Below are 1,060,446 nucleotides of genomic sequence, written 5' to 3' on the forward strand. Positions count from 1 at the left end.
GACAGCTACGTCTTACACTCGCGATACGTCAGACACTTTGTTTAAGTGTGTTGCTAAATAGAGGTGAACAGGCGCCATTTTTTTCGACATGCAAACAACTGTCAGTCTATCTAGACGTATAAATTAAATACTCTGTCGACATCGATAGGGAATGTACCTCACTGGCTGTTCGCTGTAACATACTGGTTCGCAGGTTTGATCACTTACACTTTTTAAAGCATATTGCCAATCGTTTTATAACATCTACATGTGCAATATATTAATGCCCTCAGAGTACTGCTAGCGTTGCTGCATCAGGCATGATCGCGGAGGCATTAATAGATAGCTGTTTTGCCGCCATTATTAGAAAAACAGATGCACATTCCTGCTCACTTGAGTCCACTCCAGGACCAACACTCTCCTGAGTATCTTTGCTGATTGGTGAGAGTGGCCCTCTTAAAAAGGTCTATGTGGCTTCACATCAATTGAAAATAATAATTCTCATTTACCTACTAACATTAGTAAAACATAAGAAACAAACATGTGGATCTGATCGAAAAAAAATGTTTTATTATTATTACAACTTCTTACGTGCGAACATAAGTGCAGTCACACCTTTCTAGCACAGTCCTTGGGTTGCTTGGTGAGACTGATATTAAATATATGAGGGTATTTTGAGAAAAAAAAATATCAAATTCAGTTTCAATTTATTTATACATAATAATAAATGTCAGTTGATTTCGTAAAATGATAAAAATACAGTCTTGGAAACATTAAAAGAAAATGGTATAATTTACATAAACCGAACGATCGCCGGCGGATACGCGACTACCCGCAATATATACACTTACAACATAAAGGTGGCGACACACAAATAAACATGATTGGAGAGCGGCGCGTGTTATTCATATTTTTAACTAAATTTATACAATTGTGTCCTAGCTACCGGCTCGTGTCGGTTGTCGACATTCGACACCATAATCATATTATTTAACTACAAACATTGTGATTTTCCAAATTAAATATCTTAACATCATATAGATATATTTAAAATATTTATAATATTAAAACTGTTAGGTAATTTACATACAACTAAGCAATTTGCAAGTTTGAAACATGTAGATTTCTTTACGTCTCAATTAAAATGGCGGGCCTTCAATAGTATTAAGAGTTATTGCTCTGACTAGCATGATATTTAACAGTTTGCTGCACGAAAAATGCAGAACCACAACTATTACATATAAGGTAGTATTAATGTATGCCCACACATAAAACAATATCAGAAGTGGCTCAAAAATAAAATAGGAAACATTATCAGGAATATGTGGAGCTGGTAACGATTCGTGCAGCATCAGTAAGTACTACCATCATGGCGCGCCAGAGAGGGCGTGCTGCCGTTCTCGAACGTCGTGATCCTGGTGTGCTCCGGAGGTGCAATCATATAATAATTTAAAAATTTTAACACAAATTAAAATTCCATATTATGTTGTCTGCATACAAGGGGGGTAATAATTACTTATTTCTGTTAATTTTCGCTGTGATTAAGTTGTAAATATACTAAGAACATGCGTTTTTGAAGTGAAACTTCTTTATCGACGTACGAGAGGAATTTTATTACAAATCGTCATGATTATCGGTTACCCGCCATTTTGTTTTTATCAACTTAGTCTATTTTTTTTTTCTCTCTAGCTGCCGTGATATTGTTATATTAAAGAACACCACAGATCCACCCCCGAGCACACCGAGAATCAAATATTTACACTATTATTAAAAATCAACATTCACTTTATACTATGATTATAAACTTTATCGGTTATAATTTAAACTGTTGATTAAATGCAAAGAAACTAAAACAATAATACAATACGATAAATAGATAATCTTAATAATTATGGACAGAATTACTTTCAAACAAAATTACATATCACATTAAATTAGTTTTATTCGTAAATAAAACGTCTGGTATTTTATTGTGTTTAAAACTATTTACTCTAACATTATGGCAGCTTCGTTATACATTAAGTATTAATAACTATGTAGAGGACAATATTTGAGTTAAATCGTTTTAAACACGCGTATAAATCGAAATATTAAACATAATAGTTATATGATATCAACACATATTATTATCTATGAGTAACACTTAATATTTATATTCGGGTCTATTTCAAACACCCGCGTCCGCCTCGATGTAAACTGCGACGCCTTTGTCTGTCTCATTGAGGTGTTTTTGTTTTAATGACAGGGCTCTCTACTGGCAATCGACTATTTTAAATTGTTAATATTTGAGTCGCCAATCCCGGCTATTCTGATCTATCCCGGAGAATTACATAATTTATTTGCATCGCTTTACATATTATATTGTAATTGAAATGATTTGTAAAACGATGAAAATGTAAATCTTGATTTAAAAGAGTGGCAAAGAATATCTTGCTACTTCTTTTCATTAGCTCAACGCTTTCGAAGTAGCAGTAGATTCAATAAAAAAAAAGTTTTTCTTTATAAGTGTCATTTCCGAGACCTACTTGATTTGATTTGATTTATTATTTGACGCTTTCTATGTTTTTTGTGTATTGATGAAAGTGTCATTATATTACACGACAGACATGTTGTTTGACGCAAGAACTTATTGTTCACTTAAGTTCATTCAAACTGAGAAAATAGCCTCTTCGAATTAATAATATGTGTTTATATAAGCATATGCAAACATATGCTCAAGACACAAATAATGTAAATGATGCCCTATGATTGAAAATACCCTGAACGGACACGTGGCCACTAAACACTGGTGGTCACCCCACAATTAGTTACGTATATAAAAACTAATGGCATCGTCTCGCTCGAGAATGTCTCTTAATTTACACGAATCTTAAACAAACTAGCTCTATGTACAGGAGGCCGCTCGGTTACGCACCGATATTTATATCTAACTATACAGAGACAATGTACATACACCGCAACAACACATAGATTGGGGCTCGCATTCGGCCGAATTGATCAAGAACATACAGTAAGTATTGGAACTTTAAGTTATGTGTCAAACGTTAAAATTAAAAAAATATTTGCGGTTCATTGACTCGATCACTAAAAATAGTGCTCGAGCTGCTAATGACAATTTGTAAGTGACAAGACGACAGCCGAATTGAATAATTTAAAAGGTTTACGCTGACGACACCGTCAGAAGTGAAGGTTCTCTGTCACCGCGGACAGGCTCATGGGGAATCAGGTTTGCGAGGGTCCGTCTTCCAACGGCCTGAAGCGAACGAAGCCGTCCTGGGCCACCAGCATGGTTCCGGCCGGTTCGTTCGGACCGATGTCGTCCTGCGGCTGGGAATACTCATAACAGTTTCGGGGAGCGGGCTGAGGGCTTCCTACAGGATAGCTTCTCTCGTTTGGATCTTCTTCGAAACCGTACAGATCTGTCGACTTGGGTCGATCGGGGAACCCGTTACCCTTGCCTCGCTTCTGACTCCCGCTGGAGTTGACTATTGAGGCGGAGGGAGAGTTGCGACGCTGCGAGCTTCGCACCTCGTAACTCCTGTTGGGGTTCAGAGTTTGAATCCCGGAGGCGTGGTAGGACGCGCCCTCGGCGTTGTAGTTGCCGTACTCGTCCGGCAAGTGGGGCTGGTGGTAGTGGTGGCTCACGGACGGCTCGTAGCCCATCGTCATACAGTTCTGAACGTTCTTGTTCTTAGGCCGGTGTTTCTTTCGAGGGTTGCTGTTGGTGCGCGAGGACACGCGGTCGTACGACATGTGCTTAAAGTTGTGCGAGCTGCGGTTGGACGCGCTCGTGTAGTTCTGGTTCTTGATGTCCCGGATGAAGTCGCTGTTGCTGCCGTACTGAATCACGTTGTATTCGTGGTCCAGGGGGTCGTCGCCCTGCAGCGACTGCATCGCGGGGTCACAGTTGGAGTAGTGGTCGTCTGACGCACACTCAATGCCGTTGTACGCCACGCTTGGGTGGTGCTTGATCAAGTGGTTGGTCACACCCTGGCTGGAGGTGGCGTTGCTGGACTCGGTGGAACTGCTGTGGCCCGCGTTCCCTATGGAACTGTGGCCGGAGTAGTTCTCGGTTCCAGAAGCGTTGTCACAGCCGGGGGCTAACGTGTTCAGCTGGAAGCGAGGATGGTCGACCGGGCCGCAGCACTGGTCGGAAACGTTGGGATGATGGCCGGCACCTTCGTAGATGGGTTTCCCCGTGCGGAGGGTGTAGGTGTGCAAGTTGGTGTTAGTGTTGCAGATGGCGGGGTAGTCTGATTCGAACTGCTCGTTGCTGGAGCCGCCCGCGCACGGGAACAACCCCAGCCCGGAAATCTTTTGACCGTCCGCTTTCTCATGTTGCAGCGAGGCAACAATGCCCACTTTGAGACTTATCACCCAAGAAATAAGAGCCACCACACTGATCTCGATTAACCGCAGCGAGAACTGATATCCCCACTGCAGCCAATCGAATTTTGTCATGTTCACGTGATTAATACTGAAGATACCGAATATTTGGAGAGCTGCCATAAGTACGAATAGCAACGCTGTTGCTAAATTTATATGTATCGCTTGGTACAGATTTTGGAAACCGTGAATATACGTGTGGCTCTTCTTCTGCAAGACGGCTTTCAACATTCTGTAGACATAGAGGTAACAGAGCCCTAGTGTCAGGCAAGCTATTATAAATATAATTTGACACGTTACACCTAATACCCTTCTTTCTACTCCTTGCGAGTTTCTATAAACCGTACTATTACTTTCGAAGATATGTAACATTATACACGACAACAAGTGCAACCCACCCCCGATCATGACCGTTCTGGATCGGAACAGGAAGGCGCAACACGTTGTTTTAAAGTTAATACTATTCGTAAGTAAGAATAATATTGTGCTCGTAAAAGCTATGCTTAAGAATATCTCAGGTATGTGCAATAGAATTTCACTTATGAACACCGGCAGTGAATTATTAATATTATAAGGGTCGTAGCACATGTAGAATATCCTCATGAGACAGACGAACACCAAAATCAAATGTAATATTATGAAATAGTACTGCGTGAAGAGATGCGTGAACTTATTATAGCAGATAATCTTAAATATAGAATACACCGCGAGTATCGTAAACATCACCGTGGCCAGGTATATGTGCACGTTCCAAGCGAAAGGCCACGTCACTCCCGGCCTCTGAACCAGTCCTGGACTTTTCGTATCTTGTTTTAATATCTTTTTATCTGAATTCACATTAGCCAAGTTGTGGTACCTCTCCGTGGACATTTCTGGGTCTTTTAGTACGAAACCCACTGTCGTCGCCGGCGTGTACTCTTTCCTACTATCATTTCTATCTGACCTGTTGGTCGCATATTGTAAGTTCCTTTTGGTGTTTGTTTCACCATTCTGATCTATAATGAGCGGCCTATCTAAATTATTCATCTCGGGATCTAGAACAGCCAGCGCGCCTTCGGTAGACGCGTCTCTACTGGAATCACTAAGAGTGACACTAGAATCTTTAGTGACGTATATATCGTTCTTGGATGTTTTCTCCTGACTGTGATGAGGTTTGGCGGTGACAGTTCTGAGGAGCACGTCCGGGATATCTTCCTTCCTGCCGTTGGAGCCGGAGAGTATCCTGGATATCGTGGGGATGTTGAGAGAATTGGGCACGAAGTCCGTAAAGTTAGCCTGATCAGTTCCATGCTTCTCAATCTCCAGTTCATCCGGCTGGAAAGACAAACGCACAATACAAGTTAAATGATGCCGGGTTTGCACATAATAATATAAAAGAGTGACAATGAGTTTCTTGCTACTTCTTCTCATTAGCTCAATCCTCTACGAAGTAGCAGTAGATTCAATAAAAAAAAATTGACATTCATAAATATTATTTCCGTAACCTACATGAATAAAGTGATTTTGATTTGATTTGATTTAAAATATGTTCCTAGGCACATTAGCGAATTTTCTAGGAACTGTGATAATCATAATGTTAACACCAGCAACAAACATACACTTGTTATGCCTACTAAGTCAAAGTCAAATAAGCCATTTACAAGAATCGTCACTATAAATATTTCATTTAAATTACTGAATCTACCATATGTTCGGAAACATACAAGAAACTTTTAAATGAATGAGCATGTAACAATAGCTGTAATACATATACAAAATGTAAATTATTTTGTATGGTACAATAGTTTGTATAATATCGTGATCAAAGAGCGTTTTAAATATCAAATATTTCATACTACTCGGTTCAGTCAATTTAGCATGTCCTTTTTTGGGCGATTTTACCACCATGTTACCAGGAAATGTAAAAACAATAGTATTCGAAATTCAAAGAATTAAAAACGTTTATATACGTTAGAAGTTACTAGAACATAAAGGTTAATGATACCACCTTGGGTATGAAGCGAACGTAGTACTTAATAGCCCTCATTCTATTTAATTAAATTATATTTAAAAACGAACCGCTGAGTTTCATGTCCGTTCTTCTCAAGTCTGAGGAATTGATCAGATATTTAGGAATGGGTCTAATAAAAAGTAATTAAAATTCCAACTTCGATAAAAATATTTGAAATTGAATTACTCAATCATAAAAATAAACTTAAAGAAATATATCGTATAAAAGCAGCAATAAGTGCTAAAGAGGTAAATCTTTAAGAATAAAACAATAGAATTAATTTAAAAGCAACGAGGAAAGCTCCCTAAGTAACGTAACGAGCCAAAACAAGTAAGTTAGATCATTGTGCCAGCTCAAAGTTTTTATTGTACAACGTTTTGGCAACAAAACTAATACAAGTGGAAACAATATCAGCCAATTCAGTATACGAACTGGGAGGAGGAGACAGTGCATTTCTATTTCCGAAACCTAAATTTTTATTGCCTGCAAAATTCCTCCATCTGTTCGGCGGAACGTAAAATTGCATCTGGCCCGTTCCGGCAACATCGGCCTTAAGACGGTGTGTTTTAGGACCGTTTTGAAATAAAGTCGCTTTATCAGGCGGACATCTATCAATTGGGAAGATGTATAGGATCGTTTTTGGACATGTGCTGTGACACTTGAAGCATTCGTTCGCTATCTAGACAGAGATGCGCTGCGGAAATACTAACCTTGTGGCTGGGGGTGTTTAAAGCTTTTTTCTTCTGCGGTTCAAGTCCCACCGGAGGGACAGGTGGCGCGGGCGGTGCGGGGGGAGGGGCCGGCACTTGCGGCGACGAGGTTTCCTGAAAATTGTACAATTGAACGTTTGAGTGCACCTCAAGATGGGCCAATTTGTGAATATGTTTCCGCGGGAACAGCTGCTTATGTAAATTCGTATTGGGCGTGAAGGGTATCGGATTACACGGAGGTTTTATACGATTATAGCCTTTGAACCCTCTTCACATTACACATTTAAATTCCTTCACTAAATACTCCTTCCCTTATTTATTGTGTATCTTCAAATGTCTTTATTGTTCCATAGGGTTTATTTAAAGCCCGCCCCGGGTTTAATGTGCTCCCTGAAGCAACAGGATTACTATTTAAATAATATATACATACAGCTTTTTTGGAAAGTATGACCCTCAGACACAATGCGAGGTTCAGTAGGTCACAGTGTTAATGATGCAATGAGTTTATGAAGTGGTGGTAGACGTAATGTAGTGGTCCTAAAATTATGCCATGGTAAGTTTCATTTGTATGTAAATAAATAAATATTTTTTTACTATAGTTATAGTTATGCTGTCGCTACGAATTATTTATATCGATGTTCACTCCACGAATATCCTAATTATATGAGAAGCTCATGAAGTATTTCGTATCTTTGGCGAGCTCACCTGTCCTGGAGGTCTGATGGGTATCCTCTCGTGTCCGGCGCCGAGGGAAGGCGGAGGAATGGGGCGCCGGTTTACGTAACTGTTGCCATCTGTGTTGGTGCCTGCAACATTTATAATATTATCCTTGTGTCCAATAATTTATTAAAAACACTGGAAATCTAAAAAGGTTGACTAACTTGAAACAGCGGACGTCAACAGGTCTCTTTCATGTTACATTAAATAGTATTTTATGTAGATCTAGTGACCCGCGTCTAGTGAGTTCACTGTTAAATTGTCTCTCCAGTAATTCGCAGAAGGTACTCAAACAAACACGAACACAACAGCCCTTTATGTCGCTACAAATGTAATTGTGTCGACAGTGAGAGAGAGAAACATTCAAACTTTAATTCACAAACTATTCTCCAAAAAGTTATCAAAGCCGCCCCGGCAGTATGGAACGGTCGAACTGCGCGAAATACTTTTGTTATAACTTCCGACGAAACTGATTAAAACCATGGAATTTTTTGGGGAAACAACTTTTAAATCTGTTTGATTAAAAGCCACGATCTGGCGCGTTCAATTCAATTTGATCATTATCAAATTACTTTCGACGACAGTTTTCGATTTATTGGAGTAAAAAAGGGTTTTATTAGGTGCGGCGGAATAATAGCTTTGCCACATTTCTGTTTTTGTTACCAAATGTTCTAATAACTAGATGATCAATATTAATTAGTTGTATTATTTAAGGACAGTGTTTTAATCATCTTCAGGAATGTCGCTATCAAAAGTGTTGTCAAAAATGTCGACGATTCTTTATTTACTTCATTGAAAGCATTCATACTCACGTTGAAATTGAATAAATGATTTATATGAGTAGAACCAGGTATAGGACGGGACCCTGGTAATTATTACTAAGTACCTGCACGAGATCTTTCTCACTACTTATTTACACCAAAAAACAAAGTTCTGAGATAATTAGGACAAAATTAAAGACGTTACTTTGAAGTTAATTTATTGAAGTAGGCGTTACTTTGCGGAAATCCATAATTATCCAAATGTTTTAAGTTTTCTTTAGTGTTAATTTGCCACTATTTGTCTTTAAATAATTCGACACATGTTTCGCCTCTACACGACGCATCCTCAGGACTTGTTGACTCGCGAAGCTCTGGCACGAGACGGAATTGACACTTGGAACATTTGGAAAATTAAAGACTTCTATATGTTTTGGAATATGAGCACATATTGCCCATCAGAACCTGCAACACCAGAGATACTTTAACGCAGTAAAATAAACTACGCACAGTTCGAAACGACGCACGCACACAGACGCAGGTCTCAAAAGGGCCAATAAGCGGACGTCGCAGTGCTGTTAGTCGGGCGAGCGCGTGAGTCATGCATGACACCTGCTTATGTGTGCGTGCGTTTCATCTAACTTTTGCACGTATTTTCCATACTGCTTTAGGTGATGACGACCCCTAGAGCCCAGTGGTTATTGACCCTGCCTACTGAGCTTGGTTCGAATCTCGGTAGGTGCAATCATTTATATGATGAATATGAATGTTTGTTTCCGAATCATGAATGTTTATATGTATTTATGTATGTTTAAGTAAGTATATTGTATTAAATATATCATTGTCTTGCACCAATAGTACAGGCTATGCCTAGTTTGGGGAAAGATAATTGGATAATTGGTTACCTCTGAGCGTGGGGCGGTCCGCGAAGGGGTTGCGGTACTGGGGCGGCAGCGGCGGTGTGATGAGCGTCCGGCCGGGCGGGGCGTACGAGGGCGCAGCGCCCAGACCGGCCAGGAGCGACGCGCCGTGGTGCGCCGGCGGCCTGCAGACAAACAGTTACATGTATCACTTACTAATACATTAAAATTAAAAAATATATACCAGTATGAGGATTCTTTGCACAAGATGCCGGCTAGATTATGGGTACCACAACGGCGCCTATTTCTTCCGTGAAACAGGAATGTGTCAACACTACTGTGTTTCGGTCTGAAGGGCGCCGTAGGTAGTGAAATTACTGGGCAAATGAGACTTAACATCTTATGTCTCAAGCTATAGCTTGTATAAGAGAAATTGAATGGATTTAGTGAAAAGTTCAATGTGTATATGCTGTGCATTGTTGAAATAGTGTTTTTATTTGATTAATATATTGAAAATAAATTGTTTACAATATAAAATGTGTGATAACACGAATATGCCTGACAATGAAATAAATAAAAAGTTTTGATAAGAAAATACATACGATTTTTTTTTCATTTTTTGAAATATACGTAGGACCACATAGGAATGACAAAATATTCGTCATTTTGCTCAATGACATATGTTTGTGTGTGTCCTCTCAGTGAAATAATAATGCTCCGTCTGTATTTCTTTAGTCATTTGTCATCATTTTGTTAATATCGTGTACTGAATAGCTGATACAAAAGTCACATACATAGATACATATCAAATATTTATTTCGTAAGGCAGACAGAGTAGTAGCGGGCACACGATGCAGCCATTTGGCACCGGCCTCCGTGCCATGTCAGGAAACTCCTTCCACCGCGCGCCAGGTACCCCCCAGCTTGTACACACTAGATCTACCCCTCTCGTGGCCGCACTACTTCAATAAACACAGTGGTCACACAACACAACAGACGGAGCTTACGTCATCAATGGACGAAAAATACGAATAAGGGGCGACATAAAAAGGAAAAGCCCGCTGAATTCTTTGTGCCCGTTCTTGTCAGGTCTGAGGCAGTCTATTTTGAATGGGTGGTGGTAGTTGTTGGCGTTCAATAAGCGATTTTGAATCCTATTTTGAATAAAAATATTTGAATTTGCTGCAATATCAAACAGCATAGACAAGATAGAGACAAGCAGACGAGTACACAGTAGGAGCCACGAGTCCGCTACTGTACTGAACCATCTGTTTCGTGATTACACCAACAATTAAGGTACCGCTGTGTGTACGAAGATATTATTTACATCTTTAAATGTAGAACTAACACTAGTGTCAGTGTTCATTATATTTTTTACGAACTCAATGAACGAATACATTTTTCTATGACTGTTTACCTACGTACAGCACAGTTCTGACTCCAAGAATATTTATAAGGAATAACTGGTATTAAAGCTATTTCATATATTATCACTCCTTTTTGCTAGGATCTCGGAAAACGAAAATCCTTTGTTTTGACTATTTCCGACTCGTGGTCAAACTACACCCTGTCATTAATAATATTAGTGATATATATATATTTCCATTCTTAGCATCGCGGCATTATCGATAGTTTAGATAATGAATGATTGTGTTACAATCTGGTGAGACCACGAGTCGGGAATGGTTTTAACTTGTTGATGTGATTGCTAAACTTTTCCACGCTCCGTCTGTTCTCGTGGCAGGTCGGAAACAAACAGTTCAATATAGTCGGAAGCAGATCGCACGTGCTCAGCTCAAACGGCGAGTTTTAAAGGAATCCCAATTCATGTTAAGCCGTAGGGAAGTCTGAACAGCACCGCGCGCGGGCAGGCTGTATGTTCAAAGTTCTCTCACGGTCCGCGGGGCCGATTTTAAACTTTACGAATCTCCCGCTATTGCGATTGAAATACAGCCACGACTATGTTTACAAAGGTGCGAATACTTCTGGATATCATCTGAAGGGCGTCGTAGCTAGTGAAGTTACTGGGCAAATGAGATAACATCAAGGAGACGAGCCCAATTGCAGTGCCGCTCAGAATTTTTGGGTTTCTCAAGAATCCTGAGCGGCACTGAATTGTAATGGGCAGGGCGTATCAATTACTATCAGCTGAACGTCCTGTTCATCGCGTCCCTTATTGTCATAAAAAAAAACACTTTGAAGGGGACGAACGCAATTGTAGTGCCGTTTAGAATTTTTGGGTTTTTAAATAATCCTGAGCGGCACTGTATTGTAATGGGCAGGGCGTATCAATTACCATCAGCTGAACGTCCTGCTCATCTCGTCCCTTATTTTCATTAAAAAAAATCAATATAATACTACTAATAGCTATTCTAATCAAAAATAATTATAAAAATAATATTAAGGAATTCGTTGGTTAATATCACACAAATATCCCAATCTTGGGTTTATTTTATAAAAAGATTACCACGAGAGAAGAAAGACTTTACTTTTATGAGGGGTCGTACCTAAGTACAAAAATAAGATATTGCATATTATAACGCAGCTCGTTCAAACTGATTCTTTCTCTATGTTTTTTCTATTTTATAAATAGGGATCGAATGTATTTATATCATATGTTTTTGCTATGGAAAAGCGGGGCCTCCTTCTACAGGTAACTCATGCTTAAAAGGAGACCCCAACACTAATATTGTATGCTGTTGTATTTAAAATTAAAAAGAATAGGAGGAAAGATATAAATGAAGATATTGGCTGCTCACAACTGAGGGAACCGCTAGGAACACAAGCTCCGTCGGCGGACGCACCCGCAACGAAAACCACATTCACAACAATATCTCCATATGCTGATAACAATAATACGTATGAGTTTACCCGAATGTCAGCGACCCACTACACGGCCACCCCAGCGTGGCCTCTCCCGCGGTAGGCGCGCTACACGCTCCCGGCTCAAGCAATTCTGGCCAGCTGTTTGCATGCCAGAACCAAAAATTGGCAATCCGCCCGATGCTTCGCTATTCGGTTTATTTTACAAACGTTAACCGCATTTTAATGAATCCCTCGCGAAAAATATAATCTGTCGGACACACGGGCACGCGACGGACACGTCGAGGTGGAGCCTAGTTCTGTATCAACGTGATACAACACAACACATTGCCTTGTATACTTTATTTTAGTGAGTAAATATAATATCAAATTGTATTTCTGGATTTTTCTGAAATTCCATATCAAGGACTCGTAATATTAACATAAGAGTACTTGAACAATTTTGTAATTAACACATTAATTAGGTTATATTTCACATCAAGTTTTATGACGAGCGTTGACGGTGATGGTACTACCAAACGAGTAGCGTGCGTTAATAGGTATGAAGTTGGTGCCAAGCCAAATGTAATGGCAGGCACCTACACTCGCCACGCGTGACTTTGAGCTTCGTCTAGAACCAAACAACCCAAGCGGGCAGGCACCGACTTAAGCTCTATCAATAGGTAGCACTTACAAATAATAGTATTTTATTAATATTAACGGTATAAGATTTGCATAAGAGCTGTATTAGATTAAAATTGTATTAAGTTATTTTATACTTTTGAGTTTTTGAAGCCGTCTTTTTAAACGTAGTTTTTTTAAATTATTAACGTTACTATTAAGTTCGCAATGTATGTTTTGTAATCAGTAGCGCCATCTGTGTGTAGACTGTAGAGCTGAAGTATAACAATTATTGTACGGGATTCATTGAGGTCGCATACGGTCTGGACCCTAGAGGTTAGCCGCCTGATGTAGTTGCAATAGTTTCTGACTTCAATGCCTTCCGGACATACTTTGTGCTAGTTGTCTCCATTTCAAGCGTGTCTTCTCGTTATTAAATTTTAATAAAAAAAAAATTAAATGTTTGAAAATTCAAATTTTAATAAATGTTTCAAATATCTCTGTTTAAGTTTTCGTAAGGTACATATTATCTGTAGTTGATTTCTTGTAGGTATTAGTATATAAGTAATGTACTTGTAGCCGATTCTTACTTTCTAATGATATTAATAATTGTATGTAGGTATAGAAGATAAAGTTAAGATTATATTTATCTTGTAAAAAACTAAAATAATTCGTAAACTAAGATAATGCATTGAGGTCAAACCTCTGTGGTTTATACAATGGATCTTATTTGTTCACATTTTGTAAAATATGTATTTAAAAAAAATAGTATTTAATAGATTCTGTGTCCTGATGTTTGTTTCCACTGAACTCCTAAACTAATGAACGGATTTTGATGGAGATTACTTCATGGAGTTCTGTTTAGTCCAACTTTAGAGATAGGATAATTTCTATTTCGATTTGGGACCCATAATCATATTTTTTCCACCTGCATGAAAAGCTCGCTTTTAGTCACAGGTACGAGGGACAAAAGTGGCACTCTCCCGCCAAGACGACTTTTGTCCCTCGTACCAGGGACTAAGTGACATATTCATCCAGGTGGGGAAAAAAATCGCATACGCACCACGTGGGATAAGTAGGACATTGCCTCAATTCAATATTCCGCGGGTGTGAATGACCTACTTTTCTCCTTAAGTGGGTAATACACTATTATCTCTATATACATATAAGAGATTTCCACGTATATAGTCACTCATCACGATATCTCTGGAACCATAAGGCGTAGAGACTTGAAATTTGGTAGAAATATTCCTTTCGCCGAGTAGAGATCAGCTAAGAATCGGATTTAAAGAAATTTCATCCGCAAGAGTTTTTTTTATAATAGAACAACGTCTGTCGCTAGTTTCCAATATTTGTTTTGTATGGACATAATATTTTCTATGAGTGAATTTATTGACGCACGTTTTGACAGTTTTGCTGTGAAACAATTTCACTAAACCAACACACAACGAAATAATTCTTGACGTTTTGAAATATTATTGACAAATTCATTAAAACAGTATTTTATTTATTATGTACAGAACAACGTCTGCCGGGTCAGCTTGTATATATTTATGCGGGAAAGTGTGTACAACATTTTGTTGCAACAATTGTACATATTACATCGCATCAGGTTTAAGATTGTCATTGCAGAGCGCTCGGCGCTGCGTGACCCCAGCGTAGCGTCGCGGGTTCCGCACGTCCGCAGTCCAGTTTTTCACCAAATTAACTACATTTCGCGAGCGCCAGCCGAAGTTTTGAACGAATCCGGAATAATTAAACAGTCGACGTAATCTTGTTTGCTACAGTCCATATTCTAAATGTTGCGGACCTGCGGAGTCTCTTGTCGGTGGATCCTTTAACGACATTCTTTATCGTCGCGCCATGGTTATATATATTTTTCAAAAATAAAGGCATAACAGGCATTTATTTTCTCAAAATTGATTCCTTTAGAATTATTTTTGATGTCATTTCTAATATACTAGATACTACTACTGCTTCGGAAACAAATGGCTCTCTGAGAGAGAAGAAGTGGCGCAAGAAACTCTCCCACAATTTTTTCCGATCTTTTTTATAAAATATACGATATTATACTGCCATTGTTATTGCTATAAAATAATCATAATCTAGTACCAGGCTGTCCGATCACTTAGATATTCAGCTGTGGAGTAATAGATATAGCTTGAACAGTGGCTGGGATTTTATTATAAAAGTGTATACATTTACCTTTAAAGCTATTATGTATCTTAATGAAGCCTACTAGAATTTGTTACAAGTGATCCCCTATTTCTAGTGTTATAATAATGAAAATCACTATTAAGAGCAAAAAGGTGACGATTTTTGTGAACATATATTAGATACTTATTTCTTTAAAATTTTCTTTGAGAGACTGTCTATAACCAAGCTGATATATATCACGAACAGCTCTCTTTTGCAGAGCAAACACTACATCAATATCAGCAACATGAACCCACACTAAAATACCGTACGTCATGATGCTGTGAAAATAACTGAAGTACACTAATCTAACGGTCGTTACATTCGTATACTCCCTAATCTTTTTAACGGCGTATGCTGCAGAGCTGAGTCTATCTGCTAGTTGGGCAATATGTGGACCCCACTGAATCTTTTTATCTAACGTGATACCCAAGAAGTCCTTAACTTATAGAACTTAAATTAGACGACCCACGCTACAGTACTCAAGTATCCCAAATAAAAGAAATAATTTGGCACGTTGAGGACGTGTTTATAAAAATATTTCGCGGCGCAAGTAATGAATTAATGAGAAATTCTTTAGCGGTGTTTTCAGGTTGATAAGATACGGGGACCCTTCAAAGAGGGTGTAAGACCTACAAGGCTGGCAACGTTCCTGCAATTCCTCTGGTGCATTCAAATAATTCAGCATGTCATAGGTTAAATGAGAACTGAAATAGCGACTACTAGAATTGAAGTGGCTCGAAGCACCTTTAGTAAAATGTAAAAAGTACTTTGTAATCGCGGTCTTAAGATTTCCTTGCGCACTCGTTTATTATAACTGCACTGTTTGAAGTTGGACTCAAAAGGTCACGAATGTGGAAGTTCTGCGGTGCGTCCATCAAAAACGCGAACTCATGCAAACCATCAAGATGAGAGAAGTAGCATACTTTGCACACTTGCTAAGGCACGAGAGCTACGAACTCCTACAACTCATCATGATGGGAAAAGTTGACGGAAGATAAGGCGTAGGTCGCAGAAAAAAATCTTCAACCAGAGGGAACAGGAATCGCGAGTGCGGCAGAACGATTGCGCCTCGCGAAGAAGAAAAAGTTAAAATTACAAAGCTGACTGCCAACCTTCGCTGTACATGTGCAGTGTGTCCAACATAATTGCATTGACAGAGAACATCGTAGGTAACTCATTATTTAAATATTTTTATTTAAAATAGGATTTGATATAATTTATAGACAGTCTCGTGCCAGATTTTGGCGACTCAACATGTCCTGAGGATGCCTCGTGTAGAGGCGAAACACGTGTCGAATTGTTTAAAGACAAATATTGGCGGAATTAACACTATTGAAAACTCAAATCATTTGGATGATTTATAGACAGTCAAAAGCTACCACCGGATTCATTAAGAAAGTCATGTTATAGTAACCTTTACCACACAAACTTTTATAAACAATACTTTTGAATTTCTTAATACATTTGTTTTGAACATTTTTGGGATCTTGTTGTAAAAGCATAACACAAAAGACTTACTAACTCGACATATAGTAGGCATTTTAACTTTATGTCCGTTCCCGGTGTTACTCGTAACATTATGGTTATGATAGTTTCTAGGAAATTCACAACGATTGTTTTGATTTCGCATTGTGCGAAATACACGAAAAGCTGCATTTGTGATGGCTTCGTGGAGAACAGAGTGACGTACACAATGTTAATATCATAATGAACCGCACAAGATACTCCGCTAACTTCCCACACCACTACAACCGCGCTTCACACCTTGCGTACCTATACACACACACATACACACAACACGCCTCCAACTACATCCCACGCCCGCGACTATCAGCCGAATATTACATACATTATAATCCCAAGATGTTTATCTCCGAACTCGTCTCGGCGATTTCATTGACTACAAACACGAGTAGACAGATCAAACACATTATAAGTTATAATACACAAATTTATAAAACAATTCTTTAACACAGCATTATCATAACACAGAATTTTATTCTAAATATCGTACTACTGAATTATTTTGAAATATATAATAGCTGGCCCGACAGACGTTGTTCTGTACATAATAAAAATTACTGTTTTTTTATGAATTTGTCAATAATGTTTCATAGCGTCAAGAATCATTTCGTAAAATATGCTCTCTGTTATTATAATGAAATTGTTTCACACAGTCAAACCGTGCGTGAATAAATTCTCTCATAGAAAATATATCCATACAAAACAAATATTGGAAATAAAAATATTCCATCTCTCAAGTTGGACTAATCTGCACTCCATGAAGTAATCTCCATTAAAATCCGTTCATTAGTTTAGAAGTTCACTGGAAACAAAGATCAGGACACTGGATTTATATAAATAAAGATAAGATACATAATTATTGAGATTTAGCCCAGTATTAATGGAGCTAAATGTATGTGCAGTATTCTAACTCAAATGGACAGAGTGAATCTTGGGCCACAGCGAACAGACGTAATGTATTTAATACACAAATATATTATCCACTATACACGACTCTGTCGTATACTTGTGAAGTCTATGTTGTATGAATCTTAACAAAAATATTTACATGTCGCTCGAGCTGGATAAAGGTGCACTTACACTGCACACCAACCTGCAGTTAGTCATCGTACTGCGTCACGCTTGTGTGCGTCCAAGACAGCCGTGTGCCAGAGCTGAGACACCGTTCTACCAGGCTACCAGCATAATAACAGCGCTCGACATAATTTCGAATGTAACATTGTTTCCTTAACGAACAAAACATGTGTTTATAGCTCTAACTACTGTTTCTCAGGCACATTCGTCGTACCGTGAAAGACTGATTCAAAACAACGTGAGACGGAATTGCTTCTGCTTTATTATTTTATTTGGAGCAAATAATTTAGGGAAATTATAACTTGCGTTATAACGTAGGTAAATTAGCCTACCATCCATGTTGCCTAGACCTTACAAACATTTAAAAACAAAACAGTAAATAAGCAGTTAGGTGGATTTCGGCTATCTCCGTTTTTAATAAGGTTATAGCCGTCACCTGTCAATCTATCAATGACTGCACGTTTTATACAATCGAGTGAATCGCGTTTTTCTTAGAGAGTTTCGCTAGTCTGTTAGTTTTTTTTTTACTCCAAATTTGTTAATTGTTAAATTCTTCATCGATATTAACTTCAAAGTAGCCGGCGCGCGAGTAGCGAGACGCAAACAGCCACGAGTGGGAGGCGCCAGTGGGAGGAACCTTTGCACAGAATGCCGGCTAAATTATAGGTACAACAAGGGCGCCTATTTCTGCCCTGAAGCAGTAATGTGTAAGCATTTCTGTGTTTCGGTCTGAAGGGCGCGCCGTAGCTATTGAAATTACTGGGCAAATGAGACTTAACATCTTATATCTCAAGATGACGAGCGCAATTGTAGTGCCGCTCAGAGTTTTTGGGTTTTATCAAAAATCCTGAGCGGCACTGCATTGTAATGGGCAGGGTGTATCAACTACCATTTGAACGTCCTGCTCGTCTTGTCCCGTATTGGCATAAAAAAAAACAATATAATACGAAACTCAATATGTATTCGTCAACGTGACAGTACGATGTGCGCTCCCGCTTCCAGTGACAGCCCCCCATTTAAAGCCACTTGTCACATTGTGCACAGATAACAGCAAGCCGGAGCTGTCACTTAAATCTCGATGGCGGCCCGGAGGCAGCGAGGATTATCAGGTCTCGCGGGCCGCTGCCAGAACGTAGCGCCCCAGATACGAGGTCGCGCATCGCGAGCACATTGCCAGTACATACAACATATTACATTATTATTTCATGTTATTACAAACCAGATCATACGGATTGATAAAAAAATTGGTTGTGTTGAGCCTAATTTGACTATTCAAACTGTTTATACAATATTTTTAAGTTGAACACTATGAGTTTTTTATCAATAACTACTTATAGCGCTATACTTGAGCCGTTGTTTCTTCAATTTTATCGTCTGATCTTTTATATTAATTATTTGGCAACAATCCTCCATCTACACACTTATACCTAGTCTTGCCATAAATAATGAAAAAAAGAAAAAATTTTCAAATAACATTTATTACTTTTACAGTGTGTTAGTTAAATACATAAATATAAAACAATTCAAAATATAAAAAGCCTATTCAAAGTTGTCTTCATCGGCTGCAATACAGTCCTTTAAACGTTGAGGACAGGACAAATGAGGGGTTTTTACAATGTATTGGCGCCAAAATGAGAAAACTCGATGAACAATCATATAAAAATGACAGATTTTTTAATTGTAATTTATGGCCAGACTAGGTACCTATATGACACCTGCATACATTATTTTCTTCGTATAAAGTATAGTAAACGTACCGTAGAATTTCTGGCATAGTTTAATCATCGCCGAGTTAAATTATTTGTCTTGCGTTTAGGTAACCTATTATCTTGTTAATAGCGTACACATGTTAATGGGTCTATTTGTACCTGTAAGTATCTGATAATCAAACAATTAGATGTCAGACATATAATTTAAGTAATTATAGCTCACTAAAATCAAGGTATAAGGGCTTCGAAGCACGGTTGGCATGTTTCGAATTTAATCTGCGAATTGATGTAATAGGGGGAGTGATCACTTACCATAAAATTGGAGCTTTCAAATGAAACAAATGAAGTTTCATCACTACCGAAGACACGTTAGTTTCTCCAGTAAATATAGGTGCGGTATTTGAACGGTAGAAATGTGCGCGACAATATCAAGCAGGATTTATCTCACTGCAGGACTTTACACTCGCGAAAAAAGAAACGCAGCGTTACTGTTTAAACCACAAATGTAACAACTTGAGACGAATAAATTGCATTCGTGAAATTAAGTATACGAGAATGCGTCAATCAGTCGTCGAGAGTCGCAAGTGATGAAAACAAAGCGAGCACCGAGCACTTGTGAAACAATAGTCGCACCGATTAATAGTAGTCCCGCCGGGGGTGAGCCCGCAGTCCGCACTGGTGCCTTGGGGTTGCTTTTGTAGAAATCTGGTTACAGATCCCACTAGCTGGACCCAAGCCATAAGACACCGGCATCTTCGCCGCATGAGAACAACCAACTGAAGCTGTAACACTTACTATCGAATTAGCCGTTCCAGAGTAAGATGCTCGACAAGTTAAATATTTTTGGACCAACACTATTCCAAAATATAGGGCTACTGTTGACAGATATATACTATAGATAATATAAGTAATAAAGTTTTTAAACCTTTTCAAAGTACATAGCACGAAGGGTGTTCTACTGTGCGATGGAACTATTGACTTAACTAGTGAACACAAATTATTAATATTATTTACGGTACTTAATAAAGTCGCAAATCGCCAGGTCGGGACTACAAGAAAGATGACCCAGTAATTGTTCGTTTGGAGTGAGCTGGAGCAATGAAATGCTGGAAGAGGATTCCTTCGCTGCTGTTCATAACATTTTCCGAGAGAATTTCTCTAAGGCTATCAAGAACAAGACACGACCAAAGGTGTAATCAACTGAGAAGGGAATATATTCTCTATCCAAATTAATTCTTTTGTTAAAATCATCAATTTAGCTCATTTATTTAAAATATTTATTAAAAAAACATGTTTATTCAAAACTTGAATGAATTATTCAACAGCAATATTGCTGAATATTGGTCAATCATTCTTAATTATTGAGAAGACGTACGTCACCTTCGAATCAGATTTTCCCATTGAAAATCTTATACAATTCGTGTCGGTAAAATTACTTTGAACATCACACTTAAAATATTTACTGTATAAAGTTTATTACAGCGTAAAAGAGGTTTTTTACAGTTTAGAAGGAAAACGGCGCGCAATTCCTTTTTATGCCATTAGATCATTAGACCGGAAATTTTAAAACGGAAACTTTGCCAACAATGGTAAGCCTCCTGCCAAAAAGCGACGCCCGAAAATCTGTTCAGATGTACTGTCGTGTGGAACAATTGGCTACTTCAAATCGATACACCTACATGCCGAGTTCAGATTTTCTTATCTCAAATTGTCTCATCTGGAGCAAAGTAAATCCAAGTGTATCTAGGCTAACTGAGCTTATATATATTTATCAGCGGTTTCAATCATTTTTGATCGGGAATTTCAGCGTTTATAGATTCGTATTTGTACTTGGCATACATATTGATTAAATCTCGGGATTGTACACACTTTGTTTTACATTTGAAAGGCTCGGATTAATATATCAATTAGGCCGGGACTCAGAGTCGAGCACGATTATGGTGACGTGACAAATGTAAGAAGATATATTGTTTTGTATTGGGGATACTCATATTACAATGTTGTTATAGCAAAAGCAATGTTATATTATATGAGTATTAGTTTATTTACTAAAAGTTAGATACCTGATGCTGGTGTTATATGATTATTTGCTTTACATTACATATATACTGTAGAGGTACCAGCGTTACAAAATATCGTAGTGCATTTTTTCAAAACTTTGTTTGAATTAAATTACACTCGAAAATTCAGCAAGATCACAATCTATTTAAAATTTTAAGTATCATTATTTTGTTGAAAGGTTATTTGGGAAAGTTTTTCATTTAATACTTACTTCTGTTGTAGAAGAAAAAGAAAAAAGACATCTACAAATGTTTCTATCAATAACGAAATCCTTAAAGTGGTGAGATACATTCAAGCGGGGCCAATGTTTCATTTTTGCAGACACATTACCAGACGATAAATTAGAAAATAGGATAGCAAATTATAAATTTTCGAGTGTAGCCTCCCTTCCTGCAATAAATATGATCACAGTGGGGACTGGGGATATAAAGGCAAAGTAAGCGGGCGTCTCAGTGCTGTCGCGGTCTGATTTATTTATGGCTTAGCGCCAGGGAACAGAAGGAAAAAAGAAAGCAATAACGAAGTTTTAAGCCTGCCGCGCCACCGTTGGACTCCGGCCCCGGATGTTGTTTCAGTGATGAAAGTATTGCCTCGAACATCGTCTTCACAAATAAAACGTTTGTAATTTAATGAAACGCCCTGTTAGCATTTATTTTATCGTCGCTCGACTTATATTCTGTACTCTACCAATTTTGATATCACCTGAACTATCGCTCTGTAAACTTTCGTGTTCTTGGTCTTATCACGGAACTCTGATGAATTGCGGTCTTGGTTTCGTTTAATTAACGTTAGTTTCGTAGTTTCTCGAAGTTAATACACTAGCTTCATCTAATTATATTGTGGTTATTTGGAACGTACTTAAATTTTTTCACAGCTTGTAAATCGAGTAAAGTTTATCTTTTACTTTCGGAAAATTAAATTTCAAAGTGGATGGTTCATAGTTCAGATATAAGTTCTATATTTAAGACCTTCAAAAACTCATTCGTTATTTAAGAAAGTGTCAGGACTCGTTACTGTGATGAAGGAGGACATTGTTGGGAGTACGTTTTTCGTAAACTTTTTCAAAACCTCTGCAAGTTTTATCATTTACATTACAGCATTACTGTGTGTAATGGCACGATTTGGAGAAACGAGAAGCAATAATTTTAATATTGCGTCGACTTTTCTAAAGTTTCGTAGGCCAATATTCAAAAGGATTTGACCCATTTGATCTCTTTATGGTTCAAGGCAATATATCCAGGTTTTGTCACCAAAGACAATATATATAATACATATCACTATCCTCCGTAATATTTTTATATCATTGTTCGACACCACTCTGCACACGGTCATGTATTACATAATGTAATATCCATCGAGTGTATTCAACATCTTTTGCACTTGGCTCATACCAATGCCATGCCTAATACAGTACGAATTTGCAGATATATAATTTATATCAGTTGCAAACATTCATTGTCGAATGATACCATTCGTACATACATACTATATTATTATACAGAAATTGAGAGGCGACCTTCGCGAAACTCGTGAGGGAGATGACGACGTTCATGCCTGAATTCACTGAACCAGGAACAACAGAGCTAGGAGATTGAGCTTTATCACTAATTTAATGCAAATTGAAGTTCTTGTTGACTTACACCACAACGAAAATCTTAAAATTCATGGCGTGAGTATATTTTCGTTATTCAAATATTTTTATTAAAAATAGGATAAGAAATAAATACATTTATGTTATAGTACCTACCCTTTACCACACAAACGTTATTAAATAATTCTTTTGAATTTCGTAATATGAACATTTTCTTGGGATCTTGTTGTAAAAGCCCCACAAAAGACGTTCGTTACTATTAATTTTCAGATTATTATTATTGTAATTGATAAATATTTCCTTGAATTTTTTGCAACTTTACAATACAACTACACCAGTAATTGTGCTTCGTAGCTTCAGTAGAATTAATTGATTCAAAATATACACCTACATTTTGGAATCTCTAAAACTATTCTGAAATTTTGCCAATGTTCATGGACCGGTAACCACAGAGATGGCACGAACAGTTTATACTTGTAAACTAGTCAAATTAGCCAATCGGTGAGGTAAAAATGAAAGTCAAAGGTGAGTCAGTGGTTTGCATAATATCAAAGTAATTAAGGATGGGTGTTCCACGAATTGGGAGCACGGCGCCGTGGCTCGTGAGTCGTGCTGCTTCACCAAGTAATACAGATTTACATAATCGCGGCGGGAATCTCATCAAGCGTCCTCGTCTGGGAAACTTCGCACACGACCGCAACTTACGTCGTCGTATACATAGATATTACGGTGCGTAAATTATAATGACTAGAATAGAAAAACTTCATTTTCAACTTTACCAATGGGACGCTCCTTTGCACAGGATGCCCGCTAGATTATGGGTACCACAACGGCGCTTAGTTCTGCCGTGAAGCAGTAATGTGTAAGCATTACTGTGTTTCGGTCTGAAGGGCGCCGTAGCTAGTTAAATTACTGGGCAAATGAGACTTAACATCTTATGTCTCAAGGTGACGAGCGCTATTGTAGCGCCGCTCAATCAATCCTTCATTTCTAGAGATGTGACCAAATAACTTTAGGATTCGTAGTTGCACAGTCGACGATAGCCTTTCTTTTATCTTCAGTTCTTTCAAGATGGAACTGTTGGTTCGAAAAGCCGTCCAATCTTCAGGAGTCGCCTCCAACACCACATCTCTAAGGTATCGATTTGGCGGCGGTCTTTCAGTCTAGGGAACCAGGTTTCAGCCCCGTTGAGAGGAAGATTGGAAACACTGACTTAATATGTTTTATTAAGATTTACATTAATATTATTACTTAATATTATTTACATTAATATATTAATTCTAATATTTAGGATGACAATATTTTGAAAGTGCCACTTCTAAAGATTAACATTACTGACATATAGTACTAAATGTTCGTTAAAGTAATGAAAACGCGTTATGGAGTGAAATTCCGGTCACATGATTCGATTGATACGATCTCGTCCGTGACAATTGTTTATACTTCAAGTCACATGATCCAGTAAAGTCAAAAACATCCCGTAAATTAATCCTGATATAGACACACCCTGTCAAGCGTGTTTGCGCTTTTTTATTATTCTAACATCTTGTTAAAACTTGTAACTTTTATGTTTGTTGCTAAAACATAATGTTTAAAATAAGATCATTAATTCCTTTCTCTCACACGAAATTTTAGTTATATTCCGCTGTCAGTGGCAACACACACAATTCTGAATAAAACATGTAGTAGACATAACAAACTATGTATTCGGTAAAATAAGAAACCGCCCGCTAGAAGGAGCTTGAATATTATGTTACTACTTTAAATATTAAAGAAGGATCAAATCTCACCCCTTTCTTGTTTTAATCTCAAGCCAAGCGCATTAGGCAACGTAACACGCAATAACTTTCACCCCCGACGCGGACGCGGAACCGAAATAAAGGAGTGCATAAATTATTAGTTCGCTAGAAATAGAATAAATAATTAGAGGAGGAGCGAGGCGATTAGAGAGACGTGGAGCTAGCGTGACAGACAGCTGGACGGATACGTAACAGTTTTTTACCGTTGAATAATTTACGTGAGCTTTTATCCCGCAGTATCGGAGGATCTAATGTAGGGCTGACTGTGCGGAGACCTTCATTACAGATTACTCCGAACGCTGCATTTTGCACGGGGTAAATAAAGGCTATATCCCGACTAATTTTATAAATGCGAATGTTAGTTTGTTTGTTACGCTTTTACGCCGGAGCTACTGAACCGATTTTTGGAGCGATAGACTAGAGCTTGGGAAAGGGCATAGCTACATTTTATCCCGGAAAAATCCATGGTTCCCGCGGGATATGTGAAAAATTGCTTATTATTTTTAAAAACCCTTCATCTACGCGGATGTCGAAGTCATCAGCATCTACTTATATATATAGCAATCTAGCATAATTTAATGGAATTAATGAATTTACTGAAATCTCCAACTACTGAGCATAAAATTGTCACATTATTGTTAGCGTTTTGCATGCCAAAGCTTTTCCAAAGTATGAATTCTGCAATTTCTTTTTGGTTTTTATTTTAACAAATCAAATTTGTTTTTCTTTAAAATTAACAAACTGGCCATATAATGTACCTCAATTCTGATTTGTCCTAAACAACTTTTTCGTAATTCAACGAAATATTTGAAGTGACGAATGATGATACAAAAGTGTTTACTTTAAGCTTAATTGAATAAAGTTTAATTGACTTTGACTTCAGTTATGTATGTCTAATTATAATTTCTCGCTATTGTAAGACCGAACAATTAGTACGCGATATAATTAACTTAGACAGTGCACCACGGCGAGAACAATACACGGAACCTTATTTTAGCTATCGTCCGAATATCGTCCAATTAGGACCGCGGCGGCCTCAGCCCGCGACCCGCGCTAACCAGAACGCAGGCGGAGTCACGAATTAACAGCTAATTGTTTGAAAATTCAAATTACAAATGTCTGTAACTCGCAAACCTTCTAACGAAACAAGTTACAGGCAACTTCTCTGACGACGTGGCAGTCTATACTATGTGTGAGTAATGTAGGGAACATCGCGATGTATTCCGCGTACTTAAAGCTATTTCATTCAAATGTGCGTTTACATCCTGCGTTCAATTTTGATACGAACATTGTTTATTGAATATTAGTCGGCATTCAAATTAATCCCGGTTTTCATTTACATTTGCATATACGAATTTCATAACACCATTTTACCCGTGGGAGGCTCGTTTGCACAGGATGCCGGCTAGATTATGGGTACCACAACGGCACCTATTTCTAAGCTGCAATGTATAAGCATTACTGTGTTTCGGTCTGAAGTCGCCGTAGCAAGTGAAATTACTGGTCAAATGAGACTTAACAATTGTAGTGCCGTTTAGAGATTTGGGTTTTTTTCAAGAATCCTGAGCGGCAATTACCATCAGCTGAACGTCGTGCTCGTCTCGTCCCTAAACATTGGTTGATCGATGGCATTGTCATAAAAAATAAAGTTTAAGTCAGTTGGTGCGGGAAGTATACCATAGCAGATCCTCTTCTAAGATGATTGAAACACCAAGTAGGTAACAGTTAACCTCATAAACTCTATAAACTAAACATACTCGGTAGGTATACCTCTAATGTTAAATTATAGGCCGATCCAAAGATGTAGATCAATCTGTTCCTTATAATATAGCCGCCGGTAATGGATCAACATTAGGTCTTCTTATTAACTTAACAATATGATTGAGGTCATCTCAGACAGTGAACGATGGTGTCAATAGTTTCTTTTATATATTTTCTATTCATCATTCTATTCATCATAGTATTTCTAGTTAAATTGAAATTGAAATATTTTTATTCAAAATAGGACTTAAAATTTAACGTATCACCCATTCGGAAAAGTATGCCTCAATCATGAGGGGAACGGGCCCAAGAAATTCAGCGGGCTTCTATTTTTAAAATAAAATATCGTTAAAACATAGCCTGAGAGCGGTCGCTTCCAATCTGTGGTAGATCATTAATAAAGTCATTTATGTTATAGTAACCTTTACCACACAAATGTTTTATAACAATTCTTTTGAATGTCGATACATATTTTGTTTTCACCATTTTCTGTGATCATGTTGTAAAAACACATACATCTATAATATAATATATTCTTTAGAACAGTTTTGATCGTCTAATACTGCCTCAGCTAGAAACAGCCGAAAAATGTGGTTTTTACACCTCTGCCTACCCCTTCGGGGATATACAGGCGTTATATACTATTATTAATGCTTATCATTCGTCAATTACATTTTATATATCGCAATCACCGATTACTAAAGCAGCTTATGACGGAAAGAATAGACTCAAATTCAACAATACATCTTTCATGAATCATATTAATATGATGACCAGTAAGTTAATATTTAATATCAGTCAATAATAATGAATACTTTACATTTACAACTTCAAGCCGGTAACTACTAATAACAATAGAAATTAATTTTCTTTTGTTCACCGAAGTAACATCACAGCAGTTTCTACAGCAGGTAGGTATAAGTAGTACCTGGGTAATGGGAAACCGGCCAGGCCTGCTCCTCGAGCCCGCAGCTCGTTGCAATTAGTGTACGATATGTACAGGCGGCATGCCGTTTGATATCAGATGTACGGTCTACGGCAGCACACGCGGGAGTGATTCCCGGAGGGACGGCGCAACGTTGCATATAATTTGAAACATCGTAGCGGACACGTAGACACATACTTGCATGCATTTGAAACATTCATGAGCACGTGTGATATGATCTGCACTGACTTAACACAATCTTGCCGTAGATACGAATAAATCTTATGAGTTACGAGTGCGATTGTTAAGGCTGGGGACCGAGCCGATGGCCTTGAGGAATCGAGCGGGTTTGGTTACCTCTCTCGCACAAGATCGCAATAGTTGTAATTCAGAATTAGAAGCATTTTTAATTTATTACAAACATAATACAATTTTCTTTACAAAACTAGGTAATGTTTAATAGTATTGGCGTACAATTATTAAATTTTCGTACAATTTTTATCCAGATTGAATGATGAGCATGGCTCCAACTGTCTATAAAAAATAGAAATATAAAGAAAAAATGAATTTTCTTCTCATATTTTGTAGATATATAATTATTTTTTTGTAATAAGTAATAATAATAATAATATTGACACACTTTTTACACAAATTATCTTGCCCCAAGTTAAGCATATTATATAGCCTGTGTTATGGGTTACAAGACAATGATATATTTAATACAATATACTTACTTAAACATACATAAATTTATATAAACATACATAAATACATTTAAACATCCATGACTCGGAAACAAACATCCATATTCATCATATAAATGCTTGCACCTACCGGGATTCGAACCCGGGACCTCTAACTAAGTAGGTCTATCTATATTTATGACGGATCTATATCATCTTATATCTCACAAATGATTAATGACAATTTGTTAATACAGTAATGTCTGTGAATCTCCCCAGAAGCCACTTGACGATAATTGCCATGACCAGGCAGCGTTACCGGCAACAAAACGCCATACTCTCCTCTTTCTCTCCTCATCAACTACACTTTCGGCACTGACAAATTACTATTTCTTTTACGAGCAAAGCTATTATTGTTTTTCGTCTTAGTCATCGACCGACGAGCGTCTGTTTATACAGACGTTAGACAAAACAATCCACCGAAAAAACTAATTAACAAAAAATGATAAACCTTTTTTATTTAACTTCAATAACTAAGTTCTTAAGCAATAATGTAAGTATATCTAAGTAATATTGAGTAGCACCGCCGCCGAGTATCACGCTTTAAGTATTTAATTAATTAATTTGCTTGTTTCGCGCCGACTCAAAATTATTTAGCTATAGGTAACTTAGATTAGTTTAAGATCTAAGTTATTAAGGTTAAAAAAAAATAGTATTTTCGGTGGATTAATTGTTTTGTTAAAAAGATTTTTATGGCTATAGGTAATCTACTAATTACTAAATGCTTAACTTTTGATTACTTTAAAAATAGCTACCAATCTTAGTAACTAAAGTAGTAAAGTAAAGGAAAACAATTTGAAGCTATTGTTTTATCTGACCTCGAGTCAAATCATAAGGTATTACTTACACAAACCTCACGATGACGATCATTCGTTTTAAGGTATTTTCTTTATAATACACGATTAAAATCTGTAAAAACTAAAAATCACCCCTTTTTCCAAATTTATATGAATAAATATTTATATTAGTTCGTCTCACCCTCGACACAAAAATACCAAAGATAAGCCGACCCACGCTTGGCCGCAGCCACCCTCCGGTGCGCGTCCGACACAAAATCACTTTTTCTTCCAATTCCCAGAACTTTGCATAAGTTCAACAATAAATCTGGGCTTATTCATTAATAACCGTCACAGATAGACAGTTCCAGAAGCAAGCGGCGCTGGAACTGACAAGTGGCGAGTCACGGCCGGGCCTCGTTCACGGCCCGCGCTCCGCAAACAAACTTTACTATTTCATATTAATTTCAATCAAAACAGGTTCTGCTATTGTGCCGCGCGCCTCTTGGAACAATCGATGTACAGTCTTACTTTTTTTATTATGAAAATAAGGGACGAGACGAGCCGGACGTTGAGTTGATGGTAATTGATACACACTGACCATTACAAGGCAGTGCCGCTCAGGATTATTGAAAAACCCAAAAATTCTGAGCGGCACTACAACTGCGCTCGTCGCCTTGAGACATAAGATGTTAAGTCTCATTTGCCCAGTAATTTCACTAGTTACGGCTCCCTGCAGATCGTAACATAGTAATGCTTACATATTACTGCTTCACGGCAGAAATAGACGCCGATGTGATACCCATAATCTAGCCGACATCCTGTGCAAAGGAGCCTCTCACTGGTACTTACATTAGCGACACGAACTTATCTCTGTACACTATTAGCAGTTCGGAATCAGTTCCCGGGCCTATATATTTACGAGATGGCAAAATTTGTGGAGGAAAATCAGTGTGCTATACTTACAGCAAAAACATATGACCCCACAGTACTAGAATACTTAGGAAAGCTGATAGGTTAGTCAATAGTTGTTTCGCATAACACTTTATTTCAGAAAAATTGCTTCTGGATGGGCATGAAAATTTTCAATAAGATCCCTGATTCATTTAAGTTGTTACCCCTTTCAAGGTTTAAAGTATCCTTACACAGTTGGCTTCTTCAAAACACATTTTATTCTATGTTTTTTTGGCCACAAAGAGTAAAGGATTTTGACAAGAAGATTATTCTTATCTTGACTTTAATTATTTATTTTATATTATATCAAATTTACATTTGTGTAAATATAAAATAAATTAATTTACATTGCAATAATTTTTTTTGATCAAGACCAAGTTTGCGTGCTATTGGTATCTAATGGCTACATAGAAGATTCTTGAAGCTAGTGTAAGACCAAATTTGAAACATCTTATTTAATTGGATTGTGGTGATGTTGCATGTTGACATATCGGGAAACTCAGTAATACTCGGAAACTTTGAAAACTATTATAGTTTTCAAAAGCATTGAAAGCCTTTTAATTTGCATTCTCTCATGTATCGAAGTTTAATAATTCGTTTTATACGTAAAATAATGAAAAAAAAATCAAACGTTAACAAATGAAAAACCTAAGACAATTTATACGTCTAGATAGAGCCTCTTTCTAGACAACGCATAATAAGAAGCAAGGTTTACTTTAATGTGCATGACAGCTACGACAGTCACTTTTTTATAGTGTGCATGTATTGTTGTAAATAGTGCTAACATCGCTAATTTTTGCGACTCGTTCACAAATTTGAAGTCAACTTAGATGTATAAATTATCACCGTAAAATAAACACTTTAAACTGCACATACAAAATAGGAAAATTATTATCCGTCACTCAAACTTCTCAAAGGATAATCCCACAAAAAAACTATATATTCCGAGCTTGCAGAAAAAAAGCTAATAGAGGTCTTTATACAAATATGCATACAAACGAATTTCTCTGTCGCGTGGCGAGCGGCGACCGTCCACGATAGTGACCGGGCCTCTCCGGTACAATCGATCTTTTTTAATTTTCCACTTCACAGACTCTCAACTATTGCCTCTATCCTCTCTTTGTATCGGTATTGTTTTAAATATTCGCCATAGTTTAATATACGGTCTAAAAATGGCACACTCAAAATATTGACTCGCAAACCAATATTAAAACTTTCTATTCACCTATTGTTCGATCATTAATTTAAGTTATATTCAAATTCAAATATTTTTATTCAAAATAGGATGTGACATCAGTTATTGAAAGTCACTAAAACTACCACCCATTCCAAAATGTATGCCTCAGGCTTGAGAAGAATGGGCACAAAAAACTCTGCGGGCTTTTTTTTCATCAAAAAATATGTTTACAAAGTAATATTGTACAATTAAACTTATTATTTAATAGCCTGAGAGCGGTCGCTCCATTCCCAATCTGTGGTATCATAAAAAGTCAATTATATTATAGTAACCTTTACCACACAGACATTATATACATCGCCCCACAAAAGTCTTACTAACTCAACTTAGCCATGTAATAGGTATTATAAGCTTATGTCTGTTCCTGGTGTTAACATTATGGTTATGACAGTTTCTAGCAAATTCACTTATGTGCCTATGAACATTATCAAGAATATATTGTGAAGCAAGACTCAACGAATTAATTAATCAGCCCGCCATCTAATAACGATACCAACACAAACAGCATCATTACCCCGCTGTAGCTCGCCGGCTCTAACAACAGCTTGATATAATGTAATATATTAAGGCTACCAACGATCCTATTACTCCTCTAAGAGCATCTTAGCGTCATTGACGCGAGCTAGATTCCCGGTGCCTCTCTCTAAGTTCTATCAAATCTATATATCTCTTACATTTATATATATTTATTTGGCTTTAGCTGGCGGCGGCTATTTTTGTTTCATCATATTATAACTATAGTAAAAGTAATACAAAGAATTCGATTGTAATATTTTTATTTTGATGCATTTAGCAAAATAGTCAATTTCTCGTTATATATACATATATATAGAAATTTGGTAGGAATATTCCTATCGCCGAGTAGAGGCCAGCTAAGAACAGATTTTACGAAATTCCACCCGGGAGAGTTTTTTTTATTTTGAACAGAACAACGGCTGTCGGGTCAGCTGCTAATATAATATAGAAATCGTCGAAGCAGGCACAACAACAGCTCTACTAGCTGATCGGCACAGTTGTGAATACTGCTTTTATCAATTAAAATTTGACGGATCAATAAGCAACTAATAAATACGTCTTTGAATGGTTTCAAAGTGTACAGTGGTCTGTATCTGTAAGGAACAACATTACAAAATAAAAATTTACGAATACCCTCAACATTAACAATAAAAGTATTAACTTTTTATATAGAGTGAAATATATAATATATATCTTCCAGAAAAAGTTGTCAACCCTACTGTTAAACTTTTGTTGATAAAACAACGACAAGGCCTTAGAAAACACTAACTTGAAGGTTCCTTTCCACGGTCTAATAGTCTGGAACATTCGATAACTAGAATGATCTTGACATTTCACTTCAAACTATTTTAATATTATATCAACTATTTTAATACTATTTCAACTAAAATGAAGTCAAAAATGAATACAAAGGTATCACAATCAATTAAACGGAGTGGCCGGCGATATAAGACTACTACATAAGTTATTTCTTGCAACAATTGCTTATAGTCATTATTAATTGAAAACTAATTAAAGTAGCGCTCCAATCTTTCTGCAATCTCATAATCGCATCGAATAAAAACTATGAATCCATTCTCGATATGGCTGTAAAAAAGCAAAAATATGAGATACAAATCAGGCTCCATTAAAGGCTCAATCCCGCGTTACATCGACGATATAATCAAATTCGATTATACGTCGAATGTGACTCGATATCTCGTAATCGAATCTGACTGCCGGCAGATTCGATTCGATATCTCGATGATTGTATCGATCGAGGCTGCAGCGAGGATAAATTAGAGTGGTGCCCGCGCGCCACCTGAACGAGCTAGACGTGTATCCCACGCAGAACCTAATAATATCTATCATCAGGTTCGCATTCCAGAACCTACAGACTGGCGCTCTGCTACACGAGTTGACTGAGCTGTTAGGATTGTCTGTGTGCGTGAATTATCGTAACATAATGCGTCTCTTTATTTATTTCAGGAAACAAACAGTCATATTCAGGCATAATTACATAGTATATAGTTCAAGTCGACCTAGCAGGAGGCTAATTTGCAAAGGATGCCGGCTAGATTATGGGTACCAAAACGGCGCCTATTTTTGCCGTGAAGCAGTAATGTGTAAGCATTACTGCTACCGGAGCTAGTGAATTACTGGGCAAATGAGACTTGACATCTTATACCTCAAGGTGACGAGAGCAGTTGTAGTGTCGCTCAGAATTTTTGGGTATTTCATGAGCCCTGAGCGGCACTGCATTGTAATGGGTAGGGCGTACCATCAGCTGAGCGTCCTGCTCGTCTCTACCCTTATTTTCATAAAATAGTTCCATTAATTATATGGAAGAAAAGTAAACATAATATTAGAGATATTAGTAAACCTAAAACATGTTTGGTGAAAAAGTATCGTAAAGTGACAATAATTAAAAATAAACTATAAGCTAAGTAATATAATATTATTTAATTATTTACATGTTCATTTTCCTAATGTTCTTTTAAGACAGTCAAAGTCAGTCTCTTGTCACATATAGATGATCATACGGGAAGTGTAGGTAAAGAAAACCTGTTCGACGTGATTCTTGAAGTCGATTTCTAGATTGAGACTACGCGAATCACAACATCAAACACCACCACCACCCTACCATGAGCACTCTCACCGCGCCAGGTCACCGGAGGTCACTGAGGACGTTAATACCAACAACAATATTTTGTTTTCAAATTAAATTTAACTTAATCACTTTAAATAACAAATTGTTTAGATTTGAAAGAGCGACATCTCAAGTCAATTTCCTAAATGTAAATGTTAATGTCACTCGAACGGTTGGCACAGTTGGATGAGCGCTCGCACGGCCGTTTGCAGTGAATATAGTATTAAGTCCCTTATGTCAAAGTTATATATATACTTCTTAACATTTATAACGTTAGCCTTTTAGAGAAATAAATACACTAGCTATTCTCTCTTGTTATAGAGATAAAAATATCACAAATAAAGATATTTTTTTAGAAGTAGTAGCAAATTTAAAGTTGAAGACAGCCTCATTTCAATAACCTTTAATAAATGGTATTTTACGTTTTACAATATTTTTAAACGCTCGGATTACAGATTACATATCAGTCCCTAACATATATTTTTTTCTTATCTCCCAGCTAACTAATTGCAGAACATAAGGCCCTCAAAGATGATCATTTCACGATACCAGATACGTCTTAAAATGTGAATAGCAGTTTTTTTTAATGAAAATAAGGGGCGAGACGAGAAAGACGTTCAGCTGATAGTAATTAATCCGCCCTACCCATTATAATGCAGTGCCCTTCAGGATTCATGAAAAACCCAAAAATTCTGAGCGGCACTATAACTGCGCTCGTCACCTTGAGACATAAGATGTTAGGTCTCATTTGCCCAGTAATTTCACTAGCTACGGCGCCCTTCAGACCGAAACACAGTAATGTTTACACATTACTACTTCACGGCAGAAATAGGCGAGGTTGTGGTACCCATAATCTAGCCGTATTCCTGTGCAAAGGAGCCTCCCACTGGTGCAGAATGCAGTTTCTATAGAACTATGAAGTGGAGACATAAAAATATAACTTTTTCTTCTCATATTCCATAATATTTTACTCATATACTATTTAACATATAAGTACATATGTACTTATCATCGCATTTTCATCTTAATAATCTAAAATTTAACGATCATAGCGGGTATAAGTACTGGGCGAACTGTAAACGATGAGACTGGGTTATTATGTAGCTCTGGCCCGTTCGATGCGCAAAGTGAATATCATTTTTGTCGAAAGCAATTTGGCTAATTGGCTTAGCTCTCGCTTTGGCAATACCGTGAATAATTCCGAGACGTTATCGTAAATCTCTGTTAGTGGCTGTTAAACTTAAATAATCGTTCACGCCGCGCCGCGTTCAAGTTTGATCCCTTCCGAACGGTTTAATTCGACGGCGCAATAAAAACTCACATTAAAATGTATAAATTGTAACCGTGCGATATGTGTGCGAACTGCTGAGAGAGTCACGCCCACCGTCACGGGAGCCGTGTGCGAGGCGCAGGCGGCGAGTTATGTTCGTGATATAAAAATCACTTTATTTGTGCTTTATTGTTTATGTTGGCGATTTCAATTGTTTTAAACGGTTATTTGTTCAGCGAGTTTCATTTTATTACGGTTTGATTGTTGATGTTTATTTTGTGCGTGTCTATTTATACCCGCTAGCTATACTAACACTCGAATAACACACACCTTATATCTCTTGTTAGTTCTCTCTTCCATATCTTCGCATTAAAATTATTGCAAGATAAAACTGTTTGATTTTCTTTCAAGAGAGCAGATCAATTTATCATATCATTACCCTTGAGTTGATACATTATCTTGTATAACAATTGTCAATCAACATTCTCAAAATCTTTTCCGTTGTATTCAAAGAGAGGCATAAACATTTAACAGAAAATTTTATGATCGATGCCTGAATCCAACCCGCGAACCTCTCGCGTTCTGTGCGAGTGCACTTCGTACTGAGCCCACCGTTCGAGTGAAAAACATAACAAATTGTACAGTACAAATGAACTGGCCGCAGTAATGATGGTGGTAAAAGGACCTAAAGCGAGCTTATTGTTCAGAAGCTCTTAAAGAAGTTGTAAATCATAAATTCCCTATCAAACATTGTCCACAGCTTCAACATGGCAGAATCGCAAGTCATCATTAAATTAATATGCACGGGAAGGCCGCCCTAACTAAGTTTTCATAGCGCATCCAGTAAAGAAACGGAATAAAATATAAAACGTAACAACAGCTCGGAAAAAAAGTATGAACGCTCATTAAGAGGGCCGCGGACGAGGTCCCGTCCGCTCCGACAGGGCGAAGTGCGGAGTGCGGCCACATTCAATGAGGGTCATGCTGCGAAGAGTACCGACCAGCACCGAGAGTATCCTCTAATGAGATGTCATTCTAATTACACCATACAGCGACTAGCTGCAGCCGAAACTTTTAATGAATGTTAGCTTTTAATTAGTTTACTACTAGATCCATGATTAACACAACTATATTTACTGGGGCGTTTCTGTCTGCGTCAAGAGCTTAAAAGGATTAATATTACAAATAGCACCTTCCATTATTGACTCAAATTAAAGTCAAATCGTGGTTTACGGGGGATGTTCATCGCACTTAAGACAGTACCGAAATATCTGGAGGTCTTTTGTTTATGACAATAAGATAATTGATACGCCATGCCCATTTCAATTTCAGTGCTGTTCAGGATTCTTAAGAAAACCCAAAAATTCTAAGCGTCACTACAATTGTGCTCGTCTCCTTGAGACATAAGATGTTAAGTCTCGTTTGCCCAGTAATTTCACTAGCTACGGAACCCTTCAGACCGAAACACAATATGCTTATTCGTTGTGGGACCCATAATCTAGGCGGACTACTGGCAAAGGACCCCTCCCACTGGTAAATCATCAAGGTCATCGAAAGCCTTCAAATCACGCAACATATTATCCCATAAATGAGTGCTTTCATAATGTGATACCGACACATACCATCTATAAGACCGCTATATATAAAATTTATAATGAAAGGTGAAATTCTGATGAAATTATATTGGATAACTTTGCAGGCTGGTCCGAGTCCGCAGAAGTAACCACAGAGATGCGGCTTCCGATGCTGGTTGCATTAGAAGCCGTAGCAAAGCTGCTTCAAAATACGATATGTGTAATGAAAAATAATTAATTTAGAAATCTATGTTTAACATCTTTAAGGCTAATCAAATGCTAACTACTAGCATAGAAAAGGGATTGAATAAGGTTTTTTAAGAATATAAGGGACGAGACGAGCAGGACGTTCAGCTGATGGTAATTGACACGCCGTGTCCATTACAATCCAGAGCCGCTCAGAATTCTTGAAAAAACCCAAAAATTTTGAGCGACCCTACAATTGCGCTGGTCACCATGAGATATAAAATGTTAAGTGAGGCACCATGCTCGCGCACCGGCGGTTTTTATACAGAGCTTATGGCGATTTACTTGCCTATTAAAATACTTGTCAATAAGTAATTAAATAAATAAATACATTAACCCAAAAAAGGCAAATTCACGAAATATTAAGTTTTAAACACTTGAATCTCATAGCAGACTAAGAGCCATCTTCTCAACTCTTACTGTATCCGGCACTGAGATCTAGTGTTACTTTAAGAAATGCATTTATTTATACAGAAAACAAAATATCTACCAGAATGATGAACCTAAAACTAAAAACCTTAAAAATATAGTATCATAACTAAAATATATTATTTAAAGGAGTCCCTTTAGGCAAGGTTCCGAAGATACTGGCAGCGTTCCCCCTTTGAATAGCTAGACTAATTCTTTGTCCGAGGTAGCTGTCAGCTCTTCGGTCGCCTGTGAAATCGACTAACCTTTTTGCTATTTCCAAAATTAAGAAATAATTTGAATAATTGATATAATATTAATACAAGAATTAAGATTTTCAATAGATGATCTATTTATATATTATTATTTATGTTTTCTTCAGGATAACATGTTTTAGTGATTAACATCCATCCCTACTCTCTAGTATTATAGTAAATAGTTACCTGGGCTTGTGGTAGGTGGGGTTGCTGTTAGTCTTGAGGATGTCAGCGTTGGGGACGGACGTCGGCAGCGCGTGCTCCCGCTCCAACTCGCTCTCATAGCTCTCCAGTGGGACGTGCTTGCCGGGCAAGGGATCCGCTGTGGACAATATTACGCTTAATTAACAAAATGTGACAAAAATAACTGTCAACTGTATATCGAGGTAGCCTAAGAAACACCACCCACATTCATATATTTCATGGAGTTACCGTTTATAATTTAAACCTAACTGTCGTACCGCTCGGCCAAATATTTTAATAAAAAAAAGATATTCCAAATGTAGTTATTTATCCGCTCAAGATAGCCTGACAGCACCAGGTTGATATTAAATAAATAATCATTATTGAGAACTGACTCCACTCGCCCTGATAAAGGACTTCCGAATGGCCCGAACCTAGTGGGTGCCCACGCCGATAAAGCCGTGTTAGTAAATAATAAAAAAAATTATCCCAAATTCGTTCTCTGCACCCTCGAGAACCTCGGATAGGATATCCATATTGTTGAAATCATAATTTGCCGCGGCGGCCAAAATAATAGTTTGATAAATAATAGCTGGCAACGGCCGCGGCGCCTCTATCGTCTCGCTTTTTCGTTTCATCGAGATTCAAATCACAGTGATTCTGCAGAAGTTTCACTTCAAAAAGTGGAGTTCGTGATTCAGACGGTAACAATATATACATACAATAAAATCGTTGCAAAATAAACTCATTTTGAATTTATTCACTACATTTTGAATTTATTTAAAAGAATACTTGCTGTGTGTTTTAACATTATGTCGGGACAAGAATTAGGCTACAATATTATCAAAACGCGCTGACTCAGCACTTTGTAACAAATAAACTATCATTTTAAGCTCATAGTTTTTGGGTTATTCAAGAATCGTGAGCGGCACTGCATTTTACTCAGCCGAACTAATCAATTACCATCAGCTGAACGTCCTGGTCGTCTCGTTATTGTCATAAAACAAATATAAACTCCAAGAATTATAGGTCAGTATTTATCAAATAGTCTATGGTATGGAGATCTAAAATTTCATCATAACATTGGATACGCAGCCGAGCTGAGATATCAAACTGGCTCATAAGAAATCAGAACACGAGCCGGCGACTGTTGATCGCAATTATTTACAGTTCTCACGGGTTATCAAATTCGACGGTCGTGTACCGCTGATAAAGAGTATTGTTCTTACTGTCTGTGGCAGGGTTGGCACGGCCAACAAACGCTTCAATTTTTTTTTATGAAAATAAGGGAGGAGACAAGCAGGACGTTCAGCTGGTGGTAATTAACACGCCCTACCCATTACAATGCAGTGCCGCTCAGGATTCTTGAAAATCCTAAAAATTCTAATCGGCAATACGATTGCGCTCGTCACCTTGAGACATAAGATGTTAGGTCTCATTTGCCCAGTAATTTCACTAGCTATGGCACCCTTCACACCGAAACACAGTAATGTTTACACATTACTGCATCACGGTAGAAATAGGCGCCGTTGTGGTTCCAATAATCTAGCCGGCCTCCTGTGCAAAGGAGCCTACAACATACAAAATAATTTTGAATTATTCTTTGGGAATTTAATGACACTGAGCTACCACGCGCGGCTTCCTAACGCTAATTTGGGCAAAGGGAAAAGTCGGCTCTAGGGAGCGCAATCAGTCAGAGCAAAATTTAAACACAATTATATTTATGTATATTGTAAATGTTATTTCTTTACACAACATACAATAAAAAAACAGGTTGTATTATTACTTATTATTAAACTGAATCTAAAATTAGCGTTAGCGACTAAGGGGTCCGTTGTCTACATCCGGGAGGCATACGCCCCGCTATGTAGACATGTGATTTAAATTTTCAATTTCATATAATGCAGGTTAATTAGACTTGCGGTAAAGGAAAATATCCTGAGGAAACACACTTGCGCAGACATTCAAAGGTGACGGTGTGTGAAGTTTTCCTCCTCGTACTGAACCAATCTGGTCGACTAGGGACTCGAAAGGGCATGAAAAAGGGTTTCTAGTCGTAAAAAGATTGTTAATGTAAGCAAGGCTGTTAGAATAACGATTGTGCTTTAGATGTAATAGTTAACATTAAATTATTGCGATGCATAAAAATTATTAAACTGTAATGTGGTAGCCCTGACGCAATGTGTCTGTTACCAGCGTTGGTATTCGTATACAGTGCCCTTTGTCTGCGAGCAGCCACGTTACCACGTGACCCACTTCCCCTATCTAGCTATCCCCCCCAGAGCCGACAACTCAGACCTGGCAACGAGGACATCGAGCCGTACCGCGTGCGTTACCTTTCCATCTGTCGGCGAGTATACGACATGTTGCGGTACAACTCATTCGAGAAGGCCAATCCTGATATTCGGTACTCGGTCTTCGCTCGTGTGGGATTCAGGAAAATCGCACTCTCACGGGAACTGTAAGTCTATTACCAAAATCGAAAGCCGAAGTTTCGGTCCGAAACGAAAGAACGACGAATTTCAAATTAAATCCTATTACCAAAGTAGTTCGGATCCGAATAGTGCGGATGGATTTCGTATCTGAAGCATAGAAATAATTATAAAAAGTGAAGTTGTAGTTCCGATCATAATAATGTTGAACGTTGAAAATGTAAACGTCAAATGAATATAAGGTAAACGAAAGACAAAATGTCTTATCGCGAACTTCGTATCGATCTTCGGGTCCGAAACACTTTCGTAGTAGAAAGATGTACGTTCCGTCAACCGAAATTTCGTATTTCGACTTTTGGTAATAGGGCTCCTGTAATAGTTTCGAGATATAAAGTACTTTTGTCGGACACCTGACAAAGGGTGTCCACAATTGTATGTTCATTAATTGGGCGGTAGTTAAGACATGAAAGCATTACGAACAATAGTTGCCGACTGATTTGCAACTTCGGCTCTTTTTTATGAAATGGTACTTTATACACCGTGCCCATTACAATGCAGTGCCGCTCAAGATTATTGAAAAACCCAAAAATTTAACAAAAATGAGCGGTGTCACCTTGAGCTATAAGATGTCAAGTCTCATTTGCCCAGTAATTTCACTAGCTACGGCGCCCTTCAGACTGAAACACAGTATTGCTTACACATTACTGTTTCATGGCAGAAACCTAAACACATACTAAAGCTATTTTCCGAAGCAAAACATGGGAAGCCAGACATTTCTTATTGCGTCTAGTAATCCAACGTGCCCGCAGCACATTGGATTAGAGTACACGACCTAATCAAGACTTGTTTACGTTACGTATAAACATCATCAAGTACCGAGGTATTTATATTTACCCCCCCCCCACACACACAAACAATACTGTCTGAACATACAGAGATATGATGTATTGAGTTTCTTCATAGCTTTTAGGAACTGGCTCGCTCATATAACGGTCGCAACTTGCAATTCTCATGATTCATGGTTAACTGATGATAGTGTAAATTTGAAGTCTGTCCATCGATTTTATTTAAATTATATTATTATTTAAACCTAATTATCTGGGGGCCCGCCCTCAGAAGCATTTCAGGCCATTTTCGACCCCCTGTAGTTGGGTGGTGGGAAAACATTAAATATTTTCAATAATGATATGATCACTATAAGATGTTGTTAGGTTAGCTAATTATGTAATTACTTAAGACAGAAGGACGCTTAAGTATGGACGAAATAAATTGACTGACTTGGTATTACATGGATCTCATAACCTTTTAACATTAGAAGAACTGAGTTAACACATGGATAAATTACATTACGCACACTATACGATCTCCACGTACATACTTATTGGGTACCTACTGCCTACTCAGGGTTGAGGTGCGCGAATAAAACAGCAGGCAACATTTTCACGCACTTTACCTATTTATTTATTTATTTATACTTTGGGCTTTTATTTATTTATATTATTACTAGTTGACCCGACAGACGTTGTTCTGTATATAATAAATAAAATAATGTTTTTATATGAATTTGTCAATAATATATCATAACATCAAAAATTACTTCGTAAAATATGCACTCTGATAATGTCGTAATGAAATTGTTGCACAGCAGAACTGTCAAACCGTGCGTCAATAAATTCTCTCATAGAAATTATGTATGGATACATCAAAGGAAAAACAAATTTGTTGTTTTTATTTAATTTAGCAGCATTTTCCTATTTATTCAACCTTTTAAACCTTCTCTGGACTTCCACAAATAATTCTAGACCAAAATTAGCCAAATCGGGTCCAGACGTTCTCGAGTTTTAGCGAGACTAACGAACAGGAATTCATTTTTATATATAAGATTTATACTTTGGGTCGACCAATCTTAAAAAGCCAAAGCTACCTTACAATCTGCACAATGACAGAAGACTTGAACAAAGAAGAAGAATAAAGAATAAACTTGGTACATAGGACATTTTGGAGATGAGATTTTTTTTTTTATGCTATCCCGTGTTTGAGAGGGAGTCGCGGTAAGCGATTGATAACCGACCGCTGATCTACCTCGAGGTTTTCGCGCGCCCGTCGGTATTATTTCGTAGTTAAACCGCAAACTAATACACACCCGTGCTTAAGCCGATACAACAGAAAACGGAAAAATAAATAAAAAAAAAAATTATCATATTTTAACTACCGCATAGACTACAGCGGTAACAATGCAAGAAAGCTTTCGTAAACGATTAAATACACAAGAATCTAAGTATACATAAATAGTAAGCCTCATTATTGTACTTAATAAAATTTATACATCATAATTGCCAGCCATTAACGCAATCAAAACACATCCTTATCACAAACATCCTAAACACACAATCGCATAAAAAGTAAGCATTCTGAAAACGGAAATAACATTTCTACCCTCATAAAATTATTTGTACAACAAAACCTCAACATTTCACGAGAATTGTACACTTTAACAGTGCTGATATAAAGGCGATAATAGCGTGCACGCGTGTTCGTCGTCTCATAACGCAGTAGCGCGGTGTAGAGAGTTGAGACAATGCGGAATTTGGGCACGATAACCGCCCCACGCATATGTCGAGAGAAACCGCTATAAATGTTGCTGAAAGAATACGACACTCACTTGAATCATAACATTATATAAAGGCTCTACAAAAAGCTCCATTGAGGCTTTCACATGGCGGTGTTTATATGAGGCGAGAGAGAATATTGCTTTTGGAGCGAGTTGGCATTAAAGTGAACCCAAGCCAATAAGTCCATAATGCTGTTTCACCTGATTCCTGCCGTCGATTTCCATCTTCGTACGACATGCCACAAATTACAATATCTTCCCTACCATCCAGATGGATGGCGTTCCTCCTCAGTGCAGGTTTCGAAAAACTTTCTTAAACGCACAACCAAGCTGTGGAATGAGCTTACTTGTGCGGTGTTTCCAGGATGATGGGACATGGGTACGAAATGGGACGAAAATCGCGTAAATACACCTTTCTGCAAGGCTAGCAACGCTCCTGTGATGCAAGAGAATGTGAGCGGCGGAGATCACTTAACATAAGGTGACCTCGTTTGTCGTCTTCTTCCAAAAAAATGTTCCTTGTTTTAGTAGTCCATCTGCGCCACCATAACACACATTTTCCAACACGTCGCCTCTGAAAATCATCTTTATACAAATATTATATTGTACAAATGGAGCAACATTTACTTCGAACTGTCCACCAATCTTTATGTTTTATTATGTCAGTCTTCACGGGACACACAGACAGAAAGACAGACCTTTATCGTGTCCACACGGATGCAATCAGAGACCCTTTACAGCAGAACACATAAAACCCAAAGTCATTTGTACAACATACTGCATCGTGTACAATTATTTCCCGGCAACTTTTTCACTCCGCCCATAGTACCGCTGTGCGCGGCTCATTTAACATTTACGACAGAGCTAATAACAACAATTATCATTCCATCGCAACGTACTCAAAGTCTAATAAACTTTATTCAATTAGGCTTAAACTTTTGTCGTTTGAATTCTCACTATAATCCCTACTAATATTATAAATGTGAATGTAAGTTTGTTTGCTACACTTTTACGCTACTGAACCGATTTTGATGAAATTTGGTACAGCGATAGACTAGAGAGCTTTGGAAGGGACATAGGCTACATTTTATCCCGGAAAAATACATGGTCCCCGCGGGATATTTGAAAAACTGAAATTCACGTCGTCGAGCTATAACTATACTAATAGTAGGTTTAGTTTGCCATAGCAATCTTCGCGGACGTCAGCTAGTAAGCTTTAAATATTTCATTAAAATTATTGAATCTACCATATGTTCGGAAAAATTAAAGCTCGTGAGAAGAACTTCAACGGCCACTCTTTAAAAGCAAACAGAGTATTTTACAAATGGCTGTAATATAAATAACAAATAAGTTAGTAAGGTGCTGCATTAAATATTATATGAATCGTGTTCAAATACCGGCGCAATACAAACCGGTGCAGTTAGCGCGCGGATAATGAGTCATTCGTATTAATGTGAACCATAAAGTAATGAATCGATAACTTTTTTGCCGTTACACAGTCATTGCACACTTACGGAGGATTTAACGGGAACCTTACCAACGTCTGTCTATCTTGTGACTAAAGGTACAAACTAAACAAATAAAGTTTTATAAATATCTTTGTTTCTTCATATTTATTTGTTTAATATACCATCTGTTTTAGATCTAAATGGTTACTACCCGCCGCGTACTGACGGAATGACTCTGGTGGCTTGGGCACGGGGAAGGGCACTGGTCTGGGACGCGACTTTCGTCGACACTCTGGCTCCTTCTCATGTCCAGGTCAATGAGTCTCAGATAATTGTGCTGTTTGGTGTTGCGATACTTGGCCCGTGCGGCCCAGAGGCGCGGAGAATGTACAAAGTACTATCTTCTCGCCTCAATAGGGCTACTGGCAACCCAAGCGCTGGCAGCTATTTTGGTCAACGGATGAGGCTCATCATATCCAACGTGGAAATGCTGCCAGTATACTTGGTTCGCTTCCCCGTAATGATAATTTTAATTTTATGTAATCATAGTATTGTAAATATAGTTATAAAATGTTTTGTTTGAATAAATATAATATATAAATATTTTTTTGTATTTTAAATATTAACGACACTTGATCACTGTTTCCCAATTGTTTACTCGAATAATCAGGATGCTCAAACTCTAAATAGATTCACATTCCGTAACGAAAGTTCACCTTTTTAACTGGAGCAGCTGTTGGATTTGTTAATTATGCCACCAGTGACTACCACCCTCTGGGTCGAATCAAAAATAAAATAATTTTCTATTTTCAACTTAAATAATGCTGCGCCAAGGCTGCGCCTTACAATGTCAAAATTAGACCATACATTTGAAGAGATTGTGATTCCACAGCATGACCGAATCATTAAGCAAAATATAATAAAGTATAATTAGATTTGAGACCACGTATTAACTCAAAACTAAAATCTTAAATATGAACATTTTGATTGAAAATTGGTTTTAAAAGCACTTTCTGAACGTCATAATTTATTATACCACACGTTCGAAAAGATATTCCTCATTAACACAATTTTCTTCTTTGTTGTCACAAATATATTTTATCGACTTGCGTTGTATTTTTACTTTTTTGTTATAATAATTAAAAATTTATTGATATTCTTTATTAGATTAACTAAATTTGACAACAAATGAACAAATAGCTGGAAAAACCAGTTTACTCATTCGTTATTTATTTAACCTTTTTTGTATCGACCGATGTAGGTATCTCATGACGAATGCTATATAACATACACTTGCTGCTTTCGTAATGCTTTTTAACGATAATGATTTCAATGACTCAGAGGCTGCTATTGTGTTTGTAACACATTAGCGGCTTCTGAATCATTGAAACCGATTGCTCGTTCAATGATCGACATGTCATAGATGACTAACTCAGAAATTACAAAATACCAAACAAAAATATAAATTCTGAAATATTACAAAAAAAAAATTATTGAAACAGTACCTCAAGAAGTTCCGTTTCTACGCTAGCTCCGCTCGTCTCATTGTGTCATAAGATGTTAAGTCCCGTTTGCCCAGTAATTTCACTAGCTACGGCGCCCTTCAGACCGAAACACAGTAATGTTTACACATTACTGCTTCACGGCAGAAATAGGCGCCATTGTGGTACCCATAATCTAGCCGGCATCCTGTGCAAAAGAGCCTTCCACTGGTTATATACCTAAATAATAATGTGAGACTATATGAAAATGCACCATTACCGGAGTGAATTTAAAGAGAAAATTGAGAAGGACGCACTAGCCCCATGACCGGAAAAGCTATTAATACATAAAATATTGATCAATGTGGATACATAGTGAACAATGCTTGAACAAATAGATTGACAACTAGACGAAGACCTATACCTACCGGTCTTTCCCTACATAGGACCTCGTGGAAGGGACAGCATGAAATACCTATTTCATTTAGAACAAGATAGGAAGTAGTTCACAGACATCCAACCTCCAGTAGTGGAAGAAGGAAGCTAAACTACACCGATGTTCACCCAGGTTTAAGTCCGTATTCGCGCCACCATACAATCCGGTTCCGAAGTGCAATTATCTGTTTAAATAATATACTTACATAACATAGCTGTTAAAGCTCACTTAGCTTAGTTAGCATAATTAGATGCACGCTAATCTTCGTGAACTTTGTTAAGCTAAGCGAGATAAGCTGTATAGCTTATGTTTAAAACAAACTGTATTGTAAAAACTATACTTAATTACAATAATAAGAATTTACATAAGTAAATCTAAGAAAATGTATGGGGAGGCCTGTGATAAAAAGATATTCTATCGATAATTAATATCGGTGATGGTGGGAAATAGATTATATTCGATATTTAGTTGAAAGATTATTTTATCTATTTATTCACTTGGTAATCTTGCAGCGATACAGTTGGATTAAAAATAAAAACATATTTAATAATATGGCCAAAAATGGGTTACACGTTTAGAATTGCAATAGAAGGTCAAACTGTTCTTGTGTTGTTTTATGTGTGAGGGTGTGCGTGTTTATTTTACTCTGTGCATTTTTACTATTTTATATTTTAGTTTATATTTCGACATATCAAATAGATCTAAGTTAAAATTATCCTTGTTACAATATGTTAGCTGAGTTACGAGCATAATTCGTCCTTAAATATGGCATTTGAAATAATTTGTATTTCGTGTTCGATACTGGGTGGTATACTCAAATAATATTTATGTAAGTTGTTCGCTGCAATCTACTTTATTCGATGAATGATGTCGTGAAGCAATATAATGTCATATTGTCTTCTTCTCTTTTCTAACAGGTCTAATTTGAAATATTTACACACATCATTGAAGCTTTTGAATCTTTGGAAATACAAATATATAATAAAGTTTTCATGTATTTTCTCAATATTACTTAAGTGTATTTTATAACAAGGAGACCATACGCGTAATAAAATGAACTTGGAACATATGCGAGGTAAATATTCTTTTAATGCAGTCCACATCATTGAATAAGACACAAACCCGATTGATAAATCCTAATTATTATATACACTATATCTGTGATTGCCTCTATATGTTCTATTGATTCGATAGAATCTATTTGCAGTCTAGTCGAACACCCAAGTCACGCACGGTTTGGTTCTCTTAATAGGAGTATCATTTATAAAATAGGTATAGTCTATTACTTCGTTAATTCTGTTTCTTTTATAAAAATTACAATGTTTGTCCGGATCTTGTTGAAATTTGTGGCAGTCATCAATATTATTTATTTTAACATATAATTTTTTGTCGTCAGCGAAAGTTACGTAATTTGCAGCGTCTAAATAGGCATTAGTATCAAAAAAGGTAAATAATAAAAAGCAATGGTCCTAGAATAGATCCCCTGAGGAACTCCTGAACTAAACTAAAGTCAATACGAGCACTGCCAATTGCACTTGCTTATCTCCTGTATATATTATAGGATTAAAACCATCTATAAATGTGTCCGCGTATACCTAGAGTGCGTAGCTTATTAAGTAGAATGACGTGATCCACTCGATCAAACGCTTTTACTGAATCACTGTAGATTACACCTACTTAATACCCCTGATCCATACTTTGGAAAATATAATTTATAAATAATACCAGATTAGTTTTAGTTGATCGGTTCCTTATAAAATCATGTTGTGCATCTGGAATAGATTTTTTAGATTATTGAGCTTACTGTGTGAAATATTATCTTTTCAAAATCCTTACTAAAGCTATGGTAATAGAAATTTGCAGGTCTCTATTTGGGTTTTAGACAATTTTTGCTTCTTTTCATATATTTGGAAAAGCCTTAAATACATTGCAGACGAAAAATATATGGTGTAGACTATAGAGGCTTAGTTAATGTCTTACCATAGCTGTAAATAAAAATTGATGGAATGATATTAAATGAAAAATACTATAAGTATGTAATATAAGGGAATCGGCCAAAATCATATGTTCACAACACTTCCGCCGGTGGTGAGGGCGACCGGCTAAGGAATTTCCACAAAATAAGTGCCATTCCCGAAACAACCATCATCTATATCTCACTCTTAACCCAGTTATTTAGCGAAAGCCTCTTTAGTTAATTCTTGGGTTACCTCACTAATAAACCGTTTTCGGAAACGACTATCAGGATAATTATTATTTCTATCAACTATCAGACTGGGAACACTTCCCGTAAACTCAGCAAATATAAATTAATAACAAGTTTCATCCGAATAGCCGATTGTCACTAATAACTATTCGAGTCACACTGAGTCCGCAATCCGCGTCACCACCGAGACTAATAGCAATTAATAAATGTGCCGACTCATCGCCCAATCAAAAGCCCGCACTCCCCGGAACACTTCAATTGCATCGAAGACTTAAAGGCGGTTCATACCGACCGCCGACAGCCCGCACTGACGTTTAATTCACTAAATCCTTATTAATATAAATATATGTACCGTCATAATACAAAGATCATCCCTTGTAACCCACTCTTGATCTAGACTCTAGAGTCTAGACAATGGTACTTCCGTGCCAGATTATTACTCATGTACTTTTTTAATATACAGATATAAGTACCTTTTTTATCCCCCGTACGAATGCAGAAAATAACAATATTAGATAACAACCATAACCAATATTTAACAAAATTTGTACAATACAGTGCATAATGTAAAACATACATTTTATAAACGTATTACAAAAAAATATTAAAAGTACCTTACAACACGCTGCATGTTACATCAACTCATTCTACCGAAAGTTTATTTCCGTTATGTAAAAACTTTACCTTCGCTTCTTAGAAACTACAATCCGATCGGGGAGTAAGATAAAGTGCTTTGACACAAGTTAGAGTTTTTCGGCCGTTCCCAATATTCAGTCTATCTCTTACTTGGGATAAAAATCGTAACTATCGTTGACTTTTCTGTCCCAATAAGCTTATCGACGGTAACTCAACTTATCCGTGCACGCCGTCTATCAATGGGACGACGTATAGCTTACCAGCAATATAAAGTTTGTATGGAAATTGCAATTCACGCGTCCCAATATAAGGCGATAAGAATGACGTATCGGGTATATTGGGACAGCTTCAGATTATTGACAGCTAATTACTGACAGGAGAAGATAGTAATTTATCTCTATCTGTAGATAGTATATTGGGAACGGCCGTTAATGTATTTGAAGCGCTACGCCACGCGCGCTACGTCGAAGCGATGTTTGTGAGGGCGCCTCAAGGCTCGTGTTTTCGCCCGCTAATTGAAGCGGAATGGCCGAACGGAATTATTAATAATTGAATAATTTGTCCGACAATCGTTCGGTTAATAAGTATTATCGCGGCAATATCTCGTCCATTGTTGACGCGGGTTTCATTTAAAAGCCAACAAAAAGCATTTGGTAATTATTTCGCGGCGCATAGTTCGTTATTTTGCTCTCATTGTGAATTTTATGTGAATATTTTTGGAACGCGAAGCCCAGTTAATTATTCATCTGACACCGGAGTGAACCGCAAAATATGTGCTGATTTATTTACGAGTTCAAAGTTAACAGACGCATTGTTAATGACACACAACGCTCTCTTCTGCTCTCGCATATTTGTGTCTCTATAGTAACACTAGTTACAACATAAGTAAAATATATTCATAGTAATTCATCCACTTCTTACCATAGATTATTTTTTGATCAATAAACTAAACTTTAAATATTAAACAACTAAATCTGATAACGTACTATGGGAGTAGGTACTTGTAGGGGAGTAATCGAGAAATAAAGTCAATCCAAAACAAAATAAAATTTTAAAACAAAATTTTATGAACGATGCGGAACTCGAACCCGCGACCTCTCGCGTTGCGTGCGGGCGCTCTTCCAACTAAGCCAACTGTTCGAGTGACGTATCGTTGATAAAATCTTGTACGCTTTGTTCAACTCTCAGGTTGTGGCTTCATCTAAAGGATCTACTTTACAATTGATAACCTGCTCAACCCCAATATTTGCATATCAGGAAATTGACTGGACTGTTTTAAAATTTTATTTGTGTAATTAATCCCAGAAGTGAGGGTTACCACTTTAAAACATAACAAATTGATCAATCCAATACCAACAATGCACACAATATACGTATTGGCTCTGAAAATATGATACTAAACTTCTGTTGTTAAGAATTCACGAAGATAAATTTAAATAAGGGTTATAAAATAAATATAGAACATAAAAAGTAACGGGCACCCTCGCTCGTGTGAGCCGGACCGGACATAAACAAGCTGTACCTTCGTCTACAAATGCAAATTAGGATAAGCCCCGTCTGCTCAAATATTTGGCAGCTCGGCCGAGCACAGAGCGACTTATCCAGAGACAATGGCGCCGTGAGGTCTATTACCAAAATCGAAAGCCGAAGTTTCGGATCCGAATAGTGCGGACGGATTTCGTTTCGGAACCATAGACATAACCATAAAAATTGAAGTTGTAGTTACGATCATAATAATGTCAAACAAAGAAAAAGTAAATATCATGTGAAGTTGGGAATAATTAAAAGAAAAGGCAAAATGTCTAATCGCGAACTTCGTATCGATCTTCGGATCCGAAACACTTTCGTAATAGGAAAATGTACGATCCGTCAGCCGAAACCTCGTATTTCGATTTTTCTAATAGGGCTCCTGGTTCGACTCCGCACAGAGACCACCCAGTCCCATCCAGTCCAACCAGAGCATACTGGCTGAACTCCCAGAAAAAGCTTGGTTTTAAATTTATTATTAATTGTCAAAAGCCACTTGACGAGTGTATCAACCAAAAAAAGGGGCCGAGTACTATTTATGACGTATTAAAAAAAACTACTTACTAGATCTCGTTCAAACCAATTTTCGATGGAAGTTTGCATTGTAATGTACATCATATATTTTTTTAGTTTTATCATTCTCTTATTTTAAAAGTTACAGAGGGGGCACACATTTTACCACTTTGGAAGTGTCTCTCGCGCAAACTATTCAGTTTAGAGAAAAAATTATTTTAGAAACCATAATATCATTTATGAAGACCTGTCTATAGATACCCCACACATTAGGGTTTGATGTAAAAAAAAATTTGAGTTTCAGTTCTAATTATGGGGAACCCCCAAAATTTATTGTTTTTTTTTTTGTATTTTTGTGTGAAAATCTTAATGCGAATTACACAATACATCTACTTACCAAGTTTCAACAGTACTATAATTCTTATAGTTTCGGAAAACAGTGGCTGTGACATACGGACGGACAGACAGACATGACGAATCCATAAGGGTTCTGTTTTCTGCCATTTGGCTACGGAATCCTAAAAAGACTATACTCTCATTTTATGTGGTGTTGTTAAACAATTATTATTAGTAAAGTATCACTAAACCCGAAACTGGGCTCTGACAATTAAAGTGTCGGTGATGGAAAAAACCGTTATAATCCGGTTTATTGAGAACAATCTTAATAACTTAAATTTCAATTATGGATAAGACTCAAGACAGAATGAACCAATAAAAAGGATGTTCGAATAAATTCAAGTCATTAAAGTTATTCTAAAAATCCCATAATGTTAGTCATAATTAAGGCAACAATAAAGTGTTGAACAGCGTTATCAAGGATTATACGATTAATGACTCATACACGATGAAGTAACCGGCTAACGACCAGCCATCGCGTGGTGCCTGCCGTGCCAACCAACACATAATTAACATTAATTGTTGAACAATCACTATACACTATTTTTCATACATTTACGAAATTAAAATCTCTCCAACCACATTATATAATGTACAAGTTAGCGATTCCTACAAGGGTGCAAATTGTAGGCACAAGACGAAATCAAGGACCATCTTGGATTTCACAAATGATCCCCCAATTTCATTCCCTTCCGTGCCGGCAACCATAAAATGATTCTCTTTTCTTCAAAAGCTTTTCCTTGCAGTCATTCATTTTTAAATTTCCCGGATTTAAATATACCCTGATAAAACGTGCGCGCAAAGTTTTGTGATAATCGGTTGAGCAGTAATGGCATGAGAGCGTACCAAATAATCAAAAACTCACATTCGCATTTATAATATTACTAAAACTTAATCGTTAACCGGACAACGCACTCGATGTCAACATTCACCATTTCGATTACTGTGAAAACTCAACGGGATTTAGCCCGAGAATGGTCGCTCTCAACCTGTTCAAATATATCGTTGTACAAACTGGATAATCATAAATAATAGAGGATGCCCATAAATAATATGGCGTTGCTTATGTTAGAAACATGAAGCACCACGCTCAATGACGTGTTAACACGTATGAAACAGCCATAGATGATTCGCAAAGTTAACAAGACGAGACGCGGAGTTATCGTCGAACAAGATGCAGCTGTGCCTCTGTCTATAACGACTCGCGTGCATTGACCATCAGATCTTGATATAAATTATTTGTGAACTTTCCCCGAGAATCTATTACAGGAACGTGACATTCGCGCGGCTGTCGTACTACGTGAGGCGCACAAAACTCTCTACGATACATTCAGCTCAATTACAGCAATGACACCCCTCTTGCCCTTGTAATAAGACTCTAGTCAGCACATCTCGTCATCCGCTCTTTAGCAGGCAACCTTCAGAGTTCAACATTCGCTTACAAATGCGATAAAAATGCGATTACAATAACTTACAACTTTATTTTTTGCCATCGAGTTGCTTTGTAATACGCCTCGTGAATGTGGCTTAAATTTCGCCAAACTTAAATTATTACGAGAGAGAGAGGAAAAACTTAGTCACTTATTCAAATTTTCGTCGGAATGGTTTACGAACGTATCACAAACTTCTCTTGTAAATAACGTCATTCATAATTCATTCATTTACTTATTCCATACAAATGATCCATCGACCTAAAAATACAGTGGATGTTACACAACAAAGGATTCTCTGTAAATTTCAAGTGTTATTACGAGAGATTCGCAGAAATCGCGTCTCACTTTAAAGGTAATAAATAACTTGGAAGTAACAATGTATTTTGAGTCACCAGCATTTATAATATCAATTTGAATATATATTGTATTATCACAAAAAAGTTAAATGTGTTGAACACTTGTTTTAAAAAAGTTCTATTACAAATCTGAGTGTTTCTGTTGTTTAGCGTTCAACATTCTTTAGACATTCCTTATATTTTTAACACTCTTCGAAGCTTGTCTAATGTGTGTCTAACGGATATGTCACATACTTATAGAAGATTTAGATTATTTGATGACAAATAGATGACAGCTCTCAAAAATTGAGTTTCGTTCCTTTAATTGTTCCTGTACACTTCAGTTTATGTTGTGCTATACGACAATCGTTATTGTTAGGTCACTGACTTTGTTATAGTTACACCACTGTTTAACAAAACACATTCTTAAGCTATGTTTAAATTATTTTTTTTTGCAATAACACCGTTAGTCTTTAAAATTAACCAACACTTGAATTTATTAAATACACAATTTTGTTAAATCGCACCCACCGAGTACGGAGTATTCCTCATCTAGATAAAGAGTTTCAATGCAGGCAATTTCCTTCTTATATATTATAAACTAAGACTGTAAGTGGACTGACTAAGACAGTGGGATCTAAGACAAAAGGAAGAACATCATTTTCTAGCAGAAAACTGTAGTTAAGTCACAATGGTATATTTATATTAATTTCAGGGGTGTGCACGTGGGAGTACAATGTTTTTTGGCAATTTAAAAAAATTGGAAACTATTAGGCTCAAATGTCAATATAACAATAATAATAAGATTTTTATTAAAGGTAAAATACCCAGCATAGGAACTACATATGAAACATCATCCTCATCAGCCGGAAGACGTCCGGCCACGACGATCGGTCCTGCGCTGCCCTCATCCAACGTATTCCGGCGATCTTGACCAGATCGTCGGTCCATCTTGTGGGGGGCCTACCAACACTACGTCTTCCGGTACGTGGTCGCCATTCGAGGACTTGTTCGTCGAACTATGTACCCTGCCCACTGCCACTTCAGTTTCGTAATGAACTGCGCTATGTCGGTAACTTTGGTTCTCCTACGGATCTCCTTATTTCTGATTCGATTGCCTCTGAACGGCATGAATAATAATAATTTCTCAAAAATGAAACATATGAAAAAACATTATTGTAATACTTAATAGTACGAATTGGAATATGTAACGACAAAAAAATAAAGTATAAAACAGAACGGGTAAATGTATGAGTAACAAAAGCCGGTAAACAGTATTAGCGTGTTATAATAATTGAAACTCAAGTTGGGAGTTTGTCATCAATTATTACGATCGAGAGCAAATATCTTATTGGAGTAACCTGAACTTTGAATCGCTCGAACGCACTGGACCGGCGGTTATAATTCTAATGTGATTTTTTTTTCATTAAGGAAAAATTCCTTCAAAAATTATAAAAAAAAAAACAAGAACAGTCTTCGGTATTTTTTATGAAACATAATTTAAGACTTGAATTAGATTTTGCTAAAAACGTTCATAGTTCGTTGTTTAAAATTTGGATAATCACAGTACAAATTATCGAGGAGATATATATTTTGAAGTTTCAACGTTGTCAAATATCTGTATTAGTTAAATCATAATAATTATTAAATAAAATTTTCTAAGTTTATAATAATTATGTAGTAGGTACATAAAATCGTAGGCGTAGGTACGTCATTTACATCAAAATTTATATAAAATACAAGATAAATACTTACTGTAGTTACTTATATGTAACTGAGGCCATAAAAATAGTTTTAGGAATGTTGTCTGTATGACGGTTCGTCTGTTAGTTTGTGCACGCTAATCCCAGAAACGCTCAAGCCGTTTGAATGCGTTTTTCACGATGTGTCGTTCCAAGTAACGGAATACCCGTAATATTTAGCGTTAATGTCATTGCAATCGGTTTACAAACATAAAAGTCAGGTAAATTGAAACAATATCCAGTTAACCCAGACAACATCTTCCAAGAGAGTGAACAAGCAGGCTTGGAAGGCGGCTTCTTCCTTCTGTGAGCATATTATGCTGCAGAAGTTGGAAGCCGAATGGATAAGAGGTCATCAGTTGTCTTTCAGAGGGTAGCAGGGCGGGGCAGAAGAGGGAGAGGGGTCCTTCAGGACCTTACAACCCCAACTCCGTCTGGCCGGGCGAGGGCCACTGGTGGACCCTCCAGTGCAATGCCCTGCAAAGATCCCGGAGAACCTCACAAAAAAGGGGAACTCTATGATTTCGTAGAGGTTTTAGTGGGTATTACCAATATTGGCCAACTTCTGAGTAGAAGATGGTCTAAGTGGTTGGAGTCCCACACTCCCTATGCCATATAGTGCACAGGGGTTGTACGTATATGAGGAGGAGCGGCTCGACCGCGGCGGGCACACGCCCGTTCACTCACCCGCGAAGCTCTCAGATTTAATATTACGAGTAAATAGCGAGTTTTCTCATGGCTCTGTTTGTCCTTCCAAAAATTTTCGCTAACATTAATTTTCCTTACGAATCGACTGTTGGCTTATTGTATTTTTCGCCGATGCTTTTATTAAATTTGCCCTTTTTGCTGTTCGATGTTCGGCACAGGAGGGAGGGCCGCCTAATTATTATTTATACAATTTTACCGCGGCTTATCGTATAGGTACGTGCCATGACGTAAACTACGACTACTGTTACAAGCGTCTGTTCTAAGTAATGTTAATATTACGTTTTTATGATACAAATGAGCGAAGTTCCTCGTTATGCACGAGGCTGGGGGTTGCAGTTCGAGCCGCAGGCGAGGGCGTAAATCAGCTGAGTATCTAGTTTTTAGTTTCTAGTTTTTCAACAAACTCGCGAGAAAAAACAAAACATGTACTACATAAATCGTTCAATCAAAATATGAAAATTATGGCACGCAAGTATTTTTTTTGAACGCGCCAAATGTAACGAGGTGACATATGGCCACAACCTTCTTCAAAAGTATAATTTAAGTGATAAAATGCAAAACATATTTTATAACAACCTATTGTGAACTATAAATAATTTGATAATGATAAATGATTTTTGGTTTTTTTGACATTAACACAAACTGTACTTTTTAAATAAAAAAAGCGCAAAAAAAAGAATGCTGGGAGAATTTCTTGCGCCACGTCTCTCTTATTCTCTCTCAGACCGAGTATCCAGAATATTAGAAATGACATCAAAAAGAATTGTAAAGAAATCAATTTTGAGAAAATTAAATGCCTTTTATGCCTTTTTTTAATGGTTGTCATGATGCGATTGAGAGATTGAATTATTCGTGACATGTAGCAGTTGTGTTTGAGGTCACAGTGGACTCGTCTTCGACCGGTATTGCCCGACGTCGCTCGTGAATACCCCCCTTCCCCTTCCCGTCTCTGCGAGCCCCGCAGCCTCTCACTGTTATCTTTCTGGGCTACTTAACAAGAGCCGGCTATTAGCGCGCCCGTTGCAGTCATATTTTATCCTATTACGTATCGGTACTCCTCCCCCCCCCGCACCCTCTCCTCGCCACAGACAGACTGCCGTGCCCGCTCGTCGACATCGGATTCCTATTTTCCTTATTCCACTCGTTATTTACATTCATTCCTCATTCCCACCGATTCTGGCAATAGTTATATAATAAGGTTATTTGTAGGCCGCGCGCGTGTGTTTGCTCTTGTGTTGTTTAGATACACTCAGCTTTCTGTATTCGGTGTGTGCGTTATATTTTAACTTCTTATAGGTAATGCACTATACGAGATTACGTGGCTTCTTGTCACCGCTGGTTCACTTACTCGCTCATGAGTGTCCTTCCAACAAACACCAGGATGCATGTACTTACGGTATGCCTAGTTTTATGATATTATGATCTACAGACTATACAAATACATAGGCTTTCGTTTCTATCTTTTCTCAACATTTGTTTCAGACGCAATACACTCTTGTGAGTTATGAATCTCATGGTATAACCAATTAGATATTTATCTTTAATCTGAAAAATTCTTGTTAAGGCTGAGGTAGATTTTCGTGCAATTTTTATCTAGATTAAACGATTAGCATGGCTCCAACTGTAAAAGTTATGGGTATTTTGTTGAATTTTTCGCACTGTCTATAAAAATTGTAAGTCTGTAGATACCTATATAATTATTTTAAATGGTTTCAATTATGCGCTATTTTGGCGATTTATAAGATTATGCTAACGAGTAAAATAAACAATACCAGACTTAACCAGTCGGTATAAATTAGAAAAAATAAAATACCAAATAATCTATTTCTGTTACTTATTAATTTCTGGAGAGAATACGAAACGTACTTGATTTTAATAGCAAGTGAATTGGTAAAAATACAGGTAACTTTATGCCGTAATATGAATCGAGAAAATTGTTCAGGAATTCTTAACGAAATCAGAACGCTTCAGTGAAGAAAAGTGTTAAAAAGTTAAGGAACAATGTAACAAGAGCTGAAGTCTTAGAACTACGAGATAGCGGGCGGGGTGAGGGGTGAGGGGTGAGGGGCGAGGTGAGGGTGGACTAGTTTAGTGGCGGGACACTCAGGACTGTCATAACTGATGGAGCTCATGAAGCGACACGGTGATGGAGTACAGAGTGGCTGACAATGGGGAGAGGAGAAACAACAAGATACACATGGCTATATTGTAAATATATAATAATATGTACATATTCGTCTAGAGCATAGTTTCTCAACCTTATTTTGCTCACCGCCCACTTTGAGAATATGTTTTTTTCTAGAGTATTTTCGTGCATTGTTTTGCCTTTTTAGACTATATTTTTTAATCTACCCACGCCCCATCTACGCCATCTAAATGCTCCCTAATTTACTCTGGGTCTTCTACTGCCCCCCCGAAAGTCTCAAACGCCCACAAGGGGGCGTTATCGCCCACGTTGAGAACATATGGTCTACAGATTTGATAGAAATATAAAACTAAAAATGTATATCCACGAATTATGTCTAAGACAAGGCATTAAATTTTTCATTGTTTAAAAACATATAATCGCGAAAACTATTAATTTGAATTTTATTGAGTAAACGGAGCAAAAATACTTATATTGTTGGGCAAGAGGGTCACGGGCTGGGGAGTGGTGACTTGGTGAGGGAACCCCATGGACATCCGCGGAACCAGGTGTCAAGAGATGCGTTGCCGTTCTTGAAGGGGATTAACATGCTTTAACGTCCTTGAGTTGTATCGGTTCTGGAGAACTGCAGCCGGTGATTGATTCCACCAAATGCCTGTGAGAGGCAAAAAGTTCCTCACATGACTTAATTAATATTTATATTTATTAAGTGCACAAAAAAAAATGCTGAGAGAGTTTATTGCGCCGCTTCTTCTCTCTCGGAGCGCCATTTGATTCCGAAGCGGTAGTAGTGTCTAGTATATTAAAAATGACATCAAAAAGAAATCTAAAGGAATTAATTTTAAGAAAATAAATGCCTTTTATTGCACAATGCACGGGCGACAACTCTTGCTGTCTGTTAAGCGTACGAAACATTCGAATAGGGATAAACAAGTTCAGTATTGGTGCTATAAATAAATCTAATTTAGTTCACTTTATTTCAATACATAATGAAGTTCATTTCGAACCTGTCAAACACAAACTAATCCAAATACAAAATCCGTGAGAATTATTAAACAATTACCGACAATGAACACTTCAAATTTGTTTATGAATTCACGAGAGGCAATAAGTTTTGTGTGCGTGTTGAAATGCTTACTCGTGTTTGAATACTCCGAGAACGTTAATACATTATCGAGCGCAGCCGGGCTCAAGAGCCGGGCGGGTCGCGAGCCGAAGGTACTGTTAACTCTCGCAGCGATCGCGCCCAGATGGAAAAGTTCAAAAAGCTTAGATTTATCGAACGTGAATAAGAAGATTGATGAAATTGAACGAATGAACAAGCAGGGCCTGTAATACACGCGGCATTCACTGAGGGATCGCTTGAATGAATTCATATACATTTATCGCACTGAACGAATGGCCTTCAACATATCAAGCGAACTTTCACTTACTTATTCATTATAGCATCTTTACATAGTTATAAAATTGTTTTGAAACCTTACAAATGAATAATCATAGAACGATACGTTGCGATCACTATTCTTATTTTATCGAACACCCCCGTGATATATGCGAAAGAAAATAAAGCCCATAATATCTCAACGCAACGCCAAAACTGCGGATTCGAACCGTCCGAGAGAATTTGATCGTCAATTTGAACCAGGAAGCCAAATGCAAAGACCTGATATGAGAGCAGTAGCACGGTGAACGGTGACTAGAATGGGTGTTAGTTTTTGATTTTCAATAAATCATATCCTATTTTGAATAAAAATATTTGAATTTGAATAGGTTCATATTTGCTGGAGACGCCTCCTAAATGTATCCATCCTCAAAAAGCTTCGTATTAAAGACAGACTATCGTCAATTGTGCAACTAAGAATACTGAAGTTCTTTGGTCACGTCTCTAGAAATGAGAACTCGATGGAGAGACTGGTAGTTCAGGGCCAGGTGGAAGGCAAGAGAGCACGCGGTCGATCGCCAACCCGCTGGATAGACGCCATCACAAAGGCTACTGAGTCCACCATAGTCCAGTGTGCTCGCAACGCCTCTAACCGTCAGAAATGGAAGCACATCGCCAGGAGATCTACCGTCAGAAAGGATATTGACCCACCGAACACCCCACCATGTACCTCGTCAGCGCAACCACGACCACTCTGACAAGAGTGTCCGACTAAGAAGAAGAGGATATTAATTGTTAAATACATACCATTATATAATTGTATTAAGCACGGGATACGACCTATTAAAAACCGTAATAAATGTCTTATGTAATAGAAAACAACTTAGTATTCCTGTAGCATAATGTATGGCAAGACTAGGTATTGTAATGAACACGAGTATACTGTACACCTATCATCAAGTGAGTCCCATGCTCGTGCATGACTGATATTAAAAATGTAACCTGTGTGTAATCTAAGTATAATAATGTACTACAATATGTCACTTTGTACTATAAATCGCAGCGTTTAGGAATGTTGTTTATTTAAATTTTAAAGCAACACCAAATAACCTCTTTAAAATATAAAATACGAAATAACTTTCCGCTTAACGTCGAATCGGTTCACATGCAATATATCAGAGTGCCCCCCACTTGTCCCCCCCTTCCCCCCCTCCCCGCCGACATCTTAACGTGTGTTTAAAATATCGTTTAGGAGTTTGGTTTGGATCCCGATTCCCGAGTCGAGTGTCGAGTGCCACTTATATCTGGATACGTAAATTATGTAAGCGAGCTGTTTCCGGGAGAAGCACGCGGGATGCGGGACACTACTATCATTAACCGACCTAACTCCCACAGGTCTTTGTGGCGCTGCTAAAATGTCTGGTAACATTATAATCACATTATAATAACACGTAAAACTTAAATTTGTATGAGCTGTCTATTCAAAATAGTAACATCACGCGGGAGGGTACCACAGTGTCACGCTTAACATCGGCTCCGTAGAAATTAATTAATAAATACAAAAAAAAAGACTTTCGAAGAATAAAAAGTGTGTGTGTGTACTTTATGTATGCACGCAAGAAGTTAAACTTTTTTGGCCTAACGAAGCAAAAATCATTAAAATGATTTATTCCTCGTGCTTTTCTACGTTTGTAAAAAGATCAATATTGTAAAAATCTTGCGAAGATGGCTTTGACAATTAATTATTAAATAATGAATACGACTGTATGACCTAGAACCCTTGGCCTATCCTAATAATGGACGAAGAAACCAAAAAAAAAAAATAACGAATGTCGCAAACATCAGGAAATTTTAGGAACCAACTTCACCCTGTTACTTTTGTGTTACAGTGATGCGCGCGCATCTTAAATTTTAGCTCTTATCATTTTTTCATAACGCGCCTAAAGAAATTATATATTTAGTGTGAAGTACAAAGTGTAAATACATATGAGTTTTACGAAATTGCGATCTTGTACGAGTTTGTTTTCTGGGGAAATACTATGTCAAATTACATACTAAAAACTTATCCCAACTTACAAACGAGTTAACATTCAGCCAAGTAGATTTAACATCGGAAAAGTTTCCTGTAAAAATGCCTGACGACAAGAGAGGCTTGTCAAACATTTGGTAGGCACAAGGCCGTAAGCGTTTTGAAACTCCGTTGATATATAAAAGTGATTATAAACTTTTAATCGATATTATGATAAATGTTATGTTAATTAAAACATAAAATGGAAATACCCGACGGTTATTGACACAGTAAATGTAAATTGAACATAAAGAAAACCGGTAAAGGGCCGCGGACGGTTACTATAAACACACATAAATCAACACACATTAAATGAAAACATTTTAATTGTACGATATAACTGTGCCGGCAATTAATTGAGTAATAAAAACAGTCAAAGCGGCCGCCGGAAACCGGATACACTAAACATGGCTAAACACCGATGCGATTTGATACAACACGCGACAACACGCACACACACACTCCGCGTGTATGAACACACGAACCGGCTACAACGAGATATTGTGACAGTTGAAAGATAACACCTGGGACCATAGCAGGACTAGTGTGTCCAGAGCCCATATTGTATTTGAACCTCATTAGCAGTGGCGTAGCGTGCCTTGGCGGGGCCCCATATAAAAATTTGCTTCGGAGACCTTATGAATGGTAATGATTTGTCACAAAAGAAAAAAAAATCTCATAAGATTAAAATAAATATTTATTCATCATAATTATCTATCTGTCACTTTTTCCAAAATGTTTATAACCAATTCAAATTAAATATTATACACTCTCCTTGCTTTATTTTCGGCAAGCAGCAAAAGATTTAGCCCTGGGGCCCCGTATACATAATTGGTACAGCAGATAGCGTACAGCCACACTACTTCGCTCGTAACTACCTCATGCTTCGACCACGACCAGAACGGGACACAATTTAAGAAAGATTTGAAGAAGATTCGGGTGAAACCGTGTACCTACTATTGTTTAATGGACTTCCAAATTTTCTATGATTATTTATTGGATAATCCGTACAGTTGCTAATTATATGTTTTATATTTATATGTCGTAAACACAACTCAGTAAAAGATAAAAACAATATTCTTGGAATGGATTATTTTACTGTCGTAGCAATTCATAGATTTCTAACCAATAACGGGATCTGGATTGCATCCGCGTCACATTTCTGTAATTGGGCATAAACAGATCAATGGTTCTTGGGTAAGTTTTGCTAAAAACAGCTCCTAATTCTCTCCCCGCAACATAATACTCCGCATAACATAATTCACACGAGCTACCAGTTAAGCAGACAGTTTGCAGTTTGCCCCGTGTTTAAAATTCTTAGCGCGAAGTCACTTAAGCCAATATGCCTTTATCAAGTTTATGAACCGATTTTACGACGCGAGCTTTGCATTAAGCACCCGCCGCCCGCCTACGGCTCACGAGCCATAAAGTAACACCTCAACCCTACCCGCCTCATATTTACTTACTTACAAACTGATCTTAACTTAATCACTCACCATTTCTAAGACACCGTTGCCTATCATTAGGTATATTTCTAAGAATAATTTAATCGGGTCACTTCAAGCGCAATAGGCACTTAACTTACATTTACAATTTAAGTTTTACATTCGCCACATTTCGAAACGTTGAAGATTTCTCAGTGGAACAATCTCCGATTTTATACGTTAGCGACTAGATGGGTAACAAGTTTCCAAGTTTGAGATTAATTTGAAGAATTTAAATTAAAATTTTAACAACCACTAAGTTGATTTTTTTTCTGGGCTTTATTTTGCTTGTGTAGATATTCTGAGAGTTATGTGAGACAGTGAGATTTACCATCTTATATCCTGGTCCTCTCATCTCTTTTTATCATTAAAAATAAACCAGTAATGATCTTATAATGTATAGGAATGAAAGGAACTCTGCCGGTGCGATAATTTGTGAAATTTACAATATTATAGATTACGAATAGACTAAATAATACTAACCATTAAATGTAAATAAATGAACTCTAAATGAACAGCCATTAAGAAGCGGAGTAGCCGTTTAAAGCACAGCTCGGTTAAATGTAACCCCAAGATTAACTGCCAGTCAAACACGTGTAGTTAACTCTAAAATACCGTAAAGTATTGTTTGGTTTCGTATTATAACAGTTAATTGTGAGCGGGACGCGTTATTTACTACGTCACTGCATAGACCAACTAATTTCATAGACGGAGTAAAAAGAACACATGAAAGAGTTGTATGTTTTTAATACCTATTGAATATTACGCACTTACGAGAGAGAGCTTGCAAATATAAAAAATAACAATTTTTCTCATTCTGCTTCAGTAGATGTCAAATCATCAAACAAACTTATCTGCAACAACACCATACGTGACAGTTTTATTACAAGCTGCTATTTAACTAGCTGGGTTAGTTAGTTCGTTATTATCTGTGGGTCAAATATTGCAACTGGACTTTGAATCTGCTACCCTCGAGGCACTTGTTTGGTCCTTTACATTACTTTTTAGTGCGATTTTATGATAGGCAACCAGATTAGCTCCCATATAAAGGAACTCTTTATCGGTCTGAACGACATAAATATATTCAAAACCCTATGATATAGGTTTTAATAGAAACATTTCGCTGAGAAAAATAAACAAGAAGATACTTAAATTATATAAAAAGAGTACAAGCTCGTAACCAAATTAAAAGAGCAGAAGAGGAATTCAAACTAATTTAATTTCTGTAGCATAACCTGTTTACCATAATAAGCCTGTTATTAAAATGTTCATAATTAGGTACGTATTGACAACTAGTTGGATAGCCGACATTTTTAGCAAGACTGGTGTTGCTCATGAGTATAGCAGTGGTTTGACTTGCCCTGGGTTTGTATAACTAGCGGACCCGAAAGACGTTGATCTGTCCATAATAAATAAAATGCTGTTTTTTATTAATTTGTCAATAATATTTCATAACATCAATAATTATTTCGTTAAATATGCTCCCTGTTATTATAATGATATGGTTTCATAGCAGAACTGTCAAACCGTGCGTCAATAAATTCTCTCATAGAAAAGATGTCCATACAAAACAAATACTGGAAATAAAAATATTAATGTGGCCTTAATCGAAATAAAAACTATCCTATCTCTCAAGTTGGACTTAACTGCACTCCATGAAGTAATCCCCATTAAAATCCGTTCATTAGTTTAGGAGTTCACTGGAAACAAACGTCAGGACACTGGATTTTTATATATTAAGATTAGTATCTCATACTTTTCTTTATAATGATTAGAGTATTTATATTTTAACACGCACATAATTCCTTTCATATCTGTTGCGTCACATACTCCATCTATATATTCTTTTGCCAGAGCGCGAGTGAGACATCTGAGTATACTCAATCGTTAGGCGCATCTTCTCTGATAACTATCTCTACTGAGCGTTTTATGTGTTACAGTTTTAAATGCTTCTAATAATTAACAATATAAATATGTATTTAAAACGTTAATGCCATTAATTTTATACTACAATATTTTCACATTACACAATTATCTTTGTAAAAACTTAATTTTAAATTTACTTGAGTTTGTTGTCTTGCAAATTTTAAATTTTAAATAAATAGTCTATTCATAAAAAATAATACGCTTAAAAAGACCGACTTCAAAAACAGTAAAGTATAAAATAACTTAATAAAGATTTAATTTAATATGCCCCTTATGCAAATCTTTAACCTCTAATATTATTAAAATACTATTATTTATATGTACTCTAGCTATTGATAGGGTTTAAGTCGGTGCCTGCCCGCTTGGATTGTTTGGTTCTAGACAAAGCTATTCCGCTCAAAGTCACGCGTGGCGAGTGTAGGTACCTGCTATTACACTTGGCTCGGCACTGACTTCAAACTCCTAAAAAGCAGTACACAAACTATAATAATATCATCCACGTAAACGAAAATATTCATAATGAAAAACTACTGAGCCAAGCATGTCAAATTTTGAAGGGACCAAAAATTAATAACAGCATTCCGAATCAAACTAAAGAAGAATGATGTAAATCGGATCATTAATCTTAGCGTAATCGGTGTACATACATAAAAATAATACCAATTGAATTGAGAACAGCCCCCTTTTAGAAGACGGATAAAAAGCTAATATAAATATTATATTGTGTCGGCTTTTAAATGTATTGCATTATCATCAGAAAGAGCAATGTTCATCAACTTCCTGAAGCAACCTACCTACTCCAACTGTTCAACAATTCTTTCGTGCATTAGCCCCCTCGTCTTTTAAATGATCCGTCTACTAAACCCCACTTGACATTCGTCGTAAAACATTGAAGCGTTTTCACAAAATATTTATGAAAAAGCTATGTTTGTTTGGACAGGCCCCGTCCGCCTGCCGGTTCCCGGTTCCCGGTAATCTCGGCTGGAACAGTGTTGACCGCTGTTACGTTTTAAGGATCACTTTTATTGCGCTCGTAGTAGGGCCACACACACACACGCTAGTTTCTATAAGGTACTGTTTAAGACTGTATTTATATTTCAGTAAAATGAATTGTTAATCTGCCTTTTTGATCTTAATCGTAGATTTATCCGTGCTAGAAGCCCACGCCGAGTCGGCGACGCTTAATTGTGAAATATATGTTAGTTGTATATACATGTATACTTTTTTAGAAAGTTCTGTTTATGATATTATATTAATATAATCTCTATAAATCATACAGTTTGGAAACACGATTAATTCTCTTTCCGTAGGTAGATAAAATCAAAAGCTTAAATCATTTATACGTATTTTATACAGGAAAAAAATCGCGAGTGTAAGACGAAGCTTATCACGCACACTAAACTAATATACCTGGCCTGTTTTTAGCGGTTGTCTAACAGCAAGAGACTCTATCTAGCCGTATAAATTATCTTCGTTAGAGATAAAGGGTTACCTAAGCGTCAAAAAAAAATTAAAACAAACTGCGCGCCACAGAGTGGTCAGGTTTCTCCCTTCCCGCTTCGTCTTGATATCTCTAGAAGCTCAGTGCCCTTTACGGGTAAAGGTAGGACGGTAGGTGCGTACCTACATAAGGTTTTGTAATTAAATAATAACATTCATATTGCCTATACTAACAACTAAAAGCAGAGGTCTATTACTATGAACCTTTCAAATAGAATGCAATCAGAGAAGACGAATGATTTGGCACGAGTAATAAAAGCCCAAAATAAAGTCTTTTAAAGGGTGGGGAAAAATCTTTCCGCAAATAGTCACGTATCTGGCTGGTTTTGATGACATTAAAGAAGTATATTAATTAATAAAAAAGAAAGAAATAAGGAAATTTGCAGCTAATTTTCATTAATATCACTTATCACAAAAAATCCTCTCTATTCATAATATTACAGATAACATACATATACCAAACGGATGTTTTTTATATTTTATCTGTACCCATGCTCTTAAATCCTCTATTAAATATTCTTAAACAGTAAGCTTATTGCCAACATTAAAACACCCAATGTCCTAATAACTATTACATCATCCAAACGAGTGTGGTAATGAAATTCAGTACAACATTATATCATCCGATTTCATAATAACACTCCTTTGGATGATATTATGGTTACTAGGACTGTCTTTTTTTTTAATGTTAGCAGCAAGCTATCTGTTTCATAATATTTTAAAGAGGATTCATATTATGGGGTGTAGATAGATAGAGTCTTGCATGCAACTGTTGATAATTAGGTATTAAAACACTCACGTGTCACATACGTGTTTTAATACCCCTAATTACACAACAGTTGCAGAAATAACTATAATTCATTAGAAAGCTCGACAAAATATTTTCACCACCCGAGTGGCTACAATACGAATGAAACATATGATTTAAGTTTTCTTTAGTGTTAATTTCGCCAATATTTGTTTTTAAAACAATTCGACACGTGTTTCGCCTCTACACGAGGCATCCTCAGGACGTGTTGTCTGGCCAAATTCAGTCTCGTGCCAGATTTTTTGCCAGAAATGTTTTAAAAACAAATATTGGCGGAATTAACACTAAAGAAAACTTAAATCATTTGTATAATTATGGATTTCCGCAAAGTAACGCCTAATTCAATAAATACGAATGAAGACAAATGTACCTATTCGGATCTAGGACCAGTACCACTACAGCTACAAACAACAAACCGAGCAATATGAAATAGTTTATGAAGCATTTTAATATAAGACACGAGAGCTCCGGAAGTGACGGCCGCGGACCACTTCGTTACGAACTCGGGACTCAGCTCGCATGCAATTATAATTAGTGCAGGTCACATACATCTTTCGTACCTTCACCTGACTCTATGAATGTGACAGAATCATAAACCATGAGTGGCACACACTGCAATTCATGCGATTTATGCGACGAGAAACCATATTTTTTTACTTTGGCCTGCATTAGAATGCAAGGACCAGGACAGAAGAAATGGAGCCTTTTAATGGAAGTACTTGTAATTTTGTTTAAAATACAATAATTAAAAAATGGCTTATTTAATGTACAGTTCATAAACCTAAAAAAAATAATAATGGAGCGATCCATTGGTTTATCACAATTAAGTAAATTGTTAGTGGAGTTGATATCGCGATGGATTTTTATTTTTTATAGATCGAAACATTATCCCACTCTTTAAAAATATTAGACAGAGTGCGGATCTCCATTGCATTTGCAAGTACCGACATAAATATCTGGATTTGGCTCATCAATTAAAAATAACATATTGTTTAAAAAATATTTAATCGGGTACGAGTGCTCTTCCAACTGAGCTAACCGTTCGAGTGACGTTTCGTTTATAAAATTTTGTTTTCAAATTTTATTTGTGTATATAAGTATTTGATCATTAATAAAATAATGTAAAACTAAACATAACTTATAGCAGTGTTAAAATATAAGTGACACCATTGCAGTGGACTGTAAGTACAAACTACAACAAGGATAAATCTGATAAAAGCGAACAGAACGAACCTTTTTGAAAGTGACACTGCTTTCATCATATCATCCGTTTGAAGTCGAAAACAATTAAAAAAGGTAATCCCTTGAGGCGTGGTGGGCCGCGGACAGACAGACAGACACGTTTACAAGCTGTGAGCGAACATAGCGTAACATCGGACACAGGATGATACATATAATATTATATGATTGTATGACGGCAATGATCGGCGCTGGCCCAATTTGGTCGGGAGTCGGGCCCGTTGTCTTTGATGTATGGCCCGGCCCGCGACGTTTATTGTCGCTAAATAATATATAGGCTTTTGCCAAATAAAATAGCCTTTTCGTGGAAAATGAAAATACATTTTCCGTTCTATTTTTATGCTCTCTATCTGCTATTGTATTCGCAAAATGATTTGTGTTTAGTTGCCCTCTCAATTGTGTTGTATTAGATTGAACTCCACTCAGGAACTACCCTTCTACAATATCAACCCTGTTTGTATCATGTTCTAACATTATGATAATGTCCAGCGGAGGGCCGGACCTGTGTTCACAACTTTTTATTTAACTTATCGTGTTCCTTCATTAGTACGTGGTACTAGAAGGTAAATTTTACTTCAGTTTCGATGACATTTTTCGATCAGTATAACTTACATCGAGATCCAGGATTATCTGAACATAAATGAACTTTTATATGAAAATAAGGGACGAGACGAGCAGGACGTTCATCTGATGGTAATTGATACGATATGCCCATCACAATGCAGTGCCGCACAGTATTCTTGAAATAACCAAAAATTCAGAGACATAAGATGTTAAGTCTCATTTGCCCAGTAATTTCACTAGCTACGGCGCCCTTCAGAACGATACACCTTAATCTTTACACATTACTGCTTCATGGCAGAAATAGGCGCCGTTGTGGTACATTTAATCTAGCCGGCATCTTGTGCAATGGAGCCACCCACTGGTAAAACGGATAGTTTTTGTCACCATGGCAACCACAGAGCTCAACGGTGAATAGTACAGATGTTGTAAGTGAACCTCCATTATATTATTTGTATCAAATGAATAGGTTTGCTTAAAACCAAGCTCGTATTTATTATATTTATCAAAATCTTTAAAAGCTTGTATGAAGCGCAAATGAGGAATGGTTAAAAGGTGCATTTAACGAATTCAATATCTGCCCTTTTGCCTTCTTTACAAGCTTTTAGTAAATATTTGAAAAAAATAATAAACATGTCTTTCTTGCTTATGTAATGAGATTTACTTTCACTAACTAGCTAGCGTCCCCATTAAATATAAAGTTTCAAATAAAAGATTAGTAACAGTAAGCGGAGTTTTATGGTGTGTTATAATATGTACTAATTTTTCTGTAGGTACGTAGGTATCACAGTCGATACAATAGTACAATGAATTAATATGAATATGAATGAATTAATAACACCACTGACATGTTCTTAGGCCTGTTACAGCCATAATACGAGACATTCCATATCAATTATTTCACAGACGGGCGCAGTGAGATCTGAGTCATGTCGTCTAGCGATGTCTTAGGTACGTTACAAATCGTACTCGAAGAGGATTTAAATACTACGTAATAAGAGACGGAACTGCCTAAGTAAAAAATTGAAATTTAGTTTAGTATGAAACGTGCAGTCATTTGACATAAGTTTGAAATAGTAGTAATTACAGTATGGCGATTGGCGACGAAGTATTACCCCACTAAGTTTGAAAGCGAACAGTTGCTTAAAACGAAGTGGATTTCGGTTATCTGCGAATCTACAAGATTATAGCCGTCATCTATCAACCTAAAAATGACTGCACGTTTCATACAATAGAGTCAATCGCTATTTTCTTACGGCCCTTCCCATTATACTATCTACAGATAGAGATAAATTACTACCTCCTACTGTCAGTACTTAGCTGTCAATAAACTGAAGCTGCCCCAATATACTCGATAAGTCATTCTTATCGCCTTATATCGGGACGCGTGAATTACAATTTCCATAAAAACTTCTATCGCTGGTAAGCTATACGTCGTCCCATTGACAGACAGCGTGTACGGATGACGGTGAGTTACCGTCGATAAGTTTATTGGGACAGAAAAGTCAACGATAGTTACGATTTTTATCTCAAGTAAGAGATAGACTGAATATTGGGAACGGCCGTTAGAGAGTTTCACTAGGCTGATTGTACTGTCACTGTTGTCTGCTACGGAATTCTGCTGTCATTTAACATCAACGGGAGAAGCTGACCTAATTTCATAATTAAACATCTCTCCCTTTTTTATTTCCACAATTATTTGACTTAGATTAAAGTTGCTTTACGACCGGAGGGCGGTAATAAAACAGGCGCTCTCCTAAAGTACATTTGCTCTTCGGGACCTCCAATACGATTACTATTAAGATAAGTAAGCACATCATAGAAAGCATCATAGCACATTATATTCATATTCAAATTCAAATATTTTTATTCAAAATGGGATGTGACATCACTTATTGAAAGTCAAAAAAACTACCACCCATTCCAAAATGAATGAGAAGAACGGGCACAAAAAACACAGCGGGCTTTTTTTCATCAAAAGATATGATTACAAAGTAATATTGTAACAATTAGACTTATTATTTAATAGCCTGAAGGTGGTCGCTCAATTCCCAATCTGTGGTTTCATTAAGAAAGGTCATTTATGTTATAGTAACCTTTTCCACACAAACGTTTTTCAACAAATCTTTTGAATATCGTAATAGGTACTTTTGTTTTGAACACTTTCTGGGATCTTGTTGCAAAAGCATATACAACGCCCCACAGAAGACTTACTAACTCGACTTAGCCGAGTAGTAGGAATTATAAGTTTATGTCTGTTCCTGGTGTTAACATTATGGTTATAACAGTTTCTAGCTTACACTTATATGCCTTTGAACATACATTACATTATCAAGAATATATCTATTATTGAGAAGCAACAGCCAAGATGTTAATTTCTTTAAATTTTGCCCCCAATGATTCTTTAATATTTATTCATAGCAAGCATCATCCGACCGGCACCTCATACAATATTTAATCCGCGCCGCCACAATCCATTTAAACATAATTAACATAAATATAAACCTCTGAACAAAATCGAGCACGTATAATTTATTAAAATGAATGTATACATCTGTCTTCCCGTCCCTCCATCACAACTCAACCTCCGCACTCGCCCCCACTACAAACTACCAAGCACGAACCTGTTCAATGACTCATATATTAATGATCGGTTCATATAATGCACACACAACCGGTCCTTCTGGGAAATCGCGTTTTAATGCAAATTTTATAATAATTTGCAGGTAGCGTTCCCAAGAGAGTCATGTTGCCTGCCGTGTCTGCGGTGTAATCGACAGGAAAACCTTCAAAATAACAACATCTTGCAGCGGGCCATGTGCGCGCTCTCTTGACTAATTACTACAGCTGGTTCCACAGCTCACCGGAGCTAAATAAATTATTTTAGGTTACTATAACATAAACGATTTTCTTAATGATACCACAGACTGGGAATGGAGCGAACACCCTCAGGCTCTTTACTTATAAATGTTTATTGTACTATATTACATTGTTGAGTTTCTTGCTGCTTCAATCCTCTCTAAAAGATTCTGAAACAGTTAGCTTACTGCTAACATTAAAAAAGCCAGTCCTAGTAACCATTACATCATCCAAACGAGTGTTGTAATGTTGTACTGAAATTCATTACAACAATCGTTTGGATGATGTAATGGTTATTAGGAGATTGTATGTTTTAATGTTGGCAATAAGCTGTTTTAGAATCTTTAATAGAAGATTTAAAGCATGTGTGTAGATAAAATTGTGAACAAAATACGATTCAATTATGGGATGGCCAAGAAGAAGAAATCTACGTAAACGATCGCATAACTTCGTTGTTCCTACATAATCGTTAATGCAATAACAGATAAACATAAGTTGATTAAATGCATACGATATAAAATTTTTAGTTGTTAATATTAAAAATGGATTTATGAAAATATCCCATTAATATGGAAATCGAAAATGTATCGAAAAACTGAGGAATTATCATAAAATAGAGCGGACATCAATATATCGACAACAAAGGGGAGGAGAAACTATTATGCCATTACTTTTAATGAATAATCAAACGAACAGAATGACGTTTACAGTCAAAAATATACACACGGTAGTAAATAAAGTTGAGGAAAAGTCATTTCGCATAATTTAGTACGTATAGACTTGTAACAATATCTCCTTGACTGTACTATTTGATTCTGGATAGTTTTTTCAAAAAGGGTTCAATAAAAAAAAAGAAATAAATTAGTAAAGTGTTGCTTCTATCTATTCTTCATTTGTTTTTCCTTTATCCAAATAAGTGAAAAATTCTATACACTTTAAAATTTTATTACTATAAAGGATAAAATAGATATCGGTCAAATAAATACCCATATAATAATATATATATACTTACACCTAGATGAGAATTTTTGATATATTCTTCGCTATAGCCTAAAAAGTATCTTCATGTTCGTTTTTTGAAGCATATTGAAGCCATACAAAAATTTAATTAGAAATCGTAGTCATTGGTGACGATAAAAACTGATGGGAGCTGTTCGCGACTTTCATTAACTGAGTGGAGCGGGCTCATGAACGGCAACCAGACGATCACACATACCTAGCTGGCCGTTCGACGATATAAGGGGATTTATTTAAACATTCCGACAAACCCTAATCACACACGGTATGCTATGTATGTTTATTTATAAATAATAATAATTAATAGTAATTATAAAAAAATATCGGATTAATAGATTGTTAATAATTAGGATGATTTAGTCAATAAGTCCCAATGGTAAGTATGACAGTTTCAATATTAGCAACTGCAAAAATCATAATTATTGTATATTTCTTTAATTCACTAAGTGAATCATACTTATTACAATAGTACAAATACTGACAGTCAAATCGGCCTGCCAATGAATTAAGACTACTGCTGCAACTGCTCCGCATCCCGCACCCTACGCATCAAGAACGTGGAACGCTTTCTCATAATTGTTAAAAAGCAATCCACCCGCGACTCAATAAAAATCCCCGACGCGCTACACACATCGCGGTAGTAGTATAGTCAACCTACAGGCTGCAGCCTGCAGGTGTAAAATGACGCGCAGTGGGCTCTGAACAAAGGTCACTTCGTATAAAAGTCATTTTACGATTCGACGGACAATGTCCGAATCTGTGGGCGAGCCTGTTAGCTCTAACAGACAATGATCGTCGTTCTCTCTCAATGTTTTCATCGTCTTTAAGGTCGGAGGTCATTATGTGTCCAAGATACTAAAACTTTCTACTCTTTTGAATAGACATCTGTTCAAATTTGGAAGAATTCAGAATTTGGAAAAGACCTGTCCGGAAAAGACGAAAAGGACGACCTACGAAACGATGAAGCGACGACGTCTATGAAGAGATCTTTAAAAATTAAGGAATGGATTGAACTGGAGTAATATACTGAAATATGGGTTCCTTACATTACTGCTTCACGACAGAAATAGCCACCTTTGTGGTACCCCATAATCTAGCCGGCATCCTGTGCAAAGGAGCCTCCCACTGGTCTTGCTCGTGTCATCCACTAATCATAAACAAAATCGAGTGACAAAGTTTATATCATGCTTTCAACAGGTACATAGTACATTAGGACAATCCTTGTTTAAATTCCTCTTTCGTTATCATGATTGGTTCAAATTGAAACTTTTCATCAAAACAATTTCGTTCCCGTGTCAAAGTTATCCAACAGTACTGTCACACGCACAATCTCTGCGGATGATCCGTCGGTATTCATTTTCCTCGTAACGTTAATCTGAGCGAAAATACAAAAAAAAAATGTAATTACAAAATTGAAAAATTAAGTCAACAAGCCGAGCCTAAAGACATGTCTGTGATGGAAACACAATTAAGTCCCTCTCGCAAAACTTATTTATCACTTCGCGAAACTCTCGCAAACATAATTTGTTTAAAAAGCGATCGGGAACTTATGTCGTCGACTCGATATCTCTCCCCAGCCCCGCTTCCAATACGACAGAATCCTGGTTTAATAACATCCAACATTTTATTATACAGTCCTATAGATAGGGGTTCAACACAGCAGCTGGGGTGTGACTAAATGTTTTCTCATATATTTAGTAGGCTGTATTTGATAATTTGTTAATACGTTGTCAGACATGGAATACGGTTGTCAGACATGGGCATTGACAGACCAACTAGCTAATAAATTAATAATTTGTCAGACCGGAATATATCGGAATCGGAAAGGATCGTGTAATATTAAAAGCCATTAAAGATAAGACAAATTTTAAGAATGCATACACAACATTCAAATAATTAAAGAGGGAATGGACAGGTAATATCATAAGACAAAAGACATAGAAAGGGGCAAGACTAATAACTGAATGGCATCTACTAGACAGCAAAAGAAATAGAGGTAGACTTAAATAGCTTATGAGATGGGAAGACGACATCAAGAAAACGATGGACACGAACAGCAAAAGACAGGACAGAATGGAAATCTTTGGAGGAGTCCTTTGTCGAAAGACTTGCTGTCCAAAGACCGTTTGCCGATATTTATTTGAAGGCACATTTAACTTTATTTCATTAGCATTATGTAAGATTAGTACAGCAATTAATGCTTGTTTTGCTTTTTTTTTTTCATGTAATTAGTTATTAAATATATTTTGTAAGCCGGAGTGATAATATAATGAACGAGCCTCACCCCGCCTGTTTTCAACGTAAACACAAAAGAGAAATTTTAGAATAATGCCGAGCTTATATCTACATAAAGAATGAAGATTTAAGAGTTAATTAGCGATGTTTACATTCAGTCTCGGCTCCTGTCTTTAGTGAAAATTACAATTATTTGTGCTGATTGAGGTATCAGCGCTCCCACCTGGATATCCTGGATGAGTGCTCAGGTAAGATAGTTCTTATGAGAGATGGATGACAATAGCTCTTTTTTTATGGAATAGGAGGACAAACGAACGTAAAAAAGCTTAATGTCCGAAGTTGCATTTAAATAAAATATAAAGTCACTGATCTGGTACACTTGAAACCTGGACACTGAAAGCTGCAGACCGCAAACGCATTGACCCCTTTGAGATGTGGTGTAAGAGAAAGATGCTCCGTATCCCCTGGACAGCATTTCGGTCTAATCTCTCCTGAACTCAGGATCTCCTCGCGATTTTCTGCGCAGAGTTTTAGAATACTTCGGTCACATCGCAAGGAAGGACGATGGAAACCTTGTGAGGCTCATTGTGGTCGGCAAAATAGATGTGAAGAGGCCTCGTGGACGCAGTCCAACACGATGGTCCGACCAGATCCGCTCGGCTCTCGACTCTACGGTTCACAATGCCCTTCACACCGCCAGAGACAGGAATAGATGGAGAGTGATCATACAAGACAACTGTATGGAATCATATATCATAATTTGTAGGACGCGTCAGTTATTTTTTGCAATACACGGGCCATACACTTCTTTCACAAGAAATCATCGACCAATGCCGTAAGAAACTTGTGTCTTCTATTGTCTCTTGTAGAAGTCGCGGAATGGGGTTAAATGAAACTTGTTTAGCTTATAAGACTCAGGTCTGCGCATTAACAACAAAATCTCCACTTTAAATCAATCTAAAATTTCCAACGATACAGTCTTGAGGTGTTTTCCTTACTTAGATAATTTATACCTCTGAAAAAAGTCTCTTGCTGTTAGACAACGTTAGTGTGCGCGATAAGCTACGTCTTACTTACACTCGCGATTTGTATGACACCTTTTGTTAGTGTGCGTGAATTGCTCAAAATAGAGGTTAGTTCTAAAGTCAATCTATTTCGACGTTTTCACAGCTGTCATAGTCTACGTATAAAAGATCTAAGGTGGTTAATGGACCTAGCAGCGGCAGTAACATTCTGCTGATCATATGCGATACAAACAATGACCTAACTTGGTATATTATGCAACAAAAGTATCGCCAAGGCATCGTGATATTGCGTCGATTCATCGTCAGGCCGTATAGCCAAACAAGAAAAAATAATCGAAAAGATGAGAAAAAGTAGTGAACGGAGAAATAAAAAGTGTTTAAATATAAGTTGTATTGGATTCGTGCGTCGCGATCACGTGCGAGTAATTCTCTTTGCCACGGTTTGCTGTTCCCGCTCGACCGCCGCCCGCCTCCCCTCGCCCCGACAGATACCCGATACTTGTAGACTCAAGAATACAGTAGACGAAGCCCGTAAATTTATAATACTTAAGGCTGGAGACCGAGTCAATGGCCTTGAGGAATCGAGCGGAGCTAGGTTACCTCTATCGCACAAGATCGCCATAATTTTAATTCAGAATTAGAAGCATTTTTTATTAATTATATATAAACATAATACAATTTTCTTTACAAAACTATATCGTATTGGTTTACAATTTATAAAATTTCGTACAATTTTTATCTAGATTGAAACATCCGTCCGTTGCTCTGTTGGAGTTGTATCGCGTTATAGACGAAATGCAATAATTATCTGAAAGAAATCTCTTTCTTGCTATTGGATAATAAACTCTGATTTAAATGCTTCCCATTAGGTACTGTTAACCACCCGCAGAACGCACGTTTCATGGATGACGTCATCACGCCAGTATTTTAAATTTTATCTAAATACAACGTGATAACTTGATATGTTTAAATATTAAATTCATTTTTAATTATATATGTTAATCATTAAATCAAACTATTTCAAATATTTAATCAATCAATAAATCAGACTTAAAAATATCATCGATCGAAAGAGCGACATCTTAAGTCAATTTCATAAGATTTATCAACGATACGTCATACGAACTGTTGGCTTAGTGGAAGACTGCTCGCACAGAACGCTAGAGGTCGTGGGTTCATATACCGCATCGTTCATAAATTTTGTATTCAAATTTAATTTGTCTAGATTAATTATGTAAGTGATGCGACCCAGGATACAGTTTGTATGTTATTACAACCTACAATGTAATCGATCCATCTACGAGAGTCATAAGTCTGTGCGGTGAAGTAGAGTACACTATCAACTCAGCTTTCTAAATATCAAAAATACCTGATTGGAGAATATCGATCACCGGAACGTCCAAGTCGCGGTGCGCGGTTCACAGCCAATATGGCTCACTTTCTTTTAACAGAGCTTGGACCGGACTTGCGGGTAGAACAAGATATCTTTATCGAAGATACGCTCTATTGTCAATAGGACTGAAAATCAAAATATTGGCGTAAGGGTAAGTATTTTTTTTTTATGGAATAGGAGGACAAACGAGCGTACGGGTCACCTGTTGTTAAGTGATCACCGCCGCCCACAATCTCTTGCAACAACACCAGAGGAATCACAGAAGCGTTGCCGGCCTTTAAGGAAGGTGTACACGCTTTTTTTGAAGGTAACCATGTCGTATCGTCCCGGAAATACCGCACAAGGAAGTTCATTCCACAGCTTTGTAGTACGTGGAAGAAAGCACGATTGGATTTTCAGAATTGTATTCTCGTATTTATTATATGAACCACGTTTCAATTGATCTGCTGTCTGTCCGCTCCCCCCCCCCCTCCCCCCACAACAAACATCACACGACGAACGTACGCACCACATTATACAGACAATGTGTTGCTCGGCTAATTGTCCGCTTGTTTCATTTTATATTCATACATCACATTAATACGATATTGCGTTAATTAAACTTTCAATTTTGACATTTTAGCATAATTATCACATTACCGGCTTCAATACCGAAACCCGCGACCCACGACAGGCGACGCGGACATATGAAGTAAATAAGGGAAGGGGTGTGTGATATTTCTTACAACAATCAACTGCACGATTTTATTTAAGTCTGATCAATATATATCTTATATCTTTAAATGAGCAATTCTTGTATATATATATATAATCTGAATATCGGAAACGGCTCCAACGATATTCATAAAATTTAGTATACACGGGATTTCGGGGGCGATGAATCGATCTAGCTAGGTTTCACTTTAAAAAAACGTAGTTTTATTCGTGCTTTAATGAGAAACAGCTACCATAACATTAGAATACAAAGGTAAATTTCGCCACTATATACAAGACTGTAATAGCTCAGATGTGATGGGACATTGGGTGATCCGGAAAGCAGAAACCCCGCTCCGAATCCAGATGTTCTATTAGTTTTTCTTTAGTTCAAGTTTTGTACATTCTTACAAATACGAGCAAGGCTCGGTCGTCCGGATATTACTAGATTAAGTGGAGAGTGGTGTCATGGATACTATTATTTTAGCATTGCTTCGCTTCAGATTAAGTACTTATTACATATAATACCCGACAGACGTTGTTCTGTACATAATAAATAATATACTGTATTATATGAATATGTCAATAATATTTTTAAACATCTGAAGTAATTCTACTTCATAAAATATGCTCCCTGTTGTTATAATGAAATTGTTTCACAGCAGAACTGTAAAACCGTGCATCTGTAGATTCTTTCACATATTGGAAATGAAAATAATCATGGGTCCCAAATCAAAATAAAACTATCCTATCTATCAAGTTACACTAAACTGCACTCCATGAAGTAATCCCCATTAAAATTCGTCCATTAGTTTAGGAGTTCATTGGACACAAAAATCAGGACACTGGATTTATATATATTAAGATGTATATAATTATTGATCTTGTATTTATTTTTACAAAAAGGTTCAAACGTTCCATCTAAGTAGTACGGGAGACTTCCCACGAGGTCACATCACGCCGAGCAAAAAACAAAATACAGTAACCCCCTTATTCATAATAGTCTAACTAAAAGCATTGCTAATTCTCACTGTCTTCTTCTATTGACCTAAGTCAGAATGAGAAAAAACACTCCTTAGCGGCTGTTTTAAGTTAGCGGACCATTATGAACAAGGGGGTAAACCTTTTGCTTATTCTAAAGATTAACCTCATATTGTTAACGGAGATGAACTATGCAACAGTTTTAGACAAACACACATTTATCACGTGTTAGCTAAAGAATACAAGAACATATTAATATCAAAAACAAGTATCGCGGCACGTTACAATCCAGACATTCTTCAAACATTTTACGGCCAATTTTTATTATCCAAGCATCTCTCTACACAGTCATAGAGTTGTTATTCGCTATTATAATTCTCTTAAGTCCAACATCTCTTATCGCCCGGTGTACATGACTCGTTATTAGCCCCATAACATTTTATAGTGTCATAATGACAAGATACCATCTCCACCCACATCGGGTACATACTCCACGTAATATGACACCGCGTTATTCATAGCATCAATTAAATATTTAACATTAATATCCGTCCTCTTAGAAAACCTTCCAAAGTGCTTTATTTTTAAACATTTTTATTGAATCCTTTTAGTGTGGCTATTTGGCAACGATTCAAATACCACTTAAAAACTTAATTGCATCGCTCTGAGATAAAAAGGAAACTTTTTACATGAAAATTAGAGGAAAGAGTGCCTTATTACGACGGTTTTTACAAGCCCAATAATTGTATAACCTTGTTTTGGAAATTAGGACACAAGTACCCGACCCTTACTTCACTCGGGACGCGCGCTACGATAACAATGGTTACAGTTTATCTGTCAAATTTACTTCTTTGATCTACTGATGAAAATCAATAGGTATGTTAGTGTCATTAGTTTTGTATTGCTAGTTTCAAGTAGATTATAATTTACTTTTAATTTTTTTATGTTTTTTTATGACAATAAGGTACAAGAAGAGCAAGACGTTCAGTTCATGGTAATTGATACGCCCTGCCCATTACAAAGCAGTGCCACTCAGGATTCTTGAAAATTCCAAAAATTCTGAGCGGCACAACAATTGCACTCGTCTCCTTGAGCCATAATATGGTAAGTCTCGTTTGCCTCATAATTTAATTATTAATTTTATTTATCTATACATAAATTTATTGTTGTAGCGACATTAAGATTTGTGTAGAAGCGTCAAATAAAGTAATTAAGTAAAATATCTCATCAGATTAACGTCGATTGTAAAAATATATTGATGTTAAAATTGATTGACGATGGCACCGTATTAGGTCATGGTAATACCACTCACAATAAAATCGGAAATTAATATTCAATTAATATAATATATTATCTCAAAGGTTACGTAGAGAAGTCATTAAAAACATTTGGTCAATATGCTCAAATATAACTCAACTCTTTATTTTTTTCTTAAATACCTTTTTGATTTTAAATACTTATTTTATTTATAAAATCGCATTTAAATTTTTTATGTTAATTTTATATAATAATAATACTAGGTATACCTAATAGGTTAATTTAAATATAATTAACGTTTTTCGTACCTACTGGCTACTTTGGATTATAGTAAAACCTCGTTGCTGCGAGATGTCAGAGTGAAACTTTTTTCACATGTCAACTGAAACATTCTAGATTTAAAAAATATACAACATCGGACTCTTTGACATTCAATCGCCTTTTTTCGGCTTTAAGAGTGAAGTTGAAAACATTTCAAACAAGAGTAATATATAAATACCAAAGAGCCATACACCAACACCATACATCCATAACGCGTCGTTATATCGCCGGGGTCACGGTAAGTGCACCATTAGACCTGGGCTATTCACACACATGCGAGGTATGCGGGCTGTGTCCACCCCTCGAGGATCTCCATCGACGTTCAGATAAATGTTTTAAACGACATTATTTATTGGTTTGAGCCTGCGGCTGTACACTGCTTGAAGGATTCTATTAGCGGGTCCAGTTCTAACAGCACAAGGACTCATATACATATAATATTAAACTTTTTTTTTTTATAATAATAAGGGACGAGCTGGATTTTCAGCCGATGGTGATTGATAAGCCCTGCCCATTACAATGCAGTGCCGCTCAGGATTCTTGAAAAATCCAAAATTTCTGAGCGGCACTAGAATTGCGATACCTTGAGATATTTAGTCTCAGTTGCCCAGTAATTTCAATCACCACCGAACCAACGGCGCCCAACAGACCGAAACGCAATAATGTTTACACATTATTGCTTCACGACAGAAATCGACGCCGTCGTGGTCTAGCCGGCATCCTGTGTAAAGGAGCCTCCCACTGGTAACATATCCGCGATCATTAGTTATTTCTCCATTAGATATTAGAATTAGAATAGAAAGTGCACAAAAGCGACAATATAGCATTTAAGTAGTGGTACAATATGTTGCAAGTTTAGTAAACTGAAACTTAAAATATTGCGTTGTTAAGTAGGTAACGATATGGTAAAGATAGTAACGGCCGTTCCTAATATACTATCTACAGATAGAGATAAATTACTACCTTCTACTGTCAGTAATTAGCTGTCAATAATCTGAAGCTGTCCCAATATACCCGATAACCCTTATCGCCAGTTCACTGTTGCAATTTCCCTACAAACTTCTATCCCTGGTAAGCTACACGTCGTCCCATTCACAGACAGCGGATACGGATAAGGTGAGTTACCGTCGAAAGGTTTATTGGGACAGAAAAGTCAACGATAGTTACGATTTTTTATCTTAAGTAGGCCACAACCGGAGATAGACTGAATATTGGGAATGGCTGTAAGACAGTTAAAGTGAACTGATGACCCAACAGTACTCGTTACTAGTAACTTAGTTACTGTTCTTATCTACACTATAATCAGCTGTAGTAATATTTTTAACAATTTTGTAGAAAAATTAAACACGAATATACTCATTTAAAAATAAATAAACGTCTTTTCTAGTCAGGGCCTTATAAAACTAAATTTTCCAATATATTTTACTTGAGTTTTATGCTAGTTTTCAGACCGTACCTCACTCGCTTGTATGTTAATTCCATTCTTATATACTGAGTAAGCAACAAACATCCTCACATGTTTCGTTTTAATATATTTAACAGGATCCGCTCGCGAACATCGAGAAGCGACGAGCTTTATATTTGCATGAAAACAAAAGCTGTACAAGTAACCTCCCTCCTTAAACGTGGAAATAAAAAGATTTTGTGGGTGTTTGGAATAATGTGGACCTGCGTTCATTGCATTAGAATGTAGTACCTGGACGACCGAGCCTTGCTCGGATTTTTAAGAAGGTGCCTAATTATCTGAATTCGAATCGGTGTCTTCTGCTTTCCGGATCACCCAATGTCCCATCTGAGCTATTATAGTCTTGTATATGATGGCAAAATTTACCTTTGTATTCTAATGTTATTGCAGCAGTTTCTCATTAAAACACGGATAAAACTACATTTTTTAAATTGAAGCTAGCTAGATCGATTTCTCGCCCCCGAAACTACCTGTATACTAAATTTCATTAAAAGCGTTTGAGCCGTTGCCGAGATTCAGATTATATATATTTATAAACAAGAATTGCTCGTTTAAAGGTATAAGATAAGAGGTTTCTTTTGATAGCAGATGTCAGGCAACACATATTTACTAGACAAAAGTTGAACGCTGCAACTGTAGAGTGAACATCATCACTGATCCAACAAAAACATACACACCGAAGTGTACAAGCTCTGCAATGTAACGGACTTGTGTCCGACGCCTGACGTGACCAATACCACCTAAACAAACAGCCTTACAAAAACAAATTGTGTGCGTATAAAGTACACATGTTAGAAGTGAAACCTGCATTGTGCATGAACCTCTAAACTGCATATGAAATCCTGGTATGAAAGACATTACTATCACCGCTACCATATTTATGTTCTCCGTCGAGCGCATGATGTCAGAATATGTTAAGGTATACTCGCGTCATACATATGACAATCTCTTTTTCAACTATGATCGCCTGGTATTAAAACACTGTATAATGCTTTCTAAATCATTTTCTCCCACGAAATCTTATGAATTTATTATGTGTCTGTCTCTATTTACTGTCGCGCTTTTTCGTTTCATCCACTTTCAAATCACAACGATGCTAGAGAAGTTTTCACTTAAATAAAATTGGTATAAAGTTACCTGAAAATAAACCAAATAATATGCGAAACATTTTTACGTTTACGGAGGTTTTAACGTTTACCGTTTGGCTAAGCCTGCTTAACATTCGAAAAACTTTAGAATTATCATTGAAGTGATAGTGTTGTCACAGATATAGTCAACATTTTGCATACTTTTGGTTTAATGTCAGGTATAACGTTATGCCAATTTTATTTGTAAGGCAATAAGTATTTAATAGATAACAACATGGGATTACTTAATGACGGCAGTGACACGCACACAGACACACGGATAAGCCGGTAAAGCTTACCTCCCGCTCCGTCTCAATTACTTACCCAGGTAACGTTACAAGAGGGGACACCCCAACGTACCAACTACCAACCATCGATGTATTATTTCGGGAATGTTCACCAACACAATAATCAGGAATCAAATAAGTCGTTATATTTCATTTATTTACTCAACCCATTTCGACGACCCCCGCACGGGTATTTAAGAAGGAGATTTAAGATACAGAGAATTAAGAAGGTATTTTTGAATAATATGAAAATCGTAATAAAATATCAATTTAAATTGTCACGCTACCTATAATTGCATCGTAAATTATTAACTACTGCCCTCTTAAGTTTTGTTTTTCGATAAGTTTCCATTACTTATTCAGATATATTTTTCAGAAAAATATAAAAATTTCACCTATCTCTATCTTACGTACCTTGACTTAACCAAAAGCGAAGTGAAAAAATGCCAAAAATACAACAGAAAATTAAAAAATTAAGGTGAATCTTACGCGATAATCTATTTTTTAATAAGAATCATTTAGATCGTGTCGAGTACTTAGAAAATAATTTTTAATACAAACTGACCAGAACCAGAACACACCAATAACAATACGCCAAGGCGTCTCTCGTTACGATATTTCGCCTGAAGCCCAAAAGCTGTTTGTTGCCAGTTCGTTTCAACACAATTTCGACTCGTCTGTACTGCTTCATGTTGTCGAGGGTCGGGTTACTTCGTTATAAATTACATTAACAAGAGTTTGCGTTAATAAGAGAACAAAATAAATATTAATAAAAAAAAACATGAGTGCAATGCTATTCACACGAGGTAGAAGTGAAACCTTCAAAACTTTTAGCTTCAAGATGTATAATCATTTTAAGATGTGCATTGTGCATGAACCTCTATACTGCATATTAAGTCCTGGTTCCTAGAATGACGCATTATTTCAGCCGCTATGAAAGACATTACTATCACCGCTACCATATTTATGTTCTCCTGGTGTCAATGTAGTAATACGTCGCCTGGTATCAAAACACTGTGTAAATGCTTTCTATCTCATTCTCTCGCCGGCTGGATCTTATACATTTACTTGTTTGTTTCTCTATCGTCTCGCTTTTACGATTGAACGAGTTTCAAATCACAACGATTCTAAAGAAGTTCCACTTCAATAATAATGCTTTCTTTACTTCATTTAATTAACTTTGTTACGTGTCTATGAAGTCTGAACAGGCTTCGTGTTTGTCAACAATGAAAGCTTAAATACACGAATGTTTAATTATAAGGCAGGCGAAGGTTTAGTGCACGCTCTTTGGATACATAAGGATCATTACCATCGGTATTGAAGTTACACTAGTGAAGTTTATAGGAAGTTTCGAAGGGTTTCACGTGATACATGAAGTATCTTTTATGTTAACGAAGAAGACTGGTCCCGAGACAGTTTTATGATTCAGTGGTGGAGGCACTCCGTCATAAATTAACGCGAGCACTCAGCACGCAGACTGCGAAACATTTTAAAATCGTGAACGCGTTACAGCGTTACCCGACATTAGCCTACTTTCCGAGCTAAACCGCATTATATTATATCGCAACACGTACGCTCAATAAATATTCATTAACCTGTACATGCTCTGTGAGATGACTCCGGCCGCAGGGTCGCGGGTTCGGCACCGCTCAACTCTCGTTTAAAGTAGACACCCAGTGGTTAATCATAAATACAAGCAGCCTAGCGAAACTCTACACGAAAAAGCGATTCATTCGATTGTATGAAACGTGCAGTCATTGATAGACTGGACGGGTGACGGATAGAATCTTGTAAAAAACGGATATACCCGAAATCCACAAAGTTTTAAGCAACTGTTCGCTTTCAAACTTAGCCAGATTATACTTCGTCGCCAATCGCCATACTGTTATTACTACTACTTCAAACTTAAATCAAATCACTGCACGTTTCGTACCAAACTAAATTTCAATTTTTTCTCAGGCAGCCCCGACTCAATAACATAGTATTTACATCCTCTTTGAATACAAGTACAACGTTAAGGGCGACAGATTAAAAATAAATAAAATTGCTTAACCGCGTCCTAATTAAGCCAATCATCATCGGCCGGAAGACGTCTACTGCTGGACAAAAGCCTCCCCCAAAGATCACCACGACCACCGGTCGATCGAATGTATTCCGTCGATCTTGACTAGAAAGACCATAGAAGACGCCAAGAATAAACGTATAGCAGTATCTATGAAAAGTTTTCCAGAATTATCTAATGTACAATAACGCCGAATGGCACTTGAAACAATTTGAGATTTAAGTAATTAATAAACTAAGTAATAATCAGGTTTTCATAAATTTGGTTCGTAGTTATTGAATGGACAATAACTCTTTCGGACACTTAAACACCTTCATATTTTTTGATTTTTTTAGTTTTATTTAAATATTTAATAAATTCATATGCTTTTTAAGTTTGATCACAATAAATATATTATATGCGGCACCTTACAAACTAATTTGTCAAGTATATTACAGCTATTGTAAAATACTCTATTTGAAAAGAGTGGCTGTTGAGTTTCTTGTATGTTCTTCTCACGAACTCAAAATTTTTCGCACTTATGGTATATATATATATAATTATGATTCAAAAGCGCTTAGCTTAAGCCTATTAAAGTTTATTTCAATTTGAAAATCCATTTTATAAAAGAGTAACTAAAGTGAGTGGTATACCATTGAAGATACCTACTTAAGAGGTCTTAGTCTTCCTAAGAAAGAACTGGACATTAGCAGAGCATAATGGGCCAAGATCATATATAATCTATTCTAATATAATTCGGTTATCATCGGGATTATTGGTGGTCGGTACGTTACAATTAACACACAGAACACAGTTTGAAGTCCACTCGTCCCGCACGACTCCTAGCTAGCGAGCTAAGTCGTCTAAATGTCATAGTTGTCAATAAACTTGGTCGTGCCTGTCCAACTCACCTAGTACTACCAGTATGAAACACAGACTTATGTACAAGATCATCAGGACTCGTTCGCAGCTGGACTACTCTTATCACGGCCGCGCTCGCCGACACCGACAATCATCTAAACGACTGTCGATATCCTATATCACACGACACATCACTAGTGGAGCACTCTCGTTCACACTGCGATCCCATCAGGTCATCACCGGCACATTTAAAACTTCAAACATTCAAAACATAACTTTTATCAGCACTATAGTTTTATGTCATCGCTCTGTTATGATCACATGTCTCCAGACTCTTCCCATTATTAGTCAACAAAATGATTGATTTCACGATAATAGAGATTGTTTATAAGTCGTATTGTGTACGATAGTTCGCGGGGAGGGGAGGCGGCAACACGCGTCCTCACAGCGCGACGCTCTGGTGTGACTGCCGCGAAGTTCCTCTGGATTGGTGTAGAATCAAGAATGCGCCGCGGCGGGAAGGGGGGCGAAGGGTCCGCACGACCTGCACAGATGCGACTTGCTTCACCGGCTACGGACGGGTATTAACCGGCGAAAGCTGGGAACTAGTTCTTACCGAGCTTTCGTGCGGAGCGGCAACCTCCGCGAATCTGCCGGGTTGTAAAACCAGATAGGCAGTCTCGGTGCGTGCATTGTTAGCAACGTCGCCCGCTTTCGCTCCCCGTCCTCCGCTCTAGGTAGACACGCATTGTTGAAATGCATTCCCTTTACTGTATTGACATCTCCGTCCCTTTCTACCGGTCGCAGTCGCGGGCGCTCACAAGAACAGGTAAGCGCACCGCGGTAAGAGACAGACCCGCGAGCGCATACTACCAATCCTATCCTACACAAATGATATTATTATATTATAGAAGCGGCCCTACTATAATCAATCTCAGATTCTCATCCAACAAACAGCGCGCACAATCGAGGCCCGATACAAAAATAACAAAATTAAGTTCTAGCGAACGCAATGGATTACCGTAATGAACACGTTTCAATGGTTTTATACGATTTTCGATTTTGTATTGTTTGTATTGTAAACAAGGTAATCGTTTAAATGAGTGCCGCCGAAATGCGATTTTATTTTACTGACCAATTGGCAATTGCTTTAAATCCAAACTCGAATTAATACCATCGAAAATTTGGAACAAAAAAGCAAGCGCGTATTGAAATAATGGCGGACTTAAGAGGATTACACATGATTACAACGAGACCCAAATCCCCTATCAAACAATGTTAATGGATTTTGTGGGATGCTCCGGACTCCGGTCCGAACGGAGGAGATCGTCATCGGTCGCCAGACGCCAACTAACCACTCGACGGTCCGGGCTACGTAGCCAATGTTGGTCCGACAAGCGACTTAACCAAAAAGCAAGGATTAGGTTCTGACTCGGAGTGACCCCCCGTAGCTGTAAAGGCAAAAAACAAACCCGAATTTATCGACTGAGATAGGAGATAGTTAAAAAAAAGGTTGGTAAGGGCGAGCAATAATGTTTTGACTATTAGAAAAGAGAAAAATGATAGCAATTGAAAAAAGAACTAGAACATATTATTAGAAGATTCACCGGGTACATAGTCAATGTGGTATGCCATCATTTTAGTATTTTGTTCTAAAGTTGTATGCGATCATTTTAATATTTTGTTGTAAAGTTGTATGCGATCATTTTAATATTTTTATATTATTTTAATCTTAACTGGTTTTATTTTTTGACTTTATTTTAAAGTTAACTCTAATTGTATTAATTAATTTTTTTGTTTAATTATTTGTTCATGGCACTAGAACCAGCTAGCTGACTGTTACAGTTTGCTGGATCTTATAATATCTCTTTTGCAAGCTGTGACAATCTCTAAGTGGGTCTACGCCTTAACAATAATATGTATCACATTTTGTTTTGCTTAATAACGATTAATTGAAAGCTGTTGATTGTCCTTAAATAAATAAATAGTCCAGCAATAGTTGCGGTATAATGCAGATATCTTTCAGGGCTGTCTGTTACAATAAATTTGGCAGAAGGTTGACCCGCTCCTATAATGACGGTTATATATATTTGTTTCGCTTCGAACACGGTTCGGGACGACCCTGCGAATATTAAACTGGTATTGACATCGATTCCAGCAAACTTGCAATCCTTTCTCGGCTTAAGAGAGAGAATAAATCCCGCGTAAGCGTTTTCTTAAGCGTTTTAACATTCCGAGATGTTTCGTTTTACACAGGGATTTAGAATAAACGGTCGCGCACAAAGCCACGATTATGTTTCTAGAAGGAATAATCTTTTGTGCGAGAATATTCGAGAACACACATCGCATTCAAATGCTCCATTGTGCCGGGATGTATCCTCCCGTTCACGTAGGGCTTTATAAACGCATCAATGAGATTGTGAAAAATGTGAACATACTGTGAGTGTAGATTTATTCTCTATAATAATATACCTACTAGTTTTATTTTTATACGTTGTATTGAACTTTGAGAAAATCTGAAGAATGGTGCAAAATACTGCAATAAGTAGTCATAGAAATGATTAACTTTATTTAACAAATATGATTAGTAATGAAATAAAAAGAAACAACAAATTAAAATCCATCATCAATCAACTCAAACAACAACAAAAGTATCACTGAAAAATAATACTTTATCCGTAATAATATTAATATTAATGTTAATATAATACTTTTGTAAGAGTTGAATTTCACCAATAAAATGAACGAGCCATTATCATCATTTATGAGTGCGGCGAACATTAAATCCCCAAACTGCGCGAGTTTCACAATCGCTTTTTGTGGAGCATTTAATTTAAGTTTAAAATGGCAATAGAAATCGATTAACTGCAAATAAATGGATTGTCCATATCTGACGCAATACAAATTTCATATTCCGTGTGATTTGTTTTTGCTGGCAGCTACGAAATGAATTCTGGGGCTCGGCACTCCGCAGCGAATCAACATTCAGCCAATAAAGGCCGCCATTCAAACAGACGCATGTTTTAATTTGTGGCAACTTTTTTAATATCCTACGGAACGGTATGAGAGCTAGATATGTTCGAAGGAGACAATTAGTTTTGATTTTATAATTTTTGTTAAAATATTTTTTACGAAAGAAGAAAGTTGAGAAACACATTCCAAAACGAATTAACTTCCAAAATCGAAATACGAAGTTTCGGCTGACGGATCGTACATTTTACTATTACGAAAGTGTTTCGGATTCGAAGATCGATACGAAGTTCGTGATCAGACATTTTGCCTTTCGTTCTAATTATTCCCAAATTCACTTGACATTTACTTTTTCGTTGTTTGACATTATTATGATCGTAACTACAACTTCAATTTTTATGGTTATGTCTATGGTTCCGAAACGAAATCCGTCCGCGCTATTCCGAGCCGAAGTTCTTTGGTTTGGACTTAATTTAAAGTTAGTCGTTCTTTCGTTTCGGACCAAAACTTCGGCTTTCGATTTTGGTAATAGATATCCTGCACAACATAACACGATGTACGAATAAGTGGTGGTGATACAAAACGTTAGAGACGCGACATTTTGACTATGACTCAACCGAAAATAAAATAAAATGCTATGAATAATAAGGGAAGAAGTAAACATTTGTGCTTTATTATAAACTTATTCTAAAAATTAAAATACCAGTAAACTGGATGTGTGGCAGTCCTCATTAGTGCGGATTTCAAGGAGCTTCCCTCCACGTACTACAAAGCTGTGGAATGAGCTTCCTTGTGCGGTGTTTCCGGGACGATACGACATGGGTACCTTCAGAAAAGGCGCGTATACCTTCCTTAAAGGCCGGCAACGCTCCTGTGATTCCTCTGCTGTTGCAAGAGAATGTGCGCGGCGGTGATCACTTAACACCAGGTCACCGTACCCTCTTTGTCCTCCTTTTCCATTAAAAAAAAATACCAGTAATATAGAAACTTGCAATCAAAATCACCATGAAATGCCCCGCATAGATATCCGAGCCGTAGAAGAGCTGTTATGTTGAAAAACGTAACAATAGCAGGTAGCGGAGCAACCGAGCGTGGGGCGAATACGACGGTGCGGCGGTACCGGCGCGGCGGCCGGTAATGGTATTTCCCAACCACTAACCAATATCATAATATGCATAAAATTAAAGTCGGCTCCGGCGCTCAAGCTCCCCGTGTCTAATCCACGCTCCACACCAGCGCTGTGTCAATGACATTTGGCGTGCGCCGAAATTTGTGACACGCTTTTATTAATATTTCAATATTAACTGCAATATCGTCACATGATGCCGAGTCGTGACGCTGCGCCGGTTTTGTTGGGAACTTTGTGATTTACAATCTAATATTCAACTTGTCGCACTTTATTTATTATCCACTAACTTATGATTGCGGGTGCGGCCCGGCAGCGAGAGCCAATGACAGGAGCATATCACAATACCGTGGGCTCTAAGTAGAGTCGCTACACATTCAAACATCTGTGACGTATCAACCTAGATAGATCGTCTCTTACGTGTCCTCAAAAATTCAAAAAATTCTTCAAATTTGAAAAACGATTCAATGAATTTTTCAAAATGACTGGAGCGTTTTGCCGGCCTTTAAGGAAGCTATACGCGCTTTTTTTGAAGCTTTCCATGTCGTATAGTCCCGGAAACACCGCACAAGGAAGTTCATTCCACAACTTTGTAGTACGATGAAGAAAGCTCCTTGAAAAACGCACTGTGGAAGACCGCCACACGTCCAGATGGCGGGGATGATAACCTAATTTGTGGCGTGTCGTGCGAAGGTGGCATTCAGCGGCAGGAATCAGGTGAAATAGCTCTTCAGAACAATCCCCGTCATAAATGCGGTACAAACATACAATGAAGCGAAGTCTCTACGTAACACCAAGTGATCCAGCCGTTCACAGAGCACTGGGATTCCCGACAATTTGAGCTGCTCTGCGTTGCACGCGGTCAAATGGATCGAGCTGATACTGGGGTGCGCCAGACTAGAGATGACAGCAATACTCCATGTGTGGCCGGACCTGTGCTCTGTTGAGCGCTAGAATGTGGGCCGACTTGGAGTATTGCCGTGCTTAATTAATGACACCCAGCTTCTTCGAACCCAATTTGGCTTTGTCCTACAGGTGACTGCGGAATTAGCAATCGCTCGACATTCCGAGACCCAGTATACCGATACTAGGCGAGGCTTTAAGGACATTATTGTCGAAGAGCGGTGATACGAGAAATAGAGTTTTTTAATGGTAAACGAGCAAACTTGAGTCCTCTGGGTTAAAACAAATTTTCCGTTTCAAAGCAAACCTAAGATCTAGTTGTTCTACTTTAATATGCAGATAAACATATCATTGATATTAATATGTTATATTATACAATACTAGCTGACCCAGCAAACGTTGTATTGCCGATATTAAAATCGCGATACAATAGTAACTGTTGATCGTAGATGGGTGAAAATTTGAAGTTGTATGTATTTTTTAATGTTGACTCATAATCAAACAAATTTAAAAAAATGTCAAAAATATTAAAAAAAAAATGTCGTGGACCACCCTTAACATTTAGGGGGATGAAAAATAGATGTTGTCCGATTCTCAGACCTACCTAATATGCACTCAAAATTTCATGAGAATCGGTCAAGCCGTTTCGAAGGAGATTAACTACAAACACCGCGACATGAGAATTTTATATATTAGATAATATTTTTACTACTGTTGAAGACCTTTTGATGTAAAGACATTTAATAAAATTCAATGAACAAATTTATAAAATATTCTTGACTGTTTGTCTTCCAGTCGTGGCCTATTATTGTAATTCTGAGATTGACCATTCGCTCAATGTTCTCGGTGCCAAAAGCTTCGACATAGAGAGATTTTCATATCAATTCATTAAATTATAAAAACAAATTTGGTTCACTCTAAAATTATTTGATATATTTCAATATAAATTGTGTGCATGCATTACATTATATACATCATAGATACTTTAGTAAATCATGATCTTTTTAAATCATCACTTAATAAACTAATAATTTTTTAAATCACATTTTCTGTTTCGACATGAAGCTGCATTTTTTGTAGGCCAAAACGATTATTGCTATTTTTGGAGTCGGTGTCAGCCTAGATAGGTTTGTAACTACATACATAGTTACAGGTGTGATGTGCTTGAGTTGCACGCGACGTGAGGAGGCGAGAGGAGAGAGCGGGGCCGCGGCGGGAGACACACGACACCGATTTGACAAATAACAATGATCGTAAATAGAATTACATTAATTTATTAGATTGTATAAAAATACGCAATTATTTTTATACTTTTTAGTGCATATTATATATATCTATTGTTTTAGAATAGTGTTTTTAGAAGTCGGTTGTTTTTTTTGTTGAATTTTTTGTAGTAAATAGACTCCAATAAATGTATTGGGATACCAAAGACACATCTACGTGTAAACACGAATTGTGAGCGAAATTTATTCATGAAAGTATATTATGATAGGACCAACTAAGAAACCAAATGATCAACTAGCTTGATCGCTGATGGTTGAGAGCAATAGGCGTGGTCCAACATCAACAAACAAACAACGAACCAGGAGAAGGTACGTTAATGAAAGATCATCTTATTTTTACTTCATTTATAATTAATTTGTCGAGAACATTGCCCACGCTCCGTGTCTTAATTAAAAACCCTTTTGTGTTGTCATAGTTACCGACGCCGGACGAGACTCGACGCCGATCTCTCGCTCGTCACTTTATTTGGCCGTGGCCGCACGGCGCACACTGGCTGCTAAAAATTCACACCAATTCACAGCTTACTTTACTATACAGAAATAGGGTATTACGGTCGAACAATTATTAAGATGCTGTAGACCAGTGTTTTTCAATCTGGACTTTACCAGTAGGAGGCCTTTGCACCGGATGTCGACTATATTAGGGGACCACAAGGGCGCCTATTTCTGCCCTGAAGCAGTAATGTGTAAGCATTATTTTGTTTCTGTCTGAAGGCTAGCTAGTGAAATTACTGGGCAAATGAGACTTGACAACATATGTCTCAAGGTGACGAACGCAGTTGTAGTGCCGCTCAGAATTTTTGGGTTTGTCAATCATCCTGAGCGGCACTGCATTTTAATAGGCAGGGCGTACCAATTACCAACAGCTGAACGTTCTGCTCGTCTCGTCCATTATTTTAATAATAAAAAAATCTGTGAGTAGCGACCCACACACCCACAGCGCGAGCAGGGGGTTGCGATGCCTTACTTAGTGGGTCGCCGGCAGAAGGGAAAAGGCAAGATAGACTACAGTAAAAACACATTTTTGCGTGATGGTCTTATTTAATTTTCAAAAAATTGTCAAATCGTGTAGAACCATTTCTTAATTGAGGTCTATTTTTATTTCTAGTCTCCACCATTAAAGAGAATGTCAGTTCACACAGGTATGAAGTGGCAAACGGTACTAATAACTTCAAACCTCTTCCTTGCAAGCTCTGGATATTTCCGCTTTCTTTTTATCCAAAACACGTCGACACTTGCATAAAATAAGTATGTTGTAGTCTTTAAAAACTAAATTATGCATCGTTTATCTGACTGGCCAGAATATTTCAAGCTGTACTGGGGTCGCATGCTGCACATCTTCTATATATAAGGTTCAACTGAAAAACTAGAAAGGACGCAAAAAAATTGCATTCAATAATTCTACTTAAATGGAAAGAAATTTGTAAGAAGAATATCTTGAAGGAAGACAAGCAGGTAACTAAATCACTAGTAAAGACTATTTCAGTTTACACTCAAATATTTGAATTCGAAAAATAGAATCCTATAAGTACAATATTTGGAGTGACAATAGTGATAGAACAGAAAACTTAATTTGAGAGGAGCGACTAAACCTCATTACCGTTCAGAAAGTATTAGGAAAACTGAATTGACACCAATATCAGCCTTACATTCAGTTAACCTTCCCCAATCGCAAGGACGAGTGGCACTTTGAAGAATAAACTGTAAAAAAGCTATCAACATGATTCCATACTCAAGTAATATGTACATAACAATTATATTTTGTATGGAAAACGATGAACAATTTTAGCTTGACGAAGCCAAAATAAGTTGAGTGAATTAAAAACCGGAAATGTATATGAATAATTATTCTATCACAGTTATCGTATACGTAAATAAATAGACTATATATTATAGGAAAGAGACACACAGTAAAGAAACTGTGGAATATTATTTCTATACGTCTCAAAGAAGTCTCAACTCAGCATGTTTACTGCTTTGAAACCACTCGATCATTTAAATATTACTGAGAAGAAGCGGCAACAAAATCATTGCCACTCCATTAAATCAACTTTAACAGCTTCATCGTTTTACAAAGTATTTTAAATTACAATTTATGTAAAGTGATCAAACAAAAATATTCAATCAACACAACTTATTTCGTAAGTTAAAAAGTAAACATTGTTATTAATTAAAAACCTACTAAAGTTATTAAGCACCAACAGTCGATGAGAACCACACAAAATGAAGACAGGTGAAGAAAGATGACAGGATGATCCAGCCCACACAACAAGGGCCCGAGTGAAGTTCTTTTTTTCTTATAAGGTAAGGAAAAACTCCCGCCATGACGCTGCCATTAAAATTGAATTTTTTTCAAATATTTCGTGGAGTTAGAAAAAATTACACGAAGAAGCTTATCCATCTTTATATACGATAAGAAGTGACGCTCATCTGGTGTCCCTTGACACGCCCTGGTCACTAGATGCGGTCAAGATATATATAAGATGCACATAAGATGATAAATTTTAAGTAGCCCAGTCAATTTAATAGACACAGCGCCCTTTAAGGCGAAAATCTAAAGGCACAAATACTGCTAGGCTTACTGATGAGACACCGCTGTGTTCCCCGGCTAGCGACTAATTTGCCAGCTAGTCAGTTGTCATTGATCTATTAATTTATTTTACTTGTTTCATTAGAGAAATTCTCACATATACTTTTCTTATTTTATTTCCTACATATATGCTCAGGAGCAAAAGCATTTTGACAGCCGGCTCGTATACATAAATTCGCACCTCAATCACGACCGTTCATCACTCACCCCCACAGTCAAGCCGCGACCCGAATGCAAATTCCACCCAAATTAGCATTTTTCATCAAATCACGAGCATTGTGTGTCGCAGGCCCGCCGGAATAATGATGGCACGAGTGGTGCGGGCGAATGACGAGCCGGCACCTGCGTGGAGGTCACCGCAGGTACACCACTAATATAATGTGTGAGTGTGATTGTTAGCGACTGGTAATCTACTGCCAACAGCGAATTAAGACATTTTAATAACGTAAGAAGTCGTAAGGCAAAAATATACTTGACACCGATTGAATGAAAGGGTTTATATGGAGATCGAGTAAATAGCGTAAAGTTTTTGATGGCTGTTGCGGGGAAGCCCCCCTTGATAGCAGCAGACCCAGTGAGAAATCAAAAAAATTAAGATTTTACTGCCAGGCAGAACCATCGACTCGGATCTGTAATGCCAACAACTGTTGAGAATAAAGGAAAATTTTGAAAGAAAGCGGCGGAAATTAATTAATAGAAAGATGAGACGAGAGTTTAAGAAAATTTGGCTGGGAGGTGTTGATTCATTCGTCATATAGCCTTTACCTTACATCTTTAAATTCCCATCTGTTTCAGCTAATTCAGAATTCTTCGACTTCCTAAAGACGTTTCAGGTTCAGTTCACATGTTAGGTATCAGTCGTACGTTCGTACTATGGATAGATATAGATATTCTATCGAAGATGATGATAAACACAACTTTCATTATTGAAATTAGCATCACATGTGGTTGAAAATGTACAACGCGGTATCATGGTTGTTGGGTGTGTTTTACCAAGGAGCCACAAAGCTTAATTTTAGTGAAAAAGGGGTGAATATGATCCGTGTCTGATCGTGTTAAATCGTAAAACCTCTTAGCAATACCCAACATTTTCCAGCAAGACTGCACTTAGTCTCAAGGCAAGAACTACCAAACTTGGCTGAAAGTCAACGTTCCGGACTTCATAGGAGCTGACTGACCCGTCTAGCCCATAGCTGAACCCTTGGCCTACAAATTATGGTCAGTTTTCGAAGTCATGGTTTGCTCTAAATGACAAGCCGACCTCGATTTGCTTAAGAAATCTCTAGATCAAGAGGTGACTAAATTTCCGATAGCAACAGTGCGAAATTCCATAGATTCGTGGCTAGACGGAATAAAAGCATTGCATTAAAGCAAAAGTTGTAAGCAAAAGGCTTAAATGAGAAGAATTGACAAGATAATCATTGCCCTTCCTTCATATATTTGTATTTGTAACAGAACTTTTGGCAAGACTAGGAATACATTTGAAAGCTGTATTTTCGTACAGAAAATATTTTGAAAAGTTGGTAAATATGAAAACACGTCTCTTTTCCTAACTACATTGTAAGTCTGATTGTTAGTGACGGACACTTTTCTGAGCAGCTCGGGTCTACGCATCGGCTGAATCATGCCCCGCTCTACTTCGATGACTGGGTATGTCGATGCATGTCTTTTTTACAAGTATCGATCGACCCAGTTATCAACTACCATTATTTGAGAACAAGGCCTTACTGACCGAAGCTTGTACACTAAAAGCGACTCATTGTTCACTCAACTTATTGCATGCTCATCATTAATTATCAATTTTGACTGCATTCCACGCTGATGGAAGAGCAGAGAAGTAACGATGCCAAAGATCTAGTACAAAATTAATGTATCACGAGTACTTTATTTCAAACTTACGGTACTTATGTTTATCATAAAGATCAATTGAAAATATTATACAAGATCGTCCCACACGGCATAATATAAATAAGAAAGTCGCATTGTGGCTCGGCCGCGCGGGCGGGATCAACTATTTATCACTCACTTAATGTCGGAATCACAAACCGAATGGAGCATAATTAGCCGAAATGAGAGAGTCGTAAAGTGTACGACTCCGTTGGCAGACATTGACATCGATAAATCCCAAGTGGGTCGGCTAATCTAGGCTCCTCGTAAAAACTCTATCAGAAAACAATAAGAAAACTTCTCGTACCTACAACGGCCCGTTTTTTATTAACCTCCGAAGGTTTATGTCTCCATTGTAATAAAAAGATCCGTTTAATATTTCAATGTCGCGCGCAACTCCACGAATAGTTGTTGATATTATTCGCCTGACAAATGTCACTCGTCAGTAAATGTTTAGACAAAAACATGTAATATTTCTTTTTGTAGCGGACATTTTTATAGAGATACTGACATTTTATTTATTCTGTAGCCAGAAGGTGCACAATATCTCTAAATATATTTAAATCCAGTGATCTGATGTTTGTTTCCCGTGAAACTAATGAACGGAATTTAATGGGGATTACTTCATGGAGTGCAGTTTAGTCCAACTTGAGAGGTAGGGTAGTTTTTATTACAATTTGGGACCCATAATTAATTTTATTTCCAATTTTGGTTTTGTATGGTCATATTTTTTCTGAACGCCCGTTTGTCCTCCTTTCATATAAAAAAAAATCACACAGGTCGGAGTTCGAATTTGAGTGACAATAATTATAAATTATAATCATTAATCCGTCTTTAATTTCTTGAAAGTGATAAAATCTATCATATTTGTTTATATTTAGTATAAGAATATAATGCGAAAAAACCAGAAGACGACATAAAGTCACTGGATGATATATTGAAAAGCAATAAATTAACGCAATAGAATTTCAGTTTATCATTAATGAAGTTTCGACACACTTGACAGAAGCTACCGATGATAATCCCACAAGAATTGTACAAAAAATGTGTAAAGAATTGTGGCGCCGACGTGACATCTGCCGAGTAATTTTCGTGAAGCAAGTGTGTAGTTTTATAATTGAAATAGCACAACAGACAAAACACTTGATGAATTATGTGTATATGAATATTAACATCCTGAACGTTCCACGCCTCGCGCGAGAGTAGTAGGTAGGTCTCAAGAAAGTGCGTTAAGTTCATTTAAACTCCGAGGAGAGGAGAGGAGGAGAGGAAACTCTAGTTAAGCTGGAGTTTGGAGAAAATAGTTTCCTATTTATATGTATCATTAGGTGTATAATATAATAACTACATGTATTTATTAGGTACTAGATTCAATACCAACAATGGGAAGTGAATGACGTTCGATGGACACTCGAAGTGACACAATAATTTCATACATTGAAATGCTCATGAAGTACTAAACACATAAAAAACACCGGTTCTTAAAATTATTATAAAAACATAAAAAAAACTACGCTTAAAAAATCGACTTTATAAAAATTTTATTGAATACACATCTTATGCAAACCTTTACCTTTAATATTAATAAAATACTATTATTTATATGTGCTAATGATTGATAGGTTTTAAGTGGGTGCCGTCACATAAATTAAATTTTTATGGGACCAAAATAGCATCTATTCCGCATCGAACTAAAGAAAAATCACGTAAATTGGATCATAAATCCCAGCGTAATGTACAAACATAAAAAAATACCGATAGAATTGAGAACCTCCTCCTTTTTAAAGTCGGTTAAAAATACAAATAAAAAATATTAACAACAAACAATCGCAAAACGCAACAAATATCGATTCCGAGAATCATAATTAACACCTCGCCATCGTAAACATTATTCAAAGCATATAACCAGCTATTATAGTTGTTAAGAGTTGTTTTACACAAATCCAAGTTCTCGGAGCGCACTCAACTAGTAATGAGCGCTAAGCGAGGGTGCAGATCGCCAGCTATTTAGTCCTAACTGCAATCATGGATACATCACCTGAACACGGACATTAAGTGCACGCTACGCTTCCGAAGAGTGTACTTGTGTCGTATATTGCTGGGAATACTGCATGCAACGCCTACTCACAAAGAATAATATAGCAGATTGATATTGTAATCATTCAATGTCGTCTGAATCAAGGATATGTTTCTTACAAACATTTTCTTGTTTTAAATTCACTACAACTTATTTTGACTTCGTTTTTAAAGGTTTCTCGTTGTAATTATATTCATATATTGATTGGTAGCTTTAGTCCTCAGTTGGAACACCTTATATTCTCCAGACAACAAACATGGGTTTGAGCATTTTCGTGTTTGTCTCGTTAACTCTCTTATAATTTTAGTTTTTTTTTTAGATGTTAAGTGATCACCACATTCTCTTGCAACGATGTCACAGAAAAATTTTGTTTACGGATGAGATTTTTTTTACAATTGAGCAACATTTTAACAAACAAAATTAACGTATTTCAATTCAAAGCTCTAATGCAGCTTCCCAATTATTAGTCGACAGAGTGCAACGTGGGCAATATCCGACTTCAGAGATGGTTTGGTGGGCAATTAGCTTTGAAAGAGTGACTGAGCCATGCTTTCGTGAAAAGGGTTTAAAAATATCGGAACAAGTGTACCAAGATACCATTCTTGAGGAGGTAGTGAAGTCCCTTAACAACACCGTGTTCAATAACCAAGAATGGTCCTTCCAGCAAGACTCGGCGCCGGGTCATTAAGCTCGGTCTACGCAGTCTTGGTTGGAAACGAACGTTTCGGACTTCGTCTGATCCGCTGGATTATGACTAATGGTCAATTTTAGAGAGTACAGCTTCCTCTAAACGCCATGATAATTTGGAGTCCGTAGACAATCCGTATGATTGGCAGTGAAGAATTTTCCAATGGAAAGAGTGCGTGCTCGGCGCGCATTGGTTTTTTAGCACGCTGCATTATAGATCTAACTAGTAGTTGCACTTTAGTTAACAGTAATACGTTTTAAGGTCTAAATATTGAAGCTGCATATCGAATATACGCCGGAATACGTTGGGTGAGGGCAGCGCAGGACCGATCGTGGTCGAAATCATAATCGGGAGAGGCCTTTGTCCAGCAGTGGACGTCTTCCGGCTGATGATGATAATGATAATATCGAATATACAATGTGTGAGACTGCTTACCTTTGGTATTTAGTATCTAGTGTAAGGAAAATTTTTGTAAGTAAATGTTTATAAAAGTTTGGTATTAGAAAAATGGTACCAAATTAAACTAAATCAACTTTAACGCTAGTGTTATATTTATCTAGGTTCTTTGTAAGTTCGGCACTGCCTAATTGCCTATATAATATTAATACTGGCACACTCTTATACAAGTTATCTTCCCCAAACTAGGCATACTATGGGCACAAGACAACGATATATCTAATACAATATACTTACTTAAACATACATAAATACACATAAACATCAATGACTAGGAAACAAACATTCATATTCATCATATAAATGTTTGCACCTACCGGGATTCGATCCGAACCAGACTTCAGAGATGGTTTGGTGGGCAATTAGCTTTGAAAGAGTGACTGAGCCATGCTTTCGTGAAAAGGGTTTAAAAATATCGGAACAAGTGTACCAAGATACCATTCTTGAGGAGGTAGTGAAGTCCCTTAACAACACCGTGTTCAATAACCAAGAATGGTCCTTCCAGCAAGACTCGGCGCCGGGTCATTAAGCTCGGTCTACGCAGTCTTGGTTGGAAACGAACGTTTCGGACTTCGTCTGATCCGCTGGATTATGACTAATGGTCAATTTTAGAGAGTACAGCTTCCTCTAAACGCCATGATAATTTGGAGTCCGTAGACAATCCGTATGATTGGCAGTGAAGAATTTTCCAATGGAAAGAGTGCGTGCTCGGCGCGCATTGGTTTTTTAGCACGCTGCATTATAGATCTAACTAGTAGTTGCACTTTAGTTAACAGTAATACGTTTTAAGGTCTAAATATTGAAGCTGCATATCGAATATACGCCGGAATACGTTGGGTGAGGGCAGCGCAGGACCGATCGTGGTCGAAATCATAATCGGGAGAGGCCTTTGTCCAGCAGTGGACGTCTTCCGGCTGATGATGATAATGATAATATCGAATATACAATGTGTGAGACTGCTTACCTTTGGTATTTAGTATCTAGTGTAAGGAAAATTTTTGTAAGTAAATGTTTATAAAAGTTTGGTATTAGAAAAATGGTACCAAATTAAACTAAATCAACTTTAACGCTAGTGTTATATTTATCTAGGTTCTTTGTAAGTTCGGCACTGCCTAATTGCCTATATAATATTAATACTGGCACACTCTTATACAAGTTATCTTCCCCAAACTAGGCATACTATGGGCACAAGACAACGATATATCTAATACAATATACTTACTTAAACATACATAAATACACATAAACATCAATGACTAGGAAACAAACATTCATATTCATCATATAAATGTTTGCACCTACCGGGATTCGATCCGAACCTCTAGTTTAGTAGGCAGGGTAACTAACCACTAGGCTATAGGGGTATGCACGCCCCTGATAGAACATGAGAGATGCTGTGCTGTCAGATGCTGATGACAATAAATCAAGCGAATACGAGATTCCTGGGAGTGAGGACGCGGAAGGCGTACCAGGCTAATATTAAAATAACGAGTGAATGAACGACTCGTAATCACAGAGCGTCGCGAAACGAAACGTAACGTAACGTAAACACATATAACCGTAATTATTACGCACGACTTGACTTGACTGGATTTGATTACAGCGTTTCTATTAAGATTTTAAGTAAAATTTCACTCGTTTTTAATCCCTACTAATAATATTATTAATGTGAATGTAAGTTTGTTTGTAACGCTTTTACTCCGGAGCTACAGAACCGATATTGATGAAATTCGGTACAGCGATAGACAAGAGCTTGAATTGAACTGGAAAGGACATAAGCTACATTTTATCCCGGAAAAATTCATGACTCCCGCGGGATTTGTGAAGAACTGAAATTCACCTCGATGAGCTATAACTATACAAATAGTAGGTCTAGTTTGGCATAGCAATCTTCCTCGAAATAACATTCATATAATATATTGGGAACTTCAATTCCAAGCTTGCTTAGAATTTTTAAAAACCCTATATATACGCGGACGAAGTCGCGAGCATTAGCTAGTACTGAATATTTTAAGTCATTTTAGTGCGTGTGTTCCGCGTTGCCTCTGATGACGCCATCAATATTAAGACGTATGGCCTGTGGCCTGTGGACAACTTGACACTGAGCACTCAACCCCCCAATACAACCTTTGAATTTTGAATTTGAATTTGATAATATGAGTTATTTTATAAATAAAGGTACCGTGAGTTAGTTGGGACGTATACGGTATTACCAGTGGGAGGCTCCTTTGCACAGGATGCCGGCTAGACTATGGGTACCACACAACGGCACCTATTTCAGCGGTGAAGCAGTAATGTGAAGCATATTTGTGATACGGTCTGAATCGCGCCTAGTGAAATTACTGGGCAAATGAGACTTAATATCTTATGTCTCAAGGTGACGAGCGCAATTGTAGTGCAGCTCACATTTTTTTGGGTTTTTCAAGAATCCTGCGCGGCACTGTATTGTAATGTGCAGGGGGTATCAATTACCACCAACTGAACGTCTTGTTTGACTCGTCCCTTATTTTCATAAACAAATACAACAAACGCATTATGTAATAATGTTTTTTTTTATACGTATCTTTTGAAATGTGTCGAGTTGGAGACAAAATAAATTGAAGCTCATTTTGATTTTGTTCCGCGTTTCCATCATTCTGTTTGTTCTAACCTCTTTGTATATTATTTGTATAAAATGAAACGTTATAAATGTCTGTTGAGTTCTGAAAGACTTTTTTTATGACAATAAGGGACGAGACGACGAACGTAGATCAACGATCAACTTCTAGAATATTTAACATTGTGTCAAAAACTCCATTTATTACTAAATATTTAAAAGTCTGTGGGAGGCTCCTTTGCACAGGGTTCCGGCTAGATTATAGGTACCACATCGGCCGCGGCGCCTTATCTGCCGTGAAGCAGTAATATGTAAGCATTACTGTGTTTCGGTCTGAAGGGCGCCGTAGATAGTGAAATTACTGGGCAAATGAGACTGAACATCTTATGACTTAAGGGGACGAGCGCAATTGTAGTGCCGTTCAGAATTGTTGGGTTTTTCAAGAATACTGCTCGGCACTGCATTGTAATGGGTAGGGCGTATCAATTACCATTAGCTGAACGTCCTGCTCTACTCGTCCCTAATTTTCATGAAATTCTGAATTTGTGAGTGCGGAGAGAAACAGCGGAGCAGTGTGACTTACGGCACGGGGGCCGCTATCTCAGTTTGCACAGCGTGCGGCGTCTGGGGTCACCATTCGCCCCACTCACGATAAAGTGGGGGGCGGGAGGTCGCGCCGCAACACTCGTAACTTGCTGTGAGATGGGTGCCATCGGTAAACAAATGCCGCTTTATGAGGGACCCAGAGAACGGTTCGCATAAAGGATTTTCACGAAATTGCCTTTTTGCCCAATACCCAACATAAACGTTTATATTCTCGTTGTGTCATTCAGCCTACAGCTTGCGCCCTGTGGCAGGCAGCTAAGTAATGTCCAATTAAAATATGATGCCTCTGGTGGCTTGGGCACGGAGAAGGGCGCTGGCGTGGGACGCGACTTACGTCTACACTCTGGCTCCTTCTCATATCCAAGTTACGTCAGTTGGTGCTGGGCTCGACTGCCGAAGACAGCAAGCGTCGCAAATATATCGGTCTCAATAAGTGATATATCTTTGTGCCGTTTGGTGTCGAGATAGTTGGCCCGTGGGGCCCAGAGGCGCGGTGAATGCACAAATGTACCTTCTCGCCTCAGTAGGGCTACTGGCAACCCAAGCGCAACTATTTCGGTCAACAGATCAGCCTAACTATCATCACATATCTATCCAACGTGGAAATGCTGCCAGTATTGTTGGTACGCTTCCCGTTAGTGATAGTTTTAATTTTATGTAATCATAGTATTGTAATTAAAATAAAGAATACTTAACAAAGTGAATTCGTCCGAGACACGACCGCCATAGACCGGTAGCCTTACACAGATACATAATTAAGAAGCATTAATTAATGTGAGCAAGAGATTAATGATAGCCGGGAGGGTTATCCAAGTTTGTTCAGGCATCGCACAGCCTACCGGCTCCCTCAGACCTCGCTCACGTAAAATATATCTCGTGTTAAATGAAATAATTTGTGGCCACCGCTTCCATCCCCGAAATGGGATCCTTTTGTACATTGTGTTAGACGTTGACTGATACGCCAGATATTGGCAACTCACGCGTTATTTACAATTAAACGGATTCGATCCCTTTCGGTCGTGTTCGCGAACACATGGTACAAAATGGCATAGTCTGGTTGAAAATATTACAATAACATCAAAAATTATTTCGTACATGCTCCCTGTTGTTATACTGAAATTGTTTCAAAGCACAGAACAGTCAAACCGTGCGTCAATAAATTCTCTCATCGAAAATATGTCCGTACAAAACAAATATTGGAAATAAAAATAATTATGGGTCCCAAATCGAAATAAAAACTATCCTATCTCTCAAATTGGACTAAACTGCACTCCATGAAGTAATCCCCATAAAAATTCCGTTCTAAGTTTTAAACTAATGTTTAGGAGTCCATCGCGGACAAACAACGTTACACGTAATTTATATATTTTAAGATAAGATTTATTATTGCAAGAATAAGTTCGTAATAATTTTGTTATTACAAAACGTTTACAATGTCGAATCTCGCGGCGCGTGAAAAGAAAAGACAGTATTAGCGCTGTCAAATTAATATTAGTTGATAGCTGGCTGGGAATCTGGGTCGCTGAGCATTATATATTCGGTTTGTTCGTGGGTTTGCTGCTGTCATATTTCAGATTTCTACGTAAATGATTATTATATTTTACTTTATGCTGTTTACTGAAATATCTTAACAAAACTGCCAAATTTTTCCACTGTTTTCATTGAAATGACATTATTTATTATGCTTTGGAATAGGGTATGTCAGGATCTTAAAATAAAAAAGAATCCAGCTTATATTAAATATTCATTTATACTATTAGAATTATATTCACGCAGCACATTTAAAGAGTCTTAGTATAAACATTTATTTGACAGTATTTTCAAGTCCTCAGGCAATTTGTTATAAAATTTTATTCAAATGGCTGTTTTTAAGAAAAAGTGTTGTTTTAGGACAATGTTTCAAAACCAGTCTATGCGGTTGTCTTGTTGCTCTCGCATTCACCTCAACAGCTGATGTGAAAAGATATTTGTGCGTAACCACACGCACAAATTTGCAAGCCACGAAAATGTACATACATGGTAGATTTAGCAGTTTATGTTTTTCAATAGCGTTTTGCAAGAGTGCCATGGCCATACATCTACTATTTCACGTAAGCATTTTTTTGGGCAACAAAAACTTTCTGATCATATGACCCATTACCCCATTTTAGTTGTCCATTATTTTTAATAACAGTTAGTCCACTTATTTGAGCACTTATTAGAGCAGAAACTGCTCACTCCACTCCACACTCATCTCCGAACGGAGATCAAGTACCGGAAGACGCAGTGTTGGTAAGCCTCCCACAAGATGGACCGACGATCTGGTCAAGATCGCCGGAATACGTTGGATGAGGGCAGAGCAAGACCGATCGTCCTGGAGATCTTTGGGGGAGGCATTTGTCCAGCAGTGGATGTCTTCCGGCTAATGATGAATAGGTTTATCTATAAATAAGTCTCGGTTGTGCTCGGTAGGTGTCCACAGCCTTTGTTTTCTCTCATTATTACTTCTGACTAAATAAAAAATATTAGCAGGACCTGCCTCGAACAAAGCTTCTCAGTCAGTCTGGAACAGTCTGCTTCAGTTTACAATATAAATAAATAATAAATATGCAAGTGTCTATCGATTGGTTTCTGAAATACTTATAAACAACAACTTCCCATAATAATAAGTTGTAAATGCTACCGCGACATGTGTGAGAGACCCCCCTACACCCTCCTGTGTATAATTAAATTATACAATGAGACAGCGGAAAAGCCGCTTACTCATCGGTTGACGGCCGCGACACTACTGACAACCTGACACCTGACTGTTCCCATAATTTATTGAGTTTTATATGGAGCTAGGTGTGGCCGCTACCTCGTCCTGAATCTATTGACTTAGTCGGCATGAGATTTTTAGGATTCCATAACCAAGTGGCAAAAAAGGGAACCCTTATAGATTCGTCATTTGTGTCTGTCTGTCCATCCGTATGTCACAGCCACTTTTTTCCGAAACTATAAGAACTTATACGTACTGTTGATACTTGGTAAGTAGACGTATTCTGTGAACCGCATTAACATTTTCGCACAAGATTTAAAAAAAACAATAGATGTTAGATTTACCTATACTTAGAACTAAAACTCATTTTTTTTATCAAACCCATACTTGCGTGTGGGCAAAAATGATATGGAGTTTTCTAATATATATCTTTATAAATTGAATAGTTTGCCGAGAGACACTTCCAAAGTGGTACATAGTCCCCCCCCCCCCCCCAGGAACTCCTAAAATAAGAGAATGATAAAACTAAACCCACTATATGATATATGTACTTTTAAAATTCCATGCAAACTTCCTCCGAAAATTGGTTTGAACGAGATTAAGTTAGGTATCTAGTGGAAACTACAAGAACTTTATATTATGTTACTTGCTGCTACGGAAGCCTTCATGGGCGATTCCGACTCGCACTTGGCCGTTTTTTAATATTCAAATTTCCCAAGTATTTATCTCATATAGCTACAAACAAAAGCTGTCACAACTATATTTTGTTTTGTTGTTGAACCTTGGCTGGTTGTTAAAAGTACAAACGAGAAAAAAGCAAAAAAGATCTTAAAATATTCAAAATTACATGACAAATAAATGAAATTATATATTTGTTTATTATGCTGTCACGCATAACTACACATCTTATAAAGAAATTTCACACACGCCATGGCCTGGGAGGGACATATGTTTGACTACTCGGTTTATCTTTCACTCCGAAATTTTGTAAAATCCCGAGGATGAACGAATTACTCATTTAAAACGAAGTCGCTCGAAGAATATAGTCAATAGATTGTTTAAAGGTTTATTTTAAATACGAGTAGTCCTAATTCGGCGTAGTACTAGTTGCCGCACACCGCGACAACGCGTGCTGTATCTAGTTGGAGCGCAGCGGCGAACAATCCTTAATCTAAGAGACAAACGTCAACGAAATGGCTGGTTCATATCGAAAACATGAATTACTTAATTAAATCATTTGTTGAACGAAATTACGATTTAATTAATTCCGATACGGAGGGCAATCTTATGTAATAAAGTAAGTTTAATTGAGTCCAGGTGAGTTATGTACACGTATCTCGAAATGACAGGCACCTAGAAGTAGGATATGTGTGCTGAGTATGTGTGGCATCGTGAAGTGATATATCGCTCCTATATTTAAAAGACAAAAATATTGTTATACTTAATTTATAATCGTTCATTGCAATTACTAATTGTGACAGTGATCAACCATCAAGTTCACGAAGCATCGCTACACAAAAAATGAATTCAAACTCTAAAGGTTTGTGCATCCAATATACGATAATTTATATTATTTAAACACGATTCATATATTGGATGCAGCCACCTTACAAACTAATTTGTTTTATATATTACAGTCATTGTAAAATACTCTATTGATTGAAAAGAGTGGCCGTTGAGTTGCTTGTATGTTCTTCTCACGAGCTCAACTTTTTACGAACATATTATGGCAAAGTCAGTTATTTAAAAGAAATATTTGTAGTGGCGATTCAAAAGCGCTTAGTGTAAGCCTAATTGAATAGAGTTTATTTGACTTTGACTTTGACTATTGCAGTGCAGACCCCAACATCTGTAAGCCACAATTAAAGTTCAAGTTCAAGAACACACATGGCATTCAGTAAACTTTTATTGATATTTGAATAACTATAACTAAAATCGTCGAAGATTGGACAGAGGTTGTATTGAAAGAATCAGATAATAATAAAGTAACTTAAATGAATCGTAAATCAGTGGACTTACCCTTTGTTACTCCTTTGAATACAGACATGTAAATGAAACCACAAAATAAACTATTAGATATAATGCAGCAGATAGATTAAGAGACTCTATTTATTCTCACAACACCCACATTAACACATTCGTCATCACCATTTCAGCCGGAAGACGTCCGCTGCTGGACAAAGGCCTCACCCAAAGATCGCCATGACGATTGGTCCTGCGCTGCCCTCATCCAACCTACTCCGGCGATCTTAACCAGATAGTCGGTCCATTTCGTGGAGGGGCCTACCAACACTACGTCTTCCGGTACGTGGTCGCCATTCAAGGACCTTACTGCCCCAACGGTCATCTGTCCGTCATGCTATGACCCTGCCCACTGCCACTTCAGTTCCGCAATCATTTGGGACATGTCGATGACGTTTCTGATTCGATCTCGCAGGGAAACTCCGAGCATAGCCTTCTCCATTGTCCGCTGAGTATTAATACATTATCCAAATCTTTAAGCTTCTTTTTTATGACAATAGGGGATGAGACGAGTAGGGCGTTCAGCCGAAGGTAATAGATACGCCCTGCCCATTACAATGTAGTGCCGCTCAGGATTCATGTGAAACCCAATATATGTGAGCGGCACTATTAATTGCGCTCGTCACCTTGAGACATGAGATGTTAATTTACATTTGCCCAGTAATTTCACTGGCTACGCCGCCCTTTCGACCGAAACATAATAATGCTTTCACATTACTGCTTCAAGGCAGAAACAAGCACCGTTGTGGTACCTACACATAATGTAGCCGGCATCCTGTGCAATGGTAGCTCTAATCTCTATCTACTCGTATCGGTACTCTTTATATACTGATTAATAAAGAAATTCGTGCGAAATTATTCCCAAACCATTTTCACTTCTGCCAGCACCCCGGAGTGCAACCTGTTATTTTTTATTGTGGCTTGATTCATACGACTTGACAAGTTGTGGTATCACTGCCAACAACGTAGATCTCTCAAAAGTTAAGCAATTACATAAACGATCGCATTATATAAAGCTACAGATAAAACACGAAGATAATCTAGGTCGGAGGAAGGCACTGGAGCAAAGTATGTAAGCGCCTTTACGTCGAAGGCGCTCAAATATTAAAGTTAATACGTTTAAACGGACAGATTGTCTCGAAATGAGAACGGAGTTAGTAGCCAGTTAGAAAATTCTCTCCCAAATTGTGAATTCCGCTCGAATTTTATAAGTTTGTTGGACTCTGCCCTCTCGCTAACTTTTATAAGTGGCAGTACAAGTGTGATAAAGGGAATGAGCGTCGACGGAGCTCCGCCACAATTACAAACTTTTACGTTTAATATTAATATTAACACGGGCCATTCCGATTTGAACATTCTTGAGACGGAGCATACATAGTTACGGCGTTCATACAGCTTAACACATTGGATCGTTGCAATAATTACCATTGGGAGGCTCCTTTGCACAAGATGCCGGCTAGATTATGGGTACCATAACAGCGCCTATTTCTGCCGCTAAGCATTACTGTGTTTCGGTCTGAAGGGCGCCGTAGCTAGTGGAATTACTGGGCAAATGAGACTTAACATTTTATGTCTCAAGGTGAAGAGCGAATTGTAGTGCCGCTCAGAATTTTTGGGTTTTTCAAGAATCCTGAGCGGCACTGCATTGTAATGGGCAATACGTATCAATTACCATCAACTGAACGTCCTGCCCGTCTCGTCCCTTATTTTCATAAAAAAAAATTGATGGAGAATAATTAGGTACACTAAGAGATTCGGCTGACTTGCTTTTATAAATAGAGTAACTGAATGATTGATATATCAAATGAGTTTTGAGGATTCTTTCTCAGTCCCAGGACTTCTGTATGTTACTATTCAAGAAATATTGAATTTGAAAGTATATCGCAACGTGTTTGTGAGATCAAGGGTTGAATTCTGTTTGTGGAGGCATAAAAGGCATTATTCTCTCAAAATTGATTCATTTAGAATTCTTTTTGGTGTCATTTCTAACGCTACCACCGCTTCGGAAACAAATGGCGCTCTGAGACAGAAGAAGCGGCGCAAGAAGCAATAGTTAGGTAACAATCATAGTTACTAAGATAATAAACATTTAGCACGCGGGCTTTGGTCAACTGGAATACGGGTTAACACTAATTTCATTTACACTTCTTCAATCAGCAGACCAGTTACCACGAGACATGAGACCTTTAGTCCTTAAGACCTTAGTCCAACAAACCGAAACAAAAGTAGTGCTAGCGCCGCTGCGCTGCCCGGTTATATTTTCTGATTTATTTTAATCTATGTAGTACAACTTTCTTTCTAAATGGCATAATGTTATCTTTAAAGTATATATGTTATATAAAGTTATATGTTATCCTTAAGGAAAATGGAAGTGGGCAGGGCACGTGGCCAGATACACTAACGACAGATGGACACACAAAATAATCAAAAGTTCCGGACCTGGACGTTTCAGAAAGAGAAGCAGGTTTAGTGGCAGATGTTGGCAGATGAAATAGTGGCGGTGGCGGAGCAAAATTGGATAGAGACTGCAAAGACCAAAACTGAATGGAATTCTTTGTAGGAGGCTTTTACCCAAAAGGGGTCCATACAAACCAGGGAGAGTAACTAAGAAGTAACATTAATTAATTGTAATTTTTGCATTGAATCAAATAAAGCTTTTTTTTATTATATTAGTAATATTACTAGCTGACCCGGCAAACGTTCTTTTGCCATATAAACTATTTTTAGAGTCAAACCGTTTCTTGGACATTGCAACATTACTTTATTTTTCTAAAATAAAAGAATTTTTACTCATTATTACATAAGCTACCTGCCAATAAAAGTCTCGTCAAAATCGGGCCAGCCATTTCAAAGATTAGCCGGAACAAACAAACAGACAGTCAAAAATTGTAAAAAAAGCGGTTACTTCAATATTACAAAGAGACATTCCAATTTTATTTATATGTATAGAGCACATCAGTTGTCCTTTAACAATTTTAAATTTATTTAAACGGTCGGGTGTCGATTCGCTCCCGCCCCGCCGCTCTGTTGTACACACGCCACACCCTAACAAAATATATTTCACAGGGTGTTTTAAAAAGTTATCCTTAACCGACTTATAAAAATATTATCACTATTTACTCGTATGACATCAAAATAGCGCCGACCGGACAACTTTTTACTTCTTAGCCAAACAACGGATGAAGGGTGACATAAAGTTAAAAAATTCCTGTAGCACATCATGGACGAGTAAAAAGAGAAGGACTCCGCGCCGTGATATTAGCAAGTGAAGCACCGTTATGCTATTATTATTATTAACAAAATAATAATAACCGTTATGCTAGTGTGTGTGCGGTTACGGAGGATACTAGTTACACAAATTTTTTCTCCCTTAAATAATCATATATGGCCACAAATACTTATATAGTATCGTTTTTACACTTATTCACAACGCACGACGGCATTTTTAAAAAATATTATGTTGCGACGCAAACTGATTTGTCACAAACGATGGCGAATCTCATAATGGCGGCCGATCGGCCTGTAGTTAGTGTAAGTGTGTGCGTGGGGCTATGTATTTACACGTTAATCTCCTTGTTTTGGTGCTACACTGTTATGTAAGGTGACACGGAGTCCTTATTTTTTACTAGTCCGTGTAGCACATTTACAGTTTATATTTTTGATGTGTATCACTCCATTGGAATTTTATTGATATATCTGACAATGACACTGACATTATTGAACAAGAGTGAACTGTATCAAGCTGAAGTAGCCATAATCAAAGGGTGATTCAGATATCTTATTAAATACTTCTACAATGAAATGAGATGTCGAGACAAACTATATTGAGTTATTAGTGGCCGGCAGTCAACCATCTGTGTAACAACCCATTTATATGTTAACCAATAATATGTACTCGGTGTCTGTACGCAAATAAATCAGCTCCACAGCGTTCCGAGCTGGTAGTGGGGGGTGGGGGGAGTGCGGGAACCACCGCTCCAGCATTATGTATAATGGCTTTGCGTTTTGGCATTGTTCTGTGATTTGTGGCGAAGTCAGGCCACTCTGTCAACAACCGCTCTCCGAGACTAATACTTGATAGCCGATTGAGATAAACTTGCAACACATCTACATCAACAATGTACACTTCACATAATATTATGTTTAAGCATTAGGTAGATATTCTGCTCAATGTAATCGAACATAGAATGATAACACTTTTATGAAATTTAAGTATTTAAACCTAATAACAGGTTGCATTGCATTGCACCTCTTTATCAAATTCAAATATTTTTATTCATAATTGGATTTCAAAATCCCTTATTGGAAGTCAAAAACTACAACCCATTCAAAATAGTCTGCCTCAGATCTGAGAAGAACGGGTGCAAGAAACTCAAAGAGCTTTTTTTTAAATAAAAATATGGATTACAATAATAATTGTATGTACAATAAATATTACAATGTACAATAAACATTCATAATTAAAGAGCCTGAGGGAGTTCGCTTAGTTTCCAGTCTGTTGTATCGATAAGAAAATTGTTTATGCTTTAGTAACCTTTCCCACACAAACGTTTTTAACAATTCTTTTAAATTTCGTAACACATTTGTTTTGTACATTTTATGGTATCATATTGTAGAAGTATATAACATCGCCCAATAAAAGACTAACTCGACTTAAACGAGTAGTAGACATAAAAGTTTATGTTTGTTCCTCGTGTTAACATTATGATTGTCACAGTTTTCAGCAAATTCCTTAATGTGCTTACGAACATATAGAACATCATCAAGAATATATTGAGAAGAAACAGTCAATATGTTTATTTCTTTAAATTTTTTCCCTTAATGAATCTTAAGGACCTAGGTTATAAATAGCGCAAAAAGCCCTCTTCTGCAGCACAAAGATGGTATTAATAAAAACAGGCAATTATACCTTCCATAAAAATAGAAACAGGCTTCCAGTATCTACAGTCACTTGCGCCAGTCGATCCTATTATCAGTAATTAATATCAAAAATTCCGTGAGGCACACCCGATACCCTGAAATGGGTATACCGTATCAACAAGTTGTATACCTGACCCGGCCGGCGGTCCACCAGTCCCTACCTCACGAGTGTAAGCAAACAATTTTTGGGTTTAAAAGTTTGTTTTCGATTCAAATATCATTCCCGAATTCTCGGAAGTATCGTAAGCGACGCGAGGCGACCGTGCCATGTGTACAGAAGGGCGCACACAGCTTCAATAAACAAAGCTCGTCGAGGTGAAATATAATTGGATCTATTATAATACGCTATCACTATGAGCTGTTTATATACAGACATAGAAATATATACACAGAATTATATATAATCATATATATATATATAAATAGAAATATATATATATATATATATATATATATATAGAAACATATAATACACAGAAAAAGAAATATATACAGATATATTTCTTTTTCTGCTTATATATTTTTCATTTTAATTCTAAAAAAATATACTTCAAATTACTGTGTAGCAAATCTAAACTTCATACAATTTTCCGTTTTTTTTAACATAACATAATACTGTATACTTATAACACTAACACAATGGGATAATTTTTACATAGTAATATTGTACAATTAAATTTATTATTTAATACCCTAAGGGCGGTCGCCCCATTCCCAATTCCAAAGTAATTTATGTTATAGTAACCTTTACCACACAAACGTTTTTAAACAAATCTTTTGAATTTCGCAATACATTTGCTTTGATTTGATTTATGAGTTTTGTTCTTACTTGCGTAACTTTATTAATGGCCTTACTACTAAATAATGCAATACTCAGCTATTTACATTTACATAGACTAAGAAATCATATAAAACATTACGAGAAAAAGATACCTACTATAACTTTGGTACCTGAAAATTTTCACTAGAAAAACATTTCGAGTTACTAAGCCCGTTACAAAAGACGTATTAGTTCAACAAAAAGATTTCAATCTACCCGCACTATTTTTAAGAACTGTATTGCGGCAGATTTGATTAACGAGTTAAATGTACGTAACATCACACATTTACATACTGTACATGCCCTTCAATTTTGAGCTTATCTAGTCATCTTTTTAAGTACAAGGAGTACTTTCGTAAGCCAATCTTAGTAAATAAATAAGTTAAAAAAGCAGTGGTTAAAAAACTAAAAAACACGCATTTTTAGAAAACCGAACTAAAAAATAGAAAATATTTCCTAAATTTTGTTTGTTCTTTTTTATAAAACCGTGTTTTCCTACTTTTTTAAACTATTATTTGCATTCTTGATTGAAAATTTCCTAATATGAGATATTTCGGTTAAAGACAGTGGTTGAAATTTAAAATTAACATCAATCCCTGCCATAAAGACGATAGATAACATGATATAAATTAACATAAATCTTAGTTTGCATATCAAATTAATGTATTGTCATCGGTAAATCTACGAGGTTTGAACGAAATCTGGCCGTTTAAAGTGGGTCAAAATGGCGCCCAAATGAGTCGGTTACAAACAAAAATACAGACAGCTGAAGTTAATAAAAAGCGTGTAAAACACTCTTAAAGTAAAACCTACTGAAAAAGCTCATGCAATTCTAACTAATCACGTAGTGGACTTCCCACCAATATCTGCGACCAAATTACCTGAAACAAAAAAGATAACATATTTAGTACAGCGCTCTATTTGTTCTCCGGCCCACCATTGTACGTTATAATGGGAGGTAAGGACGCAGACTCATTATACCTCGGTCTTATTGTGCTTATTTCCATCTACCCACATTTATACAATGAAACAATCATTCCCCAATTAGAGGAAATTTGGCATGAGGATAATTAAAAAAATATTTCATTTGTACAAATTTAAATTCGAAAACAAAATTTATGAGCAATGCGGAACTCTAGCAGTCCGTGCGAGCGCTCTTTCCACTGAGCCAACCGTTTGAGTGACGTATCGTACAAGACATACAAAGATGTATCAAACATCTCTGTATATAACTTGTTCAAGTCTCAGGCTGTGCCTTCATCTACAGGATCTACTTTACAGTTGATAACCTGCTCAATTCAATATTTGCATATTAGGAAATTGACTTGAGATGTCACCCTTTCAAATCTAAACAATTTGTTATTTTTTAAGGTGATAACTCACACTTCTGGGATGAACGAAAGAGCGCTCGCAAGGAACGCTATAGGTCGCGGGTGCGAGTCACGCATCGTTCATAAATTATGTTTTGAAATTTAATTTGAGTAAATAATCCCAGAAGTGAAGGTTAGTCTTTAAAAAAATAACAAATTCTTTATATTTCATTTGGTACAGTGGCACCTTTTAAATAATAGAAAGAACAACACAACGTGTTGGTACATCTTGTCGTGTAACAAACTACGTCGGATTCGGTAAAAGTGTTAATAAAATTGATTCCCCTTCATCATATGAAAGTATTTTTTCGCTTGACTGTCAATTGGAAGCCAACTTGTATATAAACAAATATATCCACACAAGGTGAAACACAATTTTCGTGCTCTCGTATTCCAATATTCCCGGCGGAGTCGGAGAGAACGTTACTTTCATGTCGACGTCATATCGGAAACATTCTGTCCGTTACAGCTCTACGCACTTGATTTGAAAATTATTCTCTACAACGAAACACGTCGTTTGATGTCAAGAATAAAGCTTAACTCTATCTATGACAATGCTTAGCAAGTTATTTGGTGAAGCAGCATGTTGTTTGGTTCACTTAAATATTATTGTTCGAATAAAATGAAATTATGACGGTACCTGGTACATTGGACCAAAGAGAAATACTATGTAAGAAGGGGCGGGACTGCCTTAGTAAAAATTGAAATTTAGTTTATTATGTAACATGCAGTGATTTGACATAACTTTGAAATAGTAGTAATAACAGTATGGCGATTAGCGATAAAGTATAATCCGGGTAAGTTTGAAAGCGAACAGTTGCTTAAAAGGTATTGCATTTCGGCTATCTCCGTCTTTTACAAGATTATAGCCGACATCTGACAATCTATCAATGACTGCACGTTTCATACAATCGAGTGAATCGCTTTTTTCTAACGGCCGTTCCCAAAATTCAGTCAATCTCTTGAGATAAAAATCGTAACCATCGTTAACTTTTCTGTCCCAATACACTTATCGACGATAACTCACCTTATCTGTAAAGCTTACCAGCGATAGAAATTTGTATGGAATTTGCAATTCACGCGTCCCAATATAAGGCGATAAGAATGACTTGTCGGGTATGCTGGGACTAGATTGTGATTATTTTATAGCGATAGAAATGACTGTACATTATTGTATATTTTTATTGAGAAGAGCACAAAAAAGAATGCTGGGAGAGTTTCTTGCGCCGCTTCTTCTCTCTCAAAGCGCCATTTGTTTCCGAAGCGGTAGTAGTATGACATGTAAGAATTCTAAAGGAATCAATTTTGAGAATATAAATGCCTTTTTATGCCTTTTATTGGGACAGCTTCAGATTATTGACAGCTAATTACTGACAGTAGAAGGTAGTAATTTATCTGTATCTGTAGATAGAATATTGGGAACGGCCGTTACAGTTTCGCTAGGCTGTCCTGCTTAGATTGCGCAGGTTGTCGCGCATGCACGCTGAGTACGTGCGAACAATCGACGCGCGCATTCAAACAGCAAGACAGTTCAGTTATTTCTCACAGGCTAGCGAAACTCACTAAGAATAAAGCTTATTTCGTAGTATTTACATCTTCTTTGCATTTCAGTTTTCTGTCTGCTTTGACTGAACCTATAACCATTTTTTTGCGTGTGTCACGCTTCCGCTTCATATATTTTGAAGGCTCGCTTGTGATATCTACTAACTACCTAGTTCCCGAATTTACTGTGGACACTCTTCCTGATTGCTGTGTTCGTCCGCTTTGCTGCGACAACCACAAGCTACTAATCACGACTGCGAATCTGCGAGTATTCCTCCTTGGGGGTACACTAGATACAGGTTAGTGCGTTTGTTCTTTCATTGATAGTCTTCATAATTATCCGCTTCTTTTTCGAATTACGTTTCCCGCGGTAGACTGTCTATTTACACTGACTGTTTATTTACCAGTGGGAGGCTCCTATGCACAGGAAGCCGGCTAGATTATGGGTACCACAACGGCGCCTATTTCTGCCGTGAAGCAGTAATGTGTAAACATTACTGTGTTTCGGTCTGTAGGGCGCCGTAGCTAGTGAAATTAATGGGCAAAGGAAACTTTACATCTTATGTCTCAAGGTGACGAGCGCAATTTTAGTGCCGCTCAGAATATTTGGTTTTTCCAAGAATCCTGAGCGGCACTGCTTTGTAATGTAGGTAGGGCGTATCAATTACCATCAGCTGAAAGTCCTGCTCGTCTCGTCCCTTATTTTCATAAAAAAAAATTACACGACAGCCTACCAACATTTATGTGTAGGGTTTAAACGCTCAGCATTATTGACAAACAGAGTCTTACTACTAGTAATTAAAACGTTGAATATTAATTAGTCTCGGCCCCGCACACCTAAACAACTCTCGTAGACATTTCTGTAACAATGACATAATTAAAAAGCTTATATATATTATGTAATCAACATTCCTATTGTCGCTGCAAGTTGCAGATAGGAAGCACGCTCGTAAAGCCAGGCAAGCGTGGCATCAAGCTCCAACAACTCATAAATGTTCACTTATTTCTGTGACTAATGTTACTTAAATTACTCCATTATACTCCTACCACCATTGAATTCAACTTGTAATTAGTTCAATAATTATGTCGTCTCACAAATGATAACTTAACGATAACAACACGCCGCTCGGGCACCACTTAGTGGTCCGAGTGGTAATTATGAGCGGGACAGTAGTGGCGATGTGAGCCACAACCTGGGAATACATTCAAATTATTAATTACCCTATTACGTCTACATTAGCTTGTGCAAATAAATAGAAAAGTATAAATTGTTGTGCATTCGTTAATAACGGGGAAAAGTGTGTGTGTACTTATGTATGCACGCGAGAAGTTATATTTCTTTGGCCTAACGAAACAAAAATCATTAAAATGATTTATTCCTCGTGCCTAAGTTTTTAGAAAGAACAATTTTGTAAAAATCTTGCATAGATGGCTTTGACAATCAATTATTAAATAATGAATACGGCTGTACAGGCTTGAACCCTTTGCCTGTCTTAATAATTAAGAAGTATAACTACAATAAAAGAACAGTTTAGCATATTATTATTTGGTCCAGCCAGTAATGTCCTCTACAAATTTTCATCAAAAACAGGTCAGTAAAGCTTCCAAAAAAATACTAGAATAATACGCATCTGTAGTATTAACTTTCATCAAAGTACAAAATTAAATATTAAGTAAATCGATTTTTTATCTGTTTGGAGCATCGCAAAAGAAATGTTAACCGTTGGGCCACGATCAATAATACATAATGGATTTTGACACTTTTTTCAGAATTCCATTTTTTAAAAGATATTAAACTGACACCTTTTTTTAAGTTTCGCTCCAAATCAAATTGCTTTGAATGTAGTTCATCTAAGAAACATTTTACAAAAAATTACTAACATCAGACATATACTTAACAAAACGGGAAAAAAAAGTTTTTATAATAATTTTACTTAACAGATTCTCGGTCGACCAGCAGGTATTCTAACAATCCCTAGAAATTGTTTTCATTAGTATCTACCAAAGTAAAGTATGTAATGAACAATAAAATAAATAATATTCCATACTTATCAAAATGATTTGAGTTTTCTTTAGTGTTAATTCCGCCAATATTTGTCTTTAAACAATTCGACACGTGTTTCGCCTCTACACGAGGCATCCTCAGGACGTGTTACTTCAATAAATATTCCATACATTACCGAGGCAATGGAACCTCCTATTTAAAATAACCAGTAGCCATCACCACTGAAGCCGAATATTTACAGAACGCGTTGAGGAGCTGAGACTTGTGGTGGATGGTTGGTCCTGTTATCGGGAGCTTCATGTGTTTTTTTTTCTTTTAGTTAATTACTTTAAAATTAAAGTTATAATATTCTTTTTATAAATGCTAATAAAAGGCTCGCATAATGCCTTTATTTATTTACGGTATGTTTCGATTGATGCATTTTTTTTTATGATAATAAGGGACGAGACGAGCAGGACGTTCAGCTGATGGTAATTGATACGCCCTGCCCATTACAATGCAGTGCCGCTCAGGATTCTTGAAAAACTCAAAAATTCTGAGCGGCACCACAATTGCGCTCGTCACCTTGAGACTAAGATGTTAAGTCTCATCTGCCCAGTAATTTCACTAGCTACGGCGCCCTTTAGACCGAAACACAGTTTGTAATGCTTACACATTACTGCTTCACGGCAGAAATAGGCGCCGTTGTGGTACCCATAATCTAGCCGGCATCCGGTGCAAAGGAGCCTCCCACTGGTACTCAATAACTCTCATTTTAATTATTAATTTACTTTATTTTTGCATTACTCGTGTGAGGCATTTAGTATTTGACGTTTGAGTATTTTTGTAGCATTACTTTGCATACTTATATTGTAATTGAAATGATTTGTAAATTGCATTTAAACTAAGAACTTGTAATACATAATCTGTTTTGAAAAGGGCAACCTTAGAGTTTCTAGCTCTCTGTAAGGGTTCCTTACAGAATAACGACAGCCTTCCGAATGAGTTGTATGATAAAAAATAACAAATTTGAAGTGTCAATATGATTTACCTATGAAATATAATATATTACGTACCTAGGGAGAAAAGTAGGTCATTCTCACCCGCGACATATTGACAATCGCTGGTGGCAATGTCCTACTTCTCTCACGTGGTGCGTATAAGATTTTTTTCCCACCCACAAAAGTCCTCTTTCCGGGAGAGAATCGGCCACTTTTCTCCCTCGTACCAGGGTCTAAAAGCGAGCTTTTCATGGAGGTGGGGAAAAAAATATTTTTTATTTGATTAGAGAGAGTTATGTCCATCATACTTCATAACAAGTCTCTGTGTTGCCGCGCTGTACAGTTCGAGTCGAGAATGACAGGACATGTGTGTCAATCAAGTGGAGCTGAAGATTACACACCGGCAGGGGATTAATGGAGTTTATCATATAGATAGTCGCAATATTGACACGTCGGGATTACTCCGTCCCGAACGTCTCCCGGGCCGGCACGGCTCATCCCGCGCGCCGTGTTTGCTTTGAATTAGTTCTCGCAATAGGCTGCCTCGCTCTACGATTACAAACCAAATTAACACATTATCCATACAATGTATATTTCACTCATTAACGTTATTACATTATTAATAACTCGCTCATACTCACGGCGCCATCTTGTTTCCGTGATTATATTATGTGTCGCATTAGAGATTACTGTCGCACTAACCAATAATATAGAATAATTGATTACCCATTTAACATAACTTGGCGAGTACTCGTATATACCTCGCATATTACATGTTTGAAACAAGTGATCAACCAACAATATTTTTCAAACTAGTAAAACACGATATCGAGTTTTCGTTATCAGAGAGCAATATATAAACTGAAATCGATAGAATATTTCGATTATCATCACTTGTTCAATTTAATAAATCATGGTATCGTTAGCAGAAAACACTCTGGATTTGATCTGACATTTATTTTCTACCTCGGTAACGTCAGCGTCTTCTGGTTTGCCTCACTCATCTTTTTTGTCTATGTTCATTTTGACACCTACTCCTTGTGAAGCTGTATTGAACCACCCAAGCTTTGCTGAAAGTCAAAGTTCTCTAAAAAAAGTCTGTTAGAGCTGAAGACCGGTCTACTTCTAGCCCTGATCTGAACCCCTAGAACTACAAATTCTGGTAAGTATTAGAAGGCATGACGTGGACCGAACTTCACCACTATCAGAATACCCCACACGGCTTGAGAAACGGTTTTAACTGTACAGGACCTAAATTTAACAACCGTCCAACATCATCCGTACTCATCATAACTGGATCCAACCTAAAACATATTTTTCCGCGATTTGGCCAATTATAGTACATAATGACTTCATAGAGTTTGTCTCCTCCAGTTCTCTGGAGTTGTCCCGGATTGTCATAAATATTAATGTCTTTATTCAGTTATGCTCTGTCGTGCAAGTACATGAGGAACCACAGGAAGGCTGCCGACCTACTGTGTGTACGCAAATTTTGAAGATGTTTTAATTTTTAATTTCATTCGTGTTCACTGGACATATCGATGGGACCCACTGTTTTTATATCCCAGAAGGATTAGGAATACGGAATTCTTTTGTTCTGTCTGCTGGTGTACATCCGACTCCGCTGTATATGACCGTCCATTAGCACTGGCAGCTTCACTAGGGCGTCCCCTGTCTAAATATAATAACACACAAAAAAATTTTTTTTTTTTCCAAGTAGTATGTACCTATATCCTCTTCATTATAAAACCATATAAATTATATCCTTACTTTATATACATTTTTGTACTTAGACATTTTTGACTGTATAAATCACACTGTTCACTGTTACCATTGAATGATGTGTTCATCTTTAATTGTTACATATATCAGAATAATTGTACCTAGCATAAGTTTATATAAATGTGTAATATATGTAATGTTGATGATCCAAATAAATAAATAAATAACACTGCGCACATATGGTCGCACCATTGATACCGAGATTAGTAAATATATGCTTTTTGCTCTTAATAGCGATTTTCATTATTATAACACTAGAAATAAGGGATTGTTTGTAACTAATTCTAGTAGGCTTTATAAGATACATAATAGCTTTAAGGGTACTCGATTGTAATTGATGAACTAGCCCAAGAGCTCTTGAGATAGTTCATCGATTACGTAGCGGAGCTTGGACGACATAGTTGCTTTTACCAGATTTAACAACTCAACTTTTAATAAAGTCGGACTTGCATCCACACCATTTTTTTCCAGCCACAAGACAATTTCTCCCTTTTTATTAGCTTGAGTTGGTGGTTCATTTGAACTTGTACAGAATGATACGGTGCATTGTCCATTATAATTTTCGATGGGTTTTCTGAGCTGACTAGCAGCTTCTCGAACCACTCTTTAAAAACCTCAAAGTTCATTTCCTCATGGTAATCACGCGAAGAGGCAGTCTGGAATAAAACCTTGAGAAGCTGATCCCGCGTGACATATAATAAGTCGGGCTTCTTTTCCTAAAGGAACTTTTGAGGTGGAGGCCGCTGTATCTACTAACCTCATGAGTCGCATTCAACCATGTTTCGTCAATAAACACGACGTTATCCTAATCTGTAATTTTATTTACTTGACGTTAGAATGTTACTCTCTTCAAAATAATATAGATTTTTTAAATCTAAAGCCAATCGATTTCAAAACTTCTGATAGAGACGATTTACCGCCAAAATGTAAGCCTGCGTCTTTTAACGAACTCAATAGCTTTTCCCTTGTAGGATATTCTATTTTGTATTCGGTTGCGTAAATGGTAAAAGAGGCGCATCGGTAACTGATTCACGATCAAAATAATTATACAATTTCACCACTAGTTCGCGAGATTGGCTGTTTAGCGTTTTCCTCGTTTCGACATGGTAAGACTAATGTTGTTCTTGTTTACTAACCGTTAAGCAATCGGAGTCCAATTTATAGCCAGGTATTCAGTAAGATTAGTCCATTAAAAAAGCCGGGTCAGAATAAAAAAACCAGAGAGCACACCAAAAACACACAGTCACTTCGCACAACAACAAAAGACTGCCAGCAACCTAAACTGTACCTAACATCAATTATTTTTCTGTTTAATTATTTTTATACTTAGTTAAAATAATTATAAATATAAATAATTATGTATTATTATAATCACAACGTGTTTATTAATTTATGGTGATTTCTTCACAAGTAACCAATGCGTTTTTACTTATTCTACGTATTCGATTCTACTTATCACCTTTCGATATTTAGAGTAACATCGCTAGTGTTTAAAAAGAAAAAAAGCTATGTTACGTAACATTGTAACGACGTTCAGTTATTAAGATCAGACATTTTTTATTTATGTTTAGAATGGTATATTAGTGAAAGCAAATCGTAAAATTACTCGTATCGGTCATTAAAACAACAAATATGTAATAGTTATTGAAAAAGATTAAGCAATTGCGAAATTCTAAGAAAACAAAAAAATGTATTATTTTATGCCCGCCGTTACAAGGTTATGTTGTTGAATTTTGATGAACTGTCAAATGTTACCTATTAAAATGAGTATACTTTAGTTCTAAAGTCTATTATTTTCGACTTTTTTATTTATCTTAATATATATAACTTAATATATATAAATTACATGACACGTTGTTTGTCCGCGATGGACTCCTAAACTAATGAACGTATTTTAATGGGGATTACTTCATGGAGTGCAGTTTGGTCCAACTTGAGAGATAGGATAGTTTTTATTTCGATTTGGGACCCATAATTATTTATATTTCCAATATTTGTTTTGTATGGACATATTTTCTATGAGAGAATATAGTGACGCACGGTTTGACAGTTCCGCTGTGAAACAATTTCATTATAACAACAGGGAGCATTTTTTACGAAATAATTCTTGGTGTTTTCATATATTACCGGCAAATTCCTATAAAATAGTATTTTTTTATTATTTACAGAACAACGTCTGTCGGATCAGCTAGTATATATATATTTTTATTTCGACCAGCTGTCATAGTCTATCTAGACGTATAAGTGATCTAATCCTACGTACATTGCACGATTCCCAACTATAAACAAATGTACATATTTTATTCACGCTACATTTTCAACCTTAATAATTATTCTGTATGTTCTCTTGCTGTGTGTGAGCGTTGCTGGCCTTTGAGAATAGTGTACGCAATATTTAAAATAAATTTTATGCAATAATATTCCTTTAAAAGGTGGAAATTTGCGGATCAAATTACGCATATATCTCTCTATTCTCGAAAATTTCGACATTTTTAATACATACCTCAATAAGGTTTTATAAGTTTAAACTTTCACATTACTATGCCAATCTTATTCTTCTTAATTCGGCTTACTTTATTCTGGTTCCAAATAAATATATACAAGTGGCTCCTTTGCACAGGATGCCGGCTAGATTATGGGTACCAAAATAGTCCTATTGCTGCTGAGAAGCAGTAATGTGTACGCATTATTTTATACAAGATACTCGTTCTTGTGTGTGGCTGAGTTAATGCCTCGACGGATAACCAAAACAGCCGCAAGATCGCAGCGCGAACTGTTTGTTAGCCCCCGCGACAACACGAAGCGACCTCGATGAAATCTGAACCCTCACTATGGTTTCTATCAAACAACACATAAAAGGCATTAATTTTATTATAAATTGATTCCTTTAGAATTATTTTTGACGTCATTACCGCTTCGGAAACAATTTGCGCTCTGATGGAGAAGAAGCGAAACTCTCCCTGCATATTTGTTTCTACGCTCTTTTTAATGAAACATACAATATTGCACTGTCATTGCTATTGCTATAAAATAATCATTATCTAGTCCCAGGCTGTCCGATCACTTAGATATTCAGTTGTGGAGTAGTGCATTAACAAAAGAGCCATTTTTAATAAATCGTTTAAATTTATTTATAGATAATGCCTGAACAGTGGCTGGGACTTTTTTTATAAAAGTGTATACATGAAAACGAGATCTGGAAAGGTCTTGAAACCTCGGGTTAACTAAAATAACAATAATAATTTAACTTTAACGCAAAAAATCTAATGTAAAAACAAAGTTACAATTACATGCGTTTTAATCCTTTAAAAAGTATTTTTTATTTAAAGTGAGGAATGAAGTTACACGAAGTTATTCGACTGCCTCCCTACCAATGCCAGTATAACGCCATTGGGCTTATTTGGGCACAAATAAAGGGTCATGCAGCGCGAAACAATACTGAACCACCATTCAGGACTGCTAAAATTATGACTCTGCTTCAAACTACATGTGTAGAAGTCACTACAGAAGACTGGAGAAAAGTCGTAGAGAAAACAAAGAAAATAATTTTAAAAGATTATAGACAATATTATTGAAAATGAATTAATAATACCTCTGAGTGCTGACAGCAGTGATGAAGATGACGATACTAATGACAGTGACGATAGTTCATCTGAATAAATGCATTTTTTTGGTAAATTATTTACTTATTTTGCTCCTTATATTTAAAAAATAAAAAATAACAATGTGACAGGGATTCGCCTCATGATAAATTCACATATGTTTCAAGTCCGTATCGGTTCATGTACTTTAATCGATGTTGAGCAGGTCACATCACTATGAAGATAAAACTGACAGACGTCAAATGTTACCTATTAAAATGACTCCACTGTAACATCTATTATATGCAATTCACGCACACTAAACTAATATTCCTGGCCTGTTTTTATCGGTTGTCTAACAGCAAGAGACTCTATCTAGACGTATAAATTATCTAAGTACTTAGGTATAATACAATATGGAGTTGGTAATGACAAATTAACACGTGACGTGTGCTAAATCTAAAAGCCTGTGTCTTTCCTATTCGAATGGTATCTATGATTTTCAGTAGTCGACACGGCCGTGCCTCGTCGCCGCTTTACTATAATAGTGTATCAAAGAACGTTCACATAACGGTTATACTTAAATAGAAATAAATGAGTCACGTAAAGGTATCAATTCACCGAAACCGAAACATTTGGAGTCAATTTAAAGCACATTTCATAGTGCAGTCATTTGCGGTGGACCCTCGCACCTCACACCGAGCCGCTCTGCTGATGGCGTATTATCGATAGATATACTTGTGTACGCAGTACATTGCTCCTTCAGTATAGGAACAAATCATTCCCGTTAGCACTCTTTAATATTGTTTTCGTTTTATAATTATTATAATAAGTCAGCAGTCAGTGGGAGGTTCCTTTGCACAGGATGCCAGCTTGAGTATGGGTACCATAACGCCGCCAATTCCTACCGTGAAGCAGTAATGTGTGAACATTACTGTTTCGGTCAAAAAAGCGCCGTAGCTAGTGAAATTACTGGGCAAATGAGACTAAACATCATATGTCTCAAGGCGACGAGTGCAATTGCAGGCGCCCGCGGTAGCCGCACACAATTTTTGGTTTGTTCAAGAATCCTGAGCGGCACTGCATTGTAATGGGCAGGGCGTACCATAAGCTGAACGTCCCGCTCGTCTTGTCCCTTATTTAAATATGCAAGACTGAATGACTGGTAAACTAATACCCCTCATGTAAGTTTGAAGTAGCTTTTAAGCGCTACTAAATATATTTAAAAATTGCATTCGCGAATGAGATGTTTCTTTACCGATCAAATTTTTCTAATAATAAACAATGCACTATTACATAACACTTCAATGTGTATCAACAATCCATAAAGTAACAAAATTCTCACGCGACTATAATATTATGAAAAATTATTTTGGTGTCTAAACAAAACCAGCAATGATTGTGAAACAACAACAAGTATATCGTAAATTATGATGGAGGCGGGTCGGGGTAGCGGCTCGGGGCAAATCCGCCACAAATGATCCAAAGGCACATTCGGTTAGTGTATTGATTGCAGATTACGTTGTTAGCCGCTCACTACTGTTAGTTCACACTTGTCCGCCCCGACCTTCCGCACTATACACAAGACCTCTGAGGTCATATTTAAACCTAACCTTACCATTTCATGCTTTATTTGATTTCAGTGTCGTAGCGATAGGGAAAAGGTTAATTTCTGTTTTAATGTGGTGATGAAACGGTTAATGGTTTTTAATGTATATATTTGTGAGTAAGGCGGGCAAGGAAAATCTAGTATGATAATTTCATGATACCTTAATTTAACACTTAAATTTGGAAGGGCGTGGTGGCAAGAGACAACAGAGTACATTTCCTTTCCATAGACATACATCATAGAACAAAGAAATATATTTAACAATGGTAGGTCCTTTTTTTACAAAAGTGATCACTGTTGCCCATACTCACAACTCAGAAGAACCACACAACCTACTGGACACAGCCTTGGAAGAAAATTCATTTCTCAGTTTAGGTTTACGTGAAAGTAACGATACGGATATTATTTGAGTTTGTGTCTGGAAAGGAGAAAGAAAGACCAATGTGTTCTTGGGCAGGATCGAAAATCATCATTAAGAATTTTTTATATCGCATACTCGTAGCTAGGAATCTAAACATTTAAATTTAACTAAAAAACAGACAACCGAAAGTAAGCACAGTTTGATATAAATTATCTGGTTCAACAAGTTACAGGTGCTTAACATGGCTACAATGTTGTAATTAATAAAGCCTTTGAGATGAATATTTACATCTCGCACTCGGCAGATTCAATTCAATAACAATAATTAAATGTAGACACTGAACACGGACTCGGGCGGTTGCCGCGATGCCTCACAAACACTCCGCATTCATTTGAATCGCATACCTCCTTTGAATCTGAATATTTCACGAAGCACTTAGGCGATAAGCGTCCGCATACAACAATATGAACAGTAATCACTGAAATGAACACTTTAATATACATTACGTGCGGGACAACGCCCCCACGTTATTCTCAGTGATGCACTACTTGCGGGAGAACTCCGCTCACACCAGCCCCGCCACCATACCGACGGCTATGATTCTATTTAATAAAGACTATCTTACGCGTCCGTATTTCAGGTTCAGTATCAAACACCACTGAACGGTTACTTAGCTAAATTTCAGCCCTACACGAGGCCTGTCTCACTCCCCGTTTAGGTACGGAAATCGTAAGTACGAGCGGCGGCCTCTACAAAGTAAGTCAGCCAGAAGGGACTCACGAGCGAGCGTGAGGCGTGATTTTTTTAATAAAAATAAGGGACGAGACGAGCAGGACGTTCAGCTTATGGTAATTGAAACGTCCTGCCCATTACAATGCAATGCCGCTCAGGATTATTGAAATACCCAAAAATTCCGCGTGGCACTATAATTGCGCTCGTCACCTTGAGACATAAGATGTTACGTCTCATTTGCCAAGTAATTTCACTAGCTACGGCGCCCTTCAGACCGAAATACAGTAATGTTTACACATTACTGCTTCAAGGCAGAAATAGGCGCCGTTGCGGTTCCCATAATTAAGCCGGCATCCTGTATTACGTTTACCATTTAGACATGGATGTCTGATGATGGAACTAAGAAGAAATATGGGCTGGATCGCGGGTGATTCCTTTCTGTGGTCTTATTAATGTTTCATCACTCAAAGTCTCGCCGTAATATACCGCCTATATTATGCACAAACCACACACAAATTTGGTCTGAAACTTGAATAGAATATTGGTAGGAGTAGATTGGATGGTGTTAGCTGCAGGGGAAGTTCAGAGGCGGTATAAATGTATTAAATGTTTTATTATCAGTATTGTGCGAACTGCGGAGCGAGGCTATGGTCTCCGCGCCGCCGGTTGGATATTCACAATTTAAAATGGGAATATGCAATGAGGTTACGGTTAATAGAGATGGATATCGGCTCACTGAATAATTTGTCAGCCGATCTGAATATTACATGAACATTTATACGAATTGAATATTCCACTATTCCAATGGAGTATCAATATCAGATCGGCAAAATTGTTCATCACCGTGAGGTATCTGCTATGGGCAATGTTGTATCACTACATATTTATAAGTCACACGTTTGATTCGTAATAATTATTGGTAACATGGTAACGTGACGAGGCCCGCAGGTATATCGTACTATATTTATCAGTACAGGAGGCTCCATGCAAAATGAGACTTGGAAAGGAATGGCTCAGATGGGACATTGGGTGATCCGGAAAGCAGCAGACCCCGGTTCGAATCCAGATGTTCTATTAGTTTTTTTTGTTCAAGTTTTGTACCTTCTTAAAAATCTGAGCAAGGCTCGATCGTCCAGATACTATTGTTTATACCAGCAATACGCGCAGAGCCGAAAACAATATTTTTCTTGGACGTCCCTTAAATTTTTCGTTATTTTTTTAATTCTGATAAAGTATTACATATTTTTCTTCACAAAACCTTAAAACTATACTACAACAGATACTTAAAAAAATATGTTAAACGTAATAGCGCAGAAGAATTGTATCCTAAGTAATTAAATAAGGTTTGATATGTGCAGCAATTATATTTCGTGATAAACCTACGGCCCCACCTACATATCAACGAGATTATCATGTAGAATGGGCTATCGCAGGGCTCCGGTAGTTAACACAATTATTAGCAAACATCCGGCCGGTCTTTTAGTCCGGATAATTAAATCGAACGACAAACTATTTATTATTATCCAAGGCCCGGACCGGACGCTCGCGTACAATTTTATTCACTCGCCTAAATTATTCATGAAATTTACGGCAGCCGGGTTCTACAATTTGTTACGTGTTTCAAACAGAGTATGACAATTAGGTGAGTTTTTTTTTAAATGAAAATAAGGGACGAGACGAGCAGGACGTTCAGCTGATGGTAATTGATACGCCCTACCCATTACAATGCAGTGCCGCTCAGGATTCTTGAATAACCCAAAAATTCTGAGCGGCACTAGAATTGCGCTCGTCACCTGGAGACATAAGATGTTAAGTCTCATTTGCCCAGTAATTTCACTAGCTACGGCGCCCTTCAGACCGAAATACAGTAATGTTGATTGATGCAACAATATTAATCACACTAACATTTGTAACACTTTTGTTCTATTGCCTAGTAATTAATTGATTTTTCCACAGCTTTTATATAATGAAAAATCTTTTCAATAGGGCGTGACCTAATCAATTCGTAAAACGTTAAAGTTGAAAAGTGGCAAAAAGTGCAAGTCATCGGCGTGCTTTCCTCAACGGAGCGGTTTTAATACAAGATAGCTTTGCCCCACGGTCTCACTCGCTTACAGTAACTATTTGTCATGGAATAACATGAAACAATAAACTATAATCTTAATATATATATTTCTTTTGTGCGTCTGTTGTAACTGAACTCCACCTACCTACCATTGCTCCGGCTGGACCAATTTTGATCATTTTTTTTGTGTTCCAGTGAATTTGAGATTGGTGTATGTCTTCGGGTGGATTCGAGAATGGTTTAGACTTCAGATTCACAATTGAACTACCTCCTAAACGGCTGGACCTATTTTGATGATTTTTTTTGTGTGTTCCAGTGAAAATATTTTTTCCGACACCAAAAATATCGTTAATGTATAAAAAATGTGTACAAAAAACTTAACAAAACAGATACTTAAACCTTCCTCGACAACCAGGCTATCCATTCGTGAAAACATAAAAAAAAACTTCGTTTAAAAAACCGACTTCAAATACTGAAAAGTATCAAATAACTAAAAATTTAATATGATACACCTTTACCTTTAATATTAATAAAATGCAATTATTTATATGTGCTACCTATTGATAGGTTTTAATTCGGAGTCATAAATCTCAGAGTAATCGGTGTACATACATAAAAAAAAAATACCGATCGAATTGATAACCTCCTCCTTTTGGAAGTCGGTTAAAAATCTAAATTATCTCTAAGAAGAAAAAGAGAAAAGTAATCCTTTTTTGGTCTCTTCCTTGTAGATCTGTCCGTCTGCTATGTATTTATAATAGTGACACGTCTGTTTGTCTCACTCACATATATATATTAACTTCTTGATTACAGTATCTTATGGTTCAACACAAGAATTTTTATACCGACACAAAAAATACCGACATCAAATATATACGTTTACCTATTTTTTTTTTTTTACACTTCTAAGTAACCAAATAAGGTATAATCAAATCCAAACATATTCTTAACACTTATAATCTGGAGTTAGTATAACAGTCTCAAATATAAATAAAGAGATTTTTTTTTGTGATAATAAGGGACGAGACGAGCAGGACGTTCATCTGATGGTAATTGATACGCCCTGCCCATTGCAATGCAGTGCCGCTTAGAATTCTCGAAAAACCCATAAATTCCGCACAATTGCGTTCGTCACTTTGAGACAAGATGTTAAGTCTCATTTGTCCAGTAATTTAACTAGCTACGGCGCCCTTCAGACTGAAACACAGTAATGCTTACTCATTACTGCTACACGGCAGAAATAGGCGCCGTTGTGGTACCCATAATCTATCCGGCATCCTGTGCAAAGGAGCCTCCCACTGGTAATATTATGTCCGAGAGTATTTTATGTTTTGTGTTGTGATCGAACGAGCAGCCATTTTAGTTATGCGAATAGCATTCCACGTGTATCATTTATAAAATATCTGGAAGTCGGCATTTATATAACAAAATAAATTAATATTAGTCGAGGTTTTTGTCCGACTATTAAAATTCTCAAAGATCGGTAGGCGTTTCATGGACAATGGATCAATATATTATGTTCCGAACTCTGGTCCCAAAAAATATGAGATTCGATTCGAGATTAGATTATAATAACTACAGAGTTCGCCAACTTAATATTATAATAAAGTTTAACTAATTTGTTCTGTTGTGACTAACTATATTTTGTGAATAGTTTTTTTTTTAATTACAATTCATTTAAAACAATTCAATTATTAAGGCAATAACATCATTTGAGATATTATATTTTTTTACAATTATAAAGTTGCTCAGGATCAATATGATGATGCTGTGAATATTCATGTAGATGAGAAACAATGACGTTTTACCTCTTTTTCTCATAAAGTTCACCTTTTCCGAAGTTGCTAAATGGTAAAATGTGTAACAATGAACTTCATAACTATCACTTATGGACCTAAATTGAATGAGTTTTGAATTGTTTTTCAATATTCTTATTTGTCGGTGATATGATATGACTTCCAAACGTAGAACTCATACACATACGTATATATAACTATTTTATTATTTAAAATATTTCACGCTTGATTTTATTGTTACTCCTGGAATAAAGACACAACTTCGAGACGATACCTGAGTCAATTAGTAGTCAGTCAAAACCACTACTCCGAGCTTTTTTGGGCCATACAAGGGAGAATTTCACCATTTTGAAGACGTTTGCACCTGGCTGTGGTTATTCTACATACATACATATAATCACGGCTCTTTCCCGTAGGGGTAGGCAGAGACCACTTCTTTCCACTTGCTACGATCCTTTCATACTTGTTTCGCTTCGTCCACTTTCATTATTCCTTTCATACATACTCTTCGGTTTAGGGTACTCTTGACATGGCCTTTTTTCAAGACATCCCTGATTTTGATCTCAAAACGTCCGCCTAGGTCTTCCCCTTTCAACACTTTCATTCACACTGGCCTCATACACTTTCCTCGTCAATCGTTCTTCATTCATTCTCTCGACATGTCCAAACCATCTCAGCATACCATTCTCAATTTTTGTCACAACATCTTCTTTCAGACCACAACGTTTCCTTATCTCACTATATCTTATCCTGTCACTCAGTTTAACTCCTATCGTTCTTCTCAACGCTCTCATCTCAACTGCATTTATTCTGCTTCCATGTTTCTTCTGCCATACCCAACTTTCACTTCCGTACATGAGTGTTGGAACCAACACCCCCTCATGCACAGCCAAACGAGTCTTATTAGACACCTTCTGCCTGTTCATAAATGAGTGCATAGCTCCATTCACCATGTTTCCTGCATTCACTCTTCTTTCAAAGTCACTCTCATACTTTCTATATCTAAGTATATTTATTATTGGGTCTACAAGGCAGTACCCGCGGTCACACGTTCACGGTACGTAAATTATAATAGCATTAGTATACGTCACCGACACCACAGCTCTGTATCTCGCATTACCTGCAACGAGTCTGAATCAAAATCATTACAAATGAAACGCTCACGGAACAGCTAGACAAAACACTCCACGTCAAATGTGCACGAATACAAAGTAAAAACACGCTCTATTCCATACTAACAGGGTCGTTATTAGATTGCGAAATGTAAATCCCGTATTCATTCATAAGACGATTTGCTGGAGCGATGTTTTGAAAGCAACAACAGCGAGGTAAGACAATGGCTCTAGTTTTCGCAGAAGCTCGGACGGCGGCGTGACGCGCCGCGAACAAAACACAGTTAATTATTACTTCGGGGCCCGGTTCCGAGCCGACATCTTTATTATTATTTATTGCCCTTACTTGCAGCCATTGTCAATAACACTTGTCTCTCAGCAAAACCCTCCGAGCGTTGATAATTAGACGGACATATTTTGTGATAATTTGTGAGCGCTCAAACATTTTGACAACAAAGCTTAGAATCGGAACCTCACAGGACAAAATGACAAATGACTGAGCTGTCTACAACACCATCAATAAACGTAATGGCCTATTATCTAGATAAATACTTTGTTTACAATATTTTACCACATGTCCTCAATATTTGACTTTGTGATATTAATTTGGCAATATGCATTACGAAAAAACAAGGAATTATTTTCTTAAATATTTTCAAAAACTTTGATCATTTAAGCATCTCGATAGACTATGACAGCTGTGGAAACGTCGAAAAAAATTGAGTTTAGAACTAACCTCTATTTTTAGCAATTGACGCACACTAACACAACATGTCCTACAAATCGTGAGTCTGAGACTGACCTGTTTTTTATCAGTTTTCTAACAGTTTTAATTTGTTTTAATTAATATAATATAACATTAAATTGGGATAATCGCCCATTCTATAATTATATAATATAATTATATATATACACAGTCGTGGTCAACTAATTAGGGACATTCAAGATAGTGAAGAAAAATAACCGGTTATGTACATATAAATATAAAACCCTATTGATTTCTCAGTAACTATTATTTGCATAGTTTGGTCCGACTATTATGCAATAAATGGCTGTAAATAAAAGATTAAATGAATAGAAAAAAGGTTTAATATCCAAGGTTAACCATGTATACAACTTAAGGTATAATTCTGTAGCTGGACATTAAATTAAGGAAAGTAAAGTAAAATGAAAAATAGAGTTAAACAAAAATTGTAATCTCCAGTATTTTAATTTCCTTAACAACTCCATTTTATTACGTGTAAAATAACCCAGTAGCGAAACCTTTGTTAGTTATTATTGCTAGACACCGATGTGGCATAGACATTATCAGTTTCTGACATGTTTCGACAGGAATGTTTGCCCATGCCTCACAAAAAGCTTCATTAAGTTCATCTAAAAATATGGTACGATAAGTGGCAACTTTTTTCTTGATTTCGTGCCAAAGGTGCTCGATTGGGTTGAGGTCCGGGCTATTTGCTGGCCAATCTAGCACTGATACCGGCTGACTGTTATGAAACGACTTGACTGAACGGGTGAATCATGCTGGAACGTCCATATAATAGGGAGATGTTCCTCAGCGTATGGAAGCATAGTTTCCTCTAATATTGCCTTGTATTGATGTTGGTCTAAATTACCCTGAACTTTCCTCACAGGTCCCACTCTACGTCCAGAAAATGAACCCCACATTTTAATGTTTCCACCGCCATGTTTCACCTGCTTTTTTGTGAATCTTGGATTCATTTCCGCTTTTACAGGACGCCGTACGTATTTCCTTCCATTTGAAGAAATCAAATTAACCTTGGCTTCGTCAGAGAGTATTACATGTTGCCATTGGGCGTAGGTCCAATGTAAATATTTACGTGCGAACGTCAAACGTGCATTTCTATGTTCTTTCTTCAACAACGGTACTTTGCGAGCCACTCCTTCGAACAACCCTGCTTCTATCAGATGTCGTCGAACGGTCCTCGCTGTTACAGCGAGGACGAGTGTTTGGGGCGGACGAAATTCCGCCCCAAACACTTCGTGTTTAATTAAAACAGAGCCTAAAAATGGATCTTTCTTAGCTAACCTGGTTATCATTCTATCTTCTTGCGGAGTAGTTTTTCTCGATCTTTTTTATCTGGGCACATTTAAAGCTGTGTTGTTGCGCCTGAAATGTTGCACTGCATTGCACACCATAGTTTTTTAAATATTCTGCTATCCCTCGGTATGACCAACCACGCTCGACAAACTTCATGATGATTTTTCGTAGTGTTGCCTCGCAACTTTTATTTTTGCCCATTTTTCTTCAAAATAGTTCTAAAAACTTAAAATTAATAATCTTGATTGCCGCCAAAACTACCACGAAACAATAGGAGAAGAAATAAAAAAAACATTGAGATTCAGATTTTGAAAATAGAACGCAATATCTCAGTGTCCCTAATTAAATGACCAGCCAGCATTTTTTGAACAAATAGCACTGTGATATCAGCTATACTTTAAAGAGTTTTAATGTTTAGGAAGTTGTTATTGTTTGTATAATCGGGCACATAAATGACTAATTATACTTACATGTAAGGGATGTGAATTCTTATTTAGACTCGTTGGAAAATAAAAAATAAATTCACAATTTGGTTAAACTACAGAGTGTCCCTAATTAGTTGACCACGACTGTATATATTATATATGGGTAAAATAAAAGGTCAACGATTGTTTTTATGAAAATAAGCGACGAGACGAGCAGGACATTCAGCTGATGGTAATTGATACGCCCTGCCTATTACAATGCAGTGCCGCTCAGGAATCTTGGAAAACTCCAAAAATTCTGAGCGGCACTACAACTGCGCTCGTCACCTTGAGACTAGATGTTAAGTGTCATTTTCCCAGTAATTTCACTAGCTACGACGCCCATCAGACCGAAACACAGTAATGCTTACTGTGTACTGCTTCATGGTATAAATAGGCGCCGTTGTGGTGCCCTTAATCTAGCCGGCATCCTGTGCAAAGGAGCCACCCATTGGTAAACACTGGTAAAATAAATAAATCAAATAAACACACAGGTACGCCTGTTACATTAACCAAGAACATGAATTTCAAATTACATTACAATACAATTAATTAAATACATAAGTAAATATTATCAAATATTAATCGAATAGCCAAATCCTCGGAGTCAACAAAACAAAAATATGTAAACAATCATAACCCAATTGAGCGGCAACCAACTCAGGTATGAGTATCAAAGCAATTACCTCGGGCCATAAACATCTAAGCAACCAATTGTACAATTTATAAACGAAATGTTCCCGAAATCCGCTCGACCTGGAGCAATTTGTATCGTGACGAAGGTCTCCTTGCCAGGTGTTGCGTTACTCGCGTGTGGGAGAGCCGCGCTTGTCTGTGAGAAGGATCGCTCGCTTAGGGAAATGAGCTGATTGTAAAATTCACTTTGTTGTATCCGATTGTTGAGAGTTGAGACGCCAACAGCAGAGCCTCCAAAGGCTGGCGTGGCCTGCTCACGTCAGTGCAGATCGCTGTATTCATCTCGTTAATAGCGGTTATCACCGTTAACGCTTCATTCATATACACTGGAATCATGCACAGCACAGTATAATATGTAGCTTTTTATTTATTTTACATTGTCAGTCCTATCTAATATGTGTAAAAAAAAAATTGAAAACAAAATTTATAATCGATGCGGCCCTCGAGCGCTCTTCCAACAGAGCCAACTGTTCTAGTGACGTAAGGTTCATAAATCAAGATTTATGAATGTAAGAATGTGTTGTTCAACTCTCAGCTTTTGGCTTCAAATATTGTGTTGCAAATATTGGGGTTGAGTAGGCTATCAACTGTAAAGTCGATCCTGTAGATGAAGCCACAACCTGAGAGTTGAACAAGACATACAAGATTTATCAACAATACGTCACTCGAACAGTAAGCTTAGTTAGAAGAGCGCTCGCACGGATCGAGAGATGTAACGGGTTCGAGTCACGCATCGTTCAAGAATTTTGTTTTCATTTAAAAAAAATAACAAAATGAACATATTTATTCCATTCCTAAATGATTTTCTTAATGATTGGTGAGAGGCTCAATAGTCTTTCATTAAACAGTGAAATACTCCCTACTTGGTCAGCTTCACAATCCCAACATGAGTCGCAAGACACAGACTTTATTAATATATACAGTCTATATTAATATATACAGACGGAGAGATACGTGTTCAATCTGTAAATGGAAGCGAGGCCTCCATCGAATACTATTTGTTGTTCAACTAACAGTGATCCATTGCAACATACTACAAAAGTACATCCCGTGATGGTCCTTCGAGCCGGATATTGTAAAACAAAACGGACGGAACATACTCAATCCAAAAAATATTGTATTCTAATTCTGAGCAATATTTGTTAAAGTTAACTTCAATTCATTATGCAACCGTTCTTAGGTTCAGCACTTTTGAATCATCAATACATTTTAAACTCAACGCTTATCGACGTTGTGGTATATTCATCAGCTGATGGTAATTGATACATCCTGCCCATTACAATACAGTGCCGGTCAGGATTCTTGAAAAACCTCAAAAACTCTGAGTGGCACTACAATTTGAGTTCGTCAACTTGACATAATATGTTAAATCTCATTTGCCCAGTAATTTCACTACGGCGCCCTTCAGACCGAAACACAAATAATGCTAACACATTATTGATTCGCGGCAGAAAAAGGCGCCGGTGTGGTACCCATAATCAAGCCGGCATCCTGTGCAAAGGAGCCTCCCACTGGTAAATCTGTTTACTTCTGACCTCGTCTAATAGAAATTCGATATTTAAACAATGGCTCACCTAATTGTTTGCTGTTGTCTAGGAAGAAGTATTATTATTCATCGCTTATTGTATGGAACCTTTCCTAATTATATGAATCGTGATATACGAGACTACACTTCGATTTCATTTGAAACAAAACGACCAATTCTCTTCTCCTCCTCTCCAACTGCTGAATTATCAAAACAACAAAATGTAGGTACTATTTAAATATTTAAGGTATGGAAATATGTCCTCTCCAGTCCAGCCATCCTATACGACGATGAAATAAAACATACAAAACATAATAATTATTACGTGAAACATCAACAAGTGAATTTAAAGTATAATGAATTAGTGAGCTAAACCACACAACCGTTACGAAGGAAATGCAGCATTTTTACTCCCGAGCCCCAACATATTTCTTGTTGATACAAAAACTAATTCCCGTGCCCTCGACTTAATCTCTAGCTCAATCTTACATGTACCTGCCAACGTTCACAAAACCCTCCCCTAATACCGGTGCCGTTGAGACTACTTTGCTATAGCGCGGCCAGTCGGCGTCAACAAAATGTGTGTCGGAGTTTATTTGGTCGCGGTGTTGGTTTCACGTCAACGAGTATTGGAAAGCACGCCGGACTCGAATTAACAAAACTGTTGAATTGTATCTAGTATGTAGACACGCTGACCGCACGATATATTAGTCGCCGCGGCTCTCTCTCTCTCTTTCTCTCTCTCTACTAGTGCGTCTGAATCACTTGTTGTATAAGATTTATGTTGTTTTGCTACTTCTCATGTGATATAACACAGCTTTACAGTTGTTTACACTCTATTTTACGTTGTTGTTTAAAACTTTAAAGCGTCTCTAAAGGTGACTTGCTCGACCTCTCCCCTCCGCAAGGTCACTCTCAGTGGGTATTTTAATATAACACAGCATATCAGTAGAAGCTTGTTCCTAGTGAACTCCTAAACTAATGAACGGATTTTAATTGGGATTAATTACTTCATGGAGTGCAGTTTAATCCAACTTGAGAGATAGGATAGTTTCTATCGATTTGGGACACATAATTATTTTTTATTTCAAATATTTGTTTTGTTTGTGATTTTCTATGAGAATTTATTGACGCACGGTTTGACAGTTGTGCAGTGAAACCATTTCATTATAACAACAGGGAGAATATTTTACGAAATAATTCTTGATGTTATGAAATATTATAAACAAATTCATATTAAAAACAGTATATATTTACTATGTACAGAACAACGTCTGTCGGGTCAGCTAGTAGAGGTACATAAATATATTTGATGAACTTATACAAATAATTATAATACTAAACTTGATTTCACTATATTCACGTTCAGGTCCATGTTTCAGTCGTTCTTTTATTACGATGAAATTTTAATAATGAGTCAAAATAAAGTATGGTTCATACTGAAGTATATAATATAATAAACTATGTTAGCCTAAAAAGGAATAAATGGGATTAAGTTAAGCTACGTTGTCCAAATTTAAATTAATATTCCTCTACTGAAGGAATATTAAGAACTTATTAACAAGACAACTCGGCCGCGCTTCTAGCTCCGTATCAAAATCAACACTTCTATATAAAAGGCGCAAGACGCTATTAAAAGTCAAAAGCTTTCAATTATATTAATGTTCGCATGTGTAAGACCCATCTGATTGAATCAAAGTCAACAGTGAGGCAGTCAGTTAGTGATGTTTGCAGCAATGCTACACAGTACAGACAAACACATAAGTAAACAGGTCCGTACGTACAAATCACTCAACTGCTAACCATCACATAAATTAAATTTGAAAACAAAATTTATGAACAAGGGTTATCACTTAGAAAAAATTACCAAATTGTTTAGATTTGAAAGAGCGACATCTCAAGTAAATTTACCTAATATGCAAATATTGGGGTTGAGATCAACTGTAAATTTGATCCTGTAGATGGAGCCACTGCCTGAGAGTTGAACAAGACAAATCAAGATTTATGAAATTTATGAACGTGACGTCACTCGAACGGTTGGCTCAGTGGAGGAGCGCTCGCACGGAACGCGAGAGGGTTCGAGTCCTTTCATCTTTCATATATTTTGTTTTCAATCACTTCAAAAATAGCAAATTAATTAGCATCAACTGCATGCTGCGAAATTGCGAAATTTGAAATTGAATAGTGAAAGCGCAATAATAAGTTTACCACAAAGTAAACAAAGTGCTTGCGAGTTATATAAGATTAGGTAGTTAGGTGATCTAAATTAATAGTAGAGAGCAAGTTTATGCGGCTGTAATCCCTGGCTGTCGGGGCGGGTGAAGCTGCTGCTAACTTGCAGTTTGACCTAAATTAATGAACGCGGTCCTCGCACCTCGCACTAGCTCGCTCCTAATGAAGGTACAACTGCCTCGTGCACGGCCCGTTAATGGATGGGCGCCGTTTATCTGCCGTAGCGCCACACCAGCCTAATGAGAGTGGTGAGCGGCAATGAAGGCTCATATCTGCTATATTGTCGTGCAAATAAGACATTGACGGCTCCGTAACAAACTGATGCAATCACAGCAATTCGGTTCTCTTTATCACCCCACTCCATTTTAATATCGCAAAATATTGTACAATGTATTGGCGCCAAAAGGAGAAAACTCAATGAATAATCGTATAAAAATGACAGCTTCCAAATTCAAATGTAATATTTTGTTTATTTTAAATTATAACAGTATTTATGGCCTGACTAAGTATATACGTACAGTACAAAATTGTTTCTGATAGTGTCTTTCTACCTGCATTTAAATCACAAAAATATTAAATTCGTGAGCAAGTACCATACCAACATAGCAGTTGACAACGCAGCACAGTTCCTCGGAATGTCTAATAGTATTAGCAAAATGTCGTTAACGAGAGGGCCCGTCCTCTGAGCGGTGAGCGGGTCACACTCCCGCGGGCCTCACAAAACTTTAGCAACAGTCAAGTTTCAATTGAGTTTGACGAGAAACCAACCGAATTTCTTTAGCACCCAAGATATAATATTTACCAGCTGAATCTTTAATTAATTTTATGTAACACTTTATTCTATACTAAATATTTTTATACAATAATTCAAAATGTCTTCTAGAATAAGAAAATGTGATGAGGAACACATAAAATTCAATTAACTTCATACCGCAGCTTGAGCTCATGAGAATCACCCAAATAAACAAACCTTTTCTCAAAGTATAGGGGAGTTTTTGGGACGAAACAAAATAGTAGAGAACAGAAAGAATATGAGTGTTCCGGCGAAATAGAATCGGGAAACACTTAAGCCTAGTCCGAAATCAGATACGTGATCATATTTGCGTAACGCAAATACGAACCTAATTGCAGAATTTTGAAGACGCTCAAGTTTGTGTAGTTGCTCGTAAGTAAGATTTAGATAACCATTATTTGCATAGTCTAGATTAGAGAGAAGATGAGATTGAGCAAGCAAATTTTTGGTGGGAATAAATTCGGTAAAAAATTTTGAAGTCTAACCCGCAGCTGCAAAAATATTTTAAGTGACATTCTCAATTTGTTTGTTCCACGATAACATCTAATCAATGTGTATTCCCAAGTTTTTCCAAGACTTACTGAAGGGTACAATAACGTTATTTAGGCAAATTGGAGGTAGATTCGACAAATCATCACAAGAAATATTGGATGAATTGCCAATAACAATTGTCTGTGTATTGTCTGTATTTAAGCGAAGTCCATACAACTCACAACATTTAGTGATATCGTTAAAATCTGCATTAAGTAAACCAATTGTTGATGCAAGATGCAATTCTCAAGTGGTGGGCGTAAATATGAAGATCATCAGCATACAGACGGTAGAGGGAATAAAGTTTTGAAGATATAGAATTAATGAAAATAGGAAAAAGGAAAAAGGAGAGGACACCACAAGCCACCTTGAGGCACGCCAACTGAACATCACAGTAGCACCAAATAGAGTATTTGTCGTCAACTTCAACACACTCTCGACACTACTACTCTTACTACGAAGCCATACAATTACTGATGGAGATATGTTAAGAGAACTCAGCAATCCCAACAGAATATCGAAGTCAATAGAATTAAAGGCATTACTAAAATCTAGTAACGTCAGGACGTCACGATTCTTATTTTCTATTTCAAATCGTTTATCATCTGTGATTTTTATAAGCACTCTTGTAATGCTATGACCCGGTCGAAAGCCAGACTTGACGGAATCTAGGACTGAATGGCCTACAACAAATTTATGTATTTGGTATTATTTGTTGCGTACCATCGAAGTGTTCCATTTTCAAATACCGTAATTTTTTAAAAATCTGTTTTACAAATGGCCAGTCGCATCGTGGAGGAATCGTTAAGGAACGTTCTTGGAGCACTGAGTACATGACTGCGGGCTGATACTGTGCTTCACCAGAACAGACATACACCACCTGAGCAATACTATAAATAAAGATATAACAATTATTATTCGTACTCATACGGGGACAGGAGCGCACATAATATTAAATATTGTACTGCTGAAGATTAATGATATAAAAGGTGGGTGAAGTTCAACAAGTGTCCAGCAAGCGACGGAGCGCGACGGTGTCGTCAGATAAACAAAGCACACAACAGCCGTTACGTGTAGTTAACGAGGCGCTCTCCAAGTTTTTGTATAATTTTTTAGATTGTAATAAAAGCTTGTAGCGGTGTTGGGTGATGGCCGCGCAGCTGTCGCCGGCTTCCGTGTCGGGTTACCGCGGCACTTGCGGGGCTGTCGTCCGCTGCCGCCTGTGCTGTGTGTCCTCCCCCTTATTTTGTTGGATTTTTCAGAACTATTAGACCTATGAGCTCTAAAGGTGGAGACCAGTGGGAGGCTATTTCTGCCGTGAAGCAGTAATTAACATTATTATGTTTCGGTATGGAGGGCACCATAGCTAGTGAAATTATTGTACAAATGAGACTTTTTGGAAATTGGAATTTTAGGATTTTTCAAGTATCCCCAGCGGCACTGCATTGTAATGGGTGGGGCGTATCAATTGCCATCAGCTGAATGTCCTGCACGTCTCATCCCTTATTGTCATAAAAAAAGACTGACTTGTACCGTTTGTATGTAATGTATCATTCGAGGCCAATTCGACGACACAGATTGACTTATGTATCATTCGAGCTCTTGGCTCAAGTGTGCTCCATTTCTGCGCATAATGTAAGACGTAGAGGTTGTGTGTGCTTCATTAACTTTAACTACATTATTGTTATTTGAAAAAGGAGAAAACACGATGATACGACGTGACGTGCACTTACTGCCTTGTAATGTTGTTACCTTACAAGTATTTATCTACCCGTGTGTTAATTTTAACAAAATAAAGCGTTTTCCGATGACAGAATCATCCCGCCAACACAAATAGCCCCCTTTCACGTGCATGACGCAGAGACCAGCCATCGCCTCCCTCAACCACATTTTAGGGAACGACTCGCTCTACGCCGCTGTCACAAGCAAATACATTTTAACGAGCACAAAGTAAATCTGCATAACATTATGCAATGCTCAATAAAATACCTCGGCTTACTATTTGACCATTTTGTTTAAATTTTTATATAATATAATTACATATTAACTGTAGGTCTCAGTGAGTCGTACATCTTTGTGCCCTTTGGTGTCGAGACACTTGGCCCGCACAAAGTACTATCTTCTCGCCTCAAAAGGGCTACTGGCAACCCAAGCGCTCGCAGCTATTTCGGCCAACGGGTCAGCCTAGCCTATCCAACGTGGAAATGCTGCCAGTATTCTACTACGCTTCCCGTAATGATAGTTTTAATTAAACTTTTAAAACAAAACATTTAATAAAATATAATTCACTATTACTTACCTAATATAATATTTAGGTATAATTAAAAGTTCAATTCCTTAAGGGTAATTCACACCCAGGATTTGTAATCATTTAAATAATCCTTTACATTGTAATAAGATATTTCATTAAGTTTTCGTTTAATTTAAACTTGTTGAGACACTCTCCATTATGTTTTTTGGAAGCTTATTATAAAATCTAATGCCGGTAAAAGACCTATCGAGTTTACTTAGCCTAAAAAGGGCGTTTACAGTTTGTTTTTGGTGTTAAAATTGTCTTTCAAATATATATTTATTGTGATTGTAAAATCTTTAAATTGTGATCTAAGCGATATAGTTGCACACGAAGCTTATTATGGTATCCTTTGCGACAGGTTTCATATTTCGGCTTTGTTTTCATGCGACGTGCATTGTCTATATGTATAGAATGTCATGGCATAACAATACGATATAGTGCTGTCAAAATAACTAAAATACACCAATATTGCTGTTTCAATAAAGACATACATATTCATACATAAGACTTGAGATCTAAAAGATAATTAGGTAGCCGTACGTTCTGTATATAGAAATATTTAACATTCTAAAAAAATTTCAACATAATTTCCGGGTTTTTCTTCTGCAGCAACAATGTTTGCTATTTCAAAATGTGGCTAGGATATCATCCCATCATCTGGATTCAAGGAACTTTCTTCCGGGTCCAATCAAGCTGTCGTTCCTGGTGCGGCGTTTCCAGGACAATACGTCAAATAATTTAAATCATGTATCCATTTTATGTTATTGATTTTTTGTTGATTTATATAAAGGTATATGAAGTGTTTATGCTGTTGTATTAGTTTAAATTACGGAAATAAAAGACTTTTTTTCCGATCTCGGTGAAAACTTTTCTTTTAGTCCCTGGTAATAGGGAGAAACGTGGCCGATCTGACGGCAAGACGACATTTGTCCGTCGTACCAGGGTCTAAAAGCGAATTTTCATCCAGGTGGGAAAAAAATCGTAAACGCACCACGTGAGATAAGTAGGACATTGCCACCCGTGATTGTCACCCGCGCTTTCGGCTCGGGTGTGAATATTACGCGGGTGAGAATGACCTACTTGTCTCCCTAGGTGCATAATAGCAAAGTAGCCGAAGGAGTGTTAATAGCACAAAGTTGCAGGGTTAACAATCCGCGGTTCGGCTATACAATCCTAACTCCGTGCTTACTTGGAATTAAAGACACGCGGAGACGTGTCTCTGATAGATCACGACTCGTTAGTTTTTTCCGCGAGTACCGCGTCTTTTGTAATTCACACAACAATGGAGAGCCTACGGATGATTCTGAGAAAGCAAACTTCGTTCATTCTTCAAAGAGGAATCTGTTTCGAACCTCTTTGTACCAACTTTGTGATCGAGCAAAAACTTCCACGAGTTTCACGAACTATGCTCCCACTTTGTATGCTCATTACAATATTGGAATACTTTCCTTTAAAATATCATTCCGCGTTGTGAGACTTGAGGAGTTGTTGAGTTTGTAACGCGAACATCGGATTGAAAACATTATATTGCAGCCACCACGCCACCCCCGTCACATATTTTGAAATCATATAATAGTTGAGCTACGTCCTATTCAATATTACATATTATATGTGTTACAAAATACCCCGCACAAATACAATTAATTATCAAAGCCAAAAATTTTGTCCTAGTAAGCTGTCATGTCAGATTATTAAATAGAAAGGCTTCTTTAAAAGTTTTTCTATTTTTCATTCATACATTTTTGCTACCTCAATTCAAGGATGTCATTATATTCAAGGCTTCAATAAATGTCAAGTTGGAAAAAATGGATATGTGAAGGACAGAGTGTACTTCTCCAATTGCCCAACGGTTGCCAAGATGGAAAAGCGTGTTGGATCGGTTTTCGCATGAATAACACCGACGATGGTGCGAAATGCCACATAAGCCATATACCGACGAGCGAGTGGTGTATTAGGCAGAGCGGAGCACTTTGAGCCGTTTCTGTAAATATGACGTTTATTATAAAAAAGTAAGTGCTTGTTTATCTTGTTTCGTTAGGTTATATCTTTTAAAAATTTTGTCGTTCCGGGAATAAGGTAGAAATGTAGTATGTATTTTGCATAATTTACTCTTTAATTTTACTGAAATAGGGTTTACACATCAGTGAAAATAATAATATTTTTTTTATTTTTTTGGGAATGTTATACAGTATTGTACATATAACTTTAAAAAAGGTCTCGAAAACTACAGAAGATTACACTTATCGGTTCAGATTTCAGAATAACTGGAATGAGATATTCAGACCGAGTATTTTCGATTAGCGTCAAAATGATATATATATATATATATCATAAAATTAATATATGATATAGTATCCTGGCTTCGATCGTTATCAACTATTGTTGCTACAGTTGGAGCTAATAGGAGAGTTATAAATATTTTTAGTCATCGTTCAGGCTGGGTCATGGCCATTGCCTTCACCAACAAACAAGCACAGACAGAACAGAAGGTGCGGCGGTCGTGCTCACACACACACAGCGGCGACGCGCAGGTGATCCATCTCTCTCACACACACACACGACACATACCGGGTCAGCAACACAAGAAACGCACGCACTCAGAAGATTAATCTACACTCGGCTGGAGCACAGCTGCTGCGAGATCGCCACAGCACACTTGTATCAGTTACACTGACAACTGGAGATTTGACGTTGTTTTATTTATAAATGCGCAACATCTTATATAAATTAAAGTAAAAGTAATTCCCATTTAAATTCATTAGCCAACTATAGAATAATAATATTTGTATTACATATGGTGTCAGATGAGGATTAAAATTAATCGAGTTTTAATACAGATATAATTCACATGAAAATGGCATTAATTTAATAAGTATGGTTTTAGGAAATAGTACTTGATTATAAAGACTCGCATTTGATATAAAAAACGGTGTATATATAACTAACATATATAATATATATGTCGGAGAATTAGAATATAAAAGTAATATGGCCTGTATAAATTAATATTAATTAATATTCTACTCTGTGTATTAGGCTGAACTGATGGCGAACGTCATCTTTCAAAGTGTGTTTGAAGTTGTCACTGTGTACGTCACTGTCGATGACGTGATTGAAGTTGAACATTGTGGATACCAACACCGTGACGCTCGATTTTAAATCCAAATAAATCTCCGAGAGATATATATATATATACCACAAAGGGGGACACCAAATAGGGCACGGTTAATAATCCCAAACAAAACTTTTGTTATATATTCATTAACATTTACAATATACGTAATTATAATTGTGTTTTACTACTGGTTGCACGGACTGATTTACCGTAACGATCATTACATAGCCCAGCGTAACATGACAGTCTCATTCAGTGCCCACAAATGGTGCACAGCGCGTATAAATAATATGTTGTTAACTGTTAATATTATAATATTATTAATAATATAATGTGAGTGTGCAAACCGTAATTTTTGAGCTGTGGCGCAGTGTCGACATTGATTACGGAATTTCGAATGAAAAGGGACAATTTGTCTGGACTTCCGAAACTAGACCATAATTCACTTTAATGTGTTTAAATTTAATTAATGTTCTGAACGACTGATAAATCGATACACGTTATTTTGAATTATTGTGTCAATATTTTTATACTGAAGCATTTCTCCGTGGGATTACGCCGCTTAAATAATTCTAATCAAAGCTGTGAAACTAAATAATTAAGTAATTAAATAACACTGATATTTACATACCAACATAACTATTGATAGAGCATATTTTATTTAAATAAACCACACATTTAGGTAGTGTGTATTAGAAATGTGGATTTTTAAGGGTAGATTGAATTAAGCCAGTGCTGTCTATGTACGTACGTAAGTCTGTGCCCTGGCTTCGTGTTTTACACACATCAAATTGGTACACTATCTATCCTAACGACTTAAGGCTGGGGACCGAGCCAACGGCCTTGAGGAATAGAGCGGAGCTAGGTTACCTCTCTCGCACAAGATCGCCATAGATATAATTCAGAATTAGAAGCATTTTTAATTTATTACAAACATGATACAAGTTTCTTTAGAAAACTAACAAAACTGTGTCTTGTTAAATAGTATTGGTGTAGAATTAATAAATTTTCGTACAAATTTTATCTAAATTGAATAATTAGCATGACTTCAACTGTAAAAGCTAGGGGTGTTTTGTTGATTTTTTTCGCGCTCTCTATAAAAAATAGAAAAGTAAAAAAAAAATTAATCCCACATTCCGGATATATACAATTAGTTTTTGTAAAAAATATAAGCTTTATATATGCCGTCAAAGATGGTTGCAATTATGCACTATTTTGGCAATTTCTTGCGACAGATAGGGCCTTAATATAGAGTTATTAATATCGTGAGCTGAATCATTTGTAAGGCAAATGCAAAAGAAAATAGTTTCAAACAAAAACTATGATCCTTCAACAAATTACAAATACAAGTGATCAGACGTGGTCATGGTGTAATCGCATACGGTACTTGGTACACGGCACGGCATCTGAAGTGAAGGCAGTCTTGTCGATACAGACACGTCATGTTACACGCTCGGTACGCCACTCTCACTGCATCACGAGGCGAGCGGAAAAACGACCGAATTTAGCAAACAATTGATCAAATCGCTAATTATACGCTACACCTAGCGAGCACAAAAGGGTCAGGCCGTCTCTGCAATATTGCCATTAATTGACAAACGAATCCAGCCTTTATTGCGACAAAAATAAATATCAAACATCCCATTATAAGTGGCTCTTTGAAATAGAAAACGGCAGTGAATGAGTACCGTGTAAGGGACGTTCAGATGCAACTGTTCAGCCGGCGATACGGCTTATCCGCCGCGTGCCTGACAGTCGATAATCGCCATAAACTGTTTGGATTAGAGTCGACTTTTCCGCAATGATTACGGCTAACAAAAATATGCCTTTAGGATACGCGTCTCTATTGAACAGTGTTTGTTATATCCGCCCTTTTTTCAAAGCACCAGATGTATGAAAGGAGCGTCCATTGTGTACGAGGTACCGGCGAGCGCGACCGAGTGCCCAATTATATTGTTAATTTTGAAATATTAAAGCATTGAAATATTACACGCTGCGAATGAATAATAAGCCATTATGGGACCTGGGTTCCGTACCGGCTCGGGTTTCTTGTGCGAGCTACTAGCTGCCTTTAAACCTGACAAGTAACTCCATTAAGTGGTGTGAGAAAGAGGAACGGGGTTTAATAAGCCAGCGCGACGATAACTCAATGAGAACAATAAGGACAATTATATTTGTCAGCGTTTTTTCTCTTTTAAATACCTTCACTAGGTAGTTATGTATATAGGTAGCTGGTTGTAAGTTAAGTTTATTTCTCAATTCTAAGATAACATTAAGTTGAATCTTATAGTATATTAAAATACTGGACTAATATAGTTAATATCCGGACGACCGAGCCTTGCTCAGATTTATAAGAATGTACAAAACTTGAACAAGAAAAAAAAATCTAATACGACATCTGGATTCGAACCGGTGTTTTCTGCTTTCCGGATCACCCAATGTCCTATATCGTATATATATTAGTCGCTACTCGCCTACGAGTTCTGGCTACGGCCCGTCGTGGAACAACTAGGTGTCGATACTACATAATACGCTTGCGAGAGGTTACTAGATAAGTACAGGTTGATCCGAAACGATAATATGGAAGATACGGAATACTTCATAATCTTCAGTGAAGTATTAAAATCCGACAGTTAGCCTTTAAAATATATATGTATATACCAGTGGACCCAACACACGTTGTCCTGTACACACGTCTTAAATTTAAAAAATCGGTCCAGCCGTTTAAGAGGAGTTCAGTTACAACAGACGCACAAAAGATATATATATATATATTGAGATTATAGGTCATGACGTGTTGTCAGAATTAAAATATCACCTATGCGTAACTAACCGCCTTACAAAGGAATTATAACGCACAATAACTTATTATTAATTACACATAAATAAATAGGTAGATAGGTACCCTCATCCGAACTCAAACCTAAACAAAATATTATTATAATAACAATAACAAACCACTAAAAATATAATTTTAATATATATAAATTACGTGACACGTTGTTTGTCCGCAATGGACTCCTAAACTAATGAACGGATTTTAATGGGGATTACTTCATGGAGTGCAGTTTGGTCCAACTTGAGAGATAGGGTAGTTTTTATTTCGATTTGGGACCCATAATTATTTTTATTTTCATTATTTCTTTTGTATGGGCATATTTTCGATGAGAGAATTTAGTGACGCACGGTTTGACAGTTCCACTGTGAAACAATTTCATTATAACAACAGGGAGCATTTTTTACGAAATAATTCTTGATGTTTTTAAATATTGTTGACAAATTCCTACAAAACAGTTTCAATATCTACAGAACAACGTCTGTCGGGGCAGCTAGTATAATATAAATTTCAGTGCTTTCGTTCGAACCTTCCAATTTACTTAGTGGCCATGGCTGGTGTTACCATGACTTACACGTGCCAAGCAATTATAAACTGTTAAGACACACAACGATGTATTCAGTATCAGATACAGCACAAAAAAAAAAATCCGCAATATTTTCTTACATGAGTGGGGGCAAACGGACAAGAAGCTAACGTGATGGAAAGTGGTGAAGCAGCAGTCCATGGACATCCGCAACACCGGTATGGTCGAAGATTGAAGAAGGACAGAGCTCATCGTGGTATGAAATATGGCTAAATGGAAGATTTCCCTGGTTCTACGGAGCACCTAGGTGAGAATAGTACTTCAAGTGAAGTTTATTTGCGCCTTATATAGTTGCAGGCTTGTAGTAAAGTACCGTCTCGCCTTACTGACTACACCAAGCATTGTAAGAGCCAATTTGGTCTTCTTTTCCAAGTGACCACGGAACTGAACGTCGCTCGATATATATTTTATGGAAAAGGAGGACAAATGAGCGCACGGTTCACCTACATTCTCTTGCAACACCAGAGGAATCACAGGAGCGTTGCCGGTCTTTAAGTATCGTATCGTCCGAGAAACACCGCACGAGGAAGTCATTCAATATATCGACGCCGAGTACGGCAATACAATTTGTGACTGATATTTTGTATCGTTCGAAGCTCAGTAATTCGATAGCTTTCAGATTAAAAGCCCGGAAAGCTCTCCTTTCACGCAATAACTAGGTTTCCAATAGACTTTTTGCTTCGCGAAAATTTTTACAATAAAAGCTTTCTCGTGATAAAGGTGCAAAATATAAACATTTTCACTCGGACCCTTCCTAACTCTGCCTTTATACTATTTACTTTATCCGCACTGGTAGAAACGGAGCGTTGTCGGGATTATTTAGCGATACAATGATGGCCAGCCAGAGCCGGATCACAATATTGCGATTAAATACCAACGCGTACGCTTCCATCACCCACTATAAAGTTAGCTATTTTTCATTCCTTTACCGCGGGCTAGGAATCTTTATACTAAAAACTAGCTGATTCAGCAAACGTTGTATTGCCATATACTTATACCTAGTTATAATAAAAATTCAATAATAAAATTTTTGGGGTATAAAAAATAGATGACGACCGATTCTCAGATGTATTAAACTAGACGTAGTACCTAAAGTTTATCATACTACAATAATTATTGTATTCGATCGCCATCTTGCAACCCTATTGCGGGTGTGTGGATGGAACAAAATAATATAAAAATAGCGATACAAAAACAGCTGTAGATCGGGAAGGGCGAAAATTTAAAATTATGTGTATTTTTCAATGCTGAATCATAAAAACATAAAAATAAAAAAATTGTCAAAAAAATTAAAAATATATATTTAGGTGTGAGTCACCCTTATCATTTAGGGGTATGAAAAATAGATATTGGCCGACTCTCAGACCTACCCGATATACATACATACACACATAATCACGCCTCTTTCCCGTAGGAGTAGACAGAGACCATTTCTTTCCACTTGCTACGATCCTTACATACTTGTTTCGCTTCGTCCACTTTCATAATTCCTTTCATACATGCTCTTCGGTTTAGGGTACTCTTGACCTGGCCTTTTTCCAAGACGTCCCTGATTTGATCTTGAAACGTCCGACTAGGTCTTCCCCTTCTAATACTTTCATTCACACTGGCCTTATACACTTTCTTCGTCAATCGTTTTTCATTCATTCTCTCGACATGTCCAAACCATCTCAGCATGCCTTTCTCAATTTTTGTCACAACATCTTCTTTCAGACCACAACGTTTCCTTATCTCACTATTTCTTATCCTGTCACTAACTCTTATCATATTTCTCAATGCTCTCATCTCAACTGCATTTATTCTGCTTTTATGTTTCTTCTGCCATACCCGACTTCCGTACATGAGTGTTGGAACCAACACCCCCTCATGCACAGTCAAACGAGCCTTATTAGACACCTTCTGCCTGATCATAAAGGAGTGCAAAGCTCTATTCACCATGTTTCCTGCATTTACTCTTCTTTCAATATCACTCTCATACTTTCCATCTCTTGTAAACTTAGAACCCAGATACACAAACTCATTCACCTGTTCAATTTTTTTATCTCTAATCACAATATTGCAGTCTGTCACTACCTCATCTCTTTCAAACACCATCAATTCCGTCTTCTTTACATTCATCTTTATTCCCTTTCTACCAAAAGTTCCATTCATAGGAGTTACCATCTCCTGCAACTCTTCGGCCGAAGATGCAAGTAATACTTGGTCATCAGCATAGAGAAAACATTTGACGAGTAACTCATTCATTCTCAACCCACTGTCATTCTCTTTTAAATCTGTCTATCTGATATGCACACAATATTTCATACAAATCGGTTCAGCCGTTTCGGAGGAGTTTGGTAACAAACACCGGGACACGAGAATTTTATATATTAGAAATTCCTTAAAAGTTTCCATTTAATGAACTCCATAAATGGCTTTCAAATTCGCAATAGTCCTTGATTAAAACGTTATCACGGCAGACACAACCAGGCCACAGAATCCAATACAAGTAATCGAACCGCACATCAGCAGTTAGCGAGCGCACTGCACCGAGTGGCGACACAGATCACGTGATCCAATAGTCTGCCGGAGCGTGAACTCTCGATAAATTGAATTAATTAGTGTTAATTAAGGCAAGTCCCTCGGTTGCATGAATAATTAATGATATAATGTTGATTGAAAGCGAACCTGCTGACGTGGACAAACACACCACGCGAAATACCTGGTGGCGCCGGTCACGGGTCACATTATGTTGGTTAATGTGCAGGAGCCGCGGAGTCGGTAGGATTGTCCAACAACTCACTAGAGTTGTAACCCTGGAGGTAGTGGAAATCATTACCAGTGGGAGGCTCCTTTGCACATGGATGCCGGCTAGATTATGGGTACCACAACGGCGCCAATTTCTGCCGTGAAGCAGTAATGTGTAAACAGTAAGTGTTTCGGTCTGAGATATGAGAAATGAGACTTAACATCTTATGTCTCAAGGCAGGGCGTATGAATTACCATCAGCTTCAGCAGAACGTCCTGCTCATCTCGTCCCGTATTTTCATTAAATAAAAATACTTTCAAATGTTACTCCATAGTCATATACTTGACTTTTTACAAAACCAAAGAAGAAGGCAAAGAACCGAAAGAGTCTGACAGTATCTTTGATAAGTTTATCTTGGATCAGATCAGATCAAATAACCTATGTACACAACTGTTATGGGTAGTAACAGCGTCCACAGCCGCGGGTGTTTCCGTAATTGGTGAACGCGGCGAGTTAATGTGACTGAAACTACGAAGTCGGGGTGCGGAGGGACGAGGTACACTTATTACCAGCAGCCTGTCTTCATTTCGATTTTACTTCTTTCTTTCTGTTTCTGTTTGTGAACCCCAAATACGAATATGCGGTATTTACCAGAAATCTCGTGGAACATTCTAGAGAGTTGATACCTCATGCCCAATTTATCATCTTTTTATTATTTTTCCTAATACAACAGAACAGTGCATATTACTATATTAACTCAACCTAGTATTATCTATTCAGTATTAGAGTTCACAATTATCAATCGACTTACCTTTTCGACAGAGGCTAGATATACACGATACAATATAATTTATCTGAAATCATTACTTATTCTTTACTTAATTATGAATTATAAATATGTTCACTATATCTGTCTATTGTATCGTAATCCAGCAAGTGCGTCCCGCTGTTGTCGTGCACAACTTTTTTTTTTTCAAATTTTATTTGTCTCATTATACCCAGAAGTGAGGGTTGACACTTAAAAAAAATTAACAAATTGTTTATATTTGAAAGAGCGACATCTCAAGTCAATATCCTAATATGCAAACATTGGTGTTGAGCAGATTATCAACTGTAAAGTAGATCCTGTAGATGAAGCCACAATCTGAGAGTTGAAAAAGACATACAAGATTTATCAACGACTAGCTGACCCGACAGACGTTGTTATGTATATAATAAATAAAATAATGTTTTAATATGAATTTGTCAATAATATATCATAACATCAAAAATTACTTCGTAAAATATGCACCCTGGTGTCGTAATGAAATTGTTTCACAGCAGAACTGTCAAACCGTGTGTCAATAAATTCTCTCATAGAAATTATGTATGGACACATCAAAGGAAAAACAAATTTGTTGTTTTTATTTAATTTAGCAGCATTTTCCTATTTAATTTATATAATTCAAGACCAAAATTAGCCAAATCGGTCCAGCCGTTCTCGAGTTTTAGTGAGACTAACGAACAGCAATTCATTTTTATATATATAGATATGTCATTCGAACGTTGCGTTGGCTAAGTTGGATGAGTGCTCGCACGGAACGCGAGAGGTCGCGAGTTCGAGTCCCACATCGTTCATAAATATTGTTTTCAAATTTTATTTGTATCACAAAATTTATTCCATCACTTTAATAAATATCTGAGCCATAGTTGGAGACATCGTCTTGACATAAATAGGCAAACAATGGGCACAAATAATTGAGGTGAGTGGAACAGTGCTATATTTAGTAATTAGCATCCAGGCCGAGTGTCTGGATAGATACCAGCCAGTAAATCAGACGGATCTAATGAACACAATCGATCTGACAACTAATTAGATTCCCAGCGTAACGAGCCGGGATTCTATATTCATTATCTGACAATGTTGCTCCACTTTTCTACGGTAAAAACAAAAATATGTTGCCATTTACTGATGTATAATTTTACTGATAGCTCGCGGAATAATTGAATGAACTCTGACCCGATAGACGCTGTTCTGTTAATAGAAATAAAATGATGTAAGTATTGGGAGTAATGTAGTAAAATGATGAGTTAAAAATGAAACAAAAATGTATTTTTTTATAGTAATAGTAGTAAAACGGTACGGTGCCAAGCCAAATGTAATAGCAGCATAACTCGCCACGCGTGACATTGAGCGGGATAGCTTCGTCTAGCACTAAACAACCCAAGCGGACAAGCACCGACTTAACCCCTATTATGTTATATGTATTTTATTATTATCAAAGGTATAATACTTGCACAGAGGTTTATAAAATTAAATCTCTATTAAGTTATTTGAACGTAATGAGTTTTAGAAGTCGGTTTTTTTAATCATTTGTAGTGATAATTAAATCCGATTCCATATAAACAAGATGCCCCCTGATTGCGCCATCCACGTCTTCCTAAACATTTGTATAGACGACTGCGGTGGTGTTCTTGAGATGGACAGTCGTCTCATACCTGTAAACCTGCCGCAATAAACGTATCATATTCAAAATGATAAAACAATGGTAAAACACCTATTCTACCCCCGCTTCTAGTGAGCAACCCGTACGGCCTAGGTACATCGTCGGTCGTGTCATTCAGCCATTCATTCAGGAATATTTATTTGTAAGCATTAAAATAAGTAAATATTGATTGTAATTAGTAGATGATCATTGTTATATATTTTTGAGATAAATATATTTTTTGAAATAAACCTTGGCCCAACAACTTAATTCACTCGTGGCTGTGTGTGCACGCCGCTCGCTCAACTCTGTGTCGCTCTGTCGACGTCATTGGTCCGCCATCCCACACATAACAGCGTGCATTATATTGAACTCGTGTCACGTCCCACATCTAAATGCACAAAACGCTAGAATATATTCAGAGCTTAGTTTGCCTCTGGAAATACGGTCGTCATAATTTGCAACCTTTTTCATGATATATCATTAAATAATGATTCAAATGTGTTGCTGTGACTTACTTATTTTCAATATACTGTACCTCGCTTCGTAGACGTAGGTTAAAATTTACTTAATTAATAACCTCCTTATTCATAATGGTCCGCTAACTTTAAACAGCCGCTTAGGAGTTTTTTTTCTCATTCTGACTTAGGTCAATAGAAGAAGACGGAGTGAGAATTAGCAATGCTTTAAGTTAACAGACTATTATGAATAAGGGGGTAAGAATATTGTTAATAATAAGTTTCAGTATGGTGATACATTCATATGTATCACCATACTGAAACATCACCTTTCATATATATATTATTTAATCATAAATGTTTATTGTACGATATTACATTGTAATCCATATTTTATATTAAAAAAAAACCCGCTGAGTTTCTTGCGCCCATTCTTCTCAGGTCTGAGGCAGTCTCTTTTGAATGGGTGGTAGATTTTGACGTTCAATAAGTGATTTTAAATTCTATTTTGAATAAAAATATTTGAATTTGAATTGAAATATCTATATATTTTAGGATCTCGTTGATCGGCTGGTGTTACGGTTCGAAGTTACAAATGAAAAATATCAAGTGTATGTCGGACTGGCACACGAAGGGTTCCGTATCATACAAGACAACACTGTATGTACTTTTGGAAAACAAATATTTTTTACAATTATTTCGGATTTCTCCATGTCGGTTTCTATTACAGTTTTTTATTATTATAACGGCAATATTAATATTTACGAGGATACAAATATCAGGTATCGTAGTATAAAAAAACCGCGTTTATGAGACAAGTTCGTCCGTTGATGATTCATATTCTTATGAAGAACATTATAAATAATCGTATCTAAATGATTTTGTCGATATCATACTCCATTAATTATTGGCAATCACGGCAATGCACGGAAAACAATCCCTCCAGACGTTAATAATGGTCTAAGAGCCCGTGGACCCCAGACCTACGTTATTTATAAAAGCTGAAAGTTTGTCAGCGCATGCTCGCAACACAGGTAAGAACGATGGACCATTATGGAGTTTGGGTTACAGTGGTTTTGGCGGGTAAACGGTACACAAAAGATGTGTAAAATACCGATCTAAATACATCAAATAATAAAGTGCGATTGATCGGTATTACCTGCAGAATATTATAAATACCTATTAAACCTCCTACCTATAAAATTAGTTATACCGAAAAATAGCAATTTATTATTTGATGTAATTACATCGGTATTTTACACACCTTTAACTCCATAATGGTCCATCGTTCTTACCTGTGTTGGGAGCATGCGCTGACAAACTATCAGCTTTTATATAATAACGTAGATCTGGGGTCCACGGGCTCTTGCTCTATAAAGTTATTAGTTTAAAGATAAAATTACTCTACTTATTTACAGCAAACTTGTAATTTTTTTAACTTTTACACAAATAATCTTGCCCCAAGCTAGGTTATTCCTGATGTTGCAGAAGAATATTAGTAAGTTACGTTCGTTAGTCCTCCTCTTCTATTAAATGGCACAATGGTACATCAGCAATACATTTAAGTAGTATTGTAGGTAATTACAATGGTTTCCATATGTGTAATTCAGAGATTCATATCATAATATGAATATTTGGTATAAAAAGCACTCCACGTATACTTACTAAATAATAAAAGTTTATGAGCTATGTCGCGAGCGTGGCTCTGTTATTATAAGAGCTTTTATTTCAAGTAAAATATTTGTACGAGTTCTCGTAGCAATTCCTTTCCAGATATTATTATATGATAGGAATCATTGTGAGTTGCAGTATATCGCGACTGCGACAACGACCACTCTGGCCGGTGCGGTCTGTTCTCCTTTATTTCTCATTTTAAATCGAGCACGGATTGCGCAGATCGGATACGGACGCATCAGACACTAAGGTCCATATTGCGGAACGAACCTCGATACGTAATGTTAGGTTGGGGAAAATGTTTCATCTCATTTTATACGCCAACTTAACATTTATTTTTATTTTTAAAGTCTATTTGCATTTAATTACAGTATCTATATTCATATTATAACGAAACGATTGTGTTTTTGTATGTATGTTTGTAATGTTTTCACATAAATCTACTGAACCAATTTCAAAAATTGTTTCACCATTAGAAAGCTACATCTTCACTAGGCTATATTACAATTTAAAAAAAAATAGACATCCCTAATAAAAATGCAATAATATAACCAAAGGTGTTAAAAAAAAAATATCTTAAAAAATCTGTCATCGTGTGCGCTGCGGAAACTATTGATGATAGAACAAAAAAATGATCTACAATGCATACAATAAAAGCGTTAAAAGACACCCAATGAAGCGACGTCTCTACGCAACGCCAAGTGATCCAGCCGTTCACAGAGCACTGAGTCCCCGACACTTTGAGCTACTTTGCGTTGCACGCGGTCAAATGGATCGAGCTGCGCCAGACCAGAGATGACAGCAATACTCCATATGTGGCCGGACTTTGTAGAGCGCTAGCTTCTAGCTTCGGTGTTCTCTTTGGTGTTGTAAAGAGCATGACCAGCAGTGATTGTTTATCACAGGGCAAGCTGTACGTTTGTCTTTCTATTCCATAATAAAATTAAAGGCATATGAATGTAAGGGATAGACCACTGATAATGTGCCCCTATTTTGTCCAGTCTACGTTAAGATCCTATTCGAATACCAGATGCTACAAGTATCGGGGTTCCACAGTATAGACTGTTCAATCTCTACATATACATTTAGCAAACCCATTGTATTGTCTAAGTAAGACGCCCGAAAACCGATATTACATTTAATAACGCACACGCCGCGGCGGGTCCGCCCACATCTGCCATTTAATATTAATACAACGAACAATGGCTTACATAATGCATACAGCACCTTGTACCACATGTCGTAATGAAAAATAAACAACCGACGAATACAAAATCTTAGTTGATTTAGGGTCTAGGCAAACACGTATAATAGTGGCTGCAACCCCTAGATTAGGATAAAAGGGGATAAAGGGGTGCGCCCACGACGCCGCCGCCGCTATCGAACGGAGCGGATTGAGGGTAGTTGCACAATATACTAAAGAGTGCAGGGTCGGGGGTATAACGGGGCGCGGGGCGACCCCCGTGCGGTGGCTAAAACGATTTTTACGCTTCATGCGAATTTGTCGTTGATTTATAAGTTTTGCGTAAGCCTAAATTTATATAACGCCCCTGTTTGATATCGGGAGAGCCAAAACAAATATCCGATATGCATGTCGCCTTTCATCTGTAGCAATATTTTTTACCATTCACGCATTTAGAACTTCAACAACGAGTTAGATCTGACACTTATGCCACATTATGCCAAATATAAATATTAACCCCATATGACAACATTTATTAAGGTTGAGCTTTAGAGAAATATATGAAATATAATATATAATCATAATAATAGACACTTGGCCTGTGGGGTCCAGAGGCGGGGAGAAAGTATAAAGTTCTATCTTCGCGTCTCAAAAAGGCTACTGGAAACCCAAGCGCTGGCAGCTATTATAGTCAACAGATCAGCCTTCTTGGTACGCTTCCACGTAATGATAGTTTTAATTTTATGCGATTATAGTTATAAGATTTTTTGTGTTTGAATAAAATATTAATATATATGTGATATTATAATTATTATTAACCTGCATAGTTATTGGATTATGAACACGTACTCGAATTTTATTTGTATTGACACTCAGAATGCTTTAATTGGCGTGTGTTGATATAAACACAACAAGCGCACAGAATTAATAGGAGACAATCATTCGTCGACAACTTGAAGTGACAACGTCACTGATTTCATACCAACTAAGTGGGGCTGACTCTTGAGTGAATTGAGTTTTAAAAATCAGCATTGTGGTTTAATATATTGCACTCGACCCGACTGTATTATCGTCACATCTTTTTATGACAATAACGGACAGTTTTTTATGATAAAGATGCACTTATTGATTTAAAAGAATGGTCATGAGTTTCTTACTACTTCTTTAGATTAAAACTCAACGCTTTTCGACGTTATGTATAATTCTCTTTTTACATTAAGGGACCAGATAAGAAGGACGTTCAGATGATGGTAACTGATAAGCCCTGCCCATTACAATGCAGTGCCGCTCAAGATTCTAGAAAAACCCAAAAGTTCTGAGCGACACTACAATTGCGCGTTCATCACCATGAGACATAAAATGTCACGCTCATTTGCCCAGTAATTTCACTTGCTACGCCCTTCAGACTGAAACACTAATGCTTACACATTACTGCTTCTGCTACAAAGGCGCCGTTGTGGTACCCATAATCAAGCCGACATCCTGTGCAAAGGAGCCTCCCACTAGTTAACGTTACAACGTTAGGAGAGGCATCTTATAACCTTGATTTTTATAAAACCTCATAATAAAAATGCAAGCAAATCTGTTATTGGACATAACCTTGGAATAACACTTGACACCTGAGAGCGATTTCGCACTACGTCCGATCCGAATCCGATCCGAACCCGTGAAAATACGGTCCGGTGAAGTCGTGTACTATTTCTAACGGTTGACGGAAAGAAATCGGATGACGGAAGGCGGGTCAAGTGCGTACCTAACTACCATAGAAAAAGTTCTACGACTACTTCGGACCGTGTTTCCAAGGATACGGATCGGATTCGGACCGGACATAGTGAGAAAGCGCTCTGACTGTGTCGCCTTTCAGACTAAGCATGTGTATCCTATAAAACAATTGTTGCGTTACTTAAGTAATGTTAACATGGTCCCGAAGGTAAACAGACATTAAGACGATTCAAATCCAGGGGAGCTGCACAAATCTCAAGTCCTATGAAATGTAATATTGCATGAAAATAACTCAAGGGTGATTAAATCGGGAATGACTACGAATGATTTCCCCTCCGCGTATGCTGTGCACTACGCAGCAATATTTTCATTTCGCCGATACTCTTTGAAGGATCAAATAAAACGGGGGCTGTTCGCACGAAGAATTATTACTATTACACAAATAAAGTATAAAAACATTTTTTTTTATGAACGATGCGGGACACGAACCGTGCGAGTGCTCTCTCAGGTAGTGGGTTCATTCAGATTTGAACAAAGCATACAAGATTTTATGACGATACGTCACTCGAACGGTTGGCTCAGTTGGAAGACCACTCGCTCGTTTCGTTCATAAAATTTTGTTTGTGTATTAATCCCAGAAGTGGGGGTTATCAATTTAAAAACATAGCAAATTGTTATTATTAATGTAATACTAGGACAGGCTCTCAAAGAAAAAATTTTACGGCTTTTCAATGTCAGTACATTTATGAAAATTTAATACACGTTCACAAAAATCGTCACCTTCTTGCTCTTAATAGTGATTTCCATTATTATTTAACACTAGAAATAACAGATTGCTTGTAACTAATTCTAGTAGGCTTCATAAGATACATAAAAGCTGTAAGGGTAAATGTATACACTTCTATAATAAAGTCTCAGCCACTGTTCAGGAATTATCTATATATAAATTTAAATTTTTTATTTTAAAAAAAAGGGCTCTGTCATTAATGCTACTACTGCACAGCTGAATATCTTAGTGATCAGACAGCCCGTGACTAGATTATGATTATTTTATAGCAATAGCAATGACAGTACAATATTGTATATTTCATTAAAAAGCGCGCAAAAAAAGAAGAATTCTGGTTCACTTTAGTTCAGTTTCTTGCGCCGCTTCTTCTCTCTCTCTTCCAAAGTGGCGGTAGTCTTAGAAATGACATCAAAAAAAATTCTAAAAGAATCCATTTTGAAAAAATAAGTGCCTTTAATGCCTTTTTATGAATATAACAGTGAGAGAACTCAACAAGAGATTGTCAACATCGTAAAAATACTCTTATATAGTAGGCTGGCGTACCTGGATCCGATTTAACGACTATATTTACGACAATAGATACGACTATTTTGTATTTGTGTATGAATCATAATATTCTGAACATAAATTTATTGCAATACAACGAAAACTACTTCACTTAGTTTGATATTTGTGTAATACACTATGAATAAACTGAGTAATTCTTCCGTACATATTACATATACATATAGGCCAGATAGAAACTTTGTTCACCAGCTCAGTTACCTACGGACATCTTTATTCATACCTAATCGAACCATTTGAATCATTTTATGACAATAAGGGACGAGACGAGCAGGACGTTCAGCTGATGGTAATTGAGACATACAATGTTAAGTGTCATTTGCCCAGTAATTTCACTAGCTACGGCGCCCTTCAGACCAAAACACAATGACGCTTACACATTACTGCTTCACGGCAGAAATAGGCGCCGTTGTGGTACCCATAATCTAGCCGGCATTCTGTGCAAAGGAGCCACCCACTGGTTAAACTTTCTCTTTTCCTGCTTCGTTTCATTTAAATTTTCTCAAATATACATACAACAACAATCTAGAAGGCTTCGATTCATCTCTCGCTATTCGATCTGCAATGAGAACAAAATAATAACCAATGTTTTGAGCATCACAAATATCCTATAATTGACTAGGCGTATCGTGTTCATCGAAAAGTATCGTTCTCCTTTGACACAAATATAAAAACTGATGAAAAGTATAAAAAATACACAACGAGTATGTGCTGTAATGTTTGTGGTTGTGTCAGAGAAGCAATATCTGGTGGATGACTCCCACGCGAGCCCTACATGGAATAAGACGCGCTGGAAATGCCGCGCTCCACATACATATTGTAAAGTAACATGTAGGTACATGATGTAACGTTACATATGTTAATATAAACACACCTACTGTAACAACGACGACAACACTAAATAACGCTGACGTTGTAACTTAAAACAAAAACTTTCATTATAAAGCTAATTTCTGTAATTAGCAGCCTAGCGAAACTCTCTAAGACTTCGTTTCACTCGATTGTATGAAACGTGCACTCATTGATAGATGGCCGAAATCCACTAAACATTCATAAAGAAGATCTCGCGTCATACTGGCAACGCCATATACGTCAAAGATATGAAGAGATATTATTAGTTTGCTAAAAGAACAGAAAGTACTAAATAGGGATTACTATTATAATCCATGGTATGGTATGGTATGGTATAGGGGCTCCTGTTTCCGCAATTAAACCACTAGCATGGGTCCATTTTGCGTGCAGTAATGGCCAGTTACTCCAACCAGCCCAGCTCCTTCCAGAAGTTCAGAACATTCCTGGGGTGTTCGCAGACTTCTTGGAGCGACCTCGTATTAGTTAAGGTTTTTGCCCGTTGGTTGGCCACCCCCGCGCATTCCAGGATTACGTGAGCGACCGTTTCGTCTTCGGTCAGACAGCCTCTGCACTTAGGACTGTCCGTTACGCCGATTGTGAAAAGGTGTTTGTTTAGGGATGTGTGACCCGTTAGGGTGCCCACCATTATACGGATGTCATGTCTGTTGAGGCTGATAAGTCTACGTGTAAGTTTGGGCGATAGTGCAGGTATCGCCTCCTTCGACTGTCTACAGCTTGAGACATTCATCCATCGGGTGTTGTGTAGGTCGTTGGTGAGAGAGCGTATCCATGAGCGCATTTGGCTGAAGGGCAGTGGCAGAAGTGGCACTGGACCAGTCACTATATTTGCCGATGCCCGCCTTGCAAGCTCATCCGCTGCATCATTTCCCAACGAACCGCTATGTCCCTTGATCCATTGCAGAGTTACCCAGTTATAAGAGGCAACTTGCTCCAGGGTTTGGTGACGTTCGTGTATTAATGCTGAGTTGTATGTGGTACCCTTCAGCGCTGGTAGTACCGCCTACTGTCAGAAATAAATCTGATACTGTACCTTCCTTCTTAATATAGCGCTGGCGGCTTCCTTGATGGCTACGCACTCACATTGGAAGATGGAGCTGTGTGTGCCCAAGGGTATGGAAATGTGTATGTTTATTATAATCCATTTTGAAATCAAAATGTTTTCTACTAAATTTGCACAAAAAATAGACGTCGAATGTAATAAGCGATATGCGTAATTATTATAAAACAAAGTCCTCCGCCGCGTCTATCTATCTGTTCGCGATAAACTCGAAAACTAGTGCAGCGATTGTCGTGCTGTTTTCACCAATCGGTACGTGATTCTCGAGGAAGGCTTTAGTATATAAATTGTTTAGTTTTTGTATATATTTTGTATACATTAACGACATTTGTTGGAGAAGTCAGGAAAAAATAAGAAGTCTGGGAGCTTTCAACGAAAACGCTGCCTAAGCTCAGTGAGATATAACAAAATAAGGTATGGTGGAATTGTTTATCTTACAATAGTTCTACAGAGAAGTCCGGGATGGAATATGTTTATCTCTTAAGAATAACGTACTATATCCATTTTATTACTTAAAAAATTAACAATTTCATATGAAGCCTTAATGTAAAAGCTGTTAAGACGAATACGATATTAATCCTTAACAGTTTGTTACTACATATTACTCATTAATTTCCGATAGCTTTAGACTACATTATTCCCGAATACTTAAGTACATAATTTTTTTTTCTATTGACAAAACAGCGTCTGTCTGCTACTATCTGATATAATATCATATCATAATGCCACATAATATACCTAACTGTATAATAAAATATTCCATCCAGTATCTGTAGGGAGGTGGCGCGTAAAGTTTTGATAGCAGATGTTCTCGCGGGGCGAGGGGCGCGGAGCGGGCGTTACCTACTTTTATTTAGTTTTCATTTTCCGGCACACTAGCGCCGCTCAGTCCAATGAACACTATCGCTCCACAGATAATTTAAAGATCGCTCGAATTGATGCATCGAGCGTGTTACTCGACAGTGGAGTAGAACAATCCTGTAAGTTGCTCGTTAATTGTCATCGAATTGCCGATTAGCCGGATCAGCTGGGCAATTAATCTGGAAATGAATTACACGTTTCTTTGATTAATTGAAGCAGTTTTTTCCCGTGTCGAGTAGAACAGCGACTGCAGCAATAAAAGCAAAGAGATCTTCGTACTGTCATAGTATTAATGGATTGGTGACAATCTTTGTTTCTTATTATTATATTATTTAATCAAAACAAATCTTATAACTATATTTACAATACTACGACTACATAAAATTAAAACTATCATTACGTGGAAGCGTACCAAGAATACTGGCAGCATTACCCCGTTGGATAGCAAGGCTGATCCGTTGACCGAAATAGCTGCCAGCACTTGGGTTTCCAGTAGCCTTATTGAGGCGCGAAGATAGTATTTTGAACATTCTCCGCGCCTCTGGACCCCACGGGCCAAGTGTCTCGACACCAAACGGCACAAAGATGTATGACTCACTGAGACCAACATATTTGCGACGCTTGCTGTCTTCGGCAGTCGAAGCAGCAGCCCCAGCACCAACTGACGTAACTTGGACATGAGAAGGAGCCAGAGTGTCGACGCAAGTAGCGTCCCACACCAGCGCCCTTCCCCGTGCCCAAGCCACCAGCGTCATTCCATCAGGACGCTTGCCATCGCGGCGGGTAATACCATTTGGCTCTAAAACAGCTGGTATATTAAGAGCGGCAAATGCCCTGCGGATGACTTCATTAATGCTGGCGTGACGACTGATACGGCCTGCCGATTTTAGGCAGGATAACCCGTGGCGTCCAAGAGCATCTACCTGAACGCCACATCTACATTGATGTGGTTCATTCAGTTTTATACCTAGCCGGAGTGATACGCATATTGACAATGTCATATTGTCAAGTAGCGTTCCAATCGGCGCAGAAGGCAAGGCTTGTAACCAAAATCCCGACTCATTTTCTGTCACGGCTAAAAGACGAGCACGCTCTGTTATGTCAGTAGATGAGATCAAAAGATCATCAAAGGCTGACTTACAAAGAAGTGCGTCCCATGCTTTTTGACACTTTAAATCGTCTGGAAAATTTTGAATGTTTGCAATATTTAGCCAAGCATTGTTAGCTTCCTTCAAATACACAATCTCTGAGTTACCTGGTACATGATTTACAATTCTAGTAACCAAAGGCTGCGCACTATGAACTGAAGATAGAAATGCTGGTAAGGCAACGCCCGAAACTTTGCGAGTACCCAAACCACCAAACCGTATCGGTAAAGAGGCTTGAGACCATGCACGATCTGTAAACGCGCAATTCAAAATGGTTTCTAAAATATTTTTAAGTGAAATATCAATCACATCAAGCAAATTTGGAAATTTCCATAACGGGCTAGACCTTAAGAGGTACGTAAATTTTGGAACAAATAAACAAGACCGAATAATAGTTAAGGCCATATGAGAATTAATTTTCAATAATCTGTCCGAAACATTATTAAATTTTTTAATGTGATCGTTTAAGATCGTTGGAATTGAAACAGGAAATAATGGAGCTCCAAGAAGGTCAAGTGAATTCTTATCCAAAACTTTAATATTGGGGGCCAGAACGTTAAATTTATTGGTAATATCAACCCGGTCTGAAATTTGGAAATTTTCGCCGATAAAAAGCTCGCATTTCGAAAAATTTAACTCAAGGCCGATTGAGCTAAAACTTTCTATTACAACTTTCAAATCATCTAAAACAGAGTCCACTTCACCACCCAAAGTACCATCATCCAAGTACCAAACATTAAATTTTGATTTTAGTTTTGTTATGGCGGAATGAATGGCAAGGCTAAATATTGCTGGACCAAGAGGGTCGCCTTGCTGACAGCCAACAGAAGACCAAATATTATGATTTTTGAATAATAATTTGGATGGTTTACCATAACATTGCCAAATATAATGATAGATTGAAGGAATTGAATTTTTAACTTCTCTCAGCAGAGCTCCCCTATCAACAGAGTTGAAAGCATTTTTCACATCTAATTTTAAAAAGACATCACCAGAGTTCCTCTCCAAAAAAGTTCGCGCAGCGTGGACTGCAGCTTCGCAACCACTTTTGCAGCCGAAACCCAACTGAGTTGGAATGAATTTAGTTGATAGGAAAGGAGAAATATGTTTACAACAAATTTTAGAAACAAGGCGTCGAAATGTGCAGCCCACGGCTATAGGACGAATCCCACCATCTTTTTTTTTAAGAGCACATATATTCGCACCATATAAAATTTCGGTAATTTCGGTATTAACTTTTCCAGAAAGCATGAGATTTACTAAGAGAACAATGTCCTCAAGCAACGCTCTACCCGCATCCCCTGATGAAGGACATACCAGATCTTTCAGATGCTGGGGTGTCAGTCCATCGGGGCCGCCGGCAGAACCAGTCTTAAAGGACATTATTGCTTTTAGTACATCACCATCATTAGCCCGTAGATGATTATCGGAAAAAGATGGTTCCGGAATAACACAATTAGCATCTGGTGATGGGTGTTTACTTTGTAAAGCCAAAAGTGTTTCATTTGAGTCGGGTGCCAGGATATCATTTGAAAAAAGTAAAGATGCAGCACCTTTCACGTCACCGTCATTAACTTTCTGTTCTACTTTTCGAAAAATGTTGAATTTTGAATTTTGGTTACTATTTAAAATATTGCCAAAGATATTTGGGTCAGAACAATTTGATTTTATTTTCTGTGTGAGTGAACTGTGGTCATCTTTTTTTGCATGTAAAGTTGAATATGCGAACATGAACAAATGCTCCCAACTATCTTTTGAATTTTGGTTGACTGTAGATCGAATGACTTTGGAGAGTGCAGTTGCAACAGTAATGCGAGCCCCTTTTGGAATTCGCTTTACTACTGGAACCGAATTCTTTAATTTTCCTAATAATTCCGAAAAATTTGTGTTAACATGATATGCGTTATTTGTCGAGGGCAAGGTGTTATGATGTATATCCGAAACTAACGCGGAACTGTGCTTTTTACCGGTGTGAATTTTTAAGCCTCTTGCACCTCTAAAATAACGTGTAGGAGAGCATAGGTCACATTTCACAAGATCACTGGCTTGGCTACAATATTATTATACATTATTATATTATATACCTTACACTTCATTGCTTCGTACGCTTGCAATGCTCCGGATACTGAGGGGATTAAGCAGCATTGGTGTGCCAATAAATAGACGAAAAAAAGAGTTAATTAACAATGATGTGTGAATTTTTTTCGAAAAACTTAGTAAAACTTTTTTCTGTCTACAAGAAAGTGGCATTTAGTGATGAAGCTCCATCTCCTAGCTCTGTGTATTCCTGGTTAAGTGAATTCAAACGTGAACTTCGCCCTTCAACTGCTGTACAATAATATTGATACCATTGATTGAAACTGATAAATTACATGTCAGCAAATTCGTATTGTATCAGGCATTGATATTAGCCAAGTGCATAAGATTGTCCGTTTAGTCTGGACTATCCATGTGTTTTTTTTTTCGAAAATTAGAATTCTAATTTTCGTAAATTCTAAACCTCTTAGATCGCCTCTTAACTGCGGTTAATACGTTCCTAGAGGCCATTCAAGACGTCTCCTAGGAAGACAGGAACAACTGTTTAATCTAAAAGTGTGTAAGATATGAGGGAATATACCTATTTCGAAAAATAAACGTATCATATGCAGAATGAGAACACCAGAGCGATGACAGGAGCGTTGCCGTATTGTAGCATCATGTAAATTTGGGGAGAAAATAAACTCTTATATTATTTATTATAACGCTCTTTTTCCATCAACTTACGTCTAAATAAGTATCTAGTTTAAGTACATTGTTAATTAACCATGAGGTAGTGAACTTTTTTAATGAAATTTTCTTTAATGAAGTTTTATTATTTCATTAAAGTATATGATAATGACGCGGTCACAGTCGGCCGGGCGGACGTGACGCGTGACGCGGCGTGCCGGGCAGGCAGCAGGCCGCGTGACAAATGGTCCGACACGAATTCTCATCTAATTGCGATTGTTCACAACAATCATAATTAGATCGGTTGACAATCGACATCGCTCACGACGCGGCCATTGTTTGCGCTCTACCGCCGTAACCAGGCGCTCGGTCCGTCCACGATGGACATGAATATAAACTACAACCCATATAGCCGAATGGTTAGTGACCCTGACTATTAAGCTAGAGGTTCCGGGTTCGAATCCCGGTAGGTGCAATCATTTATATTATGATGAACATGGATGTTTGTTTCCGAGTCATAGATGTTTATTTGTATTTATGTATGTTTAAGTAAGTATATTGTATTAAATATATCGTTCTCTTGTAACCCATAGTACAGGCTATGCCTAGTTTGGGGCAATATAATTTGTGTAAAAGTGTGTCAATATTATTATTACAATAGACCCCACTGTCATCATCCTGTCTAAAATTCAAAAATTCAAAATTCAAAAACACGACATGACTGAAATTAAAACATTATCAAGGCGCGGTTAGTGACGACTATTTTCTATTTTCAATCAATTCCTCAAATAATAATGTATCGCATAACAACCCGATTATGACAATTTGTAGAGAATTTAATGAAGTGTGTGCTGATTTTGATATATTACAAATATACATTTGTTTAAAAATACTCTTTTAAATAAAACTAGCTAGTATACGTTAATTAATTTCATGTTAAACTTAAATTTCATTATTATGTAATTTCTGTTGTGTCCACTTATTTTTTTTTTATTGTATTTGGTGAATGACGTGTACAATTTTAATTGGATCTCAGGATCAGATAAAGTATCCTGTACTTGTTATTAGATGATAGTTTTATCCTGCTATCGGATATGTAACTATTGTAAATAATAAAAAATTACGTAACTCAGGAAATAAATTCCCCACAAGATAGTGCGACAACGTATCGGTCAGACCTATGGTATAGCACATGTCTATGGGTGAAACATCTATATCACCAATAATTGGGCACTTCCCCGTTTACCTTAAACACAAATCACACCATTTATCGTAACATTATGAGAAACTAAACAATAAAAGGACCGCTGAAACACAAAAAGTGATAAAAGATATGAACTGCGAGTAGTGCGAGTTACACGTGTCGGCTTCTTGCTAAAAATCAATGGGCATCCCATCGCTGATGTCATTTCCGACGACCAGGTGAACCCTGCGCCGGCACATCAACCTGGTACTAGTCACTCGCACGAACGTTACACATGCTTGACATTAATTACAAGCAATTGTGAGCTCCAACTATGTTATCTCACAGTTACAACATTACGTTCGTAAATCAATTAATATGTAAACGAAGGTACGATGCCCTTAATAATAACAGTACTAACACGAAATATATCTTGTCTGTTGTTAATAGAGTTCCGTCGCCCGCTCATCGAGTTGACATTCAAAGACAAAAGGCTCGATCGCAATTACGAATTTGAAACTCTAATAGACAAACGGATTTCCTTTTCAAATTCTATCCGAGCAAAAAGTTTTACGATATCTTTCACAAGCGACATTTTAAGTGAAACGGGCGCGTAGAGTTCGCTATTGGTAGGATTTTAGTGAATTCGTTCGTTAATATTCTCTTGGAGCATGTTCAGAAGAACCGGAAGGCGGTTTAATACGATTCGTTGATGTGCATTCTTCTACAGCACGCTAGAGGTTACCTTTCTTCCATTCCGGGAAACTCTAATCGCGCGGTATGCCTCGGATCGGCGCGATTTTGGTGCTCGCGCATCGTTCTGTCAATGCGTATTATTTTAAATGTAGCAATAGATTGCTTATATTTAGGATGATTAGAGTGAATGTATCTGAAAGCTATTGAAACAAGATATGAGATCATGGAAAATAAACCATCTTATAAACAAGATAAGGGTCAAAATTTGGTGAGGCATTAGGGTGCCGTACGGCACACTCGGTTTTGGTGTATCTGAAAAATCTCGTGCCCTGGGGCACTGCTGATTCGGGAAGATTAACAACCAAACAGGTTGGATAATCTCAGTGACGTCCGTTTAATACAAAATAAAAAAGATCAGATTAACCAATTTGTTTGATCTTACCGAGCAAGATATACCAACGCCATTATTAATGTACAATTCGGTCTCCCTCTATATAGACGGGGGTTATTGTTGTGATTCAAAAATCTGTGTAACAGAATAAACAAGCATATCATTTACTGGTCTATTGTTGTTTCATCATCGTAATGTGACCGTACGATTAACTCAGTGTTACATCGACGAACGTCATCACATTAGATGAATGTGTTCACAGAGCGCAGCCGGCAGCCTCTCTGTAAACCGCCAGCTTTAATACTCCACTCGGTTTTGTTTTTCATTTGAAATATATACGCCTGTAAAAAGATAACGGCTCTCGCGTGAAACCAGAAAGGATATAATGTTGAGACAGGCGTGTCAAGGTTGAGGTCTCGGGGGGCGCCGCCGCGTATGATAATGTCGGACGCTATCTTCGAGGCGGCCGGGGTGTGTGTGAACCTACATTCACTGTACTGTACACACACACAAACACACAAACATTGCGGATTGTGAATTCTGAATAAATCTGTTACAGTATCGGTTATTTACGTTTGGTATTCTTACGAGATATGAATATATTATACTTCTACCATTGATCAATTGTAGCCGATTAGGAATTCCTACACATTATGTTATATTTATCTGACGTGACACCGTACTGGCCGAAACTGGGTGTGTTTATTTTACACCTATGCTTGTGAGATCTCACAGAACGGACATATAAATAGTATTAGGAGGAAAAAAGATTTCATATTATCATTGACGAGTGAAAGCCATCAAATAAACCTGGATGAAAATTAAAGATATGCATAGGTCCGCTCGGGATAAAGATGTCCTGTGGAGGCCCGCCCCAGCTGGGACACATACATACAGAGACATGAGCCAAGCCGAACATGTAAGTCGAGCATGTAACACCAGAGACAGTAGAAATGTAGCCAGTTAGCTGATATCAAATTGACCTCGTCGAATTATAGACAATGCTCATAATTTTCCTTTGTAGGATCAACGAGCGAACAGTGGGGCTTTCTCTCCATTTGATCAAAGTAGGCACATGTTCGGTGGGAGGCGAAACTGAGGTGGCAACGCGAACTTTATCACATAATACACATTGGATATTCAATATATACCTACTTTATTGAAACAAAACAAATTTTTAACTATATTTACAATATAATTTTGTGATGGCAAGCGTCCTAGCGTCCTGACGGAATGACTGGTGGCTTGAGCATGGGGAAGGACGCTGGTCTGGGACGCGACTTGCGTCTTCACTCTGACTCCTTTCCATGTCCAAGTTACGTCAGTCGGTGCTTCGAATACCAAAGAGCAAGCGTCGCAAATATGTCGGTCTCAGTGAGTGTATACCTTTGTGCCGTTTGGTGTCGCGACACTTGGGCCTTGGGGCCCAGAGGCGCGGAGAATGTACAAAGCACTATCTTCTTGCCTCAATAGGTCAATAGGGCTATTGGCAATCCAAGCGCTGGCAGCCATTTCGGTAAACGGATCAGCCTAGCTATCGAACGTGGAAATTCTGCTAGTATTCTTGGTACGCTTTCCCGTAGTGATAGTTTTAATTCTATGTAATCATAGTATTGTAAATATATACCTACTATGTGCCAAATAACGTGCAATGAACGGTTTTATTATAAACCGCATCAATATACTGAGCACATTATTATCGAAAGAAACAAGTTAACAAAAGTAATTTCAAATGAAAAATACATCAAAACTGACATCAACCGCTTAATAATATTCCAAGGTATAAAATGAGGCCCGACTTTGCGAAACTCAATAAATAACTTTTAAACTTCGACAATCGTATAAAAATTGTCCAACCCCGAGCCGGCACCAGTTTATGTAGACATTTAATAGATGATTGTTTTAATTGAAACAACATCGGCTAAGTTTGTTTCGATCCGGGCTCGGAGCTTATCGACTTTCAATAAATTGTAAATCACTCAGTAGGAAACCCCAGAGTTATATCTCCGGCTTACAGGACCAACTCGATCAGCTTGTCAAACAATCAATTAACTGTGATCAAGACAACAGTTGGTTCTACCGGACGACTTTTATGTAGGCACGGGTTACGTTTACTTTGTAATTGGGTCACCTGGATACAATATGCCGATCAACTAGTGGGAGACTCCTTTGCACAGGCATGATAATGGGTACCACAACGGCACTTATTTCTACCGTGATGCAGTAATGTGTAAACATTACTATGTTTCGGTCTGAATAGCGCCGTAGCTTGTGAAATCACTGGGCAAATGAAACATAACATCTTACATATCAATTTGACGAGCGCAATTGTAGCACCGCTCAGAATTTTTGAATTTTCAAGAATCCTGAGCGGCACTGCATTGTAATGGGCATGACGTATCAATTACCATCACCTGGACGTCCTCCTCGTCTCGTACATTATTTTCATTAAAAAATAAACAAGTTAATTTACCTAAAATATAAAAATACTACAGTTCAAGTCACCCCGAAAAGACTTGCAAAATATATATTAAGGGCCATCAAAAACATTACTTGTAAAAAAGCCAAGTCTCGCACCTCAGTTCTTCTACCGTAAAAAGTCTCTCCCATGTTATGCCAAGGCGTTGAATTTATTTAGTCCCAACCTAAGGGCACTTCTGTATTAAGTTATAACGTAATTAGCTTACCTAACAACATCTTATAGTGACCATATCAATATCCTTCAAGATCCTTTATGTTTAAAAATAAATGGGCCGAAATTACAAAATATTTTGCTTTTCCCTTGATTTTTACACTAAACCTTAATTATTTTCTAATTTTAATTTTGGATTTTCTATGTCTGCTAGAAGTGCCTTAGAGTTTTGAAAAAGTTAAAATTAAGAAACTTGGCCTACTAAAATGGTTCAAATTAAATGAGATTTGAAATATACCGTGTTTATACGTTGCCTGCATGGTCAGGCTTCTTAGTTTTAACCACAACGAAGTTATTGGGGCTCGAATATGGCCTGAACTGCCCCTGGATAATAATTGCGAATAAATGAGATTTTGTAGAGCATCTATTAAGTTCCGCAGACTTGAACTAAGAAGGTTAAGCTTCATGAGGCTAATGTGGGGTGTGGTACTCGTGCATGTTATTCCAAATGTCGTTTAATATTATTTTTTTATACATGGTGCTTCATAAGAGAACAAAACCTGAGAGACGATCAAAAAAGTGGAAACAACTTCACGAATATCATATTAGAGATGTTAAAGTGAAGTCAGTCATCATCGTCATCATCAGCCGGAAGACGTCCACTGCTGGACAAAGGCCTCCCCCAAAGATCTCCACGACGATCGGTCTTGCGCGTCCCTTATCGAACGTATTCTGGCGATCTTTACCATCTTGGATCGTCCGCGTCGGTCCATCTTGTGGGAGACCTACCAACACTGCGTCTTCCGGTACGTGGTCTCCATTCGAAGACTTTTCTGCTTCACCGGCCATCTGTCCGTCGAATTATGTGCCCTGCCCACTGCCATTTCAGTTTCGCAATCATTTGGGCTATGTCGGTGACTTGGGTTCTCCTATGGAAGTCAGTCAGTTAACATTGTATATTTTATTTAAAAAATTGCAAATAAAAAATACGCGAAGAGTTTCTTCAGCCTCTTCTTCTCTTACAGTGCACCATTTGTTTCCGAAGCGATGGTAGCGTTAGAATTGACATCTAAAAAGAATTCTATAGAAATCAATTTTGAGAAAATAAATGCCTTTATGCCTTTATTAAAATACTCGAATATTTGTGATGATTTGAAGAATATGTAATTTGATTAAAAACTACCACTAGAGGTGCGAAGGACAGCGATACTTACATGCGGCTAAATAACATTTTTTAATCCATTTGATTCAATTAGGAGATACTCAGGATGAGCGTAGAGTGCGGTGCGCGGGAGGATGGGCGCGGGGTCACGTTGAAAGTGATCGTTATTATGGAGGAACACAATTTGCAAGTTACACGAGAATTACGACATTTTCATTTAAACTTTCGATGGAAGAGATAGAGAGAGAACTCTTGGAGACGGATTTATACCGGATGTGCGTTCACACGGGGACACCGCCCATCTTTATGTATATAATAATATTGACACACTTTTATCTTGCCCCAATTCAGGCATATATAGCCTGTGTTATGGGTTGCAAGACAACGATATATTTAATACAATATACTTACACAAACATACATAAATATATATAAACATCCATGACTCGGAAAAAAACATCCATATTCATCTTATAAATGCTTGCACCTACCGTGATTCGAACCCAGGACCTCTAGCTTAGTAGGTAGGATCGCTAACCATCGCTATAATCGATGTATATAAATCCAGTGTCCTTATGTTTGTTTGTAGTAAACTCCTATACTAATAAACGGATTTTAATGGGGATTACTTCATAGAGTGCAGTTTAATCCAACTCGAGAGATAAAATAGTTTTTATTTCGATTTGGGACCCGTAATTAATTTTATTTCCAATATTTGTTCTATGGACATATTTTCTATGAGAGAATCTATTGACGCACGGTTTGGCAGTTCTGCTTTCAGCAATTTCATTATAACAACAGGGAGCAAATTTTACGAAAAAAAAAAAAACCATTATTTGATTTACTATGTGTGTACAGAACAACGTCTGTCGGGTCACCTAGTCATACTTTTACTTGTTAACTTGACACTGTATTTAATGAATTTATTAAGATCTAAGTAGGTGTTAATACCGAAAGGATGGTCTTGGATCAATATATTCACATAGACACCAATACACCATCAACAACTGTCAAAAAAAGTCGCTCGACTGGGTATTACTAACAGTTGTCGCGAAAGACATTTGGTGGACTTGTTCAAACAAAAACATAAGCATTTCGTAACAATAAATATTACAAAGAATTCAACACAAATATTATATATTTATATGATGAATATGGATGTTTGTTTCCGAGTCATGGATGTTTATATGTATTTATGTATGTTTAAGTAAGTATATTATTTATATCGTTGTCTTGCAACATATAACACAGGCTATGCCTAATTTGGGGCAAGATAATTTGTGTAAAAGTGTGTCAATATATTATTATACTAGCTGACCCGGCAAACGTTGTTTTGCCATATAAAGTATAATTCACGCGATAGTTTTATAAGTAATAAAATATTGCCTATATTATAGCCTGTACATGATTTTGTTCTATTGTCAATAGTTTCTGCAGCGCACGCAAAAATAGGTTTTCGATTTTACTCCTTGTGTTACAAAATAGCAATTTTATTACGGATCCCTAATTTGAAAAAAAAAAAAACATAGCCTATAGCCTTCCGCGATAAATGGACTACCCAACACTGAAAGAATCATTCAAATCGGACCAGTAGTACCAGAGATTAGCGCGTTCAAACAAACAAACAAACAAACAAACAAACACTGCAGCTTTATAATATTAGTATAGATATTATATTATGAAACACACATAAATGTATCCCCACTTAAATTCAGACTGACAATGTCAGAGCCTTTAATGACTAATAGTTGACATTGTCGGGGAAATGTTAGGTGATTAGTGTTACGTTTGTAACTTTGTAAAAGCAAAATTGTAAGCCATTATTTTTAGCCAAAATTATGTAAGATTTAACAAGAGACGCGTACATTAGAAGCTATTCTCCGTCGCTCGCTATATAAAGTCATCAACAAAGGGTAGCGCCCCGTCTGGTTTGTTATAGTCTGTACGGACACTCGTCAACTTTTAATGTAGTCCCTTTTGGTCGCGGTCAACTTTATACACTTTTTGTAATTGCCAATTTTCTTTTACTACTAATTGAACAAGTTGAGTCAACAGCATTAGTTAACGTTCCGTATCTGCCCGTATGTAAACGCTCACCGTCCAACTAAACTATTTCTTGTTTTATCTGTTTTATGGCTGGGTCGAGCTTTTTGTGGAACAGTGTACCTACCATCAATTTGCTAGCGACTTTTAAAGGAAAATACACATATTTAGTCTTATTTCGTGTAGGGTTCGTTTGTAGTAACGCGTGTATCACATAATGATAGTAGCGATGCATTAACATTAATTAATAAGACAACCAACCTGTATGACCGTACCTACTAAGTAGTATAGTAAGTACTATAACGTAGGTATAACTCCATCTTATTAGCACGACATAGACCATAGCTCTACACCAATTATTGAGGATTGAACGCGTTTAATAACTATTCTGGGATTGAGTAATGACGTCATTTTATTGCATCTTTCACCGCCTCCCTCACCAAGAGTGTTCCAAAGAGCTTATTCACCTCATTGATTCCTGCAACGGATTTCCATCATCCTCGTACTCTATGTCTGGGCGCATTGACTTCAAACATGTTGATTCCCAAAGAAGACTCTAATGGAGTTTTTATGGCAACAGGTCGACTTTCGTCAACCTTCTTCCACGTACTACAAAACTGTGGAATGAGCTTTCTTGTGCGGTGTTTCAGGGACGATACAACATGGGTACCTTTAAAAAAAGCGCGTACACGTTCCTTAAAGGACGGCTCCTGTAATTCCTCGAATGTTACAAGAGAATGTGGGCGGCGGTGATCCCTTAATACCAGGTAACCCTTTTGTCCTCCTTTTCCATAAAAAAAAGGTCGGAGGTCAATGCAATGCAGCCGTAATCAGAAGGTAAGACACTCTCGTTATAATTACAATTTAATAAAAGTGAGGCGAGTGAGGTAGTCATCATAAATAAAATTAGAATTTTCCATCGAACGAAATCAATTTGAAGGCGGTGCGTGATAGAGGCGCTATCAAGCCGAGCACGCCCCACGTATAAATCAGAAGGCTGCGCCGCGTGTCCGAGATGATGCCATCCCGATGATCGATGCTGCAATACTTCCTAATGTACGTCCCGTTACTGCTCAACATTCAACCCGGATCCACCGCGCCACCGCACAACTATCAGCTAATGTTTGAGAAGTCTTACAATAGCTAGGTATGAGTGTTCAACAGAAGTTTTTTTTTATGAAAATAAGGGCAACAAGCAGCACGCTCAGCTGATGGTAATTGATACGCCCTGCCCATTAGCATAGAGTGCCACTAAGGATTCTTGAAGAACACAAAAATTCTGAGCGACACTACGATTGCACTCGTCACCTTGAGACATAACATGTTAAGTCTCATTTGCCCAGTAATTTCACTAGCTACGGCACCCATCAGACCGAAACACAATAAAGTTTACAGGCGCCGTTGTGGTACCTATAATCTAGCTAGAATCCTGAGAAAGCAGCCTCCCCCTGGTAAAGAAGTGTATGCTTAGCCCCCTTAAATGTTAAAATAGTAGCGGTATTCAAAATCAAGTAGCACGTCGAACTAAATCAACTTGCGATCAAAATCTTGATCAGAAACTTTTGCCTATTTTCTAGAATGGAATTTCATGACAGTCGCGGACTTTTTCTGAAATTCTTTAATTCAGACATGTGCACTTTTACTTTCGCAGAACTTTAACTAAGAGGCAGCCCACGGTATATACCTTAACTTTATTTGTCTAGATACTGACCCCTTTTATTAAATATTTTTGCCACAATTTATATCTTCAGAATTATACTTGATTACACTTCGCGTGGTTGTATAAAGCTTAGTCTCTGTACCATTTTCTTTACTCATGTGGCGACACAGTCGGCACAATACTATTTTCAGGTTATTTGTAATCATTTTGCATATTCTTGGTCTATTCACAGGTATAACTTTATACCATATGTATTTGTAAGGCCGAATGTGTCTAATTGTTACACAACCTAATAATAATAATTTAAATGATGACTCAAGAGTATCGCTATCTGTGTTAATGTAAAATTAACATGTTGTATTCAATGTTCAAATATCAATGTGTATTCAATGTTTATATCATCTTTGTATTAAATCGATGGGCTATATTTAATTCATCTCCGTTTTATAATTTTATAATTATTATCAAGCCTCAGCCTACAATCGATTTATATTGCGTCAGTTTCAGTTTAATCATCGTGTAAATTGTATAAATTAACTGTTAACTCGTTAAACTCATATTTCATCTCAATTTTATCAATTTCATCTGGGAAATCATCACAGATTCAGAAGAATGGATTCCTTTTTGGTACAATTTTGGGGCAACAATCAATTCAAATATGAAACTTATATAGAAATCCCAACAATAGAACGATAATTATATTAGTGTATGTATTGCTCGAGACAAAGGTATGTTACGTAATCGAGTATATTAGACAAAGGTTAACTATTAATAGCGTTTAGTTTCCGGCTGAATTAGGTTATTCAACTAATATTATAATATTCAGTTAACTGGCGATATCCGCTTCAGCGAGCACATTTCCTTTTACATTTAAATGTACATCGTGTGTTGAACCTACTTTAATAAATATTATATTATAAGTAACTAGCGTACCCACTGACCTGTATAAATACCTCTGGACAGGCTGTTCCATATATTTGACAGTATTTGTGCCTATTTAAAGCGCCACTCGCGAGCGTCCAGAGAACTAATCGAACTAGGATGCGAAGGAACGTACAATACTCTGAAGTATTTTTGCATTTTGTATTAATTTCGTTCGTTTTCCGTGTTATTTATACTTCAACAATCAACGTAATAAAGTACACATTTTTTTTTGTAAATAGTTTCCCACCATCTATCGATGTTAGCTGAGGTTGTCATCACTAGTTTTAGTACCGCAGACTCTCGCTACATGGCTCACAGCGCCAAAATGGCGAATATCAAACAAGCACAAAAGCACTTTGACAGCCGCCAGTTATAGATATATATATTCGGGATATTCGGGAATAATGTTGTCTAAGGTCATTGGAAATGTGAAATCACAATTTAATTTTCGATTAATATCGTATCTGTGTAAACAGCTTTTACATTACCGCTTCAAAATTTTTAAAGTAGTAATATGGATATAGTATGTTATCCTTAAGAGATAGACACACTCCTTTGCGGATGTTTCTATAGACCTATATTTGATACACATTTCCATAAAATATTTTTTTGTTATATCTCTAAGGGTTTAGACAGCGACTTCATTGAAAGCTCCCAGGCGTCTTATTTATTTCCGACAACTCCAACAAATATAGTTAATGTATACAAAAACGAAACAAATTATATACTAAAACCTTCGTCGAGAATCACGCTATCCATTGGTGACATCAGCATGAAAATTGGTGGAGTAGTTTTTGAGTTTATCGCAAACAGACAGACGCGACGGAGGACTTTGTTTTATAATATGTTCTCCACGAGTCATAAATCAATATAAAATCAATCAAATTTAAATCACAGCAAAGTTTTGTGATAATTCTATACGGGCCAGTAATACTTATACTTTGTAATGTTTATTTTGCGAAAGTGCAATATGCAATGAATAATAAAACCTACTGTCATACCTGTCATTATATTTTACGTAGAGACAATATTTTCCAACTCGCTTTTAAATAAAAGTTATAAAATACTTAATTAGTTGTTCTTTAAAGGAAGGCAACGTTAAAAGTTTATTCAGAACGCAAGAAATAGTTTGTTGTCGATTCTTCTAATATGCAGCCTTCCGAGTAAGTTAAAATTATATTTAACGATTCAAAAAAGTTATAATAAACTTAAATATATGAACAAAATATTTCACTTTACATGCAGATTCAGTCGAAAATATATTCACCAAGACAAATGGCATGTACATGTCGCAGGTATATTGTGAAAGCCGTTATATTACAATTCCACTAGTGATATTATAATATAACGGTATATTGTAAATCGACTTCATTTCTTACAATTTAACGGCCTGGTTTTAGTGACATTGTAATGTCACGGGTACACTATATTGACAATGTAAGGCAATGATATTATGACAATTTAGTAAAGTTACATCAAAAACATTACATATTACATAAACTAACGACCTGTAGTCTTATTAGTTTGTGAGGCCGTCTCTTATTGGTCTGTTTCTTGTATTTGTTGTACTTATAGTGATATAATTTTAAGTTATGCATTAGTGTAATCAACTAATTGCTATGTAAGCGAATTGCCCTTTATTCACTAGTAGGTCCCAATAATAAATTTAGACTGTTGGCCACAACAACAAAGCCAAGCGTAGCGTGCCGCGGCATCGGCCGGTGAGTGCCAGAACCGAATCGGCCCTTGTTCACTACTATTTGAATAATAATTATAGTTTTGCAAATTTCGTATGAAAAAAAAATTACCAAATAAAACGCTCGACGTCTCACACCGCTAACTTCATTTGTATTACACCTAGATATATATTATAATATAACTATCGTGTACATTACAATGTCACTAAAACCAGGCCGTTAAATTGTAAGAAATGAAGTCGATTGAGAATTTACCGTTTAATTATAATATCAAGGCTTTGACAATATACCTACGACATACATATACGGTAGCGATCGTCGTCGGCCCAACAATTAGTGAGTGTTATCCTGCCGACCGCTAATTACTGGATCCAATTTAGCCGCCGGCTTATTTCAACTATCCGATTAGCCGCTGCGATTGACTCCGTTTACATATTTCCGAACAATTGAACCGGACGAGAACGGACGCTCATTTATAAAACAAACACCAATTGCTCATGCTAATCACATAACAGCTTAACTTAAATCAATATTTCCATAACCACCATTTCACTTAGATTCAATACTTTAGCTGCAATAAACAAGATCGTTACAAATATTCTAATGAGTCCTTTCTTGACAAATGGACTTAAATAAACCTTGTTCAATTTAACCCCCAAACATAAATCTGCACTTCGGCCAAAAAAATACCTTAACCAAAATAGTCGTATGACCGCTTTTCGATAAATGTCGATTTAATGCCTGGCCCTGTATTAAATTCCGCGGTCGTCTGGAAGGAAGCACCAAAATTGGCTTCCAAGAAACTGGGTGTTATCAATAGAGCGAACACTTCTTCAAACCAAAAACTGAACCTCCTGACTGAAGTCTAAATTTATCTGTATATTTTGAATAATTTGTAACTCTATTTGAAGTTTATAACAATGATTACTGCTGCTAATAATAATTCAATCCAGCTCATTACACACCATTAACTCAAACAAAGTTGGGGGTAGGTGTCACTCATTGCAGGAACTGTCGGGTGCATGGAGTAGATCAGAGAGAGAAGCTCATAGTTTGAGCGCCCCTGGCGGCTCTCTCAACTGTAACGTACAACTTATAGTAGGTAATTGGTTCGTTGAGTTGCACGTTTGACAGGTTATTGCTGGGAAATACAAACAAACATATTTTATATTACTCGTGATTGCCGGTGAAATTTATCGTTTTCAGAGGGACTGCAGATAAAAAATAACTTTTACGCAAAAATGTAATGTAAAACAAAATTACAATAACACGCGTTTTAATCCTTTAGAAGTGTTTAATTTAAATGTGTAACACTCGAGTTAATCAAAGAAAATACTACGAACACATCACATCAAGCACGGCACAGTACTGCATTAAACAATTACAAATAAACATTTTTAACAGAAAAATACGAAGAAAACCACGAAAAATTATTTTTAGAGGTTTTATGCAACAAATGGAAAAAAGAATATAATTTATTCTAGCATGTATCCGCGCTCTGCGAATGATTATAAAACTTTTACTAACAATAAAGCTGTAAGAAAACTGTACTTTTATTTCAGGAAAAACACGATATGAGAAAAGATGAAGAGGAATTGGAATTGGTCAACAAGGAAGGTAGAGAAACAATTCGACATTAAAAATAGTCTCACGAAATCAGTAATGTACCAGCCAGAAATGATAACTATCATATTAACAAAACACCGTGAAACTTGGATCTAACTGGAGAAGGCTTTGGAGGAGTCTTAATTCATTATATATTATTATTACAATTTATATTCATTGATGAATTAAGAAAAAAATAAGTTTTCTATTCATTGCTTGTAAAACTTTCATTGAGTATTTATTATACCTAAAACAAACAATGTTTATGACATTAAGGGACGAGACGAGCAGGACGCTGAGCTAATGGTAATTGATACGCCCTGCCCATTACAATGCAGTGCCACTCAGGATTCTTGCAAAACCAAAAAATTCTGAGCGGCACTACAATGATTGCGCTGGTCACCTTACGACATAAGATGTTAAGTCTCATTTGACCATTAATTTCACTAGCTACGGCACCCTTCAGACCGAAACACAACAATGCTAACACACAAAGGCGCCGTTGTGGTACCCATAACATAGCCAGCATCCTGTGCAAAGGAGCCTTCCACTGGTGTACAACAAAATACTTTCAATGAATTACTATGAGTCGTATACATCTTATTGAGTCCCTAAACTAATTATTTTGTCTTCAATAAATTTGACAATACCGACAGATTCGTCAAAATAAGATCGACGAGATAGTGGGTATGGAATATTGTCATTCCTTTAATAATGAAGCTAAGTAAAGGCCTGTATTCACTTTCATTAGTGCGAGTGCAAGTGATTAGTTATTGAGGATGATTAGTGCAGGTGTATAGTGCAAGTAGTGTCCAATTCTTGCTTAGTGGCTCTGTTTAGTAAATTCAGTTGTTAGGTGTCGATCAGCAAGTATGGACGAACATAGAGAAGCGCGTTTGCAGTTGCAAGAAGTATTTAAAGAAGTATTAAACGCGGTTTTATCTGAAACCGAAGAACTTTTGGAAGTTGAACATGCAAGACGAAAAATATGAGTTCGGAAATGGATTGATAGAAGACCCATTCATGGCGCAAGCTACCAACTCCTTAAGGAATTGGCTGCTGAAAATACGACGGAATATTACTTTGCCTTCGTGTTTAGTGGCAGGCACGCTGCGAGTGAGGGGGAAGGAAGGGCGCGCGGGCCTTGGCTACTCGCACTTCACTCGCAAAAAATAGAACACGCTTCTAATCATGTTACTACGCATCCAACTAATCACCTGCACTAATCAGTCGCTGTCCATACTTGTTTTCCCCTAATCACTAATCACCTACACTAATCACTAATCAAAGTGAATCCAGACCTTAATACTGATTTACTTTTGATATCAGGTTGAAGTGATGAACCATTACAAACGCGTACATAGTTGGAAGAATCAAGTCTGTGAGTTTTTAACAGCGCAGACATTTAGGATTCCGAAAAGGTTGTTTAAAAAGCGAGGTTCGAATTGTCTGATATAAATTGAGGTCATTGCACATAGTGGCGGAGGCGGGCGGCATAATGCAATAAGAAGTAGCGCGTCCGAACTGGGGACAATTGAATTCAGCTAGGCCGAGAGACAATCCGATCAACCATGTGTTCAGGCTTAATAAAAAACTTTTTTAAATCAGTAAGACAACTGAAGCCACTATTATTATTATGGATGACCAGCAGCACAACAGAACGTTGTCCCCGTCGATCCTGCGCTGCCTCTTGCCGATCCGCTACTCGCAGTTTATGCACAGGTCAGCCACTCGGAATTCCGATATCTTACATGTGTAATGTAGGTATATATCATGTGTCACAAAATTTTGTAAATGTATCAGAATGTAGAGATATTCATTTACTTCTAAGTTTTTTTTGCGATGACAGTTTTATTAAACTATGCCATTAGATAAATATTTAATGTGACGTAGTTCCGTCAGCGGCACAACAGTAAAAACCGTGGAGCAAGATGATCATTCAATCACCATCGGGTGACCTGATTTCCGACCGACTTTAATAAAATAAAGCCGTTCTTTTCATGCATAGGTACCTTTTCTGATATACAGATTCGATGGTAGATTTTAATTTTAATTATAGTGACACAAATGTATGAAATATTGAATATATATTATGTTATTTTCTTGCTATATCTAACTGACATTATCTGATGTTTCAAAGATTCTGCTACCATTATGAGGATAAAGAATCAACGCTTATTCTATTCCTTTAAAAATATTTTATTAAAAATTTCGAAAATATTTAAACAATTGAAAATATTCTAAAAATTGACAGTGGTAGTTTGCCTGATGTTTCTCTTCTGTTATGATTTCTGAATGTTAGTATATTGCTAGTGTATAATATAATATTGTGATCGCTGTCTCTCGGACTAGATGCCAGTGTTGTGTGCACAGCACTAACGAACATCCTCGTGCTGTTTGCAGTACCGTCTGTGTGTAGATCGCGGGGCTGCGGCAGAAATACCGACAAAAACAGAGGCCGCTCACGATTGGTCAACGGGTGCCCGCTGCGGATCAACAAAACACGCAAACAATATTCTGTTCGTCTTAAATTTATCGTTTACACAATTTTTTGTATAATTAAGGTCTGTGCTACACCATAATTGCACATAATTTGTATATTTAAGGCTGGGGACCGAGCCAATGGCCTTGAGGAATCGAGCGAAGACCTCTACCTCTATCGCATACGATTGCCATAGTTATTATAACAAACATAATATCTTTTATTACAAAACTATATCATGTAAAATAGTATTGGTGTACAATTAATATACTTTCGTACAATTTTTATCTAGATTTAATGATTAGCAAAATTACAAAAGTAAGGGGTATTTTGATGATTTTTTTTCGCACTCTCTATAAAAAATTGATATGTAAAGATGAATGTTCTTCTCATATTCTGTAGTATTTTTTTTTTAAATTGTATAGGCTTTACATAAACCGTCAAGAAATGGTTTCAATTATGCGCTATTTTGGCGGTTTCTTGGAAAAGCGGCCTTAAGGCACTGTGGCTTCTTTGAAAGATTTATCCGAGGTTACTGTGTGAATATAACTTTACCGACTATATTTGAAAATACATACACAAAAAATACTTTGCGAATATTACCCAATTAGACTAAGGCGTTTGACCAAGTCTCTCATAATTTCCTTTAGTTCTCTGTATTTTCTAATAGTCCTGTACGAGGAGGGGGTTACCGACACTATCAAATTTGCGCACAAAATGTCGTAAGGTACAAACAATAATCATGTATCTGAATTACTAGTAGCTACATAGATCAAATTTAATAAATCGATATAGAACTAACCTTAGCTTAACTATAATGGTAGTTAAAAATGACAAGTAGATCAAACAATTTAGTTAAGTCCCCCAGTGTAGTATATGATACGCATTATAATAATTAGCAGTAGATTAAAGGCACTAGGACACGCCCGAACAGGATATCTTACTGATTGACAGACGTCTTATCATCACAGACGTAATGTCCAAAAAAAAATTCAGAAATCTGTAGTAAATAAAGAGAAAAATCTGTAGTAAATAAAGAGACTAACTGATAAATTATTAACGGGATTATCGTATCAGTAATTCTAGGTTTGCTTGACAAATAAAACTTCTTGTCATTTTAAGCGAATTCTATAAAATATACCATAAAATTGTATGTTAATATACCATAAAGATGCAATGTATATATTATTTAGTTCAATTCTTATAGTACCATGGTACAATATAGGCTTTACGTGTAAAGCAATAACTATATTTATATAATACTATGATTATTTGTTAAATGTATCACACTGACGGCAAGTGTTTCATAGTTCCCCCTCTCTCCCCCCAATCGCAGCTAGCTACCAACTACTTATTTTTAAACTATGCGGCAAAGTTTTCAACTAATTCCGGAGAATGACTAAACACAACCACAAAGTCCCGATTCACTTCGCATCTGATGACTTTAAGAGATATTTGTGTAATGAGCGCGATGGAGCTGCCCCCTGCTCCGCGCCCCCCCCCCCGTCGTGGGGGCAGTCGGTGTCGAGAGCGGGCGGCACGCAAAGCGAGCGGAGTTGGAATAGTTTGGATATCCTCAGCATTACTTAACGCTCGACGGAAGCGACTCACATCACAGGAATCGAGATTGTTGTCGCCGCGGCCCGACCGCTGATCGACACAGGCAGCGACCGGCCTCTTGTGTGTGTGAGATGCTGCTGGAACTTGTGGGAGGCTCCTTTGCACCGGATGCCGGCTAAATTATGGGCACCACATCGGCGCCTATTTCTACTGTGAAGCAGTAATGTGTAAGCATTATTATGTTTCGGTAAGTTTTTTTAAGAAAGGTGAACGCGAGGCCCGGAACCACCGCACTGTGGAGAACCGGCACACATCCACACACACAGTTAACATCGAAGATCGTCGACAGCATATACCTGATATCCTCTACCAGTGGGAGGCTCTTTTCCACAAGATGCCGGCTAGATTATGCGCGACCACAACGGCGCCTATTTCTGTCGTGAAGCAGTAATGTGTAAACATTATTAAGTTTCGGCACCCTGATGGGTGCCGAAGCTAGTGAAATTTCCGCGTAAATGTGACTTGACAACTTATGTCTCAAGCTGACGAGCGCAGTTGTAGTGTCGCTCAGAATTTTTGGGTTTTTCAATAATCCTGAGGGGCACTGCATTGTTATATCAATTACTATCAGCTGAACGTTCTGCTCGTCAAGTCCCTTATTTTCATGATTTTTTTTCATAAAAAAAAGATAAGTCTACCTAAGTTACGCGGACGCGCTTCAGGCGTATCAGACTGCCGGTTGCTGGCTTTTAAGGTACATAAGGGCGTAGCAGCAAGCTTACGTCGGGTGATGAACACTCGGCGACCGCGACAGATGCAGATCGCTCTACACTAGCACTGCACCCGATCATGCACTTGTTATAACAAAAATTACTTACAAAATATATATATAGTATATTGTTGCTGCGGAAATTAACTTGAAAATAATTCGAATTATGTTTTTATTCTTAAAAAATTGCTTTGAACGAACCGATTGTAATGGGGCTGGTAAAAATTATCTAAGACTGAATTATATTACTAGTGAAAAACATGATAGAACGCATAACGCAATCATTTTCATTAAAAATACATTTTAAAAAAAACATTAGTATATTTTAATCTTTTAAAAAAACTACATGGGCAATAGCACTTATTAAGCAACATTAGGGTCTGTTTAATGAAACATAAATTCAGTAAATTATTCAAGAAGGTAGGTGCAGATATTTCCATCCATGAACAGCACTACAACAGTCGACATAAAAGCGAACGGCGTAATATCAACAGAGCGAGGATTAACATTAAGGAGTGTTATATTGGTGGGGCCCGACTGCGGACGGCTCGGCAGGCTGCACACGCGACGTGTTATCGCCGCTACCACACAAACCAAACCCCAAACGGCGACTGTCATGCTAACGGATCAAGGTCACACACACCGGAAGAAAACATGCATGAACCATTGTAGACATCGCAGTGCTTTTACAAAACGCATTGTTTGTGATCTTCGTCGCCAAGCCTATATCGATCAGTATTTTTTTTTACGAAATATTGATAGTCCGTTATAAATGAGCGTATAATTTAATGAATAAACCGACATCGACGCCGAGATCAAAATGACTGGTTATTATCAAATGGCGGGCTCGTATGCACTAGGCCTTAGGGCGCGGCAAGATACTGTCCAATTTGCGATTAAAACGAGCTATTTCAGTTTCGGTAACACGGAGGCGTTCTTGAGTGTCTCCTCCACCGCCCCCCAACCTCCTCCTCCTCGTCCGAATAGCATTAACAGACGACAACAATCAGCAGGGATACTAATTATTTATATCCATAATTTTAACTATAATTAGTATGGTGTGTGTCATTTTGTCATATAGACCAGGAAGCGTTAATTTTCCTCCCATATCAGATAAATATAAGTTTCTTCGTGCAGGTCAAGCTACGCTAAAATTATATAATTAAAAATGACTAGTATAACATAACCATTGAATATGTCTTAATATATAAATATATATGTATCGTGGCTAGCATTGGTCATGCTAAGCTGCGGTAATCACTTGCGAGTTCATTGCTGTTGTAATCCTTAAAACCTGTTGTAATCTAATTCAAATAGTTCAGAGTTAAGAGCAAATGTTCGACAGATTGTGGTTCACGAACGTAAGTAAGGTAACGATAACTGCCACAATCTTATATCTTTAAACGAGCAATTCTTGTGTTTATATAATCTGAATCTCGGAAACGGCTCAAACGATTTTAACAAAATTTAGTATATAGGGGATTTCGGGGGCGATAAATAGATCTAGCTAGAGTTCAATTAAAAAAAATGTATTTTTATCCGTGTTTTAATGAGCAACCGCTACAATAAGATTAGAATACAATGGTAAATTTCGCCACTATATACAAGACTATAATAGCTCACATTGGGTGATTCGAATCCAGATATCCTATTAGTTTTTTTTTTTTCAAGTTTTGTACATTCTTAAAAATCGTCGTCCGGATATTAGTTTATTATTCACATAAACACTAAGAGAGGCATTACATTTGAGCTTGGTTACTTTTGTATTTAAATACAGTTTCAAATAGACTGCTAAATGTTATTTTTTTATAATAATACTAAAATAACGACGCGACTTGATGATTTTAGCCACCGAAAAATGCTGATATAGCATATTTAGCGTGTTGACGAACCTACTACTAGATGGAGATAGACTGTGGAGATAAATGATGTGCTTTACACAGAACTGAAACTTTCGTGGAGTACACGTCAAGGTCTTAGTCTCAACAAATTCGTAAAAAAGATCGGAGCGAGCGTGAGTCGCCACCTGCGGCAATATAAGGCGAGTGGTGGAAATGGATGATGTGGAATATATTATGATAATGTAGAGAAACGTCGGTACTTCCGGGAAAGATGCGATGGTTATGCGAGTGATCATTTACAAAGTTCAAAACCATTTATATTATTAGCAACCAGCCTACAAACTACGCCATCATATATATTCTCGTTACGAATATTAATTTGACTAATTCAATCATTGATTTACATTTCCGAGCATCGAGCAAGAGATAAAATGTGCACAAATAGACGGCGAGTGTGTTCAATATAAATTATTAGAAATACATATTGCTTTGGCATATCATAAAACATACAATCTTACCGGAATACAGCCATAAGCCCACACCTATGTCATTGAACTTACCTGGAAATAAAACAAAGTAACATTAGCGAGTGTAGCTGCAACTTGAGCTATATAATTATGAGTAGGTAAACATACTCACTGTATTTATAACAGTATATCATTATTATTTTTACAATAAGTATTCGATATCACAATGTCTTATTACTGTGCTTATTATTGTAACATTGTATAGTGAATAATGTTGTTGTTCCACCAAATTGTGTGTAATATAAAAGTAAGGGTCGTTTCATACAGCCGCGGCTCACTGCCGTGACTGATATATCCGAACTGCCGACTTAGAGATGCGTACTGGATCATCATCATCATTTCAGCCGGATGACGTCCACTGCTGGACAAAGGTCTCGACCAAAGATCGCCATGACAATCGGTCCTTCGTTGCCCTCATTTAACGTCCATCTTGTGGGGTGCCTACCAATTACGTCTTCCGGTACGTGGTCCGTCGAGCTATGTGCCATGCCCCATAGATTACTGTGTAACAATAATTTTCAAGCCCGTAAGTTACCTATGTATCTAAATGATGAGAATAGAATAGGTGGAATGTAACAAAATCTAGCAGATTGCGCTTAATAACCTTACTTGCTTGAGGATCTATGTATGTTTGTGTGCTTAAAGCAGCAATTTTACGTGCAATAAAATTTTACGCCAACTTAAGCAATACTAAAGACTAATTTTTATCCACGCTGAATACAATAATTTATTAAAACGACACGAAAAATCACTTTAGAATCAAAATTGGCCTACATGAACAAAATAATATACGAATAATTAACAAAAGTAACCTAAATAAAATCTTCTTCATTTCTTTTGTATGGGCGACAGCGTGCGTCTTCAATATACGAAGTCGCGCGCGTGTGTTTCGACCGTGTGGAGAGTCCACGAGGCGTGCGTTTGTTTGACAAACGAGTCGCTATTAGGGCTGCTATATATTTCGCGGGCGCGGGCCTCCCGAGCGGGAGTTTAATATGTTGTAACGAGCTGCTCTGTATACATGGGAATCTGTTGCCATGCGCATTATGAACGCATATTTTTGATTCCACGATTTCCTAAAAATAACAAACGAGCCAAAAGATTTATTGAGTATCTTTATTTTTGTTTCCTAACTTTAAATGTTTCTCTTCGTCGTAATGTCTCGTTTGTGCTAGGAATGACTGCGTAAGTGATGCCACATGAATACCGCTGCTTCTGCAATACCACTTTAGCTTGGACATAGTCGCGAGAATCGTAGTAGAGAGCGTGTTCAAATAGCAGGTCTCATATACACATGGTCTGGCCATAAATACCTACAATTAAGAAATAATATTTCTTTTGAATTCATTCTTATATGAGTAAATTCAAATTAATCTATGTTCAATTGCTCCAAATTACAATCGGGCCCCCATATTTAAGGATTGGCGAACAGACTTAGTTCTGCAGCATACGCGGTTAAAAAGATTAGACAATTAACTTTAAATTTAGTAATTTCCATACTATTATGTCCTATGGTATATTGCTATGGGGCAACGCTGCCGATATTAATACAATATTTGTGCTGCAGAAGAGGGCTATTCGCGCTATTTATAACCTAAGGAATCATTGAGAGCAAAATTCAAAGAAATTAACATCTTGACTGTTGCTTCTCAATATATTCTTGATAATGTAATGTATGTTCATAAATGAATTTGCTAGAAACTGTCATAACCATAATGTTAACACCAGGAACAGATATAAACTTATAATGCCTACTAGTCGAGTTAGTTAATCTTTTGTAGGGCGATGTATATAGTTTTACAATAAGATCCCAGAAAATTTTCAAAACAAAAGTATTACGTTATTCAAAAGAATTGTTAAAAAACGTTTGTGTGGTAAAGGTTACTTACTATAACATAAATGACTTTCTTAATGATACCACAGATTGGGAATGGAGTGACCGCCCTCAGGCTATTAAATAATAATTTCAATTGTACAATATTACTTTGTAAATATATTTTTCGCTGAGTTTGTTGCGCCCGTTCTTCTCAGGTCTGAGGCATTCATTTTGGAATGGGTGGTAGTTTTTGACTTTCAATAAGTGATGTCACATCCTACTTTGAATAAAAATATTTGAATTTGAATTTGTGAAAGTACCGGGCTACTGATACGCACGGTGCAACTTTCCGATTGCGAGAGATAAAATCTGGCCATCCAAACAGTCTTTGTACCTACAAAAGAAAATTCTGACTATTGTAGGAAGCAACTGAGTTAATTCTGGGAAATAAATTTAACATCTAGGACACGAGTCAGAGCTTATAAGAACCACCATTTAACCTATAATTTTAGTATTCTCAAATAGCAGTAAACCTGCGTCTTCTTGGAGTTCAATTTTACTATGTTTTGTGAGCGCATTCGCCAACTATGTAGAGCACGGTCCCTATTTGATATTCTGTTCTTGTTGAAGTTAAAAAGCAAACCTCTTTTTTTTATGGAATAGGAGGACAAACGAGCGTACGGGTCACCTGTTGTTAAGTGATCACCGCCGCCCATACTCTCTTGCAACACCAGAGGAATCACAGGAGCGTTGCCGGCCTTTAAGGAAGGTGTACGCGCTTTTTTACCTCGCGCTGTCATGCGCATTGCAATGAAAGCCCCAGATTTTCAGCTGTCCCTTATATACTCAGTTGGTATATAGACGAACTAAGTAATGAAATAATAAAAACAAAGAAATATTTGCACCAGGGCTCGGCTCAGAGTTGGACCGAATGAGCTCGGTGAGTTGTGAGCGGTGACCCTCTGAGATCGTATCCAGCCCGTTGAACAAGATTCACTAGGAGGTATCAATAGTAAATACACGAAGGTTATTCCAATAACCGTGATCAAGTCACATACACTAAAGTCAAGGCGTATGGGCTTGTCTGGAGCCTTCTCGAACGTCTCAGAGTAGTTAAAAATCTGATGTAAGAATCATCTACATTTCTAGCGAGATTTATGTAATGTAATTATACCAACAACTACAGTTTTCGTGACACTAGGTACCCTAATAGCCCTCTAATGAGCACAAACAGAATGGGAGCCGTCAAAGCTAGAGCCTTTGAAAGATTTATCAGTCACATCAAAAACACAGCGGAACTTCAACATTCAATAGCGCTTTGCCAAGAAAATGGCGAGTTAACTTAAATGACAATCACATATTAAATACTATCCTTACTTCCCAACAAATAACATTATAAATGTGAATGTAAGTTTTTTTGTTAAGCTTTCACGACTTGACCACTGAAATGATTTTGATGAAATTTAGTACAGAGATAGAATAGAACTTGGAAAACGACATAGCTTTTATCAAGAATAGGAGATTTGGAGGGGTTGAAATAGGGGGTGGAAGTTTGTATGGAAGTTTGTCATTATCAATAATGACAACGTGAAACATTGTATGTAGGCACTTGATAAGAAATAAATAATAAAGGCAAAAAAAACGTAGTTTATAAAAATGTATTAACCACAGCAGTTTGTATGTGACTAAAGTTACTATTCCAAGTGGACAAAGTCGCAGGCAAAAGCTAGTAATTTATAAGAACGTAAGATAGCGTCATGTATTTCGGTCTGAAGGGCGCCGTAGCTAGTGAAATTACTGGGCAAATGAGACATAACTTCTCATGTCTCAAGGTGACGAGCGCAGTTCCAGTGCTGATCTGATTTTTTGGGGTTTTTCAGGAATCCTGAACGGCACAGCATTGTAATGAGCAGGGCGCATCAATTACCATCAGCTGACCGTCCTGCTCGTCTCGTCCCTTATTTACATAAAAAAAATGTTAACTAATAAATTACAATGACGATTAATGTGTGAACTCTGTGTCTATACTGAACATGTGTTTCAGAAGTGAACACTGTAACGACATCAGCCCATGTTGGAGCCATTTAAAAACTCAATAGTTAAAAGGATTCAATCAATGTTAGCACAGAGCTCGTAAATTAGCAAAGAGCTCTTTTAGCGGTAATTACTTAGGCGTTTCGAAAACAGCCGCCTCCTAATGGGACAAAGGGTTAAATAATGGCTGGCCACAAATAAAATACCATTAATTTCACTCGGCGCTGCTCTGCTAATGAAAACGAACAACTAGTGAATTTATGTTTGCCTGGTTGTGACTTGCTGCCCTCTCGGTGAATCACAAAACTGATTGCGAGGATATACCGCAGCGTGGGTACTGCTGATGACCAACTGAACATACGATACCCACTCTTAGTTCAACCATACCCATTACAATGCAGTGCCTCATCCTCCAATGCTCAGGATTCTTGAAAAACCCAAATATTCTGAGCGGCACTACAATTGCGCTCGTCACCTTGAGACATAAGAAGTTAAGTATCATTTGCCCAGGAATTTCACTAGCTATGGCTCCCTTCAGACCGAAACACAGTAAAGTTTACACATTACTGCTTCACGGCACGTATCACAGCGCGGAGTCCTTAATTTTTTACTTGTCCGTGCTTCACGGCAAAAATAGGCGCAGAATACCTTGGACCAGTTCGACCCACTCTATGACGTCACAAATTACTGAAATTTATGTATTTATTCAGCCTTTAGGATAATACCTTTCTCGTGACCAATAATCTGTCGTGAGACACTAACACTCTTGAGTGTTTATGTTGTTTGCGCCGCAATTGTCTATACTCTCTGTTGCAAGCTATACTGTAGACAACAGACGCATTAGTATCTGATTGGCTAATCTAATGCCAATTGACTCTCGCGCAGGTAATAACTAATTGTCACCGGCACAGTCGCACGCATATTCATACATTCATCAGAAGTGACGAGCATATTCGCATCGCATCAAAGTACTCGGTGTAAAGCGTTCATTCACCAAACGCCTATCAGACACACACTTTAGCACCTCAAGAATGTTCCTAGAGGATTAGCGGGGACCCACAGCAGACCATCTTTTCCTCAAAACTTAAGGTATGTCTGTCTATTGGCTCGCCGTACCTAATTTTCATTTTTAATATCATATGTTTTCCTATGCACGTGCACGAGCTTATACATACGTAATGAATGTTTAATGTGTATATCATTGATATTAATTTAGAAAATAGAAACCAATGAAAATAATAATAATTAACGAATTATTAGCAGTCTTTACTCAACTCTGGAACACGGAAACTAGAAATATATTTTAGTATCATCACAAAATTAATGTATTACATATAGATAATTTATATGTCTAGATAGAGTCTCTTCCTGTTAAACAACCGATAAAAACAGGCCAGGAATATTAGTTTTGTGTGCGTGACAAGCCACGTCTTACACTCGCGATTTGTATGACACTGTGTTAGTGTGCGTGCATTGCTCAAAATAGAAGTTAAATCTAAACTTAATTTTTTTCGACGTTTTCACAGCTACCATAGTTCATCTAGACGTATAAATGATCTAAGGTATTTTTTTATGCACATAATCGACGAGACGAGCAGGACGTTCAGCTGATGGTAATTGATACGCCCTGCTTATAACAATGCAGCGCCGTTTAGGATTCTTGAAAAACCGAAAAATTCTGAGCGGCACTACAATTATTGCTCTCGTCACCTTGAGACACTTATGTCTCCTACATACATCTTAATGTTAAGTCTCATTTGCCCAGTAATTTCACTAGCTACGGCGCCCTTCAGACCGAAACACAGTAATGTTTATATATTATTATTATTATTGCTTCACGGCAGAAATAAGCGGTATCACACACATAATACGAAAAACAAAAGTTTATCGCAAGCTTCTTGTAAGCTAAGCTAGAACCAATAAGAAATACCTACGACGTACGGCCCGTTCAGTTGGAATTATCTGAAGAGCGCAGGTTAGATAGAGCCGTGTTCCTCACAAATAATTCATGTGACGATATTCATTCCATATTAAAAATTCAATCGTACGATCCGAGCTATGCAAAAATCAGATCGGGAGCTTATTACCTGACGCGGAGAGTGAGGGGGGGACGGTCTCCGGGGGGGCCGGGGGTCGAGACGCGTCGCACATAATATTAGAGCGAGTTTATTGATGCGGTGACTTGTGTCTAACGCTGATGCGTAATAAAATGGAGGAGGCAATTTATTCACCGATTATCATGTCCACTCGCGAGTAAAGAACATGACAAATGAGTAAGGCTATCCGCCAGGCGGGCGACTGAACGTTCATGTTGTTACAGAGCGACAGGAAAACTAAATAATGGACGTAATGTGGGGCATGGAGACGTTACTGTGAGGAAAACGAGACTTCATTGCAGATTCCTTCCGGCGCAGCACAGAATGGAATGGAGCTTTATTTGTACGGGAAATATGCAATAGACCATTTGCAATTCGATTTTACTACTCATTTTATTTTTGACTATATCTTTTGCATTATATTGTTTTATTTAACATAGTTTTATGTATGTATACATGTTATTTCTAACATAATACTTAGTCTGGCTATAAATACTGTTGCAATTAAAAATAAGCAAAATATTATATTTGAATTTGGAATCTGTCATTTTTATATGATTTTTCATTGAGTTTTAGGCTTGAGCTCATTTAGGCGCTAATACAGTGGGGTGATAAAGAGAACCGAATCGATGTGATTGCATTACACATTGTAGGTAGGTAGGTAAAACTCTCCATACGCTTGGTATTAGTAAAATGTTTGTGTACATACCGGGCTATTAATAGGTGTTCGTGACAGAAAAATATCTGACCCTCCAAGTAGTGTTCATACGAAAAAGGAGGTCAAAGCAGTTAATGAAAGAATTCGAAGAAATCCTGTCCGAGAGCAAAAGATATAATCTCGGGAGATGAAGGACTCTACCGTACTGCAACCAATGGATACCACTTCGAATAAGCTTTTCATATTTAAAATTGTTTTATATTTATGTATTAAACTAACACTGTAAAAGTAATAATAGTTATTTGCAATAGAATTTTTTTTTTGTTTCAGTCGGTATTTATGGCAAGACAAGGTATGAGTATAATAGCATCTTTGGTAAACGACACGACAAATATACAAAGGTAAACAAACCATCAAACCGGCGAAGCATTTCGTGAGGTACTTACTATATAATATCATTGGCATGTTGAGATAAGTAATAATTAATTTGGAAGATCCGGAAATTTCCGGACTGCGTGGTAGCCGATACCCTTTTTAATATCCCTTGAAAGCGCCCTTTGAGGGCCGGCTGGCATTTGACGGAAACTATATTATCATACCGCTTCTGCGAGGGTGTATTATGATAAATAGTTGGTGTCAGGTGAGGTGCTGGTGAGGACTCAGCGGGATCCGAGTGAATCCTCTATCTATCACGGCTGCATCATGTTGCCAACGAGTGTTATCTTAAGTCCGTCCATACTTTATCTTTTATTTTTCAGTTTATCTTTTCGCAAAACATACGTTAGGTAGGTACTTTATTTTTCTAGAACTGTCGTAAGTCGAAGCGACATAGCTCCATAGATATCTTTTACGTTACAATTCGTGTTAATTTTTGGACATATTTTTACGCACTAGTAAAAGTAAAACTTCTTTACGCACACTTGACTTGGTGAATGCATGATTGTATGACGAAAGCGTTACAATGACACATATTAATTTGATCTAATCACTATTTTTTACGTTTTTCATGGACTTACATAGACGAACATACCAACTGACAAAAATTCTAAAAAGTACTTTTTTGGTTTCCGTATTGTTTCTAGAATATACAGTGGGTTTTCATTAAAAAATCAATATACAATTTTAACGTTGTTGCAATTTTATAGTATAAATATTCAAATTTAAACCATGCTTTTATTTTCCAGTGGGAGGCTCCTTTGCACTGGATGCCGACTAGATTATGGGTACCACAACGGCGCCTATTTCTACCGTGAAGCAGTAATATGTAAGCATTATTATGTTTCGGTCTGAAGGGCGCCGTAGCTAGTGAAATTACTGGGGAAATGAGACTTAACATCTTATGCCTAAAGATGACGAGCGCAATTGTAGTGCCGCTCAGAAATTTTGAGTTTTTCAAGAATCCTGAGCGGCACTGTATTGTAATGTGCAGGGCGTATCAATTACCATCAGCTGAACGTCCGGCTCATCTTGTCCCTCATTGTCCTAAAAATAAGCATCATTCACAGAAAATAGTCTTACATATTAAAAGCATAACCTATAAAAATAAACCTAAAGTAAAAGTTTCTTCCCGTACCTATTAAAATAAGTAGATCTTTCTAGAATTAAACAAGCTTCGGAAATGATGAAGGAAGTCTTGTTACTACTTTTAGCTATTATTGCTTCACTTGAATGATTAATTCCTACTCATATTCTTAAGACTCAGATATTCTACTGTGTTAAAATCTATTTAAACTTTATTTCGCCATCTATGTTAATAAATACCTGTCAATCTTTAGTTATGTAAGCGCATTTGATAATACATATTCTTTTTAATCTATATATATAAGAGATTTCCATCTCTCTCATCTCATAAGGCTGACTGTAGAGACTTTAAATTTGGCAGAAATATGCCTGTCGTAGAGTAGAGGTCAGCTAAGATCGGATTTTACGAAATTCCATCCACAAGATTTTTATGAACAGAACAACGACTGTCGGGTCAGCTAGTATTAAATACAATCTATCATATTTTTTGTTAAAATTTTATCTTTGACAATCACAGCAGACTCCACTTCTAGGCTGGCATATACACTGGCTGAAAGCTTTCTACTGAAACGTAATACTATAGATATATGTAGCCCAAATATATAGTCTTTATTACACATAGTAGGACTTAAGAGTGGGAACAAGTCGTTATTGGTGGCCAAATACATTTGGCCAATTGAAATAAATCAACATATTTTTTCGGTTCATTTTATTTATGTGCAACATAGACTTCAACATCACTTGAATGTCGAGGCCATCCAGCTGCTTGACAACACTGTTATAGTAAGATTAAAACGGACAAAACCATTTGAGTTAGTGCAGTGTTAGTGAATTAGTGTAACACAATATAAAAATAGTAATATTATAAAAGACACAAGAACAAAGTAACTTCCCATTAATAGAGATATTAAGAAATGTGTTAATGGACACATTCTTAGTTTAATCCAACTAGCAGTTAAATTTAAAGTAGTAATAATTAATTATTAGTCTAAGTTAAGGCTAGATTGTTATGCAAGTGGGGCTACATTATCTAATATATAAAATTCTCGTGTCCTGATTCTTCTTACGAAACTCCTCCGAAACGGCAGGCCCGATTTGTATGAAAAATTTGTGTGCATATCGGCTAGGTCTAAGAATCGGCCAACATCTATTTTTCATACCCCTAAAGGATAAGGATCACCCAACCCTAAATATTTTAATTTTCCGACAAAATTTTTTATTTCATTATTTTTCAGCATCAAAAATCAACTTCAAATTTTCATCTGTCTACAATCAACACATATTTTTGTATCGCGATTTTTATATTATTCTGTTCCATCCACAGATCCGCAATAGGGTTGTAAGATGGCAATCGAATATAATAATTATTGTTGTTGTACGATAAATTTTATACACGATATATTTGGTAGATCGGAAAATCGGTCATCATCTTTTTTTATAACTTTAATTGGTAATACAACGTTTGCTGGGTCAGCTAGTAATAACTTCATTATTATGTTCCCTAGGGGATAACAAAAATATTTATATTTCAACTAAGCAGCACTTTAAGAAATAAATAGTTATTCAAGTCTTTTGAGCATAGCGGCCGGCAGCGCGGCCCGACTCCTACTGCATTGTTGGTTGTACTGAACCCGCTATTTAATTGATAATCTCTTCCAGAATCCGAAGCAAATAACAATCTGGCCGATGGACCGCAGTTAACCAATTAGTAGTAGCGGATGTGTGGCCGGCCGCTCTCTCTATTAACAGTTTCCTTAATTGCCCAATTAGTGTCTACATCTAGGGCTTGCATTCAATTGCATCATAATGTATCTGCGTAGTGCGTAAACTTTACGTGAGATAAGCTCATAATAATAAGATAACCTCGTCAATACAGAAACTCCACCAATAAAGTAATAATAGAAACAATAGCACGGTTGACTGTCCGGATCTATTAAGGCGAAGAGTAAGCAGAAAACACGCAAACATGGTGTTTATAGACAAGTTTTGTGGGGGAAGTATAGCATTTCGAGCTATGAACACTACTTAATCCTATTACACATATCCTTAAGTCTTATTTGTAGGTTGCTAATGCTTGCTGTTGGTTATAGTTAACACTGCCGAGCCTTTTTAAACTACCACATTTCTTTGAAGGTAAACAAGTTTTTTGGCATGGCGTGACGCATTTTTTTAGTACCTACTTCTCTCAGAAAAGTTATTCTTATAGCTTGTACTTTTTTGTGTAGGTTCATGTTTCATGTAGGTTATTCAGATTAGTAGTGAATAACGAGGATTGTAAGCATAAAAACTATTTTCCATGCAAGAATTTTGAAAATATTGGCTTTGTTACATAGATGGCGGGCCGGCAGCCGTGAACTCATATCACTCAAGGTCGCTGGCATTTAGTGTCACCTTAATGGCCGTTCTCAATAACCTATCTACCCTTTAACTTACGGATACATTGCTGTCACCGTTTAATGACAAGATAACTTAACACCAGGTGACCCATACGCTTGTTTGTCCTCGTATTCCATAAAAAAAAGATCGTATCTATCCCTAGTTATGTCCAATATAGCTATAGTCCAATGCTATCTGTCAATTATTGAAATCTAAGTAAGCGTAAAAGGATAGATTTCTCTACGTCTAGTAAGTTAAACTAAGGATAGATAGGTTATTGAAAACGGCTGTAAATCAGATTGGACTTCGGTCTTCTGGTGTCACCCTTAGAAGGCCTAATTTCCTACATGTCTCCAACACAAAATGCAACTACAGAAAAATTGTAATATTACGCACCAAGGGCAAAAAGTACGTAATTCATACCCGCGAAATATTAACAATGTCCTACTTATCTGACGTGGTGCGTATACGATTTTTTTTCCCGCCTGCATGACAAGCTGGCTTTTAGTCCCTGGTACGAGGGACAAAAGTCGTCTTGTCGGCAGAGAATCGGCCACTTTTCGCCCTCGTACCAGGGACTAAAAGTGAGCTTTTTATCGAGGTGAGAAAAAATACTTTCATGTTACGAGCAAGCAGATGTTATATATATAGATATATAAATGATTACCTATCGAATTATAATAACCTAACGAAATAGATATCGAATTTTTTAAATCGCCAGTATGTCGCTATAAACAAACTTTTAAATGATACGATTTTAAACGTGTAGAATAGCCAAGCTTATAAGCAAGCTCTTTTTTATTATATAACTTATTTAATAACATACGTGTGATAAAAATCAATTATTATTAATATTATTATATGTAATCAGCTAATAAATTTTAAGTATTCCTTTCCTGGCGACTTTTATTTAATTTTTAATATAATTAATATATTAACTATTAGTGAAAATTTAAATTAGGCTTCAGTACTTAATTATATACCTACTTGTTAATAACCTAGCTGTAAGTTTTCCGAAAAGAATAAAAGTTTAATTTTTACGCAAAAACCTAATGTAAAAATACAGTTACAATTACACGCGATTTAATCCTATAAAAAGTATTTTATTTAAATACACTCGCGTTGTAATAAGATTTCATTTAAATTTAATTTTACAAACGACATTCGCAACGTCCAGTACCTTATCAACGCAACCTTTCATTAGAACTTTGTAGCTTGAACTAAGTTAGTTTGAACGAGTTCAAGTAGAGCTGGATTTCAAGCTGAGCTCTACATTAAGCAGCAGCTCAGTATGGTGGTCATTCTCAACGTGGTCACCTGCAGGTGTGCGACAACAGCTGGGTGAGGATGCAGTGCCAGCATGTATTAATTAAGATTGAGACACTGCTGAGATTATAAGCATTAAACTTCAGCGCGGATTATATCATCCGCAGATATTACCAGTCAATATACAAATCCATTTCTTATTTAATAATTTGTCTGAAATTTTTATTCCCGATGGAATGACCCTGGTGGCTTGGGCACGGGGAAGGTGTGGGACGTGATTTGCGTCGACACTCTGGCTCCTTCTCATGTCCAAGTTACGTCAGTTGGTGCTGGGGCTGCTGTTTCGACTGCCGAAGACGGCAAACCTCGCAAATATGTCGGTCTCATTGAGTCATACATTTTTATGCTGTTTGGTGTCGAGATACTTCTCGCCTCAATAAGGCTACCGGCCCAAGCGGGCAGCTATTTTGGTCAACAGATCAGCCTAGCTATCCAACGAGAAAATGTCGCCATATTCTTGGTACGCTTTCCCGTAATGACAGTTTTAATATAATATAATCATAGTATTGTAAAATATAATTATATGTTATCAATAAGTGAAATAATTTGCCTTTTTAACATCAAAAATGGCAGTTATTAAAAAAGAGAGTCGCATGAAATGGCTTGATGCTCGCAGACACCAAAGAGGATGTAAATACTACGTAATAAGAGCGGGAATGCCAAAGTAAAAATTTAAATTTAGTTTAGTATGAAACGTGCAGTGATTTGACATAAGTTTGAAACAGTAGTAATAACAGTATCGCGATTGGCGACAAATTATAATCCGGCTAAGTTTGAAAGCGAACAGTTGCTTAAAGCGTAGTGGATTGCGGCTATCTCCATTTTTTACAAGGCTATGGCCGTCATCTGTCAATGTATCAATGACTGCACGTTTCATACAATCACTTTTTTCCTAGAGAGATTCGCTAGCCTGGCAGACACCTTTTATGATACAGATAGTGCTGACCGACCCAATGTCAGCGACGCACGGCACACAAACAACCAGGGCGTCATCCCTCCGCACCCCGCCACGTAGTTATCACTATCACATAATGCGAGCCTTCACAATGGTGGAGGCTGTTATTAAGCTGCCATACTTCCTCCGAGCTGCACACAATAAGTGCACTTCAACTATTGTTTCGAGTCACGGATTTGTAGCCACTCATTAAGCGGTACTTACTGAATTTTCTACTTACGCCATAAGCATAGATACTGTACTAAAGAGATTATACCACTTTGACATACAATTTTTGTAAATAATCTATCATCAAACTTCAACCGAATCATCTAACCTATAAAAATAATCTATCATACTACAATTATAATATAAACATAAACATAGCATAATACTTTCGCAGAAAATATTTTGTTTACCTTGAACCTAAGTGGATGCTATAATTACTTTTTGTCACAACAAACTTTACTTAGGTACTCTATTTGGTTAGTTTTCACGTTGTGTGTTTTGTTAATATAAATGTCAATAACACCATATTTTGTTTACAAAAAATACATCGATGGTCATCATCAACATCAGGGGGAAGACGCCACTGCTGGACAAAGGCCTCCCCCAAAGATCTCCACGACGATCCGTCCTGCGCTGCCCTCATCCAACGTATTCCGCTATCTTGACCAGATCGTCGGTCCATCTTGTTGATGGCTTACCAACACTACGTCTTCCGATACGTTGTCGCCATTCGAGGACTTTTCTGTCCCACTGGTCATATGTCCGTCGAACTACGTGCTACATCAGTTTCACAATAATGTCGGGGACTTTGGTTCTTCTGAGAATCTCTTCATTTCTGATTCAATCTACCGTGAGCTTTCTCATCAGACCCATAGTTAGCGACCATGTCTGCGTATCGTAAATCATCACTGGCAACAAACACTGATTGAAAACCTTCGTGTTCAGACACTGCGGTATCGATGGTCAGTACGAAACCAATACGGAAACACCCACCAATATATATCCAATTGTAAATTTTTGGTCAAAAATAATCAACATCAAGACTCCTTATAATTTTATAGAATTTGGGTGTTCACCCTAAAGTATTTCAAGATAAAGTTGAACAAAGCAGCATCTCAAACAATAAATAGCGAGAAGCCGCTTCACTGTTCACATAAAATATTCATACATGTCAAGATAGTGCGGTAGGTGTTAGCGGGGCAGCCTCCGTAAATCACGTCGCGCGGCGACAATTACGTACAGCCTTCTTAGCCCGCTGCCGGAGTTGGCAACTCTCCACCACTTTGCACCAAACTTCATCATATTTTTAACTCACGACTCGCGCCTCGCTCCAACTGTCATGTTATAAATGTTCAATTGATACATAATACTATGCAGATATATATCTGCGAGCGACAACTTTTTGGCAAATACCTACTTGATAAGTGTAAAGATATTTTTTATGGCAATAAGGGACCAGACGAGCAGTACGTTCAGCTGATGATAATTGACATGCCCTGCCCATTACAATGCAGAACCACTCAGGATTCTTGAAAAACCCGAAAATTCTGAGCGGCACTACAACTGCGCTCGTCACCTTGAGACATATGATATTAAGTCTCATTTGCCCAGTAATTTCACTAGCTATGGCGCCCTTCTGACCGAAACTTAATAATGTTTACACATTACTGCTTCACGACAGAAATAGGCGCCGTTGTGGTCGCGCATAATCTAGCCGGCATCTTGTGGAAAAGAGCCTCCCACTGGTAGAGGATATCAGGTATATGCTGTCGACGATCTTCGATGTTAACTGTGTGTGTGGATGTGTGCCGGTTCTCCACAGTGCGGTGGTTCCGGGCCTCGCGTTCACCTTTCTTAAAGGCCGGCAACCCTCCTGTGATTCCTCTGCAACACGCAATAGAAAGTGTGCGGCGGTGATCACTTAACACCAGATGACCCGTACGCTCGATTGTCCTCCTTTTCCATAAAAAAAAAACTATGAAGTTGATTCAAGACCAATATTGAAATGTGAAATGGCACCGTATTTGTAGTCGAATGAGTGGTTGGCGGGTGCCGCATTTCCTACTCTCGTTATAACTGTTCGTAAGCATCAACATCGCTATAAACGATTCGGAGATCAAAGCGTGAAGCCCATTCTGCGATGGGACCATATACCAGTGTGTCGTGGTCGTTAACGTGAAGACATCCGGCGTGGAGCGTTCCCGACTATGAAGTGAGGTTTCATTTCGTTCATATTTCTGTCAAAAACTATCAATGCTGTTAACATAATTACTATTTTCATCAATATACAGGTTGTTGATATATTAATAAACACAATATTCAAATAAAATTGGTCAAAATTAGATGTAGGAATCCTTTCTTGAAAGTCATAATCTGTCTGCCAGCCATTCGTACTAGAAACTCCTCAGGACTGAGAAAAGAGCGAAAGAAACTCGGGTCTCAATAAACGCATTTTTTATATTCAAATTGTTTTATGAAGCAATCATCAAAGCATCAATGTGTGGTGTCGGAACTAGCAAGGGGTGGCGCCACTCGTCAGATGTCAGTCAGCTCATCATTTTCCAAATCCCGAGAGCCACGACAGTATCGACGGATGGCGTAATAAAAAGACATTCTATCAAGTAACCGCACGCGAAGATTTCGTCTCAAGTCTCGCAACTTAAGGAACTTAGATCTAGGACAAGAGGTGAGTATCGGATTTTCCATTTATCTCTTCACTTTAGCGATCTTTTTACTTAAAACAGAAAACTTTTTACTGAAAATTCTCTAGCGCAACCCTGCCCAACAAAAACGGTTAAGTTATATGCCGAAAAGGTTGAGTGCCTAGTTTTTTAACAAGCGACTGAAAGACCCAAGAGATGTGCAGTGATTTAAGTCCCAGAACGAACTTCTAGAGTCTGGCCAAGTTTGATGAGGCAATGATAGGAACACAAGTAGTGAGGGCGAGTACCGTTTGGCACACGACGGACAAGCATCCGCCCCCGCGATACATTGCGCCCCCACAGATGACCAATGACGATCTAACCTAAATATTCTAACGATTGCCATGTAACAATTTATGTAGTTTTAAGTATTTTTAGTCAATAATAAGTATTTCGTACACGTGAGCGCCTTTCGTATTTATTTCTAGTCATTAGTTTTGAGTTAGGTTAAGTAAGTTAGCAAATAGCCAGGTTTTCCCAGTTTCCTGGATTTTCACCCACAAACCAGATGTATTAGTTATAAGCATAACAAAGTTTTATCCCTCAACACGTAGAAATAATTTTCTGAGATCTACATATTATATAAGGCTTAATTGTAAATTGCTATAATAAGTAGATGATAAGTATCAAAATGATTTGAGTTATCTTTAGTGTTAATTCCGTCTTCAAACAATTCGACACGTGTTTCGCTTCTTCACGAGGCATCCTCAGGACGTGTTGACTCGACAAAATCGATACACGTGTCGAATTGATTGAAGACAAATATTATAAAAAGAAAACTCAAATCATTTTGATAATTATGGATTTCGGCAAAGTAACGCCTACTTCAATAAAAGATGATAAGTAATTTTATACATACTTCAATAGCAAATATAGGAACCTGAATCTTTTTTGTTGATAAATAAAGAGACCATTTCGGGAAGATAAACATAAACAACCAACGTTTCCATAATACTATCAAAAGCCCATGGTTTTGTTATCTTAAAAGTAAACCATTTTCCAATTACTAATACGGGACCATTGAATCTTTCACAAACAAACAGTCTCAGAATATCTTGCTTTAAGAAACCCTAATTGCTTAAGATATCATTAAGTGATTCCAACTCTATCTTATCAATACCGTATTCCGTATATATCTCTGATAAGTCGAACCGAGTGGAGACAATTAAATACCGAACCAAACAATCAACTCTCTATCGTAAAGTTGAGACGTGCGTCCGACACACGCACACATACACACATGGGGACACTACCTGTCACATACACAACCACAACGAGTGTTATACAATAACATGTTTTGCTGCACTGGCTCAGAGTTGGTTATTGCTCGACAGGGTGTTTATAATAAGGGAAGAGGGTTGTGGTATTGTCAAAACAATTCGAAATATGGCGGCGGTGGGTTTAATCAGCGGCTGATATTAAATCAATTACACAACAAACCCGAGCTAACTATGTCCCCCGACCCTCACGCCGGTACATACACTTCATAATAGCGACACACAGCTACGAGGATATTCGATCAACATAAAATTATAATTTTCGATGTTAAGAAACAATTTTCAATATGAGCGCACTTCACAATGCATTCAGTAAAGTCAAGTAGATCGAAAAAATATCTTATAATATCTATCAAACACAAAATCCTATATTTGATTCCAACATATAATCCCTCCATTTTTGCTTCTCTGGGTTCATCTCTCTCCGATTTGATCGTAGAATGGTACTATGATGTTTCTAATCAACATCCATTCAGGCTTTTTCTTTTCTTGTTCATTTTTCATAAATTATTTCTTTCTTCTGCTACACCCAGTATTTACAGGCTGACGTTATCGCCTCTATGAACAGACATCCTGGCATCGCATAAACCAGTCATGCAGTATACATCTAGTACAATAGTTACGAACCGAGCGTACATGCAAAATCTTTTGCACCTGGCTCAGAGCAATATCTTAGTACGAATTTGCTAACATGTATTGCAAAACGATCTTCAAAAAAATCGTCGCTGAGATGATCACGTCCACGTCCGAATACTGAACCAGGGATGAAGCTTCGTCACTAACAATTCGAAGTTGAAGTCTCTGGCGACTATTTCAAGAGGACGTCACCCACATTTTAAATAACGGAGAGAATATATTTCCAAGTAAAATTCATTGCAGTACCGCCATACAATTCTTAAAACGATACCACAATGTAAAAATAAATAAAAATCACACACACTAAAATGAACATTTCTATCAAATTATTCAATTTTGAAATACCGTCATTTTTTAAATACTTGTATTACAAGTATTATTATATACCTAATACTACCTACCTACATAACACGTGTACAACATGATTTATAAAATGGTCTTCAAATAGAAGTGGCCTTCGAGAGCGCGTAAAAACGAAAACTTAGTGACGACATTTGTGTGGGAGCGAGTGACCCAGCTCCTCCGGGAAAAAATAACTTGTTACATCGGCCGCGATGACAACTTTTAATTAAGACCTCATTGAGCTTTCTTTGTGACTGATCTCCGCGTAACTCTATGACCCTCCGGGGACTCAGTTTATATGACACATTTTCCATACAATATCATAACTTTTAATGATACAAGTTGGGTCTATCAGTAATAACTGAACACCTGGTGATGACCGCCGGCCGTGATCTCCTTCAACATAAGACCGTTCTTCAAGGAACTTGTACAATGTAGTTTAAAAGTACTCATCAAACCAAGAACTAGCCCAAGCCCAAGAGGAAGCTCGATCTAATGTTTGATTAAGTTTTTTATAATTCTTTCAGTTAATTATAAACTTTATATGGAGTATCCACGGACGAGTAAAAAAATAAGGACTCCGTGTCACCTTACATAACAGTGAGTCACCAAAACAAGACGGTAAACGTGTAAATACATAGCCCCACGCATACACTTACACTAATACAAGCCGATCGGCCGCCATTGTGAGATTTGACATCGTCTGTGACAGATCAGGTTGCGTCGCAATAAAATATTTTAAAAATTCCGTCGTGCGATTTGTAAAAGTGTAAAAACAATAATATAATAAAAGTATTTGTGGATATATGATTATTTAAGGGAGAAAAAATTGTGTAACTAGTATACCCCGTAACCGCACACACACTAGCATAACGGTGCTTCACTTGCTAATATCACGGCGCGGAGTCCTTCTTTTTTTACTAGTCCGTGGGAGTATACAGAAAGTAAGAGCAGTATCTTTTTTATAATTCTTATAGTTAATTATTATAAATATTATATGGAGCATCCAAAAGGTAAGAGTGGCATTACAGAGGCAGGCGTTCTTGGGATTTGATGACAGGAATCGGTTAGATGGCTCTTCGGAACACTTCCCTGACGGTGCAGTCAAATCAAATGGCGAAAGCTAGTGCTGCGGTGAATAACTAAAGATGGGAGCAACACTGGGAAATATAAAATGTCTAGCTTTTATGTTTTCAGATTTATTGAAATGCGCAGCACGTCAATTACTCGACTTCAATTCAATTAAGATCATCAAAATCTCTACTTTTAAGAAAAAAAAATGCAAAAGAAGTATTTGACGATAAACTATCGTGGATTGTGGCATTTTGCGTGATAATATAACATTCGTGTCATTAAGCGATAGTATGTGCGACAGTTATAAAAAGGCCAAGTTATACTTTTTAACAAACTGTAAGGTTTCGAAAAGGGCCTGAAAAAGGCTCTACTTAACACTGTTAGATCTGTATGCACTTCCACCCAACCTAACGTGAAATATTTTTGTTAAACATTAAAATAGGCAACATTTGTGAAAAACTAATTATATTATTCTTATTTGGCGTAACAAAACAAATAACCTTAAAAAAAACCAGGTGCTATTTTACATTTGGATTGAGCTTCCTTGTGCTGTGTTTCCAGGACAATACGACATTGGTAAAAAAAAAGCAAGTAAACCTTTCTAAAAGGCAACGTTCCTGTGAGTCGTCTAGTGCTGCAAGACGTGGGCGGCGGTGATCACATAACATCACGTGATCCGTACGCTCTATTGTCCTCGAGTTATAAATAAAGAAATTATTAAATACAACCAATAAAAATATTATGATGCCCTGCAATTTTGTTACACAACGTTTATTTAAATATCATTAAAAAAAATTATACAGTTAGAAAGAAAGGATTTTTTGACAAGTACAGATATTACACTTAACGCGCCAGAATCAAAATATGTTATGTTAATGTTAAGTTGTAGCAGTGTTTGTAATATTGGGTCAGCCTCGTTCTAAGACTCATGTAACAACGTAATTCGCATTGTTCATAACACGTGTACTGTCTCAGCAGTGTTCACGGCGGTGAGCAGTAATCTGAACGGACGGCTTCGGAGCGCTCCGACGGCGCGGCTAATGCGACACGACACCGCCACGAGCCGGCTCCGACGCGCCTCCGAAACGATCACGAGCTCCGACACCCGACCTTGCATCGTGTACGTGCCGGTGCAACATTCTTCTTACCCGACCCGCTTCAAACTATCATAATCATACACATTAACCGACTTCAAAGTGAGAGGTCTTCAATTTGTTTGTATTTTCTATAAATTTGGAATGACGAGTGTGCACTATGTTAGTGTTAATAAAAATCCAGATGGCAAATCCTAAAATTACCGCAGTGACAGTAAAATAAGTTGCCAGTTGTAGAAACTGCCGATAGAAGTGAAAACTTACAACTTTTTGGTATTAAAAATTAAAATTTCATAATATTTAAAAACAATGAAATTATTGATATCAATTTATTTTTAGAAATCATTTTCAATAATATATCAAACAAACAAAAACACTATATCAACAAGGCACAGTATATATACACATTGTACTTTTCACTATATCTTTTCAATTTCACTTACACAGCACTAATGTTGCACAAAACGTCAGCTGAATAGCTACAGATATACTGCTTTAAGCATTTCGGTGACGCGAGTTTACGAGATTTCACTTATCCAAAGTGTCTTACTGTATATATTTATATTTCATTTTTTAGTTATTTATTTCTCGTGTGCGCCAGTCATGAGCATATCGTTGACGCGAACCCATAAGATTTTAATTTTCACTTCAATAACGCAATCATATTTCTTTTATTCGTATTCAACTAGCACACTGTATTATATCCTGTTTGCGGGTTACAAACGCTTCATGTGGGATGTATTCCCTCCACTAGTCATAATGGTCGGTGGGTATCAACGGGTATGATGCCGAATGACTTGGATCGCGCACCACGAACAGGGGTTCTATGTTCTAATTTTGCATTGGGGTATAGACTGTCTCAATCCGTTGGGTTAGCCAAAGTGGTTGCCAGACGTGTATAGTTAAATGCCGTCCTTATTAGATGTTCTTCTGACAACACATCCCGGTAGTTACCAGGTCTCCGATTGACCTTACCTGATCAGGAGTGACTGAGGAGTGCGACCCGCCGCGTTGGGAATTACATGTCACAAGATTGGTATTGGATACTTTCCTTTTTTGCATCCTAACGTTGAGACAGGGTTTGTTTCCCATCTGGATGGACCCACAGAGCCTGTGCCGTTGCAGTGGCCGATATGATACTAGGATTTAGTTAAAATTTATTAGTTGAGTGACGTTTCAATAAAAAAATGTATCAAAAATCACAGGAGGTTTACGTGTGTCTTATAGATAAATGTTTGCAAAGCTATGAACAAAAAAGGTATATCGAAGAGTTGTCCGTAGATGAGATGTCGAATGTCGACATCCTTTCCGCGTCCTGCGCTAAAGCTGTGTGAAACAGCGCTACTAGGGAAGATGTTCTACTAAGTCTTGACACGCTCCAAGTTAACCAACGCTATAACAAAAATGTATGTATATCACTTCAATAAATCTCGTCAACAATTTACTTTATAAGTACTTCAGTGTTATTGGGCAATGATTGAGTACTTAAATGTTTTCATTGTGTGCAATATTAGATTGTAATCATTCTAATGGAATCTAAATCTAGCAATGTACGACTAAGAGTCGGCACTCGGCACTCATGCTACTAAAAATAACATCAAAACAGCACCGGTGGAGGTTCGGGCCGCGACTTGCGACCATCTCCCCCACTTCTAATAACGTCGCTATTGTCGCGTTGTCGGTTCGATACGATTGCGGGATAAGTTTTAATAGATTTTAAACTGTAACAGCAATTGTTGGTGCACACTTTAACAGAACCGCCACGTGTACTCGGCACGCGACTCACGACCAAACAGCAACATTTTTCATTAAGAAGTTGTAGCGGACCACAGCAGAGCCTCGCCCGCCGCATGCTGACAAATATTACGACAGCTGTGAACAATGGTACAACACAACCCACACCCCGCCGCTTACAACTCTCGTGTCCCACAAAAAAGTGCACCAATAATGATATTAAAATACAGAAATACTCCAAACTATACGACCCCGAGATACATCAGCTCAACACAACATGCACAAAGCAAATTTTTGGAATACCAGAAATATATGACGACCCCTATAGTGGTTAGTGACGCTGCCTACTGAGCTAGAGGTCCCGGGTTCGAATCCCGGTAGGTGCAATCATTTATATGACTAAAAAGAATGTTTGTTTCCCAGTCATGGATGTTAAAAAAATGAAAAATAATGTTAGTTTATATAATTTTCATCTATCGTCTATAAGGCAGGAATTGATGCTAATTTTAAATATCAAAATAAATTTTGTGTTTTTTAGTTATTTTTGACAACTACTTATTTATATATAGTAAAGACTCTCGGGCCCGGCGGATTTGTGGCGCGTTTCATCGTGTATCGAACCGCAGACGTACAGAACAGACCACATTAGAACATATCACAATCAATCAACGCTACATCGGACTCGCCCGCAGCCTCCATCACAAAAGAACTAAATTAGTCGTCTCTGGTAACACAAACGCTCACATACGCAGAGCTGTCGTCGTGTGTGTTAGTGTACCGTGTACGTGTCGCAACACATAATTGTGTTGATCTATTGGCACATCGCGATCGGTACAGACTGACAGACATACATTGTAACAGACTGGTGACTGGCACGCAACAATAGATAAACATCTATCTATGAAATAATTTTAACAATAATTATCAATGCGGTAAGTACTTAGTACTATTTATAAGGCGCCTTTTACTTCAACCATTACACTTAACTGAATTACATTCACAAAAATAAAAAATATAAAATTTTAAAACAAAATTTTATGTACGATACGGGATTCGAACTCACGACCTCTCTGTGCGAGTGCTCTTCCAACTGGCCGAACGGTTAGGTCAGTTGGAAGAGCACTCGCCCGAAAGGCGAGAAGTCGTGGGATAGAGTCCCCCATCCTTCATACAATTTTGTTTTCAAATTTTATTTGTGTATTAATCCCAGAAGTGAGGGTTATCACTTTAAAAACATAATGAATTGAATTCACATATTAAACAAAATTTAAAGCTAGATCAGAAGATATTACATGGCAAAATACATTGTTTCAGAACAACTTTCCTACATCATACCATTCCTCTAAAAAGCTAACGAAAACACACAATTGCACACATGTCATAACCTATTCTGCTGCGGACGGACCCATTATTTACATCCAGCTGAGCACAAAGTTTAAGATATTTAGTTGTAACAAGTTGCGAGGCAATTATGTATTGCATTGGAAATATTTTGCAATTTCATTATGAAGCAAGTGTCAGAGGTCTTACTCCAACTAATAATCTACCAAACTGAACGCTATTAGTATAGCAATAGAGACCACATTCACGTGGCGTCACAGTGCTGTCGCGACTGTGATTGTGCCACGAGATTACAATCCTTTAATGGTTAGAGATAAGTGCTAGTTTGTATTGAAGCATGTGATAGAATCAAATGTGCGGGCGCGTCAAGTAACACAAAACGGCATCATTATGCACACTTATGCGTAACTAATTATAGAACAGCATCCATTTGCATTTGGCAAGTGACCCGCGAGCCGCGACCGCTGCCATCTAACTTTATTGCATTAATTGATTAAATGTTCGCGTAAGCTAAAAACAATTATTGATTTATGTTTTGCAACTCAGTAATTACGTTTCTCGCGTAACAATAATGACGCAAACATAATACGAAACACAAATATTTTATACAAGCATTAAAGTTTCGAAATACGCTAGTTCATATAGAGGTTCGGCAGTTGGGGGTTCTAGACTTAACCGAAAATATAATCTAACTAGTTAAAGCTAGGACTCCCTTAATTATTTGAGATTTTGACGAGATTTTACAAATAAACGAAAAATCCTATCATAGGAAAATTTTAATATGTATATATATTTTTAAAATTTTTTCTTTCCGTTGCCAAAACTGAAAACTCGATGACTGACGACACGAATCTACAACGATGCTTACTTTTAAAAAATTGGTAATTTGCTTGAGAGCTCCATCTTCCAGAAAAGCGAAAAGAATACTATTTCATAAAAAATATGCTTATTAATCCGTTACCAATGGCTTCTTATTTGGTTGTTTAATTGTTTTACTATTATCCAACATTTTATGGTTTTAGCTACTTAAGTTATATATATATATATATATATATATATAATATATAAGGTTTGTTAAGGATAAGAAATTATTTTTCAGCTGTTGATGCATTTGTCAGAGCACAAGTTAAATTTTAATATTTATTAAACAACACCGAACAAAACGAAAGAACAAGTGTGAAAATTTATAGAATTAGTTGTTATTTTGAGCAAATCCATAAACATCCAAATGTTCTCTCTTTCTCATTTACATCTCCTGAGGATGCCTCGTGTAGAGGCGAAACACGTGTCGAATTGATTGAAGATAAATATTAGCCGAATTTACATTCAGGTTTGCCTTTTGTTACGTTCGTCTCGACATAACTCTTGCGGAAGTGAACAGTTCATAAGGGTTATGTAACAGGTACGACTCCTAACGTTTACACCGCGAGCGAAATAATATATTTTAGCCGGTTCCAAGCTTTGATTATATCTTCAGGTTTGCGTTATAATGCATTATGTTTCGATATAGAAATTATGATTAATTGTAATGAATTGCATCACCCACTCAGACAGCCACAATAGGATATTCAAAGCCCGCAGATATTGGTCGGAGCGCTGGTTGGCGATACAATCTCTCGCGTGGGGCGGGCGGGTCCCAGCAGTGGGATACAATGAGTGGTTGAGCAACCGCGATCAAGTGGGACCCGCCGCGGCCGCCGTGAGAGATATCGCTGGGCTGGTCCTTCACTATCGAATGTTCGAGACGCCTCATGTTACTCCACTAAAGGGTAGAAGTCCCCAATACCGTAACAACTACCAAGTTGCCAATATTTGTTATATATACATCTGAAGTCTTATATCGGTATATATGATCATTTCAACATTAAGCGATTTATCTTGTTTCCAATATATTATATATGTTTGCTGACCTTTCGTTGCTCTCAAACACTGGTATCAAACGATTGCGCGTTATGTTTCGCAATAATTGTAAAGCGCAAGGTTGTTAACTAATGGATTACTACAGAACATGAGGCGTCTCGAACATTCGATAGTGAAGGACCAGCCCAGCGATATCTCTCACGGCGGCCGCGGCGGGTCCCACTTGATCGCGGTTGCTCAACCACTCATTGTATCCCACTGCTGGGACCCGCCCGCCCCACGCGAGAGATTGTATCGCCAACCAGCGCTCCGACCAATATCTGCGGGCTTTGAATATCCTATTGTGGCTGTCTGAGTGGGTGATGCAATTCATTACAATTAATCATAATTTCTATATCGAAACATAATGCATTATAACGCAAACCTGAAGATATAATCAAAGCTTGGAACCGGCTAAAATATATTATTTCGCTCGCGGTGTAAACGTTAGGAGTCGTACCTGTTACATAACCCTTATGAACTGTTCACTTCCGCAAGAGTTATGTCGAGACGAACGTAACAAAAGGCAAACCTGAATGTAAATTCGGCTAATATTTATCTTCAATCAATTCGACACGTGTTTCGCCTCTACACGAGGCATCCTCAGGAGATGTAAATGAGAAAGAGAGAACATTTGGATGTTTATGGATTTGCTCAAAATAACAACTAATTCTATAAATTTTCACACTTGTTCTTTCGTTTTGTTCGGTGTTGTTTAATAAATATTAAAATTTAACTTGTGCTCTGACAAATGCATCAACAGCTGAAAAATAATTTCTTATCCTTAACAAACCTTATATATTATATATATATATATATATATATATAACTTAAGTAGCTAAAACCATAAAATGTTGGATAATAGTAAAACAATTAAACAACCAAATAAGAAGCCATTGGTAACGGATTAATAAGCATATTTTTTATGAAATAGTATTCTTTTCGCTTTTCTGGAAGATGGAGCTCTCAAGCAAATTACCAATTTTTTTAAAAGTAAGCATCGTTGTAGATTCGTGTCGTCAGTCATCGAGTTTTCAGTTTTGGCAACGGAAAGAAAAAATTTTAAAAATATATATACATATTAAAATTTTCCTATGATAGGATTTTTCGTTTATTTGTAAAATCTCGTCAAAATCTCAAATAATTAAGGGAGTCCTAGCTTTAACTAGTTAGATTATATTTTCGGTTAAGTCTAGAACCCCCAACTGCCGAACCTCTATATGAACTAGCGTATTTCGAAACTTTAATGCTTGTATAAAATATTTGTGTTTCGTATTATGTTTGCGTCATTATTGTTACGCGAGAAACGTAATTACTGAGTTGCAAAACATAAATCAATAATTGTTTTTAGCTTACGCGAACATTTAATCAATTAATGCAATAAAGTTAGATGGCAGCGGTCGCGGCTCGCGGGTCACTTGCCAAATGCAAATGGATGCTGTTCTATAATTAGTTACGCATAAGTGTGCATAATGATGCCGTTTTGTGTTACTTGACGCGCCCGCACATTTGATTCTATCACATGCTTCAATACAAACTAGCACTTATCTCTAACCATTAAAGGATTGTAATCTCGTGGCACAATCACAGTCGCGACAGCACTGTGACGCCACGTGAATGTGGTCTCTATTGCTATACTAATAGCGTTCAGTTTGGTAGATTATTAGTTGGAGTAAGACCTCTGACACTTGCTTCATAATGAAATTGCAAAATATTTCCAATGCAATACATAATTGCCTCGCAACTTGTTACAACTAAATATCTTAAACTTTGTGCTCAGCTGGATGTAAATAATGGGTCCGTCCGCAGCAGAATAGGTTATGACATGTGTGCAATTGTGTGTTTTCGTTAGCTTTTTAGAGGAATGGTATGATGTAGGAAAGTTGTTCTGAAACAATGTATTTTGCCATGTAATATCTTCTGATAAGCCACAATAGGATATTCAAAGCCCGCAGATATTGGTCGGAGCGCTGGTTGGCGATACAATCTCTCGCGTGGGGCGGGCGGGTCCCAGCAGTGGGATACAATGAGTGGTTGAGCAACCGCGATCAAGTGGGACCCGCCGCGGCCGCCGTGAGAGATATCGCTGTGCTGGTCCTTCACTATCGAATGTTCGAGACGCCTCATGTTCTGTAGTAATCCATTAGTTAACAACCTTGCGCTTTACAATTATTGCGAAACATAACGCGCAATCGTTTGATACCAGTGTTTGAGAGCAACGAAAGGTCAGCAAACATATATAATATATTGGAAACAAGATAAATCGCTTAATGTTGAAATGATCATATATACCGATATAAGACTTCAGATGTATATATAACAAATATTGGCAACTTGGTAGTTGTTACGGTATTGGGGACTTCTACCCTTTAGTGGAGTAACTAAAGGGTAAAAAACCCCCATACCAGTCCCCAACTTATGATGTTTCAACGCGTTATTATAATTAACAAAAGAATGTCAAACATATAATACGAATAATTATCAAAATTATTTCACTTTGTAATCACAACTCCGGAAACGATTTAATGATATCGATTCTGCCTTTTCTAAGAATTTGACTATTACCTTGAGAACTTCATCTTCCAAATTACATACCAAATCTATAACGATGAAAATTATGATGTTAGATACAAGAAGTTGAAGTATTCATTCGTGTCTGTCTACCTGATCATAATATAAACATATCAGGGTGGAGTGACTCGATCGCCCAACAATAATTATACAAGTCAGCTTTAAGACTCAATATAATACCATCACAGAGACAAACAAAACGATCTCGTATTCAGTAGCCGTCCAACAGAGAGCTGCTGCAGTAGGTACCCCCCCCCCCCTCTTCACCCCTCTCACGCCTCGCCTCGCTTGAGATGAATTAACCGCGAAACGAGACATTTTCGCTGACTTTACACTAATTTACACTCATCCTGTTCCATTTCTATCCCACTTTATAGCGAGTTTAATTTTATTGAGCGCGAGGAAATTAAACGTGTAACTCATAAATATATTTAACGAGCCGCCACGTCCGCGTGTGCGTGGCTGTATGTTTGTATCTGTGTACTATATATACAATACTATGATGACACAAAATTAAAACTATCATCACGTGGAAGCGTACCAAGAATACTGGCAGCATATTCGCGCTGGATTGCTATATAGCTTATTGAGGTTCGAAGATAGTATTTTGAACATTCACCGCGCCTCTGGGCCCCAAGTGCCAAGTGTGTCAACACCAAACGACAAAAAGATTATGACTTACTGAGACCACTGAACATAATTGCGACGTTTGCTGTCTTCGGCAGTCAAAGCAGCAGCCCCAGCACCAACTGACGAACTTAGACAAGAGCCAGAGAACGCGTCCCAAACCGGCGCCTATCCCGTGCCCAAGCCACCAGGGTCATTCCATGTATGTTAAATATTGCTTTTAACGTCATACAAATAGTTACCTATCAAGCAAAACAACTTTATTCATTTTCCACTTTGAAGAACTTCGCTGTTTGTACATAAATGCGAGTGTTAAGTGATAGCAACTAGCCAGATTTTCCCAGTTTCCTGGATTTTCCCCCACAAACCCTAATGTATTAGTTGTAAGCATAATAAAGTTTTATCCCCCGACACGTAAAAAGGCATAAAAGGCATTTATTTTCTCAAAATTGAATCTTTTAGAATTTATTTTTGATTTCTAATATACTACGACTACCTCTTCGGAAACAAATGGCACTCTGAGAGAGAAGAAACGGCGCAAGAAATCTCCGAGCATTCTTTTTTTTTTACGCTCTTTTTAATGAAATATACAATATTGTACTGTCATTGCTATTGCTACAATATAATCATAATCTACTTAGATAGTGTTATACGAATAAGTTTCTGAGACCTACATATTATATAAGGATTAATTATTGTAAATTTTCACAATAAGTAGATTATAAGTAATTGTGTACATATTTTAATATAGAAATTTGAATTATTTTTCTCACTTAGGCGAATTTAAACATCACATTCAACGCGCAACGTTATTTAAAATTCCTCTCACAATAATTGTGATCAGAGCATCTCTTAAATAATCGAACAATTTGAACGTTAACGATATTCGCAATACATGAATTTATTTAGCAGCCATTGAAAATGAAAAAGCGGCCAAGTGCGAGTCGGACTCGCCCATGAAGGGTTCCGTAGCAGCAAGTAACATGTATAAAAGTTCTTGTAGTTCGTTGTAACGTTTTATGACATATAAAAAAAATGAGTTTAAATTCTAAGTATGGGGATCCCGCAAATTTTTTTTTTTTTCAATTTATGTCTGAAAATGTTAACGCGGTTCACAGAATACATCTACTTACCAAGTATCAACAGTATAGTTCTTATAGTTTTGGAAAAAAAGTGGCCGTGATATACACGGACAGGCAGACAGACATGACGAATCTATAAGGGTTCCGTTTTGTGCCATTTGGATACAGAGCCCTAAAAAGTAACCAACGATTTAAAAACATATCAAATATTTTTTATGTCTGTAAATAACCATTCATTCAAACTGTTTCATAATTGTATTCAAGAATATATGATGAGACTCAAGAATTAATCAGAGAGTGGTAAGTGAAGAGGACCTTGGAAGTAGTCATGACAGCAACGCGGAACAATGGCGTCCGCGGGCTGTGCCGGTTGCAATGGCTCCCGTGGCTGCGGGTTAATACTTAATGAACACACTCCGCCATGCAAGGGTGTCCAACACTAACATCTATTAACAGAGGCGTAGCGTGCCTTGGCGGGGCCCCGTATAAAAATTATGAAGGGTTAAGATTACTCACAAAAAGAAATCATCATCATCATCCGAAAGACGTCCACTGCTGGACAAAGGCCTCCCCAAAAGATTTCCACGACGATCTGTCCTGCGCTGCACTCATCCAACGTATGCCGGCGATATTGACCAGATCGTCCGGTCGGTCCATCTTGTGGGGGGCCTACCAACACTGCGTCTTTCGTTAGATGGTCGCCATTCGAGGACTTTACTGCCCCAACGGCCATCTGTCCGTCGAACTCTGTGCCCTACCCACTGCCACTTCAGTTTCGCAATCATTTGGACTATGTCGGTTACTTTGGTTCTCCTACGGATCTATTCATTTCTGATTCGATCTCGCAGGGAAACTCCGAACGTAACCCTCTCCATTACCTACTCTCCATTGAAAAAAAATGTTTGCTTAAAATTATAAGAAATATTTATATATAATCTATCTGTCACATTTTCAAAATTTTTAAAAACAATCCAAATTAAATATACACTTTCCATGTCTTTTTTTAGGCAGGCAGCAAATGTTTTTATTAATTTTTGTTTACGCACGTCGGGGGCCCCGTAGATACGGCGGTAGCTACGCCCCTGTCTATTGACCCACACTGGTTCCTGTGGAACCTGGTTCACTGTAACGGTAAAAAATAAGTGTAGCGGTAACAATAATCAATATACATATTTAATATAATTAAGAAGGTATTCTTATGTCCTCATAACTTTCTCATGTTGTCTATTTCGTATTGTTTCCAAATGAAATATTTATTTATTAAGTAAGATTTGCGAACGGTTCGTCGAGCCATAGGGTAGTCGAGGCATACCTCAGGACGTGTTGTCTCGCAAAAATCTGCGTGCCAGATTTTGCGGATTTAATTAACACTAAAGAAAACTTAAATCACTTCTATAATTATGGATTTCCGCTAGGTAACGCCTAATTCAATATTTTTTTTTATTGTTATTTTTATTTAATGTTACCTAATCATAATAATTAATGTAACTTTAGTATAAAATTGGTTATGGACGGTTGTTTCTGTCTGAAATAAAATATTTTTTTGTTTATTATGTATTTTTTATATATTGTCGTGCTTTACACTGACGTATATAGTATTTATAAAATTGATATGCGGAAGTCGAACCTGCAATTGCACCTGAATTCTCCGGAGATAACGCTATCGGCTGTCTTCCGCAACTGGTGCACCCCCCGCCAAGCCCATCTTACGAAGCCATATCGTTGATAAATCTTGACAAGATTGTACGCTTAGATCATAAATACGAATAGATAGACTATGACAGCTGTGAAAACGTCGAAAAAAAATGGAGTTTAGAACTAACCTCTATTTTAATCAATGCACGCACACTAAAATATTAAACCTGGCCTGTTTTATATCGGTTGTCTAACAGCAAGAGTCTTTTTAAACGTAAAAATTATCTAAGATTGTTCGACTGACTGACTGCCCAGTCGTGAAAAATTGAATCAACTAGATAGAATCAACAAATAGATTAGAATAATGACTAATTATTTACAATTTTTATTATTAATGTGTCGTATTAAGATGTTAAAAAGACGAGGTCATCATGACGTGACGCCATATAACTGCAGAGCTGTTCGCTGTCAGCACGCGATATTCGACACACGACACTCGAGTCTCGTCGACACGACGCGGTGTCGGTGAGCAACAAGACAACACCATCAAACGAACGCGTCAATCATCAGCACAATCCGAACTCCGGCGACACTGACGCACAGACGCACACACAGCACCTCTCATTACTCGGAGATATTGACGCCAAGTACAAAACAAACACCCCGACTGAGGATATTGAAGGAGTTTGTTTGTTAAAGGCGGTGCCATTCCTTCCATCATCTCTGACAGCGTGTAACCTTCAAAGATTGAAGAAATGCCTTTTGGTTAGTCTTCTACACGTGTCACCAATCGACGGAACACTATAAGAGACTATTGACAATGGCACTAAATCTCAATCAGACATTGCCCCACTTGTACAAGTTATGGGGTCATGAAACACTTGTAACGAAAAATTGATAGTCGGGACTGAGCCGTTAGACGTCGGGGTCCTCCCCAACGATCACGAAATGAATTAGGTACCGCCCGACCCTCGGGCACTCTCTGCCCCGGAGTGCTGAGTGACACACATTGGAACATCGAAGAATAATCGTAAAATCAATTGAACGACCAATAACGTCGGAGCCTCGGCCAGCGCCTCTCAAACTTCAACCGCAATAATATCATTAACGAAGCTATTTTGACGAGAATGTAATTCAAACTTGCGTACATGTTACTTTTTTGGAGAAACAAGCAATTTATTACATTATTAATAACCACCGCTTTTCACTCTTAGGCTGATATCAATAGCGCGTCCTTAGACTTTGCTCAGACTTTACTTACGTAAAACTTAGCTGAGTGTGATAAAACGCCAACTTGACTTTTGCATTGGGCTGTCTTAGCTTCGGATTGGTATTATTTCAACAGTCAAATGACTATAAAAACGAAATCAAAGATGAATATGCTACACTCAGCTAAGTTTTACTTAAGGAAAGTCTGAGCAAAGTCTAATTAGTACGCTTTATAGATCTCAGCCTTAGACCCTCACCAGTCACTACAGCCAGTCGTCAGATTCCTGCTTCCTGTCAAAATCTATAACTGTCCGGTGCATAAATACTAGACCAAGTCTCTATCTCGATATGTCAACATGGTGTTGACAGCTATATATTTCTTGCTACCACCAAGAGTTACGTATAAAGACTACTAAAAACTGAAGTTTAAATAAAACAATTTTAAAGGATTAAAACGCGTGTTATTGTAACTGTGTTCTTAAATTAGATTTTCGCGTAAAACGTTAACCCGACGTTACACGACCTTTCCAGATGGACTGCTGAAGTGTGGACCGCTACAATAATATTAACGTTAAAACCTTAGCGTCACACGTTTGTGTAGGTCTAGTAGTTTATAGTCTATGGTCCTTCATAATCATATAAATCAAGATTGAATCGAAGCATGAGAACAATTTAAATGCAGCGAACAGTTTGAGAAGCGCACACACACACACAGTTGTCTATGAAAGAACAGAGGTATAAACACAGACGCACTCACGCACACGATTTGATAATGATTTCAATTGAACATTGATTCGATGCTCTCTTGAAGCAATAATCTTTTAATAATGAGGAATCCGTGCACACACACATACAGACAGACACACAGGGCGATGATTTGTGTCGAGTTCGTAACATATAATATAATGTACGACTTTATTGACATATCCGAGTAGGAGTCATTAAGAAGATAAATCATATTGATAAACTTATTAATCGAATGTCTGTATTAATAGCAATCACTAAATGTTATTTATGAACACACACACATAGTTATATGCAAATTCAACCTGTCCAACATAATATATATAACATAAATGACTTTCTCAATAACTACAGATTGGGAATGGAGCGACTGCCCTCCGGCTATTAAATTATAAGTTTAATTGTACAATATTACTTTGTAAACATATTGTTTTTGATGAAAAAAAAAAGCCCGCTGAGTTTGTTGCGCCCATTCTTTTTAGGTCTGAGGCATTCATTTTTGAATGGGTGGTAGTTTTTGATTTTCAATAAGTGATGTCGCATCCTATTTTGAATAAAAAATATGTGAATTTGAATATAATAGGACATTCTGGGGCAATGCTTCCAAGTAGATACTGCATTGCTGAAAAGCGCGTTAATGGTGTTACAATACAACAAGCTTACTGGATTTTGTCTATGTGACATATTTAAGAAACAACTCCTGCTCACAACCGTTCGTTATCTTTGACAGATCTGGGTGAAGCGGGATAATTGACTCGACGACAGGATATCACTCAAGTGTGACACGCCGCCGACGGACGAACCCTTGCAGAGAACATTTGACTATTATCCAAGATACATGTTTCAGTTCAGGAGAACCAAAGTCTCCGACACAGCCCAAATGATTGCGAAACTGAAGTGGCAGAGGGCAGGGCACATAGTTCAATGGACAGATGGCCGGTTGGGCAGTTAAATCTCCGAATCGAAGCTCATTGTCGCTCAGCGGGCAATGGAGAGGGCTGTGCTCGGAGTTTCCCTACGAGATCGAATCAGAAATGAGGAGATCCGTAGGGAAACCAAAGTCACCAACAAAGCCTAAATGATTGCGAAACTGAAGTGGCAGGGGGCAAGGCACGTAGCTCCACAGACAGATGGCCGTTGGGGCAGTAAGGTCCTCGAATGGCAACCACGTACCGGGAGACGTAGTGTTGGTAGGCCCCCCACAAGATGGACCGATGATCTGGTCAAGATCGCCAGATTAGGTTGGATGAGGGCAGCGCAGGACCGATCGTTGATCTGAGATCTTTTTGGGAAGCCTTTGTCCAGCAGTCATCCAGAGGACTTCTTCCGACTGATAATGATGACGATGATGTTTTATCTCACTTATTAAATCTTCCAATAACGTTCAGTAATTCACAAAACATGAAGACATAGTATATATACCTACCTACCCGATACTTACTGGACAAGTATAGTGGACCCGACACGCTAGTACGTTGCAGCGCACACTACCAACAGATGAGAGGATAAATGACGTGCGCTTTACAAAGTAATGATTATCTAATGAGGCGGCATTATTTGGGAACAACACTCATTAATATGGAGGACAGCCATGGCGGGCCGTTTGTGTTTGTCTATGGGATACGTGTTGACGTGATTTTTTATTTATAAGAGGTTTTACTTTCATAACACGCGATAACTTTTGAAGTAGGTATAATGAATGACGCACGGGAGTGTGATCTATACTACTAACCAGATCCTTTACGTTACTCATTACTCACCCACCATCCAGTGAGCCCGTGCCCGAGCATTGAGATTTTCAAAAGATGACCTTATACTAGATAGGTACAGTTTTGGGTAGAGACGACAACACTATTATCGTCAGAATAGGTAAGACTCACGCGATAGAAAGAGAGGCAGTTTCTAGGTGAATAAAAATGTGCGATTTGAATTACACCTTATTATGTATGTATGGCCGAAAGAGACCCCTTTACTCACCCACACTTGCAGTGAGCCCGATTTTCGTGCCTCAAAGGCGATTATAACAATGAATGTTCAACAAAAGGCCAGCAATTTCGCCGAACTCTTTAATCCGATTTCACAAAATCATATTTGATTTCATCAAATTGAACCAGCCTCACCATTGGCCACTCACAAAATTGGACAAATCAATTATTCGACAACAAAGTGCACAACACAAAAACTGTATAATATTAATTATCGTCGCGATATGAATAATTCATGGCTGCACACACCTTTGTCGCGCTGACTGCACTGTTATATTCATAATTAACTGTTATTTGAGCCAAAATGGAGCGTCATAATATAGGTAGCTAAAATTGGCTAGCTTATTGCAATTGGTGTATTGGAATTGAAAACCATTATTGGCTTTACTCGTTTGTCGTATGTTGTGAATATTTCTAGCTCAGGTTTGGTTAACTTGTTAACTTGACGCGCGAGTACTTTTGGCGTAGTTCAGGTCACTAAGGTCCGTAATCCAGAAGGTGACTCAACAAGTTGTCCGCTCAGCCTCATTAATGCACAGCTTTGAAGACAGAGACAACAGTACACTTGATCGCGGATTATGTAGTGACACGGGTCGAGTACGGACGGCGGAGGTCTGAGCAAAGATGTGGGCACTTTTCGTCGCGGAGGATAAAGCGGACTTCACATGATATAAACCAAATTGACGAAACCTTTCTGCCAGATGGTATACAGTCGGATTTGGACTTTTCTTGTAAATACCTCTGACTCATATATAAGTTTTCGTACTTTTTACGTTAGATATATATTATAACATAGAAGATTTCAAAATGTAGCTTGGAATTTTGCATACTGTAGTCAGGTAGTGCGAACGTTCGCACTGGTCTCTCCACACAAGTTAGATGTTTACCATAGCTATTAGTTTCAATGACATGCTGCACTTTATTTAAAATAAGTATTCCTTTAAAACCTAATACATGGTAACTTATATTTTAATTACTATCTATCTATCTTATATATATATTAGCTGACCCGACAGACGTTGTTCTGTATATAATAAATAAAATAATGTTTCTAATGAATTTGTCAATAATATATTATGATAGCATCAAGAATGTTTTCGTAAAATATGGCACCCTGTTGTTGTAATGAAATTGTTTCTGCTGTCAAACCGAGAATAGAATTAGAATCATTTCCAATCCCAAAAACTAAAGAGCGTAAAGATCTTGTTGTTGAGACCAATTGTGTCAATTTTACTTTGCCTCCAGCACAACATAATCCAGAAGATTCATCACTGTATTTTAACACCTTACATTATTTATAAATTATTGTCTTTCCCCAATTGTTATCGATTTTTCGGCTCAATAATAAACTTAAGATTTATCAATCTACATAAATAATCTGATAGATAATTAACAACTGTAGTTAATCTACCAACTATAGTTAGCCAAAATTCAGTTTATATTTTACCTCCTGAGAAAGTTAGAAAGATATAAAAATTCTAATTAGTTTGATTTCTGAACGACGCGACGGGGGGACTCATCAAAGAAAAACAAAAAAAAATATTTTTATTTAATTCCGAGCATTTTCGTATTTATTCACCTTTTAAAACCTTTTCTGGACTTCCACAAATTATTCAAGACCAAAATTTGCCAAATTGGCCCAGCCGTACCCGAGTTTGAAACCTAACGAACAGCAATTCATTTTTATATATATAGATTATCAATAAAAACATCCTCTGATATATTTGATCGGGCGCCCGACACGTTTGGGCAATTCAAACGAACACTTTTTTATAATTTGAATAAAACACCATCTAGCGTTGCCAGTACATTAAAATAGGGGTCAAGGATTATATAGTTCTGTCAGTGTCGAACAGTAACCAACTAGACTCACAAGTCATCAGGCTCAAAATATGTCTGAAGCAAAACTCTACCTACGCGTCTATTACGCAGAGCTTTCGTTCAGTTGTGTTTCGACCGCGCTTTGAATACAACGACACGCAATGTTAAAATGTTTAATGAAAAACTGTCCAAATAACAGCATATCCAAGCTTAAAAAGAATGGAGTGTCGTATTTCAGGTAAGTGCCCCTTTAAATTAACAAAATTATGTAACTTACTTGACGTTTTTAATCATTTTGCTAAATGATTTCATTTTAATTGCTAAAACAAAATACATCGCCGCGGAATGTCGATGTCTCCCTCATTTTTATTTTCTTTGAATCGATTATTACCTATAAATATCTAAACGTGCCGAATCTATTCCCGGATCAGTGAAACTTGTCCGAATAAACGAGGTTATATATAAAACAATTATTTTATACACAAATCTTAGCAAGGGCGAATGAATGAAAAAATAACAAATGATAAAACGTGAGGAGGAAGATTTGATTCACGTGTTCACAAAGGGATAAGGAATGTACCGTTTGTTTGTTTGAGAGGTACGACGTATTATTTAGTAACGAGCCGGCCGCCGAGATTAATGCCGATTATTAACGGGCTCGGACTCGCAGAGGCTTCGAGACGAGAATGCCTTCGGTAACGGGATCTTGAACACACGAGAGCTTGTGCAGTACCGAGTTTAATATAATCTAATGACGGAACTGTGCGCTCGAGCGGAATTTAATATATTACTATATATTATGATAAATATATGAAATTGAATAGATTTATTTGTTAATATTGACAATTAAATATTTGTATGCCGATATACTTAACTATCGGGGAATTATGCTTTGCAACTACCATCTAGGACTATGTAACATTTCATGCAAATCACTACACATTATCTGTCTGTCTGTTCGCGATAAACACAAAACCTACCGCACCAATTTTCTTAATTTGTAAAGTTTTTGTATACTTACATATTAACGATATATGTTGGAGGTGTCGGAAAAAAGCCATTAAACATTACCGATGGCTTTAGACTACATTATTCCCGAATAATTGAAACTTATTTTCAATTGACAGGGTCGGCCAGTAAATAATAAAATATGTCAATTCATTTCGTATGTGCTTCTCGTATGTAGTATGTAGTATGTAACAGCACAATGGTCTGCGCACAACGGCCCGCACAGCTCTCATTAATGACAGTCGCCGATAATAAAGCCACAAACCGCAATCCAGCTTTTATATGTAGTACATCTAAATATGGGCACAGAGGTACAGCATCTGTTGAAATATAATGAGGAGGCGACAAAAGGCGCTCACTATAATGCCGGCCGATCCACACTTTCGACATAGCCTATCACATTTTACCAGTGCAAGGCTCCTTTGCACAGCATACCGGCTGGATTATGGGTACAACAACGGCGCCTATTTCTGCCGTGAAGCAGCAACGTGTAAACATTACTGTGTTTCGGACTGAAGGGAAGTAGCTAGTGAAATTACTGGGCAAATGGGATTTAACATCTTATGCCTCTAGGTAACAAGCGCAATTGTAGTGCCGCTCAGAATTTTTGGGCTTTTCAAGAATCCTGAGCGGCACTGCATTGTAAGCTTAACTTAGTAAAAATTGCGGCGGCGCCCTGCCATCCATTAGTGACCATCAGCTGAACGTCCTGCTCGTCTCGTCCCATATTTTCATAAAAAAGTGTGTGTGTTCTTATGAATGCAGGCAAGAAGTTATACTACTTTGGGCTAACGAAGAAAAAATAATTAAAATGATTAATTCTTCGTGCTATTTTAGAAAGTTTTAGAAAGAACAATTTTGCAAAAATCTTGCAAAGATGGCTTTGACAATTAATTACTAAATAATGAATACGGCTGTATGGGCTTGAACCCTTCGCCTGTCCTAAGAATGGACCAAAAAAAATAACGAATGATGCAAACGTCACAAAATTTTTGCAACCAACTTCAACCTGTTACTTTTGTTTTACAGTGATGCGCGCGCGTTTTAAAATTTCACTCTCATAATTTTTTCATAACGCGCCTGAAGAAGTATAACTTCAAAAATAACCTTATTAAACATATTTATAAGGAGTCGAGTCACACTATCGCTCTATTCATAGTTCATCGGGTGACAGCGACACACTGGCGGGCCGCGGGGGGAAGAACCTCGCACTCTGGACAATACGTGCGCCGCGCGCGATCTATGGGGGCGAAATATATTTAATATCGTGTATATTGATTTATTACTGCCCCACGAGAACAGGGCTGTCGACCTAACAAAAAGTTATGTTAGAAAATTTTTTTGAGGTGAAAAACTTCTTAAGCGGCGTTGAGCACTTCTCTTGGGATGGGTATAAAATGTTAAACTCGCGTCAGGACACGTGGCCTGGTCGAAAATTCGTAAGACGGTTAATTTGACTTGTCAAATTTTTCATAGCGATAGCGCAATAAATGAATATTGTATTTAACCACATAAATGCTAGTACTGTTATTCAGATAAAAAAAGCAATTCGTGCGAAATTATTCCCTCAGTATTCCAAAATGTTCAAGTTTTCACTTCTGCCGGCACTCACGGAGTTCAACCCGTTATTTTTATTTTGTTGCTATTTGAAGGATTAGCACATCATAATATTTGAAGCTCCTTCTAAAAACTTTTGAAAACTACGTTTTTCAATATTGTTTTAAAACCAATCATTAATCAAATATTACCCATGTAACTTATATTTAATGAAGCCATTATTAAAATATTGGAAGGCCAATGTGAAAGCTTCTTTCGTTTTATATCGCACCAACTTCACACAATCTCTCTGAGTCACATTTATAATGTATCGCAACTTCGTGCTTCTAGTGTTCGGTAATCAGTGTTTCTATCTGAATATTATAATTACCTTTTTTATTCTACCCCTCTACGACCTTTGAGGCTGGTAAAAGATTATTCTATTCTTACAAACCTCACTGCCACTACATTGGTTCCAGGTGCTTCGGGCCATTTTTTTTTTCAAAACAACCCCAATCAACGAGTGCCCTACGCGGTCTTCCGCGAGCGACTTGCCTTATATACATGATTCGACAATCTATCGTCACTCACTCGCTACACGTGTCCAAAACATTTCGGCATTTAGCCTTTCTGAATCCTTGTCACCACATCTTCTTCTTATTCTTCTTCTTCATCTTCGATTTATATCAATTAGTCTCGCCATACACATACTACGCAGAGATCCCATCTCAACTGCGTTCTCAATTCTCATCACCCAACTCTCACTTTTATAGGTGTGGGAAGCACTCCATAATAAGCCTCCAGTCGTGCCTCTTTTGGCACTGCATGGCCGGCTCCATTTACATTGTTTCTGCAGTCACTCTGCTTTCAATATCTCCTTCACATCTTCCGTCTCTTGTAAATATGCTACCCAAATATGCAAACAATTACGTAACTGTCAAATTAATAATGAATTTAATTTTATTTAATCAGAATAACTGTTTCAGGTTCACTATGGTATAATAATAAATTAGCATTAAATTATTAAAAGTTTTATATGTTTATATACGTATCGTGTGTGTGGTGTAGTGGGATTAGTGTGTACGTGGCAACCCTACGGCGCTTCCCGGCGTCCTCCGACGTTGCGCTACATTACGTTATTATTATAAATATCCCGTAATAAATATTATATTAGTTGTAGAATATTAAGCGTTTATTGTGAGCAAACGGAAGCTGTTGCAAACGCTTCAGTGTAATATTTTAATATATATAAATCCAGTGTCCTGATGTATGTTTCGAGTGAACTCCTAAACTAATGAACGGATTTTAATGGGGATTAATTCATGGAGTGTGGTTTAGTCCAACTTCAGAGATAGGATGGTTTTTATTTCGATTTGGGACCCATAATTATTTTATTTCCAATATTTGTATTGTGCGGACATATTTTCTTTGAGAGAATTTATTGACGCACGGTTTGACAGTTCTGCTGTGAAACAATTTTATTATAACAACAAGGAGCAAATTTTACGAAATATTTCCTTTAAAACAGTATTTTATTTATTGCTAGCTGACCGAGTAAACGTTGTATTGCCGATATTAAAATTGCGATACAAAAGTAACTGTTGATCGGAGATGGGTGAAAATTTGAAGTTGTATGTATCTTTTAATACTGACTCATAATAAAACAAAAAAAAAAATGGGCGTGGACTACACTTAACATTAAGGGGGATGAAAAATAGATGTTGACCGATTCTCAGACCTACCCAATATGCACTCAAAATTTCATGAGAATCGAATTAACTACAAACACCGCGACAGATTTTTTTATATATATTAGATGTACAGAACAATGTCAGCTAGTATATTATATTATATTCATACGTGGGTTATACTGAATGTTGCCGGTCTGGCCATTGAAAAACAATTACGGTATTTGAGAATTATAATATTTAGTTTGTCATTTGTCTCATTTGTTTGTTACATTGTGGCACCGTTTCGAAAATTGTGTGTAACGAAAGCGCAATGAATTTAAAACTAAATATCACTTCAAATATAACTTCACTGCGTATATCTCTTAGTTCTGCGTAATCCTGGTTCAGTAAATTAAGACCTGGATGTGGTCATCGGTGAGACAATTTTCATGAAGCTCGCCCGGCGACTGCTGTTTCAAAGATTAATATTTTTTTTATGATGCTATATTAAATTGGTGGTTAATTTCACAATATATAAAGGCATAAAAGGTATTTTTAATGAAATATACAATATTTTATTGTCAATTGCTATTGCTATAAAATAATCATAATCTAGTCTCAGGCTGTCCGATCAGTTAGATATTCAGCTGTGGAATAGTAGGATTTAACGACAGAGCTATTTTTTAAGAGAGAGAGCTGAGAGAGCTATTCTTAAGGTGTCTACTAGCCGCCCTTTCCTTTTCGTACCAACATTTTCTATGAATCATGCAAAGTACTAACAGTTCGACAGTTATTTTAACGAGCATAGTACTGAAGCAGTACGAAGACCTTCCCTACAGCACTTAACTTACGCAAAGATTAAAGGCATAAAGGCATATAGGCATTTATTTTCTCAAAATTTATTCCTTTAGAATTCTTTTTGATGTCATTTCTAATAACTACTAGATACTACTACCGCTTCGGAAACAAATGGCGCTCTGAGAGAGAAGAAGCGGCGCAAGAAATTCTCCCAGCATTTTTTTTTTTGCGCTCTTTTCAATAAATTTGTATTGTTAATAACGTTGATATTGTTTGTCCTCTAAAAACAAAAACAAACTTTAGTTTTTACATCAAAGTTTAATATATTCCTAGAACCGTATCTTTACAATAAACTAGACGCAATAGCAATTATCTATCCCCTACATTAAATTCATTGTAAGAAGGCACTTCATGAAGCACATCAAAATATGTCCTATGAAGAAACTGAAAAATTACTAATAGTGTTAAAATAAACATTATCTATATTTTATTTGTATTAGTTAATAGTCATTACTTTTAAGACATTGTTTACTCATATACTTAACCTGTAGATTAATTTATACTTTATTAAGTTTCTCTTTTTTGTGAAAATTTAGTTTTAATATAAGCTTTTTACGCCTGAACACAGGTTTAGCTATTTCAGGCACAGTGTTAACTAGCTTTTAAGTAAAACTTGTATTATTATTCTTATTTTGTAATTTAATAAATGTCTTAATAAATAAATTGAATATTGAAATTGAAAAAATTATGAAAATATTATATTTTTTTTAAGATAAATACCTGGCTGGGATTTTATTATAAAAGTGTATACATTTAACACTTAAAGCTATTATGTATGTTATGAAGCCTACTAGAATTAGTTGCAAGCAATCCCTTATTTCTAGTGTTATAATAATGAAAATCACTATTAAAAGCAAAAAGGTGCCGACTTTTGTGAACTTATATTAAATTTTAATAAATGCACTGACAATGAACAGTCATAATATTTATTTCTTTAATTTTTTCATTGAGAGACTGTCTAGATTATACTATAGATAGATACTTATTCATGAGACAAGTTACAATTGAAATGATTGTTAATGTACCGGTGTCATATTTGTACGTTAAACCTGCGCCCGTCGCGGTCGTTCTTGACGTACAGATAAAGCGTTGGAGCTCCTCTGTCTGTTTTATTACAGAAAATGTAAAACAAATATTATTTATATAACATTTAGTTTTATTAAGTTAAGCGACGACACGATGACTAAATAAAATACTGTACAATCTTAATATATATAAATTACGTGACACGTTGTTTGTCCGCGATGGACTCCTAAACTAATGAACGGATTTTAATGGGGATTACTTCATGGAGAGCAGTTTTCTCTAACTTGAGAGATAGGATAGTTTTTATTTTGATGTGGGACCCATAATTATTTTTATTTTCAATATTTGTTTTGTATTGACATTTTTTTTTTTATGGAATAGGAGGACAAACGAGCGTACGGGTCACCTGGTGTTAAGTGATCACCGCCGCCCACACTCTCCTGCAACACCAGAGGAATCACAAAAGCGTTGCCGGCCTTTAAGGAAGGTGTACGCGCTTTTCTTGAAGGTACCCATTTCGTATCGTCCCGGAAACACCGCACAAGGAAGCTCATTCCACAGCTTCGTGGTACGAGCAAGAAAGCTCCTTGAAAACCGCACTGTGGAGGACCGCCACACATCCAGATGGTGGGGATGATATCGTAACTTGTGGCGTGTCGTGCGAAGGTGAAATTTGGCGGCAGGAATCAGGTTGAACAGCTCTTCGGAACACTCCCCGTGATAAATGCGGTAGAAGACACACAATGAGGCGACGTCTCTACGCAACGCCAAGTGATCCAGCCGTTCACAGAGTACTGGGTCCCCGACAATTCGAGCTGCTCTACGTTGCACGCGGTCAAATGGATCGAGCTGATACTGGGGTGCGCCAGACCAGAGATGACAGCAATACTCCATGTAAGGCCGGACCTGCGCTTTGTAGAGCGCTAGAATGTGGGCCGGCTTGAAGTATTGCCGTGCTCTATTTATGACGCCCAGTTTCTTTGAAGTCAGTTTGGCTTTGCCCTCCAGATGGCCACGGAATTGGCAATTGCTAGAGATTTCGAGACCCAGTATTCCGATACTAGGCGAGGCTTTAAGGGAAGTGTTCTCGAAGACCGGTGATACGGCAAATGGGGTTTTTTAGTGGTAAACGCGCAAACTATTTTCTATGACAGAATTTAGCGACGCACGGTTTGACAGCTCTGCTGTGAAACAATTTCATTATTACAACAGGGAGCATTTTATACGAAATATTTCTTGATATTTTGAAATATTATTGGCAAATTCCTATAAACAGTATCTTTTTTATTATCTACAGAACAACGTCTGTCGAGTCAGCTAGTATATATATATAATATAAGAAAAGTCGCGAGGGACGGGCGCGGCCCAACATTCGCATAATTAATCTAAGTTTATGTTAACCCTAAAGACCTCGGAGAGTTTAATCTTTAATTAAACAAGTAAACTCCACTCCACTTGATTTATTTACTTTTTAATTACAAAGAGCGCGGAGGAGCTACACAATGGATTTATATTTGGTGGAACCACTCGGGAACCGGTCTCTGCCGACGGCGACGTGCCGGGACGAGATAACAATACTGTAACTTATACATATATAGGTATATCAAGGAGCAGAAGGCCTACCATAAACTTTTAATTAGAGATTCAATTTCGATGCAGTTCAGTTTATGTACCTAAGCTTTATCGCTAAGATTCGTACCATGAAGTGCCTATAACTGAATGGCGTATGAATCTCTTATGTAAGAATGAAGGAAGGAATTTGTCTGTGGTGTGAGAAAGAGATGACGCTGTACAGTACTTGCATTAGTCTGTCTCTTTTACTGGAACCATATGCATTGCGTTTCGAAACTTATAATGAAATGATTTTAGCGGTTTTTTTACTGCTATTCAAGTTCATTCTGATCATGAATCATCAAACGCTAAAGGGATAAAAAGCATTTATTTTCTTAAAATTGATTCCTTTTTTGATGTTATTTCTACCGCTATAGCACCTCTTCGAAAACAAATGGCGCTATGAGCTATAATGAGTTATTAGCTTGCCGGCCATTTTGCTTACTCCTCATTATATATAATATATATACATACTAGCTGACCCGACAGACGTTGTTAGATAATAAAAAAAATACTGTTTTATAGGCATTTGCCAATAATATTTCAAAACATCAAGAATTATATCGTAAAAAATGCTCCCTGTTGTTATATTGAAATTGTTTTACAGTGGAACTGTCAAACCGTGCGTCACTAAATTCTCTCATAGAAAATATGTCCATACAAAACAAATATTGAAAATAGAAATAATTATGGGTCCCAAATCGAAATAAAAACTATCCTATCTCTCAAGTTAGACTAAACTGCACTCCATGAAGTAATCCCCATTAAAATCCGTTTATTAGTTTAGGAGTCCATCGTGGACAAACAACGTGTCACGTAATTTATATATATATTAAGAAGATATGTAATGAGAATAAAATATATGACATTTCCACTCATTTACACATATCTCTGGAACTATAAGGCGTAGGGACTTGGAATTTGGTAGGAATATCCCTTACGCCGTGTAGCTAAGAACGAAGACTTTTCTTTATTATGAATAGATAATGTCTGTCGGGTCAGCTAATATATATATATATATCGAGAGCGTATAACTAAACCCTACAAGAAGTTGTGAAGTTTATGTAATCTTCGGGTCTGAAATGAGAGAAATGCATATTGCACAACGATACAAATATCAAAGTTATTTACCGAGGACGAGTAAGTACAGCTTGATACCAAATACAACGAACCAACCGCTCATGCAGTATATTATGTTTATTATATAAGGGAAAATAAGGGCTAACTTCTATAGGAAAAGATTGCGTGATTTTTAGCATATTCTATATATTCGGATCTACATGGATGCATGCCGCGTTTAGTGGATAATACTGCAGCACAAATGTAAGTAATTTTAAAATGTTACCCACTTTTCTACCAGTGGGAGGCTCCTTTGCACAGAATGCCGGCTAGAATATGGGTACCACAACGGCGTCCTAATTTCCGCAGTGAAGCTGTAATGTGTAAGCATTATTGTGTTTCGGTCTGAAGGGCGCCTTAGCTAGTGGAATTACTGGGCAAATGAGACTTCACATCTTGTGTCTTAAATAAGGTGACGAGCGCAATTGTAGTGCCGCTCAGAGTTTTTGGGTTTTTCAAGAATCCTCAGCGGCACTGCATTGTAATGGGCAGGGCGTATCAATTACCATTTACCGAACGTCCTACTGGTCTCGTTCCCTACTGTCATTAAAAAAAACCCGTCTGTGAGTCTAACAAGAATTCGTGATGTGCACCAGCCGCGTCAAGAAACGTACGTTCATACTTAAAACTGATTACTGACACAATAGATTTCCGTACAAAGTTGAAGTATGTATATATGTAACAAAATAATCTCAACGAAAATGTTTATTCTGATACAACAAGTACCCGAGAGCTCATAAGCGGTTCATACGTAAATATTTTATGACATGCACAGAGTAACTACACGGCAGAGAAGACATTATAATATCGTCGATTTCAAGATTCAAAATATTAATTTCAATTAGACAGTGACACGCACTTTTGAATGCCACAAATTATAAAAAAAATATATTTAAATCAATCAATTAAATTTAATTAATTTTTCTTAAATCACATTACCTAGTCATTTCCGATAGCGGTCTAAGGAAAAGTCCCGATTATAATTTCGAAGGGTCTCGCTGTTTGACTGAGTTACAGATACAGAAGGTAGTCGTTTAAGAAATGGCACTGTTCATATGTACCTTGGTGTGTCACCTTAACCATCGACAGAATTGACAAGACTTATGTCTGTGGATCATAATTTTTAAGTTTATAATACCATTAGGTTATTAGCATTTATGCATTGAAATGTAAAAAAGATGTACATACAATTTAAACATAAAATATCAAAGAGATAATCAAATCAGTAATGAAAATAAAATTACATCAATCCTATAAATGTCTATACTTAGTTATTTGACCGATGTTCTTAACATATTCTTATTATTTTAGAGCGATACTAAAAGATCCCTAGATAATTCATAAAAACTGTTCAAATTACAGGTAAATTGCTGCCATGGAGTCCATGAATAAATAATATTTTTTAACACCGAAGGATAAATTCACAAAGTATCTCTATGTCCTATTGAAAAAAAAGAGAGTAGATTGAAATAAATTGCAAGTATCTGTGTGTCAGTTAGTCTGCGCATGTGTACCGTTAACTCATTCACACGCGCGTGTAATGTTGACTCTCGTAAATTGTTTACGAGTAATTCCTCGCCTGTATAATATATATCGGGTTCGTGCGCGTCTTTCCACAGATAACCTCTCTAATTACAAGTCAAGATCACGTCAGCTTTCCAAGTGACGCGTGTCCCCTGAGGTTCACTCGATTGTTTGTTTCTTTACTTTGACTTTGAAAACAAAACTTTTACAAAAAATAATAATATATCTACAGAATGAGAAATGAGAAGAAAATTCATTTTTTCATCACATTTCTGTTTTTTATCTATAAGACAGTGCCAAAAAAATTCACCAAAATACCCCTAACTTTTACAGTTGGAGCCCTGCTAATTATTACAATCTAGATAAAAATTGTACGAAAATTTATAAATTGTACACCAACACTATTTAACATGACATAGTTTTGTAAAGAAATCTGTATTATATTTGTAATAAATTAAAAATGCTTCTAATTCTGAATTATAACTATGGCAATCTTGTACGGGAGAGGTAACCTAGCTCCACTCGATTCCTCAAGGCCGTTGGTTCGGTCCCCAGCCTTAATGTGATCGTTGTCTTTTTGTAGAAATTTCACGAAGAATTAGAATAAAAATTTATTTCTGTATAGAGTACTGGAGCCCTAGAATAGTTATCTTAGTTGAATATTGATCAAACGAGCACGTTGCACTCTACTATTTAAAGATACTTCAACTTAAAAAGAGATACAGTACGGAGATAATTCAACATTACCCTCCACAGTGTACACAGATCCAGGGCTACGAGCGGGAAAATGTTCAACCAAACATTTGAATATCAAAGCGTTCGTTTAAATATCAAAGGGGAAAGAAAATAACCGATCCCAATTTCAATAGGAATGATAAGAAGCCCCCGATGTTAGAGACCGGATACAACAATACTAATTCATACGAATGCCAATCTTTTCACCAAACTCTGACAAGCCTTATTCAGCGCGCCAAATATAAACATCTTCGGAGTCGGCCATTATCCGTCATTTCGTTGTTCGTTGTCGCATTCCGAACAGAAACAGATCGTTTGATCTTTTATTGCTCCTTCCAATCAAGCACCAACAACTTAGGTATATTGTATTCGTAATTAACACACATATTCTATTACAATGTGGGACATACAACGTAATATTTAAGACCCCGGACATAACATTTAAATCCAGTTTGTTTTAATATTTCGCATAAATAAATTATGCTCATCGATCACATAATACTTCACTTCAGTTAAATAGTTAACGATAAACAAGATGTTGCCCCTTTACTTAGTCAAATTAAGTTATGTGTTAGTACGTAGTTACATACAAAACATTCTATCGCCGTTATTCCTTCTTCATCCGTACGAATGTCAAATTTAATGAACTTGTAAATGCTTACCCCGCAATTGACACGTTTTTAACTAAACCTAGTGCAATTCGGCATCTGATAACATACTTTCATATGTTCAACTGATAACATACTTTCATATCTTGATATATATAAATTACGTGACACGTTGTTTGTCCGCGATGGACTCCTAAACTAAAAAAAATTTAATGGGGATTACTTCATGGAGTGCAGTTTGGTCCAACTTGAGAGATAGGATAGTTTTTATTCCGATTTGGAACCCATACTTATTTTTATTTTCAATATTTGTTTTGTATGGACATATTTTCTATGAGAGAATTTAGTGACGTTTGACAGTTCCGCTGTGAAACAATTTCATAATAACAACAGGGAGCATATTTTACGAAAAGATTTTTGATGTTTTGAAATATTATTGGCAAATTCCTATACAACAGTATTTTTTTTCTTATCTACAGCACAACGTCTGTTGAGTCAGCTAGTATTTGAGAAATCATAATTTCTCCCCTAAGTATCAATGTATGGTATGAATTAGATTAATGTAAACTTTAATTAATAGTAATATCTACTAGGTAATTATTAACTGTAATTATACTTTATAAATGTAAACTCCTTACTGTATCTTGAACCAACCACGTGGAGATTAATAAAAAAACTAATAAAATAACTAAAAAACTAATGTGCCTAATAGAATATAAAATCTCGTATCTCTTTAGTAATCTTTCTAAACTACCTAATTAGACTTTTAGCTTTTTGTTATACAAATAGATGTATACATAGTCATAAAGAGCTGTTAGTTTTCTTAATAAATAAATAATGTAAAGTACGGTCGAGGAGCACAAATAATTTCGGTCATTGACCTTTCGCTAGAGTACAATTATATTTGTGTTCCACATAAAAAGTTTGTATTTTAATTGGCAAAGGTCAACGTTACCGCAAATAATAGAGAGTAATATTCATACAATTATATTTATAAGGCACTGTCTACAGGGTGCTGTAACATTATTGTGCACAATAAAGCAAGCCAAACCTACTGAGAGAGGAGTATTTATTTGGTAAAGTGATTTAGCGCGAGCACCACAGAGCTGAGTGGCTCCTGTCTCGTTCCCGGCTGAATACCGTACTCCGGGCCCGGAGTGAGCAACAATAGAAGTAAATGGCTCGAAAAATTAGCTCTCCATTGTACACTCTGCCCTCCCCTCCCCCGCCCCGTCCTGCCCCGCGCCCGACACCTCGCCGTCACTCATTAAGCGCTCACACTGTAGCACTCTATGTATCTACGATTCACATTAAGCTGCTCGTAATCTTACAGCTCCATCGGGTAGTATAAGAACGTGCTTGAGTTAAAATTATACAAGCGGGTTAAGACCTCTTGCGAATTTATGTTTCATTTTTATGGAAAAGGAGGACAAACGAGCGTAAGGGTGTCATGTGATCACCGCCACGATAGGAATCACAGAAGCGTTGCCGGCCATTAAGGAAAGTATACGCGCTTTTTTTGAAGGTACCCATGTCGTATTGTCCCGGAAACACCGCACAAGGAAGCTCATTCCACAGCTTTGTAGTACGTGGAAGAAAGCTCCCTGAAAAAAGCACTCTGGCGTACCGCCACAATACCAGACCTAATTGACCATACGTTATTTGAACGTCAGCTTAACAGAAAAATTGACAAAAACATAACAGTAGTTTTAATAGCATAATAGTAGGTTAAGGAAAGAACTGAATTTTAATTAATTTAAAATTTTTAATGGAATTAAAATAAGAGTATCTCGTTTCACTTGCATGAATAATTTGATATTTGCTCATTTCCGGTTGTTTTCCTTTAAGTGTCGACATTAGACGTAGTTTTTCAGTTTTTGAGCAGTTGTTATCGCTAGAACTGAATAGATTCTCTTGAAAGTACAAGTAAATTTAAATAGGAATTCAGATACAAACTCATATATTGTATCGTATTTAAAAAATGAGAGTCAATTTTTGCGACGGTATCTGGCCCTAAAATCTTTAATATATTCTTTTTCGTTTATAATGTAATTTTGCTTAAGTGAAAAATAAAACTGTTTATAAATATTTAATTAAACTTTGCACTTTGCTTTGATATTACTTAAGTTACGTCAATATAATAAGACTAGATAATACTCTTTCTTATTCTTCATACTTAACGTGCCATTGAAAGCCATGCCGGGTATAGCAGAATGGAATAAATGGCGTTATTAATGTGAGTATTGTATTTTCTGACACGAACAATTTAATTATTTAACGAATCTATAAGATGGGCTACAGATACCAAACACCTGAGGTCATACATAATTTTAATATATATAAATTACATGACACGTTGTTTGTCCTCGATGGACTCCTAAACTTATGAACGGATTTAAATGGGGATTACTTCATGGAATGCTGTTAGGTCCAACTTGAGATAGGATACTTTTTATTTCGATTTGGGACCCATAATTATATTTATTTTCAATATTTGTTTTATATGGACATTTTATCTATGATAGAATTTAGTGACGCACGGTTTGACAGTTGTGCTGTGAAACAACTTCATTATAACAACAGGGAGCATTTTTACGAAATAATTCTTGATGTTTTGAAATATTATTGGCAAATTGCTATAAAACAGTATTTTTTTTTATTATCTACAGAAGAACGTCTGTCGGGTCAGCTAGTATATTATTAATAATTTAAGAAGCGCTAATAAAGTTTTTTTATTCGTCAATCGTAACTGAATGTCTGATATTCAGATTCTGAGTGACATAGACAATTGTTACTAAGAATGATTGAATCACAGAAGATACAGTATGAAGAAAAGAATAGAACAGAATTATTATTAATTATCTAATTATATTGACGAATTTGAAATGTTCCGATCTTAGATAATATATACACGTCTAGATAGTCTCTTGCTGTAAGACAACCGCTAAAAAAGCGGTTTATTACTTAAGTGTGCGTGACAAGCTACGTCTTACACTCGCGTATTGTATGATACTTTGTGTTAGTGTGCGTGAATTGCTCAAAATAGAGGTTAGTTCTAAAGTCTTATTTTTTTCGACGTTTTCACAACTGTCACAGTCTATCGAGACGTATAAATGACATAAGGTTCCGATATCATTCGTTATAGCTTTCTGTACTGTTTCTCTTTGTAAACGTTGAGAATGCTAAGTCTCAAACTGTAATTCTCATGAAGAGAATCGATCTGGTCCAGCACCAGTGCTGTCGTGTACCACGTAGCTGCACGTGTCGCCATGTGGTGTCCACCTGATTCCTCAGTCAGAAGTGGACACATCGGATCAGATCTTACAGACACAATGTTATAAACTTGTTTCAGTTTCAGACGAGAGTTACAAGTGAGGGCAAGTATCGAGGACGGAGGGTTAGCGCGCTGTATCTCAGAGGCGAGACGTGACGAAACTCGGGAATGTACAAGTGAAAGGAGGCTCCGTGACCTCCGACCTCACTCTCCGCGCCTCCGTCCGTCCGTCTGATGTAACCTCGCGGATAATGCGGTTATATAAATAGTTGTCGGAACCCACAGCTCTAGCGGTAGAGCGTCCGCGATACGCTATCAAATGCACACCGGCGCAACAGCAAAGCTCTGAGTGACAATGCATAATAGCTTTAAGGGTAAATGTATACACTTTCATAATAAAGTGACAGCCTTTTTAATTATCTATTTATATATATATTTAATTATCTATAAATAAAGTTAAATAGTCTAAATGATATAAATATTAACTGTACGAAACTTAAAGAGAGGGTTATAATGATAGAAACGTACATGTTTTAATAAGAATCATATAATTATATATTATCCCAAGTTGTAAACGTCCAAAAATTGACGCTGATTGAAAGGATTCATGAACAACGACGTGAATTGCTGTGTCTTTGCGAAAAATGCCGTATGTGTGCCCTGAATTGCTTGGAATTGGATCTCAGAGATCGGACTAGTGGATCTGTATTTTCACGGGTACGGATCGGATTCTAAATATCTTTAAATAATTACAACATATGTTATAATAATTTAAATAAAAAGGTGTGTAACCATTAGGCTTGTCTGCCTTTTAGAAATTCGTTAATGGCATCGACCTTTAGGAGCCAATAACACGCCCCGCTTTACGAAATTTTTATTTAACAAATACACACGGTATAGATTAGGCTTTAAAAACATATTATTAAAATAAGTGAATCTTAATAGGTGCATGGATACAAAAAAAGGCCGTACATCTTCCTTAAATGCCGGCAACGCTCCTGTGTTTCCTCTGGCGTTACAAGAGAATGTGGGCGGCGGTGATCACATAACACCACGTGAGCCCTACGCTCGTTTGTCCTATTCCATAAAAAGAAGCTCCCTCTCCTCCTACTTTTTGGGGTCTGTAATACGTTGTTCTGTAAACTACAGTAGGATTTTTCTAGATTCCATGAGGTAAACTATAAGATTTCGTTGCTTTATATTGTTTATATAATATATTGAATATCATTTTTAAGTTTAGTATGAGTAGGCCTACGGAAGGTGCCGCGCATCTTAAACATTATAGATCCCAAGAAACGGGAATGGAAAAAAGGAATCCACACCGAAAAAATGCTGTGCGCAACTCTATTTCACGTTCTTGTGAGACACTAAAATATCTTGAAGAACGTTTGTTAGCTTTGAATGACAGATAGCCTAAGACCCAATTAAATAACACACGTTAATACTTAATAATAATATATAACCAACCTAAATGAAAACTCCTAAAAGAGCCGTACACAAATCATAATTATATCATCCACGTAAACAAAAATATTCATAAAATGAAAAGTACTGGGCCAAATCATGGAACTATTTACATTTCTATGGGATCAAATAGCAAACATTCCGCATCTAATTAGAGATGAATCATGTAAATCGGATCATAAATCTCAGTGTAATCGGTGTACATACCTGAAAAAAATACAGATCGAATTGAGAACCTCCTCCTTTTTGAAATTGGTTAAAAAGTTCGTAATTTTTTTCAATATAAATTATACTGTTTTACAAATTTTGTCTTAAGATCGAATTTAAAAAAAAAAGTAAACGGGCGAGAATTTGGTATTAAGATTAAACGTTAATAGTGTTGCAGAACATAATTAAAATCGATACGGAAATCCCTTTTTCTCCCTAGACTAAGAATGAAATAAAATAATCAGAAAGTAATTTTATAATAAGTTGAGACCCGGGCTCTACTTTAAGTTTTAAATGACAACGGAATGAATGTCTTAACATCTGACTCATAGACGGAGCGCGCCCGCCCGCTAGCAGCGAACAGATTCAAGTACAATTTAAAACTTTCGCAAAATAACACTTAAAAGACAATTTGCTGAGGGAATTGGGGGAAGGAAAATGTTGTTACCCTCGGGAGAGAACACATTATCGAAAAATAAATTGGATGTCTCCACTCCGAGCTCGATGACGCGACATTAGTTCTGCCTTCCGAGAGGTGACACTTGGCCGTCTTTATGTGCTGCACTGGTTACTGTACTCAGCTGCTACAAGTTGTCGCCTGAGTCAAAGATTACACTTCTAATAGTACCCTCAGTGAGTGTTATATTAAACGGAAAGAATTATTTCAATATCTCAAATAAATATTATGAACTAGCTGACCCAAAGACGTTGTTCTGTAAGAATTCATTCGTAAAATATGCTCCTGTTGTTATATTGCAATTGTTTCAAAGCAGAACTGTCAAACTTTGCGTCAATAAATTCACTCATAGAAAATATGTCCATACAAAACAAATATTGGAAATAAAAATAATTATGGCTCCTAAATCGAAATAAAAACTATCCTATCTCTCAAGTTGGACTAAACTGCACTCCATGAAGTAATCCCCATTAAAATCCGTTCATAAGTTTAGGAGTTCAATGGAAACAGACGTCAGGACACTGAATTTATATATATAAGGTCGGCCTTTGGCCTAATAAATTTATTATTCATAAATGTTTAATAGAAAGTGAAAGAATAAGAATATAGAAGTACCACATTAGATTGTTTTATTCAGCAATGATCCCGCGTGTGAGGAAGGACTCACGCGCTACAATAGTTAATCCAAAACTAAAGCTCAGTAAACTATAATACCGAAGCGTTAAGGATCAAGTGATGCTAAGTCGTGTTGAGGGCACAGAATAAGAAGCCGACGGTTGGTTATCGAGGCGTGAATCGAACCCGGAACCGAAGCGGGATTACGAGCCGCTCAGTGCCGAGTGGGGCTCAGATAAGATATCGTGTGGTGGCCGCCAGCTGCCGACCGGTCGCGGCGCCTCGCTGTGTGCTGGTACACGCCGGAACCATATCACTAACAGTATAGATTACTAGTGAAACACTCTGAACAAATCCATAAGCATGTACCAGTGGGGAGGCTACTTTGCACTGGATGCCGGCTAGATTATGGGTTCCACATCGGCGCCTATTTCTGCCGTGAAGCAGTAATATGTAAACATCACTGTGTTTCGGTCTGAAGGGCGTCGTAGCTAGTTAAATTACTGGGCAAATGAGACATCTCATGTCTCAAGGTGACGAGCGCAAATGTAGTGCCCCTCAGAATTTTTGGGTTTTTCAAGAATCCTGAACGGCAGTGCATTGTAATGGATATATCGTATATCGATATATCAATTACCATCAGCTGAACATCGTGCTCGTCTCGTCCCTTATTTCCATTAAAAAAAAAATAAGCAAGAACAATTTAGGAAAAGTGGTTCGGGTGAAACTTTAGTAACTAATTAATAACTAATGTTTATCTGGATTAAGTGAATCAGTTCAGCGGTGAAGGCAAAGCAAATTTAGTAAGTCCAGTCAACAATAGAAACGCAAGATCTGGATATTTTAATAATCGGACTTATATATATATTACGACTGTATCTGACAAAGTTAACTATTTTAGGTCACATCTTACTAATAAACGATAAAATATGTATTTTCCCCTCTCGAAAATAAAATCTAACAAAATATCGGGTTAACTTTAGCGCTGTTTGGAATTGGATATTGAAGCCGGAATATGACGTTTTGTGGAACACTGACAGTTAGATAGAGAATGCAATAAATATTAAAAGTGCATTATTTCCCCGGGCTTTCTAAACAGAGGTCACTGCTGGCCTACAAGTCGATAGGGCTGCCCCAACTAACATATTTTATTAACCAATTTTTTATTTTTTACAATAATTATGCATTGTAACATTATAAAAACAGCAATTCATAATAACTTTTGATAAATAATTACGTTTCACAATCATAATCAGCTATAACTAAAACAAATAAATGTGTCTGCTCGTTATTTTATTGGTATTTATGTGAATAACTTCTTGATTAAACATAAAATTTCAGTGGTATTTAGTCACTTGGCCGCGCGAGACGATCACCATTTTGTTAATCAGTACGGTAGTCTTGTTTCATATCTCGCGAAAATTACCAAATACAAAACGATAACGAAATGTTTAAATTAATTACTGTTAAATATTTAAAATCCGTTCCAAAGTTGCTAACTTCGGAATAACTTCGTTGAACGTAGGTCATTACTCTATTTCTTAGAAACTTCAATCAAGTTAAAGCTAGCATCAAATACTTACTTACAGTCCTCGGAAACTACAAAGAACACAAGTCAAATCATCAAAATTAATCCAAGTATTTGATGCTAACTTCAACTTGGTACCACTACGCATCTATTTATCTTAAAGTCAGCAGCGGGTAATGTAAGAGACAGCCCTAGCGCGTGTCGTCCCGCACCCGCTCAGCGGCGCGGCGCACTATAAATCATTCCGTGTGAGTCCGACCGATAAATTAGATTCACGTACCGCTTCAAAGATTGCCTCCAGATATTGTTCCTCCACATTATAACTATAATACTCCGCGCACCTCATACTAATAACTAAGTCATCCGTGATAACGGAGACAATTGTTGTGTCGCTTCGTGTTTACGTCGTTGGTATTCAACTAGTTATTACTTGCACTTCAACGTCCTCTGCTCACTAACTTCTTGTTAGGGCTAGCACTGACATGTTCCAGCCTTGGACGGGAAAGGGTAACATTGATACGGTCCTCATACAGCAACCTTCTGTGGCGGTATTTTTTTATGGAAAAGGAGGACAAACGAGCATACGGGTCTCCTGGTGTTAATTGATCACCACCGCCCACATTCTCTTGCAACACCAGAGTAATCACAGGTGCGTTGCCGGCCTTTAAGGAACTTGTACGCGCTTTTTTTTAAGGTACCCATGTCGTATTGTCCCGGAAACACCGCACAAGAAAGCTCATTCCACAGCTATGTAGTACTTGGATGAAAACTCCTTGAAGGCCGCACTGTGGAGTACCGCCCCACATCTAGATGGTGAGGATGATATCCTAATTTGTGACGAGTCGTATGAAGGTGGAATTCGGCGGCAGGAATCAGGTTTTCGGGACACTCCCCGTGATAAATGCGACACACAATGAAGAACGCGCAACGCCAAGTAATCCAGCCATTCACAAAGAGACTGCTCAACGGTATTGCAACCGTTGAACTTGGCCAAGGCACCAAATGAAATGATCCAAAGTTTTCTGTTTGATGTATTTTGTTTGCAACGCTGATGTGATTCCTGTGGTGTTTTTTTTCTCTCTGCACCCACCATGTTGGTCATTAAAAGTCTAAAATAACTGTACTAGACTGTATTTATCAATAAAATCTCGCCATTCGGTACACAGCGACCATTGATTTCCAACGGTTAGCTCTGACACTAAAAGGTGCTTATAGAACACACATTAATTTTCCTTTACTGCGGTGATGCATTACCTACTCTTTCTTTTTACCAGTAGGAGGATCCTTTGCAACGATGCCGGCTAGATTGTGGGTGCCACAACGGCGCCTATTTCTGCCGTGAAGCAGTAATGTGTAAGTAAACATTATTGTTTCGGTCTGAAGGGCGCCGTAGCTAGTGAAATTACTGGGCAAATAAGACTTAACATCTTATGTCTCAAGCTGGCGAGCGCAATGTAGTGTCACTCAAAATATTTGAGTTTTTCAAGAATACTGAGCGGCACTGCATTGCAATGGGCAGGGCGTATCAATTACCATAAAAAAAACTCTTCGAGAAGTCATTAATTTAGTGGTACAATAAATAACATCAAGGAGAAGGGTAGGGCGCGCAAGAAACGGCTTCGGACTAAGTTCACTGGGTGGAGATGGGGTTTACTAAGAACAGTAAGTAGGAGCCGAGTGACCCCGGGCAGATATATGAAGTAGGATCCTGTAGGGGTGGCGATAAGTCACTTGACCATACAAGCCTTCATCAGGGATGTCGGTCACGCACCACGAGCGGCCGGCCGGCGCCTGCAGCGTCCATCAGACACGCCGTTATGCAAAACACACGATCTCACACGAATGGCTAATCTGTTCCGCCTGGAACATGTGGGCACCTACATAATGAATCTGATAATAACGACAAGCTCATCAAAGCCGATGGCCGACATAACTTTTCTAATTAAACATGAAACTCGTCAAAGAAAATGAAAGAATTTTCACAAATCATTTTGCCGGCGACGCGGCGCTACGAGTCGCGGTGCGCGGTCGATTAAATTATTCGAATTTAGAATTCTAAACTCAGAATTAGGTTAATTAACTAATTGAATACTCTTCACGTCTTTTATAAAATGTTAGTTGAGACAGGTTGTATATTATGATAAATAAAATCGGCCACGTTCCGTGCGCCATTTCATGAAAACGTTAATGAGATTATCAGCTAAAGTAATTACAGCACACTCAACGAATTTATACCACATATTCTCTTTTGAAGTATTCCATCCCGGCTCCAGAGATATATATTTGCGCTCTCGCACCGAGAGACGAAAACAAAAGACGACGCGAGATGACGTGTTCTGGCTGTCAGTTGGCGGTCGCTTCACATAGTTTTATTGAAATGCAAGTAATTATGATTCCAGTTGGCTCGTAGTGGACATTCTTGATTCGTCATTATTTAGTCAGTAAGAAAATGCCTGCCTATATCAATCAAATATTTGTCATAATAAAACAAAATTTCATGAACGATGCGGGACTCGAACCCACGACCTCTGGCGCCAGAATTTGTGTATTAATCCTAGAAGTGAGAAAAACATAACAAATTGTTTATATTACACTAAAACAAAGCGTTGCTAGGCAACCATTGACAGATGTAATGAACAGACAAGCGAAACTCTCTAAGGTAAAAGCGATTCACTCGATTGTATGAAACGTGCAGTCATTGATAGATTGACAGATGACGGCTATAATCTTATAAAAGGAGATAGCCGAAATCTACTATGATTTAAACAACTGTTCGCTTTCAAACTTAGCCGGATTATACTTCGTCGCCATTCGCCATACTGTAATAACTACTATTTAAAATTTTATGTCAAATGACTGCACGTTTCATAGTAAAATAAATTTCGATTTTTACATAGGCAATCCCGCCTCTTATAATGTAGTATTTACATCCTCTTTGGTAATAATCTATAATACTTAAGCCAAATAACAAAGCGTTTCTAGGCAGATGTAAAGAACATTAATTGATTATATATATAATATTATAAAGCTGCAGTGTTTGTTTGTTTGAAGGCGCTAATCTCTGGTACTACTGGTCCGATTTGAATGATTCTTTCAGTGTTGGGTAGTCCATTTATCGAGGAAGGCTATAGGCTTTTTTTTTCAAAATTAAGGATCCATAATAAAATTGCTATTTTGTTACACAAGGTGTAAAATCGAAAACCTATTTTTGCGTGCGCTGCAAAAACTATTGACAATAGAACAAAATTATGTACAGGCTATAATATAGGCACTATTTTATTACTTACAAAACTATCGCGTGAATTATACTTTATATGGCAAAACAACGTTTGCCGGGTCAGCTAGTTGATTACAAAGCTCATATTAAGCTTGCTTCTGGCCTTGGCTTCACTTATAAATATTGAAATGAATGAAAAAAACACAACTTCTATTGGCGTAGTCAGTATCGAACGTATGCAATTCAGGGACTTGAGAAGGTTATCAACTGTTAAGTAGATCTGGTATGGTATCTACTTATGGAGGATGAAGCCACAACCAGAGGGTTGAATAAGACATATCAAGACCATGTGTCGCTCGAACGGTTTGGTCAAGTGGAAGAGCACTCGGACGAAAACCGAGTGGCGCGGGATCGAGTCCCGCATCGTCCATAGTTTTTGGGTACAAAATTTTGTGGTATTAATTCCAGAAGTAAAAGGATATGACTTTAAAATAGCAAATATATACTGTTGAGTATTTAACATAAGTGGCAGGAATATGCCTACGCGCTCCGTCGTTGCGCACCCGTGACATTTCTACTTTTCAAGTTCCTACTCGTCGTACTAATTATGGCCAGAACAGTGTTCTCACTCGTTGCACAAATGTATATAATAAATCCTTCAAAGATATAGATCCATTCTACGGTTCTAGGTTGACCTTTAAAAACCACACCATAAAAAGTATTGTAGAGAAATCTCATTTGTAGCAAATATCTTTATTTATTTATTAATAGATTAAACTATTAAATGTATGTATTGTACTATTTAATCTGTAAATCTGTGTATCTATCATATTTTTCTCTTATTTATATTCATTTTTCAGACTTATACATATAATCCATTATGCAACCAACGCAGGCACTTTTTTGAATACTTTTTTTTTTAATTTCTCTGATCGTGTGTTATTTATTCATTGTTCATTTTTTTCTTTATTATTGTAAACACTGCTGTTCCTTCCATTAGGTAAACTGTGGTAGACTATAATTGGCTATGTTTTTGTATTTAACTATAAGTGATTATTTTGTATTAAGCTGTTGTCAACCCTAATAAAATAAAATAAAATAAAATAAAATATAAAATCATAAACAATACTAAATGATTATTCGTATGAATATTCTAGAATCTAGACGAATTTGTGTTGATTAACATATATAAAAATTTGAACAGATAAAAATAAATGCTAGACTAAATCAATTAGCATTAATTGTATTGTGAAAATCGACAGCCTTTCAAATCCATTAACAGCAATACGCTCTCTCGATATATCGACGACTCGATACGATCAATTAGCGCACGTCGCGGCCATAACGTGACGTCAATTTGTGACGTCCGGCCTCGGTCTACGCTCTCTGTGCGCTGTAAGTAACGCTCCGTGTACGCTCTGTGCTCGGTTGTTATCATTGAATATTGACTCAGTTGTCGCGTCCACAATCGATGTGTTCAAACACACACACGGACCAACAAACACTCGTTCAGATATTCGTTTATCGCTAAATGTTGATTTAGTGATGCGTTCTATGTTTGCTCTTAAGTGGGCTGGCCCGTTATCGATAGCACCATTTTAAAAGGTTTTTAAAAGGAACAACATACGTATTTATAATATACATGTATGTATTATAAAGAATATAGAATAATAGAGACCCCTACTTAAATGTAGGTAATAGATATAAGCGAGCCTTATAAATATTTATGCTTCGCAAGGCATGGCTTAGTTAACAGTTACCACTGAATGTCAACTTTAAATAAGAGAGATAAAAGAGAAATTAAAGGCAAAACAACACAAGGTAATACGTATGACCAAGCTGTGGAATGAGCTTCCTTGTGCGGTGTTTCTGGGACGATATGACATGGGACGGTACCTTAAAAAAAAGCGCGTTACTATTCTAAAAATTCGGCACCTCTCCTGTGATTCCTCTGGCGTTGCAAGATAATTTGGGCGACAGTGATCAGTTAACATCAGGTGACCCCTTTACTATATCCAAAAAGTTAATAATTATTATACCAGTCCCCCACATAATTGCAATTTGTTGCAACATCCAGTTTTAATTTTGTAGTAATTGTGAACGTTTTCTTTTACGTATTTTGTTTTTAATATTTGATCTATGTAGCATAAATTATTTTTTAAGTTAATTTGAAGGTCGTATTATTGTTTTGTTTAGGTAAAGTGAACAAACATAACGTGTTTTGCTCAATTAAATCTAATCCACATGCTCCATAGAGCAGTTAACAAACAGTCTGAGGGCACACTGACTTTAAGTTTCAATTTCATTGGCAATCCTATAAGACCTATTTAACAGCCTAGCGAAACGACCAAAAAAAAGGAATTCAATTGATTGTATGAAAGGTACGGTGATTGATATCTTGACACATGACACAAAAACGGAGATATCCGAAATCCACTACGTTTTAAGCAACTGCTCGCTTTCAAACTTAGACGGATAATACTTCGTCGCCAATCGCGATACTGTAATTACTACTATTTCAAACTTATGTCAAATGACTGCACGTTTCATACTAAACTAAATTTCAATTTTTACATAGGCAGGCCCGCCACTTATTTATATACATTTTATTACGTAGTATTTACATACTCTTTGCTATTTAATAATTAAGTGTTTTTTGACGTAAAAGCACAAACTGTCAGTAACAATATAGAAATACGCGAATATCAAGACACTATGTACGTTAATACAGGATATTCTCAGGGAAACGACGTAACCGAGAACCAGCGAGCCCCAGCAAATTGGGAAGCTAAAGTTATGGGCAGCAAATAATCCCGGCTTAGCATAGGTATCCTCTCAGGCGGCCTTTTAGTCTTAAAATATTTCAGAATGTATGCTTGAAGCGAATCCCCCTTTAGTGTAAAAGCAACGCTCAAACCTGAGAAACATCCGAAGCGAAAATAAATAAGAAAAGCGATTGAAAGTAGAAGACACAAACGATTCAAATACGAGTACATAAAGCGGGATTCCTCGGGATGCCGTCGTCTCCGGATGTCTCCTTACATTGAATGTGGACTGTATAGGCTGAACGTACTAAACATGTATGAGCCAACGAATTTCAAATGAATACGATTTCTTTCACTGAAAACAAATTACTTTTCCAATTGCAGCAACTGTGTGGATTTATGCGGGGTCGCCGGTCGCGTGCCAAGTTTCGGCAAGTCAGATAAACAAATTGCAAGACGCGAGGTGTAATAAAGCAGTAGGGGGTAGGGTTGCGATGAAAGCTGTAACTAACGTGTTCGAATGGTGGAGCCGCGGTATCGGAGCACAATTAAGATTGTCAGCGGGCGAAACTCCGACTTGAAATGGTTTAAGTTGAGCGCGGGATGGTGAATGTTTCTGATCGGATATAAAGCACAGGCAGCGACGTACGTCTGCCTAATGGCTCACAATGTTGATACTTTGCACTTTGCGAGTTGCACATTGGCTTCTATGACCACATTATTTAATTTAATGATTGCAATTGAATGTAATAATAGTGGAATCCGCTGCAGAGAGATGCAATACAAACTGCCTCATCAACACGTTGTTCTGATTTCAGAAACCTGTTCAGGCTACTGTTTATCACTTATTAATCGTAAGAGATTATAATATAATATTCTATTACTATTATTAAATATCCAAATATCCAATTGTTTACAGAACTTATTTTGCCAAGAATTTCCAGGAGACAATTATTAACTTAAATTGCGATGAAATAATGGAAGCTGCGGACTGGAAGCGAGCGCGTATTACGCTAGTCCGCTCCATCATCACGCTCCACCTGCAGGTGTACGAAGCAACAAAAAAAGACGACAGCTTTTAATAAAGCCCGACATTACGGCGAAGTTTGTCAGCGGCAAGATAAATACTGAGCCAGCTATCCGTCGCTAATGGAGTACTCCCCCCCTCCCCCCGGGGTACCCGCCCGCCCTAGCGAGTCTTTCACACTGTAATAGCTGTTTTGTTTAATGACAAGTTGAAGTTTAGAGAAACGGAAGGAACCCTTTGTCGAGAGGTCACCTCGTCGCGTTGTAAATGGTAGAGAATTTCGTAGAACAATGTCTTTGTACGAACAACAATGACGTGTAGCCGGCGCACCCGACCTCTGTGACGTCACATGACGTGCACTGGGCTCCACAGTTGGACACGACTGAATACGTAGAAACTAGAAGGAATAGACATTCTTGTACCATAGAAAAATAATTTTACGTTCATTGCGAGACAAAGCTTTTCATTGGTCACTTAACAAACTCTATTGGATTTCTTTAAAAAAAGCTTAGTAAATGTTACGTTTAGGAATCAGTATACATTTAAAATTTCACAATACTATTTGTTTTATTTCGTAAAAAATACCCTGTAGATTCTCTGTACTATAAATCTGAACGCTCCATGAATCCGAGCGGAGGGTAAATTTTCGAAATTCGGATTAAAGAGGGTCTGCTGTACTGAAACTGATTGATTCTATTCCAAATTCGAACAAATCCAGTAAAATATAATTTTGAGGGACTGACACCTTGGATTTCACAAATAATTCCAAAATCGTTCGACGCCATTCCGAGAACCATGGATTTTCTTCAGTCCTGTGTTGACTGTTATTCTGTGGTTGTTCATTATAATATGTGGTGCCGACTTAGAATTGGTAATGCGCTCCCTCGGGAAGCTTCCTTACATATTTCGGGTAAAAAATTATCCCATGTTCCCAAAATGTCATTATGATCGGTCGAGTAGTGATAACTTGGTAGAGTAAAAAACTTACATTAATATCCATAACATTAGTAACGATTATAAGTATCAGTTCATGAATCGCTCATGAAACAAGCTTACAAGCAAAATACAGTCCGCAGACCGCTCACCTCGCACTTAATAATCTCGTTACACACAAATCACTTTGGTGCGATAGATCTATTCTAAGGACGAATTACATTCAATTTGTCACCCGATAATAATTCTTAGAATTATTATTAACTTCATTGAGATAATAATAATCAATTGCTTGTACCGAATTGCTTTGTTCTTTACCGTGATCTATTATCATTTCTTAGTTAAATATTGACACACTTCGAGAACAACACGCAACTCATTTTTTTATGGAAGAGGAAAACAAACGAGATTACGGGTCACCTGATGTTAAGTGATCACCAGCGCCCATATTCTCTTGCAATACCACAGAACAGAAGAATCACAGGAGCGTTGTCGCGTTGTTTTTGACGGTACCCATGTCGTGTCGTCCAGGAAACACCGCACAAGGAAACTCAATCCACAGCTTGGTCGTACGTGGAAGAAAGTTTCTTGAAAACCGCATTGTGGAGGACCGCCACACATCCAGATGGTAGGGATGATATCCTTATTTGTGGCGAGTCGTGCGAAGGTGGCATTAGGCGGTAGGAATCAGGTGAAACAGCTCTTCGGAACACTCCCCGCGATAAATGCTGTAGAAGACACACGATGAAGCTCAACGCAACACAAAGTGATCTGGCTGTTTACAGAGCACTAAATCCCCGACAATTCGAATTGATACTGGAGTGCGCCAGATTTGGCAAAAATATCATGTATCAGTGTCAATATTCATGCTTAAAATCGTTCAGCTTGAAAATTTTAAAATCATAAAAAAAGATATAAAATATATTTAAAACACATTTGCTTACTAGACGTGGGTTACTACAAGTAAAGGTGTAAACTTTCTTCACCCAATTTTTCAACCGTACCTACCTACGTACGGGTCACATAATTCTAAGATAACATATGTCCAGGAACAATATTGGAGATATTTACCTTCGCTAAGTGACTCATGAGAAAACGAATCATTAACATAGGTTCGCTATTGGCGGAGAAATTTTAAAACATACTAACTCAAAGAAATTCGGATTGATTGAAATTATTTCGAAATCAATTAAAAATGGATTCCACGGTAATAATAGCGGATGCATGATAACGGTATTAATATCTAAGCATTGTTGATACGGTCGAGGAGTACTTGTAATTTACATCGGGGTCACTCTCAACGCCGCGGAGTTGATTGCCGACTGTAATTTAAGATAAACACACGCTGGCCCTCACCAAACAAACATATTAATCTTTAAAGGACAACAATCCACAAAATACCACTCTGGTATACATTAATAAATTTAAATGGGCTAATAACCGAATTGATATCATTGTAGTTTTAAAGTTAAGAGGGAGCCGGCTTACAGACATAAGCTTCCTTTAATTAAAGTTGAGTCGAAAAGATATAAATAAAAATAATATTGACACACTCTTACACAAATTATCTTGCCCCAAACTAGGCATAGCCTGTACTATGGGTACAAGACAACGATATATTTAATACAATATACATAAATACAAATGAGTATCAATGACTCGGTAACAAACATTCAAATTCATCATATAAATGATTGCACCTACCGGGATTCGAACCCGAAACCTCTAGCTCAGTAGACAGGGTCACAAACCATAGGGATCGTCATCGAATAAATTTTAATGAAATGAAATAAAATATGTATGAATCTAATATCGCCAGGTATCACGTAGTTAAATCTAAGTCAGCTCGTAATAATCTCTAGGCAGTGGATGGCTTCGGATCAATCTGAGAGAGTCGTGACAAGAATAGTGCCCCGTGCGGAGTGCGGACTGCGAGGTGGTTATCGACTGCCCAGGAAATACGATAACGTTAAACATTTTTTTTAGTATATAAGTAATATAAGTACATTTATTGGAGTCTTTGAAAAAGTCAATGCTCTATGGTCTAATAAAGCATTGTTTACTGTACTATCATAGTCGCCATAAAAGCACAGTTTTGGTGCCACAGACAACTAAATCTAGGTTAGGTATGGTAGGTTCATATAAATATTAGGTAATACGTAGTACATACTATATAACACTCATAATATTTTTATGTTTTAATCATTTGACTTAACCTTTTTAATGTCAACTTAAGAAAAAAACTAGTTAAATGTTATAATTTGCACAGATGCTGCTAGTTTGTTTTTGTAATTTTAAATTTTCACGCCTTGGCTGTATGGGTGTACCTTTGCCATTCCTTAAAAGAAAAATGAAACCACTCACCAGAGATAAGTATGTTTCAACAAAACATTTCCCGCCCATTTAAGCGGCAACCCCTAAACTTGTGATATTTATTTGTTTCATTTAAAATTGCCTACTCGTAGAAAAAAAATGTATGCGACACGTTGTATAACTAGTTCAAAAAACGCTCGTGACGTTAAGTTAGTACTTAACTGCAAATTAAATGAGAATATACAGAGCATGTTCAATTTAATCGGGTAATATAATTTTATAACAACAAAGAGGTTTTATGCCGCTGAAAACCATTTAAATTTTTGGAATAAATAAATGTGTCCCTGATTAAGACGAAAAAACATTTATAATTATCAAATTATTTATAATTCACAATTATTTGTTATAAAATATATGCATTTTATCACTTTAATGATAATCACCTTACATTTGGCGCGTGCAAAACTTGTGTGCCATTTCCCATAATTTTCATATTTTGTTTATATTGCATTTTTTTCTGTGTTGTAAATAAATATTTTGTTCCTCGCCAAGTGTCAAATAGGATGTAAATACTATGTAAAAAGACGCGGGACTGCCTGAGTAAAAATTGAAATGTAGTAGAAAAACGTGCAGTCATTTGACATAAGTTTGAAATAGTAGTAATTACAGTATCGCGATTGGCGACGAAGTATAATCCGGTTAAGTTTGAGAGCGAACAGTTGCTTTAAACGTAGTGGATTTCGGCTATCTCCGTTATTTACTAGATTATAGCCGTCATCTGTCAATCTATCATTAATGAGCAACTTCACTCACTTGTATCTTAATATACTATTAAAAGGTAATTCAAAATATTGTAGAGCTGTGCGAACGAGTTTATCAATATTTATTTGATCGTGCTCCAATTCACGCAGTTTCATAACTCCAACTTCGCCAACAAACACATTTACTTATACATTTAAACAGTGTGAACAAGACTGAGCTCATTCAGAAATTGGAGAGTAAGTTTAAATTGAATCAAAGGATCTGTGACAGCATCGCAGTTGCGATGCGACTAAATAAAATGGTAGAAGTGGCTCGATCTGCGACTCTTAGATAACCGGTCAGTCGGTCCATTTCCGTCGATATGTCAGATCTGAGTCGAGTATCAAAGAGCTGCGTCAGTGTTTGACGAATCACGTTCGGAGTGCTCTCGCCTCGCCTCGCCCGCTCCACTTAAACGATTGCGATGTTACTGCAACTCTGATATTCTATATTTGAACAGTTAAGCTGGAAAACAGTCAGGGGAATTATATCTCAGCTCTAGACAATATTTCACATGAATCACCGAACACAATCTTGTATTAAGATGCCATAGACAATTTATGATAATCGACACAGTAATGACGTCGATTGTTTGCGAAGTTGCGAGTACACGGATGATCAGGGTATCTGATGAATGTTATAGGGAACACTTGGGCGATGTCGCTCAACTCTATAATACACAAATCCTAGTAAACGTACAAGAATGCCAAGAAGATGTAGGTAATATCCGCGGGAGATACTCGTCCCAACTACGTTATATAATTAAGTTGTATCATGACAAACCAATGACGGCCAACGTTTATTGATGAATAACACTGGAGTCTTTAATCGCTCTTCAAACTAAAGACCAATAATTTTTCATGGCAAGTGTGTAAAACGGGAAGCTCCGTTACATTTACAGTTTTAGGTACCACGGTGGGTGATCATTAATCAGTAAGACACGGGGTAATTTCATTATTCATTTCAGCCGGAAGACGTCCACTGCTAGACAAAAGCCTCTCCCAAAGATCGCCATTATGATCGGACCTGCGCTGCCCTCATCCAACCTATCCGGCGATCTTGACCAGATCGTCAGTCCATCTTCCTACCAACACTGCGTCTTCCGGTACGTGAGCGCCATTCGAGGACTTTACTACCTCTATAGTCTACGGCCATTAGTCCGTTGAACTATGTGCCCTGCCCATTGCCACTTCAGTCTCGCAACCATCTGAACTATGTCGGTTTGATTCTCCTACGGATCTCTTCATTTCTGAATCGATCTCGCGACAAGACACGGGGTACTAGTATATATATTATGTTTATATGTGTTAGTGGGCACATATCCGTTAGCAGTAACATTATCGTTAGGAGTGGCGAGTGAGCGAACCCACGGGCCACAGTTGTCATAGTAACATAAACACGAAAGGTGTCGAGCGACAGCCGACAGTGCCAGAGCACTTAGCGGGCGCGGGCCAGACACAGGGAGGCTGTATGGAGTCTGGACAGCAACACTCACCGGGCCGACAACTGTTTGTTGCTATAACTACTTGGTATTTATTTCAAAGATCGGATGATCTCAATAACGTAGTGAGTGAGTGATCCTTTACTTATTTTTCGACATCTTTCGAGTAGGCTAATAATCATTTTTCATTTTCATCAAGTTATATTCTTCAAATGATTGGTTGCACTGCCTACGGTACCAGTGATTGAAGGTAGCTGTCGCGGACGCAGGTTCTCACGGCGCATGCGCGGGTCGTGATCGCGGCCGGAAGCGGCGCCGCCCGGGCTGACCGCTGCGTCATTAGCGTTCCTAACCTCTCCCCCCCCCCCCATGTTACATGCACGCTAGTGCTAATGGAGCACCACCGGCCGATGTACAACTAGCTAATCAGCCGCTGCACTACTTACACCTACTCCTTACCGATGCATAGGTACCTATAGAGTATAGATGGACATAACGAGAAACAAAATTCAACGAATAACTTGGAGCAGATGTGGCGAAGTTGATGTCCAGCCAAACTAACAAACAATAACATACAGGATGTCAACTTACAACAATTAAATGATTTATTGTTTATTTTGGAATCATTATGTCGTATTCAAGTTAAGTTTACAATAATATGATATCAAACAGACAGAAAGATCCATTAACAATTAATGTATAAACACACTAGTTGATGACCGCGACTTCGTCCGCGTAGATTAAGTGTTTTTAAGAATAATAAGTAAGTTTGGAATTGAAGATTATCTCATGTCCTATTCCAGTTCCGGTTCCCGTTTTCGCTCCCGTTGCCAAGATATTATATGAATCTTATTTCGAGGAAGATTGCTATGACAAACTAAACCTACTATTGGTATAGTTACAGCATCTCTCTGGTATAGTTATATCATCGAAATGAATTTCAGTTTTTCACAAATCCCGCGGGAATCATCGATTTTTCCGGGACCAATGTTCAGTTCAGTATCTCCGGCGTAAAAGCGTAACAAACAAACTTACATTTACAATTATAATATTAGTAGGGATGTAGGGATTATATGAAATAAAGTTATGACATGGTTTTGAAGTGAATTGATCTTAACCAACGTAATAAGTACAGTTCTAACGGCCGTTCACAATATACTATCTACAGATAGAGATTAATTACTACCGTCTACTGTCAGTAATTAGCAGTCAATAATATGAAGCTGTCCCAATATACCCGATAAGTCATTCTTATCGCCTTATATTGGGACGCGTGAATTGAAATTTCCATACAAACTTCTATCGCTGGTAAGCTATACGTCGTCCCATTGACAGACAGCGTGTACGGATAAGGTGAGTTACCTTCGATAAGTTTATTGGGACAGAAAAGTCAACGATACTTACTATTTTTATCTCAACTTAGAGAGAGATAGAGTGAAGAGTGGGAACCGCCGTAAGATGATTTGTAACAAGTTATACTGGAGGTTTGTATAGTTCTTTTGTATAATAAGAAATTCACGAGAGAATTAAATAAACGTTATTGGACAGTTTATTGTAACTGGTGAGTGTATGAAAGTGTGTTTGACAAGTTGTCGGGACACGTAGTATAACTAATCGCAGGTATATATAAATTAATATTCAAAAGACATGTTTTAGGTTCATTTGAACTTCTGAAATCGCAAAATGCCAATTGTAGCCACGGACTAGTAAAAAATTAAGGACTCCGTGTCACCTTACATGACAGTGTAGCACCAAAACAAGCCGATGAACGTGTAAATACTACAGGCCGATAGGCGGCCATTATGAGAATTGTCATCGTCTGTCTAAATGTCGTCTCAATAAAATATTTTAAAAATAAAAGCTTTGCATATATCGTTAAGAAATGGTTTCAATTCTTGAGATAGCAGCCTTAAGGACGCATTACACTTGAATTAAATTCTCATAGTTATGTCACAGCAGACATATGTCTACTGTGGTTAGGTTGTCATCTTGATCTGGATAGCTCATGAGTTAGGACTCGCATCACGGTCGGCCCTCCGGGGATTTATCAGAAAACGGGTAGGCGTAACAGGTCGTGGCTTAAGGAAGCCGGGTAACTTCAGCTGAAAAAACTATGTGGCGGGTGCACTTCATCTGTTTAGTTACAATTATGAACGATGCGGGACTCGAACCCGCGTTTCGTGCGAGCGCTCTTCCAACTGAGCCAACCGTTCGAGTTACGTATTACATATCGTCGATAAATTTTGTATGTGTTGTTCAACTCTCAGGTTGTGGCTTCATCTACAGGATCTACTTTACAGTTGATCACCTGCTCAACCCCAATATTTGCATATTAGGAAATTTTACTTGAGATGTCGCCCTTAAAAAAACAATTAGAGGTCGCGGGTTCGAGTCCCGCACAGTTCATAATTAGTTATTTTTTATTAGTTAATTTTATTTCCATAATTAATCCCAGATGTGAGGGTTGTCACTTTAAAAACATAACAAATTGTTAAGGTTCTTGCAATAGTGCGAACGAATATTATTTATTTCGCAATAGTTTCGTATTGCAATCCTCCCGGTACGAGCCAGTAAGTGCTAAGCACTCGCTATAAATGTTTTAATAATAGGAAAAATTAAAGCAAAATTCCTCGTAGAAATGCAGCTGTTATGGAACACGAGTTATCATAAGTTTGAGCGCCGCTGACCCACTTCGGTCCCTCACGCTCGACGCCCGCGCGCCAGGATTGATCCCCACGCGAATCGATCGCTCATACAATGCCATTTGTTCTACTTCGTAATACTAGAAGGATTACGATACATTGTTTGTTTAATGAATTCGAGTTGTTGCAACTCACTTCGGTTCTTAATCAACAAATTTACAATAATTAAATCACCTACTACTACTTACCAGTGGGTACATTTGCACAGGATGCCGGCTAGATTATGGGTACCACAACGGTGCCTATTTCTGGCGTGAAGCAGTAGTGTGTAAACATGACTGTTTTTCGGTCTGAAGGGCGCCGTAGCTAGTGAAATTACTGGGCAAATGAGACTTAACATCAAATGTCTCGAGGTGACGGTGACGAGCGCAATGGTAGTGTCGCTGACAATTTTTGAGTTTTTATGAATACTGAGCGGCACTGCATTGTAAGCTAGAACGTATCAAATACCATCAGCTGAACGTCCTGCTTGTCTCGTCTCATATTTTCATTAAAAAACATATTTTTTCTAATACAGAATCAGATTTTTTATTATTTTTAAATTTATTCAAATAGCTTAGACTAAGTGCTTTTCAATCATCATGAATTTTAAACACAAATCAAATTTGAAAAACAAAATTCCATAAACGATGCGGGACTCGAACCCACGACTATGCCGGTGCTCTAACCAACTGAGCAAACCGTTCGAGTACCGCCTCGTTATAAATTTCTGTCTCCGTTGTTCAACTCTCAGGTTGTGGCTTCATTCGGTACTCGAACGGTTCGAGGTCGTGGGTTCGAGTCCCACATCGTTCACGGAATTTTGTTTTTCAAATTTTATTTGTGTATTAATCCTAGAAGTGAGGGTTATCACTTTTAAAAACATAACATATTATCATTATTAATATTTAAATTACTGAATTTACCAAATGTTCTGAAAAAGTAGAGCTCGTGAGAAGTAATTACTTCATACAAGAAACTCAACGGCTCTCTTTTAAATCAATGAGTATTTAACATTCGCTGTAATATATCACAAATTAGTTTATAAGGTGCTGCATCCAATATATGAAACATGTTCAAAGTGAAAAGGCGTTTTAAATATCAAATATTTCATAAAAAGTAAGAAAAAAAAGAGTGTGTTTACTTATGTATGCACGCAAGAAGTTATACTTCTTTGGCCTAACAAAGCAAAATCCTTAAAATTATTTATTCCTCGTGCTATATACGTTTGTAGAAAGAACAATATTGTAAAAATCTCGCAACGATGGCTTTGACAATTTATTATTAAATAACGAATACGGCTGAACGGGCTTGAACCCTTTGCGTATCCTAATAGTGGAGGAAGAAACCAAAAAAAAAAACAACGAATGTCGCAAACATCAGAAAATTTTAGGAACCATCTTCACGCTGTTACTTTTGTGTTACAGTGATGCGCACGCATCTTAAAATTTCACTATCATAATTTTTCCATAACGGCCTCAAGAAGTATATCTTCAGAAATAATATTAGCTAATAGTAATAATTTGGATAATTACAACGTATTTACTAACCCCCTTATTCATAATAGTCTGCTAACTTAAATCATTGCTAATTCTCACTCTGTCTTCTTCTATTGACCAAGTCAGAATGAGAAAAAATACTCCTTAGCGGCTGTTTTAAGTTAGTGTTAGTTAAACCAAATATGGAGAGTTTTCATTATTTTATTGAAATAGATAATAGAAGAATTGTAGAGAAAATCTATCCATATTATGATATCCCATACAGTACCAACAGTTTAGTTATAAGATTGTTATCAAAGCGTGTTTCACAACGGCGAGTGTTGAACCGACAGCGACACTGATACGGTACGGCTTGAACCATAAAAGAGTAGGGCAATAAAGCCGACCGTAAAGTTATATTGGTCGCCCTGTACAAAAAGCATTACTGGTAAATAGTTATACCACTTACCTTGAAATTCATTGAGTCATGTTTTGGTATTAACAACGTCGAGGAGTCAGCCGACGTGACGTCATTATCCACGATATTGGATCCACGAGCACCCGATCATGGGAAAATTACTTTTTCTACTTCGATGACGTGTTCCCTAATATATTTTAAGCCCAATTTGGCCGAATCAATTTAATTCCATCTTGAATTCTACAGCGGCTTGGTTATTTTTATTGTCTCACATTGAAATACATTCCGAAAAAGGTCAAGCCTGATGAAGCCGAGCGTTCTTAATTACCGAGTTGCTCTTCCGACAGTTTACGAATGGAGATTGTGTATGATAACACAAAAACAGTATAACAATGGCACTACTCTCAATTTAATATTTTTTGCGGAATACCGTAGAGGTTTCCAATGATGGGATCGCGTTAATGGCCACTGTTAAGGTGAGCGACGAGCACGCAGGTAATGTTGCAACTCGCGACCGTCACTGGAGTGAATCAATTAATCAAACTCGCGGAAATTTGCCTCCTTCAGGCATAATTAACATCAGCTCGGAGATTTGTAAGGCGACATAAATCCTCCCTTTATCTGGTCACATTAAATGCAAGGTACTGCCCTAAATCGCCGAGACGAGAGCAAAAAATCTCGCTGAGTAATTGGGGGCAATCAGTCCGTCCGGGTTGTGATAAGAGCTCTTGGCTTTTACGATGTTTAGACGATTTCAAACTTATTTCGATTGATTACTTTTGTAGTTTTTCCAATAATATTCATTTGTATAAGGTATCGTTGTAGTTTCGCCGCTTAAGCGAATGACTGTGCAGAAAAAATAACTTCAAACAAAAGATTTTGATTTTCTTGTACCAGATTTAATTAAACTGGTAAGATTTTCTCCTTTGCAAATTATGCCAGATAGATTATGGGTACCACAACGGCACCTACTTCTGCCGTGAAGCAGTAATGTGTAAACATTACTGTGTTACGGTCTGAAGGGCACCGCAGCTAGTGAAATTACTGGGCAAATGAGACTTAACATCTTAAGTCTCAAGGTGACGAGCGCAACTGTAGTGCCGCTCAGAAGTTTTGGGTTTTTCAAGAATCCTGAGCGGCACTGCATTGTAATAGGCAGGGCATATCAATTACCATCAGCTGAACGTCCTGATCGTCGCGCCCCTTATTTTCATAAAAAAAAAACGGTAAGTTCTGTCAGTGCGGTACTCACCTCCGTCGTCGGGGATGTTGAGCAGCTTCTTGGCTCCGGGGCTGGGTCCGCGCACGGCCGACAGCGCTCTCTGCAGCGTCTCACTCATCTGCTTGGCGTCGGCCACCACACCCGCACACACACACACACACGCGCACACTAGTGCGACCCGCGCCCGCGCATTCATCGCGATACCACCGCGCACCAGGCGGCGCTACATCGTAGCGAGGTGCGCCATCTGAAAGTTAATGTGACTCTTATAAAATGAGCAAAAAATGTCTAGATTAAATATCACCAAAAACATCTCATGTTAAGTTGATTCAATTTGTTATGTTTTTAAAGTGATAAACCTCACTTCTAGGATTAATACACAAAGAAAATTTGAAAACAAAATTTTATGAACGATCCGGGGCTCGAACGCAAGACCAAGCCGCAACCTGAGAGTTGAACAAAGCATACAAGATTTTATGACGATACGTCACTCGAACGGTTAGCTCAGTTGGCAGAGCACTCACGCGGAAAGCCAGAGGTCCTGGGTTCGAGTCCCGCATCGTTCATAAAATTTTGTTTTCAAATCTTAAGTTGATTTGAAATCATAAGATACATAAATAGCTTTAAGGGTAAATGTATACACTTTTATTATAAAGTCCCAGCTACTGTTCGGGCATTATCTATAAATAAATTTAAATGTTTTATTAAAAAATGGCTCTGTCGTAAATCCTACTACTCCACAGCTAAATATCTAAGTGATCGGAAAGATAGATCTAGATTATGATTTATTTATTATTATTATTATTTTAATAAAAAGAGCGGAAAAAAAGAATGCTGGGAGAGTTCCTTGCGCCGCTTCTCCTCAGAGCCTACTCTCTCAGAGCGCCATTTGTTTCCGAAGCGATAGTAGTCTAGTATAGTAGAAATGAATTATAAAGGAATCAACTTTGAGAAAATAAATGCCTTTTACATATTATATAGTATGTGTATATTTTAAGAATTTTTTATAATATCCCAAGAACACCATGAACTTTTTGCCGTATATTATTTGCAGGGAAAAATTATTCTCGCAATTACAACGAATATATTTAAGTAATTGTTTTTATAAAACGCCTTATGTGATTGTTTCTTCGCAGCTCGTCGGTTCAGCGAGCAAGGGTGCTCGAGCTCAAATCTGACTAGTGACTGCCCTCTTCACTAAACTACTGTGTTAATCGTTAAGTAACGGCTATTACTTTATTATTTGTGATTTACTTAATGTTAGCTAGTCTAAACGAGAATTAATCTTGTAAAGCTAACAACATCATGTAAGTTGCAAACCCGCGAAGAATTTTTATTGATTTGAATTTGAATTTATTGTAATTCAATAAGTTCATTCCTTAAATATAACATATGGAAAAATACTATTATTGTACAAAGCAGTATTATGGATACCCAGTTTGGGTGTCGCAATTTGGTCTGAGCAGCGAACCGCAGTAGGGAGACCCATATTTGATGATGATGATTTGCGGGCGCAGGCGGTGTCAGAGCTCTATGCCTGAAGTACAGTTCAGACAGAAAACTCATCGGCGTGCTCTGTTTTCCTTGGACGTAAAGAAGTCGAGCGGGCTGGATGGGATTTCTCCCATCGTGCTCAGAACGCGTGCCCCTGAATTGAGGACGGTGCTAACATCTATCTCTAACTCTCATACTCAAAAGGCGTAGTTCCTGACTCATGAAAGTCAGCCCTTCTCCATACGATCCAAAGAAAAGGAGACAGTTCGGGTTCGGCAAACTACAGGCCTATAGCTATTACTTCCCTGCTCTCCAAATCATAGAGAGCATAATTAACCGCCTGCTCTTGGTATACCTAGAGGGTAACCAGTTGATCAACAACCTGGTATTCCTAACACATAGATGGGAGGCGGCTATCGAAAGCAAGGGAGAAGGCCTGGCGGTCAGTTTGGATATAGCGAAGGCCTTTGATCGTGTATGGCACAAGGCGCTTCTCTCAAAACTTCCATCATTTGGGCTTCCCGAGAGTTTATGCAAGTGGACCTCCAGCGTCCTTACTGGGCGCAGCATACAGGTTGCTGTCAACGGTTATTGCTCGAACCCGAAGCCCGTGAACGCTGGAGTGCCCCAAGGTTGTGTGCTATTTCCTATACTGTTTCTTCTGCATATCAATGATATGATCATAGTACTTATGTGTCTCACTTTGTTAATATTTGAAGCGTAAACAAGGAACTGTGATGAACACCTACCATTAAGTTAGCCCTACGATAGTCATTTGATATAATACGCCACGATCCCTTCATCTGGGTACACAATACACATATCGGATCTAGATTCTACTGTATGTATGATACAATTTTAGAATGATATAAAGTTTAGCAATGAATAACATTAGATACCCGGCTCAGGTAGTGTATTACATTATTTATAGACATTAATAATTCATGTCGCGGGTCGCAAACACTATTCCGCTGCCATAAGTACAACCATACAATGATACTGAATATTTTACTACATCATTGTATTGCTTTTTCGCATTTTAAATTAAAGTATTCATCAATTCGTTTATCTAATAATTTGGGTCGTTTATTTGTCAACTGCTATTAGTTAGGAGCAGATGTGACGACACACACTAATCATTTAAGGCCGTTCCCAATATTCAGTCTACCTACGGTTGTAGCCTACTTGAGATAAAAAAATCTATCGTTGACTTTTCTGTCCCAATAAACTTCGAACGACGGTAACTCACCTTATCCGTACACGCTGTCTGTCAATGGGACGACGTATAGCTTACCAGCGATAGAAGTGTGTATGGAAATTGCAATTCACGCGTCCCAATATAAAGCGATAAGAATGACTTATCGGGTATATTGGGACAGCTTCAGATTATTGACAGCTAATTACTGACAGTAGAAGGTAGTAATTTATCTCTATGTGTAGATAGTATATTGGAAACGGCCGTTAAAGTATCCTATCAGGTAAGAGGCCTCTATTTTATCTGACACTAGCAGACACGACAGACGCTGTTCTGTGAATAGAAAAAAATGATGTAGGTGAAACAAAAATTTATTTCTGAAGGATTTTATAATAATATGTAGTAATAAAATGATAAGGATATCGATATCGTATTTGTGTAAAGACATAAGTACTTAGAAGTAACAACGAACAAGAACATTGTGATTCATCAACCGATGAATTCAATTCATGATGAAGAAATGATCTTATCTATACTAATCTATACTAATATTATAAAGCTGCAGTGTTTGTTTGTTTGTTTGTTTGTTTGAACGCGCTAATCTCTGGTACTACTGGTCCGATTTGAATGATTCTTTCAGTGTTGGGTAGTCCATTTATCGAGGAAGGCTATAGGCTATGTTTTTTTTTTCAAAATTAGGGATCCGTTATAAAATTGCTATTTTGTAACACAAGGTGTAAAATCGAAAACCTATTTTTGCGTGCGCTGCAAAAACTATTGACAATAGAACAAAATGATGTACAGGCTATAATATAGGCAATATTTTATTACTTATAAAACTATCGCGTGAATTATACTTTATATGGCAAAACAACGTTTGCCGGGTCAGCAAGATTACTAATCTTAATATATATATTTCTTTTGTGCGTCTGTTGTAATTGAACTCCTCTTAAACGGCTAGACCGATTTTAATAAAACTTTCTGTGTGTCTTCAGGTGGATTCGAGAATGGTTAAGATTCACGATTGAACTACTTCCTAAGCGGCTGGACCGATTTTGATGATTTTTTGTGAGTTTCAGTGAATTTGAGATTGATGTGTGTCTTCAGGTGGATTCGAGAATGGTTTAGATTCACGATTGAACTAGCTCCTAGGCGGCTGGACCGATTTTGATGATTTTTTGTGTGTTCCAGTGAATTTGAGATTGGTGTGTGTCTTCAGGTGGATTCGAGAATGGTTTAGATTCACAATTGTACTACCTCCTAAACGGCTGGACCTATTTTGATGATTTTTTTGTGTGTTCCAGGGAATTTGATATTGGTTTAGATTCTCAATTCCGTCCATAGAATATAATTCGTATGTTAGTGAAGTTCTCCTAACGACTAGACCGATTTTTCAAATTTAAGACGTGTGTACAGGACGTCTGTCGGGTCCACTAGTAAATTATATAATAAGTGATTATAGAAACAAGCCACAGTATGTATACCTACCTAACTTCGAAACGGTTGGACCTAATTAGATGAATTTGTGTTTCCATTTGATAGAATCCAATAGTTTCCGTCACTAGATCATTCTAAGAATGTATCTTAGACATCGTATATCAGAACTTTACAAATCTGCCCGAAAAATTCACTTACGAAAAAAAGTAGATACCTACCTAGATAGTAAAAAATAAATATTCAAATATATAAGTAATATAAAAATATGATGTATTACTGTAAAATAAGAAACATTAAATTAAAATAGGACGCCGCTAAAACAAATCTGAAAATATTTTCCATGAATTCCCACAAGCCCCGAGATCTGCATCTCAAACAGACTTTGGATGTTTTAATGACGCAACTCATTATTTTCGCCAAATGAAGTGGACATTTTGAAAGAGAGTTTTACATCATCTCCACACCGCGATCATATTTACGTATTTCTATAAAGTTTCTCAAGCTGACTTCAAAACTATTAAATCCAAAACTTTTTCGTTCGCGGAAAACGTATGACTGAAATATCTATAAATATATAGAATCGACCAAAAATCTGGGATGGGCAAGTCTTTTAAAGGTAGCTTAAATAATTATTACGAAGACTACACGCCCTAATAAACCATCATTTTTGAATTCGTTATCACCGTCTGCGTTGCCGTCATTAAAAATAATATTCAAATCAAATCAAAATCACTTTATTCATGTAGGTCACGGAAATGACACTTATGAATGTCAAAAAAATATTGGTCTTATTGAATCTACCGCTACTTCGTAAAGGGTTGAGCTAATGAGAAGAAATAGCAAGAAACTCATTGCCACTCTCTTATATCAAGATTTACATTTCAATCGATTTACAAATCATTTCAATTACAATATAATATGTAGGTAGTGATGCAACAAACATACTCAAACGTCCAATAGGGAATGCCTTACACGAGTAAGTCAAAAAAGTAAATGTAAATTTATACCAAAGTTATTGAGTACAGTAGCTACATCATCCACACACACCCTAAATAAATTCAAGTCACCTGATGAAGTTTCTGACGATAGGGAGCCTATATTAGTTCAAATATTTCTTGATTCACAAGCTAAGTCCAAAAAGCAAAGCAAAGTTATAAATCTATGTATCAATAGCCATGGTCACAAGCTAATTATGAGCATGTACGAAGAAGTTAAAAACGTTAGACACGATTACGACTTCACAGGTACGCATTATACACACAAACACCGAATATTCACGCACACATAAATAGTTGTGCTTCGGGCTTCCGTGATAGCAATAGTTCTTCAAATACCAAATCTTCAAACCGCATCCCCTCTTAAAGTGCGCTTTAACTATTAAAAACTAATTGAGGATTCAAGGATCTTATCACCAACGAGAACAGTTTAAATACAGATCAGCAAATGAAAAGAAATTTTTGTTCTTTTAATGAATTTGGTTTGCATATGGCGAGCTTTAACGTTTAAAAGGTAAGGAATGCTCTCTAGAGTTGCTATAAAATAAACTATGTACAAGTGAGGTAAACCGCCTGCATTAACTGATCCCCGGCGCACCAATCGTAACGACCGACTGACGCGGATAGATGCGATTCAAATTGGAGCCGGGAAACGAAAACCGAGTTCCCGTCTTTTATGAGCCGATTGAGACTGATGAGAGGATTTGTGTTTGAGGAGCTTGTGCTGAGGGAGCTAAGGACAATCACACTGAGCTCCGAGATGCTCACATCATGCTGCGACTGTTCCAGTGTACCGTTCATATGATGCTCGGATTAATTAATTTTAATAATAATTATTGAACATTTGATACTAGCTGACCCGACCGACGTTGTTCTGTTCGTAATAGGTATTTAAAAATAAAATACTGTTTTTTTATGAATTTGACAATAGTATTTCATAACTTCAAGATTATTTCGTAAAATATGCTCCGTAAATAAAAATTATTTCAAAGGAGAACTGTCAAACCGTGGGTTAATAAATTCTCTCATAGAAAATATGTACATACAAAACAAATATTGGAAAAAATAAGTGGATCCCAAATCGAAATAAAAACTATACTCTCTCTCAAGTTGGACTAAACTGCACTCCATGAAGTTATCCCCATTAAAATCCATTCCATTAGGTTAGGAGTTCACCGGAAACAAACATCAGGACACTGGACTTATATATATAAAAATGTATAGAGGTTCAGGAACAAAAAAAGTCTCAAGTTGTTACAAAAAGACTATATGATGACTTAATATGGCGATTCACTAAAAATTTATTAAATATTAACTAAAAAACTAATAATTTTTAGCGTTATATCGTTATTTAAAACTGAAAAAAAAAAGAATTATCAAAAGCACAATGAACAGTACGGTTGGCCAGGACTACCTTTATTTGAGTGAGTACAGTTAGTTTTATTAATATAATATTGTCTCTTATAAAGAATCATTAATAGAAAAATTTAAAGATATTAAACATTTTGACTGTTATTCTAGATAATGTTCTTTTTATGTTCATAAGCACAATAAGGAAATTGCTAGAAACTGTGACAATCAGAATGTTAACACGAGAAACAAACATAAACTTGTTATGCCTACTACTCGGTTAATGGCCGTTTTCAATAACGTATCTCTAGTTACGGATACCGTGCTGTCACCGTTTAATGACAAGATCTTATCGATCCATATTATGTCCAATATAGTTAGTCGAATGCTTTATGTCGATAGGTTATTGAAATTTAAGTAAGCGTAAAAGGATTGATTTGTCTACGTCTAGTAAGTTAAACTAAGGATAGATAGGTTATTGAAAACGGCCAAAAGTCGAGTTAGTGAGACTTTTATTGAGCGGTGTACTTAAATGCTTTTATCATATGATCCCAGAAAAATGTACAAAGCAAATATGTTACTAAATTTATGATTTTTTTTTTAAAACGTTTGTGGGAAAGGTTATTATAGCATAAATTATTTTATTAATGATACCACAGACTGGGAATGGAGCGAACACCCTCAGGCTTTTTAATTCTAAATATTTATTGTACTATATTATATTGTAATCCATATTTATATAAAAAAGCACGCTCAGTTTCTTGCGCCCGTTCTTCTCAGGTCTGAGGCAGTCTATTTTGAATGGGTCGTAGTTTTTGACTTTCAGTAAGTGATTTTAAATAATATTTTAATTTGATTAAGAAACGTAAGTATTGCGAATACATATACTCTATCTAATAATAAATTAACTCATTAATTATCTAGGCGGTGACTCGTATAGAGATAATAACTGTTTTATATTCACACGAGTTATGAATGTATCGGAAGATAATATAAACAAATACAGTACCGTGACGAGACAATCCTTTTGATAAGAAACTTCTAGAACTGGAGGTACACTCACATCACAATACTGAGTCACTCACACACAACAGATCGAAACAACACTTGAAATATAAACACCCAACTAAATATAAAGGAACATTAAACCACTATTGCTGACACTAAAACAGTAATTAAAACACGCAAACATCGCGTACACGAACCCGTATCAAACGAAACTAACTTAAAAGTTAAACTCGAAACTATCAATTCGGCACCAATGAGCGTTCCCTGTGCCGTTCTTGCTCGGCAATGTTCAGCGCAACAATATTATCGAGGACGAGTTTCGTTCTAAATTAAACTTTATCATAATATAAATAAACACCTAAATCATCAGACAGACCGCAATAAAACATATTGTAAAGGAGCGCAGGCAAACGCATCTTTGTATTGAATTCTCTACCTGAGTCTTGTCCCTTTTTTCTTTACGCACATTCAGATTGTCTGAGAGTATGGACCCGTCTTATTTTCATGGCGATACGAAACAAACTCGTTTAGCAGAACAAAGAACATTAAAATGTATAAGATATTGCGAACCGAGATGTTTTTGTTGAATCTCTACACTCAGCTTATGGATAAGGCGAAAAGTATTTAAAGGTGTCTTAAGAAATAATGAGCGCATTGAGTACCTAAAGCAAGGCGCACTGATACCGCAGTTCTGCACATAATAAATAAAATACTGTTTTTTATGAATTCGTCATCAATATTTCGTAACATCAAGAAGTATTTCGTAAAATATGCTCCCTTTTGTTATAATGAAATTGTTTCTCAGCAGAACTATAAGCCGTGCGTTAGTAAATTCTATGGGTCCCAAATCGAAATAAAAACTGTCCTATCTCTCAAATTGGACTAATCTGATGTAATCTCATTAAGTAATCTCAATAAAATCCGTTCATTAGTTCAGGAGTTCACTGGAAACAAACATCAGGACAATGGATTTATATATTATATTAAGATAATGTCGCAATTATCGTCTCCGAATTGCGAAAATATAATTGAATACATTTACCCACAAAATTTAACAATAACATCACATGATCAGCTGGGCACAGCTACGCATTCCAAGCGTATACGTATGTGTGTTGTGTAAACTTCATATATCAGCGTGTTAGTATTAAAACAACCAAAATGGTTTCAGAATAAGCGAGTACATTCTTCACATTACGTTATTATTGAAGGTTTCAGTTTCTGCTCTTTCTTAAAAAATGCGTTCTGTATAAGAAATACATTTATAGATAGTCAATACATTAAAATATTTTTGTTGTATTACTATACATATTTTTTTTTTATGGAAAAGCCCGCATTCTCTTGCAACACAGGAAGCATAGGAGCATTGCCGGCCTTAAGGGAAGGTTTAAGCGCTTGTTTTTGTATAGTTTATTTATATTGTAATTTAAATGATTTGTAAAACGATGGAAATGTAAATGTTGATTTAAAAGAGTGGCAATGAGTTATTTGCTATTTTCTCATCAGCTCAACCCTTTACGAAGTACCGGTAAATTCAATAAGAAACAATTTTTTATTGAGATTCATAAGTGTCATTTCCTTGACCTACATGAATAAAGTGATTATAAATTGATGTGATTTGGTTAGATCTAAGTGTAGACGTCTTATAAAATTGCAAAAGCATTCAATATGGCTACAACGACGCGGTCGTCGGCACTCCCATATCGAAATGTCAACAACATTCAAAGTGAAACTAGAATCAAATGCACATCTGACATTTGAGTAGCAACAGCGGGCGTCTCCGTGACCGTGACGCCGGGGTCACATCAGTATAAACTAGTGAATCGAGTACTAATGAATGTTGCGCCTCGTATACCCGACTCCTGATCCAATTTGCATAGAACAGCGATATTCAATTAGTGCGTAAGTAATTGTCGAGAGCGCGGGCGGAGCGCTAATGAGCCCCGGGGGCTCACGTGCCTTATGTTAATGTCCTCCGCGCACAGTAACGTTATCAGGGCCTCGTTACTGCAACTATTGTTCGAGTCCCGGCCGATGTGGACGTCTAAAGTTGCACAGATTACGTTCGACATCGACTCGTAGTCGATTTCAATCAATTCGACGAAATTTAGGTCACAAGATCTAAAGCGAGGATAAATACAGATGCAAATAGCCAGCGAAGATTATGCAGGATTATTCAATCCGACTCCAGAACCGTCCGTTTTGCATAATCAAATAATTAGTTAACCTTGCTAGTCGCTAGCATCTAGCCTGAACCGGAGTAGTACATTACTTATTAAAGACGTATTGTTTCTCAACATTTGTAAATACTGTGATAGATCATCTGATACTTCAGCTCGTGTCGGAGCGCTGAGTCCGGTCCGTTTTCTTATAAATATTCAGCAGGGGACAAACAAGTGAACGCTCCAATTGAAATTCTGATTTGGGACTCGAGCGCCGCGACCCCAAAATCACATTCTGACAAAGTTTCAAGTCCCTAATTTTTGACTGTACCACTTTAATTTCGGGTTAATTCTGAAATGTGAATGAACAAAAACAAACTCATAATTAATGCGTAAAGTTTTAAAATATTTTGCGAGGGCCTACATTTATTACGCGGAATTGTAAAACAAAAGTTCTCGTTAAATTAGGCGAATAATGATGAACGGAACCGCACAGCTTCCTCAGCCCGGCGATCCCGACCGTAACCACGAAACCATATCGACCGTATCACCTCGCATTCTTAGCGCGTATTGCGCGGTCGAAACTACCGTTTTCGATCAAGTCATATTTCACGGTAGGTCTTCCTACTTGAACAGGTTTTCATATTTGCCAGCAATATATCAAATAGTAAAATGTTAGGAATCGTAACCTGCATAAACTGCTCGGAAGAGTTATCAAAGTTAAAGTTATAAATCGCAGTTGGTAATTGCATTGTTCGCCTCGCAACTTTTATTCTAACAGAAGCTTGCCTGTAATAAGCAATTACTTCCGAGTAAAAATAAAATTCAACAGTTTTTCTTTCAAATATTTAATAAGCTTACGTATAATTTTAATCTGTTACTCCTAATCTCTCTTACGTCAATACCTATTTGCTGGTACTAATTAACATATCTTAATATATATAAATTACGTGACACGTTGTTTGTCCGGGATAGACTCCTCAACTAATGAACGGATTTCAATGAGGATGACTTCATGGAATGCAGTTAGGTCCAACTTGAGAGATAGGATAGTTTTTATTTCGATTGGGACTCATAATTTTTTTTTTTTCAATATTTGTTTTGTATGGTCATATGAGATATGAGAGAATTTAGTGACGCACGGTTTGACAGTTCCGCTGTGAAACAATTTCATTATAACAACAGGGAGCATTTTTTACGAAATAATTCTTGATGTTTTGAAATATTATTGGCAAATTAACAAAAAACAGTATTTTTTTTATTATCTACAGAACAACGTCTGTCTGAGCAGCTAGTAACATATATATGTTAAATGCGTTCATTAAATATTTTAACCCTCATTTCAGTTTCCTACAGTGATACGTCATTGTTGATTCATTCTATCTCCAAGGAATGTTAGCCACACAGTTGACGTGGTGGACGTCTGCGGCGACACATTTACACATATTGCAACAGGAATGTCTGAATGCTAATCACTACAATCAGAAATCTACCAGTATAACTAATGAACGGATTTTAATGGGGATTACTTCATGGAGTGCAGTTTGGTCCAACTTGAGAGATACGATAGTTTTGATTTTGATTTGGGACCCAAAATAAGTTTTATTTCCAATATTTTTGTTATGTGGACATATTTTCTATGAGACACTTTATTGACGCACAGTTTGACAGTTCTGCTGTGAAACAATTTCATTATAACAACAGGGCGCATATTTTACGAAACAATTCTTGGTGTTATGAAATATTATTGAAAAAATCATCAAAATCAGTATTTTATTTAGTACGCACAGAACAACATCTGTCGGGTCGGATAGTATAATAATACATTTATAAATTCCATAGCTTCTTACTTCCACATGAACTGTCTGACCGCAATTAGCATAGGGACTCATAGTAGCTAACAGATTACTTGGGGAATAAATACTACAGAATACTAAAGAATTTCTTGTCGTTGGGGAGTGTTAAAAAATAATACCTAAATGGTTGTTTTTGGATAAGTGAAAGAGAGTATACCTACTTTTTTATGACAGTAAGGGACGAGACGAGCAGGACGTTAAGCTGATGGCAATTGATACGCCCTGCCCATAACAATGCAATGCCGCTCAGGATTCTTGAAAAACCCACAAATTCTGACCGGCACTACAATTGTACTCGTCACCTTAAGACATAAGATGTTAAGTCTCATTTACCCAGTAATTTCACTAGCTACGGCGCAATTCAGACCGAAACACAATAATGGAACCCATAATCTAGCCGGCATCCTGTGCAAAGAAGCCTCCCACTGGTGAACTTATAGCTACTACTATACTACTTATAGGGAAGTACAAAGTAGGATGATCACAGCAAGGCGATTGAATGCACTGCCAGTGTAAGTAGAAATAAAAGAATAAGTCAGTGGAATCATACAGGTAACACAGGAGGCGAGGTTGCGCGTGTTAACGAAGCACATATTTCACCGAAATTGATTAAAAATTAGCGAGCACGAGTCGCTCTCAGCAGGCGAGCACCGATAGACCATCGCAACACTTGAAATATTACAAACAAGTAACCGATTAGCAATTAGCATATGGCATGTCGGAGTACGCCAAGTGCGTGTGTGCGTGCCGCACTCTGACATCTGACAGTTGACAACCAGTCACTATCAGCTACATACGTTCAAGTTTTTGTTGTTGATTTTAAAGTCACTGTAATAGGTAAGAGATCATAAGGGTTATATTTCACCGGGACACCACTTTGGCGCAACCAGTCGCCGTATGCTACCAAAGTAGACACCATAAATTTTGTTTATAATCCAATTCACTAGAGACAATAACTTCATACCTTTTAGTTTTGTATTACTTGCAATGAGCGATTCTCTCCTAACACAGATTATCTAAATCTACCAGGAGAGTTTCATGTGTGATTGTAAATGATTGTGTACAAGTAAAGAAATTTTGATTTGATTTGTAGCATACACCAGAATCATGACGCCTCCGAGAGCTGGTCTCACCAACAAATTGGTTGCGGCGGACACCAGGTACTCATCTGAACCTCAACTCTCTATAGAGCTGTATATACATTTTATTGGTAGCGGCTACTAATTGCGCCATTATGGTGTCCCGGTGAAAAAAAAGCCCTTACTATAATAACAGACTTATGGCGATACGAACCGAATGGTCTCATTAACGTCATCCCAGGCCTGTATCTAAGGTTAGCTAGTAAAATTACTGGGCAAATTAGACTTAACATCTTATGTCTCAAGGTGACGAGGGCAATTGTAGTACCGCTCAGATTTTTTTGGGTATTTCAAGATTACTAAGCTAAGTGTGATAAAACCCGTACTTTACTTTTGAATTGGACTGTCTTAGCATAAGTTTAGTCTTATTTCAGTTATCAAATGACTATTAAAACGAAACCAACGATTATGCTAGGCTTACACTCTGCTAAGTTTTACGTAAGTAAAGTCTGAGCGAAGTCTAAGTACGCTCTATAGATTTCAGCCTCAGTCTACGTCCTTTATGACGAAGGTTGATACAGTCCACATATTTTTTATTTTATATATTTATTTAAGTACAATAAACAGTTTACAATTAATCGTTATTAAACTAAACAAAATATGGAACATATTATTTGTTAAATTGTAAACCCAATTAGAGATTACCACATCTTGCGAAAGAGATACTAGTTAGAAGGAGAAAAAATGAGAAAGAAGGTGTATAAGATATTATAAGATCCAACAAGCTGTAACAGTCAACTAGCTGGTTCTAGTGCAATGAACAATAACATACATACAAATTAAATTTGAAAAACAAAATTTTATGAACGATGAGGGACTCGAACCCACGACCTCCGTGGCGGTGCTGTTACTAACTGAGCCAACCGTTCGAGTAACGTATCGCTATAAAATCTTGTTTGCTTTGTTCAACTCTTAGGTTGTGGCTTCATCTACAGGATCTACTTTACAGTTGATAACCTGCTCAACCCCAATATTTGTATATTCGGAAATTGACTTGAGATGTCGCTCTTGTAAATCTAAACAATATGTTATGTTTTTAAAGTGATAACCCTCACTTCTAGGATTAAAAACAACATAATATACAATTAAATAACATACATATTCAATACAAAGCCACTCTTGACCCATTATCAACAACTACACCATCGCACCAGTGGGAGGCTCCATTGCACAGGATGCCGGCTAGATTTTGGGTACCAGTGGGAGGCTACGTTGCACAGGATGCCGGCTAGATTATGGGTACCACAACGGCGCCTATTTCTACCGTGAAGCAGTAATGTGGAAGCATTACTGTGTTTCGGTCTGAAGGGCACCGTAACTAGTGAAATTACTGGGCAATTGAGACTTAACATCTTATGTCTCAAGCTGACGAGCGCAGTTGTAGTGCCGCTCAGAATTTTTGGGGTTTTTCAACAATCCTGAGCGGCACTGCATTGTAATGGGCAGGGCGTATCAATTACCATCAGCTGGACGTCCTGCTCGTCTCGTCCCTTATTTTCTTTAAAAAAAAAAAACATCCAATACCATCAGACAACCTTCAGTAATTACCAACGATATTCTTTGATTAGATTAACAAACATGCCACCTGAAAGCATTCGGTGCTAGCATGGCGAAGAATTTAATAAGCGTCATAAAATTTAATTACTGTTACCAGCTTTCGACCTGTCACTACTTTATAAATGCTTTTGTATTTTGCTCTCACAAACAAAGGCTTTACCGGGCTGTGTTCACTGAAGGTTCACACAGGCTCACGAATATTACGAACTACCTAGATTACTTAATGCAATTGTGTGTGTGTGGAGTACGGAGTGCGGACCGGCTCAAACTATGTGCGTCTACTTATCGGATGAACACGGCATAAACAAAACAAAAACATGGCCAATTTTCATTTTGGATATTTTATCATTTATTAATTTCTAGATAAAAAGTTACTTAAAAAACCCTGTGATATCTTAAATATTAAGATAAAAATCTAGAAGAAGTGTGATTTTTTATTTTTATATTAAAACTAGCTGACCCGGCAAACTTTGTTTTGCCATATAAAGTATAATTCACGCGATAGTTTTATAAGTAATAAAATATTGCGTATATTATAGCCTGTACATCATTTTGTTCTATTGTCAATAGTTTTTGCAGCGCACGCAAACATAGGTTTTCGATTTTACACCTTGTGTTACAAAATAGCAATTTTATTACGGATCCCTAATTTTGAAAAAAAAACATAGCCTATAGCCTTCCTCGATAAATGGACTACCCAACACTGAAAGAATCATTCAAATCGGACCAGTAGTACCAGAGATTAGCGCGTTCAAACAAACAAACAAACAAACACTGCAGCTTTATAATATTATAGTATAGATTTAAAGTAAAATTTTAGTGCTATACGATAGCTTTTTCATTTTTAAACAATATTTCCCAAAATACTCACACAATAATAACGGATATCCAGAGTAAAATCAAAACAGCTGACAGCGAGCAAGGCGCGCCAACTTCCCAGTAAAGCATTCAAACCGGTCATCAAATAAAATAAACTGGACGTTAATTATATTTAACAATTATTTCCTCGTACCGATTCCCATAAAAACGACCAATAAACATATAAAAGGTCGCACACCGCTATAACGCTCCTCACACACACAAACATAGACTGACGGGCGCGGTTCGACCACACAAATCACCGTGAAGGAATCTTCTCGATATTTTTTTTATTAACTTATGCACTGAGAATTAAACTAATATAATAAAATAGTTTAAATGTAACTTAAATTATAGGTAGGCACAACATTACTATCTATATTACGATATATTTTATATACATATTGTGATACCAGCTGACCCGGCAAACGTTGTTTTGCCATATAAAGTATAATTCACGCGATAGTTTTATAAATAATAAAATATTGCCTATATTATACCTATGCATCATTTTGTTCTATTGTCAATAGTTTTTCGATTTTACACCTTGTGTTACAAAATAGCAATTTTATTACGGATTCCTAATTTTGAAAAAAAAAAATATAGCCTATAGCCTTCCTCGATAAATGGACTACTCAACACTGAAAGAATCATTCAAATCGGACCAGTAGTACCAGAGATTAGCGCGTTCAAACAAACAAACACTGCAGCTTTATAATATTAGTATAGATTTTAAAATCTAAAATCTACAAATTTTGGAGAGCAATATAAATTTGTTTTTAAAATTAAGAAAATTTGAAAAGAAGATATCAATATTTTCATCTATATAAAAAATACTACTATATAATAATTGTAGCTGTATATTATATTTTTATAAATTCTCAGCTAAAGCTTCACTCAATTAAGTCCCAATCGACAGTAACGAGTGTTTGACGTTAAACCAATGGCCGACTCGGGGAAAATACGAGCGAGTCGCAAATATTTGGGAAAATCTTTTCGTGTTTTTACTTTTTAGTCGAGATGTCTGTGTAACGCCTGGCTGGTTCAAATTGCTAATTAATATTAGAGTGTGCTATTATTTATAGAGGATAACGTGTACACCTTTTTGTTATTATATTTGAAAGTGATATCCCTCACTACTGGGTTAATTAAATTAAATCGGTAAATTTATGAACGATGCGGGACTCGAACCTGCGACCTGTTGGGTTCCGTCCGAGCGCTCGTCCACTGAGCCAACCGTTCGAGGGACGTATGGAGGACGTAAATCTAGGTATGTCTTGTTCAACTCTCAGGTTCTTGCTAGATTAAAAAAATACAAAATGTTTAGATTTTAGAAGGGCGACATCTCAAGTGAATTTCCTAATATGCAATTATTGGGGTTGAGCAGGTTATCAACTGTAAAGTAGATGATGAAAAGGCATAAAAGGCATTTATTTTCTGATAATTGATTCCTTTAGAATTCTTTTTGATGTCATTTCTATTATACTACATACTACTACCGCTTCGGAAACAAATGGCGCTCTGAGAGAGAAGAAGCGGCGCAAAAAACTCTCCCAGCATTCATTTTTTGCGCTCTTTTTTATAAAAATATACAATATGGATGGAAGCCCCAACTGCTGCCACGGGCACATACCTACTTTGATTTGTTATAAAAGTATATACATTATTTCAAACGTTTAATGTTAGTCTGTAATAAGATACGAGCAATGTATCAATGAAGTATATATATAATGAGTTCGTATATGCTATGGCAGGCACATGTTTGATGGCAGACCACACGCAAGACTCGTCAGAATACATTCGCTAATTTTACGATCGCACTGTGGCGTCATCACAGATCCAGTTCAGCTATTTATTTGTACAACTTAAATTAGATCCACGCAATCGAGTAAACAATTTATTTAACCCGACCGAATGATGTAAACTTATTTACAAGCTACTGTTTACGTAAACAGAGTGGAAATTTAAATACTTAAATAACTAAGAGCCTCGCTGTAAGAAGTGAATTCAGAAAGATGAAAGGGAGAATTAATATTTTTTTCACCCTTCTCAAAGTAACTTTATTATTTAATGAACGCTTCACAGAGATACAAGAATTTCTCATAAGAAATGATCGCCATTTCTACATCAAACGTATTAGCCCAATTGAAAGAAAAATATTTCAGAACATTTATAAAAGAATAAAAGATATGATTCTATCATTCGACACGATACTACGTCTCGTAACACATTGTTCCGCCGCTGCCGGCGCGCGTTCAACCGTTATTGATAATTCTGTGCGTGCCGTCTCCGGGTTTAATTCTATTTTTATTTACTCTGAATTACTACCTAATGACAAGAAAGCCGCTTACTTCATTGGTAATTCCTTAGAAATCTGCATTAAACAATTGAGCATTTTAAAGAATAAGTACTTTTTTTTATATAAAAGAGGGCAAACGGGCAAGAGCCTCACGGAATGGGGAGAGGTGAGGCAACCGCCCATGGACATCCGCAGCAGCAGGTGTGTCAAGAAATACATTGCCGGCCTTTAAGGTAGTATGCTTTTTTCTTGAAGGTCCCTAAGTCGTATGATTCCACAAAGTGTCTGAGCGAGGCAAGAAATTTCTAGCAAACCGCGCGGTTGTGTAATGCCTGACGTCAACATGCTGCAGGTTGTACTTTGCACGTAATGTCCGATGGTGGAATTCGGCCGCTGAAATCAACCCGAACACTCTCCTCTGAGCACTCCCCGTGATAAATGCGGTAGAAAATGCACAGAGAACCCACATCTCTCGCCAATTCTGCCAATAAATAATTATTTATATAGTAAGAAGTAATAGAATTTAAAGTACTTGTATGCTATTTAGGTTTTGAAATTAAATATAATAGAATGCGAGTAATAAATAATCATTTGGTTCCGTAGTTCAAAGATATAATTAATGCTTTTTTTTATAAAATTAAGGGACTAGACGAGCAGGATGTTCAGCTGATGGTAATTGAAGCGACCTGCCCATAACAATGAAGTGCCGCTGAGGATTCTTGAAAAACCCAAAAATTCTGAGCGGCACTACAACTGCGCTCATCACCTTGAGACATAAGATGTCAAGTCTCATTTGCCCAGTAATTCCACTAGCTACGGCGTCCTTCAGACCGTAACACAGCAATGCTTACACATTACTTCTTCACGGCAGAAATAGGCGACGTTATGGTACCCATAATATAGCCCGAATCCTGTGCAAAGGAGCCTCCCTCCTTTTAAATAAGAAACTTGTACGACAAAACAAGTTCTTCATAAATACGTATTATCTTCACGGAACATAACATTTGGCACAGCAATCGTATCATAGTTCAGTCTTCGTGAAAGCTGCGCTGGTCGCGCGGCGCCCCATGTGCGAGGTGAGGTCCAAGTGATGGGAGGCGGCGGGCGGCCGTACCTACACTGTACAGTGATCGATACAGATCCTGGTGTAGCGGCCGGATCGCGTCGCATCTAAGCTCATTAAGTATTACTTGGCTGTCGCAACACATGATAGCACGTCACACAGATTAATTAGCCACCGTGTGTTTTACAACACTTACTAATTGCTATACTAATGCTGTCACCGAGCTTTTGTTTGCTTCTTCGAGCTGATAGCTTCAATTATTATTATATTACTAGCTGTGGTTCAGCTAATAAAAAAAATTTTGTGGTATCAAAAATAAATGACGACCGATTCTCAAACCTACCAAATGCATCGTACATAAAATTTATCGTACTACAATAATCATTATATTCGATTGCAATCTTGCAACTCTATTGCGTATCTGCGGATGGAATAGAATAATATTAAAATCGCCATACAAAAATAGGTGTTGATCGTAGATGGGTGAAAATTTGAATTTGTATGTATTTTTAATGCTGAATCGTAATAACATAAAAAAATATTTAGGGGTTGTTGACCCTTATCATTTAGGGGTATAAAAAAAGATGTTTAACGATTCTCGGACCTACCCGACACACAAATTTAAAAACACATCCGTTTAGCCTTTTCGATGGAGTTTGGTAACAAACACCGTGACACGATAATTTTATATATGTATAAGATAAATGTACAGGACTCAAGAACTTTAAGGGTCAAAACACACATTTTTCAACCTGACGCACTAATTTTGATAAAAATATGCGTTCGAAATTTAAAATGGGCCTCAATCTTTAATAAATGACTCATCATTAAGTTGTATGATATACTTACGAGTATTTATTTCATCAACCAACATGGGGCTCATACATGGCGGTTGGTAAGTGATGGGGCGCCAATCAAATTTAGTGATATATGGACCCTGGAGACTGAGGACAACGTGTCCAATCCATCGAGACTATAATGGTGAAATAACAGATTGACCAGCCAGTATCTATGTAGGCAAATTGTAAAGACTACTTTTGTAGTACTGTCGAGACACATATTAAGTATTAAAAATAGTTAAAACTAAAAAAACACGCTTTGGTTGAAATTTAAAATGAACATCAATCATCAACAAAAACCTTATTTTGCAAATTGAAAAATAGAATAATTTTATCAAATCAATGTATTGTCATCGGTCTTCGATAAATCTACGAAGTTTGAACAAAATCTGGCCGTTTCAAGTGGGTCAAAATCTCGTCCAAATGAACCGGTTACAAACATCTAGATACAGGTGAAGCTAATTAATATGATAAGATATTATTAAATTAATAATCCTTCTACACCCCACGCCCTTTTTTTACAATAAAATATATTTCTTACACTATTTTCAATTTAAATTTACTTATAAAAATTTATAAATTATTTATTTTAAAACAACCTTAAAAATACAATCCTCTAATGGGTCACAACATCGTTTCGGGTGTTACATGTGAACTCAATAAAATATGTTTTATTTGAAGTAGTATTAGTTACACTTGTTGGGTCAAATTTTCTTTTCCAAAAATTGCATTTTTAAAATATTTAAGCATTAAAGAGAAAATTACAAATAAGTAGCTGTTTCGGGTGTTACACGAAATTACCTCTACCTTCTGACCATCTGTCTTAATATGCATAATTCAGCGAATTTTCCCAGTAATCTCCATTTTAATATATAACAAGTCAAACTATATTCATTAGCCCATCTAAACACGGAAGAAAAAGTTAGTTATCAATTTTCCATTAATTTTAATTAATAAAATTACCTGTTTCGGGTGTTACGAGTACGAAATGAATATGCATATAAGGAATTTATGGGCTTTATTAATGAAATATTATGCTCTCTTTTAAAATCATAACAAAAATTAATAAATAATAATAGTAGAATTATTATAAAACACTAATAAAGATTAAGATTTAATAATGAAAACATCAATTTTTCAGAGACATCAATTTCTACTGGGTATTTGTAGTTCATATGATCACCTTTAGTTTAAAAATAGGAGTAGGCAACACGCGTACTATATTCTCGTATCGCAAATCATAGATATCTTCATCACGTCTGAATGTGGTTGCTTTATCTCCAAATACTTTCAAAAACGTGAAAATATCTGGCTGAAATCTGACAAGAACAAATGTGCCAGGTTTAATTTTCTGCAGTGATCCCGGTTCATCCTCTTCTGAATTAGTGTAAACATCACTGTACTTAAGCTGTTTTTTACTGTTTGAACAGCCTGCAGGTGTTTACCTGAGGAACTATGTACAGCTCCCAAGTCAGGATCGAAGTCACTTCTAACTTCTGCTTTTTAAAATGTATGTAAGCACATCAAGATACTACGGGGATATACGGGAAGTGAATGAAAAATACCACCCGTATTACGTTGACGTCTGGCAATTTAGCACCGCGCGTTTTTCAAGAAACTTCTTGCCTCCCACAGCCACTTTGTGGAATCAATTACCGGCTGCTGTTTTCCGGAACCGAAACGACATAGGTACCATCGAGAAAAGAGCATACTCCCACCTAAAGGGCCAGCAACGTATCATATGGGATAATAACAAAAAACTTCAATCATTTTTTTCTTTGCTCTATGCGCTCTAACTTTGTACACCCTAAAACGTTGTTCCAATTAACCTTATGGACATTATTCCATCTTTTTCCTTCTAATAACTCCCCTTTCCCTCTCTTTGCGCAAATGTTCAGCATACTTCTCAGGATCTTTCTTCCTGTTTTCTCTCAGCCTAACTATTCGTTCTTTATTTTTTGATGGCATGATAATATACCGAAAGGAAATACCAACACCAATTTAACACACCATGCATTAATAATTAGATGCTGCGGCGAAGAGCAAGTACGTAAAAGCAGTATAAAATTGTCTTTGAAATGTTACACAAAAACACGGTGAAAAAACGATTAAAACACATGCTTGCACATTCATTGTTAGATATTCGATTAGATTAACGACATAACAATACTTTTGCAAAACGTGTTAAATTAAAGATAATTAGGCAAGAAATTAAACAAAAAATTATCTCTTTTTCGTTTCGGGTGTTACACTGCTACCACAGTTTAGAAAACTCTTCTTAAAATAGTCAATACAATATTTTTATTACTTTTTTTGCGCGAATCAATATAAGCTTAAAGAATCGCTTAAAGTAACGCTCACTTATAACGGAAACCAAGATACAGTTGACAGCTTCATTATTTTTTTTAGTGTTTCCAAATATTGACATATAAATAAAATGTCTGACCCGACCTCTCTAACATTACTTTCAAGTAAGTAAAATATGATTAATATTGTGAATTTTGTAAAAAAAATTCTAGACATGAAGGTAAGGAATGTTTTCTATGAAAAAAGGTTATGACTGACTTCTTACGCCGATTTTTTTTTCTGAGGACTTGGTAACGTTTATTATGGAATGACCCTAATATAACTTACTAGATTAAATAAATATAAAAAAATTGTAAGTATAGATCTCCAACAAGTAATATAATCTGAAAAATTTAATGGCTTAGATATTTAAGTGAAATCCTTTCAGTAAAGAATAGCCACCGCTATTAATCGAAACATTCAAACACTATTAAAGAGTACTGAAAATTATCAGCATTCACAGCTGGTGTTTAGCACTCTCAATCTCTCACTATAGAAACGCGGTTCTAAAGCGTTCCATACATTTTGAGAGCTGAATAGTTAGTTATGGCAACAGGCATACAGTGAGCCTTGTCAGAGATCGCGTTTTAATGATCAGACGATGGAAATTGTGGCCGACTGCAAACAGCTTTGAATTGCGCATCTAATGTAGTAAACGTTAGAAATAAATATGTAAGCTGATACTATACTCAGGTTGTCATAACTATGTAAGGCACTCACGTGAGGGACGTGCATACTATGTAGGCAAATAGGCAGTGCCTACCTCGTTAAGTACCTTAATAACTGTAGCACTAGTTGGGTTGGGCGTCATCAATAGAGCACGGCAATACTTCAAGCCAGCCCACATACTAGCGCTCTACAAAGCGCAGGCCCGGCCACACATGGAGTATTGCTGTCATCTCTGGTCTGACGCACCCCAGTATCAGCTCGATCCATTTGACCGCGTGCAACGTAGAGCAGCTCGAATTGTCGGGGACTCAGTGCTCTGTGAACGGCTTGATCTCTTGGCGTTGCGTAGAGACGTCGCTTCATTGTGTGTCTTCTACCGCATTTATCACGGGGAGTGTTCCGAAGAGCTGTCGAACCTGATTCCTGCCGCCGAATTCCACCTTCGCACGACACGGCACAAGTTAGGATTTCATCCCACCATCTGGATGTGCGGCGGTCCTCCACAGTGCGGTTTTCAAGGAGCTTTCTCCCTCGTACTAGAAAGCTGGATGGAATGAGCTTCCTTGTGCGGTGTTTCAGGTACGATACGACATGGGTACCTTCAAAAAAGCGCGTACACCTTCCTTAAAGGCCGGCAACGCTCTTGTGATTCCTCTGGTGTTGCAAGAGAATGTGGGCGGCGGTGATCACATAACACCAGGTGACCCGTACGCTCGTTTGTCCTCCTATTCCATAAAAAAAAATCCATAAAATTGATTTAGTTGAATTAGGTTTTGTTATTCTAGAACCAAAAGTATATTCAGCAACCCACTCATTAAGTTTTGTACCTACCTTGCTAAAGAACCGATGCACGTCCCTGACTCAGGTGTATCTTACCAGTGGGAGGCTCCTTTGCATAGGATGCCGGCTAGATTATGGGTACCACAACGGCGCCTATTTCTGCCGTGAAGCAGTAATGTGTAAGCATTACTGTGTTTCGGCAAATGAGACTTAACGCAGTTGTAGTGCCGCTCAGAATTTTTGGGCTTTTCAACAATCCTGAGCGGAATTGCATTGTAATGGGCAGGGCGTATCAATTACCATCTGCTGAACGTCTCGTCCCTTATTTTCATTAAAAAAAAACATTAGTTACATAGTACTACGTTGTATGCAGCAAATCTTCAGTCGAGTGAGTGAGAGGCGCACAGAAATATAAAATTATAACACGAAACATAAACAGGGCACTCACTCGTGTGTGTAAGTTTTAATTGAGTTGTGGAGAGTTAACAAGAGCTGGAGAGTCGCAAGTTTGACACAAGTTAAAAGTGAACAGAACAGCACCTCAATACAAAGTGGGCCACTCGGCCTGCTCCGAAGGTCCGGCCCGCACTTCGCGATATATCGCTACTGTCGGTCCACATCCCACTACGCGATCATCCTATTAATATTATAAATGTGAAAGTTTGTATGTCTGGATGTATGTTTGAACTTCTTTAACGCAAACTTTACTGAATGGATTTTGATGAAACTTTGCAATAATATAGCTTACACACCAGAATAACATATAGGCTATAATTTATATAAATATTGTGTGAATTATCTATACATTTAAATAAAATTGGAGTGTCTGTTTGTAATATTGAAATAACCGTTTTTTACTAAATGTATATTATGAATATATATACGGTACATACACCAAAATAACATTTTTTACAATTTTTGTCTGTATGTCTGTCTGTCTGTCTGTTTGTTCCGGCTAATCCGGCGACTTTTATTGGCAGGTAGCTGATGTAATAAGGAGTAACTTAGGCTTCGTTTATTTTAGAAAAATAAAGCAATGTCCAAGAAACGGTCAAACTCTAAAAATAATTTATATGGCAAAACAACGTTTGCCGGGTCAGCTAGTATTGTATATATTATATTCTATTATTATAATTATTCAAGAGCTGCTGAGAATGTACAAAGTACTATCCTCGCGCCACAATAGGGCTACTGGAAACCCATGCGCTGGCAGCTATGTCGGCCAACAGATCAGCCTAGCTATCCAACGCGGAAATGCTGACAGTATTCTTGGTACTCTTCAAAGAAATGATAATTTTAATTTTATGTAGTCATAGTATTGTTAATATATTTAAAAGACTTGTTTTTTTTTTGAATAAATACACATACTTATATTCTCATCTGCTGTAGTCCAACGGCACAAATAAATCAGAAAGTGTTAAAATATCGGCAAAGATATCTTTAATAATAAAAGACACATGGCCGAAGTTAATTTGATTGTATTAAGAATAAGGTTATTTATTTTGGTTTTATACAATGGTAGTATGAGTCAACAATCACCGAGAGTGTAGTTAGAGCTGTCTGACCTAATTCCACCACAGTGATGCTGTGACGTCACTAACTAAAATATTATAATCCTCTTGATCTGGTCAGTGTCGTGGCACTACAGCGCGGTATTTCCAGGTACATCAAACAAGTAAATGACGGTACCTACTAAAAAGGGCGACAAAGCTTTTGTCATTCATTCCTATATCGTTGCAATAGAGAGAGGTACAGTCGCCAAATTTCGTCCTCGTCAAATCTACAGTTTTTTATGGCAGTCGGCAATTGCAAAAGTTTGGCGGTGACACGCAGTTCCTGGCTTAAGATATAGAAATAAGATTAAATAATTTAAAATAAGAAAAAAAAGTTAAAGTCAAGGTTAAGGAAATCCACACCTCCCCGTTTATAATTCCAACTAACATACAGTTGTTGAGCCACCTTCAACGACCAATAGACCAGTCAAATTCATTGTAATTACGGCTTCACCTTATAAATAAGAAATAGTATAAAATAGAAAAAAAAACAAATAAAAAGATGACATCAAAAGCAGGAAAAGAAGGGTTTGAAATGTAAAGAAAAATACACCATTCCTGCCGTTGCTTCCGCAACAAAAAGAAAACAAAAAAGCGACGTAAGAATCAATCTACAGACGAAGAGGCGTCTCATGAAGACCCAAATTTAGTTTCTATTAACGAAGAAGATAGTAAAAATGACGAAGCTTAAAGTCCGATACGCCAAAAAAATATTCTCGAGATACAAAGGGAGAGAAATGGCTAAGATGTACAAAATGAGGTCAATAGATGTATGAGGCAGATGAGGGAGACAGTGTTGAAAATCCAGGATTCAATATTGTTTGTGCAAGCTGTTTTGGACATTAATATAACATTTACCATACCATCGATTAATAAAAGTCTGATTTCATAATATTATAATTATGATACAGACACAATTTAAGTTTACGTACTGATTAGTGATCTAAATCGTCGATCCTGAGACGATATTGGGCGCCTAAAAATTTTTTTTGATATTCTCCATTTTTGTTTAAGCTATATAGAGTTTTAGACTGTTCAAAATATTAATGGAATATTTGAACTTGCCTTTGATGTATTATTTATTACTTCAATTATTGTATTTATTCTTTTTTATTTTTATTTTCAATAAGGCGACGTTATTTGGCGACTGTACCCTATAGACGGCGAGAATATACTATCTGTTGTTCTTGTTATATAGAGATCCGATACCCCGTCACTTTTTGCCGGAGCATTTGCTCGTAATCCGTAAACGTTCAATTAGCAGCATGAGAGTTGAACGTCATAACGTCGACGCGACGGAAATATATAAATCCTGCAGGATTTGTCGCTGAGCTGCAATTACATTGATAGCGGGAGCGCAGACACGAGAGTTAATACCTCCGATCAAACGATATCGGGATCCGCGCGCCGGCCGCCAGCCCCTATACTTATTATGTATATTTTCAAGTAGGAGCTAATTAACTGATCAAATTAACTTACTGGGGATACCAAGTCATATTGTAATGGGATGGGCGTATATACCATCAGCTGAACTTACTGCTCATCTCGTTCCTTATTTTCATAAAAAAAAATATAAAAATATTGAAAGAAAAATATTACTGCCAGTATCATACATATACATAAGTACCTAAATAATTGTTGCTTTATACATATTTAAACTGAATTAAGCATTCAACTATTGAGGAAAATTGGCATTACATATTCACAACGAATAAGGCGTATACATCGCATTGTGTACACGTAATATAGAGAATGACGTGTTAGGCCTTGTCCACATATAACGAACAAAGGCGGACGAAAGCCAGCATGTCTACTAATTCACTCGCCTGCGTTTAACCGAACAATAGTGTTTGTAATATTACGTGTAGCCGGAATTAGTCGTGCAAGTCAAAGCGCTCCGGTCAGCGGGACGAGGCCGCCCGAGCTCGGGGGCTGCGAGCCTCCAGCGGAGACCGGGCCGCATAATGCATCGAAGAAGCCTCGCAAGTGTGTAGTCAGGGAGGAGCCTCCCCGCCAGGTGCAGCACACGAGCACACCGACGGCTAATACGACGAAGCCGTAGTAGCGCCACTTCCGATCTACATCTTCCCTGCTTCACTTATTAAATACTTAAGTATAGAGCTTATTTTAATATGATCACGCAGAAAATGTGAGGGAGAAGTGAACGGTCGAGAGCTGATTAGTGTCGAGGAGAATATAATTGAGGTTAATACCGTAATAGACCTGCCGACGTCAAACTGTGTTAAACCTTCCGTCTCTACAATGTACCTTTTGACAAGTGACGTAAGTAAGGTAGGCACTATAGAACTAACTAGTCGTTGAGCTTTGGAATATGCAATCTGGAGATTGCTTACCGTAGATATTTAGTATCTAGCGTAAGGAAAATTTTTATGAGTGGGTAAATAGAAGTTTGGGTATATAATTATGGAACCAAATAAGTTTTAAACTTTTGACACTATTATATTATAATATTTATATACAAGTCCGTTAATATGAATCACGTGACCAGTTTTGTGTTCAACTTCGACGTGATATGTTGTTTGGAACGTTTTTCTGGAATTCCGTCCATTTATTCAAGTTCATAACGACGTAGGCACTGTTTGATTGCCTAATTGATATGCACGCCCCTGCGTAAGAGACTCCAGTCTTCGTAGAAGACACTCTATCTTCTTGTCATTGTGTCAACCACAGTATATAGTTGGTATATAGTATAACACTGACATTTACTTATAAGCAGGGGCGTGCATTGGTTTTCTAGCAAGGTACTGTGGATCTAACAAGTCGTAGTTGAGCTTTGGAATAAGCAATGATTGCTTATCGTTGGTATTTTGTATCGAGCGTAAGGAATTTTTGACTGGGTGTTCAATAGAAGTTTGATAATAAAATAACGAAACCAAATTAACTTTAACACTATACTACCTTTATATAGGTTCATAATGAGGATGGCACTACCTAATAGCCCATAATGATATGCACGCCCCTGCTTATAAGAGTAACTTCTCACCTAAATGTACAAACCATATTGAATTTCATTCGATATAATACCGGCCGAAGGTAAGCTGCAGTCTCCACTCTGCACGTAATCGGAAGCATTAGTGTTTCAATCACTTAATGCATACTTAATCCTCCCCAAGCTCTCCTCCCACATTATTCAATCCATTCCACACGGCCACAACACACACATTCAGGTTCAAGCTAAACCATTCAAATGCTTTGGCCGTCTCAAGTGACTTCATTGGAAATAGTCTCCATTGGACAAATGTTATGATTATTTATCTTATATATATATATATATACTAGCTGCCCCAACAGACGTTGTTCTGTAGATAATAAAAAACACTGTTTTATAGGAATTTGCCAATAATATTTCAAAACATCAAGAATTATTTCGTAAAAAATGCTCCCTGTTGTTACAATAAAACTGTTTCACAGCGGAACTGTCAAATCGTGCGTCACTAAATTCTCTCATAGAAAATATGTCCATACAAAACAAATATTGAAAATAAAAACAATAATGGGTCCCAAATCGAAATAAAAACTATCCTATCTCTCAAGTTGGACCAAACTGCACTCCCTGAAGTACTCCCCATTAAAATTGGTTCATTGGTTTAGGAGTCCATCGCGGACAAACAATGTGTCATTTAATTTATATATATTAAGATATATATAATGTAATTTTCTTTTGTCCCGGTGCTTGTTTCCAAATTCCTCCGAAACCACTAAATCAATTTGTGTGTACATCGGGTAGGTCTGAGAATCACCCAACATCTATTTTTCACACCTCTAAATGATAAGGGTCACTAAAAAATAGATACAACTTCAAATTTTCACATGTCTACGATCAAGACCTATTTTTGTATCGCGATTTTAATATTATTCTCTTCCATCCACAGATACGCAATAGAGTTGCAAGATGGCAATCGAATATAATGATTATTGTAATACGATAAATTTTATGTACGATATATTTGGTAGGTCTGAGAATCGGTCATCTTTTTTTATACCCTTTAATTATTGACTTTTTTTTCTTACTTTAGATGTCAATACAATTGATGCGCCCTGCCCATAACAATGCAGTGCCGCTCAGGATTCTTGCAAAACCCAAAAATTCAGAGCAGCACTACAATCGCGCTCGTCTCCTTGAGACGTTACGACTAGCTTTGCCCAGTAATGAGCTTTGCCTAGCTAACATATTACTGCTTCACGGTAGAAATAGGCGCCGTTGTGGTACCTACCCATAATCTAGCTGGCATCCTGTACAAAGGAGCCTCCTACTGGTAAGTTATGAAGGTCATTTTTAACATATTTATATAACACTAGCTGACCCAGCAAACGTTGTATTGCCGATATTCTAATCGCGATACAAAAGTAACTGTTGATCGTAGATGGGTGAAAATTTGAAGTTGTATTTATTTTTTAATGCTGACTCATAATCAAACAAATTTAAAAAAAACTGTCAAAAAAAATTCGTGTGGAGCACCCTTAACATTTAGGGGGATGAAAAATAGATGTTGTCCGATTCTCAGACCTACCCAATATGCACTCAAAATTTCATGAGAATCCGTCAAGCCGTTTCGGAGGAGTTCGGTCCCGCACACCGTGACACGAGAGATACAAAGACATTTCAAGTTAAGCGAATACAATACAATATAAATGTTAATCAAGGACTCTTCAAATGATTCATACCGGTGAGTAAGAACGGTTTATACAAATGATTTGAGTTTCCTTTAGTGTTAATTCCGCCAATATTTGTATTGTTTAAAGACGCCACACATGGAGTATTGCTGTCATCTCTGGTCTGTCGCACCCCAGTATCAGCTCGATCCATTTGACCGCGTGCAACGCAGAGCAGCTCGAATTGTCGGTGACCCAGTGCTCTGTGAACGGCTGGATCACTTGGTGTTGCGTAGAGACGTCGCTACATTGTGAGTCTTCTACCGCATTTATCACGGGGAATGTTCCGAAGAGCTGTTTAACCTGATTCCTGCCGCCGAATTCCACCTTCGCACGACACGCCACAAGTTAGGATATCATCCTCACCATCTGGATGTGTGGCGGTCATCCACAGTGCGGTTTTCAAGGAGCTTTCTTCCACGTACTACAAAGCTGTGGAATGAGCTCCCTTGTGCGGTGTTTCAGGGACGATACGACATGGGTACCTTCAAAAAAAGCGCGTACACCTTCCTTAAAGGCCGGCAACGTTCCTGTGATTCCTCTGGTGTTGCAAGAGATTGTGGGCGGCGGTGATCACTTAACAACAGGTGACCCGTACGCTCGTCTGTCCTCCTATTCCATAAAAAAAAAGACGTCTCGTGCCAGATTTTAGCGAGACAACACGTCCTGCGGATGCCTCGTGTAGAGGCGAAACACGTGTCGAATTGTTTAAAGACAAATATTGGCGGAATTAACACTAAAGAAAACTCAAATCATTTGCATAATTATGGATTCCGTATATCAATAAATTTTCTTAAGAACGGTTTGTAAATTGTATGTAGTTATTAAGGTACTTATGACAAAATACATTGTCCCAACCAATCAGAGATAAGCATTCAGTTTCTGTTAGAACAACAGTAAAAGCAGTGAACAAAAGAACACCTTGCCTGTCATATCTTCGACCTGCGAGTCCCTTAAAATAAATGTATGTATATAGGTATGTCCTGGTACATCGCGTATATTCGTCTCACGATCCTGGGCGCCCTGTTATTGGGTGTTAAACGACATTCACGTGGAAATGTGTCGCGTAATGAACCACTTAATATGTGCTCTAACTCGACTAACGAAACTTAACTCGAAGCGTGTGACGGCGATCACATAAATCTCTCTCCTCGCTCACGTTCTATATCGTCTTCCAACCCTATTTTTGTGCTACAATTATACAAGTAAGTATATGAATATTTTTTCTTAGTAATTACGAAGTAGGATAAAGTTTACCAGTGGGAGGCTCCTTTGCACAGGATGCCGGCTAGATTATGGGTAGCACATCGGCGCCTATCTCTGCCGTGAAGAAGTAATATGTAAGCATTACTGTGTTTCGGTCTGAAGGGCGCCGTAGCTAGTGAAATTACTGGGAAAATGAGACTTAACATCTGATGTCTCAAGGTGACGAGCGCAATTCTAGTGCCGCTCAGAATTTTTGGGCTTTTCAACAATCGTATCAATTACCATCAGATGTATGTCCTGCTCGTCTCGTCCCGTATTTTCATTAAAAAGAAAGTTTGGCGTTAAAACCTTGTTTTAAACACTTCTATACAAACATGTGTGGAGCGGATAATGTTCACATGTGTCCTAACTAATAGTATTAATTGTGAATAACAAATAACATTGTACTGTTTCGTGTATTTAGCAATAGGTAAAATAAGCAGCCAAGTGCGAGTCGGACTCGCCCATAATAGGTTCCGTAACAGCAAGTAACATAATAGAAAAGTTCTTGTAGTTCGTTGTTTTATGACGTATTTAAAAAAAAGTACTAAGTAGATCTCCTACAAACCATTTAGTTTTATCATTCTCTTATTTTAGAAGTTCCAGGGGGAGAGACACACATTTTACAAATTTGGAAGTGTCTCTCGCAAAAACTAATCAGTTAAGAAAATGATATTAGAAACCTCAATATCATTTTTGAAAACCTATCCGGGTATCTATATACCCCGTCACGTATGGATTTGATGAAAAAAATTTTTGTGGTTCAGTTCTAAGGAACACCCAAAATTTATTGCTATTTTTTTATTTTTGTGTGAAAACCTTTAATGAAGTTCACTCAAAACATCTATTTACCAAGTTTCAACAGTATAATTCTTATAGTTTCGGAAAAAGTGGCTGTGACATACGGACGGACAGACAGACAGACATGACAAATCTATAAGGATTCCGTTTTTTGCCATTTGGCTACGGAACCCTAAACATATAATCATGGATTCAAACGAGAACTGTATTTCAAAAGCATTTAATATCAAAGCTATTGAGCTTTCAGTTTATAAGATAGTGTTGACAACGAAGTAGTTGTTACAGTGTCGATAGTGCGCAAGACAGGCTTGCAGCGAGCACCCGTCTCTCTTGTCCGCCACGAGATCAAACGTTGGCGGATAATTACTTGCGTTGTGTATAGCTGGCTCCTGCCACTAAAAATACGCTCACATAATAGTACGCCTTTACTGTGTGCAAACTAATTATTGCGTCGTGCGGTATAACAGTAGCTGTCACCAAGCAACCATAACTCAATACCTTCACGTGCCACACAACTGTGGAATGAGCTTCCTTGCGCGCTCTCTCAACACATACCACTTTGGTTCCAAATCAACAAATCGTATGCTCTAATTTGAAAGGCTGAGAACGCATAATAGACTTTAGGCTTGTCTGCCTTTTGGAATTTGCCAGAAGCTAAAAGCAAGATGTAGAAGCCGCACAGAATGTTAATAATAAAATTGGTTGTTATTCGGGTGGCGACCAGTACAACAAGTGCTCTGTATTATAGTTTTCGCACGAAAAATAAGAATTTTAAATACAAGAGAAGCGGCAGGTGGAAGAACTCGATACAACCACAAATTAAGCAAACTGTATGGCATATTCAATGCCGTGAAGAGCATACGAGCGAGAGAAGTTGCGTGGGGGGACATGTTCCCGAATCAAACAATATAGAACAGCAGGAACTCTAGGCCTGAAGATACATTTAGCGCTGAAAAAGAACGACTGTAGGTTCTTGCTATTGTTGGAAGCAAAGACTACATGGACTGAACCGCCACGATAGTAGCACATCCGAAGAGCTTTTTGACTCACCTGAATGAGCTTCGTTTCGCGGTCTTTCTAAGACATTACGACATGGGTACCTTCAAACTGAAAGCGCGAAAGTGACCCGTACGCTCCTTTATACTAGTCCTCCTCCAAAAACGAATTGTAGAATTTTATTCAAATAAGACAATGAACTAGAATAGTTGTGTGTATTATTAGGGCTTTAGTATTAAATCATAACAATTTGTTGTTTTAAAGTGACAACCCTCACCTCTGGGATTAATTACACAAATAAAATTTACACTCTTTTAATAAAAAATATGCTCTACCAACTGAGCCAACCGTTCGAGTGACGTATCGTTGATAAATCTTGTATGCTTTGTTCAACTCACAGGTTGTATTTACATCTACAGTCGATTTCCTAATATGCAAATATTGGGGTTGAGCAGGTTATCAACTTCAAAGTAGATCCTGTAGATGAAGCCACAACCTGAGAGTTTAACAAAGCATACAAGATTTTATGAACGATACGTCACTCGACCGGTTGGCTCAGTTGGTACGAGCGCTCGCACGTAACGCGAGAGGTCGCGGGTTCGAGTCCCGCATCGTTCATAAAATTTTGTTTTCAAATTTTATGAAATCATATTAAGAAAATATAACAAACTTCCAAGTTTAAATACGCAAAGAAAACCAACAGCTTCGTAAAATTGTTTGTAAAGTTTAGCTGAGCTGGTGAGCACGAACTGATTAACTTGCGAACTGAATGAGCAAGCTAGCGAGCTGGGCTTGTGTCAATCATTTAATTGATTCGTTAAATACGGGGTTCTCGCCAAGCGAACCACGTCCGACCAATCTCGACCGCTGCAATCGTGAAGAGCTTTTCTAATCGCGAGCAGCGAATACAAACGTAAATACTTACTTCACTGATACAAATTCTATTGTAATTTGTACAATTTGGTCTGAATACCAGTGGGAGGCTCCTTTGCACCGGATTCGGGCTAGATTATGGGTACCATAACGGCGCTTATTTCTCCCGTGAAACAGTAAGGTGTAACCATTACAGTGTTTCGGTCTGAAGGGCGCCGTAGCTAGTGAAATTACTGGGCAAATGAGACTTAACATCGTATGTCTCAAGGTGATGAGCGCAGTTGTAGTGAGGCTCAGAATTGTTGGGTTTTTCAATAATCTTGAGCGGCACCGCATTGTTATGTGCAGGACGTATCAATTACCATCAGCTGAACGTCCTGCCTCGTCTCGTCCCCTATGTTCATAAAAAATTCGCTTGTATAAGTAATTAAATGAAGCAGTTTTTTTATCAAAATGTTTATATTATTAAATTTAAGATCATATTGTGATGGTACAAATAATAGGATAGTTAAATATATAGTGATACCGTCTAATATTCTCACGTACCTAAATATATGAGCACCAATGTCTAATGTCGACCCAGCCTGCTGTTCTCATCGCCGTGTGCTAGTCGGAGGACGAGCACGCGCTATTCGGATCCATCATACAAACGTTACTGTCCATATATTCCGGCTAATCTTTACAATAATTGGACCTGTTTTGACGGAATTATCACTGGATGGTTATTTGCTTCTAATTTCATTTTAGATAACAAATTACTAAAGAATATATAAAAACCGTGAAATTCTTCCTTAAATTAGTCCAATTCGAAGGTAAGACTGGCATATAAATGAAATGGTAATGGGAACAGTCGCGGGTGGTCGCTTGTTATTTTAAATCAGCTGATAGAGAACATATCTATAGATTCTTAACGGATAAGTATTAACTATAAAGTATGTAGAAACTCTTTCCGAAATACGTTGCATCTTATAGTATGAGTATTATTCCGATCGGTTCAGTAGTTTTGGCTCTAAATTTATTAGTGTAGATTGACTATAATTGTAGAACTCGGGGAAAAAGGCATCGCTAGCAAATAATACAAAAATTAAAAAATATAAAGTTCTTCGGACACGTCTCCCGGCGCGAGAGTGAGTCCATAGTGAGAGGGAAGCCGCCCATGCAATGGACCGACCAAATTACGTTTGCTGTGGTCGATCCATTGAACGACTGTACCAGGCTGACGGCCAGCAGGGAAAAGTGGGAGATGCTCGTGAGGCGAATCACATCTGCTCCAAAAGGTGTCAGTTCTTGATGACCACAACCATTCTGCCAAGAGTGTAACGAAGAAGAAGCAAATAATACAAAATTTTTGGTGCAAAGTAGGTTGACCGTTGGAAGTTGGTTTACCGAAACACATCAAGGACCGATAATAGAATTACCACCCGCTAACATTAGAGCTCGCTCTGGCCTCTCCGATACAGTAATCTTCTTCTCCAAGTAGGTATATATAACTTAACATACCTACTTGTCTTTATTTTCACAAAATAATAATTAAATCGGTGAGCACCATCTCACGCCTGCAGACTTCTGTTTCTACGGACTTCGATTGAATTATTATTCATGGCAGCTAATTTATACATTATAAAACGTTATTTTCGTTTATCTCAACATAACTTTAACATAAATTTAAATATTCCGTCCCATTGATATTATAATATCAGACATTCCATATAAGAACAGAGAGGCGTCGGTATCAAATATCAGATAGTGAATAACGTCCGCGGTAATATTATATTTTAAGGAATATTCTGATGATCATCTGTTCAATGTTTTCTTTGGTCCTTCAATATCAAAGAACGTTACAAAAATTCAATAACAATAAAAGTCTACATGAAATCTTAATATATATAAATCCAGTGCCCTGATGTTTGTTCCCAGTGAACTCCTAAACTAATGAACAGATTTAAATGGGGATTAATTCATGGAGTGTGGTTTAGTTTCACTTCAGAGATAGGATAATTATTTTTATGTCCAATATTTGTTTTGTAAGGACATATTTTCTGTGAGAGAATTTACTGTCGCACGGTTTGACACTTCTGCTGTGAAACAATTCATTTTAACAATTTAATTATAACAACAGGGAGCAAGTTTTATATTTGCACGAGTTTGTAATAATAATATTTGATAGTTAGGTCGACACTGTCTCATTTGACAGAGAGCAATCATAAGGCCGGTCAAGTACGAGCCAAACTCGCACACGATAGGTACAACAACATGTACCTACTTTATAAATACTTTTGTTAAACATTTTTATATTTGCATGGTAATCATTTTGGGATTCACTCGTTTGGTTTTCTTGTATTATTACAGCAGCTATCGTAATTCACGCTCTGCCACAACTCCAGCTCTAACTATCGGGGTTTATGAGATAGAGCGCGCTGATAGACGAAGCGTAATGCTTAGTCCCGTTAGCTACCCGGCAGGTATCCTATATGAAACCTACGTACCTGCCGGGAAATTCTATATGAAAAGTGCGTGTAACGACCTCCTAAACAGCCGGCAATGCTCCTGTAAATCCTCAGGTAAGGCGGGAAAATGTGGACGGCGGCGATCACTTGTTGGTCCAAACAAAACCGTCAAGTGATGTATATATTCAATCGTCTCCAATAAGTCCGACAGGGTCACGCCATATTTACCACTGGCCTCAATTAATGTAGCTTCCGTAAGAGGAGCCAAATCTCTGAATCTCTGATTCCCCACAAGAATTTCAATTTTAAGCGTTCTCTCTCAAGTATATTTTTATTAGCTTACAGCTTTCATATACTGTTTATTTATATAATTAGATAAAGACGACATGTCTGTCTGTCAAAGTAAACAATGAATCCGAAAAGGGTCGCAGTACCTAAATAAAGGAAAAACAACATTAAATAAAAGGATGTTTCTGCACCATGGATGCCTGATCTAGTCATCTAACTTCTACTCATTTAGCGAAACACTTCCGTACTGCAGAATCGGCTTAAGAAAACTATGTCTTGAAAATAAAATAAGGTATATGTTAAGACCATCCTGTATTATACTTGTAACAATATTGTCAGACGAAGGGAATGATAGGTGCTCACTTGTTCGTAAATTGTAACCCCGATCCATAACATCAAAGCTGTTTATCGAGGTATGTTCGTGCTAGTTGGGCCTTCGGTCTCGGAGATTGGCAGTGAATTGATCGAGAGTGGACAGTTGACAAGTGGTCGGTGACATTCGCGTGTCGACTCGCGAGCGTGCCGAGATCGGACGAGCGCCGATAACAGCCGGCTCCGCGACCTCGAGCTGTCCGTGTGAGGGACGCGGGCGGGACAGACGTGCCAGATGATGTCGCCGATACTGGGGCTCACGGATAAGCTGTCTCGTACATTGAGTATCAGTTCGATTATCAAGGCGACAAGCTGGGGTTCATTAACATTCAAACTTATTATTGTTTGAAATAGAGCTGTCACAAAATGAACCAATGCCTACACAGCACGAAAAAGTGAAGCAATCGAGAAGTGCAGGTAACATTTTGATCACTGCCACGAGCCATAGGCGACCAAATACCGGGATCCGCGGGCTTTTGCTTCCTGTATGTCTACTCTAATTCAACGAAAAACGAAGTTTCGTCCCGATCGAACATTGTTTGACATTTTTATTTTCTAAACGAAATTTCAAATTCATTTGCGTTGCGAACGAAAGTTTGAATTTGACAGCTGTTTGTTCGGAATTTTAACCCCAATTTTACGAAACCAAAGGTGTGTTAACACACCTATTGATTTTCGTTTGTGTGGATTTTGTTGCAAATTTGCTTCTCCAGGAATGCTTTTAGTCTTTTTTTTTTTGTTTTTATTATGAAAAATAGAATTACAATTTATTATTATATAACAGGCCAAAAACCACAGAGGTTTGTCCGGCAGGTTAGAAGAAATACTATTATCGATTACAATTGCAATAAATATTAATATTAACTTATAAATACACAATTTAATAATATAGGTACAATACAAACGAAAAAATTAATGTAGGTACAACAACAACAGTACTTATTGTAGCACGGGTGAGTCGCATGGCCTGCCACCGCAATGTATTGAATTTTTGAATGACCGTCTGTTTAGATATATTAATTAGTAAACAATACTCAACTTCAACAGTCGAAGCTGCTGTACGTGAGGAACGTAGAAGGAAACGGCAACGACTGCGAGATAAATTTCGAATGTTAGTTTAATTTCCAACTCAGAAGTTTGTAGGAAATTACAGACTAAAATAAATTATAGCCTGCTGTGTTTTACATAAGTTATGTATAAGGGGTGGTATTCATATTCCCGAGTTAACAGAGGATGAACTCTAAGCTGAAAGAAGCAGGCAGGTTCCATCTCAATGAGCCGCTTCTTCAGCTCAAGCTCTACAGGAAGAACAAAGGGTAAGAGCTGCACAACGTTAAAGATAAAACGTGATCTTACCTATTTCTTTCAAACAGTAGTGGTATTCCTATCTTTAGTGACATTTATTATTTTATAGTAAGTTTCAACATATTTTTCCTTGTGTTTGTTATTAATAAAAGAACAAAATTTATAAAATTTATTTTTATTTCATTTTATTCTACCAGGAAAATAAATGAAGTAATAAGGTATAGTTTCATCATCGTATGTGTATTAAGAAGGCGATAATTTGGTGAAAAAAAAAAAACAAATAAGTATATACACTACTGATATTTACTTGAAACTTTCTTATGGAATGTGAATAGCGATTGCGATGTGTGTTAAAAGGCACTTTAAAAGATGATTCATTAAGACCATACTTGAGAAACAATCTCAGAAAACTTTTTAAAGAATTCAAACTAAAAATCGTTAATGCTTAGTTTGACATGTTTACATTACGTGGGTAATATAGATATATTTGGTCGTCAATCAATAGTACCCATCGTTGGCAACTCTTCAAATTAGTCGGGAAACAATGACATTCATTTCTATCGTTCACGAAAATTTTATATGGTTCCGAACTTCGTCAGTGTGTCCGAAAAATTTTTTTTATTTCATTCTTTTACGAAGTTTCGTCTCGAAGAAAGAGAGTAGACCCTCTGATCTAGCACCGCGTGGCTTCTTTTTATTTCCTAAAATAAAAAAATCAACTGAAAGGGATCCAGTTTTCGTTGCCGGAAGATGCTGTTAGCGTATCGTTCGAGAAAGCCAACAAGGTGTCTGCGGCAGACTGGAATAAGTGCTTCTAAAACTGGTTTAGACGCTTGAGACTTTGTATAGAGTTAGTGATTTATTAAAAAACTTTCAGAATGCCCCACGTATTAACAAATCTTAGCAGAATGAACACTTATAATATTTAGACCATAACACGTATATTTATGCATAAAGTACATAAAGTGTACACTCCTACTGGTACCCTAATAATAGTTCCAATACTTTCTAAACATGGTACAATGCTGCATTGTGTTAATTCTTCTAACATTTACTTCAAAAGTAACTGTACTTGTAACAGCGTTACATGTAGAGTTGTATTCATAACCTCAACGAATACATCTTCAATTATTATCAGACGGTAGATAATGTAAAAGCATGCACGAGGCAAGCATTTCCACAAAAATGACCTCATTCACTTTGCCTCAGCAGCGAACCGACTCCATCGTCGAGCTCAGTTCGTAATAAAGCAAAAATCTCTGAATCCCATCTGAGTAATCACGTTGCATGAGTTTTGCTCTTCGCACGAATTAGGGAACTTGCCAAATTGCACACATCACAGTTTGGACGGCTTTATGCAACTATCGAGCTATCAACCACCAAAGTCGATACTTCACCCTTGAGCCGGCATACATTCTGTCCGAATAATACTATTTTTATTATAAACTGTATTAACAATATCCATTTCATAAAAATATTTTTTGACTAAATTCATCTTAAATTTCTACAATTCCTCTGATGTGTTGCAAGAGTGTGGGCGGCGGTGATCACTTAACATCAGGTGACACGTAAGCTCGATTGTGCTCCTCTTACATAAAATAATAATAGCACGAGACAATGAATGTATTGGTGACCACGCCGCCATATTCTCGTTTTCTCTCCAATCCCATTAACAACAAATTAAGCTTAGCTACAAATTCTTATTACTGCTACAGGTCGGTTCCTAAAAATGGATCAAAAAATGTGCCATAAGTCACCGAGCTTCCAATCTACTGGTTATAATAAGATGGATGGATTATATGTAATACATTTTAAATATTTAGACTAATATTAAGTTACAGGAAGTGAATTGCAATGTAATTCAAAATTACTTAACACATCTACATCTTGACCTACGTCAAGAAAATGACACTTATGAATGTTAAGTTTTCTTTTTTTTAAGGTTGAGCTGTAGCAGAAAACTCATTGATGCTTGAAAATGACAAGTAAGTAATCAGATGAAAATTGAGTCAATCTGCCGTCAGATGTAGCTTTCGTTATAGTGCGACCAAATGTTGGAACAACCTGCCTCCACCATTGCGTGACTACAATATCAAACTTACGATTAAAAATACACACATTACCACACAGCTGCTATATATTTTATAAAACAAATTTAACTAAGTTATAATTGATCTGTTTTTTTTTAAATATTTAGTACCTATGCAATGTTTGTGTGTGTGTCAAATAAAATTATTATTATTATTACTGAAATATACAAAACTTGTAGGTTTTTATGCACATTAGTTTTCAAACAAAATTAAACGAAGATTCTACTTTGAAAGCTGCCTCCCCGACTTTCTCTCTTTCTCTTGTATATGTAACCTAATCTTAACTTCAAAAACGTAAAATTATTAATATTGACATCATTAAAAAGCTTCTACATCTGTGAAACATCTCGATTAGTACCCGTAGCTCGTTTTTATATTTTACACGGTACAGGAATACCGCGCAATTAAAATACATTGTTATAATAAAACTAGTCCATTGCGTTGTCACGCCTCTCGTATAAACCCGTCTCATATACATTGATAAGTTTTTTACGGTAGCCTTCACACAAAATGAGTTATTAGAATTGAACCGCAGAACCATAATTATTCGGATTTGTTATTTCCCACAACGCGCGTTCAAATCTAATCTGAACCCATATTGTTTTGCTTTTAATAGCATTCATATTAAATATAGATATGCGTTCAAATAAATTATAATTTCAGACATCGTGATGAGCACGTCCGACTGTCTGTCGCGGTCGGCGGTTGGTCGTCACCGATCGTTTACAATTATTCTCCGATGAAACATCAATAGCCTAAGATCCCACTGCTCAAATCTGCTATCTATCTGTTTTTTTTTTTAAATGAATAATATAAGACTCATCTTAGCGCTAGTTGCGATTAAAAAAATTGCCACATCTTAATTTCCTTTAATTTTAATGTAGTTGCAGTTTATATCCGAAAATTAATTATACTAAAATTAATTACAGATAATTGCGGCTCACTTTTAATAGGCAACCTCTCGCTAATAATTTCCATACTCCCTCAGTATCCATTTAAAATTGATTTTATCAAAAAACAGATAGAGGCAGAAACCAGCAGTGGGCTCTTGTACTAAAATGACAATCACATTTATTATTCCTCTACTAGATGAAAAGCAAATTAAAATGTGAATTATAAATTAATAAAGTATTACCAGATAATTTTAATCTCAATTTAATGGACTTCTCGTTTTATGTAGATCATATCTACCTCGACAATGACGGATCGGGCGATGTGGCCTCGGGCACATTGATCCCTTGCACCTTTTAGGGATCCCTCGTACTACAACGGATGCGCTCCTGGTATGTAAATATAACAACTATGGTTCTGATGCTAATAAAAATTAATCTGTTAACTCTAATATCTATTAACCTTAATTTACTACCACGGCTATATATCTTATTTTTGTTTTATGAAAATAAGGGACAAGACGAGCAGGACGTTCAGTTGATAGTATTTGATACGCCCTGCCCATTATAGTGCAGTTAGTTGATAGTATTTAATACGCCCTGCCCATTACAGTGCAGTGCCGCTCAAGATTCTTGAAAAACACAAAAATTCTGAGCGGCAATACAGTTGCGCTCGTCACCTTGATACATAAGATGTTTAGTCTCATTTGCCCATTAATTTCACTAGCTACGGCGCCCTTCAGACCGAAACACAATAATGCTTACACGTTACTGCTTCACGGCAGAAATAGGTGCCGTTGTGGTACCCATAACCTAGCCGGCATCCTGTGCAAAGGAGCCTCACACTGGTAAATATCTTAGCTACGATGTAATGCTGTATCTGTTCCCATCAGACGCTCGTATTTGTTTAGCACTATATAACCTTATGGGATAGTGAGACACTGCTTCTACATTAAACATTTATGACGAATAAAGTACCCACAGTAAACACGTCGGTAAGTACAATATAGTCGCCACCCGCGTCTGTCTCTCCACTGTAATATCAATAAGTTTAAATATAAAAGTGCAACGTCTCGTATGCTAATGTGCTCAAAGCTTTATGCAAATGCTTTATTTTACGAGGCGCGGGCTCTGCACCGACCAGCCTCAGACTGCTTCGCTGGCCGTCTACTCTTTATAAAACAGCAAATTAATATTTGTTTATTTTTATACATTGTCCTTCTATATGCTGTTTGCACATCGGACGCACACGAGGCCGTAATCAAGATACTACATCTAAACACTTCTATGACACTTACGGCCTTACAAATAAAATTGGCATAAAGTTATAACTAAGCATGCACCAAGAATATGTAAAATGTTTACAAACAGACATTTTGCTTACGAATGGTTTGTTCAATACGAATGGTTCATTTATTTGCAAGGCAGCTTGTCATTACGAAAACTTCATAATTATCATTGTATTGACAGTGTTTTCAACGATATTGTAAACATTTTCCATTTTCTTTGTTTATCATCAGTTATAACTTTATACCAAGTTTATTTGTATGGTCGTATAAGTATTATTTCTTAATTTGTGCTTCCATGATATCAGAATCAATGTGTATTTTCAATTTTTTTACCGACTAGTTACTGTGAAGGGTACAATGACGTTATTAAGGCAAATTGGAGGAAGACTCGATCAATCACTACGAGATATATAGGATGATTTGCCAAATACATCTCACACCATTTAGTGATATAGTTTAAAAATAGTTATAAACTGATATAGTTTAAACCAATTGTTAATGCGAAATTCTCAACAGGTGAGTGGGCGTAAATCCACAAATTAACAGCATACAAATGGTAGAGGAAAGAAAGTTTTGAAGATATAGAATTAACGAAAATAGCAAAATAAAAAAGAGGAGACAATACGCCACCTTGAGGCACTCCGAATGTGATGTAGAGTACTTGTCGTCAAGTTTAACACACTGTCAACGTGCAGTCAAGTTAGTTACTTGCCGAAGCCATATAATTACTAATGGAGATACGATTAAAGAACTTAGCACTCCCAACAGAGGGTCGAAGTCAATTGAATTAAAGGCATTAAGTACTAAAATCTAGTAACATCAGAACCATATCATTCTTAATTTCTATTGCAAATCGTATATCATCGGTGATTTTAACAAGCACTGCTGTATTGCTTTGACCCGGTCAAAAGCTAGAATGGAAGGAATCTAGAAGTGAATAGTCTACAACTAAACTATGTATTTATTGCTGCTACAATTTTACAAGGATTTTGGATAAAAATAGCAATATGGATACAATAGGTCGATTGGGGTTATCATTGTTCGACCGATACCATCGCTACCAACTGCATATTAGGATGATATTGAAAGTGCTGTTTTCTTGACATCACATTCGGAGAATAATCGATCAAAGGTGAGTGGAGGATAATTTGGAGTGGGAAGTGAAGTAATATAGTTAAGGGTTTGTATTTTTGACACTAACACACTAGGAGAAAAAGCTGTGAAGTGCTGATTTAACAGACATATATTGTGATATTAATCTTTTGAATGAGTGGGTATTGGAAACATTATAACTCAAATACTTTCCCACTCCAATCTTTTTTAGAAATTTCCACGTTAAATTACAGTGTTGCTATTCTCAACAGATTCATGAATATAGCGTCGAAAGTTGCGTCTCTAAACATTGAATTACATCGATTTCGAACAGTTTTATATTTCGCCCATCTGTAATCGGAATCTGTTTTAATATTTTAAAGTCCTTTCCCTGACAGCAAATGCATCCAGGTGAATGCTTAATTATCATGAGACTAACATGTTTATCATACAACTTAATTATAATTGTATTGAATAATTTTAATTCTCGATGAGCTGTTTCGGCTTGATAGTCAAGTGACCAATTTAAATTGAGAGCGTCGTCCTAGAGTTCATCGATAAATCATACTACAGAAATTTCACTGATACATGACCTTACCGCGACATTTAGGAGGACACATATATAGAGACTAAATGATAGGTAAACGAGATCATGAAGTTCACGAGATCAGTTAGGAGCAGTGTGGGTAGATTGCAAAGGTATTATTATTATTATTATTGTGAGTTGGGGATTGCAATGCATTTAAATTCTAGGATCTATTGTGTCCCCTTCTTGCGCTAGCGCGCCTGCTCTCAAACTAAGCTAAGGAGGAGAAACGAGGCTACTAACTAGGATGCGTGTCACTGTGCCGAGATTTAAATTATATCCACGAGACCTATTACTTTTACAAATCGTAGGATCCTCAGAGGGTCCAGGCAGGGCACGTCCTCTGCTTTGAGTGAAGGTGTTTTAAAACACCCCAGCCTGATTCTGGCAATGGCTTCGCATTCCAGGAATGTGTATGGGGTCTTCAGTGGCTTCGCAGCAGAATCTGCACAGGTTTGATTCATTGCAAGGGTAAGTAAGATATTAAGGTTACATGATGATACAGTAGAGTTGATTTTTTTGCTAAGAGTATTTTTTTAGAGACAAGTATTAAAATCGCCCATTATAATAACATGCACATACAAGGGCCAGTGGGTTTTAAAAGAATTCAAATAATTAAAAGAGATAAAAGGGCTATAGAAGACGCCTAAAAATGCATTCGTATTTGATACCACAATCTTAATTAAGATATATTCGGCCGAGTCCTGAGGTGGAGGTTGTGATGATGTCACCGATTCCAAAAATAACAATAATTGTACTTAACTAGAATTAGTTATATTAATTAATTAGATTTTATAAAAGTACACAATTATTTTTTTACTCTTTATTGCATATTGGTATATCTATTGTTTTGAAATAGTTCTTTTTGAATGGATGCCATTGTCAGAAAGTTTATTCCAGCTAAATTGGTGTGTGGTCCCACACGGGAAGCACCAGCTTTCAAATAAAAAGAGAATTATCAAAATCGGTACACCCAATTAAAAGTTCTGAGGTAACAACCATAAAAAAAATGTACAGACAAATTGAGAGCTTCCTCCTTTTTTGAAGTCGGTTAAAAAAGTACACTACCAGCAGGAATTATATCAGGAAACAGAACAGAAAAGGAGGACGAACAAGCGTAGCGTACGAGCGCACGTAACCTGCTGTTAAGTGGTCAACGCCGCCCACGTTCTCTTACAACACCATAGGAATCACAGGAGCGTTGTCGGCCTTTACGGCGCTTTTTTTGAAGGTACCCATGTCGTATAGTCCTAGAAACAGCGCACAAGGAAATTCATTTCACAGCTTTCTTGTACGTGAAAGAAAGCTCCTCGAAAACCGCACTGTGGAAGACCTTCAGATGGTGGGGATGATAGCCTAACTTGCGGCGTGTCGTGCGAAGATGGAATTCAGCGGCAGGAATCGGGTGAAACAGCTCTTCGGAAACTCCCCATGATAAGTGCAGTAGAAGACACACAATGAAGCGACGACTTTACGAAACGCTAAAGGATCCAGCCGTTAACAGAGCACAACGTCCCCGACAATTCGAGCTGCTCTGCGTTGCAGGCGGTCAAATGGATCAAGCTGATACTGGGGTGCGCCAGACCAGAGATGACAGCAATACTATAAGCACAAATATCATCATAATCATAACATATATATGATGATATGTATTGTAATAGCAGTATTGAATTAACATAAATTCTCAGAATATATATTTTATTCACTCCCATACACTTGCACAAGTGTTTAGTAAAATTAGGATTCTTTGAGTGTCCCTGAGCAAGATATTAGCATTGTGTATTGTAATATCAGTGAATGCAGTCTGCATTTAAATTAAAAAGATTTACAATATAAACCATCTTATCCATCAGATAGAACTGCATATTTAGTTTAACTTACAAATTGTATATGTGAATACAAACTATCTCTAAAAATACCTGCTTAAACACACAATGACACGGCAGTAGTGTGCCAGAGATAAAAAGACGTATTGGTATGACTAAAGATGCTATGACCCGCCTAAACAAAATATGGAAAAAGAGGGGGAATCACTATTAATACCCAGATCCGGTTAGTATTTGCCTTGATATTCCCCATTTTTCTGTATTTTGTGGAGTCATGCACAATACGGGCTCGAGACAGGCAATGTATTGATGCCTTGGAGATGTGGTGATGGGGGCATATGTTGAGGATACCTTAGACGGCCAAGAGAACAAATATGTTGATCCTCTCAAAGCTCAAGATAAAAACCCATCTGTCCATGATATGCCACCAAGGAATTCAATCATATTTTGGTAATGAGAGCCTGGAGAAATTGATCATAGTTGGGAACACGCAAGCAAGCCAGAGACCAATCTTCTATCAGATGGACCGGCCAAAAAAAGATTCCAGGTCCCCGAGGTTTAGCTCCATCATCAGGGTGTTTCCATCGGCTTCCGGCCATCACAGAGGAAACAAATAGTTCACTCCAAGTTTTGACCACTTGTCGATGACTACGATCCTCAGTCATGAGGGAAGGAGTACAGAGAGAAACACACACTAAGAATCTTTTTATATTAAAATATTATTGTCATTGTTTTATAACACATTATATCTGAATTACATTATGTAGCATGAATTTAGTGATTTAAACACCAGACAAGAGAGCTTACTCTTTATTATAAAATTATAATAAATAAAATACTTCATACTGCTTAACTTGCTTGCTAAGCTCCTTAAAGATTCAATATGATCTAAGCTAGGTATATATATATTTCTTAATATATATAAATCTAGTGACTTGATGTTTGAACCCAGTGAACTTCTAAGCTAATGAAAGTATTTTATTGGGATTACTACATGGAGTGCAGTTTAGTGCAACTTGAGAGATAGAATAGTTATTTTCACTGGGACTCACATTAAATGTGAGTGTGTGAAATAAATATTATTACAATATTTGTTTTGTATGATCATATTTTCTATGAGAGAATTTAGTAAAGCATGGTTTAACAGTTCTGCTGTGAAATAATTTCATTAAAACAACAGGGAGCACATTTTCACAAAATAATTCTTGATAAATTTAATTAATGATACCACAGAATGGAAATGGAGTGAACACCCTCAGGCCCAGTAATTATATATTTATATTGTATGATATTATATAAATATAGATTTCATATTTTTATAAAAAAAAAGCTCGTTGAGTTTGAGGCGCCCATTCTCCTCACGTCTGAGGCACACTGTTTTGAAATAGTGGTACTTTTGGATGTTCAACAAGTCATTTGTAATTCTATTTTGAATTTGAATTGTAGTTTATTATTACAATTACATAAAACATTTACTATTGCATTTTATTGTTTGGGTTATATATATTGAGAACCCTAGGATAATATGAACGATTGTGACTTTTGATAAGGCTGGACTTGAATACAAGATATATTTTGGAAACCACAAGTGGAAAAATTTACAACATTGTCTGTGTCTAACTCACTAGACGAAAATTACTAGAAAAAATTGTCAAACAGGAGTTTATTTTTATAACTAGCACAATAGAATCTACATCAAATTATTTAGTCACTCTAAAAATTACATATTAAAGTAGGTAAGTAATTAAGAAAAGACAATTTTGTTTTTGTTGACCACAATTTGAGCTTTGATGACATTGTTGGTGACACCATGAGACTAAACATTTGCATTCACAACATAAATATTGCAATGTAATTGATATGTCCATAACTTTTTATTAATACATTATATTTTAATATTATTTGTAGGGAAACATTTGCTTACTCAACTCATAATATACTATCGAGCCATACTTGTTGAATGAGACTTCCTAATAATATGACGTTAAATAAAAATAGTAGTTTCCTATGATAATTTTTCAACAAAAGTAGTGCACGAGATATACATAAAAGTTCACGCTCAGAGTTTCATGTTGTAATAGAATTCCGATTTCAAGGAGCTTTAACAAAAACTTTATGAACATGCGCTGTTCGGTTCAAGGTAAGTAAACAAACAAATTCCATAAAGTTTGAGAAGTTACTTCTAAAAGTTACAGTTTAAGTATAAAATTTCCATACCTTAAAGACGCAGATAGAATATTGACACAAAAGTCGAAAGCAACACTGTATCCACAATGATTTTATCACAACATTCCACTGTAAAAGCTTCAAACTTGCGTGGTAACTTTGATCACATTAAAAAATACACTTTATGAAAGAAAACTAACAAAAAACACCATAAAATCACTTCACCAAATAAAAAATCTACTACTTCGACTTTTATACTAACTTAAATACAAAATAATGTGTATCAAATTAAAAAACCGAGTAAAATTTAATAAACACAACAAACACGGTCAGCACGCGACGGCCATCTTCCGCCGACCGCCAACACATTGGTTTGAGTTGTTCCCGCTAGGGGGAGTCAAAACTAAGAAATAGATTCATTCATGTTTCATTTCCAAAATAGGATAGGTTTATTGTCCAATTCGATTCGAGGCAAACAGAAGTTCACAATTATATGAGAGTTAAAAAGCTCTCTATTGTAATTACCAATATGTTGTTTTTAGTTACTTACATAAAGATACACTGACAGACTCATTAACTGCATCAATGTTCAAAACGCCGGCCGCGGCCGTTGAAATAAACATTTTTACCAAATATGCAAACTTTTTACACAATTTTAATTGAAAGCTATAGTTGGTTTGTACAACAACAATAAATGTAACAAAAATTGGTTTTAGTCCGTTTAATGATTTTTGGGTATATTGGTAGGTCATATAATAATAGTATGGTAATATGCCTCCATATGCCCGTAATGCAGATACTAATCGGTTCCGCATAGATCTGATTAGGGTTAAATCAAATCAAAAATGTTTTATTTCGTAGGTCAATTACATTACACATGAAATAATATGTCATTTTTCCATACAGCTCATTCGGAAGACAGATTTCCTTAGAGAAGAACGAGCAATGAACTCTAAGGTTGCTCTTTTGAAAACAGAATGGTACTACAAGTTCTTAGTTTCAATTAAATTTACAAATCATTTCAATTACAATACATGCAAAGTAACAAAAATACTCAAATGTCAATTTATACTAAATGCCTTACACGACTAAGTGAAAAAAAATTTAAATTAATAAGTAAAAACACGAGAGTTATTGAGCACATAATATATAGATGTAGTACAATACAGAATACAGTAGATGCATCAATCCACAGATACCGTAAATAAAATAAAGAGCGAGCATTCAGTTAGCTATTGTTAAAAATTATGTAATAACTTTATTTGAAAAAAAAAAAAGAATATAAAATAAATTAAAAAACATGAAGCAGTCTTCCCGGTGACATTGAAACGGTTATTGCTTTGCGGAATATTGCACCATTAAAAGGCATTTATTTTCTCAAAATTGATTCCTTGAGAATTCTTTTTGATCTCATTTCTCATAACACTATATACTACTACCGCTTCGGAAAAAATGGCGCTCTGAGAGAGAAGAAGCTGCACAAGAAACTTTCCCAGCATTCTTTTTTGCACTCTTTTTAATAAAATATACAATATTGTTCTGTCCTTGTTATTGCTATAAAATAAATATAAAAATAAATAAATATATAAATAAATGAATAAATAATAATAAATATATAAATCAATTCCCGGCTGTCCGATCACTTTTCTTTATAAAACATTTATTTACAGATAATGCCTGAACAGTGACTGGGGCTTTATTATAAAATTGTATACATTTAATCCTTAAAGGAAATGAATTTTACAAAGCCTACTAGAATTAGTTACAAGCAATCACTTATTTCTAGTGTTATAATAATGAAAATCACTATTAAGCGCAAAATGGTGGCGATTCTTGTGGTCGTTTATTAAATTCTCATAAATTTACTGGCAATGAACAGGCATAACATTTACCTATTTCTTTCTTTTCTTGAGTGACTGTCTATAACCAAGCTGATATATAGCACGAACAGCTCTCTTTTGCAGAGCAAACACTATATCAATGTCAGCAGCATAACCCCACAGCGAGATACCGCACGTTATGATGCTGTGAAATCTTCTTCTTGTGAAATCGCTGTTCTAAAGTGCTGCCAGTTGCCACAGTTGACGTTAGTGGACATAGGATTTCTCGCAAATACAGGTTTTTTCCAAACATGGTATTAAGATCCGGGATTCGGACTGGCCAATTCATAGCACCTCTTCGCAATATTGTCGAACTTGTGCAGCTGCGTGGAGTCGTGCATTATCATGCATTAGAGTAAAATTTACGCCCATTAATCCCATGTAAGGTACCACGTAAGTTTCTAAAACCTCTGTTATAAACCATTGTACCGTCCAACCACATCTTCTACCGTTTTGACGTACCATGTCGATTAACACAAGTTCCGTTTGACTGATTATCGAAATGCCACCCAAAGCCATATACATAATACGAACTGCCTTCACAAGAACTACGCTCCTTAATGCAACATTAAGCATAATATCATTCCCCACGTCGTTTGATGATTAATTAGCAAATCATTGACAAACTTTGTTTCCATTTTATTCATCAATCGCTAGTCAATACAAAGTTATCGAAATGTAATGAGTTTTCTTGAATGTTAATTGCGCTAAGCATATTACGGGAGAAGCTTAAGAAAACTTATAACGTTTGGGTTATTATGGATTTCCGCAAAATAGCTGCAAATTTAATAAATTTGGAAACACTAATAAAAACGTCTGAGCAGACTTTTATGATCTGTGATTTGTCAGAATAAAACATCAGAAAGGATGATCATACATGGATGGTTCCTTAAAATACTCCAAAAATTAATAGTGCCTCTAAAAGAATATTTGGAAATGAAGAAAAACCAAACAAAATACTATGAGACACACTGCGTTAGACAAAGAATAGCCAATTATATAAATAGCACAGAAAGAAAAGAATAGTGATAATAATAGATGTAGGAAGAGAAGACTTAACTAGCAGAGGAAAAACAATGAATACTAAACATGAAATCTAAGACAAGAAACCATGATACAAAGGCAAATGGAATTAATTTTATTTATTGCGCTGAATAAAGAAAGATTATATTATCGTAGGTTTTAAATTTATAGTAATGTCTTCTATACAGCTAATTTAAGCAAGTATGGATGCTTAAGCTATTGGAAGAACTTTACCATAAAAGTAAAAGTTGTCCAGAAAATAGATTCTGTTATATTTTTTTAAATAAATAATAATAATAACGGTAGAAGATTAAATAATTATATACACATTGCATGGCTACTATTTAAGTATATACAAGCATTTCTAGGAATTTTTTTTTTCATGTAAAATGAGGGCGAACGGGTCACCTGGTGTTAAGTGATCACCGCCGCGCAGATTATTTTGCAACACCAGAGGAATACGTTGTCCGCCTTTAAGGAAGGTGAAGGTGGACCTTTTTGAAGGTACCCATGTCGTATCGTCCCGGAAATACTTTGCTGTACGTGGATGAAAGTTCTTTGACAGCTGCACATCCAGATTCAAATTCAAATTCAAATATTTTTATTCAAAATAGGATGTGACATCACTTATTGAAAGTCAAAAACTACCACCCCTTCCAAAATGAATGCCTCAGACCTGAGAAGAATGGGCGCAACAAACTCCGCGGGCTTTTTTTTTCATCGAATAAATATGTTTACAAAGTAATATTGTACGATTAAACTTATTATTTAATAGCCTGAGGGCGGTCACTCCATTCCCAATCTGTGGTATCATTAAGAAAGTCATTTATGTTATAGTAACCTTTACCACACAAACGTTTTTTAACAATTTTTTTGAATAACGTTATACTTTTGTTTTGAACATTTTCTGGGATCTTGTTGTTAAAGCATGTACATCGCCCCACAAAAGACTTACTAACTCGACTTAGCCGAGTAGTAGGCATCTGCATCAAGCTGTTCCTGGTGTTAACATTATGGTTATGACAGTTTCTGGCAAATTCACTTATGTGCCTATGAACACACATTACATTATCAAGAATATATTGAGAAGCAACAGTCAAGATGTTAATTTCTTTAAATTTTGCTCTCAATGATTCTTTAGGACCTAGGTTATAAATAGCGCGAATAGCCCTCTTCTGCAGCACAAATATTGTATTAATATCGGCAGCGTTGCCCCATAGCAATATACCATAGGACATAATACTATGGAAATAACTAAAGTATACTAGTCGCGCCGTATCTATGTCAGTTAATTGTCTAATGATGACCAAGAAGTCAAAGAAACTTTATTCAATTAGGCTTACTAAACTAAGCGCTTTTGGATCAAATTAGTTTGTTATGTGCTGCATCCAATACATGAATCGTGTTTAAATAATAGAAATTATTTCATAAAAAGGAATAAAGGTACCTATAGACAGTTGTAGGAGGTAGCGCAAACTTTTAAAAATATTTTAGTTGTACTAATTCCTTACCTCATAGAGTTCATAAAGACGCGTTTAACTCCTATTTGCTTCTTGCAGCCTATTTACTGAATTTCGATTGATTGTTTCTTCCTTAAAAATATTCAATAAATTATTATGCACTAAATAAAAAAATGTATAGAATATTTGATTTGGGTCAGATTGTTTTACAATATCATTATTAAATTTAAATTCTATTATTAATTAAATTCAAATTAATTCTTGTGTTAATTGCGCAGTGCGAAATGCGGGAGTCGCATAGTTTTTCCGTATTTTTATTTAAAATATTGCGTTCAATTCTCAATAAATTAATTAAAAAGTGTAAATATAAGCTTTACATATTACCTAAAATTACAGTAAATGAGTGTTACTACAGTGGTTTCTAACTTAACTAAAAAAGTTTCAGCATAATCTTGTGGAACATAAATTGCTGACAAACTCGTTGAAACGCGTAAGTTACGCGTCTTGCAGCTTCGTCAGTTGGCTCTGCCCAATCGACAAATCTCGTGCGAATACTTTGGAGTTTTGAGCCTTTGTTACACAATCTGTGTTATAGTATAATATTGACACACTTTAACACAAATAAGCTTGCTAAATATATTAAATACAACATACTTACTTAAACATACATAAATACATATAAACATCCATGACTCGGAAACAAACATCTATATTCAACATATAAATGATTGTACCAATCGGGATTCGAACCCGGGACTTCTAGCTTAGTAGTCAGGGTCACTATTCGGCTATTTGGTCGTCATAATATTATTATGGCGGCGTCTGTTGTTCTGTCTATTACCTGCTTTTATAAATATCCCAGGATACATCGTCAGGGGACAGAAGGGCCATTTGTCGTCTTACAGCCATCAATTCATTCTATCCACCAAAGAGTCTGCTTTGTTACGTACAACAAACCGGCGTCTTTTAGAGGTACGTTTTACTAAGTTTTCTAAATGGGGATGAAAAATCATTTTTTTATCGAAACTCACACCAATATCCTAAATAACTTCCAAATGCTCTAAAGTATATTCTTTTATATGGTATTTGTACGTAAATTTAAATTTTACTTGATATTTTTTTTCCTTATTTATGTTTACACCATTAATTTCACACTATAAGTCTTTCAAAATCATTCTGAAGAACCCTACAGTCACTCAGGGAATCAATAGTCTTTGCGAATTTTAAATCATCAAAGGGAAAGGTTTAACAATTGCTATTTTCCAAGAAACGGGGAATGAATGTGTTATTATTGATGTATTTATAATGTGAGTTATTATTTTCAGTGTTGAAATTAAAAATATGTTAGGTCAGACCTTGTTACATTGCTGATTCTCGTTAATGACAGAAAATGGTTGTTGTTGTTGATGAAATTGACAATGTCCCTCAACTTCATCATTTCCTGTATAGTATAAATAATCAAAGGATATGATTTTGCTTTCTAATACAATTATTTCAACTGGGCATGGGTATCAAACACTTTCAATATTATACGAGCATGAAATTTTTGTACCACTATATTTACATCGTCATTTTTAATAAAATTCCAATCAATTTAATCATGGTCGTTATTAAACTTTTTCGGTCTATATTTTTAAGTGGTCGATATACTCGTATTGTGGAGGTTTTTTGTGCTTTAAGGTGTAATCAGCATATTAAAAAAGCAAGGCTGGAATCAAATCAGGAATATCATATTCCTCAATTCACATCAGTACGTTTAAAATTAAAGCATAATAAATCAATAAACGCCGTAGGTATTCATAGTCGCATAAGGAATACTTGCTACATAGTTTAAATGTACACTCCTGCTTTTAAGTATTGTCGGACCTATACTTAAATGGTTAAGGAATGATTTTGACGCGTAAATATTAAGATAAACGTGTCTATTTATGTAATTATAAATGCAATATTATATATTCATATAATTTAATTTAAATTATTAATCAGTGATTAGTTACAATAAATACATTTCATTTTTAAAAGTTATTGAAAGTGCACTCATTTCCAATAGAAAATATCAATAAAAATACTTTACAGTACTATTGTATGATGAGGCTGTATGGTAGATACGTCTTCAACTAAAGTGAGAAGGCTTCCATCGCTATCTGTGGAGGTCAGAAGAAGGTCTACCTCCTGTTTTAAACAGGCTGCCATGTTCATTTGCTCGAGCTTTATTAGCGTAACTTATCTTTTTTAATGAATTTCCCGAAATATTCCCAAAACACAAAATCACAATAATCACAGTCGAAGACATTGACTGAATGGACTTTGAATATTGTCACAGTAAAAAATAACCAGTCAGTTTCTTCGGTCAGTTTATTTTATGTGCTAAGAAATAAATTTGTCTTATTATTTTTTATCCTGTCAGCTATATGCTTAGTTAAATGTGTCTAAGGAAATAAAAAGTGACATCTCTGTGATAAAACTCTCCTTAGTAGATTAAATTTTTTATTTTATTTTATTTTATTTTATTCGGGAAACAAACAGTACAACTTAATACACTTAAAAAATTAAAACTTAAAATATAAATCACTGACCAATAAAAGTTTCCACAATTAAATAGTACATAGAAAAATGCGAGCAAATTAATTACAATTTAAAAGTACCTATTTGTATTGAAAATAATAAATATTACTTAATTAAATTTATTGAATTGAAAATAATAAAATAATTACAGAAAATTATTGATGGATGTAGTTATAATAATAATATAATGCATTTTTAAGTTAAAAAAGAGATGCAATATTATTTAATACTAATGAGAATAAATTAAAACTACGACATTTTCTTAATTTGTTCTATCAACTTCTGTAACGACCCTGAAAAGTAATCGATTGAACAGTATTCTTTGTTGTATACTAAACAAGAACGATGAACGAAGGCATTTTGTGCATAGTTAGTGCGTGTAGTATGTAAGTTAAATAAAGATTTAATTCACGAAGATTTTCTTGGACATCGGAAATTAAGGCAATTAAGAAGAAGTGGAGAGTCAACAATATTATGAAGTAATTTCAGCAGAAATGTTTGATACTTTACCTTACGACGTTTTTCTACAGAGATTAAGTTAGGAACACATTGATCGATAGCGAAACACCTAAATTTTAAATGCTTTCAGAATTTTGTTTGAATTTTCTCTATTTTTTGAATATGGACTTTGTAATGAGGATTCCGAAAAACTGAGCCGAATTCAAGTATAGAACAAACAAATGCATTAAATTGAAGAATCAGGGTGGTAATATGCTTAAAATCTTTACTAACTCTAAGAACAAAACCAAGCATGCGATAGGCTTTTGCAGTCACACATCTATAGTGATGAATAAAGGTTAACGAGAAGTCAAGGTGAACGCCCAAATTTTTAATATTAAGTTGTAAGAGATTATCATTGACGTATTTAGACAATTCATTCAAATCATCCTGTAGTAAGCTACCATCAGAAAGTTTACTTATTGTTTTATATATCTTCATATCATCAGCATAAAGAAGAATTGAAGAATGTAATACTGCAATAATGTCATTAATGTAGAGATTAAATAAAAGGGGTCCAAGATGAGATCCTCGAGGAACACCAGAAGTAACAGGCACGAACGTAGAGCAGTAAGCTTTAATTGTAACAGCCTCGCTTCGATCCCTCAGGTATGAAGTAAGCCAACGGAGGAGGTCACCATGTAAACCGAGTTCTCCAATTTTACGAATTAAGATTAGATGACAGATTTTATCAAAAGCTTTTTAATAGTCGACATACACAACATCCACCTTGATCCATTGCGGTAGTTACCTGATGAAGAAATTCACATAAGTTGGACTCCACAGATTTATTGCTAAAGAAACCATGCTGTTGAGGAATAATAATGGGTCGTAGAATAGGAAAAACACATCGAATATATTTTTTTCAAAAAGTTAAGCAAAAGTACATAATTTGGATACAGGTCTGTAATGATATAAAATGATGTGGAGTGATAAAGAGAACCGAATCGCTGTGATTGCATTACACAAAGTACGTATGGAGCCATATGCAATTTTTAAAACTCTCCCTACGCTTGGTATTAGTAAAATGTTTGTGTACCGGGCTATAACTTCGATGAGACCTCCTCTGTATATATACGAGATATTAGTTGCCTGGTTACATTTCATTTGTGTATCAAAATAAAATTTGTATTTTTATGAACAAAACTTCAGTTTTCTTGAAATTATCGTTTTTTCCTATTCTTTTGCGAATATCAGAGTTAGCAAATATAAAATTCTTAGCCTAAAACAATTAAGGGAATCCCAGAGTCTCCAAATTGTAACAAACAAACAATTTACAAAGACAAAACCTTGATTACTAGTAATTTCCAGATTGGCTCTCTTTGGTCCCTTGGGAAAAGATTGCACCATAGACCACACGAACTTTTAGTGAAGACGTTCCCTCTCAATGCATGCCCCGCAAAACAGTTCTCTGTTTACGTGAGAAAGACGCTCATTGACATAAAAGCGACCCATGGGATCTGTAACGTGTTTCTGCGTTACCACTATGCCAACTGTAGTCATACGCATAGATGTGGACGCGGTCCTCAAAATCCTCAAGATGCCAGAGAGTAGACTGACCCTACCTTCAAAATTGCCAAGACGGAGACAGCACATATCCTCCCTAACGTACACAAATACCCCAGCATGAGGCAAAAAATTATGCTCAATTTTGTACCGGGGGTACCTTAAATATCTGTCTCTGTTAAGAAAAACAAGGCTGGCTGCGCCGTTTCAAGCTGTTGGTGGACGGCGTACAAATTTGAATGGATTCCTCTGATGTTGCGAAAGACCACATTAAGCGTGGAGCGGGATGTCGTGGTGTGGCTACCTTATTTAACCTTGGACGCGCGGTTCTGTGCCCTCTCCAGAATATGACGGGATTTTCTGACTGTGCTAGAGCCAGTACCCTCCTGGGGTAATATCTCTGGAATGACCGCTGTATACATATTGACACTAGCCATTGCGAAACATAGCAGCACTAGACCGCTACTTTACGCCGGTATTTTGCGCGAGTGTGTTAATAAATACGGACGAGTCTAGCCCGTTTGTGCTGACGTCATAAGACGGCAGCGTGACTCCTACTTCTATAAAGCCCTTACTCGCCTCTTACGACACTGTTGGGGACTCCCCTCCCCTATTATTTTTCGGGGAAGCACAGAGCAATATTAGGTTTGCAGAAGAGGTGTATTTAATTAAATCTTTATTAAGTTATTTTATTTGAAATTGGTTTTTTATAAGTACGTAGTTTTATAAGCTAATTCTATTTTGATATTTATTTCGTTTTAACACTTTAATTTTATAATTTACAGATTTTAATTAGTTAGTTAAGTTATAATTATTGATTAAATTACTTTATCAAGTCCACATGTTGTTCTGTACCATTATTATTAGGTCCAAAGGAATCAAGAATTCAAGATCATTAAATCTAATATTAAAAGTAGGAGATATAGTACGAGGTAGATCTTATGAGGGGGGCTACTGTAAAACGTTTTGTTTGTATTACACAACTTGTGTATTAAATATAACAATTAATACTTAGCGCAACAAAAAAAATTTATACCATTACCCTTTCCGAAAACATCTTTGCGTGCCGCCAGACTCTATTGTGATATTCGGCTCTATATCACCTTAACCAACCCAATTGGCATTGTGCTCTTTAAAGTCTCCGTAGTCGAGTATTGATTTCGAATTGATTCTGCGAGTCATTAAAGTTGTTTTCCTCCTCGTGTATGTCAGCTCAAGGTCGTGTAAGCAGTAAGAGAGTCAGTGGCGCAATGGCGCTATTGTCGTTGCCACTCATCTGAGAGACGCCGCGCCGTTCATTCCTCGCCTCATGCAAGAATTAATATGAATTTGATTTTCCAAATTGATAGTATGTTTTTTTTTTATGGAATAGGAGGACAAACGAGCGTACGGGTCACCTGGTGTTAAGTGATCACCGCCGCCCACATTCTCTTGCAACACCAGAGGAATCACAAGAGCGTTGCCGGCCTTTAAGGAAGGTGTACGCGCTTTTTTTGAAGGTACCCATGTCGTATCGTCCCCGAAACACCGCACAAGGAAGCTCATTCCACAGCTTTGTAGTACGAGGGAGAAAGCTTCTTGAAAACCGCACTGTGGAGGACCGCCACACATCCAGATGGTGGGGATGATATCCTAACTTGTGGCGTGTCGTGCGATGGTGAAATTCGGCGGCAGGAATCAGGTTAAACAGCTCTTCGGAACACTCCCCGTGATAAATGCGGTAGAAGACACACAATGAAGCGACGTCTCTACGCAACGCCAAGTGATCCAGCCGTTCACAGAGCACTGAGTCCCCGACAATTCGAGCTGCTCTACGTTGCACGCGGTCAAATGGATCGAGCAGATACTGGGGTGCACCAGACCAGAGATGACAGCAATACTCCATGTGTGGCCGGACCTGCGCTTTGTAGAGCGCTAGAATGTGGGCCGGCTTGAAGTATTGCCGTGCTCTATTGATGACGCCCAGCTTCTTCGAAGCCAATTTGGCTTTGCCCTCCAGATGGCCACGGAATTGGCAATCGCTCGAGATTTCGAGACCCAGTATTCCGATACTAGGCGCGGCTTTAAGAGAAGTGTTCTCGAAGAGCGGTGATACGACAAATGGGGTTTTTTTAGTGGTAAACGCGCAAACTTGAGTCTTCTGGGGGTTAAATTTGACAAGGTTCAATTTACCCTATTCCGCGACCTTCTCGAGAGAGGACTCGATAGAAGACACAAGTTTCTCCCGGCACTGGTCGACGATTTCCCGAGAGAGACCTGCATGGCCCGTGTATACGGCATCACCAGTGCTGCCGTATACACGGGCTCGGGTATGCCGTATGCTCCAACATGCATAGCAATGCATGTTGGAGGTGTCCAACATATCATTGATATGCAGAAGAAACAGCGTAGGAGATAGCACACAGCCTTGGGGCACTCCAGCATTCACGGGCTTCGGGTTCGAGCAATATCCGTCGACAACGACCTGTATGCTACGCCCAGTGAGGAAGCTGGAGGTCCACTTGCACAAGCTCTCGGGAAGCCCAAATGATGGAAGTTTTGAGAGGAGCGCCTTGTGCCATACACGATCAAAGGCCTTCGCTATATCCAGGCTAACTGCCAGGCCTTCCCCCTTGCTTTCAATAGCCGCCGCCCATCTATGTGTTAGGTATACCAGAAGATCACCTGCCGACCGTCCATGGCGAAACCCGTACTGTCGGTCGTTGATCAACTGGTGACCCTCTAGGTATACTAAAAGCTGGTGGCTAATTATGCTCTCGATGATTTTGGAGAGCAGGGAGGTGATAGCAATAGGCCTGTAGTTCGCCGGATCCGAACTGTCTCCTTTTTTTTGGATCGGATGGACAAGGGCTGACTTCCATGAGTCAGGGACTACGCCTTTGGAATAAGAGTGCCGGAATAAACGCGTTAGCACCGGCGTCAACTCAGGGGCACACGTTCTAAGCACGATTGGAGAAATGCCATCCGGCCCGCTCGACTTCCTGACGTCCAACGAAAACAGAGCTCGCCTAACAGTTTTCTGTCTGAACTGTACTTCAGGCATAGAGCTCTGACACCGCGGGATGGTCGGCGGTGTTTTTCCGTTGTCGTCAAGAGTCGAGTTGGAGGCGAAAAGAGCGCACAGGAGCTCGGCTTTCTCTTTTGCCGTATGGGCCAGGGTGTCATTCCTCATGTGCAACGGCGGCATGGACGGCTGGTTGAAGTTACCAAGAGCAGCTTTCGACAACGACCAGAACTTGCGTGTTCCGGTCGGGTAACTGGAAAGCTGCTCGCCGATTTTGACGACGTGCTTAGACTTCGCACGGGCGATTTGCCGCTTAAAAAATCTGGAGGCACGGTTATATTTCCTCTTAAGAACTTTGCAGTTCGGATCCTTTGTGCCCAGCGCCGCAACTCAAGTTCGATACGCCTGTTTTTTGCAGTCAGATGCTGCTTTAACTGACGCATCGAACCAGGGCTGTGATCTGCCACCGATCGGTACTACAGAGCTTGGTATAAAAATATCCATGCCCTGCAGCATCACATCGCCTACTGCAATGGCGCAGGCACTAGGATCATCCGAAGAGAAACAAACCTTGCCCCAAGGGTAGGATGTAAAAAAGGAACGCATCCTATCCCAATCTGCTGACTTGTAGTGCCAAACGCGGCGGGTCGCTGGTGGTCTGCGACGTTGGCGTCGGATAGGCACTACATTCCTGACCAGGCAATGGCCGGACGTTCCAAGAGGGGCGTCGACAAAGACCTGGTAACCATCGGGATGTGTAGTCAGCAGAAGATCTAATAAGGACGGCATGTGGCTATCCACATCCGGGAGCCGCGTTGGCGACTCAACCAATTGGGACAGACCATACGCCAATGCAAAATTATGCACAGATCGCCCTGCGTAGTCTGTGGTATGTGATCCAAGCCATTCGGCATTGTGCCCGTTGAAATCACCCAAGACCACGATTTCAGCGGAGGGGATCTGTGCAAGCACGACGTCAATTGCAGCTTGAACGCAGCCCATGAGATGATCGGTTTCTGCGTTACCACTATGGGACCTGTAGACACACGCATAGATACGGACGCGGTCGTCTAAATCTACGCGGAGCCAGAGAGTAGACAGGTCCCTACCCTCAAAATTGCCGAGACGGCGACAGCAGATATCCTCCCTAACGTACACACATACCCCGGCATGAGGCAAAAAGTTGTGCTCAATTTTGTACCCGGGGTACGTTAAATATGACGTATCGCTAGGTCGAGATATCTGCGTCTCCGTAAGGAAACACAAGGCCGGCTGCGCCGTCTCAAGGTGGTGGTGGACGGCGATTAAATTGGAGTGAATTCCCCTGATATTGCAAAAGTCCACGTTGAGCGTGGAGCGGGGTGCCGTGGTGTTACTGCCTCGTTTGTCCTTGGTCATGCGCGGTTCTGTGCCCACCCCAGAATACGAAGGGCGGCCCGAGCGAGAGTGCTCGGGGAGGGATTCTCCGGCTCTGGTAGAGCTGGTACCCTCCTGGGGTAATATCTTTTTACGGACCGCTCTCATAATTTGTGTGGGGGGGGGGGGGGGGAAGGGATGGCCTCCGGTCCTCGACACTAACCTATGCGAAACATAGCGGCACTAGGCCGCTATTTCACGCCGGTATTCTGTGCGAGTGTGGTAATTAACCCGGACGAGTCTGGCCCGATTGTGCTGACGTCATAAGACGGCAGCGTGACTCTCCCACTTCTAAAAAGCCCTTAGTCGCCTCTTACGACACCCATGGGCCTGGGACTCCCCTATTCTTTTTACGCCCCGGAGAAAGTACAGGGCAAAGTACATGTACTATGAATAACTGAAAAAAAAGGTTGCCAGCTCTCAGTCAGCCGTAATGTTAGGGTTAACCAGTATATTTTTAATGATTATTTACAGTCACCATTTTTTTCATTTTTATTAAATATTGACGTTTTATATTTACTGTTTACGTTTCAGTGTATGATTTAATTACTCTGATGCAGCAAAAAATAGTAAGAGCACTTCAATTGCCATTCATGACAGTACCTTAAAATGTGAATATGGTAAAAAATAGAAGCAAATTATAGAATGTTTTCGGCTGAAGCATTAGTTATTTTATATAAGAATGTAATAAAGAACATATATCATGTGTTGCCTGTAATTACCTCAGAGAAGTCCTCAAGTTTTTGCAAAGCAACAGAATAAATAGTAAAGTTAATTACAACATACTCGAAATAAAATGTTGTCAATTATATACTTATGACATCATCAGCCGGAACACGTCCACTGCTGGCCAAAGGCGTCCACCACGACCACAGATCTCCACGACGATCGGACATGCGCTCCCCTCATTCAACTTAATGTACGAATACTTACCGAACGAACAAATTCAATAAAAATAAAATTATCAATGAGAATAATATTGACGTTGGCTTTTGGCAGCTCATGATCATTCATTTGTGTGTCACTAATCTAAGTTTGTAAGTAAATAAATTGTTGTCGGCTTTGGCGGCGTTTCGTGTTGCATGGAAGTTGAACGTAGTGTTAAATTCTCTTTGGTGTTGGTATATAATACTCTTTGGGTGTTGACTGTTAAAAGGCATAAAAGGCATTTATTTTCTCAAAATTGATTCCTTTAGAATTCTTTTTAATGTCATTTCTTATACTACTAGATACTACTACCGCTTCGGAAACAAATGGCGCTCTGAGAGAGAAGAAGCGGCGCAAGAAACTCTCCCAGCATTCTTTTTTTTGCGCTCTTTTCAATAAAATATACAATATTGTACTGTCATTTCTATCGCTATAAAATAATCACAATCTAGTCCCAGGCTGTCCGATCATTTAGATATTCAGCAGTGGAGTAATAGGATTTACGACAGAGCCATTTTTTATAAAACATTTAAATTTATTTATAGATTATGCCTGAACAGTGGCTAGGACTTTATTGTAAAAGTGTATACATTTACCCTTAAAGCTATTATGTATCTTATGAAGCCTACTAGAATTAGTTACAAGCAATCCCTTATTTCTAGTGTTATAATAATGAATATCACTATTAAGAGCAAAAAGGTGACGATTTTTGTGAACATATATTAAATTTTCATAAATTTACTGACAATGAACAGTCATAATATTTATTTCTTTAAATTTTTCTTTGAGAGACTGTCTATAACCAAGCTGATATATAGCACGAACAGCTCTCTTTTGCAGTGCAAACACTATATCAATGTCAGCAGCATGACCCCATAGTAATAAATTACTAATTATTTTCACAGCATCATGACCTACGGTAAACCGTAGGTCATGATGCTGTGAAAATAATTAAAGTACACTAATCTAGCGGTCGCAACATTCGTGTACTCTCTAATCTTTCTAACTGCATATGCCGCAGAGCTGAGTCTATCTGCTAGATGGGTAATATGTGGACCCCACTGAAGCTTTTTATCTAACGTGATACCCAAGAAGACCGTAGTGTCCACAAGTTCCAATCTCTGGTCATTTATAAGTACGTTGGTTTGTACCTCCGCTGTGTTTGGTGTAATGAACCGTAAACACTTTGTTTTTTTGCTGTTTAAGTGCAGATTATTCGTCTCAAACCAACGCACTATCTTTGAGAGTGCATTGCTTACCTCGTCATCAATATCCGCACGTCGCTTCACTTTAAAAATAAGTGAAGTATCATCAGCAAACAATACAATCTCATGGCTATCATCTACCACAAATGGTAGATCGTTAATATATATAAAAAACAAGAAAGGACCGAGAATAGAACCCTGTGGAACACCTATTTCCACAGGTTTACCCGAAGACCGTTTGCCACTTACATCGACTATCTGAACTCTTTCGCTTAAATATGATTTTAACAGATTTAGGGCTCTATTTTTCACTCCATAATGCTTTAGTTTTAGGAGTAAAGTTTCATGGTGGACGCAGTCAAATGCTTTTGACAAATCACAAAAAATGCCCAATGCATCCTGTGACTCTTCCCAGGCGTCAAAGATGTGCTCAATGAGTCTAGTACCCGCATTAATTGTTGATAAGCCCCTAGTGAAACCAAACTGATTTTTGTTCATTAATTTACAAAAATGCATTTGTAGCTGTTGAAGCAAAAGTTTTTCAAAAATTTTACTAAAAACAGGCAGCACTGAAATAGGTCTGAAATTAGCAGGGTCAAAAGAACTGCCCGATCTAAACAAAGGTATAACTTTGCTGTATTTCATGAGGTCAGGGAACACACCCTCATCTATGCATTCATTAAATATTTTTGCTAATTCAGGTGCTATAATGTCAAGTATGTATTTTACAATATTAGTCGAATGGCCCCATAGGTTTTTTGTATTTTTTAGCTTAATTAATTTGAAGATTTTTATTATATCGCTACCTGTAACATACTTAAATTTCAAATCAGTGGAAGATACTGGTATGTGTAATTTAAGCATTTCATATGCTGCTTTTGGCGAAGAGTTAAGAAATGAAATGAAATGAAATGAAATGAAATGAAATGAAATGAAATGAAATGAAATGAAATGAAATGAAATGAAATGAAATGAAATGAAATTTATTTGCAGGAAACATTGTACTTAAGGTGTTAACAATATAATGGATAATCCAATATGTTTCGTCAATTGACATGCAAAATATGTTACAAAATTGTCTAAACACTAATCGTACTGTTATATTGAAACATGTCGGATTTCACAATGATATCAATAATATTTATAAAATGAAATTTTAAGATATTATAATATGAGACGTAAATAACTTAATAATTCATTTAGTACCTATGTATAATATTAACAAATTCAATGTCATAAAAGTATATTAATTTACATATATTATTATCAAATAGACTAATTCATTTTGTATTGAAAAATTCATTTAAACTATAGAAGCACTTATTTGTTAACCACTGATGCAGTCTTCTTTTAAAAACTTTGAACGGTAAATCTTTCAATTCATTGGGCAATTTATTATATATTTTCACAGACATGCTGAAACAATTTCTACTAAAAGATGCAGTTCTACAGAAGGGCATTATGAGTTTATTTGGATTCCTTGTATTTAAAACCTTCTGGCTTTTTTTTGTATAGAAATCAAACATATGTTTTTGAACAAATAGGCTTATTTCATAAATGTATAGGCATGGCAGCGATAGAATTTTCAATTTTTTAAATAGCGGTCGACAAGAATCTAGGGGGCCGGCTCCACAAACCGCCCTGATACACTTCTTCTGTCCAATAAATAAATGCCCTATGCTCACCGAGTTGCCCCATATGACCAATCCATATCTTAAAGCTGAAACCACGAATGCATGATATGCCATTAGCGCTGTTTTTTCACCTATTGTTTTTGATACGCGTTTGAGGACAAATACATGTTGGTTAATTTTTTGCTAATTTTGTCAACATGTGACTTGAAGGACAAGTTGCTGTCTAAAGAAATACCAAGAAAATTGACAAGTTGTGCTTCTTTAATATTCTCATTATGATAATTAACATTAATATCTTTTCCTTTCCCATTCTTATTATAATACTGCATATACATTGTTTTTTTTATATTTACAGTCAGGTTATTTTCAGTAAGCCATTCAATTGTGTCCTTTATTGTTTTATTAATTTCTATATCATATGTAAATTCATTGTTACATTTAATTACAATAGAGATGTCATCAGTAGAAGGTCTTTGGTCGTGACAATCGGGATTTCGGAGAAGTATTTATCAAATTCATTTGCAATTTCTATTTCCGAATTTATAACGCGATTATTAATATTTAAACAGATAGAGGTGTTACGGCAATTCGATCTACCAGTTTCATTGTTAATTACACTCCAAGTTGGTTTCGTGTTCTGACTTTTTTGGCGGGAACCTCAATTGGCGCGGTTTACAAAATTTTTTGAATTTTAATTTTATATTAATAATTCAAGTATTTCTCATTGTTTTGCTATTAAAAATAATTAATAATATAGTGAGTGGCTGCTGAGATGGAGGGAAATGAAGGGGGCGGCAAAAACCTGCCCACCTCACTGAAACGTCCTCGGTCCGAGGACAACCATATAAAAATGTTGATGGTGATGGTGGAGGCGGTGAGAAGGACTTTTTACCCTATTATAAACCCAACTATAAAAGACTATACCCCGAAAATACGATAAATACAGAATTTACAGTTTACGTTGAGTCAGTGAGCAATGAAAAACTGGGCAACAAGAGCCCTTCTTACTTAAACCATATTTTCGCCAATGACATCAAAGGCTATACAGCGTGTCAACGCAAGTAAAACAGTGTAATACAGCCAATAATTTTATTAATAACAGTAATTTTTTAACTAAACATGGCATGAGGGCATTTATTCCAGCTGCTCAAATAGAAAAAATTGGAGTCATAAGATTTGTTCCAACCAATATCTCAAACAAAGAACTTTATAGCAGATTAAGCTCCATATACGAAATAATAGCTATAAAAAGATTTACAAAGAAAATTGGTAAAGAGCGTGTCCCACTACAGACTGTCAGCATAACTTTTTTATCTAATTTGTTACCCGATAATGTTCAATATGATCTATTCTCTTATAGGGTATTTGAATATGTTCCACCATTACAGCAATGTTTTAAATGCTTTAAATTCAACCACTCTGCAACCACCTTGCCATATTCAAGTGGCCTTCCTATGGGTGCCATCACATAAAGGTATAACAGGTAACGAAATGGCTGATAAGACTGCATACGAAGGTATTAATTCAGTTGATGTTAAAAATGTTATAGAGATTCCTATGACTGATTGTCTCCAATATATTAGATATGTGGAAGAAAGACCAAGATAATAACGGAAAATGGTATGGCCGCATACAAGTAAACATACCTGTCAGACCCTGGTACAATCAATTGTAGGATGGCAACAGAGATTTTATTACCACGATAAATAGATTGCGTTTTGGACATAATACTGCCTTGCAAGATTGGGTATTGTTGAGAATAAAATTTGCCCACATTGCAATTCAAATGAAGGAACTATGAACCACCTTATTTTCGACTGCCAAACATTTCTGATTGACAGACTTGTGCTGGCTAGTGAAATCAGTGACTCCAAAATTTTATGTGATTCTTCATCCCGCCCGCCTCCACTTGATCAATTATTAAGAGACAAAAATAGTTATAAATATACTAAGAATGCAATTCTAACAATATAAAATAAAGTGAAGCGATAAGTGAACTGTGAAATGAAAAGTATACATATTTAGATATTAAAAAAAAGACTTGTCTTAAAGGTCTTAGTTACCAGGTCATAAACAACCAAAAAAAAAAAGTTTCGTGTTCTGTGCCGGCGCCGCAGCCGGCGTCTATTTGTTTTGTTTATCTGGTAATTTTAAGTATTTTGTAAAGTATAGTGTAATTGCAGCTTTGTACTTTGTGTTACATAAATTACGCTGTATAAATGTTATTATTTTTAAGCTGACAAACTTGGGTAGTTAACGTTAACCTCGGAACTTATTCAATTGTAAGTACCTAATATAATGCTATTTTGTTTATTTCAACGGTCACTTTTTTTTTGGTATTAACTTTTTAAGATGCAAAAATACTATAAACATAATTTTATAGATAATTTAATTTTCATAGCCAAAATAACACCAGATGATAAGTATTGAAGTTATGATAAACAATATGATATTATTATGGTTTATCAGTATGGACATCAGAGGAGTTGTAAAATAGCAAGTTAGGTGTGAATAGACTAAATGCCATGTTCTAATCATCAACATTGACTGTAGGGTGGTTAACCTATGATATCTTCTACATAATTAGACAGAAATTTATATTAAACTACCAGAGTTTTATTGTATGAGTTATGATAATTCATAAATTCATAAACTATGTGACATTTTATGATATATTTAGTTAATATAATATTTTTGTTCTGCAAGACAAACAAAAACAACAAATTAGTTTATAAGGCTGCATCCAATATATGAATCATGTTTAAAGTTTAAAGTGTGTTAAATATTAAATATTTCATAAAAAGTAATAAATAATAAACTGTATAAATATAAATTAGAATTTAGAGTGTGAATTCATTGTTTGTGTTTGGATGCTTCATGAACATGATGGTCATAATTAGTAATTGCATCCAACAAATACAATGATTTATTAACTATAACAGGTCGATCTGGCGACACTACAAGCAGCACCCGTTCACTAGTTGATGTATGGACCAGCCATCATTCCCTTTGCACATATTCGAGGGAAGGAGATGACTGTGCACATTACAGTTATACACTATAACTACAGAATTACAAGGTGAATGCACACTAAACAATTGTATACAGCTATGTGTTGACCAATTATATGGCTTTCTTTAAAGGTTGTGTATGTGTGTGAATGCTTGTGTTTATTTGACTGTGCGTATAGTAAAAACATCGAATGTGTCGACAATGGCTCCCATTCAAATTACGCGTGAAGACCATTCTGATCGCTTTTACCTGTTCCGTGCACTATGGAGGGTATAAATATGAATTAATAATAGAGAGATACACAAAAAATAACAGCAAAAATAAATACATCCTATAGTCTAAATGCCAACGCCCATACAATATGAACCACTAAATCAATGAAATATAAAAAAAGAAACTCGAAACATAAAACAAGTGTTTTCGATGACATTTGTCACCCGCGTGAATCAGAATATTGTAGATGTATCTTTTGACTGAAAGAAGACTTTATTTTAATTTAAAAAACAATTTAAACTGCATTGATAATTTTTTTGAATAAAATTTCCTGATTGAACCTAATCCGTCCTAATTGAAAGCTAATTCGTTCATACATTACATTTTCAAGAGTATATATATATATATATATATATATATATATCTATATCTAGTCTCGAAAAATTTTCTATTGCAAATTACATTTATTACTTTTACAGTGTGTTAGTTTAATACATAAATATAAAACAATTTAAAATATTAAAGTTTATTCGAAGTGGTCTCCATTGGCTGTAAAACAGGCCTTTAAACGTTGACACCAGTTATCAATAGAAGCATGCTCTCTTTCCATGGGAAAATTCTTCACTGCCAATCGTACGGATGGTTTTAGGGACCCCAAATTCTAGGCATTTAGAGCAAGCCATACTCTCTATAACTGTTCATAAATCATAATCCAGCGGACTAAGGTCGTGACTAGACGAGGGCCAGTCTTCAGCTCTGATAATAAATATATAATAAAAAATTTCTCATCCGTAAACAATTTTTTTCTGTGACCTCCCTTTGCGTACTGCTTCAGTAGTTGTTTCGATTTTACTATCCTATTCCTTTTTAAATTATCAGTTAAAGAATGACCAGTCGTCAGACCGTCTCTTATAGGCTGCAAATCCTAAGTCATCTTTTAAAATACGCGACATGGGTCTAGGTGTTATCTTCATCTCCCGAGATAAAAACCTTTGGCAGGATTTCTTCGACTTCTTTCCCTTACTGCTTTGACCACCTTTTTCGTACGAACACAACGTGGACGACCTGCTTTGTGTAATGCAATCACAGCGATTCGGTTCTCTTTATCACCCCACTCCATTTTGATATCGCAAAATATGTACAATATTTATAATGTATTGGCGCCAAAATGAGAAAACTCAATGAACAATCATAAAAAAATGACAGATTACAAACTGAAATGTAATATTTAGTTTATTTTTAATTGTAACTGTATTTATGGTCAGACTAATTGTATTATGTAGTGGAAACAATCAGTAACTAAGTCTTAAATAGCACGAATAGCCCTTTTCTGCAGCACAATGATGGTATTAAAATCGGCTGCATTTCCCCATAATAATACACCATATTACATATTAGATACTATAAAAAGAAATTAAACTAGGCGAGCCGTTTCTATTTGAGTTGTCTTATCTTTTACACCGCGTCTTTTGCAGAGTATTACCGAATGCTTCAATGTGAGGCTTTATGAAGATACTGGCGAAATGATAAACAGGCGACTGCCATATCGTTTGGCCTACTCAGATATCACAATTACTTAAGGGCTAGAAATTTAAAAAAAAAAGGAATCAAACCTTTATTAGGAATACTTTATCCTAAACTGCCCTTACTAACAGTAATGTTACCTCGCCTGACAAGAATTTCTTTAATATTTTTTTCACACATTTATGTTGTCGTAGACCAACAAATTGAGGTCAACAAATTGATCAGGCAGATAGATGGGTTGAGTTGATGTCAGCGCTTGTTCCGGACCACCTAGATCCACAATTGTGTAATGTTGTATTGATTTTCTAAGCAACTAAACGAGACAAAGTATTTTCTAGGGTCACTCATGTGCTGAGCGGTGGGCCTGCTAAAGTCTTAGATGAAGTGTTGGGTACATGCAGACTAGCTTCATCTTTCTATGCATGAGTATTGTATTCTACTTGGGAAACGTGTGCTAGTTCCTATCGCGTAGATTTTTATTATCATTACGTGATAAACTTCTGCGTGCTTTATATAAAAAATACAGCGATCTTTTTCAAATCATAACTACCGCTACCATAAATTTTCAATGGTTAACTAGAACTCGTAACAAAAACTCGACGCAATATGCATTTGTATGCGGATAATCGCATACTATCAAGCAATACCCGCACTCGTTGGGAAAAGCAATATAAAATGTTCTCCGACCTGATTCAGAGCTCTTTCACCGATTCGCTCTTGTCTTGAGTTTTTGTATGATCTAATTAATCACACAAGAGGCCCGACATGAGTAACTAACTAGCGTGTCGTAACTCGTGAGAAAAGAAGCAAAAAGCGTTACCTGCAGATACATCACCGCTGTCACCGTGTCTACCGCTGATTAATTGCCGCAAGCCTTCCGAAATACACGATGTTTTACCTTCTTGGAGAAGCTACTTTTCTAACAATTCTATATTATCCAAATAACATTATTACACATATTTAAATGTCGTGTACTTAAAGTTTTTGTTCGAATGGAAATAAAAGATTAACTTGTTCTCTGAAAATCGGGTTCTTGTTTCTGTCAGTATCGGTGTAATGGTGACTAAATAGTCACCATCCCTATGGATACATTTATGCGACTACAGTAGTTTAGTAGGATGTCCAGACGAAGAGTTGCCCAGCTTCATGAAACGATTGTCAACTGAATTATGGATTTCCAGTCACTAGGGGAACGCCGATACAAGAATTAGTGATTAGGCTGTTGACCACGGCAAAGCGAATGCAAAAAAAATGTTCGTATATTTACATGAAGTAGTCGCGCACTGGATTGAAAACAAACACCAAAACAGGCCCAGCTAGTAAAAACTATTGTACTATTGAAAACCTTCGCCATTGGCTTCGCCGGAAGCAATTTTTTTACAAATTTAGAAAATCTTATTCGTTGCTACAATATTCAGTTACATTTAAGAAGGACATTGACAAATTCACGAAATCATAATAATCTTTTGGAAGGACTAGTGTGTATGGTCAGCGAGCAACGTCTGCAGGGTCGGATTTGCACCCAGAAATTCTGACTATTACCTTTATATTAGACAATATTGTACTATTTTTTAATGGATCTTTTATCATTTGAGCAGACAGATATGTATAATTTAAAACTAAGTATATGTGTTTCTAGATATACTTCTTCTGTGCATTACTTTGTGTGTTTTTTCTTGTTACAGATAATGGATATTAACACAAAAGTAGTTTTAAATTCCCCTGCTGTCGATGACGAAACAGATTTCAGAAAGAAAATAGAAATTGCTGTAGCTGTTAATAATTTTTTAGAGGATAACATTTTGTCAGATCCAAATAATCCGGTTGAAATTCTCCACAAATTGACAGGACAGCCAAGAGCAGTATGTAATGCTATAAATAAAGCGAACGAAACCGCGCTGCCAAAAACGTTTGACGATTGGTTGGACGAGTATAACATGAGATATATGGACGAGTATCAGGCCATTAATCGTGAGAGCTTGATTAGAAATCTGGTTGTGCACCATTATGTTCACCGCCAAACTGTCCCTACTATGAAGTTAATGGTTGATTTTTTGCATACGAATGGTCACAAAGATATCACTCTTGATAAGCTAAGACAACTTTTAAAAGCTAACGGTTTCATATGGCAGCGCCTTCCTCGAACATCGAAGAGTATTCTGGTTGAAGATCCCAAACAAGTGTTTGAGAGACAGAGTTATTTAAGCAGTATTTTAAAGTACAGGGAACAGGGTCGCCATATTGTGTACGTTAATGAAACGGTTATAAGACAAGGCGCCTTAAAAGCGCACGAGACTTCCGGTACTTATCTCTATTGTTATGCAGTGGTTTCTCCCGACCAAGGATTACTTGACATAAAAGTGACAACCGTCAATATACCTTCCTCGAGCCTATTTAATAAGTTTCCGCCCATAACGCCTTGGATAATAGACGAAGTCATCAAGAAAATACCAGAAGGGAGCGTGATCGTTTGGCCGTGTAGATCTTATCATGCTAAAAGTTTTGAACAATTACCAGATCTGTTTAGCACAAAGAATCAAATGAAGGATTGGTTACAATTCAGAAACATACCGTTTGATAATAAAATGCATAGAGCAGAATTGATAAAAATAATTGAAAGTTCGAAGTACACATTCGAAGAGAGTCAACTAGATAAACTGGAAGTAGCCATCGCAGCGTACGGACACGTGGCGTTACGGCTGCCCAGGAAGCTCGGTATGCTGAGCCTATTTGAAATATTTTGGACTAGATTTTTCAAAACTAATGTTATTTGGCACAAAAAATGCAAAACCGTGGCTCTCGTTCGGAAAGCTTTTGAAAAAAGGCCTTTAAGTCATTGGAAAGAATTTAATAATAAATTGATACAAAAAGAAATTACGATATTTAAAGAAGATAGAGCTATGGAGGAAGTGATCGATAAAATATTGACTATGGCAAGGTACGAAGATCTTAAAAGCGATGAGTTCGATAATGAAATTCCTGACAGTTGGCTTTATGATTTCATTGCTGTTTAGATTACTAATATTTACTTATCCAAAAAAAAAAATATATTCTTTTATTTTCCTTTTTAAAATTTAAAAATTATATTATTGATATAATCTATACTACAATATATATATCTGAAGGCTCTATCTGTGCCTACAAGGTCCACGATGTTTGGGTCAATTTCTAAGACGAATCCGTTGCTTTCTCCAAAATTTTCATCAAGATCGGTCATGCGGTTCTTGCGTTATAAAAGGACATCGTACTGACCGACCAATGTAAAAAAGTATCAAGAAGTACCTATAATATTAAATGGGGAACCTTTAAAACTTGTAGATTCTACTTCGTTTCTTGGAACAGTATTAATCAAATCAAATCAAAATATTTTATTGCAAGTCACATTTTACAGTAGGATGGTTGGTACATTAATGGGTAGACAATATGTGACGCCCTGCAAGGGCACAGGAACGTTATACATAAAATAAATAAGTCTTATACGTTTTTTACATTCTTATACTATATTGTAACTAATTCTCACACTTGTAATTAAAAAATTCGGGTAAATCGTAGAAGCATTTTGAAACTAAAAATTTTTTAAGATGTCTTTTAAATAGAGAAGGCTTCTCTTTATTTTTAATTTCGTTTGGGATGCGATTATAAATTTTTATTGCCATGTGGTGAGGGCTCGATGACACTAATGACATACTTGTTTGGGGAATTTTTAATTTGTTTAAATTTCTATTATTTCGCTTGTTATTTGGTAGTGTTCAGTATAAGTCCGAATGTTTTTTAACAAATTTACATGCTTCTAGGATGTAAATTGAAGTAAGAGTTAAAATTTTGTGTTTAATAAAATATGGTCTACATGAATCCATCTGCTGAATATTTTCTAAAATTCTGATACATTTTTTCTGTTGAGTAAATATATCTTTTATTTCACTACAGTTTCCCCATATTAATATTCCATATGATAATCTAGAATGTGCATATGCATAATAAGCAGCAAGGGCAGATTTGAAATCTGTTACGCGTTTTAGTTGGTAAAGAGCATAAGTAAAAGGTGACATTTTGCTTTTTAATTTCTGTAGATATGGCTTCCATGTCAAGTGTGAGTCTAAATCAATTCCCAGTAGTGTAGCTGTGTCAACTGTTTCAAGTTGTGAATTTTTGTAAGAATAAGATATATTTAAGGGGGATTTTTGATAAGGTTTAAAAGGTATAATTTTAGTTTTATTAATATTAAGTTCAAGATTATTATTATTTAGCCAATAAAAGATTTTGTCCATTGTAATATTTAATTTTTCTTCTAGTTGTTTTAAATTAGAGCATGGGATCAAAATAGAAATGTCATCAGCAAAAAGAGTACAATCATCGTCTATTAAGTTAGGAAGATCATTTATGTATATGAGAAACAATATACAACCCAACACACTGCCCTGTGGAATCGATCCTGATAAGTGAGCTTTATTAGATCTTATGTGGTCTATCTTTCCAGTCTCGAAGTTAGTATTTTCTATTTCCACATATTGAAAACGATTATTAAGGTAAGATTTGAACCATTTGTGGGCAATTCCTCGAATTCCTGAGAGAAATAATTTTTCTAGTAAGATATCATAAGAGACTCTATCGTATGCTTTGCTCATTTCAAGCAGTAGGCCAACTGAATATTTTTTATTATTAATTGAATCAAATATTTTTTGTATATATTTGTATATCGCTAAAGTTGTGGAATGGTTTTTCCTGAAACCATGTTGGCTTTCATTTAGGATATTATATTTTTCCAGAAAACTACTTAGGCGTATAGCCATTGCAGTTTCAAATATCTTCGCTGATGTAGGTAGAAGGGCAATAGGTCGGTAATTGTTTACATCAGATGTGTTTCCTTTCTTATATACCGGTTTTATTATGGATATCTTTAGATCGTCCGGAAATAATCCTTCACAGAATGATTGATTAATAAGTTTAGTGTACGGGTAGGTTAAAATATCAGCACATTTTTTTTATTAAAAAAGGGGGGATTTCATCTATTCCGAAAGAGTTTTTATTCTTAAGATTTTTTATTATGTTCAAGATGTCTTTGGGTTCAAACGAATTTAGAAATAACGAATTAATTAATTTATTAGAATTTATAGCTATATTGTCGTTTTTTACTTTAGGGCTTGATGAGATGGATAAATAGAAACTATTAAATGTATTAGCAATAATTTTCGGATCTACTATAATATTATTCTCTGAAGATTTAAGACTTATGTTTTGCTTTATTCTTATAGTACTTTTATTTGTTTCATTTTTTATTATTTTCCACATGGATCGTGTTTTATTATCAGCTGAGCTGAATTTTCGGATATTTATAATTTTCTTAGATTTATTTATACAACTTTTTAAAACTTTGCAATATCTCTTATAAAAAAGCGATTGGGGCTATCTATATTCTGAATTCTAGAGAATCCCTTAGAAATTACTTTAAACAAACGAATTCTTACAATAGCATCCCAATTCATTTATAATATTATTTATATGTATAGTTTATAATAGAAGGAATGAAAAGGTACATTCAAAATAAAGATATACATACCATTAATACAGGAAATAAAATAAAATCACTATTCAAAAAAAGAAACTCGGTAAAAAACAAAATTTGTTTGTCTCAGTGTGCAGTGTGCTTAATAAAATTGAAAATAATATTACATGTCTAACACCTTCTAAATTCAATAAAGTTATAAAGAACCGCCTTATTCAACGATTATAAACGATCAGTGGCTGGTCCCTGCGTCAACTCGTGAACGGTTGCTGCTTGTGGTGCTAGGTCGACCTGTTATAGTTAATAAATCATTCTATTTGCTGGATGAATTACTAATTGTCACAGTGATAACAATCGCCATGTTCACGAAGCATCCTTACACAAACAATGAATTCAAGAACTAAAGCTGATGAATGGTGTATCCCATATACGATAATTTATATTTATACAGTTTATTATTTATTACTTTTATGATATAATTTATATTATTTAAACACGACTCATATATTGTATGCAGCACCTTAAAACTAATTGGTTATGTATATTACAGCCATTGTAAAGTACTCTATTTGATTCAAAAAAGTGGCCGTTGAGTTTCTTGTATGTTCTTCTCACGAGCTCTACTTTTTTTATGACATTAAGGGACGAGACTAGCAGGACGTTCAGCTGAAAGTAATTGATACCCCATTACAATGCAGTGTCGCTCAGGATTTTGGAAAAACCCAAAAATTCTGAGCGCCACTATAATTGCACTCGTCACCTTTTGCGATTGATTTTCCTTATGAGGCAAATAAAAAATGGTGCAATACTTATTTACACGTGGGAGGCACTTTGCACAGGATGCCGGCTAGATTATGGGTACGACAACTGCACCTTATTCTGCCGTGAAGCAGTAATGTGTAAGCGTTATTGTAATTAAATCTGAAGGGCGCCGTAGTTAGTGAAATTAATGGGCGAATGAAACTTAACATCTTATTTATGTTTGTGCCCCAAAAGTGGCCATCTATTCAAAATTCCTTTATTTACATAATTTACATGTTTCGGTCACTTTTTACAAACGTTATAAGCCGTACACAATATATCGGAGTCCGTATAACAGAATGCGTTTCAGGTACTGGTTCATTATTTGCTTACTGTTAAAGTTAGCATGAATTCGTGAGTTCGTCGATGAAGCTACCTGTTTGTTTTTATCGTGCTAGCCCGTGTTTTAGACTAACCTCTAGTCGGATAAAGTTATACAAAGTTACGGTCGGGGCGGGACGCGGATGCAACGAGATTACCATCGCTTCGTTGTTTTTGATCATAATAACTATCATTATAACTAAACTTGAGAATGTTTGCTATGATGTATTTATTTATTAACGTAATCAACAGCGTACACAACAATTATTTTTACAATCTTAACCTAGGTTTTACATAAAGCCACAAAGGATTACATAAATTTTAAATTATAAAAAGAAATCATATATCAACAGAATAGACTTAAAAATGTACTATATATACTAACAAATAAAAGATTACAATAGCGCGCCCTTGTGTTTGTGTATGTGTGTGTGTGTGATTGTGTGTGAGTGTATGTGTGTTGTGTGTGTGTATGTAGTTACACTTGACTTCATAATGCCGATTGCAGTATTCTGGCTATTGTATTGCGAGGGCTTAAGGTTGGGGACCGAGCCAAGGGCCTGGAGACATTGAGCGAAGCTAGGTTACCTATCTCGCACAAAATCGTGATAGTTTAAATTCAGAATTAGAAGCATTTTTATTTTATTACAAACATAATACAATTTTCTTTACAAAAATAACAAAACATGTCATGTTATTTAGAATTGGTTTATTAATTTAGTTATTAATTTTTCATTAAATTTGTTTTTCCTTTGATGTGTCCATACATAATTTCTATGAGAGAATTTATTGACGCACGGTTTGACAGTTCTGATGTGAAACAATTTCATTACGACAGCAGGGTGCATATTTTACGAAGTAATTCTTGATGTTATGATATATTATTGACAAATTCATAAAAAACATTATTTTATTTATTATATACAGAACAACGTCTGTATATTATAAAAATCAGCTTTTATACTACGACGTAAGAAAATTATTATTTCATGAACATTAAGGGTGTCTAGCAAGGGGTTGCCACGATGTTAAGTGTCTGGCAATGAATAACGTGATTTTTAATAATATTCTGAAGGTAATACCGAAAAATTGCACTTTAATCTTTGATGTATTTAGATCGGTATTTTATACACCTTTAGTACCGTTTACCTGCCCAAGCCACTGTAACCCAAACTCCATAATGGACCATCGTTCTTACCCGTGTTGGGAGCATGCTTTTATAAAATGACGTAGGTCTGGGGTCCACGGGCTCTTAGACCATAATGTTTCATTATATCACATGCTATCTTGGACTGTCAAAAAAAGTATGCATTTACTATCCACATGAAGCATTTGGGTATCAATTATGAAAATCTTTTTTCATTTGGTAATGATTTTTCAGCGAATCAGCTGGTAAAAATATATTATCTAAATTGATTTTTTTTAACACGCTAACAATACATATTAGTTAAAACGATAGTTAGCCGTGACAGTGGGGAAATATACCTAAAGACTAGACCTAGAGGCAAATGTTTCTTATGAAAAAATGCGACAAGCCAGAAGTTCATAACTTTGAGACACACGATGCTCTAGTAGCTACATAGTAAGCGGTGTATTTATATGTCGAAAATTAAGTGTCGCTGAGAACCCGTAAAGAATATGTTAACAAGTCTGTATAATTAAAAACGATTATATCTATAAAATTTTTACTTCAGTTAAAATTTTAATAGGTTTCCAACGAAATGTCCAATCAGTCTTCGTTATCAATTTCGAGGTGCTGCGAGCGGGGCGTGTCTTAACATTATGCAAAATTTGCTGCTCAAGTGCAGATAATTGTGAGGACGCAAGATCTAGATACCGTATCGAGAAATTATCAATTAGTTGCGTGTTACCTACACATATTGTGACCGAATAAATGTAAGGTATATTTTTTTCGTACTCAACTATTTTATTAAATGACTAGCCTTGCCCGCGACTTAACCTGCCAGACATCTTACAATTAGTTTGTAAAACTGTAGACAACTTATAATTAGTGCCAGACAACTTACATTGGACAATGGATCAACAAAAAATTTCAATTTTTCTTTTCAAAAGTTTCAAACCCACAAAGTCGTGAGTGAATAACAGCGAGCAACCCATTTTGATAAATGAAGACTTACCTCATTTTAGCGCCAACAATTCTGGAGCTCAAACTGTGTTGGAGGGTATATATAAATACTAGCTGATACCCGCGATTTCGTCCGCGGAGATAAAGTGTTTTAAAAAATAATAAGCAAGTTTGGAATTGAAGATTATCTCATGTCCTATTCCCCGGTTCCCATTTTCGCTCCCGTTCCCAACATATTATATGAATCTTACTTCTAGGTAGATTGCTATGGCAAACTAAACCTACTATTATACACACATCAAAGAGGTCTTAGCAACATGCATGATATTACAAATTTACCATTTATATTAATTAATTTCTAAGTCTTTATTCACTCAAAGTGCATAGGTATATAAACTTTTTTGTTATTGACAACATACTGGCTGGTTGTAAAAAAATCGATTCTGTTTTGTTTTTTAGTTAGCGACAAAATTGAATTGTTAGATGTTCTTTACGTCATGGAGCGACGTCATTTGACGGCAAATGAAATGCAAAGAGCTGTAGGGATGTTGCAAGCGGTAAGTAATCAATATCAGGTATCTGGGCATTTTGGCATTCATAGAAGTGTTATTTGTCGTCTTTGGCAGCGTTACAATAATATAAGGGAACCCGCTGAACATCATTCATGCCGTAAAAGGAGTACAACCACTCGGCAAGACCGGTACATACAACTGCCTGCAAGACGCCAACCGATGTTAAAACCGCTCGAGAGATAAGTTTGAGGCTACAAAATTCAAGTGGTGTTGATGTAAGTCCCCAAACTGTGACAAATCGACTGCATGAGTACGGCCTACGAGCTGGACGCCCAATTAGGTGCCCACCGATACGTCACGGGAATCGCGCTCGTCGAAATGAAATGTAGAGAACGCAGAACATGGACCTAGGAACAATGGGATAAAAAAATTTTTTCCGATGAGTCGCGATTCGGGTTTAGGCCTGATACAAGAAAGGTGCGAGTAAACCGTCGGCCCGAATATACTGAAAACTGATACTCAGGTGCATTCAGGCAACTGCCTGAGCCGCAGTATGGATGAACTCATCCATACTGCGGCTCAACAGTTATGGTATAGGCGGGTATTATGAAGAACAGGCGAACTGAGCTCGTTTTTGTTAATGGAAACATGAACGCTGAAAATTACGTTGAGGATATTCTCAGACCTTATGTCCATCCATTTGCACAAACCTTTGGCTCCGATTTTACGTTAATGCATGACAATGCGCGTTCACATACAGTTCGGCGAACCAGTCAATACTGGTAACAGAGAACGTCCGGATATTGCCCTGGCCTGCACAATCGCCAGACCTCAACCCCATCGAGCACGTATGGGACATGCTCCAGAGACGTGTTTGAAGGATTAGGATGGAGTGACAACAACCCAACAGCTGAAGGATTGGTACAATTCCATTGGGAGCGAATACCGCAAGATGACAAAAACAGTCTCATTCATTCAATGAATAATCGTTGCCGACAAGTTTTGAATGGCAGAGGAGACCATACTTTGTATAAAATTATCCTATTCTTTCACAATAAATTCATTTTGTTTAGAAATTTCACTTTGTTAAAAAAATGTTTAGTTGCTTACGTACCTTAGTTTCTGCAGTGTATTCTAATATTGTTAATTTCTGATATTAAAAGAACTTATAAAGACAACAGCTGTTATTTTTACATCATACGACCCTAAAAATATTATTTTAAAAATAAAATATGTTATAATGTGAAAAACCCATCCTAAAATTTAAATTAGTACACGTTGCTTAGACTTTTTTGATGTGTAGTTAAAGCTCATTGACGTGAATTTCAGTTTTTCACAAATCTCGTGGGAACTATGGATTTTTCTAAGACAAAATGTAGCCTGTCCTTATCCAATCTCTAGTCTATCAATGTACCAAATTTCAGCAAAATCGGTTCAGTAGCTCCGGCGTAAAAGCGTAACAAACAAACTTACATTCAGATTTATAATATATAATAGGGACTCCATTATATTCGCCAGGCAATAAGATGAAAAACAAAATTACAGGACTAAGTGTAAAAAAGACAAAGTAGTAGGGTGAAGGAAGTATGAAAATAAGGCGACGCGTACACTACATGATTAACTAAGCCACAAAATTTCACTATATGGCATAGGCACGACGTTAGCGTACCATTAGGTCTTCATCACTGTGTGATAATAGAAAAACGTTAGCTTGTCCACCACCCTTGAAGAAGGAAGTAAACTTATCAGGAGTCCACTCCCCTCGCCGTGACATCGTAAACTCTACCGCAGCCTGGGTCGCCTTTCCGTACGAGCCTGCCAGCAGTTGCAGCTCGTAGCTGCTGTGGGGAAGCACCTTGACCACACCCAAAGAGCACACTCGGTGAGCAACAGCTTTTCACATGTAGCTAGCTCCACTCAGCACGCCAGTTGGCGGCAAACTGGCTCCTCAATCTTAATAAAAATCTCAAAGTACACGTAGTGACTGGCTAGCAAAAACTATCGGTGACGGCTCACGCAATTCGAGGCCGCAAGCCGCGCCGCACGATGCCACAGTCCACGCCGCGGCCGTAGGATGGCAAATGCAAGCAGTCACTGCCCCTTAGCTGCACGAGCAGATGCCGCCACGCAGCAGCAGTAGCAGACACTGCACAGTAATGCGGCACCGCTTCATAATTTACTCATTGCTGTAAAGCTATTGACCGGGTGCGTCAGAGTGTTTGATCGCCAGATTATCAGCTTATGGTATATCCAACAAATTTTGGGAGGCGTTGGACTGGGATCGTCGGACCACTGCCTGATCCGAAGCACCGTGCCGATCACGCGCCTTACATGGCTGTCGCCGCAAGTGGCACTATAGTTCTGCAGAGTGGGACGAGATGCGGTGTTTTTTTGCATCCTACCTGTGGAGGCAGATCTATTTTTCGCTAGGTGATCCAGATGCCGCTGCTAACACTGTTGCTGATGTGGTACTGCAAGGTATGGAACTCTTCATTCCATCCTCCTCTGTGTCTATCGGTGGCAGGTCCCAACCATGGTTTGACCGCTCCTGCAAAATGGCCTCTCGCCGAAAGCAGGAGTGCTATCAGGCTTGGGTCAATGCGGTGGTATCTAAGGATATGAATCCCAGCGAACTTAAAAAACACTTCAATCATACCTCCAAGTCCTTCAAAAGAGTTATTGCTGACGCGAAGTCGAAGTACATTGGCAGGATTGGCGAGAGACTTGCACGCCTTCCCTCAACTCGTGCGTTCTGGTCGTTCGCCAAGACTGTCCAAGGAAAGTTCTGGCAGCCAGCCATTCCGCCACTGCACAGGGATGATGACTCGCTGGCCAATGACGTGAAAGAGAAAGCTGAGGCTGTCTCCTGGGCTCCCTCTTCGCGTCCAACTCGACTCTGGATGACCAAGGTGCACCACCACCTCATATTTCGCGGTGCGAGTCACACATGCCGGAGGTAAAAATCCGGCATGGCGCCGTGCTAAAGGCCGCCTGTGTTGGCATACTTGGCGTGGATATATCGAGCGACGTTCAGTTCCGTGGTCTCTTGGAAGAGAAGGCCAAACTGGCCTCTAAAATGCTTGGTGTATTCAGTAAGGCGAGACAGTACTTCACTAAAAGCCACCGCCTGCAAATTAATAATGCGCAAATTCGGCCTTACATGGAGTACTGTTCTCACCTATTGGCGGGTACTCCCCAGTACCAGCTTGTTCCATTTGACCGTATACTACAAAGAGCGGTTCGAATCATCGACGATCAAGCCATCTCCGATCGGCTTGATTCTTTGGCATTGCGTAGAGATGTGGGTTCTCTCTGCATCTTCTACCGAATTTATCACGGGGAGTCCTCAGAGGAGCTGTTCGGGTTGATTCCAGCTGCCGAATTCCACAACCGGGCACTACGTGCAAAGTACCACCCGCACCACGTAGACGTCTGGCATCCACGCGTTTTTTTAGAAAGTTCTTGCCTTGCACAGCCACTTTATGGAATCAATTACCGGCTGCGGTTTTCCCGAACAGATACGACTTAGGGACCTTCAAGAAAAAAGCATACTCCCACCTTAAAGGCCGGCAACGCATTTCTTGACACACCTGATGTTGCGGATGTCCATGGGCGGTTGCCTCACCTCTCCCCATCCCGTGAGCCTCTTGCCCAATTGCCCCCTCTTATATATAAAAAAATTTTTGGAATGGTTTAGAATTTAGATAATATTTGCCTAGTCGCTACTTTTTTGCGGTGGTGAATGGCTTCAATTTGTTTCCTCAAATATTTAGTTACATCTGGTGTACCTCCCTCCTAGCAGGGAGGGCTCTCACTTAGGACCCCTTCTTTTAATTTTTTTTAATAACGATACTTATATTTCTTAGTCTTATATAACAATAATTTAATATCAAAATAATTAACCATTAATTCTTAAGTATACCTGTATTTTTCTCCTGTTAATAATTGAATATTTTTTGTTCCTTGCAAAGTAAACTAATATTAACTTTGTGAAAATTGTTGAAGAATGTGGTAGATACTTGTAATTGTATGTTACATTTAGTATATTATAATATGTCTGTATCGTAATATATAATGCATCTATGTAAACAAATGTTTGTATTTCTAAATAAATAAATCATAATATGTAGGTATATTATTATACGTTAGATCGTTTTTTATTGTGTTACGACAAAGTTTTGGGTAGGGTGTGACGCTTGAAATTATTTTGGGATTTATTGGGTCATCTTCTCGCAATGATTTATTGCCATTTAAAAAAACTACCTATATTACTTCGATTAATAAAAAGATTAACTAATAAATTTCGTCGTGACAGCGAACCACCTCTTGTATGCTAACGATAAATTTATGTCGGTAGGAATGTATAAATAATTAATTTAAAAAAAACATATACATTCCATGAGTACCAATAATTGTTACTAATAATAATTAATTGCTTTCTCAGCTCGTGTCTAATTCGTATTCAGAAACTGCGTTTTGTATTATGATCCCATAGGTAAAGCAGTGTCTCCTTTCAAAAATTTATAATGAAGTTCTACCTTGTTGCAGCAGAAGATGGCTGACATTCAGGAAGCAGTCCCCAGCACCAGTACCAGTGTCAAGAACGATCAGAATGAAGAAGTCATCGAATACGGAAAACAGTCCACGAGAATGATGCAATGTATACTACGCAACATCAGTCAACCTAACTTCTTAAATACAAGTAAAGCCAAGAGCAAATGTAAATCTTCCTATCTCACTGGTTTTCTGAGCCAACGCTTAGATTCATCTGCACTCTCTGAAAGCAGCGGGTGGGAGCACCCAATAGATAGGCTCACAATACATTATATGATCATGAACTATTACACAATGGGAAAAGTCGTCCCCACAACGTCGAGCTTGTACTCCGCTCTGGCTTTTAAGTTGCCTCGGTACGTAGACATCGGCGTTTTCAGAAATATTCTCGTACAGATGGGATATATGTGGAAAAAGTGTGGGCCGAAGGTTTGGCTTGTTTTAGAGAAACCTGAAATTACGTTCGGGCGCTACAGATATATGGCGGCCATTAAGAAGAGCCGAAAAGGTGATGTTTGCTTTATTGGCGGAGGAGCATTGCTGCGCAACGGTAGAATAGTTGATATCGATGAGAGTGATCAACTGGGAACGGAGGAGAATCAACACCGCTTCCTTCTCGTCTTGCGGAAGGATACTATTGAGCACTACATACACGTGGAATCATTTAGCGAATGGACTGATTGGCTTCTACATACCGTAATGCCTGAATTGAAAAGTGGAACTACAATTGTTTTCGAAAATTCCCGCTATTTCAAAATCAAACTTTGTGAAACGCCAACCATTAATAGTCTCAAAATAGATATGATAAAATGGCTTGAATACCACAATATTCCATATGCGGATACGATGACGAAGTTGGAACTTTTCACTTTGGTGACTAAAATGACCGATATCAGTGCGAATATGTTCGTTGCGGATACCTTGCTAAAGAGCCGTGGATGTCAGACATTGCACATAGTGAGCTGTATTGATCGAGTGTCCCCCGTAACTATGATAAAACGATTTCTCGAGGACATCAGAGCTCCTGAAGATGGCCTATCTCAAGCTTCTATAGATAGTCTGACGTCCAACATCCAAAACCTATCGTCCGAATTAATTGAAGAATTCCACGATGCCGTCATAAAGGAGGAAGACAAAATAATATCGTACGATAGTCAAGTAGAGGCAATATGGGATGAAATAATGGTATTTATGAAAAAATGCAGGGAAGTGAGTCATAGTTCGATGGAGATCGATAACTTCTTGCCAACCTGCAACCCGTACGAGTGAACAATAAAAACTTATTAAACCTATTTCTTTTACATAGACGTTTCCATTGTATTTTATTTATTTATTTAACACTAATTTTTTTAGTTGCATAATAATATTATTACATTAAATGATAAATTACAAGTGCTGGCTTAATTAACACACAATTCAAAAACATAGACATGCATTATTTCCTATTTATATTATCATTAAAAATTACAAAAATGAGCACATTAATTTATTGTTCAGTGACAAAACAGACTTAAAATTAGCACTGTTTATTTTATTTAATGAAAAAATACTTATAAATAACGAAAGCTTGTCTGAAAAATATCAATATCAACTTATTTTTCTTTTTCTTTCTTAATAGTAGTCGTCATGACACCAATACGTTTCTTATGTGTTCATTTATATTTACAGCATTAATTTACGGAGTATAGTGCCCATGACATGAGTGTGTGCTTATTTCTACGAATGGTATAAAAGACGACGGCCTTATTGCAAATATTTAATGGGGCACGAATATTTAATTGATCAAGATCGAGGAGCTTTGTGACTGAATATTAAAGTAACTTAATTTAGCCTCGTCACCCCTAAGAGTTGTAATTTAATGGTCGTATTTATAACCATTCTCACGCGGTTCGTAAGGACCAATGCGAGTGGGTGCATGTGCGGCAGGGCTTAGGAAGTATAGTGCCAGAGAAAATAATAATAACTAAATATAACCAAACGATCATGATGATTTTGAGTAAATTTTCCTACCTATTTGTCTATTTAAAAACTTATAGGGTTCAAGAAAAAAAGCCTTGATAATATTATAATGATAAATAATTAGAACTCACTGAGAGTGTTATTAAAGTCTCCGTAATTTTGTTAAGGTGTAAAATCCCGCCGAGCACGCTTAGCTTATATAACAATATACTGTGAAGTGAACGAGGCCACCGGTTCTAACTATTCCGCATTGCCAGCGGATTGTATTAAAGTTTATACTTGCAGTGCAATGTATTAACACAATATAACATTCGTCGAATTGTATTATTTTGTTTTTATAAGACTGGACATAAAAGAGCATTCGATAAGAACTAGTAAATTTATACCGCTACCAGTCCAGGGCTTTAGGTCCGGTTTCCACCCAAGTGGAATTTCCACCACAGCGGGCTGCCTGATCGCTCGCCTACACGAAATTCTGCACCGCCGCGTTGCAAAATTTTAAAGACAAATGAAACATCTCCTCTCATCTCCGCTTGATCCATTTCCACTGAAGCTCAGCGGAGAGGAGATGTAATGAAATCTGATTGGTTATCAAAGAAGGCATTATGAGGTAGAAGAGCTGCTGACATTGACCGACTCATACACTGCGATGAAACAACTCGGATTAGCTAATGTCTGAACAATGAACCGTAGCGCGATCGTGTGACGTCACTTGTCTGTGCCCGCGAGCTGTTTGCATCTCATTTTGATCTGGAGACAGTCTCACGAGCATGTGTTTACTCCAACACACACTCGAGACGTCTGACTAACGCACATTGTTGCTGTAAACTTTCTCAAATACGACTTTACGTTTTGTATATTCGGTGGATGGGGCTTACAGTGGAAGGCTCCTTTGCACAGGATGCCGGCTAGATTATGGGTACCACAACGGCGCTTATTCCTGCTGTGAAGCAGTTATCGTTCTGAAGGGCGCCGGAGCTAGTGAAATTGCAAATGAGACTTAATATCTTATGTCCAAAAGTGACGGGTGCTGTGGTAGTGCCGCTCAGATTTTTTTTTTCTTTGGGGCTTTCAAGAATCCTGAGCGGCACTGCATTCTAATGGGCAGAGCGTATAAATTACCATCAGCTGAACGTCCTGCTCGTCTCGTCCCTTATAAAAAAAAGTCCGTCAGCAAAAAATAATAGATAGTTACACACATCAAAAAAGTCGAAGCAACATGTATTAATTTAAATTTTAGAGTAGTTTTTCACATTATACCGTATTTTATTTTTAAAATAATATTTTTAGGGTCCTATGATGTAAAAATAACAGCTGTTGTCTTTATAAGTTCTTTTAATAACAGAAATTAACAATATTAGAATATACTGCAGAAACTAAGGTACATAAGCAACTAAACATTTTTTTTAACAAAATGAAATTTCTAAAGAAAATGAATTTATTGTGAAAGAATAGGATAATTTTATACAAAGTATGGCCTCCTCTGCTATTCAAAACTTGTCGGCAATGATTATTCATTGAATTAATGAGTCTATGTAATCTTGCGGTAATCGCTCCCAATGAAATTTTAGCAAATCCTTCAGCTGTTGGGTTCTTGTCACTCCATCCAAGTCCTTCAAAAGACGTCTCTGGAGCATGTCCCATACGTGCTCGATGGGGTTGAAGTCTGGCGATCCTGCAGGCCAGGGCAATACCCGGACGTTCTCCGTTGCCAAGTATTGACTGGTTCGCCGAACTGTATGTGAACGCGCATTGTCATGCATTAACGGAAAATCGGAGCCAAAGGTTTGTGCGAATGGATGGACATAAGGTCTGATAATATCCTCAACGTAATTTTAGCGTTCATGTTTCTATTTACAAAAAGAGCCCAGTTCGCCTGTTTTTCATAATACCCGCCCATATCATAACCGTTGAGCCGCTGTATGGATGAACTTTCTGAATGCACCTGAGCCTTTCAGTATTTCCGGGCCGACGGTACTCTCACACCCTTTTTGTATCAAGCCTAAACCCGAATCGCGACTCATCGGAAAACATAATGTTATCCCATTGTTCCTGGGTCCATGTTCTGCATTCTCTACACCATTAATTTAGACGAGCGCGATTCCCGTGACGTATCGGTGGGCACCTAATTGGGCGTCGAGCTCGTAGGTCGTACTTCTGTAGCCGAATTCGCACACTTTGGGGACTCACATCAACACCACTTGAATTTTGTAGCCTCAAACTTATCTCTCGAGCGGTTAACATCGGCTGGCGTCTTGCAGTCAGTTGTATGTACCGGTCTTGCCGAGTGGTTGTACTCCTTTTAAGGCCTGAATGCTGTTCAGCGGGTTCCCTTGTACGACGTCGCTCCATGACGCAAAGAATATCTAACAATTCAATTTTGTCGCTAGATTTATTTAAATGGTTGGTAAAATTATAAAATCAAGACTAAACGTGGCAATAAAAACGCACTTAAATTCAAACAAATTAATTCCCTTTCATTTAATTTTATGAAAAAAACAAAATATAATCGAAATTATTTTTAAAAACAGCCAGTCATCAATAACAAAAAAGTTTACATACCTATGCACTTTGAGTGAATAAAGACTTAGAAATTTATTATAAATAAATTAATGATAAATTTGTAATATCATGCATGTTGCTTAGACGTTTTTGATGTGTGTATTTTACACACCCTTAGTACCGTTTACCTGCCAAAGCCACCTGAGGCAAGAGGTTGGAACTATCAAAATTGTATGGCTAGTAAGGAAACATCCTATGACGTAAGTAAAATTATAATTTGATTGAAGGTTGTTGGAAGTATGAACGCATACTTTCAGCTTTTATAAAATAGCGTAGGTCTGGGGCCCACGGGCTGTTGCTCTATTACTGTTACTGTAACATTCTATTTTATTGTCATTTTGTATCAAAGATAATCGCTCGGGTGGCCCAATAATGGAAGGTATCGAACAAATCGTTAAACAAGTTGAAAAACTTATTCTAACAGGTCCCCGTGTCACAGTATGTTTTATTGCCGAAGAAACAAATTTCGACCGGTAGCGTGCATAGCATTTTACATAAACGCTTGAGGATGTCAAAAATTATCGCGTGCTGGGTTCGCAGTAAGCTAACCAATACACAAAAATAAAATAAGAATATATCCCGAGGTTTTTTAGAACTGTAATACCATGTTCCTAAACATGTACGAAACGTGGCTTTACCATTATGATCCAGTAATTTTTACAGTCTACCTGGAAGAGACTATCATCTCCAACCCTTAAGAAATTTAAGGACAGTCGGTCGGCTGGAAATATCCTGGGCTGTCTTTTCTGGGATAATAATGAAGTTAAGAAAATGTTCTGTTCCATCAAGTGATCTTTTGCTATAGCCCGCACTACCTTCTTGAAAAGTGCATATACATCTCAATTAAGTCCTAGTTTATGTTTTTACGCTTTCCAGGTCAAAGATTTGTTTACGACTTATATATGTTTAGCAATTCACACGGCTTTTTTATCGAGGTGGGTTAGGTATATACTCTCTCCTCTCCCCTCGCTGTAATTCACTAAACTGTCCATTTAAAACATTTCCAAACACTTAAAACAGTCCATTTTTTGTTACAGTTGCTTGTGTTGCTCCGAGAGGAAGAAATGGATTTTTAGGCTGAACTAATTTTAGACTCGATACTATTTCGTTAATGTTTTTATCATATTCAACAAACAGCGATGCCCTAGACTTTATTTCGTCGTTGAAGGAAATGGGAATCACACGTGACAATGAATTTTCCTGTTCATTTTTGTACCTGTAACAATGTGTCTGGAAGGGTGTGTACATGGACATAGTCATCTCAGATTAGGTAAGCGCTATGGAAGTGTTAAAACACTGGTTTATGCTCATAATAATATCATGTAGCATGTGTTAGATTATTAAGATTTTACGTTATTATTTAATAATAATAAAGAGGTAAATAACTCTGAATAAATATATATAAAATATGTTTAGACATCTTAAATACTACTATCTTAATAAGCTACTAAGTCTACTAAGGTTTCGTTGGTTCGGTGCTGTCAGGCTCAGACACATTTGGCTCGTGGCTGCTGCACCGAACGGACACATCAGAGTTAAGTACTTATAATTATATTATTCATTATTTTCTGTTATGATATTATCCTAATACCTATTAATAATCTAATAGCGTCACCCCTTGTGAATATTAAATGAGGTTAGTAAGTGCTATTTTAGTATTTTAACTTGTTTGATGTATATTGTACAAAGATTATACTGTATATTTTGTAATATTCAAAAGATGAGCTGGGAGGTTTTTGCTGGTTCTTCTCCCCATGTCAAAGCTCCTTTACGAACCGATGTAGAGTCATGAAGTAATAAAAATATTATATTTCAAAGAATAAGGTGGTTTACTTGAATATAAAGGTAGTTAGATTTTCATAATAGCTTTACTTGTAATTTCTATACATAATACTCTATTTCTCATAGCCATACTAACACGTCGTTGCGTAGCGGAGTAGTAGTTGCGCGAAGGCTCGTTTAGTCTGTTGTTGACGTAGTGATGACGTGAGAGCTGCGGGGCGGGGAAACCAGTCAATTCCTTCTGTGCGCACTCACCTGTTCTAGTACTTAAATTAACTAAGGCTGAGATCTATACAGCGTAAGCAGGCTTTGCTCAGAATTTACTTTCGTAAAACTCAGCTGAGTTCAAGCTTATCGCAATCTTTAAAAGTTTTTATTAATTTTTGCTTACGCCCATCGGGGTCTCCCGTAGGCCGGGGGCCCCTATAATTGATACGGTGAATACAGCGGTGGCTACGCCCCTGAGCAATGTATGAGGTTGCTATTATAGATCTCAGCTTTAGTCCATTAATTTACTGTCATCACATATCAGTTACTGTACTTCGTGACAGAACTTAGTTTGCAATGCAAGTATTATTTTAATTTTAGATTGTAAAGACTTAACACGTCTGCTCACTGTGAGTTTTGGATCGGCGAGGGATATATAATAATAATACATGGGACACACTAAAAGTTTTGCACTTCTAGCTAATCGGAACCACGCCGTTGTCGGTCCCAAGCCCGAATGAGAAAGGAGGAGGGTTGGTGTGGAGGAGACCTACCCGTGCTGTAAAACAGTCAACACCGAGTATCGGGCGGTGGTAACTAACCCGACATCCCTGTGTGGACATTAACGGCGGTAACCAGCGACCGTGAGGATCTAAATACCCTCTAAAAAGACTGACGCGGAAGGATGTGGGAGCCCACCGCGCTTATTTTCCCATGAAAACCACCCTTATGGAATCAGAAACAGAAAAAGTGAGTATGTTTGGCGACCCGACTAACCATCGGCTCCACCCAGTACCCGGGCTGGATGGTGTGAAATTGACGACCGAAGCTTCCCCTAATATCGAGAACACCTCAATTCGAACCCATCGTCGCATTGGCACTTGGAACGTCCGAGGTCTGCTAATGGCGGGCAAACTGGCCATCGTGGAAAAGGAAATGGAATCACTTAACATCTCCATACTGCGCGTTGCTGAAACTCACATGCGTGGTAATGGCTACTACAACACTACGGCGGGGAACACCATGTACTTCTCGGGCTGTGAAGATTCGAGTAGGAACGGGGTCGGAATCATATTACCGCCACACATGAATAAGTATGTCCTTGGTTATAACCCGGTGTCGAATAGAATCCTGACAACGAAGCTGAACACCAAACCGTGTGTGCTGAATATTTTACAAATATACGCGCCGACGGCACAAGCTCAAGATGAGGTAATTGACGACTTTTATGGGAAACTGGAGGAAACGCTGAATTCAATTCGGGTCGGGAAATTAAAATGATCCTTGGTGACTGGAATGCCAAAGTCGGTAGTACACTTGCGGACGACCATATCAGAAGCACAGTTGGAAAATTTTGACTTGTCATTAGAAATGAACGGGGTGAAAAACTGATCGAGTTCTGTACAGCCAGAAGTCTCAGTATTATGAACACGTATTTTCAACATCATCCAAGACGTTTATACACATGGAGATCTCCAGGCGATAGGCACAGTAATCAAATCGACTATATCATTCTAGATACCCGCTGGAGATCCTCAGTTTCGAATGTGAAAACCTATCCCGGCGCAGAGTGCGGCTCTGACCATAACCTACTCGTGACCAATTTCTCGCTCCGCTTAAAGGCGCCTAGACGCCAATCGCCAAAACCCAGAAGCCTGCATCCTTCTGAGCGACCTTTCTTCCGGGTGGCGTTAGAGGCCAATCTAAGGGATGACCCAGCGCATGAACACGCTAACGCTGATACTCAGTGGAAACATTTGAAAGGTCATATCAACGATGAACTGGACCAGATCTCAAAGCGGAAAATGCTGGAGCGGAGGAGAGGATGCTGGATCTCCAATTGTTCATGGGAGCTCATTCAACGCAGGAAACACTTAAAAACCAGGGGGGAACTACAAGATCATGAAGTAATGACAGAATACTCGGGGCTTAGCAGAGCCATCCAAGGCAGTTGTCGCCGCGAGAAGAACAACTTCATTGAGGGCATCTGCAGCGACATTGAGAAACATTCGAACAAGCTACAAACTGCAGACCTTTTCAGGAAGGTTAGAGTCCTTTCCAAGCAGTTCAAAACTAAATTGTGGATTATAGAAGATGCCGACGGCACTGTACTACACAAGCTCGACCACATTGCTGAAAGATGGCGTACCTACTGTCAGTAGTTATACACTTAACGCCCGAAGTTACCCCGGTTTGGAGGGCCCTATCACTCCAGCCCATGATTCTTGGTTCCAAGATATCTAATGCTCTACAGTCTCTCAAGAAAAGGAAGGCACCAGGAAGCGACCAAATAACAGCAGAAGTGGCCTCGTGGACGCAGTCCAACACGATGGTCCGACCAGATCCGCTCCGCCCTCGACTCTACAGTTCACAATGCTTTTCACACCGCCAGAGACAAGAATAGATGGAGAGTGATCATACGAGAGAAAATGATACAGAGGGGTGGTCACGACACTCAGTACTGAGGATGCAGGGAGGAGGAGCTAATCGGAACTATTTGAATTTCAAATGTTATATTTTTTGGAACGTTGCATCCTTCTTAGTAATAAAAAAAACAATTGGCGGGAAATCATTTGTCAATTTTTATCACATAAAAAGTTCTACGTACGCAACGAAAATGAATTAAGTCGAAAGGATTATAGAGCGAGGATTTCTTATGATTCTAAAAGTTCTCTCTCTCTGTAAGACTAGCGGCACAGCCTTGCTTCAAAATGCTTTTGGGAGAGAAGCACCTTGCTTGAACACCGTGAGACGATGGTTTGCTGGATTTGAGAGAGGTCGGGTTTCTTTATATGACGAATTTCGTGAAGGGCGGCCTTTAACTGCCGTCATTGAAAGTAATGTGGCTACTGTTAAGCGGCTCATTGAAGAAAACCCGCGGATTACCTATGAGACAATTCGGGGACTATTGGGATTGGTATGAGCCAAATTCAGAAAATTTTACACGAACAATTGAAAGTTTGGAAACTTTGCTGTCGTTGGATCCCTCATGAACTGACAGCGGAGCAGAAGCGGGCTCGCGTGGAATGGTGTTCACAGATGCTAATGAAGTATGACCACGGATTTTCTAATGCTGTTTATGACATTGTCACAGCAGACGATACGTGGATTTATTGTTTTGAACCCGAAAAAAAAACAGCAATCTTGTGAATAGGTGTTTGAAAATGAGAACAGGCCAACAACAGTGAAGCAGGCGAGAAGCGTTGGTAAAAAAATAATCGAATTTTTTTCTCAGCTATGGGTCCCATCTGCACAATTCCACTTGAAAAGAGTGTAAATGTCGAGACCAAAAAGCCGTGTTCTCCTACATCATGTCATCTTCTCCTACGCTTCTTCACACACGGCCAACAAAACTAGCAGCAAACAATCAGCACATAGAAAACATGCCTTCAGGTCTGTGGTCCTCCTGTTTTAAAAAATGCTTCCATTGCCTAAAAAATATTTAAAATGTAAAATAGAGTATTTTGAAAATCAATAAACATAATATTTTGGTTATAACATGTTGTTTTTGTAAGTTACACAAAACTTTTAGTGTGACCTACGTATCTATGTATCCTGATATTTCTTAGTATCTTGTAAATAATACGAAAAAATAAGCACTACTCAATCTTTTCAAAAATTTGTTAAGCATATTTTAGCCAGCATCCTTTGCACAGGATGCTGGCTAGATTATGGGTACCACAACGGCACCTTTTTGTGCCGTGAAGCAGTAATTTGTAAACATTACTGTGTTTTGGTCTACTGAAATTACTGGGCAAATGAGACTTAACTCTCTCTCTCAGTTTAAGGTGACAAGCGCAATCGTAGTGCCGCTCAGAGTTTTTGGGATTTTCAAGAATCACGTATAGATTACCATCAGCTGAACGTCCTGCTCGTCTCATCCTTTATTGTCATATTTTTTTTTATTTCGATTCAAGTTGAAGGACTTCCCTTTTAAGTCCGCAGAGCCTGTGCTAGGAAAGACCGTTAAACCGGAAGGGGTTTACCTTCCTCAAAGTAAACATAAACAGGCTTGCGATGTCCTTACTGTGTATTTTCAAAGGTATAATGAACCGGCGGACTAGGATGGATATTTAGCAGGAAAAAGCAAGTTTGCAATATATTTATTTTCACTCTTTGTATTTTTAAATGTAACCTTACACACATGATCCGTTTATAACTCTTAACGATAAAATTTCGTGACAATGCAAAATGGGGAAAAAGCAATTTATTTTTCGATAATGTGTAATCTCTCTTGTACCCAACAAATTTTCCAGCAACGTAATAACATTTGCGTTCGATTTTGAATAACTGTATAAAATATTTCCTAACCTTTTAAAGATGATCTATAATTATTATTATTTGTAGATACTAATAATGTTACCAAATCTTACTTCTAATGAGTGTGTACTCATTTGTTTTTTCGTTTTTTTTTATTACAATTTATTAAACACAAGTGCTGACCCGGCAAACGTTGTTTTGAATTTGTTTTGAACCATATAAATTAAGTACCCTGAGCCCGTTCTGTATTTCTAAGTTAAAAAAAATTGGTTCCGAATTTGTACTCACCATAAATCATATACTAAAACCGTCTCCAAAATATGCTGCAGCTTATGGTTTGATTATAACGATCGGTTTAGTAGTTTTCGCAGTCCAACCGAAGGAGAAAAAGGCTCTTCATTAATTAATAAAGATAATATCCACCAAACACATTTATTATGGACAGCGGCATAAAAAGGCATAACAGGCATTTATTTTCTCAAAATTGAATTCTTTAGAATTCTTTTTGATGCCATTTTTAATATACTAGATACAACTACCGCTTCGAAAACAAATGGCACTCTGAGAGAGAAGAAGTGCGGTATATAATATACGCCGTGTATAATCATAATCTAGTTAGTCCCAGGCTGTCGGATCACTCTGATATTCAGCTGTGGAGTAGTAGGATTTACGGACGGAGCCATTTTTGTAATAAAACATTTAAATTTATTTAAAGATAATGCCATTTACCCTTAAAGTTATTATGTATGATATGAAACCAACTAGAATAAGTTACAAGCAATCCCTTATTTCTCTATTAATCTCTTTTTGCTTTATTATTTTGTCATATGTATAATAGAAAAGCACATACAGGTACATATTAATTTTATTTCCAATATTTGTTTTGTATGGACAGAATTTCTATGAGAGAATTTATTGACTCACTATGACTCACAGACTGACAGTTCTGCTGTGAAACAATTTCATTATCATTATCATTAATAATTCTTGATGTTATGAGTGGTTGCGTTCATCAGTGCGCATCCTACCTGCACAGGTAAAATATCGATTTTTTAAATCATTTTAAGAAGTTTTTTTTTATTATTTTTATTGAAATTTCCACAACGTAAATCCAGATATCATAATAAAACTTAAAATTAACTTGTCACATAGTCCATATGACGTCCGGAAGAGTGAGAGAGATAGGATATCTGGCCTACCTGAAATGCTTATTTTCCTGACGTTGCTAGCTCTCGTACTATTAGGTGAAAAGAATATTCCTACCAAATTTCAAGTCTTTAGCTCTAAATATCTTATATATATATATATAGATTTACAGAACAACGTCAGTCGGGTCAGCCAGTTACTTTATATGATTCACTCACCACGTATTCAGTATCAGTCTATTAAGATTATTCAGAGTAATTTTAATTACTAAAGAAAATATTCTTACAAACCTTGTAGGCACTTTCTATCAAGGGCACGTCTATCTTACTTACCATACTGACATGACAGTAATGAATACTACAAATAGCGTTCATAATCTATTGCCATTCGTAATCGGAGTAGGGAACAATAATAATGAACCGCAAGCATCCACAATAATGGCTCACATTATATAAACTTAGCAGAGTTGACGGTTGTTACAACTTTGTTTTATTTCACAATTATCTTTGTCTCGAAGTATTTTGTGGTAATTCAACAACTCTTGTCATTATGCTTCCGGCGGAGTTGCTTCAAATTACATTTATATTTGCAGTTAAAGATAATTAGTTCATGTTTTCGTCATAGTTTTGTTTTGTTTTCAGATTCCATCTTGAAACATTTAAATTGCTTTGATTTTTTTTTATTTGCAATCAAATATGGTATTAGAATAAATTTGCAATCTTAGCAACACGAGAGTAATAAGAACAACTTAACAATAAAACAAATGAGAATTAGAATACCAACGCTGAGGGACATGAACAACATATTTGCGACGCTTGTTGTCTTCGGTAGTCGAAGCAGCAGCCCCAGCACCAAATGACGTAACTTGGACATGGGAAGGAGCCAGAGTGTCGACGCAAGTCGCGTCCCACACCAGCGCCCTTCCCCGTGCCCAAGCCAGCAGCGTCATTCCATCAGGACGTAAAACAGCTGGTATATTAAGAGCGGCAAATGCCCTGCGTATGACTTCAATAATGCTGGCGTGACGACTGATACAGCCTGCCGATTTTAAGCAGGAAAGCCCATGATGCCCAAGAGCCCATCTACCTGAATGCCACATCTACATTGACGTGGTTCATTCAGTTTTATACCTCGCCGGAGTGATACGCATATTGACAATACCATATTGTCTAGTAGCGTTCCAATCGGCGCAGAAGGCATGGCTTGTAACCAAAGTCCGACTAATTTTGTGTCACGGCCAAAAGACGAGCACGCTCTGTTATGTCAGTAGATGAGACCAAAAGATCATCAAAGGCTGACTTACAAAGAAGTGCGTCCCATGCTTTTTGACACTTTATCTGGAACACTAATCGTCTGGAAATAGTCTGAGATAAGGATAGCCCCAATCCAAACACAGATATTGAAGTTGACGTCCCAAGATAGATAGATATTGAAGTCCCAAGTTGTCTGTTGACAGCAGCCGTAGACAACACGGTTCCTTTTGTTATATAGGTCTTAAGAGGATAAATATGGTCAGTTTTAAAAATAAACACAAATTGAATTTTAATAAGACTTTTAAAATATTTTTTTATTAAAAAGACCATTATTTTTTTATCAATGTAACCTTCGAAGATGTTTAATAAATTTCATCCGCCATACAGAGAGGTGGTCTGGAAGTACAGTTTCACCTTTGCCATGTATGATGTCTACCAGAGAATGAGCGGGTTGTGGCTATTTGAATTAACGTAGGTGATGTATGTGGGTGAGCGATGTATCTGACGTGATCGTCTGAATGACTAAGTTAGTTGCTCGAATATCCAATGAGGTCGTTAGGCTAGACAACATCAGTCATGAGCGCCATAACCCTATTTGATATCAGTTTCCGTTTAGTTTACGAACTAAGCGCTGCAGTTTGTGATTTATTCCACGCTCAACTCCACAGTCCATTCGAGAGCACTCACACTATCATGATATATACGATGTCCAATGTTCGCCGGCTTACAAACCAGCCAGATATTTATACAAAGTCATCATTCTTCATTGTTTCCAGTTGTTAGCCAATACAACTTGAAATGAATTACTAATTAATTAACAACCAAAATATTATTGATTTTGCAAAGATTTGTAAGATCAACCTGCTTGACATAATATTGGCAGCGGCCTAGCAGCGATAGTTTTCGTACAACCCCTCCTGTCTTAGGTTCTCTACCTAACTTTTAGTTACGGCGTAGTAAAAAGACAAACTAAAAACTTTTAATTTTCTGCATTCTTGCTGTAAAGATATTTAAATATATATAAATCCTGTGTCCTGATATTTATTTCTAGTGAAGTCCTAAACAAAAGAACGGATTTTAATGGTGATAACTTCATGGAGTGCTGTTTAGTCCAACTTGAGAGATAAGATAGTGTTTATTTCGATTTGGGACCCATCATTATTTTCATTTCCAATAATTTTTTTGTATGGACAATGGACATATTTTCTATGAGAGAATTTATTGAAGGTTTGACAGATCTGCTGTGAAACAATTTCATTATAACAACAGTGAGCATATTTTACGAAATAATTCTTGACGTTATGGAATATTATTGACAAATTCATAAGAAACAGTATTTTAGCTTATGCATTATCATTAGCTTATGCGCCTATGTACACGAACAAAGTTCGTTCGAACAAAGTTGAGAGGCAACAGTTATTATGTTAATTTATTTTAATTTTTCACCTAAGATCCCCTAAGAATCCTCTAATAACCGGTCGAAATCTTTACCTTTTTGTTCCATCTCTGATCCTGCAGTCATACGTGCTACGTGCCCTACTTGTTATTTTTCCGAGTAAACAAAAATATTGCGTGAGCTCCGCGTATTTCAGTTAAATATCTGTTTCACGTAAATTCGTTTAAGAATCACTTTTGTTTAGAATTAAGTTACATCACGTTGATGGAAAATACGTCGCAAAAACAAGATTACATATTATCGAGAAACAAATTGCTTGTTCTGTATTTAATTGTGTCGATAAACTTGTGCCAGATTCAGATGTACTTTGTAATTTAATACGTTGAGATGTGTTCTCATATGTTCAATTCAAAATAGTGTATTGCAAACATTTACTTGTGTAAATAAGCATACTTCACCACCGGACATATAGTCAAAAGGCGAAATTTCAGTAATTATTTCTTTAACAAACATTATAAAAATAAAGCTTATCTTTGTTAGATGCGAGTTGTACTCTATCGCACTATCCTTTATGTACAATTATTGATAGGGGTTGAAATCTACCTATATATATAGATATATTTCGTATCAGGAATAAATTATTACTAACCGACTTCAAAAAGGAGGTTCTCAATTCATCGGTATATTTTTTTTATGTTTGTTACCTCTGAACTTTCGACTAGGTGATCCGATTTTGATAATTCTGCTACTGGTGCTTCCCGTGTGGTGCCATTGATTCCAAAAATAACAATCATTGTTATTAGATTAATTAGATTGTATTAAAATACACAATATAATATATTACAATAAACAATATATAAGGACAAAAACGGTCCATCCCTCCAGAGATCCATTGTATAAGGGCTTCAGTACAGTACGGTTCACACTGGTACCCTGAGGTGCAACGTTAGCGATATAACTAAATTCAATAATCTTCGCACACGAAAATAAAAATATGATATATAATATCACTTATTGAAAGTAAAAACTTGCCAGCCATTCAAAAATTTATGAATGAATTATGAATATGGATACACCTGAGAAGAACTGGCCCAAAAAACTCAGCGGGCTTTTTTTATGAAAATATGGATTACAATGTAATATCGTACACTAAATATTTATAATTAAAGAGCCTCGTCGCTTCATTCCCAGTCTGTGGTTACTTTAAGAAAGTAATTTATGTTATAGTAGCCTTCACCATACAAACATTTTTTAATACCTTAAATACTGAATTCCTATGGCTTTCCAGCTCCATCATCAGACTTTGGTTACCATCATCATATCCAGCACTCAAGTACTGGTTATCTCTCATGTTTTTAGCACTCTAGAGAGTGAGTGTACTGATTGAGAACATTAACATCTATCGCATGCTGGACAGTGCTACTTTCTATCCTTCCTTTTGAAGTAACGTAGACTTTTACCTCATTTCATACTTTACTTTGTAAGCGTCACAAATTAAACTTAGATGTATCCACATTTGACAAACAACACAATATGACTAATAAAATGTCAAATTGCAATTATTATACAATATAGATAAAAATATAAAAATATTTTTCTGACTTCTCGAGTTACATGTATATAATATGATGACGAGTTACATGAATATCTTAATATATATAGATCCAGTGTCCTGACGTTTGTTTCCAGTGAAATCCGAAACTAATTAAAGGATTTTAATGGGGATAACTTCATGGGGTGCAGTTTGGTCCAAATTGAGAGATAGTTTTTATTTCGATTTGAGACCCATTATTTCTATTTCCAATACTTGTTTTGTATGGAAATTATTTTGTGTAGAATTTATTAACGCACACTGTTTTTGACAGATCTGCTGTGAAACCATTGCATAATAGCAACAGGGAGCTTATCGTACGAAATAATTCTTGATGTTATGAAACATTATTGACAAATTGAAAATAATGTATTTTTTTATTATTTACAGAGCAACGTCTGTCGGGTCAGCTAGTAAAAATGATGTGGTGTCGTGGGACACCAGGTAGGAACGAAGTTCCTTCGGCTAATGTAGAATCGACACAAATTACAAAAAAAATCGTGCTCAATTAGGTATTATACACTACTCGCTTGTGTATGCGACTGTCGCGCCTGCGCACGTCTCATTTAACGGTTTTATTCCACGCACTTTTCCACGCACTTTTTTCCACGGATTTTTTCTTACGGTTTTACTATCACATTTTTTCAGTTTGATCCCTATCCCCTCCAAGCCTGCCGTAAGGAGCTGTTCCAATAAAATAGGATATAACCGCTATTTGATAACTGTCTATGCCATTTAGCCTACCTTTGTAGTACAACATAATAATTGATCATTTAAAAAGTTTTATTTCACTAAATATTAATGATTCAAACACAACAGCCAGTGGAAGGCTCCTTTGCACAGGATGCCGGCTAGATTGTGGGTACCACAACGGCGCCTATTTCTGCCTTAAAGCAGTAATGTGTAAGCATTACTGCTTACGGTCTGAAGGGCGCTGTAGCTAGTGAAATTACTGGGCTAATTAAACTTAACATCTCATGTCTCCAGGTAACGAGCGGTATTGTATCGCCGCTCAGAGTTTTGGGTTTTTCAAGAATCCTGAGCGGCACTGCGATGTAATGGACAGGGCGTATCAATTACCATCAGCTGAACGTCCTGCTCGTCTCGTCCCTTATTTTCACAAACAAAAAAACTACATATAGTAATATGGAAGTATCGTAGATTGTTATGTAAAACATGCAACAATGTTGAAACCTCACAATTTGGTACAAATTAAAGTGGAGGTGCACTTCAATAATGAAAAGGCTGTTGCGCTCAGAGAGTGACATCGCAGTGATACACACTCGGGTGACGTGACTTACTTTACAAATTGCTTGTTATTTATTACTGAAAAACATTTGCGAAGCAATCAGTGCTGTGTATAGTGCAGTTTGTAATTATATTAATCTTTTTTAAGCGGCTCTCACAGATTTATTGGGCTAAGGTTACAGTTATTTTTATGTTTATGCTAGCTGATGCCCGCGATTTCGTCCGGGTAGACACAGGGTTCTTAAAAATTATAAGAAAGTTTGTAATTGAAGATTATCTCATGTATTATTCCAGTTCCGGTTCCCGTTTTCGCTCCCGTTGCCAACATACTATAAGAGTCTTACTTCAAGGAAGATTACTATACCAAAACTAAATCTTCTTTTAGAATAGTTATATCTCACCGACGCCAATTTCAGTTTTTCACAAATCCCCGGGGAATTATGGATTTTTTCGACGTAAAATAAAATGTCTAATCTATCGCTGTACTAAATTTCATCAAAATTTGTTCAATAGCTCCGGTGTAAAAGCGAAGAAACCAAACTTACATTTTTTTAATTATTTGAGATTTTTAGAACGGTAAGAGTAAGTCGTTCATGTGATGGTTAGCGTTACGACCTATTTATTACTATGCAATACCACTCAGGATTCTGAATAATTCCAAAATTGTCACATAGTCAAAGTCAAAGTCAAATAAACTTTCTTCAATTAGGCTTAAACTAAGCGCGTTAATCTACCATATGTCCAACAAAAATTGAGCTCGTGAGAAGAACATACAAGAAAGTCAACGGTCACTCTTTTCAATCAATAGAGTAGTATTTTACAATGGCTGCATCACACATAACAAATTATTTTATAAGGTGATGCATCCAATATATGAATTTTGTTCAAAGTTAAAAGCGTTATAAATATCAAATATTTAATAAAAAGTAATAAAGAATAAACTATACATAAATACATTATCGTATATTGGATGCAATTTTAGAGCTTGAAATAATTGTTTGTTTAAGGATGCTTCTTGAACATGATGGTCATGGTTACTGTCATAATTAGTAATTATCATTAATCATCCAACGAAGCCAATGATTTATTAACTATATCAGGTCGAACTGGCACCACAAGCAGCACCCGTTCACGAGTTGACGCATGTACCAATCATTGTTCCATTCACATATATTTGAGGGAAGGAGACGACCCGGCACACGACGCCACCGAAAGCAGTACTCCGGCCTATAGCCGGCCCTCATTCTAGCCCTCTACTAAGCGCAGGTCTGGCAACATAGGCTGATCTTACGCACCCCAGTATCAGCTCGATCCATTTGACCGCGTGCAACGCAGAGCAGCTTGAATTATCGGGAACCCAGTGCTCTGTGAACGGCAAGATCACTTGGTGTTGCGTAGAGACGTAGTTTCATTGTGTCTTCTACCGCAATTATCACGGGGAGTGTTCCGAATAGCTGTTTCATCTGATTCCTGCCGCCGAATTCCATCTTCGCACGACACGTCGATGTTTCCGGGACGATACGACATGGGTACCTTCAAAAAAAGCGGTACATCTTCCTTAAAGGCCGGCAACGCTCCTGTGATTCCTCTTGTGTTGCAAGAGAATCACTTTAGTGATCACCGCCTGGTGTTTACACCAGGTGACTCGTACGCTCATTTGTCCTCCATTTCCATAAAAAAAGGAAGCAATCCTAATAAGTTGTTTAGTCTTTAGCCCAGTAATTACTAAGTATTACTAGGTACGACGCACTTCACACGGCAGTAAAAGAACCTGGTGTGGTACCAATCTGGCTGGATTAAATTTATTATTCTGCAGTTTTAAAGTGTTGTTAAATAATTAAGAGACTATATATTTAAAAGTTAAAAGCTATAAGTATAAAATCTGTAATACAATGATTTGTGATGGAATACTGTTTATATTTTCCCTGACTGCTTTACAAAAATGTGAAATAAGTTCAATAATTATTATAACCGTAGCAATTACAATGCGATATTATAATATTATGTTAGAGCCATGAGTGATGTATCGTAGTAATAATGTATTCACTTTGTGCCGACATAATAGATGAGTGGAATATATTACAATTAGTAAGTAGGATGTGCCCGACTGGGTCATAGTACAGTGCTCCGGACAATTATTGTTGTGGTCGATACTAATAACAGTTGTGATAAGTTCGATTTACAAAATCTTATCTTTTATCAGAGTTTTTCCTGATACTTTTTGATGATACAAAAGATATATAAGAGAACGTACACGATGCCAAAAAGTGATTAAACATGATGCTGTTATGAAAAGTAAATAAAATAAAATAAAAATCCTGAGATGAAATGCGAAGAAAGTTATTCCTCAGCCCGTTATGTTTATTAAGTATGCTTGAGAAAACAGAATAAATTACTAAGTACCTGGTCGTCTTAACAATTAGAAGGTACATAAGTAAAGTCAAATCTGTTTTTTTTTTTTTTTTGTTAGATTAGACGACTTCGTAGTAAATATTGTAAACGATCTATATCGAACTACGCATACCTAGGTGTATACTTTGCAGGTGAAAAGAGGCTCACAGAGGTCATTACACCAAACCGGGGGTGTGACGTCACTTGTCTGTGTCCGCGAGCTGTTTGCATCTCATTTTGATCTGGAGACAGTCTCACCGACCGGGACAACACTATACCTACCGTACATATCACACGGAATGTAGTATTTTCTTTGATGTGTGAAACAATTACTTTTTTAATGAAACGCGTGTAATTGTAGCTGCATTACGTTAGGTTTATGCGTAAAAGTTGCATTTTTATTATTATTTGTTTCAGGCTGGTGACAAACCCAATGGCCTTGAGAAATTGAGAGGAGCCAGGTTACCTCTCCCGTACAAGATCGCCATAGTTTTAATTCGTAATTAGAAGCATTTTATTGTATAACAAACATAATACAATTTTCTTTACAAAACTAACAAAACTATGTCATGTTAAATAGCGTTCATTATCATGGCTTTAACTGTAAAAGTTATCGGTATTTTGGTGAATTTTTCGCACTGTCTATAAAAAATAGAAATGTAATAAAAATTGAATTTTCTTCTCATATACTGTAGATATATAATTATTTTATGTAAAAATATAAGCTTTACATAAACCGTCAAGAAATGGTTTCAACTTTGCGCTATTTTGGCAATTTCTTGGGACAGTCTTCATTACACGCATTTGAATCGTTTAAAAAGTATTTTATTTAAATACAGATGGATTGTCTCACACGCACAAGAATGTTGCTTCCCAGCTGCTGGTTGTCATATATTTGATGAAGCATTTCGTTCGTGAACATACAATAGTCAGTAATTGAGATTGTTATTATTTTAATATTATATTTTATTAAATCATATTAATTACCAACAAAGTCAACAACTCGTCCCGCACCGTGTAACATCCACGACATAAAACACTGTATTAACTCAATTGCTCACAGTGAGCTGCCACTTGCGAGAACTCAGCCTGGATGGACACGTGCCGCCCCAAACCTACATCACAGGGATCCCCTGAGAGAATACAATTATAAACTCACCTCGTACTTCATTACCGAGCTCTGCATGCGTTCTGTTCCGATTTGTGATTTTATTCAAATTCAAATATTTTTATTCAAAATAGGATGTGACATCACTTATTGAAAGTCAAAAAACTACCACCCATTCCAAAATGAATGCCTCAGACCTGAGAAGAATGGGCGCAACAAACTCAGCGGGCTTTTTTTTTTTCATCGAATAAATATGTTTACAAAGTAATATTGTACAATTGAACTTATTATTTAATTGCCTGAGGGCGGTCACTCCATTCCCAATGTGTGGTATCATTAAGAAAGTCATTTATGTTATAGTAACCTTTACCACACAAACATTTTTTAACAATTTTTTTGAATAACGTTATACTTTTGTTTTGAACATTTTCTGGGATCTTGTTGTAAAAGCATATACATCGCCCCACAAAAACTTACTAACTCGACTTAGCCGAGTAGTAGGCATCATAAGTTTATGTCTGTTCCTGGTGTTAACATTATGGTTATGACAGTTTCTGGCAAATTCACTTATGTGCCTATGAACATACATTACATTATCAAGAATATATTGAGAAGCAACAGTCAAGATGTTAATTTCTTTGAATTTTGCTCTCAATGATTCTTTAGGACGTAGGTTAACAAAACATTTGCATTTACATTTTTGACATTTGGTACGGTAAATTTAATGTATTTAGTTTTCTTGCTATTTAACAATAGGTTATTAGCGCTAAACCAGTACACGGGATATTCACAACTAGCTGGTGAATGTTTATTATTATATGCTAATAAAATATCATTGACTACTCTATGGCTACACTCACTCCCGGTATAACGTAGTTTTTTCATACCTACTCTTGGACTCATCGGCACTGACCTGTATCGGGACAGGCTGTTCCATATGTCTGACAGCAAACTGTTTGTGCCTATTTGAAGCGCCACTCGCGAGCGTCCAGAGAACTCATTTTGACGTAGATATAATACAAATGGGTGCAAAGGAACGTATTTCCTTGTTATTTATACTTCAAGTTTCCTACCACCTATCGATTTTTGTTGTCATCACTAGTTTTAGTACCGCAGACTCTCACTACATGGCCAACAGCGCCAAAATGGCGAATATTGACAAAAGCGCTTTGACAGCCGCCAGTCCAGTGGTATATTATAGTGGTCAGTGTGCCTCGGCCATATCTGTAAATAGTCATGTTATACAGTGGTCCTCCAAACCTAATTTGCTTTATAGTATATTAACCAATAAACTTACTGAAAAACTATTTGGTAAATAACAAACAGCGTATTATCACACCAAACAAATATATTCTGGCTTCTAACTCTGTATTGAACAAATAGAAGCCAGTTATTGAATTAATATTGCCGTTATCATGCTATTGGCAGTATCGAATCAACTAATCTAAATTGCTTTGAGAATAATTCTCTCAGTGATCAGTTTAATAAATGAAATTGTTGTTTTACCAGTGGGAGGCTCCTTTGCATAGGATGGCGGCTAGATTATGGGTACCACAACGGCGCCTATTTCTGCCGTGAAGCAGTAAGCATTACTGTTTCGGTCTGAAGGGCGCCGTAGCTAGTGAAATTACTGGGCAAATGAGACTTAACCTTATGTCTCAAGGCGACGAACGCAATTGTAGTGCCGCTCGGAATTTTTGGGTTTTTCAAGAATGCTGGGCGGCACTGCATTTTAATGGGCATTGCGTATCAATTACAAGAGTTCCAAGTGGATATGTTGCTTCTGGCCTTCTGGTGCACCTGTTCTGCAGACTGCGACATATACGAATACGTTTTATGATCATAAACAACCACACTTATATTGCAAAGGGGAATCTTTTGCATTTTTGTATTTTGTTATGAATAAATTCATAATAGCTTTCACCAATAAAAAATTGTGATTCCAACTAAAACATAAAATATATTTATTTGCATGCGCTACAGAAACTATTGAAGTTAGGCTAAAAAAATCTATGAAGTGATTTAAAAAACATTAAATTTTCTTTGACAAAAACGGAAACAGCCTGGAACGGATAACTATTATCAACACTGAACCAAAACGAAAACGTAAATGCCGCCAATATCATAGTGTATATTGTATTCTTGCTCTAAACTCTCAAATTATGGGATAACGAAGGATTGATACTCTTACAGATAGAATTTTTAATAGATACAAGCTTTTAGAATTTAATGATATTAACTTAAAAAGCTCCAGTATTCTGCTGCTGGATATTAGAACATTTATATAAAAAACCACTCGACATTTCATATCCTCATGATATTTTGTTAATTTGTATGCCAATATAGAATTGGGAACGAAATCGTTCCCTGTCATTGCATGGCTGATTGTAGTACGTGGAAGAAAGAAAACCGCACTGTGGAGGACCGCCACACATCCAGATTCCAGATCCATTCATATTCACCTGCTAGGTGTTAGGTGTAAACAACTACTACTAGTCTACAACAACTCTACGTCTTCCTGTGAATGAAATGAAATATAGGCAATATTGCGTGATGGTTTGACGGAGTCCTGCTATCCCATGTAGCCGATATAATATCTCCCCTATGGATTATGCTTCGCCTATATGTTATCCTTCACACAATCTATATAGATATAAACAATATGTTATGTTTTTAAAGTGATAACCCTCACTTCTAGGATTAATACAGAAATAAAATTTTAAAAACAATATTTTATGAACGATGCGGGATTCGAACCCACGAAGCCCGGCGTTCCGTGCCGGTGCTCTAACAAACTGAGCTAACCGTTCGAGTACCGCCTTGTTATAAAATTCTGTTTGATTTGTTCAACTCTCAGGATGTGGCTTCATCTCTGTATATAGATATTATAACGTTTTGTTATTTAACAGTATACTATCTTGTGTATAAAAAAAATTATAATGATATAAAACTTTTTAAGTACAGTCGTTGTGAGCGAAGTGATATATTTGCACCACGCATAAACCTAAACAGGTTTCTGTGGCGCATCTTACTCTTAACTTTTCATTGTACTATCGTTTAACTTATTATCTTATTGTATCGTGAATAAGATAACACGTTTCCATCAATAATACCTCTCAATGAGTTCCCAACGAGTTTTTGCAAGTTATCTTCTCCTCCTTATCTTATCCTCCCTGGAAGGACCATACAAGTCTTACTTAGTTTACCAGTGGGAGGCTCCTTTGCACAGGATGCCGGCTAGATTATGGGTACCACAACGGCGCCTATTTCTGCCGTGATGCAGTAATGTATAAACATTACTGTGTTTCGGTCTGAAGGGTGCCGTAGCTGTAGTAGTGAAATTACTGGGCAAATGAGACTTAACATCTTATGTCTCAATGTGACGAGCGTAATTGTAGTACCGCTCAGAATTTTGGGCTGTTCAAGAATCATGAGCGGCACTGCATCGTAATGGGCAGGGCGTATCAATTACCATCATCTGAACGTCCTGCTCGTCTAGTCCCGTATTTTTATAAAAAAAGTGACTGAGCGATATCTTTCATAGGCTGTCAGCGCCGCAGTGAACGTGACAGACACGTTACTCAACTATGAAACGAAAGTGCTGTTCTGTGTTGGGAAACAAAAAAACAAAACTCAGTCGTTTGTCACCATCAAAGCGAAACGAAACTAAACCCGATTATAGTTTTTGTGCCGCTCGTGCAGAATCCTCGACGATATAATGTACTGTTTTGTTTGTTAGTATTTTATATAAGTTACCTAGAAACAAATAATCTCTAGAAAATATTGAGTCAGCTTATTTGAGCATAATATTAAATTTAATTTGATAAGAGAAATTGGACCGTATTATCCCGTAGCACGAATTACTAGGTTAAAAATATTATAGTGAAACTTTTATTCGTTATTTTCTTGAAAACGTTGCATTACCTTGTAATAAAAGTGGCACCATTATAATCGTGGACTAAAGCTCTATCAACTACAATATTTTGTACCTCATAATTCGTGCAACGGTATACTAAGTTTAAGCCGAGAAATTTAACTAAAATAAGTTAACAGAACCATTATAACGGGGTTTACCTGTGAAGTAATTTTCTTTGATATTCGATGGTTTAAATATCAATAAATTAATGAATGAATGACGATTTTATTCACTACAGGAATACATCTTTCATTTTCAACAACAATGTTTTATAATAAAGTGTTAAATAAGTAATAATAAAGAAAATGGGAAAACCTCACGTCTGGAACACAATGTAACAATCCCAGGACTACTTCATCAAACTTTCCACATTAAAATGAGTCATGGCTCACAAATTTATTAAAGTAAACAAAACTCAAGATTTGCCTCTTGCAGGTTGCAGTCGCTGTAACCAACAATGACTATTATTTTCTTGACAGTGGCGATTTTATTATACTTTAATATATCTAGTTCCATAACATTTTAAATTAGATTTACTACAACATAACATTCATTCCTATAGAGTTTAGTTATCTTAGAAACATCTTATAACATTTTGCTATGGTAGATAGAACATGGAGAGTTCTGAGTTGATCATTATGTCAGCTGTGAAACCTGCAACGAGTACAGTGTGTGTCTTCTACCGCATTTATCACGAAGAGTGTTCCGAACAGCTGTTTTACCTGATTCCTGCTGCCGAATCCGCCTTCGCATGACACGCGACAAATTGGGATATCATCCCCACCATCTTGATGTATGGCAGTCCTACACAGTGTGGTTTTCAAGGAGCTTTCTTCCACGTACTACAAAGCTGTGGAATGAGCTTCCTTGTTCGGTGTTTCCCGGACGATACGACATGGGTACCTTCAAAAAAAGTGTGTACACCTTCCTCGCTCATTCCTCTGGTGATGCATGAGAATTTAGGCGGCGGATATCACCTAACACCAGGTAACCCGTACGCTTTTTTGTCCTCCTATTCCATAAAAAAAAAATTACAGTATAAATGTAATTTTAAACCGATTCAAAACAGCAGAAGGTCATACAATTTTGCGTCTGTGACATAAACAGCTACGTTCGTTGGATCATATTGATAACATTATTTTATGATTTCAGGAAATGCTTCGTTAACAAACTTGTTAATTTTTCGCACATCCAGCTGCTATTGTATCATCCATTTTCACTGCCTTTGTATGAAGTGCACTTGAATTTGCTTCCCCCACTTGGAATCGTCAATATAATAGTCATTATTGTATTATGACAGTGTATTCATTGTAATTTTATTCGTTTTCTAGCCGCTCAAGATCGACAATGCCTCTTTTGTGCTGATTGTAAAACAACATTCGATAAATTAATGAAGTGTTAACCCTTCATAAAATGATTTTACAAGCAGAGGCGTGCATTGGTCATCTAGGAATGTAGCCATTGTGGATCTAACTAGTTGTAGGTGAGCTTTGGAATATGAAAAGATTGCTTATTGTAGGTATTTAGTATATATAATACTAGGTGACCCGACAGACGTTGTTCTGTTCATAATAAAAAAAACTTGGAATTTCGTAAAATCCGTTCTTAGCTGACCTCTACTCGGTGAAAAGATCTTCCTACCAAAATTCAAGTCTTTAGCTCTAATGGTTCCAGAGATATCGTGATGAGTGACTATATACGTGGAAATCTCTTTTATATGTATAGATTGAAAAAAAAATATGAGTGGGTGTTAAAAAGAAGTTTGGTTGTAAAAGAACGAAACTAAATTAAACTCAATTTGCTATTTTTATTTACGTTCATAACAAGGTAGGCACTGCCTAATTGCCTATATGAATGCACGCCCCCGTCTACAAGCATCATATGTACCACCCAGAATATGACATATTTAACTCTAATTTGTTTATGACATTGCACATATGTTGTAATATCTTACATACCTTTATTTATATTTGGGAAACAAACAGTATTTAAAAACACTTACAAAAATACTTAAAATATTGTAAACACACCAATAAAGTTTCCTTCTTCTTCTTAACGTGCCGTCTCCTTGCGAAGATTGGCAATCATTAGGGCAATTTCAACTTTCGACACAGCTGCTCTAACTAAAGATCTTGTGCTCTTCCCAAACCATTGGCGCAAGTTTTTAAGCCACGATATCCTTCTGCGGCCAGGCCTCCTCCTGCCTGCCACTTTTCCTTGCATGATTAGTTGAAGGAGGTCATATTTCTTGGCATTACGCAAGTTTCCACTAATATTTATATCATGTGAGAAGTCAAAAAAGAGGACAAACAAAAAAAATATATAGAACTTTCAACACAACACACGGGTTTGCTAGCTTAAATCAAATTAAATTGAATAATAAAATATTTTTTAAACATACATGTTAATTTATACACATATAAAGTTGTTGCGTTTCAAAGACTAGAACATCGACAAAGATCCAACTACAAATATTTCTCTTCTTCGACACCCCCACTTTATCACGTGTCCCGGGCAGGATTTTAACATCCTGCTTGAGCGCCCATCACAATCTACTCCAGATATATTATGAAATAGGTCCCACAGTTGAATCTGAGGGAATTTTTCGATCAGGCCTTCTTGGTAAACTGAATATTATATTTTATTTCCCCTTCATCCCTCACCAGAAGGACGCTGTCGATAAGTCTGCCCAATTGACTTCCAAAGAACACCGTCTCTAGACCTAGGCTCCACCGATAGTTATCTTCTTTATATTTAGCAAGAAATACGAAATATCTAACCTACAAACAAACATCTTGCTAAGACAAATAAACACCCTTAACAGAATTTAAGTCAAGACTCTCAAACCGTGCAAGGTGACGTCACTCTCTGAGTGGAGCACAATTATTTTGTGTGGCTTGTACCGTGGAACAATCATAATTTCTGTAATAAAATTGCAATTTATATATAGTCTCTCTGAAACTCAGAAATGATTTGAATGATTAATTATAAGAATACAATATTTATTTTTCGTTTAGTTTACCTTACTACGGGGGTTGTTTAAAAAAACGGAAAACTAGAAAAAAATCAATAAAGAACTTTTAGTATTTTGTGTTCAGTTGAATAAAATTACTGCGTTTCTAAAATAACTACTATAATCAACCCATGTCGTATCGCCTCGGAAACACCGCACAAGGAAGCTCATTCCACAGCTTACTACAGCTTCGTACTACACGAGGAAGAAAGCTCCTTGAAAACCGCACTGTGGAGGAATCGACCGATATTTTACGAAAATAAATTTAATCGAAAGCGAAACTTCAGTTGGCCAGGCATTCATAGTCGTATAAGTTAGTCAAAGTCAAAGTTCTTTAATTGCTAGAAAAATTCAGAAGTAAAGTTGTTACCAAATTTAAGAGTAGGCACATGTTTCGTCGTGACAGACATGCAAATACTGTAGTGGTTTCGTTTTATAATATTATAACCGGACACAACTCAATAATAACTGCTACATTTAATTTGACGAACGTAAAGCCATACCTAAAAGACCATAAAATATACAATTACAATAATTATTAAAATATTTAGAGATAATTTAGTAAAAATAATCAGAAAAAATAATAATATTAAGTATTGGAGCCTTGCCATCGTGGTGTGTTCCAACTCATACATTCAGTAGACTCCATAAAACAAACAATAGTCCTGAGGGGCAATAAAGACTTTAATAATGAAGTCGTTATCCCTAAATACATTTAAAAGTTTTAATAAAAATGTCTCTGCTGTAACTTATCACTCAACTTTAGATTACCTTTCTCCTGGGTCACCCTGGGAGTACTTTATGAATGTATTAAGTAGTATATACGTACATCACATAGTAAAGGTTAAGTTATGATTAAAGGTGTACAAAAAATAATATTGTTTTATATTTATTGTCCACTTACTTCTCTCTCAGCGAGCCATTTGTTCTCGAAGCCGTGGTGATAGGAATGACATCAAAATAATTAGCAAAGAATTAATTTTAAAAATAGGAAATATACAAATAAAAGTTGAAAATCAAAATTTTATGAACGATGCGGGTTTCGAACGGTTAGCTCAGTTGGTTAGAGCACCGGCACGGAACGCCGGAGGCCGTGGGTTTATTTGTGTATTAATCCTAGAAGTGAGGGTTATCACTTTAAAAACATAACATATTGAATAAGAAATATTTTAAAAACTAAGAAAGATAAACACGTTTTAATAGAAAAGTAAACCAGAAATATTTTTTTTGTTAATGAAAATTATTGGAATAATTATAAATCACCTAACAAAACTTGTATTTTCATCAACATAAATATTAAATCACGAATTAATAAACATCTCTACATGTTGAAACTACAGCTACCAATGTCATTATCAACATTTTCTTAAATACTTTTACTAACTCGGTATACTCTATAATTGCGCTCGCCACCTTGAGACAAAAGATCTTAAGTCTCATTTGAACAGTAATTTCACTCGCTAGTGTTTACACTAATTTTTACACATTACTGCTTCACGACAAAAATAGGCGCCGGCCGTTGTGGTACCCATAATCTAGACGTCATCCTGTACTAGGGAGCCTCCCACTGGTAAATTATTTTGAAACTTTGCAAACTTATCATACTTCAATAATTTATCTGTCTCAGTATATATAAGTCTGTCTCAGTTTTCTGACCAGGATCTTCAAGGTTGGCGATATCTTTATATTCGATACTTGTGTACTAAATAGTATCTCAGTGTCAAAGACCAAAACGCGTCCAAAAAATTGGAATATTCATTTCTACGAAATAATCATCGTTTAAGACTATAAAAGCAAAAATAAAGTAAAAATAGTATATAATAATATTTTGGCGTATTTTGGCAACCGTCACCACTAACTCTTTCTCTTGTCATAAATGGGATGGATTGTGCAACTTTCTTTTGATGACATTGAAAAACAGGAGGACAGGAGTTGCTTCATTGAACATTGCTTATATCTTATCTACTAGAAAAAGACTGCTTTTATCGAGTTCAATAAGTAATAATGTATTGTATAAATAAAGCATCAATGTTTGTAAATTTATTCCCTATGCGATCCGAAACCACTGATTAGATTTTTATAAAATTTTGATAGTGTTCTGGGGACGCCCTCGACGGCCTAAAAGTTTTTCCTATTTAATGATTTTTTTCTTCATACTCTATATAGCATTGAAACGCATGGATTAGCATTGGAACTTGTGGACACTTCGGTCTTCTTGGGTATCATGGTATATAAAAGCTCCAGTGAAGGCCACATATTGCCCAACTAGCAGATAGACTCAGCTAAGCGGCATACACCGTTAGAAAGATTAGAGAGTACACGAATGTTGCTACCTCTAGATTAGTGTACTTCAGTTATTTTTACAGCATCATGACGTATGGTATTTTGCTGTGGGGTCATGCTGCTGACATTGATATAGTGTTTGCTCTGCAAAAGAGAGCTGTTCGTGCTATGTTAAAGACGCTCAAAGAAATAAATATTATGACTGTTCATTGTCAGTTTATCATTTTATCATTTTAGTCATTTATGAAAATTTAATATACGTTCACAAAAATCATCATCTATTTGCTCTAAAAAGTGATATTCATTATTACAATACTAGAAATAATTATGAAGACTAGAATATGTAGCAGTTCGTCGAAAACACTCTGGCACTACTTATTTTCACTGCGTAGCCTCCAAGTCGTAGCAGGTCTACGATCCGGTGTAGCATATGCGACATAGCAGTGCTTGTAGATCGTCTTGGTGAGTGCACTCATATAGTAGAATTTTAAATCATAAGCTATCGAAAGAATGAATAATCATTTATTCACTTAGGTCGAAATGACACTTATGAATGTCAAAGAAGTGGAAAAAAACTTATCCCCACTCTTTTAAATGTATGCTTACAGTTTCAGCATTTTATGTTATACTAGCTGACCCAGCAAACGTTGTATTGGATATGAAATAATTAAAAAAAAATTGGGGTATAAAAAATAGATGCAACCGATTCTCAGACCTACGAAATATATCGTACTACAATTATTGTATTCAATAACCATCTTGTAACCCTATAGCGGATTAGTGGATGGAACAGAATAATATAAAAATCGCGATAAAAATATAGTTGTAGATCGTAGAAGGGCGAGGATTTGAAGTTGTATGTATTCTGCAATGCTGAATCATAATAAATACCTAGTAATACATAGTGACCCTTATCATTTAGGTGTATGAAAAATAGATGTTGGCCGATTCTCAGACCTACTCGATATACAAACAAAATTCTTGGTTAAGCCGGTTCGGAGGAGTTTGGTAACAAATACCGCGACATGAGAATTTTATGTATTAGATTTTATATAATGTATGTAAATTTCAATTTCAGATTCAAAAACCATTTTAATGCTGCTTTTTTTTAAATGAAAATAAGGGATGAGGTGATTAGGACTTTAAGCTGATAGTAATTGATACGCCCTGCCCATTACATTGGAGTTCTGCTCAGGATTCTTGAAAAACCCAAAAACTCTGAACGGCATTACAAGTGCGCTCGTCACCTTGAGACATAAGATGTTAAGTCTCATTTGCCTGGTAATTTTACTAGCTACGGCGCCCTTCTGACTGTAATACAATAATGCTTACACATTACTTCTCCACGGCAGAAATAGGCGCAGTTGCTGTACCCATAATCTAGTCGGTATCCTGTGCAAAGGAGCCTTCCCACTGGTAAAAATGCTAAAATAAGCTTCGTTAACAATATAAGTTTCCTTGTTCTAAAATACAGTTGATAAGAAGATTTAAATTATTAGAATTATAAAAATATAATCAATCATTTGTACAAAAAAAAATGCATAAGCTTTGAATTCTATAACATTCAATTGAAAATTCAGTTTAGTTTTAGTTTAATCCTCTGTAAATAGTCTAGAGAAAAATAGCACCAATAATAATTTAAATTTGTTTCACAATAAATTTTTTATGGAATAGGAGGACAAACGAGCGTACTTGTCACCTTGTGTTAAGTGATCACCGCAGCCCACATTCTCTTGCAATACCAGAGGAATCAGAAGAGCGTTGCCGGCCTCTAAGGATGGTGTACGCTCTTTTTTGAAGGTACCCATGTCGTATTGTCCCGGAAACACCGCACGAGGAAGCTCATTCCACAGCTTTGTAGTATGAGGAAGAAAGTTCTTTGAAAACCGCACTGTGGAGGACCGCCACACTACAGATGGTTGGGATGATATCCTAACTTGTGGTGTTACGTGCGAAGGTGGAATTCGGCGGCAGGAATCAGGTTAAACAGCTCTACGGAACACTCCCCGTGATAAATGCGGCAGAAGACACACAATGAAGCGACATGTCTACGCAACGCCAAGTGATGCAGCCGTTCACAGAGCACTGGACCACCTTGAGGAATTATTAATAAATTAGAAAGTTCTTATCCATTATTCAATTAAACTTAATTGAAGTAATTTAACTTAAGCAGTGAAGAAGCCGGCAGGTAACAAGCACTTCACTTAACTTATACAATGCACTCGTGAACCGCACTCCGCAAGTTAAGTTGGTAAACTCGCAAGTTTCGTTCACCAACAAACACGGCTTAAGTTTTGTCGTTTTATGTTCCTCTGAACTTTACAGAGCCACGTGGTGTCTGAGATCCTCTGCCTAGTCTTGTTTTTGGATTCAGAAGGTGATTCAATGTCGTATCATATCTTATATATAAAATTCTCGTGTCCCGGTGTGTGTTACCAAACTCCTCCGATAAGTGTCAACCACCCCTTATTATTTTTATTTTTTATTTTGATTCAGCATTAAAAAATACATACAACTTCAAATTTTCACCCATCTACGATCAACACCTATTTTTGTATGGCGATTTTAATATTATTCTATTCCATCCGCAGATACGCAATAGAGTTGCAATATAGCAATCGAATATAATGAATATTGTAGTACGATAAATTTTATGTGCGATATACTTGGTAGGTCTGAGAATCGGTGGTCATCTATTTTTTATGCCCCAAAAATTTTAAATATTCAATATTTTTCATTACTTTATATGGCAATACAACCTTTGCTGGGTCAGCTAGTATATGTATATAAATTATAAAATAAAATAAAAAGCCTTTATTGCTGTACTTATTCTACATAATACTAATGAATTAAAGTAAAAAGTGCCTTTAATTAAATATCGGCAAACGGTCGTTACTTTGGTACAGCTTGTCTTTCGACAAAGACCTCCTCCAAAGATTTCCATTCTGTCCATTCTTTTGCTGTACGAGTCCATACTTGCTCCGTTATTTTCTTGATTCCGACTTCCCATCTCATAGACTATAGTCATACATATCTAAATCAAATCATTAATATTTTATTTCATAGTTCAATCACATTACATTTGAAATATGTCATTTTTTTCATACAACTCATTCGGAAAGCAGATTTCCTTAGAGCGGCGCGAGCGCTTTTTCAAGTGAGCCAACCGTTCGTGATAAATCTTGTACGCCTTGTTCAACTCTCTACATCATCGGCATCTACAGGATCTACTTGACAGTTGATAACCTGTAGCTCAACCCCAATATTTGCAGTTGGGAGAGCGCTCGCACCCAACGCGAGAGGTCGCGGGTTCGAGTCCCGCATCGTTCATAAATTTTGTTTTAAAATTTTATCTGTGTAATTAATCCCAGAAGTGTGGGTTATCACTTTAAAACAATTAAATTGTTTAGATCATAATGTCGTAATCGATCGTTTGTAACACCTACGAAAGTTACGTTCTGAATTAACAAATCACTCTCCCACAAGTCGTAACATTACCCTCCACTCGACTCGACACAGCGACCCTCAGCACTCCAACCTCACTCTCAGGTACTCACTAGGCCCCCCGAGGGTCCTCACGACCCTCACAAGTATCACTCTGATATAGACTTATGTTCGTATTGAAACAGATCAACTCGTTAAGTCGTAGTAAACCTTACCAGTTTTGTAAGTGACATTTTAATCACACACTTAGATTTTTTTATTTTAAATTTTCATATATTTTTTACTTTAGTAACTTATACTATGAAATTGCGATTTTGAGAAATCTAAAAGAACCTTTTTACCAGTGGGAGGCTGCTTTGCACAGGATGCCGGCTAGATTAAGGGTACCACAACGGCGCCTATTTCTGTCGTGAAGCAGTAATGTGTAAGCATTATTGTGTTTCGGTCTGAAGGGCGCCGTAGCTAGTGAAATTACTGTGCAAATGAGACTTAACATCTTATGTCTCAAGGTGACGAGCGCAATTGTAGTGCTGCTCAGAATTGTAATGTACTGTAATGGGCAGGACGTATCAATTACCATCAGCTGAACGTCCTGCTCATCTCGTCCCTTATTAAGCTATTGCATAGCTTTTATCGCCGGCCTTGAGCGTAGACCGAATCGAAAAATTCCGTAACGAAAATAACCTAACACTTACGTACTAGATGTATATAGATATTTCGGCACGGTCATTACAGTTGCCGTGGAACAGCGGTTATCACGTATGCTTTTTGTGCAGAAGATCCCAGGTTCGAGCCTGGGGTATATCTTGATTTTTTTTTAAATTTCTTTATTTCTTTTATCACGTTTTTTTAATTTTTATTATTATGCCAAGCATTTTTATTTAGTTTCACCTGTCCCGTTGTCTGTCTGTAATCATATTTTGCAAGTTAAATTTTACTCACTTCCCGTTTGCTTTTTTTAAAATTAATTTTATCAAAAAAATACTGCATAAATAAAATAAATAAATAAATATAATTGCATAAGTTGATAAAAAATGCTATGCAATACCTTTACCGCGGCAGTCCCCGAGTGCCACACGTCTTTTTTTCATTAAAAAAAAACTAAACTTAAAAACAATAAGCGATTTTAAAACAATTCTCCTAAAGTCAAAGTAAACACAGTAATATCTCATATTTAATCAAGATTATAATAATCCTCGTTTAATTTCCGCGTTCTCCGAAAACCTTATTTATTAAATTTTAATTTTGATGTCCACGTGGCTTAATCTTCAGATAAGAATATTAAATATTCTTATCTGTAGATTGTGCTATCTATGGATATGGAATGCAGTATTGAATATCCGCTGACATAGCTGCCTCCACAAGCTGGTGTTTTATTCAGCAAGACTAGTTTCGGGTCTTCTTTTTTTTAAGTTATGGTGTTAAGAGATCAGACCCACATTCTCTTTCAACACCAGAGGAGTATTGCCGGCCTTTTAGGTAAGTGTACGCGCTTCTTTTAAAGGTGTGTCGTATCGGAAACACCGCAGAAGGAAGATAATTCCATAGCTTTGTAGGGAGAAAGCTCTTTAAAAACTGTAACTGAAAGCTATTTCCCTTCTCTAAAGTATGATGGGGGAAGCGACTACTGATCCTCAGAAATGTTGATGTCTGGCTGACTACAGGAATGCTGCAACAACCTCCCCGTTCTAAACAATCACTGAGAGCATTATGAACCTCCAGCTCGTGGTATACCTATATTTTTAATGACAATAAGGGACGAGACGAGCAGGACGTTCAGCTGATGATAATTGATACACCCTGCCCATTTCAATGCAGTGCCGTTTAGGATTCTTGAAACACCCTAAAATTCTGAGCGGCACTACAATTACGCTTCCTTCCTAAAGACATAAGATGTTAAGTCTCGTTTGCCCAGTAATTTCACTTGCTATGGCGCCCTTCAGACCGAAACACAATAACGCTTACACATTGCACGAAACACTGCACGATGTTTGTTATTCCATACTTAGTTTGTTCGTGACTGACACACCTGAATAAGGGTTTTTGTTAAGTAATTTTAAATTATTGAAGTTATACCTCTTTAGGCGCGTTATGAAAAATTGATGAGAGTGAAATTTTAAGATGCGCGCACATCACTGTAATACAAAAGTAACAGGGTGAAGTTGGTTCCTAAAACTTACTGACGTTTGTGTCATTCGTTATTGTTTTTTGGTTACTTCATCCATTATTAGGATAGGCAAAGGCTTCAAGCCCGTACAGCCGTATTCATTATTTAATAATTAACTGTCAAAGCCACCGTTGCAAGATTTTTACAATATTCTTCTTTCTACAAACGTAGAATAGCACGAGGAATAAATAATTTTAAGTATTTTTGCTTTATTAGGCCAAGGAAGTATAACTTCTTGCGTGCATACATAAGTACCTACACGCACACTTTATTTTTATTAGAATCTACTTATTTATAATATTTAATCGTTATTTAACCATCACTTTCGCACGACACGCCACAAATTAGGATATCATCCCCACCATCTAGATGTGTGGCGGTCCTCCATAGTGCGGTTCTCAAGGAGCTTTCTTCCACGTACTACAACGCTGTGGAATGAGTTTCCTTGTGCAGTCTTTTCGGGGTTATACGATATGGCTACCTTCATTAAAAGCGCGGATACCTTCCTTAAAGGCCAGCAACGCTCCTGTGATTCCTCTGGTGCTGCAACAGAATGTGGGCGGCGGTGATCACTTAACACAGGTAAGCTTCTCGCGACGCGTTCTCCTTTTCCATAAAAAAAATTAAGGTTATTTTTAATGCCTAAATAATTTTAATCTCTTTAACAATCCCGTTCCATCGTTATGAGTATCTCACTTCTTCTGTGCATGACGGAACACAATATTTTTTCTGCAACAAAAGTATTAAAGTTGCTGAAAAGCGCTACTTAAGTGATGTGAAGGAACACATAAGTTTTATAAAGTTCAATATATTCTCATCGAATATAACAATATTTGTTTTCAAGTCGCTTCAAGAAATTCATAAGCTTTCCTGTTACGTCGAGAATAATAAGTTTATTGAAAACTAACAGATATACACTAATATTGTTATAAAAATAAGATTCGTTAATGAAACTGTTTACTAATTTTAATAATAATAATAATTGATAATTTACCAGTGGGAGGCTCCTTTGCACAGGATGCTGGCTAGAGTATGGGTACCACAACGGCGCCTGTTTCTGCCGTGAAACAGTTTAAACACTACTGTATATTGGTCTGAAGGGCGCCGTAGCTAGTGAAATTACGTGGCAAAAAAAAACTTAACATCTTATGTCTCAAGGTGACGAGCGTAATTGTAGTGCCGCTCATAATTTTTGGGTTTTTCAATAATCCTAAGCGGCACTGCATTTAAATGGGCAGGAGTATCAATTACCATCAGCTGAGCGTCCTGCTCGTCTCTTTCCTTATTTTCATAAAAAAAAAGTTAAGTGCAACACAACATGTAAAATTTATGGATGAACTGAACCTACAGTCAACAGGATTTCTTCCAACACAAAAAATAATCGATAGCCAGCTTTACTATGCGTTACACAACGTTATAATCAAGCAGTCCTTACATTTTACATATCATTCAAATGATTTGAGTTTTCTTTAGTGCTAATAGTCTTTAAACAATTCGACACGTGTTTCGCCTCTACACGAGGCATCCTTGGGACGTGTTGACTCGCCAAAATCTGGCACGAGACTGCAGTGCAGCCGAATTGTTTAAAGACAATTATTGGCGGAATTAACACTAAAGAAAACTCAAATCATTTATATAATTATGGAGTTCCGCAAAGTAACGCCTACTTCAATAAATTTTTCATATCATTCAAAATTATAACAATATACAAATAAATCTATTCATATATAAATATATAATTGAGTGCCACAAATGTATCACAATATAACCTCACGTTATTAATATCGGCTTCTAATTTCATTTCGTAGTTGAGGACGATAGGGGAGAGTTACTCTCGACCTTCGCAAGTGGGTTGCGATACTAAATTAGTTTTTTATCAGCAGAAGTATTTATTATCAGATGACCCCTATGCTTGTTTGTTCTCCTTTTCCACAAAAAATAGCTGAATTTTACTATAATTAGGTCCTAAATAATCATTGAGAGCAAAATATAAAGATATTAACATCTTGACTAACATTTAATAATAGTTTTATAAAATCGTATGAAACAAACATCGATTGTGTAATAGTTGGGGATTGTGTGAAGTTATGCCAACTCGTACAGCTGCTCACTTTTAGAATGCATCGCATTGTAGTATCAACTTATTATGTACTTTAGTTATATACTTATCTATCGTAAGAGAATGGTGCTATATTATAATATCTATACCCATGCTTTAAATCCTCTATTAAAGATTCTGAAACAGTTAGCTTATTACCAACATTAAACACCCAATGTCGTAATAACCCATACTTCATCCAGTGTTGTAATGTTGTACTGAATTTCATAACAACACTCCTTGGTTTTTTTTTTCGATCCCTTCGTGCGCAAAGGGTTTCAACAAACAGCCACATTCTTATTGCTCGATGCGTGGTATCTGTATGAATTTCAAAAAAAGAACATTTTCGTTTACGCGCGATCCACACTACCAGAACGTGTCGCGCCGTAAAAAAAAAGTAGTTTATTCGAGCCCCGCCATTTTTCTTGAAAAAATGAGCGATTCAAGTTTTGACAGCACACTGCCGGATATTTTAAACGCTGCAAAAGAACATAATATTCAAGTGAATTTTAATGATTGCACTATACAAAATGAAAATTATTACAAAAATAAATAATTCTCGAGTTTATTTGTATATAATCAGTTATGGATGATATTAGGTTACTACTAGGACTGGCTGTTTTGATGTTAACAGTAAGCTAACTGTTTCAGAATCTTTTAAAGGATTCGTATTCTGGGTGTAGATAAAGTCTGGTATGCAACTGTTGGTAATTAGGTATTAAAACACTCATGTGATACTATTATCAACCCACAAACCCACATTCATGTTTTAATACCCCTTATTACACAACAGTTGCATAAATAATTATTATCTCTCTCGTACTTGTGTATTCAAATCAATAACTAGTTAGATTACTTTTATGATATCAATGTTGTCAGCAAATGAACATAATAATATATTAATAACTTCATTTCTTATTTTTCATCTGTTGATTGACCCGATCCGAGATCGAATCAGAAATGAGGAGATGCGTAGGAGAACCACAGTTCCCGACTTAGCCCGGATGGTTGCGAGAATAAAGTGGCAGTAGGCAGGGCACATAGCTCGATGGACAGATGCCCGTTGGGGCAGTAAAGTCCCCGAATGGCGACCTCGTACAGGAAGACGTAGTGTTGGAAGGCCCCCCACAAGATGGACCGACGATTTGGTCAGAATCGCCGGAATGTGTTGGATTAGGGCAGTGTGGAACCGATCGACATTTGGGGGAGGCCTTTCAACAGCAGTGGACGTCTTCCACCTGAAATGATGATGAATTGATCCATCAACATGTGCTAATGTGGGAAACGCTTACAAAAGAATGAAAGATATTAGCTTAGTTTATTTAATATATTAAATGTCTCTACAGAGCCAAGTCAGTTTACGATATCTTAATGTATTTGGAAAAAAAATGTAAGAGGAGGGCAAAGGAGCGTAAGTGTCACCTCATGTGTAAGTGATCACCGCCGTCCGTTTCTCGCTCGGACTCTGTTTATAGTTAACGTTTTGCTCACATAAACATTAAACCCTACTTGGAAACCCGAATTGCTAAACGCATCTCAGAATAAGATTAATTACATAGTGGACATTGTGAGTACATTTTGTGCACACTAATAGTGATATATTGTCAGTGATATTGCGCTCGTCATCACCACCGGAGCCCCCCGCGCCCCTCGCCCGGTCCAGCCGTCCTAAATAAATAAAATTTAACCCCCCTTATTGAGGGTGAACTTTGGAGTAAATTTGAAAGAACATCTAGGAGAAAGAATACAGTCAATATTCTCGATAGTGTAATTAATTAAAGGCACATTAGCGACGTTAGCTATCACGAGGAACAAATGAAAACTTGTTATGCCTACACTCAGTTTAAGTAGAGCAAGTAAGTCTTTCGTTGGCCTACGTATATGATTCTAAAAAAATTAAAGTCCTTGTAAGATATGTCCCAGAAAATTTTATGAAATTCAAAGGAAATATTAAAAACGTTTGTGTGGTAAAGGTTTCTATAACATAACATAAATGACTTGAAATCAATAAATTTGTAAAGAAGAATTATCTCTAAAATTATTAGACCGCTGAGGTACTTGCCCCCGTTCTTCTCAAGTCTAAGGCATAAAGTCACGAATTGATTCCTTTAGAATTCTTTTTGATGTCATTTCTAATATACTAGATACTACTAGTATATTTGAAGAAGAATAAAGTATAAATATATATAAAGAAGAGAGAAGTAGAATGGGTTTTGATTTTCAATAAGTCGTGTTAACTCCTATTACAAATAAAAATATATGTTAAATTAGAATTCGAATAAGTCCTCATTCGAATAAGTAATCATAAAAATAAATGAAAAAAAAAAACATGTGTAAAAACAATTCACACGTGGTAAGAGTGAAACCTTCAAAAATGTTGGCTTTAAGATAAAGAGGATAATTGTAGGTTTTTGTAATGATCATAATGATACAATGTTTGATAATTATTTTACATTTTATTCGAATATATTACATAGATTTATTCAGACTCAGAGCTTACATTTTCGATAAATGATACAAGAGGCTCATTTATGGTAACTAAAGTATGAAATAAATACTTGGGTCTTAATATGGTCAATATAAAAGTATCTTTGGAATACTGCGTCAATTACTGTTTTTGATATTGTTGTGGATACAGTGCGACTGCTGCATATTAAAAAAAACTCAATCAACGGAATCGCTGTTTCCGATGCAAATTTTAGATTGAACCTTTAAACTGCATATGAGATCATGGTACATGTTGCTAGGATGACACAGGATTTCAACCGCTATGAAAGTCATTACTATCACCGCTACCATATTTATGTTCTCCTGGTGTCTATGAGGTGCGCATGTTGTCAGAATATATTAAGGTATATTATACTCGCGTCATACACATCCAATCGACAATCTCTTCTTCAAATATGATCGCCTGGTACCAAAACACTTTTTATTATTAATTTTGATTTAATGTGTAATATATTCTTTCTCATTCTCGATCGAGTTTTAAATCTCAACGATTCCAAAGAAGTTTCAATTCAAAACTTAACAAAGGTTCCAGTGCTGAATCTTCTTTTTTAAACTCAGTTAATACTTTGGCATTCGTAAGAATACATAATAATAACGTTCTAGTATGGCTCTAAATTAAATTAAATTATTATGATAGTAGTTACATTGTTGCCACAATTCTTTATTTTATCATTTGATAAAGTACATTACTTAATATAATATGGTGAACACAGTACGTGGAGGAATGTATGATGTTCATTAGATTGACAACGAGCCTCCATCAGGCGGCAGTAAAATGTGCGAGGCGGTATTGTTCCAGCGAGCCTTAATGTGTTGTGATGTACAGGTATCAGGTTTACTTGGAGACTGATGCTCATCTATGTTATTGTATTTCTACCAAAATTACGATATTACATTCAATTTGTTGTTTTTTAAAGTGATAACCCTTACTTCTAGGATTAATTACACACATTTGGAAACAAAATTTATGAACGATGAGGACTCGAACCCGAGACCTCTCGCGTTACGTGCTCTTCCAACTGAGCCAACCATTCGAGTGACGGTATCGTTGATAAATCTTGTATGTCTTGTTCACCTCTCAGGTTATGTAATACGTACACACTAAAAGTTTTGCGTAACTTAAAAAAAACATGTTATAACCAAAATATAATGTTTATTGCTTTTCCAAATACTCTCCTTTACATTTTAAACATTTTTTCATGCGATCGAACAATTTTTTAAAACAGGAGGACCACGGATCTGAAAGCATGTTTTCTATATGCTGATTGAACGCTATCACTGCCTCTTCGGAACTGGTAAAAGTGAAACCTTTCATCAAATTTTTGATTTTGGGGAAGATACAGAGATATCAGGGTGCTAGGTCGAGGCTATGTGCAAGATGGGTGACGAGTTGTACTTTTTGGAAGTTAAAAATGACTTAGTGTTGTTGGCCGTGTGTGAAGAAGCGTTGTTATAATGTAGGAGAACGCGGCTGTTTGGTCGTTTGTGTCTTTTGCAATCTTTTTTAACACCCTGGGTAAACAAATGGTAGAATACTACTCGGCATTAACACTCTTTTGATCTTCAATTGGAATTGTGCAGATGAGACCCGTAGCTGAGAAAAAAATGCGATAATTTTTCACAAAAACCACCACCATTTTCAAACACCCATTCACCAGATTGCGGTTTTTTTTCGGGTTCAAAACAATAAATTCACGTTTCGTCTCCTGTGACAATTTCATAAACAGCATTAGAATGTCCGTGTACGTACTTCATTAGCATCTGTGAATCCACAACACGCGAGCCACTAGAAGTGGGCTCGCGTGGAAAAGGTTCCCTTTAATGGCAAAAAAGAAATGGAAGGGTTGAAATAAAGGATGGAAGTTTGTGTGGGAGAGTTCGACATTTTTGGAGATAAAACTATGAAAGTTAGTATTTAGGCACTTGATAAGCAGTATACGAATGGAGGCATAGGATATTAAAGTTCGTAGAGAAATACTATTAAAGAGACTGTCCACAATGACGGGATATCCGCTGTATGCATAGAAGAGCGCCTCCAGCAGAGGAAAGAGCAGTATGTATGTGCATTATTGGAAAAGTAACCTACAAAATGAAAATGCTGCCCAAAGTTACTATTCCACGCGGACGAAGTCGCGAGTAAAAGTTAGTTATGTATAAGTTGTAATGGGCTACTACGACTAATACTAAATAATAAATAGTTAACCATTACTAATACTAAATGGTAAATCGTTTACTATAATTAACTAATAAACTTGTTGGTCTGCTGTCCCGGTAGATAAATATAATGTAAAAGATTTTATGATTAACTTCCGATTTTCTATGTTTAACGCGAGTTACTTTTTTTTCATTTATGCCTCAGTTCCTGTCTTTATAAGTCAGCCGTGATCACGCTTGCAATAGTAAAATAATAACAATTTTCGAGACTAATTACAATTATATTCCAATATGCTCAATGGACGAAGTTAATTAAGTGAAATCAGCGAATAAATTCAGTGAAGTACCAGAGGTCAAGGTCCCACAGGAACGTAGCCAAAGTCAAATAAACTTTATTCAATTAGGCTTTAACTTTTGAATAGTCACTATAAATATTTCTTTTAAATTACTGAATTTACCATAATATGTTCGTAAAAAGTTGAGCTCGTGAGAAGAACATATTATAAGAAACACAACGGGCACTCTTTTCAATCAAATAAGGTATTTTACAATGACTGTAATTTGCATAGCAAATTAGTATGTAAGGCGATGCATCCAATATATGAATCGTGTTTAATTAATATAAATTATTTCATAAAAAGTAATAAAGATAATAAAGTAATACAGGTAATGGTTTAACTACATAATCATATCTTATCTCGCATCTCTTTCAACTACTTCTTTGCAATGTGAAAAACTTTAATAAATCAAGATTATTATAAAATTGCAAGAATATTTACATTTGGCTTCCTTGAATCTGACTCATACAAATAATCATTATATAAATTAAATTCATAAACAAAATTTATGAACGATACCGGACACGAACCCGCGACCTCTCGCGTTCCGTGTGAGTGGACTTCCATCAAACCGCTCGAGTGATGTATTGGGTATAAATCTTGTATGCTTTGTTCAACTCTCAGGTTGTGGCTTTATTTGTATATTAGGAAATTGACCTGAGATGTCGCTCTTGTAAATCTATACAATTTGTTATTTTTTAAAGTGATAACACTCATTCCGGGATTAATTACATAAATGAAACAAAATTTATGAACGATGCGGAACACGAACCTGTCGCGCGTTCCGTGCGAGTGCTCTTCCACTCAGTGGAAGTGAGACTTGTCATTTTTATAAAATAACAAATTATTAATACTTATTATCTTTACAAAATTTCTTTAAGACATGAAGTAAAGCAGTGGTAGGCTGGAAGCTATGTTGAAAGCTTGTAATGTGTTTGAATCGTAAATCCGCGGTATCGGAGCTCAATTAAAGGACAAGTCAACTTAAATCAAGGAGGCAGCGACGGCGCACTTTGCCAACTCCGACTTGAAATGGTTTAAGTTAGCGGGTGCTGCAACATTCCCGAGAACTTTGTAAGTAAACCAAAGAATGTTTGCAAAACTCTGATGAATTTTCTGTAATAATAAGAAAAAGTTTATTTCCCAAAGGCTTATACGTGCAGTTGTTATTGTTGTGTGCCTCATGTGTGACTCTCTGTTATCCTCCTATTCTCAATTCAAGTCTCGGCAAAATGTGTGTTAGTTTTCACACTCTCATCTTCTGTTACTAGACCTAATTGCTTGCTGTAATCGCTGTGATGTGCATTTATATTTACAATCATTCAGTGATTCTTGTTGGCTGAAAAATATTGGTAATTCATAGTAATTTGGACTATCCAGTGAACTAAAATTAAGAATATTTTAAATGAAACACTTTTAAAGGATTAAAACGCGTGTAATTTGTGGGACTGGCAACCTGACAAAGAGATCTGGAAAGGTGTTGCAACGTCGGGTTAACTAAAATAATAATAAAAATGTAACTTTGACGCAAAAATCTAATGTAAATATAGAATTACAATAAGACGCGTTTTAATAATTTTTAACGTGTTTTATCTAAATGTGTAACATTCGCGTTACTTAAAGAAAATAATAAAAAACAATAATAAATATATTATACTTGTTATAAACCGTAAGTAAGAAATAACATGTCCAGACGAACAAACAATAGTAAAGTAAAAAGAAAACAGGTTAGCCAGAAACCAATGAGAAAAAAGCTTTTTAAAAACAAAAATAGTATATTATGGAGTGAATTAATACGAGATTTCATGTTCATTATCTAAGTGAAAGTACCACTTTTTAGTGTCAACGTTTTATAAGTAGATTTTACTTTAGCGCTTCCTTCAGCTTTTAAGAGACGAAATGGATTTTGATGGTAAAGGAAGATAAAAAATCATACACAGGGGTCATCTGATGGTGAGTGAACATTGCAGCCCATACTCTTTTGTTACTATTTCAGCCGTGAAGCAGTAACATGTCAACATTACAGTGTTTCGGTTTGAAAGGTGCCGTAGCTAGTGAAATTACTGTGCAAATGAGACTTAACATCTTATGCCTCAAGGTGACGAGCGCTTTTTTTTTCGCGAGCCAAGGGTTTTTCAAGAATCCTGAGCGGGCATCATAATGGGCATGGCATATCAATTACCATCAGCTGAACGACCAGCGCGTCTTGTCCCTTATTGTCATAATAAAAACACCAGTGGAATCACAAGAGCCTTATAAAGAGTCGAATAAACGTACAATATATGAATCTGAAATGTGAAATCACATTGGTAGAAATTGAAGTTGGTGCCAAGTTATACATAAAAATTATGACGCTCAATATTTGTATCATATACCCAATGTAACGTGAATACGAAACGTATTGGTCTCAATTCATCTTTAAATTTATTTTAACTTTTAATTGATAATTTTGAGTGTTTTTATTATTATTGTTTAAAAGTTATTTCATTATCAGCCGGAAAACGTCCACTGCTGGACAAAGGCCTCCCCTCAAAATTTCCACGACGATCGGTCGAACGTATTCGGGCGATCTTGACCAGATCGTCGGTCCATCTTGTGGGGGGCTTGCCAACACTGCGTTGCGTACACACACTGGTTGAAAATCTTCGTCTTCAGACACTGCGGTATTTGGGACGAGAAGATTTTACGGAGCTTGCCGAACGCTGCCCATCCGAGTTGGATTCGACGAGTGACCTCCTTCTCAATTTGACAATTTGACCTGCCTAACTGGATTGTTTGTCCGAGGTAGACGTACTCGTCAACAATTTCGAGAGAACAGTTCCCAATTGTTATGGGAGTAGGTGCGACATGGACATTGGGCATGATCTTCGTCTTGTCCATGCTCATTTTGAGACCTACTCCTTGGGAAGCTGTATTGAGGCCATCGAGCATATGGCTTAAGTCTTCTATTGTAGTTATTTATCATCCAAATATTCAATCTCATAATGCTTGGACAGTAACAGTTGTATCTAATCGAGTTGGTGATCACCAATACTATCGTGTGCATAGCAATGTATGTCTGAGGCGTCCAACATATCATTGATATGCAGATAAAACAGTGTGGGAGATAGCACACAGTCTTGGGGAATACCAGCGTACGCGGGCTTCGGGTTCGAGCAATAATAACCATCGACAACAACAGTATGTTGCGCTCACTGAGGAAACTGGAGATCCACTTGCATATACTCTCGGGTAGCCCATATGATGGAAGGTTTGAGAGAAGCGCCTTGTGCCATACACGATCGAAAGCCTTCGTTATGGCTAGAGCCATCGTCCAGACTAGGATTTTATTTCTTTATGAACAAGTATAAACCATAATGGTTTGAAACGGGATGTCTCTATTCGATCGATGTCAAAAGTAGTATATTAGAAAATTTTATCTTGTGTAATAATACAAATTAAATTTATAAACAGAATTTATGAACGATGCGGAACTCGAAACCGCGAACTCTCGCGTTCCGCGCGAGTGCTCTTCCACTGAGCCAACCGTTCGAGTGAAGTATCGTTGATACATCTTGTATATGTCTTGTGTTGTGGTTTCATCTACAGGATCTACTTTACAGTTGATAGCCTTCTCAACACCATAATTCAGCATAAAACTTACTAACTCTCTCAGCCGAGTAGTAGGCATAACAAGTTTACTTTTGTACGTGGTTTTAAAATTATGATTGTAACAGTTTCTAGCAGATTCCTCAATGTGCAAAATATAGAACATTCTCTATAACAATCAAAATGTTTATTGATTTCTTTAGGACCTAGGTTACATACAGCGCGAACAACACTATTCTGCAGCACAAAGATGGTATTAACATTAGACATTTGATGAGGCCCAGTGGCCACCCCGCTCTTGATACCGACTTGAGGACGCGCGGTGTTTGTAAGAGTAAGGGTATACGGTGCCGAATATCGTTCACGAGGTTGTGACTGCACCCAATTAGCCCTAGACATAAACTTATAATGCCTACTACTCGGCTAAGTCGAGTTAATAAGTCTTTTGTGGGGCGATGTATATGCTATTACAACAAGATCCCAGAAAATGTTCAAAACAAAAGTATTACGATATTTATAAGAATTGTTAAAAAACGTGTGTGTGGTAAATAAAAAAAGCCCGCTGAGTTTGTTGCGCCCGTTCTTCTGCATGGGTCGTAGTTTTTGACTTGCAATAAGTGATGTCACATCCTATTTTGAATAAAAATATTTGAATTTGAACACTCTCACGTTATCGCTTTGCGTTACGTTGTCGTAGTAACTGGTATAGAAAATTTTATTTACTTCGAGTATTGAACCCTTAACAGCAAGAAGTTTTTATTAGTAACTGTATTTTTGGCCAGAATAGTTACAATACCTAATGACGTTCTACGTCAATTACAATACCACATTGAAATTATGTTACGGTTCATGTCACTCACTCTAAACAGACTTTGAGCAAACTCCGCGTACCTACTCCCGTAATCGAGCCGGCATCCTGTGCAAAGGAGCCTCCCACTGGTAGTGAATAACAATATTCATTAACAATAAATTTAGAAACATTAATCCTAACTATCTTTATTATTCAAATAATCTTTCACATTTTAATGGGCCTTAAATATATTTTTTTTTTTTACAATACATTAATTTTTTTAATTGGTACTATTTCATTATCATTTTTGAGTTAGAAAATATAACACATTCCACTTAAAAAGATTAAGCAATTTTACGGAGCCTACTACTAGATGGAATTGCGAGCTTATGTTTGTTTCGAGTATTGACATTATGTACATCACTATTTTTAAATTTCTCTCCTGCTCTTGCCAGCTCGATGACGCTTACCATGTCCAAGTCGAACACGCTGCACGTATGTGTAGTGTAGCCAAACTCAGTTCCATCAGAACCCAACCGGGTCTACTCTCCCTATTCCACAGTTATATCAAACAATACGACTTGCAAAATAAATACAAAATAGTTTCTCAACTAGCGCTGCACTTCAAAAGGTCTTGTCTTGGCGAAGCTTTTAATAAAGCACGATATTAAAGTGAAGTTTGTCAGCGACAAGATAAATAGTAAGGTAGCTATCTGCCGCTAATACAGTGCTCGCCTCAGCACCCTATGGGGGTGGCCCCCCCTCTAACCCCCCAGGGTCGGACACTAATGGCTGCATTGTTTGAACACAATTTGGAAGGGAACACCAAGGGCAGTTTTTGTAAATCTATAGTAATAATAATCTAAGTCAATATTGATACGGATCTCACAATATTTGTCTTTGTTATATTGTTAGATTTCGATTTCATAATATTACTAACTGACTCGGCAAACGTTGTTTTCCATATAAATCTTAAGATATATATATCGTGATGTTTGTTTCCAGTGAACTCCTAAAATAATAAACGGATTTTAATAGGGATTACTTCATAGAGTAAAGTTTAGTCCAACTTGAGAGATAGGATAGCTTTTATTTCGATTTGGGACCCCTAATTCTTTTTGTTTCCCATATGACAGCTCTGCTGTGAAACCATTTCATGTTAACAAAAGGGGCCATATCTTACAAAATAATTCTTGATGTTTTGAAATATTATTGACAAATTCATAAAAATCGTTTTTTTTTCAATCAACCCGAACAGGTCCTCTGAGCACTACGCTATCTATTAGATTATTTTATATTTCACAAAATACAGGGTGGACCAAAAGTCCGTTTACATTTGAATCGGTTGCCACGTCTAGCAACGGCAGCGGAGGGGGGTGGAAGGGTTACGCATTGCAAGAACGGCCAATGGGAATTTAGTACCATGGCGTCGTTTAGCGGTAGTCAACGTGCATTTTGTGTACGCGAGTACTATCGAAACAACGATTCTGCGACCTTAGCTCAACGAAAGTTTTGCAATCATTACAAGATACGACACAAAAATCAAGCTCCATCAGGTGTGTTAATTAAAAAATGGTTGCTCAAGTTTGAGAAGACGGGTTCTACAATGGATTTACGTCGATCTGGCCGGCCTAGAACGTCGAGGGACCCCGAAAACGTGGAGCGAGTATAATCGTCTGTTCGTGACCAACCTGGACTATCAACTCGAAAGCGGTCTGCTGTCCTTAACGTGCCAAGATAATGATGTATTAAACCGCATTTTCAAGAAAGATTTAAGTCTACATTCCTATAAAATCCAAATGGTGCAGGAATTAAGGCCTCAGGACCATGCCACTAGGTTGCAGTTTGCGAACGAAATGGTAGAGCGATTCACCAGTTCTACAAACATTTTTTTCTCAAGAAGTCACACTTCCACCTAAATGGGCATGTTAATAGACAAAATTGTCGTTATTGGAGTGACACTATGTCATGGTGATCAAAAACCCCTGCATTCCAGCCAACCAACCCAGTAACTCTTGACGAATTAAAGGATCGTATTCGCACAGTCATCCAAAACATCTCAACAGAAACATGTAAAGCTGTCATCGAAAATTTCCGCTCTAGATTGCAGCAATGCCAGAATAATGAAGGATTGCATATGGATGATGTGATTTTTAAGAAATAAATTCCCCTTTTGTTTAATATAGAAAACAATAAACAATTTTGATCTACTGTAATTAGTTTTTTTAATCATCATTCCAATTATAAACGGACTTTTGGTCCACCCTGTACGTCTTATAAATATTACTTGTTCTATTATTTTACTTGTTTAATAAATCGATGCCTGTTCACACTAGTGATTACTTTTTGAGAGTATGTTGTATAAATTAACTATTTTAATGGCGATAATAATTTGTAATAAACTCCATTAACAATTAAGTAAGCTTGTACTTTTTAATTAACATTATTGCAGTGCAAAATTAAACAAATATATTTATAAATAGGAAAATTATAAATATATTTTTTTATTTGTGCATTAGCCTTTGTTGTAGAATTATTGTCTCTTTGAAATATATTCCCCTGGCACATTCCCTATTTGGGGTCGGCCCTCCTGATACAAGATCGCCACTGTCCGCGAGCTTGGGTCATTTCTGGCGTTAGGCCTAGCATCGTCATGTCTTTGTTAACAGTTCTAGCCAGGTAGTTGGTGGGTGGCCTCTGCCTCTCTTTGCCTCATCCATATCCATGACTCGTCTCGTCATATGGTTTTCGTCCCTACGCATTACATGACCATACCAGCGTAATCGGCCTTCCTGCATTTTATGATGTATAGGTGTAATTTTAAAGGTGCCTCGGATATACTCATTACGAATTTAGTCTGACCGTGTAACACTCCCAGACCAACGCAACATTTTCATTTCAGTGACATGCATTTTTTGTTCGTCACACTTTCTCATTCCCCAGCATTCGGATCCATAGAGCAAAGTTGGTCTCACTGCTCGTTTGTACACGGTGCCCTTAGTTTTAATTGGCATTTTTGCGTCACATAGAACACCGGTAAGAGATCTCCACTTCAGCCATCCTGTTTTGATTCTATTTTGAATATCACTTTCGATATTGGCTTTAGTGTTAATAGTGGACCCGAGATATTTGAATTCGTCTACCTTATTGAAGGGGTTGCCCTCGATTGTGGGTGGTGGCTGGGTATATGTGTCGCTTTCAGAGAAATTGCAGTGCATATATTCAGTTTTCTGTCGGCTCACTCTTAGACTTTTTCCCTCCAATGCTACCAGCCATGCTTCGAGGCTTCTTTAAAGTTCCGGCAGTGATTCCTCTACTAGGACTACATCATCCGCATATAAAAGTGTCCACGGGGCCGGTTTTTGAAGATCTTTGGTGATGTAGTCCATGACGATGTTAAATAGCAGGGGACTCAGTGTAGATCCTTGATGAATGCCGACTTTCACTTCGAAACTGTTACTCGTGCCAGCAGGTGAAACAACTCGGGTGGTCACGTTTTTATACATGTCTTGAATGATACTTATGTACTGTTCCGGTACTTTTTGAGCCCTGAGTGCTTGCCAAATGAGCTGACGAGGTATTCGGTCAAAAGCTTTTTCCAGATCTATAAAGACCATATGCAGATCCTTTTTAAGGGCTTTGAACTTGTCCATTAGTATCCTCAAGGTATGTATTGCATCAATAGTGCCCACTCCCGCAGTAAAGCCGCACTGATTTGGTGAAATTGTTGTGAGTTTATACAGTCTCTTGACCATAACTCTTTCCCAGATCTTAAGGGTATGTGAGGTCAACTTATCGCTCTGTAATTTCCACACTCTGCTATGTTTCCCTTCTTCTTGTAGAATGGTATCATGTTGCTCAGTCTCCACATGTCTGGCATAGTTCCTTTAGATAAAATTAGGTTGAATAGTTTTGTTAGCCATTTTACACTATAGGCTTTTTTCCATAGCTCTGCAGGTATTTCATCAGTGCCTGTGGCTTTGCCATTTTTCATTGAAATAATAGCGGCTGTAACTTCGGTAGGTGCAATGGCTTCTATAGGGCTAGAAATTGGAGAAAGAAGTGATATTTGATAATGTGGAAATTCTTCAGTTAGTAGTTTTTGAAAATATTCCTGCCACCTGTTATTTATGTCTTTGTCTGTAGTTAATAATTTTCCTGAAGTGTCATTAATGTATATGTTTCGTTTTAAAATCTTGTGATTCTTTAAAACGTTGTTTGGCTATTTTGAAAATTTATTCATCGGTTTCAGCATTTAGCAGTCGAGATATCAGCGCGTTCTCTGATGATGCTTTTGCAATGGCTACAGCTCGTTTTGCAGCTCTTTTTGCAATCATATACTGGGTTTTATCCAAATCCGCTTTTGATTCTTGCCACTTTTTAAAACTGGATTTCTTTTCAGCGAGCGCTTGCTTAACTTCACTAGACCACCAACTAGCATCCTTATCGGTTTTTAGCTTACTACCTTTCGATATCCCTAGTGTCTTCTTGGCAATTGATAAAATGCGGGCGTGTAAATCATTCCATGGTGAGTTGGCGTCTTTTGTGTCACAGTAATCTATAGAGTCTGCGAGATACTCTTCTACTTGTTTCATGGCTATGGCCTCTTCTGCTTTATTAAAATTATACCATTTGATTCTTGGGAGTGATTTAATTTTGCGGTTTTTATTCCAATTCGGTAATGCTAGACAGGCTACAAGAAAACGATGCTGAGTGGTTAAAGGCTCCCCTGGGATAACTTTGCAGTCTCGAAAGAGACTACGCATAGCCGCATGGCAAAGGAAAAAGTCAATCTGTGAGGAGTCCCTTCCGCTTTTGTACGTGATTAGGTGTTCATTCTTTTTCTGAAAAAAAGTATTGACTATGGACATATCAAAGTTTGATGCTAGTTTCAAGATGTCTTTTCCTTGATTGTTGAGAATGCCATATCCGAAGTTTCCATGGGCATTGCAGTCCCTTGCAGCTTTCTTGCCTATATGTCCATTTAGATCTCCTGCAATGATTTTCCTCTCCGTATTTGGTATAATTTGGAGTCCCTCTTGTAGTTCTTCCCAAAAAGCTTCTTTTTCTTCCTTACGGCAGCCTGTCTGCGGTTCATAAGTAGAAATAATGTTAAGGCAGGGCTGATTGTCGAGTTTGACGTACATGATCCTATCACTTATTCAGTCTACCTTAATAACTCTTTGTTTTAGATTTTAGTCCAATATTCCTAGATTTCGAGCCTTTCCATTTTAGTTCTTGAATACAGAATATGTTTATATTGCGTCTATGTAAGGTCTGTGCCAATTCTTGGCTACGCCCAGTCAGTGAACCGATGTTCCAAATCGCTATGCGCATGTTGGTAGCGCTGTGTCCGAAGTCGTCGCTTAGGGGGAACGCCCTAGTATGTATAGCATTCTTCGTATGGAAACTCTGACCGTCGCTTCGGGGGGACGCCCTAGTATGTATCTCTTTCCTTTTATGTTGTACTTTCATTTTTGTATCAGGAGATTGTGTTTTGGCTATGTGTTTTACGGCCGGTTGCCACCTGACGCCAAGACTGTCACCTATACTCCAGGTGCGAGTGCCGCCGTTGACCCGCTAGTTGTTCATCCGTCGCCAACTCTTCTGCATGCCCCAGTCTAGACATCCAGCACTGCCCACGACCTCTACTCCGAATACGTCGGAAAAGCCCGGGGCAGGGGTTTGTTGACAGAGTGTCCTTCTCCGGCCTTGTGGTCTGCGGGAGGTATTTTATTTCCCTCCTACCCTATGAAGGTCTGACCCTCCATCGAGCATTCACCTATCCGCCACCTGGGGACGCGTCCTCTAGGGAATTAGGCTACCCCGAGGTGACTTGATGAATGCTTTTTGTAAATAGCTGCTGTATCATATTAATCAACTGTTGATTATCTAAACGACAGGGCTGCCAGACTCTAATCATGATTGTCTTTCGCGATTTCTCACAGGTTCTGGAGTTACCTAGTAAATAGGCAACATTGCATAAAAAATTATGGTTTTTCTAGCTCTACATCCCCTGCCCTGCCCATCCCCAGACTCCTGCTTTTCCTAATTTATGTAAATGACATGCTAGACTTATTTAGCGATGACGTTGACATAATTGGCTATGCTGATGATACAGCTCTGATCCTTCAAGACTCAAAAACTTAATCAACTGCTGATTATCTAAACGATAAGGCAGCCAGACTGTTATCATGAGTTTCTTTCGCAATTTCTCGCAGGTTCTCGAGTTACCTAGTAAATAGGCAACATTGTATTAACATTGATGGTTTCTCAGCTCTACATCTATTGTTATATTCGTTGTACCCCAAGGAAGCGTTTTTGGACCCCTGCTCTTCCTTATTTATGTAAATGACATGCTAGACTTATTTAGCGATGATGTTGACATAATTGGCTATGCTTATGATACAGCTCTGATCCTTCAAGACTCAACAACTCAATCAACTGTTGATTATATAAACGATAAGGCAGACAGACTGTTACCATGAGTGTCTTCCGCAATTTCTCGCAGGCTCTCGAGTTACCTAGTAAATAGGCAAAATTGTATAAAATTTAATGGTGTCTCTTGTAAAATTCGGTGTACCCAAAGGAAGCGTTCTTGGACCCCTGCGCTTTCTAATTTATGTAAATGACATGCTATACTTATTTAGGGCCAGCGACGACGTTGACATAATTGGCTATGCCGCTGATACAGCTCTCATTTCAGAATATTTATTAACTCAAAAAGAATACAAATTGACTTACTGAGATACTTAAACTAACATGATACAGAGATAGTGTATAGGTACTATACATATTTTTAAATGTCCAAATATTGAAAGTTACAATAACAACCTATTTGCAATAAATATTAATTACGTACTTACATTAATAACAAAATAGGTGGGTAACGTACAAAATAAATGAGTTCATTTGTTTACCTAAAGTAATGAATGAAATACCTACATTATCTTATTATTTGTTATAATGACAGCTATGAGGGTGTTTGTTTATTAAGGTCTCTTATATTCATAGATAATGGTTACTTATCCTTACAAATATTATAAAAGTAAGTGTAAGTTTGCTTGTTACGCTTTCACGCCACTAAAGCGATTTTCATGAAATTTAGTACAGAGATAGACAAGAGCTTGGGAAAGGAAATGGACTACCTTTATTGGCTTGGCGGGGTTGAAATAGGAAGTGGAAATTTGTATGAAAGTTCGTCATTATTGGAGATAACACTATGAAACTTTGTATTTATTCACTTGATAAGAAATAAATAAATATTTGTTCTAGCATTTTTTTAATTTAGACCTGTGTAGGGCGAAAAATGGGGATGAAAGTTCTATGGTTGGTACCATATAAAAATGTATTAACCGCAGCAGCTTGTAGTGTATTATTTATAAAGTGAGTATATAAAAAATACTGCCAAAGTAAGCATTGCACGCCCACAAAGTTGCGGGTAAAAACAAGTATTATAAATATTTATGAAAGGAGTACTTTCCTTCTATGAAATATTTTCAGGACTCGTTAAAACTTTGATTTGAAGCTCACTCATGAACTTGTGTTGTAACTTAATAACTTAATTGTATTTGTATGTTCACTTGGTTTCCGCGATACAGGCATTCCTAGTGAAGAAAGCGCTGCTCATTTGTTTATCTATGTATTCATTTTGTCAGTAAATTTCATTTCAATTACTTATATGCAACATTAAACATTTGGTTGGTTGAGGGCAGCACGGGACCGATCGTCATGGTGACCTTTTTCCAGCAGTGGACGTCTTCCGGCTGAAATGATGATGAGATGCAACATTATATCAACGATATTATTTATAAAAAAAAGAGTGGATAAAAAAATATTTGGAGAGTTTCTTGCTTTCATTTTTCCTTCTCCGAGTGCCAGTGCGGTTATTGAATCGGGGATAGTCATTGAATTGATAAAAATAACTTATCGTTAATACTTTGAAAGTAAATAATTGCTTAAATCATATTGAATGGCATGAAAAGGCATAAAAGGCATTTATTTTCTCAAAATCGATTTCTTTAGAATTATTTTTGATGTCATTTCTAATATACTAGATACTACCACCGATTTGGAAACAAATGGCGCTCTGAGAGACAAGAAGCGGCGCAAGAAACTCTCCCAGCATTCTTTTTTTTGCGCTATTTTCAATAAAAATATACAATACTGTACAGTCATTTCTATCGCTATAAAATAATCATAATCTAGTCCCTGGCTGTCCGGTCACTTAGATATTCAGCTGTGAAGTATTGGGACTTACGACACTTTTTAATAAAACATTTAAATTTATTTATAGATAATGCCTGAACAGTGGCTGGGACTTTATTATAAAAGTGTATACCTTTAACCCTAAAGCTATTATGTATAATATTAAGCCTACTAGAATAAGTTATAAGCAATCCCTTATTTCTAGTGTTATAATAATGAAAATCACTATTAAGAGCAAAAAGGTGACGATTTTTGTGAACGTATATTAAATTTTCGTAAATGTACTGACAATGAACAGTCATAATATTTATTTCTTTAAATTTTTCTTTGAGAGACTGTCTATAACCAAGCTGATATCACGAACAGCTCTCTTTTGCAGAGCAAATATTATATCAATGTCAGCAGCATGACCCCACACTAAAATACCGTACGTCATGATGCTGTGAAAATAACTGAAGTACACTAATCTAGCGGTCGCAACATTCGGGTACTCTCTAATCGAAATTCTTGCAGCTTCTTCTCAGCTGAGTCGCGACAGTGAAGCCGTAGTTAATTAAGCTTTTAAGCCTGACGACTCAAATGATTAATTTGATTTAATTGAATATATAAATTTTGAATGCGGATTCTAATTATTAACTATCCAATCAAATAAATCACACGATAAGTTATTCAATAAAGTTATTTTAGTCGGACAAGTAAATCTGTATCAATAATAATGGGCTGCACGTAATTGAAGGTTCCTCAACATACTCCATCTATATAAAGGGTCGGATTCACTCACATCCCCGTGCAGGCACACTGACTGGGTATCCTGAAAGAGTGACCCGGAATCCGGATGAATGACATTCAGCGATTAGAAACGCTTCGACGCGCGCTACGTTAAGGTTCTGCCACATTATACTCAGCCTTCATATAACTTCGATAGTATTAATATGGTATAATATGCGAATATGTGCAAATGTAAAGTGGTAATATATTTGTCACCTTATATATAAAATTCTCGTGTCGCCGTATTTGTTACCAAACTCCTCCGAAACGGCTAAACCGATTTGTACGAAATGAGGTTTGAGAATCTGTCAACATTTATTTTTCATACACCTAAATGATAGCCCTAAATGATAGAAGCCCTAAATATATTTGTCATTTTTATTTTATTATGACTAAGCATTAAATAATAAATATGACTTCAAATTTTCACCCGCAGTTTTTATATTATTTTGTTCCGTCCACAGATACGCAATATGGTTGCAAGATGGCAATCGAAATCTAATATAGTAATTATTATAGTACGATAAATTTTATGTACGATATATTTGGTAGGTCTGAGAAACGGCCGTCATCTATTTTTTATACCCCAAAAATTTTAACTATTGATTTTTTTTATTACTTTAATTGGCAATACAAAGTCTGCCGGGTCAGCTAGTATTTCATATTTACTGTTGTATATCTATGCAGCAGTATGTGTCACCACCTTATAATCTAATTCACAACATAGAACAAGTAGAGAAATAGTAATGGGTTATCGAATTCAGTAGCGCAGTGCTGTTCGATATCTTAATTAAATATCCAATCTATATTAGGCTTTATCAATCTCTCCGAGTATTGAACTAGGAATAAGATTCACATCTCCAGTCATTAAGTAAACTACTTAATATGAAGTTTATTTCTCTCTGAGCTTGTTTTTGTATATATCATTAGTTTTTTTATACAATAAAGTCTGTTAGTTTACAATAAGTTCTTCCAACATTATTTATAATTTCAAGAATATCGTGTATAAGTCACTTGCGATATTAAACTTTCGTGCTGTTTCCGACTTTGATGTGATTCGACTTTGTTAGAAAGGAATAAGTGAGATAAAGTTCTACCTTTATCCTTTTTTACAGTTGTAGGTACTAATGCAGCCCTTCGAGCATGAGGTGAAGAAGCAGCTGATTGAGAAGGAACCAGGCAGGCGTTGCTTCTTTCAGATTAGAATTCATCCTCTGTCAACTCGGGAATATTATTATACCACCTCTTATATAACTAGGTAACACTGAAAATGAAAAACGTTTTAATGTAAAAAGTTGCCAACACTTTTATTGTTTTTCGAAGTAATCTCCGTTCCTCTCTACACATCGTCGCATTCGATGGAACCACTGAGAAAAGCAGTGGGCCCATTCTTCCTTAGCGGTCTCTTCCATGGTATTTTCGTACGCTTTCACCGCATCTTCAGGGCGCGTAAAGCGAATACCTCGAATTTTATCTTTAGTTCTTGGGAATAAATAAAAGTCGCGGGGTGCCAGGTCAGGACTGCATGGCGGATGACTCATTATCTCGACACCTGCCATAGTCAAATATTCAACAGTCAGTGAAGGAGGATCCTGCTTCGAGGGCGCTGCTGTCGATTTTTTCCAAGACAACAGGTACACAACGATTGACATTCCAGTCTGCAGTAACTGTCCTTCCATCTTCTAACACAACTGTCGCGAAATGACCTTTCCGACCAAAGAATGAGGCAATCAGTTGGCCGATCCTCGAAAGGAAACACCAAAGGGGCTGATTGTCTTTTGGATTCGGGTTCGCAATATAGTTAGCAATATATCATGCTTTCATCACCTGTGATGATGTCAAATTACAGCATTTGAGTCACCGCCGTTGAACTTATCAAACATTTGGCGACACCAGTCCATGCGAAGGTGTTTCTGGTCGTCGGTTAAAGTATGGGGAATCCATCTGGTACAAAGCTTCCTGACGCCTAAATGTTCATGTAATATTTTTTTAACTTAATTCATACCAATGCCCAGGCTGGCCCGTATCTGCTGATAGGTCTCTTGGTCTCTTTCTTATCTTCCTCTATCATGCGTCGGACAGCACTGATGCTATCTTCAGTAGTCGCTGTTAAAGGACGTACGTACCTCACACGGATCATCATTGAGATTGCTATGTCCACGCTTATACTCGTTTATTTTCACGTGTAACAAGAGTTTTAGATTTGCCACCAATTCACAAAAACAAATGACAAATGAATGCACTATACTACGTTAGGTTACCAAAGAGTTCTAAAATTTAAATTCAAAAAAAGTTTTCATGACCAATGTTTCTAACTGGCCAGTTCGTACACGTAAAACACAGCAGGCTATAATTTATCCCAGTTTCCTCCAAATCTAAGTCGGGAATTTCGCTAATATTAAATAGATTGGGCAGGCGGTGCCGGTTTCTTCTGCGTTCTAAACGTTCTTCACGTACAGCAGCCTCGATTATAAGAATTCTCAAAAATATTTCAAGCAAATTTGCAAAAAAATCCCCGCGAATGAAAATCAAAAAAACATCTTTGGTTTCGTCAAATTGAGGAAAAATTTGGAACAATCAGCTGTCATATTCAAACTTTTGTTCGCAACGTAAATGAATTAGAGTAGGTTTAGAAAATTGAAATGTGAAACAATGTTCGCTCAGGACGCAACTTCGGAATAAATGGAGAGTTCGCGAGCATGAAGCTTGAACCAGACATCGCTGCCCTGCTCTGCCCCAAGACTACACTATACAATAGATAAAACAGTGAAACTCATTCGAATAACAAAAAGCCGATGTGTATATTATGACGAATATGTTGAACATGTTTAAACAATACTTATTTAATATTCTTACTATGTGTAAGTCTTGAAATATTTAAAAAAAATTTAGGATGTATTTAAGTTCTTTAAACAATATATTATACATATAACATATGTAAGCTTTGTACAGTGTATGTTGTGTACATAGCCTAATGTACGAGTATGTGTACGCCGCCTAACAAGTATGACGTTACACATGAAGAATGACATTGACAGGAGCACACTGGAGAGAGAGAATTTAAGCCTGCATGTGGAGCGGTATTTTTACATTGCATTGTGGTATTTTTATTTTTAGTGATTTGTCTACCGTATACTTTAAAGAACGTAGGAGAACCAAAGTAACCGACATAGTCCAAACGATTGCGAAACTGAAGTGGCAGTGGGCAGGGCACATATTTCGACGGACAGATGGCCGTTGGGACAGTAAAGTCCTCGAATGGTCACCACGTACCGGAAGACGCAGTGTTGGCAGGTAGACAAAGATGGACCGACGATCTGGTCAAGATCGCCGGAATACGTTTACAGCACTCGGTTACAGTTTCACCAGTGAACGACACTTAAAGGTTCAGATGATTAATATCACGCCATTTACCTAGAAAGTAAGGTAGATATACTTCTGGAGGTCTACTCGCAAAATCGACAACGATACATTCGGAACGATACGATAATATATCGCAACTACCCTACTCTAACAAATGTTCGAATTCCTTATCGTTTATCGTTACCATAGACTAATATTTTGATTTTTTTACGATGTTAGTGTGAATGAAATATGTGCAAACCTAAACATTATCTGTGCTACGTCGCTGTTAAGTGTCAAAAGTCAAAACATAGTTTACGCGCTAAGGACCATGCCAGACTCTGCACCGCCAATTTGGTATCATTAACACATAACGTAAATGTTAAAAAAAAATGTAAAGAATATAATACAACCATTTAAAATTGAATAAATAATACAAAACTCGTGGATAATAAAATGTAAAAAAAGTAACTCAACCCTTCTCGTCGACTTCCTATTTCTCAGGCGGCCATTTGCATTATTTCTACGCATAAACGATCAACAAAATGACTTACATGACTTAGTAGTAAAAAAATCCCGTTGAATAGTAAATCACATATAATTATTTCAATAATATTTGTTAAGTATGTATATTGTATGGCAAATATATCTATACAACTTGAAACGATATTAGCATCGACAGCTTAGAAGGTGTCGTTGAGATTATCGTAAAAGTGACGTTTGATTATTTGTGAAATTCGAATATTCGTCTCTGACATTTTCAACTAAGAGTAGGGTTAGGACCGATAATATCGAATAATGTTTCGTTCGTTCAATCATCGTTTCGACATTGAATACGATGTAACTAAGAGTAGGATTCGACACGACTAATGCCACGATTTATCGAATATCGATTTTAGGAGTAGGCCCCCTGGTAAATATCGAAGATACAAATAAAGTTGACTCTCTTTTATTTCTCATTTTTGGCAGTCTGTTAAATCATAGAAAGATTTGCTGACACAGTTAATGTCAGCCATCTCTTTCCGTTCCGGGAAAATTTGATCGCGCCTGGAATGCCTTAGATCGGAGTCATTTTGGCGCTCGCGCAGCGTTCTGCCAATGCGTATTATTTTACGTGTATTAATAGATTGCTTATAATTAGAATGATTTGAGTGAATGTATCTGAAAGCTATTGAACAAGCTATAAGACCATGCAAAATAAACCATCTCATAAACAAAATAAGGATCAGAAATTCGGTTTGGTGTATCTGAAAATTCTAGTGCTCTGGGCACTGCCGATTTCGGAAGCTTAAGGCGAAGGGTAATCAGAAAACACGCAAACATGGTGTTTTTAGACAAGTTTTGTGGTGAAAGTATAGCATTTCGAGCTATGAACACTACTTAATCCTGTTACACATATCCTTAAGTCTTATTTGTAGGTTGCTAATGCTTGCTGTGGGTTATAGTTAACACTGCCGAGCCTTTTTGAACTACTACTTTTCTTTGAAGTTAAACAAGTTTTTTGGCATGGCGTGACGCATTTTTTTGGTACTTTTCTCAGAAAAGTTATTCTTATAGCTTGTACTTTTTTGTGTAGATTAATTTATTCAGATTAGTAGTGAGTAACGAGGATTGTAAGCATGTAAACTGTTGTCCACGCAAGAATTTTGAAAATATTGGCTTTGTTACATAGAGGGCTGGCCGCCAGCCGTGAACACAATCGCTCAAGGTCACTGGCGTTTAGTGTCGCCTTAAGCCGCACGATAAGAAAAAATATTTTTTTAAAAGGGACATAAATAAGATTATTGTAAAAGGCAAGATTGGACAACGTGTCAAAACAACAACAATTATAATAAGTACGTTAGGAAAATTGCGGAGAAGATAATCCGACGACAAGCTGTGCGTTAACAGTGAACTCGGTCGCGTCTCAGTAATTATTATGTCTTGTGTTTACTGAATCATGTACCGACAATTATGGTGACATTTCAACTGTATTACAAATATTATTGTATTTTGTGTTGTTTACAAAATGAGGTTTATACATTTAGCGAAGAGAATTTATGGTAAGACAAATTTGTCTAAGGGAAAAAGCTTTCTAAGCAGTAAATAACTTATACTTAAAAGGCTGCATTTATTTTTATATTATACTAGCTGACCTGACAGACGCTGCTCTCTCAATAGAAAAAAAATTGAATCGAATGTAAGTATTCGGGAATAATGTCGTCTAAAGCCATCAGAAATGTGTAATAACGTATTTCTGAATGATTTTACAATATGTAGTAAAAAAGGTTTTATATCGTATTTGTATAAACAGCCTATTACGCCTTTATAACTGCCAATTTTTTAACGTTTTAAAATGGATATAGTATGTTATCCTTAAAAGATAGACATATGCCATTATGTGGACTTTTCTATAGACCTATATAAGATACAATTCCACCATACATTATTTTATTTTATTTCAAAGGGTATAAATATAGACAGCGCTGTCGTTGAAAGATCCCAGACGGTTTATTTCCGACAACTCCAAGAAATATCGTTTATGTATAGGAAAATGTAAAACAATAATTAAATTATATACTTAAACCTTCTTCGAGAACCACGCTATCCATTGGTGGAAACATCATGAAAATCGGTGCAGTAGTTTTTGAGTTTATCGCGAACAAACAGACGGACAGACGCGGCGGAGGACTTTGTTTTATGATTAGTAGTGATGTATTCTATAACATTGTTTAAATATTCTTGGTGGTTCTTCAAAATAATGTATGTACAGACAGAGTCTACCGTAGATTTATATCCTGTATATAAATAAAAAAAAAAGTATATATGTTCGTTAGTCTCACAAACTCGAGAACGGCGTAACGATTTGGTTTATTTTGGTCCTGAATTATTTGTGGAAGTCCAGGGAAGGTTTAAAAGGTGAATAAATATGAAAATTCAATTCGGAAAAAAATAAATATAAACAAAAATTCTGTTTTTCCTTTGATGAGTCCCCCGTCGTTCAGAAATCAGATTGAAAGAATAATTTAAAAAAAAATAACTAATTAGATTTTATGTATCTTTCTTTCTAAATGATACTAAGCACTTTTTGGCCATCATTCAGAAATATAACAGCTGTTTCCAGATGATATCTACTTTGCATACCCGTAAATGATTAACCTAGATAATTATAAAATAGCTATATAACCTAAATATAGTCTGAGAATCGGTCGTTATACCCCAAAAATTTTAATAATTAATTCTCTTATTACTTTATATGGCAATACAACGTTTGCTGGGTCAACTAGTAGTAAATATAAATGATAACTGCCTGGTAAGACGTCATCACATTATGTCATTAGTGTTGTTATTGAAGCGAGTTTCTGAAAATGTAATGCTAATGAAAATATATTTCAATAACTAGTTGACCCAGCAAACGTTGTATTGCCGATATTAAAATCGCGATACAAAAGTAACTGTTCATCGTAGATGGGTGAAAATTTGAAGTTGTATGTATTTCATCAATCATTCAATTAAACAAAATAAAAAAAAAAAACAAAAAAAAAATCGTGTGGACCACCCTTAACATTTAGGGGAATGAAAAACAGATGTTGTCCGATTCTCAGACCTATCCAATATGCACTCAAAGTTTCATGAGAATCGGTCAAGCCGTTTCGAAGGAGTTTAACTACAAACATCGCGACATGAGAATTTTATATATTAGATATATAAAAAAATGTATTAAGAAACACAAACTAAGTGTATTTGTAAGTTTCGGGTCATAGAAGTATTTATCTGAAAGTTAATTAAATAATCGAAAAATATTTGCAATAAAACTATCAATATAGGTACATATACTTCTTATAATTATATTCTTACTTATATAATATTTACAACACATATCTGTCATGTTGCACTAAACAGTTATTGCACAAGTAATGTTACAATATTGCCCGAATTTATTTAAAATTTTAATCGTTTACCTCTACATACGAGGGGAGGTCAAAAAGTTCGCGGAATGACTGGGAAAAAAGATGAAATGATACATTATGTTATTTTTCCTTTTCAATATATTCCCCCTTAACACGAATACATTTTTGGGATCTGGCATATAACTTATTAATACCGTCGAAAAAATAGGTTTTGTCTTGGGCGTCAAAATACGCCGAAATCGCCGACTTGACTTCATCATCGTCTCTAAATTTTTTTCCACGCAGCTCTTTCTTCATCTTTGGGAATAAATAAAAATCGCTAGGGGCCAGGTCTGGACTGTAGGGTGGATGGCGTAGTTGTTCAAAACCGCATCGATGAATGGCAGCCGTCGCAACATGACTCGTGTGAACGGGCGCGTTGTCGTGCAAAAGGAGTACACCTTTTGTCAGTTTTCCTCTTCTTTTTTCTTTAATAGCTTCTTTTAATCGGTCCAATAGGGAAGCGTAGTACTCTCCCGTTATAGAAACACCACGTTCTTTATAATCGATCAAAAGAATACCTTCAGTATCCCAAAAAATAGTCGCCATGATCTTTCCGGCCGATTGCGACACTTTAAATTTTTTTGGGGGTGGTGTGCCTTTTTTGTGCCACTGCATCGACTCCTGCTTTGACTCAGGCTCATAGTGGTGAACCCAAGTTTCATCACCGGTTACAATTCGGGCCATAATTTCTTCCCTAACTTCTCCACAGCGGTCCAAATACTCGCGGGAACAGTTGACGCGCTCACGTTTTTGCAGCGGCGTGAGCATTCTCGGGACCCACCTTGAACACACTTTACTCATGCCAAGATGTTGATGAAGAATATTTAAAATTGTGGTTTCTGATACTCCAACTGATGCTGCAAGTTGTTTCTTCTTCAACCTTCCGTCTTCCAATACAAGTTTTTCAACTTTTTCAATGATTTCCGGCGTAGTGGCCTCAATGGGCCGTCCAGGTCGAGGATCATCTTCAATTGACTCCCTTCCTTGCTTGAAAAGGCCGTGCCATTTGTAAATCATGGTTTTACCAGGAGCAGAGTCTCCGTAAACAGCTAACATCTCTTGCAAAATAGTTTGAGGCGTTTTTCCTTGTTTGGTGAGGAACTTTACGACGGCGCGATGTTCAATTTTCTCCATAGTGGCTAGTTTGTTCCCGATTTACTTGTTCACTCGTTTGTAACTCGAAAGCTAATGACCCAATTAGGCTAGAAATTGGCATATATAGTAATTATGAGTTACTCAAGTAGCGGCTACCTGGAGGAGCGACCTCACCCCCGCCAACCCCGCCATTCCGCGAACTTTTTGACCGCCCCTCGTACATTATATTGCCAGCAATAAAAATTATTATACTTGTACATTTCAAGATTATTCACGGATCTATGATTGACACAATATATTAACGTAAACTAAATTTGAACGCATTTCTACTTATTCATAGCTTAGATAATTTATACGTCTAGATAGCATGTGATAGCTATGAACCCATCGAATAAAATAGCGGCGAACTGTTAACCTCTATTTGTAATATATCACTCACACAAAAACAAAGTGACGTAAAAATGTAATACGTATCAAGTTACGCACACTAAAGTTATAAACCTGACCTGTTGTCATGCGTTGCCTAACAGCAAGATGCTCTATCTAGACGTATAAATAATCTAAGTTAAATAGATCTGAAAATAGAAATGAAATTTCCGAAATTTAAATTTAGATGAAGCCTAGACCAACGTCTAGATAGACTATGACAGCTTTAACTGTCAAATTAAGTTTAAGTCCTTTAACTTTAGTTAAGTTGAAAAAAAATGAGCAATGCATAAACTAACACAAAGAGTCATACAAATCGCGAGTGTAAGACGTAGCTTGTCACACACACTAAAGTATTAAGCCTGGCCTGTTTTCATCGGTTGTCTAAACCCACGAGAGAGTCTATCTAGACGTATAAGATTTGAAAGTCAATTATTGCAAAATAAAAGAAAATCTATCATGGAATATGTGACCAAATCATTCGGTTTACTCGTAATAATGATTTTAAGTATCAATGTCATTATTTATATAAATTCTAGCTGACCCGACAGACTTTGTTCTGTACATAATAAATAAAACACTGTTTTTTTATGAATTTGTCAATAATATTTCATAGTATCAAGAATTATTTCGTTAAATATACTCCCTGTTGTTATAATGAAATTGTTTCACAGCGGAACTGTCAAACCGTGCGTCAATAAATTATTCTCTCATGGAAAATATGTCCATACAAAACAATTATTGGAAATAAAAATAATTATGGGTACCAAATTGAAATAAAAACAGTCCTATCTCTCAAGTTGGACTAAACTGCACTCCATGAAGTAATCCCCGTTAAAATCCGTTCATTAGTTTAAGAGTTCACTGGAAACAAACATCAGGACACTGGATTTATATATATTAAGATTATAAGTGAATCCATGTTTCGTGGTATGATCGCATCAGTCATGGTATTGATATATTGTTATTGCGGAGAGTCACGCACATCCGCCAGGGCTGGAGAGGGAGACGGGTATACACGTACATACGGACATCTGGTGCGAAAGATATCTATGCAACCCGATATTATATACCAGAGGCAAACTAGCGACAACGGATATCCTAAGCATCGTAGATAATGCCACGTGATGACAGCTGTGAAAACAACGAAAAAAACTGACTTTAGAGTTAACCTCTACTTTAGTCAATTCACGCACACTAACACAAAGTGTCATACAAATCGCGAGTGTAAGACGTATGGCACGCCACTAAACTAATATTCCGGGCCTGTTTTTATCGGTTGTCTAACCGCAAGAGACTATATCTAGACGTATAAATTATCTAAGGCAGTAAACTTGCACTGTTCGAAATCATGAAATCTCTCTTGTGAAGGCAAAAAACGAGTACTATTCAAAACCACAAAATTCGAAACCTTGAAATTTGGCATTTTAAGGTCGTGAAATGAGGTAAAACGAATCTTCCTCAGTTTAACCCCCAAAAGACTAATTAGCGCATACATCATCATCATCAGCCGGAAGACGTCCACTGCTGGACAAAGGCCTCCCCCAAAGATCTCCACGAAGATCGGTCCTGCGCTGCCCTCATCCAATGTATTCCGGCGATCTTACCCCACAAAAAGGCCTTCAACACTACGTCTTCTGGTACACTAATCACTAATAATCCATTATTTTATCGTATACCAATCTTCGATAACGCTGCTCCCAGTGCGTCGCCAAGTATCGGAACCAACAGACACACTCTCCAGCAACTTCAAAAGAATTACGAAAGCGTTACCGGCATTTTGGGCAAAAATATGAGATTTTTTGAAAGAATCCATGTCGCATCGTCCTGATAGCTCTGCGCAAAGAAGCTCGTTCCATAACGCCATTCATCCAGATGCTAAGGGTGGAATTCAACGGCAGGAATCAGGGGAGTTAGCTCTTCAGAACAATTTCCTGATAAATACGTTAGAAGACACACAATAAACCGGCGTTTTACAACTTGTTTTTTCAACGTCACATACTTAGATTATGGTTGGTCTCCGGTGCGCTCCAACCGATACCGCAGGCGTAGTTACAAAGTGCGGCAACTAACACTTCGCCCAAGTGGGGCCAGTTTCGAACATTGTGTGACTTTGACGTGCCACATGTTCTGTTAAACTTTGCTTATAATTGAAACTAAAATTTTGGGTTGCGTATTAAAACTTTGTAAAAATAATACTCCAAGAAATAAGAATCAAATACTATCAGTAAGTATTTAATTAATTTCAATGTAAAATAACACGAAGCGTATGTTACAAAATTTGAAAGATGCCATTGAGTGTTAAAATGCCACGCACATAAGCATCTAATAGTTACCGTAATAAAAAACTATTATTCTTAGGTAGTGTTGTAGCGCAAACTAGATAGTTGGAGCGCAGCGGAGACCAATCCTTAATCTAAGATCACATATTATCTACCGTGAAAAATCTAAACAGACCAGATATAAATGTAGTAAAATATAAATGATTGCTAGATAACATATATTATATATCCTCTCAGCGGATTTTCAATGTCTATCATTAAATTCGGCGCTCTTAAATATTTCTGGATTCACATCAAAACTTTTATTGAATAAGAAGATAGTACTGCACCATTTTATAAATTAGTTTTGCATAATAAAAGTGAACGGGCTCAATTTTATCCATTTGTACATTTTATCGCAAGTTTTCATTTCCGTAGAGAATATTTAAATATTACAAAAAGTATAAATGGTATCGTAATTATAGACCGAGGTACCGCAGATTCCTCCCCCCCCCACCTAACACGGAACACAAAAGTTTAAATGTATTAAGGGTGCGATTGTATTTAAAATATGGTCCATCTCACTTTATCATATTTTACTGTTGTTTGGTTAAAAAACGACTTCAATCCATACGAGAACAAACAAAAATAACTGATGTGAAATATTTTATTAAAAACGTCAAATGGAAATGGACAGGCCACATGATCAGAAACAAAGACAAACAGGTCAAAAATGTTTGATCTATATACAATACCCTTAATTTTAATGTATTGTATATTATTTGCAAGTACATTATTATTGTGACTATAGCCGTCTACTTGATTTTTATAGTGGGCTTTTTACTAAAAACGTGGGGCTATCCAGGTTGACACTTAGTGTCACATGACACTTAGTATCGTATAGTTCACATAATCCATTATTGATCACTTTACATATCATTGAAATTTCCAACCATAGCATGAACTGAGAACTCGTGTATACTCTAGTAAATGTATACAGAAATATGACGTATACCGAGTATCACGAGGGTCGACAACAAACTTTTAATTGAACGTTCTGGCCCCAGTATTAATTCAGTCACAAACATTTCAACCTCTCACTTTTCATGAAATTTTCCTGTTGACTGACATGGCTGATATTTATATATTGAAATACTTCGCCATATTATATATATATATTTTTATGGAATAGGAGAACAAACGGGCGTACGGGTCACCTGTTGTTAAGTGATCCCCGCCTCCCACAATCTCTTGCAACACCAGAGGAATCGCAGGAGCGTTGCCAGCCTTTAAGGAAGGTGTACGCGCTTTTTTTGAAGGTACCCATGTCGTATCGTCCCGGAAACACCACACAAGGAAGTTCATTCCACAGCTTTGTAGTACGTGGAAGAAAGTTCCTTGTAAACCGCACTGTGGAGGACCGCCACACATCCAGATGGTGGGGATGATATCCTAACTTGTGGCGTGTCGTGCGAAGGTGGATACTTTGATATAAATTTATTCACGACAAATCTTTCGACGATGACTTTAATATGAATCCTTCGTAAGGTACTTTAAAATTAACTGTTGGTTGTTCTTGGTTCTGTTACTACAGGTTGGTGACTCTCTATCTCGCTATGGGTCGATCCCTCATGTCCGAGGATCGTGATTAGCATTAGGGTTACATCTGGAGAGGATGATCTGCACCACCCTGTTTCTGTCCAGGGCGTCTCTTACAACCGCGAAGAATTTGGATAACGAGTCTTGTTCGGTCCATCTTGTTGGTTAAAAAGAATAAATTTATTTTAATCGATATTTATACATATGAATTTTCAATGAATTAAGGGATCAAAAGATTTTCAGTTTTTTCGTAATCTACTCGTAATTCTTCTAGGTAGATATTTACTGATTTTATTTTCATTTCCTTTGCATCTAGATCTAATATACGTACTATATTTATCTATAAATTTATTTAAATATTTTGATACATAAGTCGTTCCGAAAATTTGGTATTAATTCTTGGACGAGATATAATAAATGTGCGTTTCAATTTATTGTCCTCGTTTTTGTGCTCATTCATTATACTAGCTAATTTAAATAAATATCCAACTCTTAAGTAAGCCGTTTTCCTTATACAAATTGTCCGTAAGGTGTGGCCGTGGCATCCTGCACATGACTTTATGATTACGTGATTGACGTATCCTATTAATTTTATTTTCAACAGAAGTTTAACTAGTGGTACATTTCCAGCAAGATGGAAGATAGCAAACACTACTCCTGTCCTTAAAGATCAGGCTAGGGACAACATTGAACACCATCGGCTCATATCAATACTATCAACATTAGCGAAGATTTTGGAAAGGCTGGTATATAATCGAGTTTACCTATTAATAGAACCAGAGGTTTTATAAGAGACTGTCAACTGTCAGCAACCTGGCGGTATTCACGGGTTAACCTTTTAGTTTGTGCTTGTAAGGTTAAATATATTTGAATTGTTGCAGAAACGCTTTTTCAAATATATGTCCCAGCACCAGCGTACCAACAACAAGTTAATTGAATTGTATCCACTGTGTTAGCCTTCGTGCAAGAGTAACCAATAAAGTAATATACATAGTTATAGGTCTGTATAATTATATCAATACAAACTTACATGAATTGAATTTTAAATATAATTTATAAGACGACGGGACAGACATCGAATTTTCTAAATCAAAATATTTTATAACGACTCTATGAAATTGCCATAGTACATAATATTATTATTAGTAATAATAATAGCTAATTCATGCTCAAACAACTTCATCAATGAGTGGACTATATGTCTTATCATTTTTAATCTATATATAAATCCAATGTCCTGATGTTAACAGTTAACTCCTAAACTAATTAGCGGATTTTAATGGGAATTACTTCGTGGAGTGCAGTTTAGTCCAACTCATTATTTTTATTTCCAATATTTGTTTTGTATGTATATCTATGAGAGAATTTATTGACGGTTTGACAGTTCTGCTGTAAAAAAAATTCATTATAATAACTACAATAATTCTTGATGTTATGAAATATTTTTGACAAATTCCTAAAAAACAGTATTTTATTTATTACTAGCTGACCCGACAGACGTTGTTCTGTATATAATAAATAAAATAGTGTTTTTATATGAATTTGTCAATAATATATCATAACATCTAGAATTACTTCGTAAAATATGCACCATGCTGTCGTAATGAAATTGTTTCACAGCAGAACTGTCAAAACGTGCGTCAATAAATTCTCTCATAGAAATTATGTATGGACACATGAAAGGAAAAACAAATTTGTTGTTTTTATTTAATTTAGCAGCATTTTCCTATTTATTCACCTTTCAAACCTTCTATGGACTTCCACAAATAATTCAAGACCAAAATTAGCCAAATCGGTCCAGCCGTTCTCGAGTTTTAGCGAGACTAACGAACAGCAATTCATTTTTATATATATATAGATGTACAGAGCACCCTCTGCCGGATCAGCTAGTAATCTTAAACAAATGTAAGGTTCATCATGAAATCATCAAACGTGAGTTTTATCCATTGGTTACTTATTGATTGGTACTTAGTTAATATAGGAAACACGAGGTGACTGTAGAACTGTTAAAGCTCGAATATGAACCCATCTCCAAACAAAATTACAGTATTTAATTTTATTTAATTTTTCACCTGGTTTTTTGGGTTTATTACAATTTTTCGTTTTTAAGTCTATACCGTAATGAAGGAAACCTAATAACAAAATAAACATTCAAATCGGTCAAGCCGTTGCTGTCTTAGACTACATAACGAACGTCAATAGCGTCTTAACATAGGAATTAATTTTAATAATTAATGCGAGTTTTACACATTTATTTAAATAAAACACTTTACCTTTCGATATCGGCAGTGCTCCAGGGCACTAAGTTATTCAGACACACCAAAACCGAAAGTGCCGTACGGCACCCTATTCCCTCATCAAGTTCTGACACTTATTTTGCTTATAAGATGGTCTATTTTGCTTCGTCTTATAGTTTGTTTCAATAGCTTTTAGATACATTAACTCAAATCATTCAAATTTTAAGCAATACTAATACACGTAAAATAATACGCATTAACAGAACGCTACGTGTGCGCCAAAATCACCCCGATCTGAGGCGTACCGCGTGATCAGAGTTTCCCAGAACAGAAAGTTTAAGGAATTTTAATGAGTGTAATTGTAACTGTACGTGTATGCGTACTAGTAACCGGTTTATTATTACTAATTTTCAAAAGTCTAATATAAAAATAAAGTTACAAAAACAAGCGTTACCACTAAAAAGTATTTTATTTAAACAACTTGCGTAGTGAGGTATTCCGGACTTGATCACTTAACTCGTACGGTCCCAGTAGCGTAACTACTTAAATCAATGGGGATCCGCTGAGAGAATGCAATTAGAAACTCGTCTCTAATTCAGTTACGAGTATCCCTCGTCAAGCGATCCCTTGTGATACTGACGGTGTTGTGATCTCGTTGCGTGTTGATTGACATCATAGAGTTATAAATTATGATGTCTAGTTAGACCACTATGTCATACTGTGAGTATAGTGTCGTGATAATTAATACTGATATTACAACGAACTTGTTAGATTTTCATGTTAGTTATATAAATTCTAGTTAAATGTATACATTTTTGTAGTTATGGAATAGCTCAGGAATCCGAAAATAGTGTACCTATTTTATTTACAAAGAAAAACATTTTTTTTATTGCAAATAACATTTATTACTTTTAGTGTGTGAGTTTAATACATAAATATAAAACAATTTCAAATATAAAAAGCTTATTTGAAGGAATTGGAACCCAAGAGGTCGCAGGCTCGAGTACCGCATCGTTCATAAATTTCGGTTACAAATTTAATTTATATATAGCATATTTAACCCCAGAAGTGAGGGTAATGATAATAATTAATTTGTAATATTAACAAAATATAATTTATTGATTTTAATATAGCGAACTACCTTTGACCTATAATTCCATTGTGATTATTTTATGGTAGTATGTTAATACGTTTTTTAAATAATGTATTAAGAGGTACTTCATTTGATTATACCATTTTTTTTTTATGGAATAGGAGGATAAACGAGCGTACGGGTCACCTGTTGTTAAGTGATCACCGCCGCCCACAATCTCTTGCAACACCAGAGGAATCACAGGAGCGTTGCCGGCCTTTAAGGAAGGTGTACGCGCTTTTTTTGAAGGTACCCATGTCGTATCGTCCCGGAAACTTTATTTGTAAGCTTCATAATAATTGCTGTATCTGCCTTAAAAGAGAATGCATTTAAAATGAACTTATGATTAAATATTGTGTTCATGCTTGTATTCATGTAATTATCACTGGTGGATTGAATATATAAATACACATTACAGACGAACCTGCTGTTTGTACTTGAAATACAAACTGCAACAAGCTACACTTCACACACCTCTAATTGCTTCGCAAATCATTTCAGTAATAAGCAACGAGTGAATATGAAACGAGTGAGTGTAATTTGTGGAGTAAGTCAAGCTACGAGCGTGCGAGATGACGTCACGTGACTTCACTGGAGTGTCAGAGCGCAACAGTCTTTTCATTAGTGAAGTGCCCTCGCGACACGCTCTTAGCCACGCTCTACGCGGCTTATATTGTGTTACCTGCTCATTGTACATTTTATAATATAAATTATATTTTACTTAACATTATTTGTATAAATGTATGGAGGGTAGAGTAAAATAACTGTTAAAAAGCTTCCACAATGGCGCTGGTGTAGGCACAGGGTATGGTATGAAATATGTTGAATGAAGCAATTGTAAACGAATTGTAGAATGCTGAGTTAAAAAAATTAATATTATTGTAGACTAAAAAGAAAGAAAATTTTAACAACTTACGTTGTAAGTAGTAAATTTAAGCATATAGAGGTATTATCAGAAAACGTGAATCTAGAGTGATTAGTATTATTTTATATTTAGTGCTTCTTTTAAGATCTACCCTGATGCTACTGTAGAGCCACCCTAATTTATTGCATTTTGACGGACACTTTCATATACACAGATGATTCTTCTCTACCCTCCATATATAAATGTAATTGGCATTCCTCGATCATTTTGTAAAGTATTTCAAGTCATAAATATCTTTTATTTCCTCAAAATTGATTCTTTTAGAAATATTTCGACATAAAATGAGGTGACCTCACACTGGTAAGATTTAACATTATATTCCAGTCATTTAAGCTTAAATTAGGTAAAAATCTCGGAATTCGAGATACCCAGCTGCAACTCTGTAAATACTTGTATATTGACACCCCAAAAGTTGTCTCAAAACCTACATATGGTAGGGTGTATGCAACTATTAAATTTCACAACTTATAATATTAAAGGTAATAAAAATCGGTTTTTTGCGCTTTTTTTGTAAATATCTCATTTCCTATGGGTTTTTTGCTATTTGTATTTATTATCAAAATTGTAGAACAAAATTCTCTACAAATTTTGTATGAAAAATTGTTTTATACGGTGAACCGTTTTCGAGGAAGAGGGCGGAGAGATCATCACTTCAGGTCAACCGGTGCCTCCGGTCGTAAACGCGCCATATATAGTTGATGAACTATTGATAAATCAATGTTTATAATTATATTTAACAATTTTTATTAACTATTATATTATATTTTATAATTTTTTTCCTAACCTATCCACTTTTTATTTATTATTAATTTATTTAACAACACTTACCTGCCCATGTAATTGCAGAATTTTTAATGAAAATATAGGAATTCTATTTGAATTTTAACCTAACTAATATTAGTAACTTCTTACATGATGAAAAATAAACAAATAAATTATGAATTAATCTTTTTACTAAAAAATATCATTCAATAAAGTTATTTTTATTAAAAGAAAAAAAAAATTGAATAAAGGGTACAAAAACTACAATTTATAATTTTAATCATCTTCTTCCTCTTCATCGTCGTCTTCCGGCTGCTGGTAAATTTCAAACTGGTCTTCATTATCGTCTTCAACGACATTTGTCTCAAGTTCTTCCATGATTTTGGGTAAAAAAATTGGTTAGGTTAGGTTATGTTATGTAAGAACAGTTAAAACAACGCACGAGCCGAGCGCAGCGGGCCGCGGCATCGGCTGGTCAATCCCAGAGACTAATTCTAGGCGTTTCACTTTCTTTCCTCTCCATAAAAATGTCCCAACCCTTAAAAATTTCATAATTTGGGTTAAGGATATAGTGCTTTTTTCTCTGAAAATTACCTTGTAATAAGAGTGGTAGCATTACTTGGACTAAAGATCTAGCAATTACAATATTTTTTACCTTATAATTCGTGCTACGGGATACTAAGTTTTACCCATCTGCCTTCTTGGCTTTATAAAATTGTTATAAATATTTTTGACGTTAACCTTTTAGTTTGTGCCGGTTGCAGTGAATTTAATTAGCTTTGCCGAAAGGTTAAATATATTTGAATTGTTGCAGAAACGCTTTTTCAAATATATGTCCCGGAACCAGCGTACCAACAACAAGTTAATTGAATTGTATCCACTGTGTTAGCCTTCGTGCAAGAGTAACCAATAAGTAATATACATTTTTTTTTTATGGAATAGGAGGACAAACGAGCGCACGGGTCACCTGGTGTTAAGTGATTACCGCCGCCCACATTCTCTTGCAACACCAGAGGAATCACAAGAGCGTTGCCGGCCTTTAAGGAAGGTGTACGCGCTTTTTTTGAAGGTACCCATGTCGTATCGTCCCGGAAACACCGCACAAGGAAGCTCATTCCACAGCTTTGTAGTACGAGGGAGAAAGCTTCTTGAAAACCGCACTGTGGAGGACCGCCACACATCCAGATGGTGGGGATGATATCCTAACTTGTGGCGTGTCGTGCGATGGTGAAATTCAGCGAAAGGAATCAGGTTAAACAGCTCTTCGGAACACTCCCCGTGATAAATGCGGTAGAAGACACACAATGAAGCGACGTCTCTACGCAACGCCAAGTGATCCAGCCGTTCACAGAGCACTGAGTCCCCGACAATTCAAGCTGCTCTACGTTGCACGCGGTCAAATGGATCGAGCAGATACTGGGGTGCACCAGACCAGAGATGACAGCAATACTCCATGTGTGGCCGGACCTGCGCTTTGTAGAGCGCTAGAATGTGGGCCGGCTTGAAGTATTGCCGTGCTCTATTGATGACGCCCAGCTTCTTCGAAGCCAATTTGGCTTTGCCCTCCAGATGGCCACGGAATTGGCAATCGCTCGAGATTTCGAGACCCAGTATTCCGATACTAGGCGCGGCTTTAAGAGAAGTGTTCTCTAAGAGCGGTGATACGACAAATGGGGTTTTTTTAGTGGTAAACGCGCAAACTTGAGTCTTCTGGGGGTTAAATTGGACAAGGTTCAATTTACCCCATTCCGCGACCTTCTCGAGAGAGGACTCGATAGAAGACACAAGTTTCTCCCGGCACTGGTCGACGATTTCCCGAGAGAGACCTGCATGGCCCGTGTATACGGCATCACCAGTGCTGTCATCTGCATAGCAATGCATGTTGGAGAAGAAACAGCGTAGGAGATAGCACACAGCCTTGGGGCACTCCAGCATTCACGGGCTTCGGGTTCGAGCAATATCCGTCGACAACGACCTGTATGCTACGCCCAGTGAGGAAGCTGGAGGTCCACTTGCACAAGCTCTCGGGAAGCCCAAATGATGGAAGTTTTGAGAGGAGCGCCTTGTGCCATACACGATCAAAGGCCTTCGCTATATCCAGGCTAACTGCCAGGCCTTCCCCCTTGCTTTCAATAGCCGCCGCCCATCTATGTGTTAGGTATACCAGAAGATCACCTGCCGACCGTCCATGGCGAAAGCCGTACTGTCGGTCGTTGATCAACTGGTGACCCTCTAGGTATACTAAAAGCTGGTGGCTAATTATGCTCTCCATGATTTTGGAGAGCAGGGAGGTGATAGCAATAGGCCTGTAGTTCGCCGGATCCGAACTGTCTCCTTTTTTTTGGATCGGATGGACAAGGGCTGACTTCCATGAGTCAGGGACTACGCCTTTGGAATAAGAGTGCCGGAATAAACGCGTTAGCACCGGCGTCAACTCAGGGGCACACGTTCTAAGCACGATTGGAGAAATGCCATCCGGCCCGTTCGACTTCCTGACGTCCAACGAAAACAGAGCTCGCCTAACAGTTTTCTGTCTGAACTGTACTTCAGGCATAGAGCTCTGACACCGCGGGATGGTCGGCAGTGTTTTTCCGTTGTCGTCAAGAGTCGAGTTGGAGGCGAAAAGAGCGCACTGGAGCTCGGCTTTCTCTTTTGCCGTATGGGCCAGGGTATCATTCCTCATGTGCAACGGCGGCATGGACGGCTGGTTGAAGTTACCAAGAGCAGCTTTCGACAACGACCAGAACTTGCGTGTTCCGGTCGGGTAACTGGAAAGCTGCTCGCCGATTTTGACGACGTGCTTAGAATTCGCACGGGCGATTTGCCGCTTAAAAAATCTGGAGGCACGGTTATATTTCCTCTTAAGAACTTTGCAGATCGGATCCGTTGTGCCCAGCGCCGCAACCCAAGTTCGATACGCCTGTTTTTTGAAGTCAGATGCTGCTTTAACTGACGCATCGAACCAGGGCTGTGATCTGCCACCGATCGGTACTGCAGAGCTTGGTATAAAAATATCCATGCCCTGCAGTATCACATCGCCTACTGCAATGGCGCAGGCACTAGGATCATCCGAAGGGAAACAAACCTTACCCCAAGGGTAGGATGCAAAAAAGGAACGCATCCTATCCCAATCTGCTGACTTATAGTGCCAAACGCGGCGGGTCGCTGGTGGTCTGCGACGTTGGCGTCGGATAGGCACTACACTCCTGACCAGGCAATGGTCGGACGTTCCGAGAGGGGCGTCGACAAAGACCTGGTAACCATCGGGATGTGTAGTCAGCAGAAGATCTAATAAGGACGGCATGTGGCTATCCACATCCGGGAGCCGCGTTGGCGACTAAACCAATTGGGACAGACCGTACGCCAATGCAAAATTATGCACAGATCGCCCTGCGTAGTCTGTGATACGTGATCCAAGCCATTCGGCATTGTGCCCGTTGAAATCACCCAAGACTACGATTTCAGCGGAGGGGATCTGTGCAAGCACGACGTCAATTGCCGCTTGAACGCAGCCCATGAGATGATCGGTTTCTGCGTTACCACTATGGGACCTGTAGACACACGCATAGATACGGACGCGGTCGTCTAAATCTACGCGGAGCCAGAGAGTAGACAGGTCCCTACCCTCAAAATTGCCGAGACGGCGACAGCAGATATCCTCCCTAACGTACACACATACCCCGGCATGAGGCAAAAAGTTGTGCTCAATTTTGTACCCGGGGTACGTTAAATATGACGTATCGCTAGGTCGAGATATCTGCGTCCCCGTAAGGAAACACAAGGCCGGCTGCGCCGTCTCAAGGTGGTGGTGGACGGCGATTAAATTGGAGTGAATTCCCCTGATATTGCAAAAATCCACGTTGAGCGTGGAGCGGGGGCCGTGGTGTTACTGCCTCGTTTGTCCTCGGTCATGCGCGGTTCTGTGCCCACCCCAGAATACGAAGGGCGGCCCGAGCGAGAGTGCTCGGGGAGGGATTCTCCGGCTCTGGTAGAGCCGGTACCCTCCTGGGGTAATATCTTTTTACGGAACGCTCTCATAATTTGTGGGGGGGGGGGGGGGAAGGGATGGCCTCCGGTCCTCGACACTAACCTATGCGAAACATAGCGGCACTAGGCCGCTACTTCACGCCGGTATTCTGTGCGAGTGTGGTAATTAACCCGGACGAGTCTGGCCCGATTGTGCTTACGTCATAAGATGGCAGCGTGACTCTCCCACTTTTTAAAAGCCCTTAGTCGCCTCTTACGACACCCATGGGCCTGGGACTCCCCTATTCTTTTTACGCCCCGGGGAAAGTACAAGGCGTAGTTATAGGTCTGTATAATTATATAAATACAAACTTACATGAATTGAATTTTAAATATAAGTTATAAGACGACGGGCCAGGGTATCATTCCTCATGTGCAACGGCGGCATGGACGGCTGGTTGAAGTTACCAAGAGCAGCTTTCGACAACGACCAGAACTTGCGTGTTCCGGTCGGGTAACTGGAAAGCTGCTCGCCGATTTTGACGACGTGCTTAGAATTCGCACGGGCGATTTGCCGCTTAAAAAATCTGGAGGCACGGTTATATTTCCTCTTAAGAACTTTGCAGTTCGGATCCGTTGTGCCCAGCGCCGCAACCCAAGTTCGATACGCCTGTTTTTTGCAGTCAGATGCTGCTTTAACTGACGCATCGAACCAGGGCTGTGATCTGCCACCGATCGGTACTGCAGAGCTTGGTATAAAAATATCCATGCCCTGCAGTATCACATCGCCTACTGCAGTGGCGCAGGCACTAGGATCATCCGAAGGGAAACAAACCTTACCCCAAGGGTAGGATGCAAAAAAGGAACGCATCCTATCCCAATCTGCTGACTTATAGTGCCAAACGCGGCGGGTCGCTGGTGGTCTGCGACGTTGGTGTCGGATAGGCACTACACTCCTGACCAGGCAATGGTCAGACGTTCCGAGAGGGGCGTCGACAAAGACCTGGTAACCATCGGGATGTGTAGTCAGCAGAAGATCTAATAAGGACGGCATGTGGCTATCCACATCCGGGAGCCGCGTTGGCGACTCAACCAATTGGGACAGACCGTACGCCAATGCAAAATTATGCACAGATCGCCCTGCGTAGTCTGTGATACGTGATCCAAGCCATTCGGCATTGTGCCCGTTGAAATCACCCAAGACTACGATTTCAGCGGAGGGGATCTGTGCAAGCACGACGTCAATTGCCGCTTGAACGCAGCCCATGAGATGATCGGTTTCTGCGTTACCACTATGGGACCTGTAGACACACGCATAGATACGGACGCGGTCGTCTAAATCTACGCGGAGCCAGAGAGTAGACAGGTCCCTACCCTCAAAATTGCCGAGACGGCGACAGCAGATATCCTCCCTAACGTACACACATACCCCGGCATGAGGCAAAAAGTTGTGCTCAATTTTGTACCCGGGGTACGTTAAATATGACGTATCGCTAGGTCGAGATATCTGCGTCCCCGTAAGGAAACACAAGGCCGGCTGCGCCGTCTCAAGGTGGTGGTGGACGGCGATTAAATTGGAGTGAATTCCCCTGATATTGCAAAAATCCACGTTGAGCGTGGAGCGGGGGCCGTGGTGTTACTGCCTCGTTTGTCCTCGGTCATGCGCGGTTCTGTGCCCACCCCAGAATACGAAGGGCGGCCCGAGCGAGAGTGCTCGGGGAGGGATTCTCCGGCTCTGGTAGAGCCGGTACCCTCCTGGGGTAATATCTTTTTACGGAACGCTCTCATAATTTGTGGGGGGGGGGGGAAGGGATGGCCTCCGGTCCTCGACACTAACCTATGCGAAACATAGCGGCACTAGGCCGCTACTTCACGCCGGTATTCTGTGCGAGTGTGGTAATTAACCCGGACGAGTCTGGCCCGATTGTGCTTACGTCATAAGATGGCAGCGTGACTCTCCCACTTTTTAAAAGCCCTTAGTCGCCTCTTACGACACCCATGGGCCTGGGACTCCCCTATTCTTTTTACGCCCCGGGGAAAGTACAAGGCGTAGTTATAGGTCTGTATAATTATATAAATACAAACTTACATGAATTGAATTTTAAATATAAGTTATAAGACGACGGGACAGACATCGAATTTTCTAAATCAAAATATTTTATAACGACTCTATGAAATTGTCATAGTACATAATATTATTATTAGTAATAATAATAGGGAATTCATGCTCAAACAACTTCATCAATGAGTGGACTATATGTCTTATCATTTTTAATCTATATATAAATCCAATGTTCTGATGTTAACAGTGAAATCCTAAACTAATTAGCGGATTTTAATGAGAATTACTTCGTGGAGTGCAGTTTAGTCCAACTCATTATTTTTATTTCCAATATTTGTTTTTATGTATATCTATGAGAGAATTTATTGACGGTTTGACAGTTCTGCTGTAAAAAAATTTCATTATAATAACTACAATAATTCTTGATGTTATGAAATATTTTTGACAAATTCCTAAACAACAGTATTTTATTTATTACTAGCTGACTCGACAGACGTTGTTCTGTATGTAATAAATAAAATAGTGTTTTTATATGAATTTGTCAATAATATATCATAACATCTAGAATTACTTCGTAAAATATGCACCCTGCTGTCGTAATGAAATTGTTTCACAGCAGAACGGTCAAAACGTGCGTCAATAAATTCTCTCATAGAAATTATGTATGGACACATCAAAGGAAAAACAAATTTGTTGTTTTTATTTAATTTAGCAGCATTTTCCTATTTATTCACCTTTTAAACCTTCTATGGACTTCCACAAATAATTCAAGACTAAAATTAGCCAAATCGGTCCAGCCGTTCTCGAGTTTTAGCGAGACTAACGAACAGCAATTCATTTTTATATATATATATATATAGATGTACAGAGCAACCTCTGCCGGATCAGCTAGTAATCTTAAACAAATGTAAGGTTCATCATGAAATCATCAAACGTGAGTTTTATCCATTGGTTACTTATTGATTGGTACTTAGTTAATATAGGAAACACGAGGTGACTGTAGAACTGTTAAAGCTCGAATATGAACCCATATCCAAACAAAATTACAGTATTTAATTTTATTTAATTTTTCACCTGGTTTTTTGGGTTTATTACAATTTTTCGTTTTTAAGTCTATACCGTAATGAAGGAAACCTAATAACAAAATAAACATTCAAATCGGTCAAGCCGTTGCTGTCTTAGACTACATAACGAACGTCAATAGCGTCTTAATATAGGAATTAATTTTAATAATTAATGCGAGTTTTACAAATTTATTTAAATAAAACACTTTACCTTCCGATATCGGCAGTGCTCCAGGGCACTAAGTTTTTCAGACACACCAAAACCGAAAGTGCCGTACGGCACACTATTCCCTCACCAAGTTCTGCCCCGTTTTTTGTTTATATGATGGTTTATTTTGCATGGTCTTATAGCTTGTTTCAATAGCTTTCAGATACATTAACTCAAATCATTCTAATTATAAGCAATCTATTAATACACGTAAAATAATACGCATTGACAGAACGCTACGTGTGCGCCAAAATCACCCCGATCTGAGGCGTACCGCGTGATCAGAGTTTCCCAGAACGGAAAGTTTAAGGAATTTTAATGAGTGTAATTGTAACTGTACGTATATGCGTACTAGTAACCGGTTTATTATTACAAATTTTCAAAAATCTAATATAAAAATAAAGATACAAAAACAAGCGTTACCACTAAAAAGTATTTTATTTAAACAACTTGCGTAGTGAGGTATTCCGGACTTGATCACGTAACTCGTACGGTCCCAGTAGCGTAACTACTTAAGTCAAAGGGGATCCCCTGAGAGAATGCAATTAGAAACTCGTCTCTAATTCAGTTACGAGTATCCCTCGTCAAGCGATCCCTTGTGATACTGACGGTGTTGTGATCTCGTTGCGTGTTGATTGACATCATAGAGTTATATCACTATGTCATACTGTGAGTATATTAGTGTCGTGATAATTAATACTGATATTACAACGAACTTGTTAGATTTTCATGTTAGTTATATAAATTCTAGTTAAATGTATACATTTTTGTAGTTATGGAATAGCTCAGGAATCCGAAAATAGTGTACCTATTTTATTTACAAAGAAAAACATTTTTTTTATTGCAAATAATATTTATTACTTTTAGTGTCTGAGTTTAATACATAAATATAAAACAATTTCAAATATAAAAAGCTTATTTGAAGGAATTGGAACCCAAGAGGTCGCGGGCTGGAGTACCGCATCGTTCATAAATTTCGGTTACAAATTTAATTTATATATAGCATATTTAATCCCAGAAGTGAGGGTAATAATAAAAATTAATTTGTAATATTAACAAAATATAATTAATTGGTTTTAATATAGCGAACTACGTTTGACCTATAATTCCATTGTGATTATTTTATGGTAGTAAGTTAATACGTTTTTTAAATAATGTAATAAGAGGTACTTCATTTGATTATACCATTTATTTATTAATTTTTTTTTTAATGGAATAGGAGGACAAACGAGCGTACGGGTCACCTGTTGTTAAGTGATCACCGCCGCCCACAATCTCTTGCAACACCAGAGGAATCACAGGAGCGTTGCCGGCCTTTAAGGAAGGTGTACGCGCTTTTTTTGAAGGTACCCATGTCGTATCGTCCCGGAAACTTTATTTGTAAGCTTCATAATAATTGCTGTATCTGCCTTAAAAGAGAATGCATTTAGAATGAACTTATGATTAAATATTGTGTTCATGCTTGTATTCATGTAATTATCACTGGTGTATTGAATATATAAATACACATTACAGACGAACCTGCTGTTTGTACTTGAAATACAAACTGCAACAAACTACACTTCACACACCTCTAATTGCTTCGCAAATCATTTCAGTAATAAGCAACGAGTGAATATGAAACGAGTGAGTGTAATTTGTGGAGTAAGTCAAGCTACGAGCGTGCGAGATGACGTCACGTGACGTCACTGGAGTGTCAGAGCGCAACAGTCTTTTCATTAGTGAAGTGCCCTCGCGACACGCTCTTAGCCACGCTCTACGCGGCTTATGTTGTGTTACCTGCTCATTGTACATTTTATAATATAAATTATATTTTACTTAACATTATTTGTATAAATGTATGGAGGGTAGAGTAAAATAACTGTTAAAAAGCTTCCACAATGGCGCTGGTGTAGGCACAGGGTATGGTATGAAATATGGTGAATGAAGCAATTGTAAACGAATTGTAGAATGCTGAGTTAAAAAAATTAATATTATTGTAGACTAAAAAGAAAGAAAATTTTAACAACTTACGTTGTAAGTAGTAAATTTAACCATATAGAGGTATTATCAGAAAACGTGAATCTAGAGTGATTAGTATTATTTTATATTTAGTGCTTCTTTTAAGATCTACCCTGATGCTACTGTAGAGCCACCCTAATTTATTGCATTTTGACGGACACTTTCATATACACAGATGATTCTCCTCTACCCTCCATATATAAATGTAATTGGCATTCCTCGATCATGTTGTAAAGTATTTCAAGTCATAAATGTCTTTTATTTCCTCAAAATTGATTCTTTTAGAAATATTTCGACATAAAATGAGGTGACCTCACACTGGTAAGATTTAACATTATATTCCAGTCATTTAAGCTTAAATTAGGTAAGAATCTCGGAATTCGAGATACCCAGCTGCAACTCTGTAAATACTTGTATATTGACACCCCAAAAGTTGTCTCAAAACCTACATATGGTAGGGTGTATGCAACTATTAAATTTCACAACTTATAATATTAAAGGTAATAAAAATCGGTTTTTTGCGCTTTTTTTGTAAATATCTCATTTCCTATGGGTTTTTTGCTATTTGTATTTATTATCAAAATTGTAGAACAAAATTCTCTACAAATTTTGTATGAAAAATTTTTTTATACGGTGAACCGTTTTCGAGGAAGAGGGCGGAGAGATCATCACTTCAGGTCAACCGGTGCCTCCGGTCGTAAACGCGCCATATATAGTTGATGAACTATTGATAAATCAATGTTTATAATAATATTTAACAATTTTTATTAACTATTATATTATATTTTATAATTTTTTTCCTAACCTATCCACTTTTTATTCAGTATTAATTTTTTTAAAAAATTGAATAAAGTGTACAAAAACTACAATTTATAATTTGAATCATCTTCTTCCTCTTCATCGTCGTCTTCCGGCTGCTGGTAAATTTCAAACTGGTCTTCATTATCGTCTTCAACGACATTTGTCTCAAGTTCTTCCATGATTTTGGGTTCAAAGGTTCCATCTTCGTTAATGTCGCTCTGATATGGTAGAGCATTGAGACAAGCTTGCCAATCACATTTTATTTTACCCCCAGAAGACTCAAGTTTGCGTGTTTACCACTAAAAAAACCTCATTTGTCGTATCACCGCTCTTCGAAAACACAAAAGTTTAGACAAACATTAAAGCCTCGCCTAGTATCGGAATACTAGGTCTCGAAATCTCGAGCGACAGCCAATTCCGTGGTCATCTGGAGGGAAAAGCTAAATTGGCTTCCAAGAAGCTCGGCGTCATTAATAGAGCACGGCAATACTTCAAGCCGGCCCACGTTCTAGCGCTCTACAAAGCGCAGGTCCGGCCATAGATGGAGTGTTGCTGTTATCTCTGGTCTGGCGTACCCCAGTATCAGCTCGATCCATTTGACCGCATGCAACGTAGAGCAGCTCGAATTGTTGGGGAACCAGCGCTCTGTGAACAGCTGGATCACTTGGCGTTCCGTAGAGATGTCGCTTCATTGTGTGTCTTCTACCGCATTTATCACGGTGAGTGTTCCGAAGTGCTGTTTAATGTGATTCCTGCCGCCGACTTCCACCTTCGCACGACACGCCACAACTTAGGATATCATCCCCACAATCTGGATGTGTGGCGGTCCTCTATAGTGCATTTTTCAAGGAGCTTTCTTCCACGTACTACAAAGCTGTGGAATGAGCTTCCTTGTGCGTTGTTTCCGGGACCATACGACATGGTTACCTTCAAAAAAAGCGCGTACACCTTTCTTAAAGGCCAGCAACGCTCCTGTGATTCCTCTGGTATTGCAAGAAATTGTTGACGGCGGTGATCACTTAACACCGGGTGACCCGTACGTTCGTTTGTCCTCCTATTTCATAAAAAACAAAAGTGCGACTAGGATGGAGACAAGAGATAGATCTTTGTGGAGAACACTTGGGGTGGTCTATGCTGAAAAGCAAAATAATCTAGAAACCGGTGTCTAATAATAGTAAATTATTACATAAATACTTTTATATAAATTAATTGGAACAGAAGATTTAAGATTAGTAATGTAACTGCACTTATTTATAGATTGTTAATAAAGGCTTTTATTATTTATTATTATTATGTAATAATTGCATAACCAACCTGTAAATGCTGATGGTAATTGATACGCCCTACCCATTACAATGCAGTGCCGCTCAGGATTCTTGAAAAACCCAAAAAATCTGAGCGGCACTACAATTGCGCTCGTCATCTTGAGACATAAGATGTTAAGTCTCGTTTGCCCAGTAACTCGTGTTTACAGATTACTGCTTCACCGCAGAAAGCGCCGTTGTGGTACCCATAATCTAGCCGGCTTCCTGTGCAAAGGAGCCTCCCACTTAGATTTAGATTTATTAAGAATAATATTTAATGTTATTAGTTAGTGATTTTTATGTTGGTGATGTTAATAAATAAACAAACTTAGCCAAAAAATTATTAAGTACGCGTATAAGCACGATTTGAGCCAAGGATGTATTCTAAGTGTGAATATTGTTTCATCTGAAACATTTTCCGGCTAACTCTAAAACTTTCACCGTGATCCTCGCAGGTTGTCTCGTGTATTCTTGGAAAGTCACTAAAAGTGTGTCAAACATGTGTCGCCGCGTGGGGACGTCCGCGTCGCTCGATTAGTTGGTCAACTTGTCAAGTAGTTGGTTCACGTCGAACTTGGATCACTTCTGCTACAATATCATACTTTACTTTTACTTTTCTTTTGTAATACTGAGGCAAGTTTTAGTTGGACGTGCGCTGCATCACTGTATCGAGACAATATTTCAATTACATAATATTTCAGTTACAATGTTCAAAACAAAAGTATTAATTAAGTATATTCAAAACAAATCTTATAACTATTCTACAATACTACGACTACATACAATTAAAACTATCATTACGTGGAAGCGTACCAAGAATACTGACAGCATTACCGCATTGGATAGCTAGGCTGATCCGTTGACCGAAATAGCTGCCAGCGCTTGGGTTTCCAGTAGCCTTATTGAGGCGCGAAGATAGTATTTTGAACATTCTCCGCGCCTCTGGGCCCCACGGGCCAAGTGTCTCGACACCAAACGGCACAAAGATGTATGACTCACTGAGACCAACAAAGTATTAATTTATTCAAAACAATTGTTAAAAAACGTTTGTGTAGTAAACGTTACATATAATTACATAACATAAATGACTTTTTTAATGATAACACTGATTGGGAATGGAGCGACCGCCGTCAGGCTATTTAATAATATGTTTAATTGTACGATATTACTTTGTAAACAAATTTTTTTGATGAAAAAAAAGCTCACTGAGTTTGTTCCGCACATTCTTCTCAGGTCTGAAGGCATTCGTTTTGGAATGGGTGTTAGCTTTTGATTTTCAATAATTGGTGTTACATCCTATTTTGAATAAAAACATTTGAATTTAATTTCATTCTCAGACCTACCCAATATGCACTCAAAATTTCATGAGAATTTTATATATAAGTTTTAATATTTAAAACGCTTTTAACTTTGAACACGTTTTATGTGTTGGATGCCTTACAAACTAATTTCTTTTGTATATTACAGTATAGTACAGTAATAGTATTATTGTAAAATACTCTATTTGATTGAAAACAGTGACCGTTGAGTTTTCTGTATGTTCTACTCACGTACTCTAATTTTTCCGAACATATAAAAGAAATATTTATAGTCATGATTCAAAAGCGCTTATTTTAAGCCTAAATTGAATAAAGATTATTAGACTTTGACTTTAATTCAATATCAATTAAAAAGTGAACTTCTGTGGTCTCACAGTTACGGTAAATTTATAGTTCTCATTACGAGATAGGAGAGAGGTATACATATACCATATCAAACGAAAAAAGAACTCATGAATTTGAGACATTGTAAATAAAATCAATCTGATGACGAAATGCTGGTACTCCTAAAATATATAAACAAACACGTGGAGTTTTTTCAACAAAAAAAAAACAAGCATTAATTGTATACAATAAGTATCATCTGGCAAAATTGAACTCATGATGAAGATCACGGGAACTTTTTATTGCTAGATATATCTAGGTAAGGTCACGAGATAGTTGACATAATGCAATCAATCGAATTCAAAGGGCATGAAAATAAATAGTACTACCAAACCCTTTTTGATGATGAAGCCGGAAGGTGGGCATTGGACTTTTTACCCGTGGGAGGCTCCTTTACACAAGACATTCACACCACAACGGTGCCTATTTCTGCCATGATGCAGTAATGTGTTAACAGTACTGTGTTTCGGTCTGAATAGCTAGTGAAATTGTTGGGCAAATGAGACTTAACATGATCATAACTCAAGGTGACGAACGCAATTGTAGTGCCGCTCAGAATTATTGGGTTTTTCAAGAATACTGAGCGGCACTGCATTGTAATGGGTGTTTCCCCATTGTTGTATCAATTACCATCAGCTGAACGTCCTACGCGTCACGTCCTTCACTGTAATAAAACAATTTGAATTCCTCAATAGAACCACATATTCGACTTCATTATTGTGGTTCAATAGTATATTATGATACAATTCAGCTAATTTGCTACTATACACGAGGCTGTGGGTTGCAGTTATCGTAAATAAGCCGAGTGTCTAGTAAGTTCTTCACGAGTTTCATACGAACTTTTTAACACACTTGCGAGAAAAAAACAAACATGTATTGCATACATTTACAACTATCGTAAACAGCTAAGTACTTTTCTCTAGATTTTGCAAGTTTTCGATTGGCGGGGTTAAATCTATCAATAGTTCATCTTATGTACTAAAACTTGACATTTTTACAATTATTTACCACACAGAAACAAACGCGATACAAACCAGATATGAAAATGAATGAAAATGGCGCGCACGATTTTTTTCATGCGCTAAATGTAAGGTGATGGATTACATAAAGCTATACATTTGATAGGGTACTCTGCAAACGAGTATGTAACGCCAGCAGTCAGTAACTGGCTATTTTCATGGATAGAGTGTCAGTCATAGAACTGCATATTGATGCATGTGTTGCACCTCACTTGGAATGTATATCACTTGGCCGGCTGGCATTACTACATTACATTACGTTTACTGAACATCGGCCGCTCCGCTCTATGACGTCACAAAGCTGGAATGCACCACAGAAACACTCACGAGCTGTCTTTGAGATGATTTTCGTGTTAAATATCTGGCAGCAAACCCTTATCATCTTAACAGAAGCGAAATGAATTCGTTATTTTATATTAGGTATGTAGGTCTCCATTGGCTGCAATACAGTCCTTTAAACGTTGAGGACAGTTATCAATAGAAGCACGCACTCTTTCCATGGGAAAATTCTTCACTGCCAATCGTACGGATTGTTTTGACTTTAAATTATTGCGTTTAGAGCAAGCCTGACTGACCATGAATCGTAATCCAGCGGATTAAGATCGAGACTAGATTACGACCAGTCTTCAGCTCTGATGAAGTCCGAAACTTTCGTTTCCAACCAAGACCGAGGCAGGCAGAAAGGACTACTCCCTGCCAAGCTCCTTCAGACCCATAAGCCTAACCTCCTTTCTCCTGAAGGTTATTGAGAAAGTCTTGGACAGACACATAAGAGAGCATGCTCTAAGCCTAAAGCCCATTCATAGTTCTCAACACGCCTACTGTAGAGGCAGGTCTACAGAAACGGCCCTTCTACAACTTGTGGATAGAGTCGAGAAGGCGTTACAAGACAAACAGATTGCACTCTGTGCGTTTCTAGACATTGAGGGCGCCTTTGACAATACCCCGACAGACACGCTAGTGAAGGGACTAATTAACAAAAATGTAGACTCCACCACTGTCAAATGGGTAAGGTCAATGCTCTCAAATCGCAAAGCTCTAATCTCCCTCCATGGGACATCACTGGAGCTATACACTACGCGAGGTTGCCCACAAGGTGGCGTTCTTTCGCCACTTCTATGGACACTAGCAGTAGACGAACTACTTAGTAAGCTGGCAGAACTCAGAATTGATGCACTAGGGTACGCAGACGACCTAGTTATTATCGTCAGAGGTTTCTGCCAAAGCTTACTAAGCTCTATATTGCAAAAGGCGCTAAACACCATCTCACAGTGGTGTACAGCCAACAAACTGTCAGTCAACGCAGGAAAGATTGTTATTGTGCCATTCACGAGGAAACGGACACTTAACAAACTGAAGTCTCCCACCTTGAACGGCTCTACTTTGGAATTCTCAGCTGAGGTTAAGTATCTGGGAGTCACATTCGACCAGAAACTCACATGGAATTCTCACATCGACAAAGCCATGAAAAAGGCTAAAACAACCTTGGGTGTATGTCGACGTCTGGTAGGGAGACATTGGGGAATGCGCCCCAAGATCCTCCTATGGCTATTCAAAGCAATTGTGAGACCAACAATCACATACGCCTCCATTGTGTGGTGGAACAAAGCCAACCAGAAAACAACTGCAGACAGACTAAATAGCCTGCAGAGACTTGCCTGTATGTTGGTAACCGGAGCCATGACGTCTTCTCCTGGTGCGGCCATTGAAGCAATGCTAAACCTACCGCCTCTTCCACTGCACACATTTGATACCTTTTTCACAAAAGTATGGCTCAGTCACTCCAATAACTCTAATACCCCACCAAACCATCACTGAATTCGGATGGTGGCCACTTTGCACTCTGTCGACTAATTGGGAAGCTTCCTTAGAGCTTTGGGCATAAATACGGTCATTTTGTTTGTTAAAATGTTGCTCAATTGTAAAAATAAAAACAAAAAATTTCTGTGACCTCCCTTTGCGTACCGCTTCAGTAGTTGTTTCGATTTTACCACCCTATTCTTTTTAAAATTATCAGTTAAGAAATGACCATTTCGTCTTATAGGCTGCAAGTCTTAAGTCATCTTTTATAATACCGAACATGGTTCTAGGTGCTATCTTCACCTCCCGAAAGAAAATATTTTGCTTTCGGACAGGATTTTTTCGAATTCTTTCCCTTACTGCTTTGACCACTTTTTACGTATGTACACACTTTTTCTGTCACAAACAGAGGAGGTCTCATTGTAGGTTTTAATAGCCCGGTACACAAACATTTTATCAAGCCTATGGAGAGTTTTATAAATTGCATATACTAATTTCATACCTATTTTGTGTAATGCAATCACAGCGGTTCAGTTCTCTTTATCACCCAACTCCATTTTAATATCGCAAAATATTGTACAATGTATTGGCGCCAAAATGAGAAAACTCAATGAACAATCAAATTCAAATCAAGATTCCTAATTCAAATGTAATAGTTTGTTTATTTTTAGTTAATTGTAACTGTATTTATGGCCAGAGTAACTAAGTATATTTAAAATAGATCCATCATCACATAAATCTGTGTAAATAAGTCTAAGCTATGCAGATGACATGTTGTTGTTGGGTCCCACGGCCGGCTCGATCAGAGTTGCTCCAAGTTGTACACTGCTAGACCGCTCGTAAGCAAGTGCAATATGAGCCTAGTATTACTAGTCATTATGTTGTGGAGGCCCTATGGGACCAGGTGGACATAGAACGAGAACGAAGAGCCTTAGCCGTATGGTGTAATATGTTGGCCCGAAGGTTTGCCCGATGTAGTAAGGAAGCAAAAATTACCCTGTTTAAATCCCATTGTCATCAAACCTTCTACACGCGGGGGCTGTGGACCAACTACACTCAAAAGACACTCAATACGCTGAGGGTGCAGTATAACAATAGTTTAAGGATGCTGCTGGGCTTGCTGCGGTTTTGTTCGGCATCAGGCATGTTTGCTGAAGCACGGATGGATGATTTCTATGCCATCATAAGGAAAAAAAGGAGGTCATCCGTCCTGGCAAGGCTGCGTTCGAGCTCAAACAGTATTCTGAATATGGTAGCGGGAAATCTGGAATCGCCAATGAGATTGTAACCAAAGGTATTTTATGTATTATGAATTAATTATATTAAGCAAATCGTAGAAATTGTAACATACAAACATAGTTTTTAAGCCTGTAACTAACAAAATACGGGGCTCTGTTGCCCCAATAAAGAAAATTATTTAAATGAATAGGAATATAGTATGAGCGAACAAAATAACTGTTTATATTTTACAAATTCGGACAAAAATTCTATTTCACTGGAATTCTTATTTCCTTACTTCAACAGGAAAACAATAACTATTAGAGAAAATATGAATTAACTGGACCGTTTAAAACTCGTTTTTTAAACAATCAGATAGCATTTACACGAGGAGAAGGATAAAACTTGAATTTTCTCGAGTCCTTATTTCATTGATAGCTCTCTTACCTGAGGCATAAAGTTATCTCCTTGGCTATTCGACTGAATATTTCACGTTAAGATGAAGATATAATATGATAGTTTTAGTTGCTTGGTATTTATAGCGTAGTATTTATTTATATTATATACTAGCTGACCCGATAGACGTTGTTCTGTGTATAATAAATAAAGTAATGTTTTTTATATGAATTTATCAATAATATATTATCATAACATCAAAAATTACTTCGTAAAATATGCACCCTGCTGTCGTAATGAAATTGTTTCACAGCAGAACTGTCAAACAGTGCGTCAATAAATTCCGTCATAGAAATTATGTATGGACACATCAAAGGAAAAACAAATTTGTTGTTTTTATTTAATTTAGCAGCATTTTCCTATTTATTCACCTTTTAAACCTTCCCTGGACTTCCACAAATAATTCAAGACCTAAATTGGCCAAATCGGTCCAGCCGTTCTCGAGTTTTAGCGAGACTAACGAACAGCAATTCATTTTTATATATATAGATTTTGATAGTTTAAGAATATTTGAATATAGAAGCAAAAACAAATATTAGACCAACTTTGGGTGATCACTTAAACACTAGTAGTTTTTGACGTTCAATAAGTGATTTTAAATCCTATTTTGAATAAAAATATTTGAATTTGAACTTACGGCCTGACAAATAAAATTAGCATTAAGTTATACCGTGGAATAAACGTAGTATAAGCAAAATGTTTACAAATAGACATTTTGCTTGCGATTGCTTTATTCGAACGTATAACGTTTCCCGAGTTTATAAGCAAATTTGCTTGACATTCGGAAAACTTTAGAATTATCATTGTATTGACAGTGTTGTCAGCGATATAGTCAACATTTATGCCAAGTTTATTTGTAAGGCCATTAAATAATGAGATTTAACATTGTTTATTTATGCTTTCTGCTATTATTTGATTTAAAAATATTGTCTTTAACTTGTTCAAATAGAACCGCCGCTCCATTTTGCTAATATCTTTAAGTATTTAACTGTTTGCTTTGAAGCCAGTAATAATTAAATGCTGCTTCTATGAGGTCGTTAAGAAAGTGATAAAGTAGAAAATTCACAAACTACGTGCAAAAACAACTAAAATGTACTTGATATCTGTTTTCAGTACCATCGCAACTCGACTCGACTGAAACTCGAGTATGGATTGTTCGTTAGATTCATTTATCACTGATATTAGTGATATGCATGTGCATAGTAATTACTAGCAACTTTTTTGTATGGAAGAGGAGGACATACAAGCGTATGGGTCATTAGATGTTAAGTGATTACCGCCGCCCACATTCTGTTGCAACACCAGATAAATCACAGGAGTGCTGACGGTCCAGAAGAAAGGTATACCATTTTTTTGATGGTACCATGTCTTATCATCCTGGAAATATTGCACAAGGAAGCTCATTCCACAGCTTTGTTGTACGTGGAGGAAAGTTCCTTGAAAGCCTCACAATGGAGGAACACCACACGTCCAGATGGTGTGGATATTCTAATTTGTGGCGTGTCATGCGAACAATATGCGAAAACACACAATGAAGCTACGTCTCTTCGCAGCGCTCGGTGATCGAGCTGTTCACAGAGCAAAAGATCCTCGACAATTCGAGCAGCTCCACATTGCACGCGATCTAATTATGGTCTGAAACTTTATGGTTATTTATTTCTGTTGAATACCAGTAAGTATTCTTTAAACACTGTTTCTATTTATTTTGCATTGTATACCTCAAAGTTTTACAAAGTATGTTGTGGATAGCGTGTCTGATAACAATTTTATAAGTCGTATATGTAAATTCTTTATATTGTACTCTGTAAGTTGTACTTGCTTTTATTAGGAAAACCTCATAAAGAATAAAAAAAGAAACCACAGCAACACCTAAGGTACTATACGAGTTTTGCCAGCCTTAAGGAAGGTGTACGCGCTTTTCATGAAGACACTCCTGTCGTATAGTCCGCGCAAGGAAGCTCATTCCATAGTCTAGTCATACGTGGAAGAAAGTGCCTTGAAGTAGAGGAAGTTGCAGATCCAGATAGTGAGGATGATTTCCAAGTGTGTGGCGTGTTGTGTGAAGGTGGAATCCATTGATAACCGCTGTTAACTCTCCTGTGATTCCTCTGGTGTTGCAGGAGAATGTGGGCGGCGGTGATATTTCTCTTCCAGAAAAAAAATGTAATACCTCAGACAAAATAGACACGTGGTAGGGGGGACCTCCAATAAAAGAACCACAAAGCGGTTTGAGCTCCGTCTCACATTGAGTCAGACAAACGGTGCACTTTTTCACGTTTTGTTTCAAATGTAAAATAGAGCCGGCATTCTTATCTCTATAAAGATCTCGCAATTTTATACATTGTTATTAAAACTCATGATTATTAACAAATATAAACTACTAACGAAAGTGTTTTAGGTGCGAATGTAGGAGTCTGGCCATAAATACTGTTACAAAATATTACATTTGAATTTGGAATGTATCATTTTATATTATTGTTCATTGAGTTTCCTCAAAATACAATATTTTGCGATATTAAAATGGAGTGAGGTGATAAAGAGAACTGAATCGCTGTGATTGCATTACACAAAGTAGGTATGGTGCCAAATGCAATTTTTAAAACTTCACATACGCTTGGTATTAGTAAAATGTTTGTGTACAATGAGACCTCCTCTGTTTGTGACAGAAAAAGATCTGGCCGTCCACTTAGTGTTCGTATGGAAAAGGTGGAGTAAGAGAAAGAATTCGAAGAAATCCTGTCCGCAAGCCAAAGCTATTATTTCGGGAGATGAAGATAGCACCTAGAACCATGTCGCGGATTTTAAAAGATGACTTAAGACTTGCAGCCTATAAGAGACGTAATGGTCATCTCTTAACTGATAATTTAACAAAGAATAGGGTGGTAAAATCGAAACAACTACTGAAGCGGTACTACAAATCAAATACTACAGTTTATTTGTGTCCTCGGATAAATGAAGCGGTGCGTTGAAACCGGTAATCTGTCTAAATGGTAGGGCTGCGGTGGCGAAGATCAATTAAAATTGTCAGCGAGCGTGGGTTTGGCCGAGATCCCGAGACAAAGTTTGTGAACTTCAGCTGAAAATGGTTTAAGTTATTGTGAGCGCGTGACATTCCAGTCAACTTTGTCTAAGACGAAGAATGTTTGCGAATCTCTCATGAATTTTAAGTGTTGATAAAATAAAACAGAAAAGAATTACTTGCAAATTTGCGGGTTAAAATAAATAGTTTTTGCGGCATTCGTATTATTGTAATTATATAAAAGTAAATCTGTAGAAGTCCTTGGGAATCCAAATATAAAATTCAGAAAGACACACACCTTTAAAAATATACAAAGGACGTAATAATACAAAAATGTAAACTAAACTGTTCTCATGCCAGAAAGCAATGGAAAGGAGCGTACTAAAAATAAAAGAATACATAAAATAAAATGTGAAAGGATGCGACGAAAAACAAAGGTTGTAGATGCCTTACATTACGCTCTGAAACAGAAGTGGAAGTGGGCTGGACATATAGCAAGATGTAGAGACAATAGCTAGACCTCAGAGCCAACTATGTGGGAAGGGCCAATAGGAATAAGAAGAATAGGACGTCCTAGGAAAAGGTGGATAGAAAACATTCAAGCGACAGCAGGATACTTATGGGAAAAGATAGTAATGGACAGAGAGGCATGGAACAAGCTGGAGGTGGCCTATACCCAAGAGAGGGTTCCAATTAATAATGAAGCCACTACATAACAACAGTCATTAATACAAATAAAAATTATAAATATATTTTCTTATCCATGTAAATAATGGTAACATTAAGTAATATTTATTATAATAGATATAATTGTAATATAACTGTAAGCCGTTTGGTGTCGAGACACTTGGCCCGTGGGGCCCAGAGGCGCGGAGAATGTTCAAAATACTATCTTCGCGCCTCAATAAGGCTACTGGAAACCCAAGCGCTGGCAGCTATTTCGGTCAACGGATCAGCCTTGCTATCCAACGGGGTAATGCTGCCAGTATTCTTGGTACGCTTCCACGTAATGATAGTTTTAATTTTATGTAGTCGTAGTATTGTAAATATAGTTATAAGATTTGTTTTGATTAAATAAACATTTACTTGCAATGTCAATAAAGTCAGATATATTCTGCGTGTCTTCTTGGCTAAGGCTTGTGAGAAAACTGTAAGAATGTAATTTAATAGTAGATTGGAAATAAATAGGTTTTATTATTATTATTATTGTTATTATATAAATACACACTTGAAAAAGTACATTTTTCAGTTAATTTGAAAATATAAAATAATTTCTTTTTGAGTCTGCAACTCATCATTCCTTTGAAGATGCACAGTAAGGACAACGCAAACCTGCTTAAATTCACTTTCGTGTTTATATTTCCGTACTCGACCACAAAATAGTGCTATCATTAAATAAATATAAGAAAATTCTCTCTGAAAACTACAATGGGATTGTACAAGAATTGTATCAGACCATATTGTATACACCAGTATTCCTTTGCACCGAATGCCGGCCAGATTATGGGTACCACAACCTATTTCTGCATTGTAGCAGTAATGTGTGAGCATTATCGTGTTTCGGTGTGAGGGGCGCCGTAGCTAGTGAAATTACTGGGTAAATGAGACTTGACAACTTATGTATCGAGGCGACCAGCGCAGTTGTAGTGCCGCTCAGAATTTTTTGGGTTTTTCAATAATCGTAAGCGTCACTGCATCGCAATGGGCAGGGCGTATCGATTCCCATCTGCTGAACGTCCTGCTCGTCTCGTCCCTTATTTTCATATAAAAAATCCGTCTCACGAGCACAAGCCATATTGGCTAATAATAGTTATGTTTAAAAAGTATAATTTCCTTTCACCCGCACACAGTCGGTCCGAGGTTCATAAGTCGTCAGAAGACCTCTCGCGGTCACATGAGAGACGTCAGGATTAATTATCTCTGATATACCAGCACGTCCCGCGCGGCCGCAGAAGCCCACTGCTCTGCTGTTTTGGAGGCAAAGCCGGCGCCGGCCGCTTGAGATGCTATATCCACTTGTGTTTACAATAGTAAAGGTATCATTATGCGGTATATGTTATGGGTTGCTTAATAAACAAGCTTGGTTATTGTAAGCAAAAAACGTGGTTTCTGATAGATTCGTGCTGTGATATCGCCGTTTCAGAGTTGTACGAGAAATGAAAGGAACGCGTCATAATAAAACTATTGCAATTGATTTCTTTGTATTAATTTTACTATAGAGGACACGTGTTTTAAAATTCCTGGTTTAATTTGCCTCAAATCAAAGATGAATTACAGTTGTTATATATTCATTACCATAGTCGAAAAATGAGGTTTTAACCTGAATCATGCATTTGTTCAAATTTTACTGTCGATACTTACATTTAAATACTGTATCATATTACATCCATAGGTGCGAATTCTGGGAACTACTACGAAGCTATCTATGAAGGTTGGTGCTGTAAGAGACTGGGCGAAGCTACAATAAACGGCATAAAATTAGAAAAGGTTCAAACAAGTACAGAAACCGTTGAGCTGACATGATTCTGTGCTCGCTGGAGCGTGATATTGGCGCCAATATAGATAAAATGGCCGCTCGCACGGTACAGCTTAACGCTGACCTTGGACTTTCTGATTTTATTCAAAACAAAATGTATAATTTACACGATACAATATTATACGTATAAAAAATAAATTATTTTGGGCACAACACAATACTTATATATTATTATTTATGTATTTATTTCAACAAAGTCTACTGAGTTCATTGCAAACGAAAATTCAGTTTAAAGAAAATACTATATACCTACGCAGAATCTCTTATAGTAATTGGAGGTATATCTATATTAATTAATCCTTAAAGGGTCAAGAGAAACTTCGTTTAAGTTAATTTATAAGATAAACCCGATCTAATTATTTGATAAGTGAACAAAAAATATATTTTTCACTTTCAATGTACTTTAATTCTACTAAGAAATTACACTATATTATAACAGCTTAATTTATTATTATATTTTTAGACCGTTAGAGCTTAATGGCCATTAAATAACTCAAGTTGAAAATAAATGGATAGTTAACAATAATCTATATTTTAACTGTTTTAATGTAAAACTCAAACTAAGCGCTTTTGTATCGTTATTATAAATATATAATTTATATTACTGAATCTACTATATTATCTTAGATAATTTCTACGTCTAGGTCTATAGTCTATTCATGTTAGACAACCGATAAAAACAGGTCAGGAGTTTAGTGTGTGTCACAAGGTACGTCTTACCCCTCGTTTACACCAAGAAAAATGTCAAAAACTTGTTTTATACAAAACTTGTAAAAAACATAGTTACTTGTTTTAAACATGTATTGCAATTGTCTGAAATATACTTTCTGTAATGTTCATCGTTTGCTCACGAGTGAAACAGCTAACCTTTTCTATGTAGCACTACACCCGGACACGTCCACACGCAACCAATAGCCAATTAGACCCGGCCTTCCGCTGTACTGTGCATTACTTATATAGCACTCAACGTCACACGGTTAACGTCACTGTCGATGTCGTGACAGTGACAATGATAGTTAACACATACTCTGTTATGACTAGATGTCAGTACACTACACTTTCGTTCACGCAATATTGCAAACAAGTCGGGTTGCATCTATTTTTTATACCCCTATTTTTTTTAAATTACATTATATGGCAATAATGTAATTTAAAAAAAAATAGGGTAAACAAACGTTTGCTGGGTCAGCTACTACAATTAATAAATTCAATTCAATGCTCAAGTACTTTTACGTAATTTAATGCTAAAGTGCTTATTTATATGCAATTACTCACATACCGCAATCTAAAGCTCTTGTCTTTTATAGCAGTTCCATAATAAATTACTTTTAGTTACTAAAATATTATTATGTCACAAGCATAGGAAAGCGATTATGAAATATAATAAAATCTTTATTTCATTAAATTTCATTCAACATTTTTTTATTTACTTAACGAAATACATTACATTATAAGCATTCTGATATTTATTTCAACTATTATCACTTAAGTGCTGGTATGTAGATTCTAGATATTTATCTACCCTCAAAATCACGAGTACTCCGTACTACACGCACGAAAATAATTTAATAGGATTCATTCCGACAGAATAACATATTAACGAGTTTATTATATTATTGTAATACATATCCATATTCCTAGACTATAATGAAGAACTATTCGCATAATACGAGTTGAACAATAGTAGAAGTTATAAAACCTTTATCCGTAATATGTTACTACATATAATTATGTTAATTAAATTATGTTACTACTTTAAACTTGCAGGTAGAGTCTTACCATTATTCCTCCTTTTGTTTTAATTGAAATAAGGAAAAACTAACAGTATATCCTCGTCGCCATTTGCAATGTTCATCGTTTGCCCACGAGTGAAACAACTAACCTTTACTATGTAGCACTACACCCGGACAAGTCCACACGCAACCAATAGCCGATTAGAACTGGCCTTCCGCTTTTTTTTTTTTTTTTTGCGCCCAAGCAAGGGAATGGGCTACCCTCCGGGATAACGACGGGAGGGAGGTGGTGAATGCTCATGCATACCAACGCAGCCTAAGTCTGCGTTGGTTATGTGGGACTCACGTGAAAACCTAGGTGCCTACCCACTAAACACCACCTGCAGTTGGCTTTGGGCAGGTGCCCTCTAAGCCTACATCGAAGGCGACCTTCTCATGGGGAGAGAGAGGCGCAAGCGGCACTCCCTATAGAGTTTCCGCTGGGATGGGCCTTCCGCTGTACTGTGCATTCCTTATATAGCAGCACTCAACGTCACACGGTTAATGTCACTGTCGATGTCGTGACAGTGACAATGATAGTTAACACATACTCTGTTAAGACTGTCAGTACACTACACTTTCGTTCACGCAATATTGCAAACAAGTCTACATACAAGTATAAAATACATTTGCGTTCACATATAGGTTTGCGACATCTTTGATCCAGTCTGATACATTGACAGCGTTCACACCAACATAAAGCATACATGTTTTCAACAAATATTGTATATTTTTTTGAAATTTATGTATGTTTGATACTTGTGTTAGTGTGCGTGTATTGCTCAAAAAAGAAGTCTAAAATCCTTAAGTCCAAAAGTTCTAAAGCCTATTTTTTCGACATTTTCACAGCGATCTAAGTATATTATTATGTTCCAAAAAGGAGAGCTCGTGGGAAGAGCAGAACTTGATACCAAAGTTAGACTTTTGAGTATTATACTTTTTCATATTGCATAAGATAATTTATCAGACAGCCACATACATTGTTTGGTCTTAACTTACATTAACAAAGTTTACGGAGCTAAGAAGAATACCGCAAGCTCACACAAACTTAAACCATTTTCAGTTGGAGTTTTCAAGCCTCGTGATACCGCAGCTTAACGTATTGATTCGTGGGAACACATTACACCTTTTCTCAAGCGACCCTTTTTTTTGTTATGATAGCAAACTTTTTGCCAATATATTTTATTTGTTATGAACACTAGCACTTTTTTCTTTTTGTGGAATTAGGAGGGAATGCACAACGAATTCACGTGTCACGTGTAAATATAATCACTGCTTGTTCTATAGATTCCTAAAGAGATTCGATGTTTCTCAACACAATCTAAGACAGTCCCTTGATACACTTTCTGTAAAAAAAAAGGATTGTGTGATTTTATGAAACCACGGTAAAAGTGAATTTTTTTTCACATTATAGACATTTAAAAAAAAAAATTGGAATAATATTCCATTAAGGGTATAAAAATCGCTTTATCAATTTTAATATTATACTTGGAAAATTGGAATGTTAATGGGAAATAATAAAAGTAGACTAAGTCTCCAACTAATATTTTTATTGAACTCTGTGTGTTAGCCCTGACAAGATAAAAACAAACCAAATAGCGTGGAGCACTGGCACAAATGAGTAATATACACTACACGGTTAGCTGCTGCGAACTATAGGCGCCGCCCGACCGTCACGCGACATGCAACACACAGACGAAAAAGTTTGAGACGATGTAATAAAAAATTCACTTTAATATCACAACTTCTTCCTGTCGGTAAATGTTTTTTTCAGAGAGCCCATCGCCGATGTGATGCTGAAAGTGTATGATGCCGAATGCCTAAATCCGACATTGTTGAATCGTTTCACTTATGTATTCATGCGGCACTTTTGATTCATTTTGTGTTCAGTTCAATTTGAGAAAAAGGTGCCGAATGATAGGCAAAATGGAACGGAAAATGAACTGTCTGATATTACTTTTAATATGTGCAAAGTGCAATTTAACCTATCCAATACTCTACCAACCTACTTTACTCAGAACGCCAAGTTTTAACGGTCCGGCAACTATATATTCTTCGGAGTGTATTAAGAAAACATGCAACCCTACCCTCAACATGAATGTTCTTGAACGACGCCGCACCCAAATATGTCCCATAATAAAATGTAAGACGGCCTTCGCGAAACGTCAATATGATGCTTTCTCCGATGAGAAGACTTTTATCTACACACTAATCAATTTTGAGGTAAAAAAGAAAACCACCGCCTATCTTAAACAATTATCATATTCAGAAATCTTGTTTCGTTTTTCATTGTCATTTGTCGAGAAGTCACTGACACCGAAGATACAGTTTAACTAGTTTCGGGGTCAGAGGTCAACCTCTTTTAATATCACTGAAAACCGTTTTTCAATTATTACAATTAGCAATAAAAAGATGTAAATAATTAGTATTATATATTAAGAGAAAATGAAATAAAGTATTATTATTATTATTATTAATTACCCGCGCGGTGCCACCTCTTTTGTTAATAAATATTACTTCTTCTCTCTCAGAGCGCCATTTGTTTCCGAAGCGGTAGTAGTATCTAGTATATTAGAAATCACATCAAAAAGAATTCTAAAGGAATCAATTTTGAGAAAATAAATGCCTTTTATGCCTTTTTACTAGCTTTTACCCTCAACTTCGTTCGCGTGGCATAGTGACTTTGGGCATTTTTTATTTTTAAGGAGACATTGAAAATAATAAAAATAAAAACTGCTCTTCTTGTCATTGAGGGCAGTCTCTTTAATAGTATTTCTCTAACTTTTATCTCTTATTTCATCCCCACCTAGGTCAATATTCCAAAAATGCTCGAAGTACTGTTTATAAATTACTTCTTATAGTACCGAAATATAAAGTTTCATGAATTTATCTCCGAAAATGACGAAATTGCCATGAAAACTTTCATCCTTCATTTCAACCCGTTCAAGCCCTGTTTTTGTACAAAAAATGGTAGCTTATGTCGTTTCTCAAGGTCCTGTCCATTTTGGTACCAAATATAATCAAAATTTTATTCGGAGTTAGGGGTGAAACCGTGACGTTATTTGGACTTGAATACGAATTTGGATCTCGTTTTTCATCCCTACACAGATTGAAATTTTAAAAACGTAATATCAAGTATCTATATAGTATCTATATACAAAGTTTTATGGTATTATCTTCGATGTTGACGAACATTCATAAAAACTTCCCCTATTTCAACCCTTCCATATATTATTTCGCAATGAAAGGTTAGTCTATGTCCTTTTCCAAGCTCTAGTCTAGCTGTATATTAAATCTCATCAAAATCGTAATAAACAAAGTTACATTCACATTTATAAGAATATTATTAATAGGGATAATTATGGAAAAAATGTCTTGTTAATTATATTATTAGTAGAATAGCCACTGCACCATTAAGTTTTTTTATTTATTTTGAGAAGGGTAATATTAACATTGTGTTGTGTTGTTTTTATTTAACTTATAAGAGAAATAACAATCGTATGTGTTCAGAACGCTACCAGCTGCGGCTTACGAGTTGGCGGAACTTCAAACAATCTCCAACCAGGACGCTGTCGACGCCATTTTTACTGTTTATTTATTATAATATATATTCTTCACACTGGTTAATAACTTTATATTAGATTTAAATATAGGAATATTTAGTAAGGAAAATATGTTCTACACAATAAATATATTTATGTAATAAATGATGCAGCTGTCGAGTTTCAATTGTAGTATTTACAAGGCTCCTTTGCACAGGATGCTAGCTAGATTATGGGTACCACAACGGCACCTATTTCTGCAGTGAAGCGGTAATGTGTAAGCATTATTGTGTTTCGGTCTGAAGGGCGTGGCCAGTGAAATTACTGAGCAAAGGAGATCTAATGTCTTATGTCTCAAGGCGACGAGCGCAATTGTAGTGTGCTCAGAGTTATTGGGTTTTTTAAGAATCCTCAGCGATACTGTATTGGAATAGGCAGGGCGTATCAATTACCATCAGCTGAATGTGCTACCTTCTCGTCCTTTATTGTCATAAAAAAACGCAGTTAGTAGTGATTTGAACCCGGTTTGACTTAAGTTTCTTAACGGTTAAATCATGCTAAACTATCATTAACAGAGAGGCATGCGATTCGAATGCCTGAACAGACTTTCAATACAAAACGCCATGTTACTGTGATACAAGGTGTTTCAGAAAGGAGTACGAACTTCAAGTCAAACACACACAAACACACACACACACTTACAAACACTTGCAAAGGTAATAACAACACTTTTTTTTTTAATTATTACATTTTATATAAAAGAAGATACTTTAAGTACGTAATCGGGGAGCCATAATACATCCACTCCCACTCAACACTTTAGGGAGGAGGGGATTGCTGAAACAAAGCGCTTCATGGAAACATGAATCCATGATACCATGTCAGGTGAAGCTGAGCCTTTTCCTCTTGCCTATTGTTTCATCGCGTAGCGTAATTATTGATTTTATTTTTGTAATGTTTTCTTTAGCAATAAAAGAATTTATTTATTTATTAATAACTAGCTGACCCGGCAAACGTTGTTTTGCCATATAAATTATTTTTAGAGTTTCTTTGACATTGAAACATTACTTTATTGTTTTAAAATAAAAGATTTATTTTAATATAAACGTAGCCTAAGTTACTCCTTATTACATCAGCTACCTCCCAATAAAAGTCCCATCAAAGTCGGTCCTGCCATTTCAGAGATTAGACGGAACAAAAAGACAGACAAGAAGAACCGCATATACAAGGTGGGCCAAAAGAAATCACCCTATTGGAAGATGCTCTCATTTTTGCAAATGGCCGCCAATGTCAAATCTGTTTTGACATTTATGGACTAGACAGATGCAGAATAAAAGTGAACAGGCCATGGATCAGTACACTCCCCAAGAACGTGGAATAATTGTGTCAATTTTTTTGCGTAACAATTCGTCTGTGGTGTTGGCGCAGCGCGAATTCCGTCGCCTATTCCCCGGCCGTCCGACACCGACTGCGCAAACACTGCGCCGTTTGGCCACCAACCTTGAAGAGTATGGGACCACACGGGACGTTGCCAAGAGTGGGCAGCCCCGGTGCGCCTGTTCTGCCGAGAATATCGCTGCTGTTGCCGAGGATGTCGTGCAGTCGCCGGAAAAATCGACCAGACGCCGTGCCACGCAATTAGCCATCAGCCGGACGTCCTTAAGGCGAATTTTGGTCAAAGACCTGCGCATGTTCCCGTACAAAGTCCAGTCCGTGCATCAGCTGCTGCCTGCCCGTGTTTACGTGAATAAGACCGATACTCTGGAAACCCTCAAGGACAACATTTGACACGAGTGCTAGAATCTGTCACCCGAAGTTCTCGCTGAAATGATGAAAAAATGCCATAAAACGAGCCCGTATGGCAATCAAATGTGACGGCACCCATTTGGCCGATATCATCTTCTCGACTTGACCACTACAATTCTAAAGGTTCAAATAAACATAATCAAAAAACAGAATCGAAGATTTTCATTTAGAAAAAAAAAGAGAGTCAAACAACATCGGATGACTTCTTTTGGCCCACCCTGTATATTCATATACATGTAGTAAAAGACGGTTATTTCAATACTACAAAGAGACACTCCAATTTTATTTATATGTATAGATTTAGTGATATTTATCAATCGAAATCGAAGCTTGCTTGGGAGCTTGAATGGGAGCTTTAAAGCGAGAGGTTTGACAGTGAATGCAAGAAAGACGAAAGTGCTGGTATTTGAGAAGAATGAAAGTTTGACTAAGTGTAATATTACGATTGAAGATGAAAGGGTAGAACAAGTTACAGGATTTGTATATTTGGGTAGCATGTTTACAAGAGACGGAAGATATGAAGGTAATATTGAAAGGAGAGTGACCGCGGGAAACTGTGTGAATGGTATGCCTTGTGCCAAAAGAGGCGCGAATGGCGATCTATAATGGAGTGCTTGTCGCGACGTTAATGTACGGAAGTGAGAGTTGGGTATGGGAGAATATAAAAAGAAATAATATAATATGGTATAAAAAAAATCCTATTTATTGGATGTAGAGAATAACTGAACCCATGGCCACAGTTTCAAAAAGTATACAGTTTCAAGTAGAGCCCCTCCAAGCATAATATTAAATAAAGTTCACGGCAAATAAAATCAGAGGACTCTAGGAATATTTGCTGGTAAATGAAGCTTGCGAGTTCCTGAACTAATACGAGCTTGAGATTCGCAAGTGCATTGTTAAAGTTGGGAAAGTTAAGTGAAGTGGTTATTACCTGCATCTTGCCTGACTTCTTACCTTTCTACAATACTAAGGTAACAATTTTATTTATAATATTTGGAAAAGTTATTATTTTACTGACAATTTTAAATGTTAATTAATAACGATGTCGTTACGACATTCTGTCCATTTAAAAACAAGCGCTCTTAATTATTCGGGTCATAAGTGATGACCAGCCTATCGAAACTCTCTAAGAAAAAAGCGATTCACTCGATTGTATGAATCGTGAAGTCATTGATAGTTTAACAGATGACGGCTATAATCTTATAAAAAACGGAGATAGCCGAAATCCACTACGTTTTAAGCAACTGTTCACTTTCACACTTAGCCGGATTATACTTCGTCGCCAATCCCCATACTGTAATTACTACTATTCCAAACTTATGTCAAATGACTGCACGTTTCATAGTAGACTAAATTTTTACTTAGGCATTCCCGCCTCTTATTACGTAGCAGTACATAAAAAAGGGCGATTAGGGCCATCTATAATTTGAATTCTAGAGATTCCCTTAGAAATCACTTTAAACATATTAAGGAATTCTAACAACAGCTTCCCATTTCATTTATAATAATATATGTATAGTTTGTAATAGAAAGAATGAATACATTCAAAATAAAGATATAAATACCATCAATACGAGAAATTAAAATAAAATCGCTATTCCAAATACGAGACTTACTAAAATACAAAATTCGTTTGTTTATCTCAGTGTGCAGTTCTTTCATAAAATTCCAAATAGACGGTAAAGATGTATGGAAAATAGATACTCTTGGTCCACCTAACAATAATTCTTCGTATTATTTAGTTTGTATAATAACATGAATACTATAATATTATATCATTTTGGTGTATATAGAATCCACTCTAGTTGCATTATATAGAATCGCTTGCTTTGTGAGCATTATTTTAATAAATGTTTAGTTATCATGTGTTTAAAATGACATTGTTTGCGGCGGCGACGAGTGCCGAATCGTCTCCTTCGTTCAAATATATGCGGGACCGATGGGTCGTTCATGCATTAACTTGTGAACGAGTGCTGCTTGTGGTGCCAGGTTGACCAGTTATAGTTAATAAATCATTATATTTGTTGGATGTGATTACTAATTATGACATTAATCACGATCAACATGTTCCCAAAGCATCCTTACACGAACAATAAATTCATGCTCTAAAGGTTGATGTATCCAAGGATAATTTATATTTATACAATTTGCAATTTGTTATTCATTACTTACTAGTTGACCCGACAGACGTTGTTGTGTATAATATAAATAAAATATTTTTTTTTTATTAATTTGTCAATAATATATCATAACATCAAGAATTATTTCGTAAAATATGCTCCCTGTTGTTATAATGAAATTGTTTCATAGCAGAACTGTCAAACCGTGCGTCAATAAATTCTCTCATAGAATTTATGTCCATACAAAACAAATGTCGGACGACGGGGGACACATCAAAGGAAAAACAAAATTGTTGTTTTTATTTAATTCTGAACACTTTCATATTTATTCACCTTTTAAACCTTCCCTGGACACCCACAAATAATTCAAGACCAAAATTAGCCAAATCGGTCCAGCCGTTCTCGAGTTTTAGCGAGACTAACGAACAGCAATTCATTTTTATATATATAGATTATGATATATGTAATATTTAAAACATTTTTAACTTTGAACACAATTCATATATTGGATGCACCACCTCACAAACTAATTTGTTTTGTATATTAAAGCTGTTATAAAATACTCTATTGATTGAAAAGTGGCCGTTGACTTTCTTGTTTTTTCTTTTCATGAGCTCAATTTTTTCCGAATATATGGTAGATTCAGTAATTTAAAAGAAATATTTATAGTGACGATTCAATAGTGACGTTTAAGCCTAATTTAATAAAGTTTATTTGACTTTGATTTTAATAATCAAGTTTGCTCGGTACCAGATGAGACAAGTTGTCAAAACAACAATAATTATTATAAACTTTCTAAGCCAAATTTAGACGAAGGTAATCTTGCCACAAGCTGCGTGTCTACATCGAATTTGGTCGCGTCTCGGTGTTCAATTGTAAGGCCTGGTATCCACTATAGAGGAGAGGAGATGTATTTTGATAACCAATCAGATATCCTTATTTCCACATCTCTGCTCCGAATAACCAAATAAACTGGCCATTAATTTTAAATTATTAAATAAAAGACTTTAAAAAAAAATTTAAACGCTGATTAAGCGAGCGATTATTTTATAAGACTAATGAATTTCTGAATGAGAGTAATGTTATGACATGAAATATGAAACTTTTTATTAACAATTAACAAAACAATGTTTATTAATAATTTTATTATAATGAGAGTCAGTTTTTTTTGCCATATTTAGACATATTTCATCAGATAATTTTGTTGTTTTTCATCACTTACTGTATTGCTTATCTAGTTAAACCTGGCGAAATATGTGTAGCTGTAAGATTGTACCATCGTAACATACCATGCTTATACGAAAATATAGAATTTGATTGATTGATAACTTCGGTGGATTTCCACCGGATCAAGCGGAAAGAAGAGGAAATGTCTCACATGTCTATAGAATTATTTGCCGCATCGAGCGATCAAGCGGCTTGGCGGAGTGGAGATGCATGAAGGCCGGGTAGCCCGCGCCTCGCACACACATTATTTAAAGCGATGCTATAAACACAGCTCACATCTCCTCTCCGCTTTGGTGGAAATAACCGGACAGCTTCGCGGCTTATCTCCTCTCGTCTCCTCTTCTCTCGGGCCTAGTTCAATAATGAACGTCAGTCCACTTTGATATTTGGCATATTTTATCATTTGCGATTTTACAAATGTAATGTCTTGTTAACGATTGTGTAGGATATAATACCTAATAGGCAGTAAAAATGTACGAAAACTTATTCATGTAGATAAAATACTATCATTGTATTCTAACTACGAACTAATTGAACAAATTATATTAATTTTCTATGTAAACTAAATAAATTGGCTAGAAGTGGGAAAAAGGAAACAAAACATAAGATACACGAAATATGTGGGCTTATTTGATCGGTAATAATACAGCTCAGGGCTGTATGCGAGTGACGGAAGCAGGCCCTTTTAGCAAATAAGTTGCTAGAAACATTAACGAGTAAAGTTGTTATAAATTTAAGACTAGGCACATGTTTGAAGACGAAACAGACATGCAAATATTCCAAGTGGTTTCGTTTTATAAATTAATAATTACTGCTACATTTCAGTTGGTCAACGTAAAGCCATACCTAAAAGACCGTACAATATACAATTACGATTATTAAGAAAATGTTAAGAGATAATGTATAATATTAAGAATTTTCAATTATATTGGTGCGAGTTACCACTTCGTTTGATAATATTCGTATATTGAGTAAAAACAATATTTTTTTCATAGTGTTAATAATTTAAATTTAAATCTATTTAACACTGTCTCCTCTCTTCTTTCTTCTGGTAATTTATTTAATATTTTTATACACATAGCATGACAGTTTTTTTGGTACAAAGTGGTTCTAATGTAGGGTACTCGAATTTTAGTAGGATCTCACGATGGAAACAAAGAACTTTCGCCTAAATGTGCGAATAAATTGAAAATTTTCTTAACAAATAAACTAGCCACTAGTACATAAATTTCGTAGTGTGCTAATAGTATACACGCTGTATATATTTTTAAATTGTAAGATCTATGCTGAACCAAATATCATTGAGAAGGCCCTCGAACGTATATTGAATAAATACTGTCGCGTAGCTACGCTTCGACGTCCATGACGAAAGTTGTCAAACTTCAAGGCATTGATAACTTCGACACCTCCGTCAGCAATACTCGTAGCTCAGTGGAAAAGTGTTAACTACAGACGCTGGAAACCCGAAATTTTCTGGGTTTTGTAAAATTAAAGGAAAATTCTAGTAGGTTCAGGATCAAATCGAACAGAGGAAAAAGGATGGAAAATGTGCAGCAGGATATAAATAGGTCAGACTCGAAAGCGAAAAGGAACAGAAAAAGAAGTAGTCAAAAGTAGAAAGTAATTCAGGAGCAGAAGAAAAAGAAGATAGAAGAATACTAGTGTTTGGTGCGGTGTGATCTGCTGAAGGCACCGCCATCGAGAAGTGGAACAGCGGCAGACCAGCGAAGTGCAAGTTCGAGGAATTGAACGCATTTTATTGAATAAATCCTTTTAGCTGAGTTTTAGTTTTCAATCCCTGACTCACTCTCGTGTCAATACTCTTTTTATGAGGACCCTTGCGGGTACATTTCTCAATTGTTTGCCAAATCCGTCATCCTGTCAAAAGTAATATATCATCGAGTGTAATTTAACAAAATTTTGAGGCTCCTTTCAAAAAATTACAATAATATAACCTTCAAATTGTGATTAATTTACCCAAAACTATAGCCGTTATCTGTCAATCTATCAATGACTGCACGTTTCATACAATCGAGTGAATCGCTTTTTTCTTAGAGAGTTCCGCTAGGCTGGTCATCACTTATGACCCGAATAATTAAGAGCGCTTGTTGTTAAATGGACAGAATGACGTAACAACATCGTTATTAAAAAAAAACTATTTAATAAAAAAATGAGAAAAACCATCTGCATGTGAAAGTTCCATCAAATTCTGTCCAACTGTTTGAGAGATAAGCCAACCTACATTGAAAATCGCAACTGACATTGATGCCAAGTTAAATATTAATCAATACAATCAATATTTCTATATATTTAAGTGCTCTGTAAAAAATCGCGATACAATTTTGTAATTTAAAACGATTTTTAACTTTGGCCACGATTCATATATTGAATGCAGCACTTTACAAAGTGATTTGTGATTACATCTCTTTTAAAAACTCATTGATGGTAAGGAGTGGCAGTTGAGTTTCTTGTATGTTATTATATACTAACCGCCCGGCTTACTGTTTGCTACGCAACACAGGCTGCGTAGCAACACTACGAGTGCGACGTTACTACGATTACGTAACAAATATTTCAACCGTTAATTTAAATGGTAAAGCGCTTTTACCACCGTTTGATTTGTAACAAAATGTATGGACGATGCGGGACTCGAATCCACGCCTCTCGGGTTCCGTTCGAGACCACTTACCACCATTTAATTTGTAACAAAATGCATGGCTAATGCAGGACTCGAATCAACGCCTCTCGGGTTCCGTTCAAGCTCTTAACACCATTTAATTTGTAACAAAATTTATGGACCATTATTTGAACCAATACTGAACCAGCGCCTCTCGTGTTTCTTTCGAGCGCTCCCACTATCTGAGCCAACCGTCCGAGTGACGCATCGACCGTAAATCTTGATATGTATTGTTCAACTCTAAGTTAAGTCATCACTATTTTAATTTGATCTAAGGTATAAATAAAAATTGATTGCTTAGGAAATATTTTAAATCAATTTACTGCTTTCTATCCTTTGTATACCCACTACTGTGCTGAATGGCAGTACTAGATCACCTACAGCTGGATTAGATTGTTGGTGTAATCGGTATGTGATGACGTCATTCAGACAATGATACAAATGACAACTATATCTACAGATAGAGATAAATTACTACCTTCTACTGGCAGTAATTAGCTGTCAATAATCTGAAGCTGTCCCAATATACCCGATAAGTCATTCTTATCGCCTTTATATTGGGACGCGTGAATTAAAATATCCATACAAACTTCTATCGCTGGTAAGCTATACGTCGTCCCGTTGACAGACAGCGTGTACGGATAGTTTCGATTTTTATGTCAAGTAGGCCACAACCGGAGATAGACTGAATATTGGGAATGGTTGTTAGATGGTAACCTCTGTAACCATTAAGTCATTAATTAACAGTCATTGTCTGGATTTAAATACTACGTATTAAGAGGCACAAGCTGCCTGCCTAAGAGGCTTAAGCTGCCTGCTTAAGAGGCCTAAGCTGCCTGCCGAAGAGGCCTGCCTAAGTAAATATTTAAATTTAGTTTAGTATGAAACGTGCAGTCATTTGACATAAGTTTGGAATAGCATCAAATACAGTGTGGCAATTGGCTACGAAGTATAATCCGACTAAGTTTGAAAGCTAACAGTTGCGTAAAACGAAGTGGATTTCGGCTATCCGTTTTTACAAGATTATAGCCGTCAGTTGTTAATCTGTGAATGACGGCACCTTTCATACAATCGATTGAATCACTTTTTTCTAAAAGAGTTTCGCTAAGCTGGCCATTGTAGTTCATTTCAAGAGTTATTACACAGACCAAAAAAAAAACGTGTTAATGTTACTTATTATTAAGTGGTCAATGGTGGCTCCAAGTGGTTGGTGTTTGTCACCATGTGGCCGCAGTGTCTTCCATGAGTGCACACACTAATATATACTTGGTATACTTTAGATAATTAAAATTAAATTTTAAATAACTCAACACTAATACACACATCCATGGGTTTCGAACTATTTCCTTTTAATATCATTACAATTTATTATAATATCATACACTACTTGACTAATAACACGCAACAAGATAACACCGTCAGTATCACAAGGGATCGCTTGACGAGGGATACACGTAACTGAATTAGAGACGAGTTTCTAATTGCATCCTCTCAGGGGATCCCCTTTGATTTACGCTGCCGGGAGCACACGCGTTACGTGATCGAGCCTGAACTTCCTAGTAAGTAACTTCACTGGTTGTATAATATTATAAATCAGGGTTGATTGTTCGTATTTCGTACGCATTCATATAATTAATTAAATAGCAATAAAAATTTGCCAACTTATTTTTTTAAAGTGGGATTAATACACAAATAAAATATGAAAACAAATTTTTTTGAACGATGCGGGACTTAAAACATAACAAGTTGTTTAGATTTGCAAGAGCGACATCTCAAGTCAATTTCCTAATATGTAAATATAGGGGTTAAGCAGGTTATCAACTGTAAAGTAGATCCTGTAGATGAAGCCACAACCTGAGAGTTGAACAAAGCATACAAGAGTTTATGACGATACGTCACTGGAAAGGTTAGCTCAGTTGTAAGAGCACTCGCACGGAACGCGACGGGCTAGGGTTCGATTCCCGCATCTTTCATAAAATTTTGTTTTCAAATTTTATTTATGTTATTTTTTTAGTCTGAGAATTCATTTTAATTTAAGCGCCATGCAAGCAGATATCTCGGACGAGGTATACACCATGTTTAACATACCCCGAGTACAAAATTGAGCATAATTTATTGCCTCATGCCGGTGTATATGTGTATCGGCAATTTTGAGGGTAGGGACCTGTCTGCTCTCTGGCGCATAGATTTTGGACCGCGTCTGTAGCTTGCCATTGCAGTGGCCGACGTGATACTACAGGGATCTTGGATTTATTCATACTAAGGTCTGTAGTACCAATCAGGGCAGATCACTCATCACGCGGCGTTGTGCATAAATGATCCGAACTGAAAAAAAAGAAACAATAATATTTATCTAGCACTTGGGTATTAAAATACACTTGCACTTGTCAAAAGTTATAAACAAGTTTAAATCTAAATTAAATGTCTTATTATATGATTCTGTTTGTGCTTTATTTAAATTTGACTATAATAAAGAAATATATTATTTATTCATTCATTATAATCAAACTGCCTTTAGAAGCAAAGTTCTCTATCATACTTCAAATAGAGTAATTATAAAATAAAAGTTCCCCGCAAAATTTTAACATTTTGGAATGTTTGTTGATAAGAAATTTGCTATTTACTGAATTTGCTGAAACTTACTGTTCAAAGGTGCTGTTGTTGAAGTGAGGAAAGTTGAGCAAAGTGTTTATTACCTGTTAGCATAATGCTCGGTTCCTTACCTCTCTACAATCTCTACTCTACAGCGTAAATACAACAATGAAATATTTTGTGATAAGAAATAAATTATTGTGAACAATAAAATTAGAGCAAATAATAAAACTTAGATCATTTATACATCTAGATCATAGGTTCTCAACGTGGGCGATAACGCCCCCTTGTGGGCGTTTGAGACTTTCGGGGGGGCAGTAGAAGACCCAGAGAAAATTAGGGGGCATTGAGATGGCGCAGATGGGGCATGGGTAGATTAAAAAATTTAGTCTAAAAAGTCATAAATTCATGTCTTTTGAATGTCAAAAAAAATATTCCTCAATATAACTAAGCATACGTTTTAATTGCTCCCATTGAAACATTCTTCTTTCATTCTTCATTTTAAACTTAGAAACAGGATAGGGTAGTCATATTCCTATCTTACGACTATAATATAATATCTTACGTTTAAATATAATCGTGGCAATAGCTGTTTTAAATTGGCGACAGATGGTAAGTAAAATTAAGATTGGGGCCTCTAGAAAAAACATATTCTAAAAGTGGGCGGTGAGTAAAATAAGGTTGAGAAACTATGATGTAGAAAGACTATGACAGCTGTGAAACCGTCGAAAAAAATAGACTTTAGAACTACCTAGCCTCTATTTTGAGCAATTCACGCACACTAACACAAAGTGTCATACAAGTCGCGAGTGTAAGACGTTGCTGGTAACACTTAACTAATAGTCCTGGCCTGTTTTTATCGGTTGTCTAACAGCAAGAGACTATCCAGACATATAAATCTAATATATAAAATTCTCATGTCGCGGTGTTTGTAGTTAAACTCCTTCGAAACGGCTTCACCGATTCTCATGAAATTTTTAGTGCATATTAGCTAGGTCTGAGAATCGGACATCATCTATTTTTCATCCCCCTAAATGTTAAGGGTGGTCCACGCCAATTTTTTTTTAATTTTTTTTTATTTTTTTTTACATTTGTTTGATTATGAGTCAGCATTAAAAATACATACAACTTCAAATTTTCACCCATCTACGATCAAAAGTTACTTTTGTATCGCGATTTTAATATCGGCAATACATCGTTTGCTGGGTCAGCTAGTTATCTAATAATAATAATTTATTTCAGTAGTTGTATGAAGGGGCAGTGTGTTAGGTTATACGGTAACGCCTTCATAATTGATTTCAATGATTCATTCAGCGGTTCATGAGCTTGAGAAGAGCGTTCAACAAAATACAATATAAAAAAAACTACATTTGATAATAATAATAATAATATATTTATTTGCAAAAAACATAGTATACAATGGTGTTTAAATTTAAATAAATAATAAGAGCTTACATGTTTTGCCAGCACTATTCCTAGCATGCAAATATTTAACCACAATGAATATCAGAATTTTATTTCCATAAATTCCTTTACACTATAAAAATTATAACCATTTAGCCAACTATATAGCTTAATCTTAAATAATCTAGAATTTAATTTTTTTATGCTACTCGGTAACTTATTATAAACACGAACAAAATTACATACACAACTTTTATTATATTTAGTAATTTTTGGAACATCACGAGTCTTTGTGGATCAAAAAAACCGACTTCGAAAACTCAAAAGTATAAAATAACTTAATAGAGATTTAATTACTAATTAATAATCTAATACCTTTAATATTAATAAAATACTATTATTTGTATGTACTACCTATTCACAGGGTTTAAATCGGTGCTTGCCCACTCGGTTTGTTTAGTTCTAGACGATGCGAATGTGCGACCTGCTATTACATTTGGCTTGGGACCGACTTCAGACGATTAAAATTGAATTGAGAACCTCCTCCTTTTCAAAATAGGTTAATAAAATTTATTCACAAAAAGGTATACAATGGGCCCCGCACTAGGTCAACTATTGATTACTTTACTACGCATATCCTAAGACAGGATGGAACGTATTCAGAAACAATGTCTATGGCATGTGGCTTTTAGTGACGGAAAAGCCAAGAAAATACCTTCTTACAAAGAAAGGCTGCCCATCTTTAAAATGACCACTTTGGATGAACTTCTGGATCTTGTTCACTCATCAACTACTAAACGGCTTTATCGACTGCCCCAAATTGCTATAAATTTAGCTAAAGGCGACACTAAATGCCAGCGACCTTGAGCGATATGAGTTCACGGCTGCCGGCCCGCCATCTATGTAACAAAGCCAATATTTTCAAAGTTCTTACGTGGAAAACAGTTTATATGCTTACAATCCTCGTTATTCACTACTAATCTGAATAAATGAACCTACACAAAAAAGTACAAGCTATAAGAATAACTTTTCAGGGAGAAGTACCAAAAAAATGCGTCACGCCATGCCAAAACACTTGTTTAACTTCAAAGAAAAGTGGTAGTTCAAAAAGGGTCGGCAGCGTTAACTATTACCAACAGCAATCATTAGCAACCTACAAATAAGACTTAAGGATATGTGTAACAGGATTAAGTAGTGTTCATAGCTCGAAATGCTAAACTTTCACCACAAAACTTGTCTAAAAACACCATGTTTGCGGGTTTTCTGCTTACTCTTCGCCTTAAGAATTCTACGTAAGCCTATAACTCCACTTTGTCCTCTATTTCGTCGAACGATCCTAGGAACCACTTCCTTAGTCCCACGGCTATGTAAAGTTACGGTACTTTTCTATATAAAACATAAATTTAATTATTTCTGTGCAAACTGTGTTTATTTGTAAGTAATCACTACAGTTTCCTAGTTCTCAGTTTTACTTTTTATACATGTGTGTATTATTTATATAGGCATAAAAGGCATTTATTTTCTCAAAATTTATTCCTTTAGAATTCTTTTTGGTTGGGTGTTTACTTTAAATAGTATTGATGAGATAGGATAGATTCGGTATCAATATTAAGTAAACATTCATCAAATATTGTAGAAATAAGTCATTTTAACAGTAATGTATATACATTATCATATCAGTAAGGGATACATTATGTAGGCTTAAGTGAAAAATCTGAAACAAAAAGATGTTTGAAAGACTTATCTGCAGTTGAGAATCTCAAACAGGAAAGAACTGTTCATCACTTCCGGTGCTCGGTTTCCAAGTCTTGCGTTCCGACTTTACTTTGACTTCGGCAGGAAATACTTACCGCTCACAAACAAAAACAAAACGGAACCGAGATATTTGCATTCCACTTCTAAATACAGTAATAATGTAAAGTGCATCAATATCTTAAAGTTATATTGTACGTACTCGTATCAGATACATAACTGTTTCTAGATATGGAACTATTTGAATTATGAATGTTATATTTTTTGAAACGTTGCAATCTTCTTAGTAATAAAAAACCAATTGTCGGGAAATCATTTGTCAATTTTTTTTTTATCACACATCAAAGTTCTACCATCTCTACACGTTCTACACTTGTCTTCTATGACATTGTCACAGGAGACGAAACGTGGATTTATTGTTTTGAACCCGAAAAAAAAAACAGCAATCCTGTGAATGGGTGTTCGAAAATGAGAACAGGCCAATAAAAGTGAGGCAGGCGAGAAACGTAAGTAAAAAATAATCGCATTTTTTTTCCCAGCTACGGGTCCCATCTGCACAATTTCAGATCAAAATTGTGTTAATGCCGAGTGGTATTGAACCGTTTGTTTACCCAGGGTGTTAATAAAAATTGCGAAAGGCGACCAAAAAGCCGCGTTCTCCAACATCATGACATCGCTTCTTCACACACGGCCGACATAACTAAGTCATTTTTAGCTTCCGGAAAAGTACAACTCGTCACCCATCCTGCACATAGCCTCGACTTAGCACCCTGTGATTTCTGTATTTTCCCCAAAATCAAAGATTTGATGAGAAGTTTCACTTTTACCAATTCCGAAGAGGCTGTGATAGCATTCAATCAGCACGTAAAAACCATGTCTTCAGATCTGTGGTCCTCCTGTTTTAAAAAATGGTTCGATCCCACGAAAAAATTTTTAAAATGTAAAGGAGAGTATTTTGAAAAGCAACAAACATAATATTGGGGTTATAACATGTTGTTTTTTTAAGTTATGCAAAACTTTTGGTGTGACGTATACTAAGAATAAAGCAATATTATCATTAAATTATAAAAAAAAAATCTTTTATTATTTCTTGTAAGAAAATTTATTGTGTATTAATGAATACTCATATAATATTTTTAATATAAATATACCAACTGTTAGTTTAGCTAAATAAGTATAATCACTCTACAAGAACCCCATAATGGGAGACAGCCTCTTCCAAGGATGTGCAGTTGTCTGTCCTGTACAGGGGCGCAGCTACCGCCGTATCTGCCCGCACGGAGGCCCCCGACGTGCGTAAGAAATATTAATAAAAACTTCCCTTTTTTTTAGAATTTCAAATTAGTTTGCCGAAAAAAAAAGGCAAGGAGAGTGTATATTTAATTTGAATTACTTTTAAAATGTTGTCTAAGACAGATAGATGATTATGATGAATAAATATTTCTTTTAATTTTATGCAAACATATTTTATTCTTTCGTGAGAAATTTTTACCCGTCAAAAAATTAAATTTCGTATTCTTGCAACACAAATTGACGGTACAGGGGTTCTACTCTCTTTCTCCGAAACTATACTTCGTAAAAGAACGAAATTTAAAAGAAACTTCTTTAGTGACCCTACTCTATTTTGTTTTCGGATATACCAACGAAGTTCGGAACAATAGACAATATTCGTGAACGAATGGTGAACGATTGAAATGAACCTTTTTGCTCTTAATAGTGATTTTCATTATTATAACACTAGAAATAAGGGATTGCTTGTAACTATTTCTAGTAGGCTTCATAAGATACATAATAGCTTTAAGGGTAAATGTATACACTTCTACAATAAAGTCCCAGCCACTGTTCAGGTATTATCTATAAATAAATTTAAATGTTTTATAAAAAAATGGCTCTGTCGTAAATCCTATTACTCCACTGCTGAATATCTAAATGATCGGACAGCCTGGGACTAGATTGTGATTATTTTATACCGACTGTACAATATTGTATATTTTTATTGAAAAGAGCGCAAAAAAAAGAATGCTGGGAGAGTTTCTTGCGCCGCTTCTTCTCTCTCAGAGCGCCATTTGTTTCCGAAGCGGTAGTAGTATCAAAAAGAAAGGCCCTGTAAACGGTCAAATTATTTGTCAAATATTTGTTTGACAAACGTGTTTGTCAAATTTTTTGAAAGTGTGCGAGCTTGTTTGATGTTTAAAGGAATCAATTTTGAGAAAATAAATGCCTTTTATGCCTTTTTATTATTTTAATTCGACTAATTTGAAGAGTTCTATTTCATGCTGGCAACGTTGGGTAGTAACTAATGACCACCAAAAATATTTCTATTACAGACGCAATGTAAACATGTCAAATTAGTACTTATGGTTTTATATTTGAATTCTTTAAAATGTTTTCTAAAAAGACTTCTCAATTATGGTGCTAGTAAATGAAATGATTTTAAAGTGCTTTTGGGTTGGACTTAGTATCCCTTAGCACGAATTTGGATGTAAAAAATATTGTAGTTGATAGAGCTTTAGTCCACGATTATAATGATACCACTCTTATTACAAGGTAATGCAAGGTTTTCAAGAAAATCACAAAAAAAAATCTTACCTAAATAAGGTAAATCACGTAAATAAATATCTCATAGCACGAATTTGGTTGTAAAAAATATTGTAGTTGATAGAGCTTTGTCCACGATTATAATGATACCACTTTTATTACAAGGTAATGCACCGTTTCCAAAATAACGAAAAAAATACTAACCTAAAACTTTCTATTAGCAGAAGTCTTCTAAGACACAGTGGCATTATTTTGGTTTCAACTTCCATAGCTCGTATGGGAGTTGAACACATAGCCCCAGAAATAATTCGCAGAGCTTTGTTTTGAATTATGTCTAGTTTTTTTACACAACTACTATTTGAATAGGCTAAACAACTGTAGTCGAAGTGGCTTCTGACTATAGATTTATATAGCATACTTAAAACTTTGGGGTCTGCACCCCAAGTCACACCAGCTAAACATCTTATAATATTTAAGCCCTTAAGAGAATTAGTTATAATGTGATTGATGTGTAAATCAAAACAAAGTTTGTTATCAATGACAACACCCAGGAATTTATGATTAGGTACAACTGAAATTGAATGATTATTGTAGAGTATGCCATTAGAGGGAAAGTCTTTACTAAAAATCATGGCCTTGCTTTTGTTGGGGTTAATCTGTAGAGCCAACCTGTCATTATAATATATGTACAATTGATCTAAAGCATTATTTATACTATTTACAGCTCTATCAACATTATGGTCTGTACAATATAGTACAAGATCATCTGCAAATTGTAAAATATTTACACCTTCTATATTTACAAAATTAAGAATTTGACTTGTATATACATTGTACAGCAATGGAGATAATGTAGCCCCCTGCATTGTACCTTTGGAGACCCTTCTTGGACCATGGAGAATATTATTATGCCTTACATACAAAATTCTATCTGTTAAAAAATTAAATAACCAATGGCAAAGTATGCCTGGTATACCAATGTCAGAAAGAACTTGAACCAAAATGCCAGGGTCTACATTATCAAACGCACCTTGAACATCCAGAAAAACACAAACACTGGACTTATTATTTTTTTTGGCATATTTCAGATCTGACAAGAGAGAGATGAAGCTGTCAGCACAACTTCGGCCTCTCCGGATGCCATATTGTACATGTGGAATGATGTTGTTCACCTCTACATAATACTCAAGACGCATCTTTATCATGTTTTCATTAAGCTTCCCAACACAAGATGACAATGATATGGGACGATATGAGTTAGGATCTTCAGGTGGCTTGTCAAGCTTAAGTAGAGGGATTACACACTGTGTTTTCCAAGATTTAGGAATTTTCTTTAAGTGCCAAAGAGCATTAAGATTAGCTAATAGTTTCTTTTGAACGGACTCATTTAGGTTTTTGATCAAAATGTATGGACAATCATCTAAACCAGGGGTTGTGTTTCGTCTGGATTGTAAACTTGTACAAAACTCACTCCAAGTAAAGGGTTCTATGAGGAAACTGGACTTCTGAAGGCTATTATTAATTTGAAAATAACTTTCTAGATTATCAATAACCCTACATCCATTTTGGGATAATTTTTCTAAGAGAGGGACAACAAATTCGTCATTATATGTTCTGTTATTGCATTTTATTCGTTTAAATAACTTGATGTATTTCCAAATAATACAAACAGGTGTAGTTCTGTTAAAATTATTACAGATGTTCGCCCAACCATTGCGCTTATGTTCTGAAATAGTCTTTTTCTTAACAGCATCAATTCTTTTGTAATTAATGTAATTATCAATGGTTGGGTCCCTTCTGTACAGTTTTAAAGCTTCATAAGTTTTAATAACACTCTGTTCACATGTGTTACTCCAACAAGGTGCTGGAGGTTTACAACGATAGTTATTTGCTTTGACAAACTTTGGCACAGTATCCCTCTTAAGTGTAACAAGCCTTTTGATAAATTCGTCATATGACTGTAATGGATTCTCATTATTAACTTCAAAATTATAAAAAGCAGTTATCGACAGCTCATTGTATTTCGTCCAGTCTGTCTTGTTGTATAAGAATTTTTCAATGGGAGGATTAATTTGGTATCTATCAACGGACAATAAAACACGAGTAAGCGTAGGAAAATGATAGCTCCCCATACAATCATCATGCACCCACCATTCGCATAGTGGAGTGATTGGAGCACTACAAAAGCTGACATCAATAGCGGATGGATTTCGGTTAGGATAATTCATAGTAGTGAAGCTACCATTGTTAAGGACACATAGATCAAATTCATCAATTAAATCGTATAACTGATGACCCCGACTTTTCGTGGTCATACACCCAAATGCCACATGGTGAGCGTTGAAATCTCCAGCCACATATATTGGTTTAGGCAAATCTCTAATTATATCACGCAGTTTACTTATTCTGAAGTTACCATTCGAGGGAGGGCAGTATACACATAAAATCGTTAATTGGTTACCACTTACATATAATGATAATGCCACAGTCTGAATGTCTTGGTAAAATCTGGTTTGAATAATATTATATTTAAAATATGGTTTAATCAAAATTGCTACTCCACCATGCTCATTTCGGGCGTTATGATAGTGGGAATTATATCCTGAAATTTTAAAATGTTGATTGTCTTTCAGCCAGGTTTCATTGAGTAAACAGATATCAACATTTTGTTCAGCTAAAAATTTAGACAATAAGGGTTTTTTCCTATGTATACTTTGAATATTGTACTGAGCTATACATAACTGCTGTATGTTCTGTACTGTACTGTCCATTAATGTGACAAATTTTTTAAAAGTAAGTCTTTAATGAACAGTGTAGTCACAGGTTCATTATCTGTTTTATTACCCAATTCAACTAAAGTTTGGACCATTGCCATCAGAATATTCTTATTGTTTGCAATTTGAGCCTTAAGTTGAGTTTGGTTCAAGTTAGGTTCAGGTACTGTTTTTTTTACATTATTTACATTTTTATTTAATTTATATACATTTTGGCTTGATGGTAGAGTTTTAACAATGTTGCTCGAATGTGCAGGTAAAGACGGAAAATCAGATGACTTAATTGTATTAGCCACAGAGGCATAAGTAATGTTACCCTTTTTTTCAAGTATTTTCTTCATTTTAATTGGGCAAGATTTGGAAATGGCCAGGTGAGGGCCACTACAATTGACACAACACAAGTTCTCTTTTTTATCGCAGTCTCTGAAATTATGCTCCCCAGCACATATTGAGCAACGCTGTTTACCATTGCAAATTTTCGCAGGATGGTTGAACTTGAAGCACCGGAAGCATTGCTGCAACGGCGGGACATATTCAAACACCCGGAACGAAAATAGGTCATATTGGATGTTGTCGGGCAGAACATTTGATAAGAAAGTTATACTGACAGTCTCAAGACCTACAGTACTTTGACCGACTTTTTTCATGAATCTTCTCACTGAAATAATTTCATAGATCGAAGACAGTTTCGTATATAAATCTTTGTTCGAAATGTTGGTAGGCACATATCGGATAATTCCAGTTTTTTCTATCTGCGCTGCAGGAATATGCGCCTTCAAGTTGTGCTTTGTTAAAAAGTCAGTATTTGTTATGAAATTATTTGCAGTGTTGTATTGTTTGAAAACAACCGCAATTTTGTTGGCATTGACTCTATGTAAAGCTACCACACCTTTCACCTCTGAAGTAAAAATATGATTTAAGTAAACTGGGCTTTTATTTCCAAGTTTAACTTGTTGGTCCTGGCTTTCAACAAAAACCTTGAAGTCTGTATTTGTACAGTGTTCAGGATAAAGTCTCAGATAACCTGGCTTAAAAAACGGAGTAAAGTCATCCTCACCGCCGCCTTCTTCAGGTCCACATTCCTTCGCACCTCTTTTTCGAACAATTTTGGTTCGTTTCGGCGTTCCACCTGGGTCCTCCGGTTCATTCATTTTAATAATTAACAAAATGTACAATTATTTACACTGACTAAAATAAGTTTTGGTAATATTAACACAATATATTTTAACGAATAACAGTAAAACTAATTAAATCGACCGCCACGTTTGGAGTTCCCGCCAAGCCTCAATTTTGGTTTCTTAGTAAAATATAAGTACAGGTAAAGGGTTAAATTTCATACAGCCATAAATTGTATGAAAAACAGTGAAATGAAATGTAAAAAAAAGTCTGTAACAGATAAAACGTATTACGTTGTAATAAGAGTGGTATCACTATAATCGTGGACCAAAGCTCTATCATATACAATTCATTAAAATTGGTAAGTTTAAGTTATGTTAGAACAGTTAAAACAACGCACTAGCCGAGCGTAGCGTGCCGCAGCAGCGGCCGGCGAGTGCCAGAACCAAATTGTAGGCGTTTCCCCCCATTAACAAATTAGGGAGGGGGGAGGGTAGACTTTTATTTTGTTTTTTCTTGAAAACTGTGTATTACGTTGCAATAAGAGTGGTAGCACTATAATCGTGCAATAAGAGTGGTAGCACTATAATCGTGCACAAAGCTCTATCAAATACAATTCATTAAAATTGGTTAGGTAAGGTTATGTTAGAACGGTTAAAACAACGCCAGAACCAAATATTAGGCGTTTCCCCCCATTAACAAATTAGGGAGGGGGGAAATTAGACTTTTATTTTGGTTTTTCTTGAAAACTGTGTATTGTGTCGCGGCAGCGGCGATAGATGTTTGGGGATTGATGAACATGAACAGTAAACCCTTTTATAAATGTTTTACTTTTATCTAAAAATAATTATTGATGAAGTCGTCTAATCTGTCATAGACTATTTTTTACATTTCATTTCACTGTTTTTCATACAATTTATGGCTGTATGGGCTTAAACCCTTTGCCTGTCCAAATATTTTACGAAGAAACCAAAATCATTTCATGACAGTTTCTAGCCTCCTGTTGTCCTTGTATAAATTTGTATGTAGTACTGTAAATACATTGTAATTTGTAGATACATACGTTGTAAATTTGTTTATAATTATGTAAATACGTTATAACTTGTACATATACAACTAGTATAGCATAGCGCAATTCGCGAACTGAACAGATAATGTAAATAGGTAGGTATTATTCTAAAAAGTTATGCAAATTACACTGGATTTGACTTTAAGAAAAGGGGGAAATTATTAGAGACTATATTACTGGATTTGGACTTACTAAAAGGAAAATATGGAAAATATTCTTTAGAGAATTATACATTAACGGAAATGGTAAAATAACTGATGACTTTAAGACTGGATTGGATTTGATGAAAGAAACTACTATAAATATTCGCTTCGAATATACATAATTGGAAAAGGAAAATGGAAATGATGTAAGATGAAATGAGAAAACTGGATTGGACTTTTTGTAAAACAAAATAGTGAAAATAATAAATACCAAAGAAATGAAAATACTAACGACAAGGCAGTAAGGCCCCTGGCTATAGCCTGTTCGAAAGAACGAATTAATATAAAAAAAAAAATCTAGCCTCCTGCCGCTATGCCAGTAGTGTTTATTTACGAGATTTATCTGTTTTAGGTTAGAATTTTTTTCGTTATTTTCTTGATAACGGTGCATTACCTTGTAATAAGAGTGGTATCATTATAATCGCGGACTAAAGCTCTATCAACTACAATAATTTTTACATCCAAATTCGTGCTAAGGGATACTAAGTTTTAACCGTTACTCTACTCATTCTATGAGAAAGTTTCAAGTTAGTATCAGTTTTATACTTATTTGTTTTTTTCACGAAACGTTTTTTTTTCTTTTATAAGTACTTCTTTTGAAATGGCTGCACATACGATAAAGAACGCCTTTTAATTTATATGTCTGAGTACTCTTTGTTCGCTGTAAGTTCTTTTGTTAAAAAAAATGAAACTTATAAATGTCACTAAAGATAGGAATACCACTACTGTCATAGAATAATAACGCTTAGAACGTGAGTAGGCCTATGCCAGCTATGAATGTACTATATACCCCGAGTTCCTCCGCTGGGATAGTTTTTTGGGTTTATTGGTAGATATTGATAGGAGACTATAATGTACGACGCCACATGATGTTATAATCTTAATTCAATTAGGCTTAAACTAAGCGCTTTGAATAGTTACTATAAATATTTCTTTTAAATTACTGAATTTACCATATTATGTTCGGAAAAAATTGAGCTCGTGAGAACATTAACGGCCTTCTTTTTAACCGACTTCAAAAAAGGAGGAGGTTTTCAATACGCCAGTATGTTTTTGAAGAGTTACTTCTTTATCTATCTATCTATCTGTATGAGAGAAATTTTATAGAAATTCGTGACGGTTTTCGGTTACGCGCCTTATTTTATTTAAAATCCAAGATGGCCGCGCGCCAAACTATAATTTCAACAATATGGATATCGTATCCAAAGTTCTCGAGGATGCAGAGAAGGAATTTGGGATCATTTTTGAAACCAAGATGGCCGCCGCGCAAATGTTGATTTCAACGATTTATTTCCATGTGGCGCAACAATTTCTGAAAGATGCCTATAAGTTGTTTGGCATTAGGGTTATCATTATAACCACCACGCATATGTATAGCCCCAAAAGAATTTTTCACCGCAGCCATCTTCGATTTAAAAAATGATCCCAAATTTGTTCTTTGCACCCTCGTGAACCTCGGATACGATGTCCATATTGTTCAAATCATTATTTTGCACGGCGGCCATCATAGATTTCAAAAATGATTCCAAATTCGTTATCTGCAGCCTCGAGAACCTCGGATACGATATCCATATTGTTGAAATCATAATTTTGCATGGCGGCCATCTTGGATTTCAAAAATTATCCCAAATTCGATTTCTGCACCCTCAAGAACCTCGGATACGATATCCATATTGCTGAAATCATAATTTTGCGTGGCAGCCATTTTGGATTACAAAAATGATCCCAAAATCGTTCTCTGCACCCATGTGAGCGTGTTGGCGAATTTTAGTACGTGACGCTCACGCACACATTAATCATAATGTTACTTCTTTAATGACAGGAACTATGAATGAAACTATCGTTCTGAGCTTTATTATTTCATGACTACTGTTAGAAAGGAATAAGTATGATAAAGTTCAGTAAATACACAGCATGCTATAATTCATTTTATTCTGTAACTTACTACAAACTCTAAGACGGGAATTTCGCTAATATTAAATTGATTGCATAAGCGGAAAGGAACCGATGCCTTCTACGTTCTAAATGTTCTTCACGTAGAACAGCCATGATTAATAGCATTCTTGAAACCATTCCAAGCTAATTTGCAACAAAATACACACAAACGAAAATCAAAAGGTAACATCTTTGGTTTCGTCAAACTGAGGTTAAAATTCCTAACAAACAGCTGTCATATTAAAATTTTCGTTCGCAGCGTAAATGAATTAGAGGAGGTTTAGAAATTCGAAATGTCAAACAATGACGTTCGGGACGAAACTTCTCAACGAATGGAGCCGTAGTAGGAAACACTCGAATTCAATCAAAACTTCGTTTTTCGTTGAATAAGAGTAGACCTACAGTTACGATTGTGATGAGGTTACGTTCCGATTTAGGTAAATTGCATGATGCGTATTCCCGTAACAAGATAGAACGTCAATTATTAGGAGATGCTTATTTTGCTAAAAATTGCTTTTCGTTGAGTTAACACCTTAATTGAATTACACCAAAATGAATAAATTTTGAGAAAATAAATGCCTTTAATGCCCTTAAAGCTTGCCTCACTTACCTGCCAGTTTCCATAAAGAAATATCTAAACTGGTCTACGTCGTGGCTGACTGAAATTTATTATTTGTTCTAAAGAGTAATTTTGAGCTTATAATGTAAATGTTGTTTCTAAGAGGTCATTAAGAAAGTGGTAATGTAGGAAGCCGGACAAAAACAAGTAAATTGAACTTTATATCTGCTTCCACTACGATTGTATCTCGATCCAATTGTAACTCGAATATATAATTGTTGGATGTAGGCTAATTATGGGACACCTTGTACTGGCATGCTCAGTTTTTTGATGTACAGCATCTTTCCTCACGATTGATGGAGACATTTTGTGGGAGTGATTTCCCGAAAAGGGTCGGAAATATATTACAGGAAACCGGGGAAATACGCGCTATTTGACTCGACAAATGAGTGCACGCGGTGTCAGAGAGGTGGCTGTGCGTACTGTTGGCCAACATAGAGTATGCCTGTGTATGTGATGAGAAAGAGATAGGGAAATAGAGCTAGTAGAATAGAGACTAATTCTCGCGCGTCTTAATCATTACATTGCGGAGCTTAACCTGATACCCGACATACAGTTCGGCGTCAATTCCACGCTACCACGGCAGCCGTGTTCTTCGATGGCGCAAAGGCCTTCGACAAGGTATGGCACAACGGCTTAGTATTCAAGCAATACCAACTGGGAGAGCCAGACAGGCTGGTGTACACCATACAAGCCTACCTTACTGATCGCGCCTTCCGGAAAGGAGTAGAGGGCACCCTTTCCTCACCCTGACCCATCAGGCGCGGCGTGCCACAGGGTTCAGTCCTCTATCCCACTCTATTCTCGCTCTTCACTTGCACCGTTTGCAAGTAGTTCAGAATAAATTCACGCGCACGGCAACTGGAGCCCCGTGGTTCATCCGAAACGTAGACCTTCACCGCGATCTTGAACTTCTGACGATAGCTCAACACTTTACAGAGATATCGCGACGCTTCTTTGACAAGGTGCCTAACCATCCCAACATCTTGGTTAGGAAGGCATGTGGGTACACCCTGCTTCACATAGTCTTAACCTATTAAGACGTCCCCGGCACGTCACGGCAGACCGTGGTGACGATATCACCATCGCGAACGCGACACCAACACAAACACCGACACAGACGCACACACACCGCCTTCGCAGGCGTAGGCGCGGTCAACCATAGCAAACCGCTGGCAGTCGTCACTCTGACGACTGCCAGCGGCCCGCGAATTAGACAAAACCAAGCACACACATTGATTTGATACCCGACGAGACGTCAGTCCTCGTCCTGTAATCGTTTCACTCCAATCACACTCGCACAAGGACTGACTGACGAACTGACATACACCACATACACAAACACAAACATACATGCACGCAATCATTTACCATACATACATACAAACATACAACAACCATACATTCATACACACATACATTACACAATACATCACTTTCTTTCTCGTGTTCTTCATCTTTCATCTTCATTCACTCTCCTTCCCACAAGCACACAGCGTGTCCGAGGTTCGAGTCTCCTTAGGAAACGCTCTGCGACTGTTGTTGCGTAGTCTTTGCGGCCTCCACGGCCCACGTCCTATGTCGCTATAAAAGCCTAAAAGCCTTCAGAGCTGACAGCATGCAAGAGGTTTTTAGTTGGTAGGGGGTGTTCGCTTACGCGGTCAACAGAGTCCGACATATGGGCCCCGTTTCGGGGTCTTCAAAACGTAAATGTATTTTCCTCCTTTCCAAAAAAAAAAGGTAAATAGAGAAGAAGAACGCATCAGCTGTGAACTTGTCTAGTGACAGGGCTGCGTATAAAATCTGAGCTTATATTTATTTGTATACATAAATAATTATTTTTACTATGCATCTGACAAAGTTCGTCATTCTTATAAAATACGAGTAAATATTATATAATATGTAATTATTATTCGAGTAAATATTTTAGTGCGTATCATTTTCATACTTTAATGTTTATTCCAGTCGCTCGTTAACTAAGAGGGGACCCGGGTCAAGCGTAATTTGAAAAATAGGTATTTGAAGACACTATCGCAGTCGCGCTGCGCCCGAAACACATCTATCTCTGTGTGCGTGAATAGCCCGTGTTTTGTGTGAGTAATGCGTATGATGGTGTGCGCGCTCGCCACAAATCCCGTTTCATTTACCAACTTACTCCGTACTCGCTCATAATTAGTTTTCGACCCTGGCCTGACCCTGTATCAATAGATACACGGATTTGAAACGTTGCTATTCTTTGACTCTGCTCGCTCTCGCCTTCTGAATCGGTCTTTGAGTAGGTAATTATTTTCACTACCTACTGAAAAATTTATGTATCAATATATATTTTAAATCTTTAATATCTTCGAAAATATTCACTTAAATTAACTGCTGGACAAAGGCCTAATGTTTTATCATTTTATTTATCATGTTTACACAGTCAAAATTCTATTATATTATTTTATGGAGCCCTAAGGAAATAAACTTTATAAAACAATTGAAAAAGATGACGGATCTATGCGAAACGTGGATGCAAAACTAAAAAAAAACATTTTTACGAATCCCTGCTACCCGAATTGATTGACGGTCGTAATCCAAGAAATTTACCTGTACGGAGAAGAGTAGAAATAATGATATAATAAATTACTTAATTATTTGAAAAATAACTATACTCCCTATGTTTTGTGTTTAATAATAAGCACCCCTTTTACATATTTTATTTTAGTATGTTTATAGTACCTATATATATCAAAATAAATATATACATTATCGGTTCATGAGTTGAACAATCACAGTCTACCTACTCAAAATTACTACTCCATGTCGCTGATGGAAGCAGCTGTGATTGATCAATTCAAGTTCAGATTCGCCCAGCTCCGTGTCAGTGAAAACGCGCCCTTATACTTGTGGTTGCGTGTATAATTTATACATGTATCTGTTGATAGCTGATATTGATTTATTTTGTATAAATTCATATAATCATCAGTCATACACTACATACAATACATCTCACATTCACAAAATCCATTATCCATAAATAAATTCTACTAAATCGATAAGCAAACCCATGGGTGATTGATTCACTATAAATAATATATTATGTGCATCACTCATAAGTTATACTCCGGAGTCCAGACTGGCCAACTAACGTCCCTCACCTCCAGCCTTCCCCCGAAAAGTGCGATAGGGACAAATGCAGCTCAGACAGATTTTACCTACAAAATTTTGACGAAATATAGATTTCGTATTCCCCTGTTTTCCCCTAGAATATTTAACCTACCATACAAAATTTTTAATACAATAATTTTAAAATTGTTACGTATTCGTCTGAACAGGGCGGTATTAAAATGGCATTTTCTAATTTCAGAAAAAAACAAAACGTAGAGACAAAAATCTCCTCTCTAGAAGCATTATCCAGGGAGAAAAAAGGGGAATACGTTTGTATGGAATAACGCTGCTAGCGTCCCCTCTTAATGTGTTGCATTATAATTTATAATGTTTCAAGTTTTTTCTGATTCTCTTTCTAACTTCACGATTTTATGAAACAAGTATAAGACTCAACAACTACATCAGTCAAATGATTCGCTGATGAAGGTAGTTAGGCGTATAATACAAAAAAATCTTTAAAATAAACTAAAGTAACCAAAAACCTTAAACTTAAGCAAAAAGGTAGAACAAAATCTAACAATAAGTTGTCTATGTTCATAAACTTCAATACTGAAGGTAAGAAAATAGGTAATAGTACATTTGATAAAAATAGTATATTAATAGAAAAAGATAAACAGAAAATCATTAGTGATTTTCAATTGTTACATCAAAACATAGCAAGTGTTTTAGCCAAGAAGGAGGAAAAGAAAATGCAATACATAAACTATCAGACATGGGCATCAGTCCAGATGCCATTTGCCTTACTGAGACTTTTGTTATAAAACACGACGAAAAAAGTATTAAAGTCCACAACTACGAAGTTGCTGCCATTTGTTCTAGAAAGAATATTAAAAGAGGAGGTTCATGTATACTCTTAAAAAAGGAAATACCGTTCAAGCAAATAAATATTTAGAAAATAATATTTTTGAGATCTGTGCTGTTGAGGTTACTTGGTGTAACTTAATCATAATTTGTATATACAATAGTAATAAAAAAAATCGCATTTAAATTTGTATATAAATTGGAGTGCTTACTGCATGATCTTATTTTTAAAAACAAAAGGAAAAAAATTGTGATTACAGGCAATTTTAACATAAATACGCTAGTGGAAACGCCTGAGTCAAAATAAGAGTACCTTCAAAGTGTTTTGGATACCTATAATTTAACTTCAGACATAAATACAACGACAAGAGGGTCCTCATGTCGCTGTTTTATGTTTGTATTACTTATTATAAAAGTAATGTATTTTATAATAAGTAATGTAAAAGACATAAAAAGAAGAGTTGAACATTTACACCTGTCAGACCATAAAACTGCAAAAATTGTGCGTTTTCCCATAAAAAGAAAGTCAGAAATTCTGAGGCATTGGTATGTGATAAAAAAAGATTTTTCATTAGAAAATCAAAACAAGTTTGTGTCATATTTGCAAAGTTTAAGTTTTTCTGATATTTTAACTGAAAAATATACAAACAAAGCATTAAATAGTTTTCATGAACTTTTTTGTCTTCGGTACAACCAATGCTTCCCTAAGATTCGTATTAGAGTATCCAATAAATTGTCAGGACCTAAGTGGATAACTAGAGGGCTTAGAAATAGTAGGAAAGTCAAGCAAAAGCTGCGTTCTTAATATTACAGGCATAGAAGCTCAAAAAATAAGAAAAAAATTTTTAGCCTACTCTAAACTATTGAGGAATTGCATATGCAAGTCTGAACGTAATAGTGTAGGTAATCTTCTCAAATCAAGTAAAAATGTAGCTAGAACATCTTGGTCTAATATAAAAGAAAAAGCACTTATGCACCTCCTGTAATCGATGTTTCAGTCTTGAAAACCTCAAATGTTGAGACTTCTGATCCATCTAACATGGTAACCGAATTTAATAACTATTTTTGTAATTTACCAATCAAACCTCAATCCAAAAGTTCCCCAGGTGATGCTGCTAGGCTGTAGACTTAGTGCCTAACTCTTTCTTTGTTATGCCATTCAGTGAGCTAGAAATTGCAGAAGTAGTAAAGCAACTAAAGAATACCAATGCTTGTGGGCTAGATGAAATTTATGCTCTTTGCATAAATATTAAAAAAGTCTGGAATTGCGATCCTAAGTGTTTTGACTTATCTGGTCAATTTATCCTTCGGAACAGGTACTTACCCGGATATGTTGAAAGAGTCACGTACAATACCACTTTTTAAAAAGAGAAATTAAACAGATATATCTAATTACCGTCCAACAACTCTTCTCTATGTCTATCTTTGCTAAGATTTTCGAGAAATGTATGTACTTAAGACTAATGAATTATTGTCTAAAATTTAATATTATTTTACCAAATCAATATGGATTTCAAAAGGGTAAGTCTACTTCCCTTGCCATTTTTAACCTATTGAAGTCAGTTACTGAGAATCTTGATTGAAAAAAACAGGCAACTGTTCTATATCTTGACATGTCCAAAGCTTTGGATTTCGTAAGTCACGATATTTTATTAGGAAAAATGGAAAGGTATGGCATTAGAATCCCTGCTTTATCTTGGTTTAAATCATATTTAAATGGACTCAGGCAATATACGCAAATAAACGTGGTAAACGTAAAGCAAGAAGTAATAACTCATCAGTCATCCTATTTCAACTGTAAAACTGGAGTTCCTCAGGGAACTGTTTTAGGTCCTTTGTTGTTTATAATTTAAATTTTTTGACTTTGAAAAAATAATTCAACACCGTTTTTTTATATATGCTAATGATATATCGATTCTTATGTCCTCTAATACTGATAATCTAATTGAATATTAATCGAACATTAACTGAACTGAAAATTATTAATTGGCTTGATAATAATGATTTAGTTGTGAATTTATTGAAAACAAGGTATTTGCGATTTTGTGTAAAAGGACGTAGACAAACTGATCTTAATATTGAATAATAGAATAAATATTGAAAAAGTTGACAGTACTATATTTTTAGGTGTAATCTTAGATAAGGATATTAATTTCTCTGATCACATTGACAAATCAAAAAATCAAAACAAGTTTGTGTCATATTTGCAAAGTTTAAGTTTTTCTGATATTTTAACTGAAAAATATACAAACAAAGCATTAAATAGTTTTCATGAACTTTTTTGTCTTCGGTACAACCAATGCTTCCCTAAGATTCGTATTAGAGTATCCAATAAATTGTCAGGACCTAAGTGGATAACTAGAGGGCTTAGAAATAGTAGTAAAGTCAAGCGAAAGCTGCGTTCTGAATATTACAGGCATAGAAGCTCAAAAAATAAGAAAAAAATATTTAGCCTACTCTAAACTATTGAGGAATTGCATATGCAAGTCTGAACGTAATAGTGTAGGTAATCTTCTCAAATCAAGTAAAAATGTAGCTAGAACATCTTGGTCTAATATAAAAGAAAAAGCACTTATGCACCTCCTGTAATCGATGTTTCAGTCTTGAAAACCTCAAATGTTGAGACTTCTGATCCATCTATCATGGTAACCGAATTTAATAACTATTTTTGTAATTTACCAATCAAACCTCAATCCAAAAGTTCCCCAGGTGATGCTGCTAGGCTGTAGACTTAGTGCCTAACTCTTTCTTTGTTATGCCATTCAGTGAGCTAGAAATTGCAGAAGTAGTAAAGCAACTAAAGAATACCAATGCTTGTGGGCTAGATGAAATTTATGCTCTTTGCATAAATATTAAAAAAGTCTGGAATTGCGATCCTAAGTGTTTTGACTTATCTGGTCAATTTATCCTTCGGAACAGGTACTTACCCGGATATGTTGAAAGAGTCACGTACAATACCACTTTTTAAAAAGAGAAATTAAACAGATATATCTAATTACCGTCCAACAACTCTTCTCTATGTCTATCTTTGCTAAGATTTTCGAGAAATGTATGTACTTAAGACTAATGAATTATTGTCTAAAATTTAATATTATTTTACCAAATCAATATGGATTTCAAAAGGGTAAGTCTACTTCCCTTGCCATTTTTAACCTATTGAAGTTACTGAGAATCTTGATTGAAAAAAACAGGCAACTGTTCTATATCTTGACATGTCCAAAGCTTTCGATTTCGTAAGTCACGATATTTTATTAGGAAAAATGGAACGGTATGGCATTAGAATCCCTGCTTTATCTTGGTTTAAATCATATTTAAATGGACGCAGGCAATATACGCAAATAAACGTGGTAAACGTAAAGCAAGAAGTAATAACTCATCAGTCATCCTATTTCAACTGTAAAACTGGAGTTCCTCAGGGAACTGTTTTAGGTCCTTTGTTGTTTATAATTTAAATTTTTTGACTTTGAAAAAATAATTCAACACCGTTTTTTTATATATGCTAATGATATATCGATTATTATGTCCTCTAATACTGATAATCTAATTGAATATTAATCGAACATTAACTGAACTGAAAATTATTAATTGGCTTGATAATAATGATTTAGTTGTGAATTTATTGAAAACAAGGTATTTGCGATTTTGTGTAAAAGGACGTAGACAAACTGATCTTAATATTGAATAATAGAATAAATATTGAAAAAGTTGACAGTACTATATTTTTAGGTGTAATCTTAGATAAGGATATTAATTTCTCTGATCACATTGACAAATCAAAAAATCAAAACAAGTTTGTGTCATATTTGCAAAGTTTAAGTTTTTCTGATATTTTAACTGAAAAATATACAAACAAAGCATTAAATAGTTTTCATGAACTTTTTTGTCTTCGGTACAACCAATGCTTCCCTAAGATTCGTATTAGAGTATCCAATAAATTGTCAGGACCTAAGTGGATAACTAGAGGGCTTAGAAATAGTAGTAAAGTCAAGCGAAAGCTGCGTTCTGAATATTACAGGCATAGAAGCTCAAAAAATAAGAAAAAAATATTTACCCTACTCTAAACTATTGAGGAATTGCATATGCAAGTCTGAACGTAATAGTGTAGGTAATCTTCTCAAATCAAGTAAAAATGTAGCTAGAACATCTTGGTCTAATATAAAAGAAGAAAGCACTTATGCACCTCCTGTGATCGATGTTTCAGTCTTGAAAACCTCAAATGTTGAGACTTCTGATCCATCTATCATGGTAACCGAATTTAATAACTATTTTTGTAATTTACCAATCAAACCTCAATCCAAAAGTTCCCCAGGTGATGCTGCTAGGCTGTAGACTTAGTGCCTAACTCTTTCTTTGTTATGCCATTCAGTGAGCTAGAAATTGCAGAAGTAGTAAAGCAACTAAAGAATACCAATGCTTGTGGGCTAGATGAAATTTATGCTCTTTGCATAAATATTAAAAAAGTCTGGAATTGCGATCCTAAGTGTTTTGACTTATCTGGTCAATTTATCCTTCGGAACAGGTACTTACCCGGATATGTTGAAAGAGTCACGTACAATACCACTTTTTAAAAAGAGAAATTAAACAGATATATCTAATTACCGTCCAACAACTCTTCTCTATGTCTATCTTTGCTAAGATTTTCGAGAAATGTATGTACTTAAGACTAATGAATTATTGTCTAAAATTTAATATTATTTTACCAAATCAATATGGATTTCAAAAGGGTAAGTCTACTTCCCTTGCCATTTTTAACCTATTGAAGTTACTGAGAATCTTGATTGAAAAAAACAGGCAACTGTTCTATATCTTGACATGTCCAAAGCTTTCGATTTCGTAAGTCACGATATTTTATTAGGAAAAATGGAACGGTATGGCATTAGAATCCCTGCTTTATCTTGGTTTAAATCATATTTAAATGGACGCAGGCAATATACGCAAATAAACGTGGTAAACGTAAAGCAAGAAGTAATAACTCATCAGTCATCCTATTTCAACTGTAAAACTGGAGTTCCTCAGGGAACTGTTTTAGGTCCTTTGTTGTTTATAATTTAAATTTTTTGACTTTGAAAAAATAATTCAACACCGTTTTTTTATATATGCTAATGATATATCGATTCTCATGTCCTCTAATACTGATAATCTAATTGAATATTAATCGAACATTAACTGAACTGAAAATTATTAGTAGGCTTGATATTAATGATTTAGTTGTGAATTTTTTGAAAACAAGGTATATGCAATTTTGTGTAAAAGGACGTAGACAAACTGATCTTAATATTAATTATAATAGAATAAATATTGAAAAAGTTGACAGTACTATATTTTTAGGTGTAATCTTACATAAGGATATTAATTTCTCTGATCACATTGACTAAGTATGCTCTAAAATTTATAGTTTTGTGTATGTCCTCATAAGACTCAGGAGAATGACTTCTAATATGTTATCATTAATGGCGTACCATGGATATGTCGCTTCAGTACTCAGATACGGTCTTCTCATCTGAGGAAATGGTACAGGAGTACATCAAGCATTTGTTGCTCAAAAAAAATTTATTCGTTGTATATGAAGAGATGGTCCGACCTATTCATGTAAAGACTTATTTAAAAAGTTAAACATTTTGCCATTGCCCAATACGTTTATATTTGAAGCGTGTAAATTTGAAAAACAAAGTAATCATTTATTTAAAAGAGCCATTCAATTGAATCCTCGTTCCACCAGATTAGCGGATAGACTGGTTTATGGCCACTGTCCCAGAACAACATTATATCTCAAAAGTAGCAACGCCATTGCGTTGCTACTATTAAGGTATAAAATTATTTAACCATCTACCTCTAGAAACAAGAAACTTACAACAGAAACAAAAAAATTTTTATAGTGTTAAGGATTTTTTAATTTTAAGTAAACGTTTTGCATGCTAATTTAAATTAGCCGAATAGAAGACACTACAATAAATTTAATATCTATAATGTATACTGTACTAGCTGACCCGACAGACGTTGTTCTGTTCATAATAAAATAAAAACTGTTGCGGGTGAAATTTCCGAAAATCCGTTCTTAGTTGACCTCTACTCGGTGAAAAGAATATTTCTACCAAATTTGAAGTCTTTAGCTCTAATGGTTCCAGAGATATCGTGATGAGTGACTATATACGTGGAAATCTCTTATATATATATATTAGACGCCATAAATAAATTTCATTTCTGATAATTTTTTTTTTTGGTTTCCAAGCCTTGACTTGAAGGATTTTGTTTGAATCCCAGATTTGATTCCGTAAGCGCAGAGATGTAAAAATGTCTTGGTATTAAATCGTTTTGTTGAGTACTGAAAGCAAAGACATAGAAGCACTAACTTAACGCGGAAGCTGATCAATAAATAGTATCGACTATCACAGGTATCACTTGCTAGAGTGAAAGCCAGACCTCTTGAAGTTGCAGGCAAGGTGCGTACTTTGGTACTGGCGCGTGATATTATTGTCGCATAGCAACGCTTCGACGTACATGACGAGAGTTGGCAAACTTCAAGGCATTGATAATTTCGACAGTTTCGCTAACAATACTCATAGCTCAGCGGAAAAATGTTTACTAATATCTCTAGTACAATTTAAATTTAAAGATGGAAGAGGATCGTTTTGAACATAGAACAGATCCGAGGGTATAAAAGCCGTTAGTAAGCGTGGCCTACGGTTATCCCAGCGGGGATACTCTCTCTACCTAAGAAAGGTCTAGAGGGGACTTGCCCAAAACCAACCTCAGATGGTGTTTAGTGGGTAAGCACTTAGGTTTTACTTTAGTCCCACATAACCAACGCAGACTAAGGCTGTGTGGGTATGCACGAGCATTCCCCACTTCCCTCCCGTTGTTATCGCGGAGGGGTAGTTCTTTCCCTTTGGCTGAGCGCAAAAAAAAAACAAAGTTCAGGCAGTTCTAGTTCTGACTCGAAAGTGAAAAGGAAAATATACAAATGATTTAAGTTTTCTTTAGTGTTAATTCCGCCAATATTTGTTTTTAAAACAATTCGACACGTGTTTCGCCTCTACACGAGGCATCCTCAGGACGTGTTGTCTCGCCAAAATCTGGCAAAAGACTGCTAAACTCGAGGCGAAACACGTGTCGAATTGTTTTAAAAACAAATATTGGCGGAATTAACACTAAAGAAAACTTAAATCATTTGTATAATTATGGATTTCCGCAAAGTAACGCCTAATTCAATAAATTTTCTGAAAAGGAAAAGTAGGAAGAGAAGAAGAAGTAGCGAAAAGTATGAAAAGTGATTCAGTGAGAAGAAGATAGAAGAGAACGAGTGTTCGGTGCAGTGTGATTTGCTGAAGGCACCACCATCTGCAAGTGGAACAGCGGCAGAACGGCGAAGTGCAAGTTCGTGGAAGTGAACACAAATAAAGGATCGTTCCTTTAAGCTGTGTATTACTTTATAATCCCTGACCCACTCTTGAGACAACATATTGACATCAAATTTGTTGTAAAAATTTCTTAGTAAAGATAATATTTCTTTTCAATCTCATAGTAGGGGTTGCAATAAAAGAACCACCAAGCGGTTTAAGCTCCGTCTTTAGCACACATTCAGATTACTTGATGGTAAGTGATCACCGCAGATGATTATAATATCTGTTGTAGTTCATCTTACTCGGCAATCTGGAGGAAGGGCAGTACCCCACCAAGTCGAGCAAGCAGTACAGCCGTACCATCCTTTTCTCGAAAGGGTTCAGGCCATTTTCGATCCCCTATAACTTCGCTGTGGATAAAACTAGAAGCCTGAATTTTCAGTAACAAGCAAGTATTGTTTAAGCACGATATATTTTAAATTTCATTAAATTTGAACCAGTAGCTTAAAACACGTTGACTACAACGTTTCATAATTTTGTCATTCACTGACTGACTGGACTTCCGAAAGACTAAGAAGAATCCATTGACCTTCATCGACCTTGGTTGTGAGATCGGTTGTGTATGATATAAAATGTAAATATGCTATATTTGGAAAAAATTACTTTCAACATGTTCCAAAATAAATAAACAATAAAAACAAACAATGGAAACGACGCTTCAAAGACCTTATTAAATATGTATGGACGCCATTTTAAGTAGAATTTACATCAACAAAAACTATATGTCAGACTATTATAATATCCTTAAATATAGTCTAAATATAAATAGCTTCTTACCAAATATTGGGTAAAACTTCTAAAAAAAAACAAAAATTCTGCACACTTCATGAAAGGATCTTTCGGTCTTAATATAATAATAATTAATAATAGGGTAATTAGCTAACCTAATAACATCTTATAGTGACCATATAAATATTGAAAATATTTTATGATTAAAATAAATAGATTGACTTGGCCATTACACTAAGCAATCTATTTTAATAGAATGTTGAAGACTGTATAACTTGCTTTTCCTTTTATCAACTTTTTTTAGTTTGTTAAGTTAAAATTTTTGTTTTTCTTTTTAGTTTTTGTTTCGTTTTAGTGTTCATGTACTTAGATTATAATGGAGCTGAGATGTACATACATATAAAAGCCCCTAAATAAATAAATAAAAAAATTAATAGAATATGATACTGAGAGATACATTGTGTTTTAATAAAAAAAAGATACTCTATGTTTTCATGCGATGGTTAAGTTTATCTATTTATTTAGAACAAAATATTTTTAATATTGATATGGTCACTGGATGTTGCTCAGTTAGCTAATTAATAATGACGTAATAACTTAAGACAGAAGGACCCTTAAGTAGGGACTGAATTAATTGACCAACTCGGTATAACATGGATCTTACAACTTTTCACGGCAGAAGAACTGAGTTGCGAGACTTGGTTTTTTGCAAATTATGACTTTTCTTTTCTGAAAGGTTCGTAATAAAATGAAGATCATTTCTCCATATCATCTACCATTTCCCCATATCAACTATTGCATTTCCTCTGTCCATGGATTTTATTTTCAAGTACACGTTAAGACACGTTAAGAGTATACTTCTTAGTACCTATATCCTATTTTAATAAGTAATCGTTAGGCTATTTATTACAGCTCTTAGCACCTGAAATGCTTTCTTTATTCTAATTAGAATGATCCCTTCATTCATTCTTATTCTAGAAATAATTTTTTCTCAAGAATACATTCTTATCCATTTACTCAAAAGAATATCAAGTCAGAACTGCGCTTTCCACCTTCCATGTTCCTTTGTATAAAATGTTATCAAATTTTAACAATTTCACATCCTAAAAATCATAGCTAAGTTTGAAAACGTGCGTTTATAAAAATAATGCATAGCAGTGTCTTTATATCCTACTAATATTATAAATGTGAAAGTTTGTATGTCTGGATGTATGTTTGAACTTCTTTAACGCAAAATCTACTGAATAGATTATGATGAAACTTTACAATAATATAGCTTACACACCAGAATAACATATAGGCTATAATTTATAAAAGTATAGTGTGAATTATACAAAATAAAAAAGAAGTGTGATTGTTACTAATGAATACAACTAGCGCCATCTCTTATCAACTAGCAAGGAAAAGTACAATACAATTTATATGGCAAAACAACGTTTGCCGGGTCAGCATATATATTTTAATTCCTGGTTGTGAATACAAGCGGGACGCCGCCGACGACGTTTTGCGTGATGCCGGACGCTGGGTGGGACAGCGGAGTGCGCGGGGCGCGGGGAGCCGGCGATACCGAACACTGCGCCAGCACCGCCGCAAGACCCGCCACGGACTGCATTAGTCCCAGCCGCTCGCCTGCAAGTAACACGCACACTGACTCATGGACATTTCATTAAGGCGAAGGGTAAGCAAAAAACACGCAAACAAGGCATTTTTAGACAAGTTTATTAGTGAAAATACACCATTTGGTGCTATGAACACTATTTTATCATATAACACATACCCTTAAGGCTTATTTGTAGGTTTCTAATGTTTGTTGTTGGTTATAGTTAACACTTTAGAACTATTTTGAACTACCACTTTTCATTGCAGTTAAACAAGTTTTTTCTCACCATGACGCACTTGTTTAGTACTATTCTCAGAAAAGGTATTTATATAGCTTGTACTTTTTTTGTGTAGGTACATTTATTCAGATTAGTAATCAATAATGAGAATTGTAAGCTTATAAACTGTTTGCGCCTGTTAAAATATTACGATTTCCACGCAAGAATATTGAAAATGTTGGATTTGTTACATAGATCGCGGGCCGGCAGCCGTGAACCCATATCGCTCAAGGTTGCTAGCATTTAGTGTCGCCTTAAGGTTGGGGACTGAGCCAACGGCCTTGAGGAATCGAGAGAGGAGCTAGGTTACCTCTCCCGTACAAGATCGCCATAGTTTCAATTCCGAATTAGAAGCATTTTTAATTTATTACAAGCATTATACAATTTTCTTTACAAAAATAACAAAAATATGTCACGTTTAAGAGTATTGTTGTACAATTAATAGATTTTCGTACAATTTTTATCTAGATTGAATGATTAGCATGGCTCCAACTGTAAAGTTAAGGGTATTTGGGTGATTTTTTTCGCACTCTCTATAAAACATAGAAATGTAACGAAAAAATGAATTTTGTTCCCATATTCTGTAGATATACAATTCTTATTTGTAAAATATAAGCTTTATATAAACCGTCGTGAAACGGTTTCAACTATGCGCTATTTTGGTGATTTCTTGGGATTTAGCAGCCTTAATAACACTATGCGGGGGATCACTCCCGCTCCGTGACTTTTATGACTTGATAGTATAGTTTCTGGATTTTAATAGGAGCGTACGTATTTCGCGCGCTTATATTATTTCTTTCGTTCTTTTACTAATATAATATGATGACTTAGATTTGACCTAATATTGACTTCATGAGTAATCTAACATCCTCCAAACCAAAATTGGCTCGTACAAGAATCCATTCTATTTGATACATAAACTGTCCCCGAATGTAAAGAAAAATTACGTAAATTTACATAAATTCATGACTTGGGATCTTGATCGCTACTCTTGGTATAATCGTTAAGGGTGACCAAGCGATTATTCCGTAACTATTACAGATATCAAATAACTTTAAACTGATATCGAAAAAACGTTACTTAATTAGTAAAATGATATCATTAACTTTTTTTAACTTTTAATCAAACGAGAACAATCCAAATTTTTGATATTAAACACTCCCATATAAATTTAGTATGAGCTGATTTTAGCTTCGGAAACCAGATCGACTTTGCCTTCTAAATGACTGCGGAATTGGCAAACGCTTGAGATTTCGGCACCCAGAATTCCGATACTAGGCGAGGCTTTACGGGAAGTGTTATCAAGAAGCGGAGATACGAGAAATGGGCTTTTTTAGTGGTGTTTACCACTTGCAAACTTGAGTCTTCAGGGGGCTAAATTGGACAAGGACAAAAAAATCATTTTACCCCATTCAGCGACCTTCTCAAGAGAGGACTCGATAAAAGACACAAGTTTCTCCCGGCACTGGTCGACAATTTTCCGAGAGAGACCTGCACAGCTCGTATATACAGCATCACCAGTACTGTCGTCTGCATAGCAATATTGGACGCCTCCAACATATCATTGAAATGCAGAAGAAACAGTGTAGGAGATAGCACATAGCCATGGGGTTTTGCCATAATCGACACGCTTGGCAAGCAGATTGGTCGTTCTCACCCCACGGGAAAAGCACAAGAAGAGTACAAACTAGATAGCTTTTCAATGCGCGTAGATCATTAACTAAACAAAATTCGGATACCATCATTATCAAGCAAAATTATTTTGAATACAGAATAAGTAAAATTAAGCCCCCATACCTTTATTTACCCACCAAGGTTTAGTCTGATAGACTGATTATGTGGCGCATTGGGATACGCTAGTAATAGGTTATCACCAGTCACCACCATCTATAGAAATATGTGTATATGATGTTATAATGTTCACGGTATCGTAGAGTGACCGCTCGTCGTTGGCTATGGAATCTTCGGAGAGTGCCCCAAATTTGGCAGATCTGTCAACTTGGGAAATCTTGCCTCCGTTTTCCAGTCGGATGTATACGCTATAATAGTATGAGGGGAAACCATCCTGAATAAACGAATGTAACATTTAAACGACGTTTGCGCCTGTTAAAATGTTACATTTTCGACGCAAGGATTTTTAAAATATTGGCTTTGTTACATAGGAGCCGTGGACTCATATCGCTCAAGGTCGCCGGCATTTAGTGTCGCATTAAGAATACGTAGACGTACGAGTATGGTGTATGCTTCAATGTTGATATATAGATTACAGATTCAATGTCGATTGATGGGTTAAAAAAATTATGTGTCCTAATCGATATCTATCTAGATGTTATTTGATATTGATAGAGGCGATTAGCCGTCGTCTATCATTTTTTTTATGAAAATAACGACTAGCAGTATGTTCAGCTGATGGTAATTGATACGCCCTGCCTATAACAATGAAGTGTCGCTCAGGATTCTTGAAATACCCAAAAATTCTGAGCGGCACTACGATTGCACTCGAGAGACATAAGTGTCATTTGTCCAGTAATTTCAATAATGTCGGCGCTCTTCAGTGTGAAACACAATCATGTTTACACGTTACGGCTTCATGGTAGAAATAGGCACCGTTGTGGTAGCCATAATCTAGCCGGCATTCTGTGCAAAGAGCCTCCCACTAGTATATCTGTTATTAATATCTGGGTTGTGTAGATTTCGAACAGTACCTAGTATGCTGATTCTAGTATTCTACGAAGCATACTCACACACTTAAACTTTCCTGTAATTTCATACTACCTTAGCAATAATAACACAGCGAATACGTCTGCAGGTGTATTTATATCCTGAATATATATGGGATGGCTATAGATAGTCAGGCGGCTCTGTCCGCTAAAGACTCAAACTGAACAGTTTCAAAACTTGTGAACAACTGCCAGACTATACTGAATACTGTGCGAGAAATAAGCAGAGTTACCTGAGAGTTGAACTTTTGTTCAACTTTTTCGTTACCATGATTTACGATCCATGCGTCACTCGAACGTTTGGCTCAGTTCTGAGAAGCGCGGATTGGAGTCCCGCAACGTTCAAAAAACGATTACAATAATCAATCCCAGAAGTGAGGGACATCACTTTAAGAAAACAAATTGTTTAGACCTAGCGCTTAGATTCATTCGCTCTGTCAAATTAAAAAAAAATTATAAGGTTCCTTGGCATAATTATTTATAGCTTAGAACTGCATCAGAATAGATTTTTGAGTCGGGACTAAAAACATCAGAGATTTTTATCACATTCAAATTCAAATATTTTCATTCAATATAGGATATGAAATCACTTACGACCGTTTCCAATAACGTATCTCCAGTTATGGATACATTGCTATCACCGTTTAATGACAAGATTTTATCTATTCATAGTTATGTCCAACATAGTTATAATATTAGTTAAAGTCCAATGCTATCTGTCGATACGTTATTGAAACGTAAAAAAGCGTAAAAGGATAGATTTGTCTACCTCTAATAAGTAAAACTAAGGATAGATAGGTTATTGAAAACTACCGTTAATGAAAGGCAAAAACTTCTAACCATTCGGAAATGAATGCCTCAGACCCGAGAAGAACGGGCGCAAGAAGCAATAGCGCAAGGCGCCCTTTTTATTATAAAATTATATCTAAAATATACAGATACAATCATATATATAATTTAAATAGTCTGACGGAACCGCTCTATTCCCAATCTGTGGTATCAATCAGTTGGAGTTACTCTAGACTAACCCTAAATCACCGACAAGATCCATAAAATTTGAACTCGACTCATAACAATATTAAGCATGTGAAACTATTTAGAGTATTAGTCAAGTATTTGAAATGTATTTTAAAAAAATACCTCCACTACACTATTTCCTAATATAATAAACTGGCAGTAATCATTAACCTCTCAGACAACATGACCTGTATCGTAGATTATGTTTGTAAACTTACCTATACATGCTCTGGGGCCTGCGCCAAATGGAAGGTAAACATATTTATTTTTTTCACTAAACGAATCTGGACCAAATCGCTCCGGTCGAAATTCTGCTGGTTCATCAAAATACTGCGGGTCGTTATGGAGTGCTTGCACAGGAATTATAATTCTCACGCCTTCATCCACAGAGAAACCCAATTCTTTAAAGGTATATTTCCGGGCACATTCACGTATTAAGAACCCTAAAGAAGGGAACACGCGCATACCCTCCTTGAGGGTCCACTCCAGATACGTCATCTCTTTGACGGCATCGTAGGTGAGCTTGTTATCGTACTTGGCCAGTACTCGATCCACCTCCTCCTGGGCCCGGGCCTGCACTCGCGGGTTGTGAGCCAGCTCGTTGAGAGTGAAGCTGGTGGCTGATGAGGAGGTCTCGAAACCGGCCGCAAAGAACACGAACATCTGAGCGGCCATCAGCTCAACATCCATTTCAAGTCGCGCAGTCTCCGGGGTTCCGTCATCTTTAAACTTTTCTATCGAATCATCCACAATCGTTCCCTGCTCTTGACATTTTATAAGAAGGTCTATAAAATCATTTCTTCCGGAAGGCTTATAATTACGTTGTCGCAAAACCAAATTCAAAAGATGAATAACATGTCTCTCTATTCCTGCCAGGAGTTTAATATTTTTCAACAGATTTGGGAAACATTACTTGAGCACATCAAGGAAAAAACGCTTAATATCAAAAGCGAAGATTTTTTTTCCCAGATTTCTAAATTCAGAGTTATCGTCTTGCAGCGCGTCAGTATCGAGTCCGAAGCCACAAGCGCCGATGAAATCCGTGGTGTACCGAGCCATGAGGTCTCTAGCGTCCACCACGCCGCCACCCCCCGAGGCGTGGCCGAGGACGCGCGTCTGTAGCAGCTCGGCTCGCTCCGCGATGAGAGGGAACATCGCCCGCAGCTTGCCGCTCGAGAACGCTGGCGTCAGCCGCTGCCGCAGCAGGCGCCATATGTCACCATCCGCGAAGAACAGGTTTCGCAACATGGGCTCTATCACGCTCTTGTGAGAGTTGAGGCCGCGCGGATAGAAGTAATTGAAGTCGGTCACCAGGATTCTCTTTATAATCTCGGGATCTCTGACGATGAGCACAGGCCTGCTTCCTCGGTATGAGCCAACAACTCTCTCGTTTGGGAACTTGAAATATAGATCGGCTGAGATATCCGTGATGTTGCGCAACATAAGTATCTGCTTTAAGTCATTGCCAACAAACGGTAATGGGTTTTCATATACGACGCCTCTCTTTTTCCAATAGGAATGGTTTCTGGTTCCATACAGGTAAAGCGTTATGAGAGCGCACAGTGCGAGCACTATGAAGATCATCGTACCGACGGTGCCGTCTGCCTTCCTCTTGGTCCAACTTTCTGGTACTTCCGACCACGCACTGGTGTCAGGTTAAAGTTGTTTGCTTTAAGAGCTCCACACTTCGTCCGTTTACGATTGGCGTGATTGAGTAATAGTACTGCGATGCGACTGTTCCATGTGTTTGTACACATGTTTATTATCTTTATTTAGATAGTTTAGCGTTTAAACATACAGATAACATTATCGTGTTATTTATAATTATGATATCAGACTTTTATCTCATAATCAACAACCGAGTTATTAAACATTAGTTTAAGTATTTTAGCACATATTCATATATTTTTTTACAAAAAATATTTAACATTATTGTTGTAAAGGTCACGTCAAACGTCGAATCACAGTAATATTATAAATGCGAAAGTTTGTGAGTGAGTCTGGGTTCACGACATTGTCCCCGCCAATTCGAGCAAAAACAAGCGGCACGGCTGTACTATCCTTTTATCAAACATTTTTACCTATCATAAAACAAAGTTCTCCGCCGCGTCTGTCTGTCGGTCTGTACGTGAAAACTTTCTAAACTCAAAAACTACTGCAACGATTTTCCTGCTGTTCAATGGATAGCGTGGTGCTCGAGGAAGGTTTTAGTAAATTACTTGTTAATTTATTCTATACATTTTTGTATATATTAACGACATTTGTTGGAGATGTCGGAAAAAATAAGCTGACTGGGAGCTTTCAATGAAAACGCTCTTAAGGATAATATACTACATCCACTGTAATATTTAAAAAAATGGCAATTATAATGAGGTAATGTAAAATCTGTTTGCACAAAAAATACGATATTAATTATTAATCATTATCATTTTTTATTGACAGAATAGCGTCTGTCGGTTCATCTAGTATATATATGTGTGTGTATAACGAAGTCTGACACTTTGGTGTAACGCTAAGATGTAACGCTTGGGACGATATACAGAGCCAGCAGATTCTACAAAAATCCAAAAATTCTGAGTGGTACTACAACTGCGCTAGTGTCCATGCGCAACTTTTACTAGCAACGCCGAAACACAATAATATTTACTACGCAGACTAAGAAAAATGTCAATACGCAAACACGTGTGCTGTGATAACATTTTGAGTAATTTGGTATATTAATGTGGGTTTGGTGATAGTTTTATTCGCAAAACAGTGCTATAGTCCAAAACGCGACGTATTTTGTACGATTCGCCTGCCTGGAGTCTTAACTGCTGTCGTAAAAGCTGAGCAGAACCTAACATCAAGTAAGTGCCTCCATTCTTCTTTGGTGAAGGGTTGATTTCCGGGCTGTGCTGGTATTGACGAAACGGCCGATACTGGAAAGGAAACACAACTCGTAATTGTATAAAATACGGACTTCCTCAACTCGTGATACCCGCCCGCTTAAGAGCCTAGAATTCATCTAGAGTCTTAGTATGCCCACCGTAAGTGGCGCGTACACCATGTGATGGTGACACCGTTGTGGTACCCATAATCTAGCCGGCATCCTGTGCAAAACAGCATCCCACTGGTTCAACATTTAATTGTACAATATAACTTAATATAGCTTAAATATAATTATGGTACCCACGAGTAGTATTTCATATTCCATCAGGATTATAATAATCTTATTTTAATTGCCGCGCGGTCCTAACAACGGGGTGTATTAATAACGTTATTATTTTATACAGCTCACTTCACTCGTAGATTAAATCTCCTTGAATAATATATTATGTGGTTCGAAATGTAAATCATTAAAATGTATTTGGAATCCTTTGTTAACCTACTTCAAAAAAGAAGGAAGCTCTCAATTCATCGGTACGATGTTTGTTACCTCAGAACTTTCGACTTTATATAATATAGATTATATTATTAAAATGAGTTATTAATAAGAGTGTCAGAGAACGAGTTTCCTTCGCGGGTCACGTGAGATTTATTTAACCCACAAGATGGCGCTTCATTATGACATGCCAATTTTTTTTTAAATATATCGTAAATAAACCTTGTCCTTATGTGGATTATGTTGTAAGATGACGCTAGTTGCCACTATGTTCCGCTAATAGACTTAGCTAAGTAATTTAACACGTTTAGTATTCCGTTTCTAGTGTCTACATCATCAATATCAGAATTTCTATTTCAATTATCACAATTTGGCGAATTAATTGAGCTTCACAGAAGGTCAAGGAACCTGCGACTCTTGATAAAATGTATACACTCTTATAATACAGTCCTAGCCTCTGTTCAGGAATTATCTATGAATAAATTTAAATGTTTTATTAATAAATGGCTCTGTCGTAAATCCTACTACTCCACAGCTGAATATCTAAGTGATCCGACAGCCTGGGACTAGATTATGATTATTTTATAGCAATAGCAATGACAGAACAATATGTTTCATTAAAAAGAGCGCAAAAAAAAGAATGCTGGGAGAGTTTCTTGCGCCGCTTCTTCTCTCTCAGAGCGCCGTTTGTTCCCGAAGCGGTGGTAGTATCTAGTATATTAGAAATGACATCAAGGAGAATTCCAAAGGAACCAATATTGAGAGAATAAATGCCTTTTATGCCATAGGTTTTTCGAGTGAAGTTTGATCAGAATTGACATCTATAAAAATGTTGACAGCATGATATGAATAATATCTTTATTACTTCTTTATATACTTATTTATGTTTTGACATAATTGGTTCTATATGAGTGATTTCTATGAGCTTTTATATAAACAAAACCACACGTTAAATATTTTTAATACAACATTGAGACGTTTTAATTAAGCAATTTTTGTAAGATCAATTATAAGTTGATAATCTACTATGTAGCAGAAAATGTATATATTATTATTGGCATAAATTACTTATTATATACTAATCTTAATTCTATTCAGAGGGAAGTGGTCGCGGTATATACAATATATATAAACAGATATACATATTGATACGAAGTATATCCTCTCATCCTTATGTCTTCTTGCGATCTCATCAGCTAGGGTCTGGTCACCACCACCTGGAGAATGCCACAACACCACATGTCACACTAGGGACCTTGACTCGTAATTATTAATGGAACTCATCCACGAGAGCATTGGTCCTTCCCTCTTTACTAATTTACTGAGTATTATTGTAATAATGAGGTAAGCCGTGGTTGTGACGAGAGAAGTTCGCAAGTAGATAAGTACTGTGGGGGTTTCGGCGCTATGCTGCGGTATCAGAGAGTTGAGAGTCTGGATAAGAAAGAAATGGCCAATAATACTCAAGGATATGATTCCCACTCGGAGGCTGTCAGTGATATCCAGGAGGAGGGAGCTAATAGTGAGAATAGTGAGTACGAAGCACGGTCCAAGGAGGATTGCTGCGATATCTTCTGCTTGTCTCTCTACTGTTAACTCAAAGTAAAACTGGACAGATGTGTTCCTATTATTTCCTTGCTTGATGTCGACTATCATCCAACCGGTACAAAACTCTGCCCCCCATGAGTTTATCCCACGGTCTGGCAACGTAAATGTAACATTATCCTCAAATTTTCCATAATTATTTCCTAGAGAGCCAAATTCCAAGCGGCACTTTTGTTGATCGTAAGGCCAACTCCCAAGCCTAGAAATACACGTGACCTCATGAAACACTCCAGGAGTACATTGCACGAGACCCGAACTGCTCACGGAACACTTAATGGCGAAGAAGTCACTATCCTCTGTCTTAGCATTTAATCTCAGATATAAAACAAATATAATATAAATAAATTTAATTCATAAAGAACAGGTAAGTACTTTACATTATTAACTTAAAAATGATAAATTTATGTATCTAATAAGTACACACTCACACATAGTATGTGTTACTGTGTGTGAATGTGAGTGTTGGGTACACACATGTGTATATGTTATGTGCGTGTGGAATATTATTTGTCTGATCTATGTAACATTTTAGTTTAGCTATTGGTTAAATTTTAATATTATGTACAATATTTAAGTTGTTGGAGGAATATACAATCGTTATATTGTTTTGAGTGAATTTGTTAGTTCTTATTTATTTTACTGTAAATTTGAGCAAACTTCAGAGTCGTGTAATAATTGAGAGTAAATATTATTTTTATTGTATTTGCGCCAGCAAACTTTGTTTTGGTTCGAGGCACTATTTGAACTTGTCCACTTTATTCATTAGGGGACAGTTACAGTTATTATGTTTGCTATATATACAGTCATGGACTTTCAGAGTAAAGTTGCCATCAGGCTGATTGTTATTATAAAAACTGAATATTATTTGTTGTAGGAGTATTCAGTGAAAGTAAGTTAGACTTCAAACAAGCAGATATTTGAGCCATTCCTTTTTCACATCTGCCCAGGTACTTCCAGAAAAGACAACGGCTGTATCATCAGCGTACGAGAAAATTTGAGCATTATCGATTTCAAGATTACATAATTCGTTTATATAAAGGTATTAGGAATAAAGTAGGGCCTAATATGCTACCCTGAGGTACACCATACCTCTGTAGCTTCGCTAGAATACTGTTCCAATTTAACTTTTTGCTTCCTTTGGGAAAGATAATCTTTAAAAAACAGTTAATGGCATACCTTTAATTCTAATATTTTCCAGCTTGCTCACAAGAATAGGGACAGAAACCGTGTCAAAGGCTTTTTTAAGCCTAGAAATATAGTTATACATTTTGAATTTTGATCAAGACATTCATTTACTAGTGAAGATAGCGCAGTTACAGTTTCTTCAGTGGATATACCTTTTCTGAATCTAAATTGCGAAGGAGATATTATATTAAATCTGTTACGAAAGTTAAGAAGGCCAGAATTTATTAGCTTTCCTAAAATTTTAGAAATGCAAGGCAAGATAAATATAGGTCTGTAATTATTAACGTCATTTTATCGCCATTTTGTCCCCATTCTGTATACTGGGGTAATAATTGACTGTTTTAATGAGGCAGGGAAGATTCCTTTACTAAAGCAAAGATTTGCAAGATGCGTTATAATTGGGACAATATCATTCTTTACAAAATTTAAATACTTAGTTGGGATCCATCCCACCCAGGAGCACTGTTCGTTTTAAGACTCTTTAACACAATATCTACTTCGTTAACATCTGTTTTGATAAGTACGAAGGAGTTTAGCTGTGTGACTGTCTTATAAATTGGATTACTGAAAGTGTGCAATGGCGAAGAACTTGTTAACGAAATTTGCTGATTCATAAGGTGAAGATTTGGTGTTTAGTAACTCTGTGTTATTAGATTTAGTTTGACTTGAGTATGTGATGTTTTTTATATTTCTCCAGAGTAATTTATTGTTAGCGACTGATTTTGCAATGATGTCTCTTTTTTTACTAAGTTATTTACATAATTTTTGTATCTACTATGTTATTTTCATACTTCGTTATGATGATAATTTTTTGATAACATTTGTAATTTATTTCTTTTATACATCTATGAATACAGTTAGTATTCCACGGTTTAATAATACGTTTGCTCGTTGGTATTTTTACTGATATAATATTATTTTTTATATATCTCAGTCAACACATTTGAATCACTGCAGTTTCATAATTCAAGTAATCATAAGTCTTGTAAATTATTTCGAGCCTTTTCATAGTCTTTTGTAGTTTTTATCTTATTCGATCTCACAAAATGTTTAATTTTCAGTTTAGACTTTTAAAAGTACCCTCCACTTGAGTTTTTGTACACAAAACTGAGAAAGTATTTAACAGTAACGTATTATACACTATAACAATTAGTTTCGCGTTATGGTAAATAACTTCCAAGTGTTAATGGGTGAAGTAAAGACGCAGTTTCAAGTCTTCTTCTTTAATCACATAACATACTTGTAGACTTGATAGTGAGGTATTATTTTGATAGTGCTTTGTGCTAGATCCACTGAAAACTCTGGGTCAACACCAACGAATGTTCAAGCAAGGACGCCAATCAACATTTTGAAAACTGAGCTAACATAAATTTAACAATAGTTTTAATTTCTCGTCAATAATGGTGGTGGTAACCCAAGCGAAGTTAGGGTCATAGAAATAAGTTTTCTGATACCTGATACATATAAGGCCTAAATTGTTAATTGTTTCTATAATTAGATAGTAAGCATGTAAGTAAAGTATTTTTTTTTGGATGTGCTTGTGTTGCATGCGCAACGTGACTAGGCGAGAGGTGAAGGTGAGGGGGGGGGGGCATCGGGAGGACATCACTTCCAAAAACAACAATAGTTGTAACTAGTATCAGATAAATATTAGTTTCATCCTTACATACACAATGAGTTCAAGCTCTAAATGTTGATGCATCCAATTTACGATAATTTATATTTAAACAGTTTTTTCTTTATTGCATTTTATGAAATAATTTACATTTTTTAAACACGACTCAAATATTAGCTGCAGCACCTTACAAACTTATTTGTTATGTATATTAAAACCATTGTAAAATACTCTATTTGATTGAGAAGAGTGGCCGTTGAGTTTCTTATAATATGTTCTTCTGACGAGCTCAACTTTTTACGAACAAACTATCGTAAATTTAGTAAGTTAAAAGAGATATTTGTGGTGACAATTTAAAAGCGCTTATTTTAAGCCTAATTGAATAAAGTTTATTTGATTTTGACTTTGACAACATCGTATGTAACGAGTATAATTGTAGTAAACTAACTAAGATAATCTGAGCAGAAAATATATTATGATAATAAAATCACGTTATCGGCAGTATGATTCATAGGTGAGGGGCGTTAACGTGTTATATTACATGAATATGGTATTCCATCCAGTCCAGAACCGCTGATAGACGCAATATGTGGTCAAACCGGTGTATTATATTCACGCTACTGTCCGCATTTACCCAGCTCGATGGAACCATTGCCGAATGTGATCCCGATAGCCGCAGCCCAGAGCTCACGTGGGAGTCTAGACTTACGGTGGCGCTAAACGAGCGCTGCCCTTCCAAAAAAATTACACCTCCTAATCCCCGAGATACTAACGACATCACAGTAAAATTCCTACTAAAGAATTTTTTCTTTAACGACCGTGAGGAGGTTTTTACAATTTACAGTTGGATTTTGCTCTCCTGGCATGACGACAGACTAGCGTGGAAGGCTACAGATTATGGAGCAATTACGGAGACGATCGTCCACGCCAACAGTATATGGACCCCGACACTGAAGCTTCTAAATGCTAAGACAGAGGACAGCGACGACTTCATCGGCATTAAGTGTTCCGTGAGAAGTTCTGGTGATGTGCAATGTGTACCGCGAGTGTTTCATGAAGTTGCGTGTATCTCTAGACTTGGCAATTGGCCTTACGATCAACAAAAGTGCCGCTTGGAATTTGGCTCTCTAGGAAATAATTTTGGAAAATTTAAGGATAATGTTACATTTATTTTGCCAAGCCGTGGGATGCGCTTATGGGAGGCAGAGTATGGTACTGGCTGGATGATAGTCGACTTCAAGCAGGAAATTAATGTGAGCACATCTGTTCAGTTTTACTTTGAGTTAACAGTAGAGAGACAAGCAGAAGATATCGCAGCAATCCTCCTTGGACCGTGCATCGCGCTCACTATTCTCACTATTAGCTCCCTCTTCCTGGATATCACTGACAGCCTCCGAGTGGGAATCATATCCTTGAGTATCATTGGCCATTTCTCACTTATCCAGACTCTCAACTCTCTGATACCGCAGCACAGCGCCGAATCCCCCACAGTGCTTATATACTTGCGAGCTTCTCTCATCACAACCACGACTTGCCTTATTGTCACAGTAATACTAAGTAAATTAGTAAAGAGGCAAGGACCAACACACTCATGGATGAGTTCTATTAACATTTACGTGTCAAGGTCGCTAATGCGACACTTGGTGTTGTGGCATTCTCTGGGTGGTGACCAGATCCTAGCTGATGAGATTACAAGAAGACACGAGGACGAGAGGAGCTACTTCGCATCAATATGTAACAGTGTAGGCATTGTAGTAAGCCTCGTTATGTATATCTGTTCATATATATTGTATATACCGCGACCACTTCCCTCTGAATAGAATATAGATTCTGTAGTGTACAGAACGTCTAATTTATAGTTATAATACATACATTTTCTGCTACATAGTCAATTATTAAGTTATAGTTGATCTTACAAAAGTTGCTTAATTAAAACGTCTCAATGCTAAAAGCATCTCAATTAAGGGTATCGTTGGACAACCTCAAAAATAAGGAAAAGGACCAAAGGTGAGCGATGTGTTAGAAAAAATAAGAAAACTCAAATGGAAATGGACTGGACATATAATGGGGTCGGACAAAGGAAAATGGACAAAGGACGTTATTAGAGTGGTACCCTAGAAACGGTAAAAGACGTAAAGAACGTCAAGTTTAAAGATGGGAAGACGATTTACCAACTGGATGAAGAAGGTTAGCTCGAGATAGAGATAAGTGGAAGAAAATGGGGAGGCCTATGTCGAAAGACAAACACAGTGGTTCCTGAAAATTGTATACTACAATTGTATATCATTTTACTTATATAATTAAGAAAATATGTTTTATATATAGTATGGTCAGTGATTAAAGGCTTTTATTATTATTATTGTGTCTTTCGAATAAACATATAATAATATTGCACTATTGTTTGTTTTTATGTAGACTATGATAGTTTAGCATAGCTTATGCCATGCTACCAGTGATTGAACTGCATAGCATGTTGTTTTTAAAAATAATGGCTTTATTCATGATTATGGTTACAAAGACACAAAATATTGCGGTTCATGTTTATCATATAGCCAGAGCTTAAATATTTTTAAATTAAAATCTCTCGAAAATCGTCGTACTATTCAAGACTTGCTATTTTTAACCGACTTCGAAAAGGAGGAGGTTCTAAATTCGATTGGTATTTTTTTATGTATATGCACCGATTACTCTGAGGTATATGATCCAATTTCATTGATGCAAAATGATTGCCATTTGCTCCCATAAAAATTTCATATAGTTTGGCCCAGTTGTTTTAATTTAATGAACGTTTTTGATGAATATTTTTGTTTACGTGGATGATGTTATTATATCATGTGTACTGCTTTTTTAAGAGTTTTCATTTATTTTGTTTATATGTTATTACTAGCTGACCCGACAGACGTTGTTCTGTATATAATAAATAAAATAATGTTTTTATATGAATTGGTCAATAATATATCATAACATCAAAAATTACTTCGTAAAATATGCACCCTGATGTCGTAATGAAATTGTTTTACAGCAGAACTAAAAAACCGTGCGTCAATAAATTCTCTCATAGAAATAATGTATGGACACTTCAAAGGAAAAACAAATTTGTTGTTTTTATTTAATTTAGCAGCATTTTCCTATTTATTCACCATTTAAAATATTTTTTTTTATTAATTTGTCAATAATATATCATAACATCAAGAATTATTTCGTAAAATATGCTCCCTGTTGTTTTTATGATTGTTTCATAGCAGGACTGTCAAACCGTGCGTCAATAAATTCTCTCATAGAATTAATGTCCATACAAAACAAATATCGGACGACGGGGGACACATCAAAGGAAAAACAAAATTGTTGTTTTTATTTAATTCTGAACACTTTCATATTTATTCACCTTTTAAACCTTCCCTGGACATCCACAAATAATTCAAGACCTAAATTTGCCAAATCGGTCCAGCCGTTCTCGAGTTTTAGCGAGACTAACGAACAGCAATTCATTTTTATATATATAGATTATCAACCCGTTTATCAATAAGTCGGTCTTAGGCTACCTGTCATTCATAGCTAACAAACGTTCTTCACGATATTTCAGTGTCTCAGAAAAACGTGAAATATGGGATCTATATTGTTTAACGGCCGTTTTCAATAAACTATCTATCCTTAGTTTAAGTTACTAGAGGTAAACAAATCTATCCTTTTACGCTTACTTACATTTCAATAACCTATCGACATAAAGCATATAACTATATTAGACATAACTATGGATATATAAGATAGATAATAGATAAGATTGGCAACAGCCGCAACAGCCGTATATAAGAGAGAAGTCATTCTTATAGCCTTATATTGGGACGAGTGAATTGAAATTTCGAAAAAGCTACCGTCCATTGACAGACTGCGTGTACGGATAAGGTGAGTTACCGTCGATAAGTTTATTGGAACAGAAAAGTTAACGATAGTTACGATTTTTATCTCAAGTAAGAAATAGACTGAATATTGGGAACGGCCGTAAACAGTGACAGCAATGTATCTGTAACTAGAGATACGTTATTGAAAACGGCCGTAAGACACGTGGAACCTTTCGTAGGCCTACCTAGCTACTTTAAAAAATGCTATTTAATACAATAAAAATCAACGAAATCTTATAGTTTATATATGGTAAATTCAGTAAATGAAAAGAAATATTTGCAGTGACGATTCAAAAGCGGTTAGTTTAAGCCTAATTGAATAAAGTTTATTTTACTTTGACTTTAAATATTAAAACAAATAAATTTTTAACATACCCCGCCCTGGAGCAAATCGTGAATTCTTTCATCTTGCTTTTCCGAGAACTAATATTGGTCTTCACTCTCCAGTGCAGCGCTCTATCAGATTATTTAATGAGCTGCTTAATAATAATTTTGACTTTATGTATATTCAAATTGATATATATTTTATATGAAGTTTAGGAACAGTATCTTAGGAGTATGAATGCTTGCAGATTCCAGATTTTTTTTTACTTACTGACACTTATCGTATTATTTTGGATAATTCACACTATATCTTTATAAATTAAAGCCTATGTGTTATTCTGATGTATAAGCTATATAATTGTAAAGTTTCATTAAAATCCATTCAGTACTTTTTACGTGAAAGAGTTACAAACAGCCATCCATAAATATTCATTTCTATTCTTACAAACGTTAAATATTAGTAGGATTGAAAAATTTACGAAATATCATATAGGCAATTAGACAGTGCCTACTTCATTATAAATTGAAATAACTATAGCACTAGTGTTAAAGTTGATTTAGTTTAATTTGGTTCCGTTATTTTATAACCATTCTTCTACTAAATACGCAGTCATAGTGTTTTCCTTACGCTAGATACTAAATACCTACGGCAAGCAATCTTTGCATTTTTCAAAGCTCAACTAAGACTAGTTAGATGCACAGTGCCCACCTTGCTAGAAAACCAATGCACGCCCCTGCGTAATAGTGTGAATATTCTAAGTTCTAGACGTATCTAAGTAATCTAAGATTCAACGTCAGTAACTCTTAGCTCACGTCTCATTGCTATTAGAACTCCATCCATAGTATCATCCCTGACTGTATAGTTACTATCGCTTCTGTATACATTATACCGTGCTAGTTCCAAGTCTCGTCTAGTATAGTCTACTATCCGAATGCAACCAAGTTTCAGTGAAGCATCATCATATTCATGACATAAGATCTTTCTAAAAAACAAGCCAGTCGTAGTGTTATAGAATTTTTATTCATTTTCAGCCGGAAGACATCCACTGCTGGACAAAGGCCTCCCCAAAAGATAGCCATGACGATCAGTCCTGCGCTGCCTTCATCCAACGTGGAATACGATGGACGTCGATCTTGACTAGATCGTCGGTCCATCTTGTGGGGGCCTACCAACACTACGTCTTCCGGTAGGTAGTCGCCATTCGAGGACTTTACCGCCCTGAAGACCATCTGTCCGTTGAGCTATGTGCCCCGCCCACTGCCATTTCAGTTTCGCAACAATCTGGGATATGTCGGTGAATTTGGATTATGGATCTCCAAAACAAATATATGAATGTTACCCCTTGTGACCTTGGCCATCATGAAGTGGGTGCAACAATCCATAGATTATAAATATTGTATGGGTAAGTAGCAGTAGCAGGTACCTAACAGGGTTTTAAAATAAGAAATAGAGCACCAGTAAACATTAATTTATTAATTAAAATGGCAACTATACACTTTAATAATAGTATCTTAAATATAACTGAGCAACTATTGGTACATAATATCACAATGTTATATCAAATTGTTAGTAGCTTGTATGTTATAATATGACAGAATTTGAAGAATGACATCGTGTGACGTGTCTGTCACACGTGCTGCGTGACAGAGCCAAAGAGGATGTAAGTACTACGTAATAAGAGGCGGCACTGCCTAAGTAAAAATTGAAATTTAGTTTAATATGAAACGTGCAGTAATTTGACGTAAGTTTGCAATAGTAGTAATTACAGTATCGCGATTGGCGACGAAGTATAATCCGGCTATGTTTGAAAGCGAACAGTTGCTTAAAACGTAGTAGATGTCGGCTATCTCCTTTTTTCACAACATTATTGCCACCATCAATCAATCTGTCAATGACTGCACGTTTCATACAATCGAGTGAATCGCTTTTTTATGTTTTTTTTTGTTATTGTTACAATATCTACTCTGATCAACACATCTTCAACCAGTTTTAAACGTAACAAAATAAAATCTCTAATAATTTAAATGTTTCCTTTGTGGTTTACGTTCTTATTTTCGCCAATGATTTCATAATAGGTAAGTACCTAATATTACAATTATTCACAAAACGTCAAAAAATTTAGGTATTCAGCGGCCCATTACCACTTTAAATTGATGTAGAACACAAACAATTAGCGGGGTTTAAACAATAATGCAAAAGGAGACAGTTAATTAGTGTAGGCAAATGTTAGTAACTGTCAAAATGTGTCCCAATTAGGACACTTTTGAGTCACACGATGCGCTCATTTCAATAACTATTCTGCTCCTTTTTATATATGAAACAACATTCATTTTCTTCGCAAGGAGTGACATTATTTTAAATTAGGGCAGACTTTATATTCTTTATCAAATATTAAGCAATTTAGCGCTTACGTTATCAGTTGAACTCTGCAAGTTTTTGAATTTGTACTATGAATAACAATAATACCTGCTTATATAATAATTATCAGCTAAGGAGTCTACAAGTAACATTGAGTGAACTTGTTGTCCGAACCAAACTTGTCTTATAAACCAGATTTCATGTTTCAATACCAATCCCTTTCATATAACTATTCTTATGTCTATCATTTGAATGTATGTCGATCATTTGAAACGAGGAGTATTTTTTTAATTCCTAATCCTTTGACTAATGATTTAAGTTACAGTCAATCTTGGTTATTTCACGAATAATCGTTAATCAACGCTAACAATAGAAAAAATAATTTATACGTAGGAATCCATAGCATGCACCTACCTTGGGAGTTGCGAGAGAATGAGATAGAAAACAGAGTTATCATACTGTGTTGTGTAAAGCCGGGTCTGCTGCGCCAAAATTTTTAACAAAACACTGTATCAAAACATGTCAAAAAAACATGTTAGCAAAACAGTCTGTCCGCTGCATCTGTTTTTGGTTTAATTCAAAAATGAGTTCCGACGAAGTGTATCCAGCTTTTTGTATTTATTTTTATGATCTAACAATGTAACATGCCAAAGTACCGGTCTTTCTGTTATCAGTTATATAAAAAGCAAAGTATTTTCTTTATTCCACTCCATCACAAACAAACCAAATAGAATTATCGCTAGCTACGAATTACGTTATCTATTTCTCCACGTTATCCAGAGATGGAATAAAACATCTGTTTTATTTAAGAAAACTTAAGCCACGCCCCTCATCTGTTTATAAAACATGTTTTTGTTTTAACAAACTCAAAAAACGGCGCAGCGGACGCGGCTATAGGTAAGTAAGTAATAAATCACTCGATACTAATAATAAGTTGAATAAATTTTTAACTTGTTTCCTATATTATTCAATTCTTATCCTAGTACTAAGTTAGTCTCATTATTTTGCAGTTCTCATTACTGAAGGCTTGTTTTCTAAATCGAACAATAAAAATATGATATCAAGTATTAAATATCTCATTTCTCAAGGAACTCTCACAGAAATTAGTAATGATGTTCAAACAATAAATAAACGATAATCCTAAAAGGAAAATAACACTGTAAGTGTACAAGTATTAAATATTAAAACGAAAATGGTCTAATAAGGCACAGATATAATATTAAGTAATCTCATATAGATATATATATGTCTATAGTTTTCAGTCTCGTCGGAAAGAAGACCAGTCTTGAAGTAAAAGATTCAAATACAATGGAAATTAGCTCCCCATGTCGTGGGTCAGTACATAGAATTATTTTTATATAATCCGCAGTAGAATGCATGTCGCACAATACTCTAAATGCCTTATCGTCAAATAAATAATATATTTTGTACAATAATAAAATAAAATATTCCTTTATAAATGTGAGTCTAACTGTGATATTAATCTGTTGTACAGACAACATCAGAATGTATTTCCTGTAACATTATTCACTACTCCATGCTCAACTAAACGAGCCATCTTACAAACCAGACAAGCAGCCTCAACATAACAAAACCAAGAACTGCCATCAGCAGTACTGAGAGGAGCCTCAGTTTAAGTTGTTTCCTCAGCCCCTGAGGCACCGTGTCCAAGGGATCCTTCAGTAGGTACACTCGGATTCCCCTCACGTGGTTGTAGAAGTAATGACTCCAGTCGAAGCCGGCCATCGAACACTTAAAAATGGTTTTGTCTGCGACGCCCATCTCTTTATATAACGATTGCATGTTGTTGTTGTAAAACTTCCACTGGCGTAAGGCGAAGTAGCCGATAACTCCCGAGAACTTTTGTATTTTCTTGTACGCCTGTTTCAACCTGATGGTAAAAATACACATTAATAAACATCAGCTCACAATTTTTATTGTAGAACAAATTGATTGAAATTTTGATCTAACATTCTTTGAAGAAAGAAAGAAAAACATTTATTTCAACACACACACAAATAACAAAATGAAGCAACTTAAAAATATTCAAATATAAACACGTGTGGTGTTTAAAAAAGGAGCCACTCAGCATGTGTTTCAACACAATTATTGTCATAAAAAAACTTGGATACATACATGGGCTTCTTTCCAATGATAACTAATACTGCGTCAATGATGTATGCTGGTATCCAGTGGAGGATGAAGCTGTAAATCGTGTAGAGGAAGGCGGAAGGAGTCAGGATCAGGAGGTAGCCCCAGATCGCCTGGATTGGAGGAACCTTCAGCCCGTACCCCTCGTTGAGTTTCATGTATTGTTCTGTGAATCAGATAATATATGTTTATGTTGATTAAGAAATAATAATTATATATTATAATTATTTTTATTTTATATGGAATAGGAGGACAAACGAGCGTACGGGTCACCTGGTGTTAAGTGATCACCGCCGCCCACATTCTCTTGCAACACCAGAGGAATCACAAGAGCATTGCCGGCCTTTAAGGTACGCGCTTTTTTTGAAGGTACCCATCTCGTTTATATTATTCTACTTATATTATTATTCGCTATAATTGAGATATTTTATATTATATTTGACTTTGTACAGGAGGATTTTGAAATTCCTTATAAATTGTTTCTGTTCGTAAATCCTCGACTGTTCGTAAATCATCATCAGCCGGCAGACGTCCACTGCTGGAAAAAGGCCTCCCCAAAGATTTCTACGACGATCGGTCCTGCGCTGCCCTCATTCAACGTACTCCGGCGATCTTGACCAGATCGTCGGTCCATCTTGTGGGGGGCCAACTATCTCTGCGTCTTCTTCGTATTCGAGGGCTTAACTGCCGCAACTGCCAACTTTCCGTCGAGCTATGTGCCCTGCCCACTGTCACTTCAGTTTCGCAGATCGTATATAGAATGATGTAAAAATGACATATGTTACCCCAGGTGACTGGAGACTCCACAGAGGACACACAGTTGTAGACGACGGGCACGGTGTCTTGCGGCGGTGCTTCGTGGTTGTCTCGATGGTCTCGCGCTGTCTTCCAGGCTACCGCGATGCAGGCGTTCACCACAACGTCTCCCGGCACCAGGTCGGCGATGTTCTTTTGGTTGCAGTTCAGCACGTGAAGCAGACCGACAGCAGAGCCCACCACCACCTGAAGATCAATAGATATATTCAACTTATCTTTATCACGAAGCTATTGTAGTAGTAGAAATTAATGTGAAGTGTTTCTCCAGGCAGTAATGCCACTACACCTATTTCTGTAGTAACATTATAACTAACTGTATGTGCAGTGTTAGTCCGGGACAGTACAGCCGCTGCACGTATTTCTGTAGTAGCATTATAACTAACTGAATGTGCAGTGTTAGTCCGGGACAGTACAGGCACTGCACGTATTTCTGCAGTAGCATTACAACTAACTGCATGTGTAGTGTTCGTACAAGGCAATACTGCCACTGCACCTATTTCTGTAATAGCATTATAACTAACTGAATGTGCAGTGTTAGTTCGGGGCAGTGCTGCCACTGCACCTATTGTTATTTTAAGTAACATTACAGGACACACAAGTCAAATTAGTCACTCACCCCGGTTGGTCCGTACACGTTGTCGATCCATCCAACAATGGGGTCATCCGCTGTCGCTATCACTGTAAGAAGAAAAACTCGGTATCAATGATCTGTGTATCTGTATAACTCGTGGTTCACTTAGACTCGGCACTCGCAAAGGTTATCACGGACATGTCTCACACATCGAGGTTACATCGAGGTACAAGGTACAGCAACAAGCAACACTTTAAATAAAATTATGTAATATGATATCTTTATATATATATTTCTTGTGTGCGTGTGTATCTCACTGAACTCCTCCTAGACGGCTGGACCGATTTTGATGAAATTTTTTGTGTGAGTTCAAGGGGATTTGAGGATGGCTTAGATTCACAATTGAACTACCTCCTAAGCGGCTGGACCGATTTTGATGAAGTTTTCGGTTGTTCCACTGAATTTGAGATTGGTGTCACCTACTTCACACATCCGACCGATATTTTAAAAACGGAGAGACATAAATAAAGCAATACATATTGCGATCGAATTTTTTTTTAAGCTTCCTCTTTGAGAAGCGTCTTTACGGTGAAACAATGATAGCTTTGAATGATATTCATGATAGCTACCTATTTATTTCCTATATACAAAGTAGGTTTGACTATGTCGTGGTCTTCCAGCGCATATATATCTGCATCTAGGTAAAGAAGTCAACCCTAATTTCGCTAGAAGAGGTAAGAGTCACGCGATAGAAAGAGAGGCAACTTCTACGTGAATAAAAATGTAGGTTAGTGGCGCTGTGCGATCTGAATTACACCTTATTGTATGACTGCAAGAGTCCTTAATTCTTTAATTGATTTTGCGGAGCAAGACTTCCGTACTTGTACTTTTATATATTCTTTGCTAGCCATATTGTATGTATGTATGTATTATATTCGATATTGAGTTGAGTCTACTGAACCTCCAAAATGACACGTCCTATAGGATGTATACCAGCTAAGTATAGTTAGAAAAACAGTCACTTAAATACAGTTAAAATAAATGTTAAATAAAGCTGGTTACCTATGGAGGGCCGGAACAGGGCCACAGGTAGTCCTCTGGAATATTTGAGGACCACGTCCTCCGCAGCAGCCTTCGTGAACGCGTACGTGTTGGGATAGTCCCCCAGGAGCCTGCATCATACACCATGTTGTACATCATTATTATACTCTGTTATGCTGTCCTGCAGCAGGTGTCGCTCCATTATAATGTAAAACAATATTTTCAACCCATTATCAATAACATTATTTACGCATTATAATTAAAAATATTCTTTTTCATAATATTAAATTACGTCGTCGATGCTTTGATCTCAAATTAATAAACATTATTCTTTGATATAAGTTTATGATTTTATTGTAATTATAAATATTACTTATGTTAATTGTTATGTGATGGACTAGCAATAATGAAGTTAATAATTTATTAGATACTTAATTTAGTCAATTCAGTTCATTATTTAAATCATAATGTTACATATTATAAAGTACAACACAAGTATAAGACAACTAATAAAAATGTCAAATCCGTTATACATTCCAACACTCATACTCAAAAGACGCAGTCCCTGACTCATGGAAGTTAGCCCTTGTCCATCTGATCCAAGAAAGGAGACAGTTCGGAGCCGGCGAACTACAGCCTTTAGCTATTACTTCCCTGCTCTCCAAAATCATGGAGAGCATAATTAACCGCCAACTCTTGGTATACCTATAGAGTCATTAGTTGATCAACAACCGACAGTACGGCTTTCGCAATGGTATACCTAACATAAAGATGGGCAGCAGCTATCGAAAGCAAGTTAGAAGTACTGACAGTTAGCCTAGATACAGCGAAAGCCTTTGATGTTTTCCCCTAGCTTCACTGGGCGCAGTATACAGGTCGTTGTCGACGGTTATAGCTCAAACCCGAAGCCCGTGAAAGCCGGAGTGCCCCAAGGCTGTGTGCTATGTCCTACGCTGTTTCTTCTGCATATCAATAATATGTTGAACACATGCAATATACATTGCTATACAGACGACAGCACTGGTGATGCTGTCTACACGGGCAATGCTGGTCTGCTCAGAAAAACTTCGACCAGTGCCGGAAGAAACTTGTGTCTTCTATCGAGTCCAAATTGGCTTCGAAGAAACTGGGCGCTATAAATAGAGCACGGCAATACTTCAAGCCGTCCCACATTCTAACGACTCACAAAACGCAGGTCCGGCCACATATGGAGTATTGCATCTCTGGAATGGCGCAGCTCAGTATCAGCTCGAGTCATTTGATCGCGTGCAATGCAAAACAGCGAACGAATTGTGAACGGCTAGATCTCGTGGCATTGCGTAGAGACGTCGATCATTGTGTGTCTTCTTCATTTATCACGGCGAGCGTTCCGAGTTTCCAGACCTCGATGACCTTTATCTCAGCTCAATGGTACTTCTTTCAACAACTTCTGGTTTGGGAATACAGCACAAGTGACTATCAACCTGACTGGCGCGTCCTGTATGACCTGTAGCCCAGTTTTCTTACTTACTAGTAAAAATATATGGCTTATAGAGTGTATCTGTATATGTATTGTGTATTATACCTATAATAAAGTACTGACCCCGGTGTAATATCGGCAATAACTTTGTCATCCATATTCTCCACCAGGTCGATCAACTTGTCTCCGTCCAGGGTGGTGTCGTAGAACACCTCGTCTATCTCACTTCTGGTGCAGTGACTGAAAGTTTATTTATATATTATTAAAATATGTTTATTCAAACAAAACAACAACTTGTAACTTTATTTACACTACTATGATTACATAAAATTAAAACTATAACTACGAGGAAGAGCGTACCAAGAATACTGGCAGCATTTCCACGTTGGATAGCTAGGCTGATCCGTTGACCAAAATAGCTGCCAGCGCTTGGGTTGCCGCTTTCTTTTTCCTCGCGTCTTTCATTCTCCGCGCGTCCGGGATAATTTTATTGAAATATAATGTAACATTACAGATGAAATCTAAGGCATTACAAAGATACTATACGTAAGAAAGAAAACAATCAAAATTATTATAAACCTAGGTATCTTATTTTATAGAGCTTACAGGCATCATAATCTCAAATCTTTTCTTACATTCTTCGACCAAAAATCCCATCGAGCTGGCAAATTAATCAGACTGTGAAGCTACCTCAAGTACAGAGTTTAGAAGACAGATGGCTCTTTTTACAGGCGTGCTTATGCGCTTGAGTGCGTGCAGGCGGCTGCGCTAATAGTGCGTGTCGCCGCGAGCGTACGTAAGAGGTCGGTACAAAAAAAATACAGGTTGCACTCCGGGAGTGTGGGCAGGAGTAAAAACTTGAACATTAACGTTGTGCATATTTGAATATTTTGGTATGGTTATGGAATAGTTTCACATGAATTGCTTTATTTACCTGTAACTAGCCGAGTAAGTCAAGATGCATTATGCAAACTAAATCTCGTTACCTGTATGCAGTGGAGACATGGACGTAGGCCTTCAGCTTGGTGCAGGCCCTCGCCAGCATCAGCATCCCTTTGGAGGCTCTCACGTTGATGTTGACGGCAGACTTCAAGTTTTCATCGAATCTCACAGTCGCTGCACCGTGGAAGATGAATTCCACCTAGACCCACAAAATATTTATGTAATGATGATGCACAAGATAAGAGAGTGCCGATTAGAATTTTTGGGTTTATCAAAAATCCTGAGCGGCACTACATTTATATGGACAAGGCATATCAATGACCATCAGCTGAACGTCCTGCTCGTCTCATCCCTTAATGTAATAAAAAATACAAAACAACACATTGTACATATTTATGTAACCGATGCAAAGATCAATGAAAAATCTTCTGTATGTCTGTTTGTTAGTATACACTAATGTAAGAAACGGCTATGTCGTTGAATGCTGCTCTCACTAATGTATGATGTATACGCACCATGGTATATCGCCAACCACAGATTCCATGATGACCTTAACATGAAAACAGTTAAGCAAAAATAACGGAAAAAATGAAAGCCACCTCCTGAGTGTCACCATAATAAGAAGGCTAAAACGGAAAATCCCACAGGATCTTCTACTGAGACCGATTGTAATGAAGCGGACTTGTCAATGGACGAGTATCGCACAAGTCTGACATAAATTCATGACCTATTGATGAATGTCGTCTTAGACAGGTATTGCAAAAAATCATTAATTAAGAAAAAAACATATGGAGCTATAGAGTCTCAATATATTCCTAACATTATCGGAAGTAAAATGGCAAAACGCGTTCCTCTCGAAATTTCCAACTCTTCCCGAGAGTTGATGAAAGTGGAACAGCAGCTCAATCACGAGGTGCATACAGGTCGTCGACGACGAATGTTGATACCCGTGCTCGAACCTGAAGCCCGTGAACGCTAGAGATCCCCAAGACTGTATGCTATCTCCTACACATCATTTTATTTGATTTGTTGGACACCTCATGTTGAAGGTTCTTTCCGGTGATAGTACTGGAAATACCGTATGCACGGGCTATGCAGATCTTTAGGGAAATCGCCGACCAGTGCTTGTACCGGTAGGAACTTGTATTTATCAAGTGGGAAAGGGGTAAAATATTACCCCAGAAGACTCAAGTCTGCGCGTTAATCACTATAGAACTCTCATTTTGTCGTATCACCGCTCTTCGACAATATGCGATGCCAATGCTGCTGCAGCTATCTGGAAGGCACAGCCAAATTGGCTACGACGAAGCTGGGTGTCATAAAAAGAACACAGCAATACTTTAAACTGGCCCACATTCTAGCGCTCTATGGTCCGGCCACATATGGAGTATCGCTGTCGTCTCTGATGTGGAACACCGCAGTTTCCGCACCCTAGTATCAGTAATTTGAACGCGTGCAACACGGGGCTGCTCGAATTGTCGAAGAAATGGTGCTCTGTAAAGGGCTAGATCACTTGGCGTTGCGTAGAGTGTGTCGCTTCATTGTGTGTCTTTTACTGCATCTAAAATGGGGAGTGTTTCCAAAAGCTGTTGCACTTTCCATCGAACATCACCGGTGCACGACACGACACAATAATTCATATCATCCCCACCATCTGGATGTTTTGCGTGCCCCTACAATGCAGTTTTCAAGGAACTTTCTGCTACTTTGTACGGTGCTTCCGTGACGATACAAAAGCGCGTACATGCACTGCAGGTTACCAAGATCTGCGGTGATCACCTATGGTCGAGAGACGCTGGCTTGTCTCGTTTGTTAACTCTTGTCCGTGACTTGTTGGGAGCCCAAATTACACGTTGTATGAGGCGGTGCTTATGACGCGAAACGAATATCGAATTAATTGATTTGTTGTAGTTTAAAATACATACCTACACATTTATTTAGTTGGATGTAAAACATAATAACATTATTTATTTAAATTTGAATTTGACAACTGACCTCATTAATGATCTTCTGTCGATCCACATCAGAAATTCCAAGATCCAACAAACTTATCTCGCCTTCTATGACTTGTATCTTCTCTGTGAAGTCAGGATTCACTTTCTTCAGTTTGTGGTAGAGCTGGAAAAAACATGATATGAATTAATTACAAGTCGAATCAGTAGCTACGTACTATATTTAGATGATTTTGTAACGATAAATAACCATAAATACTGCTACAGTTAAAAATAAAAAAAATATGACATTTGAATTTGGAATCTGTAATTTTTATATTATTGTTCATTGAGTTTTCTCTTTTTGGCGCCAATACATTGTACAATATTTTGCGATATTAAAATGGGGTGGGGTGATAAAGAGAACCGAATCGCTGTGATTGAAATACACAAATGGAGCCAAATGGAATTTTTTAAACTTATACATACGCTTGGTATTAGTAAAATATTCGTGTACCAGGCTATTAATAGATACAATGACAGAAAAGATCTGGCCGTCCACGAAGAGTTCGTACGAAATAGGTGGTCATAGCAGTTAAGGGAAAGAATTCGAAGAAATCCTGTCCGAAAGCAAAACAATTTATCTCTAGAACTATTATTGTAACTAGAACCATATCGCGTATTTTAAAAGATGACTTAGGACTTGCAGCCTCAAAGAGACGTAGTGGTCATTCTTTTACTAATAATTTAAAAAAGAATAGAGTTGTAAAATCGAAACAACTACTGAAGCGGTATGCAAAGGTAGGTCACAGAAAAATTATGTTTACGGATGAGAATTTTTTTACAACTGAGCAACATTTTAACAAACAAAATGACCGTATTTACGCTCAAAGCTCTAAGGAAGTTTCCCAATAAGTCCACGAATTAATTCATAACTTTACAACTAATAATGGACGGCTAACAGAGTGCCCAGTGAGATCAGTGAATGTCGTCCGCACACATTAGGTCCGGCCACATATGGAGTATTGCTGTCATCTCTGGTCTGGTGCACCCCAGTATCATCTCAGTGCTCTGTGAACGGCTGGATCACTTGGCGTTGCGTAGAGACGTCGCTTCATTGTGTTTCTTCTACCGCATTTATCACGGGGAGTGTTCCGAAAAGCTGTTGTTAAGTGTCTCGTAGTGAGCGTGCTTGTTACCTTCTATGGAGGGTAGATAGAGGCAAGGAGTATCGTCTCTTAACGTAGAAAAGTTGAAAAAATGCCCAGCGTATGTAGTAAATAAAAGTTCAAAAAGCTATAGCAATGGCCTTGGTGTAGGCACAGGGTATGGTATGAAGTATGGTGAATGTAGCAATTGTAAACGAATTGAAGTATAATATATGCTGAGTTATAAATTTAATATTATTGTCGACTAAAGTAGTTAAAAACTGAAAATTTCAACAACGTACGTTGTACAAAATAATGTAGTATATATAACCTAAAAGAGTTATTATGAGAAAAATAATTATTGTGTAGCTAGAGTGATTACTTTATTTTATATTTGGCGCTTCTTTCAAGATCTACACTGATGCTACTGTAGCGCCCCCCTAATTTTATGCATTTTGACGTAAACTTTTTCATATACACAGATGATTCTCCTTGCCTCTACCCTCTATACTTACCTTCTACAATCCCCAACGCTCACCAACGGTGTATGAGTGTGTCAAGTACCTACACAGTTTTTTTTTATGGAATAGGAGGACAAACGAGCGTACGGGTCACCTGGTGTTAAGTGATCACCGCCGCCCACATTCTCTTGCAACACCAGAGGAATCACAAGAGCGTTGCCGGCCTTTAAGGAAGGTTTACGCGCTTTTTTTGAAGGTACCCATGTCGTATCGCCCCGGAAACACCGCACAAGGAAGCTCCACAGATACGTCTCTCCTCAACTCCTCAACAACGTGACTAATGAAGACACTCACCATATCATCAAATTGTTCCTGAAATCTCTTAGCAGTATCTTTGTTCTTCTTAGGTCTGGCCAGCAGGTACAGCTTCTTGATATCCGGACATGACCTGAAAGTTTATTTGAGTTTTAACAATTATTTATAACATTTTCTAAATTACATAACATCACTACATATTATAAAACAAAGACTCGCCGCGTCTGTCTGTCTGTCTGTTCGCATATAAAATTACTGTGAAGTACAGTTTTATTTCATTTTCATTCATTAATTTTATTCTCGAATACGTATATTCGTTTTTTTTCTGTTGACAGGACAGCGTTCGTCGGGTCAGCTAGTTCTTCAATGTACATAATATTAGAGGGATCAAGCGGACAAGAGGTTCACCTGTTCACCTGTTAGAAGGTATACACCAGCCTCACGTGGTCGTCAGCAATACCACTAGTCAAGAGATGCGTTGCCGGCCATTAAGGTCACGCTAGACGATCATTCTTACATACAAAAGTAGTATGGCGCCTACTACCCTGATTGACGGTGTACATTAAAATGAAAGATATATTTACTTGTCTCAATATTATCTAGCTGTATATGGAAACAAAAAAGTAAAAAAAGAATATGTTTTAAAAGTGAAAGGCGTCGAGACTTCCATATTTCAACAGTAATCTTAACTTATCTTTGGGCGTAATTAAATACTTATGGAGTTTGAAAATGGCAAGCTGTCACCATACTTGGATAGATTAATTACATAAAAAATTTAAAAAATTAAATAATGTTATTTTGTTTACATAATTCAACTCGCTTGTAATACAATAACTAGCTTTGACTCGCGACTTCGTCCGCGTAGAATAGTTCCTTTGGGCAGCATTTTCATTTTATAGGATACTTTGCAAATAATACACATATAAACTGCTCCTTCCACTGCTGGTGGCGCTCTTCTGTGATACAGCGGATATCCCTTGTCATTGTGGATAGTCTTCAGAACTTTAATATCCTATTTCATCCCCATGTAGGGCAAAGTTTAAAAAATGCTCGAACAAAAGTTTATAAAATCACTACATTGATATGTACCTAAATATAAAGCTTAAATCAAAGTCAAAATAACAAATTTAGAGTTTTATCACCGAAAATGACGAATTCCCATACAAACTTCCATCCCCTATTTCAACCCCTTTATTTATTTTTCACAATTAAAGGCTGTGTCCTTTTCCAAACTCTAGTCTATCTCTGTATTAAATTTCATCAAAATCGGTTTAGTGGTTTAGGTGTGAAAGCGTAACAAACAAACTTACGTTCACATTTATAATATTAGTAGGGATTAATAATACCGGAGTGTGTATGCCATAGTGCACTAGCTTCTTACTGCTCTTTTCAGCGTGTATCACTTTCGCACATGAAGTTGTATGAGATAGCACACATGCTATATCATATGCATGCTATCTCATACAACATGCTAATTGCTATCTCTTATATGCATAAATGTATTTAAACAGCGGCCAACAACGCGTTCGAGCTGTCCGCGTCGTGTAATGAACCCTTAAGCTAGGGAGCAAGCTAAATAAATTCTTCAGAAACTTATCCTTACATGTTAAAGTCAAGATTTGATCATCCTTCCTGATGTTAATATTTTAAGATAACGGGTCGCTCCAGTCCGGTCTATCAGAGCAGCGCACTTGCTGTCGGACTGATCACTGTTTATGTCAGACGTGACAAGTGCGAGATAAACATGAAGACATCAATCGTGCATTGCGCTGATTCACTGACCTCTACTATATACCACTGGACTGGCGGCTGTCAAATTGCTTTTGTGCCTGATTGATATTCGCCATTTTGGCGCTGTTGGCCATGTAGCGAGAGTCTGCGGTACTAAAACTAGCGATGACAACCTATTTATTGTCATAACAAAATTACGTTACAGCAGTTTTTAGATGTTTTTATAAATTATTTGTGTTAAAAGACATAACATTTATATTTGTAAAAATACACACATTGCATACAACGTAACGGCCAAGAGGGAACGGATCAGAACAAAGATTGTGAGTAATCTGCCGATTCAGAACAATCAAGATAGCCTAGTTGAGTTATTGGCAAGCAGGTAGGAGAACAATCCAGCGATAATTTTGAATCCGAGATCAGACTGAATCTGAGATTGCAGATACAATATTAATTTCGGGCGCTAGTGGACAACATAGATGGTGGGAAACTATTATCAAAAAAAATTGTGTATTTTCTTACGTTGATTCTTGAAGTATAAATAATACGGAAAACGAACGAAATTGAATTACAAAATGTAAAAATGCTTCGGAGTATTGTACGTTCATTCGAAGCCATTTGTATTACGTACGTCAAAATTAGTTCTCTGTACGCTCGCGAGTGGCGCTTCAAATAGACACAAAAACTTGCTGTCAAACATAATATGGAACAGCCTGTCCAGTGGTATTTATACAGGTGATTACAGTCAGCTCGATAATCTTTTTTGTCTTAGAGCCATATTTAAGTTCCGATTCCGAAATGGAAGATACAGTTGGAGCATGAATAGCTATAGTTGACAATGTATTGATTTACATCATACTTTACAATAATTACAAAAAGTTAGTGTTAATTAATCATCGTGAATGAAACTACCCCACCGAGAAAAAATAGGATTACAAAGAAACTTAGTTAGAGATCCGGAAACTACGGAGATAACAAAAATCTATTAATCTATATCTAATCAAAAGCAGGACACGATAAGAAGTATATTTTTCCAAAATTAAAAAAGAAGTAACTACAACAACTTACGTATCAGAGCCATCTAGCGGTAAATGGTGGAACTCCTTAATTATTGCTGAACTGAGGTTGCATAAAAGCAACTCATAATAATAGTTGATAGATTCGAGTTCCCCAACAGACGTTTAAATAATGAATGACTGTTTAAGGTTTAAGCGGCCGTTAAATATTTTAGTGTTCATCATGCACTAACCATTGATTACGTACTTTAACCGATTGATTAACGATTGTTTAACGAAGTAGCAAACGTAGGTTTACCATTGTTTTGCTTCACGAGGTGGTAGATTGTATGACATGTCTGATTCAAAATAAACTTGCAAGACGCTTTGAGTTATATTTTTAAAGAAGATGTATTACTTAGATGATTTTAGTGTTCGAGTTTTTCTTCCATTTTCACTTTCTAAAACGAAAAAATTATCATGCAATGTTTATTTACTTGGTTCTTCGGCAACAATAACAATGTCAATAAAATTGACATAAGGAATGTTGCTAAATGGTTGCTAAATTAAAAAGTTCACGCTATGGACATAGCTTTGATGAAACGAGCATTACATTTTGCATCATTATTATGTCCATTTTTGTATGTCATTCTGCTATATATCAGCTTGGTTATAGACAGTCTCTCAAAGAAAAAAATAAAGAAATAAATATTATGACTGTTCATTGTCAGTATATTTATGAAAAACTTATATACATATTTTCACAAAAATCGTCACATTTTGCTCTTAATAGTGATTTTCATTACTATTACACTAGAAATAAGGGATTGCTTGTAAGTAATTATATATGCTTCATTAGATACTAGCTTTAAGGGTAAATGTATATACTTTTATAATAAAGTCCCACACACTGTTCAGGCATTCTCTATAAATAAATTTAAATTTCTTATTAAAAAATGTCTGTGTCGTAAATCCTACTCCACAGCTGAATATCTAATCCGAGAGCCCAATAATCATAATCTAGTCCTACTAGTCCTACTAGATTATGATTATATTTGAGCAATAGCAATGATAGTACAATATTGTATATTTCATTAAAAAGAGCGCAAAAAAGAATTCTGGGAGAGTTTCTTGCGCCGTTTCTTCTCTCTCAGAGCACCATTTGTTTTTTAACTTTATGCCTTTCCGCCAAAAGCCTTTTATGTCCTTTCATTTGGTTAAAAGCAATTACTATAACTGAATACATATAGTGTCACTGTACACAGTAAGGTTCACACCATTCGGTCATTAGTAGATAATTCATTCATTTAAAAACGCTGGGTGAGCAAGCCGTTGGATAAAAATTCATGATGAACACGAAAAAAACTTGGCTTGAAACGAAAGAGCGCCATCTAGTGATAGTAGAGCGAAACATCATACACGCCATACAAATCGTAGTTAACATTTACGCGATCGAATAGGTAAATAATATCAGACTGGTTACGTAATGAACGATTTATATTATAATTTGTGAACTCAAGCCTGCATTTAATAATTAAGTACAATATTCAAGAGTTGTAATGATTCTTTACTTTATTGAAGTTGTACTTGTTTAGGCGCGTTATGAAAAAATGATGACTGTGAAATTTTAAGATGCGCCCGTCATCACTGTAACACAAAAGTAACAGGGTAAAGTTGGTTCCTAAAATTTTCTGACGTTTGCGACAACAGTTTTTTTTTTGTTTTTTTTTTTGGTTTCTTCGTCCATTCTAAATAGGCAAAGGGTTCAAGCCCATACAGCCGTATTCGTTATTTAATAATTAATTCTCAAAGCCATCGTTGCACGAGGAATAAATAATTTTAAGGATTTTTGCTTTGTTAGGCCAAAAAATTATAACTTCTTGCGTGCACACACACTTTTTTTAACTACAATGATTTTATCGCCCAAGTTGCCTTTTTTAATTTTAGATATCAGATAATTAATTCAGCGTTCCTGGTCTCTATGGTAAGTTATGTGATACCCGGCGTGACGGCTGTCTCCAAGTACGTTCACCAGCATTCACTCAATAGTTTATAGCAAACAGTTTTCCTTCTCACACGATCACGTGACAGCCAGCGAGGCACCACACGGCATCAGAACGAGGACGGAATCTAAACAGCTTCATTACAATTCATTCTTTGTTTGCGATTTTTTTTATTTAGACGCGACTACTGCCTAACGCTTGTGAATACTTAATAAAACAAATATAGAACTGGGAAACTAACAGGATATACTATAATATATATATATTACTAGCTGACCCAACAGGCGCTGTTCTGTCAATTGAAAAAAAAAAATATTTATGTATTCGGTAATAATGTACTCTAAAGCCATCGGAAATGTGTAATTAAAGTTAATGAGTTAAAAATAAAACGAAAACGTATTTCTGATTGATATAAATGAATTAAAAAAAATTAATATCGAATTTGTGTAAACAGCTTTGACATTACCACTTTATAATTGCCTATTTTTAAAGTATTAAAATGGATATAGTAAGTTATTCTTAAGAGATAGACATATGCCATCGCGGACTTTTCTGTAGATCTAAGAATCTTCATATATATAAAATTCTCATGTTGCGGTGTTTCTAGTTAAACTCCTTCGAAATGGCTTGACCGATTCTCATGAAATTTTGAGTGCATATTGGGTAGGTCTAAATGTTAAGGGTGGTCCACGCCAAATTATTTTTCTTTAATTTGTTTGATTATGAGTCAACATTAAAAAAATACATACAAATTCAAATTTTCACCCATCTACGATCAACAGTTGCTTTTGTATCGCGATTTTAATATCGGCAATACAACGTTTGCTGGGTCAGCTAGTATTTCTATAAGATACACAATTTGACCATACAGAATTTTGTTATACCTCAAAGACAGCGTTTTCGTTGAAAAAACCCTTAACAAATTATATACTAAAACCTTCATCGAGAACCACGCTATCCATTGGTGAAGGCGGCATGAAAATAGGTGTAGTTGAAAGAAAAAGGATGACAGAAGCCGGACCTAGTGCGTAAACTACGATAGAAATAGTTCTACGAGTACTCTGGACCGTATTGTCACGTGTACGGATCGGGCTCTGATCGGACGTAGTGTGCTTTCGCTCTTATTGTTAGATAGCGACAGGATCGGAGAAATAGTTACACATAACGCTTTTTTAGACCAAGGACGAGTAATAAAATAAGGACTCCGTGTCACCTAACATAACAGTGACGCATCAAAACATGCAAGTTAACGTGTAAATACAAAGTCCACGCACACATTTACGCTTATATAAGCCGATCAGCCGCCATTATGACATCTGCCATCATCTGTGACGGATCAGTTTACGTCGCAATAAATTATTTTAAAATGCTGCCGTGTATTGAGAAATTGTGTAATATTAAAAAATCGGAGTTAAAAGTAAAGTAGCTATACAATACTATGACTAATAACGGATCATAATTAGTGTTAGCTGGTATACCCCGTAACTGCACACACACTAGCATAAAGGTGCTTCACTTGTTAATATCACGGCGCGGAGTCCTTATTTTTTTCACCATAGGTCGTTTTATAATGTGTTGCCAGTTAGATCTCGTCACTGTCGCAAGCTGGTGTTTGCCCAGTCTCTCATACACAACAGTCGTACAAACAAAAGATTGTTTACAATGTTTGCTTGTGTTCACGTGTTAGGTGTAGCGCACAAGGCAGTGACGGGCGAAGGTAACATTAACATGGGGTTCCTGTCGACGGCCACACTTGATATTTCTCACAGGCACACAACATGTTTATCGTCCGCTAATTATATTCGCAACTCGCGAGCTGATGTCACTCAGTACACGTTACGTCACAACGTATTTCTAACACACACACTGTGTTACAAACAAACAAATGAACATACATATTACTAGGTAAGTATAAACATAATATTGCGAAACCGAAGTGGCAGTGGGCAGGACCTTTTCGAATGAGTGGTAGTTTTTGACATCCAATAAGTGATATCCTATTTTGAATAAAATATTTGAATTTGAATACTTACTACTTGAAGAAGATTATACTTAATAATATTATGTATATCATCATCATCGTCATCAGCCGGAAGACGTCCACAGCTCGACAAAGGCCTCCCCCAAAAAATTCCACGATGATCGGTCTTGCGCTGCCCTTATCCAACATACTCCAGATCTTGAACAAATCCTTGGTCCATCTTGTGGGGGACCAACACCACGTCTTCCGGTACGTACGGTCACCATTCGAGGACTTTACTGCCCCAAAGGCCATCAGTCCGTCGGAATATGTGGCGTGCCTACTGCCACTTCAGTTTCGCAATAATTTCGACTACATCGGTGACTTTGGTTCTCCAACGGATCTCCATACTTCTAATTCGATCGCAGGGAGATTCGACTATGAGCAAAGCTCTCTCCGTTGCCCTCTGAGCGACCATGAGTCTTCAGACAGTGCGGTATTTGGGACGAGAAGATTTTATGGAATTACAATTTCACGCGTTTTAATCAATTAAAAAGTATTTTATTTAAATGTGTAACACGCGCGTTAATATCATAGACAAAACATTAAAACAATAGGTTGAATTGTTCCGTAGCTCGAAAAACTCAAGCTATTTGATGCGTGTAGCAGGAACCGGAAAATTAACCCAACCACACACAGAATGTACACATGTAGAGGCGTTATGTGAATGTTCAAATAATCATTGAGTGAACAAACAGCTTAATACTGGAAGTAAAATATGTTAATAATAAGTCAATAACGACATGTTTGACGTGTTCTACGAATTGATTATTGAAGCTAAAACTTCTTTAGCATCGTTGTGATTTGAAAGTCGATGAAACGAAAAAGCGAGACAAATGAGACAGACACATATATTATAAGACTTAACATGAGAGAAAATGAGATAGGAAGATTTTGGTACCAGGCGAACAAAGTTGAAGGAGAGATTGTCTTATGTAAATTCTATCATCATGCGCACGGCGTATGTCTACATAGACACCAGAAGAACATAAATATGGTAGCAGTGATAGTAATGTCTTTCACAGCGGTTGAAATCATATGTGATCCAAGCAAATAATTATATATTATCTACAGAATATGAGAAGAAAATTAATTTTTTGTTTACAATTTTCTATCTTTAATAGACATTAAAAAAAAAATCAAAGAACCGCTTACTTTTACAGTTGGATCCATGCGAATCATTCAATCTAGATATAAATAGTATGATTAATTATTTACTTTCTACCAATACTATTTAACATCACATAGTTTTGTTATTTTTGTAAAAAAATGTTAGTATTAAATTAAAAATGCTTCTAATTTTGAATTAAAACTCGTAATAAAGCTGTCAAAATTGTTGGAGAGACGAGTGAACATTAACTTCTTTCTAGGGAGAGACTTCCACGACGTCTTTCTAGGGAGAGACTTCCACGACAACGTGGTCACTCAGCTGTGTCAGGACCGTCCAAGAACCAAGCCGATTCTGAACCAGCTAAGTCAGAAGAAGCGGCCCTTTAACACTCATGTCTTATTTCTACCTACTTATAATATTGAAATTCGGCACCTAAACGATTTTTTTAGGGTTACGTTAGGCAAAAAACGGAACCCTTATAAACTTGGTAAGTAGATGTATTCTGTGAACCGCATTAAGATTTTCGGGGTTATTTTGGGGGTTGCCTATACTTAGAACTGAAACTACCAGTGGGAGGCTCCTTTGCACAGGATGCCGGCTAGATTATGGGTACCACAACGGCGCTTATTTCTGCCGTGAAGCAGTAATGTGTAAACATTACTATGTTTCGGTTTGAATGGCGCTGTAGCCTGTGAAATTACTGGGCAAATGAGACTTAACATCTTATGTCTCAAGGTGACGAGTGCGGTTGAAGCGCCGCTCAAAATTTTGGGCTTTTAAATAATCCTGAGCGGCACTGCATTGTAATGGGCAGGGCGTATTAATTTACAGCAGTTAAATGTCTTGCTCGTGTCGTCCCTTATTTTCATTTAAAAAAAAAAGAGAAATCTCTATTTACCTATAATATTGAAATTGGGCACATATGAAGCTTTCACAATACAAAAACAAAAAAATCCAAAAATAGTTTCTTTTAAATCATTATTTCAGAAACAAAATCACATAGCGATACATACATACTATTCTGGCTAACTGCGCAGTAGTTTGTCGACAGTAATTTTCGTGTTTTGCATATATTTTAAATATTTGTCTCCTAACCAATAACATGTTTTGGGCTGTGACATTCAATAGATCCTACCAATATTTCGTATGTCTATCTATTATAGACATTGTGCTTGGTAATTGATTATGTTATGATGACCGCTATCAGTATTGGAGGTGGATTGTAATGTGAGTTATTATTGATGAGTCATTAGGGTTTAGCAACTAGATACATAGTGTAATATTGTACGAATAAGATATCAATTAGAAGAGTTATTCAAACAAAACAAAACTAATAACTATATTTACAATACTATGACTACATAAAATTAAAACTTAGTTTACGTGGAAGATTGGATAGATAGGCTGATCCGTTGATTGAAATAGCTGCCAGCGCTTGGCTTTCCAGTAGCCTTATTGAGCGAAGATAGTACTTCGAACTTTCTCCGCGCCTCTGGGCCCCTTGGGCCAAGTGTCACGACACCAAACGGCACAAAGATGCATGACTCACTGAGACCGACATATCTGCTACGCTTGCTGTCTTCGGCAGTCGAAGCAGCAGCCTCAGCACCAACAGACGGAACTTGGACATGAGAAGGAGCCAGAGTGTCGACGCAAGTCGCGTCCCAGACCAGCGCCGTTCCCGTACCCAAGCCACCAGCGTCAATTCATCAGGACGCTTTCCATAGCGGCTGGTATTTATATATACCATTTGGCTCTAAAGCACCTGGTATATTAAGAGCGGCAAATTTCCTGCGGATGACTTCATTAATGCTGGCGTGAAGACTGATACGGCCTGCCGATTTTAGGCAGGATAACAATAATAAATTATATAACTCTTACTATTTATATTTCAAAAATAAAACGATACACATTACTATCCTAATCAATGCGAATGTTTAAAAACAATCTAGGAAAATAAAATAATTAATTTAGTAATAATTACTCATTTACTAATCTATATTTAGGTATTATTTTAATGATACTTGTTACGGAAACCTGCTGATCTAATTTAAAGATTTTAACACACATGAGTTGAATGTAGGGTTGCGAACTTTTATTAGAAGAACTAGAGTACTTCTTAATTCAAAAAAGGTCAATAAAGAGTACGCACTTCCAAAAAATTATTCTCAAAACGATATGTAACTTGACATTGACATTAATGACATTAGTGGGTGCGTTCAGAAACGTCCAAATGTTGCTTGGTGAATTGGTGATACCAACATACGTGGGTATACACTGAAAATGTTTAGAACTGGCCAGTTAGAAACAGTGCTAATGAAAACTTTTTTTGAATTTCAATTTTAGAAATCTTTGGTAACCTTATGTAGTATATAGCATTCATTTGTCGACGACCAGAAACACCTTCGCATGGACTGGTGTCGCCAAATGTTAGATAAGTTCAACGACGGTGACTCAACACATCTTGACATCGTCACAGGTGATGAAAGCTGGATATATTGCTACGAATCCAAAAGACAATCAGCTCAGTGGGTGTTTCCTTTCGAGAATCGGCCAACTAAGGTAAAGAAAGGAAGAAGTCAAGGAAAAAAGATGATTGCCTCATTCTTTGGCCGGAAAGGTCATTTCGCGACAGTTGTTTTAGAAGATGGTTACAAAACTGGTGTGTCAATCACTGTTTGCCTGTTGTCTTGGAAAAAATTTGACAGCAGCGCCCTCGAAGCAGGATCCTCCTTCACCACGACAACACGTCAGCGCACTCCGTAAAACAGACTGTTGAATTATAGACTATGGTAGGTGTCGAGATAATGAGTCATCCGCCATACAGTCCTGACCTGCACCCTGCGACTTTTATTTATTCCCAAGAACTAAAGATAAAATTCGAGGTATTCGCTTAACGAGCCCTGAAGATGAGGTGAAAACGTACGAAAATGAGACCCCTAAGGAATAATGGGCCCACTGCTTTTATCAGTGGTTCCATCGAATGCGACAATGTATAGAGAGGAACGAAGATTACTTCGAAAAACAATAAAAGCATTGGCAACTTTCTACATTAAGCCGTTTCTCATTTTCTAAAAATATTTAGTGTTACCTAGGTATTATTATTAAGTAAATAGTTGACTTTTTACTATAACAATATATTAAAAGTAAATAGGCGAGATCGGATCAGAAATGAGGAGGAGGATCCGCAGGAGAACCAAAGTCACCGACATAGCCCAAATGATTACAAAACTGAAGTGGCAGTGGGCAGTGCACGTAGGGCAGAAAAGTCTTCGAATGGTGACCATGTACCGGAAGACGCGGTGTTGGTAGGCTCCCCAACTTGTAGAGATATTTGGGGGAGGTCTTTGTCCAGCAGTGGACGTCTTCCGGCATTCTTATCTTCATTTTAGTTATAGATTAAAGAGTACGACTGCATGATATAAAGTACAATACCCTAGTTGAATGGGAGAGCTTAAGCCGTATTTATTTCTTTAAAATTTAATAAATATTGGGAAATTAGTTCCTACCTATCCGACAATTATGCCAATATTTTGAAGAACATGTGGTCAGTCTGTAAGGTTGTTAATGAGTATGTAAAATAATGACAATCATAATGTTAACACGAGCAGCAAACATAATATACTTGTTATGCCTACTACTCGGTTAAGTTATGAAGCCTTTAATTGGGCGATGTATATGCTTTTACATTATGATCCCAGAAAATGTACAAAAAAATGTGTTACGAAATTTAAAAGAATTGTTAAAATACGTTTGTGTGGTTACTATAACATAAATGAATTTCTTAATCATACCACAGACTGGGGATGAAGCGAACACCCTCAGGCTCTTGATTATTGTACGATATTACATTGAAGTCTATATTTTTATAAATAAAAAAAGCCCGCTGAGTTTATTGCGCCCGTTCTTCTCAGGACTGGGGCAGTCTTTTTTCAATGGGTAGTAATGGGTAGTTTTTGACGTTCAGTAAGTGATTTTTGATCCTATTTTGATTCTGAATCCTCATTTCAGTATATTCAATTTTTTATAAACATATTAAGTAAAGTCTTAGGTCAAGGATTGGTCTCCGCTGCGCTCCAACCAGATACTGCAGGTGTAGTCGCAAAGTGCGGCAACTTATAGGTACTACGCCCTCGTACTCGAGCCAGTCTCGAACAATGTGTGACGTTGAAGTGCCACATGTTATGCTTAACTTTGCTACTAATTGAAACTAAAATCCCGGGTTGCATAATAAAACTTTGTAACAATAATACTACAAGAAATAAGAAAGACACTGGTGTTACAAAATTTGAATGATGCCACGCACACAACTATGTAATAGTTGCCGTAATAAAAAAAGCTATTGTTCTTAGGTAGTGCGGTATCTAGTTGGAGCGCAGCAGAGACCAATCCTTATTCTAAGAGTAAAGTTTTTTAAAAACGGATTGCATTTTATTAATGTTAGTCTGTTCCCTGTGGAACGTCCACGTCGGGTTAAACAATAAAATGTTAAATTTGTTATTAATAAACGCGTTTAACTAACTACGTAATGTTTATTCATTAATCTGTGTATTTTTATAAGATATATGATTTGATCTGTGTACTTGTTTATAAAATCAGAGTTATAATAATTAATAAAAGGCATTTATTGTCCCAAAATTAATTCCTTTAGAATTGTTTTTAATGCCATTTCTAACACTACCACCGTTTCGGAAACAAATGGCGCTCTGAGAGAGAAGAATCGGTGCAAGAAACTCTTCCAGTATTCGTTTTTTGCGCTCTTTTAATAGTATAATCATAATCTAGTTCCAGCCTGTATATATAATATATATATCTAGTAAGTGTTGATTAAATAACCCAATACCAATGAATGAGAATGAAGGAAGTGAGATTTGGGTAGATCAGAAGGTCGGCAATTCCGTTTATAACTTAATAAGTTATTAGAGTAGTTCACCTCGACCTTAACTTCACTTAAATGGCAAAGAGTGTGACGAACAAAGTAAGCTTTAAATAACTTTAAACATAATATAGTGCGCCATCTGACGAAATAACATGCAATTTAATAAAACGATGTTTTTATTTTATGAAACATTAAACTGGAAGAATTTTTTACCGACTTCAAAAAAGGAGGAGGTTCTCAATTCGTTGGTATGTTTGTTACCTCAGAAATTTCCAATGGGTGAACCGATTCTGATAATAATATTTTTATTTGAAATCTAGTGCTTCCCGTGTGATCCAGATCTGGCAGTGGCATCCATGAGAACACCATAAAATTCTTAAATTTTCTATAATATGCGCGACAAATTTACGTCATATAGACATCATCAAATAGACATAAGTCAATACCGCGCCAAACGATTTCTTTGATTTTTTTTTTGTTATTGAAAAGGATATACTTCAAAGATAGTTTGGTGAGAGTTTGGTTAGGTTTTGATTATGGTATATATTATATCCATGACAAAGTAACGGAAATTTCTGTTCATTGTGTTCATGCGTACACCTTGAAATACATCACTAACTTACTCGTAATGTATTGAACAGTTACGAGTACCTACATTTATGGAGTACATTATTTTGTACTTGAAATATAATTATTATGATGAAATATAAATATATTAGTGATTGAATGACCCTATTGGCTTGGGCACGGGGAATATATACTTAGTCTGGCCATAAAAACTGTTACAATAAAAAATAAACAAAATATTACATTTGAATTTGGAATCTGTCATTTTTATATGATTGTTCATTGGGTTTTCTCATTTTGGCGCCAATACATTGTACAATATATTTCGATTTTAAAATGGAGTGGGGTGCATTTCATTACACAAAGTAGGTACGGAGCCAAATGCAATTTTTAAAACTCTCCATATTGTATTAGTAAAATGTTTGTGTACCAGGCTATTAATAGGTACAATAACACCTCCTCTGTTTGTGACAGAAAGAGATCTGGCCGTCCACGCCATCGTTCGTACCAAAAAGGTGGCGAAAGCAGTTAGGGGAAAGAATTCGAAGAAAACCTGTCGGAAAGCAAAACACAGCAAGACACCATGATAATTTGAAGTCCTTAAAACAATCCATACGATTGGCAGTGAAGAATTTTCCCATGGAAATTGATAACTGGCCTCAACCTTTAAAGGACTGTATTGCAGCCAATTCCACTTCGAATAAGGTTTTTATATTTTAAATTGTTTAATATTTATGTATTAAACTAACACACTGTAAAAGTAATAAAAGTTATTTGCAATAGTATTTTATTTTCTTTGTTTCAGTATTTATGGCAAGACTAGGTATATGAAAACCTGGATGACCGGGATCACCTGGACCACTCATCACCAACAGGTACACCTGTATAGTTTTCATTTAAAATAACGAAAATAAATTATATTTTAAATGTGACACGTTCATATCACGGCCATGGTATGGTGCGGTGCAATATATTGTGAAGTGGTTAGTTTCCGTGCTGTCAAACACCGTGAAAACTAAAAACAGAACAGCATATTAAAATATAAGTTACATTTTAATAATTATCAAAACATAACAATCATCACTTAATAATTAAGTGGTTTACCTTAACAACACACAACCTGATTAATTTGCAATATCGAACCAGTTAATAACCTTGCGGTGAAGTTAAGGTTAGGAAGAGGTCGGTATGTTATGCAATTAGAATGATCTTTACTTGAATGTGTTTCATACTTTCGAATGTGAGTCACTGTGACCCATTAAGTAATAATATGTTCCCTCGGGAGGTGGACACAGATTGCAGAGAGCCTAAGGCTCTTCACACACGGCAGTTATATTCAAATTTAAATATTTTTATTCAAAATAGGATTCAAAATCTCTTATTGAACATCAAAAACTAACCCATTAAAAATATACTGCCTCAGACCTGAGAAGAACGGGCGCAAGAAACTCAGTGGGATTTTTTTTATAAAAATATGGATTACAATGTAATATCGTACAATAAACATTAATAATTAAAGAGCCTGAGGGTGTTCGCTTTATTCCCAGTCTGTGGTATCATTAAGAAAATCGTTTATGCTATAGTAACCTTTCCCACACAAACATTTGTTAACAATTCTTTTAAATTTCTTAACACATTTGTTTTGTACATTTTCTGGGATCATATGGACAAAAACCCCAAAAATTCTGAATGGCACTACAACTGCGCTCGTCACCTTGAGAAATAAGTATCATTTGCCCAGTAATTTCACTAGCTACGGCACCCTTCAGACCGAAACACAGTAATGCTTACACATTTCTGCTTCACGGCAGAAATAGGCGCCGTTGCGGAACCCGTAATCTAGCCGACAACCTGTGCAAAGGAATCTCCCACTGGTAAGTATTTTAGAGTACGGTTGGTAACCCCACCTGAAACTAAGATCAATTCGAAAAAGCTATCTAGATTAAAAAAACAAAACAAGGTAGTTTTGCTTTAAATATGAAACTATAACAATCATGGTACCATTATGAACGTGATTTAAGATCATTTAAAAATCTAGATAGACTATGACAGCTGTCAAAACGTCGAAAAAACTAGAGTTTAGACATAATCTCTATTTAGAGCAATTCACGCACACTAACACAAAGAGTCATACAACTCGCGAGTGCAAGACGTAGCTTGTCACGCACACTAAACTAATATTCCTGGCCTGTTTTTATCGGTTGTCTTACAGCAAGAGACTCTATCAAGACATATAAACTATTTATTTACATTTACATTTTCATTAGTTTATTGTACGATATTACATTGTAATCCATATTTTATATAAAAAAATGCCCGCTGAGTTTCTTGCGCCTATTCTTCTCAGGTCTGAGGCAGTCTCTTTTGAATGGGTGGTAGATTTTGACGTTCAATAAGTGATTATAAATCCTACTTTGAATAAAAATATTTGAATTTGAATTTAAGAACGCGATAGTGTTATTGAACGACCGTATGATTGTCAAACAAAATGAAACGCTGACCGGAGTAGTTGTCTGTCCGTCTGTCCGTCCGTCTGTCCGTCCGTCTGTCTGTCTGTCTGTCTGGGAAAAACGCCTTCTTATAGAAGATTTAATTTACAATTACATCGATGATTGTGGTCCGATAGTGATAATATGTAATAGTTACGATTTATAAGTAGATCATAAGACGACCTCTATAGCCGAGTGGTTAGCGATCCTACCTACTAAGCTAGAGGTCCCGGGTTCGAATCTCGGTAGGTGCAAGCATTTATATGATGAATATGGATGTTTTTTTCCGAGTCATGGATGTTTATATGTATTTATGTATGTTTAAGTAAGTATATTGTATTAAATATATCGTTGTCTTGCAACCCATAACACCGGTTATATATTCCTAATTTGGGGCAAAATAATTTGTGTAAAAAGTGTGTAGATAATATAAATATAACTAGCTGCCCCCACAGACGTTGTTCTGTAGATAGTAGAAAAACAACTGTTTTATATTTCAAAACATCAAAAATTATTTCGTAAATATGCTCCCTGTTGTTAGAATGAAATTGTTTCACAGCGGAACTGTCAAACCGTGCGTCACTAAATTCTCTCATAGAAAATATGTCCATACAAAACAAATATTGAAAATAAAAATATTTATGGGTCCCAAATCGAAATAAAAACTACCCTATCTCTCAAGTTGGACCAAACTGCACTCCATGAAGTAATCACCATTAAAATCCGTTCATTAGTTTAGGAGTCCATTGAGGACAAACATTGTGACACGAGATTTATACAGGTGTCCCAAAACTCAACGATAACCTGGTACCGGGCGAGAGGCCAAGGTATACCAGTTATGAAAAAAATAAGAAAAAAAATCTATGTCACGTAGTCAAGCGATGATAGACATTTTTCGAAAATGTAAAAAATTTGACACCCTTTGTCGCATTTTTAGGTACTGTGATCGCAATTTTTACAATTTTACAGTGATTTTTTTAATAATGTTATCTCAAATAACAGTGCTATTAATGGTAACCACAAATGAAAGTAATAATCATTGTTAACTAAGTAAAATAAATAAAATTTTGGTTGCCCAGCACATTATGCCCGGCCTGTAAGAGAATATTTAAACGAATTATATCCTGGTAAATGGATCGGACGCCTTGGACCAATTTCATGGCCCCCTCGGTCCCCAGACCTGAATCCAGTAGATTTTTTTTACTGGGGATGCATAAAAAAAAAGGTCTACTCAAAACCAATTCAAAATGTAACAGAATTGCGCTTAAAAATTGATGCAGCATCAGAAGAAATCAATGCGAGGAGATTTGCAAGACTGGTGAACAGGTCATTTCTGAGGCGATGCAGAGCTTGTATTCGTGCTGGAGGGAAACAATTTGAGCATCTGCTTTAATTTTAAGAGGATAATAAAGTGTTACGATAATTGACCATTTTATTTTGATTAAATTTTCCATGAGTTCCTTTCGCAAAAAATACGAAATAGCAGTTTTATTGGCAAGAAAAGTGGCAAGTGTTGTACTATTTTGAAACCTAGACTAAATGGACCATCTTTTAAAAAAACTTGCCATAGGTAGTGTTGTACATTTTTTTTCCAACGTAGAGTGTCAAAATTGACTGACATAAATTTTATAAACCCATAACTCGTCAAAATTTAATTTATTTTACTTAGTTAACAATGATTATTACTTTTATTTGTGGTTACCATTAATAGCACTGTTAATTGAGATAACATTATTAAAAAAATCATTTTAAAATTGTGAAAATTGCGATCACAGTACCTAAAAATGCGACAAAGGGTGTCAAATTTTTAACATTTTCGAAAAATGTCTATCATCGCTTGACTAAGTGACATAGATTTTTTTTCTTATTTTTTTCATAACTGGTATACCTTGGCCTCTCGCCCGGTACCAGGTTATCGTTGAGTTTTGGGACACCCTGTATATAACACTTTTATAATAAAGTCTCCACAGCTGAGTAGAAGTGATCGGATAGCCTGGGACTAGATTACGATTATATTATAGCAATAGCAATGACAGTACAATATTATATATATTTGATTAAAAAGAGCGCAAAAAAAAGAACGCTGCGAAAGTCTCTTGTGCGGCTTCTTCTTTCTAAGACCGCCGTTTGTTTTCGAAGCGGTAGTAGTTTTATACATATATCTATTGTATTCCTTATTGATGTAATGTCATCAAAAATAAATCTAAACGAATCAAATTTGAGAAAATTAATGACTTTTTTGCCTTATCTTTATTTATATACTTCTTGTGTGCGTGTGTATGTCACTGAACTACCTCCTAAACGGCTGAACCGATTTTGATGATATTTTTGTGTGTTCCAGTGAATTTGAGATTGGTATGTGTCTTCAGGTGGATTTGAGAATGGTTCACAATTAAACTACCTCCTTAACGGCTGGACCGATTTTGATGATTTTTTTGTTTGTTTCAGTGAATTTTAGATTGGTTTAGATTCTCAATTCCGTCCTTATAATATAATTCTCCTGCTCATGTGTATGTTAGTGAACTCCTGCCAACGGCTGGACCGATTTTTCAAATTTAAGACGTGTGTACAGGACAACGTCTGTTGGGTCCACTAGTATCTAATAATATTATTATTAGTGTTTGAAATTGTTTAAACTTTTAATATTATTTGTTATGTTTTGTAAAACTACAACTTAATAATATTAAATATATATTGGTGCGTTTCTCACCGATAATTCCGAATTCGCATTAATTACAAAAACCTTGATCAAGTATTATTACCTATTAATATTATCAAATATATTATAAATATAATATTATATACAAATAAATTTATCTCTTCAAGTCTAACATTTTGCAAACCAATTAGTATTAAGAAGTTTGAAATATTGCTATACGATTGTAAAAAGTATAAAATTAAATGTATTTTTATTGTCAAATACAATTTTTTACAACACTCCTAATATTAGCAGGAAACGAACAGTAATTTATAAAGTTTGTGCGTACGCGCATACAATTATTTTTACTTTAATATACACGGAATGACAAAAAAAAACTGCTTATTAGTCTGTGGTTAATTATGTGTAGTTTCATAATAGCATTTGTTGTCTGGTTTAAGATTATTATCATACCCAAAACACGGATTGACTAATTCAACACACACTACTTCGTCAGCTCCGCCTGTTAAGCCCGGTTTCCACCAAAGCGGAGAGGAGATATGTAGCGAGGAGGAGATATATTTTATATGATAACTAGCTGACCCAAAAGACGTTGTTCTGTCAATAGAAAAAAAATATGTACGTATTTTGGAATTATCTAGTCTGAAGCCATCGGAAATCATTTATTTTATTATATTATAAGGATGAAAAGGATAATTAATATCGTATACTGGTATGTAAATAGCTTTTACATTAGCGCTTTATAATTGTCAATTTTTAAAGTATTAAAATATATATAGTATGTTATCCATAACAGATAGACATATTATGCCATTGCGGACTTCTCCGTATAACTATATAAGATACACAATCCCACCATACATTATTTTGTTATATCTCTAACGGCCGTTCCCACTTCTCCGTATAACTATATAAGATACACAATCCCACCATACATTATTTTGTTATATCTCTAACGGCCGTTCCCACTTCTCCGTATAACTATATAAGATACACAATCCCACCATACATTATTTTGTTATATCTCTAACGGCCGTTCCCACTTCTCCGTATAACTATATAAGATACACAATCCCACCATACATTATTTTGTTATATCTCTAACGGCCGTTCCCACTTCTCTGTAGAACTATATAAGATACACAATCCCACCATACATTATTTTGTTATATCTCTAACGGCCGTTCCCAAAATTCAGTCTATCTCCGGAAATACTTGAGATAAAAATCGTAACTATCGTTGACTTTTCTGTCCCAATAAACTTATCGCCGGTAACTCACCTTATCCGTTCACGCTGTCTGTCAACGGGACGACGTATAGCTTACCAGCGATAGAAGTTTGTATGGAACGGGTATATTGGGACAGCTTCAGATTATTGACAGCTAATTACTGACAGTAGAAGGTAGTAATTTATCTCTATCTGTAGATAGTATATTGAGAACGGCCGTTAGTGATACCATAGGAAAACCTAATGTCTTAACATTAATTTACAACTACACTCCTTATAATGACGAGATAACCGGTCCTCGATACACGTAGTGACGTGCAGGATACAGTTATAGGTACGGGACGTGTTCAACGTGCTAAAGAATACCGTAAAACGACTCCGTTCCACAGATGGATACAGTCAAGCGAATGTAAATGTATATTATGTTGAAGTTGGTCTGTTTTGTTTGTATGTTTTGATCCAATTTTAAGATATATTATTAATATTTTATTGTGACGGGCGAGGCCACGGCCGCCTTCCCTCGCTCACGGCCGCGACCAAATTATAAAATACCTTTACTATAATATAGAGTCAATGATATTTTTATATTATATAATATTGGTCTCCTTAAATTTATCTCTCAGTGAATGTCTGTGGATAGATTTATAGATTGCTCAAACAGTTCTCCAGCACAAAAATGTATAATACATTACCTTATATATATATACTAGCTGACTCGACAGACGTTGTTCTGTACATAATAAAAAAAAAATACTGTTTTATAGGAATTTGCTATAAATTTTTCATAACATCAAGAATTATTTCGTAACATGTGCTCCTTGTTGTTATAATGAAATTGTGTCACAGCAGAACTGTCACACCGTGCGTCAAGAAATTCTCTCACAGAAAATATGTCCATACAAAACAAATATTGAAAATAAAAATATTTATGGGTCCCAAATCGAAATAAAAACTACCCTATCTCTCAAGTTGGACCAAACTGCACTCCATGAAGTAATCACCATTAAAATCCGTTCATTAGTTTAGGAGTCCATTGAGGACAAACATTGTGACACGAGATTTATATATATTAAGATATTGTCATTGGTCTTCGATAAATCTACAAAGTTTGAACGAAATCTGGCCGTTTAAGACCAAAATCGCACCCAAATGAGTCGGTTACAAACAAACAACATATAGCTGAAGCTAATTAAAATCGTGTAGTAAATGGTTATTGATTTAAATTATTGAAATCCAATACTTAATATCATAATAAAAAACCTTAATGCATTTGAAATCGAAAAATTAGTCTATTTTACAAAAAAAAAGAAAAAACGCTCCTCAGACGCTATTAAGGCCTGCTTTTACTTTAGGCGTGCACGTGTACTATCACGTCATACAACAAGACAAAGACAACTAGGGGAGTTACTAGGAGTAATTTCTTAGCAAAATAAAATTTTGATCAAAAGTTTGTTATGATCAAAAAACGTTAAGAATGGTAGCCAAGCCAGCCTGGGTTCAATCACCATATTATTATTTTTGCAAAAATTCAAGAGCATTTGGTCTAACGACATTGCTCTAACCAAAAATATATTCTGTTGATTATGAATATTCATGACGAGGTTCCTTGATACAGCTCGTTATAACCTTAACATTATTAAAATTACTGTCCTAGGTTACAGAATTTATTCGTTCATTACGGAATTGTTAAATATATTTTATCTGTGTGTTAAACAAGGAAACTTAAAAGTGAAAATTGAATATTTACTTACATTACAATGTTTAGAAAATGAAAAACGGCTTAATGTAGAAAGTTTCCAATACTTTTATTGTTTTTCGAAGTAATCTCCGTTCCTCTCTACATATTCGATGGAACCACTGAGAAAAGCAGTGGGCCCATTCTTCGTCAGAGGTCTCTTCTATAGCATTTTCGTACGCTTTCACCGCATCTTCGGGGCTCGTAAAGCGAATACCTCGAATTTTATCTTTAGTTCTTGGGATTAATAAAAGTCGCAGGGCGCCAGGTCAGTTCTGTACGGCGGATGACTCATTATCTCGACACCTGCCTTAGTCAAATATTCAACAGTCCCTATTGTGGAGCGCGCTGATGCATTATCGTGGTGAAGGAGGATCCTGCTTCGAGGGCGCTGCTGACGAATTTTTTCCAAGACAAACAGCGATTGACATACCAGTCTGCAGTAACTGTCCTTCCATCTTCTAGCACAACTGTCGATGACCTTGGTCGGAACCAAAGAATGAGGCAATCATCTTTTTTCCTTGACTTCTTCCTTTCTTTACCTTAGTTAGCTGATCCTCGAAAAGAAACACCCATTGAGCTGATTGTCTTTTGGTTTCGGGTTGGTAGCAATATTTCCAGCTTTCATCACCTGTGACGATGTCAAATACAGCATTTGAGTCACCGCCGTTGAACTTATCTAACATTTGGCGACACCAGTCCATGCGAAGGTGTTTCTGGTCGTCGGTTAAAGTATGGGGAATCCATCTGGTACAAAGCTTCCTGACGACTAAATGTTCGTGTAATATTTCTTCTACTTGAATCATACGAATGCCTCGGCTTGCCCGCATCTGCTGATAGGTCACTCTCTTATCTTTCTCTATCATGCGTCGCACAGCACTTATGTTATCTTCAATAGTCGCAGTTAAAGGACGTCCCTCACGCGGATCATCTTGGCTATGTACAAGCGTGGAGTTTTAGATTAGCCGCCAATTCACAAAAACAAATGCAAAATGAATGCAAATTAAAAAAAAAAAATTCATTAGCACTGTTTCTAAATAGCCAGTTCTAAACATTTTCAGTTTTACCCACGTACAATATTTTGAAGATGATGCCAATTTAAAAATAATAATTACATTCCTGACACAAACACTTCTATAATTTGCCTCAAATTATATTTTATATCTAGTTGGAGCTTTGAACTAATTTGAAAATGTTGAAGAGGATTGTTTCCACAAGGAACATGTCAATATTAAAAAAAATAGTAAAAGTTTATGCTTGAAAGAGGTATTTATTGGTCTTGTTAAGAAATAATGAACAAAACAACCAAAGTAATATTGTAATAATAATAATAATAATAATAATAATAATACGTGATTTCAAACGCTATAAAAGACATTACTATCACCGCTACCATACTTATGTTCTTCTAGTGTCTATGTAGTAAGACAGAATATATTTAGACGATCTCTTCTTCAACTATGATCGCCTGGTACCAAAACAGTGTATAATGGCTTCCTATCTCGTGTCTCCACCGAAATCTTATAAATTTATGTGTCTGTCTCTATTTACTGTCTCACTTTTTCGTTTCATCGACTTTCAAATCACGACGATGCTAAGGAAGTTTTCACTTCAATAAATAACATCAGATTGAATATAAAGTAACTGAAATGGAATTGGGCCGGAAATACGGTGAGTCGAAATAATGAGGAGAGCAAACGACGACAACGAGAGAAGGATATAACGAGGACGACACTTGACAAGATGGAAGACAAATAGCTTTAAATGACAGAAAATGGAGAAGAATTGCTCAGGGCAAAAGAAAAGGAGACCATGGTATCAGCTCAAACATCAATTAAATTAATAATTAGGCAATTATTGTACATTTTAGAAATCTTATAACTATATGTACAATACTATCACAACACAAAATTAAAACTATCACTACGGGGAAGCGTACCAAGAATACTGGCTGCATTACCGCGTTGGATAGCTAGGCTGATTCTTTGACCGAAAAGCTGCCAGCGCTTGGGTTTCCGGTAGCCTTATTGAGGCCCGAAGATAGTACTTCGTACATTCACCGAGCCTCTTGGCCCCACGGGCCAGGTGTCTCGACACCAAACGGCACAAAGATGTATGACTCACTGAGACCGACATATTTGCGACGATTGCTGTCTTCGGCAGTCGAAGCAGCAGCCCCAACACCATCTGACGTAACTTGGACATGAGCAGGAGCCAGAGGGTCGCAAGAGAGACGCAAGTCGCGTCCCACACCAGTGCCCTTCCCCGTGTCCAAGCCACCAGCGTCATTCCAACAGGACGCTTGCCATCGCGGCGGGTAATACCATTTGTCTCTAAAACAGCTGGTATATTAAGAGCGGCAAATGCCCTGCGGATGAATTCACAAATTTTAGAAATAATTACTCTTATTATTGTATCGTTAGATCCATGTTCTAATATAAGCTACTGTTTACAACATTTTTACAAGTCAAACAAAATATTGCACAAGCATCACATTGTAGATATATTATGATGAATGTTAAATGTTGCTAATTAACTTCAAACTGTTGCAGGTAATTAAATATTTACTTAATTTTTACTCGTTTAGTTCTTTCACTTAGTTATTTTTCTGTCTACAACAGCTACCAGTGGGAGGCTCCTTTGCACAGGAAGCCGGCTAGATTATAAGTACCACAACGGCGCCTATTTCTGCCGTGGAGTAGTTATGTGTAAGCATTACTGTGTTTCGGTCTGAAGGGTGTTGTAGCTGCTGAAATTACTGGGAAAATGAGACTTAAAATCTTATGTCTTAAGGTGACGAGCGCAGTTGTAGTGCCATTTAGAATTTTTGGGGTTTTTCAAGAATCCTGAGCGGCACTGCATGGGTAGGGCGTATGAATTACCATCAGCTGAACGTCCTGCACGTCTTGTCCCTTATTTTCATAAAAAACACTTGCTGCTAACATGAAACTTGTAAACAGTACATGCACCGAACTCAACATTTAAGTATTTTACAAATGAGTACCAGTCACGTGTCTATCGAATTATCTATAGCTAAACGGGTTGCCATGTTATCATAAATTATTCATCATAAAGCTATACAAATTACCTACATATTAAATAAACTTTTGTGTAGATCGTCAGTTTGCTCTTAATATTGCGTAAATTTGCCAACAAAAAAATTCCACATAATTTTGTTAAAGTCACTAATTTGAGAAGCGGATTCGGTAATTTTTTTTATGAAAATAAGAATCGAGACGAGCAGGACGTTCAGCTGATGGTAATTGATACGCCCTAGCCATACAATACAGTGCCGATCAGGATTCTTGAAGAACCCAAAAATTCTGAGTGGCACTACAATTGCGCTCGTCACCTTGAGCCTTAAGATGTTAAGTCTCATTTGCCCAGTAAGTTGTTCTAGCTACTGCGCCCTTCAGACCGAAACTACTAACTACTATTTTACACATTACTGCTTCACGGCAGAAAAAGGTGCCGTTATGGTACCCATAATCTAGCCGAAAACCTGTGCAAAGGAGTCTCCCACTGGTAAGTATTTTAGAGTACGGTTGGCAACCCCACCTTAAACTAAGGTCAATTTGAAAAAGCTATCTAGAATAAAAAAAAAGTGTGAAAAGGAGCCTCCTACTGGTAATTTAATACACGACCAATTATTATTTCAAATCAAATCTTTAAAAAGCCTAACTATTTCAATAAATTGTGAATTTAGATAGAGCTTACAGCACTGGAAGAAGAAAAGGAAGAAAAGGAAGGACAGCTCTCTATAAACAGAGATCTGATGAGAGGAATAACAGAACAAAAGTGAACGCTGCAGACCAAACAGACACCCACATAGCATAGGCCTCCATGAGCCCACCAGATGTAGATTTCAGTTGGCCTGAAGAGATGAGACTGTTTCTTTAATAGACTCTATGGCTGGCAGGTTAAATATATTTTACAGCGTAACCAAGTGAAGCCGCCAAAGTCTTTCACGTGAAGCATCTATTGAAATATTTCCAATATTAATATGATCACAATAGAATGTTGTTAGGTTACTTAATTATGTGATAAATTAAGGCAGGTGGATTTAAGGGTCCTTCTGCCTTAAGGCTAGGGACTGAATACATTGACCGACTTGTTATGGTAGAAAAACTGAGTTGCGAAACTTGGATTTTTTAACCGACTTCAAAAAAAGGAGGTATTTTTTATGTTTGTTACCTCAGAAATTTCGACTGGGTGAACCCTGGTGATTTTTATAATTCATTTTTAAGTTTTATTTTTGATATTAATAATCTGTGCATCACAGTTCACTCTCACACATGCACAATTTACTTTTACCCTAATGTTTTCCAAAGTTGTAGAAATCGATTCAGCGTTAACATTAATTAATTCACGTGTGTTTAAGTTAAATGTATAAATGATATTGCGTTTTACTTTTAAATGATTTTGGAGGATTCTAATTAAAAACATAACGTACCTTAATTAACCAAGCAATTCAAGTTGATAATATAGCGCCTTTATCTCATAATGTTAACTTATCAGCACTTTACTTTGACCCTGGTGAAGGCTTTGCATATTATGATATTAGCTTACATTTGATCACAGATCTCCGTAACCTTTTACAACGGCCATGTTCATATAATATGCGGTTTTTTTAGTAACCGCTTACAATAATTAGTGAAATTAGTCAAACACAACATAACGTTGTTATAACTACATAATATTATAAAACAAAGTCCTCAGCCTCGACTGTCTGTCAGTCTGTTCGCGATAAACTTAAAAACTACTGAACCGATTTATTTTCACCAGTAGATAGCGTGGATCTCGAGGAAGGTTGTAGTATATAATTTGTTAAGTTTTTATCTACATTTTTCTATACATTAACTATAATACTTGTTGGAGATAAAAAAAAAAGCAGTCTGGGAGATTTCAACGGACACGTTGTCTAAACCCTTTTAGATATAACAAAATAATGTGTTGTGGAATTGTGTATCTTATATAGGTCTACAGAAAAGTCCGCGAGTGTATATGTCTATCTCTCAAGGGTAAACTACTATATTCATATTAATACTTTAAAAAATTGGCAATTATAAAATGGTAATGTAAAACCTGTTGACATAGTATAATATATTATTCTTTATCATTTTATTACTACATATTTTATCATTCAGAGATACGTTTTCGATTCATTTTTTCTGTTGACAGACCAGTGTCTGTTAGGCCAGCGTGTAAATAATAACTTTGCATGATTAACTTTTATGACATCTCCTTAGAGTTTGATTTAAACACTTATTCACGTAAATGAGCAAATAATTCGCATTATATAAATGTTAATATAATTATGTAACAATAGAAGTGTTGCGGATCAAAGGTCATGCATAAGTGTTTGTAGCGGGCCGGTTGCACCGAATGCCATTTATAATTCATGTTCACTGATCATTTAATTATTATTAAAGAAATACGGACTCTTACGGTCTTACAATAAGGTGCTATTCAGATCGCACAGCGCTATTAACCTAAATTTTTTCATCTAGAAGTTGCCTCTCTTTCTATCGCGCAACTCTTACCTCTTCTGACGACATTAGGGTTGACTTGTTTACCTAAAACTGTACCTACCGAGTCATCATATAAAAATAGTACAGTTTTTCTATAATATAAATAGGTATATAATCGTAGTTTTAAACCAATATCGGATGTGTGAATTAGGTGACTAATAAAGCTCGCGAGTGAGTCCCTACTGGCTGGCCTACTCTGTAGAGGCCGCCGCACGTACCTATGATTTCTATACCTACACGGGGAGTGAGACAGGCCTTTAACATAGAGTAAAATGTGTGTTCCCGTTAATAATATTGCGATTGTAAACCCAATGAAATGTGTAATACGTTATATAAATGAATTTAAGCCTAGTTTCTTCTATATTTACACCTAAGATAGTCAACTCATGTCATTTACGGCCGTTCCCAATATTCAGTCTATCTCTTACTTGAGATAAAAATCGTAACTGTCGTTGACTTTTCTGTCCCAATAAACTTATCAACGGTAACTTACGTTATCCGTTCACGCTTTCTGTCAATGGGACAACGTAAAACTTACGAGCGATAGAAGTTTGGAAATTGCAATTCACGCGTCCCAATATATGGCGATAATAATGACTTATCGGGTATACTGGGACAGCTTCAGATTATTGACAGCTAATTACTAACAGTAGATGGTAGTAATTTAGCTGTATCTGTAGATAGTATATTGGGAATGGCCGTTAATGATTGGACAACAGCTGGAGTTGAAAAGAAGAGAGATAAGGGATATAGAACTTTATCAAGACATAATCATCTTTCTATATCTTGGTGTATTCATTCTCGCTTCTGTCAAGGCATATTCAAAAATATTTAGAACTCCACATCTTATCAAATCAAATCAAATCAAAATCAGTTTATTCGCGTAAGTCACGGAAATGAAACTTATGAATGTCAAAAAAAAATTAATATATTTCTTATTGAATCCACCGCTACTTCGTAAAGGGTTGAGCTAATGAGAAGAAGTAGCAAGAAACTCATTGCCACTCTTTTATACCAAGATTTACAGATCATTTCAATTACAATATAATATTATGTAAAATGTAAAATGATGCAACAAACACACTCAAACGTCAAATAGTCAATGTCTTGCACGCGTAAGTCAAAAAAGTAAATGTAAATTAATACAAAAGTTATTGAGTACAGTAGTTGCATCATCCACATACACCATAAATCAATGAAGGTATTCTGTGAGCATTTTATAAGCGATTATAAATAAAATTAGATTGGATTATTCTCCGCTGCGCTCCAAGTAAAAACCGCACTACCGAAAAACAATAGCTTTTTTATTACGGCAACTATATGCTTGTGTGCGTGGCATCTTGACACTCAATGGCATCTTTCAAATTTTGTAACATACGCTTCGTGTTATTTTACATTGAAATTAATAAAATACAAAATACTTACTGGAGATATGTGATCCCAGTGTCTTTCTTATTTCTTGTAGTATTATTTTTACCAGGTTTTACTACGCAACCCGGCATTTTAGTTTCCTTTATTAGCAAAGTGTAACAAAACATGTGGCACGTCAACGTCATACATTGCTCGAGACTGGCTCGAGTACGCCCACTTGGGCGCAGTATTAGCTGCCGCACTTTGGAGTATCTAGTTAGAGCGCAGCGGAGACCAATCCTTAATCAAATTGAAATTCAAATATATTTATTCAAAATAGGATGTGACATCACTTATTGAAAGTCAAAAAAACTACCAACCATTCCAAAATGAATGCCTCAGGTCTGAGAAGAATGGGCGCAACAAACTCAGCGGGCTTTTTTTTCATCAAAAAATATGATTACAAAGTAATATTGTACAATTAAAGTTATTATTTAATAGCCTGAGGGCGGTCGCTCCATTCCCAATCTGTGGTATCATTAAGAAAGTCATTTATGTTATAGTAACCTTTACCACAACAAACGTTTTATAACAATTCTTTTGAATAACGTAAAACTTTTGTTTTGAACATTTTCTGGGATCTTGTTTTAAAAGCATATACATCGCCCCACAAAAGACTTACCTACTAACCCGACCTGTTAAGTTCCAGAGCAAAAGCAAATAATTAAAAATGCATCAAATAAATGAAAGATGACGTCATGGAATATTACAAACAGGATAATCTATCAGAGTCAACAACGACGGGTTTTGCATACGATCTTATTTTTAACAAATAATAAAATTACTCTGAAAAAGAAGTGGTTCTGTTTGTGTCAATTAATTTGTGACATTCCTTTAAGAAACAGACGGCTTGGCTGAGTCATGAGTCTCGACTCTTATGCGTGCTCCACATTCACGCGAGATCTCAGCAATAAATCAAGATCAGATCAGAAATAAAATTTGAAAAACAAAATCTTATGAACGATGCGGGACTCGAACCCACGACCTCTGGCGTTCCGTGCCGGTGCTCTAACCAACTGAGCTAACCGTTCGAGTGACGTCTAGTAGAGTAACGTAGTTGGTTAGAGCACTTGCACGGAACGCCAGCGGTCGTGGGTTCGAATCCCGCATCGTACATAAAATTTTGTATTTCAAATTTTATTTGTGTATTAATCCTAGAAGTGAGGGATATCACTTTAAAAACATATCAAATTGCTTAGATTTAGAAGAGCTACATCTCAAGTCAGTTTCCTAATATGCAAATATTGGGGATGAGCAGGTTATCAACTGTAAAGTAGATCCTGTAGATGATGCCACAACCTGAGAGTTGAACAAAGCATACAATATTTTATGACGATACGTCACCCGAACGGTTAGCTCAGTTGGTTACAGCACTGGCACGGAACGGCAGAGGACGTGGGTTCGAGTACCGTATCGGTCATAAGATTTTGTTTCTCAAATATTCTTTTAAACTTATTTTCCAAATAATCGCTTGAAAATATTCATAGGAATATTAAAATATACTAATTCTAGTTCGGTCATTCAAATTCGGCTCATGTTGATCAGAAAAAAATACCACGCAAAACTGTTAATAATGGACGATTCTCCCACTACCGAAACACGACACGAGTATGGAGTCAATAGTTCTCGTCTATTCTCGCGTTCTCAGCACTTTTGTCTCGCCCCAAAATACCGACAAAAGGCGCGAACCTGCGAAGAATACGTTAATCGGTTCCACATTCGCATTTCTCGTGTTTTTCTCGCTTTCTCGCGAGATTCTCGCGTGAGTGTGGAGCGGGCTTTAGAGAATGTTCACTAATTGTACAGAAATATTGTGCGTGTGTCATGTTTTGTTTCGATCAAAACAATAAGTTCGATAGTTGCTATCGTTGCACCATGTTAATATCTTTAAAAGGCATAAAAGGCATTTATTTTCACGAAATTGATTCCTTTTGAATTATTTTCGATGTCATTTCTAATATACTAGACACTACTTCCGCTTCGGAAACAAATGGCGCTCTGAGACAGAAAAAGTGGCGCAAGAAACTCTCCCAGCATTCTTTTTTTTGCGCTCTTTTTAATGAAACATATTGTTCTGTCATTGCTATTGCTATAAAATAATCATAATCTAGTCCCAGGCTGTCGGATCACTTAGATATTCAGCTGTGGAGTAGTAGGATTTACGACAGAGCCATTTATTGGGCAGGGATCAGGTGAAGCAGCTCTTCGGAACACTCCCGTGATAAATGCGGTAGAAGACACACAATGAAGCGATGTCTCTACGCAATATTTTTATAATTTTTATTACGGCTGACCTTAACATTACAATAATTTACATAATATCGCCTTTTGTTTTTTGATAATTCGTCACGTAATAAAACATCGAACATCGCAGCACAAAGCACGTGTCCCACGCTGGCCACGTGCTAGTTCATGACGTCACACTTAGTTGACATAATCTTTAACAACATCCGTGGGGTTTTAAGCTTAAGTCCACGTCTAGGGTTTGTAAGAAGTGGGATTGCTACGGATGACGTCAGTATCCACGATGCTGACGTGGATCCAGTTGGGTTTTTCGACTTGCGATATAACGTGGGGCGTAGACCGTGTCGGACGAACTCCGTTGTTGTTTTATATTTCGCGCCGTAATTACCGAACAAGACACGGACCGTTGGTTGGTGTTTGACCAGATGGTGGAAATAGGACGGGATTTCAAAAAGTAGGAAATACCTTCCCACGAAAACATCTCTACTAATATTATAAATGTGAATGTAAGTTTGCTTGTTACGCTTACACGCCGGAGCCACTGAACCGATTTTAATGAAATTTGGTACAGCGATAGACTAGAGCTTAGGAGAGGACATGGACATGTGAAAAACAGAAATTCACGTCGATGAGCTATAACTATACCAATAGTAGGTATAGTTTGCCATAGGAATCTTCCTCGACATAAGATTCATATAATATATTGGAAACGAGAGCTAAAACAGGAACCGGAACAGGATTAGGACCTGAGATAATCCAAACTTGTCTATTATTTTTAAAAACCCTTTTTCTATGCGGACGAAGTCGCGGACATCAGTTAGTATAATATATAATGGTAGCATAAGGTAGGATTGCTTACTCCAGACATACTACCGATAAGAATGGCATAATCCGAAATCCGGGTTTCAGACATCCCTGGAAGAAATATAAACTTCACTTGAAGGAGCTTCATAGAAGCAGCGTTGAACTTACCTCAGTAGTTTCTCAATGAGTAGTTTTCCTAGGAAGCCGGTACCACCACTCAGCAGCACGGTGGCTCCGGAGAATGCCTGCTGGATCTGGGAGTTCTCCAGACACACCTCCTCGACCATGTCGTTGTACGTGATGTCGTTCCCTTCGATGACCTCCGTCACCCCCTTCGCTGGTGCCGTGTACACTGGAGATAAAGACGTGCTCTTGAGTGAAAGATTCAATTTCTTTTTGGATAATAATAATACATGACGGAAGAGTAAAAAAATAAGGACTCCGTGTCACCTTACATAACAGTGAGGCACCATAACAAGCCGGTAAACGTGTATATACATAGCCCCACGCATACACTTACACTAATACAAGCCGATCGGCCGCCATTATGAGATTTGCCATCGTCTGTGACAAATCAGTTTGCGTCGCAATAAAATATCTTAAAAATGCCGTTGTGCGTTGTGAAAAAGTCTAAAAACAAACATATATTATATATTTGTGGATATCTGATTATCTAAGGGAGAAAAAATTGTGTAACTGGTATATACCCCGTAACCTCTCACACACTAGAATAAAGGTGCTTCACTTGCTAATATCACGGCGCGGAGTCCTTCTTTATTTACTAGTCCGTGTAATACATATATCTATATTTCTCACCTACAACCAAAACATACAATGAAAATAATACAGTGGTTTTGGTTGGGTATCGCTGGTGCCTGTGGTAGGTAAAATAAAATGCCTATGTAACTGTTAATAAAAGATCTGTGTTAAAAAATAAATTATGAGGAAAACGCTTTTGTTAAAATAAGTATGTAGGTACTTTATATCATAAAGAATAAAGAGGGTAGATATAATATATTGTGTGAGTGTGTGTGTATGTGTGAGAGAGAGTTTCTGCTACTTGTTGTGTACTACATCATCCTCATCAACTGGTTGTGTTCCTCCACTGTGACGACGCTTTAAGGGATTCGCGGCCGTTTTCAGATCAATACGATATGTGTTTCTACTTTCAACAAAGGCCAGCAACGCTCCCGTAATTCCTCTGGTATTGTAGAAGAGTGTGGGCGAGGTGATCACTAATGATAACGTGATCCGTACATCGCTTGATTTCCTAATCCAAAAGAACAGTGGAAAATATTAAATCATCAAATTTATAAAAGTATTTGAATAATTAACAATAATTATTGGTGGCTCTACTCCTCAGAGATCCTCCTCACATCCTAACAGTTCCATCACCTAGACTTAAATATTGATGACGTTTATATAAATCTGAGTTTAAAATACTTCTGATACTCAACTTTATTCAATAATAAGTTGTTATAGGTAGATGGAATCGCACGCCAGAACCAATTTATAATAACTCCGTGACTAGCTCGCTACGCGTCTTAATTACGTCGGCAAATTTTCCGTCGTTAGTGAGGGAATACCCTGCTGCTTTGTATAAATTGGTTAAAGGTGATGTCGGTTAAGTTTCATATACGAGTATATATCAACAAGTGGTGTGCCGTATGACACTTGGATTATCAATGTTTATATGAAGAATGCGAGTATAAATATAAACTGCAAATGTCACTAGCTATTCGTCCTGACTGCTCACGCGAGTGAGTATCATAAAAAAAATAAAATTATAAAATAGGAAATGTCATGTATATCCAGGTTCTTGTTACATAATATTAACAAACGGTAAAAGAATCATATTAAGCCGAATAATATTTTAGTACTTATTTATAATATTTTTTTTTTGCACAAAAGTAAACTACCTTTTTGCAAAAAAAAAATGTCAATCCCAAACGTCTGAGGAAAAGTGCTTATTACCCCTATTCCTAAAAGTACAGATAAACATGATAAACGCCAATACCGGCCAATCTCAAAAATTTGCGACACTGGCAAAATTTTTGAAAAAAATATTACTAACAATCTAAGCTGATTGTATCTCGCCATATTTCACTCCAACAACACGGATTCTTTAGAGACCGCAGTGTTGACACTAATTTGCTCTATTGAACCGATTATCTTCTTAGTACTCTGGATGCTGGTTATCAGATGGACACTGTATGGTATAGACTTCTCAAAAGCATTCGATAAAAAAATCATGAGACGCTTATTAACAAGCTATCAGAATTCGGTATACACGGCGATCTACTTCGATGGTTGAGTTCTTACGTGGCCAACCGTAGTCAAGCCGTGACTCTAAAAGGTTACACCTCCAAATTTCTTAAAGTGTCTTCCGGGATTCCTCAAGGGTCACACCTTGGTGCTTTTTTTTTTCAATATTAACGCTGCAAATACTTAATGATTACAGATTTTTTATAGTCATTGCGAAAGCAAGCCGCACTGGAAATTGCAGTCATTATCATTGGGATGCGGGGTACCATAATTTCTTCTCCCTTATATTTTCATTTTATAATTTTTGCTTCGATTACATTTTTAATAAACTTTTCACTGATAACCGTGTGCCGTTACAAAGACGCGGTGGGTTAATATAACGTTACGTTATCACTACCCATCCTACTTTTAATTGAAGATTATTGGGTGGCAATCCTGGTAATTTCAATTAATTTAAAATTCTGTTGGATAGTTGACGATATCATCTTAATTATTTGCGTAATCAACTGACTTATATGTATGCACCGGCAATTTAATTTTTAATTTTGAAATTTATTTCATTTACATCCGTATTTTGACAGCTCATATAGCACTCTGTTACAATAATCTTTGTAATTTTGAGCGACGTTTGGGAGCACCTTCTGAATAAGATCGGTTGATGTTTCAGTAAACTGACAAAAATCGACAGGAAAATATAATTGAGCCAGACGAATCATCACGGCAATTACTTGTTTGTCGGAAGTCTTCTACTAAAAAAATCATCGCTCCAAATACATTTTATGTGCCATTATGTATTCAACCCACACTATCAACTTACATTGCTGCAAAAATCTTTGCCATTACTGAGATCTTCGAAATGTTACTGATTAGAGTTTCATAGCGTTGAATATTCAATGCTGATTTTTATTTATATATTAAAGACAATATAGTGTAATATGTGTAAAGAGCAAAATTGTTTTGACTATTTTCCATACATTATTATTAGGGGGAAAAGGACCGAATATGTAATACTTAAGCAAATTCTTAAAAACATCAGTATAAGAGTGTTATTTTTATCAGTCTCGTGGGTTATAATTATATGCATGTTTACTATTTTCCTTGGTTTTTTTATTATTATTCTATTTTTTTATTAAAACCTTCCAAGTACCTTGGTACTTTAAAAAATAAAAATTGCCGAATTTTGCTCTAGCAAACATTCATTTTTAATGATTTAGATATTGGTCACCGTAAGTACCTATCTGTTAGGTGTTATTGATGCGAATGTCAGTTTGATTATAAAACTGTCACGATCGAACCGCTCCCTAGATTGTCATGTTGTCACACAGATTGTCAGGGACATAGGTAGGTACTTTAATGTACACAAAGTCGCAGGCAAAACTTAGTTTCGAGTAAATATCAGCGCTTTGTACTTCTCCTTGTTCCTTGTTGTAAACTTCAGTTATAACGAGTCACCGTGCACGCCAGCCTAGCAAAACTCTATGAAAATAGCGATTCACTCGATTGTATGAAACGTGTAGTCATTGATAGATTGACACATGACGGCTTTAATCTTATAAAAAACGGAGATAGCCGAAATCCACTGCGTTTTAAGCAACTGCCCGCTTTCAAACTTAGCCGGATTACTCTTCGTCGCCAATCGCCATACTGTAATTACTACTATTTCAAACTTATGTTAAATACTATATTAAATTTCAATTTTTACTAAATCAGTCCCGCCTCTTTCTACGTAGTATTTACATCCTCTTTGGTACACGAGTGCACTATATTATATTCTGTTATGAAAGGTGATATTGTAATCCGTGTGTGTCGCAAGTGGGTCACCTGCGGGCGGCAGGTGGGCACCGCTCTCCAAGTCATTATCTATTGCTTCAACTCACTAGCAATCGTGCACTGCATTTAATTATGCATCTAGCTCGTGCACCTACTTTTTTTATGAAAATAAGGCACAAGACGAGCAGGACGTTCAGCTGATGGTAATTGATACGCCCTGCCAATTACAATGCAGTGCCACTCAGGATTCTTGAAAGACCCCAAAAATTCTAAATGGCACTACAACTGCGCTCGTCACCTTGAGACATAAGATGTTAAATCTCAATCCCAGTAATTTCAAAGTGGGCCAAGTTTCTCGATGGCACAAAGATGTAGGACTCATTGAGACCGACATATTTACGACGCTTGCTGTCTTCGGCAGTCGAAGCAGCAGCCCAAGCACCAACTGACGTAACTTGGACATGAGAAGGAGCCAGAGTGTTGACGCAAGCGACGCGTCCCACACCAACGCCCTTCCCTGTGCCCAAGCCACCAGTGTCATTCCATCAGGACGCTTGCCATCGCGGCGGGTTGGTTTGTTGTGGTGGCGTGTGATGTAAACTGTACATAAAAAAACCACCATGGTGACAGGTAAACCGGCAACACCAGTTTATCTTGACTCGTAGCGAAATAGACATAATTTGGCCGACCCGTGTTTATTTATTTCTACTCTCCGGTGAAATGTCATCCCATTTGTTTTACAGTAAGATGCTCCACAGTCTTAACTACATCAAACGATACCACTGTAAATCTGATATATATGTATACTTAGTCCGTATTGTGTGAATCATTCAGAATATCACATAGACCTGAGACGTACACAAGGTTTGGTGCAGAACTTTTTATTAAATAATCGTATTAACGAGACTTATCTTAATCAGTCGCCAGACCGCCAATTTTTTTGCACTATTTGACCTCTGGCCGACGAGTGACGTCAATTCAAATTATTTCTAATTATTCCACGTTATGAATTACCGTGCGATTTATGGAATCACATTAAAATCATTATTAATCAACTATAATGACAGATAACGACGTTAATTGTTTGATACACGAGACTTTGTGCAACAAAACAATATGCAAAAGTGTATTAAATGTATAAGATCTATTAATAAAACATTGTTCAACACAATGTTGTATTAATTATTATACTAGAGTCGCTTACATGTACAGACTTTGTAGGGCCAGTGCTGAAGTCACACCTATTTTTCTACTGCTAGTAGATAGTCGAGATAGTAGACCTAAGGTCTAACATAAATCACACAGAATCATTCGAAAAAGAGATAAGGAGACGTATAGGGATGATCGAAAATAAAATACAATAATAGGTGACTTCGCTAGTTTTCTTCATATTCAGTTATGGAGCGGAGACCTGGATACTGAAAAGGGCGACTGAGACTGAACTTTCGCACAAACGTGCTTATATTCTGAGAGAGCTTGATGTCAAAACTAGACTTTACATTGTTTGTCTTCGTAGGGTGCTGGAGTTCTTCGGATATATTGCTCGCAAAGAGGGTCACAATCTTAAACAGCTGATGGTGATAGGCAAGATAGATGACAAACGTCCCAGAGAACGCAGTCCCATGATATGGTCAGACCAAAGACGATCTTCTCTGAACATCACCTTCCACAATGCCCTTCATGAAGCTAAGGATCGCAGCAGATGGAGGGAAATCGTACGGAAGAAACTGATGCAGCGGGGAGTCATGACCCTCAGTAATGAGGAAAATTACGCGAGGACAAGGAGGAGGGGGAGATAGTATGCCTTACTACCCGAATTATAAAGTTTTCAGAATTGCACTCGAAATATTATGTTTCTCATTCGATATTTTTTGAGTACGGAACCCGAAAAACATAACAGTATTAAACAGCTGGACAGGTTAGTTGTTAATACCTGCAAGGACTCGGGACTCCGGTGATCGTTCCATGGAACAACGTTGACATCAGTTTGTGTAATGCCTCCTCTCCACTATCGGCGATGAACGTTACTCGTATGATCGTCTGTCATCGGCAAGTTAATCCAGTTAATTAAAAGGCCCGTGCCTCAGAACCATCAACGGATTGAGTCAAATATAGTTTCCAATTGTGTGTTACCAGTGTGTTTACACGTGGGAGGGTTTTTTGCACAGGATACCAGCTAGATTATGAGTACCACAACGGTGCCTATTTCTGCCGTGAAGCAGTAATGTATAAGCATTACTGTGTTTCGGTCTGAAGGGTGCCGTAGCTAGTGAAATTACTGCGCAAATGAGACTTAACATGTTATGTCTCAAGGTGACGAGCGCAGTTGTAGTGCTGCTCAGAACTTTTGGGGTATTTCAAGAAGCCTGAGCGGCACTGCATTGTAATGGGCACGGCCCATCAATCATCATCAGCTGGACGTCCTGCTCCACTCGTCCCTTATTGTCATAAAAACAAAGAGTCAGAAAGGAAGACTCCGAATTTTTCTCTAACATTCAGTGATCTCGAGAAATGTCTTAGAAGTTGTTGATGTTAGTATGTATTTTTTTATTTCGTATATATGATTATTTATTCAAACAAAACAAATCTTATAACTATATTTACAATACTATGATTACATAAAATTAAAACTATCATTACGTGGAAGGGTACCAAGAATACTGGCAGCATTTCCGCGTTGGATAGCTAGGCTGATCCGTTGACCGAGATAGCTGCCAGCGTTTGGGTTTCCAGTAGCCTTATTGAGGCGCGAAGATAGTTTATTATGTTTAAATTTATCTTCGTTGTTGTATATGTTATATAATATGTGCCAACTTCAGCGTGGCGAGGTGAACTGCATTATATTTTTGGCTCCCGTATGATACAGAGCCTTCAATAAAGTCAACTTATGAGTGGAAATACACATCAAGAGCGAGGTTATCATATTGTTAGACCGGATCTTATACATAATGTTCACGATGTTTTGCAGTTCTACTGACATGACGTCACTCAAACAATTTATATCAGGGCATCGTGGATGAGAAACAGAACTCATTCTTCTCAAGAGCATCTCACTCCATAAATAATCTTAAAGGCTTTCCTGAGTTTGACATGTTTAATTCATCCATACATTCTATCAGTTTATAAATTACTAAAAACTGGTTTAATATGTCTCCCCAACTGTCAAGATAAAACAAAATCTAATAATAAAAGTCGCGGTGTTTGTATTCAAACTCCTTCGAAACGGCTTGACCGATTCTCACGACATTTTGAGTGCATATTGGGTAGGTCTGAGAATCGGACAACATCTATTTTTCATCCCCCTAAATGTTAAGTCCACGCCATTTTTTTTTTAATTTATTTGATTATGAGTCAGCATTAAAAAATACATATAACTTAAAATTTTTACCCATCTACGATCAACAGTTACTTTTGTATCGCGATTTTAATATCGGCAATACAACGTTTGCTGGGTCAGCAAGTAATCAATTTAAATATATATCACAGCATTGCGTAGAGATGTGGTACTAGATCGCCATAATTTTGATTCCGAATTAGAACCATTTTAAATTTATTACAGACATAATACAATTTTAATCAAAACAATGTCACGTGAAATAGTTTTGGTGTACAATTAATCATTTTTCATACAACTTTTATCTAGATTGAAAGATTAACATGGTTCCAACTGTAAAAGTTAGGGGCATTTTGGTGATTTTTATCGTCATATCTAGTAAAGATAGAAATGTAAAGAAAAAATGAATTTTCATGTCATATTCTGTAGACATATAATTATTTTTTTGTAAAAATAAAGTTTTTATAAGAACTGTTAAGATATGGTTTCATCTATGAGCTATTTTCGTGATTTCATGGGATAGCGGCTTTAAGAATACTGGGTCCACTGCTTCTGACCAAGAAATGGAGAATGACTCAATAAACATAGACCACGTGACGTACTTCCGTTTTTCTATTTCTAGCACTTTCAGTGTGAACCAAGTAGTAAGCAAATTGTTTAATATTTCACAACCTGCTAATAAACAATGCACGAATATTAGTTTTGTAAACAAACACCTTGTAAATAGGCCGTCGATTTGATGCTTTGACTAATTATTGTATTGACGTTTCATGTTAGGTCGTACGTACAAACAAAAAGGCCAGTTGTAACCTAATGTAACACATAGTATGACGTCAGTGTTGTGAAACAATCACAAATATTACTGACAAAGTCAGTTAAAACATCTGCAGCATTTATGGAGTTAACTTATTAAAATGTTCGAATCTAAAACAATAATAAACCTTATCAGATATTTATTTAAATAGTTGCCTATATTATAATTCAGCTAAAATGTATGTTAATATATGTAACTCCAGTTTCCTGATGTTTGTATCCAGTGAACTTCTAAACTAATGAACGGATTTTAATGGGGATTACTTCATTACTTGAGAGATAGGAGATTATTTTTATTTCCAATATTTGTTTTGTATGGACATATTTGAGGGGAGGACATATTTGGACTATGAGAGAATTTATTGACGCACCGTTTGACAGTTCTGGTAAAAGAATTTCATTTTAACAACAGGTAGCGTATTTTACGAAATAATTCTTGATGTTATGGAATTCATAAAAAACAGTATTTTATTTTTTATGTACAGAACAACGTCTGTCGGGTCAGCTAGTAGTTTACAATGAATAGTTGTGCCAAAATTTGGAATTTACTTTTGCGAAAATGCCTACAAATAAGATAACAATAAAAATTTATATAATTTGAATTCTTTGTGTCTATGATGCAAAAATGTAATAATTTAGCAAGCAAAATAATTAATTGTGATGATGACTGGTGATAACAGACACGTATAAACGAATATAACTTAACTCAATTAACTCTTATGTAAGATTACACTCTCGTTATCAGTAGAACGGTATAGAAAAGCATACTACTTATCAATATACTCGTATATGTAATGAAAATGGTCTTTGTTTGAGGCTCTTTGAAGCCTAAATCACTGATAGTATCGAGATGAAACTACCACCATTCGATGCGAAATTTATCCTAGATCAATTTTTATTACTTATTTTTTTATTGTATTTATAATAAGATGAATAAATTTTATTTTATTTCTATTTAAAATTCGCCCTAAAAGGGAAGCGGGCGGAAACGGCTAGTAATTATATATAGTATTTGTTCATATAAATTCAACTTAACATAGTGTCCATTCAAATTTAATAAGGGCTTTGACACTAAAAATCTTATTATATAATATTATATGTATTACTTGTGAGACATATTGTGTTTTTAATAGAAAATACATATACATACTGTTTTCATGCGATGGCCAAGTTAATCTATTTAATTAAATCATTAATTATTTTCAATATTGATATGGTCACTATAAGATGTTGTTAAGTTAGCTAAAAATGTAATTAACTTAATTTAAAAGGACCCCTGAGTAGGGACTGAATAAATTGACCGGCTTAGAATATATATGGATCTCACAACTTTTTCGATAGAAGAAATGTTTTCAATGGCATCTCAAATCTAATATATAAAATTCTCGTGTGTATGCGCGGTGTTTATTACGAAACTCCTCCGCAACGGCTAAACAGATTTATATGAAATTTTGTGTGCACATCGGGTGGGTCTGAACTATTTTTCATACCCCTAAATACTTATTATATTTTATTTTTGTTGACAATTTGTTTAACTTTATTATGATTCAGCATTAAAAATACACACAACTTCAAATTTTCACTCTTCTACGATCAACCCCTGTTTTTTAATCACGATTTTAATTATTCTGCTCCATCCACAGATCCGCAATAGGGTTGCAAGATGGCAATCGAACACAATAATTTTAGTACGATATATTTGGTAGACCTGAGTATCAGTCGTCATCTATTTTTATACCCCCAACATTTTTATGATTGATTTTTTATTATTACCTTAATTGACTTAATACAACGTTTGCTGGGACAGCTGGTGATAACTATATTACGATGAAAGCAAGTATATTTTAAAAGGCATAAAAGGCGTTTATTTTCTCAAAATTGATTCCTTTAGAATTCTTTTTGATATCATTTCTAATAACTACTATCTGAGAGAGAAGAAGCGGCGCAAGAAACTCTCCCAGCATTCTTTTTTTGCGCTCTTTTCAATAAAAGTATACAATATTGTACAGTCATTTCGATCGCTATAAAATAATCACAATCTAGTCCCAGGCTGTCCGATGATTTAGATATTCAGCAGTGGAGTAATAGGATTTACGACAGAGCCATTTTTTTATAAAACATTTAAATTTATTTATAGATAGAAGTGTATACATTTACCCTTAAAGCTATTATGTATCTTATGAAGCCTACTAGAATTAGTTACAAGCAATTTTGGTTTTGTTTTAGATATATACCTTTATAGTTTCATTGAAATTTTATGGAGCAGCTGTCACGATCTTGTTTCATAATTGATTGAGTGGATGATCATAAAGCAGTTTATGTTCAAGTAATGAGTATGTAATGAAGTAACTTCAACAGCAGAATCACAGAAGCTCGGCTGATGTATGCCGAGTGCGTGTTTGTCGGTCACTGGATAACTCAGTTCAAATGACGTGAATTTGATGTGGACGAGCTCTGTTTGTTGGTTGATGGACGAGTAAAGGGTCGCGCAAATAACCAAACAATCTTCTTAATAATGTTATATTAAATATAGGTAAACATATATTTATTCAAAAATAACAAAACTTATAACTATATTTACAATAGTATGATGAATAAAATTAAAACTATCACTACGGGGAAGCGTATCAAGAATACTGGCAGCATTTCCACCATGGAAGCCTAGGCTGATCCGTTGACCGAACTAGCTGCCAGCGCTTGAGTTTCCAGTAGCCCTATTGAGCCGAGAAGATAATACTTTGTATGTACATTCTCCGCTCCTCTGGGCCCCACGGGCCAAATGTCTCGACACCAATCGGCACAAAGATTTAAGACTCATTGAGACCGACATATTTGCGATACTTGCTGTCTTCGGCAGTCCAAGCAGCAGCCCCAGCACCAACTTGAACATGAGAACTAGCCAGAGTGTCGACGCAAATCGCGTCCCACACCAGCGCCCTTCCCCGTGTCCAAGCCACCAGAGTCATTCCGTCAGGACGCTTACCATTGCGGCGGGTAATACCACTTTACGGGTACTCTAATTCAACTAGTATATTAAGAGCGGCAAATGCCCTGCGGATGACTTCATTAATGCTGTCATTTTAGGCAGGATATTCCGTGATGCCGAAGAGCATCTACCTGCAGGCCATATTATATTAATATATTAGGTATGATGTGGATGCAACGGGATAGCAGAGACTCGCGATATACAAGGAACCTCACGCAATACTTCTTCATCTTCTATATACTCATTAGTATAATAATAACCCCCTTGCCATTAGAACAGTTCATATGATGTCGTGAATGTTTTGTCGGCAATTTTGTTATGGTAATGGGGAGTTTATCTTTATTCTAAGACAACTTCCCAAAATGACTTATTCATCTTATTTCTAAAACTGGGTATGACAGTTTTCTGTTTATGTCTAGGTTCACGATTAGATGAACAAAATCCGTGTTAAAGGCGACACTAAATGCCAGCGACCTTGAGCGATATTAGTTCACCGCTGCCGGCCCGCCATCTATGTAACAAAGCCAATATTTTCAAAATTCTTGCGTGGAAAACAGTTTATATGCTTACAATCCTTGTTATTCACTACTAATCTGAATAAATAAACTACACAAAAAAGTACAAGCTATAAGAATAACTTTTATGAGAGAAGTACCAAAAAAATGGGTCACGCCATGCCAAAAATCTTGTTTAACTTCAAAGAAAAGTAGTAGTTCAAAAAGGCTCGGCAGTGTTAACTATAACCAACAGCAATAGTAAATTAACAATAATCAAATTGCGAATCCGTAAAAAATATAGATATGTAATCAAAATAAAATAAGCGATGAAAATTCAATTTTGAAAATAAAATGTGGTACACGTGATAGAAGTGAAACTTTAAAAAAAATTGGCTTCAAGATAATGAGACGAATGTAAAATATGGGAAAGAGAATATTTGTAATTTTTAGAAATGATCATAGTGATACAAAGTTTTCTTTCTTCTTTACTTTTCTTCAACTATGATCACCTGGTACTAAAACTGTATTTTTTGACTTACTCGTGTAAGACATTGACTATTTGACGTTTGAGTGTGTTTGTTTCATCATTTTACATTTTACATATTATATTGTAATTGAAATGATTTGTAAATCGATGTAAATGTAAATCTTGATATAAAAGAGTGGCAATGAGTTTCTTGCTATTTCTTCTCATTAGCTCAACCCTTTACGAAGTAGCGGTAGATTCAATATGATTTTTTTTTGACATTCATAAGTGTCATTTCCGTGACCTACGTGAATAAAATGATTTTGATTTGATTTGATTTTGATTTGCATAATGTTTCCTATCTCAGTCTCTCGCCGGCTGACTCCTATACGATATTATATACTGAAACCTTCCTCGAGAACCACGCTATCCATTGGTGAAATCAGCATGAAAGTCGGTGCAATTGTTTGTTGGTTTATCGCGAACAGACGACAGACGCGGCGGAGGACTTTATTTTATAATATGTAATGCTTAAGTTGGAGATACTTGGCGACTCAGAAGAGAGGTCGTCTACTATACGATGCTCTATTGGCTCAATTGATCTGAAGTTGTCTGGGCTTGTAACATAAGTTAGGATTAAGTAATATCTATTGTAATGGTCATCATGATCATCAAACCACAACAGACAAAGGCCACCCCAAAGATCTCCATGACAATCGGTCCTGCGCTGCCCTCGTCCAACGTATTCGGGCGATCTTGACCAGACGGTCGGTCCATCTTGTGGGGGGACTACCCACTGCGTCTTCGGGTACGTGGTCGCCATTCGAGTCGAAATATGTGCCCTGCTACGTCAGTTTCGCTATCATTTCGGCTATATCGCTGACTTTGGTTCTCCTACGGATCTCCTCATTTCTGATTCCATCTCGTAGGGAAAGTCCGAGCAAAGCCTATCATTATTTATTTTTATTATTTACAATAAAATTAAAGTGTTTTGAAAGAGCAACAGAGCTAAATAAATGTAGTTTAAATAAAGAAAATTCGAGACTGTGATAACTATGTGTTTGTGTAGAACAACTAATTTTGATTGTAATTAAGTTAAATTAAAAGACCATTAATAACAAGTCCGCAGTGTATGACACACACACACACACACACGTTATGTGACATCGGAATTATTACATAACTAATGTGTACAACAAAGTTTTTTTTTATATTATATCAGCGCAATGAACTGTGATTTGTTTTATAAAACAAAATAATAAGAAGGTTCGAAATGAGAGTTTAGAGCAAGCCGTACTCTCTAAAACTGACCATAAATCATTATCCAGCAGATTAAGATCGGGACTAACCGACGGCCAGTCTTTAGGTCTGATGAAGTCCGAAATGTTCGTTTCGAACCAAGACTGCGTAGACCGAGTTTTATGACTTGATTCCAAATTCAAATGCAATATTTTGTTTATTTTTAATTGCAACAGTATTTATGGCCAGTAGGTCTACTTTTATTCAACGAAAAACGAAGTTTCGATTGATGTTTCGGGTGTTTCCTACTACGGATCCATTCATTTCGAAGTTTCAAGTGTCATTGTTTGAAATGTCCAATTTCTAAATCTACTCTAATTCATTTACGTTGCGAACGAAAATTTGAATATGGCAGCTGTTTGTTTGGAATTTTAACGTCAACTCGACGAAACCAAAGGTTATCTTTTGATTTTCGTTGTGTTGATTTTGTTGCAAATTTACTAGAAATGGCTTCAAGAATTTTTAAAATAGAGTGAAATGTTTTAATAGAGGTGCTTGTGAATGCTTTACGTGAAGAACACTTAAGATGTTTAAGGAACCGGCACCGCTTGCGCAAACAATTTAATATTAGTGAAATACCCCACTTAGAGTGTACATAGGAAACTGAGATAAATTATAGCCTGATATGTTTTACATAAGTTTTATAAGACATTTTTACATTGCGATTATAATACAATGAAATAGTACTCTTTATATTAGTCGGATACAAATAACATTCAGTTCAATCGTTCACGAATATTGTCTATAGTTCCGAAGTACGTTGATGTGTCCGAAAAAAAAATAGAGTAGGGTCACTATCGAAGCTACGTTTAAATTTCGTTTGTTTACGAAGTTTCGATTCGGACAAAGAGAGTAGACCCCCAGGGCCAGACTAAGTATATTACTATTAACCCTGGGTCTTAAGCTATCTGTCATTCCTAGCTATCAAACGTTCTTCAGAAATATCGTGAGTGTCTCACAAGAACGTGAAATAGAGTTTCGAACAGTATTTTTATGGAGTCTATTCCTTTTTTAATTTATAAAGTCAATATTAGCATGATATGACGTATATGATGTACAATAGAACTGTGGACCCCGTACACAAGAGGTGTCGACATGGCCTAGTTAAGTGAACTGTAGTGATCTATTACTAATACTTACAATGTTAAGCTTCATTACTTAACACATTATATTAATAGCAACTTATTTACGTAATACGGAAAGTTAATTAAGTTAATTTAATAATAATTTAATAATAGATTAGGAGGTTTACAAAATATTATAATGTAATACTATTACTTAATCGTCTGTTTGAGTTTTTATTTCATTATTTTGTGAGATTTTTAGAAAAAAAGTTTTTTTTTTATTCAGAAATCATAAGATCATGTTATAATGTGTATACTATAGTAAAAATAATAGTAACCGTTCAATTGCATATGTTTATTCAGATGCGAAAGAGCGGCGTCATTCACAGCACGAATCTATCATAAATCACGTTTTTTGTTTACAATAACCAAACCTGGTTATCTAGCAACCCGTAGCATAAACCGCATTTTTAATCACAATCACTACATATTATAAAACAAAGTCCTCCGCTGCGTCTGTCTGTCTGTTCGCGATAAACTCAATAACAAGAGCACCGTTTTTCATGCTGTTGTCACCAGTGGATAGCGTGGTTCTCTAGGAAGGTTTTAGTATATAATATGTTAAATTATGTGTTGGAGGTGTCGGAAAAAATAAGGCGTCTGGGAGCTTTCAACGAAAACACTGTCTAAACCCTTTGAGATATAACAAAATAATGTATTATGGAATTGTGTATCTTATATAGGTCTACACAAAAGTCCGCGATGACATTATGTCTATTTTATCCTTAATCTATTTCTTTTTTCTATTGACAGAACAGCCTCTGTCAGGTTAGCTAGTGGATAGCCAGTGACGTATTTATTAGGGGTTCGTGAAACCAACGGGAATTACTAAAACTGATAGCAGATATGAGTCTGTCCATCTGGCTGTATGTCAGAGGGCCGTGTCTCATAGGCTGCAATAATTGGACAACTGACATATGACAGAGCGTGTGTAATTCCTGCCGGCTGCCGTTGTCAGGTTAGTGAAACTCTCTTAGAAAAAAGCGATTCACTCGTTTGTATGAAACGTGCAGTCATTGATAGATTGAAAGAAGAAAACTATAATCTTTTAAAAACGGACACAGCCGAAATCCACTACGATTTAAGCAACCGTTCGCTTTCAATCTAAGCCGGACTATACTTGGGCGCCCAATTGTAATTGATATTTCAAACCTCACTACACGTTTCATACTTAACTAATTTTCAATTTTTACATCCTCTTTGGCCGTTGTAACTACAGCTGATAATAACACAAATATGATGAATTATAAAATGGCCGCGGTATCCATTTAAAAACAATTTATTTTACCAAATAACTTCAGATATACACAGTGTTATAGTACTTACGGTGGTACGGAGCCAACCAGCTTTTTAACTTACAGCCAGCGAACTATAGAATGTCATTTATATTTAATACAAGTGATTACAGCTATCTTTAACAAATTGTTCATCCATTCGTCATGTTTGATCCGACTACCAGTTCGTTACGTGCCTTACCTGTAAATTAATAGTATAAACATTGCCCGCAATTAGGGTTGTCAATTTTTATTATAAAAAGTAAGCGTATATCTCTTTTTTATTTTTTTTATGAAAATAAGGGACGAGACGAGCAGGACGTTCAGTTGATGCTAACTGATACGCCTTTCTCATTACAATACAGTGTCGCTCAGGGTTTATGAAAAAGCTAACACTGAGCGTCACTACCGCGATCGTCAACTTGAGATATAAGATGTTAAGTCTTATTTGCCCTGTAATTTCACAAGCTATGGCGCCCTTCAGTCCGAAACACAATGATGCTTACACAATTACTGCTTCACGGCACAAATAGGCGCCGATGTGGTACCCGTAATCTAGCCGGCATCCTGTGTAAAGGAACCTCCCGCTGGTATATTTGAGAGAATGGACTTCAAAAAAAGAGTACCATTTATTTCACAATTTTTAAAAAAGTACACCACACTTCTCAAAACAACTTGTGACATGACAGTGACATTAATGACATAAGTAGGTGCGTTCAGAAACTTCCAAATGTGGCTTGGGGAATTGGTGATACCAACATATTAAAAGTAGATAGGTGAGATCGAATCAGAAATGAGGAGATCCGCAGGAGAACCAAAGTCACTCACATAGCCCAAATGAATGCGAAACTGAAGTGGGCAGGGCACATAGTTCGACGCACAGATGGCAGGTGGGGCATAAGAGTCCTCGAATGGCGACCATGTACCGGAAGCAGTATTGGTAGGCCCTCCACAAGATGGACCGACGATCTGGTCAAGTTCGCCCAAATACGTTGGACAAGGAGATCTTTGGGGGAGGTCTTTGTCCAGCAGTGGATGTCTTCCGGATGATGATGATGAGTCGACTTTTTTGGTTATGATAATGGGTTTGCATAATAGTACACGACTGGCACTAGTATAAACATTTTCTAAAAAAGTGTATTTTAGCATACTCCGTTAGTGTTACAGATTATAGATAGATTACGAATACATGATATAATCTCTATTATAAAATACTCTATTTAAGAGTACGGTTGGCAACCCTACCCGCAATATATTGATATGTGTTGATGTTGTTGCGATCGGCGAGCGTTCAGTACAGATCTCAACCTTCATTACGTCATTCATGTCAATGTATTACACAATGTGGGACAAGCGAGTGTACCCACCGGTCACCTGATGATAGGTGATCACCGTCCAAAATACTCCCCTGGAACACCGGAAGAATAACAGGAGCGTTGCTCTTTCAAATAGTTGTGCGCGCTTTTACCTGTGTCGCAAGACAGCTCATGCGACAGTTTGGATTTTCTTTATGACAATAAGAGACGATCAGGACGTTCAGCTGATGGTTATTGATACGCCCTGCACATTACAATGCAGTGCCGCTCAGGTATCTTGAAAAACCCAAAACTTCTGACCGGTCCTAAAATTGCGCTTGTCACCTTGAGACATTAGATCTTAAGTCTTATTTCCCATTAATTTCACTAGCTATGGGGCCCTTCAAACCAAAACACTTGGTTTATTTTAATGATAATAAGGGACGAGACGAGCAGGACGTTCAGCTGAAGGAAATTCATACGTCCTGCCCATTTCGATGCAGTACCGCTCATGTTTCTTAAAAAGCCTAAAACTTCTGAGCGGTCCTACAATTGCGCTCGTCACCTTGAGACATAATATGTTAAGTCTCATTTGCCCAGTAATTTCACTAGCTACGGCGCTCTGCAGACCGCAACACAAATAATCTTTACATAATACTGTGCAAAGGTGCCTACCACATGAGATAATCTTAAATTCCTAACTTCCTCATTATTTTTAAAAACCCTTTATCTACGCGGACGAGGGCGCAGGCATCAGCTAGTGTATTATAAGTATGCGGCCGTTACAAGGACGCCACAGAGCGCGCACTGAAGCCACACTTTTCCTCAAAGGCTGGTTCCTGGCAATACTCACGTCATCTCTACGGTGTTGCAACATGGCGCGACACACCTTACACGTTCACTTGCGTTCTATTACTGTTACTACTGACTGACTCAGTCACATGGATATGAGATAGACTCTCAAAGGAGTAGCTGAAGGCTTATAACAGTAAGGTCCATAAAATAGGCAATCGATTTTAAAGATCACAAATAAAGTTTGAAAACAAAATTTTATGAAGGATGCGGGACTTGAACCCACGATCTCTCGCGTTCCGTGCGTCCCAACTGAGCTAACTAAAAACGACTAGAAAATTTATTGAAGTAGGCGTTACTTTGCGGAAATCCATAATAATACAAATGATTTGAGTTTTTTTTAGTGTTAATTCCGCCAATATTTGTCTTTAAACAATTCCACGTGTTTCGGCTCTACACGAGGCATCCTCAGGACGTGTTGTCTCGCCAAAATCGGGCACGAGACTGAAGTCTGAAGACTTGAATTAACACTAAAGAAAACTCAAATCATTTGTAAAAACGACAAACTTAACGAAAAATCTTTTATACTTTGTTCAACTCTCATTTCGGGGGTTCGAGTCCCGCTTCGTTCATAAAATTTTATTTTTAAATTTTGGTTTAGATTTAAAGATTAGCCTCACGAAACTCTCTCAGAAAAAAGCGATTCTGTATGAAACGTGCAGTCATTGATAGATTGACAGTCCCATTCCCAACATATTATATGAATCTTATTTTGAGGAAGATTGCTACGGCAAATTAAACCTACTATTGGTATAGTTATAGCTCTATTATATATATTTCAATTATTCACAAATCCCACGAGAACCATGAATATTTCCAGGATAAAATATAGCCTATGTTTTATCCCAAGCTTCAATCTAACGCTGTATCAAATTACATCAAAATCGGTTCAGTAGCTCCGGCGTTTTACGCGTAACAAATAAACGTACATTCACATTTCGCGCGACTTCTACTCTCATGCCACAATTCTAGCAGATTGGGATCTTTATTAAATTAAGACAATATTATTACAAATTTGTTAAAAAATTAAAAAGATAACTTTGTAGCTTCACACCTCTTCTACACCCAGTTATGAAGACATTGACAAAATACATACGTACACTGATTAAGTATTCAAACTTAAATATTTTTTAAGCGAAGTTGTATTACGTACGGAATACCGGTCTCGCGGGCTGTCTATCCATTCTAAGCGTCACATTTTAAGTCGTTTTAAGACCGTTACACGATATCTTAATATATATAAATCCAGTGTCCTGTTTGTTCCAAGTGAACTCCTTAACTAATGAAGTTCATGATGTAGGAATTACTTCATGGAGTGCAGTTTAGTCCAACTTGAGAGATAGTACAGTTTATATTTCGATTTGGGAACCATAATTACTTGTATTTCTAATATTATTTTGTATGGACCAAATTTTCTATGAGAGAATATTTTATTGACGCACGGTTTGACAGTTCTGCTGTGAAACAATTTCATTATAACCATATTTTTTCGAAATAATTCTTGATGTTACGAAATATTATTGACGAGTTCATATAAAAACAGTATTTTATTTATTATGAACAGACCAACGTCTGTCGGGTCAGCTAGAATATTATATAACATAGATATAGTTTATATAGATTGTGATTATTTTATAGCAATAGCAATGACAGTACAATATATTTTTATTAAAAATAGCGCAAAAAAAGAATGCTGGGAGAGTTTCTTGCGCCGCTTCTTCTCTCTCAGAGCGCCATTTGTTTCCTAGAAATGACATCAAAAAGAATTCTAAAGGAATACATTTTGAGAAAATAAATGCCTTTTATGCCTTTAAAGAGTGATAGCAGAAATACAAAAACGTTAACAAGTTTCGATACTATGGAATTAGTATAAGTATGGAAGTATTATTGAATATCCAAAGTATTTAATACTATAGTGTTATTCTTATTTCTTCACATAGTTGTGAAAGTAACTCATTAATATTACTCGTAAGTGAAATAGGTACTCGTGAAAATTATATTTTGTTGCCATATCAAAATGTATAATTCACACATTCCTTTAAATAGAACGTGCTTTGAAAAGGTTACGACATCGATTTAAATAAAATAATAATAAAAATTTAACTTTTACTCAAAACTAATGTAAAAACAAAGTAACAATTACACGCGTTTTAATCCATTATAAAGTGTTTTATTTTAATGTGTAACACTCGCGTTTATTATAGAAAATACTATTACACTTTCCTAGAAATATATATAGTATGCGAACGGTGGTTTATTGCCGCTATGGGGTTGATTAGTTAAACATTTCTATCGCCCGAAATAATATTGGTGAGTTTCTTTTTTATGGTTATAATTGAGGTTGCAAGACACATTGATGACGTCAAAGTAAAATTTGTAAATTTTTCAAAGCCAACAATCTAACATTTTTTTTTTTTTTTTTATGGAATAGGAGGACAAACGAGCGTACGGGTCACCTGGTGCTAAGTGATCACCGCCGCCCACACTCTCCTGCAACACCAGAGGAATCACAAGAGCGTTGCCGGCCTTTAAGGAAGGTGTACGCGCTTTTCTTGAAGGTACCCATGTCGTATCGTCCCGGAAACACCGCACAAGGAAGCTCATTCCACAGCTTCGTGGTACGAGGAAGAAAGCTCCTTGAAAACCGCACTGTGGAGGACCGCAACACATCCAGATGGTGGGGATGATATCGTAACTTGTGGCGTGTCGTGCGAAGGTGAAATTCGGCGGCAGGAATCAGGTTGAACAGCTCTTCGGAACACTCCCCGTGATAAATGCGGTAGAAGACACACAATGAAGCGACGTCTCTACGCAACGCCAAGTGATCCAGCCGTTCACAGAGTACTGGGTCCCCGACAATTCGAGCTGCTCTGCGTTGCACGCGGTCAAATGGATCGAGCTGATACTGGGGTGCGCCAGACCAGAGATGACAGCAATACTCCATGTGAGGCCGGACCTGCGCTTTGTAGAGCGCTAGAATGTGGGCCGGTTTGAAGTATTGCCGTGCTCTATTTATGACGCCCAGTTTCTTTGAAGCCAGTTTGGCTTTGCCCTCCAGATGGCAATGAACATAACATAACATCAATGAACTATAATGTCGAATGCTTTAGAGAGATCTAGCAAAACACAGAGATGTTTGGTTAGATTCCATTGATACCACTTTATGCAAATGATATTTTTTTGTTTCTTCGCAATATTGTGTCGCTCTAAAATGAAAGTGATTAAGTAAGTATATCTTTATCTTTATTTGGAACAAACGCTACAAATACAGGTAAACATTTACAAAATATAATAACAAATTATACGAACAAAATTTGAAATATTATCCAAATTATTACGAATATAATATCTATACATGCCTAATCTAATTAAAACCAATATACATCAGGAACTAAAGAAAAAAGTAAATTAAGACTTATTCTAGATCAACATAAAAATTAAAATGATATTGATCCCATGCTTTAAGTCTATAATCGCGGATCATAGACATTTAAATATAAGTCACTTTGATACATATTACTGTTACTGATTAAATTGATGGTCACGACCTTCGACTGAACAGCGGTGGCGGGGATCTGTACGAATCAGCATCTGAGACTGAGTAGAGCGCAGTGGAATAATTCTGTATAATCCGATACACGTTCAGTGTATTTGAATACCAGTAATAAACAGTTCGTGGCATAATAAATCTTATGTAGTGCACACCAAAGAGCATATACATAAAAATAAAACTACGTTATAAGAGGCAGGACTGCCTAAGTAAAAATTTAAATTTAGTTTTGTATGAAACGTGTAGTCATTGATAGATTGACAGATGACGGCTATAATCTTGTAAAAAACGGAGGTAGCCGAAATCCACTACGTTTTAAGCAACTGTTTTAACAACAGCTTTCAAACTTAGCGGGATTATACTTCATCGCCAATCGCGATACTGTAATTACTACTATCTCAAACTTATGTGAAATCACTGCACGTTTCATACTAAACTAAATTTCAATTTTATTTTAGACAATCCCGCCTCTTATCTTAGAATTTACATCCTCTTTGGTCTACCAACATATTATTCCGTTCAGTAAATAGATTCTTTATTTGTTTTATTGACATGGCTATAATTTGCCACATAAGTCAGATTTTGAATAAAGAGCACTTAGAATACGTAATGAGTGTTATAGATTATTATAAAGCACTAAATATAATATCTGTAATTAGGTACAATACTTGATTTAACAGCACAGTTGGCAATCCTACTTGCTAATTCAATGTTTGTTTTTTCAGAAACATTTCGAAAATATTTACCTAGAGTTTCTTGCCACTTGTTCTTTTAAAAGCCACCTATCACAACCTTCACCGAAGTGATGGTAAAGATAATAATAAAATGTACCTATCTAACGTATTATTTTTGACTCGTGAAAGAATTTTGAGTTTAAGTTTTGAGTTTTACTTAATTGTAACATTTAGGAAAAAATACATAGCCCTTACGTAGTTACTGACTGACGCTTGTGTGCACCTTCTATAAGGTCTCCATTACTTCGAGGTGATCAACAAGTAGCTCGTCATCAAGCCACGGTGTCAATTAATCAGAACTGCTAGTGTTTCAGAATTATTTCTTGCGATTTGTTTATTATTATGGTTGGTGTTGTGTGCCAAATTTGGTCTCTCACAAATAAAAAATTAAGAAAATTAAACATGGGATTGAGCGCAGCATGTTGAAAATAAGAAAGCAAGCTAAATAAATATCAGAAAGAAAACAGAAATGGAAAATGTGGAAACAACAATTAAGCAGATAAAATGGCGTTGGACAGGACATGTGATAAGAAGCAAACAAGATAAATGGACAAAAGACATTATAGAGTGGTATCCAAGATATGGAAAAAGAAATAGAGGGAGACAAACGATACGATGGGAAGATGATTTCAAACAGATTTCTGGACCAACATGGAGAAGAACAAGCGAGCAATGATGAACATAAGCTATAGTACCTATATATTAGGTGGAATATTATTATAATCATTTAGTATATTAAGTTGTAGCATAACATAAAAATGTACCTTTTTAGTTGGCTTGCAATAAAGACTTCATTCATTCATTCATTCATGGTTGGTGTTAGTTAAAATTCAAATATTTTTATTCAAAATCACTTAATGAACGTCAAAAACTACCACCCATTCAAAAAAGACTGCCTCAGACCATAGAAGAACGGGAGCAATAAGCTCAGTGATGGTTCATATTGGCTCGTAAGGTCTTAGTTGTTAATTTTGCAGCTTATAGTTTAAAGGTAAGGTTATATTTTATTTTCTAATTTAAGTTGCTAACAGTTATATAGTTTATTATTTTACAACGATTTCTTTACAGCAAAACAATGGTATTTACAATACTTTTCATAATTACATGAAGGAAAACTATCACTATATCTATCAGGGAAGCGTACCAAGAAAACTGGCAGCATTTCCGCGTTGTATTGCTAGGCTGATCCGTTGACTGACATACCTGCCAGCGCTTGGGTTTCCAGTAGCTCTACTGAGGCGCATAGATCGTAAGTACTTTGTACATTCTTTGCGAATAAATCAAAACAAATCAAAAATCACTTTATTCATGTTTACTTCTACTACTTACTACTTCACCATCAACAAACTACTAGTTATTGATAAACTAATGAGACAAATGAGACGCGAAAGAGGAAACAAAAGGTCATTTCCTCTTTATTAATAATTAATTACACGCACAAGGGCCATGTGACACTCAATTAAATATATAAACAGAGGTAGCAACTGATATTAGTACCTTCATACACGGAACAAAAAAATGTTGACAAAAAATATTGTTTACTTTTTAGTTACCGCCTCAGTATGTATATCATTTGGTGAGGCACGTACTTGTCATTCCGGTCTGTACGCAGCATCAACCTATAACAACTATTCACCATATCATCCCGTACCGCAGTCTGTACGCAGCATCAACCTAAAACAATTCTCCACCATATTATCCCGTACCGCGGTCTGTACGCAACATGAACCTATAATAATTCTCCACCATATCCCGTACCGCGGTCTGTATGCATCATCAACCTATAAAAATTCTCCACCATTTCCCGTACCGCAGTCTGTACGCAGCATCAACCTATAACAATTCTCCACCATATTATCCCGTACCGCAGTCAGTACGCAGCATCAAACTATAACAATTCTTCACCATATCCCGTACGGCGGTCTATACGCAGCATCAACCTATAACAATTCTCCACCATATTATCCCGTACCGCGGTCTGTACGCAACATGAACATATAAAAATTCTTCACCAGATCCCGTACCGCAGTCTGTACGCAGCATCAACCTATAATAATTCTCCACCATATCCCGTCTGTCCAAATCATGCAACGCCATTTGTGAGACAGTGAAAATATTTGTTGACAAATTACCAGAATTCAAAAGAGCTGTTTTGAGATTGTTGAGAGATATGTAATAGGTGCAATCACGATCTTTAAATTCTATATAATTCGTTTGCACTAAGTGATATGTATAATATATTTTATTCCTTTTATATAATACGGATTACATGAATGGCATTTTTTACATTAATATATCTCGGAAACAAATAAGTATCGGTTACAAAATTTTATATGGGTCAGTTTCGGGTTGAAAGACTGTAAAAACTGGAGCCATATTGCATGCCTGGTTCTGCCATTACGTCGCAAAATATAAGTGAATCTGAAGTAAACCTATAATATTTAGAAGCCAGTTATTTAAATTATAGATAAACATTGTAAGCTATGACGTCCGTAGGTTACTCTAAGTGAAGAATTGTTTTAACAAATTGGACGAGCCAAAAATGTTTTAATAGTTTTTTAATAGATCCTGACTTGTTTTTCTGTATAACGAACATACTATATCGATTCCGTTGTACAGGTTTGTGATAACCTTGATAGAAAACTTAACATTCACGATTTTTAAATTTAATAATATGATTATAATGTTTTACAAGAATATTTAAATAATAAGAATTATTTGACATTATATCATTCACCTTGAATAATGATAAAGCATTAATGGCATTATACAACACAAGCTGTTTCCTATTTGCCAATGAGAAATGTACTCCGACACTCCAACTTCAAGTTGAATGAATGATTCATTGAGATCCAATCATGTAATTTTTGACTACAGACAATTAAATCAGATTTTATTACAATTTTAAGATTTCTATTTTATAGCACGAAACCTTAATTCATTTAAATCTAAAATATTTCTTAAGTTTTACAGAATCAATAAAATAAAAAAAAATTAACAAAAAAGCAACCGACTTCAAAATCAATATTCCAAAACAATTGTTATACTATGCACTAAAAAGTATAAAAATACGCAAGTATTTTTATACTTTTTAGTGCATAGTAGTTTACTGCATACTACTAGAATAAGATTAAGTAATTACATTGTATAAAAATACGCAATTATTTTTATACTTTTTAGAGCAAATTATATTCTTTTTTTTTTGGAAATGATAGTGTTGTTAAAGTCGATTGATTTTTGTTAATTTATTTTTATTTTTAGTGAATTTGAAGTACACTAACTAACAATTTGTCTAAATATGTGTAGATATACAAAATTTTTCAATGCAGCAATGAACGAAAGCGCTTTGCGATTTAATTATAGACAGAAATTCTGCCACAGATCGCACCCTTACTGTTAGTCATTAAGGAGTTCCAATGATTATCAAATTCGACTACGACAGTTACGTGACCATAACTACGTTACGGTAGATGACTTAAATATCCTAATAGCATAAAAAAGATTCGGCTGAGTATCGTTAATTTGTTCCTAAGAATTGAAGAGTTCCGTTACTTTGTCATGGATTCCATAATCGGAACCCAACCAAACTCTCACCATACTACCTTTGAAGTAACTATATCCTTTCTAATAAAAACAGAATCATCGAAATCGTAATAATACGTATAGAAAATTTAAGACTTTTATGGTTTTCTCATAGATGCATTGTCAGATCTGGACCAAATTAATGAGACCACACGGGAAGCACCAGCTTTCTATTAATAAATGAACTATCAAAATCGGTTCGTTCAGTCGAAAGTTTTGAGGTAACAAACATAAAAACATACTGACGAATTGAGAACCTCTTCCTTGTTTGAAGTCGGTTAAAAATATTGTTTTATTCAAAGTAATGAGATATCTTATCGATATTCATAAATCTAGTATATAGAATAAAACGTAAGAAATAACATTATATAATACCGACCACGTTATTGTATCATTAACGAAAACTTGTAAATTTATAGATTATGACTTCGAACTTAGCATATCTTTAATCACTTTTCTAAGTTTTTTGTTTAGCAAGACAAGTGACCTGTTCTCGTGTTCGCTGAGTGAACTCACTAGAGCTAATTATAGTACCGTTTGTATTCAATTAGAATTATAGTTATTCAAGTTGTTCTTTTACCAAATATGTTTTATATGATAACTAGTGGACCCAACAGACGGTGTCCTGTACACACTGTCTTAAATTTGAAAAAACGGGCCAGCCGTTAGGAGGAGTTCACTGACATACACATGAGCAGGAGAATTGTATTATATGGACGGAATTGAGAATCTAAACCAATCTCAAATTCACTGAAACAAACAAAAAAATCATCAAAATCGGTCCAGCCGTTTAGGATGTAGTTTAATTGTGAGAATCTAAACCAATCTCAAATTCACTGAAACAAACAAAAAAATCATCAAAATCGGTCCAGCCGTTAAGGAGGTAGTTTAATTGTGAACCATTCTCAAATCCACCTGAAGACACATACCAATCTCAAATTCACTGGAACACACAAAAATATCATCAAAATCGGTCCAGCCGTTTAGGAGGTAGTTCAATTGTGAATCTAAACCATCCTCGAATCCCCTTGAACTCACACAAAAAATTTCATCAAAATCGGTCCAGCCGTCTAGGAGGAGTTCAGTGACATACACACGCACACAAGAAATATATATGTAAAGATTAGCTAACCCAACAGACGCTGTTCTGTCATTAAAAAAAAAGTGTGTGTGTACTTAAGTATGCATGCAAGAATTTATACTTCTTTGGCCTAACGAAGCAAAAATCATTAAAATTATTTATTCCTCGTGCTATCCTACGATTTTAGAAAGAACAATTTTGTTAAAATCTTACTTTGCTTTGACTATTAATTATTAAATAATGAATACGGCTGTATGGGCTTGAACCCTTTGCCTGTCCTAATAATGGACGAAAAAACCCAAAAAAAAACGAATTACACAAACGTCAGAAAATTTTAGGAACCAACTTCAACCTGTTACTTTTGTGATACAGTGATGCACGCGTATCTTAAAATTTCATTCTCATCGTAAGCCTAAAGAAGTATAACTTCAAAAATGATTTACCTAAGTATTCGGGAATAATGTTGTCTAAAGCCATCGGAAATTAATGATTTTATAATAGTTAATAATAAACTGATAAAGATTAATATCATATGTCTGAAAACTGCTGTGACATTACCGCTTTATAAATGCCAATTTTTTAAGTATTAAAATGGATATATTATGTTATACTTAAGAGACAGACATATGCCGTGTCGGACTTTTCTGTAGAATTATATAAGATACACAATTCCACCATACAATATTTTATTGTATCTCACAGGGCTTAGACAGCGTTTTCGTTGAAAGGTCCCAGATGGCTTATTTTTTTCCGACACCTCCAACAAACATAATTTTATGTTAATGTATACAAAAATGAATTATATACTAAAACCTTCCTCGAGAATCACGCTATCCATTAGTGAAAACAGCATGATAATCGATGCAGTAGTTTTTGAGTTTATTGCGATCAGACAGACAGACGCGGCGGAGGACTTTGTTTTATAATATGTACTGTTATGTCATGTTATAGTTCCGTACTCTGTCGCATTAGGTTAAGTCAAACTTTTAATGGTAGATGTACCGCCGTTTTCAATAACGTATCTCTAGTTACGGATACATTGCTGCCACGACAAGATCTTACCTATCCATAGTTATGTCCACTATAGTTATAGTCCAATGCTTTATGTCGATAGGTTATTCAAATGTAAGTAAGCGTAAAAGGATAGATTTTTCTAACTCTCGTAAGTTAAACTAAGGATAGAAAAGTTATTGAAAACGGCCGGTAGTGCTGTTAAATAAATAGATAGATAAAATAAATAAATAAAAGTACATATTCGGGGATATATTGGGGAATTATATAAAGCAAACATGATCCTCAAGAAGTAATTTTCGAAATTTACTCAGCTTGGTAAATGTAATAGTAAAAATTTGGGATCTGATATTATTATTATTACTTATTAACTGACATTTTTGAGCGTTTGAGAAACTGTGTAAAATTAACAGATATATTTCGTTTTAGAGACTATATGCCGTTAAATGCTAACTGCATTAAGCTTTTCTTATAAGGAGTTACGAGAGGTTAAACAATAAATAAAGAGTTAGGCCTCTTTTGTAAAATAAATATAGTTTGATTCTCGGTCAGATGTTGCATTAGTCGGAACAACCAGGTAACATAATCTTTTCTATGTCTTGTATGGTAAACGCACAATAAAAAATAATTTTCGTTTAGTAAAAAGTAGTTATTTTATGATGACAAGATTTGAATGAAACATTTTTAAGGGATTAAACCGCGCGTACTATTTATAAGTAATAATAGTACAATTATTGTATTTTAACTTAATTTATTTAACTTAAAATTATTTTTATCCCCACTTGATTACTATATTATACTGTGTAATAATAATGAAACCATTTATTTCAGGCATAGTAGGTCATATAGGAAATAAATTTTAGAAAAAATCACGACCACGGCAGATAATAAGTTTTTTATTAGATTTTTAACTTATTAATTTATACTTTTATTTTTGTAATTTCACTCTTGTCACATTATAATTATTTACATTGTATAGTTTCTAGAATGAAGATTAAAGTAACTTAATTTTTTCTTATTTAAAACGTTGAATGTACCAACTTAGATAACCAAGAATTAGTACGTAAGTGCAAATCAATTGTTAATGTTGAGTTGTTGGTACATCTAAAAAAAAATAATAAAAAAAAAAAACAGATAAGCTGACAGCAATATTAACAACAAAAATCATATTATTTTTTGGAAATTCTATAAATTTGTCTATATTTTGTGTAAAATCGTTTTTGAATCATCATATTTTATGAAAAAGTAATGGTTCTGAGAAAAAATATTTTATCTATATATATTGAATGTTGAACTCACTATAATCTGTCATGTTGTTTTCTGTCTGTCCGACGTGCCCGCGCTGTGGTTCACTGAACACGTCCGCTCCGCACTCGTATCGCGTCACTTGGCACGTTTTAGCCTGATAACGACTCGGACCTGACTGAGCTAAGGCTTAGAAGTCGAAGCCTTATGGCCGGAGGTCAGTGTTGCCCCGCTGTCGGCAAAATCTGAATCTAAGTACCACTTAGGGGAGATTGATATACTACCATGCCAAATAAACAATTTATAAATTAAAAGCCGATCACCATATTCGATCTTCCGTTCCATTGATTTTTACAACTTTAACCGAAAGCCTTAAATTTTTTATGTAATATAAATTGTCATTTTTGTGTACAACAGCGCAATAAATGACTATTGTATTTAACCACATAAATGCTAGCACCTTTACACTAATAAATAAAGCAATTCGTGTGAGATTATTCCCTTACCATTACAAAATTTCCATAAATGCACAACGTTAATGTTCAAGTTTTAACTTCTGCCGCTGAAACCCGTATTTTTTTAATCTGATATATATAATATTCTCGTGTCACAATGTTAGTTACCATACTCCTCCGAAACGGCTTTACTGATTTTTACCAAATTTTATATGCATATTCAGTAGGTCTGAGAATCGGCTACTATATATTTTCATCCCCCTAAATGTTACCCCATTTTTTTTTTTTTTTGACAATTTGTTTTATTTTTATTTTATTATGATTCAGCATTGACAAAAACATACAAATTTAAATTTTCGCCCTTATACGATCTACAACTATTTTTGTATCACGATTTTTATACGATACGATATATTTGGTAGGTCTGAGAATCGGTTGCATAAAAATTTTAATAATTGATATTTTTCAATATGTTTTATGGCAATACGACGTTTGCTGGGTCAGTTAGTTTAATATAATAGTTCAATCAAATTAATCCTGCTTTTAATTAAGTTTAGTTACAATGCAATGTTTCAAAGTCATGTTCAAAGTTTTTTTTTTAATTCCTATAGTTTAAAGTTAATTAATAATTTTTAAGTTACTATTTAGAGTCAACTTTTCTGTCGAACAAAATATTTTTAAGAATGTTTCTGCATAAGATAGTTACTAGATCGAAACCTGAAGTTTAATACATTTATTTCAACGTGATTGATATAAAAAAAAATGACACTTACTGGCATACGTACGAGACGAGCAGAACGTTCAGCTGATGGTATTTGATACGCCCTGCCCATTACAATGCAGTACCGCTCAGGATTCTTGAGTAACACAAAAATTCTGAGCGGCACTACAATTATTGCGCTCGTCACCTTGATACATACGATGTTGAGTCTTATTTGCCCGTTAGTTTCACTAGCTACGGCGCCCTTCAGACCGAAATACAATAATTCTTAGACATTACTGCTTCACGTCAGAAATAGGCGCCGTTGTACCCATAATTTACCCGGTATCCTGTGAAAAGGAGCCCAATGGTAAATTATCGAATATTCGACACAGCTTGTTATTCACCTGTGTTATTTTCATTTTTTTAATTTTTCACCTGGTCTTCCACGTGGTTCGTTCTTCAAATCAATGTTTCCATCACGAAAGCGTTTCAACCAAAATCGCACGGTGCGTTCATTAGCAGTTCCCTCTACAAACGCAACATTGATATTACGAGCTGTTTCTGCCGCGTTTGTTCCGCGTAAAATCTTTCTTGTCAAAGCTGAATAAAAAAAAACAACTGAAAGTCGATAATCGATCACATTTTTTTAGAGAAGAACTACATAGGTACCATGTGAAAACAGTTTGACTTAAAAATCTCAAATCATGAAGGTTCTATGTCAATTCGAAGTACCTATTACAAACGGCAATTTCATTTTACCCCTATTATTAACTATTACTTTTTTAATTACCTTGATAAAAGTAAAGAATGTTATCTGAGCTTAAACTAAGACAGCCCAATGTAGAAGTTAAGTGTGCATTTCATTACACTCACTAGATTCTTGATTATTTAGATTTTAGGTCATGTTCGTTTATTTAGTTATAATTTGTATGCACTGAAGTTATTCGAAATACATGCTTTAATATATTTGGTAACTTATTTTATAGAAATCTGAGCTCTATTTGAATAACATCCTACCTCTGTGATAGAATGCAGAGAGTTGATATCAATGATAAATTATCATATGTTTCACTTGTAACAATGGGGATGCCACAGGGCTCAATTTAAGGGCCATTTCTGTTTCTTATCTATATTAACAATTTACCTTATCTTGTAAGGACTAATCACTAAAAAATACTGTTTTCAGATGACACGCGTGTTAACAGATGAATTGTGTTACGTGCTCTCTAATTGTTGAAAATCGCCAATTTACCGCGCGATTCAAACGCGCGCGCTGCTCGTATCTATGCATATTATTATTTACGTGTAGCAAAAGAATGCTTATAGTAACGGTAGTGTCAGTTTATTGATCTGAAAGCTAGTGAAATAATGTATTATAATAAGTTCAAATTATATAGTTTTATTTTTCTTTCTTTCGACAAAAGTTGAAAAACAGTTATATTTTTGAATAAACGAGGATTTTCAAGGAAAACAATTGGTTTTGTTTATAAGTGTTTATGGCTTTATAATCAACTTTATTTGTTCTTTCTCTTCACTAAACTGAAATTTACATGCTTCATAGTAATAATTTGAGATATTCCTGCAGAACGAAACCCACGAAATCATAGATTGCACGCGTTAGTGACCGTACATTCATTACCCTTTTGCGAATAGGTTTTTAGTGTCTAGACTTTACATTTATATACTGAACGATAGGAAATTTAATTAACTTTTTATTGAATATTATAACTTTGGTTAATTTATCAAACCGAATACCATATGAAGCTAAAAATTGAGTAAGGTAGGAATATCACCAAATTAATTCAAAGATTTTTATTTTTTATATTATGTCAAGATTATCTAAGTTTTCTGTTCAAAAAAAACCTACAATAAAACAGAACTGAAATAAGCTTCTCAGTATGTATAATACATGTACATCATAGAACAAAATGTTCTAAAAAAAATTGTTGAAAACTACTTGCGCTGACAGAATCCGTGCGAGCGAAGAAGTGCGTAAGTGCGAGATTGGGGGGCGACCATAAATTACGTGAGATGTTTAAGGGGGGGAGGGGGTCGAGTCAAATCTCATCTAATCTTACGTTGAGGAGAGGGGGGTCTCGGCAAGTATCACGCAATTTTTTTTCTGGTTGAAACAATAAAAATATACTATTTTGGTCCATTCAGATTGTACATGCTTAAGTTTTAATCTTAAGCATCACTAATTCGTTCGAAAGAAAATAATTTCATTCATACTTCGACGTTATACATCTACCTACTGACTGTCAAACCACCATATTTGTTTTATACTAAATAGCGAAAATTACATTACATATTTTTTTTCTTTTTACAATAACAATCCAACGCAACGTAAGAAACCCACATTTTGAAAAATCTCACGTGAGATTGGGGGATGGGGAAGGGGTTGATAAAAATCTCACGACATCTAACTAGGGGGGGAGGGAGGGACAGCAAATTCAAAAAAACACCTCACGTAATTTATGGACGCCCCCTTGCTTCTGTATTATATACAATATAATTTTAAAAAATCACTACTGAACTACCTTGTACGATAATATTCCAAGTAAAGTAAACATATTTCAACATATTCCAAACTAAATGAACAGAAAAAAAACAGACAAAAGAAACGACGCTTCAAAGTCGTTATTCGATTTGAATGGAACCCTATTTCAAGTGTAATTTATGTCAACAAATAATATGTATCCATAATAACTATTATAATTATATAATATGATGTCTTATATAATAAAATTGTGTTATAACAATAGCAATTTACCAAATATTGGGTATAAATACAAAAACAATCAAAAACTCAACGCACGCACGGAAATTTAATTAAACGTAAACAGGTATTTTGACGATGCAAATCGTACTCTTTCTAAGCTGTCCATTGGTTTAGTGCAAACAATTTAGTATTGCAATGCAAAAAAACTAAACATTAGTAAAATTAAAGATGAGAATAAAGTGAAAACCGCACGACTCGTTTACTTTAGTGACTTTCACAGCAACTTGTCATATGGCCTATTATTGTGGGGTAATGCCGCAGATATTGACAGCATCTTTGTACTGAAGAAGAGTGCTGTCCGCGTCACGTTTGAAATAGGTCCACGTGAGTCACTAAAAGATAGATTTAGGAGATATGAAATAGGCGCATGAGAGTCACTAAAAGATAATTCAAGGAGAAAAAAATAATCCCTGTTTACTCTCAATATATATGAAAATATTTTGTTTGTACGAAATACATATACACAAAGATCGAAAATTTTCAGAAAATAGCGACGGTCACAATTTAAATTTAAGAAATAAGTTTAAGTATATAAATATGAAGTAAGTATATACTCGTAGAGTCGAAAACTAGGCTCATAAAATAAGTAATTCATTTGTAGTTAAATTTTGTAATGTTAATTTTATTGTAAATGTCACATCCGCCATCTTGGGTTTCGAAATGGATGTCATATTTTTAATTGACTCTTTTTTATTGATTTTTAATTGATTTCAATATGAGTATGATTTTCGATAAAATTATTGAAGAAGTCACATCCGCCATCTTGGATCTCGAAATGGATTATATGGATGTAATTGACACTCCTGAAAACCTGATTTTATTGAAAAAGTCGCATCAGCCATCTTGGGTCTCGAAATGGATTATCGATCGATATTCGAAATTGACACTCACGAAATCTTCTAAAATTAAAATAACATAGTGACATCTGTAGTGCAATAATTTATTATTAAAACTGTGGTAGAAGTGAAACTTCAACGGACAAAGATTAAAATAAAATATTTCAAAGAAAAAATGAATACATACATTTCCAAAAAAAAGGCATTCAATAAAATGTTGAAATGTTGCTTAAAAATATTTCCCCAAAAATTATTACAAAATAAATATTTAAGAAAGAAACATAAGTATTTCAAATTAAATTATATTAACAAAACACAGCACAGGTCATATGAACCATTTCAATTGCATTAGCCCTTAATCTCGTGTCCCGAGCTGCTAAGTAATTCGAGCGTCCGCAGTGTATACAGCTCGGGCTCGCCTATTCGCGTCTCACACCGCACGATTTCCCTGTCTAGATGGCTTCGTCGGACAACTGTTGAAATATTTTACACTGTGGTCCAACTATGTCCTAAATTTGAATTTTGAATAAACTTTTTTTGCACCACTACACTTCATAAATGTGGCACTGATATTCTCAATTGATTCAAACCTCTTTTGGTATTGTATTTTCTAAAGTAGTGGTTCCCAAACTTTTCTTAGCCATGGACCACTTCGATTATTTTATAGTTAGCAGGGACCATGATGTACAAGAAAAATAAACTGAATCAATCCGAAAATAAACTTTAATCAAAAAGTATTGTATCAAAAAAAACTGTTCTAAAGGGGCGGAAAAATTTAGAACCGCCCGTTTTTTTTGCAAATGAGTTTATACATTACAATTTCTACAATGTTTTGACTAGAAACCACCTAGAATCGAAAGCGGTCATAAAGACTTATAAGTTAAATATAGCTTCCTGTTGGAGCATATTGCTCAAAACAAATTTAATAGATTTATATTACGTCGGCGTCGGCCTCCTAGCCTATAATTATGCAAATCGATCTATTTTCATTATCTGTGAATTAATATTATATACACACATTAAGATCCATTATTGTGTTTGGTACCTATAAGTGTTGTTTAAATATAAATAAATTATTTGTGCTGATTACAATATTTATTAACTTGATGAGTTTCATGTCCCAAATAATGAGGATCATCAAACAAGGAAGCTTTTTATGAAAAGAAAACTACGTTTAAAAAAACTGACTTGAAAAACTATAATGTATAAAATAACTTAATAAAGATTTAGTTTAATACACCTCTTATGCAAACCACCTTAATATTAATAAAATACAATTAATTGTATGTGCTACAGACTGATAGGTAATAAATAAAATATATTATATTCTGACGTCATGCGCTCGACGTATTACTACATAGACACCAGGAGAACATAAATATGGTAACGGTGATAGTAATACCATTCTCAGCGGTTGAAATCATGTGTCATCCAAGCAACATGTACCAGGACCTCATATGCAGTTTAGAGGTTCAATTCATCATTCATCTTAAAATTATTATACAAGGTTGGTGTTCGTGGTTCTCTTTGTGCTCTACTTTTCACCCCCTCCATCGTGTTTATCAAGGCAAACTCCCACAGTTTGCTTGGGCCTCAGCGGGTGTTAATACGTGTTTGAGCGCGCATGCGTGGTAAAAAGGCATTACAACAACCGTGGTGTTTCGTATACCGAATTGTACATTTGTAAAAATCTTTCATAATTTTTACAGTAAAGTAGGTACTTCATCGTAACAGTAAGTGTGTTTATATTTAATTGTAGTCTGCGGCTATCAAAAGGCCCTATACCGACCACAGCTCTTATGATTTTTTGAGTTAGTAATAAGTACTGTCTATATTTGTTCAGTTACCCCATAGCAAGATACCATATCTAATGATAGATTCTGTTTATATAATATATAAATATATATAAATATATATATATAATGATAGATATAACCGTGATAGGCTCTAATTCTTTTGATATTGTCTTTCTGGTTCGCCTAAGAGCAAAGACAAATTTATGAAAACATATAAATATATTTTGAAACCATAAAAATAATAGTAGGATGAAACCCATTGAAAATGGAAGAGAATATAACAAAAATGAAAGGAAACATAAATTACGGTCCATCTGAAGTAGGGAATTGGAAAAGGGGGGTGTGTTTAAGGTTAAAAAAAAGGTTTATCTCAATTTCCGGCAAAACTACAAGTGTATGGATGGATGTACAATTCGAAACGATTCCGACCGGTAGATTTTCAGAAATCTCAAAAAAACTACGTGTGTTTTTTTTTGGAATAACTTTTAAACTGCTTTACCGAACGATTCCAAAAACGAATCAGATCTTATATTCAAATAACCGCGTCGATCGCCACCAATCTGGTCAAAATCGGTTGATTCGTTCGTGAGTTATCGTTAACAAAAGGAAATCACTAAAACTTTTGTTCTTTTGAATTACTTCGAAATTCCAAGTTAGATCAATTGAAAATCAGATCGAAAAAGACTATTTATGAGGCTCAAAAACCTGCGCCGAATGCCGCCAACCACGTGAAAATTGATTCGTTCTTTCAAAAGTTATTGCCCTTTGAAAATTTCAAAAAATATGACTTTTGAGCTCTTTGAGTCATAAGTCAGCGTTTAATTATGGAATTAGCAGGAAGTTTCAGGGATGGCCTTTAGGGTCAACCGTCTTCCTAATTTTTTAAATGAAATGTGCGTTTCTCTTCACACCTATTCGAAACTTTGCAACTTTTATTGCCCTATTCGATAGACCTTTATTAGATCCGAATAGTTCCATAAAATAATCGTTTTTCTTTATATAATATATAAATTACGTGACACGTTGTTTGTCCGCGATGGACTCCTAGACATAATTGGCCTGAAATAAAAGAATTATTATTATTATTAAACTAATGAACGGATTTTAATGGGGATGACTTCATGGAGTGCAGTTTAGTCCAACTTGAAAGATAGGATAGTTTTTATTTCGATTTGGACCCCATAATTAATTATATTATCAATGTTTGTTTTGTATGGACATATTTTCTATGAGTGAATTTAGTGACACACGGTTGGACAGTTCCACTGTGAAACAATTTCATTATAACAACAGGGAGCATTTTTTACGAAATAATTCTTGATGTTTTGAAATATTATTGGCAAATTCCTATAAAACAGTATTTTTTTTATTATTTACAGAACAACGTCTGTCGGGTCAGCTAGTTATGTATATATGTTTCTTTATTATTAAATAAAAATTAAAAAAAAAATCTGCGTGCGTCAAAACTACAAAACCCACATTAATAGATTATTTAAATCTTGTGTATTTGCTCGCCCAAAACAAACGGCTAATTTAACAAATAAGCTAATTACTGGACACAAATACCGAACTGCGTAGGCTCAATACTTGAACGGTACCGTGTTGAAGGTTAAGTTATAAGAGTAAAGCGTCGATTAATTAATTGTGTACACCCGGGATTCACTGTACAAAGCTTGTCACAAAACAATGCTCTATCTGACATCGCGTACTGGTTTAGCGCCAATAACTTATTGTTAAATAATCACAAAACAAAATATACTATAGGAGGATGGCGAGAATGCATGTATTTTGGGCACCAAAGAAAGAAGCAGCGTAAATCATGGAAACTTATTAATAATTGTAGAACGTAACAAAAAAAAGAAAAAAACAAATCGTTAATAAGTCTAAAAAAGTGGGAGATAAAATATATAGCTATAAGTAAAATATAACTTAAAATTATTAATCAATATCAATTGTTCAATCAATAAATTCTATCTTATGTCTATGCCTAATTACTCTCTGGTAAAAGATAATATAATATATATGTGGAAGGTTGGTCAGCAGCTAATAATTGAGCATTCACAATTTATTCTTTTTTCAAGAAGGTATCGAATCTTTTATAGATACTTACATATTGATTTAAGTATCAATAAACAATAATAATCTTATTGAATGTTATTGTAAATTACTAATGATTTGAATATGAAAAGATAGTTCGATGGTGTCGGAACATCCATATGCAAGGGCTGTCATGTCAAAATAATGTTTATGTCAATTGCGCAAAACGTTCCATTTGTGCAAGATGACTTATTTTTTAATAAATTACTAGCTGACCCGACAGACGTTGTTCTGTGAATAATAAATAAAATACTGTTTTTTATGAATTTGTCAATAATATTTCATAACACCAAGAATTATTTTGTAAAATAAGCTCCCTGCCAATGACATTTTATATCATGTACAGAACGCCATTGCTGCTTCACAACAGAACTGTCAAACCGTGCGTCAATAAATTCTCTCATAGAAAATATGTCCATACAAAATAAATATTGGAAATTAAAATAATTATGGGTCCCAAATCGAAATAAAAACTATCCTATCACTCAAGTTGTACTAAACTGCACTCCATGAAGTAATCCCCATTAAAATCCGTTCATTAGTTTAGGAGTCCATTGAGGACAAACATTGTGACACGAGATTTATATATATTATTAAGATAAGATAATAATTTATTTCGTTTGACTCCCATATCTTACCGCTTCAATAATTTTTATATAAACATCGTATAAGTTTATAATTAATATAAACTTGTACATGTATTATGCTTCATTAATTTTTAAATTATGTGGGCCCATTCTCGCCATCCTCCTTTACCGCACCAAATGTCAAAAATATAGATGCGAATATTTTATTAAGCCGAGAGTTGGTAAAACCGGTGGAATCTGCTATATTTCTTGGCATTACCCTTGATTCCAAATTGCAATGGGGCCCCCGTATTGAAGGATTGGCCAAAAGGCTTCTTAGTTCAGCAGCAAACGCGGTTAAAAAATTAGTCTGTTAACTGACATAGATACGGGCGACTAGTTTACTTTAGTTATTTTCATAGTATTATGTCCTATGGTATATTGTTATGGGGCAGTGCAGCCGATATTAATACCATCTTTGTGCTGCAGAGGACGGCAATTCGCGCTATTTATAACTGAGGACCTAAAGAATCATTAAGAGAAAAATTTAAAGAAATAAACATTTTGACTGTTGCTTCTCAATACATTTTTGATAATGTTTTGTATGTTCATAAGCACATTGAGGAATTTTCTAGAAACTGTGACATTCATAATGTTAACACGAGGAACAAACATAAACTTGTTATGCCTACTACTCGGTTGGGTCGAGTTAGTAAGTCTGGGCGATGTATATGCTTCTACAATATGATCCCAGAAAATGTACAAAACAAATGTGTTACGAAATTTAAAAGAATTGTTAAAAAACGTTTGTGTGGGAAAGGTTATTATAGCATAAACGATTTTCTTAATGACACCACGGACTGGGCTAAAAGCGAACACCCTCAGGCTCTTTAATTATTAATGTTTATTGTACGATATTACATTGTAATCCATATTTTATATAAAAAAAAGCCCGCTGAGTTTCTTGCGCCCATTCTTCTCAGGTCTGAGGCAGTCTCTTTTGAATGGGTGGTAGATTTTGACATTCAATAAGTGATTTTAAATCCTATTTTGAATAAAAATATTTGAATTTGAATTTGAATCCGAGGTTCTTGAGGGTGCAGAGAACGATTCTGTGATCATTTTTGAAATCCAAGATGGCCGACGCTCAAAATTATGATGACAACATTATGGGTATCGTATCCGAGGTTCTGGAGGGTGCAGAGAACGATTTTGTGATCATTTTTGAAATCCAAGATGACCGCCGCTCAAAATTTTGATTATAACATTATGGGTATCGTATCCGAGGTTCTCGAGGGTGCAGAGAAGGATTTTGTGATCATTTTTGAAATCCAAGTTGGCCGCCGCTCATAATTAAGATTTCAGCAATATGGATATCGTGTCCGAGGTTCTCGAGGGTGCAGAGAACGATTCTGTGATGATTTTTGAAATCCAAGATGGCCGCCGCTCATAATTATGATTTCAGCAATATGGATATCGTGTCCGAGGTTCTCGAGGGTGCAGAGAACGATTCTGTGATCATTTTTGAAATCCAAGATGGCCGCCGCTCATAATTATGATTTCAGCAATATGGATATCGTGTCCGAGGTTCTCGAGGGTGCAGAGAACGATTCTAGGATCATTTTTGAAATCCAAGTTGGCCGCCGCTCATAATTATGATTTCAGCAATATAGATATCGTGTCCGAAGTCCTCGAAGATGCAGAAAACGATTTTGGGATCATTGTTTAAATCCAAGATGGCCGCCGCGCAAAAGTATGATTTCAGCAATATGGATATCGTGTCCGAGGTACTCGAGGGTGCAGAGAACGATTTTGTGATCAGTTTTGAAATCCAAGATGGCCGCCGCTCATAATTATGATTTCAGCAATATGGATATCGTGTCCGAGGTTCTCGAGGGTGCAGAGAACGATTCTGTGATGATTTTTGAAATCCAAGATGGCCGCCGCTCATAATTATGATTTCAGCAATATGGATATCGTGTCCGAGGTTCTCGAGGGTGCAGAGAACGATTCTGTGATCATTTTTGAAATCCAAGATGGCCGCCGCTCATAATTATGATTTCAGCAATATGGATATCGTGTCCGAGGTTCTCGAGGGTGCAGAGAACGATTCTGGGATCATTTTTGAAATCCAAGTTGGCCGCGAGCTTCCCTACTAGCCTTGTATCGTGCAGGTTTAGCGCGCGGCCGCTAGTAAGTAGAACATCTTCCCTACTAGCCGTGAATCGTGCAGGTTTCGTTTCTAATTCCAAGATCGCTGCCGCGCAAAATTATAATTACAACATTATGGGGATCGTATCCGAGGTTCTGGAGGGTGCAGAGAACGATTTTGGGATAATTTTTCAAATCAAAGATGGCCGACGCTCAAAATTATGATGACAACATTATGGGTATCGTATCCGAGGTTCTGGAGGGTGCAGAGAACGATTTTGTGATCATTTTTGAAATCCAAGATGACCGCCGCTCAAAATTTTGATTATAACATTATGGGTATCGTATCCGAGGTTCTCGAGGGTGCAGAGAAGGATTTTGTGATCATTTTTGAAATCCAAGTTGGCCGCCGCTCATAATTAAGATTTCAGCAATATGGATATCGTGTCCGAGGTTCTCGAGGGTGCAGAGAACGATTCTGTGATGATTTTTGAAATCCAAGATGGCCGCCGCTCATAATTATGATTTCAGCAATATGGATATCGTGTCCGAGGTTCTCGAGGGTGCAGAGAACGATTCTGTGATCATTTTTGAAATCCAAGATGGCCGCCGCTCATAATTATGATTTCAGCAATATGGATATCGTGTCCGAGGTTCTCGAGGGTGCAGAGAACGATTCTGGGATCATTTTTGAAATCCAAGTTGGCCGCCGCTCATAATTATGATTTCAGCAATATAGATATCGTGTCCGAAGTCCTCGAGGATGCAGAAAACGATTTTGGGATCATTGTTTAAATCCAAGATGACCGCCGCGCAAAATTATGATTTCAGCAATATGGATATCGTGTCCGAGGTACTCGAGGGTGCAGAGAACGATTTTGTGATCAGTTTTGAAATCCAAGATGGCCGCCGCTCATAATTATGATTTCAGCAATATCGATATCGTGTCACAGGTTCTCGAGGGTGCAGAGAACGAATTTGGGATCATTTTTGGAATCCAAGATTCGCTCAAAATTCGTCCTCGACACCCCCGAGAACCTCGAGAACCTTGGATTCGATACCCATAAGGCTGTAATCATAATTATGCGCGAGGGTGTCGAGGATGAATTTTGAGAATCGTTCTCTGCACCTTCGAGAACCTCGGATACGATACCCATAATGTTGTAATCATAATTTTGCGCGGCGGCCATCTTCGATTCCAAAAATTATCCCAAATTCGTTCTCTGCACCCTCGAGAACCTCGGACACGATATCCATATTGCTGAAATCATAATTATGAGCGGCGGCCATCTCGGATTTCAAAACTGATCACAAAATCGTTCTCTGCACCCTCGAGTACCTCGGACACGATATCCATATTGCTGAAATCATAATTTTGCGCGGCGGCCATCTTGAATTTAAACTATGATCCCAAAATCGTTTTCTGCATCCTCGAGGACCTCAGACACGATATCTATATTGCTGAAATCTTAATTATGAGCGGCGGCCAACTTGGATTTCAAAAATGATCACAAAATCCTTCTCTGCACCCTCGAGAACCTCGGATACGATACCCATAATGTTATAATCAAAATTTTGAGCGGCGGTCATCTTGGATTTCAAAAATGATCACAAAATCGTTCTCTGCACCCTCCAGAACCTCGGATACGATACCCATAATGTTGTCATCATAATTTTGAGCGTCGGCCATCTTTGATTTGAAAAATTATCCCAAAATCGTTCTCTGCACCCTCCAGAACCTCGGATACGATCCCCATAATGTTGTAATTATAATTTTGCGCGGCAGCGATCTTGGAATTAGAAACGAAACCTGCACGATTCACGGCTAGTAGGGAAGATGTTCTACTTACTAGCGGCCGCGCGCTAAACCTGCACGATACAAGGCTAGTAGGGAAGCTCGAGAGTAAGAAATACTCTTCCTCAATCGGTGTCAATCGCTCTCTCCCTTGAACAAAAACGTCTCATATTTCTGTAACGTTCTTTTCCGTTTCATTTGTAAAAAAAATTACCCTCATGCGCCTAAAGAAGTTTCACTTCAAAATGCATAAAAATATCACAACATTTCGTACTCTTGCGCAACCATTTTTATAAAATATTACGCGGTCCTTCAAGGGTGGGGTCGTTGACCCGCTTCGCTCGGCTAGTGTCTCAGCCATGCCCGTGTCGAACGTATATATCTAGAGCTATAGATAAATACGTTCGAGTGTTTTGTGCCTAAAGTGTTGGGAAAACCTCGCCTTAAGCAATTCGACACGTGTTTCGCTTCTACACGAGCCAGAAACCGCTCTTTTATACCCTCGCCCCATGAAATGACGCGCTGTGATTGGTCGGCTGTTGTGACGTATTGCCCCCGGAAGAGATTCGTAACAATGGTGAAGGGACCAAATTTGTTTGTTCATTCAACAATGTTAACATGTCAGTTTTGTGTTTTATTATTTCTAATATAATATAATATTTTATAAATAAATTTTTAAATTCTCTTTCATACCCGTTTATGGAAATAATTTTACTCGAGGTCAAAGTTCAAAAAAAAATTTTACCATGTACTAGATAAAAATTGTAAATCATAAAATTATCTATATAAAAGTATTTTTACTTTTTTTTCCTACGAGCCACTTTTTCTGAGATATAATGATACAAAAAGTTGTAAAAACACGCTAAGCATACTACCTCACGTAACGTGGAAACGTGTGCACATTATGACTATAACAACTTTAGTTGTGTCTGTCGAATGTCTAAATTGACCGGACTAACACTAGAAATAAGGGATTGCGTGTAACTTATTCTAGTAGGCTTCATAAGATACATGTACAAAATCATGGAGAGCATAATTAGCCGCCAGCTCTTGGTATACCTAGAGGGTCACCAGTTGATCAACGACCGACAGTACGGCTTTCGCCATGGACGGTTGGCAGGTGATCTTCTGGTGTACCTAACACATAGATGGGCGGCGGCTATTGAAAGCAAGGGGGATGGCCTGGCAGTTAGTCTGGATATAGCGAAGGCCTTTGATTGTGTATGGCACAAGGCGCTCCTCTCAAAACTTCCATCGTTTGGGCTTCCAGAGAGCTTATGCAAGTGGACCTCCAGCTCCTCATTGGGCGCAGCATACAGGTCGCGGCATGGTCAATTGCGCTCTAAAGAGCGCAATTGACCATGAAAAGGTGTGACCAAGACACCGCAAAAGTGACCCTTGAGGTATAAGTCACCGAAACAATAATGTTTACACATTACTGCTTTACGGCAGAAATAAGCACCGTTATTATACCCATAATCTAGCCGGCATCGGGTGCAAAGGAGCCTCCCACTAGTCATTACAATAAGCGCAATTACTGCGCACAGTTCTTTTTCTAACCAACAGATGTCATAGAGTACAGACGCAACTGACAACGCGCGACAGCGGAACACAAACATAATTATTATGTACCCATAATCTAGCCGGCATCTTGTGCAAAGGAGCCTCCCACTAGTCATTACAATAAGCGCAATTACTGCGCACAGTTCTTTTTCTTACCAACAGATGTCATAGAGTACAGACAGAGATTGGTATGGTTGGGTAAAGGAAATAAAGTAAAGTAAGGATCAGAAATTATACGCCAATTATGAAAAGGGGCTTGTTAAACGATGTCTGACACTTTAGGGTGCCCATCATGATTCGGATATCGTGTCTGTTTAGGCTGATAAGTCGACGTGCCAGTTTGGGAGATAGTGCAGGAATCGCTTCTATCGACTGTCTACAGCTTAAGACATTTATCCATCAGCTTTGAGGACATGTATAGACGAGTGGTTAGCGATCCTACCTACTAAGCTAGAGGTCCCGGGTTCGAATCCCGGTAGGTGCAAGCATTTATATGATGAATATGGATGTTTGTTTTCGAGTCATGGATGTTTAAATGTATTTATGTATGTTTGTATGTATGTTATATGAATTTATGTATGTTTAAGTAAGTATATTGTATTAAATATATCATTGTCTTATAACCCATAACTCAGGCTATATATGCTTAACTTGGGGCAAGATAATTTGTTTAAAAAGTGTGTCAATATTATTATTATCAGCTGTTGTGTAGGTTGTTGGTGAGAGAACGTATCCATGAACGCATTTGGCTGAAGGGCAGCGGCAGGAGTGGCAAAAGGCCGGCCACATGGGTAACTGATCCCCGCCTTGCAATTGCAGAGTTATCCAGTTGTTAGAGGCAACTCGTTCCAAGGGCAGATGACTTCTTCTTCATTACACTCTTGGCACTGCGGTCGTGGTCATCGTGAAGTGACATCTTTTGGGGCAGGTGTGATTCACCCCACGAGCATTCGCCACTTCGTTCAATGGACCGCCCACAGCAGACTTAATTTGGTCGGTCCACATTCGGACACGGACAGGTGACACTGGTATATTAACGCTGAGTTGTAGGTATTGCAACTTAGCGCAGTCACCACCGCCATACTATCGGATAGAATTCGGATTTTGTGTCTGTGTACTTCCCTTCTTAGTATAGCGTTTGCAGCTTCCTTAATGGCTTAGCTGGAAGATGGAGCTAATGTATTGGAGCTATTGGATGTGTGCGTAAGGGTATTGATGTGTGTATGTTCAGTTCCTGTGATAATATGCCCGCTCCAGTTCAGGCTGCCATTTTCGTGCCGTCTGTGTTAATTCTTAGTTCATTTACTCCTGGCTGGTGTGTTTCCTCTTCAAACAGTTGAATGGAAGATTGAACTTTTAACAGATTTTTGTTTTAGGTATTCTATCGCAAAGTTCCTCACAGACATACAGTGCCAGTCCACAGACCCGGGAAAATCCCATCCAGGCATCCTGTTTTAAAAGGAATTACTTTGTCTTTATCAACCACCCTGTAGTCCAATCCGTCGGGTCCGGTGTATTGTAACTTATCCAGCTAAGTCTTTCACAAATCAAAATCAAACAAGCAAGTAATTAAATAGATTAACTATTCTAAGCATTGTGCTTTATATCAGCTTGTTTATAGACAGTCTCTCAAAGAAAAATTTAAAGAAATAAATATTATGACTGTTTATTGTCATTGTCAGTAAATCGTGACCTTTTTTGCTCTTAATAGTGATTTTCATTATTATAACACTAGAAGAAATGGATTGCTTGTTACTAATTCTAGTAGGCTTCATAAGATACATAATAGCTTTAAGGGTAAATGTATACACACTCATAATAAAGTCCCAGTCATTGTTCAGGCATTATCTATAAATAAATATTAATATTTTATTAAAAAATGGCTTTGTAGTAAATCCTACTACTCGACAGCTGAATATCTAAGTGATCCGACAGCCTTGGACTAGATTATGATTATTTTATAGCAATAGGAATGACAGTACAGTTTTATATATTTCATTAAAAATACCGCAAAAAAAAAAGAATGCTGGGAGAGTTTCTTGCGCCGCGTCTTTTCTATTAGAACGTCATTTGATTCTGAAGCGTTAGTAGTATCTAGTTTATTAGAAATGACATAAATAAGAATTCTAAAGGAATCAATTTGGAGAAAATATATGCCTTTTATGCGTTTTGTACTTGTATTGAAAATCACTATAATATTTTTGATACAACAAGCAAACTCTTAACGTTGTATTTATATAATATTTTTTTGTACTACGAGTTATTGTTTGAGAACCGTGTGGTAATGAAGGTGCATTCATTTTCGCGTGCGTCGTTAGTGTTATGTTAACAAACGGAATATATTTTTTGTAATAATTAAATCAGCATTACTTGAACAAAACATTAAAGGAATGTCTGTTTGTTGAACTCAACCTTTTTAACTCAAAGTAACATACAACTTTGATAGGTTTATGTTTATCACTGTTATTTGTTGATATAAAAAGGCAAGACATAAAAGGCATTTATTTTCTCAAAATTTATTCCTTAAGAATACTTTTTGATGTCATTTCTAATAACTACTAGATACTACTACCACTTCGGAAACAAATGGCGCTCTGAGAGAGAAGAAGCGGTAGAAGAAACTCTCCCAGCATTCTTTTTTTGCGCTCTTTTCAATTAAAATATACAATATTGTACAATCATTTCTATCGCTATAAAATAATCAAAATCTAGTCCCAGGCTGTCGAATCATATAGATATTCAGCAGTTGAGTAATAGCATTTACGACAGAGCCATTTTTTTATAAAACATTTAATTTTTTTAAAAGATAATGTCTAAACAGTGGATGGCCTAAACTTTATTATAGAAGTGTATACATTTACACTAAAAGCTATTATGTAGGATCTTATAAAGCCTACTAGAATTAGTTACAAGTAATCCCTTATTTCTAGTGTTATAATAATGAAAATCACGATTAAGAGCAAAAAGGTCACGATTGTCAGTAAACAATGACAATGAACAGTCATAATATTTATTTCTTTAAATTTTTCTTGGACAGACTGTTTATAACCAAGCTGATATATAGCACTAACAGCTCTCTTTTGCAGAGCAAACACTATATCAATGTCAGCAGCATGACCCCATAGTAAAATACCGTACGTCATGATGCTGTGAAAATAACTGAAGTACACTTATCTAACGGTCGCAACATTCGTGTACTCTCTAATCTTTCTAACTGCATAGAAAACTCTTATAATAAATACCAATCAAATTTAGTTTATGAAATCATGTTAATATAAGATGGGCTTATTGCTGATATAAACCTGGGAACCTGTTGTAACTAGGACAGGTTTTTAGATATCTATTTTTATTAGACGAACGATTTTTGCATATTTTGAAAGGTCAATTATTTGAGTATTCACCCAATGATATTATAGTATTAGACTATCGCCTCATATTATCGCCTCATACTATCGCCTCATTTTATCGCCTTATGAGGCCTTATGAGGTGATAGTATGCTATCACCGCATACAATCATCAGATACTATCACCGCATACTATCGTCAGATACTATCACCGCATACTATCGTCAGATACTATCGCCGCATACTATCGCCGCTGGCTTATACTCGCTGTCCTCATGATGACATGCGGATCACCGCGTGAAAGTCGTCCGTGAGCGAGGCAGCTGCACCAGCGAGCACTTACTGCATCGAGGCAGCACCAGCACCCTGCACCCTGGAAATGTCATTATCTCGGACACGCAGGATGCTGGCAGCCCCAACAGCATCATTATCATCATCATCCGGAAGACTTTTACTGCTGGACAAAGGTCTCCCCCAAAGATTTCCACGACGGTCGGTATCCTGCGGTGCCCTCATCCAACGTATTCCGGCGATCTTGACCAGGTCGTCGTTCCATCTTGTGGGGGCCTGCCAACACTGCGTCTTCCGGTACGTGGTCGCCATTCCAGGACTTTACTACCCCAACGGCCATTTGTCCGTCGAACTATGTGATCTGCCCTCTACCACTTCAGTTTCGTAATAATTTGGGCTATGTCATTGACTTTGGTTCTCCTATATCCTACCGAAGAGCATCACTGAACCACAAAGATGCTCGAGTACCAGGACGCCTTTAAAATATCGCGCAATCGTAATTACGTGAAACTGCCAGGCGCACCACTGTAAACATCACCGGCGGAACATTTCCTACCATAGCAAGCTCATATTTACACTTTTACATTTTGGAGATGAGTACTTCATCTTGTCAGTGTCATACTTCCACGCTATGTTCCGCCACATATATCTCACACATTGGGGTTAATGTACGAACAGCTACCACCACAAAATAAGAAACTTTAACTTTTCCTTTGTCCTAAGTGCTTGAAATTCACCATATATAAAGTTTGATCGCTACCGTTTATTTGTACTCCTATTTCTGTTGTCTTTTTTAAGATCGTGTTATGATTCATGGGGCACACCAAAAGCACAGTATACATATGTACAAAGGGATTGCACTTTTAGCAAATCGGAACTTTTTGAAGTTCCAATGTTATATTTCTTGAAACGTTGCAACTTTCTTAGTAATAAAAAAACAATTGGCGGGGAATCATTTGTGAATTGTTTTTTATCACACATCAAAGTTCTACGTACGCAACGAAAATGGAATTAAGTCGAAAAGATTTAAGAGCGATGATTTTTTATGATTTTAAAAGTTCTCTCTCTCCGCAAGACTGTGCCGCTCGTCTTCAAAATGCTTTTGGGAGAGAAGTACCTTGCTTGAGCACCGTGAGGCGATGGTTTGCCGAATTTGAGAGAGGTCAGGTTTCTTTAAATGACGAATTTCGGCCTTCAACCGCCGTCAACGAAAATAATGTGGCTACTGTTAAGCGGCTAATTGAAGAAAACCCGACACATAGCCCCGTCCTAGCACTCTGTTATTTCTGATGAGAGGTTTCACTTTTACCATTTCCGAACAGGCAGTGATAGCGTCCAATCAGCACGTAGAAAACATGCCTTCAGATCTGTGGTCCTCCTCTTTTAAAAAATGGTTCGATCGCATGAAAAAATGTTTAAAATGTAAAGGAGAGTATTTTGAAAAGCAATAAACATAATATTTTGGTTATAACATGTTGTTTTTTTAAGTTACGCAAAACTTTTAGTGTGACGTTCTTATCAGCACATAGATACATTACTATTTACTACTAATACTATAAATGTGAATGTAAGTTTGTTTGTTACGCTTTTACGCCGGAGCTACTGAACCGATTTTGATGAAATTTGGTACAGCGATAGATTAGAGATAAGATTCATATAATATTTTGGGAACGGGAGCTGAACTGGAATAGGGCATGTCTTCAATTCCAAACTTGCTTATTATTTTTTAAAACCCTTTACTTTCACGGTTGAAGTCGCGGGCTTCAATATAGTAAACGGTAAATGTAATTTAACTATCTCAATGAATTAATTAATTTAGTAATCTAGTATAGCCTTTAAAATATAATTTAAATTATGAATAACTTTATCAACTTTGACTCTTGTATCCTTTTACTTAATTTGTTAATCCTGGATATAAAGAAATTTTGTGTGTATTTCTACCAACTTAAAAGTAAGAGGGGAACTCCTTAACATCTGTTTTTAAGGTATAACATAGGGAATTAAGTCAAACAGCCATTCATTCATTCTTTCCTTTCTTTTCTTTTCTTTTCTTTTTTTTTTTTTTTTTTGAAGGTGTAAAAAGTAAATTTATTGAAGTAGGCGTTACTTTGCGGAAATCCATAATTATATAAATTATTTGAGTTTTCTTTAGTGTTAATTCCGCCAATATTTGTCTTTAAAAAATTCGACACGTGTTTCGCCTCTACACGAGGCATCCTCAGGAACGAACGAATTGTTTAAAGACAAATATTGGCGGAATTAACACTAAAGAAAACTCAAATCATTTATATATGGTGTAAAAAGTTTCAGTAATCATCAATCACACTTAATTTAATACTTACGTCACTTACGTTAAATAAAAGAGTTATTTTAAGATTTCCACACGTTTTCCTTATATATCTATTTGTAGGAATGCAAATTAACTTAATCTGTTAATAGAGACAAATTGATATTTGTGTTACAAAAACTAATGAAAATATACATTTTATTGAAGTAGGCGTTACTTTGCGGATATCCATAGTTATCCTCAATTAGACTCAAATGTCTCGTGCCAGATTTTGGTGACTCAACATATCCTGAGGAAGCCTCGTGTGGAGGCGAAACACGTGTCGAATTGTTTAAAGACATGTATAGGCGGAATTAACACTAAAGAAAACTCAAATCATTTGGAGAATATACATGTCGAACTCTTGATCGAAGGGTCTGTACAAATTATCAAAGTTTTAGTTTGTTTTCATCTATCAATATCCTTAATTTCCTCTATCAATAGAGGCTATTATCCTCCGGGTGGATGCTAGATTGTTGCTTTTGATCTTAGATAATTTTATAATATCTCTAGATAGAGTCTCTTGCTGCTAGACAGCCGATGAAAACAGGTCAAGTTTTACCAGTGGGAGACTCCTTTGCACAGGATGCCGGCTAGATTATGGGTACCACAACGGCGCCTATTTCTGCCATGAAGCAGTAATGTGTACATATTACTGTGTCTCGGTCTGAAGTAGCTAAAGTGGGGTGAAAAAGGGGATGAAAGTTCTATAGGTATAGCTATAGGTGGTTGCTTATAAAGTAATTATTTGCAAAGTGAGTACATTAAAAAATAAAATTCTGCCCAAAGTAACTATTCCACGCGTACAAAGTCGTGGGTAAGAGCTAGTCTACCATATTTTTTATATTTTATTAAAAAAGGCAAGTAAATTTTTATCACATAGAAAAGGACAAACGAGCATACACGTCACCTGATGTTAAGTGATCACCGCAGTATCCTATTGTAACACCAGAGGAATCAAGTAGCGTTGCCGACCTTATAAAAAATAAAAAAAACACAACCGACTTCAAAAACACTTCCAAAACAATAGATATAATATTCACTAAAAGTATAAAAATAATTGCGTATTTTTATACATTCTCATTACGTTCAGTACGCATAGGGACTGCGAAAGCACGGCCTATCGATCCTTTAGTATAAAGAGTTTTTAGCAAGAGGTGCCAGAAAAGTTACCACAGGGATAACTGGCTTGTGGCGGCCAAGCGTTCATAGCGACGTTGCTTTTTGATCTTTCGATGTCGGCTCTTCCTATCATTGCGAAGCAAAATTCGCCAAGCGTTGGATTGTTCACCCATCAAAAGGGAACGTGAGCTGGGTTTAGGCCGTCGTGAGACAGGTTAGTTTTACCCTCCTGATGGCGTGTCGTTGCGATAGTAATACTGCTCAGTACGAGAGGAACCGCAGTTTCGGACATTTGGTTCATGCACTCGGCCGAGCGGCCGGTGGTGCGAAGCTACCATCCGCGGGATTATGCCTGAACGCCTCTAAGGCCGAAGCCAGCCTAGCCGAATCCGGCAAGGATATACTCACTGTGGAGCCCCGAGTGTCGGGAGGCTCTAAACAATGTGACTTTACTAGTCGCGTTTTATTCGTAAGACGCGACGTCGAAGCCCATTTGGAACGCGACGAACGGTGCGAGCGGTATTAACACGTGCACCATTAATCTAATTCTAGTTACGATTATTGTTATTTTTGGAATCAAGCACATCTCACCTATAACTATGTATGTAGTTACAAACCTACCTTGGCTGATACCAACTCCAAACATAACAATATACGTAATTGCAATAGGACAACACGGGAAGCAACAGCTTTCAAATAAAAAAAGAATTATCAAAATCCGTTCACCCAGTCGAAAGAACAGCGGTAGCAAACATAAAAAAAATATACCGACGAATTGAAAGGCAAAAAAGGCATTCATTTTCTCAAAATTGACCTTTAGAATTCTTTTTGATGTCATTTCTAATATACTACATACTACTACCGCTTCGGAAACAAATGGCGCTCTGAGACAGAAGAAGTGGCGCAAGTAACTCTCCTTGTGAACCTCCTTCTTTTTTGAAGTCGGTTAAAAACAAGGAAAACTATAAAAATTAAATCAATAAAAAATATAAGTTGTATCTATCAAAATAACAATCATTTAATTACGAACGTGGTCACAATATGCCTGTGACACTTTGTGTTAGTGTGCATGCATTACGCAAAATAGAGGTTAACTGTCAACCTCAATTTTAATCGATGTTTTCACTGCACAACTGCCACAGCTGCCACAATCTATCTAGACGTATAAATAATCTAAGCCTATGATTATATATATGGTATTTTCTGGACTTTTAGTAGGGATACGAAATTTTTTGAAAATGTAATATAGGCTATAACAGCTTCCAAACAGTGAAAGAATTATTCAAATCGGTTCAAAAGTTGCGGAGCCTATTCAATAAACAATCAAATCTTTCCTCTGTATATATATCCTTATATAAAACAAAGTTCTCCGCCGCGTCTGTCTGTTTTCATGCTGATTTCACCGATTAATAGCGTGGTTCGCGAGGAAGGTATATAATTTGTTAAGTTTCTGTATACATTTACGATAGTTGTTGGTGATGTCGGAAAAAAATAAGGCGTCTGGGAGCTTTCAAAGAAAACGCTGTCTAAGCCCTTTGATATATAACAATATAATGTAGGGCGGAATTGTGTATCTTATATAGATCTACACAAAAGTCCGCTATGGTATATATCTATCTCTTAAGGATAACATACTATATCCATTTTGATACTTGCTCTCTACACAAATACGATATTAATCCGTATCATTTTAAATAAGTAAGATATTTTACAATATCTTGAAGCGATTCGACCCGCTCTCTTCCCCCTCATCATCACACATGATTAATGACATCAATTAAATTAAATAATGCATAAGTTGTTGACGTCATAACACACAATTTAATGACAAAATATGATAATCGAATAATTTAAAATATCCAATAAGTTTGTAAAGTAGGTTCAGTATACCTTACAGTACTTATCAGGCTCCTTTGCACAGGATGCCAGCTAGTTTATGGGTACCACAACGGCCGTATACTGAGCGGCACTGCATTGCAATGGGCAGGGCGTATCAATTAACATCACCTTAACGTCCTTTTCGTCTCGTCCCTTATTGTCATAAAAAAAATGTTACCTCCGTTAGCGACTATTAAGTAACCTTGCCTACTGAACAAAAACGAAACTTACTTACTTTTTGAATAGTTACTTTGGGCATTTATTTTATCTTTTTAGGAGATATCTGTTATGATACAGCGCATATCCCTTCTCATTGTGGTCTCTTTAATAGTAATTCCCTGTGAAAAGTTCACAATCTCCTATTTTATCACCTAAGTTTCAAAATTGCTCGAACAAATGTTACGAAATTCTTTCTCATCTAGTGCCTATATACAAAGTATTATGGTTTTATCTTCGATAATGACGAATTTCCATAGAAACTGCCATCCCCTCCATTTATTTTTTTGCTATAAAAGGTAGCCTATGTCCTTTTTCGAGCTCTAGTCTATCTCTGTACTAAATTTTATAAAAATCGGTTCGGTGGATCAGGCGTGAAAGCGTAGCAATCAAACTTGCATTCTTATTTATAATACTAGTAAGGATATTGTTGTTATGTACACATATAAACAAGTTATAAGTATTGAAGTTAACCTTTTAAATTAAGTTAAAAAGAGATAAGTGAAGTAAACACTACCTCATTCGGGGGTTTACCCACCCGCCGATGAAATAAAGTAAAATGATCTGTGGATTCAGATGCAAAATTGTTATATACAATTGGTAACTCCGCTTGTTATAGGCACTTCGACCAGAGATTGATCCATCGCGATAGCCCTCTCAATATCATTATTAAGTGCCGTTGCTTCTAGAAAGTTCCAGATTTGCATCTGTTCTTACTGGGTGAACTGGTGCCGCCTTAAGTGGAAGCTTCGTTTGCGCATTATCGATCCAAACATTTATATGATTCATTTCATTATTAAACTTCAATAAACCTGCAAAATAGCTGCATGAAAATGGCTGCCATTAAATTTCAAATATTTAAATAATTTAACAGAATACGATTATTTTGCAGTGTGCGTGCAGTTGTAGTGTATTTTTATTAGTGGAATTGCATTTCATGCACCACAACGGGCCTGCTTACGTCGTTAAATTCCTGTATCTACTAGCTGGGTCAGAGGGCATCCACAGTGCATCTCAATCGCGATCGGTCTTGAGCATCTCTCTTAATTTCACTCCAGGTTTTCCGATGTCCTTCGCTTCGTCAATGATAGTCCACCGCCAGATTTGTTTTGGACGGCCATCTTCCTTGAGGGTTCCAATCTAGGGCTTGACGCGGTATATGGTTGGGATCCCTCCGGAGTGTGTGGCCTATCCAGCTCCATTTGCGGCGTTTTATTTGTTGGTCTATTGGGATTTCATGACAGCGTTGTCAAAGATGATCGATGGCCTTTTTGTCGGGCCAGTGAATACCGAGGATATTTCGAAGGCATCGGTTAACGAAACGATCTGACACGCAGCTCCCGAGATAAGAAAATTTGTTTTTTGATTTTTTTGATAATTTGACGCGTTCCACTACCTCAGTGCCTAAATGTTAAGCTTAAGTCTCGCCTTCGCTGCTTCCTCGCACAGGTCGCTCAATTTGGGCTGCATATCTGCGCGTGTGTGGCTTAAGAGGTATATATCATCGGCATAATCCAAATCCTCTACAGTATTTGTTATTCTATACCGCGGCGCTTGTTGTGCGTTACTTTTTTTACAATTCCATCAAGAGCGACAAGCAAAAGAAGAGGTGATAGAAGGCACCCTTGTCGTAGACCCGCATGTACTACTATTTCATCCGAGATGAGCCCATTATGTGTCACTACACATAATGGGCTCATCTCTGTAAAGTGTTACAAGCATAGTTCTTGTATAGAGCTTTAGTGATATTTATTATTTTCTCGGGGACGCCAATTTCTCGTAGTCGTAGACCATACAACGGTCCACTTCAATGTGTCAAAGGCTTTTTCAAAATCCACGAATGTAAGGTGCATTTCTCTATGCCATTCTGATGCCTGTTCTAGTATGATACGTAAAGTGCTTATGTGGTCCGTACACGATCGATTGGGGCGGGAACCTGCTTGCTCACTACGGATGAGGGGGTGGATGACCGTCGAAAGCCTATCCATGATAACTATACATAGCACCTTGGAGGGTATTGATAGTAAAGTGATGCCTCTCCAGTTGTTGCATTGGCTGAGGTCTCCCTTGTTTGCAACGGTGATAAGAATACCTTTACTCCAATCATCTGGTATTTCTTCGTGTCGCCAGATGCGCTGGAGCAGGGGCGTCAGCGCGTTTGCGTTTGATACCATGTCCACCTTAAGCATTTAGGCGGTGATGAGATCAGCTCCTGGCGATTTGCCATTTTTAAGTGTGCGGGTGGCGTGCAATACTTCATCACCAGTCGGAGGTGAACAGTCAATGTTAATAGTGCTTGAGGTCAAAGTATATGTTGGCGTGATGTTGTTAGCGGTGTCAACGGGGATGGGGAAGAGTTCCTCAAAGTGCCCATGCCAGCGTTGTAGCGGCCACGGCCTTTCACAACCAACATTGTCTGCACCCACCTTTGCGTTTAAATCTCCCATTACGATGACTATGTCTTGTCGCTATAGAAATCGTCCTTGAGCACCTCACTAGCACTATTGGTGGGTGCGTAGCATTGCACAATGCTGACATTTCGGGCTTTGCTGTAAAAACGGGCTGTGATTATTCGATCAGAGATTGGTATCCAGTCTAAGAGGCCTCTTTTCGCCACATCTGAAAGTGAGAAACCCACCCCATGTTCTAGGTTGTCATCTTCGTCCTCCAGAGTAGAGTAGCGTGAGTCCTCGAAACGTTCTCAGTTCACCGAATCCATTTCTGCGAACTTCACTAAGGCCGAGAATTTGCAGTTTGTATCTTAGCATTTCTGCTTCTGCTTGGGCTAGTCGACTATCGTCACTTAGCGTTCGCACAATCCAGCAAGCAATTCGTGTCCCTGTTTTCATGCCAAAGATCGTCGGCTTAAAATCGGTCCGGTTTTGCATTTCTGTTGCGAAAATCCTTTTAATTTCGAATAAGCGAGTGATTAGCCCACTATACCCTAACCGAGTGGTGGGGATGCCACCTCGGAGCTAACGGGCAGGCTTGGTTTTGTTCGGGTATCGTCCCTAGTGAGTGGTTTCTGTTTTGAGGTGCAGAATATTAGCCTTTTGCCCTGTATCCTCTGCTCAGCTGCATCACAAAGTTGGTGATTACGCAACGGCGCGGTTGCAGAAGTCTCCAGGGGGACGATCGGGGACGTGGATTACTCGGACTGGTTAGGGCTCTACTTTGTTAGTGTTTCGCTACTAACGTGGTAGATGGCTTCTTGGCATTTTGTAGGTAATGCTATACTCACTTTGAGCGATCTCCACCAAGACCATACCCTAACTTCCCCTCCAATATACTATCTACAGTTACAGATAGATTACTACCTTCATCTGTCAGTAATAAGCTATCTTTCTTCTGAAGCTGAATATTCCCGATAAGTGATCCTTATCGCCAGTTCACTGTAGATAAGCTTTCTGTCTGAGTCCTCCGATGCTGTGATGACAACGGAACGTCTCTACTAAACGTCTTACTCTCGTAAAATTATATCATATCTTACCGTTTAGAGGTTCTTTTTATGCATGGATTGGTTGTCAGTAGATTTGTTCAATCGGAATCTATATATGATCTCGTAATCGTCATATTTTTATATGTAGGTAATTTACACGCTCCTCGTAATTTTTACAGTCTCAATTTTCATTGTCTTCATTAGATTCCCAAAAGTTCACTATCCCTTGAACTTCAACTTGAACTTGAGTCCGACGATGCAAAGAACAAACCATTAACTAAGTTTTGAATACTTAGGCATAAACAAAAAGGATTTTGCATATTTTTAAACACTATTATACAATATATTAATATTTTACTAGGCAAAGAATAATGATCCGTCTAATGATCCCCCGAAAACGTGGGTTTGACAAATAGATCACTAGATTTAGATATCTAGTTAAACCTGGCGTAACATAATGTATACGCGCGCTGTTAGTCTAAGCCGGCTGCACATGCCTCGGGCAGCCAATGCGTTCGGTGAAAGAACAACAGCTTACATAGTACCTAGACTGATTAATAAACTGCCACGTGACTCGTTGACTGAGACAAATTTAAAACAGAATTTAAAAAAATACTTTTTAAGACTTGACTGACCACCGATCAACTTATCGTGCTTAACTATTAATTGTATCAAGTACTTTTACTTTTATTTGTAAAATTATAATGTATAGCTAAGATTCTAAAGATTGTGAACTATTTTTTCTTTTATTAATTTAACTCTGTTGGTGTAGACCTAATTTAGCAATTGTACAAACCTCAGTGGTTTTTATTGCTTTGAAACAGCAAAATAAAATTTCTTTTTTATTAATAAATATATAAAAAAAACAAAAAAAAATGTGAAACTGTAATGTATGATTGTACAAATAAAGAATTTGAATGATTGATTGCACTTGCCATACAATCTTCTATCCCTGGTAAGCTTCCGTCCTTCCATTGACAGACAGCGTGTACGAATAAGATTATTGGGACAGAAAAGAAAACATAAGATTTTTTATCTCAAGTAGGCTACAACTTTAGATAACTTTAGATAATGGGAACGGCCGTAAGTGAAATACCGATATGTCAAGATTTGATGTTTTTGACGGGCGCAGCATTGCAGATTTATTGGAATAGCTCTCTCTGCTGATATTTGATGGTCAAGGCCCACAGGTCACCTCAGGGACAAAATACTATTAAAATGAATTCAAAACTCATTTGAGGAAAACCACAATACACCATTTTTTGCCAATAATGGTTTTATTGTATTTAATTTACTCAAATTATAAATAATTGCAAGAACCTTTTTGTTATTTTGTTGGAATTCCTATTATATTTCCTGTTCACTGGTTATCGTTGCTGGGCCTGGCATCATCACCAAGCTGAGCTGCTTCTGAGTAAGCAGTGACTCCTACCAATCCTTACAGGTTTCCTGGCTGCTCATTGCAAGCAGAATGGGCACCGCGATCAGCCGTGAGTAGTTAGTTACTTAGTTCCTGAGCACATCAGTGTGTAATAATTACAAATTACTTTAATATAATTACTGTCACATTAACAATTATAAATTATAAGTAATTTAATTTAGATTTAAATAATTTTTTTACAATTTTTGACAAGTCCAAGTGTATTTGTTTTTTCAACGAAAATAAGGGACGAGACAATCAGGACGTTCAGCTGATGGTAATTCATACGCTTGCCAATTACAATGCAGTGCAATTGGGGATTCTTGAAAAACCCAAAAATTCTGAGCGGCACTACAATAAATTGCGCTCGTCACCTTGAGACATAAGATGTTAAGTCACATTTGCCCAGTAATTTTAACTTGCTATGGCGCCCTTCAGACTGGAACACAGTAATGTTTACATATTACTGCTTCGCGGCAGAAAAAGACGCCGTTGTGGTACCCATAATCTAGCTGGCATCCTTTGCAAAGAAGCCACTACCCTAGTTACCCAAGTGCTGAATAAATACTATTGTTTCATTTGTTTGGGTGAAATATGAATGAATAGTAACGATTCGTCGTATGAACTATTTATAGAAGCCCATGTGAATAATGCATAGATTAAAAGTTAATTAACTGTTTAAAATAATGCCTCCAAAACTAGTCAGCAAAGTTTGCGAGCCCTACTAAATCAACGTTTTTTTACTGCTAGTTAATATTGGCTATGATTTAAAGTAGCAGTTTCATATAATAGTAATTTTGGTATGATAAAAATTACAAAATGTATGTTTATTAACCAGTTTGGCAGTTAAAACCTAGTAGTAAAAGAAATTAAACAAAAAATAACTGACTTCAAAAACACTATTCCAAAATAAATAACAAATAGATGTAGTATGTACTAAAAAGTATAAAAATAATTTGGTATTTTTTATATCTAATTCTAGATACGATTATTTTTATTTTAGGAGTTGATGTCGGCCCCGCTCTAGCCTCTCGCCACCTCACGTCGCGCGTGCTACTCAACTTTGAGATACCAACGAATTGAGAACCTCCTCTTTTTTGAAGTAGGTTATTAAACAAAAAATAAGACATAAATTATTTTTCTCATAATGTAATATTGTACAGTATATTATGATCAAACAAATCTTATAATTATATTAACAATACTACTATATAATTCAAGCTATCTTTACGTGGAAGCGTACCAAGAATTCTGGCAGCATTTCCGCGTTGGATAGCTAGGCTGATCCGTTGGCCGAAATAGCTGCCAGCGCTTGGGTTTCCAATAGCCTTATTGAGACGCGATAGTATTTTGAACATTCTCCGCGCCTCTGGGCCCCACGGGACAAGTGTCTCGACACCAAACGACACAAAGATGTATGACTAACTGAGTCATAAATAATAATGAAATGGGTCATGGAATAAATATAGAGCAGTAAAATAACTAATTGGGTAGTTATGCGTGGGCAGTTAACAAATCGGAATTAGTTCTTGGCAGATCTATAAGAAATGTTGTGGTAAAATATATTCCTCGTATATTCAGCTTGAAACTTGAAAATGAAAATTATTTAAGTATGTCTTATGATTTACCTGGGTATGCTACCGCGGCACGCTACACCCGGCTTGAACGTTGTGATTAACAGTCTAAATTTGTTTTTGGGACCTACTAGCACACAACTAGTGAACAAGGGCCGAATAGGCGATTCTGGCACTCGGCGGTTGCTGCCGCGGCTCGCTACGAATTCAAGATGTTAACACAGCCGCCAAACCCTGTGATTGGTCGCTTTCGTAAGGAATCACAGGAGCGTTGCCGGCCTTTAAGTAAGGTGTATGCGCTTTTTTTGAAGGTACTCATGCCGTATTGTACCGTAAACACTGCAGAAGGAAGCTCATTCAACGGCTTTAGAAATGGCAATAATACGTGGAAGAAAGTTCCTTGAGAACGGCTCTGTGGACGATCGCCATACATCCGATATATCCGATGATATCCTAGTGTGTGGCGTGTCGTGCGAAGGTGGAATTCGTCCGCAGAAATCAGGTGTAACAGCTCTCCAGAACACTCCCCGTGATAAATGCGGTAGAAGACACACAATGACGCAACGCCAAGTGATCATGCCGTTCACAGAGCACTGGGTCCCCGACAATTCACGCGATCATAATGATACTGTGTTGCGCCAGACTAGAGATGACAGCAATTCTTCATATGTGGCCGGAACTGCACTTTGAAGAGCGCCAGAATGTGGGCCGGCTTGAAGTATGAAGTAAGTTCTTCGATGCCAATTTGGCTTTGCCCTCCAGGTGACTTGGCAATCACTCGAGATTTCGAAACCCAGTATTCCGATACTAGGCGAGGCTTAAGAGAGGTGTTATCGAAGAGCGGTGACAAATTGGGTTTTTTATTGGTAAACACGCAAACGTGAGTCTTCTGGGGGTTACTTCGGACAAGGTTCAATTTACCCCATTCTGCGACTTCTACTTCTTCTTCTTCACACGGGCGGTTTTAGGCATTTCGACGTCATATGCGCCTATTTTGCGTCCCATTCTGCGACCTTGTAAAGAGTAACTGTCAATGTTTTACTAACGCACTAATTCACCAACCGCCGATAAATAAAATATGTGTAAATAATATTATATTGTATAATATAGTAATAGCCTTAATAACAGTTTAAAAAAATATGTTTCCGTTAATATTGCTTATATCCTGTGGAGGAGTGCGTTGCGCCAGAAGGGATGAAGACAACCTGGCGAGACTGATGGTAACAGGGAAGGTGGAGGGAAGAAGACCAAGAGGAAGGAGCCCCATGCGATGGACCGATCAGATTAGCACTGCCCTTGAAACCACTGTCGACGACGCTTTACACTCTGCTTCCGACAGGGGCAGATGGCGGCAAATAATACGCAAAAAGTACTCTGTCGAGATGATCACGACCCTCAGCATTGAGGAAACCGACGCGAGGAGGAGGAGGTCAATATTGCTTATGTCCTGTGGAGGCGTGCGTTATTTACACTTATTGACTTTTGTCTTACAATATTATATCCTTCATAAAGCGAAGAAGCAATGAATTTCACATAACTTGTGTTACATAATCATTTAATTATAGAATTCGCAAGTCCTAGCTCAAGTTGGTCCGTTGGTAGGTACCATATCGTATCTCCCATGATACGGCGGGGGTGATGGCTCCACGACATGCGGAGAACGCTCGTACTATTCGAGCACTACGTCTGATCGGCGACTTGCTTACTCAGTGTGACATTGATTTATTTGCTGACAAATTTCAAGGGTACTTGAATTATTTATTAATGTTAAGGCGCGGTCATACCTCAATATCCACAAAAATTGGTTTCTTAGGGAGTCGATTACAACATAACGCAATGAAAATAATCCGACGCAAAAGATACAGTGCACAAAGAAGGATCTAAAGAAAATGTTGAACCGAATAGAATATTTTATATAATTTGAAATATCCAATAAAAAATTTGGAAGTTGCTTCCCAAATATAAATTTTGGAGTCAAAAATCTCCAAATTTTCAGCGATAACAACATTCTTTTTTTAAAGAATTGAATAGAATTAGTACTTTTCTAAAACTTAAACCGAACAATTTTTCAATTTTATATGTAAATTTTGAATAAACAAAAGAAAATCAGTAAAATAAATGCCCATTTGCAGCTTAGCCACATGATCAACACAAATATTGTAGGGTTGGTTGTAGCGTTTACAATCCTAGTCAGTCCGCGCCTTAATAACGTTTTATTTATTTTTCATTCTTGACTTAAAACTTTGGGCTTATTTTATTTGATTATTTGGCGCCATGGACATTATTTGATTTTAAATAACTTGATTTTTTTTGTATTTTCATTACTTTTTATCTTTAATTTAAAATCTAATTTTGTTATTTTAATTGTATTTCTGGGACTAGCTTGTAAGTGAAACTGCAAGTTTACAACTTTATGTAATAAATTAATACCAAGAATAAATATCCATTTGTTATGACTGATACTCGGCTAAGATGAGTTAGTAAGTCTTGATTTAGGAATATCCCAGAAAATTTACATAATACAAAAAACGTAAATGATAATTTAAATGAGCTTAGTACAAAACACACCGTGGGAGTGAAGTGATTGTCCCCTTGCCGTAACTTATAACAGACAATACATGATATTTTGGTTGTACCTCCCTCCTATTACAACTACAATTAGAATGTTAAAAATAAAAAATGTTGTGTACAGATGCAACCTGGCTTGTTCCGTTAGACGCTCTTTTGAGCTTACCAGAGCTTTTCACAGGATGCCGGCTAAATTATGGGTACCACAACGGCGCCTATTTCTGCCAAACATTTCTTTTAACTGCCTGTAAACTGTGTTTCGGTCTGAAGGGCGCCGTAGCTAGTGAAATTACTGGGCAAATGAAACTTCACATATTATATCACAAGGTGACGAGCGCAATTGTTGTTGAGCTCAGAATTTTTGGGCTTTTCAAGAATCCTGAGCGACACTGCATTGTAATGGGCAGTGCGTATTAATTACCATCAGCTGAACGCCTTCCTCGTCTCGTTCCGTATTTTCATAAAAAAAGCTAAAATATGCTTAACATTACAGCATGTCCAGTACTAACTCCATTTAACCTTTTTTCAAACTCTTCTTTAGCCTTTAGAGACGACGGTAAATCAACTTTCCAATCCCAAACATGGCTGTATAAAATGCTCGTTTTATTCCATCTCTGCTTATCAATAATTTAATGAATCGCAAATCTTCTGATTATTACTTGCAGGAGGAGTACCTTCAAAAAAAGAGCGCACCTTCCTTAAAAGCCGGCAACTCACCTGTGATTCCTCTGGTGTTGGAAGAGAATGTGGGTGGCGGTGATCACTTAACACCATGTGAACCGTACGCTCGCTTGGCCTCCTTTTCCATTAAAAAAAATTATAAGATTATTTGAAGAGTCCCTTGAATTTGGTTTCAAGTTTTGAGTTACAGCTTGCGAGGGGATTTAAAAATCCATGACAGCTTTAATGCGATTCAATACTGTTAGGGTCTGCTATTTCATATACGTATAAACAGAATGAACTTTGTAGATATTCTTTACATTATCCTCATCGTAACAATTAACTCAGATCTTATACTCATCTTAACTCTTAACTCAGATCTTATCCTCATCGTAACTTTTAACTCAGATCTTATCCCCATCGCGACAATTAACTCAGATCTTATCCTCATCTTAACTTGTAACTCAGATCTTATCCTCATTGTAACAATTAAGGTAGCTATTGTGTAGAATAACGGACAATAAAGATTACAGGTGACATATAAAAGAAAGAGCGCCTACGTCTGTGTGTTTCTTAAGGCTGGTGACCAAGCCAACGGCCTTGAGGAATCGAGCGGAGCTAGGTTACCTCTCTTATATAAGATCGCCATATTGTTAATTCAGAATTAGAAGCATTTTTAATTTATTACAAACATAATACAATTCTATTCATAAATAATATATAATACATTATTTATAAAACTAACAAAACTACGTTAAATTGTATTGGTGTACAATATAGAAATTTTCTTTCAATTTTTATCTAGACTGAATGATAAGCATTTAACTGTTTTTTTTCGCACTATCTATAAAAAATAGAAATGTAATGAAAAACCGTGTGGTGCCGTAGGACACCAGATAGGAACGAAGTTCCTTATTATAAAAGTATTAATTTTAAGCTCTATTCGAGGAATAGAGAAAATACACAAATAAAATTTGAAAAACCAAATTTTATGAACGATGCGGCATTCGAACCCACGACCTCCGGCTTTCCGTGCCGTTGCTCTAACCAACTGAGCTAACCGTTCGAGTACCGCCTCGTTATAAAATTCTGTTTGCTTTGTTCAACTCTCAGGTTGTGGCTTCATCTACAGGATCTACTTTACAGTTGATAACCTGCTCAACCCCGTGTCGTGGGTTCGAATCCCGCATCGTTCATAAAATTTTGTTTTTCAAATTTTATTTGTGTATTAATCCTAGAAGTGAGAGTTATCACTTTAAAAACATAACAAATTGTATTAAAGAAAATATTTAATCGGGTACGCATTTTTATTACGTTTTTTTTTTATTGATAAAAGTAATAAAAGCTACTTTACAAAGTTATCAACTTTCTTTGATTTACAATGATTTTATAAAAGTATATAATAATATACAAAGAATATACAAAGAAACAGCTATTTATATGAATATGCTTACTCTGTACAGCATACATACATATACACACACACACTAACGTTTCATGATCTAAGCGTGGCTTGTGTTCGTGTTGAGTTATTTTGTGAATTAATTTCATATAAATTGAATACAGTATTAGAAAGTGATGCAGTGACAGAATTGGTGATTGATAAATGTATAAAGTCACCAAATACTATGTAAGTGAAAAAATAAAAATTTATTTAAAACATTTCACAATATATAAGCAACACGTGTTTTTTGTTTGGTTATTTTATTTTTGTGGTTATATGTGTATACACAAAATAAAATTTGAAAAACAAAATTTTATGAACCATGCGGGATTCGAACCCACGACCTCCGGCGTTCCGTGCCGGTGCTCTAACCAACTGAGCTAACCGTTCTATTAGTTTCATTCTATTAGTTGGTTAGTTGGTTAGAGCACCGGCACGGAACGCCGGAGGTCGTGGGTTCGAATCCCGCATGGTTCATAAAATTTTGTTTTTCAAATTTTATTTTGTGTATTAATCCTAGAAGTGAGGGTTATCACTTTAAAAACATAACATATTGTATGTGTATAATTCTTTTAAGATTTTTTTTTTTTTTTTTTTAAATAACATGTATTATTTTATATTTTGTTATGTTATTCATGTTGCATTAAGTAATCAACAAGACATTGTCGCGTTGCAACGCTTCGACGTATATGAAGAGAGTTGTCAAACTTCATGGGTTATGTGGTTACGTTCCGGACGTTTTTTCCCGGCTAGAGTAACCCTCCGCATCGTCCCTTATGGACCAAAAATGAATTCTCATTTCATATTCTGTAAATAGATAAATTATTTTGGTACGAATAAAGGCTTTATATAAACCGTCGAGAAATGGATTCAACTATGCGCTATTTTGGCGATTTCTTGGAATAACAGCCTTAATAATTATGTTTTTTAAAGTGAGTGTCTTAATGACGAAAATTATGTATTTAGAATTGTCACTTACTAATCTAACCTTGCCTTAATTACGTTATCGTTACAAGGAAACCATATTTTTACTACTCGGAACTTATAACTGCAGTGTGTATATTATATATCATATATAATATCATTTTAAACATATAGCGCTTTTTTTAATACTTTTTTAATAGTATTTTATGCAACAATAGTATAAGAATGGTGAAAAACGTGAGTAGTGTGGGTTGGATCGCAATAAATGACGTCACGTGCGGTTTTTGGCCCAGTAATACAACGTGTCGCATACAATATGTTTTACTAGGTAATTTAAACAAAAAACAACCACTAGTTGACATTGAAATGGGCGGGTTGTATACATACATAAGTCTGGTGACTGTTTTTTTTTAATTTAAGGAATGGCAAAAGTCTACTCATACCGCCAACGCAAGTAATGTAAAAATTACAGAATATACCTGCCAGCATTTGGCAGATTATATTAAAAAGTTTTTCTAAGTTGACATTAAAATGTTTTCTCTAATGATTTTAACATGGAAATATTACCTAATATTTCTATGAGCCTACCATACTTAAACAAGATTTCGATGTGTGTGGAAATAAGAAAACTGTTTTTGGCGACAGTAGGGTACAATAAACAGTGCTTTTTTAGGCCATAGAGTATTAGACTTTTTTAAAGACTCAATAAAGTATATGTACTTATACACTGTGTAAACCTTCCTATACCCACGTACGGTCTCACAGACCGCAAGTTTGAAACCCCGTTTACATAAGTTTACCTTAAAAGTAAAGAATATATTGATTAAGTACTAAAAAAACAGCACTCTAAAAAACAAAAATAAACTTTTACATTTTAAATAACACTCATTTTACTAATAATAAAAATCATAGGTTGACTTAGTTATCAGTCTCACCATAACAATCAAGACATACCTTAACAGCACTTGGAACATCCAAGCGAAAGTATTTCTGCAAGTGACACAGCGTGTTTTTGGTTGAACAATATCCACAACGACCAATTTTATTATTATTAGATGTCGCTGGACGACCATCTAATTAACAAATTTCAACGAGCCTTAGTCTTATGATTTAAGGCAAGGATGTATACGTCGATGAAAATGTGAATCTATCAGTTGGTATGAGGATTGTTATCAGGATTGTTTTGCACATAAATATCGTATTTATACCTGTTACGTTGATCAGACTATAAAAAGAAATCCGCCACCTATTTGTGCCTCGAGCTATGTTATAAGTCTCACACATTTTGTCTACAGTATCAACTCCTCCTTTGGTAAAAATCTCTAGAACCTTAACGGTCTTCCACCTCAGCCGAAACTTCGGTCTCGTCTTCTTCATCATCTTCTTGCTCAGTGTGATAAGTTTTTTCTTGTGTCTCAACTGCGTCTTGCACCTCGTTGTCATTTCCATCTTCGTAATCAGTGTCAGAACTGTCTTCTTCCAACAGTGACCGGTTTCGCTCTTCATACATTCTGGCGCAGAATATAATCTGTAAAATAATAAAATTGGTCAAAATATACATACACAATTACATACACAATAAATAAGTAAAAAACACCTAAATAAACAATATAAATAATAATTTAATACTTACCCAAGAAGTATATCTTAATATATATATTTCTTTTGTGCGTCTGTTGCAACTGAACTCCTCCTAAGCAGCTGGTGTTTTTTGTGTGTTCCAGTGAAGTACATATATATTTATATATATTTTTCTTTTGTGCGTCTGATATAACTGAACTCCTCCTAAACGGCTCAAACGATTTAATTGAAACTATCTGTGTGTCTTCAGTTGGATTCGAGAATGGTTTAGATTCACAATTGAACTACCTACTAAATGGCTGGACCGATTTTAATGATTTTTTTATGTTCCATAGAATTTGAGATTGGTTTAGATTCTTCTGTCCATATATCTTAATATATTTTTATTTTGTGCGTCTGTTGTAACTGAACTCCTCCTTGAACGATTTTAATGAAACTTTCTGTGTGTCTTCAGGTGGATTCGAGAATGGTTTAGATTCTCAATTCCGTTCATATACACCCAGTAAAGTAAGATGTGGATGTTAATCCACATCTCATAGTGACTGATAATTTTAAGCATATTAATTTTAATTAAATGAAATTAATTTTGGTTTAATTAAATAAATATTAAATGTAGAACTGCTAATGTTTCGCCAAATTAAAAAAAAACTGATTTTTTGCTCAAAAAGACTAAATCTAATTTAAAATTTTATGAAAATAAATAACAAGTTGATTAACAACAATTAACACAATTTTTAACCGACTTCAAAAAAGAAGGAGGCTCTCAATTCATCGGTATTTTTTTTTATGTATGTTACCTCAAAACTTTCGACTGGGTGAAGCGATTCTGATATATTTTTTTTTTATTTGAAAGCTGGTGCTTCTTTAAGCTGTAATTTGGTCCAGATCTGACAGTGGAATCCATGATAAAATAATAGCAAAGTGGATGATAAATTTACGAATAACTCAATAACGCGCCAACCGATTTCGATGATTCTTTTTTTATTGGAAAGGATATACTTCAAAGATAGTTTGGTTTGGTTCTGATCACGGAATCCATGACAAAGTAACGGAACACTGTCTGTAATCAAATTGCAAAGTACTTACGTTCATAACTGCGTTGAAAAAGTTAGTATATTTACACATATTTAGATAAATTGTTAGTTAGTACTTCAAATTCACTAAAAATCATAAAATAAAAAAAAATAACAAAAAAACAACCGCCTTCAAAAACACTATTCCAAAACAATAGATATAATGTCCACAAAAATGTATAAAAATAATTGCGTATTTTTATACAATCTAATTAATTAATCTTATTCTAGTTACGATTATTGTAATTTTTGGAGTCATCCAAAATAGGTTTGTTACTACATACATAGTTATAGGTGATATGTGCTTGAGTCGTGAGGAGGCGATAGGCGAGAGCGGGTTGCAGCGGAAGGACACATTTGACATGTCCGGGTCCGGGTTCCGGAGCTTAAAGCTCCAATATCCGGGGTTTTCCTTGTTGCCAGATTTCAGAGATAGCAATCCTAGATCATATATCTAATAATATTAAACTTGTGCACACAATTACTGAACAGATACTTAATAATTCAAATAGACATATGAATAAGGTTTTTAACTTTTTTTCGAAAAGTTCCAACAGTCTTCGAGCTGCGAAATTAAATCAAATTAATTCATGTGATACCTATTTCTGTATACCTGAACTATCGGTCCAGTAACTCTTAAATTCTCATATTTATCATAACAAACACTGAGGACAATCAAATGGCTAGACTGGTTTTCTAAGCGTGTATTGCCTATGTAACAGTCGGGTCACTTGATTCCAGATGCCATGGCGGACTGCACTGTAAACTTGAATTTCTAGTTTCAAGATCGTCTCTATTAGCTTCGAAGAAACTGGATACTGGTGCCGCAATAATTATGACATCATTTTCTTCGGTCATAATGATGTGGTTACGTCGCCGGAGCTATTACTTACTTCGGCATCACTTAGTTACTGCCATAAATCGTGGCTACTTCTAAGTTATGCTTTGATTTTGCTATATTACATGGTAAGAGGAAATAAAAAGCAAAATCTAGTTTAGAACTGCCATTAATTTTAGCAAGAGTCAAAAATGAAAATGGATAGGACACATACTTACGGCCGTTCCCAATATACTATCTCCAGATAGAGAAAAATTACTACCTTCTATTGTCAGTGATTAGCTGTCAATAATCTGAAGCTGTCCCAATATACCCGATAAGTCATTCTTATCGCCTTATATTGGGACGCGTGAATTGCAATTTCCATACAAACTTTATATCGCTGGTAAGCTAAACGTCATCCCATTGACAGACAGCGTGCACGGATAAGGTGAGTTACCGTCGATAAGTTTATTGGGAGAGAAAAGTCAACGATAGGTACGATTTTTATCTCAAGTAAGAGATAGACTGAATATTGGGAACGGCCGTTAGAGATTAAGGGGGACAAAGAAAGTTTCAGAGAGGATACAACTTAAAAAATAAGAAGAGGAAGACAGTTTAAAAGATGGGAGGATGATATGTGTAGTATAGCTGGCCCCTTGTGGCTACGTATGGCTTGAGATAGACAAGGAGGGGAGGATGCTAGAGGAGGCATATGTCCAAGGACAAGCTGTATAGTAAACAAACTGGTTGCCAAATTATATTGTAATAATTTGAAACATTGTAATACAGCAATATATATATTATAATAATTCTTTAATTTCGACATTAGTAAAAATATGTTTCTAAATATTTGCAATATTTTACTTAATACTCATGATACACGTGTTTATATTTAATAATTTATTAATATTATTATATATTTTTAATTAATTTATCTAAAATCTCCGAATAACCCACTGTTTCATTAAGGCACATTCCATAATCTAATCGTAGAATAATTGCAACCAACTTCTCTGGCGTTTAAATCAAATCAAAGCAAAATCACTTTATTCATATATGTCAAGGAAAAACAGGCATAATTTTAAAATCTTTAAATTTAGACGTTTGATTTAGGAGTGAGTAGTGACGAAACAATTTCGTGTTCGGTTTGTAGTTTTTTTCAATTTTCGAATTTGAATTTGATTTCTGCTGCTTACTGTGAATAGACTCCAACATGTCATTTATATACACCGTAAGTGTAATTATCCTAGTAACATATACGGTAGGCAGCTTTTACTTATGTGTCATAGTTTTTTATAAAAATGTACTAAAGGACAGCTTGGCATGGGATGGGAGACATTACCCTGCCGTCGGGAGGAGACTTGACCCGGTTAACTCTCCCCTTCTCCCGCAATAATATTTATTTTTATAATATAGTTCTTGGACTTTCAACAACTGCGCATGGAATGATTGGTTCAGAGGATTTTAGACAAGAAACTTTGAACTAAGTTTAAGAACCAGTTTTAATAGAAAAAAATGTTTCTTATTTCTTCGAAAACTCAGAGAAGTTCAAGTTGTCAAATACGCAAATTTAAATGGAGTAACTTTGCTGCAGCCAACCCCCTGCAGAATTAATTTAAAGCCAGTAGATGTTGCCATTTATTCACCTAGCAAGGCTAGATATAATTCAGCCATTAGTAATTGGATGGTTAAAAACCCAGTACGAACTGTTAAGATCTACAATATAGCCATTTGTAAGAACAATTATCTCGCAGGCTTTAAGCTGACATCTTTACAGATGAAGGTTTTTATGCTCCATTACTATCAATTTCGACTAAGGAGGATTTGGAGCAAGCAATTGTAATATTCAGACAATCAGCAGAGGTAGCTTCTAAAATCTGTAGATTTGGATATCCAGAATAGTCAAATGACAAAGGTAGATTCTGAGTCACGACATATATTTGCAGTTTTACCACAAATGATTCATCCATTTCCAAAAGCTGCAACTAGAAAAATCTTCGTCCTGGTAGACCTCTCGAGGAAACTAAAACTAGAACTAAAATTAATATACTTAACTAAAAAAAACAGAAAGGTAAACAAAGAAAAAGATAATTTTTGCAATCAAGTGATAGACCCAAGGATGATAATTGCTTTGATACTAAATTGGATGAAGAGCCAGATGTAATTGAATTTGATTCATGTGTTCGGAGTAGAGAAAGTTATGGACATGAGAATTTGTGCTTTTTGTGGCAAATATGTCTATGAAATTTGCGGTGGAGTTTCCAAAGATAAGGAACAGTTTATTTGTCCTAATTGCTCCAATTAAGAAAAGGAGGTGATGTAGATTAAATTTAAGTTTTATTATTTTACCTATTTATAAACCGGGGTAAAGGGGGTACTTTGGGGGGTAAAGTCTCCCACCCAGGCGGGAGATATTAGCCGAAAGTCACTTTGGTATAAATCGTTAATTACTCTTAAAATATTAATGATATGTCAAACTTTATTAAGATAAAATGTAGCTAAATAATGCAGCTTAAGATAAAACTTATGGAAAATAGCGATTTGTAAGTAAAGAAAGAATTATGAGTGTTTTAGTCGAAGGCGGGTGTACTCTCCCGGACTCCCCCTAGGTACCATAATATGACTTCTTAATGCTGTGAAAGTAACTAAAATAAACCAATCTTGCAGTTTCAACGTTCGGGAGGGAACGAATCTTTTTTACTGCGTATGCAGTCTACCTATATGAGGGCCAGCGGTATCAACTATATCTAATTTCTCGGTTTTAAGCTGTACACCTATTGGCACTTGACTAACATTAGGTATACCTACCTACCGGTGTGAATTGAATGCACAACAATGTACAACTTTAGTTAAGCATTGTTAACATCATCAAAATTTGGTAAGCAACGGTATATTTTAAACATGAGTATCATCAGCAAACTGCACAATTCGATTGATTTAGCCTTAGCGATTAAAAGGGAGATCATTAATATAAATCTCGAATAGAAAAGTTCCTAATATTATCATGTCCGATCGGCTTGATTCTTTGTTTCGTAGAGATGCGGGTTCGCTCTGCATCTTTTGCCGCATTGATTCTTAACCCTTATGTTTCTAATTTATTGAACAGTATTATTAAATGGCGAACATAGTCTCTTGTCATGTCCAAATATATTTCTGTCAATCATTTTTTTTTAAATAGTCTTTACTCTCTCGAAAAAATTATAAATTGTTTCATTAATAGACTTATTTTACATAAAGCCTACTTGCATAATATATTAATACTAGCTGGCCCAGCAAACGTTGTATTGCCATATAAAGGGGTATAAAAAGTAGATGCAACCGATTCTCAGACCAACCAAATTAATCGTAATACAATTATTGTAAGTATTGATCCATTGCCATCTTGCAACCCTATAGCGGATTTGTGGATGGAACAGAATAATATAAAAATCGCGATACAAAAATAGGGGTTAATCGTAGAGGGTTGAAAATTTAGGGTTACATGTATTTTTTATTTATGGTGTATCATAAAAAAATAAAAACAAAAATTACGACCAAAAATTGAAAAAAAATTTTTGGGATGGACATTTAGAGGCATAAAAATAGATAGATGCCGATTCTCAGACCTACTGAATATGCATATAAAATTTGGTAAAAATCAGTAAAGTAACTAACATTGTGACACGAGAATTTTATATAAAAGATATAATTAATATGTACCTCTATGTAGCCGAAATTTAGACAGAGCGGTAAAAACTATTGTCATTATAATTATTAAAATGCGAATTCCAAAATGGCCGCCATGCAAATTAAAAAATTATTTCCTTTACAAAAGTATTTATAAAGTACTTCCATACATACATAGTTACTAGTGTAATATAGTGTACGACGGTGCCGTGCCGGTAGGAGGTAGGTGTACCACACTTGAACGTTTGTTTGTATTTGTACGGAGATCAGCCGGCTTCTAGGTCAAAACATGTGGAAAATTTACATGTTTATCAAACACAGGCCTACTAAGTGACGTAACAGCATAATTCGTTTATCGTCATGCGGTTCTACCGCGTGACCTCATAAGACGTAATCGTAAAAGTTCACAAAGAAAAATATTTTAATAAACATTTTAATATGTTTTGATTCCACAAGGTGACTGTGCAAAGCAAAATGTTTCTCGTAAAAGACGTAATTGTAGAATGCCAGATGCTAATATCTTAGATCATTTATACATCTCTATCTATCCTTAGTAGAGGTAGACAAATCTATCCTTTTACGCTTACTAACATTTCAATAACCCATCGACAGATAGCATTAGACTATAACTAATTATGTAACTAGAGTCGCGAGAAAAATTTGGAATCACTTACTTGAAATTGGTTCCGTGGGATTTTGCTTACTAAATAAATTTTTAACTATCATAAAAATGACATCATTTTAAAGGTTGAACTGTCAACTTTAAATTGATACCAAATTCATTTAAATCGAGCCATTAGTTAAGGAGCTATCCCGGATTAAGTGACGGAGGTAGGAAAACAAGGAAATATGGAAAAATAATGAATGAATAAAACAACAAAAATTAATAAATAAAATTTTTATTTAGCCTTAAAAGTAAGTGTCGATACATTGTGTTCCCTCCCCTCGCCTTAATAACTGCTCGAAGACGATTCTGCATAGACCTGATCAGCTTCTGAATTGATTCTTGTGGGATACCTTCCCACTCCTCAATCACCGCCGATTTTAGCTCATTCAGACATGAAGGAGCAGGAGTTCTGAAACGAACCTTCCTCTTCAGTTCATCCCACACGTGCTTAATGGGATTCAAGTCTGGGCTGAGCGCTGGCCAGTCCAATGTAGCGATACCGACTTCTTCGAGGTATTCAGTTGTTACACGGGTAGTGTGATAACGAGCGTTATAGTGCATAAGAAGGAAGTCATCACCGATATATCCCGCATAGGGAACGAAATGTTCCAGCAGAATATCGGAAATGTACCGGTCTGAAGTTAGACCGCCTCCTCGTCCCCCGTCAGGCACGAAAAAAAGCTCGGTTTTACCGTCCAAGGAAATGCCAGCCCACATCATATAAGAGCCGCCCATACATAAGCCACTGTTTCAGCGAAACAGCAGATATGTACCGCTCAACGTGTGAAAGTTGACTGATAACGAAAATCCGATAACAGGTACTTTTAAAGGGGGTCAATAGGTCGCAATTCGCAACGTATCAAACAATTGAAACACGTCTTTTTCGTTATTCCTTCACTTAATCCGGGATAGTTTCTTAAATACTGGTTTGATTTTAATGAATTTGGTATCTGTTTAAAGTTGAGAGTTTAACCTTTAAGATGATGTCATTTTTATGATAGTTAAAAATTTATTTAGTAAGCAAGATCGCGCGGGACCAAATTTATCGTTACTTTATATTGGATATAACTATGGATAGATAAGATCTTGTCATTAAACGGTGATAGTAATATATCCGTAACTAGAGATACGTTATTGAAATCGGCCGTAAATAGACTATGACACCTGTGAAACTAGAAGTTAGTTTAGAACTAACCTCTATTATGAGCTATGCACGCACACAAACACAATGTATCATACAAATCGCGAGTGTAAGACGTATCTTGTCACTCACTCTAAACTTATATTAAACTAAACGTATAAATTATCTAAGACTAACATGATGCGGGTGAATTTTCAAATTTGACGTGATGTCCGGTGGTGGAATTCGGCTGCTGGTAACAACATGAGAAACTCTTCCGAACAATCTCGTTATATACTTAATTAAATTAAATCTGGTAGACCACGATTAACAGAAATAACCAAAATAAATCTTATTAAAACATAAAATGAAATAATAATTATCAGACGCCCGGAGAACAACATTTGACGTGCCCAAAGGCAGTACTCTAGAACCACTGCTTTTTCTTATTTACATAAACGACCTTCCTCAAACTAAGGATCCAATAGTCCTATAGTTGAAGACGATAGTACTGCCACATTTATTGACTGCAATCCATTAACATTTGAAAATTACATTAAATTTTTGCTGAACGAATCTAAATAAAATATGCATGATGAAATTTGCTTACAGAAACATACAATTTTATGAATTCAATATAAACTATGAAGGTCAGGCGATTTATTAACAAAAGTCTACAAAATTCTGGGGCATTCATCTTGACCAAAATCTGTCGTGGAGAACACACAGAGATTATGTCGTTCAAAACTTAATAGATTCTCATTTGCTCTTGCTGAAGAAAGTAGTTGATTTGACTGAGGTTCTAGCAGCATATCATGCGTATGTAGGTAGACAGCACCCTGAGATATAGGATACTATTCTAGGGTAATACTGGACGTGCCAGTGTGACGTGGTGGGTACGTGGTAGTAGTGAAACCCACAGGTCAGCACGAGGAATTTATTTATCAGTGGTAGAAGGCGAGTTAGAGGGGCCAGTCACTATTGTAACTAAGATATAAGTAGTAGAGGGTGCTTCCCTACTGCGCCGTGCCGTGACGTCCCAGATGGCAGTGGAACGCGACGAGATGGTGATGGCTGCTGGTGGTGTACAGCCTGATTGATGGTACCGTAGGCTGGCGCCGTCCAGGCGTTTGAGATGCCACGTGTAAGCGAGCCCCTTTTGTGACACCAGTAGAGAGTGCCATGTGTGCTTACACATGACTCCATGGACTTACGAAGTATTCAAAGCTCAAAGGAAACGTGTCAGATCTGTCTGTTCACTGCAAGCAACCGAATCATGTCAACCTCAATTTATGAAATAGCAGTAATGGTAAATAGTAATATTAATAAAGAGCGGCCAAGTGCGAGTCAGTTCGCCTTTGAAAAAGCATAATAATCCTTAAATGATTTTATTGAGGATAAAATTAATTATTTCTGTGCATGATGTGTTTATTTTGTAAGTAATCACTATATTTAATTCCTAGTTCTTATTTCTACTTTTTATATTTGTGTGTTTTATTGTAAGTGATTGTAAATAAACGTAATAAATAAAATATTTAGAGGATTTATAATAATTATTATGTTGTAAGTATTATTGTATTTTAATGGCATTATGAGTTTATTTGTTAATATTCCACGGCTGTACCGGTGTGCTATAGCAGTATTGCTGAACCGATTTTATGAAAGATGGATTTTAGATGGTTATACACAAAAAACTAGCCTAAACTTAACTAATTATATACTGAACCCTTTCTCGAGACCCATGCTGTCCATTGATGGAAACAGTTTGAAATACAGTCTAGTAGTTTTTGAGTTTATCGCGAACAGACAGACAGATGCGTCGAAGGGCTTTGTTTTATAATATAGTGATGTAGTATAATAAAAGAAACTAGTCAAGTGCGAGTCGGACTTGTACACGTACTAGGTCGTCTCCTCCTTTTCTCTCATAAAAAAGTGTATGTATGTATGCACGCAAGTAGTTAAACTTCTTTGGCGTACCAAAACAAATTTCTTAAATTATTTATTCGTCGTGCTCTTCAATATTGAAACAAAAGAAAGAACAATATTGTAAAAATCGTGAATTAATTATTGAATATTAACGAATACGGCTGTAGTGGCTTGAACCCTTTGCCTGTCCTCAAAATGAACGAAGAAACCAAAGAAACAAACAATCAATGTAATTTGTCAGAAATGTGTCAAAAGTCAATAATTGTTAATTGTCAATGTTTAAAAGACATATTTTAACAACCAACTTCAATCTGTTACTTTTGTCTTACAGTGATGCGCGCGCATTTTAAAATTTCACTCTCATCATATTTTCATAACGCGCCTAAATAATTATAACCTCAAAATAGTAATTCCACTTGACAGTCAAAACACATTAGAACACGATGTGTGTACCCTCATTCTAAATCAATATATTTGTTAGTGACATGGAGGTGTTGAAATTAGAAGCGGATATCAATTAACAATAATAAGTCATTGAATTATTTATCGCATCCATATTTATAAGTCACTCTGGTGTGAACCGCGTCACTAAAATAACATTACCGCCAACTTGAAATACAAAACAAAATATTATTTATCTATAAATATAATTGTGTTTCCTGTTTGTAATATCAAAACAACTGATGTAAAACGCGTCGGTGGCTTTCACCACGCTGCCTTCGGTTCAATCCTTACCCGCCACGTACCAATGTATTTTCCAATTTATAATAATTATTTGTTTATTAAACGTTTTATAAGATCTGCAACGGTCTTTTGATTCCTCTGGTGTACGCTGATTTGACACGAGAGTATGCTGATTTATTATATTTCCATATAAACAATAAATAACAGAAAACTTATTGCATGTTATGAATGCAATTTACACAAAGTTTCAAATAACAAGAAACTAATTGCATGTTATGAATGTAATTTACACATAGGTACAAATTACAGGAAAGTAATTGCATATTATGAATGTTATTTACACATAGGTAAAAATAACAGAAAACTAAGTGCATATTATGAATGTTTTTTACACATATTTACAAATAACAGGAAACTAATTGCATGTTATGATTGTTATTTACACATAGGTACAAATAACAAGAAACTAATTGCATGTTATAAATGTTATTTACATAATATAGGTACAAATAACAAGAAACTAATTGCATGTTATGAATGTTATTTACACATAGGTGCAAATAACAAGAAACTAATTGCATGTTATGAATGTTATTTACATAATATAGGTACAAATAACAGGAAACTAATTGTATGTTATGAATGTTGTTTACACATAGGCATAAGTAACAGAAAACTAATTGCATGTCTTGAATCTTATTTACACATAAGTGCCATTAGTAACAGAACTCGAATTGCATGTTTTGAATGTTATTTACACATAGTTACAAATAACATAAAACTAACTGCGTTTTTGTAATGTTTTTTATACATAGTTACAAATAACATTAAACTTATTGCATATTATGAATGTTATGAATTGTTTTCTGTTGTTACACAAGGGATACAAATAACAGAAAACAAATACTAATTGCATATTTTTTGAATAAAATTCCATAATGTAACAACTGTAACACTTGCAACATTCAAAATAATTATAAAGTCTCGCCTTATTCAAAATTCTACAATACGATTGAAGAATATATTATAATAGAATAGTTACATATTATCAAGGAGTTTATAAGGTTAACAGAATACCAAAATATTCTAAATAATATATCATTTACATTTTTTAAAGAATACATTAGATATATGGGTTCTACAAAATACCAAATCCAAAAAAGTATTAATAGAATTTTTCTCTGTTGTGTGTATAGACACAAAACGCAAAAACTAATGAATCGTTAAAATTCAAATTTTGTAAGAGTTAGTTACCAGTGGGAGGCTTCTTTGCACAGAATGCCGGCTAGATTATGTGTACCACAACGGCACCGTGAAGCAATAATGTGTAAACATTATTGTGTTTCAGCCTGAAGGGCTCCGTAGCTAGTGAAATTACTGGGCAAACGAGACTTAACATCTGATTCGATTCGATTGTCAAGGAGACGAGCGCAATTGTAGTGCTACTCAGAATTTTTGGATTTTTCAAGAATACTGTGCGGCACAGCATTGTAATGGGCAGGGCGTATCAATTACCATCAGCTGAACGTCCTGCTCGTCTTGTTCCTTTTTGTCATAAAAAAATTACCACGAGGTCGACAAAACATAATATAGGTACGCTACAAGTACACACAATCATGCTAGGCGCAGGCATATCAGCCTAACGAAATTCTCTAAGAAAAAAGTCTCATTCGATTGTATGAAACGTGCAGTCATTGATGACAGATGTCAGAGATCAGATTGACAGATGTCGGCTATAATCTTGTAAAAAACGGAATAGCCGAAATCTACAACGTTTAGAGCAACTGTTCATTTCATTTCATTTATTTATTATTAATTATAATTAAGACTAATACTAATATTAAGACTAAGATACTTTCATACATTGTTTTTCATGCCTAATATAAATTTAAAGTCTCAGTCTCAAAAACAGAAACAAAGAGGCACTTTTAATGTATTAAATTCTTCTGCATGGCTCACTAGGTAACCCTATGCAGAGCCAACCAGTGATTACCATCTGCTATGTTATTTTATTCAATGTTAATTTATCTGACTTTAAAGTATACCTATCTTACAATAAGAAAGTATAAAATTAAATAGTAGTTGATAAAGATGTTTTATTTGAAAAATGTTCGCTTTCAAACTTACCCGGATTATACTTCGTTACCAATCGCCATACTGTAATTGTTACTATTTCAAACTTATGTCAAATGACTGCAAGTTTCATACTTAACTAAATTTAAATTTTTTTCTCAGGCAGTCCCTCTCTTATTACGTAGTATTTACATCCTCTTTGGGCATGCTATTGTTACTGCTTGTTGCGTGCACGCTTGGGGTGGGACAGACGCCTTAAAGTGACATTTTCAGAAGACTGTATCTTTTAATTTGCCCGAAAATGAAAACTTTGTCAGCTGTCACTCGCTTTGAAACCTTTCAACTTTTCTTTATTTGTGTCACTGCCTCGGTCATAAAATGGCGGCTACTTCTAGCGTTTGCGCATGTATGTAGCTCTTGTGTTCCATTTTGCATATTTACACTACTAAATCTTTCTTTTATGTTCTATGTTGTGAAAAAATTAAATAACTAACTCTACGCGCAACTTCAACATGGTAAAAATTGCAATATGAAAAAGTAGAGTTAGTTAATTGCGTCACAACATTAAAAATGAATTTTATAATTTCGAGCTTATATATAGTTATTTTCGGGGCCAATCTTCAGATGGCGCTAGTTTTCAAATAGACAGCTCATAATGCGTAGAGAGGGCTCTCTTTTCCCTATTATTATTATACTCTTTGGTGCAGGCGGACGATGTCGCGGGCATCGGTTATTATAATAAAACTTAACACAGGCTATCTTATAGGAATATGAAAGTTACCTTCGTCAACAGGTTTATATTGTTGATATCAACGATATTATATTAAAAAATTTAATTATCGTTTGTTAATTCAGAACGTAAATGGACATGTTATCAACCTGGTTCACCAAAATATCAGTTGTATAAAAGGAAATGAACTTGAAAAAGAATTGTTTTTAAATAACTGTAATATTGTTATCATATTATGTTTCATTGAACATTGTTTAAAAATTGTTTGAATGTACTTTTAATTTTAACAATTACCAGATTGGTAGCTTTTTCACGAGAACCACTACAATTCATGGAGGATAATTTATTTTACTGAGAAAAAGTTAAAGTATAAGAATCGAAATGATATTGTCTGCCTGTTGATTTAGCGGATAAAATCAAAAAATAAAATCACTTTGTACATGTAGGTCACGGAAATGACACTTAGGAATGTCAAAAAATTACATTTCTAGTTCAATTTACCTCCACTTCGTAAAGGGTTGAGCTCATTAGCTCATCCCTTTCTTTTTCATCTCATTAGGAGAAGTGGCAAGAAACTCATTGCCACTCTTTTTAAAAAACATTTACAAGTTCATCGTTTTACAAATCATTTCAATTACAATATATGTAAAGTGATGCAACAAAAACACTCAAACGTCAAATAGTCAAGATCTTACACGAGTAAGTCAAAAAAATAAATGTTTATTAATTTGAAATTAATACAAAACAAAAGTTATTGATTACTATTTTATAGTATTTTGTGAGCATTTTAGAAGCGATTGTAAAATATATAATAACTTTAATTTTAAGAATGTGAAGGAGAGTTTCTAGTAACAGGATCATCCTACAACCACAAGAAGGGCCCGTTCAAGAGCGTGACGCATGGGCCAGCCATAGCCTCCCTAGACCATATTTTAGGAAAGGGAACGACCCGTCCCATGTCACCGCCACAAACATTTAAGCGGGCATGACGAAGCCTATCACTCAACCAAATAACAAAAAAAGATATGTGCCCTGTTCACTGCCACTTCATCTACATATTATATAATACTCATTAATTACCTCTACTTACAATTTGTCCATACTGCTTTTATTAATATTATACATAATTAAAATAATTTATAATTATTAATATTATATTTTTACGCTCTACGCTACGCTCCACTATAGTCCACGGGCGAATACAACTTTAAGAATCAACATGGAATCGCAATTACAATTGTTTTTTCACAAAATAAAGACAGAAATGAACAACCAAACTAAAGAAATTTTATCACAAATAGACGAAAAATTAAAACCTCTAGTACTCGAAATTGAAGTATTAAAAAGAGATAACAGTAATCTAAAAAACAAATTGGAAATGTACGAGCGCAAAGAAAGGAAGAAAAACTTAATAATTTTCGGCATAAAAGAAATGGAACAATCACAGAAACAATTATTAGAATGGACAGTCGAAAAATTTAAAAATGAAATGCTAATAAATGTTACCAACAGGGATATTGACAACATTTTTCGAATTGGAAAAGGAGAAAAAGGTAAGCCCAGACCAATATTAATATCCTTTACAAATTATTGGTTGAGAAATGATCTACTAAAAATCAAAGAAAATTGAAAGATGCTTACATCACAGAAGATTTCCCCAAGGAAGTAGTAGCAATAAGAAAACAACTACAGGAAAAAATGATGGAAGAAAGAAAGAAAGGAAACTTCGCGGTAATAAGTTATGACAAACTAATAATCAAGGAAGGTAAACACAGAAACCAGAAGAACCGCAAAAGAAAAGAATTGACATCACCAGAGGTAGCACAAAATCCGCGAAAGCAATACGCTTCATATAACAAAAAAACTACAACGAATACAAGTCTCGTCAACGCTTTCGATTTAATACGCTGCAGATCAGATTCATATCCATCCTCATCAAAACAACAAAACACAGGAGAGCACAGTAGTTAGCAAATAGCAATCGGCCACCAAAACAACCCGCACACAAAAGAACAAGTAAGTAACCATAACATTAGAAAAACATTTCCCAACCCGAGTGGTCTTCGTGGGAAATTAGACCAATACCCTCCATCTAAAACGTACATACAAAATTGTAAGACTAACCCAAGAAACAATCTAATAAGGATATGTACATACAATGTAAGATCCTTATCATCTTATGAAAGGTACCTAGAGTTATCACACGCTCTTGAAAACATCAATTTCGACGTAATGGGACTCTCTGAAGTAAGAAGGAACAACTGCAACATCGAAGAGTACACTGACCATATATTATGTTACATAGGAGAGACTAAAGGCTTATACGGAGTCGGATTCCTTATAAATAAAACTCATAAAAACAATATAGTAAACTATAAAGGAATCTCGGAAAGAGTAGCCCTCCTACAGTTAAAATTCGCAAAGCTATATCTTTCTATCATACAAGTATATGCCCCAACTGAGAAAGCACCGGAAAATGAAATAGAAATGTTCTATGATAACATCAGAACGGCTCTCGACCTATCGCACGGTACTATACTCATTATAGGAGATTTTAACGCAAAGATAGGAATGCCGAAAGAACATGAATACCCTATTATGGGCAGATACGGTTATGGTAAACGTAATGAAAGAGGTGAGCAACTTATCTCATTTGCAAATGAATTCAAAATGTCAATAATGAACACGTACTTCAAAAAAAAAGAGAGTAGAAAATGGACGTGGATATCTCCAAACCAATTAACAAAAAATGAAATCGACTTTATATTATGTAGCAAACCAAAACTTATTACAAATATAGAAGTTATTACAAATATTAACTTTGCTTCAGACCATAGACCCCTACGCGCTACATTAAACATTGGAACTCAAAAGAAGAAAAGAACAAACTTTAAAGCACCCGACCACACTAGAAGAAATAGAACTATATATCACACAACTAAAGAAATGTTTATCAGAATTCGAGCAAGGAAAACAAAACACAAATAATGTACAAACATATTACGATACATTGGAAAAAGTTATTACTAAGGGATTAAATTTAAAACTAAATACAAAAAAGTCAAAAAATATCTTAAATGACACAACAAAAAGCCTATTGAAAAAAAGATCAGAACTTATAAAAACAAAACCTAAAGATAGAAAAACTAGAAATGAACTTAGTAAAATATTCAAAGAAACAAAAAAATCAATTAAACAAGACTACGAAATATATAGAAAAAGAATAATAGAAACCAATCTGGCTAAATATAGAAGTACAAAACGGGCAAAGAAAGAATTAATATCACATAAAAAATGGATCCAAAAACTAAGTAGGGGATCAATAGAAACGAATTCAAGAATAGACATACTAGAACAGGCTACTGACTACTACAGGAAGCTCTATAAATGTACGGATGGACACACAGAAAATGGAATTTTCGAGTACTCAAATATTACCGACACTGATGTTATGGAAATCAAGGACACGGAAGTTATAAAACACATAAAACAAATGAAATTGAATAAAAGTCCTGGTCCGGATGGAATCACGACCGAAGCTATAAGAATAGGAATACCCGCCATAACAACTCATCTCACTCGACTTTTCAACTTAATATTAACCACAGAAACCATACCCTTGCAGTGGACTATTTCAGAAATAGTACTGTTATACAAAAAAGGAGACCCTCATAATATAACTAACTATAGACCCATTAGTCTTATGTCTAGTATTTATAAACGCATAGATGCCACACAACCCAAAGAACAGGCTGGCTTCCGATCCGGTTTCTCAACAATGGATCATATACATTCAGTCGAACAAATAATTGAGAAGTACAAAGAATATAATAAAACCCTCTACATAGCCTTTGTGGACTACAGCAAAGCTTTCGATAGCATTAGCCACACAGCCATATGGAATACTCTAAGTAATCTAAAGGTCAACTCAAAATACATAAAGATAATAAAAAATATATATATGAACAGTGTTTGCAAAGTTAAATTAGAAACTAAAGGAAAAGACATCAGGATTGAAAAAGGAGTCAGACAAGGAGACCCACTGTCTCCTAAATTATTCATAGCCGTACTAGAAGAAGTTTTTAACAACATAAACTGGGTGAATAGAGGTATTATGATCAACAAAGATTTCTTAAGTCATCTTCGATTTGCCGACGATATAGTCATCTTTAATGAGAACCCAAAGCAACTGGAATCTATGGTTAATCAGTTACATGAAGCAAGTGCCATAGTAGGCTTGGAAATGAATTTTGAGAAAACAAAAATTATGACAAATGGTCTATCAGTACCAATAAGCGCCGGATCACAAACACTTGACTTTGTGAATGAATATATATACCTAGGAAAGCTGATATCCTTCAATAAAATAAGTCATGAAGAGGAAATAAACCGACGAATAAATCTAGCCTGGAAAAAATATTGGAACCAGAAGGAAATTTTAAAAGGAAACTACAGCTTGGAATTCAAAAAAACGGTAATGGAATCCTGTGTTCATCCAACTTTGTTATATGGCTGCCAAACATGGGTGTTTACGAAGAAAATACAACACTTAATTAGGACATGTCAGCGCGGAATGGAAAGAAGCATGCTTAAATTAAGAAAAATTAATAAGATACATAGCCAGAAGATAAGGAAGAAAACAAAATTAACTGATGCCTTAAATCAAGCATTAAAATTAAAGTGGCAATGGGCCGGACACATTTCCAGACTAACAGACGCTAGATGGACCATTCAGACCACAACATGGAAGGGACCTGTAGGAAAGAGAAATGTGGGCAGACCACATAAAAGGTGGACCGATGAGATAAGAGAGACTGGCGGAACTAATTGGCTCGAAAAAGGAAAAAATAGAAAGGAGTGGAGGAGGCCTTTACCCAACTGGGATCCATTTGAAAATAATCAAGAAAACTAACATAGTGCATGCATTATAACTTACTAACATAAAAGTTAATAATAAAATAATCATGTTTGTCGACTAACCGTACTAACATACTAACACTAAAATGTAGAAATCAAATGGAAAATCATTAATAAAGGCTTTATTATATTATTATTATATAATATTATATTTTTTAATAGTAATTAAAAGCTCAAATCATTCAGGGTAATTTATACCCAATCTTTCTTATAATCTACATAATTCTTTAAATTGAATACAAATTCAAAAATTATTTATTGCAAGTAGATTTCAAAGATTTTTTATAAGTTATTATAATTTTATATTTTAAAAAAAGCGTTATACTTTAAAAAAAGAGTACTTAAATTAAATATTACAGAATATTGTGTTCAAAGAAGTTTTGTAGGCCCTAATTTTTTACCCAAGCCAATCAAAAGTAAAGCCGCAAAAACTATACCTAATTAATAATTATACTTCTTAACGCGAGCGAAGCCGTGGGCAAAAGCTCATCATTAGCCTGTCCAACTATTTTTATCATTCAATCTTCGATTTTTTCAGAAGGCATTTTTTCATATTACTAGCTGACCCAGCAAACGTTGTATTGCCATATAAAGTAATAAAAATTTTGGGGTATAAAAAGTAGATGACGACCGGTTTTACACTTACCAAATATATCGTACTACAATAATCATTATGTTCGATTGCCATCTTGCAACTCTATTGCGTATCTGTGGACGGAATAGAATAATATTAAAATCGCGATACAAAAATAGTTGTAGACCGTAGAAGGGCGAAAATTTTAAGTATGTATTTTTCAGTGCTGAATCATCATGAAATAAAATAAAAAAATTGACAAAAAAATAAATATTTAGCGGTGGGTATTATCATTATTTTCTTATCATTCAGGAGTATGAAAAATAGCTGTTGGCCGATTCTCAGATCTACCTACCGATATGCACACAAAATATTATACAAATCGGTTCAGCCGTTTGAGTTTGGTAACAAACACCCGGACACGAGAATTTTTCATATGATTAGATGTGGTTTAAATTTATGCATATTCAAGTCAAGAATACTTTGTGGCAATGTAATTAATCACCAATTTTGCGGAGCCTAAGATTTGGAACGGCTCTATGAATAATATTATATTAATGACGAATGTATAGTGGTCTTGCTATTCAAATATAATAAGTACATAATAATATGATATGTAATAATATAGCCAACCTAACAACCCTATTAAAAATCATGATATTGGTAATGCATACATTGAGTCGATCAGTGGACGATACTTGACTGTACTAAAGTTTAATTATGAATGTGTGTTATTCGTAAATGGTGAGTCGTGGTCCGCTAGTCCTACCGTATCTTAATAATTCACACAAACATTTATTATCATACTAGAGGTCACCGTGACGTCAACCATAACTCGCAAGTCGTAATTCGACCATACAATGTGAGACATAATAAAATAAATATCCGGACGACCGAGTCTTGCTCGGATTTTTAAGAATGTACAAAACTTGAACCAAAAAAAACTAATAGGACATCTGGATTCGTGCCGGGGTCTTCTGCTTTTCGGATCACCCAATGTCCCATTTGAGTTATTATACAGTCTTGTGTATAGTGGCGAAATTTACCTTTGTATTCTAATGTTATTGTAGCTGTTTCTCATTAAAACTACATTAAAATTGAAACCAAGCTAGATCGATTTATCGCCCCCGAAAACCTCTCTATACTAAATTTTATAAAATCTACAAGAATTGCTCGTTTAGTAGATTTCGATGTAAGAGAGACAGAATTTTATTATCTGTAATTTATCTGCCATTTTGACTCCTGCCCGACATTTAGCTTTTAGCTTTTTAGCTTTCTGCACTTCTTCGCTATATATACTTACTGCCTTATTCATAATAAAACGCTTTTCGAAGGTATAGAGCTATATTAGTTAAGACGTGATTTAACCCTATCGAACGTTCGATAAAATTCCTTATTTATATTCGTTAGATAAATCTCCCATAACTTATACGTCTCCATAGTACACAATGTTGCCATTTCGTACAAAAAAACATTTTTTAACTAATTTAATGAGGAACTGTTAATGGAAACAGACATCTTTTTAATGTCAATGGGTTGTCAGTTGTCAAGAGTCGATGTCAAAATAATTACAAACTTCAAAAATGAAAGTTTTGAAGTCTGTTATTTGTCAATCTATGACGGATATCCAACAACTTTGAGCGGGGACCTATTTAACACACTGACTGGTCCATTGCCACTTCTGCCACTGCCCTAAAGAGAAATGCGCTCATGGATAAGCTCTCTCACCAACAACCTACACAATACCCGATGGATGAATGTCTCAAGCTGTAGACAGTCGAAAGAAGCGATACCTGCACTGTCGCCCAAAATGACACGTAGACGTATCAGCCTCAACAGACATGACATCCGTATAATGGTGGGCACCCTAACGGGTCACACATCACTAAACAAACACCTTTTCACAATCGGCGAAACGGACAGTCCTAAGTGCAGAGGCTGTCTACGAAACGGTCACTCACGTAATCCTGGAATGTGCGGGAGTGGCCAACCCACGGGCAAAAACCTTACCTAATACGAGGTTGCTCCAGGAAATCTGCGAACACCCCAGGAATGTTCTAAACTTCTACAAGGAGCTGGGCTGGTTGGAGTAAATGGCTAATACTGCACGCAAAATGGACCCATACTAGTGGTTTAATTGCGGAAACAGGAGCTCCTATACCATACCAAATAGGTACAAATAAAAACAGAATTACTTAGAAGTTGAAAACACACAACACAACACAACCACGAGAATAGAGAGCGAGTTACATTTTTTTAATAACATATTCTGATTCATAAGTCACATTTGATACAAATATTTGCTACAAATTTAATAAAATATTTAAATAATTAAGTGTAAGTCCCATGTTCCTCGTGCGTAGTTTAACATAGGTATGTAATAAGGTATGTAGGTAGGTTTATCAGTAGGTTTGTAAGTTTGACTTCTTCCTTGTTATTTGAGCCCTAATGTTTCCTGTATTTTTTATGCAGAGTATTCTTCGTTCAATATTGTATTACTATGTTTGCAGGTTTCTAATATCCAAGTTTAGTATTCTGGTTAGTTATACTGCATGTCTGGCATTCGTTATAGGTCGATAGAATACATTACATTTAAATGTTTACTTTTTTTATTTATTATTAATTATTATTGAGATATTAAAATGCTAAAAGTATCCACTGCTGTACAAAGGCCTCCCCCAAAGATCTCCACAACGATCACTGCCCTCATCCAACATATTACGGCGATCTTGACCAGATCGTCGGTCCATCTTGTGGTAGGCTTACCAACACTGCGTCTTCCATTCGAGGACTTCCAGTAGGGCAGCCACTGGCCATCTGTCCGTCGAAATATGTGCCCTGTTCACTGCCACTTTAGTTTCGCAATTATTTGGGCTATGTCCGTGACTTTGGTTCTCCTACCGATCTCCTAATTTCTGATTCGATCTCGCAGGAAAACTCCGAGCATAGCTCTCTCCATTACCCTCTAAGCAATCATGAGCTTTCTCATCAGGCCCATGGTAATCGACCACGTCTGCGTACCGTTAGTCATCACTGGCAACATACACTGGTTGAAAAACTTCGTCTTGAGACACTGTTGTTCTTTGGACGAGACGATTTTTCGGAGCTTCCCGAACGCTGCCCATCCGAGCCTGCCTGGACCTGCCTAACTGGATTGTTTGTCCAAGGTACTCGTCAACAATGTCGAGTGTACAGGTCCCAACTGTTACGGGAGTAGGTGTGGTGGGACATTTGACATGATCTTCGTCTTGTCCATGTTCATTTTGAGACCTACTCCTTGGGAAGCCTTGGGAAGGAATAGAGGATCGAGCCATTGAGCATATGGCTTGAGTCTCCCATGGTCTCAACCATGATTGCGATAACACTTGCGAAATATCATAATATGTTTCATAAAAGGAAGAAAAAATAAACTGTAATAATATAAATTATATCTTGAAAGATTAATGATGGTGTGTGACTGTCATAATTTTAGTAATCGCATCAAAGAAATACAAAGAATTATTAACTAACTATAACTTGTCCTAGTTGGAAGCCACAAACATGGTTGTCCTATGAGAAGATATCCATTGTAAATTTAATTAAGTAATTTAATTCAATTTAAATAAAACATTTGAGTAAATCAATATCATTGACGTACAGCCTGTTAAGCATTGGTGAGCGGCAAAAACAAACGATTTATAATAACAAATTATTAATGGTGTTAATTTATCTTAGCTTAAGACTTAATAATAATTCTATAAGAGTTATTTAACACACAGTTTAATTTCAAACAAATTATGATAAAAATTATTCAATACGTTGGAACGCTCTAAGGCAGACCAACTAGATATAATAGTAAGGAACGACGGGGACAAAAAGCCAATAAACAGACGCATAGAAAGTTCGCCGATCTTCTTGTATAGACCATATCCTATATAGACCAAGATTAAGTATGACCATAATCTTATATAGACCACGATTTTGTATAGTCCACGTCTTGTATAGACCACGATCTCGTATTGACCACAATGTTTTACAGACCACGATATTGTATAGTCCACCAATTTGAATGGGCCACGATCTTATATAGACCACGATATTGTACAGACTACGATCTTGTATTGACCACAATCTAGTATAGACCGCAATCTTATACAGACCACGTTATTGTACAGTCCACCAATTTGAATATACCACGATATTGTATACACTACGATCTTGCATTGACTACGATCTAGTATAGACCACAAACTTATATAGATCACGATCTAATACACAAAACGATATTGTATTGAACACCATCTATGTATAACACCAATTTGTATAGGCCACGCTCTCTTAAAGATCAAAAATCAAAAGCCAACGGTAGCAAGCGACCGGTGTGTGTTTTATGGCAAATGGCGTGCCGGCGACTCAGGATCTCCAGATTGGAAGCTTTTCCCACATTCTGAGGAAAAATAAAAATTTGGGTAAGCGAAATCTTTCGGAAATATCTTATAGAACAGATTTGGCGTGAGTTTTAAAATATTTCCGCACAAGTTTTATCAATACACAGCAGTAACTACCTACTCACAAGCCGCTCGGTTTTGTATATTATATGGGTAGCAAAATAAATGTCAGTTGCGTTATTTTATTAAAGGATCATCAATCTAAAATAGATCTTAACACTACAACAATAACATTCAAATGCATATCAAACGATGTCGCCAGTGAAACGTTACCAACATATCATTATTTAAAAGCGCTTTTGGGCACCGCACCGTCCATTAAGTTACCAAATTGTAATAATAGTTAAAGTATGAAATTGCCGTTATATTGTAATGGGTTGAATTGACATAAAAGTTTTTTCGTGTGAGACTTTTTGGACATAGTACCTATGTAGTTCTTTTTTTTTAATGTGCAACATTCGACTATCGACTTTCAGTTGTTTTTTTTTATTCAGCTTAGACAAGAAAGATGGGTACGCAAAAATTCGTCTGATTTTTGAATACGAGTTCTGACGCGGAACTAACGCGGCAGAAACAGGTCGCAATATCAATGTTGCGTTTGGAGAGGGGAATGCTAATGAACGCTCGGTGCGATTTTGTTTTGATCGCTTTCATGATAGAAACTTTGATTTGAAGAATGGACCACGTGAAAGACCACACAGGTGAATAACAATGAATTGAAAGAGATGGTGGAAGCCGATCTGATACAAACTACCCAGGAATTAGCGGCATGGCTTAATGTTTCCTTAACAATATTGACTCATTTGCGTCAAATCAATAAAATAAAAAAATATAAAAAATGCCTCGTGATTTAACTGATCTGCAGAGAGAAACGCGTGTTCAAACTTGTATTGCCTTGAAGAATCGATACAGAAACGAACGAATATTGGATCTAATTGTGATATGCGATGAAAAGGGGATTCTTTACGATAGCCATAAGCGAAGATGCAATGGCTGACCCAGGTCAAACGCCACAACAGTGTCCTAAAGCAAAGCTTACCAACAAAAAGTTAATGGTAACTGTTTGGTGGTCTCAGCATGGTGTTATTCACTATGGCTTTCTCCGATCTGGTCAAGCAATAACGGCAGATGTCTACTGTGCCAAACTCCGAACAATGATAGCAAAACTAGCAGTGAAACAGCTCCGACTCATGAATCTATCTTCACCATTATTACTCCATGATAATGTGAGACCTCATACAGCACGACAAACCGTTTTAATTCTACAGGAACTGCAATTATTCGTCACCCTCCGTATTTGCCAGACCTTGCTCCAACGGACTAAGTACAATTTTTTTCGTGATTTTGACAATTTTCTAGGTGATAAAAATTTTCTTCTCAGGAGGCAGTACAAAATGCTTTCACACAGTTTGTCGAATTTACATCGCCACAGTTCTATAACAAAGGTATAAATGACCTTCCTATTAGGTGGCAGCAATGTATAGATAATAATAGTAATTATTTTGATTAAATAAATATATTGAATTAAAAAGAAGAATTAATATTTTTCCCTAAAAATCGATGCGATTGTAATATAATAAATATTGGTAGTTATAAATTATTGGACAAAACCATAAATATTATAGAATTATATATTGATTTTATGAAAAAATAAATGCTGTGGGATCATTATCCAGAAAGGTAATAGGGGAATTAATTGTGTATGAAGAGATCGCAGCCTGGAACCGCACTAACGTCGAGGTCGTGTCCCCACTAATCATCATAAAAAAAATTAACAAAAAAAACAACTGATTACATATTTTCTTTTGGAATAGTGTTTTTGAAGTCGGTTGTTTTTTGAAAAATAAATTTGTAGCAATGTACGTAAGCGCGTTGCAATTTGATTAGAGACAGAATTTCTGCCACATCACACCCTTACTGTAAGTCGTTAAGAAGTTCCATTGATCATCATATTCGACTACGACAATTACTCGACCATAACGAGGTTACGGTAGGTGACTTAAATATCCGGATAGCATAAAAAAGATTCGTCCGAGTATCGTTAATTTGCTCCTAAGAATATAAGATTTCCATTACTTTGGCATGGATCCCATAATCAGAACTCCAAACTCTCACTACCTTTGAAGCTACCCTTTACCTTTTCTCCTTTCCAATAAAAAAAGAATCATCTAAATCGGTTGGCGATTTGAGAACCTCCTCATTTTTTGAAGTCGGTTAAAAATAATATAATAAGTAAACACACGCTCCTACCACATAAATAATAGTTGCAAAGTTTAAATATACATTATTTTGCTCATGTTTACCTACCTGTGCTAAATACGAGTATACCTTGTGTTGTAAACGCAAAGCTGATAATTGCATCAAGTTTAGCAAACAATGGACAATAAACTCGATTGGCTTGTAGTAGAAGTCTTCAGAAAATGGCGGTCTTCATTGAAATAGCTCGTAAATCGTGCCAATTCTATTTTACTGTTATTTTATATTCGGTTGGACCTTATCAATTCATGTTTTATGTTTATAAATCATTGCAAATAAGAGTTTGTTTGGTTTAAGGCAGCTGATCTCAGGATGGAGGCTCAAAACATTTGCTGGTGTGGACCTGGGCTATCATTATCAACGTCATTGAATAAGCTACGAAGGTAACCGACCCCCTGATACGTCATCACGAGGGAACTGATGCTAATAGTGGTCTAATACTAATAATACATGTTACATTCAGTCAATTAATATGTTTACTTCTATATTATTCTCTCAGGCAATATGAAACACAGTCACAGGGAGTTTCTTCGAAAATTTAGGCTTGCAATAATTCAGCGAGTATCCTCTGTTAGTTTAAAAATAATTCATTGCATCCAGACAAACATAAATCTTCTCGTGCCTCTCTGACAAGCGAAGGTTGGTAGTCAGCTTTGTTAATTTCACATTTTGTTCTTGGCGAGGCGAAATATTCTGCCGCACTCGCGATTGTTGTCGACTCTCAGATGTTGCGCAGCCAAGACTTTCTTGTGCGACCTACGCCTCTTTTCCCGGCAACTTTTCCCATCATGATGAGTTGTAGGAGGCCGTACCTCTCGTGCCTGAGCATGTTCCTAATATGCGACTTTCCTCATCTTGATGGTTTGCATGAGTACTCGTTTTTGACAACTTGTGAGTACAACTAATGGCCAACATACGTCTATATGGCCAAATTTCGAAAGCTTCTATACGTTTCCTGAGGTCTTCTTTAATAGTCCACCCCTCACATCCCAATAGAAGTATGGGCCAGATGTAACAGCGCAATAAACAAGTCCGCAAGGAAACTACTAGGACCTAGAACTAAAATAATAATTAGAACTACTTAAATACAATATGTAAATGTTACTCAAAGACGTGAGAAACTCGGTCAGATATAACGAGTGTGAGACAATCAGTTCCCACGTGATCTAACAATGACTCAGACTGTAATATCAGAGATTTAATAGATAATGTATCGTCCTGGAATCACCTCGGATGGAAGTTCATTACACACTTTGGTGGTGGAAGAAAGTTCCTTAAAAACCGCAATGTGGAGGGATAATCGACATCCAAGCGGTTATTAAGTTTGTCGCGTTTGGAGAACGAAAATTTGCGTGCGTACAAAGTACACAACATGTCAGAAGTGAACATGTTGCTAGGATAACACATAATTTCGCCCGCTATGAAAAACATTACTTTCACCGCTACCAAATTTATGTTCTCCTGGTGTCTATGTAGTAATACGTCGTGCGCATAACGTCTGAATATATTAAGGTATACTCACGCCATACATAAGACAATCTCTTCTTTAACTATGATCGCCTGGTACCAGAACACTGTATAATGCATCCTATCTTAATTTCTCCCACGTTAAATCTTATGAATTTATGTGTCAGCGTCTTTTTACTGTCTCCCTTTTTCGTTTCATCGACTTTCAAATCACAACGATGCCAAAGAAGTTTTAAGTTCAAAAACTCTTCAGAACAACCTCTGATGCAGAATAACGAATCTCATCTAATGAATCCATGCATGCATATCTTTTTTTTTATGGAATAGGAGGACAATCGAGCGTACGGGTCACCTGGTGTTAAGTGATCACCGCCGCCCACATTCTCTTGCAACACCAGAGGAATCACAAGAGCGTTGCCGGATCTATCTATATATACCTATCGTACTTGACATAAATATTGTTACAAGGAAAACCTCTTGCAATATGTAATAACATAAAACAATATTGCATTAAAACAAATGAAGCTTGATCAAAATTATCTTCAATAGTCGTAAACAAACCTATAAGCTTTGAAGAAGGAGAACTTAAATTTTGTCCCACACTTTGTCCTCTTCACTACCAACCTGGATGGTTTATGGGATGCGGAAGTAAGTTATCGTGGCATAAAGAGGTTGGCATACTCTCCGAAACGTTAAGAATTCGTACATTAATTTAAGAGATTTAACCACCTTCTCAATAATAATATCTTGTCACACGCTAGTGTTTTGCACACTCCTTGACAGCTAATACCTGAAAGTAATCTGCTGACTAATCTTAAGGACTTTCGAGCATTATTTTATTTATGGGCGAGGAAGACAAACGAACTTACAAATCACCGCCGCCCAAATTCTCTTGCAACACCAGAGGAATTACAGCAGCTTTGCCGATCTTTTAGAAAGGTATCGGCGCAATTTTTGAAAGTACCCATGTCGTATCGTCCTGGAAACACCGCGCAAGGAAGCTCACGGGCCACTTGAGAACTTGATTTTACCACCCTCTTATAAACTACAAGTCCTAAGCCATCTCTTAAAATACTCGACAATGATGAAGGTTATATTCATTTCCCGGAATAAAATCTTTCGCTTTCCGACAAGGTTTCTTCCAATTCTTTCCTTCACTGCATCGATCGCCTTTTTTGTGGGAATACTACGTGAACGGCTAGAGCTTTGTTGTCACAATCAGAGGTTAAACTGTACCTATCAATAGCCGGTTACACAAATATTCAACTAGCACCAAGTTGATAAGGCCTAACACCAAGTTTCAAAAATTGTATTTGGCTCTACATATAGAATACTTCACACTGCGCGAATATGAGAAAAAATAAAAAATTTTCATGTGAAAATATTTAAAAAAAAAACATTAAAAAAAAATTAAGGGACAAAACGAGCAGGTCGTTCAGCTGATCGTTATTGATACGGCCTACCCATTACAATGCAGTGCCGTTCAGGATTCTTGAAAATCCCAACAAATTTTCTTATTATTGTCCTATATCAATCTACTGAACTTCAGAATCAACCAATTAAGACTGTTCGTGAGATATCGTTCTCAAAGGAAAACCGAAAAGTGTTTTTCCGGAATTACTTCGAAATTCCAAGTTCGATCAATTTAAACTCAAAGATTCTTTATGAGGCTCAAAAAACCGCCGCAAAAAAATGCCGCCAACCGCGTGAAAATCGGTTGATTCATTCAACAGTTATTGCCGTTTGAAAATTTTAAAAATAGTGTTTTATTAAACTTCTACCAGACCTTTGAGCTCGAAGAGCTAAAAACAAAACAAATTATATTTTTGTGCTCGAAGAACCTTGTTGAAGTTTTAATTTCTGTCGTGCAGCGGACAACAAATAAAACAAATTTATAACAATAATAAACTTTATTTGTACAAAATATGTCGCATCTTTACTTATTGTGACAATAATGCCGGTTTTATTACAGTTACATATTTGAGAGATAATATGTGACTTATGGTATCACTGGTATGCAGCCGATACCAGTAATCCCATAGTGATGGTGCTCAACGCAAGGCCATCTGCGCGGCACCCACTTATTCCCATTGTATGAGTCATATTACAATAAGTAGAAATTTCATTCGTAACTAACTTCACGTTACACAGTCCTTTTTTTCATAACGTGTGTGTGAACAAATGCAACAGAACAATAAGTATAATACACAATTTCTTAAATTGCCGTTAGTAAACTAACGTAGTAACATTTAAATACCTAATAAAAACATGAAAAAATGCATCATTTTAATTTAAAAAATTCATACAATTTATTTTTCTTTGTTATGTACCAAGCTAGCTTGTCTCTCTACACGTTGTGCACAAATTATACAAGGTGAATTAATGATTTATTGGATATCTTAAACAACTTGAGAAATAGGTTAGTTTTTATTTCGATTTGAGGTCAACAATTATTTTATTTTCAATATTTATTTTGTATGGACATATTTTCTGTAAGAGAATTTATTGACACACGGTTTGACAGTTCTGCTGTGAAACAATTTCATTATAACAACAGGGAGCATATTTTACGAAATAATTCTTGATCTTATGAAATATTGTTGACAAGTTCATAAAAAACATTATTTTATTTATTATATATACAGAACAACGTCAGTCTGGTTAGCTAGTTTATAATAAAAACTCCTATTCTCTACTTTCAAACGTAGAACTTGTAATACCAATAACCGTTATATTAATCGTGCTACTCAACTGCATAATGATAAATTTTCTAGTATAAATTTATTTATATCCTCTTTGCCTAAATTTAATTATAAAAATAATGAAACTTTTTTGTTTAATAAGATTAACATCACTGTATTAAAACTTTGAAATATGTTTAAGTTTATTTTTTGTGCTAAATCACCTATTAAGTATGAAAAATTGATTTAAATTAAATCAATTGTATTTAATATGGGAAACAAAATTTTTATGTCTTAGATTATTAATTATACGTCTAGAGAGCTGTGAAAACGTCGAAAAAAAATTACTATAACTAACCTCTATTTTGAGAAATTCACTCACACTAACACAAAGCGTCATACAAATCGCGAGTGTAAGACGTAGCTAGTCACGCACACTAAACCAATATTCCTGGCTGTCTTTTTATCGGTTGTCTAACAGCAAGAGACTATCTAGACGCATAAATTATTTAAGGTTTATTTATAGGCACTATTGTTCTGTAACGTTTATTTTTTTTATAAAAACCTACTTTTTATGAAAATAGGGGACGGGACGAGCAGGATGTTCAGCTGATGGTATTTGATACGCCCTGCCCATTATAATTCAGTACCGCTCAGGATTCTTGACAAACCAAAAATTTTTAACGGCACTACAACAGCGCTCGTCACCTAGAGACATAACATGTTATGTCTCATTTGCCCAGTTATTTCATTAGCTGCGGCGCGTCGCCCTTCAGACTGAAACACAATAATACTTACACGTTACTGCTTCACGGCAGAAATAGGCGCCGTTGTGGTACCTATAATCTAGCCGGCATCCGGTGCAAAGGAGCCTCCCACTGCTAATCAACATTTCAATTGAATCAGAGCAATAATTCATTGTTGTCTCAGACATTTTTGACGAGCTTTTAATAGGCAATTGGGGGTCTAGATAGTTGTACATGTATGGTTCTCACATAATAAAACAACTTGGAAAATAATAAATGAAGAAGCCAGAAGGGTGAACCATAAAGTGTCTGAGTTCAACATTTACCATTTACGTTATGGTACCCATAAACTAGCAGGCATCCTGTGCAAAGGAGTCGCAATGGTCTTACTCAATAAAAAAAATTAGTCATGATGCTAATCGGCTATTCCTTCCTTCTGCTCGATATCGGCCAGGACACCAGCGGAACTGGTCGCGGCTACCGGGAGTTGAAGTCTGCGTAGCATTGCTGTTCCTCGTACATCTCCCGGACCAGGGCGGATAGCTCCGCCACGTGGTACCCCAGCACGTGTTGCAGGTCGCAGACGAACTTATACACAAACCTGCCCGCAATGACATTAACTCATTTATCTGTTCTTACGGAGATATCGCCAATTTAAGTCGCTGCTGTTATTATTTGGATTTAATTCCAGAAAAACTTCCGAACCACAATCATGTCGAAATTTAGTTGAGAACACAAAACTGGTCACGTGATTCATATTAACGGACTGACAAAAAATGGCAGCCCTACTGTCACTCTTTAAATGGCATCACGGCATAGTAGCCAAACCCACATGTATTTAATACACTAATAATATTTATTAAGCTCTAAACACGAATTCCTTGAAATGTGATGTTTGCGGCTTGGAACTTATTTCAGGGACTACCCACTGGTAATTTGAATGTCGTGCCCTCCGTTTATCGGAAAGACACTGTATTTAGTGTGTTATCGTATTACTTTTATGTATGTATTGTACACCATGCACCATACAACACACTCGCTCACCTCTTGCCTGGCACCTTGGCGATCATGTCTCCGTCGTAGTAGTACCTCAGCGCGCGGGACAGCTTCTCATAGTTCATTGCCGGCTTCTGCTTGCGGCGCCCCCACAACTGCGCCACGCGCTCCGGCTCCAGCAGCTTGAATTCGCCCTCGTTGCCTGCGCGTACAAAACACCATTCAAATGCCATTGCCTCATTCAAAACAACAAAAAAAACCTTATAAAACTTGGCTCAATAGGCTCACGGGGAGTGGTGTGGCAACCGCCTATGGACATCCGCAACGACAGGTGTCAAAAGCTGCGTCGTATCGGTTCGGGAAAACAGCAGCCAGTTTTTGATGCCACAAATGGCTGTGCGAGGCAATAAATTTCATACAAAACGCGCGGGTATTGAATGCCAGGCGTCAACATAATATGGGTGGTATTTTGCATTTCAACGTAATGTCCGCTGGTTCAATACGGCCGCTGGAGTCAACCTGAACAACTCCTCTGAGTACTCCCCGTGATAAATGCGTTAGAAGATGCAGAGAGAACCCACATTTTATACGCAAAGCCAGATGATTCGAGCCGCTCTTTGTTGTATCCCGTTAAATAGAAAAAGCTGGTACTGGTTACAGCAAGCCTTTTAGAGATCAGTTTGGCCTTGTCTTCCAAGTGACCACCGAACTGAACATCACTCGATATATCGACGACGAGTATTCCGATACAAGTGGTGGGCAGGACAAAGGGAGACAATTTAGCGGCGAACGCACAAACTTGTATTTTCTTAGGGTTTCTTCATATGGAACATTCACAAAACTGCAAACACCGACTCACAACGAAGCTAGAATTGTTCTGCAAATATGTCACAGGGTGTAGATTCGGATAGCATTGCATTCAGCGCAGTCAGCGTGCTGTCGTGGTATTGGAGATCTAACACCAGACACAGTGCGGCTAGGCCGGATAGTGAAAAGTGGGCGGCAGCGCCAATGACGGAGGTGGACGTAATTATTATGTGTCGAGATGCGATAAACCTGATTATGAAGCCGGAGACAGTTTATACGTTACAGTCAGTACTTTATGCCACTTACCGAAATTGACAATTAAGATAATATTTACATACAGTCACAGCTTCACCTGCGCCCACAGAGTAAACCAGTACTAAATCTAAAATCTAAATTAAACCACTCGCTGTCACAGACCGTGATACACTGCGATGCTTAATATAATTAAATGAATTACGTGTAACTTTATTTTTTTTTTAATTATTTCACTGTTTCTTTTTCTTTTTGAATAGTTTTAGCGTACAACCTTACATTAGTTAATATTTTATATTACCTTTAAGGCGACGTCATCAAATGGCCCAACGGAAGCGCTGGTTTTCAAACTAGCGAATATGCTGAGTTGAGACCACTTGGTTGACTTATAGAAAATAATATTCCTCAATTTTTTTACGATTAATTTTTTAAGTTTTAATTTTTAAGTCTTTTGTACAGATAGATGTACCTACAGTACAGTACATCAATATAACGTCACAAATGAACATTTTTCTTTTTTTTTCTTTATTTTTCTTTCTATTTTCCCTGTAAGGACTTGGCAGGAGTTAATGATTGCACACTGACCGCTCCACCGGATGACGTCATAGTACTCCGCGGTAGTCAGCAGCTCCAGCAGGAACTGCCACAGCTGGATCTGTCCGTTGTTCCCGAGGCGCGGGCTAAGCTCCGCTCGGCCCTGCTCCGATTCATACAGACGGATCTAGAAGACGGAAACATTTACACCATAGATAATTTATACGTCTACATAGTCTCTTGCTGTTACAACCGATAAAAACAGACCAGGAATATTAGTTTTTTTGTTACACTTTGTGTTAGTGTGCGTGCATTGCTCAAAATAGAGGTTATCTCAAAACTCAATGTTTTTGTAGTTTTCACAGCTGTCATAGACTATCTAGAGGTATTAATGATCTAAGAGTTACACATCACTAGGAAAAACTATTTCAATTACTGAATAGTGATTTAAATGTTTTAAATTTAAATACATTTTCTTTTCAATAGGCTTGTATCTTTCATATCGTCACACATTTTTTTAACATAATTTAAAGCAATGTGATAAACAGTACGGGACAATATGCTAACATCTACTGACCAGCAGTGCATAAAGTCCAATATTATTTGATTTGGTGTTTTTAATTTACTATTTATTTATGCAACTGTTATGTAATAAGGGATATTAAAACACGAATGTGGAGGCGAAGCCGAGTGTGATAATAGTATCACATGAGTGTTTTTATACCTAATTATAAACAGTTGCATACAATACTTTATCTACACCCACAATATGAATCCACTAAAAGATTGCTCACTACTAACATTAAAACAGCCAGTCTAAGTAGTAAGCCTTTCTGTCGTGAAGCAGTAATGTGTAAACATTACTGCTTCAAATTAAACAAATGGGCGTTATTGGATGGTTGCACTGATATTTCCGTACCTGCTTTGGTTTCTTCCTGATGGCTACCTGCGGCTTCTCTAGGCTGAGAGGATCTTTCTCCTGCTCCTCCGTTTGCACCACAGCTGTAACGCAACATCAGTTCCTTTAACATCAGCTAATCCTCATCCTTGTGTGGATCTAAACACGTGTCAGTATTACTTTTTTTTATGGAAAAATATTGCAAAACTGAAGTTGCAGTGGGCAGGGCACATAGTTCGACGGACAGATGACCGTTGGAGCAATAAAGTCGTCAAATGGCGGCCACGTACCTAAGCAGTGTTGGTGGTTGGACCCCCCACAAGATGGACCGACAATCTGGTCAAGATAGCCGGAATATGTTGGATGAAAGCAGCGCAGGACCGATCGTCGTGGAAATTTTTGGGAGAAGCCTCTGTCCAGCTGTGAACGTCTTCTGGCTGATGATGGAAAAGGAGCACAAACAAGCGTACAAGGGCCACCTGTTGTAAAATGATAACGGCGGCCCTCATTCTCTTGCAACACCAGAGGAATCCCAGTAGCGTTGCCGACCTTTAAGGAAGGTGTACGCGATTTTTTTTAAGGTACCCATATCGTATCGTCCCGGAAAGACCGCACAATTAAGCTCATTCCACAGCTTTGTAGTAGGAAAGTAGTAGGTTGTGGAAGAAGCTTTAAGATTACCCACCACGACCAGTCTTCATTAAATTTCACCAAGATGCCGTTGGGCATCAGGCAGGTCAAGTATTCTGCTCACGCAGTTTCTATAATTCATTTATAATAACTATTACCTATAAATTTACATTTCCTCAACAGCTCGAAGTGAGTCCAAAACAAGTCTCCCGGGTCCGAAGGCACCTTCTCTCTGAAACAAGATAAATTACACTCATGTTAATAATGTTTATATACACCCATGCTTTAAATACTCTATGTTTTTCTTTTCTTTTCTTTTTCTTTTCTATTTTTTTATTTTTCTTTTATATCAACCGTTTTCATAATAACACTCTTTTGGATGATATTATGGTTACTAGGACTGGCTTTTTAATGTTAGCATTAAGCTGACTGTTTCAGAATCTTTTATAGAGGATTCATATTATTGGTGTAGATTAAGTCTTGTATGCAACTGTTGATAATTAGGTATTAAAACACTCCTGTGATACTATTATCACATTCGTGTTTTAATACCCCTTATTACACAACAGTTTTGCATAAATAACTATTATATATTTGAAAGAGCAACATTTCGAGTCAATGTCCCAATATACATTTATTGGGGATGAGCAGGTGGTCGGGTTATCATCTGTAAAGCAGATTCTGTTGATGACGTCACAACTAGAGAGTCTAACAAACTGACCAAGATTTATGAACGGTGTAGGTGTCGGCCGGTTGGCGTGGCGACAACACTCGCGTACCAAGCCGCGGGTAAATCTCAGTAGTGAACGAAACCATTTTAAACTAACGCATTGTTCAATTCTAAGTACTTGTAAAATAAACTGATTGAAAGCCGTCTTACTGTGACTGAGAGTTAACATCTTAAACGTAAAGAAATAACAACTGTCTGTATGTCCATTGTAAAATTACAAGGCTTTTTGTATGTTGTGGCATCAGTGAAATAATCTTCCCTATAAATAGGAGTAGTTTGGGGATGTGCCTTCGAGGTAAGCCAACAAATAGAATGTTATCTGATAGTTTTTTCGGTGAGAAAGAGTGGAAAAGGCTGATCGTTCACTTGTGTGAGATTCTCCTTAAAACCAGCAGGTAGTTAGTATATCAGTGTCACAAAATAATCGCAAACAACGTTTAAAAACTGCTTCCAAGTCAGGTTGGCTGAGTGGTAAGGTAAGCCACTAGATTTAAGACCTGGTTCCCGATAGGGTTCGAACCCAACAGCTGGCAAAGGGTTTTTTTTATTATATTTTTCTTTTATGAACAAGTCTATATAATATAAATTTCTTTATTCTTCTTTCGATTAGTATGGTGATATTAATATGATATTTTGTTAAAAAAAGCTTCGCTTGCATAGTGCTTTCATTAAACCACCTAATTAGTTTTTTTTTTTTTGTAAGTGCTATTAGAGTCCTTTAAAATGCTTCCTAAATCATGTAGGTCGTAACTTAGGCCTAGCATAAAATTGGACAACAATAAGCGAATGAATTCAAATTCAAAATAGTCCGACATAGAACAGTTCAGTTTCCAAAATTTCGTAACGGTATATAAATTTTTGGAGGAGAAAATTTACGAGAATGGAACTTTAGTTTTTGACTATTTAAGCCGGAGCTACAGACGTCCTTATCGATCTGATGATCGTCTCCCCGCAGTAGCGTGACTGTTTCATTTCATTAAAAAGAGCGCAAAAAAAAGAGTTTCTGTGAGAGTTTCTTGCGCCGCTTCTTCTGTCTCAGAGCGCTATTTGTTTCCAAAGCGGTAGTAGTATCTAGTATATTAGAAACGACATCAAAAAGAATTCTAAAGGAATCAATTTTGAGAAAATAAATGCATTTTATGCCTTTTTACTGTATTTTGTTTCAGAATTGTTTAATAGGCCTCAGCTGTTTCATCTCAATGTGTCTGGCATCTGCCTGCAACTACTGTCTGTGTGAGACTCACTTGAAGGCTGTGTTGGAGAGAGAGCACAGCTGCGGCCCAGCCAGAGCCCAGTCCGCTAGTCTCACGCCGGCAAGGTTGAACTGCCGCACCGCCCAAACAATCCACAGCTTCACATGCTGCACTGACCTGCCGCATCATACAATTTCACCGTATTTTACCAGTGGGAGGCTCCTTTGCAAAGGATGCCGGCTAGATTATGGGTTGGTACCCAAAGTACCAACGACGACGCCTATTTCGGCCATGAAGCAGTAATGTGTATCCGGCCTTAAGGGCGCCGTAGCTAGTAAAATTACTGGGCAAATGAGACTTAACATCTTATGTCTCAATGTGACGAGCGCAATTGTAGTACCGATCAGAATATTTGGGTTTTTTTTCCTGAAACCAGAGCGCTACTACATTGTTATGAGCAGGGCGTATCAATTACCATCAGATGAACGCCTTGCTCGTCTCGTCCCAAAAACAAGAAAATCATACATATCGTAAACTGGGCACTATAAGTTATACTACTTTAGGCGCGTTTTGAAAAAATGATGAGAGTGAAAATTTAAGATGCGCGCGCATCACTGTAACACAAAAGTAACAGGTTGAAGTTGGTTCCTAAAATTTTCTGGCGTTTGCGTTTCTTCGTCCATTATTAGAACAGGCAAAGGGTTCAAGCCGATACGGCCCTATTAATTATTTAATAATTAATTGTAAAAGCCATGTTTGCAAGATTTTTACAAAATTGTTCTTTCTGAAAACGTAGAATAACACGAGGAAAAAATCTTTTTAATTATTTTTACTTCGTTAGGCCAAAGAAGTATAACTTCTTGCGTGCATACATAAGTACACGCACACTTTTTTTTTATATATAAGAGGGGGCAAACGGGCAAGAGGCTCACGGGTTTGCGAGTGGTGAGGCAACTGCCCATGGACATCCGTAACAACAGGTGTCAAGAGATCGCCGGCCTCGCATCGCATTTAAGGTCGGAGGGAATATGCTCTTTTCTTAAAGGTCCCTAAGTCGTATCGGTTCGGGAAAACAGCAGGCGTTAATTGATTCCACAAAGTAAGGCGGGGCAAGAAATTTCTTGCAAAACGCGCGATTGTGGAATGGCAGACTTCAGCCGCTAGAATCAACCCGAACAGCTCCTCTGAGCACTCCCCGTGCTGTAGAAGATGCAGAGAGAACCAACATCTCTACGTCATCCAGATGATTCGAGCCGCTCTTCGTTGTATGCCCAAAGGTGGGAACAGTACTCCATGTGGGGCCGAATTAGCGCCTTATATAATTGCAGGCTTATGGTGAAGTAGTTACAGTCTTAAGTAGTCAGGCCTTACTGAGTACACCAAGCTTTATAGAGGCCAGTTTGGCAGTCTCTTCCAAGTGACCACGAAACTGAACGTCGCTCGATATATCGACGACGAGTAAGCCGATAGAAGGGGTGGCAAATACAACAAAGGGAGACTTTTAAGTGGTGAACGCACAAACTTGTGTCTTCTTGGGGATGAATTGGACAAAATTTTGTTGGCCCCATTCCAATACTTTGCAAAGCAAAGTCTCGATTTCAGACATAAGTTTGTTCCGGTTCTCGTCGACGCTATCCCAGGACATGTTGGCACGGCCGGTGTAGGAAGCATACCCTGTGCTATGGTCTGCATAGCAATGAATAATGATGATTTGCAGCATATAATTGATATGCAGAGGAAACAATGTAGGGGAAAGCCTTGCGGGACACCAGTGTTTATCGGTTTTAAGTCGGAGCACGCACCGTTGATAACAACCTTGATGCTCCTATCGACCAAATAGATAGTGACCCATTTGCACAACCTCTCGGGAAGCCCATAGGATGGCAGTTTTACTATTACACCACCACACCCGATCGAAAGCCTTTGCTATGTCCAAACTTACCGCCAACGCCACTCCCTTCGACTCAACCGCTTGCACCGATTTATGGGTGAGGCAAGAAGCTCATTAGCTGGGCGACGGTGACAGAAACTGTACTGTTTGCAGTCAAACCAAGGTTGTGACCTGCCACTGATAGGCACCGAGGCGGATGTAGTACCACATCAGGAAAAGCGTCTGAAGCGGCATCTGGATCATCCAGCGAAACACTGACCTATAGTAGACGGCAGCAAACATAAAAGGGGCTGTGTTAGGCACGTGATCGGCACGGTGCTTGGCCTGATTTCTGCCGCCGTATACCACTTTCGCACGACATGCCACATATTAGAATATGATACCTACCATCTGGATGTGTGACGTTCCTGTACAGTGCGGTATTTCAAGGAAAAGCTTTTTCTACGTACAACCAAGCCATGGAATGAGCATCCTTGTTCGGTGTTTCCAGGACGAAACGACATCGGCACCTTTAAAAAAGCGCGTACATCTACATAAAAGCCTACAACGCTCGTATGATTTCTCTGGTGTTGCAAGAGAATGTGGGCGGCGGTGACCATTTAACATCAGGTTCATCGCACGCTTATTTGTCCTCCTTCTACCATAAAAGAATGCCAATTGCGGCCTCATTATTTTCAGCCAAGCACCCTTTGTTGTTTAGACGTGAAGGACGCCGTCACCGCTGTAGCCGAGTCACTTGGCTACTGACACCTAGGTCATGTGTTAAAGTGACGACCGCAGTGGCGGTACCAGCTAAATGTCGGATTTTGAAAAACCCTGAGCGGCCCTCCATTGTAGTGGGAAGGGTGTGTCGCTTAACATCGGGGGGGAATGTGTTGCTCGTTTCAAAATATATGTTAAATACCACTCCATGGGGTCCTGTGGGATCTTCGCCTTGCTGTGCTCGTTCCTGAAGTGTTCGTCTACGATCCACTTGACTATGGGCGGCTTGGGCTCCTCCACGGGCTGCCGGAGCTGTTCCACCGACTGAGAGATCACCTCCGAAGGCTCCTCGTCGACCTGGACTGTGATATGCTTAAGCAGTCTTGGCAATCAAACAATGCTTCAGCGTATTGGATCTATTATACAACGCACGCAGTAGCTGGTAGAAAAAACTAGGTAATATTAGGTACCTACCTAGTAATGTGTATGGATAATAATATACCCCACATGACACGGTCAACTTAATTCAAAATTTGGACCGCGCCGTCCGTTCCTTGTAATAAACTATGTTTTTTACGATTTAATTTGTTTTCGGAATTTTCCCTTATAGGTATTACTTGCCAAATTTAAACCAACCAACGGAAAATACCTTAGAAATTATGATTCGCTTCAGAGTGTCCAAATATAAGTTTTCTTGAGTATCTTTTTTTTACCTTAACTTAGAAGTTTGATTTTTTTGCGAAACTTCAAGAGACTGTAGACTTGAGATTATCGGTTGCCATTTCTATCTATTGTGTCAATTTTATCTTTAGTTTCCTTTTTTTGCTGGCTGTACTTTTAGATTATCTTTCAATGAGCAATGCGGGACTCACTGGTGTCAGGCGGAGGCAGGTGAGGCAGGTGTGGCAGCTGCATCAGCTCCTCGTCGGGTTTGAGCACGTCCATGATGTTGATCTTGCGCTGGGTGGCCCGGAGCTGAATATTCACCTGGACCACCCCCGACCCGCTGATACATTGCTCCACCAGGGTTTTGTGGTTCTCCAACTGAACAAACACACACCAGTACAAAATTATTACTATTGTTCGTTTTAGAATAGGCGTAAAAAACCTATTATGCTAGCATCGAAACAATAGGATAGGAATTACGTATCGGAAGTACGATGTTCAAAGTGGACACAATTCGCGAAAAGGGGGCGCACAACAATAGTTCATCAAGTAAGCGTCACTGGTTTTATTATGGAAGAGCTCATTCCGCACTTTGGATACACGTGGCAGAAAGTTCCATGATAACATGATATCCTAGTGTCGTGCGTATGGATCAATGGATAGGGACAAATGTAAGGATCTCGAACTGATCGAGACGTTCACAGTGCAGTGGATTCTAAGCCGAAACTGCTGATTGTAGAGCCGATGCAGATGACCGTGGAATTGGCAATCACTCAAGATTTCGAGATCCGGTATTGCGATACAAGTCGAATCTTCTAAGGGATAAATATAACATATTGTTATGTTTTTAAATGATAACTCCCACTTCTGGGATTAATTATTATACAAATAAAACTGAAAACAAAATTTTATTGTTTCGATTAGCAAGAGCAACATCTCAAGGCATTTTCCTAATATGCAAATATTGGGGTTGAGCAGGTTATCAACTGTAAAGAAGATTCTGTAGATGAAGCCATAACTTGAGAGTTGAACAAAGCATACAAGATTTTATCAACGATACGTCACTCGAACGGTTCACTCAGTTGGAAAGAGCGCTCGCACGGAACGCGAGAAGTCGCGGGTTCTAGGTCCCGCATCGTTCATAAAATTTTGTTTTCAGTATTATTTGTGTAAATATAACATAGTTCATTTTACCCAATTCTATGACATTTTTTATATAAGAGGGGGCAAACGGGGAAAGAGGCAAGCGTGATTGGAAGTAGTGAGATAGCCGCCCGTGGACATCCGTAACACCAGGCACCAGGAACCAGCGTGGCCGGAGTATAAAGCATCTTAAGTACTGTCTTCTGCATAACAATGTATATTGGAGGTCATTGATATGTCTTTTCACAATCCTACATCTTGCGGTTTGACCTACTATTATTAGGTGAGTAGAAGTATGGTTGACTTGTCGAGAAGGATTATCATTGGGAGTAGGCTTGCGCATAATAGTTCGCGACTGGGAGCGGTCAATTTAGTTCCCAGCTCCTGATCGAACTAGTTCGATCTTTTAGATCGTTAGTTCTTTTCTCGAATCCGATACTGATCGATCCGGCTTCTCCCGGTAGTTTACTAAAGAACTGCCAACTACAGTGAAGTCCCTAAAACTAACGAATTAAAACTATAATATAGTTAGTGAACATAGTTAGATACCTACTGACAACTTATAATATAGAAATATTATAATAATAAGCACTTTAGTAATTTAGTTTGCGAAGTACATAACAGTATTGGAATTCGAAAAAGGATACGTAGTACAGATCACTAATATGAAGCATTCGTGGGACCGATTATGAAATAACGAACTAAGGAACGAGGGATCTGGGAACTAGTTCGCATAGTTCGTCTGTGGGAGCGCTCTTTCGAATTAGTTCGTTCGCAAACTACACAAGACTATTGGGAGCCTCTTCTCTTTTAACACCGAAGTTTCAGGTGTCTTAGTCAGCTTCAGATTGCCATATTATTCGACGATCTGAGTTCAACAACTGTTGGCCAGCTATTACGATGCCTTTATAGTATTTTTTGCAGCGTTCTGCACTTTCTCTTTATTTATGAATCACGGGGAATTTGAGATGTTTTAAAATAGTGCTTTGCATTCTATAAACAATAAGACTTACCGCTTTGGCGTCTTGCAACCAGAAAGTATAATCAGAGAGGTCCATATTAAGTCTCTTCTCTAACATTCTGCGCAATTCTGACAGGCTTGTGCGTATGTCCATCATCTGTACTATTATATTATCATCTGCAATAAAGAATATTTTATTAAAAACATTACAATTATAGGTATATTAGTAGCAGTAGAACTAAACGTTATGCAGGATTTGTCGGGGCAGTACTTCTGTTTCACCTCAACATCTATGCTTTTGTACTAATATTTGCCAGTTAAAAATACAAGTAAGGCCTATCACAGACGACAGACTATACGTGACGCACGTTTTAGTCTGTGATAATAAAAGCGATAGAATTATACGTAGTAACGCATAAGACGCGCAAAAAGTCTGACAATCAAAATATACTCGTAGATCTGAGAGACCGCGCCGCACACAAAGTGCGCCAAAAACACGCGATAACGCAGACAACGCTCACTTTAGTCTGTCGTCTGCACTTGTTATGATTGACGTGCATCATGGCGCTAGACATCTATGTATCGATGTTGATTTAAGAAATAGAAAACAGACCAGCACTGTATGATACATCTTTGGCAGAATATCATACAGTGACAGAAATTTAAAAAGAAATTAGTGGGATGAAGTTTGGATATAGTTTTGGAACTGAAACAGTCCCTTTAATAATCTTTCTGAAAGAATAGGATGAACCCAAAATTCTCTATTTCTTCTTCTTTTTTATATCTCTATTACGAAATAATACACCGCAATCTCTGTACTTTACGTGTACATCCCTACAGTTCTGCCGACAAAATGAGCGAAAGTGTACGTCGTGTGCGTTGAGTCTGTGTAATATCTGCCAAAGACATTTGCGCTATTCAAACTTTTGTGTGCCGCAGGCTCGATAGCACAAAAAGTGTGTCATCTGCATCTGAAGGCCTAAACCGCAGTTTACGAAGATATTCCATCTTTGAGCCTTAAGAGTTGGCCGTGGTGTGATCGTGTCGCGGTGCTGCGTCTCAACTCGTTTTGAGATACTTCCCGCCTGACATGTGACATTTTACTATTATGGGCAGTTAAACTATGTATTACCAGCTCTAATTGTTGGATAGTTTTATGATGTTATTTTGTATGAAATGGGCTAAAAAAATCTACAGGTAATGACAACTTGTGAACAGTAGAACCACTCGTAGAACAGTCATTCATATAAAACCGATCTGTGGAACAAAACTCCTTCTGCGTGAGTGGTGCAGGGGCGGCGGGGATCTCTTCCCATCAGAAGACCCGGAGGCTTGTCTAGCAAACTCAAAGGTTATTTATTCATGTAGGTTAAAAATTACACGTTGTAACGACCTGTTTGATATTTGGCTAAGAAAATTTAAAACATTCAGTTTTATTTGAAGCTATTACTAGTAAACAAACACACTACTTCGGAAAGGGCATATTTCATTCGCATCGTCAATATTTTCTGCTTGTCTATTTTTTAATATAGCAGTCCCGCTACACCGCCACAATGTGACATGCAAGTGTCTGTCCTATCAATAAAAAAATTGAATAAAACTCACCATTGGATTCAGTGCTCTGTATTGTGTCTTCATCTATAGTATTATCTGTGAACTCGGCCAGGGGAGCTTCCAGTATCTCAGTCTCCGAAGGTATCAGACCTTAAATTTGTTAAAATTGAATTGGTTAAATTTGAGACCGTAATTTTGTTTACAGGGATGTTTGGAAAATATAGAACTGTCACCTATTTAGGTATGAACTATGAAGTGCGGCTTTTACTAGCGGTAGGACTTTAGTCGATCAGTTTTATTGGCCTTCCAGCAGGAAAATAATCTCATAGGAAATCAGAAATTATGCGCGGACGAAGTCGCGGGCAACTGCTAGTATACTTTATAAGGGAGAAGCGTGATCATTTGCTAATAGCCAGGTAGTGACTGAGTAGCCTCGCGAGGAAGCCTCGGACGTTTGCCGCGGAAGGCCGCCTAGGTCTATAGATTTTTTGCATGAAAATACCGTGCGCGTCAAGCCGAGCCACGGTCAGGCTGAGCCAGCATCGAGCTATCGTAACGTGATGTCCAACAGAGACTGTACGTGCCTAACGCGGATTATATTTTAGCCAGTTTTGAATGTGACGTGTGAAAACTATAGCCACCACTGCCTTTATATTAATTCTGCGATTTGTACAAAAATGTACTAGGCAGCGCGTGCTTTTGCCTCAGGCGAGGAACGTCTTGACCGACCGAGGATTTGCCTCGCGTCAGTACGTGGCTAATAATAAATCCTCACGTTTCAATAGTTCAAGCTCAGACAATTTATCGTCTAGATAGAGACAAACGATAAAAACAGGCCAGGTATTTTTACATTTTGAATTAATTTCGTTCGTTTTCCGTATTATATACTTCAAGAATCAACGTAATAAAGTAAACTTTTTTTTTGTAAATGGTTTTCCCACCACTGTTGTCCACTAGGTTGTCATCACTAGTTTTAGTACCGCAGACTCTTGCTACATGGCAACAGCGCATGGCGAATATCAAACAGGCACAATGGCACTTTGACAGCCGCCAGTCCAGTGGTATAGGTAATAGTAGAGGTCAGTGCGTATAAATGATCTAAGACTTCAAGTATGCGCCCGAAAAGTATCAAGTAAAGAGTACTAAGAATTTAAAAGTTAATAATGTGAATGGGGCCTAGTCCACTGCGGAGTTAAAGGCAATGATGAATCACAAGCTATCAAGCAGAAGGCCTACCATAGGAGTGAAGCCATTCTGAGAGTTGCCAAACTGTACCAGAGGAAATCAATTGAATACATAAAGAAAATTTTGTTTTTCAAAATTTTATTTGTATATTAATAGGGAGCAGGGAGGGTTATCACTTTAAAAACATAACATATAATTATGTACATCATAATTGTGACATCTATCTTGAAAACTCAAATCGAAGAAAAAAGAAGATTGAGGTGCGTCTTGTAGTAGAAGTAGGCACCCAATTGATAAAAGGAACTTCAACAGAGCATGCCTTAGCTTAAAGAAAGCTATCAGACTTCCATACTAACCAATTCAAGCAGATTCTTGAATCCTTGAGTGTGGAAAAGACTTAATTATTCTCTCTGGAAGGCTACTAAACAACTTAATCAGAGAATATTGTAAAAGTAATAATATTAATGAGAATATAGTAAAAGAAGAGGATATCAACTCTGAATTCTATGACTGTAATGATGATGTTCCGCAGGGTTCAGTCTTAGGTCTTTATACAGCCGATATTCTAACCTCAGGTGTTATGACGGCTACCTTTGCTGATGACACTGCGATTTTGGTAAGCAGAAAGTAAGCAAATTCAGCTAAGTACACAAAATTTGTGTCTGGATGAAGACTTGGAGGATCAAGGCAAGTGCTCCAGTTACCATAGTCTGTAAACCTCTTGCACAAGTGGAATCAGTTAAATACTTGGGAATTCACCTGGACCGTTGATTGACTTGGAGTATGCACATCACAGCTAAGCGAGATGAATAAATTTCAAATTCAGAAGCTTGTACTGGCTTGTTGGTAGGAACTCCCAGTATCTCTGGAGAACAAACTCATACCATACAAAGTAGCCTTCAAGCCAATCTGGACTTATGGAATCCAGCTTTGGGGTACAGCCAGCCACTGCAATATTGAGATACTCCAAAGGTCTCAAAACACAATCCTGAAAAGTATTGGAAAAGGGTCACCAACAATGAGGTACACAAAGATTCCTCTGGTCAAGCAAGAAATCGTAGCAACTGGAGGAAAATATAGAACTTGTTTAGAAGTCCACTCAATCAAGCTTACTCATGGGCGCCTTGTCCCTAAACGGCCGCTGATCTTGACTAATAGAGAAACCTAAATGAAAGAGTCCTTCTCGCTGGAAAAGGGCCTCTGCATGTCTCATTCCCTTATATATATATACTGCTTATTCTATAGAACCTACTAATTGCAGAAAGTTACATTATATTAAAAAATATATATATATTATAAGTAATATTGTCTGTTTGTCCATTATAATATAACAGCATCTATACTTTGTTTCAGGTATAATAAGCAAATAAAACTGACAACCATTGGTTAGGCTAAATGATATGAATCCTCTATTAATTCTCTAGAATTGACTTCATTAATACATTACCTGATCCTTATATGCCTGAACAAATATAAAAATTCCAAACTAAGGCTGTGAGATAGGAGTCCAGCTAAGTATGGCACTATACACTACATTACATTATCAAGTATTTATTGAATGGCAGTTATAGGATAATGTTAATTTTTTTAAATTTTTCTCATGTTTATATTTGACTTATGTAATAAAAAGCCCTCTTCTTTCAGACTAAAATCAAATTAATATGGGCTGCATTGCCTATATAATAATATACCTAACATAGGATAGGATAGTATGAAAATAATTTAATGATATATCATTAGATTATATTATATATCAGATAGGATAGTATGAAAATAATATAATGATATATCATTAAATTATTTTCATACTATCCTTTCGTTATTCCTATAGGAAAGCAGTGTGTCATAACATTTTACCCACATATTATGCTGCAGACCTTAGTCTATTTACTAATAGCAAATTATTATATAGAAATTTTATTTGAAAAAATTTATACAGCTTACAGTCTTAACTGGCAACAAAATCAGTTCTTTTTTGAGTGGTATTGCCAGGTTGATACTACTTGGGCACTTTCCAACGAGGGTGCACAACCACCTATAAGGCCGGCAATTCTTTTGTGATACCTTTGGTATTACAAGAGAGCATAGGCAGCGGATCCTGGTCACCACTCTAAAACCACTTGCTCAGCAACATAGAATGCATGGGAGAGGATAGTGGCGTGAGCAAAGCATACTCAGGACTAGTAGAGGGCCGATATCCAGTAAGTTGCCCTAAGTACAGGTGGAACGACAAAAAAGAATAAAAAACTAGTGATATCACACAGGACATAAACAAGTCGAGGACTCTTGTGTCAAAGGCCAAGTTCCACTTTGGATAAGTTGTCAGGAGTAAGTAAATAAGTATAGGCAGCTAGGTCCCTTACCATCAAGTGAACCTGACAAAAATTATCATAAACAACTCGTTAATGTTGATAAAGTAAATACCACTCCAAATAAAATTTAATTATGAGGACAACATAAAACTATAATTCTAAATTAGATGCTGTATCTTTAAAGAACAGCATACAGAAACTCAGGGTTGAGACATAAGCTAGACCATAAATATTGAGGGTATATCAAATAAAATATTTAAAATTTAAAAAGTTTTACTAAGTTGATTAATGAAAATTAAGTGGCCAGTACTCTAAGCAAAATTAAAACTTTATCAATATTTGAGAAGATAGTAGGGAGAATTAAAAGAAAAAGTAAATGCACCTACCCAAGTCGGATTCGGTAACAATATACTGTGGTATTATTGACATAGGATCCGAAGTTTCGACGTTATCATCAACAAATCTGTTTTCAAGAATCTCCATTTTAATAGACCTAACATTTAGAAGGTCACTAATGTCCGTCTCTTCCATTTTTGATATTTTTCAACAACACTTCTTAGAAAAATTTCAAAACATATTAAGTTTTAAGAAAAATATTGTTTGTTTTTGAAAAATCGTTTCAAAAATATAAATAAAGGAAAAGGAAACTGGGTTCATATCCACTTCCGCGTGCGCCAAAGGAAGCCATGAACATTGAAAACAGAACACTACTACTCAAAATTACGATGACATGAATAGTTAGTAGGATTTCAAAGTGACAGTTGACACCAGACATTTGAGTTGACAATTTAATTTTTGGGATCCTTAGAGAATGGAATTGTACAAACAAGTTATAGTAATGTCCTAAAGGACGTAATAATCGATATCGATTAGTAAAGACACTTTTTAGGAGGGGACAATCTTTTGTGGTCGATTCACCGACATACTAATAATTTAATTATTAATTATAATAGTGACACACTTTTACACATATTTGTTCATATTATTAATAAATATTATGAAATTTTAATACTAGTTCCAAGTTTTCACTTCTATCGGCAGTAGACACTAGTTGACGATTTTGACGCAGGCGCCATTCATGGTCATGTATGTGGCTACAATCTGAAAAATAAGATTCAAACTTTAAGAAAACTTATTATTTTTTTGAAAAGAAGTGGTCTTTTTCTTTGTCAAAAATCTTCATTGGCCAAAGTTTTAAAAGTTTTGGCTTTTCATATAAAAAATCAGATAATAGTAAAATATTAACGAACGCACTGATTTGTTGTTGATTGTATTGGAATGATGCTACTTTTTAAAAAAGGCAAAAATATTGTGCCTCAACGATAACCACACCGTAACCCAATCCTGGACTGAAGACACTGCTACTTCCACCTCGACAGTACCGATTGGAAAAGGCGAACGCCAACGTGACACGCTACCTGCGTGTCACGTGGCGTGACGTGGCAGCAAATATTATAAACAAGACGCACTAGTGGCATTTAATCTAAGAAAACTGGCGATTATCACGAAGATATGAATACCCCTCCGTATGAAGAGGTTCAAGAACATGCTTCTACTATCGTTGTAAGAACCATCAATGATTTTTATTGATAACGCACCATACCACTCTCACCAAATGACAACGCAAGCCAATAAAAAACATAAAATTATTAATGGGCTACGTGAAGATTGAGAAAATGTGTACGGTGCCAGTTAAGAATAAAATTGTTTAAAATATTGGAAACCAAAAATAAAGCAAAATGGTATGTGATCGATGAAATGGCAGCAGAATATGGTCATATCGTGGTTAGGATACCTCCATATCACTGCCAATATAACGCCTTAGAACTTAAATGGGCACAAGTGGAAGATCATGCAGTAAGAAACATTACAAGGCCCCCATTCACAGCGAATAAAATTTTGCAATCACTCATAAACTCTTGCACCCCCGTGACGGCTGAGAACTGGGCAAGTGTGGTGAAGACAACTAAGAGAGTTATAATGTCTGATCGGGACTGCATCCCCTCATCGAACGATTGCAATCAATGATTAATATTTAAGTGAGTTTTTGGAATATAAAATTGTCACTGTGCAACCTTAATCAATTTCCGTAAGATGTCTTGGTGCAAACTACCGGCATGGATTATGTTATGAGTATCAATTAGAGTAAGTTTCAGCGATCAAAAATGCATAGGTAGCCCGTACACAGTCAATTTAGATCACAATCACCACGCTTTGATCGTGATCTTGGATCTCGTCAAAACATCACACAGTCAATTTTGATTTCTTCAGTCCGTGTATTGCAACGTGTGTATGTACTGCCGCGTCGTCATGGATTTACGTAAAGTTAAAACGACATATTAATGTTGAAGAAAAGAATTCGTAAAAGATGCTGGGTAATACAGTGCTTACTCAAAATAGAATTGTACAATCATTTAAATCTACTAAATTATATCCAACTAACTACTGAAGTTGACGATTATAAAAACTACTTCAGAATGCGGGAAAAATGAATGACTTGACCCTTTGGCTTCTTGGTATTAAATAAAAAACTTAGCGTAGAGTTTTTGCTTTTGGTGTGTAAGCTGGGAAGTCCATACCTCAGTTAACTGTTCTAACAGGATGAAAAAATCTTATTTCAAATGTGGAAGCGGAGGTGAATTTGCCAGTTCGATCGGAGGCAATTAGGAACGCGTATTATTGTCATCCATTTTCAAAGAGCGCTCAGTGTGGACTAACGTCATCTTGCACTTACACGTTCAATCTGGATAACGATCCACAATCAGAAATATAATCAAGATTTCAAAGTATCTAGATATTTCTGATTGATCAGCAGCATCCATCCGTCAATATGCTTCGTACACTATCAATCTGTATCAATCAATTCCGATCAAAATAACGACACATATTATAAATATCTTCATGATAAGTTTGTTCACTTAGTGATGTGAGGTAGTTTTTGACGTTCAATAAGTGATTTTGAATAAAAATATTTGAATTTGAATTTGATGTAAATATATTTTAATCACTACTGATTTAAAATACTACTGAGGCATACCAGCAATAAATTTAATAGGAGCAGTACAAAAATGAAGAAGCCAATGCGCATTTTTATTATGTACATAGTATAAATGCGCATTAAGAACGTAAGGCTGTGAAATTAATCGCATATAGGTTGGAAATTACTGAATACTTGATGGTCAAGTCAAGCCGATTGGCTTGATTATTCGCCTTTGTGTAGAATGTGAAGTCTCTCAGTTTCTTCTACAGCATATTATATTCATGGGGAGCGCTCAGAGCAGTTGTTCAGATTAATATTTAACACACAATTATCCAGCGAAATTTCACCCGCATCACGTTGATGTCTGGCATTCCACTACCACGCGTTTTACTTGAAACTTTTTACCATGCACAGCAACTCTGTGGCCTTATCTGCCGTCTGTTTTTTTAGTTATGTAAGGAATCTATGTTATGTATTTTTTAATGAATTATGGTTTGGGCTGTGGCTTCATTGCTAAGCTCTAAATAAATGAAAAAAAAATTGACAATTGACATATTTATTTCTTCACAATAACAAATAACAATCATCATCAGAAATTAATCCAAAGAGTTGCCAAAGAGCATCAATCTTCATTCTTCAGAAATCAGAGTTCATAACCTCGAACCTTCATATTTAAAAGTTTTTAAATTATAATACATGAATTATGGTTCTAAATTAATATATCGTTAGTACCTACTCTTTTAAATCATTGTTCCGATTTCTTTCGTTCGCCATTCCAGTAATAAAAGTAAACAATAGCCATAGTCAAATAATATTTAATAAGATTGTAATACTAAAATATTATGATATAATATATATTATAAAGTGTACCTACTTTAAAAAAGGATGGCTACCTGTAGTGAACAGTTTATTAAAGATGAGCTCAATGTTAAAATTGAGAATACAGAACAGGAACTATCAGGTACTAAATTCTTCGAAATATATGTATTTTTTTTTCTTGGATACATCAGTATCTTGATTATTATCTTTATTTGTATCTTTTTTATTTTAATAAGAACAATTGACCGTAAAAAATTATTGTATTAATCATAGCATCCCAAAACATTATATTTTGTGATTATGTTTTTATAAATACCAAGTAAATATATCACACTATCAGGAAAAAGAACTGAGAATCCTTTATATTTTGTGTGATTGAAATATATGAATATTATGACTTATAATATAAATAATTGTATTATGTTAAAAAACAACATTATAAAACTATTATTATCAGCAAAAAATAAAATTATTTATGGAATCCTACTGCCACACAAATTTTTATATTATTATATAGAATCCTGATGTGAAAAATATGGATGAGACAATCAAAAAAATATGATAACTACAGTAATAACTAACAGCTTCAAAAAATTAATTAACTAAGAAACAGTATTGAATATTCTTATAATTTATATAATCTATTTTGGAAAACAATTGGGTGTGCAATGTGCATTAGAAATTTACATCCGAATTCAGGGTTGGTTAACACACCTCGGACATACATGGCTTATGGATAAAAAAAACGGAGCTCGCTGAACAGTTTTCTACATGAACTGTAATTCAGGCATAGACCTCCAGAAACACGGGAAGACCTGTGTGTAGGCTTTGCTTTATTGGATAGGAAGTAATCGCAATGGTAAAGGACAACAGAGTTACCACAAGCAGCTTCCTACAGTGCCAGCGGATCACTTGTATACTGCTCAACGATTCTGTGAGGTGCAAAGATTTTGCAATTTGCCGCTTATTTTATTATGAGTGCAATCATTTATTTTGTCTTCAGAACTTTGCAGCTCAGATTCTTAGAGCCGCAACCCAGGTTATATACCCATTGTTTGCGGTCAGCTGCTGCTTATCACATTCATTACACCAGGGCTATGATCTCGATGTATTGTATGCCTTTAATTTTTCAAATTTTTCAGGAAAACATCAAAGTGTTTTGGACACACATCTAATTAACGTAACTAATAACAACAAACAAGACGAACTGTCTCTTAAAGAAGAGTGTAAAGAGGAATTACATGAGGCGGAGCAAGAGTTGTCAGGTAATTATAACATTATAGTATTTTTTTATATGGGGTATGTGATCACCACCTCCCACACTTATCTTCTAACATCCGAGGAATTGTCCCCGTGTTAAATGCGGTAGGAGACACACAATGAAGTCTCTACGCAACACCTAGTGATTCAGCCGTTCAAAGAGCACTGGGTCCCTGATAATTCGAGCTGCTCTGCGTTACAGGCGGTCAAATGGATCGAGCTGATACTGGGGTGCGCCAGACCAGAGATGACAGCAAAACTCCATGTGTGGCCGGACCTGAGCTTAGTAGAGCGCTGGAATGCGGGCTCTAGCCCAGCACTACTTCAAGCCGGCAATTAATAGATTAATGACACTCAGCTTCTCCGAAGCCAATTTGGTTTTGCCCTCCAGATCGCCACGAAATTGGCAATCGCTCGAGAATTATATGCTCTTAGACTATAAAAATGTATTGTGAAAGCAAAGTATCTAATTTATTCTGTATCTTTATGAAAGCTGTATCTTATGACATTTTTTATTATCATAACCTTTATGAATTAAATTTTGCCATAGTGAAATATTAACACTCTTGTAATCGGTGTTTAAATCCCTTTTTTGAATGAATTGCTTTGTGCATATCATATAGGCAATTAGGCAGTGCATACCTCGTGCCAGTGCCAGTGCACTAGAGATGAAAGCATTGGTTTAGATACATATTCCAGAATCTCTAGTCAACTGCTTTGTAAAATTTATCAATGAATAGGATAATAGCTCATCGGAGAGTCGAGGGCAGAGGATAATAACTTTCTAAAAGGCTGGTCAGGAGAATGTGGGTAGCGGTAATCACTTCACTTCAGGTGATCTTTACTCATGTTTGTCCTACTTTTTCATACAAATAAGATCCAAAATAATGGCTTCAATAATTACCCGGTAAGTCATGCTCCTCCACATCTATCTCCTCTTTACACTCCTGCTTAATGTTTGGTCCGTCTTGTATACTGTCTTCATTCAGCCGTAACTCCACTTTAAAAAAATGCTCTGGCAGATTAAAAATGTTTGTAAAGTTAATAACATAGATAGAGTTTAATGAACTTTATTTCTCAATAAGACAGTCGTCACTTATATGAGAACATAAAATCAGTGAATGAAAGGCGAATTTGCTCATTGCTGCATTCCGGTTTTAAAGCGGTGGTCCAAGTTAAACGATATGTAGTTTTGTTATTATTAAGTAACTTAATAAGATGTTTTTATTCATTGGTTTGCATATGATATAGCAGCCTTTTTTTAAAGATGTTGAGCGCAGTCGCTTCCCTAACAGTTTTCGGAAGCTTATTGTAAAGCTGTGATCCTCCAATTATTTTTACCATAGTTGGTTCTAATACTAAGTAATACAAATCGTGCGAAAAGAGAAGAATGGCTCTAACGATAACTCTAAATCTAGCAAGATGGAAAAGGAAAGCGAAATTATTGTTACTGTAAACGATTTTGACTGACAAGTTGTAACCGCTACGAATTAGTTGCTTAGTATTCAAATCACTTTACCAAAGCCTACAAGAGTCTTGGTTTATATTTAGTAAATACGATTGTATTCAACAATGGGTAATTGCAGCGGCGTGCATTGGTTTTCGAGTAAGGTAGGCACTGTGGATCCAACCAGTCGTAGTTGAGCTTTGGAATATGAAAAAATAAAATAACAGAACCAAATTAAACTAAATTAACTTTTAACACGAGGTATGCACTGCCTAATTGCCTATATGATATGCACAAAGCAATTCATTCAAAAAAGGGATTTAAACACCGATTACAAGAGTGTTAATATTTCACTATGGCAAAATTTAATTCATAAAGGTTATGATAATAAAAAATGTCATAAGATACAGTTTTCATAAAGATACAGAATAAATTAGATACTTTGGAACGAATAGAACATAGTTAAAATTAAAGCTCTTGAAATGGCAGCAATATGTGATGAATCATCAGGGGCTACATTATGTAGTCCCTGAACTTATGAAACGAAGCAAAACTGTATCATGCAAATTATAGGCGAATTTCAGTGACGACTGTTTTTAAAAACGAAGGTGTAAGGATCATTGACTTTTTTGTAATTTGTCAAAAGCATCATTCACCATGACATACATATATACTCTTAAAACTTAAGCATAACGGAGTAAAAAATACAATTTGAAATCTATTGAAATAATATTTCGAGATAAACTTTCAGGTTATTCACTTAAAAGGCAAAGCGATCTTCGGGTAAACCTGTAGCAAGAGGTATACCACAAGGTTCTGTTTTCGGTCATTTTTGTTTCTTATTTATGAACGACCTACCTTTTGTGGGAGACAAAAGCTATGAGATTGTATAGTTTGCTCGCTATACTTTCCTTATTGATGAGAAGGTGCAGAATGCACTCTCAAAGTAGAATGTTGTTTCTAGACGAAAAATCTCCTTATAAACAATAAAAAGCAAACTTTTTCGGTTTTAAACACCAAACACAGCAGAGGTGCAAACCAACGTTACCCTTTTAAGTAGCGACGAGGAGTTGGAACTTGGACACTTTAGACTTCTTATGCTAGATAGTTCCGATGGGGCTTAGGGGCTGGGACACATTCCCCAGCAAGCACATAAACTTACTTCTGCTGCCGTTAAAAAAAATTAAGAGTATACTAATGTTTTTAGAGCTAGATTAGTGTACTTCAGTTATTATCATAGCATCATGACGTACTGTGTTTTGATATAGGGTGATGCTGCTGATATTCATAATATAGTTTTGAGTTTTGACGTAGCAGATCCGAGGTGTTCGTGGTATATATTATCTTGGATATAGAAATCTCTTAGAGAAAACAATTAAGATAAATACTATGTCTGTTAATTCTCAGTATATGAAAATTAAATATATTTCCGAAAAAATCGGCACCCTTTTGCTATACGTAGTGATATTCATAAACATTATTCAAGAAATGAGCTATCGCCGAATACTAATTATGGTACGCTTAAGTTTAAGAGCAATATACTTTTGTAATAAAGTCCCCTATGTTCAGTCATTGTTTCTAATTTAATTAGATTTTTTTTATAAAATCTATATGCAGTGTATCTTGTTACTCAACTGCACAATATCTAAACGGTAACACAGTCGACAGGCAGCAAAAGAGAGCATACAAGAATACTTGGTCAATTTATTGCGCTGTTTCATCTCCCTCAGAGCAATATTTATTTCTGATACAGTGATAGTGATCATGACGACATCAAATAGTTTTGTTAAAGAATCGTTTTAGAGAAAACTACATACTTTTATGACTTTTAATCAAATCACAGTTTTTTTGACATTTTGATGAAAGGTATTGTGTTTATTATAGGCATAAGGCGTATAGAAAGTGGTGTTTGCAGAATCATAGGATACATGTCACACTAGTGATAATGATCTAATATCTTCAATTATTGATTGGTAATTGAAATTCTCAGGTTTCTCCGCAGACTGTCAGATAGAAGCGACAGCAGATGAACAGTTAGATGATAATGTATCAGTCAACCAGCTCTGTAGTGAACAGCTCAGGGACAGCTTAGTGGAATTGGAGAGTAATGGTAAGATGATAGTGTGTTTAGATTTTGTTAGGGCTACTGCATATACATAGATCAACGGTAAAGAAAGCCAGTGGCTGTTTCGTTCACTAGCTGTCTTTTGTTGTATGTGTACCCAGAATATTGTTATGTATATATATAAATATATGTGGAGGTTGGTTGTAGGTTGGTTATGAACCTCCTCATTTTTGAGGTTATCCTTTGTCCATCCGATCACAAAAAAAGGTGACAACTCGGACCCGGCTAACAACAGGCCCATTGCTTTTACCTCCCTGCTCTGCAAAATCATAGAAAGCATAATTAATCGACAGCTCTTGATATACCTAGAGGGTTACCAGTTGATCAACAGTCGACAGTACCTTACCTTATTTGCAACAGGTAAGCGTAGAAATTATAGTCTTTCAGACTTGAGAGAACGTATAGCGTTCACGATGTGATTCTAGTCTTGCCTCCCGTTATTGACTGCTTTCCTGCGACCAAGAAGCAACCTTGCGGACGCACTGTGAGCTCAAGCGGGGCTCTCTTTCAGTAAAGTTTCTGAGCCTCGAGAGAACGTATGGCTTTCATGATCAGCTGTTAGCCGTGCTCCCCGTTCTTGACTGCTTTCCTGCGACTAAGAAGCAACCTTGCGGACGCGCTGTGAGATTTTTGCGAGAAGGATTTTTCCGTAGCGCGAGCCTGCATTCTCCAGATACAGCAAGTCTCGCCTCACGATCTTAAATTAAGGATCGAAAGATATATTCCAAGATCCTAATCATCCCTAATTTTTTTGCTTCTCTTGAATACTAAGATTTGATCTTTTTCTAAGAATTGTGAACAAACAAACCGTTATTGAATTCAAATCTCTGATCCTATTTAATTTATAAATTTAATAATACTCATTGTTTGTCCAGCAAACTAACATGGCAAATTTTACTAAATTAAGTGCATTTGTTGTTGTGAACTAAGCTATATAAGTTACTATAGTTTTTTAGCTAACCCACGCGAACTTTTTACTTTTCCGGGATCAAAAGTATCTAAGATGTTGACTGGGGATATAAGTTACACCATGCAAAATTTCATTTAAACCGGACCAACACTTTCAGAGATTACCCGTATAAAACAGAGAAACAGATAAATTTAAAACCCCCTGACTCCGTTTTCACCATTTTACAGACATTCGACCTCTACAATTTTATTATAAGTACTATAGATTAGTTGACGGCACAATTTTAAACAATTTGACATTATCGTTTTTATTTTTTATAATTGATATGTTACAAATATTTTATTCTGCATTACAGTTAAAACAAAAACAGTGAGAAAAAAGGAAGAAAGGAATAAAATGGTACATGGCGATAAAATCAACAGTAAAGATATTAATATAAAATGTATAAAACGAAATATTATTAAAGATCAAAAACGACAAAGTAAGTTGCTTAAAACAATAGTTCCGCGCAGAAGTTGCATTCAAGAAGACAACTCCGAACTTTCTGAAAACAATAACGAGAAAAATACAAATACAGAATTTAAAAGTTGTGATAAGTTTTCTGAACTGCACAATATCCAGGCCAACACAAATAACAAAGACATTCGAGACCAGTCGTTGATCGTCGATGATTTACAAACTGGTAAAAAATTGTATTCATGTGAGATATGTGGTAAAAGTTTCAATGTTAACAGTAATTTGAAGAGACATACATACATACATAAAAGTGAAAAGCCATATTCGTGTAATATTTGTGGTAAGAGTTTTAATGATTTATATACTTTGAAAAATCATGACATAATACATACAGAGGAAAAGTCGTATTCGTGTACTGTGTGTGGTAAGAATTTCCATCAATCTATTGCATTGAAGAGACATAATACAATACACACAAGGGAAAAGGCCTGTATATGTAAAGTTTGTGGTAAAATATGCAATAGTTCTGATAAATTGAAAGTTCACAATAGAATACATACTGGTGAAAAACCATATGCATGTTATGTATGTGGTAGGAGTTTCAGTAGTTCTGGCAATTTGCAAAGACATCATAAAGTTCATACCGGTGAAAAGCCATATTCGTGTTCTGTGTGTGGTAATCATTTTAATGATCTATCTATTTTAAAGAAACATAATAGAATACATACTGGTGAAAAACCGTACACGTGTTCTGTGTGTGGCAAGAGTTTCCGTCAATCTTGTAATTTAAAAAAACATAATACAATACATACAGGTGAAAAAAAACATAAATGTAATTTGTGTGGTAGGAGCTTCAATAATTCTTATAATTTAAATTTACATAGTAGAACACATACTGGCGAAAAGCCGTGTTCATGTAACATTTGTGGTAAAAGTTTCAATCATTCTGGCAATTTGAAAAGACATATAACCATACATACCGAGGAAAAATCATATACATGTAATTTATGTGATACAAGTTTCAATAGTTCTGATAAATTAAATGTACATATTAGGATACATACTGGTGAAAAGCCGTTTTCATGTAGTGTATGCGGAAAGAGTTTCAATCGATTTGCTGATTTGAAAAGACATAATTTTATCCATACTGGTGAAAAACTATATTCATGTAATATTTGTAGTAAGAGTTTCAATCATTCTGGCAATTTGAAAAGACATATAACCATACATACTGAGGAAAAATCATATGCATGTAATTTATGTGGTAAGAGTTTTCATAGTCCTGGTAATTTGAATGAACATGCAAGAATACATACTGGTGAAAAGCCATTTACATGTAATATATGTGGCAAGACTTTCAGTCAATCGAGTAATTTGAAGAGACATCATACACTACATTCTAGTTAAAATCTCTATTTATGCAATGAAGCTCAATGGCATGAAGTTTCTTAAATTATTGTGTTTTTTAAAAGACACATAAGGTCAGAAATAAAATCGAAATGTGTGGTGGGACACATAGTAGAAGTGAAACTCCAACGGACAAAGTTTTAAAAATAGTCCTGCATAGTTTAGTATGATATACGTTATATCATAGTAATGGTAATTAGGAATAAAATTTTGAACTTGAATTGGGATAGCGCTTTAAATAATTTTTATCTACACCCATGATTTAAATCCTCTATTAAAGATTCTGAAACAGTTAGCTTATTACCAACATTAAAACACCCAATGTCGTAATAACCATTACACCATCCAAACGAGTGTTGTAATGTTCTACTGAATTTCATAACAACACTCCTTGGTTTTTTTTATCGATCCCTTCATGCGCAAAGAGTTTCAACAAACAGCCACATTCTTATTGCTCGATGCGTGATATTTGTATGAATTTCAAAAAAAGAACATTTTCGGTTACGCGCTTTCCACACTACCAGAACGTGGCACGCAGTAAAAAAAAGTAGGTTATTCGAATACCCGCCATTTTTCTTGAAAAAATGAGGGATTCAAGTTTTGACAGCACACGGCCGGATATTTTAAACGCCGTAAAAGAACATAATATTTAAGTGAATTTTAATAATTGCACTATACAAAATGTTAATTACTAATAAAATAAATAATTATTTCATTTGGATGATATTAGGTTACTACTAGGACTGGCTGTTTTATCTAGCAGTAAGCTAACTGATTCAGAATCTTTTTGAGGATTCATATTCTGGGTGTAGATAAAGTCTTGTATGTAACTGTTGATAATTAGGTATTAAAACACTCATGTGATACTATTACCACACTCGGCTTAGCCTCATGTGATAATTCATTCGTGTTTTAATACCCCTTATTACACAACAGTTGCATAAATTACATTTTTCTCTCTGCCTAATTGTACTCATTAATTTCAGTGGGTTTCTTGTTGACTGTTATGATATTGAATATAATTTGGGGATATACATTTTAGTGACTATTGAATATAATTGTTATAGTAATAAGTGTAACAAAGTGTAAAAAAAATGTGTAAAAAATGTCAATATACGTTCCGTGTTCTATTATTCATGCAATTTCCCTTTGTCATGGAAGAGGAGTACGAACGACCGTTTGGGTCACTTTGATGATCATCACCTCCACTAAAGCTCTCTTACGACGCCAGAGGAGTCACGCGAGAGCTGCTAGCCTCTTACGAAGATGTACATAATAATGTTTCTTGGTGCCCATTTTGTGTCGCCATGGAAACACCGTGCAAGTAATATATAATGGTTGTGAGCAATCTTTTCAATGCCTAGCGCTAGCAGCCTTTCCATTAAAATTCTATGGTGACCACATCACTAAATACTGCATCAATTCAAGATCTGTTAAACCCTTTCCTACACCTACGCAGTGTTCACAACCTGAGGTCAGGCAGCTATCATACGGGTGGTAAAATTATTGTATATTTGCGTAGATCATTAGTGATCATAGTGGGATCATTCATAAAATTCACCTGTATGCTGGCTCTGGGGATCAATCGGTAGGTGGCAGAAACCACGTTAATAAAGTAGTTTTGTTACTTTTGGAAAAATATATAAATAAGGGTCATTCGATATATATAGACAACTTTTATACCAGTGTGGGGTTAGCAGAGGAATTATTAAAAAAAAACTTATATAACAGGAACTCTTCGGGCAAAACGTGCTGACAATCCTCGTTTAGGGCATGATAAATTGAAAGCCGGGGAATCTTGCATAATGCACAATAAAACAAAATTGTTGTTACCAAATGGTTGGACAAACGAGAAGTCTTGTTTTTGAGCACCGAACGTGATAGCAATTATAAAATAACTACTAGTCGCCGCATACGCAGTGTAAAATATAAGCCTACGGTGCAAATAGAATACAATAAATATATGAGAGCTATTGACAGACACGACCAAGTTGGTTAGTCTAAGTTATTATTCGTGCGCACACAAAACCCGCGCAGGTATAAAAAAGTAATCATACAAATAATCCAAATATGTTTGGTGAACGCTTTCTTGTTATATAAAACAAAATCAAATATAGACCTTTATAATTTTAGAAACAATATATTAGAAAATTTGTTGCAACTACCAAACGTCCCAGGACCTTCTCAACCTCCAAATGAAAAAACACACTTGCCAACACAACTCCCAAAGCATGGCGGAAGGATTAGTAGAAAACGATGTAGAGTATGCTACAAGAATACAAAGAAAAACAATCAAGTTATTTTTGGGTGTCCTGATTGTCCAGGATTCCCAGGATTGTGCATTACCCGGTGTTTTCGGGAATATCATAAATATTAAATTAAATTTTAATTTTTAGTATACTTTTAATATAGTTTTGTGTTTTGGGGACAGTGACGTGTGTCATTAATTAATATAGTCACAATGATTACTGTTTTATTATTAAATCAGTCTTTTACCCATTTACCTCAGTAATTAAAACATTTATTTGATTGTTATAATAATTAAGTAACACTTAAGCCAAGTATGTAACTAAAATATTTTTAAACAATAAACCGTCTTTCATTTTACTCTTACCCCCTTATTCATAATGGTCCGCTAACTTTAAACAGCCGCTAAGGAGTGTTTTTTCTCATTCTGACTTAAGTCAATAGAAGAAGACAGAGTGAGAATTAGCAATGCTTTAAGTTAGCTAGCTAGCTAGACTATTATGAATAAGGGGGTTAGCCTCCTCCTCTCCTCTTGAAACATAATGTGGCAGGGTAGAGCTGATGTCTATCCTGCAACATTATTCTTACATAGATAAATTATTGATTTAGAGTTTCTATAATTTTTTGTATAATTACATCTTTGATTTATGTAAAAGCGTAGCAATTCGTTGTGTATCAATTGTCCAAAATATTTGCAACCATGCAGGTCCACAACCGACGGAACCCGCTCTTCTACTTTTTGGGTGTTTTCTGTATTTGTAAAATTATCTTTCTTTGATTTTTCTGTGCATGTTGCGCAATCCTGAGTTGTTTTTCTTATAATTCCGCTATATTTATTTCCTTCGGGTTCCGTTTAGTTTGTAAATTTTCATAAATCTCGTCGTCGTCGCATTGAGTTTCTGATTCGATAATATATTTCATTTTTTTTCTGGGTGACACTAAAAAGAAATATCGAAATTTTTAAAATTTACACATTTACAAAAAAATCATATTATGAAACGTGGCAATAATCAAAACGAATTACATTGAACAGCGATTCAAATTTCAAGCATAATAAGTACTCTGTGGACGATATCGATATCAATCGCTGATTGGCAAACAGTAACAACAACCAATGAAATGCTTGCGCCATGAAGCAGCAGCACTAGGCAGCTGCATATTGTGTTCCTGATATAGTCATAAGAAAGAAATGAGCCAATAGATGGCTGATGCTGACTGCAGAAACACCTGTAATTGCTATTAACTATAGTCGGCTAAAACTGAACCTAGCAAAAGGCGGCAAATTAAAAAAATATGGTATTTACCAACTAAAGTAGGAACAAAACATTTTGATACAGTTCCTTATGGCTGTTTCCATTTGAGCTGTTGTTTTGTCTAGATATATTGTTTGTTTTCTTGGTCGCCACTGTCGTCTAGATTAACTGAAATACAATATAATATTATAATTAACGCCATTTGCGTTACATTAACAATACACAGAAACAATACTGTGCAAATAGTAGGTGAACTATGTGAAACACAAGAAACAATTACTATCTTAAATCAAGTATTAAATTCATTCACTATCCGCGAGTAAAAAACAAAATACGCGTATTGATGAGCGCATCCTTCAGTAGAATGTGCCGTGAAATGTGCGCGCCCGCTTGCCACCCGGATAAGTTCAAACACGTCGAACGTTTGTTTAATGCGCCGTTCATATGTGCCATAAATCATAATGGCACTAGGCACTATCACCGGTAAAATTTTGGAGCAGCTGTTACAACCCGATCTGCTGAAGAATATTGTGATTGACGCGCAATTTGGTTTCCGTCCTGGTCTCTCGACGGATTCAGCAATTCTTAGCTTAAAGTATGCCGTAGACTATTATACAAGTCGAGAAACATCAGTGTACGCATGTTTTTTGGACTTGAGTCAAGCTTTCGACCTGGTGAATTATGATGTTCTCTGGGCGAAATTGTATCGTTCACAGGTTCCAAAAGATGTTGTGGGTCTCTTGAGATACTGGTACTGGAAACCAAATAAACAATGTTAAATGGGGCGACACGACGTCTAATTCCTATAGATTAGACTGCGGAGTACGTCAAGGAGGTATCACCTCTCCGGATCTATTTAATTTGTATGTAAATGATTTGATAGAGGAGTTGAGAACCACAAATATCGGATGTCACATCGGTAACACGTGTTTTAACAGTCTCAACTACGCCGATGACATGGTGGTTCTCAGCCCGTCTATCAAGGGACTTAGGAAGTTGCTTTCAGTCTGTGAGCATTATGCGAATGCTCACGGTCTGAAATATAACGTTAATAAGACAGAAATGTTGGTATTTCGTGCGGACAAAGGTCCGGAGAGGGTACCTGAGGTGTTGTTGGATGGCTCAGCGGTTCGAGTTGTAACAGAGTTTAAATACCTGGGACATGTTCTTACAGAGCACCTGAAGGATGACTGTGATATTGAGAGAGAGAGAGGAGGGCACTCTCGATTCGTTGCAACATGTTGGCCCGAAGATTTGGTAAATGCAGCAATCCCGTCAAGATTGTACTGTTTAATGCGTATTGCCAGTGCTTCTACACCTGCCAACTTTGGACTAAATTTCTGAAAAAGTCATACACGACAATGCGCGTGCAGTACAATGATGCTTTTCGCATATTGATGGGATTGCCTAGGTACTGCAGTGCCTCGGGTATGTTTGCTGAATCGAAGGTGCCTGATTTCTATGCTGTGATTAGAAAAAGAGTTGCTTCCTTCTGGGATAGACTCCGCAAATCTCAGAACCGCATTCTCCAAACGGTTTTTGACGGGATGCCTAGCAATATTTTTTCATATTTGCTATCTGTGCATAAAAACAAAAATAGTAAATAAATGACGGTGCCATGACCAAGACGCCTGGGAAGAGCTTTATTAACCTTCCCAGATAGATTATAAGTTTTTGTGTGTATTTTAGCTTTTATCTTTATATAATGTATTAGAATATTACAACTTATTTGTTTCATAATATGTATAGTGGGTAATCTTGCCTTTAATAAAAACTTATTATTATTATTATTATTATGCCTGCGTGGTGCGCCTCCACTCAGGACGCAGACTTAGGTCATCTTCCTACAGTCATAAGAAACAAGTAGGTCGAAATTCGCTTGAACATACATTTACTAAGTAACTGTTATCATATTTTCATTAGACACTGACAGTTCATCAGTGATTGTCATACAATCTTTTTCGTAAAAAATACACAATCTATAATTATCATAAACTGTCAAGTCAAACTTATAAATTCAAATAAAAAAAACCAACATTGGATGCGTATATTATATTATGTATTTTGAGGGAAGCGTTAGTATATATAATTGACTCTTTAGAGACTGCTCGTTTGACGATTGAATAAAACAACTGCTTGACTGTGAGGAATATGTGGAAAATATGATTTATTTGAAAGTTACATGATATATATACAAAATCCTTAAAACTAGTTACCCAATTACAATTGTTACTTAAAAAATATTTACAAGTTCAGAAAATACACATAATAAAATACTAAAGCTTACATTTTAACCAATAGTAAAACGTTTCATTCAATAAGAATTGGGAATAATATTATGTGTTCTATCTCGCTCTAAAACTAATGCTACGAAGGTATTACGTCACAAGTTAGATATTAGACATTTGTATTAATTGATATTATTGGTTGTAGGTACAGCTACAACTCGAGTATGAAGTAGAATGCGGAGACACCACTAATAAAATAAAAAATCAAAACCCCTTATATTAAATGCTACAGTAAAAAGAACATCTTATATTAGTTAAATAGTTTCAAAAATCTTGGGAACCCCTGACTTATTTATTCTACCAGTAAACTAAGGCAAGGCTAAGGTCATCACCGTGAACTCGGCCCAAAGGCATAGATAGAGAGCTAAAGTCAGCTGAGCGGCCGGTAATATGTAATTATGGCAACATTGGTCACGAACGTCAAATTGTTCTTGTCAAAACTCAAAAGTGACATTTCTTTTTGGCGGGAACGAGTGAACGAAGGAAGGCGCGCTTATACAAAAAAAAATTGTTTAAATTATTGTTCATAGTGCATATATTTTTCATACTTGTAAATTGTTTATCCTGGTTTATAAATATTCGATTTTTGTATATATAAATTGTTAAGTGCGCTTCCCCATCGCCATGGGGAAGCGTACAGGTAAAAGGCCGAAGAACGGCCAGAGCGACGCAGAACCAGCAGACGAACTTCCCCTATCCGAATCCTCGGTATCTGACGCGGAGGTGACTGAACGTCTCATTGTAAGAAGAAAGGATAAAGAGAAGTATACCCCTTATAGAGCGACAAATTATTATAGGTTATACGACGAAAATTCAAATAAGAAGGAATTTATTGTATTTCTCAATCGCAAGCAGGGTGAAGTCAAAATATCAGACAAGGACAGGTTGGGTCTGTCAAATGGAATCAGGAGGCATTGCGTATCGGGTGTGTTGCACCTGAGGTCCGTTAATGCTTTTAAAGTTGGTGTTACCTTTGACCTGCCTAACAATGCGAATGTATTTTTAAAAAATGAAAAGTTACTTAGCGAGTTGGAGATGGTTGCCTCAATTCCGGCTTCTGAAACGGAGGTCACTGGAGTTCTTACTTCTGTTCCTACTGATTACTCCAACAAAAAAATTCATCAATTAATTGCATCGAGTAAAAAAGTTATTGCTGTGAGAAGGTTCATGCGGCGAGTAAAGGACCCACAGGGTGTTGTCTCCTTTGTTCCAACGCAAACTGTTGCAGTCACATTTGCATCAACGTTGTTACCTGAGTATGTAACACTTGATCACTGGAGGCATGAGGTTAATGTATATGTACCCCCTATTAAACAGTGTCTACGCTGTATGAAATTTGGCCATATTGCTAAATTTTGTAGAAACAATGAAGTTTGTTCCATATGTTCTGACAATCACAATTTTAAAATGTGTCCAAAAACTTTAACAAAATGTGCCAACTGTGGTGGAGATCACATAGCTATCTCATCTACCTGTCCTCTGAAAAAACAAAAAATTGAAGAAAACAAAGTGAAGTCCCGTAGTGTTAGATACTCAGATCTCTTCAATGAATCTGCTTTCCCTCAATTAAACTCAAAGTATATTGACACACACCTGAGCAATCTTATAAAATCTGACAAATTTATGAACCTCTTGGTTGAAGCAGTTTTACAAATTTGTACAAATAAAGATAAGTTAACTATAAATTCAAATAGTATTAAGGAAATTCTGAATAACACTTTTAGAAAAAAGACACCTAGTTAATTGTTATTATGGATACATTGAATATAGTGCAGTGGAACGCTCAAAGTATTATTAGTAATAGGCTTATTTTTACAAGGTTTTTATATGAAAATCATATCCATATTGCTATAATTTCGGAAACTTGGTTAAAACCACATCAGTATTTTTTAATAAAAGGCTATAACACAATAAGGAATGATTGTGGTAATAAACACAATGGTGTAGCAATTTTTATTCATAATAATATCACATTTTCTAACATAAATACATATTATGATAGTGCTCTACAAAATGTTTGCATTAAAATTAAAATTAATAACAAAGAACTGAGTATTGTGAGTTTTTACAGTCCTTCCAATTCAAATCCTCCATTTAATAAAAACAATTTAAACAGTTTAATTAAGTCCATTCCAGAGCCAATGATATTTGCAGGTGATTTCAATGCTCATCACATGTTGTGGGGATGTGTTGATACATTGCCTCGAGGTAAAGATGTTTTAGAGGTTATAGATGAGAATGGTCTTGTTATTCTGAATAATGGTCAAGCTACCACAATAGGATCTCCATCTTGGCGTCCTAATGCTCTTGACTTGACTTTGGTAACTCCATCTTTGGCTCTTTTATGTGACTGGTCAGTTATTGACAGTCCTCTGGGCAGTAGTTATCATCTCCCTGTAATAATAAAAATGGCAGTAAGTAGTGATAGTATTAGTTTGCAAAACACATTATGTAATAATCTACATTTGCCCACTCACCCTAATTATAAGCAGGTGAATTGGAATATGTATAGTAACTTAGTTGTTTCTTATTTGGATGATGTTAAATTTGACACTTTATCTTCAATAGATGCTTTTAATTCCTTTTGTAATATTTTACTTTCTGCTGCCAAGCAGTCAATCCCTAGCTGTCTGTTTTCCAAAAGTTCTAATAGTAATAATGCTACTAGTTCTTGTTCACAAAAATCTTTTAAATATCCTTGGTCGCCTTGGTGGAATCAGAGGTGTACAGAAGCAGTTTTAAATGCTAAAAATGGTTACATTAATTTTAAAAACAACTCCACTGATGAAAATTATGTGGAGTTTAAGAGATTGCGGGCTTTAAAAAAACTTATCTTAAAAAGTGAAAGAAGAAATAGCTGGATAGGCTTGTGCAATTCATTTAATCGTTGTACTCCTTTGTCTTCAATTTGGAAATACATGCGCAAATTTAACAAAACTTACATTCCTGACAGTGTGTTGAATGATAGTTGGATTCCAGATTTTCTACAAAAGTATACTTCTGACTTTGTATCAAATGAGTTAACTAACTATGTAAATGTTGTTAATGATAGTAATAAATATTTGATAGAGCCTTTTTCTTTACAAGAACTAAAATCCGCTTTATTTACTAGAAGAGATACATCTTTCGGTCTTGATACCATTCCATATATTTTACTCAAAAAACTTAATTGCCACAGTCTCAACATCTTTTTAAATAATCTTAATCTCCTATGGAAGGAGAATACTATTCCTGCAGAATGGAAAACAGACTGTTTAATCCCAGTTTTAAAGCCAGACAAAAATAAAATGTTACCTGACTCTTATAGACCTATAGCTCTCACGTCTTGTGTTGGGAAGATATTTGAGCAGCTTCTAAAACAACGTCTCGAGTTCTTTATAGAACAAAATTGTCTTTTGCCTAATAATCAGTTTGGTTTTCGCAAAGGTCGGTCTTCTAGGGAGAGTATAGCGCAGTTACAGCTTGATGCGCATCAATGTTTAGCAAGTAATCAATATCTTTTGTCTGTATTTTTTGACATCTCAGGTGCCTTCAATAGTGTAAATATTGCCGTGCTTTGTGACGAGTTATCAATGTTAGGGATACCAGGTAAAATAATAAATTGGATGCAATCCTTTTTGACTGACAGAAAAGTATATGTAAAATTTAATAAACATTTGTATGGACCACGACTTTCTTCTCTAGGTGTTTGTCAGGGGGGAATATTGTCTCCTTTAATTTTTATTATGTACATAAGACGATTGAACCTTATTTTGGGGCCAAATATAGTAAACCTACAGTATGCAGATGACTTAGTCGTCTATGTATCGGGAGTTGATCTGATTAATTTAGCCGCTACTATTAATAAAGCACTTGTAAATTTATATCAATACTTTTCTTATCTTAATTTAAATGTAAATCCAACCAAATCAAAAGTCTTTGTGATTGGTCGTAAACGCATCATATTGCCTCCCATTTTATACAATGGCATTCCACTGCCTATTTCATGTGACATAAAATTTCTAGGTGTAACATTTACTCCAAAACTTTCTTGGAAAAAATATACAGATAGTGTTATAATTAAAGCGAATAAAGCTTATAATGTATTAAAATCTTTGTGTGCAACGTCGTGGGGAGCGGACCCTAAAATATTGTTAATTTTGTATAAATCGCTTATTCGTAGTCATTTTGAATATGGCTTTCATTGTTTCGCCGCAGACAGCAAAATTGTTAATAGTCTGGATAAAATACAAAATAAATGTATGCGTACAATATTGGGTGCACTTAAAACTAGCCCAATAGCTGCTATGCAAATCGAGGCCAACCTTCCTCCTTTGTGTATTAGATTTAGTTATCTTAAAGAAAGATTTATTTTAAAGCTCTATAGCTTGCCGACGAACAATCTTCTTAAGAATCTTATTGCTTATCAATCGTCTTCATTTCCGAGACAGTTGTTTATCTTGCAAGATTTTTCTTCATTTTTTAAATTTCTACAAGATTTAAATATTCATCGGAATAATGATATACTTCCCTGCCATGCAGGTTCTTTTCGATGTAAATATTCTGCAATTAATGTTGTAATAGATCCAAATTTAACTTCAAAAGAGGAGGTTCATGTATTATTGTCAGAATGGTCTAATTGTAAATTTGTTTATACGGATGGCGCAAAAAACAATAATAATGTTTCTTTTGCAATCTACCTTCCTGAAATTAGGAAGGGTATTGGCTTTAAGATTAATAGATATGCCAGTATTTTTACTGCTGAAGCCGTCGCTATTCTTTTTGCTTTAAAGCATATTAAGAAACAAAATCAACTTAATAAGAAGTGGGTAATAGTTAGTGATAGTATGAGTGTGTTAAAAAGTTTGTCAAATAACAAAATGAGTGCTAACATCAATTACATCATTTTTGCTATAAAGGAATTGTGGTTCGAACTATGTTTAATCGATATTAAAGTGGATTTCGTTTGGGTCCCGTCCCATATAGGAGTAGCAGGAAACGAAAGCGCTGATTTTCTAGCTAGAACTATCATTAATATATCCGATCTATCCCTATATCCTGATTGCAAAGATCTAGACATTAACATACCATATACAGATATAATAAGTAATCTAAAACAGCGTATGACTCTTCTTTGGGGAAGATATTGGTACAATTGTACAGAAGTTGAAAATAAGGCTCATTCGTATACTTTGTTAGATAATCCCGTTAATAGCACACCCTGGTTTTGTAAGTTTAAAAATAACGCTCACAGAAAGTTCTATACTACAATAACACGAATGCGTATTGGTCACTATCGATTGAATTTTCATCTTCATCGCAAAAAAATTGTCTCCTCTCCTTTTTGTGACCATTGTAATAAGCAACAAGATCAGTCTCTGGATCACATCTTTTTTGATTGTTCGTCCTTTGGCATACAGCGCCTTGTGCTGATGGATGAGCTACTGGAAATATATGGTGCACCCAGTATAATCCCGCTCTCAGTAATAGATCTATTAAAGGACACATCAACTTATATGTCCTTGTATAAATTTGTATGTAGTACTGTAAATACATTGTAATTTGTAGATACATACGTTGTAAATTTGTTTATAATTATGTAAATACGTTATAACTTGTACATATACAACTAGTAATAGCATAGCGCAATTCGCGAACTGAACAGATAATGTAAATAGGTAGGTATTATTCTAAAAAGTTATGCAAATTACACTGGATTTGACTTTAAGAAAAGGGGAAAATTATTAGAGACTATATTACTGGATTTGGACTTACTAAAAGGAAAATATGGAAAATATTCTTTAGAGAATTATACATTAACGGAAATGGTAAAATAACTGATGACTTTAAGACTGGATTGGATTTGATGAAAGAAACTACTATAAATATTCGCTATCGAATATACATAATTGGAAAAGGAAAATGGAAATAATGTAAGATGAAATGAGAAAACTGGATTGGACTTTTTGTAAAACAAAATAGTGAAAATAATAAATACCAAAGAAATGAAAATACTAACGACAAGGCAGTAAGGCCCCTGGCTATAGCCTGTTCGAAAGAACGAATTAATATAAAAAAAATAAAAAAATCAAAAGTGACATTCTTTTGCAATACAATTGCAAGGTGCAACTCGATTCTCGAATTGAAACTTCAAATGAGCAGGGAGCAAACTGCAATTTTTAATTTTTGAAGTTACTTTGTATTATTGTATTTGTAGTTGATTTTATTTTCTGATATAACAAGATAGAATAATGTCAGAAAATAAAGAAGAAACGAGTAAAGAAATTGATCCGGAATTGGATGAACTATTAGACAGTGAGTAATACTACCAATTTTTAAAATTTAAATAACCTTCAATTATAATATTACACAATCACAACAAATTAATATTCTATTGCATATTAACCTTTATAATTTATTCCCTTTGCGTTCTACTTAAAAAAATTTAGACTAATAGTATTAATGGTACAATATCTTTAATTATTTTGTGATACTTTAACCAAATAGTATACAAAATAATAAGTTCTTTTGGTGATTCAAAAGATTATGTTACGGAAGCTGTATGAAAACTGTTTCAATTTGTTGCTAAAGGTTATGTACTTTAAGTAGTTTAGACTGAATATACATCATGTTTTCCTTGTTGATTTATTTAGTTTTTTTTAAATTCCTGTTTTTATGTTGTTTATTTAGTTCCTTTAGACATACTACATCTTTATGCAATTGTCACATTATTGTGTCTTGGTGTGCCTCAAATTGACTGTAGATGGCTATGCAAATATTATTTCCTTTTTAAAAACTGTAAGCAGTGGGAGGATCCTTTGCACAGGATATCAGCTAGATTATGGGTACCAAAATGGCGCCTATTTCTTCTGTGAAGCAGTAATGTGTAAACATTATTGTGTTTCGGTCTGAAGGGTGCCATAGCTGGTGAAATTGATAGGCAATTGAAACTAACATCATATGTCTCAAGGCGACAAGAGTAATTGTAGTCACTCAAAATTTTTGGGACTTTCAAGAATTCTGAGTGGCACTGCATTGTAATGGGCAGGGAGTATCAATTACCATCAGCTGAATGTGGTGCTTGTCTCACCCCTTATTTTCATACAAAAAAAAAGGAAAGGGGTTGTATTTTATTATTAAAGGCTAATAAAAATTGAGTATTAGTTTATATAAATTTTAAACTAAATAAATGTGCATTTACAAACCAGAAGATGATATTTATCCATAGTGATAGATCACAGCCCTGATTAGATGCGGCAGCTAATTAGTTTTTGACCAAATTATTCTGAATAAACTCAAAAAAAAAAACAAAAGTTGAACTTTCTGATTAGTTGCTCTTACCAACATTGTTTAATTCTGTTTCCAGATCAAAATGTCGATAGTTTTCTTCTTTATTACTTTCACATTTTATTGAGCTACATTAGTTTTGTCACATTAAAAGTCAAAGTCAAATAAACTTTATTCAATTAAATTATTAAGTTCATAAAAAGTTGAGCATGTGAGAAGAACATACAAGAAACTCAACGGCCCCTGTATTTAATGAAATACAAATTTTACAATGGCTGGCATAACAAATTCGTTTTTAAGGTGCTGCATCCAATATATGAATCATGTTTAAATTATATAAACTATTTCATAAATAGTAATAAATAATAAATAACTGTATAAATATAAATTATTTTGTATTGGATGCATCAACTATCAAAAGCGCGTACACCTTCCTTAAAGGCCGGCAACGCTCTTGTGATTCCTCTGGTGTTGCAGGAGAGTGTGGGCGGCGGTGATCACTTAACACCAGGTGACCCGTACGCTCGTTTGTCCTCCTATTCCATAAAAAAAAAAAAAAAAACTTTTAGACCTTGAATTCATTATGTGAAGTAATATATTTTTTAAAAATTCCTCAGAAATTTTCAATGGCTTAAGAGGTGGCTGTCGAATTTTGTAATAAATATATTTATCTTAATTTTTTTAATCAAATCATACAGTTTGATATTTTTATACCTGGACCATTACCAATTTTTATTTGTAACAAGTAACGCTGCATTTCTATTTTTTCATAGTGCCTTATTAAAGTTTCTTTCATAGTGCCTAATTAAAGTTTCTTTCTTCCACGGACCCCAAACTATCGGATGAACTGCCATGTGCGGTGTTTTATGTTTATGGTTTGTAAAGCGGCTATATTACCGATCCGATCTATTATGATAGCCACTGTCTACTATAGCTCACTGCTAAGATTGATTCTTTTCATGAATCGGCTGAAGAATTGGACTTCCTAAAGAGATGCTTTTACACATTAAAGGACAACATTCAGAGAGGCCGTGCAACTGTTTTTCATCTGCACTATTACAGAATCTACACCCTATGAAATCTGTGAGGCCTAGGATTAAGTGTTTGTTTATTCTGCAGTGCCTTGTTAGTGTCATGGTTAGAATGCATAACTTTTCCTTACCTGACCCTAGTGCCTCATATGCAGCCATTAGGGTTTCCAGGACGATACCTACAGAGTACCTTCATAAATAGCGCATATGCTAGGCATACTACATCTTTATGCAATTGTGACATTATTATTGTGTGTCTTGGTGTGCCTCAAGTTGTCTGTAGATGGCCATGCAAATATTATTTCCTTTTTAAATACTAAGCAGTGGGAGGCTCCTTTGAACAGGATTACACCTAGATTATGGGTACCACAACGGTGCCTTTTTCTGCCGTGAAGCAGTAATGTGTAAACATTATTGTGTTTCGGTCTGAAGGGTGTTGTAGCTGGTGAAATTAATGGGCAAATTAGACTAACATCATAAGTCTCAAGGTGACGAGCGCAACTGTAGTGCCGCTCAGAATGTTTGGGTTTTTCAAGAATCCTGTTCGGCACTACAGTGTAATGGGCAGGGCGTATCAATTACCATCAGCTGAACGTCCTGCTCGTCTCGTCCCTTATTTTCATAAAAAAATTTCGTAAGTGATCACCACTCTCATTTGTTCTATTCCTGTAAAGATTCGCTGTGCGGCTAGCTTGTAGGCCTATAGGTGAGCATACAGTTCTATTGTAACTTAACCTTGGACCACAGGTGCCTTACAAGACATGCTAAAGTCACGAAAACAGGAGAAACCTGAACCCGCAGAGAACATGTGGAGCGAGGAGTTTATCAAGGAGGCTGCAGCGCAGTTCGAGAGCAACATGGCAGCCATTATGGGAGGCTTTAGCGGCATGCCAGGTAACTACCATAGCATACGTGATGTGATTTGAACTCTAAAGATTCTTCTTCTTACTCTCAACACATACTTATAAATAAAACACTTTTAAAAGGATTATAACGCGAAAATTTATTGAAGTAGGCATTACTGTTCGGAAATCCATAATCATCCAAATGTTTTGAGTTTTCTTTAGTGTTGATTCCGAAGTTAATTGTTGAATGAACAAACAAATTTGGTCCCTTCACCATTGTTACGTATCTCTTTCGGGGGTAATACGTCACAACAGCCGACCAATCAGAGCGTGTCATTTCATGGGACGAGGGTGTAAAAGAGCGGTTTCTGGCTCATTTAATTCAGTCTCATGCCAGAGTTTCGCGAGTCAACATCTCCTGAGGATGCCTCGTGTAGAGGCGAAACACGTGACGAATTGTTTAACGACAAATATTGGCGGAATGAACACTAAAGAAAACTCAAAACATTTGCATGATTATAACGCGTGTAATTGTAACTGTGTTCTTAAGATCTGGAATGGTCTTGAAACGTCGGGTTAACTAAAATAATAATAAAAATGTAACTTTTACTCAAATATCTAATGTAAAAACACCGTTACAATAGGCCAGATTCATCTATTAAAATTAAATTATGAAAGTATGTTATTTATAGTGCTTTTACCATAAGAATTACGAATTCAATTCTAATTTGTTGTAAAAACTTAAGGATTGTTTTATGTCACGTGACGGAAAACACTGACCACCATTTTGTGACGTCACTATAACAGAAACAATATTTTGATTATAGCAACACACCAACGATACGGACTACGAAGAGTCATTTTTATTTTTATAAAAATCATTAAAGATTGCGCTGCACATTTGACGTTTCTTTGTTTATGTTATTATGGCGTCACAATCATGGCGGCTCCCTTCTTGGCGCGACTATTTAGGGTTTAAATTTTAAATAGTTTTTAGCCTTATTACACGCGTTTTAATCCTTTAACGGCCATTCCCAATTTTCAGTCTATCTCTTACTTGAGATAAAAATCGTAACTATCCTTGACTTTTCTGTCCCAATAAACTTATCGACGGTAACTCACCTTATCCGTGCACGCTGTCTGTCAATGGGATGACGTATAGCTTACCAGCGATATAAAGTTTGTATGGAAATTGCAATTCACGCGTCCCAATATAAGGCGATAAGAATGACTTATCGGGTATATTGGGATAGCTTCGGATTATTGACAGCTCATTACTGACAGTAGAAGGTAGTAATTTATCTCTATCTGTAGATAGTATATTGGGAACGGCCGTAAAAGTGTTAATTGTTAATCTTAGTGACGTATTGATATTATTTAAATGTGAAACACACGTGTTAGTCAAAGGTAATACTATTCAACAGAGACATTTAATAGACGAAATTACAAAAGAACTTAACTTAACCGGCAACGCACTTGTGATTCCTCTGGTGTTGCAAGAGAATGTGGGCGGCGGTGATCACTTAACACCAGATGACCCGTACGCTCGTTTGTCCTCTTATTCCATAAAAAAAAAAAACTTCTAATTTCTTAGACGTATTGATATTATGTTGTTGGATGTCCATGGATGATGAACGATAAAGGTCATTGCTCATTAGTCACTCGGCACCCGAGCAGGACCAGCTCGTCGCTGGAAATATGTTTCATGTAGGCTATTGGCAATGAGCAGTCCTGTAGGTCCAAAATCAAAATAGTACCGTCGAACTGAGCTGGTGACGAAGCTGGTGGGTGGACTTCGGAACTGTCTAATACAACCATGTCTCCTGGCCGTGTTCGAGCATATTATACTACGTTTCAACGAATAGTGCCTATGGCGTTATGTTAGCTCCCCTGTCTGTCAAAGTAAGGTAATTGGCACCATATTGGCACAAGAAGACGCTGCCGCAGATTTTGTTTATTAACTGACTTCAAAAACGGAGGAGGTTCTCAATTCGTCGGTAGTTGTTTTTTAAGTTTGTTACCTCAAACTTTCGACTGGGTGAACCGATTTTGATAATTATTTTTTTAATTTGAAATCTGGTGCTTCCCGTGTGGTCCAACGTATATTGGTCAGATCTGACAATGGCATCCTTGAGAAAACCATAAGTCTTACATTTGCTATACATACATATAGCAAAGTGGATGATAAATTTACGAATAACTCAATATCGCGCCCATCCGTTTCGATGATTCTTTTTTAATTGGAAAGGATATACTTCACAAATTCACTAAAAATATTATTATTTTTTTTTTACAAAAACACAACCGTGTTCAAAAACACTATTCCAAACAATAGATATAATATACACTAAAAAATCTAATTCTAGTTACGATTATTGTCATTTGAGTCGAATTTTGTAAACGTGAGAAACGAAATTATGCCCCATTAATTCCTTTAAGATGTGTTCAGGCTCGTGTCGCCGCCATTACTAGTTAGTCAAATAGGGTTACCAGTAGCAGATAATAATTTCCACACTTAAACTGCCATTTTTTTTAAATGTTATTTATTTGTAAGACGTCAACAAGCATATGTACGGTGACTATTATTGGTTTAAATATGACTTTGACAATAGAGAAATAAAAAGAAAATTTTTGTTTTTGAGGGTATTTCCATAAGTACTTACATACACTGTATAATACACTGAATGTATGTCTATAACTAGCTTGGGTATAAATTGATTTTATTCAATGTAACTTGTGACACTAATATTGTATGTTTGCAGAGGATCAAATAACTCAAGAACAAATTGCACAAACCTTCACTAAAATGGCTGGTGAGTTTTTTTTTTAAATAACATATTATACAAAAGCAGATTTTTGTATTTTAATGTCTCCAATGCACAGTTTTCATCATGTTATATGATGAACGTACTACTGATGATAATAATAATCTGGCTATAAGTTATGTTATAAATAAAATACAATTACTTTTTGTGACGTATTGCAATCTTAATCAATGTTTTATATATACTAGCTGACCCAGCAAACGTTGTATTGCCGATATTAAAATCGCGATACAAAAGTAACTGTTGATCGTAGATGGGTGAAAATTTGAAGTTGTATGTATTTTTTAATGCTGACTCATAATCAAACAAATTTAAAAAAAAATGTCACAAAAATTAAAAAAAAAACTTTCGTGTGGACCACCCTTAACATTTATGGGGATGAAAAATAGGTGTTGTCCGATTCTCAGACCTACCCAATATACACTCAAAATTTCATGAGAATCGGCCAAGCCGTTTCGGAGGAGTTCAATGTTTAACACCATGACACGAGAATTTTATATATGAGACTTATTACCTCTCAGCAACGAATTAATAGTCTGCCTTTCACAATTCTGGCCAAGAATTCATGGATTCTTTCACTGTTTCCATGGGAAATTTAGTCACTTTTTGTTATGATTCGAGCAGGTAATGTCGCTTAAAACTGACCATAATTTGTAATCCAAGGATTTCAGACCTGGCCTTAACGAAGGCCAGTCTTCATCTTTTACCTAATACCGGAACGTTTCATGGGACATATAGTCACTGTTTGTTATGCTTCGAGCAGACTGTCGCCTAAAACTGGCCATAATTTATAATCCAAGGATTTCAGACCCGGCCGTAACGAAGGCCAGTCTTCATCTTTTACCTAATACCGGAACGTTTCATGGGACATATAGTCACTGTTTGTTATGCTTCGAGCAGACTATGTCGCCTAAAACTGGCCATAATTAATAATCCAAGGGTTTCAGACCTGGGCTTATGATATTAAATATACAAATTTAACTTGTAACAATGAGAGATTGTCTAACAATGAGAGAGATAATCCTGAGCGTTGAACAACACATACACATCAAAATTTACAGTCTATAGGTCATTCGGATGGATGGCTCAGTTGGTCAGAGCGCTCGTACGGAAACCCAGAGGCGCGGGTTCGAGTCCCGCATCCATGTTCCAAAATTTTTTGTTATTGTTATTCCCTTGCTAAATAAATGTTGTTCTTGGTAAATAATTCTATTATATTCTCATGCGGTGTTACTTGTGTTCCCACAGAAGCGGCCGCGCATGTTTTGCAGCCACAGTCAGAAAACCTGGAAGTGGCACAAAACAACGAGACAGACCCAGTCGCCCGGAATAAGATTGACGAGGTGCCTTTTAATTATCTATCCTACAGACCATTTATTCAAAAAGCGCATCCGTGTTGACTTAAACAAGCTTCCTGCGCAGCCTTACCGGGTCCGTACGACATGAGTGCCTTCAAAAAGCGTTCACCTACACAAGACCCTGAATTGCTCCTGTGAGTCCCCTAGTCATCCCCATCAGGTGACCCGACTGCATGAGCGTTCTCCTGCTCCATTTCATACCATCCTTTTTCATATTATTCGTCAGGTATAATAAGGAATATATTATATATGTATATATATATATATATATATATATATATATATATATGTATATAGTATGTATGTATAGTATACATGGTTAAGAATACGACTTCATCACGTCATGCCTTTGTCATTTCTGTTTCATAACAAAGTGGACAAGTGGGTCACACTAGGGCACTGCGGCTTGAGTACTGATGAAGTAATAAACTCAGCGGGCTTCTTTTTTTACTAAAAATATTTCGTTTAATTAATTTTTTGTATTAAATGTCCTGTGGGGAGGTCCAATCTGAAACTGGTTTCACTAAGAAAGTCATTTATGATCTAAGCAAGCTTCACCACATAGACACTTTTTTAAATATTGTAACACTATGTTATGTACATATTTTGGGATAATATTGTAAATGCATATACATCGCCCAACCATAGACATACTAACTTGACTTAACCGAGTAGTAGGCATAAGTTAATGTTGATGAAACATTAACCCCTAATATTTACTCGTGTGGGGTATATTTTCCCCAAGCGGTTTTATGAAGCTGGTTTGATGCACCCCACCATCAGCTGTGGTGAACTTTTAACGCTCGAGGTGCTCGAACTGTCGGAAATCCAGTAGGGATTTTGTGAACGGCCCGAACGCTTATCGACTGGGGTTGCTTGATGTAGGTGACATCGTTTCATTGTATATCTTGTACTTCTCATCTTCATCATTCTTCTTGTCATGCGGTGTGGTCCGATGAGTTATTTGATCTGATCCCCGCTGGAAATCATCTGTAACTCATCTGTTTTCCTTATCAGTTTGATTCACAATTCCTCTACAGTTCAGTTACTAGGGAACTTTACAGCCTGGGAAAACTCTCTAACAAAGAAGCGATTCACTCGATTGTATGAAACGTACAGTCATTGATAGATTGACAGATGACGGCTATAATCTTGTAAAAACGGAGATAGCCGAAATCCACTACGTTTTAAACAACTGTTCGCTTTCGAACTTAATCGGATTATACTTAGTCGCCAATCGCAATACTGTAATTACTACTATTTCAAACTTACGTCAAATCTCACTGCACGTGTCAAATCGTCACGACATTCAATCGATCTACATTAAAATTGGCAACGCTCCTCTGATTCTTCTGGTATGTATGGATGGTGGTTGCCACTTGCCTTTCTCTGATGTAACTTTGTAAGGTTCAGCTAGTGTAAGTTCACGTGTCTTGCGACAGGTGTCGGCGGCGATATCACAGACGCTGCAGAGCCTCAACAGCAACACGGAGGCGCTGAAGACACCGTTCTCGGAGCAGGACCTAGCCGGCATGTTCAGCAACTTCAACATGGCCGACGCGGACTCGGGTCAGGTGAGAACACTGCGCTCCCGGAAATATAATCATCAGCCGGAAGACTTCTGGATAAAAGCCTCCCCCAAAGATTTCCACGACAATCGGTCCAGCGCTGCCCTCATCCATCGTATTCCCGCGATCTTGACCAGATCGTCAGTCCATCTTGTGATTGACCTACCAACACTACGTCTTCCGGTACGTGGTCACCATTCGAGGACTTTACTGCCACCACGGCCTACTGTCGGTCGAACTATGTGCCCTGCCCACTGGCACTTCAGTTTCGCTATCATTTGGGCTATGTCAATAACTTTGGATCTCGTACGGATCTGGCCATTTCTTATTCGATCCCACAGGGAAACTCCGAGAATAGCCCTCTTCATTGCCCTCTGAGTGACCATGAGCTTTCTGATAAGCCTCTGGAATTATGGAATGGCCAAACTTTGTCAAAGTGCTTATAAAACTTACAAAAAAGTCTACAGACATACTATAACACATGACTTCACAAGATTTGGCCCGCGACTTCGCCCGCGTATTTTTAGGATTATAATTTTGCAAATGATACACAAACAAACTGTTGTGGTTTATTGTGAATAGTTTCTTATAATACATTTTTATAAACTACGTTTTTTTTCTTCCATCCCAATGACGTTCTATATATATCTACATATGGACATATCATTTGCAGTCTGATAGTCAAAAGTGTTCTTAAAGACAATGTAAGCACACTTTTCTCCTTAGTCGTTTCAACTGTGTGTTGCAACAATAACCAATCCTAAATGTGCTATACCAGTGGGAGGCTTCTTTGCACAGGATGCCGGCTAGAATATGGGTACGACAACGGCGCCTATTTCTGCCGTAAAGAATGTTTACACATTACTGCGTTTCGGTCTGAAGGGCCGTAGCTAGTGAAATTACTGGGCAAATAAAACTGCCCATCTATGTCATGTATTGGAGTGAGCAATTGTAGTGCCGCTCAGAATTTTTGGGTTTTTTCTATAATCCTGAGCAGCACAGCATTCTAATGGGCAGGGCGTATCAATTAGGTCCATCAGCTGAGCGTCATGCTCGTCTCGACCCTTATTCTCATTAAAAAAGTTAGCTGGTGATAATTAATCGCTTGTACTTCCAGGACGGCAACATGTTTGTGCCGTTCATGCAAGGCATGATGCAGTCCCTGCTGTCCAAGGAGGTGCTGTACCCCTCGCTGAAGGACCTGGTGGAAAAGTACCCCGCGTGGCTGGCTAGCAACAAGGGCAAGGTGGAACCCGCAGACTACGAGAGGTGACTATCTTTAGCCTAGTGGTCTTTTAATATTCGAGAAGCAAACGGGAAATTAAATTACTGGGAAAATGAGACTTAACATGTCATGACTCAAGGTGACGAGCGCAATTGTGCAGTTGTGAAAAAACTGAAATTCACGTTGATGAGCTATAACTATACCAATAGTAGGTGTAGTTTCCTATAGCAATCTTCCTCTAAATAAGATTCATATAACATGTATTGGGAACGGGAGCGAAGGCAGGAACCGGAACTGGAATAGGACATTAGATAATATTCAATTTAAAACTTGCCTTTAAAAATCCTTGATCTATGCGGACGAGGTTGCTGGCATTATCCAGTAAAATAATATATAATATCTGCGTACGGTCTACCATCAGGTATGAGAAGCAGTTCGAGCTCATGACGAAGGTGTGCAGCGAGCTGGAGCCGGAACAGGAGTCCGACTCTGACGATGTCAAACGGAGACGATTCCAAGTGGTGCTCGACCTCATGCAGAAGGTGAGTTGGACGGCGTTTCATTTATCTTGATGTAGCCATCGGTATCACAACGGCGCCATTTTCTGCCGTGAAGCAGTAATGTGTAAGTATTACTATGCTTAGGTCTGAAGGGAGCCGTAGCTAGTGAAAATACTGGGCAAGTTGATGGCTTAAACAAATGACTTAACATCTCAAGGTGACGAGCGCAATTGTGGTGCCGCTCAGAATTTTCGAGTTTTTCAAGAATCCTGAGTGACACTGCATTGTAATGGGTAGGGCGTATCAATTACCATCAGCTGAACGCCCTGCTCGTCTCGTCCCTTATTATCATAAAAAAAATCTCTCACTACTAAGTCCTCAGTGTTACAAAAGTCCAAAAAGTAAAAGGTTTGAAGTGAAACTTCTCTGCGCGCATGAGGGTATAACTTTACGGATGAAACGCAATGAAGTGACACAAAAATTTGGACTTTTTTTCCAAGAAGAGGGAGAGTGCGAAAGGGCGTACATAGCATGAAGCACATAGCGCCGCTAGTAAGTAGGACATCTTCCCTACTAGCTTTGAATCGTGCAGGATTAGCGCGGCGCCAAAAGTAGTTTGTAGTATTAAAAACAAAATATAAAAGTTGCAATAAAAAATAAGATGTAAAAAACAGAGTAGCATAATATGATACAGTGCCCTGCCAGACAGACGGACACGGAGTATTTTTTATTAAAAATGAGACCTTATGGCAGAACCAGGTACAATAAAAACTGTAATTAATAAAATTTGTCCAATATTAATCTAGTCATTGTTGTTTACAGATGCAGGACCTAGGTCAGCCCCCCACGGAGCTGGTGGGGGACATATCCGCCCCCCCGGAAGGGTTCGTCGCGCCCCCGGGGCAAGACGCGTCGTCTTGCTCACTCATGTAGTCCTAGTACATTAATATATTCGGGCTATCGCAATAAAATAAATGATTTTTACAAATTTAATACAATTTAAAAGGTGAATTATAAATTAGTGATTTTAAATTCTTTTCAAAGCATTCACTACAATTGTGACGGTAACTTATTCCTAAGTTAGAACATGATCTTGAGCTAAAACTCTGAAACGCAAAATTTTATACCTAAAAAAACCAAACCAAAAATGTAATATAATTTTTATGTTCTTAAAATTATACTACATAAAAGTAATTGGATGTATATAAATTGAAAATAACCTATTTAGGCGTACTTTTTACTATTTGTGAGTATTGAATCAGCCTGAGATGTCAGCTCGGGTGTGTAACGCTAGTTCGGGTGAAGACTGGACTCGTCTCGACCAAGGGAACGAGATGAGACTAATAAATACACAATTATTATTATGTACATTGTTAATAACTTTGTGAATATAAAAGAAAGAATTGTATTTAGTGTTTTTGTCGTCGCGTCGCCTTGATAAAGTTTTGACTTGGGTTGTGTTTCGTATTAAGCCGGTTTGGTATTTTGTTTCTTGGTTCAGCTTGCAGCGCAAGTAATTAATTAATGAAGTTCTAGTCCGCTTGCTGCACGAAAGGTTTCGTACTATCAGACAAGATTGACTTACTTGACTTAAGTTCCTGTATTCCCTATCTGGGACAGAGGGCATCCACAGTGCATCTACATCGCGATCGGTCCTGAGCATCTCTCTTGATTTCACTCCGGTCTTTCGGATGTCTTTCGCTCTGTCAATGACAGTCTTCCGCCAGGTTTGCTTTGGACGGCTACGGTTGCGTTTTCCTTGAGGGTTCCAGTCTAGGGCTTGCTTCGGTATATGGTTGGGTTCCCTCCGGAGTGTGTGGCCTATCCAGCTACATTATCGGACCAGATAACATATTTATTAAATACTCGTTCAATACGGTTGTTAAACATGGCGCACTATCAGTGGCTATAATTTTGATTTTCTAGGCTTCTTTTTTTACGAGCTGAATCATTACTTGTATAGTTTAGTTTTAAATTTATGACTCAACTTAAAAAAAAAGATGTGTGCAATGCAATTCACACGTAGTACAAGTGAAACCTTAAAAAATTTTGGCTTCAAAATGGTCCGCACTTGTATAATAATTTTAAAATGTGCATGAACCTCTAAACTACATATGAAGTCCTGGTACATGTTGCTAGGATGACACATGAATTCAACCGCTATGAATGACATTACTATCACCGCTACCATATTTGTGTTCTCCTGGTGTCTATGTAACAATACGTCACTGCCAAGACTGATTCTTTAATGAGTACGGGCCCCGTCCGTTTACGTCAGAACTGATGATACTCTGCACAAAAATATATGATGTATTTAGTATTAATAATTAATTATGTTAATACTCGCTGCCCGGACAGACTTCGTTCTGTCAAAAGTTAATACGAAAAAAAAATATAATGTATTTCCGAGTGAAAAATCCATTGCGTAGTTTCAAAGATCTAAGCGACAGCGAGAAGCGACTTTTTATACTATGTAGTGATACATATGTTACCGTCAATGTGTATAATCTGGTATTAACCGGTAATACCTAGGAAATGTGAAGAAGACCTGTGCCGGCCATACAATATATGAAATATTATTAATTGGTCCATTAGGGACTGTAATGTATACCTGGTGATCCTATGGGCAAAATGAAAAGTACATTTATTTATATAATATATAGTTATCTTGTAATTATACATATGATGGAAATTGGTGTTTTTATTTGTAAATAAAGGAAATGTATCGCAAGTATGATAACAGAATCATAATAAATGTTATGTTGAGCTTAATAAATTTTTGCTATTTGAAAGTGATATTTAATGTTATTTTTTAATTATTTCTTATTAAATTATAACTATCACCAGTGGGAGGCACCTTTGTATGCCAGCTAGATGATGGACACCACAGCGCCGCCTATTTCTACCGTGAAGCAATAATGTGTAAGCATTACTGTGTTTCGGTCTGAAGGGCGCCGTAGCTAGTGAAATTACTGGGAAAATGAGACTTAACATCTTATGTCTCAAGGTGACGAGCGCAGTTGAAGTGCCACTCAGAATTTTTGGGGTTTTTCAAGAATCCTGAGCGACACTGCATTGTAATGGGCAGGGCGTATCAATCAATCAAATCAGGTGAACGTTCTGCTCGTCTCGTCCCTTATTTTCATAAAAAAAATAAAGAGTGACAGGTTAAAGTTTATTAGGTGGTTAATTTTTAAAACAATCCAAAAGCCTTTTTTTGCCTCACCCCCCTTTTATTGCATATCAAAATTGTGGCCGAAACTAACTCTTAAATATCATCTCTACATGTTAATTTTTTCTTCACTTTCGAATATTAATATAACATTTTTCTTGATTTATTCTCTGAGAAAGAGAATCAATCATAAAAAAGCTATAATTTTCGCAAAATATAAACGATCATTTAATTCGTTTCGCCCATTGAACATATTAACAAATACGGTGTATACATAGCCAATGTATTTCTTAATATATTCACTGAACGTTTGAGGTATTCTAGACGAGTACATTGCCTAGGCATTATGTAGTATGCCGGATTTAACATATTGCCGGTAACATACAAAAAAACCGATGTCTGTATATTACGTATGGACTCCAAGCGACCCAATTTGATGGATATTTTTTGATAAACTACTGAAAAACGTTCCTAAGAAATTGTTGAATCTAACTATCTTATTTGTGTTTTTTGAAGAGAAAATTCGTCAAAGATGAAATCGACCAAAGATGATAAAATTATAAAAAAAAAATGACCTTGGTGATCATTTAAAATATTCAAGTTTTAGGGTTGCCATTATATAAATTGATATAAAATTTCCGCTAAAATCTTATTGATATAATGTATGGATTGAATCCGAACATAATAAATTATGTATTTCTTTGGTGATTTTGTAAATGTTTACTCACCAATTTTAGAAAATAATAAGGATACATACTTACGGAGAAACGATAAATTCAAATTCAATTAAAAAAATAGTTCTCGTAAGTGAACTGGCAGTGTACTGTCTTAATAGTAATTTCACTAAACTTTTCTCTCAATGAATCCCTTTAACGCATTTTAATTGCCCTTTTCTGCACCACAAAACCTTTTGAATTTGGTGGATGGTTACCAAAATTCCAAACCATCACAGTATGGTTTGTCCATCACTATAGTGCCCCTAATTCAAATAATTATAAACATTATGTATACACATACATACACAAACATCCATGACTGGAAAACAAACATTTAAACATTTATCATACAAATGTTTGTTCCTACCGGGTTCTAACCCGGAACCCCTTAAGCTCAGAAGTCATGGGCTAGTGCCCAGTGGTTAGTACCACAACCCTAAGAGGTCGGAAAGATAAAAATAAATATACATCATACTTATTACGACTTACACAATAAAATGGATTCGCAAGGATTTTGTTGCCCCAAACCCATACGACTATACTTCACAAGTGTAATATGTGTCTGGTCGTCTCGACTCTGTGCCAAAACCCAGAGCTAGATTAAAAATATATTGTAAACGACTATATTTTATAATGATGAAACCTGCACAATACTAATACTTTTTTATTGATATATTCTCTGTTTGCTTTACTTTACTTTTTTATATTAATATTTTACAAATTACACGTATTGTTAAGACAGTTTACACAAACTCTGCGGTCCGTTTATTATCCCAACTAGAGACATTTAGAGATTAGACCGACAAAATAAACTAGTACCTACTACAACAAAAATTGGTTGAAAAATTTTTGTTGGGGATATGGGCGTGGCGTCCATGACGCACCAAATTTTTGTTGGAGATATGGGCGTGGCGTCCATTACGCGCCAAAATTAATCAATCACATTGCTTTCCGCCAAAAGTGGTATGACTCCTCTATATATTATGATAATTGTTTTGTGCTAATACCCAGTGGAGTAACTCTCATGTTCTGAGAACATAATTACACACAATAAAATAATTAATATATATATTTATGATTAATAAGTAATCTAAGTCAATTGTATTCATCCGTGATGGGTAATGTTACAGTGAGCTTTGGTGTGATGTGAACAATTTGATATTTTTGTCGCTTTTCGTCGCGTGTTATTTCTGAATGTGGAATGAACGCGTATCGAACGTTAGTTATTTTGTTAGTAGAGGTCAATACCGCTGCACGGTTCAAGAATAAAAGGGTTAGCAGGCAAGTTATTGTTGATATAACCTTTTAAATGTCTTCTTTCAACAAACGAAACATGTCTCCGACCAGAAACGGTACGATATAAAAATTTTAAAGAGAAACAAATTAAACCATTTTGTGAAATGAGAGAGATTAATGATAGCTGCTCTTCGTAAAAGCACTCCTTATCATACCTCGTATTATCACTCATACGCATACTGTTTGTGTCTGTTTACACGAGGTTATAATGTTGACTCTGAGTCTATAGTGGCAATCTATATCGTAACCTTATAAGGCCTATCGCAGACGACAGACTATCCGTGACGCACTTTTTAGTCTGTGATAATAAAACCGCTAGAATTATATGTAGTGGCGCATACGACGCGCAAAAAGTCTGATACAAAATATCCTAGTATAGATCTGACAGACCGCGCCGTAAAAAAGTGCGCCAAAAAATATAACGTTCGCGTCAACACGCGCTAACGCAGACGACGCTCACTTTAGTCTGTTGTCTGCACTTGCTAGTGATTGACGTGCATCATGGCGTTAGACATCGATGTTGATTCACGAAATACAAAACAGACCAGGACTGCAATACATCTTTGGCAGAGTATCATGACAGAATGAAGTGTGCATATTTATTTGGATATAGTTTTAGAACTGAATGTTTAATATGAAACAGTCCCTTTAATCTTTCTGAAAGTATAGGATGAACCCTAAATTCTCTATTTTTTCTTCCCAAGTACGAAATAAAACTCCGCAATCTCTGTACTTCCATTGCGTGTACATCCCTACAGTTCTGCCGACAAAATGACCGAAAGTGTACGACGTGTGCGTTGAGTCTGTGTAATATCTGCCAAAGACATTATGCGCGCAATGCAGACTTTTTGTATGCGGCAGACACGATAGCACTGAACGTAGTGTTTAAATTCTCTTTGGATAGCACAAAAAATGTGTCATCTGCGTTAGGCCGTAATGTTTCTTTTAAGTCGATTTTAAAATATTGAATAATAAATTCAAATAACAATTTTACGTATGATTTTAAATCCTAAAAACGGGGATATACACAATATAATGAAAATAATATTGACTTATGGTATCTTTTCTTGCATTTTTAATTTAAAAACCTTTTATGTTTTTTTAGTCTAATAATTATTAAAAAAAGTACCGCACGCAACACGTGGCCGAACTTGTATAATTAAGATCCGGGACATAGGAGCTACTACAAAATAATATGTAATACAATTTAATTGTATTGTTATTATTAATATAATAATTATTTAATAAAACGATGTTCTGTTTATTAAGTTCTGTTATTTATTGATTTTCTTCAAAGGACTACGAATTCATAAAGACTAATTAAGGTTCGAAGAAGTACAGGACCGAGGAAGAGAGTAAGTAGATATATCATATCTATATTAATGTTTGCTGATGACCTTAACCCATATTCAAAGTGATAGACTCTCAAGTTACGTATGACGAAGTAAACAATGTTCAATATAATATCTTATTGCAAACTAAAACTTACTGATGCAAATCATCGACAATCAAGTTATCCCCGATCGGCTTGACTCTTTGGCGGTTAGATGTGGGTTCACGAGGAGTGCTCAGAGGGTTGATTCCAGCGACCGAATTCTAGCACCGGACTTTACGTCAAAATGCAAAATACCACCTGCAACATGTTGACTTCTGGTATTCCAGCCAACCACACCACTAGAAATTTCTTGCCAAACACAGCCACTTTGTGGAATCACATCAAACAAAGAGGTAATTAGCAATAAACAATTTGGGTTTCAAGCGGATAAAAGTGCAACAGACCTCACATTTGAAACATTGCAGCACGAATGCCTAATCCAAAACCTAGGTGATTGTGCAATCAAGGGTTTTTCTGTATTTAAAGTACAAAATACATATAGTACCCCAAAATTGTTACTGAGGGAACGCCTCAAGGATCGGTCCTAGGTCCTTTACTTTTTTTATCTTATGTAAATGATTTGGGTAACCGCCTGAAATATAGCTCATGCATAGCAATTTGCAGATGACACCTGCCTTATAGTGTCAAGTAAAGAAATCAATAGAGAATGTGAAACTCTTCAGTTTGACTTAGATACGCTAACTAAATGGTGTCAAGATGTTGGTTAAGTACTAAACGTCAGTACAACTAATCTCATCGTCATCAAATCGCCCTACATCAGGCACTACACTAAAATCTATGATTTCACAGTCATAATTGTCTGTATAGGCTAGGAACCTGTAGGTGCCCATAGATTGATATAATTGGTACACATAAATACCTTGGAGTAGAAATTGACTCAAAATTCAACTGGAGCTTCCACATCGAGCATATTTACAATAAGTTACGTCATAGCTAATATAAAAATATTAAAAGAGAGAATACCTTTTCCTTTAGCGGAATCATATTGTATTCAATATCGCTATTCCACCTTCGCACGACACGCCACAAGTTAGGATATCATCCCCACCATCTGGATGTGTGGTGGTCCTCCACAGTGCGGTTTTCAAGGAGCTTTCTTCCATGTACTACAAAGCTGTGGAATGAGCTTCCTTGTGCGGTGTTTCCGGGACGATACGACATGAGTACCTTCAAAAAAAGCGCGTACACCTTCCTTATAGGCCGGCAACGCTCTTGTGATTCCTCTGGTGTTGCAAGAGAATGTGGGCGGCGGTGATCACTTAACAGCAGGTGACCCGTACGCTCGGTTGTCCTCCTATTCCATAAAAAAATCGCTATTGCCGTACATATTCCTCATATCTGAAAAAAATATACAATCAATTTAAAATTTAAAAAATATATCCGCAATAATGCTTACTAAATTCAATGAAAACAACAATGATGTTATACTTAACCATTGCAAAATCTTGTCCATTGTTGGTAAAATTAAGCTAGATACCTAATAATATTGTGCCAATATTTTAAGCCTGCAACGTGCACGGTTAACGAACTACCGATTACCCCGCTTACTAAAATAGATGCCCTTCATTGAGCGGCATAATTTAACAACTCTAAACATTACAAATATTGAATAACAGAATCATTTTATTTCAAGAAACACACAAATCTCACACTTTTGAATAAAAATGATTACGGCTTAGTTTTTATGGTAGAGGAGGACAAATAGGCGTACCGGTCACCTGATGTTAAGTGATCACCGCCGCCCACATTCTCTTCCAACACTAGACGAATTATAGGAGCGCTTCCGGCCTTTTAATAAGAAGCACGAGTTTTTTTAAAAGTACCCATGTCGTATCGTCCTGAAAACACAGCACAAGGAAGCTGATTCCACAGCTTGGTTGTAGGTGGAAGAAAGCTCCTTGAAAACCGCATTGTGGAGGAACGCAACACATCCAGATGGTAGGGGATGACATTGTAATTTGTGTCGTGTGAAGATGCAATTTCGTAGGAATCGGATCAAACAGCTCTTGTCAATCAAACACTCCCTGTGATAAATGCGGTAGAAGACACACAATGAAGCGACGTCTCTACGCAACGCCAGGTGATCGAGCCGTTCAGAGCACTAGGTCCCCGACAATTCGAGCAGCTCTGCGTTGCACGTGGTTAAATGGTTCGAGCTGATACTGGGGCGCGCCAGACCAGAAGTGACAGCAATACTAAACATGTGGCTGCGTTTTATTGAGCGCTAGAACTTGAATTCCGACTTCAGTGATGGTTTGGTGGAGTATTAGTTATGAAGAAGTGACTGAATAATTGAATAAAGTTTATTTGAATTTGACCATACCCGCACCTATGTCCTACTACTCCGGTACATAAAACTCAACCACAGTAGACATAATATGTCAACAATGATTCAAATAACCTCATTAATTTAAATAGTTCAAACCCGTGTCATTGTAGTACTTTTACTTTAATTAGTTTTTAGGGTTACTTAGCCAAATGGCAAAAGACGGAACCCTTATAGATTCCTCATATCTGTCTGTCTGACCGTGTATGTCACAGCCACTTTTTTCCAAAACTATAAGAACTGTACAGTTGAAACTTGGTAAGTTGATGTATTCTGTGAACCGTATTAATATTTTCACACAGAAATAGAAAAAAAAAACAATAAATTTTGGGGGTTCCCCATACTTCGTTACTTACGTTCTGAAACTCATAATTTTTTTTTCATCAAATCCATACGTATAGGGTATATCCATATCTATGGATAGGTCTTCAAGAAAGATATGTTGAGGATATAAGAAATATATCATTTATTTCTAAACTGAATAGTTTGCGCGTGGGAAACTTCCAAAGTGGTAAAATGTCCCCCCCCCCCCTGTAACTTCTAAAATAAGACAATGATAAAACTAAAAAAAATATATGATGTACACTACCATGTAAACTTCCACCTAAAATGGTTTGAACGAGATCTAGTAAGAAGATTTTTATGCGTATAAATGATGAGAGCTCATTTGCACTGCATGATTTTGAGCAACGATTTTTTTATTATACCATTTAAATAATTTAATATCATTTTCCTTTCTATATAACTTTTATATTACGTTACTTGCTGCTACGGAACCCTTCTTGGCCGCTTTTATGAATTTTCATGTGGTGGCGAAACGGCGGGTTAAATGAATAATAAAAATATAAATTTAAAGAAATCAAAAATTACACCCCATTTAATCATTTTAAAAAGTAGTTTATCTAAATTAATTAATTATATTATAGTAAACTCATTATAGAATCGAAGAGAATAGAAACACTTTATTAGCAATAAAAAACAACTTAAATTTACAGTAAGTATTAATTACAATCTTAAAATAATAAATTAAATGAAATAAGAAACAAACATTATTAAAATATAAAAAAAATACTGTGCGGCGCGTGATTCACTGCTAAAAGGAGCTGACTCAAATTTTAATATTGTTAATATTAATGATAGAATTGTGAAGTCCGACATGTACACAATAGTAGTGTGTTGATACTTGAACAACATTATAACATATTTTGCATGTCAATTGACGAAACATATTGCATTATTAATAATATTATGTTAACATCTTAACTACAATGTTTCTTGCAAATAAAATTTCATTTCATTTCAGTACATTGCTGGTCAGTGCAGAAAAAAAGTTTCGAACGAATATGTTAATATAAGCATATTATGTCTTTAACCACTCCATTTATCTTCTTCTTTATCCACCAAACATGGATAGAGTATAAAACTTGTTTTTAATAAGTATTATACATAAACTTCAATAAAATTAACAATACTTGTTAAAAACATGTATGTTTTATGTTGGTGTGAATGCTATCAATATATCAGACTGTATCAAACATGTCTAAGATCTATATGTGAACGCGAATGTGTTTTATACTTGTATAAAAACTTGTTGGCAACACAGTGTGAACGCAAGAATGTTTCAGACAATTGCAATACATGTTAAAAATAAATGTTTGTGTTTTGACAAGTATTCTACAAGTTTTGTATAAAACAAGTTATTGACTTGTTTCTTGGTGTAAAGGAGGGGTAACACAGCTCTGGTTTATAGCAGCCCCTCGTGACATTTGGAATTGACAGTTGCTGTAGTCTTCCCATCGTAATTATTTTTATCTACACCCATGCTTTAAATGCTCTATTGAAGATTCTGAAACAGTTAGCTTATTACTAACATTAAAACACCCAATGTCGTAATAACCATTACATCATCCAAACGAGTGTTGTAATGTTCTACTGAATTTCATAACAACACTCCTTGGTTTTTTTTCGATCCCTTCATGCGCAAACAGTTTCAAATAACAGCCACATTCTTATTGCTCGATGCGTGATATCTGTATGAATTTCAAAAAAAGAACATTTTCGGTTACGCGCTTTCCACACTACCAGAACGTGGCACGCAGTAAGAAAAAGGAGGTTATTCGAATACCCGCCATTTTTCTTGAAAAAATGAGCGATTGAAGTTTTGACAGCACACCGCCGGCTATTTTAAACGCTGCAAAAGAACATAACATTCAAGTGAATTTTAATAATTGCACTATACAAAATGTTAATTACTAATAAAATAAATAATTAAGTATTAATATATTAACACTTAGTTTATTTGTATAAAATCAGTAATGGATGATATTATGTAGTAACATAATTAATATTAAGTTAATATAAGCATATTATGTCTTTAACCACTCCATTTATCTTCTTCTTTATCCACCAAGCATGGATATATATAACATTAAAACAGCCAGTCCTAGTTACTACTAGGACTGGCTGTTTTAATGTTAGCAGTAAGCTGTTTCAGAATCTTTTAAAGGATTCATATTCTGGGTGTAGATAAAGTCTTGTATGCAACTGTTGATAATTAGGTATTAAAACACTCATGTGATACTATTATCACACGAGGCGAAGCCGAGTAAAACCCCATTAAACCCACATTCGTGTTTTAATACCCCTTATTGCATACATAACTATTTTTTGTTGTCAAAGGGAGTGAATGAATATTATATTATGTTGATTTTGCCTAAGGTATGTTGGAAATATAAAGAGTTATAACATATAATTATAAATAAATAATTGTAATTAATATTATATCATATTATAATTTGTAAGTAAATGTATTTAATACCTATATTATTATAAAGATATTACGGTTTTTGCTAAGTGAGACCGAGAGACCTGAATAAACCAGTTCGGCCTGAATCTTCGGACTTTGTCATTGTATTTTAATTCTGACTGAACTCTGACCCGTTGCAATGCTCCAAATATCTTACAGATAAATAGAAGATTCAAAACGCTACTAACATTAGTTTTGTTAAGCAGGTGAGTCGCTGTGACTGGAACGTAAGTATTTTGTTTCAAACAATTAGTTATTTTTAAAAATAATAACCGTCACTTCTGGGATTAATTACACAAATTAAATTTGAAAACAAAATATATGAACGATGTGGGACACGAACCCACGGCCTGTCGCGTTCCGTGCCAGCGCTCTTTCCACTGAGCTAACCGTTGACGTATCGTTGATAAATCTTGTTTATCTTCAAGTTGTGGCTTAATCCACAAGATCTTACAGAAGACTCAAGACTTTACAGAAATTGACTTGGGATGCCGCTCTTTCAAATCTAAACAATTTGTTATTTGTTGTTTTTTTAAATTTGAAAGCGAAATGTATGAATGAACGAATTTTGTTTTGATTATTTATATAGACGGTAGTAACTGTACGTGCAGAAGAGAAACGACTTGCTAGACGGCAAAATCTGCATTTAACAACGATGTGACTATATGATCTGAGGCTTAAAGTTTTACAATAGGACCCCAATCACATCGTTCTGCTCCCGATATCCTTACGATGAAAAACCTCATTTTGTTCGTTTATGACCTTGTAGTGGCTATAATTTATTTTGTATAAAATTGAATATATAAAAATAACGCATTTCACTGAAAAAACTTGATTAATGAAGTAATTAATAACCTATTTTAACCATCGTAATATTATAAAGTATCTAAAGTTTTATTAACTTGGAATAAAAAAAATAGCATTCAATGTGCATTTGCGGGGAGTGGCTTAAGTTCCTCCTCTTCGCTCAAGCTTCCTAACATTAAGTGTCGCCTTAAGGCGCCTGTAACGGTAAAGGATTATCAAAAATCTTAACTTTCCAGAATGGATGTGAGTGTATCAGAGTTCTACACGGACAAGACGGTGTTCATCACTGGCGGTAGCGGCTTCATCGGCAAGGTGTTAGTGGAGAAGCTGCTGCGATGCTGTCCAGTTCGGAAGATCTTCCTTCTCATGAGGCCCAAGAAGGGCGGTAGTTTGAAGGCGAGATACCACGAACTTATTCGCAGCCGGGTGAGATATTTTATTTTATAAAAAAAACACCCAAATTTCAATAGAGAAGATGGTCTAAAGTTATCTAACACCTGGGATCCAATAATCTCTAAATTAAAACCCATAACTACACATACCAAAAAAGAAGAGGACACTGTCAGTAAATTTTTCCAAAAACCATCTGTGTACAGCAAATACCACCTCCGAGGAAATAAATGGCGCTAAACTTCATAATGAAAACTATGACAAATACTATCTTTGCATCTCACTTCATCTGCAGTCTCTCTGGAAAGGTCTTGAAACGCCGGGTTAACTAAATTAAAAAAAAAAAATAACTTTTACGCAAACATCTAATGTAAAACCGTAACAATTACACGCGTTTTCATCCTTTAAAAGTGTTTTATTTAAATAAAGTTATTTTATTAAATTAATTCGGATCAAGCAGTGCAGATTACCAAATATACAACATAAAAATGATTTATATATCTAATTGATTGTTATGGAAGTGCTAAGGTCCTAAAAATAAAATTTTACAGAACACATATTTTTTTTACTTGATATAAGTATGAAAGCTGTCCGCTTGTAAAACGCCTAACTTAAGGGATACCCAAAGAATTACCAGTTTTTATGCGGCAATTTTTGCATTTGTTCCAATGACGTTCTAAAACAACGTCATCAATAGAAGTTCCTAGGAGGTGGTTACAGTTTGAAGTTGACTCCGTTTGATCTGAGTCCGACTTTCCGCAGCCACAAACACCACATTTTAAGAAATTCGTGTTTAAGGCTTAGTAAATGTTAGTGTAACCATACATGTGGGTCGGGCACTTAGTCATGATGTCATTTAAGGAGTGACAGAAGGGCTGCCATTTTTTAATCAGTTAATATGAATCACGTGAAGTTTTGTGTTCTTAACTCAAATTCAAGACATGATTGTGGTTTGGAACGTTTTTCTGGAATTACGGTCACTTATCTCGTATATTTAATATTTAACAGGCTTTTGACAACATTCGGCAAGACCCTCTCATTTTCGAAAAGCTGCATTTAATCCGTGGGGACATCCTTCAGGAGAACCTGGGTATGTCCGATGCGGATCGGCAGCTGGTGCAGGAGGAGACCAACATCGTGTTCCACAGTGCCGCCTGTGTCAAGTGAGTCAGCCCTTTAGTGCCACCAACACATTGCTGGTGATTTGTCAACTGCTCAACTAGACCATCTGTATCATTCTTCATTTTTATCAGTGGGGGGCTCCTTTGCACAGGATGCCGGCTAGATTATGGGTACCACAAAGCAAGAAGCAGTAATGTGTAAGCATTACTGTGTTTCGGTCTGAAGGGTGCTGTAGGTAGTGAAATTACTGGGCAAATGAGACTTAACATCTTAAGCCTCAAGGTGACGAGCGCAATTGTAGTGACGCTCAGATTTTTTGGGTTTATCAAGAATCCTGAGCGGCACTGCATGGGCAGGGCGTATCAATTACCATCAGCTGAAAGTCCTGCTCGTCTCGTCCCTTATTGTCATAAGAAATGTGCTACGCACAGATCGCCAAGATGGCTTAATGTGCTACAAACAGATCACTAAGATGGCTTTAAAAAATTACTTCACCACCCATATACTTCTTGTAACTCATGTTATGTCTACCTACTGACCTACAACCAGTGAATGAGAATTGAATAAATTTCAATATCTATAGGCTTAAAATAAAACAATAATAATTTCTTTCTAGAAATAATTTTATGATATTTAGATAAACTTGTATATTTTCATAGGTTGTATATAATACCTTTTTTTTACAATATTGATTTTTCTACAAACGTAAAATAGCACGAAGACAATTTTTTTTAATGATTTTGTGTTTTTTTTTTACGGCAAATAAGTATAAATTCATGCGTTCATTTTATTTTATTATTTTTATAAAAACTTATATCATTTATCGCCAACTTAAATACATTAAAACTCGTGAGCAATATTTCTTCTTCAAAAAGATTGTATAATATGTAATCAATCATCCTTTATATAAAATTCACTCGCGGTCATAATATTTGAAGCACATCCTTAGTTCCTACAGATATCTGAATAAAACCAAATCAAATCAAAATCACTTTATTCATAGATCACGGAAATGACACTTATGATTGTCACTGTCAATTTTTATTCCTTATTGAATTTGCCGCCACTTGGTAAAGGGTTGAGCTAATGAGGAGAAGTAGCAAGAAACTCATTGCCACTCTTTTGAATCAACATTTACATTTTCATCGTTTAAGATATAATTTCAATTACAATAGGTATATGTAAAGTGATGCAACAAAAATACTCATCCCAGACCTTATCTTACCCAAATCCAAATCCTTATCTTCCGTGCGAGAGAAGAACCAAGAGAGTTTTCTAGAAACTGTGACATTCATAATGTTAACACGAGGAACAAACATAAACTTGTTATGTCTACTACTCGGTTGGGTCGAGTTAGTAGGTAAGTCTTTTGTTGGGTGATGTATATACTTCTACAATATGATCCCAGAAAATGTACAAAACGAATGTGTTACGAAATTTAAAAGAATTGTTAAAAACGTTTGTGTGGGAAAGGTTATATATCATAAACGATTTTCTTAATGACACCTCGGACTGGGAATAAAGAAAACACCGTCAGGCTCTTTAATTATAAGTTAATGTTTATTGTACGATATCATATTGTAATCCATATTTTTATATAATAAAAGCCCGCTGAGTTTCTTGCGCCCATTCTTCTCAGGTCTGAGGCAGTCTCTTTTGAATGGGTGGTAGTTTTTGACGTTCAATAAGTGATTTTGAATTTTATTTCGAATAAAAATAATTGAATTTGAATTTGAGTGTCATCATCAGTGTCTGTTACAGGTTCGACATGTTCATCCGTGATGCTGTGCAGATGAACGTTGTCGGAACGCGGAGAGTGTTGGAACTGGTCGAGGGCATACACAACTTAGACGTAAGAAATTACTATGTGGTAGTTTAAATAAATTTTCTTGTAATGTAGTCTTTTAGTACAATACAGTAGGTACAAGTCCGCCAAACTAAATATTTTCTTCTAATATTCGTGATAAGAAGTTATTTACGATATTATAATTTATTCAAACAAAACAAATCTTATAACTATATTTACAATACTATGACTACATAAAATTAAAACTTTCATTACGTGGAAGCGTACCAAGAATACTGGCCGTATTTCCACGTTGGATAGCTAGGCTGATCCGTTGACCGAAATAGCTGCCAGCGCTTGGATTTCCAGTAGCATTGTTGCGGCGCGAAGATAGTACTTTGTACATTCTGCGCGCTTCTGGGCCTCACTGCCCAAGTGTCTCGACACCAAACGGCACAAGTTTAAAGAGGTTAATGTTAAGGAAGGTGTATTTACCATTCAGAAATAAAAAAAAAAGTTAGTGATCCTAATGAGAAATAAGGAAAACAAAAGAACATTTTATTTAGGTTGGCTTAAAAAAATAAAATTATTGATGTTATTTTAGGTATTCGTGCATCTGTCGACTACATACTGTCGATCAGATTTGCCACTTCTAGAAGAGAAAGTGTATCCTAGCAAGCACAACCCAGACGATGTAATACACCTCACAAAGTGGATGGACGATGGTGTACTCAAACATCTGGAACCAAAGTAAGTATTTAAATATATGAATGTACAGTCTGCAATACTAGCATTAGAAACCATAACAGATTTCCATTCTATCCTAGTAATTAATTTATAACATTTTTCATATAGGTAGTGTCACAATTTGTATTTTAAAATGTCTTATAATTGCAAAGCGTAACAAATTGTAAATAAGAAACTGTAGGTAACACTTAGATGTAGATTTTTTTTTGTAAATAATAAGTGGTTATTGTGTTGGAATTGCTAATAATTAAGTAAATCACAAACTAAATAAAAGAGAATGCAGTAACTTGTCGTCGATTAATCAGAATTAATTTCTGCGATTTGTTAGGAGATGGACGGAGTGCAGTGTGATTACTAAGGACGCGATCCAAAGTAATGCAACTCTCCGTGTTGTGAAGTATAACCAAAAGATCGCTGCAGCGCTGGAACAGTATGGCGTCTAACCAAACAGTATAACTCGCAGCGCTAGAACGCATAACGTACAGTATTCTTACGACTAAAAGGTTAAAAGTGTATAGTTATACACTACATTCTAGACTACAATGCTGACACTCTACAGAAGTGACATGGCTACAACCTGAGTGCTAACTCAAATGCATTTTATTGCGATAACCGCTTAGCATAGACTAACGGCCGTTCCCAATAGACTATCTACAGATAGAGATAAATTACTACCTTCTACTATCAGTAATTAGCTGTCAATAATCTGAAGCTGTCCCAATATACCTGATAAGTCATTCTTATCGCCTTATATTGGGACGCGTGAATTGCAATTTCCATACAAACTTCTATAGCTGGTAAACTATACGTCGTCAATTGACAGACAGCGTGTACGGATATGGTGAGTTACCGTCGATAAGTTTATTGGGACAGAAAAGTCAACGATAGTTACGATTTTTATCTCAAGTAAGAGATAGACTGAATATTGGGAACGGCCGTAAGTGAGTTATGTCAGCCTTCCTTAGCCCGTATTAGAAACAATCAAGATAAGGCGTCTTCAGTAGTACGTAACCCAATTTGTCGTATCACCAATCTTCGATAATACGGGAAGTATTAGCTTAATACCTCGCAGTATCAGGATCCTGGATTCTTGACCTTTCTGGACCGAAATCTCGAATGATAACCATTACAACAAAAAAAATAGACGTGTGGCACTCGGGGACTGCCGCGGTAAAGCTATTGCGTAGCATTTTTTATCAACTTATGCAATTATAATTATTTATTTATTTTTTTGATTAAATTCATTTTAAAATAAGCAAACGGGAAGTGAGTAAAATTTAACTTGCAAGATTTGATTACAAACAGACAACGGGACAGGTGAAACTAAATAAAAATGCTTGGCATAATAATAAAAATTAAAAAGACGTGATAAAAAATAAAGAAATTAAAAAAATCAAGATGTACCCCAGGCTCGAACCTGGGACCTTCTGCACAAAAAGCATACGTGATAACCACTGTTCCACGGCAACTGTAATAACCGTGCCGAAATATCTATATAAATCTAGTAAGTAAGTGTTAGGTTATTTTCGTTACGGAATTTCTGGATTCGGTCTCCACGCTCAAGGCCCGCGATAGAAGCTATGCAATAGCTTAAAAAAAAAGGCAATACATCAAGCTGGCCAATATTCTATCGCTATTTTTGTCACGAGGAGTGTTCCGAAAGCTAATTCTGACCGCCAAATTCCACCTTCGGACGATACAGAGCAGTTTAGAAGGAACTTTTCTGACACGTATGACCACGCTGTGGAATGAGCTTCCTTGAGCCATGTTTCCAGGATTTACAACATGGGTCCATGTGTTCAGGATTTACAACCTCTAAAAATGATGCTTATATGATTCTTTTGGTGTTGCAGAAGAATGAGTTTGGCAGTGGTTACCTGATATCCATGTGACCCGTACTTTCGTTTGTGCTTTCCCACAAATAACAACCAAGTACATAATATTATACTGTTACCTCAATGCCTAACACCAGGTTATCTGTTAGGCCAGTTTTATTCTCCAATTAAAATGCCTGTTAAAACTTCTATTAAACGTCATACCCTTATCTAACTTTTATTAGGCGTCTAACCGATTTAACAGATGACCCAAGTTCTGGTACGTACCTCTGTAAAAGGATAAGTTTGGCCATACAAAGAGGTAACGTTGCCAGCTTCACGGGCACCTTACCGGCCGACAGCGTTCTTAATGATATTTACTATTTGTAATGAATTAATTTTATTAGATTATTTAAGTTTTTATATAAATAGTGTTATTAATTATTAAGTCATGTGTACTTAAATAATTTGAAATATATTAAAGACTACAAACTATTATTTATTACAGATTGATTGAGCCAGAGCCGAACACATATGGATACACGAAATCCTTAGCAGAACAAATTGTTGCAGAGTTCTCTGGAAAATTCCCCATCTGTATCGCCAGACCATCTATAGGTGAGATTTTATTTTTGCAAATAAACTTACAGCACTTAATACCCAATATAAGGACCATTATTACCAGTTCACACATCCGAAAATAAAAATCCTTCTTTCATGAAATAGCCGAGTGACAATCTTATAAATGATATGAGAGGTACATTTAATGGGATACTGTTGTATAACTAAATGGACACGTAACAAATAACTCCTCCTCAAATGTTCCTCCTCCTCGCGTTGTATTCCTCAATGCCGAGGGTCGTGATTTCTCTGAGGAATCAACTTTTTGACAATAGTTCGCCAATGTGTCTATTTTTGGCAACGTGCAGAGCGTCATATAGTCCGGTGTTCGGAGATGTGCGGATTTGGTCAGAACATCTTATAGGGCTGCGACCTCTGAGGCGTCGTCCGTCTACCTTCCCGTCTACATTCATGTTGGACACATTTATTTACTTCTAACCTTTCAATAACCTATTACTTAATAAGTAATACTGCTTTACTCACGATTTATCGATGTGGGTACTGACTATTTTCGGTCCTTCACCAGAGTGAGTGTTTTTTGGTGAAAGTTCTTAACTTTGTGTCTGCTGCAAGCTGCTGGAAGCCATATAAATCGATTGTCGACCTAATTTTAATTGAAACAAGGGTTGGGCTTTGCCACCTACTTGGAAACTCATGTTATTAAACACATCTCGCAATAAGACCCATATATCATAAGTGCCGATGATCACGTAGTGGATATTGTGAGTACATTTTGTGCACCCGTGGACACCAATAGCGACATAGTATCAGTGATACCATGCTCGTTATCACCACCGGCCCACCCCGCGCCCTCCGCCATTTCCAGCCGCGCACTACGAGCAGAAGTCCGCAGCATGAGACGGGACGTTATCGCGAACTCACTACACACCCTGATGAAAGACCTCCGAATGGTCCGAAACTAGTCGGTACCCACACCGATAAATCGTGAGTAAAGCCGTATTACTGAATAAGTTAATAATGGCTCGCGAAAGTTTTAATAATAATTTTAGTACCTATTACTATTTATTATGACAAGCTTAATTATTCACAAATTAGAGTAATAGGTTCTCTTGATTGTCATTTATTTAACTTAGTTAAATTTAATACGATTCGCATTGTCATGTTAATTAAAATATTTAACTTTTGAGCCTCTAAGTTTTTTATTTGCAGGTTTAATATTATATAAAGAATAAGTATAGATTTATATTCCTCTATAACTTTTAATAAATAATTCACGAGTGATTGATTGGTTTAATTAAAGTTATTATCGCCTGCTTGACTGTATACTTATAATAAAACCAATCTATCTGTCATAGATTGGTATTATTATAAGTCCTTTGTTGGGCGATGTACATTGCTCCCAAATAATGTGCAAAATAAATGTATTATGGATTTCGAAAGAATTGTTAAAAATCGATTATGTAGTATAAAGGTTACTATACCATAAATGACTTTTTTAATGATATCACAGACTGGGAAAGGGGCGACCATTTTCAACTTTATAACAAAAGTACCCTGCTGAGTTCTTCTCAGGTCCGAGGCATACTTTCAAATAGGTTGTGGATTTAGACATTCAATAAGTATTTTAAAAGCCTACTTTGCGTAATTTTTTTTAATTGGACTATCCTCACATCCTGCGACATATGTAATCGTCTGTCAAAGTCTGCCACAATGATAAAGTGAATGTATTTCAGTGGTGGCAGCTTTGAAGGAGCCGTTTCCTGGGTGGGTGGACAACATCAATGGACCGACCGCCATTATAGTTGGAGCCTCTAAAGGTATATTAATGACCAGCTTCTAAGATGCATGTGGTTTCATGAAGATCACTGCAATTTCGATCTCAATACAGCGAAAGAATGCGGGGTTTACAGTTTGGATGACTCTATAATAAAGATCCTTCAGAATTGAACAGAGAAAAAGCCACACAGCCGCAAAGGGGGGTTAGTTATTTAGGTTCTTGTGCGATAAATAAATAAAATAAATAAATTCATTACATAATATATTAATGATTGTATGTCAAATAATTACAACTACTATGGTTAACATAATGTTCAAGCCATATCTTTATTTTCCTGTAGCATGTAAGGCAATGTGAACATTTTAAGCTTTTTTATTATTTAAATTTTTAAATTTAATCAGTAAATAAATTTATCAGTTAACTTCAAAATGGAGGAGGCATTATTCACAGGTCAATCTATGACCCCTGTATTTCCCATTTACATTATTGGAATTCTTCATCAATCTATGACCCATGTATTTCCAATTTGCATTCAATAATGCAAATGAACATTTAATAATGCTAAAGTTGAATGATGAAGAATTCATTGGAATTCTTGTTGTTGTGTTCTTCTTGGAGTTCATTGTTTTAAATGTGTGAAAAGATATTTATTTATTCTGCCTCCCTCACTCTCTCAGAATATTATATTCATACCGAGCGAGCCCCTTGATTTTTCCAGAAGGCAGTCTGACAACAGTTCCTCGGGATATATTCTCAGTCTCTTGGAATTATTTTCACAACTTCCTGCCTGCGTATTTATATTATACAGAACCAAATATTAATTAAAGTGATTAGAAACAAGTAGGGTTTGCGTCAAATTTTTTACATTGATGTCCAATTGTTTGGCCAAAGTCGAAAGGAAACTTTGAGAAAACTAAGTTAGTGAGTTTATTCAAGTTTTTGTCTAATTCTATAGGTATTATTTGGAGCGTGTCGTATTTATAGGTGTGATTCGTTCGATGCTGTGTGATGACCAGCAGAATGGAGACGGTATGCCAGTGGACCAGGTGGTCAACGGTTGCGTATTGCTCGCTTACACCACCGCGCTCACGCAGTAAGTCTTGTATTTTGATTTACGGTTTACCGCAGTTTACTACCAGTTCGGCGCGACCACGTGGTAAAGATAAAATTGAGTAGTAGACGAGTTATACTTATTATTACCCAATAAATATCGAGCATCGCTCCACGAGCCAATGAGCGTGTTGCCTTTAGACCGACCAATGAAACGTGTGCCCAGGACTTGTGCCGATCACCCGCCATTTTGTCAGCGTGGCTTCAAATTCCCATATGAACTTACTTATTTACTAATTGTGAACTGATTAAAGTAAAAAATGATTAATATAAGCCAATGCTACAATATATCAATCAAAACTTTCTGTTTTATTGATATATTATTGTTCGTCCGTTTCTAAAACTATGTAAGTAACATGAGCAAAAAAATTCGAAAAACCAATATTATGTGTTCTATTGTGAGAAAAATTGTAAGAAATCCTACTCCTATTAATTAGTTTTCCCAAATAATTTTCTATTGAATGAAAAAAAGATTTTTTAATATTTTGTCGGCACCAAAATGAATATATTTTTGTTTATTTCATGGTGTTAGAAAAAGTATTGTATGTAACTGCTCGTAAATTAGCCATTGGATAACACCCGTGCTGTCTATTCTGCCAACGAGCAGTCATTATTTGACAGAGACATCCTGACTAATGACAAAGAAAAGGCTTACCTTTATATACCTGCCAGTTGCCCTGTTGATTTTTCCTATAAATCTAAGTTCGGTATCTACTAGTATTACTTTAGAATTTGGGCTATTGCCATTGTTATTTAAGTCTTTGAAATAAGATCAAAAGGGATTTTTTTATAACAAATTTAATACCACTTACTAAAAATTCACAAACAAGCTAACATCTAAATAATTAACTGTAAAATTAAATAGAACAATTTGCTAAGCTTCTAAGAATAAATTACGAATAACACAATGGCTAATATTCTAACAGAAATTGGGCAGAGTACTCGTAACGCCCTAACTCGTCAACGGTTGCAGCGGAAGTGTGTCGACGCAAGGGAGACATAGACATATTCATCCTGTCCATCTGTCACTGTCAACATAATATGTATATTGCTATTATTGTCAGCTTTTTACCTTCTTAATCTTACCTTACTGATAGTTTGTTTATTAGTATATTTTTTATTTTTTTTTATTAACTTCAGAATTATAATCGTTCCTGATTTGCAGACTGCCATTTTATTCGTTTTCTTAATGACACGGGTCATATACTTATATTTTTCAGAGCAACATCAAAAGAGCTGGTAGTGTGCAACATAGCGCGAGCCGGCATCAACTCTATATCCTGGGGCGAGGCAGTTGAGATTGGTAAGCATTCCTATAGGTGTACCAGCTCAGGCACGTGCTAAGTATCCTGAAAGGTATCGAACCCACACGCACACAAGTTGACAGCTTTAGTGGCGGTCAAAGAATCTCTTAACCCCTGGTGTTGCGAATGTCCATGGACGGTTTTTTCCCCACCAAATCCCACTGGCCATCACGTAAGCCTCTTGCCCTTTTGCCCCTTCTTATATAAAAAAGCTAATTAATTAAGTGGTCCCACCACTTGAGTAACATTAATAATAATATTATGATTCATGTCTTTTACTCCACCATGGCGAAGGTCGGCAGGCTATGTGATCTTGCGGAAACGGATGGACCGTGCCACCGCATAATTTTGGGAGCTTAGCCTTATTGTTAAATAGTACCTAATAAATGATATCAAATATATTATATTTACATCAAGGTTACTAAAAAGTAATAATAGATATTTTCTACTTTCAACATTAATTGTTTAATCATCAAGTCTTTTTGATTTACGAGTCACTTAACATTTTAGTTGAAGTTGACCCTTTATGGTCTTTTTCATTTAGGTTCTTAAAGGCATAAAAGGCATATATTTTCTCAAAATTGATTCCTTTTTTTTTTGATGTCATTTCTTATACTACTAGATACTATTACCGCTTCGGAAACAAATGGCGCTCTGAGAGAGAAGGGAAGAGAAGAGACTTGTTCCCCAAATCAAAGTTTTTGTCGGTAGAAATGTTCTATTATTTTTGAGGTGATCCATTGTTAAATCTTTCCTAATATTTTTCTTGTCGATGAAAGAGTCTATACACAAATAATTTTTAACTCTTTATTGAACATATTTTTACAACATAAGTTTTACTTTTTTTGAGTTTGAAGTTAGCTTTTTAGTATTGTATTGATTTCCAGCAAAGACTCATATCAAGGAGTTCCCACCGTCAGTTGCGTTGTGGTATCCCGGGGGATCGCCGAAGAGACATAAGATGCAGCATGATATAGCTGTGCTATTTACACATCTCCTGCCAGCATACCTCGTAGATTTCATACTTCAACTTGCAGGGAAAAAGCCTTTGTAAGTACACGTCAATTGTCGTCAAAACTCCAATCTAAGCAGAAACTGAGGGATAAGCGAACATTAATCTTGCCGTTTATAATATTTAATACTGATTATAGCTTTCAAGATTGATCCTCTCCTCAATTCAGTTTGGTCATATCAATAATAATATATTGGATGCCTTTAACAGACATTGTTATGCAGTTAATAATAAAGGAAACACCTATGCAGCTCTCTTTTGGTAAATCGTCGTCGCGGAAACGTCGTATCTTCTATCAAGTACTCTATTTAGAAGGTCGTGGAATGTGGAACACTACCACCATTACGGAAACAAATGTAGGTGACTCAAAGATAACAAACGGCTTAAGAAGTTCTCTTAGTTTCCCTTTTTGCGCGTCACTGTGTTATTGTCATGTGTATATTAATAATAAGTGTCAAGCTGTTGATATTCTGCTATTAAGTATTGAGTTTTACGGCAGAGCTGTACCTATTTAAAAAAATCTTTAAACTTATCATTAGATGACATCTGATGAGCAGCTCGGTATAAATTACAATTGTCATTTATTGAGCGGTGCAACCGTACACCTTCTTCGCTCAGAGGGCCTACCATTAACTAATATTACCATTACATAATAAGCGATGCGAATCCGATGCAGTTCAGTTTAGGTACCCAAACTGAATCACTAAAATTCGTACCATGAAGTGCCTTTTTCTGAATGGCGTTTGGATCGCTTAAAAAGAATAAACGAAATAAAATTGCGTTTCGAAACCTAAAATGATATGATTTTTTGCGTAGAAAATACGAAAAATACATTTTAAAATTGCGCAATTGCGTCAAATTATAAATCATTAAGCCCTTTTTTATACTTATTAAATAATAGTAATATAAATAAATATAGTTCTTTGAATTACAAATTGAATGTTTGCATATGTGTTTTCGTAAAAACGAGTTATGAACGCACCTCCATCGATGTTTCATTTGACAGGACCACTGAGTACTTTTTTTTAATTCGTTCTTGCGAACAGGCTATAGCCCGGGCCCTTACTGCCTCGTCTTTAGTATTTTCATTTTTGGTATTTATTTTCAGTATTTTGTTTTACAAAAAAGTCCCATAAAGTATTCTCATCTCATCTTTAATCAATTAAATTTTTCTTTTCTATGTTTTCAATATTTTTTAAAAGTTATTAACAACACGATTCACTTTCCTCTAAGGAAGTAGCAACTTTTTTCGAATCGGTGACTTTGACAAATCTAGCTAGTTTAGGTTGAAATAACAACTCATGGTACGAATGAATGAACGAACTAAATTAGTTTGCGATTCAGTTGATATTATTTTTGACATTCAATTGACATCATTACGATTTAATCAGTTGATTTGACGTCAACCTAAATTAGATAGCTCTAATCACGTCATGGTACGAAATAGCAAAGCAGTTCATTTTAGGTTGTCAATTGAATCGCAATAAGAGTTCATGGTAGGCCCGCAGTACTTTAAATTAGGCGACAAGCGCGATCAATACTTACCGCGCGTGCTTATTAATATTCACAAGAACATCCTTTTAATATAAAATATATTATGCGTAACTTCTGATTATCATTCATTTGATATTTCATCGTGTTATTGCAACAACTCGTAAATAATCAAATTGGTCCTTCGAGCCGGACCCCATGCTGAGATTAGTAACAAGCAACTTGTTATTAAATAGTGTTGTGAGTATATATCATAATTTTGCATATATTATAATGAATAGTTTGGTGAACGTCCAAAAACGTGTGACAAGCGGCCTCGGGGTGATCCAGTACTACGCCATCAGACCCTGGAAGTTCAGCAACCAGAGGTACCTGGCACTCCGGAGCCAGATATCTGAAGATGAAGATCGTCTATTCTATACGGACATAAAGGTACTTGCACAATAAATATTATAGTTATAGTAGATGAAGTAACATTAAGAGTATTGGAATTGCGTAGATATGACACCTTATGAGGAGTAGCCTGTAGGGTCTTTGAGTTCGAAGTGTCAAATAGACAATTCAGCCGCCGTTGCCAACCGTTGACCACCGGATGGGTGGTCAAGGGATGCGTTGCCGATCTTAAAGGTTGGGAGTATGCTTTAAGCATGACTTGATATTGATAGGATTAAAGCGTTTCTTAGCGTGTTTGTGTGAATGATAATTATTTTTGTTTCCAATCTTAGTGGCTGAAGTCGAGACAATAAATACCCCAAGATATCTGTTACCTCGGGTATGGTTAAGTTTTAAATTCTACGAGTATATTTATTGTTAATACATGGGGCACACAAAAAGTTTTGCACTTCTAGCTTATCAGAACTGTTTGAATTTCGAATGTTATATCTTTTGAAACGTTTCAATCATCTTAGTAATAAAAAAAAAGAATTGGCGGGAAATCATTTGTAAATTGTTTTTTTATCACACATCAAAGTTCTGCGTACGCAACGAAAATGGAATTAAGTCGAAAAGATTTTTGAGCGATGATTTTTTATGATTGTTAAAGTTCTCTCTCTCCGCAAGACTGTGCCGCTCGTTTTCAAAATGCTTTTGGGAGAGAAGCACCTTGCTTGCGCACCGTGATGGTTTGCTGAATTTGAGAGAGGTCGGGTTTCTTTACATGACGAATTTCGTGAAGGGCGGCCTTCAACTGCCGTCAACGAAAATAATATGGGTACTGCTAAGCGGCTTATTGAAGAAAACACGCAGATTACCTATGAGACAATACTAGGACTATTGGGGATTGGTATGAACCAAATTAAGAAAATCTTACACGAAGAATTGAACTTTCGGAATTTTTTCGTCGTTGGATCTCCCTCATGAACTGGAGTGGAGCAGAAACGGGCTCGCGTGGAATGGTGCTCAAAGATGCTAATGAAGTACGACCACGGACATTCTAATGCTGTTTATGACATTATCATAGGAGACGAAACGTGGACTTATTGTTTTGAACCCGAAAAAAACAGCAATCTTGTGCATACAAAGACGACCAAAAAGCCGTGTTCTCCTACATCATGACAATGCTTCCGAAAAAGTACAACTCGTCAACCATCCTGTACATAGCCCCGACCTAGCACCCTGTGATTTCTGTATTTTCCCCAAAATCAAAGGTTTGATGAGAGGTTTCACCTGTACCAATTCCGAAGAGGCAGTGATAGCGTTCAATTACAACGTAGAAAACATGCCTTCAAATCTGTGGTCATGAAAAAATGTTTAAAACGTAAAAGAGAGTATTTAAAAAAAGCTATAAACATAATATTTTGGTCATAACATGTTGTAGTTTTAAGTTACGCAAAACTTTAGTGTGACCTTCGTACCGTTTGTTTCCAACATAAATAAATGATATTTGTTATGGATAGGATAGGATAGCTTCTGACACAATATACTGACAGTAGTCTCTATATTCTGGGTTTTCGTTTGGTGTTTATTGGATCCCGAATGTAATAGAGTGTGTCTTCTACCGCATTTATCACGGGGAGTGTTCCGAAGAGCTGTTTAACCTTATTCCTGCCGCCGACTTCCACCTTCGCACGACACGCCACAAATTAGGATATCATCCCCACCATCTGGATGTGTGGCGGTCCTCCACAGTGCGGTTTTCAAGGAGCTTTCTTCCTCGTACTACTAAGCTGTGGAATGAGCTTCCTTGTGCGGTGTTTCTGGGACGATACGACATGGGTACCTTCAAAAAAAGCGCGTACACCTTCCTTAAAGGCCGGCAACGCTCTTGTGATTCCTCTGGTGTTGCAAGAGAATGTGGGCGGCGGTGATCACTTAACACCAGGTGACCCGTACGCTACGCGTTTGTACTCCTATTCCATAAAAAAAAATAGAGTTTTGGTAAAATTCAGTAGAGTCGTCTCTACGATTTCCATGGCTTCCAGTATCATGCTTGGAAGAAACTTGTCCACCTTTGACAGAATTTTGGATTGTCAAAGCAGGATGCACACCTAATTAATATTTTTTGTTATATTATTTAAGTGCAAAATAAATATTACAAACACAAAATAATCTTCTAGTGATTATAAATTTAAATCTACCTATTGTAGATACATATACATTATCGTATTTTGCTTTATTTACAATATTGTTATATTTACATTAAAAAGATGTTAATTATTGTACAATCACTGTAATTACCGCTTTCTATGATATAAATAGGGGTCATAGATTGATACGTCACCTCACTATTTTTTTTTTCATTTTTCAATAATTTCATCATTTCAATCCATCTGCATCGCTCGGTTAACTCTGCGGTTATTATGCGGCTAGCGTAGGTTAGTTGTACAGATGATTATATAAAGCACCAAGAAACTACTTTAGTAAGGACCCTAATACTTCTGTACAATAAGAATAACATCAGGTATATCGTACCTATAATATGGACGGTGGATTGGTACGACGGATTTATTTTTAGATTGATAGTTTAGTAGATTCTAAGTAACATAAAATAACGATAAAACATTAAAAAAGGTATTTTAATATTCATGTTACATATCAAATCAAATCTTTATGACGTTTGCAGTCAATGGATTGGCAGAGCTACATGAAGGAGTACGTGCGAGGGTCCCGGGAGTATTGCTGCAAGGAGGATCCCGCCACCCTCCAACAGGCGAAAGCTCTACACAGCAAGTGAGTGACAGCATCAGTGTGACACAGCCAACGATCTCTGTTCAACTACTAATTTTTTGAAGTGAAACTTCTTTAGAATCGTTTGATTTCAAACCTGATGCAACGGAAAAAACGACAGGTTAGAGACACAAATACAAAAATGTGTAGGATGAAGCCGGCCAAGAATGAGACAGAAATATGCATACTATTTTATTTTTATGTATGACGCGAATAGGTATACCTTAATATATTCTTATGTCATACGCGCAACTTATAACTGCATAGACACCAGGACAACATAAATATGGTAGCGGTGTTAGTAATGTCTTCAATGGCGGTTGAAATCATGTGTCATCCTAGCAACATGTACCAGGACTTCATATGCAGTTAAGAGGTTCATGCACAATGCAGGTTTCACTTCTGACATGTGTACTTTGTACACACGCAATTTTTTTTCCAACCAAGACTGCGTAGACCAAGCTTTATGACCCGGCGCCGAGTCTTGCTGGAAGGACCATTCTTGGTTATTGAACATGGTGTTGTTAAGGGGCTTCACTGCCTTCTCAAGAATGGTATCTTGATACACTTATGCCGATGTTTTAACACCTTTTTCACAAATGTGTGGCTCAGTCACTCCTTCATAACTAAAACCCCATTAAAACCATCACTGAAGTCGGATAGTGCCCACGTTGCACTCTGTTGACTAATTGGGAAGCTTCCTTAGAGCTTTGAGCATAAATACGGTCAATTTGTTTGTTAAAACGTTGCTCAATTGTAAAAAAATTCATGTCACCTCCCTTTGCGTAATATCTTATGTCTTAAGGTGACGAGTGCAATTATAGTGCCGCAAAGATTGTTTGGGTTTTTCAAGAATCCTGAGCGGTACTTCATTGTTACGGGCAGGGCGTATCAATTACCATCAGCTATTATTGTAAAATTGGTTTTTATTATTATTATTTATAGTAAATATGTTTTATTTCAGATTGTTCTTCGCGGATCTCTTACTGAAGCTCACACTGTGGACATGGTGTTTGTACATTTTATATTTAGGTTTAAAATATATTGTGTAAATGTTTGTAAATGTAACCTATGTAGTAACGATTTGAAAACTTAACTTAGATTGAGGATTGGTCTCCGCTGCGCCATAACTAGATACCGCACTACCTAAGAATAATAGCTATTTTATTTAAAAAAAAATATTGAAGTAGGAAAATATATAGGCATAATTATACAAATGATTTGAGTTTTCTTTAGAGACATTGAGTCTCGTGCCAGATTTTGGGGAGACAACACGTCCTGAGGATGCCTCGTGTAGAGGCGAAACACGTGTCGAAATGTTTAAAGACAAATATTGGCGGAATTAACACTAAAGAAAACTCAAATTTTATTACTATTTAACTATTAGATGCTTGTGTACGTTGGATCTTGACACACAATAGCATCTTTCAAATTTTGTAACAAAATACTTACTGATGATAATATGTGATCCCAGTGTCTTTCTTATATCTTTTAGTAGATATTATTTTTAGAAATTTTTACTACGCAACCCGGCGTTTTAGTTTCAATTATTAGCAAAGTTTAACAGAACATGTGGCACGGCAACGTCACACATTGTTCGAGACTGTGGAATACGCCCAATTGGTCGTAGTTGCCGCACTTCGCGACTACGCCTGCGGTATCTAGTTGGAGAGAGCGGAGACCAATCCTTAATCTAAGCTTATGTAATGAATTATTAAGTATATACAGATAGTTAATGTTTTTAGTTTAAGTAAGTTAATAAAATATGTTATTCGTTTATATATTTTTATTTCAAAAAATATTCTCTAATCACTTTTTAATTTAATACCAAAATATATAGCAGATACAACCGTTTCTTTATTACCTTCCCGCTTAACAAAACACTCCCATCTACAGACGGATAAATAAAGTTCAAGATTACTTTCGAATAAAGATTTTTGATAAATATGCAAACTTCGCAGATTGAACTAAATGAAAATGTCGAGACTCTCTACTATTTTATCTAAGTCGGATCTGCAATCAGTCGCAAGACTATAAGCCGATGAGTTGGGTGAGTATGACGTTAAGACGAAGAGACCAGTGTCTCATGTGCCTTCTTATAACACATCCTTCCTCTTCAGCCTTTTCATCGCTCTGGGACAGATTAGGAGATCATTAGCCAGGGTATTTGGGTGAACCGAGAGGCGATCAGTGTATTTACTTTTAAATTTATCAATTTCCGACTGGGAACGCCAAGATATTGATGGATCTCGTCATTTCTGGAAAACCACGGGGCACTTGTGATGGTACGCAGGATGCTGTTTTGCACACGTTGAATGAGAATGATGTTGCTTTTGCTGGCAGAGCCCCACAGTGGAATTCCGTAGGTCCAGGTGGGCTTCAATACAGCATTGTAGATTAGAAGCTTATTGGCAGTAGACAGGACAGAGTTTCTACCCATGAGCCAGTGAAGGTTTAATTTTTTTCAGAATTTAGAAATAGAACTGGAGTAAAAGATAAAATTATAATCTCAAATTGTGTTATCAAACAACAATTAGTAAAGTGAAAGTAATTATTTTTGTTTTTTTTTTTTTAATTTAAATTATTTTTATTAATAGTATTGTTTATTAGTCTTTTAAACTCAACAAAAGTTTCATAATCATAAATACTTTGAATATTTATTGAAGTAGGCGTTACTTTGTGGAAATCCATAATTATACAAATGATTTAAGTTTTCTTTAGTGTTGATTCCGCCAAAATCTGGCACGAGTAGAGCCAGATTTTGGCGAGACAACACGTCCTGAGGATGCCTCGTGTAAAGGCGAAACACGCGTCGAATTGTTTAAAAACAAATATTGGCGGAATTAATACTATAGAAAACTTAAATCATTTGTATAAATACTTTGTAGAGGCCTCTCCAATTGACACATTGGTGCGGGAAGGTGGATCAACGAACGATTGCTAGAAATTTAAATTTAAACCAGTCTACGGTTTCTAGAGTATACCGAAGGATCTAAAGAATTATTTAGGCAGTGTCAGGACATCACGAGAGGGTTACCGAGGGGACGGCATCAAGAAGTTAAAACAACGTGCGTAATCATTCTGAGTTCCGACTTTCGTTCGGAATTGTTTACTAAAATCCTGATCTTACACATAGACGAGAAAAAAAGTAAGGACTGCGTGTCACCTTACATAACAGTGAGGCACCAAAACAAGCCGGTAAAAATGTAAATACATAGCCCCACGCATATACTTACACTATTACAAGCCGTTTGGCCGCCATGATGAGATTTATCATCGTCTGTGACAGATCAGTTTGCGTCGCAATAAAATATTTCAAAAATGCCGTCGTGCGTTGTAAAAAAGTGTAAAAACAATAATATAAAAGTGTTTGTGGATATATGATTATTTAAGGGAGAACAAGTTATTTAACTGGTATACCCCGTAACGGCACACACACTAGCATAAAAGTGCTTCACTTGCTAATATCACGGCGCGGAGTCCTTCTTTTTTTACTAGTCCGTGATCTTACAATTAAATAAATGTGTGTCTTGCTCAAGCAGTGAGAACGAATCCTTTACCTGCAACCCTTAAACAAGATTATTAAATTATGATTTCAGCAATATGGATATCGTGTCCGAGGTTCTCGAGGGTGCAGATAACGATTTTGTGATTATTTTTGAAATCCAAGATGGCCGCGGCACAAAAATTATGATTTTAGCAATATGGATACCGTATCCGAGGTTCTCGAGGGTGTCGAGGACGAATTTTGAGCGGCGGCCATCTTTGAATTGAAAAGTGATCACAGAATCGTTCTCTGCACCCTCGAGAAATTCGGACACGATATCCAAATTGCTGAAATCATAATTTTGTGCGGCGGCCATCTTGGATTTCAAAAATGATCACAAAATCGTTATCTGCACTGTTGTTTGCTAAAATCTTACGTAATGTGAGCCCGAGAAACACGAACACAGTACCTTCCTTGACAATGGTCACGGGCGTAATGCTGGCTTGAGCGAGCATGCAACCAAGGCGTCGCGTTTGGTTTATTACGAAAAAAAATATTATAAAATAATTTACAAAGCGTATTGATAAATCCCACAGTGAGAACTGAAAAATACTAGTAAACTATCGAATAAAATAAGTTTTGTGTTTATAGCTATCATAGTTTTATGATAATATAAACAATTCAAATAAAAAAGACTATTTGTCAAAAAATAAATCTATCGAGATTTTTTTTAGTAATCGTGTTTTCGAAACAGCGATAATTTAGATAAAGAAATGAAGATAAACATGTCAAAAAATTGGAACCGTAGTATTTGTAGAAGTATTTTAAGTAGATTTTTAAAAATGTTACTTTTTAGGACTATAGCGCCTTAGGTGAATTTTTTGCATCCGAAGTTTTGTGAAGACAGCGTTTGTTTTCCATTAGAGTTTTAAAGGTGTTAGGTAATTACTGACATAAAGTGAATTAGATGAATGAGTGTTGGTGACGCTCTAAATTCGGGTAAAAGTTTTGGCGTGTATTTTTAGCCGCGTTTGGCACTTTTGGGTGGGGGAAAATCTTATGGGTTCGCGTCACCGACATGCTTATGACTAGCGCACGCGATTAATACATAATTAAAATAATAAATAAAACAAAACTTATAACTATATTTGCAATAAATATAATTAATAGAAATAGATATATTTTGACACTTTTTGGATAGGTGAAAGAAATCTCGCGAGTTCGCGTCACCGAAATGCTTATAGCAATATATATTATATCTGTGGCTATACAGCTAATATTTTGCAACATTACTGCTGTGTATATTAAGTGAAATTGAATGGATTTAGTGAAAAATTCAATGTGTATATACTGCGTTTTGTTGAAATTGTGTTTTTGTTTGATTAATATATTATTGAAAATAAGATTTTAAAATAAATTGAAATAAATAATTAAATTGTTTTAAACATTATGAAATTTGATATTTTAATAGTAAGTGCTAGCACGCAGTGCGAATTTTAGTCGCGCGGTTTTATCCCGCAATAATAATGTGACATATGAAATTGTATGAAGCTGAACGCACTTGCGGAAAAAAATCCGCTCGAATATTTTACCGCAAACAATCCGCGATGCGGATTTTTACGTGGGCGTGACCGCTCAGTCGCGTATCGCTTTTGAGAGGAGGATGTCGTGCTGTTCGTCTTCTGTCTTCAAACAAATGACATGATGATGAGAACATACACAAGCGCACATAGAATTTTGAAAGAATGCATTCAAAAATGTATTATATTTCATTATATGTAGAGGGTCACATAGATATAGATTTTAAAATGATGACAATTGACACGGACCATTGGCACAGCTGGAAGAACACTGGGACGTAACCCTAGAAGCGCGGGTTCTAATAAAATAAAATCTACATCTATATGACCCCCTTGATTCCCATACAGTATATACACATCTTCAGTCATTTATATAATCATTAGTTTGAAGAAAGAAGAAGAAGAAGACGACATCCTTCTCTCATAAGCGATACGCGACTGATGGGTCACGCCCAAGTAAAAAATCCGCCCCACGGATTGTTTGCGGTAAAATATTCGCGCAGACTTTTTTCCGCAAGTACGTGCAGCTTCATACAATTTCATATGTCACAGAATTTTGCGGTAGAAATCGCGCGAATTAAATTCGCAGTGCGTGCTACCACTAAAAGTGCTAAGTTTTCACTTCTATCGGGATTCTCTACAACTGCCAACTTTTTTTTGATCAGAGAGGGCGCCTGGGCAAGCGGTTCACTAATAGAAAGGGAAAAAGAGCCGCACATGGTCACAAGACATATGATGCTAGTCTTTGAAATGAGAAGGATAGAGTAAATTATGATGCTTAAAGGTCCCTAAGTTCGGGAACAGTGCATTATAAACATCACCACACTTGATACTTGATGCAAGTTGAAGTTAATTATATGTGTCCATAAATTTAGATAATTTAATTAAAATTAAGAAATGGTGCGAGGATTAGCAATGTTACTTTCGTAGCAACAGTTAGGGATCGCGTCACATCCTTTTAAAATATAGCAATAAATTGAAAGCGACCACAAGTAAATGAAGCAACTCATCGGAAATGCATTTCAGCGTTTTACAATTATGATTAGTTCAGCGTTTATCAATTGCGAGGACGATCACCTCACACGCGGGGCCGCCATTACGCGGAGTGCACGTCCTCGAGCAGCGCCATCTCATGAACGGCAGCGGAACTAGCAGTGAGTTATCTGACTTATTTACTAGTTTATCTGTGGAATGGTGATTCAGGAATCAAGATCAATTGACGATTGAAATAAAATCGTATTCAAAATAATTACCTATATATTAGAGAAGGTATAGATTAATAATTAATGTAATGAAATAATAGTATTGTTTTAATTAACATGACTACTAAGGTAATTTATCTATCTATCTATCAAAAATTTTATTTTTCCATGATAAGGTGTATGCCTAATTGCCTAGTGTAGTGGGTAGTAACGGCCATTTAAGAAACTGCCTAGTGTAAGAAATACTGATATTTAAGGGCAATGGAAAACAATCTACCTGCTTGAATTACCTAATAATTTATTCTTGTAATATTAAGTTCAAGTTCAAGTTCAAGTTCACACGTCATACATAAATAACATAATAATTAAATTATTAATTTATAAATTCACTATATGAGTAAAACGAGCGCTCAATGAGCCACCTTTTGAGTTTATGTTTAAAAGTGTTACAATTTGACACGCTGGTGATATAGTCCGGGAGTTTATTATAAACCCGAGGGCTCATAGCGTGTATTGTGCGGGAAGCTTTTTCCAGGCTATGTGGGACTGTATTTAGGCGATTCGCGTGTCGCAGCTGATACTGGCTGGTGTCGCCTCTTTTTTATACTGGTGTACCTGAGCTCGGGCGTATAAGCCTACCTGTAGTATCAGGAGGCTTGGTATTGTTAATATTTTTAGAGAAACGAAGAAAGGTCTTACGCATTGGTCCGACGGTATGCCAGCTAGTATACGAACGGCTCGCCTTTGCAAGCGACAAACTCGTTCAAAGTCCGCGGCGCGTCCCCAGAATTGAACTCCATATTGCACCTGTGACTGAAAGGTTGCAAAGTAACAGGTACGTAGCGCTTTCTTTGACAATGTCGAGGAAAGTCTACTTAATGCGAAACAGCTACGGGCTAATCAACCAGATAGATTTTCGATTCGGTGATCCCACGACAAAGTTTGATCTAATTGAAAACCGAGGAAGGACGCTGCTTTAACCTGTTGTAAACGAACATCATTGATATTCACAACCAGCTGCCGCCGAGTCCGACCAGAGAGATCGAAACATATAAATTGGGTCTTTGTTAGATTTAACACCAGACCGTTTCCGCCGAACCATTCAGCCAATTGATTTATTACCGAGTTGAGCTTTTGGTCCAGAGCATCTAGTCCCGGCGCAGTTATCACAGCAGCCACATCATCAACGTACATGTAAACTTCGGCGTTCTCTACAATTCTCGGTAAGTCGTTCAGCAGAATAGAGAAGGCGAGATTAGACAATGAGGAACCCTGAGGCACTCCTACAGACGTATAGAGACCGTCTGACTTTAATTCACACCAGCTACACGTAACGTATTGAACTCTATTGCTCATGAAATCTAACATAAGTTTTAACGTTCGGTGATCAATACCGTAGTGCTGAAACTTAGTAGCTAGTACGCAATGATCGGCTACGTCAAATGCCTTAGACAGGTCACAGAAAAGCAGTACGACCTCTAGCCCTTTCTCGCGGGCATTTAAAATGCATTCGACTACTTTACGCGTCAACATGGTGGTTAAATGACCCGCGCGATACGCATATTGCCGATCTGAGATAGCTGCCACGCTGCTAAGATAATTTGTTATTCGAGAGGTGAAACCATTTTCGAATATTTTTGCAACAGCTGGTATTATTGAAATAGGTCTATAGCAGTTGGAATCCGTCTTTTTGCCTTTAACCTTATAAAGAGGAACGACTCTTACTTTTTTGAAGTATTCCGGATATATTCCGTCTCTTATGCACCTATTAAACAATATAGCTAACGGAGTGCATAGTGGGTCAGCAATTGATCGCAGCAACTCTACCGATATTTCGTAAATGTCTTTTGTGGGTTTATTAGCGACTTTTTTCATAATAATATTGTACACCTCGTTAGGTGTGAACCAGGGTAATTTTATTGAACGGTCAGCAGATGGTGTAGTATGCTTAAGATAAAGAGTATACAATTGTGAGTTTGCAATCGGAGCGCCGCATTGATCCGCCGCCGTCACGAATTGTTTGTTTAAGCAATTAACCAATTCTTTTTTTGATGCAAAACAAGTACCATCAGGTTTTTTTATAATGTCGGTAAAATCTATGTTGGACTAGTTGCTTTTACACATTTCTGTGTTCACGATGCCCCCCATCGTTTTATTAGTGTTGGAGCTACTCTCAATAATCTGCGTATAGAATGAGGTCCTCTTTTTACGCAATAATTTATTATAATAATCGGAATATTCGTCAACTTTACTCTTAATATAGATGTTATGATATTAGCAATAGTTTAAAGTTAAATATTTTATCATCTATCCAATTTTTATACTTTTTCGTATGAATTTTTTTAAGCTGGAAGCATATGTCAATTTTTTGTAGCTTTCGCAAAGTCATTTGTGTCTAGCTGATTTTCACATAACTTATTCCAATCAATACCATTAATGGCATAAATGAAGTCATAATGAACGGCCGTTGTGTAACATATTTTAACAACTGATAACTGACGGCTAGGTGTAGGTGATTCCCACTCAAAGTAGCCAGTGACCGCATAATGGTCGCTTATTTTAGATTTTACTGGTAACACGTTTTTACATATATGTTTGTATAAATGTGATCAATTGACGAAGAAGAGGTAGGTGTAACACGGGTAGGAAATGTAACTTCGTTATGAAAGTTATGAGCGATAAGCAAATCCTCTAGTTGTTTATGCCCCGGACTAGTCACCAAGCTGTCGATGTTGGCATCGCCAGTTATAATACAATCAAGTTCCATTTCATTAACTAAATTGAGTACTCGTTCTAATACATTTAAAAAGTCTGAATCCTTTCTGAATTCTACCGCGGAGATTTCACAGACGCGTTCCACGGATAAATTGCAAATCCTTACGTTTTCTACTGCTTTTATGTGTGATTTCACAAACAAGCAAGAACCTCCGCGTTCCATGTTCGCACGACAGTTGCTAGATATTAATGTGTAGTTACAAATATGCACATAACGTAGTTCGTCACTTTTTAGCCAATGCTCGGTTATAGCTAACACATCACATCTAAGGTCACTTTCCAATAATACTTCAAGTCGCTGTGTTTTAGAATTTAGGGATTGAATATTTTGTACACATAGTACGAAATCAGTACGTTTTTGAGTCAGGGTATTCTTGTGTGTGGTGTTTGCCATACATACACTTGCATCATAAGTGATCGTCGCATGTGTTGCCACGGCCGGCGGCAAGTACCTACTCACTGGCTGTCGATGATTGCCGCAGCTGCGTGGTTGCCCCGCTATTAATAAGTTATTGTTTTAAATAATTACTTCGATTTTAGTTATATGTACGGTGTACCGGACGGGCAACTAACGGGTACGCTATCAATAAATGTCTCCCATCTCCCATGTCAGACAGTCGGTGCGGCAACGGTCTGAATTTCTTTTTTTTTTTATGACAATAAGGGACAAGACGAGCAGGTCGTTCAGCTGATGGCAATTGATACGCCCTGCCCATTAAAATACAGTGCCGCTCAGGTTTCTTGGAAAACCCAAAAATTCTAATCGGCACTACAATGCGCTCGTCATCTTGAGACATAAGATGTTAAGTCTCATTTGCCCAGTAATTTTACTAGCTACGGCACCGATGTGGTATCGATTATCTAGCCGGCATCCTGTGCAAAGGAGCCTCCCACTGGTTCTTAAGCCATAGAATACAAAACAAACAGCTAATTAAAAATAAGTAAATATGTCGTAGTAACATACAGTGTCGTTCTTTTACAAACGCTCGCGGTTATGAAGTATGCCTTTTTTATGGTAAAGGAGGACAAAGAGCGCAAAAAAAGAATGCTAGGAGAGTTTCTTGCACCGCTTCTTCTCTCTCAGAGCGTCATTTGTTTCCGAAGCATTAGCAGTATCTACTATATTAGAAATGACATCAAAAAGAATGCTAAATGAATCAATTTTGAGAAAATAAATGCCTTTCATGCCTTTTTATGCTAAAGCCAGTGTATTTAGTGTTAAGTGATAACCGCCACCCACATTATCTTGCAACATCAGAGGTATCACAGGAGCGTTGCCGGCCTTTAAGGAATGTGTACGCGCTTTTTTTGAAGGTGCACATGGGCACGGTATCGTCCCGGAAACACCGCCTTGTGCGTTGTGAGCTCATTCCACAGAATTTCCATGTGGGCCATTCCGAATGTGGGCCGGCTTGAAAACTTTTTATGACGCCCAGCTTCTTGGCAATCGCTTGAAATTTCGAGAAATATTTTTTTTGAAACTTGTAGGTATGATAAATATGTAAGTCTAAAGAACTGATTTTTCTTATCATATGAGTATGTATATGTCTGTCCATTTTATAGAGTTCTTTAAAGTCTTCAATTTTTATCTTCACCTGGGTTTAATGAAAATGACATCAAAAAATAATTGATTTTTTCTTATAATGTACCTGTACATATTGATAATATCCATTATACTTCTTTTTTAAGACTTCCTGGTACCTGATTACTGAAATTAATTCTGCTTTCTTCAAGCTGTTTTTTATGATGGGTAATTAAGAAAATATAGCAATTTAACGAGTTACCAAGGCATATTTTATAACAGCAAGCGTAAACTGACGACACCGTATGTAAAATGCCAAAATATGCAATTTCCCTGCAACATAATAACAATTTTCGAAGTGATAACTTCTTATGGGAGGGTGAAACGTTATGTAACGTAACGCGTTACGGCGCCAGTCTGTCTGGCTTCCCTTTTTCTCACGCATATGCAGCGCTAGGAAGGCTATCTGACTCTAACCAATTGTTACTTTTATAGGATTAATTACTGATACTAATGATGTACATACACAAAATTCTATAAGCAAGGTAACTTTGAAAGCTTAGAATATACTGAGGAGGTTATCTACTGTCTAGCGTGCCCCGTATTATAATGACTCCAAAAAATAGATTAGTGTGAAGTTGACACACCGATAGAAGCTTTCTAACGAAATAAGACTATATTGCTTAGATTAAGGATTGGTCTCCGCTGCGCTCCAGCTAGATACCGCAGGCTTATTCGCTAAGTGCGGCAACTAATACTACGTCCAAATAGGCATACTCGAGCCGGTCTCGAACAATGTGTGAGGTTGACGTGCCACATGTTCTGTTAAAATTTGCTAATAATTGAAACTTAAAAGCCGGGTTGTGTAATAAAACTTTGTAAAAATAATACTATAAGAAATAAGAAAGACACTGGGATCACATAGCATCAGTATTTTGTATTTTATTAATTTCAATGTAAAATAACACGAAGCGTATGTTACATTAAATTTAAAAGATTCCATCGAGTGTCAAGATGCCACGCACTAAAACATAGTTGCCGTTATAAAAAAGCTATTGTTCTTAGGTAGTGCGGTATCTAGTTGGAGCGCAGCTGAGACCAATCCTTAATCTAAGCTATAGTGGCTATATATTGAAATACTTTCGTGTACGATGCCCAATTAACGACATATTATTTCATAAGAAGCTTACCAATGTCATTACTTTTAAAAACTCATACAATTTGCTCTAATATTGACACATTTTACCGTATTGTCCTCAGGGTTTTAACTTATATTTAGACATCACAAATATACTAATATTGCATCATGTCCACTGCTGGACAACGGCCTACCCCAAAGATTTCCACGACGATCGGTCCTGCGCTGCCCTCCTCGAACGATCTTGACCAGATCGTCGCGTCGGTCCATCTTGTGGGCCTACCAACACTGCGTCTTCCGGTACGTGGTCGCCATCCGAGGACTTTACTGCTCTAACAGCCATCTGTATGTCCAGCTATGTGCCCTGCCCACTTCCACTTCAGTTTCGCAACCATCTCGGCTATGTCGGTAACTTTGGTTCTCTTACGGATCTCCTCAATTCTGATTCGATCTCGCAGGGAAACACTCGCATAGACCTCTCCATTCTCTGAGCGACCATGAGCTTTCTTATCAGGCCCATAGTTAGCGACCACGTCTGCGCACCAGACTAATATCTAGATAAAAGTAAATTCCTTTGAAATTCTTGCTTTTATTAAAAACATCACAAAAATATCTCCTTATAATTCTCATATTCACTTTGATAAATCGAAGTGACATTAAGAGAAAAATTTTAGGAAATAAACATTTTGACTGTTGCTTCTCAATATATTCTTGATAATGTTCTATATGTTCATAAGCACATTGAGGAATTTGCTAGAAACTGTGACAATCATAATGTTAACACGAGGGACAAACATAAACTTGTTAAGCCTACTACTCGGTTAAGTCGAGTTAGTAAGCCTTTCATTGGGCGATCTACATATGATCCCATATCTACAATATGATCCCAGAAAATGTACAAAAGAAATGTGTTACGAAAATAAAAAGATTTTTTTAAAAAACATTACTATAGCATAAACGATTTTCTTATTGATACCACAGACTGGGAATGAAGCGAACACCCTCAGGCTCTTTAAATAAAAATTGTAATAAATAATAATTATTGTACGATAGAAGATTGTAATCCATATTTTTATAAAAAAAAGCCCGCTGAGTTTCTTGCGACCGTTCTTCTCAGGTCTGAGGCAGTCTATTCTGAATTGGTGGTTGTTTTTTACGTTCCATAGGTGATTTTGAATCCTATTTTGAATTTGAATTTGACACTGAAAACGAGCATACACACGTGTCACCTGATGGTAAGTGATCACCTATTCAACCCTTTACGAGAGAGTGTAACACCAACGGAATACAAGAGTGTTGTCGAATAAACATTTGAATCCAAAAATATTATTTTTTTTTTGAGAGGAGGAAAATAAATTTACGTATTGAAGACCCCGAAAGGGGGCGCGACTCGGGTTTAACCTCTATCGGGTTTAATATGCCAACACGTCCCGCGCGCCCGCAGACGCTACCTGCTCAGCTGTTTCGGCGCCCAACCCGGCGCGGTCACTTGAGACGCTATAGCCACTTGTGTTTACAATAGTCGAGGTATCATTATGCGGTTTATGTTACCGGTTCCTCGATAAACAAGCTTGGTTATTGTAAGCAAAAAACGTGTTTTATGATAGATTCGTACTGTGATATTGCGCTCTTTCAGAGACACCCCCAAACCTCCTCTGTGCTGATAGCCGTAATAGTTATTTATGCAACTGTTGTGTTATAAGGGGTATTAAAACATGAAAGTGAGAATAGTATCACATGAGTCTGTCATCTGTTGATAATTAGGTAATTATCAACAGTTGCATACAAGACTTTATCTACATCCATAATATGAATCCTCTTAAAGATTCTGGAACAGTTAGCTTACTAAAAGTTAAAACACCAGTCCTAGTAGTAACCTAATATCATTCATTACTGATTATATACAAATAAACTAAGTATTAATGAAACAATTATTTATTTTAGTAGTTATTTACATTTTGTATAGTGCAATAATTTAAAGTCACTCGAATATAATGTTCTTTTGCAGCGTTTAAAATGAATCGCTCAAAAATATCGAAGTAAAATGGCGGGGATTCGAATAACCTACTTTTTTTTACGGGCGACGTTCTGGGAGTGTGGAGCGCGCGTAAACGAAAATGTTCTTTTTCTGAAATTCATACAGATACCACGCATCGAGCAATAAGAATGTGGCTGTATGTTGAAACTCTTTGCGCGTGAAGGGATAAAAAAAACATAGGAGTGTTGTTATGAAATTCAGTACAACATTACAACACTCTTTTGAGTGATGTAATGGTTATTAGAACATTGGGTGTTTTAATGTTGGCAATAAGCTAGCTGTTTCAGAATCTTTAATAGAGGATTTAAAGCATGGGTGTAGATAAAGGCTTTTACAGCGAAGCCGGGCGGAGACCTTGGAGGCGGAAGTAAAAGTCTCCTCTGTGCGATAACATTGGTAGGTACGTGGCGGGCAAGTTTAGAACTGGCAACACCGTGGTGAGAGAGCGGTGGCAGCATCTATTGGATCAATGACGCTTCAAAATTCCATTTATCTGAATTCACCTGATTTTAACCGCCACAGTTGCTCATAAATGACATATTAGTTATGTTAAAAATAAGAATATTTTTAAGTGACCGGCAGAGATGTATAGAACGATAGTAGCCAGCGGAAGTTCATTATCTTCGACCTGACCCTTTGAAACATGAATCATTCCATGCTGTGCGTATGTCCTTGGTGTATTCAAATTATTGACGTCACTTCGTTATCTTATCAATACTGGTATTCGAAGCAACATTGGTAGGTAATATTGAGCTGACACCCTCGCCGTCGTTAAGGGCATATATACATAACATTTCCATCAGCTGAACGTCCTGCTCATCACGTCCCTTATTTTCTTAAAAAAAAATACTGTACTAAATTTCAATTTTTACTTAGGCAGTCCCGACTCTTATTACGTAGTATTTACATCCTCTTTGATCGGCTTTGCCACCTCGTTATGTGTGCTTTGTTTTTCGGCGTTGGCTAACATAACAGCTAATTATAAATGTAATGCTCATCCCTAACCGGAACTGACGAGCAAGTAATAACCTGCAACTGAAGTATGTAACGATCTAGAAATGTCGGCACTGTATCCGTTTATAATGTTTACAGGAATGTTTCCCAACGGTACTCTACTTATTTGGTAATTTGACGGATAAATTAACTCGATTACTGAACTGATGCATTACAACAATCATTTTTTTATTTATTGAAGTGAAACTTCTTTTGCGCATGAGGGTGAATTTTATTACAAATGAAACTGAATAGAGCGTCACGGAAATTTGAACTGTTTTTGTTTAAGAAGGCGAGGATATTTTTGTTCAAGGGAGAGAGCGATTGACACCGATTAAGGAAAAGTATTTCTTACTCTCGGGCTTCCCTACTTGTATCGTCCAGGCTTCGCGCGCGGCCGCTAGTAAGTGGAAAATCTTACCTACTAGACTTGTATCGTGCAGGTTTAGCGTGCGGCCGCTAGTAAGTGGAACATCTTCCCTACTAGCCTTGTATCGTGCAGGTTGTTTTTTAATCCAAGATGGCCGCCGCGCAATATTATGATTTCAACATTATGGATAGCGTATCCGAGGTTCTCGAGTGTGCAGAGAACGAATCATTTTTGAAATCAAATATGGCCGCCGCGTAAATTTATGACTTCAACAATATGGATGTCGAATCCGCGGTCCTCGAGGGTGCAGAGAACGAATTTGGGATCATTTTTGAAATACGAGATAGCCGCCGCGCAAATTTATGATTGCAACAATATGGATATCGAATCCGAGGTTCTCGTGATCAAATTTTGGATCATTTTTTAAATCCAGTGTCTATATGTGCCAATAAAGAGTCTATATGTCACGAAAATGTGGGACGTTTTTATCCAAGAAGAGGGAGAGGGAGATTAAGACCGATTGAGATAGAGTGAGAAAGGGCGAACGTAGCATGAAGTACATGGCACCGCTAGTAAGTAGAACAACTTCAATATAACTCTAGTAAGAACAATTTCTTACTAGAGTTATATCGTACAGGTGCAGAGCGCGGCCGCGAAAACGTAAAACATCTTCCCCGCTAGCTTTGTATCGTGCAGGTTTAGCGCGCGGATGCAAAAAAGTTGAACATCTTCCGTACTAGCGTTGTCTCGTGCAGGTTTAGCGCACGGCCGCGAGTAAGTAGAACATCTTCCCTCCTAGCGTTGTATCGTGCAGGTTTAGCGCGTGGCCGCGAGTAAGTAGAATAATAATTTCTAATATTGACGAAAAACATTTCAATTAGGATAATTGACATAAACGAGATGTAAAAATTAGTTTTCCAAAGAAGTTACACTTCTGACATGTGTACTTTGTACGCACGCGATTTTTTATTTCAATTTATTAAGAGATCGTGGGGAGATTTACTTTATTTGTTTTTTTTTTGTTTTTGGAAAAAAATCCACTAGCCTTATACTGTTCACGCTCTGCACATTTGTACTTTGTTGTACAGGGGATCCAGCAATTCACTTAAGTCACGCGTGGCGAGTGTAGGTACCTGCTATACATTTGGCTTGACACTTTCACCAGTGGGACGCTCCTTTGCAAAGGATGCCGCCTAGATTATTAATAATAATAATAATAATAATAATAATAATAATAATAAATAATAAAATGTGACTTAACATCTTACGTCTTAAGGTGACGAGCGCAGTAATTGTAGTGCCGCTCAGAATTTTTGGGTCTTTCAAGAATCCTGAGCGGCACTGCATTGTAATGGGCAGGAGGTATCAATTACCATTAGCTGAACGTCCTGCTCGTCTCGACCCTATTTTCATAAAAAAAAGCTTTGCTTTGAACGACCACGTTTGCTTTTTCCTTGAGGGTCCCATCTAGGGGCTTGCTTCTGTTTATGTTCGGGATCCCTCCGGAGTGTGTCGCTATCCAGCTCCATTTGGGGCGTTTTATCTGTTGGTCGATTGGGACTTCATGACAGCGTTGCCAAAGATGATCGTTGGAAATTTTGTTATTATCTAGGTATGATTGATAAGTTTCGGTGATAATGTGGGATCTTGATAAATAGTTCCACTTGAAGATAAATCTGTTAACAAATACTTCATTTGTTGTTTAATGTTACATTAAGTCCGTCAGCAAATCAAGGGATTGCTTAGCGATTTACGTGTCGGGGGCAACATAACCAGCGCTGAACCACAGAATATATAATAGTACAAGATTGAACTAAGCTAGTTAATCAATATTTTAGTCATTGATACAATTATTTTTCTACTTTCATATTATGTTTTGAAAAAAGAAGAAAAGGGATAGGGAAAAGGAAGAAAAAAGATAAATAAAATCAACGGCTTATGGGTTCATATTAATAAAGTGGGCTCTCTGGAACAAGATGGAGAGGCCGATACCCAAGAAAGGGGTCCAATAAATAGTGATGAAGACTAACGATAGCTATAACTACAAATAATATATATTATTAAAATAATCATTAATACAGTCCATTCGAAAGGCTTCCTTAGAGAAGAACGAGCAAAAAACTCTAAGGTTGCTACAAATCATTTCAATAATTTTGGCAAAGTGATGTAACAACATCAAATACTAAATGCCTTACACGAGTAAGTCAAAAAAATGTGATATTAATATAAATAATACTTTAATTTTAATACATTTATTTTAGATGGATGTAACTTTTGATTGTAACTACTCGTATAGCTATTCCTACTCGTATAACGGGTATCACGATATATATTTTATATATTTGAAGCCGATATTTCGATTAAATTGCATGAATCGTGGTCATGGCAGAATTGGTGCCAGGTCGTGTTATAGTTAATAAATCATTGTATTTGTTGGATGCAATTACTAATTGTATATAATAATAATAAAGTCACGACCATCATGTTCATGAGATCCATAGGAGAGCCAGATTTGATCAAGATCGCCGGAATGCGATGGATGAGGGCAGCGCAGGACCCCGATCGTCGTGGAAATCTTTGGAGGATGCCTTTGCCCAGCAGTGGACATCTTCCGGCTGATGATGATGATGAATGACCATCATGCTCACGAAGTATCCTTACACAAACAATGAGTTCAAGCTCTAAAGATTGACGCATCCAATATACGATAATTTATATTTATACTTTTAATTATTTCTTACTTTTCATGAAATAATTTTTATTATTTAAGCACGATTAATATATTGGATGCAGCACCTTACAAACTAATTTGTTATGTATATTACAGCCATTATTGTCTCTTTGATTGGAAAGAGTGGCCGTTGAGTTTCTTGTGTGTTCTCACGTGCTCAACTTTTTACGAACACATGGTAAATTCAGTAATTTAAAAGATATATTTGTAGTGACGATTCAAAATCGCTTAGTTTAATCCTATTTGAATAGAGTTTATTTGACTGCGACTCTTGACTAATTACTTGATTGTAACTGTAATTAAGCTGTTGACTGGAAATTAATGGCCTGTATATTATTAAACATGTAAAGAATAATTAATTAATTATTTTAAGTCATTTTTGAATCATCGAACTAATCACATAACGTAATTATAGACATTTTAATAGATTACATTTTTATAAGTCATCTTATCATATTGTTGAAGTGACGTTCGTAAAAGCTTGTGTTGTGTTGTGGTTTATATACAAATAAATAATACAATATTGTTAAATGTGAAATCATTGTGTTAGTTTCATATAATGTTTTTTTTTATTTTTTTTATTTTGAGAGTTGTTAAGATTTGAACTCATATATTCAAATATATTGAAGCAGTTTATGCATGGCATTAACCACGTGGTAGGTAATAAGCTTATACACCAGTACATAGCAGGTAAAAGATTTTTTTTCATTTTTTAATAATAAATCAACCAAATGATAATTTACCAAACGAAATTTTACCTGCAATTATGAAATTAAAATTATTTATTGCATCGAATACGGTATACATTATAGACCTTAAAATTATTGTAGTGTCTTCTATTCGGTTAATTTGAATTAGCATGCAATAAGTTTACTAATTAAAATTAAAAAAAAGCGCTCAACGCCGCAGAAGTTTCACTTCACCGCTATCATATTTATGTTCTCCTGGTATCTATGCAGTGATTACGTCAGACTATAAATATTATTAAGGTATACTCGTGTCATACATAAGACAATCGACCTCTTCAACAGCTATGATTGCCTGGTACCAAAGCACTGTATAAAATTCTCTTACGATTTTTCAATGAGAGGGCCTACCATCAACTTTTAATAAGCGATGCGAATCCGATGCAGTTCAGTTTAGGTACCCAAACTGAATCACTAAAATTCGTACCATGAAGTGCCTTTTACTGAATGGTGTTTGGATCGCTTATGAACAATGAACGAAATAAAATTGCGTTTCGAAACCTAAAATGATATGATTTTAGCGGTGTTTTTTGCGTAGAAAATACTAAAAATATATTTTAAAATTGCGCAATTGCGTCAAATTATAAACCATTATGCCCTTTTTAATACTTATTAAATAATAGTAATATAATAATAGTAAAATAATATAAATAAATATACTTCTTTGAATTACAAATTAAATGTTTGCTTATGTGTTTTCGTAAAAATAACGAGTTATGAACGCACCTCCATTGATGTTTGATTTGACAGGACCACAGAGTACATTTTTGTTAATTCGTTCTTGCGAACAGGCTATAGCCCGAGCCCTTACTGCCTCGTCTTTAGTATTTTCATTTTTGGTATTTATTTTCAGTATTTTGTTTTACAAAAAAGTCCAATAAAGTATTCTCATTTCATCTTTAATCAATAATTTTTTTTCTATGTTTTCACTATTTTTTAAAAGTTATTAACAACACAATTCTCTTTCCTCTTAGGAAGTAGCAACTTTTTTTGAATCGGTGACTTTGACAAATAAGCTATCCAGTTTAGGTTGAAATAACACCTCATGGTACGAATGATTGAACGAACTAAATCAGTTTGTTATTCAGTTGATATCATTTTTGACATACAATTGACATCATTGCGATTTAATCAGTTGATTTGACGTCAACCTAAATTAGATAGCTCTAATCACGTGGTGGTACGAAATTGCAAAGCAGTTCATTTTAGGTTGTCAATTGAATCGCAATAACAGTTCACGGTAGGCCCGCAGGACGCGTGTCATTAAGCGAGTTTAACATTTTATACCCATCCCAAGGAAAGTACTCAACGCCGCTAAAAGTATTCACTTCAAAAATTCTTATCACTATCACAATCGTTTATGTCACAAGTTTTTTATTCCTAGAGCTAGAAGATTGAATAATTTTATACACATTGCGTAGCTTCTATTTGGGTATAATGTTGTTCTGGGACAGTGGCCATAAACCAGTCTATCTATGCGCAATGATATTATAGTACTTTTAAATATCATTGTCTATCCGTAGATTAGTAGTAAAACTGTAAAACGTTGTTGAAAACGTACTTTGTTGTTTTTCTGTGTCAAGTTATGTAATCGTGTTTATCAAATTGGGGGAGGCATGAACTAGATTTTAAATTTTGTCCTTATTTTGTCATCAATGACAAAATATAACTAATATAATTTTCATATAAAAAAACCAATAAAATAAAACCCCGATTGAAATAAGAATGAAACAGAAAGTTATGTTATACCATAAATATAAAGAACACTAATATAACAGCTTTATAACAGTATTCTTGGTATAACCCCCGTAATGATAGATTTAAAATGTAATGGTCGCATTGTAAATATAGTTAAATATAAATAGAATTATTTTATTTTGTCTCAAAAGAAAACGTATTATACAAAAAAGCCATGTACAAGTTACTACATACTCATAATACCTACTACACAAAATTATACATCACAACCTTTAGATACAAACATTAAGAAGAAGCCTATATACTTATGTTTGGTAAGTGCATCTAGACAAGTAGGCACGAAGTTTTTATTGCTAGGACTTCTTAAAGAACCTAGGCACATACAGACAGTAGGTTTTATGTGAAACAGACATAAAAGCTGGTGCCTTTCCAGAAAATTGATATTTTGCTGGAGTGGTAGGTATGTAGTCTACATTATGACAACAATCTACACTAGTGTAGATGTACTAACATGGCTGAGCTCTAACTCGTAACTAAGTTTCCCTGTGTTTAGGATATTAGTACTCCCCGTGTATCGGTCTGTTATTCCATAGTTCAAGAATGTCTGACTATTATAATGCACAATATGAGTAGTAGTTTAATAATTTTGAGAGGAAAAATAACCAAGTAATATAATATAGTATTCCATTTAAGTAGGTAAAATATAATTTAAAGGTATGAGTAGTAATGAGTAAATATGTAGGTCGGTATGTATACCACCAGATAATTATGTACATACTAGTGAAGGTATATGATTGTATATTTCTTTATATGTGTGAAATATAGATAGATATAATATTTTCAAAAAGAAAATATGCTTATTTGCTAATTAGTAACGTAAGGTATCTAAATTATTACCTAGATTTAAATTAAACAAGTTTAAATGTATCCTAAACCTATTGAAATATAAGTATTAATAAATAGTATCGTATATAAATTATTTAGGTCAACTGATGTAATGTAAATAATACGTGTAATGTGATATTTAATTAAAGTAGAATTACTCTCGGTACATACCCAGACCATTTCGCCAGTTGGGTAGTTAGGTAGCTAACTTGATTCACATATTTGGTTTGTTTCACTTAATTAAATAAAAGGATGTCTACCAATTAATAATCTAATACACTACATTATTACCACAGTTTCTAATAAAAATGGTAATCATTGCACAAAATAATCTGTACTTCGCTGTTGTATCAAAATTACATGTACCCTCAATAAAACAATAAGTGAGTTGATACCGACATGAATCAACACAGTATTAGCAGCTACTAGATGCGACAAGATGCAGTTATAATTTGTAAATTATTAATATATTTGTTTTTATTCTTTTCTTTCTAAATATTTTTTTTAGGTGGATTTTATTTATTGATCCTAAAGTAGTTTTACTTACTAAGAAGAGTCATGTTATATTTTAAATATATTACGTTATAATTTCTAGCAATTCTTCAGTTTCTCTATAGTCTTTTGTTAGAAACCAGTTTTGAACTTCATGTTTGAGTTTATTTGTGGTCAGTTAAAGGATTTCTTTTGTATACGAAATGGATTGTATTGTATTTTTATGTGTTTAAGTTCTTTATAAACTCTACTAGTAATATAACAGCCGTATAAAAATGTAACGTTTTATTAGTACCTAATTGTAGTAAATTTACATTTACCCCCTTATTCATAATGGTCTAAACGCTAACTTTAAACAGCCGCTTGGTAGTGTTTCTTCTCATTATGACTTAAGGGAATAGAAAAAGACAGAGTGAGAATTAGCAATGCTTTAAGTTAGCAGACTATTATGAATATATATAATATATAGGGTGATTTCAACGGGCACAATGCCGAATGGCTTGGATCACGTACCACAGACTACGCAGGGCGATCTGTGCATAATTTTGCATTGGCGTATGGTCTGTCCCAATTGGTTCAGTCGCCGACGCGGCTCCCGGATGTGGATAGCCACATGCCGTCCTTATTAGATCTTCTGCTGACTACACATCCCGATGGTTACCAGGTCTCTGTCGACGCCCCTCTCGGAACGTCCGACCATTGCCTGGTCAGGAGTGTAGTGCCTATCCGACGCCAACGTCGCAGACCACCAGCGACCCGCCGCGTTTGGCACTACAAGTCAGCAGATTGGGATAGGATGCGTTCCTTTTTTGCATCCTACCCTTGGGGCAGGGTTTGTTTCCTTTCGGATGATCCTAGTGCCTGCGCCGTTGCAGTAGCCGATGTGATACTGCAGGGCATGGATATTTTTATACCAAGCTCTGTAGTACCGATCGGTGGCAGATCACAGCCCTGGTTCGATGCGTCAGTTAAAGCAGCATCTGACTGCAAAAAACAGGCGTATCGAACTTGGGTTGCGGCGCTGGGCTCAAAGGATCCGAACTGCAAAGTTCTGAAGATGAAATATAACCGTGCCTCCAGATTTTTTAAGCGGCAAATCGCCCGTGCGAAATCGAAGCACGTCGTCAAAATTGGCGAGCAGCTTTCCAGTTACCCGACCGGAACACGCAAGTTCTGGTCGTTGTCGAAAGCTGCTCTTGGTAACTTCAACCAGCCGTCCATGCCGCCGTTGCACATGAGGAATGACACCCTGGCCCATACGGCAAAAGAGAAAGCCGATCTCCTGTGCACTCTTTTTTCCTCCAACTCGACTCTTGACGACAACGGAAAAACACCGCCGACCATCCCGCGGTGTCAGAGCTCCATGCCTGAAGTACAGTTCCGACAGAAAACTGTTAGGCGAGCTCTGTTTTCGTTGGACGTCAGGAAGTCGAGCGGGCCGGATGGCATTTCTCCAATCGTGCTTAGAACGTGTGCCCCTGAGTTGACGCCGGTGCTAACGCGTTTATTCCGGCACTCTTATTCAAAAGGCGTAGTCCCTGATTCATGGAAGTCAGCCCTTGTCCATCCGATCCCAAAAAAAGGAGACAGTTCGGATCCGGCAAACTACAGGCCTATTGCTATTACCTCCCTACTCTCCAAAATTATGGAGAGCATAAATAACCGCCAGCTCTTGGTATACCTGATTGGTCAACTGGTGACCCTCAGGTCACCAGTTGATCAACGACCGGCAGTACGGCTTTCGCCATGGTCGGTCGACTGGCGATCTTCAGGTATACCTAACACACAGATGGGCGGCGGCTATTGAAAGCAAGGGGGAAGGCCTGGCAGTTGGTCTGGATATAGCGAAGGCCTTTGATCGTGTATGGCACAAGGCGCTCCTCGCAAAACTTCCATCATTTGGGCTTCCCGAGAGCTTATGCAAGTGGACCTCCAGCTTCCTCACTGGGCGCAGCATACAGGTCGCTATCGACGGTTATTGCTCGAATCCCAAGCCCGTGAACGCTGGAGTGCCCCAAGGCTGTGTGCTATCTCCCACGCTGTTTCTTCTGCATATCAATGATATGTTGGACACCGCCAACATGCATTGCTATGCAGACGACAGCACTGGTGATGCCGTATACACGGGCCATGCAGGTCTCTCTCGGGAAAACGTCGACCAGTGCCGGGTGAAACTTGTGTCTTCTATCGAGTCCTCTCTCGAGAAGGTCGCGGAATGGGGTAAGTTGAACCTTGTCCAATTTAACCCCCAGAAGACTCAAGTTTGCGCGTTTACCACTAAAAAAACCCCATTTGCCGTATCACCGCTCTTCGAGAACACTTCCCTTAAAGCCTCGCCTAGTATCGGAATACTGGGTCTCGAAATCTCGAGCAATTGCCAATTCCGTGGCCATCTGGAGGGCAAAGCCAAACTGGCTTCAAAGAAACTGGGCGTCATAAATAGAGCACGGCAATACTTCAAGCCGGCCCACATTCTAGCGCTCTACAAAGCGCAGGTCCGGCCTCACATGGAGTATTGCTGTCATCTCTGGTCTGGCGCTCCCCAGTATCAGCTCGATCCATTTGACCGCGTGCAACGCAGAGCAGCTCGAATTGTCGGGGACCCAGTACTCTGTGAACGGCTGGATCACTTGGCGTTGCGTAGAGACGTCGCTTCATTGTGTGTCTTCTACCGCATTTATCACGGGGAGTGTTCCGAAGAGCTGTTCAACCTGATTCCTGCCGCCGAATTTCACCTTCGCACGACACGCCACAAGTTACGATATCATCCCCACCATCTGGATGTGTGGCGGTCCTCCACAGTGCGGTTTTCAAGGAGCTTTCTTCCTCGTACCACGAAGCTGTGGAATGAGCTTCCTTGTGCGGTGTTTCCGGGACGATACGACATGGGTACCTTCAAGAAAAGCGCGTACACCTTCCTTAAAGGCCGGCAACGCTCTTGTGATTCCTCTGGTGTTGCAGGAGAGTGTGGGCGGCGGTGATCACTTAATACCAGGTGACCTGTACGCTCGTTTGTCCTCCTATTCCATAAAAAAAAAAAAAGAATAAGGGGGTTAATCTCTATGTTGTAATTTTATGTATTTTTATAATAAGTCTTTATGAAACAAAACAAATCTTATAATTATATTTACAATACTATGATTACATTATATTAAAACTATCATTACTTTTACTTGTCATTTCTATTCGTCTCTGTGTCGACCCGCGCCCTCGATCTGATGTAGGCCATACACGCTACGGTCTACCGGAGAGGTAATCTGTGCACGTTATGCCTGCGCAGGTAGACCAGAATGTGTGTGGGAATAGACCTGTGCAGGTTTTTGAACCTGCGCAGGCGACCGGCGCAAGATCGAAAATCGATTCTTTCGAGTGACACCGTACGGTGTACCTGTGCGTGTGTGCGTGTACTCCGGTCGCCTGCGCAGGTCGAGTCAGTTGTTTCCTAGTGTTTCTTTCAGACGGTTGTCTCATCGCTCGCATCTTATTGCCAGAAAATGGCGCCACCAGATTCAACTAAAAAAATCCTTGAAGATTTTATCGAAATGTATAGAAGTAATCCATGTCTTTGGCAAATTAAAAACAAAGATTACCATAATCGAGACAAAAAAGAAGCTGCTTATAAATTACTAATAGAAAAATTGAGAGAAATTTCTCGTCCATTCGAAGATAGTTTTTAAAATCTTCTGGTTCAAATTTCAATTCATTTATTAAATTAACATGACTATATGTTTTCCTTTTCAATAACCAATGCTTACACCACTTTCTTCGCTTGTTTTTCGTATAATTTTTCTTCAAAATTAAAGCAAGACCTAGCAACGCCAGCGTGTCATCGTCCATATTCGATGCCATCGCAAAGAGAACTGAAGACCGCTCCGATACACCGGAACGTCCCCATACACGCTACCATTGTTCGGTTGACCTACGCAGGCATACCTGCACAGATTACCTCTCCGGTAGACCGTAGCGTGTATGGCCTCCATGAGTTAACAAACCGGGACTCATGCAGAAATCAAGTTTCCTCACTTGTAACAAAACGTACTTCTGAATCGGATACGTAGTTTAAAACATTAATAAGCTTCTTAGAGGTTAATGGCATTTATTTTTCTTAAATTTGATTCCTTTACAATTCTTTTTGATGTCAATTCTAATACACTAGATACTACTCCCGCTTCGGAAACAAATGGCGCTCTGAGAGAGAAGCGGCGCAAGAAACTCTCCCAGCATTCGTTTTTTGCGCTCTTTTTAATAAAATATAGTACTGTCATTGCTATAAAATAATCATAATCTAGTCATAGGCTGTCCGATCACTTAGAATAAGATATTCAGCTGTGGAGTAGTAGGATTTACCACAGTGCTATTTTAAATAAAACATTTAAATTTATTTATAGATAATACCTGAACAGTGACTAGGACTTTATAAAAGTGTATTTACCCTTAAATTTATTATGTATCTTATGAAGCCTACTAGAATTAGTTACAAGCAAACTCTTATTTCTAGTGTTATTAGTTATTTGTGCAACTGTTATGTAATAAGGGGTATTAAAACACGAATGTGATATTAGTATCACATGAGTGTTTTAATACCTAATTATCAACAGTTGCATACAAGACTTTATCTACACCCAGAATATGAATCCTCTAAAAGATTCTGAAACAGTTAGCTTACTGCTAACATTAAAACACCAGCCCTAGTACTAACCTAATATCATTAATTACTAATTAAATACAAATAAACTAAGTATTAATGAAACAATTATTTATTTTAGTAGTAATTTACATTTTGTATGGTGCAATAATTAAAATTCACTCGAATATAATGTTCTTTTGCAGCGTTTAAAATGAATCGCTCATTTTTTGTAAACAAAACAATAAAAATGGCGGGGATTAGAATAACCAATTTTTTTTTACGGCGCGCGACTTCTGGTAGAGTGGAACGCGCGTAAACGAAAATGTTCTTTTTTTGAAATTCATACAGATACCAGGCATCGAGCACTAAGAATGTGGCTGTCTATTGAAATTCTTTGCGCATGAAGGGATCGAAAAAAAACATAGGAGTGTTGTTATGAAATTCAGTACAACATTACAACACTCGTTTGGGTGATGTAATTGTTATTAGAACATTGGGTGTTTTAATGTTGGCAATAAGCTAACTGTTTCAGAATATTTAATAGAGGATTTAAAGCGTGGGTGTAGATAAAATAATGAAAATCACTATTAAGAGCAAAAAGATGGTAAAGTGACAGTTATAATAAAAGTAAAGGTTATAATGAAACTCTTGCCGTTCATCGGGTGTTATAAAAGTGTATGTTCTGTGTTCATCGTTCATCCAGCCAGCCTATTAGGAAACTCTAAGGCTCTTTCGGTCTTCCATTTCAAAACTGAGTAGTTAATGTAATGTTATTGTATACGCAGGTATCATGGCGACCACGGTGCGGGAATTTTACAAAGGAAAGTCCATTCTTGTGACCGGAGCAACAGGCTTTGTTGGAAAGGTAAGTTCGTTTTATGAAAGTCATCAAAATAGATTCCTTAGTAAGTCTTTTTAATGCCAAATTCTACCACCAATACAGTACTTACCATCCTTTTCTCGAAGTAGTTCATTCAGGCTATTCTCGACCTAATAATATAACTTCGTTGTGGATAAAACTAGAAGCCTGAATTTTCGGCAAGCAAGCAGGCGTTGTATACGCACGATATACAAATGATTTATGTTTTCTTGTCAATAAACACTTATATTAAATAAAACAAATCTTATAACTATATTTACAATACTACGACTACATAAAATTAAAACTATCATTACGTGGAAACGTACCAGGAATACTGGCAGCATTACCGCGTTGGATAGCAAGGCTGATCCGTTGACCGAAATAGCTGCCAGCGCTTGGGTTTCCAGTAGCCTTATTGAGGCGCGAAGACAGTATTTTGAACATTCTCCGCGCCTCTGGGCTCCACGGGCCAAGTGTCTCAAACGGCACAAAGATGTATGACTCACTGAGACCAACATATTTGCGACGCTTGCTGTCTTCGGCAGTCGAAGCAGCAGCCCCAGCACCAACTGACGTAACTTGGACATGAGAAGGAGCCAGAGTGTCGACGCAAGTAGCGTCCCACACCTTCCCCGTGCCCAAGCCACCAGCGTCATTCCATCAGGACGCTTGCCATAATACTAATACCATTTGGCTCTAAAATAGCTGGTATATTAAGAGCAGCAAATGCCCTGCGGATGACTTCATTAACGCTGGCGTGACGACTGATACGGCCTGCCGATTTTAGGCAGGATAACCCGTGGCGTCCAAGAGCATCTACCTGAACGCCACATCTACATTGATGTGGTTCATTCAGTTTTATACCTAGCCGGAGTGATACGCATATTGACAATGTCATATTATCAAGTAGCGTTCCAATCGGCGCAGAAGGCAAGGCTTGTAACCAAAAGCCCGACTCATTTTGTGTCACGGCCAAAAGACGAGCACGCTCTGTTATGTCAGTAGATGAGATCAAAAGATCATCAAAGGCTGACTTACAAAGAAGTGCGTCCCATGCTTTTTGACACTTTAAATCGTCTGGTAAATTTTGAATGTTTGCAATATTTAGCCAAGCATTGTTAGCTTCGTTCAAATACACAATCTCTGAGTTACCTGGTACATGACTTACAACCTGTATAGCCGAGTGGTTAGCGATCCTACCTAGCTTAGTGCTAGAGGTCCCGGGTTCAAATCCCGGTAGGTGCAAGCATTTACATGATGAATATGGATGTGAATGTTTGTTTCCGAGTCATGGATGTTTATATGTATTTATGCATGTTTAAGTAAGTATATTGTATTAAATATATCGTTGTCTTGCAACCCATAACACAGGTTATATATTCCTAATTTGGGGCAAGATAATTTGTGTAAAATGTGTGTCAATATTATTATTATTGAAAATAATGTAACATTAAATCACATGCTATCTTTGACTGTCAAAATGAAAAAGAAAGCTACGGTATTATATATTTTAATGAAACACAAATTTTAAGAATGCTATCTACAACTTGCGGATAGATTTTTAACTTAAAGTGTGTTTAGTGTTTAATGTATAAGTCAAGGAAAAACTAAAATAGTTCACAAATTTCGGTATTCTAGACCTTACACCAACTGCATATATAATATTAATATGAGATTACAAAGTTATTTATGCAGTTGGTGTTCGTGTGGTATGCTTACGTGGCAACACGGACTAGTAAAAAAATAAGGACTCCGTGTCACCTTACATAACACTGTAGCACCAAAATAAGCCGATTAGCGTGTAAATACATAGCCCCACGCACACACTTACACTACTACAGCCCGATAGGCGGCCATTATGAGAATTGTCATCGTCTGTGACAGATCAGTTTGCGTCTCAATAAAATATTTAAAAATGCCGTCGTGCGTTGTGAAAAAGTGTAAAAACGATACTATATAAGTATTTGTGGCCATATATGATATTTAAGGGAAAAAAATGTGTAACTAGTATCCCCCGTAACCGCACACACACTAGCATAACGGTGCTTCACTTGCTAATATCACGGCGCGGAGTCCTTCTTTTTTTACTCGTCCGTGCGTGGCAATTTCGAGAGTTACCAGTCGGCGGCTTACATCTAATAAATGTCCATTTTGGAAGTATTAAAGTGCATGAATTTTCAATTTGTGAACACAATAAGACTTTTAAGTCCAGACTAATCTAGAATTGTAATATCAAAGTAGTACCGGAAAATAAAAAGAGGAAGACTATCTACAAAAATAAGGCCTTCAGAATATTCGTTGTTGGTATTCAAGAAGTAAAATGTACCGGAAAAGAAAAAAATAAATGAGATGCCATCAAAAACATAACTTGTAAAAAACCACAGATATAGAACCAACTAGATAACGCAAATCCCTCCGTCTGTATGAAAACCAAGCGTGCATTTTTTTGTGCCTACTGTGACGTCATTAAGTGCAGTGCATCGAGCCTAACGTTTAGCCACTTACCTCATCATTAGTTCATGTTTTCAGTACATCAATAGTCAAATTCAAAATCAAAAACTCTTTATTCATGTAGGTCACAGAAATGACACTTATGAATGTCAAAAAATAAAAATATTTTTTTTCTTATTGAATTTACCGCTACTTCGTAAAGGGTTGAGCTAATGAGAAGAAGTAGCAAGAAACTCATTGCCACTCTTTTAAGTAAAGTAAACATTTTAATTGTTTTACAAATCATTTCAATTACAATATATGCAAAGTGACGCAACAAAAATACACAAATGTCAAAAACTGAAAAACAAAAAAGGAAAAAAAGTAAATTAATACTTATAAACACAATAGTTATTGAGTATAGTAGATGCATCAATCCACACATACCGTAAATAAATAGAGACATTATGTGAGCATTTCATAAAATAAAATATATAATAACTTTAAAGGAAATAATAATAAAAAAAAACAAATCAAGCAGACCTCCCGGTAACAAGATCATCCAGCCACCACGAGTAGCACCCGTTCACGAGCATGACGCATGGACCAGCCATCACCTCCCTCGACCATATTTTAGGGAAGGGAACGACCCGCCCCACGTCGCCGCCGGTCGGTATTGCTTATTACTAAAATCGGCAATGTATTATAAATCATAATAAAAAATAAAATAAAAGCGTCAAAGGATTGCTCCTCTTTTTGACACGCGAAGTACATACACTCGCGGCATCTATTTGGATCCATGTCTGTGTAAAAAACTAATATGTATTACTATAGGCCGATCGTTTATCTGAGTCCTCGCCTGCGGGGTACAGGCGCGCGGGGGTATGACGACAAAGGGGACTGAGACAGGTGCGGGCGGCGGGGGCGCTTAGTGAAATGAGCGATTACAAAAATTCGCCCGCCTCTGCCCCTGCCCCTGCCTGCCCCATAACGAGGCGGTACTGGAACGGTTAGCTCAGTTGGTTAGAGCACCGGCACGGAACGCCGGAGGTCGTGGGTTCGAATCCCGCATCGTTCATAAAATTTTATTTTTCAAATTTTATTTGTGTAATATTAAAACTATGATAGTGATACAATATTTACTTAACTAACTAATAATAATATTTAACTAACTAATCAACACATCTTACTTTTTAATTATAAACAAACATGGTTTTAGTGTCTTGCCACAGATAGTAAACAAGTATTATATAAATCAATCCAGTTTATCTGGTTGCCATATATATACTTATAATGTATTATACGTATAAATACGTTTATACTTTATTATACATTAAAAAAAATATATAAAATTAAATTAGTATTGTTTATACATTAAGTAAAAACCACATGTTAAGAAGTTTCACTCAATAAATTACGCTCAGGCAGAGATAAGTGGGCTTAAATATGCGGAGAGCGCGGGCGCGTAGCAATTTCTTTTTTTATTTATTTATTTATTTATGTAAGATGTACCAACAATAACTCAACTTAACATTAACAAATGATTTGCACTTACATACTAATTCTAGGTTGGTTATTCTAATTAGGTACATTCAACATTTTAATTATGAAAAAATTAAGTTACTTAGTAATAAATCTTAATTCTATAAACTACACAATGTAAATAATTATAAAGTGGTAAGTGTGAAATTACAAAAAATAAAAGTAAGAATTAATAAGTCATTAACAATCTAATACAAACTATTATCTACTGTGGTCGTTATTTTTTCTAAAACTTTATTTCTAAATGACTTAAACGTGTCGTGAAAAATGTCAACGTCATGATCGTCGATATCATAGAATGTTGTAGATATTCTATTATAAGGACCGTATTGTTTCACATTCGTTCTAGAGTAATTATTTGAATATATTTTATTAATCGGTTGTCTTGGTAAACATTTCTTGTTGTAGTGAATCCGGCACTGTGCGTGTTTCATTATATTAACAAGTGAAATATTCACAAAAGCTAATATTATAGTAAATGCAATTGTTTTGTTGAACTCGGTCATCGACCTGCGAACTTCATAAATAAATTATAGGCCCATGACTCCGTACAATGTTCATTTCACCAATATATTACAAGATATCGACGGACAACCTATCTGTCTCTCCATTAACGAAACCAGCTCGGAGCTACTCATAATATTTTTATACTTTAACTATATCTATACTAATATTATAAAGCAGCAGTGTTTGTTTGTTTGTTTGAACGCGCTAATCTCTGGTACTACTGGTCCGATTTGAATGATTCTTTCAGTGTTGGGTAGTCCATTTATCGAGGAAGGCTATAGACTATGTTTTTTGTTTTCAAAATTAGGGATCCGTAATTAAATTGCTATTTTGTAACTCAAGGTGTAAAATCGAAAACCTATTTTTGCGTGCGCTGCAAAAACTATAGACAATAGAACAAAATGATGTACAGGCTATAATATAGGCAATATTTTATTACTTACAAAACTACCGTGAATTATACTTTATATGGCAAAACAACGTTTGCCGGGTCAGCTAGTTAAATAATATGTTCAATTGCAAATTATTACAAAACATATTAAGTTATTTATAAGTGTGTAATAAAAGTTTTTTTTTTATTTTATTTTATATTGAATTTACTTGATGTCACAAAACCGTGAAACTCAGACAAGACAGACACTAACGGTCATTCCCAATTTTCAGTCTATCTCTAACTTGAAATAAAAATCGAAACTTTTGTTTATTTTTCTGTCCCAATAAACTTATCGACGGTAACTCACCTTATCCGTACACGCTGTCTGTCAATGGGACGATGTATAGCTTACCAGCGATAGATGTTTGTATGGAAATTGCTATTCGCGCGTCCCAATATATAAGGCGATAAAAATGACTTATCGGGTATATTGGGACAGCTTCAGATTATTGACAGCTAATTACTGACAGTAAAAGGTAGTAATTTATCTCTATCTGTAGATAGTATATTGGGAACGGCCGTAAGTACCCGACTATTTCCAATAAAATTGAAATGAATTGAAAAAAAAATGTCATGAAAAAGATCATCAAATTTAAATGAAAAAGTGTCATACAAATCGCGAGTGTAAGACGTAGCTTGTCACGCACACTAAACTAATATTCCTGGCCTGTTTTTATCGGTTGTCTAACGGCAAGAGACTCTATCTAGACGTATAAATTATTAAAGTTTTCAGTTTAGTTTTATATTTAAAACTTACCTCGGGGAAAATTCATTACTTATATTTGCTTTATATATTATTTTAACATTATTTCTCGACTCAAGCTTCGTCTAATTAACTAACCGAAAAAAGAGACAAAATTTCAAATCACAATATAAAGACAAAAGAAAATCTTACAAACTTTAATAAATATTGGCATAATAATATTGACTTACTATTTACACAAATTAGATTGCCCCAAGTTAAGCATGTATAGCCTGTGTTATGGGTTACAAGACAACGATATATTTAATACAATATACTTACTTAAACATACATAAATACATTTTAAACATCCATGACTCGGAAACAAACATCCATATTCATCATATAAATGCTTGCACCTACCGGGATTCGAACTCGGGACCTCTAGCTCAGAAGGTAGGATCGCTAACCACTCGGCTATACAGGTCGTCAAAAAACGTAACCTAAAAAAATGTAACCTAACCTTGGCGAGTTCTATTTTCATATACAGAAATTATATTATATATAATTGTATTACAAACAGCCAGTAAAGAACCTTTCGGTGTGATTCCAGTTTTACCAGTCTCCTTTGCACAGGATGCCGGATAGATTATGGGTACCACAACGGCGCCTATTTCTGTCGTGAATCAGTAATATGCAAGCATTACTGTGTTTCGGTCTGAAGGGCGCCGTAGCTAGTGACATTACAGGGCAAATGTATAAGGTTTACACTTCCAAATATAAAGCACCAACAAACACCTATAAAAATTAATAATGACAAACTTGATGTAGTAGAAACGACAACATTCCTAGGCATTACATTAGACTTTAAGCTACAATGGGGTGCTCATATAAAAAACTTATGTACCTAATCGACTTAGCTCTGCAGTATTTGCGATAAAAAAAATTAGGCAGCTGACAGATGTTGAAACGGCTAGACTTGTATATTTCAGCTATTTTCATAGTGTAATGTCTTACGGAATTATATTGTGGGGTAGGGCTGCAGATATTGACAACATATTTGTGCTGCAGAAAAGAGCAATTCGAGCAGTCTATAAAATGCGTTCAAGGGATTCATTCAGAGAATAGTTTATTGAAATTAATATAATGACAGTACACTGTCAGTACATATACGAGAACCTCCTATACGCTGATAAAAATATTAGCCAATTTAAAAAGAATAGTGTTGTACATAGTGTCAATACTCGAAACAAACACAAACTCGCAATTCCATCTACTAGGCTCCGTAAAATTGCTAAATCTTTTAAAGTGGGTTGTGTTATATTTTATAATAAAATGATATTAAAATATAACCTTTTAAAAAATTTAAATGTATCGTAAAAAATAAATTGACATCTAAGGCCTATTATAATGTGAAACATTATTTGAATGATAAAGATAGTTGGAATTAATGTTCTAAATTTTGTTAATGAATATTTTTATACTCATTTGAATGCTATTGTAACTTTTGTACTTCATCCTGACTTGCACTAAATAACTTATAAAGTTTTATAGTCAATAAAGATTTTTTGACTTTGAATGAAACTTAACATCTTATCGTCTTATCAGCTGAACGTCCTGCACGTCTCGTCCCTTATGCTCATAAAAAATGGCTCACCTATACAGTATTAAAGCTCTGGCAGTATTCAGAACTGGATACTTCTGAGCTCCGGGGGAATTCAATTTCAGCCATTACAGGAACTTTGTAAACGATATCCATACTGTATAATAATGATACTTTTACAAGACGGCCATCTTTGATCACAATATTATGATAGATGCGTAACGTGGCGACGGTGCCGTATTCACGAGCCCTAAAATACACTGTGACTTTTTTTTATGAAAATAAGGGACGAGACGTGCAGGACGTTCAGATGGTAATTGATACGCCTTTCTCATTACAATATAGTGCCGCTCAGGATTCTTGAAAAACCCAAAAATTGTGAGCGGCACTACACTTGCGCTCGTCACCTTTAGACAAGACTAAGCTGTTAAGTCTCATTTGCCCAGTAATTTCACCAGCTACGGCGCCCTTCAGACCGAAACACAGTAATGTTTACACATTATTGTTTCACGGCAGAAATAGGCGCCGTTGTGCTACCCATAATCTAGCCGGCTTCCAGTGCAAAGGAACCTCCCACTGGCACCTTACCACAATACAAGTAATAGAATAGTAGCGTAACACAGCGATCACCTTGAAATTAATACCTACGTCTGGGCGGAGAGTTAGGGCTGGTACACGCAAAAACATTGACGACGCGCAAAGAATAGCTCAGCGTAGCTAATTTACTTCGGACAGCGACCAGGCTCGGAGGCGTACCGCGTGGCACTCAATAGTTTTGTCTCCCTAAGATTGCTTAGCGGCCGAGTAAATTGTGTGTATGTGTGCGTGCGTCGTTTCGGGCGTTCTAGTATGAAGTTAAAGAACTGTTACTATTACTGTATTGTGACATATTTGTTAGACTTGGTGACTATGAAAGTATGTATTAATAAAGATATTCATCATCAGCTGGAAGACGCCCACTGCTGGACAATTGCTTCGCCCTAATTTCCACGACGATCGGTCCTGCGCTGCCCTCATCCAACGTATTTGGGCAATCTTGACCAGATCGTCGGTCCATCTTGTGGGGGCCTACCAACACTACGTCTTACAGTACGTGGTCGCCATTCGAGGACTTTACTGCTCCAACGGCCATCTGTCCGTCGAACAATGTGCCCTGCCCACTGCCACTTTGGTTAAATAAAGATATTTATTGATAAGTTATTTGAAATTTGTAATACTCCCAATAAGTAAAAACCACAAGTATCTATTAGCCTTAAATAACCATGCCTCTCAAGGCCATAGCCCATCCTTAATTAGTCACAAACATGGCGTTCGATGACATCAGGCAAAATTGAAGTACCTAGAGTAAACAATTACAAAAGAACTTTAAAGAAAAGAATACCATATCTGTTAAATAGTTTACCACAAGGACATCCGACGGGAACCAAACAAAAATAAATATAAAAAGACTATTGAAATATTATTTCTTGTTGCAGTAACATTTGTAAAATTAGTTTTAGGACTGTGTAAACAATTTTACAGGACTTTGTATTAGTTTAAGATGAAACTGTTTCTTTATAATAAATTAAAAAATGTCACAAATACGTAACCTTGGATTTATTTCGTAAACCTACAATATTTCTTTACATTCCAGGTTCTCCTGGTGAAACTGCTTCGAGAATGTTCTGACCTGAATGTGATCTACGTTCTGATGAGGCAAAAGAAGGGAGTTCCGCCAGAGGAAAGACTCAAGGAGCTCTGCAACAACAAGGTATTGGCATTTCTTTCACTGAGTAAGTGATTAAAACAAAATTTGGAAAAACTGTTTGGTGTTGTAGTAACGTGGGTATCTATTATTCACATCCAATTAATATTATGCAGTGGTGGAACTCGAATTGAGCTATTTTTTATTGCGTCACATAATTTCCATTTAGTATTTTGATTAGGGAAGTTACGACCTTCCTAATGTCTCAATTGTAACAAAATCGACTCGTTGAAGTCTACAGGTTGCGTACATGAAATATTAATTATATAAAAAATGTGTATAGCTTACCATTATTCATTCAAACAAAAACAAATCTTATAACTATATTTACAATACATTAAAATAAAACTATCATTACGGTGCGTACCAAGAATACTGGCAACATTTCCACGTTGGATACATATTTCCCAAAAACCACAATACGACAGAGTGAAGCGGCGTCACATCTGCGGCTCGGGAATGTATTTTACGCTTGTAAATGATATTAAGGGAAAAACTTACCACTGCTCAGTCAATGTTACAAACTAAGTGCTAATCCCACAAGAGGTAGTAGTTCAAATCGGCCCGGCCGTTAAGCTTTCCCCTTGACAGCATTCAGACACAGATCGTGTAAAACCGTTGTTAAACATCATACAGTAGTTCAAACCTATCTCCGGTGACACCAATTTAACAACACTTAATAAATATTAAAGCGTAGGTATATATTCTGTATAATGCTACCGAATCATGAGGGTTACTGCTTCTGGGCATTGACATAATACAATTATCATAGAACTTAGACGTATACCGTTCTATCATACCGCTCTGTATCTCCCGCTATTAGCGGGAAGCGATGTGATTGGTTCATTTTGATCGCGTTATGGATGCCACGCCCATACACCTTGCCAAAATCGGCTGACGCAGATTTCATAGTAATAGTGTACTAATCGTAATAATCGTTTGTACTATCGGTCTTTTCTCTTTGAAAGTATTTAATACTAAGCATAAATAAGTTCAAACTTAATTTGTGCATTACTTACGTGATTATGAATGAATATTACGAAGCAAGGAAAGCGTAGGTGCAGGTATATTATCATTAAATAAAATATTATTCGGAGTCCTCTTTGAACAGTTTGCCGGCTAGACCACAGCAGTGCCTTTTCTGACAATGAGCAGTAATGGGCAAGCATTATTATGGCGTCTCTTCACGATCGGCGATTAAAGGCGATTACACGCGAGCACGATCACGTGGAGGTCTTATTCGCTTCCAGTCGCCGATCAGAGTCTATAATCGTCATAGTGATCGCGGCGATCAGTGACTTGTCGGTTTTTCGGGCACGCATCAAAGGGAAACGGAATCGCTTGTAGTTGCGTGTACGTGCCCACACGCCATAAAAAAAAACACGATCGCCGTTTATTCATTCATTAGAGGAAAGTAGACAGTAAGCGAAGCTAGTAACTACAATTAAGTTACATAATAAGTTTACTTAGATAGGTATATTTACTTTGGTCTATTAAGATGAATGCTCAAACACCACCATCTTCTTTTCTTCCTTTTTTTTCACAACTTCAACTAAATTGAGAAAATGATTCTATACTGAAGTTAAATGAATGGTAGCAGCAGCTATAAACTCCACGTCCATCTTGAAGGACTGTCGCTCAATAAATGATCACGGACGATCGTGTGTATGCTTACACTTACACTTATCTTGCCAATGACAGACGATCATACAAGTAAGATCATCGCCGATAGTGGAGAGAAGGCTTTAGGATATAGTGATATTTTCGAGCTAATTAGTTGCCTCAAAGTAATGAGTGCAATTACTTACTATCAGGTAAACGTCTCCCTCATTTCCTCATGTTTTCTCAAAGAAAGCCATTTTTATTTCGTTCAGGCGTTCGAATCATTGATGAAGAAAGATCCGTCGGTATTCAGTAAGCTCCGGCTGGTTTCTGGAGATATCCTAGAGGAAGACCTGGGGCTGTCCAATGATGACAGGCAAGAGTTACAGAAGAACTGTCAAATCATTTTCCACGGCGCGGCGTGTGTGAGGTGAGCTACGATATACGATATCATATCACGATACATAAAACGGGTGTCACTGAATCCAGTAATCAAGGCTCGGAAACCAAAATTAAATTATAACCCGTTAGCATTACATCTAAGGGTTTTAATTATGCGCTGTTTTGGCGATTTCTCGGGATAGTGATACTTATTACGTGCGTGAAAGTCCACTTCGGAAATGTTACAGTTTGCTACTAATTTTCAGATTTGACCAGAAGCTGAAAGACGAGATCAACATGAACACGACGGGGACACTACGACTGCTAACCCTAGCTGAAACTATGGAGAATCTACTGGTATATATGCCCTCATTATATGTGGAGGTTTTTTTATTATTAGAGGGAGCAAATGGGCATGCGGTTTACTGACGGAAAGTGAAAACCCATAGAAAAGTATCAGAGAGTTATAGCTGACATTGGTTGAGGATTTTATTACATACTCATTTATATTTACGACAATTATATATTTTAATTTTAATTCGAGAACAAACGTACTTTATGCAACGTTTGTTAATGAGCCAAGTAATCAGGTTAAGACATTGAACAGGTGATGATCTTTCAGCTGAGCTTTCTAGTTCAAAAAAGTTAAAGATGCCACAGTGCGGTTTTCAAGGAGCTTTCTTCCTCGTACTACGAAGCTGTGGAATTTGTCCTCCTATTCCATAAAAAAAAAGATGTTAAGTTATTCTATTTAAGCTATTTATTCTCATATATACACATACACACTATATTAAATTATCAAGAATATATTTCGAACCGAAAGCGACGTTCAATCTCTGTGCAACCAGGCGTTCGTGCACCTCTCCACCGCGTACTGCCGCTGCCACCTGCAGGAGCTGGATGAGCAGCTTTACCCAGCCGTCCACAAGCCGCGCAAGATCATCGACATCTGCCAGTGGATGGATGACGCCACGCTGGCACACCTTGAGCCCAAGTGAGTCTTATACTTTATGTTTTCAAAGTTAAAGTCAAATAAACTTTATTCAATTAGGCTTAAGCTAAGCTACTTTGAATCGTCACTACATATATTTCTTTTAAATAACTGAATTTACCATAGTGTCAATTAATACGGCTTTACTCACGTTTTTGTCGGTGTCGGTACCGACTCGTTTCGGACCATTCGGAGGTCCTTCGTCAGGGTGAGTGTGGTGGGTTCGCGATAACGTCCCACCTCTTACTGCGGACTTGTGCTCGTAGGGCGCGGCTGGACAGGTCAGGGGGCGCCGGGCGCTGACACTATGTCACTATTGGTGTCCAGGGGTGCACAGAATGTACTCACAATGTCCACTACGTGATCATCGGCAATATATGTCTTATTGCGAGACGCGTTTTGTAAGACAAGTTTCCAAGTTGGTGGCAGAGCCCAAACCTTGTCTCTATTAAAATTAGGTCGACGGTGGGCCGTTATCGCACCCCACACTCACCCTGATTAAGGACCTCCGAATGCTAAAAACGTGAGTAAAGCCGAATTAATAGATAATTTAATAACGACACACGAAAGTTTTAATGAATTTACCATATGTTTGTAAAAAGTTGAGCTCGCGAGAAGAACTAATATAAGAGATTCAACGGCAACTCTTTTCAATCAAATAGAGTATTTTACAATGGCTATAATATAAATAACAAATTAGTAAGTAAGATGCTGCATCCAATATATGAATCATATTTAAATAATATAAATTATTTCATAGAAAGTAATAAATTATTATCTGTATAAAAATAAATTATCGTATATTGCATCCATCAACCTTCAGAGTTTGAATTCATTGTTTGTGTAAGGATGGATGCTTCGTGAACATGAAGGTCGTGATTACTGTCACAATTAGTAATTGCATCCAACAAATACAATGATGTATTAACTATACCAGGTCGTTCTGGCACCACAAGCAGCACCCGTTCACGAGTTGACGCATGGACCAGCCAGCGTTCCCTTCGCACATATATGAGGGAAGGAGAAGACTTAATTCGACGAATTTCTAGAGCATACGGAACTTTCTCTTCTCAGAGACCAGCAATCTATAGAGCTTGGACTTTGCTCAGACTTATCTAGGAAGTTAAGTCGATGTCCATATTTATAAACATCGCTTTTATTTCACCATAACGACAACTTAGGAAAATCTCATGGCGCCTCTCCACAGTCGGCGATTAGAGGCGATTACACGCGAGCATGATCGTGTGGAGGGCTTATTCGCTTCTAGTCGCCGATCATCGTCTATAACCGCCATAGTGATCGCGGTGATAGGTGACTTTACGGTTTTGCGGGCACGCATCATGGGGAATTCGTGTGTAGTTGCGTGCCCACATGATCGCCGGTCATTAATTCACTGGAGGACACTGGATAGTGAGTAAAGCCATACGTACTTCACGTCATCGTCGTATCGTTGTTTTGTTTTCCTTTTATTTACATATTGCGAGTACGATACTACTGTGACTACTGTGTGGTCAAATGATTAAATACTGAAATTAAATAAATGGTAGCAGCAGCTATAAACTCCACGTCCATCTTGAAGGACTGCCGCTCAATAAATGATTACGGACGATCGTGTGGATGCATACACGATGATCAACGATTAACTTGCCGATGACAGATCACTATCGCCGATAGTGGAGAAGAGGTTTTAGACTATAATCCAAACAAAAAGGAGATAAACAATTGCGTCATCACAACAGCTGTTGTTTGACGTTTTATAATAATAATACACTGTCTGCTATCACCCATAGCTGTCACGCATCTAAAAATGCATTCCGTTTCTCATACCAAATATAAGTCTATATTTCGCATAAATCATTCATCGATTTCCACTTATTTCAATAAAACTAAAAATTAGATAAGTTTTGGATACTGTTATCCCTCCTATAAATGTGAATGTAAGTTTGTTTGTTACGCTTTTACGCCGGAGCTACTGAACCGATTTTGATGCAATTTTGTACAACGACTTCTATAGAGCGTACTCAGACTTTACTCACGTTAAACTTAGCTGAGTTCAAGCTGAGATTATAAACCCAATAGAAAGGCCAAGCGCGCGTTTCATTATAAATAGATTTCATTGTTGATTATTATTAAATAAACTTTTACAATTGAAAGGATATTAATTACTTTAACATTATCTCGTGTCCTATTCCAGTTCCGAATCCCGTTTTCGCTCCCGTTCCCAACATACTATATAAATCTTATTTCGAGGAACAAACTAAACCTACTATTCGTGTATAGCTCATCGACGTAAATTTAAGTTTTTCACAAATCCTGCGTAGCCTACGTATGTCCTTTCCCAAGCTCTGGTCCATCGCTGTACCAAATTTCATCAAAATCCGTTCAGTAGCACCGGCGTAAAAGCGTAACATTAACCACATTTATAATATTAGTAATTTTTTCGACTTCTGGATCCTATTAAATCGATAAACTTCTTGAATAAAAAGTAATAGAAACGCAAAGTCTTCCATATATATAAATATTTCCAGGCTCATCGAGTCAGAACCAAATACGTACTCTTACACGAAGGCCATCACGGAAGACCTAGTGGCTGAGTACAGCTCTAAGTTTCCCATCGCCATCGGAAGACCATCAATAGGTAAGTTGAATGTAATGATCCAAATTATCTAGTTGTCATGAATGATAATATAAGCCATGGTTCATTCGATTCGGAGTAACGAATGTCTATAAAGAAATTTTTCAATCAGTAAGTCTCCCTATAACGCGGACCCTTATAACCCGTTTTCATATTTCAACATCATCAGCCGAAAGACGTCTACTGTTCTCTACGTACAATCGGTCCTGCGCTGCCCTCGTCCAACGTATTCCGGTTATCATGATGAGATCGTCGGTCCATTTTGAAGGGGGCCTACCAACACTGCGTCTTCCGGGACGTGGTCGCCATTCGAGTAATTTTGCGCCCCACAGGCCATCTGTCCGTCGAACCATGTGCCCTGCCCACTGCCACTTCAGTTTTTATAGTAGGTGATTTCAATGTCGCGTTTAATACGGGGTTTTCGCACATATATATCTGTATTGTGAAATTTATAATGATTGGTACAGTTATGCACGTGTCTCAATTGTGTTATTACAAAATTAAATTATTTTATAAAATTTGTGTTTTAAAAATCTTACTAAAATAGTAATAATAGGCAAATAATTGGAAATACTTGTTACGAATTGTGATTAATTATTATTATTATTAATATTACGAATTACGAGATCATAAAAACGGTCTATACGGATATACCCCTATAACACGTTGTCCTATGACGCGAAACCACTTTACCGCGTTATAGAGGATAGATACCTGTATTAGATGAAAAAACTATGGGAGTGAAAAAAATATTTTTAATGAGGATGAAATTTCCAATATAAAAATTGACTGGAGTCCAGGGACTGTACCTCTTTTATTTTATTGTTTTTGCACTTGTTTACTAGCGTGAACTATTGTCCAGACTAATCCTTCGACCTCGTCAGCTTACACAAACACTATACCCACAATAGGTACATAAGAAACACCATTTTAATAGGACAGACTTCTATCATCAGTTCACGGCATACGTCGTAACAGATAGCCCAAATTGTAGAGGCTGTCTGGTCAATGATGTTATGTGATCCTGGATTGTACAGGAGTGACCGGCAAAAATCCCCATCATATACCACTGAGATTATCAGATATTATTCAGCAGTTATTCGCTCAACCATACACCTAGCTATATTTTAATAAAAAATATCGCTATTGCAAATACATTTCACTCTTAACTCATTTGTGATGATCTTTTTTGCTATTGGTAGCATAGCAATTTGAGTTTCAAATTTATTCGTGTAATTAAACCCAGAAGTGAGGGTTATCACTTTAAAAACATAACAAATTGTTTAGATTTGCAAGAGCGACATCTCAAGTCAACTTCCTAATATGCAAATATTGGGGTTGAGCAGGTTATCAACTGTAAAGTAGATCCTGTAGATGAAGCCATAACCTGAGAGTTGCACAAAGTATACTAAATTTATCAACGATACGTCACTCGAACGGTTGGCTTATTTGGAAAAGCACTCGCACTGAATTTGAGAGGTCGCGGGTTCGAGTCCGCATCGTTCATAAATTTTGTTTTGAAATTTATTTGTGTAATCTGAGTTACTTTTTTAATGATCAACAATGATTTTGATCCCCAGTCTGACTGACAAACATGCAAAAGTTCTTCTTGTAATCTGTCTGCGGTTGTATAGTAGCATGATCTTGATGACAATTTAGTTAATATTTTAAATATTTTAGTAACGTGTGCATGGAAGGAGCCAATACCTGGATGGGTGGACAACATGAACGGACCTACCGGCCTACTCATTGCCAGCGGTAAAGGTGGGTAAATCTTTATTTTTCTTTCTACCATCTCTTGCTGAATTTATCTGAGATTGCATTAAATAACTATGCTTCTACCACATCTATCACAATGTTCCGAAGAGCTGTTTGATTCTTTCGGCTGAATTTCTGCAGTTCATATGATTTATTCTGTTCTTTCTTCCCTGTATCCAGTCAGGCCAGTGTATCTAGATGACATTGTAAGTCTTTTGTGGGGCGATTTATATGCTTTAACAACAAGATCCCAGAAAATGTACAAAAGAAATGTGTTACAAATTCAAAAGAATTGATAAAACACGCTTGTGTGGTAAAGCTTACTAAAACATAAATTGCTTTCTTAATGATACCACTGATTGAGAATGGAGCGCCTTCCCTCAGGCTATTAATAATAACTTTTATTGTGCGATATTACTTAGTAACCATATTTTTTACCATAGTTTCTTGCGCCCGTTCCTCTCATGTCTGAGGCATACTTTTTCGAATGGGTGGTAGCTTTTAACTTTCACTAAGTTTTATGATATCATATTTTGAATAAAAAAAATGAATAAATAAAAAAAAATTGGAATAAATGACTTTATTCAAAAAAAATTAATCTTATATTTACTTTTACAATACTATGATTACGTTAAATTAAAACTATCATTACGGAGAAGCGTACCAAGAATACTAGCCTCATTTCCACATTGGATAGCTAGGCTGATCCATTGACTGAAATAGTTGCCAGCGCTTGGGTTTCCAGTAGCCTTATTGAGGCGCGAAGATACTAGGTACTTTGTATATTCTCCGTGCCTCTGGGTCCCACGGGCCAGGTGTCTCGATACCAAACGGCACAAAGATGTAAGACTCACTGAGACCGACATAATTGCAACGCTTGCTGTCATCGGCAGTCGAAGCAGCAGCCCCAGCACCAACTGACGTAACTTGGACATGAGAAGGAGCCAGAGTGTCGACGCAAGTCGCGTCCAACACCAGCGCCCTTTCTCGTGTCCAAGCCACCAGTCTTTCTATCAGGACGCTTGCCATCGCGGCGGGTAATAAAGTATTTAAATTTTATCGCACTACACAAGGGAGTTTCATAGGGTGAGACATTTTAGGAATAGTTTGATAGGAGAAACCAGTTGTCTTAAACACTATCAGTTCACTTTCTCAAGGCTGATTGAGCTAAAACTTTCAAGTCATCTGAAACAGAGTCCAATTGACCACCCAATTTAGAAGATGTTTTTAAATAGATACCTCCATAAAAAGATCTGCAAAGGTCTTGTGATTCTCCTGGTTTAGTACGAGAGATTGGACAGCGGTGATCACTTAGCCCTCGCACCTATGTTTGCTCTCGTATGCAGTAATATTTATCGTCAATGTGTTTATCTTCTGTGCAGGTGTGATTCGTTCGATGCACTGCGAGCCGTCGTACACCGCGGACGCGATACCTGTCGACGTAGTCGCTAACGGCTGTATACTCATTGCGTACGCGACCGCACTCGATAAGTAAGAGTTATGTTGTGCTATACTGTACTATGCTTTGTTCTGTTAGGCCCGGTTTCCACCGAAGCAGAGAGGAGAGGAGATGTGTTTTATAACCAATCAGATTTCGTTATTTCCTCATCTCTTCTCCGCTTAGCTTAAGTGGAAATGGATCAAACGGAGAGGAGATGAGATGTCTCATTTTTCTTTGATATTATGAGATGTGAGATGTCTGTAGCCGGGCGGCCAATCTCGTGCTCTTTTCCCCGCGTCTCGTTCACCTGAAAGCATCATTTATTTGATTAAGTGATCCTTAATGCAACAGGCGTTGAAGAAGAAGAAGGCAGAAGAATTATTATCTTAATAATATCTTAAAAAGCACCCCACCCTTTTTTTACAATAATTTTTTTTTTTTACACTATTTTCAATTTAAATTTATATTTCTTATTTTAGTTGAATTTTATATAAAGCGTGCTTTTTAGTTTTTTTAAACTATTATTTATTTGTCATTTTTAGTTAGATTTTCTATGAAAGCGTATTATTAAAACTAAGTATTAAGTACTTTAACATCAATTCCTGCCTTATAGACTAGATAAATATTATATAAATTGACAAAAATCTTAGTTTTCAAATTGAATAATGGAATAATCTTATCAAATTAGTGTATTGTCATCGGTCCTCGATAAATCTACCAAGTTTGAATGAAATCTGGCCGTTTAAAGTGGGTCAAAATCGCGTCTAATGGAGTCAGTTACAAAGATACATACAAACATACATGTGATGCTAATATAAAGCGTATAAAAAGGATGACGTCTTCCTTTCTTAGATCTCAGTTGACTGTTTTCGAGCTCTCACAGCTCACATTTCCGCTACGCAGAGCTCACATCTCGTCCCCGCTACACATCTCTTCTCCGCTTTGGTAGAAATAGGTTGATCGCTTCGCGGCTAATCTCCTCTCATCCCCTCACCTCACCGCTTTGGTGGATACCGGGCCTTATGCTATGTTGCGCAATGCTATGTCATATCAGCAAAACTTTATCTCGCATATTAAACACATTTTGTCTATAAAATTAAAAAAGTTGATTACGCATTATCTTTCTAATTTCACCACCTTTTTGCCGTAATCAGTGCGGTTATATATAACCGATATTGTATAGATAGACTGTATTTTTTTAATAGTGCAGAAAAGAATACTGGGTGTGATTCTTGCGACGTTTATTGTCTCTCAGTGCATTATTTGACTCAACTAAAGAGAAAACGAAAAGTATAGTAATGTGAGTCAGGGGAAAATGCTTATTAATATAAACATAATCTTAATTTTCAGGTCAAAGGATCCCCAAGTCTACAATATAACACTGTCGGGAGTCCAGAAGGTCACGTGGTACGAAATAATTGAAACTGGTTAGTGAACTCTCATGACTTAAGAACCCTTTTCACTGTCCGATATCCACCGTGCGGCCCAGCACTTACATATTATTGGGATCAAGCTAAAGTCATAGCAACATACAAATATTTAAAACAAATTTCAAAACAATGCTTATAACTATACTAATAATTCTTTACATGAAATTAATACTATCGCTACGAACAACTGTGTCAAGAATAGAGGAATCACAGGAGCATTGCCGGCCCTTCAGAAAAGTGTACTCGCCTGATTTAAAACAGTGCCAATAAGTTTCTCGCTATTTCTCATTAAAGATTAACTTTTCCGCTGTGGTACAATAGTAAATTATATAATATGTTAAATAAATGACTTTGTAATTTATTCAAACAAAACAAATCTTATAACTATGTTTACAATACTATGATTACTTACATTAAAATATAATTATCATTGCGGGGGAGTGTTCCAAGAATACTAGCAACATTTCCGCGTTGAATAGATAGATTGATTCATTGACAAACATGGCTACCAGTGCTTGGGTTTCTAGCAGCCCTATTAAGGCGCGTAGATGAAGGGCCAACTGACTCGACACCAAACGGCACAAAGATGTAAAACAGTGATACCAACATATTTGCGACGCTTGCTGTCTTTGGCAGTCGAAGCAGCATCCCCAGCACCAACTGAACTAGCTTGGAGACATGAGAAAGAGCCAGAGTGTCGACTCAAGTTGTGTCCTAAACCATCGTCCTTCCCCGTGCCCAAGCCACAAGGTTCATTCTAGCAGGACCTTTGCCATCGCGGCGGGTAATAAAATATTTAAATCTTTTCACACTACACAGGGCGTTTCATAGAGTGAGACATTTTAGGAATAGTTGGATAGGAGAAACCAGTTGCCTTAAACACTATCAGTTCACTTTTTCGGACGTTATACTTAAGCCCACGAGTCGCGTATAATTCACACATTGACACTATTCTTCTCATATCACTAATCGATCGGTTAGATGGACTCACCAGCATCATGTCTTCTGACCGACCGACTGATGTGAACTTTATCCTCCCTAATAAAAATGTTACCATGTTGCAGGCAGGAAGCTGGTGAATACGTACCCCTACCTGGTTGCGTTATGGTACCCTGGCGGCACCATCAAGTCCTACTGGTTCACGCACGCCATTTGTGTCCTGCTGTTCCACATCTTGCCAGCCTATTTCTGTGATGCCTTACTCTTTCTGCTTGGAAAGAAGACTTTGTACGTAAAACTGATTCTCCTCCTGTTATAGTATTTATTATTTTACGAAAATAAGTGACGAGACAGGCCATACTTTCATTTCTTTCTGATGGTAATGGATATCCTGAGGACTTTTTATTCCGACTGCCCATTATAATGTAGTGTCGCTACGTTTTACTGACAACAGCCCAAACAAAATAACGTGGAATGTGAATAAAATAATTCAACTATTAGACTTGTCATAGTCAGGATATTGTACTCAAGACCTTATCAATCACAAGGTTTAGGAGGTCATACAAGCATACAAGACACCTGATGGTATGTGAACATCTATATTAAATTAAGGACTACCTAACGGTTAAGGATATTTTAAAGTTATTGACAATAATTGGTTTTGGACTTTTATTATGTTGACATTTTAATGATTACTTTTATTTTATGCTTTGTTTGTATAAAGTTTATGTATAACTTAACTTTTTAATCCTATCTTCTTTCTTTTTCTTTATTTAATTAAATTCAATGTAATATTCAAACACCAGTAACACTGGTAAAATGTATAAGGCTCATTAGAAATTATTTTCCACCTATGTTACCTGCATTTTGTTGAATAAATAAATCATATATTCATTCAACTGTCCACACTCACTACTTTTGAGTTTTGCTTAAGATACTTTTTCAAGATACGTGTGTTTGGTTGTAGATGAAAGAAAGTTTCCTTAAAAACTTTACAGGAACCTGACATGGCAGATGATGAGGATAATAGCATCTGAGTTTTTGCCGTGTGTATAATTATTTATCGGCTTTTTCCTCAGTATGGTGAAAGTGCAAAAGAGGATAAGCCACGGTCTCGGCGTCATCCAGTACTACACGACCAAAGAGTGGCACTTCCGGAACACAAACTTTTTGGCGCTGCAGCAGAGAGTCAGCAAGGAGGAGCGAGAGCTGTTCTACATCGATGTCAGCAACCTAAACCGACAGGATTACCTGCGGGACTACGTCATCGGGACAAGGGAGTTCGTTTGCAAGGAGGGCCCTGAGACCCTTCCCAGAGCGAGAAGGCTTCATATGATGTAAGGATCTATTATATGACTTCTTGGTTTTTGTGTAACTGACCTCCACTGGAAACGTTCTATCAATTTTGATGAAACTGTGTATCATAAGTCAAATGGTAAAACAAGCATCATCGTCTTCAGTTGGAAGACGTCCACTACTGGAGAAAGGCCTCCCCCAAAGATTGCCATGACCTTGTCATGCGCTGCGCTCATCCAACCTATTCCGGCGATCTTGACCATATCGTCGGTCTGTCTCGTGGGGGGCCTACCAACACTGCGTCTTCCGGTACGTAGTCGCCATTCGACGACTTTCCTGCCCCAACGGTCAACTTTCCGTCGAACTATGTGCCCTGCCCACTGCCACTTCAGTTTCGTAATCAGTTGGGCTAGGTTGTTCACCGAGCATAGCCCTCTCCATTGCGCTATGAGCGATTATGAGCTTTCTCATTAGGCCCATAGTTAGCAACCTCGTCTTTTTTTTTTTGAAAAATGAGAACAAACGAGCGTACGGGTCACCTGTTGTTAAGTGATCACCGCCGCCCAAATTCTCTTGTAACACCAGAGGAAGCACAGGAGCGTTGCCGGCCTTTAAGGAAGGTGTACGCGCTTTTTTTGAAGGTACCCAAGTCGTATCGTCCCGGAAACACCGCACAAGGAAGCTCATTCCACAGCTTTGTAGTACGTGGAAGAAAGCTCCTTGAAAAGCGCACAGTGGAGGACCGCCACACATCCAGATGGTGGGGATGATATCCTAATTTATGGCGTGTCGTGCGAAGGTGGAATTCGGAGGCAGGAATCAGGTGAAACAGCTCTTCGGAACACTTCCCGTGATAAATGCGGTAGAAGACGCATAATGAAGCGACGTCTCTACGCAACGCCAAGTGAACCAGCCGTTCACGGAGCACTGGGTCTCCAACAAATTGAGTTGCTCTGCGTTGCACGCGGTCAAATCGAGTGATACTGGGGTGCGCCAGACCAGAGATGACAGCAATACTTCATATGTGGCCGGACCTGCGCTTTATAGAGCGCTAGAAGACACAAGTTTCTCCCGGCACTGGTAGACGATTTCTCGAGAGAGACCAGCATGGCCCGTCTATACGACATCACCAGTGCTGTCGTCTGCATGGCAATGTATGTGTTAGGTATACCAGAAGATCGCCTGCCGACTGAGCATGGCGAAAGCCGTACTATCGATCGATATATTTATTGAAGAGGAGGTCAAATAAGCATTCGGTTCCATTAACCACCTCCGCTCACACACGCCTGCAAAACCAGAGGAATCACAAGAGTACGCACTTTTTGAAGGTACCCATGTCGAACCGTCCTGGAAACCCTCCAGAAGGGAGCTCATTCCACAGTAGAGCGATAAAACTCACTCTTGACGAACGCCATTAATCTACTAGGTAAGGTTGATATTCAATGCTTTATTAGGCGCCGTTGTGGTACTCATAATCTTGCCGACGTTCTGTGCAAAGGAGCCTCCCACTGATAGAGGTAGGGCTTGAACGTTTGTATGGAAATATGACCTCTGTTTTCTCTTAACGCGCAACACCACTAGATGCGGTGTGACTCGTTCTTTAACACTCTAATTGTTCATTTTATGTGAGTCGACAATCGTCAGTGACCCGTGCAGACAGACCGTTCACTGCCTGCACTATTAAACTTCGTGCAAAAACCTATTAGCGATAATTGGCACTAGACCGGTTAACAAACGAATTATGTAACTTATGTCTAAATGTACCTATTTAGCAATTATTAAAACATTCTAATTGTTAGCAACAAATGGTTATGGACTAATAAGGATTTTATAACATTATTTTGTGAATTTTTTTTTGAAAGATCATATTATAACGTGTCCGCTTTGTTAAAATAATACACAGAATTCAATTGAAATATTTTTTGTGAAGTGTTTAGCAAAATAGTAAATTTCTCGTACAACTCTGAAAGAGCTGCGTCATTCACAGCACGAATCTATCATAAATCACGTTTGTGTACATTAACCAAGCTTGTTTATCTAGCAATCCGTAACATAAACCGTATAATGATACCTCGACTATTGTAAACACAAGTGCGTATCACGTTTCAAGTGGTACCGTCGGGTTTGGCGCCAAAACAGTTCAGCAGGTGGCTTCTGCGGCACGGGTTGGCATATCAGAGCATAAAATCCAAATTATTATTTACTTCGACGATCATTTTGTTAATATATTCACTGTTATTTTATTCAGAAAACTGCTACAGCTATTTATAATAATGTTAATATCTACTTGTTTAATTTAAATGCATAAAATATGATTGTAATTAGTTTAAAGAACACAAGAGAGTTACAATATTTTATATTCAATTTACATCATTTCTATTTTACTATTAGAAGATATATTTTAAGAACTATTTATTCCGCTTAGACATGGACAAGGAAAAGTTTAAAAGCTGACTGCTGTAATGCCTCTCGCACATAAATCTTAAATTAAAATATACCTACCTTCAATTTTATTAAAATTTATATCTACAACTACATTTTTGTTAGTATTTTACATGTGGTTCGACATACAACAATAAGTACACATATATAATCAGAGTAAAAGGTAGTTTAAAAAAATATTCTTTAATACTTAGGGGAATAAGTATGATCTGACTATCAGTAATGGCCCAATTACACTAGGTTTTGTTAAAAAGTGTCAATTTCGGGGTAAGCATTTTACAAGTTCATTAAAACTGGTGCTTTTTCGGATGTAGAAGAAATTACGGCGATAGAATGCTTTATAAAATGGAACATGAAAAGGGATAGGACTACGGAGCTATTTATTGCTAAGAACACATTACTTAATTTGATTAACGGCCGTTCCCAATATACTACCAACAGATAGAGATAAACTACTACCTTCTACTGTCAATAATCTGAACTGTCCCAATATACCCGATAAGTCAGTCTTATCGCCTTACATTTGGACGCGTGAATTGCAATTTCCATACAAACTTCTATCGCTGGTAAGCTATACGTCCTACCATTGTCAGACAGCATGTACGGATAAAGTGAGTTACCGTCGATAAGTTTATTGGGACAGAAAAGCCAACGATAGTTACGATTTTGGAACGGTCGTAAGTAAACGGCAACACTCATTTTATCATTAAACTTACTTAACGTAACGTAAGCGTAGTAGACTCTAAAAAAAAACACAACTGCACCGATTTTCCTGCTGTTTTCACCAATGGACAGCGTGATTCTAAAGGAGGGTTTTATTTATAATTTGTTAAATTTTTGTATACAAGTTTGTATACATTAATGATATTTGTTGGAGGTGTCGGAAAAAAGTTAGCCGTCTGGGAGCTTTAAATAAAAACGCTGTCTAAACTCTTTGAGATATAACAAAAATTAATATATGGTGGAATTGTGTATCTTCATTACAGTACATTCCACAATGGAATATGTCTATCTCATAAGTATAGCATACTACGAGTTTATCCATTTAATTACATTAAAAACTTGGCAATTATAAAGTGGTAATGTGAAAGCTGTATACACAAATACGATATTAATCCTTATCACTTTTTAAAAAAAACTTGTGTACAACTTCCTGAAAAACCTACAACGCTCTTGTGATGTAGCACAGGTGATCACTTAATATCATGTGACTCGTACGCTCCTTTTTCCTCTTAAAAAGAAAACTGTATCAACTACCGATATTATTTTAAAGGCACATATATTATATTCAAAAAAATAGAAAAGCAAACCTTTTTCTTATATATTATTGTGGGTAAATATATATATAAAATTATGTAGATATATTGAAATTGAGAAGTGTTCTAGATCAGTCATAATATAAATACTGTTATAGACTTTCACAGGAATTGCACTGTTATATTTCAAAGGATATTATTATTTGGCTTTCATTTGTTTTGTTGTTTGATTTCAGCCGCTACATCGTGGATCGTGTCGTGAAGATCCTCTTCTTCTCTCTCCTGGTGTGGATGGTCTACTCTAACTTCTCTTCTCTCACGTCACTCGTTACGTCTGTGGACAACTCTCTCCGCTCGTGGTTGTATCCAGCTGTCTCAAATTAAAATAGTTTGCTCTTTAAGTAATTGGTAATATTAATCACATTTAAAAAGGTATTTAAAATATGAAAAAAGTATGAGGGAATGATTTTAGCAATTTTATGAAACTTTATGAGGGTATATACGATGTTATAATCTACCGTTAAGAGTCTCATTAAGATCCACATGATAAGGAAAATATGAAAAATGGCATAAGGTGTAATTAAGTTTAAAGTCTGCATGCAGAGTTATATATTATGGAATTCACATAATATATGCAATAAATATAGCTACATACTTGTTATTTGCTGACGCAAAACATTAACGAAATCAATGCATTAATTAACTTGAATCCTTGAAGATTGAAAAGCGACGTTGTCACGCATTGTAAATATATATTTATTTGACTGAAATTCACCCGCGTGCATCGTTGCCGCTCTGCCTTGATCCTTGTAAGAGCGGCAACGATGCGGTGGTTAAATAAATACATATTATAAATTTACGACCTTTGACTAAATGCATATTTTTTCTATACTTTTGTGGACTAATATTTTTTTTTTATTGTATATAAGTGATTTACATACAAGTTCATCAGGTCACTGGTTTCATGCCTTTTTATTCTTTATAACGATGTAATATGCTATGTCCACAGGTCTGTGCCTTTTAATCTTCATCTCTCTATTAAATTTTCGATTGTTGCTTTCAATAATTGAATGAGGTAACGAACATAGTCATTGCTGATCCGTCGTTGTTGTTGAACGGTTATCGCACAGAAATCCACCCGACCCGGAAAAAAGGGTACTTATCACAGTGCCGTTTCGCTTTCAACCCTAATCGTGCATGCCTTAAGGGCATGCCTCACGTGCGCTGTTGTCTGCGCTGTGACGCTTGCCCTTTATGACCAAAAAAAATGCACATTGTGGTAAGAACCAATCTCGATAAATTACTGCGAATGACAATCCTCTGTTGTATACGTTCATAAGACAAAAATAGTAGAAACTGACAGAAAACAATTCTAAAAATCGCTGAATTGTCTTCTAGGACTCATAATCATTTCAGCCGGAAGACGTAAACTGCTCGACAAAGGCCTCCCCCAAAGTTCGTCATGACCTGGTCATCCGCTGCGCTCATCCAACCTATTCCGGCGATCTTGACCATATCGGCTGTCCATCTTGGGAGGCCTACCAACACTACTTCCGTACTTCCACTGCCATTTCAGTTTCGCAACCACCTATGTGAATTTGATTCTCCTACGGATCTCCTCATTTAAAACTTACGAATATCTGTTCTTTAGTTTCTTCTTTCTTCTCTTTTCTTTTGCATTTCTTTCACAGTACAGACACATTGGATTCTGCTGTTTTGTAATACCTATGTAGAGATTGAGTCAGAAACTGTCAAGTACTTAGTTTAATATAAAATAACTTTACTTAAAGGTTGCGCGTTTAGTTCGTAAGACACCTCTGTACACCAAATACTAAATAATAAAGACTTATTTCTTGTAATGTATTTTTATTAATACACTGACGGAATTTCCAACGATAAAATTAAAAACTTCATTACCTATTTTCTTTATATTATGGAGAATCTAATTTGTCACTCTGTCTCATAAATAAACTATTTAGCAATGTGCAAGTTGAAGTCAAACTAGTCTAAGACTTCTGCAGATGTGTTCTGTGCAAGACATAAACTTACCCCCTTATTCATAATAGTCTGCTAACTGAAAGCATTTCTAATTTTCACTCTGTCTTCTTCTATTGACCTAAGTCAGAATGAGAAAAAACACTCCTTAGCTGCTCTTTAAAGTTATCGGACCATTATGAATAAGGGGGTATGTATATAAGCGTGATAGACAAACACTCTCCTCATTACGGCGAGAGTAAATTTACAATGTTCATGTGTGTGCTAGTTTTACAGATGTGTTAGTGAGTTAGTGCAGTATGTAGTATTTTGCTTTTCAATCCCGATGACATATATTGATAAGCGGTGTCATATTCACGTACCTATACAATATTTTGATATAATCTAACACATATTTTCTTAAATGATTATAATCTTAAGAAAATAGAGTGTATACTGCGTATATAAAAAGTAATATTTAGAATTTTAGTGCATATGTTCTACGAAAATAAACATCACGAAAGTTGTATTGAAGAATCAGTATTTAACTATGAAATATTTCTATAGTTAGTTTGATGCTATATGTAACAACACAATCTAAATTACGACATGATTCTATTTTTTTATTAAAATCCCTTATAACACAGAACAATAACGATTAAGACACGGTCCAATTCGACAGAAGACTAATGGACGACACTAATTAGTTTCAAAACGGTTACATGGTCTTCATCTATTCCATCTCATTCTCACTGTACAATCCCGGTACTAGATTACACAAAAATCCAGTAATACTATCGTTAAAATTCAGTAGTTCACTGCGAGACAAATTTATTCGACCTGGGGTCTTACGCGTAGGCCCTCACGGGCCTCGTGGTAACTGTTCGGGGCGATGGCCCCTTTCAGTGATTTGCAGGCGGGGCACTGGGTGGGACCGGTTGGTCCATGGTGTAATGTCCGGTGGTGTCCTGCTGCAGTGCGATCGAGCCCGCGTAGTGTCGCGAGCAATCTGCGGACTGCGGCAGGGTGGTAGGTCCATGGTTGGCTTGCGCCCGCCGCTCAGCGAGGTCGAGCCCGCCGGTAGTGTACCGGTAAGCGCCCATCAGCCTGCGGCGAGGAAGCAGTGTCCTAGGAGACTAGGTCACGTGGTAGTCCTCTTATGTCCGGCGATCGTCGATGGTATGGCGCGATGCCATGCAAATGCTGGGATCGCGCACCATCGGCGCGCGCGAACATAGAGGTGCTCAGGCGGCAAACGAAGTCGTCCAGGCTCTCCATGCGCAGGTCTCTGGAGATGACCTGATTCCGTAGGAAGCGTGGTGCTCCAGAGATGGTGCGAAGCGCCAGCGACTGCTGCGCTCGCAGCGACTTGCGACCCGTCTCGCTTGGCAGTGCGAACCATGCGGGGGCCGCATATGTGAGTCGCGTGCGAACGTACGCCTTGTATACGCACAGCTTCGTACGGAGAGGCAGGTGAGACGCCAGCACGGGGCGGAGAAGAATCCGTGCGGCGCGCGTCTGGGCGACCAAGTTCTTCAAATAGGGCCGCATCGAGAGGGTCCTGTCGATGGTCACACCAAGGTAATTATCCTTCGAGGACCATTCGACGGGCTGGCCCATGAGTGACACCGGGGGCCAAATTTATTCTACAAAAAACAGCCTTAGACACTCTTTCGTAGAAAATAGTTATAGCGCGATGCAAAGTGAATACAATTAAATACAACGCTATCTGTCAAGTCAGAGTGTAAACATTTTGGATAATATTGATTAAAGCGTTATGAACATTCTGAACACTCACACCTAGGTTTTTATGTAAGGATTGTTATCTCAATTTCACAGACGGTTCGTCTATTACAGTAGTGTACTAAGTTTATGATGCAAGCACCTTGTCAATTACTGATTTTATGAGATTTATTACATGATCCGTTACTGCATTAAAACTAGGAGATCTGTAGATATATGTGCATCTACTTGGGGTTCTCTAAATCAAATTGGATCCTACCTATTGAGCACATAAGGCATAAAGTTACGTTAAATTTTGTACGTGGAGTTTTTTTTGGAGAGGAGGAAAATTAATTTACGTATTGAAGACTCCGAAACGGGGCCCATATATCGGGCTCGAGTGAAAACACCCTCTACCGACTAAAAACCTCCTCTGTGCTGATAGGCCTAAAGGCTTTTACAGCGAAGGAAGGAGCGAAGTCTCGGAAGGAGACTCGAACCTCGGACCGCCTGCTCACTAGGCTGGGTTATGTGTATAAGTGTGTGACTATTTCTGTGTAGTGTTATTGCAGATGTGTGATTTGTGAATAAGGGTCGAGACGAGCAGGACGTTCAGCTAATGGTAATTGATACGCCCTGTCCATTACAATGTGCCACTCAGGATTCTTGAAAAAAAACAAAAATTCTGAGCGGCACTACAACTGCGCTCGTTACCTCGAGACATAAGATGCATTTGCCCAGTTATTTCACTAGCTGCGGCGCCCTTCAGACCGAAACACAGTAATGCTTACTCATTACTCCTTCACGGCAGAAATAGGCGCCGTTGTGTTACCCATAATCTAGCCTGCATCCTGTGCAAAGGAGCCTCCCACTGGTAAAGTGTGAGTGGTATTAAGCGATTACAGGACGAGGGCTGTCTCATCGGGCTTCTAACATAGTGTGTGTACGTGAAGTATATTTAATATGCTCTGTAGAACATCTCAACGGGAGACGGAGATAGGTCGATATAGGAAATAATAATACTGGCTGCCAATCTCAAGGTGGAGCTAAAGACTATGGAAGTCGTAAAATATAGCGATACTTCAGTCTTGCTTATCTCCTCATCAACAAATCTGTTCCCTCTCTGGAATACGACTGGTGCCCAGAGCTACAATATTCATATAAATTTATAGCATATACTTATTACTATAGTTGTAGGGTACTTGCTGATTTTATTAGGAATCATGAGGGTAGATGTACGTGCTTCACTAGCTGATGATACAAACCCCGCTTGGGTTGATAAGCGGACAAAAGCTATTGAGCTTTGCTCGGGCGTGGTCGCTAGCACTACATCTGTAAGCCGTGTTAACTCCGAGTTGTATCCTGTGGTCATCAAATCTACCAGTAGCTTTGTAACTCTCTACCAGTGTTGACGTTCAATGACTGTCTACGTTATCATTCATACGAACTTTGCAAACTTGCGATCGCCAGTGTGACGTTCACCTGGAATTCCAGAGTCAGGACCGTTGGAGCTGCTGCACCGCCGGCACCTGAGTGACGTGGGAGTGTTCAAAGGTTAGTGGAGTGCATTTTACTTCTTTCCTTATAATTCTTGGTTGATTGCAAGTGCCTACATAAATTCATTAATTAAATGAGCCAAAACCCAGTGTCCCTGTAGGAAACCTTATTTGTACTGTAGTACAACACACGTGTTAGGTTATGAGGTAATGGCAATTTTTCAAATATTAGGAGCATGCAATGAAAAATTAATCCTTTATAAAATAAATCTATAAGAAGTGGTAACAATATAAAAAAAAAAATATTACTAAAATTAACGGACGATGCGGGATTTGAACCCGCGCGTCTCGGACTACGTCCCAGTACCAACAAACAGCCTAAATCAATCTAATCTATAATCTTCGGATTTTCGATAAACAATCCAAGTCTTTAGTTAAGTGTGCCTATATGTTTCTTTCCTATGATAGGAAATTATATTCATATAAACAGGTCTAAGTAGATAAAATCGATTGTCGACAGTTAAAAACATCGATAGTGTGTCACAACTCAATAGTCGATAATAATTGAACTTTACGGACGTAAATGTTTCGTTCCAAAATATGATATAATGTATATACTATACTATAATAGACGTTATTTTTATGGGTACATCTTAGATTAAGGATTGGTCTCTGCTGCGCTCTACCTAGATACCGCTACACCTAAGAACAATGGAATACGACTGGTGCCCAGAGCTACAATATTCATATAAATTTATAGCATATACTTATTACTATAGTTGTAGGGTACTTGCTGATTTTATTAGGAATCATGAGGGTAGATGTACGTGCTTCACTAGCTGATGATACAAACCCCGCTTGGGTTGATAAGCGGACAAAAGCTATTGAGCTTTGCTCGGGCGTGGTCGCTAGCACTACATCTGTAAGCCGTGTTAACTCCGAGTTGTATCCTGTGGTCATCAAATCTACCAGTAGCTTTGTAACTCTCTACCAGTGTTGACGTTCAATGACTGTCTACGTTATCATTCATACGAACTTTGCAAACTTGCGATCGCCAGTGTGACGTTCACCTGGAATTCCAGAGTCAGGACCGTTGGAGCTGCTGCACCGCCGGCACCTGAGTGACGTGGGAGTGTTCAAAGGTTAGTGGAGTGCATTTTACTTCTTTCCTTATAATTCTTGGTTGATTGCAAGTGCCTACATAAATTCATTAATTAAATGAGCCAAAACCCAGTGTCCCTGTAGGAAACCTTATTTGTACTGTAGTACAACACACGTGTTAGGTTATGAGGTAATGGCAATTTTTCAAATATTAGGAGCATGCAATGAAAAATTAATCCTTTATAAAATAAATCTATAAGAAGTGGTAACAATATAAAAAAAAATATTACTAAAATTAACGGACGATGCGGGATTTGAACCCGCGCGTCTCGGACTACGTCCCAGTACCAACAAACAGCCTAAATCAATCTAATCTATAATCTTCGGATTTTCGATAAACAATCCAAGTCTTTAGTTAAGTGTGCCTATATGTTTCTTTCCTATGATAGGAAATTATATTCATATAAACAGGTCTAAGTAGATAAAATCGATTGTCGACAGTTAAAAACATCGATAGTGTGTCACAACTCAATAGTCGATAATAATTGAACTTTACGGACGTAAATGTTTTGTTCCAAAATATGATATAATGTATATACTATACTATAATAGACGTTATTTTTATGGGTACATCTTAGATTAAGGATTGGTCTCTGCTGCGCTCTACCTAGATACCGCTACACCTAAGAACAATAGCTTTTTTATTACGGCAACTATTAGATGCTTGTGAGCGTGGCATCTTGACACTCAATGGCATCTTTCAACATTTTATAATGTACGCTTCGTGTTATATTACATTGAAATTAATAAAATACGTGTGATATAAATAATGATATGTGATTTATTGAAATTTTTACAAAGTTTAACTACGCAACCTGGCATTTTAGTTTCAATTGAATAAATTGCCTATACATTTATGAAATAAGCCTATTTGTTCAAAAACATATGTGTGATTTCTATACAAAAAAAAGCCAGAAGGTTTTAAATACAAGGTATCCAAATAAACTCATAATGCCCTTCTGTAGAACTGCATCTTTTAGTAGAAATTGTTTCAGCATGTCTGTGAAAATATATAATAAATTGCCCAATGAATTGAAAGATTTACCGTTCAAAGTTTTTAAAAGAAGACTGCATCAGTGGTTAACAAATAAGTGCTTCTATAGTTTAAATGAATTTTTCAATACAAAATGAATTAGTCTATTTGATAATAATATATGTAAATTAATATACTTTTATGACATTGAATTTGTTAATATTATACATAGGTACTAAATGAATTATTAAGTTATTTACGTCTCATATTATAATATTATATAAGTATTAAAATTTCATTTTATAAATATTATTGATATCATTGTGAAATCCGACATGTTTCAATATAACAGTACGATTAGTGTTTAGACAATTTTGTAACATATTTTGCATGTCAATTGACGAAACATATTGGATTATCCATTATATTGTTAACACCTTAAGTACAATGTTTCCTGCAAATAAATTTCATTTCATTTCATTTCATTTCAATTATTAGCAAAGTTTAACAGAACTTGTGGCATGTTAACGTTACACACACATTGTTCGATGCTCGCTCGAGTACGCCCACTTGGGTGTAGTATTAGTAGCCGCACTTTGCGACTACACCTGCGGTATTTAGTTGGTGCGCAGCGGAGACCAATCCTTAATCTAAGGAGTACTCTATATCCACAATATCCATGATTTCTCGGCTGAAGTTGATCTTGCGTCGGCACCTCGTACCCGATGTACTGTTTCATAACTTACCTTTTCACACTTGTACCAATAAATATAGAAGTTACACAAACAAAATAAGAAACCAAAATTTATGAACAATGCGGGACTCGAAGCCGCGACCTCTCGCGGTCCGTGCGAGCGCTTTTCCAACTGAGCCAACAGTTCCAGTGCCGTATCGTTGATAAATCTTGTATGCCTTGTTCAACTCTTAGGTTGTGGCTTGTGTTATTAATCCCAGAGGTGCGAGTTATAACTTTAAAAAAATAACAAATTGTTTAAGTATAATAGAAGTAACAATAAATATTATCAGTAATTAAACCGATTTAAAAAAAAATTAACTTAAACGAATACTTAGTTAAATTCCAACATTTTTATATAATATTTAAAGTTTAAAAAGTAAGTAAAGTAAGCCGCAAAAAATTTCGATGTGTCGATTTATTAACACTTTTTGCGGGATCTAAATCACAGAACAGTAAAAAACTTATAAACTAAATTTGGCTTATGAACTTATAAAAATGATTTAAGTTTTCTTTCGTGTTAATTCTGCCAATATTTGTTTTTTAAAACAATTCGACACGTGTTTCGCCTCTACACGAGGCATCCTCAGGACGTGTTGTCTCGCCAAATTCTGGCATGAGACTCATGAGACACGTGTCGAATTGTTTTAAAAAACAAATATTGGCGGAATTAACACTAAAGAAAACTTAAATCATTTTTATAATTATGGATTTCCGCAAAGTAACGCCTAATTTAATATATTTTTTTATGAACTTATGTTTAAAATAAAACACTAAATATATAGAAAATAGTTTATTACAAAAATATACAAAAGCTATAAAATATTACTAATAATATCTTCTCTACTTTCACCATAATATTGTCTGATGGGATATTTTTGTATCTAAGCATATTTGGAGTTTGCTGTTATGTTTTGCATTTACTTAAAATATTCTAAGTAGGTACACTGTGGTCTCTAGGAAAACACGTTTTCTTAAGTATTCATAAATCCTGTTTTATACTTACATATAATATGTACCTAAAACGTTTTTTTTTCTAGTAGAGAAAAACCGTTTTGACACTTTAAAATATTGTCAAGGTAACTAACGTATTTACATTAAACTTATCCGAATTTTAATAACATTATAAAGTCCTACTAAACGGCCACATCATCTCTGGCTCTGAAGCTCCGATCCCCTTTCACCTCACGCGTTCTTATTGTTGCATCAGTACGGTTTGCAGTTTCATTACCGTTAGGTACATGTCGTGATATTTTCATGTTATCACTGCTTTGTTTTTGAAGTTTTTATTGTTACGTTTAGACTTTTGTTGTTAATAATTCTGTAGTTTACCAGTATGAAGCCGTGAAGCAGTAATGTGTAAACATTACTGTGTTTCGGTCTGAAGGGCGCCGTAGCTAGTGAAATTACTGGGCAAATGCGACTTAACATCTTATGTCTCAAGGTGACGAGCGCAATTGCAGTGCCGCTCAGAATTATTGGGTTCTTCAAGAATCCTGAGCGGTACTGCATTGTAATGGATAGGGCATATCAATTACAATCAGCTGAACGTCCTGCTCGTCTGATCCCTTATTTTCTTAAAAAAAAAGTTTCTGTTGTTCTGTGTCGCAAAGTGTACAATGGTCTGACAGAAAAATAAATACCTTTTTTATTTAACCCAGATTCTTTCATTGATTTTTCATCATTATTATAATAATGATCAGCACCACAACACAATACCCTTACATCGCTCTTTAATACACATAAAATAAATCTTTGTTTATTAAGCTATTGCATAGCTTCTATCGCGGGCCTTGAGCGTGGAGACCGAATCCAGAAATTCCGTAACGAAAATAACCTAACACTTACTTACTAGATCTATACAGATATTTCGCTACGGTCATTACAGTTGCCGTGGAACAGTGGTTACACGTATGCTTTTTGTGCAGAATTCGAGCCTGGGGTACGTCTTGATTTTTTTTAATTTCTTTATTTTTTTTTTATCACGTTTTTTTAATTTTTATCATTATGACAAGCATTTTTTATTTAGTTTCACCTGTCCCTCTGTCTGTCTGTAATCAAATATTGCAAGTAAAATTTTTCTCACTTCCCGTTTGCTTTTTTTTAATTAATTTTATCAAAAAAAATACTGGATAAATAAAATAAATAAATAATTATAATTGCATAAGTTGATAAAAAATGCTATGCAATAGCTTTACCGCGGCAGTCCCCGAGTGCCACACGTCTTTTTTTATTAATAATAATATCCTAGTGTTGCTTGTTTTGGACACCGTAACAAAGCGACGATGACGTCATCGAATTCAGGCCCAGAGATAATTTAGGCGGGTATTACAAATAACCTTATTGACACATGAATAACCAATAACATATATAATGACAATGACAAAAGGAGGAATAAATGTTTAATACTTTAAAATATATCTATGATTAAGAATAGGTCTCCGATGATTGTGAAACACAATCGCTGGTAGTTAAAATCCCTAATAATTGTCATCCATGAGTTATGTTCACTACACGCAGTTAGTCAGATTTAAAAAGTCACTCGTAGTTTCGGACTTACGCGGACATCGGATATTTGCACTGTAAGTCTTATGGTGCGTACAGACTTGTGAAATGTAACATGAGATGTATCATGCAATGAAAGAATTTGCCGTACAAATTGCTGCAAAGTATCATAAAAGGTTACACTTTGTAAGAATTTCTCAAAGTTTGAACGTCTTGTGTGTGCGATATGTACATTTCACACGCACGCTACGAGCATTAGAAGCCGCGTACGGAGCGACCCGTGATTTGTCGGTTTTTCAAACGAACACAAAGCGGCACGTTCACGGTTAAGGCGAAGAGTAAGCAGAAAACACGCAAACATGGTGTTTTTAGACAAGTTTTGTGGTGAAAGTATAGCATTTGGAGCTATGAACACTACTTAATCCTGTTACACATATCCTTAAGTCTTATTTGTAGGTTGCTTATGCTTGTTGTTGGTTATAGTTAACACTGCCAAGCCTTTTTGAACTACCACTTTTCTTTGAAGTTAAACAAGTTTTTTGCATGGCGTGACGCATTTTTTTGGTACTTCTCTCAGAAAAGTTACTCTTATAGCTTGTACTTGTTTGTGTAGGTTCATTTATTCAGATTAGTAGTGAATAACGGGGATTGTAAGCATATAAACTGTTTTCCACGCAAGAATTTTGAAAATATTGGCTTTGTTACATAGATGGCGGGCCGGCAGCCGTGAACTCATATCGCTCAAGGTCGCTGGCATTTAGTGTCGCCTTAAATGGCGGAAACAGATACAGTACGCGAGAGGTTCGTAGTAAATGCGTAGTTAAGCGTCCACGCTTGCAGCGAACTTGCAATGAAAGTTAGAATGATACATTTAATGTTACGTTCTACCAGTCTGTATACATCTCACGATCCACGTTCATAAATATATATGTACTGTCTATATAATATTTAGACAGAGTTGTATCGTCAAGTTACTAGTCAGGGGGTAGGGCACAAAATAATAATAAGAATTAGAAAGTCAGTCATGTCTAAAGAGTTATCTACAGCTTTTAACCGTAAGTTACATTATTATTATACAACTTACTACTAAGTCTTAATATTTGGATCCTACATTCAAAATCTGTATAGTACCATTCAAATATTTACTATCTGATTCGGGAAGATGGAAAATCCAAATCGAGGACAAATCAACCGTCAGATGTGGTTATTCCACCATAATGGCTGGTGTAACTTCATGGCTACTAGATGAGAAGGTGGAAGTGGCCCAGCCACTCAGCCAGTACAGCAGCAGCCCCCAGAACAGACACCGGGTGACCAGATCCACGAACCACATACTGAAAAAGAAATACATATACGAATTATATAATATTTATATCCTGTACGATCGTGGTCGCTAACTATGGCCCTCATGAGGAAGCTCATTGTCGCTCAGGAGTGATGGGTATGCTCGGAGTTTCCCTGCGAGATCGAATCAGAAATGAGGAGATCCGTAGGAGAACCAAGTCACCGACATAGCCCAGTGGTTTTGAAAAAGTACCGGAAGACGTTGCGTTGGTAGGCTCCCCACAAGATGGACCGACGATCTGGTCAAGATCGCCGGAACACGTTGGGTGAGGGCAGCGCAGGACCAGTCGTCATGGCGATCTTTTGGGGAGGCCTTTGTTCAGCATTTCACGTCTTCGGACGGCTGAAATAATGATGAAGATGATACGATCGTCTTGACTCTGTGTTGTAAGGGCTTTAGACACAACATATGTCAAGGAGAGTATTCAGAGAAATTGGTCGGTTGATTAAAACAATAGGATTTTTACTACCGGACATGGCAAAACGTGAAACTATCACACCACGTCAATATCTGACCTTCAACAATATGACCCTGCATGGATTGCGAGATAAATCTTCAATTCAATTGCATTTAATTATGTGCGGTGTAAACAAAAAATAATAATTAGTATGACTTAAGAAAATGACATTATCATCATTCTGAAGGGCGCCGTACCTAGTGAAATTACTGGGCAAATAAGGGGCAAATTATACTTGATCTCTTATGTCTCAAGGTGACGAGCACAATTGTAGCGCCGATCACAATTTGTGAGGTTTGCAATAATCCTGAGCAGCACTGCATTGTAATGGCCAGGGCGTAACAATTCCCAACAGCTGAACGTCCTGCTCGTGTAGTCCTTTATTTTCATAAAAAAATTCACCACAAGCATTTTCATTTATCCGAGTGAACAGATAGGGATTCCATCTCTATCTTTTCTTAATTCAAAATATATTTAAATCTCAAACTATTCATTTCATTGTAAGATTATTTTCGCTGTAAGAAGGACTACAACGATGAAACTATTATTATAGCTTGACAGAGTAAGTATTATCAAACAAAATAGCTAAAAAAAGCAAGCGAAAACCAATTTTGTAAATATTTCTACATTATTTTACAGCGCCATCTCTTGTTTCTTTTCAATAATACTTGAGGAATCCACAGTGTTATGGTGTGTAAGTTTTTTTTAAGAAACGGATCTCTAATGCTTCTATTGAAGCCTCACATGTTCATATGTCTCCTGGCAGCTGGAAGCGTGTCCTCGTACTCCTTCAGGATGAACACTCGCGCCGCTCGGATGCAGTCCTCGAAGTACTTGGAGATGTCCAGACCTGAACAGAAGCATAATAATATAAATATTGGCAGGAGCCATGACATTAATGGAAACTTAAAACTATGAAACAACAATAATTTTAATATTGTAGTATCAGTAAATTTTTGAAAACAGCTGATATTTTAACGGGTGAATTTTCGATTGAAAATAAGGGTTCTTTTCCGATATTTGAGTCAAAATAAGATAAAAAATAAATATTTCAATTCAAATAAATTAGAGTGTATTTGGGACATAAAAAGGTAACTTTTTACAATATTTTGTGATTTTTTTTTGTAAAAGATAAAAATAAAAAACCATAAACTTGGTTTTTTGAATTTTTCACATAAACTTTGAGTTTATGTGAAACAAGTGTGAATACAAAAGTTGTAGATCTCTTTTTTGTTTCCTACAACTGTGCCATTTAATTTTTTGCCATAGCACTTGTAGTTTTGTCGGAAATCGAATCAAACCGTTTTTTACCCTAAAACACCTCCCCTTTTCCACTTCCCGACCTCAGATCGCCCGTAATTTATTTTTCCTTTAATTTTTTTATATTCTCATCTTTTTCCAATGGGTTTCATCCTACTATTATTTTTTTTCACTTTTTATAATTTTCAAAGGTTTTGGCACTCGTCTAATATAATTTTAACAAATCATGGAATATTGCAATAATATTATTATTATTCAGTTCATAATCCATAAAAAACTTCACTGCTTTTATGACTTTGCTCGCTCACGAAATGCCAATTTCGGTAGGCGTGGTCGAAGGTGAAAGAACCCTCAGGTGATCACCCACTGGTGAGATCAGGTTTTGGCACACACTGACCTTAAAGACCTCACTGAATGAGATGGATGTTAATATTGGTAACTGAGATGTAAGCCTTTCACAAAGAGAACCTTGAGTAACAAACATTTATATGTTTCCGTAGGTAATCCTGTTACATAGAGCTTACTTAGACTTTGCTTAGACTTTACTTGCGTAAAACTTTGCTTTGCTTTTTAAATGTATAAGCATTACTGCTTCCCGGCGCCGTAGCTAGTGAAATTACTGGGCAAATAAGACTTAACATCTTACGTCTCAAGATGACGAGCGCAGATGTAGTGCCGCTCAGAATTTTTGGGGTTTTTCAAGAATTCTGAGCGGCACTGCATTGTAATGGGCAGGGCGTATTAATTACCATCAGCTTATTTTCATTAAAAAAAAAACTTGTACAATAACCATCAGCTGAATGTCCTGCTCGTTTCGACCCGTATTTTCATAAAAAAATAATGAGGTTTTCACGACAGTTCCACCTTCGCACGACACGCCATGAATTAGGATATCATCCCCACCATCGGGATGTGTGGCGGTCCTCCACAGTGCGGTTTTCAAGGAGCTTTCTTCCACGTACTACAAAGCTGTGGAATGAGCTTCCTTGTGCGGTGTTTCCGGGACGATACGACATGGGTACCTTCAAAAAAAGCGCGTACACCTTCCTTAAAGGCCGGCAACGCTCTTGTGATTCCTCTGGTGTTGCAAGAGAATGTGGGCGGCGGTGATCACTTTACACCAGTTGACCCGTACGCTCGTTTGTCCTCCTATTCCATAATAAAATAAAATAAAGTAAAGTAAGAGTCAACTCACCGACAGCGTCGCATTTGTAGTCCCGTCTCTCTCTCTCGTTGAGTTTCTGTCTCACGGTCTGCGCGATGTCCGACTTGAAGTCCCACTGGTTGTTGGTGTAGTACTCGAACACGTCGAACCCCTTGCTGATGCGACGATGGACCCGCATCAACCTGACAGATACGATCTTTAAGTTACCTTAGATCATAGTTTCTCAACCTTATTTTGCTCACCGCCCACTTTGAGAATATGTTTTTTTCTAGAGTATTTTCGTGTATTTCTTGCCTTTTAAGACTATATTTTTTAATCTACCCACGCCCCATCTGCGCCATCTCAATGCCCCCATATTTCTCTGGGTCTTCTATTACCCCCCGGAAGTCTCAAACGCCCACAAGGGTGCGTTATCGCCCACGTTGAGAACCTATGCCTTAGATCAATACCACCCATTTATTTTAAATATTTCTTTGTTATTAGTAATTTATATTATTCGGTTACATGTCTTGTTTTATTTAAGTTTACTTAATTCTAGTTTTGAACTGTGAGTATTGTTTCATAATTATATTTTCGTGCACAATTTTATATCTGTTCATTTTTTTTTTTTGTAAGATTTAATTTTTTTTTTATGTTTTTTTGCGTAGCAACTTACAAATAGGTGTCTGCAGAATACCAGCATTGTGGCTAGTTTCACAACATAAAGCTGAGCAGAGGACCATTTGGTTCAAAGTTTATATCTATTTGTGTGATTATTATTTTAAACTAGCTGGCCCGACATACGTTGTTCTGTATATATAATAAATAAAATAATGTTTTTATATGATTTTGTCAATAATATATCATAACATCAAAAATTACTTCGTAAAATATGCACCCTGCTGTCGTAATGAAATTGTTTCACAGCACAACTGTCAAACCGAGCGTCAATAAATTCTCTCATAGAAATTATGTATGGACACATCAAAGGAAAAACAAATTTGTTGTTTTTATTTAATTTAGCAGCATTTTCCTATTTATTCACCTTTTAAACCTTCTCTGGACTTCCACAAATAATTCAAGACCAAAATTAGCCAAATCGGTCCAGCTGTTCTCGAAAACTCGAGAGTTTTAGCGAGACTAACAAACAGCAATTCATTTTTATATATATAGATAGAAGATATATTTTATTTCTTTCATTAAGTCTTGTTATATCAGGATATAGGGTACCTACACAGGTTTATATCCCAAACAGAAGAGCAGCGTATCAACGAACAACGCTGGCAGCCAGTGGAAGAAGAATGCGCAGATGTTGTGGTAGAGGCGGGAATGCTTCATGGAGCCGCCAGGGTACCTGCAGATGACCAACACTTTAAATTACTTGAAATCAAATTCAAATACTTTTATTCAAAATATAATTTCAAAATCGATTAAATAAATCTAATTTCAAAAAATTTTACATTAACATTTGCCACATGTTCCGTAAAATATACCCCTTGTAAGAACGGGCGCAAGAAACTCAGTGGGTTTCTCTTTAAAAAAAATAATTGCATTAAAATTTTATTCATCCACTTACTTGTCTGAGGATGGTCGCTCCATACCCAAGGAGTGGTATTATTAAGAAAGTTATTTGTGCTTAGTAGATCACACAAAAGCAATTTGATTTTAGCAACAAATGTATTTTGTTTACTCCCTTTTAGTTTATATTATTCCTTATTTGTTCCTTGTGTTAATATTAAAATATTCACGATTTTTTGGAAATTTGCTAATGTGCCTATTTATGTACATTATCAAGAAGATATTGAGTTTTTCAAATAGTAATTGCGCAATAGCCAACTTCTACGGCACAAACATCGCGATTTTGACTGCACTGTCCCAAAATAATACATTAAAGTCTTTTTTACATTTATCGAAATAACTATGCTGGGCGAGCTGTGAATGACCACCGACTCAACTTTAACCGAAGTAGTCAATGATGTTCTATACATATAAAAAATTACGAAAGCCGAAATATGGAAGAAGCGACAAATTATACCATACTGAGATTTGAATGCTATATCTATACATTGGCGCATTTACTTCAGTTGTTTAAAATATTCTTGGTCAAAATGCAGCAAAGTAAAACATTTATTCACTTCAGATTTGATTCAAAGAGTGAGAATTAACACAACACTAGGGACTACTATTAGGCTATTACTATATACTACTATATATACTACTATTTAGGCACAATTTTGCCGTTGCGCTATCAGACTGCGAATGATATGTACTTGTATGTGTATAGAAAAAGATAATTTTGTGAGTGTAATTAAATAATTTGTTTCCGTTTTTGTATAAGCTAAATAGTCAATACTATCTGCCCCAGTATCAAATCAACGTGGCGCTAATATCTCTGCTTACCAGACAACTCCGTTGAGCGGCACTCTGTTCATGATGATCTCCCGGCCGGCGTCAATCATCTCTATCCACGTCACCTTGATCTCCGCCGACGACGTGAAGTTGATGACGTTAGACTTCGTGTCTCTAACAGATTAAAACAAGTAAAATATTATCACCATTATAGAGGAAATCACAATATTGCCATTTTCTAAGATTAACAAACTATGTTTTGATCTAAGAAAAGCTTTTAATAAAAAGGATCATGATATTTTAACAAAATGAATGGAACCACTAAGGTATGGGATCTAACCATATACATTTATTTATAGCCAATAATACTTATTGGTAATTGTTATTAAGATGACAGTATTATAACCAGAACTGCGTATAGGATGCGCCCAAGTATCAAAATCAGGCCCCTTTTTCCTTACTATCTTTTCATAAACCTGCGTATTACAATAATTATATAAATTAACCTAAATAATAAGTAAAATTATAATAAATTAATTAAGCTTAATGGGATTCTCTTGCTTGTTGTGAGTGACATGATAACCTGGAAAATAGGATTGACGTTCTTCTGCTCTCATGTTTATGAAAAATTTTTAGCGGTCAGTGTGTGCCAGATGGACACGTGGAAAGGCTTAGGGGACAGCTGTTGCAGGTAAATCCCCGCACCAAAACCAATCTAACCTTTCACAGCCGCTTTGCGAAATTTAAGCGACCTCGCACATGGGATTGACTTGTTTTAGTTTAGGATAGTTGAAGTTTTTTAACTGCTTTTTCTTTAAGTGCCTCTTCAGTCATTAATGGGTGTTTGCTTTTTTTAATACGCCCCTACCACCAGTAAGAGATAAAAGAAAATGTGACGGAGCCAATTCCGGTCTACTCCCAGATCTTTCACAGCCAGGAGTTCCTTCTCTGCCTAGGGAATCTCTTTCCCTTCCACCTTACCCATATCGATGCCGAAGCTATAATATAAATGTTGGCACATGGCCGAGATATACTAAATATTTAGATCTAAAGTTAAGCCTCTTTCGCAATAAGAAGGCTGGTCGGGATAGATAGAGGCTTTATTAAGTAATATTATCAAAATTCATGTTGTGTATACTCATGCTTCGATATCTTAACATTCAACGGTGACTCACCCACACTCCAAGTAGTTCCACGCGGTAATCATGATTCCGTTGATAAAGATGTCAACGGGCAGATAGTCGGCGTAGCTGTTGCCCTTGCAGTACATCGTCCGGATCACACCCTTACCAGCTCCTGGACATCATTTGACATTTAGTTGACGGTTTTCTGTTTTTTTTTAGAAGAGAGGTCAAACGAGCCTACGGGTCAAATCAAGTGATTGATGGTCAGTGATCCCCGCGGCAGGAATCAGGTGAAACAGCTCTTCGGAACACTCCCCGTGATAAATGCGGTAGAAGACACACAAAAAAGCGACGTCTGTAAGCAACGCCAGCTTATAACGATAACAGTTTTATGAGTTACATATATGTATTATTAATTCCGCTATTTATTATAATTATGATTTTGGGATTAAGAAGCACTTAAATCGTAGGGCTTTTTGTGCCACCTGCGCCTGCGCACCTGCTCTCAACTCCCAATGCCTAAAAATTAGATGTGAAAAATCGAGTCTACTAACTAGGAAACGTGTTACTATGCCCAAATTATGTCCTTAGGATCTATTACTATTAAGAGGCGTAAGGCCCTTAGGGGGTTTAGGCAGTGCACGTCCTCTGCTCTGAGTGAAGATATTTTAAGACACCCCAGGCTGGTTCTTGCAATGGCTTCGCATTCCAGAAGGATGTGTTTGGGATCTTCAGCGGCTTCGCAGCAGAATCTGCACAGGTTTGATTCACTGAGACCCATTCTAGCTTGCAATGTCCGGAGATTTACTCCGTGAGGGCTCTCAGTTGTCTCCTGTCCAAGTTTATGCATTAAGATTATTATTCTACCTATTGAATACACTTAAAGCTCAACCACACGAGGGTAGTCTCAGTCTCAGTGCGGCAACCAACATATCCTGAGGATGCTTCGCGTAGAGGCAGAAGCAGAGTTTTACGTTAACGATTAACACGGTCGTAATGTCGAGGTTTCAGCGTTAGCCGATTCTTCGATTGAGGACGTTATGCCTCCTACTCGGTTAAGTCTTGGTAAGTCTTTTATTGGGTGATGTATATACTTGTACAATATGATCCCAGAAAATGTACAAATCAAATATGTTACGAAATTTAAAATAATTATTAAAAAACGTTTGTATGGTAAAGGTTACTATAACATAAATTACTTTCTCAATGACACTACAGATTGGGATAGGAGCGACCCTCAGGCTATATAATAATACGTTTAATTGTACAATATTACTTTGTAAACATATTTTGTTTTATGAAAAAAAAAGTCCGCTGAGTTTGTTGCGCCCATTCTTCTCAGGTCTGAGGCATTCGTTTTGGAATGGATGGTAGTATTTGACTTTCAATAAGTGATGTCACATCCTATTTTGAATAAAAATTTTGAATTTGTAGATTTCTGGTAAATGTAAATTAACGCTCTACTCACCAATAAGCAGGCCGGTGGGTCCGTTGATGTTGTCAGTCCATCCCGGAACTGGCTCCTGCCATATTGGTATCACTGCACAATAAGACAAAAACCATGTGAACAATTACGTACACGAATCAAATAGAAATTGAAATATTATATTTATTTACCATAGGGAGTGACAATAACATTAGCACATAGATTATAGACCAGAGTCGATAATTTTTGAAAGCATTAAAAATAATAGGAGGACGAGAATATAACAAATATGATAGGAAAAATAAAATACGGGTGATTTGAGGTCAGGAAGTGGAAAAAAAGGGGGGGGGGGGGTGTTTAAGAGTAAAAAGCTGTTTATCTCGATTTCCGGTGAAACTACAAATGCTATGGATTTCCAGTGGGTTCCATCCTACAAATTTTTTTTCACTTTTATCATTTTCAAAAGGCTTCAGCACTGGTCTATTCAGGATTGGTCTCCGCTGCCAACTAGATACAGCAACTAAAACCACACCGAAGTTATGTGTCTTTTTTTAATGTCCCTTTTTCGTTTCATCGACTTTCAAATTACAACGATGCTAAAGCAATTTTCACTTCAAAAGTCTTAAATTTACCGATGGAGGGTCGCAGGATGATGACAGGAATGTCCTGCATGGCTTCCACCGCCAGCGCCTCGCCCAGGGCCTTGGTGAACGCGTACGAGTTGGGCAGCTTACTGAGCAACCTGAGAATGTACGATAAATTGTTGAATCTTTTATCAAACATGGGCTGGGAAAATAGGACAAGTGAAGAAACTGGCAGATGTCCCACCTTATATGATTTCACTCAGAATTATTCACAATACAACCTAATCCGTACTATTAGCCCTGTCGCCCAGTGGTTACCCTGCCTACTGAGCTATAAGTCCTGGGTTTGATTCCCGGTAGGTGTAAACATTTATATGATGAATGTCTGTTTCAGAGTCATGGATGTTTATTAGTAGTTATGCATGCTAAGTAAGTATATTGTATTAAATATATCGTTATCTTGGACCTATCGTTTGGGGCAAGATTAGATACAAGTGTAAAAATAATATTATTATTAGGCATAATTCACTTAAATCATTTACTTACTAACAAAAGGCATAAAAGGCATTTATTTTCTCAAATTTGATTGATGAAGCTGCGCAAGAAACTCTCCAAACATTCTTTTTTTGCACTCTTTTCAATCTTCTTCTTCTTATCGAGTCGACGGTCACCTCAAATACGGGCAGCCCAAGAAGTCGCAACCGTGATAGCTCGGTCGGTAGCCTCGTGTAGCTCCTCCTACTCTTTTCAATAAAATACACGGTATTGTACTGTGTTTGTTAATATACAATATTGTGTTGTGTGTATTCGATGGAGGAGCTCATTGTTATTGATATAAAGTAATCACAATCTAGTCCCGGGCTGTCCACTTAGAATTAGATATTCAGCTGTGAAGTAGTAAGATTTAAAACAGAGCCAATGCCTGAACAGTGGCTGGGACTTTATTGTAGAAGTGTATACATTTACCCTTAAAGCTATTATGTATCTTATGAAGCCTACTAGAGTTAGTTACAAGCAATCCCTTATTTCTAGTGTTATAATAATGAAAATCACTATTAAGAGCAAAAAGGTGACGATTTTTGTGAACATATATTAAATTTTCATAAATGTACTGACAATAAACAGTTATAATATTTATTTCTTTAAATTTTTCTTTGAGAGACTGTCTATAACCAAGCTGATATATAGCACGAACAGCTCTCTTTTGCAGAGCAAACACTATATCAATGTCAGCAGCATGACCCCATAGTAATATACCGTACGTCATGATGCTGTGAAAATAACTAAAGTACACTAATCTAGCGGTCGCAACATTCGTGTACTCTCTAATCTTTCTAACTGCATATGCCGCAGAGCTGAGTCTATCTGCTAGATGGGTAATATGTGGACCCCACTGAAGCTTTTTATCTAACGTGATACCCAGGAAGACCGTAGTGTCCACAAGTTCCAATCTCTGGTCATTTATAAGTACGTTGGTTTGTACCTCCGCTGTGTTTGGTGTAATGAACCGTAAACACTTTGTTTTTTTACTGTTTAAGTGCAGATTATTCGTCTCAAACCAACGCACTATCTTTGAGAGTGCATTGCTTACCTCGTCATCAATATCCGCACGTCGCTTCACTTTAAAAATAAGTGAAGTATCATCAGCAAACAATACAATCTCATGGCTATCATCCACCACAAACGGTAGATCGTTAATATATATAAGAAACAAGAAAGGACCGAGAATAGAACCCTGTGGAACACCTATTCGCACAGGTTTACCCGAAGACCGTTTGCCATTTACATCGACTATCTGAACTCTTTCGCTTAAATATGATTTTAACAGATTTAGGGCTCTATTTTTCACTCCATAATGCTTTAGTTTTAGGAGTAAAGTTTCATGGTGGACGCAGTCAAATGCTTTTGACAAATCACAAAAAATGCCCAATGCATCCTGTGACTCTTCCCAGGCGTCAAAGATGTGCTCAATGAGTCTAGTACCCGCATTAATTGTTGATAAACCCCTAGTGAAACCAAACTGATTTTTGTTCATTAATTTACAAAAATGCATTTGTAGCTGTTGAAGCAAAAGTTTTTCAAAAATTTTACTAAAAACAGGCAGCACTGAAATAGGTCTGAAATTAGCAGGGTCAAAAGAACTGCCCGATTTAAACAAAGGTATAACTTTGCTGTATTTCATGAGGTCAGGGAACACACCCTCATCTATGCATTCATTAAATATTATTGCTAATTCAGGTGCTATAATGTCAAGTATGTATTTAACAATATTAGTCGAATGGCCCCATAGGTCTTTTGTATTTTTTAGGTTAATTAATTTGAAGATTTTTATTATATCGCTACCTGTAACATACTTAAATTTCAAGTCAGTAGAAGATACTGGTACGTGTAATTTAAGCATATCATATGCTGCTTTTGGCGAAGCGTTAAGGTATTTGGTCGTGACAATCGGGATTTCGGAGAAGTATTTATCAAATTCATTTGCAATTTCTATTTCCGAATTTATAACGCGATTATTAATATTTAAACAGATAGAGGTGTTACGGCAATTCGATCTACCAGTTTCATTGTTAATTACACTCCAAGTCGCTTTTACTTTATTATTACTGTTTTTAATTTTATCTGCAATGATACGTGTTTTCGCTTCATGACAAACTATTTTAAAAAGCTTGGAGTATTTTTTTACATATATTTTAAATTCTTCACTATTATTGTAATGTTTCTCATAATAAAGGTCATATAAGCGTTTACGACTTTTGTGGATACCCATTGTTGCCCAATCATTAAAACTATGTTTGTTGTTTACTGTCACCGTTACTGGAGTAAAAATCCTGTCAAATTCCTCACAGAAGGAATTGAAGACTAAGTTATAGTGAAAATTGGCAGTTTCACCACAGTGTAAAAATGGTATCGTATTTACCAAATTATTTCTAAACCTCTCAAGACGGCTACCCGTAACTGGTATAATCGTCACCTTTTTTGGTCTGACATTGTCCAATCTTGTATTTACTTTTATAAGTTGCCCACTATGGTCGGACTGAAGATTATTAATTATGAGTTTACTAGTAATAGTAACATCTGTAAAAATATTATCTAAACAGGTTGCTGTTGTAGAAGTGATTCTAGTAGGTTCCCAAAATACATTGAACAAATTAAAACTTTGAAATAAATTTTTAAGGCTAGTACAATTGGCCGAAGGTTCAAGCAAGTTTATATTAAAATCTCCACACACTATAATTGACTTGCTAGATTTGCTAAATTTTGATAGTACCTCCTACATTCTATGTTGGAATTGTTCATATGATGCAGTGGGGGGGCGGTATACACTTACAATAATAAATTGCTCTAGTTCTATACAAGCTATCTCAATTAGTTGTTCTATAGAGAGATTAACAATATCTCTTCTATTTTTACATTTTAATCTATTATTAATAATAATTAGGGAACCTCCATGTATTGCCCTACTTCTACAAAACGAACTGACTACTTTATGTTCTCTAAAACTAAACTGGAGCTGATGACTCTTACGCCAATGTTCTGTAATACATAATATATCTATATTACAGCAGCTCAAATTCTAATTCAGTTCAGTTCAATTTCTAATTCCTTACTTGAGATACCTTGTATATTCTGGTGAACAATATTTATGAGCTTTATATTATGATTATCTATAGCAGTAACATTTATATTTGGTGAATGTTGCCTATTTTGTATGATATTGCAAGAGTTGTCCTCCCTTGTCAAATAACTTAATTTAAATTAATTGAAGAAAAATCTTCATTGTTATATTTTTGTACATTAGTACTAATACATTCCCCAATAGGGGCTTGTATGTCGATTATTTTACAATTTTGCCTAATAGAGGCATGTTTATTAAATAATACTACAGAGGAAGTAGTTTGTTGACTAAGACAATAAGCTACTAAAGTAGCCAGCTGTCGCTTAACTCTAAATGGTAGGTATAGGTTACCATTGGTTATTTTCATTTTATAATTAATGAATTTAGGGCTAGGCCCACACATAAATAGGAATAATACAACTCATAAATACTTTAATTATATCACAACGCTTTACCGTATCGTTGCCGTTCATTCTATCATTTACTTTCACACCTCTTAATGTCGTCATTATATTCATTTCAATGCACCGTGACCGCATATAATCCAGCACGCTACCATTGCCACGAAACAATTGATTAATTATTGTTACTTGTCGGTGTCTGTTATATCCAATTAAAATTTTAACTTTTGATTGCCTCATTTTTACTATAACCTAAATGACTTTCTTAATGATACCACAGATTGGGAATGAAGCAACCGCCCTCAGGCTTTTAAATAATAATTTTTTAACACACTTGCTCGTAGAGTGAGCCATAATATTATAAGCACATAAGTACATTAAGGAATTTGCTAGAAACTGTGAAAATTATAATGTTAAGTCGAGTTAGTATAAGTCTTTTATTGGGCGATGTATATGCTTATACAATATGATCCCAGAAAATGTATAAAACAAAAGTAATAACGATATTCAAAAGAATTGTTAAAAATCTTTGTGTGGTTAAGGTTACTATAACATAAATGACTTTTTTAATGATACCACGGAATGGGTGGTAGTTTTTGAATTACAATAAGTGATGTCACATCCACAATTTGAATAAAACACTAGTGCATAATAGAATTAACCCTAAAAAGTAAAGTTACTATCAAACTGCAACTTATATGAGAGTATAATAATAATATTGCACACTTTTATACAAATTATTATGCCCTAAACTAGGCATAGCCTGTACTATGGGTACAAGAAATGATATATTTAATACACATTGTACTTACTTAAACATACATAAATACATAAAATCCATGACTCGGAAACAAACATCCATATTCATCAGATTCGAACCCGAGACCTCTATTTAGTTAGGGTCACTAACCATTCGGCTATCAGGGTCGTCTGTTTATAGTAAACAGATCATTTTCAATTTAATCGGGTAATACAGTCTTTTGTAACAATAAAATAGCTTATGCTGAAAATCTGTTTGATATTTTTGGAATAAATAAATGTATCCCTAATTAAGACGAATAAAAATTTATTATTATCAAATTATTTAAAATTCACAATAACTTGTTACAAAATATATGTGCATTTTATCACTAACATTATAGTTTTGAAGTAGGCTGTAGGGTGTATGAAATCAATAACCTAACATTTGGCGCGCGCTAAAAAATACTTGCGCGCCATTTCTAATCATTTTCTTCATATTTGTTTGTTTGATTATACAATATGTTTGTTTTTTCCTTGCAAGTGTGTCGATAATTTGCGTATAACTCGTGAGAAATTTGCTCATTACACCGGCGGTTGCGGGTTGCAGCCCGAGCCGCAGGCGAGGGCGTAAATAAGCCGAGTGTGTGTTCATTATTCATAAATCTTGGGGCTTTCTAACTCACCAGTTCGTTAGGTTCGAATTGTTCAAATAATTTAGGCATAACTTATTTTCGCTATTAGTCGTTCGTTGATGGCTACAATATGGAACAGTATTGTTGGAGATGCTTACTTGGGGGTGATCGCGGCAATAGTGTCGTCGTCCATCCACTCCATGGCGTCGATGATGCGGTGCGGGTCTGCGGGTGGAGGGTAGGCGCGCTCCTCCAGGAGCTTCTCGTGGAGATGGCAGTAGGCCGTCGAGATGTGGATGTGAAGCTGGAACCAAACAACACCATCTGCTTAACTCACTTCACTCTTAACCAGCAACCAATAAATAAATATTGGGATGAGATATTTGCAGAAAGGTGTTTTTGGTACGTATAATTAACTCTAGACAAATGAATTTGTACTAATCTTATCCTTAAAGGGTTCGCACATATTTATAATAGCCAAAATGTTTCTAAGAAGGCACATTGTCAGTTTATGGCGAGGAAAATATTGGTATGCTTGGGTCAACATGAGCAGAGAGGGTGGATGGAATTGACAGAAATGCTGGGGTAGTTCGGTCATGTAGAGAGGTTTGGTGGAAGAAGTTTGCCTGCACAAATATAAAAGTTGAACATGGCTCTAGACATAACAACATTCCACAAGGTTTTACGGGTGGAAGAAACCAAACAACTCACATACTGCAAGATTTTCCCACCCTTTTGGGAGCAAAGTGTGGTTTTGTATATGTAAACATTTTTAATCATCTTCTCCTCGTGACCTGAAAATCTCAACATAAGGAATGTTTAGAGCTGCCAATACATCTTGTTTAACTCTATATCCATTTCTAATCACACTAATAATGGATTAAATCATTCTTCAATTACCTTCAGATGTTTACATTGCCGTGCCAGTTCCAAGACAAGTTTGGTCCCGCGAACGTTCAGCAATACCGCCTTCTTCATCTCCTCGTCGAATCTGAAGTGAAAATTTTAATATTTCAGAAACGGCAAGATGAATGTAATTAGCGTTTTTTTTTTACGAAAATAAAGTACGAGATGATCAGGACGTTCAGCTGACGCCCTGCCCATTACAATGCAGTGCCGCTCAGGATTCTTGAAAAACCCCAAAAATGAATGGCACTACAACTGCGCTCGCCACCTTGAGACATAAGATGTTAAGTTTCATTTGTCCAGTAATTTCACAATCTACGGCGCCCTTTAGACCGAAACACAGTAATGCTTACACATTACTGCTTCACGGCAGAAATAGGCGCCGTTGTGGTACCCATAAACTAGCCAGGATCCCCTGCAAAGGAGCCACTGGTAGCGTGTTGCCCAACGTCCCGACTTTTAAAGTTCCCCAAAATTAAATATCCCGCGTGGAACTGGCTCAGTCACTCTATTAGTTTTACTTAAATTATAATTATTTGTATTTTATTTTTCATTTCCGCCTCGTTTCTACAATTAAAGTACACCCTTGTAGGAATCATTAACATATTTCTTTTGCTTAATAATGTAATAATTTTTCTGCAGAATTTTGATGTTGGGTATTTTGCAATTCTTTGAAGTTTACACTCAAACCGCCAGGATTATGTTGTATTAGCGGGGAGGTAAAATTACCACAACCACAGACGATTAAACTTTAATCGCAACTTACACACTCAATTTAAACACTCTCGTGCCAGCCAGTTATATTACATTTCCGGCAAGAACATCTATCAAATAATTTCTTGCAAAATATTAAAATGTAGAAAGTGTATTCCAAAAGTCATAATTTCGGGCGAATATAATTGTTGAAGGGGATTTCAATATAATTTTTGGGTACTTTACTTGTACTTTAGGGAGTGCTATATATTTTACAGTCGTCCCCACATGACAAAAAATGGAAGTACTAAAGGACTACAGGGTATGATATGGTATGGTATAGGGGCTCCTGTTTCCGCAAATAAACTACATAATTGGATACATGTTGCGTGCAATGTTGGCTAGCCACTCCCACCAGTATAGCTCCTTCTAGAAGTTCAGAACACTCCTGGGATGTTCGCAGACTTCTCCGAGCGACCTTCACTTCCTAACGTCTTTGCCCGTTGCCTGGCCATTCCTGAATATTCCAGGATTACGTGAGTGTCGGTTTCACCCTCAACCAGACATCCTCTGGACTCATGGCAGTCCGTTACGCCGATTGTGAAAATTGTGCTTATTTTGGAGATGTGTGACTCGTCATGGTTATCACCCGATATTGTGTCTTTTTAAACTGATGTCTCGAGGTGTCCGTTTGGGCAATCGTGCAGGTATCGCCTCTTTCGACCGTCTATAGCTTGTGACGTTTGCCCATCGCATATTGTGTAAGTGAGCGTATCCATGAACGGATTTGATTGAAGAGTAGTGGCAGGACTGGCATTAGGCCAGCCACTTCACTAAGGCCTGCCTTGCAAGTTTATCCACTGCATCATCACCCATTTATAGGAATACATACGTGATTATTTGTGCAGAATTCACTGGTAAGTATACATGAACACAACAACAAGAATAATACCAGAGATCAACACAAATTACTGCAACATCAACAAATTGGATTTTAATATTTCTAAATGCTTAGTCTGCTCATTTACACGTAAAAGTTCCCCAATTATCCACAACTACCTATGAATAAAACTCATTCCTAAGCAGGGTTAAGAGCACCAGAGACTGATCTGACTCTAAATTATTATTTTGTGAGCACGTGGACACTATAATAAATAAAGCATCGAAGGGGTTAGATTTCATATTCAGAATGTCATTGGAATTGGCAGTGCGGCCGATATTAATACTATCTTTGTGCTGCAGAAGAGGGCTATTCGCGCGATTTATAACCTAGGTCCTAAAGAATCATTAAGAGAAAAATTTAAAGAAATAAACATTTTGACTGTTGTTTCTCAATACATTTTTGATAATGTTTTGTATGTTCATAAGCACATTGAGGAATTTTCTAGAAACTGTGACATTCATAATGTTAACACGAGGAACAAACATAAACTTGTTATGCCTACTACTCGGTTGGGTCGAGTTAGAAATTTTTTTTTGGGCGATGTATATGCTTCTACAATATGATCCCAGAAAATGTACAAAACAAATGTGTTACGAAATTTAAAAGAATTGTTAAAAAACGTTTGTGTGGGAAAGGTTATTATAGCATAAACGATTTTCTTAATGACACCACGGACTGGGATTAAAGCGAACACCCTCAGGCTCTTTAATTATAAATGTTTATTGTACGATATTACATTGTAATCCATATTTTATATAACAAAAAAAAGCCCGTTGAGTTTCTTGCGCCCATTCTTCTCAGGTCTGAGGCAGTCTCTTTTGAATGGGTGGTAGATTTTGACGTTCAATAAGTGATTATAAATCCTATTTTGAATAAAAATATTTGAATTTGAATTTGAATTCATTTCTCTCTAAGCCGTTAAATTCTGTACTGTGCATATACGGAGCCACCTCGAATACGGTTCACAAGTATGGAATCCCCAATACAACGTCTACGTTAACCGTATGGAAAGGATACAAAAAAAAAGTGAAATTCCTTCAACACCGAGCCGTATCGTTTGCAAATGCTGCTCACCTCTGCTGCCGCTGCAGCAGAGGTGTCGTACAGCAGATATGGTGTATTTGTGCAGTAAGATCGACTGTCCTGAGTAACCTGAGGACTAGCGCATGCCTTTCCAATACTCCTAGCCTTTTACATACTCCCATGGCGAGGTGTAACTATCGTGCAAATAGCTTCATTACTAGATCCTGCAGAAGTTATAACGAATTGTTAAATGACGTAGATCTGGATAATGTATTTTGTACATCTAGCACCAAATTAAAAATAACCTTATCTAATAAGTTCTTCTAGTGTAAATAATTGTAGTTAATAAGATAGTTTTAAAGCGTAACATTAAATCATAACAATAGTTTTACATATATTATGTGGAAACTTTTATGCAGCCATCATTAATTTTAATTATTTCCTAAGTTATGATTGTAAGCTATCTGTAACTTTCCCAAATAATGCTAAATTCAAATTCAAATATTTTTATTCAAAATAGGATTTAAAATGACTTATTGAACGTCAAAAACTACCACCCATTCAAAAGAGACTGCCTCAGACCTGAGAAGAATGGGCGGAAGAAACTCAGCGGGCTTTTTTTTTTATATAAAATATGGATAACAATGTGATATCGTACAATAAACATTTATAATTAAAGAGCCTGAGGGTGTTCACTTTATTCACAGTCCGTGGTGTCATTAAGAAAATCGTTTATGCTATAATAACCGTTCCCACACAAACGTTTTTTAACAATTCTTTTAAATTTCGTAACACATTTGTTTTGTATATTTTCTGGGATCATATTGTAGAAGCATATACATCTCCCAACAAAAGACTTACTAACTCGACCCAACCGAGTAGTAGGCATAAAAAGTTTATGTTTGTTCCTCGTGTTAACATTATGAATGTCACAGTTTCTAGAGAATTCCTCAATGTGCTTATGAACATACAGAACAGAACATAAATAAAAAAAAAAACACAATGTAATATAAAAGTGGAAATATGGGAGGAGAGTCCAGTACTGACCGCACGGTGGCTGCAGCGTGCACGATGATATCCACCTCATCCACCAGCATCTGTCTGTCAGCATCACTCAGCCCCAGGTCCGGCTCGCTGACGTCACCTGATACGATGGCCAGCTTTGCCAAGAGCGGCTCAACTCCACCACGCAAGGTGCGCACCTTCTCGAATAACTGAAACAACAATAGCCAATATAAGTGCCTTACATTCTTCCCGTTGACCGGGTGACGACGTGGCACGAATAACTCGTACGAATTAAATTTGCACTTGGTTTTGATTAGAAATAGAAATATATTTACAAAATACATGAACAATGAGGGACTCGAACCCGCGGCCTCTCGCGTTCCATGCGAGTGTACTGGGCCAACCGTTCGAGTGACGTATCGTTGATAAATCTTGTATAATATGTCTTATTCAACTCTCAGGTTGTGGCTTATTTTGAACATTGTAAAATATATCAATTTCACTTTAGATAATCATCAGTGTTGAAGTTAAATATATAAATAACGTTTGAATTTGACTTTATGGAGAAATATGATGGGCAAGATGGAGAGTGTGTTAGGGAATCATTCCGTCCATGATAGAGGGCTATAGATTTTGCCTTCAAGATGGTCAGCACTTTTATAATAATTTTAAGATGTGCATTGTGCATGAACCTCTCAAGTGCATAATATGAAGTCCTGGTATATGTTGCTAGGATGACACATGATTTCAATCTCTGTGAAATACATTACTATCACCGCTTCCATATTTATGTTCTCCTGGTGTCTATGTACTAATACATCGTGCGAATGATGTCAGAATATATTAAAGTATACTCGCGTCAGACATAACACAATCTCTTCTTCAATTATCATCCTATTCATATAATAGCTTCCTATCTCATTCTCTCGCCGGCTGAATCATACACACCAGTTTGTGTCTCTATGGTCTCGCTTTTCGTTTCATAGATTCTATAGAAGTTTCATTTCAAAAATAAGAAAAAGGTAACTATGTAAAATAAAACCATATTGTAAAATTGTAGATGTTAGAAGTGTTCCTGTAGAGAGCATCCGTTGAGAGTTGAACGAAATAATGTCCAACGTAGAATTAGGGATAAATCAGTGACGTATCCTAGGGTAGGTCAGGGACGATACGACTCTCGTCGCAACTAGCTACACTAACATTGCGACAAGTCACGCGCACGTAGCAATGTCGCAACGTCAGTACTAACAGTTAAGTAACGCACTACTTGCCTCACCGTGCTTAGTGAAGCCTGCTAACTTATTGCTAATCTGACTTAATGTACTTACAAAATATAATTTATTAGTTATGCACTGAGAGTTAAACTAAATATAATAAAATAGTTTAAATGTACTTAAATTATAGGTAGGCACAACATTACTACAGTAAATACATCTCATATTTTAAAATGTAAAATCTACAAATTTTTAAGAGCAAAATATTTATTTTTTAAATTAAAAAAAAGATTACATTTTAAAATAAAATATATCATTATTATTAAGTTACTAGTGATTACACTAGATTATTATAAAATGAGAGTTGTACTTTTGTTTTTTTAAATGTACAGTAATTTTAGAGTAGTATTTAATAAACACTAAAAAAATTTTAAATTTACAATATTTTTGCATGGTGAAAAAAGCATTATTTGATATCAAAACAAATGCTTATAATATTTTTTTAACTAATAGATACCTACTAATAATTATTTATTTGTAACGAAATTGCATTTTAGTTTTGCCACATGAATGCTCACTCGAACCTAAATCGCAGTGCTGTTCATAATTTCAAGTTTTTTAAGAATGAGATAATTGAGTTATTTAGGACCCCTAGGTGGTTTGACTGTGTATATCGACTCCTAGAAGTCTCCTTATGATAGTCCATATGCACTCACATTCACATACACTCATACATATACATACAGTCTCATTTCTAACATTTTCAAAATTGTTTATCATGTTATTGCAGGTAGGCTTCCGATTTCGTAAAGCTGGGCTCACAAACAAATAGATCAATCTAAAAAAAATTGTAACTAGAAACAATTTAATTTTATTACGTTTACTTCGATTCAGTAAAATAACATAAAATCCTTTTATATTTTTAAAAAGCACAATACCTGAACACAATCTTTGAACAAACGCTCGAATCTTTATTATAATATTTTTAAATCACTTGCCACTACATGTGGCCGATGTTAAAATCGCGATACAAAAGTAACTGTTGATCGTAGATGGGTGAAAATTTGAATTTGTATGTATTTTTTTAATGCTGACTCATAATCAAACAAATTAAAAAAAATGTCAAAAAAAATTAAAAAAAGAAATTTGGCGACCCATAACATTTAGGGGGATGAAAAATAGATGTTGTCCGATTCTCAGACCTACCCAATATGCACTCAAAATTTCATGAGAATCGGTCAAGCCATTTCGAAGGAGTTCAAATACAAACACCGCGACATGATAATTTTATATATTGGACTAGCTGACGCAGCAAACTTTGTATTGCCGATATTAAAATCGCGATACAAAAGTAACTGTTGATCGTGATAATTTGAAGTTGTATGTATTTTTTAATGCTGACTCATAATTAAACAAATTTAAAAAAAAATGTCAATAAAATAAAAAATAAAATTTAATGTGGACCACCCTTAACATTTAGGGGGATGAAAAATAGATGTCCGATTCTCAGACCTACCCAATATGCACTCAAAATTTTATGAGAATCGGTCAAGCCGTTTCGGAGGAGTTCAATGTTTAACACCATGACACGAGAATTTTATATATTAGAGAAGATAATATTGTTTCTAATTGATTGAATGCATATAAAACCTCTTTTGCTTTAGATTTCCATAGTCGTACAGAACAGTTTCGGGTGTTCATTGTTTTTTTTGCAAATGGATTTATAAATTAGCTCCAGGATACTATAAAGCATCAAAAATACTATATAGCATGTATCTTATACATTGTCCCAACTTCCCAACCAACTTGCTGTCTTCGGCAGTCGAAGCAGCAGCCCCAGCACCAACTGACGTAACTTGGACATGAGAAGGAGCCAGAGTGTTGACGCGTCCCAGTCAGGAAGCTTGCCATCGCGGCGGGTAATACCGTACTCTAAAACAGCTGGAATATTAGGAGCAGCAAATGCCCTGCGGATGACTTCATTAATGCTGGCATGGCGACTGATACGGCCTGCCGATTTTAGGCAAGATAGCCTGTTATGCCCAAGAGCATCTACCTCAACGCCACATCTACATTGATGTGGTTCATTCAGTTTTATACCTAGCCGGAGTGATACGCATATTGACAATGTCATGTAGCGTTCCAATCGGCGATAAGGCAACACTTGTAACCAAAAGCCTGACTCATTTTGTGTCACGGCCAAAAGACGATCACGCTCTGTTCTGTCAATGATCAAAAGATCATCAAAGGCGCTGGTAGTCATGTCTTTCATAGCGGTTGAAATCATCTGTCATCCTAGCAACATGTACCAGGACTTCATATGCAGCTAAGAGATTCATGCACAATGCAGGTTTAACTTCATATATGACGTGTACTTTGTACTACTGTAAAATATTCTTCAATAAGATTATTAATGTACAGCTTTTACTTATTACCTTTGCTTATACATTATTTATTTATCCAAATCCTCAAGAAAACAATACGTGTGTGTATTAAGTACCGTCGTAACTGGTTTGTGAAATATCATTTCGTTTTTACATTACCACATTCTCACTCTTGGCACTAATTAGCAATTGTAATTCTGTAATACACGTTTTGTTAACTTTATTGTTCATTATTATGATAATTTAATTAATTACTACACAAGTTCTCATGTTTATATTTTATATTATATATTAATTTGAATGTTTTGATATTGAATGATTTAAAGATAAGGCCGAATTTAAATATATGGACATAAATTTATTTTGTATATCTTTTATTAGCATAGTTGTTAGTTATCTTGTACTCTAATTATAAGTAATTTTCCGAGTCATGGATTTATTAATGTTTGAACATTTTATATGTACATTAAGTATTTTAATGATGTCATTGTCCACATTATTATTGTCAAAATATATTAACCAACCGATGCTCCAAGCCCCAAGGATATCGTCAGAACTTTTTATGACAGTAAGGGACGCCACGAGCATAACGTTAAGCTGATGGTAATTGATACGTCCTGCCCGTTACAATGCAGTGCCGCTCAGGTTTCTTGAAAGACACAAAAATTCTGAGTGGAACTACAATTCGCTCGTCACTTTGAGACATAAGATGGTAAGTCTCATTTGCCCAGTAATTTCAATAGTTACGGTGCCCTTGAGACCGAAACTCAATAATGCTTACACATTACTGCTTCACGACAGTATCCATCCATCCGTAATCCCACTGGTATTATTAAAATTCAAATAGTTTATTTCGCAAAAACAGGATAATAAGATCTATTTTTGGAGTCACAAAAAAACTAGAAAAATTTAAAAATTATTTACAATGATGTAATCCGATGCAGTTTATCTGCTAAATATATAAATCCAGTGTTTTTTCCAGTGAACTCCTAAACTTATGAACGGATTTTAATGGGGATTACTTCATGGAGTGCAGTTTAGTCCAACTTAAGAGATAGGAGTTTTTATTTCGATTAGGGAACCATAATCATTTTTATTTCCAATATTTGTTTTGTATCGACATATTTTCTATTAGAGCTGTGTGTTTCTATATCAGCTGTGAAACAATTTCTTTATAACAACAGGGAGCATATTTTACGAAATAATTCTTGATGTTATAAAATATCATTGACACTTTCATAAAAACAGTATTTTATTTATTATTTACAGAACAACGTCTGTCGGGTCAGCTAGTTGAATACTAAGCTTCTTAACAAGTTTACATTCTATGCTTTTTAGGATTCCGTGGCTCAACAGAAAACAACGGAACCTTTATAGGGTCACTTTGGTGTCCATCCGCCTGTCTATCTGTCTGTCAAGACATAACGGCATTTATCTCGGGAACGCGTGGAGGTATCGAGTATTGAAATGAAAACAACATACTCTAGTCTACAGTGTACGGCCGTTTATGCGGCAAAGTACGTATATTTCGACCCTCTCAAGGGAATGCAGATTTAAAGAGTATTTTCCGTTGACCTCGAACTATGAAATTTGGCAAACAATACCGTCCTATTCTACAAGTATAGGGAAAAATCTAAATGCTATCCATTTGCATTTTTATCATAAAACCTACCACCAGTGGAGAGTCTCCTTTGCACAGGATGCTGGCTAGATTATGGGTACCACAAGGGCGTCTATTTCTGCCGTGAGGCAGCAGTTTATCTGTATAAGCATTATTGTGTTTTGGGTCTGATGGGCGCTGTAGCTAGTAAAATTACTGGGCAAATGAGACTTAACATCTTATGTCTCAGGGAGACGAGCGCAAGAGTAGTGCTGCTAATAATTTTGGTGTTTTCAAGAATCCTGAGTGACACTGTTATGGGCAGGGCGTATCAATTACCATCAACTCAACGTCCTGATCTCTTACTGTCATAAAAAATCTTATTTCTTCATGACGAGCGCAGTTGTAGTGCCGCTCAGAATTTTTGGGTCTGCGGCATACTGCATCGTAATGGGCAGGGCGTATGAATTACCATCGTCTGAACGTCCTGCTCGTCTCGACCCAAATTTTCGTTAAAAAAACAAGGAATTTAAGCAAGGAATGGCGGTCTAAATTTCAAACTTATATTATTTATACTTTTAGGTAGACTATGACAGCTGTGAAAACGTCGAAAAAATTAGTTGAGAGATAACTTCTATTTTGAGCAATGCACGCACACTAACACAAAGTGTCATACAAAGCGCGAGTGTAGGACGTAGCATGTCACGCACACCATACTAATATAACTGGCCTGTTTTTTCAATTGTCTAACAGTAAAGCTCTATCTAGACGTATAAATTATCTAAGATTTCGAATTGAGTTAACCATGTTATGTGAGAAAGAGCTTTATTGGCACAAGCCTAAAGTACATTATTGGTAAAAAAGACATTATGGAAAGAGGCTTAAACTAAGCGCCTTTGAATTGTCATTGTAAATATTTAATCTAAACTAGCTGACCCGACAGACGTTGTTCTGTATATAATAAATAAAATAATGTTTTTATATGAATTTGTCAATAATATATCATAACATCAAAAATTACTTCGTAAAATATGCACCCTGCTGTCGTAATGAAATTGTTTCACAGCAGAACTGTCAAACCGTGCGTCAATAATTTCTCTCATTGAAATTATGTATGGACATATCAAAGGAAAAACAAATTTGTTGTTTTTATTTAATTTAGCAGCATTTTCCTATTTATTCACCTTTTAAACTTCTCTGGACTTCCACAAATAATTAAAGACCAAAATTAGCCAAATCGGTCCAGCCGTTCTCGAGTTTTAGCGAGACTAACGAACAGCAATTCATTTTTGTATATATATAGATAGATTACTTAATCTACCATGTACGGTAGTAGTAAAATTAGAGCTCGTGAGAAGAACATACAAGAAACTCAACGACCACTCTCTTAAATCAATGTGTATTTTTCCATAGTTGTAATATTAAGTATATTAAAATTATTGAAAAGTAAGTTTTTTATGGCATTCATAGTTAAAATGTATAACTATTCTGTCGAAAATGTATGCCTCAGATCGGAGAAGAACGGGCGCAAGAAACAAAACTACTTCTTTTTTTTTACAAAATTTTGTCACAGTAAAATTAATTATTTAATAGCCTGACGGCGGTTCCTCTATTGCCTTTCTGTGGTATCATCAAAGTCATTTTATGCTATAGTAACCTTTACCACATAACGTTTATAACAATTCTTTTGAATTTCGTAACGCATATGTTTTGTATGTACATCTTCTAGGATTATGTTTTAATAATACATCGCCCAACAAAAGACTTACTTACTCGACTTAACCGAATAGTAGGCAAAACAAGTTTATATTTGTTCATGGTAAACGAAGATCTCAAGAAGAACTGATGGTGGTAATGTAAACAAATGTTTTGGAGATGAAGAAGTGACATTGATCGGTAGGAGATAGAGACAATTAGAGAAGGACACGGAGGAACTTACTGCATCGTTGAGAAGCTCCTCCAGTCTCTGCTTGGGAGTCTTGCCTTTCTTAGACCTCACGAACAGAATTATCTTCCGAATGTCACCGCATTTCCTGATGAAAATACAATAATTAGTTAATACTTTAAATTTTTTTTTGTGTGAAACAGACAGAAAAACAGTCTAACTAATCATTAGCTTCACTCTAGTTTGTTAACGAATTTTGTTTATGAAATGAGTTGAAATGTTGTTTGAGTGTAAACTGAATGACACTGAGCTGTTACGCTGGGCGCGCACTAAGGGAGCGCGATTAGAGTAAAATTGACAAAAGTAATCCATACATAACTATAATTTAAAGTCAAATAAAGTATATTCAATAAGGATAAAGCTTAGTGGGAGGCTCCTTTGCACAGGATGTTGGCTAGTTTATGGCACAACGGCGCCTACTTCTGCCGTGAAGCAGTAATGTGGAAGCGTTATTGTGTTTCAGTCTGAAGGGCGCCGTAGCTAGAGAAATTAGTGGGCACATGAGACTTAATATCTTATGTCTCAAGGTGACGAGCGCAATTGTAGTGCCGCTTCTTTTTGAGGTTTTTCAAGAATCCTGAGCGGTACTGCATTGTAATGGGCAGGGCGTATCAATTACTATCAGCTGAACGCCCTGCTCGTCTCGTCCCTAACTGTCATTAAAAATCTATGCGCTTTTGAATCATTACTATAAATATTATTTTAAATTACTGAATCTACCATATGTTCGAAAAAAGTTGAGCTCGTGAGACAGTGTGACAGCTCAGTGTCATTCAGTACCGACGTAATAAAATGCTAATGATTAGTCAGACCGTTTGTGTGTTAATGAAAGTAAGAACAAACCTGAGGAGTTTCTCCACCAGAACCTTGCCCATGAAGCCGGTGCCGCCGGTGATGAAGACAGTTCTGTTGCTGAAGGTGCCGGCGATCCTGTCCGGGAGGTCTTCCATCTGCGCGGCTGTCATATCTGCCGACGCCATTGTCGTTCACTACTTCTGGAATAACATAGCATTACTTAATTAGTCACTCGTATAAAACAACGTGGAAAATTTGTAAATTAAAGTAAATATTTCGAAATTTAAGGATATTAAAGTCTTAGATAATTTATACTTCTAGATACAGCCTCTTGCTGAGAAACAACCGATGAAAATAGGCCAGGTTTATTACTTTAGTGTGCGTGACAAGCTACTTCTTACACTCGCGATTTGTATGACACTTCGTGTTAGTGTGCGTGAATTGCTCAAAATAGAGGTTAGTTCTAAACTCACTTTTTTTTCCACGTTTTCACAGCTGTCATAGTCTGTCTACACGTATTAACGATCTATGCTTATAGTGTTAAAAACCTTGTATATTTTATAGGTTTTATATAATAAAAGCTGACCCGACAGATGTTGTTCTGTACATATTTAAAAAAATACTGTTTTTATAAAATTGTCAATAATATTTCATAACATCAAGAATAATTGTATCGTAAAATATGCTCCCTGTTGTTATAATGAAATTGTTTCACAGCAACTGTCAAACCGTGCGTCACTAAATTCTCTCATAGAGAATAATATGTACATACAAAGCAAATATTGGAAATAAAAATAAATATGGGTCCCAAATCGAAATAAAAACTATCCTATTTCTTAAGTTGGACTAAACTGCACTCCATAAAGTAATCCTCATTAAAATCCGTTCATTAGTTTAGGAGTCCATCGCGGACAAACAACGTGTCACGTAATTTATATATATTATGCTGGAGATAGTTCAAAAAGCATTTTTGCGTTTCCTATATAAGTGGAAACTGGGTTTCTACCCGTACTTGTTCCCGACGGCGTATCTCATCCGTTGCTTCGGATACAACACCCTGGAAACCAGACGAGCTCTCGACCAGGCAACTACCTCACCTAAAGTTACCCGGGGCTTAATAGATGCCCCTGATTTTCATAATGAGCTGATGATTGTTTACACCTGGCAATTATAGTTGTAGTTGGAATCACCGTCTGCTGGCAGTACCCACGTGTAGTGAGTCTTGAAATTGTTTAATCACCTCGTAGAAGCCCGCCCTGATTGTGATCTATTTACTAACAGACTTGAGGTGTTGGTACAGTTGCTGCTCTAACTTTGTTTAAGTCCTCGCATAATAGTGTCTAGCAATAGTGACGTAGGTACTTGATTAATGTAATTGGTGTAGTAACCGTTTTAATTAAAATAAATAAATAAAGAAACAAATATATATTAAAATAACAGTCAATTAATTATGTACCTTAATGGTTAAACAGATGCTCGGAAGATATCTGACACTTAAACAAACACAAAACTCAAAGTCACATAAGATATTATTGCAGAACGTACAAGTTACAATGTGAACATTGTGGCTACCGAAAATCTAATGAAAATATAATGTTTCGTTTAGAATGTAACCATCATCCGTCGAGTCGTTTCAGCAACCTCTAAGCCAATGTTGCGATGTCCTAATTCGTGTTTTATGTAATAACAGATGAAGACGAAGAAGAGTCTGCAATTATTTGAGCAATTCGTTATAAATACATTCATTATTTGTCATTGAAGCTGCGAAACGTTTTGTCATTTTGCGTTGGTTGAGCAACGCAGATGTAATTACTTCGGGTTAACCTTTGCCGCTGAATGTCAAGAATATGTCGCGAGTAATGCGTACTTACTTGTGCGCAGACAGACAGATGAAGAAACTCATTGCCAATCTGTTATTTCCTTATTTTACACTTTTAATTTACGTAAACATGATTTTAGTTGGCACACTGAAGTAATAAACCTGGCCTGTTATCATGCGTTGTCTGACAGCAAGAGGATTTATCTACAGGTATAAATTATCTAAGTAGTTACATTTCTAGCATAATGAGACTGGTAAGGTAAGGTCGGTAACGCTCTACCATTAGGTGCCCCTATGCTAATTTATCGTCCTCTTACATAAAAAAAAATTTGAATGACTAACGGCCGTTTCCAATATACTACCTACAGATAGAGATAAAAAACTACTTTCTACTGTCAGTAATTAACTGTCAATAATCTGAAGCTGTCCCAATATACCAGATAAGTCATTCTTATTGCCTTATATTGGAACGCGTGAATTGCAATTTCCATAGAAACTTCTATCGCTGTTAAGCTATACGTCGTCCCATTGACAGACAACGTGTACGAATAAGATGAGTTACCGTCGATAAGTTTATTGGGACAGAAAAGTCAACGATAGTTACGATTTTATATCTCAAGTAGGCCACAACCGGACATAGACTGAATATTGGGAATGGCCGTAACACTGTCTACTTTTTCTTATGAAAATAAGGGACGAGACGAGTAGGACGTTCAGCTGATGATAATTGATCCACCCTGCCCATCACAATGAAGTGCCGCTCCAGATGATTAAAAAACCCAAAAATTCTGTGCGGCTCTACAAATGCTCTCGTCACCTGTATACAAAAGATGTCAAGCCTCATTTGCCCAGTAATTTCACTAGACCGAAACACAATAATGCTTACACATTACTGCTACTTCCTTTTTTATGGAAATTAATTAATTGTCTAAAATTATGTACGCAATTAAGCACTTCCGTACTTTGTGGTCGACGTCATTAAATAAAACATAATATTATTATGCTTATATAATACAGCTTCAAGTAGGTACATTCACGTACAGTACCAACTATTATTTTAAAATTATTTGACATTTGACAACATAACAATACATGGCCACAGTAATTGTTAATATAATTACAACAAAAAACGCTGTACAAATGGTAGTAGTCGTTGCGTAACATCTTGTATCTATTATTTAATTTAATTAGTTTTTATAGACAGTGACTGTGGCTGCCCCACACGCTGCCGATATTAATTTGTATTAACTTATTATTTGTACTGCACTGCACAACTGTTAATATGTTAATACTATTTAATATAATCACTATGATAAGAAATAACTATAATAGCATATAATATTTAGATCTTTCGTTAACTTGATTCGTGTAAGTTAGTTGTCAGTGCCAACTAACAGTTGGTAGCATCATAACGGTAGGCGTTTGTGCCCTATATAAGCCAGAGCGCTAAGTTCAAGTAAGCATTACTTATAGTGACACTGTACAACTTCTGAATATTAGTGGAAACTGTAAAATACATATATTTCAATTTAATTATGTGCGTTTAAATTACCAACCCCCTCTACACAAGTTTATGTTTGTTCCCATATTATTTGTACTGCAGAAGAGGGCTATTCGCGCTATTTATAGCCTAAGGAATAATTGAGAGCAAAATTCAAAGAAATTAACATCTTGACTGTTGCTTCTCAATATATTCTTGATAATGTACTGTATGTTCATAGGCACTTAAGTGAATTTGCCAGAAACTGTCATAACCATAATGTTAACACCAGGAACAGATACAATCTTATAATGCCTTCTACTCGGCTAAGTCGAGTTAGCAAGTCTTTTGTGAGGCGATGTATATGCTTTTACAACAGGATCCCAGAAAATGTTCAAAACAAAAGTATTACGTTATTCAAAAGAATTGTTAAAAAACGTTTGTGTGGTAAAGGTTACTATAACATAAATGACTTTCTTAATGATACCACAAATTGGGCTCTCAAGCCTCAGGCTATTAAATAATAAGTTTAATTGTACAATGTTACTTTGTAAATGTTACGTTAATTGTAAAACATATTTTTGATGGAAAAAAAAAGGTCGCTGAGTTTGTTGCGCCCATTCTTCTCAGGTCTGAGGTATTCATTTTGGAATGCGTGGTAATTTTTTGACTTTCAATAACTTATGTCACATCCTATTTTGAATAAAAATATTTGAATTTGAAAAGAGAAACTTGTACTATTCGTCATAATATAAATCACAATGGATGATCTAAAAGGGGACTAAAACAATTGAATAAAAATTAAAATCAAACGGTATATTGTTATGTTATTATAACTTATTTAAATTCTACATTTCGTTTGACAGATCGATTGTATCAAATTAAATAAATAGTAGTTAAAAGCGAACTAAGAATAAATCTATTTTGAAATTTAAAAATAACATCAATTCCTGCCTTATAGACAATAGATGAAAATTATATAAAAAAATCTTATTTTGCGAATTCATCGGTCCTCGAAAAATCTACGAAGTTTGAAAGAAATCTGGCTGTTTAAAGTGGGTCAAAATCGCTCCCAAATGAGTCAAACAAACATACATACAAACAGGTGAAGCTGATAAAAAGCGTGTTAAATCATTGTAACAATTTTAATAGGGAGGATGGTTTTAGACTAGCGCAAACATGGAATCCCGTGGTCTCACTCTGCAGTACAAATAAAACAAAAAGACCCGAAAGTATGGACGTCGTCAGTAGTGTGTGTCGTGAATTAGGGAATCAAAGACCAAAACGAATTAGGCGCCACGTGGACAAATCGATGTACTATTAGTGTCAAGTGTCAATGTGTCAAGATTCTCGCCGCTTACCCAGTTCCGCCGCGACCACGATTCATTCAATTGGATCGAAATATCGGCATCAAATTAATAAAATATATATCGTAAGTGCCCGTCATAATAATTAGAGATTTTTTTAGTTATTGCTGATATTAAGAAACACAGATATTATATAAAGTAAATACATTATGACCTTAATAGTAGGATTAAAGAAAATGTCGTCATATTAACAACATTATTAAAAAAGTTTGGCTATCACATTGTAATTTATTTATAAGACAAGATATTTTTCTTACTCAAGCTGACATAAAGTGAAGCGGAAATATCAAGTAAGAGGTCTTTAACTTCCGGTAACTTATTTTTGAAATAAACAACGTTGTTTTCTTATCATTTAGGCATCGAAAATAATCAGTACCTGCCTGAATAATATAATAATAAATGTTGATATTTACGCAAAACTGTGTTTACTTACAGTGTGTATGATTTACTGTATCTGCTGTACTCAATAGTTATTGTGCTTTTTTTTTAATTTTTTTAATATTAATATATTTTATAATAATAATATTTTTGTATTTACTGAAGTATATCAAACGTGTTTAGGCTATTAGGCTTAGAGTTTCTTTCTATACGAAGAAGATAAAAGCATCATGGGGAAGCCTACTCACATATGCAAGGACATTCAAGTCTGAATAAATTGCCAAAACATCACATCCCTAGCATGGTTCACTGAAAAATTCAGGCTCCAAATGACTTGAACGGTGCGTCATTTACAGTCAAACTACGCGCGCAATTTGAAACAAAGAGTATGTAAGTACTACGTAATAAGAGGCGGGGGACTGCCTAAGTAAAAATTGAAATTTATTATGAAACGTGCTTTTTTGATACTGAACATGTTTGACATGTTTGAAATAATAGTAATTACAGTATGGCGATTGGCCACGAAGTATAATCCAGCTAAATTTGAAAGCGAACAATTGCTTCAAAGGGATTTCGGCTATCTCTGTTTTTTACAAGATTATAGCCGTCATCTGTCAAAATGTTAATGACTGCACGTTTAATATAATCGAGTGAATCGTTTTTATCTTAGAGAGTTTCGCTAGGCTGATTTTAAAAGTAGTTGGATAGATTTTTAAACTGATTTTAAAGTTAGTTTTACGCGTATATTGTTTACTGCTCTTATGTTTCATAATTGTAGCGATTTCTACAGCTACTAATCAATCCTATACTTTTTTTATGATAATAAGGAACGACACGAGCAGGACGTTCAGCTGATGACAATTGACACGCCCTGCCCATTTCAATGCAGTACTACTCAGGATTCTTGAAAAACCCATAAATTTTGAGCGGAACTACAATTGCGCTCGTCACCTTGAGACATAAGATGTTAAGTCTCATTTGCCCAGTAATTTCACTAGCTACGGCGCCCTTCAGACTGAAACACAATAATGCTTACACATTACTGCTTCACGACAGAAATAGGCGCCGTTGTGCCGACCCATAATCTAGCCGGTATCCTGTGCAAAGGAGCCTGATCAAGAAGTATCTTTAGGTGAGCGCAGGTGTTGTGTCATCTTTTAAAAACATTATTACAGACTACCAACATTAGTAAGTTAAGGGCGCGTTTCTAATCTCTGTTTGACCTCCTACAAATTACACCGGCGTCGCATACACTGCGATGGCACACAGACCTTGTATCCGATGATGCAACATGTACCGAGCTCTACATACCCGCGCCGGTGACAGACGCACGGACATTACCACACGCTCCAACTTGTATGTACATGTGTTGCAATGTGCATTATGATATTCGCGAGTTTATTACCCGTGTTCTAAGGAGTGGCATTGCAAAGTCCAATGTAACTGTACGTGACTGTACATATTGTATTTAATTAACTCATTAATTGGATGTTATTCACAACTAGCTGTTACTCCCGACTTCGTCCGTATTTTCCAGTGTAACCATATAAGTTTTTTTTCATAAAAATAAGGGACGAGATTAGCATGACGTTCAGCTGATGGTAAATGATACGGTCTGCCCATAACAATGCAGTGTCGCTTAGAAGTTTTGGCTGCGGTCGTCACCTTGTTAAGTCTCATTTGCCCAGTAATTTCACTAGCTGCGGCGCCCTTCAGACCGAAACACAGTAATTTACATTTTATACATTAACGTCACGGCAGAAATAGGCGCCGTTGTGGTTACCATAATCTAGCCGGCGTCCTGTACAAAAGAGCCCACTGGTAGTTGGTATTCCAGTGACACATGCATACTGTGTGTCCCATAATAGTGATGATAATGGTCTATGAGCTTTCAGATAAACAAAAAAGAATGAGTAAAATTTCGGTGGTTTTTGAGTTATTGAGTTTATTAGAAATAAGGGAAAACTGACACCCCGCGTTCGTTGTATGTTTCCTGTTAACCTAAAATCATTATTTGTCTATCTTAAAAAATTGCTAAATTAATGAGGATTCTGAAACGGTAATTTATCTGTAACATTTCGCAAAAAAAATAAAAACCTAATTTATGATCGATGCGGGACTCGAATTCGCGACCTTCTCGCGTTCCTTGTGAGCACTCTTTCCCACTGAGCCAACAGTTCGAGTGACGTATCGCTTATAAAATATTGTACGCTTTATTCAACTCTCAGGTTGTGGCTTCATCTACAGGATTTACTTTACAGTTGATAACCTGCTCAACCCCAATATTTGCATATTTGGAAATTGACTTCAAATGTCGCTCTTGCAAATCTAAGCAATTTGTTATGTTTTTAAAGTGATAACCCTCACTTCTGGGATTAATTACACAAATAAAACTGAAAACAAAATTTTAGGAACGATGCGGGACTCGAACCCGCGACGTTAACTCCGATTCCGACGTAATGTTTCATTTAATCTGAACTTCACTTAACACTTTTCTCTTGCTTTATTGACACACTTTTTATACAAAGTATCTTGCCCCAAGTTAAGCATATATATAGCCTGTGTTACATGACAATGATATATTTAATACAATATACTTACTTAAACATACATATATTCATATAAACATACATTATGGCAAATCGACGCAGTGATTTAGTTCATGTAGTGCTGTAGAATATGCCGGAATGTATTTAATTAATTGGGAAACTAAATATGACTCGGTTACATGCAGGGTGACTCACAAAGCTAGAGAAGCTGCAAGAAATAATTATGCTGATCGTTTGCCAAATTATAACGCCCGACAGATAGGGACTATTTAAACCAACCCTTTCCCGGTCGTTGGATTGGCAGGGCAATTGGACCAATATTGTGGCCGCCAAGGAAATCTGATTTAAATCATAATAAATAAATAATGTAAATAAAAAATAATAGTCAAGGAAGCGTACGTAAGAAAGGTTTTCAATCTACCGTTTTTTCTCCGCCTTACTTTGCAAATCCCACTTACCCGAAAAAGTATTTCCATTTTTCGGGTTATATAGACATGATATGACAAATTTATGTTAGATGTTAAAAAATTATCAAAATCTGTTTAGTAGATCAAGAGATAACCCTCTAAAACTCCCTCACTTTACCTTTTTTTAACCGACTTCAAAAAGGAGGAGGTTATCAATTCGATCGGTATTCTTTTTATGTATGTACACCGATTATTCTGAGATTTATGATCCGATTTACGTAAGTTTGCACCGACTTTAAAACCTATCAATAGGTGGCACATACAAATAATAGTATTTTATTAATATCAAAGGTAAAGGTGTATTAAATTATTTTTTTAGTTATTTAATACTTTTCAGCTTTTAAAGTCGTTTTTTTCTTTTTATTAAATTTAGATTAATGTATTATTCATCACACACACATTTTAAAAACCGTAAATATCAGTTTGTTTCGTAACGCATATGTGATTTTTTCGGAATGATAAATTGTCACAATTTGAATGTTTATAAGGTCGGCAACGCTCCTGTGATTCCTCTAGTGTTATAAGTCCTGTATGTATGATTGTTTGTAATCTTGCTTAAGATTTTACTGTCTTTTTTTCATATATCTTAATTGACTTGAAATAAAAATTATTTTATAACTTTCATATTGTTGTTAGTGTGTCTTTCGCCATCAAGGTAGTTTTTGTAACAAACGTATTCCCACGACCACATTTAATGCTGGACTTTCGAACGAAGTATTTATTGCGTTTGCATCGCTCCTGACAGTCGTCTTACAATCAGATATCAAACTCTCTGGCAGCAAGTAGGATACTAAATTTGATCCACGCCTGATCTCTACAACGATCTGATACGGTTATATCATGTACCTGGCAATCATCTCCGTAACCAAAATCACTAACTTTTTGTTTGTGCGATGTATGTCGCCAAAACCGTGTATCCTGCGTTCTGCGAATTGTTCGAAGATAGGTGGAGTAAATTAAGTAATTATTTCGCTTTCTGTGGGAAGAAAGTAGTACATAACTTTTTTATATGTATACTAGCTGACCCAGCAAACGTTGTATTGCCGATATTAAAATCGCGATACAAAAGTAACTGTTGATGAGTGAAAATTTGAAGTTGTATGTATTTTTTAATGCTGACTCACAATCAAACAAATTAAAAAAAAATTGTCAAAAAAATTTAAAAAAAAAATTTCGTGTGGACCACCCTTGTTGATAGATGTTGTCCGATTCTCAGACCTACCCAATATGCACTCAAAATGTCATGAGAACCGGTCAAGCCGTGTCGGAGGAGTTCAATGTTTAACACCATAACACGAGAATTTTATATATTAGATATTTTTTATTTATATGTATATATATTTGATAAGTGTAACTAACTGGTCTGCGGCAGTACTTGTTAAAGTAAAATAATTATAGTAATGAAGACATCCGCAGGTCATTTCTAGCTCTTAACATACCAGCTGTTTTAGAGACAAATGGTATTACCCGCCGCGATGGCAAGCGTCCTGATGGAATGACGCTGGTGGCTTGGGCACGGGGAAGGGCGCTGGTGTGGGACACGACTTGCGTCGACACTCTGGAGGAGGTCTACTCGCAAAATCGACAACGATACATTCGGAACGATACGATAATACTCCGAATATATCGCAACTACCCTACTCTAACAAATGTTCGAATTCCTTATCGTTTATCGTTACCATAGACTAATATTTTAATTTATTTACGATGTTAGTGTGAATGAAATATGTTCAAACCTAAACATTATCTGTGCTACGTCCCTGTGTCAAAAGTCAAAACATAGCTTAGGCGCTAAGGACCATGCCAGACTCTGCACCACTAATTTGGTATCATTAACACATAATGTAAATGTTAAAAAAAATATGTAATGAATATAATATGACCATTTAAAATTGAATTAATAATACAAAACTCGAGGATAATAAAATGTAAAAAGAAGTAACTCAACCCTTCTCGTCGACTTCCTATTTCTCAGGCGGCCATTTGCATTATTTCTACGCATAAACGATCAACAAAATGACTTAAATGACTTAGTAGTAAAAAAATCGTGTTGAATAGTAAATTACATATTGTATGGCGAATATATCTATACGACTTGAAACGATATTAGCATCGACAGCCTAGAACGTGTCCTTGAGATTATCGTAAAAGTGACGTTTGATCATTTGTGAAATTCGAATATTCGTCTCTCACATTTTCAACTAAGAGTAGGGTTAGGACCGATAATATCGAAAAATTTTTCGTTTGTTCAATCATCGTTTCGACATTGAATACGATGTAACTAAGAGTAGGATTCGACACGACTAATGCTACGATTTATCGAATAACGATTTTAGGAGTAGGCCCCCTGGCTCCTTCTCGTGTCCAAGTTACGTCAGTTGGTGCTGGGGCTGCTGCTTCGACTGCCGAAGACAGCAAGCGTCGCAAATATTATGTCGGTCTCAATGAGACATAAATTTTTGTGCCGTTTGGTGTCGAGACACTTGACAATGTACTAAGTTATATCTTCGCGCCTCAATAAAGCTACTGGAAATCCAAGCGCTGGCAGCTATTTCGCTCAACGGATCAGCGGAGCAGCTATCCAACGCGGAAATACTGCCAGTATTCTTAGACGCTTCTCGTCATGATAGTTTTAATTTTATGCAATCTTAGTATTGTAAATATAGTTATAAGATTTGATTTTGTTTAGATAGATATTATCAAAGAATTATTTTATTTTACTTTAAAAGTAAATTATATACCGATGTATCCAGTCTCATGCAGAAATAAGCAGGCCACGACCTATCGCTGACCTTAGCCTGCCAGCTAGTGACCCTGACCTGTGAGACAGGGGTTCCGGTTTCGAGTTGAGGTAGGTCCAAATGATTAATTGACCAACTTTAAAAGCGGGAGCTTGATAGTTGTTGACTGTACTGTCTGTATGTTTATTAGCTTACTAGTTGACCCGACAGACGTTGTTCTGTATATAATAAATAAAACAATGTTTTTTATTAATTTGTCAATAATATTTCATAACATAAAGAATTATTTCGTAAAATATGCTCCCTGTTGTTGTATTGAAATTGTTTTACAGCAGAACTGTCAAACCGTGCGTCAATAAATTCTCTCATAGAAAATATGTCCATACAAAACAAATATCGGACGACGGGGGACACATCAAAGGAAAAACAAAATTGTTGGTGTTATTTAATTCCGAACATTTTCATATTTATTCACCTTTAAAACCTTCCCTGGACTTCCACAAATAATTCAAGACCAAAATTAGCCAAATCGGTCCAGCCGTTCTCGAGTTTTAGCGAGACTAACGAACAGCAATTCATTTATATATATATATATATATATATATATATATATATATAGATAGATAACATAATACATAATATTTTATATATAGATAACTCTGCCGTTTAAAAAAAATATTAATTTATGTAACACATATCAAAAATTAATATTAATTGATGTAACATATCTTAGTTTGATACTTGGATAGAATTTAGTTGAATGATTTCACTTTTAAGCTCCGTAAGTTTAAGGTATGACCGCTCTTTCCGTCAGATAAAAATAAGAACGCAGTAAATTAAACTTTATTTATATATCTAGCAGTTCTAAAAGCATTAAATATAAGGTTGTATAACGTAATATGTATGGTAAAATGGTTGTTGTACTTTTTTATTTTTTAAAATCACATGTTGTAAAATAAGGTATAAAGGCATTTATTTTCTCAAAATTGATTCCTTTAGAATTCCTTTAAATGTCACTTCTATCACTATCACCGTTTCGGAAACAAATGGCGCTTTGCGAGATAAGAAAATATACAATTATATAGAAAATGTTCAAAACAAATGTATTACGAAATTCAAAAGAATTGTTAAGAAGCGTGTGTGTTAAAGGTTACTATAACATAAATGACTTTGTTAATGCTACCACAAATTGGGAATGTAGCGACCGCCCACAGGCTATTAAATAATAAATTTATTGTAGATTTTACATTGTAACCATATTTTTATAATAAAATAATCCCACTGAGTTTGTTGCGCCCGTTCTTCTCAGGTCTGAGGCATACCTTTTGGACTGGATTGTAGTTTTTGACTTTCAATAATTGATATTATATCATATTTTGAATAAAAATATTTGAATTTGTGTTATCATTGTTGTTGCTATGTAATGCCTGCTATCAATTGGCCTCGGAATATTTATTTAAGCCTAAACGTTCGGTTAATATTATAACAAATCTATCTATATATATAAAAATGAATTGCTGTTCGTTAGTCTCGCTAAAACTCGAGAACGGCTGGACCAATTTGGCTAATTTTGGCCTTGAATTATTTGTGGAGGTCCAGAGAAGGTTTAAAAGGTGAATAAATATGAAATGCAGGAAATTAAAAAGAAAACAACAACTTTGTTTTTCCTTTGATGTGTCCATACATAATTTCTATGAGAGAATTTATTGACGCACGGTTTGACAGTTCTGCTGTGAAACAATTTCATTACGACAGCACGCTGCATATTTTACGAAGTAATTTTTGATGTTATGATATATTATTGACAAATTCATATAAAAACATTATTTTATATATTATATACAGAACAACTTTCTCCGCCTTACTTTGCAAATCCCACTTACCCGAAAAAGTATTTCCATTTTTCGGGTTATATAGACATGATATGACAAATTTATGTTAGATGTTAAAAAATTATCAAAATCTGTTTAGTAGATCAAGAGATAACCCTCTAAAACTCCCTCACTTTACCTTTTTTTAACCGACTTCAAAAAGGAGGAGGTTATCAATTCGATCGGTATTCTTTTTATGTATGTACACCGATTATTCTGAGATTTATGATCCGATTTACGTAAGTTTGCACCGACTTTAAAACCTATCAATAGGTGGCACATACAAATAATAGTATTTTATTAATATCAAAGGTAAAGGTGTATTAAATTATTTTTTTAGTTATTTAATACTTTTCAGCTTTTAAAGTCGTTTTTTTCTTTTTATTAAATTTAGATTAATGTATTATTCATCACACACACATTTTAAAAACCGTAAATATCAGTTTGTTTCGTAACGCATATGTGATTTTTTCGGAATGATAAATTGTCACAATTTGAATGTTTATAAGGTCGGCAACGCTCCTGTGATTCCTCTAGTGTTATAAGTCCTGTATGTATGATTGTTTGTAATCTTGCTTAAGATTTTACTGTCTTTTTTTCATATATCTTAATTGACTTGAAATAAAAATTATTTTATAACTTTCATATTGTTGTTAGTGTGTCTTTCGCCATCAAGGTAGTTTTTGTAACAAACGTATTCCCACGACCACATTTAATGCTGGACTTTCGAACGAAGTATTTATTGCGTTTGCATCGCTCCTGACAGTCGTCTTACAATCAGATATCAAACTCTCTGGCAGCAAGTAGGATACTAAATTTGATCCACGCCTGATCTCTACAACGATCTGATACGGTTATATCATGTACCTGGCAATCATCTCCGTAACCAAAATCACTAACTTTTTGTTTGTGCGATGTATGTCGCCAAAACCGTGTATCCTGCGTTAGTGCGAATTGTTCGAAGATAGGTGGAGTAAATTAAGTAATTATTTCGCTTTCTGTGGGAAGAAAGTAGTACATAACTTTTTTATATGTATACTAGCTGACCCAGCAAACGTTGTATTGCCGATATTAAAATCGCGATACAAAAGTAACTGTTGATGAGTGAAAATTTGAAGTTGTATGTATTTTTTAATGCTGACTCACAATCAAACAAATTAAAAAAAAAATGTCAAAAAAATTTAAAAAAAAAATTCGTGTGGACCACCCTTGTTGATAGATGTTGTCCGATTCTCAGACCTACCCAATATGCACTCAAAATGTTATGAGAATCGGTCAAGCCGTTTCGGAGGAGTTCAATGTTTAACACCATGACACGAGAATTTTATATATTAGATATTTTTTATTTATATGTATATATATTTGATAAGTGTAACTAACTGGTCTGCGGCAGTACTTGTTAAAGTAAAATAATTATAGTAATGAAGACATCCGCAGGTCATTTCTAGCTCTTAACATACCAGCTGTTTTAGAGACAAATGGTATTACCCGCCGCGATGGCAAGCGTCCTGATGGAATGACGCTGGTGGCTTGAGCACGGGGAAGGGCGCTGGTGTGGGACACGACTTGCGTCGACACTCTGGAGGAGGTCTACTCGCAAAATCGACAACGATACATTCGGAACGATACGATAATACTCCGAATATATCGCAACTACCCTACTCTAACAAATGTTCGAATTCCTTATCGTTTATCGTTACCATAGACTAATATTTTAATTTTTTTACGATGTTAGTGTGAATGAAATATGTTCAAACCTAAACATTATCTGTGCTACGTCCCTGTGTCAAAAGTCAAAACATAGCTTAGGCGCGTAAAAGTGACGTTTGATTATTTGTGAAATTCGAATATTCGTCTCTGACATTTTCAACTAAGAGTAGGGTTAGGACCGATAATATCGAAAAATGTTTCGTTTGCTCAATCATCGTTTCGACATTGAATACGATGTAACTAAGATTAGGATTCGACACGACTAATGCCACGATTTATCGAATATCGATTTTAGGAGTAGGCCCCCTGGCTCCTTCTCGTGTCCAAGTTACGTCAGTTGGTGCTGGGGCTGCTGCTTCGACTGCCGAAGACAGCAAGCGTCGCAAATATTATGTCGGTCTCAATGAGACATAAATTTTTGTGCCGTTTGGTCTCGAGACACTTGACAATGTACTAAGTTATATCTTCGCGCCTCAATAAAGCTACTAGAAATCCAAGCGCTGGCAGCTATTTCGCTCAACGGATCAGCCTAGCTATCCAACGCGGAAATACTGCCAGTATTCTTAGACGCTTCTCGTCATGATATTTTTAATTTTATGTAATCTTAGTATTGTAAAATCTATACTAATATTATAAAGCTGCAGTGTTTGTTTGTTTGTTTGTTTGAACGCGCTAATCTCTGGACCTACTGGTCCGATTTGAATGATTATTTCAGTGTTGGGTAGTCCATTTATCGAGGAAGGCTATAGGCTATGTTTTTTTTTCAAAATTAGGGATCCGTAATAAAATTGCTATTTTGTAACACAAGGTGTAAAATCGAAAACCTATTTTTGCGTGCGCTGCAAAAACTATTGACAATAGAACAAAATGATGTACAGGCTATAATATAGGCAATATTTTATTACTTATAAAACTATCGCGTGAATTATACTTTATATGGCAAAACAACGTTTGCCGGGTCAGCTATATAGTTATAAGATTTGATTTGTTTAGATAGATATTATCAAAGAATTATTTTATTTTACTTTAAAAGTAAATTATATACCGTAGTATCCAGTCTCATGCAGAAATAAGCAGGCCACGACCTATCGCTGACCTTAGCCTGCCAGCTAGTGACCCTGACCTGTGAGACAGGGGTTCCGGTTTCGAGTTGAGGTAGGTCCAAATGATTAATTGACCAACTTTAAAAGCGGGAGGTTGATAGTTATTGTCTGTATGTTTATTAGTTTACTATTTGACCCGACAGACGTTGTTCTGTATATAATAAATAAAATAATGTTTTTTATGAATGTGTCAATAATATATCATAACATCAAGAATTATTTCGTAAAATATGCTCCCTGTTGTTGTATTGAAATTGTTTTACAGCAGAAGTGTCAAACCGTGCGTCGATAAATTCTCTCATAGAAAATATGTCCATACAAAACAAATATCGGACGACGGGGGACACATCAAAGGAAAAACAAAATTGTTGGTGTTATTTAATTCCGAACATTTTCATATTTATTCACCTTTAAAACCTTCCCTGGACTTCCACAAATAATTCAAGACCAAAATTAGCCAAATCGGTCCAGCCGTTCTCGAGTTTTAGCGAGACTAACGAACAGCAATTCATTTATATATATATAGATAACATAATACATAATATTTTATATATAGATAACTCTGCCGTTTAAAAAAAATATTAATTTATGTAACACATATCAAAAATTAATATTAATTGATGTAACATATCTTAGTTTGATACTTGGATAGAATTTAGTTGAATGATGTCACTTTTAAGCTCCGTAAGTTTAAGGTATGACCGCTCTTTCCGTCGGATAAAAATAAGAACGCAGTAAATTAAACTTTATTTATATATCTAGCAGTTCTAAAAGCATTAAATATAAGGGTGTATAACGGTAATATGAATATGAATGGTATGATCACATGTTGTAAAATAAGGTATAAAGGCAATTATTTTCTCAAAATTGATTCCTTTAGAATTCCTTTAAATGTCACTTCTATCACTATCACCGTTTCGGAAACAAATGGCGCTTTGCGAGATAAGAAAATATACAATTATATAGAAAATGTTCAAAACAAATGTATTACGAAATTCAAAAGAATTGTTAAGAAGCGTGTGTGTTAAAGGTTACTATAACATAAATGACTTTGTTAATGCTACCACAAATTGGGAATGTAGCGACCGCCCACAGGCTATTAAATAATAAATTTATTGTAGATTTTACATTGTAACCATATTTTTATAATAAAATAATCCCACTGAGTTTGTTGCGCCCGTTCTTCTCAGGTCTGAGGCATACCTTTTGGACTGGATTGTAGTTTTTGACTTTCAATAATTGATATTATATCATATTTTGAATAAAAATATTTGAATTTGTGTTATCATTGTTGTTGCTATGTAATGCCTGCTATCAATTGGCCTCGGAATATTTATTTAAGCCTAAACGTTCGGTTAATATTATAACAAATCTATCTATATATATAAAAATGAATTGCTGTTCGTTAGTCTCGCTAAAACTCGAGAACGGCTGGACCAATTTGGCTAATTTTGGCCTTGAATTATTTGTGGAGGTCCAGAGAAGGTTTAAAAGGTGAATAAATATGAAATGCAGGAAATTAAAAAGAAAACAACAACTTTGTTTTTCCTTTGATGTGTCCCCTGTCGTGCAGAGATCAAATTGAAAGAATAGGTTAAAATGAATAACTAATTAGAATCTTTACATCTTTCTAACTTTCTCAGGAGGTAAAAAAACAAACTTAACTAATTTTATTATTGATTTTTTCTCATTACTTTATATGGTAATACAACGTTTGTTGGGTCAGCTAGTAACAATATAATTATTGTTTCCAAAAATACAGAAAATAAACTTTTTCTATTTGGTTTTCTTAATTTTTTTTATAATCAATTATTATTTTAATATTATTTAAATGCGACTCGCCCCTCGCCCTTTGAGCAAGTTTACTGGTATGTATTAACGCCTTAAATAGGCTTACACTAAAAGAAATAACAGGAAATTAATAAAATCCAATATAAATCTGTTCAGTATGTATGTATGTTTGTTTATTGGGTGTTGAGACCTTCGTCGGGTTTCCGGCCATTCATTTACATAATATTTTATTCTGTGAGTAAACATAATAAATTATTTTATTGCAGTACTAGCTGACCCGACAGACAGTTGTTCTGTATATAATATATAAAATAATGTTTTTATATGAATTTGTCAATAATATATCATAACATCAAAAATTACTTCGTAAAATATGCAGCGTGCTGTCGTAATGAAATTGTTTCACAGCAGAACTGTCAAACCGTGCGTCAATAAATTCTCTCATAGAAATTATGTATGGACACATCAAAGGAAAAACAAATTAGTTGTTGTTTTTTTTTAAATTTAGCAGCATTTTCCTATTTATTCACCTTTTAAACCTTCTCTGGACTTCCACAAATAACTCAAGACCAAAATTAGCCAAATCGGTCCAGCCGTTCTCGAGTTGTAGCGAGACTAACGAACAGCAATTCATTTTTATATATATAGACTAGTGGACCCAACAGACGTTGTCCTGTCGGAAATTTCGGACACACGTCTTAAATTTGAAAAATCGGTCCATCCGTTGGGAGGAGTCCACTTAAATACACATGAGCAGGATAATTATATTATATCGACGGAATTGAGAATCTAAACCAATCTCAAATTCACTGGAACACACAAAAAAATCATCAAAATCGGTCCAGCCGTTTAGGAGGTAGTTTAATTGTGAATCAAAACCATTATCAAATCCACCTGAAGACACACACCAATCTCAAATTCACTGCAACACACAAAAATCATCAAAATCGGTCCAGCCGTTTAGGAGGTAGTTCAATTGTGAATCTAAACCAACCTCGAAACCCCTTGAACTCACACAAAAAATTTCATCAAAATCGGTCCAGCCGTCTAGGAGGAGTTCAGTGACATACACACGCACACAAGAATTATATATATAAAGATAATCATGTTCATTTTATTAAATAAATGATATTTTTTCTTCACAGTGACACAATAGCCCACGCATTGCTGTTTTGGCGGCAAGCCGGACGCGCGGCACTTGAGATGCTATAGCCACTTGTGTTTACAATAGTCGAGGTATCATTATGCGGTTTATGTTACGGGTTGCTAGATTAACAAACTTGGTGCTTGTCAACAAACGGGTTTAATGATAGATTCGTGTTGTGATATCGTCTCTTTCAGAGTTGTACGAGAAATTATGACTATTTTGCCTAACGCGTCGTAATATAAATATTGCAATTAAATTCTTTGTATTTTTTTTACTACCTATAGTGGACACGTGATAATATGATCTTATGATTAGTTTAAAAAAAATAAAAGTATAAAAATCCTTAACACTAATCACAATCATTCCTGTGGTAAGTTTTTTATTATATAGGCACGGACTAGTAAAAAAAGAAGGACTCCGCGGCGTGTTATTAGCAAGTGAAGCACCTTTATGCTAGTGTGTGTGCGGTTACGGGGTATACCAGTTACACAATTTTTTCTCCCTTAAATAATCATATATCCACAAATACTTTTATATTATTGTTTTTATACTTTTTCACAACGCACGACGGCATTTTTAAAATATTTTATTGCGACGCAAACTGATCTGTCACAGACGATGGCTAATCTCATAATGGCGGCCGCTCGGCTTTTATTAGTGTAAGTGTATGCGTGGGGCTATATATTTTCACTGCCTCACTGTTATGTAAGGTGACACGGAATCCTTATTTTTTTACTCGTCCGTGTATATGTATAAGTAGATGATTGAATAATTTTATACACACTGCGTAGCTACTATTTAGGTATAATGTTGTTCTGGGACAGTGGCCATAAACCAGTCTATCCGGTAGTCTGGTGGAACGAGGATTCAATTCATTAACCCTTTTAATTTAATGATTATTTTGTTTTTATAACATACTTCAAATATATACGCATTGGGCAATGCCAAAATATATAACTTTAAAAAAAAATCTTTACATGAAAAGATCGGACCAACTCCATATATAGAACGATTACATTTTTTTTTAGCAACAAATGCTTGATGTACTCCTGTATCTATATATTATATCCATTTCCCCAGATGTGAAGACGGTATTTGAGGACTGTGGAGGTTAATTCGGTCAGTCGAAATGGGATGAGCGTGAGCAAAGAGACCTCGACCGTACTTCACCGGTCCGACCGATTATTTAAAAATGAGACATATAAAAAAAGCAAAACATATTAAAGGTCTTTGCGATCCATTTTTTTTTTTAATTTCCTAATAACGCTGAAGCAATTTATTTCCTACTAGCTGACCCGGCAAACGTTGTATTGCCATATAAATTATTTTTAGTTTTCTACCATCTTTTCTCAGACTTACTTTTTAAGGCCGAAAACCACGACACAGGGCGTATCAATAACCATCATCTGAACGTCCTGCTCTTCTCATCTCTCATTGTCATTAAAAAAATTCAGATGGTGTTCTTGTCATGATGTGCAATGGTGAAATAAATTAAGCCGTTCAGAAAGTACTTATTATTAACAATGACCCTCACACGAGCCCTCTCCTCTGAAGCCACTCGTAATGTCAACATACTTGCTGCTAATGTCAAATGTCGTAAATGTCACACCTCACTTGGCAGTGGGTCGTGAATTTGAGTCGCGGCGGGGTCAGACCTAAAAAACCTAACCTGGTTGCACAAGTGTAGCCATGAGTGATATTTTCATTGTTTTTATTCATAGTTAGAAAGAAAAAAATTGCTTATGGATTAAACTAATTACCACACTCTTGAATCTATATTTTAAAGTAAAATAAACCAGTGGGAGGCTTCTTTGCACAGGATGCCGGCTAGATTATGGGTAATACAACGTCCCCTATTTCTGCCGTGAAGCAGTATGTGTAAGCATTATTGTATGTCGGTCTGGAGGGCGCCGTAGCTAGTGAAATTACTGGGCAAATGAGAGTTAACATCTTATGTCTCAAGTTGACGAGCGCAGATGTAGTGCCCCCCAGAATATTTGGGTTTTTCAAGAATCCTGAGTAGCACTGCATTGTATTGGGCAGGGCGTTACAACTTCGATCAGCTGAATGTCGTGTTCGTCTTGTCCCTTATTGTTATTAAAAAAAACAATTGGTGAATGTCAAAGATTTCACCGCCTTTTCGGAATAGTTGAGCTATAATTGGAAGAAGTGGCAAGAAATTAATTACCACTCTTTTAAATCGATATTTTAAGGTTAAATAAAGTTGCTTAACAATGTATCTATATCGATATAGTATATTTCAAATGTTTAAGAAAGGTTTTTATAACACCTTTAAATATTTATAGTGTGTGTTCTTTTTATCCGACTTCAAACAAAGAGGAGGTTATGAATTCGTAGGTTTTTTTTTCTATGTTTGTTACCTTAGAACTTTCGACTGGGTAAACCGATTTTGATAATTCTTTTTTTATTTGAAAGCTTCCCGTTTCCCGCTTTGCTTCCCGTGTGGTCCAGATCTGACAATGGCATCCATGAGAAAACCATAAAAGTCTTAAATCTGCTAAACGCCAACCGATTTTGATGATCTTTTTTTATTGTAAAGTAAGTCTGTTTAAGTTCTGATGATTTATGAAGTCGTTTGTTTTTATTTTAAAACTTTTTTTTATGATTTCTTAAGATTTCATTACTTATTTAATTTGAAAGTTTCTTATGACTTCTTCACATTATGGCTCACCTTTACCGAAAAATTGGTATCTGGTAAAATATATTTATTTGACATTCATAAGTGTATTTTTTTGTAACACGAGTAGATGAAGTTTTATTTCATTTTAGGTATGTCACCTTATCAGGTACCTACGTGAGTACCTCGTTAGGTCACGTCACCATCACAATAATAAAGTCTATTGTATTTAAATACTCGTAGTTATATGACGTGCGTGTTTTTTTGTCTCATCGTATTGTCTGTGGCACTATAATAAGAGTCTCGACCAGTGCCGAATTAAGAAAACGCGGGGCCCGTAGCAAATTCTTTCAGAGAGCCCTTGGTCTATATTGGAAATAGTCTGTTACCGAGTGTCTGACGTGGATTGTCTTAGTTGTAAAAGTTTCACGTTTTTGTGACTTCAAATTAATTGAATATACCACATCTTAATAAGTTTCATTCAAAAATTACGCTCAAGCAGAGATGAGTTAGAGAGAGATGGTTTAAGGCGAAGAGCAAGCAGAAAACACGCAAACATGGTGTTTTTAGACACGTTTTGTGGTGAAAGTATAGCATTTCGACCTATGAACACTACTTAATCCTGTTACACATATCCTTAAGTCTTATTTGTAGGTTGCTAATGCTTGCTGTTGGTTATAGTTAACACTGCCGAGCCTTTTTCAACTACTACTTTTCTTTAAAGTTAAAGTTAAGTTAGTTTTTGTGTAGGTTCATTTATTCAGATTAGTAGTGCATAACGAGGATTGTAAGCATATAAACTGTTTTCCACGCAAGAATTTTGAAAATATTGGGTTTGTTACATAGATGGCGGGCCGGCAGCCGTGAAGTCATATCGCTCAAGGTCGCTGGCATTTAGTGTCGCCTTAAATATGCGGGGCCCCTTTCGCGCGGGGCCCGTAGCTATTGCGACTTAAACTACGTGGTTAATCCGGCACTGGTCTCGACCCATCACAAAATGACCTAAGAAAACTAAATGAAATAGAACTCTCCAAATTAGACGGATATAATTAACGTTCAAATCAATCGTTCCCGAATATAGTCTATGGTTCCGAACTTCGTCGAAGTGCCCGAAAACAAAATAGAGTAGGGTCACTACTGAAACTTTTTAAGTGAAAACTACCTTAGCGGTGATGAGCACTTTTCTTGGGATGGGTATAAAATGATAAACTCGCGTCAGGACACGTGGCCTGATCGAAAATTCGTAGGACAGTAGTTGAAATTATGTAGGAAAGTTGGTTTTTCTGAGAGATAAACTTTTTAATGTAAAATAAGTGTAATAGCTCTGAACTGTACAATTTTTATGTAATATAAATTGTTTTGTGTACGATAGCGTATTAAATGAATATTATATTTAACTACATAAATGCTAGTACTTTTATACTGATGAATGAAGCAATTCGTGCAAAATTATTCCCTAACCATTCCAAAATATACAAAATTCAAGTTCTCACTTCTGCCGGCACTCCTGGAGCGTAACCCGTTTTTTTTAGTATAAAAATTGAAAAATAATTTATGTATTTTTTTATTTTTGATAATTTCAGTGCCAATATATTTTGAATCATGGTCCATTTGCAACTTTTATGATGAAGTTATATGACACCCTGTATAAGACAGATGGTGACGTGTTCTGATGTTTGTGGGATGTAACATTGTAATAATTAATCTGTATTAAAGAAATTTAAACAAGAAAGAAGACATGTTTGTTAAAAGTGATAATTTCTTGCAGGATGACTGTCATCTATGTAAACATATATTATCACATTGATAAGTAACGTACACTTGCAACGTCTCGGATATTGAAGTATTTAAACAAAATGCTATACATTTTATTTTTAAGAAATCACTTTTTGAATGTTGTTATTACAAACATTTTAGTTATACTAAATCACTACTCACTTACTGGTGGTCTAAAAGTCACCTGTGAGGTGATATTTTATGCAGCTATGTAACTTCACATATATTATTTAAATTTCTATAATTCGTAGTTAGTACCGACCTGTTTCATGTTGAGAATTGTCTGGGACTACTATTTAGAGACACAATTTATTGTAACATTCCTTAAAAAGTTTAAAATAAAGTATGGTCAGCACATAAAGTTTGAATAAATAAAAATCGGTTTTTATAACCGGTGTTATGTCATAACCACAATGTTAACACCAGGAACAAACATAAATTTATAATGCCTACTACTCTGCTAAGTCGAGTTAGTGAGTCTTTTGTGGGGCGTTGTATATGATTTTACAACAAGGTCCCAGAAAATGTTCAAAAGAAATGTATGTATTACGATATTCATTATACCATAAATGACTTTCTTAATGATATTACAGATTGTGAATGGAGCGACCACCCACAGGCTATTAAACAATTTTAAGCATATTTTTCTAAAAAAAATAGAAGCCCGCTGAGTTTGTTGCGCCCGTTCTTCTCAGATCTGAGGCATACCTTTTGGAATGGGTGGTTGTTTTTGACTTTCAATAAGTGATATTATAACCTATTTTGAATAAAAATCTTTGAATTTGAATGATAAAAATGGTTTTTTTTTTTAAAGACACTAGGTATCTTGGTGTGTTTAAATCATCTTTTTGTCTTTCTTTCAATCGGATTGGTACCTGGACCTACTATACTATGTGTATATTACAAGACGTTTATATCAGATATAATTCGTTGCAAATGTATTAACAAATGCTAATGAATGCAGTATCTATTATCTTCATCAGATCCAAGCGGTACGCGACTTTCGTTCGTGCGGCGGAGTTCTCTTGTCGTATAGTCGATAGGTAATGTTTGTACGTACTTACGGGCACGTCAGGTGATGTATGTTGTTGGTGGGTGATGTTAAGATCCACAGCACGTTAGCAGCTTAGCACAGTGCACAGGTAACTGAGGCTTGGAAATGTTCGTATCACCCGGCGTACAGCGGCCCTTGCGAAAATAATGTTTTGCAACGAAATGAAATACTGTAAGGTCTGCTTCACACCGGAAACGTGCGTTGTTGTATCGATACTCGCTTAGGTGATATTTATTGAAATGAAATGAAATTCATTTAATTGTATGAATCGAGTTATTAACAATTGGTGGATCTACAATTTGCCATTATATTGGCATACTAATATTTGATTGTCAATATTGGAATTTTTATATTTATACGTCAATAATACATATTATATAGCTAGAATACAAAAATTTATAAAATAAAATAAACATTCGTTTGTAGGTAGGTACCTCTCAAATAATAATATTTAAATTCTATTATTTTTAGCTATTTACAAGGTACTTCACTGAACTACACATTCCTATTTGTCGATACCTCTCTTATTATTTTTGGGATGTGATTATAGATTTTTATGCATTATGGCGGAAAATAACAAATATATCGTTACATTTATTAAATAAGGGGGTAAATATTTAGAACTGATACTGGGATGCACCAGAACAAAGATAAGAACGATTCTCGTATTGAAGTAGTGTTCCACGGATTTGTGACGGGATGATAAAATCTGGATATATGCTTAGAATCACATAAGCCCCATAGATAGGAAGATATTTTAATAAGTAATCAATAACCAGAAATGGTTTAGAAAAACAGATGACTTATTGTTCTTCATATTATGCTGTTATATTATATATGTATCACAGGTACTTATTATATGCAAGAATTTTATCTGAACAATAAAAAACACACACACACAAACAAGCTCTATATTTAAAAAGAAGACACTAAGTGTTTGCCACTGTCAAACCATTACTCAAATAATTCTAATAATTGTAATCAGTTTAAACCATTACTCATTTGATACATCAATTTTAATTAGTTTCTTATTGAATTAAAATAATAAACAGCATTATATTATAATATATTTATTGTATTTTCTTTGATTAACGCAAGTGTTACACATTTAAATAAATCAATTTTAAAGAATTAAAACGGGTGTTTAATTATAGTACCCCTGAAAATGAGATCTGGAAAGTTCTAGAAACGCCGGGTGAACTATATACTATAAAAATGTAACTTTTACGCAAAAATCCAATGTATAAAAACACAGTTACTTACACGCGTTTTAATCCTTTAAAAGTGTTTTATTTAAGCATTCTATTATTTTTCTTCGAATAAACTTTAACTGTCACATATCTCATTCTCTTACAATTTGTTTGAAACTATTCAACATTACTGCTTGTGTCTTTTTGTAATAACCCAACACTTTTGTGGTTAGAGTGTAGCGTTTAGGGCCGCGTGGTTTTCCCCACACCTAATTATAGATTAAGTAATTTTAGGCCCTTTTATGTAATGAATACCAGGGCCAATTTGGGTCAAAACGGCTTGCATTCCAGGATGTGTCGCGGACACAAATACTATCACGCTACTAGTATACATAGTTTTTCTGACTCTATAACTAAATATAAAAGTAATTTGTATTTAAAAATTTCGTTATAATTATTAGACTTCTATATTTTTAATATTTCTATTTATTTCTTGAAAAAACCAAACATTCTGACCGACACTACAATTGCGCTCGTCACCTTGAGAAATAGATGTTAAGTCTCATTTGCCCAGTAATTTCACTAGCTACGGCGAAACACAGTAATGCTTTCACATTACAACTTCACGGTAGAAATAGGCGCCGTTTTGGTACCCATTATCTAGCCGGCTTCCTGTGCAAATAAGCATCCCACTGGTTTATATTGTTTTAACGCAAGCTGTGTTTGCCTGTAATTGGGTCTGCATCTCTACTTATGATACGAATGCGAATTCTGGTCGTAACTAAGATGTAAATCTGTTGGCAAAAAAAAAAATAAACGCAAGCTCCGGCGGTGTGAGATGCCATTACACCAAATAAGTCGCGGGTAAGTTAGTAAGATGTTAAGAGATAAGTGACGTGTCGCAACTAGGACTGGCCGGGTATCATTCCGAGAACTGCTCTCGTTTAGGGCTGGTTCGTCACATAGGACACTCACATATCTCTGACGTAATGTAGCTTATGCCTTCGTACCTTACGTAGATCCGTGTTCCAGAAGTTACTATGTGATGTGTTTAAGTAAACGATCTTACTATACGATACTTCTATCTGACATCGTGTTCATGTTTAGTGCTCATGACCCACTGTTAAATAGCAAGTAAACGCAAAATATAAAATTTAACGTACAACCTGTCAAAAATGTGAATGCGAGTGTTTTGTTAAACGGCGAAGTGATAAAATCGGTGGAATCTGCTATATTTCTTGGAATTACTCTGGATTCCAAATTACAATGGGGCCCCCATATTGAAGGATTGATTAATAGACTTTGTTCTGCAGCATACGCGGTTAAAATTATTAGACAATTAACCGACGTAGATACGGCGCTACTTGTATGCTGCCGATATCAATACCATCTTTGTGCTGCAGAAGAGGGCTATTCGCGTTATTTATAACCTAGTTCCTAAAGAATCATTGAGAGCAAAATTTAAAGAAATAAACATCTTGACTGTTGCCTCTCAATATATTCTTGATAATGTTATGTATGTATATAAGCACATAAGTGAATTTGCTAGAAACTGTCATAACCATAATACGAACACCACACCACGAATAGACAAACTTATAATGCCTACTACTCGTCTAAGATGAGTTAGTAAGTCTTTTGTGGGGCGATGTTTATGCTTTTAGAACAAGGTCCCAGAATAAGTTGACGTTAAGTTCAGATAAAGGTTACTATAACATAAATGACTTTCTTAATGATACCACAGATTGGGAATGGAGTGATCGCCCTCAGGCTATTAAATAATAAGTTTAATAATTGTACGATGTTAATTTATGACCATATTTTTATGAAAAAAAAAAAAAGAATCCTGCTTTTGCTGCTCCCGTTCTTCTCAGGTCTGAGGCATACTTTTTTGAATGCGTGTTAGTTTTTGACTTTCAGTGATTACAAATCCTATTTTTGTTAAAAATATTTGAATTTGAATTTGTTTTTAAATTGTTTCACTACAGGTCAACACTTTAAAATTTTCATTCAATTTTTTCATCCAAGAATTGATTCATGGGTAATATTATGATCATATTTGATTTAATTACTTAATTTAGTTAGTTCAGTTGGTGCTGGGGCTGCTGTTTCGACTGCCGAAGACAGCTAACGTTGCAAATAATATGTCGGTCTCAGTGAGTCTTATCTTTGTGTCGATTGCTGTTGAGTCACTGGTATAGGGTGAGATGTGGTGAATTCTTGCTACACTTTTTTTTTTTTTTTTTTTATGATAATAAGGGACGAGACGAGCAGGACGTTCAGCTGATGGTATTTAATACGCCATGCCTATTACAATGCAGTGCCGCTCAGGATTCTTAAAAAACTCAAAAATTCTGAGCAGCACTACAATTGCGATGTAGATACAATGTAGATGTTAAGCCTCAGTTGCCCAGTAATTTCACTAACTACGGCGCCCTTCATACCGAAACACAGTGATGTTTACACATTACTGCTTCACGGCAGAAATAGGCGTCGTTGTGGTACCCATAATCTAGCAGGCTTCCTGTGCAAACAGCCTCCCACACACTTTATGATTTAGTTTAATAATATATCATAATATTATAAATAATAGATATTTAATTTGAAACCTATCGTTAGTACTTTCAAACGAATACACATCTTCAATGTAAATAACACAGTACCGCAGTGTATAAGTACTAAGTACTTAGAAGTAAGCCGCGAGTAGATCTGTGAAGGTCGGCGCAAGTGGAGGCTGAGAGGAAATGATCGCCAATATAGTGTCAAGTGACCCACTTGCGTTGCGAGCGTACTTAGAACCTTCTCAAACTCACTGCACCACTGCGGTCGATGCGTTTTACCTCAGCGATAGTGCTACGTCTATTTTGACACGGTTCTATTCAGCTCTTTCAATTGCTTTACTATTTACACATTAATTGGGAAATGAAATGTGTAAGACATTACCTTGGTCTTTGAGAAAAACCGACTACAGTACAACGAAGTATATAGACAGATAGATATGAAAGGTTTCTATTCATAATATCTTTACACACTTTTACAATAAAGTCCCAGCCACTGTTCAGGCGTTATCTATAAATAAATTTAAATGTTTTATAAAAAAAAAATGGCCCTGTCGTAAATCCTATTACTCCACAGCTGAATATCTAAGTGATCAAACAGCCTGGGACTAGATTATAATTATTTTATAGCGATAGAAATGACTGTACAAGATTGCATATTTTTATTGAAAAGAGAGCAAAAAAAGAATCCTCGGAGAGTTTCTTGCGCCGCTTCTTCCCACCCAGAGCGCCATTTGTTTCCGAAGCGGTAATAGTATCTAGTATATTAGAAATGACATCAAAAAGAAATCTAAAGGAATCAATTTTGAGAAAAAATAAATGCCTTTTATTGATTATTTTTTTGTTTACCAGATATAAACGAACAATCTCTATTCAGTAAGTCTCCGTTCTATCATAACAAATTTATCGGATAGTGGCAACATAGACATAGAATATAATAGCGAATAGATGACCTGACATCCCGATAATAATCCCTACTTATATTATAAATGTGAATGTAAGTTTGTTTGTTACCATTTAACGCCGGAGCTACTTAACCGATTATGATGAAATTTTCTACAGCAATAGACTGAACCTGGGGAAAGGACATAGGCTATTTTATTCCAGAAAAATCCGTGGTTCCCGCGGGATCTTCCTCGAAATAATATTCATCTTTGAATTCAAAAATGATCACAGAATCGTTCTCTGTACACTCGAGAACCTTGGATACGATATCCATATTGTTGTTATTATAATTTCACGCGGCGGCCATCTTGAATTTCAAAAATGATCCCACAATCGTTCTCTGCACCCTCGAGAACCTCAGACAGGATATCCATATTGCTGAAATCATAATTAAGTGTGGCAGCCATCTTGGATTTCAAAAATGATCACACAATCGTTCTCTGCACCCTCGAGAACCTCGGATACGATATCCATATTGCTGAAATCATAATTTTGTGCAGCGGCCATCTTGGATTTCAAAAATAATCACAAAATCGTTATCTGCACCCTCGAGAACCTCGGACACGATATCCATATTGCTGAAATCTTAATTATGAGCGGCGGCCATCTTTGAATTCAAAAATGATCACAGAATCGTTCTCTGCACCCTCGAGAACCTCAGACACTATATCCATATTGCTGAAATCATAATTTTGTGCGGCGGCCATCTTGGATTTCAAATATGATCACACAATCGTTCTCTGCACCCTCGAGAACCTCGGACACGATATCCATATTGCTAAAATCATAATTATGTGCGGCGGCCATCTTGGATTTCAAAAATGATCACAAAATCGTTCTCTGCACCCTCGAGAACCTCGGATACGATACCCATATTGCTGAAATCATAATTTTGTGCGGCGGCCATCTTGGATTTCAATTATCTTACATATTATATACAAAAATCCCGTGTGGCGTAATATTCAAAATAATATTACGTAAATTTTATTTTAGTACTTTCCGACTTACATTTACCTGTATATTTCAACAAATACGCTGTCGCATCATCATTATTTTTTTACTATGATTCCCGCTTTGTTTGCTAAAATCTTACGTAATGTGAGCCCGAGAGACACGAACACAGTACCTTCCTTGACAATGGTCACGGGCGTACTGCTGGCTTGAGCGAGCATGCAACCAAGGCGTCGCGTTTGATTTATTACGAAAAAAATTAATATAAAATAATTCAAAAAGCGTATTGATAAATCCCACAGTAAAAACTTATAAATACTAATAAACTATCGAATAAAATAAGTTTTGTGTTTATAGCTATCATAGTTTTATCATAATATAAACAATTCAAATAAAAAAGACTATTTTCAAAAAATAAATCTATCGAGATTTTTTTTTCGTAATCGTGTTTTCGAAACAGCGATAATTTAGATAAAGAAATGAAGATAAACATGTCAAAAAATTGGAGCCGTAGTATTTGTAGAAGTATTTTAAGTAGATTTTTAAATATGTTACTTTTTAGGACTATAGCGCCTTAAGGCGGCACTAAATGCCAGCGACCTAGAGCGATATGAGTTCACGGCTGCCGGTCCGCCATCTATGTAACAAAGCCAATACTTTCAAAATTCTTGGGTGGAAAACAGTTTATATGCTTACAATCCTCGTTATTCACTACTAATCTGAATAAATGAACCTACACAAAAAAGTACAAGCTATAAGAATAACTTTTCTGAGAGAAGTACCAAAAAAATGCGTCACGCCATGCCAAAAAACTTGTTTAACTTCAAAGAAAAGTGGTAGTTCAAAAAGGCTCGGCAGTGTTAACTATAACAGCAAGCATTAGCAACCTACAAATTAGACTTAAGGATATGTGTAACAGGATTAAGTAGTGTTCATAGCTCGAAATGCTATACTTTCACCACAAAACTTGTATAAAAACACCTTGCCTTAATAAATTATGTTAGAATACAATTATAATTAGTAGGTTTTGCATTAGTAGGTAATTATTTAGTCAAAGTCAAAGCTAACTTCTCAACTGACAGTATCTCTAGTTACGGATATATTGCTGTCACTGTTTAATGTCAAGATCTTACCTATCCATAGTTATGTCCAATATAGTTATATTATTAGTTTTAGGGCCGTTCCCAATATACTTTCTACAGATAGAGATAAATTACTACCTTCTACTGTCAGTAATGAGCTGCCAATAATATGAAGCTGTCCCAATATACCTGATAAGTCATTCTTATCGCGTTATATTGGGACGCGTGAATTGCAATTTCCATACAAACTTTATATCGCTGATAAGCTATACGTCGTCCCATTGACAGACAGCGTTTACGAATAAGGTAAGTTACCGTCGATATAATTATTGGGACAGAAAAGTCAACGATAGTTACGATTTTTATCTCAAGTAAGAGATAGACTGAATATTGGGAACGGCCGTTAGTCCAATGCTATCTGTCGATAGGTTATTTATATTTATTTATACAAGGTCCACCAACACAGAATACACAAGACAATTCATAAGATTGTAACATAAATTTCAAAAATCGTGTTCCTGTAATTACAGGTGAACACATCATGCACATTAACATACAAACAATTTAATTGTTAATTGTATAAAGTAAACTGAAATTCTATAACGCTAACATGTTAAAACAGCTAAAAAAGCTACAATACAGTCACTTCAATGTAATCACTAAAATACAATATAGGTACAATATATTTTGTCAATGCGTTTTTTATTATAAATTAAGTCATTACATTTTACTAATCAGAGTGTCAGGTTTCTCTTAAATTGTGCTACTGTGTCTCCAAAAACATCTATAGATCGCTTTTTTGAAATTATAGTGTTGTATTGACGCAACAGCCTATTCAGTGGGGAGTTAAATCCGAGATTAGAGTTTGCTCGATCAGGTTATTGAAATGTAAGCGTAAAAGGATAGATTTGTCTACCTCTAGTAAGTTAAAGTAAGGATAGATAGGTTATTGAAATCAGATGCGCTCCAACTAAATACGGCACCTAAGAACAATAGGTTCTTTATTACGGCAACTATTAGATACTCGTACATGTGTGCGTGGCATCTTGACACTCAATGGCATCTTTCAAATTGTGTAACATACGCTTTGTGTTATTTTATATTGAAATTAATAAAATACAAAATAGTTACTGATAATATGTGATCCCAGTGTCTTTCTTATTTCTTGCAGTATTATTTTTACAAATTGAAATTCAAATATTTTTATTCAGAATAGGATTTAAAAATCACTTATTGAACGTCAAAAACTACCAAAAACTACCACCCATTCAAAAGAGACTGCCTCAGACCTGAGAAGATTGGGCGCAAGAAACTCAGCGGGCTTTTTTTTAATATAAAATATGGATTACAATGTAATATCGTACAATAAACATTTATAATTAAAGAGCCTGAGGGTGTTCGCTTTATTCCCAGTCCGTGGTGTCATTAAGAAAATCGTTTATGCTATAATAACCTTTCCCACACAAACGTTTTTTAAGTTTTACTACGTAACCCGACATTTTAGTTTCAATTGTAAGCAAAGTTTAACTGAACATGTGGCACGTCAACGTCACACATTGTTCAAGACTGGCTCGAGACGAGGGCGTAGTAATAGTTTGCACACTTTGCGACTACGCCTGCGGTATCTAGTTAGAGCGCATCCTTAATCTTAGCCTGAGGTGTATCTGTGGAGCGAATATGATGGACAGCTGTCTGATTGCCCTGTACTTTCCCCGGGGCGTAAAAATAATAGGGGAGTCCCAGGCCCATGGGTTTCGTAAGAGGCGACTAAGGCTAGGGTTACTATGGATGCGAGTTCTGACGAAAATTTGTTCTGACGAGTACATCCGAAATCCTCGTCAGAACAAGGCGTTTACACTGTGCGCGTTTTCTGTTATTCTGATAGTCAGTTCGTTTCTGCCGTCCAGTGAAGATGGACGAATTTGATGAATTTGATTTTCTTATTTTCATTTCTTTCATTTTCTCGAATGAGACTAGAGACACTTTGAAAAATTATTTTGTTAGTCCAGCAGATGAAATTCCGTTTCAATACAACCTACTGTAATAATCTATAGCTCTAGAAGTCATGTTCTTGATAGATAAAATGTTAACATTAATTCTAATTGCTCATGTACCTAATTAATGTAAATTTTGTCTCTTATATCCCACAAACAACTTTTCTTGTACACGAGACTGATTAATTTATCGTTATCCATGGTGGAAACCAAATCACTCGAAATTCGCAGACGCAGGTCGTGCGAAAAAATCAAACTCGTTTGAACGCTCGAGTGGTTCTGACGACGTCGTGCATGTTCTGACGCGTTCATCGTTGCCAGAGTAAACACTGTCATTGAATACCAGGCGTTTGTTTCTTCTGAGGAATCCGTCAGAACTCGTCAGAACTCGCATCCATAGTAACCCTAGCCTAAGGGCTTTTTAGAAGTGGGAGAGTCACGCTGCCGTCTTATACGTAATATTTAGATCACATTCTGGGCGCATCACGAACCAATCAACTCCTTCTGACCTTCTCGGTTGTATATATCAATCGAACTTCTGATCTCATATTTTAATGATAGAATTCGGATGGTCGATGTGAATGGCTGGAGATCTTGTACGACTCATCTCGGAAGGGGATATTACAAGGGTCTAATTCTTGGAACGTTCCTCTTCCTAATTTACATAAATTATCTACCCAACCTTGTAGAAAAAAACACTAGGTAGTATTGTTTCCGGATGACACTGCACTCATATTTAAGTGAAAAGAAACCAAGTTTTATATGACGAAGTAAAAAATGCTCTATCCGACATCGTGTACTGGTTTAGCGCCAATAACCTTCTGTTAAATAGTAATAAAACTAACCATATTAGATTTATTTCTGCAGCATATGCGGTAAAAAAATTAGACAGTTAACTAGACTGACTAGTTTAGTTATTTTCATAGTATGAGGTATATAATATATTGTTATGGGGCAGTGCACCCGTATAAATACCGTCTTTGTGGTGCAGGAGAGGGCTTGACAATGCTTGCTGTTGGTTTTAGTTAACAATACAGAACTATTTTTAACAATCATTTTTATTTACAGTTTAAACTCGTTGTTTCTCGGTATCACGCATTGATTTAGTATGAAACTCAGAGGAGTTATTCCTATAGCTTGTACGTTTATTGTGTAAGTATATTTATGAGGATTAGTAATCAATAACAAGTAAGCAATTGTAAGCATATGACTGTTTGCGCCTTACTTTTCGACAAAAGTCAGAAAGTATTTGCTCGCAAAATATGATCAGGCGTTACATTTTTCACTCAGCAGGCATATGATATAATTACCTCTCACCTTTAAGTATCAGGCAGTGTTATAGTATTGATTCTGTTTTGGTGTATAAAAATAATAGGAAACCAAAGAAATCAGTGACAAATTCACTCTAGAAAACATAACAGATATAAATATTAGCGCGCTTCGCTGAAATTTTAAGTTGCTTATAAAAAATAATTGATAGGTTTATTCGCTGAAATGTAAAAGTATTTTTTTATGGAATAAGAGGACAAACGAGCGTACGGGTCAACTGGTGTTAAGTGATCATCGCCGCCCACATTCTCTTGCAACAGCAGAGGAATCACAAGAGCGTTGCCGGCCTTTAAGGAAGGTGTACGCGCTTTTTTGAAGATACCCATGTCGTATGGTCCCGGAAACACTGCACGAGGAAGTTCATTCCACAGCTTTGTAGTACATGGAAGAAAGCTCCTTGAAAACCGCACTGTGGAGGGCCGCCACACATCCAGATGGTGGGGATGACATTCTAACTTGTGGCGTGTCGCACGAAGGTGGAATTTGGCGGCAGGAATCAGGTTAAACAGATCTTGAAAATGAAGTGACATCTCTACGCAACGCCAAGTGATCCAGCCGTTTACAGAGCACTGGGTCCCCGACAATTCGAGCTGCTCTACGTTGCACGCCGTCAAATGGATCGAGCTGATACTGGGGTGCGCCAGACCAGAGATGACAGCAATACTCCATGTGTGGCCGGACCTGCGCTTTGTAGAGCGCTAGAATGTGCGCCGGATTGAAGTATTGCCGTGCTCTATTAATGAGTTTCTTCGAAGCCAATTTGGCTTTGCCCTCGAGATGGCCACGAAATTGGCAATCGCTCGAGATTTCGAGACATATTCCAATACTAGGTATACCGATAGGGAAGTGCTGTCGAAGAGCGGTGATACGACAAATGGGGTTTTTTAGTGGTAAACGCATAAACTTGAGTCTTTTGGGAGTTTAATTGAACGAGGTTCAATTTACCCCGATCCGCCACCTTCTCAAGAGAGGACTCGATAGAAGACACAAGTTTCTCCCGGCCCTGCTCGACGATTTCCCGAGAGAGACCTGCATGGTCCGTGTATACGGCATCACCAGTGCTGTCGTCTGCATAGCAATGTATGTTGGAGGCGTCCAACATATCATTGATATGCAGAAGAAATAGCGTGGGAGATAGCACACAGCCTTGGGGCACTCCAGCACTCACGGGCTTCGGGTTCGAGCAAAATCCGTCGACAACGACCTGTATGCTGCGTCCAGTGAGAAATATGGAGGTCCACTTGCACAAGCTCTCGGGAAGCCCAAATGATGGAAGTTTTGAGAGGAGCACCTTGTGCCCTACACGATCAAAGGCTTTAACTGACGCATCGAACCAAGTCTGTGATCTGCCACCGATCGGTACTACAGAGCTTGGTATAAAAATATCCATGCCCTGTATTATCACATCGGCTACTGCAATGGTGCAGGCACTAGGATCATTTGAAGGGAAACAAACCTTGCCCCAAGGGTAGGATGCAAAAAAGGAACGCATCCTATCCCAATCTGCTGACTTGTAGTGCCAAATGCGGCGGGTCGCTGGTGGTCTGCGACGTTGGCGTCGGATAGGCACTACACTCCTGACCAAGCAATGGCCGGACGTTCCGAGAGGGGCGTCGACAAAGACCTGGTAGCCATCGGGTTGTGTAGTATATAATAGATATCTTCCCTAACGTACACACATATCCCGGCATGAGGCAAAAAATTGTGCTCAATTTTGTACCCGGGGTACGTTAAATATGACGTATCGCTAGGTCGAGATATCTGCGTCTCTGTAAGGAAATACAAGGCCGGCTGCGCAAATTGCAGTGAATTCCCCTGATATTGCAAAAGTCAACGTTGAGCATGGATCGGGGTGCCGTGGTGTTACTGCCTCGTTTGTCCTCGGTCATACGCGGTTCTGCGCCCTCCCCAGAATACGAAGGGCAGCCCGAGCGAGAGTGCTCGGGGAGGGATTCTCCGGCTCTGGTCCTATGCGAAACATAGCGGCACTAGGCCGCTACTTCACGCCGGTATTCTATGGGAGTGTGGTAATTAGCCCGGACGAGTCTGGCCCGATTGTGCTGACGTCTTAAACATTCGGATGCGATCCATTTATCGTCACCTTGTCATCCACTGTCACGACTAATTGTAGTGCGTACCCAGCTTTAAAATAAAATTATTGGATTACTCAATAGCAATTCCTTGCCCTCTGAATCTCACATTTAGCCGTTTTCTCTCCATTTACTAATATTAGATCCGATACTTCTCTCTTGATTTATGTCTCTTTCACAAAAGAAAAACGCTCTTTAATCTTTCTTTGATTTTGCACAATTAATTTTATTGGTGTTGTGAACATTGACCATATTTACCAGGAAGTAAGGGCAATGGTTGCGAATGAGAAGCACGGAAGTCGGGTCACTCTACTGAATTTCATGTTTTAGAATTCAATTTATCTATTTATTCGGAAAAAAACAAGCCTCTTACAAAATATACATTTTTCAAACACGTCTCACTTTATCCTAGATCTTCTGCTGGTAAGAATATAAAGAAGAACTTCGGGAGTTAGATACTTTATTATTTATTAGTTTAAATATCAAATACAGCAAAGAATACTTTATATAATATACAATAGAGCAGGTAACTTAAAAATAAAAATCTCAACACCATAAATACTTTATGGGCGACGTACATCCTGCAAAACAAAAAAAAATATTATTGTTGCGAGACAATCAAACACGGAGGTGATTAATATAATATAAATTTCATTAAAGTGGATGACCAATACAAGCCAATCCCCATTAGGGGAGACAATCGATACAATAAAAATACTATAAGCTGAGGTAATTAATATTTACACTACAAGAAGAGATTTTTTTATGAAATTAAGGGACGAGACGAGCAGGACGTTCAGCTGATGGCAATTGACGCGCCCTGCCCATTACAATGCATTGCTGCTTCAAGATTTTTTAAAAATCTAAAAACTCTGAGCGGCACTGCAACTGCGGTCGTCACCTTGAGACATAAGATGTCAAGTCTCATTTGCCCAGTAATTTCAGACGGCGCCCTTCAGACCGAAACACAGTAATGCTTACACAGTACTGCTTCACGGCAGAAATAGGCGCGGTTGTGGTAGGCATAATCTAGCCTCCCACTGGTATCATTACAATACAAACTCTACAATAAGACGTGAAAATTACAATAGAAACGCATAAAAAACACAACGCACACTCTCAATTTACTATCTTATTTGTAAGAAAAGGTGAAGCTATTCTTTAAACGACTTCAAAAACGAGGAGGTTCTCAATACGATTGGTATTTTCTTTATATGTTTGTACACCGATTGAGCTAAGATTTATGATCCGATTTACATGAGTCTTCTTGATTTAAATTAAAATCTTCTTGAAATAAACCCCGTCAATAGGTAGTATTTAATTAAGTCTTTATTAAGTTAATTTATACTTTTCAGTATTTGAAGTGGGTTTTTAAACATCGTTTTTTTTTTAAATTTTATTGCCAAAATAATAATTTTTCCGTTACGCCCGGGGGATAAAAATATTAAAAATCGCTGTACCAGCTTGCAATGGTTCCAAATAGTACAAGGGTGCCGCAGACCAGAGATGAGATCAATACTAGGTTCAGTCGAGGAAAGAAAGAAAAAATTTGGCAAGTTCTGAGCAAATGCAATGCCCTCCATAATAAAATGGCAGCATCTGGGAGGACCTTAATTACTGCCCAATGCAACAACAAACAAGACAACGACCAGTAGGAGTTTACCAGTATGACGGTGCCTATTTCTGCCGTGAAGCAGTAATGTAAACATTACTGTGTTTCGGTCTGAAGGGCGCCGCAGCTAGTGAAATTACTGGGCAAATGAGACTTAACATCTTATGTCTCAAGGTGACGAGCGCAATTGTAGTACCGCTGTGAATTTTTTGGGTTCTTCAAGAATCCTGTGCGACATGCACACTGCTTTGTAATGGTTAGGGCGTATCAATTACCATCAGCGACCTGCTCGTCTCTTCCCTTATTTTCATAAAAAAACACCATAGCTTCATGTGAAATCAATACTTTAAATGTGTATATAGGGTTGTCTCCGTAGCAGCAATTCTTCTCGTAACAATAGGCTATGTACTGAGGTGTACCCACTGATATATAAATTCATAGAGGTCAGTGGGTGTACTAGGCCAAAAACAATATTACAAATGTTTCTGTATACAGTATATTAAGGTCTGGGATCTCGAAACTGATACCAACCGTTGATACCTCTTCCTCGCCTTCGGTAGTAACGCGGGGTCTTCTTTGAGACAGTAATACTTCATTCCCAATACGTAATTGTTCATATACTCCATCCAGTTTATGTCCTGAAATATAAATTTTTTCTTCAATCCACTGTTTTATAATTTCATAATTCATTGCTGAATCAATCGTGGTATGACTTGTTCAACTCTCAGGCTGTGGCTTCATCTACAGGATCTACTTTACAGTTGATAACCTGCTCAATCCCTATAATTGCATATTAGTAAATTGATATCAGATATCGCTCTTAAAAATCTAAATAATTTTTAATTTTTAATGTGATATCCCTCTTCATCACTTCTGGGATTAATCAAATTAAATTTGTAACAAAAAAATTATGAACGATGCTTGCTTGCTTGCATAATTTCGACTTGTATGTAATACGTGGCGGTTGGTAGTCCGGATCGCGAATCTGTATAAGTGAGGGCCGGATAATCGAATTTCTACTTTAAAAAATTGCTAGAACCACCAAAGACCCAGCAGACGTCAATGACACTCTGACACCGGGTTGAACAACCATGATTTCGTGTGTGGATTTCAGCGGTTGTTCCAATTTTTGGCTTGTCTCAGTACTGATTGGAATTATTTCGAAATGGTATCCTTCATGTGCGGTGTTTGATCAGCTCGTTGATCGCGACTTCCTGAAGCCGTAGCACAAGTGATTTTTTTTTTATAAATATTTGAGAGATACAGCTAGCTTATAATTATAACTTATTAAAACTTATTAAAACATTTTTGTAGAACTATTGATATTATTTAATTTTACGCTTTAAAACTATCTAAACTACAATTATTTAAACTGGAAGAACTTATTAGATGTGGTTATATTTAATGATTTGGTGGTAATTCTAGATCTACGTCATATAACAAGTTGTTATAACTTCTGCAGGATCTAGTAACGAAGCTATTTGTACGATAGTTACACCTCGCCATGGGAGTATGTAAAAGGCTAGGAGAATTGGAAAGGCATGCGCTACTAGTCCAAGCATGCTAAGTAAGTCTGGACAGTCGATCTTACTGTTCGCTATAAATACGCCAAATCTGCTGTAAGACGCCTCTTCTGAAGCGGAAGCAGATGAAATTTTTTACACCTGTCAAATTAGTTATGTGCAAACGATAAGGCTCGGTGTTGAAGGAATTTCACAAACTTTTTTGTATCCTTTCTATACGGTTAACGTAGACGTTATATTGGGGACTCCATACTTGCGAACCGTATTCGAGGTGGCTCCGTATATGCACAGTACTGAATTTAATGGTTTAAAGAGAAATCAATTCCGATGACATTCTGAATATGAAACCTAACCCCTTCGATGCATTTTTTATAATAAGATAATCCCTAAGTCTCTGATGCTCTTAACCCTGCTTAGGTATGAGTTTTTCAATAGGTAGTTGTGGATGATAGGGGAATTTTTACCCGTAAATGAGCAGACAAAGCTTTTAGAAATATTTAAAGCCAATTTATTGATGTGGCAATAATTTTCAAAACGGTCATAGTCGTTGTGGAGATATTTCGGGTCGTGAATGTTTTTTTTTTATGGAATAGGAGGATAAACGAGCGTACGGGTCACCTGGTGTTAAGTGATCCCCCACATTCTCTTGCAACACCAGAGGAATCACAAGAGCGTTGCCGGCCTTTAAGGAAGGTACGCGTACGCGTAACACCGCACAAGGAAGCTCATTCCACAGCTTTGTAGTACTTGGAAGAAAGCTCCTTGAAAACCGCACTGTGGAGGACCGCTACACATCCAGATGGTGGGGATGATATCCTAATTTGTGGCGTGTCGTGCGAAGGTGAAGGGAAGGAACCATCAGAAGGTGTTTCTGATGGGACATAAAAATTTTCTCATTATCAGCATAAAGTAGATGTAGATGTGTAAAGTACACTTACATTGAGGTTGGTGAAGAAGGTCCTATCATCTTCTGGTGTGAGCCGCTGTCGCAACGACATGAAGTATCCGTTCTTGAAGCACCAGCTCCGGCTGATGTAGTGTTCCAACATCTCAAGCCCCATTGACACTCTCTGCTTCACGCGGACCATACTGCAATAAAGTCGATGGTGAGAGATCTGTCTGTCCTTGTACTTTTTATAAATTACCATAGAGAAACTCTTACGAAATATTCAAATTCAAATATTTTTATTCAAAATGGGATATAATTTCACTTATTAAAAGTCATAAACTACCACCCATTCGAAATGCCTTAGATCTGAGAAGAACGGGCGCAAAAAACTTAGCCGCCTTTTTACTTTTTATAAAAATATGGTCACAATGTAAAATTGACAATAAAATTTATTATTTAATAGCCTATGGGCGTACAAATATCTTCCAATCGTGTTTTCAGTTTAGGCAACGGAAAGAAAAAGCTTTGAAAATACATATGACTGTTCATTGTCAGTACATTTATGAAAATTTAATATATGTTCACAAAAATCGTCACCTTTTTGCTCTTAATAGTGATTTTCATTATTATAACACAAGAAATAAGGGATTGCTTGTAACTAATTCTAGTAGGCTTCATAAGATACATAATAGCTTTAAGGGTAAATGTATTATACACTTCTACAATAAAGTCCCTGAACAGTGGGTTCAGGCATTATCTATAAATAAATTTAAATGTTTTATAAAAAAATGGCTCTGTCGTAAATCCTATTACTACACTGCTGAATATCTAAATGATCGGACAGCCTGGGACTAGATTGTGATTATTTTATAGCGATAGAAATGACTGTACAATATTGTATATTTTTATTGAAAAGAGCGCAAAAAAAAGAATGCTGGGAGAGTTTCTTGAGCGCCGCTTCTTCTCTCTCAGAGCGCCATTTGTTTCCGAAGCGGTAGTAGTATCTAGTAGAATAAGAAATGACATAAAAAAGAATTCTAAAGGAATCAATTTTGAGAAAATAAATGCCTTTTATGCCTTTTTATATTTAAATTTCTCGTTGATATGATATTTTTGGCTGTAAAATCTCGAGAAAATCTCATAACATAATTATGGGAGCCTTCCCTTAACTCTCTAACCTTTGCCTTAAACACTGCAGCTCTTTGTGTTTCTTCAATGATTACTACAAAAATAAATATTGGGCATGCACTGTGAAAGGATACATATAGATTATCACTCAAGTTACGTCAGTTGGTGCTGGGGCTGCTGCTTCCACTGCCGAAGACAGCAAGCATCGCAAATATGTTGGTCTCAGTGAGTCATACATCTTTGTGCCGTTTGGTGTCGAGACACGAGGGGCCCAGAGGCGCGGAGAATGTTCAAAATACTATCTTCGCACCTCAATAAGGCTACTGGAAACCCAAGCGCTGGCAGCTATTTCGGTCAACGGATCAGCCTTGCTATCCAACGCGGTAATGCTGCCAGTATTCTTGGTACGCTTCCACGTAATGATAGTTTTATTTTTATGTAGTCGTAGTATTGTAAATATAGTTATAAGATTTGTTATGTTTGAATAATAAATATACTATATTCGATTATCACTAATTTGTCATTAAGTTAGTATAGGTACTTACAAGCGTGGTTGGCCAATACACCAGAGGATAGCATCGACCAGGTAGGCAGGTATGGTGTGAGACAGAAACGCGTCAATGCGGTGCCTTAGTCTGGAGTGGGTAGGAGTGCCGTCCGGGAACCAGAACATCTCAACGAACGGATTCTCATGGAGGACCAGACGGCCTGGAAACAAGCGTAATCGAAAATTATGTCAGTGTTGATCCTGACTATCGGAAAATAATAATTATGAGTTTTTGTGAGACGAAGTTGCACCGATATAGGCGCTGTATTTGTATAATCTTAATGATCACATTAAGAAAAATAATTATATGGATAAACAATTATCATCATTTCAGCCAGAAGACGTCGACGGCTGGACAAAAGCCTCCCCCAAATATCGACATGACGATCGGTCCTGCGCTGCCCTCATCCAACCTACTCCGGCGATCTTGACCAGATCGTTGTTCCGGCTTGTGGGGGGCCTACCAACACTACGCCTTCCGGTATGTGGTCGCCATTCGAGGACCTTACTGCCCCAAAGGCCATCTGTCCACCGAGCTATGTGGAAAGAACAATAATATTATGTCAAATAATTATACAATATAACCCTTCCTTTTTCCCTTGAAAACGTAAGTCCAAGAGGGACTCTATGACCCAAGAGATCTCCATCTTTAAAATATCGGTTGGATCGGGGAATTAGGTGACAACCAAGCTCACTCGTGAGTCCCTATTGGCTGGCCTACTCTGAAGGGGCCGCCGCACGTATTTACGATTTCGATACCTACACGGGGAATGAGACAATTCTGCTATACAATTAAAAATATTAGAATGCTTATTAAAAACTCAAATATAAATATTTCATTTAACTTATTTGGTTTTCGAACTAAAATACTTCTGAGGTAGTTGATGCACTAACAGACTTTAGACCTCTGTAAATACAGATAATAATAATAAATGTGCTGGATTATTTCTCCATTGGAATGGATCAACTTACCAAGTTCTAGCGCCCTTTCCCAGGTGATGGAATTAACTCCGGAATTTGTTATGTTGCAAACGACTATGTCCTTCGGTCTGCAAACAAATTATCATTAAAAGTGCATTAGATAAATCTAGGTAAGGACTAGGACAGTTTTAAAGGTATAAATTTTTTTTATTTGACTGTACTCAAACAATTTATGCATATTTTCAAAGGTGAATTATTTTATTATTAGATACCTACAAAATATCAAATTGTATATTTCATACTAACATGTATTTTAATAGTTAAAACAAAGAAAGGGATTTATGGCCAAGGTACAACATACCCTGTGAACCTAGGCCAGTACCTAGTATGGTGTACCTAGAACACATTCATAACTGAATCCGTTTTATTCGTTTTAATGACATATTTAACAAAAAATAACACACAAATTCTGAACAAAATCAAAATGATATTCATAGTTTTTTTTTTCTTATGAGACAAAATCTTTTATATTTTATAAGGAATATTATATTACGTGAATGTGAAAAATATTCACCTGACCAAATCACAACATCTAAATGTACCCTGGCTACTGACCAAGGTACAATTGAATGACAGTGACCGAGGTACAACACTACTCCTACTTCAACAAAACGGTGGTTTTCAAATAATTTGAGGTTACTTATCTCGTAAGTTTGTTAATGTTTTAATACTGAAAAGAAAGAATTTAAAGAAAGGAACCAATGGCATATAAAAGTCCAGTGACCATTATAAAAAATTTAAAACTCTCGGACCTCAAAGAATATGAAAAATACTTAGTTACCTACTTTTTTCCCCACAAAACTTTTTAACGTAGGTAACACCAAATCCCAGCCCAATGGCGGTGACTACTTTCAAATTGAATAGTCAGTAGTGACGTGCAGAATACACTAGACAATAGAATTTAACATCGCGGGAATTTTTTAAACCAGCCTAATGGCCTAGTTACACATAGTGCCAAGGTACAACAGGTTCCCCTACAGCTATGTTTTATGATGATATAAAAATGAACTCAGAACGGTATACCGATTGCTCTCGAAAATAGATAGTCATAGGTTCGTCTGTGGACAGTACTAAAATTCTGTAGTAGCAGTATAACTAACTGTATGTCCCGTTGCAGGGGGTCTATTCTCATTCTCCGAAACGAAACATCGTAAACGAACGAAATTTAAACGAGTGACCCTACTCTATATTGCTTTCAGACACATCGACGAAGTTCGGAACCATAGACAATATTCTTGAACGAATGGTGAATGATTGAAATGAACATTATATTTATCCAACAAATTTGAAGAGTTCTATTTCATGCTAACGATGAGTAGTAAGTAATGACAACCAAAATTATCTGTATTACGCAATGTAAACATGTTCCTCCTTATTCATAATGGTCCGCTAACTTTAAACAGCCGCTAAGGAGTGTTTTTTCTCATTCTGACTTAAGTCAATAGACAGAGTGAAAATTAGCAATGCTTTAAGTTAGCAGACTATTATGAATAAGCGGGGTAAACTTAGTGCTTAAAATTTATTGTTTGAATTATGTAAAAAGTTTTCTAAAAATAGTTGTCAGGTTTTTAAATTCGAAATATCAAACAATGACGTTCGGGACAATACTTCGGAACGAATGGAACCGTAGTACGAAACACCCGAAACTTTGTTTTTCGTTGAATAAGATTAGACCTACAGGAACTACATAGTGCGAAGTACCCTTCACTACTTAGATTGTTTTATGACACTTTAGGATTATCTATTCACGACTAGCTGACCCGACAGACGTTGTTCTGTATATAATAAATAAAATAATGTTTTTAATGAATTTGTCAATAATATATCATGAAATCAAGAATTGCTTCGTAAAAATGCACCCTCTTGTTGTAATATAATTGTTTCACAGCATAACTGTCAAACAGTTGCGTCAATTTAGTTATTAAATTGTTGTTTTGTTTTTTTTATTTATATCCGAGCATTTTCCTATATATTCACCTTTTAAACCTTCCCTGTACTTCCACAAATAATTCAAGACCAAAATTAGCCAAATCGATACAGCCGTTCTCGAGTTTTAGCGAGACTAACGAACAGCAATTCATTTATATATATATATTCACCTACAAAATGTTGGTAATACTCACTGTTTAATACCGTTGACGTAGGCCAACACGATGCAGGCGTTGATGGTGATATCGACCGGCACCGCGTCCGCCTGGCTGTTGATGTCCATAAACACCGTGCGAATCACACCTGGTATATTTATTTATGTATTTATCGGTATTTTGAAAAATACTTAGTCTGGCCATAAAAACTGTTACAATTAAAAATAAACAAAATATTACATTTGAATTTGGAATCTGTCATTTTTATAACATGATTGATTGAGTTTTTTCTTTTTGGCGCCAATACATTGTACAATATTTTGCGATATTAAAATGGAGTGGGGTGATAAAGAGAACTGAATCGCTGTGCATTACACAAAGTAGATATAGAACAAAATGCAATTTTTAAAACTCTCCATACGCTTGGTATTAGAAAATGTTTGTGTACCGGGATATTAATAGGTACAATGAGACCTCTGTGACAGAAAAAGATCTAACCGTGCACGTAGTGTTCATACGAAAAAGGTGGTCGAAGTAGTAAGGGAAAGAATTCGAAGAAATCCTGTTCGAAAGCAAAAGATTATCTCGGGAGATGAAGAAAGCTAGAACCATGTCGCGTATTTAAAAAGGTGACTTAGGACTTACAGCGTATAAGAGACGTAGGTACTGGTCATTTCTTAACTGTTAATTTAAAAAAGAATAGGGTGGTAAAATCGAAACAGCAACAGAACATTTTTGTTTACGGATGAGATTTTTTTTACAATAATTGAGCAACAGTTTTAACAAAGAGAATGACCATGTTTATGCTCTAAGCTCTAAGGAAGCTTCCCAATTAGTCGACAGAGTGCAACGTGGGCACTATCTGACTTCAGTGATGGTTTGGTGGGGTATTAAGCATCCTTAATTACGATTTATAATTAGGCTTTTCTGTTATCAAAGCTTGCATATCTTCCTTCTGGGAAAGATTGCGTAGCTCTGGTAACAGCATCCTTCAGGTGGTGGGCCAGGACCTGTCCAATGGTAGTCCAATTATATAAGCAAATAGAAAATAGGTTTGCACACAAAGCTGTTTTCTTTTTGCTTTTATTTGATTGATTTTTTTTTTATGAATATAAGGGACAAGACGAGCAGGACGTTCAGCTGATGGTAATTGATACGCCCTGCCCATTACAATGCAGTGCCGCTTAGGATTCTTGAAACCCCCGAAAATTCTGAGCGGCACTACAACTGCGCCTGTCACCTTGAGACAAGATATTAAGTCTCATTTGCCCAGTAATTTCACTAGCTACGGCGCCCTTCAGACCGAAACACAGTAATGCTTACACATTACTGCTTCAAGGCAGAAATAGGCGCCTGAATTAAATAATAGTATGAATTTGTATAATTGTAAACTATTTTATTATTTGTACGACAAACTATTGTAGTATGGGATTTTATGCCTTTAATAAAGATTTATTATTATAAAAGCCCGGTACACAAACATTTTACTAATACAAAGTGTATGGAGAGTTTTATAAATTGCATTTGTCTCCATACTTACTTTGTGTAATGCAATCACAGGAATTCCCTTCTCTTTATCACCCCACTCCATTTTAATATCGCAAAATATTGTACAATGTATTGGCGCCAAAATGAGAAAACTCAATGAAGAATCATAATATAAAAATGACAGATTCCGAATTCAAATGTAATATTGTGTTTATTTTTAAAATATACCAAGAATTACGAAATGGCAGCATTTCCGCGTGAAATAGCCAGGCTGCCAGCGGTTGGATTGCCAGATTTGAGAAATTGTTCCAAAAATGGATTGACTTGAGTCCGGCATATAATTTATAATATTTCAAACTTTTATTACATAATTATTTATATATTTTAAAAATTATTCTGTATTTACATTTCCTACATAATTAACATTGGACCCTGAGTTTTCTAATTTGACATTAATATAAGACTATATTGAGGCATGTCTGAATAATATAAAAGATACCTTTCCCGGAGCCCACAATAATCCCGCCGGGTCCGTTCATAGTGTCCACCCACCCGGGCATGGGTTCTTTCCACGCCGCGGTCACTGGAAACAAATTTTAATTAATTCATTTTGTATTGCTAGTTTGTAATTGACCTGTTATAGTTAATAAATCATTGTATTTGTTGGATGCAATTACTAATTATGACAGTAATCACGACCATCATATTCACGAAGCATCCTTACACAAACAATGAGTTCAAGCTCTAACGGTTGATATATCCAACATACGATAACTTATATATTTATACAGTCTGACGACGACTTCTAAAACTGAAAAGACGTATCAAATAACTAAAAATTAAATTAAAATGCTATTATTTGTTTGTGCTACATATTGATAGCTTTGAAGTCGGTGCCAAGCCAAATGCATTAGTAAGTACCTACACTCGCCACGCGTGACTTTGAGTGGGATAGCTTCGTCTAGAACAAAACAACCCAAGCGGACAGAAACGAGTGGCCAGACAACCTTAATAATCACAGTAAGTAAGCTGTTTATAATAATAATATAATATTAAGTTTTATTTTGTTTAGGGCTTGGCACCGACCTAAAACCTATCAATATATAGCACATATATAATATCATATTATAATATAAGTATTAAAATTTCATTTTATAAATATTATTGATATCATTGTGAAATCCGACATGTTTCAATATAACAGTACGATTAGTGTTTAGACAATTTTGTAACATATTTTGCATGTCAATTGACGAAACATATTGGATTATCCATTATATTGTTAACACCTTAAGTACAATGTGTCCTGCAAATAAATTTCATTTCATTTCATTTCATATAAATAATAGCATATCATTAATATTAAAGGTAAAGGTGTATTAAATTAAATTTTTAGTTACTTGATACTTTTCAATTTATGAAGTAGGTATTTTTAAACCTCGTTTTTTTATTGATTGAAAATAGTGGCCGTTGAGTTTCTTATATTATGTTCTTCTCGTGAGCTCAACTTTTTACGAACATATGGTAAATTCAGTAATGTATCCTATGATCCTATCCTCTATTAATGACGCCCAGTTTCTTTGAAGCCAATTTGGCTTTGCCTTTCAGATGACCACGAAATTGGCAAGCGCTCGAGATTTCGAGACCCAGTATTCCGATACTAGACGAGGAAAGTGTTGTCGAAGAGCGGTGATACGACAAATGGGGCATAAAATGCATGTGATCAACGCGAAAACTTGAGTCTTCTGGGGGTTAAATTGGACAAGGGTCAATTTTCCCCAATCCGCTTGAGAAGTCAAGAGAGGACTCGATAGAAGACACAAGTTTCTTGTAATAATCTGTTTTGAAAAGAGCAACCTTAGAGTTTCTTGTTCATTCTCCTCTAAGGAAATATGCCTTCCAAATGAGCTGTATAAAAAAGTACTTATAAAAAAGAAAAGTATAAAACAACTTAATACACCTAGTGCAAATCTTATGCCTTTAATATTAATAAAATACTATTATTTGAATGTGCTGCCTATTGATTGGGCTTAAGTCGGTGCCTGCCCGCTTGGGTAATTTGGTTCTAGAATCTAGACCAAGCTATCCCGCTCAAAGTCACGCGTGGCAAGTGTAGGTGCCTTCGGTAACATTTGGCTTGGCACTGAATTCAAACCTATCAATAGGAAGCACATGCAAATAATAGTCTCCTCTTTTTCGAAGTCGGTTAAAAATGAAATAATTCAAGTCTAATGTAATTTACCTATGAAATAAAATATTTTTGATTGGATTTGATTTGATAATCCAAGAATATATTACAGATAGTAAGAATTGTACTTACCAATGGAGGGTCTAGCCAGCACGATGGGGAACCTCCCGTTGTACTCCGCTACCAGACCCTCGGCAATACACTTGGTGTAGCCATACGTGTTGGGTTCCGGCAGCGTTATTCTAGACCACAAAACTCACTCTCTTTATAATATGAAGTCTCTATCCACACATATTATTACAGTATAATATAATGGTATATTTTCAAAGTAGCATAATTAAGTTTTCATTATACCTCGTCTGTTGATAAGTCCTTTTCTTTCATTTGAATTTCACCTCCAACACGCCATAAATTAGGATATCATCCCCACCATCTGGATGTGTGGCGATCCTCCACAGTGAGGTTTTCTAGGAAGTTTCTTCCACGTACTACAAAACTATGGATGGAATGAGTTTCCTTGTGCGGTGTTTTAGGGACGATACGACATGATTATCACCGCCGCCCGCAATCTCTTGTAGCACCAAAGGAATCACAGGAGCGTTGCCAGACTTAAAGTTAGGTACGCGCTTTTTTTGAAGGTAACCATTAAGTAAGTAGGTAATATGTCGTATCGTCCCGGAAACACCGCAAAAGGAAGCTCATTCCACAGCTTTTTGTAATACATGGAAGAAAGTCCCTTGAAAACCGCACTGTGGTTCAGATGTCGAGGATGATATTCTAATATGTGGCGTGTCGTGCAAAGGTGGAACTCGACAGCAGTATGTCACTCAATCCCACAACAAAATATCAACCTGATATCGTTATAGTACCAAATCCCATAATAAATACATCTGGGTTGTGTGTCTGTGTTTCACTCACTTCTTCTGCAGCAAGTCTAGGAGTTCGGGTTCCATCCACTGCACCAGCTCCATCAAGTGGTGTGCGTTGTGCCTGCAGGCATACAACTTCTCCTCCAGAACCTGCACGTCGGAGCGGCAGTACGACGTCGAGATGTGCACAAACACCTGCAAATAATATTATGTCAAGATGCCACGTTCTTCGCTTCGCTTATAATTATTCTCCCTCAGTAATGACTACCAAAAGACTATGGTAAAATAATTACTGATGTAACCATTGATCGACTACATAATGTAATATTTACTGATAAAAGTAAAAAATTAGTCAACATAAAAAGGCGTTTTCGTGCATATTTGATGACAATAATTGAGAATAATTGATGTTTTTAAAAGAAATAAATCCACAAGACTTTTTTTCTAATGAAATGTAATCTACATAACCAAAAGCGAAAACCAATTACTAGCTAGCTATATATCATTGTCCTTAGTAGGAATGTACTCTACCGGACTGTAAAGACACCAAATCTCGAAATAAATAAAGTAAATAATATCCTATCAAGGACAAAACAGCAAGAAAACAAGCTACGAAACATAATGAAGTACTCAGAACTAACATCTGATTGAAGAATATAGAAAATTTGAACAATTTTTCCAAAATGGGGACTGGCGCTGACTTCTTCATCTTCGCATATAAACTAAATTAAACTAATGTAGGGAATACCCAATGTAGCACGCACAGCTCCATCTTTCCTAAGAAGAAAAGTACATGGTAAAAATGTCAGAATTCTCCCTGACATGTATAGTGGTGCGCTGAATAATGTCTTCATCTCAGCGCTTATCTATGACTGTCGCCTAATCCCTGGAAGTAACTGCTTCTGACAACCAGGTGAAGTCGTGCATCAGACGAGCTGGCTAGGCCAGACTCAGTGACTCAAATGGCTGTCCAAATATCACTTTTCCTACTGGCTTTCATCTTAATACGCTCATGGATATGCTTTCTTACCAACAACATATCAATACCCGATAGATTTTCACATTGCATTTGCGAGGAAAACTTCACAGCTTGCAGGTAGCCAAAATCAGCGATTACCTGCACTGCCCAAACTGACCGACTTCACCTCATCAGCTTAAACCTGATCGCATCAGTAGATCAGTATGTGCATGTAGACAGTAGTGCCACCACACCTATTTCTGTAATAGCAGTAACGTGTTTATGTGCAGTGTTTATCCGGTGCAGTAATGCAGCCGCTGTCGTAGCAGTAGAACTAACTATATGTTTCTGTTCGTCTGAAGCAGTCGTCTCTTTGGCATATGTTGCAACTCAAAACGTCTGTGTTTGTTTTACTGTTGCAGGTACTATTCCAAGCCATGAAAAAATCAAATATTAAAAACTTTACTATGATGTTACTAGATGTTTATAAACTTTGATTTTATTTCCTAACCGAATTCCTAACTTAACGCCATATATTTTAAGATTTCATAAACAGGGCTGACGATAGGTATCTATATCGATTACAAATGTATATATTATTCTATTACATTGTGACGAAGTTTTAAATAGTTAAACATTTTGCTTTAAGCTTATTATTTTCACTTGCGCTGCATATATTTTCGCTTGCTTGTACAGCATACACGCACTTGGGAAGCGAAATAAGTGAGCAGTAATATAGGCAAAGACAGTGATGCTGCATATCACCTATACGCATATCGTATATGCTGACATCCTCGTCTTATGTGGAGTACATCATCGATAGCTGGTTTATTTTTACGATAAGTAACGTTCTCTTGATACTAAGTAATATATCATACCAATGGTCTAATTGGTCTACCAATGCAATAACACTTCTTGAAGACGATATTGTGAGCGGCATCATATTTGCGCTCGTCTTTTAGAGAAATAAATTTAAGTCTAAGTAGCTCTGTTAAATCACTTACTACTTCAATCACTTCTTGGCAGCGCAATGTGGTAAAATGGTGTTTATTGTAGATAAACACATCCATGCTTTAAATCCTCTATTAAAGATTCTAAAACACTTAGCTTATTGCAAACATTAAAACACCCAATGTCCTAATAACCATTACATCATCCAAACGATTGTTGTAATGAAATTCAGTACAACATTACAACACTCGTTTGGATAATGTAATGGTTCTGGGACTGGCTTTTTAAATGTTAGCAGCAAGCTAAGTGTATCAGAATCTTTTGTAGAGGATTCATATTATGGGTGTAAGCAGATAAAGTCTTGAATGCAACTGTTGATAATTAGGTATTAAAACACTCATGTGATACTATTAGCATACTCGGCTTCGCCACGTGTGATAAACCCACATTCGTGTTTTAACACCCCTTATTACACAACAGTTGCATAAAAAACTATTATTACAACAGCTACCTAAGTTCTGGGCAGACAGTTACGGCATATGTGTATTGTCAATAATTGGAAATTATGATGGAAAAGCAAGCCGCTATACCACCGAGGCTGGTCCATCTCTAGTCGATTACTGCATCAGGATGTGATGTGGTTTGATTTGAGTGATTGTTCGACGTGGTGCACTCACCTCGAGTTTGGACATCCCCTCAGCCAACCGCAGCGCCCGGTATGTTCCCGCGATGTTCAAGTTGACAGCATCCTTCAGAGACATATTGAACCTGCACAAAGTTACATCCAAATATTATTATACATTATTTGTTGTTTAAACTGACAATCTGGTACTTGGTTGATGATTACAGTATTTCATAATTTCTTTCCTTTCCCTTCACCTCATTGTCTCCTGTTCATCCCATACAGCACACTCCTACTTGTATAGGCGTCAATCTATATGAGAGTTAGACACAGGGGCTGCTAGATATTAAGGGACCCCAGTGCCTATTGTAATTGTACAATATTAATAATATTAATAAGCCTTTTTATTTCAAAACTATGTACATACAATAATTCTTTTAATGTATTCAAACAAAACAAATCTTATAATTGTATTTACAATACTATGATTACATTTAATTAAAACTATTATCACGGGGAGGCGTACAAAGAATACTGGCAACATTACCACGTTGGATAGCTAGGCTTATCCGTTGATCGAAATAGCTTTGTAAAAATATACATATTTCAGCGTGCCTCTTGGCATAGGCCTCCTTTAAAGTTTTCCATTGTTTAATATCTCGCGTGACTCTATCTCTATCGCCATCTGTATCAAAAACGATTAGCAAACCTCTGAACCTCTGCATACTCAACTCCAATTTGAAGCTAACCTAGATACGGTACCAAAAATTCTACCAGAGAAGTTGGGAGAAGGGGTGCTGGTACATATTATCAAAAACTGATTCGGTAGGTCACTAAATAGAATTAGGACAGAGTTCCACAAACTAACGGTCTGCCCTTCTCGCCAGTCTCATAAATCATCTTCTCCACCTAGATGTCCACACATCCACCGTATTAGCCAAACATTTTAGCGCGGTGTCCAGTTAAATTTTATAAGGATACCTTTATAAAAGCTCATCCACCAACCAAAAGACATGGAGCGTTAGTTCCAGCAATTTCTCTGGCGTTGCAATAATACATGGGTGGAGGTGACCGTACCGTCGTTGTATTAAATTCTAACCTAGAAAGTATAAACAGTAATATGCTTGACCCCTTACCTTACGCTAGCTGCACCATGAAACACAATCTGGCACTCCCTCTGCAGGGTCTTAATGTGTTCATCAGATAGACCAAAGTTCTCCTCCAGAATGTCACCAGCCATCGCTTTCAATTTGGCTAAATTCTCTGGATATTTTTCGCGAAGCTTGTCAAATATCTATATTTATACATAAGCATATTATTAAAAATACTTTTTTTAAACCTGCAAATCATTTTCCCAATAAAGATCAAACCCACAACCCTCAACATGGAGGTCGGGCGTACAATGAATATTAATCAAATGGATTGCCGAACTGAAATATTGGGATCTCACGACGGATAGCCCGACAGTGAATGTTTCTTATTGTTATTTATTTATTTTAGATAACTATAGGTCCATATTGTATAAATTACATATATATGTTAGTACTAAACTTACGCTTACAAACTAAATCAGACATCCAGTGCGCTTTGAATGCGATGTCCTGCCTGTCGGCTATCACCTTCAAAATAATATTGGGACTACACTCCAACCTATTTTTGACGGAGGCTTTTCTTTTCCGTATGATTGCGGACAAACATCCGACACGGTTCTCCACAAACATACCGGACGATGTAGTGCCGAGGCAGGCCCAACATTATTCTGAAGATGAAGATATATTGGACACGCACACGGAGAGCATTTATAGATTTTTGGCTATTTTCAACCCAGTCTGCACGTGTAAAACCTCTGACAGAATGATTTGAATAGCGTAATCTTTAGTGCATCGTACAAATCAGCGGGCTAACATATTCCCTCAAACCACCACCGCCCTCCGCTCCCTATCAATGTCACAATTATCCATGACCACCACCGTACAATCTGACTAGAGGTACATAGCTCTATAGCCGAGTGGTTAGCGATCCTACCTACTAAGCTAGAGGTCCCGGGTTCGAATCCCGGTAGGTGCAAAGCATTTATATGATGAATATAGATGTTTGTTTCCGAGTCATGGATGTTTAAATGTATTTATGTATGTTTATATGAATATATGTATGTTTAAATATATTGTATTAAATATATCATTGTCTTGTAACCCATAACAAAGGCTATATATGCTTAACTTGGGGCAAGATAATTTGTGTAAAAAAGTGTGTCAATATTATTATAGCGGAGAAATGCTGCCTGCCGCAAATACCAAGAGCATGCTTCTTTTTTCATTATATTTAAGACCACGCTTTTCTGCATAGTCTTCGCATACACACAGCAAATCTCCCAGCGCGCAGACCGATGGGCTCAGCAGCATATCATTCGCGTAACCAATGTTATTCTTCATCTGATTATCAAAGTTTATAAAAGTGTCATAATTATTGTGCTTCAAGTCTACATACAGAGTTAAGTGATATATGTTCAGCCTTACTTGATTATTCAGAAATTTGGATAATCGTTCCTCCACCCCAACCCCCTTCTTCGGTCGCAGCAGAATGTAAATCGCTCTAATCCCCGGACAGCAGCGCAGCAACTTCTCCACCATGGCCTTGCCCATGAACCCGGTGGCGCCAGTGATGAAGAGCGTCTTCTCGGCGTAGTACTCCGCCACGCCCATCGGTGGTGGGGACCCGTCCATTGTACTGGACCACATCAAGATGCTTTCAAAGAAGTTTCGTAATTACTGTTATTAATCTATAAGACTATCGAGATTTTAAGTATGTTTAATAATTATATAGCTTGAGGGTGGTCGCCCCATTCCCAAGGTGGCAATTGCCTGTCTCGTAATTAATGAAGTCCTTGCCTACGGTTCGGCCTCATACTCGACCTGCAATTGCCTATTTCTCGGCCTTTGCAATAATGTACTATTAAATCGACTGTCACAGATACTTTATAATGAGCTTATGTATTTTGACGGCTTGTCGTATTTAACTATGATTAAGTTTTTTATAATAATATTTTTACTTTTGTAGTCTGTAAAATGAACTATCGTTTGGTTTTTTCTGTATTTTGTCTTTTTCAGTGTATTTTTATCTAAAAAATAATTACGAGCCATTTTCTTGCAGACATACGTCTGCTTGCCCCTTAGCGGACATTTTGTATGCAGATGCTTGGCCGTCAATTTCGATACGGATTATTAAATCGTGAGTCGATTTAATAATACGTATCGAATTATATAGGATCGTTAGGTCGATAGGTCGATCGTCGTTTATATAGGATCGTTTTATAGGAAACAGAGGAACACGAAATATTAATTTGGCTTGTTTGTGTATTTACGATATAAAAAACGAACATTGATTTTACCAGTGGGAGGCACCTTTGCACAGGATGCCGGTTAGATTATGGGTACCACAACGGCGCCTATTTTTGCCGTGAAGCAGTAATGTGTAAACATTACTGTGTTTCGGTCTGAAAGGTCGATGCTAGTGCAATTAACGGACAGATGAGACTTAACCGCTTATGTCTCAAGGTGACGAGCGCAATTGTAGTGCCGCTCAGAATTTTTGGGTTTTTCAAGAATCCTGAACGGCACTGCATTGTAATGGGCAGGGCGGATCAATAAACATCAGCTAAACGTCCTGCTCGTCTCGTCCCTTATTATAATAAAAAAATAACAAATACAAGCGGCCAGCCACCACTATTCGCGTAGATTCTCAAAATTTATTCCCTTAAAATTCTTCTTTATGTCATCTAAAGCAGTACCAACATACAAATGAAACTCTCCCACTATTTTAAAGTGAAACTCTTATTACAACGTCTCAAACTTTTTCGTCTGTGTGTTGAATGTCGCGTGACAGTCGGGTGGCGCCTATAGTTCGCAGCAGCTGACCGTGTAGTGTATAGACTCATTTATGCCTATTACTCATGTAAAATTTTCCAAGTATAAAATTAAGATATACCCTTAATGGAATATTATTCCAAAATTTTTTAGTTAAATGTCTATAATGTGAAAAAAAGTTTCACTTTTACTGTGGTTTCATAAAACCGCACAATCCTTTTTTTTGTGGTCATGTTTAAAAAAAATACTATTTATACCAAATACGCATGCTTAGACCTCTTTTTTTACATGTGAATGACACAATATTATATTGTAATTAATAACTAATTAGTACAACAAATAAGTGGAATTGGGAATGTTAAGATGTGATATTACTAAATTATCTCTCATTAAGGTTTACGCAATAATAATTATCAATTACAACGAATTGTAATGAACGGGAAATACCAAGTTTTAATGTCAACCATTAATTTTTAGTTAGTTTTATTTATTTAGAGCATTGCTAACAAGACTAAAAGTAAAGTAAAGTAAACGAAGAATATTTAAATCATTTTTCAACATACTCGTTTTCAAGTAAATCCAGTTAGTTATCAGTCAATACTCAATTCGCAAAACAATTGGTTTTTGAAGTGAAAAATTCTTTAGCATCGTTGTGATTGTGAAACTCGATGAAACGAAAAAGCGAGACGATAGAGACTCTTACACATTACACATCACACCGCAACTACAAATACACTATTTAAATATCATTAAATTTATACACTATCTAAGGATGAGCTGGATGTTCAGCTGATGTTAATTGATCCGCGTTATCCATTGCAATGCAATGCCGCTCAGGATTCTTGAAAATCCCCAAAATTTCTAAGTGGCATTATAATTGCGCTCGTCACCTTGAGACATAAGATGTTAAGTCTCATTTGCCCAGTAATTTCACTAGTTGAAGAAGAGATCTTATGTATGACGCGAGTATACCTTAACATATTCTGACGTCATGCACACGACGCGACGTATTGACATAGACACCAAGAGAACATAAGCATGATAGCAGTGATAGTAATGTCTTTCATAGCGGTTAAAATCATGTGTCATCTTAGCAACAATTACCAAGACTTCATATGCAGTTTAGATGTTCATGCGCAATGCAGATTGCAATGCACACATCTAACATGTGTACATTGTATGCTCGCAATTTTTTTTTAATTCAAAGTCTGTTTCATCAACGTCGATCGTTAAAAAACGCAGCGAATACATTTCGTAGTGCACGCTTAGCCTTAGTAAAAACAATGTGCCAATAATGAAATATATACAGATCAATAAAAATTACGTAGATACGTGAATAATTACTAACATAATATATTGAAACGGGGTTGGTTGTCTCGACTCTTTATGCCAAATTCAACCTATGAAGCTAACCCAAACAATGAAATAATATGAAACATTGCACTTTAGAAAATCTCTCACCATTTAGAGTGCGAAGGTACGGGACTCTTATAGCCTGATCGGATTTGGTACGGCCAAAACATCGGACGCGGTAGCAAATATTCATCTAGTATCCTATGGCATATTGTCCTTTATCCTTACCAGTATGATGCCGGCTAGATTATGGGTACGACAACGGCACCTATTTCTGCCGTGAAGCAGTAATGTGTAAGCATTACTGTGTTTCATCCGAAGGGCGCCGTAGCTTTTGAAATTACTGGGCAAACTTGACATCATGTCTTAAGGTGACGAGCGCTGTTGTAGGGGCGTTCAGAATTACAGGGTATTTCAAGAATCTTGAGCTGCACTGCATTGTAATGGGCAGGGCGTATCAATTACCATCAGCTCAACGACCTGCTCGTCTCGACCCTTATTTTCATAATAAAAGTATTGTTATGGCTAGCCGATATTAATACCATCTTTGTGCTGCAGAAGAGGGAGAGAGCTGCTATTCGAGATATGTATAACCTAGGTCCTGTAGAATCATTAAGAGATTTTTTTAAGAAATTAACATTTTGACTGTTACATCTCAATATATTCTTCATAAAGATCTATATGTTCATAAGCACAGTAAAGAGTTTGCTAGAAACGGCGAAAATTATAATGTTAACACGAGGAAAAAACATATTAAACTTGTTATGCCTACTATTCGGTTAAGTAGAGTTAGTAAGTCATTTGTTGGGCAATGTATATGCTGTTACAATATGATCCCAATTAAATAACGTAGGTGTGGTAAAGGTTATTATAACATAAATGATTTTCTGATACCATAGACTAGGAATGGAGCGAACACCCCCAGGCTCTTAAATGATTATTTTTTGTACAATACTACATGGCAATCAATGTTTTTTTTATGGAATAGGAAGACAAACGAGCGTACGGGTCACCTGTTGTTAAGTGATCACCGCCGCCCACAATCCCTTGCAACACCAGGGGAATCACAGGAGCGTTGCCGGCCTTTAAGGAAGGTGTACGCGCTTTTTTTGAAGGTACCCATGTCGTATCGTCCCGGAAACACCGCACAAGGAAATTCATTCCACAGCTTTGTAGTACGTGGAAGAAAGCTCCTTGAAAACCGCACTGTGGAGGACCGCCACACATCCAGATGGTGGGGATGATATCCTAACTTGTGGCGTGTCGTGCGAAGGTGGAATTTGGCGGCAGGAATCAGGTTAAACAGCTCTTCGGAACACTCCCCGTGATAAATGCGGTAGAAGACACACAATTAAGCGACTTCTCTACGCAACGCCAAGTGATCCAGCCGTTCACAGAGCACTGAGTCCCCCACAATTCGAGCTTCTCTACGTTGCACGCGGTCAAATGGATCGAGCTGATACTGGGGTGCGCCAGACCAGAGATGACAGCAAAACTCCATGTGTGGCCGATCCTGCGCTTTGTAGAGCGCTAGAATGTGGGCCGGCTTGAAGTATTGCCGTGCTCTATTTTTATATAAAGAAAACCGCTGTAGAGTAAAAATATTTGAATTTATGTCACATTGTCCATCGCACAGAATTATTATTAATATACCATCCAGACCGTACCGAGTATTATACTGAAGACGTTTCCAACGCTCTTAGGCTACAAGGTGTTACCTCTACAACTAGTACTGAACGCGCAATCTATTGGTGCAAATCAAATTTGTCTATTGATTTTAATATTCATCCAGGACCTCTCAATACGTAAATTTAAAAAACATTAAAAAAATTATCTGTAAAAAAGAGTGTTACAAATTATCTGATTATATTTAGATGACAAAATCAACTTTTTTTTTATTCAAAACTAGCTGACCCGACAGACGCTGTTCTGTCAATGGAAAAAAAAATATGATGTAAGTATTTGGGAATGATGTAGTCTAAAGCCACCGGAAATATTCAATCGAAGTGAGTTAAAAATGAAACAAAAACGTATTTCTGGTTGATTTTATAATAATACTAGCTAAGCCAGCAAACGTTGTATTGCCGATATTCAAATCGCGGTACAAAAGTAACTGTTGATCGTAGATGGGTGAAAATTTGAAGTTGTATGTATTTTTTAATGCTGACTCATAATCAAGCAAATTTAAAAAAAATGTCAAAAAAATAAAAAATAAAAATTTGGCGTGAACCACCCTTAACATATAGGGGGATGAAAAATAGATGTTGTCAGATCCTCAGACCTACCCAATATGCACTCAAATATGGCAATCGGTCAAGCCGTTTCGAAGGAGTTTAACTACAAACACCGCGACATGAGAATTTTATATATTAGATATAGTAATAAATATTAATATCGTATTTGTGTCAACAGCTCTTATAATACTGCTTTAAAACTGCCAATTCATTAAAACATTAAAATGGATAAAGTTGTTATCCATATATAGATAGACATACGCCCACGCGGACTTGTAGACCTATTTCAAAGGGTTTAGACATCGTTTTCGTTGAAAGACGGCTTATTTTATTCCGACACCTCCAAAAAATATCGTAAATGTATAAACAAAAATAGACAAAATTTAACAATTTAAATTTAAAACCTTCCTCGAGACCCACGCAATCCATTGGTGAAAACAGCATTAAAATCGAATTAGTAGTTTATGAGTTTATCGCGAAGAGACAAACAGACAGACAAAGTCAAAGTTTTTATTAGCATAAACATGTTAGATTGATGTTACATAAATATTATTGAGTACATGTTTGCCACATTTATGACGTGCAAATTTTATAAAATATATTTCTTACTACTGTTACAAAAAAAAAAACATTAGTTACAATAATATAAATTTAACTAAATATTAGTAGCAGTATTATATAGTATATAGTCAAGTTTTTAGTTGAAAATATTCGTCTAATGAATATAAGCAGTTTTTACTAAGGTATATTTTCAATTTAGATGAGAAATTCCTATTTGACGATACGTCTCTTATTATTTTTGGGATGTGATTATAGATTTTTATGCACATACACAAACAGTTTCTCTGAAATAATGTAGTTCTACAGCAAGGTACTTGTAGTTTGGTGGGTCCCTGGATGGGAAAAGTGAAGTGTTTTCATCTTTACTGAATTCGCTAAATTGTTTTCGAACAAACATACAGCACTCAAATATGTATAATTCAATAATTGTTAATACGTTATAGTTTTTAAATACGGGTCTGCAGCTTTCAAGGGGTCCTTTTACCGCTGCAGCCCTCAAACATTTTTTTGCGCTATTAAGACTCTATGCATTACTGTTGGGTTACCCCATATTATGATCCCATACCTAATTATAGACTCCACGTAAGCGTCGTAGGCTGTTAAAGCCGCCTTTTCCGATATAGTTTTTTTTATTCACCTTATTGCAAAAACAAACTTATTAAGACATTTGCATAATGATTCAACGTGAGCTTTCCAATTACAATTATTAACCATTATTATACCGCGGAGGACTTTGTTTTATAAAATGTAGTGATAGAATAGGATATTACTTATTGAAAGTCAAAAACTACCACAAACAACCTTGGGACCAAAACTTCAGCTAGCTAGACATAAGTTGTGTTATAAAATATATAAATGTAAAATACATAGAGTAAAATTTTTTTTTAATTATTAATTAAGATATTAACCCCCTTATTCATAATGGTCCGATAACTTTAAACAGCCGCTTAGGAGTGTTTTTTCTCATTCTGACTTAGGTCAATAGAAGAAGACAGAGTGTGAATTAGCAATGCATTAAGTTAGCAGACTATTATGAATTAGGGGGTAAATCTTAAGTTTTTACATGAAAAAGTACTACTTTAGTGGTCTGAAAAAAATTGACGGTAATTTTAAAATAATCCGTTTGAGCTGTTCTTGCGAACTTGTCACTGGCTTTTAAAGAGCCTGAGGGTGTCCGCTTCATTCCCAGTCTGTGGTATCATTAAGGCGAAGAGTAAGCAGAAAACATGCAAACATGGTGTTTTTAGACAAGTTTTGTGGTGAAAGTTTAGCATTTCGAGCTATGAACACTACTTAATCCTGTTACAAATATCCTTAAGTCTTATTTCTAGGTTGCTAATGCTTGCTGTTGGTTATAGTTAACACTGCCGAGCCTTTTTGAACTACCACATTTCTTTGAAGTTAAACAAGTTTTGTGGCATGACGTGACGAATTTTTTTGGTACTTCCCTCAGAAAAGTTATTCTTATAGCTTGTATTTTTTTGTGTAGGTTCATTTATTCAGATTAGTAGTGAATTACGAGGATTGTAAGCATATAAACTGTTTTCCACGCAAGAATTTAGAAAATATTGGCTTTGTTACATAGATGGCGGGCCGGCAGCGGTGAACTCATATCGCTCAAGGTCGCTGGCATTTAGTGTCGCCTTAAGAAAAACCTTTATGATATAATAACCTTTCCCACACAAACGTATTTTAACAATTCTTTTAAATTTCGTATCTATACATAATATAATGAAATTGTAAGCCTGCCGTGTCTGTATTGTTGTTGTATTTATTTACACTGTTAGTTTGTTTACACTAATATCAGAAACATCTAAGCCCATTGGAATGCAGTTTTTCACTAATTAATTTAACAAGCTTCCCGTAACTTTTCAAAGTTTATATTCGCATATACATGTTAGATTGATGTTACATAAATATTATTAAGTATACATATTTGCCATATTTTAGAGTTTTCTTAATGGTGGTATGCCAAAGGCTTTACAAATAATAAAAAAGTGTGTCTGTACTTATATATGCACGCAAGAAGTTTTACTTCTTTGGCCTAACAAAGCAAAAATCCTTAAAATTATTTATTCCTCTTGCTACTCTACGTTTGTAGAAAGAACAATATTGTAAAAATCTTGCAACGATGGCTTTGACAATTAAATATTAAATAACGAATACGGCTGTACGGGCTTGAACTCTTTGCCTATCCTAATAATGAACGAAGAAACCGAAAAAAAATAACGAATTTTGCAAACGTCGGAAAATTTTAGGAGCCAACTTCACCATGTTACGTTTGTGTTACAGTGATGCGCACGCATCTTAAAATTTCACTCTCATAATTTTTCATAACGTGTCTAAAGAAGTATAACTTCAAAAAACGTCGCAAGCACTGTATATTCTTATGTATAGATATAGTATGTGACAACATGCATTTATACCAATAAAATTTGTAAAACAAAATTTTATGAACGATGCGGGATTCGAACCCACGACCTCCGGCGTTTCGTGCCGGTGCTCTAACCAACTGAGGTAACCGTTCGAGTAACGCCTCGTTATAAAATTCTGTTTGCTTTGTTCAACTCTCAGGTTGTGGCTTCATCTACAGGATCTTTACAGTTGATAACCTGCTCAACCCGAATATTTGCATATTAGGAAATTGACTTGAGATGTCGCTCTTGTAAATCTAAACAATATGTTATATTTATAAAGTGATAACCCTCATTTCTAGGATTAATATTACAAATAAAATTTGAAAAACAATTTTATGAACGTTGCATTTTTATGAACATGAACATGCATTTATAGAAGTTTGTAAAGGCAACGTGAAAAAAAATATTAAATAACTTACCAGCTTTATATAAAGTCCTGTTTTAATTTAAATGGAATTATGAAATGTCACAAATTGCAAAACGTCTTTACATTGACAATCAATTCAATCGAATTAGCAAGTGTCACTAATGTATGGTTGTTGAATGTCGTTACCTCATTACTTCGGTCATTAATATTTTTCATCCATTCAATTGATAATATCATTTAAGTTTCATTACAACATATTTATCTAATAACTAATTTCTTTATGGAAATCTCTTATATATATATAAATCTCTTATATACATATAAGAGATTTCCACGTATATAGTCACTCATCACGATATCTCTGTAACCATTAGAGCTTAAGACTTGAAATTTGGTAGGAATATTGTTTTCACCGAGTAGAGGTCAGCTAAGAACGGATTTTACGAAATTCCAAGTTTTTTTTTATTATGAATAGAACAACGTCTGTCGGGTCAGCTAGTAATACATAAACGTAACTATATCAATATCATCTTTGTGCTGCAGAAGAAGGTCATTCGCGCTATTTATAACCTAGGTCCTAAAGAATCATTGAGAGCAAAATTTATTCAGAAATAAACATCTTGAGTGTTGACTTTCAATATATTCTTTATAATATATTGAATGGCAACAGTCTGCACATAGACTCATACATGAATTTGCTAGAAATTGTCATTACCATAATGTTAATACCAGGAACAATCATAAACTTATAAAGCCTCCTACTCGGCTTAGTCGAGTTAGTAAGTCTTTTGTGGGACGTTTTATATGCTTTTTCAATCAATCCTAGAATATATGTATTACGAAATTCAAAAGATGTGCTAAGAAACGTTTGTGTGGTAAAGGTTACTATAAAATTTATTACATTCTTAATGATACGACAGATTGAGAAAACAGCGACTTTAAATTTTAGTGAGATTTTACATTAAAACCATATTTTAATAAAAAATCTGAGGTCTGAGGCATACCTTTTGGAATGGGTGGTAGATTTTGACTTTCAATAAGTGATATTATATTGAATAAAAATATTTGAATTTGAATATAAACTAAAAATCTAAAAAATACCCTAACATGTCAATTATTATAACTACGAACCATCTCTTCACCTCACGTAAGACAATGTTGTCACATTCAATCCTGCTAGAACACTTGCCTGTTTGCCCCGTATAATATACACAAACTAATAATGGTAAAACTACGTAGGGTAGAGGCAAGAAGAATCATCTCATATAGGAGACAAGTTGAAAGAGTGTCCAGTTTATCGGAGTATGTCGAGACAAGATTCGAAAGAGAAGAAGGAAAGAAAGAATCGAGATTCTTTAATGCTTTTAGATTTCATTGACTACATTGTAAATAAATACTATCACAACCTTGCTTCTGTGTGACATCTCAGTCGTTTAAAAAGTTATATTTAGTATAAAAAATGTTTCGTATACGCATACAAAGGTATGTAGTATTCATGAATACACATGTCCTGTTTGGTCTTCAAAATATTCTGATATTAAAAGTCGTATAGAGAGCATCCAGAAGAAATTCATTACCTAATATTTACAACCTCTCCGCTTAACAAAACACTCACATGTTCATTTTTGGGTAAATTCTATTTAATATCAATTACTTTCTTGCTTTTTTTTATGAAAATAAGGGACGAGGCGAGCAGGACGTTCAGCTAATGGTAATTGATACGCCCTACCCAACAATGCAGTGCCGCTCAGGATTCTTGAAAAACCCTAAAAATTCTGAGTGGCACTACAATTGCGCTCGTCAGCTTGAGACATGACATGTTAAGTCTCATTTGCCCAGTAATTCCAATAGCTACGGCGCCCTTCAGACCGAAACACAGTAATGTTTACACATTACTGCTTCACGGCAGAAATAGGCGCCGTTGTGGTACCCATAATCTAGCCGGCTTCCTGTGCAAAGGAGCCTCCCACTGGTCTTGCTAACTAACAATAGGTTATGGGCACTAAACCAGTACACGATGTCAGTACGAGTAGTACAGTGGTTTCTTGGTTTTACGTAACTTGGTCTGTTTATTGTCATTACTTATTTATATATATAACAGCTTTCGAGTACAAAGTCACGGACAAATTGTGAACACTGAGGTAAACAAGGAAGTATAAGTTTCTTGTTTACAACGGAAACCTTAAAACAAGGAAAACTTTTTTGCGAAATTTTTGTAGGCATTAAACACAACATTATAATATTTTAATGTATGTATAATAAAAAAGAACATTGGGAATCTGTAGGGTAATAATTATCATGTTACCTATACAAATTCAAATGTTTTTATTCAAAGTAGGATTTAAGATCGCTTAGTTAAAGTTAAAAACTACTACCGTTCGAAAAAGTACGCTTCAGACCCGAGAAGAACGGGTGCAAGAAACACGCAAGCGGGCAATTTTTTTATAGAAATTTACTGACAATTTTACTTAATACTTTACAATAAATTTGTTTAATAAATAGCCTGAGGGCGGTCGCTCCATTCCCAGTCTGTGGTATTATTAAGTCCATTACCAGACAAACGTTTCTTAACGATCATGATCATCATCGAGGATTTCATATGCAGTTTAGAGGTTCATGCACAATGCAGGTTTTACTTGTGACATGTGTACCTATTTGTATGCACGCAATTTTTTTATCATTCCATGTGTGTGTTGGACTTTTGTGTTTTTCCCGATTCAGCGGGCCTACCACGAACTCTTATTGCGATTCAATTGACAACCTGAAATGAACTGCTTTGCTTTTTCGTACCACGACGTGATTAGAGCTATCTAATGTAAGTTGACGTCAAATCAACTGATTAAATCGCAATGATGTCAATTGAATGTCAAAAATGATGTCAATTGAATCGCAAACTGATTTAGTTCGTTCATTCATTCGTACCATTAGGTAATATTTCAACCTAAACTGGATAGCTTATGTGTCAAACTGAGCGATTCGAAAAAAGTTGCTACTTCCTTAGAGGAAAGTGAATCGTGTTGTTAATAACTTTAAAAAAATAGTGAAAACATACAGAAAAGAAAATTTTATTGATGAAAGATGAGATAAGAATACTTTATTGTACTTTTTATTTTAAAAACAACATACTGAAAATAAATATCGAAAATGAAAATACTAGAGACGAGGCAGCAAGCGCCCGGGCCTTATAGTATAGCCTGTTCGCAAGAACGAATTAAAAAAAAATGTACCTGTCAAATCAAACATCAATGGAGGTGCGTTCGTAACTCGTTATTTTTACGAAAATACCTAAGCAAACATTTAATTTGTAATTCAAATAACTAAATTTATTTATATTACTATTATTTAATAAGTACAAAAAAGGGCGAAAAAGTTTATAATTTGACGCTACTGCAATTTTAAAATGTGTTTTTAGTATTTTCTACGCAGAAAAACCGCTAAAATCATTTCATTTTAGGTTTCGAAACGCAACGCATGTGGTTCGAGTAAGAGAGACAAACTTATGCAACGACTGTAGAGCGTCATCTCTTTCTCACACCGCGGACCACAGACAAATTTATTTCGTTCATTCTTCGTAAGCGATCCAAGCGCCATTCAGTAAAAGGCACTTCATGGTACGAGTTTTAGTGATTCAGTTTAGGTACCTAAACTGAACTGCATCGGAATCGCATCGCTTATTAAAAGTTGATGGTAGGCCCTCTGGTTATTAAAGTCTGACATTATACCTAGACTACAACGTTATACAATCTTAATAATAAACTAATTGTATAATTAATGGGCAAACACTTACATACATTACAAATTCAAGGGCGTACTGTCATTTACACGTCATTTAACACCAAGATTAACGCACACATATTATAATTTGTTTTTATTATATTTATATCGCAATAATTGGAAATTCTAATTATTTTTACTCATTAATATTTCAGTGTCCTTAACCCACAAGCACGAATGTTTACGGTTGTTATTTTGCGAGCTCTTTTTAAAAGTAATTTGTTCGCCGGCCGCGGCGTCAAGAGTATGTTACGTTTATTAAATTATATCTTGCCGAAGCTTCTGTAGTCAAACTGCGGCCAACCTTTTTGCCAATCACTTTGCATTGCGTCGCGTGAACCAATAGACGGCGAGCGAAACTCACTGCTACGTGCTGCTACAGTACATATAGACTTACAAAATACTAGCACAGAGACAAGCAAACCATGCAAGAGAGAAGAATTTTTTTATGGAAGAGAATGAATGACAAACAACGGTACGGTCACCTGATGTTAAGTAATCACCGATGCCCACAGTCTCTTGCAACACCATCGTATCGTGCTGGAAACAACGCACACGGTAGCTTATTCCATAGGCAGTTCCTTGAAAACTGAACTTGAACTGTGGAGGATCGCCACACATCTTTGGAACTTGTGGACACTACTGTCTTCTTGGGTAGCACGGTAGATGAATAGCTTCAGTGGGGTCCACATATTGCCCAACTAGCAGATACACTCAGCTTTGCGGCATACGCCGTTAGAAAGATTAGAGAGTACACGAATGTTACGATTAGTTCGCTAGATTAGTGTACTTCAGTTATTTTCACAGAGGTACGGTATTTACTGTGGGGTCATGCTGATATAGTGTAAGCTCGGGAGAAGAGCAAGAGAGAGCTGTTCGTGATATATATGAGATTGGTTATAGACAGTCTCTCAAAGAAAAATTTAAATAAATAAATATTGTGACTGTTCATTGTCAGTAGGTACATTCATGAAAATTTATTATAGGTTCACAAAAGTCGTCATCTTTTTGCTCTTAATAGGGATTTTCATTATTATAACATTAGAAATAAGGGATTGCTTGTAACTAATTCTAGTAGGCTTCATAAGATCGTTAAGTTCTTTCTTAGTCGTTTAAGTTAGCCTCTTTCTTTCTTTGCTTACTTGGTTAGCTTCTGGCAAGAAACTCATGTGTACGTGATCTAGGTGTTCTACACGACAGTAATTTAATCTTCGATAAACACATCGTTTTAGCCATACAATGAGCGTCTAAAATGTTAGGTTTCATTATGAGAAGTTCCAGCAATTTCATTCGCGCTAAGACTTCCAAAATAGGTACTTTATTGTGCCGTAGCAAGAAGTTACAACTGTCATATTAGTAGACATAGACATAGAATAGAGAAAATAAAAAAAACTTAGTTCTTATGCGATCCGTCTTCGAGAAAATTATAAGTCCGTTGATTATGAAAGTGTATGTAAACGTCATCAACTTCTTCCATTAGTTAAAAGGCGTCAGATTGCTGATCTTACTTACCTGGTCAAGATCGGATTGTACTATCCTTAAAGAAAAAATTAAACTCAAAATACCTGCATTCCTATCACCATCCAATCCCTCCCTATATCTACCTAGACTATTACAAACAAAATTCCTGACAAGGGAGTGAGAACATCAACTCTAGAGCTTAGGAGGAATTGCTTAGCCAGGAGTTCTTCATGTTAACATAAAATTATTTCACTGGGTTTCTTCTCTTTGTTTTGATAGTGTGTTTAATTCAAAGTTTTTATCCTACCGTGTGTTGGGACTTACAGTATTTTTCACTCTGTTCCTATATTATGTGAAAACCGTTAATTAGCTGTTTATTTATATTATGTAATACATAATATGACCATAATATTACCAGTGGGAGTCTCCTTTGCACAGGATGCAGGCTAGATTATGGGTAACACAACGGCGCCTTTTTCTTTCCGTGAAGCAGTAATGTGTAAGCATTGTGTTTCAGTCAGAAGGGCGCCGTAGCTAGTGAAATTACTGGGCAAATGTGACTTAACATCTTATGTATCAAGGAGGCGAGGAGGCGCAATTTTAGCACTACTCAGAATTTTTGGATTTTTAAAAGAATCCTGAGCGGGTTTGTAATGGGCAGGCCGTATCAATTACCATCAACTGAACGTCCTTCTCATCTCGTCCCTTATTGTCATAAAAAATATAATCTATCATTAGCTGTAAGTTTTCCTTTAATAAATAAATATTAATGAAGCACTTTGTATATTTACCATCTACTCAACTCATAAGTTCAATTGACAGTAATTTATGTAGGCCTAAAGGTGAGTTCTGTCAGGTTCAGTGGCAGGACATGAGGATGAGTATTGCCAGCGGTTATTATTGAAGTTTAAACTTCAAAAGCCGCGATGGACACTTTTTGGTAGTGGAAAATCTTGGGTTCGCGTCATTGATACGCTCAGGGCTGGCGTACGCGATAAATAAATAATTAAAAAAATAAATATACTAGCTGACCCGACAGACGTTGTTCTGTACATAAAAGACTGTTTTATATGAATATTTCATAACATATAATTAAATTGTGTCACAGCATAACTGTCAAACCGTGCGTCAATAAATTCTCTCATAGAAAATATGTCCATACAAAACAAATACTGGAAAAAAAAAATCAGTTTATTTCAGTGACAGTGACTTTGACAAATGTCGCATAAACGCGCGCTTCCTTACATGGATGTAAACTCAGCTTAATATCGCAAATCTCACAGTAATAAGGACAGAACATAAGAAATAAAATACTGTTTTTTTAAGAATTTGTCAATAATATTTTATAACATCGAGAATTATTTGGTAAAAATGCTCCCTATTGTTATAATAAAATTGTTTTACAGCAGAACTTTCAAGCCGTGTGACAATAAAATCTCTCATAGAAAATACAAAGCAAATACTGGAAATAAAAATAATGATTGGTCCCAAATCGAAATAAAAACTATCCTATCTCTCAAGTTGGACTAAACTGCACTCCATGAAGTAATCCCCATCAAAATCCCTTCATTAGTTTAGGAGTTCGCTGGAAAATAAACATTAGGACACTGGATTTATGTATATTATTAAGATTTAAGATCTAGTTAGACACTTTTGGTTGGATGAAATCTCGTCAAATCGCGTGATCCAATGCATCACGCAATTAGTTTTTTTAAAGGTAGGCACTTCATCTTATAATCTTGGAAACACCTCACAAGGTACCTTCCATAGGTTCACGTGGAAGTAAGTTGAAAGAACTGCGGAGTAATATTTTGTAAATAATAGTTTAAGGTGGAATTCCTAACAAGGGCCTATTGCACATGATAAACAAAATATGATAAATAATACTTTTATTATTCAACATAGCCCACAATATATAAATTGATCTATATTATAATGCACTAAAATATGTATTTTTCTAATAACAATGCTAATAATAAAAAAAACGAGAAAACAATAAAATAAAATGTGTCAAATCATAATTAAATCAAATCAAAATCACTTTATTCATGTAGGTGAAGGAAATGACACTTATGAATGTCAAAAGTTTACAAAGTGAAAGTCAGCAAATAAACTTTATTAAATTAGGCTTAAATGTAGGCCACTTTTCAATCAAATAGAGTATTTTACAATGGCTGTAATATACATAACAAATTCGTTTGTAAGGTGCTACATACAATATATGAATCATGTTTAAATAATAAAAATTATTTCATAAAAATTAATAAACTGTATAAATACAAATTATCGTATATTGGATGCATCAACCTTTAGAACTTGAATTAATTGTGCAAGGATGCTTCGTGAACATGATGGTCGTGATTAATGTCACAATTAGTAATCGCATCCAAAAAATACAATGATTTATAAACTATAACAGGTCGACCTGGCACTACGAGCAGCACCCGTTTACGACTTGACGCATGGACCAGCCATCGTTCCCTTAAAAAATAATGCTCACTAAACGATTCTATATAATGCAATTATAGTAAATTTGATATAAACCAAAAGAATACAATATTATGTAATATTTTGGTAAAAAAAATCCGTGTTGTTATAATAAAATTGTTTTACAGCAGAACTGTCAAACCGTGTCACAATAAAATCTCTCATAGAAAATACAAAACAAATATTGTAAATAAAAATAATTATAGGTCCCAAATCGAAGCAAAAACTATCCTATCTCTCAAGATGGACTAAGCTGCACTCCATGAAGTAATTCCCATTAAAGCCCGTTCATTAGTTTAGGAGTTCACTGGAAACAAACATCGGGACACTGGATTTATATTCAAATTCAAATATTTTTATTCAAAATAAGATTTAAAATCACTTATTGAACGTTAAAAACTACCACTGAGACTGCCTCAGATCTGAGAAGAATGGGCGCAAGAAACTCAGCGGGCTTTTTTTAATATAAAATATGGATTACAATGTGATATCGTACAATAAACATCTATAATTAAAGAGCCTGAGGGTATTCGCTTTATTCCCAGTCCGTGGTGTCATTAAGAAAATCGTTTATGCTATAATAACCTTTCCCACACAAAAGTTTTTTAACAATTCTTTTAAATTTGGTAACACATTTGTTTTGTACATTTTCTGGGATCATATTGTAGAAGCATATACATCGCCCAACAAAAGACTTACTAACTCGACCCAACCGAGTAGTAGGCATAACAAGTTTATGTTTGTTCCTCGTGTTAACATTATGAATGTCACAGTTTCTAGAAAATTCCTCAATGTGTTTATGAACATACAGAACATTATCAAAAATGTATTGAGAAACAACAGTCAAAATGTTTATTTCTTTAAATTTTTCTTTTTATGTCTTAATATGTTTTTCTCTTAATATGTATTAAATGTATGCATATGTAAATAATGATGTACTACAGTTGTATTGCCAATAACAATTCAATGATAGAATTTGTACAAGACAAATAGGCCATATTATATCAAAAAATTGTAATCATAAGATTTTTTGCGTAATCTGATGCTGTCTACTAATAAACGTTCAAAGAGGTGGCCCATTTTGGATCAACTCCTTTGCGAGGACTTTATGCTGCATACGAGATGCAGGTGCTGTGTGGTGAGTGACTAGCTGGCTCCTGGCACGCTCCACACGAACGGCTCCAGCCGCCTGTGGACCGGTAACAGCTGGTTCAGCTCCGTGATGTCAGCCAGGCTCTGCAACCCGGTTCACATCAACAATAGTAATCTCGAGCTATTATTAGTATTGCACAGTCAGTATATTACAACAACCATCGATAGACCACCAGGCCACTTAAATTTTAAAGGATTACATAAAATGGGCCAAACAATTTTGTTATTATATCCACACCCATGCATTAAATCCTCTATTAAACATTCTAAAACAGTTAGCAGTTAACAGTTCGTTTGTGACAGTCGCATTAGGTAATACCTGTAATGATAGTTGCTATGTGTGGTAAATAAATAAATAAAAAATAAATAAAAGCTTATTGCCAACATTAAATGAATAAAAACTCAATGTCCTATATAATAACAACCATTACATCACCCAAACCAGTGTTATAATAAAAAATGAAAAAAAAAGGAAAAATATTAATTTCAGTAACAAAAATGGTACAAACATTATAGTGGATGTGACCTTCTATTAAGTGAGAAACACCTGTGCCAGAAGGCCACGCTCTTCCATATCAATTAAAATTAACAGTACCAAAAACTAGGGATCACAAATTAAGTCTAAAAATATAATGTAACAAAAGAAAAATATTATAATGAAATTCAGTAAAACATTACAACACTCGTTTGGATAATGTAATGGTTACTAGGACTGACTTTTTTAATGTTAGCAGTAAGCTAACCGTTTCAGAATCTTTTATAGAGGTAGGTAGAGATATATTCATATTATGGGTGTAGGTAAAGTCTTGTATGGAACTGTTGATAATTAGGTATTAAAACACTCATGTGATAATATTATCGCGCTCGACTTCGCCTCGTGTGACAAACCCACATTCGTGTTTTAATACCCCTTATTACACAACAGTTACATAATAATAACTAATAGGATTTAAAAGAGGAGTTAAGTAGAAGTAGTTTAAGTAGGAGAACCAAAGTCACCGACATAGCCCAAATGATTGCGAAACTGAAGTGGCAGCTGGCACGGCACATAATTCGACGAACAGATGGCTGTTGGGGCAGTAAAGTTCTCGAATGGCGACCACGTACCGGAAGACGTAGTGTTGGTAGGCCCCCCAACAAGATGGAGCGACGCTCTGGTCAAGATCGCCGGAATACGTTCGATTAGGGCAGCGCACGACCGTGGAAATCGTTGGGGGAGGCCTTTGTCCAGGAATGGACGTCTTCCACCTGATGATGATGATTTAAAGGGGCTGGGAGTTTCTTGTCAGTTCTTCTCCCCATGATCTTCAGTATATTACTAACTTGTTGAATTAGGTCAGGTCACGAAATAATTGTAATTTTTGTTTTGTTTTTATTGTGATATTATAATAATAATATTGACACACTTTTAACACAAATTATCTTGGCCTAAGTTAAGCATATAATATAGCCTGTGTTATGGGTTACAATACCATGATATATTTAATACAATATACTTACTTAAACATACATAAATACATTTAAACATCCATATTCATCATATAAATGCTTGTACCTACCGGGATTCGAACCCGGGACCTCTAGCTTAGTAGGTAGGATCGCTAACCACTCGGCTATACAGGTCGTCGTCGCTATTATAACCCTACATATATTATGTATAGCCTGTATGTAGTATGACAATCTGCTAACCACCTGGGGTTCCCCGAAAGACCAGCGCTAATCATATCACCTGTGGATATCATCAGTATTATGATAAGGTGAACTCAAATTCTGCATGTTAATATAAATAAATAAATAAGTCTACTTGTATACTAGGTTTAAATTGCATAATAAATTATTTTTCTTTCTTCTTTCCATGTCAAAGTATTTACGAACTGTGGTACCTTCATGATGATTACCACGATTACCAAGTGTTGTTGCAATATCTTATGTCATTCTCACTCCCTGTGGTAAATAAATATATTTTTTCATTACTCATACTCGGAAAGTAATGTTGTTTTGATCTGATTATTGGGTGGAAAAATGCTGCTTCCCTCCATAGAGAGGGAAAAACTCATACAAATTACTTCCCTCCCACCTAGGGGCCGGAATGAACTTTGAAAGTAGAACTGCTGTGAAGAGTTTTATGTAAAAAAGGACTAATTTAAAAAAAAATGCTGCGGCCATATGACTTTCTAAACAGACAGTGTGAACTTAGCGCAAACAATTACGCAAACTTCTTTTTCTTCTTTCTTAATTGTTGCGGTTTATTCCGTTCAAAGAAGTTTAAATTGGCGGGATACTAATCTGTGCTTAGTTAAATAACTAGTTTTATTTTCCTCATATTCGAAATGAAAAGTAGAGTGTTGAACTCGGGTACTATTAATAATTTACTAATCTACTATTTATATACGAGGGACAAAAGTGGCCGATTCTCTCCCGGCAAGACGACTTTTGTCCCTTGTACCAGGGACTAAAAGCGAGCTTTTCATCCAGGTGGGAAATAAAATCGTATACGCACCACGTGAGATAAGTAGGTCATTCTGACAATACGATTGTCAGAATGACCTACTTTTCTCCCTAGGCGCGTAACCTTTCCGGATCAGCGCGCTCCACCGCTTAATGTACACCTTACATCGGCAAGCGTTCGGCGCTCGCGCAGCGTTTTCCCCGTGCGTATTATTTTACGTGTAGTTATAAAATGCTTATAACTAGGGTTATTGGAGTGACTGTCACTGAAAGCTATTGAAACAAGCCATAAGACCATGTATAAATTATTCATATTGTGTTTCTATTTTATTTCACACAGACTTTTCATTCGACAATAGGTGTAAAAATAGGTATATTTTAAAATAAATGTTGATTTTCAATGTTAATTACTTGTTTTATTTATTTCCTTTTATGTTTTTGTAATGAACATTATGTGTTCATTATAAAATAAAACCAAAATCTCCACAAAGAACAATCTTCGTGCAAAGTTTTGATAACGACCGCTCGCTACGCCGCCCGGGAACAAGTGAACACAAAAATGATATGTCCGTAAAGCTATGACGTCGAATATTGGTGGCCTTGAATCGTAACGGATCGAAATGTGTATCGGACTTCACTCGTTCATAACTGCGTAGGTAAATAAACCATCTTGTACACCTAATAAGGGTGAAAACTGGGTGAGGTAAAAGAGTGCCTTGGGGCACTGCCGCTCTCTCTGTTTTTTGAATTTCCAGTGACTGCGGGCACGTCCGATGCGGAAAGGGTAATATACTATTCTATTCTATTGTATACCTGCATAAGGATGGAGTTACACCTGGACAGCTGGTGGGATAGCTCTCGCACGCGCGACAGTCTCTCGGCGTGGCGCGCATTGGCCCGCTGTCGTTCCACCGCCTGGCTGTATAGCCGCGACACCTCCGCGTCCACCTGGAAGTCGGGATCATAATAATAAAAATATTGACACGCTTTTAAACAAATTTCCTGGCCCCAAACAAGGCATAGCGTACTATGGGTACAAGGCAACGATGTATTTAATACAATTTACTTTAAGCTTACTTAAACATACAACTTACTTCAACATGGGTGAAATCCTTTCACCGAAATACTTATAGCAGTATATCTGTAGCACGGACTAGTAAAAAAAGAAAGACTCCGCGCCGTGATATTAGCAAGTGAAGCACCTTTATGCTAGTGTGTGTGTGGTTACGGGGTATACCAGTTACACATTGTTTTACTTAAATAATCATATATCCACAAATACTTTTATATTATTGTTTTTACACTTTTTCACAACGCACGACGGCATTCTTAAAATATTTTATTGCGACGCAAACTGACCTGTCACAGACGATGGCAAATCTCATAATGGCGGCCGATCGGCTTGTATTAGTGTAAGTGTATGCGTGGGGCTATGTATTTACACGTTTACCGGCTTGTTTTGGTGCCTCACTGTTATGTAAGGTGACACGGAGTCCATATTTTTTTACTCGTCCGTGATCTGTAATTATACAGCTGACGTTTTGTGCAAGATAAGTGCTGTGTATATCTTATAAGTGAAATTTAGTGAAAAGTAAGTTCTAAGTTTTCCCTTCTATCGGCAAATTACTGGGCAAATGAAAACTATAATAAACATAACATCTTATGTCTAAAGCGAAATTGTAGTACCGCTCAGAATGTTTGGGTTTTTCAACAATCCTGAGCGACATTGCATTGTTATGGGCAGGGCGCATCAATAGCCATCAACTGAACGTGCTGCTCGTCTCGTCTCTTATTGTTAAAAAAAAACTCGAACGGCCTGGCTTACTTGGAAGAGCGCTCGGACGGAACCCGAGAGGCCGCGGGCTCGAGTCGCATCATTCATAAACTTTGGTAACAAATGTAGTTTAGGTAGTAGTAGTAGTATCTAGTATATTAGAAATGACATCAAATAGAATTCTAAGGCAATCAATTTTGAGAAAATATATGCCTTTTATGACTTTTCTTTGCCCATACCTGTTTAATCTGGTTGGTTAGAAGGCTCTGAGTGCCGGCGAGGGGCGTGGCACATGCAGCTAGGTGCGCTTGCACGCGCCCGCTTAGACGCACCCATGGTCTGTAGTCCAGTCCTGCGAGTACATTATGGTGAATTACTAAACAATTTGTCATGCTTTTAAAAGTGAAACCCCTTACTTCTGTTACACAAATAAAATTTAAAAAAGAAAACTTTATGAACGATGCGCGACTCGAGCCCACGACCTGTTGTGGCTTCAACCTGAGAGTTGAACAAGGCATACAAGATTTTATAACGATACGTCACTCGAACGGTTAGCTCAGTTGGCAGAGCACTCGCACGGAACGCTAGAGGTCGTGGGTTCGGGTCCGCATCGTTCATAAAGTTTTTTTTTTTAATTTTATTTGTGTTTAATGAATTAGGTTAGCAGCGATGATATGAGGCATACAAATGTGGTTCGAAGAGGCCGTTTGTGTGTTTGTACTTCACAATTGTTGGCTTGTGATCAAAAGGACGTCATCAACATAATGATATACCATCAAATGTACTACGTCGCCCCAGTCACCTTGTATTACCTAGTATTAGAACCCACTATGGTAAAAATAATATAACATTTGCAGGAGCACAGCTATACAATCATTTTAGAATATATATAAAAAACAGATGAATAGCCTATTGGGCCGAAATGTCGGTATCAAATTAATATAATATATATTTTGAGTACCCGTCTTAACAATAATTACAATACATCTAGCATATAAGGGATTCAAAGAGAAATTTTGAGACATTGACAACCATATCAACCATATTGTAGACGTTTGCTCAAACGACGTTATGAAAGATCAAATATGTCAAATTCGAAGGTGTCTCGCCGAGATGCTTAAAATTTTCTTAGAATATGTTAAAACCTGAACAACTGATTTTATAGCAGGATAGTTCAAAAAGCTTAGCAATCTATCTTCGGGCGATAGCATCGGCATACTTGGCGTCGATATATCGAGCGACGTTCGAGCGACTCCTAAAATCGATATTCGATATATCGTGGCATTAGTCGTGTCGAATCCTACTCTTAGTTACATCGTATTCAATGTCGAAACGATGATTGAACGAACGAAACATTATTCGATATTATCGGTCCTAACCCTACTCTTAGTTGAAAATGTCAGAGACGAATAATCGAATTCGACAAACAATCAAACGTCACTTTTACGATAATCGCAACGACATCTTTTAGGCTGTCGTTGGTTTTATCGTTTTAACATGTATAGATATATTTGCCATACAATATACATATATATAATAAATAATATTAAAATAATTATATGTGATTTACTATTCAACAGGATTTTTTACTACCAAGTAATTTAAGTCATTTTTTTGATCGTTTATGCGTAGAAAGTAATGCAAATGGCCGCCTGAGAAACAGGAAGTCGTCGAGAAGAGCTGAGTTACTTTTATTTACATATTATTATCCGCAAGTTTTATGTTATTTATTCAATATTAAATGGTAATATTATATTCATTACATAATATTTGAATATTTACATTTTGTGTAAATTATGCAAATTAGTCGTGCAGAGTCTGGCAGGGTCCTTAGCGCCTAAACTATGTTTTGACTTTTGACACTCAACAGCGACATAACACAGATAATACTTAGTTTTTCAAGGTTTGCATACAATTCATTAACTCTAACATCGTCAAAAAAAATCAAAATACAGTGAAACTTGGTTAAGTGGGACCTGGATAAGTGAGAAACCTCCATAACTGGAACTCATGCTGAGGTCCCAACACTTTGGCACTGAATTACCTCTGTTAGTGGGACGAGGTAAACCTCTATATCTGGGATTTGTTCTTTCGAGTTATCATCATAGATAACATTGTTTGTTTACTCATTCTTATTCTACCCACAAATTCCACACGTAATTCCAAGTACGTAAGTACAAATTTTGAGCTTCAATTACCTTCAGTTTTAGTTTCGCTTTACTATCATACAGATGTTTATTTGAAAAATGTCAAAACGAAAGCTACAATCGTTATCATTACGTGAAAAACTGAAGTTAATATCCGTTTATGAAAGTGGGAAGACACGCGAAGAAGTTTGTGCCGAATTTAATGTGCCAAAATCTACTCTTTGTAGAATAATTCAGAGTAAACATAAAATTGAATCACAATGTTCTGAAGGACAAAGAAAACTAAAACGTGTAAGTTTATCAGAATATCCTGAACTTGAACAGTGTTTGCTAACATGGGTTAAGCAACTTCGTAACAAAAACGTTCCGGTATGCGGACCGATGATTAAAGAAAAGGCACAAGATTTCGCGCGAAGGCTCGATATTCATAATTTTTGTAGCAGCCCTCTGTAAATGAGACAGATATTTATTTATACCTGTATATCTGAGACACTGGGTAAGTGGAATACCTCTATAAGTGAAACGACATTGCAGGTCCCTTGATGTCTCACTTAACCAGGTTTCACTGTATTAGTCTATGGTTACGATGTTGTTACGATAAACGATATGGAATACGAACATTTGTTAGAGTAGAGGTGCGATATATTCGGGGTATTATCGTATCGTTCCGAATATATCGTTGTCGATTTTGCGAGTAGACCTCCTGTTCCGGGGTCACTTGGAAGAGAAGGACAAACTGGCCTCTAAAAACCTTGGTGTACTCAGTAAGGCGAGACAGTACTTCACTATAAGCAACCGCCTGGAACTATATAAGGCGCAAATTCGACATGGAGTACTTTTCTCACCTCTAGGCAGGTGCTCCCCAGTACGAGGTTCCTCTATTTGACCGCATACCACGAAGAGTGGCTCCAATCATCGACGATCAAGTCATCACCGATCGGCTTGATTCCAGCGGCCGAATTCCACCACCGGACATTAATTACGTGCAAAATACCACCTCATCATGTTGAAGTCTGGCATTCCACAACCGGGCGTTTTGCATCATCACCACTTACCTTGAAGAATCTCTGGATCCCTGGCACCGGGCAGACCCAGAGTCCCCCTCATGATGGGCAGGAATGTTGGGATCTCCTGTTGGTGGGATTCATTATTTGATCTCTTATGGTAATTTTTTTTAATGTACAGACTTATTATTTGTACTTAGTAGATATTTATATAAGCTTTACGTGTTGTATTACTTTGCATATATTTTATTTAAATTTATATATAAAAATGAATTGCTATTCGTTAGTCTCGCTAAAACTCGAGAACGGCTGGACCGATTTGGCTAATTTTGGTCTTGAATTATTTGTGGAAGTCCAGGGAAGGTTTAAAAGGTGAATAATTAGGAAAATGCTGCTAAATTAAATAAAAACAACAAATTTGTTTTTCCTTTGATGTGTCCGTATGGACAAAATGATGAAATTATGTATATGATTTCTATGAGAGAATTAATTGACGCACGGTTTGACAGTTCTGCTGTGAAACAATTTCATTACGACAGCAGGGTGCATATTTTACGAAGTAATTTTTGATGTTATGATATATTATTGACAAATTCATATAAAAACATTATTTGTATTTATTATAATTATATAGAACAACGTCTGTCGGGTCAGCTAGTTAATTTATAAAACCTGAAGCTGTAAATATTGGCAATGAGTTCTTGCCACTATTTATTAAAGCTTAATTGCGAACTAGTAGTTATTAGTAAAAATGTATAAATTTCCATTCATATATTCCTAGGGAACTGAAAATTCTTACATATGAACAAAGACTTACACAGCTTTGACTCAGCACCCTCAAAAGCAGGCGAGAAAGAGGCGATCTAATTGAAACATACAAAATACTAAATAATTATTATAATGTCCCAAATTTTGTGAGCATGTTTCCAAGGAAGAGCAATCCTAGACTAAGGGGACATGATATGAAGCTAGAATATCAATTAGCATTATCAAATCCATTAAAACACTTTCTGACCAACAGAGTTCATATATGGAATAGATTGCCGAAGGATGTGGTTAAATCAAAATCTGTTAATCAGTTTAAGAAAAGGCTGGACAAACATTTGAATAGATATGGCAAATGATATAGACGCATCAGCGAAAGATGCTTAGTCTATTATAAATAATAATAATAATGTAGTTTTCAATCTAAATGTATTTAGATAAAAACCGAATAATCTATTATAATGTGTAAATGTGTAGTACAATTATATGACAATAGGGGACGAGAGTAGTGGGAGCCCTTCAGCTGATGGTAATTGATACACCCTGCCCATTACAATGCAGTGCCACTCAGGATTCTTGAGTGGCATTACAATTACACTTGTCACCTTGAGACATAAGATGTTATCACATTTGCCCAGTAATATCACTAGCTGCGGCGCACTTCAGACCGAAACACAGTACTGCTTACACATTACTGCTTCACTTGGTAAGTTCTGTGTGTCTTGAAATAGGGAATCAAAGACCAAAACGAACTAGGCGCCAAGTGGACAGATTGACACTTGATACAGTGTCAGGTGTCAATGTGTCAAGAGTTACTCGCCGCCTCCGCAGTCCCGCCGTAATTAATTTAAGTAATTATATCTGTGTATATCCTTTATAGTCCTAACAGCATGTATATTTGTTTCAGGTATAAGAAAATAAAACTTGTTTCAATTTTAAGCACCGATCACTACCATTAAAATTAGTAAAAGAATACTCTAAGCTTGGTGGTCTACCTTAATGTGACATTGGCAAACTTGTGGTATACCTTCCACAGGAGCCATAGTAGGAAGAATAGAATAGAATAGACCACGATTCGTGCAATTGGTTCGAAATATCGGCATCAAATAAATAAAATAGATTTTACCGTGACTACCCGTCATAATAATTACAATGTTAAAGTTCCGCGATAATAAAAGTTTAAAAACATATATTACTGCTTCACGGCAGAATAAGGTGCCGTTGTGGTACCCGTAATCTAGCCAGCATCCTGTGCAAAAGGAGCCACTCAATTAAAAAAAAATCCAGTGATTTTCTTATATATGTATTGACTTGTGTAATCACCATTCAGAAGTGCTTTATCTGCCTACTTGGAGACATATTACTTGAGCCTGCGTTCTGCCCACACCAACCTGAAGCCGTCGAATGTCCTCGTCGAGGAGCGGGTCCGCAGCCTGCTTCACCACCACAATGTCTTTGGTCCGCTGATGCCGGGGCTGGCTATGTTGTCGCTGCTGCAGGACAGGTCTGTTACTGCGCGCCTTGTGCTTCGGTGAATCTGTACACAAAATTGCTAAGCCTGTACCATCTTTGAACAACATGCCGCTTTACAAGGCGCAGTTCTGGCCACATATAAATAAATAAATTCTTTATTGTCATATTTTTTTTTACTTTTACACAAATTATCGTGCCCCAAACTAGGGTACTTGTACTATGGGTACAAGACAAAGATATATTTAATACAATATACATACTTAGTAGGCAGGGTCACAAACCACTGAGCTATAGGGGTTGCCTTATTGCCATATAGAACATAACAAAATGCACAAGGAGAAGGCTCAGCTTCACCTGACATGGAATCATGGATTCATGTTTCTATGCAGAGCTGTTTTTCATCCATCCCCTCCATAAGGTATCGAGTGGGAGTGGATGGATTATGGTTCCCAGATTGTCTACTTAAGCTATCTTTTTTAATGAATATAATATTTAAAAAAGTGTTTTTAATAGTAATTAATACCATTGCAAGTGTATGTGTGTGTTCGTGTATCAGCTCAAACCATTTGTTAAGGGCTTGATCTCTTGGCCCTCACTTCATTGGGTCTCTTCTACCACATTTATCACGGCGAGAGTTCTGAATAGCTGTTTGACATGATTCATGTCCCTGAATTCTACCAAAGTACCAAACACTACTATAAACTACAAATAAATATATCATCCTCACTATCTGGATGTAAGAATAGAACTTTCTTCCACAATTTAACTAATACTAGGTGCTTCAAGGTTGAAATAAAATACTCACCACCGATAGGTCTGTCCACTGTGTAGGATATGTATGGCAGTTCTGAGTCAGAGCACATGCTGGCCCCTGGAGAGTTGTTGCCACTTCTCGTTTCATTTCGTCTGCTTTCTGAAACCCACAAAATTAAATGCAAATAGATAAGATAGAAAAAACCCCATTTGTCATATCACCACTTTTCAACAACACTTCCCTTAAAGCCTCACCTAGTATCGGAATACTGGGTCTCGAAATCTAGAGTGATTGCCAATTCCGTGGTCATTTGAAGGGCAAAGCCAAATTGGCTTCGAAAAAGCTGGCCGTCAATAATAGAGCACAGCAATACTTCAAGCCAGCTCACATTCTAGCGCTCTCTCTCTCTCTCTAAAGCCCAGGTCCAGCCACGCATGGAGTATTGCATTCATCTCTGGTCTGGCTCACCCCAGTATCACCTCGATCCATTTGACCGCGTGCAACACAGAGCAATTATAATTGTCAGGGACCCAGTGCTCTCTAAATGGCTGGATCACTTGGCGTTGCGTAGAGATGTCTTCATTGTGTGTATTCTACCGCATCCATCACAGGGAGTACTCCAAAGACCTATTTAACCTGATTCCTGCCGCCAAATGCCACCTTTGCACGACACAGCACAAGTTAGGATATCATCCCCACCATCTGCGTGTATACCCTCCTTAAAGGCCGACAACTGTCCTGTGATTCCATTGGTGTTGCAAGAGAATGCGGGAAGCGGTAGTCACATAACACCAGTTGACCCGTAAGCTTGTTTGGAGGACAAATATATTCCATAAAAAAAGATAAATACAACAATCATTTTCATCAATTATAAACTTACATAACTACCAAAGTACAAGCGATCATCTTAGTTGATGAAAACTTTTATACACATCTGATAAGAGCATGGAAGAGGAGAGCAAGAGTGTATGGGTCTTGATGGTAAGTACTCAATGAGGCGCATAATCTCTTGCAACACCAGAGGAATCACAGAAGTGTTGCCAGACTTTTAGTTGAGTATGTTCACATCTAAATGAAGGTGCTAATGTTTTTTTTTTTATGGAATAGGAGGACAAACGAGCGTACGGGTCACCTGGTGTTAAGTGATCACCGCCGCCCACACTCTCTTGCAACACCAGAGGAATCACAAGAGCGCTGCCGGCCTCTAAGGAAGGTGTACGCGCTTTTTTTGATGGTACCCATGTCGTATTGTCCCGGAAACACCGCACAAGGAAGCTCATTCCATAGCTTTGTAGTACGAGGGAGAAAGCTCACTGAAAACCGCACTGTGGAGGACTGCCACACATCCAGATGGTGCTAATGTTGATGTTGAGAATGAAATTAAAGTTTGCGGCATGAGCTATGCCACATTCAATTTATAAAAAATATCTATTATTAAAATTACTAAATAGCCTATTATGATTGAAATAATATTAATGTTTAATTTTGTAATACAATCAAGAGGTACTAACAAATAGAGTGCACAAACTTACTTTGAACTACAAACATAAAATGATATCTATATATATATAAAAGAGAATGTATGTTTGTATGTTCCCTAATAGCTCCTAAACTATTTGACCGATCTCAATGAAATCTTTTGTAATAGATTCATTGAAGCTCAAGGAAGGTTTACATATATAATTAATATGGCAAAACAACATTTGCCAGGTCAGCTAGTATTATTATGTTTATGTATTTACAGTTCAGCTATAGGGATATTCTTTCCTTGTTGTGATTTTACACTATACTTCAGTGTTTTTTGAACAATTTTAAGAACAGTTCAATAATGCCTTATTAAAATTGATAAATTAATAATAATAATATAATAATGATAATAAATTAGAATGTACCTGCAAAGTTAGTACCAGCTATTGTGTGTCCTCTTCTCACTGGAGGTGCTCTCTGAGTTTGTCTTCGGGGTTGAACAGACTGTTCAGAGCCCATTCTTACTTAGTTTATCTACTCAGGAATACACTAGTGTACTTAGTAGTGTCTAAGATCACCACATCTTCAGTCAGAAAAACAGATAAAGTATTTATATTATTTATTTAGAAGATTAATCTCAAATTATTTGAAGGAAACTATAGACACCAATACATATTTCATTTATAATAACTTAGATTTTCGTTCTATTCATAAACTTTAACATGAAGTTCTGTTGGTAATTGGTATAATATAGTATTTGATTTAATACTCTATAGGCTCACTATGGACTTTTAGCTATGAGAAGAAGAGTCTTCACACAATCGGGACGTATTTTAACTTTTAAATTTGGATTTTTAGAAATGTAAAAAACAATAATTATTGACATAATCAATGAATCTTGTCAAGTTGACAGTTGTCATGTCATTCATTAACACCGATCAAATGACACACTCTGAGCTTGGTGGTCTACTGAAACGTGACATTGGCAAGTTGTGGTGCCCTTTCTACAGAAGCCACTAAAAAGAATAGAATAGAAGTTGTCATCGGTGGTCAGAACTCAAAACTATCAATTTGACAACCGTTATTGTCAGACACACCCAACCATGATGATTGGTGTTGAGTTTTAGACTTGTTTTAGTACTTTAGAGTTTAGAACGAGGGTTTTTCTTGTATTCGAGTACCTATATTGAAAATAAAAATTTTAATATTCTTCTTTTATTGTATGTTGGTTTGAACTTATGTGTCTTGTTACCACTCCTCTAAATAAATAAAACTAAGTAAGTAGAAACGTTTAATTATTAACTGTAAAGGAATCCGTATTTCATATCAAATATGTTTGAAAACTTAGATTAAGGATTGGTTAACCTAAGAGTTGCTAAGTTTGAAAAACATAACAAGCAGCAAGTAACATAGTATATAAGTTGAAAAATCGTATGAACTTAACCCCCGTATTCATAATACTCGACTAACTTAAAGCATTGCTAATTCTCACTCTATCTTCTTCTATTGACCCAAGTCAGAATGAGAAAAAACACTCCTTAGCGGCTGTTTTAAGTTAGCGGACCATTATGAATAAGGGGGTAAATGTTTTTTGTTTTATATTTGAGTAGGTAGATTAAATGAAATGTAAATTGTGGTTTACGATTTATTACGTATTAAACAAAACTAGAAGTTACGGGGGGGGGGGGGGGGGGTTACACTATTTACCAATTTGGAACTGTGTCTCGCGCAAACTATTCAGTTTAGAAAAAAATTATATTAAAATCCTGAATATCATTTTTGAAGACCTGTCCATAGGTATTAATTACTTATTAATTGTTTTTTTTTCTATTTTTGTGTGAAAATCTTAATGCGGTTCATAGAATACAACTATTTACCAAATTTGAACATTAGGTATAGTTCTTATAGTTTCGTAAAAAAGTGGCTGTGACATACGGACGGACAGACAGACATGACGAATCCATGTGTTCCGTTTTATGCCATTTGGCTACGGAACCCTAAAAAAGCCATTAAATAGGATAAGTTCGAAGCAAATAGCAAGTCTAAAGAAGTATCAATAAGTTGAGCTGTACAGGCTTGACTTTTCTAACTTACGCGAAATGCAATGCACTGAAAAGAGACATACATATCTCACCTTGTCTATCTTGAAATGCAAAACAACTTGAATCCATTTTATTTCATTTGGATCACCAGTCTGGTGACCATTGCGTGTGTGATTAACATACTGTTTTATAGATAAAACTTTATTTTTGTTTATATTGTTCGTTTCCGAAAACTTTAATCAAAAGATACATGCCTTGCGTTGCATAAGGCTGTAAAAGCATCTGTGAGAAATCAGATGACGAGGGGAATTTGTCATTTCACATCCTAGTGCTTTGAGCTATGTTTCATTATTGTGTTATATAATATTGAAATTTGAATTTACTTTGTGAAACACACATTAAGTTTGTGCTTTCCGTATATAAATAAACTCCAAACATTATGGCCGTTTTTTAGAAAAATGTGTTATTTATTGGTGACATAGTATTGTGCACTTTAAATTAATTTATTTTAGATACTAGGGCGGCACTGAAAATTTAGGGAATCAAGGAAGTGACACAACATTACTGTTTAAAAATATATTTATTGCTTTTCGAAGTATTCTCCGCGAAATTTTACACATTTTACCATACGATGGAACCAATCACTGAAGGAACCATTCCATTCGGAAGTTGGGGTCTCCAAAATGGCCAGTCACAGCTTCTTCAGGTGATGATAATCTCTGACTACGCAATTTATTCTTTATTTTAGGGAAAGTATAGAAACCATTGGGGCTTAGGTCGGGGCTGTACAGCGGATGGTCTAAAAATTCTGTTTTCTTGTTCTAAAAATTCTTTTGTTCTGTGCGCGGTATGAGAACTCGCATTGTCTTGATGGAGGATGATGCGGCGGTTGCAGTTCTCTTTACGGAGTTCAGAAACAACCTGTGGCAAACAAATGCTAGCATACCATTATGCATTAACCGTTCTTTGTCTCTTAAGAGGAATAGTCGCAACATGGCCGGTTTTGGAGAGAACCGTGGTCACCATTTTTTTTGCAACACTTCGTGAACGAACAATTTTTGCTGGCTTTAACTCATTTTCGAACACCCAAACTCGTGACTGGTTTTTGTTTCGGGTTCGTACGCGTATATCCAGGATTCGTCACCTGATACGATGTTGTATACAGCATTTGAGGATCCTGCCTGGAATGTTTCGAGAGTTCTGACGGACCAAGTAACGCGAGCCGCTTCTTGCTCTTCACAGAGCAAATGCGGTATCCATCGGGAAAACAACTTTTTTACACCTAATTGTTCATGCAAGATTATTTGTATTTGACTCATGCCAATGTCTAAGGTTGCCTGAATTTCGCGGTATGTCACGTGTCGATCTTCCTCAATCAGCTTACGCACAGCATCAACGTTTTCTTTGGTGACTGCAGTTTTTGTACGACCTTGACGGGGATCATCACTGAGCTTGACACGTCCACGTTGAAATTCAGCAAACCAGCCATAAATTAAAAAATATTAAGAAAATAAATTAAATATAAATTGGTTTTGGATGGGGATTCATTACCAAATGCAGAAATCATCCGGTCAACACACTGTTTTTTTGTTAAACCACTTCGACAGTCATAATAAATCATCGCTCTAGAATTTTCTCGAGTCAATTCCATTTTCTCAACGACTAAACAAGTTTGATAAGAACTTGTTTTTTTTTTGATTTTTTTCGTCCAATATTAGGAAAGGCAAAGGGTTCAAGCCCATACAGCCATTTCTTCGTCGTTTTTAATGCTTTTTTTTCTATTAGTTTCTTCGCAATATTATGTCAAGTCCGATCATATTTTTTTAAAGGCCGTAGCCAAGGCTCTTGTTTTGAAATTCAGAAGTATATCAGTTTCTTCGCAATATTATGTCAAGTCCGATCATATTTGTTTAAAGGCTGTAGCCAAGTCTCTTGTTTTGAAATTCAGAAGTATATCAGTTTATCAGGCCGAAGCCATGTCTCTAGTTATATTTTCCCGTCCAGGGTCTCAAATAATTTAATATCATTTCAGTGTTAATACATAACTCAAGCGAGTTTCTCTTCTGTTTCTGACTTTCACTGTCATGTTTCAAGTCAATGTCATGTCGAATGTCGATATAAAATATACGAGATATGAATATAGATTGGGGTTGAGATTAGCTACCACGCGTGAGCCGAGTTCGGAAATTCAGTGATCATTTTTTATGGGCTTTGTCTACCGTAGCCTATTGTTATTTTGATTACAGGAGTTTACCTTTCTCTCATTGGTGGTGGATTGTTTTTATTTTGGTAAGATTAAGTACTTTGTCATTAACAATTAACATAGTCATCCCTTTTACATTATACTAACCGTTTAATAATGGAGATTTCTCCCCCGGACCCTCCGGATATCCCCACACTCACCGGGTCAAAACGGCGTAAACATACAAGCAGCTCAGAAGAAAACGCTGCAAAAAAAACTATAACTGATACGGATCTGGCTTCGGCGTCCATTCAGAATGTATTTTGTGACCCAAGTTTAGTTATTGGTTTTAAACAATATACGGATTTTGATAAAGGTCCATTTATTATCCATGTTTCTCGTATCGAGGAAGACCCTACCTCAGGCCAAACTATAAAGCCCATCAAATTCGGTCAACTACTGCATAGGCATAAAATTCCAAATATTTGCCCTGACGGCATAAAAAAAATCGGTAGGAATAAAATAGCTGTTACATTCAAATCGTCTGGTGATGCAAACAAATTTTTAGATAACCCTATATTATCTGCCAATAAATATACAGCAACAATCCCAAACTTCAACATAACCAAGATGGGTATAGTCCGCTGGGTTCCTGTGGACTTATCTATGAACGAGTTTGTGGAGTCTGTCAGTCTTCCCACTGGTTGTGGTAAGATTTTAAAGGCTCGCAGATTCAACAGAAAGGTCATTGAGGAAGGTAAAGTTACTTGGTTACCTACTCAAACCATTGTAATAACTTTCCATGGTCAAGTGCTTCCTGAAAAAATATTCCTCTTCCATAATGCCCTCCCTGTTGAAACCTACCTTTTCCCTACAATCTAATGCCTTAACTGCTGCCGATTTGGTCACATCAAAACTGTATGCAGATCTAACCCAAGATGTTACAAATGTACTCAAGCTCATGCTGGTAGCTCATGTGATACAACTGAAAAGGATGCTATCTGTATTAACTGTTCAGGACAACACTTTGCCACAAACAAGGAATGCCCTGAACTGGGCAGACAAAAAACAATTAAAATTATTATGTCCCAAGAGAATAGTTCCTATGAGGAGGCCTCAAATGGTTGCCCAAAGGTGATGAGGCCATACTCAGAAATTCTCCGTAACCCCTCTGTATCCCATAACTACTCCTCAGCACACATGAGCCAGACACCCACTCCTTCTCCCACAGTCAGCTATAAGAAAACTGTATTTTCTTCTCCACGTTCCAAACCCTTATTCAGTAAACCTTACGATCGAGCTGCTCACCAAGCTATCATTGCTGATGTACATATCTAGTTATTCTCCTTTTGTTATCGTCTATTCCACCTCCTATTATTAATATAGGAGACTTTAATGCTCATCATCCCTCATGGGGTTCAAGTCACACTGACTATTTTGCCCTTTCCCTGTTGGATGTATTTGATGAAATCAATCTCTGCATTATCAATGATGGCTCTCCAACCCGAAGGGTTTCCTTCTCAAAATCCCAAAAGTGCAGTTGATCTCACCTTATGTTCTCCGTGTCTGGCTCCTCTCCTTTCTTGGAACATCTTACATAATTCCCATGGTAGTGACCATTTTCCTATAATCATTTCTATCCCTGACAAAGTAATTCCACCCCAAAATTTTTCCCCATCTCTTAAATATAGATTCATAGAAGCAAATTGGCCTAAATATTCTTCTTGTCTTGATAAAAAAATTGCTGAGTTTCCAGTCACTAACCATTTAATGCAGTAGATAATTATAATAAATTAGCTAATGCCATGATTACATGTGCTGACAACAACTTCCCTTTAAAAAAACCTGTTTCAAATATGATTTCAACTCCTTGGTGGGACTCTGAGTGCACTGCTGCTGCTAAAGAAAGGAAATTAGGCGAATTAAATTACAATAGAAACATGTCCGTGTCAAACTTTATTATAAAAAAGTGGCGGCGAAGGCTACCCATTTATTCAGAAAAAAGAAAAAACAAGGTTGGATTAATTTTTGCCAGAATTTAAAACCAAGCACTCCATCCTCAACTGTCTGGAAACAAATTAAAAAATTTAGAGGTTCATTTTGTGATCAAGTGTGTGATTTTAATGTGGATCCTTCTGTATGGCTTGATTCCTTTTCAGATAGGATGTCCCCCCCTTCAGTTCCAAATATGGACTATTTTCCATCCCCCCCAATCCCTCTTGCCTCAACTCACAGTTTAGAGCCCCCTTCTCATTCTCTGAACTTCTTCTTGCTCTGGATGGCCTAGTTGACTCTGCTCCTGGGGTAGATGGAATCCCATACTCTTTCAATTAAAATTCATCATCTACATCCAAGGAATATTATCTTAGCATAATCAATAACCTTTTTGATCTTGATTCCATCCCTCCACCTTGGAAAAATCACGTAATTATTCCATTACTTAAACCTGGTCAGAATCCATCTGAAGCTACCAGCTATAGGCCAATTGCCCTCTCTTCTGCTCTTGCAAAAGTGTCTGAAATCATGATTAAACAAAGACTTGAGTGGTTTGTTGAAACCAATAATCTCCTTTCCAACTCCCAGTATGGTTTCAGAAAGGGCAAGAGCTCCTTAGATAGCTTAGGTATCCTTACAACTGACATTAGAATAGCACTCCTCAGAAAAGAACACCTTGTGGGAGTTTTTCTTGATATAGAATCTGCATATGATTAATGTTTCACTTCCTCTACTCAGGAGTAAACTCAACCAGCTGAGTATCCCCGTGAAGTTATCCCGTTTCATATGTAACATGTTAATGGAGAGATCCATCACTATTAAAGGTCCATCCTCTTACCTCCCTCCTAAGTCAGTTTGGAAAGGTTTACCTCAAGGCTCAGTCCTTAGTCCCCTTCTTTATAATCTGTATACCCATGACCTCAACAGTACCATTACACCTTTCTGTCAGATACTGCAATATGCAGATGACATTGTCCTGTATTCTTCTGACAATTCTATACAAGATTCATCTAATCATTTAAATAATGCTCTTGATTATCTTTCTGAATATTTAACACAACATGGACTGTCTCTATCAACATCTAAAAGTAAGGTAGTTTTATTTACAAATAAAAGAATTCTTCCACCTATTAAAATTAAAATTTATGATGTTGATCTACCAATTGTTAATAATGTTAAGTTTTTGGGTATTTGGTTGGATCACAAATTATCTGGTGTCAAGCATTTTGATTATGTCTCACAGAAATGTGAGAAAAATATTAATATTCTTCGCTCATTGTCTGGTGTCTGGTGGGGAGCTCACCCCGTCACTCAAAAATTACTATACAATGCCATCATTCGCACTCATTTAGATTATGGCACTATTTTCTTAATCCCAGCAAACAAAGCAGGTCTAAATAAATTGGACAGAATTCAGGCTAAATGTTTACGTATAGTATTGGGAGCTATGAAATCCAGCCCTATTAATGCAATGCAAGTAGAATGTGTGGATCCTCCCCTCTCACTACGTAGACAATTCCTTGCCAATAAATTTTTCTTTAAACTAGCGGGCTGCCGAGCTCATCCCTTACTCCAAAAATCAGAACAATTAGCTGTTTTATACAATGATAATAATATTGTACCTGAAGACAAAAGACCTTGCGTTATAGATAGTTACCTTTTATTTTCTCAGCTCTCTAACCCTCTCTTTCAATATTCTAAATTGCCTTTATTTTCTATGCCTTTCAATGCTCTTACTTTCCAACCCTCAGTAATTTTAGACTTAGGTGTTGATAAGTTTTCTATAGAAGCAAATAAAACTTTTTCTCATATAATGGACTCAGATTTTCGACATTGGTATAAAATCTACACGGATGCTTCAAAAACAGACATGAGTCCGGTTGGGGCTGCAGTATGGATTCCCTCAACAAGAATTATACTGAGTTATAGCTGCACACTTCTGTGTTTACAGGGGAATCAATCGCCATTCTTGAAGCTATTCTATTTGTTAAGTCTCACAACATGAACAATTCTATTATCCTTTCAGACTCTAAAAGTTGCCTCCAATCAATTCTCTCAAATCCGTTTAAGACAAAAAGTCAGTTTCCCATCATTCTCAAAATAAGAGAAACTTTGAAAGAATGCTATGAACTCAAAATTAACATAGTTTTAGCTTGGATTCCAGGTCACATGGGCATCTCTGGTAATGAAAATGCAGATGCCTGTGCTAGATCAGCTGCTCATTCAGGTTCCTTTCAGTATTCAGAAATATTCACTCATGACTTGTGCTCTACCCTGAAACCCAAGATGTATGAGAGTTGGTCAAACATTTGGCAAGTTTCCAAAACTTTAAAAGGCAAATTTTATGGAGAACTCCAACCAGAAATTCCTCAAAAACCTTGGTTCTCAAAATGTAGGATTCATAATAAAACAATAATCTCAACTATATGCCGCTTACGTTTAAACCATGCCTGCACTCCAGTCTTTCTAGCAAAACTTAGAATTAGGGATCATTCTCTATGTGATTGTGGCCTTGATGAGGGAAACATGGATCATTTATTCTTTAGTTGTCCCTTAATGCAATCTTCTCTGCACAATTATATACCCGCTGAAGTCCCCCGTCCAACCTCCGTTAAATGTCTCCTCTCCCTAGTTTACACTCCTTTTGTAAATATTTTGTGTAAATATATTAAAATAAATAAGATTAAGTAGTAAATATTATTTAGTACTTATATTAATTAATTATTTAAGTATTTCTATTTGTGTATGTCATTTATAGTCTTACAAGCATGTATATTATTTGTTTCAGATATTATTAGAAAATTAAACTTTATGTAATCTGAACACCGATTATTACCGTTAAACTTAGAAGACACATACTCAAAGCTTGGTAGTCTAATCTAACGTGATTCTGGCAAATCTGTGGTATATCTTCCACAGAAGCCACAGTAGGAAGAATAGAATAGAATAGATATGAATATAACAAATAACAATTTATTATTTACTAAATTGCTACGATACTATTATAATATGCTACTAATAACTATTTAGCTATACTACTTAGTACCTAAAACTAAACTATTGTCTACCTCTTTAACTATATATAAAAATAATTACAATAATACTAAAATATATTAAACTAGGTACTGTATTTACATACGTAATGCAGGTAACACATTTACCCATAAATAATATATAATTATTAAAATTTACCTAAGTAGAAGTGCTAAAATATATACAAATTAAATTACAATATCAAGTACGTCAATTTAAATACGTCAGTGCATTAATGCAAACGGTCGTGTTTCTGAACAGTGAATATTTTGTAACTACCTACAATGGTTTTAACAAAGTGTGATAAATGTAAGAGAAATATTACCAAAAAAGTGCCTGGCTTGGTATGCAGTAGGTGTAATGTAACGGTACATGCAGACCCAGCATGTGCTAAGCTACCAAATAAACAGCTTAGTACTCTTCGCAACTCAACGAGCATCGAGTGGAGCTGCGATGACTGTATGAAGAACGTAGCACGCAGATCGTCTTTCATAACACCTGAAGACGATTGTGAGGAGACAGAATCGGTAACAGATCACGTAATAAATACCCAACTTGACACGCAAAAGCTAATCCAGGATATAAGCCGTGAACTGAAAAAAACATTCAGAGAGGAATTTGGAAGCCTTGAAACATCTATTGAGTTTCTGAGTGATCAACTATGTACCATTGAGCAATCCTTAAAGAAACAGGATGTCAAAATAAAAGAACTTGAGAATAAAAACCTCGATCTTCAAAATAGAAATAAGAACCTAGAACTAAGAGTAACTGTTTTGGAGCAGGAGACAAAAAGTTTTCATCAAAAGTCGTTAACAAGTACCTTAGAAATAGCAGGCTTACCTCAAACATCTGTAAAAGATATAGGTAAAGTGATAGAAACGCTTGCAACGAAATTGAATACCAACGTGAATGATATTATGTCCTCCCAACGCTTGCCCGGCCCTAAAGATCGTCCGTGTACATTTCTTGTAGAAATGAAATCTAAAGCAGCCCAAAGACAGTGGATCGATGCAGGGAAAGAGAAACGTCTCACGGTAGGTGGACTCTTGCCAGAATCACCAAAAAAGCAGCAGAAAATCGAGTCTATATTAGAGAGGCCCTAACAAAATATTTAAAAACGCTGTTATACAATACCAAAACCCAATTAAGTAAAATTGCCCAGTTTATTTGGTGTAAGGAAGGCAAGATTTGTGTAAGAAAAGGCCCAAATAGTAAAATCTACTATGTACGCACTGAAAAGGATATAGATCATATACAAAAACAGCTGTAACCTTCTAATATCACATTATAAAGTATTATTCTAAACAGGTACCTATAATACAGGTACATTATAATATCTTACTGTTATTATTTCTTAGTAGAATTTAAATTACTTAGTAAATAAATAATACTCTAATGGCAATAAAAATTAAAGAAATCTTAGATTGTAATAATATAAATAATTACTTTCTACAACTACCACCTAAAAGTCACGCATTGTTTACTTGTATACATTTTAATATACGTTCTATAATAAAGAATTTCACCAAACTCCAACAAGTGATTAGCACTTGTAATTATACTATAGATTTGATAGTTTTATCCGAAGTTGGCATTTCAGAAAGTATTGTGAATTTATATAATTTAACGGGTTATAATATGTATGCCCAATTACGAGATAAAAAACGGGGAGGCGGTATAATTATTTATGTAAAGAATTACCTTAAGTTTACACTAACACCTCACAAAACTTTTATGTTTGAAAACTTAACAGGTATAATAAAGTTACCCACCGATGTAAACGTAGTTATATGTGCAATCTACAAACCTCCGTGTAAAAATAAAAACCTTTTTGTAAATGAACTTAGCAGGTACATCTCACGGTATGACTCTAAAACAAATAATATATTACTTATCGGCGATACAAACATAGACCTAAAAGACCAATCATCCCATAAAGATTACTACTTGGATGCACTTAGTGAGTACGGATTGATGTATGGTATTTCAAATTACACGAGAATAGAAACAAAACTAAATAAGGTCACCAAATCTTGTATAGATCATATTTTCGCGCGGTTCCCCACATTAGATCCGTACTCGGCGGTGCTTGACGAGGTACTGGCGGATCATCGAGGTATTGTATTTACATGCATTAATAACTCGTCACCAACGAGACGTACACAGGATGCTACCAAAAAGATTACTATTGATCAAAATATTTTTCACAAAGAAATGAGTAGGGTTGACTGGGAACAGACTAACTTAATAAATACGCCAGACAATATATTGGCTTATATCAAAAAGTCGTTTCTAGCAGCCAGAGAGGTTGCAAGAAATTATAAATTAATAAAATACAAAAAAAATAAAACTCAATCAAACACAGCTCCTTGGATAGATGGAAACGTAAATCGTATTTGCGAAAAAAAAACAAGTTATATAGGCTTTGGATAAAGAGTAGTTATGATCCCTTAATCAGACTACGATATAATAAAACCAGAAACAAACTCCATAAATTAATGGAATCCAAACGTGACGCATATTATTTAAAAGAAATAAAGAAAAATTTTAAAGATATAAAAAAAAACTACAAAATTATTAATCAAATGCTAGGGCGGACAAATTTAACCATTGACGAAGTGATACTAAAGGCATTCGAAGGCCAGGGCCTTTCCGTTAAACAGATAGCTGATAACTTTGCGAATGGATTTGAAAAATCAGTAAAAAATATAATTCCAAATTGCAAACTAAAACTTGATGATGCAAGTACGTATCGCAAGCCCTTAAATACTACAATGTTATTCCAAAAGGTCTCCAAAGACGATGTTAGTAAAGTAATTAAGAAATTACACTCAAATAAGGCACCTGGACTAGATGGTATTAAAGTAAGTGAACTTAAACTAGCTAACCAATATCTGGCCCTACCAATTGCAAATTTAATAAACTGTAGCGTCGAAACAGGCGATTTTCCTAATGACCTCAAAATAGGTTGTGTAAGACCAGTGTACAAAAAGGGTCATCACGAAAATTATACGAACTACAGGCCAATTACTTTACTTTCTGCAATTGACAAAATCATAGAAAGAATCGTGAGTGATCAGGTTCATCAATTCTATCAAAAGAAAGAGGTAATTAGTAGCAATCAATTTGGGTTTCAAGCGGGTAAAAGTGCAACAGACCTCCTATGTTCTTTCACTGACGAGGTAAATGCTCACTTAAACAAGAAAAAATTTGTACTGGCCCTATTTATTGACTTTTCGCGGGCATTTGAAACATTGCAGCATGAACAACTAATCCAAAATCTAGATGATTGTGGAATCAGGGGTCCGTTACTAAAGTGGTGCAAAAATTATCTCACAAATCGTACATTTACTGTTAAAGTACAAAATACATACAGTGACCCCAAAATGGTGACTGAGGGAACGGCTCAAGGATCAGTCCTGGGTCCCCTACACTTTTTATCGTATGTGAACGATTTGGGAAACTGCCTAAAATACAGCACGTGTTACCAATTTGCAGATGACACTTGCCTTATTGTGTCAAGTAAAGATATCCATAGAGCATGTGAAGATCTTCAGTCTGACTTGGACACGATAACTAAATGGTGTCATGATGCTGGTTTAGTACTAAACATTAGTAAAACTAAGCTCATGATTATCAAATCACCCTACATCAAGCACCCTACACCAAAATCTATTATTTCACACAATCATAACTGTCTGCATGGGCCAGGAACCTGTAGGTGTCCTTCAATTGATATAGTGGATACACATAAATACCTTGGCCTAGTAATTGATTCAAAATTCAACTGGAGCTACCACATCGAACACATTAGCAATAAGTTACGCCAGTTCCTAGGAAATATAAAAATATTAAAAATAGAATTCCCTTTAAAGTAAAAATTATGCTTTATAATTCATTAGCGGAATCCTATACTCAATATGGCCTAACAAGCTATGGCCGTACATATTCCTCATATCTAAAGCAAATATACAATCTTCAATTAAAAATTTTAAAAAATACATTATCTGCAAATGTTTCGAAAATTAAAACAAAACGAAAATGAAATATTTAAACATTGCAATATCTTGCCCATTTATCATAAAGTTAAGCAAATGCTATTGAGCCAATACTTTTTTAATGAAAAAATAAAATTGCAAAAGATAGAACACCCTATACAAACAAGAGCCATAACACAGAACCGGTTGTCGATTCTCCGGGCCTGCAACGTGTACGGCGAACGAACTGCCGATTACCTAATACCTCGCTTGCTAAATAAGCTGCCCTTCAGTGAGCGGCAAAATTTAAATACTAAAAACATTAATTATAGAATAAAGGATTACCTATTACATAAATTATAGCAGCTAAGAGAATTTGAACCTGCTAAGTCATATTTATAAGTTATATTTATTCGTTTTTAAGTCTTTTAAAATATTTTCACTGTGTTCATTTAATTTATAGCATAAGTTATTGTTGAGTTGTGACGTATTATTAAGTGTTATTAGCATTAGTTGTTAACCTTTGTGGTTTTTTTTAGATGCTAATTTGACCTAGTTTTATATCGGTATATGTAATATGATAAATAAAAAAAAAAGTATCAATAGTGAATAGACTGAACCATGTCCATAACTAGTAAATATTATACTCAAGAGTCTAGAGGCAGAAGCCTCGGACAATTCAATAATCAATACATATGTTACACTTTTTACGAATCTTTTAGTGGAAAGAATAAATTCGTAGATTGCCAGGAAGCAATCTCTATTTGATAAAAGTTGCGGAAGAGAGAGCGGGATATTATCTGATGATTTATAAATGCTAAGTAGATGATCAATTAGTACAATCCTATCAAGTATAAAACTACGGCATTCGAAGAAAATGTGGTGAGGACTTTGGGGTTCGTTGGAATTACAGAAGTTGCAATTTGGAGATGGGATAAGGTTTACCCGATGAAGATGAACATTAAATAGACAATGGCCCAGACGTAAGCGACACAAAACCGTATAAAATTTTCTGTTATGGTGTTGGTTACCTCTGCAAAACCAAGGGATACCAATTGAATTATTAATTTCAGCATACCATTTACCCTTTGTTTCAATAGTTTGATACCAATGTTGTTTAAAGTTTTCTGTAATTTCCTCCTTAATACAGATTAGAAGATCAGATTGTGGAGGCGAAATCTGTTTATTAGAAAAAGGTATAGTTGAAGAGTTGTTTGTGATGGATTTGGCAAGGAAATCAGCTTTTTCGTTACCTATAACACCAATATGTGAAGGTGTCCAAAAAAATACTATATTTTTTGAAAAGGATAATTGAAAGTATTTTTCTCGAATTTCGTGAATGATGTAATTTGTTTTAGAATCGAGTCCAGGATTATCTAAAGCTTGTAAAACACTCATGCTATCAGTGACTATAATCCATTTATTAGAGACTTGCTTTTGGATATAATTCAGAGCTTCTAATATTGCCGAAGACTCTGCTGAGAAAATACTGAATTTTTCAGTTAACTTGTACCCTAAGCCTCTCTATGCAGTCACATCATAGAAAGCAGTTGCCGCTGCCTCACTGTTTTTTGCACCATCAGTGTAGATTTGTTGATACCCCACAAAGTCTGATAAACCATTGAAGACATCCTCTCTATATTTTAATTTGTGGTGTATGACTATCTCTATAAGGCAATACTTACTTAAATAAGAACCATTATAACAAGGTAAGAGTACACTATTATAAATAATTATCATAGTTCGCTTTGTAATTAAGAATTTTATCAATATCTTGGACCAGAAAAGAACAATGATTTAAATGAAAGGCATGAATTCATTTTAAGAGCAAAGGGTGTCTGGTATAGGATAACAAGTTTAGAACAAACTTGTACTTGAGATATTTAAACCTCAGACTAAGTGGTGGTATATTTGCTTCAACCTGCATAGAAATGATGGGTGTTGAAATCATGGCACCCATGATAACCCGTAAACATCTATATTGGACTTTATTTAGTTTTTCCACTAGTAATGATTTATGAGCATAACACAAATATCCATATTCAAAATGGCTCCGTACTAAACTTTTGTAAAGTGTTAATAGTATTTTTGGATCAGATCCCCAATATATACCTGCTAAAGATTTGAGTATATTATAGGCTTTTAAAGCCCTATTTGTTAGATAATAAATATATTTATCCCAGTTAAAATTAGATTGAAAAATGACTCCTAAAAATTTTGTGGTTTTATCTTTTGGAATTTATTGATTATTATAATAAATGTTGATTGGCTTGGTTAGAAATGCATGAAATGCAATAACTTTGCTTTTAGCAGGACTGATATCCAAATTAAGAAAGTTAAAATATGAATTTAAGTTTTTAAGGGCATTGTTAAGTACACTATATTAGTACTTGAAAAGTAAACCACTAAATCATCAGCAAATTGAAGATTAGTAACTTCAGAGCCAAGTTCAAGATTCAGTCTATATATGTATAAAACAAAGAGAAGGGGACTTAAAATTCCACCTTGACTTTCACCTTTATGTGAATATCTTGAACTGATCAATTTATTATTATATTTAACAAAAATTTCTCTGCCGTTTAGAAAATTAAAAATCCATTCTATTATTTTTCCAGGAAATTGGAGTGAACTTAAAATGGATGAAAGAATATGCAAATTTACATTGTTGAAGGCACCAATTATGTCAAGGAAAACAGCTACTAAGACTTTGTTGTTCTGAAAAGCATCATCAATATCCAAATATAAATGGCTTAGACTCTCTCTGGCAGAGTGACCACGGCGAAATCCAAACTGATTGCTTGGTAATATGCTATTATGTTCAACATAAAATTCAATCCTTTGTTTTAATAATTGTTCAAAAATTTTTACAACACAAGATGATAAAGTAATTGGGCGATAAGAATCTGCCTCATTAGGGTTTTTGTCCAGTTTAAGTATTGGTACTAAACAATCAACTTTCCATTCGCGAGGTATGGTGTTAAATTTCCAGAGTAAATTAATAATTACCAAAAAAAATTTGTAAGTTTGATGTATCTAACAACTGTAACATTTTATATGATATGCCATCAAGTCCACAAGCAGTATTCTTTCTTGATTTCAAAACTGCCTGTAATTCAACTATTGTAAAGCTATCAGTCAGATACGAATTAGAGGGCAATGACTTAAGGCTACTATTTGAGATAGAAGTGTTCTCTACTGTATCAGGTGTGTATTTGTGAAGAAAATTTGTAACCCAATCATCATTAATGAATTGTTTTCTTGTATTATAAGTTTTATTAAATTTTCGCATTTTTTCCCACACTCTACTCATAGGAACCAAACGACAAAGTTTTACAAAAGTGTTCCCAAGCCAGTCGACACTCATTCTTTAATACAACTTTTTTCAAAGCTTGGGCCTTTTTGAATGAAATGTAATTTTGTAAAGTAGGGTATGTTTTGAATATAACATAGGCATGTTTGCAGTCATCAACAGCTTTTGAACATTTTGCATTCCACCAAGGTAAAGGCAAGAATATTTTCTTACTTTTATCATGGGGAATATTTTTACTATTTAGATTATTATTGTTAATTCTTGATTTAGGCAATGAATTTTTAACAGTAGAAAGTAAAGTAACACAAAATTGATTATATGAATTTAATGGATCATTTGGATCCACTACAAATCTTCTAACTGGTTAATATTTTCTTTGTACATAGGCCAATCTACCAATTTTGGATTGAAATGATTAGGGATGATTTGAGATGACTTTGGTAAATGACTAATATAATCAAATGTATATTCTGTTACAGTGGGAAGATGATATCCACCCAAAGGGGAATCATAGACCTTCCATTCACAAGATAAAAGTAATGAAGAGGATACCATTGTCAAATCAAGACCATTCGGCCGCCAACTGTAGTGGGACTTCCATCATTCAAAAGTGACAAGTCATTCTCCTCCATGACATCTAAGATATCTTTACCACGAGTGTCTGTGCTTCCACAACCCCAAAGAGTATTATGTGCATTAAAATCACCACCTATTATCATTGGACCAGGAATGGACTTTATTAAGTTATTCAACTTTGATTGTGTAAAACTAGGAGTGGAACGTGGAGGACTATAGAAGCTTACTATTGATATTAATTTGTATTTGTATAACAATATTTTGTATTGAATCATCATATGAAGTAATTACATTTTGAAATTGAATAGTGCCAAGTCATTCTCCTCCATGACATCTAAGATATCTCTACCACGAGTGTCTGTGCTTCCACAACCCCAAAGAGTATTATGTGCATTAAAATCACCAGCTATTATCATTGGACCAGGAATGGACTTTATTAAGTTATTCAACTTTGATTTTGTAAAACTAGGAGTGGAACGTGGAGGACTATAGAAGCTTACTATTGATATTAATTTGTGGTTAATTTGTATAACAATATTTTGTATTGAATCATCATATGAAGTAATTACAGTTTGAAAATGAATACTATTATGAACTATAACAGCCACACCATTATGAGCATTACCACAGTCATTTCTCACAATGGTATAGCCTTTTATACTAAGTTTCATAGAAGATTTTAACCAGGTCTCTGAAATTAAAGCTATGTGAATTTGTTTATCACTAAGAAATTTCTTGAAAACATTTTTATTATGCATAATGCTTTGAGCATTCCACTGCATAATATTGAGGGTGTTGAAATTGAATTTGAAGTGAAAAAAAATGTTTTTCAGTAAATTCTTAGTCAATAAAAAAATACTTAGAGAGTCTGATATGTTAGGTGTTATTGTTTTTTAATGTTGCATGTAAAATATCTGTAATATTTTGACTATTGCCATATTTTCTGTTTTATTTAATGATATTATTCTGATTAACGATTCTGTTATCAAATTAATTACTTTCTTGTCTGAAAGTAATTTAGAGATATCTAGTGGATTTTTATTTAAGCTGGGGAAATTACTTTCATTAAATAATGATGAGTAAGGTCTTGAAATAAATTTGTTTTTATTTTCTGTGATTTTTTGTTGTTTTACAGGGCATTTCCCCGAAATAGCAATATGGTCCCCTTTGCAGTGAACACATACTGCTTTTTCTTCACTGATGGTGCAAGTTTTGAAAGAATGTCCATCACCACAAACACCTTTCAGCATTTTTACAAAATTTGGCAAGATGTCCATACCTTAAACATCGGTAACACTGCTTCACAGGAGGTACATATGGCAATACCGGCAATCTCCACATCTTCAGATAGACATAGTCTGGAAGAGAAGTGGAGCTTGCAAATGTGATTGCAACTGTCTTAGTAGGCAATAAAAATGTATTGTTAAATCTCTCACGCTTCATTATGCGTCTGACACTAATAATTTTTTTTGTGCTTAATGCTAGCGCTTTAAAAATATTTTTGTTAGACATATCAATTGGTACAGAGGTTATCACTCTAGTCAATTCAGTGGATGAAGCTGGGATTGATGCGATAATGTCTTGTTCTTTAAATAATGAAGAGTTATCTAAAAATGCATTAGCTAAGTTGGCTTTATCAAAGATTACACCGATTTTAAATTTGTTAATTCTTTTTGAATATTTAATTCCCTTCACAAAACGTTGGAAACAACTGCTCAGGCTTAGCATATCGCGTGTTCCGATAGGTTTTTTTTCCTCTTTACTTTGGATGAATATGATAAGTTCATAACCTGCCGCGTTATCTTCTGGATATCTTCTATTATAATCAGTCACCATGTATGGTTTATATTTGGTGGCTTCATTTTCTATTTCATTATCCTCTTCACTAGAAGAGAACAAACGGAGTTCCTCATCAGGAGGTTTCTCCTTTTTCTTTCGCTTAGACATGGCGCGAAAGTTAGCGCCAAAACTTAAAAAAACTTACGAAACACCTAGCCAATTACTATTAAATATCTTAAAAATTGAAAGAATAGTCAGAACTATAAAAATATGTACAATAATTTCAAAAAGTAATAAAGAAATATAATTTAAAATTAATGAAGAAAATAAATACCGCCCTCACGCTTCGAAGCTTCCCGCGCTCTCCACAAGAGCTTGTGACAAGATCGAGAATCTTTTTTTTAAATAAATAAATGGTATTCAATTTTTAAAACCAAGGAGTTTTCAATTAAAAAGATTTTAATATGACAGGAACAGTGGAAATATTCCATTCCCGATACTTTTAGTGCAGCCTATGTACGATAGATCGCAGTATACAGTAGATATGGCTGCTTCAAATCAAAAATATTTTATTACCCAATAATAGTTATTTTTTAAAAATAATATCCGCAGTTATGCTTCTTTTGCACACCGTAATAAAGCGACGATGCCGTGACCGACATCAGGTCCAGAGATAATGTAACCCGTAACCAACGAGAATTTAAACACTATAACCGGATAAGTAGTACTTATACATATTGGCAAAGAGTTCAATTTTCAAAATAGAAGCTTATTTTTATAAGTATTGTTTGCAAGAAGCCACTAACCAGTAGGTAATTTTAAAAACTTTCGTAGTCACCTTCGCATGTGACTCTAATCCGTTCCATTAGGAACCGCATGGTAGCAATAATTAGAGCCCGGAGGGAAAAATGAGATACTGTTACTATAATACAAACTTATTAATTTTGTTTTTACGTCATTGCTTCTAACATACAGATTCATCCTACACTTAATAATATACCTTTTTAACAAAACATCATAAATAAAGAAATGTTATCATTTTTAAATGAAAAGTTAGTACCAGCTATTCGTTAAGCGATACTCTATACTTCATACCAATTGCAATTAATAATAGTATTTTTTATCATTTGTGAGAAAAAATAATATAATGTCATTGAACAGAAACAATAGAAGTGTTTCGATTTTTTTGAAGAGAAGAGTGCATATGTCTTGTGGAAGAAGGTATGTGAGAAAAAGAGTAAGGGTGAATAAAACAATCTTAAATGATTAACATTATTTATTCATAAAATACTATTAAAATTATAAGTACTAAAACAATGAGGTAACATTGAATATCGACTTTTCTTAATGTATCTACACGTCACATTTCTATAATATCATCATGTGAAACGTGGAAGTTATTTAACTTTATGTAACCATGCAGATACTTCGTTTTACATTATTTTTGAATGCCATGCTCTACAAAAATCAGGAAAGACATAACTTAAGATATCTTTGAGAAAAAAAATAAATGCATTGAAACATTTACAACCATTTTGAACTACAGATTTAATTACCCTTAAAACTAAAAAGTACTTAATATTAGACCTTTAATTACATTAATGTTAATTGTTTGAGTATTTACAAAATAATTACTAAATATACATAAATTGATCGAAAATTTGAGTTTGACTCAATATTAAAAAAATAAAATGGTTGAATATTAATTAAGTTATACTATCATATTAATATTGTTAACTGTTGAATACAAAGTTTGATACAAAGAATAAACCATTTAATGGCGCATAAATAAAATTGTTAATCTGTGGTGATAATTAAAAATGATACCTAATAATTGGCATTGCTGTCGCTTTCGGCTTTGGGAATAAGCTCCCTTATGATAATATTATAGATAAATAATAATATGATTGCGTAAACTATACGCAATAATTAAATTGTCTCATGCATATCACAAAGTTTTTAGGTTATTGAATTCCTATATAATATAATAATTACATCTATGTGAGCATAGTAATATTTCAGTGGTTATGTAGGTAGTATTAATAATAATTTGAAATAATAGGGCGCCAAAATCTTAATATAGTAAAAAAGTAATATTCAAATACGGATGCAGGTGATGAGCTGACCATGAATGTTTTTGATACTTGGGAGGTTTCGCAGAATGCACTTGGTATCTTCTGTGATTTACCTATAGCCTTCGATTGTGTTCAACATTCAACTCTGGTCAGGAAGCTATGTCACTAAGGCATAAAAGGAACTGCGCTCGATCTTCTGACTTCATATTTTAACAAAAGAATTCAGAAGTTTGACGTGAAAAGTATGAGATCTCCTGGAACGCTTCTGAGTATGGGGGTACCACAAGGGTCTACTCTGGGACCGTTCTTCTTCCCTATCTGCGTAAATTATCTTCCTAACCTTATAGACAAAATCATAAGGTAATATTGTTTGCAGATGACACTTCACTGATATTCATAGTGAAAAAAAAATTATGTATGACGCAGTAAACGATATTCTATCAGACATCATGTTCTGGTTTAGCGTTAAAAACCTAATGCTATTTAATATCAAGAAAACGATATATATTTACCGTAGCAAATATGAAAATGTAGACGCTAATGTTTTGTTAAACTGAGAGGTGACAAAACCTTTTAATCTGCTATATTTCTTGGCATTACTCTGGATTCCAAATTACAATGGGGCCTCCATATTGAAGGATTGGCGAACAGACATAGTTCTGCAGCATACGCGGTTAAAAAGATGAGACAAATAACCGACCTAGATACAGCGCGACTTGTTTACTTTTGTTATTTTCAAAGTATTATGTGTATATTGCTACGGGGCAACGCTACCGATATTAATACCATCTTTGTGCTATAGGAAAGGGGCTATTCGCGTCATTGATAACCTAGGTCCTAAATCAACCATTGGGATTCTTTAAATTATTTGTATTTAAAAAAATGCAACATGTTATTGTACAACGAGGGAATAAGGGAAAATGTACCTACATAACTTACTTCTTTATGATTAAATCGTGTAAGGCTTATTATAATTTAATTTGAACTTTAACCATTTCATTACTTTTTTGTTGTTGTTAATTATTAATTCATACCGACATTTCGCTAAGTTTGCAGTTGGTCACGGCTACTACATTACATATACTAATTTATGCCTTTGAAAAATAGTTATTTTATAATCTAAACTGCGTTAGTTGAATAAAACTTTAGTTGTTGAAAAGTTGAGTTTCTAGTAGAGCCAATAATATAATGTAGGAATTATGATTTCATTTCGATGCTTAAGTATAATATATATCATATTATTCGCACAACTTGACCTGATTCTAAACGGATAATATATTTAAAAGTTTTGTGTAGCATCGTACATTAATTATAATAGTAATAATAATAGGACAAAGAAATTTCAATGAAGTTAATTTGGTAGAAGGGTTCTAGAAAACCACTAATGTAATTGACGCCGTACATCGATTGTTATATGACGACCACAATTAAAAGTAGCCCTATTGATATTAAAATAATAACAAACGTAGGTATCAACAAAGTTCCCAAGGGTGTTTCGGTAGCAACATGTCAGTATGTCCACGATAATTAAAAATCATTAAACAATTAAAAAAAATCATTTTATAAGTTGGGCTATATTCAAAGACCAAAATATAAACTCGCCACATATTGACCGATACGCATTGTAAAGCCTTACGGTACTATAGTATACCGGAGTAATAAGTCCTATGCTCAGTACGCACTCTATTCGAAACTAAACCTTAAGGCAACTATCCCAAGAAATCGTCAAAATAGCGCATAATTGCAACCATTTTTTGGCGGTTTATATAAAGCTTATATTTTTACAAAAAATAATTAGATATCTACAGAATATGAGAATTAATTTTTTCTGTACTTTACTATTTTTTATAGACACTGTGAATTAATTCACAAAAAAACCCCTAACTTTTACAGTCGGAGCCATGCTAATCATTCAATCTACATAAAAATTATACCAACATTTATTAATTGTACACCAATATATACTATTCAATTGACATAGTTTTGTAAAGACAATTGTATTATGTTTGTAATAAATTAAAAATGATTCTGATTCTGAATTAAAATTATTGCGATATTGTGCGAGAGAGGTAACCTACCGCCGCTCGATTCCTCAAGGCCATCGGCTTGGTCCCCAGCCTTAACAGGCAGTCCTAAAATTGAATGCTAAAACACTTTTATTGCTTAACGATAATTTTATATTCGCGAGCTCATTTGACACGTACCACATTCGTGTGCAATATTTATATTTTAAGCTGAACAATGCACAACATTATATTTTATCGAAGGCAGCAATGTATCGCGCAAAGAAATCCGTTCAGGCAGTAAACAGCTTCATGGTTCCCATCATTAAGTCTAACGTCACTTTGACCCTCTCAAATTACGAGATATAATACAATATAGTCGATACAACAGTGCCTTGTCACCAGTTAGCTCAACATACGAATTATATAGTAGTATATAAAGTATGCGATTAAACTATAAACGGCCGTCTGTACGAACAAATCCAAGTAGAACAATCTGGAACAAGAACAAGTATGTGAATCACAAGCTCATGTAAATATTTTTTTAACTGGATATCAATTTATTCAAACAAAACAAATTATTCAACTTTATTTACAATACTATGATTACACTAAATTAAAACTATCATTACGAGGACGTGTACCAAGAATACTGGCAGTATTTCCACGTTGGATATCTAGGCTGATCCGTTGACCGAAATAGCTGCCAGCGCTTGGGTTTCCAGAACCCCTATTGAGGCGCTAAGATAGTACTTTGTACATTCTCCGCGCCTCTGGGCCCTAGAGCCAAGTGTCTCGACACCAAACGGCACAAAGATGTAAGACTTTAATTACAATATACTATATCTACATATTGTATATTATGGGAATGGATTGTCTCATTTCCCTTTAGAATTTTGTGTCGCGTCGAGCGATCAAGAGGCGCGGCAGTGCGGAGATGCGTGTAGTCGGGCCTTTCGTAGACATCACTTGACTGGTTTTGATCTCTCTAAACTCACTACTCCTCTCCACTTTGGTGGAAATAACCTGACAGCTTCGCGGCTTATCTCCTCTCGTCTCCTTTCCGCTTTGGTGGAACCCGGGCCTAAGTCGTATCGCAGTAACTTCACATTTTTCAACCTTTTTTTCTTTAGGGTTAACTCTGTCCAACGTATTACGTAAACGAGATGAAGGGTACTCACTGTCGGTGTCTCCGGCGTGCGGCGGGGAGCGTGGCTGGCTCCTCCTTGCAGCAGAACTCTCGCGCCCCCTTGATGTAGTTCCGGATGTAGTCGCTCCACTCTATCATCTGTGGACATCGACAATCCTTGTTACCTGAGTACGGGACATGACGATTGTGTGACTGCATTAACTAATAATTTAACTGTTAACGAGACTTACAAGCGTCGGTGACGTAATAGGTTGAGCCCTTGATTCAAAATCAGGAGACCCATACGCTCTTTAGTCGTTACACGTCGGAAAGCGACATACGAGCCGGTTGTTATTGCAAGATTTAAATAGTTTTTGTCCGTACTACATCTTGTGTTTATTGAACATTACATAGTAATGGGCAGGAGCATTATTTACCTTCAGGCGAACATCTTCCCATTGGCACTTTATTATTATATTGTACTATAAAAAAAAGCATTGTTGAACTAAATAAAATATTTTAAGTGATTAAAACACGTGTAATAAATAACTATATTTTAGTAATATCCAAATTAAAAGCCAAAACTACACATACCTCAAATAGCACCTCTAAATCATAATGACTACTATCAACTATTACAAACAATATCTTGACTCCTATCAACCGCAGTCCCCCTGAAAACGTGCTCTGCAAAGCTCACGGAACATCTGGTTAAATAAAACAATGTAAATTTTACGTTCTAACCTAATGAATAAATACAGTAACATATACACGCGTTTTAATGCTTTAAAAATAATTTTATTTAACACTCGCGTTAATCAAAGAAAAATTTAAAGTTATCTATTATGGCCTTATATTTTTAAATTATAATAATTGGTCGCGGAATGGGGAAATTTGAACCTTGTCCAATTTAACCTCCAGAAGACTCAAGTTTGCGCGTTTACCACAAAAAAAACCCCATTTGTCCTATCACCGCTCTTCGACAACACTTCCCTTAAAGCCTCGCCTAGTTTCGGAATACTGGGTCTCGAAATCTCGAGCGATTGCCAATTTCGTGGTCATCTGGAAGGCAAAGCCAAATTGGCTTCAAAGAAACTGGGCGTCATTAATAGAGCACGGCAATACTACAAGCCGGCCCACATACTAGCGCTCTACAAAGCGCAGGTCCGGCCACACATGGATTATTGCTGTCATCTCTGGTCTGGCGCACCCCAGTATCAGCTCGATCCATTTGACCGCGTGCAACGCAGAGCAGCTCGAATTGTCGGGGACCCAGTGCTCTGTGAACGGCTGGATCACTTGGCGTTGCGTAGAGACGTCGCTTCATTGTGTGTCTTCTACCGCATTTATCACGGGGAGTGTTCCGAAGAGCTGTTTAACATGATTCCTGCCGCCGAATTCCACCTTCGCACGACGTGTCATTGGCGTGCCACAAGTTAGGATATCATCCTCACCATCTGGATGTGTGGCGGTCCTCCACAGTGCGGTTTTCAAGGAGCTTTCTTCCACGTACTACAAAGCTGTGGAATGAGCTTCCTTGTGCGGTGTTTCAGGGACGATACGACATGGGTACCTTCAAAAAAAAGCGCGTACACCTTCCTTAAAGGCCGGCAACGCTCCTGTGATTCCTCTGGTGTTGCAAGAGATTGTGGGCGGCGGTGATCACTTAACAACAGGTGACCCGTACGCTCGTTTGTCCTCCTATTCCATAAAAAAAAAATTGGAACGCTGTTAATTACTAATAAATAAGTAAGCGAAATAACAATATGGTAATGTTTATTACCCTGTGGTCGGTGTAGAACAGCTCCCTGTCCCGTGCGGAGAGTCTGGTGGGTAGGGCCTGGTAGACCTCGTTCCGGAAGTGCCACTCCTTGGTGGTGTAGTACTGCAGCACTTGCAGCCCGTAGCTGACTCGCTTCTGGATCTTCACCATGCTGCGTGACAGAAGAAGACAACAGGAGTTAATTATGAACACGTGATACAGCCGTCTCCGTTTTCTTGTCAAGCCAATATTTGAGAAGAGTACAAGCCTTGCTCACAGCTTGGCATTGATAGACTTCAATATATGTCGGCTTCTCCTCAGCCTATATTTACAACACATAAAAGGCAAGAGAGTTTGAGTTGAGAGTTGAACAAAGCAAACAGAATTTTATAACGAAGCGGTACTCGAACAGCTAGCTCAGTTGGTTAGAGCATCGGCACAGAACGCCGGAGGTCGTGGGTTCGAATCCCGCATCGTTCATAAAAATAATTTTGTTTTTCAAATTTTATTTGTGTACATAAAAGGCATTTATTTTAACAAAATTTATTCCTTTAGAATTATTTTTGATGTCATTTCTAATACTTCTACAACAAATGGCGCTCTGACGGAGAAGAAGCGGTGCAAGAAACTCTCCCAGCATTCTTTTTTTCTTAATAAAATATACAAAATTGTACTGTCATTGTTATTAATATAAAATAATCATTATTTAGTCCCAGGCTCTCCGATCACTTAGGTATTCAGCTGCGGAGTAGTAGGATTTACGACAGAGCCATTTTTTACTAAAACATTTAAATTTATTTATAGATAATCCCTGAACAGTGTCTGGGAATTTATTATAAAAGTGTTTATACATTTACTCTTAAAGCTATTGTGGATGTACATATAATGAAGCTTGCTAGAATTAGTTACAAACAATCCCTTATTTCTAGTGTTATAATAATGAAAATCACAATTTAGAGTAAAAAGGTGACTTTTTGTGAACATATATTAAATTTTCATAAATGTACTGACAAAGAACAGTCATAATATTATTTATTTCTTTAAATTTTTCTTTGAGTGACACTATATCAATGTCAGCAGCATGACCCCACAGCAAAATACCCTACGTCGTAATGCTGTGAAAATAACTGAACTACACTATTCTAGCTGTAGCAACATTCGTTTACTCTCTAATCTTTCTAACAGAGTATGTCACAGAGCTGAGTCTATCTACTAGTTGGGCAATATGTGGACCCCACTGAAGCTTTTTACCTACCGTGATACCCATGAAGACTCTAGATTGGAACTTGTGGACACTACCACAATCTCTAGTCAATTATAAGTACGTTGGTTAGTACCTCCGCTATGTTTGGTGTAATGAACCATAAACCCTTTGTTGTTTTACTGTTTAAGTAAAGAATATACGTCTCAAACCAACGCACTATCTTTGAGAGTGTAATTTTTCCTCATCATCAAATTCTGCACGTCGCTTCACTTCAAAATAAGTGAAGTATCACCAGCAAACAAAACAATCTCATGGCTTTCATCTACCACCAAAGGTAAATCGTCAATATATTATGTAACAAACAAGAAAAGACCGAGAATAGAACCCTGCGGTACACCTATTCCTACAGGCTTACCCGAAGACCGTTTGCTGTTTATGTAGACTATCTCGACTCTTTCGCTTAAATATGATTTTAACAAATTTAGGGCTGTATTTTTTAGTCCATCATGCTTTAATTTTAGGAGTAAAGTTTAATGGCGAACGCAGTCAAATGCTTTGTACAAATCACAAAAAATGCCTACTACTAAATTAGAGAAAGTTCAGCCGTAATTAATCTTACTACTAAGGAATATAATAAAAATATAAACAATCAGACAGACTGGAGACAGAGCGCTGGTAGTAGATAGTGTGTACTGGTAGAGTTTTTTGGGTCGTTCCTTGTCTTTCAGAGTGCCATTTGTTACATCTGAAATAGTTCCCAATGAATCAATTTTGAAAAATAAATGTTAGTGATTATATTACAGACAATGTGACGAAACACGTTGCTACTTACAAAGTCTTCTTGCCCGCTAGGAACATGACAAGGTCCACGAAGTAGGCTGGCAGCACGTGGGTAAAGAATGCGGCGACGAGGTGGTGCGCTCGCGAGCTCTTGGGGGACCCGCCGGGGTACCACAGGCAGATGGAGAATGGAAACTCTCGCACGTGCACACGACCTGTGCTCATCATATTTATTAAAGACACCTAAACACTAAATCCTGTATCACATATTTATGACGGGGAGTGTTCCGAAGAGCTGTTTCACCTGATTCCTGCGCCGAATTCCACCTTCGCACGACACGCCACAAATTAGGACATCATCCCCACCATCTGGACGTGTATCGTTCCCCCACAGTGCGGTTTTCAATAAACTTCTTCCGCGTACAACTACGAACACTTCTATAAAAGGCCACCAACGCTCCTGTGATTTCATTGGTGTTGCAAGAAAATTTGGGAGGAGGTGATCATTTTACATAAAGTGACACTTACGATCGTTCGTCCTTCTCTTCCTTAAAAAAATCCCCAGCAGCAAGTATGTTGCTTACATAATGTTGTAATTATTACCTGACCAATAACGACATTTTGTGGTTAAGATCTGAACAACGAGCATTCGGTAGCTGCGGCAGCTTCAGTAGGTTAACTGAACTGTCTTAAGAGTCTACTTCATTATCAGGTCAACCAGTCTATGTGACAGCGTGAAAATAGTTATCCTATGTTGAGTAATAAATCCATCAGATAATTATATTTTAACTGGGCCCGTCAATTGCTTCCATATTAATACTTTGTGAAACCAATTATCGGCTGCAGTTTTCCCAAACTAGTAAGACTTGGGGACTTTCAAGCAAAGAGCATACTCCCGACTTAAAGGCCGGCAACCCATTTCTTGACTCCGACTGGTTTAGCGGTTGTCTCCCCACTTCCCATCATACCAGCATCTTGCCCTTTTACCCTTTTACATAAAAACTTGCTAATATCCTCACCCATATCGAGCGCGCGCCCCCATGTCAACGGATTGATTCCAGACTGTGTGACGTTGCACACGCGGATCTCTCGTGGTCTGTAAATAAGAACACAACTAGAATTCAATTTTAAGCGAATTTGTGGTTATTTATTGGGTCCGTCGGGATAAATAACTCAATTAAAGTATTAAATTCTTAACCTTAAGGCTGGGGACCGAGCCAAGGGCCTTGAAGAATCGACCGGGGCTGAATTTTTATCTAGATTCAATGATTAGCATGGCTCCAACTGTAAGAGTTAGGTACTTTGGTGAATTTTCTTTCGCCATGTCTATTAAAGATCTGCAGACATATAATTATTTTTTGGAAAAATAAAAGCTTTTATATAAACCGTTAAAAATTGGTTATAGCAGCCTTAATGCTTTAGCTAAACAACTTTTAGTAAAACTTGTTTTACCCGGAGTTATTCTAAAGGAACCTTAACATAAATTACTAACAATTTTGTGTGCTCATCTTTGGGCGCATTACTTAAACAAAACACATTCAGAATCTGGTCGAAATCAAAAGCTTTAAACTTATACAGATGTGAAAACTACAAAAAAGCCCAAACAGAATATTTATAACGGTTTTAGTTACTTATTTTGTTTTTGTTTCCTTTCCTTCAATTATTATTTTGCAAAAATCCTAAGTGTAGTAATGTCTACATTTTAATAAGTTATCTAATCTTGAGATTAGATAACTTATTAAAATGTAGAATATGTATGTATGTATATGTATGTTGAATTGATTCAATGCTTAATGCTGATTGGAGGACACTGATGGACACGTGTCGTAAAACCCCAAAGGTGACTCTTCTTCCAGTACAGAGGTGTTCCTTTATTGGTAAAAACAATTAAGTAGATAACTACGATGACCTAAGAAACGCGATAACGAGAAATAGCTACGTGGTAGAGTAAAATGCCGTTGAAGTGGCGCAAGACATTTGCCAACTAAATCTCCACAACCTGCTAGAAGACCTTGGCCTTCTAGATCCAATGTAAGTTCTTTCCTAGAAATAACATCTAGAGTTGCAGAAATAGCTTCTTCCGTCTGGGCAGGAAGAGTAACGAGAGCAGAGAAAGTGAGTGCTGATATACATATTCAGGGAGGAGATCGTATGTCTACTGGAAAAAGTACTGCAAAGAAAAACCCAGCACAACATCAATACCATTTTATTTTACAGGCTAGAACAAATTTTTTTGTTTGTTGCCTATATTGGGGTGAGTTGAATACTTCCAAGCTTGCTTGTCATTTGAAAAGTCATTAATGGTATACTTAAACATAACTTAAACTTGTTCATGGGGAATCTATAGAATGCTGCCAGCTACTCTGAACATAGATATGATGTACCTGTCGGTGGCAGTGAGGTAGGCGAGCACTATACAGGCGTTGACGGCCATGTCCACTGGCATTATGTCCGCCTGGTAGCTATCGTTGCAGTGCATTGTGCGGATCACACCTGGAACATGAGACGGTAGGAGTTTAAATAATAATAACAATAAAGCAGATTTATTCCCTCTAAAAAACATGAAAATGTAATCTATAAAATATAAAATGTCTCTTAGTTCGGCGTGCCGGTTGGCAAAGGGCTCCTCCAATGATTTCCACTCTAGTCTATTAAGGGCAACGCTTCTCCAGTTAGGTCCTGCTGTCAGTTTTATTTCATCCTCCCATCTTGTGTCTTCCTCGTTTTCTTTCGCCATCTCTTGAGTACCATTCTGTAGCTCTTTTGCTCCATCTCCACCTATGTCGGTATGTTTCGAGACTTCCAAGTCAAGGTGCAAATCTTTTGCCAAAAGATGTTGTTCGAGGGCAAAGTGGCAATGGAATGACTAAGATGAGATCACCACCAGAAGAAATTGCACACTCATTATGCCTTCTACTAGCATTTAAAAGATTTATATTTTTTAATTATATGTTGATCAAGGTAGGATCAAGATATTTGTCCATTCTGATGGCTTGGACAGGTCGTTCCCCTTGCTAAAATATAGGTAAGACAACGCGGAAACTATTCATAAAAAAATTATAATAATAATTACCAAAGAGGTTGACATATTTCATGATAGATTACCCAAATTTAAAAAACAAGCATTAAGATTTAATATTGTTTACGACTTAAAATGCACTAATAATACGGATCTACCTACATTCATAGTTTACCTAGATTTGTTTCATATTAGTTATTTTTTTTTCAATTATGAATATTGCATTTTATTTGGCAAATGGTGTGGCTCCTTTAATATGTTCTATATTTAATAATGTGTAATTGTATAAATTTGAGTACCTATTATGATGTACCAATGTTTAGAAGTAATAAATTAATATAAATATAAAAAAAACAGAACTGCATTATTTTATAAATATCAGGTAAGCCACATCAGTCCAGGTGCTAAAGAAGCTACAATGTCGAGCTGATACCTTTCCCCGCTCCCACGAGCAGGCCCGTTGCTCCGTTCATATTGTCCACCCACCCAGGCACTGGCTCCTTGTACGCCGCCATCACTGTGACAGACAGACAGACCATTACGACCAACACGACTATCATTGATTGACATATGGAACTTGTGAATATGTTCTGAATAATAATAAAAAGTAAATAATAAGTAATAAGGTGCAGTAAAGTCATCGAATAGCGACCAACTACCGGAAGACGCAGTGTAAGTAGGCTCCCCACAAGATGGATCGACGATCTGGTCAAGATCACCGGAATACGTTGGGTGAGGGCAACGCAGGACCGAACGTCATGGAGATCTTTGGGGGAGGTCTTTGTCCAGCAGTGGACATCTTCCGGCTGATATGATAATGATGAAGAATAAGTATGTAAGTCGATTACACATTTACATCCTTCATGTCCAATACAGCTGATGTCCAAAATATGAACAGAGAAGTATCAAAAGGCAACGCGCGAGTTTGTTTCCCCTTTCAGAATATAATTAGTACCTAATAGATCTTTCAGCCTGGTCCTCTATTTAACGTTTTGTCAACTAAACCAATGAGGAACCCACTATTTCATTCTTCACAATTTAGTCTTGAATCGAACATTAAACAGCTTTTCTACACTATCTGATGAATGTACAAACAGACAGTTTCAGTTTATATTTGTTTAACATCCCTAAATATTTTACATTACATATGCCCTGTGCTTCCCCGAGGCAAAAAAAGAATAGGGGAGTACCAGACTGAAGGGTGTCGTAAGAGGCTCCATTGCACACGATGCCGTACAACAACAACGCCTATTTCTGCCTGTATTTGAAGGGCGCTGTAGCTAGTGAAGTTACTGGGCCAATGAGACTTGACATCTTATGTCTCAAGGTGATGAGCGCAGTTGTAGAGTAGCTTAGAAGTTTTGGCTTTTACGATAAATTGTAATGGGCAGGGCGTCTCAATTACGAGCAGCTGAACGACCTGCTGGTTTCATCCCTTATTGTCATAAATAAAATGTAATAGTATAACAGTGAGGTACCAATGGAGGGTCTGGCGATGACAATGGGGAACTTCCCCTCGTACTGTGAGACCAGGTCTTCCGTCAGCGACTTGGTGTAGGCGTATGTGTTGGGCTGGGGATCTATCAACCTGCAACATTCAATGATACACTTTAATTATGTAATGGAAACGTGCATGTCAATGATTATTATTAATATCATTCCGATTTCAGTCTAGTAGAGACAAAATTGTAAGACTTATGGGTTTGAACAGATTTGATAAAGGCATGTTTGTAAATATACTTGCCCGCACTGCATCTAAGGATGCCATAAGTCTGTTTGAATCCATAAGTCTTATTTGTTGAACACTATAGATCTAACTTGCTTTTCGTTTTATTAACTATTTTATTTAGTTTGTTAAGTTAAGAATTTTGTTTTTCTTTTGTCTTTTTAATGTACTTAGATTATAATCGGGCTGACATGTACGTACGTATAAAAGCCCCTAAATCAATAAAGAAAAGAAAAAAAATAACATTATATATAACTAAAGGAATTAATTTTGAGAAAATAAATGCCTGCCTTTTAATTTGGAGAAAAAAATTAAAATTTTCAACATGTAAAGCTGGTGTCAAGTATTGAAGCCAGTCGCCCCGTGAAAAGTCTTGGAACCATAGACAAACAATATACTAGGGCATAGCAAAGCGTGCCAGAGAGAAACACATCTCTAACGGAGATACAGCAAAAGAGAAAAGGCATGCGAATCTAATATTACTGTAGTAACTGATTTTGATTGACAAGTCGTAAACCACCAGCCACTAGTTGTGCATGTAATGTCTCACGTCATGACAGTGACAATGATTGTTAGCACATATTGAATTCAGACTAGATGTCAATACACTACAGCATCCATTAACAAATCAAAATTGGCCACGCAATATCGGGATGTCAGTTTGTCTACGCTAGTATATTCTAAGACTGTAAATGAATATTGTAAAACTCCAAAATGCTTGAAAATTGATGAATCAAAGGTCGGTACGCAACACAAAAACCTCTGGTATGGAAAGTGACCATATCACATCTCAGGTGTCACGTACCATCAGACGATTCTCTTGCCTATTTGCCTCTTGTCTTGCTAGCGGGGTAACTGAAGACTACCACTCACAAAGTTTAGCCTATAAATAGTTTGTTATTTTTTAAAGTGATATCCCTCACTTTTGGAATTAATTAAATTGAATATGTTACCAAAATTAATGAACTTTGCGGGACTTGAACCCGCGATGACAAATTGGTTAGAATTGAAAGAGCGGAGAGAGTAGAGAGGTGAACAAGACACAAGACTAAGCTTTACGAACCATACTTCACTCGAACGGTTGGTTCAGTGGAAGAGCGCTCGGGCGGAACCCGAGACGTTGCGGGTTCAAGCATGGTTCATAAATTTTGGTCACAAATTTAACCTATGTGGTATATTTATAAAAGCGAGAACCTACGTATATAAAGCGCCTGTTTTTCTACTTCTATTACAAGACAGTTTGGGTGTTGACCAGACACCATCAGGTTTATCCTCAAATCCATAAAAATACCCAACAACAGCAGCGGAGTTACGAGGGTTGGGTGGTGTTCCATGATCATAATTACTTGGGCTGCATGTATCGCAGCAAGTCATCGTCCATCCAGCGCGTGGTGGCGACCACATCGTGCGGCCGGTGGGGCGCCGGGTACACCTTCTCCTCGAGGATCGGCAGCTCACAGCGGCAGTACGACGTCGACACGTGCTCGAACACCTGTCAACACGTAGCATTACATTCAGTGGCTTACCAAAACTTGTTATACTGTTGGCTGATTAGTGTGTGATTAGAGTTAGTAGATAATGAGTTGTTGTTAGTAACTAGTCGTGTTAATGAAGAATGGGTTTAAAAATGCTGTCTAACTGAGCCTGCACTCTTCTAGTGTAAACAGAGACGGTGATAGTGTGTTCGTGGAAAGTAAATAGGGGTGACGCCATTATTACAGCAGGGAATAGGATTGTATTCTTTATTCACTTTACCACTGTAAACATAATAGTTTGTTATGACCTTAACTGTGTGGGTTGAGTGGTTTAAATTGGTGTGAATGGATCCAGTGTCCTTCCTCCGCATTACTAGAGTTTTCGGTACTGAATCGCATGGTTTAGTGCAAGGAATTCATTTAATTTGAATGAAGATGACGAAGTTTACTCGATACGAGGTTCTGTCTTTCTCAAAGTCAAGACGAACTCTTGAAAATTTGTATTACGTTGTAAAAATACGCATTGTTTTCAAAGAAGAGGGATATTTTTTTGTATATGGAGCTAACGAGTAGCTAAACGTACAAAGTGGCTGTGCGATGCAAAAAGTTTACGCCTTTATTGCCAGACATCAAAATTATGCAGTAAGCGTATCAAATACGAATTAAAGAGGACATAATCGCGAAAGTACAGGCAACAAACGACAAGCATGCTTTGGCAAAAGTTCCAAGTAAAAATGTGACTATAGGAGCAAGACAAACTGACCTTATAGTTGGTACCTCGACTCTGACACAGACAGTTCAAATTAATTTTCCAAAAACCATCTTTGGGAAGGCTGCTATGTAATTAGGTACAACCACCAGATCAAACGACGCAGCTGGAGCTGAATATAACATAATACATTCCGAAAGGTCTCTAAACATTCAGTCAACAACCCAGAGAAGCCCTAAACTGAATCCTCAGGAAATCATGAGCGTGGCCATTTAAAGTAAACTGGACTGAAGAAGCGAAAACATCGGAAAGACCTGGCGTGAAATAAGAAACTTGCTCGAATTGATACATATTACTACTCAAATTAGCTAAGGCAGGCATAAGAGGTTATCTGTTTCGCTGGTTTTTAGTCTTTTAGTGCTCTACGGTTATAACTCACCATAGCGTAGTAATCCCTCGGGTGTGCCGCAGGGAACTTACTAGGGCCTCTACACTTTATTATTTTCATTCAAGATATTGACACTTGTTTTCATAATTCTAACGTTTTGCTCTTTGCTGATGATATGAAAATCTTAAGAATAGTAAATAACTACGTGCAGCAGAGTCTTTTTCATGATGATCTATTTAGACAATATTATATCGATACATATTGCAAAGTTAATATATTCACATACCAAATTCTCGTTTATGCTCAGATCTGCCTAATCTTTTAATAAAATTAGTGAAACTAATAAAAATTTGGACCTTTTTTGCATCACTGCCGTGCCGTGTTGTATGTACACTTAGTAAAACACTGGGAAACGAATTATTAAACGCTTATAAATAATTGCTAAACCTCGTTAAGAAACTCGTTGGCTACTTTTTCTTTCCTTTCTTCTTCTTTATCTTTCTCCCAGTTGAGTGTTTTTTCTTTCTCATATGTAAATTCTATCGCTGAAAACTTGTAATTAGCTTTTTTCTTCTTCTGGATGTACATATACACTAATTTCTTCTTATATAAGCTGTTAGTAAATTAAAGGATCAGATACCACCCACCTCTAGATTCTTCATTCCTTCCACCAGCTTGAGTACCTTCATAGTTGCAACCGTGTTCAAATTGATCGCATCGCGGATAAACATGTCGAATCTGGAATAGGGTAAATATCAGTGTTTTAATTGGTGAATATTGTCATAAAAACAATAATTACTCACGGATGAGTAAATAAAGAAGGACTCCGTGTCACCTTGCATAGCAGTGAGGCACCAAAACAAGCCGGCAAACGTGTAAATACATAGCCCCACGCATACACTTACACTAATACAAGCCAATAGGCGCCGTTGTGGTATCCATTATCTAGCCAGCATACTGTGCAAAGGAGCCTCCAACTGGTATATATTTTATTTGTATGGTATATATTCTACTCATTCAGTTGGGCGACACCGTTTCCACTGACACGGAGCGGAGATTTCAAGCACTGTGATTGGTCAATTCTCGGTTTAGCCCCGCTCCATCTCATTGGGAAAGCATCATAAGACTTCAGCTTTGCCCCGTGCCTAAACTTGGATGACTTGTATGCAGACAGTTTGCAAAACCTATTTGGTATAACTATTTTTCTATCAAAACATTCGGATGACAAGTTCTATAAATAATAGCAGATCTACATTAATATTATAATCAGGAATATCAAAATGTTCCAGGCGTTGGATGCAGGCGCTGCAATCCCGAAGATATTTCCAGCATTGGGAAAGAAGGATTATATTTGAGGGTAATCGCCGTGGTGGCTCACCTAATGAGAAGTGACAACTGCCGCCATTGAACATCTGTCATAAGAGGATATGCTTTTTGGCCTTTCCGTTGAAAGTGTGCCCTAAGCTAGGAGGTCTGAATGTGATGTAGTAGGTGGGAGTTGAGCTGGGAGCTGACCTGACACAGGCGGCGCAGTGGAACACGCAGTTGCATTCTTCTTGCAACAGACGCCGGTGCTCCTCTGAAATGCCCAGATCTTCTTGCAGGATGTCTCCCGGGACTACCACCAGCTTGCTGAAGCACTGTGGGTTGGATGCTCGCAATACCTCGAATACCTGCGAACAATCTTTATATTAATATTTTATGGCGGTAATATTATTGGCACAAACGCCGGGACTATGATATTCTGCTATGGGCGAAGTAGGTATGATGTTCAAGATCCTTGTGGACATGAGGTATAAATGTTGAGAACGAAACGGTCACTCATGTAATCCTGAAATGTAGAGGGGTGGCCAACCAACGGGCAAACACCTAAGTGAATACAAGGTCGCTCTGAGAAGTCTGCGAACACCCCTGAAGTGTTCTGAACTTCTTGAAAGAGCTGGGCTTGTTGGAATGACTGGCCAACACTGCACGCAAAATGGAGCCAACTAAGTGGTTTGATTGCTGAAACGGGAGCCCCTTTACCATTACCATTACGTATAAACTTTCTTGTATAATTAACAAAAACCAGTGTATTCCAGAAGAGGTCTCAATTAACCCATCATAAGATGCATGTTGTTCACACTGTCATCATATAATGGACTTTGCAATAATTTCGTCCAGGTGCAACTATCCTCAGTACGGTTCTCAAGAGGAAGCCATCCGTTCATACTCGTATTCAAAAACACCAGTGAAGATTTCTCAGATAGGACGTGGGCTATCTCTCATCATCTCATCTCATCAGCGTCTTTTATATTACAAAAAACATTTATTATTATCAAATTATTTATAATTCACAATAATTTGTCAAAATATCAAAAATGTATATTTCATTCTTACATGTGTTTTAATAATTAAAATGAAAAAAGGGATTTATGGCCAAGGTACAACATACCCTATGTATCTAGGACACATTGAGGAATTGGGTCTAATTTATGGAAAATATAATTATTCTAAACTAAAACCATTTAAATAACATATTTAACAAAATATAACTTACAAATTCTGAACAAAATCAAAATGATATTCATAGCTTAATTTTTCTAATGAGACAAAGCTTTTATATTTTTATAGTAATACTAGCTTACCCAGCAAACGTTGTATTACCGATAATAAAATCGCGATACAAAAGTAACTGTTGATAGTAGATGGGTGAAAATTTGCAGTTGTATGTATTTTTTAATGCTGACTCATAATCAAACAAATTTAAAAAAAATGTAAAAAAAATAAAAAATAAATGGCGTGGACCACCCTTAACATTTAGGGGGATGAAAAATAGATGTCCGATTCTCAGACCTACCCAATATGCACTCAAAATTTCATGAGAATCTGTCAAGCCGTTTCGAAGGAGTTACAAACAACAACAAACACCGCGACATGAGAATTTTATATATTAGATTATATTACGTGAATGTGAAATAGTTTAAGAAAATATTCTCCTGGCCAAAGCACAACATCTAAATGTACCTTAGCCACTGACCAAGGTACAATTGATTGACAGTGACCGAGGTACAACACTACTACTTCAACAAAATCGTGGATTTCAAATAATTTGGGGTTACTTATCCCGTAACTTTATGATTGTTTTAATACTATTATTTAAAGAAAAGAACCAATAGGATATAAAAGTTCAGTGACTATTATAAAACGTTTAAAACTATCAGACTTTAAAGCATATAAAAAAAACTTACTTTTTTTCGCAAAAACTTTTAAACGTCGATAACACCAAACATCGGCTTAATGGAGATTGGTGACTTCTTTCTATCTCAGTTCATTCATTCAGCCGTAACTGACATACAGAATACCCTAGACAATAGAATTTAATATCGCGGGTACTTTTGAAACCAGCCTAATGGCCTAGGTACACTTAGTGCCAAGGTTCAACAGGTTCCCCTACTACTATGATATCGTTGTAAGAGTCATAATTATTAACAAAATTTTGCTAGTTTAGTGTTGTTCGTGGGAACTGTGCCAAGACGCGCGTGGAATAAGAGGTTGTTGAGGAGTGATGGCTATGCCCGGAGTTTCCCTGCGAGATCGACTCAGAAATGAGGACATCCGTAGGAGAACCAAAGTTACCGACATAGCCCAAATGATTGCGAAACTGAAGTGGCAGTGGGCAGGACACATAATTCGACATATGGCCGTGGAGGCAGTAAGGTCCTTGGAAGGCGACCACGTACCGGAAGACGCAGTATTGGTATATTCCGGTGATCTTGACCGACAATCTGGTCAAGATCGCCGGAATACGTTGGATGAGGCCAGTGCAGGACCGATCGTCGTGGAAATCTTTGGGGGAGGCCTTTGTCCAGCAGTGGACGTCTTCCGGCTGATGATGTTGAGGTTAGTGAGGTACCTTGCACTGGAGGAAGTCATCGAGACGCTCGGCAGCGCTGTGTCCGCGCTTGGGCCGCATCAGCAAGTAGACGCGACGCACGTCACTGCAGCAGCGCAGCAGTTTCTCCAGCAGCACCTTGCCCATGAAGCCGGTGCCGCCCGTGACCAGCACCGTCTTGCCGGCGAAGTACTCCGGCACCCCCATGCCGGCTGCCATGCCGCGCCTCCTGAGGACAACCAGCGAAAAATGAAAAAAAATATCATGGATCAAAAATGTATTTGACAAATGATATACATGATATAAGTAAAATTAATATCGACAATATCGATATCGATAAATCGTAATTTTATTATATTCACACAACGGTACCGAATTATATAGTTAACTAATCACCCCTACTCATTTAACACTCAACACTTCGCGAAATGTAGAGCCTTAAAGTCAAAGTTAAATAAACTTTATTCAATGGCGGTAATGTACAAAACAAATTAGTTTACGAAGTGCTGTATCCAATATATGAATCGTGTTTATATAATATCGTATATTTCATAAAAAGTAATAAAGAATAAACTGTATACTTAATTATCAACTTTAAATCGTATATTGGATGCATCGACCTTTAGAGTTTGATTTCATTGTTTGTGTAAGGATGCTTCGAGGACATAATGGTCGTGATTACTGTCTTAAATACTTATCGCATCCAACAAATACATGAGAAGAAGTCATAAGAAACTCATACAACCTCGTCATCAGTGTCATCTAGCCCTCGCCACATGCATGGTGCATGCATGGCGCATAAATGAGTAATAATAATTTCTTCGTCAAAATTGTTAAATAATCTATTATTGCTGCACTCGCCAACCGATTTTACTTTATTTTAATCAAATCCAAAATTCGTCACAACACTTAGGCCAATCGTACCTCTTCACGCTTGTTCCTCTCTCTTGCTTGCACGCTCGGCTCAGCCGGAACGTGACAACTTTTCGTGCATGCAGCCGGCGTTCGATTTATAAGACCAGCCTAGCGAATCTCTAAGGAAAAGAGCGATTCACTCGATTGTATGAAACATGCAGTCATTCATAGATAATCGGCTATAATATATAATAAAAAATGGAGATAGCCGATATCCACTACGTTTCAAGCAACTGTTCGCTATCAAACTTAGCCGGATTATACTTCTTCGCCAATCGCCATACTGTAATTCCTACTATGTCAAACTTATGTCAAATCACTGCACGTTTCATACTATACTAAATTTAAATTTTTACTCAGGCAGTCCCACCTCTTATTACGTAGTATTTACATCCTCTTTGATAAGACGTTATCACGTCAAAATGAGTGAAAATGGAGTTATGAGAATTTTTGTCTATATGTTTTCGTTGGAGTAATTTGAATGCAATTTTCAAACATGAATTGGCAAGCTCTCCGTTATATTTAGGGCTTGTTTCATTCCAGTCGGATTAAAAACAAGACAATGTTACGTTGACTGTGAAATAACACAACGAAATCTATGACGGCAAAGTTAAGTGCGCCTACGAGTTATAATAAATCACTGATAGGTTGGTAACGCTCCTGTAATTCCTTGGTGTTGCAGGAGAGTTACCCGTTGCCCATACCTAGCGTATGGGCAACGGGTATATTAAAAAAAACGCCATAGTATACGGTATACGCAACATAATGTATTCATTACCAAGTAACATCATTCTACTCAATAACGCACGAGGAAATACGCGCATATTCAAATGAAGCGTGTAATTAACAAATACACAAATATTACTGACTTCACATAATACGTAGTGTGTTCTCTTACGAGACTATCTATTATTTTCATGACAATAAGGAAGAGGATCTCAATTCATGTGAACAGTACGGCAATTGTGTTAAAATTGCTGCAACTGCACTGCACAAATCCTGCAATTAAACTGCTACAAATAATGTCATACCTATAAATTATTCTTTCCCAATAAAAAATGCTCGAAAAGAGGAATGACTTAATTGGTTAATAAATGCTGAAAATAATAAAAAAGGTTTTTTTCTAGTAATCGCGGATATTGAATAATGTTTAATATGTGAATATGTTTTGGTTTCATGTATTGTAAAAATAAAAATAGAAAACGAATTAGAAATAAAATATAAACGATTATAATATAATAAACAATATGAAACTTGGTTTAAGTTGGTGGGCAAGAATATAGGCATATTCTATTTAAAATAAAAATAAAGTTAATAAACTTATAACCGTTGTTCAAAATCTAGCATCGGAAATAATGAGAATCAGATATAATGCAATTAATACTAAAAGGCGATAATATGTAAATAACTGCAATGTAAACAGGAAATGTAACAGGAAAAAGTAAAATACTAGCTGGTACTTTCATGATACCATTGCTAAGTTAGTCCCTTTAACATCTCGTAAAAGTGAATATAATATTATGGTTGGAACTAGGTAGAAGTCTGTCAATCTAGAGTCCGTCTCAAGAATGAAGTATCGCAGATCCGGCGCGGTCATGCGAAGAAATATTGCTAGCCTCGTCATTTTTTATTTAACTCCAAGAGGGCAAACCTCTACAGATTTAGAATCAATATGTGTTAATTTACCATTAAATTTTATTGTTTTAATAAATTGATGCACTACGGCAAACCACGTAGCTAGTTTTAATTCGCTCTGGGCTCAAATTATTTTGCTTGAGCAGAATTGTATACGAACTTCATTTCCTATATGATCCCCTATATAGATACCATTTCATAGAACACACGTCATAGAACTCTCTTGTGATTCTCTGGCGCTGCAAAGGTAGATTGCCAACTTATTGTTTGCCATGTTTAATCTATGACAGAAACTTGTTATTTGGAAAAGAAGATACCTAAGGAGTATAATGATCCTTTATTGTCAATGAATTCATCCGGAAGCTGGCTTGCTGGCGCGTGTTGCGGTGATATTTGTGACTCTTGTTTAAATTCGTTGTTTGTTAGAGGTTGGGTATGCTATGGAACAAAAAGAAAGAGTATGTGTAGCAAAGCGAATGAAAGAGAAGGGAAAAAATGTTCTGGCTTTCACTCGAAGTCGTTCTTTGTATGTGGTCAAAACGACTCAATGTCAACATGCAAAGATTTTATTCAAGTGCTTCAGAAAATGAAGTACTTTTGAAATCTGTTTCTTTCTGTATTGAATGTAAATAAAAATGAATTATCATCATAAAACACTATTGCATAAATAACAGTTATGCAACTAAAGCATTTGCTGATTATCTAAAAAATGTGTTTCTACCTAACCCTGATCAAGGATCTACTCTGACTGCAACCGAATCTAAACTCTTTAATGAAACACATCAGTTAGATCCCCCAAAAATGGCTTTACCAAAAAGGAAGTTAAACAAGCGATTAGAAAGCTAGATTAGAACAAGGCACCTGGATATGATTAGATAATTCCGAGATGAGGGAATTGTACGAAATACATACAGTTGGTTACACACTATCGTCTCTATACTTCGGACCTTCCTACTTCTAAGGTAAAAATAACGGGCACTTTTGCTGACGATACGGCAGTACTATCATCGGATGAACTTCCGAAAAAAGCCACTAAAATGCTACAAAATAGTCTTGACAGTATTGCCTCAAGGCAAGGCGTATAAGAGATAGGCGATCTGTTGATAGAGTGCATGCAGATTGTTGACGGCCTATCTACCTATTTTGGTAAGTACGGTGTTTTGGGCGGTTTACCATATGATATAAAAGGTCTTACAATAGCTCTGGATAGCCGAAGGGTAATATTGGGATAAAGCCAATTTTTGGCAGACCCGATGACTTGTTACGAAGCTTATCCATCTTAAAGAGAAGCTCATCAATAACAAGGGTCCATAGTAGAGGCCAGATTACGTCATTATCGTTTACTAAGGGGAGACACCAACTCCTCGCAGTTTATCAACATAGTCAATATCCAAACGAATGGATGGATCAAATTGATTTTCATATATAAGTTGTCTGCCCGGTACACCATTTTTGTAGTTAATAAATGACGCACTTTCGGCCCAGTTTGCCCATTAATATAATTTGTATAATTTATCTAGTTAAAATCATATACGGAGGTAAAACTACGTTTTGAAGAGTCTATAATTGTCTGGCAAATAACGTAAAGTAAAATACACAAGGATTGTAAGTAACATAATATTGTAAACAAAATAACGGAATGTTTGTGTATTACAATCATGATTTACTGGTTGAGTTCTTCTGATCTTTATCTGCATAATGTATTGACAGACCGACGGACAAGTCACGCGTTAATTACCGAGAACTATGAAGTCATCTCGCGTCACGATTAAACCAAGTACCAGGAATACATAAGTTATATTTACAGATTGAGTGCGGCTACTCGACAACTTTTATGAGGGCCTGGTATTGTTTGGCCACTTGGATCAGGCTATATTTATGGTTATTAAAAAAACTTATAGTTTTATCGTTATCTGTCTGTTCAGATGCCAAGACCTTCCTCATAATACACTTATTGGAGGATTTTATTAAGACGAAAACACCAAGGATTTTTATATGGAAAAAGAGAACAAACGAGCGTACGGGTCACTTGGTGTTAAGTGATGACTGCCGCCCACATTCTCTTGCAACATCAGAGGAATCACAGGATCGCTGCTGGCCTTTAAGGAAGGTGTACGCACTTTTTTTGAAGGTACCCATGTCGTATGGTCCCGGAATCACAGCACAAGGAAGTTCATTCCACAGTTTTGTAGTACGTGAGAGAAAGCTCCTTGTAAACCACACTGTGGAGGACCACCACACATCCAGTTGGTGGGCAGGAATCAGGTGAAACAGCTCTTTGGAATACTCCCCGAGATACATGCGGTAGAAGACACACAATGAAGCGATCTACGCAACGCCAAGTGATCCAGCCGTTCACAGAGTACTGGGTCCCTGATAATTCGAGCTGCTCCGCGTTGAAATATAATATCTAGTCTGCGGTCCCCTGAAGTCATAATTGAACCTTGTCTGGAGCTGAGCTCTGATTTCGGGTCCCGGGTTGAATTCCGGTATTGCAAAGATCTTTATGAGTAGGAGGCTTCTTTAGGTTAGGTTAGAAAGGCGCCGCGCGCTTTGTTTTGCTCAGTTTGAAGAGCGCCGTAGCTCAAACGACTGAGCTAATGAGATAAAACAATAAAAAATGCTCGCAAAATACCTTTATTTATTTACTTACAGTGTGTGTGGATTGATACATCTACTGTACTCAATAACTCTTGTTTTTACGATTTTTACTTTAAATAAACTTATATGTTTTGTAACAAGATGATGCTGTAAATGTTGATTTAAAAGAGTGGCAATTTGTTTCTTGCCACTTCATTATCATTAAAGCTTAACCCTTTCCCAAAATGGCGGTAGTTATAAAAAGAAAATAAATCTTTTGACATTTATAAGTGTCATTTCTGTGGTTAATGTCAATTGCTTTAAATATATTTTTATAAAAGAGATCGGCTTGAGATGTCGCTCTTACAAATCTAAAGAATTTGTCATTTTAAAGTGATATCCCACCAGGCCTCACTTCTTTAATTAGTTATGCAAATTAAATTTACCTGCGACCTCTCGGGGTCGAGTCCCGCATCGTTCATACATTTTGGTTACTTTTACTTCAACTTCCGAATCAGCTCTCAATCGAACAGTATCAACAGTATTGTGAAATGTTCCCAACCTTGGTAACAACACGACACCAGTAATGGACTAAGCAATTCATTATTGAATAAACAAAAAACATGTTTGTATTTCACTGTGTTGTAACTTGTTATTTGTTTTGTCGACTGCTGTGTGCTCATGGCTTTTGTGTCTATAAGACTGGGTGAATAGAAATCTCTGTTTTTGTGGTAGAAAAGGACAATCCAGTTTATAAGGGCAACTGATGTAATGTGATCACCGCGGCCAATACCCGCTGGTAACAACAGAGGAATCACAAGAGCGATGCCGACTTTATAAAAGACTCGCCGTTCTCGGCCGCTTCGCTGGGCGAATTTTGAAAGGAAATAAATTAAATTTTCTTCATCTTATTACAATTACAAAAAAAAACAAGTGGTCATAAACCATCTAGGACAAATTTCGCATTGAGTGGTGGTAGTTTCATGTCGATACGATCAGTGGTTTAAAAGTGAAAGAGCTACAAACAAAGACCATTTTCATTATATATATAACGCCAAAGTTTTCTTATATATATATATATATATAAGAAAATATGGGATGGGATGGGTATTGATAAACTCGCGTCAGTAGGTCTACTCTAATTCGACGAAAAACGAAGATTCGCGTTTTGCCTACTACGGATCCATTCGTTTCGAAGTTTCGTCACGAACGTCATTATTTGACACTTCGAATTTCTGAGCCTTCTCTAATTCATTTACGTTGCGAACGAAAATGTGAATATGACAGCTGTTTGTTCGGAATTTTAACGTCAACTTGACGCAACCAAAGGATTTTCGTTTGTGTGGATTTTGTTGCAAAATTTTCTTGAAATGGCTTCAAAAATGCTTTTAATCGAGGCTAACATTGCGTTTGTAATACAGATATTTTGGTTGTCATTAGTAGTCACCACCGAAACGTCGTTTAAATTTCTTATGGTTACGAAGTTTCGTTTCGGAGAAATAGAGTAGACCCCCAGGACACGTGAGCTGATCGAAAATTAGTCCCAAAGTCGTTGAAATTATGGATGAAAGATTTATAATTCTAACTAATTATAGTTCGGCAATTTCAACTTAATGATCATATGGTCATGACCCAGTGAATGAATCATTATGATTGTGAAGCCGAAATAACGCGAGGTCGAGGGATCGAATCTGAGCAGTGAAATATTTTTGCAGTTTTTGTGGATGAAAGTTGATTTTTCTGATAGATATACTTTTTAATGTAAAATTAGTTCTGAACTATTAAATTTTTTTATGTAATATAATGTGTATATATATGTGTACGATAGCGCAATAAATGAATATTATATTTAACCAAGTAAAAGCTAATACTTTTATACTGATCAATATTCGTGCGAAATTATTCCTTAACCATTCCAAAATATTCAAAAATGCACAACGTTACTGTTCAAGTTTTAACTTCTGCCGGCACTTAAGGAGTGCAACTTGTTATTTTTTTTTATTGAAATTCTAATAGATGTTTTTATTTATTACTTCAATATAATATTATTTATATATTATTAATGCAAAAGACACAAAAAAATGGATTTTCAATTGTAACAGAACTTATGATTATTCATTATAGGTGATGAATGGATGAATGTGACGTGCTTAAAAGACATTTATTTTCTCACAATTGATTCCTTTAGAATTCTTTTTGAAGTCATTTCTAATATACTACTACCGCTTCGGAAATAAATGACGGTCTGAGAGAGAAGAAGCGGCGCAAGAAACTATCCCAGTCCATTCTTTTTTTGCGTTCTTTTCGATAGAATATACAATAGTGTACTGTCATCGTTGTAACTATAAAATAATAATAGTCTTAGTCCCAGGCTATCCGATTACTTGATATTCAGCTGGGGAGTAGTAGGACAGAGCCATTTTTTAACATTTAAATTTAGTTGTAGATAATGCCTGAACAGCGGCTGGTAATTTATTATAAAAGTGTATACATTTACCCTTAAAACTATTATGTATCTTATGAAGCCTACTATAATTAGTTACAAGCAATCCCTTATCTCTAGTGTGATAATAATTAAAGTCACTATATATACAAGAGCAAAACGGCGACGATTTTTGTGAACGTATATTTAATTTTCATAAATGTAATGACAATGAACAGTCATATTCCGACGATCTGGTCAAGATCGCCGGAATACGTTAGATGAGGGCAGCGCAGGACCGATCATCGTGGAAATCTTTGGGGGAGGCCTTTGTCCAGCAGTAGATGTCTTCCGGCTGATGATGAACAGTCATAATATTTATGTGTGCCTCTATTTCTATTACCTAACCATAAGGCATAAGCTAGCATATAATATTTGGTCGAAGATTGCAGACCTAGCTAGATCTTGCTTCTGACGATGACCTTCCAAACACGAGCATCACAAGAGTGCCTTGACGTAGTGGGCATGGTTAGTAAAAGGTTAGATCGTTGTTCATTAATGTCGTGTAATTAAGATTACCAAACCCGACACAAGTGTGTCAAGAGCCAGCCGGTTTCACAAGCGTATCCACCACACCACTACATGTGCCAAACCTACCGTCTGTGAACGCCAATGGTGGTGCACCACTATTTGCTCATATCATATCGTATTAAGTTAGATATTGAATATTGAAACATGATTTAAATATTATTATTTTATTTTATTATGGTTTGAGTTGATGGTCTTATTATCAACATTGCTTGGCTTGCAAATTTGTGTGTAACCACAGATATGTTTTCACGTCAGCTGTTGAGGTGAATGCTAGAGAAACAAGACAGCCGCATAGACTGGTTTTGAAATATTGTCCTAAAACAACACATTTTTCTTAAAATAGCCATAACATGTGTATAAAATTAAATAACGAATTGCCTGAGAACTTGAAAATACTGTCAAATAAAATGCTTATACCAAGACTCTTTAAATGACTGCTTGAAAATAATTTTTATCGTATTAATGAATATTTAAATAAGTGTTAAGTTTTTGGATAGCTGGAAAGAGGACACATTGTAATATGAAAGATCCGGACATACTCTATTCCAAAGCAAAATATATAATTTCATTTCATTTCAAAAATAATTTTATTTCTATTCATTTCGATGCTCTAAATAAATAAAACAAAACAATAACAAAAACGTTTTTGTTTTATAAAAGGGATTTATTTTCTCAAAATTGATTCCTTTAGAATTCTTTTTGATGTCATTTCTAATAACTGCTAGATACTACTACCGCTTCGGAAACAAATGGCGCTCTGAGAGAGAAGAAGCGGCGCAAGAAAATCTCCAAGCATTCTTTTTTTGCGCTCTTTTCAATAAAAATATACAATATTGTACAATCATTTCTATCGCTATAAAATATTCACAATCTAGTCCCAGGCTGTCCGATCATTTAGATATTCAGCAGTGGAGTAATAGGATTTACGACAGAGCCATTTTTTTATAAAATATTTAAATTTATTTATAGATAATGCCTGAACAGTGGCTGGAACTTTATTATAGAAGTGTATACATTTACCCTTAAAGCTATTATGTATCTTATGACCTAAAACCTGTCATCGGAACCTCAATTTCACCAACTTAAAAAATAAGATTATCTGTAAACCTGGGTGAATAAATGGAAATTACATAGTGAATATATAAATACAAATCATTGTCTATGAAAGAAAGTTTAAATTACAGTGACACAACATTCTTTTAGGGGGGCACAAAGCTCCTAAGCGGATGTTCATTCTCCTATGCACTTCATCTTCTTGTGAATAAATTGACTACTAAGGTCTCGGGTTCGAATCCCAGTAGGTGCAATAATTTATATGATGAATATAGATATTTGTTTCCGAGTCATGGATGTTTATTATATGTATGTTTGAGTAAGTATATCGTGTTAAATATATTATCTTGTACCACCAATAGTACAGGCTATGCCTAGTTTGGGGCAAGATAATTTGTGTAAGAGTGGGTCAATATTATTATTATTGTTTAAAAACACGCATATAAAAGTTGAAAATATTTTATTAAATATGCAGAGTTCCTTTGTAAACGTTAACAAGTCAATAAGGTTATGTATCACTATATAACGAATTATACTTATTTTCTTCTCTTTAATATTAATACACCATCAGAAGTATATAAGTATTAAAATACAATTTTCATTTCATTCAATTAATTTATGAAAAAAAATTTTTAACTAATAAACCACCGACTTCAAAAACACTATTCCAAAACAATAGATATAATATGCACTAAAAAGTATTAAAATAATTGCGTATTTTCATACAATCTAATTCTAGTTAAGATTATTGTTATTTTTGGAATCGGTGTCCTTCCGCTCTCACCTCTCGCCTCCTCACGACTCAAGCACATCTCACCTATAACTATGTATGTAGTTACAAACCTATCTTGGATGACACCGACTCCAAAAATTACAATAATTGTAAATAGAATTAGAATGTATAAAAATACGTAATTATTTTAATACTTTTTATATCCATTGTTTATTATATTTATTGATTTATGATTATTGCATATTATATCTGTTGTTTTGGAACAGTGTTTTTGAAGTCGGTGGTTTTTTTGTTAATTTTTTTTTATTTTTTGATTTTTAGTGTATTTGAAGTACACTAACTTTGGAGTCGGTGTTATCCAAGATAGGTTTGTAACTACATACATAGTTATAGGTGAGATGTGCTTGAGTCTTGAGGAGGTGAGAGGCGAGAGCGTAAGGACACTGATTCCAAAAAATAACAATAATCTTAACTAGAATTAGATTAATTAAGTAGATTATATACAAATAGGCAATTAGTTTTATACTTTTTAGTGCATATTATATCTATTGTTTTGGAATAGTGTTTTTGAAGTCAGTTGCTTCTTGTTAATTTTTTTTGAATGTAATTAATCTTATATTTTCAAACTAGACGTCAAGTCCTTGCTAAATGGAAGATTGTTCAATTTTCAAATTCTGGGTGAAGTCTATATAATTTAATATTTATTAATTCGTCACAATTTTGCCAATGCCATGTGCTGCGATTTCTTTATTGGAATGCTGGACACAAGAACACATTCGCGATTTTACTAAACATTTTCACTTTATGTAATAATTATAATATTTAAATACGTTATAACTTAATATATTATATATTCAAGTCATATATTCAGTCAAATTGACTCAAGACAATCGTGTTCGTTCCGTACATCCGAGTGATTTGAAATATAACGAAATGGGCGCACCTTGAGGCTCTGAACGCACCTATGTCATCATAGTACGCGTTGGCTATTACAGGCCTAATATGCCTAATTTGGTATATAATTAGTGTAAATATGCAACAGTATTATTTGATAACTTTGTATCTGTTTAAAATGCTAATTAAACAAACAGTTGGTATAACGGGACTATTACTGGCTCTGCGATTTTTAACACACAAAACACTCGAGGAACATCATAAGTCAATAACTAATATGTAAAGTCTCAGTTGACACCAACTCTATATGTTTGTATACTGTGGATGTTGTTAGTTACAGAGACTGAGAATATACTAGCATGTAGACGACATGACAGCCCGATAATGCGATACTAATATAATATATTACTGACTTATAGGAGGATGGTAAGAATGGACCCACATAATTTAAAAATTAAGGAAGCATCGTACAAGTACATTATTATCTATACATATAAATAAAATTGGAGTGTCTGTTTGTAATATTGAAATAACCGTTTTTTATTATATGTATATGAATATATATACGATACATACACCAAAACAATATTTATTACAATTTTTAGTCTGTCTGTTTGTTCCGGCTAATCTCTGAAATGGCTGGACTGATTTTGACGGGACTTTTATTGGCAGATAGCTGATGTAATAACGAGTAACTTAAGCTACGTTTGTTTCAGAAAAATATTTTATTTAAAAAAAAATGTAATGTTGCAATGTCCAAGAAACGGTCTTACTGTAAAAATAATTTATATGGCAAAACAACGTTTGCCGGGTCAGCTAGTATTAAATATAAACTTAAGTTTATACGATGTTTATACAAAAAACATTAAGGCGCTATGATATGGGAGTCGAAAGAAATTATTATAATTTATTAAAAAATAAGTCTTTTTGCACTATAGGAAAGTTTTGCGCAATTGCCATCCACATTATTTGACATGACAATCATTTTTTAAATAGATGTTCTGACACCATCAAACTATCACTCAAATTTTTAATTCAGTAGTAATCTATATATATAAAATGAATAGCTGTTCGTTAGTCTCGCTAAAATTCGAGAACGGCTGGACCGATTTGACTAATTTTGGTCTTGAATTATTTGTGGAAGTCCAGGGAAGGTTTAAAAGGTGAATAAATATAAAAGTGCTCGGAATTAAATAAAAACAACAATTTTGTTTTTCCTTTGATGTGTCCCCTGTCGTCCGATATTTGTTTTGTATGGACATATTTTCTATGAGAGAATTTATTGACGCACGGTTTGACAGTTCTGCTATGAAACATTTTCATTACAACAACTGGGAGCATATTTTACGAAATAATTCTTAAGTGAAAATAAAATGTTATGATATATTATTGACAAATTAATAAAAAACGTTATTTTATATATTATATACAGAACAACGTCTGTCGGGTCAACTAGTTTAGAATAAAATTCAATGCGATTATTATCGTTTTTTAATACTAAAATCAGTAGGCAAATGTCTTAAAAATTGTCATAAAATGATTCGATACCTGCTTGAAAAAATAATGAATTGTGAATCCCAAATTATTTGCTGCTGGCCAACCTTCCACATATGTATTATAATATCTTTTAGCAGACAGTAATTTGGCATAGACATAAGATACAATTAATTATTGATTGAACAATAGATATTGATTAATAATTTTAGGTTATATCTTACTTTTAGGTATATTTACGTTCCACAATATTATTAATAAGTTTCTATGTACATCATAGATCGCCACTTCTTTTAGTGGGTCCCAAAATACAAGCATTCTCACTATTCTCTTTAGGTAGTGCTTGTACAAACTATAGCGTTGTGTGTAAAGAAAAGTATTATGTATTATCGAATAAATCTTATATCTTTAAATGAGCAATTCTTGTATATATATATAATTGGAATCTCGGAATCGGCTCCAACGATTTTCATAAAATTTAGTATATAGGGGGTTTCGGGGGCGATAAATCGATCTAGCTAGGTTTCAATTTAAAAAATGTAGTTTTATCCGTTTTAATGAGAAACAGCTACAATAACTTTAGAATACAAAGGTAAATTTCGACACTATATACAAGACTATAGTAGCTCAGATGGGACATTGGGTGATCCGGAAAGCAGAAGACCCGGTTCGAATCCAGATGTCCTATTAGTTTTTTTTTTAAATTCAAGTTTGTACATTCTTAAAAATCCGAGCAAGGCTCGGTTGTCCGGATATTATATTTAAATGTTGCAATAAAAGATTCTGCTGTGAACCATACTTATTAAAAAGTTTCACTCATATCATCTAGAAGCGATCAAACAGTCTGGGATTATATTATAAATATCTTAGATTTAATTACATCTATTGATTGGTTTGTGTCTTTAAAACTAACGCTATATAGGCATAGCAGACACAAAAATGATGAGGCTAGTTTACCTTGCCTTATGTCAATCAATTATAACTGTGTTACCACGTGGGGTAGAGCGGGAAAAATATTGTTATTAGCTATCGAAAGAGCTCAGAACAATTCTCAACGTGTCTTTCACTCACCGCCCTTTCCTTTTCTCTATAAATCATGCAAACTACTAACAGTCCGTCAGTTATTTATAATGAGCATAGTATTGAGACAGCACGCAGACCTTCCCTACAGCATTGAACTTATTCATAAGAGACGCGAAGATATTGCTTGTCCTCAAAAAACAAAAATAAACTTAGCTTATAAAAGTTTTATATTATATTCCTAGGACAGTTTCTTTACAATAAACTAAACACAAAAGCAATTAATATCTATCCACTGAATTATATTAATTGTAAGAAGGCTCTTCAATAAACACTTAAAATGACTTACCCCCTCCTCTAAAGAAACAAATGAGTATCGGGTGCTTTAACAAAAAATACCGCTTTGCTCTACTAAAAACGCAACTTGCTGCGGAGAACGCACTTGCAAAGGTACTGAGAACACTTTTTTTAAATATTATATTTTATAAAAAAGATAGCTTAAGTAGGTAATGGGGGAGCCATAATACATCCACTCCCACTCAAAAACAAACCTTAGGGAGGAGGGATGGCTGAAAAACAGTGCAGCGTGGAAACATAATTGATTCCATGTCAGGTGAAGCTGAAGTTTTGCCTATTGTTTCATTGAGTAGCCTTATTATTCATTTTATTTTTGTAATGTTTTGTATGGCAATAAGGAATTTATTTATTATTTATTTAAAATATTTCCAATGAAGATACAGAAAAATTACTAATAGTATTAAAATAAACATTATCTATATTTATTTGTATTAGTTAATAGGCATTGCATTGAAGATATTGTTTACCTACATGCAAAGCTTTAGATTATTTTAACCCTTTTTAAATTCTTTCGTTTCCAAAATGATTAGTTACAATAATTTTGAAACTGATAGTTTTAAAGAATGAATTTTGTATTTATTATTTTATTTATTAACTCTGTTTTTTTGCCAAGTGCTGATGTCAAATCGGGAACGATGGATCTGGCTTGGGGGCAATGGGGCAATTTTAACGAGTTTAGAATTTTACCTCTACACTCAGTTGTTAGATCGCAGTGTTTTCCGGCTGTATGGAGTGACATAGTCGTAAATACAGATCTATGTAGTTAGTATTCTTCGCACATTAACTTGTCGCTATTTATACAGCCCTGGTACTTTATGTAGTAATAACACCGGAACAATAGGAGCGTCAAGCATGTGTCGGCTATTGTTGACTTACTTCAAGCGTGTGATTGTATGTCGTTAATGTGTTAAAAGTTTCAATGCGTGGTGTAATCTCATTGAGTGTGTCTTACAACTCGACTGTTGATGATAAAATATATCTTACTGACCCGGCAGACTTCGTTCTGCCTCAATCGATAAATAAAAGACCAAAACTTTTCTATAAAATAAACAAAAGGAATCCTTTTTTTATTAAAACTAATAAAAAGAATGCTCGTTATGAATGAAATTTTATTAATATTTCGATTCATGATGTTGCTCACTTACAAAACAGGTTTCCTGAAATACTGGCTATTTACGTAGATCATATTATTAGGTATATATATTATATTATTAAAGATAAGGCTAATATACGTATATATGTTACGGCCAACGTGATTAACTGGGCATTATTAATAACGCCCAAGAGCGATGGGCAAAGTGATTAATTTATCACTTTGACCAACCATTATTAATAATGCCCGACGGCCCGTGGTCCATCTAATAAGTCAGTGTTTCAGATAGCTTGAATCTATCACTTGGACCGGGCGATGTGATAAAATGTTGGCGCGTTCAAATGCAAAATTTCCTATTGCAGAAATAGGCCAAAGCGTTCAAGTAAGGATATCAGATGTAGATTGGGCCAAGATGGATAGTCGTAATATACTTGCTATAATTATATCTGTTGATAAAGAAAAACTTTATAAGTTCGGAACTAAACACGGTATTTTAAACCTCCAAAAACTGTACTCCAGTAATCAGTTTACTGTGTGAAAAGAAAAGTTCATTTCGATCGACGATGTTCCAAAAGTTGATATTACCTACTCTTCGAGAATGTGCTCGAAGAGACTCATTTTGATGTCTAAGGCTTCCAGCATTGTAAATGTAGTGGTGACTGCAATTTTAAACGTTGTAAATGCAAGAAATCAAACATTCTTTGCAATTCCAAATGTCACAAAAGCTCATTTTGCAAGAATAAATAAACCTTAATTTAATGACTTTCTTGCACAGTCCCTAATTATTAGATATTTTTGTTGATTTTTCTTAGTTTACTAATTTTTAAACTACTGTTCTTAAGTAATATTTTTGTCAAAATAAAAGTAGGTAACTAATGATGTTATACATTACATTTTGTTATGATATTACATTTTTAAATGTTTATTTTTTAACTACTATGTTCAATAGTTTATTTTTTGTTATTTTTTCATGATAATTTTGTGAGTTTAATTTCATTTATTAAACCAAAACACTACAGTTCACCTATTTTTATACTTTGCCCAAGATTTTAGTTATTTGATACTTTTCAGTTTTTGAAGTCGGTTTTTTTAAACGTAGTTTGTTTTTATTACCTCCTGATAAAGTTAGAAAGATATAAAAATTCTAATTAGTTATTAATTTTAACCTATTATTTTAATTTGATTTCTGAACGACGGGGGATAGATCAAAGAAAAATCAAAATCATTGTTTTTATTTAATTCCGAGCATTTTCATATTTATTCGCCTTTTAAACCTTCTCTGGACTTCCACAAATAATTCAAGACCAAAATTAGCGAAATCGATCAAGTCGTTCTCGAGTTTTAGCGAGACTAACTAACAGCAATTCATTTTTATAAATATAGATGGATATAGCTTCATTACGTTTACCAAGTGTTGTTGCAATATGTTATGTTATTGTCACTCCCTATGGTAAATAAATAAAAATATCGTAGATCATTTATCACTCGATATTATACAAAAATTGAGTTTAGAATTAACCTCTATTTTGAGCAATTCACGCACGCTAACACAAAGAGTCATACAAATCGCGAGTGTAAGACGTAGCTTGTCACGCACACTAAATTATTAAAACTGGCCTGTTTTTATCGGTCGTCTAACTCTATCTAGCAAGAGACTCTATACAGAGTTTTAAATTATCCAAGAAATATATTTCTTTTTAAATAAAACACTTTTTAAGGGATTTCAACGCGTGTAATTGTAACGTTGTTTTTAAATTAAGTAAAATTTACATTTTTACTATGAAATTATGAAAGTTATGATTAAAAAAATTATTAAAGGATAAATGAAAAGGTCTCGAAACGTCGGGTTAACTAAAATAATATTAAAAAAGTAACTTTTACGGAAGGATTTAATGTAAAAAATAGTTACAATTACACGCGTTTTAATCCCCCTACGGAAATCGGCAAGTGCCCTGTGGTGCTAGATTTTTTAAATACAGCAAAATCCGAAAATGCCCTACGGCACACTACGCCCTGACCAAGTTCTGACCGATACCGAAATAGACTGCCTCAGACCTGAGAAGACCGGACGCAAGAAACTCAGCGGGCTTTTTTTTATAAAAATATGGATTACAATGTAATAACGTACAATAAACATTTATAATAAAAGAGCCTGAGGGCGGTCACACCATTCCCAATCTGTGTTATCATTAAGAAAGTCATTTATGTTATAGTAACCTTTACCACACAAAGTTTTGTAACAATTCATTTGATTATCGTAATACTTTTGTTTTGAACATTTTTTGAGATCTTGTCGTAAAAGCATATACATCGCCCTACAAAAGACACACCTACTTACTCGACTAAGCCGAGTAGTAGGCATTATAAGTTTATGTCTGTTCCTGGTATTAACATTATGATTATGACAGTTTCTAGCAAATTCACCTATGTACCTTTGTACATACATTACATTATCAAGAACATATTGAGAAGCAACAGTGAAGATGTTAATTTCTTTAAATGCTCTCAATGATTCTTTAGGACCTAGGTTATATGTAGCGCTTATAATACAGTCGCGAGCAAAAGTTTGGAATCACTTACGTCGTTAGTCCTTCACTTCTACCTTCTATTCTATTCTGCTATCCGGGATAGCTTCTTAAATACTGGCTTGATTTTGATGAATTTGGTATCAGTTCAAAGTTAAGAGTTGAACCTTTAAAATTATGTAATTTTTATGATACTTAAAAATTTATATAGTAGGTAAGCAAGATCGCGCGGAACCAATTTCAAGTAAGTGATTCCAAACTTTTGCTCGCGACTGTAGTATTAGAAGTGAGGGTTATCACTTTAAGAACATAACAAATTGTTTAGTATATTTCTATGGTCTCAACTACAGTGCTTGAGACGGGACCTTGCATGGCCGCGAGCCGGTTATTGAGCTATTGGTGAGCGAATGATATACGACCGTCGCGGTCGCCGCGGTTGCGTAGTGACACACATACATACACACGACCTTCACCCACTCTACACATTCCGCCGCCGTCGCGGATGATACTCTCACCGCCATACGCCGCGATCTGTGCTACAGATCTTGATTCATTTAATATAATTTCACGACCCATATAGCCGAATGGTTAGTGACCCTGACTACTAAGCTAGAAGTCCCGGGTTCGAATTCCGGTGGGTAATGTTTATATGTATTTATGTATATTAAAGTAAGTATAATATTGTATTAAATATATCGTTGTCTTGTACCCATATAGTACAGGCTATGACTAGTTTGTTTTGTTTAATTTGCCAGATAATTTGTGTAAAAAGTGTGTCAATATTAAATAAATATAAATATTAAATAAGCTAACCACAAGTGTCTTATTAAAGCCTTAAAAAGATATTGACAAAGTATTTAACAGTGGGAGGCTCCTTTGCACATGATGCCGGCTAGGTTATGGACGGCTCTTTGTGCCGTGAAGCAGTAATTTTGTAAGCATTACTGTGTTTCAGTCTGAAGGGCGCCGTAGCTAGTGAAATTACTGGGCAAATGGGACTTGACATCTTATGTCTCAAGGTGACTAGCGCAATTGTAGTGTCGTAAGGATTTTTGGAGTTTTTCAAGAATCCTGAGCGGCATTGCATTGCATGCACGGCAGAGCGTATCAATTACTACCAGCTGAACGTCCTGTTCGCCTGGTCCCTTACTGTTTTAAAAAAATCACAAATGTCTCTTTTTTAACAATTTTTTAAAAGGCACAATAGTTCAGATAGCTCTCTGACCCAAAAGTGTTTGCTAAAATAAAAACGATTTATTTTTTATTTTTACATCAGCTTAACAGGTTAGATAGCACTATGTATCAACTATTGCGCCTACAAATGACACCCTAGTAATGAGTAGCTAATGATTTTTTTATGAAAGTAATGGACGAGACGAGCAAGACGATCAGCTGATGGTAATGGTGGATCAAATAATGATACGTCCTGCAAATTTCAATGCAGTGCCGCTGAGGATTCTTGAAAAGCCTGAAAAATTCTGTGCGGCGCTACAATTGAGCAATTGCAATTGGCAAAGAAGCCTCCCACGGTTAATTTTAATTGGTCATATCATAATAATAACCTAGATATTATTATAAAATTCATTATCTTGATAAAACAAACAAATGAGGAACACACTAAATAACATTCGGACTTCAAAAAGTGATCTTGTACAACTATTTTGAGAGACAAAAAATTTTACTTTTAATAACCTTTATATCAGCTAAGCCACGTTTGTAATTGGTTTTCATACAACGTCTTCAAGCTCATTTTGGTACGAAATGAAAAAAAATTACTTAAAAACAACCGACTTCAAAAACACTATTTCAAAACAATAGATATAATATGCACTAAATAGTATTAAAATATTTGCGTAGAACAATCTAATAAATTAATCTCAATCTAGTTCTATCTGATCAAACTGCAATGGGACCACACGGGAAGCACCAGCTTTCAAATAAAAAAAGAATTATCATTATCAGTTCATCCAGTCGAAAGTTCTGAGGTAACAAACATAAAAAACGTACCTCCTTTTTTGAAGTCGGTTAAAAACACACACTTTTGATCAAGAAGCTTTATAAAAGTATTACTTAACCGCTAACAGTTTCATAATTCACGAATTTCTTCGGCATTGGATGAAATATGGTGTGTTGTTATAAACCGGCCAGCGTGAAATAAATTATAATTTATAAGATGAGTACATAACGCAATACCGTGTACAATATCGAGGTCAGTGTGCCAAACATATCTCTTGGGTTAGAAAATGGAACTGTGGCGTAAGGAAATCCTGTAGCCAAACGTTAGAGACCTGTCGGGCATAAGAATATATTTTTATATCGAAACTAAACGTCGCTGTTCCTAAAACTCAACCCAGAGCGTGTAAGAAATATAATCCATTTCTCTGTAACTATGCAGGATCTAATTTAGGCTATTTCTCTCCCCTGAATAGAATTACCAGGGAATAAACAGTCATCATAATGAAGTCATTGATCACAATATACCTACACAAATTTAAAAAATATATAAAAACGGTTCTTTCAAGGGTGGCCTCAATCTATTTTTGTGATAATTTATAATATTAAGACTATATTCGTAGATATATAATTTATTAAAGTTCTTATTTTATTTTGTGGGCTAATTTAATTAAATAGCATATCATTTTCGCCTATAATTGAGGCATCACTTATCATATGATTGTTGTTGTTTTCGTATTATTCTGTGTTTATTAGTGTATACCATGTTGGCGGAGTTTATTAAATAAATAAATATGTTCCTAATTATAAGTAGATCACGGATAAACAAGTATTACTGGTACGTCACCGAAATCGACTGACTCCAGACTCCTGAGCCCCATTAATTTTTAGGGTTCCGTAGCCAAATGGCAGAAAACGCAACCCTTATGGCTTCGTTATGGCTGTCTATCAGTCCGTCCTTATGTTCCAGCTACTTTTTTCCGAAACTATAAGAACCATTCTGTTAAAAATTGGAAACTGAACTTGAATTGAAACTCAAAAAAATTTTTCATCAAACCCATACGTGTGGGGAGTGTCCCCCACTGTAACTTCTAAAATAAGAGAAAGATAAAAAAAAAACATATAATATTTCATTACCATGTAAACATCCACCGAAAATTGATTTGAACGAGATCTAGTAAGTAGAGTTTTTTAAATAATCGAATAATAATCGAATCGAATAAGCGAACGGGCAAGAAGCTCAAGTGGTGGGAAGTAGTGAGGCACCCGCCCATGGCAACACCAGGGAAAAAAGTCAAGAAATATGTTGCCCGCTTTTAAGTTGGGATAAAAGATTTACATCTTGAGTGTTACTTCTCAATATATTCCTGATGAATGTAATGTATGTTAATAGACACATAAATGAATTTGCAAGAAACTGTCATAACCATAATGTTAACACCAGGAACAGACATAAACTTATAATCCCTACTACTCGGCTAAGTCAAGTTAGTAAGTCTTTTGTGGGGCGACGTATATGCTTTTACAAGAAGATCCCAGAAAATATTCAATAAAAGTATTACGATATTCAAAAGAATTGTTAAGAAACGTTTGTGTGGTAAAGGTTACTATAACATAAATGACTTTCTTAATTATGCCACAGATTAGGTATGGAGCGACCGCCCTATTAGGCTAGGCTATTTAATAATAAGTTTAAGTACAACATTACTTTGTAAACATATTTTTTTGGTGAAAAAATATTTGAATTTGAATTTATGGTCAAATATTAAAGGTCCCTAAGTCGTATTGGTTCGGTAAATCACCAGCCGTTAATTGACTCCACAAAGTGGCCGTGCAAACCAAGAAATTCGTTACAAAACGCACGTTTGTGGCATGCCAGACGTCAACATGATACGAATGGAATTCCAGACGTGCTGGAGGAATTTCGTATTTGACTTAATGTCCGTTGGTGGAATTCGGCTTCTGGTATTAACTCGAATAACTTTAACTTTACAATTAAACAACAGACAGTACGGGTATACCGAGACTCACTGAGAATAAATTCAAGAAATATATTAAAGTTTCTTTGATGAAGAAGGCTTATTATAGTAAAGTAGATTATATAGACGATAATGATGCATGGTTCTTATCTGTAAGTGGGCTACGTTGTTATATTAACCGTGTCCAATTTAACCCCTAGAAGACTCAAGTTTGCGCGTTTACCACTAAAAAACCCCCATTTGTCATTTCACCGCTCTTCGACAAAACTTCCCTTACAGCCTCGCCTAGTATCGGAATTCTGGGTCTCGATATCTCGAGCGATTGCCAATTCTGCGGCCATCTGGAGAGCAAAGCCAAATTGGCTTCGAAGAAACTGGGCGTCATAAATAGAGCTCGGCAATACTTCAAGCCGGCCCACATTCTAGCGCTGTACATAGTGCAGGTCCGGCCACATATGGAGTATTGCTGTCATCTCTGGTCTGGCGCACTTCAATATCAGCTCGATCCATTTAACCGCGTGCAACGCAGAGCAGCTCGAATTGTCGAGGACCCAGTGCTCTGTGAACGGCTGGATCACTTGGCGTTGCGTAGAGACTTCATTGTGGGTCCTCTACCGCATTTAACATGGGGGAGTGTTCCGAAGAGCTGTTTCACCTGATCCCTGCCGCCGAATTCCACCTTCGCACGACACGCCACAAGTTAGGATATTATTTCTACCATCTGGATGTGCGACGGTCCTCCACAGTGCAGTTTTCAAGGAGCTTTCTCCCACGTACTACAAAGCTGTGGAATGAACTTCCTTGTGCGGTGTTTCCGGGACGATATGACATGGATACCTTCAAAAAAAGCGCGTACAACTTCCTTAAAGGCCGGCAACGCTCCTGTGATTCCTCTGGTGTTGCAAGAGAATGTGGGCGGCGGTGATCACTTAACACCAGGTGACCCGTACGCTCGTTTGTCCTCCTTTTCCTTAAAAAAAATATACATGAATTTTACCAGTGGGAGGCGCCTATTTCAGCCGTGAAATAGTAATGTGTAAACATTACTGTATTTCGGTCTGAAGGGCGCCGTAACTAGTGAAATTACTAGGCAAATGAGACTTAACATCATATGCCTCAAGGTGACAAGCGCAATTGTAGGGCCGCTCAGAATTTTTGGGCTTATCAAGAATCCTGAGCGACACTGCATTGTAATGGGTAGGGCGTATCAATTACATGCTGAACAACCTGTTCGTCTCGTCCCGTTATTTTCATAAAAAAAAGATGGGCTGGAAGTTTCTTATCAGTTCTTTCCTCATGTCAAAGCTCCTTTACGAACTGGTGTAGCTTCATGACCAAGTGTTGTTGCAATATGTTATGTTATTGTCACTCCCTATGGTATCTTCCCTATCTTTTCTTTTCTACTTCTTTGAGCAGTCCTCGTGATAAATGCGGTAGAAGATGCAGAGAGAAACCACATATTATCTACGCAACGTCAAAAAATCAAGCAGATCGGAGATAACTTGATCATTGCTTGTGTCGACTCGTGGTGCGGGTCTTTCCCTAAAAGAATGGTCGATGTAAGCGCATGCTATTAAAGTAAAGGTTACTATAACATAAATGACTTTCTTAATGATACCACAGATTGGCTGAACAATATTATAAAAATCTTGCAACGATGGCTTTGACATTTAATTGTTAAATAACGAATAGGGCTGTACGGGCTTGAACCCTTTGCCTATCTAATAATGGACGAAGAAACCAAAAAAAAAAACGAACGAATTTCGCAAACATCAGAAATTTTATTGAACCAACTTCAACCTGTTACTTTTGTGTTATAGTGACGCGCGCGCATCTTAAAGTTTCGCTCTCATTATTTTTTCATAACGCGCCTTAAGGAGTATAACTTCAAAAATAAGATGTTTTTCTTAAGGCCGTTCGTCTCAAGTCTGAGGCATATAATTTGAAATGAGTGGTAATTTTTGACGTTCAATAAATGATTTTAAATCCTACTGAATAAAAATATTAAAAAAATTTAATTTGAATTCAAGACTTTGTATTCGCAATAATAAATTAAGAAAAAAATCGAGGTTTAATTGTGCACATTGAATTAACATTCTTCGTTAAAGTTCACCGGTAAATAAAGTGAAGGGCTCTACTTATGTAGATGCTGTCTGTACAGCGACAAACTTGTTCGAAAAATAAATGAGATTGTGGGATTGTTCGAAAAATATTTGTGGACAACCGTAAAACAACGTATTTTATTATGAAAAGGGGACGCTAGCAGCGTTATTCCATACAAACGTATTCCCCTTTTTTCTCCCTGGATAATTCTTCTAGAGAGGAGATTTTTTGTCACAAAATCTAGATATGCCAAAGCTATGTCTATACGTTTTGATTTTTTCAATCAACTAACGACATAAGAAAATATGACTCTTCAACCGTCGTAGAAAATGCGATTTTCATACCGCCCTGTTCAAACGAATATGTAACAATTTTAAAAGGTTTTTAAAGAAAACGTTGTTTGGTATTGTTTGCAAGTAAGTATCGAATCAACACTTTGTTGTTGACTCACAAAGGTTTTATTGTTTATTTAAATGTAAGTTACATTGTGACATTTGAACTGGTTGCAATAGTCGATAAATGTCTTATTATTTTTAACCGACTTTGAAAAGTAGGAGGTTGTCAGTTCGATTGATATTTTTGTATGTATGTACACCGATTACGCTGAGAATTATGAGCCGATTTTCGTGATTCTTCTTTAGCTTGATGCGGAATGTTTGCCATTTGGTCCCATTAAAATTTGACATAGTTTGGCCCAGTTTTAATTATATGAAAAAATTTTAAGAATATATTTGTATTCATGGATAATGTTATTATAGTTTGCGTACTGCAGTTTTCAGTAGTTTTCATTTAGACTGATTATATTTTACTATTTTAACCCGTTTGCCGATAAGTAGATCTTAGGCTACCTGCCATTTATATCTAAAAAACGTTCTCCACGATATTTCAGTGTATCTATATTGTTTATGGCACGCGGAACCTTTCGTAGGCCTACCCTTTTACCCAAGTTAATAAAATACTATTTAAAATATGACAATAAAAAGCAACGAAGTTTATAGTTTACCTGATTAATGGCACCAAAAGGTAAAAAATAAGAAAAAACTACGTTTAAAAAAACCGACTTCAAAAACTGAAAAGTATAACATAACTTAATAATGATTAAATTTTATACACCCCTTATGCAAATCTCATACCTTTAATATTAATAAAATACTATTGTTTGTATGTGAAGCCCTTAAAATTATAAAATTATAAATAAATTTACACTGTGCTTCTACCATGCGTAAAAATAATAGGGGAAACCCAGGCCTAAGGGTATCGTTAGAGGCGACTAAGGACTTTTACAAATGGGAGAGTTACGCGGCCGTCTTTTGACGAACCACAAGTACCACAAAGACCCAGTTTAATTTTACAATAAAATTATTTGTTCCTGAATATCGAATTCCGCAGTATGTTGGCTAATGAAGAGGATATTTTCATCTTCTGCACTGTGAGGTAATTTGTTCGGCAAATTGCAAGTTGATGTTAGACGTAGAACCCAAGTTTTTTTTAATGAACGAGACGATCAGGATGATTCAGTTGATTGTGATTGATACGCCGTGGCCATTACAAGGCAGTCCCGTTCAGGATTCTTGAAAAACCCCAAAAATTCTGATTGGCATTACAACTGCGCTCGCTTGAGACATAAGATGTTAAGTTTCATTTGTCCAGTAATTTCACTAGCTATTTCAGACCGAAACACTGTAATGCTTACACATTACTGCTTCACGGCAGACAAAAGCGCTGTTGTGGTACCCATAATCTATCTGACATCCTGTGCAAAGTAGCCTCCCACTGGTAAATACTTTGTCAATATCTTTAAGGCTTTAATGAGGCACTTGTGGTTAGCTTATATTGAATGAACCAAGATCTGTAGCGCAGATAGCTTAGTGGTGAGAGTATCATCCGTGACCGTTGTGGTACCCATAATCTAACCGGCATCCTGTGCAAAAGAGCGTCCCACAAGTGTCATATTATTATCATCTCAAAGAATTATTCCTTGGTGTATTTTTCGGTCAACGCATCAGCCTAGCTATCCAACGCGGAAATGATGCCAGTATTCATGGTAAACTTCTCTGTAATGATAGTTTTAATAAGGACAAATGAGCGTACAGGTCACCTGGTGTTAAGCGATCACCGCCACCCATATTCTCTTGCAAAACCAGATAAATCACAGGAGCGTCGCAGCTCTGTAGAGAAGGTGTACGCGCTTTTCTAATAATAATGAATAAATATAAAGTTCCTTGAAAACCGCACTGTGGAGGAACGCCACTCAAGAAAATTATACACCTATAAAAATACATTCATTTTTTGTTTTCTCATATTAATTCTGCGGTGAGTGGAGCCATTGTTTATGAATAGTCGAGTTGGTATTTCTCTTCACATTTCAGATTAATATTAAAATAACTTTAAGACACTTTAAACATTACGCCCACACTCCTTAACTGACAGGAGAAACATTTTCCGCTCTTAATAGAAGTGAAAAGTTCTTTAGAATCGTTGTTCATAAGATTTAACGTGGGAGAAAATGAGATAGAAAGCATTTTACGCATGATAGTTGAAGAAGAGATAATATATTCTGAGTTCATACGCGCGACGTATTACTACATAGACACCAGGAGAACATAAATATGGTAGTGGTAATAGTAATGTCTTTCATAGCGGTTGAAATCATGTGTCATCCTAGCAACATGTACCAGGACTTCATATGCAGCTTAGAGGTTCATGCACAATTCAGGTTTCACTTCTTTCTCTGCTCATCTGTTGCTAGCTGAATACAGGGCTCTCTGTAACATTAGAGGTATGAGAATGCTTTGATTTTTTTTCCACTTCTCCTTTTCTTTGACATTCATAGGGGTTTATTAGACGTGATTAAATAATTTACTTATTTTGTTTGTCTTTTTTTCTTTATTGCTTTTAAGGTTAGTCTGAACTCAACTTGAAGTTTTAGGTACCTACAGCTGCATTCAATGTCCGGTCTCAAATTGATTGATTATTTATAATCCGAACTTATTTAAAAATCCATATAGTAATGGAAACTCGATCGCTCGATCCTGTAGACAAACTGTGTAAACAGTTTTACAGGACTTTGTACTATTTTAAGAAGAAACTGTATATTTATAAAGAAATAAATAAAAAAAAATACCACTTCTGTCCCTCGTACAAGGGACTAAAAGCGAGTTTGTCCTCCAGGTGGGAAAAAAATCGTATACGCACCACGTGAGATAAGTAGGAGTAGGACATTGCCATAGGGGAATGACCTACTTTTCTGCATAGGTGCGTTATATACTATTATCTATATAAGGTATTAAACTAAACTATATCACTTGTTAAATTTCTAAATTAATGGTTCGAATAAATCAAATCAAAACCAGTTCATTAACGTAGGTCATGGAAATGACACTTAACAATGTCAAAAAAAAATCTTATTGAATCTACCGCTACTTCGTAAAGGGTTGAGCTAATGAGAAGAAGTAACAAGAAACTCATTGCCACTCTTTTATATCAAGATTTACATTTACATCGAGTTACAAATCATTTCAATTACAATATAATATGTAAAATGTAAAACGATGCAACAAACACACCCAAACGTCAAATAGTCAAAAAAGTAAATGTAAATTAATCTTAATCTTCGCGATATATCCATATATATATATATATATATATATGTATGGATATATAAGTATATATCCATACATAGATGGATATATCGCGAAGAAATCCGCGTATAATATATATATATATTTATACATACGCGGATTTCTTCGACTATTTATTGGTTACAATGGTTATAGACGAATGGTTAAATGGTAACTGGGACCAGCATTAGGCTGGTTGGTGGTTAAACACGTACTGCCTTACCGAAGGCAGCACATGGTTATAAGTAATTAATATTATATCTACTAAGCAATATTAATTATAACGTAAATCGTAATGCTGTTCAATGGATTTACTTCTAGCCACCACGGAAATGCTGCCAGTATTATTGGTACACTCACCCGTGATTTAAGTTTTTAGTTTTATCATAGTATTGTAAATATAGTTATAAGATTTGATTTGTTTGAATATTTAATTCTGGTCGTATATTATAAATATTTCATTGTATACAATATTTCATTGTATTCAATGAAATATTTCTATTTCAAAAACTAATTTTCATTGAATTTTTCATTAAAATAATATTTAATACAACATGAATTTGTTTGTCAAACTTTTACGCCTTAACTATAAAGACAAGCTTGATTTATTGAAATTTTTATGATTTCCTGAAGATGCGCAATTACGAATTTTATGCGGACGAGAACGGGCGCAGAATAATTTTTCATCAAGATCGTTAAAGCCGTTCTTGTGCTGAAAAAGGACATGCAGACAGTGAAACACGACTAAGTCATACAAAAATTGCAAAATCGTAGAATTTTAAAGTCAATTTTTTTGTAAAAAAAAATGAGTTTTCATTATTAACATGTTTTATGATACTGCAACTAGGAGCGAGAGTCCCCGTTCTCCTCTCGCAAGTCAGAGCGGCGGCGGGAATGTCGCAACCATCCAATCAACCAACCTTACAACCATTCCCCCGCCACACCATATTGCGATATCATAATATTATTCATAATTCACTCGTAAACTATGCTATACGACTATTACGTTATTGCCGAATGCCCAACAAACATTTTGAAACTATTTTTGATTTGTCCTCATTTGAAGACTTCATCATCAATCCGTAGAACAATCGTCGAATTAAATAAATTAATAATAAACTCACCCGCTATTGAAAGAGTATCACAAAACAACACGCCACAGCACTGATTTTGAATTTGGAACGCGTAACGTAATCGTGTCGTTAATGTCGGTGAGAGGATAGCGCGGCGGTCGTCGACGTGTCGCTCCGTGTCCGCGGGCACATCGTGAGTGCGCCTATCGAGTGCGTACTGACACGCCGCACTCGTTGAGAAACTTGACCTTCACGATTGCTATGTGCTCCTGGTACTTGAGGTATTACGTACTGCTGGTAATCCCCAGCTTAGCTAACCCAGGTTGTATTAATTAGTGATTTGTAATAATAATTAATGTAATCGATCAATTATCTTGTTGAACAGTGGGAGACTCCTTTCACCAGTGGGAGGCTCCTTTGCACAGGATGCCGGCTAGATTATGGCTACCACAATGGTGCCTATTTCTGCCGTGAAGCAGTAATGTGTAAACATTATTGCGATTCGGTCTGAAGGGCGCCGTAGCTAGTGAAATTACTGGGCAAACGAGACTTAACATCTTATGTCTCAAGGAGAGAGAAAAAACATCTTATTTGAGTGAAAGATTGAAAAATTCTATTTAATGGTTATAAAACAAAGTCCTCCGCCGCGTCTGACTTTCTGTCAGTTCGCGATAAACTCAAAAACTACTAATGAATACCGTGGTTCTCAAGGATGGTTTTAGTATAAAATTTGTTTTGTTTTTGTTTACATGAACATTTGTTGGAGGTGTCGGAAAAAAATTTACTGTCTGGGAGCTTTCAACGAAAACACTGTTTAAACCCTTTGATATATTATAACAAAATAATGTATTGTGGAATTGCTTATCATAAATAGGCCTACAGAAAAGCAGTGGCATAATATGTCTATGTCTTAAGGATAACATAATATAGCCATCCATCTTAATACTTTAAAAAATATTCAATCATTTATAAATAATGTAAATACTGTTTACACAAATACGATATTAATCCTTATCATTTTATTACGAGTACTTACTACATATTATAAAATCTTTTGAAATACGTTTTTGTTTCATATTTAACTCATTTACACATTTCCGATAGTTGTAGACTTCATTATTTCCAAATACTTGTAGGTACATAATTTTTTTTTCTGTTGACAAGACAAGACAAGAGCATCTGTTGGGTCAGCTAGTTATTTATAAACTTGAAGTCAAAGTTAGAAAAACTTTTTTCAATTAGGCTTAAACTAAGCGCTTTTGAAACGTCACTATATGAATCTTTTAAATTACTAAATTTACCATATGTTCGGAAAAAGTTGAGCTCGTAAGAAAAACATACAAAAAACGCAACGGCCACTCTTTTCAATCAAATAGAGAATTTTAAAAATACATAACAAATTAGTTCGTAAGGTGCTGCATCCAATATACGTGGGTAACACTGAAAATGTTTAGAACTGGCCAGTTAGAAACATTGCTAATAAAAACTTTTTTTGAATTTCAATTTTAGAACTCTTTGGTAACCTAATGTAGTAAGTATATTGCATTCATTTGTCATTTGTTTTGTGAATTGGCGGCAAATCTAAAATTCTAGCTACACGTGAAAATTAACCTAACGCGAGAAAATTTTCGGTCAATGATTTATTATGACTTTCGTTGTGGGCTTACTCAACAACAAAGCTATGATAGGCTTAGCATTTCTTAATGAAGCCCCATCTCGTGCCACTATTTACAATTGGGTTAACGAGTTTAAGCGTGGACGTAGCAATCTCAATGATGATCCGCGTGAGGGGCGTCCTTTAACAGCGACTACTGAAGATAACATCAGTGCTGTGCGACGCATGATGGAGGAAGATAAGAGAGTGACCTATCAGCAAGCTTAGGCATGGTATGAGTCAAGTTCAAAAAATATTACACGAACATTTAGGCGTCAGGAAGCTTTGTACCAGATGGATGCTGTTATATGAGATAGAGCAGAGTATCAGCAGTAGACTATGAGCAAATCAGTGCATTCACCATTATTTAATATAAGAAAACAACTTTATAAATTAATTACCACTTTTTATAAGCATGACAACGTAATAACTGCTTTGTAGTCATAGTAACCAAAAGTCACTAATTTCTTCTTCTATGAGTAAGACCTCTATGATACTCCCCCTCACGATGACCTTCACGTCTGAGTAACGCCTATCATCTTTAGAAGCTTTAACAATCTTGGTTGTGGTAATGCCTTTGTAAAAAGGTCTGCCTCCATATGTTCTGTGTCCTTGTAACGGATGGTCACTAATTTCTTCTGGACACAATCCCGTATAAAATGTTCCTTTAGGCTGATATGTTTCGATCTCTTACCAGTCATTTGATTGTTTGCTAACATCTGTGCAGCCAAATTATCATTATAGATCGTAACAGTTTGTTGAAAAACTCCAATATCTTCCAACAGATATTTCAAGTGTAAAGCTTCCTTCGTTGCTTCTGTCATCGCCATATATTCGGCTTCTGCTGTTGACAAAGCCACTGTTCTTTGTTTCTTTGATGCATAACTGATAAGGCCACCACCATACTTAAAAATATAACCGGTATATGAACGACGGTCAACGGTACATGCCGCCCAGTTAGCGTCAGCCATGCCTGTTAGTGCCATTCCTGATTGTTTATATCTGATGGTTACATTCTTCGTTCCTTTTAAATAACGAATCACCCTTTTTGCAGCTTGCCAATGTAATACACGTTGGCAAGCTGCAAAACATGTATTATATTGGCTCAAATAACTAACAGCAAACATTATATCTGGTCTTGTGGCTACAGCGAGGTACATTAGAGATCCAATTAACATTTGGTATGGTACATTCTCCATCTCTGTGAGTCCATTACCCTTCTCCAGTTTCAGATTTGGTATTTTATAGGTGTAAAGTTTTGCTGGACCTCGTCCTTCGATTTGTGCAAGACAGTTTTCTGATGCTAACCTTAACGTTTTGTTATCAACTTTGTCCATATTAATGAATCTTTTCAATTCATGACTCATATGTGACGTACATCTGCTGTCAAGACACCATTTCTTAATTTTTTCTTTATTATCAGACGTATTTAGGCATGTTTCTTCTAAGCAACATAGACTTGCATTATTTTTATTAACTCGGTCCACTTTTGACCAGCATTCATGAGCTTTGTGTCCTTTCTTTTTGAATTTAAAACATTTAACAATAAAGTTTTTATTTTGCCACGTTGTCTACTATACAGCGCCTCTTGTTCAGAGTTTTGTTCACTTGTACTAGCTATATTTTTTCTTTCCTCAGCTTCTTTAATTATCTTTATTTTCAAGTTGTCTGGATCTGGTAGATCATCCCTGGATTCTATTGCAATTCTAAAATTTTCAAAAGATTGAGGTAAGCTGTAAAGCATCATAATACTAAGAATATATTTATTAGTTGGTATGTCCATATCTGCTAGTTTATCGACGATATCCATAAATTTATTCAAGTGATTGACAATATTATCACCATCTTTCTTCTTCTTCAATATCAACTCTTTTAATAGGCTTGCTTTTCTTGCAGGACCTTTGCTATAATATATGCTTTCTAGCGTATCCCAGACATCTTTACTTGTTTGACAATTTTTAACTTGTTTTAATTCGCCCAGTGATATTATGAGAAATAGCTCGGCTAATGCTAACTCATCTTTTTCCATATAGTCATTCAATGCATCACCTTCTCGCGTTGGTCTCTTAATTTTATTTGAAACATAGCTCCAAAGGCCAAGTTTTAATAGTACAGCTTTTGCATGGATCCTCCATGTATCGTAGTTTTCTCTTTTCAATTGTTCTATGTGCCCGTGATTACTCATTTTTCTCTTTTATTCCCGTTTCTGGGCCCATAACCTTAACTTTACGGCCTATACTCTAACCGACGACCAGAAACACCTTCGCGTGGACTGGTGTCGCAAATGTCAGATAAGTTCAACGGCGGTGACTCAAATGCTGTATTTGACATCGTCACAGGTGATGAAAGCTTGATATATTGCTACGAACCCGAAACCAAAAGACAATCAGCTCAGTGGGTGTGCGAGGGCGCTGCTGTCGAATTATTTCCAGGACAACAGGCAAACAGTGATTGACATAGGTACCAGTCTACACTAACTGTCCTTACATCTTCTAGCACAACTGTCGCGAAATCACCTTTCCCACCAAAGAATGAGGCAATCATGTTTTTTCCTTAACTTCTTCCTTTCTTTACCTTAGTTGGCCAATCCTCGAAAGGAACCAACCACAACCCACTGAGCTGATTGTCTTTTGGTTTCGGGTTCGTAGCAATATATCCAGCTTTCATCGCCTATGACGATGTTAATTATAGCATTTGAGTCACCGCCGTTGAAGTTATCTAACATTTGGTGACACCAGTCCATGCGAAGGTGTTTCTGGACGTCGGTTAAAGTATTCGTGTAAAATTTTTTGAACCTGATTCATACCAATGCCTAGGCTTGCCCGTATCTGCTGATAGGTCACTTTCTTATAGTTGTAGAGAAATCCGACAGCGAAAGTCATAATATCATTGATCGAAAATTTTGTCGCGTTAGGTTCATTTTCACGTGTAACAAGAGTTTTAGATTTGCCGCCAATTCACAAAAACAAATGACAAATGAATGCAATATACTACATTAGGTTACCAAAGAGTTCTAAAATTGAAATTTAAAAAAAACGTTTCATTAGCAATGTTTCTAACTGGCCAGTTCTAAACATTTTCAGTGTTTCCCACGTATTACGGTATTACTTGCCAAATTTCATAGTTGTAACACTCACTGTGGTGAAGGACCTCCGAATGATCCCAAAATAATAATAATAATAATCATATTGCCTTTATTCAGATAGTACAATTTACATATATACTTACATACTATCCTTAACCAAGTGTCTATCACTATCTGTTTGTCTATTGACAAAGGCCTCTTCCAACTTCTTCCACTCTTTTCTATCTTTAGCTAACCTAGGCCATGTCTTGCCTGCTATCGTCCTAAGTTCGTCTAACCATCTCCTGTATTGTCCCCCCGGTTTACTTTTTAGGTATCTGGGGTACTAGTCTGTGATACATTTGCTCCATTTGTCTATACCCCGAAGGGTGTGTTCCGTCCATCGCCATTTAAGTTTTCTTATAGTATAAGTGACATTAGTGATTTTTGTTTTCTGTCTTAAATCTATGTATCGAACTTTATCGGCCTCACAAATAAAATTGGCATAATGTTATACGAGTAACTAAGCATAAACCTGTGAATATGTAAAATGTTCACAAATAGACATTTTGCTTACGAATGGTTTGTTCGGACGTATAACGTTTCCCGCGTTTATGTGCAAGGCAGCTTGTCATTAGGAAGACTTCAGAATTATCATTGTATTATTGTCAACGATAATGTAAACATTTTGCATTTTCTTTGTTTATCATTAGTTATAACTTTATACCAAGTTTATTTGTAAGGCCGTAAGTGTTTTATTAATATTCAACATACTCCATGGCTCTTTGTCAAGTCTCTAGTTTTTGATCTGTCTTTGGGACCAGACCAAGGCGACCAAGTCTGACAAAATCATTTAAAGGTAAACCTTTTAATGATTTTGCATACCCTGTGCATGTAATTTAAATTGTTGCTACAGCTGCAACAGTTTTTCGGGTGCATCTGGAGTGAAGTCTTCAGTTATCAGTATCTGTTTAAGTTCTCTTTTTACTATTTACTTAGAATATGTTAGTCGCCAAGCCTATGCGGATTTCTCTTAAGAAAAAAATAGCGATTTTCTCGTAAGAAAAAAATAGCGTTCACAATATTTTCGTCCATTTTTTTTTTCGAGAATATTATCGCAAAAGTTTTTATCATTTCTTTAATGAAGAAACAGTTCCACTAACTTCATATTATATTTTTATTCGAGAAGCCTTGCGTGTTTGAAAAAGTGACGTATATTATTGCATTATTCTAAAACTTTTTGAATAATGCCTGGAAAATCACGAAAATAATTGGGAAGATGTATTAGGCACCGTAACGGACTTCAAATATTATAACACTAAAACTATGGCAATATCACTAATTATTTTATTCTCCGAGGGCGGCGATTTGCCCAGTAATTTCACTAGCTACGGCGCGCTTCAGACCGAAACACAGTTATGTTTACACACGCTTCACGGCAGAAATAGGCGCCGTTGTGGTGCCCATAATCTAGCCGGCATCTTGTCCAAAGGGGTCTCCCACAGGTTGTACACACCACATAATGATATGTAATTGGAATATTATTAAAAGATCGCAAGAAATAATACCGGGAGAGTTTCTTCTCTCTCGGAGCGACAGCTCCTCCGAAGTGCTTGTAGTAATAAACGGCCATTAAAAAGTATTTCAAGGAATCAATTTTTTTTTGACTTTTGTTTTTGTAATTCCGTATCGCAACTTGTATTTTTCAATAATCTAAGATGAATAAAAAAGATCATTCCAAGTCGGTACGACGTTAGATAGAAGCATAAGGTTACATAAAACTCAAAGAAAATATTCAAAAATTGTATATTTTCTATGTGATACATATCACGAAGAATTTGTAGGTGTGCCCGTGACATTACAATGTCAATAAAACCAGGCCGTTAAATTGTAATAAATGAAGTCGATTGACAATCTACTGTTTAATTATACCATCACTAGTGAAATTGTAATATCATGCCATTGACAATATATCTACGACAAGTATTAAATCCAAAACTTCAAAATATAATGCCTAATATAATTTGCTGGCAATAAGTACGGGGTGCGCGAGCATGTCAAAATTCATCCAGGCGCCATCCTAACAATGGATTGCGATGAAACCAAATTACTGCAGGGAGTTCCTTTGACAAACTTTTATATCAATACTAGCTGACCCGGCAAACGTTGTTTTGCCATATAAAGTATAATTCACGCGATAGTTTTATAAGTTATAAAATATTGCCTATATTATAGCCTGTACATCATTTTGTTCTATTGTCAATACACGTTTTCGATTTTACACCTTGTGTTACAAAATAGCAATTTTATTACGGATCCCTAATTTTGAAAAAAAAAAACATAGCCTATAGCCTTCCTCGATAAATGGACTACCCAACACTGAAAGAATCATTCAAATCGGACCAGTAGTACCAGAGATTAGCGCGTTCAAACAAACAAACAAACAACAAACACTGCAGCTTTATAATATTAGTATAGATTTACAGCTTTACCATTTAACAAGTATGTATAATTACAATAAATACAAAGAAATGCTACAAAAAAACCAAACGAGTTATTGAGTAGATACTTAAATATAAATGTATATCAATACATACACTCTGTAAATACATTGAGGCAGTATGCGAGAGATTAGTACTCAGCTGCTCCGTACTAAGCGTGGCCTACGGCAGTTCTAGTTCAGACTCAAAAGTGTAATGGAAAAGAAGAAGAAGTGGAAAGTGATCCAGGGAAAGAAGAAGGAGATAGAAGAGAACTAGTGATCGGTGTGGTGTGATCTGTTGAAGGTACCGCCGCGCCGCCAACAAGAGGAACAGTGGCAGACCGGCGAAGTGCAAATCCAGAAAAGTGAACGCAAATAACGACTCGTTCCTATAAGCGGATTATAACTTCCAATCCCTGACCCACTCTCTTGTCACTATTAATGTTTAAGGCGGTAGAGCGCTAATATTGAACTTTGGGGCGTCACCTCACTTTGAATTATGATCCCGCAAGTTGTGAGAGGGACCAGCCGCCATCCTCGTGACGTTAGGTCTAAGAAGACACTTTTTAAAAATCCAACCAATGAGATTTACGGTTTGGAATCTGACTATATAATATTTACTTACTTATTATATTATTTGAACTACTTAAATGTCGCGAACCTATTAAAAATTTATAATTTTATTGCGTTTTTTTTAATTACCTATAATCTATATTATTCTCTCAAGCCTTTTTTATGGATATGTACAAAATAATTATATATTAAATGGATTTAAACAACCAAAGGAGATCGCCCATAAATTTATAAATGTATAGACCGTCGCCTAGAATTGCATCAAAGTCAAAGAGATATGTTTGAATATCAAATTATTATACCCCACAGTTATCATTTTCGAAATCAAAACCCGGATTTTGAAGTTATTGGATAAAATGTAACATAACTTCAGAATCAAAGCATTCGTATGAAGTCCAGTTGATTACTCGTTTATGTACAATGATAATATATTGACATAACTGTTCCCATAAACTACGAAAAGCTTTACATTAAATTATAAAGAACAAAACTACCTACTAAAGATCAAATGCGACCTAATTATATATATATACCTACCCACTTAGTAGACTTGCAGATTAAGTAGACTTTCCTTATGTGACAAGTAACATCTCTTGGTCTCATTCTATAAATTGCCCGAACTGCTCTTTTCTGCGGCAAAAAAAGGAGACCCTTTATAACATAAAATATTACTTACTTCATACATTATTATCTACTCTGTGCTGTAACTATGATGAAACTAATTAATATAGAGCCTAAGATCATTTATACGTCTATATACTTTGATAGCTGTGAAAACGTCGAAAAAAATTGAGTTTATAATTAACTCTATTTTGAACAATGCACGCAAACAAACACAAAGTGTCATACAAATCGCAAGTCACGCACACTAAAGTATTATACTTGGCTTGTCTTTATCGGTTGTATAATACCAAGAGACTCTATCTAGACTTATAAATTATCTAAGTATTGAGCAATCTTTCAGTTTCAATGACAAGACGATTCGTTCGTCTTTACAACGCATGCAGAACTAAGTCTGCTCACTAGGTTTACTGTATTCGGGCCCCATTAGAGTGGTAATCATCGCTGCTCAATCTCCTTCAACACCAAAGCGGTTGAAGACGTTATAGAAAATTGATTGGTACACTTATGAAGGTGGAAAACCGCGCAAGAAAGTTAATTTATTCTATAGTTTGGTTGTATGTGGTAGGAAGATCCTTGGGAATCCTTAGAAAAACTGCACTGACGAACGCCATACATCTAAATGGTGAGAATGGTATCCAAGTTTGTAGCGTGTCCTACAAAAGTGGAATTTTTGGGAACACTCCCCGTGATAAATGCGGTAGAAGACACACAGGGAAGCGACGTCTCTACGCAACGCCAAGTGACCGAGCCGTTCACAGAGCACGGGGTTTTTTTATGAAAATAAGGGACGAGACGAGCAGGATGTTCAGCTGATGGTAATTGATACACTCTGCCCATTACAATGCAGTGCCGCGTAAGACTATTGAAAAACCCAAAAATGAACGGTTCTACAATTGCGCTCGTCACCTTGAGACATAAGATGTCAAGTCTCATTTTCCCAGTAATTTTACTAGCTACGGCGCCCTTCAGACCAAAACACAGTAATGCATTACTGCTTCACGGCAGAAATAGGCGCCGTTGTGGTACCAATAATCTGGCCGGCATCTTGTGCAAAGGAGCATCCCACTGGTGTGTCCCCGACAAGTCGCGTAGCTCTGCGTTGCACGCGGTCAAATGGTTCGAGCTGATACTGGGTGCTCTCCATGACGCCCTGTTACTTTAAATTTGGCTTTGCCTTCCAGATGACCGCGGAGTTGGCAATCGCTCAAAATTTCAAGACCCAGTCTTTCGATACTAGGCGACGCTTATAGACGCTTAATGGGACGTGTTGTATGGCGCATTTATCACAGCCAGTGTTCCAAAGAGCTGTTTCACCTGCGTTTGCCGCCGAATTCAACCTTCGCACGACACGCCTTCATTATCTTGAATAAGTTTAAAGCCCCCTGGTTTGCTCGCAGTGACGAAAAACTTCATTATTTGGACATGCCCACTATAAAGATGGAAATAAGAAATAAACTAGACGCTGCGCCGAACGCCTATCCACTCGCCCAAGTACCTTGGCTACTAAACTGCTTGACTTGCTCTGAGGCCGTGAGAAGCCTAAAAAGTAAGCAATTCTCATAAGAATAAGGGCTGGTTGAGGCGATGGCCTCCAAAGCCCAAATCTGGATAGATTTGGATTTCTGAAAAACTTTACGGAACTGATTATACCCGTTATTAATATAAAAAAAAAAAACAAAAAAGATATCTTTAATTCTTGCAACATCATTTGAATTGACCTTTTTATTATTATTAGATCCAGAGCATTTTTCAACCAAAAATACAAGGCATACTACGTATTACTACTACCTACTGCCTTTGTGCACTTTTTTCTACTTTGATGCTGAAATTCAATACGGAACCATGACTTTAAGGACGCGTCTCAAAACAGAGAGGTATCGAATCTCACCACTACACTGACACCGCTCAAACACATACATGTACATAAAGTTAATTGCAGGAATCAAATGAATTTGATACTTTAGCAAGTTTGAATTTTGTTTTTTTTTTAATGCCTATGTATTTTTGATAATTAGTTGATGTATTCGTTTAGTAGATATTAGAAAATTAGATGGCAATTCTGTCGCATAACGTCGTGTGCAGTAAACGTAGTTTTTTTTAAATCTAAGATGGCCGCCGCGAAAAATTATGATTTCAGCAATATGGGTATCGTATCCGAGGTTATCGAGGGTGCAGAGAACGATTTTGGGATCATTTTTGAAATCCAAGATGGCCGCCGCGCAAAATTATGATTTCAGCAATATGGGTATCGTATCCGAGGTTATCGAGGGAGTAGAGTAGAGATTTTGGGATCATTTTTGAAATCCAAGATGGCCGCCGCGCAAAAGTATGATTTCAACAATATGGGTATCGTATCCGAGGTTAACGAGGATGCAGAGAACGATTTTGGGATCATTTTTGAAATCCAAGATGGCCGCCGCGCAAAATTATGATTTCAACAATATGGGTATCGTATCCGAGGTTATCAAGGGTGCAGAGAACGATTTTAGGATCATTTTTGAAATCCAAGATGGCCGCCGCGCAAAATATGATTTCAGCAATATGGGTATCGTATCCGAGGTTATCGAGGGTGTAGAGAACGATATTGGGATTATTTTTGAAACCCAAGATGGCCGCCGCGCAAATTTATGATTTCCGCAATATAGGTATCGTATCGGAGGTTATCGAGGGTGCAGAGAACGATATTGGATCATTTTTGGAATCCAAGATGGCCGCCGCGTAAAATTATGATTTTGAAGTGAAACTTCATTGCCCGCATGAGGGTAAAATTTTTACGGATGAAACGGAATAAAGTCTCACGAGTATGAACGACGTTTTTATCCAAGAAGAGTGGAGGGAGATTGAGTTTGATTGAGATAGAGTGAGAAAATGCGAATGTAGCATGAAGTAGACGGTCCCGCTATGAAGTAAAACAACTTCACTACTAGCGTTGTATCATGCAGGTTTAGCACGCGGCCGCGAATAAGTAGAACATCTTCCCTACTAGCTTTGTATCGTGCAGGTTTAATGAGTAATAATGATTAGTAAAACATCTAATAATTTCTAATATTGACAGAAATCAATTAGGTAAGAGAACAGATTAGGATAATTATTAATATATAAACGAGATTTAAAAATTGGTTTTCACAAATAATTTTCACTTCTGACATGTGTACTTTTTACCCACGCCATTTTTTGTGTTGTCTGGTGCTTTGGACGTAGCTTTGCCCCTAAGAACACCTCCCCTAAAAGTGGAGTTGAAAAAAATACTGGAGACCACCTTGTGGGGTATCGTTGGATGGTTTGTAAGTTAGATTCAGAAGATACTTCTACTGAAGATAACATTTCCTTTGGTCTTTTGAAAATAATGCGGGATTAAGGAAGATATACGTTACATTTATGTAATAGCTTATAACTTATGATTAATTTATCGATTTTGACCCAATATTCGTTATTGTTGACCCCGAAAACCATGAAAATCACACCCATGAAGAGAAGTTGGTAAAATTCATAGGCACCATCGCCGCCCCATAGAGAAACATGAACACAATAATAATAAAACAATAATTTTATGAAAATCTGACTGCGTACAAAATATGTAAAGTATCAAAGACAGTATAGTAGAGCTTATAAAAAATATTCATGTTCGTACAGCGATCTTTCCGAGTACGAGCTGGTGCTTACAACCAACACAGTGTCTACCCACGACGGCGGCCGAGCGCGGACTGACGTTGTTTGGATAGATCTTTCTGTGCAATGCGTACGGAGTGACAAAATAAAACCCTTAATACCACATTTTAAAGCTCATGCTTATCAGAAAAATATATGAATTTTAGACGATTCATTTTTATTTTTATTCTGAGATTATTTATAACATATTCATTAATTTATTTCCCGTTTTTTTGAAAGTTTTTGCTATCCTTACGTAATTTTTAAGAGACAAAATTATGTAAGTAGTAGCAGAAAACTGATCCTGAATGAAGCCCCATTTCGTCAATTTTGTGTGAAGAGGTAACGGATAATCGTTTTTACGATATAAAAATATAAAAATTTCAAAGCAAATATTTCCCGCTGATTGGAGATAAAGAAGTAATCTATTTGTGGCAATTTTTAGTTTTGTTAGATTTAGTTTCATTTCATCACAAACTCTACCGAAAAATATCATATTTTTGTCGGATTCGTAAACGCGTCCTTAAGGAATTTTTCAACAATTCGTGACATTTTGTTGAAATAATAATAATAATAATAATAATAATAATAATAATAATAATAAAAATAATAAAAATAATAATAATAATAATAATAATAATAATAATAATAATAATAATAATAATAATAATAATAATAATAATAATAATAATAATAATAATAATAATAATAATAATAATAATAATAATAATAATAATAATAATAATAATAATAATAATAATAATAATAATAATAATAATAATAATAATAATAATAATAATAATAATAATAATAATAATAATAATAATAATAATAATAATAATAATAATAATAATAATAATAATAATAATAATAATAATAATAATAATAATAATAATAATAATAATAATAATAATAATAATAATAATAATAATAATAATAATAATAATAATAATAATAATAATAATAATAATAATAATAATAATAATAATAATAATAATAATAATAATAATAATAATAATAATAATAATAATAATAATAATAATAATAATAATAATAATAATAATAATAATAATAATAATAATAATAATAATAATAATAATAATAATAATAATAATAATAATAATAATAATAATAATAATAATAATAATAATAATAATAATAATAATAATAATAATAATAATAATAATAATAATAATAATAATAATAATAATAATAATAATAATAATAATAATAATAATAATAATAATAATAATAATAATAATAATAATAATAATAATAATAATAATAATAATAATAATAATAATAATAATAATAATAATAATAATAATAATAATAATAATAATAATAATAATAATAATAATAATAATAATAATAATAATAATAATAATAATAATAATAATAATAATAATAATAATAATAATAATAATAATAATAATAATAATAATAATAATAATAATAATAATAATAATAATAATAATAATAATAATAATAATAATAATAATAATAATAATAATAATAATAATAATAATAATAATAATAATAATAATAATAATAATAATAATAATAATAATAATAATAATAATAATAATAATAATAATAATAATAATAATAATAATAATAATAATAATAATAATAATAATAATAATAATAATAATAATAATAATAATAATAATAATAATAATAATAATAATAATAATAATAATAATAATAATAATAATAATAATAATAATAATAATAATAATAATAATAATAATAATAATAATAATAATAATAATAATAATAATAATAATAATAATAATAATAATAATAATAATAATAATAATATAAGTCAAGGAAAAAGATGATTGCCTCATTCTTTGGCCGGAAAGGTCATTTTGCGACAGTTGTGCTAGAAGATGGAAGGAAAATTACTGCAGACTGGTATGTCAATTGCTGTTTGCCTGTTGTCTCGGAAAAAATTCGACAGCAGCGCCCTCGAAGCAGGATCCTCCTTCACCACGACAATGCTTCAGCGCACTCCGCAAAACGGATTGTTGAATATTTCACTATGGCAGGTGTCGTGATAATGAGTCATCCGCCTAACAGGCCTGGCGCCCTGCGACTTTTATTAATTGCCAAGAACTAAAGATAAAATTCGAGGTATTCGCTTTACGAGCCCTGAAGATGCGGTGAAAGCGTACGGAAATGCCAAAGAAGAGAACCCTAAGGAAAAATGGACCCACTGCTTTTCTCAGTGGTTGCATCGAAGGCGACGATGTGTAGAGAGGAACGGAGATTATTTCAAAAAAGAATAAAAGTATTGGCAACTTTCTACATTAAGTCGTTTTTCATTTTCTAAACATTTTCATTGTTACCCAGGTATATCTTGCCATAAATACTGAAACAAAAAAAAATCTGTTGCACATAACATTAATTATTTATTTTACAGTATGTTACTTTAATACATAAATGTAAAACAATTTAAAATATAAAAAGCTTATTCGAATTGGTCTCCATTGGCTGCAATATAGTCCTTTAAACGTTGAGGCCAGTTATCAATGGAAGCACGCACTCTCAAATTATCATGGCGTTTAGAGCAAGCCGTACTCTCTAAAACTGACAGCAAATCATAATCCAGTGGATTAAGATCGAGACTAGACGACGGCCATACTTCAGCTCTAATACGGTCCGAAACGTTCGTTTCCAAGCAAGACTGCGTAGATCGAGCTTTATGATACGGCGCCGAGTCTTGCTGGAAGGGCCATTCTTGGTTATTGAACATGGTGGTTAAGGGGCTTCAATACCTTCTCAAGACTGATATTTTGTCAGTCACTACTGCATAGCTAATACCCCACCAAACTATCACTGAAGTCGGATAGTGCCCACATGCATTTGGCTCCATACCTACTTCGGGTAATGCAATCACAGCGATTCAGTTCTCTTTATCACCCCACTCCATTTTAATATTATAGAGTAAGATCAATGAACAATCATATAAAAATTACAGATTCCAAATTCAGATGTAATATTTTGTTTATTTTTTATTGTAACAGTATTTATGGCCAGACTGTATAAGATATTTCCACCTTTATTGACTCATCACGATAATATGTCTGAAACCATAAGGCGTAGAGACTTGAAATTTGGTAGGAATTTGCCTTTCGCCGAGTAGAGGTCAGCTAAGAACGGATCTTACCAAATTCCACCGGCAAGAGTTTTTTTTTATTATGAACAGAACAACGTCTGTAGGGTGAGCTAGTATTATATAATAGATACAATTAAGAAAAAGTATTTTTTTCGTTTTGTTGCAGATGGCGTTAATAACAAAAATCCAATCAATGAAAAAGGTTAAATAATTCAAAATTTAAAAATTGTTAAGTTTCTTGTCGAATCATCTCAACATAAACTGGTTTACAAAGCTGTTATCTTCATATACATAAATCCAGTGTCCTTATGTTTGTTTCCAGTGAACTACTGAACTATTGAACGGATTTTCATGGAGTAAGGTTAAGCCAACTTGAGAGATGGTATGTATATATATGTAGTTTTTATTTCGATTTGGGATATTGTATGGACATATTTTCTACAAGAGAAGTGATTGACGCACGGTTTGACTGTTCTGCCGTGAAACTATTTCAATAGAACAACAGGGAGCACATTTTACGAAATGATTCTTGATGTTATGAAATATTATCGACAAACTCATAAAAACAGAACAATATGTGTCGGGTCATCTAGTTGTGTTATAAGTGTGCAGTGTTTTGTTAGAGCCTATTTCGATGAAAATATTGAACTTGGACTTATCGCGTCTAGCTTAGACCTTAGATCATAAACGTCTAGATGGACTATGACAGCTGTGAAAACGTCAAAAAAAATTGAATTTAGAACTGACCTTATTTTGAGCAATTCACGCACACTAACACACAGTGTCATTCAAATCGCGAATGTAAGACGTAGCTTGTCACTCACACTAAACTAATATTCCTGGCCTGTTTTTATGGTTTGTCTAACAGCAAGAGACTCTATCTAGACGTATAAATTATCTAAGGTTTAGATATCCGGTATATGATGATGTCGTTTATCGTGTCGTGTCGTCATCTGTTCCCATAAACAAATCATGTGTGTAAGGTTGCATGCGCGTGTCGTAACCGGTGCGATCGCCGCGCACGTGTGATGTGACGTCACACGGTGCGAGCCAGGAAGAGGGCCAGTGAAAGTGGTCCCGCGGCTCAACGACGCGCTAGGGAGGGGCTACCGCGCGCTATCGATAAATATATATGAGAATACATATTAAGTAAGATACTTGATCAAAATTATTCTGAATGATTATTTGAAATTCGATGATACGAAACAGCGAGACAGTAAAAAGACAGGACACATAAATTGGGAGAATATGAGATAGAAAGCATTATACAGTGTTTTGGTACAAGGCGATCAAAGCAGAAGAGATAGTCTAAAGTATGACGCGAATAACATATTCTAACGTCATGCGCACGACGTTTACTAAATAGACACCAGGAGAACATTAATAAGGTAGCAGTGATAGTAATGTCTTTCATAGCGGTTGAAATCATGACGTGTCATTCTAGCAACAGGTACCAGGACTTCTTATGCAGTTTAGAGGTGTGATGTAAATTTTGCATCGGATACAGCGATTTCGTTAATTGAGTTTTTTTTTCAGAAAGCTACAACATATTACACTTAATATTGTCAATAATTAATATGGCAAATGATAAAATTCAGTATTACATTTAATGTTAAATTGTGTGTATCGAAAGACAATATTAAAGCTCAATTTAAATAAATTTTATGTTATTTTTATTGAAACATCACCAGCGCTACACACCACCAGAATCACCATATGCCACAATCACTTCATCACACGAATGTGTGACAGAAGCTGTATCACAGCAAATAGCCTAAACACTTGATCGGATTTGGTCCTGCCGAACCATCGGACGCGGTACTGTAGCGTACCATATTCGACGGTATGTCGCATTGTTCATAGTACAACATTATTACTACTACTGCCCGGACCGTACCAAGTACGATGCCGGACCAAATCCGACTATGTGTTTAGGCTATTATACGCAGGAGTTATCGACATGGCAGCAGCGCATCCCCAGCGACTAGTTCCGCCGCGTTACGTCACTAGCGACGCGGTACGCACGCGCAGCCGACCAACACGCTGTGATGAAACCGACCCACTCCCGCACCCGCCGTGACCCGGGCCCCGACACCATACCGCCATACCATCTCAATGACCAGCTATGTGAGTCTTTGACCCGCATACTCCAACCATTACCGACCAGTTTTCAATTATATAACATGAGTAGAAATTTCTTTTTGGATGAATTAAACACTGGATGTGTAAATGTGGGTTCCCACTGCCGGTGTTATAACAGGCCAGACCATCAGGTCATGGGAACCGTCGCACCCGATGAAGCCTGTTGTGGCCGTCCAATCCATCAGGAGTCGCTAAGTTCAAAGGCGTGGCATAATCCCGCCTGACCTGAGATAACACGGGCCGGTGGACCCCACCTTTACGAGGGTTATGTACACCTTTAACGGTGCAGCCACTTACTGAGCCTCTGTAAGCAATATGGCGATGTCAGCATGACACGAGATCTCGAAGTGAAACATCACAAAAATGGGGAATTGCGCTTTTTTTTTGTAAAATTATTAGCGCACAATCAAAAACTATCTTTTGACGTGTAAGCACAATTTCAACTTGTAATGGTCGGCGTAGTTCGTGAAATATTATGTGATAGTGTAGAATTCCTCAGACCAAATGTGGGGGAAATTGATGATATTTCTTTTATTTTATTAATGTTTTAGTCATCATGATCATCATCCGGAAAAAAAGATGTCCACAATCTGCTGCTGCCATCATCCAACGTCGGTCCATCTTGTGGGGGGGCTGCCAACTCTGCGTCTTCCGGTACGTGGTCGCCATTTGAGGACTTTACTGCCCCACAGCCATCTGTCCGTCGAACTATGTGCCCTACCCACTGCCAATTCAGTCACGCCTGCATACCGTAAGTTATCACTGGCAACACACACTGGTTGAAAACCTTCGTCTTCAGACATTGTGGTGTTTGGGATGAGAAGATGTAACGGAGCTTCCCGAATCCTTTTTTAGTATATCTTATCAAATATATGATTCAAAATTTTATAGCAATTTTGTTATTTCCTGAAATATTAAGTTAAACTGTGACTCTTAATATTAACATTAAGTCATGATTTTAGATGATTATTTTCTACATTACATATTAGCAATATGCATACCTTTTTAAATATCATGTTCAAAAACGTTCTTGTTACAAGGAAGAATATTTAGTGAACCAAAATATTTTGACTTTATGACATTTCCAGTTCTTGGGAATCTCGTCGGAAAGATTTAACTTGTGTTAATTATATTTGTATCGCGGAGGTATGGAGAGTAGAGTCAAGGAGAATCAACTGTGTATATGAAAAAGTGTCCGTCAAAATGCATTAAATTAGGGTGGCGCTACAGTAGCATCAGGATAGTTCTTAAAAGAAGCGCCAAATTTAAAATAATACTAATCACTCTAGGTGCACGTTTCCGTATAATAGTTCTTTAAGGTTATATTTACTACATTATTAAAGTGAATCTTTTATTACATCGTCTCAAACTTTTTCGTCTGTGTGTTGCATGTCGCGTGACGGTCGGGCGCGCCTATAGTTCGCAGCAGCTGACCGTGTAGTGTATAGACTCATTTGTGCCAGTGATCCACTCTATTTTGTTTGTTTTTGTCAGTGTTTAATGTAAATGTTGTTATTTATTTTTTATACCCTTAATGGAATGGTATTCCAAAAAATTTTAGTTTAATGTCTATAATGTGAAAAAATGTTTCACTTTTACCGTGGTTTCATAAAAATTTTCTATTATTTTGTAAATCGTAAGTTGTTGAAATTTTCAATAATTAACTACTTTAATCGACAGTAATATTATTTTTTTTAACTCGACATACTTCAATTTGTTTACAATTGCTACATTGACCATACTTCATATCATCTCCTGCGCCTACACCTGCACCATTGTGGAAGCTTTTTGAACTGTTATTATAGATGATTCTCCTTGCCTATACCCTCCATACGCGGATGTGAGTTGAGATGTCTTCGGCTTTGACAACGTATCGACTTTATGTTACACATTCTAAGAGCTACTGAATAAAGAAGAATTAATGTGGAAGCTGCTATCTTCTACAGTATTTCATCTGTATGTTAATTACTAGCTGTTACCAGCGACTTCGTCATAAAAAGGCATTTATTTTCTCAAAATTGATTCCTTTAGAATTCTTTTTTATTACATTTCTAATATACTAGACACTTCTACCGCTTCGGAAACAAATGGCGCTCTGAGAGAGAAGAAGCGGCGCAAGAAACTCTCCCTTTTTGCGCTCTTTTCAATAAAAATATACACTATTGTACAGTCATTTGTACAAGCGATAAAATAATCATAATCTAGTCCCAGGCTGTCTTATCACTTAGATATTCAGCTCTGGAGTAATAGGATTTACGACAGAGACATTTTTATTATAAAACATTTTTTTTTTATAGATAATCCCTGAACAGTAGCTGGGACTTTATTATAGAAGTGTATACATTTACCCTTAAAGCTATTATGTATCTTATGAAGCCTACTAGAATTAGTTACAAGCAATCCCTTATTTCTAGTGTTATAATAATGAAAATCACCATTAAGAGGTGACGATTTTTGTGAACGTATATTAAATTTTCATACATGTACTAACAATGAATAGTCATAATACTTATTTCTTTAAATTTTTCTTTGAGAGACTATTTTGAATTTAACTGAATTATCCATTGTAACCATATTAGTTTGTGTTCCATGCATAATACAAAACAATCAATTGTATATCTCTTCATTAAGGCAGAGTTCGTAACAAATGTTTTCGTTCGACCATTTTTTCTACGAGTTAAATTAAATTTCAAAAGAATGTTAGAAAAATGTCAAGTCATATTTTTCTATTCAAAATAGGATAATATAAAATCACTTATTGAAAGTCAAAAACTATCACCCATTCCAAAATGTATGTCTCAGACCTGAGAAGAACGGGCGCAACTAATTCAGCGGGCTTCTTTTTTATATAACAATATGGTTAAAATTTAAAATCGTACAATAAAATATTTTATTTAATAGCCTTAGTTGCGGTCGCTCCATTCCCAATCAGTGGTATCATTAAGAAGGTCTTTTATGTTATAGTTACTTTTACCACACAAACGTCTTTAACAATTCTTTTCAATTTCGTAATACATATTTTGTTTTGAACATTTTCTGGGATCTTGTTGTTAAAGCATATACAACGCCCCACAAAAGACTTACAAGTAGGCATTATCTTACTTATAAATGCAGTGAATAGTTTCTCCAAGTTTAAAATGACTTCTCCCTGTCATGTAATTCTATACTGACAAAGGTAAGATAATGAAAAAATAAAATTAAAGTTTACTTATACTTCGCGATTATACGTAAAACAGTATAAGTTTATTTCTGTTCCTGGTGTTAACGTTATGGTTATGACAGTTTCCAGCAAATTCATTTATGTGCCTATGAACATACATCACATTATCAAGAATACATATATTGAGAGGAATATTATAGGACAAAACTTAAAATTTATCAATCTACATAAAAATAATCTGATAGATAGTAAACAACTGTAGATAATCTACAAACTATAGTTGGCTAAAATTAAGTTTGTTTTTTAGCTCCTGAGAAAGTCAGAGAGATATAAAGATTCTAATTAGTTATTCATTTTAAACTAATCTTTCAATTTGATTTCCTAACGACGGGGGACAAACAAAGAAAAATGAAAATCATTGTTTTTACTTAATTCCGAGCATTTTCATATTTATTCAACTTTTAAGCCTTCCCTGGACTTCCACAAATAATTCAAGACCAAAATAAGCCAAATCGCTCCAACCGTTCTCGAGTTTTTGCGAGACTAACGCACTGCAATTCATTTTTATATATATACTAGCTGACCCGACAGACGTTGTTCTGTATATAATAAATAAAATAATGTTTTTATATGAATTTGTCAATAATATATCATAATATCAAAAATTACTTCGTAAAATATGCACCCTGCTGTCGTAATGAAATTGTTTGACATCAGAACTGTCAAACCGTGCGTCAATAAATTCTCTCATAGAAATTATGTATGGACACATCAAAGGAAAAACAAGTTGTTGTTTTTATTAAATTTAGCAGTATTTTCCTATTTATTCACCTTTTAATCCTTCCCTGGACTTCCACAAATAATTCAAGACCAAAATTAGCCAAATCGCTCCAGCCGTTCTCGAGTTTTAGCGAGACTAACGAACAGAATCGTTTTTCGATTCATTTTTTTCATTCAAAATAGGATATGGCATATATATAGGCATTCATTTTGAATCATTTTTATATATTTAGATAATAATAAATCATTCAAATAAAGTCGGTTATCTCCTTTGTTAAATTTTTCTCGTCAACTTTCACAAACTTATTGAAAATTGGATTCAAATTTCTTAATTCCCAATCTGATCAACTGATTTATACAATGATTCTAAATCTATTTTCTACCCCGAGAAACTTGGAACCGATTTTACTAAAATCACAGTTCTGCGTGGCAACGAATTTGGATTTCCAAAATATTCCCAAATTGAAAAATGATTCCAAATCAGTTTTCTAACCACGAGAAACTCAGAACCAATTTAGCTAAAATCACAGTTCTGCGTGGCAACGAATTTCGATTTAAAAAATAATCCCAAATTGAAAAATGATTCCAAATTTTCGAGAAGCTTGGAATCAATTTTAAAAAAGGGGTGTGTGATTATACACATATTGACGAGTACTAAGATTTTATTGTAATATTTTGTAGCGACCTATTGCTAGAAACTAAATACAAGCAAACGTGATCTAACAAAGCTCATCGAGCTGACTTTACCCCAATCAGCGTTAAACAGCCAAGCGTGACGGTCCAGTCTTGAATCATCATCATCAAATTTCAAAATTAGTGACATTAAAACATTTAATTAAGCATACACTTACAATATACTCGCCAAGAAGAACATCTCTAACGAAGATATAACATGGAATGCTAATCTAATCTTACTGTTACTGATTTTGATTGACAAGTCATAAACAGTCAGCCGTGCTTGGCTAATGCTCCATAGTATTTTGAATATTAAATTACTAGCTAACGCACACATCAAATTTGGTCACGGGCTGCCCGGTCGTCTATACACGCTGGTATTTTCTAATTTATGCAATATACCAAACATGGAGTACTGTTCTCACCCCTGGGCGGGTGCTCTCCAGTACCAGCTTCTTCCATTTGACCGCATACAACAAAGAGCGGCTTGAACCATCGACGATCAAGTCAACTCCGATTCTTGCTCCGAACTCCGAGCTTGATTCGTTAGCGTTGTCTGAGATATGAGTTCTCTCTGCATCTTCTTCCGCATTTATGACGGGGAGTGCTCAGAGGAGCTGTTCGGGTTGATTCCAGCGGCCGAATTCCACCACCGGACTTTATCTCAAATACCACCCGCATCTTGATTGACAGCCGCAAGTTTTACAAAAAAAAACTTTGTGGAATCAATTACCGGCTGCCGTTTTCCCGAACCCGTACGACTAAGGGACCTTCAAGAAAAGAGCATTCTCCCACCCAGCTTTTACCTGTGGGAGGCTCCTTTGCACAGAAAGCCGGCTAGATTATGGGTACCACAACGGCGCCTATTTCTGCCGTGAAGCAGTAATGTGTAAGCATTACTGTGTTTCGGTCTGAAGGGCGTCGTAGCTAGTGAAATTACTGGGCAAATGAGGCTTAACATCTTATGTCTCAAGGTGACGAGCGCAATTGTAGTGCCGCTCAGAATTTTTGGGTTTTTTGTTAATCCTGAGCGGCACTGCATTGTAATGGGCATGGCGTATCAATTACCATAAGCTGAACGTCTTGCTCGTCTCGTCCCTTATTGTCATAAAAAAGAAAAAAAAAACCTTAAATGCCGGCAACGCATCTCTTGACACCTGGTATTGGAGATGCCCATGAGTGGTTGCCTCACCACTCCCATTCCGTAAGCCTCTTACCCGTTTACCTCCTCTTACATAAAAAACATGCCAAATAGTCCTATGTTCATTACGCACTAAACAAAACAAAACAATAACCAAAAGCAATAAGGTTGACTTTTATTAATATACTCTTAATTACTGTAGTGTTGCGTATAATGAAGGGTTATTTTTTATTTGATTGCTGGCATATAAAAAAATGATAAAGACAAAAGCAATGTAATGGAGAGGCTTTTAAGTAAATCCTTCGCTCATTATCATCAACATTTCAGTAGGCAGAGCTGTGGACAGCTCTGCAAAGGCCTTTGCCAAAGATCTTCATGACGATTGGTCCTGCGCTACCCTGGTCCAACGTATCTGGCGATCTTGACCATATCGTCAGTCCATCTTTTAGAAGGCCTACCAACACTATGTCTTCCTGTATGTGGTCGCCATTCGAAGACTTTACTGCCCCAACAGTCATCTGTCCGTCGAACTTTGTGCTCTGCCCACTGCCACTTCAGTTTTGCAACCTTCCGCGCTGTGTCGGTTTCTTTCATTATAATAATAATTATCCATGGATTATTATAATTTAATTATATTTTATATGGAAGAAGAGGATAAACGAGCAAACATACGTATCACCTGATGGAATGTGATCACCATACGGCATACCCCATACTCTCTAATAACCTCAGGAATCAGAAGAGCGTGGTCGACCTCATAAAGCGTCTTAAAAATATGTACATAATATGAATTAAACCAGAAAAACACATTGGTACGTGTCAAGTTAGGAACCGGGGCTCCGTGGTGAGAGACAACAGTACTACTTTTAACGCCATCGACGCTTCTAGAAAGAAAAGAAAGAAGAAAGAAAAAAAGCTTATTCATGACGATATAGTACAATAAAACATAAAACAAAATTGAGAAATATTATTTTCTATTCGTCACAAAGTGGTCCCAACTCAGCATATTTGCTGGTTTGAAAACCAGCGCTGGTCTTCCGTTGGCCATTTGGTGACGTCGCCTTAAAGATAATTATATAGTAACTAATGCGTAAACTGAGTAAACAAGATAATGTATTAGCTTGTCAATTTCTGAAGTTGCTAAAGTTCTGACTGACAAGTTGACAACTCTGTCAAATGTCATTCTGAGTTCGAAACATTAATGCATAATATGTAGTCATAATATAAAAATCTATTAAGGCTGGAGACCGAAACAACGACCTTGAGGTATCGAGCGGAGCTAGGTTACCTCGCACAAGATCGCCATAGTTTTAATTCAGAATTAGTAGCATTTTTAATTTATTACAAACATAATATATATTTCTGTACAAAAATAACAAAACCGGTATGTTAAATAGTATTGGTGTAATTACAATTAATTCTTTTTTGATACAATTTTTATCTTAATTAAATGATTAATATGGCTCCAGCTGTAGCTCCAGGATTTATTTCGCAATGTCTATTAAAGATAGATATGTAAGGAAAAATGAATTATAAGTTATTATTTTTTGTAAAAATAAAAGCTTTATATAAACCGTGATGAAATATTTTCAAGTATGCGGTTTTTTGACGATCTCTTGGGATAGCGGCCTTAATGTGGAAATAACGTAACGGTATTCACCGAAAAAAATCGCCTCGCAGTCACTGAGGATTAATTTACCGGCTTATGATTTTCCGAACCGATACGACTCAGGAAAAAAGTATATTCTATGCATATTCCCATTTCAAAAGCTGGAAACGAAAGTCTTCACCTCTGGTGTGGCTGGTCTATGCGTCACGCTTGTGAACGGGCGCTGCTTGAGGAGGCTGGATGATGGTGGCTCTCACCGGGAAATCTGATTTATATTTTTTTATTTTCTTTATTTTGTTAAATTAAAGTCAGTATATATTTTTTATATAATAGCTAATAAAATGCTCGCATAATGCATTTATTTTATTTACGGTATCTGTGGATTGATGCATCTACTGTAATGTATTTTAAGTATGTACTCAATAACAAAAACTATGTTTTTACTTATTAATTTACATTTTATTGTCTTACTCGTGTAAGGCATTTAGTAATTATTGAAATGATTTGTAAATTTAATTGAAAAGGAGAACCTGTAATACCATTCTGTTTTGAAAAGAGCAACCTTAGAGTTTCTTGCTCGTTCTTCTATAAGGAAATCTGCATTCCGAACGAGCTCAATGAAGGAGTGACATATTTTACGTGAAATGTTATTTACCTACGAAATAAAATATTTTTGATTTGATTGGTTTGATTTGATAGCTGGTTTTCAGTTTCCATCAGATGAACCACTTGCACGTAGGCCTCCTCTAATATAATAAAGTGTAGGATAGATCTAAGAACAGAAAAAGTCAAAGGTGGGAAACATAGCACCTCTAGGACCATATTCCAAGGATCTGCAAAGCTTACTTAGACTTTGCTGAGACTTTAATTACGTAAAACTCAGTTGAGTGTGATTAAACGAGAACTTGACTTTTGCATTGGGCTGTCTTAGGTTCAGCACGGTATAATTTCAGCCATTCAATTAATGACTATATAAACTGTAGAGGTAAAATAAACTAGTGTTACAACACTATTATAATCGAATATGGAGTATGTTGCTCCCTTTCTGGAGCTTTGGTTACAACACCACAGTTCATACCGAGACTCAATACAGACCTTATGAGTTACTATTTGGTAAAAAAATATTCCCTTCCAAGTAATCTAACACATGACCTTGATCCAGTATACAACTATGCATTCTATCCGAATGGATTGAGGTACAGGCTGCAACTTTCTCAAAGGGAAGCTAAGAATAATTTATTAGAAAATAAATTAAAGAGAAAACTAAGACATGATCAAAATATTAAACCTGTAAGTTATAAAGTAAATGATTTGATTTTAGTTAAAAATGAGATGGGTAATAAGTTTGAAGATATTTATTCAGGACCATATAAAGTTGTAAAAGATATGTCACCTAATGTAGAAATTGTAAATGAAAAAGGTACAGTAGATGATGTAGAGGTAAAATAAACTAGTGTTATAACACTATTATAATCGAATGTCACAGCACTATGCTGGACTATATAAGCATATATACTAAGCATCGAGTCGTTTCATTTCTCCCAAACCTTACAAAACGAAATCAAAGACTATACTAAGCTTAAACTGAGCTAAGTTTTACGTAAGTAAAGTCTGGGCACAGACTAAGTACGCTTTATAGATAGAACTTAAAGCTAAGATAAGAGAAGCGCTGATGAATATATAGCAAATAGTTTAAAAATCATTTTGAGATTGAGATTCGTGTTGACTAGCCTCATTTTAGTTTTTCGTGAGATATTATGGTCACACCATATTTTTCGGAGTTGAGACACTGCAGTTTTGGTCATTCCAGTGCGAAATTAAAAATGAATAGGTTGGTAAAATAAAAACATTCTCTTAAATGGTTCACAAGAGAGTTCACAGAAATACTTCATTAAGTGACGTGAATTTTGTTACTATGAAGGAACATTTTAATAATCACAATGAACATTAATGATCAAAGCTATATAGAAGCATCTCATTTATTGTTCAGTTTTCAACGCGGGTATTATCCGACTTGAGGTGTCAGCTGCCAAGGAGTGACTGAATGTTTGTGAAAATGGTGACAAGACGTCGGCTTAGATATACAAATTTAATTTGTACCAAAATTTATGGACGATGTGGGACTCGAACCCACGCCTCTCAGGTCCCGTCCGAGTTGAACGAGACTTTCTAAGATGAAAGGCGCAGGTTTCCCGCATCGTCCATTTATTTTGGGACCAATTAAATTCGTATATTGAATCCCAGAATTGATGGATAATACGTAATATAATGACTTATAAATAACAAACTGTCAGATCAGATGTTTCTAGATACGAATTTAGAGAAGATTGACTTTTAAACAACACCATGTGCTTAGATAATTAATACGTATAGATAGAGTCTCTTGCTGTTAGACAACCGATAAAAACAGGCCAAGAATATCAGTTTAGTGTGCGTTACAAGCTACGTTTTACACTCGCGATTTGTATGACACTTTGTTTTAGTATGCGTGTATTGATCAAAATAGAGGTTAGTTCTAAAGTCAATTTTTTTCGACGTTTTCACAGCTTTCATAGTCTATCTAGACGTATATATGATCTAAGACCATGTTCTCTAAGAGTGGTCCTTTCAGCAAAAGACAATATTGGTTGGCAACAAAAGATTTTGACATAACCGGAGCTGAAAACGAAGAAGATAGTTATCATCCGGTTCTGATGATTTTGTTTTTTGGCCAGATTTAGAGAGTATAGCACGCTCTCAATGCCATGATAATAATTGAGAGTCCCTAAAAACATACCACGGCATCCAATCATTGGTAGATGTAAAGTCAGTTGAGTAAAATCAACCGCTACAGCGCATTCTACATCTTGGTTGTATGTACGTGGAAGAAAGTTCCTTAAAAACCGCACTGTGGAGGAACGCTACAAATTCAGATGGTGGGGATAATATCTAAATTTGTAGCGTGTCGTACTCAGCGAAGGTAAAATTCAGCGGCAGGAATCAGGTTAAACAGATCTTCGGAATGCTCCCCGTGATAAATTCGGTAAATCAAGCAATGGCTCTACGCAACGCCATGTGATTGAGCCGTTCACAGAGACCTGAGTCTCCAAAAAATCTAAAACCGTGACTTATATGACAGGAAAAAAATAATTGAATAATTGATTGAGTTCATAATCTCATCAGCTGGAAGACGCCCACTGCTGGACAAAGGCCTCCCCCAAAGTTTTCCACGACGATCGGTCATGCGCTGCCCTCATTCAACGTATTCCGGCGATCTTGACCAGATCGTCGGTCCGTCTTGGGGCCTACCAACATTGAGTTCAAAGGAGGTATTTATTAAAGTTAAAATATGTAAATAGTTAAATCACTTTGTTATTACTAGTCATTCATTCCTGTTGGGTGTTGCGATGTTGTTAGAGTAAAGCAGGTCGCACACTGCACGTTCTGCCCGCACCCGCGCCTACATCTCCGTAATGCAATAAATGTTTTAATACATCATTATGTAGATACTACTGGATACTAAAGAAGAGGCGTATGTCGCAGAAAAAAGTCCTGGCTGCGCAACATCCGAGAGTGGACAGGAATCGGCAGAACTATTTCGCCTCGCGAAGAACAATAAGTTGAATTTACAAAGTTGACTGCCATCCTTCGCTAGCCGGAGAGACACGCTTAAAAGAAGAAGAAGGGTGCTACTCATCCACGATACAACAACGATATTACGCAATTAAATTTTATTATTATGGTGAATCGACTGAGGTTCGTTCTTCACAGAAAAATCTTAACCAGATACTGTATCATTAGCGTGCGATTAGTGTATTAGCGAGTTTTTTAGATGAAGAATCGTACGGAAAATTTAAACTTTGTAACAACCTCAATACAGTGTGGCCAAAATTTCTGAGGACATAATTTTCCATTGGAATTCACTAAAACCTCCTTTTAATACTTTATGAACTTCATAAAAGAGGTAAACAGCTTCTCTTATCAGATGATGTAATAATTATTAATGACTATCAATAATTTACCTATCAACCCATAAATGTACGCGTACAGTTGCTTGTGCGTATACTTTCTCCGAGTTTCACTATCACTTTGTAATTAGTTAAAAGCATTATATGTTTATAGGTATAAGTATAAATATACCAGTGTGAGGCTGATTTATACAGGATACCGGCTAAACGGTTGGTGCCACAACGGCGCCTATTTCTGCCCTGAAGCATTAATGTGTAAACATGACTGTGTTTTGGTCTGAAGGGCGCCGTAACTAGTGAAATTACTGGGCAAATGAGACTTAACATCTAACGTGTCAATGTGACGATCGCAATTGTAGTGCTGCTCAGAATTTTTGGGGATTTTCAGGAATCCTGAGCGGCACTGCATGGCAAGTGTTCGAGTACATAAATAGATTAAAAACACTTTGTAAATATTACATAAAAAATATTTATGTTCGTTGAGTGTGCAGTCGCGCTCTTCGGGTGGATGTTACGGGGCGGCTCGCGGCTGCTGTTACGTGACGGCGCCAGTGAAAGTGCAGCCGCCACGCGAGTCGGTCGACACACCGTCCGCCAGGCGATACCGAGCACCGTTCCCGCCCGATATGACGCCGCTCCGTCTGTGAGCGTCCCGACCGCCGTGTGTGTGCAGCCCTTCTCGAAATTTACCGTGAGTCCACCCTCTCCTACATTATTATCTCCTGGTACTCTGTTCAACTTGTCATATTCTTAATATCTAAATAAAATGCCATGATTGTTAGGATTGATTAGTCTTTTGATTGTGTTGACTCTATCGCATTATTCCGGATCGTGATCCAAACCTTTCGACCTGATCTGTGACACAAATTTAACTATACCAGATTCTGGATGCGAGAAGTTCCTCCGTAGTGCAGTTTTCAAAGTGAAGTTATATTAAACTGTAGAATAAACTTATTCCACGGTGCTTTTAGCTTTGTACGACATCGTAACTATCTGAATAAATCAATCTAAAAGACCTCTCCTGTAATAAATACCTCTGTTGATGCATTAGAGCATGGGATGGACTTACTATCGGGTGATAAAACGCTTATTTCCATATTATCCTATAATATTAAAAGTGGTATCGAGAGCTACCTTTGTTGTTTAAAAGCATAATTAATACCTTAATTTATTTCCAGTGCTACTTGATTGACAATCCTCTCTACTAAATAATTCTTAAAGTATTTCCTGCCTATTCCTGCCTATATTATGTATTTACCTACATATATTTTTTTACCTACTTAAGTAGATTGAAAGGTTTAAGTATTTTGTTGCATCACTTTGGTAAATTTGATAGATTGTTTTTAAAATATTTGTGAAATGATGGAGCTATCTTTTGATTTAAAAGATTGCTACTTTTTCTTAATAAAACTGAAATTAAGCAAACTAAAAGTTCACAACTTTTGCTCTATCACCATCCTCATTAATTCAACGGAAAGACGTCTACTTCTGGACAAAGGCCTTCCGATTTCACCTTTTAACCATTAACATATTTTTTATTTAATAATGAATATAATTTTTTAATATTTACTAAGGCACTTGGCAGGTCAAAGCCATTCGGACTATTCATACCCAAGGTATCGAATTTATTGTAATAAAATTCACAAAGCTTCTTATTAAATCGAAAAATCGAACTCAATTGCCAATATTGATAATGATTCGTCGATTTTACTTAACCTGAGAGTGGTAATTAACACAGATTTTACAAAGAACTAAATTCATCCAAATTAAGTTTAATATTAAAATAAATAAACTGAGTTATATATTAACTACCATAAAAATAAATACATAAAAAGTAAGACTGTTATTTTGTTTGATTAACGCGTGTGTTACTCATTAATAATTACTACATAATTAAAAGGTTTATTTGGTTCAAAAAGTTTACAGAAATCTTATAACTAATAACAATATGGACATTAAAGTAACAAAATGGTGTCTAGTCAGCATTATGTTGGGAATTTTACTTCTCAACGCTGATAATCTCTAGACATCGTAGAAGCTAGAAAAAGTCGAACTAAACATTTATTAATTAAAATAGATATCCAGTCTTAAAGTCCCCCTGAAAACGCAATCTGGAAAGATCTTGAAACGTCGATTTAACTAAAATAATCTAATGTAAAAACAATTAAAATTACACTCGTTTTAATCCTTTAAAAAGTGTTTTATATAATAAGGATTCTCATTGAGGCCATTGAGAGCGTAAATTTGACCCAAAAATGCCTTCAAGATCCGTGTAGACTGTGGCAGTAAGGTAGTGAACACACAAACCGCTTCGCACACATAACCCCGTTATAGAAGTTGGTACAAACTCAATATTATGCAAAACACAAATTTCTATTTAAACTTGTTATAATCTGTTGCGTAACTGTTAACGCATTAATTCATACAATTCCTCAAACGTAACACAACAACCTACTGACACGAACATTATTTATTTATGTTTCCTTACAAAATAATATACTTCGATCGATATTGCATCCACTTTTCTGTTTACTATGTACATATTTTTTGCTATTACTTCACTTACTAGAAATTTGTTTTATGGAGGGTAGAACCAAGGAGAATCATCTCATATGGGAGAAAAGTTGAAGAAAGTGTCCAGCTTATGTAGTAAATAACAGTTCAAAAAGCTTCCACAATGGCGCTGTAAATTTACGTATGCCGAGTTAAAACTTACGTTTACTTACGTTGTACAATATAATGTAGTAAATATAACCTTAGAGAATTCACGTCCACCTTCGCACGACACGCCACAAGTTAGGATATCATCCCCACCATCTGGTTGTGTGGCGGTCCTCCACAGTGCGGTTTTCAAGGAGCTTTCTTCCTCGTACTACGAAGCTGTGGAATGAGCTTCCTTGTGCGGTATTTCCGGGACGATACGACATGGGGTACCCTTAAAGACCGGCAACGCTCTTGTGATTCCTCTGGTGTCGCAAGAGAATGTGGGCGGCGGTGATCACTTAACACCAGGTGACCCGTACGCTCGTTTGTCCTCCTATTCCATAAAAAAAAGATAATTATTATAAGGAAACGTGCACCTAGAGTGATTAGTATTATTTTACATTAATTGGCGTTTCTTTTAAGATCTATTCTGATGCTACTGTAGCGCCACCCTAATTTAATGCATTTTGACAAACAATTTTTCATATACACAGTTGGTTCTCTTTGACTCTACCATCCATAATTTGTTTGATAAGAGAAATGACATTCACACCGCACAAGACACAAACCTAAATTGTGTACTGATTATTACCGTCTGCAAATGTACATTCTTCTTTTGTCGGATAGCATAAAAGGCATTTATTTTTTCAAAATTGATTCCTTTAGAATTGTTTTTTGATGTCCTACAGCTTCGTAAACAAATGGCGCTCTGAGAGAGAAGCGGCGGCGCAAGAAACTCTACCAGCATTCTTTCTGTGCGCTCTTTTAAATAAAATACTAGCTGACACAGCAAACGTTGCATTGCCATCTAAGTAATAAAAAAAAATTAATAATTAAAATATTTGGGGAATAAAAAATGGATGACGCCCGATTCTCAGACCTACCAAATAGATCGTTCATAAAATTTATGAACTATAATTATTATTATATTCGATTGCCATCTTGAAACCTTATTGCGGATCTGTGAATGGAGTAGACTAATTTTAAAATCGCGATACAAAAATAGGTGTTGATCGTAGACAGGTGAAAATTTGAAGTTGTATGTATTTTTTAAAGCATAATACAATTAAATAAAAAAAAATGTCAAAATAAATTAAATATAAGTATATTAAGGGTTGGATGGTGTATATGTATATGTAAATACCCAAGTGCTGAATAAATATCATAGGTATCATATATCATATCATACCTATAGCGGTATATGATAGAACTATCAAGTGGTTTGAAGTGACAATATCAACTGAGTCTTAACACATAACAAAACTTTGTGAAGTGTAGCGTACCGCGACTCCGATTATATTTCTTTATACTCGTCATTTTGAGACCTAAATACTAGTCAAGTGTGCGCCGAACTTGAATACGAAGGAATTGAGATATCAAAAAGAATTCTAAAGGAATCAATTTTGAGAAATAAATGGCTTTTATGCCTTTTTTAACACCTATAATTTTGTGTTGGGAGTAAACCTCTTTGATGCCACCAGAACTGCATTCTTTCCGTCCATCCGTTTGAACAGGATGTACTTTGAAAATTTATTGAAGTAGGCGTTACTTTACGGAAATCCATAATTATACAAATGATTTAAGTTTTCTTTAGTGTTAATTCCTTCAATATTTGTTTTTAAATAATTCGACACGTGTTTCGCCTCTACACGAGGCATCCTCAGGTCGTGTTGTCTCGCCAAAATCTGGCACGTGACTGGGGATAGAGACAATAAAATATTTGGGTCATGATATAATATACTCAATTAATTTACATGGCGGGGCTCGCAGTTTCGATTTGATTTATTTATTTTGCAATGTTTTAGGTGTAATATATAAATTGTAAAAAAAAATATTTAACACTTTTAAGTTACGTACAACGTTAATTGATTTAGCATAATCAAGGCCACACATACAATCATTAAACTTCAAGCATACAGCATACTCTCACCTTAAAGACCGGCAACGCATTTCTTGACCACCGGAGTTGCGGATGTCCATGGACAAACTCTCTTGCCCCTTTTGCACCCTCTTATTTAAAAGGAATTAAAAGAGAGATATTTTATTCTGCAACTCTAAAACCTAGCATATAGGTAGGGTTATATTTCTCTTACTCTTCATGACACTCTTGGCAGAGTGGTCGTGGTTATCACGAGGTGATATCTTTTGGGACAGTATATGTGATTCGCCCCACGAGCTTTCGCCACTTTTCCCTGCTTCCCGACAGTCCGGTACACTCGTTGAATGGCACACAGCAAACTTAATTTTGTCGGTCCATCGATATGCTTCCTCGCCCTCTGGTGCTCTCCATTTTGCTCTGCACGACAAGGCGCTGGATGGATTCACTCTCGCTCCGGGAGACGTGTCTCCGAAGAGTTATTATTAAATTTCCGAAACGGAATTCATCACAGCATAATACCGATAATAGCCATAGGTGATATGATCAGTGCTGGTCTTCCAGAGAACCCTAGGTGGTCTAGCGGATATTGTCTTGAGAAAACAAATCATCAATAAAGGGTTAGTATGAAAATAATATAAGAATAATAAAACAGTAATAAATACAAAACAACAATCACATACAATTTTGTGAACTGATCTAATTCAACAAAAGTTAGTAATAGAAGTACTTAAGTAAAGTAATAAGTATAAAGCAGATGTTCCCCCTTTACTAAGTCAAATTAAGTTATGTGTTCCTAAAAACAGCTCGGTAATCCTATTCTTTTTCATATCCCAATTTATAAAACTTCCTATCGCCGTAATTCCTTCTTCATTCGTACAAGTATCAAAAATGAACTTGTACATACTTACCCGGAAATTGACTAGTTTTTAACTAAAGCTACTGCAGTTCGGAAACTGATATTTAAATCATACTTTCTCCCCTAAGCGACCAAGTATTGTATCAATAAAATGAATGTAAACTTTAATTATATTATTATTAAATTCAAGTTAAAATATTTTATTCAAAACTAGCTGACCCGACAGACTTTGTTCTGTATATTATAAATAAAATAATGTTTTTATATGAATTTGTCAATAATATATCATAACATCAAAAATTACTTCGTAAAATATGCACCCTGCTGTCGTAATGAAATTGTTTCACAGCAGAACTGTCAAACCGTGCGTCAATAAATCCTCTCATAGAAATTATGGATAAAGGAAAAACAAATTTGTTGTTTTTATTTTATTTAGCAGCATTTTCCTATTTATTTACCTTTTAAACCCTCTCTGGACTTCCACAAATAATTCAAGACACAAATTTACCAAATCGGTCTAGCCGTTCTCGAGCTTTAGCGAGACTAACGAAAAGCAATTCATTTTTATATATATAGATAGGATCTGACATCACTTATTGAAAGTAAAAAACTACCACCCATTCCAAAACGAATCAGACCAGATCAGACCTGAGATGAACAGGCGCAACAAACAAACTCAGCGGGCTTTTTTTATCGAAAAAATATATTATTAACCGTATTTATATTTTAAAATGTAAACTTCTTACTGTAGGTAACTTGAACCACACGGAAAATACTGACAAATGTAGTTATTATAAGCACTAATTCTATACTTAGAACTAATGAAATCTTACTATATATTATATAAATTACGTGACACGTTGTTTGTCCGCGATGGACTCCTAAACTAATGAACGGATTTTAATGGGGATTATTTCATGGAGTGCACTTTGGTCCAACTTGAGAGATAGGATAGTTTTTATTTCGATTCGGGACCCATAAATATTTTTATTTTCAATATTTGTTTTGTACATATTTTCTATGATAGAATTTAGTGACGCGGGGTTTGTCTGTTCCGCTGTAAAACAATTTCACTATAACAACAGTGAGCATTTTTTACTAAATAATTCTTGAATACGAATAATATTATTGGCAAATTCCTATAAAACAGTATTTTTTTTATTATCTGCAGAACAACGTCTGTCGGAGCAGCTACTAGAATATAAAATATCGTATCTCTCTAGTAATTTTCTAAATTAATTATGTGAAAACTAGTAAATGGCTTCTGGATATACAAATATATGTAAACATAGTTATAAATAGCTGTAAGTTTTCTTGATAAATAAATAATGAAATGGTAATAAATATGATAACGAATGAGTGCATCTGGCAATTCTGCTGATATTAAGAACCTATCTGCAATGCAAACTGCAATGCAAACCAGTAATAACTGTATCGTAGGACACGACTTTAACAATCTAGTGGGAGGCTTCTTTGCATAGGATACCGGCTAGAAAGCGTACCCTAACGGCGTCTATTCCTGTCGTGAACCAGTTATGTGTAAGCAATATATTGGGTTTTTGTGTTGTTCTGAAGGGCGCCGCAGCTAGTGAAGTTAGTCGGCATCTTGTGTCTCAAGGTGACGACCGCAATCGTAGTATCAATTACCTTCAGCTGAAAATTTTTGATCAAATTAAACGGTTTTTTATGTAGGAAGAGTCATTTCATTCTGACAAAAAAAATCAAAAAAGATGTTCCGTCTAATACTCATAACTTCCACCATCAACAAAGGGACTAATTATTTTTAATTTTTTTTTATGGAATAGGAGGACAAACGAGCGTACTAAACTAGCATTCTCTTGCAACACCAGAGGAATCACAAGAGCGTTGCCGGCCTTTAAGGAAGGTGTACGCGCTTTTTTTGAAGGTACCCATATCGTATCGTCCCGGAAACACCCCACAAGGAAGCTCATTTCACAGCTTCGTAGTACGAGGAAGAAAGCTCCTTGATACCCGCACTGTGGAGGACCGCCACACATCCAGATGGTGGGGATGATATGCTAACTTGTGGCGTGTCGTGCGAAGGTGGAATATACTTACTCTTTTAATAATTTTTTAAATCGGTTAACAAAAATCAAGATATGAGGTAACAAACATTCAAAAAATAACATATAACATTTTATTTAATTATCAATAAGCAACATTAATTATAACATTGTAAAGAACTCCAACAAAAAGAGCGGCCAAGTGCGAGTCGGACTCGCCCATGAAGGGGTTCCGTAGCAGCAAGTAACATAATATAAAAGTTAGGTAAATAATATATAATAAAAACTTTGCCCAAAATCTTACAGTACAAATGAGCTCTCATCATTTATACGTATTAATAAAACTTCTTACTAGATCTCGTTCAAACCAATTTTCGGTGGAAGTTTGCATGGTAATGTACATCATATTATATTTTTTTTAGTTTTATCATTCTCTTATTTTAGAAGTTACAGTGGGGTGGGGACACATTTTACCACTTTGGAAGTGTCTGTCGTGCAAGCTATTCATTTACTAATATCACTTTTTTTCTAAATCTTTCTAAAAAAAATGATATGAGCAAACTCAATATCATTTTTGAAGACCTATCCATATAAGATCTTACCAAACACGTGTGGGTTTATACAAAGGATTTAAGTTTCCTTTAGTGTTAATTCCGCCAATATTTGCTTTTAAAACAATTCGACACGTGTTTCGCCTCCATACGAGGGAGTCTCGTGCCAGATTTTGGCGAGACAACACGTCCTGAGGATGCCTCGTGTGGAGGCGAAACACGTGTCTAATTGTTTTAGAGTCTCGTGCCAGATTTTGGCGAGACAACACGTCCTGAGGATGCCTCGTGTGGAGGCGAAACACGTGTCGAATTGTTTTAAAAGCAAATATTGGCGGAATTAACACTAAAGAAAACTTAAATCATTTGTATAATTATGGATTTCCGCAAAGTAACGCCTAATTCAATAAATTTTTTTACGTGTGGGTTCATGAAAAAAATTGTTTGAGTTTCAGTTCTACGTACCCCCAAAATTTATTGTTTTCTTTTTTTTTGTGTGAAAATATAAATGCGGTTCTGAGAATACATCTACTTATCAAGTTTCAACAGTATAATTCTTATAGTTTAAGAAAAAAGTGGCTGTGACAGACAGACATGAAAAATCTATAAGGCTTCCGTTTTTGCCATTTGGCTACGGAACCCTAAAAACTACGAGAAAAAAGAAAGATTTTGTAAACAGTATGATTATTTTCAGATCAAAAATATCACGGGAACTTCCACGTGTTCAGAAGTCGCACACAAATCACACGCAATGGACGTTTTTAGGTAAGTTACTTCTTATTTTCTTTAACACGAGTGTTACACATTTAAATAAAACGCTTTTATAGGATTTAAACGGGTGTAATTGTAACTGTGTTGTTACATTAGATTTTTGTATAGGGGGACGGTCCCCCTGAAAACGAGATCTGGAAAGGTCCTGAAAAATCTGGAAAATGTAACTTTTACGCAAAAATCTGATGTAAAAACACAGATACAACTACACGCGTTTTAATCCTGTAGAAAGTGTTATAATTATATGTTTCTTTGATCAAATATATACTAGATTAAACATAAAATAGCAACAGATATAATATTGCCAGGAATAAACGTGTGGTCTATGTTGATTATGGTCAAACCATGGTAGGAATTGTTTCACAGCAGAACTGTCAAACCGTGCGTCAATAAATTCTCTCATAGAAATTATGAATGGACACATCAAAGGAAAACAAATTTTGTTGTTTTTATTTTTAAATGCTAAATAGCAGCATTTTCCTATTTATTCACCTTTTAAACCTTCCCTGGACTTCCACAAATAATTCAAGACCTAAATTGGCAAAATCGGTCCAGCCGTTCTCGAGTTTTAGCGAGACTAAAGAACAGCAATTCATTTATATATCTATACTATAATATTATAAAGCTGCAGTGTTTGTTTGTTTGTTTGTTTGTTTGAACGCGCTAAACTCTGGTACTACTGGTCCGATTTGAATGATTCTTTCAGTGTTGGGTAGTCCATTTATCGAGGAAGGCTATATATATTTTTTCAAAATTAGGGATCCGTAATAAAATTGCTATTTTGTAACACAAGGTGTAAAATCGAAAACCTATTTTTGCATGCGCTGCAAAAACTATTGACAATAGAACAAAATGATGTACAGGCTATAATATAGGCAATATTTTATTACTTATAAAACTATCGCGTGAATTATACTTTATATGGCAAAACAACGTTTGCCGGGTCAGCTAGTATATATATATATATATAGATTTTTACACACATAGCATGACAGTTTTTTTTGCTACTTAGTGGTTCTAATGTACTCGAATGCTTTTGATATAGTAAAATATACCTATCATGTCCAAAGATATTTCGTCAGTCTTTCGTCGGTAAAGCGTAAATGATGTTGGGTTTCTTAATTCGAAACAACAAGATGTTTAAAGCAGGTATAAAAGTATAAATTTACGTACGTCAGAAATATTCTGATATTTTGCAGTGTAATATGGTGCCCTAATTATAATACCCATCAGCTAAGGATAGAACGCATTCAAAAAAAGACTTCTGAGGCTCCTAGCATATTTTTTTATGAAAATACGGGATGAGACGAGCAGGACGCTCAGCTAATGGTAATTGATACGCCCTGCCCATTACAATGCAGTGCCGCTCAGGATTCTTGTATTACCCAAAAATTCTGAGCGCCACTACAATATCGCTCTTCACCTTGAAACATTACATGTTAAGTCTCATTTGCCCAGTAATTTCACTACCTACGACGCCCTTCAGACCGAAACACAGTAATGTTTACGCATAACTGCTTCATGGCAGAAATAGGCGCCGCTGTGGTACCCATAATCTAGCCGACTACTTATGCAAAGAAGCCTCCCACTGGTGATTGTCCTCCACTCTTGCAAACCTTCCATTTGAAAGTCCCACGCAGAATGTACATGTACACTAATGGACGGTATAAGTGACGCTTACGAAACATCTCTTCTTTAATTACGATTTGAAACTAAAACAACTCGACCCTCTCGAACATAACACTCACGGGGCTTACAAGTGATGTATTTTACAGAATTACACTAATATTTTACACTTAACTTTATGTAATCGATTTTTCCGGATGAAAATATCACAAGAACATTGTGTTCTGTCACTCCAAATAGCTTTATTTTATATTTTCCATTATTTTTGTGCTCATCACGCCCAAGCCGCTCACTGTAAATAAATCCAATTGCTGATAATATGAAGCTTTCTGTTGAGTAACATTTACTGTTTATTTCATCAATATCTATCAACAGAAAATTAACATATTAATTTTTAAATTCAGTTAAAACCCTCATTACAGCAACGAATGCTCCATCGCATAACGCCTGCCGTCTATCGGTTGTGGCGTTATGATTACTGAAAGGTATTGCGAGGACAGCGAACAAAGTGATGGGCAACACTAGTGTTAAATATGGTACATAAATTTTAAAACCTTCCGTGTATTAGGGCAAAACTCATGAAAATACCCACAAATTTTTCGCAATCAGTTGGAAACAGGGGCATTCCTACATTAATAAGAACCTAAACTAATATATACCACTAGTGTTAGGTGATTTAGTTCCATTGTTCTATTAGATAATTTCTATTGCCTTTGCATCCACCCAATTAGTTTTGTTTACTTACTTTTAAGACCACAAAATTGACATGTTGTGAGTAAATCACATTAACTTCAACCTATGCGAGCTATGTGTGCGATTCCTAAATATTATATTATTAAGGTACTTGTATCTACAGTGCCTACATTGCTGGTAAATCAATGCACGCCCCTGGTTGGCAATCAAACATATACAGTTAAAGGGAGTCAATCTTCAAGCACAACTTTTCCCTCGAACTTGACTTCATCTAGAGTATAGTAGTACATCTGATACCTACCACACTACGTAGAAACTAGTAACATGCACGCAAATCTTTAATATCTAGTTAATTTCAGTTCGTTAATTACTAGTTAACACGATCTCTTAATTATCACACTCTAACCTTCGATATGATTGATCAGAAAATACCCGGATTGCTTGAACGGCAATGACCCGAGTGTGCCCGATCTAAATCGAGAGGTGCTCGATTCGGACGAGGATATCGCGGACTTCTTCAACGGCGCTGTGATCCTGGTAACCGGAGGCACTGGCTTCGTGGGTAAAGCGCTGCTCGAGAAGCTGTTGCGGAGCTGTCCCGGAATTGACACAGTCTACGTGCTCATGAGGCCCAAAAGAGGCCTGACGGTGGAACAGAGGTATAAGGAACTGCTCAAGAACCAGGTAGGCTGTTCATGTTTTCTGATATATCAATTAGAGACTTAGTGGGTTTGGGTCAGGGTTAGTTTTAAATGAGCTACTCTTAACTAATTTTGATATTCTTACCCATAAACGAGAATGTGAGTTTGTTTCAAAAGAAGAGTAAGGGCTACAAAAAAAAAAATTTATAAAAGCCCTGAGAGAGCGCTGTAGAAATATAACGCTGCTGTTATCTGAGGCAGGAAGTATTTAATAACATTATAAAATTATCAATCATACTTTTGTACAGGTGGGTAATGATGAGGTCCCATTGCCTAATGCATCTAAATCGTCAGAAGATATGCAATAGAGTGAATAAAAAATTTCAATAAAATCATTGAATCAGTTTTCTAAATGGACCTTGGCCATTCTTTAACTGTACAAGATATATAGATTGAAGTTTTCTTTTATCTAAATTCTGAAAATTATATTTCTAATACCCATATTTTGCAATTTTTTATGAAATAATGAAGGGGTAGGTCTCAAATGAACATGTCGCACCCACTCCCGTAACAATTGGGAACTGTACTCTCAAAATTGTTGACGAGTACGTCTACCTTGGACAAACAAACCAGTTTTGCAGGACCATTTTCGCGAATGAGGTCACTCGTCGAATCCAACTTGGATTGGCAGCGTTCAGAAAGCTTCGCGTCCTGGATAGTGTTTGAAAAACAGTGTCTGAAGACAAAGGTTTTCAACCAGTGTGTGTTGCTAGTGATGACTTACGGTAAGCAGACGTGGTCGCCAACTATGGGCCTGATGCGAAAGCTCATGGTCGCTCAGAGGGCAATGGAGATTGGCTATGCTTGGAGTTCCCCTGCGAGATTAATCAGAAATGAGGAGAACCAAAGTCACCGGCATAGCACAAATTATTGCAATTTGAAACTGAAGTGGCAGTGGGCAGGGCACATAATGCGATGGCCAGAGTGCCGATAGGGCATTAAAGTCCTCGAATGGCGACCACATACCGGAAGATGCAGTGTTGGTAGGCCCTCCACAAGATGGACCGACAATCTAGTTAAGATTGCTGGAATACGTTGGATCTACTTCTTATTTGTCTTACTTCCACCTACTATTGAGTACGATGAGCATCTCGATGTGGGATGGATGTTCATTATTCATTGCAAATTTAACAGAAATGAAAAATTTTCCTCCAGTATTTCCACGTCAAAACTACATTGGTACTTTCAAACAGCCACCTTAAAGTCCGGAGACGCTCTTGGCATTCTACACATATCATTATACTAAACATAATGAGCGGCAATGATGATTAACTTTGGTGCCTTAATTGTCCATTTCCATTTTTAAAATGCTTGTTCACGCGCAATGTTCAGACGATGCATGCGTTGACATTCGGTGACATGGCAGGTGTTCGAGCAAATCCGCGCGCGTTGGTCCGAACGGCTTGGAAAGCTTCAAGCCATCGCCGGCGACGTGTCGGCCCCCGGGCTGGGTGTGGGTGCAGCGCAGCTAGCACTGCTGCGGCGCGTGCACACCGTGTTCCACTCAGCAGCCACGGTGCGCTTCACGGAGCCGCTGCACGCTGCCACCGCGCTCAACGTACAGGGAACTGCCACGCTACTGCAGCTGGCGCGACAAATGCCGCTACTAAAGGTGCGATCCTGTTCCAACACATTACACATCACACCGTGTGCCACTCAGCAGCCACCGTGTGCTTCACGGAGCCGCTGCACGCTGCCACCGCGCTCCACGTACAGGGAACTGCCACGCTACTGCAGCTGGCGCGACAAATGCCGCTACTATAGGTGCGATCCTGTTCCAACACATTACACATCACACCGTGTTCCACTCAGCAGCCACCGTGCGCTTCACGGAGCCGCTGCACGCTGCCACCGCGCTCAACGTACAGGGAATTGCCACGCTACTGCAGCTGGCGCGACAAATGCCGCTACTAAAGGTGCGATGCTGTTCCAACACATTACACATCACACTGTGTTCCACTCAGCAGCCACGGTGCGCTTCGCGGAGCCGCTGCACGCTACCATTGCGCTCAACGTACAGGGACGTAGCCTGACAGCTTCGCGGCTTATCTCCTCTCGTCTGCTTTCCTCTCTGCTTTGGTGGGTACCGAGCCTTACGGAGCCGCTTCACGGTGACCAGCGTCACGCATGGTCACAGTGCTGCTCTGCCGCAAGTCATGCCGCACGTTAAGGTGCGACATTCTCTCGACACATATGAGGCACTTATTTCCAAAATTACTGCTAATAGATCAGTTTACTCACTGGGCGTGCTAGTTATTGTCAATGGTTCCAGCTCAAACAAAAAAGCTTTGTGCTATCTCATATATAATACAAACTTGTATCCATAACAATGATATGTTGGATGCATCCAACGTGCACATAAATCATTTATTTACAATATATTTTTGTACATTTTTGCGAAACCTTGGCAACGAATCTCTGAATAGGTCTAAGCATTTAATGAATATAACTTCCTTGCGCGCTATTTCAAAGTCGATACGAGGACGTACGCTATGGCTGTGACGTTTTCGGTGTTTCAAGGGTCAAGAACCATCACCGTATATATTTATCTCGCTAAGCCATCCAAAAAAAAAAGCTTGGATTTTGGATAATTGGACTTTTCTTGTATATTATCCAGGCGCTGGTGCATGTGTCGACGGCGTACAGTAACGCACCGCGCAGCTACATCGAGGAGCAGGTGTACCAGCCGCCCTGCGACCCTGACACCATCCTCCGCTGCACCACCACGCTGCCCAGAGACATGCTGGAGAACATCTCGGAAGCGCTGCAGGTGAGCTGCTGCCAGAGACCAAGGACAAGAATACTTTGATAATTCATTCGATAGATATGATTCGTGGTGTGAATACTTCGGAATACTATACAATCAATGGGGCGTGCATTTCATATAGGCAATTAGGCAGTGCCTACCTCGTTATGAACCTAAATAAATATAGCACGAGTGTTAAAGTTAATTTAGTTTAATTTGGTTCCGTTATTTTATTATCAAACTTCTATTGAACACCCACTCATGAAATTGTTCCTTACGATAGATACTAAATACCTACGGTAAGCAGTCTTTGCTTAGTCCAATTCTCAACTACGACTCGTTAGATCCATAGACAATCATCATCATCTTTACAACCAGAAGACGTCCACTGCTGGACAAAGGCCTCCCCCAAAGATCGCCTTGACGATCGGTCCTACGTTGCTCTCATCGAACCTTATATTATACAATACCTGGACAATTTGGCTGAGATCTTTGAAGCTTACTTAGAGTTTGCTCAAACTATACTTACGAAAAACATAGCTGAGTGTGATAAAACGCGAACCTTACTCAGCCTAGTGAAACTCTCTTAGAAAAAAAGCGATTCAATCGATTGTATGAAATGTGCAGTCATTGAAAGATTGACAGATGACGGCTATAATCTCAATGTAAAAAAACGGTGATATCCGAAATCAACTAGGTTTAAAACAACTGTTCGCTTTCAAACTTAGCCGGATTAAACTTCGTCGCCAATCGCCATACTGTAATTACTACTATTTGAAACTTATGTCAAATCACTGCACGTTTCATACAAAACTAAATTTCAATTTTACTTTGGCAGTCCAGCTTATTACGTAGTATTAATATCCTTTTTGACTTGACTTTTGCATTGGGCTGTCTTAGCTTAAGCTCAGTATCAACTCAGTATAATTTGTGCTGTCAAATGATTATAAAAATGAAATCAAAGATTTTGTAAAGCTAATATTCAGCCAAGTTTTACATAAGTAAAGTCTTAGTGCGCTTTATAAATCTTAACCTTAGACAGGCTGTTCTAAGTGTAATTTTTATATGTATCTGTTTATCTTGGCTGATTATGTATCGATGTTTGAGAAACACGTTATTCAGTGTTTTAACAAAAAAGAAAACACGTGTTGAACGAACGAACGTTTACGAAGTTAAAAGTAGGTTTACAGTTTTAAGAGTAATTTTTTATGGAACTGTTAATCTTGGTTTATTATTACCCATATAGACCAGTGGTTAGTGACCCTGCCTACTGAGCTAGAGAACCCGGGTTCGAATCCCGGTAAGTGCAATCATTTATACGATCAATATGTATGTTTGTTTCCGAGTCATGGATGTTTATTTGTATTTTTGTATGTTTAAGTATGTATATTGTATTAAATATATCGTTGTCTTGTACCCATAGTACAGTCAGTCAATCAAATTATCTTGCCCCAAGCTACGGGCAAGATAATTTGTCTATGAGTGTGTCAATATTGTACGGTTTAAGTATTACTTAATGGACTGTATTAGGTCGCTACCAGATGGAGAATTACTTTGCAAATTTTAACTACTATTAACTATTGCTGTGAGTGAACTCATTCATTATATCAGCTCATATATAGGCTTAATTTAGCAGTAATTTAATAAAGTCATAGTTAAAATTAGCAATGTAATTCTCTATATAGTGGCGACTTAATACAGTCCATTAAGTAATACGTAAGCCGTATATATCCGGTTCGAATATGTACGGTTTACGTATTAGTTAAAATTAGCACAGTTATTCTCTGTCTAGTAGCAACCTAATACAGTCCATTAACGGCCCTTCCCAATATACTATCTACAGATAGAGATAAATTATTACCTTCTACTGTCAGTGATTAGCTGTCATAACCTGAAGCTGTCCCAATATACCCGATAAGTCATTCTTATCGCCCTATATTGGAACGCGTGAATTGAAATTTTCATACAAACTTCTATCGCTGGTAAGCTATGCTTCGTCCTATTGACAGACAGCGTATACGGATAAGGTGAGTTACCGTCGATAAGTTTATTGGGACAAATAAGTCAACGATTATTACGATTTTATCTCAAGTAAGACATAGACTGAATATTGGTAAAACGTAAACCGTACAAATATTATTATTATTTTTATGTATAGATGTTTGAGAAAAATATGGCGTATAATATATTGTTTGTCGGTGTGTCTCCGTCCCTAGGGTGAGCATCCCAACCCCTACACCTTGACGAAGGCACTGGCTGAGTCCATCGTCCACCGCCACACCGACCTACCCGTCTGCATCGTGCGCCCCTCCATTGGTAACTACCACCCCCTTTTACTATCATACACACGATAACCCAAAACACAAAATGTAAATTAAATTATTTACATCATACGAAAGCATACGGCGCGAATAGTTAATTATAATAAACAATATAGTCCTATGCTAGGACTATATTGTTATGGGGCAGTGCACCCGTACTAATACCATCTTTGTGCTGCAGAAGAGGGCTTGTTCGAAGATCAAATAATTTAGTAACAAATAGCTACTCTTGTGCCAATGACAGACTATAATATGCTCTATGGCTCTTGCAAGTTTGGCGCCACTGAGTCGGACGTGCGAGGACTCCACCTTAGTCGCATGCACGTTGTAGGACGGACGAATCCTTAATATACCTACAGTTAACAGTTACAAACTCTTTTTTTATCTAACTTTTAGATTGTGACAAGTTGATTATTTGTGATTATTATATACACGGCATTGAATGGCCCTAACAGGGCTATTTGCGCTATTTATAACCTAGGTGCTAAAGAATTATTGAGAGCAAAATTTAAAGAAATAAACATTTAGACTGTTGCATCTCAATATATTCTTGATAATTTTCTTTGTGTTCATAAACAAGGAAAAACGATAACTTCTTAAGCCTACTACTTGGTTAAGTTGAGTTTAAGTCCTTTATTGGGCGACGTATATGCTTTCATAACATCATCCCAGAAAATGTACAAAACAAATGTGTTACGATGTTTAAAAGAATTGTTAAGAAACATTTATGTGGGAAAGGTTATTATAACATACATTATTTTCTTAATGATACCACAGAGTGAGAATAGAGCGAACACTCTCAGGCTTTTTCATTATTTTTTATTGTACGATATTACATTGTAATCCATATTTTTATAAAAGAAGCCCGCTAAGCTTTTTGCGCCCGTTCTTCTCAGGTCTAAGGCATACTATTTTGAATGTGTAGTAGTTTTTGAATTTCAATAAGTGATTTTAAATCCTATTTTATTCAAATATATAAATTCAATTTGAAGGACAGCTGAGCGACCATTTTGCAGGTGACTGACGTATGTTCCGATATGCACTGCGACCACTGTACAGTGTGACGTCAATTTAGTTTACTGAGAAGCCGTCCCTTTATAGTTCGTTATACTGGTTACTATTTTAAACGGAACGAAATCCCGTATACTGTCAGCCGCATTTGACGCAGCATTCAAATGAGTGTATTAAAGTTTTCTAGTTCATTAAAAAAAAACTGTTGTTTGAGTAGGTACTGTCAAATTAAAAATATTTGGAATTAAACTGTAGGTATTGTTTATGTACAATATTTTATATTTTTATTGAAAAGAGCGCAAAAAAAAAGAATGCTGGGAGAGTTTCTTGCGCCGCTTCTTCTCTCTCAGAGCGCCATTTGTTTCCGAAGCGGTAGTAGTATCTAGTAGTATAAGAAATGACATCAAAAAGAATTCTAAAGGAATCAATTTTGAGAAAATAAATGTCTTTTATGCCTTTTATAAAACGTTAGGCGCTCGAGTGGTTTTGACTGATCACCTGATCAAAGTACTGCGAGTACCTTACCTCGGAAACGCCAGTGCTCACGGTAGAATATGGCGGCGATTTATGACGTCATATATTTCCCTAGGGTACTGCAGCAGTATACTGGGAGTCCATAACGGAACGAATTTTTCTACAGTGATAGCACTGTGCAGTTCTCGCAGTGCATATCGGAACATACCCTTAATAATCTAAGACCCTCATATTGTTTTATGGGGTAACTGGTAGGGTTCTGACCTGTAATAATATATTTATAACATCGATCGTGGACAATATGTGACGGACAGCTGGCCACTTTCACATGACTCTGCATATCCATAGCGGCCGCGGCTCAACCTCACAAATGACATTTCCCACATTTATTATTGACTAAGTACAGACACTAGTTATAAGCTAATTTTAAATTGAACAAGAATCCCGAAATTCGAATAGATAATTTCTTAATTTTGAGATGAAGTACGCGAGAGGGAAAAAAATCACCCAATAGAAGATTTACAAACTCGACTTAACCGAGTAGTATGCATAACAAGTTTATGTTTGCTAATTGTGCCTCGTATTAAAATTGTCGCAAATTCTAGAAAATTCCCTAATGTGCTTATGAACGTACACAATAACATTATCAAGAATATAATATTGAGATGCAACAGTCAAAATATTTATTTCTTAATGATTCTTTAGGACCTAGGTTATAAATAGTGCGAATGCCCTCTTTTGCACAAGGATTCGTGTCAGTCGTCTTAATTTAGGCAGTCTGTCGGGCAATCTAAAGTTTCGGATTAATTTTATAATCTTCATAATAATTTATATAATAATCTAGTATAACATATAACCAAAGATTTACAGGCAATGTTATTGGACGTGTAAATTTTTGTCACACATGAAATTTGAGTATGATTGTTTGTGTGGTAAAGGTTACTATAACATAAATGACTCTCTTAATGATACCACCGATTGGGAATGGAGTGAAAGCCTTCAGGCCTTTTTACTATATTTTTTTTTGTACAATATTGCATTGTATATATTTTAATGAAACAAGGAAGCCCGTTGTGTTTCTTGCGCCCGTTCTTCGCTATGGTTTGAGGCAAACTTTTTCGAATGCGTGGTAGTTTTTGACCTTCAATAAGTGATTTTATATCCTATTGAATAAAAATATTGAGTATGAGGTGTGTGTTACAGTGACGGCTGCGTTAGCTGAGCCCGTGCCCGGCTGGATCGACAATGTGTACGGCGTCACCGGGATCGTGATGGAGATATCCCGCGGGACCTACCGCTCCGGGCTGTGTCGCGAGCGGCTGCGGGTCGACCTGGTGCCCGTCGACACGCTCGTCAACTGCTGCATCCTGGCCGCCTGGAGGCAAGCCACCAAGAAGTACGTCCACCACATCAACATATAATCCTAGATCCTTTAGTTATTTCAGCTGGGCTTTTTACACACTTAGCCTCTTGACTAGGCCATTATGCATGTCCGTTCGTCTTGTTACTCCAACCAGCCCACATCATCCCAGAAGTCTAGCAGTCTTTTCAAATTGCTGCAGACATCTGCGAGCGATGCTGGAGATCGGAAGATTTGAACCCGTTGTTCGGTCTTACTCCTGAATGGTGTGCAATGTGAATATATAGAAATTTGGAATCTCCAGGGGGAATCTTAACTTCTTTACTATGGGAACATACCATCCAAAAAAAAACATTAGATTTAATTTTATTGATACTATTTACATTTACAGGGTAGACTAACTTTTTTTATGAAATTAAGCGACAATACGAGTAGGACGTTCAGTTGATGGTATTTGGTACGCCCTGCCTATTACAATGCAGTGCCGCTCAGGATTCTTGAAAGTAAAAAACAATAAGACATAACATGTTAAGTCTCATGCCCAGTAATTTCTCTAGCTACGATGCCCTTCAGACCGAAACACAATTATGTTTACACATTACTGCATCACGGCAGAAATAGGCGCCGTTTTGGTACCCACAATCTAGCCGCCATCCTGTGCAAGGGAGCCTCCCGACTGGTGGGAGATTGGGCCATTGTGTCTTTTCGTCTTCTTACTCCAACCAGCCCAGATCACTCCAGAAGTATATTTAAAGGAGTGCTACTGCGTCCTGTTCTGTTTCGACCATACTAAACGCAGAAAGACTTACACAAGTATATATATTGCCCCTATATCTCTTTTTCTAAGTTCTACGTGACTTTTAGTCTAGCATAATATATAAATCAATGGTGTTAAACGTCCCGTTGTCAACAGGCCGGGACACTGTCCCGTCTACAACGTCACGTCGGGGTCTATCGCGCCGTTGCAGTGGGGACACTTCACCAGACTGTGCGTCAAGTGGGCGAGAGAGAACCCCACCAAGTGAGTGAGATACATTTATTTATATCTACTATTAAAAATGTACAATTACTATTAAATTAAAACTATGTTAAATTCAAATCTTTTAATTCAGATAAGGATATGAAATCACTTCTTTAAAGTGCAAAACTACCACATATTCCAAAAAGTATGCCTCAGACCTGAGAAGAACGGGCGATACAAAATCAGCAAGCTTTTTTTTCGTAAAAAATATGGTTACAATTAAATTTATTATTTAATAGCCTGAGGGGAGTCGCTCCATTACCAATGTGTGGTATCATTAAGAAAGTCATGTATGTTATAGTAACCTTTACCACACAAAAGTTTTTTAAAAATTATTAGATATTGTTGTAAAAGCATACACATTTCAAAAAAGACTTACTAACTTGACTTAGCCGAATAGTAGGCATCATAGGCTTAAAAATATATCAAATCAAATCAAAATAACTTTATTCATGTAGGTGAAGGAAATGACACTTATGAATGTCTAAAGTTTTCCTTTCTTTTTATATCGACCGCTACTTCACAAAAGGTTGAAAATGAGAAGAAGTGGCAAGAAACTCATTGCCATTCTCTTAAATCAACATTTACAGCTTCATCCTTTTAAAAATCATTTCAATTACAATATATTATGTAAAGTACGGTGTATGTGGATTATGTATTAATTTACATTCACTTTAAAGTTAAACTTTTCTCAAAATTGATTCCTTTAAATTATTTTTCATGTCATTTCTAATATACTTGATACTACTACCGCTTCGGAAATCAATGGCGCTCTGAGAGAGAAGAAGCGGCGCAAGAAACTCTCTCAGCATTCTTTTTTTGTGCTCTATTTATTAAAAAATTTTTTTGACTAACTCGTAAGTGAGTATTTGACGATTGAGTATTTTGTTTAAATGTTGATTAAAAAGTGTGTCAATGGGTTCCTACCACTTTTTCTCATAAAAGCTCAACCTTAACCGAATAATAAAAATGCAGTTACTAGAGCATCATAATCATAAATAAATAAAGTATCATAATTTTTTAAATCAGTGCTTTATTGAAAGGAAACCGAACATTTTGTGCAAAGCATAATTCACTGCCAAATAGTACAGCTGTCTTTAACTTGAGATATTTTACTTTGATATGTCTAACATTATTAAAATTGTATGCAAAGTTAATCGGATAGCTTTAACGAGAAAATTTCATAGAATTACATTATTTTAAACTACATATATTTTTAGTTATTTCCTTCACTAGTGGTAAAAATTATCACTTAAAAATAACATATTGTTTATATTTGAAAGAGCAACATCTCAATTCAATGTATAATTCAATGTAAGATATTGAGGTTGGCAAGCTAACAACTTTAAAGTAAATCCTGTAGATGGAGCCACAAATGGAAAGTTGAAAATACATACCTAGTGGTTGCGCCAGAGAATTTTAAGTGGACTGTATTTCAAAAAAGGGGTTACTCAGGTGAACAGAACAGGAGTCAAAGGAATTAAGGGAAAAGCTGGTACTCACTTCATATCCAAGATGCTGGGTTCTTCTATACTTGCCTGAGTATGCTGGCAAACCAAATTAGAAATTCGCGGGACGATTAACGAAGAAATCACTACGATCTCACGGCGGGAAACCAACAAGAATACCAGGACTTCCTGGATTTATGATTAAATTGCACTGTTCGACCTTCACGTGTGATTACTTGACAGAATGTGTTCGCTAAGTTGCTAGGATTAAAATGTTAAGGATTTAGAATAAGGTTGTCTTATTTGGGGAACTGGCGTCACCAAGATTAATATAGAATATGTGTTATGAGACGGTTGTTGTAGCAGTAACACCCGTTAGGCTGTACATTTTGGTACAATGTAATTTGTAGAATTTCTTATATTTATATTGAGTTTCAATGTTGTCTGTTGTGTCGCAGGTACGTGATGTGGTATCCCAACTTCTCGTTCACGGAGTCCCGGCTGCTCAACACGTTCTGGGAGCTGTCCTGCCACTTCCTGCCGGCCTTCCTGTACGACCTGCTGCTGCGCGCGCAAGGACGCAAGCCCATGTAACTGCTAATTTTTTCACTTGGTCTTTAATGGGACTCATACGCCATCTGCGATAAATACTTATAGCACTAGACTTTCGCAACGTTTCATCAGTTTTGACACAGGGAATCAGCATGAATCTTTTGTCTTGTAATGGTTGGGGGACTACAACTGTATAGTATCGTTCTCATATTTGCCGCTGTGTAAAGCGTTTATAGCGGAGTGTGTTCCGACGAACTGGTTTATCTGATTCCTGCCGTCAAAATCCACTTTCGCATCACACGTCTCTATCCATACCATCCTTAATATTTTAATGTGTGTCTTTGCACCACAGTTTCAAGGAGCTTTATTCCAGGTAAAACTTAATTATGAATTGAGCTTTATAACGCGGTGTTTCCAGTTCGATAAGACATGAATACCTTCAAAAATGCCTGCCATCACTTATTATTGCTGCTAAGACCTTAAAACTTTTAAGAAATCTGAACTGCAATAAATCATAGTGCCCAGAGATCACTTATTATCTGGTGGATATCTTGCTCTTCTTGACTTCGCACTATCGAAGATATTTGCCAGTTGCTCGATCACTTTTGCATATTCCTGGATTTCATCAGCGATATCTATCAGTCTATATATCAGTCATCGACAGCCTCTGCACATAGGGTGTTCGTTACGCGAGAACTGCTGAGTTTGAACATAAATGCAGTTTGTATATTGTGAGGTTTAGCCATCAAGCATTGTGACGGTTATGGACTTATTTTTTGAATTAGGCATTATATTGCGGAAATACATAATCATCCTTATGTTGTGAGCTTGCCTTGCTTGAGGCGAGGATGCCTTGTGTAGAGGCCAAACAAGTGTCGAATTTATTGAAAATGAATCTTAACGGAATTTACACTCAAGAAGGCTCACAAGATTTAGATATGGTCTTATGGTAAAAAACAACTGACTTTGAATTTAAATTCATAGTCGAGTATCATTGTCGATAATGTGTACTTACCTCTCGCTGAGCATTAACATCCTCCCCAGCATGATGAAGCTGGCCCGGCGGTTCAAGATGGCGGCGGCGACGGGCGAGTACTTTGCCAACCACGAGTGGCAGTGGGGTGTGGGGGAACTGCGCGCGCTGGGGGCAGCAGCGGAGAGCGCGCGCGACGGCCACGTGTTCCCCGCCTGGCCCGCTGAATTCTCCTGGGAGTCTTACATCGGCGCCTACATGCTCGGCATCCGACAGTTTATCCTCAAGGACCCTGCCGACTCACTGCCGCACGCGAGGACCAAGTTGAAAAGGTACTTTAACTGGTACTCTAAATTGGCGCTGGCACATTAACTATTACACTTGTTACGTTTACACTTTGATAAAACAGTAAGGGGTGTCACTAATCCACCACTTCGGAAACAAATGGCACTCTGCGAGAGCAAAAACAGGCCACTGCTATAATATCGTCCGGCGGTCACTTTAAAAGGGCCAATTAATCATAAATATTAAGGCAGAGACATTTGAAATTGCAAGTTACAATTAACGCCGACAGTACTTTTAAGGGGACCAAAACTTTCGCGTTCATTTAAATTCAGATACGCGAGATAAATTGCGCCTAGTAGATAAGTAAGTATTGTCGATGACTTTTATTGGAGTTTGTGATTGAGAGCTTAAATTCATTAATAATAATTCAACTGTATTACATCTTCTGGGCTGTGCTGGCTGGGTACACTTTCTCTTCTAAAAGTGGCAAATCTGGGTCAGCAGTACGTAGTCGACAGATGCACGACCTATTCTAACTCATAATTACCTTGAAATAAACATGTAAATATTTCAGTTGGTATAAAGTTATGTTCCCTGTTCACAGACTGTACTGGGTGCACAAGCTGTTCCAAGCGGCTACCGGCTACTACCTGTTCCGGCTTCTGGCGGGTCGACTACGTTAGCTGTCAACCATCCCCCTATTGCACCTAAAGGCTACTGCCACCTCGTAATGATGGCAGTTTGGATACAATCAGGCCAATGACGTCACACACTTCATTTAAGCTTGGAACAATTTATGGCCCATTACCATGACCTTATTTTATAATTTGCATCAAGTTATGTTTTATCAATGAATTTTGCTTTTAAAATTCATGAATATTGGAAACTCATGAATAGGTGTATTTTCCGATAAAACGTGATCTAAGTCTGTCACGCGCTATAATACTTTTGGATGTCAAATAGTCATCATCATTATGACGAACGACACAGCCGAATCAAACGTGAACCAAACACCAGAACGAAAGGTAAATTATTGAACAATTTAGTGCTGAGATGTCTATCTGTCCGAATGAGTCAGAAAGAATAATGAACAGCATTGGTTGTTGTCAGCGAGCTTCGATAAAATTTGTACTTAATTCAGCTTCGCATTAATCAGAACGCAAAAAAATGGCATGATTCTACTAATGTGCATTCCTATTTCCTTTCTATTACTCTGCTCTGAAACACAAAATTGTCGCAATTATTTAGTCAACCCTTTACTGTTAGTTAAGATTTAGTTTCGATTCGAGTGCGTAATGCAAATAGGACGTATTACTCTGTGATATGTTTCAGTACGCCTCACGGTTTTTCGAGGTGTGGCCACAATGTGCGAGGAATTTATTCGTTTTTTAATACTAGCAGAATGATAAAATATTTTTATTTAAATTGTATACTAATAAAAAATAAAGCGGAATGGAACATGTTCTTACCGAAAGAAACACAACTCCTTCTGAAACCTTACTGAAACTTTGGTTATTTTCGCTGCTTTGTAAAAACACACTGAGGCAAATGTCTTGTGCATCCGCACGTTTGCCGTGATTCGACTATACTACACAGAAACATGGCTATGTGTTTATTTGTGACACACTTTGTGTTTCTCTTATCGTTTTTAATTCAAATATTTTATTTAAAAAAAAAGTATTTAAAATCACTTATCGAACATCAAAAACTAACATCCATTCGAAAATTTACGCCTCAGACCTGGCAAGAGTAATCGCAGTAAACTCAGCGCCCTTCTTTTATTAAATAAAATTTCATCACAAATAATTTAGTACAATAATATTCATTATTAAATAGCCTGAGGGTGGTCGCTCCATTCCTAATCTCTGTGTTGAATTTGGAATTTTTCAATACATTTTTTGTTGAAAAAGTGATCAAGTACATATTTGATCGAAATCAGCAAAGCAACGTGGTTTCAGTGTGACGTCATTGTTTGTTTGTCTGGGAAGCATACCTAACTGCAGCCGCCGGTCGTTGCCAGGGTGGCGGACATTTGCATACTTCATTATTGGGACAGAATAATGTTATGATTGCCATTTACCTAAGACATTAGGTTTAACTGTGTTGATATTGAACGAACGATATAATAATATAGTTAAGTTAAATCGACTACCGCTACATAAAGGGCTCAAATAAATAAGTATCGATAAGTGTTAGGCAAGCGACTAGTCAAGCAATATTACAGAACCTGATGTGACAGATTGCCTGGGCGGCTTTTCCTTCTTCTTGTGTAAGTAAGACTTTAATAAAAAGAAAAGTTTATTAACCCAACAAAGAAAAATGAAATATTTAAAACGCTTAAACTCACGCCCAACCTCGATATATCAACTTCCTACCGATCTTTTGGGAGTCCTTATTAAAATTTCCTACACCAAGTGGACGTGAATAAAGCCATTTTCATTATTTTGTTAGTAATGACTTACGAAAGTTTTAATATTTTTTAAGAAAGAGTACCTAAATACAATCACCGACTGTAGCGTTTTTGCAAGGAAGCATAAACTCTTTATGCAGAGTAATATTGTATTATTTTATCTTTTACTACTCATAGATACTTTCAACCATAGATTAATTCTAATTAAGAAAGAAAACGTATCTGGCTTTATCGTTAACTAATATTTTATACGATGCCTATACTTGCCCAGGCTGTCCACACCTCACTGTTCTATCAGTCGCCATCATTAGCAGTACAGGAGGTCTATTACCAAAATCGGAAGCCGATGTTTCGATCTGAAACGAAAGAACGACCAACCTCGAATTAATTCCTATTACCAAAGTACTTCGGATCCGGGCGGATTTGCTATCGGAAGCATAGATATAACCAAGTAAAGCGAAGTTGTAGTTACGATCACAATAATGTCAAGTCAATTTGCGAATAAAGTAAGCGAAAGACAAAAAGTCTAATCGCGAACTTCGTATCGATAGTCGGATCCAAAATACTTTCGGTATAGGAAACTGTACGTTCCGTGAACCAAAACTTCGCGTTTTGATTTTGGTAATAGAGCTCCTGTACTCACGCTGTCCTCAGAGGTCGCTACAGAAGGATATCCATTCCAAGTTTAAAAGTATACTTATCACAAATTCCAAATAATTGCATGAGATGGCGCTTTAACGCGAAATTCGAACAAAAATCTGCGCCAGCGCATATACACGAAGACAGCAAAGAATATAGAAACAAAATCCTGTAGTGAAAATTTTCTCTAGTCACGGTCAAAACAGATGAAAAAATATTATCAAAGATGTTGATATATTTCAAGAGTATGTACGCCTACAACTTCGTACAGAGTTCTTACTTTTTCGAAATACAAATGAATTTTTCGTTCTCAAATATTCTTGCCGGCGGACCGTAGAACGTATTTCATAATAGAGTTGTACTAGTATATAACTGTATTATAATAACATTTTGTATTAAAATAAGATTATTGTATCTAGAAGTTTGACAGATACAGAAACCATAGAGTAAACTGTAATTTGGTCGGCTCTAAAAGTTTAGGCCTTAGAGGCTTTAGCATCTTAAGATTGTAATAATTATTATAAGTTATACTTGATAGCTTAATTGAATGGACATTATGTAAATTTTACGTTTTAATCTTTTTGTAGAGAATATAAAAATAAAATGTTATCTCACTAATTCACCCATAAACCTACGAATATTCTGTATTTTATTATTATAATGAACCTTTTATGTATTAAATTATTAAAAACTTAATTCTTCTAATCAAGTATTATTTTATATTTATTTGTACCTCTGCAGTCAGAGTAGGTACTTACCACAAAATGTAGGTACCTAATCAAATAAACAAATATATAAAACTCGAGACACGGTAAATATTTATTTCCTATTTGGGGCTCAAATAATTAGATGATTGTCAAAATTTACATTTACCATCACTTTTTTTTACGAAAATAAGGGACAAGACGAGCAGGACGTTCAGCTGATGGTAATTACGCCCTGCCCATTACAATGCAGTGCTGCTCAGGATTCTTGAAAATCCCCAAAAATTCTGAGTGGCACTACAACTGCGCTCGTCACCTTGAGACATAATGTTAAGTCTCAAGGTGACCCCCCGAATTTGATATAAAGCTGTGGAAATGATTGCAAATATTTTTATCAAAAATATTCTCTATCATTCACAGTATTTTTTATCGTATCCAGTACCTTTTTGATTATATGAAACCTTCTGCAGTTAGACTGCTCCTATCACCGAGGTTGTCATAAGTCACAAAATGTCTAAGCGCAGATGAATTTACACTATACTATTTTAATGGCCTTATTTTTTGATAATTTATGTTTGATAAACTCTCGTCTTGTTATTTCTGAAAAGGGGCTAGCCCCGATAGAGCCTCACGCTTCTGGCTTAGAATTTTATGTCAAATTGCGAAATCCTGGCGCTGATGATTATCAAGTAGAGCTGAGTGGTGATGAGTGTTGCTTGATCGAAGATAGTGGGGAAGATTGTGATGTCTTGAAGATCCTAGGGAATGGTCATGGACTTATCGAAAGAGGTAACAGAGGTTTTTAGAATAATTTATATCATCAAACTACCAAATGTATGTAATGTAAGAACCATTCGCTCATCAATAGTCAGAGCGATTGCTCTGATGATAATGATAGATTTATCATGAGCAATGATACCCGATGCTGAATCCTACCAGAATCCAAAGAGCCATTGTCACAAAACATGTATTCGTGCAAAACCAAACCGAAAAATAATTGATAAGATTTGGGTACCTTCATACAAAGTTTGTTTCCTTTCTAAGGTCGGCAATGATACTTTTAGAGTAGCAAAGATTATGAGTGATGGTGATCACTTCAAAGCATCTCTTAAGCACTTATAGGTACGTGGTCTTTACAAATTGTAAAGACATTGATTTTCAAGCGTTACCTTAAATTCCCTTTTTCAATTCATTTCACGAATAAGGTAACCAATGTGAACCTGATCTAAGACTTCGCCATACATCAAGGACACGCCATTTTATAAACTGCAATAGCTAGACAGCAAAAATATTGACAGAATTATTTCTTTTCTCGATATAACAACAATTAATAAAAAACTAAAAGACGAGTTGTAAGATGTCAGCCATGGATGTGCAAAGAAATCTTTTTTCAATGTGGATCCTCTCGTGTTTTTGAATTGCCCGTTTTTAGGGATAATTATGTGATCCTTTGATATTTATATCAGAGGGAGGCTCCTTTGCACAGGATGCCGGCTAGATTACGGGTACCACAACGGCGCCTTATTCTGCCGTGAAGCAGTAATGTGTAAGCATTACTGTGTTTCGGTCTGAAGGGCGCCGTAGCTAGTGAAATTACTGGGCAAATGAGACTTAACATCTTATGTCTCAAGGTGACGAGTGCAGTTGTAGTGCCGCTCAGAATTTTTGGGTTTTTCAAGAATCCTGAGCGGCACTGCATTGTACTGGGCAGGGCGTATCAAATACCATCAGCTGAACGTCCTGCTCGTCTCGTCCCTTATTTAAAAAAAAAAAATTTTAATAAGTTTAACCTATAGCTATGTAATAGACTAGTTAACTCCTACGTGTTTCAGAGTGGCTTTACAGACGTAATGGCAAAAGATTATTGAATGGTTAAAATATATATTTCAATATACAAGAGATGGAACTCTTCTTTTTCTTAATTAGATGGCAGACAATCACTCCAGCTATTAGGACAACTTGCAATATTTTCTTAGTGTCTCGATACTTGGTATCGGAATCAGACAATCATATGAAACAGTTTAATGTTTGCATTTTTGTTAATCCCACTATTTTTAAAGTTAAGTCGCTATCCGTGGTTTGAGGTCCACTTTTTCGGAGTTCAGAATGGGGGTAGGTTTATTTTCATTTTAATCGTTAGACCGGTCTTCTTAAAAACTGCTACACATGAAGATTCGATAACTAAAAGTTTTCTTCCATAATACGTTGCCACAAGCTGGCTATGCAATTCATCTAATTTCGTTGTAAATTATATTTGTTTTTAACCGACCTCAAAAAAAAAGAAGGTTCTGAATTCGTCGGTATGTTTTTTCCTGATGTTTGTTGATTTTAATGTACAAATTTTACCAATAAACCTGTTGAAACATAAGTCACATGATATAAATATTATTATTTATTATTCTTCTCACGAAGGTCGTATTCATTCGTCGATTTTAGCCCAACCCGTACCAATCTCATTTTGGTTTTCAATTTCGTATTATGTACGTTTCACTACCCGTATATATATATATATATATATACGTTTGTCCTCTTCTTCGATAAAAAAATAGTTAGTTGAAGGTTTTTTTATGACAATAAGGGGCGAGACGGGCAGGACGTTCAGCTAATTTTAATTGATGCGCCCTGCCCATTTCAAAGCAGTTGCCCCGCTCAGGATTTTTGAAATACGCAAAATTTCTGAGTAGCACTAAACTGCGCTCATCACCTTGAGGCATCTTATGCCTGCCCTGTTAAGCCTCATTTGCCCATTAACTTCACAATTTCACTAACTACGGCGCCCTTCAGATCGAAACCGCCTCCCACAATTATATATAAGCTTATCTATGGTGAGGCGAAATAATGGCAGAACTTCCAGAAGACAATTAAATATTATAATTTATTATAAATAATAATCATATTTTTTGTTAAAGGAGCGGAAGAAATTGTAACTGTTGTTGCTCCAGTTTTAAATCCCTATCAAAAACGGGGCTATTGTTCCCTATACTTGGACTCTAAATCAACAAGAAGTCACAAAAATAAACGAAACGTAACCGTAATCGATTTTGATACTAGATCGGAAAATATAGCACATACTCAATTTATTCCCAATCTAAAAGTATGCAAAGAAATTGACGAAGATCCACTGAATAATTGTAAACCAGTAGACTGTGACACTTTTTACAATGGTAAAAGGTCGTATTTTGATAAAAAGCTCAAAAGATGTGTAAAAATACCTCCATGCTTAGAGTCTACTGGTCCTGGAATTGTATACGATCCAGTTAGCAACAAATGTATTGATACAACTATAAAAGGTGAAGATATGGATTATTTAAGAGGTATAGAGATATATAGAGGCAGATTTGCAAAAGACATTGTTATTATAGATACTAAAAAAGATAATGTGACTTTAGATAATGCTACACCTCATTCCATTAGAGGTGTTCAAATAGATTATATAAATAGTAACACTAGCTGCGGTTTAAATGATATTTACTTTAAAAAGTTTTATAGAAAACTTTTTGTCGCAGAGAGTAGACCTTTGATATTACTAGGTTTAGTTATAACAGTGCAGTGTTGCCTTATCATTGGATTATTTATCTGTGTTACTAAGTCATGTAATTGTAAAAAAGAAAAAAAAGTTGTAAGAAAATTCTTTAATTACCGTCAGGATGTGTCCGTCACAACACCACTAATAAACACTAGCAATAACGATACTGAAATAGATGATCCATTCTTTAGTGATTCTACAAAGGTTGATCAAAAGATCAAGTGCTATAAGGCATGTCAGAAAGAAACAGGAAATAATGTTCGACAAAGTTTATCTGATGATATACTATCAAAATGTTTGAATAGACGAGATTGGGGTAAACATATTAGAAAGCCAGATGAATCCTCTGAAGTGAATGGGGAAGAAAACACTTTTGATACTAAAGCGGCCACACAAGGCAAACATGAGTCTAAGGTAATTTTCGAAGATGAAACCAAACATAAAGTGGTAGCTAACACATGCAGCCACGCACCACTCAGAGTAAAAGATAAAACAAGTGATAAGGATATTTCCACAAATTTGTCTTCGGAACAAGAGATAAAATGCCACAATTACAACATTAATAGCGTTTCTGATACAACCGGCTTCCAGTCAAAAGTGACGAAAACATATCATTCACAAGATAAAAATACTACGAATTTTATTGACACTGAAAAGTCAGCTCAAGCATATTTTTCTAACGATTCTATAGATGATTTCCTATCTGAACGAGGAATGCTTAATTTAAATGGTGGAAATATCACAAATTTCTTTTCAGAGTCAAGCATTAAGCCTACTTCGTCGCATACAAGTAAAACATCTAAGAGTATGTTAAGGCAAATGCTGTCATTGTTTCATAAGAAGTCTAAGAAATCTTTGTCTGATCCAGGTGGGAAATCGCAAGAGCACTTTAACGTCCAGTTGATCCACATGTCTAAGGCAACAGTATATTCATCTAGTGATGAGTCTAATTATGGCTTGAGGAAACAGGTAGATTCGAGGACATCGCTGTAATTTATTTTAGGAAAAATATATTTAATCATGACGTATTCTTAGTTTCATTGTACTACTGCATGTATAGGTTTGTTTCCTAGGTGCCTAATCTTGCTGCTAACTTCAAACGAGTTGCAATTCCCAGCGCTAAGTAAAATAACATTATGCGAGACATTTTCTTTAAATTGGGTTAAAGTTAAATATGTTCTAATCTTGAATATCCCTAATTCGTATCGGTTCGGCAAAACTGCAGCCGGTTATTAACTCCAAAAAGTGGCTGTGCGATGTCTATCTTAATGAAATTTTTTCAACGAACTCGATGTTAAGTTCCCGATGGAGATCGCTGTCTCGTATGTATTATCGACAAACTTGAATCAAACCCACCTTAATGTAAGTTTCCTACAGTCATAGTAAGTAAGTCGAAATTAGCTTGTACATACATTTCCTATCCAACTCTTATCATTTTATTAGACACTGACAATCCACCAATTGTGAGTCATGAATCAATTTTTATCGATGGTACCAAGGTGCGTTCACAATTTTAATACTACTTATTTCTGGATATTTCTAATGTTTGTTTGGTGTAGCCTCACAGCTGGGTCATAAGTCCGTACAGACTTAATATGAACTTGTTCGTACAGTGAAACGTTATTTTGTACTGCCATCTTAGAGTGTTTTCCTAGAAGCCAGTACATATATTTTGGAATGGGTGGCAGTTTTTGAGTTTAACGACCTTTATTGAATAAAAAAATATCAATTTGAATTTAAAAGTAGTTCTAATTGTTCTCTTTTTTTCTTATCGTGAGCCTTCCAGATTTCTTGTCCATAGTACCTAATCCTAATTTTTAAATGTGTCCGTAGATTAAGATAGTTGTATGCACGTTGGCTTTCTAATAAATAAATAATCTAAATCTAAGTTTGGTACAACAATTTTACAGTTTGATAATAGATTACACGATATGTTATCTTGACGTAGTCTGGCCTTTCGAAATTGGCAGTGCCCCAGAGCACTAGATTTTTCAGATACACCAAAACTGAGAGTGCCGTACGGCACACTATTCTCTCACCAATTTCTGACCCTTATTTTGTTTATGAGATGGTTTATTTTGCATGCATCTTATATCTTGTTTCAATAGCTTTTAGACACATTCTCTCAAATAATCCTAATTATAAGCAATCTACTAATACACGTAAAATAATACGCATTGAAAAAAAGCTGCGCGAGCGCTAAAATCACGCCAATCTGAAGCATACAGCGCGCTCAGAGTTTCCCGGAATGGAACGGCTAGAGAGCTCATAAATAACTTTAAACGATTGTGTGACTAAAACTAACGAGAGCTTGGTGCGAAGATCTTCGACTCAAAAGCAGATATTTACCAGTCTTCAACATATTGTTATTTAATAGAAATGAAACACACAAAGCTAAACGACATATTTATTCAATTCCTAAGTCTTGTATCTGATCATCCAATATATTATTGTGTAGTGGTTCATTGTTGTCTGGACACACGCAGGGTGGACATAATGTTGAGGTCTTATCGTCTGGCATCGTCACGTACCGAGGAGTCGTTACCTGAGGATGGAGAATTAAGGGAACGAGTTTATTTAAATAATAAATAAATCTTATGTCTTTAGCCGGAAAGCAAAAGACCGCGGTTCGAATCCAGAATGTCCTATTAGTTTTTTTTGTTCAAGTATTGTACCTTCTTAAAAATCCGAGCAAGGCTACAAGGACATCCCGGTACTATGCCTTTATTCAGACAAAATATTTAATCTTTTTTTTACATGCACAAATATTATTATTCTTTCTTTTATTTCACGAGTTTAATAACTTTATCTATAAAGACAATCGAATTTTTTTTAAAATACATTATAATCGGTTTTGTAACCGACTTCAAATAAAAAAATGTTTAACAAAAAAACAACCGCCCTTAAAAACACTATTCTAAAACAATATATATTATAATGTGCACTAAAAAGTATAAAAATAATTGCATATTTTTATATTTAATTATTATTAATAATCATAATAATATTATTAATTAATCTTATTCTAGTTACGATTATTGTTATTTTTGGAGTCGGTGTCATCCAACATAGTTTTGTTACTACATACATAGTTTTAGATTTTTAGTGAATTTGAAGTACACTAACTAACAATTTGTGTAAATATACTATATTTTTCAATGCAGCAATGAACTAAAGTACTTTGCAATTTGATTACAGACCGTGTTCCGTTACTTTGTCGTGGATCAGAACCTAACCAAACTCTCACCAAACTATCTTTAAAGTATATGCTTAACAATAAAAAAAAATTAAGACTTTTATGGTTTTCTCATGGATTCCACTGTTAGATCTGGACCAAATTACAATGGGACCACTCGGGAAGCACCAGCTTTCAAATAAAAAAAGTATTATCAAAATCGGTTCACCCAGTCTTAAGTTTTGAGGTAACAAAAATAAATAAAGATGAATTGAGAACCTCCTCCTTATTTGAAGTCGGTTAAAAAGGAGGAGGTTCTCAATTCATCGGTATTTTTGTTTATGTTTGTAACCTCAGAACTTTCGACTAGGTTGACCGATTTTGATTTTTCTTTTATTATTTAAAACCTGGTGCTTCCCGTGTGGTTCTATTTCAATTACATCCAGTTCTGACAACGGCATCAATAGCATATCTGTAGCAAATACTTGTATCTACATACAATAATTGTAACTACATTATATTGTCGTCTTAGCCAAAGTGTGACGTTCCGATAATAATTCTTGAAGTTATTTTTGTTTATTTATTTAACACCAACAAGACAAACAATAACAAAAGTTTAATAATATTATTACAATGAATAATAAATTCTAAGTGTTGACTTAATTAAAGGTGTTACACACATTTCAAAAACGTAACCACAAACATATTTAATTAAAATGAATGCAAACATTATCGGAATATTTACAAATTGAATTAAACGTAAATGAATAAGAAATCAATAATATTATGCAATAATTAAAACATGCATCATTTCACAATTATATAAAACAGACTTAAACTTATCAGTATTCATAAATTATTTGAATAAAATATACTTTTTGCCTATAATTTACAAAAAAAAATATTATTGACAAATTCATAAAAGGCAGTATTTTATTTATTATATAGGTACTGAATAACGTCTGTCGGGTCAGCTAGTAATATATAAGCATTGAATGAACACGAATGTCAAAGAGCTTGGCCAGCTATATTGTGGTTTAGATTTGTTTTATACAGGGTGACCGAGAAATTGACGTCCAAAGCTAAAATTTGATTTTGGCTCATTTTAATGGCCAATGTTCTGGGAAGTTTTTAAAAATAGTTAGAAGCCATAGGCTCCCCATTTTTTTTTTTTTGATACCTTGAACATTTTCATGAATTTAGCTGGAGCAGTTATCTTGAACTTACGACTCAATTCAAAACTAGTTTCGCATTGTCTAAACTATTCATAGTTTCTTATGTGGTTATTGCAACTGTAGTTAATAATTATCAACAATAAAATTAAATAAAAATGTTCAAAAAAATTAGAAAAAAGTCCTAAACCACAATTAGGTGAAAAAAGCGGATAAAAGGGGAAAAAATTATAGCAAAATCGTAGAACATACATAGGGGTGATTCAGATACTCATCACCATGAGGCTTTCAAATTTTAGCTTTGGACGTTAACTTCTCGGCCACCTGTATATGCGGGGGCGAACTGGCAAGAGGCTCAAGATAGGGAGTGGTGAGACAACCTCCGCAACACCAGGGGTTGATATATGCGTTGCTGTGTATTGTATATCAATATTGCATAGAGATGTTCATTCTTTAGTTAGATTGTCCCTTAACCAGTGGGAGGCTCCTTTTTTTTATGGAATAGGAGGACAAACGAGCGTACGGGTCACCTGGTGTTAAGTGATCACCGCCGCCCACATTCTCTTGCAACACCAGAGGAATCACAAGAGCGTTGCCGGCCCTTAAGGAAGGTGTACGCGCTTTTTTTGAAGGTACCCATGTCGTATCGTCCCGGAAACACCGCACAAGGAAGCTCATTCCACAGCTTTGTAGTATGTGGAAGAAAGCTCCTTGAAAACCACACTGTGGAGGACCGCCACACATCCAGATGGTGGGGATAATATCTAGATTACGGGTACCACAACGGCGCATATTTCTGACGTGAAGCAGTAATGTGTAAGCATTGCTGTTTCGGTCTGAAGGGCGCCGTAGCTAGTAAAATTACTGGGCAAATGTGACTTAACATCTTGTCTCAAGGTGACGAGCGCAGTTGTAGTGCTGCTCAGAATTTTTGGGGGTTTCAAGAATCCTGAGCGGCACTGCATTGTAATGGGCAGGGCGTATCAATTACCATCAGCTGAATGTCCTGCTCGTCTAGTCCCTTATTTTCATAAAAAAAACTAAGTTCCGTAATAGTTGAGTATTGGTTATGGATCTTATATTTAATGTAGATTATTATATTTACCTTAACCTTCGCGAAGTGGATATTGCCTATTAGTTTAAACTTCGGCAAGGGTCCTCTTGTTATACAAAGACACTGTAAACATCTCAAAAATTATCATCAACAAACTTAATTTAATATTAATCATAATCAGTTACATTAGGTATATATAACTAATAAATTTGCGAAGCTATGAGCTGAACAAATAATTTAATTTGAAAATGTAAATAACAGACTTCATTAAAAACAAAACTCTTAAAGGAAAGAAGGTACTCTGGATAATCTCGGCTTATAAAGAGAAGATCAGCTTGGCTGGATAAGAAGATACGATTAGATCTAGTCTAATCAAATAATTTTACTTTTGACATTTATATAGGCCACGATAAAACTTAGCACCTATATATAAATAATTCATTATCGTCATCATCAGCCGGTAGACGTCCTGCGCTACCCTCATCCAACCTATTCCGGTGATCTTGTCGCCATTCGAGGACCTTACTGCCCAAACCGCCATATGTCCTTCAAGCTATGTGCCATGCCCACTGCCTCTTCAATTTCGCAATAATTTGGGCTATGTCGTTGACTTTGGTTCTCCTACGGATCTCCTCATTTCCGATTCGATCTTGCAGGGAAACTCTGAGCATAGCCCTCTCCATTTCCCGCTAAGCGACCATGAGCTTTCATCAGGCCCATAGTTAGTCACGTCTGCGTACCGTATGTCATCACTGGCAACACACACTGGTTAATTGCTGTAAGGCTTCATGCATTTCGAGGCCAGGTTTATTACTTTAGTGTGCATGGCAGCTACATCTTACACACTTACACTTTGTTTTAGTGTGTACATACGATAACTTGACTGTTATAATATAAAAGGTTCTTATAATATATGCTGAGATGGTTTGGACATGTCGAGAGAATGAATGAAGAACGATTGACGAAGAAAGTGTATAAGGCCAGTGTGAATGAAAGTGTTGGAAGGGGTAGACCTAGGTGGACGTTTCAAGATCAAATCAGGGACGTCTTGAAAAAAGGCCAGGTCAAGAGTACCCTAAACCGGAGAGCATGTATGAAAGGAATAATGAAAGTGGACGAAGCGAAAGAAGTATGTAAGGATCGTAGCAAGTGGAAAGAAGTGGTCTCTGCCTACCCCTACGGGAAAGAGGCGTGATTTTATGTATGTATGTATGTTATAATATATTTGTAACGTGAATAATCGTGATCTAACAAAAACAATATCAAATAATTATTTTACTTACACCGGGCTATAAAGGTATAAAATAAATCATTTTGATTATTGCTTCAATAATATTATTAACAACTTCAATAATTCAATAATGTATTCATCAATCAGTTGAGGCAAATTAAATTATTTTCGCCTCATCATCATCATTATATTTTGAGTTTTGAAATCTCCATCCATCCATGATACAGGGCTTCTAATGAATGAAAATGAGTTTCTTGCTACTTCGTCTCATTAAAGCTCAACATTTCCGAAGAGGAAAAAGAAAAGAAAACATTTGCCATTTTCATACCCCCTTATTCATAATACTCTGCTAACTTAAAGCATTGCTAATTCTCACTCTATCTTCTTCTATTGACCTAAGTCAGAATGAGAAAAAACACTCCTTAGGAGCTGTTTAAAGTTAGCGGACCATTATGAATAAGGGGGTTACAATTTAACATCCTGAGGGCCTACCATCAAGTTTTAAGAAGCGATGCGATTCCGATGCAGTTCAGTTTAGGTACCTAAACTGAATTACTAAAATTCGCACCATGAAGTGCCTTTTACTGAATGGCAATGGTATTACTTTACACGAATGGCGTTTGGATCGCTTAAGAAGAATTAACGAAATAATTTTTTCTGTGGTCCGCGGTGAAGAAAGAGGTGACGCTCTACAGTCGTTGCATAACTTTGTCTCTCTTACTCGAACCATATGCACAACGCGTTTCGAAACCTAAAATGATATGATTTTAGCGGTTTTTTGCATAGAAAATACTAAAAATACGTTTTGAAATTGCGCTTTATAGCGTCAATTTATAAACCACTAAGCCATTTTTTGTACTTATTAAATAATAGTTATATAAATAAATATAGTTCTTTGAATTACAAATTAGATGTTTGCTTAGGTGTTTTCGTAAAAATAATGAGTTATGAACGCACCTCCATTGATATATTTTGATTTGACAGGAGCACAGAGTACATTTTTTTAAATTCGTTCTTGCAAATAGGCTATAGCCCGGGCCCTTACTGCATCGTCTTTAGTATTTTCATTTTTGGTATTTATTTTCAGTAATTTGTTTTACAAAAAAGTCTAATAAAGTATTCTCATCTCATCTCTCATCAATAAAATTTTCCTTTTCTGTATGTTTTCACTATTGTTTAAAAGTTATTAACAACACGATTCACTTTCCTCTAAGGAAGTAGCAACTTTTTTCGAATCGCACACAAGATATCCAGTTTAGGTAGAAATATCACCTCATGGTAAGAATGAATGACCGAACTAAATCATTGAATCATTGAATCATATAATTGACAGCATTACAATTTAATCAATTGATTTGATGTCAACATACATTAGATAGCTCTAATCACGTATTGGTACGAAATAGCAAAGCGGTACATTTTAGGTTGTCAATTGAATCGCAATAAGAGTTCATGGTAGGCCCGCAGGGGGCTTACTCCTAAAATCGATATTCGATATATGGCATTAGTCGTGTCGAATCCTACTCTTAGTTACATCGTATTCAATGTCGAAACGATGATTGAACGAACGAAACATTATTTGATATTATCGGTCCTAACCCTACTCTTAGTTGAAAATGTCAGTGACGAATATTTGAATTTGACAAATAATCAAACGTCACTTTTCAGGTGCCTACACCATTGCTTCTATCGTCGATGGTCAGCTCATATCAAAACACCCTCGTTAAGTTTATAGTTTTATTGTATATTTTAAATAAAACTGATGTAGGTACTTACTTTCTGCAAAAGAAAATAATTAAGATTACTTTCCGATTATAAATCACTGCGATTACGAAAAATCATAAAAGTTATTTATGTTGTAATTATGTGACAATAATAATGCATATTTAGTCAAAATTTTAGCTGAACGTATTGCAGAATGACAGACAAAGGTCAAGTATAAAACCCTTGAAAATGAAAACTTAATTGAACTTAATGACTTATGATTAAGTTTACAAATGTTTTCTACAGATTTATTTTAAGATTTTAAGATTAGACTACCAATAATAACTAATCTGTGGCTGATGAAGTAGTTATAAATTAGGTATATTTTCGTAATATTGAAGTTTAGATAAATCGCAATAACTCGTTTTTTTTGTGACAGTAAGGGATGAGACGACCCTGCCCATTACAATCCCGCTCAGGTTTCTTGAAAAACCTAAAAATTATATAAGACAAGATGTTAAGTCTCTTTTGCCCAATTATTTCACTAGCTACGGCGCCCTTCAGATCGAAACACAACAATGTTTACACCTTACTGCTTCACGGCAGAAAGAGGCGCCGTTGTGCTACCCATAATCTAGCCGGCACCCTGTACAAACAAGCCTCCTAGTAAAAGTTAAAGTACTTACAGTTCTTGGCTGAAACAATTTTTTATATAAGTATTGTAATAATTTCTTCAGAAGTTAATATAGGGACAGTCGCCACCAGGACGCTGCTCATGCCCTCTTGACTCATAACCGGTGAACTTGAGGAACTATAATCAAAATCTTTATCAAAAAGTTATGTTGTTATGTTTACGAAACGGAGACCTCAATTCATATGGTCATAGTTCGAATCAACCCGCGGGCGACCAGGCCATAAGTAGAGACATCAAAAGCGAAAAAAGAAGGCGTCCAACGAGAATATCGCAATTCTCACAGGAGAGCCACATCTAGTGAACTCAACCATTGGTAAGAACGACATAATGTTGAGAATGGATATTCCCGTTCGTCACAGACACATATTTAAGAATAATAATATTTCTTTACTTTTTCTATATCATCATATCATTGATATATAGAAGGAAGAGACAACGTTTGGTAATCTATAGAACAGAGTTCCTTCAGAACTGAACTGTGTATAAATATCACACATACAGATCACTGCCAGTCCAGTGGTATATAGTAGAGACTATATACCACTGGACTGGCAGCTGTTAAAGTGCTTTTGTGCCTGTTTGATATTCGCCATTTTGGCGCTGTTGGCCGAGTAGCGAGAGTGTGCGGTACTAAAACTAGTGATGACAACCTCGGCAAAACATCCATAGGAAAAAATGTGTACTTTATTACGTTCATTCCTGAAGTATAAATAAGACTAAGTATAATTAATTCAAAATGCAAATTATTTCAGAGTATTGTACGCTTCACTCGCAACCAGTAATATTATACGTCAAAATTAGTCCTCTGGACGCTCGCGAGTGGCGCTTCAAATAGGCACAATTTTTTTTTGTCAAACATATGGAGTGTACACAGCCTGTCCAGTGGTATTTATATAGGTCAGTGCATATAGATAGTGAGGAGACTTTGAATTTAATAACGCAGAAAAAAGCATGCAGCATGAGAGAGAAGAATAGAAATGGAAAGCGAATTTATTGTAACTGTAACCGATTATGATTGTCAAGTCGTAAACAGTTAGCTACGCCTGGCATTAGCACCTTAGTAGCAATACTGAACCACCGCTAACGCACACATTGACAAAAATGTAATTGGTCACCTATTAAAGACACATCAGGTCGTTTATACGCTGATATTTTTGCTTTTTACGTTTATATTTATAGTATATTGTGTGTCTCCGTTCAGAGCAGGCTAGCGAAACTCTGTGAAAAAGCATTTCACTCGATTGTATGAAAAATGCAGTCAATAGGAGATAGCCGAAATCCACTACGTTATAACACTGACCTCTTCTTTATTATAACAATGGACTGGCGGCTGTCAAAGGGTTTTTGTCTCCGTTTGATATTCGCCATTTTGGCGCTGTTGGCCATGTAGCGAAAGTCTGCGGTACTAAAACTATTGAAGACAACCTCAGCAAACATCGATAGATGGTGGGAAATTATTTCCAAAAAAATATTTGTGTACTTTATTACGTTGATTCTTGAAGTATTTATAAATAACACAGAAAATGGACCAAAGTAATTCAAAATGCAAAAATACTTCAGAATATTGTACGTTCCTTTGCAGCCATTTATTATAATATAAACGTCAAAATTAGTTCTCTGGACGCTCGCGAGTGGCGCTTCAAAAAGGCACAAAAAATTTACTGTCAAACATATGGAACAGTCTGTCCAGTGGTTTTTATACAGGTCAATGACTTCAAGTTTCATACCAAACTTTTATTTATTTATTTTATTTATATTATTTTTACTTAGGCAGTCCCGCCCCTTGTTACGTAGTATTTACATACTCTTTGATTCAGATGTAGCACCCCATAACTGTCATAGAGATGTAGCTAACACCTCATAACTGTCATATTTTGTGTTCTTGCACTTGCACAAATCATACTCGGCCGTTCAGAAATCTTGTTAAATCTGTTGTATGCTACAAAAAATAAAAAATATACTTACTCTTGTCTGTGTGAACCGAAAAAACAAAAAAAAATTATGTTAATGATCAGTTTTCAAGTTGGTATAAATTATGTACTACTACTTAAAAGAACCAATATTAAAAAGCGTTTTTTTTTTTTATTTTTTTATGATAATAAGGGACGAGACGAGCAGGACGTTCATCTGATGGTAATTGATACGCCATGCCCATTACAATGCAGTGCCGCTCAGGATTCTCAAAAAACCCAAAAATTCTGAGCGGTACTACAATTGCGCTCGTCACCTTGAGACATAAGATGTTAAGCCTCATTTGCCCAGTAATTTCACTAGCTACGGCGCCCTTCAGACCGAAACACACTAATGCTTACACATTACTGCTTCACGACAGAAATAGGCGCCGCTGTGGTACCCATAATCTAGCCGGCTTCCTGTGCAAAGGAGACTCCCACTGGTAAAACGTATTTAAAACTCTGGCAACGCTCTTGTGAATCTTCTACACTAGTACATGCAGGGGGACCAAGCCAACGGCTACTAGGAATCGAGCGGAGCTAGGTTACCTCTCTCGCACAAGATCGACAAAGTTTTAAATCAAAATTAGAAGCATTTTTAATTTATTACAAACATTATAAAATTTTCTTATCAAAACTAACAAAGCTTTGTCATGTTAAATAGTATTGGTAAATAGTAAGTAATTGTTCATACAATTTTTATCTAGATTGAATGATTAACATGGCTCCAACTGTAAAAGTTGTACTTTGGTGATTTTTTTCGCAATGTCTAATCAAGATAGAAATGTTAAAAAAAAATGAATTTTCTTCTCATACTCCGTAGACATAATTATTTTTAGTAAAAATATAAGCTTTATATACGAAATAGCAATTTTATTGGCAAGAAAAGTGGCAAGTATTGTACTATTTTGAAATCTAGACTAAATGGGCCATCTTTTAAAAAAACTTGCCATAGGTAGTGTAGTACATTTTTTTTCCAACGTAGAGTGCCAAAGTTGACTGACATAAATTTTATAAACAATAACTCGTCAAAATTTAATTTATTTTACTTAGTTAACAATGATTATTACTTTCATTTGTGGTTACCATTAATAGCACTGTTATTTGAGATAATATTATTAAAAAATCACTGTAAAATTGTGAAAATTGCGATCACAGTACCTAAAAATGCGACAAAGGGTGTCAAATTTTTAACATTTTCGAAAAATGTCTGTCATCGCTTGACTAAGTGACATAGATTTTTTTTCATATTTTTTTCATAACTGGTATACCTTGGCCTCTCGCCCGGTACCTGGTTATCGTTGAGTTTTGGGACATCCTGTATACAACTTTAAGAAATGGTTTCAATTATGCGCTATTTTGGCAATTTCTTGGAATAGCGGCCTTAAGAGGGCATATAAAGATAAATTTTCGATCTTGGATCTGATTTTTACACTCATAATGAGCCCCAAATTGTTTGTTTTTATTATAGATATAACATTATATGTAAAAGAAACTGCACCTACTAAGTGAAAACATGAAATTTTAATATGTTATCCTTTCTAAGTTTTGTTACAAATTTAAATAAATTAACTCCTATTCATATTATTACTAATAGGTATATGCAGAGTGTATTTTCTTAGTAGCCCTAAAAAATTTTAAATTTTAAAACATTTACTTCCAATACAATGAAAAATATCCTCACATAAAATTGAGTTAAGTATAAAAAATGCTTCAAAATTACTCATTGACAATATAACTCAGATACAACCCGCGCTTGACTAAAACTATGTTGAAATTTTTTCACAAAAATGGTTCGTAAAACAATTTATCTTTATAATATAGTCAATGACGTTTATGTATAGAACTTCATTGTATATAGTTCTCCACCCTGTCATAGTAGAAAAAAACCTGTATATTGTCTAGGAATTGTATAAAATACGTGAATTATAGAGTTTGTCACTCTTACCAGTACAGTTTTCCGTTAAATTTTTAATTGTGTGTCTTCTACCGCATTTATCACGGGGAGTGTTCCGAAGAGCTGTTTAACCTGATTCCTGCCGCCGAATTCCACCTTCGCACGACACGCCACAAGTTAGGATATCATCCACACCATCTGGATGTGTGGCGGTCCTCCACAGTGCGGTTTTCATGGAGCTTTCTTCCACGTGCTACAAAGCTGTGGAATGAGCTTCCTTGTGCGGTGTTTCCGGGACGATACGACGTGGGTACCTTCAAAAAAAGCGCGTACACCTTCCTTAAAGGCCGGCAACGCTCTTGTGATTCCTGTGGTGTTGCAAGAGAATGTGGACGGCGGTGATCACTTAACATCAGGTGACCCGTACGCTCGTTTGTCCTCCTATTCCATAAAAAAAAAGCGAAACACAATTAGGAATTTGTTTACATAGGTTTTTCTTGCATTTTTTCTGCCCGTTTAAACTTTCGTAATAAATGAAGGACTCTTAGTAAGGTTGTGGTCAATGTGTACTTTTTTACCATGGGGGTAATTTTTTTAGGTGTAGTGTAAATGTAAATTCTATTTAGATTTTAACACCATACTTGTCTAATCTACTAATCTAGCATCTACGTTAAACTATTATAAAACTTACGTGATACTGAAATAAATTAAGTATAAAATTATTGTCAATATCATATAAAAAAAACTTAGATCATTTATACGTTTAGGACTGTGACAACTGTGAAAACGTCGAAAATTGAGATTGATAGTTATACTCTATTTTATCGCGAGTGTAAGACGTACCTTGTCACGGACACTAAACTAATAAATCTGGCCCCTTTTCATCGGTTGTCTAGCAGCAAGAGGCTCTATCTAGATACTATACAGAACGTCTAGACGTATAAAATATCTAAGTAAAAAAGTTAAATCAAATATTATTTATTTAATTCCACATCAACCTGCTTTCATCATAATGTCATTGACTCCCTGCGTAAGGGAGCTAATTTGTAGAAATTACTATTATTTTTGTTAAACTGCTTCTTTAAATCTTTTGGTATGTGTTTTGTAGTTGATATTTTTACTTTTTCCCATGAATATTGTTGGTTTGTCGAATAAAGTAAAATAAAAATAAAATTGTTTCATCTGTAAGATGGATAGAAAACTATTTCGTCATAAAAAAAGAACGGCTGCTTTAAACTTAAAAAAAAATTAAAAAAAATATATCCATTATTATTCGTATTATTGAGATAGTTTAAATTATGAAGAAGGAAAGAAATTATTATTGATATTAATAAATCCTGACAATTATAGAAAAGTAATAGTACTTTGTAGTTTTTCAGGTCTGTGTGCAACAATTTTATTTTATATTTTTTATACCCTTTTTATTTTGAGTCCATTATTTACTGTCCTTAATTCGTTATGATAGTAAATATGTAGAACGAATAGGTTGTAATGTAATGTTATTCGGATACACGAATACAAATATATTTAGAATAACTGTTCCACTTACTGTTTTCTGTAAATTTAAATAAATATTATCAATATTAGCTTCGTTATTAGCGGGTTTAGACAATTACTCTATAGAACATTAGCTGATAATTGTATTTCCAATATTCGTGTTAATATTTACATATTGAGTGCTCCTACGATTTCGGAACAGAGGATTGATCACGGAAGTATTCTCCTAGACCAGTGGTCGGCAAACTTATTAGGCAAAGAGCCAATTATGAACATTGCAACAATTAAAAAATAAATTGCGTGCGTACAAAGTACACATGTCAGAAGTGAAACCTGCATGGTGCATGAACCTCTAAACTATAAAACATATGAATTCCTGGTACGTGTTGCTAGGATAACACATGATTTCAACCGCTATGAAGGACATTCCTACCACCACTAATATATTATATAATAATATATTCTCCTGGTGTCTATGTAGTAATACGTCGTGCGCTTGGAGTCAGAATATATTAAGGTATACTCGCGTCATACTTAAGACAATCTCTTCTTTAACTATGATCGCCTGGTACCAAAACATTGTATTATGCTTCCTATCTCATTATCTCCCATGTTAAATATTATGAATTGATGTGACTGCTCTTTTTACTGTCGATTTTTCGTTTCATCGACTTTCAACTCACAACGATGATAAAGAAGTTTTCACTTCAATAGTATGCATATTTCTGTCTCATTCTTTGCCGGCTTCATTCTCCACAAATTTTTGTATTTGTGTCTCTTACCTGTCGTTCTTTCCGTTGCATCCGGTTTGAAGTCACAACGATTCTAAAGAAGTTTCACTTCAAAAATGGGAGCCAAATCTGTTTATTTTGTAATTTTCTAATTCACTAAATAATTAGTACACTAAATAAAACTAAATGTGCTTGTATCTCCTTGGAAAGAATGAGTACAGCAGATTTGTTGTTTTTAATGTTAGGTAAACATGATTCCAAGTTCTCATCAATAAGACGTCTTCTCAGTCACTCTTGATAATGTTAACGCTTGAAAAAGATTGTTCGCCTAAATATGTAGAACCGAAAAGGGAAAGAACAGCAAACGCGATCTTTTTCAGCTGATAGTAAGTGTCAGTAATACTATTCCAAGTGTTGAAAATTATCATGTCTTCCTTTTCCAAGTCATTCAAAGCAAACCACTTGTGTTGTGAACTAAGGTCACCTTTTTCCAATATTTCCAATTCAATACAGAGACGTTCGAATTTAAAGCGTTTCTCCTTGTCTTTTAAATCCAGCAATTGTATTTCAAAGCTACTATTGCGCCAGAACCGCACTTGAGGAGCCAAAAAGCCACATGCGGCTCCAGAGCCGTACTTTACCGACCACTGTTCTAGACGAAGGTGATTATTGTTTCGTGTGTGTGAGTGGTCCAAGAATGACTATTGTCACAAACGATCATTTGTCGCAATTATTTCTAGTTTTTTTCTTTATAGTTGATATTACTTATTACATATTTATCATCACGTAAAAAACTTTAAATAGTAGGTATATTATATTCGAAACCAATTTTATTTTAATATCCGATAACTATGACACACAAATATCGTAAGTAAAAAACAGTTACAACTTGTGATCTTGAATATTTCGAAAGTGATAACTTTACATTAAGTTAAAATACGAATTGTGTAACATCCAGAGATAATGACGACAAACTACAATAGTGTGTAACAATTATCCGCTTTGGAATTCAAACCAGATTTGATTGAAAATTCAATTTCAAATATAGTAAATATACTCACGAAAAGAGGTTAGAACAAGACAGTAGGGAAAAAGTAAATATAAATTAATAAACGTACCCATTTCTAGAACAAAATAAATATTCATTAATATTTTTTAAACACTGTTGTATTTTTTTTTTTTTTTTACGTAATTTTCGATAATGACTGTTTTAAAACGTTCTGTATTGTGGGTGGTATTTATTCCAGTTCAATCCAGATGACACAGGTTATACAGTTTATGTTTGCAGTAACCTTGTTTGTAGTAACCTTAACGTCGATATACCAAGTGTCGTTCCAGTCTGTGGTCACCTGGATAGGAAAACCGGCGTGGCGGCACGTCACTTCAAACACCCTTCTGAAACTTTAGATAGAGCATCTTGAGGCGCGCTGAGAATTTTATTGTGTGGGTACTGAATATAACTGAGCTGTCACGATCCCTCGTGGCTCTAACGGCTCGAGTCGATTGAGGGGGAACGATTTGTCACAGTAAAATTTACACTCGTTTAAACAATTAATATACTTGTGGGCTCCTTGTGGGATGCCGGCTAGATTATGGGTACCACAACAGCGCCTATTTCTGCCGTGAAGCAGTAATGTGTAAGCATTACTGTGTTTCGAACGGAAGGGCGCCGTAGCTAGTGAAATTACTGGGCAAATGAGACTTTACAACTTATGTCTCAAGGTGACGAGCGCAGTTGTAGTGCCGCTCAGAATTATTGGGTCTTTCAAGAATCCTGAATCACTACATTGTAATGGGCAGGGCGTATCAATTACCATCAGCTGAACGTCCGGCTCGTCTCGTCCCTTATTTTCATAAAAAAATACTTACAATACTATGACTACATAAAATTAAAACTCCGCGTTGGATAGCTAGGCTGATCCGTTGACCGAAATAGCTGCTAGCGCTTGGGTTTCCAGAACTTCTTCTTGAACTTCCAATTAATTGTTTATTATTTATTATTTATTTTTTATTATATATGAAATAAATAAATATAATAATAATACATAGTAAAAAAGAAATGTTACAACTTACAAATATTTAATCTTGGAGTCAAATATAGTGACTATTTTACTATCCTTTTTTTTATTAGAAATTTACAGAAACAATACATATATGAATCAAATTATTTTTATAATACGATCGATTTATCGTATTTCAAGAACTGTTTTGTACTCTGTTATTGTTTGTTATGCAGATGACACTTAAGTAAGTGTGAAGTCAGTAGTGTAGTAAATAACCAACAGAAAAGAATAAACAAATAAAGAGGTTGTTTATGTAACAACAAATTATGTAATATTCGACCTTACAGTGCGAGACTTAAGGTTCTGATTCCCTTACGTGCGATTTCTCTGACTATCGCGGAAATTCGACGCGACCTTCGTAATATTAAATAACATTAAAAAAGTCATTCTTACCTCACTCTATAAATAAATAAATATATTTAATTAGAACTGTTAATCTTATATATCTTAATAAATAACACACAAAAAATAGAGAAAAATGTTAAAGTAAAATCAACAGGTTATTTAACTTATACAATCCATCTTCTATATATACTCGTATAATGAAAATGGTCTTTGTTTGAGGCTCAATCACGCCTAAGCCACTGATCGTATCGACATGAAACTACCACCATTCGATGCGAAATTTATCCTAGACGGTTTATGGCTTTTTTTATGGCTACTTATTTTTGTAATTCCAACGTTCCTTCATTAATTTATTTCCTTTTAAATTTTACCCAGCGAAGCGGGCGGAAACGGCTAGTCAATATACAACGTGAATCAAAAAGGGTATAACATCGCTTCAATGCTACGTTATACAGGGTGAACCAAAAGTCCGTTTGTAATTCGAATGATGATTAAAAAAAAACTAATTACAGTAGATCAAAATTGTTTATTGTTTTCGATAGTAAACAAAAGGGGAATTTATTTGTTAAAAATCACATCATCCATATGCAATCCTTCATTATGGCATTGCTGCAATCTAGAGCGGAAATTTTTGATAACAGCTTTACATGTTTCTGTTGAGATGTTTTGGATTTCTGTGCGAATACGATCCTTTAATTTGCCAAGAGTTACTGGGTTGGTTGGCTGGAATGCAGGGGTTTTTGATCACCATGACATAGTGTCACTCCAATAACGACAATTTTGTCTATTAACATGCCCATTTAGGTGGAAGTGTGCCTTGTTGAGAAAAAAAAGTTTGTAAAACTGGTGAATCGCTCTACCGTTTCATTCGCAAACTGCAACCTAGTGGCATGGTCCTGAGGCCTTAATTGCTGCACCATTTGGATTTTATAGGAATGTAGACTTAAATCTTTCTTGAGAATGCGGTTTAATACATCATTATCTTGGCACGTTAAGGACAGAAGACCGCTTTCGAGTTGAAAGTCCAGGTTGGTCAGGAACAGACGATTTTACTCGCTCCACATTTTCGGGGTCCCTCGACGTTCTAGGCCGGCCAGATCGAGGTAAATCCATTGTTAAGCCCGTCTTCTCAAACTCACACCTGATGGAGCTTGATTTTTTGTCGTATCTTGTAATGATTCCAAAACTTTCTTTGAGCTAAGGTCGCAGAATCGTTGTTTCGATAGTACACAAAACGCACGTTGACTACCGCTGAACGACGCCATGGTACTAAATTCCCATTGGCCGCTCTTGCAATGCGTAACCCCTCCACCCCGCTCCACCGCCGCTGTTAGACGCGGCAACCGATTCAAATGTAAACGGACTTTTGGTCCACCCTGTATAAGTCATATGCTATAGTATTGTGATGTTTAAATTTGAATAAATAAAATAAATAAGAATAAAAAAAGCCCCTACTAAATAAAAATATTATTTTTCAATTTCTTTTCTCAGACAACCCTAACTCATAAAGAGACCGCCATTTAATATGGGAGGAGCCGTTGTTTGTAAACAAAATTAGGTAACCTACCTACGGACTTAAACATTAGGTATTCGATAATAATAGTACATACCAATCTTGCTGCGCAACTTTTTAACACTCCTTGAGTTTCACAATAAATATACAGAAAACACCACATCACGTCATGTTGATTATGTTTTAGGTAGTTAGGTACCTAAGTAGATACCTAGTTATTTCATCACTAGTACATTCAAAACAGCCCAGGTACATCACACATGATACAGTTATAAGGAGGTACGTAGGTTTTTGCAGCAACACCACTAAAGGAAGGGTTCAATCATGCACCAATCTTCGGAAACAGGCGTATGAGGGAAGCCTCCTATTCCGGTACCGACGGTGGTACAATTCGCGAGCTGCGACCAGATTGTTATTTGTCACCGCACCAACACACAATATCATGTCGTAATATTCATTGTTCCCATAATCTGCCATGATTATCATACGAAAATACTGCAATCCAAAAGTCCAACGCGACGATCTAACAAACATGAATGTCGGGACATAACTAAAGTATAAAAATTATTAAATAAAATGTCCATTGAATTTGGTATTATGATTAAGGGGTATGCACACTCACCGAAATAGCACGCGGCTTGTATTTTTTATGGAAAGGGAAGACAAACGAACGTACGGGTCACCTGGTGTTAAGTGATCACCGCCGCTCACATTCTCTTGCAACACCAGAGGAATCACAGGAGCGTTTCCGGCCTTAAGGAAGGCGTATGCGCTTTTATTGGAGGTACCCATGTCGTAACATCCCGGAAACACCGCACAAGGAAGTTCATTCATAAGAAAGCTCATTGAAAACCGCACTGTGGAGGACCGAATTCGGCGGCAGGAATCAGGTGAAACAGCTCTTCGGAACACTCCTCATGATAAATGCGGTAGAAGACACACAATGAGGCGATGCTCTACGCAACGCCAAGTGATCCAGCCGTTCACAGAGCACTAGGTCCCCGACAATTCGAGCTGCTCTGCGTTGCGCGCGGTCAAATGGATCGAGCTTACTGGGGTGCGCCAGACCAGAGATGACAGCCTATTTGGCTTTGCTCTACAGATGGCCTCGAAATGACAATCACTCAAGATTTCGAGACCGAGTATTCCGATACTAGGCGAGGATGTAAAGGAAGTGTTGTCAAAGAGCGGTGATATGACAAATGGGGTTTTATTAGTGGTATACGCGCAAACTTGAGTCTTCTGGGAGTTAAATTGGATAAGGTTCATATTTACCCACATAATAGGGGCATGCCTCCACATTTCTAAACTCTGGGCTGCTACTCAGAAATTTCTTACTAAAACCCCAATGCTTTGCAAATGCCCGGCCCGGGAATGAAATACCTACCTATCTATTATTAATACGAGAATGGTCAAAGACATCCATTTTGACTAAAGTTATCCATGAAGAACAATTTCTTAATAAGAGCCTATTAGAATTATCTTTTTGTGTTAAGAAGGGACAAGATGAGCTAGACATTCAGCGAATGGTAATTGATACGCCCTGCCCATTACAATGCAGTGCCGATCAAGTGTTAAGAAAAACCCAAAAACGCGTGCTGAACTACAATTGCACTCGTCACCTTGAGACATCAATCATTCAAATAATCCTACCTTAAAGTGCTTAGGTAATAACTTATCAAAAATGAGAACTCATTTAATTTCCAACACAACAAAAATATCTTTAATTAAAAATGGTCCGGTGTGTACCTTCCTTTACAATCGGCAACCCCTTCGATTGTACAAACACATAAACATTCTCCAATCACAGAGCATTAAATATTTGAATCATGATATTAACATTCACACAATTCAAAGAGTAAAAATGCCGATAGGCCGAACTTTTTAACCTAAAAATATGCATTACAGAGTTTCATAATTAGATTAGAATTACCGATCTTTATTGGTAATTAAAGTAAATACAAATTTAGAATAATTTTCAATGTCAGCTAAAGAAAATGCATATACAAAATAACTTCGTCTTCATGGCAAAATGAGATTATAATTTTCCTCACAGGTGCAATGAGCCGTAGGCATTTTACTATTATCTGATATTATGTCACATCTACGTTATTCATCTGTTTTAGTTCAAAGAGAGTTCAGAAAAACAGCTGATAAAGGTTGCGGGATGCATAATTTTTGCGAAAACTGTGGACCTTAAATATTGTATTTAAATATAACGCTAATTCATTTCTGACTTCACATAGTCATTAGAGATGACCTAAGGCATGTCGGGTTCAAAGCATAGTATACCCTTTTTGATTCACGTTGTATATAAAACGAAAATAGTCATTGTTTGAAGCTGTTTCAGGCCTAAACCACTGATCGTATCGACATGAAACTACCACCATTCGATGTGAAATTTATCCTAGATGGTTTATGACTACTTATTTTTTTATTGTTTAATTTCTTTTTCTTTTAAAATTCCTCCAGCAAAGCGGGCGCGAAAGGCTAGTATATATAATATGTATATATTGTTCGTTGGTTTGTAAAAATGTCTGAAGCCTGAACACCTTTCACCCTAACCGTCGCGGCGTTTATCTGAGTGAATTAAATTTCTTAAAATTTTCAAGAGTCTATTATTGTAAAGAATGTTATGCAAGAGCTTGAAACAAATAAATTCCAGAGTGGAACTTCATTTGACATAAAATATTGTGTAATAAGTAGAAACTATCAAATTCTTTTTTTTTATAATATGAACAACAAATAACAAGACTCACATGGAGTTGCTGAAATAAGGAAGGAATAAGTTTCTATTAGTTAGAATATTATTTAATACTTAAAAGCTAGAAATCTCCCGCGAGTACGTCTGCGAGTTTGTCTGCGTACACTTCCTTTACGCGGCAATCTTAATAATTTAATTGTATTTAAAATTTCATGTCCTCATTCAAAGTCTATACTTTATATTTTCAGCGAATCTGCAATGAGGAGATCCGTAGGAGAACCAAAGTTATAAAGTAAGAGATAAGACGATCCAGACATTCAGCTGATGGTAATTGATACGTCCTGCCCATTACAATGCCGCTCAGCACTCTTAAAAGATTCTTAAAAAAAATTTAGATGCATTTGAAATAAATGATGTATGATTGGGAACCAACAGACAGTAAACAAGCCATGGCTACAGGTTAGTAAACCCAGCCCTTTAAAATTCTTGTCCAGTTTGAACTTAAACCCACTTTGAGTGTAAGTTCTTCGTCCCATTGTTTCTGTAACCAATACTTCTTTCACCATCTCTTTGTCACCATTCTCTACCTATTTTGTACCACCTGCACTATCCATTTGATCTTAATCTGGTCTATATTCAATAACACAATATTTAGTATGATTAATGCCATTCGCTGGCTATTTCTTACTCTATCCTGTTTTATAACTTATTCCACCGTTTCTTGATGATGCATTGGGTCAGTGACTATGACAACAACCGTATGTAATGGATGGGAGGAGCGATCTTCCGCAATGTCCAATCTGTTGATTTCATTACCCCCTACAGCAACCAATATATTATTTTCAAATTTTTGATTTCCATTGATCCAGGTAACAAAAAACTATATCTATTAAGTTTTCTGCAATCATGTAATGAAATTGCTTTGGCTTATAAATATTATATATGTTTAAAATTATACCACTTATTAATAATTTAACTTAGTCATTAAAAGTACTTACAATTGTCTGAAATAGTATTAAAACATTTTGTTATAAATTTAATTCAATAATTATTGTATATATTTTAAAGTTTATTAAAAATTTACTTACAGCTCCGTTCTGAGTAAATAAAAACAAGAAAAAATCATTTAATATCTTTTTAATATTACTATTTTAAGTATCTAGTATAGTATCTAATCTAAAATTATTAATTACATTATCAAAACGAAGCTCTTTTGTTTATGTGCGCCCAGAATTTTAAATAAAATATTAGCTTTGCATAAAAACAACTAAATTATCTTAAAGAAATTATTTATGGTTGAATGGTTCTAGTCTATGTATGCTAGCAATACTTCTTATGGTTGCAGGAGCAACCAAATAAGGGATGAGACGAGCAAGGCGTTCAGCTAATGGTAATTGATACGCCCTGCCCATTACAATGCAGTGCCGCTGAGGATTATTGAAAAACCCCAAAATTCTGAGCGCCACTTCAATTGGGCTCGTCACCTCGAGACATAAGATGTTAAATCTTATTTGCCCAATAATTTCACTAGGTACGGCGCCCTTCAGACCGAAACACAGTAATGGCACCCATAATCTAGCCGGCATCCTGTGCAAAGGAGCTTTCCACCGGTAAAACATACCTATCCAATGTTTCATAACCTCCCTGACTCTTTCGACGGAAATTCAAATTCAAATATTTTTAATCAAAATAAGATTGAAATCATTTATTGAGTGCCAAAAACTACCACCCATTCGAAAACGAATACCTCAGACCTGTGAACAACGGACGCAAGAAGAGTCCATTTTCAACAGGTTAAGTCTTTTTTTTAATAGAGTTTCGTTGGAATCAAATTTATAATTTAAATAGCCTGAGGGTGTTCGGTCCATTCCCAGTCTGTCGTGTCATTACTATGTATGTTATACGTAAAACCTTTACCAAATAAAAATAATTTAACTATTCTTTGGAATGGATTTGAGAATGATGCTCCCTTTGATGAGATAACTGCATAAGCTGAATGCTCTCCTCTCTATGTTAACATAATTAAATTGCAAGGTGCTACCAACATTTAAAAAAAGTTGTCTTAGAGTTGGTTTAATGAATGTTTTAAATACACTTTACTTACCCTGGGCGTAATAAGAATAGGGGAGTCCCAGGCTCAAGGTTTTCGTAAAAGGCGACTAAGGGCTTTTTAGAAGTAAGAGTCACGCTGCCGTCTTATCACGTCAGCACAAGCAGGCGTGAATCGTCCGGGTTAATTACCACACTCGCACAGAATACCGGCGTGAAGTGTGTCGAGTTAGTGTCGAGGACGTCAGTTTCTTCCACGTACTACAAAGCTGTGGAATGAGCTTCCTTGTACGGTGTTTCCGGGACGATACGGCATCCTACGATACGGTACCTTCGAAACAAGTGCGTACAATATAATTTTTGTATTTCTATATACTTACCGGTAGCTGTCAACAAATTAGAGTTTTTATTAATAACTGTAAAATAATCTAATAAATAATATTTCTTTAAGCAGTAGATAGACAAAGTAACCGAGCATATTCAAAATCAAATATTTTTATTCAAAATAGAATATGATGTCACCTATCGAAAGTCAAAAGCTACCACTCGAAAAACGACCTGAGAAGAACGGGCGCATTCACATTGTAATATGGTACACTAAAATTGTATTATTTAAAAGCCTGAGTGCGGTCGCTCCATTCCCAATCTGTGGTATCATTAAAAAAAACATTTATGTTATTCTTTTTCTTTTCTTCTTTGCACTCGTCTATTCGAGACATAAGATGTTAAGTTTCATTTGCCCAGTACTTTCACTAGCTACGGCGCCCTTCAGACCGAAACACAGTAATGTTTCCCGTTAACGTACAATAAACAACTAGACTCGACTCAGTCACGCTCAAAAATTATCTGAAGCAAAACTCTTCATACGCGTCTATTATGCAGAGTTGTGTTACGACCGCGCTTTGAATACAACGCCACGCAATGTCAGTGGTCAGTGAAAAACTGTCCAAATACCGGCATATTCAAATTAAAAAAGATGGAGTGTCATATTTTAGGTAAATGCCCCTTTAAATTAACAAAATAATGTAACTAACATGACGTTTTTAATCATTTTGCTAAATAATTACATAACAATTGCTAAAACAAAATGCTCTAGACTCGTGTTCGCGTCCGAGCTTCTAATGAGCGTATACTATAGACTTTCACCATTATTGCCACTGAATAAGGTGTTAATTTTATTGAATGTTTTAATGTTTTCTGTACAAGTTAACGTTTATATAACGCCGCTCGACCTTTTAATATTGATTGCAGTCTACTCGTTTATTGTACGTCAATTATATTGGCACACTTCTGTTCATTGTAAAATATGACGACTGTGTGGTACTTAGCCGGTATTCGGTCCAAATCCGGTCCTTGAAGCAGTCCACTGTTATTATTTGATAAATACAATATATTTTTCTCCCATATTAGATTCCCAGTTCTGCTATACGCAGCGGGAAAGTAAGTTATGAAAGAAAACAGTATATTTGTAGATATACTCACTGTGAACTGTAAATATTTAAAAGTATATGTTACTTTTTGTTTATAAATGTTAAATGCAATCACAAAACTACTGATCTGTATATAAAATAATAGTACCTGGGCGACCGAGCCATCACTATTTTAGGATTGCGATTATCTGTACTTAGTTTGGCAATAAATTCTCTTACAATTAAAAATAAACAAAATATTACATTTGAATTTGGAATCTGTCATTTTTATATGATTGTTCATTGGTTTTTCCCATTCTGGCTCCTGTGATCCCCAAAGTAGGTATGGTGCCAAATGCAATTGTTAAAACTCTCCATACGCTTGGTATTAGTAAAATGTTAGTGTACCGGGCTATTAATAGGTACAATGAGACCTCCTATGTTTGTAACAGAAAAATATCTGGCCGTCCACGTAGTGTTCGTACGAAAACGGTGGTCAAAGCAATAAGGGAAAAAAATTTAAGAAATCCTGTCCGAAAGCAAAAGATTTTATCTCGGGAGATGAAGATAGCATCTAGTGTCACCATGTCGCGTATTTTAAAAGATGACTTAGGACTTGCAGCCTATAAGGGACGTACTGGTCATTTCTTAACTGATAATTTAAAAGAGAATAGGGTGGTAAATCGAAACAACTACTGAAGCGTCACGCAAAGGGAGGTCACAGAATTTTTTTATTTACGGATGAGAAATTTTTTACAGTTGAGCAACGTTTTAACAAACAAAATGGCCGTATTTATGCTCAAAGCTCTAAGGAAGCTTTCCAATAATTAGTCGGCAGATGGTTTGGTGGGGTATTAGCTATGAAGGAGTGCCGGAGCCATACTTTTGTGAAAAAGGTATCAAAACATCGGCACAAGTGTATCAAGATACCATTCTTGAGAAGCTAGTGAAGCCCCTAACAAAACCATGTTCAATAACCAAGAGTAGTCCTTACAGCAAGACTTGGCGCCGGGTCATAAAGCTCGGTCGGTTAAAAACGAACGTTTCGGACTTCATCAGAGCTGAAGACTGGCCGACGTCTAGTACCGATCTAAATCCGCTGGATTATGATTTATGGTCACTTTTAGAGAGTACGGCTTGCTCTAAACTCCAGGATAATTTGGAGTACCTAAATCAAGCCGTACGATTGCCAGTGAATAATCTTCCCATGGCAAGAGTGCGTGCTTCTATTGATAGCTGACCTCAAAGTTTAAAGTACTGAATTGCAGCAATGTAGATCACTTCGAATTAGCTTTTTATATTTTAAATTGTTTTATATTTATGTATTACATTATTTATTTATTTATTTATTTCAGAGACGTCTCCATATATATTAGTAAATGTATTAGTAACAATATTTATTATGAACTACGTTAGTATTATTAGTGAAATATATTTATAAACCTAGAGCTAACTGTATCCAGTGTTTCTGGAAGGAACAGTCAGCTCTGGCAGCAATCATCTTTAGGATGCTGTTACTGCTTACACGTAGACGCTGCAACATGGAGACCGCTTTTTTGCGCATTATGACATGGAAACCGTCCACACATGCCTCAGCAAACATTCCAGAAGCGCTACAACACCACGGCAGCCCTAACAGCCTCCTAAACGCATTATTATAAGTGACACGTAGAACTCTATAACGCTAACGCTATATAATAACACATGAACAAACTGTAAAAGTATTAAATGTTATTTGCAATAGATTTCTTTTTACTTTGTTTCAGTATTTATGACAAGATTATATTATACCTAGTATATGTACATCTAATAAAATTGTAAAAAAGTAAAAATAATTGATTGAATATTTCTTAAGAAATACTTGGTGTTTTAATTACAAACAATACCGAAGCCAAAAAAGTAGTTCATAGGATAATGGTCTGTTTGTCACTATGTGTATCCAGCCAAAACGCAAAACAACTGAATAGATATTTTTTTATATGAGAGGGCGCAAACGGGCACGGGATGAGGAGAGGTGAGGCAACCGCCCATGGACATCCGCGACAACAGGTGTGTCAAAAAATGCGTTGCCAGCCTTTACGGTGGGAGTATGCTTTTTTCTTGAAGGTCCCTAAGTCGAATCTGTTCGGGAAGACCGCTGCCGTTAGTTGATTCCACAAAGTGGCTGTGCGAGGTAAGAAATTTCGAACAAAACGGGCGGTTGTGGAATGCCAGACGTCCACGTGATGTGGATGGTACTTTGCACGTAATGTCCGGTGGTGGAATTCGGCCGCAGGAATCAACCCGAACAGCTAGCCATTAGCCATTAGAGCCGCTCTTCGTTGTATGTAGTCAAATGGAAGAAGCTGGTACTGGGGAGCACCCGCCCAGAGGTGAGAACAGTACTCCATGTGAGGCCGAATTTGCGCCTTATAAAGTTGCAGGCGGTGGCTTTTAGTGAAGTACTGTCTCGCCTTACTGAGTACACCAAGCTTTTTTGAGGCCAGTTTGGCCTTCTCTTCCAAGTGACCACGGAACTGAACATCGCTCGATATATCGACGCCAAGTATGCCAATACAGGCTGTGGCAGTTAGAGGGGTGATCTCGAAACGAGGGTGTACGACAAAGGGAGACTTATTTAATTCAAAATTGCATTAATGTTAACAAGACTTCGCGACAGTATAATTATAAGTTACATGCTGTGATGGTAGATGCACGAGTCCGCGGGTGACAACTTAGTATAACTATAGAAAAGAAGTCCTACATTGAAAGCGACAGTTAGTTGGTATGGTATGGTATGGTATAATCGGGCCAATTTCCGCAACTCGACGATTGTGCGCCTATTTTGCGTGTGTGCGAATATATTTGTTATTCCTGCCACCCTAATTCCTCCAGAAACCTTAGCAAACTGTTCTCCTTCCTAAAGAGTTCTGGGAGTGTGTTTGGGGTACCAAGATATTGAGCCCGGTACGTTGCTACACCTGGACAATACAGAAATACATGTGCAGCAGTTTCTTCTGCCACCATGCAGGCCCAGCCTGTCAATCATGCCCATATTAAAAAGATGTTTATAATAGGGACCGTGCCCGATTAGGGCCGCCGTTATCCGTTTAAGTTGGATTCTATTGAGCTTACTAAGGCGATTTGCCATACTGGCATCAATGTTGGTGAGTGTCTCCCGTGTTTGTCTGCAGTCCTCTACTGATAACCATAGATTTTTAGTTAGCGACAGTTAGTTAAGTTAAGCCCTAGTTCTTCTATACCGTAAAAAATATTTGTTGTATAGCCGTTTTAAGATTTAAGCTAACATTACAAGTAAATTTCTAACTAAACTTACATTCAGCTGTAAATTAAAGTTAATAATTATTAATTTTATTATTAGCATACGTAACATGTATTCAAATATAAATATGAATAAAATCTTACAGTTTCCTGAAACAAAGAGAGATTTATCATTAATAGATAAGATATTTAAATAAAATATATATGTATTTAATAACTTGGCACTAACTTCAAAACGTTATAAGGATTTTAATGTTACTTTTTAGTTACCTAGTTTTAAACGTTGAATTCAGTATTTTTTATATTTTAACATAACCAACTCTATGTGTGTGTGTGTTATTAATAATAGCGAAGTTAAGTTATTCCAAGTAAAACACTTTTTCGGCCTTAAAATTAAACTTGGCATAAAAATATACCTGAGAATAAACCAAGAATATGCAAAACTGACAGTTAGAATTCTGCAAACAAACGCGGGAAACTTTATACGTCCGAATAAATCAATCGTTATCAAAATGTCTATTTACAAACATTTGGCATATTTTTGAATTAATCTCAAGTATAACATTATACCAAGTTTATTTGCAAGGCCGTTTGTCTTTATCATATGTTTTTGGCATTACAGAATTATATGACAGGGAGAAGTAATTTTAAACTTAGAGTATCTAACTTGATGCTGCGTTTATTAATAAGACAGCTAACGGCCGTTCCCAATAATATATCTACAGATACAGGTAAATTACTACCTTCTACTGTCAGTAATTAGCCGTCAATAATCTGAAGCTGTCCCAACATACCCGACGCGTGAATTGCAATTTCCATACAAACTTCTATCGCTGGTAAGCTATACGTCCACCCATTGACAGACAGCGTGAACGGATAAGGTGAGTTACCGTCGATAAGTTTATTGGAACAGAAAAGTCAACGATAGTTAGGATTTTTACCTCAAGTAGGCCACAACCGGAGATAGACTGAATATTGGGAATGGCCGTAAGTGACTATTTGTTCGAATGGATGAAAAACAATGTTAACTTTGGTGATCGTGGCAGTATGATGGAATTTACGTTTCACCAAGTCATACCCTCCTAAAGTGGCAATAACTAAAATGGTAATTCCAAAATCGTACTTACTTCTTCCTGAAATAAGATCAATTAAATTAGAATCAGAATAAAATTCTACTCTTTTCAGTCATGTTTCTTTACTATTCCAGAATAATGAGAAGGAAAATGCTGGATTTTTAGTGGACAGAGACTAGCTGTAGACGCTATTTGTAGAACTAATTCAACTGTACCGCTTTATGATAATAATCTTTCCCAGATACGACAGCACAAAAACAAAACTGGCCATCATCGCTTCTATGTATGACAAGATCATGACTCTCAAAAGACCCCTAAATTTGAAACACATTATATATTTAATAACCATAACAGTCATTTATTATTGAAGTGAAAACTTCTATAGCGGTACTTTTTGGTGGGGGAAAATCTTATGGATTCGCGTCAACGACATGCTGATGACTGGCGCACGCGATAAATAAATAATAAATAAAATAAATATATTCCTAAAGCAAGACAATTTTTGGATGGGTGAAATCTCGAGAGTTCGCGTCACCGAAATGCTTATATACAGTATATCTGCATCTATACAGCTGACGTATTGTGCAATAATAGTGCTGTGTATATCTTATAAGAGAAAGTGAATTTATTTAGTGAAAAGTTCAATGTATTATGCATTGTTGAAATAGTATGTTTATTTGGTTAATATATTTTTGAAAATAAGTCTTTAAAATAAATTGAAATTAATAATTTTATACTAAAACTTCTAAGTTTTCATTTCCATCGGCAGTCTCTACAACTTTTTTCATTTATTTTTAAAATTGCATCCCTGAGCAGTCTTTTTAATGTCAAACAGATCAAGACCATTGCTTGGGAAACAAATGATGCTTTAAAAGAGAAGAAACTGTAGAAAGTATTCAATATTTGATTCTTACAACAAAAAATCCATTTCATGCGATGATTTTAATTAACTAATTACTTAACCGTATTTCATAATAACCATCTTACCTTGAGCTGCAAACCAAATGTGTTCATTAATCATTAAAATAATGATTGGTAGAGATTGGGTACCTTTATTTATCAAGACTGTTATATTTTTTGCACGACTTAAATTGAATCTGTATAGTGATATGATATATACAATTTTTTTATAAATAAGAATTTAGAGTAACCTACTTATTATAAGAACCCATTTCAAAAAATTATGTGTTTTATTCATTTCGATCCAAGCAGTGCTCCCAAAAAATATCTTTCACAAGAAAGGTTTCAATTAAGTATCTTATTTTATTTTTAAATTGGAAACATTATCCATTTATTAAGAGAAACAGTCATTTAATTTTGAGCGAACACCTCATTACTGGCACCTCTGTAAAATAAATGGAAGGGATACTTGGCAGAGCTTGGCGGCGGCCATCTTGATTATTGACGCATTATTGGTTGGACGGCCGAATTGTGCGGATGTGTTTGAATAATAAAGGATAACGAATGATTTATACCTATCTGGTGCTTCATTTAGAATTATGACTTTTACTGCTTTTGACTACGCTTAGACACATTATACATAAGATATTTTGATAAATACTTGTATTTATTTATTGTATAATACTCGTGTCAAACTTAAATATAACGGCATGAGGCTCTGTTGTTTCAGGAAGCTGCCATTCTTGATATTATGTAATCCACAACACCAAACATTATCACAAATCTTGTCATCAATTTTCTGGATCTACCATCATTGAAGTAAAGTGAGAGACACTTCCACGGTATAAATAAATAAAATTTGTATTTAAAATTATACTTACTGGATCCTGTAACAATAAACATAGGTATCAATTATTTGTGGTTCTCTTTGGCAATTTCTTTTGACAAATAATAATTTCCAAAAAACTAAGATCTTTATTATGTAAGGCAATAACTTTTTTTTCTCTTCTCATTAAGGATAAACTTTTTCCGAAGTGAATAAATAGTCAATTTGGAAAAAGTCAGAATCAAGTAAAATTGATTAACAGCGACAGAATTGGAACAATTCTCTGGAACTCAAGAATTCCATTAAACTGATGCAAATGCTAATTTAAATAAATCCAAATCAGTTTTACATAAACATCATAAAAATCACTTGATTTGATAACGATCTGCTTATTTGAAGTCGGTTAATAAGGTAGATACGTTTTATATTCTGATCTGCTTGACAAAAAGTTATTTAACTCTCGTAATGTGGTATTCGTGATAAAGCGTCTTAATCCCTTCCTTATGTGTCAGTTCCCTTTGTTTAAACCCCCTTAGATAGCGCTTTGAGAGAGCTTAATAATACGTTAATACCGTTTCTTGTACGTTCTTCTCTACTTTTCCGTACATATGGTAGATTAAGTAAAGAAATATTTATAGTGACGATTCAAAAGCGCTTAGTTGAAGCGTAATTGAATAAAATTAATTTGGCTTTGACTTTTAACTTTATAAATTAATAATTTAAACAAATGATTAACTTTTTCTTTGCAACAAGCTAACCTGGAGTTAACAGGATGGAATGTTTTATAGTAAGAAAAAATAAACCAGTTCTCTTTAGATTTGGTTAGCATACTACAATCTTATATTTTGTATTAAAAATTTGATTCGTATTGTTAAAAATAATATACGTACACCCTGATGCTGAAATTAAAAAAAATTACGTTAACTTTCTTTAAAATCGGAACATTCGAAAAGTCTCGTACTAATAGTTAAAGGAGCTGAATGAGAATAAAAAATATAGAAACTATAATTATATTCCGACAACTTCGTGCGCGACCGTCCCATGGGCTGACAGACAGTGTCGGGGACGGGGTACTAAGATGTCAGCGGGTAACGGGTGGTGTAAAGAAGAACTTGAGATGGACTGCTTTATGCTCCCTTGAACACGTCTTGTTTTATACGAAACTCTGTAGAAACATATGTTAATTACTTGAGATAGGGATGTGCTTTGGCATATTCTTCTCGAATTATTGCGGAGATTCAATCGTTTTTTACCTTTGTCTAACTTAACGAACTGACTAATGCAGAAGTCCGATTGCAGAAAAACATCGAGTTAGTGAGAGCTATCAAACAGCGTAAGATCTTGTACCACGGTCATATACTGCGCAACGGTAGGTACCGCCTGCTGCAAACTATTTTGACGGGGAAAATTTCTGGGAAAAGAGGTGTTGGAAGAAGGAAGAATTTTTGGTTCAGAAATATAAGGGAGTGGATTGGCATCAAGACAGTCCAAGAACTATTGCGCTTAGCTAGAAGTTTAAAAAACTGTCTGCTGACCTCCAGTAATGGAGAGGCACGTGAAGAAGAGGAACTTAACGAACTTCATTGCAGGCGTTTATGGCCTCAGTTTTGCACGGACCGAACGACTTTCCGTTGGTATTAAAAAATATAGATAACATCGATATGAAAATTATAACATCAATAAACTTACTTTGTTGATGAGCATGTAAATAAAGAAAATATTTGTAATATTAGTAAAATATGAAAAATCTTAAATTAATTTTACTTTACAACTCATATATTTTATACTCAAATACACTAAAAATAATAAAAGGGAAATATTAAACTTGCCATTCGATCCTGAAAGAAATAGATTTGATTAAATTGTTTTACTTCGTTTTTTCATGATTATTACAAAGTAATTAAAAAAAATGCTACAAATAAAACAAAGTAAGAAAATTTTATGACTGCGTTTACATTAAATGTTTAGTATATTTGATATGGTAAAAAATAAGGTAAAAACCAAGTAAAAACTAATTTATAAAGTAGCGGAAATATTTTGGATGATACGCGTTCTGAAAACACGCTATGATAAAATACAGTGTGATTTCTAAGGCGGTATAAGAACAGGAACTGAATAATTAACAATCACAACATAGCTGCAATTGGGTACGAATATACAAAGCTCAATACGATATTAATAGACTTTTGGAGCTATCTACTGGACCAAGTTGATCAAACCTTCACAAAGGCGGGAGGACTCATTTAAGTGAGGGAATGAAAAGACTTGATAAGTTTAAGGTGAATGGTCTTTTTTTCGACTTTGTCAGCCTTAATCCATAACGCCAATGTTACTCTGATCAAAAATGCAAATACGTCCTGGGTTCTTGAGAGAAATTAACATAACATAAAATAATTGATAAAAAGATCTATATAATATTCATTTGTTCAGATAATCATAAACTGTGTTAGCATACTTACTGTTACCTGTAACGGTATTTTAAAATCATTAGATATGACAACATTATTCCTGAAATATAAATAATAAACGTTAGAAACATTTCATTGCATTAATTGGTCCTTCGAGCCGGATTACAAAAGGCATAAAAAGGCATAAAAGGCATTTATTTTCTCAAAATTGATTCCTTTAGAATTCTTTTTGATGTCATTTCTTATACTACTAGATACTACTACCGCTTCGGAAACAAATGGCGCTCTGAGAGAGAAGAAGCGGCGCAAGAAACTCTCCCAGCATTCTTTTTTTTGCGCTCTTTTCAATAAAAATATACAATATTGTACAGTCGCTATAAAATAATCACAATCTAGTCCCAGGCTGTCCGATCATTTAGATATTCAGCAGTGGAGTAATAGGATTTACGACAGAGCCATTTTTTTATAAAACATTTAAATTTATTTATAGATAATGCCTGAACAGTGGCTGGGATTTTATTGTAGAAGTGTATACATTTACTCTTAAAGCTATTATGTATCTTATGAAGCCTACTAGAATTAGTTACAAGCAATCCCTTATTTCTAGTGTTATAACAATAAACTTCCTTCATAATGATAAACTATAAAACCGACTAAACAAATTCTAATTGCAACATCTCTATGGCAACAATCGCGAACAATCACATCAAATACACAATTGATATAAAAAAAACAATACTTAATGATCCCTCTTGCTGATATTTTCAACGAGAGTCTCTCAATTTCGGACAAATGATCGAATGAACTTTACAAACCAAAAAAAACTAGATAAATAGAAATCATCGTACGCGATCGCATTATATACTTCAAGTAAGGTAGAGAGATGTCAGAAGTTACTCAAAGTAGTTACAATTTTTTCTCAAACGTGACGAGCAAAACCTTCGTGATCCTTCTTTTCATTGCAATGCAGGATTCGAGATATATCAAAAACTCAAAGTGGTATCGCATTAGCCCAATAATTTCACTAGCTACGTCATCGTTCAAATCAAAACACAATAATAATGAAATTCAAATATTTTTATTCATAATAAGATTCAAAATATTATCCAACGTCAAACACCTATTCGAAATAGTAGACCTCAGACCGGAGAAGAACGGGCGTAAGTAACTCAGCGGGCTTTTCTTTTTTCTTTAATTTCGTTATATGCAATATCACACAATAAAATTTATAATTAAATAGTCTAATGGCGTTGCTCCATTCCCAGTCTGTGGTATCATTAAGAAAATCATTCATGTTATAGTAAGTAGCCTTTACCACACAAACGTTTTTTAACAATTCTGTTGAATTTCGTAATGATTTGTTTTTTAGATTTTCTGGGATCATGTTATAGCATTAACATCGACCAATAAAAGACTTACTGACTTGACTTAACTGAGTAGTGGCATAATTAGTTTGTTTCTTCCTCGTGTTAACATCATGACTGTCGCAGTTTCTAGCAAATTCCTCAATGTGCTTATGAACATGCAGAACATGATCAAGTCTATATTAAGATGCAAAAGTGCTTGCATATTACTGCTTGATCGAAGAATAATCAACCCCCTCTTTCCTCTGCAGGGAATTCTCCCAGTATTATTAAAACAAGATCTTTAAATTTATATGAAAACTCTTATCATCTTGACAAACAAAAAGGACTAAGTACATACCACGTGCTGGAATAATTTTAGGATATTGTAGTTACTAATATTAAACTCAAAACATAGTAGGTTTTTATATAGCTCGGAGTTTCTCTGCGAGATCGAATTCGATCACGTACTGAAAGACGCAGTGTTGGTAGGCCCCCCACAAGATGGACCGATAATCCGGTCAGGATCGCCGGAATACGTTGGATGAGGGCAACGCAAGACCGATCACTGGCTACTTTAGATTAAAAATAAAACAGTTCATTTGCATTGCATTCATTGCAGTTCTGTCAATAGAAAAATCTATCTTTTTGTGTTCTGTGAGAAATGCAATGATGTAAGTATTCGGGAATAATATCGTAAAGTCATCGGAAATGTGAAATCAAAGTTAAAGAGTTAAAAATGAAGCTAATAAGTTTTTCTGAATGATATTATAATTTAGTATTTTTATAAACAACTATTACATTATCGCTTTTTATATTTATCTATATATGTACCTATGTTATCCTTAAGAGATAGACATAACCATCCCCGACTTTTCTGTAGACCTATACGATAACAATAAGTGGAGCGAACTGCAGTGTTCATCATCATCAATCAATAACTGAATTGACGCAGGATAATCACTACCGCTTAAGGCGACACTAAATGCCAGCGACCTTGAGCGATATGAGTTCACGGCTGCCGGCCCGCCATCTATGTAACATAGCCAATATTTTCAAAATTCTTGGGTGGAAAACAGTTTATATGCTTACAATCCTCGTTATTCACTACTAATATGAATAAAAGAACCTACACAAAAAAGTACAAGCTATAAGAATAACTTTTCTGAGAGAAGTACCAAAAAAATGCGTCACGCCGTGCCAAAGAACTTGTTTAACTTCTAAGAAAAGTGGTTGTTCAAAAAGGCTCGGCAGTATTAAATATAACCAACAGCAAGCATTAGCAACCTACAAATAAGACTTAAGGATATGTGTAACAGGATTAAGTAGTGTTCATAGCTCGAAATGCTATACTTTCACCACAAAACTTGTCTAAAACATCATGTTTGCATGTTTTCTGCTTACTCTTCGCCTTAATGTAGTAACATTTTGAATAAAGCACTGCCCATCAAGATTTTATTTAACTTCGAACATAGGATTTTTAAGCTTGATCTTTCGTTGCACCATCAGGATTTAAAAAAAAATCCGAAATTGTATTAATATTTGTATACTGTGCGAGCATAATATAAATTTTATCCAAATCGAATGGAATCGAATGGAATAATACAATTAAACAATTAATCTTAAATTCAAATGAATTATAAACCAACCTCAGGCTGCAAAAAGTAAGGAGCATTATTAGAAAATTATACAGCAGATTTTTAAATTTTACGAAGAATGTCTACGTCGCCGGAGAGATAATTTTGGCTATTTTATTTATTTATTTCATAGAACTTTGATGTGATTTTATTCAAAGAATTAAAATCACTTTCAAATAAATGCATGCCGTAATTTAGATAATACAGTGAAGTG

General features: G+C 36.4%; 16 protein-coding genes, 1 long non-coding RNA gene, 2 other non-coding genes and 1 pseudogene across 33 annotated transcripts; 10 read left to right on the forward strand and 10 right to left on the reverse strand.

The window, feature by feature from the left end:
* Nucleotides 1–669: 669 nt before the first annotated feature.
* LOC126974653 (uncharacterized) lies at nt 670–311,455 on the reverse strand. 3 transcript variants are annotated; one of them, XM_050822192.1, is made up of 7 exons: nt 311,155–311,455; nt 263,594–263,810; nt 37,762–37,897; nt 9,446–9,585; nt 7,771–7,871; nt 7,066–7,179; nt 670–5,679 (listed from the first exon to the last, which is right to left on the reverse strand). In XM_050822192.1, the coding sequence occupies exons 2-7, from the start codon at nt 263,757–263,759 to the stop codon at nt 3,202–3,204; spliced, it is 3,135 nt and encodes a 1,044-aa protein (XP_050678149.1). In that variant the 5' UTR covers nt 263,760–263,810; nt 311,155–311,455; the 3' UTR covers nt 670–3,201. The 3 variants fall into 3 exon arrangements, with proteins under 3 accessions (XP_050678149.1, XP_050678150.1, XP_050678151.1); XM_050822193.1 differs by lacking the exon at nt 311,155–311,455 and adding an exon at nt 271,044–271,180; XM_050822194.1 differs by lacking the exons at nt 263,594–263,810; nt 311,155–311,455 and adding an exon at nt 86,388–86,862.
* Trnay-gua (transfer RNA tyrosine (anticodon GUA)) lies at nt 296,424–296,497 on the forward strand. The gene has a single exon. It is a non-coding gene; the product is annotated as a tRNA-Tyr (tRNA).
* Nucleotides 311,456–330,322: 18,867 nt separating the features above from the next.
* On the forward strand, nt 330,323–348,048 carry LOC126974663 (uncharacterized). Of its 6 annotated transcripts, XM_050822209.1 has the most exons (4): nt 330,323–330,503; nt 331,164–331,300; nt 334,656–335,908; nt 346,742–347,372. In XM_050822209.1, exons 3-4 carry the CDS (start codon nt 334,659–334,661, stop codon nt 346,845–346,847), a joined length of 1,356 nt encoding a protein of 451 aa, XP_050678166.1. In that variant the 5' UTR covers nt 330,323–330,503; nt 331,164–331,300; nt 334,656–334,658; the 3' UTR covers nt 346,848–347,372. The 6 variants fall into 6 exon arrangements, with proteins under 6 accessions (XP_050678166.1, XP_050678165.1, XP_050678167.1 ...); XM_050822208.1 differs by lacking the exon at nt 331,164–331,300; XM_050822210.1 differs by lacking the exon at nt 331,164–331,300 and having other exon boundaries at nt 346,745–347,372.
* Nucleotides 348,049–369,243: 21,195 nt separating this feature from the next.
* Nucleotides 369,244–837,231, reverse strand: LOC126974656 (putative fatty acyl-CoA reductase CG5065). 4 transcript variants are annotated; one of them, XR_007731556.1, is made up of 15 exons: nt 837,153–837,231; nt 813,300–813,451; nt 812,451–812,544; nt 805,356–805,522; nt 801,644–801,734; nt 800,902–801,047; nt 795,399–795,508; nt 794,809–794,880; nt 793,392–793,512; nt 792,268–792,390; nt 791,102–791,221; nt 789,919–790,070; nt 788,208–788,313; nt 784,586–786,995; nt 369,244–369,300 (listed from the first exon to the last, which is right to left on the reverse strand). XR_007731556.1 is itself a non-coding variant. In XM_050822197.1 (14 exons), exons 2-14 carry the CDS (start codon nt 813,434–813,436, stop codon nt 786,866–786,868), a joined length of 1,569 nt encoding a protein of 522 aa, XP_050678154.1. In that variant the 5' UTR covers nt 813,437–813,451; nt 837,153–837,231; the 3' UTR covers nt 783,935–786,865. The 4 variants fall into 4 exon arrangements, 3 of the variants coding, with proteins under 3 accessions (XP_050678154.1, XP_050678155.1, XP_050678156.1); XM_050822197.1 differs by lacking the exon at nt 369,244–369,300 and having other exon boundaries at nt 783,935–786,995; XM_050822198.1 differs by lacking the exon at nt 369,244–369,300 and having other exon boundaries at nt 783,935–786,995; nt 837,149–837,229.
* Nucleotides 484,793–492,371, reverse strand: LOC126974659 (cytochrome P450 6B5-like; annotated as a pseudogene).
* Nucleotides 492,961–497,071, reverse strand: LOC126974615 (uncharacterized). The gene is made up of 4 exons (XM_050822122.1): nt 497,067–497,071; nt 495,788–495,909; nt 495,381–495,577; nt 492,961–492,969 (listed from the first exon to the last, which is right to left on the reverse strand). Exons 1-4 carry the CDS (start codon nt 497,069–497,071, stop codon nt 492,961–492,963), a joined length of 333 nt encoding a protein of 110 aa, XP_050678079.1.
* Nucleotides 498,984–500,788, forward strand: LOC126974616 (acetylcholine receptor subunit beta-type unc-29-like). The gene has a single exon (XM_050822123.1). The coding sequence runs from the start codon at nt 498,984–498,986 to the stop codon at nt 500,214–500,216; it is 1,233 nt and encodes a 410-aa protein (XP_050678080.1). The 3' UTR covers nt 500,217–500,788.
* LOC126974655 (fatty acyl-CoA reductase wat-like) lies at nt 504,074–576,619 on the reverse strand. Its single transcript, XM_050822196.1, has 11 exons — nt 576,452–576,619; nt 547,388–547,571; nt 515,853–515,946; nt 513,954–514,076; nt 512,003–512,157; nt 511,140–511,256; nt 509,579–509,688; nt 508,562–508,623; nt 507,915–508,131; nt 507,115–507,295; nt 504,074–506,869 (listed from the first exon to the last, which is right to left on the reverse strand). The coding sequence occupies exons 1-11, from the start codon at nt 576,462–576,464 to the stop codon at nt 506,524–506,526; spliced, it is 1,602 nt and encodes a 533-aa protein (XP_050678153.1). The 5' UTR covers nt 576,465–576,619; the 3' UTR covers nt 504,074–506,523.
* Nucleotides 613,679–866,391, reverse strand: LOC126974617 (putative fatty acyl-CoA reductase CG5065). Its single transcript, XM_050822124.1, has 6 exons — nt 866,258–866,391; nt 865,177–865,267; nt 862,640–862,785; nt 861,854–861,963; nt 637,714–637,720; nt 613,679–613,859 (listed from the first exon to the last, which is right to left on the reverse strand). The coding sequence occupies exons 1-6, from the start codon at nt 866,359–866,361 to the stop codon at nt 613,679–613,681; spliced, it is 639 nt and encodes a 212-aa protein (XP_050678081.1). The 5' UTR covers nt 866,362–866,391.
* LOC126974662 (DNA-binding protein Ets97D-like) lies at nt 642,221–660,897 on the reverse strand. Its single transcript, XM_050822207.1, has 11 exons — nt 660,597–660,897; nt 656,765–656,863; nt 655,212–655,336; nt 653,262–653,433; nt 652,592–652,751; nt 649,848–649,973; nt 648,032–648,105; nt 647,265–647,347; nt 646,397–646,532; nt 644,801–644,954; nt 642,221–644,357 (listed from the first exon to the last, which is right to left on the reverse strand). Exons 1-11 carry the CDS (start codon nt 660,739–660,741, stop codon nt 644,234–644,236), a joined length of 1,398 nt encoding a protein of 465 aa, XP_050678164.1. The 5' UTR covers nt 660,742–660,897; the 3' UTR covers nt 642,221–644,233.
* On the forward strand, nt 663,802–672,747 carry LOC126974654 (gastrula zinc finger protein XlCGF57.1-like). The gene is made up of 4 exons (XM_050822195.1): nt 663,802–664,151; nt 665,152–665,274; nt 668,707–668,826; nt 670,107–672,747. The coding sequence occupies exons 1-4, from the start codon at nt 664,076–664,078 to the stop codon at nt 671,612–671,614; spliced, it is 1,827 nt and encodes a 608-aa protein (XP_050678152.1). The 5' UTR covers nt 663,802–664,075; the 3' UTR covers nt 671,615–672,747.
* On the forward strand, nt 683,497–696,712 carry LOC126974665 (peroxisomal biogenesis factor 19). The gene is made up of 8 exons (XM_050822215.1): nt 683,497–683,696; nt 686,447–686,593; nt 689,307–689,357; nt 690,618–690,712; nt 692,170–692,301; nt 693,413–693,564; nt 693,942–694,062; nt 694,843–696,712. The coding sequence occupies exons 1-8, from the start codon at nt 683,633–683,635 to the stop codon at nt 694,951–694,953; spliced, it is 873 nt and encodes a 290-aa protein (XP_050678172.1). The 5' UTR covers nt 683,497–683,632; the 3' UTR covers nt 694,954–696,712.
* On the forward strand, nt 705,934–724,613 carry LOC126974661 (putative fatty acyl-CoA reductase CG5065). Of its 2 annotated transcripts, XM_050822205.1 has the most exons (13): nt 705,934–705,959; nt 706,776–706,965; nt 707,938–708,092; nt 709,813–709,903; nt 710,442–710,587; nt 712,907–713,016; nt 714,714–714,797; nt 715,742–715,850; nt 717,088–717,170; nt 718,059–718,221; nt 719,956–720,106; nt 722,736–722,842; nt 723,804–724,613. In XM_050822205.1, the coding sequence occupies exons 2-13, from the start codon at nt 706,777–706,779 to the stop codon at nt 723,889–723,891; spliced, it is 1,476 nt and encodes a 491-aa protein (XP_050678162.1). In that variant the 5' UTR covers nt 705,934–705,959; nt 706,776; the 3' UTR covers nt 723,892–724,613. The 2 variants fall into 2 exon arrangements, with proteins under 2 accessions (XP_050678162.1, XP_050678163.1); XM_050822206.1 differs by lacking the exons at nt 715,742–715,850; nt 717,088–717,170; nt 718,059–718,221; ... (1 more) ...; nt 722,736–722,842; nt 723,804–724,613 and having other exon boundaries at nt 714,714–714,933.
* Nucleotides 729,001–776,007, forward strand: LOC126974658 (putative fatty acyl-CoA reductase CG5065). Its single transcript, XM_050822200.1, has 13 exons — nt 729,001–729,060; nt 749,909–749,988; nt 758,816–758,932; nt 760,801–760,958; nt 761,176–761,266; nt 761,758–761,903; nt 764,429–764,538; nt 766,216–766,299; nt 767,676–767,784; nt 769,085–769,161; nt 770,229–770,391; nt 771,183–771,440; nt 775,334–776,007. The coding sequence occupies exons 1-13, from the start codon at nt 729,039–729,041 to the stop codon at nt 775,479–775,481; spliced, it is 1,563 nt and encodes a 520-aa protein (XP_050678157.1). The 5' UTR covers nt 729,001–729,038; the 3' UTR covers nt 775,482–776,007.
* On the reverse strand, nt 845,221–897,491 carry LOC126974666 (BLOC-1-related complex subunit 5). Of its 2 annotated transcripts, XR_007731557.1 has the most exons (8): nt 897,048–897,491; nt 895,207–895,314; nt 894,320–894,465; nt 892,215–892,290; nt 889,252–889,364; nt 888,052–888,186; nt 884,224–884,874; nt 845,221–845,321 (listed from the first exon to the last, which is right to left on the reverse strand). XR_007731557.1 is itself a non-coding variant. In XM_050822216.1 (7 exons), exons 1-7 carry the CDS (start codon nt 897,139–897,141, stop codon nt 884,785–884,787), a joined length of 762 nt encoding a protein of 253 aa, XP_050678173.1. In that variant the 5' UTR covers nt 897,142–897,491; the 3' UTR covers nt 883,173–884,784. The 2 variants fall into 2 exon arrangements, 1 of the variants encoding a protein (XP_050678173.1); XM_050822216.1 differs by lacking the exon at nt 845,221–845,321 and having other exon boundaries at nt 883,173–884,874.
* Trnaf-gaa (transfer RNA phenylalanine (anticodon GAA)) lies at nt 875,586–875,659 on the reverse strand. The gene has a single exon. It is a non-coding gene; the product is annotated as a tRNA-Phe (tRNA).
* Nucleotides 897,492–909,999: 12,508 nt separating the features above from the next.
* LOC126974667 (uncharacterized) lies at nt 910,000–914,818 on the forward strand. The gene is made up of 3 exons (XR_007731558.1): nt 910,000–911,560; nt 912,467–912,652; nt 913,641–914,818. It is a non-coding gene; the product is annotated as an uncharacterized LOC126974667 (long non-coding RNA).
* A 1,956-nt stretch (nt 914,819–916,774) lies between these two features.
* Nucleotides 916,775–963,895, reverse strand: LOC126974660 (putative fatty acyl-CoA reductase CG5065). 3 transcript variants are annotated; one of them, XM_050822203.1, is made up of 13 exons: nt 963,752–963,895; nt 935,682–935,886; nt 933,302–933,459; nt 932,434–932,524; nt 930,561–930,706; nt 928,967–929,076; nt 927,922–928,005; nt 926,854–926,962; nt 925,489–925,565; nt 924,522–924,684; nt 922,507–922,657; nt 920,776–920,882; nt 916,775–920,090 (listed from the first exon to the last, which is right to left on the reverse strand). In XM_050822203.1, the coding sequence occupies exons 2-13, from the start codon at nt 935,877–935,879 to the stop codon at nt 920,000–920,002; spliced, it is 1,485 nt and encodes a 494-aa protein (XP_050678160.1). In that variant the 5' UTR covers nt 935,880–935,886; nt 963,752–963,895; the 3' UTR covers nt 916,775–919,999. The 3 variants fall into 3 exon arrangements, with proteins under 3 accessions (XP_050678160.1, XP_050678159.1, XP_050678161.1); XM_050822202.1 differs by having other exon boundaries at nt 935,682–935,889; XM_050822204.1 differs by lacking the exon at nt 916,775–920,090 and having other exon boundaries at nt 920,772–920,882; nt 935,682–935,889.
* A 42,055-nt stretch (nt 963,896–1,005,950) lies between these two features.
* Nucleotides 1,005,951–1,020,069, forward strand: LOC126974664 (putative fatty acyl-CoA reductase CG5065). Its single transcript, XM_050822214.1, has 8 exons — nt 1,005,951–1,006,040; nt 1,006,742–1,006,894; nt 1,009,087–1,009,186; nt 1,011,880–1,012,072; nt 1,012,950–1,013,057; nt 1,014,964–1,015,095; nt 1,016,102–1,016,362; nt 1,016,920–1,020,069. Exons 1-8 carry the CDS (start codon nt 1,006,026–1,006,028, stop codon nt 1,016,996–1,016,998), a joined length of 1,041 nt encoding a protein of 346 aa, XP_050678171.1. The 5' UTR covers nt 1,005,951–1,006,025; the 3' UTR covers nt 1,016,999–1,020,069.
* A 3,297-nt stretch (nt 1,020,070–1,023,366) lies between these two features.
* LOC126974618 (uncharacterized) lies at nt 1,023,367–1,024,622 on the forward strand. The gene has a single exon (XM_050822125.1). It carries the CDS (start codon nt 1,023,367–1,023,369, stop codon nt 1,024,585–1,024,587), a length of 1,221 nt encoding a protein of 406 aa, XP_050678082.1. The 3' UTR covers nt 1,024,588–1,024,622.
* The last annotated feature ends 35,824 nt before the right edge of the window (nt 1,024,623–1,060,446 follow it).

The sequence above is a fragment of the Leptidea sinapis genome, chromosome 33 (genome assembly GCF_905404315.1).
Source record: "Leptidea sinapis chromosome 33, ilLepSina1.1, whole genome shotgun sequence".
In the NCBI taxonomy this organism is placed as follows: Eukaryota; Metazoa; Arthropoda; class Insecta; order Lepidoptera; family Pieridae; genus Leptidea; species Leptidea sinapis.

Bases quoted from the DNA above. Each gene is read 5' to 3' on its own strand.
- LOC126974653 (XM_050822192.1), bottom strand. From the start codon at position 263,759: ATGAATGCGCGGGCGCGGGTCGCACTAGTGTGCGCGTGTGTGTGTGTG. The intron at 7,872-9,445 runs GTAACCAATTAT...TAAATGTTGCAG, and splicing joins GGACCGCCCCACGCTCAGAG to GCACCAACACAGATGGCAAC. The intron at 7,180-7,770 runs GTGAGCTCGCCA...TACAATTTTCAG, and splicing joins CCATCAGACCTCCAGGACAG to GAAACCTCGTCGCCGCAAGT.
- LOC126974663 (XM_050822209.1), top strand. From the start codon at position 334,659: ATGGATATTAACACAAAAGTAGTTTTAAATTCCCCTGCTGTCGATGAC. The intron at 335,909-346,741 runs GTACGAAGATCT...ACCTTGTTGCAG, and splicing joins AAAATATTGACTATGGCAAG to CAGAAGATGGCTGACATTCA.
- LOC126974615 (XM_050822122.1), bottom strand. The intron at 495,578-495,787 runs GTTGGCCTTACG...AGTTAACAGTAG, and splicing joins GTGTATTTCTAGGCTTGGGA to AGAGACAAGCAGAAGATATC.
- LOC126974616 (XM_050822123.1), top strand. From the start codon at position 498,984: ATGTGGTCAAACCGGTGTATTATATTCACGCTACTGTCCGCATTTACC.
- LOC126974655 (XM_050822196.1), bottom strand. The intron at 511,257-512,002 runs GTAACGAGATTT...ATAAACTTTCAG, and splicing joins CATGTCTCCACTGCATACAG to TCACTGCACCAGAAGTGAGA. The intron at 508,624-509,578 runs GTAACCAGCTTT...TTCTTCTTACAG, and splicing joins CCTGTTCCGGCCCTCCATAG to TGATAGCGACAGCGGATGAC.
- LOC126974662 (XM_050822207.1), bottom strand. From the start codon at position 660,741: ATGGAAGAGACGGACATTAGTGACCTTCTAAATGTTAGGTCTATTAAA. The intron at 656,864-660,596 runs GTAGGTGCATTT...AACAAATTTAAG, and splicing joins TGTTACCGAATCCGACTTGG to GTCTGATACCTTCGGAGACT. The intron at 646,533-647,264 runs GTACGGAAATAT...TCCGTCTTCTAG, and splicing joins TCAGGAAGAAACCAAAGCAG to ATCCGTCTGTATGAATCGGA.
- LOC126974654 (XM_050822195.1), top strand. From the start codon at position 664,076: ATGGCTACCTGTAGTGAACAGTTTATTAAAGATGAGCTCAATGTTAAA. The intron at 665,275-668,706 runs GTAATTATAACA...TGAAATTCTCAG, and splicing joins GGCGGAGCAAGAGTTGTCAG to GTTTCTCCGCAGACTGTCAG. The intron at 668,827-670,106 runs GTAAGATGATAG...TCTGCATTACAG, and splicing joins AGTGGAATTGGAGAGTAATG to TTAAAACAAAAACAGTGAGA.
- LOC126974665 (XM_050822215.1), top strand. From the start codon at position 683,633: ATGTCAGAAAATAAAGAAGAAACGAGTAAAGAAATTGATCCGGAATTG. The intron at 686,594-689,306 runs GTAACTACCATA...GTATGTTTGCAG, and splicing joins AGGCTTTAGCGGCATGCCAG to AGGATCAAATAACTCAAGAA. The intron at 690,713-692,169 runs GTGCCTTTTAAT...GTCTTGCGACAG, and splicing joins CCCGGAATAAGATTGACGAG to GTGTCGGCGGCGATATCACA.
- LOC126974661 (XM_050822205.1), top strand. From the start codon at position 706,777: ATGGATGTGAGTGTATCAGAGTTCTACACGGACAAGACGGTGTTCATC. The intron at 713,017-714,713 runs GTGAGATTTTAT...AATGTATTTCAG, and splicing joins TATCGCCAGACCATCTATAG to TGGTGGCAGCTTTGAAGGAG. The intron at 720,107-722,735 runs GTACTTGCACAA...TGACGTTTGCAG, and splicing joins TATTCTATACGGACATAAAG to TCAATGGATTGGCAGAGCTA.
- LOC126974658 (XM_050822200.1), top strand. From the start codon at position 729,039: ATGAACGGCAGCGGAACTAGCA. The intron at 761,904-764,428 runs GTGAGTCTTATA...AAATATTTCCAG, and splicing joins CTGGCACACCTTGAGCCCAA to GCTCATCGAGTCAGAACCAA. The intron at 771,441-775,333 runs GTAAGGATCTAT...GTTTGATTTCAG, and splicing joins GCGAGAAGGCTTCATATGAT to CCGCTACATCGTGGATCGTG.
- LOC126974656 (XM_050822197.1), bottom strand. From the start codon at position 813,436: ATGGCGTCGGCAGATATGACAGCCGCGCAGATGGAAGACCTCCCGGAC. The intron at 805,523-812,450 runs GTAAGTTCCTCC...TTGTTGTTTCAG, and splicing joins AGGAGCTTCTCAACGATGCA to TTATTCGAGAAGGTGCGCAC. The intron at 801,048-801,643 runs GTAATTGAAGAA...GTTTGGTTCCAG, and splicing joins GGCAATGTAAACATCTGAAG to CTTCACATCCACATCTCGAC.
- LOC126974617 (XM_050822124.1), bottom strand. From the start codon at position 866,361: ATGGCTGGTGACATTCTGGAGGAGAACTTTGGTCTATCTGATGAACAC. The intron at 865,268-866,257 runs GTAAGGGGTCAA...AACTTTGTGCAG, and splicing joins CATGGTGCAGCTAGCGTAAG to GTTCAATATGTCTCTGAAGG. The intron at 862,786-865,176 runs GTGAGTGCACCA...TATTATTTGCAG, and splicing joins AGGGGATGTCCAAACTCGAG to GTGTTTGTGCACATCTCGAC.
- LOC126974666 (XM_050822216.1), bottom strand. From the start codon at position 897,141: ATGGGCTCTGAACAGTCTGTTCAACCCCGAAGACAAACTCAGAGAGCA. The intron at 895,315-897,047 runs GTACATTCTAAT...TGTGGGTTTCAG, and splicing joins AGCTGGTACTAACTTTGCAG to AAAGCAGACGAAATGAAACG. The intron at 889,365-892,214 runs GTAAGTGGTGAT...ATGTACTCGCAG, and splicing joins GGATCCAGAGATTCTTCAAG to GACTGGACTACAGACCATGG.
- LOC126974660 (XM_050822203.1), bottom strand. From the start codon at position 935,879: ATGGCAGCCGGCATGGGGGTGCCGGAGTACTTCGCCGGCAAGACGGTG. The intron at 920,883-922,506 runs GTAATAAACATT...CGATGTCCACAG, and splicing joins TGTTCTACACCGACCACAGG to ATGATAGAGTGGAGCGACTA. The intron at 920,091-920,775 runs GTGAGTACCCTT...TTCTTGTTCCAG, and splicing joins GCACGCCGGAGACACCGACA to ATTGTTCTACTTGGATTTGT.
- LOC126974664 (XM_050822214.1), top strand. The intron at 1,006,895-1,009,086 runs GTGAGCTGCTGC...CTCCGTCCCTAG, and splicing joins ACATCTCGGAAGCGCTGCAG to GGTGAGCATCCCAACCCCTA. The intron at 1,015,096-1,016,101 runs GTAACTGCTAAT...CATCCTCCCCAG, and splicing joins GCGCAAGGACGCAAGCCCAT to CATGATGAAGCTGGCCCGGC.
- LOC126974618 (XM_050822125.1), top strand. From the start codon at position 1,023,367: ATGGATTATTTAAGAGGTATAGAGATATATAGAGGCAGATTTGCAAAA.